The following is a 1153433-nucleotide window of genomic DNA, read 5'->3' on the forward strand; positions in this document are numbered from 1 at the left end:
CAGTATTCTTATTTCCCAGTTTTTACTGGCGTTCCATTGTAAGGTATACAAGACCAGTCCGGACCAGCGCTCTTTTTTTCCCAGTTTTTCCTGTTTTTTCCTTCTGGGTAGGGCCTCAGCTGTATTCAATCTATATCGATGACTTAGATGAAAGGATTGAGGGTCATGTATCCAAGTTTGTTGATAATACTAAGTTAGGTGGGAAAGTAAGCTGTGGAGAAGACACAAAGAGGCTTCAAAAGGATTTAGATAGGTTAAGCGAGTGAGCAAGAACATGACAGATGGAATATAAGGTGAAGTTATCTACTCTAGCAGGAAAAGTAGAAAAGCAAAATAATTTTTAAATGGTGAGGGACCAAGTAATGTTGGTATTCAGAGGGATCTAAGTGTCTTTGTATATGAATCACAAAAATTAGAACACAGGTACAAAGGATATAAAGCACAGAAACAGGCCATTCAGCCCCAATAGTCCATATCCAGTTTTCCCACATCTAATTCCATCAGCATAACCCTCGATTCCCTTCTCCTTCATATGCTTGTCCTGGTGCCCCTTATTCACTTCACCCACTCTCTGGGCAGAATTTCCCATGCCCGCTGGCGACGGGCATGATAGGTGGCAGGAGCGGACAATATGGTGCAATCAGTCTCACAACAGCGGGAAGGCAGGTTGAGATTGTCCACTCAGCCCGCTGATGACAGGCCGCGTTTCCCACCATCGGTCATCGGGAAGGTCATTGTGATACATCAGCCTATCATTATCAGGCCATCTTGCCAGTCTCTTGTACTCCCGCTGGACCGTCCATCCCGTCGACGGGAAAGCATGCCCTGTGTGTTTCACAACAGCACAGAGGCAACGTGCAATTGACGGGCTGTGCTTTGGGTGAACTAGATGTGAGTGCACAGCAACGTTCTAGCAGAGCTCACCAGGGTCACCTGATGCTTTGCAGGCTTCAGGGGTCGGGGGCAAGTGCAGCCCTGCCTCTGAGGCAACTTTTAAGGGTGAGGAGGAGTGGGGGGGGTGCAAGTGCAGCCTTGAGATTGAGACAACTTGTGAGAGGGGGTTGGTGCAAGTGCAGCCTTGCCGTTGAGATGACTGGTGGCAGAGGGAGTGGTTGATGGTTAAGGGCAGTCCTGCTGTTAAATATAGTGCACAAGTTTTCGGGTAGGGGGGCTAGGGTGGGCCGCGCAGTCAGGATACTTGTAGAAAGTGGCCACTCCTCTGCAATTGAGACAGTTCAGGCGCAGCCACGTTAATATGACTGGGGTTGGGCTTCTAGATTATCTACCCACTCAAGCAATGCAGAGGCATCAAAGTGCCACCTCTCGTCCACCCCTCCATCCCCCAACTCTGGCACAGACTGCAAATTCATGAGCACTTTAGTGGACTGTAGGGCAGATGCACACGTTGTACAATCTCCTTGCTAAAGCTGGCCATGTAGCAGTCACTGCTGGAGGCACTCACAGCCTCTTGCAATGTCAGCATTCTGGTTTGGACCAGTCCTCACCATGGTTGAAGCCAACAGGGCAATCATGCAGCACACTAATCTCTGACCATCCAAGTGGTGGCCAGCGCTCTCTGGGAAGCATTAAGGGGCTGTTACACTTAACCAGGTCAGGTTCTTAGGACACCCAGGCTAACCAAGTGTCTCTCTCTCTGTTTCTCTTTCATCCTGCAGGGGAAGTACATCGGGATCATGGACCCTGGTGAACTAGCTATCTGTGGGATATCACAAGTCTCCACCCGCAAATACATCCATGAGGTCATGGATGCCATCTTCACAAGGGCACACAATGTTCTGCATTTTTCCTGGGGACAGGTCAGCCAGGATGCAAGAGCGATTGGATTCACACAGACCCCAGGTTTCCCACAGGTACAGGGTGCGATTGACTGCACTCATGTGGTGCTCAGATCTCCATCACCACACATGATGAACTATATCAATCGCAAGGGCTTCCATTCGCTGAACGTGCAGCTGATGTGCAACCACCAGAAACACATCCTGCAGGTGTGCACACGGTTTCCAGGGAGTGTGCACGACTCCTACATCCTCAGTCGGTCACAGATCCCTGGGGTCTTCCAGGGTCCACAGAGGCTGCAGGGTTTGGCTCCTGGGGAACAAGGGTAGCCCGCAGAGGCCATGGCTGATGACACCCGTGTGTCAGCCTCAGACTGCAGCAGAGCGACACTATAATGAGACTCATGCTGCAACTCACAACTTGGTGGAGCAGACCATCGGGATGCTGAAGATGAGGTACCGGTGCCTGGACCGGTCTGGTGGAGCCCTGCAATACAATCCACAGAGGGTGTCACACATCATCGCCATCTGCTGCACCCTTAACAACCTGGTGCTCCAACGGGAAGTGGAGCTGGCTGAGGAGGAGATGGAGGAGCTGCACATCTCCTCCGATGAGGAGGACGCCAATGGGGATGAGGCTGAGCAGGCCCTCGGAGGCAGCAATGACAGGAATAAGGCACTCGCACCGGCCAGACGAGGCAGGCGCACTTGTGAGACCCTCATAGCTGCCAGGTTTGTGGAGGATGATGACGACATGCATTGAGGTGTCCCCATAGTTCCTCACAGCGCATTTGTGAACATTTGACTCCAGTCTGGCTTATGGCAGAACGAGTACCCTCTGTGAGAACACTCCTGTCATGGAGACATGATGGAGGCCCCAATAGTCGCTCGGTTGTAGGAGGATTATGACAACATGCAGTGAGGACACTTCATAGGTCTTCACATAGCCTCTGAGAATGTCTGGCTCCTGTCTGGCCAAGGGCAGCTCAGTTGCACTCTGTGATCAGGGTCATATCATAGAGACACAGCCATGAAACTTTAGAAGCATCTGATGCTTTGTCCACCTTCAGCACCTGAGCCCTTCAGGAGCTGGTGCACAGCATCACTGGTCACAGATGCTGGTGTGATGGGGGCCAGCCCCAGCTTAAAGGTGCTGAGAGCACACAGAGAGAATGAGAGAACTCTGTGGCGCCTGCCCACCACATTCTGGCAGCAATGACCAGCACCGCCGAGGTGCAGGTATCAGTAATGTTTCCAGGGAGTGTGAGGCTGGACCATCACTATGATCTGAAGGCTGCACAGACACAGGGAAGAGGCCCTGGACTGAGACACCTGCCTTTATCTTGTGCAGAAAGGTTTCACATCTGAGTGACATGAACACTGGGGTGCTTTATCAACCCTGTTAATCACATTTTGGTTTGATGTTTGCAAGATTCCTTTAAACTTTGCCTTTGATTTTGCAGTGACCCTAAGTTAGGGGCTGCGTTTTACTTTGTCCCTCATTTTGTTAATTTAGTTTATTTGGTGGACTCCAAAAGAGTTAATTCTCCTTAACTGTCCTAATCCTGCCGCTTTGTCTTGGTGCTCCCTGGACATCCACAGGGGAGGTGGGGGCAGCCTGCTGACTATAACGCCCTGTCTGTGATGCCTTTGGCAGGCGTCCTCTGGAGGGCTGAGACCTGGAGGGCCCCAGCCTGCTTTCAGCGTCCTGCTGTGTGACAGTGGCACCCTCCTTGGCCTTTGGAGCTAGAGCTGCTGAGCTCACAGGAAGAGAGGAGTCGGATGGGCTGGCCACTCTCGGAGTCACCTGGATGGATGGGCCCGGAGCGTGCACCAGCGAACCTTCCTCCCTATGGAGGCCCAAGGGCCTCAGGCTGAATCCTTGAGGAGCAGGGGTAGCTGGAGTGGACTGAGCTGCCCGGCACCCCTCTCCCGTACACACTGTTGGAGGCCAACTATGGCATCAGTGATAGAGTTTAGCCTACACGGCAGTGCAGGAGTGAAGTCCATGACCAAGGTCTCCATGGCAGCTGCTATCCTACCAGTGTTGACCTCAGTGCGTTGACATGCCAGTGCTATCACCTCAAACTGAAAGCGGATGGACTCCTCCATTGTGCCTTGCAATCTAATGAGTGCAGCGGACATCTGTTCCTGAGCTTGCCTTTGCAGCTCCAGCAACTGTGACATGATCGAGTCTAGAGGTTCATCATCTGACTCAGATTCAGCACCACTCTGGCCTCCAGCAGTTCTCCGAGTGCCGGGGCCCTGGGGAGTCCCTGTTGCCGCCTGCTGTGGATCAGAAAGTTCGATGTGCTCACCAGATTGTGATCCCGAGGCTATTCTAAAGCTAGGTCCCACTGAGGTGTGTGTCTCTGCGCTGGTGGATGGTGTGGGTGAGCACTGTGACATGGATTCAGGGAGGGTGCCTCCAGATTCCTCTTCAGAGATTTCTTTGGGGCTTAATTGGAAGCCCTCGGTCATTGATTCTGTCGGCTGTTTGGTAGATGTGCCTGTGAAAGCAAGGGGAGATAATTAGTGCATGGCAGTGGCCTGTGAAAGAGGACACATCACTCACAGCATGGTTGTCTGATGGATGTTGCATTGCTGGATCCTCACTTGGTACAGCAGCACCAACCTCCCCATCAGCAAATGACCAGTCCAGATTCTCGCCGGCCAGTTGGATGGCTCTGTTTTCAAAGTCCATGAGGACCTTGATTTCGGGCATTCGGCCACTGGTCTGCAACCTCTCTCTTTTGTTGTCCTACATGGATAGAGATGGAGAAAGTGTGAGCAGAATGCCTGCCAGGCCAGATGATAAGTATACCTGGCCTGTGTGTGTATTGAGTGGTCCCATGGACGGGATGAGGACAATGACAGTAAGTGTGAGACAGTGAATGGTGATGTCCCTTGAACCAGCAGTGAGTGAGGGTCCTGTGGGTGTGTGATGGGTTTGTGAGTGTGTGAGTTGAGAGCAATGAGATAAGTGACGTATCCTGGCAGAACGGAGGAGATCATTCATCCTCTTGCTGTGCTGGATGGCTGTCCACTTTTGTAGGACGTTGGCACTGACCACCACTGCCACCGCCTCCCAAGCCAGGTTAGTGCTGTTGCTGCAGCCGGAGCAGGGGGTAGAGGCATCCTGATGGGCTCTAAAAGCCGCTCAAGAGACAAGCTGCTGCACCTGGGGGCTGCAACCTTCTTCAGTTTTAGGGCCATGTATTCCATGCAGCAGTGGCGAGCTGGAAGCACTGAGGTGTGTGCGTGCGGCTGGACTTTAAATATGGAGTCCGGCGGGTTGTAGTGGCAGGATGAAGACGGGCAGGAGATTGAGAGCCCGCCCATCATGGAAACAGCGTGTTTCCCGGGAGCGCATAAATAATGAGTCAGGTTCTGGATGATCCAGCGTAAAAACCCGCCATTGCAGCCAGCGAGTAAAACGTTGTTTTACCTGCCCGCTACCACACTGAGTGCAAGTTTAAGACAATCCTGCTCTCTCTGTGAATGAGTTCCACGTTCTCACCACTCCGAGCAAAGAAGTTTCTTCCGAATTTCCGAATTCTTGGTGATGATCTGATATTGTTGGTCTCCCATTTTGATCTTCCCCGCAAGAGGAATTATTCTCACTGTCTCCATTCTATCGAAACTTTCTGTAATTTTACAGACCTCTTTTACGTTACCCCTCACCCTTCTGTTTTTTTCAAGGAAACAGAGACCCAAACTGTCAATCATTACCTCATATCTATACCCACATATTTCTGGGATCATCCTTGTAAATCTTCTTGGTACCTTCTCCAGAGCCTCTATATGATTTGGTGACCACAGCTTCTTGCAATTAGTACCCAAGCTTCAATACAGGTTTCACATAACTCCCCAACTTTTCAATTCTATCCTTCTAGAAATAAAGCCTTATGGTTGGTTTGCTGTTTTTAGTAGGTGTTAATCCATATCACTACTTTTAGTGATTTGTTTATTTGTACTCCCAGACCCCTTCGCTCCATGGCCCCATTTAGATTCTTATTTATAATAAACCTACAATAAGCTTCTTATTTTTCTTGCCAAGCTGTAGCACCTCACACTTATCTATGTGCCAATTACATGCCCATTCTGAAAATTTATTAACATCATTTTATAATTTGTTGCAGCCCTCCTCAGTATTGTCTGTTCTCCTCTCCCAATTTATAATTGGTATTTTTGACTTCAAAGTCTGAATCATTAATCTAAATTGGGAACAACAATGGGCTCAGCACTGATCCTTGTACTCACTGATACTTCTCACCTTCTGCTATTTTGCATATCCACCCTTTACTCCCATTCCCTGTTTTCTGTCAGAAAGCTGGCTATCTATCCATTCAGCTACTTGTCCCCAACTCCACAATCTCTGACCTTATTAATTAGTTTATTAGATGGTGCCTTATCAAAGGCCTTAATTATCAAAGACCTTTTGAAAATCTAGATAATTTGCATCTACTACGTTACCCTTATCCCATCTCTCTGCCTCTTCAAAAATTTCAACAAGCTTGATCAAGCAAAGCATTACCTTTAGAAATCCATGCTGGTTATTCAATACACCAATTATGACAACAATTATATAACGGGACGAATTTTCCCGTCGACGTGTAAGATGACACAGAATGACGTCGGGCGGAACTCCCGATGTCATCCCGCGTAATTTGCATTTTCAGGTTGGCAGGGGCACAGCCGAGTCAGCTGTGCACCCACCGACCTGTCAACGGCATACTGAGGCCATTCAAAAAACAATTAAACCAATTAAACCTTAAGGTTGGCAGGAAGGTCGGGAGTGCTGGCGGCCACCTGAGAAAGCATGAAACCTCATCCACGGGCGGGATGAGGTTTTATGACTGAGTTAAAAAATTAAGATTCACTTTTACTTAAAGTTATGTCCGTGTCCCAACTCATGGGACATGGACGGTAAATGAAATTTTCGATAGAATTTCTTTTTCACTTTGGGAACCGATCTCCCTGAGGCCGCACTGAGTCTCAGGGAGATCGAGCTACTCCTTCGCATGCATTCACAAAGGAGCGCACTTCTGCATTTGGAATTCTCCCCCACCCCTGCCCGCACAGGAAACGCATGGCCCTTCTGTGCGGATGTCACGCTGGGCGGGCCTTAATTGGGCCGCTCACGAAAAATGGCGGCACACTCCTGGAGGGCCACCCACCCACGCCCGTTCCCCCCTGCGGGGGGAAAATATTGCCCAATGTCTTTAACATAATGAATCTTCTGAAGGCATGTCACAGGGGCATTATTAAACAAAATGTGACACCAAACCACATACAGAGATATTAGGTCAGATGACCAATGGCATGGTCAAGGAAGTAGGTTGTAAGACAAGTCTTAAAGGAGCAAAGCAAGGCAGAAAGACAGAAAGACGCAGGGGGGATTTCCACAGCTTGGGGCCTAGGCAACGAAAAGCACAGCCATCAATAGTGCAGCAATTATAATTGAGGCCAGAATTAGAAGAGCAGAGATATCTATCTCCGAGGGATGTGGAGTTGGAGGAGATTACAGAGGTAGGGAGGGGCACGGCCATGGAGGGATTTGGAAACAAGGATGAGGATATTAAAACCATGATATTTGTTTTGGACTCCATATGTTCTTTTAATAGCTCCCTCAGTAAGGATTCAGTTCTTTTTCCTAACGCCAATACTAAGTTGACCAATTATAGTTCTTTTCTGGGAGGCGGTGATGTAGCTGTAATGTACCGCACTAGTAATCCAGAGACCTGGGCTAAGGTGCTGGGTATATAGCTTTCAATCCCATCATGGCAGCTGGTGGCATTAAATTCAAATAAAAAATCTGGAATTAAAAGCTTGTCTTGGTAACAGCAACCATGAAACCATTGCTGATTGTTGTAAAACCTATTGGTTCACTGATGTCCTTTAGGGAAGGAAATCTGCTGCCCTTACCTGGTCTGGTCTACATGTGACTCCAGACCAACAGCAAATGGATGACTCTTAAATAGCGTACCATAGAAGCCACTCAGTTATATTAAACTGCTACAAAGCCTACAGAAAGGAATAAAACACAATGGATCATCCAGCATTGGCCTAGGCACTGGAAACGACAACAGCAAACCCAGCCCTGTCAATCCTATAAAGGACCCCCCTTAGTCTTCCTGCAAAGTCCTCCTCACCAACATCTCGGGGCTTGAGGAAGAGCTGTCCCACAGACTAATCAAGCAACAGCTTAACATAATCATGATCGCGGAATCATAGCTTACAGGCAATGTCCCAGACACCACCATCACCATCCCTGGGTATGTCCTGTCCCACCAACAGAACAGACCCACCAGATTTGGCACACAGTGGAATACAGTGAGGAGAGAGTTGCCCTGCAAGTTCTCAACATTGACTTTGGACGCCATGAAGTCTCATAGCATCAGGTAAAACATGAACAAGGAACATGAACCTCCTCCTGGTTACCACCTAGTGCAATACCCACCCCCCCTCCCCCGCCCACCTCTCCTCAGCTAATGAATTAGTCCATATTGAACACCACTTGGAGGAAACACCGAGGGTGGCCAGGGCACAGAATATACTCTGGGTGGGGGAATTTGATGTCCATCACCGAGGGTGGTTCAGAAGCACAACTACCGACCGAGCTGGCCAAGTCCTAAAGGACATAACTGCTAGACTGGGTCTGCAGCACGTGGTGACGGAACGAATAAGAGGGGAAAACATACCTGACCTCATCCTCACTAATCTATCTGTTGTAGATATGTATGTCCATGACAACATTGGTAGGAGTGACCACTGCATAGTCCTTGTGCAGATAAAGTCCCATGTGCACATTGAGAATACCCCTCCATTGTGTTGTGTGGCACTACCACTGTGCTAAGTGGGATAGATTTTGAGCAGATCTAGCAACTTAAAATTGGGCATCCATGAGGCACTGTGGATCATTAGCAGCAACAGCAGAATTGTTCTCAACCACAATCTGTAACTTCATGGCCCAGCATATCTCCCACCCTATCATTACCATCAAGCCAGGGGATCAATCCTGTTCAATGAAGAGTGCAGGAGCAGCACCAGGCATACCTAAAAATGAGGTGTCAACATGGTGACGCTACAACACAGGACCACTTGCATACCAAACAACGGAAGCAGTTTGCGATAGACAGAGCTAACTCAACCACCAGATCAGATCTAAGCTCTGCAGTCCTACCACATCCAGTCATAAATGGTGGTGGACAATTAAACCACTCACTGGAGGAGGAGGGTCCACAAATATCCCCATCCTCAATGATGGGGGAGCCCAGCACATCAGTGCAAAAGATAAGGCTGAAGCATTTGCAAAAATTTGGATGATCCATGTTAGCTATCCACCAATCATCTGGCAATACACCTTTCTCTAATGTGTTATTAAAAGTGTGTCATAATGATTCTGGTATCTCTTCCCTAGATTCTTACAAAATACATGGATATAGTCTGTCAGGGCCATGGGTTTTATCCTCAAATTTGATTAAATATTTCACCTCTTTTTATTTTAAGTGCAGTTATATCATTTTTAATTTCATCATCCATTGTCATGTCCACCTGTCTTATTTCCCTTGTAAATACTGAAGTAAAATAATTACTTCATATTTCTGCCATTTCTTTATGGTGGCCTGTGGTATTATCCTGTCCATCATTAAGTGGGACTATTCCCATTGCAACTTTCCTTTTTCTATTTATGTACCTATAATATGTTTAACATTTTGTTTTATATTCCCTGATAATTTAATTTCTAGCTCCTTTTTGTTCTTCTGCTTCTAATTTCTTCATATTCTCCCTTGTCATGTTCTCTCCTGCTGTACATGTACCTCGTGTATGACTCTTTCCTTATCCTCTTTATTTTACCTTGTGCCTCAATTCGTCCATGGTGACTCATGTGTGCTTACTTTGCTTAAATTTTTTAGCAGAATGTATTTTTCCTGAACTCTGTTGAACACCATTTTCGATGCTCCCCAATCCCACTCTCCATTATTGTTTGGCAACTCATTGCTCATTCGTTTTCACATTCATTATCCTGGGTGCCTCAAAATCAGCTTTTCTCCAATCTATTACCCTTGTCTTTGTCATACTTATGTCCTTCTCAGTTATTTATCTTAAAGCGTATTACGGTAGACTTTGTGTTATCCAGTGCTCTACCAGTTGGAATTCTCTACTAACCAGACTTTTCTGATGTTCCCCTAATTTGAACCTTACTAACTGGAAGCAAGTACAAAGTTATCGGGAACCCATACCTGTTTGTGGGATTATTTTATACTTTAATGAATGTTTTAATGTACTGTTGAAGATTAGAAGTAAAAGAATACAGTTCTTTACTTATTGAGCACTTGCATATTAGTTCACGCTCCATGTATTGCTCCCGTATTCCATTGGAAAATGGAACTCTCCGATAACCAACATTTTGTTTAACCGGCACCACCCATTCCCCATGCATGCCGGATCATAAAGATGTTACTGTATATTACGATCATTACTGCCCTGATTCTCCCGACGTTTACTTCTTTTATCTGCTCTGGCTCGTTCCCTATTACCAGATTCAGTAGAGAATCCTCCCCTTTGGGGCTTCTTACATATTGGATTATAACGGAGTCCTCAACACAGTATAGGAACTGCATTCCTTTATCCCCTGTACATATGCCTTCTGGTCAATAACATCAGGATGGTTGAAATCACCCATGATTATTGCTCAATGCTTTTTTTAACAGATTTTCCCGTTTTTTGTATATTTCTTCCTGCACCTCCCTTTCACGATCTCTGTCTGTATGAATTCATATCTAGGTTGCTAATTGCCATGACACATTTTTCCACTACCATTATGTTTACCCTAATAAGTCCAGCTACTCCCCCTCCTTTTTTCCCTCTTCACCTTTCTTAAACATGTTATACCCTGCAATGTTTAATGCCCCGTCCTGATTTTCCTATAACCATGGACAGAGTTTTGCCCTTGTCAGGCAGGCGCCGTGGGCGCCAACATGGAGTTCATGCTGGCTGGCCAATTAACAGCCAACTGGTGTAGTAAAGTGTGCTGGAGCACTCAGCGCTGCCGGGATGGGGGCGGGAGGAGTGCTAACATGGAGGTGTGCGCATTAAAAGCCCCCTGATGCACAGAGCTGCTTCAGGGAACTGAAGGACTCTGAAAATAAAAAATAAAGAATTTTAAAATGTTAATAACATGTCCCCTCATATGACACTGTCACATGAGTAGGGACACTTTAGAAATTAGTTTGATTTTTTTTTTTCAAATCACTGATCGAAACCTCATCCCGCCCGGGGTTGAGGTTTCCCAAAAAATCCAAAGGCCAATTGGCCTTTTCGCTTGCTCACCAACTTTAAGGTTGGACGGGCAGTGAAAGGTTTCACTTAATCAGAACTTTAATGGCCGTAATAGGCCTGTTAATTGTCGGTTGGGGCGCCTGCTGCCTCCCGCGTGCACTCGCTGACCAAAATACCGTGCAAGTGCGCGATGAGATCAGGACGCTCGCCCAACATCATCGCGCGTCATTTTATGTTCCTTCGGGTCGGCTACGCACCTGCCCGACGAGCACTGTATTTTGCCCCATGTCTCAGTGATCCCTATCATGTCTAGCTCCTCACAATATATCATTACCTCTTGTTCCTCTGTTTTAGTATCGACATTCTGTGCATTGCTGTGTAGACAGTTTAACTCATCAGTTCCACTTGCTTTATTTTTTTTTACATTTCTGTTCCATAATTCTATTTATCTCTTGGCCACCTCCATCCTCATTTTGTTTATTCTTTCCTATGTTGTCCTTGCCTGCTTGTTTTATATTTAGACTGATTTTGGTTCCCCAATATCATACCCACCATCACCACCCTCCACCCCCCACCCCAACCCACCCTTCCACCTTGTCTTACCAGTTTGAAGCCTTTGTCGCTTCCTATTTACCATTTGTGCTCGGGCACAGGTCCGATCGTGGTTGAGGAAGAGCTCCTTCCTGTCCCAGGACTGATCATGTAAAGAAACAGTTCTTTCCCACACCAGCTCTTTAACCGCATGTTAATTCTCCTGATCTGATTATTTCTATGCCAATTTACATGTAGCTCGGGCAAAAGGAAAGATTATTACACTCAAGATCCTGCTTTTTAATTTAGCTCCTAATTCTTGGTAGTCCCATCACAGGACCTCTTCCCTGTTCCTACCTATGTCATTTTTTCCCATGTGGAACATGGTGATAATGCCTCTCCAAATTCCTCTCCAGCTGCCACGAGATATACGTTGCCCTGGTATATGCTAGGCAACACACCCAGGAGATTCTTAACCGTGGCTGTAGAGGAAAATATCAACCTGCCTAATTATAGAATTGCCTATCATTACCGAGCCACAGTGCCTTGGTCTGTGCTGTGGCTACTCTCTGTAGTCTTCCTCCTTGTCCTCACAGGTAGTCAATACATCATACTTGTTGGATACGACTGTTGTCTGAGGGACTTCCCTCTCAACCTCTCCTAAATCCCCACTACCTTGCTACCTAATAGTCGCAGTCTTCATTTCTTCAACCTGTGATTTCTTCTAAGGCGTGACTGTGTTCTGGATAAAAATATCCAGAAACCCCACCCCCATTCCTTATGTTTCGGAATGTCTCTAACTCCCACTCTAGCTCGATGACTCTGAACCAGAGTGACTGAAGGCAGACACCTTTCCTGAAGTTGTGGGAGTCCAGGACAGTCTCACTGTCTACAACCTCCCAAATACTACACATATCCGGCCCTGCCATCTTTCTCTTTATTTGCTTAATGAACAAATTATTTGCTTAATGATAGCCTGAACAAATTTAATCACTTTCTTCGACAATTATTTATAGACATAATTAGTCAGATTATCAAGTTATCAATTTAATAAAGGAATAGATATATTTCCTAAGCTCTTAATTTAAGCATCTGCCCTAGTTTAGAGAGACAGATAAACCATTGTAATACCCACAATTATCGACATGCTGTCCTGTGATGTCACCGCTTGATTCATTTTGTTCGCTGTCTCTCCTTTTATCCCAACTCTCCTGTTGCACTTTGCTGCACTGCTGCAATCTGCTGATGCCCACTCACCTCTCCAAACAAACAATTAGGAAAGAAAATGGTATGTTAGCCTTTATTAGAAAGGAATAAAGAAGTCTTACTACAGTTATAGGGGGCTAAATTTTCCCAGAATTACACTAATGAAAATAGCGGGTTTTCACACCGTATTTTCCCGGGACCGCCTCATTATATATTCACTCCCACAAAACACGCCGTTTCCATGGCGGGCGGGCTCTCTCACCTTATGGTTGCATCACGCTGGCCGCCATCTTTAAAAGGCAGTCGCCAACAAAGCGCTCATTCCAGCTCACCATCATTGCCCGGGAGACATGGCCAGCAAAGGAAAAACTACTGCAGCCCTCTGCTTCAATGACAGGTCCCTCGAGCAACTGCTGGGTGCCGCAGGATGGGTAGCAAAGTCACCAACCCGGTTTGGAAGGCTGTGCCAGCAGTGGTTAGCGCCAATGCCCTTCAGAGGATCTCAGCCACCCAGTGCCACAAAAGGATGAATGATCTCCTCCGTTCAGCCAGGGTAAGTCACTCTTCTCATCACTCCCAACTCACACACTCACAAACCCAGCACACACCCACAGGGCCCTCACTCACTGTCAGTGTAAGGGACATCATCATTCACTCTCACACACACTGTCATTGTCCTCATCATGTCCATGGGAGCACTCAATACACACACAGGCCAGGCATACTTATCATCTGGCCCGGCACGCGCCCTGCTTACTCCTTCTCCGTCTCTATCCATGCAGGACAAACTGGCTCACAACAGGAGGGAAAGGTCACAGACAGGTGGAGGGATGCTGGAGGTCAACGTTCTGACAGAATTTGAAAACAGAGCCATCCAGCTGGCCGGCGATGACCGGGACCGGTCCTGTGCTGACAGTGAGGTTGGTGCTGCTCTACCAAGTGAGGATCCAGCAGTGCAACATCGATCACATAACCATGCTGTGAGTGATGTGTCCTGTTTCACAGGCCACTGCCATGCACTAATTATCTCCCCTTGCTTTCGCAGGCACATCTGCCAAACAGCCGACAGAGTCCATGACCCAGGGCCTCCAATCAAGCCCCAAAGAAACCTCTGAAGACGGACGGGCTCCTCCATCGTGCCTTCCAATCTGAGGGGTGCAGCAGATTTCCCTTCCTGATGTTCCCGAGCTTGCCTTTGCAGCTCCAGCAACTGTGACATGATAGAGTCCAGAGGTTCATCATCTGACTCGGACTCAGCAATGTTCTGGCCTCCAGCAGTCCTCCGAAAGAGGAATCTGGAGGCACCCTCCCCGAAGTGCCATCACAGTGCTCACCCACACCCTCCACCAGCGCAGAGACACACTCCTCAGTGGGATCTAGCTTTAGAGTAGACTCGGGATCACCATCTGGTGAGCACAATGCACTTTCTGATCCACAGCAGGTGGAGGCAGGGCCTTCCCTGGTCCCTGGCACTAGGAGGACTGCTGGAGGCCAGAATGGTGCTGAGTCCAAGTCAGATGATGAGCCTCTGGACTCAGTCATGTCACAGCTGCTGGAGCTGCAAAGGCAAGCTAGGGAACATCAGGAAGGGATGTCCACTGCACTCCTTAGATTGGAAGGCACAATGGAGGAGTCTGTCCATCTTCAGGCTGAGGTGATAGCACCAGCATTGCAATGTACCGAGGTCAACACTGGCAGGATGACAGCCGCCATGGAGACCTTGATTCTGGACGTCACTCCTGCACTGCTGTGTAGGCTTAAATCCATCACTGATGCCATAGTTGGACTCCAACAGTTTGTATGCGATCTCACTCCAGCTACCCCTTCTACTCATGGAGCCAGCCAGAGGCCCTCGGACACCCATAGGGAGGAGGAACAGGAGGTGCATGCTCTGGGGCCATCCACCCAGGTGACTCTGGGAGTGACCGGCCCATCTGAATCCCCTCTTCCTGTGACCTCCACAGATCCAGCTTCACAGGCCAAGGAGGGTGCTACTGCCACACAGCAGGACCCTGAAGACAGGCCTTGGCCCTCCAAGTCTCCGCCTTCCAGAGGAGGCCTGCCAAAGTCATCACAGACAGAGCGTCGCAGTCAGGAAGCTGCCTCCACCTCTGCTATGGGTGTCCGGGGAGCACCAACATGTAGTGGCAGGGTTAGGACAGTTAAGGAGAATTAATTGCACAACCTGGGCATGGATGTTAATAACTTGTACATAATGTTCATTATTGTCAAGAAACTCCCAAGAATGTCTCCCTGCCTATGGCTCCTTGGTCTGATGAGAGTGTTCTTGTCACTCAGATGTGAAACCTTTCTGCACAAGATAAAGGCAGGTGTCTCAGTCCAGGGCCTCTTCCCTGTGTCTGTGCAGCCTTCAGACCACAGTGATGGTCCAGCCTCACACTCCCTGGAAACATTACTGATGCCTGCACCTCGGCAGTGCTGGTCATTGCTGCCAGAATGTAGTGGGCAGGCGGCCATAACTCTCTCATACTGTCTGTGTGCTCTCAGCACCTTTAAGCTGGGGCTGGCCCCCATCACACCAGCATTTGTGACCAGTGATGCTGTGCACCAGCTCCTGAAGGGCTGAGGCACTGAAGACGGACACAGCATCAGATGCATCTAAAGTTTCATGGCTGCGTCTCTGAGATGGCCCTGATCATGGAGCGAAAGCGAGCTGCCCTCAGCCAGACAGGGGTCAGACATTCTCAGAGGCTATGTGAAGGTCTATGGAGTGTCCTCACTGCATGATGTCATCATCCTCCTGTGATTGAGCGACTATTAGGGCCTCCACTGCATCTCCATGAAAGGAGCATTCTCACAGAGGGTATTGGCGCTGAAATAAGCCAGACTGGAGTCAAACATTCACAAATGCGATGTGAGGATCTATTCTGACACCTCACTGCATGTCATCATCATCCTCCACAAATCTGGCAGCTTTGAGGATCTCCCGAGTGTGCCTGCCTCGTGTAGCCAGTGTGAGAGTCTCATCCTTATCATTGTCACTACCAAAGACCCCCTCACCCTCATCCCTGTCAGTGTCCTCCTCATTGGAGGAGATGTGCAGCTCCTCCATCTCCTCCTCAGCCAGCTCCTCTCCCTGTTTCAGCACCAGGTTGTAAAGGGCACAGCAGATGACAATGGTGTTGTGACACCCTCTGTGGACTATATTGCAGGACACTACCAGACCGGTCCAGGCACCGGAACCACATCTTCAGTATCCCGATGGTCTGCTCCTTGTGAGCTGCTGCATGAGCCTCATTATAGTGTCACTGTGCTGCAGTCTGAGGCTGACACACGGGTGTCATCAGCCACGGCCTCTGCCCCAAGGATCCAACCTTGCAGCCTCTGTGGACCCTGGAAGACTGCAGGGATCTGCGAGCGACTCAGGATGTAGGCGTCGTGCACAGTCCCTGGAAACTGTGCGCATACCTGCAGGATGTGTTTCTGGTGGTCACATAGCAGCTGCACGTTCAGTGAGTGGAAGCCCTTGCAGTTGAGGAAGTTCATCAAGTGTAGTGACGGAGACCTGAGTGCCACAAGAGTGCAGTCAATCACACACTGTGGGAATCCCAAGATCCGGGTGAGTCCAATGGCCCTGGCATCCTGGCTGTTCCGGTCCCAGATGGAATATACAAAGTTGTGTTGCCATGGAGAAGATGGCATCTATGACCTCATGGATGGATTTTGTGGGTGACGGATTGTGAAATTCCACAGAGGTCATGTGTGGTGCCTGAAAGGAGCCACTGGCATAAAAATTGAGCTCCATGGTCACTTTCACAGCCATCGGCAGTGGATGCCCTCCACGCCTCCTTGGCACCAGGTCCTGTGGTAAGTGGAAGATGTGCTCCCTAGACATACGCAGTCATCGGCGACACTGGTTCTCAGTCATCTGAAGGAATGGCAGGCAGCATCTGTAGACCCTGGGTGTCACTAGGCGCCGACCAGCCACAGCTCACTGTCACTCCTGGACAGCGTGTGCAGGAGGCCTTTTCTGTCCCTTCTTCATGAGGTTGCTGCTCCTGCCTTTACACAGCCAGGAGCCTCTGTCGCTGTCTCCTCCATTTTCTACAGTCTCTGTAGGCCACCAGACATACCAGGTCACCAGGATCCATGATCCTGATGTTGTCCTCCTGCAGCATGAAAGAGAGAGAGACGTGGTTATCATGGCTGCACTTAGCACCTTTTCTGGCCCTGTTTGATCAGCTTTTTTGCTTCCCAGAGAGAGCTGGTCATCCCTCGGTTGGCCAAAGATGAGTGCCCTGCATAGCTGCCCTGTCAACCTGCGACATGGGGGACACTGTTCCAAACCAGGGTGCTGAGGTTGCAAAGGGCTTTGAGTGCCTCCAGCAGTGACTGCTACATGGCCAGAATTGGCGAGGAGATTGTACAACGTGTGCAGTCCAAATGCTCCGTGGTCCAATAAAGTGGTGACAAACTTGAAGTCTGTGCCGAGGTGGGGTGGGGGGTGCTGTGGGGGGTAAGGCATGGAGCACTTGGTGGCCCTTTGGTGCCTCTGCGTTGCTTGCATAGGTGGGCAGGCTAGGAGCCTGACCCCAATCATATCACCGTGGCTGCGCCTGATCTGTCTCAGTTGCAGAGACATGGTCAGTTTATACAGGTGTCCTAACATGTGGTCATTTCCCTCGCTTACCCCGCCCCCCCACCTCAATTGCCTCTGCGGAGGATGCAGCGCCAGGGCAGCACTTGACCACCCTCCCCATCCCACCCCACCCCACCCCACAGCTGTCGCCACCGAGGCTGGCCGGCACTTGCCCGCAGACAGCCCACCCCCCACTCAGCAGTCACCTGCGGGACCAGGCATCAATTTCCCCCGGCACCCCTGAGGCCTGTAAATAATGAGCGAGCTGTGGGGAACGTTGCTGCTCACTCACCTCCGTTCCCCCAAAGTGAAGGCCGCCAAGGGCACATCACCTACATGCTATTGTGAAACACGTCAGCGTGCTTTCCTGCTGACATGGACGGATGATACACGGGGTTCCAAGAGCCTGCTAATGTATTACAATTAACTCCCCGCCGATCGAGGTCAGGAAACGCGGCCCACTGTCGGAGGGCTGAGCGGAAGATGGTGAACTGCCTTCACTCCGTCATGAAGTGGGTCCCGCTATACTTTCCACAAATGCCACCTATCACACCCACTGCCAGCGGGTTCAGACAATTCCACCCAGGGTGTTATTAGACTCCTCCTGGAGTCTTATGTATAGTCTCAAAAGGAAGAATGTAGTTTGAGCAATGAAGGTTCACTAGACAGATTCTTGGGTTAAAGGAATTGCCCTGTGAGGAGAGATTGAGTAGGCTGGGATTTGGCAATCTATGTGCTGGAAAGATCCCCTGCCTGGAAAGTCTAGTGCTTGGGGTCATAGTGTCAGAAGGGTTCAGCAGTTGAGATCAGGAGATATTTTTTAACTCAAAGGGTTGTGAGCCTTTGGAATTCTCTACCATAGAAAGCTGTGGATGTTCAATTATTGAGTATGTTTAATTCAGAAATCAAGAGTAATTTGGATACTAAGAAAATCAAGGATCTGAGCATAGTGCTGAAAGTGCAGCTCAGGTAGATGATGAGCTATGATCTTGATAAATCGCAGTTCAAGCCCAAGGGGCCAGATGAGCTACTTCTGCTCCCATATAAAGTATATTTCCAGATCTCCCTCATTCCCCACTCCCCATCAAAGTATCATCAAAATTTCTCGCCAACTATTGCTTTCCTCTGACATCCTCTGCACATTGTGACTCTCATCTTTGGTGAATTCAATCTCCATCTCAATCCGTCATGTTCTTTCTTCTCTGAGTTCACTGCTCTCCTTTCCTCCTTTTATCACTCTTTCCATATAAACTCCCCAACCATATTCACAGCCTGCCTTGTGACCTTGCCTCCTCACATGGCCTCGCTTCTCCCATTGTTTTACTGACATATAAGGTCATCTCTGATCATTTACTTGCAACTCTCCACTTTCATACCTCTTCCTGTCTTGGCACCATCTCTCTTGACCCTGCCACTGTCTTTATATTATCAGACTGCTGTCCGACATCCAGTACTGAATGGACAAAGATTTCCTCCAGTTGAATATTGGGAAGATTGAAGCCATTGTCAATGGCTCCTGCCACAAACTCTGTTCCCTAGCTACTAATTCATTCCCCTCCCAGTCAAGCTGAATCAGTCTGGTTGCAACCTTGGTGTCATATTTGACTGTAAGACATTTCCAACCACATGTATAAGCCATCACTAAGACCTCCTATTTCTATAACAGACTCCACCCCTGTCTCAAATTATCTGGTGCTGAAACCCTCATCCTTGCCTTTGCGACCCCGAGACCCGACTACACCAATGCAGCCCTGGACAGTCTCCAATATTTTATCCTTTTAGATCATCTTAAATGCTGCTGCAAGTGTCCGAACTTGTACCAAGACCTGTTCACCCATCAGCTTTTTGCTTGCTGATCTACATTGGCTCCCAGTTAAGCCATGCCTCAATTTTAAAATTCTCATTTTTGTTTTCAAAGTCCTCAAGGGCCTCATCCCTCCTCATCTTTCTACTCTCCTCCATCCCCATAACCCTCCAAGATATCTGTGCTCCTCTAGTTCTGGTGTCTTGGGTATCCCTGATATTAATTGCTTTCAATCATTGGCCATGCCTTCAGTTGCCTAGGCCCTAAGAACTGGATTCCTTTCCTGAACCTCTCCAAATTTCTAGTTCTCTTTCTTCCTTTGAGATGCTCCTTAAAATCTATCTTTTTGACCAGGATCCTGGTTATCTGCCCCAATGCTTCTCAGGGACCTAGTTCGCTGAAAATTCTGATGAAGTGTGCAGACTGATGTTCAAGAAACATCTGGTGCTTTGAAAAGGTAATGACTGAAAGATGATCCTATATGAATGCCACAGAACAACAATAACTTATTTAGAGAAACAGAGCTAATGTTTGGAGTCCATTTGGCCCTTCTTCAGAGCTCTGGAGAACGTTCATACCGACTAGAAACGTTAGCTCTGTTTCTCTCTCCACAAATTCTGCCAGACCTGCTGAGTTTTTCCAGCATTTTCTGTTTTTGTTTCAGGTTTCCAGCATCCGCACTATTTTGCTTTTACAACTTACTTAGCACCTTTAATGTAATAAAACATCTCAAGCCTCTTCACGTCAGTGTTAAGGCAAATTTTGACATTTGTTCACTTGAAGAAACATTGGGGCACGGCCAATGATTGAAAGCAATTAATATCAGGGATACCCAAGACGCCAGAACTAGAGGAGAGCGGATATCTTGGAGGGTTGTGGGGATGGAGGAAAGCAGAAAGCAGAATGGAAGGAACCCAACAGTGTTCAGCATAACATCCGACGTACCTGAGAACTAAAAACTTAACTTTGCCAAATCAGCCAAGATAGAAAACACAACATTTCCCTCCACTGCTGCACTGTAATCAACATACATGGCACCTAAAATTACCTCCCCTCACATTATCTGATCATACTTTCAAGCTTTACCATGATACCTATTATGTTAAGTAACAGGTGCACTCTGAGTTCTGGCCTTAATTCAACTAAGTCCAGCCCAGTCCTCACTCAGTGACCACTCTTGAAGATCACCATGACTAAAAGAATCCAGACAAGGGTTCACCTGCCACCTACAAACATGAGGCCAATTATGGTGCTTCCATCACTGCCCAATTGAGATTAGCTAATCCAGCACGAACCAGAGATCAAACCTTATATCTTCCAGGTCTGTATTGCTTAGCTATTCAGTGCTTTATTCCAATTTCATTTAGGTGTACAGTGAATTAAATACAAAAGCTTTCAAATATAATACTGCAGGCAGTTTCACTTCTGCAAATTACAATTGATTTCTGCTCACATGCTGAGTTTTTGTACAGTCAAATAACACCCTTATTGTTCAGTGTCAACTAAGCAGCATTGAGGCTTTTACAATGTCCCCATGTAAAGTTACATTTTGACACTGTCATATTAATGAACAACAAAGCTCGCTGTACAGATTCTGAAAAGACCACGTAAAAGAAGAGGCATTTTTATTGTATCACAAAAGAATTTTCCAGATAACCATTAAAGCTGCAGAAATGATTAGCTTCAGAGCCCAAGTCCCTGTCGTATGCCTTGGCCGTTTGCAGAATCCTGCTTTCACTTAGGGATCAGCCCTGGTTGAAATAAGACCTGTCATCATTGTGAATATGTTTCAGCCCACTGGGCCAAGGGAATCTAAAAAAAAAATCTATCAATATAACTTGAATTGATTGAAATTCTGACCTTGTCCAAAGTGCAATAATCATTTTGAGGCTGAGATACCGACTAGCACATTGATGTCTGATTCTCCTCAGTGCTCAGTTATCGTCAATTGGAGTTCCATCCAAACTCAATGGGACACAGCAACTGAAGGCACGCAGCCACCAGTTAGAATCAAGAACATGTTTGAGACTGTTCAAGCCCAACATTATTCTTAGCTGCAAGCTTCTCCTTAACTGCTGGAAGCTGTCGAAGGCAAAGAAATGCTGGCTGTCATAGTAGCACTTAACAGTAGGCACTTCCAGTCAGTGATTTCAGGTCATGTACACAGCAGGCAACTGCATTAAATTTATAACATATGCCAAAAGTAATCTGGTGCTGCATAATTTTGTTTGCACTTTGTCCCCTTTTTGTGAAGCCCTCTGCAAAACTACAGAAGTATTTCTTTGATGGTTATATGCTGGCAGGATTAATAAAGCATGTTGGAACTAAAACTATAACGGGTCTTATGAGTTCATTTTGGAAAAGTCCACATTCATTTCGGTGAAGACCCACATCGGTTCAAGTGCGTTCAAGTAAGAATGAGGGAAAAGGCAGGATATTGTCTATCACCAGACCACTGTGCAATTAGCCATTGTGCATGTTGGCAGGACTTAAGTGAAGACATTGTCAATGCGAGTGTGTTTTTCAAAGGATTCATTAGCTAGGTAGGCAGTGGCTACCTTTTCAGGATACAAGTTATGAAACACTTCTAAAAAAGCAATGGTAGAAGAGTGGAACTCTCTCCCATAAAAAGCAGTCAATGTTAGTCCAATTTATCATTTTAAACCTGATATAGATAGTATTCTGGGTTAGCCAAAATCTAAGGGAAATGGGGCCAAGGTAAATGGATGGAGTTAGGACACAGATAAGCCACGCTCCGATTAAATGTTGGAACAGATCCGAGGGGCTGAATGGCCTCTCCTATTCCAATGTTCCTAAGTCAGTCACGGGAACAAACTAGGCACCTGTGACTTGCATGGTACACCAATGAATTGGACATTGGGACCTTAGACACAGATCTCCTCCTGCTGTTGCTTCGAAGGTAGATAATGAATTCCAGGCAGCCTTCGGCTTGACATCACTGACAGTGCCATTCATGTCCTGACAATGGATTCCAGATCAGGCTGCAGGAGGTTACACATTTTAGTCATGGCCTCTCCTCAGTGGTATTCCAGCAAGAACAACAACAACGTGAATGTGTATAGCATATTTAACATAGTGAAACATCCCAAGACACTTCATAAGAACATTATCAGATAAAATTTGACACAGAGCCACCTAAGGAGATGTTAGAACAGGTGACCAAAAGCTAGGTCAAAGAGCATATTAAAGAATGTCAAAGAAGAAATTCACACCATAGTTTCCTAAAGCAAGTTTCCTCATCCATTGTCCAAGTAATTCTTCCTTGGCTAGTATAAATGGATAGCCTCATAAAGCTAGCTTCTTCTTGATTGTCTCTTTTTGCTCTTTGTCTCACTGCTCCATATTCTGTGGCAGTACCCTACCTGCGTAGGACAGCAAATTGTTGGCCCCTACATATCTTAGAGTGAAAGAAAATAGAGAACAACATAACCAAGTACATAAAATGCTGAGAAACATTGTTTAAATTCTTTCATGGGATGTGAGCTTCCCTGGCAAGACCATCATTTATTGCCCATCCCTAATCGCCCTTGAACTGAGTGGTTTCCTAAACCATTTCAGAGAGTAGTTAAGAGTCAACCACATTGCTGTAGATCTAGAGTCATACGTAGGCCAGGACAGGTAAGGACGGCAGATTTCCTTCCCTAAAGGGCTTTAGTGAACCGGATGGGTGTTTACATCAATCAACAATGGTTTTGTGGTTACCTTTGTCAATACTAACTTTCATTTTCAGATTTATTAATTGAATTCAAATTCCACCAGCTGGTGCAGTGGGATTTGAACCTATGTCCTCAGACAATTAGCCTGAGCATCTGGATTACTAGTCCAATGACATTACTAATACTTCACCACCTCCCTCAAAATATCATTGTAAATATCACCAAGTTACTTAACTTGGGCTGTGAATATAGAACTAGAGAATGCAAACATAAAAATAACAAGCAAGATGGCAGATCAAAAGAATTTTATAATATTTTTCAATCAATGCTTCAGACTCAATTGGTTGAATGGCCTCCTTCTGTGCTGTACCATTCCATGATATTGAGCAGGCTTCTACGAAAAGCTTTTGTGCTGTTAATTTCCTCAACGGAAACAATTTGCATTGATATTACAGCTTTATTGTAGCAAAACACCCCAAGGTGCTTTATAGGAGCAAGTAGCAAAACAAATTTGACACCAAGCCATGTAAAGAGTTTAGGACAGGTGACCAAATGCTTGATCAAAATGGTAGGTTTTAAGGAGCATCTTAAAGGGAAGCAAAGTGGAGGTGTTTAAGGAGGAATTCCAGAGATTAGGGCCTAGGCAGTGGAAGGCATGGCCACCAATTGGGGAGGTGCAAGAGGAGGCCAGAATTGGAGGAGAGCAGAGAGTGTTGTAGGGTTGGAGAAAATTACAGAGATAGGGAGGAGCGAGGCCCTAGAGGGATTTGAAAACAAGGATAAGATTTTTAAATTCAAGGCATTACCTGATCGGGGGCAATGTAAGCCAGCAAGTGCAGGGATGATGGGTGAACAGGGGAATCTCCCACTGCACCTTCAACTGGATACACCCTGTAAACTGTGCTTCTGCTGACCTTTTGCTGTTTAGGGTGGTTGATAGGGAAATTCCAATGCTCAAAAAAACTGAACAAATATTTGGTTTGAGGTTAAAATGGCCCAATGTCCTTTAAATAGTTCAACAAGTTTATCTAATGAAAAGCTGAGCCATATAGATCAGGAACGTAAAATACTCAGTCTGTGCTGGTGAGCTGATCTCAACCTGCATGACAAGTAGGAGCAATACGATTGGCCACAACACCCCAGTTTAGCAAGGGGAGCTCATCTTCATTTCATGCTCCTGATCGTTATTTAGCTAGAAGTACATGCGTGGGCGTGCGAATGTTGGATGAAGAGAGAGCAAAGCTCAGCAGTGACCTCCAATGCTTCAAGCTATTTCCTGTCAAGGCTAACACATAAATAAAAGCAATTTGTGTGAGATTCCAGAAAGCAGCCAACACCTGTGTAACTAGACAGCATCAAGGAGTCAATCCCTTGAGGATATTAGGGAAGAATATCGGTTAGAGGGATAAGAGTCCTATTATATATGTTAATCTTTCTACGCTACATGTTTTCAATACCCAAGATATCCATGAAGTTATCTCAGCTCCACAGAATTCACTCACCTCCATATTAATAGAAGCAACAATAAGCATAAAAGGAGCATGGGGCCAGATCTAGCTTGCCAAGTAACAGGTAAAAAATGGAAGGGAATCAATCAGCGGCCATTACTTACAGTTGAAGGTGTACAAGCTCATTCAAGCTCATAAACTGAATCTACCATGTAAAAACAAAACTGTAATTTCTGCCAGTGCTGGACAGGAAGTGGCCAGAATAACACTCTGATACATGCAGCTTCTGGTCCTTCCTCCCTCCCCAGAAGATCCAAGGGAGCTGCACATGCTGGCCCTTGAGGCCGATCACCAGCCGTGGAGAGCTGATGACCAAATTTGGCTTTGGGATACCAGCGCTGAATACAGAAATGGGACAGGGCATCCAATTTGATCCTGTCAAGTGGGCTCGATTAAAATTACTCCGCATCAAATACTGCTCTTGGTGGCATGGATTACAGTTCTTCCTGTGTGGCTGGCACCATGGAAGCTTTCAAGGTTTGAATAAATGACATGAAAGTGCTGCAAAGTATTGTACATTTTTGCAAGAGGAATTCTGAAAATTATTGCGTCACAATAGGACAGATTTTTAATTGCCTGCCTGATGGGCTGAATGGTTTTGTTTTTGTTGCATATGTTCTAGCCTATTGATGTTTTTCATATCTTAGCTTTCAAAATGCACAAACTAAAAAGCATTAGCGCAATGGTAGCTGCGGACATGTTACTTTCAACATGTTAACTCCACATGCATAAAGCAGCAAGGATTTCTGTACTTATTCAGATCAACCATTATATGATTGACTGCTGGTTAAGCACATACGTTGGTCTATGATTGTTCCTGCAGGGTCAATAACTGTAAGGTGGAAGATCCTGTTGATGCCCTTATTGTCTTCTTTACACCTCTCACTCCTTGTCATATTAACACTAAATTACTCGTTGCGCCTCATTTAGTTTCCACCATAAAACAATCATTAGCCACAGTGTGAAAAATCCTTTATCTGCTCCTTGAGCTGCATTCTTGCAAAATAACATCCATATCTTATTAGAATATGGGAAATATTCTGGCCTAGAAGTTCGATCACGCTGTGCTTGTTTATCAGATGAAAAATGATTGCCTAAGGATACAACATTAGGGGCAACATGCAACTCTCCTGCCTTCTGCCAGAAATGTGCTGCCCAGAATATCGAATCAATCCAGGGCATGAGCTGGAGCAATTCAGCAATTATGATATTTGGAATAATATTTAAGAAAGGGCCCAACATTTGTTGTATGATTTTTTTGTTGAAATTGGTTTGCCCCATCTCCTGACTTGCTACTTGGTAAACGCGCCCAGCAACTGACCATCCTGACCAAGCGGTGCACACTCAACAAACTGGGAGGCATCACCAATGGCACCTGCTGCAGCCGAGATGGTGTAAACATGGTGTAAAATTTGGGGGCCAAGGTAACCATGTCGGTCACAGGACATGAAGTAAGAAACAGAAAATGCTGGAAATACTCAGCAGGTCTGGCAGCATCTGTGCAGGGAGAAACAGGGTTAATGGGCAGAACTCATTGACAGTCAGCAAGGTGCCTGCAGGAATGCTACTCCAGGGCTTTATCCCATCCATAGGTTAGGTACTGGTTGGTCCTCACAGCCTGCTAATTAAATTCTGGGTCTACCTTAGGCTATTTTCTATATTCTATGGTATATTCTGACTTCTGGGAACAACTCTATGCTGTTCGGGAGTAACTTTGTCTGCTTTGTACACAATTTATATCGGTGACCTGGTAGGTCTGCCTTGGGTTTTGAAGGATGACAGTGAGTAGAAGAGAAGACAGGAGTGATTAGCAACACTGTTCCACAATCAAAATACCAAAGATGCTGGAAATCTGAAATAAAAAAGCAGAAAATACTGGAATTAATCGGTAGGAAATACTGCCAGCTGAAATATTGCCCAGAATCTAATCGTGGAGGTGGCCTTGGAGGTGGAGGGAAAGGAAAATGTAGAAAGTTTCCTTGCTGACTGTCAATGAGTTCTGCCCATTAACCCTGTTTCTCCCTGCACGGATGCTGCCAGCCCTACTGAGTATTTCCAGCATTTTCCGTGTCGAATTGGCTCCTCAACGCATTGTGCCTTTTGCGTTTTTGCCAGATGTGGGCTTACAGTGGCACAGGCTGCCCACCTAGCAGCAGCAGGTAGCCAATTAAGGCCCTACTTGGTGGCACGTTTTAGATGCCGATTATCTTACCAGCTTTGGACCATCCCCCAGGTGAGTCCAGAGGCTGGCAGCACCTTGCAGGCAGGAGACCAAAGAGCCATTGATGCCTTTTCTCACAGGCCCAATGAATGAGCCGCCGAATATAAAGGCCACACCCTGGGCCATTACCCTTCCAGTGGAGAGGTTTCCTGTCTACACTGATGGCCCTAAGAGCTGTGGGCCTTTTTTGTTTTTAATATTTAAGCAGTTGTCCAAGAGGACCTCTGTTTTGTGGCCCCCTCACATTCCCATACTTGTCTCAGGAGTCCCCAGCGCTCCAATGGGACATCTGTCCACCCAGTGCTGCAGGACCTTCAATTGTATTTCCAGCCTCAGGAGCACACCCAGCATCCTTAATTAGACAGTGAACATGAAGGTGGCCTCTTAACTGGCCACCTCCAGTGAGGGTCCCTTGACAGCACATTTCTGACCTGAGTGGGGTTGGGACCCAGAAATGGTCTCAAGCTGCAATTATAAGCAACGTTAGTAAGAGTTTGCCCATTAACTCTGTTTCTCCCCGCAGAGATGCTGGCAGCCCTACTGAGTATTTCCAGCATTTTCTGTTTCTTATTTCATGCCCTATAACCAACCTTGGCCCTTAAATTTTACACTATGTGGTCATTCTTGGCTGCAGCAGGTACTATCAGTGATGCCTCCCAGTGTGTTGTGTCAGAGAGGTCAGTGAGGCTCCATGCACCAGGAGCAACATCAATCTCTCCTTCCCTATGGATAGAGTGATGTAGAACAAGAGAGCTTAAAGCAAGCATCCCCAGGGTCCAGAAACTGCATCCACATTGCATTGTGTGATCTCCATTAACAAACATGGCATCCTCCTCAATAGAAAGAGATATCATTCCCTGAATGTGCCGCTTGGCTATGACCCCAGGCAACGTATCGTGTGGGTCTGTGCACAGTTTCCTGATAGACTGATTCTGTGCCAGTCCTCTGTTGCTCCCTTACTCAAACCAGGATATCAGATAACAGGACAGTAAATAGACAACAGTGAATGTTTCCTGCAGACATGATAAATGACTCCTGCCAGGAACCCAAACATAGGGGCACAATTGGCCTACACTGAGAACTATGTCACCCCATAAATATCATTGAGCAGACTAACAGTGTACTCATGCAGTGCTTTCACTGCTTGGTCTACTCAGAGTTGTTCTGCATTACAATGCTGACTGTGCTCCCAGATTGTGGTTGTGTGCTCCTACTGAATAACTTCACTACTTTAACTTTAAGCACCATTCCTTACCACCACCTAGGCAATAAGATATGCAGGAGAAAGATCAGCACAGAAAGGAGCAAGAGGTGGAGCAGCTTCTACCTCCAGTGCCACAAGTTGCCAGAGCACCTCATCCAAGAGTTCTTCACCTGAATCATACCTTTGGTCCCCAATTTACCTGTCCCACAATCCTTAGAACAACAATCAGCCAATTGCCTTCCTTTGCTACAGAGTAGGTCTTGCTCTCACCTAATTCAGAACAAAAAACTTTACTCAAACAAGTCAACTTATGTTTGTATTACAGTTAACTTGCTGAACTAAGAATAAATGCCTGTCTTGTGTGTTTATTTTTCCTCGTGCTCCTCGAACTGTATCCCCAGTGATGAGCTACACATCAGCTGAACTTCTATTCAGGACACTTCAGATGATCATGGTGAGCAACCTCGAGCAGTTCTGGGCCTAGAGAGCTCATTTGCAAACTGCATAATCTTGACGTGGGCCATGACAATCTGGCTATGTGGCACTGACAAGGGCATTGCTGGTGAGGGAATAGGAATGCTGTCATCCTGAGGGAGACCAGCAGGTACCTCTCCCATAGAGTCAAGGTCACTGTCCTGGGGCCGGCATCACAACATTGCTATGACTGTGCCTGAGACTGAATGTTCCTGTCAACATTGGCCCTCAGAACCAAGATAAGTGTGAGCTGCCGTAGACGTTGCCAGTGTTGTAATTAGAAGGTCACTGAACTGATCACTTGTTCGACAGTCAGCAGAATGGCCATCATGGTCTGTGTGAAGTCCTGAGCTGGGGTCCTTCGTGCTGTTAATGCAACACAAGCTAGCTGGCAACTACCCAGTCCCTTTCACATTTCCTGGTTTATGTCTTCATTTGTGGCCTGGCCCTTTGATGATAGTGTCTGAATCCTCTACTGCAGGAATAGAATGTGTTATTGCTCTCTGGTGAGCTAGCATATATAGCGTTCTAGCCTCTTCCCCTCGATCCTTCACACTTGTGCCCAGTGACTCATCAAGTGAAGATTCCTCCTCCACCCTGCCTTCTGAAGTATGCATGGTGCCAGTCCCTGAGCTGGTGCTTGTCAGGGTCAAACTGAGTGACACTGCAACTTCAAGAAGGCTTCTATAAGAAATGAGTTGACGTTTCGAGTCCTCATGACCCTTCGACAGAACTGTCGAAGGGTCATGAGGACTCGAAATGTCAACTCTTTTCTTCTCCGCCGATGCTGCCAGACCTGCTGAGTTTTTCCAGGCAATTCTGTTTTTGTTTTGGATTTCCAGCATCCGCAGTTTTTTTGTTTTTATTTCTATAAGAAATGGTAGCTTTAAGAATCCTACAGAACTAGCAGGCATACAATTGTGAACCCCCAGCAGCAGGGTGCTTTCTCTTTCTCTCTCTCCCTCCTCTCTCTGTCTCTAGAATAAAAACAGTTCCTTAAAAGCCAGGGATAGCAATAAACAGAGATAATAGTGCAGGAGTATAGTAATTAGTTAAACCATTTCTTGCTGTTATGGAGATCATATGACTGTACAGATGGATCAGCCCTAAGCGTGGGGAATCTTAGGGTTGGAGTTTCTTAGTCTTAGTCTTGGAACAAGCATGTAGCCTCATCTGGAGTCTGTAAATAAAGTTTACTATTTCTTGCAAAAAACCAGCCCTGCTTTCCAAGTTTATTACAAGGAGAATAACTTCTCCCGACAGTTATATCGATGTCGTTTCACACTCCTCTTGGCTCAGGCCTCCATATTAGACATTTCTGAGCTGATAAGGCAGTAAATGAGATGAGAGGAAGAGTTTCTGCTTTGACAACAGTTGGTAGGTCATTAACCTTTTTCGACATTGTCACATATTGGGACTTGGCTACTTGCATAAACCTTATCAACCCTCTCTTCCCAGTGGTGACAGAGGTGTTACTTCTCGAACCATTGTACCAGCCCCACACATCAGCAACTCTTCCTCTCCAGACTCTGTTTTTAATTGGTGTCAAAGATACCTGAGTTCCTGACACTCTCCAAACAGTATTCAGCAGATCAGCAGTGCAGATTGTACTGGGTAGCTGCCTGACCTGATACTTGGGCCCCAGCGTGAATTCCAGGTGAGCCCTATACCCATGGGAAGGGACACCCCTAATGCCCTGCACACCCCAACTACCCTACAAACACCAACTACCCTGCACACCTCAGTACTCTGCACAATGCTCCCCATCTCTTCCCCCACACACCTGCTCCCTGCACACCCCGACTGCCCTGCAGGTCCCACTACTCTGCACAATGCACTAAATTGCACTACATTGAACTAAAAAAGAAATGCTTTCAATGCTTTAAAAGCTAAAAGGGTATTTCAGCAAACTTAAAGTGTTAAATTGAACATGAATTAGAGGGTTGCTGCAAGTGCTCGAGTCAATTCCTTTAAACCTTCCATGAAAACCTTAACCTCCGTTTACTAAATGAATACAATTTTTGCAGATTTTTCACCAGTGACACACAGCAGCTTATAATCCTTTAATAACCGGCTTAGAACATGAGTAGTGACAGTTGTGATGTCCTATGATTACAGTTTCATTCTGGCTAACCTCTGATAGCCATTCCTGTCATAGACCAACTGAACAGTAGTTACCCTCCTCACTTCTCCATCCATATTTCTGCAGCATGTTTATCAGGGCTTTAGTCCAGATAACAGCACTAATCCTTTTCTCTCAGATGTTGGTGGTCACAAAGGGGCATTTGTAAGGGAATTAAACTGTATAAATTATTCACTGAAACTGCCACTGCTTATCCACTGTGTCAGCTCCTGCCTCTTCCAGGAGCACACACTCTATGACCCAATTCAAATTATTGCTAAAGTTTGATACATGAAAATGCAGGGAAGATTGGTGGTTATAGAGCCACTGAATTATTCATAGCAAGCGTAGCTTTATATTTCAAGGACTAGGACAGGGATTACACACACAGTCCTATACTTGCTTTGTACGGATATGGAGTTGTTTAACTTTTGTGCAAAATGCACCTAACTGCAATTTATTCCCTCTTCCTTTGTTGTTTTAAAAGCCCATGGAAATATAAAGTGTAGCCATTCTTGATCGGAATAAAGACCCATTGTATGTGAGTGGAAAGCAACAACTGCCGATGGAGAGTATTGTTTCTCATCCTACATAGTGAAGCAACAGGTTAGAGAATGAGGAAAGCTGTAATTCTGGAGATTTGGATGACTTTGGCTTCAGATTCTACAAAACATACTAAATAATCCATCAAGAACATGAACAATTGTCCTTTCCACAGCAACAAGTACTTGCATTTCTATAAGGGCTTTACAAACTAGGTCTTGAGGTTTTAATGGAGGCAGAAGTCAGGGTTTTGAAGGGGAATATTCCAGAAAGTAGGATCCAGGCAGCTAAAGTTTCTGAAACTAAGGGCCTAAGGGAGATGGGCTGAGATGAAGATGAAAATGAAGAGTAAAGGGCTGGCCAGGGTGTGGATGGGGGGTGGGGGGTGGGGGGGGCAGCGGAGGAGATGGGGGGGTGGGTGGGGTGGGTGGTGGTTATGGAAGAGTATAGGGCTGAAAAGAAATAACAATTTCCTAAAAACAATTAATTCAAAAGCTTTTCCATCATAATAGCAAGTTAAAGCAAATAGTTAAAAATGTGAAATGGTCAACAAGTTACTAGTAAGTTGTGAAAATGAAGCTGGAGTTCGTCATGAAGAACTGCCCTGGAGTTTCTATTCACTTGTGGTGGCTTTTTTCAGTGTGACCCACACAAAAGATTGTGGAATTTAAAGCTCAAATTGCATTCAGCGCAATTCTACTTTCCACAATCTCAAGTGCCTGTTTTAAAACCACTGTGCAAGAAGCAGGACCCGCCTACAAAACTGGCCATGTACCCCCAAGGTGAATTAATCATCACAGCAATTTTCTACCGATTGCACTCTTTTTCAGGTCTTCTGCCGGCTCTAAAATTAGGCCGGTTCTTTGGGCAAAAGCACATTAATAGGTACATTTTAAAAGTTTTACAAATTTTTTTAAGCTACAAAGGCCCTGACTACTGTACCTAATCTAACTTGAAACCGGCTCTGAGTGTTTTTTAGGAGTCAGTTTCAGAAATTTAAAATCAGGTTATTCAAAGGGTGTATTGACACTGATTAAAAACGGCTTGTTTTTTGTGATAAACCCATTTCAATTGTTTTAATCAAATTGTACCAAACTCTTCTATATATCAAGCAATATTTTGAAAACAAATTATTTTGTTTTTTTTTAAAAAATGACTGTTTGGATTACTGCCCAGTGGTCCAATTGTGCTGATTCATTGGAAGCTTTTGCATTTGTCGATATGCAAGTTCGCCTGAGTGGAAACCTGAATAACATCCATTTCTTGAAAAGAGCACAATTCATGCCCAGATCGCTGATAGCGACACAAATAGAAACTGCAGCCTTCCGTGTTTTACATTTCTATTCACTTCACATACTTCTGGACCGAAGCCCGTGGTCAAATTAGTGATATTGACCCCATGTGCGGAAAAGAATTTTAGATGTTGGAGGATGGAGGTGAAAGAATTCAGACAAGCCCCAGCAAACGTCAAACCACAGGGCAGAATCTTGCCCTCGTTGGTCAGGCTGGGCAGGGGTGAGGAGGAGCGGTCGGGAGTGTGAATCGCGCGCTGTAGCAGTCAGAGTTGCCTGTGTGGGCAGGGTGGAGGAGGATGAGCACGCCAGCTCGAGCAGGAAAAGCTCTGTGCCTCAGGGAGGCGAAGGTTTTTGAAAATTAAAAATAAAGAATTGTAAAATGTTAAAAAAAAAAGCATGTCCCCTGATGTGACTCTGTCACAGGAGCAGGGACATGTTATGAATGAAACGTTAACATTTTTATTTAATTTTTTAATTGTTGTTGGAAACCTCACCCCGCCCGTGGATAAGGTTTCCTAAAAAAAAACCAAAGACTGCTTGGCCTTTTTGCCTGCCCGCCAGCCGGAAGGTTGGATGGGCCAGTGAAAAATTTAATTCGATTATATCTTTAATGGCCTTAATGGGCCTGCTAATTGTCGGTGGGCGCGCTGCCAATTCCCGCGAGCACCCCCCGGCCCAAATATCGCGCAAGTGCGCGATGAATTCGGGACACTCGCTGCGTCATTTTACGCATGTTTGGGTCAGGTGTGTGCCCACCTGACAAGCTAAAAATTCTGGCCACGCTCTTGTAAGAATGTGGCACAGCAAATGCTCACCCACATCTGGGCATGTTGTAGGTTAGCGGAGAGAGATTGACTGCTATGATTAATCATCGCTGTTATTGTTGTGCAGCTACCAGGATGACAGGAGGCGACTCGAGCATCCTTAGTCTTTCCTTTAAGCAATTCCTATGTTCCCAAGCACAAGTGTGGCAGATGATGGTCTTGCACTTGAATCTGGAATCCACTCACTAACATCGGCAAAATCAAGTGGGCAGGAGCCTTGATAACCACCAACTTTTTGTACCAACACCAAACAGAATATTCCTCATGTTTTTATTTTCAGGCATCAGTTTTTTTTTAGAAAATTTCCTTTTTAAGCATGGCAGACATGCACCCATAATAGAAGAGGCCAGTGTTAAATGATATTGCACATGCCTGCATGCTACTGAATTGTAAAGGTCCTCGGCAGAGCAAAGGTTAATGTGGGACTGGAGAATAGCATCGTCTCCTGTATGGTGTATAGAGTCATAAGGTAATAGACTGAGAAAACAGTCTAGAGAGAACAGTCTGGAATCAGCTTGCATGGCAGTAACAGCATCATGTATGATGGTAACCTGGGATCTGTAAATAGTTAAAGGTTAGCAATAAAGGGTTCATATTTAAATATACAAATCTCATCACTGAAACTTTTAAAGAATCTATATTACAACAGCCAGAAAAACAGAATCATGGGAAAACTTGTCCCTTAGGATAAAATTTTATCTGAGATGGACAATGGTAAGAGAAGCTATTGGAAGCTATGCAATACAACCTTTATCCTTTAATGAGTTAACTAATAGTACCAGGTGCCACGAGGGCATGTGAGCACAGATATAATCATGGAAGAGAGGCAGGCATTCGGAGATAATGACCCCCTCAGCTGCCCACTTCTTGGGCTTGTTGATGGCTGCCTTGGCCAAGCCCAAGAGCAATCCCACAAGGAGGTCCGCTGGTCTGCCCACTCGCCTCCTCAGTGGATTGCCAAAGATCAGGAACTGAAGTGCAGCCAGAAATTAAGGAGCAGCCCCTTCAGATAATGGAAGAGGGGCTGCAACAACTCACACTCTACAGAGATGTGGAATTACAGGTGCAGGAGTCCATGAATCTACTGCGCAGGGCCATCGAGTGCAACACCCTCCTCACCAAATCTTGGGTCGACAAAGGAAGGACTCCCGCATAGAGCACCTCCCACCAGTGGCTCCACCTCCAGATGGAATGTCACACCTTGTCCAAACAGCCAACGAGGGTGAGGAAATTAGAAATTAGAAATAGGGTTAGAATTAGACATATATAAAGGAATGGGTTAGTGCTGCTACTTCATTTTACTAGAAACTGCTTAAGGTTTCATTTCTATAGAAACAAAACTAGTGGAATGATTATTCTTCAATGGTGACAAAGTTACCCAGCCCGAAAAGGGGTTCATGGACAGGCAAGGCCCAGTGGAGAGCAATTAGGCAGGTACTTTAAACAAACAGCCACACTTCAAAACTGTGATAGGATTTTCATTTAACCTTGCTTAACTAAAGTGCTTGATGAAATAGGGACATTCGTTAGTATGTGAAAGTAGAATAGAAGTTACTTTAGTGAATCACACCATGGTTCAACAGCCTAATAAGGAATAAAACAGCTGAACTGAATGGCCATTATGAACACCTTGTTAACAGGTCTTGTGAACTACCTTCGACGCAAATAGCTGATGGTGGAATATGGATCCAAATAATGCAACTTTTAGGAGTTAGTTCAGTGCTGGAGTTAGAATGTAACTGGGAGAATGAAACTGGTCAAGAAGAACAGTTTGAAATGTATTAAGGATTGGATGAGATGAGAATGATTGATCAAGACCAGAGGTATGTGCAAAGTCTCAAAATACTAATGGCAGGTGAATGGTATTCAAGGTGATATTTTCAATCCAAGGTTTAGATAAAGAACTCAATGTTTTATAGGATATTTTAAGATAAAGTTAACCTTTAAGGCAAAAAGGCTTGTAAGAAGATTATAAAGTAAGAGACTTTTCAGAAAGTTGCTGGCTGGGGGTGAATTAAGACACACCAGCACCTGACTGCCCTTAGGACTCAGAGACCCAGTACACCCTTCTGACCCTGAAAAATTTGATTAGTTTCTTCTGTATTTTGGCAACAAATGCAGAAGAGGAATCAAAGTGACCAACCGGTACCACAGCATAGTATCCACCAGTTGCTTTATGAGCAGTGCTCAACGTCTGTATGACAGCACTCCGAGCAGTCTTGTCTAGCACCCTAGTTGAGTTGTGACCTTAGCTTCCAGCTCTTTCCAGCTCATTACTAGGCTTCCTCAGCTAGGCTAAGATAGAATCTCAGGTAGAGGAGGGAATCTAACTGCCATTGACTGACCAGGATTCCAAAATATTTCTCGCAGTTGATCTTGATGAAGAATGCTGCAGAATAGACCTGCTGGCACTCAAGCATCCTCTGCATGTCAACAGGCTCTGTGACCATGAGGGGATGTCACTGGTGTAAGCCAAGGAGAATGATCTTCATGCCTGCCCCATGCAGAATAATCCTGTCAACCTCCTTCACTAAACGCGCAGGAAAGGCTCCACCCAGATGGAATATAGTTGACCAGACATGGGCATCCCTGACGCACTCCTCTCCTGAAGTGAAGGGTGTTGCTAAGGACCCATTAACCCAGACACCCTGTGGCAGCATGCAGAAGTCAGATGCGGGCAATGAAATGTATCACAAACCAGAATGCCTGCAGAGTCCTGAACAACTTTTGGATTTCAACGTTTTGAACACCTTTTCCTGATCCAGGGAAAGGTAAGTGACTGACAGGCCATCCCTCTGGGAATGGTACGATGATATGTAGCTTGGGAGTGCTGTGGACTGTGAGGAGGATGGTGTAGAACTTCAAGAGGACATAAACAATTTGGAGGAATGGGCAGATAGGTGGTAGATGAAGTTCAATGCGGAGAAGTGTGAGGTAATGCATTTTGGTAGGAAAGACATGGACAGACAGTATAAAATAAGAGATGAAATTTTGAAGGGAGTGCAGGAGCAGAAAGACCTGGGTGTATATGTTCATAGATCATTGAAGGTGGCAGGACAGGTGGAGAGAGCAGTTAATAAAGCATATAGTATCCTGGGCTTTATTAATTGGCGCTTAGAGCACAAGAGCAAGAAGGTTATGCTGAATTTATATAAGACCCTCGTTAGACCTCACTGGAGTATTGTGTACAGTTCTGGGCACCACATTATAGGAAGGATATGAACATTGGAGTAAATGCAGAGAAGTATTTCAAGACTGGGGGGGTTCCAGTGGTGAGGAACTTCAGTTACGAAAATAGACTGGAGAGGTTGGGACTGTTCAACTGTTCTCCTTGGAAAGGAAAAGGCTAAGAGGAGATTTCATAGAGATGCTCAAAATCATGAGGGAGCTGAACAGAGTAGATAGAGAGAAGATGTTCCTGCTCGTAAAAGGATCAAGAATGAGAGGGCACAGATTTAAAGCGATTTGCAAAAGAAGCAAATGTGACATGAGAAAAAACTTTTTCACGTAACGAGTGGTTCGGGTCTGGAATGCTCTCCCTGGAAGTGTGGTGGAGGCAGGTTCAATTGAGGCATTCAAGAGGGGATTAGGTGATTATTTAAATAGAAACAATGTGCAGAGTTACAATGTGCGGGGAAAAGGCAGGGCAATAGCAATAGGTCATTAATTCTCGTTTGGAGAGCTGGTGCAGACATGATGGGCTGAATGGGCTCCTTCTGTGCTGTTAAAATTCTGTGATTCTGTGATCTGTGGTAGACCAGATCCTGACCAAATGGATGTTGTCATGGATGGTTCGGCCCATGATCCTGTAGAACTTGTCGAGATGGATCAAGTGAACCAACACGGTGGCAAGGGGAGTAGGCATAGCCCTGACAAAGATCTTGTACCCATGCTGAAGAGGGAGAACAGATGCCAGTTTTTAAGCAGCTGGTGATGACCCTTCTTGTCAGCAGGACAATGATGCTCTGTGCCAGGAGAGGGGCATCTCCCTGGTCTCCAGCTCTTCCCCAGGACCCGTGCATAATGACCCCCCTAGAATGTTCCAGAATGCCCTGTTGAACTCCATGTTCAGCCCCTCCAGCCGCAGGGATTTATCCCTTGAGAGCCAGTTGAGGGCTCTGGTTAGCTCCACCAGGCTGCGCGGAGCATTGAACCACCCGCTCCCTCTGGCCGATCATCGGTCAATCACCAGTCGGACTTTGTCATAGCGACCCAAGCTGTGGGCCAGGGATTCATGGAGTTCTCCACAAGGAGGGATGAGGGGGCATGAGGGCATCCTCCGCCTCACTGGCAATGGACTCCAAATCATCCTTGGTGCCATTTTTAGCAAAACGGATCTCACCGAAAAATACCAAACTGTGGAAGAATCATTCAGCTATAGACCCATTTATTCAATTTCCATAGCCTTCCTTCTGCAACTGCTGCCGCTTTGGGTGGTTTCAGAAACACTTCTCTCTGGAAAGTATCACCCTAGAAACAACTGCAGCTTTTTATATCAATTGTTCTGCACCCTCAGGAATATGGAATTGCGTGCATTTGCAACAAATTTTGGGCATGGTAAACTGAATGGGAAAATCTAAACTTATTTGCAACTTATTTCCTTTGTTTATTTCTCTTGTTTTTATTTCTTTCCCTCTTTCTGTTATATCTGATTCTCTTTTTCTTTTTTCTCTTTCCCTCTCTCATCTATCTCACTGGGCTTTACCTGGTTTTGTTATAAATCTTGAGCCATCCTGGAGTATGAAATACACAAGCACTACCGTCAAAGTTTATGGAAAGGTACAAGGAGTTACTTTGAGCAGAATTATAAGAATTATCTTAAATATTTTCCTAAATATCAGGTAAAGATGTTTAGAGCAAACAATCAATTGGTCCGGGATATATTTTAGCATTTGAAATGGCATTTATTTTGGGGGTTTATATCTTTAATTCATTGTGTAGTCTAAGAAGTGAATGAACAAATAACCTCCTGTCAATGGTCCCTAAGAGTCAAATTTATATTTGTTTTATCCCAAATCAGAAGGAGGAACTTATTGATGAATGGTGTCATAAGTTTTATGGGCACCAAGCAACCGAGCAATGATAATAAATGTCCCTGGATCCACAGCAGTTAGATGTCAGCTCCAACTTTATGCTTGTTTGAATTCGATGATACCAATCCAAATTTCTCTGGCATAAAGTTGAGCTCACCCAAAACTCTGCTGCCCTTACTCTATCTTGCATTCACCCATCACCTGTGTTCATTGACTTTACATTGGGTCCCAGTCTGGCAATGCCTTGATTTTCAAATTCGCCTCCTTGTTTTCAAATCCCTCCATGACTCTCCTTCCCTATCTCTGTGATTTTTTTTCAAGCCTTGTAACACTTGGAGAACTATGCATTCCTCAAATTCTGGAGTCTTGCTCAGCAACTGTGTCATCAATTTAGATCCTCAGCTCTGGAAATTCCTCTCCAAATCTCCTTGGCTCTTTACCTGTCTCTTCCATAAAGTTGCCCCATAAAACTTATCTTTTTGACCATGCCTAGACCACTCTTCACCTATCCTTATTTTTTTTATGGAGCTCAGTGACAACTATTACCTGATAATCTCCTATGCCTTACCTTGGAGTGTGTTTAGTCTGTTAAAGATGCTATATAAATGCACGTTCTTCTTATTGAAACAGTGGAATCATGAATGTCAAAGTGCTGACAAGAGGCAATCTATGACTTTCACATTACATTTCTCCTGAGTTTCAAATCAAGTGTGCTTTGATGTTTCATCTGTATTAATGAATTTAGCCTTAGGCTGGGTTTCCATGGTTTTTGAAAGCACAACAATATTTTTCAGTGATATTGCCTTGAATCATTTGGAATTTGCAATAAAAGAAGAAAATCTGTATTGGCACAAAACTAGAAATGCATTTAAATGGAGCACCTAGCGTGCTTCATTCACTGAGATTTGCCAGTAATTTGGTGGAGTACCATCTGTGACTGTACTGTCAGGAACTGGCTAGGAATTCTAAAGTGGGTATTCTCAAAAATGCTGAACATAAAGGTTCAGTATTACCTTTAGACTTTCAGTAGTTATTAAATCTAATTATTAAATATGCATCAACTAAATAAATGTACTAAATAAGATCATCAGTGCATTTTTTGGTTGAATTTGAAGTACTAGCAGTGCTCATTGAGTGACAATCAGGTTATTATTCTGAATCTTTTCTGAATGCTGTTAATCTGAATGATTTTAAATACTTTGGGCTTTAGTTTTCTCTGGGAGTTTAAGCTATCCCACGTGCCTATTGTGAATCTAGGGTAATAACTTTATTAACTTTTACCCCCATGCTGAACAGCTGAAACATTCCTAGTGTACAATAATGCATAAACCTGCCAACAATGCTTAACTTTGTTTGCTCATCATTTGCTTTTTAAGCAACAATTATTATTAACCATGTAAATTTACTTTATTCTTGTTAACCTGCTTCAGTGGCTTTAAAACAATATAGGAAGTAGGCAAAGTTACAATAATGAGGAGGGCAAGCGATCTACCTAGCAACAAATCAATCCAACAGAACTCGAGCAAGTTTTATCTAACAAGAGATACGTCTTACAAAAGATCCTAGCAAGAGATCTAGAAAGATTTCTAACAAGAGATCCCTTTCAGAAGAGCTCTCACAAGAGATCTAACGAGGTTTATCTAGCAAGGTTTTCTAACAAGAGATCCAATGAGTAAGGAATCTGTCTAGCAAGAGATCCATTAAGCAAGAGATCTATTGAGCAAGAAATCTATCTAACAAGAAATTCAACAATGGAACAGACTCCCTGGGGAGTTAATGGATCTGAACTTCAGCAAAAGAAGAATAGGATCATTTAAAAAAGAACAGTTTGAAATATTGATTTGATCATTGCCAATGCTGCAAATTTGAGAGGGGATAAATAATTCACTTCTCCATCTTTCAGTAATCAGATTATGACACCTCAGGTGGGTGATAATTCAATGCATTAATGCCAATTAGAAAACTCATTTTACTTTCACTTGGTGTGACTGCTCAGTGTCGTTCAAGAATCAGCTTTATTGATGAAAGAAACTTTCACTTCTTTGAATTTACACGGACGTCATATACACAAGAAAAGAATTCAATTATGCTAATAAAAAAACGATGAAATGAGTCAAAGGCCAAGTGAGGAAAGGAATGTGTTTACACTACAAGATTGCTTGCTTAACATTCCAATTTAACCATACTGAAGGGGAAAGGCCAATGCTAATGTCACAATTTGAAAATGCAAATAGCTTCTCCAATCAAGTGCAAAAATGATTTGTGTAACTGGGTGAAACTGGTTTCTAGCGAAAAGGGTAAATAGGGTGGTCAACAGGACTTTAAACTAGAAAGTGGGGGGGAGGGAAGGGTAAAACTCCAAGAAGTATGACTAATGGGAAACAAAGCAGCAGGTTAGCGTGTGGGAAGGTGGATTCAACTTCATGGAATATTATTAAAAAACTGAAAAGAAAGGAGAGCCCAGGAGAAGCTATTAAAGTCCCCAGAACACAAAATAGGACAGAGTGTTTGGAAAGGGCTAGGAATCTATCTTCAAGCACATCAGATAAAGGGACAACAATGAGAAAGGGACGGGAAATACAGAACTGAAGGTGTTGTATCTGAATGCACGCAGTATATGAAATAAGGTAAATGAGCTTATGGCACAGATTGAAATTGGCAGGTATGATGTGGTGGGCATCACGGAGACATGGCTGCAAGGGGATCAGGACTGGGAGCTAAATATCCAAGGATATACATCCTATCGAAAAGATAGGCAGGTTGGCAGAGGGTGTGGTGTTGCTTTGTTAGTAAAAAATGAAATTAAATCAGTAGCAAGAAATGATGTAGGGTCAGATGATGTAGAATCTGTGTGGGTAGAGTTGAGGAAGCGCAAAGGTTAAAAAAAAAATAATGGGAGTTATGTACAGGCCTCCGAACAGTAGTCAGGATGTGGGGCACAAGATACACCAGGAGATAGAAAAGGCGGGTAAGAAAGGCAAGATTACAGTGATCACTGGGGATTTCAATATGCAGGTAGACTGGGAAAATCAGGTTGGTAGTGGATCCCAAGAAAAGGAATTTGTGGAATGTCTACGATGGCTTTTTGGAGCAGCTTGTGGTGGAATCCAGTAGGGAACAGGCAATTCTAGATTTAGTGATGTGTAATGAGGCAGATTTGATAAGGGAGCTTAAGGTGAAGGAACCCTTAGGAGGAAGTGACCATAATATGATAGCATTTACCCTGCAATTTGAGAGGAAAAAGCTGGAATCAGATGTAACGGTATTACAGTTGAATAAAGGCAACTACAGAGGCATGAGGGAGGAGCTGGCCAGAATTGACTGGGAGATGAGCCTAGCAGGAAAGACAGTGGAACAGCAATGGCAGGAGTTTCTGGGAGTAATTTGGGAGACACAGCAAAATTTCACCCCTAGGAAGAAGAAGCATACTAAAGGGAGGACGAGGCAACCATGGCTGACAAGGGAAGTCAGGGACAGCATAAAAGCTAAAGAGAAAGCATACAATGTGGCGAAGAGCAGTGGGAAACCAGGAGATTGGGAAGCCTCCAAAGACCAACAGAGGACAACTAAAAAAGAAATAAAGAGGGACAAGATTAAATATGAGGGTAAACTAGCCATTAATATAAAAAAAGATTGTAATAGTTTTGTTGATATATAAAGGGTAGGAGAGAGGTAAAAGTGGACATTGGGCCATTGGAAAATGACGCCGGAGAAGTAGTAGTGGGGAACAAAGAAATGGCGGAGGAACTGAATAGATACTTTGCATCAGTATTCACAATGTAAGACATGAGTGACATCCCCAAAGTTCAAGAGAGTAGGGGTGCAGAGGTGAGTATGGTGGCCATTACCAAGGAGAAGGTGCTAGGAAACCTGAAAGGTCTGAAGGTGGATAAATCACCTAGACCAGATGGATTACACCCCAGAGTTCTGAAGGAGATAGCTGAAGAGATAGTGAAGGCGTTAATGGTGATCTTTCAGGAATCACTGGAGTTAGGGAGGGTCCCAGAGGACTGGAAAATTGCTAATGTAACCCCCTGTTTAAGAAGGGAGTGAGGCAAAAGATGGGAAATTACAGGCCGATTAGCCTGACCTCAGTCGTTGGTATGACTTTGGAGTCCATTATTAAGGATGAGATTTCAGAATACTTGGAAGTGCATGGTAAAATCGGGCAAAGTCAGTATGGTTTCATCAAGGGGAGGTCATGCCTGACAAATCTGTTAGAATTCTTTGAGGAAGTAATGAGTAGGTTAGACAAAGGAGAGTCAATGGATGTTATCTACTTGGACTTCCAGAAGGCCTTTAACAAGGTGCCGCATAGGAGGCTGCTCAGTAAGATAAGAGCCCATGGTGTTAGAGGCAAGGTACTAGCATGGATAGAAGATTGGCTGTCTGGCAGGAGGCAGAGAGTGGGGATAAGGGGGTCCTTCTCAAGATGGCGGCCGGTGACTAGTGGAGTTCTGCAGGGGTCAGTGTTGGGACCACAACTTTTCACTTTATACATTAACGATCTAGATGAAGGAACTGAGGGCCTTCTGGCTAAGTTTGCAGATGACACAAAGATAGGTGGAGGGACAGGTAGCATTGAGGAGGCGGGGAGGCTGCAGAAGGATTTGGACAGGTTAGGAGAATGGGCAAAGAAGTGGCAGATGGAATACAATGTGGGCAATTGTGAGGTCATGCACTTTGGTAGGAAGAATAGAGGCATAGACTATTTTCTAAATGGGGAGAGAATTCAGAAATCTGGGGTGCAAAGGGACTTGGGAGTCCTAGTCCAGGATTCTCTTTAAGGTTAACTTGCAAGTTGAGTCGGTAATTAGGAAGGCAAATGCAATGTTGGCATTTATTTCGAGAGGACTAGAATATAAAAGCAGGGATGTGCTGCTGAGGCTTTATAAGGCTCTGGTCAGACCACATTTAGAATATTGTGAGCAATTTTGGGCCCTGTATCTCAGGAAGGATGTGTTGGCCCTGGAGAGGGTCCAGAGGAGGTTCACGAGAATGATCCCAGGAATGAAAGGCTTAACGTATGAGGAACCTTTGAGGACTCTGGGTCTATACTCTATGGAGTTTAGAAGGTGAGGGGGGATCTGATTGAAACTTACAGAATACTGAAAGGCCTGGATAGAGTGGACGCGGGGAAGATGTTTCCATTAGTAGGAGAGACTAGGACCCGAGGGCACAGCCTCAGAGTAAAGGGAAGACCTTTTAGAACAGAGATGAGGAGAAACTTCTTTAGCCAGATAGTGGTGAATCTATGGAATTCATTGCCACAGAAGGCTGTGGAGGCCAGGTGATTGAGTGTATTTAAGACTGAGATAGATAGGTCCTTGATTGGTAAGGGGATCAAAGGCTACGGGGAGAAGGCGGGAGAATGGGGTTGAGAAACTTATCAGCCATGATTGAATGGCAGAGCAGACTCGATGGGCCGAATGGCCTAATTTCTGCTCCTATGTCTTATGGTCTTATGGACAACTATCTGTAAAATCATGAAATTAAAAACTACTTTGTGGTGAGTAGGCTAGAAAATCTGAAATTCTATTTTATTCCATGTTTTGTTTGAATTAGGATTGTTAACAATTACCCATCATTTGTATTGTTTATTCACAGGATGTGGGCTTTGCTGGCTGGGCCAGCATTAATTGCCCATCTCTACCTGCTCTTGGGAAGGTGGTGGTGAGCTGCCTTCTTGAGCCGCTGCAGTCCATGTGGTGTAGGTATATCTACAGTGCTGTTAGAAATGGAGTTCCAGGATTTTGATCCAGGGACAGTGAAAGAACAGGGATAATTGAGTGACTTGGAGGGGAACCTCCAGGTGATGGTGTTCCCATCTATCTGCTGCCTTTGTCCTTCTAGATGGTAGTGGTCATGGGTTTGGAAGGTGCTGTCTAAGGAGCCTTGGTGAATTCCTGGAATGCACCTTGTAACTGGTACCCACTGCTGCTACTGTGTGTCAGTGGTGGAGGGAGTGAATAGTTGTGGATGTAGTTCCAATCAAGTGGGCTGCTTTGTCCTGGATGGTGTCGAGCTTCATGAGTGTTGTGGGAGCTACACTCATCCAAGCAAGTGAGGAGTGTTCCATCATACACCTGACTTGTGCCTTGTAGATGGTGGACAGGCTTTGAGGATTCAGGAGGTGACTTATTCGCTGCAAGATCCCTGGCCTGCTCTTGTAGCCACAGTATTTATATGGCTAGTCCAGTTCAGTTCCTGGTCAATGGTAACCCCCGAGGATGTTGATAGTGGGGGATTCAATGATGGTAATGCCATTGAACGTCAAGGGATGTTGGTTAGATTCTCTCTTATTGGAGATGGTCATTGCCTGGCACTCGTGTAGTGTGAATGTTACTTGCCACTTGTCAGCCCAAGTCTGGATATTGTCCAGATTTTCCTGCATTTGGACATGGACTGCTTCAGTATTTGAGGAGTCATGAATGTTGCTGAATATTGTGCAATCAGCAGCGAACATCCCCACTTCTCACCTTATGATGGAAGGAAGATCATTTGAAAGCAGCTGAAGATGGTTGGGCCGAGGACACTACCCTGAGGAACTCCTGCAGTGATGTTCTGGAGCTAAGATGATTGACTTTCAACAACCACAACCATCTTCCTTTGTGCTAGGCATGACCATAGCTTTTACTGTATCCAGTGCCTTCAGCTGTTTCTTGATTTCACGTGGAGAGAATTGAATTGGCTGAAGACTGGCTTCTGTCACCTCTGCAGGAGACTGAGCTGGATCATCCACTTGGCACTTCTGGATAAAGATTGTAGCAAGTGCTTCAGCCATATTATTTGCACTGACATGCTGGGCTCCCTCATCATTGAGGATGGGGATATTTGTGAAGCCTCCTCTTGCAGTGAGTTGTTTAATTGTCCACCACCATTCACAACTGGATGTGGAAGGACTGCAGAGCTTAGAATTGATCTTTTGGTTCTGGGATCGCTTGGCTCTGTCTATCAATTGCTGCTTATGCTGTTTGGTATGCAGGTAGTGCTGTGTTATAGCTTCACCAGGTTGATACCTCATTTTTAGGTATGCCTGGTGCTGCTCCTGGCATGCCCTCCTGCACCCTTCATTGAACCAGGGTTGATCCTCTGGCTTTACGGTAATGGTAGGGTGGGGATACACTGGGCCATGAGCTTACAGGTTGTGTTCTAGTATAATTCTGCTGCTGATGATGACCTACAGCATCTCATGGGTGTCTTGGATTGCTAGATCTTTTCGCAATCTATTCCATTTAGCATGGTGGTAGTGCCGCACAACACGATGGAGGGTATCCTCAATGTGAAGATGGGACTTTGTCTCTACAACAACTATGCGGTGGTCACTCCTACCGATACTGTCATGGGCAGATGTGTCTGTGACAGGCAGGTTGGTGAGGACGAGGTCAAATATGTTTTTCCCTCTTGTTGGTTCCCTCACCATCTAACGCAGACAAAGTCTAGCAGCTATGTCCTTTAGGACTCGTCCAGCTCAGTCAACAGTGGTGCTACCGAACCACTTTTGGTGATGGGCAGGATATACCCAGGGATGATGATGGTGGTGCCTGGGACATTATCCATAGGATATGGCTCCATGAGGAAGAATATCTCAGGCTGTTGCTTGATTAGTCTGTGAGACAGCTCTCCCAGGTTTGGCACAAGCCCCCAGATGTTAGGAAGGAGGACTTTGCAGAGTTGGCAGGGCTGAGTTTGCCATTGTCGTTTCCCAGTGCCTAGGTTGATGCCGGGTGGTCCATCCGGTTTCATTCCTTTTTTGAGAGTTTGTAGTGGTTTGATACAACTGAGTGGCTTGCTAGGCCATTTCAGAGAGCATTTAAGAGTCACTGGCATTGCTGTGGATCTGGAGTCAAATGTAGGTCAGACCAGGTAAGGACCGCAGATTTCCATCCCTAAAGGATACTAGTGAATCAGATGGGTTTTTACAAAAATAAACAGTGGTTTCATGGTTATTGTTAGGCTTTTAATTCCAGATTATTATTGAATTCAAATTCCATCAACTGCCATGGGTGAGATTTGAACCTGGGATCCCCAGAGCATTAGCCTAGGCCTCTGGATTCTCAGCCCAGTGACAATACCACTACCAAATTAGCCAGGGCCCTGGATTAAAAGAATGAAAAAAAGATCAGCTTTGGAGAGGAAGAAAAAATGTAATTACCGTCTGAGTTGCTCCAAAAGTACCTGTTGTTAGTTAATCGGAGAAGAGCAGAGACACCTGGGATAGATTCAAATGAAGGTCGGCAGAGGCCCCAACAAGAACCTGAAAAATTAAGAACAACCTGTTCTTCACAGGCTCCACTCAGGGCTGATGTGCTTGAGAGGAATCGTGAAACTCTCTTTACCTAAAGAGTGGTTTAGAATGTGAAAATGTCTACCATGTGGTGTGGTTGAGGTGAATTACATATATGTATTTAAAAGAAAGTTGGATAGGTACATGATGAAGAAAGGGATAGCAAAATATGTTGATAGGAATGAGATAAACTAAGGTGGGAGGAGCTTTGAGTGCAGCATAAGCACTTGCATAGACTCTTTGGGCTGAATGACCTGTACTGTAAATATTATGCAATACCGTGTAATAGTTACAGGCTTTCGGCTCTTCCTTAATATATGCAAGGGAAATAGTGGAGGTGTCTGCCCTAGGATCATCTGAATATTGCCTGATTCAAGATGGTGTTAAATATATTTCAGTCACCTTTTTGGTGCAGGACATAGTCTTGTGCAATTACCCACTAACCTGCTTATGTGGAAAAGATTTTCGATCCACAATGCAGAACTCCCAGAGAGCAGCAAAGTGAATCAGCCCAGAAGCCATGCTGCCTTTGCCCACATTTTATGCCAGTGCCATACTATTTGGTTTTTTTTCAATTAGTATTACATCAATCTAGAATGTACAACACATTTAAAATGAGTATTAAGAGGTGGAATTTAATGCTGGTCGAGGGAGGGGTAAGAGGGAGGTGGGAACATTGAATAGGACAGGAAACAAATTTCAAGTTCCTGACGTCAGGGTAGAAGTGCCGAATTTTCCTGGCAACTGAGTGGAAGCGTGTCAGCAATGCCGATCGCACGCGGAGGGAAGGTGATTATAATAGACTTGCATACAGTGGATACTCATTGAAACACAAGGCCCAAAACTTCCGATCAGAGTTGGAACACCGCGAAAATGCTGATCGACAGATCCCAATTACCCGGATACATTGACAAGGCTCCAACTTCCGATCAAAGATGCAGAAGAGCTGACTCGGCAGGAATCCACAGAGGGCAGCGAAGACAATCGGAACAGAAAATATGCCCCACCTTTTTACAGCACCCAGCTGCCATAAGATCAGTTTAAATGTCCAGTGTTGAATGTGATTAAACGGGTGATGGAGGAATGTTAGTAAATGGGGAGTGAATGAATGGTACGATGGCTGGTGGCTGAGGTAAGAGGGTAGGGTGGGTGAGATAAGCAGGTAAGTCTGTATGATAGCAGGTGGGCAGGGTGGCAGGCAGCTAGGGTGTCAGGTGGGTGAGCTGGTAGGTGGGTAGGGTGACAGGAGGGCAGGGTGGCTAGCGTGATAGGTGGGTGAGGTGGTAGATGGGTGGGGTGACCAGTGGCTGAAGTGGGTAGGTGGCAGGTGGGCAAGTTGGCAGGTGACTAGGATAGCAGATGGGTGAGGGGTTAAGTGGGTAGGTGGAAGGGTGAAAAGGGCATAGGGTGGCAGGTGGGTGAGGTGGTAGGGCTGCAGATGGGTTAAGTGGCAAGTAAATGACGTGAGTAGCATGGTGGGTGGGTGAAGTGGCTGAGTGGCAGGTAGATGAGGTGGTAGGTGGGTAGAGTGGTAGATGGGTGAGTGAGTGGGTAGATGGGTCAGGTGGTGGTTGGGTTGGGTCCGGACAGGTTGTCAAGTTGGGTCAGATGGGGGTCAAGAAAGCGGGGTTGGGGGTTTTTTAGATGGTGGGTGCCAATCAGATTGGGTCGGGGGTATCGCAAGGGGGGAGTTGGGGGGTCAGGGGTGTAGTTGACTGGGTCAGGAGAGTAATCGGGAGGTCAAGGGGAGAATCAGAGAATCAGAGGGTGGTGGGGTGGTGGTCAGTTGTATAGGTACACAGGAGTAAGACTAAGATTTTTCTAATATTTCCTGGGTAACTATTCAGGCAAATAAGTCTGAACTGTCAAAAGTCTCCAACTCTAACTCAGAGCCGGAGACTTCGTCGGAGGGTCCTGGGGAACAGGGAATTACCCACGGGATGTCCAAACCTCCCAGGCAAATCCCACAGAGTCAGTCCATCAGGACTTCCAGGATCCCGACGCACACCTTAGATCTACATCCGGTCTCCAACAATCCGGCGAATGGGAGGTCTGGGCCAAGTTTTTGCATTTAAATGCTACTTTTGCTATTAAGCTGGAGGGGCAAGGGAAACACTTGTCTTCATTTTCGTTACCGGTTAAAGCTAGTGTGGAGCAGGCAAAGTGATCTTCAAGGTGACGCTGAGCGAGGTGGAGCTGTCTGGCCCTACTCAGAGTGTTCTGGAAGTGGGGAGAGGAGACTGAGTGGCAACAATGGGCAGGTTGAGGCTGGATAAGGGATAGGTCTAGAATGGAAGGTCGAGGGTGATCGAGGGGAAGATTGAGGGAAGGTTAAGAGTGATCTAGTGGAAGGTCAATGGTGATCGAGGAAAGGTCAAGGGTGACTGAGGGGAAGGTCAAGAATGATTGAAGGAAGGTCAAAGGTGATCAAGGGGAAGGTCAAGGCTGATCAAGAGAAAGTCATGCGTGATCGAGGGTAGGTCGAGTGTGATCAAGGTGCAGGTCAAGGGTGATCGAGGAGAAGGTCGAGGATGATCAAAGAAGAGGTTGTGGCTATTTGCGGGAAGGTTGAGTGTGATATAGGGTAAGATCGAAGGTGACTGAGGGATGGTGAAGTTTGATGCAAAGTAGGTCAAGGGTGATTGGCGGAGCTCTCCAACATGCACCTCAAGGGGTCTCAAGGAGTAATCTGCTGTGTACTGTACAACCTCGCACAGCAGATGGAGGGAGGACTTGCTAGCCACAGTCACAGAAGAGCCACACTCCTCTTTGGATGAGGATAATGGGGAGGAGGCACCAGAGCAGGAAGGGTTCAGGTTGGGGTCTCCAGATCAGATGCCAGGGCCTTGAAGTGGTGAGCAAGGTAGGCCTGTGAGTCCCTCATTCTGAGCAGTTTCAACAAGCATGATATCTTTGAAAACCAATCAGATTTAGGCCTTACAACCATGTGATCTCTTCATATCCACCCAACAGCAAATCACCAATGAACGCAGATCCTTACCGCCCGAATCACTGAGGTGTAAAAATTTCCCCATCACCCATACCATAGGAGCCCTTAAGGCATTCCATGCCCCAATGACTCAATGTACAAGAAAAAGCCTTTTGCATGGGATGAAGGCACTGCTATATTTTGTATCCATTGTAAAATGGGCATAGCACATGTCACTTTAGCAGTCGGAAAGCAGATATTGCGCAGATATTGGTCCCACTGCTAAATTCATGGGTGGCCAACTAAAACAAACATTAGGCCCTTTGAATACGTTAATGTTAAGGTCAATGGTGATCGAGGAAAGGTCAAGGGTGATTGAGGGGAAGGTCAAGAATGATTGAAGGAAGGTCAAAGGTGATCAAGGGGAAGGTCAAGGCTGATCAAGAGAAAGTCTTGTAAGTTTTATTTTCTATATTATTCTATTCAGGAAACCTCTCTGTGGAACCAGAATAAGCAGGAATGTTCTCCCGAACTCCGCACTCCTAGCCCACCTGCCATGCCTCATCGTAACACCACTTGCCTGAGGGCTGCTGTCAGAGAGGCAAGTAGTCTAAAATAGAAGGCAAAATCTTGCAGATGCTGGAAATCTGAAATTAAAACAGAAAATGCTGGAAATACTCAGCAGGTCTGGCAGCATCTGTGGAGAGAGTTAACATTTTGTGTCCAACGTGACTTCTTCAGAACAAACTTCTTCTTGAGTTCCGAGGAAGAGTCAAACTGGACACAAAATGTTAACTCTGTTTCCCTCTCCACAGATGCTGCCAGACCTGCTGAGTTTTCCTGTTTTTCTGTTTTCATTGGCTACAATCTTTCTGCTGAGGTGAGCTGCTTGTGGAAGAACAAAAATCTAACCCAAGTTTCTTATGTGGCCCCCTTACCAACTGCCTTTTGGATATCTAAAAATGCAGGAACCAGCACATTCTCTTCATCAGTGCAATCTGAATTGTCCTCAAAAGAAAAATCAACTAAATTATTCAAGACATGAGGCAAGATTTGTTCAAAATGTATTAAACGTAACAGCAATTAATGTAAAAAGGATGTTCTGATTACTAGCCGGTACAGCAGCAATTGCGTAGCTAATAATGATGTCCCTCTTTGAGAGTACTGTGACTAAAATAGCTGAAAGATAGAAGAGCACCAATTGTAAATGAGAATGGCATGACTCCAATGTATTCCTGGTACCGAACACGTAAAATGATGCCTTGAATCTATTTACCTAATTGTTTCATAAGGAGGCCACATGAAAAGCATGATTGCCTTCTGCTCTCCACTCACATCCTGCTCGTTAAATACTGCTCTGTGTGCTTCGGGTGTGCCTGATCAACCACTTTGTGTCGGCATGACAATCCCTCAAGGGTAGGAGAGGGGATGAAAAATGGACATCGTTCATCTACTCTCATGGCAATTACCAGGCCTTCTTAGACCAGTCACAATAGATCTGAGGAAGTTTTTAATTTCTTGATGATGTAATTTCCATGCAGTAAACAGCATGTTGTGCGGCAGGCTTCTGGCAAAGGAGAATGAACAAGCAGCAATAATACTATAGCAATAATTAAGCAATAAATAATTTTGTTGAGTAGGAACTCAGCAGGAGAATTGAATTGGCATGTTGACAGCTTAATGGAATGGTTATGGTAACATCTTCAAGCAGCCAAGATGCATCTATAAGTATATAAATAATATGGGTAGCTTATTACTAAAAGGGGAGAGAGTAAAGATATATCCTTGAGGTAACTGAGAAAAGAAAAGATACTGCAAGATCATGCTGTACCAGCCTGAGAGAAGTGCCAGCCTGCAAGGAGCATATTAACCACAGCAGATGCTATGCAGACAAGTAGGAGGTTGGCTGACATCTCTTTATCTATGTATCTCCACAGAATACTGACTGCATATAGCAACAAAATACTTCAGCTTTCAGCTCACTGATGCATCCATATGGCAGACTTTAAGTTAGCAAGTTAGCTCAGTGATTAACTTAAACTTTGTTAAAGTGCTGCTCAGCAATAAGTAATTTGGCATAACTAGAAGTATTTAAAATTTGCTAAATCTGTACCACTCAAACTGTTGAAAAAGTTGTACTCCCCTCTAAGCTCCTGTTTAATTAGATAAATGAAGTTAATGTGAGCTTTGGGTGTGAGGTGGCATTTACAGGATCTGAATGAAGGAGACTGCTACTTTGGAAAAATTTATATTCATTCAGGAAGACTGGGACTAAATGGATCTCTCAGTGATTCCGTGTAAAGGGAGATCCTGTTTGTCATGTCTCAGTGATTCCGTGTAATGTCATGTGATGTAATGTCATGTCAGATTCCGTGTATGTCATGTCTCAGTGATTCCGTGTCTCATGTCTCAGTGATTCCGTGTAAAGGGAGATCCTGTATGTCATGTCTCAGTGATTCCGTGTCTCATGTCTCAGTGATTCCGTGTAAAGGGAGATCCTGTATGTCATGTCTCAGTGATTCCGTGTAATGTCATGTCTCAGTGATTCCGTGTAAAGGGAGATCCTGTATGTCATGTCTCAGTGATTCCGTGTAAAGGGAGATCCTGTATGTCATGTCTCAGTGATTCCGTGTAAAGGGAGATCCTGTATGTCATGTCTCAGTGATTCCGTGTAAAGGGAGATCCTGTATGTCATGCCTCAGTGATTCCGTGTAAAGGGAGATCCTGTATGTCATGTCTCAGTGATTCCGTGTAAAGGGAGATCCTGTATGTCATGTTTCAGTGATTCCGTGTAAAGGGAGATCCTGTATGTCATGTCTCAGTGATTCCGTGTAAAGGGAGATCCTGTATGTCATGATTCCCAAAGCTCAGAAAACCTGATAGGTGCAAGGAGGTGAGAATCCATGAATGTCTTTTACATCACTGCTTGTGGCTCATGAGAGCAAAGTATTTCCTCCAAATCCTAAAAGCCAGCCAGTACAACCTGTATGCCCACTGATCAGTCCACTCATTCCATCCACCATCAGACACCCCCAATCACCATCTACTCTGCCCAACCACATTGGACCCACACTCCCACTGTTGGACGTCCCAACAACCACACACCACCCCGAACACTATCAGATACCTCTGGCCGCCATCTTCCCTCCAGCCACGCCTGCAATTGGATTCCTATCCACAATCAAAGTCCTCCCCCTTGATTGGAAGCCACCTGTGATTGGACCCTCCCCAGGGTCAGAACACCCCTACAATCAAAATCCCCCCATCCCATGAGATCAGATTCTCCCCCCACCCCCAACCACCCCCCGCAATTGGCACACGCCCTCCATGATTTCTCCCAGCCCCCATTACCTGTTCCTAGTCCAGCCCGGTTGTGGTCTTGTGCTGTAGGTTTTCTCACCTGACTGGCCTTTAGCCTGTCAATCAAACTGGCTCTTGGCACAAAACCGATGGAAAATAATTTAAAGTTAAAAACTGAAGGATGTCTGTGAAGCTTATTCTTCTGAGTTTACCAACCACAAAACAGAAAACCACTCTCCTCAGCATGGGACATAGTTCTGAGCTAAGTTCTAGACCTGAATCACTGTACCACTGAAAGCCATATCGTAATATCGAGGGGCCATTTTCATCTCAATTCTCACTAGACCCTTCCTATTGAGGCCATCAAGGTTGACACTTTTTAGGTAGGAGAATGGAATATTCCAGACCCCAAGGATGGCATCGCTATATGGCAGGGTGAAAGGCAAACATACTGGATCTTTTGTTCCCTTATACTCTGCCATTGTGAAGAACAGCAAACCACAATCTGAAGCTGAGTTTAGAAAATTCAAGGGGGGAATGTTATAGCAGGCAGGATTTTACGTTCCAGCCAAAGTCAATGGAGTTTAGAATGGCTCACTGCAATTCACAGCAACACCCACAACGTGATGGGGCAGTACAATTCTAGCCCAAGTGTCCTTCAGGGATTCCAACACATGCCAGCACGTTGGGGGTTTGGGGAGGCAGGTGACTCATAGCTTGAGTCAAAGGGCCCACCTGAATTAAATCTTTTTTAAATCGTTTGTCCCACAAACCCAAATTTAAATTTGGTCAAATCCCTTGCCGACAGAAACCTCGGCCTTGGTTCTGCATTGTTACCTTCTCTGGTTTGTGTAAGCAAGGAAATAAACAAAATAGAATCTCGACCAGGGGACATTCTGTGAATTCAGTTTAGTTAATAAAAGGAAATCTTTTCTATTGAAAAGTACTGGTCGATAATAAAAGGATGGGATAAAGCCTTTTCCTCTATTGTAGGTAAAGAATGTAACTGTAAATTGAAGCTGTAGTCTGTTCATGAATCACACCTTTACAAAGTAATATCACATGATCATCCTTTATCCTACACTCTAAGGTGGTCCATGCCGAATAATAAGACAGCAATAGAAAGTTTGCTCAGAACGTACACTACACTTTGGGTGAAAGATAGTTACTCACAATACAAATGCACAGAAAATGTATGACTTAGTGATTAACATATTTAAGAGCTGTATTCCTGGTGGATAGAGGGTGGAATTTTCCATGCCTGTTGGCGTCAGACATCATGGTGGGTGTCAGCAGGCAAAAAGATAGGAAGGCCATAAATCAGTTTCATGATGAAACCAGTTTGCAATTGTCCGCTCCTGCTGTCAATGGCAGACTGCGTTTCCCGACACTGCATATTGGGAACTTCTTTTTAATACATCTGCACGCCGTTATAAGCACAGCTCGTCAGAATCATCCCACCCCAAGTCAAATTTACCACCCACGTTGGTGGGAAAAAACGTCGGGTGGAATTCTCCAAGAATTGCACTTAGCGGTAGCGGTAGCGGGCGGGTAAAATGGAATCCTACTCGCCGACGAAAATGGCAGGTATCTTCCCAAGCCTGCCTCATTATTTACGCGTTCCCAGGAAACCCGCTGTTTGCTTGGTGGACGGTCTCCCACTCGCCATCACCCCGCTGTTGCATCATGCTAGCCGCCATTGTTAAAAGGCAAGCCGCCAGCAAAGCAGCCATCGCCACCAGCTCACCCCCGCTGCCTGGGAGACATGGGAAGAAAAGGAAAAAAGCCTACAGCCGTCCGACTGCTGGATGCCGTGGAGGGCCAACAGGATGTGCCCCACCCCCACTCTGGCTGCAGGATGGGAAGCAATGTCACCAGCCCAGCTTGGGAGGCGGTGCCAGTGGTGGTCAGTGCAAACACCCTGCAGAGGAGGACAGCCACCCAGTACCTCAAAAGCATGAATGATCTCCTCTGTTCCACCAGGGTGAGTCACTCTTTTCATCACTCCCAACTCACACACTCACAAACCCATCACACACCCACAGGGCCCTCACTCACTGCCAGTACAAAGGACATCACCATTCACTCTTTCACACTCACCGTCATTGTCCTCATCCCGTCCATGGGACCACTCAACACCCACACAGGCCAGGCACACTTATCATCTGGCCCGGCAGGCGCCCTGATACACTCTCCCCATCTCTATCCATGCAGGACAAACTGGCTCACAACAGGAGGGAAAGGTCGTGGACAGGTGGAGGGATGCTGGAGATCAAAGTTCTGACAGAATTCGAAAACAGAGCCATCCAGCTGGCCGGCGATGACCGGGATTGGTCTTGTGCTGACAGTGAGGTCAGTGCTGCTCTACCAAGTGAGGATCCAGCAGTGCAACATCCATTTGACAACCTTGCTGTGAGTGATGTGTCCTCTTTCACAGGCCACTGCCAGGCACTAATGCTTCCTCTTCACCATGGACGTACAATCCCTCTACACCTCCATCCCCCACCAGGATGGTCTGAGGGCCCTTAGCTTCTTCCTCGAACAGAGGCCCGAACAATCCCCATCCACCACTACTCTCCTCCGTCTGGCTGAACTTGTTCTCACGCTGAACAATTTCTCCTTCAACTCCTCTCACTTCCTCCAAATAAAAGGTGTGGCTATGGGTACCCGCATGGGCCCCAGCTATGCCTGTCTCTTTATGGGGTATGTGGAACATTCCTTGTTGCAGTCCTACTCCGGCCCCCTTCCACAACTCTTTCTCCGGTACATCGATGATTACTTTGGTGCTGCTTCATGCTCTCGTCAGGACTTGGAAAAATTTATTAATTTTGCTTCCAATCTCCACCCCTCCATCATTTTCACGTGGTCCATCTCTGACACTTCCCTTCCCTTCCTTGACCTCTCTGTCTCAATCTCTGGTGATAGACTGTCCACCAATATCCATTACAAACCCACCGACTCCCACAGCTATCTCGACTACAGCTCCTCACACCCCACTTCCTGTAAGGACTCCATCCCATTCTCTCAGTTCCTTCGCCTCCGTCGCATCTGTTCCGATGATGCTACATTCAAAAACAGTTCCTCTGACATGTCCTCCTTCTTCCTTAACCGAGGTTTTCCACCCACGGTCGTTGACAGGGCCCTCAACCGTGTCCGGCCCATCTCCCGCGCATCCGCCCTCACTCCTTCTCCTCCCTCCCAGAAACATGATAGGGTCCCCCTTGTCCTCACTTATCACCCCACCAGCCTCCGCATTCAAAGGATCATCCTCCGCCATTTCCGCCAACTTCAGCATGATGCCACTACCAAACACATCTTCCCTTCACCCCCCTTATCGGCATTCCGTAGGGATCGCTCCCTCCGGGACACCCTGGTCCACTCCTCCATCACCCCCTACTCCTCAACCCCCTCCTATGGCACAACCCCTTGCCCACGCAAAAGATGCAACACCTGCCCCTTCACTTCCTCTCTCCTCACCGTCCAAGGACCCAAACACTCCTTTCAAGTGAAGCAGCATTTCACTTGCATTTCCCCCAACTTAGTCTACTGCATTCGTTGCTCCCAATGTGGTCTCCTCTACATTGGAGAGACCAAACGTAAACTGGGCGACCGCTTTGCAGAACACCTGCGGTCTGTCCGCAAGAATGACCCAAACCTCCCTGTCGCTTGCCATTTTAACACTCCACCCTGCTCTCTTGCCCACATGTCTGTCCTTGGCTTGCTGCATTGTTCCAGTGAAGCCCAACGCAAACTGGAGGAACAACACCTCATCTTCCAACTAGGGACTTTACAGCCTTCCGGACTGAATATTGAATTCAACAACTTTAGGTCGTGAGCTCCCTCCCCCATCCCCACCCCCTTTCTGTTTCCCCCTTCCTCTTTTTTTCTTTTCCCAATAAATTATAAAGATTTTCCTTTTCCCACCTATTTCCATTATATATAAAAAAAAATAAAAAAAAAAAATAAAAAAATTAAAAAAAAAAACCCACTAAAGCTATACCTTGAGTGCCCTACCATCCATTCTTAATTAGCACATTCGTTTAGATAATATCACCAACTTTAACTTTAACACCTATGTGTTCTATTGTACCATTGTGGTTGACATCTTTTGATGATCTGCTTCTATCACTGCTTGTTTGTCCCTACAACCACACCAACCCCCTCCACCTCTCTGTCTCTCTCTCTCTCCGCCCCCCACACACACACCTTAAACCAGCTTATATTTCAGCTCTTTCCTGGACTCGAACTCAAGTTCTGTCGAAGGGTCATGAGGACTCGAAACGTCAACTCTTTTCTTCTCCGCCGATGCTGCCAGACCTGCTGAGTTTTTCCAGGTAATTCTGTTTTTGTTTTGGATTTCCAGCATCCGCAGTTTTTTGTTTTTAACTAATTATCTCCCCTTGCTTTCGCAGGCACATCTGCCAAACAGCCGACAGAGTCCATGACCCAGGGCCAACAATCAAGCCCCAAAGAAACTTCTGAAGAGGAATCTGGAGGCACCCTCCCTGAAATCCCGTCACAGTGCTCACCCACACCCTCCATCATTGCAGAGACACACACCTCGGTGGGACCTAGCTTTAGAGTAGCCTTGGGATCACAATCTGGTGAGCACATTGTACTTTCTGATCCACAACAGGCAGAGGCAGGGATTTCCCAGGTCCCTGGCACTCAGAGGACTGTTGGAGGCCAGAGCATTGCTGAGTCCGAGTCAGATGATGAGCTTCTGGACTCCGTCATGTCACAGTTGCTGGAGCTGCAAAGGCAAGCTCGGGAACAGCAGGAAGGGAAGTCCACTGCACTCCTCAGATTGGAAGGCACAATGGAGGAGTCCGTCCACCTTCAGGCCGAGGTGATAGCAATGCACCGAGGTCAACACTGGCAGGATGGCAGTCGCCATGGAGACCTTGGCCCAGGACGTCACTCCTGCACTGCTGCGCAGACTTAACTCCATCGCGGATGCCACAGTTGGCCTCCAACAGTGTGTATACAAGAGGGGTGCTGGGCAGCTCGATCTCACTTCAGTTACCCCTTCCACTCATGGAGTCAGCCAGGGGCCCTCGGGCACCCGTAGGGAGGAGGATCAGCAGGTGCACGCTCCGGGGCCATCCACCCAGGTGACTCTGGGAGTGACCGGCCCTGTCCAAATGCCCTCTTCTTGTGACCTTGGCAGATCCAGCTTCACAGGCCCGGGAGGGTGCCACTGTCACACAGCAGGACCCTGAAAGCAGGCCTTGGCCCTCCAAGTCTCAGCCCTCCAGAGGACGCCTGCCAAAGGCATCACAGACAGGGCGCCATAGTCAGCAGGCTGCCTCCACCTCTGCTGTGAATGTCCAGGGAGCACCAAGACGTAGCGGCAGGGTTAGAAAAGTTAGGTAAATGTAATTGCACAGCCTGGCCATGGGTATAGATCACTTGTACATACTGTTCACTATTGTCAAGAAACTCCCAAGAATGTCTCTCTGCCTGTGGCTCCTTGTTCTGATGAGCAGTGCTCTTGTCACTCAGATGTGAAACCTTTCTGTACAAGATAAAGGCAGGTGTCTCAGTCCAGGGCCTCTTCCCTGTGTCTGTGCAGCCTTCAGACCATAGTGATGGTCCAGCCTCACACTCCCTGGAAACATTACTGATACCTGCACCTCGGCAGTGCTGGTCATTGCTGCCAGAATGTAGAGGGCAGGCGCCACAGAGTTCTCTCATTCTCTGTGTGCTCTCAGCACCTTTAAGGTGGGGCTGGCCCCCATCACACCAGCATCTGTGACCAGTGATGCTGTGCACCAGCTCCTGAAGGGCTGAGGTGCTGAAGGCAGACACAGCATCAGATGCTTCTGAAGGTTCAAGGCTGCATCTCTGAAATGGCCCTGATCATGGAGCCTAAGTGAGTTGCCCTTGGCTAAACAGGAGACAGACATTCTCAGACGCTATGTGAAGATCTATGGAGTGTCCTCACTGCATGTCATCATCATCCTTCTGCAATCAAGCGACCGGATAAGTTAAGGAGCGCTTGATGGCCCTTTGGTGCCTCTGTGATGTTTACATGGACCGGCAAGCTAGGAGCCTGACCCCAATCATATCATCGTGGCTGCGTCTGATCTGTCTCAGTTGCAGGGACATGGTCAGTTTATACAGGGGTCCCTAATGCGTGGCCACTTCCCTCACTTACCCTGCCCCCCCCACCTCGATTGCCTGAGCACAGGATGCAGCGCCAGGGAAGCACTTGACCACCCCCACCCCACCTCAGCAGTTGCCTCTGAGGCTGACCAGCACTTGCCCCAGACAACACCCCCTCAGCGATCACCTCCGGGGCCAGGGATCAGCTGCCCTCTGCTGCCCCTGAGGCCTGTAAACAACAGGCGGGCTGTGGAGAACGCTGCTGCTCACTCACCCTGGTTCCCCCAAAGTGAAGGCCGCCAAGTGCACATCGCCTGAAACACGTTGGCGTGCTTTCCCACAGCTGTCGATGGATGATGCGGCCCCATTCCAAGAGCCTGGCAGGATAGCCTTTGATTATGTGCTGAAGAATTACAATTAGCTCCCGCTGACCGATGGCCGGAAACCTGGTCCGCCGTTGGCAGGCTGAGCGGTAGATCACGACCTGCCTTCACACCGTGGTGACGTGGGCCCTGCCACGTGTTCAGCGCACGCCACCTACCACACCCGCTGTCAGCGGGCTCGGAAGATTCCACCCACCAATGCAGAACACATCCTGACAAGTGTGACATGCAGAAGGCGGGACTCACCGTCTTGCTCACATCACAGACATCTGAGCAGCAGAAGATTCCGGAGCCTTACAGCAACAGCACGCTGGACGAACGGGCATGGCATACCGTGTGGATTTTCATGGACGTGGCTCCGGCGTTAAACCGCTCACGGAAGGTGGAAGGTCACGCTTGAGGGTCTGCTTTGGGACATCTGCGTCTTGGCCATGGTTTGCTACAGATGATCATCGAAGGGGTGAAGAGGAATGTGTAGGTTGGACTGGGAGAGGAAGGTGTGTCGGGGGGTGGGAAGCGAGGTTGGGAGGGCGGGAACAATGGCGTCAGGATGGGTGAGGTTGGGAGTGGGGAACAATGGTGTCGGGGGGATATGAGGTTGGGGTAGGGAGGGAGTACGGTGGAGGACAGTGTAATGAGGTAGAACGTGGCAGCTGGGGAGTTAGGTAACATTCAGGGCAGGCTGCAGCATAGTGTTATTGTCACTGGACTGGTATCCCATGGTTTGTCATCAGGAATTGTTTGAGCTGGTGTGATTGGAAGAAGCGAGGGACAGGTGGATGGATACCAGGAGTGGCAGGCTACACAAGCACTGCTCCACAACATCCAATTGGTACTCACACACCCACATCAGCAGACAGAAATGGCATTACCTCTGGCAAAGCAGCAAAACCAGACCCCAGTGGTGCAACTGGAAGATGTGAATGCCTGATAAGAGTTAAACTGGGTGATTCCTCAGTGTTGGGAGGACTAGGTAGCCTGATGGAGAGACGGCATTCAATGTCACAGAACACAGGCAAGTCCAGCTCCATTTGGTGCAGTGCATGGAGTTCATTCTGTCAATGTGGACCGCTGGGTCAGCTCCATCAGCAACACAGTGGAACTCAGCTCAGTGGAGTGTCTCAGGGTACACTGTCATGGAAACTGCCATTTTGACTTTAGGGGCCACTATTGAAAGGGACTTCCAGGGCAGTTCATCATTCTGGCACCCTGTTTTCCAACAGAGCCATAGAAATGCTGAGGCACTGTTCCAGCAAAGTTGCCTTGGTTCTATAGGGGGGCACTTGCTGCTCCCTGCCAGCCACACCATCAGTTCTCTGGTTGGTGCCACCTAGCTGGCCAGGATGTTGCAGTCTGCAGCCAGGCCCTTCAGCTGCTTGAGATTATCTTCCAAGGCCACCAGGTATCCTCAATGGAAGCTCAGAAATCTTCCACCGCCCAAGCACTAGCTACTGGTCAAACACCTCATACCCCAAGGGTAGGCAAGAACAGGGACTAAGGGAGTGCACAAAGTTGAATAGTCATTTATGTTTTAAACAGTCACATGATTGATAAACTAACTTTGGATCTGGATTTGGCATTGGTATTTGTAGCCAGGTGAGGGCAAGACCAATAATTGTGGAGTAAAGGAAGCACAAAGGAAGCAAGTCAGACATCATTCATCTTTCCTCATGGTTGTAAGAAGAGTATTAACGATGGTGGTCTTGCTGGTGAATGGGGAATGGGATGGCTGCCTTAGTTGCTGGTCTCTGAGAACCAGGGCAGATAAGGGCTTGCTGCTAATCCTCCTGCTTTCCCTACAGCTCCACCTGCTCCTCCTCCTTGTACCTGTTATTTCTCATGGTAGTGAAGTTATAGATCACATTGTATATGATCATGGATCTGGATACCCTCTTGGGTAATCTGCAAGGAAGGGTCTGGAAGAATCCCCGTATTGGAAGTATTGCATCAGAATGCCAACTGTTTGCTCATTAATGTTCCATGTGGCAGTGCAGATTCCTGACTGGGAGTCATGAGTCACGTCTGGAGTGGGAAACTCTTACAGCTCAATAGTCAGCCTGTTACTTTGTGACCTGGTTTGAATAAAAGAGGCACAGGTTACCAGCACAGAATGAAAGATGATGGATAATTGTTGAAAAAAGAGACATGCTGTCAAAGCTTTTCATCTTGCACTCATCATGACAGATTCACAAGAATACCAAATCCCAAATCGAACAACAATTTATACTGCATGAGAAGAGGGTGTTGACTGGTTCCCAAGTGGACTTTGCTTGGTACAGGTGTTGCCATGGAAAATGCACCAGGGACAGTTAACTGCCAAGCTTTAGTTTAAATACAAACAAGGCAGGTCAACCCTAGTCAAGGCATTGTCATGAGGAATGGGTCAGGGAATGACGATCCCCCAAGCTTTTGTTTAGTTGAGAAAATGCAATGCTAAACAAGTTTTTTCTGTTCACAAAAGACTGGGCCCTGTGTGTGCAAATATATGTAGTTTCTAACACACACAAGTGGACCACACTGCAAGCCCAACTGATAATCTTAAATTGGTCGTTAGTGCAATTCTTAGCACAATCAGAATTGTTTAGTAAGTGTTGTCCAATCACAGAATCACATAGCATGTTTTGTTTTCTGAGTTTTGCAAGCACAGGCTGGTTGGGCATGGTCAGTCAGTTGCCTGTTGCAAACAGTCGAGGGGATATGCTGTTTGATACAATCCACCTGTCATTGGGCCGTATGGCCTACATATGTGGCATCACACCGGCAACGTAGCAACACAATTTTACACCAGCGGCCAAAGTCAAAATTGCACTCAACGTAAGCCAGCGAAGCCCACCTCCTGTAAATGATTTTTTTTAAAGTAGCTGAAACTGACTGAAGGCAATTGCATTTGAAACAATTTGGGGAAAAAGCCTTTTCATGATTTGATTGGTTCAGCTTCTGTATTTAATTCAATTGTAGATTTTTTTGCATGATCATTGGCTCAAATCAAACTCTGTACCAATCAGAGAGTGTGATGTTGGCACATGGCATGGTAAGTCTATTTTAAGCTACTCCTTCTAGACTACACCGAAATGTCTCAAGCTCAAGATCTGTTTCTCATGTCATTTTGTTTGGACTGTTGCTCCAGCACAAATATATAAAAAGTCTACATTACACAGTTCTTCTTGTATCGATGGATTTTCTGTGGCACACTGGAGCAGCAGGATTGAAATCTGCTCTAGTCAAGGGCTTTGGAAACTTTTGTGTAGATGGTTTGATAGCTCTGTTCTGCCAGAATTCAGGCACAACATAGGCCAGAAGTTTCCCCCCATCGGGGGGTAGGGGGCAGGGGTGGGCACGAATCCAATCTCTGTGCTCTTTCGCACACATGTGGATCCCCTCCCAGAGAATCAGGGAATACCCCCCCCTTCCCCGGCCCACCCAGCGTGACGCTCGCCCGGTAGCACTGAGCAGGTGGGGTGGGGGAGGCGGATTCCCTGATTCCCTGATTCCCTGGGAGGGGATTCTCATGCGCACAAAAGAGCACAGAGACCTCCCTGAGGCACCTCCATGCCTCAGGGAGGTTTGTTTCAGTGCTAAAGTTTTAAATAAAGGTTTTTAACATTTATAAAACATGTCCCCTCATATGACACTATCACATGAGCTGGGACACGTCAAAGAATAAATGTATATATTTTTATGAGATTTTGAAACACTTCATGAAACCAAACAGCATATCCCCTCGACTGAAATGATATATATATATATATATATAATATGATATATATATAATATGATATATATATCATATATACATGTATATTATATATATATATGATATATATATAGAGATATGTGATATATATATATCAACGAAGTATGGTCTTACTCAATGCATGCATTTTCCTGCAAAAACTGCCCTAATTTCTGCAAAATTTCATATTTTGCTATTTCCAAATGCAGGAAGGCTCATAGCTCCCATTTTACTGTACATGAGCTTCTTCAATATTATGAGAACCTAGATTTCCCCCAAATGATACAAGACCCTCTCCCTATTGGTCCCAGATATCCTTTTCTTCAATCCTCTCCCATGATCAGGCATCACTGCGACCATACTCCAATGCTTTGTTGTCATGGTTTCTGTCACATTTTATGCATCACACTTTTCTCTTATGATTCTTTGTTCTTCAGTATTTTAACCCATTTTCTTTTATTTCCTCTGATTGGCTCATTCCTCCCATGAAATTTATAAATTGCCGCCACATCATAGAATCATAGAATCTTGTGTTGTGAACAATGTATGTTTTTAAGTTGAATTTATATATGGATTTGTGTGTTAAGGGAAGGAAAAAATGATTTCAGTTTCATTTAGGTTTGTTTATGAACCTTGGTGCCTGGGTGTGTGGATAGACTGGTGACTGAAAGTTTTCAGGTCTTTTGGGTTTGTTTATATATGTACATTTTTATTGAGGTCATACAACCCTTACAATTAAAGAGATGGGTTAAAAGGGGTTGAAAGCTTAGTGATTTTGGAAACAAAATACAATGTATTACTATTGCCTAGCAATAAAGATCTAGGGACACAGGCACAGATAAGACACAAGTTCAGTGAGTATGTGTCAAGGAGAGAAGGCATGGATTTTTAAGCTCACTGAGGAGAAAACCTGTAAGGCTGGTGGGATAGTATCAGTTCTAGTACTCAGTAAAATGGTCAGTTAAGCAAAGGTGCTACTAGAAGACTGAGGTTAGGGAACTCATTTGTTTGCTCTGCAATTGAAGAAACAGTGAGTTTAGAGGCGGTTGTTTTGGGTGTCTCAGGGAGAGTTATGAATTGGGTGAGTGAATGCTCAGGAAATTACTGGAAGTAAACCATTTGCAACGGTGCCAGTCCCAAGCGAAAAGCCTCTGTGTCAAGCTAACGGTAACTCTTCACTGGTTTATGGTGTCTGTGAAGGTATTGCTGGGGTAAAGGAATAGTAAGAATTTGAATTGTCTTCTTGAATTGAATTGAGATCTTTCCAATATTTTTGTATGGTGTAATATATTTCACTTTTCTTGTTTTAATAAGTATTTTATTCTTTGTGTTAAAACTTCACCAGCAGACCCCTTTGAATTTGTTCAGTAACTTTCCTCCACAGTTTCTGAAAAATAAAGTTAGGATCTATCAAGCCAGGTTTCATTCTGGGATCTGACTTGTCCAGTATTAACAGCAACTGCGATCACAACACTTGGAACAGAAGGAGACCACTCACTCCACCGTGTCTTGCTGGCTCTTTGCTAGAGCCATCCAAATGAACACCATTTTTCTCTCTCCGCATAGACCTGTAATTTTTTTCCCTTCTAATCTTTGGATGATTGAGATCGTTTTTTTTCAATTATCCAAATGTTTGCAATTGATAATTTATTTCATCTAAATTTATTCTATCTCACATTCGTTTCTTCCAGCTAGTTGGGTGGCACGCAAATTTATTCATTGCGATTTATTCATATTAATTGGTTAGAAGAGCAATAGGGTAGCTAAATCAGCCAATTAAACCTGTCAAAAAAAAATCCAAGTCATTTTGGCCACTATTTTTAATCTCAGTAACTGAAATTATCAGCTGGTGTTGTCCATGAGCAGTTCCCCACATCACTGTTTCTCCACAATTTTATGCTTTGCCATTATTGTGCTGCAGACTATCACAGCATCCTCTGCGCCAAACTCTTGAAATTAAAGACACTCCAAAAAAAATCCGTAACAACTTTATCCAAAAATGCTTCCAGTGATACCTACAGAACATAGTGCCTGGTCTAATACTGCTAATGCTACTCCAGTGGCTGCAGAACAGCTGCTGGAAGGATGCTGGCTTTCCATGGGGAGAGTAAAGCTGGCCTTGAAGGGTAATCTCACGTATCCCTGGGCCTTGAAGGTGTAGTTTTAGTTTACACCGCATTGGCAAAAGGGGTAGTAGTTTGGGTTGGCTGGCTGACAGTCAGTAACAAGAGGTCTGGTGGAATGGCAGTAGCGGGAGCATGAATGCTGTCAGCCTGAGAGAGGATAGCAGGATTGTGAACCACTGTGGAACTGCCACTACCCCCACCACCCACCACCCACCACCCCCCCCTTCCCCCCCCCACACCCACCCCACTCCCCCCCACCCTCCTCCGCCACAACCCTAGTCAGCTTTGGAGGTTAGATTGTTGGACTGCTGACTGCTGTGAGAGCCTGCAATCCCCTTTGAGCACTGATACACACAGCCATGATGGTAGCAGTCTGAGCATGCATGGCAACAGACATGGATCTCATAAGCAAAAACAAAAATAGCTGGAAAAACGCAGCAGGTCTGACAGCATCTGCAGAGAGGAACACAGTTGACGTTTCGAGTCCCTATGACTCTTCATCAGAACAGCCCATAAGTTTCTGCAGGGGCAGTTCCTGCTCATAAGCTCAGTTTGGGCTCCCACTGCAGCAGTGAGACCTTGGGTGGCTTCTGCCTGTGCGGCAGTGGAAGCTGAGACATCAGTTGGGTCTCCAAGTGGTGTTGGCCACCACTTCCACACTGGAAAGAATGGGGGTCCAAGCTCTGCATGAAACCCTGTGCTAAGCTGGAGTCCTTATCTGTGTCCGCTGCAATTTTGTCACTGAGCAGCTGGCAGACAGGCTAGCCTTTCCCCTCTGGCCTTGCTGCTGCTCACTTGTGCCCGATGACTCTGATTTTGATTTTCCCTCTATGTCGCCTCCTAAAGTAGGTTCAGTGATAGTATCTGCATTGGTGGCTGTTAGTGTCAGATCAAGTGGCTGTGTTTCTTCATCAGATGTGCACTTCTCTTCGAACCGTTTGTGCTGAGGCTGCAGTAGCCGACCAAGGTGGCTGGTTTTGGATACCTGCAAGCATAAGTGCAGAAAGGGAAGGCGAGGGTGAGGGAAGGGAGGGAAGTGGATGGTTGAATGGAAAGGAAAATGTCCACGGTCACACCATCTGCAGCTCGCTTTTGCAATCGGATAGTGGGATGAGGGTGAAGTGAGATTTGAGAAGTGCAGAAAGTGGAAACATATTATCATCACTGGCAGCCCAATAGTTAACAGTGTTGACTGCTTCAAGGGGCTCAGGAGATGCAACCCTGCTTGGCCCCTACTGGTTCACTGCTGTTGCTTCCTGTTGTGTATGACCATGTCCTGCAAGGGAGAGGTAGGAGTCAGTGAGTGCATTGCAAGATGTACGCCTAACATAGCTGTCACTATTGAATAACTGTCAGTATGTGGAAGCTGTGTGATATAGGTGTGAGGCTTGCAGTGATGGTAAAAGTGTAAGTGTGAGGTGGAACATCTGAAGGTTGGGCATGTGTCCCAATTGCTAGAGATTAATACATGAGTGATGTGGATGTGGTAATTTGTGCAGTATTGAGATTGGTGGATTGGAGATGGTATTTGAAGGTGCATTCATGACCTTGACCATTTGTGTGAGGTCACTGATCTTTGTCCATCACTGCACCTTGGGGACCAACTGCTTGAATTAACCTACATGGCTACTTGCTCCTATTCGCTGAGCAGAGTGCCCCCTGCAGAAACATGACCTCTTATTTGCTTTCCACCTCCTGGACTAAGGCCTTCAACGTCAAACCACAGATCCTGGGAATCCTGTCACTGGCCTGCTGCTTCATTGGCACTCTTACTCCTTCTCTGCAACACTTTTGGAAACAGTTGCACGAGATGTTGCAGCCTGAGTGCACTTCCTCTTTAAGAAGTGCTGCTGAACTTTAACTCATGCTGGCCTCACACTAACCTGCTGAGCATATAGCCAATCAGCAACGTATTTAGAGCCAGGCTGCACACCACAATCACGCTAATGAGCAGGGGAGTATGAACTTTGCTTGTTACTTGCATCACCTGGACCAGGCGAGGGCTAATTTTCATCCCTGCACCAGCATGAACCAATTGTTAGCCCTAATACGCAAAATGAAATATTAATCTAAATAAAAAGATCAATACATTAGCAGTTTCATGATAGCATGCATATCTTTGCTGTAGACTCATCACTTGTAACTTTTTAAATACCTTCTTTCATACTTCAGGCTCTCTCAAAAGTTTGATTTTGTGGCTTACAGTTTGACCTTGTGCAGTCACTGTGTTTGCTTCAGGGGAATACCATGGTCTGACTATGTGCAGTGTGAACAAATTTCCACCCTGCATCAGTATGTTTCCCATTGCTCTTTGTCCCATGAGAAGATTTATGACTTCATTGCTTCCCTCTAAACAGGTCCAAAGCACACTAAAGAATAGTTTTGATTTTTTATCTTCAGGCAATGTTTACCTTTAGCTGAATAAAATAGCTTAAATCTTATCTTTGAGCGATACAGACAAACAGCACTAGTCCTTCCCTTTATTTATAGTTAAAGCCAAATAATGAATTTATTTATATAGTGGAGTGGAAAAATCTTTACCTTTGCATTTTAGCTTCATGTATACTTAATAGTTTTTCTCTTTTGAGTTCAGTGAGCACCCACAGTGAAAAAGGAAATTTGAAAAAAATGTAATCTCTGAAATATCAGTTGCGGCTCAGTTGGTAGTGTTCTTGTCTCTAAGTCAGAATGTCATGGTTTCAAGTCCGACTCCAGAAATTTCAACACAAAAATCTATCCTGGTGCTGCATTGAGGGTGTGTTGCATTGTCAGAGGTGCTGTCAGATGAAATGTAAACCAAGGTCCCACTTGCCCTCACTAGTAGTTGTGGAAGATCCCATGACAATTTTACGAAGGTCAGGGAGGTGTCCTGTTCAATATTTGTCCCTCAAACAAAATCACTAAAATATACTAGTTGTAATTTTTACATTGCTGTTAATGGAATCTTGCTCTGCATAAATTGACTGCCGTGTAAGTAGCTAAGAGCATAAGAGGTGTCCGGCTCGTCATTGTGCCCGGGCTTCATGCAAGAGCTTGGTGACCATTCTTTTGAACATGGAGTGAGCGGTCAGACTCATGAATATGGCAGCGTCTCCCAACTTGATGGAGCCTCTGGTGACCCAGTCTCACCTTCATGATTTTCCTCCACTTGTGCTGTCCATGGCTATAGTGGACCTACAGCAAAGAAGCTGAGAAGGGGTGAGCAGCAGCCCCTTGTTATAAAAGAGATGAGAGAGGATGGGAAAGTTGTGTGTGTCTGTGTGGTGTTTCACAGAAATTCCACATCGACTATGTCAATATGCAGTCGAGGACCTGGCATTGGCAAGATGGCACCTGTGTCATCTTGGGTTCGGCGTCTAGCTAGCGTTTCTTTAGGGCATGTCTCTTACCCCAAGAATGCTACCATATAGATTGTTATCCATAAAATACATTCTTGTTTATTTATACATCTATACACATCTCAGATACATCAGTATCAGGTGCTCCTGATGTTAACACTTTACTTCACGCTGTCTTTATCCCAACTACATACATACTCCTACATCTCCCCTTAGTCTCAGACTTCACAGGGTCAGTCTCTTTGGTGCCTTGACCAATTTCCATGATTAGCTTTGAGTTTGAGGATGAACTGCATTCTCTCGTCATTTAATAAGAGTGTTTTCCACCTGGCTTGTTGTAGAGTTCCTACCTGTTTCTGGTTCTTTGTCTCCATCCGGATCTAAATAGCATGTCCAAAGTTCCATTGGTTTCCTTCCCAATGACATCAAGGCTCTTTGGTTCCTTCTGATATTTCCCTGCTCTGCCTCAATTCTATAAAATCTCAGCTGTGCAGCTCTTTGTATTACAATGCCTTCTTTTCGTTAATCTCATACCCACACTGTCTCCCCGGGCTGTAGCATTTTCAAGTCTCATGTTCTCTCCCTGGAGTTGAAATTAAGAGCTTGACTGTCTCTTTGTTGCTCTTCACGCTTCCTAACTTTCTTACCATCATCTGAGGAAATGTTACGTTGTTGTAGAGCTGTAAGTTGTATTTGCAGCCATCTTTCCATCAATAGTTCTGATGGCAAGAACTCGCTATATTCTGTAGTTGGTGCTGGCTAGGGCGGCATTTTTTACCCATCCCTAACTGCTCTTGAGAAGGTGGTGGTGAGCTACCTTCTTGAGCTGCTGCAGTCCATGTGATGTAGGTGCACCCACAGTGCTGTTAGGCTGGGAGCTCCAGGATTTTGACCCTGCGACAGTGAAAGAACATTAATATATTTCCAAGTCAGGATGATGGGATGCCTTGGAGGGAAGCATCCAGGTGGTAGTATCCCCAACTGTCTGCTCCCCTTGTCATTCTAGGTGGTAATGGTCATGAATATAGAGGGTGTGTTCCTAAGGGGGTTTGGTGAGTTCCTGCATCTTGTAGATTGTACACACTGCTGCCACTGTGCAACAGCGGTGGATGGAATGAATGTTTGTAGATGGGGTGCCAGTTAAGTGGGCTCCTTTGTTCTGGAAGAGGTCAAGCTTATTGAGTGTTGTGGGAGCTGCACTCATCCAGGCAAAGTGAAGAATATCCCATCACACTCATGACTTGTGCCTTGTAGGTGGTGGATTGGCTTTGCGGAGTCAGGAGGTGAGTTATTTTCTGCAGGATTCCTAGCCTCTGACCTGCTCTTATAGCCACAGTATTTATCTGGCTAGTCCAATTCAGTTTCTGGTCAAGGGTAACCTAGGATTTTGATAGTGGGGGATTCAGCTTGTGTGGCGCGAAGGTTACTTGCCACTTGTCAGCCCAAACCTGGATATTGTCCAGGTCTTGTTGCATTTGGACATGGACTGTTCCAGTATCTGAGGAGTCACGAATGGTGCTGAACATTGTGCAATCATCAGCGAACATCCCCACTTCTGACCTTATGATGAAAGGAAGGTCATTGATGGAGCAGCTGAAGATGCTTGGCCCAATAACACTACCCTGAGGAACTCCTGCAGTGATGTCCTGGAACTGAGATAATTGACTTCAACAACCATAACCATCTTCCTTTGTGGTAGGTATGATTCCAACCAGTGGACAGTTTTCCCTGATTCCCAATTACTCCAGTTTTTCTAGGGCTCCTTGATGCCACACTCAGTCAAATGCTGCCTTGATGTCAAGGGACAGTCACTCTCACCTCACCTCAGGAGTTCAGCTCTTTTGTCCATTTTTGAACAAAGGCTGTAATGAGGTCAGGAACTGAGTGACCCTGACAGAACCCAAACAGTGTGTCAGCGAGCAGGTTATTGCTAAGCAGGTGACGTTTGATAGCACTGTTGATGACCCCTTCCATAACTTTACTGATGATTGAGAGTAGACTGATGTGGCAGTAATTGCCGGGTTGGATTTGTCCTGCTTTTTGGGTACAGGACATACCTGGGCATCTTTCCACATAGCCGGGTAGATGCCAGTGTTGTAGCTGTACTGGAACAGCTTGGCTAGGGGCACGGCAAGTTCTGGAGCACAAGTCTTCAGTACTATTGCCAGAATATTGTCAGGACCCATAGTCTTTGCAGCATCCAGTGCCTTCAGCGTTCCTCACTATCACATGGAGTGAATTGACTGGCTGAAGGCTGGCACCTGTGATGCTGGGGACCTCCAGAGGAAGTCGAGTTGGAACTTTTGGTTGAAGCTTGTTGCAAATGCTTCAGCCTTATCTTTTGCACTGAAATGCTGGGCTCCCCCATCATTTATGAGAGGGATATTTGTGGAGCCTCCTCCTCCAGCAAGTTGTTTAACTGTCCGCCACCATTTACAACTGGATGTAGCAGGACTGCAGAGCTTAGATCTGAACCATTGGTTGTGGGATTGCTTAGCTCTGTCTATCACTTGCTACTTCTCCTGTTTGGCACGCAAGTAGTCCTGTTCGTAGCTTCATCAGGTTGATACCTCACTTTTAGGTATGCCTGGTGTTGTTCCTGGCATGCCCTCTTGCACTCTTCATTGAACCAGGATTGATCCCCTGGCTTGATGGTAATGGTAGAGTGGGAGATATGTCAGGCCATGAGGTTACAGATTGTGTTCGAGTACAATTCTGCTGCTGCTGGTGGCCCACAGTGCCTCATTGATGCCCAGTCTTGAGTTGCTAGGTCTGTTCAAAATCTATCCCATTTAACACGGTGATAGTGTCACAGAGCACAATGTGGAGGGTATCCTCAGTGTGAAGATGGGACTTTGTCTTCACAATGACTGTGTAGTGATCACTCTTACCAATAGGAGTGCCATGGACAGATGCATTTGCATCAGGCAGGTTGGTAAGGTCAAGTATGTTTCTCCCACTCGTTGGCTCCCTTAACGCAGAGCCAGTCTAGCAGCTATGTCCTTTAGGACTCGCCCAGTTCAGTCTGTAGTGGTGCTACTGAGCCACTCTTGATGATGGACATTGAATTCCCCCACCCAGAGTACATTCTGTGCCCTTGCCACCCTCAGTGCTTCCTCCAAGTGGTGTTCAACATGGAGGAGGGCTGATTCATAAGCTGAGGTGGGTGGAGGCAGTACATGGTAATCAGCAGGAGGCTTCCTTGCCCATGTTTGACCTGATGCCATGACACTTTAAGGGGTCCAGTGTTGATGTTGAGTGCTCCTAGGGCAAATCTCTCCTGTCTGTATACCACTGTGCTGCCACATCTGCTGGGTTTGTACTGCAGGTGGGACAGGACATACCCAGGGATGGTGATGGTGGTGTCTGGGACATTATCTGTAAGGTATGATTCCGTGAGGATGACTATGTCAGGCTGTTGCTTGACCAGTCTGCAACTGGATTGGATGGCAGTGAACCAGATGGGATTTAAGGAAATTGACCAGTCTGTGAGACAGCTCTCCCAATTTTGGCACTAGCCCCTAGATGTTAGTAAGGAGGAATTTGCAGGGTTGGCAGGGCTGAGTTTGCTGTTGTTGTTTCTGGTAGTAAGTATAAAGCTGGGTGGTCCATCAGGTTCGATTCCTTTTAGACATTTTAGCGGTTTGATGTAAATGAATGGCTTGTGAGGACATTTCAGAAGGCATTTAAGAGTCTACCACATTGCTGTGGGTCTGGAGTCACATGTAGGCCAGACCAGGTAAAGATAGGATGGCAGTGAACCAGATGGGATTTAAGGAAATTGACAATGGTTTAATAGTCATGATTAGGCTTTAAATTTCAGACTCTTATTGAATTCAAATTTCACCATCTGCCGTGCTGGAATTTGAACACAGCTCCCCAGGGCATTACCCTGGGTCTCTGGATTGCTAGTCCAGTGACAATACCACTACACCACTGCCTCCATTCCTTTTCATCAATTCCTTGATTGTTTGAACTCCACTTGCTGCTTCTGTGTTCGATTGGCGATATCTAGATGAACTAGTTATGTGCACGAAACTATATTCTTGCATAAAGTTGTAGAACAGCTCATTAGCAAACTGAGGACCACTGTCTGACACCACAACATCCAGGATACCATGTGTCATGAAGGTTCTTCTTAGTGCTGGAATGACTTCCTTCACCATGGAACTATGCAGTCTACTCACTTCAAACCATCTGGCATAGTAATCAAAGACAATGATGAAATTTTGCCTTTTAGTTCAAATAAATCCATTCCCAGGCATTGCCATGGCCTCAAAGGAAAAGTGGAGAGTGCCAGTGATTCAGTCTGCTAATGACTATTCACTGCACATTTAAGGCAATTCATGATTAACTCTTCAATGGAGTGACTGATGCTTGGCCACCAGACTGACTGCTGGGCTCTTGCTCTGGGCATTTTGCTTTCCCCAAGTGGCCTTGATGGATTTTCTGGAGAATGTTGAGTCAAAGTGTTTTATAGATGACTAGCCTGTCATTAAAAATTAAGAAATCATCCATGATTATGAGATGTTTTCTTTGTTCAAAGTATTGGCAAGGTACTGAGTTGTTCGGAGTACACCCCAGCCATTGTTCTGACAATTCTCTTTCATTTTGATGAACTCGTCATCCTGCTGCTGTGCTTGCTTAATTTCTTGTAATCAATTTTCTGTGGCTGGTAAGTGTAAAGCAATGAGTGAATTAAATGCTTCCATTTCCTCAATAAAATTTAAATCTTCCAACTTGACTCCTTCCACTGGCATTCTTGATAATGCATCCACTATCATCTGGTACTTCCCTTGAATGTACTCAGTAACCGAATCCTATCTCATGAGTCTCAGTCTAAAATGTTGGAATCCAGGTGGCATTTTTACAATTTTCTTTATGTTAAGAAGAGTAACCAAAGGCTTGTGGTCAGTTTCAATTTTAAACCTTAATCTCATGACATAATCAGAGAACTTCTTGCAGGCCCATGCTGCTTCTAATGCCTCTTTTTCAATGGTTGCATACCTTTTCTCTGTGTCTCTGAGCGATCTTAAGGTTTAATAAACTAGTCTTCTTTGTTGAACTTGAAACAACACAGTGCCTAAGCCTTAGATCATATGTCTGCTGCTTACAATTATTGTCAACTCTAGATCATAGTGCATTAGAATTTCTGATGAAATTAGGAGATTTTTGATCTTGTCAAAAGCATTTTGTTCATCCATTTTCCAGCACCACTGTTGACTTCATCAAGCCTCATCAATGCCCTGTCTAGCAATAACATTGCCTCCTATGGCCCCAACTGTGTAAAGTACTAACCTAACCCTTCTTATGCAAAACCTGAAGCTGTTCTGTATTTGTAGAATCACTTCCTCCAATTGCCCCAGTATTGAGCCTGTGGTGAGCCTTCAGCACTGCAGAACAGTTCTGGGAGTGGCAGTGTAGACTCCCTGCTTACCCTAAGCTGTGGATCTGTTGTTGCTTCAGTAGTTTGGTTGTTTGAGTGATCTGTACTCACTGCTCTTTGTGTGTCTGCTTGCATCTTCAGTATTCATGATGTTCTGTTCTCAGGTCAGTCTTCAATCCTTTCTCTTCTTGTCCACCCACTGCCAAGTCAACGGCCTTTTGGCTGGGTTGCCGCATCCCCTGCAGTGGGTCCTGCCATGGAAGGGCCAGAAAATCCCAGCCTAAGGATTTGTCGGTCTTTCAGGTCTGCAGTGTTCTCTTGGAGTTGTTCTGGAACTTTAGGCTCTGCCTGCTGCCATCTTGTTTCATCTTGGTTTTGGGGCCCAAATGGGCTTTCTTTACGGTTTTCCTGTTACCCTAAGGATACTACCATAGATTTTATTTTTAAAAGCCATTCTTATTTATTTACAGATCCATGTACATCTCCGTACTCTACACAAGGTTGTCCTTCTGCTTCCCACCAGATCTCACTCTCTTAGTCCTGTGACATAACATCATGATTACAGCATTAATTACATCAGTCTCAGGTGCTTCTGATTTTAACCCTTTACACTGCCAATCTTCCAATTCCCACAGTAAAAGCTGAGTTACCCCCCAAAAGAGGTGGGGATTTTAATGGCAGCGATGGCTAAGTGAGAAGCAAAAGAGGACATGAGGAGGTTAAAGTGCTGGCGGAGGTTTTGGGGTTGTGTATGGAGTTGTGGGTGAAATTGTGCAGCTGTAGTGCTGAAATGCTGAGTTGGAGCCGCTTTTAAATAGAGAGGCACTGTGAAGTGTCATTTGAACAAGTGTTGATTTAAAAGGAGGAAGAATGCACTAGTGCTCAGTGTGGAGGAGGAAAAAAGGGAGAGTTAATTGTACAGCGTGCCTTGCCTGCCCTGCTGAGCATGTGGGTGACACTGTTGGTGCCAGTTCCACCTCCCTCTCAGTGGCATGAGTCCTAGCTCTTGACTCTCCAGCCAGGGGAAACAGCTTTTCGAAGGAATTTATATATCTAATGAGATCAGCCTTTTGTTCTTCTAAACTCCAGAAAATATAGGCCCATCTCAATCTCAATTTTGATGAGAATACTCAATCCTCCTCCAGAAAATAAGCCTGCATTCCAGGAATCAAGCGAACCTTTGTCATTAATGCATATATCTCCTTCTTTAGACAAGGAGACCAAAACTGCACCCTGCACCCGACAGTGCTCTCAACAAGGATCTGTACAAATCCAACATGACTTCTTACATTTACACTCCAACTCCCTTGCAATAAAGGCTAAGGTTCATTTGCTGATTTTCCAACTGCTGTACTTACATGTTAATTTTCAGTGATTTGTGCACAAGGGACCCCCAAAATCCTTCTGAACACCAAAATTTACCCAGTTTCTCAGCTTTCAACAAATAGTTTGTTTCCTTATTTTTCCTACCAATGGGTAATTTCACATTTTTCCACATTATGCTCCATTGCCCAACTTCTTGTCCACTGGATCCTTTTGCAGCCTCTGAGGGTCCTTTTCATGGTACTGTTTCTCGCTGACTTGTTTGCATTCCCTCTGGCTCTCATTTGCCCAGCATGTCATCACCTTGCCACTTCGGCACACCCGGGGCTGTCAAATTTAATGTGCAGCCGCACACTCAGCTCTCAGTGCTGCCAGCCCAGGACTGCTGCAGTGAAGACATGGCCCTGAAAGACAGAAAGACTGCAGCCCCCAGGTTCAATGACAGGCCCCTCAAGCGGCTTTTGGACACAGTGGAGGCTCGGCGTGATATCCTCTAACCCCGCTCTGGCTGTGGGATGGGCAGCAAACTTACTAACCCAGCTTGGGAGGCAGTGGCAACACCTTTCAAAAGAGGACAGCCACCCAGTGCCGCAAGAATGATCTCCTCCGTTACGCATCTCATCACTCTCAGCTCACACGCTCACAAACCCATCACACACCCACAGGGCCCTCACTCACTGCCGGATCAAGGGACATCACCATTCACTCTCTCACACTCACCTTCATTGTCCTCATCCCGTCCACAGGACAACTCGCCACCCACACAGTCCAGGCCTACTTATCATCTGGCCTGACAGATGTCCCGCTTACCCTCTCTCCACCTCTATTCATGCAGGACAAGCTGGTACACAACAAGACAGAGAGGTCGCAGACTGGTGGAGGAATGCCTGAAATCAAGGTCCTTATGGATTTTGAAGACAGACCCATTCAACTGGATGGCAAGGATCTGGACCGGTCCTGTGCTGACAGTGAGGTTGGTGCTGCTCTACCAAGTGAGGATCCAGCAGTGCAACATCCATCAGACAACCATGCTGTGAGTGATGTGTCCTCTTTCACAGGCCACTGCCATACACTAATTATCTCCCCTTGCTTTCGCAGACACATCTGGAAAACAGTCAATGGAGTCCACAGCCCAGGGCCTCCAATCGAGCCCCAAAGAAACCTCTGAAGAGGAAGCTGCTGAAAGCCACACCCACACCCTCCACCAGCACAGAGACACAGGCCTTGGTGGGGCCTAGTTTTAAAATAGCCTCGGGATCACAATCTGGTGAACACATTGCAATGTTTTATCTGCAGCAGGGACTTCCCAGGTTCAGGCACTCAGAGGACTGCTGGAGGCCACAAATTTGCTGAGTCTGAGTCAAGTGATGAGCCTCTGGACTCGGTCATGTCACAGTTGCTGGAGCTGCAAAGGCAAGCTAGGGAACATCAGGAAGGGATGTCCACTGCACTCCTCAGATTGCAATGCACGATGGAGGAGTCCATCCACCTTTAGTCTGAGGTGATAGTGCCAGCATGCCAACACACCAAGGCCAACACTGGTAGGATGGTGGCCATCATGGAGACCTTGGTCCAGGATGTCACTCCTGTACTACTGCGAAGGCTCAACTCCATCGCTGATGCCATAGTTGGCCTCCAACAGTGTGAACATGAGAGGGCTGCGGGGCAACTTGATCTCACTCCAGCTACTCCTTCTCCTCAAGGAGTCAGCCAGGGGCCCTTGGCAGCATAGGGAGGAGGATCAGCAGGTGTGCACCCAGGGCCATCCACCCAGGGCCAGGTGACTCCGGAAGTGTCCGGCCTATCTGAATAGGCCGCCAAGGTTATCACAGACAGGGTGTAGCAGTCAGCAGGCTGCCTCCACCTCTGCTGTGGATGTCAGGGGGAGCACCAAGACGTAAGCGACAGGGTTAGGACAGTTAAGGAGAATTAGTTGCACAGCCTGGCCATGGGTGTTAATCACTTGTTCATACTGTTCACTATTGTCAATAAACTCCCAAGAATGTCTCCCTGCCTGTGGCTCCTTGTTCTGATGAGCAGTGTTCGTGTCACTCAGATGTGAAACCTTTCTGCACAAGATAAAGGCAGGTGTCTCAGTCCAGGGCCTCTTCCCTGTGTCTGTGCAGCGTTCAGACCACAGTGATGGTCCAGCCTCACACTCCCTGGAAACATTACTGATGCCTGTACCTCAGTCGTGCTTGTCATTGCTGCCAGAATGTTGTGGGCAGGAGTCACCAAGTTCCGTCATTCTCTTTGTGTGCTCTCAGCACCTTTAAGGTGGGGCTGGCCCCCATCTCTTCAGTATCTGTGACCAGTGACATTGTGCTCCTGAAGGGCTCAGGTGCTGAAGGCAGACAAAGGATCGGATACTTTTAGAGTTTCATGGCTGTATTTTTATGATAGACCCTAATCATAGAGAGCAAGCGAGCTGCCCTCGGCCAGACAAGAGTCAGACACTCTGAGACGCTATGTGAAGACCTATGGAGTGTCCTCACTGCATGTCATCATCATGCTCCTGTAATCGAGCAACTATTAGGGCCTTCACTGCATCTCCATGACAGGAGCACTCTCAAGGAGGGTACTCGCTCTGCCATAAGCCAGGCTGGAGTCAAACGATCACAGATGCAATCTGAGGATCTATGGGGACACCTCACTGCATGTTGTCATCATCCTCCACAAATCTGGTAGCCATGAGGGCCTCCACACGTGCCTGCATCGTCTGGCCAGTGTGAGAGCCTCATCACCACCATCGTCACCTTTGAGGACCTCTTCGCCCTCATCCCCATCAAACTCCTCCCCATTGGAGGAGTCCTCCAGCTCCTCCATCTCCTCCTCAGCCAGCTCCTCTCCCCATTGCAGCGCTAGGTTGTAAAGGGCACAGCAGACGACGACGATGTGTGACACCCTCTGCAGAATGTATTGCAGGTCTCCCACAAACCGGTCCAGGCACCGGAACCTCATTTTCAGCATCCCGATGGTTTGTTCCACCAAGTTGTGAGTTGCAGTATGAGCCTCACTATACCTTCACTCTGCTGCAGTCTGAGGCCGCTGCATGGGTGTCATCAGCCACGTCCTCTGCAGGTAGTCCTTGTCCTCGAGGAGCCATCACTGCAGCTTCTGTGGACCCTGGAAGACTTCAGGGATCTGTAACTGACTGAGGGTGTAGGAGTCGTGCACACTCCCTGGAAACCGTGCACACACCTGCAGGATGTGTTTGGGGTGGCCACACACCAGCTGCACATCCGGTGAATGGAAGCCCTTGCTGTTGAGGTAATTGACCGCTTGTTGTGACGGAGATCTGAGCGCCTCATGAGTGCAGTCAACGGCACCCTGTACCCGTGGGAAACCCGAGATCTGGGCAAATGCAAACAGTTTGCATCTTGGCTGTCCTAGACCCAGGTGAAATGCACAAAGCTGTGCGCCCTCACAAAGATGGCATCATGACCTCATGGATGCATTTGTGGTTGGAGACTTGTGACATCCCACAGGGGTCACCTGTGGAGCCCTGGAAGGAGCCTCTGCTGTAGAAAGTGAGCGCCGCTGTCACCTTCACAACCACTGGCAGTGGATGCCCTCCATGTCCCCGTGGCGCTAAATCCTGCAGTAGCTGGCAGATGTGACCGACCAGTTCCCTAGACACGCGCAGTCTTCGGCGACACTGGTGGTCGGTTATCTGCAGGAATGAAAGGCGGCGTCTGTAGACCCTGGGCTGAATCTTCCAGCCAGTGTGCGGGAGTGGACCTGACACGGTGACGTGTAAAATGATGATGTTGGAAGTGGGTCCTGATGTCATCGCGCGTCATTTCGATATTTCCTTTGGCGAGCATGCGTCGGAGGCAGACGCGCGACTGTCGAAATGTCCACGGCCTTTTAAGGTCATTAAAAAAAAGTAATTAAACTAGTTAGGTTCGTTGCCTGTCCAACCTTCAGGTTGGCGGCAGGCAAAGAGACCAAGCAGCCTTTGCGCTTTTCAGGAAACCTCATCCACGGGTGGGATGAGGTTTCCTGAAGCTTTTAGAAAACAAATAAACAAATTTTCCAAGCTTTACAAACATGTCCCAGCTCATATGACACTGTCACACGAGGGGACATGTTTAAATAAATTTTTACTTCATTTATTAAAAACTTTTTGTAATCCATACAATCTCTGTGCCTCAGGGAGATTGCTGCGCAAAAGAGCTCAGGCCCCGACTCTCCCTCCTCCCCCTGCCCACACGGGTAGCACGCTACCGGCCGCGTGTTACACTGGAGGCCCACCTGCGTAAAACGACGGTGCGCAGCCAATCGCGGGCAGAAATCGGCTCCCCCATTCCCCCCCACCCTCACCCGCTCCTGCTGAGCCCGCCCGCCATAGGAAAGATTCTGCCCCACCCCTTTACAGGTCTGGCTAGGCGCCGACCAGCGATGGCTCGCTGTGGCTCTTTGGTGGTGTGTACGAGAGCCCCAGGCACCCCTTCTCCCTGAGGGTGCTGCTCCTCCCTCTCTGCAGCCAGGAGCCTCAGTCACTCTCTTCTCCATCAACTTGGCTCTCTGCAAGCCATGAGGCAACACAGCTAGTTCACCAGGCTCCATGATCCTAATATTGTTCTCCTGCAGGATGAAAGAGAGAGACATAGGGGTCAGCATGAGTGAACCTGTCTTTGTTAAGTCTGAAGGCCCCCCCTAATGCATCATGAAACTGATTTTTGCCCTTCTCGCCACAGTGTCCACTCACACCACCGAACGTACTTGACTCCAGCGGGCATGGAAAATCCCATCCGGAGGCTCCTTTAAACCAAATGTAGGGGATTGCACTCATTTTTCCTTTTTTTTAATATTATTCTTTAAGCATTCACAAAGCTAAATTATTCTGATGAAAGGTTAGCGAACAGAAACACCAATTCTATTTCTCTCCACAGATGCTACTTGATCTGCTGAGTATTTTCCAGCAGCCGCAGTATTTTGCCTTTATAATGGCTTGAGTCACATCTGGCACAAGGTCGTTTGAGAAGATATTAAGCAGCAGCCTGCCTCTTCTGTTCGGGCCTTTTCTGATTTTTCATTTGTTTATCTCCCATGGCAGAGGGCCGAGTTGGCACAATTTACGTTGATTTCACTTTTGCCTCAGAAAATGTAAGAAAAGCCCTAGCACTGTTACTGCAGTTCAGCATAAAGGAATCGTGCGTATTGAAGTAGCATCATTTTGTACACATCTCTCTGCCACAACAGATCGTGTATGTTCCATTTTTTTGCTGCGGGGATATTTTTCCATCCTTCATACAGACATGAGGTGTGATAATTATAATAATCTTGGCTTGAATAGGTAGAAGATGCTTCTCATTGTTCATGCAGTGTACAGCATAATGCAGATTTGAATCAGCAATATATCAGTAAAATGACAACATAATATACTGGAATAGGTTATTACAGTATTTGCTCAGAATTTTCTGGGAAAATAATGGTGAGCTTCATGTGTATGCAGTTATTAATGTATTCTACACTGTCATGATTTGGAAATCACCATAAACTGCTGGATGGTCTGCGGCATTTTGCCATTAGTCTCCCAACAACAGAATCTCACTGCCCATCATCCCGTGAGTGTCAAGGAATTTCAGCATGTGTATTGATAAGTACAAGTTAAACTCACTTAAGAAAGTAAATTCTTAAGGAGTCTTTCAATGAGGCGATTTATAGTCCTGACATGTGATTCATTCTGGATTCTAAGAAAGGAAACCATTGAAATTGTGGACACTCAATCCTTCAACGCATTCCCCAAGATGGTTAAATTTTAAAATGTATCTTTTTTCTTACTTTTCCTTTCCATGTCGTTTTTTTTCTCTTAACCCAATCTTTCTTTCCCTCTATATTTCCATCTCTGCACCTGATTTGACTCTAATTCACCCTATTAACTCTATTTCCTTCTGGGGAGGTGATGGCATAGTGGTATTGTCGCTGGTTTAGTAATCTAGAGACCCAGGGTAATGTGCCATGGCAGATGGGATTTGAATTCAATTAAAAAAAATCTGGCATTAAAAGTTTAATGATGACCATGAAACCAAAGCTGATGGTAAAAACCCATCCGTTCACTAATACCCTTTGGGGAAGGAAGGGAACCTGTCATCCTTACCTGGTCTGGCCTACATGTGACTCTCCAGACCCACAGCAATGTGGTTGATTCTTAAATGCCCTCCAAGCAAGGGCAATGAGACATGGGCAATAAATGCTCACCTAGCCAGTGACACCCACATCCCATGAACGAACAAGCGAAAAATCATTCCACTGGTTTTCTCCGTCCTTAAACCTCTTAGTTAATTAGATAGACCAAGTTCAAGGATTGGCACCGCATCTTGAATACTGTGTGAAGTTTTGGTCTCTTTATTTAAAGAGTAAGGAGTTGGAGGCGGTTCAGAACATGTTTATTAGATTGATACCTGGAATGAGTGGGTTGTCTTATGAGGATAGGTTAGACAGACTGGGCTTGTTTCCACTGGAGTTTAGAAGAATGAGGGGCGTCTTGACTGAAATATATAAGATCTGAACCATATTGGCAAGGTGGATGTGGAAAGGATGTTTCCTCTTGAGGGTGAGTGCAGAACTAGGGGGCACTGTTTTAACATTAGTTGTCACCCTTTTAGGACAGAGGTGAGGGGAATTTTTTTTTCTTTCAGAGAGTTGTGAAACTTTGGAACACTCTGCCTCAGAATAGAAACTTAAAAACATGGAGAAAATGAGCAGGAGTAGTTCATTCGGCCCTTCGTGTCTGCTCTGCCATTCAACATGATCATGGTTGATCCTCTATCTCAACGCCACACTCCTGCTCTCTCCCCATGCCACTTGATAACGTTAGAGTCCAGAAATCTATCTATTTCCTCCTTAAATATATTCAGTGACTTGGCCTCTACAGCCTTCTGTGGTAAAGGATTTCACAGGTTCACCACACTCTGAGTGAAGAGGTTTCCCCTCATCTCGGTACTAAATGGCCTACCTCATATCCTGAGACTGTGACCCTTTGTTCTTCAGCCCCTCAACCAGGGGAAACATCACCCCTGTATCCAGTCTGTCAGAATTTATATGTCTCAATGAGATCCCTTTCATTCTTCTAAACTCCAGTGAATACAGGCCTAGTCGGCCCAATCTCTCCTCATACGACAATCCTGCCATCCCAGGAATCAGTCTGGTGAACCTTCGCTGCACTCTATGACAAGAATACCCTTTCTTAGGTAAGGAGATAAAATCTGTACATAATATTCCAGGTGTGGTCTCACCAAAGCCCTGTACAGCTGCAGTAGGACATCTTTGTTCCTGTACTCAAGTCCTCTCGCTATGAAGGCCAACTTACCATCTGCCTTTTTAATTGCTTACTGCATCTGCATGCTTGCTTTCAGTGATTGGTGTACAAGGACACCAAGAACCCTTCTTTGTACATCAACATTTCCCAATCTATCAACATTTAAGTAATACTCTGCCATTCTGTTTTTCCTACCTAAGTGGTAACTTCACACTTATCCATGTTATATTGCATCGGCCATGTATTTGTCCACTCACTCAGCTTGTCCAAATCACCTAGAAGCCCCTTTACATTGTCGTCGCCACTCACATTACCACCAGGTTTTGTGTTGTCAGCGAATTTGGAAATATTACATTTGGTTCCCTCATCCAAATCGTTGATATATATTGTGAATAGCTGGGACCCAAGCACTGATCCCCGTGGTACCCCACTATTCACTGCCTGCCACTCCAAAAAAAGACCCATTTATTTCTACTCTGTTTCCTGTCCGCTAACCAATTCTCAATCCATGCAAATATATTACCCCCAATCCCGTGTGCTTTAATTTTTGCACACTAACCTCTTGTGTGGGACTTAATCAGAAGCTTTCTGAAAATCCAAACTCGCCACAACCACTGGTTCTCCCTTATCTATTCTGCTAGTTATGATCTCAAGAAACTAGAGTAGGTTTGACAAACATGATTTCCTTTTCATAAATCCATGTTGACTTTGATAATCCCTTTGATATTTTCCAAGTGTCCTGTTATCACACCCTTTATAATCTACAGAATTTTGGAAGATGACAACCAGCGCATCCATTATTTCTATAGTCAGCTGCTTTAGTACCCTGGGATGTAGATTATCAGGTCCTGGGGATTTATCGGCTTTCAGTTACATTAATTTCTTCAGCACTATTGTTTTAGTAATACCAATTTCCTTCAATTCCTTGTTCTCACTAGACCCTTCATTCCCTAGCATTTCTGGGAAGTTAATTGTGTTTTCCTCCATGAAGACAGAACTAAAGTAGTTATTTAATTGCCATTTCTTTGTTCTCTGTTATAAATTCTCCTCTTTCAGATTGTAAGGGACCTACATTTGTCTTCACTAATCTTTTTTCTTTTTACATATTTATAGGAGCTTTTACAGCCCGCTTTCATGTTCCTTGCAAGTTTACTCTCATACTCTTATTTTTCCCCTCTTAAGCAATCTCTTAGTCCTCCTTTCCTGAATTCTAAACTGCTCCCAATCCTCAGGCTTGCTACTTTTTCTAGAACTTTATACGACTCCTCTTAGCATCTAATATTATCCTTAAGTTATTTTGTAGCCCTAGTTGGGCCACCTTTCCTGTTGTGTTTTTGCACCAGAAAGCAATGTATAACTGTTGCAATGCATACATTTGTTCCTTAAATACTAACCATTGCCTATTCAATGCCATGCCTTTTAATAAGTTCCCCAACCTATCTTAGCCAACTCATGCCTCATAGCTTCATAGTTTCCTTCATTAAATTTAGGGCCCTAGTTTTGGATTGGACTACTTCATTTTCCATCTTCATGAAGAATTATATCATGTTATGGTTACTGTTCCCTAAAGGCTCCGCACAGCAAGGTTAATTAACCCCTTCTCATTGCACAATACCAAATCTAGAATACCCCGTTCCCTAGTTGGTTCCTTGATGTACTGGTCTAAAACACCAACTCATACACACTCCAGGAATTCATCTGCCACAGTATTATTGATAATTTGGTTTGCCCAGCCTATATATATATTAAAGTCACCCGTGATTACTGTAGCACCCTTGTTACATGTGTCTTTAATTTCCTGTTTAATACTGTCCCCTACCTTAACCATGATTGCTTGGAGGCCGATAGACAACTCCCACTAATGTTTTCCAACCGTTGTTGTTTCTTAGCTCCACACAGACTGATTCTACATCTAGATTTTCTGAGTCAATATCCTCTCTCACTATTGCACTGATTTCATCCTTAAGTAAAAGCGCCAACCCGCCTCCTTTTGTTTTTTTGTCCTTCCTTAATAGTGAGTACCCTTGACAACTCAGTTCCAGCCTTTTCACCCTGCAGCCATGTCCCCATAATTGCAATCATATCATAGCCGTTTATATCTATTTGTGCTGTTAATTTGTCTACCTTGTTGCAAATGCTCCATGCATTCAGATACAGTGCCTTTAGTCTTGTTTTTTTAACATTTTTGTGCATCTTTTTTTGTACTATGGCCCTACTTGCTGCTAGCGTTTGTGTCCTCTGCCTTTCACTCTAGCTTTCTACTTTTCTGTCTTTCATTCCCATTTTTGTTTCCCTCTCTTACATTTCCCCATCCCCTTGCCATTCTAGTTTAAACCTCCCCCACAGTACAAGTGAATAACCCTGCAAGGATATTGGTCCCGGTCCTGCTGGGTTGAAACACGTCCAGCTTGCACAAGCCCCACCTTCCCCAGAATCAGTCCCAATGCCTCAGGAATCTAAATCCCTCCCTCCTACCGTCTCTCCAGCCACACATTCATCTGGCGCTATTCTCCTGTTTCTGATCTCATTAGCATGTGGCACTGGGGGTAATCCTGAAGTTACTACCTTTGAGGTCCTGCTTTTTAAATTTATTTCCTAGCTCCCTATGTTCTGCTTTCAGGACCTCATCCCTCTTTTTACCTAGGTTGTTGGTACTGATCCTGGTACCAGGGAGGCAACATGCCATCCTGGTGTTGTTCCCCTTATGAAAGAATCCCTTATCACTCTTGCTCTCCCACTCTTTTTTTTCTCCCTCATGTGCAGTTGAGCCACTTGTGGTGCCACGGACTTGGCTCTTGCTGCACTCCATGAGAACCCATCTCCCCCAGCAGTATCCAAAACAGAGAATCTGTTAGAGAGGGAGATGGACCTAGGGGACTCCTGCACTACCTGCCTAGTGCTTTTACTCTGTCTGGAAGTCACCCACTCACTTTTTGTCTGTGCAGTCTTTACCTGCAGTGTGACCCTCTCACTGTATGTGCAATCCACAAAGATCTCATCCAGATGCTCCATAGTGACTCCAGCTGCAGATCCAGAGCTGAAACACGGATTTCAAGTAGCTTCAGGTGGCGACGCTTCCTGCATAATTGGTCACCCTGGACACTGAAAGTGTCCCTGACTTCCCACATTGCACAGGAGGATGATTCCACATGGCTGAGATTCCCTGCCATGATTTAACTTTAAATTACTCCTCTTGCTTTTACTTCCTCTGGTTTAGAGAATATTAATGACTGTAGAAATACTCACCAGGTCCTACCTATCAAGGCCACCGCTCTGCTTTCTGAAAAAAGGTAGAAAATGAAAGGATCACCTCCTTCCATCTTCACCGAGCTCCCTCACTCACCAAACTCTAACTTAGCATGCTAATGCAGCCCAGTGCAGCACTCCAGGCAGAGGGAGACAGATTTTTGTTAGGCAAGGGAATCGAAGGTTAATGGGGGCAGATGGCATGGAATTTGAAACACAAACAAATCAGCCATGATCTTATTGAATGGCAGAGCAGGCTTGAGGGGCCAAATAGCCTTTTTCTGCTGCTATTTCATATGTTTGTATATTTGTATGTAAGTAAGAATTCACATTTCTAACAATTTGCAGTGTAAACATTGCTGAAGGGTTTAAAAAAAATCCAACCCACATCAATCACTTCAAGATACCCTACTTCAACAAATTCTGGACCATTATTACACATGTCCCTGTCCTTGCACTTGAGGTTAGTCAAAAGCAATGACTAGGATCTTTGAAGCATGTACAATAATATTAGTGTATACTTGGATAGGAGGAGAGTGAGGAGTGACTAGAATACTGAGAAAGGTGGTCATGGAAAGCATTTGTCAGCTTGGGAGAGTTTTTCTCATCTGCAATGCCTTCTCATGTGAGGGAATTGGCTGTTGTTGAGTTGAAGAATAATGATTCAAAGTGCAAATAAAAGAGTCTGTGATACACTCCAATGATCACAAAAACTTATACTTGTGCCAAGGGGAAGAGCATTTGTGTGATCTACAGTTTACAGAAATGCTGATCTAAACACGATTCTGATTCAAGTACAACAGTTCTCGATAACCTAGTTAACGTTTATTGGTTATACATACCTGCGTTTGATTACAATTTAGCATGATTATTTAAATCGAAACTTTATTTTTAGTTTTTAAAAGTAAAATTCTCACTGCTGGATCAACAATGAAAAGAAAAGCACCAAGTGAAAACAATTCTAAGATCAATGGTGATCATATCATGTTATAGGAGCAGGCTTGAGGGGCGGCATTGTCTATCCCTGCTCTTATTTCTTACAGTCTTATGTTCTAGTTTCCAATATCAGCCCTCCATTTCACAGCCTTCTGCATCTTGATATTGAGATGATTGATTTAATTTACAGATGAGCTTTGATAAACATTAATTAGTCTACCAAAAATATTGGGTTGGAATTTATGGAGGGAGGTGGTTGTCCCTGAGGAAAAGAAAGTCAGTTCCAAACGGACCGACTTTTAAAATGGCTGCACCCCCCCCCCCCCCAGTGATAACACACTGTGTGCTGCCTAAATAAACTGAGGGTCAGGTTTCCATCCCTCAGTGTGAGGGGGTTGGGTTTTGTAGGCCAAGCAGAGATGACAAAGTGGAGTGTAATATCTTAGCGTGAGGCACCCGCAATGCACACTGCTGTCCCACCACCCCCTCAACTTCCTTCCTGCCTTTTCAACAAAGTTGTTTAAAAATATGGCCTTCCCACTCTCCTATAATTGGCCTCTTAAGGCCCTCAATAGGCCTAACGGTGAATGGGCTAGTGGGCACCTTCATATTATGGGAACCAGGCTGCGGTTTGGGCCAGAAACCGGTTGGCTAGCCAGCCAACATATTTTCCGTGCCACCCCCGGTGATAACATGCCCGGCTGGGAGGGGGGTGACACAAAATCCAGTCCATTAAGTCTGATTTTCAACTCAAAGTGTGAATTCAGCAGGCAGAAGTTGATGGGGTCAGTACTCCATCATCCTCCCAAAGGTGAGACCAGGGAGATTGTAGCTACCCTGGCCTCATTTAATTGGGACTGAAGATAACAGAGTGAGGCCAGCAAACAGGAGAGAAATTTTGGACAGGAGGTTGCTGCCAGGGTCCCAAGTCAATAATTCAGCCCATAAGGGAAATCAGTTTGGGTAGAATGGGGCCCTGGGTTGAATATGGTTCGGGGGGAATCGGAAGTCTGGGTCAGGAAAGGTTCTCCTTCTGGACCCCTTGTGTTTCTGCTCCTCCTGACATATAAGGAAGGATTTAAGATTCCAGTCAGATTCTTGTGTCCAACAGTTTTTACTGGCAGGTTTGGAGCAGACCTGACCTTAGTCAATCTGGAGTTAAAATTGAAAGCACACCTGGATGACATCATCAGAACACAACTTTACCATTGTAATTAGGGCACCAATTGCCTAGGACCGAAGCAAAAAAAAAAGCAATCATATTAAAAAAATTAGAGTGCAGATTGCAAGCAGAGTGAGTTGATATGAGTCTGGTGACTGGGGAGTTTTAAGTGTCAATATCTTTCCAAAAATCTGGTCTACAGTTTGCATTTAACTGCCATTTACTTAAAGTGAGTTAATAAACTAAAGTAAGTTTCTTCCAGCCTTAGGCAGGGATAAACAAGCTACTGGAAAGCAGCTGATTAGTTAATTGGCTAACTAGTCCAATTTAGTTGTTGTAGTCTCAGCTCTAAAGACTATAAATACAGAGGTTTGGCTACAGCTTTGCAAATGGAGTGCAAATTGCAAGCAGAATGAGCTGATGTAAGTTTGGTGAGTGGGAAGGAGTTGCTCTTTTTTCTAACTTCAGTGTAGCTGAAGAAGCTGGTTGTGAGTAACTGGTAAGGCAATTAGGAATTAAGAAATGTATATCTCTTAGTGGAAGGTGGTACTAGCATTTAATAAGTACAGTATATTGTAGTATACATAGGAATTATTCTAAATTAACTAGAAAGTAATTCAATTAAATTAACTAAATAACTTAAGTACCAATGGCAGACAATGGCAGGATAGGTGTGGTGTTGCATCTGTGGAATGTGGGATATCCTTGAAGCCAATGGAATCCAAGACAAATAAATTTGCAGAAAGTGTAAACAGCTATAGGAATTCAGGATCAGGATTATTGTTCTGGAAGCTGAACTGCAGATAGTGTGCAACATCAGGGAGGGGGTAAAATACCTGGACATTTGTACTAGAAGATGGTCACATCTTTAGAATAGGGTCATCTGTTATGGTCTGTGGTGAAGGACAGGAGGGTGTGGCTGTGAGTGAGGTAGATAAAGGGAATGAGTATACAGTAGTGGAGGAGCCTGAGACTTTGCAATTGTCAAACAGGTTTGCAACCTGTGTGGATGAAAGTGAGGTCTGCAGGGTGGATGAGCAGTCTGACCGTAGCACCATGGTACAGAAAGCTGTCCAAGTGGGGGGAGAAAAATGAAACATAGTGGTAGTAGGGGATAGTATAGGTAGGGGGATAGGCACTGCTCTCTGCAGCCAAGTGCAAGATTCCAAAAGGTTATTGTAGTACTTATGGTTTTAAGTGTGAAATGTGCCTTTAAGAATAATACTTATTAAAGATGATCACATGATCTGTAGTAACCAATAGGAGGATAGCGTAGGCTAACTTTGCAGTCAGTGTAGAGATGGAGTTAGAGTTGAAAGTATATGTGTAGTTGCTGCTGAGTATACTATAAATAAACATAATTGTTCTGCCAAAGAAGTGTCTTCAAATCAACTCTATCGCCAATAGTACATCTTGGCCACCCTACAACAAACTGGCGATGAGGATAAAACAGGATTGAACAGAAGAAATCAAGTTTAAAAAGAAATTGGCGCTGTCCCTCATCCAGCAATTGAGTGTTTAAGATAATTAAAAGGAAAGGAAGATATACTCCCTAGGTAAGCTGTCATTTTAATAAAGAAAAAAACAGGCCCTGATCCAAATGCCTGACAAATCTCCCAGAGCGCTCCCAACATTTAAAAAAAATGCAAGACTCCTGAATGAGGATCCACAGATGGGTGTGCAAAACATTAAACAAAAGTGAATCTTCACTTACATTGTAAAAGAGGCAGCAGCCCTGCAGGCTCAGGAGGTGTGAGAAGCTGGCAACTTGGACGTTCTTTTTTTTAAAAAGGGGCTATCAGCAGAAAGCAGTGCAGATGTTTTAAATTTAAACAAAACAAAATGGCCCAATGGACCATGAGGCCACTGGGTCCCCTGAAGTGCAACATCAAAAGAACCTCCAGAGCTTTAAAAAAAAAAATAAATCCTGCAGAATCACCCAGAAAAGGAAGAAGAAATCACTGCTGTTTTTTTTTTCTGAATGGGAACAAAGTTGTACAAAGTTAAAAGAGAAGCAGGCCCATGATCATGGGTATCCTGCCAAAACTCAAAGCACAGGAAACACAGCAGAGAAAAGTTGTCAGCTGCAGAGACAGCCTGAGTTTAAAAAAAAAAATGGTGATTGCTCTTAGATCAGCAATACATTTAAAGTGGTAAATACAAGAGAAATGGCTATGGACAGAAAATTAGAAGAGACCCCAGAGAAATAGCAACTCTGTGGAAGGCAACAAGAGGCCCGAGAGAAAGGGCAACTCTACTGAAGGGAACAAAAGATTCTAGAGAGTGGGCAACTCCATCAAGGGTAATAGGAGACCCCAGAGAGAGGGCAACTCTGCCAAAGGGCAACAGGAAATCCTAGAGGGAGGGCAACAAGAAATTAAACATTTGAAAGAACAGTTGATTGTCCTTCAAGATCAGATGCACAAGTGTCACCATTCATCAACATGAAAAAATAAAGACTGTGTTAAACAGTAGAATGGAAGCACAGCAAGTGAAAATGGGAGAGGGCTCAGGGAGTCATGAAGCCAGCCATCTAGCAAAGAGCTGAAGAATCAGCTAAAGGAAGCCAAAGAGGCTTTAGAAGCAAAAGTCGTAGAATATCCCAAGAAGCAGACAGAGATAATGACGTTCTGGGCGACTCAGTCACTGAGCTCCAACGAGTTCAGCTTGCATCTGAGAGCAGTCTGGCCAACAGTGAAGTCAAAAAGAAGCTCGAGATTAAAGTCTGCTAGAAAGAAGATACAGAAGTACTAATAGGGCCTCCACCTGGTTGAAGAGAAAGTGAAACCCATAAGAGAGGCACCTGTGCAAAAGAATGCCTTAGAGGCCACAATATTCCTAGGGATGATCAACTATTATGGCCCCCTGCATTCTCTACTCAAAGAACCAAAGCTGGTTTTGGGAGGCGGCCCAGAAAGAAGCTTTTATAAAGGTGAAACAGTTGTTGCATTTATCCAATCAAATAGTGCTTTACAACCAGGCAAAATAATTGGTGCTGACATGTGATGCATCTCCCTACGAGTGGGAGCAGTGCTGTCTCTGATTGGCCTTTCCATGCTGTTGTCCATCCAATGAGTTATGTATTAAGACTGCTCACAATAGCGGAAAAGGGATACTTGCAGATGGATTAAAGAAGTTCCTGTCCATCACCTTTCATGTCAAAATTTCACCAGTACGTACACTGCTGCCATTTTACAATCACTTCAGACCACAAACCATTGCTAGGATTGTTTAGTGAGGACAAGGCTATGCCGTCCATATCGTTAACAAGAATACAATGATGGGCTTTAATTCTGGCAGCATACGAATATACTTTTGTACTTAGGCCTGGCAATCAAATCGCAAACACCAATGTCCTTAGTCGTTTGCCTTTACAAGAAAATGATGAGCACTTCCCAGCTCCACAGGAACCTGTTTGTGTTAAATTACTTAGATTCCTCATTGTTATGTGCTCAACAGATCAGAGACTGGACAAGTTGGGACCGGCCCCCAGTCCTATCTCGGATATGAGAACAAGTGCTACATGATTGGTCACAGGAGCCCGTATCTGATGAAATGAAACTGTCCTTAAACAGAAGACATGAAATACCCAGTCTGGATGGTATCTTATTGTGGGGAGCCTGAGTGATAGTTCCTCCAAAAGAAAGGGAGCCACTTTTAATTGAACTACACAATGCCCATCCAGGAATTTCACGAATGAAAACCATAGTATGCAACTATCTATGGTGGCCTGGGATGGATGGCGAGTTAGTGAAGCACTGTGCAATGTTGCCAGCGACAGCTCCATTACACCTACTGGAGTGGAGTGGCCAGGAAGCCCCTGGGTGCGGTTACAGATTGACTACATTGGACCTTTCCTGGGAACAATGGACAGAATTTTCCTGTCGGTGAGTTGGTGGCGGGGCCCGCTCACTGACACAGGATGACGTCGGGGGAAACCTCGGATGTCATCCTACCCCATTTAAATATCCAGGAAGGCGGGGGCACAGCACAATCAGCTGTCCGCCCGCCGACCTGTGAATGGCCAGTTTCAGTGGTAGCGATTGGCTGCCTGCCCGCTATTGAGCCGGTGGGGCACGCCTGCCCATCAAGGGCAAAATTCTGCCCAATGTTTCTGCTCATTGTTGATGCCCATTCAAAATGGTTGGACGTATGAGATGAGTCACCAATGTCGGGCACTACAATTGAGAAACTACGTTAGAGTTTTGCCATTCACGGACTGCCAGCAGTAGTCATTTCCGATAATGGCACAACATTTACAAGTACTGAGTTTCAATGGCTTATCAGCCTCAACGGTTTTACTCATGTGAAAACTGTACCATACCACCCTTGCTGAAAGGACGGTTCAAACATTTAAAGCTGGCAAGAGAAAGCTAACTGGTGATTCCTTGGCAACCAAGCTAGCACGCTTTCTTTTTCATTACAGGACTACCCCTCACACAACAAGTGTCACACCTGCGGAGTTATTGTTGAAACACCATCTCAGGACAGGATTGAGCTCAATAATGCCGAATTTAGAGGGGAAAGTGGAAAGGAGTCAGGAAGCCAGAAAATTAGACGTGACTGATAAAGGTCGTGAGAGGAAATTTGCCATGGGAGAGCAGGTATACGTGAAAAATTTCAGGGAATGACCAAATTGGTTACCGGGTGAAATAAGCGTGGTGACTGGACCTCTACCTTATCATGTGGAGGTGGAGGGCCAGATCATCTGTAAACATGTGGACCATTCAAGGAAAAGAAAGACAAATCACCAAGATTTGGTTCCACCAGTAACCATGACCGGGTCTGTTTCCTGTTGAGGATACTCAACCCAGGACTGACGTGTCCAATGTTCCTGTAAGAACTGCAAGCACCTGATGTTTAGGTAATTCCAGAAAAGGAGGTTCCTGACAAAGATTCTGAGCTTGTGGAGCTGCAACATTCCACATGGACCAGGAAACCACCTGAAAGACTGAACTTGTGAATTCCTCACCCAGTTTAAATATTATGTTGTCTTGAAAAATATGTATTTGTAAATATAATATGTATAGTCAAGTTAAAGGGGGAGAAATGTAGTAATTATGGTTTTATTTAGTGTGTAATGGACCTTTTAAGAATAATACTTGTTAAGGAAGATCACATGATGTGTAGTAATCAATAGGAGAGTAGCACAGGTCACCTCCACAGTGTCGAGATGGAGTTGGAGTTGAAAGCATGCAGTTGCTGCTGAGTATATCATAAATAAACTTAATCTTTCCACCCAAGAAGTGTCTGCAGATCGATTCCACCAATAATAGTACAACCCGGCCACCCTACAACAGTTATGATGTCTGCCTGGGGCTGGAGATGAACTTGCAGTGGGGGGGGAAAAGAATCCAGTCGTTGTCATCCCATGTAGGTACCAATGAAATAAGTAGAACTTGGAAAGAGGTTCTGCATAGAGCATAAAGAACTAGACACTTAAGTAAAAAAGCAGAATGTCAGAGGTAATAATCTCTGGATTATTACCTGAGTCATATGTAAATTGGCATAGGACAAATAAGATTAGAGAGATGAGTATGTGGCTCAAAGACTAGTATGGGAGAAATGTTCTGATTCGTGGGCCACTGGCACCAGTACTGGGGAAACTGGGAGCTATACCGTTGGTACAGTCTATGCCTCAACTGTGCTGGGACCAGTGTTCTAGCGAGCCACATAACTAGGGAAGTAGAGAGGATTTTAAGCTAAATATTGGGGGGCAATGGGTCAAATTTGGGAAGATGTGATATATCACAGACTAGAGACAAGGGAGGAGAGAAAGGTATTATATGGGAAATAATAGACTGACAGGAAGAGATGAAGAGTACAAATCTAAGAGTAAATCAGATGAGGCTAGAAGTTACAAACATAATAAAAGGATAAAACTAAAGGCTCTGTATCTGAATGCACATAGCATTTGACACAAAACAGATTAACTCATAGAGCTAATAGAAATAAATAAGTCCAATTTGATATCCATTAAAGGCACAAGGATAGCATCTGAATATTGAAGGGTATGTGACATTTATGAAGGACATGAACTTAGGAAAAGGTGGAGGAGCTGCTTTGTTAAGTAATTGTATTAGCACAATAGAGAGAAGTGACCTAAGTTCAGGAAACCAGGATGTAGAAGCAGTTTGGATAGGGGTGAGAAATGATAAAGGCAAGAAGTCATTTGTGGGAGCGGTGTACAGGCCCCTAACAGTAACCATATAATAGGATAGAGTATAAAGGAAAAAATAAAAGGAGCTTGTCAGAGAGGTATTTTAATTAATCATGGGGGATTTACATAGACTGGGAAAATCAGATGGGCGAAGGTAGCCTAGATAAAGAATTCATAGAATTTTGTTGGGATAGTTTCTTACAACAGCACAGTCTGGAGCCAACCAAAGAGCAGGCTATACAAGACCTAGTATTGTGCAATTAAATAAGATTAGTTAATGACCTCATAGTGAAGGCACCCCTAGGTAGCAGCAATCATCATGTGATTGCATTTTACATTCGGTTTGAGGGAGAGAAGTGAGAGTCCAAGACTAGTATTTTAACTTAAATATGGACAATTGAGATGGCATGAAAGCAGAGCTAGTTAAAGTGAACTGGTCAATTAGATTAAAGAATGAGTCAATAGTGTTGCAGGCATTTAAGGGGATATTTCAGGACACACAGAATAGATTCCAATGAGAGAAAAGTTCCAAAGGGAGGACCCACCATCTGTGGCTAATTAAAAAAGTTAGTTTCAAACTTAAAAAGCATTTAATTGCACAACAATGGGTGGGAGTTCAGAAGAAGATTGGACAGAATATAAAAAACAGTAAAGAATGACTAAAAAATTAATGAGAGAAAAATTGGGGTACGAGAGAAAGCTAGCTAGAAATATAAATATGGTTAGTAAGAGGTTATATAGATATTTTAATAAAAGGAGTTAACAAAGAGAATATTTGCTCTTTGGTAAGTGAGTCTGGGTATTTAATAATGGAGGAGGGGGAGGAAAGGAGCTGGCAGATGAATTGAACATGTATTTTGCATCAGTCTTCACTATAGAAGTCACAAATAACATCCAGTGGCTATTGAGATAGTTGCTGCGTTGATTTTACTTTTCTAAAATTCCCTAGATTTGTGGAAAGTTCCATTAGAGTCAAGATGAGAGGGAAATCATGTTTAACCAATTTATTGGACTTCTTTGAAGAAATAACATGTGCTGTGGATAATGGGGAACTGGTGGATATACTGTACTTAGAGTTCCAGAAGGCATTCAATAAGGTGCTACAAATTGGCATGAACAGAAGATTGGCTAACTACCAGAAAACAGTAGGCATAAATGGGCCATTTTATGATTGGCAAGAAGTAATGAATGATGTCCACAGGGATCAGTGCTGGGCCTCAGCTTTCTACAATTTGTATAAATGACTCGGATGAAGGGAATGAAGGTATTGTTGCTAAATTTGCTGATGACTCAAAAATCAGCGTGAAAGTAAGATGTGAAGAGGGCACAAGGTGGCTACAAAGGTATATTGATAGGTTAAGTGAGTGGGCAAAGATCTGGTAAATTGAGCACATTGTGTGAAAATGTGAAATTATCCAATTTGGCAGGAGGAATGAAAAAAGCATACCATCTAAATGGTAAGAGATTTCAGAACTCTTGAGATGCAGAGGGACCTGAGTGTCCTAGTGCATGAATTGCAAAAGGTTAGTATGCACAATTATATGTTTTTCTTTCTAAGTTTGATACTATTTTTAATTTTTTTAGTATGCAAATAATAAGGAAAGCTAATAGAATGTTATTGTTTATTGTGGGGGGATTGAGTACAAAAGTAGAGAGGTTATGCTTCAGTTATACAGGGCATTGTTAAGACCACATCTGGAGTACTGTGTATAATATTGGTCTCCTTATTTGGAATCAGATCAAAGAAGGTTTACTAGACTAATACCTGGAATGCATGGATTGTCTTATGAGGAAAGGTTGGACAGGCTGGGCTTGTATCCACTGAAGTTTAGAGTAAGAGACGGCTTGATCGAAACGCATAAGATCCTGTGGGGTCTTGACACGGTGGATGTGGAAATAATGTTTGCTTTTGTGGGAGAATCTAGAACTAGGAGTCACTGTTTCTTTAAAAATAAGAGGTTGCCCAATAAGACAGATGAGGAAAAGAATTTTCTGACTGTCATGAGTTTTTGTTGGTGGAAGCAGAGCCTTTGAATGTTTTTAAGACAGAGGTAGATAGATACTTGATAAGCAAGGGGGTGAAATGTTATAAGGGATAGGTGGGAATGTGGAGTTGATGTTACAGTCAGATCACCCATGATCTTATTGAATGGCAGAGCAGGTTCGAGGGGCTGAGTGGCCTACTCCTGCTCCTAATTTGTATGTTTGTATGTAAGTTCAAGAAAAGATAGCAGAGGTGCTATTAAATATATATAAATATTCATTAGAAAGGGAATAGTGCCACTGGACTGGTGGATAGCTACTATGATTTCTATAAGAAGAGGGAGACAGAACAAATCTAAGGAATTGTAAATGAATTAGTTAAACCACAGTAACAGGAAAGATAATCGAATCGTTTCTCAAATATGTAATCGAAATTGAAATTATAGTTAAGATTGGTCAGCAAGGATTTCAAAAGGGAAGGTCATGTGTAACCAACCTTATTAAATTATTTGAAGTAAGAGTAGATGAGGCTAATGCAATAGGTGTAATATATTTGGATTTTCCAAAGAACTTTGATAAGATATCACATAGCAGACTCATGACTAAGGTTAGAAAATGTGAAGCCAAGGACAAGTAGCAGAACTGATAGCAAGCTGCCTACAGAACAGAACACAAGCAAAATGGGATAGCTAGCTAATCACACTTACAAAAGGTAGAAAATGGTGTTTAACAGAGATTTGTGCTGGGACCACTGGTGGTCAGCATTTACATTAAACATATGAACTAGGAGCAGAAATAGGCCATCTAGCCTCTTGAGGCTGCCCTGCCAGTCTTTAAGACCATGGCTGATCTGATGTGGCCTTAGCTGCACTTTCCCCTGCACTTGCCTGTCCCCCCCTAACACTTGACTCTCTTGGTCAATCACAAAGCTGCCTAACTCAGTATAAAATATATTCAATGACACAGCCCAACTGCTCACTGGGGGAGAGAACTTCAAACACTAACCCTCTGAGAGAAGAAATGGTTGCCATGTAGCCAATCACAACTCATTTGGATACAATTTTTATTTCTTTACTCTACCCATCATAACCAAATTTCTTTGTACGTTGCGTCATGAAATATATTTTTAAAATTTCTCCTGCCCTCCACCCTATCACAGATTTTCTCTTTGGTTCTTCCTGCCCTCTCTCCCTTTCCACTGACTTAAAATTCAGGGTAGTGTCTTAGACCCAGCCATCTTCAGCTGCTTCATCAATGACCTTCCTTCCATCGTAAGGTTAGAAGTGGGGATGTTCGCTGATGATTGCACAATGTTCAGCACCATTCACGATGACTCAGATACTGAACCAGTCCACGTCTAAATGCAGCAAGACCTGGACAACATCCAGACTTGGGCTGACAAGTGGCAAGTAACATATGCACCACACAAGTGCCAGGCAGTGTCCATCTCCAACAAGAGAGAATCTAGCCATCACCCCTTGATGTTCAATGGCATTACCATCACTGAATCCCTCACTATCAACATCCTGGGGGGGTTACCATTGACCTGAAACTGAACTGGACTAGCCATATAAATACTGTGGCTACAAGAGCAGGTCAGAGGCTAGGAATCCTGCGGCGAATAACTCACCTCCTGACTGCCCAAAGCCTGTCCACCAACTACAAGGCAAGACAAAACACTGCGGATGCTGGAAATCCAAAACAAAAACAGAATTACCTGGAAAAACTCAGCAGGTCTGGCAGCATCGGCGGAGAAGAAAAGAGTTGACGTTTCGAGTCCTCATGACCCTTCGACAGAACTAGTTCTGTTCTCGAAGGAACCATGCTCACTTTAGCTACCCTTTTCCTCTTTATTTCCTTGTAGAAGCTTTTGCTGTCTGTTTTTGTGTTTCTTGTTAGCTTTCTCTTCTACTCCAATTTCTCCCTGTTTATATTTTTTTTAGTCATACTTTGCTGATTTCTAAAATTGCCTGATGTTCTGCCCATTAATCCATTAACCTTTGCAGCATGGTAACACCTTTTCTTTCAATTTGGTACCACCCTTAACTTGCATAATTAGCCATGGGTGGTGCATCCTCCTGGTAGAGCCTATTTTCCTCAATGGAATATATCTTTGTTGAGAGTTATGAAATATCTCCTTAAACGTCTGCCACTGCATCTCTATCATCTTACTTTTTCACCTATTTTTCCAATCCACTTTAATCAATTTTAGCCTGCTTGATAGTAGCACCCCACCCATAAGCATCCATTCCCTCCATCACCGACACACGGTGGCAGCAGTGTGTACATCTAAAAGATGCAATGCAGGAACTCACCAAGACTCCTCAGACAGCACCTTCCAAACCCATGACTGCTACCATCTAGAAGCACAAGGGCAGCAGATAGATGGGAACACCACGACCTGCAAGTTCCCCTCCAAGCCATTCAACATCCTGACTTGGAAATATATCACCGTTCCTTCACTGTTACTGGGTCGAAATCCTGAAACTCCCACCCAAACAGCACTGTGGGTGTACCTACACTGCATGGACTGCAGCAATTCAAGAAGGCAGCTCACCACCACCTTCTCATGGGCAGTTAGGGATGAGAAACAAATGTTATGAATGCTGCGAGTATTCAGATAAAAGCCTGGATTTTCCAGTTCCGTTGTTTTGGGAACCATCATGGGAGATTCTGCTTACCAGCCAAAAGTCCATTCAATTTCGGTGGGGCTGGATGATCCCTTTGGCAGGTAGGGTCATAAATTTCCACCCAAAGAAACTTTAATTCAATCTTTTTGCCATTTTTGCTAACTCTGACCTATTTGCAAGTGCACACTTATGTTTGTATGCTCTGTCTCTTCCTGTAATACTCTGATTATCATTACTTGCATTATTAACCTGCAATATTACCTTGTCCTTTCTCTTTAACTTTCCAAATCTCCCCTCATGTGAATCCTACTGCCTCCAGAACCATTCCCCTCAACCCCTCACTATTTAGTATGAAGCCCTTTCTACAGTCCCTGTTATGGGATTCACCAAGACAGTAGTCCCAGTGTGGTTCAGGTGAAAGCTGTCCCAAGGGTACAGTTCCCTCTTTCACCAGTACTGGCACCAGTGCCACATGAATTGAAACCCATTTTTCCCACACTAGTCTTTGAGCCATGCATTCAACTCTCTGATCTTATTTGCCCAATGCCAATTTGCTTGTGGTTTAGGTAATAATCCAGAGATTATTACATTTGTGGTTCTGTCTTTTAATTTAGCCCCTCTTAATTCTCCTTGAGCAGAACCTCTTTCTTAATCCTACCTAAGTCGTTGGTACCCATGTGGACCACTGAAAAGAGGTCTTTCTAGTCCTATTCCAAGTTCCCCTCCAATCCTGAGGAGATGTCCTTACCCCTGGCCCTGGGCAGGCAACATGGGCAACACTCTTGGTTGCAGAGAACTGTATTTGATTTGGATTTGGGAATCAGAAGTTCAATTTCATAATTTGTGGATGACACGAATTTACAGAGAAGATGATGCAACAAAATGCGGGAAAACTTAAGAATAGACATGTAGTCGACAAATGATTTCCAGTAAAGAACAGTGTGGGATGGTGCATTTTGGTAGGAAGATTAAGGAAGCCACATATTGGTTGGAGTCTGAATGGGATACATGAGTAAAGAGATCTAGGGGTACACATTCACAAATCACTAAAAGTAGGTATGTAAGTAAGATCATCAAAAAAGGAAGCAAAGCACTGTGGCTCATTTTAGAGGGATAGAATTAATAAGCACAAATAGTATGCTAAACTTGTGTCAAACCTTGATTAGGCCACATTTGGAGAACAGTGTACAGATCTGATACAAAAACAGAATTACTGGAAAAACTCAGCAGGTCTGGCAGCATTGGCGGAGAAGAAAAGAGTTGACATTTTGAGTCCTCATGACCCTTCAACAGAACTCAAATCTGATGTCCATATTTAAAAAAATAAAAGAGGTATAGAGGCATTGGAAAAGGTGCAAAAAGGATTCACAAGAATGATACAATCACTGAGAGGATATACTGATCAGGATAGGCTGAACAGTCTGAAGCTCCTGAGAAGGCTAACAGGTCTTTAAGATAACAAAAGAGTTTGATAGGGTAAATGTGAAGAAAATGTTTGCACTAGAGGGAGAGTCCAACACCGCAGGTCATAGAATTATATAGAACATGCAGCACAAAATCAGGCGATTTGGCCCAACCAGCCTGTGCCGGTGTTTATACTCTACATGCGTCTCCTCTCTCTCAATCCATCTCAGTCTTTCAACATATCTTCTTATTCCTTTTTCTCTCATGTAGTATAACTTCACTACTTTTGAATTCTATATCCCTAGTGTTTTGTTAGCATTTTAATTGCTTTGCCAAGCTGCAATGCTGCTTTTAATGATGTGTTCAGATGTATCTCTAGAGCCCCTTGTTCCTCTATCCACTCAGTTACTTATTTTCTAAGGTATAGTTGATGCTTCTATTTTTCCTACCTAAGTGCATCACCTCACATTTACCTACATTAAAGTTAATTTTTTACTTAACTACCCAGTCTGCAGGTTTTCTAATGTTGTCTTGTATTATGTTGCATTCTTTTTAGGGTTAGCTATTTCCCCCAGTTTGATAATGATGTCCAAACTTATTGAATAACTTGTTTCTAAGTGCAAGTTATTAATATATAAAGAATAACAGTGGTCCTTACACTGATCCTTGTGGAGAATTGCCTTCTACCTTTCTCCAATCGGAAGAACTATTCTTTATCCCTACTCTCTGCTTTCTGTTTTTTTTTAAAAGGTTTTCTCTTTTTTAGCCAGTTTGCTATCCATCCAGATATTCGGCCTCAGCTCCATATGCCTGACCCTTTGTACTGAACCTAAATGTAAAACGTTCACTAATAAATTAAACAGGGGAATCTTCTTTTATCCAGAGTGTTAGAATCTGGAACACACTGCTGTAAGATGTAGTTGTAGTTGGCATAGATGCATTTAAAGGGAAGCTAAATAAACAAATGAAAGAAAAGGGAATAGAAGATATACTGATAGGATTACCCCTGAAGAGGGGTGGAGCATGTGGAGCAGAAATGCCAGCATATATCAGTTGGGTTGAATGGCCTGCTTCTGTGCTGCAGGCTTGATGTAACTCAATGCAATATGCTGGTTGGTTGGGAAAGTTCCCAAATCCAATGTTAGCATGCTGCCTGCAGTTTTCTCACTAAGTGTACAGGGTTAACATTGGAGCTATGGGACTGGACTGGATGACCTTGTAATATTTAGTGTGATGAACATTTTAAGTGGATACTCAAGAGGCATTCGGAGAATAATCAATCAGGCTTTAGGATTTGAGTGTTCTGCTTATGTGTAGGAATTCTGAACAATGAGAGTGAATTGGACTTAGTTTGTGCATTGGAATTCTATACAGGAAAGAAAATTCACATTTATAAAGCCTCAGATCACATCGTTCAAGATGTCCCAAAGCACTGGATTGAAATACTTTGAAGTATAATCACTATTGTTATGTAAGAAAATAAAGTAGTATTGTATGAACAGTCAGGCCCATGAAGCAGCAATTAGATAACTAACAGTTATTGTTCTTGATGACATTGGTCCAGCCTACAGGAGGCTTTGCCCTTCTTTGAAAATTATCATTATGATCTGGCTTCATTTTAAAAGCATTTTCTATAATGCAGCACTCTCAATATTACATTGGAGTCTCAACATTCATGTCTGGAACTGCATTTTGGCGAGTGTGACTGTTACTCAACTTACACTTTGGAATTCTAAGCTCAGATTGAGTATGTGTACATTTGTGCACAACTTGACGGGTATTTGATGATGATCTGCCAGGAGTGAACAACTGTAAACAAGCAACAGACAGAATGATTTTATTTTGAGGAGGAGGGTGGGAAGAAGGACATATGTGATAGTCTGTAGAAGTTGCAGGACAGGAAGAGTTTGATAGACCAACTGGCATTTCCCTGTCCTTTTCCATGCAGTTGTATTAAGGTCTGCATATGTAGACAGTGCATGTCGTTGCCTCATGACGAAATGACCATGCATTCATCTTGAATACCTCACCATGCTGGCATCCATTTCTTGTGCCATTCAAGGTCCATTCTCTTCATTGATCCACCTGCACATTTACACCCCCTAAAATTGCCACCTATTGGCCCAAATTTTACCGGCCACCGAATGGCAGAATTAGAGGCTGCCTGATGGTAAAATAGCAGGGAAACTGCATCAGGATGGTTTCCAGGAGCAGTCTGCCCACCGGTATGGTTTCCCAGTGGTGGGCAGGAGGCAGAACTGGTTGTTTGTTTGTTCCATGGATATGGGCAGAAATTTGCATAATTAAAGCCTCGGTTAAGTGAGGCTGCCGGTGACGGGACAAGCCTCCACCATGTGGGGAGGCTCCAGTCCCATATAGAGATGGCCTCTGTGCATCCAGCTGGACACCCCATTGGAGTCAGAAGCTCCAAGGCCAAAGATGGGTTTGAGGACAGATAAGGCAGCCCCAGTAAAAAAAAATGATCACCATTCCACCCCCGCCCCCCTCCCAATCACCTTTGGACAGAAACCCCTCCAGTCGGTGGGGGGGGGCGGGGGGATCAGGGGCGTGCCATCTGCCCTTAGCCATCAAGAATTTTAAATTACACTTGCCTCTCCAGGGTGCCTCTAATTTGAGACACCCAGCTCTCTCAGGAGCGCCCACCTCTCCCGGTAGCGCTGCTGAGGTGTCAGAGATAACAGCCCTCTAATTGGGCCGACAGCATCAGGGGCCGGTCCACCCTCCTTAATTGGCCAACTAGGAGCCCGCTCATGGTAAAATTGCTGAGCTGGTCTCGCTGCTGACAGGTGCAGACTCATCCTGATCCTGACGTTGGGTCCGAAAGAACGCAGTAAAATTCAGCTCATAGTGTCCGTCTAATCCACCCTGAGATACATTTTCTAAGGTTTCAACAATGAGTAACCATTCAGCTTATCATAAATGTTATTAGTTTTGAGTTTTAATGGCAAAAAGGAAAACCTGATAAACCAGTATACCAAACAAATACAGTAAAAGATGCAATATGTGATAGACACACGTGCAGTATAAAATTGCAGTCAGTTGCAAAAACAAAAGTTTAAAATTCTACATTTTGCAAATTGAATATCTTCTCAACAAATCAATGTTTCACATTAAAAAGGCCAGGAAAAAAAAAACAGATCACAGACACATGTATCAAAATATTATGTCATAAATGAGACTGTACATTTTTTTTTAGACACTAATGTTGCATTATCCTTTACATTCCATCAAAAACTATAGAACAGCATTCCAGACAACACCTTGAACTATTGTTCCTTGAACTACAGATGCTTTGACAGAGTCCGATTTTATTGAATGGACATTTTTGTCAGATATATTTGAGTATGTTATTGACATCAGTAGAGAAGCAATGTACCTTGTGGTATAGATTTGGGTGCTTTGAAATGGACTTAAAAAGCTAAAGTGATGGTTTTGAGTTCAAAATTAATACTGATCTGCCAAATTAATGCAGATTTATCTTATAACAGAATGACAGTCGAAAGGCCACCGGTTCAATAGGCTAGTGAATTCTTTCTGTTGTCTGCAGATTGCACTATGCTCCTACATGCAGCAAGCTTAGTTGGCTTTCTGGTCACAGTCTCCCATAGACACCTGTGGGAGCACTAATTACATTTCTTTAGTTTGTGTTATTTCAAAGCATGAAGGATGAGAAATTGAATGCACCCCATGCTGTTTCATACATAGTTTCATTTCTGTTTGAAGGTTACAGTACATTTCCTGTTATTTCTCTCCACTAGAAATCTGTGTTTATTGAGAAGGCTTCAGTTGGTCCAAAACTGCTTCATCACATTCAAGTGCTATTGTCACCTAATAATATTGCCAAATGACTATCTTTCTATGAGTCTTTGCCAGTTCCTTCTGTCTGCTTGTGTACACTACACCAATTCCTTTCATTCAAAATCATACGTTTGTGTGATATGCACCATGCTAAAATCTCTCACATTTAAGGGCTCCCGTTTGGGGGGGAAAAAAAGACTGTCTAGGTGGAATGGCCTTTATTTTGCAGTATTATCAAGAGGCTGCATTAAAAATCCTGAAACTTAAATCACCACTAAACATACACTGGCAAATGGATTTCGGTATCAGTACATGTATTTCAACTGCGTTGGGGTTTAGAATAATGAGATTGTGGCTGCAAAATCTGATTAAAGCCAGAAAATGGGAGTGGGAATTGCAATGCGCAATTAACCTGTGCTGGTTGCTTTTGCTGTAGGCAGCATGTAAACTTCATGATGCCTACTCATTTAAATGATTGTAGTGGGCAGTGGCAGCTGTGCTGTTGAGTGTCTTCATGCCTGAGCAGGGGGCACAAAATTGAGGTGAGCACCATTTAGAGTTATTCTACTTCAGAGGCATGAGTTCAGATTTCACCATGGCAGCTGGGGGATTTTTTTTTTAATTCATTCATGGGATGTGAGCTTCGCTGGCTATGCCAGTATTTATTGCCCATCCCTAATTGCCCTGGAGAAGGTGGTGGTGAGCTGCCGCCTTGAACCGCTGCAGTCCATGTGGTGTAGGTACACCCACAGTGCTGTTAGCGAGGGAGTTCCAGGAACCAGCGACAGTGAAGGAACGGTGATATGTTTCCAAGTCAGGATGGTGAGTGACTTAGAGGGGAACTTCTGGGTGGCGGTGTTCCCATCTATCTGCAGCCCTTGTCCTTCTAGATGGTAGTAGTCATTGTTGTGTAAGGTGCTGTCTAAAGAGCCTTGGTTAGTTCCTGCAGATTAAGTTAATCAAATAAATCTGGAATAAAAAGTAGTGGTGTTCCTTAAACTATTGGAATTTCATAAAACCCCATCTGGTTCACTAATGTCCTTTAGGGAAGGGAATCAGCTGTCCTTACCAGTGTGGCCTGCATGTGATATGCCAGCAATGTTCACATCCCATGAATGAATTTTTAAAAAATGGCCAACCTGCACTTCTTAAAGGTTAGATGCATCCTGGCTAAAACAGAGGTTGCTGAAGAGTGTGAGCAAGAGGAACACTGAATTTTAGATCAACATGGCAGAGAACCAGCTGTCAGGTTTTCAAATCTAGCACTGGAGGCCTGTGTCGAGAAGGTGTAGAGGAGGAGAGCGGCTATCTATATGCAGCGAGCCCTACCGGCAAACTGCGTAAAGGCAGTGGGACCAGCTATCCATGGCAGTCAATGCCAGGTGACCAGCCCCAAGAATTTGGATGCAGTCCCATAAAAAGCTCAATGACCTTACAAGGTCGCAATGAATGTATCTTCAAATGCCATATCCTAACAACTGCAGGCATAGCCTCAAAAACTGTTCAATCTACTGCATCCTGACTTCACTCTATCAATCATGAGTCACACCTCGCATTCATAGCTTCACCTCACCCTCACACTTGGCACTCAATTCCACAGCTTTCACACACTGCCAGCTATTCAACACTGACAGCCACATCAGCCAAACACTTTGCACCATATTCACTGACACTCAACCCTTTTGCAGGATAATGCGGCACATAACTACATGCAGCAGGGAGCAGGCATGACTGCATGCCCCTACCACATAGAGGAGACAACGCTCACCATCATTGCAGTGAGTAAGGTGAAAGGTAAAAACAGGGCTAAAACCATTGAAACCATACACTCGTACCTACTTCTCCTTCTCACATCCCAGTGGAAGTTCAAACTGCGCTCGTGCAATCTCAGCTTTCTGCCACACAAGCTGCAGATACCAGTGTGCAAAGGGGCTTGCAGGGTCTCACAGCAGTCCAGTAACCTGTCCTTTAACACATTGCTAGGACAGCTGAAGCACAGCTCTGAGGGAATGACAATAGCTCCATGGAGCACAAACTTGTTGTCCTCTCATCACTACCACCAATATCCTTGAGGTTGCCTGTCAGTCAGCTAGCCCAGTCTGACAGGTTTGTGCAGTCTGTAGCCAGACATTCCAGGCTTGCTCGAGGTCATCATGCAGGACCATCTATGGTGTCTCACTGGACTCAGCAATGTTCACCAACTGTGCTGCATTTGCTGGGGTACTGAGCAATCTACATGGAAGACTGAAATTAAAGGATTGCAAGAAAGTGATTAATTGACTTCTTGGAATCTTGGATGATTTGATTTGTAAAGCTGTTTTGGAATGTTTGTCCTGTGGTGTCTTTTATTCCAGCCTTGTAGACATTGTGAGAGTGAGTGGATGTGTGACTGTTGCTGAATGGGTTAGTGTGGTTGCCTTCACTGATAACCACAGTCAGACGAGTTGATCACTGATAGCTTAGCCAGAAAGGAGATATTTTGTTTGCCTCCTCCCGCTTCCTCTCTTGTTCCTCATCCTCACCGCCTCCTCCTCCTCAGCTTCTCAACGAATACCTCATGGTAAGGGTTGTTCCTTCATGATTGTGAGGTAATGCGGCATGCAACAGACCACAATGAATCATGACATGAGCTTGGAGTGCTGTGGAGCTCCTCTAGAGCGCTCCATGCAGCAGAAGCAGCATTGGTTAAGCACCCCAAATGGCTGCTCAATCACACTTCAAGTGACAGCATAGCTCTCACATGCATGCTGCCACGTGTGAGTTGTGTACAGAGTCATGAGCCAGGTGATCAGTAGATAGCTCCTGTCACCCAGCAGCCACCCTCTGGTTTATTATAGTAGCTCAAATACGGATGGTACAGCTGACTGCCACAGAAAGAAGGCATTATGACTGATGCCGATATGTTGCATTGAGCATGGACACACAACTGCTGCACACTGAGGGAGTGGAACCCTTTGCGCTTGTGGTAGATCTCTGAATTTAGATGCGGCATCCACAATGTGTATGCAGTCAATGGCACCACGGTGACCGCCCACTAATATGGTAAAGGTGTGTGCTTGCTTCTTTCTGGTAAAGGATAATGAAATATATTCAGCTCTCTTGTAATGCATGGACTCAAGTGACCTCCCTTGTGCAACAGTGGACAGCAAACTGGGAAATATGGCAAATATTGCCCGCTCCAGCCTGAAAGGAGCCAGATGCATAAAGGTTTATGGGAATGGTCACCTTATTACATCTTCAATGGAACTTGTCCTGCTCTGAGGTTACACTTTAGAGGATGCAAATTTCAGTGGCAGGTGACAGTGAGCATCTCCTTGGTGAAGCACAGACATTTGATGCACTGTTCCTCACCGAGGTTGCTACATCAGAATTGCTCTCTGAGGATCCTGAGCAGTTGTGGCCCCCTATTGAGAACCCATCTCTTCCTTCTCCACCTTCCTCTTCATGTAGCTTATGTGTCACCTCTGCTCATTCGCCCCCATTCTCCCTTTGCATGCTGCAGAACAAGTAGCATACAAACTATTGCAGCTATGCTGGGAGAAAGTGGTCTGAGCAGAACCATTGAAGTCAGAATCAAGACCCTCAGCATGTGCCATACCATTCTTTATTCACCAACTTTAAGGAGCATTACAAATCACCAAACACTTCCACTAACTTAGCAACAACCAGTAGCAACTAACCTGAAAGTAGCTGATGATCCCTTTAAATAATACTGATGGGGTGTCTTTCCCTTCTGAAAAATGTTGATATCGTTTTGCGTTCAGCAGGCATCATATGTGCTCATTTGTGATTATCTGAGTTCAAAAGATCATTTAGCCATGCTTTGACATCCCAAGTAATCATAGTGATCAGATGACATCACTGGTGATGAAAAGACATCAAATGAAATCATACAAAGCTCAAGTAACATCATTTGTGAGCATTTAGCATAATTTAATTGCATTTAAAGTGCTCAGAAGCAGTCGAATGAGAAAAGCAATCGCAGAGCTTGTTCGTGAAGAAAAGTTCAAAGTTGTAATGATCATGCCAAATTTAACTAAGTTTCAAGCATTAGTTGACATCAACAATGTCAGATTTTTCTAAGTCTCAGCTGATACAATATGTTAAGCATGCTTTGTGTAGTTCAGCATAGGGTGAGTGCACAAATCCCTAGTGGGTGTGCAAACACATCTCTTTTCCCTGGCATCTGTGATTTTTAAGAAACTCCTTTCCTTTCCACTGATAGTTTCTTTTTTTTCATCTCGTCCATGCCAATCAGACCTCTCCACGGCAGCTAAGATGCCTTGACCAATCAAGTCTCCAACGCAGTAGCCCACTGGACTTCTGGCAAAGCCATTTCACATCCCTCCTTTCAAGAATCCTACGCTTTCCATTGTGTCTAACATACATGTAATCATAAGCTTTATTGGCATACTTAATGTATATGGAGTGGACACACTTCCAACTTTTTTTTTCAAAATTATCATGGTAGGGCAGATATCAAGTCACTTAATACCTCGACTGTAAAGTAGTAAAGAAATTGTATATTGTGTGAAGCCATTTTTCCAGTTCCTAGGTATGAATGACCATACGTGTATATGTAGCTTATAATGCTTCCTTCTATTCCACACTGAGAAAACGCTCTGGAAATAAAATATTTATGCACTTGTAGTTAATTTACTAGGAGATGGCTCATGTTAATCTTTTGTTACAAGCAGTTTGGTTCAGTGTTCACATTACATGGTTGGGGGGGATGGGGTAGTGGGTAGCAAACATATTTGCCCTCCAGTCCCTAAAAAGCCCTGGAAAATTCAATCACAGGAGTGACCAATCTCAAAAAAGATCCCCCCCCCATCCCACCCCCGCAGTAAGTGGAGGTGACAGATTCTGTGTGGAACTGCTCCTGCAATCAGAGGCCCCTTCTCTCCAGCGCTTGCTGCTGATAGGCTCATGCAGTGAGAAAGCAAAGTGAACATGTTCAATCCGGTTGTACAATCTCCGAATAAATAATATTCTTCAATGATGCTCAAGTTTTGCATGCAATTGTCACAGTTTGCTGTATTTACTGTTGGAAGAACTTGGTATGGAATGAACGGTTTGTACCTTATTTTGTAGTTGGGCAGAGTATTGATTACCCTCTCAAGCTGGCTGACAATGACAGATGTGAGCTGGGGCATGGCCCGGCCCTTGGGCTGTAACCTCATCTTGACAATGATGAAAGGCTTATCCATGAATGCAAAGGACCAGTGGGTGAAAGAGTGAAGCCAGAGGACTGGAGCAACGGTGGTGAGACAGGCTGCCGGGTTTGGGGTGGGGTGCTAGGAGGTGAAGCTGGGAGTGGGGGAGATAAGGTTGGAGGGGAAGCGAGGCCGGGGGGAGGCAAAGATGGGTGGGAAACGAGGCCAAGCGGAAGGGGCTGCAAAAGGGAGAAGGGAGCTGCAAACGGGAGGGAGGACTGGAGAAGGGGCTCCAATGGAGGAGAAGAGCTACAAAAGAGGAGAAGGGCTGTAAATTGGGGAGGGGACTGCAAAAGTGGAGAGAGGCTGCAGGGCTAAGCAATGCTTTTGGAGTGCAAATAAATGTCTTTGAAAGCACTTTGAACACTAATGCTCACTTCTGAAAGCTAATTATTGCTTTCCCAAATTTACCAAACCTGTGATTGCTTTTGAATGCTTCCGAGTACTTTGATAACTCCTGAAGTAATCAGGAGTGATCAAAAGGAATCAAGATGATGTTAAAATATAACAATTGAGCACTTTTGATGGCAAATGATGACTATTTCTGCTAAAAAAAACTTGTTCCAAATTATACCTTATAATGTCAAATGATGTTACTGAATGCTTTGAATGCATTTGAACGCAAAATGGGCCCTATTGCTGAATAAATATTCAGCTGTGCCAGGTTAAGAGAGGGTTAATAGTTGGTGCATTCGGGTTGGAAATAGCTCTGCTGACTTCAAATCATCATTACATGCAGATTAGCATGACAAACTGCCTAATCTGCATACTTCAGCAAGTACTCCTCATTCCTGCAATTATGCCCTTACAAAAATTTCACACTGCGGATGCCATTTTAGACCCGAAATGCTGCCCATACCCACTGAAAATGGTGCTACACAAGTGAATTTTCTCCATCATTCCCATTGCCCTTCATCCTGGCACCCAACCACATTGAAGACAAACATGTGAAACTCCTGAACATCCCTGATTTTAGTTCATCTCATTATTCAATCCCTATATTAAAGCTTTGGCATTACTCACCTGTAAATTCCTACTGAACTCCCATCCTGCAGTTTTCAAGGATGAGCAAGCTTACCACTGCTTTCCTTATTTAGATTACATTGCCAACGTGTGACGTCTTTGCATGGAAGTGGCAAACCTTCCTTTACAATTCATATCATCACATTGTCTGCTTATGGATTTGTGGAAAATAAGCAAATCTTCCCCCTCTTCCTGAGCGGTTTTGCTGATGATTGTACAAGATACTATCCTGCTATTCCTGGAATATTCTGTCAGGATGCCATTAGGAATTTTTCAAAGATCATTTGTGGAAAATACGTAGATCTTGGAAGCTGCACACAAGTTAATATTCAGGAAAAACCAATAAACAATATTGTGCATCTTAAATCAGCACTTTCCAATTCTGTCCAATCCGATAGAGTGCATTCTATACCACATCTATTGAAATGGATTTAAAAAGAACAAGAATTTGTTCTAAAATAATCCACCCTTTTCTTGGGTAAGGTTCCAGGGTTAACAGCGGTCCTATTTTTCCTTATCTAAATGACCAACCTTCATGAATGAGCTTAAACATGAATGATCAATAGATTACAAAAACAGAATTACCTGGAAAAACTCAGCAGGTCTGGCAGCATTGGCGGAGAAGAAAAGAGTTGACGTTTCGAGTCCTCATGACCCTTCAACAGGACTGAGTAATATTAGGAGAGGGGTGAAATATAAGCTGGTTTAAGGTGGCATGGTGGGGGGGCGGTGGTGTGATTGTAGTGACAAGCAAGCAGTGATAGGAGCAGATAATCAAAAGATGTCACAGACAGAAGACCAAAGAGGTGTTGAAGGTGGTGATATTATCTAAACGAATGTGCTAATTAGGAATGGATGGCAGGACACTCAAGGGACAGCTCTAGTGGGGGTGGGGTGGAAAGGCTAACAGTGCATAAAAGATTTAAAAATAATGGAAATAGGTGGGAAAAGAAAAATCTATATAAATTATTGGAAAAAACAAAAGGAAGGAGGAAGAAACGGAAAGTGGGTGGGGATGGAGGAGGGAGTTCAAGATCTGAAGTTGTTGAATTCAATACTCAGTCCGGAAGGCTGTAAAGTGCCTAGTCGGAAGATGAGGTGTTGTTCCTCCAGTTTGCGTTGGGCTTCACTGGAACAATGCAGCAAGCCAAGGACAGACATGTGGGCAAGAGAGCAGGGTGGAGTGTTAAAATGGCAAGCAACAGGGAGGTTTGGGTCATTCTTGCGGACAGACCACAGGTGTTCTGCAAAGCGGTCGCCCAGTTTACATTTGGTCTCTCCAATGTAGAGGAGACCACATTGGGAGCAATGAATGCAGTAGACTAAGTTGGGGGAAATGCAATTGAAATGCTGCTTCACTTGAAAGGAGTGTTTGGGCCCTTGGACGGTGAGGAGAGAGGAAGTGAAGGGGCAGGTGTTGCATCATTTGCGTGGCCATGGGGAGATGCCATAGGTGGGGATGGAGGAGTGGACCAGGGTGTCCTGGAGGGAATGATCCCTACGGAATGCCGCCAGGGGGGGTGAAGGGAAGATGTGTTTGGTGGTGGCATCATGCTGGAGTTGGCAGAAATGGCAGAGGATGATCCTTTTAGGGCGGAGGCTGGTGAGGTGATAAGTGAGGACAAGGGGGACCCTATCATGTTTCTGGGAGGGAGGAGAAGGCGTGAGGGCGGATGTGCAGGAGATGGGCCAGACACGATTGAGGGCCCTGTCAACGACCATGGGTGGAAAACCTCGGTTAAGGAAGAAGGAAGACATGTCAGAGGAACTGTTTTTGAAGGTAGCATCATCAGAACAGATGCGACGGAGGCGAAGGAACTGAGAGAATGGGATGGAGTCCTTACAGGAAACGGGGTGTGAGGAGCTGTAGTCGAGGTAGTTGTGGGAGTCAGTAGGCTTGTAATGGATATTGGTGGATAGTCTATCACCAGAAATTGAGACAGAGAGGTCAAGAAAGGGAAGGGAAGGGTCAGAGATGGACCATGTGAAAATGATGGAGGGGTGGAGATTGGAAGCAAAATTAATAAATTTTTCCAGGTCCCGACGAGAGCATGAAGCAGCACCGAAGTAATCATCGATGTACCGGAGAAAGAGTTGTGGAAGGGGGCCAGAGTAGGACTGGAACAAGGAATGGAATGCAAGCTCCAACAATTCATCGACACCAACACCCATCTAGGTCCCTCCACCCCTGCCTGTCCCTCCGTCCCCACTCCATCTACCAATCCCAACCTCAGCCGTGTATTCACTATACCCCCTGACCTTCTCCTCTCCAACGCTGAACGTTCAGTGCTCAGTAAAGGACTTAGTTTCATACCCTTACGCCCTCATCTCAATGAATTTCGAGCTCGGCACGATGCTGAACTCTTCTTCCGCTGTCTTCGTCTCCGTGCTCACTTCTTTGGGCAGGTGTCCTCTCCCCGTTCAACAGATCCTTTTACCCACCTCCAATATTCTCCCTCCACCTGGAGCCCTCCCTCTGGACTCTTACCTTCTCTTGATCTTTTCATTGAGAACTGTCGGCGCGACATTAATCATCTCAATTTCTCTGCTCCTCTCACCCATTCTAATCTTTCTCTCTGAACTTACTGCACTCTGTTCTCTCAGGTCCAACTCCAACACTGTCATCAAACCCGCTGACAAGGGTGGTGCTGTTGTTGTCTGGCGCACTGACCTCTACCTCACGGAGGCTGAGCGTCAACTCGCAGACACTTCCTCCTACCTCTTCCTGGACCATGACCCCACCACTGAACATCAAGCCATTGTTTCCAGGACTGTCACTGACCTCATCTCCTCTGGGGATCTTCCTCCCACAGCTTCCAACCTGATATTCGCCCAACCTCGGACAGCCTGCTTCTACCTCCTACCCAAAATCCACAAACAAAACTGTCCCGGTAGACCGATCGTGTCAGCCTGTTCCTGCCCCACAGAACTCATATCTCATTATCTTGACTCCCTTCTCTCTCCCCTTGTCCGGTCCCTTCCCACCTACATCCATGATTCCTCTGACACCTTACGTCACATCAACAATTTCCAGTTCCCTGGCCCAAACCGCTTCCTCTTCAAGAATAGACATTCAATCCCCCTACACCTCCATCCCCCACCAGGATGGTCTGAGGGCCCTTAGCTTCTTCCTCGAACAGAGGCCCGAACAATCCATCCACCACTACTCTCCTCCGTCTGGCTGAACTTGTTCTCACACTGAACAATTTCTCCTTCAACTCCTCTCACTTCTTCCAAATAAAAGGTGTGGCTATGGGTACCCGCATGGGCCCCAGCTATGACTGTCTCTTTATGGGGTATGTGGAACATTCCTTGTTCCAGTCCTACTCTGGCCCCCTCCCAGAACTCTTTCTCCGGTACATCAATGATTACTTTGGTGCTGCTTCATGCTCTCATCGGGACCTGGAAAAATTTATTAATTTTGCTTCTAATCTCCACTCCTCCATCATTTTCACATGGTCCATCTCTGACACTTCCCTTCCCTTCCTTGACCTCTCTGTCTCAATTTCTGGTGATAGACTATCCACCAATATCCATTACAACCCTACCGACTCCCACAACTACCTCGACTACAGCTTCTCACACCCCGCATTCTGTAAGGACTCCATCCCATTCTCTCAGTTCCTTCGCCTCCGTCGCATCTGTTCTGATGATGCTACCTTCAAAAACAGCTCCTCTAACATGTCCTCCTCCTTCCTTAACCAAGGTTTTCCACCCATGGTCGTTGACAGGGTCCTCAATCGTGTCCGGCCCATCTCCTGCACATCCGCCCTCACGCCTTCTCCTCCCTCCAAGAAACATGATAGGGTCCCCCTTGTCCTCACTTATCACCCCACCAGCCTCCGCACTGAAAGGATCATCCTCTGCCATTTCCGCCAACTCCAGCATGATGCCACCACCAAACACATCTTCCCTTCACCACCCCGGCGGCATTCCGTAGGGATCTTTCCCTCCAGGACACCCTGGTCCACTCCTCCATCACTCCTCAACCCCCACCTACGGCACCTCCCCATGCCTACGCAAATGATGCAACACCTGCCCCTTCACTTCCTCTCTCCTCACCGTCCAAGGGCCCAAACACTCCTTTCAAGTGAAGCAGCATTTCAATTGCATTTCCCCCAACTTAGTCTACTGCATTCATTGCTCCCAATGTGGTCTCCTCTACATTGGAGAGACCAAACGTAAACTGGGCGACCGCTTTGCAGAACACCTGTGGTCTGTCCGCAAGAAAGACCCAAACCTCCCTGTCGCTTGCCATTTTAACACTCCACCCTGCTCTCTTGCCCACATGTCTGTCCTTGGCTTGCTGCATTGTTCCAGTGAAGCCCAACGCAAACTGGAGGAACAACACCTCATCTTCCGACTAGGCACTTTACAGCCTTCCGGACTGAATATTGAATTCAACAATTTTAGATCTTGAACTCCCTCCTCCATCCCCACCCCCTTTCTGTTTCCCCCTTCCTTTTGTTTTTTCCAATAATTTATATAGATTTTTCTTTTCCCACCTATTTCCATTATTTTTAAATCTATATCTTTTATGCATTGTTAGCCTTTCCACCCCACCACACTAGAGCTGTACCTTGAGTGCCCTGCCATCCACTCTTAATTAGCACATTCATTTAGATAATATCACCACCTTCAACACCTCTTTATTCTTCTGTCTGTGACATCTTTTGATTATCTGCTCCTATCACTGCTTGCTTGTCCCTACCCCCCACCACCCCCCCTCACCTTAAACCAGCTTATATTTCCCCCCCTCTCCTAATATTCACTCAGTTCTGTTGAAGGGTCATGAGGACTCGAAACATCAACTCTTTTCTTCTCCACTGATGCTGCCAGACCTGCTGAGTTTTTCCAGGTAATTCTGTTTTTGTTCTGAGTTTCCAGCATCTGCAGTTTTTTTGTTTTTATCTCTATAATCAATAAGTTATTCAACTAATGAGAACATCACATCCAAATCCAATTCTGTTTCCACCTGGGATACAAGTGATGGTGCTTTCCAAGTGGATTACCAGACAATTCATCAGCAGACACATCCTAGCTAATTTGCCCTCTGTGATCTAGGACCAGTACAGTTAATTACAGTATTGAAATGAGTGTGTTTGCTGAGATCAGTTAATGTACTACTAACACAGGATTTGCAGGTCTGACTGGTTCAGTATTGTACCATACTGTTTATGCACAAAGGTATCAGAAAGTTATAACAGTTTTTCTGTCAGGAATGTCACCTGGGATGTTTTGATCTCTATGACTCAGTACCATATATTGTGATGTCTTTTGCTCAATCAACTATATAAGCCGTAGAAAACTGTTTTAATAGTTTTCCTTTTTTAATATTTATACCATAGTTTATATTATATTTTATCTGCTTTTCTTTTTCTTAAGTTACTATCATATATTTTATATTTATTTAATAGAAAACATGATTAAGGATACTTCTCTCTCAAATATTAAAGAGGGCTATCTTGCGAACACCTAATATTCCATTTTAGTTAGCCTAGATTACCGTCTATAGGTTCATGGCGATGAAGCTGGTTTTGTTATCACCTCATAGTTGTTAGTTGCTTAACTACAAGGGAGTGTCCTCTTAAAAAAAAAAATGAGTGGGCCATATTCTAACAATATCCAATCAAGAATATAATATTCAAATTTGCTCTGCCAATGCCCAGAGAAATCAATGCAATTTGGGTGGTTGATAGTGCAAAATGCAACTGGAACTTATTGTGCTGAGTCCCCACCACGTCTTTGTATCTACTCAAAATGTTTCCAGAATTAGTGACAGTACATAGGTCTGTGTGCCCTTAGTGTCAGAGTCAGTAATGGTCGGGGGGAGGGAGTGGATAGTTAGGTAATAAAAGGTTAATTTTAGCAAATGCAAAAGTGACGGGCTGGGATTGCAGAAATTGGTATTCAACCTTCCAGAAGCTTCAAAACACTTTTTTCCCCCTATGTTACTAAAGGATTGTGGGCCCCATTATATTTTGGCAAGGTCCAATAATGCTTTTTGCAACCTTCTATCCTACCCCTCCCAGCAGTGCTGCAAATAGACCTTGAGCCTGTGTAATGGGCATAGGTTCAAGGAACAGGCAAAAGGGGAAGGGGAGGTTGGAGAAGGGGCATAAAAATTCCAATCTGCCCATCTGAAGCCCATTGCGGAGTTTTGATCAGATGTTCACTGGTCTAAAATGATGTCTTTTTTGCAATTTGATCAATCAAATAACAACTGTTTTGGTACATGTAAAACAGGCCAAAATACAGAAACCTGTATCTTTCAATTATATTTTAATTTACTTATATCTGTGGAATTATTTATAAATTAACCTTTTGAGTACAAAAGAATGTTAATACTTAATTGACTTCCAGTAAACCACCTTCTCTCTCTTTCCCCACCACCCCCCCCCCACCCCATTAACGGAATTATATTCCCAGTGTACATTAATTGAGGACTAATTAGCTGTTAGACTATAATAAAACTGCAACAGATGGATAGCTGTAAGTGGAAGTCATTTCAATGCATTTCCTCTCTATTGTGTTCATTTGCAAAATTAATAATGACATTTTAAGAAACAGGACCATAATGATACGATAACAGGCTAGGTACTGACGGAAAGCTCCAAGCTAACTTCAATCGTTCTGTGACTTCATCGGTGAGTCAGATTGATCGGCTCTGCATGATGCCATACATTGTTTGCTTGATTTAGTCAAAGCTACAGTGTTTTCAACAATTTCCTATCACAACCATAAGAAACAAACATGTTTCTCAGCCAGTTTTTTTAATGTAATGCTGAAAGCCGTAATACTTTTTGTGGAAACTTTTGTTGAGGCGTTTTCTACAGAGCATCGAGCGATTAATTAAAGCTGGGTGTCATCCTTTGTGTCCTGTCCACCCCCACTATTGTTACAGACACTGATCTTGAGACTGGGTTTACTGTTTGGGACATAAGCCAACGGATCAGGGCGGATCAGGTAGCTGAAGACACAAAAGAAAATGATAAAATTAATTGAAAAAGAGGCAAGGAATAAAAAGGACAGATTGAGGAAAATACTCAAACAAGAAAAAAGCTATAAAATTCAAGCTGCTAATGCCTTATATCATGTAGAAATTGAAGATTACTTTAACATTTACTATTCATGCACAAATTAAGTTTAGCATTGATTAATAATGCACACCTCCTTGTTCATGATGCTGAATTATATTAAACAATATAATTGAGATCTTTATTTGATCTAGACTAAAATCAATCAAAACTTTGTAATACCATGTTTTATGGAACAAGGTAATGTATAGTAACAAGAGGACATGGCTGACTTTTTAATTCCTTTCTTTCTAATAAAAGTATTAATATGATGAAGTTATATCATGTTTAGCTTTTAGGATAAGCTCTTTCTGAAGAGACCCATTCTGAAAAGACCCATAAAAATTCCTAATAAATTTGTTCAAGTCAGTTTGCAATCATTTCTCAAAGTCTGAATAATTCAATTCTAAAATTCTAGCATTTCAAAAGACCATTTTCAAAAAAATCCTGTAATTCATTGCTTTAATTACTGGATTAAAAACTGCTCCATGAATGTCAGCATTTTAAACTGAACTCATATTCCAGTAATGGTAAAGCAGGTGAATTTCCTTGGCTATTTCACCAGACTTCCACATTAGTAGTGGCCAATTTCAGTGGATAACTTGCAATCAAAGATTGATAGGGAAAGCTGATGGAACAATAGGCTGCCTTTAAAGAAAAGACAGTTCAAGTCTAGTCGAGGTGCATACCCACCAGGGAGAAAGGGAGAGCAACCAAAGGCAAAGCTCCCTGGACGATGAAAGAGATAGGGAGTAAGATGAAACAGAAACACAATGACCAAAGTCAGGTTAATTATAGAAGTGAGAGTGGGCTGAATACAGAAAATTCAGACACGAAGAAGAAAATAAGAGAGACAAAGAGAGAGTGTGAAAAGAGACTGGCAGATAGCATGAAAGGTAATACAATACTCTTCCATATAAATAATAAACCCTAAGTGGGAGGAGTGTTGGGACTGATTAGGGACCAAAAAGGGGATTTGAACATGGAGGCAGCAGGTTTGACTGAGGTACTAAATGAGTATTTTGTATCTGTCTTTACAAGGAAGAAGATGCTGCTGAAGTCATAGTGAATGAGGAGGTAGTTGAGATGCTAGATGGGCTAAAAAATTGATAGAGGGAGTAATAGAAAGGCTGGCTGTTCTTAAAAGTTGTTAAGTCACCTCTTCTGAATGGGATGCATCCAAGGATAGTAAGGGTGGAAATTGTGGAGTTACTAGCCATAATCTTCTAACCTCTCTAGATCCTTAGGTACGGGGACGAATGCCAGGGGACTAAAGAATTGCAAATGCTGTATCCTTGTTCAAGAAAGGGTGTGAGGATAAACTCGGCAACTGCACAGTAGTCATTTTAACCTCAGTGGTGTGAAACCTTTTAGAAACAATAATCTGGGACAAAATTAAAATCGCTTGGACAAGTGTGGATTAATTAAGGAGAACCAGCATGGATTTGTTAAAGGCAAATTGTGTTTAACTTGATTGAACTTTTTGATTGAGGTAACAGAGGGTTGATCAGGGAAATGAGTTGATGTGGTGTAAATGGACTTCCAAAAGGTATTTGATAAAGTGCTATGTAATAGGTTTGTCAACAAAATTGAAGCCCGTGGAATAAAAGAGACAATGGGAGCATGGGTACAAAATTGAATGAGTGACAGGAAACAGAGTACAGGGAGTAGCCGTGAATAGCTTTTCAGGTTGAAGGGACGTATACAGTAGGATCATTGCTCTGTTATATATTAATGACTTTGAATTGGGTGTACAGGGCGCAAAGCGAAATTGGAGATGACACAAAACTTGGAATATTGTGAACTGTGAGGAGGATAGTGATGGACTCCAAGATGATGTGGACAGGCTAGTGAAATGGGCAGGCAGGTGGCAAATGGAATTTAACATGGAGAAATGAGAAAAGATGTGTTTTGGTAGCAAGACCAAGGAGAGATAATAGAAACTAAAGGGCACAATTCTAAAGTAGGTGCAGGAATACACCTGTGGGCATTGGAGAAAGTACAGAAAAGATTCACGAGAATGGTTCCAGGGATGAGGAACTACAACTATGAAGATGCATTGGAAAAGTTGGGACTGTTTTCCTTGGAGAAAAGACTGAGAGGAAATTTGATAGAGCTATTCAAAATCATGAGGATTCTGGATAGTGTAGATAGGGAGGGAGAAACAGTTTCCTCTCGTGAAAGGATCGAGAACAAAACGGCACAGATTTAAAGTAATTGGCAAAAGAAGCAAAATCGATATGAGAAAAAATGTTTTATTGCAGTGGATGGTTAAGGTCTGGAATGCACTACCTGAAAGTGTGGTGGAAGCAGGTTTAATTGAAGCATTCAAAAGGGAATTAGACTGTTATTAAGGAATGTGCAGGGTTACGGGGGGAAGGCAGGGGAATGACACTTGGAGAGCCAGTACAGACATGATGGGCTGAATGGCCTCCCTCTGCACTGGAACAATTCTGTGATTTCTGTGATATATGTGCACAAGTTGTTGAAGGGCAGCAAGGCAGGTTGAGAAAGCGGTTTAAAAAGCACATGGGCTTTATAAATAAAGGCACAGGGTACCAAAACAAGGAAGTTATGATGAATCTTTATAAAACAGTGGTTCAGCCTCAACTGGACTATTTTGTCCAATTCTTAGCACCAACTTTTAGGAAGGATGTGAAGGCTTTAGAGTGGATGCAGGAAAAACGTCATGAGGTTCCAGGGAAGAGGGGCTTTGGTTCCTTGAAAATTTGGAAAAATCTGGAAGGTAAAACAAAATACTGCGGCTGCTGGAAATCTGAAATTAAAAAACAGAAAATGCTGGAAAAAGCTCCAGTTCCAAAGAAGAATCATGTTGGACCTGAAACGTTAACTCTGTGTTTCTCTCTCTCTCCACAGATGCTGCCAGACCTGCATTTTCTGTTTTAACTTTATGTTGGAAAATCTGGGGTTGTTCTCCTGGGAGAAGAAAAGGTGGAGAGGCGATTAAATAGAGATGTTCAAAACCACGGTGCATCATGAGAGTAGATGGGGAGAAATTGTTCCCATTGGCAGAAGGGTCAAGAACCAGAGGTATGCAGATTTGGCAAAAAAAAACAAAAGGTAACATGAGGGAAAAAGTTTTTGCCCAGCATGTGGTTAGGACCGGAAATGCACTGCCTGGGACTGTGGTAGAGGCCATTGGAACCGTGGCTTTCAAAAGAACATTGGATAAGCATCTGAAGGGAAAATAAATTGCAGGGCTAAAGGGCCAGGGGAAGGACAGGTCAGCGGGACCAGCTAAATAGCTCTTGCAGAGAGCCCGCACAGATTCGATGGGCTAAAAGGTACTCAAATGCAGACACTTCTGTGCTGCAATCATTCCATGATCCTAGGAAGATGTGAACTTGAGAATTGTTGTGTACGGCATGATTTTTCTAGAACATGAACTGGACCAGAGAATGAGTCAGAGTTTGCCCTCTGGCACCCTAACAAATTCTGCAACTCTCTTACAGCTTTCAGCTCAAAGTTGATTGGCTGGAAACTGTTGGTATGCCATCTAATATCCGGGGGAAAAAATGTAATACTTACACAACATCATTTAGTTCCAGTCTTATATCTGGCGAAGGATTGATGAGAATATATGATAGAGTGTTCTGGTGATCGTTCATTTCATCTAAAAAAAAGGAAGGACATTGGCAGTCACATGTGCTGGTCAAGGTAAGCAATGCCCCAGTGTCCTTAACTCAACAGTATATTCCTGCCCCTTTGTAGCTCCTCTCCTTTTGACTGTTAGAGGTGGCAATGTTGTGGGAGTACCAATACCTCCAAATTCCCCTCAACATCCTGAAATGGGCAGATATTATCATTCCTTCATCATCGCTGCATCATTATCCAGAAATTCTCTACCTAATACCATTACCATCCAGATCAAAGGAATCAAACAATTCAAGGGGAAACAGCGATGAATGATAAATGTAGTCTTACCAACATTGCTCATATCACAATAACGAATAAAAAAAAAAAGCCAGTATCAAATTAAGTTGCTCCCAAGGCATTTACATAGACCACTGTATAGTATAGGAAACTTAAAAATAAATTAACTTTATTGTGTAGCTGCTATACATTGACACAAAATGGATAATTACTTAAAATTATTTCATATTTCTACTAATGTATTACAGCTAAAGAAGATGTTTTGATAAGAGGAATGTTTTCTAACCATTAAGTACTAAGGAACAAATTTATTCCTAAAATCACAGTCCCTCATAAATAAACAGTAAATAATTAAATCGATCACTTTTTTTTGGAGTAACCACATCTTTTGTTAAAAAGAAACTGAAATCTGAACAATGACATATTCATTCCCCCAACCCAGATCACCTTCTCTCCATTCTGAGTAAAGTGTTATGAATGGCAGTTTATGGGCTGGATTTTCAGCACGCGCCCGGCACACATGAGCATGAAATTGCGCGTGATGATGTTGGGCGAGCGTCCCAAAGTCATTGCACCCACGCGATATTTCAGTTGGCCGGCACGCAAGGGAGTCAGCAGCATGTCTGCTGACAATCAAGAGGGCTGTTAAGCCCATTAATTAAAATGAATTTTTCCCTGCCCGTCAACCTTATGTTTGGCGCATGTACGGTCACCTTACGATAGGCAGGCCCACCCGCTGTGTGCCCGGCTGACAAGGGGAACATCTTTCCCTATGTTATCCCCTTATGCTGTTGATCAGTGCTGATCATCAGCCACATCTCATTTGTGCTTCAGTCAGGTCAAGAAATATCACACTGCAGATTCATGAATTATAAATTCATTAACTAAGTTAAATACTCACTTATTTACACTGAATGAAACACAAATCTTCTTTATTTACGCTCTTTCATAGAACCCAGCTGTGGGTGAACTTTATAGAGAACTCATTTAATTTCTATGTATTTTTAGACGTCCTAGGTCCTGTAGGTGGAAGAATGAATCTGGAGGAAACCGGATTCCATATTGTATATACATTCATTAGGTATTCATTACATGCTCTGGCTACAGTAAAGCCTTTTAACCTCCAAAGCCAGTTTAGGATTGAATGTTTATGTTATATTACCCAGATTAAAAGGTTACATAGAATAGAATATATTGTCATAAACCACTGCAATTCATTACATACGTTAAAATCTGCTGTAGTGTTTGTGGTATCCCAAACTGTTGAGGACAAACTGTTTTGCAACCTTTCCTTTGACCTTTCCTACTGCCTTGTGTTGTTCAATACATTTGCAAGCGATTCCCTAAATCCCATTTAATACATTCCCAGCACCCTCTTCAACAAAGGTCAAGCTATCATCTACATTTTGAGCACAGGATCTCCTGTATGAAGCCACCCTGCTGTGGGGCCTCAGCAAAAAAAATATACGAGTCGTGTTAACAGAGCTATTCACACAAGCCACCTCTGCTCTATCTGTAATATAAGCTTTGTTACTTCAATAAAACTGGTACATTCCTTCAGAAGAATCAATCTTAGTGTTCAGATGAAAATAAGTGATATCGGCTGCTTTACTTCAAAGTACATCAGATAAAAGCATGGTAAATTCATACAAAAAATTCTTATTTTAGTGTCAACAGGATTTCATTTCTGCCAAGAGGATGGTAAACATTTTATAAACAGGTTTTAATCTGCTGGGCTGCACTACAGTAAATTTTAAAGCACTTTGGGACGTCATAGGGTCATGAAAGGTGGTAAATAAATACAAGCGAGAACTTTTATTGTTTTGCTTTGTTTTTCAGTTAGTACCTTTCTTATGGCCACGGTTATACCGCCAGAATATTCAGGTTCTACTATTAAAAATATATAGTCAAATAAAGTTTGCATTAAAATCAGCACTGAGATAAAAAAACAATAATCTTCAAATGCTAGACAACAATCTGAACTAAAACAAATAAGAGATGAAATTAGTTTTCGATAGTTGTATTAAGCTGGCATTAGTGAATTGGTTGCCCATCTTACACCCACCTGATTTTCTTTTCCATTGACATCAGTCAAATATCTGGCTATCTTTGGCTGAAGCTTCATTGCTGGTATTCATTGCATATAAAATGCATTTTTTTTCAGTGATACGCTAGTGGTTTCTATGTATTTTTTTGCAGTGATAGTGACTAAGTGTGTTTGGAATAGTTTCGACAGTGCATACTGTCTATTTTCCTGGTGGTCCAATGTTACATATTAGTGGGTGTTGTATGTTCAGTAAGGTTCTGAGCTAACTCCAAGCTTGCTTCTACACAGGTCTCTGTCCAGTCCGCAACTGACTCTAGTCTCGGGTCATGTGTCTCTTTAAATCACACTGTGGGTAGTCCCACATTAACCCTTGCTATGCCAGATACCCTTATACTATAGTGGGAGTATAAAAACTCCAGTGATAGCTTTGGTTTAGAGCTAAAACTGTTTCACACTGTTGCCAAGTTTATAGTGTTATCCATGGGGACAGAGCTCGAACCCATTCTGATGCACAGGTTGGATCCAGGCTGCATTCACACTATAATCATAATGTCAGACCTACCATTGCTAGTTATTGTGCAAATGCCCTGCAATTCTCTTCTACGATGTAAAGTACCTTGTTTTAAGACTCCAACTGTTTAGTGAGAGATGTCCCTGGTTTTGACTGATATAAACTGAAAGTCTTGGCCATCCGGTATCTCCATCTGTGACAGTCTACTGGAAGCCATTCCACGCTCAAACGTTAGCCTCATTAAATTCGTTAAATCCTAACTTTGAATTTTAACGGTATAATTTTTGCACGCTCCCAATCTATGGTCTGAATTTTATTCAAATATTCTTCTTCAACAGCAATCATCATTTGTTACGCAGCTTAGGCAAGCAAGCAGATAATGAGGTTATTGCAATTAATGTCATCACACCATCCTTTGGGAATCAGTAAACTGCTTTTCCTCTTTTGATGATCAACCTTGAAAATCTGCAACATGAAGTGTTTATAAATAAATTGCAATGTGAGCCTTCTTTGCAGTAATGAGCTAATAATCTTAAAACTCTATAGAAATTTGAATTCTGAAAATAAAAAAAAAAGCACATATAAATAAATATATGTGGCAGAAGGTGACAATCAGTTTCCCAGTGCAGTTTACACTCCAGTCATCATCTCACAACCTGATTTACATTGGCCCAAAGGTTCCTGTAGACAACAAATAGCACCCACTGTACAGAAAGCCATCCCATGAATAAACTAAATTACGAATGACCACCTTAAAATTGATTTTTTCTCTTCAAAGCTGCACTAGGAACTTAAATTAATAGAAAAAAAAGGGAATGTGTTATTTCGAATCCCCAATTACCTGCCAAGTATTATAGCATTCTTACTGGCCCACAAGCTGGCAAAAGATACCTCAAGAAGAAGCAATTGCTTCTCATGTATGGTGAGAGAAATACAATGTTTCTGTACAATTCTCCAGCAGATGTCTTTAAAAAGATTGAAGGGTTTTGATTTTTAACAAGCTACCAAATGCTATATACTTTTTAATAGGCAGAGTATTTTTTGATAAGAATCAAGTATCACTGATTCTCGAAGACAAACAACGCTCATAAATTATATAGCAGGAAATATCCCAAAGGTTTCAGTATGGTAGACTGTTTGTTAAGTAGGCAGTCAGACTAACTGACAGCAGTAAAGTTGTTATCAAAGCAAGCTCATTCATTTTTTTAGAATGATGGTGAGTCAGGAGTATTTGTCAGGCCTAGTGGGAGATCATTTTTGAGTATTTTGCAATGAATTAGGTTCAGATGTATATCACTGTAGTGCAAGTTTGTTCAGCCTTTAAACAGTAAATAAAAAATGTGCCCTTTGTAAAAGTTATCAATGCTTTAAGTGATGCCTGCAGCTGAAATCGTTAATTGGGTAAAATAGTTTTGTGTCTAGTGTTCAATGACCCAAAATGTAACTTACTGAACATGCAATGACAGAATGTTTTCCTGAAACCATGCAGCTAGTTGAATTTAAGGCAGTAACAAACAAGCATTGCAAAACACAAACCTCAAGATTGCTTGTGCTGCTTGTTTATTCTTACAAATAACTGACATTGTACATACCTTAAATTTTAGGAAAGATATATGATTCTGTATTTGTAGGGACATTTTTACATACCTGCTAGTTCTAAAGCAGAAAGTTGGCGGAGTTTCTTTCACAGAACAAATTAAAGCCTTTGATCTCCTGCTTCAACGTACATGAAATTTTAAATGTTCATCTCCTAGCATATGGCACCAATGACCCTGCTTAAAGTGGAATATGTGGGATATGGGAAATTGCAGTACTTTTTAAGCACTGGGAGCACTAGGATTTCATTGATGTGAAATGTATTTAGTGAGTAATTCTGGCAATGGACAAAGACTACTTTATCCTTTTAGGAAAGTTCCTTCTCAATGTTGGAAAGGTAGGTTGAAATTATGATGATTAAGAACATGTATTATCAGGTTCAGACAAACCACACAGAAGTTAAAGGAAGCTTCATTTGTGCCCCTTTTCTACTGATTAACTGGTGGTCACTTTAGAAAATGACACTGCTCTGAAGAATTCAATAATGTAGCTATGATCAATCAATTTTATTCAAGGCCTGTAGTCCAATCTTCAATTGATCAGGTTTGCAGTGACAGTGTTGCAATTTAGGTTACTTCCTTCTGTCTTTACTTGGGTTTAACACAATTATGCTGTCAATCAAACCAGCCTCAAATATGCAAAGGAGCACTTTGACAATGACAACAGCTGATTGAATATTACTTTTCATCCTGTTCTGTTCTTGCACAAGCTAGGTGACGAAGCATAATTGGATTGAATATTGAGATTGCTAGCTGTCCTACAGGTCAAAGCAAAAAAGTGCTGGAGACCCTCAGGAGGTCAGGCAGCATCTGAGGAGAAAGGAAATGGAGTTAATATTTCAGGTCAATGAGTATTTTCAGCATCTGTGGGTCAAAGCACCTGGCCTGCAGTCTACAGACTAACATATCTCCAGTGTCAAACGGTAGGGCAAAAAACGTCCTTCACACTTCTTCGAATTAAAGTTGTCATCGTTGTCCTTTTAAAAGATGCCCCATTTGATTAGCTATAAGTCAAAGATTAGCGGAGTCCTGAATCAAACAACCTGTTGGGCATTCTAAAGAGGAAAAACTGTAAATGCTGGAAATTGGCAGCCGCCGCCAGTCAGCATCTGTGCCGAGAAAGGTAGGTAATTTATATTTCACATGCATGACCCTTCATCAGAACTGAAGGCTGAAAGAAGGAGAAGCAGGTAAAATTAGAAAAATGTCAAGAAGAAAGGTGAAGGACTTCAGTTATGTGAAAAGACTGGAGAAGCGGGCATTTTTCGCCTTAAAGCAGAAAAGGTTAAAAGCAGAGTTGATCGAGGTATTCAAAATTCTGAGGGATTTTGATAGAAGTAAGGAGAAACTGCTTCCTCTAGTGTGTGGGTTGGTAGCCAGAGGATATGGATTCAAGATAATTGGCAAAAGGACCAGAGAGGAGATGAGGAGAAATATTGTTATTTAGCAATTTTTTATGATTGAACTATATGGTTTGGGAGGACGGTGAGAAGATTCAACAATAAATTTTAAAAGGGAATTTGATTAATACCTGAACAAGAAAAATTTGCAAGGCTTTGGGTGAAGTACAGGGGAGTGGCACTATAGCTCTTTCAAAGAGTCAGCACATGAATGATGGGCTGAGCAGCCTCCTGTGGTGTAGGATTCGATTAAAAAGGGGATGGAGATGGGAGAGAATTAGAAGATATGCCAATTATAGAAAGAGGGAGATGGGTTAAATGAGCTACAAATTGCTTTGTAGAAAACTATTAGATGATATAAAAGATTTAACCGTGCAGAGACATAAAAAGGACAAAAGTTTCCCATATTGTGTGTTTGTGTGTGGGCGTTTGGAGACATGGGAGAACAAATGAATAGATGTGTAATAAGAAGAAACAACAGAAAAGTAAGCTGCATATGCAGCAGATTTGAAATTCAAACTGAAAATGAAAGCAAAATACAACAGGACTGTCAATTCCAAGTACAGAAAGAATATATCAATAACATGGGTTCTATCACCAGAATTGTGTTCTGATGAAAAATCTGTACCTCAGACATCAGCCTGCCTCCCCACTGCCCCCAACCCACTCCCAGCCACCAACTGAGAACAGACTCAACCCACAAACAGCCAATGCTGAGAGGAAAATGTAGGCCATATTTAAAAGTCTTAAGTTACGAAAGTTAATGTTCAGACTAGAGAACTGAAAGATAACAGCACCAAAATGGATTGCGTGATGACTCGTCTCATGGCTTTTATGGGAGTTTTGAGTGCCCAATTTTGTCACTACATTTGCCTCCATGCAACAGTGACTGCAAATTTAAAGTGATTCTATGTTGCACGGTACCATCATGAACATGTGAAAGCACGATATAAATGAAAATGCTTTCTTCAATTATACTTGTAAGAAATCTTAGTGCAAACTTCAAGAACTATACCTTGCTTTCCTGCAAGGCATTTTGTAACCTTCTGGTCTGAAAATTTAGTTCACTAATATCGGGCAACAACATATTTTTTTCTTCTTCCAGATGCTCACTAACCTGATGTGTACTTCCACCATTGTCCCGTTTTTATTTCAACACCAATTAAAGTCATACGTTCTATTTATTTTTTTCAAAAATTTAATTTCATATTATTTGTTCATCTTTCATGATGCAAAGGGAGTCTTGAACAAGTGCAAGCCTCAGATGAAACTGGGTTCAAGGCTAGGGCATAATTGGGCCATTTTATTGTCATGGATTCCGTTCTTAGTTTTGCATAAACATTGCAAAAGCTGTGACTCAGTGTGAGCACTTTCACCTCTGAGTCAGGAAATTCTGGGTTCAGGTTGCACTCCAGACTTAAGCATATTGTCTAGCCTGGGACTCAAGTGCAGTACTGAGGTAGTGCTGCTGGAGGTGCTGCCTTTTAGAAGAAATATTAAACCAAGCCCTTTCAGGTGAATGTTGAGAGATCCCGCAGCACTACTTGAGGAGGAGCAGAATAGATCATCTAGCCAACATTTATCCCTGAGCCAACATCACTGAAAACAGTCTATCTGCCCATTATCACATTACTATCCAATGGGCCTTGATGTGCACAAATTGGCTGCTATGTTTCCTGTAACAGTGAGTATTCCCCAAAAATGCTTCATTTGTTATAATGTGCTTTGGGACATCCTAAGATTGTGCAGGTGATATATAAATCCATGTCTTTATTTCTTTTATACAATAGTGTCATTCTTTCCTAGTCATGCCCATGTACATAAATAATAGATAGGAACCAGCTGGTACATTGAGCAGGCTCCACAAGCCTATTATTCAGAACAGCTCTGACAGCAGTGCCGCATAATCTCCTGGGAGAGGAAAAAGAAACAGATCAAAAACCTAAGGTCAATTTAGGTAAAACAAATTTAAGGCTATCAAACTAACCCAAGAGACCACATTAACCAGAATTTATATTGCTAAGTATCCCAACAACATTTTGTATACTGTGGTGTTTGCTCCAGATAGGAACTAGTTCAGTTCTCTTTTGACATATGTAATGAGTTCAGCACTCACCTAACAATCCTGTTAAGGTTTCCTTAAAGCTCCATAATTATCTTTTCTATATGGTTTACTAGCCTGTGTATGCCTATTGAAGTTTCTTATTAGGTGCTTTTGTTCAAGGCTGAAAAGCTCAAACATGTCCAAACTTTCCTCGTAATTCAATTCTCTGACACTAGAGATGAGCTTTGATGTTCTTCTCTACTTTGGTTCTAGGGCATGAAAGTCTTCCATTATCAACATTGCTCACAGCACTAATGGTTCATTCTAACCACATCACTGTACACTGAGGAGCATGACAGCAAATTATTTATGTTCTACTGATTCAGCAATATGGTTCAGCATTCTATTTGTTTATTTGATTGCTGCTCTGCAGTAACTTGACATGTTAATTGCCAAGTCTATAAATAACCCTTCAGGTAAAGACCTCAAGCTGTTTGCAATCCCTTTATCATCATTAAGTGGAAAAACGGGGATTTGCAAGCAGAGAAAATATCACATTACCATTCACTGTGTTGCTATCTTTGGCTGTTCTAGCCATTGGTCAAAGCAAGATCTAGGCTCAAGAGTATAATCTCCATCCCTTTGTTGGTGTTTAGGCAATTGGTCCACTATAAGTATTGGACAGTAAAGCCATAATAGAGTGGTCAAAAGTATTAACAAGAATAGTCACCACAATTTGCAAGACCTCCTCACTGCTCAGGAAAATGTCCCTGCAGAAGATTTACAGCATTCCCTTTGTCTTGGTGATTAAGAGATGGATTCTGGTCTGTTTGTCATGGGGTGATCCAAAGTCAATTCCTGATCCAAACAAAGTATCATCTTTTAGAGACACAGAGAAAATGGGAATGCAGAAGGAAGTAAATGGATGACTGGATTCCAGCTCTGTCCCCATGGTTACTCCGTGATAAACTAATCATAGTGCAGTATTGTCTCTAATCCATGACTTTTGAACTGACACGGAATGAAGCAGGACTGTCAGAATAATCCTTTTAAATAAATGCAGACAGTGTCCAAAGTAGCCGGCACACTTAACATGTTCGAAGCATCACCTTTAATTGACCAGCACCATTTTCCCTATGCAGGTGGCTGCTCACGATAAGTCTGGCAGTATTAAGTGGTGGAGACTAATAAATTTCTTGCTGCCTTTACTAAAATGAGTTGATCTTCAAGGATCTTCCTTGAACAGGCAAGAGGAACTGCTGTCCCCATGTCTGTTTACAAGGGCTATCCAATTTAGTTTCCCACGGAGAATAATAACTTCCTCACAACAGACGTTAAACTGAAAGGTCTATAATTTCCTTGTTCATTTCTCCTACCCTTCCTTCAATTTTGCCAGACCAGATATAATACCTGCTATGGCAATGTCTGGAAAGGATATGCAAAAGCATAGCATACTCAAAACAAACTGATCAAAATGCATTCACAGTGAAGAGCTGGAAAACCTAGTTAGGATGTGATGACACTGCAGTATGGTGCAACTCTTTGACAGCAAAATCCTGTTTGCCACAGCAGAACTCCATTATATTAGAAACTGGTTGAGTGAACATTGCTGACAGTCTGATGAAATGAAAAACAGAGAATATAAATTCGGTTACAGTAAATACTCAGCTTACCTTGAAATTGTGCATTTTCAACACTGATTTCAAGAAGGATTAAAACACTCTATTCCAGAGTTGTGCAGCATACTCTGTTTTCTCAGGTTTCTGGTGGATGATTGAAAAATTCACTGCTTACTCCATCAAAATATGGACAGTCTTGGATGCCTTGGCAGGTACTTTCCCTACCCTTTTGGCATTTGTTACAACAACAATGGATTACATCTATGTAGGACCTTTAACATAGAAAAACATTCCAAATTGCATGACAAAAGTGTAATGAGACAAAAACTGATACTGAATCAAAGAGATAGATATTAGGATAGATGGCTAAAAGTTTGGTTAAAAGGTAAATTTTAAAGCAGCAGAGTGAGGTTGAGAGATAGAGAAGTTTAAGGAGGGAATTCCAATGCTTAGGAGCTAGTCAGTTAAAGGCACAGCTGCTAATGGTGAGGACAAGCGAGTCAGCTATGTACAAGAATTGTTACGCTGAATTCTGGAGGAGGTTACAAAGAGAACAGCGAAGCTGAGATAGAGAAAGGCCAAGGAGGGGAATGGAATTGGTGGAGAGGGAATGGAGTTTGTGGCAGAGACCCGAGACAATGAGTTTGGTCTTTCCAATATTTAGTTCATGGAAATAGTGATTCTTCCAGGACTGAATGGCAAACACACATTCTGACAATCTGACACCAAAAATGCAGTAAAGGGACTGAGGTGTTGGTGAGGTAGATCTAGGTGCAATCAGCATGCGTGTGAAACCTAACATCATGTTTTTGGAGAAATGCGAAGGGGGCAAGGATTGATCCTGTGAAACTCCTGGTTAACAGTGTGGGGACAGGAAGAGAACCATTGCAGTTCACTCTCAAGCTACAATTTGATAGATAAAAATGAAACCAGGCCAGCCAGCTGGACAATGGAGGAGAGGTATGATCAACCTTGTCAAAAGTTGCAGACAGATTGAGAATAATAGGGTGTGTGCACTATGATCACAGTAATATAGGATGTCATTTGTGTCTTTGATTAGGACTGTTTCAATGCTGTAGTAGGGGTGGAAACCTGATTGTAGAGTTGCAAAGTACTTGTGCTGGAAGTTCTCTGACAGGACATATTGTCACAACTACACCAAGGACATATGGGCATAGAGCTGACAAGACGATTGGCACGTGATACCGTCTATCGGCCAGGGGTTAGCGGTGACATTGACAAGTTAGTGAGGATGTGCGAGGCATGCTGGAACACCAGCCACAGCAATGTAAAGAACCTCTATACTCTCATGAGGTTCCGCCGGTTCCTTGGTCCAAAATCGCCAACAATCTATTTACCATAAATGGAGACGACTTTATTTAAGTCACCGATTACTTCTCTAATTTTCCAACTGTCAGGCAGGCAAGGCAGTCAAGTGTGTCCATGGCAGACATATTGGATGCAATATTCAGTCTGTTCAGTGCACTTGCTGAAATTATTTTGGACAATGGGCCACAGTATAGGTACAGACCTTTCAGGGACATAAGTGCCAAATGGGACATGAACCATGTGATGGCCTCACCACACTACCCCCGATCTAACAGTCTTGCCAGGCAGATGGTCCACACCCTCACATCACTTATCCTGAAGTGCAAGGCAACAAAACAAGATTTTTGTGTTGCCATGATACACCTCCAAGTTACACCTCTGCAGCTGGGTTTACCATCGCCAGCAGAGGTCATGTTTGGAAGGCAGGTGTGAACAATCTTGCCAAACCATCACCTATCCAAATCCTCCAAGATGTAAGATGCACTTCTCAAAAAACAAGAGAAGATGAAGCTGATGCATGACTGGCAGGTATGGAACTACCTCAGCTACACATAGGACAAAAGGCCAGGGTCGCACACCCCACAATGGGAACATGGTTACCCATAGAGGTATCCAAAGTGTGCAGTGAGCCCAGGTGTACGAAGTCACAACATCCAATGGAGCAACGTTGAGGAGGAACAGAAGCCAGCTAAGAGAAATGCACAAGGTGCCAATTGTGCATAGCCAATATGAAACAACACACCAGACCATAATTATTGGATAGAACTACAGGACAACAACCAATACACCGACAACACAACTGCAAATCAAAAACAGCCAAGGGTAAAACCCACATCTCCAGATCATTACTCCATACAAGATCTGGAAGAGTTGTCAAAACACTGAAATGATATATGGGCTCCTAGACTTCCAAACTCATAAGTTTTACATTCATTATTTCTGTACTTGTAAAGCTTACAATCCCTATCTCTGTATAGCTATAGCTAAAATAAAAACAAAAAAACTGCGGATGCTGGAAATCCAAAACAAAAACAGAATTACCTGGAAAAACTCAGCTGGTCTGGCAGCATCAGCGGAGAAAAAAAGAGTTGACGTTTCAAGTCCTCATGATCCTTCGACAGAACTTGAGTTCGAGTCCAAGAAAGACTTGAAATATAAGCTGGTTTAAGGTGTGTGGGGGGGGGGGGCGGAGAGAGAGAGAGAAGTGGAGGGGGGTTGTGGTTGTAGGGACAAACAAGCAGTGATAGAAGCAGATCATCAGAAGATGTCAACAACAATAGAACAAAATAACACATAGGTGTTAAAGTTGGTGATATTATCTAAACGAATGTGCTAATTAAGAATGGATGGTAGGGCACTCAAGGTATAGCTCTAGTGGGGGTGGAGGGAGCATAAAAGATTTTAAAATATTTAAAAATAATGGAAATAGGTGAGAAAAGAAAAATCTATATAATTTATTGGAAAAAAAAAGGAAAGGGGAAACAGAAAGGGGGTGGGGATGGAGGAGGGAGCTCAAGACCTAAAGTTGTTGAATTCAATATTCAGTCCGGAAGGCTGTAAAGTGCCTAGTCAGAAGATGAGGTGTTGTTCCTCCAGTTTGCGTTGGGCTTCACTGGAACAATGCAGCAAGCCAAGGACAGACATGTGGGCAAGAGAGCAGGGTGGAGTGTTAAAATGGCAAGCAACAGGGAGGTTTGGGTCATTCTTGCGGACAGACCACAGGTGTTCTGCAAAGCGGTCGCCCAGTTTACGTTTGGTCTCTCCAATGTAGAGGAGACCACATTGGGAGCAACGAATGCAGTAGACTAAGTTGGGGGAAATGCAAGTGAAATGCTGCTTCACTTGAAAGGAGTGTTTGGGCCCTTGGACGGTGAGGAGAGAGGAAGTGAAGGGGCAGGTGTTGCATCTTTTGCGTGGGCATGGGGTGGTGCCACAGGAGGGGGTTGAGGAGTAGGGGGTGATGGAGGAGTGGACCAGGGTGTCCCGGAGGGAGCGATCCCTATGGAATGCCGATAGGGGGGGTGAAGGGAAGACATGTTTGGTGGTGGCATCATGCTGGAGTTGGCTATAGCTAAGTTTGCTATTACTCAGTGTCTATGTGTCTCACTTATAAAATACAAGATTTATCTTTAGAAAAAAAGGGGAAGTTGTAATATTGCTTTAAGAGTGATGTCCCTTTAAGAAGCTCAACAGGCAGCTGAGCTAGGTACCTGTATGTCATCATATGACCAGGAGCCATGGTCTCTCTCTCTGCACTGTGGTATGCTAGACATGTCTAGAGATTGCTCTATTGCTTGTGCTTATCTGTAAATGAACCAACCAGAGACCCTCAAGTAAACGGAATCCACGTACCTTATTTGTGTTACATATGGATAGCACAACAATATCACTAGAACTGTCATACAGGGTGTCATTTGTGTCTTTGATTAGAAATGTTTCAAAGCTGTGGTAGGGGTGGAAACCTGATTGGCGAGGTTCAAATGTAGAGCTGAGAGGAGAATGAATATGGATTGAGAGGTTATGACACATTCAAGGACTTTGGGCAGAAAGGGACAATGGTGATGGGGTGGTGGTTTGCAAGCACAAGGGTGTTTTCTTGAAGAGAGGACTGCTGACAGCAGATTTGAAAGGGACCGTATCTGCTGAGGAAGAACTATTTAAAATCAGCCAACCCAGGGGCCAGGAAGATAAGTTGAGTGGTCAGCAATTTCATAGAAATAGCATCAAGACAGCACCAGCTTAGAGAGAACAATATGGGAAGATAATAGAAAGTTAAAAGGAATATTTGGGTTCAGGGCTAGGGCAAGGGGAATCTTGGTTTTGTTTGCTAGGGGAAGGGAGGGAAGCAGCAGAGGCAGCTGGACAAATGGTTGCAATCTTAGTGGCAAAGAAGTCCATGTGCTTCTTGTACTTGTTGTGGGGGGAGGCGGAAGGATAGGAGAGACAGGAAAGAGGGATAAAGTGGGTGGTTGGCAGTGGAAAAAAGAAGTTGGGAATTGTTGTATTCTACGATGATCCTGGAATAGGGAGAAGTGCACTGCAGCAACTGTCAAGGCTTTATCAATAGTATCTCCCAAACCCACAATCTCAAATACCTAGAAGGACAAGGGCAGCAAGTGCACAGGAGTATCATTATCTCCAAGTCACGTGGCGATCCGACTTGGAATATATTGCCATTTCTTCATCGTTGCTGTATCAAAATCCTGAGAGTACCGGTCGAACAGCATTGTGGGAGCACCATCACCACATAGGGTAGAGTGGTTCAAGGAGACGGCTCACCACCACCGTCTCAAAAGCATGTAGGGATTATCAAAAAATGCCAGCTATGTCAGGAAAATGAACTGAAAAGCTGGAACTTTGATAAACTTCCTATTAAAAATAACACTGTTCTGAGTAGTACAGTTAAAAGTGGAATTAAAAATCATACAAGGCCTGTTCCCTCTTTAAGGTCTCTACAGTTTCCTAAAAGATTATTAGTAATGAGACTCATTCATAGAATGGTTACAGCACAGAAGGAGGCTATAATTCTAGATTGAATAACAAAAACATTTTTGGCAGAAGAAAGCAGGACCTGAATGTGCTCAATGACATCCAGCCAGATCTGGAGATGAATTACTAAACCCATAAACATTGATATCTGCATCTCTTAGCTTAATTCAGGAAAGGTGATGGCAGCAGACAGGGATAGCAGCCAGGTTGGGAGGGAGTAGCAGCTTTGCTAGGAGGGAGGGAGTAGCAGCTTTGCTAGGAGGGAGGGAGTAGCAGCTTTGCTAGGAGGGAGGGAGTAGCAGCTTTGCTAGGAGGGAGGGAGTAGCAGCTTTGCTAGGAGGGAGGGAGTAGCAGCTTTGCTAGGGATAATGGCATCAAATGCAGAGGTGAGAATGTGAATGAACAGATCGACAGTTGCAAAAGTATAGTGAAAAAGGAGGACCGAAGACTAGAGAGTTGGAATTGAAAGTTCTAATTTAATTGACTGGGAGTTAGGAATCTCTCTCCTGTGACTGAGATAACAGGAATAAGGGGATGTCGTATAAGGGTCTAGCACATAAAGGGACATGAGACTGAGTACAGTACTGCCCACACAGTGATGGAAGAGAACACATGACCACACCTAGGGGTCAGTGTAATATTGGACAGAGCCATGTTGTAGAAGCAAGCAATCCCCAGCTTGGACATTTACTGTACCTGTGTATATAGTTTCTAGTGGTTAAGAAATACCTACTGATGAACTACGTAAGACTACAAATACCTTAATAGGACCTGCTAAACTGTGCCAAACACCTTACAACAGGGGACACAGAAGTTGGAAAGGTGAAGGGACTGGTGTTAAATAAGAGTACGAATGTTTATGTAGAGTGAGAGATTAAAATAAGACAGAAGGGCAGTGAGATTAGAGGAGCAAAGAGTTGACATTGAAAGTCACTCAGGGCAGGGACACAGGGAATAAAGGATTGAGGAATATTCAATAAGAATCTTGGGTGGGGCTTGGATGAGCATTAGAGTGAGAATATTTTAAAGGGGAAACAAGAAGGGTGAAACCATACGGTGCTCAAAATAATCTTGCATGGTTTAACTTCTCCTAAAGTTATTTTGTCAACATAACATTGATTTCATCCATACAAGCCTACCTTCCATCAAAAAGTCTAGCTACCACCTTTGAGCAGAATTTATTTTCCTTCTTCTCATTACAATTAAAGTAGTCACTAGGTTTTTTATGCAAAACTGTCCACCTTAAATACTTCTATATGTAAAACTAGATTGATGTGAATTCGTCAGCATGCTGTCTGTTGTTTCTTGGGCTGGCAAATTGAAAATGACATCAACTGGGATTCAATTAACTAATTTCTATAGCAATGATAGGCAAGTACACAATTACAGTGCCTTGTTATGCACGTGTCTGCACAAAATCCCATGACAGCTCACTCAAACAGAGGAATTTTGTTCGTAATTAGTGGTTATAAAACAATCAATTTTGCATCTTAATTGTGCACTCTTCCAATGTTGCCAATACATTTTATTTTAGAGAACTATATCAGTGTCATGTAGTAGGTTGTACTGTTACTAAAGCTTATCAATGCAAAATGCAAGTACACACATTACATCTACAGTCTATGCTTAAAGGTTCCCTACACTGGAAGGTACTGTAGCATGATATAGTCACTGCTAACCCTGGTTTAGTGAGGCGAATGTTAGTGAAATAAACAGCTTATACTGTCATTCTGCAACAAAAAACTAAAATACTAGGAGCCAGTAAATTAGGATTGTGTCCTTTATCAACTAGGGACAGGATTCAAATCCAACTCAAATAGATAAGATGAAAAAGTGGGTAAATGCCCAGTAGCAAATTAGTTGGGCAGTGAACATCATATCAGAAAAACTATTTCAAGTCCACATTTGGCACAAAATACATTAAAAAAAATAAGGGCAAAATATCAATTGTTTATGATGACATCCATGTAATTTATATTTTACTTTACTAACACGATGGATCAGAATAATCCTTGTGTCTATAATGCTAATTAGTTAGACAGCCTTCAACCTTGTAAGTAAAAGGCCAGATTACATTGCATGTTATCCTCACTATACTTAACCTCTGTGGATATCAAAGTACTAAAACAGAACAAAAGATATATCTGCTGTTATTCTTTTCAGTTCTATTATCATATATAAAGTAATAATAGAGAGCAAAACGAGTCCGCGAATCATTTGAAATAGATGTTCATTGTTCTAATTAGCATAAATAGCTTACAAGGCATCAAAACTATGACAACTAATACTACTGAATTATTCTGGAAATTATGTTGCAGTCAGAAAGCACCGTGGTTTTCCCAGGGTAATGAATCAGATTTAAAAGGAAGATTCAGCAATTAGACAGAACCCAAATGAATTCCTACACCACATCAATCACAGTAAACCTCCTGAGTAAGATGCTCACTAAGCATGCCTCAATTAGTGATCTGCACATTTCCAATTAAGGGTAAAAAGGTGAAAGGGAAATAAGGTACCATGTTTGAGAATCCTTATTAAAATTTTGTGTAAGCTGCTTGAATGTAATTGCATCATAAAAAGGACAAAATATAAATTATGGATTCTGACCGACAGGTAAGACCAATGCCCTGTACAGAACTCCATCTTCATCTTTAGCATTTTAAAATTACCATCACAAAATAGTTTGAAAACTTTCTGACAGCCCAAGGTCAGAAACACGCATGATACAGTGCGTGTTCATAGAGTTTAATTCTGTTTATTAATAGAAAGGGCAGGATTTTAAAATGAGAACATTACAATGTTTGTATTCCTGAACTAGTGTTTTGGACCATAATGGTACATGAAAGAATTTTTATAAATGTAATTATGAGAATTTTTCTATAAATAGGTTTTACTAATGAGTGAGCCTCTCAGCAGCAGGCAAATGTGCTTTGAAGGCTTCATGCAGTTATCATGACATACAAAAGAAATGGGTCTCAGTAAATGTCTAAACTTGAGAACTATGTTTTCTGAAAAGCTATCACCATGGTATATCTCTTTATTCCAATCCACATCTAAGCCTGCCATTCATCTTTGCTAACCCAAATTTTTCCTTGAGTGTGTAATTTGTATCTGCATGAATTATCTTAAAGTTTTCACATTCAAAATATTTTACATAATAAATCAGTGTAGCTGTATTCATAGCTTTTCTTTAGTCCCATTAACCAATGAACAACTGCACCTGTAATTTTAAGGTGTCTAAACAGATGTTGGATAATTCTGTATGAGATGACATTTTCCATTATTTAAGGATACATATTTATATTTCATACCTATAATTTTATTGCACGAATGCAAAGAACACTGGACTTCAATTCATTTTATTTCTGCACTTACTATTGTTGCTTTAAAAATATTTAGTCATTTTATACTGAAGTTATATTGTTCACTATCTTAAAAGAGATATAATTGCCCTTGAGTCATTACAGAAAGGATTCTGGGTATCAACAATTTAAGTCACAGAGAGCCTTAAGATGTTGGGCTGATTTTCTTTTGGGAAAAGAGAAGGTTTCAAGGTGACCTAATTGTATTTTTTCAGATTTTGAAAGAAATTGAAGTGGTTGATCCAGGAAAGTTGTTCGCTCTGCTGAATATTTTAAATACCGGGGGACCTAAGGTATAAAAAAGTTAGAAGTAAAAGGTCATGTCAGGCAGGATTTCTTTATCCAAAGGCCAATGGTCTTATAGAATCATGCACCAGGTATTCAATTTAAACAGACCATCATTTGGGGTCAATATACAATTAGATGGGTTTCTGGAAGGGATTGAGGGATATAGTTAGAAGGTGGATAGGTGGGATTGATCTAACAAAAATAACTGAGCTTGTTGGCTTACTAGGCTTTCCTTAATGCAAGTTTTCTTAAGATACAATTTATATAAAGCTGGTGAGATTAGATTATGGTTAGGCTGCTTATAGCCTTGACAATTCAGCACATTTGATAGTAAGCTGATTGGATATATTAGCAGTCTAATTAGTTTAACTTACTGCAGACATGCTCAAAGCTTTATCAATAATTTAAGACACTGATACAACCTCCGCATAGTAGAGTTAATTGAGTTATTCCTCTTCCTCCAAGATGATGGTGTCAGCCTGCTGGAATGGCAGCTCCATCTTCAGCTGTGATATCTGTTCCTTTTTGATTGTTCCTGGGTGGATCTATCTTCTACATTGGCAGCTATATTTTGAAAGAGATCTGGTTCAAACTTCACTTCTTATATTCTCAGGGAAACTTCTTGTATGTCCAAAAAGTACTTGAATATCATCCACGATCTAAATGAATGATGAAGCAGGCTCGAGGGATTTAATGGCCTACCACTGTTCCTATGTTCCTACGCATGTTAATGTCGGTCTGTATCTAGCTTACATTGCACATATGTCTCTAGCTCCCTGCATCCTCTCTAATTGCCTTTTTGGATAACTCTTGGGGTGCTCACATACATCCATATATGTCCAAACATCCTTTGTATCAAAAAGACTTTGGAGACATGTTCAGTAAAACCCACTTACTGCCAAAGGGTTAGCAATGTATGGTTAGCCCATGCCTGGTCGCACTGAGGTAGGCCACACGCAAACTTTGTGCTCCCTGCTCATTTCAGTGGTTATAGAGTGCAGTTCTGTGCGATGTGTGCTGCTGACTGGCTGCAAGGTCAGTAGGGGTTCCAGCAGCATGCAAAGCCAGCACAAAGCCTGGATCTCTTAAAGGCAGTCTACCTATCTTAAAAGGGAGCTACATTCATGCAACAGCAGTTTCAAGAAGGCTTGCCTGGGAGGTAAGGGACAGCAATTGGAGAAACAGGCCAGGGAAAGGGCTCCCAGGTTTGCAGGTGCAGTGTTGGAAATCTTGATGATGGAGGTGGAAAGGAAGAGGGAGGTAGCATAGGGGGCTGGAAGCCCTCAAGGTACACCCTCAGAAAGGAATAGGAGCATCTGGTCAGGGACTTCAATCCCCAGAGTCTGGCCTCGAAGAGCTGGTTACAGTGCTGGCAAAACTTCAATGATCTCATATGAGTGGTTTAGATCAGTGAATGCATCTTCAAAGGCTATATCCTACCTGCCACCCAATCAACCTCTTGCTGTTTAATACACCATAGTCCCATCAGCTGCCTATCAGCATTAAGGACTCGTGCCTAGCATTAAGATACTCTACCTCATTCTCACACACTTTACAAAGCTAGTAGTCTCACACCCACCTTCACTGTTACTACATACCTCCAGCTATTCAGCTATGGCAGGCACATCACCCAAACATATTACAACACGCTCACTGACACTTTTTCCTCTTTCTTGCAGGATAAGAGGGCCCATAACCGCAGGGAGCAGCACAGAATGTGTGACACACATCACTGTATCTTCTGAATCTTCTCTTGAGACAGTGCTCCCCATCACAGAGCCGGCTGTGACTGAGGCCATTGCAACCAGTGTTGCTGAGAACATTCCTGATGATGGGTTTTAAGCTCACCTCACTCTCTTCCTGCTACCTGGAATGAAGTGCAAATTGCAGATGGTGTGACTATGACCTCTTCCATTCCAACTTACTAACCCTCTTACCCCACCTCAACCTTTCCACTACTGCAGTTCTGCTTTCCAATACCCAAGGACTGCAGTTTGATCAGGCTGTGCAGCCTCATCATAAAGGACAAAGAGCTACACCAGATGTCTGATGTAGAAGCTGCATCACTTAATCTGACAATTGCAGCCACAAGCATAGATACTGGCACTACACTTACTCTACAGAGTAATATAGAGTGAGGATCAGCATGAGGTGAGTCACCAACATGTCTGCGCTGCAGCCAGGCTTTGGGGGAAAGGACAGCTCAAGTGTGAGTTCAGTGAAGGGTAAGGTTGCAGAAAAATTCTGTTGCAGAGGACTCAGATGAGAACTCCTGTTGGGGTTGGGTGGGGGGTGGGGGTGGGGTGGGGTGGTGGAGTGGGGGGGGTTGGTTGCTACAGAAAAACACAGATGGGCAAGCATACAGAGATTCCTGGTGTGTTGGCAGGCCTACCACAAAACCTCTTGGCCTGGTCAAGGTGCATGCAGGAGCCTAGTTCCAACTTGGCACAGAGCTTCACGGAAAGGTTGGAGTCCCTCCTTTCCACTTGCCAGCTTGAAAATGGTGACTAACTTCATGACAGCACCAGCAGCCTACTGGAGGTTAAAGTCTCAGTTTCCATTGCAGCTCAGACAGAAATCACTGCTGCAGTGGAAGCTGACAGTGAATTCAGGAGAACCATGCTTGTGGCCATGCAGGTCCAGCTGCTGCCATGCGGGTTCAGTTTGTTGGCATCATGGCTGCAGGTACCAGTGCTCAAAGGAGCTTGCAGACCCTCACAGCAGTCCAGGAATCAATCCTCCAACAGATTCCTAGGATTGCTGAGGCACTGTCCCAGGGAAGTGGCAGTAACTGCATGGAGCACGAACCTCTCTTAGTATGACAGCATTCAAGCTCCGATCATTGCCACGCTGTCGGTGCCCTTGCTGTTGTCCGTGCAGAGGTGATGAAGTCTTAAGACGGGCCCTCAGAGGCCAGAATTGCTCAGCATTGTCCTTCAAGGCCATCTGGAGTATCTTCAAGTGAAAGTCAGCAGTCTTCCAACTGCAGTGCAGCATTAGGGCAGGCAAAGGCACTAGTAAGACAGTCAGTAAGTAAACGCACAAAAGTGAATAGTTCAGTTTTGATTGTATTGTTGGAAGTGCCGTTGGATAAGATTTTTATGGAATTTTTTTTGTTGGTGGCTTTCATTTCAGGATTTTGGCCAAGAGGACACTGTGATGGTCCATGGAAGATAGACTGAAAGATGCGGAATTGTGCACCAACTGTGCTGTAGCAGGTGAAGCCCAGGATAACTGAAGTCCGAGTATCCACTCATGGCTGCTCATCTGGTGAAGAAGTCCCGAATAACTATTCCCTTCCCCCTTGACCCCCTTCTCTTCCTCCACCTCCCTAGGTAGGCTCTAAGATCCTGGTGGCAATGACTGTACCCTTATGATAGAAAGGTTGTGAAGGACACGGAAAGCCTTCATGTATTTAGAAAAATGCTCTAATGAGAAATGGAGGACCATATCACTGACCCCCTGAACCACATCCCCACCCCCCAAACACTCTCTAAGTAGCTCAAGCAGTGCTGATGGTTTGCTCTATGGCATTCATTGTTGCTGCACAGCTCTCATTATAGGCACTCTGTCCTCATGAGGAGGAGGGAAATCACAAGCCAAGTGTGGTTGTCACTCGTCACCCAGCAGCCAGCCTCTGGTTCTTCATGATGAGCCAAAGATGGCAGGTAGGGCTATCAGGACAGTGGGCAGTTATCGAGAAGAGCTTCTGGCCATGGTCACACATCAATGGAATGTTAATTGCGTAGCAGCCCTTGTGGTTACATGCCTGTTAACATGTGGGGTCTGCGGAGCCGCTTGCGTGCACTTGATTGCATCCTGCATTATTTGAAGTTCTGCTAGCCTCGGCAAAGCCATGTACTTGCTTCTTCCGCTTCTCTCTAGTCAGTGGGAAGATGATGAAATCCCGTTTCCATCTGTATGGGGCCTCTGAGCCAATCCAGTGATGGAGAGTGAACTGTGAGATGTTGCTAATGTCATTTGCACTTACCTAGAAGGATCCACTGGCATTGAACATAAGCATCATGGGAACCTTAATGGCCAAAGACAGTGCCATCCTTGTCCTGCTATGTGGCTGCAGATCCAGTTGTATAGGTGGCACAGTTCAGTCTTTGGTGAGGGTGAAGTAGGAGAACTGTTCCTTAAAGACTCTTGGTGTGCTGAGCCTTTCTCCTCCCCTCTGTTACCTGTACTCCATTTTCAAGTCATGTTGTAGCCCAAGAAACTGAAGGCCCATTATTGAAGCAGGTTCTCTCATGGCAGGCTTCCCAACTCCTCTGACTTTCTTGTCAGGGTCCAGCATGGCTTTCTTGTGAACCCAGAAAGTCTGCAAAATTCTCCAAAACACTGGATGCAGAGTTGCACCAACTCTGCAAAAGAACATCAAAAGTTCCTCACCTGATACTTGGATACTTACCTCATTAACTAGTACTGGTGATGGGGGGGAAGGGCTGGAGGTTGCAGTGTTTCAGCCAATTTGATGATTTGTTACTTTGCACACTTTTGGAACATACATGGCATCCCCCACCACCCCCCCCTCCCCCCCCCCAACCCACCGCCCACCCCACCCCCACCCTACCCCTCGGCCAGCGCCCTTACAATCACATGTTGTCACACCAGAAGTGGTCAGAAACATCCTGGCTGATGTTTTTACAGTTTCAGGCTTTTATAGCCCCAGGCTCAGTGGTGTTATGGGGCCCGGTTTCATGGGGCAGAGTTTTCCATTCCGGACCCAAGTCCTGTGGCGGGGACGGGAACCGTGAATGTTTCCCATCACAGAGGATGGTGGGAATTTGTGCCAAATCACTTGATGCTGGTCTAATTAATTATGCGGGCTGGGGTTTCCTGCCGAATTGCAAGGTGGGTTGGGCTGGATGGTGCGTTCCCTGTCGTCATATCCGGTGCCATATTTAAAAGATGCGCAGACATCAACTTCTTACCCACTGATGAAGGAGCTCCCGCCAATCTCAGGGAGCTCCGGCCCCCAAATTCAGTGACACTTCCCTTGAGGTGCCCTTTCTCCTCATGGAGTCAGGCAGGGGTCCCCGGGCACCCAGAGGGAGGAGAAGCAGCTGTTGGACAGCCTGGGTCCTCGCTGAGGGTGTCTGACCCTTCGGAATCCCCCCTTGCTTGTGACCCCTTCAGTTTTGTCCTCTGTGGCCGCAGAGGGAGCAGCTGCCCTATAGCAGGGCAGCCAAGCAAGTGAGGCCCTCCAGGCCTCGGGTCTTCAGAGAACAGCCGTCAAGGTCATCAAAGACAACAATTGGTTAGCAGGCCACCTCCACCCCTTCTGCAAATGTCTGGGAAGTACCTAGAAGAAGCGGTAGGGAACGTAAGATTAAGAAGTTTTGATTTCACATGTGGGTGCACAGGTGCACTATGATTGTTAATGTTATGACACTTTTGTAAATAGAGTTCACTTGCAGTTCAATGAGGTCTGATGTGGTTTATTTGCGACTCGTTGTTAAGCCTGTGCGTACCCTGCCCTCCCACCCGAGGCCGGATCTATGTTCTCCAGAATCATGCATGTGCAGGAGGACAAAGGCATTTGCCAGGGCCCTTGCAAGTCATGTGCAGGAGGTCTCCCGCGCACGATGAGCTTTTTTCCTTCACACGCTCATCTGTTCCAATGCTCTAGCATTGTAAGTACCACATGTTGGGCTTCCCCCTCAGTTGTCCAGTTGAGCTAAAATGCATCTCTGCCCACCCTCAATGACCTAACTCCCGTGCAGTATATCGAGATGTCCAGCACGAGGGTCTGGACAGTTGCGAGTGGCCATGGTTCGTGTTAGCCCTCCATCCGCACCCCCATAACCTACACACGCAATTCTAAAGGAAAGTGGCATGTCTTTTAACCTCCTGACATGTTGGGTCTCAGATGTGGCCTTGGCAACTGAAGCCTACAATTTCTAATGAGCCATTTTTGTAAGCATGATTTTTAGCATTAGTTTTTCCTGTTCCCTGGAGTTCAGTCCAATTGCTGAAAACTTCATTTTGATGACATAGTTAAGGCACTTTTTAGGGCTTTTTCATTATATGCTTTGGTGAAAAAACCAAACCTCTGGGAGTTTTTATTCCTAAATATCTGTTACAGGATCAATTTCCGTTATATAAATTGCCTCCTGAAATACATGTACAATTAGCTAACAGTGCCTGTGCTTGCTACAATCCCCCAGAATGATTTCACAACGTGACTGACATGTAAACAGGGTCAGTTATCTGAATCTTATAAATTAGTAAAACATTAGCTACCATTTAACCATCTGGTTTCCTTTAATTAAATGTATTTAATTGTTTACATCTAAATTTGAAACTCACATTAAGCATATATGCTTTTGCTGTTCAGGCTTCTTCAGCTGCAGGACACAATTTCTAATGTGATTTTCAATTTCAGAATGGTAATCAGTTATATTGTGGGAATGATTTTAACCTGGTGGCAGAAATGGAACAGCCACACAGTTCAAATGACCTCTAACAACTGTCTGCACCATTCCTCGCAGCCTCCTCCATAACTGGGTTCTTCTTTAAGATAACCTACCTAAATCAGGTGATACCTTCACTAATACATGCAAATTGAAGTCCTTTATTTGGTGAAACCTGGCAATGAAATGGAGGCCCCAAAAAGAAAGTTTTGAATGAAAACAGGAGAGCTCCTCTGGGGCCCACAAGAAAAGTCCGGGCATCTAAATTTACTGCAAAAACAGAATTACCTGGAAAAACTCAGCAGGTCTGGCAGCATTGGCGGAGAAGAAAAGAGTTGACGTTTCGAGTCGTCATGACCCTTCAACAGAACTTGTTCTGTCGAAGGGTCATGAGGACTCAAAACGTCAACTCTTTTCTTCTCCGCCGATGCTGCCAGGCCTGCTGAGTTTTTCCAGGTAATTCTGTTTTTGTTTTGGATTTCCAGCATCTGCAGTTTTTTTGTTTTTATCTAAATTTACTGCCCAGGTTACCAAAATAAAAATGAAAGCTAAGGTATATCCAAGCACAAACAATTATCTACTTTCATTTCGTTTTTAAGTTCTAGTTGCTTGGAATTGCAGAACTTGAGTATTGCTGAAGAAAGAGACTTTCTGTCAAAGCTTTATATCTTGAACTCATCAGGACAGATGCAAGAATGCCAAATTTCAAAGGCGACAACAATTTATACTGCATGACAAAAGGGTGCTGATTGGTTGGCAAGTCAACTCTGGCCGAGGCGCTGCCATGGAGAATGCACCAAAGAGCTACTGTCCCCCAGGCTTTTGTTTAATTCAAAAAAGGCGCAATCCTGAACAAGTTCCTTTTGTCTGCAGAGGATAGGTCCCTGCATATGAATTTATGTAGCTTCTAGCAAGCATAAGTGAGCCACATTGTGAACCTGACTGATAATCTTAAATTGACTGTTAGTATATTCTTAGCATACTCAGGATTGTCCAACAACTGCTGACCAATCGCAGAATCACATCTAATAGTAGACTCGATATGGTAAGTTGTGCAGGCAAGGGCTGGTCAAGTATGCTTAATATGCCATTGCAAACACCTGAAGGGACATGCTGTTTGATACAATCCGTCAGTCTTTGAAACATGTGGCCTACACACCTGGAATCGCACTGGCACTGAAATTCATATCCCGCATTACTCATTTATGTGATATGCTAAACTACTTTTTGGCTTGACGGCAGCATCCTGTTAGTGGATAATGCCACTTGCGTTGCTCCAGCATAGTATCAGCATGAAATGGCTAACTTCATCTGTTGCTCAAATTTTTGAAATATCTTACCATTCCAGGGTAATCTGAGGTAGACGAGGCACTTTTGAAGTCCAAGAAATAAATGGCGGTCTTTGGTCCGTTCATGAGTATGTGCAATAAACAGCAAGCAATGATCTGATTGGGTTGGCCATTATTCCACACTTATTTAGTTAAACTGCTTTCCTTCTGATAAATAGGTTTGGGCAGATCATTGAGAAGGGAGGAAACAGTGACTGAGTACAGTAAAGATGCAAGGAGAGAGTTCAAGCAACCGCCTATGCATACCAAAAGGTATTTGCCACTAAAAAGAGCCATTTTGGATGTAGAAAATGTGACACAATTATAGTGAAACAAGATGATTAGATCTGGTGCATTTTTCCTATTATAAGAATGCCATAAGAGCATAAAACAACATCAAAATTAATTCAAAATGTATAATGGTGGTTACAAAGATGGGCTGAACCTTTGAGTGTGAATAAACTATCAGAAAATGATTGATCACCTCTAGTTTGAGATTTTGTTACAATCCAGTTAGGGACCATTAACATTTCAAGAGAAATCTGAACACCTTGTTTTAACCAATACAATTACTCCACAACATTTAATGTTTTTGAAACAAAAACACAAACTTTATTTAAAAAAAAAGACATGAACAAACAAGCACTACTATTGGCTTAACAATATGGTTTATAACTACGTATATGTTATGCACTCAGGTTTCCTTCTTACTTCTCCCAAGAATTCTCTAATACAACACATAAATCCAATAAGTTTGTCACAGTTCTCTGGAGACTCTCATCTGCTCCAGCTATTCCCTAAGGTAAAATTTCTATTCACCATCTCTTGACTGAGGATGTCTCAATCCCTTGATCTGGTTACTTTTCCAATACTTCTAAGCTAATCTGTTGGTTGCTATCTTTGCCTCTGTGGGAACTAATATAGATTCTTCCACTAGCTTCAAACTAATGTTCCAGCTTCAGTTCCCTCACAAAATTCAAACTGAGATTCAGCCTTACCTGCATTCCACATGGTGAATAATGGAGTTAGTTTCTTGCTCTGCTATAGCACAGGCCTAGCTAACTATCATTTACTTTGGCAAACAGACCAGGTCCAAACTGCAATGACTACTTGGATTATCTTTGTCCTTTCATATCTTTCACCCAGGTTCAATCTGCCCAGAAGTTTTGGTTTCCAAACCTCAGGTTCAGTTTCTGTTACCTTAGGAGGGTCAGTTTCCTTTCAACATTTCCCTTTTCTGTTTCCAATTTTGTTTCTGTATTCAATTCGGTCATGCATTGTCCTCCACCTGCCGTTTTATGGCTTTAACACTTCTATTATCTATTATTGGGCTGACAAGTAGAAAGAAATATTTGCACCACACAAGTGCTGGGCAATGACCATCTCCAACAAGAGAGAATCTAACGATCGCCATTTGCCATTCAATGGCATTACCATCACTGAATTCCCCACTATTAACATCCCGGGGTGTTAACATTGACCAGAAACTGAACTGGACTAGTCATATAAAAACTATGGCTACAGGAACAGGTCAGAGGCTAGGAATCCTCAGTGAGTAACTCACCTCCTGACTCCCCAAAGCCTATCCACCATCTACAAGGCACAAGTCAGGAGTGTGAAGGAATACTCTCCACTTGCCTGGACAAGTACAGCTCCAACAACATTCAAGAAGTTTAATACCATCCAGGACAAAGCAGCCCACTTGATTGGCACCCCCTCCACAAACATTCACTCCTTCCACCACCAAAGCACAGTGGCAGCAGTGTGTAGCATGTACAAGATGCTGCAGCAACTGCAGCACCTCAACGAGACTCCTCAGACAGCACCACCCAAACCCACAACCTCTACCATCTAGAAGGATAAGGACAGGATGCACACGGAAGTTCCTGGGAGTTCCCCTCCAAGCCACACATCATCCTGATTTGGAAATATATCGCCGTTCCTTCACTGTCGCTGGAGCAAAACCCTGGAACTCCCTCCCTAACAAAACTGTGGGTGCACCTACACCACAAGGACTGCAGCAGTTTAAGAAGCCAGCTCACTACCACCCTCTCAAGGGCAATTAGGGATGGGTATTAAATGCTGGCCTTGCCAGCGAGGCTTACATCCTTGAATGAATATGAAAAAAATTATGACCTACCTCCTGGCTTGTTTATATTGTATTCAACCAATTTCTACAGTTGAAACTTTGATTCTTAAAACTACAAGCCATAGTCTAAAACTAAAAAGTATATTCTCAAACATATGAACCATGAACAAGATATTGGCAACACTATCCACCCTGTGTGAGGCCTCGCCATGTTATGTGGTCTCAGAAAATTATGCCTTAGGTGGAAATTATGCTTTGTGTGGGTTATTTTAAATATCTGAAAATTACAATATCCACACTTTATAACATGGATTCAAATAATCGCTGAAATAGCCACAAGCAATGCAGAAGCTAGTAGTATATTCCTTCATCCCTTACAAGCCAAATTTTCAAAATTCAAATTTTGTTCATAGAAGAACCTAAAGGCTAAAAGCATTCAAAATGTTTTCAGCAAAGCCATAAAGGTTAAACTGGAAACTATCAGGCAAGTCACTGAATAAGGATAAAATACTCCCCTGCAAGATAAAAACAGATGAAATAGTGCAAGCGAGTTGATGTTAACCACCAAAAGGAATGCTCAACAAATGACATCTTGCTGAACAACATTTCTCACTCCTTCAGTGAGAGTTTGTAACTTCATAGGAAGAGTATGATATCCGCTTGATAAGTGATAGTTCATCTACAAGAAAACTCTTCACTAATGTTTCAACATCCTATTCAGAAAATATCTCCATTGGCACAAAAGCTTTTTACTATCTGAAGTCTAATGCCAAATTGGTAACTTGGATATCTCATATGTTCAACAATCTTTGGCCATTTAGGTTTGAGTGCACCATGTTGACTGGCAATAGAATAATGTAATTTGCTCAACAATTTTATCAATGTAAAAGCCTTCCATATCACTGGTCACAAACTTCTAAATATCAGTTTCTTCATCATGTGAATCATATAATATTATGCTGATTTGATTATGAAGGCACAGGAACAATTTTGAGGTAGATTGCTTTTTGGTTTTTGGCCTGAATTCTGTTGTTTGGAAAACACATCTGAACAGTACGTCAATATGCATAGGTATTCCACCACTGCAATGCAGTATTTAAATAGGAATTGATCTATTATTCAGTTATTAAATTACATTTTATAACATTGTAATATTACTGTAAAATTTGATGCAAGTGGGAAAGATATTCATGATGAAGGGCTAAGGTTTTAAAAGCTCTTTTTATTGGGAGATATGCATGAATTTAGGCCTCATTGGCTTTGGCTTTTTGGGATAAAGTTCAGTGCCATAAATTAGTGATCCTTCCCATTCAGCCTTGCTTCTTCACTTCCTTTTTGAGATTCTTTGCCACTCATAGTTCCTCTGGATATATATTTTAGATGCCAAAGTCTTAGGCCTCGTCTTTTGTAATGCATTAGCATCTTAATTTAGCATTACAGTTAGTAATAATAATATCATTTTCTATAGTTTCTCCAAATAAATATTGAAATGTAGTGTTGAGCAGGGGTCTGTTTGGAGATGGGAGATGACAGTAAGATTTTTTTTTTTGCAGGCAACTTGGGACATTGAGCACTGTTCAATTATTTTCACTCATAATCAGCTTCAAGCACTTCCAGGTCAAATACAGCATGAGTAATACAGAATATGTCGCCCTTTACACTGCCCAAGAATGGTCCAATTGGTGAACTTGGACCACAGGGGACAATTCAATGTAATTTTGCTTGACGCTCACCAAAGAACAAAATGTTCAGCTTCAAAAGGGGCCTGCCACTAGCATTATTTAAAGTATCAAGCGCCCAACTTGTAGGTGAGGTCATTTAGAATAACTTCTGACAAAAACAAAAACAAAAAAACTGCGGATGCTGGAAATCCAAAACAAAAACAGAATTACCTGGAAAAACTCAGCAGGTTTGGCAGCATCGGCGGAGAAGAAAAGAGTTGACGTTTCGAGTCCTCATGACCCTTCGACAGAGGGGTCTCTGTCGAAGGGTCATGAGGACTCGAAACGTCAACTCTTTTCTTCTCCGCCAATGCTGCCAGACCTGCTGAGTTTTTCCAGGTAATTCTGTTTTTGTTTAGAATAACTTCTGCTGTTGCAAAATCTCTGCAAGCACAGTGCAATGTTCTGGAGAGTTGCTGGATTTGGCAGAGAGTGTTGCTGCATGGCAGAGGATTTGGTGGCAGGTTATAGGGAATGAAGCTGCAGTGCCTCTAGGTCTGCAGCATGGCAGGGAGATGGAGGAGAGGCTGAGAGGGCAATCTCTGCTCGACGCTCTCTGTCAGCTTGGAGCCTGACTCCTCTATGCTCCTTGACAGTGACAGGAAAGCTGTCTGACAGGCCAAGCATCTCAGCATAACATCCCCATCATCGTTCTCCTGTATACTGTGCCATCGGGATCCTTAACCGAGTCCCCTGTAGCAGAGCTCACCTGAGATATTTCGATGAGCTGGCACATAAACTATCCTTTCCCCCTGGTAGCCCATTCATGCCTGCTGACTCACCATGTGCAGACACCAACTCCATACTTGCCTCTAAGGTACATGCAGTGCAAATACTTGAGCTGATGGTTGCAAGTTCCAGATCAAGTGACAGAGCCTCTTCATAAGTACAGATCTGTTGCTTAGTCTCCTCCTCCTGGCTTTGCTGTGGCTGGGTAAGTGGCCGTTCTTGGGTGTCTGAAAGCAGGAAATCAGAAAGGGAAAGGTTTGGGTGAGGGAAGGGTGTGGGATTGATGTCCATGGTCACACCATCTGTGGTCATCTGCTTCCAATTCCATCTGAAGCTGATCCTTGAGGGCTTTCTGCACCCCCCCTCCCAGCAATAGAACATGGTGTCTCTCCTCCAGTCCACTTCCAAGACTAAAGCGTCCAAGGCCACATCTCTTCCCTGGTGTTCCATGTTCCTTGTTTAGAATTGCAACAATAACATTCAGTAGAACCTCCTGTGATTCAGTGCAGCTTTCTCTTCAAGAGGGGTAGACTGCTGTTAAAATGATCAGGCCTACTTCACCACATGCTAACAGCCCAACACGGCTCACAAAAACTCAAGAGATAGGGGCAGGAGTAGACCATACAGTGCGTCGAGCCTGCTCCACCATTCAATACACTCATGACTGATCTTGGGCTTCAATTCCACATTCCTGCCCCCTCCCCATATCCCTTGATTCCCTGAGACACCAAAAATATGTCTATCCCAGCCTTAAATTTAGTCTATGAAGGAGCCTCCACTGCCCTCTTGGGTAGACAATTCCAAAGATTCACAACCCTTTGAGTGAAGAAACTCCTCCTCATCTCAATCCCAAAGGATCAACCCCTTATCCTGGGACTATGTCCCCGTGTTCCAGATTCTCAGCCAGTGGAAAAAACCTCTCAGTGTCCACCCTGTCAAACCCCTTCAGAATCTTGTATGTTTCAATAAAATCACCTCTCATTCTCCTAATGAGAGAATATAGACGCAAATAACTTAGCCTCTCATCCTAGGACAACCCTCTCATCCCAGGGGCCAATCTAGTGAACCTTTGCTGTACTGTCTCCAAGGCAAGCATAGAGACTAAAACTGCACACAGTGCTCCAGTACCTCAACAAAGCCCTATACCATTGAAGCAAGACTTCATGATTCTTTTACTCCAATCCTCCTGCAATAAAGGCCAACTTGCTATTTGCCTTCATAATTCCTTGCCGGAACTGCATGCTAACTTTCTCAGTTCCTTGTATGAGTACACCAAAGCAACGTTTACAAGTTTCATGCCTTTTAAAAAATATTCAGCTTTTCTATTTTACGGCCAAAGTGAATAACCTCACACTTCCACATATTTTACTCCATTTGCCTTCTTTTTTCCCCACTCACCTAACCCGTCAATACCTCTTTGCAGCCTCTCTGGATGGAATTTCCTATTTTGGAGACTAAGCATAGTGGCAGGTGAGTTTCACAGCACATTTCCCTCTGGCTGGCGTGGTGGAAAATTGCGCCTGATTTCACGCTCAGAAGCTAATTAGTTACACATTTAGCGAGTGGCTCTCTAAATCACATGGCAGCACGGGCACTACTGATTCGTCCGCCCCGCTGTCACCTAATGGGGTCAAAGGTCTGGGTGCCATATTTCAATGCAACCCTAACACACACCTTCACTCTTTCCAACCCAGCTGCGAAATGACCGCGCCCAAGAAAAAAGCTGCTCTCAGGTTCAGCAATAACTATCTTGGGGCCCTCATCCCTGAAGTCCACCAGCACCAGGATGTCCTCTACCTGAGAGATGGCTCCAGGCGTCTGCCCAAGAAATGCCGTCCAATCCAGGAAGAGGATGAATGACCTCATCGGCTCCACTAGGGTAAGTCACCCTTCAGCTCACTCCAATCTCACACTCTCATTGTGGCATCAAGAACTCCGAGGGTTACACTGCTCAGGGATCTCACGCAATATTAGCGGGGGAAACATCAGAACTGATCGTCTCAAGAACGCTTTAACACCACCAGCATCTCATCAATCATGCTGCACATGCTCTATCCTCAGCTCTTACTGGGAGGACTCAGCACACAACGTTAGGCATGTCTGCTACCCAGTCTCTGCATCCTTTCTCATCACTTTCCATTCCATTTATCTTCATGCAGGTCAAGCTTCCCCACAAGGCGTAGAGATCCCAGAGTGAAGGAGGGATGCCCGACATCCAGGAGCTCTCCAAATTCAAGGAGGATGTCGCTGAGTTAGCAAGGGGAGGACAGAGATCGTTCCTGTGGGAAAGGTAAGGTCGGCCTCTCCCAGCAAGCCAGTATGGATGAGCCCTCCATGAGTTGATCACATCCTGACATTCACAGTGAGTGACATGTAATATCGTATTCAGCCTGTTCATGAACTAAATCCATCTTCTCTCTCTTACAGGCAGCAGCAGATCCAGACAGACCAGCAGAGCCAACATAAGCCCCAGCCCTCAGGCCGCATCAGAGGATGATGATGAAGATCCATTTGAAGAACACCCATCACTGCGCTCACCTGCACCTTCCACCAGCACACAGGCACACACCTGGTGGGTCGTAGTTCTAGATTAGGCTAGGGGTCACATTCTGGGGAACACTTCACAGACACGTCTCCACAGCAGTCGGAGGCACTGACAGCTTAGGGCTCTGGCACTCGGTGGGCTGCTGGGATCAGTCAGATGATGAGCCTCTGGAAACAGCCAGCTCACACATGCTAGAGATGACAGGCGGTGGAACATCAGGCAGAGCTGTGAGAGGCAGTCATCAGACTAGAGTGTAGGGTGGAGGAGTCCATCTGCATTCAGCTGATGCTGAGGCTCTGACATGCGAGTGCCTTGAGGTCTCCATGGGAAGCTGCTTTGGAGACCTTGATCGAGCAGATTTTGATGGATTTGCACTCGGACCTTTACTCCCTTGCTATAGGCATTGGTGGGATCCACCAGTGGTTAGGCAAGGGCCCTCAGGCATGCACAGGGAAGACTCGCAGCAAGAATTAAAAATGAAGAAATTTAAGGTGTTAAAAACATGTCCCCTCATGTAACACTGCCACATGAGCAGGGACATGTTAGAAATTAATATGAAAATTTAAACATTTTTTTTAATGACGGATCGAAACCTCATCCGGCCCATGGGTGAGGTTTCGCAAAAATGCAAAGGCTGCTTGGTGCCATTTCATGCTCGTTTGGGTCAGGTTTGCACCCATCTGACAAGGGAAAAGTTCTGCCCGTGTTCTCCTGTAAGGAGTATAGGTTACAAATGCATTTTGCAGACAGTTCCAGTAAAGAGTTTGACACATCCCCCTGACATAACACAAGACTAGAGTAGCTTTCATATCTCAGCTGCACAGCTCATGAATGTGAGGCTCACAAAGGGAGGCGATCACTCTGAGTGAGAGCCAGACAGCTATAGGGCATGACAGTGACTTTCTGTTTGTGAGTACGATATATATACCCACTATTCATTAATCTGTTGCATCTATCCCGTCGCCACTGACTGTAAGACTATGACCACGACTTACACACCAAGCTGTGCCTTATCCCAACTGAGCACACAGGACTTGCCCCTCCCTGGAGCAGGACTATAACGTGGATGCTATGCATAGCCCTGTAGCATTGGCCTGTAAAGCCCCAGGACTGCCTTTAATATCTCATCCTGACATCCTGGCCCCCAGACCAGGGGCTATGACTGTCTTTCAGTGAACTCTCCTGTTCCTTCTTTACTGATTACACCCCACATCATGAGTCTTTGTGCAACCCAACCCTCTTGTGCCACACTAACAAACCCCACATCCACCGCCCCCACTCCTCATATTCTGGAGAGTGCCTGCAACCCCTCCCATTCGTACAATTTGATTCCCATCCATTTCCTTCTGTGTCTGCGTTCTAGTCTTCTATGTCGGTCTCCAGCTTCCCCACCCTAGGTCTCTGCTCTGCCTGCCATTGTCCTCTGACTCTCCAATCCCACCATGGGCCATATGCCTCCATCCTCCTTCAGCCCCCTGCCACCTTCAACCCCATCTCAGCCCAATGTCCCCAGTGTCTCTGTCCTCCTTCCACCGCCCCCCCCCCATCCGCACCCCCTCCCACCAATTCCCCAGTCACAATGTTGGTCTCTGTTTCAGAGTGTAGCCCTGCCTGAGACCCACAGAACACGCCCTCCCGGACTACAGCAGAAGCCAGTGAGAAGATCAACCCTACAGCCTCACCACTGCGGCCTCTCTCTGGCATTGGTGAGAATCCGGAACAGCGCTGTTGCAGGTAGCCCTTGAATGATGCACTCACCTCAAAGTGATGAAGGAAATGAGGGCAGATAGCTGCACGCAGCTCTTTTCCTGACATGATTTAGACCGGTCTAATTTCCTACTGGCATGGCACAAGATTGGGAGGTGGAAAGTGATTCAGGTGAGTAGCATTTTTAAATGAGCATTCATGACATGGTAATGCATGCAAATGGCGTTCCCAACATGGATCAGCGGGAAACCCAACCGCCATAAAATTATGAAGGGAAAATTCTGAACTGATTTCCTGCTGACTGCAATCTAGTTTTTGGCCTCTCTCTGAATTTTCCACTCCTACCCACCACAAAACCCGCCACTGGCAGGACTGGAAAATTCTACCCTCTGTGTTCTCCTCATAACTTACATTTCTACTTAGCTTTGTATCATCAGCAAACATTACTCCCTGTCTCTTTGTCTAAGTCATTAATGTGGGTTGTAAATAGCTGAGGCCCCAGCACTGATCCTTGTGGCACTCTACAGCCAACTTGAGGATCCCCCATTTATGCCTACTCCTTGCTTCCTGTCCATTACTGAATCCTCTATACATGCTAATATAATAATCCCACATCCATAAATCCTTATCTTGCCTATTATCCTTTTGTGTGGCAGCTTATCGAATGCCTTCTGGAAATACAGGTATGCCACATCTACTGGTTCCCCTTTATCCACCCTCTTAATTACATCCTCTAAAAACTTTAATAAATTTGTCAAACATGATTTCTCTTTTGTAAAACTACGTTGACTTTGTCTGCTTACACTATGAATTTCTAAAGTGATGCTCATCCCCCTGCTGAGTGCTCAGATGGCCAACAGCATGGGCCCTATTTGGACCAATGCTACAATTAGGTAAAAGATGAGGGAGGACCAAATTTGGGTGTTGCCTACCTCCACCACAACAGGCGGGAGCAGCTCACAAATCATGACCTTTGTGCCCAAAAAGATGACACAGACCAATTTCTATTCCCCTGCTTCTAGAACTAAAAACGATTAAATCAGAAGATGTCTACTGACAACACCAACTTGCACTTTTAATCACTTTAGGTGATTGTCCCATGGCCCTTCGCAGATGGTGGGTCAGGGAGAGAAATGGGCTTGTGTAGTTGTCCACACTGCCAGAATTAATTCTCATTTATTTTCTACTTGTCACTCAGCTGTATCTAGGGAGTGATGCTGAGCCAAATTTACTTTTTGTTTCATCATCTCCTGAACACTCGGTCAGTATAAATGTGGTTTAATTGGTATCGCTAGTATCAATATAAATCAAGATAAATAAGCTCTGAAGAAGAGTCATACGGACTAGAAACATTAACTGTGTCTTTGTCTCCACAGATGCTGTCAGACCTGCTGAGTTTTTCCAGCATTTACTGTTTTTGTTTCAGATTTCCAGCATCTGCAGTATTTTGCTTTTATCTCAATATAAATCAATGTCAGCTAACAATGGTACAGTGACAGATTTTGAGTTCAGAGCATTGCAGTGAAACTTTGTGAGGCTCTAGCATTACAAAGGCTATAACATATTGAATCCCAATACTTCAGGTGTTTTTTTGTATAATAACAGAGCACAACACAAAGTGGGGAGCACAGAGGGGCCAAATGAAAACATAATCACTTGGCTTGGTTGGCAACAGCAGGTTGTGGATTCAAATCCTGCTCCAGCATGTCAGCATTATAGGGCTGAATTTTCTGGGCCCTTTGGGGACCGGCTGGAAGCTGCAAGGGGCTTGGAAAATGGCAAGAAAAAGCATCAGGAGAGGACATCTTTCTGCTGCCAAGCCGTATGGTCAGCAGTGGGAAAGTTGGTGGCTCGGAAAGGAGCCAGGAGGCCAACTGACTCACTTGTGGCTAATTGTGGGCCACTTCCTGCCTCTGTGATATTTTGCCTTTGACGCGAAGGTCTGCTACCGTATGAGGAGACCACCCGGTAAATCCTGGCGCCCTTCCAACATGTTCTGGGGGGGTAGGGAGTGTTGGGCACTCACTTATGGGTACTTTGAGGCCCATGGAGTCCCTTGGCAGCAATGGCCTCCCTTGCGGCTATGGTGTCATAGGTACTCTGCATTGCCCCACCCTAATCACTGGGGCCTGGCTCCAAGTTCTCCAACCTTACTTACTTGCCTTTGAGGCCAATGAGGCCTTCTCTCCTTGTCGCTACAGTCTCAGCAATGGTCACCTCTAGTGTTCATCCTCCTGAGGCTGCTGAGTCGCTGGCCCCTCTGATTGGATTGGCAGTTCCTAGGGGCAGCCTGACATCCTTAATTGGATGTCAGCCCCGGCTGCAGCCTTCAAATCGGCTGCTGCCAGTACTATGCCACCCCACCCCACCCCATGGGCCCTCACTGGCTGAAGTGCATTCGGCTTCTGCTTTCAGTCCAGACAGCAGGATTTGCTGATAATCAGCAAAATTCAGCCCACAGTGTCTATGTCCCTGATCCAGGGAAAGACACCAACTAATTTGCTTCCTGATCCACTTATGCTGCCTGAGGACTTCCTCAAGGGGGTGTCGGGGCTGGGGTGGGGTTAATAGGGGGAAGTCTGAGGGTTCAGGGTGTTGTTGGTGGTGATGAAGCTGAGTTTTGCTCCTCCAATAGGTGTGGATGCAATAAAAAAGACAAGATGAGGCTTTCGCAGCCTCCAAGCCTCTATTTCCTTTTCTCCAGTCAGCAGGTTGCCTGAAGAAATTAAGCATTGGGGTAGCATTGAGACCTCTGTCCACCCCAAGAATAACTCAAAGATAAAAGAGTTGGCAAGGTAGATATTTGCTGAGCTTCCCAGCAAAAGCAACAACCTGTACTTGTATAGAATATTTAATATTGTGAAATGTCTGAAGGCATTGCACAGGAGCATTACCAAACCAAAACTGACACTGGACAGAGGTATTAAGGCAGATAAACAAAATGTTGGTCAAAGAGGTATATTTTAAAGGAGGGGAGGTAGGTAGGTAGGTTTAGGTACGGAATTTCAGAGTTCAGGCAGGTTAAAACATGGTCACCAATGAATTAGTGACTAAAATTAGGATTGCGCCTGAAGACAGAATTGGGGGAGAGTGCAGAGATCTTGATGACATCACAGAGTTAGAAAGGGCTGAGGCCATTGAGGGAACTGATAAGAACGAGAACTTAAAAATTGCAACATTTTCAGTCAGTTTGCCAATGTAGGTCAGTGAGCACTGGGATGATGGGTGAATGGGACTTGGTGCAAGTTAGCCAAGCTTTAAATGAGCTCAGGTTTTCAGATGATATACAGCCAGCTCAAGGTTACTATGACTCTTTTCGGTTCAAGGCCCAGCTAGTGGGTAGGCCCCTAAGTCATAGTAATGGCCTGCAGTAGGGAACACCATGCACTCTGGGAATGCTACATCTGTCCAGCACTAGGCTGGGACGTATAGAGGGACAGGAAAATCAACCCATGATCTAGGCTGACAGTCTAGTTCAGTGCTCAGGGAGTGCTGCATTGCAGAAAATGTCCTCTATTAGATGAGCTATTAATCCAAGATCTTGCCTGTTCTGGTGCTTGTTAAAGATCTTATGGGGCAGGATATTGAGCTCGGTGGGCGGGTGTGTTCCCGAACTGGACGAAAGTAAAACGACGCACGATGACATCGGGCGAGCATCCCGACATCATTGCATAACCCTGCGATAGTTGGGTCGGTGGGTGCACGCTGGAGCCAGCAGCGCGCCCACCAACAATTAAAAGGCTTATTAAGGCCATTAAGTTAACAACTGTCCTGAATATTTCACTGCCCGTTCAACCTAATGGTTGACGGGCAGGCGAAAAGGCCAAGCGGCCTTTGCATTTTTTAGGAAATCCGCAGGCAGGATGAGGTTTCCTAAAGCAAATAAGAATAAAATAAAAGTTTAACACTTGAATTAAAAACATGCCCCTGCACGTGTGACAGTGTCACATGAGGGGACCTGTTTTACAACATTTTTAATTTGTGCATTAGTTTTTTTAAACAGCGCTTCATCTCCCTGAGGTAGCTCCGTGCCTCAGGGAGATTGCAGCGATCTTTCGCGTGCATGCGCGAGGTTCGCGCTAGGCCCACTCGCCCTCCTACCCCCCACCCCCAACCACCCCCCCCCCCCCCCCCCCCCCACCACCACCCCCCCACCACCACCCCACCTGCACAGGCAGTGCTGAGCGCTGCTGTTCACGTTCCACACTGGGTGGGTCTTAATTGGCCCTCATAAAATCGCGATGCTGTGCCCATCGTGGGCGGATGTCGGCTTCCCCACCCCACCACCCCCTCCAAGGGCAAAATTCTGCCCATGATATTATTTAGAAGAACGACAGGACATCCCTTGGTCAAACATTTCTCCCTCAACTGATATTATCAAAACAAATTAACTAGTCGTTAATTTGATTATGTGAAGGATCTTGCTTTTGCAAAATCCCTGTTGCCTTTTCCTGCAGAAGGATAGCCATCATACGTTACAGTATTTAATTGCATGTGCACCACTTTTTATGTTTGTCACTGGGACTTGGGTAATGCTAGCAAGGTCATATTTATTGCCATTCTATAGTTATTGTGAAACGGTGGTAGGCCTTATCGTGATTCCTTGGGTTGTTAGGCCACTTCAGAGGACAAAAACTGTGCAGCTTGGGGCTGGGTCTCATGTCAGGTTTCATTCCTTGAAGGAACTTAATGAATCAGTGTATTTTTATGTGATAAAATAACCACCTCCTCCACCACTTATGAACAGTGGCTGTTGTTCAGAGCATGCTACAGCTTCTTTGGCACTTCCTAAATTTGCAAGTTCCACCACCCAGAAGGTCATTGACAACAGATGCATCTGAACAACATCTCACCCAGATTCCCCAGCAAGTCACACAAAAGCTTGACTTGGAAACACGTTGGCATTACTTCATCATCACCGGACCAAAATCCTGAAACTCCCTGTCTAGCAAGATTGCGTGAACACCTTCACAAGATGGACTGCAGCATAACTGAAGAAGGCAACCCACAACCACCTTTTGAAGGACAACTAGGGATGTGCAACGCCCACATCCTAAAAACTAATTTAAAATACATTAGGAGTTTCATTGATCATTATTCATTTTGGATGCCAACTTTCAAACTACCCAATTTATTAAATGCGTTTTCATAAATTACTGTAGTGAGATTCGCTTCTGTCCCGATTACCATATCTGTCTTGCTATACTGTACTCGTATCATAACCACTACACTACCAAAGCCATCACCTATTTGAGAGACATGATAAGATGCTACATGAATGCAGGTTTTTCCTTTACTTTAGAAAATATCTGGCCAGAGCAAAGCTACTATAAAAAATGAGCCGCATATTTAATTCCTTGTCATAGTTTCATTAGAAATGTACAAATTTATTGCTGAAAATAGAGACATTTTTTGTCAAAGCTTTTCATCTTGCACTCATCAGGACAATTCGCAAGAATAAAGTCACCATCAACTAGTGAATTCTCCATGGCAACACCTCTACCAATCAGAGACCACTTGCCAACCAATCAGCACCATCATCTTATACAGTATAAATTATTGTGCCCTTTACATTCAGAGTTCTTGCGAGTTGTTCTGATGTGTGCAAGGTGAAAAGCTTCAACAAAAAAAATCTTTTTCCAGCAATACTCAAATTCTGTACTACCAAATGACTATTTGTACAAATTTATGCGGAATTACATTGTAATGAGTGATAATGCAGCCATCCATTTACCAAAGTTTAAACTGGGAGCAGGGCACTTCATATGACCCATTCACAACTGCTGGGAGTACAGCGGCATGAGAGTTCTGGCTTCCATTGCTAGCACTGATGTGTCCTAAATCCTGAGTGGGGGGGATAATTAACACCAAGAGGTGGTGTCCACATTATTTGTGTTTCTGGAACATTGTTGGTGGTGCAGGGATGGAATTGGAAAGTCTTTAAATCAGTTAGTTAGGGAACTAGGATCATGGGGCGTACAAGTTTGGCAGCCAGTGAGGTCCCCAATGCATTGTCATATGATTAAGTAAAACAAGCAAGGATGTTAAAAATGCAACATTTCAGTTCAGGAGCAAAAGTTCAGGAAGGAGAGACATACTCTGTGATAAGTTCATTTTTTTGTCTTTGTGAATGCATAAACATGGGCTGGATTACTGATAGTTGACTAGGATGGTTTTGTGATGGCTTAAGTGCTTTTGGGGAAAAACCTGTATTTTAAGTTGGGGTGATGATTCATTTAAGAACTAGGTTTCTCTAGGAGACGATTTCTGGTAAAGCGCCTGGCGTCCAGTAACTGATCATGTGACCACATTGCCTGAGAGATAAATAATAGAATAGCAAAGGGGGAGATGGTGGCGTAGTGATAATGTCACTGGACTAGTATTCCAGAAGCCCAGGCTAATGCTGTGGGGACATGGGTTTATAGCTCACCATGGCAGCTAGTGGAATTTAAATTCAATTCATAAATCTGGAATTTAAATTCAATTCATAAATCTGGAATTTAAATTCAATTCATAAATCTGGAATTGAAAGCTAGTCTCAGTAATGGTGATCATGAAACAATCATCACTTGTCATAAAAACCCATCTAGTTCACTAACGTCCTTTAGGGGAGGAAATCTGCAATCCTTACCTGCTCTGGTTTACACGTGACTCCAGACCTACAGCAATGTGGTTGACTCTTAACTGCCCTCTGAAATGGCCTAGCAAGCCACTCCGTTCAAGGGCAATTAGGGATGGGCAACAAATGTTGGCTTTGCCAGTGATGCCCACATCCTTGAAAGAATAAAAGTAACAAAAAGTTAATTATAGGGGTGAGCAGTTTGTGGGTTACGTGATGCAGTGTGTAGCGACTTTACCTCTGAACCAGCTGCTCCAGGTTCAATTACCACTTCAGGGCTTGATGGCCAAGGAAGATGTGTTCATAATGCAGCCAAACAGGCGTGTATCAACTTGCAAATCCTTTCAGCACATACCAATTGCAGGTGGTAAGAGCGGGGCAGATTTGTGGTCAGCCATGTGATAGAAAAGAAATTGGAGCCTCTACCATGATTACTCATAGCTCTGGACTACAACTTGCATGTAAAGGTGTACGTTCCACAGCAACTTGGACTCCATGGGGGGAAGTGGACATAGCAGTTGGCTGGACAGTCAGTGTCGATCAAATTATTGCCAACAGCACGGGGTTCGTTGTTTGTTCTGGCTGGGGTGGATTCGGGACCTGCCTCCTTGTTGTATCCATGGTGGAGACTGTGGTGCTGTGGGTCAGACTTGCCTTTGGGCAGAGAACTGAAGAAGATGACTCTGATCTCAAACAGGGTTTTAATTTTTAGTTTTAGGACAAGCTTGCTGCAGGAAACATCTTTTTCAAGTAAGATTCAGTTGAAAATTCTGTATTGACTAAAAGGGTTTAAAACTCTTGTTAACAGAAGGACTCCTAATGGTGAGTTGGACTTTTAGGGATAGCCAAACTGAGAAAAAAGAGAGAGAGGAACAGTTTTAGATGCAACCCTCCAGAGTTGAAAAATAGCAGGATCAGGACTTGAGGGGGCTATGCAAAAGGCATTAGTGACACTAGTGTTGAACTGGGAGTCGATAACCGTGAGATGGTTGTGGGAGGGGGTGGTGGGTTTTAAAGGGTGAACCTTGCCGGAAGTAAGTGGAAGGTCCAAAATCTCAACCTTTCTATGAATCTTTGAAGTAGTACTCAAACTAGGTGGTTAATCTTACAATTTCTGATAAGTACGTCACTTGAACTAATTGGGAGTGTAAGTCAAATGAGTGTAGAAGAAAAGTTGGGTTAAGAAGTTTGGTTTAAAATATAAGCATCTATGTCCATTAACATTTAACATAACTGACTATTTAAGATAGAGTGTGGTTATTAGTATTCATATTCTTTGATTCTTGTGCAGTAAAATTCTTTTGTTTAAACCATAACATGGCCAAACAAATGTGTGTCAACTTGCAAATCCTTCCAGCAGATGTGAATGGCAGGTTGTAAGAGCGGGAGAGATTCCTGGTTAACCGTATGGTGGAAAGATTTTTTTTTCCTTCCCTTCATAAATACCTGGTGTTTTGGATTCTTAAAAAAAAATAAACTTGTTACTGGTTTCTATCTCGATCATAACAGTTTGGGATTGAGATACAAGTACGGACCATCCTGACATGAGAGGCACTTGATCAGATCTCTCTAAACTTACTGAGGCACCAGAAATTTGATTAATATAAACCAACAGTTCTTGCTATAAGCATTTTGATACAGGTATGGTTTTCATTAAATTTGTACACTTCTAGAAATGGGGAAAATTACAGGAATATAATGACATTCATCAGAGCATATCCACGGTTTCTTACATTGATGAATTAAATTATGTGCTTCAATTGCCCACTGTACAGTAGCACTTATAGTATGTGGAACTGAATTATTGCATTGGATTGAAGATTAACTATAATTTAAGATTAGCTAAATCCATACCTGAGATGAACAATCTCAGCCAAATGCATGCAGGGGTAGCTTCAGTTTTTTTTTTGTTAACTATGCTAACTTTCAAATTTACCTTTTATGATTTGAAATTAAAGTTCCAGAGTTAAATGCCACAATTATCCATGATAAGCTAGAGTAAAGCACATAATTTACGTTTACTCAGATAAAATAATTATTGAAATAGTAAATTAATATATTTGCAATTTGTGCTTTTAGCAATAAAACCTAAACAACGATTTTTTAGATCAATAAGACAGATAAATATGCTTTGCTTTCCCTCCCTGTGTTAGCCATACTACAAACCTTCAGAAGAGAAATTAAACTGTTTACAGGAGTTCAGGTAGGCATTAAAATTCTATGTATTATTTGAAAAAGAGCAGGGTGTCTTGACCAACATTCTTCCCTCAACCAAGACTCCTAAAAAAAAAGAGATTAACTGGTGTCGTTCGTTCTTGTTTGCGGATCATTTTTGAGAATTTGGAGAGAAATTTATCCTGATCAAATTGATTGTTGAGGCAAAAAATATATGTACATAATAACTATTTTCATCTAGAGTGTCCGTCTCAATTTTGCTTCCTTGCTCCAAATTCTGCTGATTTTCTAATTAAAATGTACTTCAATGAGCAAATCAATGAATCAATCACTCAGTACAAATGAAGAGTTGAACTGATGACAAATTAACATGTGGAACCATAGGAGGCTTTCGGTGAACAGAAGCATCGTCTCTTCAATAAGCTTTTTTCTGTAATTATTTTAAGCTGTAGTGTATCCATAGGCCACTCCACGTCACAGAGTCACAGAATGGTTACAGCACAGAAAGAAGCCATTTGGCCTGTTGTGTCTGTGCTGCTCTCTGAAGGAACAATTCATCTTGTGGCATTCCCTCTACTTCTCCTCACAGCCCCTCACATTCTTCCTTTTCAGATAATAATCCAATTCCCTCGAATGCCTCAATTCAACTTGTGTCAACCACACTCTCATCCCAAAGACTTGCTGTGTAAAGAAGATTTTCCTCATGCAACCGCCGCTTCTTTTGTCAATTACCTTACTGTGCCCTCTTGCTCTCATTCCTTTTATGAATGGGAGCAGTTTACCCCTAGCTACCCTGTTCAGACCTATCATGATTTTGAATGCCTCCATGAAATCTCCTCTTAACCTTCTCTTCTCAAAGAAAAACAGTCCCAACTTCTACAGTCCAAAAGCACAACTGAAGTTCCTCATCCCTAGGACCATTCTTGTGAAAATTTTCTGCTCTAATGCCTTCACATCTTTCCTAAATTGTAGCACGCAGAACTGGAAAACTCCAGCTGAGGCCGGACCAGTATTTTATACAATGTTTAACATAACTTCCTTGCTTTTATACTCTTATGCCCCTATTAATAAAGCCAAGGATGGTGTCTACTTTATTAACTGTGCTCTAAACCTGTCCTGCCACATTTAATGATCTACGTAAATATACACCCATGACCCTCTGCTCCTGCACCCCCTCTAAAATTGTACACTTTATTTTATATCATCTTTCTGCTTTGTTCCTACCAAAATGAATCACTCCACCCTTTTCTGCACACTTATCCGTCCTTTCCACTAACATGCTTTTGAAGTTCTGCTCCATCCTCCTCACAGTTCATAATACTTCCAAGCTTTGCATCGTCTACAAGTTTTTAAATTGCACCCTATACACCAAAGTGTAGGCCAGTAATATGTATTAGAAAGAACAACACTGACCCTGGATGAACTCCACTACAAATCTTCCTCCAGTCCAAAAAAATCCATTAACCGCAGCTCTGTTTCCTGTCACTCAGCCAATTTTGTATGCATGTTGCTACTGTCCCTTTTATTCTACGAGCTCTAACTTTGCTCACATACTTGTTGTGTGGTGCTTTATCAAATGCCTTTAATGAGGAATAAAGTAATTATGGACTTTTCATGGAAAACAGGGGAATTAATTAGTTATTCTTGAATTTTTCAGATTGAAACGTTCTGGGTCAGATTGAGACTAAAGCTCACATAATGACACACTGACTTTCCTTTGATTAAACGCACTTGAAATGTATTTGAGATATATATACATCAAGTTACTCATGGCTGAAGCAAGAGTGATTAATAAGGAAATGAAGAATTATCTGAAAAGATGTTTGTTAAGTTAATGGCCTTAGTAAGGTCGAATACTGAGAAAGCGGAAAAAATGAGCCATTTAAATTCTGAAAACAATCTCAAATTGAACTGGCACTCGTCATAAGGTGTAACAATGTTAAAATTGAAAATTCTAGCTGCAGAAAATGGATACGCAAAGATCCTACTTGTTTAATCTTTGCAAAAGTAATGCATTTTTAACAGCTAGGAGTTTAAACCCAATCTTGGAGCAATAAATCACACAGCTGCCAAGCTATATTGGCCATTATTTTTCAACTTAAGTGACAGCAAGCTGTAAAATGTCTTAAAGGCAGGAAAATCACAATTGTCATTGATACTCATGGGGGCGGAGCTATGATAATTACTATCTGGGCAATGACTGCTCTGCTCAAAAGTCTCAGGAAATTATACAGTGGTGTAACTGAATGATGCGTGTAACTGACTCCAAAGTTTCCTTTGTGTTGCACTGTCCAAGTTTCCCTATGACAGATAAAATAGTACAAGTCCCCAGGAATATTTGCCCTAGACTGATCAAATTCTTGGCACTAAATGATAGGGAGGGAAGTGGCAATTGTGGCAGGGGAGGGCATAGGCTTCCTTAAAGGGCAGTGGGAGACCTCCTGCTCCTCATAGCCAACAATGAGTACTGGAAAATGCTTCCACCTTCCTTTCAGTGCAGAGTTTCCCAACCCCTGGGAAGTCTGCGCAGCAGCTGTAAATTTTAAATCGGGCTCCCAAGTGAATTGTGGGAACACGCTTTAAATGTTTAATGAAGTGTCCCATCTCATCACAGCAGAGCTCTCAGAATCCCTAATATTTACCACTACAAAAAAGGCAGCAGGCTTCTCATGTTGGGGAGTGGCACATTTCCCATAGTTAGGCCTGGATTTTCACCGGGTCATGGAAACTTCATAGGCCTTTAAAAATGGCAGGGGGGACCCGGATCCAGAAGCACCGTCACCAATTCTGACAATCCCATTTGCGCCAGTAGGGGAAAGGGGGTGGGTCTTGACTCACATATAAGGGATACCCGAACACAGCTGGGCCATTTGAACTCAGTGCTGAGTTCAAACAGACCACAGGTCTGCAGCCAGGGCCTTAACCCACAATGTGGAAGTTATTAATTTTTAGAGCAATTGTAAATACTCTTGAAGGGTGGATAAGATCTGTAGAATTGTCAAACTGTGAAGTTATTTAAATCCCCAGCCCTTTAAAAAAATAAAAAGCTGCTTCTGTCAGTAACAGTTAAAACAATCTGTTCTAGCAGTACAATAACTGTTTGTTGATATTACCCAAGGGCTATCATTCTGTCATTATTAACGCTTGACTGCTTCTCACAACCTATCATTATCTCAGTAGTGGGTCCTAAATTTGCAGTTTGATTGACAGCTCAAAGAGGTTATTAATGGATTAGCTGTCTTTGATGTGGCATTATGAAATAAGTCTATTTTTTTTATAAGGAATTAAGTACTTGAGGGGATTTAAATGTTTTCAATGGGCTTTCATGAATGGGAGTTTTTTTAATATAGTAAAGGCTATAATAGAACTTAATTTTATTTAATCTCGACAAGGCTTCTGAGGTCTGCCCGTGGTGGATATTGGGTAAGTTGGCATGGAGGGTGTATTGGCAAAATGTGGGAATGGGTTGGCATAAATTGGCATAAAGCTGACCTTGGGGGTGGGTATAAGGGGCCACGTAAGTTATCATGAGTTGGCATGGATGGGGGCATAGGGAATTGTGGGGGGCGGGGGGAGTGGTGGGGGTGGCTGATGGAGTGTGAGGGCTAGAGAGCCTAATATTTAAAAAAAAACTGTGACAAAGTCCCAGAGGACCAAGGTGGGCCTTTTCAACACCTCACCGTGGCACTCAGCAGTTTCTATGGCTGCCTCTGATCTGTGCCCAGTGGTGGTGAGCCCAACTCTATTTCATATCTGCATCCCCCACCTTCGCAGAGAGAGACCCTGCATTTGAGTGAGTTTTTCCCAACGCAGGCATGGCGAACTAGGGAATTTCCCAACTCGTGCTAACCAACCTGGGAGTGAAAATCCAAGCCTCAATCTTTACCCGCTGCTCCCTTAACACCCATCATCAGTGGGAGAGGGTATTATTAAGGCCCATGTATCTGATAAACTTTTAAAAATGGGCAGATATGTAGATCTGCACACTGTCATCAACCATTAGGAACAACAGTAAATCCAACTAATATGTAGACAGGCCTCCATAGAGATTGTGACAAAATAAAATAGCTCTATTTTTAACGTTTGAACTAACATACTGTAATTACCTAAAATGTAACATCCCTGCTGGGATCACATGAATGAAACCAAACCAGTATTTCACTCGTATGCTGAAAACTAACCTCCATCCCACATGCTGTAAATTATGGATTTAACATTTATTCAGCTGAACCTAGATTAATCTGAATATAAATTACCCATAATTAGGTGTCAGCCATGGCCCACTTCCATCTCTGTGTCAGATGGTTATGGATTCAAGTCCCGTTCCAGAGACTTGAGCACAAAATCTAGATTGATAGCCCAGTGAAGTAGTGGGGAAGTGCCCTCTAGGGTAGATTCAAAAGATCCCAAGGCACTATTTCTCCTTGGTGTCCTGAACTCCCTGCTCTTCTTTAAAATAGTGCCTTGGGGTCTTTGGTATCTACCTTAGAGGACACTTCCTCAGTACTTCACTGGGCTATCAATTTAGATTTTGTGCTCAAGTCTCTGGAACGGCTCTTGAATCCACAACTATCTGACTCAGAGATGGAACTGGGCCACCACTGACATCTAATTATGGGTAATTTATATTCAGATTCAATTAGGTTCAGCTGAATAAAAGTTAAATCCATAATTTACAGCATCTGGGATGGAGGTTGGTTTTCAGCATACGAGTGAAATACTGGTTTGGCTCCATTCATGGGATCTCAGCAGGGAATTTAGGCTTTAGGAAATCAGGGCCTCTTTGCCCAAACTTTAGAAATTTAGCCACTCATTTGATTTGGTCACAATCTCTGTGGAGGCCTGTTTCCAGGATACTGTTCAGATTTACTTGCTGTTCCCTATGGTTGATGGGAATGTGCAGATCTACATATCCATCCACTTTTAAAACCTTGTGTCAGATGCTTGGGCCTCAATAATTACAAGCCATGACTGGTGGGGGAGAGAATCGGGGGCAGCGGTTAAAGATTAAATATGGGAAACATATCCCGCTCCCCAATAAGCGACACCCACCGCCCTTTTTTTTAAACAGTGGCAGCTATTTGTCTGATTCTGAGAGCTCTACTGTGAAGTGACGGGACATGTCATGAGCAAATTTAAATCGGGCTCTCCCAATTCACTTGGTGTCCTGGTCAATATTTATCCCCCAAACAACATCACTGAAAATTGATGGTCTGATCATCACCATATTGCTCTTTGTGGGATCTTGCTATACACACAAATATGGCTGCTGCGTTTTCTACATGATAAGCGTGGCTACCCTTCTTTCCTCTCTTCCTCAATTCCTCATAGGTTAAGTGGTCAAAAATCTATGAAACGTGGCACCTGCTTTCTAGTGTAAGTTGGATACATTTTGGCCAATGAATTTTTAATTGTGTGCGGTCAGGATACAAATTATAAACTTGAATTTTTCACATGCTGGAAGCTCTGGCTTCTTCTGAACTCTGCCATGCCAAATAGACATGACGGGGAGATTTTTCTCCCCGTTGGGGGTTGCTAAGCGGGGCCGGGCGTGGGTGGGCGGGCACGCAGCGCTCCGTGATTGGCTGGGCACTGCCAATTTACGTGGGCGGGCCAATTAAGGCCCGCCCAGCGTGACAAGCACGCGCAAGTGCTGAGCGCTCCCTGTGTGGATGGGGGGGGGAAGAGTAGGCTGAGCCGCATGAGCGTGAAAGAGCGCAGAAATCTCCCAGAGCATAAGAGCTGCCTCAGGGAGATTAGTTTGATTATCAAAAATTTTAATAGAGAAAAAAAAATTTAAGACATGTCCCCTCATGCGACAGCGTCAATGAACTTTAATTAAAAATTTTATTCAATTTATAAACATTTCATGAAACCTCGTTCCATCCGTGGATGAGGTTTCATGGTAAATGCGGATGCTGCCTGGGGTCTTCGCCCGCCTGACGACCTCAAGGTTGGACGGGCAGCTCCATGAAGTATTTTAATAAGTTTTTCAATGACCCTAACAGGCCTCTGACAGTCCAGCGAGCACGCAGCGGACTCCGGTGCCCACCCGCCAAACTGAAAACCGTAATGACACGCGGTGATGTTGCGAGAGTGGCCCGCCCCCCCCACATGTTGACCCGAAGATTCTGGCCGATGTGCTTATGCACCAGCACATGCACACAACACCTTGAGTGTCCGAGGAAACTAAAATGCCCAGCGAAAATGTAACTTTGTTCAGCATGCATGAGGTATTGTTATTTATTTCCAGCCGATCTATTCAGATAAGGACTATTAAAGCATAGACTCAGGCTAGGTTGTAGATCCACTGGAACTGTCCACCCATTTGATACTTTGACAAGCAATCAGTTTTCATGCATAACAATAGGCGATTATACCATGGGGATCATCACATCTGAGCCTGGTCTAGTCCTCAGTATCTGTTATCCAGGTGCATGGTTTCCAACAGGGGTAAGTGAATTATAATCATAATTGGGAAAGCTGCATGATTTTCCATTCCCTAGCTCTGAAGAACCAATAAAAAAATATAACACCACTAACACTGCCGGTAGAATAGCTATCTGAGCACCAGCCGGTGAGTGTGGAACTTTCCTGATCAGGATCGAGCTGTTTCAGTCTAAGTGGTGTTGAGCTACCTCAGAAGCCGTTGGCTAATCTGTTTTGGTTTTAACTTGGTGATTGAGCAAACATTAGAATTCTAACCCACAGATAGTTTGACGTGATAGTTATTACTGTCAATTTATATACTTGTTGATTTTACAGTGAATAATATATTCAGCACCACGATTACTCCTTGCTTATTTATTACATAGCTACATAGAATTTATAGCAAATAAACTGGCCATTTGGTTCAAAGGGTCTATACAGGTTTTTATGTTCCATATGAACGTGCTCCCAATCTTTCTCATCTCACTACATCAATATTTCTGTTCATTTCTGCCTCACGTGTTTATCTAGCTGTCCTTAAATGCAGCTATCTTAGTTTGAAATTACTGACTATCTTACATGCACAGGATCTAATTCTGGTTTCTCCTGCAAGTGAAAAGATCTTTTTCTAAATACAGCCCATCAAAACCTTTCAAAATATTAAAGATCTCAATCAGGTCACTCCTTTGTCTTATCTTTGCTGATGGGCATAACCTTTCAGGTCTGACATCATCCTAGTAAATCTTTTTTTGCACCTTCTCCATATCCTTTTTATATGTTCACGGTATTCTAAGTGTGGTCTAACCAAAGTTCTCTATGAGTTTAACATAATTTCCCTGATTTACAATTCAATTCCTTGAGCAATAAATCCCAGTGCATGCTTTGCTTTCCCAATGGCATTTCAAATCTGTGTTGCTACTTTTACTGATTTGTGTATCTGTACTTACCAATCCCTTTGACTCTGTATGCATTTAGGCACTTAGGGTGAAATTTTAACCTCTGTAAATAGGTGGGTTTAGAGTAAGAATGTGCGAATTTTCAAATGGGAGTGCCTCCGGTTTTAACAGAGGTGCATTTGGATGGCAACAAGGAACATAATGGAAGTCAGGGATTTAATAATGAGATGCGGGCTGGTACTTATTGGCTTAATTAACACCCTTATCAGACATTAATGAGCTGTTTCTAAATTGTTTTTAACTTAGCTCCAAATTTACCTTTAGCAGCTCAGCTTTCCCAGGGGTTGGGAAATGGAAGCAAGTTGAAGGGGCAGTTCAGCTGGATATTGAAAATTCTCATTGCTGAATCTGATTAAAACTTTACTTATTGTGGCTGGTATCAAAAGTTACCTCTGACAGAGATTGTGCGGACACCGCTTCTTCCAACCTTTAAGGGTTTCAAATTCATACAAGCAAGCTGGGAAATGCCTTGTTTGTGTTTTGACAGAATATCAGAAGGCGAAGACTCATGGCAGCAGTAACGTGCAGCGGTGGAATCAGCATGTGAACAGACGAAGGGTGCAAAGTCGGGTGTTGTACAGGAGGGAGGTGCACAGGACCGGCACAAGGCCCTGCCTATGTGTTAACAGATAGAAGCTCTGATTGTTTGACCTCTCAGAAGATCAAGTGTTTCCACAGGCTCAAGCTGTCACACCAGGTGGTCGCGTGGGTTGAGTTGGCTGTGTTACCGTGAGAATGGTTAATCAGTCACCTCGCAGCAGAGTGAAAAATATGCACGCATCCAATTTAGCCTAGAATGGATTATTAAAAAGCTTAAAGCCACAGAATTTCCTGATTGGCTTCATAGGGTTGCAGCACTTTTCTTCTTTCTCATCAATACCCAAGAGGATTTGTTATTTCTGTGTTACTTTGTCTGTGCAGTGTTACATTCTCCACTCAACAAAAAAAAAAAATGCCTCCTTAGGAATTTTCCTAGGATTGTTTTTAGCTGCCTCCGCTCAATCCTCCCTCTATTTTCTTTTCTTTTTGTAAACTCCGATTTCACTGGGGAAGGCGGGAGAGTGGCACTAAGTTCATTTGCAGAGCCGGTGCAGACATCATGGGCCGAATAGCCTCCTTCTGCGCTGTAACAGTTCTGTGACTCTGACATCTGCAGCATTCTGAAGCAAGACTCGGCTGGACGTGATAGACACTTGATATCAATGGCAATGGAAATGACCACCACGCTCAATTATTTTCACCTCTAGATCCTTCCAGGGAATTACCAACACCATATTCAGGTTCTCTGTGTTGGCTGTATGTAAATGCACAAGGCAAGTCATTGATTATTAGTTTGTCAAGGCCAGCAATTATTTAAATTTCATGTGCTAAAAATAGCCAGAATGAGCAGATGAATTTTATCGATGATAGTCAAGTCCCGCTATGGGAGCTGATGCTGCTTTAGCCGCTGGCAGGTGCTGGGGACAAAAATTTGCCGGTGGCAGCCAAATAAGAAGCTGCCACAAGGGCTGCCGTCCAATTAAGGGCAGCAGCCCCATGGCTAGCAGTGGCCATTGCTGGGGCTACATCAACCGCAAAAGAGTGCCTCAATAGCAGAGTACCCTCGAAGACAGGTCAGTGCGTTTTGGGTGTAAAGCCAAGGCCTGGCAGGAGGTCATGAAGTACTGGTGTACTGTAGCCACGAGGGCAGCCCCTCTGTGGGCCCATCAAGAATGCCCCCTCCCCATAACCCGCTGGAGGATGCCAGGGGGTCTCCACACAGCAGCAGGTTCTCCCAATGCAGCTAAAATACCTCCAGCAGCAGAACGTAGCCCTTAATTGACCAATTAAGTAGCTTAATTCCCCACCTGATGGGTGTCTAAGCTGCCAACTTCCCCGCGCCAGCTGAACAATATGATGGCGTGAAGATGTCGGGTTCTTCTCTCGACGCCGTACATTGCCATTTTGCCAGCCCTCCCATCTCCCAACCCAGTGCCAACGGGCCAGGAATATTCATGCCTCAGATTCATCTCTCAGGCTGGATTCCCTCAGGTACGACACACAAATGTCAATCTGAGCACTGCCACAACAGCCAGGAGTTTTTATAAATCACACAGGATATTCATTCATCATTGTGCAGCCAGTGTGCAACCGCAAGAAAAGGTTCATGCATGTCTGCACCAGATTGCCTGGGAGCTGCCATGAGTCCTTCAAAGAGAGCCACATGGCAATCATGAGTTATCCAGGAAGCCACTGAAGATGCTGGTCAGGTGCCTAGCCAGATCTGGCATTGGCATTTAGCACTCACCAGTGATGGTGTCCGGAATGAGGGTGGTGTACTCTGTTCTGCACAACATCACACAGCAGAGAGAATTGCAGGTGGAGGAGAATGAAACAGCTCATCACTCATCTTCGGACGAGGAGACTGTAGAGGAGGAGGAAGAAGCTGGGGCAACCATTGCCAGGCTAGCCGCTTACATTGCTCCTTAGGAGGCCAGAGATGTCCTAATATCCCAAAATTTCACCTGATGTAAAGCATAATAGATAAAATCCTGTGTTTGGCCCCTATGGCTAGGGCTAATCACCCTTCAGCTATTCCCCATCTTATTTTTTGCGATAAACAGCCTTTTAACCACTCTCCACCCAATATGTCCCATCACTGACTGACATTCATCCCAAAACAAGCAATAGGAGAGTTGACACTCAGGACGCAATAATGGGAAAGACATAGGAATGACATTAGTCAACAAATTGTATGTGGCATCATAAAAAAGGAAATTTTGGACATAGCATTTCATCATGTTGTGCAGAACAGAGTACACCACTCTCATTCTGAACACCATCACTGTTGAGTGCTAAATGCCAATGCCAGATCTGGCTAGGCACCTGAACAGCATCATCAACTTTCCGGTGGCTTCTTGGATGATTCGTGATTGCCATGTGGCTCTCTTTTAAGGACTCATGGCAGCTCCCAGGCAATCTGGTGCATGTTGGCTACGTAATGATGAAATGTTATGTGATGGCATAGTGGTCTTGTCGCTGGCTAGTAACCCAGAGACCCAAGGTAATGCTCTGGGGATCTGGGTTCATATCTGGGCACAGCAGATGGCGGAATTTGAATTCAATAGAAAATATATAATTAAAAGTCTAATGCTAAACATTAAACCATTGCCGATTGTTGTAAAAACCCACCTGGTTCACTAATGTCCTTTAGGGAAGGACATCTGCTATCCTTACTTGATCTGGCCTACATGTGACTCCAGACCAACAGCAATGGTTCTTAAATGCCTTCTGAAATGGCCGAGCAAGGAAATCTCACAGCATCAGGTTAAACATGGGCAAGGAAATCTCCTGCTGATTACCACGTACCGCCCTCCCTCAGCTGATGAATCAGTGCTCCTCTATGTTGAATAGCACTTGGAAGCATAAATTGGAGAAATTGTTATTACCAATTAACGAATGTTTCTTTTAATTCATTCATGGGATGTGGGCGATGCTGTTATTGCCCATCCCTAGTTGCCTTTGGGAAGGTGGTGGTGAGCTATCTTCTTGAACTGCTGCAGTTCCTGTGGCGTAGGTACATTCACAGTGCTTTTAGAGAGGGAGTTCCAGGATTTTGACCCAGCAACGGTGAAGGAACAGCGATATATTTCTAAGTCAGGATGGTGAGTGACTTGGAGGGGAACTTCCAGGTGGTGGTGTTCCCATCTATCTGCTGCCCTTGTCCTTCTAGATGGTAGTGGTCGTGGGGTGGGAAGGTGCGTCTAAAGAGCCTTGGTGAGTTACTGCAGCGCATTTTGTAGATGGTACACACACTGCTGCTACTGTGTGTCCATGGTGGAGGCAGTCGATGTTTGTGGATGGGGTGCCAATCAAGTGGGCTGCTTTGTCCTGGATGGTGTCAAGCTTCTTGAGTGTTGTTGGAGCTGCAATCATCTAGGCAGGTGGGGAGTATTCCATCACAGTGCTGGATTGTGCCTTGTAGATGGTGGACAGGCTTTGGGAGTCAGGAGGTGAGATACTCACTGCACGATTCCTAACCTCTGACTTGCTCTTGTAGCCACAGTATTTATATGGCTAGTCCAGTTCAGTTTCTGGTCAATGGTAACCAGCAGGACATTGATAGTGGTGGATTCAGCGATGGTAATGCCATTAAATGTCAAGGTACGATGGTTAGAATCTCTCTTACTGGAGATTGTCATTGCCTGACACTTGTGTGACACAAATGTTACCAGCCACTTGTCAGCTTAAAGCTGGATATTGTCCAGGTCTTGCTGCATTGGTACATCGACTGCTTCAGTTTCTGAGGAGTCATGAATGGTGATGAACATTGCGCAATCATCAGTGAACATCCCCACTTCTGACCTTATGATGGAAAGAAGGTCATTGATGAAGTAACTGAAGATGGTTGGGCAGAGGACACTACCCTGAGGAACTCCTGAAGTCATGTCCTGGAACTGAGGTGATTGGCCCTCAACAACCACAACCATCTTTCTTTGTGCTAGGTATGACTCCAAAGTGGAGAGTTTTTCCAGATTCCCATTGACTCCTGCTTTATTTGGGCTCCTTGATGCCACACTTGGTCAAATGCGGCCTGGATGTCAAAGGCAGTCACTCTCACCTCATCTTGGGAGTTCAGCTCTTTTGCACAGGTTTGAACCAAGGCTGTAATAAGGTCAGGAACTGAGTGGCTCTGGTGGCACCTAAAATGACCATCAGCGGACAAGTTATTGCTAAGCAAGTGCCAATTGATAGCACTGTTGATGACCCCTTCCACCACCTTCCTGATGATTAATAGTAGACTGATGGATCAGTAATTGGCCGGGTTGGATTTGTCCTGCTTTTTGTGTATAGGACATACCTGGACAATTTTTCTCATTTCCAAGTAGCAATGTTGTAGCTGTACTGGAACAGCTTGGCTAGGGGTGCGGCAAATTCTGGAGCTCAAGTCTTCAGTACTATTGCCAGAATATTGTCAGGGCCCATAGCCTTTGCGGTATCCAGTGCCTTCAGCTGTTTCTTGATATCACTTGGAGTGAATTGAATTGGCTGAAGATTGACATCTGTGATGCTGGGGACCTCTGGAGGAGGCCGAGATGGATCATCCACTTGGCACTTCTGGCTGAAGACTGTTGCAAATGTTTTGGCCTTGTCTTTTGCACTGATGTGCTAGGCAACCCCATCAATGAGGATGGGGATATTTGTGGAGCCTCCTCCTCCAGCGAGTTGTTTAATTGTCCACAACCATACACGACTGGATGTGGCAGGACTACAGAGCTTAGATCTGATCTGTTGGTTGTAAAATCTCTTAGCTCTGTCTATTGCTTGCTGCTTATACTGTTTGACATGCAAGCAGTCGTGTGTTGTAGCTTCACGAGGTTGACACCTCATTTTAAGGCATGCCTGTTGCTGCTCATGGCTTGCACTCCTGCACTCTTCATCGTACCAGGACTGATCCCCTGGCTTGGTGATAATGGTAGAGTGGAGGATATGCTAGCCCATGAGATTACTGATTGTGGTTGAGTACAATTCTGCTGCTGCTGATGGCCCACAGCGCCTCATGGTTGCCCAGTCTTGAGTTGCCAGATCTGTTCAAAATCTACCTCATTTAGCACGGTAGTAGTGTCACATAACATGGAGGGTATCCTCAATTGAATCCACAAGGACTGTCCGGTGGTCACTCCTATTGATAATGTCATGGACAAATACATCTGCAATAGGCAGGTTGGTAAGGATGAGGTCAAGTATGTTTTTCACTCTTGTTGGTTCCCTTGCCACCTTCCGCTAGTCCTTTAGGACTCAGCCAGCTCAGTTTGTAGTGGTGCTACTGAGCCACTCTTGGTGATGGACATTGAAGTCTCCCACCCAGAGTATATTCTGCGCCCTTGCCACCATCAGTGCTTCCTCCAAGTGGTGTTCAACATGGAGGAGTAATGATTCATCAGCAGAGGGTGGGGTGCGCATACGTAGTAATCAGCAGAAGGTTTCCTTGCCCATGTTTGACCTGATGCCATGAGACTTCAAGGGGTCCAAAGTTGATGTTGAGGACTCACAGGGCAACTCCCTCCCAACTGTATACCACTGTGCCGCCACCTCTGCTGTGTCTGTCCTGTCCCACCCAGGATGGTGATGGTGGTGTCTGGGACATTATCTGTCAGATATGATTCCATGAGGCTGTTGCTTGACTAGTCTGTGAGATAGCTCTCCCAATTTTGGCATGAGCCTCCAGAAAGTAGTAAGGAGGACTTTGCAGGGTCTACAGGGCTGAGATTGCCATTTTCTCTTCCGGTGCTTAGGTCAATGCTGGGTGGTCCGTCTGGTTTCATTCCTTATTGACTTGTTTTTAATGGTTTGATACAATTGAGTGACTTGCTGGGTCATTTTCAGACGGCATTTAAGAGTCAACCACATTGGTATGGGTCTGGAGTCACATGTAGGCCAGACCAGGTAAGGACAGCACAGTTCCTTCCCTAAAGGGGAATTAGTAACAATTGACAATGCTTTCATGGTAATCATTAGACTTTTGATTCCAGATTTTTATTGAATTCAAATTCCACTATCTGCCGTACTGGGATTCGAACCCAGGTCTCAAAGCAATACCCTGGGTCTTTGCATTAGTAATCCAGTGACAATACCACTATCACTGCCTCCCCCCTTTCTCTTTGCCTTCCTAATTGTTTTTTGACTTATTTTCTAATCTCTTTGTATTCCTTTACATCATCCTCTCCCTTTGGTGTCTATATTCTTAGTGTATTTAATATTTAATGGTATTTCAAACATTTTGCAGATAATTCTAATGGCTTTACATCAAAATTTGCAGGATACTTTAGTTCAAATAAAGACAATCGTGCAGGACAGGGATTCTCATTCTCTCTTTGTAGTAGTGTGAGAGGCTTATGTTGCCCTACTGGGAATTCACATACATCATGCAATTTATTTTAACTGATGGTGTGAAACAGCTGTCTTTGGACAATATTAATCAGGCTAACTGCCAGGGCATGACCACCACTGCAATGACAGACTTTGTCTGAAAAACATATTCAATATGTAGCGGTAGATTTTGACTCTGTAGGCTGGATTCAATGGCGGCGATGTGAGTTTCGCTGGCTGGCTGAAGAGCCGGGGAGAGCCCCACATCGCCTCTTAAATTAAATGCCACTCAGGCACTTGACTGGACACCAGAGGATGGTGTCGGGGTGGGGTGGTGGTGGGGGAGCTGAAAGCTGCTGACCAATCAGAAGCTGGTCGCAGGGTAGAGGTTGTGGTGGGCGGCTTCAGCGAGCTGCCACTTCCCAATGCCAGGTCTTTCGATCAGGCACCGTTGTTCTGAATGAAGGACCCACCCCCCCACCCCAACCCTGCCACTTCCAGGAACCTGCAAACAGCCCCATACTGGTTTGCAAGTCATGCCCCCCGCATGGTGAACATTGCCAACTAAAGGGCCTCAACAGGCAACCGGGCAGCAAACAGTTCACGGGCCTTCCCGCCATGGACTTATTGGATGGAGGCAGGAAGATGGCAGGACCAACCCCCCCTGCTGCCTGATTAAAGACTTCCTGCCACCGAACTTGCCACTTGGGAGGACATTAACGTCTGCCTTGTATAACTGCGTTAAATGGGCGATAACAAATGCACAGCTCATTTTCCATCTCTCCCAATATGCTGTTGTCTATTTTACATGATTGCACAAAGCCAAAATATACCCTGCGAGTAAACATTGGGAATTTGATGAATGTCAGATTGCACGCCTTAACTATACCAACATATTGATTCTTAGACCTAAATAACCTTTTGGGAAAATCTGAATTCATATAAAACATCACCCCCTTCCCTAATAGGTTTTTGATGCCTGAGGAGGAAGTTTCTAGTCTGTCTACATCTGGGGAAATTGAAGATATTTTTACATTAAAGACAATTATTTATCTCCATGATGCAATTAAATGATGGGCTGATGCCAACAGCTGCAAAGGATCGTTGCAGGTGAATGGTTGTTTAAAAAACAGCAACTCTGTGCCAAGCAATGTAACTTGACCATAGGGAAAATCAGCTATTCCTCTCAGGTTTGTGCCAAAGCTACTTTGTAATGTCTGCTGTAAGATGCCTGGTGTTTGAGTTTTGAAATACAACGGTACTTCATGTCCTATCTGGCTTGTCGTAGTCATGTGACCTCTGTCATGAGGCACTCATTCTGTGGGCTGCCATTTTAGATCAATTCAATAAAGACTTACAACGAGAAAACACTGTTGGCTTTGAACATGAAACATGAGACAGGATTTTAAATTGCCTGGGCAGGCGCACGCCCAACCTGAAGGGATGTGAAATAGCGCGAGATGACATCGGGCGAGCGTCCTAACATCGTCCTGCGCACGGGCGATATTTCGTTCGGCGGGTGCACGCAACAGTTGGAAGCGCGCCCACTGACATGTTAAGTGGGCAATTAAGCCCATTAACGATGCAATTAACAGTGGTTTTACATGGCCCGTCCACATTTAAAGTTGGCAGGTGGGCTATCCTCCCAAGTGGCATTTGCATTTTTGTTCAAGCATTAATCCAGGGTGGAATGAAATCTACGTGGGGAAATAAAATAAAGAGAGATATTGTTTTTTTTAATGAGATTTGCTTTCGGGTGCTTGACTGTGCTGCATGGACATATTTTGCAGCATCTTGGTCATGTCCTTCAGTCCGTGGAGGTCTGCAGTTCCCTGAGGGAGCTGTCTGCCTTCAGGGAGCTCTTTCGAAGTGCTCGCTCTCAACCTTGGTTACGTCGGAGTCCGCTCTCTTCCCGCACTGAGCATTTCAGCACGCATTTCACGCTGGCTGGCCGATAATTGGCCAGCCAACGTGAAATTGCGGTCAGGGGGCCGACTGTGGCCGGAGGCCTATTTCCTGTCCACTCCCAGGCCTGCCGATCACGCCCGCCCGATCACCAAAAAATGTTACAGTGGAGTCTGACCACAAGCCCCTCCAAAGCATCCTTCTCAAACCTCTACCATCTGCTCCAAAGTGTCTGCAAAGAATGTTACTTCATTTACAGAGATATCATCTGGACATGACATGCAAGCAAAGGACACAGATGTACACGGCAGACATTCTGCCAAGGGCAGCGGTTCCCATGAGGAAAGTTGAGGATGCTACAATAGAATGTGAAATCTTCCAAATTTAACATGAAGCAACAGTTTGACATGATCTGGAAGCTATCAATCCAGCAGAGACATTGAATCTGACAGATTCTTGCTTAAATCAAGCGAACTACTCAACAAGACGCAACTCTCCAAGTGCTACAGGAAGTATTGATGAAAGGATGGCCTGAAAGCATCAAGAACTCACCTGTGGTCACAAGAGCATATTGGGCATACCGAGATGAATTGACAGCCTAAGAATGGCATCTTGTACAAAGGAAATAGAGTGATCATCCCCAAGGAGGTGAGAGGAGAGATGCTGAAGTGCATCCATGCAAGACAACAAGGAACTGAAGCGAGCATGAGATCAAACATGAGTGATAAAATTAAAGACCACATTGGCCAGTGTGGTGCTTGTAACAAATACTAAGCTAAACAAGCTCAAGAGGCATTGAGGACACGACATCCCAGACAGTTCATGGATGAAGCTGGGAGCCGACCTCTTCACTATAGCAGGAACTGATTATCTTGTCACTGTGGACTACTATTCTGACTACTGGGAGTTAGACCAACTGTCTTCAACAATAACAAGTGAAACTGTAGAATGACTGAAAGCACACTTCAGACATTGTGGCATTCCAGACATTGTGATGAGTGACCATGGCCTTCAGTTTATGAGTGAAGAATTCAGCTGCTTCACAAATGATTGGGAAATTCAACACTACACATCATCTCTACACTATCCCCAGTCAAATAGAAAGGTTGAGGCAGCAGTGAAAATTGCCAAAGGATTCATCAAGAAATTGAAAAAATTTAGCGAAGACGTTTTGCTGTCAATACATGACCTATGTACTTGACTTCAGGCATCTTCAATTGCAAGGCAATCCTCGAGTGGAAAGACACACCAACTGAAGGCCTAGAAACTAGCCCAATCCAAAGAGTAATGTCACACCACACACAAACAACTCTTCTAATAGCAAAAAAGCTACTGAAACCAGTAGTAACAAGCGTGAGTGAAAAATATCAAGGTGAAATGGCAGAAAGCCAAACTTCATTTGGACAATACTGCCAAACCACTGCCAGAGCTGAGTGTTGGGGAGCCAATCAGGGTACAAATCCTTCAATGCTCTCAACAGGGGTCAGCCCATGTGGAAACTTAGGACGTGTGTAGGGAAATTGTTACCTCGATTGTACGAGGTGGAAGTGAACGACCAAATGTACCGATGCAGCCGCAGGCATATCCGAACAACCAGTGAAGCTGTTCCTTCACAGCAATAGCTGGTTAGGAGGAAGGGATCTCAGCATCTGTACTGAGCACAGAGTTGTCATCAGTCCCAGAGGTCCATGGGTCCCCAACAACAGCAAAAGAACAACAACAGTTACCACGGCAACAAGTGCCATGGGAACGACATTCTCCGGACAGGAACATCACCAAGAAGAACAGCCAATGACAACGAGCACGTGTACCATTAAGAGACTTACGTGATTTAAAGACTATGTATGCAATGCAGGTCCGGAGACTGACTAGGATGACAAAAGGTTTGTTAACACATGGAAACAGTGGGTGTGTAGTGGGTAACTTGGGTAACCCACAGTTACACATGATTATGCACGCACATGATTCTGTTCATTAGGAAAAAAGGTGATATTTGTTCATTATGAAAAGAAGGATGTTTGGGTTTTGAAATGCAATGGTAATACATGTCCTATTTGGCTTGCTGTAGTCATGCAACCTCTGCCATGAGGCACTCACTCTGTAGGCTGCCATTTTAGATCAGTTCACTAAAGACCTACAATGAGAAAGCACTGCTGCTGTGAACATAAAACACCTGCTATAGCTCAATTTCACATTTTTACTTCTCTGTTCCTGAAGGGAAGTACAAACTGTCTTGACACCCTGTCCTAAAAATGTGATGAAAATAAAGCATATGAAAGTTCAGACGAGTAAGCATGGGGCTCGGTCACTCCATGACACTCTATGTGCCTGTTTTCACAAAATTAGGTAGCTATGTCTACAGATATCTGGAGGTCATAGTGTGGATATTTGATGACTTGCATGGTAATCCAGCAATTTAAAGATACATTTGATGGCTTTCTATTTATACACATCAATAAACAAGTGTGTGTATTTCTGAAGTAAAAACAGAAAATACTTGAAACACTCAGCAGGTCAGGTAGTGCATGTGGAGAGAGAAAGAGCTTTTGGCCCAGATTTTCATCGTGGCGAAAATCCCAGAAAAGGCCAAAAGTCCTAAGTCCAGCACCCAAACACGGCATGTTCCATTTTTGCCAGAGTGGGAGCAGAATTGGGCTGAGGTTCACGCATGCAGAGTTTGTGGAGGCAGCAGGCTATTTAAATCATAAGCTGCCTCCACTGAAGTGAGATTTTGGTAGGCCAGGAGTGTGAAACCCAAAAAATGCAGCTTAGTCCTGGTAAGAGGATATCTGAACTTAATGGATTCATTTGGATAGCCAGGTTACCCTTTGGAGAAGTAAGTTATGCCTTTGGATAGAGTCCCAGGGCACAATTGGGAGAGGAAAGGCATCCTTTGGGATTGTTAAAAGTAAACATGATTGGGTGTCAAAACTACACAAACTCATTGGAACCATCAAGCTGTCAAAGAACTGTCAAGCTGTCAAAGAATTGTCAAATCTGTCAAAGAATTGTCAAATCTGTCAAAGAACTGTCAAAGAATAGTAGGTGAGTTGGCATGAAGAGGGTAAGGGCAAAGGATGGTGGGTGAGGGGCATGGTTTGTCACTAGGTTGGTATAGGGGTTATAAAGAGCCATGGGGTGTAGGGTATACAGGGGGTAAGAGGGGCCATGGGGAACTAGGTAGAGGAGCATGGATTGGCATAGGGGGTATGAGGGGCCATGGAAGGTGGGTGGGAGGCATGAGGTAGCAAAGGTTGGCATGGATGGGGCATGGGGAGTATATATGAACCGTGAGAAGTAAGGGCTGGTGGGTTGTTTTTTCTTTTATTTTTATGTTTATTTACCACAACATCGTACCGGGACACAAAGAAAGGTCTTCCACCCAGCCCACTTCTGTACCCAGCAACCTCTGCAATCATAAACAGAATTACCTGGAAAAACTCAGCAGGTCTGGCAGCATCGGAGGAGAAGAAAAGAGTTGACGTTTCGAGTCCTCATGACCCTTCGACAGAACTGTCGAAGGGTCATGAGGACTCGAAAAGTCAACTCTTTTCTTCTCCGCCGATGCTGCCAGACCTGCTGAGTTTTTCCAGGTAATTCTGTTTTTGTTTTGGATTTCCAGCATCCGCAGTTTTTTTGTTTTTATCTCTGTGTTTAATTGACTGCCACTGCTCTTCAAGAAATGCCTACCTCCTTGAAGAAGTTCTGTTCTTTTCTGCGACAAGATTTCAAGTTCTGTCGAAGGGTCATGAGGACTCAACGTCAACTCTTTTCTTCTCCGCCGATGCTGCCAGACCTGCTGAGTTTTTCCAGGTAATTCTGTTTTTGTTTTGGATTTCCAGCATCCGCAGTTTTTTTGTTTTTAACCTCTGCAATCATTCTGGGGGTGACGGGGGCCCGGCTTCTAATCTAGCCCACCACCCACCCCCCCCAAACCCAGGATGAAAATACGACCTGCGAGCGGCCATTTTTAAGGGTCAGATTTGCAGAGCTGGGAATTCTCTGCACACCCAGCCTGGGAACAAAACTCTGAGCCTTTGATTATGTTTGTGTTTCATATTGCCTGTTATATTTCTGTGTGACTGGAGAAGAAGAAGGAAATCAAAAAAATATATAATTCTGTATCATAAAGAGATCTAATTGCCTACAGTTCATAAAAGACAACAGATATCAAATTAAAAGGTAGAGAACAGAAGGATCATGTAAACTTCCACCAAGGAACTCAGTACACACGAAAACAATAAATCAAATATGAGCAGTAACAAAGGCCAGTAGAAAAGGTAACATTCATAATGTAAACATTTTTATAAAAAATTCAAAATAGAATGCTTATAACTAACTGTAATATTTCAGGATTTCAGAGTCTTTGGGTGAATCCTGGCAGCAATGTATTTTAAAATGATATCATCGAGCTAACTCTCAGTATTCACAGTACAGTAGGGCTTACAGGTGCCAATTAGTTTTCAGATGATCCTGAATGCTGGAGACATGAGAAGATCGTTTGTCATTCCAGCAGATGCTGTTACATCAACTCTTTACAAATTCAGCAAGGATCATTGTCCGGCCTTGTTGCTGGACTCCACTCTGAAGTGGGATTGGGAGCAAGGGAGGAGGGTGGTGCTGAGGGAATCAGTTTCACTAAAAGCTGGTGCTGGATTCAGACTTTTTAAAATCATGAGAGAAGCAAAAGCTAAAGCTAGTCAACCAACGAAAGGCTGAGACAGATGGAATAAAGGAGCAAGCAGTTGGAAAATTAGGTTTAAGTCAAGCAGGACTGCCCACTGAAGTGTTCATTATTTTTATACTATTATGTGAAGGCAAGTTGTATCGATGGATATAAGTGAATCCAATTGTAACTGTTATTCTGTATGTTTAGTTGATGGGAAATAAAGCAGCTAAACGGTTCATATTAAGTCTCTCACCAAGTGGCTGCTCAATCTGCCATCAAATAGATTGAAGATACATATATGCCAAAGGCACATCTTGAGTTATGCTATTGCAGTCCTAAATTCTTGGAAAATGTTTTCCACACCATGCATTACTATACCTATTTTCTTTGCAATTTGTATTTAGTACAAACCATGGGTTTATTTACTATTTTCTCTCATTTGGGACTGTACAAAAAGGAGAACCATGTTTCTGTTTTGAAATTCTAGATGTGTTGTTATGATAGACTGCAGGCCTGCAGGGCATTCACAGAGTCTGCCAGAACTTAAAAGTTAGGCTTTCATCCAAAATCCTGATTTTTTTTTAATGCATTCCAAATGGTTACAACCAATCTTTGGTTTGCTGGGAATTTATAAGGTCAATTAGCTATGAATAGGTTTATTCAGAACTGTGGTATTTGTTGACAACCCACAATTAGCAAGGAAAGCATTATCCACGTTCTAGGAACCAATGAAAAAAATCCTTGCACCATTGTTAGTGGAGAGATACCTTACAAAATGATTTGCAATTTCTTGGCCCCAACCCATCCCTCTACCCAATTCAAGATGTCTCTCTCCCCACCACCCCCACCCCCCCCCCCCCCCCCCCCCCCCCACAGCACACCTTAAACCAGCTTATATTTCAACTCTTTCTTGGACTCACTCAAGTTCTGTCGAAGGGTCATGAGGACTCGAAACGTCAACTCTTTTCTTCTCCGCCGATGCTGCCAGACCTGCTGAGTTTTTCCAGGTAATTCTGTTTTTGTTATGCAATAGCACAGCCTGACTTACAATGAGATCCACCAAAAAAAGTCAATAAGGGTCTTCCAGGTCATGTTTTTTGCATCACATGTCTATGTTCACATTCTGTGTTATGAGTGTTGTCCTTGCTTCGAGAGCTAGGTAGATTTTCATCAATATGCTTGGATAAACAAGCAGGAAAACGTGTGATAATTCCTTTCAGATACTGGATTATGTTATGCCTCCATAAGAATTCACTTCCAGTCTTTAAAAATGATAGAATATCAATCAATGCCTCATTTAAAGTTTAAACTAGGAAACAAATAATTAAAGAACAAATAAAGAAGCAAACGATTTAACTGTGAGATGCTAGTTGTAGATTTAATGTACAATGCATTTTATCCACCATCTCCAGTAGATAAAATAATGAAAGATTGCAACTCTAAAAATTGTTCTACTCATTTATAAAGGTCTTTGAGATGTTTGTCAGATTTCTCTGTCTTTTATGATTATTATTCTTTTCTGATTTTTTTTTTTACATTTTATACTAATGATTCTTTGCTGGGAGGATGAGGACTATGATGCAGCAGCAGAGGAGTACTGGGTGCAAAGAAAAATTAGGAAGCACAAACAGCAGCAGAACAAAGAAGACTGTAGGAAAAGCAGGAAGTGCATGGTGGGAGGAATGCAAAGCTGACTACCATGGGATTGGAATTTATGTGCGTTAATGCAAGGAGCATTACAAATAAGTGTGATGAGATATAGATACAAATTGTCACATAGCATTATGATATGGTGGCTATAATGAAGACCTTGCTTAAACATGGGCACGGGAACAAAACATTCCTTGCTACCATGTATTTGGGAGAAATAAGGAAAATAAAAGACAGGAGACAGGTAGGAGGAGACAGTTTTGACATTACTGTTCTACAAAGGAACAAGATAGGAGAGTGTTAAGAAACAGAAAAAAACTGTTACATTGTTGGGTGCTTATTATAGATCCCAAATTTTATGGAGGAGGTACAGGAGCAAATCTGTAGGCAAATTTCAGTGGCATGTGAAAATACTAGAGCAACAATAGTAGGGGACTTCAAGTATCCTAAATAGACTATAGAAAAAAACAGAATAATCAGCAAGGCGTATGAAAAATATCTAAAGTGAGTCTAGGAGAACATTCTTAACATGTTTTCAGCACAAAGAGAAATGAAGCAGTGCTGGATCTAGTACTGGGAGATGAAGTAGAGTATGTTTCAATGGAAGAACATCTGGGTAACAGTGACCATAATACAATTAGGTTTAAAGTAGATATGGAATAGGATGAAGAAAAATCAAAGGTGAAAATAGCCAACTGGAACAGGGCCAATTTCAATGATTTGCAGAGGCATTTAGTACTGGCAAAGTGGAAACAAAGAAACAAAGAGCCAGAGGAACCCCAGAAAAATTACACACATGGAAACTAACCCAGTCATTTTTGTCACAAATTCTTTAAAATCTCAGTTCCATTCATCTTAGTTTCTTGACATATTTAAATTCTTTTGCCAAGCCTGTTTGTTTCCTTAGTTTACTGCTTTGATCTAGTGTGACCCCTTCCCCCAACACTTACTTCAACCAGGTTACTCACCATTAATTTTCTCCTTGGCATTGTATGTTCCTGCACTTTTTCTATTCATTTTTTCATTAAATACAATGATTTTCCTCCTAGTCCTTATCTCTTGTACCAGCACCGCACCACCCCCGCCCCCCCCTTCCCACAACTACTTCACTTGTGCACAATCCCACACAGCTAATGACTTCCATCATTGGCTATGTTCCTTTGAAGGGATTTTGCTTTTGATTAAATTCTGCATAAAACAGTTTCCTTATCTAGGGCTCTCAAACAATTTTTCTTTTGGCTAGGCTTCTCTTCCTTAACTAAGGTCCATGCAGGATATTTTTCCTACAGACAGAAATCTTCCCACAGATTCCACCTTTATGATAGATCTAGGTTTGTTGGTTGACACAAAATAATTATGTAGACCACATCAAACTGCATCACTGCCCTGGTTATGGCACTGCAAAATAACAAAAATACAGATAATACACATATTTTTGTATCTTCTTTGTCTCCAAATTATAAAAGGCTTGGCAAACATTTTGAAGATGCCAATGAATTTTTAAGCAATTTTATATCATGTTACTCATTTATTTTACATTTATACCTGCACGTTTTGCTTTCTTTGATGCAAAGGGCAACACACAGTTTCAAACTGTTGCTATGCAACATGCACTATTCCTTATATAAGTAGGTCAAAAACAAATAAATCAATAAGTAAACAATTTGATGCTGAAAATATGTTTTGGAAAAAAATACTGTGTAGCTAATGAACAGTAATATTGCAAAATGTTGCTTTGTAACAATTTCTCTAATGGGATTGGATTTTACTGTCATATTCTTCTTCCACTTGTCATTGGCTAGTCAAATTATGCCAGAGGTACTGTTTGCTTTGGTGATGAAGAAAATTGCAAATAAAGACAAACAATCAGGTTTTGGAGGAGGTAAGCACAATAACACACCAGCTACACCAACACTTACAATTGCCTGAAGATCAAACAAAATTATTTAGCTAACCTTGACTTCGAAATATGCTATCAAGCTACAGTATTCATGTTAATGTTTTTGACTTCATTTCACAACAACTGTTAATTTTAGAAAGTGCCATCAATTATACTTGGAAAGGTGAAATGGGATAAAATGAGAATGCCAAAAAAAGGTCATAACAGCAATTAGTTATATTTAGTGCAACTATCGTTTGCTCAACATATAGGAGTATTTAAACACTGAATAACGGAATGTCATATTGAAAGTAAAAAGTGTTGACAGGATTGAGACTCTCAGTCTAAAATTACTGCTGTTTAATAGAGCATTCACAATGCCACAAGTAGTCTTGAGCAGCTGCTTTAGTTTCAGTATCAGTTATCTTTTTATATTTAACATAACTCCAGTTACGTTTTTAAAATACCCAAAACTGCTTTACAACAAAACTAAAGTTACTTTGTAAACACAAATTATGATTTTTCTCCTTTGCAAGGGAAATCATGGGCAGACCCATGTCGGGTGGGGAAGCCGACCGCTGCCTGCGATCGGGGTCGGAAGGCAATTTCACGCTGGTGGGCCAATTAAGGCATGTTCAACATGAAACATGAGCGGCAGCACTCAGTGCTGTCTGTGCCGGCGGGGGGAGTGCAAGCTGGGCGGTTGGTGTGGTTGCTAACTTTGCAGATGACACAAAGATAGGTAGGAAAGTAAGTTGTGAAGAGGACATGAGGAGGCTACAAAAGGATATAGGTAGGTTAGGTGAGTGCGCAAAGATCTGGCAAATGGAGTATAATGTGGGGAAAATGTGAGGTTGTCCATTTCGGTAGGTAGGATAAAAAGAAGCATATTATCTAAATGATGAGAGATTGCAGAGCTCTGAGTTGCAGAGGGATTTAGTTGTCCTAGTGCATGAATTGCAAAAGATGCAGGTGCAGCAGGTAATTAAAAAAGCAATAGAATGTAATTGTTTATTGCAAGGGGAATTGAATACGAGAGGAGGGATGTTATGCTTCAGTTGTACAGGGCATTGATAGCCTGGTGAGGCCACATCTGGAGTACTGAGTACAGCATTGGTCTCCTTATTTAAGGAAAGATGTAAATGCATTGGAAGTAGTTCAGAGAAGTAGATTAATACTTGGGATGGGCGGGTAATCTTATGAGGAAAGGCTGGACTGGCTAGGCTAGTATCTGCTGAAGTTTAGAAGAGTAAAAGGCAATTTGTTCGAAAATATAAGATCCTGATGGGACTTGACAGGGTGAATGTGGAAAGAATGTTTGCTCTTGTAGGAGAATCTAGAACTAGGGGTCACTGTTTAAAAATAAGGGGTCACCCATTTCAGACAGATGAGGAAAATGTTTTTTTTCTCAGAGGGTTCTGAAACTTTGGAATTCTCTTCCTCAAATCTGGTTGAGGCAGATTCTTTGAATATCTTTAAGGCAAAGGTAAACAGATCCTCGTTAAGCAAGGGAGTGAAAGGTTCTCGGAGGTGAGGAAGGATTGTGAAGTTGAGATTAAAATGAGATCAGCTATGATCTTATTGAATGGTGGAGCAGTCTTGTGCAGCCGAGAGGCCTACTCCTGCTCCTAATTCGTTATGTTCATATATTCATGTTTCTACTGTCCCTTTTTCCAATAGAAGTTGTTGTTTATTTTCCTGTGATATTGCTGGATGTTTGGTGCTGCAGTCACTTCTATTATCCTGTGTTGGAAGACTATTTCCTCTAATGTCTTAGGAATCATCTACCGTTAAAATTACTTCAGTTGTACTGTCAGTCCAACCCCTCTACACTTCATCCACCACTTTTGTATTGGAATAGCTCTTTAATGTCTCCCCATACAGTAAAGAAGACTATTTTATATATAAACAATCCAGCTGCTCTTTGGAAGCTACCTTTCTCTCAGTTTTCAAATATATGCTTTAGGATACTTACTAAGCATTACATCTACAAGGTCCATTGAACATCTGCTGCACCATAGTTTTTATGACAAACTCCCAGGTCAATTCTCATTTTCTGTGGTCTCTGGTAGGTAAGTCTTAATTATGCAACAGCGTTTATGATTTTCACCTCTATTTGATCCTAAAACTTGAATCCAAAATGGCTATTTATATGCAGTAGTAAGTAGAAATGATTAACTGCAAAGTGGACGATCTCAAAGACCTCAAAATTTTACCCCTCCTCCTGAATGATAACTTTTCAACAAAAAACAGATACAACAGGAACCAATTTCTTTCTCTACGAGTCCTCATCTTCAAGAAAAATATTTTTCATAATAATGTAGGTAACTGAGGGACAAAAAGCAAGGTTTTGGGAAAAGATAAGAAAGAGTAAGGGAATAATTAAAATATATGCATCTTATGCAAATTTTATAGCATAATAGAATTGTTACAGCACAGACAAAGACCATTCAGCCCTTTATGTCCACGTTGACTCTCTGCAAGAGCAACTCAACTAGTCCCACCCCCATGCCTTTTCTCCATAGCACTGCAATTTTTTTCTATTGAGGTGATCCGATAACCTTTAGAAAGCCCACAGTTAAATCTGACCCCACTACACACTCAGGCAGAGATTTATGATGGAATCTTCCGGTAGCGGCGGTGAGGTTGTTGATGGTGCAACAAGAAGTGAGTAACACTTCTGCTTGGAGGTGGGATGGCTAGCCACTCCTGACTCATGAGGCAGCTAACTGATTAGTTATGAGTGCTCAAGGAGCATGGCAAATCTTGTGGCATGAACGGGCAAGAAGTCAGTGCCCTTGCCGGTACCTCATAGGGTCAAAAGTCCAGATGCCATACCTAAAGAGCACCTGGAGAGGCATTCATCCCTTGCAAGCCAGCAGCATCAGTCTGGTTGTCAATGTGGAGGCAGTCACGAAGCTATGCCACTTTATTTTTCAAAATATCACTTTTCAACTTTCACTGACTGGAAATTTTGCTATTTGCACAGAGACAGAGCAAACTGCTTAAAAATGCAAGGCCACATTCTAAGGTGAAGTTGAGAAACAAACAAATCACTCTTAGGGGAGTGTGAAGATAGAGACATTTCCTATAATCCAGATCCCCATCAAAACTCGTAACTGCCCAAGGAAGAGACATTAAAAATACAACTTAATGGCGACTGAAACAGACAGACTCACCCCAAACCTCTTGGAAATACAGAATGGGGTGAAGTATTTCAAGGCTGCACAGCCAATAGTGAGAGATTGCAATTGTCACAGGCGGTGTCAAGAAAGTCTTAAGCATAGGAAACAAGCTGAAGGCTGTCTCACTCTCCCTCTCCCTTTTAAAATAAGAACATCACCCGGTTCGAGTAGCCAACTCTACCAGAATCCTACTAGTGAACCAAGATCTCAGAATAATTGCAACAACATCTACATTGGGCCGCATCCAAGGCCTGAAGCTTGCGTACTGAGGTCGGGCCTGCACCTGACCTGACCCGAATCGAACGCGTGTAAAATTGCACGAAAAGATGTCGGGCATGTGTCCCGAATTCATCGCTTACACATGCAATATTGAGGCCGGCGGGCTTACGTGTAACTCTTTCGAGTACAAACCCGTTTCCATCTGTTTCAGATGAAGTGACATTGTTTCCTAGTTTGCCATTGTGAGATTTGAACTCTTGATCTTGGGGTTACAAACCCAGTACCATAACCACTTGGCTATTTAAGCCAAGCGGGCTTACGTGTAAGTCAGAGCAGCACTCGCTGACAATTAAAAGGCCAATTAAAAAGTCTACTGACAATGATTTTATAATGCATGTGCAATTTTTAGCTCGTTGCACAGGCAAAACAGGTGGGCGGAATTCATGTTTTAATCATTTCCTCATCCAAGAGTGGGATGAAATCTCCGTTAGAATATAAAATAAAAAGAAATATCTGGGGACAGCATTTTTTTGAGGTTTCAGGCGCTTGATCGTGCTGCATGGAAATCTCTTGCAGTATTTTTGTGCTTTCTTTTATTATTTGGAGGTCTGCCGCTCCCTAAGGCATCTGTCTGCCTTCAGGGAGCTGGGTGGAAGCGCTCACCAGCACCCGCGGTGATGTCGGCGCCCGCCCTCTTCCCGCCCCCACCAGCAGGGCTGAGCCTTTCTCAGGGCGTGTTTCACACTGGCTGGCCGTTAATTGGCCAGGCAGGGTGAAATAACGGTCGGAGCCCACTCCCAGTCCGACCCGAGGCCCGCTGATCACACACGCCTGACAAGCGCAAAATTCAGGCCCAAGAAACCAGCTAACCCAAATCAGCCACATTTAAAATCTACGGGTCAAGGACAATCAAAGGACACTTCATGGTATATCCCTTTCCCTTTTTTTTTATTGGACTGTATCTCCCCTTATTTCTGAGACCTGTGTGTTTGTGTGGGTCTGGATGACTGCATGAGGGCCAAATGCTTGACGTCTTGTTTCTATTAATTTTCTCAAGTAGTGGTTAATAAATCTGCTCTTTTTTGACTCAAGAAAACCTTGTTTAATTGGCTTTGTATTGCTCACAGCTTAAATAGTTAAATACATTTTTATTTGGCAAAGCCATATCCTTGTGAAAAAGAAACTTAAAACTTTGTTGTGACCAGCCAAGGAGGTTGAATAGTGGGGAGCCAGTTCACCCCTTCTCACCTGGTTGTAACAAGGCATTGACACTTTTTCACACCCTCCTCTCCCAAACCCCTCAGGAAACCTACTGCTGCTACCAATTTCAATCACGTCTTGGAGTAGAAAAAGAGTGGCTCCATGGTTCAGTAATGCCTCGCTACAGGTTCTTCCCCCAGTCCATCCAGGGAAGGCTGGAGGTCCATGTTTCCCAGGGATGGAAGTGGGAAGACCACCAGTTCGACCAAAGAGGCCTGGACAGAGGTGGCCGCCAGGATTAGCAGCTGTGGGGGTCCAGTGCAGGAAGAGGATGAATGATCCGCTGCACTCCACAAGGGTAAGAGGCATAACGTAGTCACTGCAAAGTGACAATCATAAGGGCATCAAGCAGTCTAAGTGTGCAAGTGCAGAGGGATATCAGACAGGAATTTGGATTGCAGACCTCAGCAGCAGAATGGAACATATGGACTGAATGTGTGGGAGACACTTCATGCTGTGAAGGTTGTACAAGTGTATGAGTGTGAGTGTGGGTGTCAAACACTTACTGGGGAGGGCTCATGAGCTGTCATAGGCGTGCATGCTCAAAGTGGTTATGCACCCATTGGAATGACACTCTATCATTCTGTCTGTCTGCAGGAGAAAATCACCCATAATAAGTGGGAGCACTCAGAGGCAAGTGGAGATGTTTCAGAAAAATGAACCCTCATCCACTTTGAGGAGGAGGCTACCAAGCCTGCCAATGAGGACTAGGACCGAGCCTACGCAGATGGACAGATCAGAGGTTCTCAGCAATCCAGTGAGAATGCCTCCAGCCTGTTGTTGACAAATGGACATACAGGACTAGCACCTGAAACATTGTTGAGAAAAGGGATTGTGCATAACCATTGCTAATTCCTTTTGTTCTCTACTGCAGGATCTCACAGTAAGTCAAAAAGTAAGACCATCCAATTGCCAACCATTGCCCTGGACCTGCAACCATACTTCATTCCACTTCCCCCCCCCCCCCCCCCCCCCCCACCCCCCACCCCCCATCTCTGTGACTGTTCTGTCGGGTACCCTCAGTTCAAACCTAAAGGACTCCACCATTGACAACACTGCCCTGTCCTTTAGGACCACCTATCTTCATCTAGTCCTGCCCAGAATAAACCTCCCTCCACCCCGTCAATGCTACCACACGACCACACCCATAAACTGGGCCCTTCCCTCCTGCACACCTCCCTGCACCATTGCCTTCCCTCCCTCTCTCCCTGCTTCAGACAGCTTCCCTCTCTCTCTGCTTCCTTCTGTCCTTCCCAGGCTCGGACAGCCCTGCCCCGTGCCCCATAGACTGCAGCCTCCCTCCCTTCCACTGCTCCTGCCTGCCTAGGACTGCCCTGCCCTATTATCTTCTGGCTGCCGCCAACCGATTTCAATCATTGCCTGTCATGGAACGCTCCCCAAAGAGGAAAAAGCATTGGCGACTGACTCCAACTCTAGCCAAGTACACTACCTCGCCTGCTGCACGCCACTTCTATGCAGTCATGAATCTGAAGGCATGTATTTCTCACTCGCCAATAATTTAATTTGAAAGGTGCACTTAATTCTGGGGGGGGGAGCTGCCTTTTCATGAGTATGAATGACATGCAGATGCATGCAGAACGGCTTCTCAGCCCTAACCTGCCTTCAAAATTCCAAGAGCTTAATACCTTTGTTTCAAGCCACTGTTGGGAAGCTGATTTTTGGCCTCCCACACAATTAATTTTCCCCGCCTGCCTTGCTTCAAATTCCTGGGAGCAGCATAAGATCCCATCCCTAGATTTTAGATCCTAACCACTTGTCACATAAAATGGTTTTTCCTCATGTTGCCTTTTGTTCTTTTGCCAATCACCTTAAATCACTGTCCTCTGGTTCTTGACCCTTCCACCAGTGGGAACAGTTTCTCCCGATCTAATCTGTCTAGATACCTCATGATTTTGAACACCTCTATCAAATGTCCTCTCAACTTTCTCTTCCCCATGGAGGATAGCCTCAGCTTCTCCCATCTATCCGCATAACAAAGTTCCTCATCCCAGTAAGCATTCTCGTGAATCTTTCTGCACCCTCTCTAATGCCTTCACATCCTTCCTAAAGTATGGTGCCTTGGATTGGACACATCACTCCAGTTAAGGCTGAGCCAATTTTTTTAATATAAAGGTTCACCATAACTTTCTTGATTTTGTACTCTATGCCTCTATTTCATCTGCTAAGTGTTCACCCATTCCACCAGCCTCTCTATGGCCTCTTGAGGTGTGTCACTACCCTCCCCATAGTTCATAATATTTTTTAAGTTTTGTGTCATCTGAAAATTTTGAAAGTGTGCCCTGGACACCCAAGTCTAAGTCATTGATATAGATCAAGGAAAACAGTGATCCTAACACCGACCACTGGGAAACCCTACTATGTACGTTCCTCCTGTCTGATAAATAACTGTTCACCACTATGTTTCCTGTCACTCAGCCAACTTAGTGCTCATCCTGCCATTGTCCTTTTTATACCACAGGCTTCAATTTTGTTGACAAGCCTATTATACAGTACTTTATCAAACACTTGTTTGGAAGTCCATGTACACCACATCAAACACATTACCCTCATCAAAAAACTCAATCAAATGAGTTAAACACAGTTTGCCCTTAACAAATCCATGCTGGCTTTCCTTAATTAATCCATATTTGTTCAAGTGACTGTGAATTTTGTCACAGATTATTGTTCCTAAAAGCTTTCCCAGAACGGAAGTTAAACTGACTAGCCTGTAGTTCCTGGATATATCCTTACACCCTTTCTTTGGACAAGATGTAACGTTTACAATTCTCCTGTCTCCGGACACCAACCCTGTATCTAAGGAGGATTGGAAAATTACAGCCAGTGCTTCCACAGCTTCCACCTTTACATCCTTCAGGATCCTTGGATGCAGCTGATCCAGTCCGGGTGATTTATCAACTTTAAGTACAGTCAGTATTTCTCATCCCTCCACTTTATCAAGTTTTAGTCCATCTAGGGTCTCAACAACCTTCTCTCCCATTGAAATTAGGAAATTAGTGGATAGATAGCATTACAACTATTATATACAACTATTATATTTCAGGATAAGAAAGAAAGAACAGACAGAAAGAAAACTTTGCATTTATATAGCACATTTCACAACCACAGGACATTTCAAAGTGCTTTACAGCCAATGAGATAATGACCTGCAAGGATGCTCTTCCTTGAAAAGTGAAATGGGATCTTTTACATCCACCTGAGAGGGCAAACTTGTTTTCGTGTCTCATTTGAAAGATGGCACTTCTGACAATGTCAGCCTAGATTTAGTGCTCAAGTCTGTGGAGTGTGGCTTCAATCCACTAGCTATTGACTCAGAGTGCTAGCAGTGAGCCATGGCCAGCCCCATAAATAAAGCATGTAATACTCTTATGTTGCATCTGTCACACTACATTGTTTCATTTAAGAAACTGCTCTTTCGATTTGGATTACCCATCAGCAGCATCATGGAAAATCACCAAGTTTAATCATATAAACATGATAAATAATGGGTTCACTGAAAATTGTGTGTTGGCCTAGATTATCCTATCTGTCCAATTTTAATGTTGGCATTAACATGTTCAAAATAAATGGGTTAATGCGCGTGTTAAAATAACACCAGTCATAAAGTCTAGCCGCTTGTTTATAAGTAAGATTGTGATATTTTATTACAAATCATAAATGTTATGTATCTTTGGAATGGATGCCTGGCCCTACAGAAGACCCCAGCAAGTTGGTCTCCACCTAATTAGGAACTCAGTATTTGCCTGCCTTTGGGATGGTGTGGTGGGAGGAACAGGGCTCTGGTGAGGCGGAAGGAGTGTTGGGTGGGGCACTCCATTTGCCATCGAATACATATAAATTTTAAAAGATGAAGAACTTTGATCCTCATCCCAGAAAATTATTTGTCTCACTATGACAGGCAATGTACGGCCTTAAAGTTATTAAAGGAATCACTATGCGCTTGAAATATGTTTGAGAACCTGATAGAATAAATACAGGATAATAGACGGCTGACAGTGAGTTACAAGGTCGTAATTCAATTGAATGATTCATTGTCATAAACTGTGAGATCAACCTTTAGCAATTTCTGAACATCAGCAGAATTACTCAGTTGAACCCACGGCTCATGTTTTTTCTATAATATATTAATTAGATGTTCACTTTATCATTTTACTTTCTTATTGGCATTAGGGGTTGAATTTTGCCACCTTAGTTCTTAAACCGGGGGCAGCTTTATTTCCACGTCTACAACATGGAGGTGAGAGTAGTGTGTCTTCCAGTTCAATCTTTTGCAAGGCATCCAATTAAGTACTGGCCCCTGGGGTCACCATCCAATTCGGGATGGTGAACGAGTTGAGTGGGCGGGAGGGAGAAAATTAGAGTGCGGGATTTAAAGGGTGGCTGGCAGTCTTCACTGTCACTGCAATGTGAGTATTGCTAGGATGATTGGCACAAAAGAGGGTGGAGCAGAACGAATGCATGATGAGGCTAAAGGAGCCGGCAGCTATTTCTTCACTACTAGCATTATCTGTGACAGCAATCTCAGTGAGATACTTCTGTAATGGTAAATCTCTGTCTATGGACGACATCAAGTTTGCCATTTTCTCCATTTAAAATTCAGATTGTATGTCACTTTCATACTACTCTCACCACTTGCTGTGCATTCACTTGCAATATGTGGGCACTATACATCGTTGGTAAAATCCCATTGTCCTGGGGCAATGGCTGGTAATTGACTCGTTCATAAGTTCAGGTGGCTTCCTGCTGCTGCCAGACTGGTTGCTGACATTGCACACAACCCTCCTATAGGAAAAGTGGGAGGAATCGGGAACATTGGAGAATTGGCCTGCTGCCATTTTTCCCCAACATTCCTAGCTCATTTTGCCTCTAAATCCACCTCCAAAGGCCTGGGAAAGTTCCCGGCTATGAGGCAGATGTATTAAACATGGTAAAGATAAAGGGTAATAAGTTAACATTGGTTTCAACTAAACAATGGAGTTCAAGGCACACTGCTTTGAAAACATACTGATGACTCACAGACCTCATTAAAATCTATAATAAAGAACAGGAGTTGACCATCCAGCCTAGTTGAACCTACTCCACTATTTAATTAGATCTGTATCTTACCTTCATTGACCAGCCTCATTGACTCATATCCCTTGAATCAGTATGCAACAAAAATCTATTGAAGCACCAGAAGATTGGAGGTCTGCGAACGCTTTACTAATACTTAAAAAGGGTGTGAGGGGTAGGCCAGAAAATTATAGGGCAGTCAGTCTGACTCCGGTGGTGGGCAAATTATTAAAATCAATTCTGATAGGCAGGATAAACTGTCACTTAGAGAGGCATGGATTGATCAGGGATAGTCAACATGGTGTTGTTAAGGGAAGATTGTATCTTACTAACTTGATAGAAACTTTAGAGGAAATAACAAGGAGGATTGATGAAGGTAGTGCAGTGGACGTTGTCTACATGGATTTTAGTAAGGCATTTGACAAGGTCCCACATGGCAGGCTTGTGGGTGGCACGATTGGGAAATTTGCAAATGACACAAAAATTAGCCATGCAGTTGATACTGAATAGCTGTTGTATCCAGAAAGATATCAATGGTTTGGTTGAGCAGGTGAAAAAGTGGCAAATGGAAATCAATCCGGAAAAGTGTGAGCTAATGTATTTGGGCAGAGCAAACAAAGCAAGGGAATTCTCAATAAATGGGAAGATATTGAGAGGGGTTGAGGAAGTGAGAGACCTTGGGGTGCATGTCCACAGGCCCTTGAAGGTGGCAAGACAGGTGGGCAAGAAAGCACATGGAATCCTTTCCTTTATTGAACGAGGTATTGAATACAAAAGTAGAGATGCAATGATGGAACTGTATATGTTAGGCCACAGCTGGAATTTTGTGCACAGTTCAGGTCACCACATTACAGGAAGGACACAAGTGCTCTGGCAAGAGTACAGTGGAGATTTACAGGAATGTTGCCAGGGTTGGAAAATTGCAGCTATGAGCAAAAATTGAATAGGCTGGGGATGTTTCCCTTACAACAGAGGAGGTTTAGGGGTGACCTAATTGAGGTGTACAAAATTGTGAGGGACCTAGATAGGGTAGACAGGAAGACCTGTTTCCCCTAACTGAGGGGGCATAGGTTTAAGGTGATTGGTAGAAGGATTAGAGGGGACATGAGGAAAAACTTTTTCACCCAGAGGGTGGTGGGTGTCTGGAATTCACTGCCTTGTTTAGTGGTTGAGGTTGAAACGCTCAACTCATTTAAAAGGTACCTGGATCTGCACCTGAAGTGCTGTAAGTTGCAAGGCTCCGGACCAGCTGCTGGAAAGTGGGATTAAAATGAGTGGCTGGTTTCTTTTTTTCTCTTGTTTTGGCTGGCGCAGACATGATGGGCTGAATGGCCTCTTTCTGTGCCGTAACTTTTCTATGGTTCTAGGGTTCTATCTCAGTCCTGAAAATTTCAATTGTAGTATACACAGCCTTTTAGGACAGAAAGTTCTAGATTTCCACTGCCGTTTCAAGCAACGTTTTCAAATTTTACTCGTAAATGACCTACGTCTAATTCACCACATCCCTCACCCCATTAGTGTAACCTTTTAACGTTTTTTTTTCTCATGTTTATCTAATTCTCCTTATGTCATTCGCCTCAACCAATCCTTGTAATTACAAGTTTCACATTCTAACCACCTTCTGGGTAAATACGTTTCTCATGAATCCTCTATACGATTTATTGGCAGGTATCTTATATTTATGAAACCTAGGTTTGGACTTAGGCCACACAAGTGTCTTGCATTCAACTTAGTTCTCAAGGAGTTAACTTTGCAGGGCAGCGGGGTTGAGGGATGATATACATTAAGATTCAGATGTGGCTTACTTCAAGAAAAGTTAGTTAGGGTGTTTCAGTGATCACTCAAGACTATTGAAGTTGTGATAACTTGATTTATTTGAGGTCGGCAGGTTGCCAGGGTGACATTCAACCTCCTGGAATCAGAATTAATAAGATGATGGGAACATGCTATCTTCAGGGTCAGTCACAGCCAGTAAACACTGAGAGAAGGCTGGTCTTGTCCTGAGCTGAAATTAAGATCCAGCAACTCAGTTTTCTGCGCTAGAAGCTGGTCTGAAAGGGAATGTAACAAAAAGTGAAGGTTCTCTACATCTACCCTACCTAATAACCCAACAGACCTTTATTATGTCATCCTATCAACCTTTCCCTTTCTTCAACCAAAGTAACGACACCAACCTAATGTTGTCCATTTTTGCTTGCTTTTTATTATGATGAAGCTGTAGGCAATATCACCACAGGTGCCATTTTACCCACCGATTAAATTTTGACCAAAGTAGTTCCAACCCCTTTGTTGCCATTTTGATTTATTTCAATGAGTGCAAAATGGGGCTAATGAAGCCTTTAGGCCAATGCTTTTCAGGGAGTCCATTATATCGATGGGACCTTTGAGAGAAAATGCAATTTTGGGAATAAAATAAATCTTCTAGGTTGACATTTGTGGCCAAAGTGAGGTCCATCCAAAATGGCGCATTATCCTGAAAGCTGTTTCCATGGAAACAACATGCTATGCTGTACTGAATATGGACGGAATATTCACTTTTTGTTACATTCCCTTTCGAGGCAGCTTCTGGCTCAGATCAGAAAACCGATTTGCTGCATCTTAATTTCCAACTCAGGGCAAGACCAGCCTTCCCTCAATATTTATTGGCTATGGCTGACCCTGAAGATGGTACTTGCTCACCTTCTTATTAATTCCGATTCCAGGAGGTTCAATGTCACCCTGGCAACTTGCTGACCTCAAATAAGTCAAGTTATCACAACCTGAATAGGCTTGAATGATCACTGAAACATCCTAACTAACTTTTCTTGAAGTAAACCACATCTGAATCTTAATGTACATCATACCTCAACCCCGCTGCCCTGCAAAATTAACTCCTTGAGAGCTAAGTTGAACTCAAGTATAGATGTTATAATGTATTGCACTAACATGTCCTTGTAGCAGAGCAAAAACAATCCCAAAAAGTGACTAGGGTGGGTTTTATCTTTCGCCGCTGACTGGTAATGACTGGTAGCAGGTTGGTCACTCGATATATCCTCTCCCCAATCTTCCTTCCCTTAGGAATCTAAGTTTCTATTAGGCTAGTATAGTTCACAAAACAAGTATTTCCACTGAACTATTTTGCAACATTTATGGTGTAAATAGTTTAATGCTGATTTGTAATATTTTCAGCAAAATAAGTGCAATTAGGACAATACAATAACAATCTTTTGCAGAACACTTAATCAGATGTAGTTCTTGATTTGTATTGAATTATCCAACTTCAATCAGAGCAGTAGCGCTACTTGGGTTCAGAATTTCCAGATTAGAAGAAACCAATAGTCATAGATTCCATACCCTTTGATTAGGTGTTCAAGGAAGCTCCACTTAACTTTTTTAAGTACCCTGGATGAATGTTAAAGGTCTCATGGCACTATTTGAAGAAGAGTAGGAAGCTCTTTCAGTTGGCCAGATGGCTAGCGGGTGGGTCAGATTAACAACAACAGCATGGTTTTGATTTCCATATGGGCTGAGGCTGACTTGGGACCTGCTCTTGATTGCCATTTCAGTGATCGCTTTTGGAAGTTTGTGTATAACTGTCAGTGAGAACAGGATTGGGCATGGCTGTAACAATCTCCACGGTTAAGCAGTTTGAACTCACTTCCAAGATCATAGATGAAAAACAGCCATTAGGTCAAGGTACCAATGGGCTTTGGTCACTCATAAGGAGCTACCTTCAAGACCGGAGGAGAACATCAAAGGGGACTTTCAATGGAGGGTCACGTTTGAAGTCAAAATGAACAATTTGAATAGAATAATGTAAACTTGCAGATCAAGTTGGCAATTCAGAGTGTGAAAGTCAAACTCTTAACCTTACTATCATGCTACGCACTTTACTTGATCATAAGGCTGTATTGTTTTCTACAATATAGACTACATGTTTTGCTCAAAGCTTTCAAAGATTGATTTACCACTCTTACCCATGATGTCATTGCTTCTTAATGTACATGCTCTGCTGAATACTATCAATAAAAGGGTTTTATAACCTTTTTAATGTACATAAATAAATACAGCATTACATTATCATGTGACCAACAAAGGATGTTTTGTTCTGCAGCATGTTAACAGGTTATTATGTGTACAATAGTTATCATAATAATGTCTAAATGGGGCAGAGGAATAATGCAACCTAAGGATACAGATTTACAAATCCTTAAATATAGTTTAACAAGGCCATGAAACATGCAAACTACCACTGGGGTTCATTTCCAGTGAAATAGAACTGTAAATCAAGGAAGTTATGTTCAACTTGTACATAACCATGGTTAGATCGCACTTAGAGTACTTTGTCTTGCTCTGGTCTCCCTAAAGGATATAGAGGGGCTGCAGAAGGTACAAAAATATTTACAAAGATTATACCAGAACTAAGAGATTGAAGCACTACAATATAAAGGGGTTCTTTTCTCCAGAAAAGAGGATGGGAGATGACCTAATAGAGGTCTTTAAAATTAGAAGGGGCTTGATATGGTAGGCATAGAAAAATGTTTACACCCGTGGGGCAATCTAAAACTAGAGGCAATTAATATTATAGACACTAATGATAGCATTCAGGAAAAAACTTCTTTATCCAAAGAGTGATTAATACATGAAATCTGCTACCATAGGAAGTACCTGAGGCAAAAAGCATAGATACATTTAAGGGGAAGCTAGATATGTACAAGAAGGAGAAAGGAATTAAAGGTATGCAGCTAGGGTGAGATGAAATAGGCTGGAAGAAGGCTTGTGTGAAGCATAAACACTGGTATAGACCAGTTGGCCAATGGCCTATTACTGTAAATGCTGAAAATTCTTTGTAAAAACAATCCTTAGTAGCTAAGAGGTCTTACCATAACCTGTCGTTGAAAGGCCTAGATGCTTCATTCGGGTTTTTACTAGTTCAGCCAGTTCTTGTCTCTCTGACCTTTTGCACAACGTCATGCGCTGACGACTTATCCTTTCTGTTACTTTACTGGAGTGCTTTGGTGCTTTTCTGCTAAGCCGCCTTGCCCACTGCATGCTTTTGCGCCTCAGTAAAGGATGATCTGATTGGTCACTGGATGTAGAGTTCCGATGATAGTGATTGGTGCAATAACTCATGTGCTCTTTGGTATCTTTCGTATCTTCCCAGTCCTCGACACTAATGGATACTTGAGACTGAAAGAGAATCAATATTTTAATAATAAGCTTTAAACTATATGACATAAAAGATATATCTCGATAGTCTTAGACTTCTTAAATCTATGTTAAATGTGCAAAAGTAGAGATTTATGTAAGCCCATGGAGCGTGCACCTAATCATGCAGCTGGAACAAGCTGATAAATTTGTCAGAGACCCTCATTATAATTAAATAGGTGGGCTGCCAACATTAACCAACAGTTAATTGGCAGCTGCCTAATTGGTGGCTTCAAATTTTGGTGCCCCTACTGCTACTTAAAGGGCTTGGCCTAAATAGCCAAGTGGTTATGGTACTGGGTTTGTAACCCCAAGGTCAAGAGTTCAAATCTCACAATAGCAAACTATGAAACAACGTAACTTCATCTGAAACGGATGGAAACGGGTTTGTACTCAAAAGAGTTACTGCTACTTAAAGCCAGCCGACATCTCTTAAAGGTGTAGGTGCACACTGACTGCAGGTATCCCAAAGGCAGCTCAGGAGATGGCAGGACAAGCAGATAATGCAAGGGCCCCTCATTTTTGCAATACAACAATGGAGGATGCTGGCAAGAGGGATGGACTCTGATATTTTCCTTCCAAGCTGCTTAGCAGTAATGGGCACAGTGGTGAAGGTCAGCATTGCCCCACATACTTGATTCCACCGTAGGAAGAAGCTTAATGACCTGACCAGGGTTGCTAATGTATGACTCCAACTCTAATCTCACATCACTCTTTAGATAACTCTGTACTACCCGAGGTTTCAGCACTCACCGCCCAACTCTGATTACCAGCATACTCCCACATTCCCTCTACTTCCTTCTGCTCTTAATGCCACAGTCTACATCCCTCACTCTCCTCAACAGTATTACCTTCAGCTCCTCATGCCTCTGCCATACCACACGCCAGTGCTGCATGATACTGATTTGCACATCCTCAAACCATCGCACCAGGAGACCACTAACGCTAATTGTTTCTTTCAGGTAAAGCTGGTAAACCATGATAGACAGGACGTGAGAAGAAAAGGCAGAGCGTCCGTTCAGGTCCTTTCCCAACTCAAACTCTCCATTGCTGGGGATGGGCCTTCCTTATCATCATTTACTTTCTTGTCCGTTCTTCATCTTATGTCTGCACTGTTTCCTCCCATTTTGGCTGCAAGGATTGATCCTCTGAATGGCCTTCATAGTTTTGTAGCATACAGCAAACCATTGGAAATTCAAAGACAACTATACTGCAGGGCTCCACCAGATTGGTCCAGGCTTGAAGGCAACTTTAGTTTGCTCAATGAGAGCTTTGGTTTGAGCATGGTTCTCCTGCCTTACGGGGCTAGACTAACACCCACTATTGCAGATCACAGACGTGAGAGGATGGAGAATTGGTGCAGGGTGAAGATGCCATGACTCTTGCCAGCCACCTGGCATAGGTCTGCTGAATTTGCTGCCAGTGGCTGCACTCTAGCTGAACATTCAAGGAATCGTACAGCTTCCACGGCTGTACGACCACGGCTGGTTCACCACAAGGAAAGTGCAGGACAGCATGTGTGTGTCAATGACATCTTGCATCAGGGGAAATCCGAAAATCTGAGAGATGTGACTTCCTAATTAGTAGCCTCTATGAAAAGTTGATGCATTGCTGTCACCTTGAAAGGAGGGCATCCATCATCGCTTTACTGGCTGTTTGGATAGTGAACTTACTGATGTTGCAGATGTCATCTGTTGCAGCCTGGAATAGCCAATAGCAGAGAAATTGAGAATCACTATTACCTCAAAAGCAACAGGCCTGTGTGCACCTTGGTGTTTGGTTCCGATTTGCGCTGCAATAGGTAACATCAGTGCCTGGCTGCTTGCTAAAGCACAGCCTCCTCACACACATAAAACTCCTCTCACATTTTGGGGTACGACATCTGCCCTGGAAGACATGCATGGTGTAATGCCTCCTTGGCCCTTGCATTCTTTGTTGTCTTCTTTCATCCTCTGCAGGTCTTCGTTGTCATGTTAATGTTGCTGCTACTATGGCAACCTCAATGGTAATCCTTGCAACATTCCCAACTTTATGGTAGTCTTATAGCCAATGAATTCAAACAGTGTAACAGCAGCCAAAGGTTAGCATTCCAACTGTTCAATACCCTGAACTACTGCAAAACAGCCAAAATATTGCCTCCAAAATCCACAGTAGCCAAAAATGAATTGCCAGTAACTAAACCTTCAAAAAAATTGGAAATCCCTTTAAAATCTCACTCCTTCAACCAGCTTTCCTATCATTGATGACATGTTTTTCTGGGTGGGGAAAGAAAAATCTGAATGAAAGGTTCCCAAACACTGCATTTTTAATGGGTTCCTCATTCAAGTGCAGGACCCCATTAACATAATTTAATGGGGCAAAAATTAATTTCCAACACTGAGGATGCCTGGTGTCCACTCTTACCAATGTGGAACCAATAAAGCAGTCACTTTTTGTGCACACTTCTACTGTTGTACAGTCAATGGCCGAATTTGTACATCCAATACTGAAGTCATGCTCAAAACCTTGGCTGGACACAGGAATTTCTACCCTTACTTGTCTTATCCCTCTTATTCTCTATTTTTCTTAAGCAACTTCTTTATTTGTTCACAAGGTAAACAGGGGCTCAGAACAGATGAAACAGTCCAGATGAGACTTCACAATTAGAAGATACTTGCACGTGAATCTTCTAATAAGAATCAGGGGCCGGGAAGATGTTGACTTTCTGCAATAGCGTAAAACGGGCGATGTTGAATGAGCAACCCATTTTACATCTCTCCATGATTTTTATTTCCATTGAAGTCAGTGGGCAGAGATAAATAACAGACTGACAATTAATTATTACCTGTTTTACACAATTATATAAAACAATACCTACTCCAATTATTTACTTTAATAAATAATAAACTGCTGAGTCCTTTTACCAGATTGAATTATGGCCATCAGGTGAAACATAACCACAATTTGCTGACTTTTGACAAGAAGAAATATAGGCTTCTTCAGCATATATCCTCCTGATTGTATATAGGAAAACATTAATAACATGAGAATGAAGTGCCATTTTTTTAATGTATTCCATTGTGCCTTGCATAATGTAAGGCATTTTTACCCGGGAGACAATTACAGTGGAGCTTCAGAGCGATGTCTTTCCATCTCCTGTGCCGCACAACCCTCATTATTTTTATAGTCATTTGACTGGTCGGTAGAGCAGATTGATAAAAGTGGTTGCTGGAATTCATACTGAAACGGTTGAAAGCACAATCACCAATATTTAATATAATGGAACCATTTGTGGATATTGTTTCCTGAAGTCCAAACCACAATCACTACTTTTCCCTTGTGACTTGCCAACTAAAGAAATTTACAACGTGAGGCATCGGATCTTAATTTAGCTGTGGCCTAAAATAAGCTTAACAGTTCAAACGTTTGTTTGGCAATAAAATAAGTGTCCAACAGTTCGTGTATTTTATTTTTCAAATGTCAAACATTACTTTATTATATGGCACATTTGAAGTATTATACAGAAACATTTGCAAAATCATACCACCACAGCATAAATAAAGGTTCACAGCACATTTGTCCTTTTCATTCTCTATCATATTCAGTCCACAAATTTATAACATCACCCTTATATAACTGTTCTATTTTTATAGGATTTCAATCTAAAATCACTTATTAAAGCCAAATCAGAAGCAAGATGTGAAATATGAAATCATTATTGTACTTTCAATTAAAGATGAATGTAATAAAACCTTTTAAAATGGTTCTATGATATTTCAATAATCCACTGGAATTGCACCCAGCACAATATTATGTCTGCAACTATACCAAAACTTCTTAATCACACCTATCTTTAAAGGGTAGATGGGCTGGGATAATTTATCAAACATAATTGAAGTGAATAAAACATCTCTGAAATGGTAATTTATGGCAATAAATGGAAATTAAAGGTTTTATTCCTGCTAACAAGTTAATTTAGTGACTTTTCTAAAGGTGAAAGTCCTGCATTCTCTTACTCAGTGAACACAATAGTCTACATTTGCTCTGGCATCTAGCATTTGTATCAAAGGCCTGGATCTTCTGCCAAGCGGCAATCATCACCGCACTGACACTCTGCTTGAATTTTTCCCTGTGTCGGCACTGCTCCACATTTCTTGCTGGGTCTTCCAAGCCTGACTTCTTCAGAAATGCAGAGCACAGCGTCCGTTGAAGAACTCAGTCACACCACTGTAGCTGCAGTGACAATGACAGAACACACCCCCTTTTTACGGCACTAGCTATGGTATGGTAAGTTTAAAGGTCCAGTGTGAATGTTAGTGAATGAGTGAATGGGTGACTGGATGAATGAGTGAATGGGTAGGGCGGGTAAGTGAGTGGGTAGAGTGGGTGAGGTAACTGAGTAGGGCGGAAGGTGGATAAATGGATAGGGTGGCAGGTTTTTAGGATAGTAGGCAGGGTAGTAGGATAGGGTGGTAGATAGTAGGATAGGGTGGCAGGTGTTTAGGATAGTAGGCAGGGTAGTAGGATAGGGTGGTAGATAGTAGGATAGGGTGGCAGGTGTTTAGGATAGTAGGCAGGGTAGTAGGATAGGGTGGCAGGTGTTTAGGATAGTAGGCAGGGTAGTAGGATAGGATGGCAGGTGTTTAGGATAGTAGGCAGGGTAGTAGGATAGGGTGGTAGATAGTAGGATAGGGTGGCAGGTGTTTAGGATAGTAGGCAGGGTAGTAGGATAGGGTGGTAGATAGTAGGATAGGGTGGCAGGTGTTTAGGATAGTAGGCAGGGTAGTAGGATAGGGTGGTAGATAGTAGGATAGGGTGGCAGGTGTTTAGGATAGTAGGCAGGGTAGTGGGATAGGGTGGCAGGTGTTTAGGATAGTAGGCAGGGTAGTAGGATAGGGTGGTAGATAGTAGGATAGGGTGGCAGGTGTTTAGGATAGTAGGCAGGGTAGTAGGATAGGGTGGTAGATAGTAGGATAGGGTGGCAGGTGTTTAGGATAGTAGGCAGGGTAGTAGGATAGGGTGGTAGATAGTAGGATAGGGTGGCAGGTGTTTAGGATAGTAGGCAGGGTAGCAGGATAGGGTGGTAGATAGTAGGATAGGGTGGCAGGTGTTTAGGATAGTAGGCAGGGTAGTAGGATAGGGTGGTAGATAGTAGGATAGGGTGGCAGGTGTTTAGGATAGTAGGCAGGGTAGTAGGATAGGGTGGTAGATAGTAGGATAGGGTGGCAGGTGTTTAGGATAGTAGGCAGGGTAGTAGGATAGGGTGGTAGATAGTAGGATAGGGTGGCAGGTGTTTAGGATAGTAGGCAGGGTAGCAGGATAGGGTGGCAGGTGTTTAGGATAGTAGGCAGGGTAGTAGGATAGGGTGGTAGATAGTAGGATAGGGTGGCAGGTGTTTAGGATAGTAGGCAGGGTAGTAGGATAGGGTGGTAGATAGTAGGATAGGGTGGCAGGTGTTTAGTATAGTAGGCAGGGTAGTAGGATAGGGTGGTAGATAGTAGGATAGGGTGGCAGGTGTTTAGGATAGTAGGCAGGGTAGTAGGATAGGGTGGTAGATAGTAGGATAGGGTGGCAGGTGTTTAAGATAGTAGGCAGGGTAGTAGGATAGGGTGGTAGATAGTAGGATAGGGTGGCAGGTGTTTAGGATAGTAGGCAGGGTAGTAGGATAGGGTGGTAGATAGTAGGATAGGGTGGCAGGTGTTTAGGATAGTAGGCAGGGTAGTAGGATAGGGTGGTAGATAGTAGGATAGGGTGGCAGGTGTTTAGGATAGTAGGCAGGGTAGTAGGATAGGGTGGTAGATAGTAGGATAGGGTGGCAGGTGTTTAGGATAGTAGGCAGGGTAGTAGGATAGGGTGGTAGATAGTAGGATAGGGTGGCAGGTGTTTAGGATAGTAGGCAGGGTAGTAGGATAGGGTGGTAGATAGTAGGATAGGGTGGCAGGTGTTTAGGATAGTAGGCAGGGTAGTAGGATAGGGTGGTAGATAGTAGGATAGGGTGGCAGGTGTTTAGGATAGTAGGCAGGGTAGTAGGATAGGGTGGTAGACAGTAGGATAGGGTGGCAGGTGTTTAGGATAGTAGGCAGGGTAGTAGGATAGGGTGGTAGATAGTAGGATAGGGTGGCAGGTGTTTAGGATAGTAGGCAGGGTAGCAGGATAGGGTGGTAGATAGTAGGATAGGGTGGCAGGTGTTTAGGATAGTAGGCAGGGTAGTAGGATAGGGTGGCAGGTGTTTAGGATAGTAGGCAGGGTAGTAGGATAGGGTGGCAGGTGTTTAGGATAGTAGGCAGGGTAGTAGGATAGGGTGGTAGATAGTAGGATAGGGTGGCAGGTGTTTAGGATAGTAGGCAGGGTAGTAGGATAGGGTGGTAGATAGTAGGATAGGGTGGCAGGTGTTTAGGATAGTAGGCAGGGTAGTAGGATAGGGTGGTAGATAGTAGGATAGGGTGGCAGGTGTTTAGGATAGTAGGCAGGGTAGTAGGATAGGGTGGTAGATAGTAGGATAGGGTGGCAGGTGTTTAGGATAGTAGGCAGGGTAGTGGGATAGGGTGGCAGGTGTTTAGGATAGTAGGCAGGGTAGTAGGATAGGGTGGTAGATAGTAGGATAGGGTGGCAGGTGTTTAGGATAGTAGGCAGGGTAGTAGGATAGGGTGGTAGATAGTAGGATAGGGTGGCAGGTGGTTAGGATAGTAGGCAGGGTAGTAGGATAGGGTGGTAGATAGTAGGATAGGGTGGCAGGTGTTTAGGATAGTAGGCAGGGTAGCAGGATAGGGTGGTAGATAGTAGGATAGGGTGGCAGGTGTTTAGGATAGTAGGCAGGGTAGTAGGATAGGGTGGTAGATAGTAGGATAGGGTGGCAGGTGTTTAGGATAGTAGGCAGGGTAGTAGGATAGGGTGGTAGATAGTAGGATAGGGTGGCAGGTGTTTAGGATAGTAGGCAGGGTAGTAGGATAGGGTGGTAGATAGTAGGATAGGGTGGCAGGTGTTTAGGATAGTAGGCAGGATAGCAGGATAGGGTGGCAGGTGTTTAGGATAGTAGGCAGGGTAGTAGGATAGGGTGGTAGATAGTAGGATAGGGTGGCAGGTGTTTAGGATAGTAGGCAGGGTAGTAGGATAGGGTGGTAGATAGTAGGATAGGGTGGCAGGTGTTTAGTATAGTAGGCAGGGTAGTAGGATAGGGTGGTAGATAGTAGGATAGGGTGGCAGGTGTTTAGGATAGTAGGCAGGGTAGTAGGATAGGGTGGTAGATAGTAGGATAGGGTGGCAGGTGTTTAGGATAGTAGGCAGGGTAGTGGGATAGGGTGGCAGGTGTTTAGGATAGTAGGCAGGGTAGTAGGATAGGGTGGTAGATAGTAGGATAGGGTGGCAGGTGTTTAGGATAGTAGGCAGGGTAGTAGGATAGGGTGGTAGATAGTAGGATAGGGTGGCAGGTGTTTAGGATAGTAGGCAGGGTAGCAGGATAGGGTGGTAGATAGTAGGATAGGGTGGCAGGTGTTTAGGATAGTAGGCAGGGTAGTAGGATAGGGTGGCAGGTGTTTAGGATAGTAGGCAGGGTAGCAGGATAGGGTGGTAGATAGTAGGATAGGGTGGCAGGTGTTTAGGATAGTAGCAGGGTAGCAGGATAGGGTGGTAGATAGTAGGATAGGGTGGCAGGTGTTTAGGATAGTAGGCAGGGTAGTAGGATAGGGTGGTAGATAGTAGGATAGGGTGGCAGGTGTTTAGGATAGTAGGCAGGGTAGCAGGATAGGGTGGTAGATAGTAGGATAGGGTGGCAGGTGTTTAGGACAGTAGGCAGGGTAGTAGGATAGGGTGGCAGGTGTTTAGGATAGTAGGCAGGGTAGTAGGATAGGGTGGCAGGTGTTTAGGATAGTAGGCAGGGTAGTAGGATAGGGTGGTAGATAGTAGGATAGGGTGGCAGGTGTTTAGGATAGTAGGCAGGGTAGTAGGATAGGGTGGTAGATAGTAGGATAGGGTGGCAGGTGTTTAGGATAGTAGGCAGGGTAGTAGGATAGGGTGGTAGATAGTAGGATAGGGTGGCAGGTGTTTAGGATAGTAGGCAGGGTAGTAGGATAGGGTGGCAGGTGTTTAGGATAGTAGGCAGGGTAGTAGGATAGGGTGGTAGATAGTAGGATAGGGTGGCAGGTGTTTAGGATAGTAGGCAGGATAGCAGGATAGGGTGGCAGGTGTTTAGGATAGTAGGCAGGGTAGTAGGATAGGGTGGTAGATAGTAGGATAGGGTGGCAGGTGTTTAGGATAGTAGGCAGGGTAGTAGGATAGGTTGGTAGATAGTAGGATAGGGTGGCAGGTGTTTAGTATAGTAGGCAGGGTAGTAGGATAGGGTGGTAGATAGTAGGATAGGGTGGCAGGTGTTTAGGATAGTAGGCAGGGTAGTAGGATAGGGTGGTAGATAGTAGGATAGGGTGGCAGGTGTTTAGGATAGTAGGCAGGGTAGTGGGATAGGGTGGCAGGTGTTTAGGATAGTAGGCAGGGTAGTAGGATAGGGTGGCAGGTGTTTAGGATAGTAGGCAGGGTAGTAGGATAGGGTGGTAGATAGTAGGATAGGGTGGCAGGTGTTTAGGATAGTAGGCAGGGTAGCAGGATAGGGTGGTAGATAGTAGGATAGGGTGGCAGGTGTTTAGGATAGTAGGCAGGGTAGTAGGATAGGGTGGCAGGTGTTTAGGATAGTAGGCAGGGTAGCAGGATAGGGTGGTAGATAGTAGGATAGGGTGGCAGGTGTTTAGGATAGTAGGCAGGGTAGTAGGATAGGGTGGTAGATAGTAGGATAGGGTGGCAGGTGTTTAGGATAGTAGGCAGGGTAGTAGGATAGGGTGGTAGATAGTAGGATAGGGTGGCAGGTGTTTAGGATAGTAGGCAGGGTAGCAGGATAGGGTGGTAGATAGTAGGATAGGGTGGCAGGTGTTTAGGATAGTAGCAGGGTAGCAGGATAGGGTGGTAGATAGTAGGATAGGGTGGCAGGTGTTTAGGATAGTAGGCAGGGTAGTAGGATAGGGTGGTAGATAGTAGGATAGGGTGGCAGGTGTTTAGGATAGTAGGCAGGGTAGCAGGATAGGGTGGTAGATAGTAGGATAGGGTGGCAGGTGTTTAGGACAGTAGGCAGGGTAGTAGGATAGGGTGGCAGGTGTTTAGGATAGTAGGCAGGGTAGTAGGATAGGGTGGCAGGTGTTTAGGATAGTAGGCAGGGTAGTAGGATAGGGTGGTAGATAGTAGGATAGGGTGGCAGGTGTTTAGGATAGTAGGCAGGGTAGTAGGATAGGGTGGTAGATAGTAGGATAGGGTGGCAGGTGTTTAGGATAGTAGGCAGGGTAGTAGGATAGGGTGGTAGATAGTAGGATAGGGTGGCAGGTGTTTAGGATAGTAGGCAGGGTAGTAGGATAGGGTGGCAGGTGTTTAGGATAGTAGGCAGGGTAGTAGGATAGGATGGCAGGTGTTTAGGATAGTAGGCAGGGTAGTAGGATAGGGTGGTAGATAGTAGGATAGGGTGGCAGGTGTTTAGGATAGTAGGCAGGGTAGTAGGATAGGGTGGTAGATAGTAGGATAGGGTGGCAGGTGTTTAGGATAGTAGGCAGGGTAGTAGGATAGGGTGGTAGATAGTAGGATAGGGTGGCAGGTGTTTAGGATAGTAGGCAGGGTAGTGGGATAGGGTGGCAGGTGTTTAGGATAGTAGGCAGGGTAGTAGGATAGGGTGGTAGATAGTAGGATAGGGTGGCAGGTGTTTAGGATAGTAGGCAGGGTAGTAGGATAGGGTGGTAGATAGTAGGATAGGGTGGCAGGTGTTTAGGATAGTAGGCAGGGTAGTAGGATAGGGTGGTAGATAGTAGGATAGGGTGGCAGGTGTTTAGGATAGTAGGCAGGGTAGCAGGATAGGGTGGTAGATAGTAGGATAGGGTGGCAGGTGTTTAGGATAGTAGGCAGGGTAGTAGGATAGGGTGGTAGATAGTAGGATAGGGTGGCAGGTGTTTAGGATAGTAGGCAGGGTAGTAGGATAGGGTGGTAGATAGTAGGATAGGGTGGCAGGTGTTTAGGATAGTAGGCAGGGTAGTAGGATAGGGTGGTAGATAGTAGGATAGGGTGGCAGGTGTTTAGGATAGTAGGCAGGGTAGCAGGATAGGGTGGTAGATAGTAGGATAGGGTGGCAGGTGTTTAGGATAGTAGGCAGGGTAGCAGGATAGGGTGGTAGATAGTAGGATAGGGTGGCAGGTGTTTAGGATAGTAGGCAGGGTAGTAGGATAGGGTGGTAGATAGTAGGATAGGGTGGCAGGTGTTTAGGATAGTAGGCAGGGGTAGCAGGATAGGGTGGTAGATAGTAGGATAGGGTGGCAGGTGTTTAGGATAGTAGGCAGGGTAGTAGGATAGGGTGGCAGGTGTTTAGGATAGTAGGCAGGGTAGTAGGATAGGGTGGCAGGTGTTTAGGATAGTAGGCAGGGTAGTAGGATAGGGTGGTAGATAGTAGGATAGGGTGGCAGGTGTTTAGGATAGTAGGCAGGGTAGTAGGATAGGGTGGTAGATAGTAGGATAGTGTGGCAGGTGTTTAGGATAGTAGGCAGGGTAGTAGGATAGGGTGGTAGATAGTAGGATAGGGTGGCAGGTGTTTAGGATAGTAGGCAGGGTAGTAGGATAGGGTGGTAGATAGTAGGATAGGGTGGCAGGTGTTTAGGATAGTAGGCAGGGTAGTAGGATAGGGTGGTAGATAGTAGGATAGGGTGGCAGGTTGTTTAGGATAGTAGGCAGGGTAGTAGGATAGGGTGGTAGATAGTAGGATAGGGTGGCAGGTGTTTAGGATAGTAGGCAGGGTAGTAGGATAGGGTGGTAGATAGTAGGATAGGGTGGCAGGTGTTTAGGATAGTAGGCAGGGTAGTAGGATAGGGTGGTAGATAGTAGGATAGGGTGGCAGGTGTTTAGGATAGTAGGCAGGGTAGTAGGATAGGGTGGTAGATAGTAGGATAGGGTGGCAGGTGTTTAGGATAGTAGGTGGACTAAGTGGCAACTGGGGAAGGTGGCAGGTGGGTCAGGTGGTTGGTAGGAAAGTGGTAGGTGGGTAGGGAGGAAGGTGAGTAGGGTCGGTGGGTTGGACGTCTGGTCTCTGATGATCCAGAGACTGGAAGATCTGTGCCTATATTTTGTTACAATGGTAACTATGCTTGAGAAGCAATTTGCTGCCTTTGAAGTGTAATGGGACATCTGAAGTTGAGAGATGCTGTATAAATGCAAGTTCTTCCTGATTTATTTTTGCCAATGCAGTTTTTCAGTTTCTGCACTTAGTTCTCCTCTCATGCTGGGGTAGAAGTGTCTAGCCAGTAGTAGCCCTCTGGTAACTTGTTAAAACGATGGTACTTCATGTGCAAGTATCAGGAAATAGTTCATCTTCTGAGGTATCAAAGTTATGTCAGATATTGTTCCCAGTGTATTTGCCACAGGAGCTGCTGAATCGTGAACAGAAGTAGAAACCCTCACTTATGTGCACTTCTCCTTCCGTCAAGCATGTATTATAGAAAAGAGGGAGGTTAATTTAAACAGCCCTCAGGTGTAATCATCTCAGATTTACACTAAAAGTGGTAATGGGCATAAAAAAAGCTGTTTAACCTGCTGTCCGCAATGACGCGGCCCGCCTCATTAATAACACTTTCACGGGAAGCACTCTGGATCGCTGGCAGGGTGGTTTCTGATTCGCCCACCCCATCGTCACCTTAGGCCTTCAATAATCTGGGCGCCATATTTAAAGGGTACTCCTACACAGAGCTACCATACTCTAAGGGATTGGAAGCTGCTGGCAAGACATGGCTGCCAAAGGGAGGAAACATACTGTCCCTAAATTTAGTGACGCATCCCTCAGGTGCCTACTGGGCGCAGTGGAGGGCTGACGTGAAGTCCTCAACCACCATTCTGGCCAATGACTAGCAAGCAAGGTTACCCCAATCCAGCATGGGAGGCGGTGGCAGCGGTGGTCAGTGCCAACACCCTGCAAAAGAGGACAACCACCCGGTGTCGAAAGAGGATGAATGATCTCCTCCATTCTGCCAGGGTAAGTCAGTCTTCTAATCACTCTCAACTCGCACTTACAAACCTATCATGCATCCAATGGGATCTCACTTACTGCCAATTCAAGAGACATTACCATTCACTCTCTCACGCACGCCTTCATCTTCTGCCCTGTGGATCGCATCCTCATCCCATCCATGGCACCACTCACCACCCAAAAATGCCACATATCTTCCTCACCGGCCTAGCAGGCAACCTGCTTATGCCCTCTCCATCTGTCTTCCTCTAGGACAAGCTGGCACACAACAAAAAGGAGAAGCTGCAGACTGGTGGAGGAAGACATCAAAGTCTTCACAGGCTTTGAAAATAGTGATCCAGCTGGCCGGCGATGATCTGGACAATTCCTGTGCTGACGGTGAGGTCGGCAGTGCTCAGCCAAGTGAGGATCCAGCAGTGCAACGTCCATCAGACAACCATGCTGTGAGTCAGTTCCCCCTGTTCCACAGATCCCTGGTATGCACTAATTATCTCTCATTGCTTTCATAGGCACATCTGGGTCCAAGAGCCAGGTCCTCAACTCAAGCCCCAAAGACACCTTGGAAGAATCATCTGACGACACCCTAACTGAAGACCCATCGGAGCACTCACCCACACCTTCCGCCAGCGCAGAGACACACACCTTGGTGGGACCTAGTTCTAGAGTAGCCTTGGCGTCGCAATCTGGTGAGCACATCGCACTGTCTAATCAACAGCAGGGAGTTCCCAGGTTTCTGGCATTCTTGCTTGCTGGCTTCTCTGATCCTGGGCAAAATGTACAAAGTTCTGTGCCTTTGTGAAAATGGCATCCTTGACCTCCTAGATAGACTAGTGCATGGAGGCTTGCAAGATCACCTGGAAGCAGCCACTGGTGTAAAAATTGAGCGCCACGATCACTTTCATGGCCACTGGCAGTGGTGCCCTCCATGTCCCTAGAGCCCCAAATTCTGCAGCAGGTGGCATATGTGACCTACCAGCTCCCTAGGCATGCGCAGTCTTTGGCAGACACTGGTCCTCAGTTACCTACAGGAATGGCCATCTATAGACCCTGGGTCTAGCGAGGTACCTATGAATGACGGCTCCCTGTGGATCTTCAGCTGTGTGTGCAGCAGGCCCTGCCGTTCCTTCATCTCAAGGGAGATGCACCTCCCTTTGCCAAGCCAGGCGCCTCCACCACTCTCTTCATCTTCATCTCTGCTCCCTGTAAGCCATGAGGCATACCGCTAAATCACCAAGCTACATGATCCTGATGTTTTCCTCCTGCAGGATCAAAGTGAGAGATGCATGGGTTAGCAGAGGTGTCCTAAGAGCCCCTCTTAGTTAAGCCTGTAGGCCCCTTCATGCATGCAGGAGAGTGCTGGCCACCATTTCGATTGCCAGTGTAGTGAGCTCATTGGCTGTCCGAAACCCCACCCACCTCTGCCCCACTCCACTCGAGCGTTTGGTGCAGCTTCAGGCACTAGACTACATGCTGTGCTCTCAGCACAGGCGCAGGCATCCTCCTAACCTGCAATGCAAGGCTGCACTGTTACCTTGAACAATAATGGATACTGGTCCAAACCTTAATAAAGAAATTGTGATGGGCTGTGAGCCACCTGGACCCACCTGCACCATGGCCAACTTTCGCAAGGGGATTCTACAAGTTGCGCAGTTGGCCAATTACTCTGCTACCCCCCCCCCCCCCCCCCCTAAAACGCAGATTAATTTGCAGTCTGTGCCTGAGGGGTGAAAAGGTCTGGAGCATTTGGTGACACTTTTATGCTTTTGTGGTTGCATGAGTGGGCAGAAAAGCGTCAGAGACCCCGCTCCAAGAATGTCAGTGGAGCTGCAGCTGAACGGTCTCAGCTGTGAAAGAATGCTGAATTTTGACAAGCTTTTCCAAGTGTGTGGTCACTTCCCTCAACCCCTCCCAAACACCCCCCCACCCCCCCCCCCCACCCCGCCCCCCCCCCCCCTCCCTCCCGGCATGTGCTTGGATACTTCCTTCAATCCGTGCTGCCTTGCCCCCCATCGCCCCCACCCTCCAGCCTGACACACGCTGCGGCCCTTGCCCTAGCACCACAAAGTCAAAGACATGGGAGGCTGATTCCAGCGAGCAGGACTTATAATGAGATGCTAAAATATTGAAATTAGGTTCCTAACATGCGGCGGCTGCAGACATGCCCGCCATTGACGGTTGGAGCGGATGATCGCAAAGTGGTTTCATAACGGTTAAAACTGATTTTTGGCCTTCTCACCATATTGTTACACACCCCCACCCCCCACCACCACCACCCCCGCCACCGCCGTCCCCCCCCGCCCCCAAACCACCCCCCCACCACGCCACGATACCCGATGCCAACAGGGCTGATTCCGCCCGTGATTTCTCCTCTCACTACCTGTCTGACAGGTTTTCTGATTTCCCCCTTTATAAGTGGTGGCGTGTTTCTCCCAACCCTTCAGTTTGGACTATCCAAATCTCTATTAATAACCCCACAGCAAACTCCGGCTAAGGTAAGAGGGTTGGTTTATTTCATGCACACACAAAAACACGGAAAGGAGGTTTTGCAATGCCCCTGTTGGCAGTCATACAATAAAAGAGGGATAATGGGATGAAAGGGGTACAGGGCAAGACCACGATTAAATAAGTTATGGTTTCCCGTGAGCCCAGAGTCCAGAATCGAAAGTCCAGTGGCATTTTCCTTCAGAGGTTAGCAGGCCAAAATTGTTGTAGGGTGACCCAACTTTCCAGAAGCAAGGACTTCCACGATGGAAGAAGGCACAAAGAGATGAATGGGTCTTTTAGGCACCAATACAGAAGTTACAATATTTCAGTCATAAATAGTGTAAAGGAGGACCAGCAATTTACCTGGACAGAGCTCTTTTTGCTGTTGCCTGCTAAATGATAAAATGGTAAGCTGCCTGGAATAGAAACAGAAAATATTGGAAAAACTCAGCAGGTCTGGCAGCATCTATGGAGCGAAAATCAGAGTTAACGTTTTTGAGTCCGTGTGACCATTCTTCAGGCTCCTTGGGTTCAGTTCCACACGGCAATACTACAGCTTCTAGCAGCTTGGTGGAGGTCACGTGTCATATATTTATTAAAGAATTTCTTAAAGAGCCAACAAACCCCACTTTACAACCTAAGTTCAACATCAGTGTGCCTGTTTCTTGAGCATAAGACAGATGCAATGATGAGAAATTTACAAAGGGAAAGCCCACACCTTATTTGAATCTGGACACAGGACATTGCTTTTTTTCTTAGGCAACCACTGGCTCAGTTAAATATTGGAATGAAGTTTTTGTGCCCAGTTCTGAACTTGTTCCAGAAATTGGTGAAAATCAGTGCTTGTGTTGACGCACATTCTGACTCAGGCTCTACAGTGGCATAACAATGTCCCAAGAGAACTGCTGGAGGTTACAGAAAGAAGTCCCCGTGGTCAATAATGCAGCCACTACTGGCTTGGGCTTTCCTCCTTTCCAATTCTCTCTTCCCCACTCCTGGACTTATCTGTATTGGTCTACCTGCATTCCAGCAGGACAAAACGTTCAAAGACCAACAAACTGCTTAGGGACATCTGACTGGACCCATGAGAAATTAAGGATGGTCCTCAGGCCTCTCTATTCTGGCAAGTCTTGGCTGCATGCTATACAGATCCCACCCAGAATCTTGGCTCCTCTTTTGTGCAAAATATTTCCTCATTGTTGAGCCTCAAAAGAAAGTAAAATAAAATAGGCCTCAAGTTTTTATTTACATCATTTTTTTGCACCTCCATGAATATTCGCCATTCATGATCTCCTTACATGATGTCACTGATTAGGAATGTCCTTGGGCATTTCCAAGCAATTCCATATTGATTGCATCTTAACAGTCTCGGATCTGTTATAGAGCCACCTCACTTTGGGAAAATATGCTACCAACTGGATACAATTATGCAGAAGCATAACACTTTATAGTAAGGTTTTCAAAGCTACACATACTAGTTTAAATGTAGCCTTGTAAGTTTATTATACAAGGTTAAGATAATTGGCTTTAGCTAATGATCAAAAGTCTTCAATGTCCATGTGCACATTAGAGGATGGATTTCTTACTTCTAATCTACTCCTGAAAATAATAGGGTTCACACCAATAGATAGATGTCAGATGTTCACAGATTTATTAAGCATGCAGTAATTAAACTTCTTCAGCTGCTTCATCAATGACATTCCTTCCATCATAAGGTCCGAAGTGGGGATGTTTGCTGATGATTGCACAATGTTCAGCACCACTTGCGATTCTTCAGATACTGAAGCAGTCCATATTCAAATGCAGCAAGACCTGGACAATATCCAGGCTTGGGCTGACAAGTGGCAGGTAATATTCGTGCCACACTAGTGTCAGGCAATGACCATCCCTGAAAAAATTGAGGTGATACACTTTGGAAGGAGTAATTCGACAAGGAAGTATTCAATGAACGGCATGACACTAGGAAGTTCTGAGGAACAAAGGGTATGGTGTGTGTGTCCATAGATCTCTGAAGGCAGAGGGGCATATAGTGGGGTGGTGAAAAAGGCAGATGGGACACTTGCCTTTATCAATCGAGGCAGAGATTGTAAAAGTAGGGAGATCATGTTGGAGTTGTATAGAACCTTGGTGAGGCCACAGCTGGAGTACTATGTGCAGTTCTGGTCACCACATTATAGGAAGGATGTGATTGCACTGGAGGGGGTGCAGAGGAGATTCACCAGGATGTTGCCTGGGATGAAACATTTAAGTTATGAAGAGAGGTTGGATAGGCTTGGGTTGTTTTTGTTGGAGCAGAGAAGACTGAGGGGCAACCTGATCGAGGGGTACAAGATTATGAGGGGCATGGACAGGGTGGATAGGGAGCAGCTGTTCCCCTTAGTTGAAGGGTCAGTCACAAGGGGACATCATTTCAAGGTGAGGGGCAGGAGCTTTAGGGGGGATGTGAGGAAAAACTTTTTTACCCAGAGGGTGGTGACGGTCTGGAATGCGCTGCCTGGGAGGGTGGTGGAGGCGTGTTGCCTCACATCCTTTAAAAAGTACCTGGATGAGCACTTGGCACGTCATAACATTCAAGGTTATGGGCCAAGTGCTGGTAAATGGGGTTAGGTAGGTAGGTCCAGTGTTTCTCACGTGTCGGTGCAGACTCGATGGGCCAAAAGGCCTCTTCTGCATTGTGTGATTCTGTGGTTCTGTGATCTCCAACAAGAGAAAATCTAACCATCACCCCATGATGTTCAATGGCATTACTATCACTGAATCCCCCATTAGCAAAATCCTGGGGGTTACCATTGACCATAAACTGAACTGGACTAGCCATATAAATACTATGTCTACAAGGGCAGGTCAGAGGCTAGGAATCCAGCGACAAGTAACTAACCTCCTGACTCCCCAAAGCCTGCCCAACATCTATAAGGCACCAAGTCAGGATTGTGATGGAATATTCTCCACTTGCCTGGATGTGTGCAGCTCCCACAACACTCAAAAAGCTTGACACCATCCAGGCCAAAGCAGCCCGCTTGATTGGCAGCACATCCACAAACATTCACTCCCTCCAACACCGAAGCACAGTAGCAGCAGTGTGTACCATCTACAAGATGCACTGCAGGAACTGACGAAGGTTCCTTCAACCGCACCTTCCAAACCCATGACCACTACCATCTAGAAGGACAAGGGCAGCAGATAGATGGGAACACCACCACCTGGTAGTTCCTCTCCAAGTCACTCACCATCCTGACTTGGAAATATATCGCCATTCCTTCACTGTCGCTGGGTCAAAATCCTGGAATTCCCTTCCTAACAGCACTGTGGGTGTACCTACACCACATGGACTGCTGTGGTTCAAGAAGGCAGCTCACCACCACCTTTTCAAAGGCAACTATGGATGGGCAATAAATGCTGGCCTAACCAGTGAAGCCCACATCCTGTGGATGAATAACAAAAATGAAACTTACACTTATGACAAAACCTCGCAAGTCTTAGCTGAAAAATTCAAACATGTTAGAGCCCAAGCTTGGTGCAGAGAATGATCAGATCTTCTTTTGAATTCTAAAGTATATGTTCGGACGCTAATTTGCATATTTTTTCAACTTTGTCTCTGTGGCAAACAACATGTTTTCGCATTGCCCAGTACAAGATTAATTTTACTGAGCCTGTGGGGAAAAAAATGAATAGGACTGATATTGGGAATTGTTGTGGGATCACTCCGCATCTAGTTCCATTGAGGCAAGAAGCACACAAACTTTGAGCTGCCCACTCATCAACATGATTGTTGCTACTTGTCAGCTGACACGTACACAATGGGCTGAATGGCCTCCTTCCATGCTGTAAATTTATATGATTCCATGATCTCCTACCCAAAGCACAACCAACTTCTCATGCTGCTCAATGCACCACTGTCCCATCACTCGCCCATCAGCAACTGGGACTCATGGCTAAAATTCATACGCTCCATCTCACCCTCACATACTTATGAAAGTTCCAAGCCTCACAACCACCTCTTGCAGCTTCCACATACCTCCAGTTATTCAGCAATGACAGCTAGGCACATCACCTAAAAACACTGACTATACTTGCTAACATTCTTCTCTCTCTCTTTCAGGATTAGGCCGCACATAAACTCAGGCAGCAGAGAAGCAGTGGGTGACAGGCATGCCTGCATCACCTGAGTCCTTTGAACATAAGAACTAGGAGCAGGAGTAGGCAATTCAGACCCTCGAGCCTGCCCCGCCATTGGATACGATCATGGCTGATCCCATTTCAGCCTCAACTCCAATTTCCCACCCTCTCCCCATAGCCTTTCAACCCATTACTAATTAAAAATCTGTCTATCTTCTCCTTAAATTTATTCAGCGTCCCGGCATCCACTGCACTCTGAGGTAGTGAATTCCACAGATTCACGACCCTTTGAGATAAGTAATTCCTCCTCATCTCTGATTTAAATCTACCACCCCTTAGTTCTACAACTATGGCCTCTTGTTCTAGAATGCCCCAGTAGGGGAAACATCCGCTCACGTCTACTTTGTCTATCTCCTTTAGCACCTTATATACCTCAACTAGATCTCCTCTCACCCTTCTAAACTCTAGCGAGTATAAGCCTAAACTGCTCAATCTCTCCTCATAAGACAAGACCCGCATCTCTGGAATCAATCTAGTGGACCTCCTCTGAACCGCAGGAGGAAATGGTGCTCTGCAGCATGGGGCTGGCTGTGACAAGGCTATTTTTCTTCCAGTGTCGCTGACAACATTCAAGATGATGGTACGTTCCTGCCTTGTGTATCTTCCCAAATCCTTCTTCATCCTCATCCTGCGTGATGTACAAGCTGCTGCTGATGTGATCATGGATCTCTTGCTTTACACTCCACCCATTTCTCACATCCTGACCATTCTCTTCTGCATGTTTGCTTTCAGACATAGCCTATGAGCTTCACTATGAAGAGTGAGAGCTACACCAGACCTCTGATGAAGAAGCGTAATCACTTAATCTGACACTTGCAAATACCGGCTCAGATACTGGCAATGCATGTACTTTAGCAGGTAGCATACAGGCGGTATAGAAGCAACATGTGGTAAGTCACTCGAGTGGGCTGCAGCGAGGTCAGGGGGTATGGATACTTGCCAGAAGACAAGGTCACAGACAGGTTCTACTGCAGAGGACTTAGATAAAACATTTAACAGGAGAACACTAATGGCTATGCACAAAGGAGATGTTTGATGCATTGACAGACCTACCCAGGGCCTCTTGCCACTGTCAAGTAACATGGAGGAGTCCAGCTCCAACTTGGCTCAGGGCTTTCACACAGATATTGGAGCCCATATCCTTTCCATCTTGCAAATGGTGGCAACTCTATGAAACCACTTGTGGACTGAGCTCTGATGTAGCATCTGGTTGCTGATGTCTCACTTTCCATTGCAACAGTGGCAGACATAAGGATTAGGAGCAGGGGTAGGCCATTTGGCCCCTCAAGCCTGTTCCACCATTCAATATGATCATTTCTGATTTGATTATGGCCCCATTTCACATTCCCACCTACCCTCGATAACCTTTAACTCCCTTGTTAGTCAAGAATCTATCTACCTCTTCCTTAAAAATATTCAATGGCCCTGCCTCCAACACTCTCTGGCTCCCCGAAGGATAGCGGGCATCACCAAATGGATTTTCTGTGCATTGTCATGCACCTACTGGACATTCATGAAGTGGTAGCCCTTGCAGCTCTGTTACATTTTTCCACTGATATGTGGGGTCTGCAGAGCCATATGCATGTAGTCAATGGCACCCTACACCATTGGGAATCCTGCTCGTCTGGCAAAACCACATGCTGCTCCTGTTTTTCTCTCACAAGAGACAAGATGGTGAAGTTCCCACTCCTTGCGTACAACTCTACCTGAAAAGTTTGACATCATATGTGTTCAACAGTGCTCATCTGCACTAACTTGAATCAATTGCACTCAAAAGCAATCATTTAGCTATCACTTAACATCAAATGCACTCAAAAACAATAATTTAGACATCATTTGACATCAATTGCACTGAGAAGTAATCATTTAGTCACTACTTGACATCAATTGCACTCAAAACCAATCGTTTAGCTATCAGTTGACATTACAAATATCGTAACTGACATCAATGTCATCAATTGCCACAAATCACAGTGCTCAAGTATTTGTGATTATCAACAAAACATAAGCATTTGGACACCAAAAACAATCAGAGTTTATTTTACATAATTCTGAATTTTGACAGCTTCAAACATTATGAAATTGAGCTAACTTTAGAAAAAGCAGGTCCTGTTTTGACGCACTACTTTTATGCTTTTGTTTATTACCTTTAACTCATGCAACACAACACCCCCCCACCACACCCCATCTTGGTGCACTGTCCCCGCCCCTCACCTGATTACAGCTGTTCCCTCCCCATCAACCTCGCCCTCCCCCCCCGGAGCAATTTTTTCCCCCACCAGCCCCCCATTCCGAGCAATGTTCTTCCATTCCCCACAAACACCCCTACCCTAGGGAAATTTTCTTCTGCCCCCAATCAGCCCCCCACCCCCAACTTTCAAAAGTCAAACTTTTCAGGTAGGGTGAGCCAACATAAGGCAGCATTCGGTCATATGGCCAAAAGCTTGGTCAAAGAGGTTAAATGGGTTTTAAAGATTCAAGGAAAACCACAGACCACTTGCGCACAAGGCAGACTTCTGACCCCTATTTATACTGACGTCAGGATCCTGAAACCTGTGGCAAAAATCTTGGCCTGGGTGAGTAAAATGGAGGGTGGGGTTTTCTGGTCCTGGCTGCTGGCAGGATTGCAGCAGTTCTCTTCCTCACTCCCCCAACCGCCCTCTCTATCTTCCCCTCCCACCCCCTCCCCTTCTTCTCCTCCCTCTTCCCCCTCCCCCCCTTTACACCCTCCCTCTTCCCCCAAGCTCTTTCCTTCTTCCTCCGCCCAATCTTTCCCCCGTTCCCCTCTTATCTTCCTCATGCCCCGCCTCCCCCCCCCCACCCCCCAAAAAACAACCGGAGATTTCCATTTACAGGGCCAGCCGGAAAATGGATGTGATGCCTTCCGGCCAGCCTTCTCTGGTTTGAAGCCAGCATGTGGGCAGCGAGGATCGTCGCAATGAGGTAAGTATAGGGGAAGTCAGGTGGGTGGCGTGGGGGAGGGTGTTCAAGAGAAAGATTGGCAAGCCCGAGAGGGAGGTCGGTGGGGGGGGCCTTGCAGCTTCGGTGAGGCCCGGAATTTGGTGGGGCACAAGGCCTAGAGACTGGAAGGAGATAGCAGGGGGGAGGAAAGGATTGGAGACTGGAGCGAGAGGGCAGGTGGAGAGTTTAGACCGCGAGATAGGGGAGGGGAGAGAATTTAGACCTTGAGACTTGGGAGGTGGGTGGGTGGAAAGTATAGGCCCTGAGACAAAAATGAATTAGGAACTAATTGGGATCTGGTGGTGCTCTCAAGAATGTGTTGTACAGCGGAACAATTTTTTTGACTAAATGATAAAAATGAATAAATTCAGATATTATTTAAGTAATTAATTTGCTTGTATTTTTCAATGCAGGTTGCTGACCACATTGGATAGCTTTGAGCACATTTGATGGCTCTGAGTGCATTTGATAGCTTTGAGCATGTGGGATAGCCTTCAGCGTGCTGGGTAGCTTTGATTGCGTTTGATAGCTCAGAGTGCATTTAATAGCTTTGATTGCATTTGATAGCTTTGAACGTGCTGGATAACTTTGAACTCACTGGATATAGCAATGAGCATGCTGGATGGCATTGAGCATGCTGGATATAGGTTCGAGTGTTCTAGATAGCTTTGAGCGCACTATCAAATTTGATGTCAAATTCAATCCAAATTAGAGCTTTTGATGTTGAATCTTAATTGAGAGCATTGAGCATACTTGAAAACAAAAATGATGTCAAAATTTTGGGGTGGGGAGGGCCTATTTTCATCTCCTTGATGCAACGATGCACAGTGAACTGTGGAAATGTTACCTACTCCCACTGTGAAGAATCCGCTGGCATAGAAACTAAAGGCCACAGTGATCGTCACTGCCACTTGAAGTGCTGTCCTTACACTGCAGTGTGGCTGCAGGTTTGGTTCTAGTAGATGGCTCAGTTACCACCTCCTTAATGAAACGTTGGTGCCTCAGACAATGTTCCTAGTTGAGGTGGAGGTAAGAGAAGTGTTTCTTAAAGACCCTGGGTGGCTGCGGCCTTCTGGAGAGTTCTCCCTCCTCCTCACTCTGCACACAGCTGACACTCTGCTGACTCTCCTCCATCTCCAAGTCATGCTGCAACCCAGAGGGAGTACGACTATACCCCCATTGCTGAAAGCAGGATTTCTCCTGACATGCCTTCCAACTCCTCTGACCTCCCTGTCAGATTCCAGCAGCACTCCCTTGTGAATCCAAAATTCTGTCAATTTCTTCACTAACGTTAAACACAGTCCTCCCCATCACTCTGCAGCAGTAAAAACTCAATGGTATTTCACTTAAGAAAAAGAATGGTTTTCCCCTTGAATAGTACTAGTGGTGGGGGAATGGGGTGGGGAGGGTGTGGTGGGGGGGGGTTCTCTCATGGAGCTGAATGTATATTCAGCTGGTAGTGATTAAGGAAAGACGTTAACATGACCTGCAAAGTCCAAAATGTTTGCGCATCAAATCTGTGTTAGATATTGTTTAATATCATAATCTGACCACTCCACATACTTCTGGCACACACACAGTACACCCGTATTTACTGACCCGTGTTTACTGTCAGGGTGCACCACAAGTGGCCAGAAACGTTCTGGCCAACACTTTTAAAGTTTCAGGTTTCCAGCACCAGCAGAGCCAAATTTTGCGGCCCTTCTGCCTAATCAATAGCTTTAGTTTTAACAAGTTATTTTTCTGTATAAAGAGCAAAGAGAGCTTTCCTACTAGTATGTAATCCCTTCTACAGAACTGATCAACTAAATAAACCTCTTTACTTTTAATTAGGTTTATTGCATAAGCTGCCCATTGCTTAAAGGTCGGTTTTAATTTAACAGTTCCACGATCGCTACATTAATCAACAGCAGAGTAACATTAGCAGATGTCAAAACAGTCTGATTAGCCCTATCCTTACATCAGTATTTAACTAGTCTTGTTATCGATATTTTCAGACTAAATGAACACATCCAGAAAATGATCAGTTATCGTTTCTGAATTACTTCTTAATGGCTCTGATCTGCTTGGCTCAAGAATTGCCTGCTATTTGGTCTTAGTAAGAGAAATATTGAAGAAATATTTCTTCTACTGAATTGTAAGGGCCAGGTTCAAAGTCCCTGATACTGAAGGAGGTAAAATTTGTGGGATCTTGCTTGGGCTATGGCAGAAATATATAACCCAGCTGTGAAGAAAATTTGATAATCCTTTGCAAATGTTGAGGCATTTGCCTGGTTTAATCTTTTTTGCTGGACCAGAAATAACCTTCATGGCCTGTCTACTACTGTTAAACTTAATTACACTTTTGTTCACACTGTCACCAATGTGTGGATGTCATTGGACAACATAGATATCTGCAGACGTGTGCAGCCAGGCATAACAATATAGGGATACTGCAAATCAAACTGTCATGTGTGCAGCAGTAGTTTAGCCATCCGAATGACATGCTCCACTTGGGGCATTGTCATCTCATGAGCTGCAAGCAGTAGTTCTCATATGAAAGACAGGTTGCAGTGATTTCATCTGGTAGTAGTTGTCCCAGTATAGCCAGTAATTGGCCATCTGAGTTTCAATCGCATTATATTTTGCGCCCCATTGAATATAGAATATGATACACTGAGGTGCTTTCTAGATATGGTTGCGCTTGGTATAATGATGCATCAGTCTGAGCATGAAGGTTTTTACGAGCTTCCTTAACATACTGTTTTAAGAGGAGTATGAGAATTTATTGAAGCTTTAATTAACCACAGCCAGTTAGTACTAAACTGAAATAAAAACAGAGGTTGCTTAAAATACTCAGCAAGTCAGGCAACAGCTGCAAAGAGGAGTTAATCTTTTAGGTCGATGATCTTCCATTAGAACTGGAGAAGTTAAAGATGTTAACAGGTTTCAGGCAAGTTTAAAAGGTGGGGAAAGAGGGTGGGGAGGAAGGAGCAAAAGGGAACTTCTGTAATAGGGTGGATGGCAGGCATGATTAAATGATAAAAAGGATGATGGTGCAGATCAAAAGTGGATGGGAATGGTACAACAAAAGATGGATCTAGAGGAGGCATAAATGGAAATGGCAGAATCATTACCAGCAGCTGTTGTCCGAAAAAACTGGAGCAATGAGTATTATTTGAAATCCATGAACATAATGTTGTGTCTGGATGGCTGTAAAGTCCCTAGTCAAAAGATGAGGTGCTGTTCTTTGGGCTTGCACTGAGTTTCATTGGAGCAATGTAGGAGGCAAGGACAAGGAGACCAGAGTTGGAGTGGGGAGTGGAATCAAAATGATAGGCGACTGGAAGATTAGGGTCCCATTTGTGAACTGAACAGAGGTGTTCTGGGAAGCAATTACCTAAGCTGCGTTTGATCTCCAAAATGTAGGGAGGCTGCATCTTGAGTCGGGGATGTGCATTCTAAATTGAAAGGTGTATAAGCACATTGTTGCTTCACCTGGCAGGAGTGTTTGAAGCTGTGCATGGTGAGGAGAGAGGAGGCTGTGATCATGTGGGGAGATGCCATAGAAAGCAGAGGGAATGTTGGAGGTGAGTGAAGGATGAACCATGATGTCACGGAGGGAATGGTCCCTTCGGAATACAGAAAGGGGAGGGGAGGATGTGTTTGGTCGTGGAGAATTGGCAGAGGCTAATTTGATGATTCGTGAAGGCTGGTGGGGTGCATGATGAAGACAATGAGAACCCAATCGTGGTTCTGGGAGGGAGAAGAAGGGGTGAAAGCAGAAGTGTGCAAAATGGGATGGGCATAGTCGAGAGCTATGGTTGAGGGGAATCCTTGGTTGATGGTAGAATAAGAAATTTCAGAAACATGGGTATGGAAGGTGGTACCATCAGAACAGATGTGAAGGAGTGGAAAAAACTTGGGGGAATAGACAGAGCCATTACAGGAAAGCAGGTTAGGAGGAATTAAGGTCAAGGTAGCTGCAGGAGTCAGTGGACTTATAATGGATACTGGTCAATAGCTCATCCGCAGAAATAAAGATAGAGAAGTCAAGGAAGGAAAGGAAAGAGTTGGAGATGGACAATTTGAAACCATGGGAAAGTGGAAATTGGAAGCAAAGTTGATGAAAATTTCCAATTTGGGTCAATTCAGGAGGCAAATTGCCAGAAGAGCGAGGGAGTTAAATTGGTAGAGCTGAAACAATTAATGTTCCACATTCCCCACAAAAAGAGGCACAGCTGAATCGATACAGATTCTTATAGCAACTTAGTCCCTTGAGCCTGTTCCACCATTCAATGGGATCATGGTTGATCTGCAGCCTAATTCCATGTACCCACTATGCCCGCTAGTCCTAGACTCCCCATCTAGTGGAAATAGTATCTCCCAATCTACCCTATCTCACTCACTCACTTTTGCAGAACTGCTTCATCCAATTCAGAGACAGGGGGATTCGGAGCCTATCCCGACACACAATGGGTGCTAGGCGAGGATCCATTCTATCTGTTGCCCTTAATATCTTCCATCTACACTGCTTATAATACTGCCTCTCTTACTGTCATCAGCAAACTTAGATATGTAGCCTTCAATCCTATTGTATACATCATTTATGAATGCAGTGAATAGCGGAGTCCCCAACACAGGTTCTTGCAGGACACCACTAGCCACATCCAGTCACTTAAAGCGCCTGCCCATTGCATTATCCCTACTCTCTTTCTCCTGCTGCTAAGTCAATTTTCTAGCCAGGTCAATAATTTACCTTCAATTCCATGAGCTTCAACTTTAGATAAAAGACTTCATCAAATGGCTTTCTGGAAATCAATATAAATAACATATAGAGGAAATGAGATCAGTGACAGTCTTGGAAATAATGGCTTGATATTCAGTGATAAAGTCATGATTCAGGAGGAGGTAGAGCTGGTATTCAGCCAAGGCTCAGTGATAGCATCCTTGCCTTTGAGCCAGAAGATTGCTGATTCCAAGTCCCACTTCAGAGATTTGCACACAAAATCTAGGCCATCACACCAGTGCATTACCGGGGAACACTGTGCTTTTGGAGGTACTGGCAGTTGAATGAGGCATTAAGGCTGCTCTCTCAAGTGGATGTAAAAAGATCCCATTGCACTATTTGAAGAAGAGCAGTGAAGTTATTTCTGATATTCTGACCAGTATGCCAACATTTATACCTCAACCAGCATCACAAAAAAAAAACCTGGTTATTATCCTATTACTTATAGTGGAACCTTGCTTTATATAAATTGGCTGGCACGTTTTCTACATTGCAATAGTGACTAAACTTCAAAAGTGTTTCATTGGCTGTAAAAAACTTTGGAAATCATGGGATGGGGGATTATTCTATGAGGAGATACTGAGTAGACTAGGCCTATATTCTCTAATGTTTAGAAGAATAAGAGGTGATCTCCGTGAAACATATAAAATTGACAGGGAGGGTAAATGCTGGAAGTGGAATGTTTAACTGATGAGAAATTTCTTCAGTCAAAGGGTCATAAATGTTTTGAATTCTTTACCCCAGAGGGTTGTGGAGTTTCAATCATTGAGGATATTCAAGATAGAGATAAATAGGTTTTTCAACATGAAGGGAATCAAAGATTATGTAGATGGGTAGGTGGAGTTAAGGAAAAAAATAAGCCATGTTATTATTGAATGGCAGAGCAAGCTCAAAGGGTTGAATGGTCTACTCCTCTTATTTGTTACAACAACATTAAAAAATTATAAACGTCATGTCAGGGTGTAACCCTATCTAAATGCAAGATTTTTTTGTAAACAGGCATGAACATTTATCCCTTTCCATTCCCCACTTTGAGATAGAAATTTTCCCTCTTCTATTAAAAGTCCCATTTTATAGTTGGTCTCCTATTCCTATTACTAAGACCATGCTAAATTTGCGAAGTGGATAGATTTACATTTCTGTAGTAGTATGACCTGGCTCAAGTAAGCCATGCTCTAGCTAGGTGTGGACTCATACAACATTAAACATTGGTTCTAGCAGTGAACCAGCTGTGATAAAATATCATCAGGAGGGGTAAATTATCAAGATGAAATAAGGACTGAGCTATTTGCTTCATTATTGCCAATAACTAGTTGGACAAATTTATTTTTTGGATTTGGTAGCTCTGAACCCAGATCAAATCCAAGAATTTCAGAAAATGCATATTTTTTTTATCCTGCTTCAAATACCAGTCACCTTGAGTACCATATATGATTGATGTATTTCTCGGTATGTTGTTAGTGTGCTTCACCTGAACTTTGTCATCTGAGCTCATTGAAGTTAACAAACTTCCATATGTTGCCAAGAATGGAAGAAAAAAAGAACTTGCATTCATTTCTTGCTATTATATATAGAGACTAGTTAAGACCTCAGGACATCCCAAGGCATTTCACAGGCAATTTTGAAGTGTAGTCACTCTTGCATTGTAGGAAATTTATCGGCCAATTTGTGTACAGTAAGCTCTGACAAAAAGCAATAAAATATACCACCAGATAATCTGTTTTAGTGATATTGGTTGAGGGATAAATACTGGACAGGAAGTAGGGATGACTCCTCGCTCTTCTGCCAATATATCTGTGGGATATTTTACCAAGAGGGCAGATGGGACCGGATTTGCCCCGTTCGGAGCCCGGAAACCTCCCGAAGCCGGCCGGAGAAGGCGGCTAAGGGCAATGCACCTCGGACTGAATGTGCAGGCCGTGGAAAGTGGCCTCCGGGCCCGCGAGATATTACAGGGTGCCCTCGGTAAGCTTCTGGAGAAATGGTTAACCAATGCACCTCGGACTGAATGTGCAGGCCGTGGAAAGTGGCCTCCGGGCCCGCGAGATATTACAGGGTGCCCTCGGTAAGCTTCTGGAGAAATGGTTAACCAATGCACCTCGGACTGAATGTGTAGGCCGTGGAAAGTGGCCTCCGGGCCCACGAGATATTACAGGGTGCCCTCGGTAAGCTTCTGGAGAAATGGTTAACCAATGCACCTCGGTCTGAATGTGCAGGCCGTGCAAAGAGGCCTCCGGGCCCGCGACATATCACAGGAAGGGCTCGGTAAGCTTCTGGAGAAATGGTTAACCAATGCACCTTGGACAGAATGTGAAGGCCGTGCACTCAGTGTAAGGTCTCATTCAAAATTCAGGACTTTCTAAAATACCAGCCTAGATTATGTACTCAAGTCACTCGAACGGAACTTAAACATGCAACCTTCTCACTCAGAGGTGAGAGTGCTACCACTAAACCATGGTTGCAATACTTTAATGATGATGGATCCTTGTATTCCTTTTGGGAAGATGTGGTTTGACTGAAATGATCCTTTAAGCCAATTCTTTTCAAGAGACAAATCTTCTGTAACAAAGGATAACAGTCTTTGTTCTTTTCAATTGCTTCTCAAACCTTACACTGTTTTTTCATTCAGTAGTAATGGAGAAGAGTTTTCCACAAGCAATGCAAACTTCAAACTCAGCCGTAAGGTAAGAAGATTTTACTGACAAAAAAGAGTTTAAAAAAGAAAATAACTATGCAGTTGAAAAGGCAATACTGCTGAAAGAAAGGCTTCTTTTTCAATATAGCAATTGCAATTACTTCAAGGCTGGCCTTCGGTGGTGCAGGAAGAGAAATTTCACATGAATTGGCTCTCAAGGAGATAGATGATCCAACAAAGGAAGAACAAATCATCAAACTGCCTCTGCCCAAAATAATGGTGATGAAACCATTTTCAGCAGTTCTCAAGTACCATGTTTCTTATTCACCTTGGAATTCAACAGGCTGGGGTCAGTTTGAGTTGAACTATTGAGACAACTTGAATTGAAGCTGACTTGTTCAAGTTTATTGTCTGCCTAAGTGTTTGAGATATAGCACTTCAAATACACTTTGGTGCTAAGAGTTTACTGCGTCATACCAAATAGAAGGCAATGAGGCACAAAGTCTGTAAAAAGTGACACTGATCACCAACAACCTGGGAAAATCAGTGTCAAAAGAGGGATATAATAAAGACGCTGTCAAATGCATGACCTGGCTTACAGTACACATTTGGCTGTGGGAAATGTGGTTGATAACTAGACCTGAAGAACTTGTCAGTGGATGTGGAGCAATAATTTAGTGTGCATAGAAGTGTTACTGGTGTGATTAATCCATTGATGGTTTATGAAAAACAGTTGTCACTAGTCATTCTACTCAGCACTTGGGGCTCACGATAAAATATGTTGAATGAATCAAATCGTACGACACTTTAGACATTTAGCAAAGCCAAAGGCCCTCTAATTATAAATCATTTAAAGTTAAGAGAAAAAAAAAACAAGAAAATAAAGCAGATACTTGAAATAAATAATGTAGACAAATGATGACAGATAGAATTTATTGGAAATGACAGGCATTCACAAGGTCTGTGGAGTAGAATGAGTGACCAGTAACTGTACTGGGGATTTTAAATTACAGCCTGAAACATGAGGCCTGGCTTCACTAAAAAAAAAAGGTCATTTATCTGTATATTAAGGTGTTTAGCATATCCACGTAATCCCAGTGAGTATACCAAGAACAACATCCATCACTGCTCCCTAAAACTAATTGCACCATTGTTGACATTTGTTCTCTCAGTGGATATTTGAGAAAAGACTGACATTATACGAACATAGATCCAGGCAACCAGCTATAGCAAAATCAATAGATTCACTATTTAGAATGAGATGCTCTGAACTTTGTATGCTGACAAATACTAGAGAGAGTTCAGCTTCAGGAAGCATTTATTTGATTAGCACCATGCACTTGCTGAAACCTACCATGCTGAAAAGTCACTGGCTTAAAAAATTACAGTGCTATCTGACGCTGTAAGGTGACTGCTTCCACGGGCAACCTGCCAATATTAGACATTCTGTCTGCTTGCTTAATTAATACTGGAAACCTCCTCAACTGCATCAAAAACTTGGTTGTTTGTCATTTAGTCTTTAGCTTTGAAGTAGTTACTATGCAACAAACATAAACGATAAATGGGTTTTTCAAACTGGCACCAGACAACATATAATTCTTTACCACAATTTAAAAAAAAATAACTCCAAAGCTAACTCGCTGCTTCACTGCAAAATTAAATGCGCAATACCTTTTAATATTACCAGGAAAATTCTTACTGCGTTAACTGATAACAAAGGAGATGGAGGGAGACAGTAAATTCTGCTCAGTGTAAACCTTCAGCATCACATTTCTTGGTTTGACTTTTTCCATTTTAATATGCAATATATTATGTTCAATAGTGAAATAGATAGAGAATATGATTATGAGATAATGTATAGAATTTTGTGGCAACAAAATAAACATTTCAGCAATCGCAGACATACTCATGCAAGCACAGTATTGCTACAAATCTAAAGTTTATAATTGACTACAGGATTTGAATGATTATTTTTATTATTGTTTCATTTCATTACTTCACTAGTTCAAATTTTAAGATATATAATATTTCAACTTTTATCCCATTAAGCCAATTTGAAAATGAACACCTCCAGACCTGCAACCTAACATTAACATAAAATTCAGCCAGGCATCTTTACATTACACTGTGCTATATTAGCTACAAATGCTTATTGTGTTCACATGATATTCCTTTGCTATTTTAACTGAGCTGCCAACCAAACAACAATTTATGTTGATAGACCTTCACTAATATAGAAAAGTATTCCCATGTGGAGAATTCCACACCCGCCCCCCCCCCCACGTCGGGGTGGGGGGGGGGGGGTTGTGCGGGGGCAGATTTGGACCCAATCAGGTCCGCAACACCATTTTATGTGGGCGGGCTAATTAAGGCCCGCCCAGCGTGACGCACGCCCGGAAGTGCTGAGTGCTCCCTGTGTGGGCGGGGTGGGGTTCCCTGAGTTGGGGCCTGCTCTCTTTTGCGCTTGCTTGCGAAAGGGCATGGAAATCTCCCTGAGGCACAGAGGTGCCTCAGGGAGGTTAATTTAAGTTTTAAAACTTTAAATAAAGGGAAGAAAATTTTTTAAGACACGTCCCCTCATGTGATCGTTTCAGAGCATGGGGTCTAGGTGGCTGAAGACATGGCCACCAATGGTGGGGCAACAGGAAGAAATGCTCAAGAGTGACCTTTGAGAAGAGGGAAGATTGAGAGGAGCAAAGATTTCTCTGTGGGGGTTGTAACACTGCAGGAGGTGACAGAGAGGAGGAGAAATTAGGGCCGGGATTTTCTGGCCCCGCCATGGCAGGTTTCCCTGCAGCCGATGCGGCGAGCCATTCAAATCTCCATTGATCCAGAAGATCCCGCCAGCTGGAGGGGCCGGAAAATCCTACCCTTGACCATAAAGGGGTTTTAACATGATGATGAGAATTTTGAAGTGTTAGGGGTGTTGCAATTGTCAAGTCTTAGATAACAAATATAAAGATGAGGGTTTCAGCAATAGATAGTCTGAGTTCTTTGTAGAAGATGGCAAAGTTATGCAAGTGGAAATAGGTAATCTTTGTAATGGAGGAGAATTAGGGATGAAAGTTCAGCTCAGGGTTGAACAGAATGCTGAGGTTATGAATTTTCTGCTTTAGCCTGAGATAGTGGCCGCAGAAGGGCGGTGGTGTTGATGGTGAGAATATGGAATTTGTGCTGGCAGCTGAAGGCAATGGATTCAGTCTTCCCACTGTTTAACTGGAGGAAATTGTAGCTTCTCCAAGACTGGATATTGGAAAAGCATTTAGACAAATATGAAAGACAGCCAGCATGGATTTATAAAGGGTAATGATTGAGGCAATAGCTAATGTAGGTAAGGGAATATATATGGATGTTTTGGTATGTGGACTTCCAGAAGGCATTCAACAAGGTTCTACATAAGATATTATAACTTAAATGAGAGTGCATTAAATTTAAGTTTAAGGTAAATTATTGTATAGGTACTTAGTTAAGAAGTAGGAGACAGAGATTGGGGATAATGGGTTTGTACTCAAATTGGCAGATGTAACTACTGGTGCAGATCTGTTCTGGAACATCAGATTTTGAGGATATTTTAAATAAATTTGATGAAGGAATAGAGAGTTATATATCTAAGTTTGCTGCAACACTAAGTTGAATGGTATGTTAAATTGTGCAGAAGGGAGCAGAAAGTTGGAAAGGGCATTCGTAGATTAAGTGAGTGAATAAAACTGTGGCAGGTGGAGTCAATGTGGAAAAATAGAAGGTCATCCACTTTAGAGCTAAGAAGAATAGATCAGAATGTTTCCTAAATTGTGAGAAGCTATGGACTGTGAATGAGTAGAGAGATTTAGGGGTCCAAGTACAGAAATCGCAAAAAACTAGGGGACAAATACAAAAAAAAAGTTACAAGGGTATTTAATAGAATGTTGACCCTGATCTCAAGAGGGCTGGAATACACAGACTCACCTTTCCTCATGGCACTGCTGATTTGGTCCTCTGATTGGGTCGGCAGGTCTTGGGGGTGGGCTGCTGTCCTTAATAGCACTGCAGACCTGATGGCAACCACTTAATATTCTGCCACCCATAAACAGCAGCCTTGGGTGGTGCTGTGTGCAGGAGCAGGCTCTCCCTCCCCTCTTGCTTTTGCCCTGGTGGAGGAACCCCTGCCACTGCAGGATCCCAGCTGCAGCTCCCACACACTGAGCTCTTTACAGAAGGGGAGAAAAACAGTAGTATTTTACACTGGGGTGTCGGTGTGAAGTGGGAAAGCAACCTCCAATTTTTGAAGGAAGAGAAGTGATTACCCGACAGATGCAGGCTGCAAATTCATCCTGGCAAATATTGCACAGCTCCTCAGTTGCAGCCTGGAAGAAGCCAGAAGCCTAAAAAATGGTAACAGAATTACCTGGAAAAACTCAGCAGGTCTGGCAGCATCGGCGGAGAAGAAAAGAGTTGACGTTTCGAGTCCTCATGACCCTTCGACAGAACTTGAGTTCGAGTCCAAGAAAGAGTTGAAATATAAGCCACATGTCTGTCCTTGGCTTGCTGCATTGTTCCAGTGAAGCCCAACGCAAACTGGAGGAACAACACCTCATCTTCCGACTAGGCACTTTACAGCCTTCCGGACTGAATATTGAATTCAACAACTTTAGGTCGTGAGCTCCCTTCCCCATCCCCAGCCCCTTTCTGTTTCCCCCTTCCTTTTTTTCCCAATAAATTATAAAGATTTTCCTTTTCCCACCTATTTCCATTATTTTTAAAAAAAGCACCCCCACTAGAGCTATACCTTGAGTGCCCTACCATCCATTCTTAATTAGCACATTCGTTTAGATAATATCACTAACTTTAACACCTATGTGTTCTTTTGTACTATTGTTATTGACATCTTTTGATGATCTGCTTCTATCACTGCTTGTTTGTCCCTACAACCACACCCCCCCCTCCACCTCTCTCTCTCTCTCTCTCCGCCCCCCCCACACACACCTTAAACCAGCTTATATTTCAACTCTCTCTTGGACTCGAACTCAAGTTCTGTCGAAGGGTCATAAGGACTCGAAACGTCAACTCTTTTCTTCTCCGCCGATGCTGCCAGACCTGCTGAGTTTTTCCAGGTAATTCTGTTTTTGTTTTTGTTTTGGATTTCCAGCATCCGCAGTTTTTTTGTTTTTATCCTAAAAAATGGTAGCTGTTGAATCTTTCACTGTTATTGGCAGAACAGTGTGTGCATTAAATATGTACTGAAGGGCTTACAGGAGGTACAGGAAACCTAGGGTTTCTTTTCTGAAGCATCGTCTCCTGAGGCACAACTTCTCACTCAAATCCTCATGTGTCATTCAGGGTATATAACCTCATAAGGACAATGATGGGAGGGGCTCAGTTCCTGCTGACATTGTCCCCTGCGCTATCTTCAACAAATCACTCCAGATACAGAGAAATGGCAAGCATGAGTGTAGAGAGGAAAACAATGTCTTCTTTACTTACTTGCTTTACAAAGGCATGCTTCATAATTTTAAGTGGAGGTGTAATGACCAGAATTCTGAAATGTACCATCTTATCATCATTGAGATAACTGTGCTGGAAAACAGATGGACATTGGCAGTAACCTTGCTACCGCAAAATAGGGTGGAGACCAAGTGCAAATGGGGCCCATGATAACATCTACTCACTAATGTCCACCTTTCTCACTAACACCCACAGAGTACCAAAATTTGCAAAAATGTTTGAGCCTATGAACTCACAATGATTGCCAACATGGAAATTAGATTCTGCAGCTTACCCAGAGATGGGTTGCCACACTTCAGTTGGAATATCTGCATAATTATTTTCTCTGGCCTTGCTAGTAATTACTCGATGATCTTTCACAGCCAATTGCTGCAGTTTCGATCTTTCTGCTGTGCTCCAATTAACAGCTCACAGAATCTTTACGGTTATGAATTTCCCTGCAACAGTCATTAGCATCTCTGTGGATGTCAGAGTAATAATTCACCCTTCTAATGATTCTAGGTCATGCCTTTGCATTGTAATGTGGCAGACGGAATGGCTTTGCTGCCTAGTTGAAATTATCTCTTTTACTGTATATTTGAAATATATAAACTTCTTAGGCAAGATTTTCCTGGGGCTTCAGGACCCCAAAATTGGGATCAACTGGGATTCCTGATCTCTCACTTGCAGCAGCCAGAGCGGGGGGAACGATTTTCCCAAAGGCGGCCACCTAATTGGCTTTCTCCAAGCTTGCTGTCCAATTAAGAATGTCAGGCAGGCTCCTGAGAGAGGCAGGTAGGGAAATTAAGAGGGCACCTCAAAATGGAGGATGAAAATAATTACATTTTTAAAAAGGGTCAAACAAGCAAGCCCCCCCCCCCGCCCCTTCCTCCCCCTCCCCCTCCCCTACCAAATTGGAGGGAAAACCTTCTGGTGGCAGCACATTTGTGCTGCTTGTGCAGCCTTTACTGCTGACAGCCATCTCTGTCACAGGGAGCCCACTTCCATTAATGTGTTGGCCTCAGCATTGGGCAGGCTGGGCACTCTGCGACCAGTGAAATGCCAGCAAGAACTCTAGCCTCTGAACACAAAACTTCCTGGTAGTGGGAACGCGCCAGGAAACCAACCCGCTGCAAACCACCCCGCAATGTTGCCCTGCCTTCTGCCACCACTCCTGCCACCCCAGGGCTGGGGGAAATTCAGCCCCTTGGGTTTGTTTCTTGCCAATGTTGTTTTGCATTAACTGCCACCAGTGGAACTATAGATGTTATTTGCATAGGCCAAATAAATCATTTCAATGGTACAAGCAGTTGATTTGCATAATGCTCATTTGCATGTGATTGAATGGCTTAAAATTTATACTAACAGTATGATGAAATCTAGCCGAGCAGAAAATTAGATCCGATCAGTTGGTTACTAATTGAACAGAATTTACAACACAAACTATGTAAAATACCCTTACATCCAAAGGTCTGATAATGCTGTAATTATTTGTGCAAAGGCACCCAGAGTTATAACTGCAACTCATTATAGAAAATATATTTTCAAGAATTCAAATTCTATGAAAAGGTTCCGGTAGAAAGTAAACCCCTTTACAGATACAGGCAGGATCCGATTTAAATGTTACACAAGTGAAGTACAGGTTGAGTATGCTTTATCCTTTTATCCAAAGACTGAACATCCAAAAACCACACTTTCTTTTTTTCAACCTCATTGACCTTTAGCATGGGAAGTCTAGTTGTTTGTTTGCACTGTTTACCTAGTGATTTTTGTAGTGAACATGTCAAAAAGAAACTTATTACAGGCACCTTGTATTTACTTTTCAGTGATACACCTTATTTTTCCAGCCATTTAATTTAATTTAGACTACAGCTAGTCTAGGCTTAGGCTATTGTAGCGTAAGTTTATATGCGGTATCCGAAATCCGAAATCACCTGAAACTTCAAATGCAACTGGCTCCGAGAGTTTCAGATAAAGGATACTTGACCTGTAAAATTGTGGTTGATAAGAGTTCCCCTATTCACTGCTTGTCACAAAACCATAAACACGATCTTCACAATCAGGTTTTTCGAATCATACACAAAGTGTATTAATTGGCTAGAACATCATTTACCTCCCAATGCCACAACCGTCACCACTCGGTAAGGAAAGGATCATTTCCAAGTTCCCCATCAAATAACACACCATCCTGACTTAGACAAATATTGTCGTTCCTCATTGTCGCTGGATCAGAATCCTGCAGCTCCCTACCTAACAATACTGTGAGAGCACCTTGGCCACACGGACTGCAGTTGTTGAAGAAGGAGCCCACCATCACTTGCTAAGGCAACTAGGAATGGACCATAAATGCTTGTTTTGACATGGAATCCCATATCAAATCAAATCATAAAAAGATACTTGCATCAGAACTTCAAAACGTCTACGCTGTACTTTTTTTTTTGGAAAACAGTCAGTACTTCAGAAACAAAAACTATTAAGATTGATCAAGTAAGTATTGGCGATTGGAGCTGAAGTGTTCAGAGAGGTCTCATCAGACAATATATAGAATTAGAACTGGGTTATGTATAATCCAAAATCCTGGGGACCTCATGGAATTTTCTCAGATCACCAATCACTTCCCTTTTCAAAGTATACTTTACAAAACAAATACCTGACATAATGAATCTGGGTGGCCCCAGAATCCAGATCTAATCATCAAATGTTATTGTGCTCTGTTTGTTAACTACTCTCTTTTCAGATTCCAAGGTATCTGAGTTTTAGAGCATGTAAATTCATAAAGTTTAATTGTTTGCTGTTTCTAAAAGACAACTGCTTCTTTTAAAGAGAAGCTTGCCTAAAACACCAATAGACTTGCAGTTACTAAACTGGAGAGACAATAGAATCTACATTTAACACATTACATTCTCAATATTGTGCAATGTGCGAGCGCACAGTGCGCACACAGAGCAGAATGTTTCCCTTGTCGGGCAGGTGCGGCCAGCGGGTCTGGGAGCAGCTGCGAAACCGACTGCCGTCCGCGGTTGGATCAGTGTGCAGAAGTGTTAAAGTGTGGCCATCCCCACAAGGACCTCAGGGGTGCCAGAGACCGAGTGTCAACCGTCAATCATGCTGGAGTTGGCCAAGGGGGTGAGTCCTGTCTGCTTGGACTGAATGCCTTGCGCCTCGAGGGCCATGACTCAGATGTACCCTGTGAGGTGTTCCTCAGCTGGGCTTGGCCAGGCTGCAATGGTGCTGCAGGTAGAGAGTGGACTCATCAATGCTCCTCTGTCCTTTCAGGAGAAGACGAACCATATCCAAGCTGGGTGGGCATGTACAGGCAGAGACCTGCCCAACCTGCTGCTGCTCTTCTGATTCGAGCAGTACGCCCTGGAGCTGGAGAGCCAGCACGATCTCCGTGCAACCAGGCGTGGAGAGGCAGGGCTGCCAGACGAAGGTAAGAGCACAGTGCATAGAGGTGAGAGTTTCAAATTATGCAACCATTCTAGTGCAGTCTCCTCATTGATGGGAACCTCAAACCTAGAGTCCCCATTGATCATTGAAAGACGAGGGCACCACGATGCAGATCTCCATTGTCTCACCAGGGTGCCTGGCATGCACAGTGACAGTGTGATGACTTTAACTAATGACATGTCCTCCTTCACACTTTTAGTTTCGCCAGCAGGCGTCCGATCTGCAGACCTCAAAGGGTCACCCCTGAAACCAGAGGACCAGCGGGCGTCATTTACACCTGCCTCACACCCGCTCTCCGAAGCAGGCACCAGCACAGATACCAGTACCTCGGTGGGCATGAGAGTGGTGGCTAGTATCTCTGTGCACATTGGTGAGGGCACTTCACATTCGCTTCAGCTGCAAGCAGAGGCAGAAAGTATCCAGGGCGCCGGCAATCGGAAGGAGGCTGGGGACCAGAACGATGCTCAGTCGAAGGCTGATGATGAGCCTCTGGAGTTGTCCATTAGGCAGCAGATGCTGGATGTCCAGCGAGATGTGCAGGAAGATCTGGAGGAGATCCATGAGGGTCTGAGCGCCATGGTCTCTGTGATGGAGGAGTCCATGCAGAGCGTGAGCACTGTGTTGACCCTCATGGCCGAGCTCATGAGGGAGTGGCGACTCTCATGGAGAGGCAGCTCCAGGGACAGAATCAGAGGTTCCTGAGGTTGCACTCGGACCTGAAAGCCCTCACACAGGTACTGACCTCAGGTGGTCAGTGTCAGTGTGGGAGATGGATGAAGCACCCAGTATCCCAGCTAGGTGCCCGTCCATCATTGGTGAGCAGGGAGGTCCAGAGCGACTTCACATTGGCGCACAAGCTGCCTGTTGTCTCTGCGGGCTCCTCTCAGAGCACTCCAGATGACGGCAGCACCTCCTCCACCAGTGACCATGGCATCTGATGAGGCTGCGATGACTGGGGAGATTCCAGCCATGGCGCTTGCCACTCCCACCCAGGCGGGGCCAGCACAGGCTCCACTGGCCGGAGGACAATCGCCAAGGTCGTCAAGGCCAACAAGACAGCAGAGTCAGCAGCCTGTCTCCAATGCTGGTGCCAGCGACGGGGGGGCACCAAGACGTAGAACTTGCAAACATAAGTTAAAGGTACCATGAGCACAACAGGGACAGGTCACGGGTGATTTTATGTTCATTTATGTTTACTTTATCCATACTGGCCCAGGAATGAAGACCAGGGAAGTTTATGTAAATAGTTTGGAATTGTCCAAATGAGATAAATTTTGTTTTTGTCTTCATGGCCTGAGTATGCTTCATCTTTTTATTTAATTGGTGCAGGGTACGCCAGCATGTGATGCTAGACATAAATCTGAGCTTTATTGCACAGGCACTGAGTATCCTTTGTGTTCAAATGAAAGGGTCTTTCCAGACATCCAGGATGGAGGAGGCAGCCCTGGCATGCGCTTGAAGCTGATCTTTGGTAGCCTAACTGAAGGAGGGTTGGATCAAGGAGTCACTGGTGTTCCTGCCTCCCTGGAGATTACTGAGGTCTGACTCCAAGCCCTCAGCGTTCTCCTCACTGTGCTCCTCTTCTGACTCACTACTGGATTCATCCTCTGTGCCCTGTAGAGCTGCGTCAAGGACCTCTTCCTCCAGTGGGTCCCCTCTTGCCAGTGCCAGATTGTGGAGAGTGCTGCGTGCAACCATTATCACTGAGACCGCTCTGGGCTCTGGGGGATATTGTAGTGTGCCCCCTGAATGGTCCAGGCATCGGAAGCGCATCTTAAGAGCCTCCTTCGGCATTGCACCTCGGACATATTGAGATAGCTGCATCACCATCTGTAAACTCTGGCAGCAGAATAGTGGTGTCTTCTGTGGCCCCTTCCACCTTGGACTACCTGTTGGCCCTGCGCCCCTTTTGCCTGTGTTTCTCCTCCCACAGGTCCCTCCCCTGGAAGCTGCACTGGGACACCTGGCCTCCTCCCCCTTCTGCCCCTCTCTCCCTCCTCAGAGGAGGTGCCTCCAGCGGAGACCACAATCCCCATTCCCAGGGTAAGGGAAGGCTGTCTGATACCTGGAAGGGTCCACACGGTCTGAATCCTCAGGGAGCCTGGCAGACAGCAATGAGTCCTGAAATGAGGCTTGGAAATGCTAAGAATGGAGCCCTGGACAGCGATGAAGCTGACAAGTACCAGTAAACAAACAGCTGCAAACTCTCTCCAAAACTCCTCACTACTCACACTGGCAATGCTGCTGACCCTTTATATCCCGCCTTTGATGAGATTTGTGACAATGTCGGCTGGCTACCTGCCTGTTTTGCCCATGCAACAAACAGAAAATCGTACAGACAAGGTAAAATCACAGTCAATTGCGCTGTTAAGGGCCTTAAGTTCCTGTTAATTAATGGCGGGCGCCACTCTGACATCACGCAAACCCAACCAGCAAAATATCGCGCTAGTGCGCGATGATGTCAGTACGCTCTCCCAATGTCATCGCGCACTATTTTACTCCCGTTCGGGTCAGCTGGTGCCCGCCCACGGGGTGAAACATTCTGCCCATAGTTGATAGATAAAATAACTTGCTGGCATTAGAATCGAGAACACGCCAACACTTTAAACATTTTGTTTCATGAGTTTCAGCACTAAAAGTATTAAAACTGATTTTCTTTTCAAAATTAAGATCTCAAAAGTGATTGAAGCAAGCATCACTGGATGCAACAGCGGCTAATTATATTTACCCATCCACAACATTTGCTCTGCTACACCAGGCTCTTAAAACAGGAGATTCAGTGCTATACATACCAGACCTGCTGCATCACATTCAATAACTGCTTGGCCACGAGAAACAGGCACGGTATTTAATTTTCTTGAACCTGACTTCAAGTTTGTTCCCGTCTATCACTATTTCTATTAGATTAATCTGCTGATTTGAAGTCTGCAAGAAAATTGGACATGACTGATCTACTCAGATAATCCAGTTCTGACTCTGCATAAATTAGAATGGCTTGTTCCTACTCTACCAATTTCTCTGACATAATGAACAGGCAGGGTACTATGAAAGGCTAACAACATTGTTTGGAACTTTAGAAGTAAAGTAGTCCAATGGAAGTTTATATGTAGATATTTTATATTCCTTCCGGAACTAATGCCTCAATGACAGAAGAAAAAAACAGCGATAACAGAACAAAACTGCTGTATCTGGCACCTCCTGCCAACACTTGCTCACTTTCTCCTCTTCATAACACAGCCTTGAGCCAGACTCATAGAAAAATGAAACAAATGTCAATGTCATCTTTCACTTGATTCTTTTTTTTTAAAAAGCATCCTAGGAAGGTGCAAGGGAGCCATCATAGGCATTAAAACAAAAGGTTTCAAAGTACCCTACTCTCACACAGCTGATCCAACTGCAACTGACACCATCAATACCCGCTCAGTGTTTAGACAGCTCTGTGCTGCCACGATGTAGGATTCTGAGCACCAAAAATATATCTTTTTATTAAGAAATTCAAAAAATGAAACTAAATACTTGATAGGTATAGAAATGATACTATCTGCTGTGTACGTTAAATATTGGGAAGACTGAAGCCAATGCTTTCAGTCCCTGCTCCAAACTCCCTTCCCTAGCTACAAATTCCATCCCTCTCCTTGGCAACAGTCTGAGATTAAGCCAGTCTGTTCGCGACCTCAGTACCACATCTGATCCCAAGATGACCTCTCATCCTCATATTCATGCCATCACTAAGACCACCTGTTTGCACCTCCGTAACATTGCTGACTGCACCCTGCCTCAGCTCGGCTGCTTCTGAAACCCTTGTCCATGCCTTCATTACCTCTAGGCTCATCGATCCAATACAGCCCTGGCTGGTCCCCCATATTTTACCTCCATAACCATGAGGCCATGTAAAACTCTGCTGCCCGTGTCTTAACTTGCAGTAAGTCCAGCTCCCCGATCACCCCTGTGCTCGTTGACTTACTTGGCTCCTGCAAGCAACACTTTGACTTTAGAGTTCTCATCCTTGTTTTCAAATTTTTCCAGGGCCTTGACCCTCCCTATCTCTGTAATTTCCTCAAGCCCCACAACCCTCTGAGAGATCTGCACTTCTGGCCTCTTGTACATTCCCAATTGTAATTACATCACTATTGGCCTACACTAGACCCATGCTCTGGAATTACCACCTAATGGGGGGCAGTGAAGAACATCCCCTTGGTGATTTTAATGACAGGGACGGCATTTAATCAAGTGGCAGGGTGGTGGGAGAGGCCCTACACCGAGTAAATCCATGCTATGACGGTCTGTGGACGGCTTTCCTTTGTCACCGCTAACTGAGGCCCTTAAATGGGCAATTAATGCCCACTTAAAAGGTCTCATCCTGCTGTCAGTGCCATTAACCCAGCAGCAAACAGGCGGCTCACCATGTGGGGAGCACGACAAGCAAACCTTGGCATATTTACTTGTGGGGTCCCGGGGGTGGAGAAAACTGGGGAGCAGCTCCCTTGTTCAAAGCCACCCGGTGTTTGACGGGGGGACCCAGCATTGGGAAGGGAGAGCTCCACTGACAGCCACCCCCATCTCCTTGTTGCCGATTCCCTTAATCCTCCCCACCCTCCTCATGACCCCACCTGCGAACCCCCTTCCTGTGTGCTTGGGTCCATCTACGAGCCTAGATCTTGGGTGGGTGTAAAACTGGCAGCAGATACCACTTCCCTGGGGCACCTTCAATTGAGCTCCTGACCTCTGACTGGCTGGCACCTCTCAGCAGACAGGACTTATGGCCTCAGGGGCCCTTGACCCCAGGGAGGGCCTGTGGCTGGCCTGTCAAGTGCCTTAGCAGCACTTAATTCGGCAGGCCTTCCCTAAAAGATGCAATGTGGGACTCCCGCCAGTGAGATCCATGTTGTCTCCATTAAATGCTACCCATGATCTCCTTATGTGGCTCAATGTCATAGTTTGTTTTACAATGCTCCAGTGAAGCAATTTGGGATATTTTGTTACGTTAAACATGCTAAATAAATATAAGTTGGTGTTGCTGTTCTTGTACACGTGCAGGAGCTATACAAAACTCATTCATGCAATAAACCAGATTACTTGTGTCCTCGTCAAGTAACTTCTAAACATATATTAACGCTATGGCTCATATTATTACTCACTAGAAATATCATGACTTCGCTGAGGTTATAACTGGTAATATTACCATCATTGGCAATGCCATTTTAAGCTGTTGTAAAATTGCTCTCTTGAGGTGAGGAAAAGGAAGCTATCGCTAACATTCAGGGAAGGAAGGGAGTTGACAATGTAAGGGAAAGCAGAGGTATTGGCTAAATCTCCCCTTTAAATGATTGCTGCAGCTAGTGAAGTAAACCTAGAAAAGTGCTGGCCTGAACCTACTGTTATCAAATGATAAACATCTCTAGGCTAAGGACAGAGAAATTATGGGGAGAATTTTCTCCCTGTTGGGCGGGCGGTTTGGGAGCGGGCGCAGAGCCAATCACTGCCCACGATTGGTGGCGCGCAGCCATTTTGTGTGGGCGGGCCAATTAAGACCGGCCCAGCATGACATGCACCCGGAAGCACTCAGCGTTACCTGTGTGGGTGGGGGGAGGAGGGAGAATCAGAGTTTTGGAAGATCTCAAGTTTACAAAGGGAACAGTTTCCTACTTTTTCACCCATCTCATTTGTAGAAAGCCACTTATAAGTTGTGCTCATTTTCCTTCAAGGACTCATATATTCCCAGGCACACCACACTTCCACACTGGTCAGCAAGTATGTCTGGTCTGAGCATACAGCAGGCTGAATGAAGGCAATGTGTGTGGACGTTTCTTTAGTAGGTGACTCCACAATATGCCCCCATCCCTCCTATGCTGATCTTCGTACAATACAACAATAACACACTCAAAAATACTTAATTAACTGTAAAGCACTTTGGGCCATCATGAAAGGCATTAGATAAATCCTAGTTTTTTTTTCTTTTGCCAGCTATGTTTGGGAAAGATGGAGGCTCTGCTCCCAACAGGCAATTCAGGGAGCTACAGTGAAAGCAGGATCCAGGATAATTTCTGAAGATTATACTGTGAGTAAATTGGAATTACTGAACAGTTTTGGAGTCTGTATCCCTCACTTTTGGGTAGAAGCATTGTCCTCCATTCACCAATGTTCTCTTAACCAGTGCCTGAGAAAAATGACTAACATGGGGAAAAATGCATTCAATCAGTGAAAGAAAACATTTGGGGATGATCATCTACAGCATGACAATTGCTTACATCTGGGTCTTGCCAAGGTTCTGATGAATGGTCATCAACCCAAAACATTAACTCTTTCTCTGTCCACAGATGTTGCCAGATCTACGGAGTATTTCCAACAGTTTCAGTTATCATGCCAGGAAATATTGGAATTTTATGAGGATAACTTTGGCTATACTCACCCATACACATTTGTAATACAGTAATACTGTGTGGATGTTACTTACACTGATTCTCCCCATGCCTGGGGTAATAAGGTTTTACATAGTGTCATGAGAGAACTGAACCATTTACAAAGCACAGAGCCACAGATAATGAGATATGCCAGAACAATAGTCTACACCATGATTTGAATATGGCTCCAAAGCAATCTCCTTGGATATTTAAAATAACCGAAAGGAAATAAATGTCATAAGGATTGCTTTATAATTACTGGTCTCTAATGAGGGTAATCTCAGATCAAGTTAGGCTCTGTTTCATTTTCACCCTTAATTGCGTGTTGTTTTGTCAAAAATGTTGACTTTTCTTAAAGGAAATTAGTTCTATCATATCTATTTGCATGCATTTATTCAAGAAAGATTAACTGGAAGCTGGCTCCTGCATTTGCATTATGGCTAAGAAGGACTGACAAGCAAAACATTTGAACGATGATTACTGCATGTGTGGCTGTCTATTGTTTAAATTAAGATTTTTTAAACAACGTTTAATAGGGGCACATTGATTTTAAACAGCAAAAAATCAACCAAACCTGAAAGTAAGCCCGACCATTAAATGGTTGACTTTCTTAAAGCTATTAGAAAAATGTAATTAAAGTCAAGGCTGAAATTATCACAGATTTATGAAGAATCTACTAATAGTGCTTATAATACTACCAAACAATAAGGTAGGTATTAAAAGCGATAACAGCTTAAAAATATTATTGGACATAGTATATTAAATTTTTGGAATATTGAATATTTTTCAGCAATCATGTACAGCTTGATTACCTATAGTTTACTGAGAATATTATGAACATGCTTTTCCAAAACAGAACTTAACTATAAATAACAGTGTTTCTTTGCTTTTATTGTAGCTGAGGGAAATAATAAGGAGTAGGCATAGGTATCAATGAGCAGGCCACTTTCCACGACAATGCTTTGCAGGGTTTGGGTTTATTTATTGCAAGCAAAAGAGCAATTTCAGTGATTTATTTCCCTCCTGTCACATTTATTTCCACGCATAAAACTAGATCCCGACAGCACAATACACTTCACATTTGCAGTCCTGCACTTTGCATTATGTGATACTCCCAGGGTTTGCCATTGAGCTGGATCATTATCTTTTCTTTTAATCTTTCTGGTTTGCTGAGGAAAGTCTCTTTGAAATGGTGATGAGCTTTAAATATATTGTGGCTCAGTAGGCAGTCAGCTAGCAAGGACTTAACTGCAGATTTCTTCTCTACTACAGTGGCATTCCTCCACAGATAGAAAGACCAATTTGCTCATCTCAGTTATTCCTGTCTGTTTAGTAGTGTTAGGAAATATGCTAAGAGAAGAAACTTTGATTTGTGAAGCAGGCTGGATGGTGTTTCAAATTAGCTCAAGCCATGCTTTTATTCTTTTGTACAAAAGTTAGCTTGTGTACTTGCACACTGTTCTACTCCTGATAAAATACTTGTATAACCAGAAGGCTCAGCACACCAATAATCCTGAGACATTTCAACAGTGGAATCTCTGGCTGTCAGAACTATTGAACTGTCCAGTATTTTTAGAATGCTGCTTTTTGGTGCTCATTAGACTGACTGATAATGTGCTGCACTGTGTAATGGAAAATAACACCAGTTTCAATTTAGCTGCACTTCTGTTGCTCATGTCGTTTTACCAAAAGCACTGCATTGCTTGCTTTGAGCAACACAGCCTTTCCCTCTCGAAAGCATAAATGTTGTGTTGACATGATCTTCCCTTCCTTGCACAGTGCCAGTGGCCTGTAGTGTGTTCGTGAATGTGTGAGAGTAGTTTGAAAGTATGTGTGTGTTTAATCTCCCCGGTTAAACACAGAAAATCCACAGGCATTGGCCTGGCCTGCTGAGTACTTCCAGCATTTTCTGCTTTTATTGCAGATTTTTCACATCTGCAGTACTTTGCTCTTATAATCTCCTGGGTACTGCTCACGACAATCCTGGAAAAAGTAGAGTTTGGGTGTACATATACTATCTTCACCTTCTTGCTGTGGGTAGCATCTCAGAATTTCTCTCACAATAGCTATGACAATGAACTCTTTCAAGATCAAGGAAGTAGGCAGCGTAAGAGAGCAGCTGGAAATTGGAGTCTCCAGATTTCCAGACACAAATAAACTTTCAACAGTAAACCTTTAGCACATTGCTGATGACCCCTCTGATGGAGCTAAGGAGACACCCTCTCCTAGGATTAGTATCTGCCAACCATCTCGGATTATCCAGTTGTCTGCTGGAATGGAAGACTGCTGCTGACAAAGTTACCTGTGGCACACAGAACAGGCTTAGCCACGAGGAAGCTGCAGGCCCACAATTAAGAATTTCAGCTGTCCCAGTTTGTATACTTGCAAGTGGTAGCAAGTTTATTACATTGAATGTAAAATGTGACAGAAATAGGGTATGAAATTCAATCACATGGTGCTGCTTCATAGACTCACCTCCATTCTTTGGGGCAGGTGATATAGCAGGCTGTGGGACATTAATTGTGCAGCTTGCACAGTGTCTACAGTCGATATGTGGCCACAGCTGCATCTCCTGCGCGCACCTAAATTTGCAGAAATGAATGTATCCTAAGATCACACAGCCAAACCTGCTGGAAAGAATCTGAGAAATAGGAGCAGTAGGCCATTCAGCCCTTCAAAGTTGCTCTGCCATTCAACAAGGTCAGGGCAGAGTTTCTACCTCAATTCCACCTTCACACACTATTCCAAATCCCTCAATTCGCTTAGTACCCAAATCTCTATTGATTTCTGTCTTGAATATGCTCAACAACTGAGCATTCACAATTCTCTGGGTTACAGAATTCCAAAGATTCAAAGCCCTCTGAATGAAGAACTTTCTCCTGATCTCGATCCTAAGTAGCCCACCTCTTATCCTAAAATTGGGACCCAGTGTTCTAAATTTTTCAGCCAGGGGCAATATTTTCTCAGCATCAAGCCACTTAAGAATTGTGTGTGTTTCAATTACATCACCTCCCATTCTTCTAAACTCCAGAGAATATAGGCCTAATCTACCCAATCTCTGCTCATTGGTCAATCCCCTCATCCCATGAGCCAGTCCTGTGAACCTTCTTTGCACCTCCTTTCGGGTAAGTATGTCCTTCCTTAGATAAAGAGATCAAAACGGCACACAATACTCTAGGTATGGCCTTGTCCATGCCCTGTGAGTAGTAAGGCTTACACTACAATCCCTTTCAAAAGCAAATTTACCATTTGCCTTCCTAGTTGCTTGCTGTACTTGCACGTTAACTTTCTGTGATTCATGTACAAGGACATCCAGGTCCCTGTGAATGCAAATATTTCCAAGTCTCTCAACATTCCAAAAAATATTTTTCTTTTTCTTATCAAAGTGGTAATTAATGTCACACATCAACACACTGTATTCCATCTGCTACGTTCTTGCCATTTCTGCATCCTCCTCACCGCTTACTTTCCCATCTCTCCATGTATCACTTTCTCAATGCTCAAGGCCACACTACTCCTCTCACACTCTCTCACTGTTAAAGACCACGCTGCTCCTCTCACACTCTCTCACTGTTAATGACCATACTGCTCCTCTCGCGCACTTTCAATATCATCTGCAAACTTGGATATGTTACACTCAGTCCACTCATCAAAGTCATTTATGTAGATTGGGAGTAGCTGAAAACCCAAGTACTGATCCTTGTTGTACGCCTCTAGTTACAGCCTGCTAACCCGAAAACATATTGTTTATTCCTACTCTTTTTTCTGTCCATTAATCAATCCTCAATCCATGTTACCAATGCCATGAAGTCCTAATTTATGTAATAGCATCTTATTAAATGATTTTTGAAAATTGTTAAGTACTACATCCAATGGCTCCTTTTATCCACGTTACCAGTTACATCCTCACAAAACTCAGTTTTGTCAAGCGCAATTTTCTTTTCACAAATCCATGTTGATTTTCCTTAATCATATTATGATTTGCTAAGTTATTGCATCCCTAATAACAGACTCTAGCATTTGTCTACTACTGATACTATGCAAACTGAATAGCAGGGTTTCTTGAATAGCAGGGTTATGTTTGCTACCCTCCAATTCATGTTAACTGTTCTAGGATCTAAGAAATTCTGGAAGGTCAAAATCAATGCATCCACTATCTCTGCAGCTAAACTCTAGGGTGCTGGTCACCAGATCCCAAGGATTTATCACCACTTAGTTCCATTAATTTCTCTAGTACTAGCTCTTTATTTATACTGAATTCTTTAAGTTGCTCATTCTTGCCAGACCCCTGGTTCCCCATTATTTCCAGAATTTTTTTGTGTTTTCTACTGTGAAGACAGATACAAAGTTTTATGCAACAGCACATCACCTTCTGATTCAGCACTTTATGAACTTCTAGGCTCACCACTGAGTTCAACTTCAGACCACAACTCTGCCTCCATTTTCATTCTCTTTTTCTGCCAAGGGCGAGCCTGTATCTTGTGCCCATATTTTTGCTTTCGGACAGAACTGTTTGTTATTCTACCATTAACAGTACAGTGCTAGCTGTATGAGAGCAGCAAATGTAGAAAAAAACAGAAGAGAATAATTAAAACTTCAGTCTGCAACTTTGTACAGGACATTGACAGTTGGGTGAATCAGTATGGCTTTGAATATTCCAATACCTGCTCCTATGGAGTTGAAAGGGGATTTGAGAATGAATTGTCTTTCAGTCTCATTGGTAGAATTATGAGATTGCCAGAGTTAAACAAGAAATCAGAACAAATAAGAGTAGCAACTCTGTTATCAGTGCTGGGGAAAGGGTGCTATAAGCTGTATCCTAGGCCTCACTGAGGAGTAGGAAAGACATTCTTGTGTGAAATTTTGAAAACTTTGAAGACCCATTTTGAACCCTCTACTAATGATATTTATGAACTCTATGTGTTTATCCGTGCGTGGCTGCATTGAGACATTCAGCTGAATTTTGAGAGTTTGAGCAACTGACAGATGATCTGAGCAGAGATAGGATTGTTTTAGGAACAAGAGATCCTGCCTTCAGCATGCATCTGCTGAGAGAAGAGAAACTTACTCTCAAGAAAGCTGTTGATATGCGCAGAAGCTCTGAAGTTGTTAATCATCAGCTGAAGAGGATTATTGGGAGAACCAACACTTTGCATTATTCTGAGAGGCAGTCCAGGCCTGCAAGGCACAAGTCAATGAAGAGAAGGGAGCACAATTTACAGAAACACCAGCAGAAAGATCAAGGCCAGCGTACTGGGTGTAAATATTGTGGAGGACACCACACGAAAGAAAAGGAAGCATGTGCAGTATGAAGTATGCAGTATGAAGAAAGCAGTTCTCTAACTGCAAAAAGCTGAATCATTTTACACACAAGTGTGTTGCTGGAAAGAAGAAAAGCAAGCCTATGAAGATAGCTGCTGGAGAGATGTCGGATGATGATTTGGACAAATCATTCTACACCCTAGAACAGGTTGGCACTGTCATGTATCAAGGTAAAAAACGGCTTGTAACTGCTGGAATTATGATTGCAGAAGGAGAGCATCAAGTTGATATGAAGTGTCAGATAGACACCAGTGCTACCTGCAACATCATGTGCTTTGCAGACCCATGTGATGCTGCTCAAGATAGTGACCCAAAAATGAAGCCATTGAAAGTACTATTGAGGCTATATGATGGAACAATGATCACCCCAAGAGGACAAACTAAGCCGAGAGCCCACGCAATGGGAAAAAAAATGATCTGTAATAAGATCAATTGTAGATACAATTCGTGGGCACTAAGGGTAGAACTTTTCGTTCGGCGTGTGGGGTGCACGCCTGACACCTTCGAGCGTGAAATAACGGGCGATGATGTCGGGCGAGCGTCCCGATGCCGTCACGCACTCACGCAATATTTTGGCTGGTCGGCGCACATTAGAGTCAGCAGGTTGGCGGGCAGACAAGCGAATCGGCCAGGCGACCGAATCGGCCAGGTGGCCTTTGCATTTTTGAGGAAACCTCATCCGAGGGCAGGATAAGGGTTCCTTGACTAATTAAAAAAAATGATTTAAATGTTTTGAAAAAATTTTCATTATCCGTATGTTCAGGTACCTCATTCCGACGTGTGGACATCTTTTCCTGATTTTACATTCTGTTTTTATTGATTTTAAAGTCGTCAGCTCCGAGGCAGCTCTCCGCCTTCAGGGAGCTTTCCTTCCGCCCCCCCCCCACCCCCCCCCACCACCCCCCCAACCCCCCCCCCCCCCACCCCCACCCCCCCCCAGCCCCCCACCACCCAACCCCCACCCCCACCCCCAACCCTGACTTCAACGCCCGCCCTCATCCCGTTCCCACCTCGGCGGCCCTGAGCCTTTCAGCGTACCTTCACGCCGGCTGGCTGTTAATTGGCCAGCTAGCGTGAAATCATGGTCGAGAGCTGATCACGGTCGGTGGCCCATTTCCCGGCCGCTCCTGGACCCGCCGATCGCAGCCGCCTGCCAACCCGAAAATTCTGCCCGAAGCAAAATTCACTCATCTCAGCTGAAACATGTCAGAAGTTTGGACTAGTAATCCTCCATGTACCAGAAGAGATTTGCAGCGTTTTGCATGGCACCATTGACTGCTAATCAGATCCTGACAAATTATAAAGATGGTTGGACAGCTCTTGGATGTCTTCCTGGTGAATATCATCCTGAAATAGATGAGTGTGAGAGACTAACTCAGCATCTTTCGAGGACAGTTCCAGCTGCCCTCAAATCTGGCCTGTAAGACAGGAGAGAAGGAGATTGAAAAGATGGAAGTAATTAAAAATGTGTCAATTCCTAAAGACTGGATTAGCAACATGGTAGCAGTGAAACAACCTGGAAAGCTGAGACTGCATAGATCCAAAGGACCTCAATAAAGCTTTGGAGAGATCTCACTACACCATGCCAACCATTGAAGAAATGTTGCTGCAACTTGCAAAAGGAAAGGTCTTTACTACCCTAGATGCAAAGGATGAGAAATGGCAAGTGAAGTTGACTGAATTAGCAGTTGTTGACATTTCTACTGCTCCAGCTGAGTATCAACACAGATAGCATGAGCTAGACAATGATCATCCAGGAACGGAAGTGATCGTGACTGACTTGTTAGTCTATGGATAAATGATAGAAGCTGCCATCACAGACCATGATCAGATTCTAGTGAGACTGCTAGAGAGAACTCGCCAGATGAACCTGAAGCTGAACATGAAACAGCTGCAACTGGAGACTGAAGTCAAGCACAAAGGTAATATACTGACAGTGAAAGGAGTTTGCCCTGATCCTGATAAGGTGAGAGCTGTAGGAGAGATGCAGCAAGCAATAGATATGAAGGTGGTGCAATGGTTTGTTGTATTTGTGAACTATCTATCCAAGTTCTTGCCCAATTTGTCATCAGTGTGAGAACTGCTAAACAAACTCACTGCAAAGTAAGTTCAGTGGGATCAGGGCACAGAACAAGCAGCAGCTTTCACTCACGTCAAACAACTAGTGACGGCAATGCCAGTGCTGAGATACTATTATGTCAATGATGAAATCACCCTGCAGTGTGATGCCAGTGAAACAGGACTTGGGGCAAACCCTCATGCAGCAAAGTAAACCAGTTACATTTACATCCAGAATGTTAACACAAACTGAATGCCGCTATGCACAAATTGAGAAAGAGCACCTGGCTATTGTCTTTGCCTGTGAACATTTTAATCAGTACATTTTTGGGAGAGACAAATTGACGGTGGATTCTGACCATAAGCCACTTCAAAGCATCTTTCTCAAACTACTTCTAGCTGCTCTAAAGCATCTGCAAAGGGTGTTACTTTGTTTGCAGAGGTATCATTTGGAAGTGAAGTACAAGCAGGGGAAGCAGTTGGACATCGCTGACGTGCTGTTGAGAGCTGCACTCCATTTGAAGGAAGTTGATGATGCTAGTAGAGTATGTGAAATCCTCCAGATTCAATGAGAAGCAACAGCTCAGTATGCTCTGGAAGTCATTAGCTAAGTAGAGCAGAGAATTAAATGTGACAGACCAGCTTAGATCAAGCAAACTACACAACGAGATGCAGCTCTTCAAGTGCTACAGGAATTAAAGGATGGCCTGAAACCATCAAGAACACACCTGTTACTGTTAAAGGGTATTGAGCATAGGGAGTTGAAGTGATTACTCAAGATGGCATCTTGTACAAAGGAACTAATGTCATTATTCCTAAAGAGATGAGAAAAGAGATGCTGAAGTACATCCATGCAAGCCATCAAGGAATTGAACGTAGCCTGAGGAAGGCAAGAAAAGTGCTCTACTGGCCAAACAAAAGCAATGAGATGAAACACCACATCAGCTAGTGCAGTGCTTGTAATGAACATCAAGCCAAGCAAGCTAAAGAGCCACTCGTGACTCCTCAGGCAGACCATGGGTGAAGTTTGGAGTAGACCTCTTACTCTCATTGGAACTGATTATCTTGTCATAGTCGACTGTTATTCTGACTACTGGGAGCTAGACCAGCTGATGTCAATGACTACCGGTGAGATTATAGAATGCCTGAAAGCATACTTCAGTCGTCATGACATTCCTGACATTGGTGATGAGTGACAATGGCCCTCGGTTCACGGTAAGAATTCAGGGACTTGGTAAACGATTGGGAAATTCAGCACTACACATCATCGTCACACTGCCCCCAGTCAAAAGGAAAGGCTGAGGCAGCAGTGGAAATTGCCAAAAGGTCAAGTAGATCCAGCACAGATGTGCACAAGGTGATCCCAGAATGGAGAAATACACCTACTGAAGGCACGGGAATCGTCCAGTCCAGCGCCAAATGTCACGGCACGCCTAGACTACTCTTCCAGCAGCAAAATACTACTGAAGCTAGAGGTAGTAACAGGAGTGAAATACAAAATCAAAGTGAAATGACAGAAAGCCAGATTTCACTTTGATAAAAACAAAAAAACTGCGGATGCTGGAAATCCAAAACAAAAACAAAAACAGAATTACCTGGAAAAACTCAGCAGGTCTGGCAGCATCGGCGGAGAAGAAAAGAGTTGACGTTTCGAGTCCTCATGACCCTTCGACAGAACTTGAGTTCGAGTCCAAGAAAGAGTTGAAATATAAGCTGGTTTAAGGTGTGTGTGTGGGGGGCGGAGAGAGAGAGAGGTGGAGGGGGGGTGTGGTTGTAGGGACAAACAAGCAGTGATAGAAGCAGATCATCAAAAGATGTCAACAACAATAATACAAAAGAACACATAGGTGTTAAAGTTAAAGTTGGTGATATTATCTAAACGAATGTGCTAATTAAGAATGGATGGTAGGGCACTCAAGGTATAGCTCTAGTGGGGGTGGGGAGAGCATAAAATATGTTTTTTTTCTCTTTTTATAGTGGAAATAGGTGGGAAAAGGGAAAATCTATATAATTTATTGGAAAAAAAAGAGAAAAGGAAGGGGGAAACAGAAAGGGGGTGGGGATGGGGGAGGGAGCTCACGACCTAAAGTTGTTGAATTCAATATTCAGTCCAGATGGCTGTAAAGTGCCTAGTCGGAAGATGAGGTGTTGTTCCTCCAATTTGCGTTGGGCTTCCCTGGAACAATGCAGCAAGCCAAGGACAGACATGTGGGCAAGAGAGCAGGGTGGAGTGTTAAAATGGCAAGCGACAGGGAGGTTTGGGTCATTCTTGCGGACAGACCGCAGGTGTTCTGCAAAGCGGTCGCCCAGTTTACGTTTGGTCTCTCCTACCTCTACATTGGAGAGACCAAACGTTTGTTTGTCCCTATAACCACACCCCCACTCCACCTCTCTCTCTCTCTCTCTCCGCCCCCCACACACACACCTTAAACCAGCTTATATTTCAACTCTTTCTTGGACTCGAACTCAAGTTCTGTCGAAGGGTCATGAGGACTCGAAACGTCAACACTTTTCTTCTCCGCCGATGCTGCCAGACCTGCTGAGTTTTTCCAGGTAATTCTGTTTTTGTTTTTGTTTCACTTTGATAAAACTGCCAAATCATTGCCAGACCTGAGGATTGGAGAGCCAGTCAGAGTGCAAACATTCAACACACTCGATAAAAGTTAGATCACTTGGCAACTTGGAACCTGTGTAGAATAATTGTCACCTTGATTGCACACAGTGAAAGTGAGCGACCAGGCATGTCTTCAAAACCACAGGCAACAGGAGAAGCTGTGGTGAGGAAGAGTTGATTTCACCAACAGGACAAGGAACTGAACGACCTTCAGTCGAGGGGTACATTGTCCCTCAAACAAAGCAACGGACCAGCAGTAATAGTTACCACAGCAGCAACACTCGCCACGGCGATGACGTTCCCCGGGGAAGCTTTAAAGATATAAAAACAAAAAAACTGCGGATGCTGGAAATCCAAAACAAAAACAGAATTACCTGGAAAAACTCAGCAGGTCTGGCAGCATCGGCGGAGAAGAAAAGAGTTGACGTTTCGAGTCCTCATGACCCTTCTGTCGAAGGGTCAGGAGGACTCGAAACGTCAAAGCTTTAAAGATAGTCTGCAATGCATGTGTAGGGACCGACAAAGGTGGGATGTGCGAAGTTTTTTGTTCATGCATGATATTCTTCTTTAAAGACCATGTATGTGGGTAACTTATAATTGTAAACAATGGTGCATTCAATGTTTTTTTTTCTTTTTTATGAGAAGGGGCATTTTTGGGAAAATGCCTTTGTGCACTGTGGCTTGCCATAGTTAAGTGACCGCTGATGTCATCTTTCATAAATAAGGGTTTTAGGGTAGTAGCCATTTACCCACCACATGGAACGTACTCTGGACCAATGCTTTGTTTCTTTACTGCAACCACTATCACTCGCTTTGCCTTTTGATCCATGACATCTTTACTTAATCTCTCCCAGTCTCTACCCTATCCCAGGCCGTCCCTTTTGTTCTATTTTCCCTCCCCCTTTAAACAATATAAAACCCATCACATCCCTTCAATTTCAGAGAAGAGTCACTTTTGACTCGAAACATTAACTCTGTCTCTCTCGCTCCACTGATGCTGCCAGACCTGCTGAATTTTTCCAGCACTTTGTTTTTATTTCAGATTTCCAGTGTCCACCATATTTTTCTTTTATTACAAAATTTTTATTTAATGTCTCTGCCATTTCCTTATTTCCCATTATGATTTCACCAGCTTCTGACTCTAATGGTCCCACATTTACCTCCATTAAACTCTTCCTATTAACATACCTATGAAACATTTACAATCTGTTTTCATGTCTCTTAATTGTCTACTTTCATTTCTCTTTATTCTTTCCTTAGCAACTTCTTGGCCCTCCTTTGGGGAATTCTAAAATCCTCTCCATGATCTGGTTTACTATGTTTTAAAAATATTGTAAGTTATAAATATTATATTTAACTCCTCTTGTTAACCAAGTTTGGACCACTTTTTCTATCTATCCTTTGTGCCTTAAAGGATTGTATATTCATTGCAAATGATATATTAATTATTTAAATGCTATCCATTTCTTGTCAACTGTCATAACTTTCAATGTAATTTCCCAATCTAGCTCAGCCAACTTGCCCTTCATACCAAAATAATTTATTTGTTTAGATTTAAGATGCTAGTTTTGGACCTAACAAAATCACTTTCAAACTCACTAAAAAACTCTATAAGATTATAGTCACTCTTTCCTGAAGGCCCTTTACTCCAAGATGCGACTGAGTGCAACTCCCTGGTGCCAGGGTCAAGGTTGCCACAGGACATCCTTCTGGGGGAGGGTAAACAGCCAGCGGTCCTGGTTCACACTGGCACCAATGACATAGGTAGGAAGAGGGATGAGGTCCTGAAAGCAGGTTTTAAAGTTAGGAAAGAAGTTAAAAAGCAGGAATCTCAGGATTACTCCCAGTGCCACATGTTAGTGGGCATAGGAATAGGAAGAGTGAGCCACGAACACACGGCTGGTGAGCATCAGTTTTCTGAGACACTGGGACAAGTTCTGGTGCAGATGGGATCTGTGCGAGATGGACAAGTTGCACTTTAGCAGGACCAGCTCTAACATTCTTTCAGGGAGATTCGCTAGTGCTGTGGGGAGAATTTAAACTAGATTGGCAGGGGAATGGGAACCTGAGAGGGAGCTCAGATTGGAGGGAAGCAAAACTGGTAACAGGCTGTAGAAAGTCGTAAGAATAATTAAAAGTCAGATGAAGCAAAGGCAAGCTTCAAATAGGATCAGAATGTGGAATAATGTTAAAAAGTCAAAGTTAAAGGCATTCCATCTGAATTCACACAGCATTCACAACAAGGGTGACGATTTGAAGGCCTAAATAGAGGTAAATGGGTATGATTTAATTGCCATTACAGCTATGTGATTACAGGGTGACAGAGAATGGGAACTGAATATTCAAGGATATTCGTCATTTAGAAAGGATAGACAAAAAGGAAAGGCTGTTAATAAGGAGTGAGATGAGTACATTCATGAGAAAGGATCTTAGATCTAAAGATCAAGATGTAGAATAAGTTTGGGTGGAGCTAAGAAACAGCAAGAGGCAGCAAATATTGGTGGGAGTTGCTTATAGGCCACCAAGCTGTCACAGTAATGTTGGGCACATTATAAATCAGGAAATTAGAGCTGCATGTAACATGGGTAATACAGCAATAATGGGTTGCTTCAATTTGCATATAGATTAGGTAAACCTAATTAGACTAATGCTAAGAGGATGAATTCCTGGAATGTGTATGAGATGGGTTTCTGCAGCAGTACGCTGCTGAATCAACTAGGGGTTGGGCTATTTTAAATTTACTATCATGTAATGAGAAAAGGCTAATTAAGCGCCTTGCAGGAAAAGAGCCTTTAGGAAATAGTAATCACAATATGCTAGAATTTTACATTAAGTTCAAAAGTAATATAGTTCATTCTGAAACTGGGGTCTTAACTATGAACAAAGGAAATTATGAAGGTATAAGGGGCAAGTTAGCAATGGTGGATTGGGAAAATACACTAAAAACTTTGACTGTAGATAGTCAACGGCTAGTATTTAAAGAGATACTACATAGTCTACAACAGATGTACATTCCTGTAAGGCACAAGCCCCCAAAAGTGAAAGGTAAGTCAATTATGGTTATTGAAAGAAGTTGAAGAATTGCATTAAATCAAAGGAAGTGGATTAAAAAGTGGCAAGCTTGAGGGAGTAATTTACAATCCAGCAAAGGAGGACCAAGAAACCGATAAAGAAAGGGAAAGAGAATATGAATGCAAGCTAGCAAGAAACATAATGGCGCACTGTAAAAGCTTCTTTAGGTAAGTGAAAAGCAAAAGATTAGCAAGGAAAAATGTGGGTGTATTACAGACAGAGACAGGAGAATATATAATGGAGAGTTGGGAAATGCTAAAGAAACTAAACAATTGCTTTGTGTCTGTCTTCCTGGAGGAAGATACAGAAAACCTCCCAGGAATATCAGGGAACCAAAGGGCTTGTGAAAATGAGGAACTGAAAGGAATTAATATTAATAAAGAGGTAGTACTCGTAACCTGTAAAAAATAATTGGATTGAGGGTTGATAAATCCCCTGGTCCTGATGATCAACATCCCAGAGTGTTGAAGGAGGTGGCTACAGAGATGCATTTGTGGTTATCATTCAAAATTCTATCGATTCTGGAAAGGTTCCCGTAGACTGTAAGGTAGCAAATGTAACCCTGCTATTTAAGAAAGGAGGGAGAGAAAAAATTGGAGAACTAGAGGCCTGTTAAGTAATGTTTGATGTCAGTAACAGGGAAACAGTTAGAATCTATTATAAACGGTGTGACAACTAGAACTTGGAAAATAATGATATGACTGGGCAGAGTCAACATGGATTTATGAAAGGGAAATCATGTTTGAGGATGTTACTTGTAGCATACATAAAGGAGAACCAGTGGATGTGATGTATTTGGATTTTCAGAAGGCTTTTTGGTAAGCTACCACAGGAGGTTAGTAAAGAAAATTAGAGTACATGGGATTGGGGTAATATACTGGTATGGATTAAGAATTGGTTAACAGACAGAAAACAGAGTAGGAATAAACGGGTCATTCTCAGGATGGCAGGCTGTTCCTAGTGGATCCACGAGGATCACTGCTGGGGCCACAGCTGTTCACATAATATAAATGATTTGGATGTGGGGACCAAATGTAACATTTCCAAATTTGCTGATGTGACAAAACTAGGTGGGAATGTAACTTGTGAATAGGATGCAAGGAGGTTTCAAAGGGACTTGGACAGGCTAAGTGAATGGCAGATGGAATATAATGTGAATAAGTGTATACTTTGGTAGGAAAAACAGAAATGCAGAGTATTTCAAAAACAGTAAGAAGTTGGGAAGTGCTGTTGTCCAAAGGGACATGGGTGTCCTTGTTCATGAATCACTTAAAGCTAGCATGTGGATGCAGCTAGCAATTAGGAAGGCAAATGGTATGCTAGCTTCCATTGCAAGGGGATTTGAGTATAGGAGCAAAGATGTCTTGCTGCAATTGTTAAGAGCCTTGCTGAGATCACATCTGGAGTATTGTGTACAGTTTTGCTCTCCTTATCTAAGGAAGGATATACTTGCCACAGAGGAAGTGCAAGGGAGGTTTATCAGACTAATCCCTGGGATGGGAGGTTTGACACGAGGAAAGATTGAGGAAACAGGGCCCATATTCTCTAGCGTTTCGAAGAATGAGAGGTAATCTCATTGAAACTTACAAAATTCTTATAGGGCATGACAGGGTACATGCAGGTAGGATGTTTCCCATGGCTGTTAAATCTAGTACCATGGGACGCAGACTCAGAATAAGGGGCAGGCCATTTAAGATTGAGATGAGGAAAAATTTCTTCACTCCCACCTAGTTTTGTGTCATTAGCGAATTTGGAAATACTACATTTGGTCCCCATATCCAAATCATTTATATATCATTCATATCCAAATCACTGATCCTTGTGGTACCCCACTAACAACAGCTTGCCACCCTGAGACTGACCTGTTTATTCTTACTCTGTTTTCTGTCCGTTAACCAATTCTTAATCCATACCAGTATATTACCCCCAATTCCATGGAATTCTCTACCCCAGAGGGCTGTAGAAGCTCAATCACTGAGCATGTTCAAGACAGAAATCAATAGATTTCTGGGTAGTGGTGACATCAAGGGATATGGGGATAGTGTGGGAAAGTGACATTGAGGTGGATGATCAGCCATAATCTAATTTAATGGCAGAGCAGGTTTGATGCGCCAAATGGCCTACTCCTATGTTCTTTCTCATTGCACAATGCTAGATACAAAATAGCCTGTTCCCTGCTTGGTTCCTTGACCTACTGATCTAAAAACTATCTTGTATACATTCCATGAACTCAGCCTCGACACTGCAAATTTGGTTTTCCCAGACTAAATGAAGATTAAAGTCCCCCTATATTACTGTATTACCATTGTTTATGCATCTCTCATTTCATGATTTATACTCTGCCCTACACCACAACTACTGTTAGGGGCCTATAAACAACTCTCATCAATGTTTTCTATCTCCTTGTTGTTTCTTAATTCCACCCAAATGGATTCTACTTTTCATGAAATAAGATCCTTTCCCTCTATTGTCTTTATCCCATTCTTTATTGTGTGATAACATGATGTCAAATTTGGACAATGCAGGTCCTGGCAATGCCTGCATTGTTCACTTTTAAAGAAAGATGAGGAGGTAAGATAGTCCCTGCAGTAGTGTTATTTAGAGGACCAAGCAGGTAAGTAATATTGACTGAACTACTTCCACTGGAAAGTGTCTGAAAAGTACATGGAGTGTTTTGATGTATTTGCTTGAGTGTTGTTGCATCCTCACAGGGATAAAGAGTAGGTGCCCTATCCACATTAAGGCTGCAACAGGTATGGGGGGCAGCAATGGCAGTGCCTTTAGATCTGAAGCACAACAGGGAGATGGAGCTGAAGCTGTGGAGAGGGCAGGCTCTACACCATGGCCTCGGTCAACTTGCAGGCAATTCCTCCATGCTCCGTGAAAATGACAGAAAAGTGTTTGGCTGGCCAGCTACTGCCCCAGCATCTCAATGTACATGCCCGATTCGCACCTTTATGCTGTCCCAATTGAGATCCTGATCTAGGTCCTCTGCAGTAGGATCCCTCTGCGGAGAACTGACAAAGGAAACCACCCTTACCCTGGCCAGACTGCAGCCCACTTGTCCCCAGTGACTCATCATTTGTTGATGCTAGCTCTATATTAACCACCAAGATATGTACAGAGCCAGTATCTGAGCTGGTGGATGTGTTAGATCAAGTGTTGGGACCTATCCATCAGTATTGTGCTGGAGTACTCCCTCTTCCTCCTTGGCTTGTTGTGACTTGGCAGGTGGCAGTTCTTGGACGTCCAAAAACAGGAACTCAGATGGGGAAGGCTGAGGTGAGGCAACCTGGAAAAGCATCAGCGCTTGCTCATCATGCCAGATAGCAGATGAGAATGTGCTGGGGATTGAGCAGGGCATAAAGCAGAAAGATACCATTATCCTTCATGTTCTCGGCAATGTCAGGTTCCACAGGCCCCGTCACAGCCAGCACTATGATGCCGAGAGGATTCTGGTCCATAGAGCTAAGGAGGCACAAGTGTTGTTGTCCCCAAACAGTTCTGTGCCACCTTGATCTGGAAGAGACAGGTCATAAGGTCAGTGATTGTGCAGCACTGTGCCTGCTGTAGCTGAATAGCTGGAAGTTTGTATGGACATAGATAGGTGAGTGTGAGGCTGGCAGCATTGATGGGTGTCTGAGGGTAGTATCTGAATACTAGAAGTGCTGTTAGGTGAGCGATGGGGGTGTGTTGCATTGAGCAGTGTGAGAGGCTGGTGCTGTGCTAAGTAAGAGATGTCGTGTGAAGATGTATTTACTGACCTCGACCACCTCTACGAGGTCATTAGACTTCTTTCGTCACTGCTGCTAGGTCCTTGGGTCCAAACTCCAGGAGTTGATCTTCCTGGCCATTTTTTTAAAATCAGGATGGTGCTTGAGGGTCTCCTAGGCCTCTGTGGGACCATGGCTTCTCTCCTCATGCACAGCTGCAGCGCTAATGGCGTCAATGCCACATCAGTCAGTCTAGATCCTTCAGTGTCCCACGATGTACATTTTTTCATAATTTTCCAACTTGCCCTTAAAAGGCAGCCTGCCATTAAGAAAAAAAAAAACAGGCTGTCAACACAATTGAGAGACAACATTGGCAATGCCAGCTGCTGCGTGCACAGCTCACCAGAAATGCTGCAAAAAGGAGAGGCAGATCCCCGCACTGAAATCATGCAGATGAGGTGAGCAGACCAGATTTGTGTCTTACTCACTTCGACCCGAATGGGCATGGGCACACTGTAAATCACACGCCCATAAATAATGGTCACTGTGACAATTAAATATACCTACAAAGTATGTTATTCCGGGGTCCGATACAGAGTTCATTTTAAATGTTTGTCCAGTACTCTGTGCTTTTTGTTCTGCTCTACTCACTATAAAAATGGAAGGGAAAGAGACTGGCTGTGCGAAAGACAACAGTAACCCATAAGGAGTTGCTCAGATTGGAGTGAGTGTCACACTTGGTGCAACTATTTTCAATCCAGCTGTCTCAGATTAATTTGCTGACCCCACATTAAGTTACCAAAGTTCAATACAAAAAAATACCCATTTCATATATATTTATATTCTAAAACTATTTGAGAGCAAATAACATTAGTGTAAAACAGCCAATTACAACAAAGCACCTCTGTAATCTTTGCAAACTGTCCGATGGACAAGGATATTTTTGCATAGATTTTCTTCTTGGCTACTCATACTCCTGCATATGTGGTAAATATCTCCATAACATGATTCCAAAACACATTTGTCAAAATTATGCATTTAATTAAAAAAATCTTGTGCATCATGACATAATTGTTTTGGGAAGGTTGGAGTACTGAGGGACTCAATTAAGGTTAAATGCAATCACTTCTGTAGACATTGGACAAATGTTACATGATCAAAAGTCACTTGATCATATATCAAATGGTGAACCCTGGAATGGCATATATACTTTGAAAGAAAATAAATCGAGAGCTATGAGAGAAAATCAGAGGAGTGGGACTAATTGGATAGCTCTTATAAAGACCAAGCATGCACAGGCACAATGGGACCTCCTTCTGTGTTGTATGACTCCATGAATGAGGCACCTGTGCTTTTGCTGAAAGGGTAAGTAAGCCCCATTTCTGGGCCAGAGATAGAAACAGAAACAGATAGAGACAGAGAGGTGAGATGGAAAGTAACAATAGAGTAAACTGTAGCTATGATGGGTGAAGTTGGAATGGAATAAGTAAATCAAGCCTAGAATCTGGTGGAAACTGCTCTTTCTGAATCTCCCTCCACTTTGACTGCATGTGATCATGCTGCTGACTTTTTAAGCTAGATTAAAGTACTCTTGAATAAAATGCACAAGAGCTTGATTTTAATATGTTAATGCATGAAATTAAATGAGCACAGCCTTGATTTTGATTTCACTATGTAATGTGCTCAGTTCACTCATAAAATTAATGATCAGGTTCAAGCGCTGCCGATATATCAGGAGGACCAGCTGTGTCTTTGTTTGCAGCATATATGAAACCAGATTTTTAAATTATGCTTTATGAAAGTTGAGCTTTCAGTGTCCTTTTTGCTAGTTTTTTTAATTCTGCCCCACTTTCTGGATACAGGATCTCCAACGGACATTCTTTCTGTTGGAGGAGGAAGAAGAGGATGAAAAGTGGAATGCGAGGCAATAACCTGATTAGTCAAGCTGCCTGGTTTGAATTTCAAAAACTGTCAATCACTATCACTGGTGCATTCTCCATCGTAACACCTCTACCGAACATAGTACAACTTGCCAAACAATCAGCACCCTCTTCTCATACATTATAAATTGTTGTTTTCCCCTTATATTGTTATTCTGGGGAAGTGTCCTGATAAGTGCAAGACGAAAAGCTTCAACATTTCTCTTTTTTTCAGCAATACTCAAGTCCTGTACTACAAAACGATTATTAAATTGGACCTTATTATTTCACAGGTGTAAAATATATGTTGCCAAAGGGCCTAATGGCTGTTTTAAGACCCATCGAAGAAATTGGGATATCTTGGGTGCAGCACTCAGCTCATTTTTTTCAAGATGGCAACCACCAACAAGTTGCTTGTAAAAGAAGTAGGTTGATGTGGAGTCAGGAGTACTCTTCCTCATTCCACAAAACTTGTAAGGGTGGCTGTCAACCCGCAGTTGGCTCTCCTTACATTCTCCTCTCCCAACATAACTTCAAGCCACTGCCTGACATTCATTCTATGTGGAGATGCAACAAGGCAGGCAGCTCGGTTGAGCGCTGTCAATTTCATAGCCTCCCAGTTGGAAAGTGTACTGTGTACACAGCACTTATTTCAGACCTGAAAGCATGCTTAAAAGAATTTCTGCTCAATAACCTTCACTATACTGATGGTACTACCATCATCCAAGGTAACTCATTTTTCCAGAACCACTTAATCCAATTCAGGGTCTCAGGAAGTCAGAGCCTATCCCTACAGTCAATGGGCTCTAGGTGCGATACACTCAGGACAGGATGCCGGTCCATCACAGGGCACGCACACACACACACTCTGCGGGACAATTCACCGTAGTCAATCCATATAACCAGCACATCTTCGAATGGTGGGAGAAAACCAAAGCACCTGGCAGAAACCCACACAGACACGGGGAGAACGTGCAAACTCCACACAGACAGACACCCAATGTCAGGATTGAACCTGGGTCCCTAGAGCAATGAAGCAGCAGTGCTAACCACTGCACCATCTCAAGGTAACTATTTTAATGTTTTTGGCTCAGTCAAAGTTATTTTTGTGAGAACACGGGAGATTACAGGACTGATAGAGGTGTGGGATTGAACAGAGTAGATTGAAACAGACTGTGTCCAGTGATCGAGATGGTCTAGAATGAGGAGAGAGCATGAGCAAGAGTTAAGCTGTTTCTGGTTGTAATGTCTTTATTACAGTGGACATCAGTGACAGCAGTCAATTGCAATGCACAGATACGTCAAGCAGATTATTGATGTCTTGTACGCTGAAGCAAACAGCTTTATCATTTTCTCCCAGAAATCTAGCAGCAGACTGAGTGGTGCTTGCAATTTTTATTTCACATCCTGAAAGTCCAAAATGCTATTTACAGCATCAAATCAGTAATGTGTTACTGCAGCAGCAAGGAGCACTTGACTGTTAATTCTCTTATCTGCCAGGTCAATTGGTGTGCAACATAAACCGAGCACATTAGCACTCAAATTAAACACTCTTCATGGAGCAATTTTGCTACAACAAAAAACACAGTAAATGAGCACCACATTCTACTCCTTATATTACTGGCTGTGATCTCACATTGGCCACCCGCATCAAGTTTAATGCCAACATTATCTAGGATATATACCATGCACTTGCTGCAGCCTTCTCTGTGCAAAGCCGGGATGAAGGTTACAGAGCAGCCTTTAAAAGTGGTGCTTTCAAGCTCTCTGCCAGCTCTAACACCCGCCCACCATCCATTATTGATCAGCCCCTGTCGTTGATAGGCTGCATATTGGAAGATTGCTGCCAAAGTCCTGCTATCCACAAATGTAATAATTTTCCAGATGCAACTTGGGAGCAGGGCAAAGGAATTTTGGTTCGATACCATAGCCTGCACAAAGCTTAGACTAGTTTTTGGAAATGGTCTCACACCCATCGGAATTTAGGCAGCTTGGAGTCAAATCAGCTCTCAACTGCTAAGTAATTTCTTGGGTTCATGCATATCCAAAACCGTTCGTGCATAATGCAACAAAAAAATTAATCATGTGTCTAAATTAAAATTCTGAACAAGAAATTAATACAGTCAAAAACAATTTTGCTTTTCCTGGTAATCATTAAAGCATGGAAGCAAAAACACAATACTTGCTGTATATGCCTTTAAGCGATAGCAGCATGCCATTGTCATACAGTTAGGTATCATTTATCTTAAACCCTTGAGGCCAATTGTGTTTTGGATTTCAAAGGTTTTTGGATACTGCATACAGGCCTAAGCCTACTTACATTACAATGGCCGAAGCCTCGGCTAGCTATAGTCTAAAGCAAATGAAATGTCAAGGAAAGTAAGATGTACCACTGAATAATAAAGGTTGTGTGTGGTCAGCGAGGTTTGTGTCAGCTCAGGTCACAGATTTCCTGTGCTAATGGTCGATGAGGTTAAAATAAAGTGCAGTTTTCGGATTCGTAGATGAAGGATTGGCAGAGTAAGGGTTAATATGGGACTGGAGAACAGTGCCATCCATGGTATGATGTAAAGAATCACATGATAGTTGACTGTGTAGTAGGATCTGGAAAGAGCCAACATGGAGGCAGCACCCATGCATGGCAGTAGCAGGGATATGTACATAGTTATGGGTTAACAATAAATGGTTTATGTTTAAACATAGAAGTCTTCAGACCTCTTCGTGAGACACCAAACAAACCAGTTAAATGAATGAACCCAGAACCTCAAAGTAACTGGAGAAGGATGTCTGTATTCCAAGGTATGAAAAACTAAAGAAACTGAAGCCTGACCTGAGGGAAGTGCACCTAAATTGAAGGCAAAGATGGAAATAGCTCAAGAAAAATAATTGAAGACACAGGGCTGATTTTTCCCAGAATTGCACTAAGTGCGGTAGCGGGTGGGTAAAAATGGAGTCCTATTCGCCGATGAAAATGGCGAGTTTTCCCACTGTATCATCCTGAGACTGCCTCATTATACATTCACTCCCACGAAACATGCCATCTCCAAGGCATGTTTCCAAGGCTCTCAATCGCTCGCTCGCCATCACCCCGCTGTTGCATCACACCGGCTGCCATCTTTAAAAGGCAGCCGCCAGCAAAGTACATATCGCCACCAGTTCACCACCGCTGCCTGGGAGACATGGTCAGCAAAGGCAAAAAGACTGCAGATCCCAGCTTCAACGACGGGCCCCTTGAGCGGCTGCTGGATGCCGTGGAGGCTGCTGGAATGTGCTCTACCCCCACTCTGGCTGGAGAAATGTCACCACCCGGCTTGGGAGGCGGTGGCAGCGCTGGTCAGCGCCAATACCCTTCAGAGGAGGACAGCCGCCCAGTGCCGCAGAAGGATGAATGATCTCCTCCGTTCCTCCAGGGTAAGTCACTCATTTCATCACTCCCAACTCACACACTCACAAACCCATCACACACCCACAGGGCCCTCACTCACTGCCAGTGTAAGGGACATCACCATTCACTCTCTCACACTCACCGTCATTGTCCTCACCCTGTCCATGGGAGCACTCACCACCCATACAGGCCAGGCATACTTATCATCTGGCCTGGCAGGCATCCTGATACACTCTCCCCATCTCTATCCATGCAGGACAAACTGGCTCACAACAGGAGGGAAAGGTCACAGACAGGTGGAGGAATGCTGGAATTCAAAATTCTCACAGAATTTCAAAACAGAGCCATCCAGCTGGCCGGCATCCATCACATAACCATGCCATGAGTGGTGTGTCCTCTTTCACAGGCCACTGCCAGGCACTAATTATCTCTCCTTGCTTTCACAGGCACATCTGGGAAGCAGCAGACAGAGTCCACGACCCAGAGCCTCCGAGCAAGCCCCAAAGAAACCTCTGGAGAGGAATCTGGAGGCACCCTGCCTGAAGTCCCATCACAGCCTCACCCACGCCCTCCACCAGCACAGAGACACACACCTTGGTGGGACCTAGCTTTAGGGTAGTCTCAGGATCACAATCTGATGAGCACATTGCACTTTCTGATCCACAACAGGTGGAGGCAGGGACTTCCCAGATCCCCGGCACTCAGAGGACTGCTGGAGGCCAGAACGTAGCTGAGTCCGAGTCCAATGATGAGCCTCTGGACTCGCTCAAGGCACAGTTGCTGGAGCTGCAAAGGCAAGCTCGGGAACATCAGGAAGGGATGTCGGCTGCACTTCTCAGATTGCAAGGCACAATGGAGGAGTCTGTCCATCTTCAGTCTGAGGTGTAGCGCTGGTATGCCAACACACCAAGGTCAACACTGGCAGGATGGCAGCCGCCATGGAGACCTTGGTCCCGGATGTCATTCCTGAACTGCTGCGCAGGCTTAACTCCATCGCTGATGCCATAGTTGGCCTCCAACAGCGTGTACTTGAGAAGGGTGCTGGGCAGCTCGATCCCACTCCAGCTACCCCTTCCACTTATGGAGTCAGCCAGAGGCCCTCGGGCACCCATAGGGAGGAGGATCAGCAGGTGCACACTCCGGGGCCATCCACCCAGGTGACTTTGAAAGTGATCGTTCCATCTGACTCCCCTCTTCCTGCTTTACAGGCCGAGGAGGGTGCCACTGCAACACAGCAGGACCCTGAAAACAGACCAGGGCCCACCAAGTCTTGGCCTTCCACAGGACGCCCACCAAAGTCATCACAGACAGGGCGTCAGAGTCAGCAGGCAGCCTGTGGATGTCCGGGGAGCACCAAGGCATAGTGGCAGAGTTAGGACAGTTAAGGAGAATTAGTTGCACAGCCTGGGCATGGGTATTAATCATTTGTACATAATGTTCACTATTGTCAATAAACTTCCAAGAATGTCTCCCTGCCTATGGCTCCTTGTTCTGAGGAGCAATGTTCTTGTCACTCAGATGTGAAATCTTTCTGCACAAGATAAAAGGCCTCTTCCCTGTGTCTGTGCGGCCTTCAGACCACAGTGATGGTCAAGCCTCACATTCCCTGGAAACAGTACTGATGCCTGCACCTTGGCAGTGCTGGTCATTGCTGCCAGAATGTCGTGGGCAGGCGCCACAGAGTTCCCTCATTCTCTCTGTGTGATCTCAGCACTTTAAAAGGTGGGGCTGGCCCCCATCACACCAGCATCTGCGACCAGTGATGCTGTGCACCAGCTCCTGAAGGGCTGAGGTGCAGAAGGTAGACACAGCATCAGATGCTTCTAAAGTTTCATGGCTGTGTCTCTGAAATGGCCCTGATCATGGAGCGTAAGTGAGCTGCCCTCGGCCAGACAGGAGACAGACATTCTATGTATGGAGATGAGATCTATGGAGTGTCCTCACTGCATGCTGTAATCATCCTCCTGTGATTGAGTGACTATTAGGGCCTCCACTGCATCTCCATGACAAGAGCATTCTCACAGAGGGTATTGGCGCTGAGATAAGCCAGACTGGAGTCAAACATTCACAACTGCGATGCGAGGATCCATGGGGACACCTCACAGCATGTCGTCATCATCCTCCACAAATCTGGCAGCTCTGAGGGCCTCCCGAGTGTGCCTGCCTTGTCTAGCCTGTGTGAGAGCCTCATCCCCATCGTTGTCACCACTGAGGACCCCCTCATCCTCACCCCTGTCAGTGTCCTCCTCCATCTCCTCCTCAGCCAGCTCCTCTCCCCACTGCAGCACCAGGTTGTACAGGGTGCAGCAGACAACGATGGTGCATGACCCCCTCTGTGGACTGTATTACAGGGCTCCACCAGATTGGTCCAGGCACCGGAACCGCATCTTCAGCATCCCGATGGTCTGCTCCTTGTGAGCTGCTGCATGAGCTTCATTATAGCGTCGCTCTGCTGCAGTCTGAGGCCACTGCATGGGTGTTATCAGCCGGGGGGGGCGGGGGGGGGTGTGGTGGTAAGATATGGAGCATTTGATGGCCCTTTGGTGCCTCCACAATGCTTGGAACTGGGAGCCTGACCCCAATCATATCCCTGTGGCTGCACCTGATCTGTCTCAGTTGCAGAGTCATGGTCAGTTTATACAGGTGCCCCTAATGAGTACCCATTTCCCTCGCTTACCCTGCACCCCCCCCCCCCCAGCTCGATTGCCATTGTGCAGGACGCAGCGCCAGGGCAGCACTTGCCCCCTCCCCCTCACCACTTGCCCCCAGACATCCTCCACCCCTCACCAGTCGCCTGCGGAGCCAGGCACCAGCTTCCCCTCCCCCTGCAGCACCCCTGAGGCCTGTAAACAGCGGGCGAGCTGTGGAGAACGCTGCTGCTCACTCTCCTCAGTTCCCCCAAAGTGAAGGCTGCCACGTGCACATCGCCTGCGTGCTGTGGTGAAACATGTCAGCGTGGTACAATTTGGCGCTGAGATGGCATTTTAATTCTGTGCTAATGTATTACAATTAGCTCCCTGCCAACCAATAGCGGGAAACGCGGCCCACCACCAGCGGGCTGATTGGAAGATCGCCACCTGCCTTCACACCATCGTGAAGTGGGTCCCGCCATATTTTCCGTGCATGCCACCCAACACATCCGCTGCCAGCGAGCCCAGAAAATTCCACCCACAGTTGTAGATTGCCTAAATAGAAAGCTCCATGACAGACGTGGAGGTCCATTGCCAGACCTATTCAAAGAAGGCAGGGCCAAGGAACCTGGGCGGATCACAAAAAGGCTGAACAAAATTCAAAAAGGAAAGGGGAAAAAAGGCTGTAAAAGGAAGAATCCACTGTGAAGATGAAGAACAGAAAGTGAGTGAAGGTAGAGTTCACAGAAGCTGCTCAAATCACAAGAAGGGTGAGCAAAATACAGTCTAAAAAAATCTGAATTGGATAGGCAACCATCAAGGTCAGCCCATCCAGAGGACAGCTGGAGACAAGCTGCAGTATCAGCCGGCACCATAACACTGAGTTATGAGGCTGAGTTGGATTGAAGTTTTTTAAAAAATAGTTTTATAATAAATAGCAAGCAGAGTTAAAGAATTTAAAACAAAATTGCTTACCGGTTGATTCTCGGCTCGAAGGAGCAAGTGGCTGGTCCAGACAATTTGTTTTCACATTTTCTGCAGGGTTAAATGGCTTATAATTTTTTTTAAAGTGACCAGTCAGCACAGAGGGGGTCCACCAAGTCCAACAAAGTGCGGGAAGAGCATATAGAAAAAAAAAAACAGCAGCCACAGAACCATTTTGAGGAAAAAAAAGTTCCTGCAGAAACATTCTTAAAAGGGCAATGATATTTAAAGTAGTAACTATAGAAAAACATATTAAAATCGACCATGGAGAGGAAATTGAACTTCCTGACCCATTTTGGCTAAGGCAAGAACTAAACCAGACCCAAGATTGGGAGAAGAAATTTTTTAGTTTACAGGAGTACATCAGGGCTAATTAAGGAATCAGAAGAAGTAAAAGTTAATAAGATTCCATATTTGTTTGGTATGTATGCAGATGAAGTAACCATAAAATGTATTCATGTATCCATGAATATTGCTGAAAAAGAGACATGCCTAACTTTTTTGTCTTGCACTCATTGGGACACTCACAAGAATACCAACCTAAGGGGAAAACAACAATTTATACTGTATGTGAAGGGAGTGCTGATTGGTTGGCAAGTGGTGTTGGCATGGAGAATGCACCAGTGATGGTAACTGCTAAGCATTGTTCGAAATTTAAACCAGGCAGCTTGACCCTGATTGGTCAAGGCATTGTTCTGAGGAACGAGTCAGCAAATGGCTGTCACTTATTTTGTTTAGCTGAAACAAGCGCAATGCATGTTCTTTTTGTCTGCAAAGAACAGGGCCCTGTGTATTAATATGTGTAGTTTCCAGTACACGCAAATGTGCCACACTGTGAGCCCAACTGACAATCTTAAATTGGTTGTCAGTGTTATTCTTAGCACACTGAGGATTATTTAGCAAATGTTATCCATTCGCAGAATCACATCTAATGTTGCACACTGTGTTTTGCCTTTTACAAGCGAAGGCTGGTTGGGTAGAGTCTGTACCTTGCCCATTGCGAACAGTAGCTGGGACATGCTGTTTCACACGATCTGCCAGTCTTTGGGATGAACGGCCTACATACCTAGCATCACACTGGCATGGTATGATGTAGAGAGTTACATGAAAGTAGACTGCGTAGTAGAGCCTGGAAAGAGCCAGCATGGAGGCAGCACCCATGCATGGCAGTACCTGGAACGTGTACGTAGTTATGGGTTAAGAATAAACTATTTATGTTTAAAAATACAGGTCTCCAGACCTCTTTGTGAGACCCCAAATGGACCTTTACAACACTTGTAAAGCAAACTCTTGGGACATAAGAAACACATTGAATGAAAAGTGGATAACAACCACTGTACAGCTAACAAGCACAAGACTGAAAACCTTAGCAATACAAATGTAGTTAATAGTTCCTGAAAATATTTTTGCTACAATGGTGGTATTAAGATGACTCATCTCACAAACCTTCTTTTGTTTTAGTGAATAGCAGTGTGAGAGTATAAAGACCAACCGAAATATAATTGGGGTGAGCCAGGAATTTCACAGTTACAAGTTTTGTATGTGGTTATTTATTCCTTTGGGATTTTCAGTCAATTTTGAAGAGTGCACAACAGTTAAAATTATAAATGCTTCACTAGAAGGAGTGGACTCACTGAGGCAAATGGCTTTTCCTTGTTCTAGACTTTATGCTCACAGCATTTTAAATATACATCAAAATGCCACTACCAATTGCAGTTTTAAAGTTGTTTGTGTGCTATAGTTTCAGTATTTTCTGAATCTTTTCAAAAGAGGGATTCTGAACACAGTTCAACTAAAAATTGTTTTACAGAACTTACTAGCTGACAGTAAAGTTACTTCTCTGCATTATGGTAATAGTCATTTTGGATCCAAATGTTCTCTTCACACATTACTTACATTTTTTTTAATGTTTAGTTTATCAAACTAATACATCTATTTTTATTATATTTATTTTTATTATATGGGGTCAGTTAAAATTGCACAACAACCTCAAGGTCTGATGAAGAGTCATACGAACTCGAAATGTTAACTCTGTGTTCCTTTCCACAGATGCTGTCAGACCTGCTGAGTTTTTCCAACAACTTTTGTTTTTGTTTCAGATTTCCAGCATCTGCGGTATTTTGCTTTTAACCTCAAGGTCTCAGTGTTTGATTTGCAGAAAAACATTTTCAGATATCTGATACTCATGGTCACATAATAACATCATGTGACAAAAGAATTTGAACAAGATTTTTACTCAATCAAAACCTGCCCGCTTGCAGAGAGTTAAAATCAGGTTCATCATCTCCAAAAATAATGAAGAATTTATTTAGCATACCGTTATTAAATTCCAACCTTCGCAATTTTGGATAACCCATTCCTATCCCAATAATCTGTTTAGTTTGACTGACCATGCCACACAGTGATCAATTGTTGTTTTCATTGCTGAGCTGCCATTTTATTAACCAAACAAAGTGTAAAGTTTTAATAAACAGCAAATCTTTCAATTGTCGCGAACATCTATTCCATAACTATTTTGAAGTCGACTTGTATTTTCTTTAGTATTTTAATATATTCATTCTGCTATGCTCATTAGAACTGCAAAGAATTGTGCTAAATTCATTTGAACTACAATCATTGTTCTAACTTCATGGATGCACAGAGTAATGCTGTTCATTTGAAACTTTAACCAAATTTTCCAAGCTGGTTTTCAAATGCAAGGCACATTATTTATTATCGAATTTACTCTTAAATCTATTAACTAACAAATGTTGTGTGTCCAATCTGATTTTGCAGTCATGCATAATTCAGTGTGTAATCAAGTTCATAAAATGGGCACAGCATACCTTGCACAAGTGAGTTACCCCAAACTACATATTGGAGAGTTTGTTTTGCCCTCACAGTTCATGAGGAAGTTAACATGAAAAGAGATACTTCAGATATTTTCAAATGGATTATTTATTGAATCCAATTTTTCACAGTCAAGTGTTAACTCCATGTTATCTCTCAACTCCCTCAGTATACCCTATCCACTGCACAGACTCTACATAACAATGTCAAAAGATATGCCATGCTCTGTAATAAATGCTGATTAGTCACTAGGTATGATTTCTTTCTCTGTTGGCACCAGTCTTGTGGCAGGATTTGGTTTGGAAGGGCAGATATTGGATGTAGCCATGTTGCCTAGATCATTCTGAATTTCTACGTGCCCATTCCTATTTTCCAGAAGAAGAGACTGAAATATGAGTGAGTATCTTTAAATAAGGCAACATCATGATGTGGCATATCACCTGTCAAATTTTCCAACCTTACTGCATCAGGAGCACTGAACTTTACTTCTATATTTACAACAAAGCAATGTCGAACACAACAAAATATAAATATTCACACCAACATAGGGGCCACATTCTGCTTGTTCCATGTTTTTAATTGAATCTCCATCAGAGGTAACAACACCATTCTCTTGTTAAAGGCCACCGAGACCTTTAAGCTACTGCAGCATCTGAATCAAGCAACATCCATTTCTCAGTCCCCTAGGGACAAACTCCCAAGATAACAAAAACAGCGTAACCTCTAATGTTGATCGGCCTGGCATTAGGAACAGTTGTGCATGTGCACTGAGCTCGCACTCTGTCCACTTGCATATGTGTGGTTTCTCTCATCACTGATATGATTGGAGTGCGCCCCTCAGGCAGCACCAGTCCTAATTTACACCTGTGGAAAGTGACGTTGTTGACTGCCTGCAGCTCAGAGAGCTGTCCTGTCCACTGCTGGCCCACTCCCTCCACTGCCTCTCACTCGACCCCACCACTCACCCCTCCACCTCTCCCCATATGACTCTTCTCCCTTTTCAAACAAACTTTTCTTTTGTCTGGGTTTCAGATTGAAAGCATAGTTTCTACCAGCACTTTCCTCATTCCACCATAAAAACTTAAAGTTGTTGGGAAAACTGAAAGGGATTTCAAACTTCATTAACCATTGATAACTTGAAGTAAGACAATTTATCATACACAACTTGATCATGTAGCTTTGAGTCAATAGCTCCTCCACTTCTGTACAAAAGATCATTCCCCGGCTGTGACAACAAATCACTCTCAGGAAAGGTCAGTCTTTCAGTTTAGCAGAAAAGGAGACAGGAGTTCCTGGAGATACTGTGCAAGTTGGCTAAAATGGTATAAAGCTAAGAAAGCTGTGTGAATAGCTTGGAGACAATAAGGAGCTGGGTGTTTTCCCAGAAGCGGCCAAACCATTAACCGGGGAGTTATTGGTCAGTCGATTGAAAAGGAACTCTGGAAAGCTACACCATCAGGACTGTCATGACCCGAGGGAGAGAGGGTTCTTAGAAATGTGCCTTGCTGATAGTAATTGTATCTGTGAAATGCGAAGGTGAATGCTGTTGTTGTATAGGACTCCCAACCTACCCTACATGAATAGAGAACAGCATCTTGTGGAATTGTGTAGCTAGGTAGTGCCATATTTGAGCAGGAGTGATACAAATGCCTGTGTATGTGTAAGATGTATCTTTGTTGCATCGACTATTTTAAGTGAAATTTATCTTTTTATTTGAAGCATCATTTCCGGTTAATTCCTGTTCAATTTACATTGATTCAGATTCGTGTTAAAGTAAAAGTTTCAAAAATTGAAATCATGTTGGTAATTTCTTCTTTGGGGGTCATTTGGTAAATCTGATTATTTTTATTTACGGTTCCCCCAAGGGGATAGTAACACTGGCCAGCAAAATTCTGTACCTTTGTTTTGAAATATATTTTATTGTGATAACACAAAGCAATAGGAGAAAGTCATCTACTGAAGCAAACCAGAACGAGTCGTTCTGCTAATAAGTGTTAAAACGTCAGATTAAAGCTCCTTCTGTCTTTGCTAGGTCTGCACCATCTTTTTTTTCTGTTGCAGGCAGCTGCCTGGGATTTCACTGCTGTGACGTCAAGGGTGCTGCAACTACACATGCAGGAGTGTGTCCTCTGCAGCATCACCAAACTCAGCCCTAGCAAAAACACAGATGATCCAGGAAAATTCACCAGGGTGAGTCAGGCTACCTCAGGTGGCCAGAAGGTCCAAACCACCACAATTATATCAAGGATCCAGACAGAAATCTCCACTTAATGTCCCAAAAGAAAGAACACATAGTCTATTGCTATGCAATGATAAATCATACTGATATCTGGATCTTTTTTGAAAGTCTGCGATCCCAGTGCAAAACGAGGCAAAGGGTCCTTTGTTGGGTCAAAGGATAGATGTTTTGCAAAGGAGCAATATGAAAATGAAGTCCCTTCCCTAAATTCTGATAAATGTGCAACTAACCTGTTAAATTGAATTATGCTTATATTAGGAGCTCTACATATTCTTGATTGAAACAAACTAATTTGCGCATCTTTGAATGAAAACAACAGACAATATTTAGCACAAAAATAATTTGCATAAGGAGGATTAAGTTTTTAAATTATGCTATTATTTTTGGGCGAAATCTGGCAGTGGGGCTGACTTTATTTAATACGCTGAGCACCACAAACCGAATAATCGGCTGAAGATTTAACGCTTGGTTCAGGATGTTTTATTTAAATGCTATGCTTGAACCAAGAAGTCCGTGCGATTGTAATAAGTGGAGAATAATTCAACGGCCAGAATATTGCTGTCAGCATGCGGGGGGAGGGTCTGACACACCCATGCACAAAATGACACCTGATGACGTCGGGCGTGCGTCCCAGTGTCGACGAGCGTCATTTCGATATTTCTTTCGGCAGGCGCAAGCTGGAGACGGCTTGTTAAAATTGTTAGCAATGCTGTCTGTCCAACCTTAAGGTTGGCGGGGGTGGGGGAGGTGGGGGGGCGGTGGGGGCTGTGTGCAGGTGAAGAGCCCAAGCGGCCTTTACATTTTTCAGGAAACCTCACCCACGGGCGGGATGAGGTTTCCTGAAGGTTTCATAAAATGATGAATTACATTTTGCACAATTCACAAACATGCCCCAGCTCATGTGGCACAGCTCCGTGCCTCAGGAAGAATGCTGCGCCCTTTCTTACAAATTGGCCCCGCCCATGTAAACTGGCGGCGCACCGCCGATTGTGGGTGGTAACCACCCGCTTCTGTCCGGCCCGCCCGACGTTGGTTCATTGGGCTGCATCTTACCCGTGTTCTCTCTGATTTTTGTTTACTTTGTGCAGCCAGGTTGTTGCGCTGTACAGTCCCTTTAAGAATGATGTACGGCCGTACATGCAGGCACCTTAAAGGAAACGCTGCACGTACAGGGCTTGTTGGTTCCCTACAAGCTACTTTCCCAATTCCTGGGTTGCTGCAAGCCCACAAAGCTTAGAGGGAACGTTGACTGCATGTTTTCAAAAGTACCCTTGGGTTAAGTGCATAATTATTTGGTGACAACCATTATACTGCTTCCAGTAAACCTGTATATAAAATTTATTCAGTAAACTTTACAGCCCAGAAGTTGCTGCGAAGGGAGAGAGAAAGGGAAGTAGAACATTGAAATTAAAATTCTGGTAAAGAGAAAGATGATCCTGTTATAAAAGATGCCACGCCGTCAACCCAAAAGGGCAGCCATGCAGCAACAGGATTAATTCCAGCGCTATTTTGCTTATGAAACCCACACTTAATACCACATCATGGAGTTATTTTCAGCGTTGCTGCAAAAAATATACAGTAAATAAAAACCATGCATTTATAATAGAGGTAATCAGTGCATAAAAATGACAAGTGCCTGGAGGACAGAATCATAGAACGGAATCGTATCATTGTTACAGCACAGAACTGGCCCATCATGTTCATGCTGACTCTCCTAAGGAACAATTCACATACTGCCACTTCCCCGCACCCCCCCACCCCCCCCCCGACCTCTCCCCACAATCATCCTTTTCAAATATTTAGAGAATTTAGAAAAATGTAGAAAAATTTAAGAGACAGAAGGAGGCCACTCTGCCCATTGTGTAAGTGCTGAATGAAAAATGACGCCCCCAGCCAAGTCCCATTTTCCAGTACTTGGCCCGTAGCCCTGGAGGCAGTAATCTCACTTAGACCTGGGGCTTGTTTCTTTCAAATCAACTTTCTGGCATTTTCTCCATTTTTGTGCACACATTATGCACAAATATTGTTTATTCCACAGTAGAATTACACAACTATTTATCAGTTGTACATTCTGAGTGGCTATTGGTGAATGTGTCTTTCTCTCTTCATTGACTATGAAACCTAAGTTTAACAAAGTCACTCAAGAAAAATCTGGCTGTTCTGTTATTTTAAGCCAGTTGCTAAGTTTACAAAATAAAGAGCGTTTAACCTGTTTTCAGAACTAACATAAAATACATGGCTCAATGAATTCTTTGCATATGGTGCTATACTTTCTTATTTCCGGGAACTGACTTGAATCCAGCTCAAAAAGATGAGATTAGACTCTCCTTCTCTTTGATACGTGAAATGTGGGGAGCCTCACAAAGGGGGAATTTTAACCCCAAAAAACAGGCGGCTCTGAGTTGGGTTGGAGTTAAAGTGTTAAAATTCTGAATCCCGACACCAATCCCCCTCCCCTTCGGATGGAAAGGAATGGGGAGGGGATGGACAACCAACCCATTTCAAGGTATCAGATTGGAAATTCAAATTCCAGCCTCACAGTTAACCCTGACCAGCCTGGTTCCCCAGGCTTTGGGAAACCTGGCTGCTAAAGGAAGGTGAGTATTGCTAGGCCCAGAAGAAAAGTGCCTTTCCACTTGCCTGCAGGATCCAGAATTTGTGCCTGGACAAGAGCACCACCACCCCCCCCCCCCCCCCCCCCCCCCCGAGTCAGATAACTCCTGGACCCTAACCAATCATTCCCCTGCAGCTTCAATTTCACCCCCGAAGTCTCCAATCATACCTCCTTGGTCACTAGGAACTTTAACCCCACCCCTAAGCCTCTGATCCTTCAGGCATCTGATGCCACCAACACACACTGTCCCCACGCTCCCTGCCCCACCACTGTCCGGTAAGTTAAGGTCTCTGATCCCTCAGGCTTCCAATCTCGTATACACTCCCCATCCTGGGATTGGAAGCTCCTGCCCTCCCAGACTTCCGGGTTTTCCCTCGCACTATCGAGACCTCACCATCCTCTACACAGAATGTTCATCGTTTCCCCCCCCCCACCGCCTCTGTCTCTGTTTAACGTAAATGCACAATACTCCCTATAGTTCAGCACAAAGTGACAATCTTATTGAGAGAAGCCAGTTGCTATTGAAAAGGTCACAACGGCGCAATAGTAAATACTACTCTGGAGCTTATTTTGGAATAAAGGAAGAAGCTTCACCTTGCATCTAGACTATGTTATAGGAAGCTCGGAAGTGCTTGATCATAGTGCTAAGAGCCAAAAATGGAGAATTGCTGCAAGTTGAAGCAATAAAAATTCCTCACCACAGTAATTGATAAAAAAAGTGAAAGGTTGAAATTGTTTTGTTAAGCGCCCAGCAGTTGTTTGACTTGACTAAGTGACATGACTAGGTTTCCGCTTTACATGAGCAGGCTGTTTAAATTCCCTCTTAACTTCTCATCACAGAGGTAGAAATAATATTTGGTTTTAACAACGGTGATAATTTAATGGACGTATTTTGTGCAAAAATATGTCAACTACTATCTTTAGATATCTTGGTTCTCAACTTTATAAATATACAATCAAAATCTTTGCCTGCTCAAAAAATCTTATGGCGTTTATATCTGGTGAGTGATGGGACCGTCAGGACCATCAAGGTGCACAGTCACAATTTATGCTCAGGTAATCTCTCTCAGTCCTGTTAGTGGTAATGGCACCATTTTCTTTTTTTCTCATTCAATCATTCAATGCAGTAACTAAATAATTCGAGGCATGGCATGCCTGCTCAGACCTGTCGAGTGCATGTCCTGTACCATGTGGGGACTCCAGGATGCTTCCCACGTCCTGGACAACTACATGTGCAGAAAGTGCCACCAAATGGAAAAAAACTTGATCGCCGTATCTCGAACTCGAGGAGCAGCTGGTGTTCACTAAGGAGCATTCGCAAGGGTGAGAGCTACATGGACAGCACGTTTCAGAAGGTAGTCATCCCACAGTTTATGAAAGAGCAGGCGGGGACTGGGTGGGCGGGTGGCTGTCAGACAGACAAGAAAGGCAAGGCAGGTAGTGCAGCAGACCCCTGAGGACATCCCACTTTCTAATAGGTACACAATTCTGAGTACCAATGGGGAAAGAGGGTTCCTCTGGTGACAGCAGTGAGAGTCATGACCAGAGCACCATGGGTGGCTCACATGTGCAGGGAGGGAGGAGAAAAGAGAGGAGAGTAATAGTGGTAAGGGATTCTGTAGTTAGGGGAACGGACAGGTGTTTCTGTGGTTGCAGGCATGATTCCAGGATGGTATGTTGCCTCCCTGGTGCAAAGGTAATGTACATCACCAAGCAGTTCAGAGAATTCTGGAGAGTGAGGGTGCACAGCCAGTGGTCGTGGTTCACATTGGTACCAACCGTGTAAACAGAAAAACGGATGAGTTCCTGCAGGCTGAGTTCAGAGAGTTAGGAAAGAGACTAGCGAGCAGGACCTCAAGGATGGTAATCTCTGGATTACTTCCAAGGCCACGTACTAGTGAGTATGGAAATAGGAGAATACACCAGCCGAATGCATGGCTGGAGAGGTAGTAGGAGGGAGGGCTTCAGATTTCTGGGGCATTGGGACTGGTTCTGGGGAAGGCGGGGATCTGTACAAGCCAGACGGTCTACACCTGAGTAGGACCTGGATGAACAGCCTTGCAGGGAGATTTGCTAGTGTTGTTGGGGAGGGTTTAAACTGGCTTCGTAGGGGGATGGGAATCTGAGGGGAGATTCAGATTGGACAAATACAGAACAGGGAACGGGAGACAGAAAAACAGCGGGTGACTCTTGAAAGACAGAAGAAGCAAAGGTTAAAAGATTTACAGCACAGAAACTTGGCAATGTCAAAAGGGATTTATTTAAATACAAGGAGTATAGCAAACAAAGCCGATGAGCTGAGGGTACAGATAGACACATGGCAGCACGATATCATCACTATAACAGAAACTTGGCTGAAAGAGGGACAAAATGGCAGCTCAACATCCCTGGATGCAGGATTTTCAAGCAGTATAGAGAGGCAGCTAAAAAAGGTGGGTGTGTAGCATCATTGGTCAAAGAATCAATTACAGCTGCGAGGAGGGATGATATACTAAATGAATCATCAAATGAGGTCATATGCGTTGAGCTCAGGAATAAAAAGAGGGCAGCCACCCTACAAGGAGTGTTCTATAGACCCCCAAATAGTGAGAGGAAGATAGAAGAGAAAATATGTCGGCAAATTTCTGAGTGCAACAACAATAGGGCAATAATAGTTGAGGATTTCAATTACCCTAATATCAATTGGGATATGAATAGTGTAATAAGCACATCGGACACAAAGTTCTTGAACTGCATTCAAGAGAACTTTTTCAGCCAGCACGTAGCAAGCCCAATGAGAGTGGGTGCAATTCTAGATTTAGTCTTAGGACATGAAGCTGGGCGAGTGGATAATGTAGCAGTGGAGGACCATTTTGGAGATACAGTAATATAATTCTGGAAAAGGATAACAATAGAACAGGAGTAAAAGTTCTAAATTGAGAAAAGACAAATTTTACGAAGCTAAGGGATGATCTGGTGAAAGTAGACTGGTTACATATACTTGAAGGGAAATCAGTGACAGACCAATGGGAGGCATTCAGAAGCGAGATTCTACGGGCACAGTGTATAGATGTCCCCACAAAGAAAAAGAGCGGTACTGCCAAATCTAGAGCCCCCTAATTATCTAGAAGTATACAGGCCAAGATAAAGCAGGAAAAGAAAGCTTATGACAGTCACAAAAAGCTTAATACAGTAGAAATTCAAGAGGAGTATAGAAAGTACAATGGTGAAGTGAAAAAAAGTAATTAGGAAAGCAAAGAGAGGATATGAAAAAATATTGGCAGGTAGAATCAAAGAAAATACAAAGATGTTTTGCCAGTACATTAAGAGCAGGAGAACAACTAAGGAAAGATAGGGTCTATCAGAGATATATATGGTAACTTGTGCTCTGATGCTGAAGATGTGGACATGGTTCTCAATGAGTACTTCGTCTCTGTCTTCACTAAGGAGAGGGATGAAGCAGATATTCTACTTAAAGAGGAAATATTAGATACAACAAGCATATTGAGAGGGGGTGTACTGGAGGGAATGACATCCTTGAAAGTGGAGAAGTCAACATGGCCGGATTGTATCCCAGGCTATTAAAAGAAGCCAGGAAGGAAATAGTGAATGCTCTGAGGATCATTTTCCAATCCTCACTAGATACCATTATTTAGAAAGGGTGTGAGGGGTAGATCAAAAATTTATAGGCCAATCAGTCTGAGGAGAATGGCGATGGGGAAGAGGGTGAGGAGGTCCTTGAAGGTGACGATGATGGTGATGAGACTCTCAAACTGGCCAGATGAGGCAGGCGCGCTCAGGAGGTCCTCATAGCTGCTAGATTTGTGGGAAATGATGACAAAATGCAGTGAGAAGACACCATAGATCCTCACGTTGCATCTAGGAATGTTTGACTCCAGTCTGGCTTACAGCAGCGCAAATACCCTCTGTGAGAATGCTCCTGTCATTGAGACAGACTGGCGGCCCTAATAGTTGCTCGATTACAGGAGGATGATGACAACATGCAGTGAGGACACTCCATAGATCTTCACATAGCCTCTGAGATTGTCTGACTCCTGTCTGGCCAAGGGCAGCTCACTTGTGCTTTTGTGATCAGGGTCATATCATCGAGACGTAGCCATGAAACTTTAAAAGCATCTGATCCTTTGTCTGCCTTCAGCACCCGAGTCTTTCAGGAACACAGCATCTCTAGTCATGGGTGCTGAAGAGATGGGGGCCAGCCCCACCTTAAAGGTGCTGAGAGTACACGGAGAGAATGAGGGAACTCTGTGGTGCCTGCCCACTACATTCTGGCAGCAACGATGAGCACCACTGAAGTGCAGGCATCACTAATATATCCAGGGAGTGTGAGTCGAGGTCATCACTTTGGACTGAAGGCTGCACAAAGCACAGGGAAGAGGCCCTGGACTGAGACATCTGCCTTTATCTTGTGCAGGAACCAAGGTTTTACATTTGAGTGACATGAACACTGTTCATTAGAACAAGGAGTTATAGGGGAGGCAACGGCATAGTGGACTAGTAATCCAGAAACCCAGGGTAATGCTCTGGGGACCTGAGTTCCAATCTTGCCATGGCAGATGGTGGAATTTGAATTCAATAAAAAAAAATCTGGAATTAAAAGTCTAATGAAGATCATGAAACAATTGTCGATTGTTGTAAAAAAACCCATCTGGTTCACTACTGTCCTTTAGGGAAGGATATCTGCTGTCCTTACCTGGTCTGGCATACATGTGACTCCTCCCTATGGGTGCCCGAGGGCCCCTAGCTCCTGAGGAGGAGGAGTAGCTGGAGTGAGATCGGACTGCCCTGCACCCCTCTCCTTAATGTGTGGCTGCTTCCCTCCCACTGACCCCGGGCATGCTTGAGTATTACCTTCAACCAATGGGCAGCCCTTGCCTCCCCCCCTGCAGCACACCTCAACTACAGGACAGTCCTTGCCCTCACCCCCAATTCACCTCAACCGCAGGACAAACCTTGTCCCCACACACACCACCCACCCACCCCACACCCCCCTCCAAAGCGCCTCAACCTTGAAGTCCAACAGGTGACCTTTGTGAGCGTTGCGCAATGTTACTGTGTACTCACCTCCGAGTTCCCTTCAAAGTGCAGCCCACCAAGTGCACACCATATATATGCTGATGTGAAACATGTCGACGTGGTGGGCAGTCATTTCAGCGGGGGTTGGGGAGATGATTCCGGTGGGCTGGCATTTTAATGATATGCAGGTGTATTACAATGAGGTTCTTGACGTCCAATGGGAAGGTGCCCCATCATTGAGGGGCTGGACGATCGCAAACTGGTTTCACAACGTCATGAAACCAATTTCTGGCCTTCTCGCCGAGCATGCCCAATGCCAGTGGGCATGGAAAATTCCGCCCAAAGTCCCATATTGGCAGGCTGGTAAGAAAAGTGAGATATAGGTGAATGTGGTGCGTTTGATTCAAAATTAGCTCAGCGACAGGAAACAAAGGGTAATGCTTGATGGATGTTTTGCAAATGGAAAACAGTTTACAGTGGCGTTCCAGAGGGCTCAGTGTTGAGGCCCTTGCTGTTTATTATATATATTAATGATTGGGACTTAAATGTGAGTGGCATGATTGGAAAATTTGCAGATGACACAAAACTTGACTGTGTAGTTGATAATGAAAAGGATAGCTGTTGTCTCCAGAATGACATCAATGGTTTGGTTCAGTGGGTGGAAAAGTGGCTGATGGAATTCAATCTAGAGAAGTGTGAGGTAATGCATTTGGGGAGGGCAAATAAAACTAGGAAATACATAATGATGTGAAGATATTGGGAGGGGTAGAGGAAGTGAGAGACCTTGGTGTGCATGTCCACGGGTCCCTGAAGGTGGCAGGACTGGTGGATAGGGCGGTAAAGAAAGCATATGGAATGCTTTCCTTTACTGGACGAGGTATTGTATACAAAAGCAGGGATGTAATGATGGAACTGTATAAAACACTGGTTAGGCAACAGCTGGAATTTTGTGTACAGTTCTGATCGCCACTTAGAGGAAGGACATAATTGCTCAGGAGAGAGTGCAGAGGAGATTTACAAGAATGTTGCCAGGGCTCGAAAACTGCACCATGAGGAAAGATTGGATAGGCTGGGGTTCTCTTACTTGGAACTGAGGAGGCTGAGGGGTGACATGATTGAGGTGTACAAGATTAGGAGGGGCCTAGATAGAGTAGAGAGAGATGCCCTGTTTCCCTCCCAGAGAAGTCAATTAGCAGGGGGCACAGGTTTAAAGTGATTTGCCGAAGGATTAGAGAGGACATGAGGAAAAACATCTTCACTCAAAGAGTGATGGGTGTTTGGAATTCACTGTCTGGTTTGTTGGTGGAGGCAGAAACCCTCAACTCATTTAAAAGGTACCTAAATCTGCACCTAAAGTGCCGTAACCTGCAAGGCTACGGACCAGGTGCTGGAAGGTGAGGTTAAAACAAGCAGCTGTTTTTTTTTGGCAGGTGCAGACATGATGGGTTGAATGGCCTCTTTCTGTGCTGTAACTTTTCTATGGTTCTATATGAGCACCGCTGGTATGTTTGGAAGGTGCTGTAGAAGGAGCCTTGGCAAGTTGCTACAATGCATCTTGTAGATGGTACACACTGCTATCACAGTGTGCTAGTGGTAGAGGGAGTGAATGTTCACATTGGTGCATGGGTGCTGATCAAGCAGGCTGCTTTTTCTTTGATGGTGTTGAGCTTCTTGAATGTTGTTGATGCAGCACTGATCTGTGCAAGTGAGGAGTGCTCCATCACACTCCTGCTTTGTGCCTTGTGGATATAGAACAGGCTTTCTGGAGTCAGGAGGTGCAGAATTCCCATTCTCTGACCTACTCTTGTAGCTCCCGTATTTTTTAATGGCAGACCTTGTTAAGTTTCTGATCAATGGTCACCCCAAGGATGTTGATGGTGGGAGATTCAGTGATGGTAATGCCATTGAATATCATGGGGAGATGGTTAGATTCTCTCCTGCTGGATATGATCATTACCTGGCACTTATTGTGGTGTAAGTGTTAATTGCCACTTATCAGCCCAAGCCAGAATGTTGTCCAGGTCTTGCTGCATGTAGGTAAGGACTGCTTCAGGAGTTGCAAATGGTGCTAAACGCTGACCATTGACCTCAGTGCCAATGCTTAGGAAAAACATAAAATCTGCCAGGGTTCCTGTTCCCTATCCATTGAACTTTAGAGTTGTACCTATGTTGATATCAGGTGAAAAAAGAAGTGGCCTCAGTTTGCAGACCTAATGGAGATAAACACACAGATAGAAGCCACTTGAGCAAATTACTGTAGGGAATTCAGCATCACTGGCAGAGTAACCCAGCAAGAAGACAACACTGTTACGAATAAATACAACTGAGAAATCTCTCCAATTTGAACTACTTGTGATTTTTTTTTTGTAGACAATCATTTCTCAAGCTTTTATCTTCAAATAGATTACGATTAGTTTAATCCTTTTTCTCTCCACAAATTGTACAAAAACTGCAGCTTGGAAACATCCTTAAATTAGAAGAGTAACATATGAAGCAGTTTTCCATTAATCTTCATTTCCATATTCATAGGGCTATTTTTTTTAATTTAAACTTACTTGAGGCTTTTGGCATAAGTTATAACAATGAGTAAATTGTTTAAAGGCTAAAAATATAAATTGCCTGAATTCCTTAAACATTACAGATTACTTTTTTTAACATTTCCCTTGAGTTCTCTATTTAACATCCAGAAAAACAGTTGCTATTACTTTTCCTGGTTTTTTTAAAACAATTAGATGTAAGTTGAATTGACATTCCCCCACCAAACACTGTTTGATTGGAGCACATTTTATAAAAATATTCAAAATAATATTTAGAGTGCAATTTACAATGATGTCTCTGATATTAGTTGATCTGATTCCTTATTTCCATTTCTATACTACTGATGAAATATGTAATTGGACCTGCTGGCTGTGGTGTAATCAAATTATTAACAAGCAGGTTCAATGGATAATGCCAAATGAACAGGGCCCGTAAACTGGATTGTAGGAACATTAATAATAGAGCTTAGGCAGCCAGATATCCATCAGAAACATCCTCAGTGATGTTTATGGCTTTACAAAATTACTACTGAATAATGGTTTTTAACATTTCCTTGAACGTTTTATTCATCAACAAATAGCGAAAATTGAATGAGAAGCAAGGGGCTGGATTTTACAGGGTGCTACTGTCCCCACCCCCATGGCTAAAAGGTCAAGGGGGAGCCTGCCCAATGATCCAATGGCTGCCTCAGAGAAACTTAAAGTTGGGAGCAGCGTTACTCGCTTTAAGTTCCTTTCTCAGGAGGAGGACCCGCCTTAGAGAGCTGTCGGCCAATCGTCTTGTCGGATCCAGTGGCTGGCAGCTCTGCCATCCAGCAGCGCCATCTAGAAGTGCTGGCCACTGCTGGGACTACATGCAGTTCCAACACACTGAGGTGTCCAGAGAAGTCCAGGGTCAGGGCTCTCAGTGAGGGGGTGGGTGAGGGACCGGGTTCAAGGGGCAGGGTTAGATGGGCAGAATGAACATGCGGGGGTGGGGGGGGGTGGTGTGCCTCCGTTAGGCTCAAGGAGCCTGCAAAGGAGGAGGTTTGCCCTTGCCTTGCCTGATATTTGGCATAGCTAAAGCTGCTCGGCTTCCCACATGCCATGGGCCCACACAGGTACAGTACCAGCGGCAGGGGGATGAGGTCCTTGAGTCTCCACTAACTGGCCACTGAAGGGCCTCAGCGCACGCAAGGGTGGGCGGGCCACCCGACTCCTCCCCTCTCCCCTGTAAGATTTCAAACAGGTTGGGGGCAGGTGGGTCAGCATCGGGAAGACTACCCGCTGAATTTTACCAGGCCCCTTCCTTCAGACTCACCAGCCGGGCAGTGCAAAATCCAGGCCTTTGAACAGTTAAGCAGGCGAATTTTAGATTCAATTCCAGCTTACTGAACAATGGGGAGTTCAGACTTATAGATGTTGGTGCTAACTACGCTGAAACATCCAAGTTCGCCTTTCCTTCTGTGATTATAGGCCTGAATTTTTCAGGCGGCGGGCGAGCTCAGTGGGAGCGAGCAGTCGTGGAGCCGATCGCCACCCGCAATCGACTCCGTGCTGCCATTTTACACAGGCGGGCCAATTAAGGCCCACCCAGCATAAGACACGAGCGGTAGCACAGCGCTATCTGTGCGCGGTGGGGGGGGGTGGGGGGAGGAGGGAGAGTCGGTGCCAGCGCCCTTACGCACACGCGTACGAAAGAGCGCTTCAATCCCCCTGAGACACGGAGCTGCCTCAGGGAGATTGAAGGGCTTTTCAAATTATTCAATAAAAGGTTTAAAAATTTATTCAAACATGTCCCCCTCTCATGTGACCGTGTCACATGGAGACGTGACATGTTTTATATTTATGAAATTTTAAAAGTTTATTTTATAAAAGCTTTAAGAAACCTCATCCCGCTCATGGATGACCTTAATAGGCTGTTTACATTTCGGCAGGTGCATAGCCGACTCTGGTGTGCGCCTGCCGAATGAAATATCGCGGGACTGAGCGGTGATGTCGGGACGCACGCCCGATGTCATCGTGTGCCATTTTACGCATCAGGGTGTCGGGCCCACCCCCACATGCTGACTGTAAAATCCTGCCCCATAATTATCAGAACACTGAATTCATTCTAACTTACATTTCTATTGCACTCCTCAGGAAAAGGAATACATCTCAAAACATTTTACAGGAAGTGAAGCAGAGAACAGCTGGGAAACAAAGAAGGAGTTAGTGGGTGTAGCCAAAGGCCCAATAAGTGAGATGGGTGCTTAATTAGTTAAATACCAAGAGAGAGGAGACAAACAAAGGGATTAGGCTGAGGATTTCAGTGGGTAGGGATGTAATGGCTGAAAAAAAAGTCACTGATAGAGAACAGAAAAGCTGAAGGATCATGGAATAGATTAATGATGACAGACTGACTGGGGGAGACTGCAGAGGTAGGATGATGCAATGCCATGGAAAATCTTAGATCTAAGTACAAGGATCTTAAAATCCATTTTGTGAAGCAAGAGGAGCTTACCGGTTTTGGTTAGAGAAGGATGATAGGAGTGTAGGGCTTTGTATCGATAAGGACATTGTCAGGAAGACATAATAATTCTCAATGTTATTGGAATTTATTGTGAAATAGTGATATCTGTGTTTATATGTGTGTATGTGTGTGTGTCTGTAAATTAATTGGATTAAAAGCAGCTGGTCTGAATGCTTTGATGTAAACATGGCAAATATGGGGGAAGTTTAGAATGTAAGGTGTAAAAGGACATTTGCATTCTTAAATAAACCACACTAGATTGTTTTCAAAGGAGGGGTGAAATCTGTAATCCAGCCAGGTGAAGTTTTGAAACAGTGCTTATTTTTTCCCAAAGATTACTGGGAAAACTTAGTGCTATGACAGACTTCTATTATCAGAAAGATAAAGTCCAAAGACATAGTGAAACAATGGGAATTTGCATTTAAAGAGGAAATTATGTATAAAGGAGCATAAGGGTAGGCATTTTTAACAAGCGTGAAAAGCCTTCAGCATCTATGCCTCAGGCTGCTGTCTTCAAAGAACTGAAGTTAAGAAAACTCACTTTGAATTCGACTAGTTCAGGGTACTGTGTGTCACCTTGCCTGGGTCTTTTAAAATCTGTCTCTTACTGTTGCCTTAACAAAAGTGTAACTGGGAGTCAGATTAAGTAGGGGATTTAGAAGTTATCATAGTAGTAATTTGTAGATCTATGTATTTGTTTAAAGTCATTTATCTTGTTAATAAACATTTAATATACTTTTGTAAAAACTTGGTCTTATTGCTACTGAATTCAAGGCACACATCTCGAAATTTATACAAATTGCAAAACAAGTTGTGACAGTTGTTTCAAGTTTCCCTTTGGGATTTGAACAACTCAGCATTTACCCATGGCTGTGTCATAATAACATGAACACAACATTTTAAATTCCTGCATATCTAATTTGACATTGAATTTACGCGTTCAAACTAGCACTTCCTTTTCAATCCTTGTGCTGTTAGTTTCTCAATTATTCAGTCTGATTGGTTAAGTAGACACAGGCAGAAGGAAACATGTATGCACATACATTAGTAAATAATTGCCTCATTTTAAACAAAAATTTAGATGTCTAGGAATAGATGATTATTAGAGCAGCAATGATAATTAAGTATTGACAACAGTGCTGTAATGTCACACAGTCTTGCTGAATCAGGCTCAGATGCTACCAATTAATTGTTAGCAATGACTTTCGAAAATCTCTAATTATGAGCTTGTGTCATTATGGGGTGTCTCCAGTTCAAGGGAACCACTGGATAATTTTAGAACTTGTAACAAGTCAGTTAATTGTCAGAGAAGGATTTGACAAACTCATTTTATAGTTTGCAAGCCAGAAAAAGTAACCCATAAAACTAAAGCTGATTTTCCAGATTTGAAAAGACATGGTAGAGTTCTTGTACTGTAGATTTTACAGAGAGTAGGAATTATAGCTTTATCTTTTTTGCTCTAACGTAGATCAAAATAGGCTTTTCAAAAACAGATAGTGAGAAGAGATGACTAATCATATAATTATCAGAATGGGTAACTCTTGCTTTTTGTCATTATTCTAAGTTTTAGCACTTCGACCTTTGGATAGTCAATATTCCATTATTCACCAGAAGCCCTGCATTCCTTCAAAGCACCATTGGAAAAGACACTGGGGGCACTTTCTCTGCCTGAGTTGTGAGTGGACAATATGGTCAGAAGACCAAAAATCAGTTTCACGACATCGTGAAACCAGTTTGCAATTGTCTGCTCTGCCCGTCAATGGTGGGCTGCAGTTCCTGCCCTCGGATGTCAGGAACTTCATTGTAATATATCCGCATATCATCAAAGTCCAGTTCACCTGAATCATCCCCTAATGTTGGATCATCCGGACACATTGACATATTTCAAAACTGTACATTAGTGACGTGTACCTGGCGAGCTGCACTTCGCTCGGGACTTTGAGGTTTGTTTGCCAACCTCATTTTGGGCAGTATTTGCCGTCATCAGTGCCAGGCTTCACAAGCAGCACCACATCACTTTTAGGGGGGCTCACGGGCAGGTTTTTACCTACCAGACCAGCCTTAAGGTGGGGGGTGACTTTTCAATGGCTGCAGAGCCAGGGCTTGATAGGGGAAGGGGGGAAATGGCCTCAGGTAAGGAAAGAGGCTGCAGGGTGAGGGCTGTACTGGGGAAGGGGGGTATCCTAGGGTGTGTGGGGGGGCAGAAGTTGATCTGTGCAAGTAGCTCCAAGATGGTGAGGACTGAGGAGGGAGTCTCCAGAGGAGATGAAGCCAGATGGAGATGTGAGGGCAAGTGTGAGAGAATGGGTGGCAGTATCCCTCAACCTAGCATTGAATGAGATGCCGAATGAGATGCCAGTGAATGTGTGATGGACTTGTGAGTCTGTGAGTTTATAGTGAGGAGATGGTTCCTTACCCTTGTGGCACAGATGAGATCATTCATCCTCTATCTGCATTGGATGGACAACCTCTTCTGTACAGCATTGGCACTGATCACCACTGGCATTGCCGAAGTGGTGAGATTACTGGACCTTCTGTGGCCAGAACGGGGTGTGGCGGGGGGCGGGGGGGGGATCATGGTAGGCTTCCAAGACATCCAAAATGAGTTCCGGAGTGCATCACTGAATTGGGGGACTGCAGTCCTCTTGCATTTCGGGGACAAGTCTTCTGTGCAGCAGCCCTGGGCTGGAAGCACAAAGCTGTGCGCACGGTTGCACTTCAAATACGGCACTCTGCGTGAGGAAGCAGTGAGGTGACTGTGGGGCAGGCAAATGAAAGCCTGCCCACCATCGAAATGGCATGTTTCCTGGGAACACATGATTAATGAGGTGGGATTAGGATGATATGGTATTAGAAATTGCTCTTGCAGCTGACGGGTAAAACGTTCTTTTTCCCGCCCACTACTACACCGTGCAAATCTGGGGCAATTCCAGCCAGTGGGTGAAAATAACAGACAGCCTACTGGACTTAAGATCTTTTACGTGTAAATGAAACAGCATCTTCAGGCAAGGGGCAGATGGATATTGTGGATATCCAAAAGTTGCTGTTTGACATTTAGCTTCGTGAAAGCAGCACACCATCCTCACCATTGAAATGCACTGAATGCTGTGTATCATAGAATCACAGAAAGTTTACAGCATGCAAAGAAGCCACTTGGCCCAGCATGTCTCCACTGGGCTGAAAAATGACCCACCCAGCCTAATCCCGCTTTCCAGCATTTCCAGTCCTGCAGGTTACAGAACATGAGATGCAAAACCAGATGCCTTTTTAAATGAGCTGAGGGCTTCTGCCTCTACTACCCTTTCAGACAGTGAATTCCAGATCCCTACAACCCTCTGGGTGACAAAAAATTTCCGTTATCTCTCCTCTAACCCTTCTACCAGTCATTTTAAATCTGAGTCCCCCAGTCACTGACCTTTCTGCTAAAGTAAATGGACCCTTCTTGTCCAATCTATCAGGCCCCTCACAATTTTGTACATCTCAATCCAATTTCACCTCAGCCTCCTCTGCTCCAAGGAGAACAACCCCAGCCTATCCAATCTCTCCTCATAGCTTCAATTTTTCAGTCCTGGCAACATCATCATAAATCGCCTCTGTACCTTCTCTAGTGCAATTACATCCTTTCTGTACACAGTACTCAAGTTGTGGCCCAACTAATATAGCTCCAGCATAACCTCCTTGCTCATCTATTCTATGCCTCAGCTATTAAATGAAAGGATTCCATATGCCTTCTCAACCACTTTATTGACCCTTCCTGCCACCTTTAGGGATCTGTGAGCATTTACTCCAAGGTCCCCTAAATTCCTCTTCTCAGTATTCTCCTATTTATTGTGTATTCCTTTGTCTTGATTGACCTCCCCAAATGCATCACCTCACATTTCTCTGGGTTGAATTCCATTTGCCACTTTTCTGCCCGCCTGACCAGTCCATTGATATCTTCCTGCAGTCTATAGCTATCCTCCTTGCTATCAACCACGTGGCCAATTTTTGTGTCATCTGCAAACTTCTTGATCATTTTCCCTACATTTACATCCAAAAAGTTGCTGTATTTGTACAACAGGTATGAGCTAAACCCTCCACAAAAGATTAAGTCAAGTCATTTCATGTTAACTACTCTTTTAACGATATGATAAGTGTTACCTACTCCCAGTCAACCTCTCTGGTACTGAAAATTAACTATGGCAAGTGTGGTGCTGTGTCCCTAAAGGCAATATAAAATATGTTTCCTTTGTTTTACTTTTCCTTCTGTATCTTCTTTCTCTCTCTCTTAATCCAATTTTTCTTTCCCTCTCTTTATTTCTCTTTCTGTACCTGATTTGACATAGAAATTGCTACTATAATTTACATTTCTCATCTCTGTGTGAATTTCTCAATTCTTCAGATTGGTTGGTTAAAGATATAAAGTCAGAAAGGCTAAACATTCAGGAGACATTAATAAGCAATCTAACAATTTTTGCAATTTTCTATCCCTATTCATGTTACTTCAAAATAAAGTATAAATCTTTAAATAACAGGGTTCGATACAAACAGGGAGCAGCAGCATAGCAGTCATGTCTTTAAAGTCATGATTTGGGGACGTAAGTTCAAATTGCACCACAGTGGTTCACAGAATCACAGAATTATTGCAATGGAAAAGGAGACCATTTGGCTCATCATGTCTGCACCAGCTCTCCTGAATGAGCAATTTACTTAGTGCCATTCTCCCACCTTCTCCCCAAAACCCTGCACGTTCTTGCTTTTCAGGTGACAGTCTAACTCCGTTTTGAATGCTTGGATTGAACCTGCCTCCACCATCCCCTCAGGCAGTGCATTCCAGACCTTAACCACTCACTGTATGAAAAAGTTTTTACTCATGTCGCTTTTGCTTCTTTTGCCAATTACTTTAAATCTGTGCCCTCTCGTTCTCAATCCTTTCACAAGTGGGAACAGTTCCTCCCTATCTACTCTGTCCAGATCCCTCATGATTTTGAGTACCTTTATCAAATCTCCTCTTAGCTTTCTTTTCTCCAATTGATCTTCATAACTAAAGTTCCTCATCCCTGGAACCATTCTCATGACTCTTTTCTGCATTCTCTCCAATGCCTTCAAATCTTTCCTCAAGTGTGGCAGCCTGGACTGGACACAATAATCCAGCTGAGGCTGAATGAGTGTCTCATACATGTTCAGGATAACCTCCTTGCTCTTGTACTGTGCCCCTATTAATAAAGCTCAGGATATTGTATGCTGTAGTAACCGCACTCTCAATGCCACCTTCAATGACTTCATGGAATCACAGAATTGTTACGGTGTAGAAGGAGGCCATTTGGCCCATCGTGTCTGCACTGGCTCTCTGAACATTTTAACTTAGTGCCAATCTCCTGCCTTTTCTCCGTAACCCTGAATATTGTTCCTATTTAAATAATCATCCAATGCCCTCCTGAATGCCTCAACTGAACCTGCCTCCACCACACTTCCAGGCAGTGCATTCTAAAACCCCTAACTACCTGCTGTGTGGAAAAGTTTTTTCTCATCTCAAATTTGCAAAACACTTTAAAACTGTGCCCTATGGTTCTCAGTCCGTTTACGAGCAGTAACAGTTTCTCCCTATCTACTCTGTCCAGACCCCTCATGAGTTTGAAAGCTTCTATCAAGTTTCCTCTTAGCCTACTCCTCTCCAAGGAAAACAGTCACTACTTCTCCAATCTTTCCTCATAACTGAAGTGTCTCATCCCTGGACTCATTCTCATAAACCTCTTCCATAATCTCTCCTATGCGTTCACATCCTTCCTACAGTGTGGCACCCTGAACTGTACACAATACTCCAGCTGAAGTCTAACCAGTGCCTTATATAAGTCCATCATAAGCCCCCTGCTCTTATACTCTATGCCACCATTTACGTCTGGAATACTGTATGCTTTAGTAACAGCTCTCTTTACCTGTCTTGCCACCTTTAATGACTTATGTACATATACACCCAGGTCCCTCTGCTCCTGCACACCATTTAGAATAGTATCCTTTATTTTATACTGTCTCTCCATGTTCTTTGTACCAAAATGTATCACCTCACACTTCTCTGCATTTGACTCCACCTGTCACCCATCTGCCACTCTGCCGGTGTGTCAATGTTCTTTTAAAGTTTCACACTGTCCTCCTCACAGTTTACAATTCTCCCAAGTTTTGTATCGTCCACAAACTTTGAAATTGTCCCCTGCACACTAAGGTATATATCAGGAAAAGCAACGGTCCCAATACCGACCCCTGGGAAACTCCACTACAAACCTTATTCCAGCCCGAAAAACACCCATTAACCATGATTCTCCATTTCCTATCCCTCAACTAATTTTGTGTCCAAGTTGCTACTATCCCTTTTATTCCATGACCTATAACTTTCCTCACAAGTCTGTTGAGTGGCACTGTATGAAACACCTTTTGGAAGTCCATATACACATCAATGACCTTGCCCTCATCAGCCATCTCTGTTACCTCTTCAAAAAATTCCAGCAAGTTAGACTCAATTTTCCTTTAACAAATCCAAGCTGGCTCTTCCACATTTTTCCATGTGACTATTACTTCTATCCCGAATACTTGTTTTTAGAAGCTTCCCCACCACTGAAGTTAAACTGCCTGCTCTGTAATTGCAGGGCAAATCTTTACAGCCTTTTTTGAACAAGGGCGTAATGTTTGCAATTCTCCAGATCTCCAGTACATCCCCTGAATCCAGGGAACATTGAAAGATTATTGTCAGTGCCTCTGCACTTTCCACGCTCACTTCCTTCAATATTCTTGGATGCATCTCATCCTGTCCCAGTGTTTTGTCAACTTTAAGTACTGACAGCTTATCCAATGCCTCCTCCTCATCAATTTTAAACTATTCTAGTGACGTAGTTTCCTCCTCTGTCACCATGGTCTGGGCAGCATCTGCCTCGTAGGTAAAGACAGATGCAAAGTATTTCTTTAGTAACTCAGCCATGCCTCTATGTGCAAATGCCCTTTTTGGTCCCTAATAGGTCTTACTCCTCCTTATACCACCCTCTTACTATTGATGTTCTTATAGAATACTTCGGGATTTCCTTTTGTGTTAGCTACCAGTCTTTTTACATAATCCCTTTTTGCTTCTCATATTTGCTTTTTCACATCCTTTCTGAACCTTCTGTATTCAGCTTGGTTCTCAATTGTACTTGCTACTTGACACATGTCTTAAGTACACTTTTTCTTCTTTAACTTAATTTCTACCTCCTTTGTCATCCAGGGAGCTCTGGAATTGTTTGTCCTACCCTTCCCTTTTGAGGGAACATACCTTGACTGTGCCCAAACCATCTCCTCTTTGAAGGTAGCCTGTTGTTCAGCTACTGTTTTTCCCACCAGCGTTTGGTTCCAGTCTAACCAGCCCAGCTCCGTTTTTGCCCCATTGAAGTCCTCTCTCTGCCAGTTGACTATTCTTACTCTGGATTGACTGTCATTTTCCAACCTTATCCTAAACCTTAAGATGCCTTATGCACAGATACACCAAGATCCCTCTGTTCCTGCACCTCCTTCAGAGTTGTCCCTTTATCTTATATTGCCTCTCTATGCTCTTCCTGCCAAAATGAATCACTTCACTTTTCTCCGCATTGAACTTTATCTGCCACCTGTCCACCCCACCAATTTATCTATATTCTTTGGAAGTTCTACACTATCCTCCTCACTATTCACAATGCTTCCAAGTTTTGTCTCATCTGCAAATTTTTAAACTGTGCCCTGTACATCAAGGTTTAATATACATCAGGAAAAGCAGGGGTACCAACATTAACCCCTGGGGAACTCCACTGCAAACCTTCCTCAGTCCAAAAAACATCCATTAACTGACTGTTTCCTATTACTCCGCCAGTTTTGTATCCATGTTGCTACTGTCTCCTTTATTCCATGAGCTATAACTTTGCTCACAAGCCTATTGTGCAGCACTGTATCAAATGCCTTTTGCAAGTCCACGAACACCACATTTACAGCATTGCCCTCATCAATCCTCTCTGTTACCTCTTGAACAGCTCAAGGAAGTTAATTAAACACAATTTTCCCTTAAGAAATCTATGCTGGTTTTCTTTAATTAACCCCCGCTCGCCCACCCACAAACCGCACCCCCCAAACCCCACCATTAGATGTCCCCACATAAGGATTAAACGGGAATTGCCTGGGAAATTTAAACTTTTGTTGGGGCAATTACCCTGCACGGGGAACCATCCAATACTCAGATTTAAGTAACTGTCTTTGGATGTTTCCAACTGTTTTACAGAAATAGATACCCAGTAAAAGTTAGATGAATTAAAATCACTTCCAACTCCTGGGTAACTCTCGCATTGACTGCTCCGACTTTTTTGAACAAAGGTGTAATGCCTGCAATTGCCCAGTCTTCTGGCACTATCCCCGAGTCTAAGCACATCAGTGCCTCTGCAATTTCTAATCTCACTTCCCTCAGTACCTTTGGACGCATCCCATCTGGTCCTGGTGTCTTATCAACACTGGCAGCCTATCCAATACCTAATTAAATAAATCTGGAATAAAAAGCTAGTCTCAGTGATTGTGACCATGGAATTAGCAGATTGCCATAAAATCCACCTGGTTCACTATCGTCCTCTCCCTCTCTCTTCAAGTAGCATCTTTGTTGTCGCTACCTTATTCCATGTTGTGGCTTATATCACAATATCACAATGGGGCAAGGCAAGAATGCAGACTCCAAGAACTACCTCAGCCAGGATGGGGAGTGAACTAATATTGTCGGCATTATTCTGCACCACACTGTAACCACCTGAGCTAACCGATCCCTAGAATGTCCTTTAGGGAAGGAAATCTGTCTTTACTCGGTCTGGCAACTTCAGATGGAAAGCAATATGGTTGACTCTTAACTACTTTCTTAAATGGCTAACCAAGCCATTCAGTGATATTGAAATGCTACAAAAGCAATAAGTATAGAACTGGATGGACAAGCTGGCATCAATCTAAGCAACACAACAAAGGCAGGCCCAGCCCCACTCAACCGTCAAAGTCCTCCCCACCAACATTTGGGGCCTTGTGCTAAAATTAAGAGAGCTGTCCCACAGACTAATCAAGCAACACAATGACATAATCATATTCACATGACCATATCCTTCAGCCGGTGTCCCAGCCTCCTCCCACCAGAGGTGGCAGCACCAAGGCCTGGGAGAGGGGAGTACAGACAGTGACAAACATCGGGACATGGGGCTGGGTCCGGTGTTGTATATGTTGTCTAGATTGAGCTGCAAGCCCTGAAAGACCAGCTTGAAAACAAAACTCAGAATCGTCAGCCTGACAGTTCAGATTTTATTTTTAAAAAGCTAATCGTTCAGGGCAGTTTCACTGACCGTTTCTGCGCTGCTCCTTCCGACCTTCAGACAGCCTCATGGTTTTGATTTTTGTTTAAAAGCCCGCACAAAACCATGAAGCTGCCTGAAGGTCAGCAACAGCAGTTCCTATCCACAGCTACTGTCATGAGAGTGCTCTTGCTTGAATATCTGCTTGAAAAATGCTAAGTCCCTAAAATCATTTTAGAGCCAATTGGACGCTGTGTTTGTAGATGCCAGGGATAGTATCATCGGCATAAAAGGGCAGATGCCATTTATGGCATATTGTAGGTAGGCATCAGAGAAGTCAGGATGGTGAGGTTGTATTAGCTACAGAGTTGAAATGTTTTGTAAATGTAGTGATTTCTTTGTAGCCACTTTCCTAACATCAGTTGATTGCTTTGTCATTAATTATTCATAGAGAATCAGCATTCAATTTCACCATTGTTGCAGTCACTTTGCCTACTGCATGCAGGCGTAATGAGAAAAAGACACAACCCACATTTATACAACACCTTTCACAATATGTGTACGGTGGGGTTGGGGGGGTGGGAAGGGGAGTTGGTGTGTGGCAGGGCGATGGTGGGGGTGCTGTGGTGGAGTGGGACATGAATTTTGAGGTTTAGAATGACAAAATTAAATACTGTACACTTCTCAAAATTCTTTTTTGAATTTAAACCAGCAAATAAATAGCAATCTGAAAGGCTTGAGAATCTTGGTCCTAGTCAAAATAAATGTAAGAAACCAAAAACCAGGAGTGATGCAAAACAGGGCGTTCACTCACTATGACTCATTTTATCACTCTTGCAAAGACTGGGAATGAAATCCCTACTAGGAAATTGCTTAAAGAAACGCTTTACAAATCTCACTCTATCCCAGGTTCATCCTAGGTAGATTGTAAATTCAGAGTGTACAATTTGTATGACAGCTTCTGGGGGCACGGGGAAACAATCCAGTACTTGAGTTAAGGCCGTATTGAATTTTTGTACTATGTATCATTCTTCTCTGAAAAATTCAGATCAACAATTCAATCCACGTTTTCCTGAGCTGCCGGTAGATGCCAGGGATAGTATCATTGGCATAAAAGGGCAGGTGCCATTTATGGCATATTGTAGGTAGGCATCAGAGAAGTCAGGATGGTGAGGTTGTATTAGCTACAGAGTTGAAATGTTTTGTAAATGTAGTGATTTCTTTGTAGCCACTTTCCTAACATCAGTTGATTGCTTTGTCATTAATTATTCATAGAGAATCAGCATTCAATTTCACCATTGTTGCAGTCACTTTGCCTACTGCATGCAGGCGCAATGAGAAAAAGATACAACCCACATTTATACAGCACCTTTCACAATATCTCACATCAATTAACAGCCAATTCAGTACTTTTAAGTTGTAGTCATTGGGTATAATATAGGCGATGCTATCAAATGGCGGAGCAGGCTCAAGGCTTACTCCTGCTCCTAATAAGTATGTTTGTATGTCATTCTGGAATGGATGGGATATGCTGGGCTTTATGGCCTTTGTCATCCATAATTATCTTGAGGGCAGGGGGTGGAATCATGGTTGAAGTTCTTTTTACTTTGTTGCAAATGGAAGTTTACTGTGAGCAGGCTTTGTGGGGTGAAATTTCCAGGAGTGTATAATAGGCTCATAGTAACATGTTTTACACTGGATATGATTCTTAAGAGTCTTTTCCATTGATTTTGATTTTTTCCTTTTGTCTACTTACCTATTATCCCACTATATCTTGGTACTTTCATGAGTTTTTTGTGGTATTGAAATATCATGATAAAGTTGTTGTGCATAGTAGATACTGAAAATATATTGTAGTGAGAAGCAGCAGAGTCTTCAGACTTGCTGATCAAGAAAACACAGATACAATTCTGAGCCAATCAGTCTTTGTCTCTTAAAAGTTGTGTCACACAGAGACACTTGAGGGCTCCAATGCTTCTCACTAACAGTGAAGACCTATGTTTTTCAATTATTCCACTTTGTTACTCATGAGTCTTTTTTATGATCTATGGGATGTGGATGTCACTGGCAAAACCAGCATTTATTGCCCATCCCCAACTGTCCTTGAGAAGATGGTGATGTGCTGCCATCTTGAACTGCTGCAGTCCATGTGTTGTAGGAACACCTACAGTGCTGTTTGGAAGAGAGTTCCAGGGTTTTGACCCAGAGAGACAGTGAAGGAACGGCAATATATTTCTATGTCAGGGTGGTGAGTAACTTGGAGGGGAACTAGCAGGTGGTGCCATCTCCATGCATCTGCTGTTCTTGTCCTTCTAGGTGGTAGAAGTCATGGTTTTGGAAGGCGCTGTCGAAGGAATCTTGTTGAGTTGCTACAGTGCAGCTCGTAGACCTTACATACTATTGCTGTCAGTGATGGAGAGAGTGAATATGAAAGGTGGCGGATGGGGTATCAATCAAGCCAGATGTATTGTCCTGGATGGTGTCAAGCCTCTCGAATGTTGTTGGAGCTGCACTCATCCAAGCAAGTGGAGAGTATTCCACTAAACTCCTGGATTGTGCCTTGCAGATGGTGGACAGGCAGGAGGTGAGTGACTCTTTGATAATCGCACCCTGTGAGATTACTGATAAAATAGAATAAAATTTCACTCCAATTACGTCCCTTGTATGAAATAATTACATTTCATGCACCCAGGCATGAGAAAGTCTTTAACAAAAGCAAAAATAAAAATACCTGGAAAACTCAGCAGGTCTGGCAGCATCTGCGAAGAGGAATACAGTTAACGTTTCGAGTCCATTTGACTGTTCATCAGAATTAAGGAAATAGAGAAATGAGGTGAAATATAAGCTGGTGGAGGGGGGTGGGACAGGTAGAGCCTGATAGGGGGCCAGTGATAGGTGAAGGCAAAGAAGAGATTGCCAAAGGTGTCAAAGACAGGGGGACAAAGGAGTGTTGACGGTGGTGATATTATCTAAGAAAGTCTTTTCCTTCTTCCACAGAATAGAAAAGATCTTGTGCAGTTTTACTGGGTTGCAAGTATTGAATCTTTCCCCCAAACATGAATTTACTGTCATTGTGCACATATGGTGCAATTACAGAACACATTATTGAGGGCTGAGTTAGTGTTATTATGTGCATAATGTTATAAACAACTAATAGGATATTTTCCTATCAAATTAGTGATACTAAACAATGCTGTTAAAGTAAAATTTGTACACTCTGATTTGTTCAACAGTTGTGGGATCACCTACAGGGTGCACACAAACTAACATTGCATTATATCATTGCAGCTCTTAATATTAATGACCCATGCTGCATATATACCAGATGATATTTGTAACCAGATGCCAACAATGGACATTATCATTTTACTAAGACCATTTTGTGAATGTTTGGTGAATTGATTGGTGAATCTTGAAAGGGGGAAAAAGTATTACATATGATTGAGGAGGAGGGTTAAAGGAGGGTGGGGAATAAAGGGCCTGAAAACAGGGCCCAAGATCTCTCTTCCTGGCCCTGGGCAGCACTGTGATATTTTGAAGGGAGGGAGTGGCCCTGGGAGTTTTTAATATTGACACTGGACCCCATGTTGTCACAGGTGAAACATGTTTCGGTCCAATTACCACCTGCACTTTCTCTGAACTTATGAATCAATACTCTTCCATGTTGAACATCATTTGAAAGAAACACTGAGGGTAGCAAGGGCACAGAATATACTCTCGTCGGGGGGTGGGGGGGGGGGACGTCAATGTCCATTACCAAGTGTGGCTTGGTAGCACCACTACTGACTGAGCTGGTTGAGTCCTGAAAGACATATCTGTCAAACTGGACATGTGGTAGGTGACAAGACAATCACCCTGAAAGAAAAAGCTTCTGCAGCATTTTGCTTTTATCACAGTATTAATAAGAGTGGCCATCATACACACCTTGTGGAGAGAAACTCCCATTTTCACACTGAGGGCACCCTCTACTGTGTTATGTGGCAATACCACCATTCATTCAGAACAGTTCTACCTGCTCCAAACTGGGCATCCATGAGGCACTGTGGCTATCAGCAGTGGTAGAGCTGCATTCCACGACAATATGCAACTCTACTCTACCATCACTATCAAGTCAGGGTACCAACCCTGGTTCAATGAGGAATGTAGAAGAGCATGGCAGGAGCAGCACCAAGCATACATACAAATGAGCTGCTAACCTGGTGAAGTTACAACACAGGACTACATTCACGTTAAACAGTGGAAACAACATGTTCCGAACAAAGCTGGGATCAGATCAAAGCTCTGCAGTTGTACCATATCGAATTATGAATGGTGATGGGACAATTAAATACTAGTGGGAGGAGGAGGATGCTCCTGTGTTCACCATCACAGAAACCAGTCCTCAGTGAAATTTGACTGACCCCATGTAATAATAAGAAATGGCTAACATGCTGAATACAGCAAAGGCAATGGCAGCCTCCCAGCTGTAGTCCTGAAGATCTGTATTGGAGAGCTAGCCTCACCTGTAGCCAAGCTGTTTTAGTATAACTACACACCTGCAACCCCCTGACAATGTAGAAAATTGCCCAGGTTATGTCCTGTCCATAAAGAACAGCACAAATCCAATATCGCCTACTGTCACAGCCATCAGCTCACTTTCAATCATCAGCAACATGACAAAAGGTGTCATTGACTTGATGCTTACGATTGCCAAAAACCTGCTCATCACTGCTTAGTTTGGGCTCCACCAGAACCACTCAGCCCCATACTTCATGACAGCCTTGGTCCAAAAGAGCTCAATTCCAGAGGTGACTACCCCTTGACATCAATTTAACAGAGTATGGCTTGAAAGAGCTCTAATAAAACTGAAGGCAATAGGAATCAGTGGAAAACTTGCCACTGGTTAGTCACTGCTAGCACAAAGATGGTTGTGGTTTTTGGAAACCAATCATCTCAGCCCCAGGAAAGTGCTGCAGGATTTCCTCAAGGCAGTTTCCTTGTCTCAACCACTATCCGTTGCTTCATAACTGACCTTCACTCCATCATAAGGTCATAAATTGGGTGCTCCCTCACTCATTATTTGAGTTCCATTTGCAACTCCGCAGATAATGAAGCAGTCCTTGTCCACATGCAGCAAGACCTGGGCAACATTTAGGTTTGATGAGATCAATGGCAAGTAACAAGTGCCAGGCAATGATCAACTCCAATAAGAGAGAATATAATCACTTCTCCTTGATATTTAATTAAATTACCATCACTGAATTCTCCACCAGCAACTTCCTGGGGGACACCATTAATCAGGAACTTAACAGATCAGCCATATAAAGAACAGGTCTGTGTATTTTGTGGTGAGTTACTCACCTCCCGACTTCCCAAAGCCTTTCCCCCATCCACAAGGCACAAGCCAGGAGAGTAATGAAATACTGTCCACTTGCCTGGATGAGTGCAGCCCTAACAACATTCAAGAAGTTCAACACTATCCTGGATAAAGCAGCCCAATTGACAGACACCCCATCCACCACAATAAACATTTAGTCCCTCCACCATCGACACATAGTGGCAACACTATGTACTACATAGGAGATTCACTCCAGCAATTCACCAAGCCTTCTTCAACAGCACCTCCCAAACATAAACAACAAAAAAACTCAAACTCCCAAATGACAACACCTCCCAAACCTTTACCACCTTGAAGGTCAAGGGCAACAGGAGCATGGGGACATCACTATCTACAAGCTCCCCTCCAAGCCACATACCATCCTGACTTGGAACCTTATCGCCACTCCTTTATTTTTGATAGATAAATCCTGGAACTTTCTCCCTAACCACACTGTGGGTGTACCTACACCACACAGACTGCAGAGATTCAAGATGGCAGCTCACCACCACCTTTCGAGGGTAATTAGAGATAGGCAATAAATGTTGGCCCAGCCAATGAAGCCCACATTCCATGAATGAAGAAGAAAATCATGCAACTTTCCTCCAATGACAAGTCTTGTGTTCTACACTTCATGATAAAGTCACCATTCAAACTAAAAAGGAATTTTTATGTAATGAGTGAGGTTTTGGGGGTGAAAGCAGGAATAGTGTATTATTTATTGTAACTGCAATGTAAACACTTGTGTCTGATTCTTTACAAGACAGTAATAAACTCCACGAAATCCCAGGCCTCCAAAGTGAATTAGGATTTAACAAATCTTAACTGAGCTCTTACAAAAAATCAAACTCTGTACATGGGTTAATGAACATTTTTTGAGATTTATTCAGTTTGACTAACTTTTCATTTAGAAGTTTAAAAGTGCGCAGGTGGACAATTTTATTCATGAGCAGTAAATTATGATGAAAAGCAGACATTTCTGTTACTATTTCTTTCAATGAAAATGTAGCCTTTAGAAACTTAACAACAGTAGAGAGTTTCCTGCTGCTTTTCTCTATACGTTGGAGAATTATTTTAATTCTCTTTTAAATTCTCCAAACTCACTTCATTTGCTGCTATAAAATTAATTGATGCTTGTCTTTGCCATCTCGATCTTTTACCATAGCAAAGATTTGCAAAATAAAATTTTAATATCGAGCTTTTAAAAAGCCTAATACATGTAGATATTCTTTAAAAAAGGTTCAAGGCAATTGGTGATTAAAATACGGACAAGACAGTTGTGATACTGTATTGGCAATTGAAAAAAAAGCACATAAGCAATATATTACAAAGTCCAGGATCACTATTTTTATTTTCTTAAAGTTCGGTATGCATGAGGCATTAAATCATAAGTCCTGATAGTGACTTGTTTCCAATATCATAGCTAATGTTATTTGCAAAGTTGACATAAGAAAATGCTGTCACGCTTTTATACTTAATGACTTTCTGTGGCAGGATTTTGACCTTTGGTTCTGGGTCCTGATGTTGGGGTCAAATGCATGTCACAACTTTGCCCTATGTGGGAAACAATTACCTGGCAACAATTTTTCCCTGAACTGGCCAAATAGTGGCCAGAGTGTAGGCCTAACATGCGGACGGACTCTTGAAGTTGGTGGGCCGATAGCAGGCCCTCCAACACTGAAGAAGCAGCATTCTGCAGTTCAGGTGAGAGAGAGAGAGCGGGAAAGGGCTTCTCCATTTTCAAGTGCCCTTTTTCCAAATATTTACATTTTTAAAAATTTTAAAAAGCCCTCAGCAGCTGGACCACCTTTGTGGAGGGGAAGACCTTCATAAGGTAGACAGTGGCTGCAGCTGAAAGCATGGAAGCTTGCGAAGGCCTCAAAGCCTGCCTGGAGTGCTGGCCTCCAATCTGCTGTTGGGAGACCACCTCCAGGCAGCTAGCCTAGTCCCTGATGCCTCGGGGGGCTGGCACACTGAGTAGAGAATTCTAGTCGGCCTCTTACAATAGACTTATGACTATAATTAATTGACTATCCACCACTTGCGGGTAGGTAGCCCTGCCAACTCCAATTCTGCCTTTAGTAAAGTTCCCCCGGAATGGTACAGAGGCAGCAAACTAGTACAAGGGTTGGCCAGTTATCTCTGCACTCACCCCATCAGGGCCTAAAAATACCAGCCACAAGTGAACAAGTATAATCACTTTTGTCTCATGTAGTTTACAATTCCAATGCCAAGTTAAAGTTTTCAATATCAACTTCTTCTTTATAATCTGAAATAAGATATGATTCAATCAAAAGGAGGGCCCTGCCTTCTGCCAGACTTGCTGCTGATGTGCGTATCCCGTTCTAACCTCAAGCATAAATTAATCCTTTCTCTCTCTGATGCAGTTTCCCCTGATATTGATATTATTTCTCTGTTGTAAGGTGTTGGTTACAGTTCGGTAGGCCTGAAGAAGTCTTTGTAGTCATATGTAGGTTAACTATAAGTCTTTATTGACTCAGAACTATTTACAAATATACTTTAAAAGGGTACAAGCTAGGAGCTATCTCCATGTTTGCTGGTACACATGGCTCCGTCCAACACGCAACTGACCTTGACTGCAGGCCATGTGCTCTCTTGCATCACTGTGTGATCAGTACTGTACTCAGTCCCACATTACTTAGTCCCTATATGTGCCAGACCCTTATACTACACCTTTCCCTACTCTTAATCCAATGTGTTTTAAGTGATTATAGTTTACTTTATGTCTTACATTGTTATTACTATCTACGTTTACATTGTCATTACTACATTATCGCTGCCCATCTCCCCCCTTCAAGTCCTTGAATTTAAAGTTACAGGCGGTCTGGAGGCGTTATAACCCTTCAGTGTCTCATTTGCACTATTGTCAGAGGAGTGGTAGGCTCTGTCGCTGCTGGTTTTTCCTATAGGTTTGGAGTTGTTCTGGCATCTGGGTAGGTTTTCATCCTTTTTCTCCAGTCCTTCATGTTGAACCATACTTGGTCGTTTCGTTGTTGCGCTGGTTGGTGGTTGCTCCCCTAACTTGTTTCTTGCAGGGTGGATGAACATTGTATTCGCCTCGTCATTTCTTTTGCTTCTTCCATCATTGTGTGGGTTGTGGTGATGTACTCTGTGATAGAGGATAAGCATTCCTGTGACTAGCATGAGGTTTAGTGGTACGCTCAACTCTGCTTTTTGCTTTCGGCAATGGACGGATGATACCAGGTTCCAGCATCGTTTGTGGTTTTGGCATGCTGGCTGGGAGTTGAAGCACATGTTCAGTATTTGCAGTGTTGACCTCCTGTGCAGTCGTCAGAGCCGGAGGTTGAGGCTCATTGGATTGTGGTCACTCTCTTTTACATCCTCCAAGGAGGCGTTGTGGTTACCTCCTGGGTTGTTGGCTGGTCTGACCACTGCAGGTTTCTTGGCACCTGTAACAAGAATAGACAAACCTGCTCCTCAAATAGAGATGACAGTTCAGAGCTGAAGTCCCAGGCAGGATACTCTTTTTCATCTGAGTACTCGGGAACTTGCAGTTCTGTATGATTAGGTGGTTTTCTTGACACCTTCTTCCATTTAAGGAAATCCAGGGCTACACAGGCTCAAGAGAGAGAAAGTCTGGTTACAGATGACGTACTTCAGCTTGAAGACTTGTTTGCCACCATACCTTAGTGGTTCCAGAATCATGTCTATGTGGGAAGTTGGATTCCTCCCGGCCCATAGGGTGGTGTGTCTGTTGTTCAAAGCCAGAGGTCTTTTAGCCATGGTTCTTTGTCCAGCAGAATTATTATGCTGGCTCCTGTGCCTAATTTAAAATTTGTTAAATGACCTTTGACTAAAATGTGCGCATTCCAAAATGAGAAACCAAGATCTGTGACCTCACCCAAGAAGCACACCTGTGAGTCTTCTGGGTTTGCAGTCTCGAATGTGTGGATGATCTTTGGGCTTTCTATGCACTTCAGAGTTTTTGCCCTGCACAGTTTGCTGTAACTCTTTTGAGTACAAACATTTTTCCATCTGTTTCCAGATGAAGTTATATTGTTTCATAGTTTGCAATTGTGAGATTTGAACTCTTGATAATCTTTTAAATGTTTTAAATGAAACACATTTCCATCTGTTCCTATTCAGATGAAGTTACATTGTTTCATAGTTTGCCATTGTGAGATTTGAACTTTTGATACTCTTTTTTTGAGTAAACCTGTTTCCATCTGTTTCAGATGAAGTTACATTGTTTCATAGTTTGCCATTGTGAGATTTGAACTCTTGATACTCTTTTGAGTAAACCTGTTTCCATCTGTTTCAGATGAAGTTACATTGTTTCATAGTTTGCCATTGTGAGATTTGAACTCTTGATCTTGGGGTTACAAACCCAGTACCATAACCACTTGGCTATTTAGGCCAAGCAAAATTCATTCACGGTATGAATATTTTTAACGCCATTGTGAGATTTGAACTCTTGATACTCTTTTGAGTAAACATGTTTCCATCTGTTTCAGATGAAGTTACATTGTTTCATAGTTTGCCATTGTGAGATTTGAACTCCTGATCTTGGGGTTACAAACCCAGTACCATAACCACTTGGATATTTAGGCCAAGCCCACAGTTTGCTGTAGTGCCCAATCTTGTTGCACTGAAAGTATTGGGCTGAAATTACAGGACATTGATCTCACCTGTGGGGACACTTTGCTCCACAGCATTGGCATGGTCACTCTGCTGGCCGGTTTGGGTATTGATTTCCCTGGCCTGAAGTGTCCCTGTGACTTGGTTGATAATCTAGCTGAGCTGTGGGTTGGTCTCTGCACCACAGTTTAGTTTCTCCCTTTAAAATAGCTCTGTGCTGCTTACAGAGTCCTGACTGCCTAACTATCTGGATTGCCTTTTCCAGGTTTAGATATTCCTTTGCTTACATGAGGTCAGAAAGTACATCGTCACCAATCCTACCACTATCTGTCTCTGATAAGTTCAGATTTTAAGTCTCCATTTTTGCAACTTCTGTCATCCTGTACAGGTCATGGATGAATGAATTGACAGGTTCTCCTGGCTGCTGGACTCACTTGTTAAGTTTAGCTCTTGCGAGTATTTTATTGCTTCTTAGATTAAAACAAATGTCAAATGATTTTAGTACTTCTTCAAATTTAGCAGATGATTCATTGATTCCCCATCTTGCAATAATAATGTCGTCCACAATCAGGCCTACCGAGTAAAGCAGTGTGTCAACCTGCTCTGCTTGACTTTCTGTCTAAACTTGAACCAATGCTATATCTGAGGAATCTTTTTCTCCAAAATCCCCAAGCATGTGATTGATCTGGGCCTTGGATTAATCCGAATTGACGTGGAAGCGTGGAATTCTGATCCATGGTTAAATTTTTAAATGTGTATATTCTGCTTTAAGAGCTTTCTAAATTTCAAGATGATGACGCTGTTCACTTGGAGACAAAGGGATTTCCTACACTTGTCGGTTTGGCGGGCTTCACTATTATTGTGATAGCGCTTAGCTTGAAAAAAATTCAAGCAATGGTTATCCAGTCGATCCAGTCGACTTCCTGCAGAGTTCTCTTACTCAGTGTTTCATTTTAAAGTCATGAATTAGTCTAACCTTGGCACTTGCTTTCTCTCAGCCGTATACAGAAGTCACAATTCTCTAATATTATTTAATTAATTTGTGTACTTTCTCTATTTTATTTAATTAATTTGTGTACTTTCTCCATTTCGGAGCCAGCTTGAATGCCACATGTTCAGGCATCAGCTTAGAGATCAGGTTTTGTTCAAACTGCACTTCTGACTTTGAATTATTTAAAGATTTCTCAGGACTTTCTGTAGCCTGGAGTTTTAAAAGATTTAGCTCATCCTTGCTAGGTCTCTGGGATTAGAAGATGGACTTTCAAAGAAGATTCAATGGACCCTTCTTACTCCAGCTTCCAAGCCTTTCTTTGGAGCATTTGCCTAGGGAATTTTCTTCTGTGTGTCTGATTTTGGAACTTCTTTTCAGGCCAGACTGCTTTGCTGAATTTTTTCTGTCTTCCAGCATTTTAGTTTTTCTCTGCATATTTTGCAAGGGCTTAGCTTTTTCCACAAGCTGCCATGTTGTAGGGTGTTGGTTACAGTTTGGTAGGTCTGAACAAGCCTTTGTAGTCATTCGTAGGTTAACTGCAAGTCCCATTAACTCTTAGGCCTATTTACAAATATACAGTAAAGAGTATAAGCTAGGAGCTGCTTCCATGCTTGCTGGTACTCATGGCTCCGTCCAACACTCGACAGACCCTGGGTGTGGGTCATGCTCGCTGGTACTCATGGCTCTGTCCAACACTCGACAGACCCTGGGTGTGGGTCATGTGCTGTCTTACATCATTGTGTGGGCAGTACTGTACTCAGCCCGACGTTAACCCTGCCAGGCCATTATACTACATTCTCCTTCTCAGTGATTGTGAATTTGCGTTGCTCCCTTTCTTCCTATAATTCTCATTCATCCTATTCTCAGTCTTCTTCCCATCTTCAATACTCTTCTTCCTGTTTACATCAAACTTAAATTGAAACTCTCACTAGCTGAAACACTATTTTATTCACTTTCTCTTCAGCCTCAGTTTGGAATCATTTATCTTTGATCGCCAACAGCACTAACTCAATTTCTGCTTATTTTGATCTGCTTTACATTTTAGATGTTGCAGGCTTTGTTTTCTTCACTTGTAAATTTTAAACCTTTTGAGTCATTGTTGCCAACAAACATTGGCTATCTGTTGTTACAGATTTGCATGAACCATAGGTACCTTTTCAGGGATAGTGGCATCCATCACTTGTGTAATGGTCTTACGTGTCTTAGCTTTTATTGAAGAAAACTCATATTTAACAATAATGCCCACTTGTGATACTCATGGCTTTTGTACATTTACTTCAATCTCGCGAAAGGCAGACTGTTGCCTTAAGATTAGATGAACTGAGGCTTGAAATAAATTGCTAGACGACTTTATTTCACAGTAAGGTGAAGGCGCAAAGCAATAGTTTTGGTCGGGTTCATTTAGTTCATTTGGAACAAGTGTTCTTCACATAATAATAACTAATAAAAGATATGCCACACTTTCCAACATCAATGGGTCATCTACGTTGATTTCAATAAGAGATCTTTTCACCATCCTCCAGCATTTCGAACTTCTCTGCCTCAGTTTTCCATTATATAAAACTGACTGCCCTCACAGCCTACATGTCTCAAAAGGAACCTTTCTCCCAGCCTCTATCTTGTGTGTGTTTTTTACAGTCAAAAAGGAAGAAACAAAAGGCAGAACTTTTCCCAGCAAAATGTAGATGGGTTCCAGTGCATGCAGGGTTGTAAAGTCCCTAAAATTGGCATTGTATTGAGATCCTGATATCACTTTGCCCTCTCCCAGTTTTCCCCAGGGCGGGTTCCGAGTCCAGCAAAGAACCCCTCTGGGTCTGATGTGAAACCAATTTACTCAATTAAAAAGGCAACTAGGAGCCTTTTTAACCAGAAACTCCCTTCTTCCCAATAGCGTACAAGTTACAAAGCTGTGTATGAACTTTGTCTGGAACATTGAGGGAGTACACAGTGGGAAGAGCTTCTTCAGTGAAATTGACAAGCTGGGAAGACTTTGATAAGTTACACTTAAGAGCACCAGCCATCGCCATTGAGAGACTCCTCTTAGAGTGTGCTATCACTACTTCGCAGATGATTGCCAATATCTTCAAAGGTACTTCACCTGCCTAGCACTTCACTCACCTTCAGCTGTGCTACCCTGCTGCCAGCCTTCCCTACGGCATGAGAGCACCTCCCACCTTTGCTGCGGGTCAAGAGCAGAAGCAACAATGCCGCCAATTGCTCCAGCAGCAGAAGGAATAACACCAGCAGCAGCACCAGCTGTTTTCTCCTCAGCTACACGCCCCTCCACAGGGCAGATGGGATGGACCCCATGATCCAGCTGCAAGGTGGTGAGATGCCCCCAATACAAGGTCCACAGGCAGCGGTTAAGCTCCCTAGACATATCTGAGTACCAGTGCCCCAGGAGGCGGAGGCTCAGGTTCTCAGGGCAGGTCACTGCTGCCACTGCAGTCTCCTAGAATAAGGCCTCCTGCCCAGTGGAGCAGGTAGACATGCGCTGCCAATGGCTGACATTGTACCGGGGGCTAACCCCCAACTTCCCCCAGTCTGTGTCACTCGCAAAGTTTTGTGTTCTTTTCTCTTGCAATGAGAGAAAGCAGAGAGGTATGAGTGGTCATGTTGGCTTGTATGGTTGGAGGGACAGCTACTACATGTAAAGGGTCACTTTGAGCCATGAGGGTTGAGGGTGGATGTGAGTGTTGACTGTTCAGATGGGGATGTGAGGTGCTGGGACAGGACTGAGTAGACTCTCAAGGTGTATTGCCCTGAGCAGTGCTGTGCATGAAAATGCTGGGCAAGTCAGAGTATGTGGTTTGACACCTGAAAGTTTTATGCCATGCTGTCATGTCCTGAGTCCTGGATCCTCTTTTGCACTCTCCTCATTTGGAGGGATAATGCCTCAGCTGCTGACTTCCTCAGCCACTTCCACCCAGATCTGCTTGGCCAGAGAGGTTGTGCTCTTCCTCCCATCCTTGGGAGAACTCACCTCAACAGAGCCCCTCAGAGCCTGCAGTAAGGCCTCCAGGCAGGAGTAAGAAACCCAGGGAGTGGCATTTCCAGGTCTCCTCTCCATTCCTGGATTTGCTACACCCTGAAAATTCAAATTCTAGTGAGCTCTTCTAGCCCATTCCGTGGTCCATTTAATAAGAAATTCTTCCTTTGATATAAGTGATGTGTCATCTCACCTACCCGCCTCCATTACTGATCAGGGAACCCAGAGGTGGGATGCTAATTTAGTTGCTCTGGTAAAGAGCCTTAGAATGCCTGACCACATGGAACTCAGATTGCCAACCTGAAAATAATGCTGCCATTCTGACAGGGATTGGATTAAATCCATAAGATTCTGCCCAAGACTTTGTTACTTGATGGGTGCGAAATGTTGCCTGATTACAAAGAGACACAAATGAATTTCCCATTTACAGCTTATCAGGAGTAAAATCCTATGGAATTTTGTTAGCCACTATTTCAGCCTTTTTTCTAAAACTGTGAGAGTATAGTTTCATTTTTATATTTTTAATACCAAATTCTAGTGGAAATGCTTTAAAAATATTGAAATGTGTGGATTCTGTTTCAGAATTCCAGCTGAATCTGTGTTTTATTTAATTAATTGTTCATTAAATGTGTTTTACTTTGTTTTCTTAAACTAAGAACCTTTCACTTTGAAGAAGATTATAATTCTAGCTCCTTTTTGGGGCTATTCTGGACGAGACGTACTCCTCAGATGATCACTCACATTTAAGGTTGAGAAAGACAGGCCTCACAGACACATAGTTCTGAAGAACTGATCTAACTCTCCCCAAAGGAAAGGAATCACTAGAGAATATTACTGCCCACCAAATAGCCTGTTTAACAAGTTACAGTTAGATTATTACAACCAAGATATTATAAGAGTCCGGACATCTCTCCTCAAAAACATACCACTCCACTGAGGAGTGTGCAAATGGTTTTCAAGTTTGGATACAGAAGATTATATGAGACAATATATTTTCTAAATTACACAAACGTTTATCAAAGAATCGAGCATGCAATTCATTTTTGATGGCAATCGCAACATTGATAGTTCTAGACAAACAAAGCATAATCTTGTTTCTAATAGAGAATCCAAGTCTTATTAATACTACAGAGAGACATTTAAGATATCCATCAATACTTAATGTAGTATTTACCTTAAATCCCAGAGTAGAAAGCTACTGAGTCTAAGAGTCTAGCAAAATACTTCTGTTCCACTTAAGGGGAGAACTATCGTCACTACACTACAGCAACTGTGTCTTTACCTTGAGAGACATTGGAGTTTGTCAACAGCCTTCAAGCAAACAGGATACTGATGGATGCAGACATGGTCACTACACTCAGTTTCCAGGATTCAGTTGACAAGTTATTTAGGGTCATCCTTGTTAGATTGTACTACCTTACAATTTATCACTGCCTTGCTGAAGTAAGGTGGAGGCCAGATCCTGTCTTTTTCAGAATTGCCTTGTGGTAAAGGATATACTATATTCAACGTCACAGGATGTTATTGTCCTTGAGAACACATTTATGCCCAAAGGCATGTTTATAAACATCTTGAACCTTAGTTAGATGAACTCTGCTTATAATTTTGAATCCCTACTTCATAGGAGAATCACTCCTTTTATTCTTATAATTCCTTATTTATAGCTGAAATTTCTTATAATTCCATACTTTTAGCTGCGCTTGTTCACAACTTGTCTACTGCAGCTCTGGCATATAATTAGGCTTCTTTGTGCAGGTTAAGAAAGCAGTTATTTGCATGTGTTTGTTTAAACAAATACAGTATATAATGTGTTGTTTCCCTTTATGCATTACATTAGATTGTTGAATTATGCAGCCTGCTAAATTCGATAGAAGGCAGAAAGATATTCACAACTAATAGTGATTTGCTATTATAGCTTTTAGAAGTTATATTTTTTGTTGTCAAAATTCTCTTAATTTTTCAATTGTTAATGATGAAATAATTATTTATAACTGGAAAAAATATTTACAATGTTAAATTCTTTAAAATATTTACGATTTCATTCTTTATATTAACAGGTACTTGTAAGAAATGTTTCATCAAATATCTTAATTGTTTTGCTTACAGACAAGGGAAAGAAAGCATTAGACATGGACAAGAGTATGCATATTAAAGTCCAAATCCAACCCAAGCAAATTGTGGATGAACTGGAAGGTTGCCAAGGAGGATCTTGTTGCAGTCTTTCTGTAGCTAACCAACCCAATCACTGATATTTCAAAATGTTAAATTAGCTCTTTTTATTCACAAATGATTGCCCTAAATTTAATATTGAACAAACTAGGTATGCAATTCAATTAGTGGGCCTGTCTGTCTTTCACTATTCCCTCAGCTTTTGCAGACTTTCACTCTTCCTAAATATCTATCACTCTTACACTGCCTTGCTGTCTCCAGCACATTTTCTTGCACATAGTTTCAAATGGAACATACAACATAAACATTAGCAATGCAATAACAAAATGTTTTTTAAGGGAAATTTATTGCTGCTAGGATATTGATTCATTCACTCCAGTGGATCTTCTAGGAACATGACTACACTTGGGTGTCCTAATGCATAGAGTCAGAGAGTCATGGAGTCACAGAAGGAGGCTATTCGGCTCATTGAGTCCATGCTGCCTCTCTGAAGAGCAATCCAATCAGTTCCATTCCACCGCTCTACCCCTGAAGCCTCCTGCAAGTTTATTTTCTTCAAGTACCTATCCAATTTCTTTTTGAAATCATGAATTGTCTCTGCTTCCACCACCCTTGGAGGCAACGAGTTCTAGGTCATTACCACTTGCTGTGTAAAAGAAGTTCTTCCTCGCATCCCCTTGCATCTCTTACTGAAAACATCAAATCTGGGTCCCTTAGTCCTTGTACCATCGGCCAATGGTAACAGCATTTTTTAATCAGCCTTTCCTTAAGAGCTAAGCTAAACCTGTCATAACCTTGTACACCTCTATCAAAGCTCCCCTCAATCTCCTATGTTCCAAAGAGAACAACCCAGCTTCCCAAACCTATATTTGCAGTTAAAATCCCTCATCCCTGGAACCATTCTTATAAATCTCCTCTGCATCATTTCAAGGATCCTTACATCCTTCCTTAAGTGTGGTGACCAGATTGGATGCAACACTCTAGATGTGGCCTAACCAGAGCTTTATAAAGGTTCAGCATAACTTCCCTGCCTTTTTACTATTTATGAAGCCCAAGGTCCCAGTTTTGCTAATTACTCTCTCAATGTGTCTTCAAGGATCTGTGCACATGGATCCCAAGGTCCATCCATTCATGCACACTCTTTAGAACTGTGCCATTATTGCCTCTTCCTCTTCCTTCTGCCAAAATGCAGCACCTCACATTTCTTTGTACTAAATTCCACTTGTCACTTCTCTTCCCATTCTGCTAGACTATCTACATCCTGTTGCGGTCAATTTGGATCACCTTCATTGTCAGCCACACCTGTTAAGTTTGGTATAATTGGCAAATTTTGAGATTTTACTCAGTATCCCAATATCCAGGTCATTTATATATATATATATCAAAAGCAGCAATGATCCTAGCACTGAGCTTTGGGCAAGTTCTGAAAAGCAACTATTTACAATGAAATGCTGTCCTCTGCCCTTAAGCCATTTTTTTTAATTCAAGCTGACACTGACCTTCCTATTCCATGAGCCTTTATTTTGTTAATCAGCCTTTTATGTGGCACTTTTGTCAAATGCTTTCTCAAAACCCATACAGACAACACCCATTGCTTCCCTTCATCAACCTTCTCTGTTACTACATAAAAGATTTCAGTTAGATAAGTCATGCATGAATATTGGATCATCGGCCAAATAAGTGAATTTTAACGTGCAGAATTCACTTATTTCCAAGCTTGGTAGTACTTGATTAATGTGCATCATCTCATTTCTATGCTGATTGAATTGGTATCCTTTTCTGCACTTCATTATTATCAGCAAGCACTATAATTTGCAGTTTAATACATTTATCTGATGGCCAGAACCCAAAATGTCCAACTAAGTTTGGCAGCCAGGACATAAACGTCAGAGCTGCAAAAGCGAGGACTACAAAATTGCATACAAAAGTGAAAGGCAGCAGCTAAATCTGATAGCTGTCAATGTGTCATTGCTGTGCAGAATATGAAATATGTGCACATAGTACAGCTAAGAGTGGTCATAAATTACACAGACACACACCTTCTCCCTACATTGCAATTAGGCACAAACAAACAAAATAAAACAAAAACATACAAACTAATTATTGGATTGACTTCCAAATTTTAATCAAAGCTGCAGCCAATCCAGCTCAATACAAAATGTTAGTTTCTCCTGGCTTTCTGTGTTTATATCGTCAGATTAACAAGAACTTGTGTCTCTAGACAGAAGCATACATCAAGTGAAAATGATCTTCAACCAGCAGTGTCTCAGTACAAAGTGTGAAAAATTACTAAAACAGGGTGTCCCATGCACAAGAAATGACACATTGTGAGAATAAAGCAAAAACTGCAAATGTTAAATATAAAAACAGAAAATGTTGCAAACACTTATAAGTCAGACAGCATCCGTAATGAGAGCAAATGATAACACAAGAGTTCATATCAGATGTGATCCCTATTTTCTAAAACTGAAAGGTATTGGCAATACATAGTATTCAATGAGTTGAAGACGAGGTGGGATTGGACTTGAGGATCTCTGAACATATGCCCGAAACCATAGCAGAGTTTCCCAATTACAGGATTAACTCCTAGCACTCTGAACATTAAAGTCCAGCTCTCAGCTTCTTGTTATTCATATGCCAGCCTGGTTTCAGCAGATTTATTACCTAAAATATTAATAAATGTTTTGTAATCTCATGACTGAAACTACAGCAAATCTCCCAGGTACAGTAGTCTAATTTCAACAGCAAAATGCAGCAAGTGGAGGATAGTTGCCTAATACAAATGATGTCTATAAATTTAATTGCAGTTCATTACACCATAATTGATGGAGAATTTGTCCAATCATCTCCATTCTGTCCAAGATTTGCAGTGTCACTGTATACCGCATGAAAATATGGCATGGCTCTGAGTCATTAAAAGCTTGTGACTTTGCAACTTTGGCTACAATATGCCAGAAGTATCAGGTATATGAAGTGGATCAGTAGCGAGGAATTACTTTTTCAAAGTAAAAAGACTGGCGTAGATGATACTGGGGAGTGTTTGTGTGATGACGCCAAAAAGTGACCGAGGATCAGCTGAGGGAGAACAGCTAAGGTTGCAGGCTGGCACTTTGGCTTTCTCACTTAAGCTCCTTCCTTGTTCTCACTGGGATCCTCATCATCAGATTGGGGAAGCTCTGCTTGCTGTGCAGGGTCTAAATCCTGACCCCATTGCAGAATTCAGCAGATCACCATAACGCAGGGTACAGTCTGTGGGCTGTACTGCACAGCAACCCCAGATCTGTCCAGGAAACAAGCACATTTCTTTTCAGCAGCCTAGAGATGTGCTCTATGATGGCTCCAGCAGTCCCTTGGAGCTGGCTATATCTGGGTGTGGCAATTGAGCACAGGTCATGTAACAGGTCTTTGTGCCATTTGTGCAGAGGGTGCTCCTATTTCTCTTGCAGCCAGCCTCTGATGTCCTAAGCCTAGTGAAATAATGGAGGATGGTGTACCAGCACATTATGAATGTATCATGACAGCTGTTATGAAACCTGGTACAAACCTCCATGATTCAAGGCAATCGCTCACCATCTGAACGTTCAGAGCACAGCCTTTCCTATTCATGAAGGGTACTGGCTGACTGGGCGATGCCCTCAACACCATGTACGCACAATCAAGAACCTCACGAGTCTACAATTGCAGCAAATCTCACAGCCCTTTACTGCTGACTACTAGCACCCATCAAGATTGTAATGTAATTACTGTCCCTGGAAGAGGTGGTGACCTACTTGATGCAGGCATGGACAGATGATAGACGTATGTGACTGATGTCACAGACTGCATTCTGGACTAAGCCTGATTGAAAAAAAATAAAGACCATAGTCAATTTGACTGCCATAGCAATGCATATAGCCAACAGGGAGAGTGGTTTGCAGGTCATATTGCAACGAATTGCACTTGTCTCTAATGATCTGGAGGAGCATAACCTCCTTATAAAACTACAGGTAACTCACTCGAGACCTATAGTCCCAAAGGGCTGGGTACGTATACCTGCAAGCAGCCCTGCTACTTCGTGTGTGCTTTCCTGTTATGTCTTTTATTCTAAGCAATGTCCAGCTTTGTCTTTAAAAATTCCCAATTGCCACTGGTTAATGCCGCTAATTAAATCTTCAAGAAATTTCTATGTATGCCTGGGCCTCAATAATTTTTCTTTTGATAAACTGAGTTATGTGAATAAAATGGATGCTCCCATTTAGAAACAATGGGCAGAATTTAATGCCCTCCTGTGTGTTTGGTGGTGGAGCATTTAAGAGGCAAGAGGGTGGTGGGCTAAGACACTGTTGCCTTCCTGCCTCTTACCAATTAAGTCCATGGTGGGAAGGCCCATGGATGGCTTCCATGACCTGTCGCCGACTGAGATGACGTATTAACCCACTGGTTGTGTGTGTGCGTGTGCACGTGTGTGCATTTTTGCAGTCTCTTGGGGGACCCTTCATTCAAAACCACTCAGTGCCTGATTGGGATTTCTGGCATTGGGAAGGGAGCCTGCTGAGAGCCACCCTGCTTGCCCTTGCTGCCAAATCCCCCTACATCCGCTTTCCCCACAACCCATCTGCTACCCTCACTCGTCTGTGGCTGGGATCCAGCGACAAGATTGAATCATGGGTAGTGTTTTATTGGCATCGCCTCCCCAGCGGAGTTGCTGTTCAAAAGAGTTGCTGGCCTCTGATTGGCCAGCAGCTCTTGACAGGCAGGACTTCTACTCCCGGGCTTTTAATCCCGGGAAAGGCCCATTGCTATCCAGTTAAGTGCCTGAGTAGCACTTAATTTGTCGGTCTTCCCTAAAGGAGACGACATGGGGCTCTAGACCCAATATTGCCTTAAATATTGCCCAACGATTCACCTTTCAAGTAGATTAAAACAGGTGCTAAAACTGAATACAGGAACACAGAATGTTGCCTTTACTTTTTATAGTTTCTTTTAAGTTCAGAAATGATCTTCAGCTAACTCAAATAACATTTAATAATTATGCTACCAAAGATTATTGAGTAGTCACTGAAACTTATTCAAAGATTGAAAACAACCAAAGGAAAATTAATAATTGTACTATATTCCTGTTAATTCACATTTATCTGCTGGAAATAAAATAAAATAATTCAGTAGTTTGAACAAATTTAATAAAACATCGGAGACATTTTTGTACACATTCAATTTGAATTAATCGATAGTTTCAATGAACAATGTTTACCAATTAGTGGATGCACATACCTCTGATGTTGCCAGTTTTTGTGACTCTGTCCGATAAATACCAATGGGAATGTCTCCTGATGAAGAGCAAAGCTTCTGATAAAGCCGCCCATATGTCCTGATCCACAGATCGTCCTCTGTGATCTTCATCTGTATAAGCATAAGAGATGATTCCGTTCAACATATATGGTCTTGACATTAGTCTACAGAGTTTTCTGCACTTGCTCAGATTGGTGTTACTGACTAATTAAAGACAATGATGGTTTTCACAGAATCAGAAGGTAGAATAATGAATTATTATCACTAGATTATTGCACTGCTTCAAACTTTAATTTGAAGATGCCTTTTACTTCTGCACAATCGCAAGACTTTTTTTTTGGCGATTACAATTAAAGCACTGAGCTATCTTCTCCAACCTACCCCTATTTAGCTACTCTTAATATACACCCTGACTCTTTTTAAGGGGATAACTTGGATTTAGTGGCATCACTTAGTGAATAATTTATAAATATATACTGCTCGAAGGCCCAAGGAAAATTTTCACTTGTTTCTTTCCATTGAAACTTTGCATGTACTAAAGTGTAGCCATGCAGGAGCTGGTCTGTGTAATGCACTGCATTGTACTACTGCAGCTCCAGCCCTGGATTCCTCTCATTTCTTGAAGGCTCAGACCACAGTAATTCAAAAATAAAGATGGACAAAATGTGCCATATACTGTAATTCATATTTCAAAGATTCAAGATAATTAGCAGACAGACTGACAGATCATCAACCAAGTAACTATGATTAGCAGTCCAGCTGTTAACTGTCAAGTGGAACAGGTGTTGCTAGTCATCTCAATCAGCAGCCAGAGGCTACGTTAAGGCAGCAACACTGTTTTTCATATTGAGACAGTTCACCTCGCTATGGCATGCATTTGCTTTGATAAAGCGAGCTGTTCTAACTTAATTGCGTCTGCTTCTTACTTTTGCACAGCACACAAACTAACGCCATTTGATCAGGCTGACATGTAAAAATTTTAACTGGAATTATATCTCACACTTCATCTGTTTTGTATTTCAAGCCATTCTAGAGGAGGGAGCTGGTGACCATTGCTGTGGGTCTAAAAGAGTATAGTTTTCTCTGTTGGGCATTCAGTCTTTCCCTACCATGACTGTGCAATCCACAGCTGGACAAATGAACCTTGTCATTTAATAGCAGTTGTGTGACTCAGCAGCTGAGAAGCACTGAAAAAACATTAGGAGCTTTCAATGATCTGGCCCTACCAACGGTGATACCAGTGCCGATAAAGAATGCATCTCGGGAAATCATAAACAATGCAGCCTACAATCTTCCTATCCATTCAATTTGTTGGCACATTTCAGGATTACTATTATACATCAGCTTCTTGGGAAATTCTGCTCAGGCCTTGGCTGAAAGGAATGGCGTTAAAAAGGCCAGGTTAGACTGGTTCATTTTCATAATGATTTGGTGTACACCAGTTGGGGTGGGCAAAGTAAAGGCTCATTTTTAGCATAGGGATAATGATTGGGGGCCACAGCAGGCAGTGAAGTATCTCCAGAGCACGAGGTCTGCCAGATTTTAACTTGCTGATTACCATATTGACTCCTGCCTGAAGCCTGTGGGAATTATGTCTTTGGCAGCATGCAGAAGTTAAATGCATGGGGCGGGGGAGCTGGGGTCAGTTCGATGGATCAGGCTGCCACTGGTGATCACAGAAAAGTACAAAAGAAATGGTATGGGAATAAGCTCAATCCATGATTGGTGGAGTGAGTGGAGGGAAGGTAGTGGTGTTAGACGTTGGGTAGAGGAGGTACAAGGTGTCTGTAGGAAAAAGAACGGGACTCCTGTTCTTCTTGGTCCACAAGGAACTATTAAAAATGAAAAGGTTACACTTATTTAGGTGTTCTTTGGGAAGGATTCTGGCAGTTTGAGACTAGAGACCACTTTCTTGTCAAGACGAGAATTGGGAGCAAGACCATTGCAATCTGGCCTCCATCTCTAGACTGGATCTTCCAGGGGTCCAGGTCCTAAGTAGGTTGGAGGTTGGCCTGCCCCCCCGAGACAGGAATGGAGGCGGAGTGATTCCAAATTGGGCAAATTAAAAGGTCTGCCTCCATTCCCAAAAGGTCTAAGCTTGGTGCTTCCGAGCCAATCAGCGGGTTACCTATATATATTTGAACCTTCTGACCACTTAAAATCACCCCTCCCCAACCCCCTCATACTTCCTCACCCTCACCACCTCAAACCTTCACACTTATCTCCTCACCCATCACACTCATCACCCTCACCCGTTCGCCCTCGTCTCCGCACTCATGATCCATTTTATGAACAGAAATCACACATCCCATCATAGCAGTTGGAAGCCATTGAATGGCCCATAAAAATGAGTAAACAAACACTTCAGAATAACTGTATAATCAATGTGAATCATTTGTAAAATGATTAAGCAGTTGAGTGCAGCTAAGATCCCATAAAATTCCCTGAGGAAAACAGTCTTCAAAGTAGCTCTCTAAACAGTGTGAAGCACTTGGAAAGCAATTGGACAGTTGGGCTACAGCCATGAGCCCATAAAACTCCCCAAGTAAACAAAAAGACTTCAGAACTGCAATCTCAACAGATGTTTAAACTGAATACATAAAAGCAATGAGGAAATATGAAACATTTAAATTTGGTTATCATACAAGGTTACCTTTTTAAAGTGTGAAATGCACTCTACATTTTTATCCAATAGACAAAATTTTTAAAACTCATCTGATGTAAATTCTACACATTTACAATGTGGATTTTTTACCTGACACTTTGCCAGTTGGCAGAAATAAAAATCAGGTAGATAAATTAATGACTGGGTAGTTACATTTTCCAATCACAGCATGTTACAACTCACCTTATTGAACATACATACAACTCATGCTATAGCATTTAACGATGAACTGTAAAGGAGGCAAAACCATTTTACTTACCTTTTAAACTCTTCTCACCTCCAATCCATGGTTCACGCTTTCATGTAGCTGGTGTAGAACCCATCAGCTGCTAAAGTCTACCTGCATGAAAATTAAAAACTCACCTGGACAGGCTCTGAATGAGCCCACAACACTGTCAGTTGCATTCTTCACTGGAGCGGATGGACTCCAAGGCCCACTCCCTTCCCACGCCCTTGTGAAAGTGGCCACGAGTGGGAATGGAGGTGGGACCTTTGGTTGCCCTATTTGTCAACATTTCTTTTTTAAGTCCTACCTCCATTTGGCCCTGATTGAGATCATAGAAATCTAGTCAAATGTGCTCCTTAGTCAGGCCTGTGGTTAAAATAGGGTGTGTGCTCCCATGATTTAATTGGGACATTTGGTAGTAGAGAACTTGAATATTGCTGAAGAAAGACACATGTTGTTGAAGCTTTCATCTTGCACTCATCAGGGCAATTTGCAAGAATAACTAATGTAAACGGAACAACAATTTATATACTGCTTAAGAGATTGGTTGGCAAATGGATTCTGATTGGTAGAAACATTGCCATGGAGAAACTGGTGCATTCTCTATGCCAACACCTGGACCAGAGTCCACTTGTCCACCAATCACCAATCTCTTCTCATGCAGTATAAATTGTTGTTCCCTTTACATTTAATATTCTTGAGAATTGTCCTGATGAGTGCATGACGAAAAGTTTTGACAACATGTGTCTTTGTTCAGAAATTACCATTTATATTGGACTCCTGCTCCTGTGGGCTAAGTGGCCCTACTGTTCTTGATTTCAAGCTAGTTTAAATGATATATATGTTATGAGACCTGAAGTGACATTCCATAGTAACTTGCGTAAAGGAGGTTTTGTTTTTCTCCCAAAGGTTTTGTTTTTTACTCAGCTGATTTTAACATAAAAATGGAGTCAAACCATTTCCTCATCTTCTGTAAGGGAAGGTGGCCTTAGAGAAAAGTTACAGGGATCATGCAGGAATTTACTCTGAGAAGTCTTCCTTATTAGCAGCAAAATCATCCCAGATTCAGACGCCGCTAACATGATGTATGGAAGGATCTCACATTAAAAGAGGTTGCATGGAAAGGATAGGCCAGGTGGAAAGGACTTAGGTAGGCAAGGCAACCACAAGTAACTAACTGATGTATTATAAGCGTACGTTTTAAAACATTTTGATGATAGGGTATATGAACTGAAAAATTGACATAAGCCATGCAATATGCAGAGCATACACTGGACAGTAAAATTGTTGACACAGGGAACTTTGCTGTAGGTTAATGCATTGAGTGAAACTGGGGGCATCTTTGTGGCAAAGAAGGATTTGGTAATTTATTTTAAAGGAGCCAGATGACCCTTAATAGCTCACACACTAAAGGTGCTTCTGAATTGGATTTCCTATTACAAGAAAAATCCATTATAACACTTTTTTTGCAGTTTATTAACATTTTACTAAAAGAGGCTATTTACTGAAATGTGGCAAGGACAAAAACATAAATAAGCCTTTTGAGGTAAAATGGATGTCTGTTCACAGATTCAAATAAGTACCCACCTTATTTCAAACTAAAGCTGCAGTCATATGTTTTGTTGCTATAGCTATAAGCAAAATTCAGTATCGAGGTTGGTAAGTGAAGTGTTCCAGTAATATTGTAGCAATAATAAGGATTTGGTTTGACAATATCACCAGTCTTAATACTCTTGCACTACACCTGTATTTTATTAATTACACCCCATACAAATAAACATTAACTTGAAATCATGCTTTTCTTGCATCAACAAAATGCTAGTATATGCAGATTATTTTAGCAATATTATATGCCCCAGCAACTCTGCCAGCTTGGCACAGCTGGTAGGATTTCTAACTGAAAAACTAAAAGTTGGATGTTCAAGCCACACACCTGGGCTTAAACACACAACCTAATTTTCACCAAGGTATTGAAGGAGCCCTGATTCTCTCCTGTAGAACTGGAGGAACCCTGATTTCCATAGAAGGCACTGAATGAGCCCCAATTCTGTACTGCAGCAGCAACAAAGCTCTACACAGTATGAAGATTTCCAACAGAAAACTGTTCAGGGAGGGCAGTTGTTGTGTGCTACAATTTGCTTCCTCACCCATGGTTTCAGAGGGCTAATTGGATAGAGTTCTGACTCTGATGAAAGTATTCATACGGACTTAGTGCGACAACAGAATTGAACTCAGATCTGATTGACTAGCCTGCAAGCATTCACTGTTGGGAGTTCTTATGTGACCTTTGGGCTAGCTACAGAATGTTCAATGCTTCTGGAACCTCACCTCACCAAGCAGTCTTTAAAAAGAAGAGAGAAGAGTATTGTTGGAAAAAAAAAGTCTTTAAAATACCACTCAAAAAAAAGGCAAATCAAAACAAAATCACCTTTGTTTTTCCCCTTCATGCACTGCCAACATTTCTATTCCATCAGCTCTGTCAGTGAAAATATTTTCCTCCTGTTTGGAGATCTCTCTGCTCTATCGTCCCCCACCAACATAATCATTACATCTGGGTCACTGCCACAATTATAATTTGCAACTTATCATAATTATGGAATGCAGTTCACCACCTTCCTTACCCTCCTGTTTTCGGCACATGATACTCACACCTTCTTTCAACTGGGAATATCGTGAAATTCATGCTCATTTTTCTCTGTCATCTTGAAAAGAAATTCCCCAGGCCATGGGAGATGGTTTGTGAGCCATCAAGGTGGGAAAGCTGCAGAAGTTGACATCAGATTACAATCCTGATGTGACCATTCCCTGTTCCAGCCTTCGCTGGAATGGGATAGAAGGCGAGTGGGGAACCACCTTGGACCTGTCGGGTAAGTAATTAAGTTGTTGAGGTAGTTAAGAAGCCAATTAAGACCAGTTCTAACCCAGAATACTGAATTTTCCAAACAGGGCACCTGTTTCCTGACCTGTCAGTAACTTGCCAAGGTCAACGAGGTGAGTGCGGGGAGGGAAGAGCTCCTTCAGTGAAACTGACGAGCTGGGAAGATTTTAATCAACAACACTGAAGAGCTCCAGCTGTGGCCATTAAGAGATGCAGTTCAAAGCACCTCTTCTCTCAGAGAGTGCTAAGACTGATTGACAAGTGATCCACAACTTCTTGAAAGGCACTTCACCTGTCGAGTACTTCACTCACCTTCAGCTGCTCTTCCCTGCTGCCAGCCTTCAGCAGGGTATTGGTGCAACTTATGCAGTTCCACCTTCTGCCTCTGATGAGGGTTGAGGGCAGAAGCTACACCACTTCCAATAGCTCCAGCAGCAACAGGGACAACACCAGCTGCCTTCTCCGGAACAGAATGCCTCTCCAAAAGGCCAGATTGAATGGATACTAAGATCCTGCTGAAAGAAGGCGAGGCCCCCAACACAGGGTCCACAGGCAGAGGACCAGCTTTCTCAACATGTCCGAGGCTGATGCTCAGATAACACAGGCGCTCGTGTCAGGTCACTGCTGATGGATGCAGCCTCGTGGAACAAGAGCTTCATCCCAGTGCAGCAGGTGCCAGTGGTCAATAAGGTACCTGTCACTGGAGGATAAATCTACCCACTACCTGCAACTCTCCATGGATATCTGCCAAGTTTTCAGCTCTTTTCTGCAGGGAGTGAAAGCAGAGAGGTATAAGTGTTCATAATGGCTTGTGTAGAGAGGAGGGAAGGCTGCCATTTTTGGAGGGTGGCTGTGAGGCAAGGATAAAAGAGGGCAAAAGAGGGTGAGTTTGAGGGTTTGCTGCTCAGATGGGGATGTGAGGTTCCTGTAGATAGACAAATGAGTGGAACTGCAAGAAATGTTGAGGCACGCTTTGCAGGAGAATGCTGGGCAAATCAGTGTGGGGAACTTGACAGACAAGCTTAATGTCATTCACTAAAATAAAAACAGAAAATGCTGTAAAAACTCAACAAGTCTAGCAGCATCTGTGGAGACAGAAACGGGGTTAACATTTTGAGTCTGTATGACTCTTCTTTAGAGCAGAAGGAGGTAGAAATATGATGGATTTTATACTGTTGATGAGAGGTGGGTTGGGCAGGGGTGGGGGGTGGGGAGGCCTTGCATGGAGCAGGTGGACCAAAATAGACGATCAGGGATAGGTGGGAGCTCAGGAGAAATTTTATAAAGATGTCATGGACACAGGACAAAGGGAGTATTAATGGTAGCATTAAAGATTAAAGAAGGTGCTAATAGTGGCATAAAGATAAGATAGCAGAATGTGTTAATTACAGAACACGGGTCAGGGCTCTGTGAAAGCAAAACATAAGAACAAGTTACAGATGGCCCTGTGGGGGGGTGGGGGGGGGGAGAGGATTGGGAAAATACTTATCCTCCATTCTCCATTTTGATCTTTTTTAACAACCACAGATGTAAATCAGTGGTCCAGAATTTTCTCTCAGCGTATGAGCCGAATCTGCGGGCCTGGAAGCAGATGTAAAGTCTGTTCCCACCCAACATCGACAGCCGACAGGCAGCCAGTGTGAAAGTTGCCTGCTGAATGGGCCAGCGCTGTTTGTGGTGGTGGTGGTGGTGGTGGGGTGGGGGGTGGGGGGTGGGGGGGTGGGGGGGTGGTGGGGGTGGGGGGGGGGGGGGGGGGGTGGGGGGGGGGGAGGAGGAGGAGGAGGAGAGAGAGAGGGATTGATGGTGTGTGCAGGAACAGAGCCAGCTCCTCTGTGAAGCCAGCTACAGGTGGGGGGTTTAAACAGATTGTAGGAAAGATGGCGGGAAGACCGAGGGAACAAGTTTTGGACTTTGTGCAGTGGCAGGACCCGCTTCAGAAAGAGTCAATTACTGCTATCCTGCAGCACAGACCGGACCAACATCTGAAAGGATTTAAGGCATTATGGCCAGAGGTCAAAGCCAAACAAGTGGCAACAGAAATGCCCAAACACAAACAGCTCCGTGTTTCTCTGATGACTGCTTGCAGCCAGTCAGTGATTGACAGGAAATACTGCTGCCAAGTGATGGCGAGAGGAAGCCTCCACATTTCACCTAGAAAGCCTGGACAGAGGTGGAGGTGATAGTGAGCAGCTGTGGGCTCGTGCATTGGACCTAGGTGCAATGTCGGAAGAGGGTGAATGATCTTCTCTGATCTGTAAAGGTGAGTAAGAAAACCACTTGCATCTTGAATGAATGTATCTGTGTGGGCAAGGATTTGGTGGGGCTGAAAGATGGTAAGGACTTGGCTCTAGACACAAAGGAGACATGTGCCCAGTAAGGCTGTTTAGGCCTAGGTAGGATGGCAGGCAAACCTAGAAGGGAGAAGTCCTGCAAAGTGTTGAGCACATGGACAAGTGATGTTGGGGAGGAGTGTGTCCACCTCAGCCATACAGAATAGGGACTCATAAATCTGCTCTTGTCTTCACAGGAGAAGAGGAAGCACAATGCATTGGAATGCAACCCTACAGGTGGTGAAGTTCCAAATCTGGCACTGACGCCAATGGAGGAGGACATTTTAGAGTTGTCATGCAAGCAGGGGGCAAGATCTGTTGGTTGAGGAGTTGCATGGGTTTTTGAGGTTGGTGACAGTGAAGAGGATATACTTTTGATGAGGGAGGCATCAGAATTAAAGGGTTCATGGGCAAGGAATATGAGTTTATGTTCACTGTTCCTCTGCAAGCTCGAATCATTATAAGTTTGAACTGCATCATGACAATGTGCAGAATACAGCAGCAGCTACTTACTCTGTTTCTTTAATGCTCATGTATGCTCACTGCTGTTTTTCATCCATCAGATGGATCATCGTTCGGACCAATCGAGGATCCATAACTATAACAGTGAAGGACGAGGGACCCTCAGATGCTGTAGCATCACATCCTCACTCTGTGCCTCAAACCACCCCAGATATTGGCACCTGAGTGTCAATGGACTTAAAGAGTTGCAATATATGAAGTTAATAGTATTCATAGCTAGTCTTGTGGAGACACAAGTTAGGCTCTTTCTTCTTTCAAAGAATAATTACTCATCCAGTAAGTGCTATTTATATTGATTTCCCTTTAGGTTGTATCATTTTATCAAGTATATTTATGTACCCCATCACATTAAATTAATTGACAAACTAATCAATGTCGTAAAAAGGCAACTTATATATTTGCATTCAGTTTAATAGTGCCATGCTTATCTTAAAACAGAGTGTGAGGCATAATCTTACCAGTTGAGCGTGCACAGCTTTGGTGGTGGACGGGTGGGCTACTTTTAACATGGCCTGTCAGATTGGCCACCTGATGAGTTCTCCCCTCCAGCTGACCTTTCCAAAGGTGGATGAGCAATAGGAGTTGCCACTTCCAGCAGTGGTGGCTAGCCAATTAATGCCAATTAACTGGCCACTTGGGACAACTTGGGCATGCCTCCAGGATCTTAGTGGCGGAGGACAAGTACCAATGTGTGGATGGAGCCTTGCAGGTCCCTGGAGGTGGCCAGCTAAATCGCTTATTTATCCCCCCTTCCAACTTCGATCCCCCCCCCCCCACCTCCCCCTCCATTGAGCTGTTACTGCCAATGGGCCACAGCCATGGCTGAGGGCCAGCCTATGGAGGGTTTCTCCTCCTACACGATGATGGCCTAGCAGCTGCAGCCATGAATAAGTTTAACATTTTCCTACATTAACTTTAACCTATACAAGAATGGCATCTGAAAATTTGTTGGTATAAAACAGAACTAAGGCATGACTTGAATCTTGATTTGCAGTATAACCTTAGCATTGATGTTTAGCAAAAATGCTTTGTACCTGGTATAGATTTGAATACATTGTAAAAGCAACAATTGAATGATTTGCTGTTTTTTTTTTCCCCTAGCATTCAAATAGTTATTATAAATTTCTAACATAATTGTGTTTAACCTTATAAAAGTACATTTATCATTGCTCGCCATGGGTGGAATCTTACTGCTTTTAAAGATTTTCTAAGGTCACCCTCTTCAAAGGGTGCCTCCATCATGAGGCATCCTTGCATTCACCTGTCCCCTGCGGCATCTTCTATCCCTCCCAGTGTGGGCCCTCCCACTGACCCAATCAGGTGCATGTCTGTCCATCATCCATAATTGTATGCTGCTCCCAAAGGCGGCCTCTTAATTGGCTGTCTCTGGTTATTCATAAAGGTGGGCAGTCAGTCACTACCCACTTTTGGTCTCGACCTTAGAAAATCTTTAAAGGCGGTAAGATTCCACCTATGGTATGCAATGATAAAATGATAAACGTAATCTTATAAGGTTAAACACAATGATGTTATATATTTATTTGAATGCTATGGCAGAAACAGCAAATCATTCCAATGGTGCATTTACAATATATTCAAATCTATATCTGATTCGGAGCAGCTTTGTTAAACACCAACGCAAATTAGGATTCAAACCATGCCTTAGTTATGGATTTACACCGAAAAACTTCAGCGTTGGTACGAAGTCAAATGGTTGTGCACCCACAATACTATGGTAAATGCATTCTTTGGATGCCATTCTTCCATAAGTTAAATAAATCAAAACTCCATGGTCTGTTAGTGTGGTTGCAGGGGCTGCTAATCTCCCAAAGATTGAGCCCATAAGAGCTGCCAAGATGCCTAGCTTGCTGTGTTGCTTATAGCTAGTGCAAAGGGAGATAAAGGTCTGTGCAGAAATTGTATGTAAGGAGTGTTAATCCCCAGCTTCTAGTCAAATGAGGGGACTAATCCACAATGTGCCTGTAGCATCTAAGCAGCCTTCAATTTGCAGAGTAACCATTTGGAATGGGAATTGAAGGCATGGCAATCATTAAGGTCCCCCATGGCACTACTGCTGAGTTTCCCCAGCATCCCTAACCTTGCTCATTGATCCCTCATTCCCCCTGCTAACCAATCCATACACCCCTCTCTATCATGTCAGAAAATTATCCAGTACAAACAACCAGACAGCTTGCCTTCAATGGCGATACTGTGGCCAGAAATCACTGGTAATTTCAAATAATTCTGTTAAAGCTCTCCAAATAAGAACGTTGCTTAAGTGTTTCTTTTAGTTATTTCCCTACACTTTGTCTATTTGATTATAAGTGATGCGTAGGTGTTGCATATCATATGAGTGGGAATGGATTTAGTTTACTTATATCATTTGCTCTGCAACATCACGCTTACCTGTCTGTATCTTGATGACAGTCTTAATATGGATCAAAAGATTTAACTATTATAGTTCAGTAGAGACATATTTACTTCTTTTCATGTTTAGTAAATTATCTCACTCTTTCTGCATCACATTAGGAAATATCCTACTGGTTTTAAATTCCTTTAAAAGCCTTAAATTCCCAAGTAAAATGCTGAAGGTCAAAAAACATCACATCAGTTCTTGGTCTATGATCAATGTTATTTTCATTAAAGTAAATGTCACACTATTTGAATATTCTATTCCCTACATTGCTTTTAAAATATTGGCTCTCTTATTTAAAACATTAAAATAAAATATATTCATTAATGAGATTACCGACTTGTAATTGCTTTAAATATCCATTAAAAAAAAACACAACTACTACCATCACTTAAAGAAACTTTGTGCTCTTTCCCAAGGATAAACTAGTAGGTCTCCTGTGGTTATACTGGTTAGTTGGGGTTACGTTGGGGAGTAAGTGACCAACACAAATGTATTATATAACAGAAGAAAATAAATTACCTCATGCACTCAGGCAGTGTTGTACAAAACTGTCAGAAAGCAATAAAAATAATTAACACCCACATACACAAAGGACATGTGAAAAATCCTTTTGTCTATGGATTTCATTTATTCACTTGAATTATATAAAAAAATGACTATGCATGAAAAATATTTTCTCTCTCGTTGAGAAGATTCTGCAGTTGCTTTGCAAATTAAGGCTAACACATGAGAAATATTGCATACATTCATTTTCTAATTAAAGAGAAAAGGTGAACTTTTATTTTGTTGCAATTGCAGCTTTAAGCATGATAAAGCTTGAAATGGAGATACCATGGGGATACAATCATGGAAACTTCCAAATACCGTAATATGGCTTTACAAATCTCAATAGGGGTCTAGTACAAAAGCAAAAATACAGCAAAAGCTGGAAATCTGAAATAAACAAAACAGAAAATGCTGAAAACATTCAGCAGGGCTGGCAGCATTAGTTCTGATAGTCGCTGGGTCACAGACCAGAGATGTTAAGTCTGTTTCTCTCTCCACAAATGCTGCCATACCTGCTGACTACTTCCAGCATTATGTTATTATTTCTAGCGGGGGCTAGGTTTTGAGTGGTTGCTGATTCATTCAGTGCTTAATTCAGCCGCTGGGAGAAGGCAGTCAGATGTAGATGGTAAACGCTGGGAGTAGACTCAGGGAAGCTGGGCTCTAGGAACAGTGACAGTATATCAGATAGTAAGGATATGTATATTGTTACATGGTTGTTTCCACATATTTAACCATCTCTGCCATGCTGGTTTACTCCTCAAATTTGGAGATCTGGAATAAGAATCCTCACATACCCATGCAAAATGCATATGTACAAAACTCCGTCTTCCATATGGTAAGCTGCAATTGTCAGCCACCATCTTATGGTCAAGTCTCCAGCTCATGCGGACTGGAATGTGCACTTAACGTTCCTGGCTACAATGGAGAACTAGGCAAGGGAAAAATTGAGGGGTGGCAATATTATCAAACATACCACTGCAGCCCTGAAAAGGCATGAGGTACTTGAGGTTTCAAAGAAAGAATCTGGTTAGAATTATGCAGCAGATGAGGAGCCGTTATGTTGCTGAGTGTACACTATAGAGCACCAAATAGTGGGCAGGAGATAGTGGAACAAATTTGTAGGGATTTCCAATTATCTTTTGTTTGTAGACTTTCGGAGGAAAACAATGTAAAGGGCAAGAAGAATTTTCTTAAATCAGTACAATTCCATTCCAATAAGAAAGGAAGGAGTGTTGGATCATGTACTGGGGAATGAAGCGGGGTAACTGGAGATGTTTCAATGAGGGAGCATTGCTGGAACAGTAATCTTAACTTCAGCTTTAGAATAGTTAACTGCAAGGAACAATCAAAGGTAAGGATACTTAAACTGCAATAGAGACAATTTCAGTGAGTTGAAAAAGGATTCAACCCATTAGAAACAATGATTGACATGTAAAACAGTAAATGAACAAGAAGGAGCCTTCAAAGTGTTTACATATGGACTAAACACATCTCTGTAAAGGGAAAAGGAAGGCCAGGGCTCCTTGGACAAGTAAAGATATAGGGGAAAACATTTGTTCACGTAGCACCGCTTCAAGTGGTGCTGTGAAGACCACGTCAATTCCTTATTCTATGGCACCTTCCCATGCAAGCCCAGGTGACGAAATACCTGCCCTTTCACCTCCTCCCTCCTCACCATCCAAGGCCCCAAACAGCAAACAACAATTTACTTGAACTTCTTTCAATTTAATACACTGTATTCACAATTTACGTTGCTGTCTCCTTCCTCTATGTTGAGGAGACCAAATGTGGACTGGGGGACCACTGTGCGGAACACCTCTATTCAGTTCACAAGCGGGACCCCCAAACGTTCAGTCGCCTGTCATTTTAATTCTCCACCTTGCTTCCACTTTGATCTTTATGTCCTTGGTCTGCTACAGTGTTCCAATGGAGCTCAACGCAAGCTCAAGGCGTGGCACGTCATCTTTCAACTGGGCATTTTACAGCATTTTGGACTCAACATTGAGTTTAACAATTTTAGGTCATAACCTCTGCAAGTTTTATTTGGCGTTTCTTTCCTGGTTTTTTTTTTTCCCCCTTGTTTCTCTCTTATTTCATTTTCTTTGCATTCAGATGGCAGCTAATCAGGATCCTGCCATTCAGACCTCCTCTAGACATCTTTTGTTTCTTTACCTTTCTCATTACCACTCCGATTGGCTTTTCGCTATAAAACGTTTTGTCATTTAATTTTTCCTGCCCTCCACCCTATCACAGACCACCCCTTTTATTCTTCTCCTTCCCTCTTCACCTTTCATTTGCTCAAAAAGCTTTATATTTCTAACTTTTCCCAGTTGTCATGAAAAGTCACAGATCTGAGACGTTAACTCTGTCTCTCTCTCTCCTCAGATGCTACCAGAGCTGCTGACTATTTCCAGCCTTTTTCCGTTTTTATTTGGCGAAGGCAATCAATGTCTGATAAACGTGTGAGTTGTTCACTGAAATAAATGAGGGGTTTGGTGAGAGTTTTGCAGGTGATTTTGTGTATATGGACTTTCAGAAAGCATTTGGGCAAGTGCCACATAATTAACTTGCTAGCAAAATCCAGTGAGATTAAAGGGCAGTGGGGCAGTGGCAGCTTGAATACTGAATTGGTTGTAAGACAGAAGGCAGAGATAGTAGTGAGCGGCTGTTTACTAGACCGGAAGGAGATATGCAGCAGTGCCCGTGCCCCCTCCCCCGGGTTAGGTTTTGGGTCCCACAGCACTTTCTGGGAGTGCAGGAACAGAAGAACCCACGTGTTCACACCCCTAGATCCTTGAAGTCGCAGAACAAGTTGATAAGGCTATATGAAAAAAAAACAGACAGGATTTGGGTTTTATAAATGGAAGCATGGAGTCCAAAAGCAAGGAAGTTATAGTGGATTTTTACAAATCATTGGTTAGGGCTCAGCTGGAGTATTGTGTCCAAATCTATGAACACTTTAGGAAAGAAGAGTTTTGGGCAGAAGAGATTTACTGGAATGATAACAAGGATGAGGGATTTCAGTTATATAGAGAGGTTGGAGAATGTCTACCCAGCAGAAGTGGGGCTTGTTTGCCTTAGGGCAGAGAAGATTTAAGAAGGAATTTGATAGAAGCATGAGGATGTGAGCTGACATACAGTGATTGAGTGACCTGGGGCAGGCTGACAGCTCCAGGCCATGACAATATGGGGTTGAAAGAAAGTAGGTCAGTTGGAGAGGAGAGCACTGTCTGGCCAGAAAGCAGGTGGAGTGGTGTTATGGATCCTGAAGGAGCACTCCCACAAGAATAAAGAGGAATGTACCTTTGGGATTGTCGAGTCCTCAGCTGATTCTGAATGAACATTACCTTGACCACAATGACAGCAGCAAAAGGGCAACATGTCATCACCCACCATTTTAAAAATAATTGTTGTGCAGGGGAGGTAGGGGGGCTTTTTAGTTAGTCAATTGCTATGAGTTGTTATGCATTGTCTGGAAGCAGATTGAATCGTAACTTTCCAAAAGGAACTGGATATATACTTGGAAAAGAAACATATGAAGAAAATTTAGGCGATTTGAAACGATCGAATAGCTCTTTCAAAGAGCCAGTGCAGACAAAATGGTTCAATTGCCTCCATCTATGCTATATAATTCCATGATTTTCAGGCTAGGGATGAGTGGGCTGCATTTCTGCCCTTATGTCTATTAAAATCCACAACCAATTAGAAAATGTACTCAGTGACATAAATGTCTGCGTATTTTGCAAAGTTTGAGCCAGTCAGCATTCACGGTGAGCTTTTTGAACAGGCTGATTACACGACACACCACTTTCAATTGATTTTGGAACTATTGACTGGGATAGGCAGTGGGGGAGGGGAAGTTGGTTGGGTCAATTCCAGTGCTACTTGCAACCAACCTCCCCAATCCTTCAGATAAGACATATTAGGATATAAAAGCGCGGAAGAGATGTTTTTAAATTAAGTGCTGCACATAAATCCAGAGACACTGACCTCAGCTTCGTGCTGCTGAATAAAATCAATTCTTATATCATGGTGCTGTGGACTCTGCTTAGTTTTATTACTACTGCAAACAACGCAGATGGAATTCTGACCTAACAATGAATAAAACTGAATTCATTTCCTCAATGTGTCATTATATTGCATTAAAATGCAATGACTTGAAAAATTATTTAACATTATATGAGTAAAAAGCATGTTATTGTTACAATGAACACATATTGTAATTGACACGCTGTTTGCTTCCTGTCTGTCTGCCATTGGAACAGGGTTTTACTTACTGAAAGTTTGCAGTATCAGATGTCTGGAAGCAACTTCTTGCCAATGATGCAGTGCAAAATCTCAGGAACTGATTTCCCTGATTAATCAACAAGTAAGTACACTTGCCACTAGATACCTCTACATCCAAATTGTTTTAGACATGCATCTTGTGATAGTGCCAAATAACCTCACTAGTCTGAGGCAAGTTAGGTTCCAGCTTTGGTGAGGGGTGGTAAACAAAGTTACCCTTGTTTGCAACATTCATTTGTTTATTCTGCCATATTTTTCTGTCCTTTCCACTGGTTCTGATTCTTTTTAGTTTGTAGCAGCTCAAAGCAGCGAAAACTAGTGGTAGGCCAGAGGATTGGGAAATTTTTAGGAGCCAGCAATGGATGACTAAAAAGCTAATAAAGACGGCAAAAATTGATTATGAAAGTAAATTGGCAAGAAATATAAAAACAAACAGTAAAAGCTTCTACAGGCATATAAAAAGAAATGGAGTGGCTAAAATGAGCATGGGGCCCTTGGAGGATGTGACTGGAGAATTGATAGCAGGGTACAGGGAAACGACAGATAATTTAGACCAATATTTTGCATCGGTCTTCACGGTGGAGGACACTATAAACATTCCAAAGATATCATATAAGCAAGGAGCTAATGGGTCTTGTAACAGTCTCTATCACAAGGGACAAAGTATTTGGCAGCCTAATTGGACTAAAGGCAGACAAGTCGCCAGGGCTTGATGGCCTGCATCCAAGGGTTTTAAAGGAAGTGGCTGCAGAGATAGTGAAGGCATTGGTTGAAATATTCCAGAACTCGCTGGATTCCGGGAGGGTCCCAATGGATTTGAAAACCGCTAATGTGTCGCCCCTGTTCAAGAAGGGAGGGTGACAAAAAAGCAGGAAACTATAGGCCAGTCAGCTTAATATCTGTTGTTGGGAAAATGCCAGAGTCCATTATTAAGGAAGAAATAGCAGGACAGTTAGAAAAGCTTAACGCAATCTGAGTCAACACGGTTTTGGGAAAGGGAAATCATGTTTAACAAATTTGCTAGAGTGCTTTGAGTTAATAAAGGGGAACTGGTAGATATAGAACCATAGAACACTACAGCACAGAAAATATACTGTACTTGAATTTCAAGAAGGCATTCGATAAGGTGCCAAATAAAAGGTTATTGTACAAGATAGGAGCTCAAGGTATTGGGGGTAATGTATGAGCATTGATTGAGGATTGGTTAACACCCAGAAGACAGAGAATTGGGATCAATGGGTCTTTTTCATGTTGGAATGACATAACTAGTGGAGTGCCCACAAGGATCAGTCCTAGGGCCTCAATTATTTACTAATATGTTAATGACTTCGAGGAGGGGGGCGGAGTGTAATGTATCAAATATGCTGAAGATACAAAAATAGGTGGGAGGACATGTTGTGATGAGGACATAAGGAATCTGCAAGGGGATATAGATAGGTTGAGTGAGTGGACAAAAACCTGGCAGATGGTGTTTAATGTAGGAAAGTGTGAGATCGTGCACTTTGGTGGGAAGAATCAAAAGGCAGACTATTGTTTAAGTATAGAGAAACTCCAAAAAAGTGCAGCACAGAGGGATCTGGGTGTTCTTGTGCATGAAACACAAAAAGTTAGCATGCAGGTGCAGCAATTAGTTAAGAGGGCAAACGGAATTTTGGCCTGTATCGTTAGGGGGTTGGAGTTTAAAAATAAGGAAGTCTTGTTACAACTGTACAGGGTGTTAGTGAGGTCGCACCTGGAGTACTGTGTACAGTTTTGGTCCCCATGTTTAAGAAAGGATATACTTGCATTGGAGACAGTTCAAAAGAACTTGATTAGGCTGATTCCTGGGATGAAAGGGTTGATTTACCATGAACAGCTAAACAGGTTTGGCCTTTATTCATTAGATCTTATTGAAACGTACAAGATTCTGAAGGGGCTTGACAGGGTAGATGTTGAGAAGATGTTTCCACCAGTGGGGGAATTTCGAACTAGGGAACATTGTTACAGAGTAAGGGGACACTCATTTACAACTGAGATGTGAAGGAATTTCTTCTCTCAGAGGGTAGTGAATGTCTAGAATTCTCTACCGCAGAGAGTTGTGGAGGCTAGATCACTGACAGTATTTAAACAGGAGGTAGATAGATTTTTGAAATATCGGGGAGTTGAGGGCTAAGAGGAGCTGGCTCGAAAGAGGATTTGAGGCCTGGGGCAGATCAGCCATGATCTTAATGAATGGCAGGGCAGGCTTGAGGGGCCGAATGGCCTACTCCTGCTCCTATTTCTTATGTTATGTTCTCTTCTAGTTAACTGGTGAGCAGCTAGTCTTATTCAAATCCATTGCTTTTCTTTTTGGATTCTTCTTTCCTAGCTGAAATTCAATTGTTTGATGAATGAATAGCTTAGACTTTGATGCCTTCAAGAACAGCAAATAGCTACTGAATTTTTCTCTACCCAACACTGTCGAATATAAATCTGAACCAATTCCTTTTAAAAAAAGATTCACAATTAAAACGTCCCTTTGTGCACTTTCAGTGGCCCCAGGTGGTCACTGCAGGATTGTGCCCATCCTGGTACCCTGTAACATTGACACTGCTGGACTTTACAACGAGTTCAGCAAGAGAGAATGTGATTTGCAAGTTATTTGTGGATGCTCGTGCCACTACAAATGCACCTCTGGTACCCCCTAGCTCTTAAGGCCAGAAGATACTCTATCTGCCTGCCTTTGGACAGTGGGTCGCCGAGATCCATCTGGCTGCCCCAAAACCCAAGCTTTCTTCCCAATGGCTCCTCATGCAAAGAGGCTGATATAGGTGTACTTTAAATATTTTTCCCCAGTGAATAAATACGTGAATGAGTAAAGAGCAGGGGAGTGAAAATAATTGGATCGCTCTTTCAGAGGGCCAAATGTTCTTCTATGTTCTAAGATTCTATGAACCATAGAACCATGGAAAGTTTACAGCACAGAAAGAGGCCATTCAGCCTATCGTGTCTGTGCCAGCCAAAAAAGAAAAAAAGAAACTAGCTGCCTATTCTAATCCCACTTTCCAGCACCTGGTCCATAGCCTTGCAGGTTACAGCACTTCAGATGCAGATCCAGGTAACTTTTAAATGAGTTGCAGGTTTCTGCCTCTGCCAGCAAGCATATTCCAAACGCCAGAGGATTGGAGGTCTGCGAATGTTTTCCACCATCCTCTAGGTGGAAAACCTTTTCCTCATGTCCCCTCTCATCCTTCTACCAATCACCTTAAATCTACATCCTCTTGTAATTGACCTTTCCGCTAGGGGAAGCAGGCCTTTCCTATGTACTCTCTAAGCTCCTCATAACCATGTACACCTCAATTAAGTCATCCCTCAACCTCCTCAGTTCTAAGGAAAACAACACCAACCTATCCATTCTTCCCTCCTAGTTGCAATTTTCAAACCCTGGCAACATTCTTGTAAATCTCCTCTGTACTCTCTCCAGAGCATTTATGTTCTTCCTGTAATGTGACCAGAATTGTATACAAGATTCCAGCTGTGGCCTAACCAGTGTTTATGCAGTTCCAGCATTACACCCTTGCTTTCGTCTCCAATATGTTGCCCAATAAAGGTAAGCAATCCATATGCTTTCTTTACCACCTTATCCACCTGTCCTGTCGTCTTCAGGGGCCTGTGGATATGCACTCTAAGGTCTCTCGCTTCCTCTACCCCTCCCAATACTCTCCCATTTATTGTGTATCCCCTTGCTTTGTTTTCCCTCCTCAAATGCATTACCTCACACTTCGCTGGATTGAATTCCATTTGTCACTTTTCACCCACTCAACCAAAGCATTGATATCTTTCTGGGGATGACTGCTATCCTCTTCACTATTAACTACATGGCTAATTTTTGTGGCATCTGCAAATTTCCCAGTTATGCCTCCCACATTTAAGTCCAAATCATTAATCTATACAACAAACAGCAAGGGCTGTCGCTGAGCCAATTTTGGATCTGACTCACCACATTCCCGTGTCCCATGGGCTTTTACTTTTCCTTCCAGTCTGCCATGTGGGACCTTGTCAAATGCCTTACTGACAGCATCCACTGCACTATCCTGATCAATTCTCTTTGCTACTTCCTCAAAAAATGTGATTAAATTAGTCAGACACGACCTTCCCCTAACAAAACCATGCTGATAATCCCTGATTAATCTGTTCCTTTCTAACTGAGTTTATCCTGTCTCTCTCAGAATTGATTCTAATAATTTTCCCACCACCGAAGTCAGACTGACCAGCCTATAATTTTCTGGCCTATCCCTTGCACCCTTTTTAAATAATGAGACAACATTCGCAGACCTCCAATCCTCTGGTGTCTTACCTGTAACTAGTGAGAATTGGAAAATGATCCTCAGAGCAACCACTATTTCCTCCCTGACTTCCTTTAACAACATGTGATATAATCCATCTGGCCTTGGCGATGTATCCACCTTCAAGGATGTCACTACCTCTAGTACTTCCTCCCTCATTATGCTTATCGTATATAACGGTCCTGATCTAAACAAAGGGAACTACGAGGGTATGAGGCGTGAGTTGGCAATGATGGATTGGGGAATCTTACTAAAAGGGTTGATGGTGGATAGGCAATGGCTAATATTTAAGGAACATATGCATGCATTCCAACAATTATTCATTCCTGTCTGGCGCAAAAATAAAACAGGAAAGTTGGTTCAACCATGGATTACAAAAGAAGTTAGGGATAGTGTTAGATCCAAAGAGGAGACAAAAAATTGCCAGAAAAAGCAGCAGGCCTGAGGATTGGGAACTGTTTAGAATTCAGCAAATGTGGACAAAAAGATTGATCATGAAGGGGAAAGTGGAGTTTGAGAGTAAACTTGCAGAGAACATAAAAACTGACTGTAAAAGCTTTTATAAATATGTGAAGAGAAAAAGATTAGCAAAGACAAATGTAGGTCCCTTACAGTCTGAAATGGGGGAAATTATAATGGGGAACAAAGAAATGGCAGAAGAATTGAACACATATTTTGGTTCTGTCTTCACAAAAGAGGACACAAATAATTTCCCAGAAATGTTAGGGAACCTAGGGTCTAGTGAGAGGGAGGAATTGAAGAATTAGTTAAAAAAATGGTGCTAGAGAAACTAATAGGGTTAAAGACTGAAAAATTCCCAGGGCCTACATCCCAGAGCACTAAAGGAAGTGGCCCTGGAAATATTGGATGCACTGAGGTGGTCATCTTCCAAAATTCTATAGGCTCTGGAGTAGTTCCTACAGATTGGAGGGTGGCAAATGTAACCTCACTATTTAAAATAGGATGGAGAGAAAAAACAGAGAATTACAGGCTAGTTAGCCTAACATCAGTTGTGGGGAAAATGCAAGAATATATTATAAAAGACTTGTTTATAGAACACTTGGAAAGCATTAACAGGATTCGACAAAGTTAGCATGGGTTTATGAAAGGGGAATCATGCTTAACTAATCTACTGGAGTTTATTGAGGGTGTAACTAGTAGGACAGATAAGAGAGAATGTGGTGTATTTGGATTTCAAGAAGGCTTTTGATAAGGTCCCACATAAGAGGCTAGTGAGCAAAATTAAAGCACACGGGATTGGGAGTAACATACTGGCAAGATTGAGAATTGGCTGACAGACCGAAAACAGAGAGTGGGAATAAATGGGTCTTTTTCCGGATGGTAGGCGGTGACTGGTGGTGTACTGCAGGGATCAGTGCTTGGGTCCCAGCTATTCACAATATATATAAATGACTTGGATGAGGAAACAAAATGCAATATTTCCAAGTTTGCTGATGACACAAAATTGGGTGGCTTGTGAGAAGGATGCAAGGAGGCTTCAGGGCGATTTAGACAAGTTGTGTGTGTGGGCAAACACATAGCAGATGCAGTATAACATGAATAAATGTGAAGTTATATGCTTTGGTGTGGAAAACAGAAAGGCAGAGTATTATTTCAATTGTGATATATTGGGAAACGTGCATGTTCAAAGGGATCTGGGTGTCCCTGTATACCAGTCAATGTAAGTAAATAGGCAGGTGCAGCAAGCAATTAGGAAGGCAAATAGTATGTTGGCCTTCATTACAAGAGGACTTGAGTTCAGAAGTAGGGGTGTCTTACTCAAGTTATACAGGGTCTTGGCAAGACCACACCTGGAGTATTGTGTGCAGTTTTGGTCTCCCTACCTAAGAAAGGATATACTTACCATAGAGGGAGCGCAGCAAAGGTTCACTAGGCTGATACCGGGGATGGCAGGACTGTCGTAGTACAAGGAGAGATTGTACAGACTGCGCCTGTATTCACTAGAGTTTAGAAGAATGGGAGGGGATCTGATTGAAACATATAAAATGTTCACAGGGCTAGACAGACTAGAAGCAGGGAGGATGTTTCCCCTGGTTGGGGAGTCAAGGATCAGGGGCCACAGTTTCAGGATACGGGGCCGGCCATTTAGAACTGAGATAAGGAAAAATTTCTTCATTCAGAGGGTGGTCAACCTGTGGAATTCTCTACCACAGAGGCTGTGGAGGCTGGGTCACTGAGTATATTCAAGAAAAATTTGATAATTTTTTGGTTATTAGGGACATCAAGGGGTATGGAGAGAAAGCAGGAATATGGTGTTGAGATACAGGATCAGCCATGATCATATTGAATGGCGGAGCAGGCTTGAAGGCCAAATGGCCTACTCCATCTCCTAATTTCTATGTTTCACACTCCTCTTCAATAACGAGAATGTCTGCATCAACCCTCTCCTTAGTGAAGACAGAGACAAATCACTCATTAAGATTCCTGCCCACATCTTCTGCATCCACACATAAGTTACCTTGTACATCCCTTATAGGCCTTACCCTTTTCTTAATTATTGTCTTGCTCTTAATGTACTGATAAAACACCTTTGTGTTTTCCTTGATTTTACCTACCAATATTGTTTCATTATCCTATCTTTGCTTTCCTAATTTCCTTTTTTACTTCACCCCTGTGTTTTTTATACTCATCTAGGTTTTCTACAATATTAAGTTTTTGTGACTGTCATAAGCTCTCTTTTTTCTGCTTTATCTTATCCTGTATACTTCTGGATAACTAGGGGGCTCTAGACTTGTAAACAGTGTGTCCATAGAATCTCTGTTTTGAATGCCTCTCACTGCTTTGTTACTGAATTTCCTCCAAGTAGCTGTATGCAGTCCACTTGCACCAGATCACTCCTCAGCTTTGTAAAATTTGTCTTGCCCCATTTTAGAACTTTTACTCCCATTCTATCTTTGTTCTTTTCTATAATGATGCTAAATCCAGCTTTATTATGGTCACTATCTCCAAAATGGTTACCCACTGCTACTTCATCCACTTGCCCTGCTTGGGAGTCCTGGTTGTTCCCCTGCTTTGGAACTTCCTCCCATTGGGTTTCATTTGCCCCCATCCAGAAACCAATATGCCTCGTTGAAATTGGGTATATGACCTTTACTGAGTCAGGGAAGTGAGAATTCCTGGCGTAATCCCCGCCCCCACTGCGGGAGTCACCTCCAGATACCATTGTCCCTGTCATAGTCTTCTTCCAAAGCTGATCAGAGGATGCTGGAAATGAGTTCTTGCTGATGGTGGGTACTGCTAAACTCCCACTGGAGTTGTGGCAGAAGTCCAGAGAAAATTCAGGCTCATGATATCTGTTCAATGAGAACAGAATTTACTAAAAGGGTACATAATACAATTAAAAAATCAATTTGAGATTTCAGAGCAACTGGGTAATGGTCATAAAGTATAAAAAATGAATCATTGATTTATAATAGTATTCTGGTCATTATGACAAACACAATCAGAAGACAAATGCTAAGCAATAAAGAAGGAGCTTCTATGGCAGAGTTAACTTAACAATGACAAAAAGACCTACTAGGACATACAGTTGCTTAGTTACCATACGAAGTTTATCACCAATTGCATTGAACTGAAATTTCTTATGTGATTGGTCCAGCAAAGAACCATATTTTGCTGCACAAATATTAACATTTAAGGTTTAATAAAAGGGATAAGATTTGCCTACAGGAGATCCTTCCTTTTAAAATTAAGAAACAAAGCTGAAGGGCCAAGGTCCATAGCTTAGGATGCCATTAGCATTGAAAAGTCTAAAAGAGACAGTGAGATAAATCAGCAAGTGGTGCCAATGATGCCAAACCTGAGGTTTTCATGGGGATATCTTTCATTTGTACATTCTGGAAGGGGATTTGGGAAATTAGGTTTCCTCAGCCTGTGAATTTCCATTCATAATACAAAGGAATTATTAATTTTTAAATTCCTGAATAAACCAAAAGAGAGACTGAGAAAAATGAATGGAATGATCATAATGCGATTGCAATATCCTGATTTCAACACTATGTGTATTTATAGATTGGGAAGAACATTTGAAAGATTCATTGGAGTATTGACCACAGTAGCATTGATAAAACAAAGAAACAAAAGGTTAAAATGGAGAGAGCAATTAGAAGATGATGGCAAGTATTTTCTTACAATCTGCACAGAGGTAAAAAAAAGTCTCATCAAATATGGAAGTAGTTTGGCGGACTTGGTTCCATAGGGGTGAAAAGGAAACTCGAACAAAAGTGAAAACCAAGCTTTATGGAATGAGTTTTCGCAATTAAAAACATTTGACTTGAGGTCAGAGAAGACAGCGAAATGAAAATTGTCACTAGATGAAGTAGTATTAAAGGTAAGAAGCAATAGAACCACAATTTCCTCCAACACGATATTAGAAAGAGCAAAGCCACCATCATTAATCCTCACCACAAACTCTGGTATTTAGCTACTGATTCCCAAAAAAAAGCAAGACTTGCATTTTTAGAGATTCTTTCATGACACTCCCAAGTATCTTACAGCCAGTGAAATATACTGTTGAAGCACACAGTCACTGTTGTAATGCAGGAAATTCAGCTGCTGCTTTGCACACAGCAAAGGTCCAAAAAGTAGCAATGTGATAATGATAAAAACAAAAAAACTGCGGATGCTGGAAATCCAAAACAGAAACAGAATTACCTGGAAAAACTCAGCAGGTCTGGCAGCATCGGCGGAGAAGAAAAGAGTTGATGTTTCGAGTCCTCATAACACTTCGACAGAACTTGAGTTCGAGTCCAAGAAAGAATTGAAATATAAGCTGGTTTAAGGTGTGTGTTTGGGGTGGGGGGGGGGGCCGGAGAGAGAGAGAGAGAGAGAGAGAGAAGTGGAGGGGGGTGGTGTGGTTGTAGGGACAAACAAGCAGTGATAGAAGCAGATCATCAAAAGATGTCAACGACAATAGTACAAAAGAACACATAGGTGTTAAAGTGGTCTGTCTCCTCTACATTGGAGAGACTAAACGTAAACTGGGGGACCGCTTTGCAGAACACCTGCGGTCTGTCCACGAGAATGACCCAAACCTCCCTGTCGCTTGCCATTTTAACACTCCACCCTGCTCTCTTGCCCACATGTCTGTCCTTGGCTTGCTGCATTGTTCCAGTGAAGCCCAACGCAAACTGGAGGCACAACACCTCATCTTCCGATTAGGCACTTTACAGCCATCCGGACTGAATATTGAATTCAACAACTTTAGGTCTTGAGCTCCCTCCTCCATCCCCGCCCCCTTTCTGTTTCCCCCTTCCTTTTTTTTCCAATAAATTATATAGATTTTTCTTTTCCCACCTATTTCCATTATTTTTAAATATTTTAAAATCTTTTATGCTCCCTCCACCCCCACTAGAGCTATACCTTGAGTGCCCTACCATCCATTCTTAATTAGCACATTCGTTTAGATAATATCACCAACTTTAACATCTATGTGTTCTTTTGTTCTATTGTTGTTGACATCTTTTGATGATCTGCTTCTATCACTGCTTTTGTCCCTACAACCACACCCCCCCTCCACTTCTGTCTCTCTCTCTCCGCCCCCCCACCACACACCTTAAACCAGCTTATATTTCAACTCTTTCTTGGACTCGAACTCAAGTTCTGTCGAAGGGTCATGAGGACTCGAAACGTCAACTCTTTTCTTCTCCGCCGATGCTGCCAGACCTGCTGAGTTTTTTCAATGTGATAATGATGTTGATTGAAATACTGGCCACGACACTAAGTGGACTCTCCTGTGTCCACTCCCCTTACCAACCATTTGCTCAGAGTAAAGTAGACCATCTACATCCCTGATTTTTGATCCCGAACTGAGTTTTAAACAGCACTTTCTATTTATTACCAACTGCCAATGTCATCTGCTTCCTCCTCTATCTCAGTTCCTCTGTCACTGAAACTCTTGTACATGCTTTTTCATTTCCAATCTTGATTACTCTAGTGCTCATTATTGGCCTTTAATCCTTCATGAACACTACCACACATATCTTGCTCTGTACTACATTCAATTTAGCCATTACCTCTGCCTGCGCTGACTCACACTGATTCACGTCCTCTAGAATTTTACATTTAAAATCCTCATCCACATTTTTAAACCCTCTGTAGCGTCACCTCACTTTATCTTTGAATCTACTCCAGCCTTTGCACAAGCTTTGTATCCTCTAACTTGGTACTCTTGTATATTTTGTGTCCTGACTTTCCTTCTTTCAAAATTGATGACAGAGCCTTTTATTTGCTGACCTCTTCTCTCTGGAACTTCCTTTCTAAACCCATCTATTTTATCACCCTTAAAGTCCTTCTCAAAATCCATCTTTTCGGTCAATCTACCAAACACCTCTTCTGTCTTCCGGTTTTCGCTCAAAGTCAGAAAGAGAGACGTGATCCCCTCTCACCAACAAACCAGTTACCCAAATATAGTCACAGCAAGTTGATTCCAGATACATGGTCTAGACATGATTAAATTATGGCTGGACGAGTTCCTTTCTTAGCCAGGGTCCATTGTCTAAAGTGATTTAGTCCAATGGCATATTCCCTACCAAGTTTAATACACAGGTGATTGGATGTTTTGTGAATGGGTCAGGAGATGTGGACATTAACATTCCTCTATGGTTTTTGGCTTTGATGTGTTCTTCTAGACAACATGACTCCATTGTTAATAGCTTTAGAATTTATAAGGAACAGTCATGCAAATGTTCGGCCATCTTAGGAGCTGCTATATTAAGTCACTGAAATGCTGTTCCTCAGCCTTTTAAAATTTAGCCAATGGTTTCAAAGCAATAAATAAAGTCATTTTCAATATAAAGCATGGTTTAATGTCAATGCAGTAAAGAGGTAAACTGAATTCACACAGGAAACCTCTTTCATTATCATTATCAAGTTAAAGTCATTAAAAATCAAAGTGTGTAAATTCTGCTTCTGGTTGGTTAGTTGGTTCGTTGTCACCATATCCTTAGTGGGGCCACTGGCATCATCTTGCTTCTGCTCTGGCTTTCTTCATGCCTTCCTCAGTCTACATCTCAATGTTATCCACCCATCTAATCTTTCTTCTTCCTCTTTCGTTTTTACCTTCAATTTTTCCTTCAATTGTTGCCAGGACGAGGCTGTTGGATCTTCGTTTCCATTGTCTGTACCTGGGTATCTTTCTCTCGCAGCCCTTTTTATCCATGAACTTCTAGTCTTGATGTAAACCACTCATTTGTTTATCTGTACATCCAGCTGATTCTGAGCATCCTCCACCGTACCCACATTTCAAAAACTGTTAACCTCCTCTCATCCTCTTCCTACAGAAACCAACCTTCGCAACAATGAAGTGCAACACTCCAAACTAGTCAGTGTACCAGATTCTGGTTGATATCATATCAAAAATCCAGCTGACAGAAACTGGGAAAAATCTGAGCTTTAGCTTATGGACGTGTTGAACCATGTAAAGAATATTCTAAGCAAAACAGGGTTTCATATAATAAAATGCTTTAAATAAGGCACATAACAAATGCTTACGGAACAACTTATGTATTAGATTTTGAAAAACAGAACTTACTGCACAGAGAAATCCAGAACCTGGTGTGGTATCCAGCCCTAAAAGCAGCCTTGCGATTGAGATCATGTAGTCCTTCACAAATGACTACAACCAAAAAGAAAAATGCCAAAAAAATCATTAAAATAATAATAAAGTGAATGAAAATGTCTACCACAGCAAAATGATATGCTGGAACAAACACATTAATATAAAACCATCCTACAGGGTCTATAAATAATTTCTTAATATAGAAAGATAATTGAAGTTCCCAAAAAGTCAATGTTCATCTGTACATTATATATCCATAATAACAAACGGGAGACCCTGAACACACAAACAAAAAATCACCAAGGCATCCAAGTGGATTTGTGAAGTTAGCCAGATTTCTGTACTACTTGCATGACAGTGATGGGCATTTTTATTATTCATTCACAGGATCCCAGATATCACTGGCAAGGACAGCATTTATTGCCCAGCCTGAATTGCCCTCAGGAAGGTGGTCTTGAATTGCTGCAGTTAATGTGGTGATGCTATTCCATAACAGTGCTGTTATGGAGTGAGTTTCAGGATTTTGAGCCAGTGATGATGAAGGAACAGTAATATGTTTCTAAGTTAAGATGGTGCCTGACTTGGCAGGTAGCTTGCAGGTGATGGCGTTCCCATGCACCTGTTGTCCTTGTGCTTCTAGGTGACAATGATCATGAACTTGAGAGGTACTGTCAAAGAACGTTGAGGAGTTATTACAGTGCATCTTCTAGGTGCTTTGCTGGTGTTGGAGAGAATTATTATTTAAGGTGATGGACATGGTGTCAATCCATGGGCTGCTTTGTCCAGGGTGGTGTCGAGCTGCTAACACTGTCCAAAGTTAGAACAAAAGCATCACGGGAATGCATCATTATTAATTGTTTATATTTATGCTTAAGTTTTCCATATTTTTGAAATGAGATGTAGGTGCATACTGCCCTCTTATATGGTGGCCTGAGGGGCAGAACTATTTTAACTGGTGCTTTTGAAGAGCTAGCTTAAGACAGATTAATCGGTACAAAAAGTGGGAGAATTTTCTGTTACTATGATAGTTCTATAACTTTGACCTCAGTTTTGTGGGACTAAAATACCAAACAATACCAAACTATCAACCACATGCATTTGCCTAGTCCAATTTCCCTAACAAGACTGGCAAGTTGGACCATGACCCAAAATAAATACATTTTGATACTGTTATCACATCTTTACTGTGCGATTGAGTTCAGGTTTGGGATGAGACGCAGTGAACAAGCCTACTGTCCAGTCAGCTGCTCTCCTATTGAGGGAGAATGGGGAGCAAACTATGAAAAATAAAGTGGCAAGTGAAAATATGGTTTGAAAGTACAGCATTTCCTACAGTCAATCCATATTATCAGATGCTACCATGTAGGTAATGGCTTAGACAGGACTTTGTTGGTATGATGCAATTGCAAACATAAATCGCCGAGAGACAAAAATTTAGGTTTTTTTGTGTAACTGAGTAAGAAACATAGCGCTTTATTAATTGCAACAATTGCACTTATTTATCTATTTATTGTTATTATGGTTTCCTCTGCAATTTTCCCACTGAAAATCATTGAAACTGAAGGTGGTTGAGCTGAAAAACCTCTGCAACACATTTCCACCAAAGTCAGGGATGCCATGGATCAGCTGGAAAATAAACCTGGATGTGGATATGCTGGATCTTGGCCTTACATTGGGGATCCCAGGATAGCCTCCCGGACGTTTAGGAACAATGGGCGGAATTTAATGCACTAGCCCGTGGTGAGTCTGGTGGCAGGGCAGCATTTAATCTGGCAGCAGGATGGCAATTGGGAACTCAGCCACTTTCCTGCCTCCATCCCGATTAAGTCCGTGATGGAAGGGCTGGGGACGGCCTTCCCATTCCATCACCAGTTGCAGCCCTTAAATGGGGGTGCTAGGCTTGCCATGTGGGGAGCACGAGAAGCAAACTTGTGCCGTGTTGCTTGCGGGCTCTTGGGGATGACCCCTCATTCAAAGGCGCTCAGTGGCTGATCAAAGGGCCCAGCAATGTGACAAGGGGGTCCGCTGAGAGCCATCCCCCTGCCCTCATGAAGCCCCTTCTGCCATCACCCACCTGTGGTTTGGGGTTCAGCGACAATACCACGCTTGGGTGGGTGTCATACCAGCAGATAACACTGCGAAGCAATGAGGAGCTGCTGGCCTCTGATTGGCGAGCAACTATCAACAGGAGGGACCTCTCCCCACAGGACCCTTGATACCAGGGATTGGCACTTAATATATCGGGTCTTCATGAGGAAAAGTGATGCAGGGGCGGGTGAGACCCCGTCACCTCCATTAAGTACCGCCCAATATGTAACTGATTGAGGAAGCTGCGATCTCACTGCAGCAAGGACCAACATTCTTCACTTCAAGGTTGAAATATAACAGTTTATAAATTTCACAAATGGAGAGAAAATCAATGCCCTTTTTCTTTTCCAAAAGATATAAAAACAACATGTTATAACTATATCGCAAAAAATATATCATCATCAGAGTTTTGAAGAAGGAAGCTATTTAGGCCGCTCTTTAGTAACAACAATGACTCTCTGTCCAAATACAGACGGATGTCTTTTTATTTGTAGATACTAAAATAACAAATATCAAATCAAACCTTGTTAGGAGGTAATTTTGGCATTTTGATAGAATCAAACATCTTAATCTATTCCTTGGGTAGCCTGATTATTTTCAGCAGAGCAACAACATTTTGTACAGTTTGATTTATTAGATGAATGTTAAATCAATCCATATGTCAATCAGCCTGCTTAAAAGAACAGAGACTAATTTGCAAACCAGGTACAGATATATCAGAATCCCTGATTTGGCAATATTCCAAGACACATTAGGCCAGTGCCATTATGTATTAGGCTTAATGACAGTCTATTGGAGTTGTGGATTTATTTCTTTAATAATAACAATGAAAAACACTACCTGGTACAACAGTGTATCTAGCATGCTGATGCTGAAGACTCTCCCAGCAGCAAATGGTTGACGGAACATGAACGCCAGATTGGAACCTTTCTCACGTTCTTTCTGTAGGAGAAACAGATTAGGCTTTGTTTTTAATTTCAGCAGTGCAACACTGCCTCTATCTGGCTAGTGTAAGAATTAAACTTAATGGGCTATACCATAAAGGCTGACAGTTCTTGCATTTTTTTAAGAAGCTACTCGAATTACATAAGAGTTGAAGAATTTTGTAGAAGCTTGTTGATTTATTAGTTGTACTTTGATACTCAATTTTATGCATTATTTAAAAAATACATCATTTTCTATACAAGCAATTCAAAGATGGTGATTGCTGTACCGAACTACAGCAGCAGAGACATTAAAAGGAGAATTGTTTTTACAGTATAACTTCATTATGCCACACAACGTATTTTGTTATTGTCATACTGAGTACAAATATTTAACTAGTCTTTTTTACAATGAGGCTGCAGCTTAGTGCTCTGGTCTTGTGGAAGGGCATTACAATAATGGCATCAGTTGGCCTCAACAGTACTCTGTATGTTTTTAAAAAATTATTACTGAACATGCTTTGACTGAACAGTACAAATAAGGTCACCTTGGGTTGGTGTGAAGTCACTGCAACATTTACATGTTTTAAAATGGCAAGTCTATTTACATTGTACATGACAATTCTGTTAAACAATCCCCTCTCATTATCCAATCTATACTATTGACCATTAAGATATTCACTAGCTTTGTTCCAGTGAAACAAAACAGTAAATTTGACATTTGTATCCGCATTATTTTTGAAGTAATTGTAATATGGTAAGAGGTTAAATATGTGAAAATATAAAAATAGTCTTGAAAATATTAATTAATAATTGAAATGTAAAATTGGATATATGAAACAAAAATAAAAAAATTAAGTCCATTCTTATTTACGCTAGAAAAATCACAAATGAGCTCTCTGATGGTTCCATTAGGTGAGATGCACAGACAGAACAAGGAGGTCTCAGATTTGATGAACAGCTTGAATTAACTGCTCTCAATAGGGTGATGGAAGACATGCTTCAATTATTGTAACAAAATGTTGAATTGGATAGACAAACCAGGTAGAGATATAATTCACAGAAAGTAGTTCACATCTTGAATATCGTGTCCCGCTCTGGTCACAAGAGAGACAAGTAAGGGATGGAAATAATTGAGAGAGAAGCCGTGAGGCTGATCTTAGCAACATAGGGTTCTTAGGAAAGCCTGGAGAAACATTAGAAGGAAGTTGAATTCACCCCAGTAGGAAAGGATGAACAGAACATTTAAAATGGAGTTCCTCCGTTTTCACTCCATTCTCCACGCTACCAAAAGGAGTAGTTGACGTGCATAGCATAGATGTGTTTAAGGGAAAACTAGTTAAGTACTTGAGGGAGAAAGGAACAGAAGGATATGCTGACAGGGTTAACTGAATAGTGGGAAGAGGATAATGTGGACCATAATCACCGGCATAGGTCAATGGGGCTGAATGACCTGTTTCAGTGCTGTAGATATAATGGGGTAGATTTTATGCTCTCCCACTGCCAGGTTTGTTGGGGGGTGGGGGGGGAGGTACATGAAAAACAGTGAGTGACCTTCCCATTGCCTACCAACCAATTCCTGACCTGTCTGAAATTTTATGAGGGGGGGGGCGGTGTTGGATGGCCTGCCTGCCCTTGGGCCAATTAATGGTCACTTAAGGGTCTCATCTCCCCGCCGCTGGTATTTTAGCCACTGTGGGTGAGGCCCATGCCTTGCGGGAAAATCCCAGCAACTTTAGCTGCCCATTAGCATTGTTAAACCCACTGAAAATTAGGCAGTATGTTACTGCCTAATCCACCTTCTCAAATCTCACTTTGCCCTCATCCTGCCATTTGACATGGGGCATGTAGGATTTTGGCACAGGTTAACAAAGGGCTTTGCGCAGAGCTTGGAATCTCTCCCTTCCAGCAAGGACGTGGTGGCCAACCCCAAGAGGACAGTTGCGGACTCAAACATCATGCAGCAACTTACATTGCAGCACATGCAGAAACCCCACAATGTCAGAGTGCAACAGTGAACATACCAACTAGGGTCATGAATCACAGAATCACACAATGCAGAAGAGGCCCTTCGACCCATCGAGTCTGCACCACCACATGAGAAATACCTGACCTACCTACCTAATCACATTTACCGGCTCTTGGCCCATAGACTTGAATGTTATGACGTGCCAAGTGCTCATCCAGGTACTTTTTAAAGGATGTGAGGCAACCTGCCTCCACCACCCTCCCAGGCAGTGCATTCCAGACCGTCACCAATCTTTGAGTAAAAATGTTTTTCCTCACATCACCCCTAAACCTCCTGCCCCTCACCTTGAATTTATGCCCCCTCATGACTGACTCCTCAACTAAGGGGAACAGCTGCTCCCTATCCACCCTGTCATTGCCCCTCATAATCTTGTACACCTCGATCAGGTCGCCTCTCAGTCTTCTCTGCTCCAACGAAAACAATCCAAGTCTATCCAACCTCTCTTCATAACTTAAATGTTTCATCCCAGGCAACATCCTGGTGAATCTCCTCTGCACCCTCTCCAGTGCAATCACATCCATCCTATAAAGTGGTGACCAGAACTGCACACAGTACTCCAGCTGTGGCCTCAACAAGGTTTTATACAACTCCAACATGACCTCCCATGAAATCTTAGCTTGTTGTTGTGGAAGCCCAGCTTGATGCCAAGAAAGCCGACACTGCTACCACCGTGGCTGTAAATACCAGAAGGGGCATTCAGGAGGGCAATCTAGCATTGTGCTCCAGCAGATTCCAGGAAAGCAAGGTCATGCCCTAGGGGAGTGACAGTCGCTCTGTGCAGTAGTAACCACATACCTTCCCATCACCACACCCTGCAGACTTTACCTAACCACATACCTTCCCATCACCACACCCTGCAGACATTACCAACTTTTCTGAACTCCTCCAAACACCCAGTACTTCAACAAAGCCAGCAGGAATCAGTAGAAAGCAATAAGCAACTAGCCTCCATATTGGATGATGATGCTTTTAAATAGTACTGATGGATGATCCTTCATGCTGCTGAGCACATGCTCAGTTGTGCATGCTTAGCAGTGGACATTATCTAGAGCAGTGAGGTCAAATAGGGCAGGTCAGGCATGAAAACAGATGCTTATTGATGTCACCATCTGCCCATCTGCATATTTCTGTTGCACGCATGTAATCTGTGTGCAAACACCCTCAGCAACATGGCATCCGTTGCAAGCTATGCCAGGAGCAGCACTGACACCATTTTTCTACTAAACCAGTACCCGTAGCACCCAAAACCACTGGCACTCGAGAGCCAAATTTTGTAGCAGAGAGAATATGTGCATTTTCTACAAACAAATTTAGGATACTTTGGGAGAGAAAAATTAACACTGCAACTAGAAGAGTGAATCATTTCCATTGATTTATTAAAGTTGAGTTTTAGTAACTATATGAAGTAGCCTGAATACTTCTCTTGCCTAGGAGCCAGTTGGCTAAGAGTGTGGTGCAGAAGTATGCCAACATCGTGGGTTCTATCCCTGTGCTAGCTGAGCTAGTGCTTGGGGCCCTACCCCCTCGCTTTGCCCCATAGTGATATCATGGCATAAGCCATGATTAGCGAGCATCAGTGGACTGCAGCAAAGGGGGAAAACAGAGAAACACCCTGTATTGGTCATCCACCACAACTGCCAAGCTATCCAAAAGATTTGGATCCTCCTTGTCTCTGTGATCTTGCAAAAACAGCCAAGAGAGTGGGGGTAACACCTTCTTCCACTATAATCAAATTCATTAGCCTGGATTTAGCTGTAAAAACTGTGACATTTGAAATCGCTTACAGTTTGGACATACTCAAACAACAAGGAGTCCGCCACTACTAGAACTTCTATTTCCATGTAAATAGCACCTTCAGATGAATTTTAAAATCTAAATCAGAAAATACCAAGGAGCCAGTAAATAAAAATGTAGCCAATGAATTTCACAGTGCACTGAATTTCATCCAAACTGTCTACACAAGTGACAGATGAAAGAAGTGGAACATCACAGTTAAAAGAAAATTTTCCCAGAGCCAGATTTAGCAAAGGACATGAATTCACAGATAAAAGTTGGAAACATAAGAACTTGACTGACAGACATGCTCAAATAAGTAAAAGCAAGTGAAAACTTCAGAGACTGAATCAAATCAACCAAAAGCAAAACAGAAAATTGAAATAAGCATTTTGCAGGTGCTTTGACGGCTCCCATCACTGTTTCAGCAGCTACTGCCCTGGGCTTTTTACATATAAATATTTTTAAAACAAAACACCTTGTTCTGTGTCAATGGAGTTTCTGAATACCCAATCTTTTATTCTCAGAACTCTTTCAAACTTTGGTGACCCTTATGGCATACCTAGAAGAATTTTCTATGAAATCTGCTGCTGCTACTTTTGTTTTTTTTAAATGCAGCACTCAGGTAAATGTTATGTGAACTCAGTCATTAAACACACAATCAATGAAATAGAAAATAATTCACAAAAGTGTTGTCTGGAACACATTGGTTTATGTCCTGCCCAATACCATATGTTACACTACTTTCTGCTTTCCACTGTTATTTCAAATAACACTGAACATTAGAGTTATACAAAAGGTAGTACAATATTTCCAGGTTAACAAGTGCTCAAAAAATAAAGGGAGCATCTAAGATCACAATCACATACATAAGCACACATGCAAGCACGTACGTATAAACCCTCACTTCCCATTAGCAGTTTTAGGTTAACTGCATTTTCCTTGCAGAGAAAGTGAATCCATTAACAATTTTGCTGCATGTGGTGTTTATGTACAATGCAAAATATCAGAATTAAAAATAATTTGTGGCTCCTGTAATTGCTCATTATGTAAATGATACAATGGTGTGACACTGAGCCAGATGGGATCCCAGGTTAAATCCCTGGCCTGTTCTCAACAAGGGCAGAAGCAGGTGTCTTGCAATTAGTCTCAGTTTCCATGGAAAGGGGAAGGGAAGTTAAAAAAAACTATGTATTCTTATTCAGTGATTGTCATTGAAAATCATTTATATTTGTGGATGCTGATGGAGGGCAAGTTCAGATACTGGTATATTGATCCCGCACAATCAAATGGTTCACTGTGAGTCACTGTTTTGAGGAGAGGGAGAAAAAAATGTTTGCAATAAAATTAACTGTTAAAAAGCAAATGGATGATCAGTTAGACACTTTGGGAATTAATGTTGTAAATATTCATACGATTCTGGTGCATTGTCCTGCTTAGGTCTCGTTTATGATATTCAAGCCCATAATGATTTATGTTCATGATTCAAAGCTTTTAAGATTAAGAATGTTATCGTCCTAATTATACATGCTGAAGTTATATCCTTAGTGATTAGACTTTGGTCTGCTCTTTAAGCAAATATATGACACTTCACCAGGCATGGGGTGAATGACTTATGAATATTCAAGTACAGCTGTTGTGCCTGAACACTGTTCCTTTAATGAGAAACATATCACTTTAAATCCACCTATTTATCTACTTCAATCTTTTTTCAATTAATTAATTTAAAGCAGTTGGCTGTGCAGGAGACACAGATCAACTTGGGAAGTGACATGGGCATCTCTTCTAAATGACTTTCAGCAAGAGTCATCACTTGTATTAATTATTAAAGCAGTACTGAGCGAGATTCTGAACTCTTTCTCCTTCCTCTCAAATCTAATTATGAAGCTCATTATCCATCTAACCATTGGTCAAGGCATTACAATAATCATAATTTATCCATGAATTGATACCACAAAAGATGGCACTTCATTGAAACTGTAAGAAGCAGTGGTCTTCAGTACAAACAGAGGTTCAAAAATTGAGACAATTTGACAGCAATTGTACATTGGCAATACCTAATGATCCAATAACTATGGCCAGGATTTTACATTGGGTGTGCGGGGGAAGGCCCGACACTCCGGAATGTAAAATGATGCGCGATGACATCGGGCGTGTGTCCCGACATCATCGCGCTGTCTCACGATATTTTGTTCGGCAGGCATGCGCCAGAGTCGGCTGCGTGCCCACTGATAATTGAAAGGCCTATTAAGGCCATTAACGAACTAATTAATTTCAAATTTACGCTGCCCATCCAACCTTACGGTTGGGAGGCAGGCAAAAAGGCCAAGCGGCCTTTACAGTTTTTAGGAAACCTCATCCACAGGCGGGATGAGGTTTCCTAAAGCTTTTACAACTCAAATAAAAAGTTTCTTCGAAAAATAAAAACATGTCCTATCTCATGTGACACGGGACACACGCCCGATGTCATCGCGCATCATTTTACATTCCGGAGTGTCGGGCCTTCCCCCGCACACCCAATGTAAAATCCTGGCCATAGTTATTGAATCATTAGGTATTGCCAATGTACAATTGCTGTCAAATTGTCTCAATTTCTGAACCTCTGTTTGTACTGAAGACCACTGCTTCCGACACAGTCGCATGAGGGGACATGTTTCATTAAATTTTTAATATTTTCAGTTATTTTTTTAACAATCGCTTCAATCTCCCTGAGGCAGCTCCGTGCCTCAGGGAGATTGAAGCTCTCTTTCGTGTACATGCGCGAAAAAGCGCAGGACCCGACTCTCCCTCCTCCCCCTACCCGCACAGGTAGCACTCAGCACTACCGCTCGTGTTCCGCACTGGGCAGGCCTTAATTGCCCCCCCACGCGTGAAATCACGGTGCGGAGCCGATCATGGTTGGCAGTCGGCTCCGCGACCAGTCCCGCCCACTCCCGCCGAGCCCATCCGGCACAGGAAAAATTCAGGCCTATGCAATCTAACAAAACACAATGTTCTTGCATTTATGTAATTTATACATTCAATAGGGAAAATTCTCAAATGCCAGTGTAGGAGATAACAAAATATAACATCCCTGAGACAACAACTAAGATTATTTGGAAGGTTAAGCAATGTTCCTGTTGTTAGGAGGAAAAATAATCATCTGTAAATTTGATTACGCAGCATTTTTCTACCAGTTTGAAAGCAGCCAACATAACAAGTGGCATGTGCTTGAATTCTGAGTTTGAAATGTGCTGCCCACCTTATTGGCGTAGCCAAAGTGAGTGTCCATGGCCAACCTTTATATTTTCTATTGACTTGGGAAGTATTGACAAGATTTTTAATTGCAAACCAAGTAAAATCTGCAGTGAGAATAGGAAATGGATCTCAAAAAGATTTTTGAATTATCGTTCTGTGAACATCAACGGAAAGATAATTGGGTGCAGTGAAAAACAGGCTGCCACTCGCTACAATTTGGTTTTGCGCTGCTGGTGTAGAACAATTTCATTCCCCCGATCTACATGCTGCTTAATCAGAGCTCCTTCAAGGAATTGCTACAGGCCAGAAAGCTAAGATTTTAAAGAAAAATACTTAACAGAATATGGAACCAGCAGGACCTATTAAAACCAAGGACTGCTACATGCCATCACTCACCATCAGCCTGCACCCCTGATCCTAATGGTTGCCTCCCCCTCCTGATTGTTGTTTCCCCTCTCAGCCATACTCTCCTCATGGGATTGATCCCTGTGCTCAATTTCTAGGTCATTACCCCTGTACAACCACAAGGAGGTTCAGAGGAAACTTGAAGGAGCTGGAGAAGAACCAGCATCTATCTATATAAATAAAAGTCCTGTATCCAGTGCATAGAGATTGGGTCACATACTTTTCGAAAGGAGGTGTCAAAGCTCAAAAATATCTCACTTTTTCACCTCCAAAGCATCACCCATCGTTTGGGCAACAAATCATTTTTTTTAATTTCAATTGCTACATATTTATCAATCAAGTATTTGATTGACTAAGCATGGCTGAATCATCAACAGCAAAATGGCCCTGTGTAGAAGAAATAACCAGCGGAATTAAAATATTTAATCCCTCAATTCGTAAACCAACAACTGCCACAAAACCAACCAAATCAGTCAAATGATTTCTTCTCTCCGTCTTGAGCTGTCATTATTTTTCTTCTCTTAAGTCAGTGCAAAGAGCTGAAATAAACACTTGTTACGTAACATAAAAAGTTGCATGAATCTTAAAACATAATCGTCAAGCTTTGCAATAAAATGTGAGTTAATTTTAGAATGGTCACCAGGTAACTCCCTCCAACTTTGACCAACACAAGGGTCAGGGGCTTCAAGTGGATATTTCACCTGAATCTTTGATGGTGTGACAATCAGACAGGGCAACAACCATGAAACATTGAGAGTGAGAGTAATGTTTTCACTTTTACAGTTTTGGAAAATGAATCACAGAATTGTTACAGTGTAGAAGGAGGCCATTTAGCCCATCATGTCTGCACTGGCTCTCTGAGCATTTTAACTTAGTACCAACCTCCTGCCTTTTCCCTGTAACCCTGCATGTTGTTTCTATTTAAATAATTATCCAATGCCCTCCTGAATGCCTCAATTGAGCCTGCCTCCACCACACTTCCAGGCAGTGCATTGCAAACCCTAACTACCCATTGTGTGAAAGTTTTTTTCTCACCTCACATTTGCACTTTGTAATGCCACATTTAACTGAAGCTCGTTTCATTAAGGATGATTAACTGGAGACATTATAGTTTGGAGTCATTCAGCCAGCCAGACATGAACCACAATGAATGGCTACCTGTTTATACATTGGCCACTGGAGTTTCAGTGATATAAAAAAACTTCCCTAGATAATGTTACACCAACAACATTTTCAGCAAGAATAACAGATTGAGCATAGGGAGCAAAGAGCAGAAATAAACTTTAATTATCATGTATTTATTGGCACATGTCAGTATCAATGCAAACCTATCAACTGCTAAGCAGCTGCAATTTGCACAACGTTGAGGACATTTTCACCTGGAATTTCTGCAAGGTTTTTTTTGATATCTTGCTCTACTTTCTGTGGAAGATTAGCACAGTTTCTATGGAGTTTTCTCCAATCTTCTGTTGAGGTTACGGCAGGAAAGCAGGGATCTTTCCCCGTAGGAATTCTACTTCTTTATATCATCCAGCAGACTTCCTTGTTGATTTCTTCCTCTCTCGCACCTTGGGTCCACAATCAGGTATTTTACCTGATCCCATTGCATCCTAGGCCTGTCATCTACTCCTCCCCTACACCGCCTCTAAGCTCAAAGATATCTGCTGAATCCTGCCAGATGACAGGTTGCTCCCCTCACTAATGATTCCAGATCCTAGCCTCTGCTGAGTGCCACCAAGTCCACTTGCATGTTATCAAACCCTCCCCTTGCAACAGCCCCTGACCCCCGATGCACTTTGAGCAAGACCCAGCCTTCACACCACTGGGCCCAAGCCATAAGCTTTCATTCCATTGGGTACTGACAAATGCAATCATAGCTATTCAAGCTGTGGGTGGTTTCTCTTGATTGCTAAATGTTCAAAACAAAAATTCCCTCCTTTTCATCATTACCCCCAACTTGATAAGCATGAACTCACAAGCCTGAATAGAGGGATGAAAATACCATACGGTTTGCTGAGCCATAATAACTATGCACTTTGCATTGGTTCTCCCAGCCAAGCCAGTTAGACCAGTAATATGTAAAAAGTTAAATCATTGCAATTCCTGTGCATCCTTATTGGTTTGCACACTGATTTATTGCAATTGTGTTTATTACAGCAAGTCAATGATACGACAATCTATCAGAATACTAGGAAATAAATTATTAAATTCACTTGTTTGCAGGCACAATTTATATTTTAGAGTTGATGTGCCATGGAAATAGGTCTATAAAGTATGGCTTGTATTGTAGATTTGGAAGAAAGGTATCAAAACTTGCTTTTTTTCTCATTACTTGCCATTATAAAATTTAGGATTCAGACAGCATCACTAATAAGGTTCTCTTGAGAACAGATAAAGTTATGGCAAATATAATGGATACAGATTTGACATTGTGATGCTCTTGGTTACTGAATTCCTTTGTGCTTAATTACCACTCCTGCAGGAAAACCACACCACAGGCAAAAAGAATTCTGTCACTGATACCATTTCTTGTTTTGAAATTGAAAGCTTAAGAGCATAACATCAATATCAAATTCACAGCTCTGGTGTGTTGGGCGACTGCTTTATCACAATAAATCCTAAACTCATTAGCTCCTTTCACATATTTTAACCTTGAAGAGATCAGAGAGGCATCTGAAAAATTTAGTAATCAAGAACACTTTCCTTTCACCACCCCACCCGCACCCCCCATCGCAACCTAAGTCAAAAATCTGAAATGCAAGTGAGCCATCAGTTTTTCAATTCCACATTACACCCAAGATTAATAAGTAGACCTAAGAGAATGAGAAATTACCCTTGACAGTGTTATTAAATAAACAGCAAGGCCAAGATTTTCCGGGGTCTGAAGGAGTGGGATAGGAGGCGGGGTAGTCGAAAAATTGGAAGGAATGAAGGGGGTTATGCGTCCATCGCCTTCCCACCAGCATGGCACTTTGTCAGCAGCAATGAAGGTGGAGCATGGCTCTCCCACTCAGAGGCCAATTGTGCCATTTAAGTGGTCACTTAAGATCCTTTCCCCACTACTGCTGCCATTTTACCAAAGGCAGGTGTGCCCTCTGTCATGTGGGAGACCGCCTGCCTGCAGACTCTAGGTTGGGGCCCTCCTTATCGGGCACTCTGTGGCCCATGGAGGGCACCCCCACATCCCTAGTGGCAATAGTCACCCCGTGCCTGTGAAGGAATGCAGCTATAAATGCAAAGTTATGAGAGAATCAAGCTATAAATATGGAGCTACAAGTTTAAAATAGTGAAATAGGGATTAAAGTTAAAAGCAGAGTTAATCTGTTGGACAACAGTTTAAAAGTTTATAAATATGCCTGGGCACAATTGTATGCTCAAGGACACCAACATCTTGTGGCATAGAATGTAGTATATCCTCTAACGCAAGGGAGTCCTGAATAAAACAGGAACTGGCCTCTAAATCACCTCAGCCAGGCACTGATAAATTGGAAGAGCCTAAAATCTAACAATGGGTAGCCTTAAAGGATAATCCTAAATAGCTTGTCAACCGAATCAAGGAAATTGAGTGTAGTGACCACTAGCCACACCTCTCCATATCCTGTTTGCTTGAAGGATATTGATGAGAACAAAGGATGTTGTCCAGCACAAATTCTCAACATGCTTCCTGCTGCTTCAGTTATTTTACAGTATAAATACTGGAAACAGTCAAAGATTTTTAGATTTGTTGGATTCACTCCAGCGTTTCTCAAGGTAAAGGCATAGCTGCTGTAGTATATTGGTCAAAAACAAAAACAGAATTACCTGGAAAAACTCAGCAGGTCTGGCAGCATCGGCGGAGAAGAAAAGAGTTGACGTTTCGAGTCCTCATGATCCTTCAACAGAACTCCCATATTGGCAGAAGACAAATATTAGTCTGTGAAGGGTTAGAACTGTTGAAGGGTCATGAGGACTCAAAACATCAACTCTTTTCTTCTCCGCCGATGCTGCCAGACCTGCGAAGTTTTTCCAGGTAATTCAGTTTTTGTTTTAGATTTCCAGCATCCGCAGGTTTTTGTCTTTATCGTAGTATATTGGTCATTGTTCTCCCTTTAATTGGGATAGAGGTATCTTGTTAGACTCAATAGCTTTCTAATCGGGGATTTAGGTTAAATTCTAGTTTGAATATTGATGGATGTCTTAAATATCTCTCTGTAACATTCATAAGGCTTGGATTTTCTAATAGAAAAAAAATCATACTTATTCTTCCTAGAACTATCAATGTTGCGATTACTATCAAAAGTGAATTGCATATTCAGTTCTTAAATAACTTTAGTATAATTTAGAAAATATATTGGGCATAAGTGTCCCAGATTTGCATTAAGTGCATGGGGGCGGGGGGGGGAGGGCGGGGGGGGGGGAATCCACCGGCTGCAACGTCAGCTTCTCCCACGGTATCGGCCCAAACCTGCCACATTAATTATGTATTCCCGGGAAACACATGGCTTTCATGGTGGCCGGGCTCTCGCTCACCCGCCAAGCCATCACCTCGCCGCTTCATCACGCCAGGCATCATATTTAAAGTGCAGCCACGTGGACACCCCTCAGCGCCTCCAGCCCACGACAGCTGCACAAAGGACAGGACGGTCCCGAAAGGCAAAAAGGCTGCAGCCCCCGCCACTCCGCCGTTTAGTGACGCATACCTGAGCACGTTTTGGATGCCTTGGAGACCTGCCATGATGCCCTCTATCCCTGCTCTGGCCGCAGGAGAGCCAGCGGCATCACCAATCTAGCCCTGCAAAAGAGGACAGCCACCCAGTAACACAAGAGGATGAATGATTTCCTTTGTTCCGCCAGAATAAGTCACTCTTCTTAACCCTCTTCACAAACCCATCACGCATCCACAGGGCCCTCACTCACTGCCAGTTCAAGGGATATCACCATTCACTCTCTCACACACACCTTCACTGTCCTCATCACCGCTATGGGACCATTCACCACCCACACATGCCGAGCATACTTATCATCTGGTCTGGCAGGTGTCCTGCTTACATCCTCTCCATCTGTATTCATGCAGGACAAGCAGGCACAAAACAAGAGGGAGGGGTCGCAGTCTGGTGGAGGAATGCCTGAAATCGAGGTCCTCACAGACTTTGAAAATACTACCATCCAGCTGGCCAGCGAGGATCTGGACCATTCCCGTGTCGGTAGCGAGGTCAGCGGCACTCTGCGAAGTGAGGGTCCAGCAATGCAACATCCATCAGACAACCATGCTGTGAGTGATGTGTCCTGTTCCACAGTCCCTTGCTATGCACTAATTATCTCCCCTTGCTTTCGCAGGTACATGTGGAAAACAGCCAACAAAGTTCATCACACAGGGCCTCCAATCAAGCCTTGAAGAAACCACAGAAAAGGAATCTGAAGGCACCCTCATGGAAGACCCATCACAGCTCACTTACACCCTCCACCAGCGCAGAGACACACACCTTGGTGGGACCTAGCTTTAGAGTAGCCTCGGGATCACAATCTGGTCAGCACATCGCACTTTCTGATCCACAGCAGGCGGCGACAGGGACTTTCCAGGACCCCAGCACTCGGAGGACTGCTGAAGGCCAGAAATTTGCTGACTCTGAGTCAGATGATAAGCCTCTGGACTCGGTCATGTCACAGTTGCTGGAACTGTAAGGCAAGCTCAAAAAAATCTGGAAGGGATGTCCGCTGCACTCCTCAGTTTGCAAGGCACAATGCAAGAGTATGTCCACCTTCAGGCTGAGGTGATAGTGCCAGCATGCCAATGCAGCGGGGTCAACACTGGCAGGATGGTGGCTGCCATGGAGACCTTGTCCAGGACCTCGCTCTTGCATTGCTGCACGGGCTTAACTCCATCACTGACGCCATAGTTGGCCTCCAACAGTGTGTTTGTGAGAAGGGTGCGGGTCAGCTCGATCTCACTCCAGTTTCCCCTTCTCCTCAAGGACTCACCCAGGGCCCTAGGGCAGCCATAGGGAGGAGGGTCAGCAGGTGCACACTCTGGGGCCATCTACCGGGATTGTCCGGCCCATCCGAATCCTCTCTTCCTGTGACCCTAGCAGCTCCAGCTCAACAGGCCAAGGAGGGTGTCACTGCCACACAGCAGGATCCCGAAAGCAGGCCGGGGCCCTCCAGGTCTCGGCCCTCCAGAGGATGCCAACAAAGTCATCCACAGACAGGGTGTAGCAATCAGCAGGCTGCCTCCACCTCCACTGTAGATATTCAGTGAGCACCAAGGTTAAGAAAGATAAGAAGATGCAGTTGCACAGCCTGGGCATGGGTGTTAATCACTTGTACATAATTTTCACAATTATAAATAAATTCCCTAGAATGTCTCCCTGCCTGTGGCTCCTTGTTCTGATGAGCAGTATTTGTGTCACTCAGATATGAAACATTTTTGTACAGGATAAAGGCAGGTGTCTCAGTCCAGGGCCTCTTCCCTGTGTCTGTGCAGCCTTCAGACCAAAGTGATGGTCCAGCCTCACACAGATTGGACCCATTACTGATGCCTGCATCTCGCTGGTGCTTGTCATTGCTGCTGGAATGTAGTGGGTAGGCATCACAGAGTTCCGTCATTCTCTCTGTGTGCTCTCAGCACCTTTGATGGGGAGCATTAGCTCGTCAGCATCTGTAACCAGTGATGCTGCACTCCTGAAGGGGTCAGTTGCTGAAGGCGGACAAAGGATCAGGTGCTTTTCAAGTTTCATGGCTGTGTCTCCATGATATGACCCTGATCACAGAGCACAAGCGAGCCGCCCTTGGCCAGACAGGAGTCAGACATTCTTAGAGGCTGAGAGAAGATCTATGGAATGTCCTCACTGCATGTGGTCATCATCCACTGCGATCGAGTGGCTATTTGGACCTCCATTGAATCTCCATGACAAGAGCATTATCACAGAGGGTATTTGCATTGCCATAAGCCAGACTGGAGTCAAACATGCACAGGTGCGATGTGAAGATCCATGGTGTCTCCTCACTGCATGTCGTCATCATCCTCCACAAATCCAGCAGCTATGAGGGCCTCCCGAGCATGCCTGCCTCATCTGGCTAGTCCAAGGGCCTCATTGCCGTCATCATTACCTTTGAGGACCTTCTCACCCTCATCCCTGTCGACATTCTCCTCATCGGAGAAGATGTGCAGCTCCTCCATCTCCTCCTCAGCTGCTGCCCTCTCTGTTGCAGCGTCAGATTGCAAAGGGCACAGCATGCGATGACGATGTGTGACACCCTCTGTGGGCTGCATCGCAGGAGTCCACCAGACCGGTCCAGGCACCGGAACCTCATTTGCAGCATCCTGATGGTTTGCTCCACCAAGTTGGGAGTTGCAGCATGAGCCTCATTATATCTTCATGCTCCTGCAGGCTGAGGCCACCGCACAGGTCACTAGCAACATCCTCTGCAGGCAGTCCTTTTCCCTGGGGAGCCATCCCTGCAGCCTCTGTGGCCCCCGGAAGATGTCAGGGATCTGTCACCGACTGAGAATGCAGGAATCGTGGACACACTCTGGAAACTGAGCACACACCTGCAGGATGTGTTGGTGGTGGTCGCACACCAGCTGCACATTCAGCAAATGGAATCCCTCGTGGTTGGCATAATTGACTGCTTGTTGCAACTGAGATCTGAGCGCCACGTGAGGACAGTCGATGCACCCGAGATCTGGGCAAATCCAATCACTCTTGCATTCTGGCTGTCCTGGTCCTGGGCGAAATGAACAAAGTTGTGTGCCCTTGCGAAGATGGCATCCGTGACCTCATGGATGCATTTGTGGATAGAGGCTTGTGACATCCCACAGAGGTCACCATGGAGCCCTGATAGGAACCACTGGCATAAAGATTGAGCGCCATGGTCAATTTCATGGTCACTGGCAGTGGATGCCCTCCATGTCCCCTTGGCGCCAAATCCTGCAGTAGGTGGCAGATGTGACCGACCAGTTCCCTAGACATGTGCAGTCTTTGGCCACACTGGTTCTCAGTCATCTGCAGTAATGAAAGGCAGCGCCCATAGACCCTAGGTCTAGCTAGGCACCGACCAGCGATAACTCGCTGTGGCTCTCCGGCGGCATGTGTGGGAGCGCCAGCTGCACCTTCTTCCTGAGGGTGCTGCTCCTCCCGCTGTCCAGCCGGGCAGGTACTTCGCTGTCTTCTTCGTTATTTTCATTCTCTGTGTGCCATGAGGCATACAGCTAGTTCACCTGGCTCCATGCTCCTGATGTATTCCTCCTGCAGGATGAAAGAGAGAGACACGTGGGTCAGCTCGGGTGTACTAAGAACCTGTCTTGGTTAAATCAGAAGGCTCCTTGATACATCCCGGAGAATGTTGGCCACCACTTGGGTGGCCAGAGTTTAGGGTGTTGCAAGGCTGCCCGAAACCCCACCCACCTCCGCCCCACTCCACCTGACCGATTGTCGGCAGCATCGCCCACTGGACTGCATGCTGTGCTCTCAGCTCAGGCACAGGCATTCTCCTAACCCGCACTGCCAGGCTGCACTGTTAGCGTGAACCATAGGGGAGACTGGTCCAAACTGGGATGGTGACATTGTAAGGGGCTGTGAGCGCCTCCAACAGGAGATTGTACAACATGCACAGTCGTTCAACTGTTCTGCAATCCACTAAAGTGCTCATTAGTTTGCAGACTGTGCCTGAGGGATGAAAAGCCCTGGTGCACTTATGGCAATTACATGCCTCTGCGTTGCTTGAAGGACCAGATAAGCTACAGACCCGACTCCACGCATGTCAATGTGGCTGCGTCTGAACTGTCTCAGCTGCAGAGCAATGGCCACTTTACACAAGGTTTCCCTAATGTGTGACCGCTTCCCTCCCCCCGACCCGCACATGCTTGTGCACTACCTTCAACCACAGGGCTGCCCTTGCCTCCCCAAAATGGCTTCAACCACAGGGCAGCCCTTGCCCCCCCTCCCCAAGTCTCCTCAACCACAAGGTGGTCCTTGCCCCCCTCCTCCTCTTCCCCCCAAGTCACCTCACCCACAGAGCAGCCCTTGCCCCCCCCTACCCACCCCCACAAAGTTGCCTCAACCTTGATGTCCAATAGGCGACCCTCGCGAGTGCTGCGCAACATTACTGTGCACTCACCCTAGAGTTCCCCTCAAAGGGCAGCCTGCCAAATACACGCCTTATGCTGTTGCGAAACATGTTGGCGTGTTTTCCTGCCATCTTGGGCGGACGATCCAGAGGTGGGGAGGGATGGTTCTGGCAGGCCGGTCTTATAATGATATGCGGATGCATTACAATGAGGTGCCCAACGTCCAATGGCGGGAAACGTGGCCCCGCCATCGATGGGCTGAGCGGACGATCACAAACTGGTTTCAATAACATCGTGAAACTGATTTTTGGCCTTCTTGCCATATTGTGCGCTCCTGCCACTGAATATACCCGACGCCAGCGGGCACGGAAAATTCCACCCGTTATCCTATATAGCTTTCTGAATGCAAACTTGAAAACCCATTTCTGTACATTCTTCAGCGGAGAGGTACATTGTTGAGGAGAGATGCCCAGATCCTTATAACATCCGGATTATTATAATCTAGCTAAAACATGGTAAAAAGGCTATCTGGAGGACTGTAATATTCTCTGATGCTTCCTTTCATTCAGGGAGGGTTGGATCAGTTCTTCAGACCCATTTAAGCATCTGTGAGGCCTGTCTTTCTCAACCTTCAGTGAGAGTGATCAGCTGAGGAGTACGCCTGGTCCAGAATTGTCCCAAAAAGGGGCTAAGATAATAATCACTCAATGGCAACCCTGCTCTCACCAACTATCATCCTTATCACCGGGGACTGCCTGACCGGCCCCAGTGGCATATGACCCTACTTAACTTGCTCTGAGAGTAGCATCCATGCTGTTGCATCGGGTTGGTGCAGTCCCAAAAGTGGCCACTGCTCCCGGTGGCGCTGTTAGGGCTGAAGAGCTGCCAGCCCTGCAACTAGCCAGAAGCTCGTGTAGATGAAGCAGCTCCCATCCCTTAAATGAACGAGAGTCCCAACAGCAACTCATTAACTGCCTGGTGGACATATAATTCACTAAAGGGCCCCTGAAATGTTCGAGGTGGAGTCGCCCCTGGCTTTTTGGCTTGTGGACAGAGTCACTGCCACCCCGACAAAATCCCAGGCTAAATGTGCATATGTGAAATTCCTCTTCCTGCTACTTTAATGTAGGTATTTAATTATTTATTCTAAATGGGTTAAGGTCTGTCAGAACAGTGAAGAAGTAAATATATAGACAAATAAGCATTCATTTGTTCATATTGCCAACAGCAAATTCTAACTTTATACATTTGCAAGATAACGCCAAAATAATGATTGTTATGCACATATTAGGAGCCATGATTAGCTGGAAGGGGAAGAATAAATCACACTACAGCTGCTATTAGATCTAAGTAATACATAGAAGACCTATCAAGGCTGTCAGAATCTGTCAGCCGAGTTTATATATTAATCTTTCTCTACAGTTTCAATAAGCAGGGTGTCTGTCTGCTAAACATGCTGGAATAAGAAACATCAAAATAATCTTGAGCAAAAAGTACAAATGAATGCTATTAACTTGTACGTCTGAGTCTAAGTATTGTTCCAAAGATAAAAACTCAAGATCAACTGTTAATGAAGTATCAGATAACAGCTCTATGTGGCTGTGGCACTATTTCAGGCCACAAAGATTGGATTTCATTCCTTGTCACACTTTTACTTTATCACTAACCAACTTTGACCTAAAAATGGGATTTTCCATGATTAGCTGTACTTAGCACTGTATAAAAAATTCTCACAGAACGGTTTGATTTATAGCCTCATCTTTCTTTCGATTTTACTGACTTTCAATCTCACTTGGTAGCAACAAGATTGCCCGATACAGGCATAAGTGAGAAGAGACAAAAGGCAAGTGAAATAACCACAAATCCACTTAACAAAATTGTTCACAATCCACCAGCAGCGTGATGATGAACCCTAAAGAGATTTAGAAAGATAAATGGTGAAAGCAAAACATCATGAGGAACTCAGCTTATACTGAAAGTGCAAACAGGCACGGTAACAAGATAAGAGCATCTTCCCAATACAATGAAATAGCACTCACAAATAGCACTGGGAATGGAAGAAGGTTTTTCAAGTGAGATAAAACTTATCTTGTACAAGATTAAGAAGTGCAAAGGAAAAATAAAACGTACTTCATGAAAATTAGGATGAGGAACAAAATCAACTAAAATAAACACTGCCACATTCAGCATAGAAACACTCACATCACTTGTAATTTTAACAAGAGAAAAATGCCTGATATTAATCCCTACCCACTCTTATCCAACTTTTGTCATCTCATTTAGGACTAATAATGTACAGTGGATGTATATTTAGACCAGAGAGTAAGGCTATTTTTCAGAAATGATCATGTCATCGCATTTGAATACCTATTCATAGTGGATAACTCATCAATAATAGAAACAGCGCGACTGTTAGAACTGAGTATAAAGCTGAAAAATACTCTGGAAAAAATTTCCCTGCAGCACTAAAGACAGGAATGAGGAAGAAAGCTAATTACCCACATCAATTCCAAACTAATTATCTTGTGTGCCAGGATACTAACACCACATGTGGAAAGGATGGTTCGTTTTGTACTTGAATATTAATTAGCTATTGTGGAGGCCAACCTTGTGCTCCCAAACACCATTGGAAACATGCCCAATGCCATATTGGTTCAGGTACTGTACCGGCATCCCTGGTGACTGCCCAAAAATAGCCCTTAGGCCACAAAAATATGCCAATAATCCCTTTTTAGGATCCAAACTACAAACTGGCTTACATGGATCACAGCAAATGTTGGGCTGGATTACCTAGTCTACACACAGCCTAACCAGTAGGCCTTAAAGGGGCTGCTGAAGCCTACTAACACAACAGTAAGCTTACAAAAAATATCTACTTAACTGAATGTGGAGTCAAGAGGAGTGACTCCACATTCCTGACTCCACATTCAGGTAAGTATATATTTTTTGTAAGCTTACTTTTGTGTTACAGACAAGAGAGCTATTTTAGGATGGTTCCCCCTTTATCCACCTCTAGACTGACCAGAAACAGATTTTTTTTTTAAAAAAGAGAAAAAGTGTTTTAACCTCTTGAGTGTAGTAAATCACAAGAACAGACAAGTGACAGGTTTTTAAAACTTATCAAAAAAGAAGGATAAGTATTTATTACTCAACACATAAATGTATTCACAACAGCACCCACTCTCTCTTTCTCTCTCACACACAAAAAAAATGATTACAAAAGAGGTAGCATGCACTTAGGTCTTAAGAATCCAAAATTTCACTGTCACCCTGATGCTCTTGAGATGCAGTCCCAAAACACTGCAGACCTATGACTTCTTTTGGATTTACTGAACAAATAGGGGTTGGAAGTTTCTAATTATTCATTTGCAGTAGCTTACTACTTACAGTAACAGGTTTCTGGCTTCATTTCAATCGAGGTGCAGTCAAAACACCGTAGCAAAAAACTGGTTTTGTTCTTCAAACTGGTAGATAAAGCCCAGCTCCAATTTTGTGCTTGCTGATGGCTTTTAGGCAGGGTCCTTTCTTTGCTGGGCTGGATCTGTTTCCTCTCTCTCTCATTCTCTCTCTCTCTGTCTGTGGCAATTCTGAAAATGTGCCTTAATAAATATTCCTTATCAAGTCCTGTTTTCTTTCATGTGACCATATTATCTGTCCATTGTCCACACAAATGGTCTCTGATGAACCATAGAAGAGTTACAGCACAGAAGGAGGCCATTCGGCCCATCTTGTCCATGCCAGGACAAGGACACCCAGGTGCCCTTTCTAATCCCACCTTCCTGCACCCGGCCCTTAGCTCTGCAGCTTACAGCACTTAAGGTGCAGATCCAGGTACTTCTTAAAAGAGTTTAAAGTTTCTGCCTCTACCACCAACTTGGGCAGCGAATTTCAGATGCCCACTGCCCTTTGCATAAAAAAGTTCTTCCTCGTGTTCCCCCTACACCTTCTGCCACTTATCTTGAATCTATGTCCCCTGGTTCTAGAATTCTCCATCAAGGGAAACAATTTTATCCTGTCCACTCTAACTATTCCCCTCATAATTTGTACACCTCAATCAAGTCACCTCTCACCCTTCTTTGTTCCAGGGAAAATAACCCCAACCTATCCAATTTCTCCTCGTAGCTACTCTTTTCTAACCCTGGCAACATTCTTATAAACCTCCTCTGCACTCTCTCCAGAGCTATTACGCCCTTCCTGTAATGTGGTGACCAGAACTGCACACAATACTCCAGTTCTGGCCTCACCAGTGTTTTATACAATTCCAACATTATATCCTTACTTTTATATTCTACACCTCTGCCAATGAAGGAGAGCATTCCATATGCCTTCTTTACAACCTTGTCTGCTTGAACTGCTGCCTTCATGGACCTGTGTACTTGTACGCCAAGATCTCTCACTTCATCTACCCCTCTTAGTATATTCCCATTTATTTTGTAGTCCCTGTAACTGCTTGACCTCCCTAAATGTATGACCTCACACTTCTCTATCTTAAAATCCATCTGCCACTTTACCGCCCACTCCACCAACCCATCTATATCGTTTTGGAGATTATGGTTATCCTCTACACTATCCACTACCCGGCCAATCTCTGTGTCATCTGCAAATTTCCCAATCGTGCCCCCCATGTTCACGTCCAAATCATTAAATATAACACAAACACCAAGGGTCCCAACACCGGGCCCTGTGGAACACCACTTGAGACAACTTTCCATTTGCAAGGGCATCCACCGACCATTACCCTTTGTTTCCTGTTACAAAGCCAACCTTTTATCCAGTTTGCCACATTACCCTGAATCCCATGGGTTTTTACTTTCCTGACCAATCTGCCATGTGGGACCTTGTCAAATGTCTTGCTAAAATCCATGTACACAACATGCACTGCACTACCTTCATCAACTCTTCTTGTCACTTCCTTGATGACTTGGTACACAATAATTTCGAGTTTCATCCATTTGCATATTCTTATGATAGAAGGGGTTGCTTCTTGCAACTATTTTGTGGAATTCCACTCTGATGCCAAGAGGTGTACAAGTCCATTGTGAACTAGCTTTTGCAGTTATTTTGGTAATGGCAGCCATTAACTCACAGAAGTTTGTTGCATTTTAATGTTTTCTCAATTACATGTCCTGAAATGTCATTAGCAAGTTAATGCCCCATCCAGACTAGCAGGCTAGCTTCTAGCCTTATATAGTTCCATGTATATTGACAGAGAAGAAGACATAACCTGACTTTTCAACTCCATTTTATTTCAAAGCAGAGCATCCATTCTCCCTTTTGTTTTAAAAGTAAAGTGCCCATTTTCCATAAATCCATGAATATAACTGTGTGGGCACGGTACTGCCAGCTCCAAAATAAATCTGTGGGCCACTGCTCATCCCTCTTCCAATTGCCTCCCCCTGCCTTTGAATCACTTGAAGCCATTTGGCTGGCCATCCAAATTCACAATTCCCACCCACCCCACCAACCCCCTCCACCATCCTGCAACTAGCAAGCAGGCTTGGAGGCCATGACTGCTATGCACGGCTCACCTGTACTATCCATGTGAAGGTAGTGAACTAATTTGCTGTGGCCTTGCTACCAATCTCAGATAGATGTGTACAATGTACGTTGCAACATCATTGCACCCTGATTTGTGCCCAATCCAATGTCTTGGCCTACAATCTTTAATCAAGGGGGAATTGTGACCTAGTGCACATAAGAGGTATATTGCAAAACCTTTCACTTAGAGTCAACTGTTATCATCATTTGAATGCAAAGATATAATAAAGAATGGATACAAATAAAGGTTTGCATGGTACATTTATGTTCAATATATCAAAACCTCTCACATTTACATTTCACCACGTCAAGTTCATCTCTAAGTCACACACCATCATGACATGGAAACATATTGCCATTGATTCATTGTTGCTAGGTTAAGATCCTGGAACTACGTACCAGACTGTACTGCGGGAATACCTTCGCTGCATGAACTGCAACGGCGCAAGAAAGTGGCTCACAATCACCAACTCAAGGGTAATTAGGGTTAGAAAATAAACGCTGGCCTTGCCAGAAATGATCACATCTCATAAATGAATAAAAAAACATCCTGGCAAAGTCTGTAGATTAGACATCAATTGAAATGTCAAGACTGAAATCAATATATTTTAATTAGATAAGAGTATCAAGGGATAGAGATCAAAGGAAGGCAAGTGGAATTGAGGTGCAGATCAGTCATATCTAATTAAATGGTAGAATAGGCTGGAGGGACGGAATGGCCTGGTCTTGTTTCTATTTAATTGGCTTAACTAAAAGCTAATGGGGTGACCAATCATCTACTCAGGAAAAAAAAAATGACCAGTTTTTAAGAAACACTGTCAAAATCATAAGGGTGTCTAGCAGTCTGTGAGAAAGACTATTTTATTCACAAAAATCCAAGATAGCCAAATCAATACTCATTTGCAGTGATACTACAAAGCAGCTGTTATTCTAATTGATCACTATAATTTAATCAGAGGCTGAGAATCTAGGTGGTGTTATACAATTGAGCTGTTAAATAGCTGACATTGACAGTAATGTAAAGTGCACTTTGTTTCCCTCACCACACCAGAAGGGCGTGATGAACAGGTTAATGGAGGAATGCAAGGTAACTAATAGTGGGGTAGCCATGATTCAAATATGGAAAGAAAGGTGTCAAATGTGCTGAGTGCCAGTGACAGAATAAATGCTGCTTAAGTGAATTGGAGGAGCTGGCTCAAAGCTTTACAAGAACAAAGTTCAGAGATGGTAAATCAGAGCAAAGGCCATGCTAATCTCTGCATCTGTGCAGCTTCTTTTGAATTTATACTTTGTAACTAGAGCTATCCCTTAGCAAACAGGTAGCCAGTAGAAGGTGGAGTTGAAAATAACAGGATTAATCAAATCACAAAATACATGACAGGATGGAAGAGTGAATGTACTGTAAAATTGGTATTTCCAGCAACCAAAGTACTTTCAAGGACATTTTATAAACTGATGTTCCTGGTGCAGAGTCTAATTCACTGGCAGTGCTGATTTGGTGGTTGGGAATATGTAACACCATGACTTTCCTTCACAATAAGCCAAAAGCACATATCAGGAGTTAATAAAATGATCCCTTATGCACGAATCCTCACTATGTGAATAGTTAAAGAAATAAATGTGCATACAAGATGTGTACACCATGCACTGTGCCTACTAGGCCCCTCAGACCTAAATGTATTATTCCCAGATAAAGAAAAAACAGTGGCATTTTGTGATAGGAGAATTCAGAAAGCATTGTTGGATTTGTAGAATACTACAATGAATCAGTGGTAAGCTGCATATTTAATTATATATTCGGTGCCATATTTAACCAGATGTTTTATGATTTACAAAATGAAGTACATCCACATGCCTATATAGGTGGAATATGCATAAACACACAATCGTACAAATAATTTTGGGAGGAAAAGTAAGGAAATATACATTAAATGATGAATCTTTAGAAGTAAAGGAACAAAGAATTTAGGTTCAGATTTAGGATTTTTATAAATAGGAGGACAAACTGAAGAAGTTGCAAATAAATGGGACTGTAGGATTTATAAATAAGGGCACAAAACAAAAAAGAAAAGCAAAATAAGCGGATTTATGCAAATCATGGTCCAATGTCAGCCGCAGGACGCCAACTGCAATTCACTGTACAAGTGGACACAAGCTTATATTTATATAGCACCTTTAACATAATGAAACACCCCAAGGCACTTCACAGGAGCATTATAAAACAAAGTATGATACCAAGTAGACATCTGACCCAATATCTCCCTAAAAGCTTGGTCAAAGAGGAAGGTTTTAAGGAGTGCCTTAAAGGAGGAAAATGAGGTAGAGAGGTGAAAGGTGGGGGGAGGGAACTCCAGAGCTTAGGACCTTGGCAAGTGAAGGCACGGCCACCAATAATGAAGCAATTATGATTGGGGAGAGGCCAGAATTAGAGGAGTGTAGATATTTTGGAGGGTTGTAGGGTTGGAGGAAATAATAGAGATAGGGAGGGACAAGGTCATGGAGGGATTTGAAATCCGGGATGTGAGTTTTAAAATCAAGATGTCGTTTGACCAGGAGCCAACGAAGGTCAGCAAACACATGAGTGACAGGGAAATAAGACTTGCTGCAAGTAGCAAGAACAACAGAGTTTTGGATCACCTCAAGTTTGCGGAGGGTAGAATGCGAGAGATCAGCCAGCGGTATGTTGGAACAGTCGGGTCCAGAAGTAAGTAAGGCATGAATAAAATTTTCAGCAGCAGAGAACTGAGATATGGGATGAAGTCAAGCGATGTTATGAAGGTGGAAATAGATGGTATTAGATATGGCACGAATATAAGTTTAGAAGCTCATCTCCGGATTAACTGTAACAGTAAGGTTGTGAACAGATGGGCTTAATCTCAGACTGTTTAATTGACTGCCACTTTTCTTCAAGAAATGCCTACCTTGAAGAAGTACTGCTCTTCTCTCCGACAGGATTTCCGTATCTCTCTTTTGCCTTGTTCACCTTCACTTTGTTCTTCTGTCTGTGGCATCTTTTGATTATCTGCTCCTATCACTGCTTGCTTGTCCCTACAACCACTTCTCTCCCCCCACTCGCCCCCTACCCCCACCTTAAACCAGCTTATATTTCACCTCTCTCCTAATTTTACTTAGTTCTGTTGAAGAGTCATGAGGACTCGAAACGTCAACTTTGCTCTTCTCCGCCGATGCTGCCAAACCTGCTGAGTTTTTCCAGGTAATTCTGCTTTTGTTTTTAATCTCAGACTGTTGCTAGGGGGCTGGATGAAGTCGGTATTTAGGGAATGGAGTCTGGAGCAGGGACTGAAAACAATGGTTTCAGTCTTCCCAAGATTTAACTGGAGGAAATTTCTGCTGATCCAGTACTGGATGTCAGATAATCAGTCTGATAAATTAGCAACAGTGGAAAAGTCGAGAGGGGAAGTGGTGAGGTAGAGCTGGGTGTCATCAGTGTGCATACAAAAACGAATGCTGCTCCTTCGGATGATGTTGCTGAGGGGCAGCATGTAAGATGAGAAATAGACAGAACGTGAGTCACGCATGTTATTCCCATTTGCAGTAATGCCAACCCCACTCTTTCAGAAATCGAGGGACAGACTCGTAAATATCAGGAGATTTGGTATAAAAATCATGAGCTGATATATTGTCCAAAAAGAAACCAATGTGGATTGACAGTTAGTTTATAAACCTGTTTAGTGGCTTATTTAATTTCTAACGGGGCAATGTTCTTTACAAAAACTTTTACAAAATTCTACCTGTTGAAACAGCTGTGCCCCAAGGAAAACAATGCTTGATTGAAGCTCTTGATCTCTGATCTATTCTATCAATTGTACAGTGTTTAACTACATAGGATAGATAGGTTTCACATGCTTGCTATTTCAATTATTGATACTTTAAAGGGTCTGGATGATTGACACTGTTATAGGTCTGTCGTGAAAGGAGCTTTTGTCATGAAAGTAGAAAACTATGAATGAATTACTATTTTTGAGGCCATTTGACACATCCTGTTGTTGCTACAGGGTTCATTATTTCTGTAAAGAGTGAATTGTGGGTGAATGGGTATGGAAGGCTGTTCTTTGTTTTGCTGTCGTTATTACAACTGGGATGAAGTTCCACAGCACCGAGATGGGCCTTCTTAACAGACTACCTTGACACTCTGCAGCCCCTGTGGCTGCCTCCGAGCTCTTTGTGAACTGCAGTTCACACTCACCAACACCACCACCCCCCTCCAACCCAGAAACGAAAATCCCATCTTTGCTGGCACCTTGTCTCAAGGTGGGTGGGCCAAGCGAGGAAATTTCCTGACTCCCGCTAACTGCTTCAAGGAAGAACGTCCAGCCTGACATGTCTACAGTTAGACCGGGTGATGAGTGGCCTAACCCAGTGGTCCTTAAAGAGACCTCTAGAGGCTGTTATCTATGAAACCAGAAGGTGGATGAATACACTTATGGTTTCACAAAATTCTTACTCCTCACTACAGGTCCGTTCTTGCTGCTTCTATGATCTACTCCCCCATCCCTAATAGGCCCTAGCTGCCAGTTAGCTCCATGCACAAAGGTCCACCAGTCTGCACTGTCGAAAGCCATTTGAGCAAATAAGGCCCAAACCTGAAAACGGTTTTTGGCTTCATGTACAAAACATTTGGACCAAAGTTAAAAATCCCCAGCGGTGCCTTTATAGGAAGAAGGAAGGGGTGAAAACCAGCAAGATAAAACCAAAAAACAAAACCAAAAAATATATTTTGTTTCCAATTCCTTTCATTAATTAAAATCATTGGGCTAATTTTACAATGTTGCATTTGCTGCAGGATTCCACACTTGTAAGAGGCACAGGTCAGGGCTAGAACATTGTTACCCAGCTTCTTCTGTTTGTGTTTCCTGAGTGTGCAACTCCCACCGGGAGTAAGGGATCATAGAATTAGTCTGCTAATTGCAATAAAACATTAAGTTACTGAGCAAAGACAGTGCAGTTACCATAGAAACCAGCCCTTTTAAATATGACTATGAGAAGAATCTGTTTACCTAACACAGATTTATTGTGATTGAGCTGAAATGCACTGATAAGCTGTTACCATATGTAATTCATGGTAATTCCCTCAGGTCTGCAGTAAGTGATTTGTATGTTCACTGACTGTTGTATGTTCAATCATGTCATATTTCTCTATATCTATTCCGTTTAAAAACACATATCAATTAGATGTCACCAGTCTCTTGCTGTTCAGATAGGATAGCAGTGAACCTGATTTGTACATGATTTTATTTCATTTGTTTTTATTTAAATACCTAATTATATGGGCAGCAATAACTTATGCACATCCTCTTAATGTGAATATAAGAGATGCTACAGGTGCAAGATAATCTATTTATCTGTTTACCTCTTCGGCATGGCCATGTCACAAAGGGGCTGTCACATCGCTATGCTATTCCTTTGCAAATAAATGCTACAGGGATGGCTCTTTCCGTGATCAGGTGTGAAGATTTTATGCCAATGCATCCTTCCAAGCCACCAGTGATAGCATGTACTAAATCAGTCAATTGTTGCCCACAGGTGTATCAAGCAAGGAACAAAGTGACTTATTTACATTAATCGGATTCCCCTATGGAACCTTCGGCTTGACAAGGTACAGAACGTTCCTTGGGTGCTAATGTTCCCAGGCATATAAAACATAGTACATGACATCTCTGCAGTGTACAGACTGTCGAGACCAGCTGCCATCTTCCCACAGGCAAGTTCTGGAAAGGTTATCCTGAAGTGCTGAACATGGCAGCAATCCTTGCATCAAATTTGTGCAGCAGCATTCCTATTTTCCCAGCAAAGCAGGAGGTGGGCGCTACACAACTGTGTCACTTGCCCACAGGCTCCATTTTGTCCCTGCACATTGCATTTCCTTTTAGTCCATTTTTACCCAGCACTTCTTTCCCCTCCCCACCACTCCCCAGCCTCGTCAAAGGCAGACAAATAGTTGTCATTTATTTTGAAGTTTTAAAAAGGCAGAAGCAATATTTTCCGCTATATGCAACCACATCTTTAAGCGCATAGGCTGCTTTAAGGGATTGATAATGTAATGGTGCTTCATGTTATCAAGTGTAGAGGCTCAAAGGCTAAAGCACATATATTTCTAAGGGACTAATACGTTTTTAAAGGTCACAATCCAAGAGAAAATAAATTGGCATTGAGAAAAATATAGGCAAACAAATGAAGGTCAGCTTGGAGTTGTTAAAGGCAAAGATTGTTTGAATAGCTTGATTGTGTTCTTCAATGAAGTAATGGAGGGGGCTGATTAGGATATTGCAATTGATGTTGTGTAAATTGACTTTAAACGGGGGTTGACAAAGTGCCACATAATATATCAGCAAAGTTAAAGCTCCATGGGGTTAAAGGGAGAGCGGCAGTATGGATACACAATTGACTAAGGCTTAGCAGAGTTGTGGTGAACGAGAGTTTTTCAGCTGTCTTTATTTGTGCTATAACATAGGGGTTCACTTCCTGCACATGCATAGTTACAGTTCCTGCTAGTGTCAAAGTGTCAGTTTCTTGCACTAAAACAAACAAGTTGGCTTGACAGAGACCATAAGACATGGGAGCAGAAATTAGGCCATTCGGCACATCGAGTCTGCTCTGCCATTCAATCATGGCTGATAAGTTTCTCAACCCCATTCTCCCACCTTCTCCCCGTAACCTTTGATCCCCTTACCAATCAAGAACCTATCTATCTCGGTCTTAAATACACTCAATGACCTGGACTCCACAGCCTTCTGTGGCAATGAATTCCATAGATTCACCACTCTCTGGCTAAAGAGGTTTCTCCTCATCTATGTTCTAAAAGGTCTACCCTTTACTCTGAGGCTGTGCCCTTGAGTCCCAGTCTCTCCTACTAATGGAAACATCTTCCCCACGTCCACTCTATCCAGGCCTTTCAGTATTCTGTAAGTTTCAATCAGATCCCCCCTCATCCTTCTAAACTCCATCGAGTATAGACGCAGAGTCCTCAAACGTTCCTCATATGTTAAGCCTTTCATTCCTGGGATCATTCTCGTGAACCTCCTCTGGACCCTCTCCAGGGCCAGCACATCCTTCCTGAGATACGGGGCCCAAAATTGCTCACAATATTCTAAATGTGGTCTGACCAGAGCCTGATAAAGCCTCAGCAGTACATCCCTGCTTTTATATGCTAGTCCTCTCGAAATAAATGCCAACATTGCATTTACCTTCCTAACCACCGACTCAACCTGCAAGTTAACCTTAAGAGAATCCTGGACTAGGACTCCCAAGTCCCTTTGCACTCTAGATTTCTGAATTTTCTCCCCATTTAGAAAATAGTCTATGCCTCTATTCTTCCTACCAAAGTGCATGACCTCACACTTCCCCACATTGTATTCCATCTGCCACTTCTTTGCCCATTCTCCTAACCTGTCCAAATCCTTCTGCAGCCTCCCCGCCTCCTCAATACTACCTGTCCCTATCTTTGTATCATCTGCAAACTTAGCCAGGATGCCCTCAGTTCCTTCATCTAGATCATTAATGTATAAAGTGAAAAGTTGTGGTCCCAACACTGACTCCTGCGGAACTCCACTAGTCACCGGCCGCCATCCTGAGAAGGACCCCCTTATCCCCACTCTCTGCCTCCTGCCAGACAGCCAATCTTCTATCCATGCTAGTACCTTGCCTCTAACACCATGGGCTCTTATCTTACTGAGCAGCCTCCTGTGCGGCACCTTGTCAAAGGCCTTCTGGAAGTCCAAGTAGATAACATCCATTGGCTCTCCTTTGTCTAACCTACTTGTTACCTCCTCAAAGAATTCTAACAGATTTGTCAGGCATGACCTCCCCTTGATGAAACCATGCTGACTTTGCCCGATTTTACCATGCACTTCCAAGTATTCTGAAATCTCATCCTTAATAATGGACTCTAAAATCTTACCAACGACCAAGGTCAGGCTAATCGGCCTGTAATTTCCCGTCTTTTGCCTCACTCCCTTCTTAAACAGGGGGGTTACATTAGCAATTTTCCAGGCCTCTGGGACCCTCCCTGACTCCAGTGATTCCTGAAAGATCACCACTAACGCCTCCACTATCTCTTCAGCTATCTCCTTCAGAACTCTGGGGTGTAATCCATCTGGTCTAGGTGATTTATCCACCTTCAGACCTTTCAGGTTTCCTAGCACCTTCTCCTTGGTAATGGCCACCATACTCACCTCTGCCCCCCAACTCTCTTCAACTTTGGGGATGTCACTCGTGTCTTCCACTGTGAAGACTGACGCAAAGTACCTATTCAGTTCCTCCGCTATTTCTTTGTTCCCCACTACTACTTCTCCAGCGTCATTTTCCAGCAGCCCAATGTCCACTTTTGCCTCTCTCTTACCCTTTATATATCTAAAAACACTCTTGCAATCTTCTTTTATATTACTGGCTAGTTTACCCTCATATTTAATCTTCTCCCTCTTTATTTCTTTTTTAGTTATCCTCTGTTGGTCTTTGTAGGCTTCCCAATCCCCTGGTTTCCCACTGCTCTTCGCCGCATTGTATGCTTTCTCTTTAGCTTTTATGCTGTCCCTGACTTCCCTTGTCAGCCATGGTTGCCTCGTTCTCCCTTTAGCATGCTTCTTCTTCCTAGGGATGAATTTTTGCTGTGTCTCCCAAATTACTCCCAGAAACTCCTGCCATTGCTGTTCCACTGTCTTTCCTGCTAGGCTCATCTCCCAGTCAATTCTGGCCAGCTCCTCCATCATGTCTCTGTAGTTGCGTTTATTCAACTGTAATACCGTTACATCTGATTCCAGCTTTTTCCTCTCAAATTGCAGGGTAAATTCTATCATATTATGGTTACTTCCCCCTAAGGGTTCCTTCACCTTAAGCTCCCTTATCAAATCTGCCTCATTACACATCACTAAATCTAGAATTGCCTGTTCCCTAGTGGATTCCACCACAAGCTGCTCCAAAACGCCATCTCGTAGACATTCCACAAATTCCTTTTCTTGGGATCCACTACCAACCTGATTTTCCCAGTCTACCTGCATATTGAAATCCCCCATGATCACTGTAACCTTGCCTTTCTTACATATCTTTTCTATCTCCTGGTGTATCTTGTGCCCCACATCCTGACTACTGTTTGGAGGCCTGTACATAACTCCCATTATTTTTTTTGAAACGTTTGCGTTTCCTCAACTCTACCCACACAGATTCTACATCTTCTGACCCTACATCATTTCTTGCTATTGATTTAATTTCATTTTTTACTAACAAGTTCCCAGTCCCCTCTGCCAACCTGCCTATTTTTTCAATAGGATGTATATCCTTGGATATTTAGCTCCCAGTCCTGATCCCCTTGCAGCCATGTCTCCGTGATGCCCACCACATCATACCTGCCAATTTCAATTTGTGCCATAAGCTCATTTACCTTATTCCGTATACTGCGTGCATTCAGATACAACAGCTTCAGTCCTGTATTTCCTGTCCCCTTTCTCATTGTCGTCCCTTTATCTGATGTGCTTGAAGTTAGATTCCTAGCCCTTTCGAAACACAAACAATAAAGTACCCATCTTTATGCCTATGCAGTGCTTAACAAACTCCAAATTCTTATATCTAGTCTACCTGTCATTTTCAATGCTCCTTCTGTAAAACATTCTTTTGATGGTTCAATAAATGATAAAGATAAATAATCAGAAAATTTCAGTAAATGAGATTCCCAATTTCCAATGAATTCAGAGCAGAGTTGATTGTAATATTCAATTTAATATATTTTCGGTAAAGATCAACAAAAAGTATTTTGAAAATGTGTGACAAAAAGCTCATTATCCTATGTGGGACTCAAACCCATGATCCCTTAGATTGAGAGTCCCATTATCTACCAACTGAGCTAACCAAGGTTGTTAGGAATGCCTGGACAAAGACAGAGTGTAAATGCAAACAGTTCACCTTTGTTGTTTGTATGTAATAGAAGGGCAATGCTTACATGCACATTGCCTATCATTGTTGCCTCGTGTGCACGGCTGGGGAGGAACAAGCCTGCTGGTGCCTGAACAATGTAACTTTTGGGAAAGGTATGGAGCGCCAGCCTCTCCCGGCATCTGGCAAAGGGACCAGGCATCAGCTGGTGCAAATTCAACTTCAAGGTGTGGCAACTTGACAACGTGAGCAACCTCAATGCTGTAGCAAAACAAACTTGTTAGAGCCCCCCCATTCTGAACTCAGAAAGGCGTCAGGAACACGTGGACCAAGTGCGCGTGCATTACTGCTCCTGACGCCTTTCTGGTCAGCGGCAGGAGCTACAATGTTGGCCAGGGTTCTCTGTGCCCACCGGTGTCGGGTGTGTTCAGTGGCGTGAGCGTATAATATGGTGCGACTGGTTTCATGACGGCGTGAAACCAGTTTGCGATCGTCCATTCAGCTCACCAATGGCGGGCCGTGTTTCCCACTGTCGGACATGGGGAACCTCGTTGTAATACATCAGCGTATCATTATTAGGCAAGCCCGCCAGATTCATCCCTTCCCCCCCACTGGATCATCTGCCCACGTCGGTGGGAAAACACACCAACGTCTTTCACAACAGCACATGAGCGACGTGCATCTGGCGGGTTGCACTTCACTTGGGACTTCGAGGTTGTTTGCCTACATTGCTTCAGTCAGCACTCACAGTCATCAGCGCCAGGCTTCACAGGCAGCACTACATCACTTTTAGGGGGGCTCATGGGTAGGTCACCATCTACCAGATCAGCCATACCTAGGTGGCTTGTCAATGGCTGCAGGGCAAGGTCTTGCTTGGGGGAGGGGGAGAAGTGGCCTCAGGCAAGGGAAGAGGCTGCAGGACAAGAGCTGTATTGGGAAAGGAGGGTATCCCAGTGTGTGTGGGGGGCACATATTGATCTGTGTAAGTGGCCTCAAGATGGTGAGGGATGAGGAGGCAATCTCCAGAGGAGAGGAGGCCAGATGGACATGTGAGGGTGTGTGTGTGAGAATGGGCAGTGATATCCCTTGAGCTGGCAGTGAGTGAGATGCCAGTGAATGTGTGATGGGCTCAAGTCTGAGAGTTTAGAGTGATGAGATGGTTGCAATACCCTGGCTGCATAGATGAGATCATTCATCCTCTATCTGCAATAGATGGGCAACCTCTTCTGTGCAACATTGGCACTTATCACCGCTGCCATCGCCTGCCATGCTGGATTGGTGATGCCACTGCTCATCCAGGAGCAGAGAACATCACAATGGGCCTCCGCGGTGTCCAAATGGCATTCCAGTAATGCGTCATTAAACCTGGGGCTGCAGGCCTTTTGCCTTTCGTGGAAATCTTCCCTGCATTAGTCGTGGGCTGGAAGCATTGAGATGTGTGCACGTTGCTGGACTTCAAATATGGCACCTGGCATGATAAAGCGGTGAGATGATGGTGTGTCGGGTGAATGAGAGCCTGCCCGTCATGGAAACAGCATGAAAACCCGCCATTGTGGCCGGCAGGTAAAACTGGGCCGTTTCCGCCAGTTGCTTTTCAGGTTGTAGGAGGTAAATAATGGTGTTCATCAGGGGTCAATGTTAGGACCAGTGCCCTTTTTGCTATTTACTAATGACCTAGGCTTGGGTATAGAGGGCATAATTTCAAAGTCTACAGTTGAAACAAAACTCATAAACATAGTAAACAATGAGTAGAGGCTTCAGGACAGAAATAGACAGACTATTGAAATGGGCAGACACATGGCAGATTAAGCTTACCACAGAGAAGGTGTGAAGGGACTTATTTTGGTAGGAAGAATGAGGAGAGGCAATATGAAACCACCATAAAAGTGCCTACTACCAACTTAATCGGTATTTTGGGGGTGGGCAAGCAAACTGCTCTCGCAAGCCAGGTCAGAAATTCTAATATTTAAATAGGTGTGCCTCAGGTTTTAATAGCCATGGAGATTTATTGACTGTGTGCTGGAGTTCCCAGGACTTGGGAAACTGTTAAGTACCTTTCCAGCACTGCTTGTGGGCCAGAAGGAGCAGGACTGCTTCCCCCACCTCGATCTCAGAAGCATACCTGCCACAATCAACCTCACTCCGCGCAATTAGCCGATCATCTCCCCCTCCCCAGTGATCCGATTTCTAGCTCAGCCAGGATCTGAACTTGGGCCTACATTCAACACACTACCCATCCCTGCAATCTGACCTTCAGCCCCTGTGATCTCCCCCCCAGCCACCCACCCCCCACCCCCCGCCCCCAACCCCTTCCCCAACCCGCTGTGATCTCACGCTCCTTCCCCTCCTGGCTCCACCTGTGGCCTTCCCATATTGTTAAAATGTGGTAGGCTCTCAATCTGGCCAGCTGCCATGGGAGAATTCAAGGGAAAAAATTACAATTGCAAATCTGGCAGGGCCTACAAGCTCCCCGTATTTTCTGATTTCCGCTAAAGTGGTCCGAACTCCCCATAAATATCAGGGCCGCTTAGAGGTTGAGAGGTTGCTGTGTTTCCAGAGATGTAATGTTGGCTCAAGGTCTAATGGCAAAGAGCTCAATTCAGATTGTTACAGCTGAGATTGCCGTGTTCAGTTAGTCTTTAACTTCACATCAACATTGAGGAAATTGTAAACAGAGAAAACAGAGTTGAGGGAAGAGTTTGGAGACTTGGGCCAAAGATTGGTGACACAAGTTGGGAGTTGGGTGGAGGGGCTTGATTTTCACATGGGGGGGTGGGAAACAGAATTTGGGATTGGGGAAAACAGAATTGAGTCACGATTTTCCCTGGGCGGCCTTTTAATTGACATATTTCCAAGGAGGATGAATGTCACTCCTCATGGGGCGCCGTCATCATCCTTGGTTTCCTTGGCTCCTCTGACGGTGGAAGCAGGGCCAAGTGACAGAGGTTACCTCAACGATGATGCACACCCAGCAGTTTCTGGAGTTGCCCAAGGGCAACTGCCTCATGAAGCTCAGATGGAAAATGGGACTGATGAACAGGCGGCCTCCACCTCCTCCAAGGTCAAAGGGGGAAGCACCGTGTGGAAGTGGCTGAGCTTGGAGGCTGCCGTGGAGTGGGTGACTGGGGTGCCTTCTTACTGTACCTGTGTGCTGTTTTCCTTTCTGAGCACTACATAAATAGTGACACTATGGAGCCACATGTCTGACACTCCAAATTTTATTGACGACAGGACAATAAAAGAGTTTTGATGTGGTGAAGGAGATCAGTAGTGACAGTGAAACCTCTGGGCAGATGTACTTCCTTCATTGGCAATAAGAGTTTAGAAGTTCTAGGCTGCATCCTCAATGGATGTGGTATCTCAGAGTGAGTGCCATAGCATAGAACTTTGCGCATTGCCCCGGGACCCAAACCTGACAGCCGTGCCTCCAATGCTTTCTTTGTGGACAGGTGACCATCCTATTGTGACTGGCAGTCTTGCATTCTGTTCTTCTGCCCCGGTGATGCCAGTAAGGTGATCGCTTGCACTGTCCAGGCTTTTACTGCCCAATCTCCCAGCAGCCGTGCTGTACTGCACTGATGGCACTTGTTTTCCAATGGCCAAGCCCCACTCTGTGCCATTCACCCTGATATGGGGCCCAGTTAATTCAGCTATGATTGCTCTCCATTGTGTACCCATCTCCCTTTGTTCAGTTTGCCCCAGACAGCACATGTCCCTTATGCACAAAAAGCTCAACATTCCCCATTCATGAGCTCTTAAAGAGCTCCTCAACAATGTTAATTGGCCTTATTAGGGGAGCAAGCAGGAACATGATGCCACCCTCCTCTGCCTGGTGACTATGGCCAGCACCAGGAAGGGCGTTGGGAAATGGAGACACAGGCCGATACCAGTAGTTTCAGGCCCTGTCCGCCTTTACTCCTGCACCTGGTGGGACCCAAAAATTCAGCCTGGAGTGTGAGAGACCAGAGAATTGGATCAAGCGACTGGTGGTACAGGAGTTCTTTGACATTATGTTAGGAAGTATGTGAAGGCTTTAGAGAGGGTGTAGAAAAGACTTCAGAGAATGGCCCAGATCTTCCAGTCTGTAGATTTTCAGATAATGGATGTATGACCTATGTTGTGCCCGTGGGACCCTGTGGAAATCCTGAAGCATTGACTCCATGGGAATTGCCTGGGAGATTTGAACTTCTGCTGGGCAATTCCCCAGCTCCCCAGGACCCCCCAAGAAAGTTTCTGACTCCGAGTTTAAATCGGAGACTTCGGACAATTCTGTAGGACTTAACTGAATCGTTACCCAGGAAATATTAGGCAGAAATATTCTAGTCTAGCTCCTGAGTGACTATACAATGACCCCTCAATAACCCTCACTGACTCACTGACTACAAACCCCCCGATCTCCCGACTCCTCCCTACTCGACCTGACTAGCCCCCACTTCCTAAGTACCCATCCCCAACCCAACCTGAATGGCCCCAAGCTGACAAACGGAACTAACCTGACTACCCGCGACCTGACTACCCACAACCTACCTTCCCACTCACCCACCTATCTCACCCATATGCCATCCTATTAATCCTTACCCCTTCACCCATCTGACACCCCACCCACTTGCTACCCCACCACTTCATCCACTGCCACCCTACCAAACTACACACTTACCACCCTGCCATCTCGCCCACTTCATCATCACACCCACCTGCCACTCTACCAATTACCCATTTACCTCACCTACCTACCCACCCTATCACCAATTCACTCATTCATCCACTCACCCATTCACTAATGTTCATCCATCACTGATTCACTAACATTCTCACTGGATATTTGAACTTACCTTATGGAAGCTAGTTCTGTTAAAAAAGGGCGTATCGTCTGCATTGATTCTGTTCGCTGCTCTCTGCGTGCATTTCTGTGGTGAGGGTGTTGTTCTGCATTGTGGGTCAGAAGCCTGGCCTTTTTAAGCATATCTGGGTAAGTGGGTAGTTTTCTGTCTGATCAGCGTCAGACTCAGTGGTTCAAGAGATGAGGGACTTTCAGTTATGTGGATAAATTGAACAAGATGGGACTGTCCTCCTTAGGGTAAAGAGATTGAAAGGAGATTTGATAGAGATGTTCAATATTATGAGGGGTTTAGACAGTGTAGAAAGGGAGACACTATATTAATGGTGGAAGGATACAGAACCAGAAGACACCGATTTAAGGCGATTGACAAAGGAACCAAAGGCGACATGAGAAAAACCTTTTTTTAATGCAGCCAGTGGTTAGGATCTGGCATGCATTGCCTGAGAATGTTGTAGACACAGATTTTATCAAGGCTTTCAAATGGGAATTGGATAAGCGCCTGAAGAAAAAAATATGCAGGGCTATTGGGAAAAGGCTGGGAAGTGAGGTTAGCTAAATTGCTCTTGCAGCATGAATGTGATGAGCTCAAAGGCATCCTTTTGCATTGTAATAACTCTGTGATTCTATAATTACAAAAGTGACTACATTTCAAAAGTACATCGTTGGCTGTAAAGCACTTTGGGATGTAATCATTAAAGGTGCTATATAAATGCAAGTATTTTCTTGCTGACTGATGTTTACGCAATCTTTAAAAAAAAAAGAGTACAATTAATACTTCATAATTTGCTGATAAATGCTGGAAATTTCCTTTGGTATCTCCAAGTCCACTACTTCAGAGCCTCACTCACTTTAATTAAGCGATACAGTAAAGCCAGCCTATCCACAGCCTTCCTCTCCCTATTGCCAAGCATCTGCAGCTCTACAAAATCTCCCCGCCACCACATAAAACTATTCGACTCTCCAACTCGGGCCTTTTACACATCGTCCTCTATTTGCCTCACCACTGGCAACTATGCCGAAAGCCATCTTGGCCCTTCGTGGCATTTTGGCTTCTAAACCTCCCACCACCTTCTTTAAGACTCTCCTTAAAACCCACTTCTTTGAATATGTTTTTAGTCACCCCTCCTAATTTGGCTTGACATCCATTTTCGTCCGAATATGATTCTTTGAAGAAATCCTGGCATATCTTTCTACTTTAAGGCATAATATAAATGCCAATTGTTGTTTATGTTGTCTTTTTGTCTAAGTCTGCAAGGATAGTGAAAGTACTTTATACAAAATAACATATTCAAGCATAATGGGGTTCCAAAAGGCTAATAATAAAATGATATTCTTGTTTATGTTTGAAGGAGATAATCAATAACAATCTTCAAAGCACATCTAAACAGAAGGATATAAACAGAGTACAAAAAATTTAAAAGCCCCATATTTTCACATGAGATAAAATTAAATGCAGAAATCTGTCAGTTCAATGTATAATCTTTAAGTCCTGTGAATGTGCAAAATAAAAAGGCAGTTTCCATGACAACATTGGCTTACTTCACTCAGAAAACCTGTGAACTTCATACATTACATATTTCAATGCTACTTAAACAAACAAATGCAAGTACAAATAAAGCCTTTCACAGGTATATTCTCTGCCTAAATTTTGATTAAATGCATGTGTCGAGAATTAAGATTTTTCAAAGCTACATGAAATATTTTGGTTCAATCAGCTGTTTGGAATATGCTTTGGGAACCAGTTTGCTATATCTAAAATTGGATGCAAAAAGAACATAGTACAGAAGCCTGACAAAGATGATAAACTAAAGCCGCCATAGTACCCATGCTTTTTCTTATTGCCAACTCTGCAGGTTAGCAAAGCCTTCACTGTTTGCTGATCATCTTAGGAGGTAGCCAACATTTCCTTATCTGCTTTCCACACTGCTGCTTAGTGTAGAATTATTGGTCCACCTTTAAATTTGGATATTATCAGACAAACCAGGATCCAAATCAGAATTCACAACTGAACTAACCTGTAAAATGGGGAGAGGAACCTTACTCTGACAACTATACCACACTGCCACCACAATAATAACTATAACAGGTTTTCAGTATAGCAGGAACATTACTGTGCCACTAATTGTGGGTTGGGTGAGTAAAGTAAATGAAAATCAGAAGGTCTAAAATCTTCAAAGACCATACAATTGAATGTGAAAAAATATTCAATTAAAGGTTGAAGGCCAGTGCATTAAGCAGCTGAACAGTAATCCCCTGTTTTTTTCATGTGAAGGATGACTTTCCTGTGCACTAAGGGCAATGATATTTGCAAACTCTTTTTTGATGGATGCTTTGCTGATATAGTTTAGCCAACATGCCTAATAGTTGATGTTGTAGGTCTGTATTCTGCTGTAGTACATTTTGCAGCATTCTAGATTTTTGGGTTATGGCTTTAATGCTTTCCCGAGCAGGAATTGTATCCACTCAGAAGTATTTTTCTGTGTCATAAAGAGATATTAATGTTTATAGTGTTATTGGAAATTAATTTCAAATTGGGATTGTAGTAGGGTCTATGACTATGTGTGTGTCTGTGTGTGTGTGTCTTAAATGAAATAAAGCCTTTGATGTGCTTTGAGGGTGTTTTGATGTATAGTAGTTTGAGATGTTAATTAGATAAATGTAAGTAAGTTAAAAGGTAAAGTGCAATTTGCATTTGTTGAATAAACCATTCAAAAGAATGGGTAAAATTTTGCAACCAGCTGGGAGATGCCAAGCAATGTGTTTATATTACTTATAAAATTGGTGGAATGAAAGGAGAGAAAAAATTACAAAAGAACCCAGTAATACAATGGAAAATTTACATTAAAAGGAGAAGCTAGGTATAAACAGAAAGGAGTTTGTGTGTGAGTCAAAGGCATTTATGATCTAACCAGCCTGTAAACCTACAACTGTCTGCAAAGGAAGTTTCAAGTAAGAAAGGAACCTCATTTTGAATCTGTAAGGTCAAATGTGCTTTGCCTTGTGCCTGTTTAAAGTCTATAGGTTATTGTCGCCTTGGTGAAGATTTACCTGGGAGTGATTAATTTGGGGGTTTGTTTAAAAGTTATTATGATAATAACTTGTAGACATGTGTATGTGTTTAATTTGTTGTTAAATTAATTAATGTTTTATTTAGTTTTATATAAAAACCTCATGAGGCTCAGTGGTCTTATTTCTGAATTCAGAGCTGCGTCTCAAACATATCAATTGGGAATATATATAGATTATGACAGTTGTTCAAGTTTCCCTCTGGGATTTAAACAACACAGCCTTTACCAACTGCTGTGTCATCCTGTTCAGGAGTATTTATTAATCAATCTGGAGTGATTCTTCAGAGTACATTGCAGTTTGCACACTCTTGCAGTTTTGGAGGATAACCTGGGAAAAACTTTAGATTATTACTGGACAACTTAATCAACAAAACACATACACTGAATATATCTCAGCATCGCTGGAGAGAGATATCTCATTCTTTGTAATCAAGACTGTCTCAATGCTGGGCATTGCCAGTAGGGGTCGAAATTTTTTTTGAGGTCTTTTCTTGAGGTTTCCCCTAAGGCTACTTTTTAATTTTCCGGGACTACTTCTTCGTTTTCAGGGGCTAGTTTTTAATTCTCACTAATTTATCATGTTATGCAGTCACATAGTAAAATACTTTCTGTATTTGTGTTGACATATGGGCATTTGGACTCATACAGAGCAGAATTAGAAGAAGCCATCAATATCCGTCATCACCCCCCATTAAACTTAAAGCAACAACACTCAAGGTAAGCATCAATTTCCTAGACACCACAGTATGTAAATTGGCACAAGAAAACAACAGGAATAAGTTAGCAACAAAAGTTTTTTTTTCCCCTCCAAAATAAATGACATCCACTTCTACATAGAAAAAGCCATTGTCCTAAACATGCCTTCTGTGGACTGGTGAGGTCACAGCCAATGAATTTCCATTGCATATGCTCAGAGCTGGAAGATTTTAACTAGGAAGTTACTACCCTTTTTACTGCATCTCTGGTCTCAATCTCAGATTTAAATTTAACAATAGATCTAGCATTGATACTGATCTAGCATCAATTGCTATTTGTGGAAGAGTGTTCCAAATTTCTACTACCCTTTCTGTGTAGAAGTGTTTCATAATTTCACTCTTGAAAGATCTGGTTCTAATTTTTAAGATTATGCTCCCTAGTCCTAGACTCACCTAAATTAATTGATCATTTACCTCATTACATTTCCTTTATTACAACAGTGACTACAATTCCGAAGTATTTCATTGGGATGCCCTAAGGTCATAAAGCACTACAAAAAGTGCAAGTCATTCATTATTGTTTGGGATCTTAGTATGTGCAAAATGGTTGCATGTTAGTCTCTATCACAGTCATGGCACTTCACGTAATTTGCAGTATGTGAAACACTTGGATATGTGAAAACATATAAATGCAAATCTTTCTTATGAAATTAAACTATCCAGTATTAAATTATACAATTTTAACACAACAGCAGTAGCTCTAGAACTTATGCAGCCTTAAACTGAAGACTCCACATCCATTTTCAAGGGATTCATGCTTCAGTGACTTCCAAGTTTCCTGCCTACCAGTTAACTTAGTATTTCTTTATTGACAGATTTAAAATTGTTCCTCCCAATCTCATTCCCTTTGTAGCCTCTCCCCACCCTCCCCAACAGCTGTAGCCCTTACTAGCTGCCCCTCCCCGCTGTAGTCTCTTCCTTGCAGGCTCGTCACCACTGCATCTACTCCTTCGCCACCTCTCCCTAACTCTGCAGCCATTCCCTCACTGCCTCTCTCCTACCCTTTAGCCGCTTCCTCGCCGCCTCGCCCCCATTCCGCACTAGCTTCCTCATCACCTCTCCCACACCCTGTAGCCCCTCCTTCATCACCTTCTCAGTTTAGTATGAGATTATCTTCTTTAACGGAGAGAATTTAATGTTCACACTGGAGACAGGCTGGGGGTCGGTGTATAATGGGGTGCAAAAGTGAGGGGTGGAGACTTTGTCACCTTCCTGATACCTCCCCCCCCGTCCCCCCTCCCCCTCAATTAAGTCCAATGTAGGAAGGTGTTGAGGACAACCTTGCTGCCCGGAGTCCAGTTGCCCGGAGCCCTTAGGTGACCACTTAAGGGTCTAAATCACCCCAATGCTGATATTCAATCAATGGCAGTCAGGGGCCATGTCATGTGGACAAACTACCAGGTCAACCCTGATGGGTATGCCTGTGGCCTGATGGGGGTAGGACTCTTCCTTCTCAGGCATCCTGTGACCAACAGAAGGATCCACTGGCAGAAAGGGAGGGATCTCTGGCAAGCCAACTACCTGCCCTTCACAATGATCACCCTCCCCCGCCACTTGCCAGGACCTCACTGACTGTCCCCGATGATACCGCCCCATTCACATTCATCCAGGAGCTCTAGTGATGATCCTTCTACTAGGCCCCACGGCAATACCGGTAGTGGCCACCGCTCCTGGTAATTCCACAACATTTTGTCTTTACAGCCCAGAGAAGAACCTAGTCTGCTGGCTTCATGGCTTTTAGCTGCCTGACCCCCTGTGCAGTGCTCTGATTTCAGAAGTCAGGCTGCCTTGTTTGGGAACGTCTCTCTTTATAACTCCTCTTCACAGCCTAGACAAGGGATAAGAGATTTTTTTCAGCACAATGGGTGAGGTCATCCTAATTATCCAATTAATTTATTGATTAGTCTCTGAGAAAAACGTCTTCCATGTAGCATACGAGTTACCATTTCTCTTGGTGCCTTTTCTATTAAACCGATGAGAATATGCCCAGCTTTTAAAAAAAGTACAGCTTTGAAAATAACTCTTTTCCTGGTCGATTTTAGGAAATAATGCTCAACAAAATTCCTGAAACATGAAGTACAACCAGATGTTGAGGCCCAGGTGCAGCCTGAACTAATACTGATGCTCCAAGGAGGAATTGTGCTTTGTCAAGATTGAGGGATTATCATTAACAAAACATATCTAATCTTGCATTGAACGCTGACATTATTTGCTGGAGTGATAAATTATTCATGTGGTTTAACTACTCACTTTATCTGTGCTTTACTGTAATTAAAAAAAAAGGCTATGTTCTGGTTTTCATGATTAGATGTGAATCTATTAATGAGATTGCCTTTGCTGTTCTTATATATATATGAAATCTTACAGTGATTGGAGCACTTTTTCTCTTTTGTCTTTTGAAATCTGGGCAGATCTCACACTCAGCAAAGAGTAAGGCATTTTGGCAATTGGTATAGTCACTAAAAATGGAGCGGGGTTCTGCAATTTAATCCACAACATCAACTGTAACAGCTATAAAATTCTCAACCACAACTTCTACAATCAATAAAATGCAGACTTCACAAAACGTAATAAGTTAGAAAAAAATCCCCACCTTCTCAAGTTTAGACAAAGCCAGCGAATAGCAGTCTTTGGCTCTGAACTGCATGAACCTCATATTGGCTGGATGAGTCAATTCTGTGATAATGCTGAGACTGGAGAATAGCCTGCATGCAGGAGAAAGATGGAGATGTCATAATTGGTAATTGTTGGTTGTCACACACACCAAGTCAACAAGAATTACCAAAATTCAAGCGCAGGTATTTCTTCTCTTAGAGTGATCCAAACCTTGATTCTGGTGACACCTGGAGAAACAAAGTATGACTGTGCCCCATCTATATATCTAGGTTTATAACTGAAACTAATAATAGCCAATAGACCAAGAACGAGGGGGCAGAGATTTAAGGTGATTTGCAAAACAAGCAAACACAATGAGAGAAAAAACATTTTCACACAACAAGTGGTTCAGGTCTGGAATGCACTGCCCTGGAATTGTGGTGGAGATAGGTTCAGTTGAGGCATTCAATGGGGCATTAGATGATTATTTGAATAGAAACAATGTGCAAGGGTATGGAGAAAAGGCAGGACAATGGCACTAGATCATAATGCTCATTTGGAGAGCCAGTGCAGACACAATGAGCTGAATGGCCTCTTTCTGTGCCGTTAAAACTCTGTGATTCTGTGATAATAATGCCCATTATATAAATTACATTTGCCTAAACTGATAGGCATCAATTTCAACAACAATATGCACATCTTTGGCACCTTTATGCACAGAAAGACATATTACAGCATTTCACAAGGATAAATAGCAAAACAAGAAATATGGGGAGGTAACAGAAATGTTGAGGCAAAACCATAATTGAATAGAATAGCTGTTTGCAAGTTTTTGAAGGTAGGAAAATAGGTTTTTAAGGGTTAAAAGCAAAGGTTGAACCGGTGCTTTAAGTGTGAAGTGTGTATTGGGGATGCATGGCTGGAGACCATCAGTGAAGTGCAATAGGGTGAAGTTGTGAACAGAATTGGAGCAGTATATGAGAACCATGAGATGAATTCATTGGGGCACAGGGGATCAATTAAAGTGGGAGTAGGGGTGGATGGGTCAGGGATGATAACAGTGCCTGACTCGATGTAAATGAGGACAAAGTTTTGTGAATGACCAGTCATTATAGAGAGTGGAGTTTAGCAATGAAATCATTGGAGAGGACAATATTGAGGTAACAAAGATATGGAGTAGGTTTTCGAAAGCAATGAGAGGGGAGACATCGACCAGGATTCTGAGCTCTTGTTGGGTTGGGAATTGAGATGGTAGAAGCTCCATTTCACCTCCGGATAATTTTTGCAGGCCAGGATGGGGAGTGCGGCATGCCTACCACCCCACAGACGGCAGGTAACCACAAGGTTCATTAAAGAACCTCTTAAGGCTAATTAAAGGGGGCCAATAGGGATTTTCTGTCAGCCTCCAGGTTCCCACAGGCGGTGGAGGAACGTTTAGAAACCTGAAGGCAGCCTCCAGTGGCAGACCAGGGTACCAATGCTGCAGACAGGCGTAGAGATCCTCTCTGCTTGCTCGGGTACTGCAGCAGCCACCAGCTGCCCTGCAGAGGGTTCCCAAACATACATACCAACATGGAGCAGGAGTTGGCCACTCTGCCCCTCAAGCCTGCTCCACCATTCGATATGAGCATGGCTGATCCGATTGTAACCTTCCAATTAAGGTATTCTACTGAATACAATGTACCTGTTGGATCATGGTTGACAGAATAGCTGCAGTTACCCTAGAACATTCCCATAGTTTAATGGTACTTGGACCAGGAAGCAAGGCACCCCGGTGACTCTCTGTGAGGAGCTAACTCACCAAACAGTAAAACCCTTTATCATAGATGGTAAAGTTTCATTGAACTGGTTTCATAATTCCTCCCTCCCTATAGACTGTGCTAAAATCGTTACACAGCCTGTATGTTTTATTGTGCGTCAGTCCCTGAATGAAAGACAAACAAAAACTTCAGTTTCTGGAAATAGCTGTGACTGTGACTTCAGGTTTCTGATCTCAGGTTGCTAGGAAAATGGGAATCAGATAAGGGAAAGAACCATGAACTGGTCTTTGACCTTAGGTTGCTCGGGAAACAGAAGTTGACTTGGATAAAATAAACACAGGGCTCCCAGGGATCAGTTTTCAGCAGGGGTCAGAAGAGTATAGAGGCTAGCCAGAGCTGTATGAGCAGTCCAGGCACGTTGAGGAGCTGGATGGTTTTTAACCAGAGTCGACCATACTGTGCACCAGGGAAGTCAGATGGAGGTGACCCTGAAAAAGCTACACCAACAGGTCTGTTGTGAACCAAACGAAGAAGGTTCTGCAGAAGTGCACCTTTTTGGCGATAATTGTATCCATGGGGCTCAGATGGAGTAAAACTATTATCGGAGGCTAATTGATGATCAAATACTGTGCAAGGGAAAGGAGTTAAACTAAACTTGAGAAAGCCAGGATTGTGAAGGATTTTAGGATAGCATGTGGTACAATTTTAGGATTGCATATGTGTTAGGAGAACTGTCAGTGAATCTGTCAGATCTACCTGTGTTGTATCAGCTATTTAAATTGCAGTTAATGTTTTCTACTGAATACAATTTGCCTGTTAGATCATGTTTAGTTTATGTTGGTTTTGGATTAATTGTTACACTGCAAGTTCTAAAAAGTGTAATCTTGTCCATTGGATTTTTCTTTTGGGGTCATTTGGGAAGTTTAGTTCTTTCACATTATTGGTCTCTATGAGAATCATAACAAGAGTCTGATGGTTCTCTTGTGCATATCATGAGAAACGGTATGCATAGGAAAAGCTGTTAGGTTTAGATTGTTAATACCATATATTGCCATCAAATACATAATGGTTTTGTAGCCCATGTAATCAATTTGGCTTACTTCTCACAGATTTATATCAAGCCAAATTTAAGGACAGATATTTTGAAATCGTTGTAGTACATTATATAAAATAGTATATTTGATAAAGTATATTGCAAGGATTTCAAAACAGTATTTGATATACTATTAAAATGCTATTGCAATTTGTACAGGAAAAACAGAATTATAAAACAACTTAATCAGGTATTGTGCTCCAGTAATTAATCTGTTGTAATGACATAAGAAAATTCAGCTACCTATCCAATGTTAAAATGAAATATCTTAAGCGTCATCAACCTGCTATGAAAGAAATTAAAATGTGATTCAAAATCTTAATCCTTCCCTTCCAGAAACAGAAAGGTTAAGAATGCAGCATCTTTCAGATTGTGTAACCCACTGTAAATGAGCGCTATGGTTGCCAAACATTTATAGGACAGTGGGTGGTTGACGAGACAATAATCCTCTAGGAATCCAGATGATATATCAATGATTTGGATGTAGGGATAAAATATAATATCCCCAAGCTTGTGGATGATACAAAGCTAGGTGGGAATGTGTGCTGTGAGGAAGATGTAAAGCGGCTAGAGGAGGATTTGGACAGACTTAGTGAGTGGGCAAGAACATGGCAGATGGAATATTATGTGGAAAAACGTGAGGTTATCCACTTTGGTAGAAGGAACAGATGTGCAGAGTATTTCCTGATAAGAGTTTAGAAAGTGTTGATGCACAAAGGGACCTGGGAGTCCTTGTCTATAGATCACTGAAAACTAACATGCAGGTGTAGCAAGCAATTAGGACAGCTAATGGAATGTTAGCTAATAAAAACAAAAAAACTGCGGATGCTGGAAATCCAAAACAAAAACAGAATTACCTGGAAAAACTCAGCAGGTCTGGCAGCATCGGCGGAGAAGAAAAGAGTTGACGTTTCGAGTCTTCATGACCCTTCGACAGAACCAGTTCTGTCACAAGAGGATTTGAGTACAGGAGTAGTGAAATCTTGCTTCAATTGTATAGAAGCTTGGTGGAGTACTGGGTTCAGTTTTGGTCCCTTACCTCAGAAAGGATATTATTGCCATAGAGGGAGTGCAACGAAGGTTCACCAGACTTGTTCTGGGGAAGGCGGGACTGTTTTATGAAGAGAGATTGGGGAAATTGGGCCTCTAGAAACTCTCTAGAGTTTCGAACAATGAGAGATGATCTCATTGAAACCTACAAAATACTTAAAGGAATAGGCAAGGTAGATACAGGTAATATGCTTCCCCTGGTTGGGGAGTCTAGAACCCAGACACAATTTCAAAATAAGGGGTAAGCCACTTATGACCGAGATGAGGGGAAATTTCTTCACTCAGAGTGTTGTGAATCTTTGGAATTCTCTACCCCAGAGGGCTGTGGAAGCTGTCATTGTGTTTAAGCTAGAGATTGATAGATTTCTGATTAACAATGATGTAAAGAGTTATGGGGATAGTGTGAATAAAAGGCATTGAAGCGTTTGATCAGCCATGATTGTACTGAATAGCGCAGCAGGCTCGATGGGCTGAATAGCCTTCTACTGTGATGTTCCTATGAAAAAATTAAATACGTGGCCAAAGCTCTTTGCTCTCAAGGCTTTTCCAATTTCTTGTGGAGTTTTACTGAAGTTAGATGATTTTTTTTTTAACTTTCAGATATTGAACACCATGAGAGGCCATAATTTGCTGCAGCAGGGTTTCAAGTGGCATCTTTTCCCTTGCCTGTTCAATCAGGATGAAATTTTGTGGCAAGGTTGCTGAAGATGTAAGCTGATAACATCCAGTAAAATCGAGCATCAAGCACCAGAATGAAAAGGGAAAGAAACTGTGTATCTCCTTAATCTATCAGATTGAAGGATTGTAAAATCAACAGTGTAAGGACTGAGAGGGAGGGTGAATTAGAGTGGGTGAATTCAATATAAAATCAGTTACAGAAAGAGAAATGAAGAGAAGGAAAGAAAGATTTGATTCAGAGTGAGAGAAAAAACTAAAAGGAAAATAAAAAGAAAACATTTTAAATCTCCAACAATAATTAAAATCTGAAGGATAAGGCTGCACACTTGTAACAGTTTTCAGTGCCAGGGGAGTTGACTGGCAGTAATTAACACTTATCACATGATTTAAAAGGTACCTAGACTGAAATGGACAATACTGAACTGAACTATACGTGGTGAGTTTAGTTTACAGGTGCCACACAAGTATAACAACTTGATACTGGTCAATGCTTTTCAATAATGAGGCAGAAGATGGGATACTGTTTTCGAGATGCTAACAGTGAAGTGGCACACCTTAGACAGCAATTTTGGATTGCCTTAAGTTGCTGCAGCATTTCCACATTAATAATAGTGAGTGCCATTAGCCTTGTAATTATGTTGGCAGCTAATTATGGTCCATTATGTTTTCAGTGGAAGTAGCTTTACACAGCTATCTGATAACACACAACATAGGACCATTTTGTGAGGTAGGTCTTCATTTGATTTTCAATGGTAAATTCGATGAAATCCATCTGTATAAATGTATTACGTAAATGTACTACTGGTATGAGGTCATGTCAATTAGAGCAGATATACCAAATGCAATTTCTATGGTAACAATGCAATCTCAGAGCAGTACTATATTGCATACATTAGATTGAGTTGTCAAAGCTATTATTAAAAACTATTTTATTGACCTATATAACTTTCACAATGGATATGTACATTAGCAAGCAACCTGTGTGTGCAATCAGGGCCCAGAAGAAAGGGGCACGCACAGTGCTCATCACTGGGGCCCGTGTCTTCGGGGGTGTCCGTGCCTTCAGGGGGGGCGCGGGCTGAGTCAGCACCTTCCCCTCCCTCAAGAAGCTGCCTCACGCCTTAACGTGCCGCTGCACAAACACCCCCTATGGTAGGCGTTCTACTCTGGAACAAAGTTCCAGCGCTCAAGATTTGCCTGCCCCGGAGGGAGACCCCAAGTCTGTGCGGCCATTTGTTCTAGCAGTCAGGGTGCATTCTGGGTGATGTATGTCCACATATTGTGCCTTTTTTTAACTAAATAATAGCTTGGGGGCAGCCTTTCCCTGGTTCATTCCCTATGGCGACGTCTTGACCAATCAGAGTCAAACTGCCTGGTTTGAATTTGAACAAAAGCTTGGCAGTCAACTGTCCAGCACATTCTCCATGGCAATGCTTCTACCAGAGTTCACTTGCCAACTAATCAGCACTCTCTTCTCATACAGTATAGACTGTTGTTCCCTTTACTATTGGCATTCTTGCGAAGTGTCCTGGTGAGTACAAGATGAAAAGCTTTGACAAAATGCCTATATTTTTTCAGCAATACTAAAGTCATATATGTTTTCTTCATACATTAACTTTTCTTTTTGAAATTCGTGTTTAATGTCCAAACTAGATCTCAGGAAGCTGCTGCAGGGTTTCTTGCTGAAGGGGAATGAAAGGCTCATAAGAAGTTTGATTGCTTTTTGGAGGGTTGGTAAAAGGGGTCATTTTTGCTCCAATAGAAACAGGAGGTGTTGGAAATGCTCAGCAAATCTGGTGGCATCGATGCAGGGAGAAACAGAGGACAGTGACCTTTTATCAGAACTAATGTGGGTCGTGGACCTGAAGCATTGACTCTGTTTCTCTCTCCACAGGGCACGCACTCCCTCCACCACCAACACACTGTGGCAGCAGTGTGTGCACCATCTACAAGATGCACTGCAGCAACTTGCCAAGGTTCCTGAGACAACACGTTCCAACCTCATGACCGCTACCACCTAGAAGGACAATGTCATCAGATGGAATGGAAACACCAGCACCTGGAGATTCCCCTCCAAGCCACACACAATCTTGCCTTGGAACTATATCACCGTTCCTTCACTATCACTGGATTGAAATCCTGGAACTCCCTCCCTAACCGCACTGCTAGGGGCACGGACTGCAGTGATTCAAGAAGATGGCCTCCACCAACCTCCAGAAGGGTAATTAGGGACAGGAAATAAGAATGCTGGTTCAACGGATCCTTTTACCCATCTCCAATATTCTCTCTCCACCTGGACCCCTCCCTCTGGATTCTTACCTTCTCTTGATCTTTTCATTGAGAACTGTCGGCGCGACATTAGTCGTCTCAATTTCTCTGCTCCTCTCACCCATTCTAACCTGTCTCTCTCTGAACTTACTGCACTCCATTCTCTCAGGTCCAATCCTGAAATTGTCATCAAACCCGCTGACAAGGGTGGTGCTGTTGTTGTCTGGCGCACTGACCTCTACCTCGCGGAGGCTGAGCGTCAACTCGCAGACACTTCCTCCTACCTCTCCCTGGACCATGACCCCACCACTGAACATCAAGCCATTGTTTCCAGGACTGTCACTGACCTCATCTCCTCTGGGGATCTTCCTCCCACAGCTTCCAACCTGATAGTCGCCCAACCTCGGACGGCCCGCTTCTATCTCCTACCCAAAATCCACAAACAGAACTGCCCCGGTAGACCGATCGTCTCAGCTTGCTCCTGCCCCACAGAACTCATTTCTCGTTATCTTGACTCCTTTCTCTCTCCCCTTGTCCAGTCCCTTCCCACCTACATCCGTGATTCCTCTGACACCTTACGTCACATCAACAATTTCCAGTTCCCTGGCCCCAACCGCTTCCTCTTCACCATGGACGTCCAATCCCTCTACACCTCCATCCCCCACCAGGATGGTCTGAGGGCCCTTAGCTTCTTCCTCGAACAGAGGCCCGAACAATCCCCATCCACCATTACTCTCCTCCGTCTGGCTGAACTTGTTCTCACGCTGAACAATTTCTCCTTCAACTCCTCTCACTTCCTCCAAATAAAAGGTGTGGCTATGGGTACCCGAATGGGCCCCAGCTATGCCTGTCTCTTTATGGGGTATGTGGAACATTCCTTGTTCCAGTCCTACTCCGGCCCCCTTCCACAACTCTTTCTCCAGTACATCGATGATTACTTTGGTGCTGCTTCATGCTCTCATCGGGACTTGGAAAAATTTATTAATTTTGCTTCCAATCTCCACCCCTCCATCATTTTCACGTGGTCCATCTCTGACACTTCCCTTCCCTTCTTTGTCCTCTCTGTCTCAATCTCTGGTGATAGACTGTCCACCAATATCCATTACAACCCTACCGACTCTCACAGCTACCTCGACTACAGCTCCTCACACCCCGCTTCCTGTAAGGACTCCATCCCATTCTCTCAGTTCCTTCGCCTCCGTCGCATCTGTTCCGATGATGCTACCTTCAAAAACAGTTCCTCTGACATGTCCTCCTTCTTCCTTAACCGAGATTTTCCACCCACGGTCGTTGACAGGGCCCTCAACCGTGTCCGGCCCATCTCCCGCGCATCCGCCCTCATGCCTTCTCCTCCCTCCCAGAAACATGATAGGGTCCCCCTTGTCCTCACTTATCACCCCACCAGCCTCCGCATTCAAAGGATCATCCTCCGCCATTTCCGCCAACTCCAGCATGATGCCACCACCAAACACATCTTCCCTTCACCCCCCCTATCGGCATTCCATAGGGATCGCTCCCTCCGGGACACCCTGGTCCACTCCTCCATCACCCCCTACTCCTCAACCCCCTCCTATGGCACCACCCCATGCCCACGCAAAAGATGCAACACCTGCCCCTTCACTTCCTGTCTCCTCACCGTCCAAGGGCCCAAACACTCCTTTCAAGTGAAGCAGCATTTCACTTGCATTTCCCCCAACTTAGTCTACTGCATTCGTTGCTCCCAATGTGGTCTCCTCTACATTGGAGAGACCAAGTGTAAACTGGGTGACCGCTTTGCAGAACACCTGCGGTCTGTCCGCAAGAATGACCCAAACCTCCCTGTCGCTTGCCATTTTAACACTCCACCCTGCACTCTTGCCCACATGTCTGTCCTTGGCTTGCTGCATTGTTCCAGTGAAGCCCAACGCAAACTGGAGGAACAACACCTCATCTTCCGACTAGGCACTTTACAGCCTTCCGGACTGAATATTGAATTCAACAATTTTAGGTCTTGAGCTCCCTCCTCCATCCCCGCCCCCTTTCTGTTTCCCCCTTCCTTTTTTTTTCCAATAAATTATATAGATTTTTCTTTTCCCACCTATTTCCATTATTTTTAAATATTTTAAAATCTTTTATGCTCTCCCCACCCCCACTAGAGCTATACCTTGAGTGCCCTACCATCCATTCTTAATTAGCACATTTGTTTAGATAATATCACCAACTTTAACACCTATGTGTTCTTTTGTTCTATTGTTGGTGACATCTTTTGATGATCTGCTTCTATCACTGCTTGTTTGTCCCTACAACCACACCCCCTCTCCACCTCTCTGTCTCTCTATCTCTCCGCCCCCCACACACACACCTTAAACCAGCTTATATTTCAACTCTTTCTTGGACTCGAACTCAAGTTCTGTCGAAGGGTCATGAGGACTCGAAACGTCAACTCTTTTCTTCTCCGCCGATGCTGCCAGACCTGCTGAGTTTTTCCAGGTAATTCTGTTTTTGAATAAGAATGCTGGCCTAGCCAGCAACACCCACATCCCGTGAAGGAATAAAAAAGCTGCCAGGTCTGATTATTTCCAGCATTTTCTGTTTATACTTCAGATTTCCACCATCTTAGTACATTTTTCTCCTACTATGTGCTCCATTCTGAGCATTGATGGTTAGCTTCATTTTAAAATGAGAAAATATTCAGCACTCAATGCAAAGTGTAATTTTTCGGTTAACAATGCCCACTTGCACGGATAGAAACGAGGTGAAAGTGAAAGTTGCTGTAGTCCCAGAGGACCATCGGCTGCTCTCTCATTAGAGAGACACAACTGGTGGTGAGTTTAACCTGAGGGTCACCACACACCTCAGGCGAGGTTGAGAAGGCGGGGATGACCTCAGGCAGTATGGGAATTGAACCTAAGCTGTTGGCATCACTCTGCATCACAAGGCAGCTGTCCAGTCAAATGAGCCAATAGAAATAGCGCATTGTTGCAGGTGAATTGCTGCTTATCTACCAGAAAGTCTTGCCATTTTTAAACTTGAAAGTGAAACCAGGGGCAACGCACCAGTAGAATATGGGCCCTGACAATATTCTGGAAATAGTACTGAAGATTTGTGCTCCAGAACTTGCCACGCCTCTAGCCAAGCTGTCCTAGTAAAGCTACAACGTAGGCATCTACCCGGCTATGTGGAAAATTGCCCAGGCATATCCTGTACACAAAAAGCAGGACAAACCCGCCAATTACTGCCCAATCCGTCTACCCTCAATCATCAGTAAAGTGATGGAAGGGGTCATGGAATAGTGCTATCAAGCTGCATTTGCTTAACAAAAACCTGCTCGCTGAAGCTCGTTTGGGTTCCGTCAGGGTCACTCAGCTTCTGACCTCATTGCAGATTTTGTTCAAACATGGACAAAAGAGCTGAACTCCTGAGGTGAGATGAAAGTGACTGCCCTTGACATCAAGGCAGCATTTGATTGAGTGTGGCATCAAAGAGGCAAAATTGGAGTCAATGGGAATCAGGGGAAAACACTCCACTGTTTGGAGTCATACCTAATACAAAAGAAGATGGTTATGGTTGTTGGAGTTCAATCATCTCAGTTCCAGGACACAGGGTTGTGTCCTCGGCACAACCATCACTTGCTACTTCATCAATAACTTTCCTTCCATCATAAGGTCAGAAGTGGGGATGTTAGCTGATGATTGCACAATGTTCAGCACCATTTGTGGCTCATCAGATATTGAAGCAGTCCATGTCCAAATGCAGCAAAACCTGGACAATCTCCAGGCTTGGGCTGACAAGTGGCAGATAACATTCACACCACACAAGAACCAGGAAATGATCATCTCCAGCAAGAGAGAATCTAACCATCACCCCTTGACATTCAATGGCATTAGCTTCACTGAATCCCCCAATATCAATATCCTGGGGGTGGGTTACCATTGACCAGAAACTGAGTTGGACTAGCCATATAAATACTGTGGCTACAAGAGCAGGTCAGAGGCTCGGAATCCTGCAGTGAGTAACTCACCTCCTGACTCCCATCATCTACAAGGCACAAGTCAGGAGTGTAATGGAATACTCTCCATTTGCCTGGATGAGTTTCGCTCCAACAACAACACTTGATTAACACTCCTTCCACAAACATTCACTTCCTCCACCACTGACAAAAAGTGGCAGCATTGTGTACCATCTACAAGATGTACTGCAGAGACTCACCAAGGCTCCTTAGGCAGCACCTTCCAAACCCACGACCGCTATCATCTAGAAGCACAATGTCAGCAGGCACATGGGAACACCACCACCTGAAAGTACCCGTCCGAGCCACTCCCCAGCTTGACTTGGAAATATATCGCCGTTCCTTCACTGCCGCTAGGACAAAATCCTGGAACTCCCTTCCTAACAGCACTGTGTGTACCTACATCACAGGGACTGAACGGTTCAAGAAGGCAACTCACTACCACCTTCTCAAGGGCAATTAGGGATGGGCAATAAATGCTGGCCTAGCCAGCAACGCCCATATCCTGTAAATGAATTTTTAACAGATTCTCATTTGTACTTTGGATTTTTGTTTCTGGTGCTTCTGAGGTTCAACTCTTTAGGATGTTGCTGTCTGGGCCAGATTCAAAGATAAGGAGCTGGTTGCATATGTAAATGACCAAGTTTTGAGTAATTTTCTGACAAAGTTGATGTTGTAAAGTGTATCATACTGAAACCTGAGCTTTCAATGGGCTTTATAAATAGAGGCATAGAATACAAAAGCCAAGAAGTGTTGTTAAACCTTCATAAAACAGTTCAACCTCACCATGACTATAGTTGCTAATTCTGGGCACCTGAAGGATGTGAGGGGGAGGGTTGAAGTGGGGGGTGGGAATAAGGGGCCCATAAACAGGAGAAGTACCATGGCCCTTGATTTTGGTTCCCGACCATGTGTGCAATACAGACAAAATACATATAGCTTGTGTGGTTAATTTGTAACCATAGCAAGGGGTTGGACATCAGGGGGAGTGTCGAACATTGGTGGTGGTGGGGGGGGTGGTGGTGAAGGGGTTAGACATCAGGGGGTGGTCGGACATCGGAGGGAAGCTTTGGAGGGTTGGATATTGGGAGGGTGCGGGGAGTTGGACACTTAGGTGGGGGTCGGACATGGGGGAGGGGGTGGGGTGGCTGTCGGAGGTCAGGGGGAGGTCCAGTCAGGTTAGGAGGGTGTAACGCCTGCCGGGGGGGGTTGGGTAGTTGGTGGTGGAAAGAGGTGAGTGTCCGTTCAGGTCGCATTTGGGAGGAGGTCAAGAAGATGAGGAGGTGAAGAAGATGAGGAGGTGGGGTCAGGTCAAGATGGTCAAGTTGGGTCAGTTTGGGGGGAATGCCATGGGGAGTCCGGGGGTGGGGCATACTGTGTGTGTGTAGGGGGTTTTCAGGGGTTAGGGGAGACCCCTGGAAGGTCGGGGGTGAGGGGGCTGTAGTCTGGGGGATTGGGTATGGGACAGTCCTATGGTTGGGGCTGGTCTGTGTCTTTACAATAGTTACCCAGAAGTTAGAAGAGGTTTAATTCTTCCAACTCTTTCTGAGTAACTATTTGTGTAACACAGCCGGAACCATCCGAAGTTTGCAATTTAGTCACATTTTTGAATGGTTCCCAGAACAGCTCAATTGCCCAGAGGAAATTTGCACATCTGGGCAATTGTGCAAATGCTTACCTTTGAAATTCTGAGAGGGGCTTCCCAGTGCACCTTTGGGGTACCCCCCAAATCCAACATTGGTGAGTGCAGAAGTTACAGCCCAATAATCTATCATATTTAAGTTTTCAGGGGGATTTTAAGAAGATATCTTTTGGGATCCAATGATGCAGTTACTGGATGGAGAGAAATGAAACTAAGAATATAACTTGCATTGCATTCTAAATTAAGCCTTTATAGGATTTCACTTCATCTTTACTTTGTCTTGACTTAGGTATGTGGCTTTGCAGCAAATTGAAACAAGGATATTGTACAGTCATCTTTCCTTTTTTTGATAAACAGTGAACCTTAGGCCAACCACTTCATACATTATTAAGTCTCATTTTGAGATTGACCCTTCTTTATCCTATTGTACAATTTGATTAAATTATCCCTTTCTGCATATCGGAGATGATTGCCACCAATCTTCTCTAATTAATTCCGTCATTTATCATGGTAGCTTGACCTGAGCAGTTTTTAAAGTATATAACAGGTTTAGTTCAATAAAATTCCTCATGCGTTTAGCCAATTTTTAAACTCATTTCCCATAAAAGTTTGAAATCGCTTTGTATCGGTTTATAATGCACGTAACGGGACACATTCAAAAAGATCGCAGTCTATCCATTGGCCCAAAGTAGTTTAATGCCCAACATTCTTCCGTTCTAATGGTTTGTGATAACATTTTCTGAAAAGACTGAAAGGCTAGGGGAATACTCTTAGAGTGAAGACTCTCCACTTGTTCTGCTTTTTATAAAAAAACTAACAAAATTGAAGTAGATGTAGAAAGGATTTTCCATTCAGTGAATCATTCTCCTCCCATGGAGACCTGTCATATTATATCTCCTCTTACACTTGAAATTGCTATTATACCATGGGCTCAGAATTGCTGTTTGGACAGAAAGTCAAAATGGCAGGGCCCTACAGGAGGGGGAATGATTTGCAATAAATTAACAACAGCTCTTGAAAAAAGTTCTTAGGGACTATGCCTCATTGTTCCTGAAAACGTGTGCTGGGATCATGAAGAATGCTTAACTCACACCCATTTACTACAACGCAAGTGACACACCAACTTCAATCATTTCCACAATGTCCGTTTTCTGCTAGCTCCAAGCATGTCATTTATTAGCCGGACACATCAGCAGGGGACCAATATCATGTGTGGCTAGCACCACGTAAAGCTAATACAGAAGCAAAATGCTATGAATGCTGGAAATCTGAAATAAGAACAATGCCGGAGAAACTCAACAGGTCAGGCAGCATCTGCGGAGAGAAACAGAGCTAACATTTCAGGTCGATGCTGCAGAATAAAGGCATCATGAGTGCTGCAAGAATACTGTGGATTAACCTACATTATTCATTGCCTGTGGTCACACATCAGATGGACACTGAGGAAGAGATATCCATTTCACTTGGGATATAGGTCAGAGTTGACATGTGGCACCTGCAAAGTGATGTGAGTACAGTCAAAGGCACCCTGCAGCATTAAGAAGCCTATAGTTCTAACAAAGCCACATGAGCACTGTCCACTGCTCGTTTGCAATAAAGAATGAAATGGAGTTATTTCCCCTTGAGTAGAAGACCTCACTGACCTCCCTTATGCAATAGTAGATGGCAAACTGCAAGGTGTCGCAAATTATCTCCAGCTCCAGCCTGGTGGGAGACAGAATAAAGTTAATCACCAAGGTTACCCTCATAGTCTCTGGTTGTGACATCCTTGCCATGCTCAGAGTGCAGGTGTGGCTGCAGCAGATGTCAGATTTCAGTGGGGGTGTCCTTAGTGAAGTACAGGCACCTCACACATTGTTCCTCACTGAGGTTTAGGTAAGAGAATTGCTCCCAAACAAAGTGAGCAGATATAGCCTCCTGCTGAAAGCCCTTCTCCTCTTTTTCCTTCTCCCTCTTCCAGCTGCTTATCCTGCTCTGCGTGGTTGAAACCTTCATCCATGCTTCTGTTACCTCAATTCTTGACAATTCCAATGTTCTGCTTGCCAGCCTCCCAATACACTCCATAAATTTGAGCTCATCTGAATGTCTGATGCCCATATCCCGACTTGTACCAAATGCTATTCTCTCGCTGACCGATACTGGCTCCTGGTCTGGCAATGTTTCTATTTTACAATTCTTATCCTTGTGCTTTTTTTTATTATTTCATGGGATGTGGGTATCACTGGCAAGGCCAGCATTTGTTGCCTATCCCTAATTGCCTTTGAACAGACAGCTTGTTTGCTAGGCCTGTCAGAGGGCAGTTAAGAATCAACCACACTGCTGTTGATCTTCAGTCACATGTAGGCCAGAATAGGTAAGGATGGTGGATTTTCTTCCTTATGGGGATTAGTGAACCAGTTGGGTTTTTATGCAATCAGCACGGGTTTCATGGTCACCAATACTGAGACGAGTTTTTCAATTCCAGAATTATTATTTAAACTGAATTCAAATTCCACCAGCTGCCATGGTGGGATTTGAACCCATATTCCATTAGCCTGGATCTCTGGATTATTAGTCGAGTGACATTATCATTATGCTACAGTCTCCCCCAAAATTCATGTTCATTTGAGTTGTTGATGTCTAAATCGGATTCAATACCCGCTAACGGTGTTTTCAGTGCTTTGAAAAATGACACGTTTCATGTGATGATTTGCAAACAGTGCTTAGCAGTGAATATTGATCCTTTTGTGCTGGTCACAACACATAGCTGGATGTCATAAAGGGTTATTTGCTTTCCAACATGACCATTACATTTCAAAAGCACTTTATCTCATGGCTTTAGTGGTGTAGCTCTAAATCTCATGTTTTGCTCAATCTGCATTTACTTCCATTCGATCTTTCTGTTCTCAATCGCATTTGCATGCATGTTGATCATTAGCTCCATGGAGGAGCTCAGGAAAATGCTTGTGCATTGTATGTGCGAAGATGAGTGTAGTTGGTTGATAGAGTGAGGAGTTGCTCTGTAATTGTGCAGAAGGTGATACAACTCTTACTTCTACGACTATCAGCTTATTTGTGCGTATCACTTTTTTCAAAGTATGCATAATCTCTTGACTTCTCCTTTAGCTCTTGGCAAATGGGAGTGATTTTTTCAATGAGTGAAACCTAGGTAGTTTGCAAATTTATTGAACTCACTACTGTTGAATGGGGACCCATTCTCACTCTTTGAAGGACTCCAACAAAGCGAAAATCTCGTCACACTTTGGGATGGTTGCTTTTCTGAAGTAGTTAAAACTATTTTTATAACTGGCTATCTGTTGCAGTTGTCAGTGACAGCAAGCAGGCGTTCACCAGTGTGCACTCAGCAGTAACTTCAAACCCTGGTCTGGGAGGTGGTTCAGACATCTTGAGAGGGTCATGAAGATATGGCATTGTGGCTGCTTGACATATTTTTTATTTATTCTTTCACCCGAAGAGGGCATCACTGGCTAGGCCAGCATTTGTTGCCTATCCCTAATTGCCCTTGAAAACATGGTGGTGAGCTGTCTTCTTGAACTGCTGCAGTCCATGTGGTATAGGTACACTTACACCTACTCCCTGTTAGGGAGTTCCAGGATTTTGGCCCAGAGACAGTGAAGAAATGGCGATATTGTTCCAAGTCAGGATAGTCTGTGGCTTGAAAGGTAAATTTCAGGTTGTGGTGTTCTCATTTGTCTGCTGCCCTTGTCCTTCTTGGTGGCTGAAGTCACGGGTCTGGAAGGTGATGTTGAAGGAGGCTTATGACAAGTTGTTGCAGTGCATCTTGTATACAGTGCACACTGCTGCCACTGCGCATCACTGGTGGAGGGAGTGAATGTTTATGGTGGTGGATGGGGTCCCAATCAAACGGCTGCATTGGCTGAATGGTATTGAGCTTCTTGAGTATTGTTGTAGCTGCACTCATCCTGACGAGCTGAGAGTATTCCATCACACTGCTGACTTGTGACTTGTAGATAGTGGACGAGTTTTGAGGAATCAGAAGGTGAGTTCCATCCCGTGGAATTTCCAGCTTCTGACCTACTTTTGTAGCCACAGCATTTATATGGCTGGTCTAGTTAAGTTTCTGGTCAATGGTAATCCCAGGATGTTGATAGTGAGGGATTCAATGATAGTAATGCCATTAAATGTTAAGGTGAGATGATTAGATTCTCCCCTGTTGGTTATGGCAAACACTGATTGATTTTGTGCTCTACCATGTAGTCAGTTCTTGGGAACCATATATTTTCCCTAAGGAGTTGTTTGGTTTTGACAATTCCCTGGTAACCTTCAAGTGCCATATCTACAACACATTCCCTCAATGATTGCAGAAAGACAATACAATTGCCGTGTAACATGAGATCAGATGTAGTTGTAATGGTGAGCTCATTGCAAACATTGTGAAGACCTTGTAATGTCTGAGCAATTTCATTTGTAGACACACTCTCAATCATGTCTTTCCAGTTTAATGATTCCATAGTTATCACACATAGTTATCACACGTCTTTCCAGTTTAATGATTCCATAGTTATCACACATGTCTTTCCAGTTTAATGATTCCATAGTTATCACACATGTCTTTCCAGTTTAATGATTCCATAGTTATCACACATAGCTGCATCATCGCATCTTGTTTTGTTGTTGCTTTGATGTCAGCTGGTTTTAGCAACTTTGGAATCATGTTTAGCTTACGAAGTTAAGATGCAATTCGGCAAACCTTTCTCTGACTAATAGTACTGACCATTGGCAACGGATGTCACAAAAGATATTCTGCTGGGTTGAGTTGCCTGGCTGATATTCGACATTCAACTTTACTCTAGTAATTTGAGTAACCGACACTGTACTCGAGTAGATGGTTTTCTATGTGGATTTATGAACAAGCTTACTTGTGGTGTATGATCCAGTATTCCTTCAAACTCACTCCCACACAAGTAGAGATGAAAGTGTAAGATACCCCTTGTGATTGAGAGCACATTTGTCTCTGTTTCTGAATAATCTTGTTCTATAGGCATTTGCAACCTGCTTGCTATCAGAAACATTGATGAGTTGCCTGCCAAGTCTTTCTGCATGAGAACTGCACCTAAGAAAACCAGGCTTGCATCCATGGCTAGATGGGTGGTTTTCCCAGGGTCAAAAGAGGCATTTGTGCAACGTGCTGACAATGTTGCTTGATCTGGTGTACATCCATTTGATTAATGTAGTTTACTCTCACTTGGTGGTCTCTTTTGTCAGATCACATAGGGGGACAGATAATGTAGCGAGGTCAGGAATGAAGCGACTACAATACATGAGGAGTCCTACCAGACTCAGTACTTCCTGCATGTTAGTAGAATCTGCAGCTTTTGAAAGGCTTCAACTTTTGTCACAAAACTATAATAAGTTTCACAATATTATTGTGGTTTATTGTAAAGTAGGTTTACGGGTGTGAGTATAGGTGGTTCTGTCTGTGTGATCTAATTAAATTAGAGTCAGATAGGCTGAAAGCTTGAAATTATCAAAAGAAGTTAGAGGTAAAAAGGCATTTGAAATGCTAATGAATCAATAGCGATGAGGTCTTAACATGTAGAGTGTGAAGGCAAATTGCATTTTCAGATAAGTGAAGGAGCTGTTTGGGTTTCAAAGGGATGGTAAGTGTTTAAATTAACTAGATAAATGGGTCAAGGTTATTATGTTAATTTTTCTCAAAACGTACTGATCATATTGGCAACTTGAAAGATTTTTATATTATGGGAAGAGTACATTTCCAAAGACATATAAAACAATGGAATTTACAGATTAAAGTTAGAGAAACATGTGTAAAGAAGGAAGGAAGGTGATGTTGGGGGTCCATATTAGAACTAAAAGGATAAAAGCAAAATACTGCGGATGCTGGAAATCTGAAATAAAAACAAAAATTGCTGGAAAAGCTCAGCAGGTCTGACAGCATCTTTGGAGAGAAAGACAGAGTTAATGTTTCAAGTCCATGTGACTCTTCTTCAGAACTAAAGAGAAGTGACAATATGGTGAAATATATACTGATTAAGGGTGGGACAGTAAAGCTGGATAGAAGGCCAGTGATAGGTGGAGGCAAAGGAGAGATTGCAAAAGATGTCATAAACAAAAGGTTGATGGTGGTGACACTGGCTAAAGGAGGTGCTAATGTGACATTAAGGGCAGGATCTTTAGGTCAGCAAGCAGGGGGTGGGGCCTGCTCGCCGACGCATAAAATGACGTGGGATGACATCAGCTGGAGCTCCCGATGTCATACCGCATCATTTCAATTTCAGGTCAGCAGGGGCACAACCGAATCAGCTGTGCGTCCGTCAACCTGTCAACAGCCTATTGAGGCCATTGACAAAGTATTTAATGTAGTTAATGGACCTGCCCGTCCAACCTTAAGGTTCGCAGGCTGGCCAGGGGCCCTGGCGAGCTTAAGAAAAAACATGAAACCTCATCCACAGGCACCTCACCCACAGGCGGGATGAGGTTTCATGAGGGTTTTTAAATTTTTAATAAAGGTTTGACTGAAAGTGATGGACATGTCCCAACTCAAGTGACAGTGTCCCATGAAGGGACGTCAGGGAAATTTTGTCTATTTTTAATTTTGCGCCGATCTCCCTGAGCAGCACTTAGCCTCAGGAAGATCAGTGCGCTCTTACGCGCGCATGAGCACAGGAGCGCACTCTGGGCTGAGAGAATCACCCCCTGCCTGCACAGGGGGTGCATAACCTCTTGGCAGACATCACACTGGGCAGGCCTTAAATGGCAAGCTCACGTAAAATGGGAGCGCGCCCGAGGTACACCTGCCTGCACCCGATCCTGCACTTCACCCCCAACAGGGGCAAAATTCTTCCCTAAGAATAGAAAGCAGGATGAGCAAGTGACAGATGGGGATAAATTAATGAATGGAAATTAATTTTAAAAATAATAATAGAAATGGGTGGGAATATATATGTATATATAAAATAATATATAAAAATTAATTTAAAAATAAATATTGAAAAAGAGGATCGAAAAGGGGTGAGGACAGAGGAAAGAGTTCATGATCTGAAGTTGTTGAATTCAATATTAAGTCCGGAAGGCTGTAAAATGCCTAATCGAATCATGAGGTGCTGTTCCTCCAGTTTGCGTTGGGCTTCACTGGAACATTGCAGTAGACCAAGGACAGACATATGGGCATGGGAGCAGTGTGGAGTGTTGAAATGGCAAGCGACAGGAAGGTGTGCGTCATGCTTGCAGACAGATTGAAGGTGTTTCTCAAAGCAGTCACCCAATCTGCATTTGGTCTCTCCAATGTAGAGTAGACCGCATTGGGAGCAGCGAATGCAGTTGACCAAACTGAGGGAAGCGGAAGTGAAGCACTGCTTCACTTGAAAGGAGTGTTTGGGCCCTTGGACTGTGAAAAGGGGAGAATTAAAGGGGCAGGTGTTGCACCTTCTGCGATTGCATGGGAAGGTCCCGTGGGAGGGGGGTTGAGGTGTTAGGGGTGATGGAGGAGTGGACCAGGGTGTCCCAGAGGGAACATTCCATACAGAATGCTGACAGGGGGGATGGTGAAGGGAAGATGTGTTTGGTGGTGGCATCATGCTGGAGTTGGTGGAAATGGCGGAGGATGATCCTTTGAATGCGGAGGCTGGTGAGGTGAAAAATGAGGACAAGGGGTATCCTATCATGGTTCTGGGAGGGAGAGGAAGGCATGAGGGCAGAGGCGCAGTAGGTGGGTCGGACATGGTTGAGGGCCCTGTCAATCACTGGGGTGGGAAACCTCAGTTAAGGAAGAAGGAAGACATGTCAGAGGAACTGTTTTGGAAAGTGGTATCATCAGAACAGATGTGACGGAGGTGAAGGAACTGAGGGAATGGGATGGAGTCCTTACAGGAAGCGGGGTGTGAGGAGCTGTAGTCGAGGTAGCTGTGGGAGTCGGTGGGTTTGTAATGGATATTGGTGGACAGTCTATCACCAGAGATTGAGAGAGGTCAAAGAAGGGAAGGGAAGTGTCAGTGATGGACCGTGTGAAAGTGATGGTGGGGTGGAAATTGTAAGCAAAATTAATACATTTTTCCAGGTCCAGACGAGAGCATGAAGTAGCACCAAAATAGTCACTGGTGTACTGGGGAAAGAGTTGTTGGAGGGGGCCTGAGGAGGACTGGAACAAGAAACGTTCCACATACCCCATAAAGAAACAGGCGTAACCAGGGCCTATGCGGGTACCCATAGCCACACCTTTTATTTGGAGCAAGTGAGACAAGTTTAAGGAGAAATTGTTCAGTGAGAACAAGTTCAGCCAGATGGAGGAGAGCGGTGGTGGATGGGGATCGTTCGAGCCTCTGTTCAAGGAAAAAGTGGAGATCCCTCAGACCATCCTGAGGAGGAATTGAGGTGTAAAGGGATTGGACGTCAAATGGTGAAGAGGAGGCTATCGGGGCCAGGAAATATTCCACCGATATTCATTACAAGCCCACCGACTTCAACAGCTACCTCGACTACAACTCCTCACACCCCACTTCCTGTAAGGATCCCATCCCATTCTCTCAGTTCCTTTGTCTCTGCCACATCCATTCTGATGATGCTACTTTCCAAAACAGTGCTTCTGACTGAAGGAACAGCACCTCATCTTTCTGTTTCCTTAACCGAGGTTTCCCACCCACAGTGGTTGACAGGGCCCTCAACTGTGTCTGACCCATCTCCCATGCCTCTCCCCTCACGCCTTCCTCTCCCTTCTAGAAGCATGATAGGGTTCCCCTTGTCCTCACTTTTCATCCCACCAGCCTCCGCATTCAAAGGATCATCCTTCGCCAATTCCACAAACTCCAGCATGATGCCACCACCAAACACATCTTCCCTTCACCCCTGCCCCCTTGGCATTCCGTAGGGACGGTTCCCTCCAGGACACCCTGGTCCACTCCTCCATCACCTCTAACACCTCAACCCCACTCCCACGGCACCTTCCCATACAAACGCAGAAGGCGGAACACCTGCCCCTTTACTTCCCCCCCCCTCCTCACCGTCCAAGGGTTCAAACACACCTTTCAAGTGAAGCAGCGCTTTACTTGCACTTCCCTCATTTTAGTCTACTGTATTCGCTGCTCGCAATGTGGTCTCCTCCACATTGGAAAGTCCAAATGCAGATTGGGTGACTGCTTTGTACAACACCTTTGGTCTGTCCGCAAGCATGACCCAGACCTTCCTGTCACTTGCCATTTTAACATTCCACCCTGCTCTCATGCCCACGTCTGTCCTTGGCATGCTGCAATGTTCCAGTGAAGCTCAACACAAACTGGAGGAACAGCACCTCATCTTCTGACTAGGCACTTTACAGCCTTCCGGACTTAACATTGAGTTCAACAACTTCAGATCATGAACTCTCTCCTCCGTCCTCATCTCTTTTTTAATCCTCTTTTTCAATATTTATTTTTTAATTAATTTTTATATATTGATATTTTTTTTGCCCCACCTATTTCTATTATTATTTTTAAAATGTATTTCCATTCATTGTGTTATCCCCACCTTTTAGCCTATTTTGATCTTTTTTCCCACACCGTCCCCTCCCCTTGACCACCCCCACTAGAGCCATCTGTCCATGTTCATGGTCATCCTGCTTTCTACTCTTAATGTCACCATTAGCACCTCCTTTAGCCAGTATCACCACCATCAACACCCCTTCAACCTATTATTTATGTTATGACATCTTTTGCAATCTCTCCTTTGCCTCCACTTATCACTGGCCCCCTATCCAGCTTCAGCTGTCCCACCCCCCCCTTAAATAGTATATATTTCACCACATTTTTACTTCTCTTTAGTTCTGAAGAAGAGTCATACGGACTCGAAACCTTAACACTATCTTTCTCTCCACAGATGCTGTCAGACCTGCTGAGTTTTACCAGCAAGTGTTTGTTTAAGAACTAAAAGGAGTGCGTAAAATAGCCTTGGGAAAGCCTCCAGCCACGTTAGCAAAATTCTGCTGTGTCTAGTAATTAAAGTTAGAGAAAAGCCTTTGGAATTCCACTTTCGAGTGGGTGCTGAGGTAAATTTGCTTACTATTTACATTTAAAATCTATTTTGGACTGTTGCCTTAAAGGGGTGTGTAGTTGGGAGTCAGGTTAATTAGGAAGTTTGGAATTTGTGAAAGTATTAGGTAACTAATCTTATGTATGTGCTTGAATTCTTTTAATTTGTTAATAAATGTTTCAATTTAGTTCTTTAAATCTCTAAATGTCTCAGTAGACTCAGTACTTCTGATTTCAGTGCACAAATCGTCTTGAAATAAATACAAATTGCAAAACTATTGTGATAGCATGGCCAAGTTTCCCCTAATAGATTTGGTCCACCTGACACACATCACTGCCACGTCACACTTTCTGTGGATAGTTGATATTCCTTCACCACTGAACACATGATCAAAGAATTTTATTCTGCTTTCATTAAACAGGCACTTGTCTTTGTTCAATGTGAGGTTACGTGCTCTAAGATATAGTAGTCATGCATATAGGCATGCCTTGAGTTCATTTTCAGTCCGACCATAGAGGAGAATGTCATGACTGATGCTCAGCGTGACTTCAAGTCCTTGTGGTACAGATTGAATCATGTTCTGAAATACCTCCGCTGCCGAGTTGACTCCAAAGTTGAACCTCTTGTTTTGAAAATGTCCGATGTAAGCTCAATTTGATGGTAGCTTGCATTGCAGTCAAGTTTTGTAAAGCATTTAACACTATTCACTTTCTCTATGATATTATCGCTTGTCAGTGCCAAGTGACTTTCCCATTGTGTGACCGCATATCAACACAGATTCTAATTTCGGTCTTGCCGTTGGGTTTCTTGACAACTTGTGTGGGGTCGGCTCATCCCCAATTTTCTCAATAATGTCAAGGTCAAGTAGGCATTGAAGTTCCTTCCCTGTCTGCTTTCTGACATGAAACGGTATTCGTCTACATTGATGCATGGCTGGTTGCACTCTGGGTTCTACATGCAGCTTGCATGTAACACCTTACAGTTTGGTGATTGAAGTGACCAGCATACAATTCTAGGGGCATAATATTACAGTCGGCATGCGGGCAAGTGCCCGACACACCAGAGCGTAAAGTGACGCGCGATGTCAGGCGTGCGTCCAGACTTCACCGCACAGTCTCACGATATTTCATTAATTGAACGGCCTGTTAAGGCCATTAACAATCTAATTAAATTCAAATTTACACTGCCTGTCCAACCTTACGGTTGGCGGGCAGGCGAAAAGGCCAAGCAGCCTGTACATTTTTTAGGAAACCTCATCCACGAGCAGCATGCGGTTTCCTAAAGCAAATGAACATTCAATAAAAACTTAGAGTTAAAACATGGCCCAGCTCATGTGACAAAGTCACATGAGGGAACCTGTTTTATTAAATTTTTGACCTTTTTTTTTTTTACACAGCACTTCAATCTCCCTGAGGCAGTGTGGAGCCAATTGCAGGCAGTGGTTGGATTCCCGATTGCTCCTGCCGAGCACCCCCGCCAAGGGCAAAATCCCGCCCCCTAGGATACAAAAGCTAACTTCTGCAAATCTGAAATAGAAACAAAAATGCTGAAAAACTCAATTCTGATGAAAGGTCACTCAACCTGAAACGTTAACTCTGTTTTTTTCTCCACAGATCCTCTCTGACCTGCTGAGTGTCTCTAGCATTTTTTTGTTTTTATTTTACAATCCAAGGATGTTGTTAGCAATGCATAGGAACTGTGTATCTAACTGCGATTCACGTGCATAAGTGTTGCTGTGTGGAAACTGATAAGCATGTCACATTCTCCAGACATGGCGTTATACAGCATTCATTCTGGTGTCTTCGAATGAGCCTGGTGTCTCAAAAGTCCCAAGGACTTTGTGGTTTGTCACTGTTGAAAGGGAAAATTTTTGTACTCCCTACTTTGCAGAGAATGGGACAGTCTTGAAGTTTGTTGCACGTTTTGTGTCTCGTGGCATTGCTAGGTGATCACCCAAAGTGACGTTTGGTTGATAGTTGACTCAAACATGTGCACTATTGTTTTGCTTAACACGTCTGAAGACAATTGTTTCATATATTGTATTTTTCTTGGGTGTTAAATAGGTTATTAAATAGGTTATTAGAGCATTTTGTGCCAAGTCATAGTCATTTTCGTCTCGTGCAGGAGTAAATTTTTCAAACATATCTTCCAATTTTTCACCTCCACAGTGGAAAAGTAAGGTTTCTTTTCTTTTGTTATCTGTGATTGTAAAACCTGTCATTGCTCCTTCAAAACATCACAGGCCACTTTTGCCAACATGGGCATACACATGATGGCTCCGAGCACACATTACAAAATGTGGTAGTTTTGCATAGACAACACCACCTTGATCAGCAGTGCAGTGATAGTGCATGATCAAGGATCCAGGATCAAGTTCCTTTCAAAGAAAAACTTATCCTTTTCCATTTGGATTGGATATTTTTTGCGAAATCAGTGTGTGTATACACTGTGCTCTTGCTAATATTGTGTCTCCTGTGAGTGTCTAACACAGCTTCAGTGTGTTCCCTAAATCCCCAGCTTTCTTCAGAAAGTTAATAAACACCTTCCAAAAACTGCATACCTGAAAGCAATGTTTCATACGTTCGCCCTCTTTGTCACCATTGTGAAATTCTTTGGAAGAAACAATAAGATTTAGAAGGAAGCTTTCAGAATTAGAACTGCGTGTGTTGTTAAAACATGGATTCCTTTATTCTTCTTCTAGACTCCTTCTGCTGGTACAGGGATATTCCAGCCTTAAGTGGACAAAATCCAAAATGCAATTTTCAATACACTACACTTGTGACATTCCACTGGTTCCAGCCTGCCAACTTGAAAATGCCCCATTTATTCTTACTCTTTGCTTCCAGTCCATTAATCAATCCTCTATCCATACTAATATATTACTTCCAACTCTATGAGTCCTTACCTTGTGTATTAAACTTTTATGTGGCACTTTCTCAAATGCCTATACTGCATCTACCCTACGAGTTACATCTCAAAAAAGGGTCAAATTTGTCAAACAGGATTTCCCTTTCCTAAAATCATATTAACTTCATGTGATCACATGATTTTCTAAGTAAATTGTGAAGACATTCTTAATAATAGACAAAAGCACTTCCCAATGACTGATGTCAGACCTATTGGCTTGTAGTTTCCAGTTTATTCTATCCCTCTTTTCTTGAATAGCAGTGTTACATTTGCTAACTTCCAATTCACTGGGGCCATTCCAGAATCTAGGAAATTTTGGAAAATCATACCCATCGCCCTCAATATAAGGTCGGAAGCTCAACATGGTGTCATATAGGATGCTGAGGTTGTAAAGAGGCTGCTTAAACATCTTAATCGCTTAAGTTGCTGATTAATTTGTATAAACAGCAGTTATTTCATTCAGGCAGCTGTTCAACATTCAGGGCTGAACAAAACTTTGTTCTTATAGGGCTCGCTGCCAAATTCCATAAGGTCAGTTTGCAGACTGGGATATGGTGGGGATGGCAGATGGCATCAGGCTTCCAATCACCATGATAAATGAATCAAGAATAAAACTCCCATCTTCATATGAAGCTAAAGGCAATAAATGAACATGTATTTAACTGTTTTCTGCTTTTTTTAAAAAAAAAACTCAAAGCAAATCAATGTGTTTATATAATACATTCGTTCGCAAATTCCCAGGGTGCCTTTTTAAAAATGTGACGGCTACCAATAAAATACCACAAACAAAATTGGCCATATTTAAAAAAATAAGATAATGCTAACATTCACATAAACAAAATCAGTTGAAGCTATAGGCAAATTAAAATTTATATAAATGTAGCTGAAAATCTGTGAGAATTTCAAGTGAATATAGCATTTTTAGCATCGGTCTTCACACCTATTAAAGGTTGTAAGAAAAATGGAGATTTATGGAAATGATTGAAGAAAAGTATGTTGCCACTTTTCCTCACTAACTCTACAAAGCATATATTGTTTTGTTGCTATTAACACCTAGGCCTGGGTTTTTCAGTCGGCGGGAGCAGTCACGGAGCCGACTGCCATTTTACGCGGGCGGGCCGATTAAAGCCTGCCCAGCATTAGACACGAGCGGTAGCGCTAAGCTCTACCTGTGCGGGCAGGGGGAGGAGGGAGAAAGAGCAATCCAATGTCCCTGAGGCACGGAGCTGCCTCAGGGAGATTGAAGAGCTTTTGAAAGAAATAAATAAATGGATCGAAAATTTAATTAAACATGTCCCCTCAAATGACTTTGCCACATGAGATGGGACATGTTTTTATATTTCAGAATTTTTTTTAATTTAATTCACAAAAGCTTTAGGAAACCTCATTCCCGCTCGGGGATGAGGTTTCCTAAAAAACATGAAGGCCGCTTGGCCTTTGCACCTGCCCGCCAACCTTAAGGTTGGACAGGCAGCATAAACAATGGCCTTAATTACTTCCTTCATGGCCTTAATAGGCAGTTTACCTACCGGTGGGCATGCAGCAAACTCAAGCGTGCACGCACCGAATGAAACATCGCGAGACAATGCGATGACGTGGGGACGTATATCCGACACGCGCTGGTGTGTTGGGCTCGCCCCCACATGCCACCTGAAAAATTCAGGCACTAGAGAAGAATGTATCTCCCATTGTTTTAAATTCATAGGAACAGAAGAGTTCACTATATTGAATCACCATTTGTGAGGGATTTAGGACCAGGGCAAAGCATTGTTAATAATACCATTAAAGATGAATATCAAATCTATCAACTTTTAATGAAATCAGCTGGAAATCCCTAAGCCACTCAGCGAATTCCATGCAGGTGCAGAAATAAAATTGGTCTAGGGACCTCTGCTGTCTGGCCAAAACCAGTTAGTTCCCCTCATGACCCGTGGGAGGGATGTTGTTATGGCATGATATTCATATTTCAGTGAAATAATTGGCTGTTCTCATTCAGAGACAGATTTGTGCTGTATATAAAGTTATAAAAAATGAATGGAATATTTAAGTTACTCATTGCCCCATTGAGTTTATAAGCAGTCCTGTCCTACCTGTTGAAAAAGGCAGTGGCGGCAGTTGTGGGAATCTAATGAGGAAAATATGTCCAAAATGATTTTTGAAAGCAAGGAAATTCATCAGCACCTGGTTTTGGGGCTTTACTCTTAAATGTTTGGCTTTAAACTAAGGGACTTTTGTGCGTCGATGTTAATGACCAATTCTGAAGATTTTCACATAGCCGAGACAGATGGCCTGGAAGTCTACAGTCTCTGAAGAGCCATAAGTAAAATGAGTTTGATCAGTCATAATGTAATGACTCATCTTAAAGCCTTGTATAAAATCTGGCAAGCCCAGCAGTAATTGCCATTTTTTTCTCACATAAATCATAAGAATACAGCATTTGGGAAACATAAAATCTACATTTAGTGCAGTGCGAGTGCTTTTCTCATTTCCTAGTTGAGGAATATAACAGGGACAAAGTAAGGAGAGCCGTGCACTCCACATGACCCATGGCATAAAGTCATTCAATTTGACAAATAAAATTGTATAATTAAAAAGGATTTCTGATTAGTGGCAAAATAAATTAAATATTCAGTGATGAAAATCATTTCATATTTTGTTTTAATTCCAACATCCATTAACAAAAATAAAACTATCCTTTGGTATAAACGGAATGAAGAAAAGTTTAGCTTATGAATAATTATTTTATTTCATTTTGAGACAATATATAATGCCGCAAAATACTGCTTCTGCATTGACAAATTTACATTTATCATCTTCTTCATTTTCTTTTTTTTAAAGGCCGGAATCTTATAGTTAATGTACATCATTCATTAAATTGTACTTACATTTCTTAGCTATTCAGAAGCAGTAAAGAATAAAGGTTTTTAACCAGAACTGGAATTTTTTAATCAGAAGTACAAGGTAAGGACAGGTGAAGGTGAAAACACAATTCCCCTGACACATCCACTGCCAATGTTACGCTAAAAACATTCCACACTATTGTTCCCATTATTAAGAGGTTCAAGATACAAATTAAATGTAATCCTGAAGAGAGAATGCATGGAGGGTAATGGTGAACATGCAAAAAGGTTTTGCTGCTAATTGGTCGACCATTCAGAATGCATGGCAGTGTGTTTCTTGAGTAAAGATAGCCAGATGTCACTAATGAGAAGACTGCTGTGTTGGAGGGCAATCTGGAGCTGGTTCATATGGAGTTTAGCAATGAGAAAGGCAAAGACATACTGAGCCAACTGACCTTTTTCTGTTCCTAAAACTTATATTCCTTAGTCCCTCGCTGAATGAAGCACAATATTAAATATGGCACAAACACATTAGTTTTGAACTTAACTAAGGTCCTAAATCTTAACAAGGGAAACTATGAAGGTATGAGGTGCGAGATGGCTAAGATAAATTGGGGGACTTCATTAAAAGGTATGATGGTGGATAGACAATGGTTAATGTTTAAGGAATTAACGTATGCATTGCAACAGTTATGCATTCCTTTCTGGAACAGAAACACAACAGGAAAAGCAGCCCAACCATGGCTACCAAAATAAATTAAGCATAGTATTAGATCCAAAGAGGAGACATATAAAATTACTAGAAAAAGTAGCAGGCCTGAGGATTGGGAGCAGTTTAGAATTCAGCAAAGGAGGGCCAAGTGATTGATTAAGAGGGGAAAAATAGACTGTGAGAGTAAATTAGCAAGGAACATAAAAGCGGACTGTAAAAGCTTCTATAAGCATGTAAAATGAAAAAGATTAGTGAAAACAATGTAGGTCCTTTACAGTCTGAAAAGGGAACATTTATAATAGAGAACAAGGAAATGGCAGAGCAATTAAATAACTACTTGAGGAAGACACAAATAACTTCCCAGAAATACTAGGGAGCCAAAGGTCTAGTGAGAAGGAGGAATTGAAGGAAATTAGTATTACTAAAAGAATAGCGCTGGAGAAATTAATGGGAATGAAAGCCAATAAATCCCCAGAGCCCAATAATCTACATCACAGGGTACTAAAGGCCATGGAAACAGCGGTTGTCATCTTCCAAAATTCTGTAGATTCTGGAACAGTCCCAGCAGATTGGAGGGTGGCAAATGTAACTCCACTATTTACAGAAGGAGGAAGGGAGAAAACAGTGAACTACAGTCTAGTTAGCCTAACATCAGTAGTAAGGAAAATGCTAGATTCTTTTATAAAGGATGTGATAACAGGTGCTCAGAAAATAGTAATAGGATTAGACAATGTCAATATGGATTTATGAAAGGGAAATCATGTTTGACAAACCTACTGGAGTTTTTTTTTTGAGGACATAACTAGCAGAATAGAGAAGGGAGAACCAGTGCATTTGGATTTTCAGAGAGCTTTTGATAAAGAACCACATAAGAGGTTAGTGTGTAAAATTAAAGCACATGGGATTGGGGGTAATATATTGGCATGGATTGACAATTGGTTAGCAGACAGGAAACAGAGAGTAGGAATAAATTGGTCTTTTTTGGAGTGACAGACTAGTAGGGTACCACAGAGATCAGTGCTTGGGCCCCAGCTATTCACAATATATATCAATGATTTGGATGAGGGAACCAAATGGAATATTTCCAAATTTGCTGATAACACAAAACTTGGTGGGAACATGAGCAATGAGGAGAGTGTTAAGAGGCTTCAAGGCGATTTAGACAGGTTGAGTGAGTAGGCAAATACATGGCAGATGCAGTATACTGTGGACAAATGGGAAGTTATCCACTTTGGTAGGAAAAACAGAATGGCAAATTATTATTTAAATGGTGAAAGATTGGGAAATGTTGATGTACAAAGGGGCTTGGGTGTCCTTGCACACCAATCACTGAAAGCAAGCATGCAGGTGCAGCAAGCAGTTAAGAAGGCAAATGGTATGTTGTCCTTCATTGCGAGAGGACTTGAGTACAGGAGCAAGTATGTCTTACTGCAGCTGTACAGGGCCTTGGTGAGGCCACACCTGGAGTAGTGTGTGCAGTTTTGGTCTCCTTAACTAAGAAAGGATATACTTGCCATAGAGGGATTGCAGCCAAGGTTCACCGGACTGATTCCTGGGATGGCAGGATTGTTGTATGAGGAGAGATTGGACTGAATAGGCCTGTATTCGTTGGAGTTTAGAAGAATGAGGGGAGATCTCATTGAAACATCTAAAATTCTGACAGGGATGGACAGATTGCATACAGGGATGATATTTTGTCTGGCTGGGGATGTCTAGAACAAGGGGTCACAGTCTCAGGATACGGGGTAGGCCATTTAGGACCGAGATGAGGAGAAACTTCTTCACTCAGAGTATGGTGAACCTGTGGAATTCTCTAACATTGAAGGCCGTGGATGCCAAGTCATTGAATATATTTAAGAAAGAAATAGATAGATTTCTGGACTCTAATGGTATCAAGTGGTGTAGGGAGAGCGCAGGAGTGTGGCATTGAGATAGAAGATCAACCATGATAATATTGAATGGGGGGGGGGGGGGTGGCAGGCTCAAAGGGCTGAATGACCTACTCCTGCTTCTATTTTCTGTTTTCTATTATGCACTAGCATTCAAGACGTATCAAGGAGGCCACAGAGATGCACCAGCTCCATAATGTCCTCCAAGACAGTAGCCGTCTACAAACACAACAGCTTGGCCAATCAGCATTGAGATCCCACTCATCTTCCCATCCTTCACTATTTATAACAACCTCTTTCCCCCGTTCTAGTCAGTCTACCAAATGACGGGTAGAGTACGCTGCCTGAAACGTTAAGGCCTATCAGTTCTCCTAAGGAAATCTTTTAAGGTAACAATTGCTCTTTTCAGGGCAAATTTTATATGGTGTAACTGTTAAGTTATCTTACTCAGTAAAGAATCAGTAATTATTCACTGCTGAAGCAATACAGTGTAAATTTTAAATTGCTTAAAGAATTAAAAATTCTGAGTAAAATAACATTTTTAATTTCAAATATTCTTTTCATGAAGGTGGAAAATATCAACTCTGGGGAATTCCATGCAATGGATTCATTAGCAAAATTGAAGCCCATGGGATTAAAGGGATAGGGTTGTCCTGATATGAAACTGGCTAAAGGACAGGAAACAGACAGTAGTGGTGAACAGCTGTTTTTCAGACAGGAAGGAGGTGTGCAGGGGTATTAATCAAACTGCTCTTTTTGGCATATATTAATGCCATGGACTTGGGCACACAAGGCAAAATTTAAAAGTTTGCAGATGATCGGAAACTCAAATATAGTAGCGGGGAAAACAGAAACACATTTCAGGAGTGCATATTCAGACTGATAAAGAGGGCTGGCATGTGGCAGGTGAAATTTAACACAGAAATGTTAAGTGATTAATTTTTGTAGGAAATATGAGGGAATGCAATATAAATTAAATGGTACAATTTTGGGTGCAGGAGACCTAGGGCTGTACATACACAAGTCATAGAAAGTGGCAGGACAAGTTGAGTAGGCTGTTGAATAGGCATATGCAAACCTTGTCTTTATAAATATAGGTAGATAGCACATAAGCAAGGGAGTTACGTTAAACATATATTAAACAATAAGTAGACTTTAACTGGAACATTGTGATCAATTCTGACTGCCACAGTTTAGGAAGGAGAATAGTACCAGGGATGAAAAGTTTCAGATACATGAAGAGATTAGAGAAACTGATATTGTTCCGCTCACAGCAGAAAAAATTAAGGGGAGATTTAACAGCGGTGATCAAAATCTAAGCGTTTTTCAACAGAGTAAACGAGGAAAACCTGTTTCTTTGGGTTGGGAGGACACAGATTTAAGAGATAAAAACAAAAAACTGCGGATGCTGGAAATCCAAAACAAAAACAGAATTACCTGGAAAAACTCAGCAGGTCTGGCAGCATCGGCGGAGAAGAAAAGAGTTGACGTTTCGAGTCCTCATGACCCTTCAACAGAACTGTTGAAGGGTCATGAGGACTCGAAACGTCAACTCTTTTCTTCTCCGCCGATGCTGCCAGACCTGCTGAGTTTTTACAGATTTAAGAGTACTTGGCAAAAGAACCAGAGATGACATTAGGGGAAAAAAAAAACCTATGTAGCAGGTTGATATGATCCGGTGTGTGCAGCCTGAAAGGGTGGTGAAAGTAGATTCAATAATAACACTCAAAATGGAACTGGGTAAATATTTGAAAAATAAATATTTGGGATATGGGAGAAAGCAGGGAAGTCCAACTAATTGCATAGGTCTTTTAAAGAACTCACACAGGCACAATGGATGGATTGATGTCCATCTGGGCTGTAGTCTAGGATTTTCATAGTACACCTTCAATACCCAACGACAGCATCAAGCACTTCCTGGTCATGTATAACGTTTTGAAAATTTTCCTCACACTGTGACCTCTCTGAATGATAGTGTTAAATTAGGGATGGTTTTATGTCATCAATCTATGCCCACTAAGAACTGGATTGATACAGCCCTAATTCAGCTCACATGGGAGACTTTTAGTCCATTACTGTGTGCTAAATGTGAACTCTGCCACAGAAGTGAAAAGCCTGTGAATTACACAGTCACTAGCAACATATTTTCTCAATAAATAGATCAAAATCTCTCCTTCTATCTTTTATTTACCTTAAAGCTTTGTCTAGCATTCAAAATGGAAGAAAATGTTTTCTGCGGAGGGGAAGAAATATGGGGTGGAATCTTTTGAACTTAGTCCTAGATGAAACAGCGGGACCATTTGTGAGTCAGAAACCAGAATGGTGAAGGAGCGGGTCTTGCCGAGGCTCTTTCCCAAAGCCAGGGCATTAGTATCCCAACTCCAGGGTCCCTGATCAATCAGAGATTGTATTTCTAACTAAAGTGACCGGGACATGGTTTAGAATGGCCCATTGGCACTTCCATTTTGATATTGCAGGAATGGAGAGGGGGTCTGGGAAAGACATTCAGGGCAGAATTTTCTGCCTTCCAGGCGGGCGGGCCAGACCCAATCTCCGGCGGGCAGAGAGCCAATCCCCGCCGGAGAAGCGGGCCCTGCCGCCATTTTATGTGGGCAGCTCAATTAAGGCCCGTCCAGCATGACGTCCACTGGGAAGTGCTATCCGCTTCCTGTGCAGGCTGGGGGGGGGGATTCCCCGCGCATGCTCACGAAAGAGCGCACATCTCCCTGAGGCTAAGTGCTGCCTCAGGGAGATCGCTGACAGTTCTAAAAACGTTCAAAATAGAAAAAGAAAATCCTTAACATGTCCCCCTCATGTGACAATGTCACATGAAATGGGACATGTTCATAATTTATACTAAAACTTTATTAAACTTTTAAAATCCCCACATGAAACCTTATCCCACCGGTAGATGAGGTTTCATGTTTTTTCTATTGCCCGCCGGGGCTCCTGGCCTGTCCGCTGACCTTAAGGTTGGACGGGCAGGTCCTTTAATTGTTTCAATGATCCTGTCAATGGCCTCAATTGGCCATTGACAGGTCGGCGGGCCTGTTTCTGCTGATTTAACTGCGGACCTGCCTGCCTTCCTGAAAATTTAAATGGGGCGGGATGATTTCGGGGGTTCCACCCGACGTCATCCCGCGTTGGCGAGCGGGCCCCGCCCCCTGCTCGCTGACGGCAAAATTCAGCCCCCTGTATGTGCACACATAGAGCTGGATTTAGTTGAGCTGGGCATGGCCTGACCACAGGCCAGAAAGCCGGGGTAGGTGAGGAACCCATGTCCGCCATTCAGGATTGGGGGGGCCCTAGTCTGATATTATGCCCGTTGTGCAGTTAATTAGCTTCCGTCCAGGTTCCTGCCCCTTTTAAAGAGCAGCCGTTCTTCAGTCCCAGCAGTGCCACCGGGAACAGTGATTAACCTTGGGACTGCAGGACACACAGGAAAAGACGCAGCGACACAAGCTGTCCTGACCGCAAAGTAAGGCAGATTGGGGTTCTCCGGGACCTAGGATGATGGCTAGTGAAAGCAGGGTGGGTATTCCCTCGTGGGCAAGAGTTCCCGATTAGAAGGAAGCCCGTGACCACAGGGAGGCTGGCAAGGTTCACCAGGCAGTTTCTCCATGTGGTGGAGGACTCACCCTTTGCTGATAAAATGCCAGCAGTGGAGGAACGAAGCCCTTCATTGGCCACTTAAGTGGCACAATTTGCCTCTAGGTGGGAGGGCTGTCCACCACATTCACTGCTGCTGCCATGGCGGCTGGAAGATGGTGAAAACTTGAGACCACCCCCCCCCCAACCCACCTTCCCAATTTTTCAGCCCACAGATGCACAAGTAGTGCTCTACTACCTGGGTGAATTACTTTCAAATTTTGAGAACACAGCTGGGAACACATTGACTTAACATGAAAAGCATTGAAAATAAAATATGTAAAGTGCCAGAGGCATCAATTAATGAAATGGAATTTTTAAAAATGTTTTGTACTGGAATTATATGGCGCACAGTACAAAATCAAACCAGGGTGACAGCCTCCTGGAGGGGAAGACTTTAGTACACAAGAGTTAAATTGGGAACTGTCTCCCAAGTTACTGTCAAAATTGCATCAACATACATCGAAAATTGCTTTGTATCAATGTAATATTGGCAATTAAACTGCAGCCTTGGATAGTCACAGGATTTTGTCCATTAAAAACAATACAAAACAGATATAACAAATAAGGCATGGCCATCATTATCCAAATTCGGGTCTTGGTTAAACATTACAGGGATTTCTATAACATCTGCTGATGTTTTACATATGGATGCAAACCCTCAAGGTAATCTCATCAATATTGTTAACTGAAACCCCATAGTTGTAATTCATTAGCAACGTGTTACAATCCCCACAGGGGAGCCATAAACCAAAATATCAAATTTATTGAATGACCCCTAAAGAAGAAATTACCAACAAGATTTCACTTTCTGCAACTTTTACTTTAACATGAATCTGAATCAACATGAATTAACAGGCAAATGATACTTCAAAAAGGTAAATTTCACTTTCACTTTAAATATTCAATACAACAAAGAACTTATGAAACCACAAGCAGTTGCATCACTCCCTGCACAGAAACAGCATTACATAGCTACACAGTTCCGCAATATGCTGTTCTTTATTCAAGCAGGGTGGTTCAGGAGTTCTGACAACAGCTATCACCTTTGAGTTTCACAAGTATGATTATCATCAGCAAGACACACGTCTACGAACCCTCTCACCCTCGAGTCTTGGCACTTCCAGTGTTCCTTTTCAACCAACCAAACAATAATGCTCTGGTTCACAGTTTGTCCATTTCTGGGTACGCACCAGCTCTTCAGCATCTCTGCATTATTCACACAGCTATCTATGTTTTAAACTTTTTTCATCCACCTCTAAGAGCTCCTGTCTCCTTTTTTGACAAACAGCAAAACTGACCTCTTCCTGAGAGTGATTTGCTTCTTCTCCTCAAAAGAATTCTGAGTTCCTTTTTCTGTCCCTGCTTGCCAGAATACATTCTTAAAGTGCCACATCAAAGGTTATTGTGAAAAATAAAAGCTCATGATATAGGGTGTAACATGGACAGAAGATTGGCTGGCTAACAGGAAGCAGAGAGTAGGCATAAATGGGTTTTTTTTAACTTTGGCAAGATGTAACGAGTGGTGTGTCACAGGGATCAGTGCTAGGACCTCAACTGTTTACAATTTATATAAATGACTTGGTTGAAGAGATTGAAGGGATGGTTGTGAAATTTGCTAATGACACAAAGATAGGTAGGAAAGCAAGTTGTGAAGAAGACATAAGGAGGCTATAAAAAGATATAGACAGGTTAAGTGAGTGGGCAAAGATCTGGGAAATGGAGTATAATGTGGGAAAACATGAAATTGTCCATTTTGACAGTAAGAATAAAACACAAGCATATTATCTAAATGGTGAGAAATTGCAGAGTCTTAGGTGCAGAGAGATATGTGTCCTAGTGCATGAATCACAAAAGGCTAGTATGCAAGTACAGCAAGTAATTAGGAAAGTTAATAGAATATAATTTATTACAAGGGGAATTGAATACAAAAGTAGGGAGGTTATGCTTCAGTTGTACAGGGCACTGTGTACAGTGTTGGTCACCTTATTTAAGGAAGGATGTAAATGCATTGGAAGCAGTTCAGAGAAGGTTTACCAGACTAATACCTGGAATGGATGGATTGTCTTATGAGGAAAGGCTGGACAGAGTAGGCTTGTATCCACTGGAGTTTAGAAGAGTAAGAGGTGACTTGACTGAAACATAAAAGATCCTGAGGGGTCTTGACAGGGTGGATGTGGAAACGATGTTTCCTCTTATGGAAAAATATAGAACTAGGGGTCACTATTTAAAAATAAGGGGTCACCCATTTAAAACAGATGTGAATTTTTTTTCACTCAGAGGGTCGAGTGTCTTTAGAACTCTCTTCCTGAAAAGGCGGTGGAAGCAGAGCCTTTGCATATTTGTAAGGCAGAGGCAGATAGATTCTTGGGAAGCAAGGGGGTGAAAGGTTATTGGGGGTAGGTGGGATGCAGATTTCAGGTTACTATCAGATCAGCCTTGATCTTATTTAAATGGTAGAGCAGGTTCAAGGGGCTGAATGGCCTGCTCCTGCTCCTTGTTCAGATGTTTATATGTTCTCTTTGTGTCTGCATCTGTGCACAGATCATCTTCAACTTCCAGTTCCTCAGTTTGTAGCTTTTCTTTGTGTCTGCCAGCTACACAGCTTCTTTATTAACTTCCTTCCTTTTGGTATTGCTTCCAGATCAAAGGTTGCCAGGTCACATGGACAGATGCTTCTTCATATCCAAGATAATTATAATTGAACTCTTTACAATTGATGAAAACTCTTAAAAGTAATTTCCAAACATTCTTAAAACCAGTTGTAGATTGCCTAGACATTTTATAGAAATCATAAATGGTCCTTATTGATCTACTTTCGGGTCAAAGATCCTCAAAAGTGCATAGTGTTAATTGGTTGTTTTGGGCTACTAATCCTGCAATCACAATCAACCAGGGTTTGGTGAATGGATGGCAGCAACAGTAGGTATGAGGGAGTGGGGAACTAGGGTGTTTGGCTTCAAGGTGCCAATTTTATTACAGGATGTAATGAGTATGAGCATGAGTCTTGCTGAGTGGCTTTGCTTCTGGGACAAAGAACATGATGTCACACGATATTTCAAAGAGCAATGCTGGGCTATAATGCCAGGGATACATATTTCCTTCTCTGTGATTCAGTTCAATGCTTTCTCATCCAACTTAAAACATCTTTGCCTCTGCTGATTTAGTGAGGTAATCAAACATCATCAGACACTAAGGAGGGGAATACTTGAGGTTCTACAGGTCCTTCTCACAGTTATAACTACCTCCTTCCATGTGACCCACACTGTTATATCTTATTAATTCTTCCTAGTACCCCACAATGGAATATCTTCATTCTCGAAATTGTGATAGCAGCACTTCTGTAACAGCCTCCGAGAGCTGAGATGCTGGCCACTTCTGTAACAGCCTCCGAGAGCTGAGATGCTGGCCACTTCTGTAACAGCCTCCGAGAGCTGAGATGCTGGCCACTTCTGTAACAGCCTCCGAGAGCTGAGATGCTGGCCACTTCTGTAACAGCCTCCGAGAGCTGAGATGCTGGCCACTTCTGTAACAGCCTCCGAGAGCTGAGATGCTGGCCATTTTTCCGCGGCACAGCAGCCACTTCAATTCCTCTTTCAAATAATTCAACCTGCTAACCCACAGCCTTTTAAATAAGGAAGCTGTGCACGTACTCCACCTCTTCCTTCAGTTCTTCAACTGCACCCTGGCCTATCCGACCTGCTGCTGACGGGACTCACACCCTTGTCTTACCAGCAAAACTGAAATTAGCTGGCTCTTTGGGTTCTTGGATTTTGGAAGGCTGTAGTTCCCACCCTCAACACTGCTGCACCGGGAATCCAGGAACTTCCAGACTGGATGATTCTATGTGATGGTATAAATAAATTATTGGCGCCAAATAATCTTAAAACAAGAAACCAGCTGTTCATTCTGAAGAAGATTTCCATGTGTCTGCTGACATTCTTAGCAGAAAGCAGGACATGATGCAGAAATGTCAGCTTAAATTGTATAAATGAAGTTTTTTGTTTATCCAGATATATTTATTGGCCGGATTCTTTCCCTCTCTCACACAAAAGTTGTTTTAGTTCATTTAATATTTCACCTCCATATGGTACATTACACATTCACTACTAAGATGTACTAAATACAATAAGGGTGGAATTAGACATATTGGGCTGTAACTTCTGAAATCCAGGGCGCGTAACTGGGAAATACCTCAAAGATGTGCTGGGGAACACCGTCCCCCACCCATCCCCCAGACATTCCCACATAAGGATTGCATGGCAAATGCCTGGGGAGTACAAACTTCCCACGGGCAATTGCCCTACACTGGGAATCTTCTGAAAACGCAATTTTGAATCACAAACTTCGGATGGTTCCCACTGTATTACATCAATAGTTACCCAGAAAAAGTTAGAAGAATTAAAACCACTTCTAGCTTCTTTGTAACTATTGGACAGACCCACACACTGAACACCCAGGGAACTCCCACCGATGACTATTCCACCCCACCCCCACCACTGCACTACCGCTCCGGCACCCCCTACGGCCCAACAAGCCCCCCCACAGGGCAGCACCTACCAATGGATTCTCCCCCAGCCGCTACGGGACGACCCCCAATCCCTGACTAATCCCCTCAGACCTAATCTAACTCCACCAACACCCCCCCCACCCCCTCCCCCAACCACTTCCCAAAGGCTTGGGCCAACCAGATGCCCAGCTCCAACCATCCCACCCCTCCCCAAAACCTGACCCGACAACCCCCTCCCAAGGCTCGGCCCGATCCGAACCCCCTGAATAAGGCTTGACCCAAACATCTCTCCCCATCTCACTGTCACACCCGCCGTGCCTCCCCACCCCTCCCCCAACACGGCAAACAACCAACCCCCTGAAAATCCTACCCACTTACCTTCTCCCTGGCTTGTCAAAGGCCTTTAAACTTACCTGATTTATGGCAGCCAGTGCCGTAAAAAAGGAGGGCATGGCTTCCTTACCTGCGATTAAGCTGCCCTCAATGCTAGGCCCAGGAACGTGCTGCACTGCCCAGGTCTCACCTGGCCTGAGTCAAAAGGTCGAGCAAGATAGGATCGACTGGATTTCAAGTTAAGAACTTTTGAGCAGAGTGGCAATCCAACTCAATTGCCACTCCATCAGAAATTACGGCACATTGCACATAGTAACATCAAACTGATAATCGAAAACACAGACAAGTCGGGCAGCATCTAGAGAAAGTATTCTACATGAAATATTAACCTATCTAGTCTAGTTTTAGATTATAACACAACCTCTGTGCATTTTCAGAATCTCTATATTTGTATCTGGTTTCCAAGATCTGGGTGATTTTTTTTTCAGCCTAGTTTGGTACCAATACATTCAACATATGAGCAAATGGAGGTTCCTGGCTTTGAATGTTAAAAGACATGTACTTTACAATACTACCGTAAAAAACTAAGCCTACACCTTTTTATATAATGACGTATCACTCACCTAAAAAGCGTTTGCACATTTACTATAGTTTTGGCATCCGCCATGTAATCTTCTTCAGCACTCATGGTACTTTCTTTGTCTACCACAACCATATTGGCAGCAAATGTCACTCCACACCTTAGTAGATCATCTAGGCTTTTGGACAAGAAACAGTGGAAAGTTAGAGCAATATATCAAGAGTCCCTCGATTGATCATGAATTAATATGCAACAATACTGGATCTATATAGAATTGTTACATTAAGGTTAATGATCAATGCATTGTATTTACACAATGCTTATTGTCATATAAAACAACGACGTACTGATAGGATGTCATAGCGATTATGGCATTGACCTGGGATTTGCAGGAGTAATAGCAGTGAGGCTATTAGTGCTTGCCATTATTACTGTGAAAAAGACACAGCAACTTCTGGCATCTGCACATGCAAAATAAAATGCAGAAATTTAGAAGGTGGGCTCGCTGTTACCCTGTCCTCCACAAGGTGTGCTGTTGTAGTATCGCAAGTGTAATCATTTAGATTCATTCATTTGTCATAAATTTCAACTACTTACACACTGTTGCAACTTAAAGAGCAACAATGAAGTTGGGCCTTGTTCAAACAAGAGTGACGGCTTCTAACAGCGTACTAAGTAATAATTATTACTGAACAACCTGCTGGACCTGAAAAACTAATTTTACCATTACGGAGTCTTATTTTCCTCAGAAGACCTTATAAATATTGCAACTTTGAAATATAATGTATTCTTTTCTGATATTTACTTTTACTCCCTCTAACCTAAGTGTATGTCCCAATCTTTATTTTGTTTTCTGTACAATGAATTAAATGTGATTTGTACATCCTGCCTTGTATGAGAATACTTCAATTTGATTGGTTGATCTGCCTGCTGCGAGCCCCATTGCTGGATGTTCCAAACTTCCTGTCAAATCCAAACTGATGCTGGAAGAGAAGAAATTTGTGCTCTGGAGAGTGCTAAGTCTTTTAGGGCAGCTTTCTTCAAGATCCCTGTCCCTTTGCCATTAGCTGGAAAATCCAGGACATTATTTTACACCTTCATCATAAAAGAGTGGTAATCTTTTCCTTTCTTTTTCCTCAGAAAGGCACTGATAACTGAGAGCCCTATTTTCTGTCACTGTTTTCAACTAAAATCATGTTAAAACACCAGGTTGTCCACACGCATACCATACAACAACTAATTAACAATCATCGAAAATGCTGGAAAGATTCAGCACGTTAGTCAATAACAGTGGAGGGAAGAGACTGGTTAACTTTTCAGGTGTGGACCTCGTACATGGTAAGGAAATTCAACAAAACTTGAGGACTGTACAGACGTAGAACTAAGTGGACCTGGGTAAATCTGGATGTTTTTGGTTCTTTGATCTGGTTTTAATACTGCTCCATATCAAAGGCAAATGGGAAGAACTTCAAGAAGCAGACACAGTGGGGTAGATTTGAACTATTGGCTGACTGACCAGCAGAGTGCATCATTTTGTTGATGTACCATGGGCAGGTCACAGGTGCCAAATTGCAACTTGCCCATTCCGGATTAGCACAAGATCAGGCAGCTTCGAGGCCAGAAAGAGTTATCAATTGCGGAGGAGATGGGACCCTGGGAAAGCAGTGGCCCACACAAGCAGTCCTCCTCCTCCTGGCCCCACACAAATACATTCAAAACTTACCTCTGTGGCCCGCTTCCTTTGTACCAATTGATAACAATGGGCAAAGAGTACATTAGTGCATCTCAGAACAGTTGGCTCCCCAAATGGCAAATGGGAATGCGTGCATCATAGGACCCAAATTTGTACGTCAAAGTAGCCTATCATCTGAAACAGATGGCACTTTTGGCATGATATTGGCCAGCTGAGGGTAGGAATGGAGTGGTAAATCTTTCCCTGTGGTTTTCATGGTGCTAATTCCCAAGTTCCACTCAATGAAGCCAGTGAAAACCTCACCCAGTAGCTTATCGTTAGAGAGCCAGTGTCACCATCAGTGCACCTTTTGTAATATCATTACCTTTCTTTGAATCAATATTTAGTTATACAACAAAGCCTGAGGATGTAATATTCATTGTTCATACAACAAAAGTAATAAAAGGGAAAAAAATTGAAAAGCAACAATGGTCAGAGGTCTTTGTACATTTTTGAAAGTGATGCTAAGGATAAACAAAAGGAAAGCAGTGTGCAAGCAGAATGGTAAGTGTACAAAACTAACATAACATTCCTACACCAGGTAATGTAAAATTAGCTTCCCATGTGCCTATCTTAAGAACGAATCTAGAAAAGCATGAGAAGATTAATGACAGAAATGGTCACAAATTTTCTAAAAAAATATATATATATTTTTCAAAAGCCGAGAAATAACTAAGAACTTGGTCTTTTCCAAGATGCATGTAGTGCGTAACCTGTCCTAAATAAACTTTTTTCAAAAAGCTCAATTTACTTGGGCACTTGGGTTCTGTGGACCATTGATCAGTTTACTTTGTCCACTGTCGGCTCTTCCCATTTTGATAACTTCTGGCATCTGAGATTGACCCAAAATCAGTCCAGAAATTTTAAGCTCTCGATGGCCTGGAAAACTAGTCTTTGGCCTGCCATTTGCTGTCAGTCTCTAAAATAGAGGCTGAATCATGAGATTTTTTAAAATGTAGATTTGACATTTTATTGTATTTCATTGTGGTCGACTTGCAGTAAAACTAGAACCAGTGGACCAGGACTTCCACTATGGAGATGCTTAACTGATACTGCTCCACTTTACAATTTTTAGGTCATTTATACTTTAGACGGTGTGCTTCCCCCAGCTTCTACAAGGCGTGCTGTGCTGAAATGAGGCTAGCAACCTATTGAGGAGTGACATGCTGCAGCAAAGAGACTTTGTGGTGCAAAATATTCAACAATGCTTTTTCCAGCTGCTCTTTCTAATGCCTGAGAAAGGCATAAGTTGGAAAGCGAGTGCATTGGCCCTCTTAAATTTAACATGTTAGGTCCTCCAATTGTTGAATGCTGGGTACCAGGACCACATTTGGACAGGTACAGGTCTTGTCACTAGGTCTGCGTTCCAAAGTAATGAAGGGAGGCAGAGAGGTGGTGGAGCCTACTTTTGATCCCAACACCACAGATTCAGCAGAAAACCTTGTGGAGGGCGGTGAGATGGTGGGGGATGCGGATAGAGTAGATGGGACCAGAAAACTTAAACACAGTTTGATCATTAAATAAAAGCACAAAGGCAAATGTTGGAAATCAAAAATAAAAACAGAAAAAAGTAAAGCTGCAAATAATTCAGTTTTTTCATCAGTTTATATCAAGCTAAATGTTTGAATTCAGCTCACAGGTCACCTTAAAACTTGATAGTTATTTGGTCATTTTTTCTTAGCGAGGTGAGGGTTGTTAGTGCTCAGGACATTTGTTCCACCCGGTGTCAGTATTAAGTAATATGAAGTTAATACAGCATGGGCCAGGTTTTCCTTACGATTTCCGACTTTGACCTGACACCGTCTATTGCTAGCTGCACCTAACGCAAATGTTTCTAATTTTCAACTCCAACATTCAGGTGACTTGTTTCAGATCCCTAATTCATGCTAAATTATGGGCAGATTTGGTACTAATGACCCACATTTATTTAATGTAGCGCGGAGTTGACAAAGAGTTTCGTCTTTTTGCCCTGGCCTGCTCTTAAACTCGCAGTTCAAAGTTGAATGGCTAAATTTGTCACCTAATCCTGAAAAGTATAATCGTTCAAATACCTATTATCCTGGGTCACTACTCTGGAGTCCTGGATACTTGCCAAACAGGAGATGTGATGGGCTATCATCAAGCCCAGCGTCCCTGGAGTGTAGACCGATTGTGAGCTACCCGGTTTTTAGCACAGTAGTCGAGAATACATATGCAAGATATAATGCACAAACACAGAACAAAAACACATAGACTCACATGCAGTTCATGCCGCAATGTACTTATCTATTTTTCCACACAAGACGTTTGGGAAAAAAATACACGGAACAATACTCATGCCAAAAAATAATAACTGCTGTGCACAGATCACATAAAGCTTTTATCATTTTGCCAGCCATGCCTCAAAATCTTACATACTTGTCAATAGAGCCAACCATGTAGTAAACCATTGGAAACCAGCAGATTGCTTCCAGAAAATGTACATCTGGCCTGGAGGGAAAGCCATAATTTAGAGAATGTGCTTTACATACATTGTAACTGTGGAACAAGCATTTCTGCAAGCATGCGAGTGAAGAGAAGTTTGAACACACAAAGACTGCCTGAGGCATAAATGATATTTGCACAGATAATTATAATGAAAACATTTTTTTTTTAAATCAGCTTCTGAGGAACTTATTTTCAGGAAGGAATATTGAGATTCTTCTTGCCCCAATGCTTTATTGGCCTCTTCACATACATGAGGCCACCAGAAAGCGAAGAACACAGTATACTGGTCACAGTGGGTCCGACATGGTCAATACAACGTTGCAAATGGATACCATGTGAAAATAATAACGATTTTTAAAAAAATTACAAGACACATATTTTTGCTGCGGTTACAACATAAACATCACCACAAAGTGGAATTTCCTCAAACGTTTTGTCACAACTATTTTGTGTGAACGCTAATGTGCCATTCTGATAAAGTTCACGTGCAAGTGATTCAGGCTAGTTTTGTGTTGAAGGATCGGTATTCACAAATTTCCCTGACTCTTCACCTAGGTATGTCCTGTGAAACTCTGAGCTGAATTTTGCGAGAAGGCAAGAAATCCTGTGGCCAGGACCGAAAGTGGGACCCGACCCTGCACCGGGTGCCAGTTCACCGGCAGCGGCCAGTTCACAGGTTGGTGCTGGGTCTGCCCATCAAGTGAGGATGGCAGTCCACCCCCCAGAGCTGCTGACCCTCAGTGGCTACTCCTGAGGCTGCAGGATAAGTAAGAGGGTGCCACCGTGATGAAGTGCCCTCAAAGGCAAGGAAAGCTTCTTTCAGCAGCCTGAGACCAGGCAGTCAGGCGCTGGCGACGAGGGCTGCGATGTGGGTCATACACCAGTGGCTTGATTACTGGGGGGCCGGCGGGGGGGTGGGGGGGGGTTGGTGATTGCTGCTCCATGGCTCGTGGAACAGACATTAAGGAGTGCACCCCTGGGAGTCTCCCTAAGCCCTAGTCAGCCCTCCATCATGGGCAAAATGCTGGAAAGGGTGGGAGGTGGACCTTAATTGGGTACTTAGGTGGCTCAATTTGCCACCCAGTGGGCAGTCACTGAGGTTCCTGCTGCTGGGAAGACGTCAGGCTCCCCTCCAGACACCTTCCTCCCAGCGATCTTCAAAGACAGCTGAAACTCAGTTGTCCTTTTCAAGCCGTTATGTAGCTTTGCCCCTACGCAATAAACAAGCGCATATAAGTATCCTGGGTTTACTCAAGTAATGCACGGCTGTAAGTCCTACAAATTAGACACAGCACGGCTCAAAGTTACTCAATGTCAGTGTATTTCTGGAATTTGATTTTTTTTTTATCTGAGCTTTATGCTATCCTTAGCCAAAGTGCTGTCAGCTTCAATGCTCCCAATATTCTTTGGACCAATGCTCCCTCACCCATTCAGCCCAATCAGTTCATATCTATGTTTAACCTCCGTGTCAACAAGTACTTCCAATCACAACTATCCAGACTGTTCCCTTATCTCTTCACCCTCCTTCCCTTCATCCATTTTTCTGATCTAATCTTTAACGTTGATATGTTTCTGCCTCAATCACCAATCCTGGAAATTCACTTTCAGAAGGAATAAGCAGCTGGGATGGGCTATAACTAATGGGCTATAGCTGCTGTTTTGCATAATAACGGAAGAATAAGAACAGCAGGAGTGGCAACAAGCTCAAAGAGTGAGGCACTATATATGATACTGGCGGAATCAAATCACGAGTGCAGCAACACTATGGCCGGGGTTTCCTCCAAGCAGCTCCACTCCACCAGCATTGCTGTGCCAGAAGTGCAGCCGAAACCCTATTTATGCACTTCCGGCAAAGTAGCACCAAATGAAGAGTGAGCATCTCAGAGGGATTTTCCAGAGGTTATTGCATTTTGGAAGTTGGACAATTTAACTTAGGCATTTTCAAATCTTTGCAATATAAGTTCCTATCTCTCGGGCCAGCTCACTCTTTTTTAGCCTTTTGTTGACTGAGGAGATTGAATACTGCGTGAGTCATCCAGAGGTGTTGAAGATTGCTCCAATTTTTTCATGTGGTGAAAGTGACAGGTTTGTCTTCCCCTTCCCTTCATGTACAAGGACAGCATTTAGTTTATCTGCTTTCCCTTCCAGTCCATCTTTCAGGGAGGGCTGAAGCTCGATGTTTTGTTCCAAATATGTACAAGGGCGTAGGTATGCTAGAAGTGTTTGATAACTATTAAAGAATGGGGGCAGCTGTAGATAGTGGCACATTGTTTCTAGTGGTTGAAGGGCCAAGAATGAGGTGTCATGGATACAAGATTAATTGTAAGAAATTTAGAAGAGATCAGGAGAAACTTGTATTTTTTTTAAAAAGTGTTACGAGGCTGTAGAATTAACTTTCAGGATTGATGGTTGAGGCAGAAAACATGTCAATATTAAATATTAGATCCCCAGCGAGAGGAAGATTTTCTAACATACGTCCTGTCCCCTCACAATATGGAGATGTTTGGGGGGGTTCCTGGACACTTCTGTAGATGGCATAAAGACAAACACCAACAGGGGGCGACAGCTGGAAAGGCATCAGCAGGCACAATCTAAGCATAACTACCAGTATTATGGGCCACTAATTTTCGGGGCCTGGAAGTAATTTTTTTTTTCAACTTTATATCTTACGGCCTGAAAAAGAAAAACTATTTAAAGTCACATCTTATTGAGGCTATATAGCTCATCATCAACACTTACCAATAAGGTTTTCTATGACTGACCACCTCAAGCCTCACCGCTATGAGTTTTCTCAATGAAATAGTGGATATTTGCATCTATTGTATCCAGAAAAAAGGATGGGTGGATGCAAAATATTCCACAGCACTACTTTTTGAAAGAAGAGTAGGAGCGGTCACCCAGTGGCCCAGCCAATATTTATCCCCCAACTGACACCCTTGAGCTGAATAATGTTCGACACTGTTGTTTGTGGGTCTTTGCTGTGCGTAAATTGGCTGTTGTGTTTCCTTCGTTACCACAGTGATTTCAGTTCAAAAATAAAAATTGGCTATCAAGCATTAGCTGGCTGTTTGGAATAGAGAAACTCCTTTGCCAATCGAGCACTCCTGGTATTTTAATTTAGGAAGAACGGTGAGAAAAGGGAAAGTCATGTTTCTGACTTTTGTTTATCATTTTTTTATTCCCCCGCAGAAAGGATTTTCAAAAAGGAATTAACGTTAACACCTTATTTTAAAAAGCAATGTGCATTCTTTGGAGTTCATAAAAATGGCATGAGGATTAAAACGCCAATTAGAAGTTGTTTGGTCCAGAGACTAAACAATGAATGATTCCCTACTTTAATTGGGTAATCAGAAACCACCTCCACCTACGGAGCTGAATTTTATTAGCCCTTTGGGGATGGGCTGTGAGGTGAGAAAGCCGGTAAAATGGCACGAGACGGTGTTGGGCTGAGTGGCCATCATCATGCCACTTTGCCAGCGATGAGAAAGATGGCGGACAGCTTACCCACCTGGAGTCCGATTAGCCCACTTAATTTCACCAGCGCTCCAAACAGAGACTGCCCGATGGTCTCCCAGTGGGCTCGGTGGGGGGTGGTGGGGTGGGCTCCCTTTTTTGGGTGCTCCTTGGTACACCGAGCAACCCACCGGGGACAACGTCTGCGCCGATGCAATGGTGCTGCATGCCCTCGGTGATAACCCTGCCCTCCTTCACCAGGGCCTGCCAAACTGGCCCCAGCGCCGCCCCCCACCACCCCCCCCCCCAACCCCCCAACGTCCCACCGACCTGAATTTGAGGCTGCATGGTACCCTGATGCTGCAGGTGATGTCCCGGCAGTGGCCACTGCTACTGGTGATACTGCAGGGGCTGCTGGCCCTCCGGTCAGCAGCGGTTATTGGAGGTTGGTTGCTGTCCTTAAAAGGATGGCCGAACAGAGTCGGTTCCCACCCCACCCCCCCACCCCCCCCCCAACTTTCAGCCCCAGAAGCCGGACCCCTGCGCTGACATAAAATCTAGGCCGTTGTGTCACAAAATTTTCTAACCTCTATTCATCTGTTAGAGGGAGAGTAGGAAAGGGACAGACTTTTTATTTTTTGGAATAGAGACTTTTTAAGGAAGATGGCTACAAGGGCAGTCAGTTTTGTTTTTAATTAAAGGGATAGCCGCGAGGGCCTTTGCCAAGGATAGTTAGAGATCCCAAGCCCTGAAGTTCTCTCGGGGCTCTCCCAATAAGTCATTACTTCAGTGAGCCCTGAACGGTGACATGGGGGAGAATTTTCTGTATGTCGGGAGTGGGCGCAGAGCCGATCGCCACCCACTATTGGCTGCGCGCCACCATTTAATAGGCCCAGCCCAGCGTGACGTGTTCCCGGTAGCGCTCAGCGGTACCCCTGCGGGTGGGCGGGCGGCAGGAGGGAGGAGGGAGAGTCGGGGCCTGCGCTCTTTTCGCCCGCGTATGTGAAAGAGCGCAGAAATCTCCGAGGCACGGAGCTGCCTCAGGGGGATTAAGCGCATGATAAAAGTTCAGAAATAATTAAGTTAAAAAATTATTCAGACATGTCCCCCTCATGTGATGTTTATGAATTCAGCAAAAATTATTTATTTAATAAACCCTTCAGGAAACCTCATCTCGCCCGTGGGTGAGGTTTCCTGAAAAACGTGAAGGCCGCTTGGGCTCTTCGCCTGCCCCCACCTCCCCCAGCCTTAAGGTTGGACGGGCAGCGTTGATAAACTACTCTAATGGGGTTTTTAATGTCCTTAAGAGGCTGTTGACAGTTCGGCAAGTGCGCGCCCACCAAACGCAATATCGGAATGAGACGCGCTGTCATCGGGACACAATATCGGAATGAGGCGCACTGTCATCGGGACACAATATCGGAATGAGGCGCACTGACATCGGGACGCAATATCGGAATGAGGCGCACTGACATCAGGACGCAATATCGGAATGAGGCGCACTGACATCAGGACACAATATCGGAATGAGGCGCACTGTCATCGGGACACAATATCGGAATGAGGCGCACTGACATCGGGATGCACGCCTGACACCTCCGAGCGTCATTTTACATGTCAGCATGTCGGGCCCGCCACTGCACGTCAACGTCAAAACTGTGGCCGTAAGCAGCTGTCGTTTCTCCAGAAAATCGCTGCAGAATTTCCGGGCCCTCTTGTTTAGTTAAATAAGATGAGAGTGGTGTTTTTCTGTTAACTTTTGTATTAAATGAATATAAGTTATAGCGAGCGAAGTAAAGAACTCTGGTGCTAAACGTTGCTCAGTTTGTTGTTCAGCTTTTAAGAAATATACATGTACCCAGTTCTGTTCACAAGGGGCAGCTATTGATATGTTCCAGGCTTACTTATCTGAGTGGATTTGGGGCAATGAAAGTCACCGCAAACAGAGATCAGATGCTCAGACCACCTAAGGAAGCGATAACACACTGAACGCGAGAAAGGAACCATGGCAGACCCAAATCCATAACAGTAAATGACTAGATTCCTCCATGGTTTAAGGTTGTTTCGAAAAGATTTAAGACAAAGACATTTGCTGAATTTTACTTTCAATTAGTTAATGAAAACTAACAATTTTCACAGATGTTCTATGATGAAAATGCAATTCTTTCTTCTCTTTTCAAGGTACTTTGCTGGTATTTTGAAAGCTTCAGAGGGCATTTAGTAGCAAATTTGACTTGCACCAGAACAAAATACTTCGGTTTATCTTGCTGTTCATTGTTACTGGGAATCTCCAGTAAGTCTAGGATATGTGTGTTTGTGTGCAGGTTGTGGTGTAATTCTAACTTCTGTCAGTAGATGGCAGTTGCCACCTGTTACAGAGGAAACAAAGGATAATAAAAGAGATCTATCTTCTTTCCCCAAGTAAACATAATTGCATATTTTTTCAAAAGCTATTCCATTGTCGCTAATAGGATCCTTCAACAGATTTTAAAAATAAAATCCACCAACAAATTTTCCAATAGCTCTTTTTTTTTTAAACTTTCTGATAATGCAAGGCAATTGAGACAGATTTATGGGGAGTGGTTTAAGACAGCAAGACATCGGGGACCCGAATTTTCCTATACTAAGGATTGGTGAGGCTGCCACTGCTCATCATGGTTATTGCAATAATTACTGTGAAAATCAGAAGTTGCTGGCAGTGTTCCTCTGCTCCTCCACAGGGTACATTGATGCAGTGTTAACAGATAAAATCTGCACAGGAATCAGTCATCGCACAAACTTAAGCTAACAACCTACTATTCGCACTCCAAAGGGAGTTAAAAAAAAAAGTCAAGGCATGTTTAACCAAGAGTAATTGAGTTTTTAATGGCTTAGGTGTTATTTACTGCTGAAGAATCTTTCTGGCCTGAAAAATTATTTTATCAAGCATGCAGTCTCAGAACAAATTAATGTTGCAGATTTTAAAAATATAGTTTTTTTTTCTGTTACGCTCTTTTATTTGTTGTTCTGATTCCCGTACAAATATAATTTATATTCCCTGTTTGTTTTTATTTCCTGCATTGCAGCCTGCATGTCTCTGAGGATTCCTCAGTCTGGCTGGTTGCAAAACTGCCTGCTGCCTGGCCTTGTTCACAGACAACACAGGCCCCTGTACGCAGACGGCGCAGGCCCCTGTACGCAGGCGGCGCAGGCCCCTGTACGCAGGCGGCGCAGGCCCCTGTACGCAGGCGGCGCAGGCCCCTGTACGCAGGCGGCGCAGGCCCCTGTACGCAGGCGGCGCAGGACCCTGTACGCAGGCGGCGCAGGACCCTGTTCGCAGACGGCGCAGGACCCTGTTCGCAGACGGCGCAGGACCCTGTACGCAGACGGCGCAGGCCCCTGTACGCAGACGGCGCAGGCCCCTGTTCAGACAGCGCAGGCCCCTGTTCACAGACAGCACAGGCCCCTGTTCGCGGACATCACATGACCGAGAGTCTTCACTGACAAGCCGGCTCAAAGTCTGAGGGCAACCCTATGTGATGTGAATAGTGAACGCTGCTCCTTTATTACTCACAGCAAAATCCAAGCCTTCCTGATCTTGTTCATGTTCCTTTTAGTCAGTTTTAATGAAACTTCTTGGAGAAGTGTATGGGGTAAAAAAAAAAGGCTGGGTAGATAACCAGATTGGTAAGTCAGGTATAGTTGTGTCTACTAATTATAGTGCCCATGTTGAGCTGATTTTCCCGCTATAAGTTGTGGACAGTAAAACTGAAGTACAGAATAAAAACAGGGCTCTTGGTGCTCGATGGCCAAGCCCAAGATTGCATTAACAACACAATTTTTCAGCTCTACTCTATTCCTATAAAAATCATCAGCATCTTAAAGGAGGGGGGGAGTCAGGACAAGAGAACTTGGGCCGCTACAAGAGTAAAAGCATGTTGTCCTATCACCCAGTCACAATTTCACCACACTCTCTGTGACAATACCCAACTACGCTGCAGTGCTGAGGTACCAAGTTCCTACATACCAGGTGAATAGTTAGCAGTATAAGCAGCAAGACATTTAATAAACATTTCAATTTGCCTGAAATTAGCAGAGCTTTTAAAATGGTCAGTAAAGAGGATTAATTAGTTCAGGTCATCGCACTTTAGCAAGGTGTAAGAAGCTTATTAATTTGCTTAAAATAGTCAGCACGCTTCGGGTAAGTGTCTCCTTTATAATTGACTATTTTGGTGACAGAGAATGCTCATAGGAAATTGCCAAAAGATGCCATCTGCCAAAAGCATGGGTGGTGTAAGCCTGGGGATTTTGCATAGTGGTGCAAGGCTTTCATACTCCAATGCAGGCCACGACAGAGAAGACAGGAGGCAACTTTGAAACCATAATCACTGATGCTGCAACATCTGTCTTAACCACACTGTCCCATAGGACACCGGTGATTCTCCAGAGAAAAAAATAAAATTAGAGGCTGGCCTCTCTCTCCTGAACTTTTGAAGAACTGGTTGCACAAGACATCAGTATCCAAGGTCACCTGCATGCTCTATTGGCTAGGGAATGGTACATAATGTGGGCTTGTCTGTGAAAGGAGCAGGAAAGAAAAATGCAAAACTAATCCTTCCCTGAATAAGTACAAAATGGTAACCCTCACTGGGGTTCGTTGTCATTGTTATGTCAAAGACAAGCTTAACTCAAAATATCAAATGTAACCCGCATCATAATTGGATGTAGTAAAACTTGTATCAATAGGAATTTCAACATGTGTACTTTGCTTAATCATTTACTTTGGTTTTAAAAACAGTTGTGTAAACACTGTTTGTCAGTCAGAACAGATCCACCAAGTTACATCACCCAAAATGCAAGTTGTTTTTATATATAAACAGTAAGTGGGCAAGCACACAAGGTCAATGTATTGTTTTCTTCATCTGCTATATTAACTTTCAACTTCTTGCAAACAGAGACACAAAGGCCAATCCAAATTTGGATTGGAAATGGGATGGAGGCAGCTCTGAAATTGCTTAGCTTCCTGTCCTGATCAAGCTCATTGCCATGATCCCACAGGCCATTACAAAGGCAGCCAAAGTAACCACCAAAAACCTCTTCACATTGGGGTTCCATTACATTGGACCTTCATTGTAATTTTGAGGTACAGATGGGATGCTGCTCACAGAATACCCAGGAAATATCTTATTATTTGGTGGGGCCATAAGGAGCAGGGCTACTCCTCCTTGTCTCTCAAAAACAAGTCCAAATCTTCCCCAAGTCTCTGACTGTCAGCCAGTTCATCACAGGAGCCAGACTATCTCCCAGCCCATCCAGGGTAACAGAAGTCTGTTTGGTGCTCATAGGACATCAGCTAAATGCAAGCATTGCCTGGACATCTGAAAGGCTCATAGCTCCCACCATCAGGTGGTAGGAAAAAATCAGCCCTATTATCACTAGAAACTGCACTTAGTCTTCTTAATATGCATAATGTTCTCCTGCAGCATATGTCATACAACATGTTACATGAAGAGTGCTTTTACCCTTCAGACTCCAAAATTATCTCAATCTGATGTAATATTCTTGGTCTTGTCCGAGGCCAGGATTTTCCAGTCGTCGGGTGGCCTCAGCAGGAGCGGCCGATCGCAGAGCCGACTAACGCCAGCGATCGGCTCCGCACCCCAATTCCACACAGGCGGGCCAATTAAGTCCTGCCCTGCATGAATCGCGAGCGGTTACGTGAGCACTACCTGTGTGGGTGGGGGGAAGGGAGAGTCAGGTCCAGCGATCTTACGCACATGCGTGTGAAAGAGCACTTCAAGCTCCCTCAGGCAGCTCCATGCCTCTCAGGGAGATTGAAGCGCTTCAAAAAATATATACATATAAGGACAGTAAAAATTTAATGAAACACGTCCCCTCATGATGAGATGGGACACGTTCTTATTTTCAGAATAAAGTTTTTAATTCCATCAGTGTTAGCTTTAGGAAACTGCGTCCCACTCTGGGCGAGGTTTCCTAAAAAGCGTAAAGGCCGCTTGGTCTTTTCGCCTGCCCGCCAGCCTTAAGTTGGACGGGCAGCGTAAAATTAAACTTAATTACCTGGTTAGTGACTTCAATAGGCCTTTCAATTATCAGCAGGCACGCCGCCGACTCCAGCACGTACCCGCCGAACGAAATATCGCGTGAGTTCGCAATGATGTCGGGTCGCCCGAGCGATATCATCACGTGCCACTTTACATTCTGGTGTGTCAGGTGTGCGCCCACATGACACACAGAGTCTGCTGAGCTGAGGAGAACTAATTTTTATTGAACATCTCTTACTGTGGCTTCATCTTGCCATGAGGTTCAACAAGAAAGTATAGGATCGTGAGACATTGCATCACTTCCTGTGATGAGTACTGTGTCTCATTAGCATATTAGTTAGAATTAACCCTTTATACTACATCTACACCACCCCACCCTCCAAGTTTCTGACTTTTTTTTTATATAGGGGACAACCATTGCGACAGTTTTACTAGTTTATTTGAAATGGGTCCTCGACTTCTTTGGAGGAAATTGGGAATTTGAGTCCTGTGTGTGATCTCTCAGTCTCTGGTGGGCAGAAGGAGAATTTTTTGATGACTCAGGGTCACCAGTCTGGCAATCATCTGGATCTCTCAATGAACGCAGCATCTCTGGTCTCTTGGGGTGGGTAGACGACTGCTTCGACTGTGTAGAAGGTTGTTTCTGTGTGGTAATAATGCACATCTGTTCCATTTCACTGTACCATTATCTGTTTGAGTTAGGGGCATGGATGTGCTGTTCAACCTGCTCAGCATTATTTGATTGGAGTCAAGCTGCCTAGTTTAAATGGATTGGCAATTAACTGTCAGTCACCGTCAACTGGTGCATTCTCCAAGGCAGAGTCCACTTGCCAACCAATCAGCACTCTCTTCTCATATAGTATAAATTTGTGGTTTCTCTTCCATTGGTATTCTTGTGAATTGTCCTGATGAGTGCAGAATGAAAAGCATCAACGAAGAGAATCTCTTTTTCCAGCAATATCTCTGATCTCATTTAGTCGCTGAGTTGTTGCTGGTAGGATTGTGGTTGTTATCAATGCAAAGGTTTTCACCTCTTCACTAAGGGCCACATCACCTTTTTCAGGTCTTGCCGCTGGGATATGGGGCAAAGCATCTGCTATAGTTTGTTTTTCCAGAGCATACTCTGTCGTTACATCAAACCTCATCATCCCCAGTCTGAATTATTGTACTCTGAGGCACTTGGCTTAGAATGTAAGAGTGTCACTGAAGGTTTGCGATCTTGTCTCTACCTTGTAGTGGAGGCCCGAAGAACAGTTTCAAACTTTTCACAAGCCCATGTAGCAAACGTTTCTTTCTCCATCAGTGCGTGGGATGCCCAGTAAACTGGTGTGCCACTTTCCTCCTGTCTATATCTGAAAGAGTACAGCTCCCAGTCCAGTAGAAGATGCATGGTGGTAAATACTCTGGGTCATTGTGGTCTAAAATAATAGTGATACCAGCATCCTGTTGATTTTCTCGACAGACCTCTGCTGTGCTTCCTCCCAGCACCATGTATCATTTTTGCATAAAAGCTGACCTAGTGGCTCATGACGACAGCTAGGTTGGACGGGAACTTTCCTACTTGATTCATACCCATGAATTTTCGGAGCTCAGTTATGTTGCAAGGGGCTGGAACCTCCTTGATTGCTCTTGTCTACCGTGGATCAATTCTGACACCAGATGCATCCACAATATGCCCAGTTAACTTGACAGTCGGCTGCGAGAATTTGCATTTGCTGCTGAGCCTACGTCCTGCTTCCTGCAGTATAGCTCGCACGCACTCGTCTCATGTTCTGAGTGGATCAGGACATCATCCATTATGAAGTATGACTCCACCCAATCCTTCTACATTGTCCTCTGGAAGATTTCTGGCTCTGATGTGATGCCAAAGTGTTGTCGGTTGAAACAAAACCTCCCAATGTGTAAGGCTGAGAGAAATTTAGAATCTTCAACGGGGGGGGTAGTTGCAAAAAAAAAAAAAAAAAACCCGACCATTTGCATCTAACTTCATGAAGATTGAATTCTTTCTCAATTTTGCTAAACTTTCATCCACAACCGACACAGGGTAAACTTCACTTTTGACTGCTTTGTTCAGTAATGTAAGATCTACAGGAAATTCTGATAGGTCCACTGGCACCATCCCTGAGCACCAGCCTGTTGGTTCTGTCACAGGGAAATAACCCTTCCTTCAACATAGTGTCAATTCCCTTCTTTACATTTGGCAAGAGCAGATGAGGAACTTTTCTGGGTGTAAACAGACACACTGGCTTCGTTTCAGGAGGTGGAGTGATGTGGTATGCTGTCGATAGCTTTTCTAGTGCTGTGGAAATTCAGCTCTGAAGTTTTTAGTCTGATCTTCTCACATCCCAGTTCTTCTACTCTGCAAATCACATGCAAGTCAGTACAGGCTTTCCTGCTTAAGAGTGAACAGCTCTGTTTCAGGATCTGCACCTGTGGCTAACTTAAAGCATGTCTAGTTTTTCTTTACTAGCATATCAGCATTCCAGTAGCTTCTGCTTGGTTTCTGGATATCTCCAAGTAAAGACATCTCAATATTATTGATGTCTTCTATTTTATAGATTTTGCCACCTTTCAAAGACTTTTCTTTTTGCTTATTCTGTACAGGCTTCTTACAGTTTGAAAGCGACCACCTTTCTGCAAAAATGGCGTTCAGCCTCTTTGGCACAAAATTTCCATGCCTGTGTTTTAATTTATCGCCACACCTATTACAGTTAGCTGGGACAATTGATGGACACTCTTTCTGCTTCTGTATGGCTGCTTCACTGTTTTTAAATTTAATAAACTCCACTCAGTCAGTCATTTTGGGATATGGTTCTCCCTGGCACCCCGAATCACTGATCGATTTTGCTTCCTGACCTCGACTTGTCTACTCAGTTGAATTATCTTTGTTTAGGTTAAATCATCTCTCAACTGCAAGTAGTCAGACAATGCTTCATCCAAGACTCTTGACAACAATTCTGTCCCTGATTAGTTCATCTTTTAAGCTCCATATTCACAGTTCTCTACAAGTCTATACAGATACAGGAAAGGTGATGGCATAGTGGTATTGTCGATGGACTAGTAATCCAGAGATCCAGGGTAATGATCTGGGGGCCTGGGTTTGAAACCCAGCATGGCAGATGGCAGATTCATTAAAAATCTGGAATTAAAGATCTAATGATGACCATGAAACCATTGTCAATTGTTGTAAAAACCCATTCCTTATCTCGTCTGGCCTACATGTGGTTGACTCTTAAAACGCCCTCTGAAATGGCCTAGCAAGTCACTCAGTTGTATCAAACAACTACAAAGTCTCAAAAGAGGAATGAAACCTGGCATTGACCCAGGGACTGGAAACGACAATGGCAAACTCAGCCCTGTCGACCCTGCAAAGTCCTTATCAACATCTGGGGGCTAGTGCCAAAATTGGGAGAACTGTCTCACAGACTAGTCAAGCAATAGCCTCATGGAATCATATCCTACAGATAATGTCCCAGACACCAACAACACCATCCCTGGGTATGGCAAAGGTGACAGCACAGTGGTATACAGTTGGGAGGGAGTTGCGTTGGGAGTTCTAGACCCCATGAAGTCTCGTGGCATCGGGTCAAACATGGGCAAGGAAACCTCCTGCTGATTACTACATACCACCTCAGCTGATGAATCAGTGCTCCTCCGTGTTGAACATCACTAGGAGAAAGCACTGAGGGTGCAGAATGTACTCTGGGTTGGAGGGGACTTCAATGTCCATCACCAAGAGTGGCTCGGTAGCACCACTGCTGACCAAGCTAGCCCAGCCCTAAATGACATAATTGCTAGGTTGGGTCTGCAGCAGATGGTGAGGGAACCAAGAGGGAAAATCATACTGACCTCATCCTCACCAACCTGCCTGCCGCAGATGCATCTGTTCATAACAGTACCAGTGGTAGTGACCGTAGCACAGTCATTGTGGCTTCACATTAAGGATACCTTCCATCGTGTAGTGTGGCACTACCACCGTGCTAAATGGGATATATTTTGAACATTTCTAGCAACTCAAAGCTGGGCATCCATGAGGCGGATGGGCCATCAGCAGCAGCAGAATTGTACTCGAACATAATCTGTAACCTCATGGCCCGGCATATCCCCCACTCTACCATTACCATCAAGCCAGGGGATCAACCCTGGTTCAATGAAGAGTGCAGGAGGACAAACAAGGAACAGAACCAGGCACATTTAAAAATGAGGTGTCATCCTGGTGAAGCTATAACACAGGCTGCCAAACAGCATAAACAGCAAGTGACAGACAGAGCTAAGCGATCCACAACCAAGAGATCAGATCTAAATTCTGCAGTCTTGCCACATCCAGTCATGAATGGTGGTGGACAATTAAACAACTCACTGGAGGAGGAGGCTGCACAAATATCCCCATCCTTAATTATGAGGGGGAGCCCAGCTCAGTGTAAAAGATAAGGCTGAAGCATTTGCTACAATCTTCAGCCAAAAGTGCCGAGTAGATGACCCATCTCGGCTTTCTCTGGATTTCCTAGCATCACAGATGCCAGTTTTCAGCCAGTTTGATTCACTCCACATAATATCAAGAAACAGTTGAAGGCACTGGACACTGCAAAGGCTATGGGCCCTGACAATATCCTGGCAATAGTACTGAAGACTTGTGCTCCAAACTTGCCATGCCCTTAGCCAAGCTGTTCCAGTACAGCTACAACACTGGCACCTACCCGGCTATGTGGAAAATTACCCAGGTATGACCTGTACACAAAAAGCAGGACAAATCCAACCCAGTCAATTACCACTCCATCAGTCTACTCTCAATCTTCGGTAAAGTAATGGAAAGGGTCATCAACAATGCTAACAAATGGCACTTGCTTAGAAATGACCTGCTCACTGACACCCAGTTTGGGTTCCACCAGGGTCACTCAGCTCCTGACCTCATTACAGCCTTGGTTCAAACATGGACAAAAGAGCTGAACTCCTAAGGTGAGGTGAGAGGGACTGTCCTTGACATTAAGGGGGAGGCGGTGGCATAGTGGTATTGTCACTAGACTAGTATTCCAGAGACCCAGGGTAATGCTTTGGGGACCCAAGTTTGAATCCTACCATGTCAGATGGTGCAGTTTGAATTCAATTAAAAAAAAATTAAAAGTCTGATGATAACCATGAAACCATTGTCAATTGTCGTAAAAACCCATCTGGTTCACTAATATCCTTTAGGGAAGAAGACCTGCTGCCCTTACACTTGGTCTGGCCTACATGTGACTCCAGACCCACAGCAATGTTGTTAATCTGATTGTTAAATGCCCTCTGAACAGGGCAATTTGTGCAATAATTGGCAGTGACCCCCACTTGCCATGAATGTATGATGTTAGAAAACTGTCCGAGTGTGGAATCAAGGGGAAAACTCTCCACTGGATGGAATCATACCTAGCACAAAGGAAGATGGTTGTGGTTGTTGGAGGTCAGTCATCTCAGCTCCATGACATCACTGCAGGAGTTCCTCAGTGACCCAGGGTAATGCTCTAGATAATGTCCTGGGCCCAATGACTTTCCTTCCATAAGATACTGAAGCAGTCCATGTCCAATTGCAGCTATACCTGGATAGTATCCAGGCTTGGGCTGACAAGTGGCAAGTAACATTCGCGCCACACAAGTGCCAGAGATTGACCATCCCCAACAAGGGAGAATCTAACCATCACCCCTTGACATTCAATGGCATTACCATCACTGAATCCTCCACTATCAACATTCTGGGGGCTATTGTTGACCAAAAACTGAACTGGACTAGTCATATAAATACTGTGGCTACAAGAGCAGGTCAGAGGCTAGGAATCATGCAATGAGTAACTCACCTCCTGACTCCCCAAAGCCTGTCCATCATCTACAAGGCACAAGTCAGGAGTGTGATGGAATACTCTCCACTTGCCTGTATGTGTGCAGCTCCCATAACCCTCAAGAAGCTTGACACCATCCAGGACAAAGCAGCCTGCTTGATTGGCACCACACCCAAAACATTCACTCTCTCCACCATTGATGCACAGTAGCAGCAGTGTGTGTACCATCTACAAGATGCACTGCAGGAATTCGCCAAGACTCCTTATACAGCACCTTACAAACCCACAACCACTATCATCTAGAAGAACAAGGGCAGCAGATAGATGGGAACACCACCACCTGGAAGTTCTCCTCCAAGTCACTCACCATCTTGGCTTGGAAATATATCATCATTGCTTCACTGTTGCTGGGTCAAAATCTTGGAACTCCCTCCCTAGCAGCACTATGGGTGTACCTACACCACATGGACTGCAGCGGTCAAGACGGCAGCTCACCACCACCTTCTCCAGGGCAATTAGGGATGGGCAATAAATTCTGGCCCAGCCAGTGACTCCCAAGTCCAGTAAATGAATAAAAATAATTGTTGATAGAAGTGTCAATACTTACCCTTGTCTTCAGGAAGACTCGTTAAATTTAGAACACTTGACGATAGTATTCTTTTTAAGTAGGCATCAAGCGCTTTTATTACTTCATCATACGTCGTTTTGTCTTTATTGATCCCTTACCTGACTAGAATATTGCCTGCATAGCCACGAATCACATATAATAGCATACTGACTCATTCACCGCGAGGCCCGATGTGGTGCGATGCCTGGCAAATCTTCGGTGCCAATTCCACCATGCTGCTGCCCAATTGAGACCTAGTCGTGACTTGCTCAAAGTTTTCCACTAATGGCAGAGGTTTTTCCATACTTGTTCTTACACTCACTGCTGCCATATAATATCCTTGGTCTCATTGTGCTAAAAGAATATTTACCGAATCTTCTGAGGACAAGAAAGCGCCAACTTTTATAGAAACATCTCTTACTGTGGCTTTATCTTGCCATAAGGTTCAACAAGAGAAAGCAGGACCATGAGACATTGCAACACTTCCTGTGATGATGTATACCGTGTCTCATTCGCATATCACAGTTAGGATTAACCCATTATATGCAGCTAATGAGTTACGTTCTATTGATAACCAGTTTTCATCAAGTACAAAACTGAATAAGCAACTAAAGGAGATATGCAAGTCGCAACGTGAACAAAGTAACATTCGTGCCATACAAGCAGCAAGTAATGATCAAACCACCATCGACAACAAGAGGGAGTCTAACCACCATCCCTGACTTTACCATCACTGAATCCCCCACCATCAAACATCCTTAGGGGTTACCACTGAACAGAAAATTAACTAGACCAGCTATATAAATAATATGGCTACAAAAGCTGAGAATTCTGTGGCAAGCAACTCACTTCCTGACTCCTCGAAGCCTGTCCACCATCTAGAAGGCACAAGTTAGAAGTGGGATGAAATACTCTCCACTTACTTGGATGAGTGCAACACCAAGAACACACAAGAAACTTGGCACCATCCAAGCAAAGCAGCCCCTTTGATTGACAACCCATCCCTCACCTCAAACATTAATTTCCTCTCTCACCAGAACACCGTAGCCCCATCAACTCGCCCTGGCGCCTCCAACCGCACCTTGCAAACCCGCAACCACTACTACCTAGAAGAACAAGGCAGTAGATGCATGGGAACACAACCATCTGCAAGTTGCCCTCCAAGTCACTCACATGCTGACTGGAAACAATATCATTGTTTGTTCACTGTCACTGGGTCAAAATCCTGGAACTCCCTTCCCAACAGCACTGCAGTAATGCCTACACCACATGGACTGCAGTGGTTAAGAAAGCATCTCCCCACCACCTTCTCAAGAGTAATTGGGGACAGACAATAAATAGAAACAGAAAACACTGGAAACATTCAGCAGGTAAGGCAGCATATGTGGAGAGAAACATAGTTCACATTTCAGTTTGATGACCCAATGTCATCAGTCGGAAATGTTAATTTGAGTCTCTCCACAGATATCTCCTGACCTGCTGAATATTTCTAGCATATTCTTTTTTCATTCCAGATTTCCAGCATCTGCAGTACTTTGCTTTTGTATTTGGGCAATAAATGCTGGTCTTGCCCGTAATGGCGACATCCCATGAAATATTTTTTTTAAAAGCAACATTTATGTGCATATAAATGATTGAACACTTTTACACTCTGCTGCTGAAACCCTTATTCATGCCTTTCTCTATACTTGACTTCCAATATTTTCCTGTCTGGCTTTCTTTCTTCCATCTTACATAAGCTGGAGCTCATTGCACCAATTAATCTCATTAATCCTTCAGCCTTGAGCTCAGTGAGCTACATTGGCTCCCAGTCCACCAATATTTCAATTTTAAAATTATCTTCCCTGTTTTCAAGTCACCCTCAGTGATATCACCCCTTCTGTATTTCCTCTTCCAGGCTGTGCTCCTCCAATTCTGGCCCCTTGTGCACCTCCGTTTTTAATCAGTCTACTATGGGTGGCCATGCCTTCAGCTGTCTAGGCCCGCAGTCTGAAATTCCTTTCCTAAACCACTGCCTCTCTACCTCTCTTGCCTCCTAAAGGACACTCCTCCATACTGACATTTTGACCAAGTTTTTGATCATCTGTCCTAATGTGTCTTTAATTAACTCAGTCAAACTTTGTTTGGTAACGTTCCTGTGAAGCACCTTGGGACATTTTGTTATGTTAGAGGCAATATAAATGGAAGTTGTTGTTGTTGCCACAGCATATTTTTCTTTATTACCTTACAATTTAGATAACTTAAACAATGCTGTTGCATGTTAATATGAAAAATGTTGTGTTTCTCTGCACAACATTTGCAGGTCCATTAAATTTTTCTGATACTTGAAGAAACCCGTTTTACTTGATTAAAGATAATTATTCTGATGGAGTTTGAAATAACTGAATTTTTACGATCCATTAAACAATGAGAAAGGGAGTATAAGAACTTACGGATTATCCAGAAGTAATACTATGGGATTTAACTCTTTCTTTGGTCTGTAGTAAGCTCTAAGAGGAACAATAAAGTTGTACAATCCATTTCCAGCTGTTTCTGCAGAAACAATGATAAGTTTGTTCCTGAACCCATATGCTTTTGCATCTTCATAGCAATTATGTTGGCACCCCTGGGGGGAAGAAAATGAAATGTATTTATTTAAATTTTTGAACAAGTACATACTTGAATATCCCTAACATCAAATGAATTTTCATTTGTTATCACTGATGACAACTTGATTCTTGCTTTAAAAAAATCTTTTCCTCAAGTTCCTTTATTTTTTTATATAATGGAAAGAATATTACAGGAAGAAGATAAAATTAGAAAATGCCTCCATGCATTGCCAGTTTGTAGGAACTGATAATTTCTGACCAAATGTGTACACCAGGTAAACTATGCATAAATAAGAGTCCATTGAGATAACGTAGTATCCAAGGAACCAACAACAGATCAGGAGTTTGAAACTAGACCAATGGAGGGCTCAAATGATATTGCTGGTATATTCTATACTTCGATAAGGACTCATGGGGTGTCTTCATTTAGCTCCTGTTCATAGGAATGGGATTAGCTTATTAAATCTCTGAGTCTTGTTACTCACACTTTGAGAAACAGAGTTCACAAACTCTTGAAATATTTAGCAATTTTAGTCACAAATGTAGAAGAGATCATTTTAAAATTAGTTAATTCTATTTATCAGAGTGCTGTTATAATACAGAAATCTAATAAAGCTCAAAGTTTTCAAAGGGTCTGAGGGGGTGGCAAATAATAAAAGACTACCATAGATTGCGGCATATAAGTCAACCTTTGAAGCCTCAAAATTCTTCCAAATATGGAGGTCAACTTAAATGCTGAGCATAAAATGTGAACTAGTGATGTTGGTTTGGTGGTCACCAATTTGAAATGTGAAAATAAAAACATAAGACAGGTAATTCAAATTAAATCCGTGTGACGCATCTTATTGAATGAATTAATTCTACACTGATACCTCTAACCAGAATGAAGACGCTTTATAAAATGTTTTATCCATGTTGCTGATTTGATGTTACGGGTACACATATTTTTGCTGCTTTGTGATGACGATCACTGGAAGGTGATAAATTTGGCATTGAGATTTTTTGGTAGTCTCTGAGTAATCTTGCTTTTCTGCCATAACACTAGACATCTTTGTTCCATAAAGTGACTATGCCAACTAGCTGCTGCTCCAAAATCTTTGCTGGGTTGAGGGTTTGGCCTTAAACATGCATTGCGTTTCTGGTGATGTAACCATCCTGACAGTTTTCGAGGAACCATTCCAATAAATGCTTCTCAAGATCAGGCCAGTGGCGGGTCCGTGTTCTTCAGGGTGGAATAAAAACAGAATTACCTGGAAAAACTCAGCAGGTCTGGCAGCATCGGGGGAGAAGAAAAGAGTTGACGTTTCGAGTCCTCATGACCTTCCAGCAGAAGTGAGTGAATCTTACGAAAAGGGTGAAATATAAACTGGTTTAAGGTTGGGGGGGGGCGGGGCAGAGAAGTTGGGGGGGTGGGGTGGTGTGGTTGTAGGGACAAGCAAGCAGTGATAGGAGCAGATAATCAAAAGATGTCACAGACAAAAGAACACAGAGGCGTTGAAGGTGGTGATATTATCTAAACAAATGTGCTAATTAAGAATGGATGGTAGGGCACTCAAGGTACAGCTCTAATGGGGGTGGGGTGGAAAGACTAGCAGGGCATACAAGATTTAAAAATAATGGAAATAGGTGGGAAAAGAAAAATCTATATAAATTATTGGAAAAAACAAAAGGAAGGGGGAAGAAACAGAAAGGGGGTGGGGATGGAGGAGCGAGTTCAAGATCTAAAGTTGTTGAATTCAATATTCAGTCCGGAAGGCTGTAAAGTGCCTAGTTGGAAGATGAGGTGTTGTTCCTGCTGAGTTTTTCCAGGTAATTCTGTTTTTGTTTTGGATTTCCAGCATCCGCAGTTTTTTGTTTTTATTTCTTCAGGGTGGACTCCTTCTTCTTTATTCCCGCACCAGTTTCTCACTAACATCAAACGCACTAACAGTGCAGTACAGATATTTGACAAGTTAGCAAATGTTGTGACTTTTAGCCTGAAGCCAGCTTTGTACTTCGTTCTTTTAGCCAGGGGACCCATTTCTGTTCATGTCTTAAGCTCCTACATATCTTCTTGGCAACACAGCCTGTATTGCCTGCTTGATCCCATGTGCTAACTTCTAAGGTGAATAAAACATGTATGTCTGAGGTGAAAAATTGAAGCCAATTCCTAAAATGAGTACAGCATTTCTTAGCAGAAAGTGGGAAAGGAGTGCCTTTACCTCGAGCATAGGCCTAAACATGAATTTTGGCATCAAGAAATGGGGGTCATCTTATATGCTGGGTCGACTTGTACACTGCAATCTACTGTATTTCTACTTGTTGCTGAATTGCTAACAAAGGTGGATAAATTGCGAGATAACAGAACCCATGACTTTGCAAATGTCTGCACTGAAAATGTTTCTGAAGAAAAAAATGTTCCTGGTGCCTTATATTCATGAATTAAATATGTTCCACAATGGCTTTGCAGAGTTGCGAAACAGCACCTGAATTCATACCTTATCTAATCTGAGACAGCAGAATGGGACTTTCTCCTGCAGTAGGTGGCACAAAGTTGGAGAGCTTCCAATATAAGGCGAGTTTGGAGGATATCCTTTAACATACCTAAAACAAATAAAGTCAATCGTTTTTAAATTGAGAATGTGAAACATTTCTATGCCCAGCATTTTTTTCTAGAAATATGTTGTATGTGTCAAAGTGCTAAACATTAAGTAAATAAGCAACTGGTGATCCCCTTCATCTTCAAACCCTATTGTATCAAGTAAATAAAACTGTTTATGTGCAACATAATACTGATATTTAAAATACATGCTGCAAGTAAGACTCTTATGTTATACTTTACAGTAAATGCACAAGGAATTGTTTTAGAGCACATTTACTACATTAATCAATAACCATTTAGTTTAGTTTTTTTTAAAAGAATCAGATATGTTACTTGAAAGGATTATTCAATGAGGAAAACATCTCAGGGGAAATGCAGTAGGAAGCAAATCTATGGCCACATGGGAGACAGCTGTATGGAGAAACACAAGAAAATTTAGCACTGCAGTTGTTACAGGAGGATTAATAGTCAAAATAGATTGGCATTCACGCAACCACAGAGGCAAGTCCTAAATGTTTGCCTTCCTGATGCTAGGGTAAAGGATTTCACCCAACAGGTGCAGACCATTTTGTGAGGAGAAACAGACAGATATCATGGTCCATATTGGAACCGATGACATAGGTAGGAAAAGGGGTTGAGGTTCTACAGGCAGAGTTTCAGGAATTAGGAAAAATGATAAAAGCACAAGACCTTAAAAGTGGTCGTCTCCGGGTTACTCCTGGTGTCATGTGCTAATGAGTGCAGAGAGAGGACGATAGCGCAGGTGAGTGTGTGGCCAGAGAAATGCTGTCAGAGGGAGTGCTTCAGATTCTTAGGGTAATGGGACTAGTTCTGGGGTAAGAGGGACAGATGTTGCATCTGAACAATAAATATAAATAAGTCTGATAAGTTAAGGCACACATTTCCTCAAGGTGTTATGATAGAGTGGCTTTTTGGTTAGAGTTAAGGAACAGTAAAGGAGTCATTGCTGGATTTTTTGGAAAAAACCTCAAATAATGAAAACGGAAATTGAGGGGCAAATCTACAGGAAAATATCACATATGTAAAAATAGGAGGACGGTAATAATAGAGGGATTCATTTACCCTTAAATAAACCAGGGTAAAAGCTGACTAAAAGATAATAAGGGTGAAGAATTCCTACAATGTCTTCAGGAGAACTTTTTAAAATATGTTTCTAGCCCAACAAGGATTAAAGCGCTGCTGGGTCTGGTGGTGGAGAACGTTTAGATCAAGTAAGGGCTGTTTCAGTTGGAGAACATCTGCTTAAACAATTAGGTTTAAAGTTGTTATGCAAAGAGATTAAAATGAAAATCAAAGTTGAAAATATCCAAATGAAAGGGAGGCCATTTCAGAGAATTGAGAAGAGATCCAGCATAGGTGGACTGGATACAAAGGGCAGAGGTTTCTGCATGTCGGGTAGGCCGGTCAGGAGTGGGCACGGGGCCAATCGCGCCCACCACCAACACCCCCCCCCCCCACCCTCCCCGCAATCGGCTGCGCGCTGCCATTTTACGTCGGCGGGCCAATTAAGGCCCGGCCAGAATGACACACGGCCGGTAGCACTCTGTGCGGGCAGTGTGGGGGGGGGGGGGAGGCGAGGAGGGAGAGTCGGGGCCTGCGCACGAAAGAGCATAGCAATCCTCCTGAGGCACAGAGCTACCTCAGGGAGATTGATTTCAAACTGAAGGTTTTAAATGAAGAATTTATTTTACAAAACCTTCAAGAAACCGCATCCAGCCCTTGGGTGAGGTTTCCTGAAAGACGCGAAGGCCGCTTGGACTCTTCGCCTGCCCACCAACCTTAAGGTTGGACGGGCAGTGTTGGTAATTACTGTAAAAGCAAAAAACTGCGGATGCTGGAAATCCAAAACAGAAGTAAAAATTCCTAGAAAAACTCAGCAGGTCTGACAGCATCTGTGGAGAGGAACACAGTTAACGTTTCGAGTCCGTGTGACTCTTCAACAAAACTAAGGAAAAATAGAAAAGAGGTGAAATATAAGCTGGTTTAAAGGAGGGGGGGGTGGGACAGGTAGAGCTGGATAGAGGGCCAGTGATAGGTGGAGATTGCCAAAAGATGTCATAGACAAAAGGACAAAGAGGTGTTGAAGGTGGTGATATTATCTAAAGGAATGTGCTAATTAAGGGTAGAAAGCAGGATGAGCAAGGTACAGATAGCCCTAGTGGGGGTGGGGTGGGGGGCAAGGGATTGAAATAGGATAAAAGGTAGAGATAAAACAATGGATGGAAATACATTTAAAAATAATGGAAATAGGTGGGAAAAGAAAAATCTATAAAAAATTATTGGAAAAGAGGGGGATCAGAAAGGGGGTGGGGATGGAGGAGAGAGTTCATGATCTAAAGTTGTTAAACTCAATACAAAAACAGAATTACCTGGAAAAACTCAGCAGGTCAGGCAGGATCGGCCTCATGACCCTTCGACAGAACTAGGTGAATCCCAGGAAGGGTTGAAATATAAGCTGGTTTAAAGTGGTGGTGGTGGGGGGTGGCGGGGGGTAAACTCAATATTCAGTCCGGAAGGCTGTAAAGTGCCTAGTTGGAAGATGAGGTGCTGTTCCTCCAGTTTGCGTTGAGCTTCACTGGAACAATGTAGCAGGCCAAGGATGGACATGTGGGCATGAAAGCAGGGTGGAGTGTTGAAATGGCAAGTGACAGGGAAGTCTGGGTCAAGGAAGGGAAGGTAAGTGTCAGAGATGGACCATGTGAAAATGATGGAGGGGTGGCATAACTGCGGCCCTGTCTCTTTATGGGGTATGTGGAACATTCCTTGTTCCAGTCCTACTCCGGCCCCCTCCCATAACTCTTTCTCCGGTACATCGATGATTGCTTCGGTGCTGCTTCATGCTCTCATTTGGACCTGGAACAATTTATTAATTTTGCTTCCAATTTCCACCCCTCCATCATTTTCACATGGTCCATCTCTGACACTTCCCTTCCCTTCCTTGACCTCTCTGTCTCAATTTCTGGTGATAGACTGTCCACCAATATTCATTACAAGCCTACCGACTCCCACGGCTACCTCGACTACAGCTCCTCACACCCCGCTTCCTGTAAGGACTCCAACCCATTCTCTCAGTCGCATCTGTTCTGATGATGTCACTTTCCAAAACAGTTCCTCTGACATGTCCTCCTTCTTCCTTAGCCAAGGTTTTCCACCCACGGTGATTGACAGGGCCCTCAACCGTGTCCAGCCCATCTCCTGCGCATCTGCCCTCACACCTTCCTCTCCCTCCCAGAACCGTGATAGGGTCCCCCTTGTCCTCACTTATCACCCCACCAGCCTCCGCATTCAAAGTATCATCCTCCGCCATTTCCGCCAACTCCAGCATGATGCCACCTCCAAACACACCTTCCCTTCACCCCCCCAGTGACATTCCGCAGGGATCGTTCCCTCCGGGATACCCTGGTCCACTCCTCCATCACCCCCTACACCTCAATCCCCTCCCACGGCACCTTCCCATGTAACTGCAGAAGGTGCAACACCTGCCCCTTTACTTGCCCTCTCCTCACCGCCCAAGGGTCCAAACACTCCTTTCAAGAGAAACAGCATTTCACTTGCACTTCCCTCAATTTAGTCTACTGCATTCGCTACTCCCAATGCGGTTTCCTCTACATTGGAGAGACCAAACGCAGAGTGGGTGGCCGCTTTGCGGAACACCTTCAATCTGTCCGCAAGCATGACCCAGACCTCCCTGTCGCTTGCCATTTCAACACTCCACCCTGCTCTCATGCCCACATGTCCGTCCTTGGCTTGCTGCATTGTTCCAGTGAAGCTCAATGCAAACTGGAGGAACAGCACCTCATCTTCCGACTAGGCACTTTACAGCCTTCCGGATTGAATATTGAGTTCAACAATTTTAGATCATGAACTCTCTCCTCCATCCCCACCCCCCTTCTGATCCCCCTTTTTTCCAATAATTTATATAGATTTTTCTTTTCCCACCTATTTCCATTATTTTTAAATGTATTTCCATCCATTGATTTATCTCTACCTTTTAGCCTATTTCGATCCCTTCCCCCCACCCCACCCCCACTAGGGCTATCTGTACCTTGCTCGTCCTGCTTTCTACCCTTAATGTCACCGATTAGCACATTCCTTAGATAATATCACCACCTTCAACACCCCTTTGTCCTTTTGTCTATGACATCTTTTGGTTACCTCCAACTATCACTGGCCCTCTATCCAGCTCTACCTGTCCCACCCCCCTTAAACCAGCTTATATTTCACCTCTTTTTTAATTTCCCTTAGTTCTGTTGAAGAGTCATACGGACTCGAAACGTTAACTGTGTTCCTCGCCGCAGATGCTGTCAGACCTGCTGAGTTTTTCCAGGCATTTTTATTTTTGTTTTGGTAATTACTGTAATTGGTTTCTTAGTGGCCTTAATAGGCCTGTGACAGTTCAGTGGGTGCACAGCTGCCTCCAGCTCCGCAATCTACTGTATGTGGTCTACTGCACACCCGACGTCACTGCACATCATTGAACACGCCAGCCTGCAGGGCTCACCCCTCCATGCCGACGTGAAAGCTTTCCCCAAAGATTGGTCAGGAAAGCAGTTAATGAGTAATTGGAGGCCTTCCACATTGAAACAAACCAAGAATATTGCCAAAGGGAGGAACAATGGGGCATCTAATCTTGAGCTTCCTGGATGACAAGAGAAAGTAAGATCAAAATAATTTTTTTCTTTAAAAAAGGGTGATCACAAATGTCAGGTACAGATTGCAAATGAAAATCAGGCAGAATCCAGACAGTAGAAGAGGAAATTGAAAAAGGATGGAGGAGGGGCAATGGCGATATAAGAAAAGATTAACAGATAACATAAAAAGGAACCCAAAAATCTTTTCTAAAGACACAAAGTAAAATAATAAGTAAAAGGGCCAACGAGGGATTAAAAAGGAAGCCTTTTTCCTGAGGCAGAGGGGCATGGCTAAGTTACTGAACGGGTACTTTGCATCTGTTTTCACAAAAGAGGATGTAGTTAATGTCTGAGTAGAGGAGCAGAGTAGAAATATAGGATAGGATAGAAAATAAACTGAAAAGAGGTGGCAAATAGGTTAGCATCATTCAGAGTTAAGTCACCCGGTCAAGATAGGACGCATCCTAGGTGGCTCAGGAAAGCTAGGATACAGATATCAGAAACTCTGATCACAATCTTTCAATCTTCCTTGGATATGGGAGTCGTGCCAGAGGACTGGATGATTGCCATATTATACCCCTATTCAAAAAAGGGGTGAGGGATAAACCTGAGAGGGATAATTACAGGATAATTAGACTAACATTACTAGTGGGGAAATTACTAGAGACCATTGTTAAGGACAAAATTAATTCTGACTTGGAGAAGCATGGGTTAACAGCGAGCTCAGATTTGTTAAGGTAACTGAGCTGGAACATTTCCTCTATTTCACTCTCCACAGAAGCAATCGGACCTGCTGACTATGTCCAGCATTTTCTTCTTTTTTTTTGTGTGTCTGATTAACCTGATTGAGTTCTTTGATGAAGGAACAGGCAGAGTTGCTGCAGGTAGAGCAGTTGGTATTGTATAAGCAAACTTTCAACATTTGTTAAAGTACCATAGAACAGACTTATTCAGAAAATAGAAGTGCATGGCGTTGAATGAACTTTGGCAATTTGGGCAAGTAATTAATTAAAGCATTGGAGGATATTTATCTGACTGGAGGGAAGTATGCAGAGCAGTCCCCAGGAGTCTTAGGACTACTGTTTTTCTTGCTATATATAAATGACCTGAACTTGGATAAAGAAGTGTCTTCTGAATTCCGTATTGGATTTCTGGGTGACTATCTTATATTGATGGCCTCTAGTTATGCTGTTCCCCACAAGAGGTCACATTCTCTCTATCCCACTCTATCAAAACCTCACATAATTTTAAAGGCCTCTATTAGGTCATCCCTCAGCTGCCTTCTTTTCAAGAGAAAAAAAAGAGTTCCAGCCTGTCCATCCTTTCTTGATATCTATACCCCATACATTTCTGGGGTCATCCTGTAAACCTTTTCTGTACCCTCTCAAGTGCCTTTTTATAATACAGCATCCAGAGCTACATGCAGTTCTGTGTCTGTGGTCTAACCAAGGTTCGATACAGTTGCAGCATAACTTCCTTACTTTCCAATTCTATCCCTCTAGAAATAAAACTTAGTGTTTCTGTTCATATTTTTATGGCCTTGCTAACCGGTGCTGCAACGTTTAGTAATTGGTGTATTTGTACCCTGAGATCCCTTTGTTCCTCTGCCCCTCCTGGACTTGCACCTTCCAAGTAATAAGTGACCTGCCTACCAAAATGTACTGCTTCACACTTAACCATGTTGAACTTCATTTGCCAATCATTTGTCCAATCTACAAGTCTTCCTATAATTTTTTTCGCAGTCCTCCTCAGTGGCATGGAAAGTTGAGAAAAAATTTGGAACTTCTGGCTTCATAATAGGAATATTAAATACAAAAGCAGGAAGTCATACTAAATGTTTACAAATCTTTGCTTAGGCCTCAGCTGCAGTATCATATATAATTCTGGACATCACATTATAGGAAGGATATCAAGACCCTGGAGAAGGAACAGAGGAGGTTTACCAGGACGATACCAGGGATGGTGCAGTTCAGTTATGAAGCAAGATTGAAGAAGCTAGGATTGTTCTCCTTAAATCAGGGAGAATTAATGGGAGACCTAATAGGTGTATTTAAAATTATGAAGGGCTCTGATAAAGCAAGTAGGGAGTAACTATTTCCTCTGGCAAGTGGGTCAATAACCAGCAGTCATAGATGCAAAATAATTGGTGAAAGAGCTAGAAGGGAAATTAGGAGGAATTTCTTCACAGAAAGAGTTGTGAAGATCTCAAAAGCACTACTTGAAAAGCAGAGCAATCAAATTCCACAGTAACTTCGAAAAGGAAACTGGACATATACTAAAGAGGACTATTTTTAAGGATTATGAGATTAAATTGGACAACTCTTGCAAAGGGATAGTACATGCATGATGGGCTGATTACCCCCTTCTGTGCTGCAAGGTTCTAGGATTCTAGTATGCTGAATGCAGGCTAGGTATTTTGTCACCAAAAGAAAAATGTGTGTCAATCCATACAACAGAGGGGCATTGGTGCAGATCTGTTAACAGTTCACCTGCCCAATTTATTGTAGTAGAATACTAGTGCTCGGTCTTTTCATTTCATAGAAACATCACAAAGAGTCCCGTCAAGGTTGACTTTTTCTCTCATCTAACAGCTCAAAAAAAGTTTTGTCCTGCAAGTTAAGGAAATGCGAGCTGATAACAGTGTGGTGAGGGCAACAGGGCATCTGGGACCTTGACGGAATTTGGGATCCAACAATCCATCTCCTTTACCAATGAGAATTCAGGATTGAAAAAGAAACAGGAACAACAGTTAATTAAGTAAAAAATCTCTGCTGGAAATGTAATTGCAATGCAGGAACCAAAACCTTGTCATTAAAATGTTACTTACAGAGTTAAATACCAGCCCTAACTTTCTGCAGCTTGTTTCCTTGGCAGCAAATGTGCAAATGCAGCAATTTCTTGAAGCTCAGCGAGAGGTCTGGAGAGACTAACAGCAGAGTGGTGCAAATTGTCCTGCACCTTCTGAAGCAGCCCTTCCTCCCCAAAAGTTGCTGGACAATTTATGCGTTAAAAGTGCTATGCTTCTTAAGTTCACATTATTTTGGCAGTAAAATCTGGGCCACGATTAATACTGGCCAGGTGAGGGTTCAAAGTGAGTTAAAAGGAGAAGGAAATGTACATTTAAAAATGATGCAGAGAACAAATAGCTCCCAATAAGAACTTGAATCAGGTTCTCAATTTTTTCTTCACAATAAATTGTTAATCATCCTGTTACTCACAAGTAAAAACAATTTGTCCTGTTGCCTTAAGTGTGCAGACTGTTGTTTCCTTTGCTTCTGCATCAAAGGAGAAAATGGCTCATCAGGATGCTGAAGACACAGTCAGGTTAATGGTTCGGAGTGAAACAAGACTCCCTGAGAGGAAAAGCTTTCCTTACCATAGTTCTCCAGCATGTCTGGCAGTTCAGCTAATGATTCTAATAGCTTTGATACCAGTTTGTGAGAATGCTGAAAGGCTGAAACTATTCAATCTTTCTGAGTGAGATAATCTCATGGGCGCACGATGCTACAATTTAAAATTGGGAAACAAGTTGTGACTCTAACCAGTATTTGTGTTTATATTTAAATAATCCAGTTGTAAGCTTGCTAAACTGACCGGAGCTAATCCTGGGCACGTGACTAATTAGAAGCAATTCTATACTTTGATCACTAATGCATTACAGATGTGTCTGATAATTCTTATACTCTAATCTCTACAAATTGCAGCATGTCGAGTTCAGTGTAAATATGTATATGTTTATTTGCATATGCAGCTGACGATTTGTAGTGTATTTGATATTTGTAAACAGAGCATTCAGCATTTCTATTTTTGAGATCTCCCTCTAGACAATTTCAAGGTAGGGAAGAACTGAATATGCTCATGCAATGGACTAGCTGCTTATGAATAACAGAAAAAAAAAATCAATGACCAAATCTGTTCATTTTAAATCAGCAGTAAGTATGCAAAAAGGGACTATTACTAAATCTGATTCTTTTCTTTTAAATAAGAATGTCAATTATTAGTTCATGTTAACTAATCTAATATGCTAACTGACAAATTTTCATGCATATAGGTCACCATTTCCTTTAAATACATGTTTAGCTTTGAGAAAATTAACTCTAATTCAGAATTTCTCAAATATAAGTAGTAAAATTATACCACACATTTCAGAACTCATAGAACCTTACTCAGGCACTGATGCTGCTTCCTCATCAGAATGATTTGCTTCATCCTCTGAGTGGTCACTTAGAAGGTCACAGGCTTGAATAGATGAAACATCTGCTACTTCTAAAACAGGAGCAATACTGGGCCTTCTACTTTCTTTACCTCCATCTGAAGGAAGGGTCAAGGTAGGACCAGTTGGAGGTCTACATCTTGTATCTTGTAGGTCTATGGCTACTGTGCCTAAAAGTAATGAATAATATTAAAACAACTGACAAATAAATTAACATTGGTCATTAAAGTCTTTGTATAATGTACAAATGTTGATTTTATAATGCCATATTTTCATAATATGGCAATCCTGTCAGATTTATTAAGTAATATATTGATGACACTGGACCAGATTTTGGAGTGGGGCAGCTTGCACTGTGTCCCATTAGGCTTAAAATTGCGCATTTAGCTTTTTAATTTTTTTATCCACAAAGTTACCGGAAATGAAAGCTGATAACAGCATAGCAAAGGCAACAAGATATCCTGGACCGTGATGAAGAACTGAACAAACAGCGTATCCCCCTAACCAATGAGATAAAAGGATTGTGAAATATACAGAGAAAAGGCTGAGAAGGAGGATGAATTAGTGTTGGTAACTTAAATGTCAAATCAGATACAGAAAGAGAAATAAAGGGAAAGAGGCATTGGATCGAGAGAGTCAAAGGAAAAGGTAGTACAAAAAATAAAACTTAAGTATTCTAAATGCACAACTTAAAAGAAAGAGATTCCACACATACAATTGTCTAATTTCTGGACGAGAGAGGTTGAAAAGTAGTTGGCAGTCATCAACAATTATCATGTCATTAAAAGGGCACTTAGGCTGACAATTGCTAAACTTAAATTTCAGTTGCATGTGTAATTGGCAATTAATGCACAAATCCAGAAACTTCATGAACATCATGGGGAGGCTCAATGTCAAATGCCATTTTTATAAAGCTAACAGCAAAGCGACACAAATCGGCCATCAGCCTATGGCAATTCACAATTCACGGACTCTCTCTTCCTTGCCACAGGTTTCTGGTTGATTTGTGCATTCATAACCATGAGCGATACTTAGATGCTGATTTCTTTTCATCAAAATCTGACCCATTGTTCTTCTGAGTGAAATACTTGAATTGTAGGACTGCAACTCAACAATGATAATTTCAATTTGCCATAGATCAAGTTCATGTTCCAATTGTGCAAGAAAAAATGTTGATCATCAAATGCAACATTTAGAAACATCTGTATTGATTTTCCAATTGGATCTCCAACTTGGGGCAAGTCAGGCAACTGTAATTTGCTTGGGCCTGACCATCAACCTACCTACCTTAATTGGGATGAACCTGATAAATAGTCATTGGTTGAGTTCCTGTCATAATAAGGAAACTGAGTGCTGCAGTTTAACAGGATAGTCTAATTTTGTTGATGAAACATGATGAGAATTTTGATGGGACTGTTTTGAGTTGTGCTTTCTACAGGATGACCATTATCTTCAGATGGGATTAATAAATATTAGTGGAGCAAGTATTCTAGGGAAGGCTGCTCAGTACCCAGATGAACTGCTTAGGGTGTATGAAAGGTGGTGAACACCTGTGTAAGTGTATTGTGCATCCAGCTTCAGTGGTGCAATGACCTCAAGGTCAGGCAAGATAGGATAACCTATTGAATTTTGCATTAATACCATATGCATAGCAGAGAGAGAACTTTCCTTCCCCTCTCCCACCCAGCACAAAGTATCTTGAATGCTTACTGTCAATGGTTATTACAAATACAGTGTGTAATAGATCTTCAGATTCCTAGTCATTCACTGGCTCCAAAGCATGCATTGAAGCCCAATCTCATATCATGCGAGTATTGTAGTGTAGTGGATATGTTAATGGATTACTACTTCAGAAAATCAAAGTTCAAATCCTATTGTGGTAATTCTTCATTTTTAAAATATCTGGTGATTTTTTTTCATTCATTCATGGAATGTGGGCTTTGCTGGCCTTATTGTCCATTCTTGTTGCCCATGAGAAGGTGGTGGTGAGCTGCCTTCTTAAACCGCTGTAGTCCATGTGGTGTAGGTACACCCACAGTGCTGTTAGGAAGGGAGGCCCAGGAGTTTGACCCAGCGACAGTGAAGGAATGGTGATTTATTTCCAACTCAGGATGGTGAATGACTTGGAGGGGAACTTCCAGGTGGTGGTGTTCCCATCTATCTGCTGCACTTGTCCTTCTAGACGGTAGTGGTCGTGGGTTTGGAAGGTGCTGCCTAAGGAGCCTTGATGAGGTCCTGCAGTGCATCTTGTAGATGATACACACTGCTGCCATGTGCTTCAGTGGTGGAGAGAGTGAATGTTTATGGATGTGGTGCCAATCAAGCAGACTGCTTTGTCCTGGACGGTGTCAAGTTTCTCGAGTGTTGAGGGAGCTGCACTCATCCAGTCAAGCGGGGAATATTCCATCACACGCCTGACTTGTGCCTTGTAGATCATGGACAGGTTTTGGGGAGTCAGGAGGTGAGTTACTCGTTGCACGATTCCTAGCCTCTGACCTGCTCTTGTAGCCACAGTATTTATATGGCTAATCCAGTTCAGTTTCTGATCAATGGTAACCCCCAGGATGTCGATAGCGGAGGATTCAGTGATGGTCATGCTATTGAAAGTCAAGGGCCGATGGTTAGATTCTCTCTTGTTAAAGATGGTCATTGTCTGGCACTTGTGTGATGTGAACGTTACTTGCCACTTGTCAGCCAAAGCCTGGATATTGTCTAGGTTTTGCTGCATTTGGACATGGATTGCTTCAGTATCTGAGGAGTTGTGAATAGTGCTGATCATTGTGCAATCATCAGCAAATTCTGACCTTATGATGGAAGGAAGGTCATTGATGAAGCAACTGAAGATGGTTGGGCCAAGAACACTACCCTGAGGAACTCCTGTAGTGATGTCCTGGAGATAAGATGACTGAGCTCAAACAACCACAACCATTTTCCTTTTTCCTAGGTATGGCTCCAACCAATGGAGAGTTTTCCCTCTGATTCTCATTAACTCCAGTTTTGCTAGGGCTCCTTAATACCACACTCAGTCAAATGTGACCTTGATGTCAAGGACAGTCACTCTCAACTCACCTCGGGAGTTCAGCTCTTTTGTCATGTTTGAACTGAAGCTGTAATGAGGTCAGGAACGAGTGGCTCTGGCAGAACCCAAACTGGGCGTCAGTGAGCAGGTTATTGTTTGATAGCACTGTTGATGACCCCTTCCAGTACTTTGCTGGTGATCAAGAGTTGAGTAATGGGATGGTAATCGGTCGGATTGGATTTGACCTGCTTTCGGTGTACAGGACATACCCAGGCAATTTTCCACATAGCCAGGTAGATGCCAGTGTTGTAGCTGTACTGGAACAACTTGGCTAGGGGCATGGCAAGTTCTGGAGCACAAGTCTTCAGTACTATTTCTGGAATATTGTCAGGCTCCATAGTCTTTTGACTATCCAGTGCCTTCAGCCGTTTCTTCATATTAGTGGAATGAATTGAATTGGCTGAGGACTGGCATTTGTGATGCTGGGGACCTCCGGAGGAGGCCAAGATAGATCATCCACTCGGCACTTCTGGCTGAAGACTATAGCAAATGTTTCAGCCTCATCTTTTGCACTGATGTACTGGGCTCCCCCATCCTTGAGGATGGGGATATTTGTGGAGCCTCCTCCTCCTCTAGTGAGTTGTTTAACTGTCTACCACCATTCATGACTGGATACTGCAGGACTGCAGAACTTAGAGCTGATCTGTGTGTTATGAGATCACTTAGCTTTGTCTATCACTTGCTCTTTATGCAGTTTGGCACGCAAGTAGTCCTGTGTTATAGCTTCACCAGGTTGACACATTGTGTTAAGTATGCCTGGTGCTGCTCCTGGCATGCCCTCCTGCACTCTTGACTGAACCAGGGCTGATCCCCTGGGCTTGATGGTGATGGGAGAGTGGGGGTATTCCAGGCCATAAGGTTACAGATGACGTACGAGTACAATTCTGCTGCTGCTGATGGCCCACAGTGCCTCATGGATGCCCAGACTTCAGTTGCTAGATCTGTTCGCAATCTATCACATTTAGCACAGTGGTAGTGCCACACAACATGATGGAGGGTATCCTCAGTGTGAAGGTGGGACTTCGTCTCCACAACAGCTGTGCGGTGGTCACTCCTACCGATACTGTCATGGACAGATGCATCTATGATGAGGCTGAGGTCAAGTCTGCTTCTCCTTCTTGTTGGTTCCCAGATCCAGTCCAGTAGCTATCTCCTTTAGGACTCAGCCAGCTCGGTCAGTAGTGGTGCTACCGAGCTACTCTTGGTGATGGACATTGAAGTCCCCCACCCAGAGTATATTCTGAGCTCTTGCCGCCCTCAGTGCTTCCTCCAAGTGGTGTTCATCATGGAGGTGAGCACTGATTCATCAGCTGAGGGAGGGCGGTACGTGGTAATCAGCAGGATGTTTCCTTGTCAGATTTGACCTGATGCCATGAGACTTCATGGGGTCCGGAGACGATGTTGAGCACTCCCAGGGTAACTCCCTCCTGACTGTATACCACTGTGCCGCCACCACTGCTGGGTCTCTCCTGCCGGTGGGACAGGACATGCCCGGGGACGGTGATGGTGGTGGCTGGGACATTATCTGTAAGATATGATTTCGTGAGGATGGATACGTCTGTGAGACAGCTCTCCCAATTTTGGCACTAGTCTCAGATGTTAGGAAGGAGGACAGGGCTGAGACTGCCCTTGTCGTATCCGGTGCCTAGGTCGATGCTGTATGGTCCATCTGATTGCATTGCTTTTTTGAAATTTTTTTGTGGTTTGATACAACTAAGGGCATTTAAAAGTCAACCACATTGCTGTGAGTTACATGCAGGCTAGACCAGGTAAGATTTCCTTCCCTAAAGGACATTAGGGAACCAGATGGGTTTTTACAACAATCGACAATGATTTCATGGTCATCATTATACTTTTAATTCCAGATTTTTATTGACTTCAAGTTCCACCATCGTGGTGGGGTTCCAACCCAGGTCCCCAGACCATTACCCTGGGTCTCTGGATTACTCGTCCAGTGACAATATCACCACGCCTTCGCTGGTATTCATAAAAGTGACAAAAATGCTACTGGTTCACTTCTATCCTTTAGTGAAGGAAACCTGTCATCCTGAACAGTCTCACATCAACATGATTGACTCATAACTGCTCTTTGAAGTGACATAACATTTAACATAATGATTGTTAGCCAAAACTGAACAGCAAAATACCTTGAAAATAACAACTGAAAAGCATTCATTTCATTTACTAGCAATTCTTTTCCATTCAAAAACAGCACTGAATGCCCAATTTATATGGGCAAAATTATTGTACCCCAGTACAATCTTAAAATGAAGCTCTCAGCTGTTTGTGACCAGTGCTCCATGGACAAATACAGATTCCCACCAGAAATGCACATAATGAACTGGGATGCAGAGTAAATGATTTCTGGCCATATTTTGTTTGGTTATGCTCCACTTATGAGGAATTCCTGAGCTAAAAATCAACATGTTATGTATTTTTTTATGATCCACTGTTAAACTTCAAATTTCTCATAGAATTGTCCCCACTACATTTATATATATTCAAATATATGCCACAAACCCAATTTATATGTAAAATTACATTCCTGCTCCAGGGATCAGAGAATTGCTACTTCATTAAATACTGTTACTGCATTTATATTAGACATTTGATTTGTTTTTGCAGGACAGCAACCGTAATTTAAAGCAGTCAGTAATTCTGCTAAACAGACACAACACCCCCCATGACTGACCGATCAACCCAGTCTATACAGCCTATACCAAATAAAGTCGGTAACACAGTTATAGGCAGTAGAAACTCTTCAATTGCCTGTAACTGCTTGCTGGAAATTGTAGCCAAAGAAATTTGCCTGCTGAGGGTCCGCAATCTGTAATTTGCAAGTTTCTGCATTTCAACTGACATCAGGCAGGATACCTGCTAAGTTTATGAAATGGCAAATCTAGCAACAATGACAGAAAATTGCAAAACCTTAGACCTATGTTTGGTTATGAAGCAAAAATTTTTTTTTAGAAGTAACAGACCATAAATGTGTAGCCCATCGTATGTCAATATAATTAATTCACTGTGTGATTTTAATGAATTTGAAGGCAATAATCTCTGCTTGGCTACTTTCCATAGGCACCAGCAATCCTTCACCAATGTTATCCAGGTAAGCATGTGACAGATTATTTATCAGGAAGGCACTGCAGCCAACGTCTGCACATTCCAGCAGGGATCACTGAACAACATTCAGGAGAATGAATCCTGGCTGTTTTTCGCCTTTATTTTTGGTTCAGCACTGAGGTGACTGCAGTGTTCCAACTGTTGTCCTGCTTCAGATGTGACAATTTAGCATAGGCGGGGAATCAAATCATGTCCCTTCTGATCTGTATGGTCTAATACCACACTGTCACTGTGCATTTACCCACTGAGCAACTGACGCACTGACATCTCTTTCAATTGCCAGTAGATTCACTTTTAATATAAGTATTAAACTTATTCCTTCGAAACCATCAAGTAATGGCTGAGGGTGATGAGAATATTTTAATAACTTAGATATGTAGGGCAATTTTCAACTCATCATTGTTAGTTCATTTACATAGCAACACAGAATGGCTAGTATTGCATTCTCCTAAAGTACTGAATATCTTGACCGCCTTCCTAGCAGAGATCAGACCATGGATCAAACTTTCCAGATCTGTTTGGCTCAGCTAATCCAGCAATGGAGCTCAGGTCTTGCATTTATAATGATCAATCAGCAGTGGATTGCACTGATTGTTGTGCTTACCCATACTAGCAATGATGCTGTGAACAGGTAATCTGGAAGCTCCATGATATATAGTATTTGATATACTATTTATGCTTTGTTCATTTTGCTTTATAAAAGCTGAGTTTTCTTCCTTGGTAATGTTAATATAAAAACAGATGTCTGTGGAACTCATGATATATTGTGGTCCTGGATTAAGCAAAATATTTTTGTTTTCTTCCCTCTTCACACCAATCAGACAGGCTCCGTACCTAAGGATGATCATAAAAAGAGGTTCAATAGGTCATGGGATTCGTGCTCACAAGATTTAGCTTCCAATATCTGAAAAATCTTAGCATAAGTGCAAACTATTTTCCTGTTCTCATTCTAACTGCTCCTGCTATTTCCTTTCAGAGAATTGAAACACTGAACCTGCATTTGTGAAGTTAGTTGAGGGATAAATATTGGCCAGGACACCTCAGTCACTTCCTTGTCATGTGAAATAATTTTATACAATTGTGAAAATAATGGAACACAAAGTTGCCAGGTACATGAAAAGACAGATGTCCTACCCCTTCTGGACATATGTACCATTTGTTTAACCACGCAAAGTACACCTAAAATTGACGTCATGTCTTTTATTTAAGTAGACACATACAATTTAATTTCATTTTTTTGAGCCCTACATTTTGGCTTTCCAATGGTTATACTCATCTCTACATAAAGTTTCCTTTTGTCCATCCCAATTATTGTGTCTAAGATTTTTTTTTGTACATAGTGCCTTATGAAAGTTCATTTCTTGGGATGCAATTTTCCATTACCTCAGACTAATGGTCCTTTACCTTTTGGGAACATATTGAATCTAATTACAAAAAAATTAACTCAAACATCAAATTCTACAAAGCTTCAAGAAACTAACCTTAACACTTAAGATCATTTTAGTCATGCTGTTTGCTTTACAGGTGTCACTTTGCTTGTAACCTTAATCTTATTTGGTTACTATATTTCCTACATTACAGCTGTGACTACACTTCAGAGGAACTTCATTTGCTGTACAGCACTTCAGGATATCTCGAGGCAGTGAAAGATGATACATAAATGTAAGTGTTTCGTTCTTCTTTTCTGTTTATAATTCTGTAGTTCCTGGTGGTCTATATTGGATTTCATTTTAGATGTAGTGAGTATATATTGCTTTATTCAGTGAATTTTTTGGTCAGTGTCTGTATCTGCAGCACAATTTTCCTGTTGGTGATTACGTTTGGAGAGACGGCAGCACTGCTAAAGAGTGAGCTTTCCTCTTGGATATGTAGTAAAAACCAGCAACTGCTTCAAGGTATCTTTCTCTGAAAGTCATTAACAGGAAGCTCCCTGAAGGAAATCAGCACTCAATAACGAGAGCAAGTCAATCGTGTATCCATCCTGCTATTGGATCTACTTTTAATATATTTATATATTTAATATAACATATTTTACTATACGACCACATGAATTATAAGCTTGATGTAAATCTGTATCTACATACAGTTAAAGTCTGAATAACTTGTCTCCTATCAGTATTCTTTATTAGCACAAGGGTTCTGGGAATACTTAGGGAAGTATTGTTTAAAAATTAGCAAAATTATCATAAATAGGTACATATATGATGTAATTTTAACAATAGATAGTGAGTATTCCATTGATTGCTGTTTCCCAACACTTCTAGTAACCTGTGAAATTGATCCAATAAATAGATTACTATGGCAAGAATCATATTTTTAAAAATATAAATTTAAATAAACCCAATAATATACCATGTTACATTTGGCTTGAAAACATTAAATAAAATTAAAATCTTATTATTTTACTTAAATGAAAGCAATCTACATTTATAAATGTCATCAGCGGAAAATTGGAAAAAACAATGGGATATAAACAGGTTAAGTGAATGGGCTAAATTTGTCAGATGGCGTATCATATGGGAAATTGTGAACTTGCCTACCTTGGCAGGAAAAATAGCAAAGAAATATATTATTTAAATGGAGAGAGATTGCAGCACTCTGGTACGGAGGGATCTGGATGGCCTGGTACATGAATCACAAAAAGTTGGTATGCAGGTACAGCAAGTGATTACGAAGGCAAATGGAATGTTGGTATTTATTGCAAGGGGAATCAGGTATAAAAGTAGGGAAGTTTTGATACAGTTGAACAGGTCATTGGTGAGACCACATCTGGAGTATTGAGTACAGTTTTGGAAAACCTACTTAAGAAAGGATATAATTGTATTAGAAGCAGTTCAGAGATAGTTCACTTGGCTGATTCCTGGGATGAAGGGGCTAACTTCTGAGCAAAGGTTGGGCCTGTATTCATTGGACTTTAGAGGAATGAGAGGTGATCTTATTGAAACATTTAAGATCCTGAGGGGAATTGACAGGATGGGAGATACTAGAATTAAGGGACACAGTTTAAAAATAAGAGGTCTCCCATTGAAGACAGAGATGAGGGTCAGTGGGTCGTTAGTCTGTGGAAGTCTTTTCCCCAGACAGCAGTGTCGTTGAATGCTTTTAAGGTTGTTAGATAGATTCTTGATTAACAGTGGAGTCAAAGGTTGTAAGAGGGTAGATAGATAAATAAAGTTGAGGCCACAATCACATCAGCCGTGATGGTATCAAATGGCAGAACAGGCTCAAGCCTGTTCCTGTTCCTAATTTGTATATTCAAATGAAATATGCATTGGTTGACAATTACTATCCAAAGCATGAAAACAAATATTACACTCTTCAAAGTCAGGGCAATGGTTAAAATTCTCACTTTTTATGTGCATGAAAGGAAGTGTAAGTAAAGCTCTTCCCCTCATACTCTGTGAAGAATGTGCTTTCTTCCATCTTAATGTGATAGACTTCATTGCCTGAGCACTTGCCATACATCTTTTGCCATTGCTCATGGGATTGGTGGCCATCCCTGAAAAACATAGCAGCAAAAAAAATCTGAAAATAATTTGAGAATCTATTATAAATGCAAATTGGTAGCAGTTTGCAGGTATTAAGGTATTAAACACATACACACAGATATATTTGCATTTCACCTGGTTTGAGTCTGCTTAGTTCCAGTTAGTTGCCTAAATGCCTCCCATGGTGCTGATCTGAAAATGATTACATGAAGTCCATCAGTTCATTTCTGAAACTTTTTCATCTGAATTACATTCTAATTATCTAAAGCAAAATAATTCAGATAACTGATAATCATATGCAGGTAATATACATTCTAAACACTTAATTTTAGACCCCAGCAAAAGACTAAATGACATCCATTTCACTTTGTGCTCACTCTCGACCAAGAAGCATGTCAGGTTTCCAGCAGTCATCTGCTCATTTTCAATAGACAGCACGTACTACGAAGTCCTATTTTATATGTAATCATGATCAGTGAAACTCAGTGGCTGATATTTTTGCATATTTGCTACTTTTTTTTATTCATTATCCAGCAGCCCTCCAGGAAAGTGCATGTTGTAACATCAGGTGAAGACTGATAAAAAATTATCTCAACCTGAAACTTTAACTCTGTTTCTCTCCAAGGATGCTACCTGGCCTGCTGAGTATTTCCAGCATTTTTTGTCCTTATTCCCTTTTCCCAATTGTTTGAAACATTTGTTGTCAAATGAAAACTTAGGTTGCATTGTTTCAGCCTCAAATTCAAATTATTTATACACACTCTAAACAACATTGGCCCAGCACTAATTTATGATGCACCCTACTAGTAACTCGTTATCATATCAGTGCAGTTGTATTCACAACCTCCCCGGGATGCAACGTCCACCACATCAAAGGAGAGAAGCAGTAGGTACATGGGAATACCATCACCTGCAATTTCCCTTGAAGTCGCATGCCATTCTGCCTTTACATCATTGTCACTGGGTTAAAATCCTGAAGCTTCCTACCAAATTGAGGGAGAACCTTCGCCATGTGGAATACATGTGAAGAAGAAAACAGGTCAAGGAAAGAGGTTCTGCATAATCAGTATGAGAAGCTAGGTACCAAATTTAAGAACCAGAACATCAATAGTAATAATCTCTGGATTATTACCTGAGCCACATGCAAATTGGAATAGGGCAAATAAGATTAGAGAGATGAGCGCGTGGCTCAAAGACTGGTGTGGGAGAAGTGGGTTCCGGTTTGTGGGGCACTGGCATCAGTACTGGGAAAAGTGGGGGCTGTACCATTGGGACAGTCTACACTGAACTGTAGTGGGACGAGTGCCCTTGCAAATCATAACTAGGGAAATAGAGGGCTTTAAACTAAACAAGTGTGGGGGGGGAGGTGAAGGATCAAGCTTGGGGTAGATGTAGCAAATCAAAGGGTAGATTTAAGGCAGGTGACCACACTGGTAATATGGGAAATGAGGGTCATAGAATAGCAGGAAGGGACAGAGAGGTAAAACCTAAGAATACACCAATAATGAAGATTATATGTTACAAAGATAACAAAAAGACAAAACTAAAGGCTCTGTATCTGAATGCACATAACATTCATAACAAAGTAAATAATTGAAGTAAATAAATATGATCTGATAGCCATTAGAGAGATCTGGCTGCAGGATGGCAAGGATTGGGTCCTGCATAACGAGGGGTATATGACATTCAAGGAGAATGGGAAGCTAGGTAAAGGTAGAGGGATGGCACTATTGATCAAGGATGGCATTGGTGCAATAGTAGAGATGACCTTGGTTCAGGAGATCAGGATGTAGAATTGGTTTGAGTGGAGATGAGGAATAGTAAGGGAAAGAAGTCACTGGTGGGAGTAGTCTACAGGCTCCATAACAGTAACCACAATGTAGAATAAAGTATACAATAAGAAATATTGGGTGTGTGTGATAAGGGGACAGTAATAATCATGGGTGATTTTAATCTACATATAAACTGGAAAAATCAGATTGACAATAGTAGCCTGGATGAGGAATTCATAGAATGCTTTCAAGTTAGTTTTTAGAGACACGTTCTGGAACCAACGAAACTGCAGGTCATATTAGACTTGGAATTGTGTAATGTGACAGGATTAATTAATGACCTCAGAGTGAAGGCACCCCTAGGTAGCAGTGATCACAATATGATTGAATTTTACATCCAGTCTGAAAGGGAGGAGAGTGGGTCTAAGACTAGTATTAAAAACTTAAGTAAGGGCAACTATGTGGGCATGAAAGCTGAGCTAGCCGAAGTGAACTGGGATACTAGGTTAGGGGATAGGTCAATAGAGAAGCAGCGGCAGACATTTAAGGGGATACTTCAGAATACTCAGAAAAAGTATGTTCCTACTATAAAGAAAAATTCTAAGGGGAGGATCCATCATCCATGGTTAACTAAAGTTGTTTAAGGAAAGCATCAAACTTAAGAAAACTGTGCAAAGGTGAGTGGCAAGTCAGATGATCCGTCAGAACATAGGCCTGAATTTTACATTCCCAGGTCTGGTGTGAGCATGGTCTGACCACACATGAAATTGCACAAAATGACCCGGCATGCATCCCGACTTCATCACATATACGAGCAATACTGAGGCTGGCGAGTACACCCAGGAGTCATAGCTGCCCCCACTGACAACTAAAGGGCTAATTAAGACTATTAAAAAGCCTATGATTTTACATTGCCTATGTGGTTTCGTAATCACCACACAGGTAAAATTGGTAGGCAGGCAGCCGTTTTTTAACGAATTGTTATCCAAGGGCAAGGTAAAAAGGGTCTGGAGCATTGCCATTGTGAGCAGTGAGGAGTTTAGGATTTGGTTTGCTGCTGATGGCTTAGTGAAACTTGACAGCTTTATTTCTGCTTTAAGCTTCAGTCTTTGCATTGCTAGCCTTCATTTCAGAACCCACTGGTGTCTCCAAGGCCCCCGGAGGATTTATACCATGTGGACCCTTCCGATCACCAGACAGCCTTCTGTTTCTCTGGTAATGGGAATTGCCTACTCCACTGAGGAGGAAGAGAGGGACAGAAGGGAGAGGAGGGCAGGTGTCCCAATGCAGCTTCCAGGGGAGTGACCTGTGGGAGGAGAGGCACAGACACAGTGGGTGCAGGGCCAGCAGGGAGTCCAAGGTGTAAGGGGCTGCAGAAGACGCCACTATCCTGCTGCCAGAGTGTACAGGCAGCAATGCAGCTAACTCAACATGTCAGACGTGCAGTGCCAAAGGAGGTGCCACCTCTCCAGGGAGACTGTGACCTCCATCTGTCAGATGATCGGGCCTGAGATCATCTCCAACTGTGTGGGTGGACACCCCATGCCAGTGGCTCTGAAGGGCACAATGGCTCTCAACTTCTATCCGTCGTTTCCAGCCAGGCTGAGTGAGCCAGAGGCTTTGCTGTGATTGCTGGGTTCTCCCACATCCATGGTGCAATCGACTGCACACATGTGGCCATCAAGGTGTCAGTGGGTGAGCTGGGTGCCTTTGACAACAGGAAGGGCTTCCGCTCCATGAACCTCCAGCCAGTTTGTGACCACAAGATGCCAATTCTGCAAGTCTTGTACAAGGTACCCTGGCAGCTCCCATGATGCACAGATTCTCTGACACTCAAGGATACCAAGGCTGCTCGTGGCTCCAGCTCAACTGGATCGATGGTTGCTGGGGGAGCTACCCATTGAAAAGGTGGCTTATGATGCCTCTCCAGCACCCATGAAACAGAGGCAGAGCAGCGTTATAATAGGAGTCATGCGTCCACTAAGGTGGTGATGGAGAGAACCATAGGTCTGCTGAAGATGAGATTCAGATGCCTGAACTGTTCAGGGGGAGCACTACAATATCCTCCAGAGCATGTGTCTCTGATAATCCTTGCCTGCTGCGCTCTCCACAATCTGGCTCTGACAAGGGGGGACCCACAGGAGGAAGAGGATCTTGAGGCAGCTCCACAGGCCACAGAGGATGATTCCAGTGGCGGATCAGAAGAGGAGCCCAGGGAAGAACGCGGTGAGGATGTGGAGGCAGACCTCTGAAACATTCAGGGAGGCAGGGACAGCTGAGGGGCCTTGACTCAATGTTCCTTCAGCTAGGCTGCCAAGGCACTGCTTCCACCTCATGCCAGGGGTGCAGCCTCCTTACCGGATGTTTGAAATGACCCATTCCATTGAACCCAAAGTCCGCTCAGTGCCTGTGCAATAAAGTACCTGTCCAGATACTGGCGTACCCTGTGCCTTAAGTGAAGCATACTCAGGCCATTAACACAAAAACAAAATTTATATAATGTTGGCACCTCAGAAAATGAACATAACAATAATGCTCACCCCAGTAAACAAATTAACTAAAAATGGCAGAACAGAAGATCACCCATGAAAAGTCCCTCTTGTGTTCACGGTGTCTTAAACTTATATTTACAAGTGCTGCATCTTGGTGACCGCGCCCCCCCACCCACACACCCCTTGCTGGCAGCGGCATTGGGGGCAACCTGCTGACTGTGCTGTCCTGTTGGCCTTGATGACCTTGGTAGTCATCCTCTGGCCAGTGGAGCCTGTGCAGGCCCCGCCTGGGAGGAAGCTTCCATGACTGGGCACTCCTCAGTCATCGCAGCCTCATCAGATGCCACGGTCACTGGCAGAGGGGCGGAGGTGCTCCTGCCGTCATCCAGAGCACCCTGAGAGGAGCCCGCAGAGATGACAAGCAGGTGATGTGCCAACATGAGGACGCTTCTCGCCACTGATGGACAGGCACCTATCAGAGATACTAGGTGCCTCATTCACCTCTCACATTGGCACTCAAATCCTCCACAAGGATTCCCAGGCACTCATCCGAGAACCAGGAGGCCGAGTGCCCACAGGACTTGCCCTCCCACCTGGCATGCCCAGCAGGCGTAGGTACCATTACTGCTCAAAAGGAACAATGTTTCCTCAAACAACTCTAAAGCTACAAAGCGTCCCCTGGCAGCTTTCAGAGAGCTGCCTCTGCTGCTTTTAAATCCCCCACCAGGTCGCCATTGACCCATCACCTGACAGTCTCCCATCCCCACCCAGCCCTTCTGACCACTGAGAAGAAGCATTTCATGCTGGGCAGCCCTCAATTGGCCACCCAGAGTGAAATTGCGTTGGAAACGTGATCCCGCCTGGGAGCGGCTTATGCGTCTGCTTCAGGGCCCACCGTCTTGGCACACACGCCAAGCGCCAAATTCAGGCCATAAAAAACGGCAACGAATGACCAAAATGTTAATCACAAGAAAGAAATTAGAATATGACAGGAAGCTAGCTGGAAATGTAAAGATGGAAATATAAGAGTTTCTACAAGTATTTAAAAGAGAAAAGAGTAAGTCAAGTGATTGTTGATCCTCTACAGAGTGACAATGGTGAGTTAATAGTAGATAATAAGGAAATGGCAGAGAAAATAAACAAATATTTTGCTTCTGCCTTCACTATAGAGAATACAAAAAAATTCCAGTAGAAGGAAGAGGGGAACTTGGTGAAATTACAATCACCACGGAAGTAGTACTGAGCAAACTGATGGAGATGTGGGTTGAGAAGTCTCTGGATCCAGATGGACTTTATCCTAGGGTCTTAAAAGAGGTGGTTAATGAGGTAGTATCTGCATTGGTGTTAATTTTCCAAAATTCACTAGATTCTGGAAAGGTTCCATCAGACTGGAAAGAAGCAAATACAACACCCATATTCAAGAACGGAAGGAAGCAGAAAAAGAGAAACTATAGGCCAGTTAACTTGACCTCTGTAATGGGAAAGGTGTTAGAATTGACCATTAAGGAGGTTATAGCTGCGCACAGAGAAACTCAAGGTAATCGGGAAGAGTCAGCATGGTTTGAGAAAGGGAAATCATTTTTAAGCAATTTATTGGAGCTCTTTGGAGGAGTAACATACACTGTGATAAGGGAGAGCCTGTAGACATGCGGTACTTGGATTTCTGGAAGACATTTGATAAGGTGCCAAATCAAAGAAAATTAAAGCTCATGGTGTAGTGAGTAACATATTAGCCTGGATAGGAGATTGGCTGGCTGGTTGGCAGAAAACAGAGAGTATACATTAATGGGTCTTTTTCTGATTGACAGGATGTGACAAGTGGCATCCCACAGGGGTTTCTGCTGGGGTCTCAACCTTATATAATGTATATCAATGAATTAGATGAGGGCAATGAAGGCATGATAGCTAAATTTGCAGTTGATACAAAGATAGATAGGAAAGTATGTTGTGAAGAGGACATAAGGAATTTGCAGATGGATATAGATAGGCTGACATAACGTGAGAAAATGTGAAGTTGTTCACTTTGGCAGGAAGATTAAAAAAGCAGAGTATTACTTGAATGGAGACCGGCTGCAGAATTCTGAGGTGCAGAGGGATCTAGGTGTTCTAGTGCAAGAGTCACAAAAAATTAGTATGCAGGTACAGCAAGTATTTAAGAAGGCTAATGGAATGCTATCCTTTATTACAAGGGGAATTGAACATAAAAGTAAGGATGTTATGCTTCAGTCATACAGGGCATTAGTGAGACCATATCTCGAATAGTGTGCACAGTTTTGGTCTCTGTATTTAAGGAAGGGTGTAAGTTTTTGCAGGCGGTTCAGAGGAGGTTTGCTAGATTGATACACGGAATGAGCAGGTTGTCTTATGAGGAAAGGTTAGGCAGACTGGGCTTGTTTCCACTGAAGTTTAGAGCAGGCTCAAGGGGCTGAATGGCCTACTTCTACTCCTATTTCACATGTTTGTCTGTCTCCACCACCTTCTCAAGAGCATCTAGAGATGCACAATAATTGTTCACTTTGCCAATGACACCAATATCCCAAGAATGCATTTTTATAAACAACTTTGCTTCTTCACTTTTGCCTACTTTGAAACCTCTTTGGAAGATTTCATTCCATTCCAGAGGGGCAGCTGAACTTGCTAGACACAGAAGCTCAGGCTCAGAAAGAAACCTGCCAAGGGAGACCGAAAACAGTCGCTGATGTGCTATGTAGAGGAAAAGACTGTTCTTGTATTAACCAGCAAGCAGAATGCCAGTGAGAATGGATTCCCTGTTTGAAGAGATGAGTCTTATAGAGAGGGTGTCTTGCAACTGGAAGTCAGTTCAGTGATACTCAGGAGATTGAATGATGGGACTTCCAAAGGGACATTGGAAGACTCGCCTTGATGTGGCAGGGAGGAGAGAACCTGTTGAAAAGGGAGGAGGGGTTTGGGACTTTATACAGAAGGTTACATATCTGCTGAGATTGTGGCCTAAAATATAAACATGGTGTGGGTTTCTGGTTGTGTTAAGTAGTTAATGAGTGAAGTACCTTTTCTGTAGTTTGGTGTATTAGTTGTCTACTAAGTAATGTTTACTCTATGTTTTTTTTCAGTTTGTTATAGTAAAAGTCTTAAAACTAAAATCTTGTCGTGCGATTCTGTCAGTCACTGGGAAATTCTTATCTTTCTTTCCAAAGTTACTGGTATCTACAGGGATTGTAACACTGTCAAATGTGGTACACACAGCATTATTAACTCAGTGACCATTTTTTTTTTGCTAGGTGCTCCCTAACTTCCTAAGAGAAGTCTGTGTATACTGCTGAAGATTGGAGGAAGGGGGGGGGGGGGGGGGGGGTGATTCTTTGGAAGACCTTATCGACAACATTCAACAGCTTCTCTGCAATGGAGAAAATGTTGGAGCCCAGAGTCTGTATAGCACCCATTTCAGCCACTGAAACAGACTATATCAGTTATTTCTTTGCTACTTTTCATCCCCAATTACGTGTCTACTCTATACTCATATATTGTATTTATAAACATGATCCATTTGTCCTTATGTGCTTTTCCTCATTTAATATCCAGTTGTTTCCTTAAGTCACCCATCAATCCCTTTAACTCTGTCTTTCTAAAGTTACATGTTCCCACTGGAGCATTTACTTTATAGCATCCTTCACGTCCTTGGGTTATTCCAAAGCACTTCAAATGTTCCATGTAGCAATCTAATAAACACTCACAGTGTTGGATCCCCCATCATTTCATCCTTCTCCCTTCATCTGCTTCACTATCTCTAACTATATAGGGTGACCACATGCTGAAACATGTTTTCCAGACACCTTTCCTTCTTACAAATATTGTGATGTGCGGCCATCTGCTCCTCAAGCTCAGCATTCCTCCACTTGGACAGCACAAATGTCCAACACTTCATGCATATGAACTCCTGCAGGGTATTAATTGCACCTGAACTGGGTGTTAATTGTATTCAGGTGGGAGATAATAACTGGGGACTCACCTGTGCTCATATACAGAGGAGCAGGCCAAAAGAGGAATTGTTGGTTGGAGGTGCACAATATGCTGTGTGTGACTCTGCACATAAAAGCTTATAAGTGTATAAAGACTAGGCTCTAGTATTCTATCTTCACTGCCTTGTTAGCCAAGTTCTTAACATCAGATATTTTACAATGCAGGATATTTGACAATATATCTTGCATATATATCGCATTAGCTTAATTGGCTTAGGTTTTGATATTGTCATTAATATGTACCTAATATCTATTCTACTCTAGGCTAAACTATTTAGAACCAATTCTCGTTATCTGCTTGTCTGTCTTAGTGTGAATTTCCCAACAAAGCCAAATGTGTTTATTTATGTTCTCTTAGAAAAAAATCAATCTTTCAGACTTGCTGAGCTCAGGAAAGCTGTTGCGAGCACAACCTTATATTCTAACACAAACCTAGCCAGCTCCCAATTTAAATTGTAACTCTTTCGAGTACAAACCCGTTTCCATCTGTTTCAGATGAGGTTACATCGTTTCATAGTTTGCCATTGTGAGATTTGAACTCTTGATCTTGGGGTTACAAACCCAGTACCATAACCACTTGGCTATTTAGGCCAAGCCCCAATTTAAATTGTATGATCGATAAAATTTTCTTAACTTAATGTTGCAGTTAATTTATTTCCTTAATGCTCTATGATTCAGTTCCAAATACAGCCTAATTGATGCTGTGCAGATATATGTAGGGTTTGGGTTGGATTTTTCCAAGATTTAAGTTCTTTGAAATATGAATGTTACTTATTCATCTTTCTGCTAAAAAATAGCTTTGTCAAATTTGTAGGAAAGGTGCCAGCTCAGCAGAAAGAAATAACTTGCGCTTAGTGCCTTTCACAACCTCAGGATGTCTCAAAGTGCTTTATAGCCACTTAAGTATTTTTAAAGGGTCTCACCATTGTATTGCAGAAAAGTCAGCAGGGCAAATTGTGCACAGCAAGGTCTCACAATTACAATGAAACAAACACGCAGGTGACCTGCTTTTAGGCACCAGTTAAGAAATAAATTTTGGCCAGGTCATCTACAGAACACCCCCCTGCTCTGCTTTGAACAGTCCTACATAATCTTTTATATCCACCTCAAAAGCTGAACCCTCAGTTTAATACCTCATCTGAAAGACAGTACTCCTCCACTGCAGCAGTAATGCACTGAAACGTCAGCCTAGATTGTACTGCCATGCCCAGTATTCAAACTAATTTTATATTTTTGATAAACTGGAAGAAAAAACTTGAAAAGATGGCCACCCAAGGTCACCTGGCTTCTTCTTTTGTGGACTAGAACTATTCCGCATTCCAGACTGATGTGACTTGTTGCCCTTCTCTGAAACCAAAGGGGTATTATCTGATTTGACTGATTTGAATGGGTTATTCTAAAACCAAGATGCTGACTGTCTCAAACGAAGATGTTAACCCCTAACACAAGATGTGTAATCAACATGAACACCCCATGTTATATAGAAAAGGACTTTGAATCTGGGAAAAGCCACATAGAAGCAGCCATGTTATCCATATATGTTTAAAAGATCAGCAAGGAGCTGTTTGCAGGCAGTTCCAGCAAATCCATCAGAAGCATCAATTCAGACATCTGTGAACCAGATTCAGAAACAAGCTGCGAGGCTTCAGCTGCCAGAATATATCACCTGTTCCAATTTAAAGTTTGCCTAAGAACCAACCTCCTAGCTACTTGACTACAAGAAACCTCATGACCTGAAGTGAACCCTTCGCTTTACAAGACCCTCACTCCAACTTTAAATCTTCCAATCCACTCAAAAGACCACAGGCCTGACACCTGGGAGACCGAAGATTGTGCTGGGATAACTGTAATCTCTAAAAGTGCATGACCTTCATTTGTATTCAACCTTTGAGTTTGTGGGCACATGAGTGAGGCAGAGTATGTGTAACATTGCTTTTAATTCAGGGTAAGTGTGAGAGAATAAATAACCTTCCTTATTTAAAACTCATGAAAGCTTGCTGCTGAATTACTTAATTGGAATACACACTCCAAGGATAAGAAAAAATACATCTCTTTCCATACAAACACACTGATTACATGCAGCAAGAAAGCAAATACATTCTGTCTGTGACAATACACTCAAGGTTTCTGATGTGGGCTTGAACTCAATACTTGATCCAGAGATTAGAAACACTGAGCCAAGGCTGATGGAGGGTTATACACTAATACAAAAGGCTATAAAAAATTAAATACATCACCAAAAATATCTGCCTTTTGAAAACTACAAAACCACATTTTTAATATATGTCACACAATGCACAAAAATACATTTTGAGTGCAGTGCCTATTTTTATGTAAGCATGCATAACACATACACTGGACCATTTATATACTTTTGCAATAATTGTCAGCTGTGGCTCAATTGGGAGCACACTCACCCTCTGAGTCAAAAGGTTGCGGGTTCAAGCCCCACTCTAGGCCTTGCATCTAAAAATCAAAGCTGACACTCCAGTCCCTTACAGAAGGTGTGCTGCATTGTCAAAGGAGCCACCTTTCAGGCGAGATGTTAAACCGAGGACCCATCTGGTCTCTCAGGTGAACCCAAAAGATCCCACGGCACCATTTCAAAAAGAAAGTAATAGAGCTATCTCCAGCGTAATGTCTAATATTTATCGCTCAATCAACATCACAGAATCAAATAACTGGTCATTACCACATTGTTATTTTCAGGAGCTTGCTATTTGCAAACTAGCTGCCACATTTCCTCCATTACAACATTGGCTACACTTCAACACTGTTGGCTGTAAAGTTCTCTAGAATGACTTTTGGTCATAAAAGACGCTATATAAATGCCTGTATTTTATACCAACAACATATCCCAATGCAACACATGACCATTTAATCTATTTAAATGCTGTTCGGTAAGGAAGGAAAAGTAACAAGAACACTGGGAGCACTCCTAGCTGTTTTAATAGTTCTAAGTCATCGGAAATGCCCACCAAAATATGCAAGCACAACCTGAGTTTAGTGCTCATTTAAAAGATTACATCTCTGACAAATCAACACTCCCTCAGTGGTGTACAACAGTGCCAACCTAAATTATGCAAGCATGTCCAGATGCAGGGTTCCGATTAACTTATATAAACCTTGTGTACTCAAAAGTATAGCATTCTCTGTATTTAATTTGGGGAACAAAAAGCTAATAATTCAAAAAAATTGACACTTACTGTCCCCTGGAAGTATGAACAAGCAGAGTAATCAGTGTTGATGTGGCTGGACAGATGCAATTTAAGGCCAGCATGGCATATTTGAATTCCTCTTCACATACAACGTGATCTAAACAAAAGCACACGTATAGATAAGGAAAGTGATGCATCTAAAATTGAATGAATGAATCTGTATTTTAACATATTATTCAGCTGCCTAGACATTATATTAAAGATACATGCAAATACCAATTTCACACCTCAGTAAAGCAATTTCCTCTTCAATGTATGATGAATACTGATATGTAAACAGGGATTTACCCAAGTGAACTCATTACTGATTGCGCTGGAAAATAAAAGTGAAATCCCCAATAGCCAGTTATTTTGCCAGCAAACTACAGAGCTCAGACTGTAAAGTAAATATGGGGAAAGGGAGGGAGGAGGTGATTCTGATGCTACTTACTTGGCAGAACCCGGACAGGCAGGCAAAGAAACAAAACACCCAAGTTATTTGCCCACCCTCAAGTCACTTGGATCCCACTGGGACCAATTTACACACTGGCCAATAAAGTGGTGACTACTACACATTTTGAAAGTTGCGGGGCCTTTTGGTAAAATGCAAATCGAGGTCCAATGACATCATTGGGCCCTGATTGATACTGCACTTCCAGTCTAAGCAGGGAAGTCACCGTGTCCTTCCCGCCAGGCTGAACAAAGTTGGGAAGATGAAGATGTTCAAACAGCTTACTTTTCTTATGGAAAAATGAGAATCAGAAGTGTTGAGTCCAGGTGCCACAGTGACATTTTAAGTTACTCTTTCCCATACAGACTTCCCCTTCCACCCCATGAGACTCTCTCAGAATCCCCTTCAAACTTAAACTGAGTTCTGGGGGGTGGGCTCTTTATGGGCACCCAATTTCCTTGCGATCAACAGCCACTTCTTTTGCGTTTCCTGTGGGTTCCAGTCTAAAAGTGGACTGGCGGTATGTTAATGAAGCCCAGTAGTTAAAATAGCTTGGACGTGATTTCAGCAGAACAGATGAGTTTCCAAAAATCCTCTTCATCTATCTACCTAAAATCTGCCTGGAGTAAAAATTAGGGCCATGGTCCTCTGCAGTTTAGGTCACAAGTGGAGAGTTGTAAATGGGGGTTACAGTTAGATTGTACATGATGTATAAGATTCAGCAACTTAATATCAAACCAATTCACACTTTAGAATAATTTCAGTTAACACCCCAAATGTTTTGCTGTTTTTCAACAGTGAATTACAAAAATCACAATACCAGAACGTCAAAATAATTTGAATGGGTTTCAACGCCAGGAAGTAATGCCCAATTGTCAATTAGCTCTCCCAACCAGTTGTGAAATCAAGAATAATTTTGCACTTAATTTGTTTTCTGGAATGCAATGTACCACAAGAGAAAAACTGTGTATATAAATATCTGTACTGTATGCTAATACCCATGGCATAATAAAGCAGCTACCCTTCTAAACGTGATAGCTTTAGACCATATCAACAAAAATGGTGTGAGCAATAAAAACAGTACATTACAGCACAGTTAGCTCAAACATCCAGTGTAGTAAAATGAGAGCCTGCAACACAAAAATATTTTTGCAATAAGAAAAAGTATGCCTAATGGACTGGCACTGTTAAACATTAATTTTTATGGTGTATCACAGAATGAGATTCTAATTCCTCAAGGTAGCAATTTACCAACTGGAGCATCAATTAGAGAAAAAAAATCACTCTAAATTTTGCTTCAGAACTGCCCATTGACTAGCCAGTGAATGTTGATTCAGTTAGCTGAAATCCAACTAAATGGTACTGAATCATAGAGATGGGGGAAGAGAGAGAAATGTTGAAAATTTTACATCAAAATAAAGATTTAAAAATGTAATATTCACCATAGCCACGGGCTTGTAGGAATAGGAGAGAGTGTTTTGTAACAACAATAGCAAGATTCCTGAGGCGTTTAAGTGGAAGAAATTGTTGCTTCATGCGTCCGTGGTGCAAAAGTAAACTTGGGATGTAACAACACAGGAGGTAGTATAATGGGACTGGATTTTAACCTGAGGCTGTGGCACCGCTCAATGGGGTGCCCTGTTTATTAGTTAATCAGGTTTCAAATAAAAAATAACATTGGAGAACTGGGAGAAAACCACCACAGCATCACCCAGTGAGGAAGCCTACAACTACAGTAAATGAGCCTTTCTGTTACGCAATGGTTGACATGTGGAAGTAGGTGTCAGGAAACTCCACACCACTCTGACCTACCACCAACCTCTTACTATATTCCAGGGACAGGATGATTTAAATTGGAGCAGGCACCTACACTTAAAGCAGTAGCACAGAGCACCCAGCTGCAAAAGCCCCCAAGAAGGGGAGCCATAACCCTGACTGGGCTGAAGAAAAACATGGCCTTGTTTTCTCACTCCTTGGAGTACAGAGAGGCAACTTGACCATAGCACTTGGAGGAATGATCATTTACTTTTTTTTCCTGAGACTTTCAGGTTCCAAAGCAGAGTCTAAACAGGTGTATGTTCTGCTAAGGCAAAAAGGGGTGCTTCTGGCAAAATAACCAGGTTGGCTCAGATTGACCATCAAATTGCTTCAACAATGTGGGACAGACAGAAACTCAGGCTTTAACGTGTAGTATTTATGGGCTGTTCTTGCCCCATTTTCAACCTCTTCCATCCAATCCGAATTACAATCTAATTATGTGAAACCAATTTCTAGTCTATGGGAGAATAGGCATTAGAAAAACACTAGCATAAGACATGACACAAAAATAAGCTTATTTGAAAAGAAAATACATGCCACACCTAAGACTTTTACATATATTGATTTATAAATAATGACTAGTCGCTTCAGAAGATTTCTTACAGAAACCTTCTGACTAATTGAATACATAAAAAACACAAAAACTTAGAAAATAGGAGCAGGAGTAGGTCATTCGGGCCTCAAGCCTGCTCTGCCAGTCAATATGATCATGGCTGGTCCTCTATCTTAATGCCATACTCCTGCTCTCTCCCCATACTCCTTGACTCCTTTAGTGTCTAGAAATCTATCCATTTCCTTCTTAAATATATTCAGTGACTTGGCCTCCACAGCCTTCAGTGTTAGAGAATTCCATAAGGTTCACCACCCTCTGAGTGAAGACATTTCTCCACATCTCAGTCCTAAAGGTCCTACCCCATATCCTGAGACTGTGACCACTTGTTCTAGACCCCCAACAAACAACCCACCAGAACACTCAGTACCCAAGTGCGATGAGAGAGTGTGCTTCATGTGTTAATACCCTAAAAGCAACTATGGCCTGAGTTTTCTGGTTGGCCTGTGGGGAGCCGGCGCCACTCACCAACGTGTAAAATGAGGCGCAGTAACGTCGGGCATGCGTCCCAACATTACGATCCGGGTGCGCACCGGAGTCGGCTGCGTGCCCACCAAATTGTCAAAGGCCTATTAAGGCCATTAATCAACTAATTGAGGCACTTGTCAGGGCTGCCCGTCCAACCTTAAGGTTGGTGGGCAGGTGAAGAGCCCAGGCAGCTTTCGCAGGTTTCATGGAACCTCAAACACGAGGTTTCATGAAGGGTTTATTAACTTAATAAAATGTTTCATGTAAATTGATAAACATGTCCCGCCTCATGTGACAATGTCACATGAGGGGACATGTCTGAATAATGTTATGTTTTTATTTATCACATTTTTATGACTTTCCTTAATCTCCTTGAGGCATCTCCGTGCCTCAGGGAGACTTCTGCTCTCTTTCGTGCACAGGCCCCAACTCTCTCTTTCCCACCGCCCCCCCCACCCCCCCCTCACCCACACAGGTAGCACCGAGCACTTCCGGGTGCGCGTCACACTGGGTGGGCCTTAATTGGCCTGCCCACATAAAATGGCGGCACGTAGCCAATCGCAGGTGATCTGCCCACCCACACTACCTCCCACCCAGCCTGCCCAAGGAGAAAATTCCCCAGTATGTTTATTTGTGTTCTGATTAAATAGAGTAGGAAGCAACAACAATTTGTATTTACATAGCACATTTAACATAGTAGAACATTCCACAGCCCTTGGCAGGAGCTTAATCAGATACAAATTTAAAACAGGGCCACAGAAGGAATTATTCGGACAGGTGGCCAAAACTTGGCTGAAGTGCTAGAGCTGGACCAGGCCACAGGTGCAATCTAACTGGTCTTAATGACCTGGGTGACTCACGGCCCCTTTAAAAAATGGTGGTTAGGACCTGATTGCAGGATTTCCAACCTTATTCCCATTTCCGGCAATTTTGGCGATAAGGGTGCAGCGAGCAGGTCAACCTGCGTGCAGCATTCCAACCTTGCTGGCACCATTGCAGGGGTGGGCAACTTACATCCACCTCCCCTTCCCCACCCTTGGCAACATTTAGCGGAGTCGAGCCCCCTCTGTAAGAATATGTGGTTCACGGCCTCTCAGGGGAGGTATGAACCACGTGGCATCCCCGGTCCCAATTGGGGAATCAAAAACAAACAGTCGCCTGCTTCTGGAATTCTTTCATTAACAGGCTTTGAAGATCACACAAAAAAATGTTCAGTTTGAAGAGTTCAAGAGTAGAGTTAGAGTATTGTAAGTTAGATGTGTTTTTACTGCAGTGATTGATTATAAGGCTCTGTCCTGCAAAGGTGAGTTGACCATTTTTGATCAGCATTGTTTAAGTGCGGAGAAACATCAGAGTGCTTTTCCCTTTGACCGAGTGCTCTTATGCATTCAAAACAGAAGAAAATACTGCTTGGGATCTCTAGTGGAATAATCTGAAATGTTTTGAAGGCTCAGAGTCCTTTCAAAATGAAAAAAAAGAACTTTCGGCAGGTTTCACTTAGTGAAAGGAAGGTCCCAAGTAATCCTGGGCTACTTTGATTGACAGAATATCTGGAGTAACTTAAAAAAAAATCATCTGATTTTTCAGTTTCAATTGACTCCACTATATATATATATATATATATATATATATTACCCAGGGTTTGTATTATAGCTGAGTCCATAATGAATGCTTGGCTAAGTTTCAAAAGGTCCAGACCCACTAATCTTAGCAGGGGCCCCATTTTCACATTTTGTTGACAATTTTAAGAAGTTATTAAAGGATCAACTGTTTTTGATGTGGGTAGTGAAATAGATGCTTCTTTTTACGACAGATTGACCACTTGAGGGGGTTGTTTTTGTATGAGTTTTTACGAGTGAGAAGTTTTTTTTTCCCCATATGGAATGTGTATGAGTGGGATTATCAAGTAAATCCGATTATTTTAATTTTTTTTAAATCTCCGTTTCAAAGAGATGGCTCCTGAGGTCTACCCATAGTGGAGACTGGGTGAGTGGCTATACAGTCTATATGGAGGCACGGCGGGAGCATGGAAGGCATGGGGAGAGAATGGATGGGCAAGGGGGTTAAGATGGAGCAGGAAGGGGGGCATGGTGAATAGAGGGGCACAGAAGGGCCATATGGTGTGGGTGGGGATGTTAAGGGTTTGAGCGCCTGACATTCACCTTTAAAACTGGGTTAATGTATCCTGGCCATCAGCCAACCTCCACTACTGTCTCAGGACTGCCTCTGGAGATGGCAGGCTTTGTTCTACCCCCCGCCACCCTGAAGCAAACATAAGGTGAGCAGGGGCCATTTTAAAGGAGGCAAGTCTGCCAGATCAGGAAGTTTGCTGACTCAATCTTCCAGCCTCTTCCACTGAATCTAGCAGAATGTGTTAAACGGTTCTTCAATGAAAAGTCCATCATGATGATCTTACAGATGCACTTCCTTATAAATATCTACATAGTTATCTATGGATAAGCCAGTTAACATTTGAAAATTGGTAACTTACCACAGTCCTGACAAAAGGCTATTGAAACAAAAACCTCACTTTCTTCTCTTGTGGATGCTGCCCGACCTCCAGAATGTTTCTAGCTTTTTGTGCTTTTATTTCAGATTTCCAGCACGTGCAGTACTTTAATTTTTAGCTTGTTACACTGGTTACACTACTTGCAATGGCTTCTTGTCCTGCTCCCACACCGTTACCTCTGGTGTCCCCAAGGATCTATCCTTGGCCCCCTCCTATTTCTCATCTCCATGCAACATCATCATGCACACTGACAACACTTAGCTCTGCCCCGCCATCACCCCTCTCCACATCTCCACCGTTGCCAAATTATCAGGCTGTTAATCTGACAACCAGTACTGGATGAGCAGACGTTTCCTTCAATTAAATACTGGGAAGACTGAAGCCATTGTTTTTGGTCCCCACTCCAAGCTCTGTTCCTAACTACTGAATCCATCTCTCTCTCTGGCAACAGTTTGAGATTAAGCCTATGCATGTGCAACCTTGATGTCACATTTGATATTGAGATGAGCTTCCAACCGCAAATTCGTGCCATCGCTAAGATTGCCTATTCCCACCTATGTAAAATCGCTTGACTTTGCCCCTGACTCAGCTCATTTTCTGCTGTAACACTCATCTGAGCCTTCTTTACCTCTAGACTCAACTATTCCAATGCACTCCTGGCTGGTGTCCCACATTCTACTCTCTGTAAACTTAAGGAAATACAAAAGTCTGCTGCCTATGTCTTAACTCGCGGCAAGTCCTGTTCCCCTCTCACCCTTGTGCTTGCTGACCTACATTGGCTCCCAGTTAAGCAATATTGTGATTTTAAAACTCTCATTCTTGTTTTCAAATCGTCCATGGCCTTATCCCCCCCTGTCTCTGTAATCTCTTCCAGCCCACAACCCTTGAAAATATATGCATTCCTCTAAATCTGGCCTCTTGTGCATTCCCAATTATAATTGCTCCACCACTGGTGGCTGTGCCTTCAGTTGGCCAGGGCCCATGCTCTAGAATGTCCTCCCTGTGCCTTGCCGCCGCTCAACCTCACTTTCCTTCTTTAAGATGCTTCTTGTGTGAATATACCTCTGATGCTCTTTGGCAGCAGATTAAATATTTGGATGTAGTTCAGATCACCCAGGTATCCTAGGGCAGGGAGTCTCCCAGGGTTTATGAGAAACAGCTGTCCATTGACAGTTCCATGCCAACTCTCTCAGATCTCCAGCTATTCCTGTAATGCAAGCTCTTGTCAAATAGTCTCATGGAGCTTTAGGGGTCATTCTTATTCCGCATATAGTACTTGGCTACTCCAGGATTAATATCAACAGATCTAGCAAAGATTTCTTTCCTATCTTACAAGGCAGTGCAGTTTAAAAGGTCAGTAAAATATGTGCAAACTGTGTCTTAACTCTTATTACTACCCGTTACGTTTACTGAACCTGTTCAAAGATGTAATAGACAAAACCACGGTCTGACAGTATTTCTTCATTGGAAGACTTGTGTCATATCCAGTAAGCTAAGTGTGGGTAAAATGATTTCTATTTGTGTCCAGTGAAATGATACAAAATTACTGTGTGTAAATACAAGGTGACATCTCATTGACAAAATCTCTTCGAAGATACCAGGGAGGTTTTCAGCCTTGTCATCCTGCTACTTGTGTTGTTATCATGTCTGCTTTGGTGGATCATAGGAATGTAATTGTATTTATGGCAGTTTCTCATCTTCGCGCACCAATACCCTGCTGCTGAGGAGTGTGCAACTTCCTAATTCTAAAGAAAGAACTTGCATTTAATTCACAGCTTTCAAAAGCCCAGAACATCCCAAAATGCAGTACACACCCTGTGATGTGTACTCACCTGTTGTAAAGTGGCAAATGTAGTTGCGAATTTGTGCATAGCACAACCCCACAAACAGCAATGTGAAACCCGCCAGATAATCTGTTTTAAAGTGTTGGTCGAGTGATAAACATGGACTGAGACACCAAAAATAACTCCCCTGCTCCTTCGCGAACAGTGCCACGGGATGGTTTAAGCCTACCTGCCAGGGCAGTCAGGGATATCTAAAAGATGATAACTCCAACAATGCAGCATTCTCTCAGTACAGCACTGGAGTATCAGTCTAGATTTTCTGCCCCCGACTGGAATCAGTAGCCTTCTTACTCAGAAGCAAGGTGCTGCCATTGAATCACAGAGAACAGCTACTGCCCAAGTTGACTCCAGATTGCATGTGTATGGTGGCTCACTCACTCTACCACATAGAAATATAGAAAAAAATACTGTGTAAGCTACGGAGGTCTGAAGAGGCTCATCCCCTATTGGGTTGTCTCTGGGGTCTAATGTTTATTTCTTATCATCATCAAATCTTTTGGCCTAGCTTTGGTCAACCTTATCGTTCCACCATGAAAGTTTCCTCCAGCTGGTCCCAACAGCAAGTGCCATTCACTCAACACCAATTATCCACCTGCACATACTGAGATAGCATGAGAAAAACTGTTAAATGGTTCAATCCAAGAATAGAAAGTAAAACAAAGAGACTGGTTGAAAGGGGCTTGGGAGGTTTTACCTACAGATCCCACCTCAAACCAAATCAGGTGTGACCTGGTTTGGCTTCACTGAAGATGCCGTGGCTAAACTATGCTGTCTGCTGCAGTTTAATTAACAGATAACATTAAGCACTGAAACAGCTTTCCTATTACTATGTCAATAAGCTTTTACACAACAGAATTCTTCGAGGTTATTGAAGGGGACATCTGCCAGGTAAGTCAGTCGGTGGGTTATTTCTGCATGAAGCAAGTGACCGATACCACATTCTCTAGTTAACAGTTTTTTCCACGGAAAGGAGACTGCAAGTGGAGAGTGGAGAGAATTTTTAAGTACCATGAAGACTTCTCAAGAATTCATTTCAGTTCATTATAGATGTGGCTATTAAGGCATTCTGCACTAAACATAATGCATTCATATTCACAAAGGAATATCACTCTATCAATGAGTGGTAGTTTCAGATATTGTACTGCACTTAAATGCTCATTATCCAGGATACACCGACAAGGTTCATGATTTGATCAAAAATGCAGAGGAAAATAAATTTGCTTTGAAATAACTGGCAAGCATATAAACAGAAATCTTTAATATATTTAATATTTTGATGCTTCCCAGATGAATTATCAGTGTTACAAGGAAAATATTGTTATTCAGAACAATATTATTATTTTACTTTGTGTTCTTCTCAAGTAGTCTCTAAACATGTAACAAAATTGGAAAATCAATTATACATATACACTTTGTAAGAGTCACTACTGTTCATTTTGTTATCCCACTGTTATTGTAAAATAGCTGCTCAACATCAGTATTTTCAGTCATGCTAAAATAGCATCTCTAATGTCTTAATACTTCCTTGACGTAATGACACAGAAGGGTATTTCCACTCCCAATTTTAATTGCTTTAACTTCTGTGCTTACATGTTTATTTGTTATAGAAACATAATGCACAATGTTTAACAGTAGCTTGTGGTGTTAATTTCACTTTTCAAAAAATCCTCACAATTCACTATTTTTTTTATGAAGTTGCCAGTTATTAATTCTTAAGTATTCATAAAATACTTTTGGTTGCCCATTGTTGCCCAATGTACACAATACTCAATAGAAGAACTTATTTATGATCAAAACAAGCCAACAAAAAACAGGAAATTCCTGTTTCTCTATTACTTTTAAGTTAAATGACCATCTTTATGAAGAAGAATTTGGTATTTTGTTCACAAAATGATGATGCAATGACACAAATCTCAGTGGAATAAACATTAGCCTAGCTTTTGTGGTGCTGGTAACTGCATGGCTGTCAGCATTATCTTATTACTGGGTAAAATTACAGGAACTTCTAGTTTTCAAAGATGCAGTTAAGCAATGAAATCAGAAGTTGCTGTCAGTGATACCCTTCTCCTCTAGAGGGTGAACTGATGCAGTCTTTGCCAATGGAATCTACAGAGAGTTCACTGTAATATGAGTTGAGGCTAATCATTATTCTCACACTAAAAAGGCTGAAAGTGTTAGGCCTTATTCAGTCAAGAGCGACCTGAGTTTGTAATGGCGTAGTCAGTGATAATTACTGCTGAAAAAGCTCTCTGACCCTGAAAAAATAATTTTACAAGTGCGGCATCTCAACATATCAGAAGAAATTCAATGCTGTAGCTCATTCATACAATATTTATACATATGTAAAACTTATCTTTTTCTTTCATGCCTTTACCTTCATACCATGTGTATGTCCCAGTCTTTATTCTGCTTCCTGTATAATGATTTAAATGTAATTTATAGTTACTGTTTTTTAACTTCCTTCTTTGTCATCTGTATATCTTCAGTCTAATTGGTTGAAAAGCCTCCTTGCTGCTTTGTCTGCTCACAAATGGCACAGAATCCCTATTGATGGTGGCAAATTCAAACAGACACTGGATGGCTACAAGTGTTTCTTGACAAATGTCCTGAAACTCTGAGTAGCTATACTTCAAGTGAATGGCAAAAGCCATCTCTTCATCGTTCATAGCAAAATCCAGGCTACTGAATTACTTGCATAAGATATTATTACAAATAAAGTTGCACAGCTCTTAATTTTTCCTCCCAAGTTAAAAAGTAAAGCTGGTCAAACACTATTTCAGGTACAGCGACCCTTTAAACTATTAATTTATTTTATTTTTTATTCTTTTACGAGATGTGGGTGGCACTTGTTAGGCCAACATTTACTGTCCATCCGTAATTGCCCTTGAGGAGTTGGTGATGTGTTGCATTTTTGAGCCACTGCAGTCCATGTGGTGTAGGTACACCCAAAGCGCTGTCAGGGAGGGAATTCCAGGATTTTGACCCAGTGACAGTGAAGGAACGGTGATGTAGTTCCAACTCAGGATGGTGAGTGGCTTGGAGGGGAACTTGCAGGTGGCGGTGTTCCCATCAATCTGCTGCTTTTGTCCTTCTAGATGCTAGAAGTCGCAGGTTTGGAAGGTGCTGTCGAAGGAGCCTTGGTGAGTTGCTGCAGTGCATCTTGTAGATGGTACACACTGCTGCCACTGTGCATTGGTGGTGGAAGGAGTGGATGTTGAAGATGGTGGACGGGGTGCCAATCAAGCGGCTGCTTTGTCCTGGATGGTGTCAATCTTCTCGATAGTTGGAGCTCTACTCATCCAGGCAAGTGGAGAATATTTCATCACATTCCTGACTCATACCTTTATAGGAGGTGGACAGGCTTTGGAGAACCAGGAGGTGAATTCTTTTCTGCAGAATTCCTCTGACCTGCTCTGTAGCCACAGTACTTTTATGGCTAGTCCAGTTCAATTTCTGGTCATTGGTACTGCCCAGGATGTTGATAGTAGGGGATTCAGCAATGGTAATGCCATTGAATGATTGGATTCTCTATTGTTGGACATGGTCATTGCCTGGCACTTGTGTGGTGCAAATGTTACTTGCCACTTATCGGCCCAAGCCTGAATGTTGTCCAGGTCTTGCTGCATATGGACACAGACTGCTTCAGTAGCTGAGGAGTCACGAATGGTGCCAAACACTGTGAAATCATCAGTTAACATCCCCACTTCTGACCTTATGATGGAGGGAAGGTCATTGATGAAGCAACTGAAGATGGCTGGGCTGAGGACATTACCCTGAGGAACTCCTGAGGTGATGTCCTGGAACAGAGATGATTGACCTCCAACAACCACAACCATCTTCCTTTGTGCTACATATGACTCCGACCAGTGGAGCATTTTCCCTCTGATTCTCATTCACTTCAGTTTTGCTAAGGCTTCTTGATTACATACTTGGTCAAATACTGCCTTGATGTCAAAGGCAGTCACCTCACTTCACCTGTTAAATTCAGCTCTTTTGCCCATGTTTGAACCAAGGCTGTAATGAGGTCAGGAGCTGAGTGGCCCTGGCAGAAGCCAAACTGAGCTTCAGTGAGCAGGTTATTGCTGGGTAAGTGCCGCTTGATAGCACTGTTGACCACACTTTCCACTACTTTGTTGATGATCGAGAGTAGACTGATAGGGCAGCAATTGGCCAGGTTGGATTTGTCCAGCTTTTTGTGCATAGGACATACCTGGGCAATTTTCCACATAGCTGGATAGATGCCAGGGTTGTAGCTGTACTGGAACAGCTTGGCTAAGGGCACAGCTAGTTCTGGAGCACAAGTCTTCAGTATTATTGCCAGAATATTGTCAAGACCCAATGCTGGGGACCTCTGGAGGATGCCAAGATGGATCATCCACTCGCACTCCTGGCTGAAGATTGTTGCAAATGCTTCAGCCTAGTCTTTTGCACCGATGTGCTGGGCTCCCCCATAATTTAGAATGGGGATATTTGTGGAGCCTCCTTCTCCTGTTCATTGGTTAATTGTCCACCACCATTCATGACTTGATGTGGCAGGGCTGCAGAACGTAGATCTGATCTGTTGGTTGTGGCATCGCTTAGCTCTGTCTATCGCATGCTGCTTACGCTGTTTTGCATGAAAGTAATCTGTGTTGTAACGTCACCAGACTGAAAGCTCATTTTTAGGTATACCTGCTGCTGCTCCTGGCATGCTGTCTTGCGTTCTCCATTAAACCAGGGTTGATCCCCGGGCTTGATGGTAGTGGTAGAGCGGGAGATATGCCGGGCCATGAGGGGACAGATTGTGTTTGAGTGCAATTCTGCGGCTGCTGATGGCCCACAGCACCTCATAGAAGCCCAGTCTTGAGTTGATAGATCTGTTAAAATCTATTCCATTTAGCAAGGGGCCACACAACACAATGAAGAGTATCCTCGATGTGGAGACAGAACTTTGTCTTGACAAGGATGTGCAGTGGTCACTCCTATCGATACAGTCATGGACAGATGCATCTGCAGCAGGCAGACTGGTGACAATGAAGTCAAGTATGTTTTTCCTATTTGTTGGTTCCCTCACCATCTGCCAAAGACCCAGTCTAGCAGTTATATCCTTAGGACTCAACCAGCTCGGTCATTAGTAGCACTACAGAGCCACTGTTGATGCTGGATATTGAAGTCCCACCTAAAGTACATTCAGTTCCATTGCCACGCTCAGTGCTTCCTGCAAGTAGTGTTCAACATAGAGGAGTACTGATTCAACAGGTGGGGGGGGAGGAGGGGCAAGACAGGTTGTAATCAGCAGGAGGTTTCTTGCCCATGTTTGACAATGATGCCATGAGACTTCATGGGGTGGGGAGATGATGTTGAGGACTCCCAAGGTAACTCCCTCCCGACTGTATACCACTGTGCTGCCACATCTGCTGTGTCTGTCCTGTCGATGGGACAGAACATACCCAGGGACGGTGATGGTGGTGCCTGGGACATTATCTGTAAGGTTTGATTCTGTGAGGATGACTATGTCAGGCTGTTGCTCGACTAGTCTGAGAGACAGCTCTCCCAAATTTGGCACAAACCCCCAGATATAAGCAAGGAGGATTTTACAGGGTTGACAGGGCTCAGTTTGCCATTGTTGTTTCCGGTGCTGGGTCAATGCCGGGTGATTGGTCTGGTTTCATTCCTTTTCATAGGTTTTGTAGCAGTTTTGGTACAACCGAGTGGCTTGCTAGGCCATTTCAGGGGGCATTAAAGAGTCAAGCACATTGCTGTGGGTCTGCAGTCACAAGTATGCCAGACCAGGCAATTTCCTTCCCTCAAGGGCATTAGTGAACCAGATTGGCTTTTGTGACAATGGTTTCATGCTCACTATTATTAAGACTAGCTTTTTAATTCCAGATTTATTAACTGAATTCAAATTCCACCAGCTGCAGTGATGGGATTCAAACCCATGTCCCCAAATCATTAGCCTGGGCCTCTGGATTACTCATCCGGCAACATTACCAATTCTTATGTCACATCTCCCAATCAAATAGTTGGCTGCAGTATTTTGAAGTTGCATTATAACTGAAAATAGTACATTATATGTCAACGTCTAGCAAGAAATCCAAAGTTAAACCATTATTTCTGTAAGAGGAAAGTAAAGAAAAATTTAGTTACTGAGTTAAAAGCATGAACCAAATTGACAGAAGTAACACCTTATTACATTTGTGGCAACTTACTGTACAATTTCTCTAAACAAGTTACCTGCAAATTTGACATGGAACTTGTTCTCAGGTTTCAGTATCTGAACGTAGAGGGGACACTTTGGTGCAAAGTCTTTGACAGCCCAGGCCCTCAGAATAGTTTGGTGATCCTGGATTAAAAAAAAAAATTGCAACAAATATTAGTCTTCTTCAGTGTTATGAACAGAAGTGGAAAGATGAAATGGAAGACAATTACGACAAGCGTAGCGATAACCAGTTCTAAATACATACACACCCCCAATCCTGTGAGGGAGTTACAATGAAATGCAGTGTTCAGGTGAATCTCACTGCTAACCTGATGCCCACTCTTTTGTTGAAGGAGCTTATTTACACAAAATTAATTGTTTTTGTTTTGGAGGGGGGTCTGTTACTCATTACTCTGAGATAATTTTCTATAAAAAACTCTCAAACCTCAATTTAAACTATTGGAACCATAGCAATATATTGATAGGTAAAGTAACCAGAGAAAGGGAAGTAATGAGGGTTTTAAGTAAATACATATTCCAAATTTCCACTTGATTAACTTTGAAAAGACAGCTATCAAGAGATTAAGGAAATTTCTGTTCATGGCAAACCAAACTATATGTTCCCTTGGAAAGCCAATACCATCATTCTTGTTGCACCCTTGCTTATGTTCTAACACATTTAAAACATTCAGGAATTTAAGAGTGTGACTTTTATGGAAAAGAGCTTAGGGTGGTGTTAAGGGCTGATTTCTTGTTTAGAAATAATCATATGACACCAGCATTTTCCCATCAGTACATGGTTACAATCTGGGTGAAAAAACTCACACAGGGTCACAATTCTGATGTAAATGAATCAATCTTTTCAAGATGGAGACTGGAGAAATGAGAAGTGTAAGAAAAGAAACTTTGGAAAATGCACTTTTTGTCCTGCAATGGTCAACTTGCACAATAGATCCAAATTATTTAACATTTGCCAATGCTCTAGCCGTGAACAAATCAGTATTTACTTTGGAAAACAATTTGATTTTGTGCTTTTAACATGCTACTGAGATTGGGGGACTTGCTTTGCTATTGTATTATGTTGAACATGATTAACACATCGATCAAACAGAAGATCGTGGAACTGGATATAAATTTATTATTTTTTGGTCTTGCCACATGGATCATAAGTATTGACCCTGACTGTAAACTATTAAACCTTACAGTTCATTCAACAGAAAGGGTTGCATACATTTATTTGCAATTAAGTAGATTTTTCCTGGCATGGAATTGGTCAAAGATCTATTCGACAGTGCAATGTACCTAATTTGGCAGATACCAATTCCTGCGTCTATCTTTTGGCCCTAAAGTGAACCAGGATGCATTCCAGCAGAAAGTAGATGAGATATACAAGAGATGCAAAGCAGCAGTTGGCATATCAGATGATATCCAGATCTGTGGTGTCGATTGTTAATTCCAAAAATTGTATGTTGAGGTAAAATAAACTTGAAACTAGCTTGTACCTTAAAACTGGTTTATTTCCAAGACAGCAAAATAAAGTCACGGTCTCTCCCAGTTCCTCCCAGACACCCAGAATGAACTGGTTTATACACTCCTACAATGATTCCCTAATCCTTCTCCAATTGGATACAGCTTTGCTTAATTACCAACCCAAAGCATGTATTCTATTGCAGCACCATTTCAACATTAAGATAGATGGAAAAGATCATGACTACCATCTACAGGTAAGCATGGAGGGAATCACGAAAGCTGGGATCAAGCTAAACAAAGACATTTGAAGGCAAAAGAATGCCAATTCTTCAGAATGGTGTACACACCTGACAGAGTCATGGTGAGTCCTGAAAATGTCACTGCCATCTTTGAACTGGAAGCTCTAAGAGACGAGGAAGAGCTGAGAAGTTTCCATGGCTTGATCCAGTGCGTGCATTCTTTCATACCTCATATGTCAGAACACACAGCAAACCTATGAACGCTGATGAGAGCAGATGTTGAGTACAAGTGGTCAGAGTCACATGAGAGGGGTTTTAATAAACTCAAAGAAATAGTAGACAACAGAGAGAAATTCTGCAAGCAGATGCTTCTACAAAAGAACTTGGGGCTGTCCTTCTACAAGAGGGAAAACTGATGTTATTGGCATCAGCTCTAACTTCAGCTGAGATCAGATATGCCAGCAGAGTTTGTGACAGTCAAGTATAGATGTAAGAAATTGGGAGAAAGTTTATAGTTGAGAGTGATCATCATCTACTGAAACAGACGTACAAGAAAAATCTGTGTAGAGCACCAGCAAGACTGTGCAAGCTTCATAGTTACAAATTCACTCTGAAATACAAGCTAGGAAGAGAAATGGCACTAGCAGATGCCCTAACTCGGTTGTCGTCACATAAGAAACATGAGATAAAACATGAGATCTGATGAAGAGTCATACAGACTCGAAACGTTAACTGTATTCCTCTCCGCAGATGCTGTCAGACTTGCTGAATTTTTCCAGCCATTTTTGTTTTTGTTTCAGATTTCCAGCATCCGCAGTATTTTGCTTTAATATCATATGAGATAAAAGATCTCGGCCTAATGAATGTATCACCACCAAAACTGAAACAAATCAGAGATGGGAAGAAGAGGGACAGATGCCCTCTCAGCAAGTAATCCAGGAGATGGCTTGATAAGATACAGCAAACACAGTCGGCGATCTGGTAACATTGGTCAATCGGAGATGATGGGCGGAAATTTATGCCAGCGGGAGTTTATGGTCCCGCCAAGTCAACGGACTTTTGAATGGCTCACCACATTTTACAGCCCCGTTCCTGCTGCGAAGGGGGCCGTAAAATTCCGCCTGACGTCTTCCTTTGGCTAGGCGAGATGGCTTCCCTCTGTAATATTCGCATCCTAGACTGACTGTGGGGATGCATGTCGGCCATTTGCACCTTCTTGTCATAAAGTGGTATGCTTCACACACATCTTTGTGTGGGACTCTAATTTGCAGCAAGTCCAGGCGACTACTGTATCTCAGTTTCTGTAAACATGTAAATAATATTAGGTGTTAACTTCACTAGTGATCTAATGCATTCTGAACATCTCTTCAATGGAATGTCCCCAAAAGATGGTTTACATTTTAATGGCTTCCAGAAACATGCCCAGATATGATGCAGGTGTAACACAACATCGCCAGTACAATGTGCCAATTCATCACCAAGAGTGATGACTACCAAATCCGCAAGATGGAGGCAAACATTCCATCACCTATGCGATACTGTGTAACATGTTTTGAGAAAAGAAAACAAGCTATATGAAGACTTGTAAGGTGTACAGTTTAATTATAAAAGTCAATTGCCAATCGTCCTTAGTTTGGACATTACATATATATATAAAAGAGAATGATTGGAATAGTTACATAGAGGCATTATGTTTTTTTAAAGAAAGGGATGCTGTATTGCTGCATCATTCAAAAGTTTTAGAAACTATAATAATATGCGCACGTATACATATATATCCAGAATGCCACATCACTCACTGCTATACTACAGTCAGGTTAGAGAACAACAATGTAGTCCAACAACCACAAGGAGAACTGCAAGAAATGCATTCAATGAAGCTCCAGCATTTGAGTCTAAAAGTGTGAATATTTTGAACTTCTGGGAACCACAACGTGATCCGTTTGCTATCAGTAACTGTTGTTGTATAGGGCCAGTTAGTTCAGTTGGCTAGATGGCTAGTATGTGGGTTCAGATTAATGCCACAGCGTGGGTTTGATTCCCGTTCTGGCTGAGGTAGACTTGGGACCTGCCTTCTCACCCTGCTTCTAAGGGCGGAAGATAGTGGCAAATACCACTGACAAAAGCTGCCATGAGAAATGGCTAAGGATGAAGCATCAGCAGACAATGAGCCAAGGACCTGCCTTCCAACAGAGCATGAATGAATGAATGAATGAACTATTGTTGTACCGTGGTAAAATAGTGTAGCAGCAAAGCAGCTTTTCCTTCTGCCATCATCTGTTGTTTATTCATATTTTTACTCTCAGTGGTTTATCTAATTATGTCAGAACTGCAGCTGAGAAAGCCATATTGGGAATGTTTCCTTTCCAATTCATAGGGTGTAATCTGTCTTTTATGAAGATGGTTAAAACCAAAGGAAGTAGATGGCATTCTTTTAAAAACACTTGTAGATTTAAATATGCAGGAGTTTTTATTTTAGATTAAAATACAACAAACTGGGTCTGAACATCTGCAATGTTTCTCATTGTAATAAATTCTTAAGATCCTCTTTGTACAACAAATTCTGACGAAGAATGAATTATCAATAGCTTTTTGTTTCAGCTCCTTAAGTTACGGTTCAGACTGCAACCAAATGACTGAAATGAGGTTTCACGAAACTAAAGTAAATAAGGAATAATTATTGATTGAGGGATAGAATATTGCCCAATGCACATCTCATGAATAAACTCAATTGGAAATTACCCTGAAACACAGAATTTGGAAACGTTGCCCTCTTCATGAATATGTATAACATAATGTGGGAATTGCTGAAATCTGTAAACAATGTTTAGTTTTCCATCGGGAAATAAAGATGCATAAGTTAAACTTCAGCAGGTTCTGATAGCTACTGTAACTCAAAATGAGAGTCTCTCATTAAATGTCATCAGTGAGACATTTTAATTTGCCAAATTTGTTGGTAATATAAAAAGAAAATACTACTGTGTAATTTCCTGGAACCTTATGGCATAGCCAAGGTGTTCAAGAGCCATTGTGTCATTGTTTTCTGTGAAAAAGACTGCCTGTAACCAATTTCTTCCAGTTTCATGCTGAAACACCATCATGCACGAATTTCCTCATTTGTTTGCATACAAATTTTTCTACATATGTCCACCACAATCTTCTGCCATTCACTGACAGAGCCCAACCCAGCACACGCAAATCCAGCTCAGGCATTTTCATAGATTTACACGACTAACACACTGACAAAGATTTACACCCGCTAATTTAGTTGCTGCAAGGCCAGAAATTACTTGATATGTTTGCAACAGATTTCTGGCATTTGATAAGAGTTCCTATTTATAAATTTTCCTTTTTGACACCTGTGCTATAATTAATCAAAGTGCAATCAATCTCACTGCACCTGAAATTTTTCAAAAACTTACTTCACCTCTAAGTGTTCATAATAACTAAACAGCTTGAAAGACCTTCCCAATGGGCATAGCCCTGTTCATAGATTAAAATCTATGGAAATTTTTATGCAAGAGAAAGTGTAGAAGCAAGAGATTCTATGAGTTAGGTGTTTTGGCATGAGGCAGCAGCTCAATCACTATTAACCCTATTGGTGCACCACAGTTGCATCGGTTTTTACATTCCAGCATTGGCCAATGAGCTCCATAGAAAATTTCAGTGCTAGTTTCCATCAGGAAGATTGGAATTGGAAGTCAAAATTTTAATGTAATTTCTGCACTATACAATACAATTAAGGAACCTCTGTCATTTGAATAGATTACACTATCCTTTTGGAAGACCCACAGGGAACTGATCTCTATGGATACATAATCATTTTGAGATAAAAAAGTAAAGCATTAGCAAATTTAATTAGGATAACGGAGACCATTTATCACAATTTAATCTCACAATGCTCCATTAGTTGCAATTTCCCATCTGCATAACCATTCAAATAATCAAGCAAAATCATGACAGATGAAAAGTTTATGTTTCCATTTACTGTGAGCAAAGGTACCATAAATGGCCTCCTTCTGCACTGTAACAATTCTGTGATAAATTACAAACTTTAAGCCATTTCAAAAGATAATAATATATTCTCTTCCTATACTTTTACTCTAAGCTTTAGAGAAATATTATTTTCCTTTGCCAAGTGTAGTAATTCGTCTTGTTTCAAAAGAATGTTCGGTGATCAAAAACATAACCAAAGATAATAATTATCCAAGATTCTTCATTCCAGTCACAATTGAGTATGCCAACAATGATAATTTAAACCAAGCTATGCTAATATAATCAAATATATGCATTTTTTTTATTAGCATGAAAGTAAGTAGTTTGAAAAGTGATTTTCAAGTAATAATTCAGTAAGAGTCTGAATCGGTTTAAAGGACAAGTTGTCAGATTGCATCTGGTGTGAGAGTGGTCTGGAATAGTATTATAGAAGCTGGTTGGTGGGTGGAAGGTGGAAGGTGGGGAGAGGGTGGCGGGTAGGAAACACAACTGCTCCTCGTGGTTTCAAATCTAGATGTGCAAAAAAAACTTAAGAGGGTCACATTGTAGAGCATGTAATGGTGATCCAAACAGGCTTGGTGCCTGTGTCATCATGTTCCTAAAAAAGGATCTTGAAACAGCAATTCAGATCTTCAATTATGTATCCAAGGGGCGTAGGCAAGCACCACGAATACTTAAGAAGCAATATTTGTCGATATGGCAGTGTCTGTCCCCCCCAGCTGCAGACTGGGTGTGGGACTTTGAACTCCGAAATTGGCCCTTGCAGCCCTGTCTTTATGAAGAAACCTGTCACAAGGACCAATTTCCCTCCTAGATGTTTCCTTATATTCTGATAGGGTTTAGAACTTGTAAATTGTAATCTCTTGGCTATGGATATACAAAAAACATTTCCTCTGTTGGAAAATAATGGCAAAAGAGCCTTGCTTAACAATACAAGCACTGGGCTAACTTTTGAGGAACAAAGAACTTTGAAACAAAGAAGTGTGTTTTGTTCACGTAAAAGCACCATAAAATTCATATATGTAATGTCAATACAGATCTCTCATTTTTAACCGATATTCTGCTAACCACAGCCTGAAGTTAAGTTTGTGCTCCATTTGAAATATGGAAAGACCCTATTTTAGCTGGGCCATTGAGGGAGTTGACAAAGATAGGAGAGATATTTCTCAAAGGGGGGCATGGAAGATTAGAAGGGGAGTCTTCACGGGCTGGAATTCCTTCTAGGTAATTTCAGAATACTATTGTTGAATGCACAGGATCCATCTGTTTTCTCAGTTGAGAAATGGTACATGCTGGGGATTGACACTTAAGATGAATAAATAAACAGCTGTAAAGTTGGAGAAAAATACTCAAACTCCAAACTTAATTTATGAAAAGTGATTTTTGTTTTTCATCAGAATTGTTGAACCGTTCACAAAACACTGCACCTTTTCTTGTTTGACAGAATAGTTGAAAATGTCTTGAACAGCAGTGTGTTTTTACCAGTCTGGATTGTAATACATATTTACTGTTGCATTATTTTTGTGCCTTCTAAACTACATAGAAACATTGGACTAGATTTAGCGGGTGCCGTGGCCCCCAACCCATCCCACCCAAAACATTGGGGGTGAGGGGGTGAAGTAGGAGCCCACCCTTGCTCCCAATGGCTGTCCTGCAGCCATTTAACATTGAGCACGTTAAGCAGCTGGCAATGGGGATTCTGCCCCTTTCTGGAAAGGAAGTCCCACCTCAGAGAGCTGTCGGCCAATCAGATAGCTGGAAGCTCTCTATTCCCCACAGCATCACGTGGCAGCACAGCACTCATTGGATTTTTCTTGCCCCCAGCCTTCAAACATGTTAGCAGGGGAGTAAAATCCAGCCCATCTAAGGTTTCTGGCACAGAATGCGGTGCTTTGGTCCATTATGTCCTTGCTAGCTGAAATCAAATTGCCCAGTCTAATCCCGCCTTCCAACTCTTGGCCCAGAGCCCTGTAGTTTATAGAATGTCAAGTGCATATCCAAGATTTTTGTTAAAGTATTGAGCATTTCTGCCTCTACCGTCCTTTTAGGCAGTGAGTTCTAGATCCACACCACTCTCTGGGTGCAAAAGAATTATTCTCAAATATCATCCATTTCAAATATCATCCACCAATTACTTAAAATTTTTGACCCCCTGGTTATTGACCTCTCTGCTTATGGAAATAGGTCTTCCCATACGGCGTCCATTCTATCTAGGTCTCTCGTAATTTTACACATTTCAGTTAAGTCTCCACTCCACCTTCTCTGTTCCAAAGAAAACAACCCCAGCCTATCCATTCTTGCCTCATAGCTAAATGTTTCCATTCCTGACAACAGCCTTATAAATCTCCCCTGTACTTTCTCAAGCGTGGTGACCAGAACAGCGCACAATACTGTGGCGGGGTCTAACTAGTGTTTTTCACTGTCCTCACATAACCTTCAAGCTCTTATACTCTATGATACAGGGTCACCAACTGTACCTTATTCTAAGGGATTGCCCCTTTTTTTTGACTGTGCCGCGTCCCTCAAGGAACGTCTTTTGTCCCTTATTTCTAGGGCAGCCTGTGAAAGACTGCACCTGGCACTCTTCTCTTGCCTTGGTCTTCATTTTTTTTTCTGCGAGCACGTTGGCCATCAGCCCCTCCACCCCCCCCCTGCTCTCATAGTCACCACCCCACCCTGAGTTGCAGAGCTGAAGTGTCCCTTATTTTATTTCATAAGAATTGGTCACCTTGCCTCTATGCCTCGGCCAATAAATGAAAGTATCCAGTATGCCTCATTAGCCACTTTATTTTTTTTTTTAAATTCATTCACAGGATGGGGGTTTTGGGCTGGGCCAGCATTTATTGCCCATCCTAGTTACCCATGAGACTGTGGTGGGTGAGCTGCCTTCTTGAACCGCTGCAGTTCTTGTGGTGTAGGTACACCCACAGTGCTGCTATCTATCTGTCCTGCTCCCTTCAGGGATGTGTGGACATGAACTCCAAGGTCCCTCAGTTCTGTTACGTTCTCGGTATCCTAACATTTATTGTGTATTCCCTTGCCTTGTTGGCCCTCCCCAAATGCAATACCTCACATTTTTGTGGATTGAATTAAATCTGCCACCTTTCTGCTCACCTGACCAGTCCATTGGTACCTTTCTACATTTTACAGTTTCGCTGCTCGTTAACAAACACTTGGTCCATTTTCGTATGAGCTGCATACTTCTTAATCATGCCCCCTACATTTAACTCTGAATCATTAAATATATACGCCAGAAACAGAAAGAGGGACCCCACTGGAATCAGCATTCTGTTCACAAAAATACATCAACCATTTCCCTTTGCTTCCTGTTACTGAGCGAATTTTGGATCGAGCATAATAAAAACAGAAAATGCTGGAAAAACTCTGAAGAAGAGTCATATGGACTCAAAACGTTAACTCGGTTTCTCTCTCCACAGATGCTGTCAGACCTGCTGAGTTTTCCCAGCATTTTCTGTTTTCATTTCAGATTTCCCGCATCCACAGTATTTTGCTTTTATCTTTGGATCGAGCATTTTCCCTTGGATCCCACAAGCTTTTAATCTTCTGACCAGTCCGCAAATGTGACACTGTCAAAAACCTTCCTAAATTACAATGGGCAAAGATGATTAATCTAAGAACAGCATGGAGGCAAGGTCACCTGGCCCATCAGGTTTGGTCCAGCTGAAAGTCTAAATGAACTTCACATTCATCCATCCCTTCTTTCTTTTTGTAAAGTGCATGATAAATTTCAATTCTGTATAAATACAACTTACAGCAGCTGTCCTGTCAACTTCATATCGACTGCTAAGGATAAAACAGGCTTCAGCATCATCCATTCTGAATCAGTCACCAAAATACCCCGTTGTAGAGGAAGACAGCATTTAAGGAAATGGGTTGTAGATTGAAAGAGAGAGAAATATTTCAGAATCATTAATATAATCACTGGTATGTTTGCAAATTACACTGATGACAAAAATGCATGAAGACTTCAAGTGCAAACTATAAACACCAATATAAACATTGCTCTAGTTGTCCAAATATTTCCAAATGCCAGTTTTAACTAGTGTGTGAAAATAACAGAGTTAAGAATGTATACTTGAGAATTGTATATAATACTACCGGGTCTCCAGTGGTCTTGCTCGTGGTGGGTTAATGGATACATAATTCTATAACATGGAGTTTTTTTGCGTGTTGACAGCAACTTTTCACCCCCCTTCTTGGCAAAGCCCCTCCTCGCTCCCTGATCATTTCTGATCAACAAAATTTCACGTCACTCTCTCTTTTCAGCTAGGGTTTCTACCCTGAACAGTTGTTTAATTCTACTCTCCTGACAGAGGATTTCACCCTCTATCTTCTTACTCCACTCAACAAGGTGGGCCAAATGTTCCGGCCTCCGGATCGTCAGAAACCGGATGCACAAGTGAAAGTGCACTCTGTGGAAGTCCTGATGTGTGGACCTACGTGGGAACTGCCCAGGAAGCTTAAGCTTCCAATGGATAATTTCCCTGCTCCCCGGGACCCTCTGCGAACGTCTCTGACTCTGAGGTAGATTTGGAAACTCTGGACAGTTCCGTGATACTTACCTGAATAGTTACCCAGAAAATGTTAGGCAGATTAAAACCTAGTCTAACACCTGGGTAGCTAAACAACTGACCTCCACGTCACCCCCGACCTCCCCCTCTGACTCCCCAACCACCCAACTACCCCCCTACATTGACTCTGGACCGCGATGAAGTCGCAATTTCTGGTCAAACGTGGACAAGGAAACTTCTTACTGATTTCCACTTAATGCCCTCCCTCAACTAATGTACTCCAGCTGAGGGACTTCAGTGTCTATCACCAAGAGTGGCTCGGTAACATCACTACTGATCAAGCTTGCCCAGTCCTGAAGAATATATCGGCCAGATTCGGCTTGCCACACATGGTGAGAGAATCAATACAAGGTTGGGGTGGGGGGGACTGACCTTGCCTCATCCTCACCAATCAGTCAGAGTGACCACTGCACTGTCTTTGCGGAGAGGAAGTCCCACTGGTGGTAGTATGGTGGCATGTGCTACCACCATGCTACCATCTGATAGATTCAGATCAGATCTAGCAGCAAAAAAATGGACATCCATGAGGCACTGTTGGCCATCAGCAGCAGCAGAACAATATTTGACCACAATCTATAGCCTCATGCTCTAGAATAACCCCCACTGTACCATTACTATCTAGCCAAAGAACCAACCCTGGTTCAATGTGGAGTGTGGAGCCAGGAGCAGCACCAAACATACATAAATATGAGTTAGCAACCTGGTGAAGCTACAACATAGGACTGCAAGCACGCTGGATAGCCAAGCAGTATGCTATGGGCAGAACTAATCAATCCCACAAACAATGGACCAAATAAAAACTCTGCAGTCCTGTAATGATTGGTGGTGGACAATTAAACAATAAACAGGAGGAGGCTCAACATCCAGATCCTGAATAGTGGGGAAGACCAGCACATCAGTGCAAAAAGGCGAGGCTGAAGCATTTGCAACCATCTTCAGTCAGAAGTGCCAAGTGAACGATCTGACTTGGCCTCCTCCTGAGGTCACCAGTGTCACAGATGAAAGTCTTCAGCCAACTCAATTCACTCCATATGACATCAAGAAATGGCTGACCACCCTGCAAAGTCCAATTGCCAACATCCTAGTAGTAGTAGTGAAGATTTGTGCTCCAGAACTAGGTGCATCCCTGACCAGCTGTTCCAATGCAGTTACAACACTGACATTTATCTGACAATGTGAAAATTGCCCAGGTACTTGCTGTCTGTAAAAAGCAGGGAAAATCTAACCTGGCCAACTTCCACCTCGTCAGTCTACTTTCAGTTATCAGTAAAGTGATGGAAGGTGTTGTAACGGTGCTATCAAGCAGAATTTACTCAGCAATAATCTGCTCATCAATGCTCAGTTTGGTTCTGGCAGGGCTATTCACCTTCAAACCTCATTACAGCCTTGGTCCAAAAGAGCTGAACTCAAGAGGTGAGCTGAGTGCAAGGCAGCATTTAATTGAGTGTGGAATCAAGGAGCCCTGGCAAAACTGAAACTAATAGGAATCAAGAGGGAAACCTACCACTTTCTGCAATCATACTAAACACAAAAAAGATGGTTGTGGTGTTGGAGGCCAATCATCTCAGTCCCTTCACTGCAGGAGTTCAGGGCATGTGTCCTTTGTTAAACTATTTCGGCTGCTTCATCAATGACCGCTCAATCATAAGGTCAGAAGTGGGAATGTTTGCTCATGATTGCAGTGTTATTCCCATTCATAACTCATTAAATGATAGATAACCTGCTTGCTGCAAGACCTGGACAGCATTCAGGCTTGGGCTAATAAACAATAAGCAAAATCTGTCACGCAAGTGTCAGGCAATGTTCATCTGTAACAAGAGAGAACCTCAGCATCTCCCCTTGACAGTCAATAGCATTATCATTGCTGAATCCCTCCGATCAACAGGCCTGGGGGTTACCATTGGCCAGAAACTTAGCTGGACCAGCCACATAAATACTGTGGCTACAAGCGCAGGTCAGAAGCTGGGAATTCAGCAGTGAGCAATTCACTTCCTGACTTCCCAAAGTCTGTTCACCATCTATAAAGAACAAGTCAGGAGTATGATAGGACACTCTCCATCTAACTGCATAAATGTAGCTTAAGAAACTCAACACCATCTAGGACAAAGCAACCTGCTTGAAGGCACCCATCCACCACCTTAAGCATTCATTCCCTCCACCACCGGCGCACCATGGCAACAACGTGTATCATATACAAGATATAGCGCAGCAACTCACCAATGCTCCTTCGACAGCACCTTCCAAATTTACGACCTGTACCAACTAGAAGAACAAGGGCAGCAGACACATGAGAACACCACCATCAGTAAATTCCCCTCCAAATCACACATCACCCTGATTTGCTGTTCCTTCAATACCGCTGGATCAAAATCCGAGAACACTATTCCTAACAGCACTGTAGGTGCACCTACGCCAGACGGACTGCAGCAGTTCAGTAAGGTGGCTCACCTACACCAACTGAAGGGATCCTCAGGGTCAAACTGAACTGAAAGAAGAAAATTGAACAGAATTGAAAGAAGAAAAAATGAAAGTGTTGCAATGATTGTATTGGGCTTAAGTGAAACTGCGACTGCAGCGCTGTGCACAGTTTTGGTCTCCTTGCCTAAGGAAAGATACTTAACTTGGAGGTGCAACAACAATTGATTGATTTCTAAAATGAGAAGGCTGTCATAGGAGGGCGATTGAGTACATTGGGACCATGTTCTCTGGACTTCAGAAGAATGAGAGATGATCTCATTGAAAGATAGAAGATTCTTAGATGGCTTCTTCTTAAATTTGTTCATGGGAAGCGAATGTCGATGGTAAGGCCAGAACTTATTGCCATCCCTTACTGCCCTAGAGAAGATGATGATCAGCCACTTGACAGAGCAGATGCTAAGATGTTTTTTTTTTTTCCCCCCTGGTTGGAAATTCCAGAATGAGAGGTCAGAGTCTCATGTTAAACATGGGACTTTTGTAGCTTAGATTTGAAGAAATGTTTTCACTCAGAGGGTTGTGAATCTTCTAATTGGGTGTGGGTGCTCAACTAATGAATATATTCCAGGCAGAGATCAATAGATCTCTGGGAAACAAGAGGATATGGAGAAGGGCAGGAAAGTGGAGCTGATTTACAAGTGCAGCCATGATCTTATTGAATGGTGATACAGGAGTAAACCGTATAGCTTCAAGGAACTGTATGGCCTACTCCTGCTCCTATTTATGTTTGTATTATCATGACAGTAGATCGTAGCTAAAGTTACTCAAAGGCATATTGAAATTTTTGAGGAGGACATGTGTTTTTTTAAAAAAAGACATACAAGCAAAAGCTGGCTGAGACTGTAAATTAACCACTTTCTGGGAAATTTCTATGTGGATTATACTTGACCGACAAGTCCAGCGAGCCTATAGAATATCACACCTAAAAAGTGTCAAGGCCCACTTCTGTGCCCACAGAGGCACTTGAAATGCAAGAGACTGAACTTTAATCTCTGGCGGTTGCAGAGACAACAGAGACTGGTTATCATCTCAGCGGAAACCATCTCCTCATGAATTGTATCCCAGAATGTGGACATGATCTGAGTTGAAAGAAAGCAGATTCTGGGCAAAGGACATGTTTGTTTTCCCTTCCAGGAATACACAAGAAAAGGGGTTAAAAAGCCAACTGCAAACCTGATCTGGGTGTTTTAGTATTCTAGTTCTGGTATGCTAATGTGTGCCGTGAAGGCCACAACAGAAGAACAGCAGCACAACTCCTTCAGCTAACTTGCAGAACCAAGTGTCTCCAAACCAAATGCTCAACTGCCAAAGTCAGCTCTACTGGAATCACCCAAATTAACAGCCGCAACACTTTGCCATCTACTCCTCACAGACAAGCCACATACTAATTCGCATATCTTTTGCAACTTTTTCTTTTTTGGACTCTACTTCTCATTTCTGATCTGTGTGTATGTGTGTTGCATTTTATTATTTTTTTTATCGGGTTTAAGTAACTAATAAACTTGCTCTTTCTTTGACTCAAGAAAGTCTGGTTAAACTGGCTCCTTCTAAAGCATAAATACATTTGAACAGTGAATAGGCATCCATGAGGGAGGGGATCCCTTTTAAATTACACCTTGTTGCCACCGGCCGAGGGTGTTGAATAAAGAAGGGGAGCCAGCTCATTCCTCCTCACCTGGGAGCATAACAAAATGGGGTCCCATTCAGGAAGTTAACAATTTGAGCTATCTCGTCTGGGAAGATAACTAATTGGGGGACCTTGCTCAGGGACCGGTCATAACAGTATGCCTTCATTAATTATGCAGCAGATGACATATTTCACAGCTTTCAATCAAGCAGCCAACCATACAGCCATGACTGCAATAGGTCCTACTTTGTCAAATCTATTGCAGGAGTTATTTTCCCACAGCAAAGGCTATGGACCCTGACAACATTCCGGCAATAGCACTGAAGACTTGTGCTCTAGAACTAGCCATGACCTGAGCCAAGCTGTTCCAGTACAACTACAACACTGGCATCTACATGGCAATGTGGAAAATTGCCCAAGTATTTCTTGCCCACAAAGCAGGACAGGTCCAAGTACCAACCCATCAGACTACTCTCAATCATCAGCAAAGTAATGGATGGGGTCGTCAACAATGCAATCAAGTGGTACTTATTCAGTAATAAGCTGCTCACTGATGCTGAATTTGGGTTCCACCAGGGCCACTCAGCTCCTAACCTCATTAAAGCCTTAGTCCAAACATGGACAAAAGAGCTGAACTCAACAGGTGAGTTGGGATGACTACGTTTGACATCAAGGCAGCATTTGACCGGGTGTGGAATCAAGAAGTACTAGCAAAACTGGAGTCAATGGGAATCAGAGGGAAAACTCTTCACCTGTTTCATCAATGATCTTCCCTCCATCATAAGGTCAGAAGTGGAGATATTAGCTGATGATTGCACAATGTTCAGTAACATTTGCAACTCTTCAGACACTGAAACAGCCCGTGCCCATGCAGAAAGACTTAGAATTGCACAGGCTTGAGCTGATAAATGGCAAGTAAGATTTGCACCACACAAGTGCCAGGCAATGACCATCTCTAACAATAGAGCATCCAACCATAACCCTGAACATTGAATGGCATTATATTGTTGAATCCACCACTATCAACATTCTGGGGTTACCACTGACCAGAATTTGAACTGGACCAGCCAAAAAGGAGCAGATCAGAAGCTTGGAATTCTGCAGGGAGTAACTAACCTCCAGCCTCCCCATATCCTGTCCTACATGTACAAGGCACAAGTCAACAACGAAATGGAACACTCTCCACATGCCTGGATGAGTGTAGCTCTAACAAATCCAAAAATCTTGACACCATCCAGTGCAGAGCAGCCCGCTTGATTGGCACTCCATCTACCACCTTCAACATCCACTACCTCCACCACCAATGCATAGTGGCAGCATTGTGTACCATCTACAAGATGCGCTGCAGGAACTCACCAAGACTCCTTTGACAGCACTCTCCAAACCTGTGGTCTCTACACCTAGAATGACAAGGGCAGCTGATGCATGGGGGTGGGGGGGTGGCATAGTGGTATTGTCACTGGACTGGAATTCCAGAATCTCAGGGTAATGCTCTGGGGACCTGGCTTTAAATCCCACCACATGGTGGTTACATTTGAATTCAATAACAATCTGGAATTAAAAGTCCGGTAATGACCAAGAAATCATTGTTGATTGTGGTAAAAATCCATCTGGTTCACTCATGTCCTTTAGGGAAGGAAATCTGCATCTGGCCTACATGTGACTCCAGACCCACAGCAATGTGGTTAACTCTTAAAATGCCCTCTAAACAAGGGAAATTAAGGATGGGCAATAAATGCTAGCCTAGCCAGTGATGCCCACATCCCATGAATAAATAAATTAAAAAATAAAAAAAACACCTGTAAGTTCCCCTCCACGCCATGCACCATCCTGATTTGGAAATATACCGCTGTTCCTTCACTATCGCTGGGTCAAAATCCTGGAACTTCCAGAACTCCCTCCCTAACAGCAGCTACACCACAAGGACTGCAGCAGTTCAAAAAGATAGCTTACCACCACATTCTCCAGTGCAATTAGTGATGGGCGATAATAGCTGGCCAACAACTCCCATATCCCATGAAAGAATAAAAACAATACTCCCCAATACTGTCAGGATGCCTTGCCATATGGAAAAGCATAACAAGACTTGGTGCATAATATTCTATCTAAACTATAGTTCTGAAATTAAAAAGTCCTCCCAATTTCTATTAGTAGTTTATCTAGACTACTCTTTGAAATCTGTGCTTCAGATAAGAAAACAGGGTATAATTATTCATGTATAAAAATTCCAGTTAGCACTTCAAAACAATTCACAAAGTTTCTATAGGATAGCTACTTTCAGTTCAGATAAAGTATATTTAAGAACGGAAAACTCAGATGCTGTCAAAAATAAACTGAACAAAAAAGATTCAACAGAACCCCACATATTGACATTCAGATGCAAGGCTGGGAAGTAGGCTGCTTTCTCTCGCAGCTTGCTGACTCTAATAGCATCCATTGGATCAGCCTTGCCATTATTCAGCAGATTAACAGATCCAGGGCCCAGTACAATGGATGATAGCTGGAGTTTATCATGTAAGGTTACCATTTTTCATCACTGGAGCACATGGCAGGCATCGACCCTATCAAGTCAGTGCACCAAGTGGCATGCTGGAGGTGAGGTCAAGCTCATTGGCTAATGGGCAATTCTCAGAACAAAGCTACCATGAGGGCCTTCAGTATCTCAAGCTCTACCTTTCAAGAATCTGACTTATAAATTGCGTAAAGTAAATGGACAGAAGCAGCTGACACTGATGTAACTAATGTTGAAACTATGATGCAATGTCACATGACTAAGAGACTGAGATCTGGTGGGAAGCAGAAGTACAACTTTGTGTAGAGTGCTGAGATGTACATAGGTCTGTAAATAACCGAGAATGTTATCTGTAAAATCCAATATATGGTAGCATTCTCAAGGTAAAAGCAAATCCTAAAGAAACCCCATCTAGACCCCAAACCCAATGCAAAACATGGTGGCAGCGGACAGTGTGCAACAACCCAGGAGAACATCAAGAGAAGACTGCAGATCTGAATGATCTACAAATCCTTGGGAAATAGGCAAGAAAAAAAAGACTGAAAAGTCACCTGAGAATGGAGAATGCAGATGCAAGCAGACATACAGACCTGGAGATCAGACAGCAGTGACTACAGTTCACAATCTACAAAGCCAAACTATTGAAGTAACAACAGATCCAGAGCTTGGAGTAATCATGGAGTCTGCATAGTCACTCCTAGAACCATTCCAAAGTGCTGAAGGCTTGCAACAAGCTCAATAATGGGACAACTGGAAGAAGAAATTCACCAGATACAGAACAGCTTCAGGATTGCATAAGAAGTAAAGAATGATCAGGCCAGTACTCTATTCTATGCAGTAGGGGCCAGTGCAGGTGATATTAATGCAAGACAGAACGAGGCTTCAAGCTCATACAAGGAAGCCCTCCATTCGGTTCATACCACAGTGATCAAAAAATTTGATCATTGAGCGAGTGAAGTTTAATAAGAGGCAAAAACCAGGCAAATCCATGGGTTTATCAATGACCTGTACAGACTTGTGGAGAATTGTGGGTATTGGATCTCAGAGATGAATTAATATGGGATCTTAAAAGTGGCTGGGGTCTTAGATAAAATCCCATTAGCTTGTTCACAAACAAGGAAAGAGTTAACTCATAGTGTGGCAGACCATGCTTAGAAAGCTAAACAGAGTGGTTGTTCATGGGGTAAGTGATGTCCCTTGGAAAAAAATGGAATGAAGCCATTCAATATGTTGGACAAAAAAGAGAAAGCAAAGTGAAGCAAAACCACGTGAAATCAGGAAAAGTGCGACAACTGCCATCTTGAAATGTTCTAAGCATGGAGCGAAGACCCTACACAAGCGGGAAGAATGTCCAGCAGGGGTGAGCTGAGTGCCACATCTGTGGGAAATTAGGCTATTTTAAAATAACCTGCAGGTCCAAAGTTCCCATGGCTCAAAGGAAGAGAGAAAATGGCAATGAAACCAGGTAAAATCCAAGAAGTGGAAAAACTACAGAAAAAAAAAACAAATAATCTTATTAAGGAGAAGTTAACAAAACAGAAAGCAATTCTTGAAGCATTAAGTTAGAAGTTGATGGTGACCCAACAGAATTCAAGCTTGATACTTTTGCAAGTATTTTGGTGTAATCTGATGAAGTTAAATGGCTAAAAAATATCACATTACAACCATCCTCCATCCAGTTGCAAAGTCCAGGAGGAACAACACTAAAGGCTTTAGGCCAACACTTGTCAAGAAGAAGATGCAAGGATAAAGAAATTTTGGAACCCTGTATGTTATCCAGGAGTCATCCTTATTGAGCAGAAAAGGCTCATTTACAAGGTTAATGAAATTGCTTACGAGCAGTCTAGTGAGGTATTCAAGAATGAGTTTCCATTCCTATCATCAGGCTTAGGATATCACATAATCCTAAAAGCAGAGGCTATGGAAAGTGTAAAAATGCCATATTGACGACATTCTTGTACACGGTTTATCAAGGGAAGAACATGACCATCAACTGAAAGCAGTCCTCAAAGTTCTGCAAGAATCAGGTTTGATATTAAATGACAAACGTGAATTTGCAAAGATGAAATTCTTAGGGCACATTGTGCGAGCTTCAGGAATACTGCTGACCCGCAGAAAACCAAGGTCATTGGAGAATTCTTACAAGCTAAAAACATAACAGAATTACAAAGATTCCTTGGGATGCTCAATCAAGTAGGCAAGTTCTTATCAAATTTGGCAGAAATTAACGAGCTACTACGACAGCTGTTGAGACAAGGTTAACAGTGGTGCTGGAACATGGACATGCAAAATGCATTTCATAAGATCAAAAATCTCCTAATTTCAATAGAAATTCTAGCACACTACAATCCAGAGTTGCTAACAATTGTAGCAACAGACACATCATCTACAGGCTTGGGCACAGTGCTGTTTAAAATTCAAAAAGATGGACAAAGGAGACCCATTTATTACACTTCAAAATGTTTCATGGACACAGAGAAGGGGTATGCAACCATTGAGAAAGAAGCATTAGCACCAACATAGTCTGCAAGAAGTTCTCTGATTATGTCATGGGATTAAGGTTTAAAATTGAAACTGACAATGAACCTTTGGTTACTTTTCTTAACCTAAAGGAAATTGCAACAATGCCACCTAGAATTCAACTTTTAGACTGAGGCTAATGGGATATGATTCAGTTCCTGAGTTATGTTCAAAGTATCAGGCAACAGCAGATGCATTATCAAGAATACTAGTGGAAGGAGTCACACTGGAAGATATAAATTTTATTGAGGAAGTGGAAGCATACAATTCACTCATTACCAAATACTTAACAGCTACTGAGAAGGGATTACAAGAAATTAAACAAGCAATAAAGCAGGATGGTAATTGCACCACAATAAAAGTGTTTTGCCAGAACAGATGGCTGGAGTATGCTCCTAACAGCCCAGTACTTCGCCAATACTTCGAACAGAAAAACAATCTCACAATCATCGATGATTTCCTAGGTTTCAACAACAGGCTAATCATTTCTAAAACACCAAATTAACATTCTCCACAAAATCCAGCAAGGTCACTTGAATAGCGAAATGCCCAGAGCAAGAACCCAGCGGTCAGTCTGGCGGCCAGGCATCAGTCACTCTGTTGAAGAGTTCATCATAAATTGCCTTACATGTGCAGTGAATAGCTAACAGTACAGCGAATCACTGGCACCTTCCACTTTTCCTACGAGGCCATGGCAGCGCCTGGAAATAGATTTATCTGAGTTTAAAGGCAAAGGTTTCATCATCAGCATTGACTACTGCTTCAGGAGGTTTGAAGTGAGTAAATTGCATAGCACCACAGTGGATGCAGTCATCACTAAGGAGAATCTTTATGACACATGGCATCTCAGACATTGTGCTGTCAGACAAAGGTCTTCAGTTTCCTAACGAGCTGATCCATAACTTCGCACAGGAATATGGTTTCATGCATGTAACTAGTTCACCTAGATATCATCAATCGGGCAGAAAAGCAGAAAGAGGAGCTTGAACAATCAAGGGATTGATGAAAAAGAACAAAGATCTTAACTTAGCCCTTCTTTAACTACAGAACCTCACCAATAAAATCCAGGCTCTCGCCATCAGGAGTAATGTTGAAAAGACAGCTGCAAACACAACTCCCAGCTCTATAACAAATACTACAACCTAACATTATCTCCAATGATTGTGAGAAAGTTAGGAAATGTGAGGAGCAAAGAGAGAGTCAAGCTTGTAATTTCAACCTCAGGCACAGAGCATGAGACTTAAAAGTTCTACAGCCCATGGAGAAAGTGTGGATATGAGATCAACAGAAAGAAGGCATTGTAATAAAAAAAGTTCCGCAGCTGAGATTTTTTAGAATCGAGATGGACCAGGGAAATATCAAAAGGAACGAAGAACCTTGATATCATTGGGAAGAAACAAATGGAACCTTGGACATAGTATTTAGATCCTGATGGAGACAAGGGACCAAAAACAAGTAGAAACTCTACAACAACCCAGGTGGAAGGTACTTCTATTGATCAAGAGAGTGCAGTTCATCCTCAACCTCGAAACAAAATCAGGACCAGATCTGGGAGATTGGTCAAGGCATAATGTACAAAGACCAACCCCGTGAAGTCTAAGACTTTGGGGGGAGGTGTAGGAGCATGTATATAGTTAGGAATAAGACTTGAGGGGAAATGTAGAGTAAAGGGTTAATATCAGGAACACCTGATACTGATGTAACTAATGATATAACTATGATGCAATGTCACATAACTAAGAAGCTGAGATCTGGAAGGAAGCAGAAGTACAAGCTTGTGTTCAGTGCTGAGATGTATATGGATCTGTGAATAAATAAGAACAGTTTTTACAGATAACGTTCTTAGGGTCACAGGAAAACCCTAAAGAAACCCCATCTAGACCCCAAACCCAAGATGAAACAAGAAGTGCTAGAATAATAAAGACAGACATGTTTAAACATCCACAGGAAGCATATTGTGAAGAAGGAGTAGAATAGCCATTGGTCACTTGGAGACTATTAAATACAATGATCATTTTCTGATCCACAGGTAATGCTATCTGGGTTACAGATCACCATGTAAAAGTTTGCAAAGCTCCCCTGCAGCCTCTTTGGTGAATATACTCTTCTCAGGCAGACTTCCTCGCTGAGATTTCCATAAAATCAAAATGGCCTAGAAATTCTTTGACAGTAATATCTTTTAGCGCAAATCCTCATCACTCCCATATCCTTCGCCCTGGACTGCTCCTACTCAGTTAGTGAACTAGAGGACAGGGAAATCCAATTGAGAATCACATCATCTCAGAACCTTTATGGTCAGTGGAAAAATAATTCTAGCGGTCTCAGAGACTTTCAAGGTTGTCTGAGGTCAGCTCTCTCTAGGTATTACACAACAAACACTTCAGTTGAGTAATTGCTCTTCAAAGCTTCTCCAGGCTGCAGGCTCCAAAGTAAAAGCATTCTGTCATTAGCTACTGCAACAGGCATACTTATTCTCGTTCATTCCAAGTCAGCCTTTATGGATTGAGAACATAGGTTGTGGGTTTAGCTACTGTTACACCAGTCTTCCTCATTATCACTTTTTTCAAACGAGCTTAAGACAGTATTGGCACCTGTTGTAGGAAAGCCTAAGACCTAATTGGAAGTGGCAACGCAGCCTTTGAGGGATGGAAACCTGGTTTAAATAGGCTCCACACCACAATCACCACATCCAAGTTGCAGTCCTCAAAAAGTTAAAACATCATTCCAATTCGAATCATGTGCTGTATTGAAATAGAATGTAAAATCAGGGCCATAATCTCAGGCAAAATGTTCATATAGAGGCACTGTAATTTAAAGAGTGGGAAGTCATGTTTGACTAATCTATTAGAATTCCTTGAGCAGATGATAGACTTAGCATTTCAAGACCGAGACAGTTCTAATTCTCATATACATTCAGCCCCTCAGATGCATCAACTAGAAGCACATCAGATTCGATGTGTACGCTGACAACACGCAGCTCTACCTCACCACACTTTCCCCTCCACTGCCCCTGATTTCTTGAGCAGCTCGTCCAATTGGATGAGCAGAAATTCATCTTGAAGAAAGATTGAGAGAGTATATGAAAAGTTTTTAAAATTACAAAAGGTTTGGGTAAACTGAATCCAAGCAAGCACAAAATTTTAGCACAGGTGCCGTATTTACATTAAAGGACAACAAATGAAAATGGGAAACATGAGACATCTTTTTCACTGCAAAGTTGGTTAAGTATGTGAAACAGATTGCCAACATAGTTTGTGGAACAAGAAAAATTAATGGGTTTCAAAAAGGGACTAGGCAGTTTCAGGCAAAAAAAAGGATTCAAGGTGATTCAGAATGCACCAATTAAATACCAATAGTAGGTGGACTAATGAAATGGAAATCTTTTCCTGCTTGAAACTATTACTGTGTAACTTTAATTTCCATTAGTACAAAGAAAAAGTCATTATACACCTACTTGGCTCTTAAAAGGTCTTGGTCCTTCAATGCTGATCCCTGTAGGTAAATTACTCTTTGTGCCCACATTGGAATTTGCAAGACTCTTCGAACCTGTAAATCCATTTCAGTAGGACAGAGGATCACCACGTAGTAATCCTGTTACAAGAGTGAAATGTAAATATGATTAGCAGAACACGGGGTATATTTTCTTCCTCTCTTGCTGTAAGAAGAGGGTCCTTATATTTGTGACTATTTTATTGATATTATCAAATGGAAGTAATATATATCCCACTTCCTTCTCAGTTACTACTGATTCACTTGTTATTATGCTTCCATAATTTACATATTATTTTGTACTTTTATAATTTAGAAATACAGAGATATTGTCATTGTCATTATTAACAATAATTTAAATCTAGTTTTATAATGCATACCAAGGTAAAGTCAACAATAATCTTAAAGCTGGTACTGGATGCCCATTGTTTGTTAAAGCATCGACTCCCTTTACATCAGTGTTGTAAACTGGCTAAGTGCTATGCTACCTTAACAGACAGTAACCTTGAAAGGAAAATTAGCATCTTTCGTAATAATGAAAGAATTGGCATCTACTTGCCTTGCATCTCAAAAAACTTCTAGTTACATCTCTCTCAAAAATAGCAAACTACTCAAAAAATGTAACATTCATGCATCCTACATATCTGTTAATGCTTTGTTGATTATGTTGCCAAAGGTAAACAGGTGATGGACATTGTTTGATAAAGAATTGGAATCACATGTAAAATCTGTCACTACACTCAAGGCCTTCTGTTACCAGTGGGCACTGCAGAGGCTGGAGTACATCCTCAGCCCCTGAAACACCATTTTATTTTAATTCATTAAGTTTCCTTTTAAAGTTTTGTTTTTTGTTACAGTACCCCCTTTAACGGGCTTTCAATTAGTTAATTTGTTTAGTTTATGGCTATCAAAAGAGCATATAAAGGAAATTAGCTGAGACACTTGGGTAGTAGTTAGGAGGCATAAATCTGTAAGACTGCATCCTGTGAACAAACCTACAATAAAGGAAAGGTATTGTGTTTTGTTTTGTATTTCAACATCTGGCTTGGATCAATTTAACAACATCATGAGTACTGAGCCAGTTTTTCTTTTGGTGTGCTGTTAAATAATAGAAGTGCAGGTCCAATGCAATGCTTACTTACTTGTGTTAACGTGTTTCTTTCAAAACGTCCAGAGAATTTACTGCAGATAAAACATTTTTCCAAATCACATATGGCACTCACCTGTATTGATTCTTGGTGCCTCCAAACACACCTTTTCTGACATTTAGTATCTTTGGTAATAGGAGTTGGATTTTATTACACTAACTGTTCACTACTGATGGAAAGGTTAAGTTCTGATTATAGTGTGACTTACAGCTCAGATTCATACACCATAGAACTACTTGGAAGATGCAGCATTGCTGGGATTAACTGGATCCATCTTCCCATTAATTGGTCAATGTAAAAGATTTACTGTCCTTCAAAATCTGTGTAAATCAGTGCCAGCTGTGTGACGCTACAAAAATTGCATATATGGTCAAGATATGATTCCTTGCACTATAGTAAATCAGTGAAAAAATTACCGCTAAATGGAAAATCATCCAAATGATCTTTAATCTGGTGAAAATTGCTGAAATTTAAATGTATATTTGAGTAATATTTTACTGAGTGGTTTGGGAAACGCACTGGTAACATTTTCATAATCTGATTTACTGTTAAATCTTCTCAGAAACATGAATGGCATAATTAAGTTTAATAAATTTGAATACAAACATGCTAAGAATAACAGAAAAGTTCTCTCCTTCATCGAACATATAAAATTTAAATGTATTTCTGATGATTTAGTACATTACAATCAAGAAGCCCTTGATTGTGATTAGTAAAATATAGGCGTGTGCTGATAAGTGTGGTTGTAAGGGGACATCAACATGGGAAAATAGTTGGACTATAATTAACTTATGAAAGCTTCATCTGCATGTGTTTTAAACTGCTTCCTTCAGTCAACAACTATGTGATTAGTACACATATTCTTTATAACCTGCAGCCTGGGATGAGCGTAGAATTCATTCAAAAAATCCATTAGCAGGTCAATCTTCAAAGAGGTGACACACAGAACGACGTGTTTCTCTGTCTGAGCTCTATGGCGACTATAGTTTCCTCCTGATTTCTGCCTCTCCATCCACAGATAGGCCAGCTGTTCAAACTACAGGACAGAACATTAGTTAGCAACTTGTACAAGCAAAATACACATGATTAACGTAGCACAGATTAATGTAGGCAGAAAATCAAGATGGACAGATTTTTTTTATTTTTCATTACTGCAGCTAATCCAGATTATAATATTGTTCACTCATTGATGTGCATTTCAAATCCAAAATTTGCAGTTTTTGTACATATTACATGAAGGGGAATATGAAGTCCTGCAAGGTTCTTTTGATTAATTTCTATAGTGCAGACAATTCAGAAGGATCGATTTTTCAATCGGCTACATCCTATTAATGGGAGTAAAGTGTGTGTAATCAATGGAAAAAATAGGTGGAAGATTGCATATGTCAATTTTCACCCATAAACTGACCCATCCAATTTGCTGGTTGGGTTTTATACTGGTGCCAAAGATTGCTGTTAAATATAATAACTTTGTCTCAGCAGATGTTAGTTAGCAGTCAATACAATTTCCTAGCATTTATGCTTGTAAAGAATTCAGTCATCTTGCTGTGCATGCAAATGGCTAACCAGGATTGTAAGAGCACTACATTTAAAAAGCCGAGTCACAGTATTTCTGATACTTTTTTTTATTTTCTGCTCATCTTTTGCTTTCATTTTATTCTTCAGGAGGCTGTGTTCCAAGTACTCTGGCATTACTATTTTTTGATAAACCACAACTGTGGAGCAATGGGTTTCCCAATGTGCTTCCTCTTTTACTTATGCCTATTTATTCGAGGAAGAGCAGCAATGGAACAATGCCCACTACATCCACCTGCCAATAACCTCCTGCCTATAGCTACAGACGACTACCACCAGTTACAGGTCAAGTGACATCAAGATGGAAAGCTGCACCATTTGCTTCAAGGACACCCACAACTAACAGATATCACTGATCCTGGGGACTCAATGGCTATAATAATCAAGTGCAACAACAAGCTGTTTTCCTCAATCTCCTTTTGAGCATAGTGCAGTAGGTCCTGTGGGGATGGTGCCCTGGAGTGGAAAGCAGATCTTCATTCCTTGATGCAGGACTACTACTTTGGCAGCCAGCCAACACGGGCTCTAGAGGGTTGCACTACTCCATTCCCTCAGCACAGACCATGTTTGTCCACATTTATTGTACCAGAGCCTGGGATTTGATGGACATTTTTGCTGCCTGAATAAACTTTGCAAAGACATAAACAGAAACACAAAAAAATTAGCAACATTCAGTACTGCTACCAACATATTTAACGAAAAGCATATATGGATAAATATACCAATCACCCTTGCAAATAGCCAATTTTTGAGCTCCTAAAGTCAGGTCCAATATCGGATAGAAACTTGCTATTTCGATATTGGGCTTATTGCTTAAAATCAGCTGAGGTTGCCACAATAAAAGGTTAGTGCTAATAATGCAATCCCAAAATAATGATCAACTAACAGCCTGTATCAAGTTTATGCTTCCATCAGAACTTGGCATTACAAACAGAAATACAGCATGGCTCACACAACACACAAGCAACGGAAAGGTGAAATCCCTCCGGTTTCAGAGAAAAGTCATTGGATTTCAAATAACGACTTAAATTATTAATAGGAGGAATTTCACCTCATAAGATTTTTACATTTATTTTGATAAGGTGGACACTATAGAGTTATAATAACTGCTGCGTTTTCTCAATCCTCTTTTTGCTCTCCATAAAGTGAAAAATGTCACTGCTGGGAAACAGATTTCCACTTTTGCACCCAATACAAAGATCAAGCATAAAAAAGTCAGGTGTATTATCCCTGCTATCTTCCCCATGCCTTTGTTTAAACTTGGAAAAGTAACGAGATTAACCTCCTGCACCAGCGTGGCATTTTCCACTTCTCCCAACAAATATTCTTGTGTCCTCACCTCCCTATAGCAGCCTTCTTTCCTGAGGCCTGGACACTTGGTCAGCCAGGGTTACATTTAAAATGGCAGCTGCACGTTTAAATGGACAAATCTGCCTCTGAGAATCAGGTTGGGTGCCTGTTCCATGAAGTACCTTGTAGTAGGCTCAGTAGCAAAACTGAAGTACATGGATTTAAACAAGCAATGGCTGCATAGATACATTACCGGCTAAGAGACAGAAAGCAGAGAGTAGTGGTGAACAGTTGTTTCTCAGACTGCAGGAAGATGTACAGTGATGCTCCCCAGGGGTCGGTGTTTGGACCACTGCCCTTTTTGATATACATTATTCTGCCCTTTCCGCAGCCTCTGTTCCATCTCCCTGTCAGGTTGTAGACCTAGAAGCACTGCAACTGCAGCCCCTATACCTGTCTCAGTCTTTGAGTGGACAGGCCACTAACTCCTCTCCCATCCCTGTGAGAATGCAGCCACACTCAGGCAAATCCATGAACTCATCACAGCACTTCCAAAAATGCTTCAGAGAAGTTCCAGACAGTTTGCAATAGCAGAAGTTCTTCCAGTTTGCCTTACCTGTAAGTCGGGTGCCTGACACTTTAAGAAATGCTCACAGCTTCATGCTGGATGTTTGCTGAGTGACTGACAAACTCATTGCCTAAATCTGTGTGGTCTAAACTTATTATCCTGGTGTCATATCAGCCAGTTGGGGTGCATCATGTCAGATTAGCATCAATTCATATCCTACCGGCGCAGGATGAGACACCCCCATGTGTTGGCATTTACAGATATCATGCAGATTCTCCTCTTCTTCTTAAGTAGTGCCTCAGGATCAAGGGTGACTTGCTCCCCATTTTGAGATGGCTGATAAGTCTAATGTGCAACCTGCAGACTCTGCCATGTGTGGGGCAGGTGCCGTTTGAAGGGTTTTGTGGATAGGTTGTTTGGAGATTTGTGTGGTCCTTCCAACACTTTGAATTTGCCTCTGCTTGTTCCTAATGAAGTCTCTCGATGTTTTCAGTGTCTTCCAGGATGAGCCTTCTCCATTTTGGTCAGTCACAAGCCAGGGGCTCCCATGAGTCAGCAGCGATGCTTGACCTCTTCATGGATGCTCTAAGACAGCCCTATAGTGTTTCTGCTGTCCTCCTGGGAGTCTCCTGCCATGACCCAAGTTCAGAGTACAGCAATTGATTCAGGATTTTGGTGTCAGGCATATGAACAACATCTCCTGCCCAGCAAAACTGGTTTGGAGTGATAAGCACCTCAACGCTGGGCAAATGGGCTCGGGTGAGGACGCTGCCATTGGACTGCCTTTCTTGCCACTGGATTTGGGGGATCTTACAAAGAAGTGATACTTCTCCAGTGCTCTAAGGGGCCTGCTGTGGGTTGTCCAAGTCTCTGAAGTATATAGAAACATGGCGATTACTGCCACCGTCTACTCTCACTGCCACTAAACCATGACCTTAGACTTGGGTTTCAGCTCCTGGTCCTCAAATGCTATCTTCCTTCGTCAGCCAAAGGCTGAGCTGGCACTTTGGAGATGATGACGAACTTCTTTGTCTATGTCTGCCTTCATTGCAAGGAGGATCCCAAGATACTGAAAATGGACCATATTTTCCAGGATATTGCCGTTGATCTTAATTGACAGGGGGAGGTGTTTTACTAAAGGAGCTGGTTCAAAGAGAACCTTAGCTTTCCAGGTTTTTAGTGAAAGGCCCATTTTCTCATATGATTTGTAGAAAGAGTCGACAATGACTAGGAGCTCAGGCTCTGAGTGAGTGCACATAAAAGCGCCATCTGCATACTGCAGCTCTATGACTGAGGCTGGAGCAACTTTGGTTTCGGATTGAAGGTGGCGTAGATTGAACAGTTTACCTGTTTGTTCCGTAGATTATTTCCATGCCTGTGAGTAATTTGCTGGAGGTGGGGTACAGCACTACAGTGAGAAAAACAGAGAAAAGAGCTGCTGCAATGTCACAGCCTTGTTTGATCCCAATTTTCTCTGGGATAGGATTTGTGATGGTTCCATTTGTGAGGATCATGCCTAGCATCGTATCATGAGGTACCCAGAGGATGGTGGCAAACTTCTGAGGGCAGGCAAATTCGAGAAGGATACTCCGTTAGCCTTTGTAACTGACATGCTGGAAGCACCCAACGGTGCCTCACATCTCAGCAAAGCAGTGCTAGGCCTCCATAGGCAGCCCTACAGCAATGAATTTTCCACCTTAAATATCTTATTTATAGTCTGATATTTGATCTATCAGTGCGGTATATGTCTGGCTGTCAGAGCATCCCAGAGTGGAATTTCATAGCACATGCAATTAATTTATTAGCCAGATAGAGGGGTTTTTTTTTTTAACTATGATCTCTGAGCTTACTTTGCACATAGGTAATATTTTAGCTCATAGGAAGCAAGGGTTTTCCTTTTGGAATTGTTCCTTCGTGCCGGCATGAGAAAAGATAAGTGGCAGCAAAATGAAAATGAATAGTGCTGCTTAAGGGATTAGTTCCCAATAGACATGAACACACTGACCTTTAATAGTTAATTTGAATTGACAAATTTAGAACATTTCAGGATTCTGGCTTAAAAACACAGCAATTTTGACTGCAACCTCCATCATCTGCTGATTAGAATGGACTTTTTCTGGGAAATGAAAGTTTCAGACATTCTAGGCTGAATTTTTACAGATCCGACCCCCAGTTTGTGGGTTAGTCAGAAAGTCAAGGGGAATCCAAAATTCAAGGTTCCCCCACAAGCTGTGGAGTTTTAACTGCAATGCATGTTCCTAACCTCAGTGATCAGTTCCCATCCCGGAGGTGACAGGCTGAGCCTCCAGTTAGATGTGGAAGCGGCTGGTGAAGGCCACAGGAGCAGGTAACTCAGTGCTGAGGCAGGGTGTGTGGGAGGGGGAGGTGTTTGGAGAAGAGGGTATTGATCATGAGCAGAAGAGGGGGGATTGATTGGGGGGAACTGAGTTGGGTAAATCATGGATCTGATTGGGTTTGCTACTTATCCAAGTAAGGTGATGTGTTGAGTTGGGGGGGGGTGGAAATTAGGGGCCTTAGTGGGGTATCAGAAGCCAGGAAGGTGTCAAATGAGAAATCAGTGGGAAGGGGGCATTGGCGGCCTTGTGGTAGGATCAGAAACCTCGGCTGGGGAAGATCAGTATTGTGGGGGAAGGAGGTAACTTTCTTCAGGCAGGGACCTTCATTCTGGGGGTAGGTGCGAAGGCACCTTACCAGCTGAATCAACTCGATGAAGCTCTCTGGTTTCTGATGCTTGGAAAACTGAGCCAACAGCAGTTAAAGTTGAAAAGGAGCATGACAATGAGGCTTGCAACCTCGTTATAATATCCAATTTTCAACTCACTTTTTTTTCAGGTTCAGAGTTCCACTCCAACCCCTGCCACTGCAAAGAGAGTGTACCACCGCCAGGAAACCAGGTTAGGAATTTATCAATAAAAACAAAAAAACTGCGGATGCTGGAAATCCAAAACAAAAATAGAATTACCTGGAAAAACTCAGCAGGTCTGGCAGCATCGGCGGAGAAGAAAAGAGTCGAAGGGTCATGAGGACTCGAAACGTCAACTCTTTTCTTCTCCGCCGATGCTGCCAGACCTGCTGAGTTTTTCCAGGTAATTCTGTTTTTGTTTAGGAATTTATCAAGGTGCATGGAATGGGCTGGAAGCTGACTAAATTAAACTTGTAATCTCCCAGCCTCCCACTTTGGACAACTCCCCATCAGCCAAAATTCATTCAGTGGCAGAATGTTGGGATAGTAAGGCCGAGAGACAGCTGGAGGGAGAGACGGAAGACAACATTTTAGCTCTTATCCTCCAGACTTTGTTGGTCACGAACAACACGAGCACAATAAGAGGGAATAAACATCAGAAAATAAACTATGCTGGTCCAACGGGATCGGTTCATTTTTCTAGATTATACACAGGGGGTCGCTATTACCTTCCTCTCTTTTGGGAAAATAAAGCAAGTACATGTACAAAGTAGTGCAATTAGGAAGGGAAATTTGTACCAGCCTCTCTTGGCCTTGTTCCATCCATGACTCAATGCAGGCATTAGCAGAGGCTTGAGAGCTTCTACGTCAAAATAATCATAAAAATCAATTGATTTGAGTAACTTTTATGTGGCACGAGCAGGAATGTGAAAAAATAGTTCTACACTTTTTAATGTCAAAATGAATTTCATTTTGAATGGTTAATTTTAAAAATCTAATCAAACTTGTCATTTCTTTTAAAATCAATTGATTCTCAGGACGTTGGCAAAGCTGGATTTATTGCCCATCTCTAGTTGCCCAAAGATGGCAGTGGTGGATCTTCTTCAACCAATCGCAGCTGGTTTGATGCAACTGAGTGACTTTCTAGGGCACTTCAGGGGGCAATTCACATTGGTGTGGAACTGAAATAGCATATAGGTCAAATTGGATAAGGACAGAAGGTTTTCTTCCCTAAAGGACACTAGTAGACCAGTTGGGTTTCGACAATGACCTGACAGCTTCATGGCGACTTCTACAGATGCTACCCTTTTTATTTCCAGATTTCCTTTTAGAGATGAAGTTCACCTTCTCAAACTGCCAATGAGGAACTCGATTATTAGTCCAGGCCCCTGAATTATTCACCCAATAACATAACCATTTCGCCACTGCACTCAGAACAAACACCTACTGAACTGATTTGTTAGAATAAGGATATTTTAATTTATTTTTTTAAAATGCAGCTGTAAATTTGAAAGACCATATGAAATGATTTCTGCTCCTCTCTGAAGTTTTAAATGTCAGATTTGTTTTGATGGACAGATTTTAGTCTCCAATCAGTGGATTTGTAAACAGGGGGTGGGGTCCCATAAAACTCCCAGAGTGGCCTTCCCGGCACCCTCACCCCTTACCTGCCCTGGGTGGCGAGGTCTAGAGTGGCTGCCTGCCCTTAAGTGGTTAATTATTGGTCACTCAAGGGCCACTTCCTGCCAGGCCTCAATTTTGAGTGGCAGAGCGGGGTAAAATCGGCAGGTCACCCTTCTCAGGCCTTGAGCTAGGTGGTGGGGGGGAGGGGGGAGGTGCCTCCCCCATCCACATTGAGTGCTCTCCCCACCACCACCACCACCCCCACCAACGCCCCTTGGTGCTTCTTCCCCCCCAGCCCCTTCATCAAGACCACCATCCATCGGGCTTCACCTCCCCTCCCTGCCATGGGACCCCAGCACTTATCTGGTCCTGAACTTCTGGAATCATATTCTGGGGACTGTTTGCATTCCTAGTCCTGGCCCCCAGATTGGCTGGCAGCTCTCCTGACTGGGGGGGCGGGCTGCTGTGATCAGCAGGGATGTGTTCCCAGCTGATTCTACTGGTGGCAGGGAAACTCCCCAAAAAAGCCTGCTCCAAAGCTCTACAAATCAGAGCAGGAAGCAATATTTTCAAATCACCCAGCTGAGTTTTTTGTATTCGCTTGTAAGGGGTGGGTGCCAGTGGAAAGGGCAGCATTTATTGCCCATCCTTAAATGGTTAAGTTGGTGGTGAGCCACCTTCTTGAACCACTATAGTCCGCTGTTGTAGGCATATCCACAGTGCTGTTAGGGAGAGAGTTCCAGGATTTTGACCCAGCAACTGTGAAGGAACAGTGATACAGTTCCAAGTCAGGGTGACAGGTGGAATTTAATAAACTGGGGATCTTGTCAGCCCGCTGCAGAACCAGCAGGATCCCCACATTGCCTCTGTTGGGGAAGGCCTGCCAGAATTAATTGCTCATCATTCGAAATGCCAAGTCCCTCGATCAGGCATTGAGTGCCTTTGAACAAAGAGTTCATCCCTGGAAGCCTGCACGCAAACCCAACAGTATTTGCTTTTTGTGCTCCCTACATGTTGACTCCCCCACGACCACTGATTTATTGCAATAGCAGCAAGATAAGGGCCTTAATTGGGCTTTAACAGCACACTAATGAGCTTTAATTAATGTTCAGGTGGGAAGGCCATCCATGACCATTCACGGGTGGAGGAGGGAAGGTGGAAAATGATGCACCTCTGTCCTCCAAACCCATTGCAGGGTGTGTACTAAACTCTTCCCAATTTGTGATTTAGAGGGGAACTTACAGCTCATGGTGTTTCCATGCTTCTGCTGCCCTTGCTTTTCTAGGTAGCTGGGGTCAAGGGTTTCTTGTTGTTTTACGCATTTTCTTTGTATTGATAACCCATTTATCTCAAACAATTAAAAGTAAAGCAGAATGGAGAGAATGTAAATGTTACATCTTGCTATATTGTAAATTGCTGTATTGAAGGAACTGCAAATAACATCTTCTCCTTCATTGTACCATAGATTAACAGCCTTCATTATTTTCTCTTGCACATCTATGTTGAGGTTTGTTTCCCATAAAATTCAGGCATTCAGGTTAAGATATGGGAGCAATGGTGGAATTAGGAAACCATGAGTCAATCTACTGAAAAGAGTAAGTACATCATGGAATTGTAAGTTAGCAATGAGGTTCAATATAAAAAGAATGTAAATATGATAAATTATGTGATTTAGTCTCATTATATTGAACAAGCAAACACAGCTTTGAGCAAGCTTAACAATAAACTTTCAACCCGCAGCCGAAATCCAGTTTTGTGAAACAACTGAAAAAAATTCTATTTGGTTAATATGTTCAAGACATACATGTTTGTTGCATTTCTGAAGGACTTCTTCAATTGTAGTCAAGGAAATGCATAATCACATCGTTAAGATAATTAGTAATTAGCAAGCAAAATATATGAATTTCTAGGTAGATAGATTTTGTATGTTATAAAGTGTAAATTATATGACATTGTTTCAGTCACCCTTTTGGAAATACTTGCATAGAATTTGTGGAATAATCTCTAAACAATCCACAAATTATCTGCAGAGAATAATTTTACTTCCTGGGTATATAAATGATGACAGTAGATGTTAATCGCCTCACATTTGTTGTTTCTTGTGTGGCATGATTAATATTTTGAAAATTGGAACATAGTTTCAGCTAACAGTGTATCAGATGATCTATTATCTATGGAATTATACAATTACTTGAAATAAATAACAAACTACTTGAAAGTTGAGAAGACCAAAAACTTGAAAAAAAAATGGAACAGCAATCATTAAAGATAATTATTTAACTAGCTTTTTAAGATGAAAGGCTATGGCTATCATTTTAAAACATACTGCATGAATTGCACTGCTTACCTGTATAGGCAGCACCACGAGGGCAACGCAGATCATGATGACTACCAATAATTTGGAGGGCCAAATCTGGGGTGTGACATCACCAAACCCCACAGTAGAGAAGGTAACAATGCAGAAGTAAAGTGAGTCAAACAGGGTCAAATTATTCCCTGCTCTTTCCAAATGTTGTATTCCACAGATGCTTAAAATTGAAAAAAAAATTATAGGGTTAAAAAAATTGCAGAACATTCTATAACCATACAAGCTAAATACCACCTTCAAAACAGGAGGATATTTTCATTGTGTTCCTTGGTTGCACAATAATCTCTCTAGTGTTTGAAGTGTATCATGTTTCAATCTATTCTTTGCCGGTTCTAATGGGGGATGTGTGATTCTGTTGTTTAAAATTTATTAAATGGATGCATAAAGTAATTTTTTTGCAACTTCATGCATTCTCCAATATGAAAATATTTTATTGACATAACTGTGTGGCATCTGTATGTGTATATAAGGCTAATAATGTCTAAAAAGCATTTCTCGGACAAAGTACACCATGCTTATTATTCGGACTTTTATACTGTAACAGGTAAATGATTAGCAAAAGATAAAACAAAAACTACCTTTTTTAGTGTTGTATGTAAAATTATTAAACAATATTGGAAACAGGGTTGTATTGGTCATGCTTCCACCAATCAACATTCAAACATTTGGAGACTCAATTTGAAGTCTAGTTTGAAATGTTCTTCAATGAGAGAACTTCACTAACTAGCTCCTGACTACACATCTAGACAGCCGTGAAAAACTTAAATCCTAGGAAAGAGATTTCAAACCACAAATCAGTTCTATTTTTCAAAAACATACTTGCTTTTGGTTGATTAAGGAGTGGCATTGTTGATGGTCATTGATGATTCCTTTAATTATTGTTCTGAAATGTAACACAAAGTGACAGCAGGAAGGTTCTAATAGATAACTTTTTTTAAATTCTCTCTCACGAACATAATTCACCCATCATACTAATTGGGTCAATTAGGGGAACAGACCTAGCAGCCTAAAACTGGACACACTGACCTATCACCAGGGTTATTTAGAGTAATACGCAATCTCAGTACCTAACGCATCCTTCCATTCTATGTTACCATCAAGCCAAGAGACCAACCCTCATTCAAATAGGGAGTGATAGAAGAGTGTTCCACAAATTTAAGATGAGGAGCAAGTGGTGAACCTATAGTTCAAGACTAGCAAAAAGAGTAGATTATAGAAAGGCCATTCTATTTCTCAGCATGCATTTATGGTATTATGTGCAGAATTCATTTTGTGAGACTTACAGCATACTTACACTTGCTACTTGGATGTCTCATCCATTCGGCTTTCTTTTGTGTTGAAAGAAAATTACTACAGACAATACCATTAATAGCAGCGTTTTATCTGTTTGGAATTTTTTGGCCACACATTCAAAGAAAGGTTGAACCTGAATTTTAATTTCTTCTGGAGTGACTTTGAAAGCGAAAGCAATGTATAATAGATACTTGCTGATCTCCCACAGCTACAGTCTGAAGTACAGCAAGAACCACAAACAGATGCAGCTGAGGGAAAAAACAGACACGAGGAAAAATTGAGCAGGAATGGCTTGGAGCACATCTTTATACCGTATTTTAGAATAATTATAATATAATTACAAACCTGTTGTTGCCTTTGTTTTGTGCGCTACAAACTTTGGAAAGTGAAAAGAAGTTAGGAAAAGATTGGAGATGAGAGAGCAGAGAGCAAAGGGTGCCAGATATTGAAAGCAAGAGAAAGAGAGAGGGGGAGAAAGGACGTGTGTATGTGTCAGTCCACATGCATGTGTATGAGAAAGAGAGGGGGCAGAATTTCACTGGCCCCCACCGTTGGGTTTGCAGGCATGGGGGATCCGTGAAATTACCTGGCTGGCCTTCTCGACACCCTCCCTCCCACCCCCGACCTATTGGGTGGCAAAAAAGGCCAAGGGAGGGCTGCTGCCATTGCCCCAATTGAGGCCTTTGAGTTAAAGGCTGCTTTCCACCCAGCCACAATTTTCCAGCCAGTGGGAGGTGTGCACGGAGTTGGGAGAAGCCTAGGAGATCATCCTGCTCAGATATCAGGCAGGAAGGGGGCACCCGGGGTGGGGTGCACCATCACCAGCCTCCTTTCCAAATTGGGTGTCCTCGCTAAGGTCTACCACCCCATCCCCAGGCGCATCATCCCAGTGCTCCCTTCCTGCCACAGCCCCCACATTCCTTCACCCCTCGTGTCTTCTCTTCATCCCCACCATGAGCCACTGCACCCTCTTGCCCCTATGCTTTCTGGCACTGTAATCCCAGCGATGGTCAGCACTCCGAGTAGCGTTGCTGTGACCAAAGAGCTGTTAACTAATCAAATAGCCGGCATCTCTCTAAAGATGTGACTTCCTTCTGAGTGAGGGGCAGAAGAAGCACCTCTAGTCAATTAATGCTTCTTGAAGCATTAAATGGCTGTGGAGCATTAATTGGCTGTGGTACAGTTGGCATTGGTGGGGATACATTCCCCTCTCATTCTTTGGTTGGTAGGACAGGAATTGGAAATATCCTGCCCAGAGAGAGTGAGGTAGAAAAGAAGGTTAGATTTTCAACTTGTCAGCTGGCTGTTAAACTGACTTTCTGGATTGGCTGCCATTGCACAGCCAACATCATCAGTTTTATGTCCAGCAAAAAAGCTATCCCCAAATGTCTTTACTTATTTAATGTTATTTCAATCTTCAAAAAAGAAAAAAGCTGCTTAACTTTCTTATGTTTCATTAACAGTTAAAAGACCTGAGCGCTAATAATACCCGTAAGGTGGAGATTGGAATTTCTAATGCAAAATGCAAAGAAAAAAAGAGGGGGAGGGTGGGGGGTGGAGGGACATAGAAAAAAACTCAAATACAGATCAAGGCAGAGTAAATCCTTTCCTTTCTCAAATTTATTTTTAAAATACACACATTGAATTTTGAAAGCAATCAACGCCTCAGAGAGGTAGGAAATTAGATGATAGGATCGGTTGTGCCAACTGAAGACCTAAAACGATTGTGTTTTTCTTTAATTTAATCTTTACCACTTTGACGGTCTAATTGATTGCTCTGTTACCAACTGCACTAGGAAGAGAAAACAGGCCTTGAAAATATCAATCCTATCCCATCTCCTGTTTAACAAACCAGGATACTAAAAACTCACGACACCCTTGCAGCTAGCATAACTAGAACTTAAATGATGGAAATAGGTCATATAATATAACTTGAAGCTAATTGCAATATGCTTGTGGGAATTTAGGTATTTGTACTATATGTCCAATGTAAAGTGGTCGATCGTTTTGTCTAATATATGTTTAGTATCTCATATTTCACAAATCAAGCTGATTCAGTTGAAGATGTCCCAGTTTTATTCTACCCAGCACAAGAAAGCAAAATAACACTAATGCATCAGGGAGTGATTTTGCTGTTGAGACTCAGAGAACAGTACTTTTTTCACATTCTGTGGCATTGTCCTTTCTGGGAGCTGCTGCCTGTTATTAGTAATTGGCATAAAATATATTTCTTGGAATTAACATTGGATAGTAAAGTTCACAGTAAATCAGAATGATTTTATTAATATTGCTCAAAGGAGGTAGCTACATAATCTCACCTCGTCTTTGACAGGCACAGCTGCAGAGATTAGCATTTTATAATGCAGCAACATGGAACTGTAGCATAAGATCTGTAAAGGGCTGAAGATACCCTATGGGCCTTGGGATTTAGGCGTTGGAGTTGTCAAGGGGGAAGGGTAGGGCTGTCTTCTGTTATGTCGTTCAGGAACCGATCTCTCAGCAGAGAGATATGATGGATGATGTTGCATTTATCTGTGATGGAGCAGATAATCTGTCTCTTTTTTTTCTTTTGTTTACTTTTATTTACTGTTTCTTTCTTGTTTCTATTTAATTAGATATTTATGAAAGGGAGAAGTCAGAGGTACAATAGAAGCTTAATTTTTTTTTAATTCATTCACGGGATGTGGGCTTTGCTGGCTGGACCAGCATTTATTGCTCATCCCTAGTTGCCCTTGAGAAGGTGGTAGTGAGCTGCCTTCTTGAATTGCTGCAGTCCCTGTGATGTAGGTACACCCACAGTGCTATTAGGAAGGGAGTTCCAGAATTTTGACCCAGCGACAGTGAAGGAATGGCGATATATTTCCAAGTCAAGATGGTGAGCGACTTGGAGGGGAACGTCCATGTGGTGGTGTTTCCATCTAACTTTAGCCCTTGCCCTTCTAGATGGTGGTAGTCATGGGTTTGGAAGGTGCTGTCTAAGGAGCCTTGGTGCATCTTGTAGATGGTACACACTGCTGCCACTGTGTGTCGGTGGTGGAGGGAGTGAATGTTTGTGAATGGGGTACCAATCAAGCAGGCTGCTTTGTCCTGGATGGTGTCGAGCTTTTTGAGTATTGTGGGAGCTGCACTCATCCAGGCAAGTGGGATGTATTCCATCACACTCCTGACTTGTGTCTTGTAGATGGTGGACAGGCTTTGGGGAGTCAGGAGGTGAGTTATTTGTTGCACAATTCCTAGCCTCTGATCTGCTCTTGTAGCCAAAGTATTTATATGGCTAGTCCAGTTCAGTTTGTCAACAGTAATCCCCCAGATGTTGATAGTGGAGAATTCAGTGATGGTAATGCCACTGAACGTCAAGGGGTGATGTTTAGATTCTCTCTTGTTGGAGATGGTCATCACCTGACACTTTTGTGGGACAAATGTTACTTGCCACGTGTCAGGCCAAGCCTGGAAATTGTCCAGGTGTTGCTGCATTTGGATGTGGACTGCATTATTGGACTATTTGTATGGAATATGACCTGATTTCATAAGGTTAATATTTTACATGTCTAATTGGATGTCAACTTAAATTAATTGTTTCTTATTATTTTATACACAAAAAATAAGAAAATTTGTAAAAAAAAATGTATTAACTTCCATTACTTTCAAAGTATATTAGGTGTTTTGTACTGAATTGCTTGATTTTGCGAAAGTTAAAAATATGATCATTCTTTTGTACGAGCAAATAAAGAACTATTTACTTACCCAGTTGCATAATATTGCCTTAATGTTATCTGGATTGTTCAGGCTAGCCAATATTAGTTTAACATTCAAGATGTTTAAACACTCGCTTTACGGGTAACATACTGATCAGTTTCCGTAAATGATGAAAAAAAATTATGCGTATTGTCAATGTTTCAACATTTATTTCTGTGGAACATCATTGATTAGTCATGATTCGAGATCTTTGTCCAAAGTCTAAATCTTTTTTTAAACTTCCATTTCCCAATCTATTACAGGACATCACTTCCATTCAGTTTATATTCAAATTAGACTAGCTACTAAATTATTTTTTATAGAATTTGAAAAACGTGCAATCTTACATTTTACAAATGAGGATTTCTTCAACTCCCCTCAAAAAGTTGTCAGTTAATTAAACTCAAAAACAATGGTGAATATTTCTCTTTCTTTGCAGTATTCCATACCACGACTGATAGAAACACCTTTACAGTTTTGCTTGATATACAGAACTTTACAGCTTAATGGAATCACATCCTACTTAAGATTCAAATTTAGGACAGTAACTGAAGAACTATTGTTAGTGAAGTCCAACAGGGGTCTCTCTATACCAATCAAAAACAGCACTCTATCTTGGTCCAAAACAGAACACAGTCCAATTTTTACTTTGCTCAGTCATTTCTGGAAGTATTCCTAAGACCATAGACAATGCCAGAATCTAACTGGAAAACGTGAGATCATCAATGGGGGCGTTGATGTGGTTTCAGCCCACTTGAAAAATCAGCTGAAGGCTTGTGCAGGGTATTGCAGGGTGGGGAAAGAGGTGGGAAATCGAGGCCTGTGGCTCTTGTTTAACAATTTGGTTTCTTTTAATTCTAATAGTTATTTTTTATTAAATCCAGAGTGGTAAGAGTAGATAGTTTTTTTTGTCCTTAAGATAATCCTTATAATAACTGAGGTATGCAGAACCACAGTGTCAAACAGACTACTATTTGGTCCCCATACAAGAACTGCATTCTACCGAATGTCCATACAGTTATAACTGTTTCATAACAACATTGGAGGATTCTATGTTCTATTTATGATTCTTCCATTTCATGAGCTTTGATTTTCCCTGCAGTTCTGCTTGATACCTCCCTGCAGGAGTTCAAATGATATTGGGACTTCTGTGGCAGAGGAGATCACAGTTGTAAATGCATGTTGCACTATTCGTTGACAGAACATTGTCACGGCTTTAGCACACTACTCTATTTTGAGTTACTATTTCTTGAATAAAGCACACACAGTTTTGACTTAAACAAACTTAATTGCATGAACAATAGGGTATTCCATATATTGAAATGAGTTAACCAGGACAATATGTGCTTAGTTCCATATATTTCTGTTCAGGAAATGTCCACAGATCTCAACAGATTTGGTATGGCTTATCATTAATTATTCTTACCCTTTATAATCCTGATGGATTAATTGGGTCTAAGGAGGGTAATCACTGTTTTACAAGCAGGCAGAATGAACAAAACAGGTATTTATTAAAAAGGACCCCAAAAAAGAGCATACACTGAAGTGGCTATAAATTAAGAATTGTGGGGGATAAATGGAAATATTTCAACTTTAAAGAAATGGCAACAGAGATGGGTGGTGGTAGGGAGGGATGCAAACTAGTCAGTAAAAGATACCTTAATAGAACATTTTGGTTTGGGAAGCAAAAAATGAAAGAAAAAAACTCAACATAAGAACCTGGACATACTTTTAGCTACTCATGCATTTAAAAATGTGAAATATTATTTAGTATGAGAGATGATTAAACTGTGACATCTGAACCACGTGCTTTGAACAGGACAAAAGTGATAAGCCAGGACAATAAGAATCTGCCAGCAGAGATTCCCTATAGCCTTTGTTAAATCAAGAGAAATTGGCTTTCAAAAGTCTCAAGATCCAGGAATTAATTTGGGTTCTTCTATACATCTTAAAATTGCGTTTACCCAGTAAATCATTTCCACTTTGCACAAGATGGTATCAGTACATTGTATAGCAATGATATTTGCTGCTGCTCAAAATGGCTATTAGTTATTGCTACTGCGTATAGACTGAGTTCAAATAAAATTAATGAGAATTATTTCCATTTGCAGGATCACTACTTCTACATTCATAAATACAACTATGTTCTAATTTGTGCTCTGGATAGAATTTTACAGGTCCCCTTCTGCGGGTTTGCAAGCGGGTGATGGCCCATAAAGTTCCTGGGGAGGCCATCCCACAACTCTTCCCTGTGCCTTCGACCTGTCTGCAGGGTGGGTGAGGCCTCAGGAGGCCAACACAGCCTCAATTTTGAAACAGGAAGGAGGGCCTCAGGGACAGAGGAGAAGCCTGGCAAGTCACCCTGCTCAGGGAGGAGAGGGATGCCTTCCTCAAGGTTCCCCTTTCCACATTGGACGCCTCCCCGAAGTGCCACAACCCCAACCCCCAGTTACACCCTCACTATCAAGACCCTGCCACTAGCCACAGCCTCACCTCCACTCCCCGGCCCCATCATGAGAATCCATCCACACCCCCCACCTCCAAGATCTGGACTCCTGAACTCAATCTGGGGACTGTTTTGGCCAGCAGCTCTCTGAGGTAGCACTTCCACTTGAGTGATGAATGCAAGTCCTGTCTCCAGCCAATTAATGCTCCTCAGCCCCAGTGTAGAAGTCAGCCCTTTATTTCTAGAGCAATAGAATTGAAATGGACAGAAGTTATGCTAAACCTGTACTCAATCTCGGTTAGACCACACTCAAGAGTACTGCATGCAGTTCTTGTCCCCGTGTTCAAATAGGATATAAAGACACTGAAGAGGGTACAGAGATGACATACAAGGTTGATACAACAAATATGTCAGTAGAATTAGCAGAAAAGGATTGACAATTTGGGTCTCTTTTCTCTTGGAAAAAGGTGACTGATTGGTGACCTAATAGAGATCTTTAAAATTATGAATGGTCTTGAAAGAATGGATAGAGAGAATGGCTGAGATTTTACAGGAGTGGGCTGGAAGGCAAGAGGGCCAGGAAATTGGGTGGGAAGGTGGGGGCGGGGTTGTTGTGACCATCGTCTTCTCACCACTTCCGGCATTTTACCTGTGGTGGGGGAAGATGGACGACAGCCCTCCTCCCCTGAAGTTAATTGAAAGCCTTAAACGACCAATTAAGGGCTAGTTAAGGGCCATTTCCTGCCACTGCTGGCATTTTACCAGGGGTGGGTGTCACTCATCTTGTGTGGAGATAATCAGGTTTATCAAGGCAGCCTCATTTTGGGCTCAGGTTCTCCAGATAGGACACCCAATGGCCCATGGAGGGGCCCCAGATGGCAAGGGATGCCATCAACATCAACACTATCCCCAGCTCCTGACCAACCACTACCCCTTCCCCCTCGCCGGGGCCTGCCTAACTGGCTCAGAGACCCCGAATCCACTTACCTTAGTTCCAGGGTGATATCCATGATGCTCCTCCAGGCCGGGTGCAGTGGCAGTGACCACAGTTCCCAGTAGAGTATTGCTGGGACTGAAGAGGTGTCAACCATCCAATTGGATGGCAGCTTTTGGGGGTGGATTTTGTCCCTCAAAGGGACTCGAGCCCCAATGTCAGGCAGGATGTGAGATTTGGTAGAGGCTCCCAGAAACAGCCAAGGTGGTGTTGCCCCCAACTTTCCAGTCCATGGACTCCAACAGCATCCTGTAAAATCATGGCCAGTGTTTCCACTTGTAGGGAAGAGCATAATTAGAGGCCATCAATGTAAAACAGTCACTAACTGGCACTTACAACAGGAACAAAAACAAAAACAGAATTACCTGGAAAAACTCAGCAGGTCTGGCAGCATCGGCGGAGAAGAAAAGAGTTGACGTTTTGAGTCCTCATGACCCTTCGACAGAGCTTGGGTTCGAGTCCAAACCTATTGTGATTCCACTTGCCCTATTGACTTCAACTGTAACCGTTTGAATCTTACTGGAACTAGTTGACTTCCAGTTGACAAGCAAACTGGAACCAGTTGGAACTAAGTGGAGCCAGTTGCCATTTAGCTGCTTCAATGATTCTTTGAACTGGAAACTGTACCAATTGAAGCCAACTAGATTGGCTTAAGATAAATTACTGCCTGTAGACAAAAAGGCATTGGTGTGTGAGTACACATTTTCACGTCAAGTTTGCAATGTGTTACAAAGAGCACAATGATACTTATCTCCTCACCTCACATATATGAATGTGTTACACAAATACAAATTTATTAATGCTCTGCATTTAACCATTTCAAGATTTTTGATTGTTTTTTGAGTAGTCACACACACAGGGTCACATAATGGCAAAATGTAAACTCCATTATATTGAAAACTTCTCAGGATAGGGAGAAAAAAAAATCAAAAGAATTTTTCTCAAAGACAATATGAAAAAATCCATTATGGGAGTAACCATTGCCATAAGTACTTTTTGCCATGATATAATTGCAACTATTACTCAGTGGTAATATTCCTTACACCTAAAGTTATTAGGAAATAACCTCCCATTCTCTGACAACCCCAGTCAAGAATGGGCAATAGCAAAACTTACATGGGCATCAATTAAGAACGTGAATTGAAAAATTGGCAAATATAAGTGGAACAAAACTAAAAAAAGCACATTTTGGAAAAAACGAATACAAGAGCTGAACATAAGAGGTAAACAAATACAAGTTATGGTCATAAGAAATGATAAGCATCACAAATAAACATAAAAATCCAATGGAGGAAGATAACCCCTTGCCCGCTGCAGGCCATCTGTTCCCCCTTGACGGTAACGGCTACCTCCTGCCTGACCTGGTGCTCGCCTCGCCCCTCCCAGCATTTGACACCTTTCTCCTGTTGCTTGCCAGCCTGGTCCCTATCGCCAAATCTCTTTTTGGGGCCACTCGCCCTCCTTTGGACTGCACCTCCCGAGCTGCTCATTGCCGACTAAGAGGTCGGGAGGTGTGATCAGAAGGAGGGTGGGTGGCCTCAGCAAGAGATTCGGTGATCGGGGCCAGGTCGGCAAGCAGCGGGAGCGAGGTGTCAAATGCTGGGAAGGGGGCAAAGCGAGCACCAGTGCGGGCGGGTGAGCGGGCGGGAACAGCCGCAACAGAGAGCAGGGAGGAAGCGTTCAGAGCCAGGGAAGGCAGGAGCAGCTGTTACCGGAGAGCGGGGGTGGGGGGGGGGGGGGGGGGGGGGGGGGGGGGGGGAAGGGGGGGTCACTATTATGGAGCGGGTGAGAGACACTGAATTAGACCTGAAGTTCCCTGGTGCCAGCGCAGGCAGCAATGTGACCACCCACAGGGCGGGAGGGAGGAGACAAAGCTGAAGGAGGCCACGCCTTCTGCATCCTGATTGGCCAGGTTTATCAAAAACCTGCTTTCTGATTGGCCACAGTATTTGTTAATGAGTGTCACACCTCCTGCAATGTTGCAATCCGGGCAAAGGAGGGAAAGTTTGTTTATTTGAATTTTCTCAGTAAGGAGAGGGTGGGGATTTAACACTTATACTGGAGACAGGTCTGAAGCTATGGAGGTTGTTTTAACATCTATCCCTGATAACCTTTGATTCCCTTGCCTAACAAGAATCTATCCAACTCTGCCTCAAAAATATTCAATGACCCCACCTCTAACACTCTCCAAGGCAGAGAGTTCCAAAGTCACAAAACCCTCAGAGCAAAAATTCTCCTCATCTCTGTCCTATGAGGGTGACCCCTAATTTTAAAACAGTGCCCCCTTGTTCTGGACTCACCCACAAGAGGAAACATCCTTTCCACGTCCACCTTGCCAATATCGTTCAGGATCTTATATACTTCAATCAAGTCACCCCTCCCTCTTCTAAATGCTATTTGGGGCAAAAAGAGGCCAGTGAGGAAGTTGTACATTGCAATTGATGGCAAGATAATGATTCTTAGAATAAATTTTCAAAACATTTGATAATCAATGCTGGTTTCAGTTAAAAGTGAAGGATCACACTGTTCAACTTGCCTCCATCACTAACAATATGTATTCATTGAGACTGAACTGTTGAATAACCTCACATAGAGCCTGTAGTTAATCTATTAACATGTAAGATATTGAGATTGTCCCTGGTTCTATCTACAGGTAAAACTGCCAGGTAGTATTGAGATACCAGAGGGAATGTGCAATAAGGTACACAGCCAAAAAACAAATTCATCATTCGACAAGACTTTGGCTGTTGGCATCTGTGGGTCCGATGAATTGGCAGGCTGTTTTATTGCAGGCAGCATAGAGGATGCAATTTCTTGCAGCTGGAGGTTGGCTTGGCGACCTTTTCTCACTGTTTTGGAAGTCCCCAACTAATTTCAAGCTTAAACTTTTTCTCTTACTTTACAGCATGTTTCACCCTCCACCTCTAGAACCAGGGGAGGAGGCTTTCAAGAAAGAGTTATATCCAAGATGATTCAGGACCTCAATAAGAGATAAAAAGATCAAGTGAAGCACTCAATGTGTAAATGTAAATGCTTAAGTTCAGTAGCTTGATTAGCTGCTGTAATTTAGCATTTCTGGATTTTAACTGTTTATTTTTTGGTTCCTGCATTGTTTATTTGGTGTTTGCATCATGTATTCTGTGTTTTTATGCATCACAATAAAATTTGAGATTTACAGTGCAGTCCAGTCAAGTTATATTTCATTACCACACACAAACACTTTATTGGTAGTTTTCTTTTCATTTATTAGTGATATTTTATATGAATGGAGTGGATTAATTTTATAGATTTTCCCTTTTCAAGTTTTGAATACCGAGCTGCAGGGTGACTAGCTGTCCCCTCTTTTAAGGGATTGTCCATTGACTGTTTGTCCCATAAGGGACACCTTGTGCTTGTATTTCCTAGGACAGCCTATGGAGACCGATCCTGGGAGTCTGCAAGGTGAGTGTGAGTGATTCAAGTTGCACTGAAATTCAGCCCGTCAGCCAGCAGAAGGTCTCAACAGGATAAGTTATAACCCCAGCCCCTGGTCCCAATTTTTAAAAAAACACCCCTCTCAACTACCCCCTCCCACTTACTAAACCCCCACCCCCTGCTCTCACAGTCACCAGCACCCCACACCCCCTGCCCAGTCCCATGGTCAAAGTGTTCCTTTAAAAGAGCTGATCAACCAGGACCAGCAAATTTAACCAGGCTAACTGGACAAAACCAGAACCAGCTTGATGACTCAAGAGGAAATAATTCAACTGAGAGCAACCCAGCTGGACAACAGGGAGTAGCTCAACTGGGACCAGTTCCAATTCCCATTTAAAACTGGACCTGTTAAAAACTGGCTTTTCCACAAAATCCATAATGACATTCAGAAGGAACTTCTTTTTCAAAGTGCGGTGAGAATGTGAAATTCACTACTACAGGGAGTGGTTGAAGTGAATAGTATACATGCATTTAAGGAGAAGCTAGACAAACATTGAGGGAGAAAGGAATAGATGGTTAGGATGATGGATTTAGATGAGGAAAGATGGCAGGAGGCTCAAGTGGAACATAAACACAGGCATGGACTAGTTGGTATATCCTATGTAATGCTATCTAGTCAGCTTTCTTGAAAACTCCAGTAGGTTGGGCACTTCAAGAGCCTTTTGAGGCTTTTCAAAAGCTTTCTGATTTCGGCATTATGCCAAATGTGACACTACCGTTTAATGGTCTCCCTCCTTTTAAATTTCACTTACATGCAATTTTCCATTCTAACCAATAGGGTGCTTCCTACAGTCATCTGAATCTGTACCTGAAACTATGCCATTAAACTGACCTCAGAAGATTGAGTGCATAAGCAAACTTTCAATCTGTTAGTCTCTATTGTGCTGCAAATTACACCAAGGTGAGAAAATCCAAGCTTCATGCACCCGTGAACATGTACTGCTATAAAAACAGCAGTAATTATCTGGTAGCATGTGTCCTTTTGTTTTGGTTCCAATTGCCTAAAATCTATTTCCTTCACAATGAACATTAAATCATTTTCCATAACTTCTGCTCTGCTTGTTGATGGCTTGTATGATTCTGTTTAGCTCACCTGGAAAAACTCAGCAGGTCTGGCAGCATCGGTGGAGAAGAAAAGAGTTGACGTTTCGAGTCCTCATGACCCTTCGACAGAACTAGTTCTGTCGAAGGGTCATGAGGACTCAAAACGTCAACTCTTTTCTTCTCCACCGATGCTGCCAGACCTGCTGAGTTTTTCCAGGTAATTCTGTTTTTGTTTTGGATCTCCAGCATCCGCAGTTCTTTTGTTTTTATCTCTGTTTAGATCACGTTTGCTCTTTAGTGTACATCCAAAGCCCCTTCTCTGAAGCAGGACCTATGATAATATGTATTATAACACTCAAGGCAGATCTAAACTCACACTTTATTGTTTACCCTAATCATGCCTGTCACACATTTTGTTGAATACCAAAAAAATTCAGCACTCCAGATCAGAATCTACTGCTCTTATCTGGATCATTATTTTAGCATTTCTTTATTCCTACTCCTGCATTCGAAGTGCCTAAATGGAAAACTTCCACAGGCTGGAATGGCTCAGCTACTCTGAACTTGAGTGACAGAGGCCACACCTGTGCTTCTTTTATCCATTCATAAATCTACTTCAGTGAGTTGGTGTTGTTAAAGCAGGAAATTGATTAATATCATTAGATGGAGTGGTGGGTGGGGCACAAAGCTATGGCAACAAGCTGTATAGGGTTTAATGAGTAGATGGTGAAAGCAGCCAAACAGAGCAAGGAAACTCACATGTGGCAGTGCTTCAGTGCAAACTTCAGTGCTGGAAAACACTTACAGGCCTGTTTCCTTGCTAATAATCAGCTTGCCACTCATACTTCGTATTTATGGAGAAAGGTACAAGGAAATTGCAGCCAATTGCTCATAAATTTTAAAACAGAAAAATAAGCTTAGGTAGCCAAAAACAGTCTTGTAAAATACAGCAGAAATCATAATTTATGGTGCTGGAAATAAGAATAGCATCTGTAGCAAGATTTCCAAACACAGTTAAATCTGATTTTGCACAACTACAGCAATTCAACACATTTTTGCAAAGTAACAATACAGAAAATATCTAAATGGAAATGGTTCAACAATTTACTAATACTATATTTAACAGCAATTCAAAAAACACTATTCTGCTCAAATTTCTGTACAATATTAAAGTTATTAATTAGCAAAAATAACATGAATTACTATTATACTTTCTTTGGTACATAATTCATTAATGGCAGATATCAGATGTCTTAAGATGTACAGAGATTTTATAAATCTATGAAATAACAGTGAAGAGAGATTTTAAAGTTAGATAAAATAACACAAAGGTAATAAGCAGTTTTATTTCCAGCTCGTATGAACCAACTAATCATCATTCACTTATTACACAGACCTAAATCTGGTTGTTTTATTAATCTGCTACAGTAAACAATTAAAATTTTGCCCAATATCTTCCTAAATCAAAATTCATATCGTAACTGTTTTAAGATATGGTTTGGTAAATGTTAGTTATCAACTACCTAATGCACAATATGATCTGTATCCATTGCCTGCAGAGCTTAATTAAACATTTTGTGATGGATTAAGACCTCACACTGTATATAATATACTCATTGCTATTTCTAAATTTAAACTGAACGTGGGCTAAACAGGATCCACGAAATGGCTGAACATATGCCTGTCTGTGACCCCAGAACAAAAGAAGCCACTTTGCAATTTCCAGAAGACTTACATTTTGTCATTTCTGTTGTTTCTGTTATTGCTGAGAAGCCACAAATGATCACCTGGGGACTGCACAGCCCAACTTCAAAGAGAGCTAAACAAAGGCTATTTGCATTTGATAACCCAGGCTTGCCAGGAGATGACACAGGGTCTGCTAAAACAAAAGGCTCAACAAGCATTCCTTTCAACTCAATGTTTGGGACATCCTTTGTTGAAGACCTGGAGGGTCATGTAACCTAGGCCTCTGGCTTGTGGAACATGCAATATTGCCTTGCGGAACTGTTTGGCTCAGTCTGCTGCTTTCACATCTGCCTAGCAGGCCACATAGAAAGGAGCTCTACCAAAGTTGAACACCAGGCCTCACCCACACTGCTTCTGTTGGTGTGTCATCATCTATAAGGCTGATTCATCTCTGCGTACCTATCTCGTCTTTAAATCAACACTACCCAGAAAAGTGAATTCTACAATATTAGTTTTCAGTCCAGAAACCTCGGGGAAGGAATACCTCACTGGACGTTGATGCAGGACTCTGGAACTCACGCAAAACAATATTTCTTTTCTCTGTGGTCTCTGTACTGTAAAACCTTCTTTTCTCTATTCCTCTCTTTACTATCTGAATCTGGAGGTGAAGTTGCAAACCCTCCTCGTGTTTTGAGTGTGTGCAAATAAACTAACCATTTGAGTTCACCTTATCTTGGGTTTGCTGTAGGGTTATGAATAGAAATTTGGATTGCACAAAAATCTAAGAGGTTGGGGAAATATGTCACTGGTTACTGGTTCAGAGGGAAACAAATCAAAACACCTTTCTGTTTACGGACGAGTGGTGAGAGGAGAAATCAGTGCTGTTTAAATTAATCACGCTTCCTATCTGTAACGATTTCCTTTATCTATTATAAAATGCAACAACTAGCTATATCCGAGAGCAACAATTTGACAGCCCCTTTCAAACCTGCAATCTCTACCACAAGAGCAGCAGATGCACAGGAACATCACCACCTTCAAGCTCTCCTCCAAGTCACTCACCATCCTGACTTGGAACTATATCACTGTTCCTTCACTGTCACTGGGTCAAAATCCTGGCACTCCCTCCCTAACAGCACTGTAGGTTTATCTACACCACATGGACTGCAGCAGTTCAAGGCAGCAGCTCACTACTACCTTCTCAAGAGCAATTAGGAATGGGCAATAAAAATGCTGGCTGATGTCCACGTCCCATGAAAGAACAAATAAAAGGTTTCAAAACCTCAACAAATCTAAATTGGTTTCCAGCAAAAAAATATTTCAACAGCTCAGAATTCACCATATCCTCTAAATTTAACAATGATAAAAGACAGATTTACCCAATAAACTTAGGGTGGAATCGTCCCAGATTTGCACTTAAGTGCAGTAGCGGGCGGGAAGAAAGAGGTTTTACCCGCCACCCACAATGGCTGCATTTTGCGCTGTATCGTCTCATTCCCGGCGCGTCCTGTCTCGTTAATAACGTGTTCCTTGGAAACATGCCGGGTCTCTGGCGGGGTGGCCTCTGATTCGCCCACCCCACCGTCACCTCAGGCCTTCAGTAATTCGAGCGCTATATTTAAAGGGCATCCGGCACAGAGCTCTCTCTCTCTCTCTCTAATGCATCGGAGACTGCTGCAAAGCCATGGCTACCAAAGGGAGGAAACATGCTGCCCCCAATTTAGCGATGCGTCCTTCGGGCACCAACTGGACGCTGTGGAAACGTGTCACGAACTCCTCAACCCCAGCTCTGGGCGAAGACCAGTGATGTCACCAATCCAGCATTTGAGGCGGTGGCAGCGGTGGTCAGTGCCAACGCACTGCAAAAGAGGACAGCCACCCAGTGCCTAAAGAGGGTGAATGATCTCTTCCATTCTGCCAGGGTAAGTCACTTTTCTCATCACTCTCAACTCTCACACTCAAAAACTCATCACACATCCACAGGGATCTCACTCACTGCCAGTTCAAGGGACATCACCTTTCACTGTCTCACGCACAACTTCAATGTCCTCATCCCATCCATGGGACCACTCACCACCCACACATGCTAGGCATACTTATCAACTGGCCTGGCAGGCGGCCTGCTTACACTCTCTCCATCTGAATTCATGCAAGACAAGCTGGCACACAACAAAAGGGAAAGATCGCAGACTGATAGTGGAACGCCTGACATCAAGGTCCTCACAGATGCTTAAAGTAGAGTCATCCATCTGGCCGATAACGAATTGGGCCATTCCTAGGCTGGCAGTGAGGACTGCAGCGCTCAACCAAATAAGGATTCAGCAATGCAACATCCATTAGACAACCCTGCTTGAATCAGTTCCCCTGTTTTACAGTCCCCTGCCATGCACTAATTATCTCTCCTTACTTTTGTAGCCAAGGGACCCAGGCCCTCGACTCTGAAAGCACCTCGGAAGAAGAATCTGATGACACCCTAATCGAGGACCCATATCAGCGCTCATCCATACCCTCCACCAGCGCAGAGGCACACACCTTGGTGGGACCTAGTTGTAGAGTAGCCTCGGGATCACAATCTGGTCAGCACTTCATACTTTCTGATCCACAACAGGCACTTTCCAGGCTTCCAGCACCCGGAAGACTGTTGGAGGCCAGAAATCTGCTGAGTCCGAATCAGATGAGGAGCCTCTGGGCTCAGTCATACCTCAATTGCAGGAGCTGCAAAGGCAAGCTCGGGAACATCAGGAAGGAATGTCCGCTGCGCTGCTCAGATTGTAAGGCACGATGGAGGAGTCCGGCCGCCTTCAGTCTGAGGTGATAGTGTTGGCATGCCAATGCACTGAGATCAACACTGGTAGGATGGCAGCTGCCATGGAGACCTTGGCTCAGGGCATTGGTCCTGCACTGCTGAGTGGGCTGAACTCCACTGCTGACGCCATTGGCCTCCAACATGAGAGGGTTGCGGCACAGCTCAATCTCATCCCAGCTTCCCCTTCTCCTCAAGGAGTCAGCCAGGGGCCCTCAGGCACCCATAGGGAAGAGGGTCAGCAGGTGCACACCCCGGGGCCATCCACCCATGTGACTGCAGGAGTGTCCAGACCATCCTAATCCCCTCTTCCTGTGACCCCAACAGCTCCAGCTCTACAGGCTGAGGAGGGTGCCACTGCCATGCAGCAGGACCCCGAAATCAGGCTGGGGCCCTCCAGGTCTCAGCCCTCCAGAGGATGCCTGTCAAGGCCATCTCAGACCTTGGATGGCAGTCATCAGGCTGCCTCCACCTCCGCTGTGGATGTCCGGGGTGCACCAAGACGTAGTGGCAGCGTTAGGAAGGTGTAGTTGCACAGCCTGGGCACAGGTGTTAATCACTTGTACTTAATGGTCACTATTGTAAATAAACTCCCATGAATGTCTCCCTGCCTATGACTACATGTTATGATGAGCAGTGTTGGTGTCACTCAGATGTGAAAGCTTGGTTCCTGCACAAGACAAAGGCAGGTATCTCAGTCCAGGGCCTCTTCCCTATGCAGTTTGTAACCATCAGCCCAAAGTGATGGTCTGGCTTAACATTCACTGGACACATTAGTGATGCCTGTACCTTATTGGCACTTGTCATTGCTGCCAGAATGTCATGGGCAGGCGTCACAGAGTTCTCTCATTCTCTCTGTGTGCGCTCTCAGCACCTTTAAGGTGGGGCTAGCCCCCACCTCTTCAGCATCTGTGACCAGTGATGTTGTGCTCCTGAAGGGCTCAGGTGCTGAAGGCAGACAAAGGATCAGGTAGATTTAAAGTTTTACAGCTGCATCTCCATGATATGACCCTGATCGTCGAGTGCAAGTGAGCTGTCCTCAGCCAGACAGGAGTCAGACATTCAGAGGCTATGTGAAGATCTATGGACAGTCCTCACTGAATGTTGTCATCATCCTCCTAGAATCTAGCTACTATTAGGTACTCCACTGTGTCTCCATGACATGAGCCTGAGCACTGAGGGTATGTGCGCTGCCATCAGCCACACAGGAGTCAAACGTTCACGGATGCAAGGTGAGGATGTCAAGATTGTCCTCATTGCATCTTGTCATCATCTTCCATGAATTTTGTGGCTATGAGGGCCTCTTGAGCTCGCCTGCCTCATCTGGTCAGTGCAGTGGCCTCATTGCTGGCATCCTCACCTTCGGGGACTTCATCACCATCATCCCCTTTGACGTCCTCCTCATTGGAGGAAATGTGCAGCTCCTTGCCCCTTTGCAGCACCAGGTTGTGGAGCACACAGCGTGCAACGATGACCCGCAACATTCTCTGGGGACTGTACTGCAGTGCTCCACCAGACCTGTCGAGCCACCAGAACCTCATTTTCAAAATGCCTTTGGCTTACTCCATCACAGCCCAGATGGTAGCATGAACCGCATTGTACCATCCCTCCGTTGCAGTCTGAGGCCGTCACACAGGCATCATCAGCTACGTCCTCTGTAGGTAGCCCTCGTCTCTGAGGACCCAAGCCTGCAGCCTCTCTGGACCCTGGAAGGTGTCAGGGATCTGAGACCTGCTAAGGATGTAGGAGTCATGGATGCTCCCTGGGAATCCTGCGCAGACCTGCAGGATGTGCTTGTGGTGGTCACACACCAGCTGAATATTTGGCGAGTGGAAGCCCTTGTAGTTGACTGCTTGTTGCCATGGAGATCTAAGTGCCACGAGTGCAGTCAATGGTACCCTGCACCTGTGGAAATCCCAAGATCTGCGCAAATCGCTGCGCTCTTGCTTCCTGGCTTTCCTGATCCTGGGCGAATTGCACAAAGTTCTGTCCTTTCGTGAAGATGGTGACCTTGACCTCTTGGATACACTTGCATGTGGAGGCTTGTGGGATCACCTATGGAGCACTGGAAGGAGCCACTGGTGTAAAAATTGAGTGCCGTGGTCACTTTCACCGCTACTGACATTGGATTACTTCCATGTCCCTTGATGCCAAATCCTGCAGCAGGTGAAATGTGTGACCAACCAGTTCCCTAGACATGCGCAAGATTTGGTGACACTGGTTCTGAGTCAACTGCAGAAATAACGGGTGCTGTCTACAGCCCCTGGGTCTAGCGAGGCACCTATGAGTGATGGCTCTATGTGGATCTTAAACTGCATGTGCAGCACCCCTGCAATCCCTTCATTTTCAGGAAGGTACTCCCCCCTTTGCTGAGCCAGGTGGCTCCATCGCTCTCTTCTTCTATTGTCTCTGTAAGCCATGAGGCATACTGCTAGATCAGCAGGCTCCATCATCCTAATGTTCTCCTCCTGCAGGATCAAAGAGAGAGACTCATGGGTTAGCATGGGTATACCAAGAACCTCTCAAGTCTGAAGGCCCCTTTACTCATACAGGAAAGTGATTGCCACCACTTGGATAGCCAGTGTATATGCACTCATTGGCTGTCCAAAACCCCACCTACCTCTGCCCACTCTACTTGACTAATTAGTGGCAGCTTTGCCCTCTGGACTGCATGCTGTGCTCCCAGCTCAGGCACAAGCATTCTCTTAGCCCGCACTGCCACACCACACTTCAACCACACTTGAACACGTACTTTAATAAAGACATGCAAGGGGTTCCACCTCCACCAGTGACTGCACCATGACCACCTTTCACAAGGGGATTGTACAACTTGCCCAGTCGGTCAATTGCTCTGCTGCCCCCTAAAATGCTCATTAATGGGCATTAGTCTGCACCCAAGAGGTGAGAAGTTCTGGAGCATTTGGTGACACTTTCAAGCTTTTGTGTTGCTTGAATGAGCAGAAAAGCTTCGGAGGCCTGACCGCAAACATGTCAATGGAGCCGCAGCTACTTTTGACAAGCTTTTCCAAGCGCGTGTCAATTCCCTCACCTCCCCCCACCACCCCCCCCCCCCCAACTCCCCTCCCCACTCCCACCAATTCCCTGGATGTGCTTGAGTCTTTCCTTTAGTCTGTCTTGCTGCCTTGCCTTCCACCCACCCCCAACAGCCTGACTCACACTGGAGCCCTTGCCCCAACACCGGACTGAAAGCCAGCCTGGAAAAAGTGCCTTGCCTGTACCCCCCCCCCATGAATACGCAATGCCTCTTCCTTAATGTCCTATGGGCAATGCTCATGAGCATTGTGCAGGGTTTTGTGCACTCACCTCCGAGTTCCCCTCGAAGTTCGGGTCACCAGGTGCACGCCTTTTAAAGGTAGCAGTGAAGCACATCGTTCTGAAGTCATGCTGACGTGGGCAGGAAATTTGACATGGTTGGGGGGGGGGGTGATTCCGGCAAGCAGGACTTATAATTAAATATAAATGTATTAAAATGATGTTCCTGATGAGCAGCAGTGAGAATCGCAGTCCGCCATTGATGGGTGGAGTAGATGATCGCAAAGCGGTTTCGCAATGGCATGAAACCGACTTTTGGCTTTCTCACCCTATTGTTCACTACCGCCCCCCCACCAACCTCCACCCCCCCCCCCCCCCCCCGCACTGCCATCCCACCCCACCCCACCCGCCATGACGCCCAACGTCAACGGGACCGGAAAATTCCGGCTAAGTTCAAAGGAGACACAAGTACGTTCATGAACATCATACAAATCCTAAGATAAAAACAAAAAACTGCGGATGCTGGAAATCCAAAACAAAAACAGGATTACCTGGAAAAACTCAGCAGGTCTGGCTGCATCGGCGGAGAAGAAAAGAGTTAATGTTTTGAGTCCTCATGACCCTTCAACAGAAGGGTTCTGTGGAAGGGTCATGAGGACTCGAAACGTCAACTCTTTTCTTCTCCGCCGATGCTGCCAGACCTGCTGAGTTTTTCCAGGTAATTCTGTTTTTATCTTACAAATCCTGTTTGTATTACTTAAACCTGTATCCATGTAGTATAGCAGCCACATTTTAATCAAAGTTAGAATGGATTGAAAGATAGCCAGTCCAAGTTTTTGGCTTCAACTTCTAACTCGTTTGCCACGTTGATTATATTTTTAAAATGTGTGGAAAAAAGCTGCTGTAATTCCACATAATACCAAAAATCATGGATTTATTTTTGCACGTTTTTCCCTTTGCTCTTCAGAGTTGAACAATTTTCCTCAAGCGCAAGCTCAAGTCAGAGAGATTTGTGACTAAAACATCAGCTCTCAAGGTTGACAATAAGATAAGTTTTGATTTCACAACAGCTGTCTAAATCTCAATAAACATACACCCAAATCATGGATCTGTCCAGAAGCCAAAAGTCTTGAATAAGTGAGAGAAATATCAGATGACTGAGTTTATTTTGTACTTCTAAGAGAGGCAGTGATGCCCATTAATGTCATGGAAGCAATATACAAAGGTTTGTTTCCTTGGCACTGTTATCTTGTGCTAATAAGCACCAATGAAAAAGCAATCGCTCTCTTTTAATACACACACTGAAGAAAACAGATATCTGCAGGACTCATAAACCCAGTAACATCCTCTACTTTGTAGATTCTATCGACAGCTGTGCTCCTGCCCAAATAATAGTCAAGGCACTAACAGATAACAGATTCTTGTTTACTGGCAGAGTACCGCAGGCAAGTCTGAATCCTGTTCTGAAAGCTCACACAATTCCCATTTACCAAAATCAGAACATATCCTTTCAGAAGGATGATGGAGCTTCCGCTCGAGGTGAGACTGCATCTGCTGCCAGAAACAAAGGATAGTGAAGAGTGGTGGGGAAGGGGGCAGTTTTAACTCCCGGGTGGGGAATTGCAGACATTCCTACCAGCCCACCAGCTGCCAATTTGAAACGAGTGTCAACAGGGAGTGAGCAAGCGTTGGGCCTGTGAAGACTGGGTAGCCTGGAGGTCGCCAGGCTATAAGTCAAGTAAGTTAGAAGGGATGGGGGTGCCCAGGTGGCAGCACTCATGTTCCGCTGGGCCTAACATAAATATATTTAATTGACAGGGCATCCACTAGTTGCTGTCCAGCTTTTAAAGAGCATGGTGTAAGCTCTGCTTTGTAGACAAATAAAATGGCATTGGGGTTCTGTCTGAATGATAGTCCCTTGATTTACATTTATTTGAGGCTTCTGCCAGAATCAGCTGGGGGCATCTCAACAAAAAGTGGTATTAAAATAGTTGTAGGACAGGAAACAAATGATCGTCCGAATTTGGGACGTCAAGTTAAATTATATTCCACGTCAACTTAAAGAGAGTAGAATACTGCTTATCAACACTGTAGTGCGGATTTTAACTCTTGGGTGGAAAGCCAGTTAGGAGGAGAGGAAACTGCCTGGAAGAAGCACCTGGGCCTCTTTAAAATCTCGCAGGCCAACCACCCACCCAAACGGGCGTAAAGAGGCAGCGGGCCTGCTCTCGTGGAATGAATGTTCAACTTCCCCGAGGCCACCCACTGACACTCAGGTAAGATGCAGTGGTTCGGCAGGATTTCAAGACTAGGAAGGAGTGTTGTTCAGAACGGCAAATACCCAGATTGCTCTCGTGGTGTCCAAAGGAGCATTTCTCAGGACTGGGCCGCATTGAAATAGAACTGGTGATCTACCCGTCTTGAATGTGACAGTTGCCCACTACAGCTCACTGGATTTGGGTCATTGCACTATCAAGTGCTTTGGATTCAAAATAAATCCAGGAGTGCTGGAATGATCCATGGGATTGGGGTGTTAAGGCGAACGGGGGCGGGGAGGGAGGGGGGGCGCGGGGGGAGGAGGATTGTGACAAGATACCAGAAATTGAGATTATTTTGTGTGGGCCCCAGGAGGAACTCCCTCCTTAAACCCTTCCTGCCTCTCTTCTTTAACACCCTTTTTATGGGCCACAGAGAAACACTTCTAGCCCCACAAAAATAATTAAAACTTACTCAGCTGCATTGCCTATAAAATTGATAGGAGAGTGCGTAAAGGAGAGTTAAGGTATCAAAATGAGCCGACCATAACATCGTCAACTCTAGTTGGAGGTGTTCCTGGAGGTTTCATCACATGACTTCCTGCCCCCAAACACCTCACCCAGTCAAACAGCCTTTTTGTACACCCCATCTCCAATATTTTCATAAATTTTGGAACAATTTTGTTTATTAGTTAAAAAATAACATTTTTAAAAAGAATACTCCTAATACTCTTCCTTGTGCTTGCAGCAGTGTCCATGGGCTGAACCTTGAATTCCTGGAACCTCTAGAACAATCTTGAGGGGTTACAACTCCACTATGCTGCCCAGGATAGATAGGCAGAGTGGCAGTGTTCACAAGAGCTTCAAAGTCTATCAATCTCATTTTGAGACGATTACCGTAATGATTGATTTTGAGAAAATTTCAGATATGTGAGGTTCAACCAAGACAAGGCATATGCAATAAAGCAAAATGGGCGCTGTGATTGGCCATATCAAAGGCTGCAGCGAAGTTAAGGGGAAATAATGGACCTGAATCATAGTGAGTTGTGACTTTGGTTTGGATGTTTCAATGCTGAGACAGGGAAGATTCAAGTATGGAGTTTCAGAAAGATGGTCATGAATTAGAGGGGCCATAGCACACTTGACAACTTTGGAGAGATGAAGGATGTCAGAGATAATATGGTAGATAATAAAAACAAAGGGGTTAATGTTGGGCTTTTTGAAAAGGCAAGTGATGATGGCATTTTTGAAAGCAAAACGGATTATACCTAACGAGAGGAAACCATTTACATCGAGTAACACAAAGACCAAGAAAGGCAGTTCAGTGGTCAGCAGCTAAGTGGGAATGGGGTCAAGGAATCAGGAGGAAGATCTCATGGATTATATGATCTACAAGTGAGCATGATGACAAGCTCCAGAAAGATGTGGGTTCATGGCTAGCTAGCGCAGGGTGAATTTAGTTGGAGATTTGGCTCGGTGAGGAAGAGGAGAAACAGCAAAAGCAGCTGAACAGATGGTCTCGAGTGATGAATAAATCCATGAATTATTTTCTCTTGTGAGACGTGAAAGTGGAGGGACCAGGGCGAGTTAAGAGAAGTCAGTATGGAGAAACAAGGTAAATTATCCCTGTTTTCCTGGAGTAGCGTACAGATCCTGTGATTCTTTTGGAATGGTTTGTTTATCAGGCTATGCAAAACAATTTTCATTCTAGACCTGGGCTGGTTTTGAAAGATCGAGATGATTTTAGACCTCATGTAATCTACCTTGGGGCTCTTGCACAGCTGAAATGCTTCCCTTGAACGGTTTATTTTTCCCATCTCTGTATTTGGTACTGATAGGAGAACGGCAGAGCAATGAAGGCCAAGAAGAGTCATAGAAAAGCAGAAGATTATTTTTCCACTCTGAACTGGCTAACTTAAACATCCTGAAATTATTGGTAATGTATTAACTATTTACAGAGAAGCTTTCAGGAAATGCTTTTCACTGGCGTTACACAACTGCTTAAAATAAGGATACTTAACAAAAATGAAGCATTCTGCGTTAGATAGTGGACTGCAACTTCCACGCTCCCCAGCATCGGATTTTGGGGTTACCCCAAAGATGCACTGGGGAATCCCTCTGGCATGTTCCCCGGCAAGAGTTAAATCGCAAACTTCGGATGGTTCCACCAGGGTTATACCACTAGTTACCCAGAAAAAGTTAGAAGAATTAAAGCCTCTTCTAACACGGGACTCCCCCCATCCTCACCAACCTCAGACAGCTCCCACCCCCTTGACCCCCGACACCACACCCCCTCCCCCCCACCCCCTTGACCCCCGACACCAACCCCCTCCCCCCCTACCTCTGACACAACCCCAAACCTCTGACCACCCCCCTTCCTCCCCCCACCCCCACCCCGGACCTCTGACTGACCCCTCAGTCCGTCCCCGGACACCCCCACCCCATAAATCCTATGCACTTACCTTAGACAATTACCTTCTCCCTGGACTGTCAACTTCCCTGGCCCTTTAAACTTACCTGCAGCATGTGCTGTAAAAAGGGGGCATGGCTTCCTTGAATACACTGGATCTAGACTTCGCTGGAACCTGTGAGGAGTCTATCAATGCAGGCCCCAAGCAGCTCCGACAAACGGAAGCGGCAACATAATTTTCAAGACCAGGTAAGTAGGCATTTATTCTTCTAATTTCTGTGGGCCAACACTTTCTGACACGAGTCGGAGGTTACAGCCCATTATATTAATCCCTACGTTGCTGGTTATAGTACACATCAGGTTGATACTGGTTTCTGCTGACTTTTTCTGCGAATTATGGAATATATTTTACCGACTGCAATGAAATTGCATTTAATTGCATTGTTTAAAAGCATTTTTGCTTAAAATTTCATTCCAGTCAATTTGATCAGGTACAGACAGGCTGAGTGGTGTCATTGCACATGGCTGGGAACTGGCCAAGCAGATAATTGTGAGTATTTAGCACAGATCTGTGAATCAAGCAGTTTCATTTAATGACAATCATCCTCAATGATTGAAATTCTGACAGTGATTTTGAATGACAGCTGGTGTCGGGGGTGATGACATGGGTCATAACTACAAGAAGGTCAAGGCCTCTGATGGACAGCTCTGAGACCAGGAGTCCAATTGTGGCCATATAGTAGGCCGCTTGGGCTTAGCTCACCAATCAGTCTGTAGTCAGCAGAAAGACTGAATTAGATCAGTGACTTGATAATAGCTTTTAGCCACATAAGAAATGAATGACTGTGTTTTAAAAGTGAATGTTATGTTGAGAAGACAGACAGGAAGAGCACCTTTGCAGTTTGTAGAGACACCATGCTCACCCTTCCTTAACTACATCAACTTTATTCCTCCACAGGACTTCTGATTGTAACTTTGCGCTTGCTCCTTTTGTCTCCTCTATATTTCCTGTTAAATGCCAGAATATATGCATTTAATAGTTGCTATTTAATCAGGTCTATGTAACTTGAGCTTTTCCCTTGTCCATTTGAGCCCACATCTTGGCTGCTACTCCAGGCCTAAGGCCAACATTTTAATGTCTACTTTTATCTTCCCTTTTCGTTTTTAAACTTTCCTCTTTAACCCTTTCTAAACCCTTCACTCTTGTCTTCATGTCTCCCATTTCACCCCTCTTATGTACTGTGACCTCCCAAATCCCGATATCAACCCTCCAGCACTCTTCAATTTTCCTACTCTCCTGCTGTTATCCCTGGCTAGATTCCCTGCAGCTTACTTGCCTCACTTGGCATTCCCCGATGGGCCTATCCTCATGAGCAACAAACTCAACTGCTCTACCCTATGCTCCCACCGACTTTCTCGAGCACCACAGCAGCTGGGAGCTGATCTTCGCCCTGACCAACCCATCCCTCCTGGTGCTGGGCCTGTGGACTCTGCCAGTGGTCCAGCCATCACCACCCCTCTGCATCTCACTCCAGAATGTTTATTCTCTCACCAACAAAGCCCTTGTCATCAATTATTGTGGATGGCTGCATCAACATCATGGTCTTGCTGAAAATCTGGCTGAGGGGTGAAGGTACATTCAACCTAACTGAAGCCTCCCTGCTACCAAGTCGTTCACCGCCTGTATTGCACAGACCACTGTGGTGGCGGCATGATTCTCATCGCTAAATCACGCTTCGGTCTGCCCCTTGCTTCTCCAGCACCTTGCCCTCCTTTGAGCATCTTACCTTGTTTTGCCCCTCCAATCTCTCATTTAAAATCCTTGTTCTCTAATTTTCACCCAAGGACCAAGCCAATTTTCTCACTGAGCCATCTTCACTGGTCTCCTCACTCAGCCTCTGTACTCTGAAAGTTCTCATCTTCAGTGATTTAAACGTCTGTCTTAACTCATCATGTTCTCTCTCCTCCGAGTTCCCTGCCTTCTTATCCTCCCTTAATCCCACCCTCCACATAAAATTCCTAACCCATATTCATGACCACCTCTTCAATTTTTTCATCTCACGTGGCCTCATACCTGCTTCCATGGCGTCAATCACAGACCATTTGTAAGGCTGTGATCCTGCTCCATTTAGTTTGATATTGGGCTGATAAGGATCTCAGGGGCACAAGAGGCACAATATCTGCTTACAGGAATGTTCATGGATGCTAAACCCACATAGCATAAAAGTATAAAGCTTTATCTTTATGAAATTTAAAGCTCACCTTTCTATAATAAATACACAAATTTGTAAACTAGATTTCAATTGATTCTGGACCAACCTCTTCCACCACCATTATTAATATTGAATTAAAAATGCTAAGAGTTTATAATGCTACTTGCAATACTTTGATCTTAAATTCAGGTGATTATTTCCTGATTTCAGCCATGTTGAATGCTCTGTCTGAATGAAATAAACAGTTTTCTAAATGTTTCTTTCAAGAGATTCTCTTCTAGGGATAGGATTGATAAGTAAGATGTTTTCTTAGCATCCAATGTACTATTGAACTTTAGTGGTCAGTGATTACTGCACATGGGACATGCATTAATTTATAGGCTAAACATTATTGAGGAATCATTCTTGATTAATCTAGTATTACCTAAATATACACCAATATCCAAAGGGAAGGGAGACCTCACAAAGGATTAAACAGGAAATAGCTAATATTGGTCTCTGAGACTTAAAAATGTCAGATGTCATGATTTAGAGTGAAAGCACAATTCAGGTTTATGAGACTGACTACTGAGATAGAGAGAAAATGAGGAAAGAAGAAAGAAAATTAAGGACGAGAAAGGAAAGTGAAAATGAGAGAATGAAAGACAGAAATAAAAGGATAAAGGGAAGAGGGAAAGGCAATGACAGTGGCTATTCATCTCATCAAAGATCAACTGCCCTCTGGTACTAAATACCACCCAGGTGAAAAACTCTAACCTCAGTCACCTCCGTGCCAAAATTAAACTGACCACCATAGAAATACGTGATCCACAGTTTGCAGAAGGCTGCAATGTCATTGTCCACCCTGCACCAGATTTACAAGCCACTCTCAATCTCTTTAGTTCTGCATATGAGAAACTTGGCCCGTCTCTGAATGTTGCCAAAACAAAACTTATATCAGCCCATTCTTGGTCAGCCAAATATTCCACCTCCCACATATGTTGAAGGAAGCACTCTAGAATATGCTGAGCACTTCCCATACCTTGGCAGCCAACCCTCTCCAAAGGCCATCATTGACAAGGAGATCCAACATCAGATCAGCTGCACCAGCTCAACCTTCCACAAACTACGGCAGCAAGCATTTGACAACAAAGACCTCCGCAAGTCAAAAAACTCCTAGTATACAGGGCAGTTACCACATTCCTGCACTGAAGTGAGACCTGGACTGTGCATCAGCGACACATAAGTGCTCAAGACAAATTCCACCAGTGATGCCTCTGCTGCATCCTCCAGATTCAATTGGAGGACCATCAAGCAAATGCTAGTGTCCTTCTTGAAGACAATTCCACAAGCATGTGGAAAAAACTCCTGCAAAATCAACTACAATGGACTGGACACGGTGGCTGATGGCTGATAAGCATTTCCCCCACCAGGTCCTGTTTCCTCAACTCTCAAATGGCTAGTGTTCCGGGGAGGACAAAGAAAATGCTTCCATGACACTCTGAAATTCTCTTTGAAGCGTGGCAGCATTCACATGAATGACTGGGAGGAGTTTGCTATTGTCCATCAAACTGCATCATGCTTTCAGTCCAAAAACCTTAACGATGAGACAGACGGTGGCAGAGAAGGAAATAAAAGGAAGCAAATCCTGCACTCCAGATCCCACTACTTTGACCTGCACACACGCCCAAGATCTGTTGGTCGAGAATCCACCTGTTCAGTCACATGAAGACCCATGGCAAAAGCTCATGACCCCAAGCAGACGTCATCCTCAAATCAAGGGACAGCCAATGATGACTATGATCTCTGCTGAAGCCACAGAGGTTGCACCATGTAGGGGCAGAAGGAAAACAAAGAGGAAAGCTTTGTACAATGGCATGCATGTTTGTATGAAAAACTGTAATATTGTTCATTTAAAAGACATTTTATTTCTTTTGAAACACTTTCCCATTTTGTCCATTCTTGATTTCTGGGTAGTAAGTCGCTTTTTAACTTGCTTGACAATGAATAGGGATACATGAATTAACTGGGACCAACGGGGGGAAAGTGCAAGGGATGGACGGATGTTTGCAGGGCTACTTTATGTCAAAGGCATAAACAGGGGGAGGTGAGGTGGGTGCTAATGAGAGTGCAGAAGTGGGACCATTGCATGTGCAGCAAATAATAGAACAAATAAATAGTTTACTAAATGGTTCTTTCAGGATCAGCCAATTTCCAGGTACTGGTAATTTTGTCAATACTAAGAAACAAGGGGGCAGTGCACTATGAACTGACTAATGTGAACATGGTTTCCAGTTTAGATATTCAGCTAAAGGAGTTTTCAATGTTGTCAAGAAAACATCAGTGGAACAAAGCTCAACAATCTCAGGCAAAGATCTATTAAGACAATGAATTAATGGATTGATCCAACAAAAAACAGTTGGAAATTTCTTAAGTTGTCTGCATACATGTCAGCTATGCTACAAATCTCAAAATTGTAGCTAATTGATAATACTTTGCAAAATCCTTCAAGAGAACAATACATTTGCTCTTATCCAGCCTGCCGTTATTTTACTTAGGAGGAATGAATGGTTTAGGCACACAGTTGGAGGACTCTCGGGGGGAATCATAACCAAGGTCTACATGGTAGAATATCAGGCTTAGCATTAACAAGGAATAGTTTTGAAGAAGAATGAGGCTCTCAAGGGAAGTAATTACTTGAAGTTGGTTGAATGATAACACAATGTTCTCTGTGAGTAAAGCTGCTGTTGCCTGTAAAGGTCATGGAAACCCTGATGATTTTCATTAAAGATCAATCAAATTACTGCAAAGGGGTGGGGAGCTTTAAAAATGAAGGGTCGCCCATTTGAGACAGAGATGAGGAGAATTTTTTTCGCTCAGAGAGTCGAGTCTTTGGAACTCTCTTTCTCAAAAGGTGTTGGAGGCAGAAGCCCTGCATATATTTTTTTAAGGTAAATGTAGATAGCTTTTTGATAAGTAAGAGAGTGAAAGATTACCAGGGGTAGGTACGAATGTGGAGTTGAGTTTAAAATCAGGTCAGCCATGATCTTATTGAATGGGGGAGAAGGCTCAAAGTACTGAGTGCCCTACTCCTGCTCCTAATTCATGTTATGTATGGTGTATATATGTATGTTTGTACAGAATCTTAATACAATAACCAGCTCCAAGTCCCATTGTTACAGGAGTTGCATGACTGCCTGAAATTATGGTTTATGAAATTAATGTATAACCTACAGGTAACTGCTGGGCGCTGCTGATCAGAAAACCGGTGCTACAACACAGTAGCCTTCCTATGGCCTGTGCTTAATTTTAGTGCAGCTCCCTACTGGAAGCACTAGGTGGGGGAATTGACACAATGGAGTTGTGCACTTAATATATTGCTGAACCTATTTAAGACCATTCCTTGCTTACAATAGTAAAGTTTAATTTTTATATATATATATATATATATATAAATAAATAAATAAAAGAAATACATCCATTTATATTTAATCTTTATTCTGATTCTTTACACTAAATTTGCATTATTTTTTACTCCATATAATTGACAATTTACTGCTTAATTTTATGCAGTATTTTCAAAAATTATACTGATTAATTTGATGGGGTAGCACCATTTTATTTTTTCAAAAATCCCTTTATGTTGTTAGAAATAAAGGATTATCAACATTCTTTCGAGGGTATCATATTTTCTAGACACAGTGAAAGGAAGGAGAAAACAGGAAATTGTAGGCCAGTTGGCCATCAGAAGTAGGGAAAATGTAGACTCCATTACTAGGGGTGTGCTAATAGGGCATGGACAATCACAATATAAGAATTAACATGGATTTATGAAAGAAAAATCTTGTTTGACAAATGTTTGAATTTTTCAGGGTGGAATAAGCTGGGAAACCAATAGATGTAGTGCATTTAGATTTTCAAAAAACTTTGATAAGGTGTCGAACAACGGGTTATTACACAAATGGCAGATTCATCAAATTGGGAGTAATATATTAGCATGGATCGAGGATAATGGACAGAAAACAGTGAATAGAAGCTGATTTATTCTCAGGTTGGCAGGAAGTAGCTACTGGTGTATTGCAAGGATCAATGCTTAGACCTCAGCTATTTACAATCCATATCAGGTACAAGGTGAGGGCATCAAGTGTAATGTATCCAAGTTTGTTGGCGATATACATTTAGCTGGAAAAGTGAACTGTAAGAAGGATGCAAATGGATGTAGGCAGGTTAAGAAAGCGGGAAAGAAAAACGCAGATGAAATATAATGTGAAGTGTGAAGTTCTTGGTAGAAAAAATAGAAATGTAGAACATTAAATGGTGAGAGACCACGAAAGGTTGGTATTCAGAAGAACGTGCGTCCTTGTACACTAATCACAGGAAGCTCAAATGCAGATACAGCAAGCAATTAAGGCGGCAAATGGCATGTTAGCTTTTTGACAAAGGGAATTGAAGTATTTTTCTATTTGGTTTTTATGGGATGCGGGTTTCGCTGACAAGGTCAGCATTTGTTGCTTATCCCTAATTAGTCTTAAGACGATGTTGGTGAGTCAATTTCTTGAACTGCTGCAGTTCATATGGTGTAGGCACACCTACAGTGCTGTAGGGAAGAGTGTTCCACTGATCCACTGACAGCGAAGGAATGGTAACGTAGTTAAGTCAGGATGATTTGTGGCTTGGAAGGAAACTTGCAGAAGGTGGTATTCCTGTAGTGGTTTGATGCAACCGAGTGCTTGCTAGGCCATTTCAGAGGGAAGTTAAGAGTCAACCACATTGCTGTGGGTCTGGAGTCACAATTTGGCCAGGCCAGGTAATAAGGCCAGATTTCCTTCCCTAAAGGATATTTGCGAATTTAGTGGGTTTTTATGACCATTTAGCAGTTTCATGGTCACCATTACTAAGAGCAGCTTTTAATTCCAGATTTATTAATTAATTGAATTTAAATTCCACCAACCACCTTGTCTCCAGATTATTACTCTCAATTTTGGGATTGTCTTATGAAGAAAGGTTCAACAGGTTAGCCCAATGCCCATTGGGGTTAGAAGAATGAGAGGTGATCTTATTGAAACATACAAGATCCCGAGGGGTCTTGATAGGGTGGGTACCAGGAAAATACTTCCTCTTGTGCGAGAGACTAGAATTAGGGGACACAGTTTTAAAAATAAGAGGTTTCCGTTTAAAGGTGGGGAAGAGGAGATTTCCACCCCCCCACTCCCCAGCGCAGAGCATCGTTAGTCTGTGGAATTATTTTCCCCAGAAAAGGAAGAAAGACTGGGTCATTGAATTTATTCAAGACTGAGTTAAAAAGATTCTTGATAGACAAGGGAGTCAAAGGTGGCAGACAAGAAAATGGAATTGAAACCACAATCAGATCAGCCATGATCTGATCAAGGGGTCTGACTGCAATCAGACTGTTGTGAGACCGTGCCTGAAGCACTTTGTACAGTTTTGGTCTCCTTACCTAAGAAAGGATATACCTGCCTTAAAGGGAGTGCAACCAAGGTTCACTAGGTTGATTCTTGGGAAGAAGAGATTGTCATATGAGGAGATCTTGAAAAGACTAGGTCCTAATTCCCAGGAATTTAGAAGAATAAGAAGATATCTCATTGAAATATATACATTTCCCAAGGGCGTTAACAGTGTAGATGCTGGGAGGATATTTTCCCTGGCTGGATAATCTAGAACTAGGGGGTCACAATTTCAGAATAAAGAATCAGCCATTTAGGACTGAGATGATGAGAAATTTCTTCACTCAAAAAATCTTTGGAGTTCTCTAACGCAGAGAACTGATAGGTTTTTGGATATAAAGGGAATCGAGGGATATGGGGATAACGGGGGAAGTTGGAATTGAAGTAGATGATCAGTCATAATTGTACAGAATGGAACAGCAGGCTCAAGGGACCGAATGGCCTGCTCCTTTTCTTATGCCCTTATTGGATTGGTGAGATAGACTGCTGTGTTTTGTTCCTGGTGTTGTATGTTCCTATAATGGAGAACAATTTATAATGTCAACTTCAAAGTTATTCTTTCTAGTTTGAATGTCATTTATAATTTATGCTTATGTTCGCATTACATAAAAAGATTGGTTATTATGTTCAGTTAAGTTAATTAATCTCAGTTGATAGTTTCAGTAGAAGTGACCCCCTGTAGATGGAAAACGGAATGGCCCCCACTGTAACTTCCCCGACAGCAGGTAGAATAATAGTTTGAAGCTAATGTTAGATTTTTTTTTGTTTTACCAAGCAGAGCACTTGCACACAGTTCTTTACTACTTACCTACTTAAAAGGGGGAAAATTGAAGTCACTTTCTGAATTGTTAGCAATTCTCTGTGTGGCTGTTTTTCAATGTGAATGATAGCAGACCATTACTAATATTTACATTTCTAATTTGTTTTTAATCACCATGTCTATAAGACTCAGGAAATAGATTTTGTGGAACTTGGGAAAGATCTCATAAAATAACTAGAATCATTAGCTTTAAGTTATGCTTGACCTACAGCCTACAATATTAAAAAAGATATATATTTGCTAGAAAAAGTTTTTTAAAATCATGATATCGTCCTACAAATATATCTTTTAATACCATTCAGACTGTTAATTATAATAAGTACATTTATTCATTGACATCAGCCTTTCCATACCACAATCAGCATATTTGTTTGGCTTTTTTAATGTTCCATATCAAAATTATTAATCTTGTATTTAAATGTATTTCAGCTCTTCTTATGTTTCCATTAGCCATGTGTCTGACTCATGCAGAAACCATGTTGCAGAATGACTTCTGAACCTGATGTTTTCCCAATAATCTAAGTCAAGAGAACTCAGTTGCAGGTTAAGAAGAGTTAAGAATTAATTGCTTCTGTGTATGTGCTTGAATATTCCTGGAGTTTAGCCAACTGAAATCGCACAACTCACCAGTACACAATGACAGACTCATCCAGTTTCTTATCCAGCTGAGGCATAGGTTATGTCAATCATTTTTACCTTCCACATGTTGAAGGTCACTGCTGATCACCAGGCTTATGTGTCAGCTGTTTAACCTAGGCCTTTATTTGAGGGCCTTTCACAAAAGGCTGTGGTTGAGACCCCTCCCTCCAGTGTGTCAGTAAGAGGCGCACAGTCAGTGAGGGGAGACTTCGGCCTGCGTGAGACAGAGACTGAGTAAGTATATTTGGGAATTAAGTTCAAAGTGGGAATTCGGTGCATAGGGGGAAAGTGGCGCTTCTTGTAAGGTTTACTGTAAGAAGTAAACTGTACTGAGTGGGGAGTTTGATGAAGGGTGGGGAGGAGGTACTTTCTTTCTTCTACTCTTCTTCAGCCTCCAGTATTTGACTTCCACCTGGTGCAGCAGAAGGAGCAGGTAAACCAGTAACTGGCATTATTAGTTTTATTAATATTGTAAGTACTGTATTGTTTTATCAGCATTGTAAAGTTTATTGGCAGTGCCGAAACCTATTGGGAAAAGTAGGCTTTGTTAATTATAATTAATCGGCAATTAGTAATTAATTAACACATTTTTGAGATGGTAGGGCAGGTGACGTGCTGCAATTGCAGGATGTGGCAGCTTCTGGATACTGGTGTGATCCTGGGCAAACACAAGTGCAGTTAAGTGTTTGTGACTGCAGGAACTGAGCTGGAGGCTGAGCTGCAGACACTGCAGCATATCAGGCAGGGGGAAAGAGACTCTTTATCCCAGGAGGTGGTCATACCCCTTGAGATGGTGTCTTCTGATTTGGTCAGTGGTCAAGGACAGGAGGGTGTGACTGCATGAGGCGCAGATAAGGGGACCCAGAGGACAGCAGTGCAGGGGCCTTGGCCCTTGTAATTGTCCAATAGATTTGAGGTTTTTACAGCTTGTTTGGATGAGTGGCGGCTGCAGGGTAGATGGGCTAATTGTGGCCATGGCACCATGATACAGGAAGCCATTCAAGCGGGGGGAGTTACCAGGAATGTAGTGGCAGTATGGGACGGTATAGTCAGAGGGATTGTCACCATTCTCTGCAGCAAAGAGCACAAGTCTAAATGGTTGTGTTGCCTACCCGGTGCCAGGGTTTGGGACATCTCCTCGGGCTGGGGAGGAAATTATAGTGGGAGGAGGAGGACCCGCGGTCCATGTTGGTACCAATGACAAAAGCAGAATGAAGGAGGAGGTTCTGCTTAGTTGGAATGAGGAGCTTGGCACCAAATTAAGAAGCAGAACCTCAAAAGGTCATAATCTCTGGATTATTCCCTGAACCACGTGCAAACTGGCATAAAACAAATCAGATTAGGGAGATGAATGTGTGGTTCAAAGCCTGGTGTGGGAGAAGTGGGTTCCAGTTTGTGGGGCACTGGCATGAATCCTGGAGAAAGTGGGATCTACGCCTGAACTGTGCTGGAACCGGTGTTCTTGCAAGTCACATAACTAGGGAAGTTGAGAGGGTTTTAAACTAGTGGGGGCAGTGGATCAAATTTGGGAAGACATGGTAAATCAGAGGGTAGAGACAAGGCAAAAAGCGAAAGGTATCATTACGAGAAATGAATAAAAGACCTTGACAGGCAAGGATAGAGAGTACAAACATAACAGTAAACCAACAGATGAGACCAGAGGTTTGAAAAAGAATAAAAGGATAAAACTAAAGGCTCTGATAAATTGGGACAATTTGATAGCCATTACAGAGACATGGCTGCAAGGGGACCTGGATTGGGATCTCAATATTAAAGAGTATAGGACATTTAGGAAGGACAGGGAGTAAAGAAAAAAGGTAGAGGGGTGGCTCTGTTAGTTCATGATGGTATTAGCACAATAGAGTGGGATGACCTAATTTCAGGAAGCCAGGTTATGGAAATGGTTTGGGTAGAGATGAGAAATGGTAAAGTCAAGAAGTCACTTGTGGGAGTCATGTACAGGCCTCCTAATAGTAACCACAAGGTAGGGTGGAGCATAAAGGAAGAAATAATCGGAGCTTGTCAGAAAGGCATGGCAATAATCATGGCAAATTTTAATCTATATATAGACTGGAAAAGTCAGATTGGCAAAGGTAGCCTAGATGAGTTTATAGAATGTTTCCAGGATAGCATTATAGAACAGCATGTTCTGGAGCCAACCAGAGAGCAGGCTATACTAGACCTGGTATAGTGCAATGAGATGGGATTAATTAATGACATCATAGTGAAGGCACCCCTAGGTAGCAATGACCATAATATGATTGAATTTTATATTCAGTTTGAAGGAGAGAGTAGTGGGTCCTAGACTATGTTTTTAAACTTAAATAAGGGCAATTATGAGGGCATGAAAGCAGAGCTGGCTAAAGTGAACTGGCAAGTTAGGTTGAGGGATATATCAATAGAGATGCAGTGACAAACATTTAAGGGGATATTTGAGAATACATAGGATAGATACATTCCAACGAGTAAGAAAAAGTCCAATGGACGGACACCCATCTGTAGTTAACTAGAAAGGTTAAAGATAGCATCAAACTTAAAGAAAAAGTATATAATTGTGCAAAGATAGGTGGAAGGCCAGAAGATTGGACAGAATATAAGGAACAGCAAAGGATGACTAAAAGAAAATGAGGAGGGAAAACTTAAGAGTACGAGAGAACTAGCCAGAAATATAAAGACAGATACTAAGAATTCCTATAAATATTTAAAAAAGAACCCAGTTAACAAAGTGAGTGTTGGTCCTATAGAAAGTGAGTCTGGAGAATTGATGATGGAAAACAAGGAAATGACAGGTATTTTGCATCAGTCTTCACTATAGAAAATACTAGTAACATCCTAGAAGCAGCTATAAATCAAGAAATGAAAGGGAGGGAGGAACTCAGGAAAATTACAATCACCAGAGAAGTGGTGCTGAGTAAATTGTTGACCTGCAGGCTGAAAAGTGCCTGGGTCCTGATGGACTTCATTCTAAAGTCTTAAAAGAAGTGGCTAGTGAGATAGTTGATGCATTGGTTTTAATTTTTCGAAGCCCCCTAGGTCCATTAGATTAGAAGATAGCAAATGTAACTCCATTATTCAAAAAGGGAGGGAGACAGAAAGCAGGAAACTAGAGGTTAACTTAACATCTGTCATAGGGAAAATGTTAGAAGCTATTATGAAAGAAGCTTTAGCAGGGAACTTGTATAAGTTCAAGGTAATCAGGCAGCGTCAACATGGTTTTGTGAAAAAGAAATCATGTTTAACCAACTTATTGGAGTTCTATAAGGAAGCAACATGTGCTGTGGATAAAGGGGAACCAGCGAACGTACTGTACTTAGATTTCCAGAAGGCATTTGATAAAGTGCCACATCAAAGGTTATTGTGGAAAATAAAAGCTCATGGTATAGAGGGTAACATATTGGCATGGATAGAAGATTGTTTGGCTAACAGGAAGCAGAGAGTAGGCATTAATGGGTCTTTTTCAGGTTGGCAAGATGTAACGAGTGGTATGCCACAGGGATCAGTGCTGGGACATCAACTGTGTATAATTTATATAAATGACTTGGATGAAGGGATGGATTGGATAGTTTCCAAATTTGCCGATGACACAAAGATAGGTAGGAAATTAAGTTGTGAAGAGGACATAAGGAGGCTACAAGAAGATATAGATAGGTTAAGTGAGAGGGCAAAGATCTGGCAAATGGAGTAAAATGTGGGAAAATGGGAAATTGTCCATTTTGGCAGGAAGAATAAGAGACAAGCATATTATCTAAGTGCTAGGAAATTGCAGAGCTCTGAGATGCAGAGGGATGTGGGTGTCTTAGTGCATGAATTGCAAAAGGCTAGCATGCAGATACAGCAAATAATTAGGAAAGCTATTGGAGTGTTATCATTTATTGCGAGGAGGATTGAATACAAAAGCAGGAAGGTTATGCTTCAATTATAGAGAGCTCTAGGGAGACCACATATGGAGTACTGCATACAATATTGGTCACCTTATTTAAGGAAAGGTGTAAATGCATTAGAAACAGTTCAGAGGTTTACCAGACTAATACCTGGAATGGGTGGGTTGTCTCAAGAGGAAAGTTTGGGAAGATTTGGCTTGTATCTGCTGTGGTTTAGAAGAGCAAGAGGCGCCTTGATTGAAACATGTAAGATCCGGAGGGGTCTTGACAGGGTGGATGTGTGAAAGGATGTTTCCTCTTGTGGGGAATCTAGAACTAAGGGTCACTGTTTAAAAAATAAGGGGTCGCCCATTTAAAACAGAGATGAGGTAATTTCTTTTTTCTCTTAAGAGGATTGTGGTCTTTGGAACTCTCTTCCTGAAAAGCTGGTGGAAGCAGAGTCTTTGGCCAGGATTTCCCGGTCGGCGAGCAAGGGGCAGGCTCGCCAACGCGTAAAATGACGCGGGTGACGTCGGCCAGAACTCCGGACGTCACCTCGCCCCATTTAAATTTTCAGGTAGGTGGAGGCTCAGCTGTGCGCCCGCCGACCTGTCAATGTCAAATAGGATTTCAAAACACTAAAAAACTATAGCTTACTAGGACTAGCCCTACAACAGCAAGACTAGCATGAAAATTCAGCAGGAAGGAACATCCTGAGCAAGCCTACAATTCTGACAGCTAGATGATCCTCCTCAAAAAAAACATTATTTTCCATCTCACCAACAGATGGCCCAGCCCACAGGACCAGAGGAACGTGAGTGGGCCATTTGGCCTTTCAACTTGCTTCACCATTTTGTTACCATTTCAGCTCGTCAGTTTAATCCCACTTTCCTACTCTTTCTCTATATCCCCTAGTTATTCCCATTACATCTCAGCTAAGTACATAGTTACCTCAGTTGATTCTGTCTTTCATCTTCTGGAACAAGGGGCTGAATTTTCGGGCCCTGCAGAGGTCAGCAATGGAGATGGATGGGGCCCGGAAATACCAGCAATGGCTTGCACGCCAGTTTCCTGACACTTACCTTGGCGCCAGCTATGTTCACCAGGCCAGGAGACCCAGTAGAGCCAATTGCAGAGCTCATTAAAAGCTCATTAACAGGTGTGTTGAGAGTTTCACGTGACATACGGGTTACAAGCCCTGCCCGGGGATGATCAGGTGAAAAGAGATGGGTACAAAGCAGGGAGTTAGTAATGGCCGTCCCAGGAAATTACTCCTGAACCATAACATTTTAAATAGCATACAGAGAGACTTGGACATTGGCAGACAGATGCTATGTAGGTGGATAGAAGAGTGGGCAATGTAGGGGGTCATCACCCTCCTGGCATCTTTGGGGCAGAAGTGTAGGGGGAAGGCTGCCAAAGGCAATTGGACAACCGGCTGAGCACATGGAAAGCTGCAGGTAACAATGGCGGCACAACTCAGATTTTGTGTCTAGTGGGTGGTGAGGGGGAACACACTCCACAGGCAGAGAGGAGCCACGGACAGGAGAGAGAGGAAGGACATAGAGGCCATACACTCCACATAAAATCTATCAGTGAAGTAGGAGCTACCTGAAGAGGACTGAGTCGCAGTGCCATGGGAGACTGCGTCTCTCCAGGCAGATGGTCACAGACATTTGTGCCCTTGTTGCTGAAGACCTCTCACCTCACAGCACTCATTGCCATATCCTGCCGGTAGCCATCAAAGTCATCATGACCTTGAACATGTGCACTTCTGGATCTTCCAAGGATCAGTGCAGACCTTGACGGCATCTTGCAAACAGCTATATGTACTGCATCTTGCAGGTCACTGATGGCGTATTTACCAGAGCTGGACAGTACATTCATTTCACTAGCCATGCAAACTCACAGGGACAGAGGGCAATGGGCTTTGCCACTCTCACTAGATTCCCCCAGGTGCAAGGCATCATCAATTGTACCCATATGGCCTTCAAGATAGCCAGAGATTGCCCACTCAGATTCACCAGTAGGAAAGGCTTCAACTCCCTTAACATTCAATTAGTCTGTGACCACAACTCAGAAAGAACTAGGGGATTTAGAGAAACATGTTACCATTTTAACAAAATGGTGAAGCACTTTAGGAGCCAAATGGCCGACTCATGTGTCTGTAATCCTGTAAGTTAAGCCATCTGTTGGTGAGATAGAAAATAAATACTTTTTTTTTTAAAAAAAAAGGCCATCTAGTTGTCAGAAATATATAAGGGCTTGCTCAGGAAATTACTTCCTGCCGAATTTTCATACTGGCCTTAGTGTCCTAAAGCTAATCCTAGTTAAGTTGCAGCTTTTTATTATGTTTTGAAACCCTATTTTTCTGATTGTTACTCACTAGAATAGCCCACAAGGAGGAGAACTTCCTCCTTGGGTATGCTTACTTTCCTAGCAGCTGCCATGGTTCCTTAATTCTCTGGTAATCCAGGCTGCTGCAGATCTTCACTCCAACTCCCATCTTTCTTGTGACTACTGAGGCCGTGCATCAGTGCTCAACTGAGTAGGGCTGAGTCTGTCCTCCCTCTTCCGAGAGGAACTGATCACAGCTCCCTCTGCCTATGGCACCTCCTTATGCATCCTAGTGCCATTCTCCTCAGTGACGCAGATCCTAATTAGGCATGAGGACCTGAGGTGAGAGTATCTGCGCTGGTGGATGGTGTGCTTGTAAGATGTGACACTTGTTTCTTCCGTTTCTAGCTGGGGCTCTTGGGCTGCTGCTTGGGAGAGAGGTTCTTTATGGATGGACATCTGCATCTGTGGGCGACACAAGAATAGATCATGAGAGCTGGCCTTAGAGAGCAGAAGCTTCTGCAGTGCTGAAGCTCTCCAGTGGAATCAGTGTTCACCATGCTGTTGGACGTGATGGAATGCAGTGCATCCCCTGAATGAACACAGCGCTCTCTGTAATCACCATCTCAAATAAGACTGCCTATTTTGCCAGAGCCACCTTCTTCCTGGTCAGCTATCCCAGCTACTTCCATTGCTCACTCCTCCATTGGCATGTAGGGGACAGTTCCTCTTGTTTGAGCGCTCTCCCTCACATTGTGCGCCTGTTTGTCCTGATTGGAAGAAAGAGAGTGAGGTCAGGCACTACTATTTCCAAATGACCAATTGCAGCCATTCCAATTCATTAGCAGCCACACTTATCAATCGTAACACGTCCTCAGCGGTACTATGGCTCCAGGGCATTCTGAGGCATTATTAAGTGCGTTGTTCCCATGTTAAGGGGTAACCAGCACACTGTAGTTCCTCAGCTGGTGTGCCTGTTGGAGGGTGAACACCCAGGGCTTTGTCCTGAGGGCTGAAGGTGCCACTCACCTTGCCAGTGCATAAGAGGTCATTGAAGCATTTCCAGCACTGGATCTATGATCTACAGCTTATGCTACTGCTGTGCGCAATCTCTGTTATTTCCTGCCATCCCTGCTTTATTTATGTAGGTGGCCTCCTCTTCCCATTCTCTGGGAAGAGGACCTCCCTCCTCATTCTCCCTGCGCCTAACATTGCTTTTAGGTTTCATTAAAGAGCCTGGGGCAGCCCTACCCCGGGATCCAGGCCTCTGGCTGTCCTGGGCCACCTTGAAAAGGACTGCAGGTTGATTTAAAGAGGAGCCACAAAAATAGTTGTTGTGGTCTGTTTAAATTGGGCCCACACTTTAGAAATCCCGCCTTTGGTTCCTGGCCCAACGGCTGCTGATTGAACGGCAAACCCATCTCCACCTCGATTAAGGTGTTGCACCCGTAAATATCGTGCATCATTTCCGTTTCCCCCAGGGGTAGCTTCACAACCCAGAAATTGTCCCAACTTACGATATCTGCCCCAAGGCAAAAGTTCAACTCAACTCATCCCACATTCTTATATCGTTTTGTACAAAGGATTTTTTTCTGGATTTGTCTTAACTGTTTAGCCCAAAGTTTAAAATTATATTTCCTTTTTTTATGTTGCCCAAATGCAGAGAAAGTCCTTTTCGAATTAGCCTTTTAATTCCCTCTAATATTTTAAACCTCTCTTCTAGATTAACCCTTAACCTTCTCAACCTCAGCGATATAACCCAAGTTTACCCAGTTTCTTATCATAGTAAGTCCCTTCTTCCTAGGTATCATCCTGGTGACTCATGACTGGACTTTCTCCAAGACTAGAACATCTTTTTCATTCTTGGAATGCAGGCAGTTCCAATGGGGCCAGCATTTATTGCCTATCCCTAATTGCCTGTCTTAATGTAAATGCCATAAAGTGAATAAAATATTACAAATGAACAGCACTCTGTAAAGATGAAGCAAGGAAGTATTACTGCTATATTCCATGCCATGGATAATGAACCCCACAAAAGGAGAGAAAGCGGAAATGGTGCACGGATCCAGTTATGACGTCAAAAATGACACATTGTTGACAAAATCCCGGCCTTTCTATCCATGTCATGGAGCTACTGCCACTTCCATGCAATTAAATTATTACAAACAGTCTTGTGTGGAGCATTATGAAATGCCTACTATACATCTATGTATATAAAATCCATTGATCCCCTTCAATTACTTAGTCAAAATCTTTAGTTAAATATTATCCACCAGAAAAGCATGCTGACTTTCCCAGATCAGCAAATATTTTTACACATGCTCCATTACTCAGAGCAGATAATTTTTTTTCCGTTACTTCCATAATTCTGACATTTAAGTGCATAGACTACATTTTTAGTTTGTCTCTTCCTCTTAGCTTTGCTAACTTTGTGACCACCCCACCCCCAACCGTTTCTCCCCTCCGAGAATGATATTATTTCAATTATATTATGGTCACAATTCTCAAAATACCCACTTACTAACATTTTATTAACTATTTATGGTTTGTGATTCATAATGAAATAATTCACTTAATGAAAACGATGGCACATTTTTCAGTTAGATTATCTTTACAAATGATTATTTTTTACAGGGTTTATATTTTGGTAAACCATTTTGCAAAGTTTCAGCTAGCTGCCACTTATTCTGGCCTTCTTTTGCAGATGTTCCAATCTGCCACAGTTGAGAAGCAACTCAAAGTAATTAATAAAATGCCTTGCTTGTGAAAAGACAGCTTGATTTTATATAAATACACCAAACTTACTCCAACATTGGGAAAAGACTCAGGAATGCAGAGTCCTAAGCTGCACAAATCAGGGTTAGGAAAGCTCTGCTGACAGTGGGAGATCAACAAATGAAGGCTCAAGATTCAGCGTTTATTTTAAGAAAAAGCTTTCTGAGAGATGGAGTGCTATACCACTGTTCAGAAAAGCCAAAATATTGATAGAAAATGCAGTATCCTTCATGGATTGCGCATTCAAATTGTATAAGGTAGATAAAGTCCAGAAGTTTTAAAATTTCAGAACCTGATGCTCAAAATCCAAAGATTTTAAATCAATTTTGCTAAGTTTGGAGTGGGTAATTAAAAAGCTGACAAGTGTGTGTCACAAAAAATTGTGCTGTTAGCATAACTAAGTTCACTGCTACAGGTTTAAGAACAAAAGCCACAATTTAAAAAAAAAACTCTCTCTCTCCTTCCTTGTTCAAAGCCACCTTATAACAAAGAAATTTCCAGGCATCCGGAATTCCTAACAAACTTCTCCTTGGCCACAACTACAATACCACTCCAAAATCAGCCACTGGGAGGTGCATGAGAACAGCTCATCTTAACTTGAAACGAGTAGAATGTCAAAGATTGCAAATTCTCAGCAGGCAGAATGGATATCCTGATGGGTGAGGAAGAACCCAAAACATTCAATGTGAAGAAATATGCAAATCAGATATAAGCACGTTTGATATGTATGTATGTATGTATGTGTGTGTGTGTATGTGTGTGCGCACACACGTGCACATGAGTGTGTGATTTGTATTAAAAAAATGTACATTTTCCAGTAAAAAGCATGCATCTTTTCTAAGAAGTTCTAAATGAAAAGCATGCATCATAAGAAGATTAATCACTCCCACACCACCAAACATAAGGATGTAGCGATTTCAGTGGGTTATGTTCTCTACAGGAATTTTGTGCTATATAAAATATGCCCTTTCATTTTTTATGTTGCAAATAATTTTTAGTTTGGGAATTGTTTTGTTTTAATGTGGATAAATGGAAAAACCTGATTGAGAAACTGGTAACAACCCTGATATAAATGCAAATCAAACCAGTGTGATGTAATTACAGTTAAAAGGTGTTTATTCAATAAGGTTAGAGTTATGGTGAGGAACATAAACAATGGATGACCCACCATTAAGTTTTTGGTAAAGCCAGATGGTCTACGCACAGCTCAATAAAAGATTTAAATTATTCATGTAGGTCCCAGATGAAAAGAAGTGGAAGCAGTTTGTAAACATGAGAGTTCCTTAAAAGGACAGACCAATTTTGAAGAGAAGGCAATTATATCCATTAGAGATAAATTATTGATATGGGTCATAAAATCAAAGGGTTTGGTTTTGAAGATAAAAGATAGTTAATTTACATTTCTGTTTGGAGTATCCCGAGTATGCCACATTGTCATGAAGATGAGCTGTGGGGATTAAAAGGTTTATTTTTTAAAATTTATCTGACTGTTTCTCAGAAGGCAGTTGCAGATTTCGTTTTGTGTAGGTTGCAGCTCACTTAGAGTTCGTGAGTGAAAAAGAGATTGGAAGATTTGCTTAACTTGCTGCTAGAAGAAGAAATCTACAGTGACTCTCAGTGAAAACAAGCAGCTTGGAGAATGCAGTGAAGTTTGAGCTGCGAAGTCTACAGTCGTGAGGTTTTGAAGAAATTTGGAGGATCGCTTAGCCAATAACTAATGGAAGGATCCTTATGAAATTTCATACCGCTGAGAATAGCTGCAACAGTGAGAAGAAATCAGAGTGAACGCTGGAGAGCTGTGGCATACCTTTGGGTTGGCCCCAAGATAGTGAATGAACCTTCAAGATTTCATAAAATAAGGGAACTCTTGTGTGGGGCGGGGGGGGGGCATTGGGGAAGTAAAAAGTTAAACTGAGTTTATAGCATAAATCTTTATAAACCATATAGTGTTAAGGTAATAGTGCTTGCTTTAATTTTTTATATATGATAAAGTCTGTTTCTGTTTAAACACCAAAGCTTGTGGTGTTGTCAACTAATTACTGGTTGTTGGATTTCTCTTTAAATGTTAGCGATCAGGATCGCAACAAATATAAATTACTACACTAGCACTCCATACATAAAATAGTTAATAACTGAAAATGCTGCTAGAAACAAGAGCAGCATTTATAATTTGGACCAGGAAAAATATTAATGTGGTACTCTCTCATTACTGAAAAAGAATAGTTTAATAAATTCAACTGGTAAAATGGATGTTTTGAATTTTATTCATATCTCCAAAAAGGTAACAGCAAGCTTTCAATAAAAAAGCAACAAGCATCTTTTACAGAACAGGCTGACCCAACATCACTTACCAAGTAAAAATGAGGCACAGTAAAGTGGATATAAGAATAAGAACCTGATTGAACATAGCAGATTGGGTTCGCTGGATAGCTCTGTGAAGATCATTCTAAATGAATGGAAAGAGAATTCAAAATTCTCATTTATATTCCAAACAAAAATAAGGACAAAGGTCTGTTTCTTTTTAATCTGAATACAACATTCTTCTTTTTCAGAGATAAGTTACATGTGGAAGTTACATGCTTAATTACCTAAGACAAGTTACTTAGAACAGTACTGGCTGCAAATAAAAACTGAAACTGATGTTTGTACTGTCACTGAATTTTACAAACTAGTTGATTTGTTAAAATGACCCCATTCTGCACAACTTAGAAAATTATATAACTTTGCGATAATTATTGCCATTAGATTATGGGATTCAGAATTCTGAGTATTGGGCGAGGTGCTAAATTGAGGTCCTGTCTACCTGCACAGTTGGATGCAAAAGCACCCATGACACTATCTGAAGATGAGCAGAGGAACTTGGAGTGACTATTTGCATTTTAGGTCCTAATACTCACAATCATATTCTCCAGGGCATGCTTGGCTAACCAGCAGTTCAGAAAAACTGGGATGAATAGATTCCTTAATGGAGACCAAAATATCTGAAATGAAATTGAGTTGGGTGAAAGCAAGATCTCAGAGAACTTCAGAAAACAACACACAAAATGAAAATACTACATGGTAGAAAAAAATTTCAAATCATGTCACACTGTTGCTTTGTGGGACCTTGTTGTGCACAAATTCCCTGATTATAAAGAATTTTGGCATGTCCCAAGATGGCAAAGACACCAGAGGCCCAGAGAAAAGTTCAGAGGTGGAACGGGGGTGGGGGGTGTGGGGGAAGGGTGTGATCAGGTAGGAGGGGAGATCCCACCCCTGATCAAGTCTGGGGAGAAAAGTCTTGGGGACATCCCTCCTGCCCGGAGGCCACTTAAAGCCCTTAAATGGCCACCGAAGAGTTTAATCCTGCCACTGCTGCTTTTCAACCAGCAGCAGACAGGGACTCACCAAGCGGATGGATTTGTCAGCAGCCTACTGGCAGGGCGGCCTTCGGTCATGGGCCCAGTTGAGGGACTTAGCATCAGGAAAGAAGGGCCCCGCAGGAAGCTACCCCAGCCCTTGCTTCTGACTACCCTGCCCACCTTGCTGACTGCCCCCATCCCACCCACATTCACTTCTATCTTGGGATCCGTCCCTCATCCTCATGGTTGGCCACACTGCAGAACTGGCAGTGACCACTGCTCCTAGTGGTGCTGCCAGACTCTAATTAACTGGCAGCACTCAGGTGTAGGACCTGGGGGGCTCAATTTGATGGAAGGCTCAATACTACCCAGGTGAGGTGCCTGGCCACCTCAGAATAACGCCAGGCCTCCCAGAAAAAGAGCAATGCAGGGCTCCCACCAGTTCTCCAACTGGTAGGCGAGACCCCTGTCCCCCATAGTAAATCCCGGCCTATATAAATGCAAGTTCTTTTTTTCTTACACTTTACACCAGAGCCCTAGGCTCCAGATACAGATCAGAGTTTTATTATACTTTGTGTAAAAGTATTTCTCACCTTCACATTCGGCTGGAGTACATATCATAACGTTTTAGCTGAAATGAGCTTGGGGAAAAAAAACTGAACAAATTGATTGGTTCATTCAATAGTGGGTTGTTTTGGTATCACCGGGAAGAGAAATTAAATTGTCTCTTTAAATACAGATTCCTTATTCCTAATAAACAGAATCAGATTTGATTCAGTTAACTTAATAGTAGTTACTTGAGTGAGAAAATCAGGGCCGATGAATTTTCATACTTTAGTTTTCTACGCTATGTATTTAACATGTGATACGCCATATGTGCAAAACTTTGAATTATATGTAACACTTAGGGCAGAATTTTTTTGCCCTTCTGGCGGGCATGTGCCTGACCCACCAAGCATGAAATGATGTGCATTGACACTGGCCAAGCGTGCCATCGTCAACACGCACTTTCGCTAGGCGGGCATGCAAGGGAGACGGAGGCTTGCTCACCATTAATTAAGAGGCCAGTTAAGGTCCTCGACACACCAACTGTCTTCAAGTTTTACAAGCCCATGCCAATTTTCAGCTGTCGAACAGGCAAAGCGGACAGGCGGGCAGGCCACAATTCGCAAAAGCTCATCCACAGGTGGAATTAGAAGGGTCGGTAACGTTGTCAATGTGAGTACTGAGGAATAGTGAAGATCATGTTCTGCTGGTTGCTTTTGTGAACTAGTCTGCTTCATCTCACTTCAGAGTTGCATTCTGATCATTTCTAGGCTTCATTTCTGGACTCAATGTTGTCTCCAGGTCCCCGGAGGATTCAGACCATGTGGGCTCTTCCAGGTATCAGACAGCCTTCCCTTACACTGGTAATGGGGATTGTGGTCTCTGCTGGAGGCACCTCCTCTGAGGAGGAAGAGAGGGGCAGAAGGGAGAGGAGGCCAGGTGTCCAGGGGAGTGACTTGTGGGAGGAGAGGCGCAGGCGCAAGGGGAGCAGGGCCAGCTGACAGTCCTAGGCGGAAAGGGCCACAGAAGATAACACTATCCTGCTGCCAGGGTTTACAGGCGGCGATGCAGCTACCTCAATATGTCTGAGGTGCAATGCCGAAGGAGGCTCCATCTCTCAAGGGAGACAGTGACCTCCATTTGTCTGATGATTGGGCCGGAGATCAGCTCCGACTGTGTGGGGGGTCGTCCCACGCCAGTAGCTCTGCAGGTCACAGTGGCCCTCAACTTCTATGCCTCTGGCTCTTTTCAGGGGTCAGTGGAGGATCTGTGTGGAGTCTCCCAATCAGCTGTCCACAGTTGTGTCAAGCTGGTGACAGAAACTGTTCAGGTGCGCATTGACTTTCATTCACTACTGTATGGATGAGGCCATCCAGGCAGAGTGAGCTAAAGGCTTTGCAATGATTGCTGGGTTCCCCTGCGTCCAGGGTGCCAACGACTGCAGACAAGTGGCTATCAAGGCGTCAGCGGGTGAGCTGGATGCCTTCGTCAACAGGAAGGGATTCCACTCCATGAACGCGCAGATAGTGTGTGACCACAGGATGCTGATTCTGCAAGTCTGTGCAAGGTACCCAGGCAGCTCCCATGATGCTTATATCCTCAAACACTCCCAGGTGTGGAGGCTCTTCGGGTGGATGGCTGCTGGGTGACAAGGCTATCCTCTAAAAAGGTGGCTCATGAAGCCTCTCCACCATCCAAGAACAGAGGCCGAGCAGCGGTACAACAGGAGCCAAGCCTCCACAAGGGCTGTGGTAGAGAGAACCATAGGTCTTCTCAAGATGCGCTTCCAATGCCTGGACCATTCAGGGGGTGCACTGCAATACCCCCTGGAGCGGGTGTTACTGATAGTGGTTGTGCAGAGTGCAGCATGCAATCTGGCACTGGCAGTGGGGGAAGAGGATATTGACGCAGTTGCATAGGCCACAGATGATGAGTCCAGTAGTGAGTCTGAGGACGAGCATGGTAGGGAGAATGCTGAGGGCATGGATGTTTACCTGGGTAACCTCCTGGGAGGCAGGGACACCAATGCTCCTTCAGCTAGCCTACCAAATAAAAAACATCACCAATGCCAGGGCTGCAGGCTCCATACTCGATCTCTGACAGGACCATTTTCTTGGCCACCAACATACACTCTGTGTCTGTGCAATAAAGTTTCAGCAGACACACGTCCATCATTACATAATGGCCTACCTTGCACCTACAGAACAAATGAAGCATACAGAGGTCAATAGCACAATTCTTATTTAGTTGTGCACGTGAAACATAGCTGAAGTGAACAATAACTAGTGTTGTTTATCACACCATTGAAAAAGTTAAAGCAAAACGGGGAAACAAAATATCACCCGTGATAAGGCCATCTTGTGCTTAAGGTGCTTTACATTTATGTTTGTGGAGTGCTACGTCTAGGTGCTCCCCCCTCGCTGGCACCGGCATTGGAGATACCTGCTGACTCTGCTGTCTTGTTGGCCTTGATGACCTTGGCGGTCGTCCTCTGGCCTGTGGAGCCTGGGAGGGAGCAGCTGGCATCTCCCCAGTCACCGCAACCTCATCAGATGCCACAATCACTGGCAGAGGAGCTGCTGGTGTCATCCAGAGTGCCCTGAGAGGAACCCGCAGTGACGACAAGCAGCTCATGCGTCAACGTGAGGTCCCTTTGGAACTCTCTGCTCACCACTGATGGGCGGGCACCTAACTGGGATACTGGGTGCCCAATCCATCTCCCACACAGACACTGGCCAGCTGAGGTCATTGCCGGTGTGAGGGCTCGCAGGTACAAGCGCATCCCCGGGACCCCTGATTGTATTCTTGGAGCAGCCTCTCCATGAAAGTCGCTACTCTCTCCATGGAGGAGACATTGTGCTCAGCCATGAAGGTCAATGCAATGGTCCGCAGGGACTCCTCCCAAATGGACACCATGGCATGCATTCCCTCATGTATCTCCACCAGATTCTCCCGCAAACCCTGCTGGACTTACAGCATCTGCTGCCTAATGGACAACTCCAGAGGCCCATCATCAGCCATCGACTGAGCACTGTCTTGGTCTCCAACAGTCCTCCGACTGCTGGCACCCGGGGCACACTCTGCTTCCGCCTGCACCTCAAGCAAGTGTGAAGTGCCCTCACCAATGCGCACCGAGGTACAAGATGGCGAACTAATGCCCACTGAGGTGCTGGTATCTGCACTGATGCCTGCTGAGCATGGTGGTCTTCCAGGGTCAGGGGTGGCCCTTCAGGGTCTTCATTGCGAACACCTGCTGTTGAGCCTAAAAGGGAGAAGGAGGACATGTTATTAGTTTAAGTCATGACATGGTCACTGTGCATGCCAGGCACCCTGGTAAGATAATAGATATCTGCATCATGGTGCCCTCGTCTTTCCATTATCAATGGGGACTCCAGTTTTGAGGCTCACATCAACATCCATTAGACTACATTAAAATGGTTACAATAACCGACATTCTCACCTCAGTGCACTGCACTCTTACCTTTGTCTGGCACCTCAACCTCACCGCAGCCACTTGCCCGAGGCGCATGCTGCCTCTCGAGCCCCAGTGCCTCCTGCTCATAGCGCGTGAGAATTAGACGGTGTGGGGATCCTTCACCAGTCCGCGACCGCTCAGTAATGTTATGGGATGTCTTCTCCTGAAAGGAGAGAGGAGCATTGATTAGTCCACTCTGCAACCGCATCGTCATTGCAGCCTGGCCAATCCCATCTGAGGAACAGGTGGGGCTCAGCCGATTTGTGGCCCTTGAGCCGCAAGGCACTCAGTCCACGCAGCCAGGGTTCACCCTCTTAGCCAGCTCGAGAGTCATTTTCAGTTGCCATTCACACTCTAACACCCCTAGGGTCCACAGGGGGGTTTGGCCAGCCCTGAACCGTTCTGCACACCGACCCATGCCAACACGGTACTCACCCTTCCCAATCACAGCAGATCGTTGAAGCTCTTCCAGCACTGCACCCATGTGTGCCTCACCATGTCGTGGCTGCACACCCTGGATGCCACCTCTGCCCATGCTTTCTTGGTAGAGGTGCCCGGAGGTGGGGGGGCCTCCTCCTCCTGTCTCTGGGGGGACAAGGGTTCCCCTCCTGGCTGCCACTTCCTCCTGGTGGGGTGGGGGGGGGGGGGGGGGGGGGGGCGGTGGGGAGAGAGAGGCAACGAGGCACTCATCTGAAAAACGTGGGACTGACTGCCCCGCTGACCTGCCATGTCCAGCTTCACTGGAATCCATCGAGGGTTCAGCGTCCTTCTGTGGCAGCCTTCCAGGGGCAGACTGGACCACTTTCAAATCGGCTGCCACGTCACCGTTGGACCTGGCGGACATCATGCGGCCCCGCCCGCCCCTTCTCAGAGCTTCCCCAGCTGCTTCTCACACTGGGCGGGCCTTACTTGGAGGTCCATTCCCAATCATAGGCGGCGGTTGGCTTTCCGCCTGCCCCCTGCCCACCCCCACCGAACCCGCCTTCCCATCGAGCTAAAATCCACACAAAGTTATTTGGCTGAGATAATTTGCAAAGCAGAAATTAAATATTACCAGACTGTTAAAAAAGATGCTACTTTCAAAGTTTTAGAAAATCAGCCACTCGTCATCGGTCAGTGTTATATTTCTCCCAATGTGGATATTATTTTAAATGAATAGTTTAATTTTATGCTCCTGGGGCTGCATTTTGAGCCTGGAAAGTTCATCCCGCGGGCTAACGTACCGGTTCCCCAGCTCCATCCTGCCTCTGGGTCATTTTTGCAGAGGTGGGATTGGGGCTGGCATGACTACTTGGCCACACATGACCAGTAGCTATAAATAGGCTTGTTTAGGGCTTAACTGAGACCCATTAAAAAAGGTACCTGTCCAGGATTTCCAATCAACCTCCAGGCTCCTGCATAAGCAGGGGCCAGTTTAGGTGCTGGTGCTGGGGCTGGGGGTAGGGGTGGGGGTGGGGCTGGGGCTGGGGGTGGGGTGGGGGTGGGGCTGGGGGTGGGGTGGGGCTGGGTGTGGGTGTGGTTGGGGGTGGGGGCGGGGTGGGGGTGGGGGGGCAGGGGTGGGGGTGGGGTGGGGGTGGGGGGCGGGGGTGGGGTGGGGGTGGGGCTGGGTGTGGGTGTGGTTGGGGGTGGGGCTGGGGGAGGGAGTGGGGGGTGGGGGTGGGGGTGGGGCTGGGGGTGAGGTGGGGGCGGGGGTGGGGGTGGGGTTGGGGCTGGGGGTGGGGTGGGGCTGGGGGTGGGGTGGGGCTGGGGGTGAGGTGGGGGCGGGGGTGGGGGTGGCGTTGGGGCTGGGGGTGGGGTGGGGGTGGGGTGGGGCTGGGGGTGAGGTGGGGCTGGGGGTGAGGTGGGGGTGGGGTTGGGGCTGGGGGTGGGGTGGGGGTGGGGTGGGGCAGGGGTGGGGGTGGGGGTGGGGTTGGGGCTGGGGGTGGGGTGGGGGTGGGGGTGGGGGTGGGGCGGGGGTGGGGGTGGGGGTGGGGGAGGGTTGGGGTGGGGGAGGGTTGGGGATGCGGTGGGGGTGGGGGTGGGGGAGGGGTGGGGGTGGGGTGAGGGTGGGGGTGGGGGTGGGGCGGGGGTGGGGGTGGGGAAGGGTTGGGGGTGGGGCGGGGGTGGGGGTGGGGTGGGGGTGGGGGTGGGGCTGGGGGTGGGGGTAAGGATGGGGGTTGGGTGGGGGTGGGGGTGGGGTTGGGGCAGGGGTGGGGGGGGGTGGGGGCTGGGGGTGGGGTGGGGCTGGGGGTGAGGTGGGGGCGGGGGTGGGGGCTGGGGGTGGGGTGGGGCTGGGGGTGGGGTGGGGCGGGGGTGGGGGTGGGTGTGGGGGTGGGGGTGGGGGTGGGGGTGGGGGTGGGGGAGGGTTGGGGTGGGGGAGGGTTGGGGATGCGGTGGGGGTGGGGGTGGGGGAGGGGTGGGGGTGGGGTGAGGGTGGGGGGGGGGTGGGGCGGGGGTGGGGGTGGGGGAGGGGTGGGGGTGGGGGTGGGGCTGGGGGTGGGGGTAGGGATGGGGGTGGGGCTGGGGGTGGGGGTAGGTGGGGTTGGGGCAGGGGTGGGGTTGGGGCTGGGGGTGGGGGTGGGGGTGGGGGTGGGGCAGGGGTGGGGGTGGGGGTACGGATGGGACACCTGCCCCTCACCACAGTGCAGGCCTGGCTGCACTTATTAAAAGATGTAAAAAGTTGGAGTGAGGGCACCTCCTTGCTGAACCGCCCTCTGCTGCCTACCTTCCAGTATCGCCTGCTGTTCTTCTCAGGCTGGAAAGCCTCTGCTGGGACCTCCAGCTTCAAAAGCCCATTCACTGCCCTTAAATTTTACAGAGAACCAGAGTGCATAGCCAACTAAGGGGTTGCCCGTGTGAAAATCCCAGTCAGCGGCTAATCTTAACCACACATCCCGTTCCACCTCACCACCCAGCCCACCCCAGAGGTGGATTCAAGACCAGAAACAGCTTCAACATCTGTTCTTTTGCCCCTGGATGTAAAATCCAGCCCGTTGTCCACATTTTTTTTTTAAACCTTTGGTGTACCTTCTTAACCGAGCTTAAAAAAAAAATGACAGGGAGCAGAAAGCTGCAGAATTATTTTGTTGTCACATTTAAGCAGTTTGATGCTATCTTGTTTTAATTAAATTCATCAATGGTGTCATCCTGCTGAAAATGATTTTGAACTCTGCTTAGCAAACACAGAGTACATTAATTTATCGTGGTAAATAAAATGAACCCCGTCACCTACGGTGAATCAGAGTTACACAAGCTGTCTTAGCATGAGCTTATGAATATTTGAAATCTATCTATCTTCGCTTGAAATGAACATTCTTAATTTTTCAATTACGACTGGAACACATTATAAAAGGCATGCACCACAGGGTCTAATTGAAAGTCTTAGCAAAAATACTACAGAAAATTCTTCAATCGGCAGATGTGACCTTCAAACAACTTGTAGGTGTGAGCAGCATGGGTTTATTCTTCCTGTGCTTTTTATAAAAACAAAAAAACTGACTTTGCTAAAATAGCCATTTGTTTTTTTTTTAAGAATGCAGCCCTGGTGAAAAGATGTCCTTTGAATATGCTGCTTGTGTTGGAAAAATGTTATCTTAATAATTACTGCCAACCAGATTCCCCACTGAATATTTGATAGAGCGGACAGACTTACTGTGATGATAAAGGGCACAGTGTTGATCATCTCCAGGATGAAGGGTATTCGTAGAATTTGTTCCCAAATGTTCCCCTTTGAGAAAGGTATAACCACAGGTAAAAAGGTCAGTGACATCAATGACTTCAGTACAAAACGAATCAAAAAAATTGCACAATATAAAAACAATTAAAATATTCAAAATAGCTATTCAATTGTTCAATTCTTTGATTCAGTATAGAGGTATTGCGATCCACTGATGTCCATTAATTTGGACACAGAGGCCTCAATGCCTAAATGTGTTTAGCAGATTGAATGATACAGCTCAGATGGAAAACATTCAGCCCATTGTGGCTGTGCTGGTTCTATGGTGTGGCTATCCAATTAGTCCTACTCTCCTACTCTTTCCCAATAACCTTGTAAGTTCTTTTTCCCTTCAAGCATTTACCCAATTCCCTTATGAAAGTTCCCTACTGAATCTGCTTATACCATCTTCTCAGGCAGTGAATTCCAGATCATAAAATCTCACTGTGTAAAAAGATGTTTCCTATTTTCACATTTGATTCTTTTGTGAGTATCTTAAATCTATGATCTTTGGTTACAGACTCTTCTGACACTGGAAGCAGTTTCCCTCTATTTTTTTTCTATCCAAACCATTCACACCATTCATAATTTTGAACTCTTCAAATTAATTAATCACTTAAGGGCCTCATTTGACAGCAGGCTGGGACGGCCATCCACAGGCCTTCTCACCACTGACTTAATAGGGTTGGAGGCACAAAGGTGGCAGGGTCCCTACTCGCCACCCTCCCACCTGATTAAATAGCCCCTACCACCAAAATCACTGTGTGTGTGGGGGTGGGGGGGGGGGGGGGTGGCTGGAAGGACAAGATTCTGCCAGGATGTGCAGGAAACTCATCCACAGCTTAAAATTTAATTTGAAGGATGGGTTTCCCAAGATGGAATTGGGAACTGAGAGATGGCGATTAATGGTTCAAATGCCATGTTAGATCAGGCACTGCTAGGGAAGCCTGTTGTCTTCGATCATGTTCCACAGGAGATATTGGGGTTTTCTTCTTTGCACCTCTGTGAAGCACCTTGGTACCTTTTTTTCTACTTTGGAAGTGGTCAATGAATGCCAGTTGTCGGTATTGCTAGTTATCCACGAGCAACTTTGTTTCTCCAAAGTTTTGTTCTTGAAGGTCATTAAGAGAATTTTTTGAAATAATTTGGAACATTCCTGAAAACAACATTAAAGCTGTCTGCTTCAACAGTCACAAAACACACTAAAAACGAAACTTGGCACTTAGCAATTTGCCTGGCTTTAACCATCCACCACCATTTTACTCAGGTCCTTTACAACTACTGGCCTGAATCAGCCATCAGCTGGATTAAATTATCCCAACAGGAATCCTATGATATGTTACAAATGCAGGCTATCACTAATTGAACAAGGCTACATGAGGTCCAAGCCCAAACTCTGTCTCTTAGTGGATGACTGCTGGATTGTCTGCTGAATAATGACTGCAGGGGTGTCAGCAGCCCAGATAGATCTAACAAGACAGGCATTTCAAAGTAGCCTTCCCCTACCAACACATAACAGTCCACCCTGAAATGAGCTCAGTCTCATTCCAAAGAAATATTCCCTTCCATTGGGCCCAACTATATATTAATATCTATGTATATAACCTCAACAATCTGAACAAGACAAAAAATGAAAATGGAAGAACTGTCAATATCACCCAATACAATTTATATTATAAATTAGTGTGTGGTGCAGGTGTATTTAGCCCCAGTGCTTCCTTTCAGTCAAAGTGTACAGGATGTGTCCTCTACTTCCTTATGTTTTGTTCCTTCTAAGGGATCTCCCAAGTAGGAGGATGAAGCGAGGTGGATTGTTATGGGGTTTTAATTGTTGCCACAAAGGACAGAGGTCACTCAATCACTCCTTCAGCTGAGCCAGATAATGGCTCTGAAAGTGTAAGTGTGCCATTTTTCAAAAGTTGCTACCTGAGTTTGAACAATGAGTAACTCTTCCATAGCCTTTTGAAAGGGGTGACCAGGAGTTTACAGACATACTATAACACCCTGAGACAACACCACTACACCAACTGCGACTATTGATTTATGTCTGGGCAATCCCTCAGCATGGGTGCAGTACGTGGTTGAGAATTTTGTGGATGAATCAAAAGGTTGAACCATTGTATCATGACTGTTTCAATCCGATTTCCCAGGTTAATTAATGTAGAGGACACGGTCAAGATCACTGTGGCACCAGTCTAACCATTCCTGAGAAAAACTAAGGCTCGGCTAAGAACCTCTGCTGTAGGAGGCCCTGGAGTAGATGTACACTTCATGTCTACTACAGCTCCTGCGGAGAATTAGCAGCATTGCACAAATGCATGGACTTGTCCATGGGTTCTCAGAATTGTACAGGCTGCATGGCACAATCTCAACTTGCTTCAAGTTGTGCAAACAAAGAACATTTGTAGGCAAGTATTGCAAGTTCCAAATTTTTGTTCACAGCAACTGAAAGAGGCCTTGTGGCCAACCGCTGCCCAACAGATTATGTCTCCTGTGATCCCTGACACTTTCTTCTCCTCACGCTCTGGTTCTTCACAGCTCCCTCCTGCACTCACATGGATAATGATGATGATTCATGCTTTAACACTTCACTGTGGTCCCAGCACAACATGTAATAAGCAGCAGGAACACCATGAATTTATATAAATTTGCTGACCTTGCATTATTATGCGAGGTCAGCTGTTTCTTGCATGGATGTGCGGAGCCTCTGAACAGCACCAGCTGCAGAGTGCAGGGCTGTAAGAAAAGCTCCACAGTCTACATTCTGCAAATGGATAGTTGTAATCATATTTTCTTCTGAACTGAAACCAATGAAACAAAGTTTATGTCATCTGGTTTCAGTGAGGCCACTAACATTTTGATTGTGCAAAAATGAGACAGAATGTATCAGAATGACAATTTGAAAAAGCATATCATTCTCCAAAAGGGGAGAGAGGGATTCCAGTGGTGGAACTACAATTGATTGATTCTGCAATACATGTTGTGTCTTATATTGAAACTTAACCCATGGTAATAGCTGTTCACTGTCAAAGTGATTGTGACAGAATACAATTTTACTTTGATATCCCTATCTGCAAATAATGTATAATTGAGTAACTGAATTCAGAGCTGGGCCCTATTTATTGGATTTGCTCCCATACAGAGGAATAAGATAATTGTATGACATGTCAAAATTAAATTTGGCTTTAATTTTTCATTGTATCTTTTCCTATTATGTCTGTACAATTCCTCTCTCTTCCAATAAAACTTTATTGCAACCTCTCTATATTAATGAATTTGATAAACGTATGACAGCACAATTACATTACTACTTTATATAGTAATGCTGCAGAGGGTTGACCTCTAAAACAAGACAGTTCATTAATGATATATTTACAACTTCTATTTTTAAAACATATTTCCAATCCAAGTGGAAAAAATACTCTTTCCTTTCCCTAGCAAGATAAAAAATAAGACTCTGTATTGACCACAGCAGACTGTGGTGGCAGATTGAATCAGATCTAACAGTAGTTTCATCTGTTGCAAAATTACTGACATTTCCACTTATTAAAATATTCCAAAGCCCAGCAAGAAAACTTCACAAAATTGGACAATACCAGGAGACAGAGAGTGCTAATTCTGCCCGTGGTGCAGCTAGATTTTTAAAATACTGCATGCCATGCATAGTTTGCCTTCCTGTGGCACTGAGAACAAGGAGTCCGTGATCTTGCTGCTTGTAATCCAGTGTAACCCACTTTCAGTAGCAGGAAAAGATAAAACCAGTTTCTACCAGGCTGCGAACCAATCACATTGAGGTTAGCTTGTAAATTGATGTTACAGGGCACTACCCAACACCAAATGACCATTTAAATAGAAAAGTTGCCAAATATCTTGTGACTCTCCGTGACCACTTGTGGAATACTTAATTCTGTATATCAGTTAAAATTCTATTTTGATTACAACCCTTGCAAGTTGTAGGCCATATCGTGGCAACATATTACATTGATTCAGTAATTTCAAAGGCAAATTAACAGCCCCTTTTTGCTTTCCTGGAGAGTGCTGGCCATCACTTGGATGGTCAGAGATTAGTGTGCTGCATGATTGCCCTGTTGGCTCGAACCATGTGGAAATCTCCTTCAGCTACTGCAGGCCATAGGGAGTGGCACACATCTATATGTCTGGCTTATAGCTGTCCAGACTGGCATTACTACCACTTATCACGCTGAAGATGATTAAGTTCTCCACACATATAGAATTTAGTATCTAAATGCCACTTCAATTGACATAAGCAATTATATACTAACAATAAAAAAGGAACAAATGGCGTGGGGGGGGGGGGGCGTCGAGTGGGCGAGGGAAGTGGCCACACATTCAGGAAACCTGTAGAAAGTGACCATCCCTCTGCAGCTGAGAGAGTTCAGGTGCAGCCACCTTGATATGTGGGCTCCTAGCTTATCTGTCCGCTTAAGCAAAGCAGAGGCATCAAAGTGCCACTAAGTTCTGAAGAGCTCCCTCCCACCCCGGTACAGACTGCAAATTCATGAGCACTTTATTGGACTGCATGCGTTGTACCTGACCATGGATCAGTCATTGCTGGAGGCACTCACAGCTTCTTGCAACGTCAGCATCCTGGTTTGGACCAGTGTCCATGGTTCAAGCCAACAGGGCAATCATGCAGCACACTAATCTCTGACCATCCAAGTGGTGGCCAACACTCTCCAGGAAAGCATAAAGGGGCTGTTAAACTTCGCCAGGGCAGGTTCTTAGTTAACCACGTCTCTCTCTCTCTCTCTCTTTCATCCTGCAGGAGGATTATATCAGGGTCATGAAGCCTGGTGAACTGGCTGTATGCCTGATGGCTGACAGAGCACAAAGACGACAGAGGAGAGAGTGACTGAGGCTCCTGGCTACACAGAGGAAGGGAAAGCAACCTCAGGAAGAAGGGGTGGCTCATACCACCCAAGAGCCACAGAGCCATCGCAGGCTGGCGCCTAGCGACAACCAGGGCCTATATATGTCAATTTTTATTCCTACAGATGACTGAGAACTTGTGTCGCCGAAGACTGTGAATGTCTAGGGCACTGCTCACTCACATCTGTCATTTACTGCAGGATTTGGCGCCAGGGGGACATGGAGGGCACCCAATGCCAGTGGTTGTGGAAGTGACCACGGCGCTCAATTTCTATGTCAGTGGCTCCTTTCAGGGCTCCACAAGTGGAGACCTGCGGGATCTCTCAAACCCTGGAGCAGACTGGTCCAAACCAGGATGCTGACATTGCAAGAGGCTGTGAGCGCCTCCAGCAATGGCTGATCCATGATCAGCTCTAGTGAGGAGATTGTACAACATGTGCAGTCCAACTGCTCTGTAGTCCACTAAAGTGCTCATGAATTTGCAGTCTGTACCGGCGTAGAGGTGGGGGGAGCTCTGCAGAACCCACAAATACATCCATGAGGCCACGGATGCAATCTTCACGAGGGCACAGGACAGCCAGGATGCATGAGTGATTGGATTCACCCAGATCTTGGGTTTCCCCACAGGTGTAGGGTGCAATTGACAGTATTCATGTGGTGTTCAGATCTCCATTGCAACACACAGTGAAATTTATCAGCCACAAGGGCTTCCATTCGCTGAATGTACATCTGGTGGGCGACCACCAGAAACGCATCTGCATTTCCAGGGAGTGTCTACGATTCCTACATTCTCAAGTCGGTCACAGATCCCTGACATCTTCCAGGGTCCACAGAGGCTGCAGTGTTGGCTCCTCAGGGACAAGGGCTACCTGCAGAGGCCATGGCTGATGACACCCGTGCGCTGGCCCCAGACTGCAGCAGAGCGACACAATAATGAGGCTCATGCAACAGCTCGCAACTTGGTGGAGCAGACCATCGGGATTCTGAAGCTGAGGTTCTGGTGCCTGGACCGGTCTGGTGGAGCCCTGCAGTGCAGTCCGCAGATGGTGTCATGCATCCTCTGCTGCGCCCTTTACAACCTAATGCTCCAACGGGAAGACAAGCTTGCTGAGGAGATGGAGGAGCTGCACACCTCCTCCAATGAGCATGACGCCGACGTGGATAAGGCTGAGGAAGTCCTTGGAGGCAACGATGACAGGGATGAGGCCCTCACACTGGCTAGATGAGGCAGATGCACTTGGGAGGCCCACATAGCTGCTAGTTTAGTGGAAGATGATGACAACATGCAGTGACCTCATAGTTCCTCACATTGCATTTGTGAAAGTTTGACTCCAGCCAGGCTTATGGCAGTGACAATACCCTCTGTGAGAATGCTCCTGTCATGGAGAGGCGGTCAAGGTCCTGATAGTCATTCGACTGCAGGAGGATGATGGCAACATCCATTGAGGACACTCCATAAATCTTCATACAGCCTCTGAGAATATTTGGCTCCTGTCTGGCAGAAGGCAGCTCACTTGCACTCCATGATCAGGATCATATCACAGAGACACAGCCATGAAACTTTAGAAGCATCTGATGCTTTCGCTATCTTCAACACCTGAGCCCTAAGGAGCTGGAGCCCAGCATCAGTGGCCACAGATGCTGAAGAGATGGGAGCAGCCCCTCCTTAAAAGGGGCTGAGAGCTCACAGAGAGAATGACGGAACTCCGTGATGCCTGCCTATTACAGTCTGGCAGCAATGACCAGCACCGTCGAGGTTCAGACATCAGTAATGTCACCAGGGAGTGAGACCAGACCTTCACTTTGGTTTGAAGGCTGCACAGAGCACAGGGAAGAGGCCCTGGACTGAGACACCTGCCATTATCTTGTGCAGAAAGGTTTCACATCTGAGTGACATGAACACTGCTCATCAGAACAAGGAGCCACAGGCAGTGAATTTATTGACAATAATGAACATTATGTACAAGCGATTTACACCTGTGCCCAGGCTGTGCAACTAATTCTCCTTATCTGAGGAGGGGCTGTGTTTATTTTATCCCTCATTTTGTTAATTTAGTTTATTTGGTTGATGCCAAAAGAGTTAATTCTCCTTAACTGTCCTAACCCTGCCGCAACATCTTGGTGCTCCCCAGACATCCACAACAAAGGCGCAGGCAGCCTGCTAACTGCTTCGCCCTGTCTGTGATGACTTTGGATGGCGTCCTTTGGAGGGCTGAGACTTGGAGGACCCCAGCCTGCTTTCAGGGTCCTGCTGTGTGACAGTGGCACCCTCCTGGGTCTGTGGAGCTGGAACTGCTGAGGTCACAGGAAGAGGGGAGTCGGATGGGCTGGGCACACTCACTGGATGGACGTGCCCAGGTGTGCACTTGGGGATTCCCCTGTCTATGGGTGCCCAGGGGCCCCAGGCTGAGTCCTTGAGGAGCAGGGATAACTGGAGTGCGATCGAGCTGCCCAGCACCCCTCTCACATACACAATGTTGGAGACCAACTATGGCATCAGCAATGGAGTTGAGCCCACCCAGCAGTGCAGGAGCAAAATCTTGGACCAGGTTTTCCATGGTGGCTGCCATCCTACCAGTGTTGACCTCAGTGCATTGCAGTGCTGCCGCTTATCATCTCAGACTAAAGGAGGGTAGACTCCTCCATCCTACCTTGCAACCTAAGGAGTGCAGTGAACATCCCTTACTGATGTTCCCGAGCTTGCCTTTGCAGCTCCAGCAACTGTGACATGACCGAGTCCAGAGGCTCGTCATCTGACTCGGACTCAGCAAATTTCTGGCCTCCAGCAGCCCTCCAGGTGCTGGACACCTGGGAAGCCCCTGCCCCTGCCTGCTGTGGATCAGACAGTGCAATGTGTTCACCAGATTGTGATCCCGAAGCTAATCTAAAGCTAGATCCCACCAAGGTGTGTGTCTCTGTGCTGGTGGAGGGTGTGTGAGAGCACTGTGATGGGACTTCAGGGAGGTGCCTCCAGATTCCTCTTAAGAGGTTTCTTTGGGGCTTGATTGGAGGCCCTGGGTCATGGACTCTGTCGGCTGTTTGGCAGATGTGTCTGCGAAAGCAAGGGGAGATAATTAGTGCATGGCAGTGGCCTGTGAAACAGGACACATCACTCACAGCATGGTTGTGTGATGGATGTTGCACTGCTGGATCCTTACTTAGTAGAGCAGCACCCACCTCACCGTCAGCACAGGACCGGTCCTGGTCAACACCGGCCAGCTGGATGGCTGAGTTTTCAAAATCCCTGAGAACCTTGATTTTGAGCATTCCACCCCCGGTATGGGACCTCTCCCTCTTGCTGTGCGCCAGTTTGTCCTGCATGGATAGACATGGAGAAAGTGTAAGCAGGACGCCTGCCGGGCCAGATGATAAGTATGCCTGGCCTGTGTGGGTGTTGAGTGGTCCCACGGATGAGATGGGGATAATGATGATGAGTGTGAGACAGTTAATCGTGAACCGGCAGTGAGCGTGGGCCCTGTGGATGTGTGATTGTTTTGAGGATGTGACAGTTGAGTGATGAGATGAGTGGCTGAGATTACCCTGGCTGAACGGAGGAGATCATTTATCCTCTTGCGGCACTGGGTGGCTGTCTTCTTTTGCAGGACATTGGCACTGACCACCACTGCCACCGCCTCCCAAACCAGGTTAGTGCTGTTGCTGCCCATCTTGCAGCCAGAGCGGGGATAGAGGACATTCCGGCGGGCCTCCACGGCATCCAAAAGTCGCTTGAGATGTGGGTCACTGAACCTGGGGGCTGCAGCCTTCTTCAGTTTCAGGGCCATGTCTTCCGGGCAGCAATGGTGAGTTGGAAGCACTGAGGTATGTGCTTGCAGCTGGACTTTAAACATGGCACCCGGCCTGATGCAGCAGCTGGGTGATAGTGGATAAGCGAATGAGTGTGTTTCCCAGGAGTGCATAAATAATGAGGCGGATTTGGGATGATATGGCGTGAAAACCCACCATCACGGCCGGTGGGTAAAACATCGTTTTGCCTGCCCGCTACCACACTGAGTGTGAATCTGGGAAAATTCCACTCATGGAGTTCAAAGGCTCCCAGGGAGACTTGGCAATCTGAAACACTGCTTCATGCCTGTAGGAATTTTGTACACAGCCAATACAAAGATAAAGCTGAAGTGATTTCACACAATCTCAACTTACCCAATTTTGATTTTAATGATATGCCATACATTTAGACTTTGATGTACTGGCTGTACATCAAGACATATTGCATGGTCTAATCGTCCTACTGACCTTTAATTCTTAGCATCTTTAGTATAGATATAGTCAATTTTGAATAATTCCTTGTAATTTTTGGCTGTTGATTTCACTTTTGGGAACAATTCACTGCTCACCCTCTCAGCGGATAACCAGGGAAAAGAGAGTTTACTCTAAAAACCCTTGATTGACAATTTTGTACCTCTGCAAATGAACTGTTTTCAGAAACCAAAGTTGATGTTTGAGACACAGATGAGATGATCTTTTATCAGCCCCATGTTTTAAATACAATTTACATGAATTAACTCAACATGCATAGTTAAGTTCCCATTATGCTGCTCCCAAACTGAAAATAATTCTTTTGTTTTTGCAATTTGCATGCACAAGAGTTGCAATTGCAAATCATCGTTTTTGAAAATTGAGATTGTACCCTGCAAAATGAATGTGTTATGAAGGTAATCTTTCTATGGTTTGCAGACACATTATCAGCTGTGAAATTTATTAAACGATAATGCAAAAGGAGCACAAGTGCGTAGTGCCATGAGGGATTCTTTTGCTTTTTGGAACAGGGCTTTAAATCTGCTATTTCTTTTATTCGGCGTCATAAATCACCAATTATTTGCATTTTTTTTTTGAGTGAGGCTGTTCCATGTAACTTTGTTAGCCTTAAAGCAGAAAAATTGGCAATTAAAGTTTGCCTGCAACAATGCTCTTTTTTCACCTTCATTGCTTTCCATTTCTCTCCTGGTGTTTGACAAGGCGTTTACTAAAATCCGCTTTCACAGCCATATCTCCTTTCTCAGTGACTGTCTCCGTCTCTGACTTAACCCACGTGGATTTCAACTGAAATTCCACCCCTCATGTTTCGAACCCACCCAGGATTACAGGTATCTCCGGGACATAAAACGTTTCTCAGACTGCTGTTCCCGTCACATTCTGAAATCCACACTCAGTGCCATGCGCCGCCATATGAACACACTCGACCTCTCCCTCCAGCAGCACCGCCGTACCCTTTTTCAAAGCTGCGCGTGCCCCCAGTTTCATTTTATTCTTCGGCTCATCCGACCCCTCAACAAGAAACTTTTTCTCTTTCTCTCAAGTGCTAAGGAACGCAAGCTCCAACAACTCATCGACACCAACACCCATCTAGGACCCTCCACCCCTGCCTGTCCCTCCGTCCCCACCCCATCTTCCAATCCCAGCCCCAGCCGTGTATTCACTATACCCCCTGACCTTCCCCTTTCCGATGCTGAACGTTCAGTGCTCAGCAAAGGACTTAGTTTCATACCCTAACGCCCACACCTCAATGAATTTCGGGCTCGGCATGATGCTGAACTCTTCTTCCGCTGTCTTCGTCTCCGGGCTCACTTCTTTGGGCAGGAGTCCTCTCCCAGTTCAACGGATCCTTTCACCCACCTCCAATATTCTCCCTCCACCTGGACCCCTCCCTCTGGATTCTTACCTTCTCTTGATCTTTTCACTGAGAACTGTCGGCGCGACATTAGTCGTCTCAATTTCTCTGCTCCTATTACCCATTCTAATCTCTCTCTCTCTTAACTTACTGCACTCCATTCTCTCAGGTCCAACCCTGACAATGTCATCAAACCCGCTGACAAGGGTGGTGCTGTTGTTGTCTGGTGCACTGACCTCTACCTCGCGGAGGCTGAGCGTCAACTCGCAGACACTTCCTCCTACCTCTCCCTGGACCATGACCCCACCACTGATCATCAAGCCATTGTTTCCAGGACTGTCACTGAGCTCATCTCCTCTGGGGATCTCCCTCCCACAGCTTCCAACCTGATAGTCGCCCAACCTCGGACGGTCCGCTTCTATCTCCTACCCAAAATCCACAAACAGAACTGCCCCGGTAGACCGATCGTCTCAGCTTGCTCCTGCCCCACAGAACTCATTTCTCGTTATCTTGACTCCCTTCTCTCTCCTTGTCCAGTCCCTTCCCACCTACATCCGTGATTCCTCTGACACCTTACGTCACATCAACAATTTCCAGTTCCCTGGCCCCAACCGCTTCCTCTTCACCATGGACGTCCAATCCCTCTACACCTCCATCCCCCACCAGGATGGTCTGAGAGCCCTTAGATTCTTCCTCGAGCAGAGGCCCGAACAATCCCCATCCACCACTACTATCCTCCGTCTGGCTGAACTTGTTCTCACGCTGAACAATTTCTCCTTCAACTCCTCTCACTTCCTCCAAATAAAAGGTGTGGCTATGGGTACCCGCATGGCCCCAGCTATGCCTGTCTCTTTATGGGGTATGTGGAACATTCCTTGTTCCAGTCCTACTCCGGCCCCCTTCCAAAACTCTTTCTCCGGTACATCGATGATTACTTCGGTACTGCTTCATACTCTCATCGGGACCTGGAAAAATTTATTAATTTTGCTTCCAATCTCCACCCCTCCATCATTTTCACATGGTCCATCTCTGACACTTCCCTTCCCTTCCTTGACCTCTCTGTCTCAATCTCTGGTGATAGACTGTCCACCAATATCCATTACAAACCCACCGACTCCCACAGCTACCTCGACTACAGCTCCTCACACCCCGCTTCCTGTAAGGACTCCATCCCATTCTCTCAGTTCCTTTGCCTCCGTCGCATCTGTTCTGATGATGCTACCTTCAAAAACAGTTCCTCTGACATGTCCTCCTTCTTCCTTAACCGAGGTTTTCCACCCACGATCGTTGACAGGGCCCTCAACCGTGTCCAGCCCATCTCCCGCACATCCGCCCTCACGCCTTCTCCTCCCTCCCAGAAACATGATAGGGTCCCCCTTGTCCTCACTTATCACCCCACCAGCCTCCGCATTCAAAGGATCATCCTCCGCCATTTCCTCCAACTCCAGCGTGATGCCACCACCAAACACATCTTCCCTTCACCTCCCCTATCGGCATTCCGTAGGGATCGCTCCCTCCGGGACACCCTGGTCCACTCCTCCATCACCCCCTACTCCTCAACCCCCTCCTATGGCACCACCCCATGCCCACGCAAAAGATGCAACACCTGCCCCTTCACTTCCTCTCTCCTCACTGTCCAAGGGCCCAAACACTCCTTTCAAGTGAAGCAGCATTTCACTTGCATTTCCCCCAACTTAGTCTACTGCATTCGTTGCTCCCAATGTGGTCTCCTCTACATTGGAGAGACCAAACGTAAACTGGGCAACCGCTTTGCAGAACACCTGCGGTCTGTCCGCAAGAATGACCCAAACCTCCCTGTCGCTTGCCATTTTAACACTCCACCCTGTTCTCTTGCCCACATGTCTGTCCTTGGCTTGCTGCATTGTTCCAGTGAAGCCCAATGTAAACTGGAGGAACAACACCTCATCTTCCAACTAGGCACTTTACAGCCATCCGGACTGAATATTGAATTCAACAACTTTAGGTCTTGAGCTCCCTCCCCCATCCCCACCCCCTTTCTGCTTCCCCCTTCCTTTTGTTTTTTTCCAATAAATTATATAGATTTTCCTTTTCCCACCTATTTCCATTATTTTTAAATATTTTAAAATCTTTTATGCTCTCCCCACCCCCACTAGAGCTATACCTTGAGTGCCCTACCATCCATTCTTAATTAGTGCATTCGTTTAGATAATCTCACCAACTTTAACACCTATGTGTTCTTTTGTTCTATTGTTGGTGACATCTTTTGATGATCTGCTTCTATCACTGCTTGTTTGTCACTACAACCACACCAACCCCCTCCACTTCTCTCTCTCTCTCCGCCCCCCCCCCCCCCCCCCCAAACACACACCTTAAACCAGCTTATATTTCAACTCTTTCTTGGACTCGAACTCAAGTTCTGTCGAAGGGTCATGAGGACTCGAAACGTCAACTCTTTTCTTCTCCGCCGATGCTGCCAGACCTGCTTAGTTTTTCCAGCTAATTCTGTTTTTGTTTTGGATTTCCAGCATCTGCAGTTTTTTTGTTTTTATGCTCTTTTCTGTGTCTCTCAAGTGACTCAGCAACCACTTAACTAGCTAAGCAATGGTCAAGGACATCAATGAAGCGTTGAAGTGGGAAACCATGGGGGGTGGGGGGGGGGGGAAGAATAGGCAAATCGGTAAATCTGTCAGCCCCATTTCACTCAGTCATTTGAAGATTTGAAAAACTTCAAAATCTAAAAGCATTAGAATCAATTCTGACCCTACACACCCAGCAGAAACTAAACAAATGCGCAGTTAAATGCCTCAACTTAAACACCCAGTTCCCATTGTTTCTGATTTTAATGGACACATCTAAGGCAGGTTCCCCAAACTCAGCAGGGTCGTTCACAACTATTGCTCTCTTCTTTTTCCAGAGATCGGGAACCACTTTCTGTCTATTCCAGGTGAGCAGTAGCAACATGTTAATGAAACACAGCAATTAAAGTGGGTGGTTTCATACTGCTGAGAGTGAGCTGAAAGTTAAATTTTGCCTATAGTTCCCACTGGAAACCTGGCAGTTACAATCGCTCCTCTCCTCCCCTCCCACACCCCATCCCCCACCCTCAAGCCCCCAACCAGAATCCCAAAAATCCTCCAATCCCATCTTTGATGTCTAATCAACCTTCAAGTTTAGAAATGGCAACTTAACTTTAAACTACAATTCAAGATTCTAAAAAACTAATTGACTTTGCCTTATATAATTGTATAATTTGCATTAAAAATTACATTTCAATTGATTGCTTTGTGCAGACTTGCACTTCTCTATGCTTACAGCTGTTTGCTTAAGCGAAATAACATTTCAGCTACCCATGAGGAAGAGGGAGCATCTAGCTGAGCAGTGCGTTAGTCTATTAATCATTTTACTGCTCATTTGTTTTAAGTGCTCGTGTACAAACTGCAGCTCAACTGGTTGAATTGCCAGTCAGTAAGATCCCAGCAGTAGTTATTGGGATACATTTGTAATCTTTGGAGCAATCTATCTTGGAATGTTAGAGTAAAAAAGGAGGCCATTCGTTCCATCAAGTCTGTGTCAGCTCTTTCAAAAAGCAATCTAGTTCGTCTCACTCTCCAGCTCTTTCCCCATAGCCCAGGAATTCTTTTCTTCAGGTATTCATCTAATTTCCTTTTTAAAACAACTAATGAATCCTGTTTCCACCCACCGTCTCAGGCAAAACATTTCAAAACACCAACCACTTGTTGCATAAAAACATATTTTTCTCATATTGTCTCTGGGTCTTTCACCAATTTCTTTAAAGCTACGCCCTTCTGTTATCAATCCTTCCTGCCTGGCAATAGTTTCTCTTTATTTCCTTTAGTTAAATACTTAATGAATTAAACACCTCCATTAAATCTCCTCATAGCCTTACAAAGTCAAAATATGGCAGATGATGGAAATCGGAAATAAAGTCAGAACATGAGGGAAGTTCTCAGCAGGCCTGCAAACAGTTGGAGATGTCCCCTACCTTCACATTATCACACCAGAGGAGGGAGCAATGTGAACAGACAGGATTGCAGACCATGAGAAAATTGGCAAGACAAAAAATGGGCATTCATAGCAGAGATGGTGATTATAGAGGGTTACGTGGTCATTAAGGTCATTGCAGTCCACCCCGTCCAACAGCATGCCGAACAATGGAGATGCAATGGGAAGCTTCAGCACTTCAGAAACTTCTGTTCTCCAAAGTTCACTCTCACGATCAGTTCTTGAATCTCCCTCAGTTGCTGACGTCAACCCTAGGAGACCTTCTCCCTCATCATCGTGGGACCAAGACAACCAGAAAAGCTCCACTGAAGCACCATTACAGCTAACAAACGCACTGTCTGCTGGTCGGGAGACAGTCACCTTGATGGGTTCTCGCATGTGTTTAGATAGGGTGGCACTGTGTGAGGAGCATAGCCCTAATGGAGGAGTAGGTGCCAGAGGCTAAGATAGTTGTGGACAGAGCCCCTTGGAGGATGGAAGACAGACACAGCCCTGCTCAGCTGCGCACAGATGCAGGGCCTTAGGGGTCACTGGAAAGGTGGCTCTACCTAGGCCAGTAGCAGCAGATGCACTCCCACATGTCAGAGTTCCCTAAGGCAGTGTGGGGTCATGGTTTGAGAATAGAGGAGTCCATTCAGCTCATATGTGCCACCTTGGTTCAGGCCTTTTGAGGCTCTCCGTCATTGTTGGTCTGCTGTGTTCTTCATGACATGGTCCCCGCCAAGAGGTGTGACCCCTGAGGATGGTGAGGCCATGGAAGCGCACAGCTCATGGGAGTAAGAGAGGGAGGAGGATGTTGAAGAGGAGATGGAGCAGGATGCCCCGGCTGCACTGGGAGTTGACGGCATGGTATGGAGCGCGAAGATCTCATAGGTTACCGTGAATGTCAGGGCTTCTCCATCGAGTGAGTGACTAACTACATGGAGAGCCACATACGGCAACAACTTGGCATGCAGGCACACTGATTTGCACAGGATGTATACCACACCATGTGGTCTGGACCAATTAGCAGCACTGATTGCACAGAGATGTTTGGAGGGGATGCCAGCTGTACCCCAATTGGTGCTCCCCTCCAGCCATCTGCAGAGCCAGCCAAGGACTGAGGACATCAAGGAGGAGGATGAGGGTGCCACCCCTCATGGGACTTCAGCATCACCCTTGGCCTCCTTCGCTCCTCTGACTGAAGGGGAATCTTTCAGCAGGGTGAAGTGAAGGAGGCTGTTCCTGCAACAATTCAGGTGCAAGCAGCCTCTGGGGATGCCCCCCATGAGCACCTAAAAGATGAGGATGATCAGCATGTCCACCCCAGCCACAAACCAAGACAAGCGAGCAGACTGCGTCCACTTCCTATGAGACCACAGGTAGGGCACTGCAAAGAACTGGCTGAGCACAAGAGGCCACTGCATCGTATTGGAGCACTGCGCGGGTCACCTGCTGTAATTGTGCGCTGTTATCCTTTCTGTGCATGGTGTAAATAACGACACTTGAAGTCACATGTCTGACATTCCTTTTATTGACGATGAGACAAGAAGAGAGGTACTTGGTGGTGAAGCTGATCAAGGGTTCCTCAAAATGATGGTGAAATTTCTGGGCAGATGTGCTTCCTTCCTTGGCTGTAAGAGTTTACATGTTCCAGGCTACACCTTCAATGGGAGTGTCAGAACAGCCAGCTCAGAATGGGTTCCAGACTATGCTCTTCACCATGCTCAGAGGGGCTCAGCTGAAACGTTCCTGAATCTGGAGAGCCCTGACATTCACGGTAACCTACGAGATCTTCAAGCTCCAGGCCATGCCATCAACTCCCGGTGCAGCCGGGGCATCCTGCTCCACCTCCTCTTCAACATCCTCCTCCCTCTCTTACTCCCATGAGCTGTGCGCTTCCATGGCCTCACCATCCTCAGGGGTCGCACCTCTTGGTGGGGACCATGTCATGAAGAATACAGCAGACCAACAATGACGGAGAGCCTTGCAGAAGTGTATCATAAAGGTGCCACCTGACTGTTCCAGGTACTGGAAATGCATGTTCAGAAACTCAATGGGTTTAGTTGTAGTGCCTCTGTCTCAGCCTCTCATAGGAGGGGTGAATAACCATATCTTCAAGAGATCTCTCTTTTCCTGTAGGATCCACGCATTGCGGGGGGGGGGGGGGGTGCGGTGGAGCTAAAATCTGTGGTAGCCCGGACTGCTGTGATGGAGGAGTCATGGTAGCTGCCGGGAAAGCAAACATACACATGGAGGAAGCTCTTGTTGTGGTTGCAGATCAGCTGAACTTAGAGAGAGTGGAAGTTCTCCCTGTTGATGGATCTCACTGACCACTCACTGGGTGCCTTGATGGCCACATGGGTGCAACTGATGATACCTGGCATCTGGGGAAATCTGGCGATGACCGAGAAACCCACTGCCCTCTGCGCCTGAGGGGTCACATCTGTAAGGAATTGAATGTACTGTCCAGCTCTTGGCGGGGGGAGGGGTGGGGGGGTGCGCGCGCGCATCAGTAACCCGCAAGATGTGGTGGATCCAGCCATTTTATGAGATGCAGCAAGGCCCACAGCTGATCCTTGGAAGGAGCCAGAAGTGAAGTGATTTAAGGCCACACAAGGACTTTGATGGTAACTGGCAGGGCTTGGCAACCAATGTTGTGTGATACAAGGTGCTCAGCAGTGAGGGCACAGATGTCTATGACCATCTGCCTGAAAAGTCACAGTCTCCTGCAGCACTGCTGTAGGTACCCCCACAGAGCTATTAGGGAGAGGATTCAAGGTTTTTGACTCAGCGCCAAAGTAGCTTTCCTTCCTGCCCCCCTTACTCCATATACTCCATTGAGTTCAGAACTGGAAAATGTTAGAGATGCAACAGGTTTGAAGTATGGAGGCAGGGAGAGGTAGTTGGGGTGGGGGAGGGGATGGAGGCTGGAGGTTGTGGGTATGGGGAGCAGGGGGAAAAAAATGCAAGGTCCATGATAGGGTGGAAGACAAGTGAGGTTAAAAGGACAAAAAAGCGGTGATGCTGCAAGGCAGAGGAGATGGTAGTGGGACAAGTAAAGAAACAAAAAATGGGTCTAGAAGTGTAAATGGAAACACAGAATCACTACCAAAGCTGCCATCAAAAAACAAAAACAACACAAAACAAATGGAGGCCGAGATTATGATTTGAAATTATTGAACTCAGTGTTGAGCACGGATGATTGTAAAATACTTAATCATAAGATAAGGCGCTGTTCCTTACAATGAGCTTCATTGGAACAGTATAGGAGTCCGATGTCAAGAGGGATAATGGGCAGAGAATCAAAATGACAGGCAACCAGGAGTTCAGGGTCACTCTTACAGGCCAAACAATATTTAGCAAAGCAATAACCCAACCTCTGCTTGGTCTCCCTCATGTGAAGGAGGCCACATTGTGGTCAGTGAACACAGAATACTAAATTAAAATTGTCATTTAAACTCTCCTGTCTTCCACTCTATTCACAGTTCCATGCCACACCCTCCCCTTACCCCTTTCCCTGCTTAACTCTCTCTCTCTCTCTCCACAGATCTGGCCAGATCTCCTCTTAACCTTCTCTGCTCTAAAGGGAACAATCCCAGCTTCTCCAGTCTGTCCACATAATTAATCCCTTATCTCTGGAACCATTGTAGTAAATCTCTCTCTAAACCTATGTCCCCAGTCAGCTCTTTTCTGTCAGTGTAGACATTGGGAACTTGCCAACAGCATAACTGATCCAAAATTATGTGAACTCCAGCTCTGCAAGTGAATTAATTCCTACCTGGTTGTTTTAATTGCCCCTAGCAGAAAACAGCTGCATCTTAATAAGGTTTAGCAACAAAGGCTTAACAGGGCCTTAATCCACTTAAATTATGATTTCATTTCCTTTATATTTGTCCAGAAAAGAACAAAGCTGACAATTTCGGTTTATCTTCTTGTTTCCCATCACTTCATATGTTCATTTCTGGGATGCTTGCTGTTACAAAATAATGGAAAACATGCCCTTACATGTGGTTAATAATTATTCATCAGGACAAGAATTAACATCCATTTTGCACAGTGCTGTAGAATGATTTTTGTATTGTTTAAAATTTTAATCCACTAATCAGCCAGAGCTATTTGCAAATCTTGCCCATCTGGAATGGTAAAATGGAACAGTTAAGTGCTTCTAGTAGTTTAACAGCAGAACTGGAAAAGGCATTCCCTTATGGCCATTCATTTTATGCAAATTTTCCAGAATTTGGTATCATGACCGGCTAGTAAAATCAATCTGACAGACTCCCTGAATGTGGAGAGTTCATGCAAGCTATGGGTTGCTGAGCAACCATTTCAAATGGAAAAAGCTTACCTTATAGCTGAGATAAGCCAGCAACATTGTTTCAAAGAAACTTATCAAGGCCACTGTAACCTGAAAGGAAATGACAGAAATTAACACAGCGGGCTCTCTGGTTAAAACGAGCAAAATCGGAGATTTTAAGCAAGTATTGAATAATCATTTTGGGTGTTGCAGAATGTTTGGTCGTTCGTTCCAGAGTATACATTGAATTAGTACAGCAGTGCCAACTTTTCAGTGATACTGCTAGCTCCTTAACCAAAACCGGTAACATCATTTGCCTTGTCGATGTCAATATTTTGGGACATCGGAGGTCTGACAGCATTGCTAGCAAGAGAAGGATGCACATTTGTAGTCTCTTTCCTCACCACTGATACAATAGTGGATATTTAATTTTTTTTTTAAAAAAGGATATTTTTTTCTTCCTTTCTTTAAGCCCTGACTATTTGTGTGTATTCCTTTATTTAATTATGTAACACTGACATTGCAACAGATGTACCAATGTGTTGCATCCAGTGAGCTACACGGTTGAATAAACGTGTCATTACATTTATGAGTTGGGGTGGGGTATGTAGAGTGAACTATATCAGCACTCTCAGACTTTTTGGAAAAAATCAAAATCTTCTCTAGTTTCAATGAGTCATTTTCTGCAAATTCCTACTGTTGTTTTCCATTCTAACTAAAAGCCGACTGATGCAACACAGCAAATCGTTCCTACACACATCTTTGTAGATTTTCATGTGACTTTTCTAAGGCTCAAGAGGGACTCTGTAAATAAAAGTATTTGGCCCTCATACACCTCATGCCAATGTCAAACGCGTAAAATACAAAAGAACTTGACTGGTTACGACAGCAAAAACTTGCAGTCTTCCAGTATATTAACTATTTACTGAAGGTATGCAGCAAAAACCACTGTCATACTCAGCCATATCACAATATGCAAACGGAGACAGTGATCCCTGAACTCAAGATTTGCCCTTTCTGAAAAATAGAGGTTATGCATGCAACAATTTTTCCCCCAAATGTTTGTGAATTAATTAGATATTTTAAAAAAATGTTAATTGCAATGTGCATAATATATATACACCTCAAATAAGGACACTGGTTTTCCTGATTTCAGTAAATTTGCATGAACTACTCATGAATTGCAGCAAAAAATTCTCAAATCCTTCAGAAATGTTTTTAAGGTTGATTCTTGAGAAGGGTGAATCAATTTTCTAGGGTGGATAAATGTTTGAATTCCTGTTTATTCCTCGGCTTCAAATTCAAATCTACTCTTCCTTTAAAGCAAGGGTTCCCAAACTGTGGGTCACGACCTGCAATGAGGTCACATTGAAGGGCCGGGGGGGGGGGGCGGCGGTGTGGGGTTGCAAGCTCCCTCTCCTCTGAGCAATGGAGGGGAGACAAGCCACTCCAGAAGCACTGAGAGTAGCCCAGGACTTATTGGATCAATTCTATGAAACACCACAGGATTGGGGGGGGGGACCTTGATGTGGGGGTATTGGGGTAGAAGGGCTTCACTGAGTCTTCTGTTATCAGGGAATATGGAGAGCTTTGCTCAAATCTACACTGGTATGTAGAATATTAACATTTTTATAAAGGTACTTTAAAAAAACTTAGATTTTAATGTTTAGATGATGTATTATATGTTGATATGTAATACATGACCTTTACTAATTATATACTGAATGTTACTGTGCTGCTTTATTGCTATTTTGTTTTTGTTGTTGCCTGGGGTTACATTAATTTAATTTTCAAAAATTAAAATGAGGTCACATTGGAAAATAGTTTGGGATGCACTGCCTTAAAGGGTGCAATGATCTCTACTTTCAACCACTCCCTGCAGAAAATCATTCCATGTTCCAAACATTCCTGTGCATAAAGAAGCTATTCCTGTCCTCTCTCTTCACTCGCCTAGTGATAATTTCAAATCGATGGTCCCCCTTCCTCACTGACTGCTCTGCCAAAGGGTTTAGCTTTTCCCCGTTTAGCCTATCAAGAATTTCTGAATTTTAAAAAGGCAAAATCTCGACTAAATCTCCTCTGAACCTTCCCTATTCCAGCAGAAAACAGTCCCAATATCTCAAATCTTTCCTTGTAATTGCTATTTCCAATCTGTAACATTATTCTGGTGTTTCTACACTGTATGCTCTCCACAAATTTATTGTCCTACCTGTAATGTTAAACATGTGAACACAAAAATACTCTAGGAACATAGGAACTGGAGTAGGCCATTCAGCCCATTGAGCCTGCTCCAGCATTCAATTTTATTTTTATTCATTCATGGGATATGGGCTACACTGGCAGGGCCAACATTGATTACCCATCCCTAGTTGCCTTCGAGAAGGTGGTGGTGAGCAGCCTTCTTGAACTGCTGTAGTCCATGTGGTGTAGGTACACCCACAGTGCTGTTAGGGAGGGAGTACCAGGATTTTGACCAGCGACAGTGAAGGAACGACGATATATTTCCAAGTCAGGTTGGTGAGTGACTTGGAGGGGAACTTCCAGGTGGTGATGTTCCCATTTATCTGCTGCCCTTGTCCTTCTAGATGGTAGTGGTCATGAGTTTGGAAGATGCTGTCTAAGGAGCCTTGGTGAATTAGATCATGGCTGATCATCTACCTCAACACCACTTTCCCATGTTATCTCCATATCCCTCAATGTCATTAGACTCCAGAAATCTATCGATTTCTGTTTTGAACATGTTCAATGGTTGAGCTTCCACAACCCTCTGGGGTAGAGAATTCCAAAGACCCACCACACTTAGATGAGGAGGAATTTCTTCACTCAGAGTCTTAAATGGCCTACCCCTTATCTTGAGATTATGTCCCCTGGTCTTAGATTCACCAACATGCGGAAACATTTTATCTTCATCCACCCTGTCATGCCCTGTAAGAATTTTGTAAGTTTCAATGAGGTCACCTCTCATTCTTCGAAACTCTAGGGAATACAAAGCCAGTCTTCCCATGCAACAATCCTGCCATCCCAGGGATTAATCTGGTGAACTGCACTCACTCTATGGTAAGTTGTCATAACCTGAAATGTAATATACATTACAATACTTGTCTTAAAGGTAAGGTCACATGATCTTAATATCCAATAGCAGCGTAGCGCGGGCTATTGTGAGAGAGTCTTGAGTTAGTCGCTGATGAGTGAAGTTAGATTTTATGTTGTGAGCACACAAATGTAGCTGCAGAGTTTAGCTGATAAATAAACAGCATGTGTTTATTTTGACAACCATCTCCTGATGTTCTCTGTCTCTGTACCAACTCGGTCACCCCAAAACAAGCATGCAACCCGATCCTTTAGACCCGACAAACCATAGGTCACTGGATCCAACACAAGAGTAAATGCACGAAAGATCACGGAAAAAACGAGGTAAAAAGCAAGAAAAAAGCCAGGGAAATCAGAAGGGCCGAACCTCGCATGGTAGTCATTGCAGGGGAGGAGAATGATCTTTCTGTCCACGTGTGAGTGTAAGACATACGGACTAATATGGCCCAGCACCCCAGACTCAAAGTTTTGATGACTTAGTGAACCTCGTAAAGAATCATGACCAGCCCAGGCCGTTGGCGAGGATGGTTTAAATTTAACTCAAGAAATAGAGCTGCAGAGGAGACAGCCGCTTGTTCTGTGGCACATCAGAAACAATTAACTGAATACTGCGAGTTTGGTACATCTATCAATGATATGCTTAGAGATTGTTTGGTACGCGGTATAAACGAAAATGCAATTCAGAAAAGATTACTGTCTAAACAAACTTAGATTTTCAGAAGGCATTGGAAATCGCTCTAGCAATGGAAGGTACAGTGTCAGGCTCAGAAGCCATTCAAGAAGGGCAATATGGGCCCGTCCTCCACGTTGGGCAGGGAGCCTCAGCCAAAAAGAGCACAAAAAAGTGCAAGGCTTTACTCAGAAGCGGGAATCAGCCAATCGCTAGCAGACAAATTAAAGGGGATAACTTAGCAGCAAAAACATGGCATAATAGTGTCAGAGGTGGAAGCAGAGAGCCTTGTAATGAACCATAGTTTAAAAAGATTGTATGTTTCTTCTGCCATCGATATGGACACCTCATGAGACATTGTAAAGATAGAATCAGGCAGACTTTCAGACAAAAGCAAAAACCCAACAAGAAAAACCAATGTTGAAATGCCTGAAGTAATAGATGCTGATATCTATTTGCTATATAAATTTAAAAGGTAGGCAGAGTGGAGCCTATATAACCATGGAAGTGAATGAGAAACCTTGGAGGTGGACACTGGTGCAGCCACTACAGTGATTGGTCAGCATACATTTAAATACCTGAACATGGAGAACGTAAGCTGAATCTAGAAGAAACTAATGAAAAATTCAAAACTTATATAGGAGAAGACATACAGGTCAAGATTATAAGTCACAGTAAACTATAAAGGTCAAACAGTGAGATTACCCTCAATGGTAGTAACAGGCGAGGGAACTAGTTTCCTCAGACAAAACTGGCTGAAAGAAATTAAATTGGAATTGACTGAAATCTTCCAACTAAGAACTAATGGACTTTCAGAACTACTACAAAAATACTCCTCAGTTTTCAAGAACTTGAGGGGCTACAAGCAAAAAATTCATGCAGATCCAGAGGAAACACCAAGATTCATGAAGGCAAGACCAGTCCCTTATGCAATGTGGGATAAGGTAGATGCCGAACTGGACAGATTAGAAAAGCTGGGAGTGATACAACCAGTAGAATTTTCAGAGTGAGCAGCTCCAATTGTACCTGTTCTCAAACCTGACCGAAGCATTCAAATATGTGGGGGCTATAAATGAACAGTCAATAAAGTGGCAAAATTGGATAGACACTCCATGCCTCTCCGCAGATGCTGTCAGACCTGAGCTTTTCCAGCTATTTTTATTTTTGTTTTATTAAATTAGCCCTTTCTCATTACCCAACACTAAATCCAAAATAGCCCGATCCCTAGCTGGTTCCTCAATGTACTGCTCCAGAAACCTGTCTCGTACACACTCCAGGAATTCCTCCCCCAGAACATAAGCACTGACTTGGTTAATCCAGTCTGTGTAAATTGAAGTTGCCCATTATTACTGTGTTACCCACATCACGTGCATCTCTAGTTTCCTGATTATACTATGCCTAACATTAGCACTACAGTTTGGTGGCCTGTAAACAGCTCCCAGCAATGTTTGCTGCTCCTTGTTGTTTCTTATCTCCACTCAAATCAATTCTACATCATGATCCTTCGATCCAAGATCCTCTCTTACCAATGTACTGATCTCGTCCCTTAATAAGAGTGCTATCCCACCTCCTTTTCATTTTAGCCTGTTCCTCCTAAATGCAAAATATCCTTAGATATTCAGTTCCCGATCTTGGTCACCCTGTAGCCACGTCTCCATAACAGCAGCTAAAACATACCCATTTGCCACAACATTTTGGTAAATGCTACGTGCATTCAGATAGAGTGCCTATAATTCTGCTTTAACACTATTCTCCATTCTGATCCTATTTGATACTTGCATATGCTATGACTGTCTTCTATTTTTCCCTTTCTACTTCCTTTCACCAATTTTGCTTCCCTCAAATCTGAGCTCCCTCTCAGGTTCACTTCCCCCTGCCAATCCAGTTTAAATCCTGCCCAACAGCACTAGTGAATCTCCCTGGTCCTAAGATGCAGCTTGTCCATCTTGTACAGGTCCCACCTGCCCCAGAACTGGTCCCAATGCCTCAGAAATCTGACACCAGTTCTCTGGCCACCTGTTCAATCACTCAATGTAGAATTTCAATGGTGGTGCCAGAAAGTTGAAAAATCAGTATGTAACTGAGGAAGGTTTAATGGTGGGAACAAATAGGTAATATCAAAGATGGATATCATAGATATGGCAGGCAGCAGATGTTTCGTTTGCAAGTATCAGCATGAGGCTGAAATAATTTTATCTGCATATTCATATTTTATACATAACCAGATATTAGCAAACACATTAGATAATCCTTAATCAGGAATGTCAATCTGGGTGCTTTAGGCAATATAAAGTTCCGTAGGGAAATAATTCAATGCATGTTGGATTCTTAGTCCAATACTACTAGCTCTGAACTTATCCTGCTATTCTGGTGACTCAGTACATTTATCCAGTAGTCATGGCATACTTATCAGGGAGGCCACAATCCTCAGTCAGCACAATTTTTTAAAAAATCAGCACTTTGATTCAGCTCAGGTGACCCAGGGTTGAGGAGGAAAAACCTGGCTGATTGATTTCCAATGATCCTTACCAGAAGTATATGTGTGCAAATACTGAGAAAGGACAGGAGCAAGTTGCCTCCCACAGTCAAAAACTTGCCGACACTCACCATCAAGGCTCATACATAAATAATGGCAAATTAGACTCAACACTGGATGGTGGTAAGTACCTGTGAAACTTCCTTCAGATGAAGATGCAATGCATTCATCGGAAGCAGAGAGAGGAGAAAAAAAAAACGGAGAAAATAATTGCAAATTTTTAAAGAAAGAAAAAAAATGTTAACCCTAGAAAGTTATTTATGGTGGGGGCTGGTAACGGATAATAGTAAACCCTCCTGGCTTTGCTATGTGTTTTAATAGCTCTCATCTGAACCCTTAGATGTTGCTTCCTTCTGCTCCTGCAGCAAGTCAGAAGTGTAAAATGAGCCTATGCCAACATCTGCTGCACTAGGAAAATGGTTTCCTTACAGGAGACAATAGACTATTTTAAGTACAAAAGATGTTGGGAAGAACTACATTACAATAACATTCTCAACCCTTTCTCTGTGAGAACAGGAAGGAATGACACATATCCACATAAATAGTTTATGCTGCTGGAGAGAAATTGGCAAAGCCCCAAAAAAGCGGATAATGCTGTGAAATTAACCAGCTCAATGCGATGCAGGCAGCACGCTAAATTGTTGCTACCTGCTCTTTTACATGATTCCTGCTTGCCGCCAGTGCTACCCATGCTGTTTATTCGCTGTAGACATCAGCAGGGTGGGGGGGGCGGGGGGGGGGGGGTCAGTGCAGATATTGTAAGTGGCTAGTGCTACTTAAAAGCAACCTACACCTCTTAAAGGGAGGTCCATCGGGGTTCAAAGAAGTGTAGGAGTTGATTCAAAAGTCATTCTGTGGTGTAATACTTTGAGCAATGGCAAAACGTGAAAGAGGACAAGGGCCTAGGTTTTCAGAAATTGGAGACCTTGTGGAAAGAGGTGGAAAGGATGACAGATGTCCCATACTGCAAGGGAGCAAGAGGCCCTCCAGACTTATGTTCAGGGGGCAGTGGGAACAAGTAGTGCAAGAAGTCAATGATAGGAGTTCTGCTTCCAAGTATACGGATGCAGTGCAGGAAGGACTTTAACAATGTCATGAATGTTCTGGTCAATTAGTTCATTTTTAAATGGCATAACCTGTTAGCTCACCATTCACCTCATACACTGCTGGAGCTAGCACCACCTACAAAGAATCGCTATGAATGTGTGTACAACCTGTTACAATCTTCATACAGACCATTAATGTTGAAGAAAAATTTGAACACCAGTGATTAACTGAAAGAACTACACAAGGTTTCACATTTTTAAACAAAAACAAACGTTACTGTATTAAAAAAAAAACATACAAAGTAATCTCTACTAACTTAATACTATAGTTTGTAAAGACTTAAGAGTATAAATCCAGGTCCCTTTTTACTTCCTAATTCTGCCCAAGAGTTCCCTTTCACATTTTGTGATCTTGAGGGTTCATTTACTCAGGAAAAAACCAAGGTTGTCACAGCTCTCCAGAATTAATTTTCTCCTCAGCATTCCAGCTATTCACCAATGTTTAAGATTTCAGGGGGATCCTTCCATTAACTTTTGGTTAACTGATCCTCCAACTTTCCTTTAAGGCCTCCAAACGCAGACTTCTCAGCCCAAGCTTGGGCCTCCCTGCGTTCATGCTCAGTGATTTAAAAATTAGAAACACCCTTGGTGCCTAATGACTTCTACACTCCTTATCCTGGCTTTTGGACAAGTACAGACTAACTGCCTTTTACTATGAAGGTTACTGTAGATTCCTTCCTCTAGCTTCAAGTTAGGCAAATCTTCCAGCCTCTTTTCCCCTCATGAACTCTGTCTCCAAACTGAGTGACAGCCTACCTGCACTCCATGCGGTGAACGTTATAGTTAGTACTTTGTTATCCAGGCCAGCAATTTCAACATTCATCTTTTTTTCTCCCTCAACTCTGTTTATTCCCAAGCTTAACTGCTTGTTTCTGTGATCAAATACACAGATAAAACACAAAACACAAAAAGGACCCTCCCTGTATAGCCTAGTTCCATAGCAATGTGGTATACTCAGAATGTTCCCAACAGAAATGTAAATTTAATATTTTTTACCTTCAAATCAACCCTTTGATTTTGGTGCTCACATGAATGATTTATCTCTCTATTGGAGTTAACAGCCCTCTTTTCAAGCTTGCTGGTTCCACCAAGAAACCCAGCGCTAACAAGTTGCTTTTGGCTTCTTTGATCTGGGGATGAATAACTAAAACCTTCCCAGTTTACACTATAACTTCAAAGCATTTTCCAAGGTGTCTTGAGGCAAACTGGCTCCTCCAGATAAATCCATGTAGCTATTATAAAGCTAGATGTGAACACTTTTTACCACCCTCTTAGCAACACAATTACACTTCCCTTTGAACTATAACTACCCCAGGTCTGTTAATCAGTGGCTTAAACCAAGCATTTCCATTTTTCTATATTTAAATTCAATTTCCAAAACTGTCATATGAAACTAGATATTTGCAACAAACCCAAAACTCAAATGCCTTACCTCACCCTCATACACTGAGGACTTTAGCAAGACTTGCACCCACATCTCAATTTGCAAACACTGGCAGCTATTCAATCATGACACACGCATCACCCAAACACACTGCAGGATGCTCACTGACATCCTTAAGGCTTTTTTTACAGAAGGTAGTGCATAACAGCAGGCAAAGAACTCGAGGACGACAAGCATGCCTGTGTGTTTTAATCCCCATGGAGGAGATAGTGCCAGCTACAATGGGAAGTGGCAACACAGACTGTGACCACTGGCAGGGCTGTAGGTATTGAGGATGGAGGTAACTGTATTTTCTTTGTCACATCCCGCAATTTCTTGACTTAGAAGCTGCAGATGGTGTAAGCTCAGCTCTTCTTTCTATCTCCTCTCCCCTCACCACAACCCAAAGTGTGGAGCATTAACCCGCTGTCCTCTCTCAGGATGACAATACTCCTGCATTCACCTCTGCCACTGCTCACTCAGCTAGACTTAAAAGATCCCACAGCACTACCCTGAGGAAAAGAAGAGCAAGTTATCCCTGATGCACAAATTGGCTGCCGCATTTCTGACATTAAGACTGTGACTACACATCACTGGCTGTGCAGTGTACAGGATGCCCTGAGGTTATAAAAGGTACCATATAAATGAAATTCTCTCTTTTTTTCCTGTTCCTCCATTTCCTATTACATGTCTTCCTCCTCCTGCCCCTCCTCTTCCACATGCTCAATTTCTCACCTGCTAGGTGGTGCCAAATGCTGTTCCCTCATAATGTTAAGGTGGTGCTGCATGCAGCATTTTACCACAAATCATGGTACCCACTCAACTAAGTGCTGCAGGGATCCTCAAGTGCAGTCTAGGCAGTAGAAATGTTGCTCAAGGATGTGCATAGCGTGCTCTATAACATTCCTTATGAAAACATTGATCTCATGTCCATGAATTCAGGGCTGGAGTCGTGAGCCATGTTTTGAGTGGGTAACCCTGATCATCCAGGACTTACTATAGTAGGCCAAATACAACTAGCACAAAGAACAGCCGCAGAATGAAGGAATCATGTCTGCTGCCAGAATAATGGGCATTCATTTGCATGATACTTTGCCTGTGATTGCACAGTAGCTGAGCATTAAGATAGTGGAATTCCTTAAGTTTCATGAAAATGACCAAGTTTAGGTAAGGCATGTGCATGCAGTCACTGTCGTCCAGCACCATGAGGGAGTTTGCAATTCATTTGAGCACACTCTGCCTGTTTGTCTCTAGCAAGAAAGAATGAGATGAAGCTGTGTCTTTGTGTATAGAGAGCCTCAGCCACTTCCCCTGTTCAGCAATGACCTGCAAATCGCATAAGGTGTTTTTATCTTCAGCAATTAGTGACTGCCAGGAGCCACAGACACCTCGACAGCCAGAGGCAATGCTGTCCTTGCCTTCCTTTGGGGATATAGTTTTGGCTGCAGCAGTTGGTAGATTTGAGTCACAACCTCTTTAGAGAAGCAATGATGTTTCAAGCATTGGTCCTGACTGAAGTTGAACCTGGAAAATTGCCTTAAGACACCCGGCAGATACAGCCTCTTTCTGTGAGCCCTTTTTCAGCTCCCTCTTCCATCAGCTTGTCCTGCTGTGCAAGGATTCTTTTCATTCTCCTAGTCATGCTCAATTCCAAAAGGAAGGTCTACCAGGTTACCAACGTCCGGAAGCAACTTATTTTAACACAAGTTTTTAAATGAACCTCAGCACCAGCAAGACCATGGTCAGTAAGACTATTCAAACATTAGGCAAGTAAAGAAAAACTCCAAGGAGAAATAATTCAGCAATCAATTAGTTTATGATCCTTTTCAACAGTGCTAATGGATGTGGGTGGGAGAGGGAGGAGGGAGGTAGGGGGTGCTCTTTTATGCTGTTTAACATCATGTTAAACCGGTTAAGGCAGGGCAAAAGCTGGAGCATGGCAGGAGCACAGCATTCAAAATTCGCAGCACTGGTGTCAAATCAGCATTACAAACTGACTGACATCATAATCTAACCGTTCCACATGCTGCTAGTGGTAGCGGTGACGGTACATGAGCAGAAACCCCTTTGCCAAGATTGCATCAGTGTACTTTTGGTCTGAAGCGAGAGTGCATTTCAGACCTCATTTTCCACTGTTAAGGGGTTGTGTAGCATCTAAAATACAAACGTTACAGAGCCCAACTGCGCTTCCTAACAGTTTTATCTGCCTTGCTGTACTGCATTTTGGATTAATATCAGTGGCATAACCCTCTTCATAGATAAATCCAGGATTTGTAAGTGTGGCATAGCATTGTTCCTGCAAATGCCTGGAGCTATTCTTGAGTTTCATAATGTAATGATTAGATTGGTTAATGGTGATTTTGAAGTGCAACGTACATTGGGAGAATAGGAGGTGGAACAAGCCCAATAATCCCCACCTGATGTAGCTCACGAGAGGCCCAAAACTTTTTCATTATTGGGTGTTATTTGGGGTAGAAAGGGCAGGCAGTGTGTTTGTGCCCAACATGGAGAGACAGTTTGCAGTTCAGTGTGGAGTGATCAGGGAAACATATTTTGAGGTTACTCAAAGACCTCTGATGAGAATGCAGTAGTAAGCTTCTTTTCAGATATTAATTTTAGCCTCAGTATCACCCTAAGCCATTGGATAAGAAGGTACCAATATATTAATGGAAACCTGGTTTGCTTATATAACAAGGGTGACGATATTTAAAAGTTCCACACTGGCTGTGAAGTATTATGGAGCATTGAGAAAATGAAAGGCACTACAGAAAGGCAGCAAGTAAAAGACATTAGATAAAACGCAAGGTTTGATGTACATCAGCATTGAATTGGCAAAACTGTATGGTGTTTCATAATGATTTAGTTTGGTTAAACCTGCATCAAGATACGTTGCAATGATTGTATTACTATCCCTGAGAGGTCAGAGTGAAACACTTGAAGATCCAACAATTCCAGCCAAGTTCACTCATTAGAAATTAACTTTGTCATATTAGTGAAAACTTTTTTTTTCTTCCTTGCAGTAGAAAAAGGGTAGGGTGTTGCCAACAAGCCAAGTTATGTTTGTTATACCCAGTGTGCATCGTGTAATATTTACTTTGTGTCTCATTAAAATCCATACTATAGCTGACGGGATATGTATCTTATATTTTTAAGTATTAGGAATAATATAAATGAGAGCGATTTTCTTTTATTATTTGTTCACAGGTTGTGGGTGACATGGAAAGGCCAACATTTATTGTCCATCCCTAATTGGCCTTAAGATGATGGTGGTGAGCCACCTTCTTGAACCGCTGCAGTCCCTGTGACGCAGGTACACCCACAGTGCTGTTAGGGAGGGTGTTCCAGGATTTTGACCCAGCGACAGTGAAGGAACAGGGACATAGTTCTAAGTTAGGATGGCGTGTGGCTTGGAAGGGGACAGGCAGGTGTTGGTGTTCCCATGCGTCTGCCGCCCTGGTCTTTCTAGGTGGGTAGAGGTTGCGGGTTTGGAACGTGCTGTCGAAAGTGCCCAAATGAGTTGCTGAAATGCACCATGTAGATGGTACACACTGCAGCCGCTGGGTCAGTGGCAGAGTGAGTGAGTGTTTAAGATGCCAGATAGGGTGCCAATCAAGTGGTTGCTTTGTCCTGGTTGGTATTAAGCTTCTCAAGTGTTGTCAGAGCTGCAATCATCAGGAAAGTGGACAGTATTCCATCACACTCTTAACTTGTGCCTTGGAGATTGCGGGCAGGCTTTGGTGAGATAAGGAGGTGAGTTAATCCCCTCAGAGTTCCCAGCCTCTGCCCTGCTCCTATAGCCACTATTTATAAGATGGATCATTCACTCAGCACTTTTGGCTGAAGATTGCTGCAAATGCTTCAGCCTTATCTTTTGCACTAGTATGCTGGGCTCCCTCATTATTGACGATGGGGTATTTGTGGAGCCTCCTAATCCAGTTAGTTCTTTAATTGTCCACCACCATTCAGGACTGGATGGTGCAGGACTGCAGAGCTTAGCTCTGATCCACTGGTCACAGGATCGCTTAGCTCTGTCTACCACATGCTCCTTTTGCTGTGTTGCATGCAAATAGTTCTGTGCTGTAGCCTCACCAGGTTGGCTCCTCATTTTTTGGTATGTCTGGTGCTGCTCACGGAACGCCCTCTTGCATTCTTCAGTGAACCAGGGTTGATCCCCCGGCTTGATGGTAATGGTAGAGTGCAGGAAATGCCAGGCCACAAGGTCATGGATTATGGTTGAATACAATTCTGCTGCTGCTGATGGCCAACAGCTCCTCATGGATGCTCAGTTTTGAGTTGCTAAATCTATTCAAAATCTACCCCATTTAGCACAGTAGTAGCGCTACACAAAACAATGGAGGGTATCCTCATTATGAAGACCGGACTTTGTCTCCACAAGGACTGTGCAGTGGTCACTCCTACCAATACTGTCATGGACAGACACTTCTACAGCAGGTAGATTGGTGAGGTCAAGGTTAAATAGGTTTTTCACTCGTTGGTTCCCTCACCACCAGCAGCAGGCACAGTCTAGCAGCTATGTCCTTTAGGATTTAGCCAGCTCAGTCAGTAGTGGTGCTGCTGGGCCACTCTAGGTGATGGACATTGCAGTCCAGAGAACATTCTGTGCCCTTGGCACACTCAATGCTTCTTCCAATTGGCATTCATCAACATGAAGGAGTAGCTGAGGTGGGAGGGTGGTAGCTGGTAATCATCAGAACATTTCCTAGCCCACGTTTGACTTGTTGCTATGAGACTTAATGGCATCCAGAGTCAATGTTGAGGACCTCAGGGCAACTCCTTCCCACAGTATACCACTGTGCTGCTACTTCTAATGGGTCAGTTTTGCCGGCAGGACAGGGCATACCCAAGGATGTTGACAATGGTGTCCGGACCATTGTCTGTAAGATATGATTCCATGAGTATGACCATGTCAGGCTGTTGCTGGACTAGTCTATAGAACAGCTCTCCCAATTTGGGCACAAACCACGCCCCCACCCCCCCACACCATGTTAGTAAAGAAGACTTTGCAGGGTTGACTGGGCTAGATTTGCTGTTGTTGTTTCTGTTGCCTAGGTGGATGCTGGGTGCTCTGTCCAGTTTCATTCCTTTTAGACTTTATAGTGGTTTGGTACAACTGAGTGGCTTGCTAGGCCATTTCAGAGGACATTAAAGAGTCAATCACATTGCAGTCACATGTAGGCCAGTTCAGGTAAAGACAGTAGATTTCCTTCTCTAGAGGACATTCACGAACCAGGTGGGTTCTTTACAATCAATAATGATTTCATAGGTCGTCATTACTGAGACTAGCTTTTATTTGCAGATTTATGAATGGAATTTAAATACCATCAAGCAAATTGTTTATATTCAGCACCTGAATGCTAAATCTGCAAGTTTCTGGTTAGCCCCCAAGGGCTTATTCAAACCATGATAGTCATCAATTAACCTGAAGACCATGTGCGAAATCTGCACTTTCAAATAGGGTTTCTTATTAGCACAGCATACCTTTAGCACCTGTTTTCACCTTTGGTCAAAATAAGCCCTTTTGCCTGATAGTTCATTACTTACGTACAGGATTCAGGACAGGGACTGAGCATTCACAACCCTTAACTATGCAGCCTAAAAACAAGACTGAAAATAAATGGCCCACTGAGGGACAAAAATATTTCCAGGTCTTCTTTTCTTGCAGACAGCATAAATTATTTTCAAACGCCAGGCAGTAATAATCTGTTTGTGTAGCCACATGCAAGTCAGAGAAAGGAAATATACAGAGCTGCATTGGATTTCTCCCCTAGCTTTCAAATTTCTGTGAAGTCTGACCTTATCTGCACAACAGTTAAATATAACAACAAGCAAACGGATAGCAACAAATTTGTTGTAAGCATCAATATGGCTCAATATTTCAGAAAATCAGCAAGAAATTTATGTTTCCAATAAGTTTAAGAAACACTTGTAAAATGCAATAAGCAAGTTGCTTGTGGGCATGATACCCAGCTTCCATATATTGTGCACTATCATGATTACTTACCCATAATAAATAATGCAGAGCCATGGCAAGAATGGAAGAATTTGAGAATTAAAAAAAGTTGTTCTGCCAGTTATTTCATTGTGTTTCCGATCTAACATCAGCACTCCAGCTAATATGAGTTTTATTTTGATTCTTTTTTTTTCAATGTATAATGAAATTATCTTTATTGAAGTGGTCATATCTTACCTGTAAACCCCACAAGGGAAGACTTCTATCTACCCAGATTAAAGGAGACCTGGTGGTAAATCAAAATGGTGATATTAGTTAGTTTGTATTTCGAGTATGTTTGTTGTAATGTACACATTCACTGCTTTTGAGCATACATGGGGGACCAGCTAGCACAGTTGGCAGATGGTTAGCTTGTGGATCAGAAAAACGCCAACAGCACAGGGTTTGATCCTGGTTCTGACTGAGGTAGACTGCCTCCTCGTCCTGTCCTGTAGCAAAGTCATTACATATGCTTGGTTCAGCCACCCTCAAATTGAGGCTGCTACCGAGAAGAAGAACAACATATATGATACGCAAGGCACTTTACAGAAAAATATCCGAATCTTGGAATATGATCCAAAAAACACTATTAAACATCTTGATAAGTCCTGTAATCCCATGTGAGAGGGGCACAATCTGACCTTATTGTTTCTCTGTCTCTCTTCATGTAGCATCCTCATTGTCCAAGGGTTGTTAATTATGGCTTCAACCATGATATCACTATGGGGTAAGGCAAGGAGGCAGGCCCCAAGAACTACTTCAGCTGGTACAGGGAATGGACCCTCACTGTTGACAAGAGTGTGGTGCAGGATAATGCCATCATCGAAACCAATTGAACCAACTAACCCCTATTTGACTTTATTCAGTCAACATAGACTCAGGAACCAAATTTGAAACCAACAAAAATCATGAATTACAATCCACTAATTACTAAATTCGTTAATTAATTAAAAAGGTCCTGAATCTCATTTTATAATGACACAAAAGCACAGCTAGTGCTACCTGCACAGTTTACTGGCTGCACATCTATATGGCTGTGGGAAGGGAGGCTAGAAATCAGGCGGCTCTGATGATAAATTAAAGGCATCCAGTGCCTCTTAGAGGAGCTACAGTCTGACTGCAGTGAGCAAAAAATCCATCAGGAGAAAAGTGCTACTTTGAAGGCTCTGCTGTAAGTGGTGGACACAAGAAGAAAAATCCCATTTCAGTGCCTCCACTATACCGAGTAGACAAGACACCCTCCAGTCAACAATGGTGAAAGTGGGAAATGATTGCAGAGAACAACGTCAAGAGCTCAGCACACAGGACAGAGCTGCAATGCTGAAAAACGTTCAGTGAATGCACCAAAGCTGTCATGAGCAGGATTAGTCCTGCTCTTTTACTCTCTGCTCAGGCCTCCAACACCTGCAGCCTCATTACTTGTAATACTGCTCCCCCTCACTTTTCTTCACTCTCCCACAATCACTACACTAGCTCTGAGCCTGGCCCTGCACATATTTGAGAAATTAGGTTAAAAGAGGGGTCTTCATGTGGTGGATCTCAGCTTTTATGCTGGCCCTCAAGTGTTCAAGAGTTTAGGGAGTACAATAGATGTCCACATCACATACTAGCTCTGCTGCAGAGAACTCAGATTACGATTTAGAGGATCCAGGCTACCAAACAATGCTGAGGAGTATAATTCAGAAAATGCTAAATGTACTGAGCAGCCTGCCCTCAAGCACGCACACAATTTCACATTGTATTCAGGAGTCCAGCATCAACTTGTGCGGAGTTTTGGTCTGAACATGGAGACCATTCTGTCCATCATGGTCAGTTCTATGGTGTCCATGCCAGAGCCTCTGCTAATAGCTGACATAGCAGCTAACACAGCACTGCCAATGGAAGCTCAGGCAGCTGCCATCTGGGTTTTGGGGTTAGTGTGGCAAGGGTTTCCAAGCAGTCACATCACTCCAGTGCTCTGTTATCACAGAGATGGAGCAGTGTTGAGCCACATATCCAGGAGACACCTCGGAACCTGATATCTTCTCTCAGAACAGCATGCCTGTTCCTCTGCCACCCACAGTGTCAGTATCCTTGTTACTGCCACACAGCCAGCTGAGACAGAATACCCAGTCTAGAATTAAATCAAAAATGGACAGGAACAATACCTGAGGCAATAAGAAATAAAACGGCTTTACATTTTGCTTAAAATTTCATTTTTAGATGTTTGTTTTGGTGTAAACCAATTTCTGATGTTTGAGTAGCTGGGTTTTATTTTCAATATCACATTTAAATGACCTGAAGACAAATAAAACCAGTCAGCTACGGAAAACAGAATGTACTAAGCTTGAACATCTTTCACAATCTAGGTTGAAATTATAGGGATTGATTGATGTGTGAAACCAGCATCCATGCATAAAACAGGAAGAGCGTACTCATAAGTATTCAGTGCCTGTCAAAGCCAAGGGGCAAATGAATTTGGCGGGCCTGTTCCCCAACCTGCCCAGATGTACCCCTCAGAAGTCCATTCCCTGATAAGACCTTGCAAGAAATTCCAGGGAATACAGATGCAGTCTCCTCAATACCTCCTCATACAACAATCCTGCCATCCCAGCTATTGACCTGGTGAACTTCCAGGATAATTTTGCCTCCAAAAAAATGGGTTGGTTGGCTTGGATGGAATGTTAAACATTAAAAAAATCCTTAACCTAAATGCGACCCACCTTGAACACACCTACTTCAAGTTAACAGAGACGGGACAAGTCAGGTGATAAATCTACTCCCAGCAGAGAGGTGGATCATTTAAATATTTTAGTGAGGCTTTATGTCTTAAAAGGTTCTGCCTCTTTCAGCTTTTATGCTGGCCCTCAAGTTTCCGGTGCTTTGGGAAACCCAGCAGCTAAAGGGAAACCAAGACTGCTGCATGAAAAAGGTAAGTGACTTTCCAGCATTGCTATGGGCCAGGTGGGGTAGGAGTGCTTCCCTCTGGCCTCCTCAAGCAAACCTGCTACTCCCCACCATGATCGCCAATCTAACCTACAAGTGATCTCCAAACTCCCCAATAATTATGAATACTCTGAACCATCTCTGCTCCTGATCTCCCTAAAGCTCAATTGCTGCCCCCCACCCCCCTCACCCCCCATCACAACCTCTACCTGCTCCAGGTGGAAGCCACGGTCTCTTCTCCAACATGCCCTGCCTGACAGAAGCTAACCCTGTCAATCAGGCAGGATTTCAGAAGGGAAACCATTAAAAACACAAAAGGCTGTGTGGAGTAAGAGTTCTGGGAAAACAGGCAGTAGACATTTTCCCCACTTGTAAAACAAAAACAGAATTACCTGGAAAAACTCAGCAGGTCTGGCAGCATCGGCGGAGAAGAAAAGAGTTGACGTTTCGAGTCCTCATGACCCTTCGACAGAACTTGAGTTCGAGTCCAAGAAAGAGTTGAAATATAAGCTGGTTTAAGGTGTGTGTGTGGGGGGCGGAGAGATAGAGAGACAGAGAGGTGGAAGGGGGGGGTGTGGTTGTAGGGACAAACAAGCAGTGATAGAAGCAGATCATCAAAAGATGTCAACGACAATAGTACAATAGAACACATAGGTGTTAAAGTTGGTGATATTATCTAAACGAATGTGCTAATTAAGAATGGATGGTAGGACACTCAAGGTACAGCTCTAGTGGGGGTTTTTTTTAATTTTTTTTTATAATGGAAATAGGTGGGAAAAGGAAAATCTTAATAATTTATTGGAAAAAAAAAGGAAGGGGGAAACAGAAAGGGGGTGGGGATGGGGGAGGGAGCTCAAGACCTAAAGTTGTTGAATTCAATATTCAGTCCGGAAGGCTGTAGAGTCCCTAGTCGGAAGATGAGGTGTTGTTCCTCCAGTTTGCATTGGGCTTCACTGGAACAATGCAGCAAGCCAAGGACAGACATGTGGGCAAGAGAGCAGGGTGGAGTGTTAAAATGGCAAGCGACAGGGAGGTTTGGGTCATTCTTGCGGACAGACCGCAGGTGTTCTGCAAAGCGGTCGCCCAGTTTACGTTTGGTCTCTCCAATGTAGAGGAGACCACATTGGGAGCAACGAATGCAGTAGACTAAGTTGGGGGAAATGCAAGTGAAATGCTGCTTCACTTGAAAGGAGTGTTTGGGTCCTTGGACGGTGAGGAGAGAGGAAGTGAAGGGGCAGGTGTTGCATCTTTTGCGTGGGCAAGGGGTGGTGCCATAGGATCTGCTTCTATCACTGCTTGTTTGTCCCTACAACCACACCCCCTCCCCCCTCCACCTCTCTGTCTCTCTATCTCTCCACCCCCCACACACACACCTTAAACCAGCTTATATTTCAACTCTTTCTTGGACTCGAACTCAAGTTCTGTCGAAGGGTCATGAGGACTCGAAACGTCAACTCTTTTCTTCTCCGCCGATGCTGCCAGACCTGCTGAGTTTTTCCAGGTAATTCTGTTTTTGTTTTGGATTTCCAGCATCCGCAGTTTTTTTGTTTTTTTCCCCACTTGTAAATTCAGTGAGGTGGGAGGAGAGGGGAGGAGTGGGGGAGGGTGGGTTGGGAATTACCATCTGCAGCTACAGACCTGCCTAATAACCTCAGGACCTTCTGACTCTAGTTCACTCAGCTGGGGAGATTTACATTTTCACCACTTTAATGCCTGTGGATCATCTGGGACTCTTGGCGAATAGGGTACACATCTCCGAAACATTTCTGCTAGCAGCCCAGGAGAACAATGTCATTTAAATTTCTTGCATCAGCAGCACTGTCCCTCTCCCCTGCATCCCAGTGCGACTCCATAATGATACCGGTTTCAGTTGCAGAGAAGCCTCCAGCTTGGTGACATTAGGGAGTGACAGAAAGAGGAACAGAGCAAGGAGAGGTACAAAGCTAGGTTACAAGAGGGTGAACAGGGAGTGGTTTAGGAAATGTTGGTGATGAGGGGAGGTGGTGACATAGTGGTATTGTCACTGGACTAATGTTCCAGAAGATCCAGGGTAATTCTCTGGCAACCCAGGTTCAAATCCCAACAAGGCAGATGGTGAAATCTGGAATTAAAAATCATAAAAACCCTTCTGTTTCACTAATATCTTTAAGGGAAGGAAATCTGCTGTCCTTACATGTGACTCCAGACCCACAGCAACGTGATTGACTCTTGAATGCTCTCTGAACAGGGCAATTAGGGATGGGCAATAGATGCTGGCCTAGCCAGTGACGCCCAAATCTCATGAACAAATAAAAAATGCAATAAGAACAATATGGCCCGTGAGAAATTCCTCAAGAATATACCCACTGCCTTTTATGTGGTCTCTTGGTTTGGTTCAGGTTGATCTCTTTTGACACGTGAAGTCCAAAGACACAATCGGCTCAGACTGCGACTCCCAGCCAGGGTTGTCATCCCCACCAAGAGCCTAAATCCTAACAGTAGTTTACAAGGCCCCATTTCTCCCTATCCCTTTGTAGTGCAGGGGGATTACAGGTTCAGATACAAGGTGAAAAATCAGTGGATTATAGAATCAGTAATAATTACAAGTAGGAAATTGGGACATTGAACATATTACTGTCAGTTTCATGTACAGTATCAGCAATTTTTTGTATTACTGTTGGTTAAGTGTGGAACCTGAAATTTTTCAGTACTATTAGTTATCAGTGCAACTTCACCAAATTACTATTAATTATTGGTAGAGTCAAAGTACCTCCCCATCCTTAGTTTCCTGCCTGAAAATTACCCCCCACCTCATTTCCCCTCTTGACTTGGTGGGCTCCTGAGTCTCAGAACTTCTCACATAACAGCTGCTGGTGCAAATCAATGAGCACAGATACCCAATTTCATAGAACCCAACCTTTATAGTCTAAATACAGTACAGTTTGCAGATATCACTTGATTCAAATGTCACTTGGAATCTAGGAATGCCTCTATTCACAGTTGGTCACAGTCACAGACTCACAGTAGTCTTCTTAAGACCTCACTGGAAACAGGCAGCATTTGCACAGGAAATTGAGGTAAGAGGGCCAAGTATGGTCTTTACAACCAACTCATTACCAGGGGTGTGTATGAATTTCAAGCACAGATTTGGGTCCACCCTTCTGGTAAAGCCCCAGAAACTCCACAGCCCGGAGACCCGTCGTCATGGACTTTACAACTTTTACCTTACCCTAGTCTTCAAGGTATAAAAGTGTCCTTTGGATCTTGGATTCAGGAAAATGACCCCCATTATCTGTTCATTGTCATTTTAAAAATTGAATTCATGTAGCATCTTTTCTATTAATCGAAAAATTAAGCAAAAGGCTTTTTTTGCTTTGCAGTTTGAAAGTACTAATATACTTCGTTATGTAATTCCAAAACTTACCGCTCAATATTGGTGAGATTGTGGTTTTGACTGGAGCACCCCCAGCTTTAAAACAAAAACACAAATAAAGTAATAACTTCGGGCAAATCTGTTGGATTCATTTTTTTGTAATTTGTTATATTATGAAATGTTTGCTTTCATGCTCATATTTAATCTAGTGATCTGTAGTCAACGGGCAAAAAAAAAAAAAAATCACAAGGCACCTGTTCAAGGTGATTTTTTGAGTGGACCAACACACTCATTCCCTTATCTATACTAAATAAAAATTGATAGCAACTGTAGTGGGATTTCACATGCCATGAGGCAAAGCCAGTACTGGTTGGCTTCCCTCCTAAGGAAAAACTTGTGCACATCCCTATTTATGGATGCAATATGTGATCATTCTTGTCCTAACCAAGCGTGTCATCTGGTTTTCTGTTGCAGCTGCTTCTGCTGACGTTAGATCCAACTATAGCTACTAGTGAGGAAATGACTGCATCTCATCACGGTTTATTCCGCCTGGCACAAAACACGCACTTGCTGTTTGTTACTTGGTTTACAGATCTGTGGAAGATCATAGATTAACCACGTCACATTTGATTTCTTCATTTGGACAACTCCAATGAGGCTAATTATTGAAGATTTCTGCCAGGACTTTGAGGGAAATTTTGTAGCCTCCCACCTGGTGGGGGCTGAGTGGGTGACTGGAGGAACATTATTATTAAGCATCTCTTCCCCACCAATGGTTCAACTGACACTATATTCCCAAGAGTCTAAGATTAGGACTTTGGAACACATACCTGAGAGAGGCAATAGGCCCTTTCAATATTCAAATCAGGCACGATGCTGAAATTGGGTTGTCTTAAACTTGCAAATGAGGTCCATTATATATTATAGAACCCTGATTTGTATGTGGATGCTTGTTTATGAGTCAAATATTATCTTTAACAACAATAAATGCAGGCCCAGCCAGCGAAGCCACAACCCATGAAATGAATTTTTAAAAAATCAAAACTGCTTTCACGAGAAATTACACTGCTGTCATTTGAGTTGTAGTTTTCTGATTTTCCCGCATTTATTGCCAAGATGAGAAAAGCCAAATGGGTAACTTTAAGGTTATGAAGCTGATTCATTTTTAGGATTTAAGATTGCATTTTATTTAAGTTATTAAAATCATTGCTTATGCCATAAAGAGTAAATACCATGTTCACAATAAATTGCAGTGAAAAAAAATGCCTTCTCAAATCGTACAGAAGGACACTATAAGAACAGTAAACAAATTGTACTTGATAGTACCTACATTGTGATGCTTTTGAAGTTATTTGGTTTCAAAGAGCAAATTAAATATAGCACACAGTTGATAAATCAGGTACCAAAAATATTACTTTAAAATGATCATTCAAAAACCTAACAAAATTGATGGAAGTTTTTTTTTTTTACTACTATACATGTCAGGTAAGTGACCACTTTGATTCTTTTTAACTTGCTCTTTGACAATTAGGAACACTTTCTGAATGATTATTTTAATTGAAATTATCAGAGACACTATGAGCATCTGATCATTCTTTTTCGGAAGTTATAATAAGTTCTCAAGTTAAGGATAATACTCAATTATATACTGTATGCTTAATTAAATGATAAAGTGATTGACTATATAAAGTATTTATCATTTCTGACTATCCTCATCTTTGATGGTATGCAAACCGATTATGTAACATGAGAGTTGGAGACAGAATTTGATTCATAAAATGAAAAATATACAAAAAGGTAATTGTTGTTCATTTCCTCCTCATAAACATGCATTATCCACAATAGAAGAATGTTGTAAACCTGATCATCTTGTAGATATGTTTTGGCCTAGACTAAAGGTTCATCAAATTTATGAAACAAATACATAAATTCTTTAATATTGCTAAAAAAGAGAAACATATGGCTGAAGCTGTTTGTCTTGCACTCATCTGGAAAAATACAAGAATCCCAAATTTCAAACAATCACAAGTTCTCCTACAGCATAAAATGATGCTGATTGGTTGGCAAGTCAACCTTAATTGGCCGAGGCATTGCAATGAAGAAAGCAATGGTGAGCTCCCCAAGCTCCCGGATAATTCAAAAAAGGCACAAGGCTTGAACTTTATTAATTGTGTTTGCAGACAACAGGTCCCTGCATACGAATGTACATCATATCTAGGAAGTGTAAATGTTACTCGTTCAACTGATCATCATAAATTGGTTATTAGTGTAGCTATTAGCGAACTCAGGGTTGTTCAACAAGTGTAGCCCAATCATGGAATCACATCTGATCGTAGACACTTTGTTTTGGGTTTTACAAGCATGGGCTGATTGAGTATGGTCTGTACTCTGCCTCTCACAAAGAACTGAAAAAATGTGCTGTTTGAATCAATCAGCCAATTGTTGGGACGTATGCCCTTTACTCCCTATATTTATCAACTTCCAGTTCCGCGCAGCATGTATTGGTCAAATGTTTGAGTGAATTACTACAGCCACTTCTTAGATAGTTTTCCACATACACAGTGAAGGATTCCTTCAAGAAGACTATATGCAATCTACCTATTGTTAGCAATGCGTTGTCTATGTGCTTGTTCGCACATCGACATTTGTACCATGTCGCTATATCACGACAATATAGACTTCCCACCATTTTCTGAATCTTTATTCATTGTATTTATGAACTTAGCAACTCACACAGTTGAGTTCCAGTTTAATGACACCATGTATGCCCAAATAAATGGTGTAGCCATGGGATCCCCAGTAAGTCCAGCACTTGCTAACGTTTTCATCAGTTTCCATGAGAAAAGCGTTCTTGATGCAATGAGCCCTAACCTCCTACCCCGTGCATATTTCCAATACATGGACGATCTTTGAATCTGCAGCTGCATGTAAGTATTTCCTTACACATCTTAATGTGTTCAAGTTTACTCTTGAGTTGGAGCAGTCTAACACGTCCCTTTCCTCGATGTACTAGTTGAGAGATCAGTTAATGGGCCCTTCACTAATGTCTACTGCAAACCTACCTTCACCAGTCAATTTACACATTGGGATTTTGTATTCAAAACCTAAAACATATTGTCTACTGTTAGATGTGATTCCACAATTGAGCAGCACTTACTGAACAATCTCAAGTGTGCTAAGAGCTACACTAACAATCAATCTAGCTTGCAATGTGGCTTATTTACATTTTCTAGAAGTAATATGCCTTCATATGCAGGGGCCTGTTCACTGCAAACAAAATGAATATATTCAAGCTTTGTGCCTTTTTTTTTTAAATTATCCAAGAGCTTGGGCAGCTTATAGTTCCTCATTGCTTTCTCCATGGCAACACCTCAGCCAGTCAGAGTTACCCTGCCAACCAATCAGCACCCCTTTTCTCCTTAGTATAAATTGTTGTGATCGTTTGAAATTTGACTTTCTTGCGTTTGTCCTGATGAGTGCAAGATGAAAAGCTTCAGCAACTGTCTCTCATCAACAATATTCAAGTTCTGTACCACCAAGTGATATAAATTCTTATTCAGTGAATGCTAGAGAATGAAAATCAATAAGAACAAATATCCAGGAAACAAAGGAAATAAAATGGCAATTAAGCTGTCAAACACATTACAAAATGATAATAGACTAATGAGGACAAGATATTGTGGAATCAATGTAGGTAGTAACATTGCTGTTCCTGTGGTCAATTGTACAAATGGTGTTCCTCCTAGGCTCTCTCCTGCTGGGGCATTCAAGATTTTCCAACCATGGACAAAAAATGATCTTAAGCGTGTCTATGATTCCCGGATATACACCACCAGCCCACAAAATTCCTTGCCAAAAGTCTGACCTTGTACAATTAGCCCTTATAATCTCATATTTAGGGGGTTGGTTAGCTTAGTCAGCTAGATGGCTAGCATGTGGTTCAGAACCCAACACCACAGGTTCAATTCCTATTCCGCCTGAGGTAGACTTCAGACTTGCCTCCTCGTCCTGTGTGGGTGGCAATGGCAAATCTCCGCTGGTGAAAATGGCTCAGGATGAAGCATCAGCAAACAATGGACCAAAGACCTGCGCCTTTGGCAGAGCACACATGACATGACAAGTCTCATATGTATCAAGCATGAGTTGCCTATGCTTTATTACATGTGATAAAATCTGTGAGAAAGTATTATTCCCTAGGGCAGTAATCCAAACATAAGTTGGGTTTTGGTTTACTGGGCAACAACTGTCCATAAATTATGATGTTCTACTTAGTGTAGTTTTTAAAACTGTGCTGTAATAAATACTGAGCTGACTTGGAATAAAATTCTTTTGTACTTGCCATCCATTTCTTTCTCTGGGATCATCAAGTAAGACACGAATAATGTATAAGCAGCAGCTCAGGAGCTTGAGAGAAAAGTTGAACAGACGTATTCTTAGGCCTGAAATGATTCAAACACAAATCTCTCATTTTAGTTAATTATTTTTGTTTCAATTCAGGGACAAAAACTAAACTCACAATTCAATATTCTGACCATAAAAAGTTGATTAAGCTATGTGCTAAAAAGGAAATTAAACATATACATTAATCATAACTCACCATGGCTCCTTGGGCAGCAGCTTCTAAACTTTTGGACTGCAGCTGCTCAAGAAGGCAGTTCACCACCACCTTCTCAAGGGCAACTAGGGATGGGCAATAAATGCTGGCCCAGCCAGCGAAGCCCACATCCCTTGAATGAATAAAAAAAGCCCCATGAGTGCTACCATCTAGAAGGACAAAGGCAGCAGACACATGGGAAAACCACCACCTGGAAGTTCCCCTCCAAGCCACTCACCGTCCTGACTTGGAAATATATCACCGTTCCTTCACTGTCGCTGGGTCAAAATCCTGGAACTCCCTCCCTAACAGCACTGCGGGTGTACCTACACCACAGGGATTGCAGCAGTTCAAGAAGGCAGCTCACCACCACCTTTTCAAGGGCCATTAGGGATGGGAAATAAATGCTGGCCTAGCCAGTGGTGCCCACATCCTGTAAATGAATTTTAAAAAAATACGCAATAACCTTACACAAACACTGCTTTTCTTGGATATTTTGCATAAAAATAATACATCCTAAATATAACAATAATCTTAGTTAACGGGAAATAAATAACCTGCTCTAATATTTTAATCACAGACTAGTAATATTCAAATGTGGGTCAAAATGAGAGATGAGTACAACTTTCTTTCTCTCCAAGTAAACATTTAAAAACAAAAATACCTTTTTATTATCTTCCCAAAGATTAAAAAACTTTTCACTTTTTCAATATACTAGTTAGGTCACTTGAAAGCCATTGCCCTTAATGTCATGTGCAGGTTTTTATTGCCTGTGAACTTGTATGAAGAGCTTCAAAGCTAAACACTAACATTTACTGATGAAGTAACTTGTGTAATTTAGTAATGGGGCACATAGAAACATTGTAGATTTCCCTTTGAGAGAAGCCAGACATGTTTAAAATGAAACTCAATGAGCAAGCATGAACTATCTCATTTTCCTCCTAAGAGCCCATGTTGAGTGACATTGTTCAGAAGCCTGAGCAGAGGATCTCTGCCTGCCTGCTCTTTTGGGTGAAAAATAATAAAGAATTAAACATGAAAAATACTTAAAGCCCAAATTGTAATGCAAAGCAACATAGTGAGGAATTTACAGTTTGTTTCTAACGCCTTAGTTTAAACATTGATGAAATTATGAAATTAGTACTTCAAAAATAATTAACCTGAAATCCTAAAGGCAATTCCACACCCAACCTGTGCCCACCCCACCCCCAACTCTCCACCCAATGCAAGATATATCAGGAAAGGGCTAAAAAAAAATATATAATTTCAACATTCCAAAAACAACAAGCAAAACTAGCCAATTATTTTCATTTTAATGCTGTTCCCCATAATGATTTAAGATGTGCATTGTTTACAAAAGCAACAACATTCTTTAGGAATTAAGCTAGTGATCAAATCCCAAATGGTCAAAAAATGAAACTGTTGCAAGGCTACTCTATCTGAATGTGATTAGTGTTAAAAGAAAGCAGACCTATCCAATAAGGGTCTTCTAATACGAAAATTCAGCCAGCTGGTGACTGGAGCCCTGTGCAGGCTTGTTTGTAATTACATACTGCGTTCCTTTATCACTTAATGAAGTTTAAGATGTTAATTCATGTTTTCTGGTTAACATATCACATTCTACTTGATAATGGTCCCTGCACTATAGTGGTATTATTACTTACCTGGAAGTCATAATTATCTGAATGATGAAACAGTTCAATAAGTTTTAATAGAGAATTTAAAAAGATATTGTAAATGCACAACAGATCTGAATGAAAAGATAGCTTAACATTAACATCAAAGACAGCGAAATTGCCTATTAGAATTGATTAAAATAAATAGAATGAAGGGAGAACAAATGATGGGGATCTGGACTTTGAATGGGCAAAGTAATTTAAAAATAAGGCAGTTATTTAGTTTTAATAGGCTGTAAGTAGATTTCAATCAAATGAACATATGAACATAAAGAAGCCATTCAGCCAAATGAACATATGAACATAAAGAAGCCATTCCAGCCTGCTCCACCATTCAATAAAGTCACAACTGATATGCTCTTGGCCTTAAAACCACTTTCCCAATTGTTCCCCATAACCTCAACTCCCCTATAGTTCAAAAATCTGTCTATCTCAGCCTTGAATATATTCAATGACTGTGCTTCCATCGGTCTCTGGGGTAGAGAATTACAAGATTCACAAACCTCTGAAACTTAATTTCCATCATAAATGGGCAATCCCTTAGTCTGAAACTATTCCTCCTAGTTCTTGATTCCCCCACAAGGGGATACATCTTCTCAGCATCTATTCTGTTAAGCCTCCTCAAAATTTTATATGTTTCAATAAGATCATATCCCATTCATCTAAACTTCAATCAGTATAGGCCCAATTACTTGACTTTTTTCATAAGACTACTCCTTTATCCTAGGAATCAACCTTGTGAACCTTCACTGAACTGCCCCCAATGCAATGAACTGCATCTAATGGAATGATTTTAAGTCCTCAGACCTCTAACTTTGAAGAAAATGGGTCTGCAGCTTTCCCTTCGAAGAACCCCTGTTCCAGCACTGCTTTGATTGACAGGAAATCTTGTGTAGCTTAGAAAACAAATAGCCATCTGATCTTGCAGTTTCTGTAGGCTGTAATGGTTTGTTTTGACAGTTAAGGTTATTATGAATGCTTTGCTGAGTTTCAAAACTTCAGAATGTAAATTCTCAGCAAGAAGCTGTGTTCACAGTTTTACTGACAGCTTTAAGAGGTTTTAAAGGATTATCTGTCTTTGATGTGGTATTGAATGGAAGTTTGTTTGTTTTAACAATACATTGACCTTTATAGGATTTAGGTGTTTTTTGTCATTGGGTCAGGATTTAAAAAAAAAATATGAATGGCTGTTTTTCACTGACAGCTATATTAGATTGTTAGAGTTAATGTCTATGTCAAAAGATCCCCATTGCTATTACATGGCTCCTGAGAACTGTATATAGTGGATACTGGGGGAGTGCCTATGGGAGAAATGGGGTTTGAGGGGGCCTTGGAATTAATGGGGGTTTAGGGGAGTGAATGGTAAAGGGTGAGGGGGCATAAGAACTTTGTTGGAAAGCAAGCTGATGTCCTAGTGAACTGAAGCAGGCCTTCTAGCCAGCTTGTCTTGACATCCACACACCTTCAATGCTGACTCAGGACCCAGGAAACCTGAATTCTGCCCATCCATGACTTATGGAGGAAGTTGGGAAATGGCCCGACTCACGTTTCCCAAGCCTGAGACAAAAATGAAGCTGCTTGCGTCCTCCTCACACATTGCTTTACCACCTGTAGAATTAAGCAGCAAGATCTTGGAGACAGACAAAGCCTGAAAAAGTTAAAGTCAATCCTCAGCTGAAGAATATTCCAGAGAAAGATGGGTTACCGCAACTCTCAAAGTTTCTTTTTCTCCTGTCTTGAGCCAAAATCTGATTGAAAGGGATGACTTCTTCAAGATTAGTCGTCAAAATGATAGTAATCATGAAAGGTACTTACTTGACCTTTGGTTTTTGATGAAAAACAGCTTGAGACGTTCTTTGAATGTATTTTCATTCACATAAAATTCAACTTGTACCCTATGGATGAACAAAAGAAAAGCAACTAAATTTCAGATTCTTGGAATGTTTTAAGAAACAATAAAATTAATTACATAAATAGTGCTAACAGGTTTGTGGTGAGATTTATAATAATAAAAATAATAAAAATAATTAAAGAATTACAATTTAATGTGAAGGATGGTTTCTGAGCTGTAAAAATTCAGAACAGTCAAAATAGCTTGTGTTGTGATCAAATCATCCTGACAGAACAGTATGATTCACTGATACATAAGAAATAGGATTGGAATTTGCCATTTGTTCCCTTAAGCCTGCTCCATAATTTTGTAAGGTCAGTGTTAGTCTGATTGTGGCTTTAACTCCACTCTCCTGCCTGTACCCCATGATACTCACAATAAGAGGTGGTGGTGGAAGAATTAATCCAGGCTGGTCTTTTGGTTCAAGCTGGTTTCTTTTCAAGACAACTTCTCAGTGATACTAACTTCCAAGTAGCTTCCACACAAAGTGTTCCAGCTGTATCTTTTTATTCTATTTAGATGGGATAATCAATGCCCATCACCTGTTTAACTAGCAATTGTCTTTAACAAAGCGACTGCCATCCAGTCTGATTATGTATACATTGATACTCCATAATCCTTGACTCCCTTGTAGATCATAAAATTCTGTCTAAGTCAGCCTTGAATATGTTCAATGATCCAGCCTCCATTGGAATTCTCCGCCTCAGAGAGCAAAGATTAATGATCCTCAGAGAGAAGAAATCCGTACTCACCTCAATCTTAAATGGGAGATCCTTATTTTGAAACTGTGCCCCCTAATTCTAGATTTCTCCGAGGGAAAACATACTCTCAGCAAGCCCCTTCAGAAACGTATATGTTTCAACCTTTCCTCATAAGACAACTCCTTCATCCCTGGAATAAACCTAGTGAACCTTCTGGAACTGCCTCCAATACAAATATATTCCTTCTTAAGTAAGGCAATCAAAACTGTACGCAGTTCTCTAGGCCTGCTCTCACCAATGCCTTGTATAATTGTAGCAGGATTTTCCTACTCTTATACTCCAACCACTAGCAATAAAGGCTAACATTCTATTTACTCGCTAATTACTTGGTGTACCTGCATGCTAACATTTTGACTTTCATGTCCCTCTGTACTACGGCATTCTACAGTGTTTCTCTACTTAAATAATATTCTGCTTTCCTATTCTTCCCAACAAAGTGGATAACCTCACATTTCCCCACATTGTACTATATCTGCGAAATTTTTGTCCACACAATTAACCCATCTCTATACATCTCTTTTGTGTCCTCCTCACAAATTGATTTCCGACCTACCTATGTATTGTCAGCTAATCTTAGCTACAATGCACTGTCTCTTCATCTAAGTCATAATATATTTGAGGCCACTGCACTGATCCCGGAGACATTCCACTAGTTACAGTTTGTCAAACTGAAAATGACCCATTTATCATGACTCTCCATTTCCTGTTAGTTAGCTAATCATTTATTTATGCTAATATACCCCAACAACATCAGCACTTAACTTGTGTAGTAACCTTTATGTGGCACCTGACCGAATGCCTTTTAAAAATCCAAATGCACTATACCTACTGCTTCCCCTCTATCTACCCTGCTCCGTACATTCTCAAAGAACTTCAATAAATTTGTAAAATATTTCCCTTTCATAAAACCATGTTGACTCTGCCTGATTGTATTATGACCTTCTAGTTGTCTAAACTTCCTTAATAATGGAGCATTGTCAGGCGTTAGGCTAACTTGTCTGTAGCTTCTGCTTTCTATCTTCCTTGTTTCTTAATTCCTTTTAACTGCTTCATTTGCAGTTTTCCAGTCTGCTGGGACCTTTATGGAATCTGGGGAATTTTGGAAGCTGTGTAGCTGCTGCTCAGAAGTGGGAGAAAGGAGGGTTGTTCGGTTTGGTCCATAGGAAATTATTACATAATTCCTAGACGTAAGTAGTGCATTGGGTAAATGCAGCCTCAACCACCTAGATGACAACATTTGGAAACCTGGAAGTACCTTGTAAGGTAAAACCACACCTAGTATCTTAAGTAAGCATGCATAATGTAATCCTCACACATAGGAATATGACAAGGCCACACAGTCCCTCAAGCCTGTTTCACCATTCAATTAGATCATGGTTGACCTGTACCGCAATTCCATTTAGATAATGTCACACACTGTTAGAGATTGCCTGATGTTTTACGCAAAGCCTTCAGACTATCTGTCTCACAGCTCTTCAAATGCTTATAATGCAATGCACACTGTGGCAAGGAACAAATTCAAGCTGCAACTTGCAAGTCGAAATCTTGGCACATCCAGTTGTATTAAAAGATTTCATAAAAAATATACCTAATACAACTGTAACCATGAAATCTTCTACATATCCTTCTCAATTAGAAGAGACTTTGGTTTAATTTATATTTCTGTGAAGATAAGCTCAGTTCACAAAATATTAACTCCAGGGAGAGACACCATCTACCTGGAATATTGTTTATGGCAAATTAGGTGGATTACCAGCCACTTCAGGTTGCGTTTCTCCCATACCAGATGTGTTTGAGTCCAGGAAATTGTTCAACACCTCCAAGAGACACTTACACCTCATATGTTAGGTTGGTTTATTACAGAGATGCCTGCAGAAGGCATGGCTAAATAGGGTTGCTATGACTCCCATACCAAGGAAGTAAATTTCTCATTCAAGATGGTAGATTTGACTTGCTGCTCAGCTGACCAATCCTTTACAAAACAAGCTAAAGGAGAGGCCAGAGATCAAGCATCACTCTGGCTCTCTCTTTCTTCTCCCTTTCTTAAAGGCAATCGATAGATTGAGTCTGGAGTAGTTACAGTTGGATTTCAAGGTCTTGCTTTCTAAAGATGTGCGCCAGTCAGTTTAGTGCTTGCTGACTTGGAAGGCAAGTTAAACACATGTTAAATTGCATAATTTATTCTTACTACCCCACAAGGAATGATAAGAAATTATCAACTCTCATTGTGACAGTTATATCCTATTCATTCATGTACCTTGAATGAATCAATTAGTTTAGAATTCACACTAGAATCTCACTAGATATTTTTTCAGTCCATCTTTCAAAAGGTAGGAGAAGCTTATTTAAAATCTAGTCCTGGTTGAGATGTAATTTCCTCCAGTTAAACATTCTAAAGACAGAAGCCATCATCTTTGGACCTTGCCATAAACTCTGCATCCTTATCACTGATTCCAGCCCCCTCCAGGCAACATGACTGATTGGATTATTGAGCCATTTAAAATCTATCCCATTTCTCTAGTGTGATGTCCATTTAATGTCTATGCTGACAGGCTTTAGCATCACCTCTTCATTTGTTGTGATCTGAGGAAAGGTGCCTAAAGGAAGGCCACTCCAATTTGTTACTTGAAGTGTTGTAAGCATTAAATGCTGCAGTACCAGCTGGCTCTTTTTTGAAGTTTCTGAAATAGTAAACAGGTCCTTTTTTTCTGTCATATTTAACAACCACGGCATTATATAAGTATTGAATTTTATGTCAATTTGGCTTTGGAGCATGAGTGAAAATGAAAAACTCCTGTTTTTAGTTTTTTTCCCTGTCTCACTGGTTTGAGTGAGTTTAAGTATTATTTCCTGGAATCGATTGTGCCTCATTAAAAACTTTTTTGAACTTTGATCCGTTCAAAACTGCAGTCAACTGCCAATTTTCCTCCATAATCACATTTGCACTAAACTATTTGATTGTTGCTTCTTGGTTGGAAAAAGCACTTGAATTGCAAAATGAGGAACCAAAGCTGAACAAGTAGCAATTTAATGCTAACATTGTGAGAACAGAAAATATTCCGTCATCACCTTTCCCACCTTCCTTTGCATCTGCTTCCAACATGGTGCTGGCTGTTAGTTTTAATTCCAGCTGTCATAGCAATGGATGTGTAGTCTGCGATTTAACCATCACAGTAGTGGCTTGTAGGAATCATAGAATCTTACAGCAAAGGACAACGTTATTTGACCCACCTTGCCTGCACCAACTCTTTGGAAGAGCTATCCAATTAACCCTACTCCTCTGCTCTTTCTCCACCCTGCTGCAATGAGGATAGCAAAACTATTTGCTTCTAGTCCCCACAAAATATGTTTCCTTTGCCAGAGGAGGACTGAAATTGGGACCATGAGTTATGTTTAAAATTGAAGTGCTATATTGAAAAGACTTATTTATTATGGAGTATACGTTTTCTCAATACAAATATTATTTGTTTTCAAGCAGAATCAAGCTGAGTCTACATTAGTGCAATTTTATATCACTCAATTAATTTCATTTGTTGGTTAAAGAACATCTTTTGAGCTTGTATTCTGTCTGATGTTGGAATGTAAAGTCTCTGTCCTCAAGACTGCTAAGTCGTGACTGCCAACCAAAGTCAAAGAGAGGTAGAGTGCTCTTGAAATTCACACACACATACAATTCTGGTTTTATATCACAAGACTCTGTCTACAAAGAGATGGAAATGCTCCAAGGTTTAGTGTGCCGTGACATTTTTAAATGCCTCATCATTTTCTGACAGTAGCCAAGCAAATTTCACAATAGTCATTACAATTTATTGCCTTTGCATCAACATCCAATTGAAGTTGTCAACATCTCCAAATAACTTCTCTTAGGTAAGATGCTCCCAATTTTTCAACAGGTGGCCCAACTGAGCCAGTGGCAATCGACAAGTATTGGAAAAGCAAGAAGAAATGTTGAACACTTTGCTACCATGGGATTGAGTATAAAGCTATCAAAAATGTGCTGCTGTAATTATGTAATTATGCAAAAATCAGTTCAATAATACCCTCAGTTGTCAGTGCTGTGAAACCTATAAAAACGGGCAATTCTCTTGTGGTTTTTTTAGAAGCTAAACTTCTATAGAACATTAAGATAAAAGCAAAATACTGCGGATGCTGGATAGAGCAGAAACCCTGTTCTGATGAAGGGTCATACGGACTTGAAACGTCAACTGTATCCCTTTCTGCAGATGCTGTCAGCCCTGCTGAGTTTTTCCAGGTATTGTTGTTTTTGTTCTTCTATAGAACATTCTTTTTTAGGACACTGAGGTAATGCAAACCCGTTAAAGTGTCAGAATCCTCAGGGTCAAATCGAGTATTTTATTTGCTACAGCACTCCGTGGTGACTGGATTTTCACTGACAGTTTTTACTTCTCCACTTGATCTAGAAATACTCTAAATTTATAACAGTATTCCAAAAGATTCATGGAATATAAACACTGACTAAAATTACAATAAAGTATTGAAATGACTTCTTAATCTGAATATATTTTCCTTTTCAACCTACTTAACTTTCATTTGTTATAGCACATACATGGACTGGTACTAAGCAACATCAGCCTTTACTTTGTTTCTCTGTTTTGTAAGACACTCTTAATGGTAGGAAGCCACACAATGTGTAGGGATACAACACTGAAACATGTTCCTAAAATAATTAGGTTCTGTAAATGTGATTTTACAATATCTCTTTGAAAGCACTTCACTTGCTTTGATGTGCTTCAGTAAATTGAAAGCAGATGTTTTGATTTGCCTTTTTAGTAGCTGACATCATGTTATTAATGTTTGCATTGTATTATATCTGTGTGAACAACATCATGAATATCACTTTGATGTATCCTACTTAAAAACATAAGAACATGAGAAATAGGAGCAGACGTGGGTCATACAGCTACTCAAGCTTGATCTGCCATTCTGATCTGATCTTGGCCTCAATTCCACTTCCTATATGTTCCCCATAACTCTTGACCACCCTATCTATAATTCAAGAATCTTTCTATCTCAGCCTCAAGTATATTCAATGCTTCAACCTCCACAGCTCCCTGGTTAGAGAATTCCAAGACTTACCATCCTCTGAGAAAAGAAATTCCTCCTCATCTCTGCTTCAAATGCGTGACCCCTTAGTCTGAAACTATGCTTTCAAGTTCTAGATTCCCCCAGGAAGGGAGAAATCTTCTTAGCATCCACCCTGTCTGACTCCATCCCCTTTGCAGTAAAGGCCAACATTCCATTTGTCTTCTTAATTATTTGCTGTACTTGCATGCTAATTATTTGTGTTTCATGTATGAGGTCACCCAGATCCCTCTATACCATAACAGTCTGAAGTTTCTTTCCATTTAAATAATATTTTACTTTTTTTCGTTTTCCTACGGAAGTGGATAACCTCACATTTTCCCACCTTATACTCCATCTGCATTTTTTCTCCCAGTCAGTTAACCTATCCATATCTCTTTGCAGACTCTGTGTCCTCCTCACAACTTGCTTGCCCACATTTCTTTGCATTGTCAACAAATTTATCTATAATGCACCCAGTCCCTTCATCCAAGTCATTAATATTGATTGTAAATAGTTGGGGCCCCAGCACTGATCCCTGTTGCACAAACCGAAAATGATCCATATATCTCGACTCTGTTTTCTATTAGCCAATCCTCTACCAATGTTAATCCATTACTCCCAATTCCATGAAGTCTTACCTTGTGCCTGTCTGAATATCTTTTGGAAACCCAAAAGACTACATCCACTGGTTTCCCTTTATGCACCCTGCGTGTTACATTCTCAAAGAACTCTAATAAATTTGTCAAATACGATTTCCCTTTCATGAAACGATGTTGACTCTGCTTGATTGTATTATAATTCTCTAAATGTCCTGCTACTACTTTAATAATGGATTCCAGTATTTTCTAAATTACAGATATTAGACTTATTGACCTTTGTTTACTACTTTCCACCCCCTCATTCTTGAATAGGGGCGTTATATTTGAGTTTTCAAATCTACTGGGGCCTTTCCAGAATCTAGGAAGATTACTACTTATGCATCTGCTATCTATACAACAATTTATTTAAAGACTCTAGGATACAGGCCATCAAGTCCAGGGAATTTAGTCCCATTAGTTTGTCTAATACTTTTTCTGTATTGGTGATTGTTTTAAGTTCCTCCTTCCCTTTTGCACATTGATTATCTACTATTATGGGATGCTTTTAGTGTCTTCTACCATGACAACAGGTACAAAATATTTGTTTAAAATCTCAACCATTTGATTCATTATTAACTCCCAGTCTCATGATCTAATGGGCCAACATGTGCTTTAGCTACTCTCTTCCTTTCTATATATTCGTAGAAGCTCTTATTGTCTGTTTTTATATTTCTTTCTATTTTCTCCCTCTATTATATTTCTTAGTTATTCTTGGTCAGTTCCAGTTTCTAATATTTTCCCAATCACCTTGCCTACCACTAATCTTCACAACATTGTCTGCCTTTTCTTTCAATTTGACACCTTCCTTAGTTAGTCATGGATGGTTCATTCTTCTGGTAGAGTCTTTCTTTCTCAATGAAATATATTTTTGTTGAGAATCACAAAGAATTTCTTCAAATGTCTGCCACTGTTTATCTCCAGTCTTACTTCTTAATCTATTTCCCAGTCTACTTTAGCGATCTCTATCTTCATAGCTTCAAAACCACCTTTATTCCAGTTTAAGACAAACTTCAGACCCAAGTTTTTCGCCCTCAAATTGAATGGGAAATTCTATCATGTTATGATCACACTTGCACTGAGGATCCTTTACAATGAAATCATTAATTAATCCTCATTACACATTAGCAGATCTAAAATGGCCTGTTCCCTGGTTGGTTCCGCAGTGTATTATCACAGAATCATCGGGCAGAATTTTACGCTTGGTGAGTGGGTGCACGTCCGACATGTCCGAGTGTAAAATGACGCGTGGTGATGTCGGGCGTGTGCCCCGACATCATCAGGTACTCGCACGATATTTTGTTCAGCGGGCGTACACCGGAGTCAGCTACACGCCCGCCAATAACTTAAAGACCTATTAAGGCCATTAACAAGTTAATTAAAATCAAATTTATGCTGCTCCTCCAACCTTACGGTTGATGGGCAGGCGAAAAAAGCCAAGCAGCCTTTACATTTTTTAGGGAACCTCATCCGTGAGCAGGATGCGGTTTCCTAAAGCAAATAAACATTAAATAAAAAAATTATTTTGGAATTAAAAACATGTCCCATCTCATGTGAGAGTCACATGAGGGGGCATGTTTTTCTAAAAATCTTTACTGTCTTTATTAATTTTTTTTAAAAAGAGCTTCAATCTCCTTGAGGCAGGCTCCGTGCCTGAGGGAGATTGAAGCACTCTTTCGCGCACAAGCGCAAACTGTGCACTAAGTCCGGCTCTCCCTCCTCACCCCACCCGCATAGGCAGCGTTCAGCACTGCCGCTCGCAATCCACGAAGGGCGGGCCAATTCCGTGTGAAATTGCGTTGCGGAACCGATCGCGGTCATTGGTCGGCTTCCCAACCAACCCTGCCCGCTCCCGCCGAGCCCACCTGACGAGGAAAAGGTTCCGGCCATAGAATAGTTACAGCACAGGAGCAGGAGGCAATTTGGTCTGCCATGTCCAAACCGGCTCTCTGATGGAGCAATTCAACTAATGCCACTCCGCTGCCTTTTCCCCGTAGCCCTGTAAATTTTTCCTTTTCAGATATTGACCCAATGCCCTTTTGAAAGCCTGAATTGACCCTGCCCCCCCACTAAACTCTCAGGCAGTGCATTCCAGAACCTAACCACTCTCTGCATGGAAAAGGATTTCCTCATGTTGCCATTGGTTCTTTTGCCAAGTACCTTAAATTTCTGCACTCTCGAACTTTCCACCAATGGGAAAAAATTTCTCCTCATCTACTCTGTACAGACCTGTATTGATTATGTGTGTGTAAGATGAAGTGCTGGAACTATTCTCGTGAATCTTTTCTGCACCCTCTCCAATGCCTTCATATCTTTCCTAAATTTTGGTGCCCAGAACCGGATGTAATATTCCAGTTGAGGCCAGACCAATGTTTTATACAAGTTTAACATAACTTACTTGCTTTTATAATCTATACCCCTATTAATAAAGCCCAGGATGTTATAGGCTATTTTGTGGTACCTTTCAGTCTCATAAAATGATGATTTGTGCTATGGTGGTTAACTCTGTGTTAAGTATTGCCTGGTGTGGCTCAGGAGTCCCATTCTGGAATTTGCTGCAGAGAAGACAGAGGGCTGAGAAGGTGCATGATTCACTGTCCTCTGTTTTTTCTGGGCCTTTTCCTGGCCAGCTGAGCTTCTCATTGCTCCTCGCGTCTTCCAATGCCCTACCAAGCAGTTAGCCTCCAGAGGTTGCGGCCGTCAGCGACTGTCTCCCAGGTGCCAGTGTCAGGTTGATAGATGGCTGTGTGGCAACATCCTGGACCATGACATTGGTCTTCCTGAAGCTGATGGTTCACCCAAACTCTTGATAAGCATGACAGAGTTTGTCCATTTGACACTTAAGGTGTTTCTCAGTATGGAATAATAGTACTCTTTTGTCAGCGTAGCGCCCTCTCTGATGAGTGCCTGGCACACCATTGCCTTGGCTCTCAGGCTGGCAATACTAAACAGCTTTCCGTCAGTTCTGGTTTGTAAGTAGACACCCTCTGTAAATGACCTGAATGGATATAACAGTAGCAAAGAGAAGAACACCTAAGAGTGTCAATGCCAGGACACAACCCTGTTTGACTCCATTGCAGGTCTCAAAGAGTTCCAATGTTGTCCTTTCATAGCTGACCCTACCCATCATGTTGTCCTGTCATAGCTGACCCTACCCATCATGTTGTCCTGTCATAGCTGACCCTACCCATCATGTTGTCCTGTCATAGCTGACCCTACCCATCATGTTGTCCTGTCATAGCTGACCTTACCCATCATGTTGTCCTGTCATAGCTGACGCTATTCATCATGTTGTCCTGTCATAGCTGACCCTACCCATCATGTTGTCCTGTCATAGCTGACGCTACCCATCATGTTGCCCTGTCATAGCTGACCCTACCCATCACGTTGTCCTGTCATAGCTGACCCTACCCATCATGTTGTCCTGTCATAGCTGACCCTACCCATCATGTTGTCCTGTCATAGCTGACCCTACCCATCATGTTGTCCTGTCATAGCTGACCCTACCCATCATGTTGTCATGGCAAGAGGAGATCACACTGAGCAGCTTCAGTGGGCCAATTTTCTCCAGCAGCTTAAATAGACTGCCTCTGCTTACACGTTCGAATGCCTTGATGAGACTAACAAAGGCAATATATAGTGGTCTTGTTCACCACATTTCTCCAACAATCTCCCCACAGAGAAGATCATGTCAATTGTAGATCCTCCACTTCTGAAACCACACTGCAATTTGGAGTTTATCTATTTTACTTTGAAAATTTTTATTTTATTTTTATTTTTCAAGGGTGTGGGCATTTATTGCCCAACCCTAAGTACCCTTTAGAAAGTGGTGGTGAGTCACTTTCTTGACCGCTGCAGGCCATGTGGTGTCGGTACACCCACAATGCTGGTGAAAGGAAATTGCAGGATTTTGACACTGCAATAATGACAGAACGGCGATATTTTTCCAAATCAAAATCGGTATGTGGTTTGGAGGGGAACTTCTTAGTGATGGTGTTCCCGTGCACCTGCTGCCCTTGTCCCTCAGAGCGTTAGAGGTCGCAGGTTTGTAAAGTACTGACGAAGGAGCCTTGGTGAATTGGTGAATTGCTGCAGTGCATCTTGTACACTGCTGCTACTATGCATCGGTGGTGGAGGAGGTGAATGTTTAAGGTGGTGGATGGGGTGCCAATCAAGCAGGTTGTTGTGTCCTGGATAGTGTCAAGCTTTGCATGTTGTTGGAGCTGCATTCATCCAGGAGAGTGGAGAGTATTCCAGCACACTCTTCACTTGTGCTTTACAGATGGTGGACAGGCTTTGGGGGGATAAAGAGGTAAGCCACTCACCACAGAATTTCCAGCCCTTAACTTGCTCTTGTAGCCACAGTACATATATAGCTGGTTCAGTTCAATTTCTGGTCAATGGTAACCCCCAGGGTGTTGAGCAATTCAGCAATGGTAATGCTGTTGAATGTCAAGGAGAGATGGTTAGATTCTTCTTTGTAGGAAATAGCCATTGCCTGGCACTTGCATGGCATGAATGTTACTTGCCACTTATCAGCCCAAGCCTGAATGTTGTCCAAGTCTTGCTGCATATGGACACAGGCTGCTTTAGTATCTGAGTTGCGAATGGTGCTGAACATTGCACAGTGAACATCTCCACTTCTGACCTTATGATGGAAGGAAGGTCATTGATGAAGCAGCTGAAGATGGTTGGGCCTAGGACACTACCCTGAGGAACTCCTACAGTGATGTCCTGTTTCTGAAATGATTGACCTCCAACAACTGCAACAATCTTCCTTCATGCTAGGTATGACTCCAACCAGCAGAGAGCTTTCCCCCGATTCGCACTGACTCCAGTTTGTTAGGGCTCCTTGATATCACACTCTTAAATGCTGTCTTGACGACAAGGGCAGTCACTCTCACCTCACCTCTGGAGTTCAACTCATTTGTCCATATTTAGACCAAGGCTGTAATGAGGTCAGGAGCTGAGTGGCCCTGGCGGAACCCAAACTGAGCATCAGTGAGGAGGATAGTGCTGAGTAAGTGCCACTTGATAGCACTGTTGACAACACCTTCCATCACTTTGTTGATGATCAAGGGTAGACAGATGGGTTGGTAATTGGCCGTGTTGGATTTATGCTGCCTTTTGTGGACAGGACATACCTGGCCAATTTTCCACATAGCCAGGTAGATGCCAGTGTTGTAGCTGTACTGGAACAGCTTGGCTAAGGCCGCAGCTAGTTCTGGAGCACAAGTCTTCAGTGCTATTGCTGGAATATTGTCAAGGCCCACAGCCTTTGCCATATCCAGTGCTTTCAGCTGTTTCTTGATATCATGTGGAATGAATCAAATTTGATGAAGACTGGCATTTGCAATGCTGGGGACCTCCAAAGGAGGCCGAGGTGGATCATTCACTCAGTACCTGGCTGAAGATGGTCGCAAATGTTTCAGCCTTACTTTTTTCACTGATGTGCTGGGCTCTCCCATCATTGAGGGTGGGGATGTTTTTGGAGCCTCCTCTTCCAGTGAGTTGTTTAATTATCCACCATCATTTGTGACTAGATATGGCAGGGCTTCAGAAATTAGGTCTGATCAATTGGTTGCGGGATCACTAAGCTCTGTCTATTGCATGCTGATTCCACTGTTTACCATGCAATTAGTCCTGTGTTGTAGCTTCACCAGGTTGACACCTCATATTTAGGTATGCCTGATGCTGTTACTAGCATGCCCTCCCGCACTCTTCACTAAATCAGAGTTGATCCCCTAGCTTAACGGTAAATGTGTTCAGCCAGGATATGCAGTCTGACAAGGGCAACACGAACAAATAAAATACTTTTTCCACATTGCTCAGTAGGGAGATGCCTTGATAATTGTTACAATTGCTGCGGTTGCCCTTGTTCTTGTTCAGGGTCACAATCATTGCATCACGCATATCCTGGGGCACTGCTCACACACTCCAGCAGATACAGAGAAGTCTGTGCAGATGCTGCAGAAGTGTCGGTTTCCCATGCTTGAGTTCAGGCGATCTAGCATCAACACGTGGAGCTTTGCCAATGGCAAGCAAGTCAATAACTTTGCTAAGCTCCTCCATTGTGGGTTTGATATTCAGCTCTGTCAGGACAGACAGGATTTCTATGGTGTTTAAAGCTTCCTCAATGAGAGTGCTCTCCCTAGAGTTCAACTCAAGACAGTGTTCCACCCATCTCTCCAGCTGTTTATTGCAGTCAGTGATTACCTCCCCTGCCTTTGTTTTCAATGGAGTTGTTTCCTTTGCTTACTTGTCTTTTTAATTCCTTTAGATATACCCCTAGCATTCCCTGTGTCAAAGGACATCTGGATATTTGGCAAAGCTGTAACCAGTAGTCACTGGTGCACCGCCTAGCAGTTTATTGGACTTCAAGCAGCTGTTAGTGCATTCAGAGTCTCCTCGCTCCGAACTCTCTTGTAATTAATGAGAGGACAGCTTAGCTTCCATCAAGGTGATGTTAGCCTCACACCAGTCGGCATTTTTCCACTCTTGCTTCCCATATGTTGAGGGCACGGGATTGTAGATGGTATCTCGAAATATGTTCCATTTCACTTCTCCATTCTTGTGCGGGAATGCCAGAGAGCATCTGTTCAATCAGGTCACAGAACTGTTGCTCTTTTTTCATCTGGGTAGACAATATGGCTGACGTTGACACAAGGATGGCATTTCTGCTTTGAATGGAAAAATTTTACAGGTTGTGTTCTAACCCTGGTGCACACCTGCACAACAGGGAGTGATCTGTATCACAGTCAGTGCTGTGGTAGCTGCATGCATGGAGAATGCTGTTTAGAGGGTCACGTCTGATGATCAGCAGATCCAGCTGGTGCGAATACCCATAGCTTAGATGTGGCCAGGACAACTTATTGCATGGTTTGTTCTGAAAGAAGATGCGAATGATGCTATGCTCGTGATAACAGTAAAACTCAAGTAGTCTCTATCCATTCTCATTTATCTTTCCCACGCTATGTTGGGCGAAACAGGAGGGCCATGCCTCATGGTCTGCACTCATTCTTGCATTGAAATCCAATGGCAACATGAGGAAATCCTTTTCCATGCAGAGAGTGGTTAGGTTCTGGAATGCACTGCCTGAGAGTTTAGTGGGGGGGCAGGGTCAATTCAGGCTTTCAAAAGGGCATTGGGTCAATATCTGAAAAGGAAAAATTTACAGGGCTACGGGGAAAAGGCAGTGGCATTAGTTGAATTGCTCCATCAGAGAGCCGGTTTGGACATGGCAGACCAAATTGCCTCCTGCTCCTGTGCTGTAACTATTCTATGTGCAAATCGCCCTACAAGGAAATTGATCCCACCTCTGTTCAGGTGCAACCCACCCAGCTTGTACAGGTCTCATCTCCCCCAGACATGGACCCAATGTCCCAAGAATCCAAAGCCCTCCCTCCTGCACCATCTATCCAGCCACACATTAATCTGCTCTATCCTCCTACTCACCTGTGTGGGGTACCCAGAGTAATCCAAAGCTTACTAATGAGGTCCTGCTTGCTAATTTCCTGTCTAGCTCTCTGGATTCTGACTGCAGGACCACATCTCTCTTTCTACCTATGTCATGGGTACTGACCGCTGGTTGTTCACCCTACCCTCTTAGCGTAGTCTGCAGCTGTTCACAGACATCCTTGACCCTTGGTATCAGGGAGGCAACATATCATCCTGGATTCACATCAGCGGCCAGATATACCGGTCTGTTCCCCCAACAATCGAATCTCCTATCACTACTGCTCTTCCAGTCTTCTTTGCAATCCCCTGTACAGCTGAGCCAGCCTTTGCGCCATGGGCCTGGCTCTGGCCGTACTTCCCAGATGAATCATCACCTTCATCAGGATTCAGAACTGAATACTGGTTGGAGAGTGAGATGCACTTAGGATTCCTGCACTACCTGACTATTTCTTCTTAACTGTCTGGTGGTCACATATCTCCTCTTTCCCTGCATACACTTAAGCTGCAGGGTGACCATATTGTTAGCAAATAGAGACAGTTTAAGTAAGTTATATTGATATTTGTAGGTGTCAGGATGAGTTTTAGCTTTAAAGTTTAAGTTTGATTTGTATTTCTGTATCTGTGTGTTAAGTAAGGACAAATTGAATTTTAGTTTCACTTTAAAAAGGTGCCTGCATTTCTAATGAGGTTTTTTTACGACTGTTGCAGCTAGGTTAAACAAACAAGAGAAGAAGAATTGGGCTGTTGCTTAGTAATAGGGGTGCAGAGAGGCAGGTGCCACCCATAGCCACACAGAAAAACTAAAGTAACACTAGTTTTAAGTTCAGTTTGAAGCCAGGACCGCAGAGAAACTGATCACTGGGAGAGGAAACTACAGATTTCCCAAAAGAACCAAAAAGGCCCCAAGGCCAAAGAAGTGAGACAGAAACAGGGGAAAGTCCAAAGACAACCTTCTAGTCAAAGGAAGGACAGGAACCTGGAAAAGGTCCTGTTAAGCAAAGTTAAAAGTGAGCAGCAAGCTTCAGATTTAAAGAGACAAAAGCCACAGAAAGTAGAATTAACGCAAGCAAAAGGCAAGAAAGTCCAAAGAGACAACGGAATTGCTATGGGCTTGTGAAGCAAGTGGTATGGTTGACGACTGAGTCGGTGAAAGAGAGTGGAAGACAGCTTGAATGCATGTGGTGACTCAGGGAACAGGAACATCAGAAGGGGAGTTCAAAACCCTGGAGGTGAACCCTTGTGAAAGACGTCTGAGAAAAAGCGTCGGTTTGGGAGAAGATTCCAAGGTGAGGTTTTGAAGAGTAGAGATTGGAAGCCCTCGTGTGAAAGATGGAGTGCAGTGAGACTGGTTGGCTCACAGTGTGACAAGCATCTGGGGGGAGTTGAGGAGAGATCCATAGCATCTGGTTGAGGTGGCATCTGTCACTGGGTTTCAGAGTGTGGTGTGTCTGACCACAGGGTGCCTATTGGTACATAAACTGTGTACATTACAGTATAAGATAGCCTTTGTAACTTGTGCTTTCCTGACAAATGTGTATACCTGTAAAGGTATAGTTGTGGGTGAAGGAGTATTGTAATATAGTTCATTTTTCTTGTTTAATAAATGTTTTGTTTTGTTAAAAGTTCATTAGCTGACTCCTGTGACTCTGTGCAGTAGCTACTCTCCATCTACCTAAACAAACAAATAAACGTTAGGATCTATTAAGCTAGATTCCACACTGGGATCAGGTTTGTCCAGGGGTAACCTCAGCTTGGATCATAACCATATCTATAAACACATTATCCACAAAGCTTTCAGCCATGCAAATGCGCCGCAGTGACGCCAGCTGCTGCTCAAGCACCAAAGCCCAAAACTTAAGCTGCTATAGCTGACGACACTTCCTGCACATAAGATTATCCAGGACACAAAATGAGTTGGAGTTCCCACGTGGAACAGGATGTGCATTCCAGACATCAGAGCTACCCTGTCATTCTTCTATCTATAAGATTATAAAATTACTATTTAAAAGAAAGAGACATCATCTATTCGCTTCTCTTCTTCTTCTGTTGTCACTTAAATATAGAGAGGTTAATTGAAATGCTTTACTTAACCCTTGTGATCAAAAGGATTATACATTTTTTTTAAATTTCCCAGCTCCTTAGGCTAACTTCTGAACTGAGAAGAAAGAGAGACAAAACTATAATAGTCACCAGTCAATTAACTCATAGTCTTCCTGTGATTTCACATTCTTCTTTTTCTCTCTGAATTCAGTGATCCCGATCTGCTGCACACTTCTCCTGGTCTGCTTCCTATTAAGGATAGCCCCAGGTTCCCAAGGCTGGAGGTCCAGTGTTAGCGCCCACAGCACTGTCGGGCTAGCAGCTCCACTGGAGAGGTGGGTGCTACTGAGGCAGGGAGGTGATCGCGAAAGTGCCTCAACATGGAGGTGACCTTGGCTGCCTGCATTAAACTTATAAATTAAAGAGGCCCAAAGTTGGGCCATCAAGCTGAAAGGGAAACTTCTCTGCAGGATTATTCACAGGTGGGGCTATGGTCTTTTATCCCCGCAGCCCAAACCCTGAATAATGGAGCATCTGGCTCTGATGGGCCCCCTGCAGCTCGTCGAGAGGCCACTTCAACTGAGTTGGTGGCCTCTGCACACACCCAGGAGAGGAGGAAATGCTGCTCCAAGATTGGGAAAACACTGGCGACAGCACAAAATGGCCGGTCTGTGGAACAGACAGCTGACCTGGTTCCCAGTACACCCCTGTGAAAGCTGCCAAATGCAGGAATGTTTTGGGGTGTTGTCCCAATGCAGCCCCCTGCCCCACTCCCCACTCCCCACTATTTTCCCAGCACCCCAGCTGTTAACCCTGTCTCCACTGGCCTGGAAAATCCAGCCCAACCTTAGGGTTTAAGATCTTTCATTAGACGCCAGAGTCCGTAGTTTGATTTTGTATTAGTTACAATAATGAATTTATTGGGCAAACTATTCAATCAAATTCTTGTAAAACTGCTAATGTTTTACATATTTATAAATTTCAAATACATTCATCTTTCTTTAATAAGTTCAGAACATGGTGCAAAATTGGCTTGTTATTATTAGTCGCAACACTTTATTCTATGCATATTGTGAACAGAGTTTAATAATAAATAGTTTCTGCTTTGCTTTCTTGCTCCTGAAACTTTGAACTAACCTTGACACAGTTGTCAGCTGTTATATATTTTGTTATTAACCATTTACAATGCATTTGCCTATTTCAACACAAGCATTAAACAACATTTTCGAATGCCACCAAGTGTGTTTGGTGCAGTGGATCAAACTAAAAGCCAATTTGCTTTGAAAGATCATTAACCATAAAAAAAGCATATCACTGATGATGAGCAAAAATAAAGTTGTTCTTTAGATGCCTAACTGCAATCTGGTATTCTTTAAAATTACTTACGTGTATATGGATTGCAGAGGAATTTCATGTAAATGTGTTCCACACCCTTTGCTAATATCAATAATAATATCTACACTAGATTTTGTTTTGAGAGGGGATAGGAAAGGGAGAGTTTCTCTAAAGCTTCCCTGACAAGATTAACCTTTCTGACGCATCCTGGTGATGGTGCTAGTGAAGGGGAGTGGGTGGGCAAGGAAATACCCGCAACAGCGCTTGAGCCAATTCTTTATTGCTTCTCCTGTAAGAAACCATAAAGGGGTTTGTGTTACAAGAAAATGTCAGACTACTCTCTTCTAACATTTTAGCTTTGGACAGGAATTGGGCAGATGGGGCTGAAGCTGGCCGAGATTTCAACTCCCAAGTGTCAACTGCTTAGTTTCGCTGCCTGAAATGGCAGAAAGCAGGAGGGAGTGGAATGTCAGATAAGTCATCTGGAATGGATTTGGGCAGGCTTAATAAACCTGATCGTGTGGGTGGGGTGATAAAGTTTCCAGGTCAAGAGAACCCTAAAGTTTCCAAGTGAGCACTCCTGCTCCTTCCAACTTCTCTTCCTGCTAAATTGGCCTGGTTTCCCTCGGTGTCCTTCCCACTTACTCAGGAGAGCAAGTTAAAATCAGAGTCTGTAGGAAGAGGGTGGACCTCACGACAGATAGTCTCCCCCAACAATTTGAACTATTTGTCTGCCAGGTACCTCTTATAATTGTTTCCTTTGATCTTCCAACAGCAACTGTTACCATTGCACAAGGAGAATACAGGTGTCTCGAGAGAAATTAGATCACTTGGGGGGTCTCAATCGCCACAGCAGACAGTTCTAAATGTTGGACAGAACTTTCCAGACCCTCCTGGTTGTTGTCTGGATTTGACCTTCTGTGACTGAAAACTTGGCTTCAGATGTGTGGGAACTGGATGAACGCTCTCTAACATCAGGGTAATTCTCTAGAATTTAAGTCTTTCTCACCAGATTCTTTGGCAGCACTAAATCAAGCTTGCAAGGCTCAACATGGTGCCTATGGAAAGCTAGCTAAAGTGGAGGCTGCAGCAATCATCACTGGGTCAAGATCCCCAACAGCAGAAACGTGAAGAGGTCACGGGGCTGAAAATGACACTCGATTGAACTGAATCAGAATGGTATCAAAACAGAGTTTATTTTTTGGAAAAGTTCAAAAGTTAAGGAAGGCACTTCCCCAAACAGTAAGATTGTGCTGGAGGATGAGCAAAGTAAAAATCTACGGAATTATCCAAAGTTGATTTCTAAACATTTTTGCCAAGATTATGTAATAGAGGTGTGCAGATTTGAAAAGTAAATAGCATTGGCAGCAGTTAAAAAAACTAAAGTCTAGAGATTAGTGCTTGTGAAATACGTTTCCATGTTTGTATGCCTGACTTTATTAGCTAAATTAAACAGGACTATCCTAAAAGTTTAATTTATTTAAAGTAAGTAAATATACTTGTATCAAGGAAGGATGACTCTGCTGAACCAAATGTATGTTTCTATTTTGATTGTTTTAATCATAAAGCTTCAGAAAGAATATAAACATGCCCACATTATTTTGAGGGGTGCAGAGCAATATAATGAAGATAAGTAATTCAAACTTTCATGCAATGCCCACTTGTTACTTTACAATAGCAGAAGTGTCGTATCCTCTTCCTTTAACTTATCTATTCCTCCATGGGCTGTAGTTCCTTAGGCAGTGGCAGCTTTCCAGCAAAGCAACTTGCCGAATTGCTCACTGTTTGTTCCTTAACAGTTAATCCCTGTCCTCATGTTGTGTGCGAATACAAGCAATGCTGGCCCATACTCCCTAACTTGACAGCAGACGCTGAGATCAGATGAATGCCCCAATGCAGCTTGAGGCAAGATCTGCTAACTCAACATAAATGAGGGACTAAACATGAAAACATGCTGTTCTATAATGCTCAGCACAAAATCACTCACTGAAATATTCACATGCCCCATCTTAAGCAGGACCCTGACATAAGACAAATATCTAATTTATTTACAAACTTTACTTCAGCTACACTTCTGCTATATTTTTGGACAATAACAGATTGTTCTTATCAATACAATATAAAATTCAGACAAATATTGCATAATTAATGATGACTAGCATATGTTTTGAGGCACTGTACTTGTTGAGTCAATTATTATGCTATTGTGAGAGAGGTGCTGTGGTAGAACACGATGCACAAAACCACTTAAAGAATTTGGAAAGAAGTCTAGGAAAGCGTTTAACAACTTGAATAAATTAGGATTGTTTTATACACAGCTGGCAGAAGGGACCATTAAGGAAAGCACAGTGGAAGGAATTGACAGAGCTGATTACTGCAGGAGTGAGGGGTGTTGAATATGATAGCAGGGAGAGGGCCAGGGAGCAGTATACACCCAGATAGATACACAAAAGGTAGGTGGTAATGAGTCGGTAAGGACAGAGAATGGAGCACAGCATTCGCTGGGGGAGAGGCTGCAGGGCATTGAGCAAATTCAGTAGCCAAGGACTAGCACATAGTGGTGTGGAAACAGGCATGGAAAACAGAGCACAATACCAAGGATGATCTGTGCAGTATAGCACTGCAGGAGATGGCGGGGAGGAGCTTTGGGTTGTAAACAGTAGTGGGGCGAGGGTGTGTGGGGGTAGGGGTGGGGCTCTATGGGTTACACACAGCAGGGTGGTTGGGGAGGGCTGCAAGGGGGTGTATGTAGTGTACAGCACAGTTAGGGGAGGGGAGAAAGGATCGTGAAGTATAGCAAAGCACGGGATGGGGTATCTGGAGGCAGGACTGTGAAGTACAGCAATGGGAGAGGGGCTGTGAAGTACAGCATAGTGGGTTGTAGGCATTGGAGGGGGTGGGGGGAGATGGGGAGGTGTATGGCTTAATCATGGTTTCATGTAGTACAATATTGTTATGTCCCAGACGCTATCTATAAAATTGCATTGTGACATAATGCAAGACAGAAAAAAAATTGGTGGATGAATATTTTTTTTCCTTTTGTTGCTTTAGTTGTTCACTTAATTTAGAAGCTCTGTTCCAGCTCCTGGTATTTCTGCTTTAAATCTGTTTTCCATACCTTGGTGACAGACCCAGAGACTCGGGTAACTCAGTTGGTAAGCTTGCTAACAGGTTGCAGGAAATGCAAGTCAACAGCATAAATGGTGAGATCCAATTCATAGATTCCAGGGCTCCCAGAAGTTGAAAACACATAAAAGCAATGTTTGATGAATTTTCGCATCATTTTTCAGATTTCATTCAAAAACACCTTTGGGCTCTCCCTAAACTTTTCTGCCTCTCTATATCTCTCTACTCTTTTGAGACATTTCTTAAAACTACCTCTTTGACCAAGCTGTTAGTCAGCTACCTCAATATATATATATTTTAAGTGGTTTGGTGCCAAAAGTTTGACTGATTGCGCTCTTTGGGATGTTACTACATTAAAGGTGCTATATAAATGCAAGTGGTTGTTGAAGCAGTGAAGCATTTTGGGCGGATGGCCAGAAGCAGTTAATCCAAAGGAACCACAACGTACAATGGTTCAGAATATCGTCCTGTGAATGGTTATGGGGAGAGACAGTTCAATGAAGAAACATTTATTTCAGGTACAGAAAGTAAGCTTCCTCTCCGATGGTATTTAAAGTGTTCAATGTAAAATTACTTTGAACAGTCTTAATACAGTCTTCAGTAGACCTAGCTGACAGTTGAAAGCCTCTGCTCATTTGACAACAATTGGCGCTAAATTGCCAATCTCGCTCAAGAGTAATAAAAAAAAAGGATACAAAAGCAAACTACTTTGGACGCCAGAAGTTAGAAATACAAACAGAAAACACTGAAATACTCAACAGGCTGGCAGCATCTGTGGAGAGAGAAAAACAGTAGTTAACAGGCCAGATTTTCAATTGCTAACAGTGTTGGGATCGGGTCCAAGTGTAATTTAAAAATCCCATTCCAGGATCATCTCTGGATCCTGATGCTTCCATGACAGGATACGGTTTTCAAATGGAAATGTTGGGGGTTGGGGGGGGGGGGGGAGAAGATGGCGGTGGTGAATGGGGAGCCTGTTCACCATCAACTAGCTGCCCATTAAGTTCCTCAAGAAGCTTGTGAATGGGCTGGGAAGTCCCGCACCCCCAAACACTGTCTCTGCCATTTTCGCAGGGGAAGGAAATGGGGTTGGTTACAAATCACATATCCTTGGTTCAGGAGGCAGCTGCCCATATAAATTAGCAACTACCTCCATTGATGTGTGATTTTGGTGAGCTGGTCTCTGAAACATGAAGTGTGCAGATAGAAGCAGGTCTGAATCTTGTGGATTTATTTGGATAACCTCTTTTTGGAGAGGTTATGTACCCCTTTTGATATGGTCCCAGGACACTTTTGGGAGAGGTGAGGCACCCTCTGGGAGAGGTCAGGTGCCATTTGGGATTGTTAAAATTAGACATGACTGTGCATTAAAAAATGCATAAATTCATTGGGATTGTCAAGCTGTCAACCAACTGTCAAAGCGGTCAAGGGAATTAACTCTGCTGGGCTTTAAGTTTCAAGAATGAGTGTGGAATTTTAAAAAATCAATGCCTGATATTTCACTCTGTCTGTTGACATAAGCCTAAGGGTTCTCATTATAGGATTTGTGCTGTATGACTGATTTTACAACCTAACAGGCACCCTGCTATGATAATGTTAATTGAGCAATTTGATTGACAGCTCCAAGTAGCTACAGAATAGAAATAATTGTTTTCATAAGAGATGAAGTACTAAAGTGAAATGTTTGTTTTCATAAGAGTAGTTGAAGGAATTCAACATATTGAATTGTTTGTTATCAATTAGTGTTTGCTTTTAAATAGTGATGTCATAAATGGACACATAACTTTATGTAATCTCAGCGTGGCTCCAGAGGTTTGCCCATGGTGGATACTGGGTGAGTTGGCATGAGAGGCATAAGGACAAAGGGAGCACATGTTGGCATAGGAGAGATGAAGGGCCATGGAGGTTGGTTAGAGGGTCTTGGATGGCATAAAGGGTATGAGGGGCCTGGGAGGTGGCATGGATGGGGTATTGGGAGTGTGGGGAGGTGTGAGGAGGGGTGACGGCTGGAGTGCTGTGCTTTGTTTCAATCTTCTTTCTCGCAACTTCAACAAAGTGCCGAGGCACAGAAGCAGGCCTTCCGGCAAGCCTGCCTGTGCACCCGGCAACTTCCACGCTCATTTCGCGGGGCAACGGGCCTGACTTCTAATGCAGCCCTCCCCCACCCCTGGAATGAAAACCTGACCTTCTAGGCCTCTTTTTCCAAGGTCAGCTTGACGGAGTAGGGAAATGACCTGTCTCGACGTCCCAGCCTGGGAGTAAAAATCCAGGCCTTTGTTTCTCCCTCCACAGATGCACCCAGGCCTGCGGAGTATTTTCTGACTTTATTGCTTAATATCATTGCCTGGCAAAGTTTACACTTAAATCGCTCCTTGCTGCTCATTAACTATGATTAATTTTGACCATTTGTTTCCTTTTTAAAAAAAGCACCCAACTCTTCACCAGAAAAAAACACAATACAAACCTACTCTCAGGAAAACCCAACCAAACACCACCATCAGTTAGAAATGCTGCAAAAATCAACCATAAGAAAAGTTGTTTCAGGACCAGCTGATCCTTCCTGTAGGAACTGTCCCACAGTTAATCATAACCAAGATATTAGTCTTGCAGCCAAACAGGGAGGCAAGTCAGTGAAGTAACTGCTTCACACCAGTTCTCCAACGCCTCAGGCCTCATTGAAATAAGCAGACAAGCTGTGGATGCCAATTTGGGTGTCTTGTTGCAGCTCACTGGTCAGAACCTTAGCAAATCTGGCAGCTCAGATACCAAACTAGCTTACAGGTAGGATCTGGGAGGGAGAGTATATGAAGGGCAGTATATATATTCAGCCCTTTGAGTATCTCTATTATTCAAATAGATCAAAGCTGATCTGTACCTTGTTAAATATTTTCCTTTTCTGTGTGACTGATGTAGGAGTCACAGGAATACAAACATGTGACAAATAGGTTACTACTGTAACTTGAGCTGGAACATATATACATACCACAAGTACTGCAACATGTTTATACACCTCTTACTTGGTCAGACTACACCCACAACTGCCGGCCCATGAGATGTCACATCACTTCATTTGGTAACTCTTCACTTACATTCCCTTAAAACAATCCCACAATATACTGTACATCAACATCATTTATCAATCTTTGTTCCAAATCCCTTACAACTGATACCTAGCAAAAGTCTTCAACCTCTGTCTCAAAAAATTTCAATTGACCTCATACCTCATAGGGAGGCAAGTTCCAGCTTTCCATTACTTGTATAAGAAGTGCTTCCTGACTTCATTCCTATATGGCTTAGTTCTAATTTTATATGTTTTTGTTCTGTATTTACCTACCAGAAAAAGTGTTTCTCTGTAGCGATCCTTTTGAATCCCTTTAAAATTATATGAGCTTGATTCGCTCATCTCTCAGCCTTCTAAGCTCAAGAGGATACAAACCAGGTATGTGCCCTGGCTTCATAATTTAATCTTTTACCCACTGGTAACATTCCAGTGCATCTGCACCGTGTCCCCATCAAAGCCATTATCTATTGTTTACTTGACTGTAACTAAATATTTCAACTGGAATGATAACATCTGGCAAAAAAAAGAACAGGGCATTTCACCCAAAAGTGTAATTTGTTTGAAATGGAGGGTCATCTACTTGCATTCTTAACCTTCCTCGCTCCATAGTTGCCACCTGACCTGCTGTTTGCAACGTTTTCTATTTTAATTTCAGGTTTACAGCACTTATAATATTTCACCTGTAAAAATATAGAATGATAGAACGATACAGCAAAGAAGGAAACCATTTGGTCCATTGTTCCTACGTCAGCTCTTTAGTAGAGCTATCCAATTAATTTCACTGCTCTTTCCCCATAACCCTGTAAACATTTTTTTCTAAATCTCTTTTGAATGTTAATATTGAATCTGCTTCTAACATCTGTTCAGGCAATGCATTCTGAATCACCACAACTCCTGTTTGAAAATACATTTCCTTAGTTCACTTCTGATACAATTGCCAACCGCCCTAAATCTCTTTTCTTGGGTTACTGACCATTCTGCCACTGGAAACAGTTTCTCTTTATTACCCTATCAAAACAAATCATGCTTTTTAACACCTCTATTACATCTCTTCCTGCTCTAAGGAGAACCACCCCAGCTTCTCTGACCTTTCCATATAACTGAAGTCTTTCATTCCCGACATCATTCTTGCAAATCTCTCCTGCACACAGTCTAATGCCTTGACATACTCCCTAAAAATGTGGATTCCAACTGAGACTTAAACAGAGTTCTGGAAAGGTTTAGCATAACCTGCTAGCGTTCATACTCTATTCCTCCATTAATAAAGCCAAAGATCCCATGTATTTTTTATAAACTTTTCAACTTTTTCTAATGATTTGTGTATGTACATCCCAGCTCTCCCTGTTTCTTCCCCTACTAACTATAAAATTGTACTGTTTAGTTCATGCTGCCTCTTGTCATTCTTCCTACCAAAATGTATCACTTCACAATTCTCTGGATTGAATTTCCCCTACCATATGTCTGTGCATTTCATCAGTCTATGTCCTCCTGATGTCTAATACTATCATCCCCATCATATAATAATTTTCTGAGTTTCTTTGCTTCTGTAAGTCTTGGCATTATGCCCCTCTATACCCAAGTCATGGTTGTTAATATATATCAAAAAGAATAGGAGGTTCTACTATCGATATCTGAGGAACACTACTGTTTACCTTTTTCCAGTCTGAAAAACCACCATTCACCACTATTCTCTGTCCCTCAGCCAATTCTGTACCTATGTTGCCACACTCTCTTTAATCCCACGGGCTTTAATTTTGTTAACAAATCTATTATTTAGTACATTTTTAAACGTCTTTTGAAAATCCATATACACAAAATCAACTGCACTACCCTCATCACCCTCTCCTCATCACACATCATTAAAGGATTCAGTAAAGTTAGTCAAACACAATTTGGCTTTAACAATATGTGCATTGAATTTCATTTATTAGTCCATAACTTTCCAAATGCGAATTAATTTTGTCCCTGAAGGTTTCTCCACTACCAATGTTTAGCCAACTTGCCTAGAATTGCTGGGTTTACGCCCCACACCTTTTTTTAAAGAGGAATATAAGATTTGCAGTCTTCCAGTTCTCTGGTATTGCCGAAATGCACAAGGGAAATAAGAAAGTTGTAGCCACAATCTCCACAAATTCCACTTTTACTTCCTTTAGTAATCTAGGATGCATCCCATCTGGGCCAGCTGACTTTCCTACTTTGAGGATTGTGAACATTTTAAATAATTCCTCTTTTTTTAAATCTGATCCCTTGCAGTTTCTGCCCCCTCCTTCACTGTTACATGGGCAGCATCTTTTCTTCAGCAAAGGCAACAACAATTTAAATTTACATAGTGCCTTTAATTTGATGAAACAACCCAAGGCACTTCATAGGCACGTTACAAAACAAAATATGACACTGAGCCACATAAAGCAATATTAGGTCAGATGACCAAAGGCTTGACTGGGAGCCAATATAGGCTAGCGAGCAGAGGGTTGATAGAGAATGGGACTTATTGTGAGTTAAGGCATGCGTGACTGAGTTTTAGACGACCTCAGCTTTATGGAGGGTAGAATGTGAGAGACCAATCCAGAGTGCTTTGGAATAACCGAGTTAAAGTTATCAAACGTATGAATGAAGGAGAAAGAGGGAAAGTTTACCTTTGTCGCAGTGATATTTGTGACTTTGATAGGAGCCATTTCAGTACAATGGCAGGGTGGAAATCTGATTAGAGGGATTCAAGCATGGAATTCTGAGAAAGATGGGAACATCGGGAGTGGCAAGATGTTCAAGGACTTTGGAGAAGGAAGGGAATTTGGAGATGGAACAGTAATTTGCAAAGATGGTGTTTTGAGGAGAGGAGTGATGACAGCAGATTTATTGGAGAGAGAGACAACACCTACAGACAGAAAACCATTTATATTATCGGCTAACATGGGGGTCATGAGGGGAAGTTGGGTAATCAGGTTTTGTGGGAATAAGAAACAAAAACAAAAATTGCTGGAAAAACTAAGTAGGTCTGACAGCATCTGTAGAAAGAAAGACGGAGTTAACGTTTCGAGTCCGCATGACTCTTCTTCAGAACTTTGGGTCATATGGGCTCGAAACATTACCTCCGTCTTTCTCTCCACAGATGCTATTCGACCTGCTGAGTTTTTCCAGCAATATTTGTTTTTAATTCAGATTTCCAGCATCCACAGTATTTTGCTTTTATCTTTGTGGGAATAAGATCAGGGGAAGAGGAGGTGTGTCTCATGGACAAGATGAGCTCAGGGTGGGCATGAGGGGAGGTAGGAGAGAAACTAGGGAAAGTGTGATTCTGAAAGTGCAGTTATAAATGAATTGGGGGATTTTTTTCCCCAGGAATGGACGCAGAAGGCGATAGAGTTGTAGTGCAGAAAGGGGGTGTTGATGGTGAGTGATACAAAAGTGCCCCTGCTGCCATAAGTTTAACTTCTTTTGGATCCCAAACCAATCCCATTGTTGTTTTGACTACCCTTTTATTTTTCGGTTTAAAAATAAAACTTTGGGTTTTGTTATGGACTTGATTTTCCAGGCAGGTTTCTCATTAGAAACATTGAACTTTATTTACAGACTGCTACAGCAGTTACATGCTTCCATCAAGCTCCACAACTGGAAGAACTCCACACTTAAAGCTGATTCATTCACACTATCATGTGATACCATACAACACAATAAGTCTTAAAGCTACAGTCACTACATTCTCCCCACTTTAAATTTTCTGCACAGTTTGTATTTAAAATATCTATCTTCATGACATTACAAATATATACATGGGTCATGGGGGTTCAGTCTCTCAGGTGGTTTCCTGATCCACGTGGAACGTTGTAGCTCCATGACTTTCAAATCTCTTACAGGATCCATATTACCTGGAACTGTTGCAACATCAGGTACCTCTTTAGGCACAGGCAGTTCAGTGTTATCTACTCCATCAGAGACATCTGGTATGTATATCCTTGGTTGAACAATTTCAACAGGGACCACAATGGTTACAGGTGGAACATCATTTCATTGGGGTAACTACCTTCTTATCAAATGATCTGTGTGTTTGCGGGTGATCCAGCTTCTACATGGTACGACAGGGGTCCGGTCACAGAATCTATTACATAAGGTAACAAACTCGATCCACTACTGAAGTTTCGTACGCATACTGCTTCACCAACAGTAAATTCTCACTCTTGACTATGCGAATCATGAGTCGCTTCTTGATTGCCTTGAATTTTCTCCACCTTTTCCTCCAAATCGGGAAGCATCAGGCTGAATCTCATTCAAAGGCATCGCTTCATAAGCAACTCCAAATGTGTTGAACCTGTAGTAATATGGGGGGTTGTTCATTGTCTTTCCTGAACCACCTTCCATCTGGTCATTTTCTGCACACCACAGAGTTTAGTCTCGTCTTTCATTTTGACTTCACAGTCGGCCAGGCTTTTTCTTCTAAAGCCTCTTTTGTTTCACTCAGCTGATTCTTCAGCTCTTCTATCTCCTTCTTGTATCTGTTGGATTCCTACTGGAGCCTTGAACATTGCTGCACCTTCTCAGGTGCAATCTCAAATTGGTTCTGTTCAGGGGTTGGGCTGCTCATGGCTTCATCACCCACTTGCATTTAGGCAAGTTCCACGACTTTTTCTTCTAAAGCCTCTTTTGTTTCACTCAGCTGATTTTTCAGCTCTTCTATCTCCTTCCTGTATCTGTTGGATTCCTACTGGAGCCTTGAACATTGCTGCACCTTCTCTGCCAACTGGTTTTTCAGTTTGTTCAGAGTGACATTAAGTTCTTTCAGCTTCTTTTCGTAATTCTACAGAGGTACAAACTTTGACTTGAAGGATCCTTGTGATGTGTGAAGGTCTTTCAAGAGGTTTTCATTTTCCTTGCTGAGCTCACTTGCTTCACCTTAAATTCGATAGTTCAGCAGAACCTATTTTAGTCTCTTCTGCTGTTCTTCCATGCTACTGTTTAAGACAGTCTTTATTTCTTCACGTTGCTAAATGGTTACACATTCCTTTTGCATTTGATCTGGTTGCCCTCCCTCTGGGGCCTCCTGTTGCCCTTGGTGAAATTGCCCCCTCTCTGGAGTCTCTTGTTGCCAATTGACCTGTATTGAGAGTTGCCCTCTCTCTGGGGTCTCTTCTAATTTTCTGCCCACAGCCATTTTTCTTGTATTTACCATTTAAATGTATTGCCACTTTAAGAGCAATCACCTTTTTTTTTTTACTCGGGCTGTCTCTGCAACTGTCGGCTTTTCTGTGCCGCTTTCGAGTTTCCTGTGCTTTCCGTGTTTTGGTGGACTCACTGGCAAACCTGCCTGCTTTTTTTAAAAAACTTTGTAAAACTTTGTTCCTATTCAGCTGTGATTTCTTCTCCCCTTTCTGAGTGATTCTGCAGGTTTTTAAATTGTTTTTTTTAACAAACTCCACGGGTTCTTTTGTTGTTGGACATCTACCCATCGGGAGACCCAGCAGTCTCGTGGTCCAATCAGCACTGTTTTTTTGTTAAATTTAAAACTGCCCTTTTTTTAAACTTGCAAAATGTCAACTCTGCAGCAAGTGTGTTTTTGTTTTATTTTTAACTCTGCAGTCTTTTTTTTTAAACTGTGCACTGCAGGTTGTTTTTAAACCTTTCCTTACTTGCAGCAGTGTGCCAGCTTCTCTAACCTACTTAGCCTGCAAGGCTGGCACTTATTTCACAATGTAAGTACAGATTCTCTTTTTAAACTTTTTTTTTCCATCTGCAGGTGTTTTTTTTCAAAACGTCGGGAGTGCTCCAGGAGATTTCTCAACTATTTGGATCCAGGCCTCTCTTTTTTTTAAAACTTAAAATGACAGCGCTTCCACTTCTTCTGTTTGAACTCTGCAGCATAGCTGGTGAGTATATTTTCCTTTCCTTCTGTTTAAACAAGATACTCACAGTCATTGGACCCGATCTGATCTTCGTCGCCAGTTTGTTATGGGCTTGATTTTCCAGACAGGTTTCTCATTAGAAACAATGAATTTTATTTACAGGCAGCAGCAGCAGTTACAAGCTTCCATCAAGCTACACAATTGGGAGAAGAACTCCCACTTTCAGGTTCCCTGTGCTTAGAGCTGATTTGTACACACTGTCATGTGATGCTATACAACACGATAAGTCTTAAAGCTACAGTCAATACAGGTTCACTTTTATTAGCTGATAATCTCATGTTCTCTCTTTGCCCGTCTGATTCTCTTTCTTAGGTCTCCTTTGTACTTTTTATACTTAGCTCGGTTTGCTATGTAATGAACCTTACAACTGCTACAAGCCATAATATGTTTTAACCTCTATATCTTCAGTCATCCAGCGAGTTCTAGTTTTGGATGCCCTTCCTTTTCCCCCTCATAGGAATGTACTCTTTACCTGAACTACCTGCTCTTTGAAGGCCTCCCATTGTTCAATCACTATTTTGCACATCACATTCTTGATTCCAATCCACCTGGGATTCCTTTTCAACCGACTGAAGTTTGTCCTTTTCAAATATTTTTATGCTTGATCATACTTTATCCTTTGCCATAACCATTCTAAATTTGATGCTATTATGATCACTGTTCCCCAAATGCTCCCCCCAAAGAAATGTGGTCCACTTGGCCCAAGCATTTCCCAGAACTAGAAGCAGAACTGCTTCCTTCCTCATTGGACTAGAAACATACTGATCAATAAAGTTCTCCTGTATACCTTTCAGGAATTTCTCCCCCTCTTTGCACTGTTACTATCCCAGTTTATATTTGAATAACTGAAGTCCCCCATTATCACTACTCTGTAGTTCTTACATATTTCTGTAATTTGCCTGCAAATTTACTCCTCTATCTCCTTCACACTATCTGGTGGTCCATAGTATGCATCCAGTAGTGTAATAGACCCTCTATTGTTCCTTAATTCTAATACGCACTCCAAACCCATCTTAGAATGCTTCAATTTTTCCCCTTGTCTGATCCCTCTTATTTCTGAATATATTTTTACTGTTATTTTAATTGGATAGCAGTTTATTTGATTAATACTGCCACTGCAACTCTTTTTTCTATCTTCCTTCCCCTATTTTTCCTAAATATCTTTTATGCAGGGATATCAAGCTCCAATCCTGTCCTTTGTGCCAGATCTCTGTTACCACAATCCCTTATGCCAACTTGTGCCAAAGCTCATCAACTTTATTTACCACGCTCCATGCATTTGCGTATACGCACTCCAAACCCATCTTAGAATGCTTCAGTTTTTCCCCTTGTCTGATCCCTCTTATTTCTGAATATATTTTTAGTTATTTTAATTGGATAGCAACATTAAAAGACTAGTTCCATATTTAATCACATTCAATCAATGAAGCTTTTGCACTGTGAAGCACATTTTGCAGAAAGCATTGATTTTTTTATTCCCACTATATCTCCTACAGGAGCCAAGAAGATGTATGCAAATTAAACCAACGATATTTGCTTGAAATTCTTCAGTTGACAACGTGTAGGCAGAATGGTGTATGTTATGTGAAGATTAGTTTTATGCTAATAATTTTTAAAGATTTTGCAAACAGGCACAGTAGTGACTTCACCAATCTCTTAAGTATCACAACACTAGCAAGGAGATTGTATTACAATTGACTGCACACCCTCCAAACTCCTACAAGCTATAAACTTACCCAACGTGCCAACCTAGAAAACATTTTTTAAAGTCAAAATTATTGATACTTTAAAAAAGTCAAGCTGTTATATTCTTTTACAAATTTAACCAATATGCTTTTATTTATATTAACGGAAAACAAAAACATGAAATTGTGAAGGAGTAAATAAAGGTTGAAGGTTTAAGATTAATGGCACATTTTTGTTACAGTCTGACTAGAAAGGTTTGAATATTCACATCAAAAATTAAGAATTAATTATATAAATTATATTTTAATTTCTATTTCACACAAATTAATTCTTAATCTAAAATTAATCAACTGATGTCTGGATTTTTAACACCACATTCAGATTATTATTTTCCCAAATCTATCTCAATAGTCAGTAACACCCCCACATCCAACCGTTCATCTGCCAATTAAAAAAGGCATTCTACTTCCCCAAAGCTCTAGGTTCAATCTTGTCTCCTCTCTTTCACCACCCCTCCACCACTCCCTTCCCCCCAACCACCAATTCATAGAAATATGGTGATGCTGATGGCTTTTCGTCTTCCAGACAGGAATTGGGAGTCAGGAATTTCCACAACTCCACAATCCTACCTCCATCCTGTTGGGGCCCATTCACCATTATTTTAATCCTGAGGCAGACAAGCAGGCACAGTCCTGAGATAGGCCCTTTGCACCCCAAGCAGGTCCAGTGTGACAAAGGAGATGGGTGATTGTCAAGGCGGGCAGGTTAGAAAGCCTGCCTCTGTTGGCTGGGACATCATCCCAGTTCTCAGCACTGTTGTTAAAAGCCCTAGCCCTCACTCCCTCACCCACACCCCATGCCCACTCCACACCCCTATGCCCTTTCCAAATGTCCCATGCATCCTACATACCCACTCTTCCAGTATCCACCATATAGAGACCAATGAGGCCTACAGTAACTTTGATAACTCTTTGAAATACTCATGAAACTGTCAAAATACCCAAACAGGGATTCAAAATCCCCTTGACAAAAACTTGTCCCTCTTACAAGCTTATAAAACTGTCAAACACAGCCATTCATGCTCTCATTGAACAAAACTCCTAACATCACTTGACCAATAAACAAACAAGCATTGAAGAACCACATCAAAGAAAGATAAAGTCACTAAAAGCTCATAAAACTATTTTAAAAAGCTAAACTTTCCTTTCACAACTGGAAAACAAACTCCAACATCACTCAGTTTGGAGTTCAGGCAAGCATTCATGATGGAATTCCATTGCAGTGTCAACAAAGGCTCTAAAACCTAATACATTGAAATATATGATACAGGCTGAACAGATGTCCATCTAGACCACCAGCTGGCTGACTTCTTCAATTGATAGATTGGTCACCTGTTCAGCCTGCTTCAAAGGTATGTATTCAGTTTGAGACTTTGTTGACGCAACTCTGCAATGCAATCCCGATTCCACAACAGGTTTCTCCCATGATCATGACTCATCTGAGGCACCCTTAACCACATCTCCTAACGAAACAGGCCAGACTCCAGGAAAATAGCAGGTGGTCTAAAATGCCTACCCCCACAATGGAGAAGGCATGGGCAGGATTGCTGAATGTGGGCTCACTACCCGTACCCTTATCCCAGGGCCATGTAAATCCCACATGACAGAAATGGGAGCACGAATCGCAGGATTGGATCCTGGATTTTTAAATCCACCCACTTCCATTCCAACACAATGAAAATCCATGCCATAGAATCAGATAGTCCTAGGTTTCACTACTCTTTGTGTGAAGAAGTGCTTTTGACATCCCCTGAACTGCCTAGCTCTAATTCTAAGGTTATGGCCCCATGTCCTGGAATGCAATTCATCTGAACAGATGGCCAATCCGTCAATTGAAGAAGTCAGCCAGCTGGTGATCCAGATGGGCATCTGTTCAGCCTGCTTCATAGATTTCAATGTATTAAGGTTTAGAGCCTTTGTTGACACAGCAATGGAATTCCATTATGAATGCTTGTCTGAACCCCAAATGCAGTGATGGATTCAGCTCTATAGGGGCTTGTTTTCCAGTAGTGATGGGAAATTTTAGCTTTGTTTGACAGTTTTATGAGCTTTGATGGATTCCTTACCAAGGAAATAGTTTCTATCTCTCTGCCTTATCTACCATATCAAATCCTTTAATCATCTTAAACACCTGAGTTAGATTCAACTTAAAATTTTGTCCTCTTCAACCCATTTGATACTAGTATCCTTCCCCTTTCTCCCACTACCCACATTAATTCTGACATTCTCCTTTCTCCCCTATCCTCCGTTAATGCTGATAATCTCCTTAACATATCCAACATATCATCCCAATTTATGCCCCTTCCCATGCCACATCAGTGCCCTTTCAGTGCCATCCGTTTTCCCCTTATCACATTTTATTCCACTCATATTGGAATCCACTTCCTTTTCAGTGTCACCCTTTCCAGGATCCCAGTTTCTACCGAAGTCTGGCTGTTAATGGACTGGATAAATGGAATTAAGATAGAGATCAGCCATGATCTACTTGAATGGTGGAAGTTTGAGGGGCTGAATGGCCTACTCCTGTTCTTACGGAACTATCTAAGTTGTTTTTGCCTGACAACACTCAATGACTGAAAAAACTGATGGCCGGTGAGTTTTCCATACCTCAAAACAAATTTTTGTTGCTCACCATGCAAATGGAGAGTACAGAACAGGGAAATATTTATCACAGGTAAAACAACATCAGTTCAAACCAGCAATATATTGCCAGTGTAAAGAAGACTTATTCAGAAGATTGTATACTGAAACCTTGAATTATTATGCATTTCAAACACAACAGTGTTTGCATGAATCCAACAGCTACAGCCAGCTATTACTGCAGCTTCTATGTATGAGAGACATGTTACTGCCACACAATAGTGCTCTTTTCAACAGACAAAACTTACTTGGCATATAGGTACATCCTCAGTCTCCCAGTCAGGGCCTTGCAATAATCAATGATACCCAAGTTAGAGTCGGGGACATAAATACTAACCATTAACCTTTTTTTTTAAGATTAACAGTTTTAAAGATCAATGGAAACAAATAGGAGAGTGATATATTAACTGAGTGGGAAAAGCTATCATAGATTGAGATCAATGTGCAAAATAGTTTGGGTCATCCACTTTGGATTATAGTATTTTCTCAATTGTGATAAGTTAGGAATTGAGGATGAGGAGAGAGAGTTAGGAGTTGAAGTATAGAAATCACTAAAAGATGATTGACAAGTACAAAAATAATTAACTAAAAAGGCTAATGGAATATTGGCCTTTATCTCAAGGGGGCTGGAATATAAAGGATTAGAAGTTACAGGGTCTAGTTAGACCCCATCTGGATTATTCATTCAGGTGTAGGCACCACACCTTAGGAAGGATATCTTGTCATGGAAAGGGTGCAGTACAGATTCCCTGGAATGATACCTGGGATATAACGGTTAGATTATCAGTACAGATTGCACTGATTAGACATGTATCCCCTTGAGTATAGATGATTAAGGGGTGACCTCACTGAGGTGTTTAAGATGATTAAAGCATTTGATAGAAACTATTTCCTTTGGTGGAGGATTCCAAAACATGGGAGCATACCCTTAAAATTAGGTCACTTAGGGGGTTATGTCAGGAAGCACTGCTTCACAAAAATGGTAATTGAAACCTGGAATGCTGTCTCCCCCAAAAGTTGTTAAGGCAAGGTCAATGGAAAATTTCAAAAACTGAGACTGATGTTGTTGTGGGATAGCACTAAGGGTTATGAAACCAAGGCGGGTTTATGGAGTTAAGATACAGATTAGCCATGATCTAATTGATTGGTGAAACAGACTCAAGGGGCTGAATGGCCTTACCCCTATTTTTATGCTTCTATATCAGTGGTTGTGATCCTACTCCTACTCTGAGTCAGATGGGAGTGTATTTTAAGCTTTTCCTCCTGTAATAAAAATGTTAAGTTGTTAATATACCGAAAGCTTGGCTTATGACAAGCTCATGTCTCATTGCATTCAATCTACCTGATCATTTTGCATTTAGTTTTGTTGTGTCATCTGTGTTGAGGTTGTCAGTCAGCTTTTATCAGCATTCTAAGTTGGCATGTAGAAGCTTGATTGTCTCTGCATTATGATTAATTATATCCAGACTGTCAGCCACAAGATTAACTCACCATGACCATGAAATCAGGGACAGGACTGTTCTACTGGCAATAGGGTTGACTCAATGGCAAATTTCGTGCCTAATAATTTTCTTGTCTCTGATTAAAATCATTGACAAAATAAAGGGTGGCTTCTACAAAGCAGGGTGTCGTTAAGGAGACCACAAAGGAAAGATTATTGCTGGGAAAAAGCAGAGACCATTTAAAGTGGCACTGGAAGCCTTTTTGGAGCAACTGAGAACAAAAACAATGACAGGAAAATCCAGCATGTTCGTTGATTGAATCGCCAGCCTTCATTTTGATGTCGTGTATTGCGGGGCTAAAGTCTCAATGTAAAGATGAAGTGGGATCAATGAGGTACATTCATCCACAAGAATTTGTAATTACAAAATAAAAATTATCCTGAAATCTGTCTTCAGTCATAGGCAAAAAAAAGTTCCTCTGCGCTAGTGCCAATTAGATAAATCTGAAACAAAAACAGAATTACCTGGAAAAACTCAGCAGGTCTGGCAGCATCGGCGGAGAAGAAAAAAGTTGACGTTTCGAGTCCTCATGACCCTTCAACAGAACAGATAAATCTGATCCTTTTTAACAATATCAACGTATCCAAGGGTCTAGCGATGGTGTTATACGGACATGACATTCAATCTAACGGACTGTAGTAAGGTTGGAACTGTAGATGGAAAAGTCAGCAGGTATAGCTTTTCTCTCTTCCACCACATTCCAAAGCCTTCAAGACCTGCTTCCTTAGCATTCCAATGTCCCATGACCTTTTGTACCCAGTGCCAGGAGAACATAGTCTCACTCATGTGATCCCATTCTCCATAATGCCAGCATCCCTGGGACCATCCCACAGCTGCTAGATCTTGGAAGCTGCCCACTGCTTGCGGACCTAAAGATACCTTCCCAGTATTTTCAGATCTCTAGGTCTGACAACATTGGTATGGTAATTTTGCATGTTTGTGTCTATATGTGTTGTGACAGTCAGGATGTGTGATTATCCTTTTAATGTTTTAAATATCTTTGCCTGTGTGTATTTTTATCACAATAAAAACTAACCCCTTACGTTTTAAACTCAAGAAAGCCTGTCTGGCTGAGTTATTTGCAATCATGCACTGAATTGGCATATTCATCCTTATTAGTTTCCAAAGGCCTTGTTATGATCAACAGAGGAGTGGGAAGGGAGGGGGAGGAGTTCTTGCACCTTCCTCACCTGGTCATAACAAGTTAATGTTTATTTATTACCTGTTTAAGGAGATGCAGGAAAGTAGGATGGCAAGCAACATTCAGTAAGGAGGTTCTAGGATTTGGTAGCATAGGATAGCAAAGTATGGAATTGACCTATTTGGTCATTCATGCAATGTACAAAAATAAAGGAACATACAGCTTTTATTAACCCACTGATTTTTAGTTATTTATTAAACATAGAATCACAGGATTTTACTCCTAAAGTATAAGTAGAATCTCCAGAAAATCAGTCAGCCAGCAAATACTGAAATGTGTTTCAAACCAGACCAGTTTCATGCCCTGGCTGATGATTTGGGAATGTAGCAGAAAGGGGTAGCTACAGTTTAGATTGAATCAAACCACATTTACTTGGGCCTGCTTCCCCTCAATGCTACTGGATTTCAGGTTCTTAAAATTATTACCAGGCCCTGGGATCACCTCCCTCACAGTTCTACCAAACTAACTAGATTCTCTTGCCCCTGCTAGAACCTGGGAGCCTCCTAGCGCTCCTTGACCTCTTTTTCGCACAAATATAGCAGAAATGAAGAAGTAGTCTTGGAGTACAGCTAGGCTCCTCACTGGAGTCGCTGGCTATGAGGACATTGGAGAAGAAGCACCAGGATCCTGGAGCATGGTGGTTAACACATCTTCGAGTGGAAGTGTAATTAGATGGGGCGCTGAGGAAAGGGGTGAATCCCAGGAAATAGGTTCAAAGGGCAGGGGTCAAAGGTGTGGCACATTTGTGAAATGCAAGCTGGAAACACCAAGAAAACACATCTCCAGTTCTGACAACATCTGACAAAAATACAAATTATAAAGTAGAGGAGTTTAACTTTTGTCCAAATTAATTTTCAACAATAAAAGGCAAATATATAAGGCAAAGATATAAAGAGTTCACCTTTTTAGATAAAGTTCCATATATGAGTCCAGCAGATGAAATTAAAATTTAATACTTGACATCAGCACACCTCCAAAACAACCTTCGAAATACCAATTCAAAATGCAAGAATACCTTGTAACCTAAACAACATTTGATTTTTTCAATCAATGTAAACAGGCAGCCCTAGGAAAATATTGCCTCTTATGTGGTAAAGCATCTCTTTTGCAACAAAGCAATAGCTCTACCAACTTACCAGAAGCAACACTAGATACATCCACACGCACACAAAACAGTGCAAAAAAAAACAATGAATTACATTAAGTCTACTCCACAGAAACCAACCATTCAATGCAACTGGTCTAAGCTGCTTGTGGTTATGCTTTAAATTAGCCTCCTTCCATCCCTTTTCATGTCACCCAATCAGCAAAACCCTTCCTCTCTCATATGCTTATCGAGCTTACCCTTAAATGTATCTAAGTTATTTTTCTAATACTTTAAGAATCAATACATAATAGGAAACAAAGACAAGCATAAACACACAAAGTCAATGCCAATGAACAAGATTTCAATAACATTGTGGCAAAAATTCTCTCCTACCACTCTTCCAATTTAAACACAATGTAGCTACCAAGTTATTTGAACAAATTGGTATTTGTCCATGAGACTAACCGCAACCCAACATTTGAGACGCAATAGCCATAATAACTTCGAACTGTAAATAGAAGTTAACAATTGCATTTTCTTCTGTTTTGATAAAGCCCCTTCATATTCCTGTTTCTCTTATCGGAACTATAGCATTTAAATATTATTTTAAAATTAAATTAGATGCTATATTTATTCAAATGGAACTATATATTTTTTATATTCATGAAATACGTTTACAATGCTGGATCTAAAAAACCTGAAGCTGTAAAGAATGAAAGATAATTGTTTCAATGGATCATATTTTGAGTGAAAGAGATTTTAATTATGAGACTAGTCTTCTAACATCCATTATTTGTGAGAGGCTTTTGGAACAATTCGTAACATTCTGCCACTCGGCAAAGCTTCAGTAAGTACCCGACCAAAATTACATCTTACTTAAAAATTAAACTAGAGTACTGGGCAGTACAATAAATTAGATTAGTATCTTGTTTTTTTTTAACCACAGCTCTAGTCGCGTTCGGACTGATGGGATGAAAATGTCTTTTTACAGCTTTAAGATAAACTGTAAGGCTGTGAAGAGTTTAGTGAGTCTCAACCAAGTTCGCAGTGGTTGTGGGGCCACAACACAAAATTGGAAATGCCACCCAGAAAAGGCAATAAATATGTTAGAAAAATAGAAAATTCCACCTTGTGAAATACAGGGTTCCCTTTGTGTGATTAGGGTTGAAGCATTATATGGCCAAGATCAAAAGGAGCTCTACACAGCATCAAATCCAGATTACAGCTGAGCTAGGGGTGCTTAGCCTGGAGATAGCAGTTCCTATCTTTGCTAACTTCAGACAAAAAAACACAGCGCTTTTCATTCATATGTTTTTGCTAAAGTTAGCAAAGGTAGAAACTTCATTCCTTGATGCTTACTACAAATTTTGGGTTCACATTAGATATTCTTGAATTCAATGTCATCAGGCAATCCTGAAAGTGGACATACACCTTCTGTGTTGACTTTGGAGAAATTATCCTCTGTTCAGTTGTACGCTAGCTTAACCCTGGGGTCAGAGCTTTGAACCCCCTTATAATGTGCACTGTATATTATAATGTCACAGAGATACTTCTCATCTTCCAGAAAGACTTATCAGCATTATAATGTGAGAGATGTTACTTGTGATTTTGATCCCAGCCATTTCAGTGCTGTGGCAGATGTGGTAGCCTGATTGGAAAGATTAAAACATGGAGCCGCGAAGAAGATGGACACAGATTTGGGAGGTAACAACACATCAAAGGACTTGGCAGTAAAGGGAGGTGAATCCTAAAATTACCTTCTTACAATGCAAACTGTTGACCCTTTGTTTTGCAGCAGCAATTTCCCTGAGAGTAACATACAAAGTTTACTTTCCTCATCCCCTCAAAAATCTTAAACATCTCCATTAGAGCCCAGATTTCTCCAGTCTTTCTTCATAACTCAAACTCCTGGTACATGTCAGTCTCATGGCTCTTCCCTTTACTGTCTCGAGTGCCTGAATGTTTCCTTTATCTTTTGGTGACCACAACTGGATGCAATCCGACCAGCAAAATAAGTTATCAAATTTTATTTATTATGCCTTATTATGACAGATGCACCTGTCCATGACAGTATCGGTAGGGGTGACCACCACACAGTCCTTGTGGAAGCAACGTCCTGTCTCGACACTGAGGATACCCTCCATTGTGTTGTGTGGCAATCCCACTGTGCTAAGTGGGATAGATTTCAAACACATCTAGTAAGTCAAGACTGGGCATCCATGAGGCACTGTGGGCCATCAGTAGCAGCAGCAGAATTGTACTCAACCACAATCATGGCCCAGCATATCCCTCATTCTACCATTACCACCAAGCCAGGGAATTAACCCTCAATGAAGAGTGCAAGAGGGAATACCAGGAGCAGCACCAGGTATACCTAAAAATGAGATATCAACCCGGTGAAGCTACAACACAGGACTACTTGCCTATCAAACAGCATAAGCAGCAAGCGACGGACAGAGTTAAGTAATTCCACAACGAATGGATCAGATCTAGAGTCATACAGTCAAAGAGTCAGAGTTATACAGCACCAAAACAGGCCTTTCAGCCCATTGTGTCCGTGCCGGCCATCAAGCACCTATCTATTCTAATCTTGTTTTCCAGCATTTGGCCCATAACCCTGTATGCTATGGCATTTCAAGTGCTCATCTAAATACTTCTTAAATATTGTGAGGGTTCCTACATCTACCACCCCCTCAGGCAGTGTGTTCTAGATTCCAACCACTCTCTGGGGGAAATAAATTCTCCTCAAGTCCCCTCTAAACCTCCTGCCCCTTACCTTACATCTATGCCTCTTGGTTACTGACACCTCCGCTAAGGGGAAAACTTTCTTCCTATCTGCCCTATCTATGCTCCTCATAATTTTGTATACCTCTATCAGGTCCCCTCTCAGTCTTATCTGCTCTAAGGAAAACAACCCCAGCCTATCCAGTCTCTCTCCATAGCTGAAACGCTCCAGCCCAGGCAAAATTCTGTTGAATCTCCTCTGTACCCTCTCCAGTGCAATCACATCCTTCCTATAATGTGGCGACCAGAACTGCACTCAGTACTTCAGCTGTGGCCTAACTAGTGTTTTATACAGCTCCAACATAATCTCTCTGCTCTTATATTCTATGCCTTGGCTAATAAAAGCAAGTATCCCATATGCCTTCTTAACTACTTTATCTACCTGTGCTGCTGCCTTCAGGGATCTATGGACATGTACACCAAGTTCTCTCTGATCCTCCGTACTTTCTAGGGTCCTACCATTCATTGTGTTTTCCCTTGTTGTGTTAGTCCTCCCAAAATGTATCACCTCACACTTCTCAGGATTAAATTCCATTTGCCACTGCTCTGCCCATCTTACCAGCCCATCTATATCATCATATAATCTAAGGCTTTCCTCCTCACTATTCTGCGAATTTACATAACTCCTATCTTCACATCTAAATCATTAATGTACACTATAAACAGCAAAGGTCCCAGCACTAATCCCTGCAGTGCATCACTCGTCACAGGCTTCCAATCGCAAAAACAACCTTCGACCACCATCCTCTGCCTCCTGCCACTAAGCCACTTTTGGATCCAATTTGCCAAGTTGCCCTGGATCCCATGGGCTCTTACCTTCTTGAACATTCTCCCCCGCATGACCTTGTTAAAAGTCTTACTGAAGTCCACATAGACTACATCAACTACATTACCCTCATCTATGCAACTAGTCACCTCCATGAAAAATTCAATCAAATTTGTTAGACTAAAAGCTCGGCAGTCCTGCAATATCAAGTTGTGAACGGTGGTGGACAATTAGACAACTCAGTGGAGGAGGGGGCTCCACAAATATCCCCATCCTCAACGATGTAGAAGTCCAGCACACCAGTGTAAAAGATAAGGCTGAATTGCATTCGCAACAATCTTCAGCCAAAAGTGCTGAGTGGATGATGCATCTCAGCCTCTTCCAGAGGTTCCAGCATCACAGATGCCAATCTTCAGCCAATTCGATTCACTCCACTCCAAAGGCCCTGACAACATTCCAGCAATAGTATTGAAGACTTGTGCTCCAGAACTTGCCGTACCCCTAGCAAAGCAGTTCCAGTACAGTTACAATGCTGGCATCTACCAGGTAATGTGGGAAAATGCCCAGGTAAGTCCTATACATAAAAAGCAGGACAAATCCAACCCAGCCAATTACTGCCCCATCAATCTACTTTTGATCTTCAGCAAAGTGACGGAAGGGGTCATTAACAGTACTATCAAGCAGCACTGGCTTAGAAATAACCTGCTCATTGACACTCAGTTTGGGTTCTGCCAGGGTCACTCAAATTCTGTCCTCATTACAGCCTTGGTTCAAACATGGACAAAAGAGCTAAACTCCACCATCGGTGAACAGTGGCAGCAGTGTGTATCAGCTACATGATGAACGGCAGGAGTTCATCAAGGCTCTTCCAAATGCACGATCCCTACCATCTAGAAGGACAATGGCAGCAGATGCATGGGAACACCACTGCCTGGAAGTTCCCATCTGAGCCACTCACCAGCCTGACATGGAAATATATTGCAGTTCTTTCACTGTCGCTGAGTCAAGATCTTGGAACTCCCTCCCTAACAGCACTGTGGGTGTACCTACACGACAGAGACCGCAGCGGTTCAAGAAAGCAGCACACCACCACCTTCTCAAGGGCAACTAGGGATGGGAAATAAATGCTGGCCTAGACAGCGATGCCCACATCCCGTAAACAAATTTTTTTAAAACTCGACTGCTTTTATAACATTCTGTTAGCCTTGGTTGGACATGTGTACTGTTGATTCTAGTACAATTCCTAGCTCTTCTCCAGCGTCATCATTTTAAGCATTCGCCAAGTGGTAGCACTCACCTTGGAGTTAGAACGTTGTTGGTTCAAGCCCCAATTCAGGTGCCTGAGCAAGTAATCTAGGTTGCCACTTTAGTGCAGCACCGGGGGAGTTCCAGAATGTCAAAGGCCCAGCCTTTTGGAGGAGACATTAAACCAACATTCCACCTTCATGGGTAAATATGAAAAATCCCATTCAAAGAAAATCAGGGGAGCACCCCTCAAGTTCTGGCCTACAATTATCCCTCAGTGAACACTACCAGGAAGAGATCATCTATCATTTATCTCATTGGAGTTCGTGGGACTTTGCTGTCTGAAAATTGGCTACTGTCTTTCCTAACAGTATAGCTATGACTACACTTCCAAATATTCACCTGGCTGTGAAATGCTCTGGAATATCGTGGCATGAAAGGTACTATGTAAATGCAAGTTCTTTCTTGAACCATCTTAACACCTTTCATAGAATACATATGTCACCTAATTTTTCCTTCCTTTTTAATTAATTTGCCAATGTCCTGCCTACACAAAATTCGTCCAACTTACTCTGTAATTTGAGCCCACTCTTCTGATTCTGCTGTTTCCTTGTTTGGTACCAGCTGTTAACTTGGCTTCTTTTCACTGGCCAGAGCTTTTCAGTTGGTGGGCGGGCTCGGCAGGAGTGGTCATGGAGCCGATCGCCACTCGGGATCAACTCGGTGCTGCCATTTTACACAGGCCCGCCCAGTGTAAGACGCAGCATAAGACGAAAGCACACATGGGAAGAAGCACTTCAATCTCCCTGAAGCAAGGCGCTGCCTCAGGGAGACTGAATCGCTATTGTAATTAATGAATAAATGGATTGAAAATTTATTTAAACATGCCCTCTCAGGTGACTGTGTCACATGAGATGGGACATGTCTTTATATCTAGAAATTTTTTAAAATTTAATTAATAAAAGCTTTAGGAAACCTCATCCCATTCGTGGATGAGGTTTCCTAAAAAACGTGAACCTTAAGGTTGGACGGGCAGTGCTAACAATTACATCAATTACTTCCTTAATAGGCCATTTACATATTGGTGGGTGCGCAGCTGACTCTGGCCCACACCCTCCGAATGTAACATCGCAAGACAGCGCGATGACATCGGGACGCACGCCTGATGTCATTGCGCATCATTTTATGTATCAGCGTGTCAGGCCCTCCCCCGCATGCCGACTGAAAAATCCTGCCCAATGAGTTTCTAAATTCAGTAATTTATGTAAATATGAAACTATAGTGCTCCTCACACTGAGCACAGAGGCACCCTACTAAATAATTTTCCTCTCCTCCAATGTAGCTCATAGAAGAGGTTACTCCTCCATTCCCAATGTTTACTCTGAATACTCATATTTTTCATTCCAGCTTTCATGTGAGACTTCATTAAAAGCTTTTTGGAATAAAAGGGAAACCATGCTATAAAGTTATCCTCAACTGGCTTTGGTTGTCACTTCTACAAAGAAAAGGAGTTTGATCAGACAGCCAGCACCTTACTCTTCTGAGCCCATGCTAATTGTTGTTTACTTATTTTATTCATTCATGGGATGTGAGCATCACTGGCAAGGCAAGCATTTATTCCCTATCCCTAATTGCTTCTGCAAGGGTGGTGTTGAGTTACCTTCTAGACTGCTGCAGTCCAAGTGGTGTAAATACACCCACAGTGCTATTACAGAGAGCATTCCAGGATTTTGACCTAGCAACGATGGAAAAACCGTGATATAATTCTAAATCAGGATAGCATTATCAAGTATATATAATCCTAAAATTTTCTCCTGATAATCGATTCTACTATTTAGCACAGAATGGGAGCAAGACTCCTGGGTCTTTTTGAATATGGACACCATGTCAATCTGTTTCCAATTTACTGGTATTTCTCCACTGTTTCCTTCATAATGATGACATGTCTTTCACTCATGGCTTGCCTTATGAATATATGGATTGGGTATATCAGAATATTTACTATTTTGTGGTCACCCTCAGTTTCAAGCCCGTCTACACCTTTTATGGTTTTTGCCTTTTTTCTGCCTGCCATTTTACTGTTACGGTATTTGTAAAATATCTATATTTGTATGCGTCTCTTTTTAGCCTTCCAATCACCCTTCCATCATGTTTCTACATTTCTTTTACTCATTTCAATTCTCCCTGCAGGATTTGTGGAGGTCATATTTCCTCTTCATCTCACTTTTAATGTACGTAGTTAATCATTTAGAGCCACATTGGTTTATTCTGAGTTTGCTTCTTTTCCGTATATATTTATCCTGAATACTTAGCATTATATATTTAAAGGTGATCCACTTGCCTCCCACTTAAGTGTTATTGGCTTAGCTGTTCCCTAACTTGATTGAAGTTAGACCTTTTAAACTTATGTACCCTGGTTTTAGGCATTTCTGATCCTGTTCAACGGAATCATTTTGTGGTCCTTGTTCCCCAGGGGAGCTATGACCATTGTAATAAAAGAAAAAGTGGTAATGGATTTATGGAGAACTGTACGGCATAGGTAGGGCTCCATATGGCTATGTCAATACATTTAATATTTTTATATGAACCACTGAATGATGTGACCATTAGGAGGAATATATCCACTACTAATGCCTTAAGTGGCCACCTAAGACACATAACCAATCAAAACGAGCCCTACATAAGCTCCATAAGGCATCATAAAATAGACCATCTAAGCTTCTAAGTTTGTCCACCTGTCAGTCCAAAGATCTAAATCTGTCAGCTGTTGCAGAAACACCGTATTAAGTGGATAATTAAAAACTTACTGAAATTCAGGTAGGAAATTGTTGAAGAAATCAATCGACAGAAAAAAAATCTGAGCAATGAACTGAAATCATTATAATAACCGTCCTGTATGTTTTTCTTTCTGTATTTTGAAGGACGGGCTTGAAGGAAAATTGCCATGTCTCCGCAAGAAAAGTATCTTGTCCAGCACTCAGACAACTCTCTCAAACACCACCACCAACAAACAGATGAACTGGTCATTTGGCACACTGTAGTTTGTAGACAATTGCCAGTGTACATTGACTGTTGAGTGTACTGACAGAACAAGACTTGCCGCTGTTCAAAGCGATTCATCATGTGAATCAAAATGCTGCAGGATAATAACATAAAAAGTCACTATATAAATGTAAGCATTACTAATATGTAACTGGCCATGCTCATCATGTTCAGACAAGCTGCAAACAGTGCTTCCTGAAGTCGTCTAAGATTTACCTACTATATATATCCAGCTCTTTACTTCATCCATTAAATTAAATCCAACTGTATCTATTGTGTTGTTCATTGGAAAGCAAAATGTTAGTTGCAATAGTGATAATTCTTAACGCAGGGCATCAAGATATTAACTGAAGTACAAAACCTAAATGACACAAGTGAAAAACACTTCAGGAAATTAGCAAAAAAGACATACCAAGACAAATCTATGAACAGCAACATGAACTTAGTGCTTAAAGAATGAATACCATCAATCCATTACAATTGAGTAAAAACCAACCTACTGAAATTCTGCTCCCAGTTCAAGTGAGGTTTTTGTGCCACTTTCCCTCAGTGCAGTGTACACTGACTATCTTAAGGCTCTCACTCCAGCTCAGCAGAACAATCATGTTTTGTTTCCAATACAGTTTTGCCCTTGTTAAGAGATTCAATCCAATAGAGCACAAGGAATTTCTGAAAACCTAGCCCAAATTATAGGAATCCATGAACTTAAAATTGTCTTCATATGGGAATCAATACCTGTTTCAGCCTAATCAAGCTTCACAAGGATATATTCAAATACTTTTAAGTTGAGGCCAAGGCTGGCAGAGAGGAAGTGTCAGGAAGGAATGAAGTGGAAAGTCAAAAACTAATTCAATGGAAAAGTCAGTAAGCGGTACAGTACTCACTCACTTGTTTGAGAAAAAGTTAAAAGGACATGTAACTGCATGTGATGGGTGCAAGGAGAATTGCGCAAAGTGGAACTTCAGAGTACCTTTCCCAAATGACAGCAGGACACCATTATTGACCAGAATGTCAACATCAAACTCCTTGCAGGGCCTGGGAACAGAACATGGAAACTTACAATGCAGGAGGCATCCATTTGGCCCATCAGACCTGTGCTGATTGTTTGAAAGAGCAGTCATGCTTCGTCTTACATCCCAGCTTTCCAACTGTAACACTAAGTTCTTCATTCTCAAGTTCCTGTCCAGTCTCCTTTCAAATTTATTTATGAAATCAATTCCTGCCACCTTTTCAAGTAGATTGGTCCAGATCACAATAATTTTCTTAGCAGAAATGTTCTCATCTCCCCCCCAGATCTTTTACCAATGATTTTAAATCTATGACCTTTAAATATTGACTCACTCACCAAAAGGAATAATTTTTCTCTATCTACTCTTCTCATCATAATGAAAACATATTAAATCACCACCTCGCCTTTTCTGTTCCAAGAAGAACAGTCCTGGCTCTTCTTACCTCATGAAGTTCCTTATCCTGGTAACATCCTGGCAAACCTCTTCTGTGCCCTTTCTAAGGCCTTTACATCTTCCCTGCAGTGTGATGCCCAAAACTGCCGACAATAGAGCAGCTGGGCTGATTTATAAAGTTCTTGCGTGATTTCTTTGCTTTTATATTTTGTATCTTTATAAACTGAAGTAACCCATATACTTTTTAAACCACCTTATAAATTTGCTTTGCCATATTTATGTGTATTTAAGAACCAATGTCTCTCCGCTCATCTATACTTCTCAAAATGATGTTTTTTTTTATAGTACACCAGCTTTCCATATTAGTACTCCCAAAGTGCGCTGTTTCACACTTCACATTGAGTTCCATCAGGCATGCTTCTACCCACTTCACCATCCTGTCTATATTATCCCAAAATCCATTACTATCCTCGTCACTATCTACTACTTTGCCAAATATTGTATCAGCTGCAAAATTTATCATGTTGCTCCCTATAACTGAGTATTAGTCTTCTATGAAAATAGCAAACAGCAAAAATGGGCCCAAATGGACCCTTGGGGAGGGGCAACGCAAACGATCGCCCAGTTTGAAATACATCTGTCTACCAGCCTCTACTTCATTTCATGGAGTCAATTTTATATCCCTACCGACACTTTTCCTTCAATTCCATGGGCTTCTATCTTCTTAATGCTGCGAGGCACTTTGTTGTATACCTTCCAAAAGTCTATACGTAGATAATATACATCGTATAACCTCGATCAACCTGTGTTACCCTAAATTATTCCATTAATTTAAATCTGACATGATTTGCCTTTAACAAATCCATGCTGGGTCTCCCTGATTAACCAATGTCTTTCCAAATGGGTTTCACTGACCTGCAGATAGTTTCATGGTTTATCCCTCTCCACTTTTTGAACAGTGATACAATATTAGCAACACAGTCCTCTGGCACTATCCCTGTACCCAATGAGAATTGAAATATTGTGATCAATCCCTTTTCTAATTGAACCTTTGCTTTATTCAATAACACAGGATGCATTCAATCTGGACGATACACAAATAAAAGTTAGGTAGAAAACAGCATCCAATAGTATTATGCATGTCATGGACAGCCAAAAATCTGCTTACAACAAATATTTGTCTGTTTGACATATACTCGTCACCTACACCAAGTTCTCATGTAACCTTACAGCTTGTTATTTGCATTTCATAACTTACTCGTAACTCAAGAGTGCATAACTTCAAGATGTAATACTTAATTGTAAATTTACTAGTGAAGGAAGCACTATGAGTTTGCTCTCCGGATCACTTAAAGTAACTTCAGATGAACCTAGCTGCATGATGTACAAGCACTTGCTGACACCCAGGTTGTCATGCTGGTCATATACACTGTGTCACAGTGCATGTCTCCCTCAACTTTCAATCTCTTGAGACCACAAAAGGGTGTCATCTTAAGGTCTCATTCCTAACTTGGTGTTGGGCTCCATCGTGAGATCTCCCGTGACATAGTGAGGAAGGTCTACCAGGATCTGTGAAGCAGCCTAACTGGACAGGCAGTTTCGCAAAACATCTCTGGTACAGGCATACCATGAAGAAGAATTCTCTGGATATCCTCCTTGTTAACCAGCTTACAGAAAGTAAAATGAGTTCTAAATAAAAATGCCCATCCTACCAAGTATCTATTGATAACCCATTACCTGGTACCTGAACAAAAACAAAAATGAATTCTCCAAAATGAATGAACTAAAGCCCACAAAAAAGTTTAGCATATTACATCAAAAGCAATATTGCTGCAAGAGGTCAGAGAGACATTTTAAGGTGAAGTCAGTGGAATAAATCACCTCAATTTCTGAAGTACATAGGGCACATCCACAGAATAGCCAAGTGCATATATTAATGTGACACCAGAGCTACCCCAGCACACAGCTTTTGGACTCCCAGTGGGAAATCGGAGACTGGCACACACTGATGGAAGGACACAATTCCTAATTTCAAGTCCTGTGTCCAATTCACAACTGAGGCAGCAGCACATAGGAAGTAGAATTTCAACCCCCAGTTTCTAAGTTAGGCTGCTGCTAAGGGGTAACAGTGAAACCCTATCAGTAATGTTTTCATGTGAACCAGTGGCTGGAGTAATGTAATATCATCAAGCCGATTAGTTATCCACACGGTGACTAAACATTGGAAATTTTATAGAACTTCTTCCTATAGAATGGCAACTGGGTAGCACTGCCAGTCAAAAAGGTAAAAGAACTGCTGGTTAATTTTATTCTGTCCTATATTTCTGTCTGATTTCCCATCCTTTCTGGTCTTTAGAATATGCTGTCAGTGCCAAACACTGAATAATAAAACAGTTGAGGATGAAGACAATGTAAACTTATTGAAAATGATATACAAATGAAGCCAAAATATCCTTGGAGGTCCTCATTGTAATAATGGACGTCATTGTTTAAATTCTCCAATTGTCATTATTTTAAGATCACTCATAACCTAATTTATTTTAAATGGGATAATGGCAGTTTTAAAATAATGCCAGCTGGAAAATTAAGGTGATTTAATAAGATAGAAAGGTATTTATAGAACAACCTTTACAAAATCACCCTGAACGCAATGCCACTAAAGACAACTTACACTATGAGCCACAAAGATAAAGAGCTCTCCCACAAATAATTTTAGAAAACAAAGGAAAAAAAAAACTGCTGAGCCAAAAGCTACTCCTAATCTCCAAACAGATGTTAATATAAATGACCTCAGCCACAGCCACAGTTATGATGCAGTTTGTCTACAACTGAAAGATAGCTATTCTGAAATCAAACAGCTATTGCATATGATTACATTGACTGTGATGACAATGAAAGATATTTAGTAATAGACTACATTTGAGATGTAGAATACACAGGCTGGAATTTTATGCATCCACAGGAGCGGGTTGGGAGAGGGAGGGGTGTAGTATCAGGTGGGAGAGCAGGAGGTGCCGTGCCCTTCTGATAGCCATTGTTATCTGACCAGCAGTGGAGTAGGTGCTAGAGTGCACCCCTCCATCATCCACCCTTAGGCCAAATGAGGCCCTTGAGTACCCAATTAAGAGCCTGTACCAGCCACAGATGGCATTTTACCATCAGCTCGGGGGGGGAGTGAGAACTTAGCCACCTGGTGAGGTTGCCCAGTAAAACCTGGCAGACTCCTCGTGGGCTCAGCAGAGTGGGGGAGGGGAAGCCCCTCTGATTAGTCACACCATGGCCTATGGAGGGCCCCCTAAGCAGCACAGGCCAACCCCAGGGGAAGAATCCCCTGCCCTCTTCCTCAACCTTGCCAAAGCCTGGCTGATTGGCTGCGGCTATCCCACTAGCCTGCAAGCTAGACTGCTCCAGGGTCACTGGTCCGGTGGTACTGCTGGGACTGAAGTGCTTTCAGCCCTCCAATTGGCCGACAGCTCTTGGAGATGGAACATTCTGCCTCGGGGCTCAGAATCCACAACTTCAGGCAATTAATTGCCTGGACATAAAATAAAGTCATGGCTTCCAGGGCAGGTGGAGGCGGGCTTGGTCCCTATTCTACTGCCGGTGTAGCTGGGTCACCACCTCTGTGTGAAATTCTGCCCATAGATCTTTTGATAATTGTTGAATAGGTTAAGTTACAGCTTGTGAATAATTTCAGTAAAGATTTTGGGCTGAATTTTACTAAGGGACTTAGGGCTCCGATATTATAACCAAATGGAGATCCTGAGCCTGAACTTGCCGGGAGCGAGAATGGCACAGGGGTATTCCCAGAGGTGGCCTCCTAATTAGCTGCCTCCAAACTTATTGTCCAATTAAGGATCATGGGCAGGCCGCCACCACCAACCCCCCCTCCCCCACCTCCTACAATCCCTCCAATGTTTCCAGCCCAGTCCAGAGGACCAGTAGCATTAAGGCAGGCAGGGGATTGAGAAGGGAACTCAAAATGCAGATGCCCTCAGAGGCATACATACAATTAAATATTTTAGAGGAGCCAAGCAGGAAGGGCCCCCCATTCAAAGGGGAAACTCCACCAGCAGCAGAAATTGGGCTGTGGGGTGTCTCATAAGGATGGTGATCTGGGGAGTGGAGGAGCCATGGTGGTGAAGGGAAGTTCCGCTAAGGGAACATAGGACTTAGGAGCAGGAGTAGGCCTTCTCCGACATTTGATAAGATCATGGCTGATCTGATTGGTCTCAACTCCCTTTTCCTTTATGCTCCCCATAACTCTTTAAGTGGAGTCTGATCATCTACTTTCGGCCAGCCTGTCCAGAGCAACAAGGTCCAGGCAACAACTCTGCTGTCTTGGAAGGCAACCACTTGAAGGAGGTGGCACAGTTCTGTGACTACCTCCTTGTTGATTGTGAATCACCTTAGGCATTGCTCCATAAGTGGAGCTATATAAGTGCTCTCTGAAAACCTGTAGTAGGTAAGGTTTTCTGTAGAGAGTCCTACTTCTTCTCCCTCTTCACAGAGGTTCCCATATTTGCAGCCTTTGCTCCATATTGTTGATCATGCTGCAAATCCAAAGACATTGCACCTACAACACCCATATCTCATAAGGACTTGGTGTGCACAGGTAACAAAATCCTCTTCTCTCCCTGAATGGATGCTCCAACTCTCAAAAAGACCTTCAAAAACAAGCTTCCATGCTTCCACAGAACTTTGCCAAAGTAGAAGCAAGTCAACAAGTGCCTCGCCTGCAAGTGCTCGATGCCACCCAGGACAAAGCAGCCCACCTGATTGGCATCCAGCCACCACCTCCAAAATCCACTCCCTCCACCACCGATGCACAGCGACAGCAGTGTGTGTACCATCTACAGGACGCACTTCAGCAACTCACCAAGGCTCCTTTAACAGCACCATCCAAACCCGTGACCTCTGCCATCTAGAAGGACAAGGGCAGCAGATGCATGGGAACACCACCACCTGGAAGTTCCCATCACCATTCTGACTTGGAAATATATCGCCATTCCTTCACTGTCGCTGGGTCAAAATCCTGGAACTCTCTTCCTTGACAGTCCTGTGGGTGTACCTACACCACAGGGACAGCAGCGGCCAAAGATGGGTGCTCACCACCACCTTCTCAAGGACAATTAGGGATGGACAATAAAAATGTTGGCCTAGCCAGTGACACCCATGTCCCGTGAAAGAATTTTTTAAAAATTGAAGGATTCAAACATATAGTCCCAGGATAGATGGGCAGGGATTTGGGAGGTGACAACATATTCAAGGACTCTGGTGAGGAATGGATGGTTGGAAATGGGATTAATCGATCTGATGGCTTCTAGGGTTTTAAAAGAGGTGGCCACAGAAATACTGGATACATTGGTCTTGATCTTCCAGAATTCCCTAAATTCTAGCACACTCCGTGTGGTTCAAAAGATAGCGAATGTGACTCTGCTATTCAAGAAAGGAGAAAGAGAGAGAAAGCAGGGACATGGTAACATAGTGTTTGGATTAGGCAACAAAACCTGATGCTGAACAATGCAAGGAGATATTAGGACAGATCATCAAAACTTGGACAAAATTGTTTTTAGGGGCCACTTAAAGGAGGAGAGGTAAAGAGATTTAGAGTGGGGATTCCAGAGCTTACAGCCAAGGCAGCTGAAGGCTTGGCTATCAACAGTGGGGCAATTAAAATCAGGTACACATAAAAAGGCTAGAACTGGAAGAGCACTGAGGTCTCAAAGGGTTTACAGGCTGGAGGAGTCTGCAGAAAATGGGGGGTTGGGGGGCAAGGCCATGAAGGGATTTGAAAACAAGAATGAGGATTTTAAAATTGAAGTGTTGCCAAGCTAACAGCGAATGTAGGTCAGCAGACACTAGGGTGCTGGATGGACTTGGTGTGAGTTAGGGTACAGTCAGCAGATGTTGATAAGCTCAAGTTTATAGAGAGTGGGAGATAGGAGGCTGGCTTGGAGGGCATCACAGTATTGAAGTCTACAGGTAATGAAACCATGAATGGGGTTTTCAGCAGCAAATGAACTGAGGCAATGGCACAGTTGGACAATATTGCTGAGGTGAAGTAGGCGGTCTTGGTGATGGAGCAGATACATGGTCGGAAGCTCATAACAATGTTGAATACAACACAGGAGTTGTGAACTGTCTGGTCCAACTTCATTTTGCTGGGGGAGGAATGGTCAGGGAACAAAGCTTGAGGCAGGGATCAAAGATATTAGAGTTGGTCATCCCAATATTTAGCTGGAGGAAATTTCAGCTCAGCTGGCATGGGGTGCCAGACAAGCAGCGTGACGAATTACAGACAGTGAATAAGTCAAACGAGGTGGTGGCTGGGACAGAGCTCTGTACCATCAATGTACCTATAGCATTGTGTTTATGGATAATGTCAGCAAAGCACTTTAAAAACATCCACATCTGCCCACACTGCAAACAGAAATAAACAACTTACCTCAAAGAAAAGTTGCAGCTCCTAACTCTTATCTAATACATAAACTGTATAAAATAATGCAAGAAAGCTAAATATTGCCTTTTCCTGCCATCACTAGTGCCTCATATTTGTTATTTGTAAATGTTTAGCTCATTTTTCACGATACATTGTGTTTTATAATTTGCCAGCAGCACAATGAAACCACAACTTCCATGATGGTTTTAATTCTATCTGAGAATCCATAGGCTGAGTGAAGAAAGAGTAGCATCAGAGGCCTTAATCAATTTAATTTGTTGGTAGTGATATCTTACATCCACTTAAAATTAATTGGTTAGAGTCTGGTGCTAGTGAAGGCACGATTATGAATTTGGTCCCCACACAGGCTATCAGATCTTTATTTTTTTACTAGTGCCCCAGGTGACATATTGTGCCCAAATCTGAGGAACTTATTTTAGAAAGGACAGGAAGGCTTTGGAGATGGTGCAGAATGGTTCCTGGGATGAAGAACTGTAGTTACTTGGATAGACTAGAGAAGCTGGGAGTGTTCTCAGAGCAGAGAAGGTTAAGGGGTTAAGGGTTAAGAACAGATTTAATAAAGGCATTTAAAAATCATGAAGAGTTGAAGTACAGTAAACTACTCCCAATGAGTGAAGAGTCGATTATCAGAGCACACGGATTTGAGGCAAAAGAACCAGAGGTGGCATGAGAAGAAACATTTTTCTGCAATGAGGGAAAAGGATATATAATGCACTGCCTGTTAAGATGGCAAATGCCAATTCAATAATAGACTTCAAAAGGAAATTGGAAAAATTCTTGAAGGAGGAGGCTATGGGTAAAGAATCAGGGAATGGGGATAACTGGATTGTTCTTCAAAAGAGCCTGCAAAGACTCAGTGGGCCAAATGGTCGCCACCTGTGCTGCACTTTTCTATGTTTTAAAGAGCTTGACAGAGTAGATGCAAAAAGAATATTTTCGCTCATGGGGGAATCTAGAACTAAGGGGCACAGTTTCAAAATAAGGAGGTTTCCATTTAAGACAGGGATGAGGAGGAGTTTCTTCTCTCAGAGGGCCGATATGTTTGGAATTCTCCTCCCCAGTCAACAGTGGAGGCTGGGTCATTGAATATATTCAATGCTAAAGTAAAAAGATTTTTGATTGAAAATTTAGGGAGTCAAGGGTGATGGAGGGCAGGCAGAAACTGCAGTTAAGAACACAATCAGATTAACCATGATCATAATGAATGTTGGAACAGGCTTGATGGGCCGAAGGCCTACTCCTGCTCCTATTTCTTACGTTATGCTCCAATGATTTGCTGGTTTATGAATAGCAATTTTGAAAAAATAATTGAGGCATTTGATTGCCCAGTTTTGGTGGTTCCTGGTTGTTGTCATTGTTTGTTGTTTGGTTTGTTTCCATTTAATCAATTGAACACTTGATTCTTCTCCTTCTTAGGCAATAAGTACCTCAGTCTGGTAATCTGAGGTGCAATACACCTTTAAGAGAATGTGAGCAGATAGACCATGTGCCTGTAAGATCCAATAGCTGTGTGGCACATATTAGTCTAAAGTAGGGTCTGGTTGGAGAAGCATACATCATGTTAGTGCTTGTCTGTGTAAATAAATAGCATGTGTTTTATTTAATACTGGTTTCTGCATCTGCTGTATATTGTAATCGACTCACCTGCTGACAGATAAATGTGCAACTGGTTCATGAGCAAAGTGACTCCACGGTAGAACAAGACAACTGGCAACGAAGCAAAACACGACCAGTCGACGACACCAAGGAAAGCCGCAAAAACTCAACTGAAGTCTATCAGCCATGCCTTGCGGGCCAATTGTAAGTACAGCCCTCAGCATAGTCGTCAAAGTTATCTCCCTCCAGTATGCCACAATTTGGCCACATCAAACCATTTGATCAGACCACTAATGACTGGTCACATTATATTGAACGCTTCACATTTTTCTTTTTGGCCAACGACATATCGGGGGAGAAGAGGTGGACGATTCTCTTATCAGCATGTGGATGTAAAACATACAGCTTAATTTGTAGTCTAACAGCACCCAAGGCCCAGATTCCAGAGCTTTGATGAGTTGGTGAATCTTGTGAAAAGCCATTTTCAGCCGAAACCCTCGGTAAAAATGCAACGTTTTAAATTCGAGGTGTCACGCCCCAGGAGAGACAGTTGCTTGCTATGTAGCAGCCTTAAAACAATTGGCAGCGCACTATGAGTTTGGGTTGTCGATTAATGACATATTAAGAAACTGATTAGTGTGTGGGGTTAACGAAGACGCTATTCAAAAAAGGTTTAAAAACAAAAAAACTGCGGATGCTGGAAATCCAAAACAAAAACAGAATTACCTGGAAAAACTCAGTAGGTCTGGCAGCATCGGCGGAGAAGAAAAGAGTTGACCAAAGGGTCATGAGGACTCGAAACGTCAACTCTTTTCTTCTCCGCCGATGCTGCCAGACCTGCTGAGTTTTTCCAGGTAATTCTGTTTTTGATTCAAAAAAGGTTGTTGGCAGAAACAAATTTAGACTTCAGCAAGGCGCTGGATTGGCGCTTGCAACGTAAAGCGCAATCCGGGATTCAGAAGAAATCAAGAGAGCACAAAAGGGTGTTGTCCTTCACATCGGGAGGGAGGCACCAGCTAGAAATGGTGCAGAAGCGCAAGGCTCTGCAGAAAAGCGGGAAACAGCCACCATTAGTAGACCAGTAAAAGACAATGGCTTAACAGATAAGAACCACATTAATAATAGCAGAATGAGGACCAGACTGTCTATAAAGGAACAACAACTTAAAAGAACCAAGTGGGCACATTATGCGATATTATAAAGAAAGATTGAGACAAAATTTCTAACAAAAAGGCAGAAGTCATGTAATTTTTATAATGGAGGAACCAGAAGAAACAGAGTCAGATATTTACTTGCTACACAACTTAAAAATGGGTAAAACCGAGCCAACCTACGTGACAGTAAAAGTCAACAGAAAACCCATTCGAAAGGAGATGGATACAGACACATCCACAACAGCCCTAGAACACACGTTGAAGTACCTGAATGGGAGAGGCCACTCACTAAAGCTGGAAAGCTCAGATGCCAGACTATAGACATACACCAGTGAAAACATACAAGTAAAAGGCATAAGCAAGGTTATATGGAAGCCAGTCTGCTAACCTACCCCTGATAGTGGTAGCAGGGGAGGGTCCAACTCTACTTGGACGGACCTGGCTGAAGGAAATAAAATTGGAGTGGACTGAGATTTTTCAACTCAGAATGAAAGATCTGCAAGAATTATTACAGAACTATGCCCCTGTCTCAGGGAAGAGCTCGGGAAGATTGAGGGGCTGCAAGCTAAAATTCCACGTGGATCCTGGAGCATCCCCCAGATATTTGAAGGCGAGGCCAGTCCCCAATGCATTACGAGAAAAAGTGGATATTGAGTTGGACTGGCTGGGAAGGCTGGGAGTCTTACAAACTGTACAATTTTCTGAAAGGGCAGCGTCCATTGTTCCTGACCAGAGTGTGCGAATATGTGGGAACTACAACTTGACCATTAACAAAGTGGGCAGACTTGAGACAGGCACCCTATACCAAAAATTGATGAATTGTACTCCAAGCTGGCAGGGGGAACCGTATATACGAAACGCGACATGAGCCATGCTTACCAGCAAGCCGAGCTAGAAAAGGCCTCTCGGGATTTTGTGATTATCAACACACATAGGGGGTTATACCAATGTACCAGGTTACCCTTCGGAGTCTCATCGGCTTGTGCCATCTTCCAACATACTATGAAAAATTTAGTTCAAGGTCTACCCCATGTGGTGGTTTATCTCAATGATGTCCTCGTAACAGGACTAACACATGAAGAACACCCTTCTAACTTGGAAGAGGTACTGAAGCATTTCTCACAAGCTGAAGTATGCATGAAAAGGGAAAAAAATGAATCTTCCAAGCAACAGAAGTGGTTTACCTGGGTCATAGTGTCGACTTGCAGGGCCTTCATCCAGTAGAAGACAAGGTGAGAGGCATTTGTGAGGCCCGAAAAATGCACAGAACTCAAGTCTTTCTTGGGAATGGTTAACGACTACAGTCGTTTTCTCCCAAATTTGTCAACAGTACTGGCTCCATTATATGGTTTACTCAAGAAAAACCACAGGTAGACTAGGCAAGCCCCATAACAACAGGCTTTTACGGCAGTAAAGCAGTTACTACATTCATCGGCTCTACTGGTACATTTCGACCCAAAGAAAGAATTGATTTTAAACCTGTGATGCATCCCCTTATGGAGAAGGGGCAGTACTCTCCCACTGGATGGTGGATGATTCCAAACGGCCCATTGGTTACGTCTTAAGAACACTCAGTATGGCAGAACAAAGATACTCACATATAGAGAAAGAAGGCTTATCCATTGTATTTAGCGTTAAGAAATTCCACCAATATATCCATGGTTGCCACTTCACCATCGCATCCAATCACAAGCCACTGCTAAGTTTGTGTGGGGAAGGTAAGGCAACACCCCCAATCACCTCAGCATGCACCCAAAAATAGGCATTGATTCTAGCAGCTTACGAATATACTTTTATCCACGAGATGGGAAGCTAGACTGCCAATTCCCACATGCTGAGCTGATTACCTCTAAAGGACAGCAATGTGAACATCCCCATCCCTCAAGAACTTGTCTTGATATTAAACTTTCTCAATTCATCGCTAGTGAATGCCGAACAGATCAGAGGATGGACAGACCGCGATCCAGTTTTGTCTCACGTTAGGCAATAAGTCTTGCAGGGATGGTCTAACAAGCCAAAGCCGGACAAAATGAAGTCTTATTTTAACAGGAGATACAAGCTCACCTGCCAGAATGGCATCTTACTGTGAGGAGCGAGAGTCATTGTGCCTCCCAGAGGAAGACGACCGTTATTGATAGAATTCCATAACGCTCACTCCAGCATTCCCAGAATGAAAACATTGGTGCGCAGCTACTTATGGTGACCAGGGATGAACACTGAAATCAAAAACATGGTCAGAGCTGCATACAGTTCCAACAGGTGCAGAAATTGCCTCCTTCTGCTTCACTGCACCCTTGGGAATGGCCAGGAAGGCAATGGATCCATTTCTACGTCAATTACATGGAGCCTGTTTTGGGCACAATATTCCTCTTACTTATTGACGCTCACTCCAAATGGATGGACATGTTCGAGGTGAGATCACCCACATCTGCCGCCATCATAAACAGATAGCGTCAGAGTTTTGCGATACATGGTATACCAGAGATAAAGTGCCTGATAATGGAACGGCATTCACTAGCGGGGAATTCCAAAGATTTACAAGTCTTAATGGCATAACACATGTCAAGACCTTGCCATACCACCCTACATCCAATGGATTGGCTGAGAGGACAGTCCAGACCTTCAAGGCCAGAATGAAAAAACTAGAGGGGGCTCGATAGCAACAAATTTATCACGTTTCCTGCTCAGCTATAGGACTACACCACACATGCCCCCACAGAATTATTAATGAAGAGGCACCTCAGGATACGGTTAAGCCTCTTAAGGCCAAATTTAGGGGGAGGATAGAGAGAAGTCAGGATGCCCAGAAAAATGGACACGATTACCACAGTCATGAAAGAAGCTTCACTGTAGGAGAAGCAGTTTTTGCAAAGAACTTTGGAGGTGGGCCCAAATGGCTATCAGGTGAAGTGAGTGCAGTGACAGGAAGTACTACCAAGCACCACCAAGTATCAGTTGAAGGACAGATAATTAAGAGACATGTAGATCACCTCAGGAAAAGGGAAACATCTACAAGAAAAGATGCGCCTAACATTCCCACTGGGGTCTACACCACAGGTAGAAAGAACTCCTCTTGCTTTGGAAGTACCTGAAGGACTCATCAAGCCTGAGAGAGTCGAAGAGGCAAATTTACAGATTCCTACTGGGGAGCCTAGTGTACAGATAACTCCTGAGAGGGAGGCCTCAGGTAAACCAGCCAAAGTCATAGAGCTACGATGGTCGACACATTTGAAAAAGCCTCTTGAGAGACTGAATTTGTAAATAGTTTATTTATGTAAATAGTTAATATAACGTAAATTGTACTTTCAAGTAAAGGGGGAGGGATGTGGTAATCTGAGGTGTAATACACCTTTCAGAGACTGTGAGCAGATTGACCACGTGACTGTACAACCCAATAGCTGTGTAGCGTGGGATACAATGTTAATGTTAGTCTAGAGTAGGGTCTAGTTAGAGAAGCACACATCATGTTAGTGCTCTGTTGTCTGTGTAAAAAAATAGCATGTACTTCATTTCATATTGGTCTCTGTGTCTGCAGTATATTGTAATCGACTCACATGCCGACAGATAAACGTGCAACCGGTTCGCAAGCAAAGTGACCCCCCCATATTAGAATGTAGCACTCAGGATTGAGGATGATTTGTTTCCACTTGGGTTCGATGGATTCTCAGATGGCTGATAAGTCCAATGTATGATCTGCAGACCCTGCCACATGCAGGGCAGGTGGTACTCGAAGGGTCAGATGAGTTGCTGGAAGATTTGTGCACTTTCTTCTTCAATGTCTCAACTTCACTTATGCGTGTTCCTGATGAAGCCTCTAGATGTGTTCAGTGCCCTCCTGAATAAACTTTCCCCATTTTGCTCAGTGACAGGCCAGGGGCTCCTAAGGGTCCATGGGGACATTTGACCTCTTCAAAGATGATTTGTTACATCGTCAATGCGTTTCTGCTGTCCTCCAGGGAGTCTCCAATCAAGAAAGAGTTCAGAGTAGAGCAGTTCTTTCGGGAGTCTGGTGTTAGGTATATGAACGACATGTCCTGCCGAGTGAAGTTGGTTTTGAGTGATTAATGCCTAAATGCTGGGCATGTTGACTTGGTTGAGGACAGTGCTGTTGAACTGCGTTTCTTGCCACCGGATACTTGATTACTTATCTGTTGAGTTACCAGTCATTTGAGTCAATTATATTTTTTTGTCTCACTGACACAGTTGTGACACTTTTGATATCTGGTATGATATGAGGCCATGAGTAAAGAGTGTGGAACAACAGCAACCTGACTGAGGACACAAAACTCTGAGTCTACCAAGCCTGTGTGCTCAGCACACTCCTGTACAATGATGAGGCCTGGACAACATATGCTAGGTAGGAGAAAAGGCTGAAAAGTTTCTACCTTCACTGTCTCAGACGTAGCCTCGGCATCTCTTGGCAGGACAAGGTCACCAACTCGGAGGTCCTGGAGCATGACAATTCCATCAGCATACACTCATTGCTAAGCCAATCATGTCTGTACTGACTTGGCCACATTCATCAGATGGAAAGCAGCCATATATCCAAAGACCTTCGGTACGATGAACTGGCCCCTGGGTCACAATCTTCTAGGCATCCATGTCTCCGCTACAAGGACACTTGCAAATGTGGTATAAAGATGACAGACATTGACACTGACAACTGGGAGGCAACTGCTGATGGCCGTGACCTCTGAGGCTGACTGCTTAGAAGGGGATTGGAAGAGGTGAGGAGAAATGAAAAGCTCAGCTGGCCAAGAAGAAGGTCCAGAGAAAACAGAGGCCAGTGAATCATGTACCCTGGCAGCCTGCTGTCTTCCTCCACATCAAATGTGGCAGATACTGCCATGCCAGAATGGACCTCCTGAGTCACATCAGGCAATGTTTCACACAGAATTCACCATCGCAGCGCAAACCATTGTCCTATAAAATGCACTCGAAAGGAGTGATGCAATCAACATTGCTACTCTTGAACCATTGGTTTAATTAGCAGATAGGGTCACAGATATCAGATAAGAGCATTTTTAAATTTAAGAGTTTATTATAATGCAAAATTTACTGTGGCTGTGGGATTTACCACAGTTCACACTGCCATCACAGTTTTCTGAATAGGACAGAAGCTGGTATCGTACAATAGGATACCAGCAGCATCATGGTGACAGTATTTAGATGTATCACATAACATCACAGGTAAGACAATCTTGCAGCATTTTTGCTGCCTGGATATTGTTTAGCCCATGATCAAGGTTTAATTTTCAGAAACTAATCAATACCCGTCCTTGAGAAAGTCAGGCTGTAAGCTGAGCAGCACTAATATATTTGCTTTAAGAGACTTTCAAGCAGGGCCTTAAAAGGCATTTGAGATGTACAAATCTTGCGAAATGCTAATTAAGGGGGAATTTTACTTCAAGATGCCTGGTGGTTAAGTGATGTGATGTGATCAAGTCAGGGGACGTTTTACATACTTAACCGCAATTTTACTTTCAACTCAAATCATTGGAATATAAAATCGGGAGGAGTATAAAATGGGCGGCTGATCTGGTCACTTAATTTAGCCATGGGCAGGTTAGGGTTAAAACTACACTAAATATTCAGATAATCAGCAGTGGACATAAATGGCTACTGAGTTTGAAACGGCTGATGCGAGAGATTTATTCATTGATAACATTTATTAATAACATTTAAAAAGAAAATACTGTGGATGCTGGAAATCTGAAATAAAAAACAGAAAATGCTAGAAATATTTAGCAAGTCAGGCAGTACCTACAAAGAGAGAAATAAAATTAATTTGAGGTTGATGGTCTTTCATCAGAACTGGAAAAAGTTATTGAGGTAACAGATCCTAAGCAAGTAAAGAGGCAGGAAAAGAGGGAAGGGTAAGAATAAAAGGGAAGCTCAGAGACCTGGGGCAGAATTTTGCCGTCGGTGAACAGGGGGCGGGGCCCGTTCACCGACACATAAAATGACACGGGATGATGTCAGGCGGAACCACCAAGGTCATCCTGCCTCATTTAAATTTTCAGGAAGGCGGGAGCACAGCAAAATCAGCTGTGGGCCCGCCGACTGTCAATGGTCAATTGAGGCCATTGATGGGATCATTTATACAATTAAAGGACCTGCTCATCCAACCTTAAGGTCAGCGGGTCGGCCAGGAGCCCCAGCGGCAAATAGAGAAAACATGAAACCTCATCCACAGGCGAGATGGGGTTTCATGCAGGGTTTTAAAATTTTTAATAAAGTTTATGTAAATTATGAACATGTCCCATCTCATGTGACATTGTCACATGAGGGGGACATGTTGGTGAATTTTCTTTTTCTATTTTTAATATTTTTCAACGTGGAAGCGACCTCCCTGAGGCTGCACTTAGTCTCAGGCAGATGTGCGCTCTTTCATGCTTCCCGCCGGACGTCACGCTGGGCGGACCTTAATTGGCCCGCCCACGTAAAATGGCGGTGGGGGCTGCTTCTCCGGCAGGGATCATCTCCCCACCCGCTGGAGCTTGGGTCGGGCCTGCCCGCCCGACAGGCAGAAAAGACAGGAGGAATTAAATGACAAAAGGAATATCATAAGGGGACAAGTAAAGAAACAAAAAGGTGGGTCTAGAGGTGAAAATGGGAAAAGCAGAATCATTGCAAACAACTATCATGCAAAAAGAAAAGGGTGCAAAAATAATGATGGGAAATTGTTGAACTCAGTGTTCTGTCTCGGAGACTGTAAAGTACTTAATGCAGAGATGAGCTGCTGTTCCTCGAGCTTCATTAGAATAGTGCAGGAATTCATGGACAGAGAGTGGGGTGGGGGATTACAACGATGGGTGATGGAGTTCGCCGGCAGAATAGCTGTGTTCTACAAAAGGATCACCCAATCTGTGTTTAGTCTCCCCAGCGTAGAGGAGACTGCATCATGAGCAACAAATAGAGTGTACTAAATAGAAAGAAGTAAACAAGTAAATTACTGTTTCACTTGGAAGGAATATTTGGAACCCTGGAAGGAGGGAAGGGTGGAGGTAAAATGGCAGGTATTGCTTCTCCTGCGTTTGCATGGGAAGTTGTTGTGATTGAAGAGTGGATTACGGTGTCATGGAGTAAACTTTCCCTTCAGAATGCAGAAAGGGGGGGCGGCGAGGGGGGGAAGATGTGTTTCCCATCCCTCTGGAGATGATGGAAATAATCCATTGAATGTGGAGGCTGGTGAGGTGGAAAGTGAGCTTGAGGGGAAAACCCTGTTGTGGCTCTAGGAAGGAGTGAGAGCAAAAGTGTGGAAAATATGGGCCCGATCAACTTGAAAAAAATGAACGTTGCAATTGTAGTGGAAGTTTCACAACTATACTGTCAAAGATCATGATTAACTGGAAACATGGATCATAATTAACTGGAAACATAGGTGTTGAAGACTCAGTGTCATTTATGAAGCTATAGTCACTGTTCGTGAGAACTTTTCTTAGGAACTTAATGTTCATTTTTTTATGCAAGATGTAAGACATTCTTTCACTTAATATACATAATCATGCAATAATGAACACTGAACTTGATTGCTTTCTTTTACTGCTCCAGTACATGATGTCCTTATTGTACTTTAACAATAATTCTATTTCTACAGTTTGACTGCAAAGGCAATTTCTACAAGGAAATTATAAAATCTTCATTATTAAATAATATGAAGAAAGTAATCAGTAAATCCATTCACTCACTCAATGCATAAATGTGTCTCCCAATAGTTCAACTTCTAAGATTTTTTGCTGAAGTTGGTTTCTACCAAAGTGACTAAATAATTCCCCCCAAATGTGTAATTTCTTCAACAGCTTATCAATTCAAAATTTAGCATACAATAATTGAGCAAAACATAGATAATATCTAAACAGGTTAATCCCAACATTATCTGCATGTCTTCACTAACAATACCATTGACATTAAAATGACAGATCACTTATACCCATTATTGCATACCCGTCATCTCTCTAAGTACAATCCAGAAACATTTGAAAGTACAGCATACTACACAAACACTATAATTATCCCATGTGGCAGCTCAAAAACCAAGACAATTCAGAATCATCAGAAAAGAATTCAACTAGTAACATTTAAATTGGAAAGGCCAGGGAAAAGTCATGTGCCCAAAACCTGAGATCCTAGAGCAACAAGTTGGGATTAAAGGTCAACAGGTCCAACCAATATCAAAATATACAGTGTCCTGCCTGACTCAGTGGCACAATATCATGGACTAGAGGGTGAGAAACTCCAACTTAAATATCATCCGCAAAACAGTGTTTCCTTTTTTTTTAAAAAAAGTAATTGATTGAAATGAGAGGAAACCAGTTAAGGAAACAAGTTAAGGAAACATTCCACTGAAGCAGATTTTAGTGGAGGAAACATTTCAACAAATATGTATCTGACACTGATTGAGGTTTGGGCCTCTACTTATCCAGAAATGGAGCAGAGACTATGGGAAAGATGCACACTTGAGCCTGGAGAGTTCAGGGATGTGGAGATCACATGGACCTAAAGGCAGGATCTCATTTAAATAAAGTACATGAAGTACCACCCAGCATCTGAGCTGGTTCATCACCTGATCAGCAAGCAATGGAGCTTGGGATTTCCTTGTGATTGGGGATTTGGGGAGGGTTGGGGTTGGGGTGGAGGGATGATGAGGATTCCTGTGCAATTGGGGAAAGGCCAGGGTGGCACAAGGACTCCTCCTTGAAGGGCCTGAGGGGAGCACTCCTGATTCTCCTGGACCACCAGTTCAAACAGAAGGAAATTTCTTACACTTGGCCTGATCATCTGGCCATTTGGTTCCTCCAAATCTAGTTCTGCTGCCAAGCTGCAGAGAGTGTGGGACCTGCCCTCAGTTTGACATCAATATTACTTAACTGCACCACTAACATCATTGTAACATTTGCATTTTAAGTGGGCCGCTGCCTGCTTTTAGTAGGAACCTCAACGATGGCTGAGTCACCACTGTTACAGCTACAGTGACCTAGAATGCAATGTGAAAGGTGTTAGTGTGATTTGAGGTTTTCATCCTTCGCCTGATCCATCCCTGTCTTTTGGTGGTGGGGAGGGGTTAAAATTGAGAACTTTGTGTTGGATAACTGCATTCTGCTATGGAGAGATGACAACCAACACACTGGCTGCAAGAAAATGCTCAGTGAATTTGAGACATTGGAACCAAGACACTGGATCATTAGCCAACATACCATAGGCAACATATTTACACAACCTTACTGGAGTTAGTAAACCCTGCAGTGACATTTAGAAATAACTGAAGACCGGCAATTTACCCTTCCACCATCTCTGCATCCTCAAATTGCATGTCCTCAATTTGATTATTACAAGAGGAGGTAGATTTTCAACTGACTGCCGGGACATAAAACCAATGTTGCAGGTCAAATGTCCATTATAAAATCCACCCAATTTTATTTTTATTGATCTCAATTGAAATGAAAATCAACTACTTTTTGTGACATTGGTTTTACACTCAGGCTGAGAGTTGAAAATTTGCCCCAACCAGTCCACAGATACACAGGGCGAAAGATCACAGGTTTTGTTGGGAAAGGTCACAAATTTCACACACATTAGGCACTTATAAATGCATTTTATCTTCGGAAGGAAGTATTAAATCAGCGCTGTTTTCTTTTTTAGGTTTTATCTTACCATTCCAGAGGGGCTGATATAAGTACAGGAAATAGAAGTGGTTGAGGGAAGCATAAAAAGCAAACAATCTGTTTCGGAGACAGGTGAACATACTAAACAATTGAGCGGCAGTCCTCTCATTATCATTGGAAATATCCTTTAACCAAAATGCATGAAAATCAGGTTGGCTGGAACCTTCCACTCCAATATCAATCACTATTATCCTGGAACAGATTGTTGCTATCATTCTCCAGGGGATAGCTTGAGTCCATTTCTCCATGATTTGACTTTACTTGTGGTGTAAACTTGGCACAAAATTACTGGTCACCTGGGTATCACTTAATCAGTCCAGCTTGGTTTAAATTCTCCCTGTTTCAGACTATAATGACATACAATAACTTGAATACAGAAGCCTTGATAACAGTTTCTGCTACAGTAAATGTGCATCACTTTCACCTTGAATATCCACGTAATATAAGGAATGGCCATTTCACATCAAATGTGATCTAGAGGAAATATCGCTTATTCTCCTGGAAACTATGACAATGACGTTGATGAAGGAGGCAAGTCTTGAAAGTAATCTGCATTTTAAGCGGCAACCATCAGTGAGCATGCAGAGTACCTTCAATAGCTTCAGTTTCAAGTGGCTCCACGACTACCTTTTTAAATGCTGTTAATAATATTATAAGAAGGCCACTGTACAACTGACAATGGGCTATTTTAGAAATTATGAGAAACATCCATGGAAGCCCATAAGTATCTGAGCTGCTACGGAGCTGCTTTTAATTTAAGCATGGAACTCAAATATTTCATTCTTACTTCACTTGCTGTATGCGAGGTTTTTGACAAGTTACGTGCTTAGTGCAATTCAGCTGCATAATGGTTTTATTCTGTCGCTTTACGTACTGAGAAATGCACTCCAAAGCCCCTTGGAGCAAAAGAATGCTCAAATTGCCTTTCATGATCTCTGACAGATGTTGAGTGTTTCCCCCTCAAGAGCTCTGTGCTGGTCAGGTAAACATGTCTGACAAAGCTATTAAACCAAAGATAAAATATTGTTCAGGCACATTCAATGTTCACATACTGTGGTACAAATTTAACCTGTTGCTCCCCCTGCTTCATAATCCAAATTTTTAAAATAAGTTGTAATGTGCCCTGATATAAGGAAATCCATAAGTCACTGGAGTTGCATCAACTGCTGGTTAATACAGTAGTGTTCTAACCTCTCTATAAGGACCAGAATTATAAAGCTAGTTAGCATAAATACAGTACCTCCATTTGTTCATGCACTTCTTTATTTCTGACTTACAGCTGACTGTTTCACCAGCTTGATAGCCCCTACTGCAAATTTTACTTCACTCACCCAGTTAATATGCATACCAGTTGTTCTTAAGCTAATGCCAGACTTGCATTTTAGAGGGGGCAGTACCAATGATTTTGCAATCCGTTATTTTGGTTGAATCAGTATAATCAGGTTACTGAGAGATATCCAATTTTTCCTTTTCACTAAAAAGGGAAAAGATGTTAACCAGTCTAATCAAGGCAGAACAGCTTAATTGCTGATCTATCACCACTAGTTTAGTTGACATATATCTGTTTCCATTGGTAAAAGAAAATCTCAGGTTATTATAAAAGTGCAGGAATGTTCCACGTGTATTCATTTGATTTGCAGCTCATCCAACACCTTAAACAGTCACTCCCTCCACCACCAGCATACAGTAGAAGCAGTGTGAACAATCTACAGGATGCACTGCAACAACTCACAAAGCTTCCTTCAACAGTGCCTTCCAAATCTGCAGCCTCTACCACCTAGAACAAGGGCAACAGGCGTCAGGGAGCACCACTCCAAGTCCAAACCATCCTGATATGGATATATATATTGCTGTTCTTTCACACTCACTGGGTCAAACTCCTGCAACTCCATCCCTAATAGCACTGTGGGTGTACCTACACCATGGACTGCAGCAGTTCAAGAAGGCAGCTCACCACTACTTCTCAAAGGGGATTAGGGATGGGCTTTTGCCTTGGCAAAGATTTCCACACCCATGAATGAACAAATTAAGATTCCATTGTAAACTGATGTTGTTGCTATGTATGGCATTAATATATCCACCTACACCTTCACATAGACTTGAAATGCTTCCCCAGAAAAGCCATTATCCAAGAGTGCACAATTCCCTTTCGCACATATATTTTTAATCAACTTTCATCCTCTTCCTTCTCTCCAACTTAAAGAGGGAGCACACAAACCTAGGGCAGGGAATTCATTAAGAAATGTAGATGTGCAAACAGGAGGCCTATAGCTGAGATCAGGGTCAGTACCAAGCTTCTGCTTCCCCCCCACCACCATCCCCCACCCACCCCCCCACCCCCACCCCCATCAGCCATTCATGAAATTGAAGCATTGCAACTGTAGCAACTTCAGAGGCAACTGCAATAGAGCTCCCAGGGTTGAATTTTTATAGCCTGATGGGGGCGGGACCAGAAGCGGGAGGACCTGGAATTTTCCGCCCACTGTTGCCGCACCATTTTACTGGCATAGTTCTGCCCATAAGCCTTTTTCGAAAAGACTGCATTGCGGGGCAGGACGGCTGCCCGCTTGCAAGTGGTGGGTAATCAATAAAGGTAATTAAGGGGCCTATTAAGACCCATTTCCTGCACTGACTGGAAAAATGAGGACCCCCTGCTGTGACCAAAACATGGCCAGATAGAGGACGTGGTCACTCGGTGACATACCAGGATGCCAGGGCAATTAAACACCCCCTGCTGCCACCACACCACAACAGCTACAGATTAATGTCTGGCACTTGAGGCCTTTTCCTTATTTCAAAACGTGTTTAAGAGGGTGCCTTCTATACACATTGGCAGCTATCACCTCAGGTGATTGGGCGGTGTCATTGCTGGAGGGCCCCCTATTGGCCGCCCAGCATGGGAGCCCATCCACCATCCTTAGATAGATGGCAAGTGCACCCTCTGGCCGTTAATTAACTTGACATTTAATGATCGTGTGGGGGTCTACTTGTGATGCAGTACGAGGTCAGGACCCTGAATTTCCCGACTTCAGGTTCCTAACCCTAGAAGGAAAATCCAGCCCTGAGATCCCATCTATCCTCTCAGGTGGATGTAAAAGATACCATGGTACTTCATTTTAAATTAAGAGTAGGAGAGTTATCCCTGGTGGCTTAGTCAATAGCTATCCCTAAATCAACATCACTGTCATGTTCAGTAGAGTCATGTCCTATCCATAACTTATAAAACATGAACTGTTTGGAATCTTCTGGAACTAACTTTTCTTTTAAACATGGACGTTAAAAGGCTGCAAAAGATAGCTGGCAAGTCACTTAATCTGTGAATTTAAACTGCTGGTTTGTCTCAAAAGGACACATTCCAAACCAATAAGAGTCAATATTCATCTCCTGAAACCATCCAAAAGATGTCTCCTGACTTAAATGTGTCTTTTCAGAACAAAAGACAGGGATTGTCTCGGACTCCTAGGGTGAATGTCTGCACACAAAACCCCAGGTTGTGGCTGATTAACTTATCGCCAATACCATGTCAGGAAGGGAGATGTGAAAAACTACATGGAAGGCAGCCACCTTGCCCCCCCCCCTTTAAAGAAAGGTTTTAAATGATATTTGCAGAGACAACAGCAGTAAGGGCAGCTGCATCTGTGTCTTTAAAAACTGGAGACTGCAACATTTTAAAGTCTCCAAGTCTGTTCCTTTTCAAGACCACTGACCATCATACCAGCAGTAAAGCCCATGGAAACAATGGCAATTCACCTGAAATCTCCCAGGGCTGCAAAGTGTTTAGACCAACAATCAGCATCAAGACCACCAAAGTTATGGGCTAGGATGTAGAGGCTCTACCTTCCAACAACATCAACAACCTCACCCTGGAGATTGCCAAGAGAGTCACATACCTCGGATCAACAATTACCAGCAACCTGTCCCTTGAAGCTGAAATCAGTGCCAGGATTGCCAAGGCCACAGCTGTCATGTCAAAGGTGAGAGGTCAAGTGCGGACCAACAGCAAACTAATTAAAAATACAAAGCTCCGTCTAGACCAGGTTTGTGCTCTCAGCACTCTCCTTTACAGTAGCGAAGCATGGACAACTTACCCAAGCCAAGAAAAGCAGCCAGACAGCTTCCACCTCCACTGCCTCAGAAGAATATTGGGCATCTCCTAGTAGGTCAGAATGCTGAACATGAAAGGGCACCAGCGTGTCCTAGCATGTTTGCTCTCTTGAGTCAACGGCGACTCTAATGACTAGATAAAGTGTCCGGAATGGATGACAGCCGCATTGTCAAAGACATGCTCTATGGCGAGCTTGCTATCAGCACAAGACCATCAGGCCACCTACGTCTGTGATACAAGAACATCTGTAAGCAAGACCTCCAGGTGACTGGGATCAGAGTCAATGCATGGGAAGTCCTTGTTGTTGACCGGAGTGCCTGGAGACAAGCAGTCAGGAATGGCAAGGAAAAAGCAGAGAACAAAAGAGATGACCAGATGGCAGAAAAGAGCTTGCTGGAAGGAACAAACGTCAGTCAACCTCAGGCCAATGCCATTCATCCGTATCAAATGCAGAATGGGCTGCCACCTGCAAATCGGCATCTACAGCCACAACAGACATGTCCAATCCAGAAGTGATATACACCCCGGGTGCAATCCATTGTCTACCAAGACAGACAGATGCTGATGACCCTTCAGGAGTGAAAACACTTTCTTCACCAGCCTGCAACGCATGCTTTTTTTTTTCCAAAACAAGACAATCACAAGAATTACTTTTGTTTCATTCTTTTGTTTATAATTTATAAAAGTGCACAATACTCTCTAACTATTTTGTGTGTGTGTGTGTTTTTTTGAGATAGAGAGAGAGAGGGAGACTGAGTAAGTGATTAGCATTAGATTTTCGGGATGAACACGTGAATAAATAATTCTCTTTATTTAAACTCACAAAAAGCTTGCTGTTGGTTACTCAAAGTGACCACACACATCTTCCTTTTCAGAAACACACTGATTACGGACAGAAGGGAAGAGGACAGGGGCTTCAGCAGTTATTTCAAATCCCTTTCCATAACAATCATATGTTTATTGTCACATTCCTGTTTCTGGGAGCTTGTCATACACAAATTGTTTGCCAAGTTTCCTACACTACAACAGTAACTACACATTAAAAGTACTTTATTGGCTGTAAAATACATTGAGATGTCCGGAGATCTTGAAGGTGCTATATAAATGCAACTCCTTCTTTCTTCCATGGTAGAGATTCCAAAAGATTGTCATGATATCCCTTCTGATTGTTAAGAATGTTGCCCCAGAGAATTTGGGTTCCAATGTGCAACAACAGTGTCTCCTCCTTGGCCTGGCTTGGTGATTATTTAGAGAGAGCCACTGATAGAAGCTTTATCGATTTTACTGCTGCTGGGCATACTGATATGGAATCCAGAAGCAGGGGAAAGTGTAATAGTTGCAATAGGATGATGGTTTGTCTACAGTTGACAACATACCTGGACACTTCCACAAATCCCCTTTTGATACTGCACAAATAAGAAAATGGGAAATAATTTTACAGTTGCTAAAGTGGCACATTCTGGTGCAGCTCCATGTCCGACCCCAGTTCACAGTTTGAGAGCTGCCTTTATCCCAGGAGTCAGTAATGGGCACACAGAAGCCTGCTGCCTCACATACACTTATCATTAGAAAACATGGAATAGGCTCCAGGGCATATCAGTTGCCTACTACCACCAAGGGGAAGCACTGGGGTGGCAAACATTAACAATGTGTACTGCGCAGTAAAATTATTTGTACCATGTCCAGAGTTATGATGCTGAAAATGATGTCAGCAACAACATTATTTTTGACAGTTCAGCAGGAAATTAAATCAATGCAGATTAATGTTGTTGATGTCCCTTGTTACAGAAACAGCTCACTGCAAAATCATTGAGAACCACTACCTGGATTTTAACTGCAGTTCAGTTTACAACATTACAAAATTCAGTCACAACCTCCACGGCTATTTCTAGCCTCCATACTCATTGTTCCTAAGAAAAGACAAATGCACCGTGGTCTACAGTTGGGAGGATAATGGGATGTGGGCAAGTCCTCCTAAAATGTAACCTGACATGCCTCACATCCTCCTAAATCACCTCCTCCTCCTTCAAAAGGCATAAATAAACGAGTTCCACAGAGCTGCCCACAACCTAAAGGAAGAACTAGTTAACACAAAATAGGCACTAAAAAGCTCATCCTAGAAAGCTCCGACACTTCCCAGTCTCCACTGTCAGCCACACAGTCAAAAAAGAGCAAAATGTACCAAAAGCACACTTAAAACTTGAAGACTATACATTTAAATAACCTATCAAAAAGATGAAGCCTAGCAAGCCCACATGCCCAACTTATATGGGTGAAATTAAGGCATGTACTTCCAGGTTAAGGGTGAACAACTAACATTGGCACCTCAATGATGTTCCTTATGCTGCATTACCAAGATAAAATAAAGAAATTTGCAACTTCATATCGTCAGCTGAAAATTTGTGCCATGCACATCATGAACAAAGATACTGAAGTCAGTGACTATTCAGGCACCATAACACAAAAAAAAATGTGGATTTACAGTCAGGCATCTCACGGGCTGAATTTTACCATGAGCATCGTGAGCCCGAGACTGAGACCTCATTTGTTGACAGCAGGACCGGCTTGGCTATTTTACAGTAGACAGTCTCCTAATTGGTTGGCTGCAGGTCCGCTGTCCAATTATGGACAGTGGGTGGGCTCCTGATACTGCTGGCCCAATCAGAGGGCCAGTAGCTCTGAAGCCTCAGTAGCCCCACCAGGAAAGGTGGGCACTGCTGAAGCAGGCAGGAGACCTTAGAGACACCTCGGGATAAAAGCACCCTCAATTCATGTTGGCCAAGGAGTTAAGGTGAAACCCCTCAGATGCCATGTTGGGACCAGGTGCCTGCTTTTTATACCCGTGGCACCCTCTTTTGGTGAGCCATGGAGCCTCCTACTCCACTGGCCCTGTGGGCTGCTGCAGGAAAGCTGCCTCCACAAAGCTGGTGGCCCCCCCCATGTAACAGGGGCAAGGTGGGGTGGCAGCCCGCCCACCAGAAACAAAATAATGACTTTTAACTGGGGTCTTAAATTTACAATTATGCTGCCCACCTCTGTGTAGTGGGCTGCTGATCCACCTCACAACCTCCCCATTGAGAAACTTCCCTGGCAGCGGGACACAACAGGGAGACATCCCCATGCAGCTCTCTGCAATTTCACTGACCCCTGACACACAAGGGCCCAATAAAATTCTGCGCCATCTTTAGTCTCACTCTTCACTTCATGCTTCTGGTGGTTTCTGAATTTTCTCAATCTCCGGGAAGGTCCATGCAACAATGGGAAAAGTTAGTCATAAGGCTCGATGGATCCAGAATCAACCATGCTCATCAGAACAAAATGGTAGTCCTGACAGTAGAAGTCAGCAGCATCAGAAACATACACTGCCAGTAGCCTTCAAAGACAGGGATCAAAGACAGGGACCAAAGCTTGAACTCCAGTTCCTCAGCTCCAGAAAAATGAACATTGCCTCAATTATTCTTTGCTTTATTTTCAAAGGAATATTTGGATAGATGTTGACAGATTTAAGTGGAAGTACTTCAAGGTGTAGAAAAATGTGGTTATTTATTTTAATCCCACTAAATTCATGTGAGTGAAGCGGTAAAGAACTCAGCCTATGAATCCAAAATTAACCTGTGCTCTACTGGTTGTAAATAAACAGATCACAATAATACCAAATATTATTTACTTTGACACAATTGACATATTTACTAAAATATGGAGAGATACAAACATGGTTTATTACTTCATTGCACTTAATGCTTATTAAGTCAGCCAACATATTTAATATTTGTTTACAGGCACGATATAATTAAGTTATAACTAATTATGCTTTGTAAGTTATACTATATATTATAAAATTAGTTAAAGCAATCTAAATGAAAGTAACCATGAATCTCATAATAAATTTCCTATATTTGCAGTGAAGGCTTATTGACATTTTTGAAACTTTTGAGTAGGAAATTCCTAGCAAAACAACATTAGCACAGAAAGCACTGTAAAATCAATATTATGCGACTGGGAATGACTTTTCATGTTTCTTTAAGGAAAAATGATTTCACGATTTCTTTTTAGACGGCTCAAGGACAAAAGCGGATTAATATGCTAAAGGTTGTTGCTCTCCTCAGTGGCTGTAAGCCAGATTTTCAAAGGAGAAAATTACTAATTTCTACTGTGTATGCAAGGTAAAAAAAAACTCCATAAAAATTCTCTCTCTCAAATGTTCTTATGCTGACACGGGTCAGAATTTTACGCTCCCCCACAGGTGGATTTTTAGGCAGAGGGGAAGTGGGGGTGGGGTGTGAAATTAAGGAGATAGGATTCCCTCTGGGCTCCTGCCGACCCCAACCACACAGCGATTTTATGCTGGGCCGGGCGAGGCCTCGGACAGGAAGCGCGCCCCTTGCCACAGTTGAGGCCCTTATGTGGCCAATTATTGGCCACTTGAGGGCCGTTTCTCACCCAGCCTCAATTTTTAGGCTGATGGGAGGATTGAACTTTCGTGGGGTAAGACCAGAAAAGAACAGTTATATCGTGAGCGGGATGTGGCAGGGCTCTTCCATCAGAAGCCCTGAAGTTGACCGTCCCATTCTTAAGACCCTGTGGCTTTCGGGCCTTGGAACTATACTGCTGTTCCAAAATCCTGGAACTCCCTCCCTAAAGCTACATCACATGGGCGGCAGCGGTTCATGAAGGCAGCTCACCGGCACCTTGTCAAGGGCATTTAGGGATGGGCAACAAATGTTGGTCTTGCCAGCAAGACCCAGATCCCATGAGAGAATTTTTAAAAATGTACAATTACTTACTTTTACACTGTAGGGCAAATCACATAAATTTTTATTTTTTAATGAGCAAATGTTTTGTTAGAAAGTTGGTTACTGTTACCAAAAGCATCAGAGGAAACATGTAAGTGACTTTATTAAGAGAGGGCCATCAATGTTTCAGATTTCCAGCATCCACAGTATTTTGCTTTTATTATAATGGTCAAAAGTTGTTTGGCAATATATCTGGGCTATATTGTAAACAAATACCAGCTAATCCTTGTAGAGAAAATTGCTTCTTCATCTCCACACAACATAAAGTGACATAAAAACTAAAGCAAAATATCGCAGAGGACGGAAATCAGAAATACAAACAGAAAATGCTGAAAATACTCAGGTCAGGCAGCATTTGTGGAAAGAGAAACAGAGTTAACATTTCAGGCTGATGACCTTTCATCGGAACTGGGAAAAGTTACAGATATGACAGGTTTTCAGTAAGTATATATTAATGACCTAGACTGTGGTGTTCAGGGCATGATTTCAAAATTTGCAGATGATACAAAGATTGGAAACACTGTCAACTGTGATGAAGGTAGTCTTGAACTTCAAAAGAACATAGGCATGTTGGTGGATTGGGCAGAAAAGTGGCAGATGAGGTTCAATGCAGAGAAGTGTGAGGTGATTCATTTTGGCAGGAAGAGTGTGGAGAAATAGTATAAAATAAATGGAGATACTCTAAAGGTGCTGCAAGAACAGAGGGGCTTTGGTTTATATCTACAATAAGTCATTGAAGAGGGCAGGGCGTGTTAAGAGAGCAGTTAATAAAGCATATAGTATCTTAGGCTTTATTAATATGGGCATTGATTGCAAGAGTTAAGGAGGTCATGTTAAACTTGTATAAGACACTAGTTGGGCCTCATCTGGAGTACTGTGTCCAGTTCTGGATGCCATACTTGAGGAAAGGTGTGAAGGCATTGGAGAGTACACAGAGGAAAATCATGAGAATAATTCCAGGGATAAAGAACTGTAGCTATGAGGATAGCTTGGTGAGGTTTGGACTGTTTTTCTCGGAATAAAAAAGGCTGAGAGGAGACTTGAAAGAGGTATTCAAAATCCTGAGGAGTGTGGACATGGTAAATAGTGAGAAACTGTTTCCACTCAAGAGTACATCAACAGGCACAGATTCAAAATAATGCAGTAATCGTGGTGAGGGGAGAAAAACTTTCACCCAGAGGGTGGTTGCAGTCTGAAACACACTTCCTGAGAGGGCAGTGGAGGCAGGTTCGATCGAGGTATTCAAAAGGGAATTGGATTGCTACCTAAAAAGCAAGGTTACAGGGATAAGGCAAAGGAGTGGGACTAGGTAGAATGCTCTTTCAGAGAGCCAATGCAGACTCGATGGGCTGAATGGCCTCCTTCTGCACTGTAATGATTAAGAAGGGGAAAATAGAGTACGAGAGTAAGCTTGCAGGGAACATAAAAACTGACTGTAAAAGTTTCTTTAGGTATGTGAAGAGAAAAAGATTGGTGAAGACAAATGTAGGTCCCTTACATTCAGAAATAGGGGAATTTATAATGGGGAACAACGAAATGGCTGACTAACTAAATACATACTTTGGTTCTGTCTTCACAAAGGAGGACACTTATAACATACCAGAAATGTTGGGGAACACAGGGTTTAGTGAGAGGGAGGAACTGAAAGAAATCAGTATTAGTATGGAAATAGTGTTGGGGAAATTGATGGGATTGAAGGCCAAGAAATCCCCGGGGCCTGATAATCTACATCCCAGAGTACTTAAGGACGTGGCCCTAGAAATAGAGGATGCATTGGTGGTCATCTTCAGAGATTCCATAGACTCTGGAACAGTTCCTACAGATTGGAGGGTAGCTAATGTAACCCCATTATTTAAAAAGGAAGGCAAAGAGAAAACAGGGAATTATAAACCAGTCAGCCTGACACTGGTAGTGGGGAAAATTCTACAGTCCATTATAAAAGATTTAATAGCTGAGCACGTGGAAAACAGTGGCAGCATCGGACACAGTCAGCATGGATTTATGAAAGGGAAATCATGCTTGACAAATCTACTGGAATTTTTCGAGGATGTAACTAGTAGAATTGATGAGGGGGAGCCAGTGGATGTGGTTTATTTGGACTTTCAGAAGGCTTTCGACAAAGTCCCACATAAGAGATTGGCGTGTAAAATTAAAGCACATGGGATTGGGGGTAGTGTATTGAGATGAATAGAAAGCTGCCTTTAGATGAGGGAATTAAATATAATTTCTCCAAATTTGCAGGTGACACAAAGCTGGGTGGGAGGGTGAGCTGTAAGGAAGATGCAGAGATGCTTCAGTGTGATTTGGACAAGTTGAGTGAGTGGGCAAATGCATGACAGATGTAGTATAATGTGGATAAATGTGAGGTTATCCATTTTGGTAGCAAAACAGGAAGGCAGATTATCTGAATGACTGTAAATTGAGAGAGGGGAATGTGCAACGAGACCTGGGTGTCCTTGTACACCAGTCGCTGAAGGTAAACATGCAGGTACAGCAGGTGGTAAAGAAGGCAAATAGTATGTTGGCCTTCATAGCCAGAGGATTCGAGTACAGGAACAGGAATGTCTTGCTGCAATTGTACAGGGCCTTGGTGAGACCACACCTGCAATATTGTGTGCAGTTTTAGTCTCCTTATCTAAGGAAGGATGTACTTGCTATAGAGGGAGTGCAGCAAAGGTTTACCCGACTGATTCCTGGGATGGCGGGACTGACATATGAGGAGAGATTGAGTCGATTAGGATTATATTCGCTGGAGTTCAGAAGAATGAGGGGGGATCTCAGAAACCTATAAAATTCTAACAGGACTAGACAGGGTGGATGCAGGAAGGATGTTCCCAATGGTGGGGGAGTCAAGAACCAGGGGTCACAATCTGAGGGTATGGGGTAGACCATTTAGGACTGAAACGAGGAGAAATTTCTTCACCCAGAGTGATGTGCCTATGGAATTCGTTACCACAGAAAGTAGTTGAGACCAAAACATTGTATGCTTTCAAGAAGGAGTTAGATATAGCTCTTGGGGTGAAAGGGATCAAAGGGTATGGGGAGTAAGCGGGAGCAGGCTATTGAGGTGGATGATCAGCCATGATCATAATGAATGGAGGAGCAGGCTCGAAGGGCCGAATGGCCTACTCCTGCTCCTAGTTTCTATGTAAAGATTCTGTAATTCTGGAAGGGGCGAAGGGCAAGGTGAGGGTGGGGTGGGGAGTGGTGGGAAACAAGGAAAAGAAAACAAAACAAAAAGGGATGGTCTGTAATTAGGTGGAAGCCAGGGGTGATTAAACAATAAAATGGTGGATAGCGCTGGGCCAAAGGGAGTGGCGATGGAATAAGTTAAAAAACCAAGAAGCTGTTGTGAATGGTAGAATCACTGCCTTTTGAAAGCAAAAGAGAAAAATAAGAGAAATAAACCAAAACAAGCAAAGAAAAATGTAACAAAATGGAGGCAGAAGTTACCATCTGAAATTATTGAACACAATGTTTGAGTGTGGCAAGCTCAAGCTTATGTTGAGCTTCATTGAAACACTGCACGAGGCCAAGGACTGAGTGTGGAGAATTAAAATGACAGATGACCGGAACTTCAAGGTCACACTTGCAGACTAAACAGATGTGTTCCACAAAATAGTCCTTTCAGAGTGCTGAGAAGGGAGGGAAGGGATGGTGCGTTTAGTGGTGGCATTATACTGGAGGCAGAAGAAAAGGCAAAGGGTGATCTGCTGAATATAGAGGCTGGTAAGGTGGAAGATAAGGATAAAGGAAACCCTCTCCTGGTTCTAGGAGGAGGAGGCGGGCAGGTGTGGGGAGGGTGAGAGCAGAAATCCATGAACTGAAAAGGACATGGTCAAAGGTTCTGTCAACCATGGTTGGGGTAATCCTCGGCTGAAGAAAAAGGAAGGCACACTGGAAGCAGCAGTTTAAAAGGTTGTCTGATCAGAACAATTTCAATGGGGACAGAGAAACCAGGAGAATGGAATAGTGTCCTCAGAGGGGGCACAGAGTGTGAGGAAATGTAGTCAAGGAAGCTACGGGAGTCAGAGGGCTAATAGTGAATATTAGTCAAGAGAAGGAGGACCATGAGGGAGGGGGCCCACATATCCTACAAAGTGGAAGGCATAGCTGGGATCCATGAGGGTTCCCCAGAGCAACAACTTTAACTTTCGATCTTTCAATTCAGCATTTTACATCCTTCTGGTTTCAATGCTGAAGTCAACAATGTCAAATTGTCACTTCTACCCCTATTTTGTTTCATTTCCCTTCCATGGATTTTGTTTTATTCTCTTGTTTTTCTCTTTTTTTCTTCTTTCAGGCAATAGCTGTTCATGTTTCTGCCATTCACACACCACCCCAATGCCAACCCCCCTCACCCCTCAGAATCAGTGACCCCATGCCACCCTCACTCACTTGTGGCCTGGTGATCCTCCATCACTGGTGGGTACACTGCTGGCAGCTATCACCACTCCCCCCCGTGGCACTGCCTGCAATAAAGAGCTGCCAGCCTCTGATTGACCGGCAGTGGAATTTTCACCCCCCCCCGGGTTCATCATTCTGGACCACAGCTGGTAACTTGAGTGCCTGACTGGCACTTAAATGCAGACCTTCCCCAAAGGTGATGCAGGGTTCTCACCAGTTCTCCAGCCAGTGGGCTGTTACCCAAATTAAATTGCCCCCATTAAGTCAGTTTCATCTCCACAGATACTGACAGATGTGCTGAGCATTTGCAGCATTTTCGGTTTTTATTATATAGTATATAAAATAGCATTCATCTTCGACTTGGTACTGTTACATTAACAAGCAGGAACTCTTTTCCCAACTATCCCGACCCAGTATTTTAATAATGCCTTGAATGTGAATGTACTTTATATTCCTTTTTTTTTGATGAACCCACCATCCAACTTCTCTCATTCTTTTCATTATCCTCAGTATTAAAGCAAAGGAAAAGTCACAGTAATCTGTTGTGTTTAAAGCAAGGTTCGAGATTGGTCGAACCTATTTAGCCAATCGAGCTTTCTTAAAAGGCTGCTTTGAATTTATAAATCACGTGATCAATTGAAATAGTGTCTACTGATCTTTGGGAGTTTAGATATGAATGTTGACCTCAGGCAGCATCTGCTGCAATAGAACTCAAGATATTTACATGACTTAGAACTTGCCAACTTCTAATTTTCAGCTGCTTACAATTAGCATTGTAAAAGCATCTGTGCTTGTAATTAGAGATGATGCGGTGTTATAAGCAGTGATATGATGGGGTACCTTCCTGTGTGTTTTCAAAGCTGCTTCATTCTCAGCCTGAGGGTACAACTCAAGGGTGATGCATTAAAGGATATTTCATGAAATTCTTGTCTTTGTTTCTGTGGAATTTCTATTTAAAATGAACAAATTTAACGTGAATATAAATTAGAAGAGAACAAGTTGGATATTGTAATTTTTTTTAACGTGACATTGATTACCACATGTCTACATGGAGCTGTTCAATGAATGAACAGGTGCTGGTGGTGTCTCAGGTAGAAGTATAAACTTAGCAATTGCCTTTTCTTGCCTTAGAGGACAAAAAAAATTAGAAATCAATTTCTACGTGAACGAGGCTGTTAGAAGTATATATGTGAGAGAGAACTGTGTGTGCTATTACATCGAAAGAAACCAAACCCAGTGAAATGTCACTACAGCATAGGAGCATGTGCATGAACATCATGTGAGGTTGAAGGGGAGAGAATTAGGTTACACTGGTTGTGATGACGTGGCAGATGATGTGTGCCAGGCAGACCAAATCTACAGGAAACTTGGTCCCATGAGTAAAATATTTATTAAAATATTTATTGGCAAAATAAAAGATTTCAAGCACATACATAAGACTACAATTACTTAATAATATAACAACTCCTAAAATTCCTAATTAACCTGACTCCCAGTTACACAACCCCTCTAAGGCAACAGTCCAAAATAGATTTTAGATTGAAAAAAAAACCCAGCAAGTTAACAGTACCCACTTAACAATGGAATTCCAAATGGCTTTCTCCAACTTTAGTTACTGGGCACAGCGGGCTTATGCACAAATTGCAAGAGGATTCTTCAAGGCTGTTTCACACACTCCTGTTTCCATATTTCTAGTGGCCATTTCATCTGCTTAGCTATCTTCTCAAACGAGATAAAGAACACCTCTACATCTCTTTCTTCAAACTTCAGAAGAGCTTGTACAAATTTAAACATCTCCCCACTGGGCTTTAGACTGGAAGTGGTGATTTCCACATCAAAACCTTCCTTAGCATCTGAGGTCTCCTCTTTAACTTACAGCTTATGAGGCTGATATTCTCTCACACTCTCCTTCTCTCTTTCCTCCATTGTTAATTTCTCCCTCTGGAGTCAAGTTTTCACATTTCCATTTTTCTTTGAAATCCTCTTTTTCTTTTCTTTTGCTTGTTCATGTTCAAGCTTCTTCATTTGCAACTGAAGTCTCACTACCTCCAGCTGTGACTCATTAATTTCAGGAATCCCTTCCAAATTCAACTATGTCTGCTTTCTTTGTCCCTACAGTTGCTCAACTGCAACTTGTGCACCAATTCTGTTAACTTATCCTTAGATACTTTTCATAACCCAATCAGAGTTATATCTTCTACTTCCGGAAAAGTTTTAGCCATGGATAAAGCCATTTTTGCAGTCTCATCACCCCTCACACCAACTCCTGAGTTCAATGTGCTTCCCGCACTTGTAACCTCAAGATTCACCAACTCCAAATCTATCAAGGAATTTCAAATATCTCGCAAAGAGCCCCCAGTTTTGTTATGATGTGGCAGATGATATGTGCCAGGCAGACCAAATCCACAAGGGAAATTGGTCACACTATCACAATGGTTTTGCAATTCGTATTTATTATCAGGTGTGTGCACTGAATTCAGAAGTAATGAGTCCACTAAGACCATTAGAGACTTTAAAATTAAATTAAAATATTTATTAACAAAATAAAAGATTTCAAACACATACCTAAGGCTGCAAGTATTAATACTATAACAATTCCTAAAATTCCTAATTAACCTTACTCCCAGTTACATACCCCCTTAAGGCAACAGTTCAAAATACATTTTAGAATGTAAAGAAAAACAGCAAGTTAACATAGTACCCACTTGACAGTGGAATTGCAAATAGCTTTCTCCAACTTTAGTTACTGGATACAACAGACAAGTGGCTGGAGGATTCTTCAAGGCTGTTTCATACACTCCTGTTAGATCTTACATGGCCATCAAAATAGCCTTTGATTCCCCTTTATACATGATTCCCTCTCTTTAATACGTTAATTCCATTGTTCCATTTGTCTTTGGAACTGTATCTTTCCCATAAAATAAAAACTTTCAACTTGCCAATATTGTCAGTAACCTTTGAGAAAAATAAACACACTGCTTAGCCTTGCTTATCTGGTTAGTTGTAAAGAGACTAGCATCCCTTTAAAGTCCAAATAATCCCTTCAGTTTTCTAAAAATGCAAATTCCCTTCACACCTTACATGCTAAGACAGCATCCATGTTTACTCATTAGTATTTCAAGTACATTTCTACACCTAGCTTCTTTTGATAATTTCAAGCTTGCAGTCTACCCAACTCCAAATGTGATTAAATCACACAGACAGAACCATCTACACTCACACCCATAAACCTACCTTACAACAAACCAAATGCCATTATAAAAATTATTATACTTTTGTAACACTAGTATATTCAGCTATTCAAGATATTTGCCCTGAAAAAAGTTAGAACATTTCCTTCAGTTTCTAACTCCCATTCATACTGCTCAGTGGCATCATGGCCCTTCACCTCATCAGCACAAACATGGAATAAGTAAGTTACAATGTTTTATGGTGTGAATTCGTTCAAGAACCAAGCTGTTTTATTAGCTGCCATGCCAATGGCCAAAAAAATCTAACCGCCCACTGAAAATAAAAATGACCCTTGACAACTATGCATGGAATTTACTGGAAAGTTTTGAAGTAAGTACGCCGAAAGAGTAAGATACATAGTCTTCTTCTTGTCATGTCACTACACCTTTCATTGCCACTGTTGCAAGGCTTCAGGGCTCATAGTTCTTGATAATAGGGGGCAATCTAGGAGATGTTTCATCATTTATAATTCCTCTCTGCAGTCACCTTCAACAAAATTAATTTGGCTGTATCCCCGCTACTGCATAAGGGCTTCACAGTGGCCAATACAAATCCTGGAGATTATTGAGACCCAGCCAAGAATATGTAGTGATCTGGTGGGATGTATTTCTGTGTTTTCAAAGCTACTTTATTATCAACCAGATGTAATACATCATTCTGAAGTGTACCAAGACATTTTATAATGCAAGTTCCCATTGGGAAGATCAAAGAAGAAACTAGTATTAATTTCAACGTTATTTCTATGCAAGTGTAAGCCAGAAAATTCCAGCTTAATGTGTATAAATGTGATAGATTTTGATACATGTTTCAGTAGGTTGTCCTATAAAAAAAATTACAGATGAGCTATAGATCACCTCAAATACAGAAGTGTCACTTTGGCCGAAAAAAGACAAATAAAACAATTTCTTATATTTATATATTTTATTTAATTGATTCACAGGATGTGGGCTTCACTGGCTGGGCCAGCATTTATTGCCCATCCCTAGTTGCCCTTGAGAAGGTGGTGGTGAGCTGTATTCTTGAACCGCTGCAGTCCACGTGGTGTAGGTACACCCACAGTGCTATTAGGGAGGGAGTTCTGGGATTTTGACCCAACGATAGTGAAGGAACAGCGATATATTTCCAAGTCAGGGTGGTGAGTGACTTGGTGGGCAACTTCCAGGTGGCAGTGTTCCCATCAGTCTGCTGCCCTTGTCCTTCTAGATGGTAGTGGTTGTGGGTTTGGAAGGTGCTGCCTAAGGAGCCTTGGTGAAATCCTGCAGTGCATCTTGTAGATGGTACACACTGCTGTCACTGTGCGTCGGTGGTGGAGAGTGAATATTTGTATATGTGGTGCCAATCAAGCAGGCTGCTTTGTCCTGGATGGAGTCAAGCTTCTTAAGCTTTGTGGGAGCTGCACTCATCCAGGCAAGTGGAGAGTATTCCATCACACTCCTGACTTGTGCCTTGTAGATGGTAGACAGGCTTTGGGGAGTCAGGAGGTGAGTTATTCATTGCACGATTCCTAGCCTCTGACCTGCTCTTGTAACCACAGTATTTAAATGGCTAGTTCAGTTCAGTTTCTGGTAAATGGTAACCCTCAGGATGTTGATAGTGGGAGATTCAGAGGTGCTAATGCCATTGAACATCAAGGGCTGATGGTTGGATTCTCTCTCGTTCGAGATGGTCATTGCTTGATACTTGTGTGGCATGAATGTTACTTACTACTGGTCAGCCCAAGCCTGGGTATTGTCCAGGTCTTGCTACATTTGGACATGAACTGGTTCAGTGTCTGGGGAGTCAGGAATGGTGCTGAACATTGCACAATCATCAGCGAACATCCCCACTTCTGCCCTTAATGTGGTAAAACATCCCAAAGTGCTTCAGAGGCATGTTACCCCACTGAGCTATGTGAGGAGGTAATAGGTACATTTTCGTAGAGGTCAAACTGACAAATGGAAATTACTTTTTTTGCAGATAATTAATCAAGACAAAAATCCTATAGAACCCTTGTCTAATCATAATTTATGGTCTTTAGAAAAATACTCCATAGCCAAACAACGTAAATGAATAGCAATACAATGTGTCCTGGAGCAAAAAAAAAACAAGATTTTGTCAATTCTAAAACTACTTTCCTTAAATGAGTAATTTAATGTTCAAAAAATACTATAAAATTCTAAATATTATAAAAGGAAGATTGTCTCTCAATTTTGTTCAAGTATTTTATACTTCAAAACTGCTGATCAGATGGAGCAGGGGAGCAAACATTGCACACAGGATTCTCTCTTCTGTTAAAAAGAAGCTGGATAAATATTTGATCATGAAGGGGATTGAAGCTTCTTGCATATCAATTACACCCACCACTTCTCTCGACCTCAGAACCACTTCCATATTTTCAGGCTGCCTGACCCACATCAAGTATTAAATGAGTCACAGGTTCCTTCATGAAAAGAAAGACCATTATTTTGAGCATCCATTATAAATTCCTGCAGGAAAACAAAAAGCACAAATTTTATTCCCTTGCTCCCAATGCTATGCCTTCATCCTATTTCCTATTAAATTGCTCAAGCTAAAAAAAACTTAAAATTGTGTTCAATCCACAAACATCAAGTCCATTTACTTTCACCCTCAACGCTGCATACCCTCTGCTTTTAACACAGCCTACCCTCTGCTTTTAACACAGCCTTCACCCTCATTGCTGAGACCCTTATCAATGCTTTTTTCGCCTCGAGATTCAATTGCTCCAAAAATTTCCTTGCTGGCCTTTCAATATCCACTCTCAATAAACTCAAACTAGTCCAAAACACAGCTGCCTGCATTCTGGGCCACATTAAGTCCAGCTTGACCATTAATCTTACCCTTGCTTATGTACACTGGCTCTCCCTATACCTCCTTGTATTTGTATTGTATGCTTAACAGAAGAACTTTCCTAGATCCAAATTCTCAATAACCACAAAAATCATAAAGACATTTACCAAGTCCTCCCTAATTATTCTCTTCTCAGGAATGGAAGTCTCAGGTTAAACAACCTTTCCTCATAACTCAGCCCTCTAAGTTCAGGAATTAGCCTCATAGCTCTCCTCTGGATTTGCTCTAATAATTATATATCTTTCCTACAATATGGACCCCAAACCTGAAACTGTACTCCGGATGCAGGCTACACCAAGGCCAGATATAATTTCAACTCACATATTAGATTTACGGATTTTAGCAACGGATCCTAATATTTTATTTGCCTCTACCTCTAACTTGTCCTGCGTTTTTTTTTGTTATTTTTCCTTTCCCTTCCTCAACTTCGCGGTCTCTATTTCTTGAGATAGGCTAACAAATAACATTCACTACAAATCCACGGACTCCCAACGGCTACCTTGACTACACATCCTCACACCCTGCTCCTGTAAGGACTCCATTCCATTCTCCCAGTTTCCATTGCAACTGTTCTGATCATGTAACTTTCCACACCAGCACTTCAGATGCGTCTTCCTTTTCCCTTAACCAAGGATTCCCACCCAGCATGGTTGACAGAGCCCTCCCACCATGTCCAATCCATTGCAAGCACTTCTGCTCTTACCCCTTCCCCTCCCTCGCAGAACCATTACAGATGTAGTGTAAGGGTCTGGAACATACAGGATTAATTTGGAAGTGAGTACAGTACAGCCCACACAGTGATGTTAGAGGACACATGACCCATATCCAAAATTAGTTTAGTGTTTGACAGAGTCATGTGTATCAGCAAACATGGAGACAGCTTCTAGTTTGGACCCTTTACTTTATATTTCTAAATAGTTCAAAGACAATAAAGACTTACAGTTAACCTATGTATGACTACAAAGACTTCTTCTGACCTACCAAATTGTAGCCAACACCCTACACCAATAGGGTCCCTTTGTCCTCACCTCCACCCCACCAGCTTCCATATTCAATGGAACATCCTCTGCTATTTTCGCCAGCTCCAGCATGACGCCAACACCAAACGCATCTTGCCCTGACCTCCCTTTTCAGGGTTCCACAAGGACCGTTCCCTCCACGACACTCTGGTCCACTCCTGTCACCCCTAATAGCCTCTCTCTTCCTTATGGCACCTTTATGTCCAAGCACAGGAGGTGCAACACCTGTCCTTTCACCTCCTCCCTTCTCACCATCTAAGATCCAAACATTATTTCCAAGTGAAACAGCAATTTACTTGTGCTTCTTTCATTTTAGTAAACTGGATTTGCTATTCACAATGTGGTCTCCTCTACATTGAGGGGATCAAATGTCGCCTGGGTGGCTGCATTGCTTGTCATTGTAATTCTCTATCTTGCTCTCACTCTGACCTCCTTGGCCTGCTACTGTTCCAACGAAGCTCAACGCAAGCTTGAGGAACAACACCTCACCTTTATCTCGGTATTCTACAGCCTTCTGTACTCAAAATTGAGTTCAACAATTTTAGATCATAACCTCTGCCTCCATCGTGTGCTATGTTTTTGTCACTGGCTTGTTTCTTTCTCTCATCACTTCATGCTGCTGTTAGATTGCTTCATTTGTCTTAAATAATACAATTTGTCCAGATCCCATGGTTTTCATTATTGGCTAACGCAACCAATTTTCTTTTGTCATCTAGATCCTATAATATGGGACAACATTTCAGTCCTCTGAGCAATCTATATGAAAAAAGTGATTTCTAAAACTAATTCCTGTGGAACTGACAATTGGCATCCATTGCCCATTTATCACTACGGCAAGCGGCAAGCTGCCCCGCTAATCACACCAAATGAATTAGTCTAAATTAGAGTGATATTTTACCAGCAGCTTGGTGGGGGGTGGGGGTGGGGGGGCCAGGTGGAGGTGAGGGGGGGGGATGCCACACCACATGGAAAAGCCAACAGGTATATCCTGTGGCTATGGGCTCAGTGGGGGCAGATGGGTTCCCCCCTGATCGGGAGCCTTTTGCCCTATGAAGGGTCCCCTCAGCAACAAGGGCCACTCCCATTTGAAATTCTCCCACATGGCCTCTCAATCCACCTCCTCCCCGCTCACCTGAGACAATGCCCATGTAAACGGCTCTAGCAAATCGTCCCATTTACCTTTACTTCAGTCCTCCAGCACTGCTCAAAGTCCGGGGCCTATTGCAGTCTCAACAGTGGCCATTAATCCCAGTTCCCTTATCTCTGGAAGCATTCTGGTAAATCTCTTCTGCAACTTCTCAAGGACCTTCACATCCCTCCTAAAGTATGGTGACCCAAACTAACACAGTACTCTAATTATGGCCTAACCAGAGCTTTATAAAAGGTTCAGCATTACTTTCCTGCTTTTGTATTGAAAACCTCTATTTATGAAGCCCAAGATCCCATATGCTTTGCTCACTACTCTTTCAATATGTCCCATATGCTTTGCTCACTACTCTTTCAATATGTCCTACTACCTTAAAAGATATGTGCACATGAACCCCGACATTGCTCTGATCCTACACAATCTTTGGAACTGGGCCTTTAAGTATATATTGCCTCTTCTATTCTTTCTGCCAAAATACATCACCTCACATTTCTTAGGATAAAATTCCATCTGCCAATGTCTGCCCATTCTTCTAGCTTATCCATGTCTTGCTGCAGTCAACTGATATCATTCTCACTGCTTGGCACACCTCCAAGTTTGGTATTATCAGCAAATTTTGAAATTTTCTCAAAAAGCAGTGGTTCTAGCATCCACAACTCACTGTTTTTCTGTTCTGAAACCAATTTTTTATCCAAGCTGTTACTGACCTTCCTATTTCATGAGCCTCAGTTTTCTTAACCAGCTTTTTATTTGGCATTTTGTCAAATACTTTCTTAAATTCACATAGACAATATTCACTGCATTCCATTCATCTATCTTCTCTGCTGCCTCATCAAAAAATCTAATTAGTCAAACACAATCTGTTTACAATACAGTACAATCTGTGCTGCCTCTCCTTAATTAACTCAAAAGTCTCCAAGTGCCTGTTATTGTTTCCCTGATAATGTTTCTGAAACCACATCCATCACTTCTGTTAAACTGACCAGCTTGTAGTTCCTAGGGATATCCATATACCCTTTCTGAAACAAATATGTCACATTTGCCATTTTCCAATCCTTTGGCATCTCCCCACACCCAGGGAAGCTTGGAAGATTATGTTAAACCCTTCCAGTATCTCCACCCACAATTCCGTTAGCAATCTGGGATGCAAGCCATCCGGACCAGGTGACCTATTCACTCAAAACACAGCTAACTTTCCAGTACATGCTCCTTATCAATGCTATCCCACTCATTACATCTACAATCTCCGCTTCTACTGACATTTTGTCAGCATCCTCTTCCTCAATATACGCCAAAGTACTTAAGTATTCTAGCCTTGCTCTGTGCCTCTAAGTATATATTACTTTCTAAATCCTTAATAGATCCCACTCCATCTCTTACTACCCATTTACTATTTTAATCCCAATTGGAGAAGTTTCGGTTACCTTCTAGGTTAACTGCTATACTATTCTCATTCCTTCTTTTAAACTTTACTTTCTTCTTCACTCCCCCTTTCAAGTTACTGTATTTGGCCTAATTCTCACTTGAATTCAGCAGACATGCATCCTACACCCTTTTTTTTGGTTTCATCATTCATACTCCCTCACTTTTTTTTTGCCTCATCTGAACCAATGTTGACTGTCTCAAATCACGTCATATCTTTTCAAACAGTCCTCCGTTTCCCTCATCCAAGTCTCAAGTGCTTTCCTCACAATGAGGTAAGGTTCACATTATAAATTTAAGGGTGCTTGTCTCCTCTTTTTTTTTTAGGAAAAAAGGATGTCACGTTAGTTTTTACCCAATTCCAAGAAGCTTTGAAAGATCCCACTGAGGAAATTTACAATCTCCTAACCCAGCACTACCTACACACACCATTGGGTAAAAATTCTAAGAGCCTTCTAGAGTCTATGCCTTCCTGAAGCTTTCTACAATGTATTTATTATGCAAAATGTTCACAGTCTTTGTTCTCTCTTACTCTCTCTTCTCATTTTGGGCATTTTCTTTCCTCTACCCTTCAAAATTGAAAGATGGCAACATTGCTACTTTCCTGCACTCAGACATCACAGGGAAATTTTCCCAGGCAAGAGGAGGTGGGTTTAGATGCATGCAGGAAGTTAACTCCCCTAAAAGTTACATCAGATCAGGAGCTCAACATTGTTCCAGCTTCCTCTAGGTTTCACCTGGCTGGATTTGAAGGCAAACAGGGATTCCCATCCAGCTGACATGTAAGTAATTAAAATTTTCAAGTAGGTCATCAAGTTCTTTATTAACCAACATCCTGGCCAGCACATCATTTTACCGAGCTGTCAGTGTCTTGCCAGCAATACTGAGGTGAGTGCACAGTGGAGAGTGCTTCTCAGTAAAACTGGCAGGCAGGGTAATCTTTGATCAGCAAAAACAAAGATCTACAGTCATGGCCAGAGAGAGAGGCTATTGCTCACAGCACTCCATCTCAGATATTACTTTCAGTGCTTGACAGGTGATTGCCAATTTCTTGGAAGTCACTTCAACTGTCTTGCACTTGACTCACCTTCAGCTGCAGTTTCTGGCTGCCAGCCTTCACCACAGCATGGGAGCAGCTTATGCAGATCTATCTTGCACCTCTGACAAAGAACAAGAGAAGTAGCAACACCAACAGCAATATCAACACCAGCTGCCTTCTCCTCTGCCACATGCTGGTCCACAGGGCAGAGAGCATGGACACTGACATCCAGATCCAATGAGATAAGAACACCCCAAACACAGGGTATACTGGCAAAGGCTCAGCTCTCTCAACCTGTCTGAACACAAGTGCCTTAGGAGGTCCAGACTTTCACAGCAGGTCACTGTTGACATTTGCAGCCTCCAGAAATAAGATCACCTTCCCAGAGGGCCAGGTACAGAAATAAGATCACCTTCCCAAAGGGCCAGGTACCCATGCACTGCCAATGGTTGTCAGGGTGCCTGCCACCAAAGACCTTCTTTCCTGGGTCTCTGCCTCTCGTTGACATTGTGTGTTCTCATCTCCTACAAGGAGAGAAAGCAGGCTGGTATAAGTGTCAATAATGGAGACTGACATCCAAATCCAATGAGGTAAGACCACCCCATGTGTGCAAAGGAGGTAAGTTAAATATTTGTGGAGGGCGACAGTGGCATGAGTGTGAGAGAGCAATAGGTTGAGGATGAGTGAGAGTGCTGGCTCTTCAGGTGACAGTGTAAGATTCCTGCAGAGGCATGAATGAGTGGAGTTGCAAGGAGTGTTGTTCTGAGGAGTGCTATGCAGGAGAATGTTGAGAAAGTCAGAATAGGTTTGACACCTGAAACCGTTATGCCACTCACCTATCATGCCCTCCTTGAGGTCCTGAATTTTCTTGGTGCACTGTCTCAAGGGACTGCACTTCTGTTGCTCAGATCCCACAGCAGGACCTCTAGATAAGACTGGCTCACCCGGGGAGCAACCTTCCCTTGTTTCCTCTCCATTCATATGGTTGCTGCAGCCTTAAAAAAAATCCACATCAAACTGAGCCATTCATGCCAGGGTCCATTTAATTAGAAATCAAACCTATGACAGATGTAATGTGTCACTGCACTGCCTTTCCTGATTGGTTAGGAAACCCAGATGTGGGATGTTACTGCCATGGCTCAGTTAAAGATCCTTGGCAAAGCCTGCTCCAGCTGTCAACAGGTTCCTGACCCACTAACGGTCCTGTTACATCAGCATAGATGAGGGTCAAAGAATTCTACCTCACCCTCAACTGCTGCTGGTAGATGGTGAAATGTTCCTTAGTATCCTTCTCTTGCTCCTGATAGACTTAAACAATGTTTTGTTACTTTATGTTTTTTTGCTTATATTCTTGCAGAATCACATCATCGTACAGCACAGGAGGCTATTTAGCCCAGGAAGCCTCTTTGAAGGAGCAATCCAATTTAATCCCACACCCCAACAATTTCCCCATAATCCTGCAAATTTGAAGCACGTGTTCAAATGACTTTTAAAAGTTCCTGTAGAATTTGATATGACTGCCCTTTCACATCATGGATTCAAAATCTTAATAACCATTAATGAAAAAAAAAGTCACCTTCTAGTTCTTTTGAAAAACGTTTCAAATCTACCACTCCGATTACCAGCCCACCAGCCAGAGGAAACAGCCTGTCCCTATTTTCTCTACCAAAAGCTTTAATAATTTTGAATGCCTCGATTAGATTTCCCTTTATCCTTCTCTGGTCCAAGAACAATCTGAGCTTCTCCAATCTTTCCACTTAACTGAAATCCCTCATCACTGATATCCCACTAAACCTCCTCAGTTATTCTCTCCAAGGCCCTGACATCCTTCGTAACATGTAGTCCCCACGATGGTACACAATACCCCAGCTGAGGCCAAACCAGAGATTTGTAAAGGTTTGCATGACTTCTCTGTTTCTGCATTCAATACCCCTAGATACAAAACCAAGCATCCCATACACTTTAACCGCCCTATAAACTTGCCCTGCCACCTTCACAGATTTGTAAATGTACATTCCCAGATCCCTCTGCTTTTGTAACCACTCTAAAAATAGTACCACTTGGATTATACTGCCTATCCACGTTGTTCCTCCCACAATGCATCAATTCACACTTATCAACATTAATATTGGTGGAGAAGAAAAGAGTTGACGTTTTGAGTCCTCATGACCCTTCGACAGAACTTGAGTTCGAGTCCTCAAGTTCTGTCGAAGGGTCATGAGGACTCGAAACGTCAACTCTTTTCTTCTCCGCCGATGCTGCCAGACCTGCTGAGTTTTTCCAGGTAATTCTGTTTTTGTTTTGGATTTCCAGCATCCGCAGTTTTTTTGTTTTTAACATTAATATTGCCTCTGCCATGTGTCTGGCCATTTCACCAGTCCGTCTATACCCACTTGCAGTTTTCTATGATCCTGTTCAGTCTTTAATATATCACCAAGCTTTGAATTAACCACATATTTCAGAACTGTCCTGCCTGTACCCAAGCCCAGGACGTGTATGTATCACAAGAAAAGCAAGCTCCTAAAACCAAACCCTGGAGGACCTGATTGTATACTCTCTTCAGCCATGAAACATCCATCCACCAAAACTCTCTGCCTCCCATCCCTCAGCTAATTATGCACCCAAATTAGCACAATCCCCTATTTTCTGAATACGTTTGTTATGTCATATTTTATCAAGCACCTTCCAAACATCTATATAGGCAACATTCACTGTACTACCTTCATCAACCCTCTCTGTTAATCAAAGAACTCGATGCATAATCTGCCACCCGAGTGAGAATTAATTATGTCTTTGACATTGGTCTCTTGTAACTCTTTCGAGTACAAACACGTTTCCATCTGTTTCAGATGAAGTTACATTGTTTCATAGTTTGCCATTGTGAGATTTGAACTCTTGATCTTGGGGTTACAAACCCAGTACCATAACCACTTGGCTATTTAGGCCAAGCATCTTGTAGTCGTCCCATCACTGACTTTAGACTGATTGACTTCTAATTAGCTAACTTATCCCTCTATCCTTTTTGAACAAGGTGTAACATTTGCAATCCTCCAGTCCTCTGGCACCGCTCCAATATCTAAGTAGGACTGAAAAATTGTGGTCAGAGCTTCCGTTATCTCTGCTCTAGCTTCCCTCTGCAATTTCTGATGCATTCCACCTGGACCAAGTGACATATTTAATTTGAGTGATTCAAACCTATTTAGCACCTCCCTCCTATACTGTAACATAAGCTTCATCCTTTTCTTCCGTGAAGACAGATGCAAAGTACTTAATTAATTATGTCCTCTGCCTCCACAGGAACGTTTCCCTTTTAGTCCCTAATTAGCCCTACCATTCCTGTAAATATAACTTTTTCTTTATTCTTTCGTGGGATGTGGGTGTCACTGGCAAGGCCACATTTGTTGCCCAACCCTAACTGCCATTGAACCGAGTATCTTGCTGGGCCATTTCAGAGGGCAATTAAGAGTCAACCACAGTTCTGTGGGTCCGGAGTCACATGTAGGCCAGACCAGGTAAGGATGGCAGATTCCTTTCCTAAAGGACATTAGTGAACCAGGTGCGTTTTTACAACAATGAATGATAGTTTCATGGCTACCCTTACTGATACTAGCTTTCAAGTCCCAGAACATAGTCTGGGTCTCTGCATGACTAGTACAGTGACATTACCACTACATCATCATCTCCCCATAAATGTATATGTTTCTAAAAGCTTTCTTTGGTTTCCTTTTATAATACCTGCTAATCTTATCTCATTCTATTTAGTAGCACTTCTTATGTCTGTTTTCAACTTTCCTGTCCACTCTGTTTTGCCTGGGATAAGTGCATTCTGTGCCAGACATTTATCATAAACCTCTTTTTTATGTTTTATTTTAATTTCTATTTTTGTTTGTCATCCAACTTTGCATGTACTATCTTTCCTCCTTAAGGAAATATGTTTGGTTTTTTTACCTGAATTATTATTGCCTTGAAGGCCTGCCAATGCTCATTTACTGTTCTCCTGGCCAATTTTTGTTTCCACTCCATCTGTGTTAGATCAGTTTACAAATCAATTGACTCTCTTCCAGTTGGGTATTTTTACCTTTGATTTTGCTTTGTTACAGTAAACCTAATTATATTATGAACACTATTATCCAGAGGTGCCCCCTTTGGAGCACAGAGTACTTACCATCCTTTTTTCCTCAGAACTAGATTCAGCACTGCTCTCTTTCTCATTGGGCTAGAAACCTACTGATCAAGAAAATCGTTTTGTACACATTTTATGAATTCTTCACCTTCCTTTCCCTTTATGCTGTTTTTCCCGGTGTATATTAAGGTAATTGAAGCTCCTGACTTTTACTGCTCTATTATTGTTGCATTTTTCTGTGATTGGTCTACAATTTGTCTTTGTGCCTTTTCTGAACTTCTTAACCTACTTCTACTTGACATTTTCCTTGTTCAGTGAAGTCACAATAATAAATAGAAATAATTGTAGAGCATACCTGTAATATAAAATTTCACAATTCTGAAGACAAAACGCAAACTTAAGAAAATTTATCCGAGTTAGAAAATCCTGCAAAAACTTACCCTCGTAGATCTACTCTTTTGTCTGAGTCTTGGCAATTGTTTTGGAAATCTCACCTGGGTTTGGATGCTTTCATTTCCACCTACAAGTGACAAATTCTGAACAACAGAGTGTGAATTAAAGAGATGTATCATGGAACTTGAAAATTTCTCAAGATTTCTGTGGAAGGTCAATGGTCAGACATACAAGGGCAATTCATGTCACATGATACCCAAGTAGAACAGGTATGAAAAGTAATGTAGAAAAATGTGCGAGAGCAAGAAAACATGCATCAAGGCATTTGGAGTTTTCATCCTGCTCCTGTAGAAGAAAAGAAAAAGCAACTATTTCCATAATGCCTTTGACATCCTTAGATGTCGCAAAGTGCTTTACAGCTAATGAATTACTTTTGAAGTGTAGTCACTGTTACTATAGGCAAATGCAGCTATAAAAGTCCCACAGTCAGCGCATCATGATGATGATGATGATGGTCTGACAACTTGCTCTCATGGATGAAACCAGCAGAACACCGTTTATGAACACCACAACAGCAGCTGGGTTTAATATCTCATCTGAAAGACAGCCCTTCCAACAATGCAGCCGTGCTGGACTTAAGTGTCAACCTAAGTTATGTGGTCAAATTCTAGAGTGGGTCTCAAACTTGCAGACTCATAGGCAGCAGTGCTACAACTGAGCTGAGCTGACACAGTGAAACTACAATATAATACTATGACCTAGATAGAAAAAGTAGAAGCAACTTCCAGACAACTGAAAATTGCATGTGAAGCTTTAAAAAATCAATTTTTGCAGCAAGTTGAATGATTAAACAGAACCAACAAGTTTATACCAGCATGATTCCTGCTTCTCCAAATAAAATGTCAATAACATTAAACACGACTTAAATTGTCCATGAATAAGAGACACCGCCCAGTTATATTAGGTTATCCATTGTACAGTAAAACATCCAACATTTTTTTACAAAATTATTGGCCTAAAAATGTCACATTTCATCATTTGATTTGAAAGCCTTCACCAAGAATAATAATTCATACATGACATTTAGGAATCAGAAATAGTATAATACAGGATACTTTGAGAGATATTTAATTAACTGTGGTCTACATAAACCACTGCAATTAATCTCTGTTGTGCCATTATAGTTGTATTCCTCAAATCCAAACTGAAATTATCAGCAATTTTCTAAAATGCGACATGAACTCAACACTTTCTAGATGAGAAAACAAAAACAGAATTACCTGGAAAAACTCAGCAGGTCTGGCAGCATCGGCGGAGAAGAAAAGAGTTGACGTTTCGAGTCCTCATGACCCTTCGACAGAACTGAGAACTGTTCTGTCGAAGGGTCATGAGGACTCGAAACGTCAACTCTTTTCTTCTCCGCCGATGCTGCCAGACCTGCTGAGTTTTTCCAGGTAATTCTGTTTTTGTTTTGGATTTCCAGCATCCGCAGTTTTTTTGTTTTTAACTTTCTAGATGAGTATTGCAAGATCCCAGTTGGATCAATGAACTAATCACTTCCTATTAGTGGAGCAGTCCATGCTGAAGAAAACACAAGCAGAAGGTATTTCAACTACTGAAATAATTTCTTTTGTCATTTGAGTGGCACTGATAGGACTGTGGATACATTCATGGTCCTGAAACTACACTGCAAAAACTTGGTAAAGACACTAAATTCTTCTTCCACTATGCTAGCAATAAATGGGTCAAAAGTGGCTGTTAAAAAAAGCAGAGGTAGGAACTGCATTCAGCCACCATACATTTGTATCGAAGCTTCTCAAATTGTAACTTCAGGGCCCATAACTCAGGATTTTAACCCTCTAGCTAAAGAATACATGGAAATAGAGAATATAAATGAGAAAATATATAAATAGAAGCTAAATAAGTTGGTATCACACCAACAAAATTTAAGCTCAACTGCTGAGAGGTCTTGCATTCTGTTGCACGAAATTATGATCTAAACTTCCGCCATCCAACCCCTGAAAACAGTAACTTATTCTCTTCCCAGTTGCCTTATTTTTTTATTTTATCCCACCTTTTTCCTCTTCTCAAAGCATGCCACTTTCTCCAGACTGATAAGTTGTTTCTTTTTAGCTGTTTGATTGCCCTTCCCATAAATGCTAATTCCCCACAATTTTCAATTCTTTTTTTTTTTCTTACCAGGCCTTTTAACCCTAACAACACGATCAACAGGCCACAGCCTGCCAAGAACCCCACAGAAGAGAGAGAAAAAACAAACCAAATGGTTACTTTTGAACGTGCAGCACACGTGGCACTGATGAATCAAGCCTATGTACTGTTTTACAATCTTATCTATATCTTCGATTTATTTTAACTGAAAACAAATTCATCCTCTGTGCACATTCTAATTTATTTTGACTAGACAGCGAAATCTGATCAGAAAGCCTAGCTTCTTTCTTTTTAAGTAATTTGCCTTGGACGTTCAAGCATAATCACTCTAGCAACGGAAAACTTGCTGAATGGAAACTGAGAGTTTAGTGAAATGCTTTTCAACCCTGTTACTCACTGCCATTAAAGATATATATATATAGCAGATCATTTACACTCCCCACAGTGGAATTATTAGTGACTGCTGAGGATATTCTAAGCTAAGCTAATTACAAAGCAACATTCCTACTTATTGCTCCTGTCTGAAATCTTCCAATTAGATTGTGAAAAGCAAATTATCTTTTAAACGTTTATTTCGCCAACTGCACATACTTTATCTCTCAAGCATATCTGAAACTTCAAGGCAAGTTTCTGGGTTGAAAGCTGTATGAAAAATCTCACACCGTGCTGGATAGTCAATGTAATAAAAACTTCATCCCACCCACATAATGGGTTGCCAATACTATATTGGATAGAGTCTCATGTTAAATTCTGACGGACAGTTAGTGAAGGAGGATGCCTGAAGTCGATCTTTACTCAGGTTTTAGATTTATTCACAAAGTGAAATATTATCAATGTATAACTCCCGACACCACAACACACCATCAGTGTTCCTAAGTGTCTCATAATATGTGATTAACAAATAATGCTGGGTGTCCCTGCCCTTCCACCTGTATATATTTATTAAAAGTTATATAATTAACAGATTAAAATTTTATTTAGAAAAAATGTAATAATATTAACAAATATTAACAAACAATATTTCAAAACAAGAGGAAAAAAATTATGTTTCATATCCCTTTTCTTCTAGAGCCCCCAATAATATTTTGGTACAAGTACTTTTTTTTGTGAAACACTTAGATGGTGACTTACATCAACCCTTTTGATCTTGGAGATTTTCTTTTTTTTCTAACATTTGTTTCACACTAGCAATATCAATCCTTAATTGTTATCGCTTACATATTTTGTAGAAAATACATTATCCTACTAGGAAAGATTATCTACATAACACCAATGGGCAAATTGTTTTCAGTATTCCTCTTGTATAAAATTTCCCCCAAAATATTTGCCAAGTAGAATCCCAATTTCAATGCTTCCACAAGATCTAATGTTCCTGCAGCTATAATACCTTTAACAATCTTTATTTTCTTAGCTTCCCAAGCAAAAGGGCAACATTTCCCATTTTCACTGACCAAAAATATTATGAAACAAAAACAGAAAATGCTGAAAAGCTCAGGTCTAGCAGCATCTATGGAAAGAGAAAGAGTTAACGTTTTGAGTCCGTGTGACCCTTCTTCAGAGCTGAAGAGAAGTGGAAATGTGATGAAATTTATACTGTTTGAGGTGGGTGGGGGGAAGCAGGTGGAGCTGGATAGAAGGTCAGCAATAGGTGGGGACAAAGGAGGGATTGACAAAAGATGTAATAAACTAAAAAGGGAGTGTTAATGGTAGTGGTTAGTGCTAAATAAATGAGCAATAGTGGCATAAAGGTAAGAAAAACAGAATGTGATAATAGCAGAACATTGTGTGAAAGAACATCATAGAACAAGTAACAGGTGGCCCTGTAGGGGATGGGGTGGGGGAGGGGCAGTGGTGGAGAAAAATAAGGATGGGAGTGGGATTAAAAGGGGCTAAAACCACAGATAAATGAATGAAAAATAAAATAAAAATGGATAAAAAAATTAAAATGAACGTAGATAAAAGGGGATTTAAAAAGGGGGCGAAGATGGAGGGGAGAGTTCATGGTCTGGAGTTGTTGAACTCAACATTAAGTCCATAAGGCTGTAAAGTGCCTAGTTGGAAGATGAGGCGCTGTTCCTTCAGTTTGCGTTGGGCTTCACTGGAACATTGCAGCAGGCCAAAGATGGACATGTGGGCATGAGAGCAGGATGATGTGTTGAAATGGCAAGTGACAGGAAGGTGTGGGTCATGCTTGCAGACAGACTGGAGCTGTTCCGCAAAATGGTCACCCAGTCTGCATTTGGTCTCTCCGATGTAGAGGAGACCACATTGGGAGCAGTGGATGCAGTGGATCAAATTGAAGCAGGTGCAAGTGAAGCGCCGCTTCAACGGAAAGGAGCGTTTGGGCCCTTGGATGGTGAGGAGGGAAAAGGTAAAGGGGAAGGCGCCGTGATAGGGATGAGGTGTTGGGGATGATGGAGGAGTGGACAAGGGTGTCACAGAGGGAACAGTCCATACAGAATGCTGGCAGGGTGAGGGGAAGATGTGTTTGGTGGTGGCATCATGTTGGAGTTGGCAGAAATGGCAGAGGATGATCCTTTGAATGCGGAGGCTGGTGGGATGAAAAGTGAGGACAAGGGGGACCCTATCATGGTTCTGGGAGGGAGGGGAAGGAACGAGGACAGAGGCACGGGAGATGAGTCGGACATGGTTGAGGGCCCTGTCAACTGCCGTGGATGGGAAACCTCGGTTAAGGAAGAAGGAAGACATGTCAGAAGTGCTGTTAAGGAAATTGGCATCATCGGAAAAGATGCGACAGAGGCGAAGGAGCTGAGAGAATGGTATGGAGTCCTTACAGGAAGCGGGGCTTGAGGAGCTGTGGTCGTGGTAGCTGTGGGATTTAGTGGGCTTGTAATGAATAGTCTAATGAATAGGTGGATAGTCTATCACTAGAAATGGAGACAGAGAGGTCAAGGGGAGGGAAAAGAAGTGTCGGAAATGGACCATGAGAAGGTGATAGAGGGGTGGAAATTGGAAGCAAAATTGATACATTTTTCCAGATCTAGAGGAGAGCATGAGGGCACCAAAACAGTCATCGATGTATCGAAAAAAAAGTTGTGGGAGGGAGCCTGTGTAGGAGAAAGAGTTGTGGGAGGGGGCCTGAGTAGGACTGGAACAAGGAATGTTCCACATACCCCATAAAGAGACAGGTATAACTGGGACCCATGCAGGTAACCAAAGCCTTTTATTTGGAGGAAATGAGACAAGTTTAAGGAGAAATTGTTCAGTGAGAGAACAAGTTCAGCCAGGCAGAGGAGAGTGGTGGTGGATGGTGATTGTTCAGGCCTCTGTTCAAGGACAAAACGGAGAGCCCTCAGACCATCCTGGTGGGGGATGGGGGTGTAGAGGGATTGGACGTCCATGGTGAAAAGGAGGCGGTTAGGGCCAGGGAACTGGAAATTGTTGATGTGACGTAGTGCATCAGAGGAAAAGCAGATGTAGGTGGGAAGAGACTGAGCAAGGGGAGAGAGAACGGAGTCAGGATAGGAAGAAATGAGTTCTGTGGGAAGTCATTTGAGACAGAGAATCAAACTTAATCCTGGCTAAAAGGCTGACCAGTTTTGCTAGTTTTAAATGCAGAAAATATAAACAGATTAGGATTAAATTGTTACTGAACACATGATAAAATCATATTGCATTGATACTTTACAGTGTGAGGTGCTAATTGTATTAATTGGGTTAAGTGTGTACAAGTGGGGGACACTCATTGGATAATTTCTTAAGCACAAATAAAGAGACACTTATTAACATTGGTGGGTTTGTAGAGTTAGGAGCTATGCGTTTGTCACATTTCACTTCGTGAATTACTCTCAAACCTGAGTAAAGATTGACTTCCGGCCTCCATCTTCATCAACTGGCTGACACGATCAGTCTACCAGGACAGTCCAGTTTGTGGATTTTGGAGAGGAGGTAGAAGCGGGCTGTCTGAAGTTGGGAGACTGTGAGATTGAAAGCTGTTGGGGGGTAGGGGGGGCAGGGTGGAGAGATCTCCAGAGGTGATGAGGTCAGTGACAGTCCTGGAAACAATGGCTTGATGTTTGGTGGTGGGGTCATGGTCCAGGGGAAGCTAGGAAGAAATGTTCGAGAGTTGGCACTCAGCCTCTGCGAGATAGAGGTAAGTATGCCAGACAACAGCACCACCCTTGTCAGCAGGCTTGATAACAAGGTCAGGTTTGAACAGGGGGAATCTAGAAGTCGGGGACATATTTTAAGACCGAGAATGAGGAGATTTTTTTTCTCTCTTAGGGTCATTAGAATGTGGAATTCTCTTCCCCAGAAAGTAGTGGAGGCTGGGCCATTAAATTTATTCAAGGCAGAGTTAGGTAGATTTTAGATAGACAAGGGAATCAAGGGTTATGGGGTGCAAACAGGAAAGTGGAGTTGAGACCACAACCAGATCAGCTATGATCTTATTGAATGGTGGAGCAGGCTCAAAAAGGAACAAATGGTCTACTCCTGCTTCTAAGTCCTATGCTCCTATATTCCTATTAGAAATATCAGGTTTTGTTAAGGGGAAACTCTCTGGCTTGTTGTGCCAGTTACACCCTCTTTCTGCTCAGAGACCCTTACTGAACCAGTTCCAGCAGCTGCTGTGGCCAGAAAGCACCTCGCCTATAAGACTATAAGGCAGACTTTAAGTAGTGCAGGATAGTGTAAGTCATACTGATGTTGCACGAACTTGGGCCCCCTGCTGAGATGTGTAGTCCTTTCGCAGAGTGCTTAGCGCTGGGGTGCATGAGACTATTTAAATTAGCAGGCACCAAAGTTTGCATGCTGCCTGCTTCATTATAAATGGGCATGCGTAAATCACACATCACGATCTTCCAGCACCACTGACAGATAGTTGAAAAGAGAATGTTGAGTTATCCAATATACATTCTAGATTTTTCTAGTAAGGGGGGTAACATAAATGTAGCAAAGAGAAAAAAAAATAGAACAGACTGTTAAATACATAACTGAAAATACACCTTTATATTGGGTGGATGCTTCGGTTAATGGAAAAATATATTTGTGGTTGTCCCTCACATTGAAAGTGACTGAATTATTAAACGGTATCCTCCAGTGTACCTATCAGTAACCGCCAGTGTTGATCTGACAATGACAAATCCACCATGCAGCTTAATCCCAGTGAAGGACAGAGTTGATAAACATTGGTCATGAGTAGCATGATAACTTGCTGTGTTTCAAGTTTCTTCCATTGTCTACTCCTTTCACATAGTCTTATGTTTTCAAAGTGAATCTCCAGGTTATCGTGTAACGCAGCCTCATTAAGTTCACTTAGTTACACATCCTGCCTGCCAGTGTGTGTCTGGACCTTGAACTGTTTTTTTCCAAACTACAAATGTACAGCTTCTTCAGCCAGCCATAAAAACAGTTGCTGCTTTTCAGGTGATTAGAGAATTTGCTTCAACTGCTTTAACATCTTACATCCAAATGATCGAAGCAATTTGACAAGTAGTTGTTCAGTGCAAGATGTATTTGATTTTGATATACCCTCAGTGTTGGTGTCTTAACATCTGTTGCGACATAATCATGATGACAGCCAAAAAATAACATTGACTTGATTCACATAGTGGATATAACATATCTATCCCTCATTTCATCAACAAAAGCTGCTTTCATTTTGCAACTTTTAATCAAACATTCATGTAATTAGTCTTTTTTTAAAGTGTTGTACAAGACTTCAGAAAGCAACCAATACAGAAACTCTCTGGCTTGTTGTGCTAGTTACACCCTCCTTCTGCTCAGAGACAATAACTGAACCAGTTCCAGCAGCAGCTGCTGTGGCCAGAAAGCACCTTGCCTATAAGACTATAAGGCAGGCTTTCAGTAGTGCAGGCTAGTGTAAGTCATACTGATGTTGCCTGAACTTGGGCCCCCTGCTGAGGTGTGTAGTCCTTTCGCAGAGTGCTTAGTGCTGGGGTGCATGAGACTATTTAAATTAGCAGGCACCAAAGTTTGCATGCTGCCTGCTTCATTATAAATGGGCATGCGTAAATCACACATCACGATCTGTGCCCAATTTTTTGCTTTACCCAATTTTTACCCCACAAACTTATGCCTTATAATTACCAGATATTTTAAGTTAAGTAAAATGCTTTTAATACAGTCAGCTGGTTTGTTACCAATAGAGGAACCCTTACTAAAGTAGACAATAGAAAAAAAAATCTAGATTATGAGTAGCTAACATGGATTTCCAAAGTCTTGCTTACTAACCTCACTGAATTCATTGAAGAGAAAACAGAGAGAGTCAACAACATGAAGTAATATATCTAGATTTTCAAAAAGGCCTTTGATACAGAATCACATAACAAATACGGTCAGCACATGCAGAGTCAGCAGACAAGTAGCTGAATGGATAGCTAGCTAGCTGCAAGACAGAACTCTAAAGTACAGGTAAAGGGTAGTTATTCAGAGTGACAGAGGGTGGAAAGTGGGTCCCACTAGGATTAGTGCTGGAACCCCAGTTGTTTAGAACTTACATTAATGATTTAGACTTTGAAATCAAAAGCACAATTTCTAAATTTGTGGATAACACATTGGGCAGGGTGGTCAACACTAAGAAAGGTTTCAACAAATTACCTGAAGACATTAATGGGCATATAATTGGCAAATTAATTTCAACATAGCAAAATAAGAAACCTCACACTTGTCTAAGAAAAATAAGGAGGTTACCTGGAAAGTAAGAAGCTAAATGGGTAGAAGAGCAAAGGGACCTGGGAGTACTTGATTTTCAGGAGAGCCTGAACAGTCTTGTGCACAATATTGCATAGCAGTTGGGTTTGCTGCGGGGCGTTGGAAAAGTGCTTTAGATTAGGTTTAAAATTTAATGTTGATTCAACTAGCACCAGCATGACCTCCTACTTTTTTGGTCCATGGCTGCTTTCCAAGGAGCTGTCTACTCTAATTGGTAAGGCAGCAGCAGCGCCCAAACATAGCTGCTGCCTGCCTTTGTCACTGGTGCTAGGCAAGAAGCTCCTGGGGTGCCCAACAGCACTAATTGGTGCCAAGCTTGCCTCCAGGCTCACAAGAACCATGCAGGTTGGGTGCAGAGTCAGGTGCAAGAATGCATGCCTGTGTCAGACTCCTGACCCTGCATTGCAGATCTAGCACATTAACTCTGTGTTCTTCTCTCCACAGATGCTGCCAGAGCTGCTGAGTGTTTCCAGTATTTTCTAACTTTACTTGCAAACAGCCTGGGTCTCTTTCCTCTTGAAAAGAGAGGGCCGAGCGGTGACCCAGCAGAACTTAGAAAGGTTTTGACACAGCTGATGCCGAGGGTTGGATTTTCCCTGCACACTTCTGAATCCCATCTTTCAGGCCAAATTGGGGGTCAGAAGCCCACAATCTGTGGGAAACAGTCACTCAGTGTGATTTACCACAGAGTGGCCGATTAATGGCCAGAGGCCGAGCTTGCTGTCCAATTACTGGTGGATAAGGATAACAGGAGCCCTAGGGTTAAGGTGCTTAATTGGGGGAAGGCTAATTATAACAATATTAGGCAGGAACTGAGGAATCTAGACTGGAGGTGGATGTTTGAGGGCAAATCAACAACTGACATGTGGGGGGCTTTCAAACATCAGTTGATAAGAACTCAAGACCGGCATGTTCCTGCTAGGATGAAGGATAAGCATGGCAAGTTTCAGGAACCTTGGATAACGAAAGATATTGTGAGATTAGTCAAAAAGAAAAGGGAAGCATTTGTAAGGGCTAGAAGGCTGGGAACAGATGAAGCCCGTGGAGAATACAAAGAAAGTAGGAAGAAACTTAAGCAAGGAGTCAGGAGGGCTAAAAGGGGTCATGAAAAGTCCCCGGCAACCAGGATTAAAGAAAATCCCAAGGCCTTTTATACATATGTAAAAAGCAAGTGGGTAGCCAGGGAAAGGGTAAACCCACTCAGGGACAGAGGTGGAAATCTGTGTGTGGAGCCAGAAGAAATGGGAGAAACACTAAATGAATACTTCTCATCGGTATTCACCAAAGAGAAGGACTTAGCAGTCGATTTGTCTAGGGAAGAGTGTGTAGATAGCCTGGATCATGTTGAGATCAAAAAAGAGGTATTAGGCGTCTTGAAGAATATTAAGGTGGATAAGTCTCCAGGGCCAGATGTGATCTACCCCAGAGTACTGAGGGAGGCAAGGGAGGAGATTGCTGGGGCCTTGACAGAAATCTTTGTATCCTCACTGGCTATGGGTGAGGTCCCAGAGGTTTGGAGAGGATAGGAGAAGTGACAAAGATGATTGACAATGGAAGGGCAGTGGATGTTATATACATGGATTTCAGTAAGGCCTTTGACAAGGTCCCTCATGGCAGACTGGTACAGAAGGTAAAGTCGCACACTTGGAATATTGCGTGCAATTCTGGTCACCACATTACTAGAAGGATATGGAGGTGTTGGAGAGGGTGCAGAGAAGGTTTACCAGGGTGCTGCCTGGTCTGGATGTTATTAGCTATGAGGAGAGGTTGGAGAAACTCGGATTGTTCTCACTAGAGCGACGGAGATTGAGGGGCGACTTGATAGAAGTTTACAAAATTATGAGTGGCAAGGACAGAGTAGATAGTCAGAAGCTTTTTTCCCAGGGTGGAAGAGTCAATTACTAGGGAACATAGATTTAAGGTGAGAGGAGAAAACTATAAAGGAGATGTGCGGGGCAAGTTTTTTATGCCGAGGATAGTGAGTGCCTGGAATTCACTGCCAGAGGAGGTGGTGGAAGCAGGTATGATAGTGGGGTTTAAGAGGCAGCTTGACAAATACATGAATAGGATGGGAATAGAGGGATATGGACCCTGGAAGTGCAAAATGTTTTAGTTGATGGGCAATATGATCGGCGCAGGCTTGGAGGGCGGTAGGACCTGTTCCTGTGCTGTACTTTTCTTTGTTCTTAAGGGTGATTGGCATGCTAAGCTGGAGGACCAATCACAAGCCTTCCAGCTTCCAGCTTTGATATCCATTGGAGTTTTGAAGAATGGGAGGTGATCTTACTGAAACATAAGATTATGAGGAGAACTGATAGGGTGGATACAGGGAGGATGTTTCCTCTTGCGGGGAAGCTTAGAACTAGGGGTCACAGTTTAAAAATAAGAGGTCTCCCTCTTAAGACAGAAATTAGGAGCATTTTATTCCTCTAGAGGGTTGTTGGGCTGTGGAATTCTCTTCTCCAGAAAGTAGTGGATGGTGGGTCATTGAATTTATTCAAGGCTGAATTGGGGATATATTTTTCATAGGCAAGGGATCAAGTGTTATGGGAGCAGACAGGAAAATGGAGTTGAGACCACAATCAGATCAGCCATGATTTCATCAAATGGCAGAGCAGCCCTGAAAGGACAAATGGCCTACTCCTGCCCTGAAGTCCTAAAACAGCAGCATGATGTCATAGCAGGTAGAGCGGGAGAGAGTGACCCAAAACGGAGGCACCCTCCCACCAACATTTTCAAAGTCGAGGATATAGGGCTGGAACTCCACCAGACCGCACCCCCACCCCTCCCCCACCCCCCTCCCATTACTGGGAGGTCTGCAGCTACTACTGCACCCAGGCAGACAGGGAGGACCTTTAAGCCTCTGCCAGGCAGCTAAACTGGCCCCTACCACCTCCGGGAACCTGAAAGCCGGGTGGAGGCAGGGTGAAACCAGAAAACCAGCATTTTAAGCATCCATCCACCTTTGCTCTTGGCCCCTGTAGGGTGTTCAAAATCCAGCCCACAGTGTTTACACTTGTATGAAGAGTGAAACTAGAGACCATCAATTTAAGATTGTCTCCAAAAAATCCAGTAGGGAATCCAGAAGAAAATTATTTACCAAGGGAATGGTGAGAATGTGGAACTTGCTACCACAGGCAGAGGTTGGGACGAACAGTCTTGCATTTAAAGAGAGGCTAGGTAAGCATATGTGGAAGAGGAGAATAGAAAGTTATGCTGATAGTTAAATGAGGAAAGATGGGAGGAGGCTCTAGTGGAAGATAAATGCATGGACTGTTTCTGTACTGTATTTCCTGTGTAATTCTATTTCACTCCAGAATGCAAAGCACACTACTTTTACTTCTTCTGCTATGCTATAAATAATTGCAGAATGCAGAAATATTAGAAACACATTATTTCTATGATCAGATGTCCTACTTACTGATTGTTTTGTATTCAGAAACATTATTTTCCAGACATTTTTTCCCCCATTTTCTTTCTTGAAACTGTCATTGCTCTATGACAGCTCACTCATGTAAGGCAGCTTTCATGCCCAGACAGCAATGTTAACACCCTATTCAACTGAACCCAGCTGAGCCAGATTCTGTACTCACTCAATGTCTGCCCATTATCCTCTTCCCAGCAAGGGTCCGTAGACAGCAGTCAGGACTGGGAGCCCTGGTTGATTTTCCCCCGCCTGAGGCCAATTACAGCACTTTTAATGTCACCACGGCTAAGTAACGACCAGCTCAAATCAGTTAAAATACTTTGAGTAAAATTTGCATTTGTGCCGTTAAATAGAAACTAGAAGTGTAATATTCTTAAAATATTGAAATATACTCTCTAATATATATTGTGTAAGTAATAAGTGAGAAAGCAGTACACCAACTGATAAAGTATTCTTCATAGAATATTTGTTGTGATTGAAGTTTTGTTTTTCACATTTTAGAGAACGATCAAGTTGAGCCATCCACAAAATAGAAAGAAAAAGTGCAAATTCACCATTTTATTTTGCTCTTTTTAATGCAATAACTCTGAAACAACAATTAGAGAATGATCATTGTCTCTTATATGCTACTCTTTAAATTGATCAGTTGCTGAGTTTAAAGGTATTTTCATGTACATCGTTTGCAATGCTTGTCAGTGTCCATTTCCACAACAGAAAAGTCAGGAACCGACCTCGTCTCCACCATCACCCCCACCTCCCCCGACCCACAGCCCCACACATCTCTTTACACACGAAAAACCTTATCCCACTTTGCTGACATCACATGGGAGAATGACAGAGCTGGCAGTTATTGTATACCCGACAGTCATGAGGGTTTGCTGACAGTCATCTCCTGGAGTTTAGTTTGTTCACTTGGGAAATAATAGTGGGAAGGTAGTTAGGAAAGCATACATCTAAATCACTGCATCAACTTCAATAATTGCTCTTGCGGTTCACAAATTCTCAAATAATTGGATCCTAGGACACCCATTCCAAATATTTGATTGACAACTTCTTCGGTCATGACCTTGCTGTCGGGTTGCCAATGTTGAAAGAATTATAAACGAGCTCAAACACCCGATATTGTTAAGCCTCTCAATGTTCAGAAGCTTTTTGTATCTTTATAAAACTGTGTCCTTTTGCTTTCTTCACCTTTATAATAGATGATGTTCTTGCATTTTTTCATTCGATTTTTCTCCAACAAGATTTTTCAAGGGCACGAGGAAAGCATCAAAGCCTTTCTTTCTACTCTGTCTATAGACAGCAGTCAGGACTGGGAGCTCTGGTTGATTTTCCCCTGCCTTAGGCCAATTAAGCTTGCATTCTACCATTAAAAGGAAGTTGATGTTTATTGTTTATTCCACTCATTCAAGAAATTAAATAAAATGACAATTTATTCCCCTTCCACTCCAACAATTGGAAAAATTGTTCCAATTTGTTATTTTAGTAAGATTATCAACTATTAAACATGTTATTATTGACAACATACAGGAAATCTGTTCCTGTGCTCATCAGGTAGTGTGGCTCAACATAAAGTTGTTAATATGACAATCATCCCTTAAAAGAATTCTTTTAAGAACTGGAGCCGGATCTTCATCTGCCAATTGAGGTATGGTTCACAAAACACTGAAATTAATAGGGTTTCTTTTGCTGGAAAAATGATTTTCCTCTGCCTTTCTGACCCCCACACCATTTTCATGTGACCCTTTCACACATCGGGAAGGCCTTGGATGCAAGACACACATACACCTCTTCCAAGGTTGGGTCCTCATGGTGAGAACCACAGGAAAATTGTATTTCCTCACGCACACTATTTTCATGTGGTGTGGGTTTTGGAAGCACCCACCCCCCCAAAAAAAAACACTACCTTGAAGAGTACGAGACTACTGAGTGAAGTCTGCTGAGGAGTCGGGAACATTCTGAAAGGCAAGTGTAAAATGCTTCAACACCTTCAAATGTCACTATTAAAAGCTGTATTGTAATGTTGGTGTGTTTTTAATGCAGTAATTCGTCATAAGGATCTATTCTGCAAAGGTAATGGCCACATTATATTGGCATGCATTATAGTAGTTTTCCATCAGAGAAAGTACCATAATGTATTTTTTTTTTAAAAAAAACCATCAGCCTCCACCAACATGTTTTGTGTTACGATTTAAATCAACTGATAGTTCTAGCTGTTAAAAACAAAACCTGATTGTGAAAGTTTAAAAAAAAATCTCTGCACCTGATCCCTTCCATTGATTGACAGGCACTCTGCTTTGAAATGGAAATGGGACACTATTCTGTTCCATTTCAGGCAATAAAGCTGGAAGTTTATGTTATGACAACTATAGTTATCATGGATGCTGGACTGGGTTTCAAAAGCTATTCTATTAATCCAAGAACGATTGAAACTTTAAGAGGTTATAGTAACAGAATATGCCTTTGATGCAGTTAAACAATTACATTTTTTGCACTGGAGTAGTTTCTTTTTTTTTTCCAGTCTCAATGACAGTGTGGTTGAATTCAGGCTTTTATTAGGTTGTTAGGGTTTTTTCTCATTGATTTTAAAATAATTCCCATTGCTATTGCATGACTCCTGAGGACAGTACATAGTGCTTACTGGGTGAATAGCTCTGAAGGATACTGGGGAGTATGGAGGTGGCATAGGTGATCTGAGGGGGCAGGGGGTGGGTGGGGAGTAAGGGGACAGGAAGATGGCAATCTGAGGCAGTATGGAGGTGGCACTGTGTGACCTGAGGGGGCAGGGGCTGGGTGAGGAGGGTGAGGTTCAGGGGACCTTTAAATGACGTTGGGCGCTGGACTGCCGTGTTTGAAAATGAGGCAGGCCTTCTATTGGGCCCACCTCTGCACCCGCATTCCTCACGATCTCCATTGCCTCTCACGAAAATGCACCACGACCTGTGAACCCGACTGACCCCTCCGGGAAAAGACAAAATTCTGGGTAAAGTCACACATGGGGTCAGATGCACATATCAGTAGCCGCAAAAATCGCAGGTTGGGTTCTCCCAAGCCGGCAGGACAATTTGTGAGAGGTTCTCCCTCAGTTGTGGAGCCTTGCTTGAGCGTGATTAAGGCTTTGAAAATCTTACTTATGTTGTGTACCCAATTTTCATCGTGTCTGATTTTCCAACATTTGCTTTTGAAGAGGCTTCAATGAAGGAGATGTGAAACACAAATTGGACTTAATTTGCATAATTAAGTCCAATGTCAAATTACACAAGTTCAGGAAATGCAGTTTGCCCACATAAAATGGGTGGATGACAGGGAACGAAATGAGCCTTGCTGGTTTTGGAGTCTTCCTTAAAGCTTGTTTTTTCAATGCTATTGAATGGAATATTGAAATCTATTTTTTTAAGCCATCAGAACATTCTAGAGTTTTTGCACGTCATTCTTCGTCAACATTTTTTAAAAAAATACTGGAGTCTTAATTTTACTAGTACACAGTTTGCTGAAATCTTGGCAAATTGCAGCTTGCCAAATTAAAAAAAAATTCATATAGCGTTGCAAGAACTACAATATTAAGTTCAAAGATACCTCATGAGAGTTACTTGCTCCAGTTGCTACACAAGCACCTGTTTTTTTTTACAGCCACTGATGAATTTTTGTCAGAGAGGCAATCTTCATTTTATAGGTGAGACAATAATCAAGTCACGCCATCTACAATGCCATAGGCTGGTGCAGCTCCTCCCACAGCTCTGAAGGTCACTGTTGTTTTAAAATAAGCCACTGGATCATTCCAAACTAAGGCAAGGAACATCTGCCAGAGAAACAGTCTGAAGGTCATTCCTGCATAAAGCAATTTGATGACATTGTGTTGGCCAGGGAGAAACATTTAACATGGCTCTGATAGGAGGAAGATAGTAACTGGAAAGTAAAGCACAAAACTTTAACTGCCTGGCAGGCCTAAGAATTGTTGTAATTTATAGACGAGACCTATGTGGCCAGCAGCTAGTTCACATGACTACCTTAATAAGTACATCAATGCGAGGGAGCTCCATTCCCTAAGTGCACAAATCTGGAATATCACCCTGCCAATTATACAGAAAACAACCAGATACCTTCATTATGCAGAAGTTCACTTAATTTATACTGTTTGACAGGTCCCAGAAAATTAGCAACTGGCTGCTGGATGACCAAAGATATCCCTTAACAACATGGCAGATATCCCATTTTGAAGGCCTCATATATGCAGCAGAATGTAGCCATAACAAAGTCCTTAGGAACAGCTGAGTTTCAGTGGGATGGTGAAACAATGCTGCATTGTTTAGACTATGCTTCTTGCTGCTCCCTGCTTCACCTGCTTTAGTTATATTGGCATCACAGGCTAATGTCTGTATTCTGCCAACTTTTATACGGGTAGCAATAGCTAAACCGGCAGACATGAACTGGTAAGTGCTCTACAATCCAGCCAAAATTTCCAAGATCATCAATTCTGCAAGTTGCGTAGTTCTGCTGCCCTTGGCTAAGCATGTAGCAGATTAGGAATGATGCCCCACAGCAAGAGAAGAAGCAAGACAACAACATGAATGGAAATTATGTTCGTGCAGGATGATTATCATGGAACTCATAGGCACGAGCTTGCATTAATAGGCACATCCTGTCACTAACTAACTCCAATAATCCTTATGGGCATTCATTCCTTGCACCCCCAAGGACATGGTTAATATTTCTTGCACTCAAGCTACTGTTGTCTTTCAGTAACTATTCCATTTCTACCTTTTTATCCAGTGTTGCAGACATGCAAAGAGTAATCAAACAATAGTCCATTGGCTGTGTTTAAGTCCAATGCCCATGCTTCCCCTTGTACTCCAAAAGATGTGCTCTTCCTTGCAGAGTAATGGTTAATGAAGGTATTAATGAGGCCATGATGATATTAGTGATGTAACTGTGACACCAGTAGTCCACTGACAGAGAGCTAGGAGCAGAACAGTCTATCTCCTGAATACCATGTGCTTACTCAGAGGTCTTTGTAAATAGTTCTTAATAAAAGGCTTGAAGTTAAACTATACTGACTATGGTATGACCGAGCAGTTGGTAAAGTTGGTAAATCCCAGAGGGAAACTTTAAACAACTATCATAACCCATAATTTTAAGTGTTATATTTGAGATGCGACTCTAAATTCAGGAATCAGACAACCATTTCGAGGTTTTACATTAAACTAAGTGATACATTTTATTAATTTACACAGGTTAAAATATATATACACATGGCTACAAATTACTACTATCATAACTTTTAACAAATTCCCAAACTAATCTCCATTAAGGCAACAACAACCCAAAGGGCAGGATTATCCCCCCCGTCGGGGGCGGGAAGTTGAAGTGCAAGCGCGTGGAGGCACGCCTCCGATCAGTGCCTCTGATTGGGGGTACGCCGCCATTTTACGTGGGTGGGCCAATTAAGGCCCGCTTAGCATGACATCCCCTATGCGATTGGGGGGGGGAAATCCCTAAACCCAAGAGTGCACTCTTTCGCACATGCGCACAAAAGAGCACACTCATCTCCCTGAGACTAAGTGCTGCCACATGAGTTGGGACATGTCCGTAACTTTTTAAAAAACTTTAATTAAGTTTTTTAAAACCTACATGAAACCTCATCCCGCCCATGGATGAGGTTTCCTGCTTTTTCTAATGCCCGCCAGGGCTCCCGGCCTGCCCGCCAACCTTAAGGTTGGACGGGCAGGTCCATTAATTACTTAAATGTTTCTGTCAATGGCCTCAATTGGCCATTGACAGGTCGGTGGACGCACAGATGATTTTGCTGAGCCCCCGCCTACCTGAAAACTTAAATGGGGCACGGTGACATCGGGAGTTCCACCTGATGTCACCGTGCGTCATTTTATGCGTCAGCGAATGGCCCCCCCCCCCAAACAGGGAAATCCTGCCTATAGACTTAATCAAACTCCAGGCAAAGCATTTTCACCTTACAAATTCAAAATTAGGTTCTTTCACTTGGTTCCTTTGGAGCCAGTTGGAGGCTTGCTGCTGCCTTTTGATCTCACATTGCCTCTCCTCTGCACACCAGAAAACTACTGAAGTTATACCGACCAGCCCCATTGAATGTTAATTCGCATTGTAACAATAACCTCAGAACTAAACCTCTCTAACAATAAAACCCCTTTCATATTACCAACTTTATTAGTAATATAAACATATTGCTTGTTACCTGCTAAATAGGTGTCAGTTTTCACCCCCCCTTCTTGAATGCTTTATTCAAAAAATGCAAATGCACGCTATCTCTTTTACATATCAAAACTAGTACCAATCAAAGCACCCAGATTAGCTGGCTTTAATCCAGTTAAATCACACCCGCAGACGAAACCCTTATTTTAAAAGAAAAATATTTCCAAAATATTATGTACATTAATAGCTTCATGACAGACCATCTCAAGTCTGTCAAAGGGAAAGAAAGCCTCATCAAGGTTAGGTAAGCCAAGAAAGCATGGTATTAGTGAAACCTCACTCAAGTTTGGCTACAATAACAGAAGACATTGAAACAATCATCAAAGGTAATACTGTGAGAAGTGCTGCTGAGGGGGTGCAGCAACAGATATGGAGACTGTCATTGTTTTTGTTGTTGCCCTAATGGGATGGTCATGGCCTTGAAAATCTACATGTACTTACACAACTGTAGTAGCTGAAGCCAGGTCAGATGCCAACATCTGACTTTCTGGAGCACTCCTCAATTCAGTGAGGAGGCTGTCTGGAATGGGAGGATATGCAGACATGTTGACAGAATGCCATCTTGTTAGAGCCCCTGGTGCTATGCAGTCCAGATGAATAACCCACGATTTGCACAAGAGCAGTCTATAAGATGTAGCAGATGTCATGTATAGCCTCCGATTAACTGCCATTTCCAAAACAATCTGTCAGTCATCAAATTGGCAGCAACAGATGCATCTGTGAGTACATTGGTAAGGGCGAGTTTGAAGATTTGGTGCCAGCACCAAGCTTATATTCTAAATTTTTATGCACTTTTTATGCACCATCTTCCTAACCAAATCAAACAACTATATTTCCTAAGCAACTGCGCGAAATAAAAAGTCTTATGATCTTATCTGCCTAGGAAGCCACCACCTACAGGGGTTCATTACAAATCTTATTCCTTTACACTTCTCATCTCAATTCTTTCCAAGATGAACAGCCCAGACATGGCCTTAAGCATTTCACAGCATGTTGTGTCAATCATTTTCCTGCCACCAGCACTAATACATTTTAGCACTCCTGGGTGCATAGTTACAAAGTTCGAAAGAGAAAGTTAGGTCAACCACAAATTACAAGTTCTGCACAGAGATCACTACTTTTAATCAATTGTATTTAAAAAAAAAAAGTTTGTGTTCCTGAAGACGCTGTGCAATTCACGCTGCAATGTAAATGAACACTCTACAACATCTGCCCTTCACCTTGCTAGAGAGCAAGTACTTCGTACGCCTGCTATTTCCTTTCACAAATAGGTTTTTTTTAAAAAAAAGTGATTTATGATTTTTTTTTAAAATTTATTCATGGGGTGTCAGCATTGCTGGCTAAGCCAGTATTTATTGCCCATCTCTAATTGCCCTTGAGGAGGTTGTGGTGAGCCTGCCTTTTGAGCCACTGCAGCGCACGTGGTGTAGGTACAACCTGGTAGTTAATTAGAGGCTATACATGTTCTACAATTGTTGAGCCAGGCGCCAGGCTGTCCAATCTCTTCACGTGGTGGTGATGGGAGAGGAGTCACATTTCAAAATTTTTCTCCATCAAGGGGCTGCTGAGCAAATTTTGGAAAGATAAATTTGGCACAACGAGAAAAATGAATTTGGTAAAAAGAAATTGAGGTATGAAAAGAGACAACTTGCTGAACCAAAAACAAAATCAAAGCGATGATTTGATTAAAAAAATGAGTAATAAAGATGAATATTAGAGTATGATAAGGTGTGTGTATGTCCTGCTCACTCCCAGTCTCAGGGTCCTCACAGATTCACCCGCACCCACTGTGAGAGTGGATGAGAGTGCATGTTGCTGTGTGTAGGGGTGAGGGTGAATGAGAACCCTGAGCCAGGCTCACTCACACTCTCTCCCCACGCAACACTCACTCACCCTCTACCTCCCCTCTTCCCCTCTGGACATATTCACACTCAGGCGCCAGTGGGCCCTGCTCTAGCTCCTTTGTGCCCCGCTTGGGCTCCCTCACTCTCGGGGCCCTACAACATACCTCAAAAACTTACCTTCCCACTGTTTGCTGTACATCCAATCATAAGCAGGATTCTCTCTGCATATTCTGCAAATGGACAAACCCATTTTCCACGTAGCCACTTGATTTCCATTTGAAAGAGTTTTGAAAACCTTTGAGTGACTTTCCAGAATATCACTTTTTTTTTTACCCCTTCCTATTGCAAAAACATGCCCAATTGTCTTAAGTCACAAAACCTTGGTGTCTGGTTCGATTCCAAGATAATAATTTAAACCATATATCCTGCCCACCACCAGGAACTGCAGCTTCCGCTTCTGGACAATGTCTCTTTTTGCTTCACCTCATCCCCTCTGCTGTGGAAACTCTGATCTTGGATGTTTTATTCAACAAAAAGGTCTGATTTCGTGAACATCCTTCTCATTATTCCCAATCTATTTCCTACATATATTCCACATTATCCCTTTCATAGCCTTATTTTGTATAGTGGATTCAAAATTGGCTTAGTTGTAGGAGACAGAGGGTGATGACAGAAGGAAGCTTTAGTGACTGGAAGCCAGTGTCCAGTGGTGTACCACAGGGATCTGTGCTCAGACCCCTATTGTTTGTCATTTATATAAACAACATAGTCATCTATGTGGGGGGTAGGATTAGAAAGTTTGCGGATGACACAAAGATTGGCCGGGTGGTTAACAGTGAGGTTGATTATCTTAGGCTACAGGAAGATATAGACGGGATGGTCAAATGGGCAAATGTTCAAAAGTGGCAGATAGAATTTAACCCTGAAAAGTGTGAGGTGATACACTTTGGAAGGAGTAATTTGACAAGGAAGTATTCAATGAACAGCATGACACTAGGAAGTTCTGAGGAACAAAAGGACCTTGGCGTGTGTGTCCATAGATCTCTGAAGGCAGAGGAGCACATTAGTGGAGTGGTGCAAAAGGCATATGGGACACTTGCCTTTATCAATCGAGGCAAAGATTACTAAAGTAGAGAGGGCATGTTGGAGTTGTATTGAACCTTGGTGAGGTCACAGCTGGAGTACTGTGTGCAGCTCTGGTCACCACATTATAGGAAGGATGTGATTGCACTGGAGGGGGTGCAGAGGAGATTCACCAGGATGTTGCCTGAGATGAAACATTTAAGTTATGAAGAGAGGTTGGATAGACTTGGGATGTTTTCGATGGAGCAGAGAAGACTGAGGAGTGACCTGATTGAGGTGTACAAGATTATGAGGGGCATGGACAGGGTGGATAGGGAGCAGCTGTTCCCCTTAGTTGAAGGGTCAGTCACGAGGGGGCATAAGTTCAAGGTGAAGGGCAGGAGGTTTAGGGGAGGATGTGAGGAAAACCTTTTTTACCCAGAGGGTGGTGACGGTCTGGAATGCACTGCCTGGGAGGGTGGTGGAGGCGGGTTGCCTCACATCCTTTAAAAAGTACCTGGATCAGCACTTGGCACGTCATAACATTCAAGGTTATGGGCCAAGTGCTAGTAAATGGGATTAGGTAGGTGGGTCAGGTGTTTCTCACATGTCGGTGTAGACTCGATGAGCCGTAGGGCCTCTTCTGCACCGTGATTCTGTGATATTGCTGAAGTTTTCTTCAGCCCGACATCCCTACTGGCCTTCAGTGCATCTCCTTAACTAGCAATTGTGATAAAAGGTCTCCTCCTTTTCTTTGATCACTTTCTTCCCCAGGCATAGGACAGATAGAAATTCATGCTTTTTTCAGCCATTATGAAACCAAATAAACCAAAACTGCGAAAATGCATCAGCCCTGAATGTGTTCATACTGAATGTCTTGCTTGAAACCTCATCTAGTTTTTTTTTAAAATCTGAAAGTGGCATTCATGTTTATCTATGAATTTCACAGAAATCTGCAGTTAAGCAATAGAAGAAGATATTAAAACATGCAGCCAAATACATTTATTTTGGTGATCATAAGGCAAAATTAATATTTCTGTGGAATTCAAACACATGTTCAGCTTACTCTGATCCAAGTATTCAATTACTTTTAAATCTTTTGGCGTCACTAAACTCTAACTGAGCTCCTAAAGCATTCTGTGTGTTGTCATTATCTGCATTTAACTGGATAAACAGATAGATAAGAAATTGATACGAGTTAAAATATTTTCCATTTACAAGCTGCACTGCTCTGCATGCATATTACATTCTTAATGGAAGTGCAGCAATACAAGCAAGATTACCAACATCAAATAATATCTGTATCATCAGGAAATTGCAACTCCAGAGGACATGTAATTCTTAATAATGAGTTAAGTACATTTTGTTTGACAATTTCCTGACAACTCTATGGATTAGTTTTCAAGGTAGCTTAAGATAATATCTGTAAGCAGTTCATAATATAAAGTACATTATTTTAGAGAAAAATATACAGGCACGAATTTTGGAATTTGAGACAAAACGATAGCCCTCACCACTGACCTTGAAGAAAGTTGCTCACAAAGATCTAACAAGCTCTAAGACACGGATTTCGCTTTCCCCAATGTTAATTTGAATCTGCTGCCAAATCAACGCGATCTCAGGCATTCAGCAAGAGGGATGTCATCAAGCACAGTAAGCAGCAAATCACACTGAAGCATTCTCATAGGCAGTAAACCAGGAAGGAAAGAGCTCTGGTTAGCCTTCAGTTTTTAGAAACTTTACAGAGAACAAAATGAATGGTTGAGACATGCTGTACACAGAATTACTGTATATTAAAAGCGTGAAAATTTTCAGACTGGGAAAATTTGAAACCACACACACAAAGAAGTGCTCACAGCAATAGTTATGACTTATGAAAACACAGGGCTGAATTTTACAGGGGTGGGAGGAGGTGCATTTTGCTTACCATTCTGCTACAAAAAGTCAGTTTCAATCCAACCAATTTAAGAAAAAGGCCATGCCGCAGAAATAACACAAGTTCAATTGTCTGTTAATGAACTTTTAAGCAAATTGGTGGGCAGGCTGCTGATTTTGGCAAATCCAACCCACAAAACTAGTGGCAACGTGCAACAAGGACCACCACAGGCTGAAGGCTTCAGGTCTGTCGGACAATGACCTTAAAAATCCAGACAAAATATGGTTCAACACTCGAAGATCAATTACGAGTGAAACTCAACTTCCGAATACACTGTCATAATCCATGTCATTTAGGCAACAACTGACAGAAACCATTGATCAATTCTTAAGTAGGTGCAGAGACAAGGGATGTGAGTGCAACTTCATGCCTCAGGAATAGCCGATGGAATAATCAAGCTCGTGTTAGCATCCAGCTGAATAAGCGTGCCAAAAAGACCTCTTGGACCAACCCAAAGGTTACAGTGTGGAAGCACAACTGCAAAGTGGACACAAGTTAAAGCCACACTACTGGGTGGATAGAGTCTGCAGGCAATGGGTAATTCGTCCATTTTTGGCATAATAACCAATACACACAAGCCAAGTTAGCAACGTGGGAGGCGTGGCCTAATACATGCACCCAAAAATTGCATACATCTTTAAAACCTGGTCAAAGCATATGGCAGAGGACACTGGTAGCGGCAATGCAGAAAGCAATAGCCGGAACAAGTGGTTCGACACCATGGGAAGCCACAACTACTCCAATCAATCAAGGACGTGTAACAGGCATCATTAAAATCCATGAAATGTCTAACCAAGCTATATGGTCAGACGATGAGGATAACCAGGCTATTGATACACAAAGCGAGCAGATATTCCACACGGTCAACATTGTAGAATGGATTGACACAGTGGTACCAACAGAAGTCTTTGTCCCCATCCAGATTACATGCCCAAAGATGACTAATTGTATGCAAAACTAGATACTGGTGCAGGTGCAAACATCCTTCCATATCATCCATGGAAATGTTTGTATCCACAGATATGGCAAATGATGATTCAACCAACCAATGTCAAACACACTGCATAATGTGGCAAATGATGATTCAACCAACCAGTGTCAAACACACTGCAAACAATGGCTCAGAGATGCCCTCCCTTGAATCCATTACACTCCACAACAACTCACCTTGGTCATCCCAAATAGCTTATGTTGTGGATACCACGGGTACAATGATTGTAGGCCTTCCAGCATGAAGGGACCTGTCCTTGGTCACCATCCATGGTATCATTAAGACAAATGAAGAGGATCACAAACCATAAGGTGTGCATTGGACACCCATGCTTACACTGGAAGAAGACCACTTAACTCTGCAAAGCAGATCATCATCCAACAGGCAACACGACACAGTTGGAACTGAATACCTACACCCATTCTGAACTTGCATCGTACTGTGAAGCCAATGTAGAATTACTATTCGGCAGACAAGTGCGGACAACCCTCCCCAGTCATCACTTGTCAAAACTCCACAGAGTACAAGGTGCATTAATTGGAAATCAGAAGAGGCAAAAAATGCCCTTGACCAGCATGTGCATAACGAATTACCCAACCTCAACGTCAGACACAAGTCTCGAGTACAAGACACAACTGGTGGCCCATGGAATCCAGTAGAAATCATCAGTATATGCCCAAAGCCAAGTTTATATCAAGAAAGAACACCAAATGGCATGACAGTGCAATGAAACAGAACAATACCACACCAGAAACAGAGTAATCCTATTGCGAGCAAAACACTGTCTAAGACATAACACAAACAGAACACTCCTAGCCAGCTTTCGATGAATATACAGCAGCTTCCAGCCAAGACCAATGTAACTAAATCCAGATAGATAAACAAACTGCTGATAAGTTTCAGAGACCTATAATATTATTGCTTTGTATAAGGGCATACTCAGACACAATATTATTATCTTTTGCTTTCATGTAGTTTGATTCTCTAAGGATAAACCTCTAGTTTAGAGAAAAGGGGGGTGTTATGATATGTATTTGTACCTTTAAAGAAGCACATCTTAAACTGCTGTCAATCACTACCACAGAGACAGAATATGATGTAGGAGACCCATGACTTTGTATGCAGAATACAGCAGCAGAAGGCAGATGTGCCTGCTACTTAACACTGCATGTATATAGTCTTATTTTCTAATAAGGAACCCACATTATTATTTTACCAATCCTTGTCGTATTATTGGTATGTTTACATTGAATGGAAAAACATAATAGGAAGTAGGTGCTTCTACAAAAGTACTGGGAACAGCCCTGGTACAAGATAGAAAACCGATAGCATTATCATCCAAAGCTCTAGAATCAGCTGAGCCTGAAATACTAAGAGAGCTTTTGGAAGTTGTGCTTTTTTGAAAAAATTATTCATATATGGAAAGTAGATGTCACTGGCTAGGCCAGCATTTATTGTCCATCCCTAATTGCTCGAGAAGATGAAACCACCTTCTTGAAATACTGCAGTCCATGTGATAATGTATGGATGTAAGAAATTCCATACTTATTTCTACAGGAGAAAATTCATAGCAGAGAGTGATCATCACCCACCAGAGCAGACCTGCAAATAACAAATTATTAGAGCACCAGCATCACTGCAAAGGTTACTCTTGAGGCTCCCGAGTTACAATTTCACTCTGAAATACAAGCCAGGAAGGGAAATGGTGCTAGCAGATGTCCTATCTCAGCTGTCGCCAGAAGTATAGAAATACACAGAAGACAGAGATGACAGCTACTAAAGTACCTCTCAGAACTTTGCATACTATAGGAGCCGATTTATTCTCACAGGTGTCGCATATTTGTAGACTACTACTCAAAGTTCCCTTTAATCTGAAAGGTGAAAGATTTGAGAGCTACAACAATCATCCCCAGCAGCAAGAGTTCTGTTTGCTAAACAAGGGATTCCTGAAAGACGAATATGTGGCCTATATTGCAAGACCATTAGAGTACAAGAATAAAGAAGTCTCGCTAGAGTTGTAGAGGGTTTTGGTGAGACCAGATCTGGAGTAATGTGCGCAGTTTTGGTCTCCACATTAAAGAAAACATACTTGCATTGGAGGCAGTACAACGGAGGTTCACTAAATTGGGATGAGGGGGTTGTCCTGTGATAAAAGACTGAGCAAATTGGATCTATTTTCTCTGGAGTTTAGAAGAATGCAAGATGATCTGATTGAAATGCACAAGCTTCTGATAGGGTAGGCACTGAGAGATTGTTTCTGCTAGTCGGGGAATCTAAAACGCAGGGGCACATTCTCAGGATAAAGGGCCAATCATTTAAGACTGCTGGGATAGATTTTTTTTGGGAATCAAGGGATATGGGGATCAAGGAGGGAAGTGGAGTTGAAGCCCAAGATCAGCCATGGCCATATTGAATTGAAGGGCCATATGGTCTACTCTTGCTCTTATTTATTTTGTTGTAGCGCTATTGTACATGGCAATGGAAACCAATTCACTTTCAGAAAATTTAAGGGAATCGTGGAACAGTACGGGTTCAACATCATCATCTCATCACCACATTAAATCCGTGTCCCAAGCATAGAAAGACATGTCCAGACGGTCAAGAGAACCCTCACAAAATGCCAAGAAACAAAGACAGACCCAAACCTTGCCTTATTGTCACATTGAAGTATACTTCCCAAGGCTATCATACTTTCTTCCATTCAACAGCCCTGCAGGTGATTTCATAAAACAACTCTGCCAAAAGCATGAGGCTCCCTCCAAAAAAACCAGGAGGAAGTAAGTCAACAACTCGCCGATGCACAGATAGGAGGTCAACACCTCAACAAGCATTTCAAATCACTACCCTCAGCAGTTGAAAGGACAAATGGTACAAGTACAAGCTCCAATCATGCAAACCTGGAACCCAGCAAAAGCTGTTGGTGAAGCTGAGACTCCATATTTGAAGTACACCTGAGCTGGAAAAGCAGAAAAGGTCATCAACATCACCAGCAGTATCACTAACCAGTGAGACATCATCAACAAGCAGTGCAACATCAATAATGTCACCAGCAAGTGACACATTAGCAGCATCAACCATGACTTACAACACCAGGAGCGACATGTTAACATCGCCTGTGCAGCATGCTTACTCACCACAGAGAGATGAATGCCAAAACTCTAAGATGGGGACACTAAAATCCTATCACCTAAACCATACTGTGAATAATAGTTTGAGAAAAGAAAACCATTTAGAAAAGACTTTTCAGGTGCTCAAATTATTTACAAAAGTTGATAGTTGATCTTTAGTTTAGAAAAAAAGTTAATGATTGGAATATTTATATTGATAGAGGTGCTATATTTTTTTGTTAAAAAAACATAGAGGGGTGTTCTATTCTTGTATTATTCATAAAGAACTAGGAATTAATTGTTATGTCAATAAATATCCGAGGGTGCCAAATTTTACTGCTGCACTGGAGTCATGTCTTGTGCAACAATGCATTAGTATATCAGTCAACCAGCCACACGGAAAGCTGAAAGAAATACTCTCCATGTAGCTCTATCATTGAGTCTAAAGTGCGATTATTTCTAACTTATGGGAATCAGAAGACATAACATGCATTGGGGAGGAAATCTGACTGCAGTGATTCAACATAGAATTCCAAGAAGAATGGGCACAGATTTGGGAGGCAACAACACATTTCAGAACTTTGTAGAGGAAAGGGAGGTTGGAGGTGAAGCTACAGTGTCCAAGGGCAGATGGACTAATGGTTTTTTTTTTTAGTCGAGGCATGATGTTAGATTTGAGGGAAAGGGGAACAATACTCGAGTTAAGAGAATTATTAACAATGTCAGCTAACATAGGAGCTATGAAGGGAAGTTGGGTAGCAAATAGTGGGAATAGTGTCTAAAGAGCAAGATATGGGTCTGATCAGGGATATGCTCGAAGAGGGAAAATAGAGGAAGTTTGTCCTGGTGGGCTTGTCCTGGTGTCCTTGGAGAGACACGGATTAATCAGGGATAGTCAGCATGGATTTAAAGGAAAGCCGTGTTTGACAAATTTGATCAATTTTTTTGAGGTGGTAACCAGGAGTGTTGATGAGGTTAATGCATTTGATGTGGTCTACGTAGACTTTAGCAAGGCTTTTGATAGGGTCCCTCATAGCAGACTGGTCAAAAAAGTAAGAGCCCATGGGATCCAAGGCAAATTGGCTGAGAGGGTGATGATAGAGGGATGTTTCTGTGACTATAAGTCTGTCTCCAATGGGACTCTGCAGGGCTTGATGCTAGGGCCCTTGCTGTTTGTGGTGTACGAAATTGATTTGGACTTAAATGTAAGGGGTACGATCAGGAAGTTTGCAGATGACATGAAAATTGGTAGGGTGGTAAATAGTGAGGAGCATAGTCGTAAACTGCAGGAGGATATCAATGGGCTAGTCAGGCGGGCAAAGCAATGGAAAATGGAATTCAACCCGGAAAAATGTGAGGTAATGCGCTTGGGGAGGGCTAACAAGGCAAGGGATTACACTACGAATGGTAGGATCCTGGAAAGTACTGACGATCAGAGGGACCTTGGTGTGCATATCCACAGATCCCTGAAGGCAACAGGGCAGGTAGATAAGGTGGTGAAGAAGGCATATGGGATACTTACCTTCATTAGCCAAGGCATAGAATACAAGGGCAGGGAGGTTATGCTGGAATATAAAACGCTGGTTCAGCCACAACTGGAGTACTGCATGCAGTTCTGGTCACCAAATTATAGGAAGGATGTGATTGCACTGGAGAGGGCGCAGAGGAGATTTACCAGGATGCTGCCTGGGCTGGAGGGTCTGTGCAATGGAAGAAAGATTGGATAGGCTGGGGTTGTTTGCCTTGGAGCAGTGAGAGGGAACCTGATAGAGGTGTATACGATTATGAGGGACATAGATAGGGTGGATAGGAAGGCACTTTTTCCATTAATAGACAGGTCAATAACAACAGGGCATAGATTTAAAGGTAAGAGGTAGAGGGTGAAGAGCAGAGTTGCGATTTTTTTTCACCCAGAGGGTGGTGTGAGTCTGAAACTCACTGCCTGAAAGGGTGATTGAGTCAGAAACTCTGAAAACATTTAAGAAGTATGTAGATATTCACTTGCGGCTCCATTGCCTCTAGGGCTATGGGCCAAGCACTGGAAAATGGGATTAGTGCAATCAGATCTTTGTTGACCAGTGCAGGCAATATAGGCTGAATGGCCTCTTTTTGTGCTGTAAACATCTATGAGTCTATGAGATTAGTGCAAGGGAAGGAAGCAACAGAGACAGCTGAATGAATGATCTCAATCTTTGTACAAGTCCATGAACTCCTGGTGCTTGTTGTAGAAGGCGAGGGCAAAAGAGGCAGGGATGGTTTAAGAAGATGGTTGTGGTTGAGAAGAGAAGCTGAGTGTTACATCTTCTTCCTGGATGATTTTTGAATAATGGGCATTTTTAGGGATGGAGAGTACAATCCAATAATGCTTTATGTGATGCAGCTCAATCTGGCAATGGATCGTTAAGCCAGTTGTCTGCCAAAGATGTTCAAATCTGCACCCTTAGACTGAAGAGAGAGTGAAGATGGGGTGGGGTGGCGGTGGGGTGAGGGGGGGTGGGGGTGAAGAGGGAGGGAAGATGGTTGTGATGGGGGGTGGGGGAGGCAACTAGACTGAGAGAGTGCCATTGTTTCAGTGGGGTGAAGGGCATCAAAGGTGGTGGAGAGGGTGTGATTTAGCAAATCAGTAGCTACAAAAATGTCATGATGAATTGTAGGCCAAAGGCGTAATAGTTGAGAACTTGAAAGTGCAGTAGTAAGAAACTTTAGGGGGAGTTTTTTTTTTCTTCAGGGAAGACACAGAAAGAAATTGGGTTGGGAAGGGGAATATGTATAGAGAGTGATATAAGGAAATGATCCAGGGTTGCCTGATCAGTGTTAACTAATGTGGAGTAATGAGGCAACATGAGGTAACAAGTTGGAGGCTTGGCCATGAATATGGGTTGGACAGTTAATGTGGAAGGAGAGATTTAGGGAGGAAAGGAGAGCAGTAAATTCAGAGGAGAGAGAGCACAGAGTATTGGGATGAAGATTAGAAATCACCAAGGATGAGAAGTCACTCCGGGCAAAGGCAGAGAGTGTGGAAAACAGATAAGAAGTCTCAGTGGGAAACAGTGTGATACTTGAGTGAACAGAACAAACAAGGATCTTAAATGAAAGACATGAGGGTTGGAAGAAGGGGGGTTGCTCAAAGGAGGACAGGTTGCCAGGGGAGTAGGAAGGCAGGCCAAGGTGTGATTTAGAGATGATGGCTGCACCACCACCATTGTGGTTTGAGCGAGCAGGAAAAATGATGAAAAGTATAGCCAAGTGGGGAAGTCTCGTTAAGGGGAAAGGTCTCACCACCCCTAACCACCCCTCCATCATGGCCATGATATCCATGGGATCATCCACAATAACCTCACTGAAGGCAAGGCCCTTATTTACAAATGAGAATACATTCTGGAGGGAGATTTGGAGAAGGGTGTGGATGTGCAGAGAGGGAGATAAAACACCGTTATACTTTCAGGACTATTTGATTCAGAAGATGTAACAACAATCTAAATTAAGAAACAATAAGATAGTTATTATAGTTAATTAGAATGTCAATAGTCAAAACTGAATACTTCCGACTGCTATGAGTCCAAATCTTAATCCTAAGTTAAATGCAAAACTGTATTTCCTTGTGTAATGATAGTCCTGTTTATCTTCAAAGATGCTGTAAGAATGCTAATTTTAACCTGCTTGGACAGAAAAATAATATGATTACTAAATAGATTTCACAGTTGATGTACATTTGGATGTTGCAATATATCATACACACTTTTTCAAACAGATTTGTCATCAAACAAATAAGCTATTAAAGCGATTTGTATGACATTGATGAACGTCTTTGGCACTCTTCCACATGGGCTGTAACTCCACTCCCGCTGCCCCAATGGCTGACAGTTATTAACAACCTTTCCAGAAAGTTCCTCGAATATCTATTGATCCATTCTCCCTTATTACCCTGGCAAATTTTAACTCAATGAAAGTTCACTCCCATAGCATTAAAATCAGGCCCTACTTCTCTAATTATTTTTTTTCTTTCTTTTCTTCCTCCCGAGGTGATCTTCATTCTAAGAACCTAATTCAAAACAACATGATATGAACAGAGATCCAGTAGCAGATGACTGTGCCCCCAATGATAGAGGCCTCCAGCAACACTAAAACTCAGTGATATCAACTAACTGTGCACAACGCAACATAGGGTATCACAAAATCTGGAACAGATTTACAGTTTGAGTAAAATGAAGGTAGAGAGAAAAGCAGAGACAGGCAAAACAAATTTTGTAGCATGTGTTAGGCAGCCAGCATTGGTCAAAATCCATTACTGAAAAGCATCCACAGCAGAAAACAATACCTGAATCAATAGGTATACTGAACCAGGAATTCAAATAACACAACAAATAAAGTCACCAAAAAAAAAAACTTCTGACAACATACCTACCAGCCACCAGCATTATGGCCCTTTTAATTCTTTTAAGAGCCCGTAGGAGGCCTCAATTTTCTCTGAATTTGTTCATTCACCCGATCACAGGCCACTATAGGCACACCCATTCAATGCCAATAAACTCAGCTTGAAATCTGGATGCGAGGGTGACGGTTGGCAAGTGATCCAAGAGGATAATAATATTATCATATGGCCTTCTTGTAACCAGGGAGAGGTTAATCTCAAGGTTTACTGTAGCAGAATATCCCAGGAAAGTATAGTGAAATCTTTACAAAGAAATGTCTGCCAAATGGCTAATTACTATGGAGTTGACAGCATGCAGTCAAAACTGATTAATTGGAACCATTTAAGAGGGAGTTGAATAAATTTCTGATTGAACAGAGGAGCATGATATGATTTTGCATTGGGAAAAATGGATTGAATCAGTTGAATTTGCATGAAGTCATTTGCTTTTATAAAGAATATGGATAACATGCTCCTTGTTTCAACATATTCAAGCAAAATGCCTCGAAGGTTCATTTGACCTTTGTAATACATGATATTGGTACTCAGTTATATAGACCTGGATCGTTGTAGGAGTTCTAATTTGGCAGGCTTACAGGGTGATACAAAAGGAATATTGTTAATATAGTAAAAAAATTGAATTAAAGGCTTTTTATCTGAACATATGAAGCAGGTGTAACAAAATAGACAAACTACCGGCACAATGAGATAAATGGGTTTGATCTAATCACCATTGCAGAGACATGATAACAAGATGACCATGGTTGGGCAATACATTTGGATTCTACATTTGGTAGAATGGAAAATAAGGAACAGCCCTGATAATAAAGGATGACATAAGGACAGTAGTAAGAAAGGATTTTGGCTCAAAAACTTAGAATGTAGAATCAGTATCGATGGAGAGCAGGAATAATAAGGGTCAGGAAAGGATGGTGGGAGTAGTTAATAGACCCCTTAACAATAGTTAGACTGTTGGATAGAGCATTAAGCAAGAAATAATTGGAGGTTGTAAGAAAGGCAATGTAATAACTGTGGTTGTTTTAATCTTCATATGGACTGGAAAAATCAAATGGACAGATGAATTTGGAGGATGCTTTCATGGCAGCTTCCTAGGACAATACATTGTGGAACCAACTGGGGACAAAGCTATTTCAGACCTAGTGTTGCATAATGAGGCAGGGTTAATTAGTAATCTCATAGCAAAAGATTTTCTGAAAAAATTAGATCATTATACAACTGCATTCCATATTAAGTTTGAAAGCGACATACTTGAGTCCAAAACAAGAATTTTAAACTCAAGCAAAGCCAATTACTTAGTTATGAGGAAAGAGCTGGCTAATGTTGATAGGGCAAATAGACCGAAAGATATGGTGGTAAATAAACAGTGGGAAATATTTAAAGAAATTATTCAAAATATTCAATATAAGCATATTCTATTAAAAAAACAAAAACTCAGCAACAAATTGCCATTCAGCAGCATCAGATCAAAAGACAAGGCTAATAAGATTGTGGAAAAAAGTGATGAGCCTGAGAATTGGGAGAGTTTCAGAAACCAGAAAAGAGCAACTAAAAGTTGGTAAAAAGGGAAACTGGATATTTGAGAATAAACTAACCAGGAATATAAAAACAGATTGTAAGAGCTTTGCTAAGTATATGAAAAGGAGGAGAGTAGCTAAAGTAAATATTGGTCCTCTAAGGCAGAGAGGGGATAAAATAGCATGGGCAAAGAAGAAATGCCTGAGAGGTTTAAAGTAGAAGACATAAATTACATACTAAAATTAGAGGGTAACTAAGGGGCTAATATGAATGAGGAACTTTAATTAATATTGGCAGAAAAAAGTATTAAAGAAACTTAAGCGACTAAATGCCAACAAATTTCTCGGACCTAGTGGCCTAAATCCTTGGGTTCCAAAAGAGACAGCTGCAGAGATAATGGATGCACTGGCTATGATTTTCCAAAATTTCCTGGATTCTAGAATGCTCACTGCAGAATGAAAGTTAGCAAATGTAGCACCACTATTAAAAAAAAGGGGAGAGAAGAACCAGAGAAATACAGGCCCTCTAGCCTTACATCAGTCATTTGGAAAATGCTGTTACCTATTATTAATGAAGTCTTAGCCACATAATTAGAAAATCATAGTATAATCAGACAGAGTCAACATATCTTTATGCAAGTGAAATCATCTTTGACAAATTTGAGTTTTTTTGATGATGTAACTAACAGGTTAGATAAATGGGAGCCAACAGATGTGTAGTATGCTTTGACTTCCAAAAGGCGTTCAATAACGTGCCACACAAACGGTTAATACTTAAGATAAGGGCTCATGGAATTGAGGGCAATACATTAGCATGGCTGGGGGATTGATTAACCAATAGGGAGCTGAGAGTAGAGATAAATGGGACATTTTCAAGTTGTCAGGCTGTAACTAATAAGAGTGCCAGAAGGATCAATGCTAGCTGGGAATGAGAAGGACACAGAGTCTGCAAAGAGATAGAGAAAAGTTAAGTGATGATCTGGTGCTGCCGAATGGAGCTTTGCTGCTGAGTTTTTGTTTTTTTTAAATGGAATATGCTTTTATTGAATATTTTGAGTCATTCCTTAAAATGTTTCCCATTGTTTATTTACCACCATATCTTTCAGTCTATTCGCCCAAAGAACATTAGCCAGCTCTCCCCTCATACCCATAATGTGTATAATGTGTGGAAGTATGATAAAAAGAATAGAAGAGCAAGATATTTTTAACAGGCATGAAAGTTTTAAATATTGGTGCTCAGAGAGGAGTGCATTCATACAAAGGACATAAAGTTAGCATGCAAGTACAGTAAGCAACAAGTGAAGAGGGCATTCAGTAGTGCGCATACCTCTGCCATGCTGTGTTAACTCAATGTCATTACGATTACTGAGCTCTTCCTTGAGGCTTTTCCCTGCCTGATTGATGTTCTATAACTACAAAGCTGAAAAAGAAATCATTTTAAGAGCTCCAATCTCATTGAGCCTTTAGTTCAATCAGCATCCAACAACCTGCTCTGAAAACTTTGCTCACATTTTGACAGCTGTGACAAATTCCACCACAGCAGCTGAGACAATCCATAACATTCTAAAACAATCAATAACATTCTAAATAAAACAACTCAACACTTTTTTTTAAAAAAAAAGTCATTTCACCCCATCTCCCAAAGTTAACAGATCCTTTAAAAAAATTCCAGGATCCAGATCTGCATCTTCACCAAAAACTATTCGGTTCTCCCTTGGGCCATATCCTATCTGCATACAAAGTTTTTTTGAAATCCATCTGTTAGTTTCTGACATAGATGTTTGTTTACAAATAGGCTAACAAACAGGGGCAAAAACATTACCTTTTGTCCCTGGAGTACAATGCATCCAGTCTTGGTCTCTATAAGGAAAAGTATATTGCCTTGGAGGCACTACAGTTGAGGGTTCACGAGATTGGTTTCTGGGCAGGAAGACCGAGTAAATGAGCCGATGTTCTTGAGTTTAGAACGAGAGGTGATCTCGTTAAAACATACAAAATTATGAACATACATACGGACATACAAATTAGGAACAGCAGGTAGGCCTGCTCTTCCATTCAAGAAGATCATGGCTGATCTGATTTTAACCTCTACTCCACATTCCTGTCAACCCCCGATTACCGTTCACCCCTTTGCTTATCAAGAATCAATCTACCTCTGCCTTAAAGAAATTCAAGACTGCCTCAACCGCCATGAGGAAGAGAATTCCAAAGACTCACTACCCTCAGAGAAAAAGTCTTTCCTCATCCCCGTTTTAAATGGGCAACCCCTTAGTGACCCCAGTTCTCGATTCTCCCAGAAGATGAAACGTCGGGTAGAATTTTGCCCTTGATGGGCAGCCGATCGCTGCTGCTGCCGCCGAAACGGGCCCCGCCGCCATTTTAAGTGGGCGGGCCAATTAAGGCCCGCCCAGCGTTTTGCCCGACGGGAAGCGCTATGAGCTTCCTGTGTGGGGGGTGGGGGTGGGGGGGAGGGATTCCCCAACTGCCAGAGTGCGCTGTTTCGCGCATTCACGCGAAAGAGCGCACATCTCCCTGAGGCAAAGTGCTGCCTCGGGGAGATCGCTGAAACCCTGTGAAACTCTAAAAATAGAAAAATTTGAAAATCATTAACGTGTCCCCCTCATGTGAAAAGGTCACACAAGGTGGGACACGTTACTGAAGAGCACAAACGCTTCATTAAAAGCTTTTAAACCCGATATCAAACCTCAACCCGCCACTGGTTGAGGTTTGTGAAAAAAGTCACTGACCCACCTGCCCGTTGGGCTTGTGCGCTGACCCGAAGTTCGCACCGGCCCCTCAAAATCCTGGTTGATTGGAGAGTTAGTGGCCTTAACAAGGCCTTTAATTATTGGCGGGCGCGCATCCCGCTGCACAGCGCGCCCACCGACCGAAATATTGCGATGCCGCACGCTGACGTCAGGACGCTCGGGTGACATTTTAAGTGCTGGCGTGCAGACTCTGTCACCCGCATGCCAGCCAGAAGATTCTGCCCATCCTCTCCACATCAACCCTTCAAAGATCCCTAAGGATCTTCCATGTTTCAATCGAGTTGCCTCTTACTCTTCTAAACTCCAGCAGATAAAAGTCCAGCCTTTCTTCCTAAGGCAACCTGCCCATTCTAGGTATTAGTCTAGTAAACCTTCTCTGAACTGTTTCCAACGCACTTATATTCTTTCTTAAATAAGGAAGCCAATATTGTACACAGTACTCAAAATGTGATCTCGCTAATGACCTGTATAATTGAAGCATAGCCTTCCTACTTTTGTACTCAATAAACAACAACATTCAATTAGCTTTGCTAATTACTTGCTGTAACTGCAAACTAACCTTTAGTGATTCATGTACCAGGACACCCAGATTTCTATCCATTCTCTCAACCATTCAGATAATAAGCTTTTGTATTCTTCCTGCCAAATTGGACAATTTCACATTTTCCCACATTGTACTCCATTTGCCAGATGTTTGCCCACTCACTTAAACTATGTCCTTTTTATAGCTTCCTTATGTTCTCTTCACAAATTACTTTCCTACCTATCTTTGTGTCATCAGCAAATTTAGCCACCATACCTTTGGTCCCTTCATCCAAGTCATTTACATAAATTGTAAAAAGTTAAGGTCCCAGCAGTGATCCCCGAGGCACATCACTTGCCTCATCTTACCAACCAGAAAAGGACCCATTTATGCATACTCCATTTCCTGTTAGCTAGTCAATCTTCTTTTCATGCCAATATGTTACCCCCTACACCATGAGTTTTTCTTTCCTGCAACAACCTTTAATGTAACACCTTATCAAATGCCTTCTGAAAATCTAAGTACATTACATCCACCAGCTCCCCCTTGACCAGAGCACACATTACTTCTTCAAAAAATTCCAATACATTGGTTAAACATGATTTCCTTTTCACAAAATCATGTTGACTCTGCCTGGACTTTCGTGAATTTATCCAACATCTTTAATAATACCTTCTAGCATTTTCCTTATGACAGATGTTAAGCTAAATGGCCTGTAGCTTCCTGCTTTCTGTCTCCCTCCCTTCTTGAATAAATGAGTTACATTAGCTATTTTCCAATCTAATGGAACCATTGCTGAATCCAGTGAAATTTGGAAAATTAAAACCGATGCGTCAACTATCTCACTAGTCACTTCTTTTAAGACCCTAGGGTGAAATCTATCAGGCCAGAGGGCTTGACAGCCCGCAGTTCCAACAATTTGTTAAGTACCACTTCTCTGATGATTGTAATTTTTGTTTACTCACTTACAGGATGTGGGTGTCACTGGCTAGGTCAGCATTTATTTCCCATCCCTAATTGCCCTTCAGAAGGTGGTGGTGAGCTGCTTTCTTGAACTGCTGCAAGCCACGTGGTGTAGGTGCATCCACAGTGCCATTCTAGAGAGTGTTCCGGGATTTTGACCCAGCAACAGTGAAGGAATGGTAAACTATTTTGTCAGGCTGGTCAGTGCCTTGGAGGGGGAATGCCAGGTGGTGGTGTTCCCATGTATCTATGGCCCTTGTCCTTCTAGATGGTAGCGGTCATGGGTTTGGAAGGTGCTGTCTAAGGAGCCTTAGTGAGTTTCTGCAGTGCATCTTGTAGGTGGTACACACTGCTACCACAGTTCATCAGTGGTGGAGGAAGTGAATGTTTGTGGAGGGGGTGCCAATCAAGCGAGCTGCTTTGTCCTGGATGGGTCAAGCTTATTGAGTGTTGTTGGACCTGTACCCAGGCAAGTGGAGAGTGTTCCATCGCACTCCTGACTTGCGCCTTGTAGATGGTGGACAGGATTTAGGGAGTCAGGAGGTGAATTACTCACCGCAGGATTCCTAGCCTCTGACCTGCTCTTGGAGCCACAATATTTGTCTGGCTAGTCCAGTTCAGTTTCTGATTAATCGTAATCCCCCCAGGATGTTGATGGTGCAGCATTCAGCAATGGTAATGCCATTGAATGTCAAGGGGCAATGGTTAGATTCTCTCTCTTACTGGAAATGGTCATTGCCTGGCACTTGTATGGCGCTAATGTTACTTGCCACTTGTCAGCTCAAGCCTGGATATTGTTCAGGTCTTGTTGCATTTGGGGCATGGACTGCTTCAGTATCTCAGGAGTCGCGAATGGTGCTAAACATTGTGCAATCATCAGCGAACATCCCCACTTCTGACTTTATGATAGAGGGAAGGTCGTTGAATAAGCAATTGAAGATGGTTGGGCCTAGGACACTACCCTGAGGAACTCCTACGGTGATGTCCTGGAACTGAGATGATTGATCTCCAACAACCACAACCATCTTCCTTTGTGCTAGGAATGATTCCAACCAGCAGAGAGTTTTCCCCCTGACTCTCTGATTCCAGTTTTGCTCAAGCTCCTTGATGCCACAGTTGGTCAAATGCTGCCTTGATGTCTAGGGCAGTCACTCCCTGTTCCCCTCTGGAGTTCAGCTCTTCTGTCCATGTTTGAACCAAGGCTGTAATGAGGTCAGAAGCTGAGTGGCCCTGGCAGAACCAAAACTGAGTGTCATTGAGCAGGTTATTGCTAAGCAAGTGCCGTTTGATAGCGCTGTTGATAGCCATTCCATCTCGAGTTCCTTCCTCCCTTCCATTTCCTGATTTACAGTTATTTCTGGGATGTTATTTGTATTCTCTTAAGTGAAGACCAATGCAAAATACTGGTTCAATTCATCTGCCATCTTCTTATTTTCCATTATTAATTCCCCAGACTCACTTTCTATAGGACCAATGCTCACTTTGTTAACTCTTATCTTTTTCAAACATCTATAGAAACTCTTACTATCTGTCTTTATATTTCAAGCTAACTTTCTCTCATGTACTAAAAAATTAATAAGGAAGGAAAATTAGTCACTTTGCTTTATGTTCTGTCCAATATTCTGACCTGCCACCCATCTTTGTGCAATTGTACACTTTTTCTTTAAGTTTGAGACTATCTTTAACTTTTTCGGTTAACCAGTGATGGTGGATTACATCCCCCACCTTGGAATTTTTCTCTCGTTAGAATGTATCTATTCTATGTGTTCTGAAATATCCCCTTAAATGTCTGGAACTGTATCTCTATTAACCTCTTAACCTAAATTGCCAGTTCACTTTAGCTGGATTTGCCTTATAATTGCCCTCATTTACCTAATTTACTCTTAGATTTATACTCTATGTCCCCCTGTCATGTTCTGTTTGTCATTTCCCATATTAATACCTTTCTCTCTTGCTTTTTCTCTACTCTTTGATGTACCACATCTTCCCAAATTTGATCCTTGCTGCCACTATTTAGTTTAAAAACCTCTCTACTTCCCTAATTATGTGGCTCACAAGAACACCCAACCCAGCATGGTTGAGGTGCAGACCGTCCCAACGGTACAACCCCCACTTTACCCAGTACTGGTGCCTGTCCCCCATGAACTGAACACACTTTTCCCACACCAGTCTTTGAGCCACGCATTCAACTCTCTAATCTTATTTGTCCTATGCCAATTTGCAGAGGCTCAGGTAATAGAGATTATTACCTTAAGAGGTTCTGCTCCTTAATTTGGCGCCTAGCTCCTCATACTCTCTATGCAGAACCTCCTTCTTTGTCCTGCCTATGTCATTGGAATCTACATAGACCAGAACCACTGGATCCTTCCCCTCCCATTGTAAATTCCTCTCCACCCTTGAGCAGATACCACGAACCCTGGCACCAGGCAGGCAACAAACAGACTCTCATTCTTTGCTGCAAAGAACAATGTCAATCCCCCTCACTATACTGTGCCCTACTACCACTATATTCCTTCTTGTTATATGGTGCCATGGCCAGTCTCCTCATCCACCATGCAGATCTTGCTTTCGCCCACACAGGTTACAAGCACCTCAAACTTGTTTCACAATTGCAAAGTCTGAGTCCCCTCCACTACTGTCTTCTCGGTCCATTTACCTGCCTCACTCACAGTCAAATCCTGCAGTCCTCACTGCTGACCCTATTCTAAGAGGTGACTCCAATTTCTGGAACAAGCCGTCCAGGTATTTCTCTCCCTCCCTTATGTTGTGCAATGTCTGCAGTTTGTCTTCCTGATCAAGAACCCTGATCCAGAATTCCTCTTACACTTTCTACAGACGTGCTTGGCCTTGATCGCCTTGGCATCTAAAAGCACCCACATTCCACAGATGCAACAAAACAAATGTGCTGCAATTGTTATTTATGTTATTTAGTTAATGTAATTTACTTTTTAATTAACTTAGAATAATTCCTATGCGTACCACAATTTACTGTGCTTATTAAATGCTAGTATCATCTTCAACTAAAAGTTCTAAGTTTCTTAATTACATAGGTTTTTATTTTAATTTAAAATATGAGTCCTTTTTATTTATAGATCTACTTTAACTCATGTTCTAAGCTCACTATTAACACACTGTTCCTTACACCAAGCACTGCCTGGCCAATCAACTTACCAGTTTCCTGTGATGTCACAATTGTTTTTCACTCAAGTTTCTTCAAGAGATGAAATGGTCCCGACTTCTGACTGTTTCCGTTCCATTGCAATTCAACTTCCAGGTAGGTTAGACTGTGCTCCGATCCCTGGGCTGTGTTTAAGGTGCACCTGACTGCTCCGATTAAACTCAGCTTCCAGATAGGTTAGACCACGCTCCAATCCCCAGAATGTATTTAAGGCACTCCCGACTCCTGCCACTCCGCTTTGATTTGACTTCCAGGTAGGTTAAGGGACTTGACATCGGAGACACAGAGGTTATTTTCTCCGACTGGGGCATCTAAAACATGGGGGAACAGCCTCATAATAAGGGGTTGACCATTTAGGATTGAGATGAAGAGATATTTCTTTGCTCAAAGGAATGGGAAAGGGAAAGTGGAGTTGAGGTTGAAGATTTAATCATGATTGTGTTTAATTGTGGTGCAGGCTTAAGGGGCCAAATGGTCTACTCCTGCTCCTACTTTTTATGTTATGTTTTTAAAATTGGTCTGATTCCTAGGGTAGGAGAAGGGGAATGTGATCCACCTTGGTAGTATCTGGTGACTACAGTTAGAAACACATTTGTATGATGGCAATGTCTGAGTTAAGGACATAATTATTAGCAGCAGGAATAGACTGTTCAGACCCAGATGTCTGCTCAGCCATTCAATACAATCATGGCCAATCTTCTACCTCAGCAATACCTTCCTGCATTATCCTCATATCCCTGGATTCCCAATGTGGCATCCAAAAATCTATTCATTTCTGTCAACAATGGAGCATCCAGAGCTCTCTGTGGAAGAGAGTTCCAAAGATTCACAAACTTTTGAGTGAAGAAATTTCTCCTCATCTCAGTCCTAAATGGCCAACTTTTTGTTCTGGCACAATGATCCCAAGTTCTAGCAGGAACATCCTTCCAGCATCTATCCTGTCAAGACCCTTAGAGTTCTACGTTTCAATGAGATCACTCTCACTCTTTTAAACTCAAGGGAATATAGGCTAATCTCTCCTTTTAAGACACTCCTCATTTCAGGAATCAGGCATGTAAACCTTCATTGCACTCCCTCTATGGCAAGTATATCCTACCTTAGGTAAGGAGATCAAAACCGTACACAATGGACTGAATTTAACAGTTAAGGCCATTTCTGAGAATCCCAGTAAGACTAAATCCCAATCGAACATTTCTCTGCCTGCCATGGGAGGCGGTGGTGTGTTTGGGGGGGGGGGGGGGGGGGCAGCGCCCCGAGCCTCTAGCTGTCAACCTATCATGTAGGCCCCAATGACGGGTTGGGTATGGAGGATGTTTGGTGTGGAGTAGGGTTGTCTCCTGCCGCCAGTAGTGCCCTCCATTGTGCACATTAATCATGGGCCGTCAAGGAAACAATGAATTCTCCACCCTGCGCCTTCCAAGCCAATCAAGTACCCCCATTTCACCTTTTTAGCAGGGCGGGGGAGGGGTGGGGGGGAGAGAACAGGCATGGTGGATTATTCCAGGTTTCGTCTGGCCAAGGCCTTATAAAGGTTGCAGTAAGAATTTTTTTTTAAACTAGATAATTGTTTGCATCGATTCCCCAGGGGGACACAGTGCCACAAGCCTCCACCTGCAAGATTTGCATGACGTTCTCCATTGATATCATTGAGGAAGGTCACAGAGATGTGGCCCATGGGGTTAGATTCACCAGGGAAACTACTCAGGTAAACTTTGAGTGGTGCTACATGTACTAAATGTTCCTCCTCATACTCCAACTCCTTTTTAATAAAGGCTAACCTTCCTAATTACTTGCTGTTCCTCTATATTAACTTCCTATGATTAATGTACAAGGACACCCAGATCCCTCAACAATACTTTCCAGTTCCCCACCAATTGAAAAACTGTTGCTGGTAATAACTGAAAAGCCTGCTGATGCAAAGGTCTTGTAACTTGATGACACCCAAATACAGGAACACAGGGAGTACATTGCGAGCTGCACATGCCTGTTAGTCTTACATCTCCATGACTACATGTTTATAGAACCCAAAAACAAAATCATCATCTCAGTCAAACTTAACTCCCCAGAGTCAGAAAGCAGGCCAAAAATGCCCAGAGGTTAATCAGTAGACCGAAGTGACAAATCAGCAATTAACCTCTAAGTCAGGGGTTCCCAAACCATGGGTCCAATTGGAGTTGCAAGCTCCGAGGCAGCAATGACGACTGTGGATCAGAGACTTAACAACCCTGGCACTGGCTCCTAGGCCCCGTGACTTTCCCGTGCACAATATATTTTATTCTTCCAGTGGATCATTGGTTTGAAATCAGAGGTCTTATTCCAACTCATTTGGAGGCTGCCAGACCATTCTTGAAAAAAGAAAAGTCCCCCACCTGCACCCAACAACTTACCTCCCACCCACCACCTCACCAAACAACAACTCTACCCCCAGGGCTCCCCCCAGGTTCACACCAATTTCCAAGCATTAAAATAGGGTCAGTGTGAAAACGTTTGGGAAGTATTGCTCTAAGCATTGCATGATCCCTTTTAATAGTGCTGGTGAAAGGTCATTCTTGCCCAGTCATATCGAGTTATTGTAGAGTTAATACTGCAATAATCATTAGGACCCCAATTTTCATAATTTATTAATTGTTTTTCCTAATTTTGGACACCTATGGAGAAGCCCAATCCAATGTGGTTGATGATGGACTTCCAGCTCCAAGTGAGCATGTGCTTCCTGTCCACCATACTGGAGGCTTATATACCCATTTACAAGGCAGGCAGAGTCAGGTTTCTAGTCCTGACTCTCCAAGCTACAGTTGAACGATGACCACAAAGTTCAATGAAAAAACAAGGGGGTGGGACATAAATTTACCTAAAGCAACAGGGAATTCCTACAAATAACAGAATTTTGTTACAACAAGTATTATAAAACCTTGCCTGAAACGGAATCTTCCTGTTCAAGTAAGGTAAATTACTAAATTAAGTACTTTCAGCAGCAATTTCAATCAATTAGCAGAATTAAATGAAAAACAGGGCGACTTTTACTGCTTTATAGTAAATATAAAATAGACATCAGTTAAGTATGGTCTAATATGAACACTTAAGTAAGCTTTAAGTGCTTCTTGCAAGCAATTACAATGTAAAAAATCACGTCTCTAGAAAAAAAAACAAAACAATAAATTTTAACTGACAACTGAAAACAGGATGAGCCTCCTGATAAGGGACAAGCTTTTTCATTCCATCACTGCTCTAGCATCAGATAAAGAAATACTGAAATGCATTTGAACATTAGAAAAAAAAGAGTACACTATCTATCACTCAAGCACTGAAAATTAATTTCCAATATGTACAGATGTAAAACATTGAAAATTTGCTTTCCTGGTGAAAATCAATAATACAATTTACTGTCACTTTTAATATAAAATTGCACAAAGTGCTGACAATAATTTCCTAGTACTGAGATGTCGGTGGTCAGAGTCAGATATGCATTAGTACATGAAGCTGTTTGTGTACTTTACCTTTGTGCTGCGTCAGATGCTATGAAATCATGGCCTTGAAATGGCATAAAGGTAGAACCACAGTGAATAAGATTTTGTGGCTCCGTGGCACTTTTCTGACCAGCTCCCTTCCGAGATGAGTAAACCTTGTTCAGAGCCATTTCATACTACTTAGACCAGTCTGACAAACACAAAACTATGCATGTTCCAATCTCAAATTCCTGTTTTTTGCTCATGTTTTTCAACATCCTCCCTAGCTGCTTGAATAGTCGCTGGTGTAGAATTTTGCAGGCATTTTTGGCTGAAAGCAGAAAAACCAATGGTCTAACTAACTTGATTATGATACAGCTCTGCACAATAATTACTATCAAGCAACCTGTCGTACACAGTTTGTAGTTCTTCAGTTTCATTGTCAAAAGATTGCTCGAGCGTAACAGAAGTTCGCATAGTCACCCTATATTTCTTTATCAGCAATCAACATATTTTTACTAAAAGGAGTGGCAAAACTGAGTGATTTAAAAAAAAAGAGCAGTTACTCGGATGAACTGCAAGAGACATTTATTTTCTTGCCGTGAGGAACAGATACCAAAAGGAAACCTCTGTTCTGCAGCATTAGGAATTAGGAAATTAAATAACAACTGTAAATTGCTAAGAGGCAGGGAAGTACCATTGTATAAAATGTACAAATGATTGGACAAAGTAATGATAAAAGGAGGAAAATGATGTAAGCAGGGAATTACAGTGTTTACAAAATTAACCATTCCACAGCCTTGACAATAAAAGCCTGCTAGGAAACAGTAATGAACATTAGCCCTGTACCTCTCAAATGCACATGATGAAGTTACATCATTCTCTCTTTAACTAGCCACTTCAAGTACAAAGAACATGCGGCCAACGCCAGCAAAGGCTAGTTCATTCTTCACTCAGAAATCTTTGTACTCGGTTGTTCAGCTAGTTGATTAAAATCTAAGAGGAATATCAATAGTTTAGTTTAATGTTTAATTTTTAGTTATGTGCATTGCAACAGTAGATTGATATATTGAAGGAATGGCAGGATAACAAAATACAGGATGTATTCTCTGTATCCACCACTTAATAAAATAAAGGCCATTTGGAATTGTTGATTCATAAATGTCATAGGAATCAAATGTTTTATTTTCCACAAATCGATTATATAAGTGAAGTCGTCACTTCTACAGCTATGTATGTTAAGGATTTAGGATCTTACTCTTCTCCCACAACTCCTCAGATTCAGTATCCAAGACCACACCCATGGAAAAGATCCATGGCCTGCAGGCCAGAGTACATACTGACCTGCACAATATCTGAGTCATTTGCTGTGTTGCATACTTGTTACATCATGTGCCCTCACATGATCTTCCGTGACTTTAGAATAAACACATAAGTTGATGGTGGCTTAAAAGCTATCTACAAAACCAATTTAGTGAACAGTAAGTGAATATGTAGCAAGGGGCACAAAACAATGGTTAGAAGCTTAACTCATCTCTCCTCAAATCAGTTTGCAGCATTGTACTATAAATATTAAACTTGCACAGCAATTTTATTCGCTGGAGTCTCCCTAGCCTATCAACATTCTCTTTGATGACTATTCAAACTTTTAAGACAGGGTGAGAAATGCTTTACAAAGAAAAAAGTAAAAAAATCACCAAAAAATTAAACGTTGATTTAGACACAACTCACAAGATACTTGGATTTAAATTGAATGACTTTTCTTCTCCTTCAGATAAACTGGTTCAGGTACCTGGTTATGTATGAAAATAAATGGATCTATTTTCAGCAAGCAAACCTGTTTAAACCCCATATATAGCATGATGAAAGAAATGAATCAATAGCATGTCAGAGAAAAATACTTATTTTGTTTTGTCACAGCTACATCATGAATGATTTGATGGTTCCAGCTATTTCCATCTCACAGATGTGGCAAAGTCCTATGTTATGGGATTAAAATATGAATTTTGCATGCAACTAAATAGTATTATTGCTGCAAACTGCGGCATCAGTAAAATTTAGTAACGTGCAGGCAGTGATATATGCCCTTCCTCATCATTGCAGGGGGATAGGCTTTCTCTTAAGCACAGAAGACTAATTACATCCAGTAGATTAGAAAAACAGCTTATTCCAAATGGTTTAAAGGACAATTGTCGAATTGCCAAAAATTCAGTTCAGCCCGTTAGTGGGCACAGGGACTGTGATGCGCAATTACCCCACGCTAAGTCAAGCTGATGGAGGCAACACAGAAACTTCATATGCTGCCAGCACATCACGATAATGCTGGCATATAGCCCAATGCTGAATGCCCTCCTGACTATCTGCACATGCAATGCGCAGTAATGTACAAAGATACCAGAAGTCACAGCAAGGCTGCACTTCTAAAGTCAGCCTGTCCCTCTTAAAGGGCAAGTAAATTAGAGTTGCAGTAGCTGGTGGACGGAGGAGAGTACCAATTGAGCTGGCAGGCAGTGAAATGGCTCCCAGGTTCTTTGATGTGGTTCTGAGCCCTTACTCATTCAGGTGGGGTGGAGGGGAGGGAAGGGAAGGGCAGGGCTGGGAAGGGAAGGGAAGGGAAGGGAAGGGCAGGCAGGGAGGGAAGAGAAGGGAAGGGAAGACATCGCTCACCCATTAGCAATCTCTGCAGTTAGTTAGGCCTCATTCCTACCTTTCGTATGCTCCAACCCTACATGTCCTTACCACTGCTGCAAGCTTCACACCCACATTTCCCAGCTTCCACATACTGCCAGCTATTCAGCTATGATTGGCCCATTGAACATACATATTGCAACACACTCATTGATATATTTCTCTCTCTCTTGCAGGACAAGATCACATAACAGGAAGGAGCAGCAGTGAACAGAGGGCAGAGGCAAGTGGACAAGCAAGTCTGCATCTCTTGAGCCCCTTGGAGGAGTTGGTGATGTAAATTATTTAGCTGGCAGTAACTCAGGCTATTGCAGCCAATATCATCAAGAATATCCAGGATGAGCTATGTTCCAGCTTTATGCACCTACTCAAATTCCATTTCATTCTCATTTTGCTGTCTGACATGAAGTGCAAACTGCAGAAGGTGTAACCATGGACCTTATTGCTTTCCATTCAACCCCTCTTCTTGCATTCTGCTTTCAGATATCTAAGGACTATCACCTGGCCAGCCAGTGCAGCCTCCTGATGACAGCAGCGAACTAGATCAAACATCTGATGAAGAGACTGTCACTGACAGCCACCTCAGATATTTGCACTGCGTGTGCTCAGAGGTTAGTATGGATACATGATCTTCACGGTGAGTCATCAGGCACAAGAGGCTGCAACCAGGCCCACATGGGAAAGGACAGCTTCCCAGAGACCAAGGTCACACAAGTTCTGCTGCAGAGGACTCGAGCGAGGTTCTTTGATGTTGTGATTTATAGAAGAATGGCTGAGGGGCACGCACACAGATGCTCAAATGGGGCATGCATGTGCTCACTGCAGTCCAACAATTCCTGATCCAGCAGACTACTAGGATTGCTGAGGTGTTGTCCCAGGGAAGTGGTCATGGCCCCGCTGGGCACAAACCTGATGTGCTCTCTCAGGATGACAGAATTCATCCTCCCACCACTGCCGCACCAGCAGTGTCCTTGCCATTACCAGCTAGCCCAGGCTCCTGCTGCCCATACTATGGTGGGCAGTCTGAAGCTTGGCCTTCATAGGAGACAGCTACTTGAGGACAACCTCCAAGGCCATCTGCAGCCTTCCCCACTGAAAGTCAGTAACCTTCCTCCAGCCACTGGGGCAGACCTGCATAGGAGCAGGAGCCAAAACAAAGGCATCTGCTAAGGGAATGCACAAGGGTGAATAGTTAAGTTTTTAATATATTATTGGAAGAGTTCTTAGCTAACGTTGTTACATTTCTTGCTGCTCCTATGTATTGTCACAACCCACTGGGGATATTACGCTGTCATATCAAGCCCCACTGTTCCCCAAGCTGCGACAAATGTGAAAAAAGTTTAATTAAACCACCAGATTGCCTCAATTCTAGCTAACTCTTTAATTTCGGTTAATACGAGCACCAGGTTTGTAAACTTAACAAGTAAATAACTGTTTATTGAACAAACTGTCATTAACTAGTGGCAAAAGAAAAAAATATGAACTGCTAACTTCTAACACTACAACCTGCACAATACCCCTTTCTTAAATCCATCTACACACACATAGGACACCCAAAACATAAAAACATGGATTTTAAGGATGGATTTTAAGGGTGCGTTAGAACAGCTCAAAGCACCAATTCCAGAGTACAGGACTCGATGGGTTGATTTTGATTGATGTCTTCCAAATTCCTTTCAATTCCTGTTGATGACACGAGGTGGTCTTCCAGCAATTTCAGTATTTGGTTGAGCACTTGCATTTCAATGTTCTAACGAGATTTTCCCCTTTATCTCCTAACAGGGGTTTTCAGAGAGAGAGAGAGAGAGAGAGAGAGAGAGAGAGCAGGTTACAGAGATATGAGGAGAAAATATGATCTGCTAGCTATTATTGTGGAATTATTGGAATCTTCCAAACACAGGAGAAACAGGTTTTAGGTCTTGTTCCTTTCAGGCAAGGAGCTATTCCGCTCTGCAGTGCTTCTCACACAAAAACTGGTCACCTGGTCAGGAGACAACTAAAATGCCGTTATTAGGCAGCTACCTTGGTCCAGGACTCCTTTCCAGCACACTCTGTTTCAGGGCTGCAACATTGTATATATCTTTCAACCTATTCCAGTGGACAGGTCTTTCACCCTGCAGCCACTGTAATTCTAATCCACAATCCAACAGAAAATAAAAATATATGTTCTTTACAACAGTCTAACAGAAATAAGAAGATATGTTCCTTATAGTACTGGCTACGCAGTGGTATTTTCCACTAACAAGATGCTTTCAATCCAGAAAGACATCCCCCGCACCATACAATTGAGCAAAATTATGCACGAATTTCAGTGCTAGTGTGATGCCAGTTACACAAGCCACATGGTCCCAATGATTGCCTGATTAAAGGAACGTGCTGTTTGATTCAGTTACTCATAATAGGCAGAGTACAGGCTGTACTCAATCAGCCCATGCATGCAGAACCCAAAATATCTACTGTTAGACGTGATCTCGCAATTGGGCAGCGCTTGCTGAACAATCCTTAATGCGCTAATAGCTACACTAACAACCAATTTAAGATAATCAGTTCAGCTTGAAATGTGGCTCATTAACACACCGCTAGAAGCAACATACATTCACATACTGGGACCCATCTCTGCAAACAAAAAAACAATATAGAATCCTTGCATATTTTTTTAATTAGCCGGGAGCCGAAACTTCCCCATTGCTTTCACCATGGCAATACCTTGGCCAATCAGAGTCGACTTGCCAACCAATTAGCACCGTCTCTCCTGTGGTTTAAATTGTTGTGGTGTTTGAAATTCTGCGTTCTTGCATGATGAGCGCAAGACAAAAAGCTTTGGCAACATGTTTCTCTTTTCAGCAATATTCGAGTACTGTACTACCCAGCAACTGTATATATTTTAAAATGATTCTTTATTTTACCTTCTATCTTAATCCAATCATTATCAATTATTTCATTATCTGAATACTTACATTAAAAAAGTGAAGAACATCAGGTGTGTTTATCTTCCTGGTTTGCTGTGTGAGAATATCTCAAAGGGATTGGCTGCTTATCTTCTTGGTGATATCACTATTGCTTCACACTGAGACATCCCTGTGACTTAGCAGCAGATTTAAAATGCTGTCAGGAGATAGGGAATCCATGCCACAGAGACTGCTTGATTTATGTGAGCAGCTTCCTTCGGGGTCAGCAGCAAGTGCCCTTGCTTTGCAAATAACCACAAAATGAGGGCCAATATAACTGACCCATGAAGTAATTGTAAGAGATTGTGCCACTCATGACAGCAGCTTTGAATTCTCCTTTTATGCCCTGATATAACAGCACACTTTATACAGCACATCTTCCATGTCAGCACGCCAAGGAGGCTTGATCTGTGCAGTCCATTTATTACCAAATGGGCTCCCAGCATATTTTACCGCAGTTTTTTTGTTTTTTTCCCAGCATATTTTGTCTGGCTCATAGAGGCAAGGGTGTGAAGGAGCATGGGTAAGATCAGTAGTGGGAATGCTCGCTGATGATTGCACAATGTTAAGCACTATTTGTGACTGAAGCAGTCCATGTCCAAATGCAGCAAGACCTAGTCAATATCCAGGCTTGGGCTAATGAGTGGTAAGTAACATTTGTGCCACAGAAGTGCCAAGCAATGACCATCTCCAACAAAGAATAATCTAACCATTGCCCCTTGACATTCAACAACGCTACCATCGCTGAATCCCCCACTATCAACATCCTTGGGGGGGGGTTACCATTGACCAGAAACATATCTGGACTAGCCATATAAATACTGTGGCTACAAGAGCATGTCAAAGGCTAGGAATCTTGTAGTGAGTAACTCACTTCCTGACTCCCCAAAGCCTGTCCATCATCTACAAGGCACACGTCAGCAGTGTGATGGAATACTCTCCTAGATGGGTGCAGCTCCAACAACACTCAAGAAGCTTGACATCATCCAGGGCAAAGTAGCCTGCTCGATAGACACCCCTTCCACAAACATTCACTCCCTCCACCAGTGACGCACAGTGGCAGCAGTGTGTACCATCTACAAAATGCATTGTAGAAACTCACTAAGGATTCTTAGGCAGCACCTTCCAAACCCAGTCACTCCCACCCAGAAGCACATAGGAATACCACCTGGAAGTTCCCCTCCAAGCCACTCATCACCCAGACTTGGAAATATATCACCTGTTCTTTCACTGTTGCTGGGTTAAAATCCTGGAAGTTGATCCCTAGCAGCACTGTGGGTGTACCTACACCACAGGGACTGTAGCAGTTCACCACCACCTTCTCAAGGGCAACCAGAGATAGGCAATAAATGCTGGTCTAGCCAGCAACACCCACATTCAGCAAATGAATAAAAAGTGTATACAGCATAGCCATCTGGCTCAATTAGTCAACGTGTGGCACCGGAAAAGTAATTTGGAGATGAATTTTGCTGGAAGTGTTGGAAAATGAGTGCAGGACTGCCAATTGCCAGGGTGCAGCCAGGAACATTTCCTTTTACCAACATCCGAGCAAGTCAGGTATAGGCAAAGGTCCATGGGGTAGTCTCTTCAACCAAATACTTTAAGACTTGCCTGGAAAAGATGACAGAGCAGATAAAGGCAGTCTTTGAAATTAGAGGGCAGCCCTTCCCGGTGAGCAAAAAAGGTTCTCAACTTATCTGATTACATTATTCTGCGATGACAGGCCTGTAAGATATATATATATATATATATATATATACCTTCCAATTTGTAAGACACGTACTCATCCAGAAGGTTCCCTTTACCCACAATCTTTGCATGGAACCATTTCACTATTTGTAGACAGGCCCATTAAAAACTTTCTCATTCATCGTTTTCAAAAGGGAACCTAATCAAGAAAAGTTTCCGCCGGAAGCAACAAACTTCAAAATGGTTTTGGATTCATCTTTGTCTATGACTCAAAGGCTGCTGCAAAGTCCCCATTCTGTGCTCACCATTCTGCCTTAGCCGTGTTGTTGTCTGCTCCTCTGTTGTGACAGGTCCATTTCTTCCTCAAGCTCCTTCACAAAAGGAGAGGGTATTGCTAAAGGGATGCTCGTGGCCGGTCAGTTAACTTGACCAGGAAAAGTAGCTGGCTATTTTGAGATGGGCAAAGTCAAGCTCCTAAGGTGTGTTTGGGAATGACTGTTCCACTTCAATTTTTAAAAGGGAAGAAATTTCATAAGCTAGAAATTCATGCATGGTTGGTTTTTTTGAGTACAGTTGGTGGGGGTGAGCAGCAAACAATCCGTACTGGAAATGATAAGGCCCAATTTGTACCCTATATTGGACCTTGGGCCTCAAGAGTTGCAGACACCAAATGACTCCTTCCTGGTGATGTAGAGTGGGAAATCAGCCTGCTGCAAAATAGGAAAGTCAGGAATTGGCGACCACTGAGGGCCCATCAGTTGCTCCGTGCAATGAATAGGTCGTGGGATCGAGGAAGCATTTCCTTTTATTTATTTTTTCACGGGATGTTGCCATCACTAGCTAGGCTAGCATTTGTTGCCAATCCCCAATTGCTCAAGAAGGTGTTGGTGATGCGCCTTCTTGAACTGCTATATAGTCCTAGAAAGCAGAGAGTTCTCTGCAGAGCGAAACACATCTGAAGTGAGAGATACAAGTTGTTCATTTAGAATTTAAATTGTCCACGATTCATTTAGTGCAACAATTTTAATTTAGTTTAGATTTCGCAAAATGATCTCGTTATCACATAATCTCACAGTGCAGAAGAGGGCCTGAGAGAAACACCTGACCTACCTACCTAATCCCATTTACCAGCACTTGGCTCATAGCCTTGAATGTTATGATGTGCCAAGTGCACATCCAGGTACTTTTTAAAGGATATGAGGCAACTCGCCTCCACCACCCTCCCAGGAAGAACATTCCAGACCATCACCAGCCTTTGGGTAAAAAAGTTTTTCCTCACATCCCCCCGAAAGCTCCTGCCCTCACCTTGAACTTATGCCCCCTTGTGACTGACCCTTCAACTAAACAGAACAGCTGCTCCCTATCCACCCTGTCCATGCCCCTCATAAACTTGTACACCTCAATCAGGTTGCCCCTCTGTCTTCTCTGCTCCAATGAAAACAACCCAAGTCTATCCAACCTCTCTTCATAACTTAAATGTTTCATCCCACGCAACATCCTGGTGAATCTCCTCTGCACCCCCTCCAGTGCAATCACATCCTTCCTATAATGTGGTGACCAGAACTGCACATAGTACTCCAGCTGTGGCCTCACCAAGGTTCTATACAACTCCAACAAGCCCTCTCTACTTATGTAATCTTTGCCTTGATTGATAAAGGCAAGTGTCCCGTATGCTTTTTCACCACCCCACTAACATGCCCCTCTGCCTTCAGAGATCTATGGACACACACGCCAAGGTCCCTTTGTTCCTCAGAACCTCCTAATACCATGCCGTTCATTGAATACTTCCTTGTCAAATTACTCCTTCCAAAGTGTATCACCTCACACATTTTAGGATTAAATTCCATCTGCCACTTATTTGCCTATTTGACCATCCCGTCTATATCTTCCTGTAGCCCAAGACACTCAACCTCACTGTTAACCACCCGGCCAATCTTTGTGTCATCCGCAAACTTACTGACCCTACCTCCCACATAGTCATTTATGTTGTTTATATAAATGACAAATAATAGGGGTCTGAGCACAGATCCCTGTGGTGTGCCACTGCACACTAGCTTCCAGCTGAAGGGTTTCAAAATTCCCACATTTTTCATATCATCAACAAGGATATGACTTTTGGACTTTTTATGGCAAAGGACCCAACTGCTGAGTTAAGTGTAGAACCCTGCAGACAGGAGACTAGGCCCATGAACGCCTGGGACTGGACATGCCCAGGCTTGTTGAGTGCAGTGTGGATTGCTGCCTGAAGCCAGAAAACAAGAGGAGACAGAATACGCATTCTTCCCTTTAAAATAATCAACCCAGAGAAAGACTTCATCTTACATGAAATTAAAGCCCATCAAAATCTTGCATAAATAATCGCTACTAACTACTAAAGCAGGAAGGCAGCAATCAATGCACTTATGTGAACCTATCAATACTCCACATATACAATGGCTTTCAGTTCAAGATTAGTTACGGGGACAGGAAGACAACGATAAACATCATGCGAGCCCATTAAAACCAAGCACCTGATGAAGCCCACCAAAATCAGACAAAGAACTAACCTTGATTTGGATTGAGATAAGAAATTTGAAAAAACAGTATAACTGGGCCACCAGTTACGAGGGGGAGGAGGGGTGAGCAGTTTTAGAGAGGTTGAAGCAGGGAGAGGGAGCTGAGCCAAGTGGAGGGAGGAGGTTTGGAGGTTTGCAGGCCTGCAGGCAACATCACGGCGAGGGGCAGGGGGTGGCAGGCTCAACTAAAGAAAACAAAGCCGCATCCGCAGCCCTCCTCGAAGATTGACCACCCACAACCGCGCCCTCCAACCAACTGAAGAACCTTCAGATTCCACAGACCAGGACCACGTGGGGACGGCAGGCCCCAGAGGACACAAAGAGCGTACCCCAAAACTGCAACCGGCTAACCTGGCTGGATTTCAAACTGTCAAGGAACCCTGGTCGGTGAGCATGATCCCTGACCTCTCCTTGTTCAATTTAGTTAGGTTTAGGGAGTGGGACAAGGGTAAGGGGATTAGTAGAGCTTTTGTCCATAGCTACACTCAGCATAATGTTCTGCAGTGAATGTGACCATTATAAAGGAAACTATTTAATGCAGACCAAATTACATTTCAAAACAATTTACGAAAATAAAAAAGGAAAATTCACAAAAAGAATTGTGTCCTCCTTTGCAACAGAATGCTGAGTTACATTTCGTTCTCCACTGCACCTTGCTTCCAGTGTTGGTGTGTCACAATAGCATTTAACACATTTACACAAAATTCTTCATTCTACACCTTCCAGGCATTCACATCATGCAGCATCTTGCCAGCTAGGAGGTTTCCATCTTGTATCCAAACTTTTCTAATTCAGCTCTTCACTGGTTAGAAAAATCGTCTTCTACATTATCGTCATCCCAGTTATCTTCCCAGACATGGGCATCTTCGTCTTCATCTAAACCAGTCCAGCCTTCGGCTGGAAACTCCTCGAACTCATCGTCCTCCTCCAGCAGGCCCAGGTCTACAGGCGTCTTCTCCTCCGACATGATTCAGCAATGGGGATTAGTAGCGTGATTTTCCCTTGTTATGCCATGTGTTCCCCATTCTTAACTAAGTGTACTTTGTAGGTCGGTATAATATCAGTGTAATCTTAACGTTATGAGTTGATTTGTGACTTCAATAAACCCAGTTTTTTTTTCTTGTCTCAAAACCAGTTGTCTGCTGCACTTTGTCACAACCCCCAAATAAATCCAAGGTGTAGAACCCAGGGATTGGGAGCGATTTGGACCACTCAGAAGACAGAGGTGAAACTGACACACACCACCACCCCCTACAGAATGGCAACCGTGGCAGGACCTTGGCAAAAAGGATGCGATGCAGTGGACACTGATTTGGAAGAGAGAACTGTAATGGAAGAGAGGATTTCAAATTATGTGTTCAGTAAGATGAGTATGGAAAAAAAGTGGGTCACTAATCTGTTAAAGAGTGGGTGCCTGGTAGATGCTGCAGCAAAATGGACAGAAGGGAAGGATCATAAAAAATCCATAGAAAAGGCCGTCGGGCTGATGTGCTTCAAGAAACAGATCCAGCTTTCGGACAGGCCCGTTGAAGCACAGGCAGCTGAGATTCGGGAGTCAGCCCTGGAAGTCCAACCAAAGGCCCTAGCAGGGGAGAAGTTACTGTTAGCATTGCCGGCTCTGAACCAGGAAAGGGTGCAGTTAGTGGGGGAGCATAAGACCCAGCAGGAATATTTAGTGTCAGGTCACCAAGGCCAAGAACAATGAGCTGGAGCTGTGGGAAAAGAATACCCACCTAGCAAGACAAGTAAGAGAGCAGGACGAGAAAGTAAAAGGCTTACAGGCAGCCTATAAGATAGTGAACGCACAGGGGTTTGAGGATGCAGACCATGGCCCCTGCCAGAAGCAGATAGAGAGTCTGAACCTTGCTCTAAGGATGGCAAAAGGCATGGTGTGCCTCATAAGCCCTGGTGCAACCCAGGTCGACTTCACAGGCAACCTGGGGAGGACGGTTCAGACACCAAAGGTAGTGCCATGGCACTACCCAGTTGAGGAGCAGGAGGGCCCACGACCAGCACCCGTAGCGCCAAGCTTTAGCGAAATCTGGCAGGGGGTGGGGGGGGGGGGGGGGGGGGGGGGCGGGGGTGGTGTGCCGGAGGTGGAATTAGGGGCAGAAGCTGAGGAGGAAAACCCCCAGCAAAAGAGGCTGGGACCAGGGCCAATGTGCCCAACCCGGCAGCAAAGGTTCAGCCCACCCGTTGGTAATGGGGATGAGGGACCCCTCCAAAACCAGTTCGTAGTTCCCCATGGCACCCAACAGCTTAGGTCCATAATGAGCCATTTAACTAAACCTGCGGCAAATGGGGATCCCTCGGTCCACTTCAGGGAAGTGGAACAAGCAGCAAGCATCAACGAGTGCAATGATGCCAAAATGCTGCTATTTTCCTTGAAGAGCAAGCTCTTCTAGTCCCTCTCTGACCAATGTAAGATGGGACAGTGTGATTATAGGGAGCTCAAGGAGGAAGCTCTTCAGGCCATGGGGGTGAATGAGGGAAGTCCTTTCTTCCAGGTAGAAAAACAGTGCAGCTCATAGGAGAACCCCCGCAGGCATTTGCAGACAGGTTGTGCCCGGTGTATAGGAGCGCATGCAGTGGGACGCCTAACCGGGCTAACCTGGACCAGGATCAGCGGGCCCACTGACTCCGTTGCCTGGTGGCAAACAGCTTGTCACAGGTCAGGGCCGAGGCAGGAATGTGGTTTGACCCAAAGAATCCCCTGCCTACCGAACTCACAGTGATCAGACAATTGATCATAGCTTACCGTAATGGTAAGGGAAAGGGCATGAAATGAAACCCGGCCAGGGTAGGAAGGAGTGGCATCAGGAAGGGAATAATCCTTCCAGCACAAAGCTCAACTGTTATGGGTGTGGGAAGAATGGACACTGGAGAAAGGAGTGTAAGAATCCTTGGAAACACAACAAGGGAAAGAACTCCTCAACCCCAGCCCAAAAGGCAGAGACAGGAATCCCTCCCGCCATGGTCGAGTCATTTTTGGACACCATGAGAACCCTATTGACTGGCCCAGGGAAGGTAGCAACCACCACCATCAGCCCCATCTAACCCACAACCCTGACTAGAGCCAGCGCAGCCTGTTTACCTGTGTTCCCTTACCTACGACTTATGGAAGAGACCCCTCGTTGAGATGGAGGTAGAAGAGGTAAAGGGGACCTGTCGGGCACGGGGAGCATCGTGTACCGTGATCCATTCGTGTAACCCCACCACCTCACCTCTATCTAACGGGATCCCATACAGTCTGTCGGGGTTGACAAAAAACAGGCTGGCTCATTTTCCATCCCGCTGACCATTCGTTTAGGAACACTACGCTCTAAGTGGACCTGTATCCTAATGAAGTGGGAAGTGGAGGGTGGAAAAGGGATCCTGGGAGCCGACTTTATTGTAGGCCATGGGATCCTAGTGGACTTGAGGAATCACTGCCTATGGGGGGCAAAAACAGGAAAGGAAGGCGGAGTATTAGTCATCCCAGGGAAACAGGGGAAGGGGACCCTGTGCACCCTGATGCCTAAAGAGGGTTATAACCTCAAGCTCATGGTCAGTAATACCCCACGGGAGTTCCAGGTATTTGTGAGAGCCCACCCAGCCACATTTGCCACACACAAACACGACTGTGGGAGGGTCAACGGGTTCGAGGTCAGTGTAGATGGGGACCCTATGGCCTGACCACAAAAGCAATATAACTTCCCCAGGGAAGCGAAGCCAGACATGGAAGCAGCCAAATCCTCCCTACTGCAAAAGGAGGTCCTGAGACCGATAGCCACCCACGTGAACTCTCCACTGTGGCCTGTTAGAAAACCGGACAACTCCTGGAGGGCCACAGTGGACTATCGGGTGCTCAACAGTAACATCCCAGCCTGTGCACCCGCAGTAGCAGCAGTAGCCGACCTGATAGGAAGTATCCCAGCATCCGCGACCACTTTCACGGTGCTGGATATCTCCAACGGGTTTTGGTCCATCCCTTTAAGGCGAGAGGATCAGTACAAGTTTGCCTTTATCTTTAAAGGGCAACAGTACACCTGGAACTATCTCCCTCCACAATAGACATGGGGGATGGTACAGATGACTGGGCAATGACTGGGGAACAACATCCTATAGTGGGTAGGAATGGGAAATGGGGAGTGCAGTGGGAACTTTAACCCCGGACCTTAAGACGGTCCAAACCCAAGACCCCGTCCTCAAGGCAGTCCTCAGTGCAGTGGCAGAAGGGAAAAGGGTAGAGGGCCTTTACAGCACAGCAGCCCTGTCTGTAAAGGGAGGCATGCTGTTTAAGGGAGAGCAATGGGTAGTACCGCAGCAGCACAGGAGGGAATTCCTTCAACTAGCCCATGAGGGTCCAGGAGCGGAAAATCCCAGGCCTGAGACCACCTGGCAGTGGGTGGAACAGGCAGGATGGTGGCCAGGACTCAGGGAAAATGTCTGCGAGTTCTGTGCCAGCTGTCTGGTGTGTGCTGCTAACAACCCTGACCCACACAAAAGGAAAGTACCTATGGGACACATCAGGAGGGTAGAGGGACCATGGCAGTCGATCCAAGTCGACTACACCAGCCCCTACCCACCACCCAGGGAGGCTATAAGTACTGTCTAGTCTTGGAGGATGTGTTCACAGAGTGGGTAGAAGCCTTCCCCTGCCGAACAGCTACGGCTCTGAGTACATCCAGGATCCTGGTCAGGAAGGTGTTCTCATGATGGGGGCTACCACCGAACATGGAGTCCGACCAAAGGAGCCACTTTACCGGGCAGGTCATGCAGAATACCTTTATGGCAATCAGCATAGAGGGGAAATGGCATGTTGCACACAACCCACAGTCCTCAGGGATTGTAGAGAGGATGAACAGAACCTTGAAAGAAAGGCTGAGGAAAGAGACGGTAGACTCACCTAGAAAGTGGGTAGAAGTCTTACCATTGGTCCTAATGGGGATCTGAGCCAGCCAGTCAAAAAGCACGGGGTGTTCCCCACACGAGCTCATGACTGGTAGGGTTATGCACACCCCCACCCATGTACTAGCCCCGATGCTCACGGAGGGTCAGCTCAGAGAGGTGAACCGGGACAGCTTCGTCAGGAATCTGTTTGAACACCTTAAACAGGTTCACTGGCAGGCTGCTAGCAACGTGGGAAAACAGCATCGGAGTAACCGTGTGCTGCTAGAACCCCGTACGCACCACGAGTGGGAGATAGGGGATCAGGTTATGGTTAGGAATTTTGCTCGGGTAGGCAGTCTAGAACCGTTATACATGGGACCCTACAGCATTGTAGATAAGGCAAACCCCACGGTATACGCCATAAAGCTGCCTCAGCACACCACATGGTTCCACGTTAACCAATGTAAGTTCTTTAAATCCGAGAGAAGGGAACAGCCAGTTGGGGCAAGGCCTGAGGATAAAAATCTTCAGCCTGCAGCAGGAGCAAACTCACAGACTGCACAAGGAGGTGCAGTGGCTTGTTTTAAGGGAAAAGCCATCCCACCCACCATTTGCGACACTCCCCCGCTCATCTGGGACTCAGACGAGGCGGGACCTGAGGGCAGAGAGTTACCTGCCGCTGACACAGGTTTAGAAGAGGTACGTCCTGAGGATAGAAATCCCCAGCCAGCGGCAGTGGAGATTCCACAGACCGCACCAGAGGGGACAGTGGCTCGGTGTGAAGACCCACCAGCCAGAAAACCGCCCACCCTCCAGAGTCCCTAAAAGGTCCCCACGAACGCCACAGCCAAAGAAACCGTGGTCACTGACTCCCCAGTTTAAAAGGGCAGCCCCTCAAGTCAGGGATCGATCCGAGGTCAGAGGTCCCCAGCCAGCAGCTGCATTGTTAAGTTTGGGTGTTTTAGTTAAATTTTAAATAAGGTTTAAGTATTATTGTTTAAGAGTGTTTGTATTGAGTCGAGGTCGCAAGACTCGACTATGCTTTACCTAAGCCAGCGAATCTGTTTGGAATCTGGCTATATATGCTCTAACGTCTCCCTCCAGAAAGAATTTCGATAGGATGGGGGGCATACTCCTACTCGTCCTGATAGGAATGGCCAATGGGAGGCGAGGTGACATGGAGGACTCCCACATTTTTGGGTGCTCAGGGGAGAGAGCACCGGCTGTGACTGTGAGGGGCAGCGAAGGTGATGTAGAGGAGGTCACTACCTACTCCCATGTGGGAAGATGTCCAGGGTGGCTGGGATCTAACTCTATCCGATACTCCAGTCAGACCGGGTTCACCTACAGGGAGGCCTCCCTCCCCTGCCCCAGCAAACAGGCTGTGGCCACATGGGTCGGGGTCACTGAGGGGAAACGCGTGTGCCTGACCTGCAAAGGACAGATTCCCCTGGGAAGGTGGTGGTGGTTCAGGAAGCTGAGCAGAGACATGGGGGATGGTACAGCTGACTGGGAGTGACTGAGGAACGACACCCATCGGACCATTACCAGGAACCACGGGGGAGGTGGGGGGGGGGCGGTGATCGTGCGCTGGGACAAGTGGTGGAAATCGGAACAGGGAATCTATGTCTCCATGTGGGGATCGCGGAAGACCTGCCCCACGGGCGTATCCATTATCTTTTCCGCAGCATGGCTGGACAAGGGGAAGGGGGTGGAATGGGATTCCCACCTATACACTTGCATAACCCCATCCCCTCCAGCCTCAGTTAAGGCCACTGAACTCATGGAACGTGCCCAAAAGCCCCTGCCCACTGCCCTGACAGTAAGGACACATATGGAGATGTGCCCGGCCACCACCAAGGGAACAGGGAATGGGCTGGTACTAGTGCCGACCGAAAAGGTGCTATACCAGGGGGTACATTACACGGTAGCTTCCGTGATTCTAAACCTCACAGAGGCAATTACCTGAGTGGTGCCCCAAGGAGACAGAACAGCTATACCAGGCCCTGTTAAGAGAAATGTTCAGGGAATTCTACGAGTTCGATTTTGCCAATGTAGACAAAACAGAACTGTACACTACCCACACTGAGTACTTCAGCAATGCGGGGAGACAAAGAAGGGGAAGCTGGAATGATGTTTTCACAGCATATAATACAGGATCCTCTGTGATAAACAGTCTGGATGACATAGAATTACAGACACAAATAAACAGTTTAAAAACACAATTACGAAAAATCTTACAGAGGAGAACACAGTGATAGGCTCAGAGCTACACGAGGACCAGGCCATGACGATCCATTGAAAGGAGATTATTGCTGAGTTGGAAAGGCACGCCAAAACAGTGAATGCACTCATTCGAGAGGATAGGAAGGCACCAGACCAGGCTGCACAGAATGAGGTGTGCGTGCTGTATGGGGCATGGTTGCTGGGCGAGGGCCGCAGCAACCTGGAGAAGTTAAAGCATGGTTTAGTCCCCTCCTGGATCAGCAACATGCACCTCGCAGCCCTCCACCCATTTGAGAATTCACTAAGCCCTTGTCAGTTCCGCCCAGCCTCTGAAGCCTACCCTGTCCCAGTAGATTGTGGGCGCTCCTACCACACCATCATGGGTATAGTAGTGAGCATGCCGGTCATGGATGGAACAGCCTGACCTGCACCAGTACATTGGGTGGAGAACAATGGAGTCATTCAAGGGGGTGCACACATCCGTTTTGCAGCGGTCCCACCTTGCGTCATAAAGTGGGAGCACATGATGACAGGTACAGACCTCTCTGGGTCCTGGAACTGGGGAGCACACGTAGTACTCTGTCCCCAGCATTTGAACGCCTATTCCAGAACACAGTGCGGGTTTAAAATTGCTGGTGCACGGCCTATAAACCGAACCATGGAGGTAATGGCACAAGGCCATATTCCCCCACAGGTAGCATATATAGGGTGTGGGACATATTGTGTCACCACAAGTGCGCCACACTACCAGCTTGGACAGCACATCCAGTGTCCGGTAAGTGACAGCAGTTTTTGTTTTAAACCCAAGGCAGAAGTTCAAATAGCCCAGGAACAGATTGTCCCCATTCCTGAACCCTCCACTGTTCACCTCACTGTTAGGGAAAACATTACCAACCTGCAGAGCTCTGTCACATATTTCAGTTACGAAATTCCCCCTCTACCAGAACATCTTACTAAAGTACTAAAGGCTGTAGAGTTATCACAAAAGTATTTCTATACTTTAGAAGAGAAAACACACGAGATAGAGGGAGAGATTCAAGGTATCACATTCCCACCCTGGTGGGACATTTTCAAAAACAAAGAGGTCCTTTCATGGGTCAGAATGGCTTCCCACATCCTCATGGTTTGCCAGCTGGGAATAGTGTTGTACCTGTTGTGCAAGGGAAAAGACAAAATCCTAGAGTTCCAAAACAAAAGGACCTGAAAGAGGCATTATGCTAAGGTGAAGGGAGATACATCTGTTTGAACCTTTCATATATTTTTTTTTTGTGTGCCTGAAAAAAGATGGTTGCTTTTTTTGTGTTCGGTTATTTTTAAGAAAGACTTTTACGTGTTGTTTTCTTTTAGTAAAGATGTATGTGCACCAAGTGGGGTGTTGGACCCCCTAAATGTTTGGATGTATGCAAATAACTGTATTTTGCCTATGCATGCTTACGTACACCACATTTTAAAGAATGGGGAATGTATGTGTCATGAGATCTTAGATAGTAATTACAGGGGAAGATTGACTCTGGAGGGTTGGGAATTATGTTTCTTTTTTCCAGTATGATACTTGAAGCAAGGTTTAAGTATCATGAGGGTGGCTGAAGGGTTCTCAAAATTCCCACATTTTTCATATCATCAACAAGGATATGACTTATGGACTTTTATGGCAGAGGACCCAACTGCTGAGTTAAGTGTAGAACCCTGCAGACAGGAGACTAGGCCCATGAAGGCCTGGGACTGGACATGCACGGGCTTGTTAAGAGCAGTGTGGATTGCTGCCTGAAGCCAGAAAACAAGAGGAGACAAAATACGCATTCTTCCCTTTAAAACAATCAACCCAGAGAAAGACTTCATCTTACATGAAATTAAAACCCATCAAAATCTTGCATAAATAATTGCTACTAACTACTAAAGCAGGAAGGCAGCAATCAATGCACTTATGCGAATCTATCAATACTCCACATATGCAATGGCTTTCAGTTCAAGACTAGTTACGGGGACAGGAAGACAATGATAAACATCATGCAAGCCCATTAAAACCAATGAGACAACAATCACCTGAAGAAGCCCACCAAAATCAGACGAAGAGCTAACCTTGATTTGGATTGAGATAAGAAATTCGAAAAAACAGTATAACTGGGCCACCAATTACAAGGGGGAGGAGGGGTGAGCAGTTTTGGAGTGGTTGAAGCAGGGGGAGGTAGCTGAGCCAAGTGGAGGGAGGAGGTCTGGAGGTTTGCAGGCCCGCAGGCAACATAACGGCGAGGGGCAAGGGGTGGCAGGCTCAACCGAAGACAAGGCCGCAACCGCAGCCCTCCACGAAGATCAACCACCCACAACCGTGCCCTCCACCCAACTGAGGAACCTTCACAGATTCCACAGACCAGGACCACGTGGGGACAGCAGGCCCCAGAGGACACAAAGAGCGTTCCCCAAAACTGCAACCGGCTTACCTGGCTGGATTTCGAACTGTCAAGGAACCCTGGTTGGTGAGCATGATCCCTGACCTCTCCTAGTTCAATTTAGGTAGGTTTTGGGGGTGGGACAAGGGTAAGGGGATTAGTGGCGTGATTTTCCCTCGTTATGCCCTGTGTTTCCCATTCTTAATTCAGTGTACTTTGTAGGTCTGTATAATATCAGTGTAATCCTAATGTTATAAGTTCATTTGTGACTTCAATAAACCCAGTTTTTTTTTCTTTTCTTGCACCAAAACCAGTTGTCTGCTGCACTTTGTCATGACCCCCAAATAAGTACAAGGTCTAGAACCCAGGGAGTGGGAGCAATTCGGACCGCTCAGAAGTCAGAGGTGAAGCTGACACACATCACCAAAGCCTACAAAGTCACTAAAGCAGCCTTCTGTCATCACCCTCTGTCTCCTACAACTAAGCCAATTTTGAATCCACCTTATCAAATAACCCCATATCCCATGTGCATTTGCCTTCTTTATAAGTCTCCCATGTGGGACCTTGTCAAAGGCTTTGATGAAATCCATATAATCTACATCAACTGCACTCGCCTCATCTACACATCTGGTCACCTCTTTAAAAAATGATGTTCTTCAAATTCAGATGTTTTGACACCAGCTGCTTGCAATAAATGATGGACTGACATTGGGAAAATGGTCTTCAGCTTTACAAAGCTCACAAGCTCTTAAATTGCCCCTAACATTGTTGGTGCCTCAACCATAAAAATAGAAAGTAGTTTGCAAAATTAGCTTACTGAATAATTTTTATCTTTAGTGACACGGTGCAAATTCTTAAACAATATTCCCAAACATTGCTAGTTGAGGTTGGGCTTTAAAAAGACCTGACTTATGCAATGTCAGAAAAATACATATAACTCTTGATATTTGCTTCAGCATTGCTGTTCAAATCCAAGTCTCTCTCCTTTGAGATTCAATATTTGTTATCACAGTTGATTTATTTGGGCTTATTAGCAACATCAGGACTTTGCCTTTGGAAGAAAGCATTTTCCATACAGATCTTGCTCCATGTGACTTTATACAAGACATTACTCTTAATCTTTGCTGTTTCAATTTTATTTCACTTAAAATATTCCACTTTTTCCAGGTTTGAATACTTTATCCACTCGGGAGACCTCCCAGGAGTAGTTGCACAGCGAAGACCATGACACCACCTATCTCCGATGCTTTCAACCTGAAATAAGCATACACTGATGGAAAAACAGAGGGGACAAGAAGGAAATTGGCCCTTAGAAGTTTTTGTATAGTGCACACTTCCTCTTATTCATGCCCCTTCACAATTGTTAATACTGCTGCTGTTATGTAAGTGTATCTTCCAACTCATCATAAGCAATAACGCTAGAGATCTGCTTTTATGAATATCTTAAATTATGTTTGTTATAGATGGTATTAGGCTCTCTGTTCTAATGATTTTATGGCTGCTCAAATCTCATTTTCATCATCTATAAACGATTAAGATTCTTCAATCATGCCACAGCTTCACAATGTGCTCCCTGGAATCTTTTACTACCTTCATGAAAATCTACATCTGTGCATTGGTTATTTTAATCAATCATTTTCAGGAACTCTTTTTTATAAGATGAATTGCACTGAGGTCACTAAATGTTGGCACTTTGAAAAGTAATTCCAAGTGTCTCCAGAAAGAGAGGGAATCAATCGAATTTACTTGTTCTTATTATACTCCAGTGTATACACACACACACACACACACACACACACACACACACACACACACACACACACACACACAATTGTATAGAGTAACACAATATAAATTTCACCTGAAATTTTACTAACAAACATGACGGGCAAGATTCATGATTTTGGGTTGGGGCCCCAACACTGGAGGTCAAACGGGTGTCCTGAACCTGCACCGTTTGTGGAACAGTCAACTGGTATTGATTCTCCCAGAATTGGCCAATTAGTGGCCAGAGGGCTTGCTCACAGTCCAATTAAGAGCAGCAGACCGGCTCCTGAACCTGGAGGACAAACAGGAGGCCCTCCAGCATGGAAGGAGCTGTAAACTGCCTTTGCAGGCGAGGGACAGAGTCTTCATCTTGAGGTGCTCGTGCTAATTGGCCACAGCAGCCGGGCCACCATTGTGGGAAGGAAACCCCTCCACAGGGCAGCCTGTGGTCGCAGATGGCAGCAGGGAGGGCTTCAAAGCCACTGGGCAGATGGCCTGTTCCTCAATGCCACCGGCTGATATGAAAGTTCCAGTTGGCCTCTGATAATTGACCTTTGACTCAACTTTCGTCTTTCCCCTTTCCTCCCGTAGCCCTTCCACCCCCGATCCTAACTCTGGGAAAATTGCCTGGTGTTGTAGCAAACTGGCACATCAACCAGCAGCATGAATTTACACATCCACCCTGTTCTGTGCTCGCCCCCATATGACGTAGAAAATTCTGCCTGACATCTGCCTTATGCTGTATTGCAGCACTTCAAAAAATTCACTTTTTTTTCCCTTCAATGGTGAGCACCTTCTTTGGACTCTTACATGAACCCAATTGACCCCGACTTGTAGCTTGCTTTCATTGTGTCCCCTGAAATCCAAAAGGTGTGGTTTTACTGCAGGGAAAAAATACATTATATCCTTGCGCCACAAGGAATCTGAACCTGTTGAAAATGCACATTTGATTTTTCAACCAACAATAAAGCAATACTTTTCTTGGAAATTTCAGCTGGATCTTTTTTGAAACAGGTTTGAATAAACATTTGTTATGGCCGTGTGGTTAATGGTAATGGAATATCTGCCAAACCAAGTGCAAGAGTATATGATCAGTCCTCAAAGGGTACATTTCCTCGAGGCAGTCCGGCACTTCTCCACAAACCATTATAGAGGCATCAGTAGCTACAATTTGCTCATTTGAATTAGCACATAGAAATAGAATAGTATACTTTTCAAAAAAAAAGCAAAACTATTTGGTGAAAGCAGTAGCTGGATTGGTCTGAGTACTGGAATATCACTGCTGACTTAAAGCTTATAGCTAACTGTATTTGCATAGGTCTTAAGATTCAAAACAAAATGACTGTAATTAAATGATGATGGCACAGTGTGACAAATGAAAAACAGCTCTGAGCCAATCTTCACATTTAATCTTCGTAATAAGCTATAAAGATCACTTGGTATAATCATCAACAATTTTCATTTAAATAGTGCCTTTAACATAGATAAGCACTTCCCAAGGAACTGCACAGAAAGTGTAAGGGTAAAGACTGTCAGCTGTGGCTCAGTTGATAGCATTCTCACCTCCGGGTGAGAAGGTTGTCAGTTCAAGTTCCACTCCGGAGACCAGAGCATAAAAATCACTTCAGTGCAGTATTAAGGGAGTGCTACACTGATGGAGGTGTCGTCTTTCGGAGATGTTAAACTGACACTATATCCATGCAAGAGGTTCAAGGTCGCATAGTTCTATTTTGAAGAATCAAAGAGATACCCTTATATGTGTATCTCGCTATCATCACCTCTTTAAAAGACGATCACCTGGTCATTAAAACATTGATGTTTGAGGGTGTATGATGTGTGCAAGTTGTTTGACGTGTTTTCGACATCACAACAGTGACTATGGCTCAGTCACTTCAAATGAAACTTCATTGGCTGTGAAGCACTTTGACACATGCTAAAAACTTGCAAAGCATTATATAAATGCAAGTCTTTCTCTTTTTATTGGATGCTGAGTCAAAAATGAGATGGAAGGAACTGTTACCAAAAGCTTGGTCAAAAAGGGTCACAAGAGAGAGGCTCTTAAAAGAGGAGAGTGAGGGGAAAGGGTTTAGGGAGAGAAATCATGATCAAGGTAACTTGGTCAACTGGAGGAATATGCACCAAAGCACTGGAGGAGATTACAAGCTAGGGTGGGCATGGGGGAATTTAAACACAATGATGAAAATGTAAAACTTGTAGCATTGGAGAATCCAAGATCCAATGTAGGTCAGTGAGGAGATAGATGATGGTGCAAGATAGAATATGAGTTATTGAGTTTTGGATGAGCTGAAGTTGATGCCGGCAGGGGGCGGGGCGGGGGGGGGTTGGTGGAGCAAGATGGGAGGCAAACCAGGGGATCATCAAAATAATGGAGTTTGAAAGTGACAAAGTCGTGAATTAGGGTTTCATTGGCAGATGGGGTAATATGGGCAAAAGAGGACAATGCTGGAGGTGGAAGAAGTTGTGTTTCTCATGGAGATGACATGGCATTGGAAACTCAACAGTGGGGCAAACAAGACGTTAAGAGTACATGTAATGTAGTTCAGCCTGAGACACTGGCTGTGGAGGAGGATGGAGTTGGTTCTGAGGATATATGGGTTTGTGGTGATGGGCGTAACTAAACTCATCCAAGAGAGAATGCAGAGAGGCAGTGAATGACCAAGAAACAGAGAGGTAGATCTGGATGTCACCAGCATACATATCAAAGCATACTTGTGGAATGTGTCAGTAAGGTTTCCTAAGGTGATGTTGCAAAGGTGAGAAAAGAAACCATTAATAGAGATGCTTTGACTACAATCAGGTAGCCAAGAATGGAATCAAGCAAGGACAGTCCCACAGAGAAGCAGCACTGGGGAGGACAGTGTGGTCCATAACTAAGAAAGCAAAAACATCAAAACATGAAACCATCAAGGGAGATCTGCTTTAATATTTGAGAAATCAATGATGAGTCCACAACTCAAAGTCTTTTACAGGGTATGTTCTTTTCAGAAGATACCAAGGATATAATTATGGAATTTGAGATTTCATTGTACTCCTTTGCTATGGTGACTCTGTGTTTGGTTATTGCAATCCATCACATGACAATCAGGTAGAAAAGTTGAAAAACAGAAACAGCATTTTATATTGTTTAGAGAATGACCTTCCTTTTCCTATTCTTTATTTCGTACTTCTCTTGTCCTCCTCTTTCCTGGCCTTTGGTTTACAGTTTTCAATGGGAGTAAGTAGCATTTTATATCCTAATCATCATTCATCTTTAGCTTTGGTCATCTCCTCTAAACAGCTTGTGCCTTCTATAAAATCCACCCCAAAGCTAAACCTGAAGAATTAATGGAAGTTAGTGATAAATAGTTACATATCACCAGCCAAATTATTTTATTGCAGGTGACTGATAAATTGCAAGTTTCCTCCATCCCAATTCTACCTGAAGAGTTTGGCCTTTCCTTCTTCGGACCTTCAATGGATTTTACAATCTGATATATGCAAATTGAAATATTGTGTGTAGCTAACATACTGGTAATTACCTTCCTTGTATGTGAAACTGTGCAAATGTCTTAATATAGGCTCTTAACAAAACCGCCAGAGACATTTTAGGCTATGCTCAAAAAATGAGACCATTGGAAATACTGCAAAGTTTTTGGCTATTATTCACCAATTTTGTTATATCTACTTTCTTGTCATTGACATCCAGATAAAAATACAGCATACATTTTGAAACTAATCTCTAAAGGATTATTTTTCTTTCCAAGAATGGGGTGGAGGAAAACCCGTAATTTACATCTGCAAAGAAAGTGAGTCCTTCAGAAAGGGGTTAAGCCAGATACAGACCAGAAAATAACAGGAATAAAAAGAAAACACATGGATTGAGAAATAACAATCAGTCCAACACATTTCAGGCAATGTTCATGTTATCTCAGGGATTCCAGTCCACCCACAGGCAGAATTCTGACTTGAGAAATTCTAAGTGCTTAATTCCAAAAACAAAATCCAGCAGGACTCATTACAGGACAAAGGAAGGCTATGTTGTCATGTCTATGTCTGCTTTTTGTTAGATATAGTAATTAAAGCTAGACCCACTACTTTCCAATCTCTCAATGTCCCTGTATCTTCACCTGCTTCAAATGTTTACCAATTTTGACTCAAAAGATGCAATGGTCTCTGCCTTACCATAAGGAATAGTTGGAGGCAATTTACACACCAACAAACCACTGCCCGCAGAAATTTCTCCAAACCTTTCGAGTAACAATTTTCCATCAATGGTCCCTCAGCCCTAAAGCCCCAGACAAATGAAAAAAATATTTGCCTTTTTCACTCTTGATAATTTCTTTTTTTTTTTAATTGTCATTAAATCTTCTCTTAGTCTTCTCAATTTCAGTATTAACAGTCCCATTTTGTCAAGCCTCTCCTTGGAACTAGAGTTTTCATTCTGTACAATATCTTAGTGAATCTACACTGTACACTTGATGGTTGTGGTGGCCTTTCTGAAAAGAGTTCAAAGAACTGTCACAATATTGTAACTGTGGCAAAACTATCACTCCATACAAATTTAGATTACTTGTTCCATATTGCACTTTATGTTCCCCAGCACAAAACAAAAAAAAATACTGCTGGCCATTTTTCTGGTCTTTTTTTTTTAAAAACCACCACTCACATTTTCTAGGTCTCTATGTTCACCCACAACCTTCAGCATATTCCATTGAGCGTGCACTCCCATTCTTTGTTTTCCCTCACACTTGTCTATGTTTGGTGGTACATGCCACCTGTCTACCTTGTCCGCTAACCTGTGCGCGTGTTCCTAAAGCCTTTTACTAACTCCTAGCTGTTTGCCTAAGCTCCTACGTCTGCATCTTCAACAAATTTCAAGCTTGTGGCCCCTATGCCAAGTACAAATCATACATAGGAGAAGACAGGTTGGACACAGCAGTGACCCCAGAGGCAAACCACTCCAAATTTGAGGAATTTAAGTATATTAATATTAGTACAGAAATAACGCTACATAAATTAATGGGACTAAAAAACTAACAAATTACCAGGACAATGATGGACTATATCCTAGGGTTTTAAAAGAAGTAGCTGCAGAGATATTGTACACATTGATTTTGATCTTCCAGAATTCCTTAGATTCTAAACACAACCCCACAAATCAAGAAAGGAGGAAAGAGAGAAAACAGCAAATAATAGGCCAGTTAGCCTATTATCAGAGTGAAAGCAAAAATGCTAGCATGTATTACAAGGGACATGTTACGATTAAGCAGAAATTTATGAATGGGAGATTGTGTTCAACAAAACTGTTGAAGCTTTTTGAGGCTGTAAATAGTAAGACGGATAAGGGGGAACAAGTGGATGTAGTGTATTTGGATTTTCAAAAAGCATTTGATAAAATTTTGCACAAGAGGGGAGATTAAGGGTTAGTCGATAAAAAGCAGAAGATAGGAATAAAAGGGTCATTTTTGGGTTGACAGGTTGTAACTAGAGGGGTACAACAAAGATCAGTACCTCAGCCATTCAATCTATATCAAATGACTTAGGCAAGTGTAATGCATCAAAACTTGCTGACAATGCAAAGTGAGGTGGGAAAGTAAGTTGCAAGGAGGATGCAAAACATTTACATAGGTTAAGTGAGTGAGCAAGAATGTGGCAGATGAAGTAATGTGGAGAAATAGGGAAAATAGAAAAGCAGAATACTTTTTGAATGGCAAGAGACTGGGAAATGTTGGTATTCTCAGAGACCTGTGTCCTTGTTCATGAATCACAGAGTTAGTATCCAGGCATAGCAAGTAATTAGGAAAGAAAATTATATGTTAGCCTTTATTATAAAAGGGATTGGAGTATAAGAGTAGTGAAGACTTACTGCAATCATATAGGGCTTTGGTGGCACCACATTTGGAGTACTGTCCTCAGTTTGGTGTCCTGACCCAAATAAAGATATACATCCCATAAAATAGTTTAAAAAGGTGAGTGCCAGCATTTGTAGCCCATCCCTAACTGCCCTTGAAAAGGTGGTGGTGAGCTGCCAAGCGAGTGCAATGAAGGTTTATTAGACTGATTCCTTGGATGAAGGGATTGCCCTATGAAGAAAGATTGAGTAGATAGGCCTTATATTGCCTAGAGTTTTAAAAAGAAGCGAGGTGATCTCAGTGAAACATATAATATGCTTAAGGGGCTTGACAGGGTAGAAGCTGGAAGGATGTTTTCTCTGGCTGGGGTGTCTAGAGGTAGGGGTTACCGTTTCAGAAAAGGGGTCAGCCATTTGGAACTGAGATGTGAAGAAACTCCTTCACACAAAGGGTTAGAGTATTTGAAATTCCCCACTGCAAAGAGCTGTAGCTTGGTGACTGAGTATATTCAAGTCTGAGACTGATAGGTTTTTAGATTCTAAAGGAATCAAGGGATATGACAGTTGTGGGGGAAGGTGTAGCTGAAGTAAATGATCTGTTAAATCTTATTGAATGGTGGAGAAAGCTCAAGGGACTGAATGGCCTACTCCAGCACTTATTTCTTATGTTCTTAGGTAGTTAAATTATTTATCCATCCCGAACCACATTCTGCTGTGGTCTATAGGTACCCTCCACAAAGCCAGCAGCTTCTCATTTAAGTATTTAAGTCTAGGATAATCTCTATAACTTCCAATTCCATTCATGAGCAAATATTTATCTAGCACCACATAGAACAATTTACAGTAATGAATACAGCAACTGGCTTTCTTCTGATCCACTACTCTGCAGGGGAAAAAAATTCTAACCTCAAATTTTACCCAGGTTTCTGGTCATGGTTGCGCACAAAAAGCATTCTGTGTTTTGAAAGGGCTTTCAGAGGGTGTGCCCAGTGGGGTCTGTGCTATTTGCAAAAGCGATTGTCAACTGCCAGACAGCTTTGGCTATGCGTTCTTACTTTCTGGTGGTTGTGGATATTATTATGGGAAAATGGGAACAGTTTGCACACTCGCTTCCAATTAGGGAATAGCACTGTTGCTGTTGAGAGTCAGAAATGCAGTGAATGACAGCTGGCAGCAACATGAGTGAGAACATGTTAGAAAGTAGTCCATGTATTGTCACAGCTTTATCATAGGATATAATGAAATATGACTCATTAAAGTCTGTCTAGCAGGAAATATTTATGAAAAACACATGGAAATTAATTTTGATATCATGAATAGGCAGTGGTGGCTTTATATATATATATATGTATGTAAGAGAATGAGAAACTTTAATATCCTGGAAACAAACTGCAGCAAAGAGGGAAGAGGGAATGTTTAAATAAGTCAACAAAAAGGTAATATTGACTGCTTCTTACAATACTTGAATCACAATACAGTACCACTGCCAATGATCCCTCAAATGGCTCTTTGCTGTATGCAGCCTGTTTGTTGCACCATGGTTCCTATAAGGTTGCTGTGCAGTCATGCATGCACATATTAAAGGGAACGTTGGCTGTTCCTGTCTTGTTCACTGCCTCTGCAGCCACATGGTTTAGCGGGAACATTGACCAAAGCTACATTAAATTAAGTATTGACCTGCTCACTTAAAATGATTGGTAATCTGGGAGTGTTGAACATGAGAGTTAAAAAGTAATCACTGAATAGGTTTATTCGATATCATAATTAAGGTTAAGGGTAAAAATAATAAGACAGTAACGTACAATTGCTCAGAAAGGAAATATTGGGATATAGGGAAGGTTTAGAGTGAGTCTCAATGGAAAATAACTGAAGCATTTTTAGACTACACTAAAATATGCTGAAAGGAAACATAGCACAACGGCCAGGTACAAAGATAAAAGATAAGCTTTAAAAAAACAATTTACTTTTACACTTTATGATTTGTTACAGCCACATGGAACTTAAAATGTTACTGAACTGTGGAAAGAATTTTGTTTTAAAACTGTGACAGGGAGGCAGGTTCAATTGGCCAAACATTTAAATTTAGCCATCACAGTCCCAATAGCGTAACTCCATAAGTTCAGATACCAGGTTTGTGATTTAAATTTGGATTTTTTTTTAATTCTTTCATGGGATGTGGAGGTCACTGGTTAGGCCAATGATTGTTGCCCATTCCTAATTGCCCTTGAGAAGATGGCTGTGAGCCACCTTCTTGGCTCACTGCAGTCCATGTGGTGTCGGAACACTGACAGTGCTGTTAGGAAGGGAGTTCCAGGATTTTGACCCAGCGACAATGAAGGAACGGCAATATATTTCCAGCCAGGATGGCAAGTGGCTTGAAGGGGAACTACCAGGTGGTCATGTTCTCATGTATCTGCTGCCCTTGTCCTTCTAGATGATAGGGGTCATGGGCTTGGAAGGTACTGCCTAAGAGTTGGTGAGTTTCTGCAGTGCATCTTGTAGATGGTACACACTGCTGCCACTGTTTGGTGGTGGAGGGAATGAATGTTTAAATTAGTGGATGGGGTGCTGATCAAGTGGGCTTATTTGTCCTGAATGGTATCAAGCTTCTTGAGTGTTGCTGGAGCTACACTCACACAGGCAGGCGTACAGTATTACATCACATTCCTGACTTGTGCCTTGTAAGGTTTGGGAGGGGAGAAGAGTCAGGTGGTGAATTATTCGCCTCAGAATTCCCAGTCTCTGACTTACTCTTACAGCCACAGTTCAGTTTCTGGTCAATGGTAACCTCCAGGATGTTGATAGTGGGTGATTCAGCAATGGTAATGCCATTGAATATCAAGGAAAGATGGCTAGATTCTCTCTTGTTGGAGATGGTCATTGCCTGGCATTTGTGTGGCACAAGTGGCACTTGCCACTTAGGATTCCAAGCTTGAATGTTGTTGAGATTGGTGCAATTTGAAGCTGATGTTTCTAACCCCAGAAATGATAGTAGGTCATGTGCACTCTGCTCCACTGAAAGTTAGCTGCCTTCCACCAGCCATGCTGTAGCCACTAGGGTGGCACTGATACAGGCACAAAAACAGACAGAGGCAAGGCAGACACAAAGGGAACGCACAAAGGGGGATTAGTTGATTTTTATGCAAAGTATTTAATGGTTTGTTGGATAAAGTTGGTGTGAAAAGGCTTTGTGGCAGCTTTCATTGCAGCATTGTAGCCAAGAGGATGCTGTGATGGTCCATAACAGAGGGAAGGTAAGGTGTGTGACTGTTGCACAACTAAGATTTGGAGCCTTCCACAGTGGAGCCTTAGTCAAACAAGGAAATCATGGACAGCCCAGCTGGAAGGAGGCTGTACACTGTCTTCTTCCTGCTCTGCTTCTCTTCTTCCTCCTGCACTGCTTACTACATCACTGATGGCAATGTCTGTGCCCCCCTCATGGCCAGGTTATACAGGATATAGTGGGCTACCATGCATCAGGGGACACACTCCAGCGAGTACTTGAGAACTCCTGCAGAGCATCCTCGAGCATCCCAATGGTCAGCTCCATGACATTTAAAGTGTCAGTGAGGATCTCATTGTACACATGCTGGTCTCGTGTGGTTAGATTGTGGAGTGGAGTCACAACCAAGGTGTTCAGCCCTCGTCGTCCAGTTGCCACCCACTGCTTCAACATGGTAGCTCAAATAATAAGGAAACAGAGGGCCAGCACACAATGAAAGCATTATCACTGCCACCAGGACAGTGGATCTTCATTACCATGATGTGCTGAGTGAGCAGAGTTGCACATCAACTGCACATTCAGCAAGTAACTTCTGCAGTTGCAGTGCATCAGCAATCAGATGCAGTACCCACAAAACCACATGCATTTAGTCAATGGCCCCTTGCATATAGGGAAGTCCATTGTACTGGTAAATTCAGATGGATGCTCTGCCTCCTCCTCTCTAGTCAGGGAAAACACAATGAACTCTCCTCTCCTGGCATAAATGCACCTGCCACCTCTCCAATTCAGCAGTAAATGACGAAATGGGAGACGTTATATATGTCACCACCTCCAGCCTGGAAGGATCTGACGCAAAGAAATCTTTCGGATGAGATGTTAAACCAAGGCCCCATCTGCTTGCTTGGGTGGATATAGAAGCTTCCACAGCATTATTTCGAACAGGAACAGGGGAGTTATCCCCAGTGGCTTGGCCAGTATTTATCTCTCAATCAACATCATAAAAACAGATTATCAGGTCATTATGACAATGCTGCTTGTGGAAGCTTGTCATGCAGAAATTGGCTGCCATGTTCCCCACATTACCTCAGTGACTACACTTCAAAACAAATACTTCAGAGGCTGCAAAGCACTTTGAGGCATCCTGTGGTAGTGAAAAGTGCCATACAAATGTAAATCATTTATTTGGGGGTGTCTTGACTGCTACTCTCTTACAGTAATGACTCAGTCTGCCAAATTTGAGTGCTTTGCACTTTGGGCACACTACACCTGTTCAGTACCTAGAAAGAGGAGTGTCCAAGCAAAGGAAGTCAGAGAAATTCTCTCAAAAGGCATCTTTGTTGCCTTTGTTGAACAAAATATGATGAAAGACAATCTTGGTAGTCCTACTTCAATCCCCAAAACATAAATCAACCTTCTTTATAGGAAGCATACCTATAAAGAATATGGAATGAAATGCAATTAGTTTAGGAAGGTTCAACTTCAGAAAAATAGTAATGCCTGGATTTTATGGACATAAACATAGCCAGTTAAAATCAATCAATATTATAAAATTGGGAAATTCCTCAAAACGTTAGCCTGCACCTAACAAAGTCAGTGCAGACCTTTGAATCAATTAGTCCAATTTATTTAAGAACTTTCTACTGCTGTTAGAGAATTAGGCCGAGTTTATTAAATGTTTGTCAGAATACTGTTGATAACAGGAGAACATTCAAATCAAGCCCATTCAAACCAAGTCCATTCTCCATTAGATGCAAATAGATACTGACCGTACATAGTTACACTAAGTCCCAAATCCTCTTCAACTAACATGGAAGAAGAATCAAACAGAACTTGTGCGCATAGCTTCAAGCGAGAACTCAAAACCAATCCAAGGGTGCACTAACACTCCAACTTGACCTGCCTTGACAATGGAATGAAGCAGAGTAAGGCTACCTGGAGGGGGAAGTTTCATTGCACCTGGCTTCCATGCCAACTCAGGCTTTCAGAATCAATGCTGACACCACATCACAATGTTATAATGCACCATAAAACAAAAATAATCTATCAGGACCAATTCGACATTTTATTCCACTGTAAGTCTTTGTACAGTTGGGTGTTGATCTGGACTGTTTCTGATTATGGTATTGCCAAAGATCTGTTTCTCAAAACACTACATTTCCAATTTTGTGAGGCTGTGCTGCTGACATGGAGACTGTTTCCACTTGGACCCAAGGGCTGAATTTTACAGGCACACAGGTGACAGGAACAGAAGCAGGGAGCAGGTAAATTAGCCAGGTGTGTCGGGACTATGTGGATTTTTCTTTTTAATCACTATGGTAAATGTGTAACATTCTGCAAATACAAAATTAGTCCTTCATGTCCAGTAATTATGAAATTAGTACATTGTTACAACTCCAGTTACACTTCATTCAACAAGGTGTAGCTTTTTCCAAGGGTTTTTACAACAAGACTCTCAGCACAAGAAAAATTCTAGTGAGTCAATTCCAACTGATTTCCATTGATCACGCTCTGGATGAGTGGTTGGGTGCGGAAGTGGTGGGGGGGTGGGGTGCTGGTGTTGCTTCAACTGCACTCACTGGAGAAGCAGAATTGCCGACAGCAACTTCTAGATTTTCAGCTTATTTTTCGCATGTGCAGACTTCAGAAGTGTGTGTCAGTTTTGGTGAAGTTATGACGCCATCATTATTATCACGAAATCTGGACCATTTTTTGCTGCTGTAATCCAACTTGTAACAAATTGCTGAGAAAATAGATTATTTTGAGGGTTCCGACACTGCTGGATGATTTAAATGTGGAGCATCAACCCACGAGAGAACAAAAAGTACAGATATGATGACATTGGAGGTGCCAATATGGGCTATATTTTTAAGAACAAGGTTTTCTCCTCTCCACTAATTTTAATAAATAAGCAGATGCTAGTAAAACGAGAATAAAAAACAAAATAGCAAGAACTGGGCAACTTCTTTAACTGATAAGTGGCAAGTAACATGTGCCAAACAATGATCATGTCTAACAAGAGAGACCCTGCCCACCTCCCCTTGACATTCTATAGAATTACAGTCTCCAGCATCAAGATCCTAGAGGTCACTATTGAAAAGGAACTCAACCGTATCAGTTGCATAGAAGTCATGACTATGAGCAGGTCAGATGCTGGGTATACTGCTGTAATTGACTTCCTATCGTCTCCTTATAGCCTCTGTTATGATACAGCAGATGGTATTTGGCAGGCTGACCAAATCCACAAGGGAAACTTGGCCACGCTATCACAACGGTTTTGCAACTTGTGTTTATTACGAGAAGATTTGTGCATTGAATTCAGAATCAATGAGTCCACTAACACCTTGAGAAATTTAAAAATTAAATTAAAACATTTATTAGCAAAAGAAATGCCATCTAAATGTTATGGCATTTCTGGAATTAAAAAAATAAATAGATATAACTTACTTTTTAAACTAACAGATTTCCTGTGCTTTAACAACTTCCCAGCTCTTCTTCAAAATAGTGTCACAGGATCTTTTGCATTTGCCCAAGGGGGCAGATGGGATCTCTGATTAAGATATCATCCAAGAGATGGCACATCTGACAGCGCAACCTTCCTTCAGCACTCAAGTGGCAACCTGGATTTTGTGCTCAAGTGTCTGGAGTCTGGCTCAAGAGGTGATTTACCACTGAACAATGGCTAATTTGATGTCTAATGTGTGATGAACTCAGTGTTATTGCATATGCTAGTGGGTCTCCTGTGATATTGCTCAGAGTAATTCAGAGGAGAATATGTTTTATTAAGGCTTCTGGAGTCCACGCACATGCAGTCAAATATCAAAATCCAGAAGTTGCCATCAGTGATTCTACACTTACCAACAGGAATCACAACGGAAGACCATGCAACTACCCCAGACTGCAGTCCAGTTAACAATTTCTAAACTGGTGAAAACATTCTGCCTGTTACGCTATTAGTTTCACTGTAAAATCATTTGAAAAGGTTACACCTTGTTGAATAAGATGTAATTAGGTTTTTAAATGGGGTACTAAGTTCATAATTACTACTATACACCTCAATGTCCCTGAAACATTAATTTTATATTTGTGGAGTGCCAAATTTCTCCTTTACATGAAAAAAATCATATGCTAAAATAATAACCTTAATCTCAAATAACCTTAATCCCAATCATTTATTTCACTCACTATTTTATGAAAACTGAAGGATTACTTCCGGGTTTCCAGTCCATGAGAATACTTCAATGTGATTGGCTGTTTGCTCTGGTTGATGATATCACAGTTGTTGAATGACTGGTGGTCCCCTTAACCTGGTACCAGTTTCAAACTGATGTCAAGAAAGGGAAAACTTACACCACAGAGATAGCAAGATTTTGATGGGCGACTCTTTTTTTCAGGTCAGTGAAAAGAGCTATTACTTCGCTGCTGACTGCAAAATCCCAGTCACTGCACAATTTTGCTGCTAAGTTTCAACTATGCTAATTTCAGGCCACAGGATCTAATTGTTGCAAACATGCACACCTTGCAGTCAATTAGCCTCTTAGAGATATCCAGAGGTTAATTAAAAGGATACTGTTTTTCTGTAGAGGAACAGGAAAATTCAACAGGGAATGATTGCTTCCAATGTGGAATGAAGTGAGGCAGACTCAAAACTACACATATAAATAAAATAGTATTTTGCAAATTTTATATCAAAATGTGCAACTCTGAATGAGAATAAACCAATACAGTTATGAATTTTTAAATAAAAATGATGCAAAATTATGACAAATCATTTGATTGCAATCAAGAAGTACTGACTAATAACAATGACTCAAACCCAGCATTGCATTAAACATGAAATCCAGATAGGAAATGATTATCTTGCAGTAAGCAAATTTATATGATGATTAGAAAATGTGTTTTGCTTCACTGCGTTTAATAATTCCACTTCCGCAGTTCTTCTCTAATCTCTGAAATATTTCCTTTGAAAAAGTGAAAATGTTTCACAGACTGTCTGCTGTTGGCTTTTTTTTTTCAAAACCCACAGGTGAAAATGTATCAAGAAAAACAATCCATAATGTTGGCTTTTGACACTCAAATAGTCCTTATTAGCAAGCACAGAGAACTGTAGTTTTGTTTCTCCAAATACAGGTAGGATGCATCAATTACATGATATCATTCTAACCGTGAAACTGCATACATGGTCATCAAGAATCCGACCATGGTCCTGAAATTGGGTAGTGGAACATCAGCGTATAAATACAGTGAATAGTTGAACTTCTGTTATTTTAGTTTGTTAATGTTTTAACTGAAATAGTGGAGAAGGGAGTTTCAAATGAACACGGTGATATTCTACAACATAAATTCAGAGCTTGTGTCTGATATTTCAAGATGGAACCCAATTGTGACATTTCTCTCAAAAGTCTTACCTAAACATTAAGGAAAAATGAATCATAAAGGACTTTACCAAACACTTGTAAAAACAAATTTTGCTTTTTGAACAACATAATCACTGCAATTCATTGTTTATAATTAGAGAATAGTTTGATTAGGGTACAGGTCTTAAAATATTCTGCTGAAAAGTTAGAGTATTGAAACATTCGATGTGATTTAATTCACTCAAAATCCATCCACTTGCAGAGTTAAAAATCAAACCCATTAACCCGGTTTCTCTCTCCACAGATGCTGCCTGACCTGCTGGGTATTTCCCAGTATTTTCTGGTTTTTATTTCACTTTTCCAGCATCTGTAGTATTTTGTTTTTGGCTTTAAAATATGGATATTTACAAATTAAAAATCTTGCCCCATAGCATCACCGTGCAAATCTATAAAGACCAGTACAGAGCATGCATACAAGCCGAACTACACAGGTGCACAATTTAATTCCTTCATTTTAAATTTGGAAGAATAAAATTCCAACACTAAAATGTCAAGGAAACCAGTAAAGAACAGCATAGATTTCATATTCAGTGTAAATCTTTCAAGAGTTTAAGCATTCATGCCATCACCACTGCAAAAGTAATAAGCAGGGTGGAATTGGAGATCAGTGCGAAGTTTTTAATACATTCATGGGACACAGGCAGCAGAATTTAATGTCCACCGCTAATTGCCCTTGAGAAGGTGACACCGAACCATCTTCTTGAACCACCGTATCAGCGAGCATGAAATACATTCACATTGATTTCTGGTCGCAGGACCACAATTTACTGCCTGCTTGCAATAATTCGGACGGAGGTGGCTAAGACACAAGATTCATTGACCTGAATGATTGTGGCACAAGTTCCTGCATCTCCAGCAATGGTCTCCTCTTCTGAACACTGCCAGTGAGCTCTCCACCAACCAGCAGTGTAGCTACCTACCACATGGTACAGGCAGCTAGCTTTTTCTTAAAGACAAGGTGAAGAAAAAGATTGCTGCAATGCAAATTCTTCAACTGAATGCCAGGCACACAAAGGGGTCCGGAGTGACGGATGTGGCACTGGAGGAATTAGCGGTGGGAGAAGAGATGCTTATGGTCCCATGGCTGGGCCAGGAAGCCCTCAAGGATCACCCTTAAAAAAAGGAAGTGAGAACAGGTGGCCAGGAAGGTTAACTCCCAAAGGCTAAGCCCAAGGACCTTGTACCAGTTACAAAAGTTGTCTAAAGATCTCATGTGGGTAGGCAATGTCAGTGAATACATTTTCAAATGAGACCTCTAACCCATCACACCATATCCCCAATCACTCATCCAGCAGCACTCCCTGGTACTCAGGATTCATGCCCCACATTCCGGTGCTTTATCTCACCCTTTAAATGTGGCACTATGCGCATAAATTTTGTGTTGAAGCTATTCCCACAATGCTATTAGGTAGGTAGTTTGGGGATGGTGACATTTTTCCAAGTCAGAAAGTGTGCAACTTGGTACGGGTGGTATTCCCACATGCCTGGTGCCCTCATCCTTCTAGATGGTAGGAGCCACAGGTTTGGGACATGATGCCAAATTATGAAAATGTTTGAAAAATGTTTTTTCTTTTTTAAACAAAAAAAGTTATTTTTACTGAACTCAAGCCAAAAAATTGTACAAATGGACAATTTATGTTGGTTCCCCCTCTAACAATGTTATTCCAGACACCACTTTCTTATGCAATTTATTTATACAGAACATTTTCCTGGTGAGATACTAGCCACCAGAATGAAGCTGCCTGCTGTCATGAGACAATACCCAAGTGATGCTGCAGCCACAGGAGGAACAAGCAGTCATTTCAAAGGCAGAAAAAGAGCTCCACCCAGGATTCTAAGACCAAGGCCTAAAATGATAAGGCATTAGGGTCAAAATGGAGGGAGTGGCTGCCTCTGTTAGTTGCCAACCTTCATGAAAAGAATTTTAGGATCTATCACTTTCTCCAGTTAGTGCCAGGACACAGCAGTAACAAAGGCAGACAGAAGCAAAATCACCTTGTATGCTGGCCAGTGGGTAAGGAAAGGGAATGGAGTGGAGCATAGAGTGGGAACGTGATGGTATGCCTTATCCTCTGATATTGCCATCCCTCTCACTCCTGTTTCCATATGTCCCACTTGATTTTGGACCACAACCGATAAATCCAGCTGCTCGTCTCTCTGCACGTGTACATTTCACACAACATGTTATCCTGTGGTCTCCTCTACATTGGAGAGACCAAACGTAAACTGGGCAACCGCTTTGCATAACACCTGCGGTCTGTCCGCAAGAATGACCCAAACCTCCCTGTCGCTTGCCATTTTAACACTCCACCCTGCTCTCTTGCCCACATGTCTGTCCTCGGCTTGCTGCATTGTTCCAGTGAAGCCCAACGCAAACTGGAGGAACAACACCTCATCTTCCGACTAGGCACTTTACAGCCTTCTGGACTGAATATTGAATTCAACAACTTTAGGTCGTGAGCTCCCTCCCCCACCCCCACCCCCTTTCTGTTTCCCCCTTCCTTTTTTTCCCAATAAATTATGTAGATTTTTCTTTTCCCACCTATTTCCATTATTTTTAAATATCTTAAAATCTTTTATGCTCTCCCCAACCCCACTAGAGCTATACCTTGAGTGCCCTACCATCCATTCTTAATTAGCACATTCGTTTAGATAATATCACCAACTTTAACACCTATGTGTTCTTTTGTTCTATTGTTGTTGACATCTTTTGATGATCTGCTTCTATCACTGCTTGTTTGTCCCTACAATCACACCCCCCCTCCACTTCTCTCTCTCCGCCCCCGCCCCCCCCAACACACTTTAAACCAGCTTATATTTCAACTCTTTCTTGGACTCGAACTCAAGTTCTGTCGAAGGATCATGAGGACTCGAAACGTCAACTCTTTTCTTCTCCGCCGCTGCTGCCAGACCTGCTGAGTTTTTCCAGGTAATTCTGTTTTTGTTTTATGTTATCCTATTGCTCCTTGGAGTAATCATTCCCCACAAAATGATTTGACGTCACACCCTGAAAAAGCAAGGAAACCTTCTTTCAACAGGAATTAGTGTCTGTAGGACAGCAATCCAAAATGTTTGAGATCAACTCCCAAACTTACCAATTTTGCCCAATTCAAATTATTTTGGGTTCAATTTAAGAAACGATGTTGTCACGACTCATTGGGGATAGTGCGGTTAATATCAAACCCCACTGTTCCCCGAGCCACGACAAATGTGAAAAGTTTGACCAAACCACCAGATTGCCACATGCTCACATGCACACCATAGATTTTAAGGGTGGGATAAAACAGTTCAATAGCACCAATTTCGGAGTACAGAATTCAATGGGTTGATTTTGATTGATATCTTCCAAATTCCTTTCAGTTCTTGTTGATGGCACGAGGTGGTCTTCCAACACTTTCAGTAGTTAGTTCACTGGTTGAGAGCTTGTGTTTCAATGTCTCTAAGAGTGGTTTCCCCCTTTTTGTTTTTACAGGGGTTTCCTCAGAGAGAGAGCAGGTTATAGAGATATAAGGAAAAGGGATTTTAGATGCTTTCTCTTTGCAGGCCAGGAGCTCTCTGTTGCATTGCTACCACACAAAACCCTGGTCACCTGGTTAGGAGCCAATTAAAATGCTGTTGTCAGGCAGCTCCCTTGGTCCAGGACTCCTTTCCGGCACCATCTTGACTTTCATGGTACACTCTGTTCCAGGACTGCAACATTATATATATCTCAACCTGTTCCAGTGGACATGTCATTCAACCTGCTGCCATTGTAATTCTAATCTACAGTCCAACAGAAAATAAAAAGATATGTTCTTTACAACAGTCCAACAGAAATAAAAAGATACGTTCCTTAGAAACGTCCATCCACATAGATGCAATAGGGTTGATTTTTTTTCTAGCAGTGTGCAAGCGATTTGGCACACACTGGAAGCATACTTCACCTGGAAACCCCTGAGCACACCAATAGTTCAGCAGATGGTTAGTAGAGAATCATCACTGGCCTGTGATTGGTGGATGACAATCATTGGAAGGGTGTTCATGTACTGCCTTAAAAGATCTGCAGCAGTTTAAGATGCACTAGGTGAGGTGGTAATTAAAGGGTGGCTGCATTAGGAAGTGACTGCACAAGTGGCAGAATAATTCACTATATATGGAATTTAGCTGTTTTACAATAGCATTAGTTGACAGTCAAGTATTTTTAAACTATTACTGGCACTTTATGAGTTTGTAATTTAACTGCAGTGTACAGGGAGAACTCAAACCCAGATAAAGGGTTGTAGCCTTCAAACAGTCACATTTTAGTTAAAGAGGTAAAGACTCTAATGTTAAAGCTTTGAAGTACTTTCCATCCAGCATCAGAGGATAAAATTCTGTTGTCTTTATCACATTATGATAATAAAATATTCCAACTCAACCTAACTTACTAAAACATTTTTGTTACACAATGTAAAATTAATATTGGAGTACATTCTTTTGTAAGAAGGAAAAAGCCAGTAAACATCTCAGATGGTCATATTCAGCAGGTGGAATCTTGAGCAAGAGGGAGAGAAACAGAGCCAGAGGGAAGGAAAAGGAGCAAGAGGGAGGGAAAAGGAACAAAAGGGAGAGAAAAGGAGCAACAGAGAGAGAAAAAAAGAGAGGGAGATTAGAACCAGGCGAGGGCTTTTCTGAGGTGGCTACACTTGAGACACTAGAGATGCCTTTGCTGAACAGGGAGACCACAAACCATGGTACAGTTGGAGGAGAATGGTAAACCTTGCTGGAAGCAGAAAGCCCAAGAAGTCTCAACCCTTACAGCAACCTTCAAAGTAGTACTCAGACCAAGTAGCTAATCTTCCAATTTTTGAAAAATATTGGAATTGAGGTAATTGGGGGTGTAAGTCTAATGGGTGCAAAAGGAAATGTGATTTTAAGAGTTTGGTTTGGATTATAAGTAACTGAGTTCATTGTACTTTTAATATCTTTAATATGACTGACACTTTAAAATAGAGTACAAGTTATTAGGATTCATGTTCTCTGATTTTGTTCAAGTAAAATTCTTTTGATTTAAACTGTGAACTTTGTGGCTTCATTCTTTTGGCAAAATATCTGGGTTTTCAGATTCTCTACCAATATTGCAACAGTACAGAAGAGCTGCTGCCATCTGATTTGCTGGAAGTTCTTGGTGGGCAGGACTTCCGTTCCCAGGGTCCTTGCACCCTGATGGAAGGCCCACTGCTGCTGGCCTGTTAAGTGCTTGAGTGGCACAAGATGCAGCAGACCTACTCGAAAAGAGGCAATGTAGGGATCTCACCAACTAGCCATCCGGTGGCTGAGATCCCCGTCACCTCTGCAAGGTTTTGCCCAATATCTGGTAAATTATTTCAGTATGAACTGCTGCTTCACCAGAACCACCAATAATTTATAAGCAAAATTGATGCAATAAAAATAAATGCATGAGAAGCATTTACATCCTTTGGCACTTGATTTGTCACATTGAAGATTTGACAAGAATAAATGCATTGATAAAACTAACATATTGGGGGGAAATAAAGCTTTTCAATCTTTTATATATACCGATGCACTGTTCTTTTCTTATTTAGAGTGGATAAGACAGGCAAGATGATCTGAATCAAAGCAACAAAGTGGAGTGACTAAAGTAAAACAAAATGAGCACTTAACATTTGTGCAGACCGAATCTCGAGGGGATATCATCTTGTCTCCCACCGAGTTAGGACTGGTTAAATTGCTTTGTTTAATTTCCACTACACAAATGGGAATCATTTCAAAATTGTGCTGCAAATCCTTAGCCATAGTGCACACATATGCTTTGCAAACATTATCATGGTTATGATAAAAGGTTATGCAAGCAATAAACCAAAAGGAAATTGTAGCAATCTTTAGCCTCCAAAGACTATTTTCAGGCTTTGAAGCTTTATTCTATATTGTCTGCAAGGCAGGTGGATTTTAAAAAAATAAAATCTCAAAGCGAACACATCCACTCAGTTGAACTGATACACAATTATAAAACAAACCCTCATGTTAACAACATTGAATTAAAGTAGTACAGAAGCCTGCTATGTATTGCATATTGGTATAATTTTTATAATATGAACTCCAAAGTTACTGAGGGTGAATATAATTTTTTTTGAGTAACTACTAGTGTAATCCAACTGGAATCATCCAAAGTTTGTGATTGAAATTACATTTTCGGATGGTTCCCAGCGCTGGGTAATTGCCCAATTGTGCTTCTGGGCAATTGCCATGCAAACCCTTAACCGTGAAATTCTGTGCAGGATTCCCTAGTGCAACCCCCCCACCACTCCAATCTGATGCTGGGGAGCTCAGAAGTTACGGACCAAATAGTTTTAAGAAAAACATGAATCAGAAACAGTTCTAAAGTGAGAGTTCTGCTATGTCTGTGGGTTTCCAAAAAGGAAAAATACATTAAAATGATAGCAAGACTGCCACTTCAGGTATTTTAAGTAAACCTCACAGGTTACTCATTATAAGTTATAAATGTGAAGCAAGTTTGGGAAACAGTGTCAAATATTTTAGGGCTGTTCAGAGCAGTGTGTCTTGTCAAATAGATTGTTGATGCTTTTGTGTGTTTAGTCATTCTGTGGTACTTGGAGGTTCAGTTGCTGTTACTCTTTAATATTTTTGTAGCAAGCAAATTTGTGACATTTCTTACCATGAGTGGTTTGGTTTGTAGCTCTTTACTTGTATTGTTTTCTGGTTGGATGAGGTTTCTCTTATACTATAAGGGATTTGGAAACAGTCACTATTAAGTTTTTCTTAAAACTATTTGGTCTGTAACTTCTGAGCTCCCCAGCATCAGATTGGGTTGTGTGTGTGTGTGTGTGTGTGTGTGTGTGTGTGGGGGGGGGGGGGGGGGGGGGGGGGGTGGGTTGCACTAGGGAACAGTTAAGGGTTTGCATGGCAATTGCCCAGAAGCACAATTGGGCAATTACCCAGCACTGGGAACCATCCGAAAATGTAATTTCAATCACAAACTTTGGATGATTCCAGTTGGATTACACTAGTAGTTACTCAAAAAAGTTATAAGAATCAAAACCTCTAACTTCTGGGTAACTATTGTAAAAACACAGACCAACCACCCTCCCCGACCCCAATGGGACTGCCCCACTCCACCAAAAACCGCCTCCACAAGACTCCCCCAACTTCAGTGACACCCTCCCCCCCCCAGGACTCCCCTCCCCCACCCCAACAAGACTCCCCCACTCCACTGACCCTCACCTCTCTTCCCCCACAGGACTCCCCCAAGCAGCAGCAGCACCCCCCACCCCCACCCCACACACCCGGCCTCTGAGCTCCACTTACCTTCTCCCTGGCCTATCAATTTCAATGGGACCTTTAACTGGTTTACAGCAGCTAGCATTATTATAAAAAAGAGGCACGTCCTCCTTCAATTTGATGGAGCTGGACTTTAACGCTGGGCCTTGGGCATGAGCTGCGCTGCCTAGATCTCACCCAGCCTGAATCGGAAGGTCAGTTGACATAGGCACAGAAGATAATCCACCAAGGTAATTGGGCATGGAGTGGCAGTCCGACTCAGTGCCACTCCGAGGAAGTTATGGCCATTTACTTACAACCATTTACATCAAAATCCTCACGGTAAGAACATTATTCTCTGGACACAGTGATGTGTCTTGCTCCCTTGGAATCTTTGGTCATCATTAACATCATTGTCTCATTAACATAACCATTAAACCTTTACTCTACATCTCCCCCAAGTATAATACCAAAACTGTTAAAATTAATTTGTCAAACTATTTACATTCCCACCATCTCCCCCAAAGACTGAACATGACAAGTTGAGCCTGTATGGTGCTTTTATAACTCTCCCTGACCTTGTCTTGAGTATTCATGGTTAAGGGTGCCGATCTATGCTTAGTTCCTGGACTCAAGCATCACCTCTTGAGATGCTTGCTGTGGAGTAAGTCCATTCATCCCCATGGTAATTCATGAATGGCTGTCTCCTTGTGGCTTCCAAGAGTATCAGAGCCTGTTTCTTCAGCGAACCCCCAGCGATGTCTGAACAAAATATGATCATGGCCGCTGAGTTTGCTCTCTGACTGTAACTTCCACCATATGGTCTCTTATCCACACCTTTTGCCCAGGTACTAATGTTGATAGTGTTTTCACTCTATTCCAGCAATTATACCATCTGGATTGTTTCTCTTTACGTGCTTGCTCATGACACCTTTCTTGATCATGATCTTATGTCGATGTTGGGTCTGAGTTTATGTTGCGATGGAAGGTCTTTTGCCTCCTCCTCATCAGTAGATCTGGTGAAACACCATTACTTAATTGTGTCACCCTGCATTGGAGTAAGGCCAGCTCTAGGTCATTTTTCTTTTTCATCAATATTTTGATCGTTTTTACACCTTGCTTTGCTTTTCCATTAGCCTGCGTATGGTGTGGCAAACTGGTCAGATGGTGAAATCCATGTTCTGCTGCAAATTGTCAGAAACGTACATTCATATACTGTGGACCATTGTCTGATACTACCTCTTCCAGAATACCATGTGTGGAGCAAATGTGTTTCAATGCTTTTACCACAGTTTCTGCAGTTGTGATATGGATTCAACTGACTTCCAACCAGCAAGAATAATAAGCATGACTATGAGGTAGGCTTTTCCTCTGGAGTCAATCAGATCCATTCCTTGCCTTTGCCAAGGCCTGGATGGAAATGTTGATGGTAGAAATGATTCTGTTAATTCTTAATTGTTGATGGCACAAATATCATATGTCGAAATAAGTTCTTCTATAGCTTTCAACATTCCCAGCCACCATACCGATTGTTGTGTCCGTGTTCTGCATTTTTCAATGCCCAAATGACCACTGTGGGGTTTTAAGAGAACAACTTCTTGCATCTCAGCAACTGTCAGGAGTATCTTCAGCTTCAATGCCTTTATTTCCAATTTCCTGTGCTGTAGAACGAGTAGAAACTTGATCTAGCTTTCTTCCTTTAAATTGCTTTAGATCTGCAGAATTGTTTAAATAAATCCATGGGTTCACCAGGCCTCTGGCTCCTTTGATTGATTCTCACCCATTCGATGACCGGATCTTCTTAAAGCCGAAATAATTACCAAAGGCCCTCAAAAACTCTTCATCTTCCCAGGACATCATTAGCTATGTCCCCAATTGCATATAAAAAAAGGTACTGACCTGGTGTTTTGTGCCTTCTCGTGCAAGCCCAAAGCTCTTCAGTACCTTTCAAACTGTTAGCATCAAAGCTCCCATCGTTGTGCTTGCTGTGGATCCTTGATGTGTTGGAACTCCTGTGGAAGGGGTAGTGGCTGTTCAATGGCTATAGACATCATGAATGGCTCACTCTCCATTCCCTACCAAGGTACATATTATTGTTGCTGTTCTTCTTTGCGAAGTCAAGCTGTTTCTAGGTCTTCATCCGTGGGTTACCAACCTATGGCCTCAGTTTACTTAAACAGCAGCTTCCAGTACAACCACCATGGTTTTACTTGTTGCCCTTTACTTGTTGTCTTCTAGCAAGATGAGGGTTCTGTTGCATCATGAATGACTTGGAGAAAGTATGAAGTTTTCATAAAACTATTTAATTACAACTATTTATATCCAAGACCTCATGGTAAGTACATCATTCTCCAAACAGAGTATTCTGTATCATGCTCCCTTGGAGTGTCTTGGTCACTTGACCCTGATGTCATACTTACATCATCATTAACATCATTGTCTAATTAACATAACCACTAACCTTTTACTCTCCAGTAAGTTAGAGAACCTACTTTTATAACAATACAGTAATGTTTATGGATAACCTTACAGTCACTGACTTTGTGATCATTAAGCCAAATTTCATCAATTTTTTTGGGGGGGGTTCAGTTCCATGGTTCCCATTATTCTGTGAAAACCACAAGCTGTCTTTGTTTCATATGTAATCTCTAAGCTATACTTACCTTTTACCTCCTTTACTGGTTTTAAAGTTGGGAGTGCACAGGAACAGGATATTCAAGATACACTAATTAGAACTTGACACTTGCCAAAAGCATGCAAATTGTGGGAAATCCCCTCACTCTTTGCCAGGGTCAGAGCATTTATACCAATATGCACCATCCCACAGATTTTTATTCATAATATGCTTGCTGTAAAGCTTTAGCTACCTTTTAAGTTATGTTGCAAAACATCTATGTGAAACCGCTATTAAATGGTTTATGCTAATTCATGTGTCCACTGCCAAAGCTAAATATTTAGAATTCTAATTAGTGAATAAATCAGAGGTTCTCGAAACTGTTTTTTAAACTAAGTCCCTTAACCAAAATTCATACCACATGTAATACCTACCTCTTTTTCAGGGAAAAAGAAGTGACCTGGAATTTACTGAAATAGTAATAATGACAATGAGGTTGGGCCATAGTATTCCCGATCCTTCAATGATGAATTTACATAAAATATTCTGATAAACAGATGAGAATACACCATTGCAAGCACTATAATAAACCAAAAGCATTGCAGCTAATGACTTGTATTAGCCGAGAGATGGAGACCATCATTGCCCACCACATGCACTGTGGTTGTAGGGGTCTGTGCGGATTTGACTACTACATATGCTTTAATGTTAAAGGTCTGTGCCTATCCTACTTCTAGCATTTATATAGTGCCTATAACACAGTAGAGCATCCCAAGGGAGATCACAAGAGCATTATTAAATAAAATTTGAAACCAAACTACATAAGGAAATTTTAGGGACAGATGGCCACACTTTGGCCAAAGAGGTGAGCTTAAAGGAGATTCTTAAAGGAGGAGGAAGAGGTAGAGAGGCAAAGAGGTTTAGTGAGGGAATTTCCCAGCTTAGGAACTAAACAGCTGAAGGCATGACCACCAGCAACTGGAGATGCACAAGTAGTCAGGATTGGCGGAGCACAACAATCCTCAAGACTTGGAGTTATGAAAGTTCCAAAGATGGGGTGTGGAGCCAAAGGCCAGGAAGGGATTTGAAAAGAAGAATGAGCACTTGAGAGGCATCACTTGACCAAGATAGGCCAGGGAGTAATGAGTGACAGGCAAACAGGACTTGGAATTTGGAGCAGAGTTTTGGATGAACTCCAGTTGATGAGAATGGTAAGAGGGTGGTAGGCCAAGAGAGACTGGGATAATCTAGTCTGAAAGGTAATAAGGGCATGAATAAGGGTTTTGACAGAAGATGAGCTAAGGCAGGGGCAGAGTCAGATGATGTCACAGAGGTGGGCATATGAAGTCTTACTGACGAAGCTATGTGGTCAGAAACTCACCTCAGTGGCAAATACAAAACAAAAGGTTGCGAACACTTAGGTTCAGACCTCACAGGGTTGTCAGGGAGAGGGCAGACCCAGTGGCATGGAAACAGAGTATGTGGCGAGATTGAAGACTCGCTAAATGACTTTGGTCTTCCCAATATTTGGCTGAAGGAAATTTCTGCTCATTCAAAAAAAGTATCTCCCTGCTATTCATAAACTAAGCTGCCTCCGTGGAAGGTGAAAAATTGTGTTTAATTTGTTTGAGCTTGATATGTCCTGATTGGAAAGTGAGAACCAAGATCTGCACCTGCAGGACAGTGAACAAAGAAAAGTACAGCACAGGAACAGGCCCTTCGGCCCTCCAAGCCTGCGCCGATCATACTGCCCGTCAATTAAAACATTTTGCACTTCCAGGGTCCGTATCCCTCTATTCCTATCCTATTCATGTATTTACATGCACAGAGCATACTGCCCAGGCTAAGTACCAAGTCTGGTTTGCAATAACACGCTATTAAATATATCTCATTAAACTTATTCCACCTACACTCCACAGTAGATATGCACAATGTGACAATATACGTTTCTAAATAAGCAGTTTCCAAATGGTTCATTTTGTTATGTGTACACTATAGCGGGGTGGGAGGCTGGTGAAATTTTATTAGGCCCTTGGCAGTGGGTTTGGAGGCAAGGGAATGAGCAAGTCAGAGAAAAGTGCCAGCTGTCCGACATGTGCCATCTCTTCCCACTTTTCCCCAGAGGGGATGACAACCTGCTCGGCAGCAGTAGGAAGTCCATTAAGCTGGTTAAGTGGGCAATCTGCAGAAAAATTCCAAGGGCAATGCCATTTTGATAGCCTCACACTTGCCCCACACTGTGTCAGAACCTTGGTTACGGCAGTGGCAAAAAAATAAAGGTGCAATCTGACCGTTTAACAGTGAAGACGGGCAAGCCTGAGGGCATCCACAGGGCAGAAGTTTACTATTACAAGAGCAGTGCCAGAAGATTGCTCTCAATGTTCAGGATGGCAGCTGGTTCCCTCTGCCTTTTCTCACAGCATTCCGCTCTGTCCTCCTTAGAGGCTTTTGCCTCAGCAGCACACCAACACTCGAGCTGCTGTGAAGGCTGCTGACATGCTGATGGGCCCTTCCACATCCTCAATCCGTCCGTCCTCCCTAATTGGACCAGTGAACCTGGAGGTGGCCTGCTAATAGTTCACCTTCTGGTCAACTGACATGGAAGGCGTACTGCTCTGATGGCCATGTTACAGACCCAATGGCCAAAAATATTCTACGTCTGGAAAATCCAGCTGTATGACTTCAAGACAAATTTGATGCTTAATGTCCTGCAGTATCATTCATTGGGATTTAAATTTTAAAAATAAAGCTTATGCAGCTATCAAAAATCAATTCATGACAAATAACACAAGATAAATGGCAAATGGCAAACTTTATAACATTATCCTATATAGGTTTATAGGAGAGGGGCATTTGGCCCCATCATGTTCATGCCATCTCCCTGAAAGAGCCACTCTGCTAGACACACGTACCTGCCCTTTCCCTGTAAATTCTCTCTCTATAGGCCCTAATCGAATCTGTTTCCAACATATTCTCACACAATGCGTTCCAAAGCCTGACCAGTCACTACGTGAAAATTCTTATCCTCTTCACTTCCCCTCTGAATACTCTATTTTCAGCCAGGTTCTCACTTGCATTATCAACCTGACATTTGTTATATTCCCCACTTATTTTGCTTCATCACACTATCTCTCCTCTCAGCTAGGGAGCTCTGGCATTGGACCTTTCCCTGTCATGGCAATAAACCTCCATTATATCTGAACTATCTGAGCTATAAAGGCACCCTGTTATTATGTTACAGTTTTGCCTGCCAATCTCTGATTCCAATTTACCGGAGATAGATTCATTCTATCGCTGCTGAAATTGGCCCTCCGACGATGTATTTTTATATTCTAGATTGCTCCTTGTCCTTTTCCACGGTTAACCTATACCTTATAATATTACAACCATGTTTCATAAAAGTTCCCCTACTGACACCTGATTCACTTCACTCACTTCATTCCCCAGAACCAAGTCCAGCAATGCCTCCTTCCCCCCAAGCAAAACACTACAGATGCAGCAAATCTGAAATAGAAACAGAAAATGCTGGAAATACTCAAATCAGGCAGCACTTATGGAGAGAGAAAAACACCAGGGTAAAAGGCTGAAATTTTCCAGGCCCTTTGGCAACGTGCTGCAAGGCAGTAGTGCTGGCAAAATGGCAGGGAACTCATCTCAAGGGGTGCCAATGTCTTTGCACCATCATGCCATTTTGCTAGCAACTGAAAATTGCTGGTGGATCGACTGCCCGCTGAGAAAGTCTCAAGTTTTATCAATTAAAATTTCAGTTAGTACTTAATAAACAGAGGCGTGGCAGGATACCATGTGAGAACAGATCTGATGAAAGGTCATTGATCCGAAACATGTGGATGAATTTTTTTGAGGTGGCAGAAATCACACTGCCAGGGCTGAATGCAGGAAGCGACCCCGCTTCTGTGGGCAGCCAGATCTGGTGTGGCATGTTGGTGGCAGCCAATGAAGAGGCTGCCATTGGACGACCCCAGCGATTGAGACACCCTCTCCCAGCAGCTGCAGCCTCAGTAATGGTGACCTCTAGCAGTGGCACTGCTGACCTTCTGAACCTCCGATTGGTCCAGCAGCTCTTGGACAGCAGCAGCCACCAACACTTAAATTGAGAGCCAAGGTTGGAAACCCCAAACCCTGACAGATGTCGGAGTTTGCACGCACACGCAGACCAGGGGCCGGCTGCATATGCGGAGTTCTGAATTTTTAAGTTCTTTGGGCTTAGGACCGGCCCAGCACACCTGTGCATGTAGAAAAAGTGTGAAAACCTGGGTCACGTGACCAGGAGGGTGCTCACCATGGACGACTGGTGTCTCAGGCAGGGGACAGGGAGAGGTCCCAAAGGGACAGCGGACAAGGAGGTGTCCCAAAAGAAGGATTCCAGACAGGGGACAGCAACTGGAAGAGATCCCAGTTAAGTTAAAAAGTGGGAAGAGGGCTTAGTGAAAGCACTGGTAATCAAAGCAGATTCAGGGAAAGCCCTGAAGATCCCAGAGGGCAGCTGAAGTTTGGTGACTCTGTGCTGCAGGCTGTTGGGGCAAAGATTCCCCTTTCTCCGTGCTGAGCAGTAGTTTTCTGCTCTGTATGGCTGAAGAGCTGAGGAGCTGAAGTTGTTCTTGTGCTTGAGAGAATGCTCGGGAACCCAATCTCGGGAGACAAGACTGAACCCCTGAGAGGTGGGTCATTGTTGATGCCATCAGAGTTACAGTGACTTCTGGAGACTGTTAGGAACAATGTATAGCTTTGCATTTAATTTATATTTTGCATTTGGGTGTTAAGAAAGGTGAAACCTGATTTTAGTTTCAATTGGTGGTTTTTGTGAGCTGGGTGCTGGGAAATCTGGGCCCCTGTTTGCATAAATGCATTTCTAATGAGGTTTTACAATTCTTGAAGTGAAGAGATGGTTTACCACAGAGTTAGTAGTTTAGTGAAGTTGGAAAAAAAAAGTAGAATAAAAAACCATGGCTGCCTAGCGACAGGGCTCAGATGCACACAGAGACAGGGAAACGAAGAAGGGTGGTCAATAGTGTATGTATACCAGCAAGTGCGGGCAGGAGATCTAATCTCTCTGATAAAAAATCCTGCAAGCCTGCTGGGGAATTGAATCTAGGGAACTTGTGTTTTCTCTGAAGTTGAAATAATAGTGGGTTTAGATTGCAGTTTCTGGGTGTCTCAGGGAGATACACCAACTGAAGAAAAACATCTAGTGAATGCTCAGAAATCTGCCAGACAAAAACTGTTTGAAACTGAGTTAGCCCAAACAAGAAACCTTGGTGTTGAGACAGTGGTAAATCTTCACTGAGGTTTGAATCATTTTTTTGGTATCTATATCAAAATCTTTCCAACCTTTTTGTCTAGTGTAATATAGTTCATTTTTTTCTTGTTTAATAAATGCTTTATTCTGTGTGTTATTATTATACCAGCAGACTCTTGCAGATGTGTTCAGTAACTGATCTCCACGGTTTAAGAAAAAAACAAAGTTAGGTTCTATCAAGCCAGATTTCACTCTGGTATCTGACTTCTCCAGTATTAACATAGCTGGGGTCATAAGAGAATTCCATGGCGAGGCCCTCGAAGGTGAAGGCTGGAATTCCTCATGAGACAGACAGTGTGTCAGTGAGATTAATTAACTAAGTGTTACTGATGTCTGGGTGGGTTGTTGAGAAATCTATGGACCGCATCTTGGCCACATGTCATTTAGTGTGTAGAGTTCGACCACAGTTTCCTTGTTAATTCACATGTACCTCATTAACCCTAAATACTGGAGCAGAAGAGAGATATTGTAAATTGTTATATTTTTCTGACCTTGTATTGTAAAGTTGGCTTTTGTTTGTTCAACACCCGTGGAATACTATGGCTTTATTCACTGAGCATGTGTCTTGAATCTCAAACATTGTCTACTTTAAACAAAACCTTATAGGTCCTGAACTTGATCTTACCAAAAACTTGGGGGTCTTGTCTGGTATCATGTCACCATCTATACTGGTCTTATTTCCCTCGTTTTCAGCCGATCCTTCCCCTCTATACAGACTCTCGCCTCTTTCGTGATGCTCACATTCACTACTCCTTCCCCAGCTTGTGTGCATACAATGGCCCTTGCTTTGAGAGACAAAAAACAACACTGTTACACTCACCACCCAATCACTGCCTGTTGTCCTGCATGTCACTCCTTGGTTTTATTTTGTTCTCTCTCAACTGCTCCTTTACATCCCTCCCTCGGTTCCCACTCTCATTGCCGCCAGCTACAGAGAATTCACCGACTTACAAATGGGCATTTATTCTGGAGTTGAAATACGTGCACTCCAACATAGGAATCATAAACAACAGATTCCTGTTATGGGGCCACATAACTTGATACACCCTCATTGGATTTGGGTTAAAGCAATTAATAATTAAGTGAATGGGAGCTATCAATTTCATCTCACCGAACTGGTCCTGGATAACTGGAAGAAAGTGTTTAAAAATAGGCATGCCAGTACGTGCGTTATTGCTAACATTAATGCAATTCCAACCAAAGTATGTATTATTACCTCAGGAATAATTTTAGCACTATTATTAATGCTAAAGTATAAAATTAATTTAACTTTAAGGTTTATTTTTTAGAATAAGCAAGCCAAAGAAACTGTGATTTCCAAGGCTGGGCAAAGATTCAGAAATCAACCAGAACTAATAGCATTTGCAAATGTTAATTATGTAATTTGTTTTTATCATCACTGGGAGAAGTTAATGTTAAAACTAACCCTAAGGGTTAGTTTAAAATATCTGCACGTTTTGCATAAACATAAGATTACTGTGATTAAACCAAGCCCATTACGCCATACTGCAGCACTAATTCAACAAATTTGCAATCACCGTCAATGTTAATGAGGGGCAGAGCAATGATAATTAAATGGTTAATTGCTTCAGTGAGAAAGATGGAAGAGCTGTGCTAAAGTCCGAGGAAATTATGGTATGGTGCAGGTAATGGCATCAGTCATTCATGCTGTTACTTGCTACAACATGCACCTTGCAAAATAGACCAAACCATATATACATTACCAAAGGCAATTCTGGTCAATGTTTTGAAGCATTTTTTTAATTAATTTGTGGGACATGCGGTGTGGATGTCATTGTCAAGGCTAAAATTTATTGCCCATCCCCAATTGCCCTTGGGAAGTCAGTGGTGAACTAACTTCTTGAACCACTGCTGTTTAGCTACTCTTTGTGCACTGTGTCCTGCCATAGTCGTGTCACCCCAGACTTTATCCTTTGCGTATGAAGGTTTGTGAGCAGAAGCCATTTCATCCACCACTTAGAACATAGGGCAGGAACTTTAGGTTGGCGAGCAGGGAGCAGGGCCCACTCACCAACACATAAAACGACACGGAACTCCCAACGTCACCCCCCTCATTTCCATTTTCAGATTGGCGGGGGTGCAGCTGAATCAGCTGTGCGCCCGCTGACCTGTCAATGGCCTATTGAGGCCATTTAAAAAGTACTTAAAGTAATTAATGGACCTGCCCGTCCAACCTTAAGGTTAGCAAGCGGGCCGGGAGCCCTGGCAGGCTTAAGAAAAATCATGAAACCTCATCCGTGGGCAGGATGAGGTTTCATGAGGGTTTTTAAAATTTAATCAAGGTTTCACTAAAAGTGATGGACATGTCCCAACTCATGTGACAGCGTCATGACAGGGGACATGTCAGCAAAATTTTGTCTCTATCTCTTTAACATTTTCAAATTTGGAGCTGATCTCCCTGAGACAGCACTTAGCCTCAGGGTGATCATTGCACTCTTTCGCGCACATGAGCGCACTCTCAGCTGAGGGAATCCCCCACACCCGCACAGGGAGGACTTCCTGGCGGACGTCACACTGGGCGGGCCTTAATTGGCCCGCCCACGTAAAATGGCGGCGCGCCCCCAATCACGGGCACCGATCGGAGATGCTCCTGCACTCCCCCTCCCCCAGCCCCCACCACCCCCATCGATGGGGGGGAAATTTTTCCCATGGTGTCAGGAGTGTGCAGTTGAAATTGAGTGGATTTTGATGGATGTAAGAGAGCCAGCCGATGTAAGCAGCTTCAGAGAATAATTAATACTTTAGGCTGCAACTTTGTACAGGACATTGACTGCTGGGTGAATTAGTACGGCTTTGAATATTCCAGTGCCTGCTCCTATAGAGATGAAGGGAAATTTGAGAATTAATTTGAAATTCTTCCCATCTTAATGGTAGAACTATGAAATTGCTGGAGTTAAACCTGAACAAATAAGAAAACAATTCTGTTATTGGTGCTGAGGTGGGAGTGAGTGGGTGGGTGGGTGGGTGGGTGGGGGGGGGGGGCAGTGTGGTGGTGGTGGTGGTGGTGGTGGGGGTGGGAAAGAGTGCTACAAGCCATATTGCACCTTAGGCCTCACTGAGGAGCAGAGCAGCCAGTCTTGTGAAATTTTCGAGACCTTGGGGACCCATTTTGAACCTGCTGCTAATGTTATTTTTGAACACTGTGTTCAACACCAGAGCTCAGGAAGACAGGGAGAGTATTGATATGTGTGTGTGAAAACACAGACATCTAGCTAAATCTTGAGAGTTTGGGGAACTAAAGGATAATCTCATCAGAGATAGGATTGCCTTAGGAACAAGAGATCCTGCCATGACAGCACATCTGCTGAGAAAAGAGAAACTTATTCTCAAGAAAGCTACTGATATGTGCAGAAGCTTTGAGGTTGTTAATCATCAGCTGGGGAGTATTAATAGGAGAACTGACGAGGTTTTGCACTATGCTGAGAGGCAGTCCATGTCTTACAATGGGGATAAGGAAGAAATATTTCCAGAAGAGCCAGCAAAAAGACAAAGGCCAGAGTATAGGATGTAAACATTGCTGGAAAGTTTCAAGGGAATAAGACAAGGCTGGATGGCCTCTACTTTAATGCCAGGAGTATTACAGATAAAACGGATGAGTTAAGGGTGAGGATTGATATGTGGAATTGTGATATAATAGCGATCACAAAGACGTGGTTCAGGGAGGGGCAGGATTGGCAGTTCAACATTCCGGGATATAGAATCTTCAGGCGAGACAGGGGAGGGGGTAAAAGAGGAGGAGGCATTGCAGTATTAGTTGGCATTGCAGTATTAGTTAAGGAGTCAGTTACTGCAGTAAGGAGAGATGATATCTTGGAGGGGTCCTCGAATGAAGCTTTGTGGATAGAGCTTAGGAATAAAAAAGGGGCAGCCACATTGTTAGGTGTTCATTATAGACCCCCAGTTACTCAGCAGGAAATTGAGGAGCAAATATGTGCACAATTCGCAGAGGTGTGTAAAAACAATAACAACAGAGTAATATTAGGTGATTTCAACTTTCCCAACATTAATTGGGATAGACATAGTGTTAAGGGCTTGGATGGAGTAGATTTCTTGAAATATGTACAGGAGAACTGTTGAGGTTAATATGTAGAGGGTTCAACAAGGGACGGCGCATTGCTGGACATAATTCTAGGGAATGAAGCCAGACAGGTGACTGTGGTGGTGGAGGAGCATTTTAGTGATAGCGACCACAACATAGTACAATTTAAGCTTGTTATGGGCAAAGAAATAGACAAGTTGCGAAAAATTGTTTTGGATTGGGGGAAAGTGGATTTTACTAAAATAAGGCAAGATTTGGCCAAGATAGACTGGGAACAGCTACTTTGGGAAAATCTACAGAACAGCAGTAGGGGGCATTCAAAAAGGAAATGGGGAGGGTAAAGGCTCAACATGTTCCCTCTAGGGTGATATGAAGGAGTAACAAGCCCAGTGATCCATGGATGACCAGAGATATTGAGGATACGATGAGAAGGAAAAGAGAGGCTTTTAGCAGGTACAAGGGGAGCAAATCAGCGGAGATATTAGCAGAGTACAGAAAATGAAGGATGGAGCTTAAGAAAGCAATTAGGAGAGCAGAGGGGATAAGAGAAAACTCTGGCTGGTAAAAGTAGAGAAAATCCCAAGATATTCTAAGTATATCAATGGAAAGAGGATAACCAGAGAAAGAGTAGGGCCCATTAGGGACCAAGGGGGCAATCTATAGATGGAGCCAGAGGCCATCGGTAGAGTGTTGAACGAATACTTCACATCCGTCTTCACCCAAGAGAATGAGGATGAAGGTATGGGACTCGGGGAGAGAGACTGCGAGGTTCTTGAGCAAATTGATATAGGGAGTGACAAGGTACTGGCAGTGTTGGTAGGCTTAAAAGTGGACAAACTTCCAGGTCCGGATGATTTGTGTCCCAGGCTGCCGAGGGAGGCAAGGGAGGAGATCGCAGGGGCTCTCACCCAAATTTTTAATTCCTTTCTGGTCACGGAAGAGGTACCAGAGGACTGGAGAACAGCTAACGTGGTTCCGTTATTTAAGAGGGGTTGTAGAGATAAGCCAGGGAACTACAGGCCAGTGAGTCTCACGTCAGTGATAGGGAAACTATTGGAGAAAATTCTGAAGGAGAGAATCTATCTCCACTTGGAGAGGCAAGCTTTGATCAGGGATAGTCAGCATGGCTTTGACAGAGGGAGGTCATGCCTAACAAATTTGATTGAATTTTTTGAGGAGGTAACCAGGTGTGTAGATGAGGGTAGTGCAGTTGATTTGATTATATGGATTTCAGCAAAGCCTTTGACAAGGTCCCACATGGGCGACTTATAAAGAAGGCAAATGCACATGGGATACAAGGTAATTTGATAAGGTGGATTCAAAATTGGCTTAGTTGTAGGAGACAGAGGGTGATGACAGAAGGATGCTTTAGTGACCGGAAGCCAGTGTCCAGTGCTGTACCACAGGGATCTGTGCTGGGTCCCCTATTATTCATCATTTATATAAACAACATAGATGACTATGTGGGGTGTAGGATTAGTAAGTTTGCGGATGACACAAAGATTGGCCTGGTGGTTAACAGTGAGGTTGAGTGTTTTGGGCTGCAGGAAGATATAGATGGGATGGTCAAACGGGCAGATAAGTGGCAGTTGGAATTTAACCCTGAAAAAAGTGTGAGGTGATACACTTTGTAAGGAGTATTCAATGAATGGCATGACACTAAGAAGTTCTGAGGAACAAAGGGACCTTAGCATGTGTGTCTATAGATCCCTGAAGGCAGAGGGGCATGGTTAGTGGGGTGGTGAAAAAGACATATGGGACACTTGCCTTTATCAATTGAGGCATAGATTACAAAAGTACAGAAATCATGTTGGAGTTGTATAGAACCTTGGTGAGGCCACATCTGGAGTACTGTGTGCAGTTCTGGTCGCCACATTATAGGACGGATGTGATTGCACTGGAGGGGGTGCAGAGGAGATTCAACAGGATCTTGCCTGGGATGAAACATTTAAGTTATGAAGAGAGGTTGGATAGACTTGGGTTGTTTTCGCTGGAGCTGAGAAGACTGAGGGGCAACCTGATCGAGGTGTACAAGATTATGAGGGTCATAGACCAGGTGCATAGGGAGCAGCTGTTCCCCTTAGTTGAAGCATTCAGTCATGAGGGGACACAAGTTCAAGGTGAGGGGCAGGAGGTTTAGAGGGAGGAATGTGAGGAAAAGCTTTTTTACCCAGAGGGTGGTGACGGTCTGGAATGCGCTGCCTGGGAGGGTGGTGGTGGTGGGTTGCCTCATATCCTTTAAAATGTACCTAGATGAGCACTTGGCACATCAAGGTTATGGGCCAAGTGCTGGTAAATGGGATTAGGTAGGTAGGTCAGGTGTTTCTCACATGTCAGTGGAGACTTGATGGGCCAAAACGCCTCTTCTACACTGTGTGATCCTGTGAAACATGTCCAGCATGGGGAAAGCAGTGCTCTAACTGCAAGAGGCTGCATCACTTTGCACGCAAGTGTTATGCTGGGACGAAAAGCAAACCTATAAACATGGTTGCTGGACGATGATTCTGATGAATCACTCTATACCCTAGAAAAGATTGGCATTGACAAGTCACAAGGCAAAAACAGATTGTGGCTATTGGAATGACAACTGCAGAAGGAAAGCATCAAGTTAATATGAAGTATCAGATAGACACTGGTGCTATGTGCAACATTATGAGCTTCTCAAGCCTGTGAAGCTGCTCAAGATGGTGGCCCAAAAATGAAGTACTGTTGAGGCTATATGATGGAACAATGATTACCCCAGGAGGACAAACTAAGCCAAGAGCCCAATGCAATGGGAAGAAAGAAGGAGTTCCACATAGGTGGCACAGCTGAAATAAATCAAAAACTTGGACAAGTAACCCTCCATGTACCAGAATATGTTTGCAGTGTTTAACACAGCACAAAGTCATTGAGTGCTGAACAGATCCTAAAAAAAAATGACAAAGCTGTTTTCACAGGTCTTGGATGTCTTCCTGGTGACTACTATCTTAAAGTTGATGAGTGCAAGACCAATTCAACATCTTCTGAGGACAGTCATGTCCAGTCCTCAGTCTGCATCTTGACATACAAGATAGAGAAACTTAAAAAGGTAGCAACCAAGAAAATGAACTCCTACAGGCTGGATTAGCAGCATGGCAGTGGTGAAAAAACCTGGAAAGCTGTGAACATGTATGGATCCAAAGGACCTCAATAAAGCTTTGAAGAGACCTCACTACCTCTTGCAAAACCTTTGAAGAAATTTTGCTGCACTTGCCTGAGCAAAGGTCTTTATTACCCTACATACAAAGGACAGATACTTTAAAACAAAGTTTGTTGAAAGCAGCAGTTTCCTGACTACGATCTGGATGCCATTTGAGAGCTACAGGTGGTTGCAATTGCTATTTTGGAATTTCTACTGCTCCAGAAGAGTATTAATACCAACAGCTCAAGATAGTGAATGATCCCTCAGGAGTGGAAGTGATCATGGATGATCTGCTAGTCTATGGGTGAGGAGATACAATGAAAGAAGCCATTGCAGACCATGATCAGATTCTGGTGAGACTGCAAGAGAGAACTTGAGAGATGAACTTGAAACTGAACAAGAAAATACTGCAGCTGAATATGACTGAAGTAAATAGACCATGTACTGACAGAAAATAGAGTTTGTCCTGATTCAGATAAGGTGCAGAGATGCAGTAACCAACAGGTGTGACGGCAGTGCAATGATTTGTTGGATTTGTACCCAATTTGTCATCAGAGTGTGAACTGCTACGCAAGCTGACAAAAAAGGACGTTCAGTGGCATTGGGGAACAGAACAAGCAGCAGCTTTCACTCGCATCAAACAACTACTGACGCCAATGCCAGTGCTGAGGTACTATGATGTTAACAATGGAGTCAACTTCAGTGTGATGTCAGCAAAATAGGACTTGGAGCAACCCCCATGCAGCAAGGCCAACTAGCTAAATTTGCATCCAGGGCATTAACACAAACTGGACGATGCTACACACAGACTGAGGAAGAGTGTCTGGCTATTGTCTTTGCTAGCGTACATTTTAATCAATACTTGTTTGGGAAAGACAAGGCGAATCTGACCACAAGCCACTTCAAAATATCTTTCTCAAACCACTTCTATGTGCTACACAGCGTCTGCAAAAGTCGTTACTTCATTTGCAGAGACATCATTTGGAAGTGGAGTACAAGCAGGGGAAGTGAATATATATCACCAACATGCTGTCAAGAGCTGCACTCCCTTTGAAGAAAGTTGATGAAGCTAATAGAGTGTGTGAAATCTTCCACATTCAATGAGAAGCAACGGCACAAAATGCTCTGAAGGTCATCAACCCAGCAGAATCATTGAATTTGACAGATAAGAGTCCTGCTCAGATTCTTCTCATCAGCAGTCCCACTAGATTCTGATCATGGTCTGCAATGGCTTCTTTATACCTCATCGATCAAGCAAGCTACACAACAAGATGCAACACTCCAAGTGCTGCGGAGGTCGTGATGACAGGATGGCCTGAAACCATCAAGGACACACCTGTTGCTAAAAAAAAGTTATTGGGCAAATAGAACTGAAGTCATTGCCCAAGATTTCATCTTGTGCAAAGGAATGAGGTTCATTATTCCCAAGGAGATAAGAAAATAGTTGCTGAAGTGTATCCATGCAAGCCATCAAGGAACTGAGTCTATTCTGAGGAAGGCAAAAGAAGTGCTCTCCTGCCCAAACATGAGCAATAAGATCAAGGACCACATCAGCCAGTGCAGTGCTTGTAATGATCAAAGCAAGGTAAAGACTTGTTTGTGACTCATGACATCCCAGACAGGCCATGACTGAAGTTTGGTGTAGACTTTTTCACTCTCACTGGAACTGATCATCTTATCACAGGCAACTACTATTCGACAAGCTGATGTCAACAGCTACCAGAGGGATTGTAGAATATCTGAAAGTGCACTTCAGTCCTTATGGCATTCCTGACATTATGATGAGAGACAATGGCCCTCTGTTCACAAGTGAAGAATTCAGGTACTTCATGAATCATTGGGAAATTCAGCACTCCACATCATCTCCACACTATCCCCAGTCAAACGGAAAGGCCAAGGCACTGGGGAATAAAAATGTTTTAAAATCGCCAAATGGATCATCACAAAATTAAATCAAGTAGATCCAGCAAATATGTACAAGGCAATCCTAGAATGGAGCAAAACACAACGGCATGGGAAGTAGCCTAGTCCAATGACTAATCTCACATCGCACCCAAATTACTCTTCCACTGGCCAAAAAAAACTGTTGAAGCCAGAAGTAGTAACACGAGTGAGCGACAAAATCAAAGTGAATGACAGAAAACCAAATTTCATTTTGGTAAAGCTGCCAAATCGCTGCCAGAGCTGACAGAGAAGCGGTCAGAGTGCAAACATTCAACGCTCTCAACCCAAGTCAACCCACTTGGGGACTTAGTATCCGTGTACAGAAGTTGTCACCACGATCATACACCGAGAAAGTGAACAACCAGCTATACCGTTGTAACTGCAGACATATATGTTGGAGAGTGGAGAAGCTGCTCCTTCACAGCAGACAGCTAATGAGGAAGATGTGATTTCGCCAACCACACAAGGAACTGACTGGCTAATGGTCCCAGAGGTCATTCCCCAACAAAGGCAACAGATCAGCAGCAACAATTACCACAGCAGCAACATTCGCCATGGCAAAGACATTCCCCAGGAACCAACACCACCATATGAATAACCATTAACAACCTACATGCATTCCATTAGAAGACCTGGATGCTTTAAAGATTTTATGCAATGCATGTGTAGGGACAGACTAGAATGAACAGTTTTCTGTGTGATGATTTTCATTATCCCCATGTATGTGCATGATTTGCGACTGTAAATGTTGGTGTATTTTTTCTTCTTCTGAAAAGGAAGATGTTTGGTGAAGTGCCTTTGTATACTGTGGCTTGCCATAGTCGTGTGACCTCTGATGTCATCCTTGGTGTATAAAGGCTCGAAAGCAAAAGCCATTTCATCCACTTGGAACAACTGCAGTCCACGTGGTGAAGTACACCCACAATGCTGTTCAGAAGGGTGTTCCAGGATTTTGCCCCAGCGGTGGTAGAGGAAGGGTGATATATTCTCAAGTGACAATGATGAGAGATTTGAAGAGGCAATTGAAGATGGTGGTATTCCCATGTGTCTGTTATCCTTGTCTTCTTAGATAGTAGTGACCACAGGTTTGAGGTGCTGTTTAGGTAGCTTTGGTGAGTTGCTGCAGTGAGTCTTGCAAAGGCCCATAGCTGCTACCATGAGAGATTTAAACTTATGCCTCTGGATCATTAATCCAGGCCCCTGGATTATTGATCCAATACATAACTAATGTGCTACCATACCCTGTGAACCAATGTTGAAGTAGGTCTATAACAAAAACAAAAATAAAAATACCTGGAAAAACTCAGCGGGTCTGACAGCATCTGCGGAGAAGAACACAGTTAACGTTTCAAGTCCATATGACTACTAGTCCGTAGGTCTAGCTGACCACCCAGATTATACAATAGTTTTTGTCACTTTAGCAGTTTTAATTCTGCTCCCTTATACTTTTGTGTTTTGATATGATTAAATCATTAATTAAAACCTCACTGGCCAGGGGATTCCTTGGATCTACACCTACTTTGCTGTCATTATTGTGCTGAAACATGGCAGAAATTCCATTTACGTGACTTTTTCCCAACCACTGTGCCTGACCTTGTTGTTTCCCCCCAAAACCTTGTCACAACATCCCAGTTTCGGGATTTCTGGATTCAATTGTTCTGAAAATCAGCAAGTTGGAGGTAACAGAGGTTTAAGTTTCACTGTGCTCGCTGCCTCAAAATCCAGGTTCATTCCGAACCAAATTGCCAGATTTCAAAAATAGTTTATAGGCTCTCTTCATGGAATAACTGTGCCTTAGTGATCCTGCATTTAGCAGTCTTGAGGATTAAGCTTGCCAGCCTATCCAGAAAAGAAAAACAAATTTAATTTATCTTAACGTAACCATCAATATTAAACTGTGCTTTGTTTCAAACTATGACATTGTGGTCATGAACTTCCCACAACTATTAAATGTGCCATCAAGTGGCAAAACTGCACATAATGAATTTAGTGCCCCTCTGTTATGATTTTATGTAATTTTAACAAATTTTCCTCCTTGTTGGTTTACTCCAAATATCATCATTTTGGTGAATTCTGAACTGGCATTAACTGAGCGACTAACTCCCAGTAAAAATGGTGTCCCTCCTACTTTTTGATACCAAAGAGATATTCTCCAAAGTAGATATAATTCTTTATGGGAATGCTATTTCTCATACATGTGTTGCCACTCACTAAAACATTCACAATGCTAAACAAAGCCATTATTTTAATATCAAGTATTGTTAAAATTATAACAATAATTATGTGCAGCTAAAAAATCAGAGAAAAGTTTATCCCTTCTAACAATGAAGATGAAAAAAAACACTGAACAGTGAGAACTAAGCTACAAGACCAGCTAAAACAAGATAAAAATAATTTATTTACCCTGGGACTGGGTTCTAGAAGATAATCTTTTGTCCCAGCTGAGACAAACAATTCAAGAGTACCAGCTGGGATAATTATTGAATCGGTATTCACAATTGGGGAAGACTGATCCAGGCTCATTAAGCAGTCAAAGCAATAGGAGAACAATATAATTGGTAATGGTGATTTTGCATCTAAACTACAAGAACCAAAAAAATCCATTGAGAATGATTATATTGGAAGAGGTGCAACTCAGGAGAAACCTCAATTTTCAAGATTAAAAGGGATATAGATTCCTATTCTATGAAGCTTTAATAAATTGCTTCACAAAGTCACACATTCTAACTAGAAGGTACAGACTCAGTTAAAATGGACTATGAAGAGACAGTCAAATTTAATACTTTACACACGCTGGTGACATGATCCAAAAACAACATCAGGTTCCACACGTGTGCTCACTACTTCCAGGACAACTTCACCACCAACACCTCTCTTGAACCTTACCTCACCATACTTCCTCTAATTTGTCGTACAATGTGTCAGACATCCAGTACTGAATGAACAGAAATCTCCTTCCAGTAAATATCGGGAAGGTCAAAGCCATTGCCTAAGCTTCCATCAGAAACTCCCATTTCCTAGCTACTGACTCGGTCCCTCTCCCTGGTCACTGCCTGAGACTGGACCAGGCAATTCATATTTGACACCAAGGTAAAGATCCAGCCACATATTCGCTCAATCCCCAAGGTTGTTATTTCTACTGCCTCGGTAGCATCTGACCACTCCCATTTTATCAGCTGCTGAAACTTTCACTCATGCCTTTGTTACCTCTAGACTTGCTTATTCCAACACTCCACTGGCCAGCCTCATCTTCCTTCCATTCTACATAAACTTGAGCTCATCCAAAACGAATGTTGCCTCTATCCTAACAAAGCCCCACTTCACCTCTATTGCCCCTGTACTCACTGATCGAAAATTGCGCATAGTCAGGCAATACATTGATTTTTAAAATCTTACTCTTTTCCAATTCCTCCAGGACTTTGTCCTTTTCCATCTCTGTAACCTCCTCCGCTTCTACAACCCTCTCCTCCAATTCTGGCCTCTTGCACAGCCGTGATTTTATTCACTCCACCATTGGAAGACTGTGTCTTTGGCTCTCTAGGCTCCAAGTTCTGGAATTTCTTCACTAGATTTTTTTGGGTTTCCTACCTCTTTCTCTTACTTAAAATACTCCTTAAAACCTAGCTCTCTGTCCAACCTTCGCTCACCTGTTCCAACATCTCCTCAGTGGCTTGATATCAAATTTAGTTGATAGCATTCCTATGAAGAAGAGTCATAAAACTGCCAATTGTTGTTGTTGTTCTGGTTCTATTACAAAATAACAAACATGCCATGCCTTCTCACATTAGTGGTTTATAATATTTGACTTAAAATAAAATAACCCTAATCTAACCTCCTGCGTTCTCCTTCTGAGTCTGATCAAAGCTTGCTGTCACAGTTTTCTGTTTTGGTAACATGGGGCAGAATTTTGCCCTTGGATGGCATGGGGGCCCCACTGGCTCGGGCAGCCAGCCGGCCCCCTCCACTGACACCAAGGTAAAGATCCAGCCACACATTCGCTCAATCCCCAAGGTTGTTATTTCTACTGCCTCGGTAGCATCTGACCACTCCCATTTTATCAGCTGCTGAAACTCTCACTCATGCCTTTGGTACCTCTAGACTTGCTTATTCCAACGCTCCACCGGCCAGCCTCATGTTCCTTCCATTCTACATAAACTTAGGCTCATCCAAAACTAATGTTGCCTCTATCCTAACCTGTACAAAGCCCCATTTCACCTCTATTGCCCCATTTCGCACATGCGTACGAAAGAGCGCACTTCTCCCTGAGGCAAAGTCCTGTCTCAGGGAGAATACTGACAGTGGAAAAAACTTTAAAAATAGAAACATTAAAAAATTAACATGTCCCCCTCATGTGACAAAGTCACACGAGATTGAACATGTTAATAAAGACCACACAAATTTTATTAATATTTTACAAAACAGACATGAAACTTCATCCCAGCAATGGATGAATTCTTATGAATAACCTGGAGCTCTCTGGGGCTCCTGGCCTGCCTTAAGGTTGGCCGGGCAGGTCTTTAATTATCTTAACTAGCCAGTCAATGGCCTCAATTGGCCATTGACAGGTCAGCGGGCGGACAGCTGATTTCGCTGTCCACCCGCCTTCCTAAAAATTTAAATGGACCGGGAAGACTTCGGGGGTTCCTCCCAACGTCATCCCGCGTTACTTTCCCGTTGGCGAGCAGGCCCCGAGCTGGAATCCTGGCCACGATTGCCACTTTTTGTCTGTCTCTTTTTATTTAAAAATAGCCTACTTTTGATAGCCACAAGGTCTGGAGACATTAAGATGAGGGCAAGGTAGTTACCAAGTGTGGAGGCAAGCTAATGAATTATTTATTATTTACAGTCTATGTGAAAACATTAAAACTTATGTAATTTGCATTTTAAACACCTACTGCCTCAGTGCTTTTTCTCAATGTGTGAAGTCACTTTTAAAAAGCTAAATTTAATTATTTTTCCCCCCCTTCCAAATCCTATTGCAGAAAATTCCTGAAATGTGATGCGTCAAGATAGGAAGCCAAGGCACAATGGAAAAGCAAAATTCTTTATATCAGAAATAAAAACAGAAAGCGCTGCAAGTACTCAGCAGGTCTGACAGCTCCTGTGGAAAGAGAAGGAGTTAATATTTCGAGTTGAACACAGCTCTGCTTCAGATTTTCAGCAGATTTGGAGGGAATTGGATACAGAATTCCGGGTACACAGTGGTTGAACAAAATTAGCCAGCAGGGCAGACAACCCAGATCATTACTGAAATTTTAAATGACAAAAACACAATAAGTTAAAGGGAAAATGAAAAAGAATGTTGCGGCTTATCCAACACATGAAGGAAACTGAATAAAAATACATTGAATTGTTTTTTTTTTAATTTGAATTGAAAGTGGAAATTTCACCCCTCCCAATGATTCTCACTATAACCGATGGTGTGAGGAAGGAGATGTTTTTAAAATCGGCCAGGAGGTTAGACAACACTTCACCTTCTTCGGCAGCTATAAATAGGTAGCAGTCTAATTGATGTTTAATCCCCTAGTTAATCAGATTGAACAATTATTTCAGAGTGGTTTAATTTGACAAATGCCATGACCAAACATTAAGAATAGTGCTTACTTCTTAGATGTTATCTTAAATGACATCCTAGCCAAATAACATAACACACTAAACATGCCTCTAGTTGTTTCCTGTGGAAATTTTAGAATAGCCAAGCAAAACAAAAAATCCTTATATCATTTTAAATCAAAATGCTCTTGTTAAATATTCACAAGGTGCATTCCTTTTGAAAATATCAGCGAGAACTTATTTCTCTATCTCATACTGCGAAAGATCAAATGACTGCTAAAGTGAATTTTTGAATATACATATGGTGCTGCACTGAATGCAACTGACAGCTTGCTGTGCTACTGTCCAACTGATGTGCGGAGGTGTTAGAAATTATCAAAGTCTTTCTTTCCCCACCATTTTTAGGCCAGCGACCATGAACGCTTATTTTCTCAATTAAAAGTGAAACATAGTTGTCTTCAAATCAATAATCTTTGAGACTCCCTTGTCGCTAAATAACACTAATGAGCAATTTATGAATGGAGTTCAACTTCCTTTGTTGATGACAGGTGCATTTTTGCTACATGGTCATTGTTAACAATAAGATATCTCATCATAAGTAAAGTTTACCAAAAGAAAACCTATTAGATTTAATGGATACCAGGAGTCAAGTCTCAATGACTATCACTAACTACTCACTCAGCAATGTTAAAATAACCCAGCAGTTCACAAACTAAAATTTGCCATACACTTTTTGCCTTCATGATACTATATGACAATGCCCTTTTTACAGCACGAGCAACCCACGAGTTTTGTATAGGAGTAAATCACTACAATGTTCAGGCAAAATTTTAAATCCCACAAAAAATTTTCAAGCAAAAGGAAGTTAAATGTAGCAATCAAATCTTGGGAGTTAAAATAATAATTCGTAAAATTTGCATGAGTTTATTATATCTTCGGAGGCTCCCTCATTTTGTCAGTTGGTGTCCAAACATTACTACTTTTGCAATCTGGTAATAATCATGTTCTTGAAACTGCACGCAAGTATAGGCAATACATAAATGATAGTTTGTATAATAAGTTTCCGAGAAGCACAAGACAGAATTCACAATGGGTGTCACTTACATTGGCCCTGAATTTCCTGGTATAGTTAGACCAGTGATATACCCCATAGGTTAAGCTCATTTCACATGCCAAGCTTCCAGTTACAAATTTTACACCTAAATTTCCTGGTAAAATCATTTGAATAGACTGCAGCGAATACACAATGATGAATTGGGGGTCTAGAAGTGGCAGAACCAATGACTTAACCCATCTGCAACAATGAACTAAATAAACAGGTGAACATTGGCATGACCTAATCATCCGATTCTAAATTTCAAATCCTTTCTGAAGGATCCTATCCTGAACTTCATCACTTGACTAATGGTCATACTTATCAAAAATATTCCACGTTGGAGATTTATATATTTCACCATTTATTTAGAAGATGGCATAAGCAACCTAGACTATCCCAAATATCTCAGGTTAAACAAAGTCTCACTTTTATCAACGGCATGTAGCCAACAACATGCATACAATACACAATGGCAAAGCTCTAAGCTAATACCGATTAAACAAAGTATGTCAGGAAAAAGTTGAGATTTAAAATACTTTAATCAACTATTCTGAACAAGTGAGCTTAAATACATTGACAGACCAACTAGATTGATCTAGAGAATTTGAACTTCAGCATGAACACAATGATAACTTATTTTTGATGGTGAAATGTCAAAACCCATTTTTACTAGATCCACAAAAAATCCACTCACATTGCACATTTATTTTTCAATTGAAATGACTGGAATAAGAACTTGCATAAAAGGTAGGAAATTTGTGATGCCATTTAATTGAATTGGGTGGGGAAGGATATGCAACATTTCATACTTTCTGCTAGGTTACTAGCAGAACAACGCAAAGTTCTTTGTAATTATGTTGCAGCGTGAATAATGGTATGATTTCACGCAATATAATTTCCTGGCTGCAGCATGAATAATGGTATGATTTCACGCAACATAATTTCCTGGCAATTGTGTGATGAAAAGCATGGCCGATGCTGCAGCTCTAGGATTCCAAAAGGTGCAAGTCTCCAGGCAATTCTAAACCATTATATAAAAATTGCCGAACAAGATCAGGAGAGCCTCATTCATTGACTAAAAACTGCAAGTTGCCACAATTCCCACTGTTTGCTATTGGTAACAAAAATCATAACCTACTCCTAAAGTACATGTTTATGATATAATCACAAATATCTCACAAAGGAAATCCTAACCTGGTTATTAAATATTGAATATGGTAACTAATATTGAAGCTATAATTTGTATACAAGTTATCCATTCCATCAGTCCTCATAGCTCCTAACAATAAGGAACAGTACAAAATCACAATGTTGCTAAGGGCAAGACTTCACATGAATTCATCAAATGAAATTGTTCATCCTTGATTAATTTGCCAGTCTGGGTACTAATAAAGAGTGAAAGTGGTAAGACATGCGAACTTGGATTGAAATATCACCATGCTGTTTCATATCCAAGCAGCTTAGCTTAGTTCCTAAAAAAAAACACTGAAGAGCAACAAGTTGAAGATATGCATTCAAATGGTTTTGGATTTATTTAAGTTTGCGTTTTTTAAAGTAAGGGTTGAAGTCCAAAACAGTGAGATACAAATAGGTAGAAGGTTCTCCTTACTACCAGAAAAACCAACACATACCATGCTAGGTCAACCTTAGATGAGCCACCATAAGGCAATTGCTTTCAAGCCCATTAGGGGATCACCAGAGACTCTCTCCCTCCATAATGAGCTAGTACTTCAATAAATAGCCACCAACCCAGCAGCACACATCTACATGGAGAGCATATTATGTACCAATAACTACAAACACATTATTTTATATAAGAATCTAGTAAGAGTAGTGGAATTGATTATAAAGGGGTTGACTAATTATTTGTACAATACTGACTCAATGAAAAGCAGTCAATGAGGATTCAGAAGGGGAAGGTCTTACCTGACCAACCATTTGGCTTCTTTCAAGAAGTAGGAACCCAACTGGACTGTGGTAAGCCCAATATATAGTTCCTATACTTAGAGAAGACATTGACACACATACAGAAAAAGCTATTTGTTAAGCTCAAATTTCTGTGGCCTCAACGTAAATCCGATACATGAACACCAAATTGGCAAAAGGATATAAAACAACAAATATGTGCTAAAACGGCTAAGCTGGGATGGGATGGCAGGGATGAGGATGTTACAGAGTGGGGTGCCCCAGGTTACACAGTGTTTGAACCACCATTCTTTCAAACTTTAATCATTGATTTGGACTCAGAAACTAAGTGCAAATTGGTCAAATTTAGAGATGACATGAAACTAGAAGTGAAAGAGGCAGCTCAGAAAGAATTGAGTGAGCTGGACAACAATTTTCGACAATGGCCAATAATCAAACATAACATACTAAATATTGGAAGGAAAATGGGAAGCTCCTGTATTCCATGAATGTTATTAAAATAACTAAGGATGAAGTTGAAAAAGACCCAAGGCACCAAAATTCCTGGGAGTCACCCTGCCAGTTCAGGTGCAGCAGAACAGAACCCTTGTCCACCCTCACTTTAACCCAGAAACTGTGCCCCAAGCACCAGGGATGAGATAATTGTCATCATGCCTTGATGCTGAACGGTAGACGAACAATGAAGGGTAGGTCTAGTGAAGACCTAAGAAAATCAACTTGTTCAGATCCTCTGCTCCTGAAAAAGCAAAAAAGCTTCCCTGCAAAGGCAACCAGTCCCTTTTGGAATCCACTGCCTTCCTCTGGAAAAACCCGAGGCCTTTTATAGGAGACAATGGGGTTGCACATTGGATTCTGCTCCAAATAGCTAACTTCCTCGAGTGAGAATCAGGCTTTCTCCGACGCAAGGAATTTTAGGTCCCAGATTGATTAGTGACCCAACAGTCATAACCATCCACCAAATGCAGAGACTCAGTCTGCAAAGATTGTAGAATTATGTATTCTGCAGTTCTGTCTATAAAAGTCAGAGAAAGACAAGGTCAAACTATACAGTACTCAGGTTGAGCCATAACTGAAGTATTGTACCCAGTTTTGGTAACTGAGACATTAAAGTGCGACAAACATTACAGAGAAGTGGCCTTAAGGCAATTGCAGACATGAGGGAAGAATGGGTCAATCCAAACAGTGGAGAAATAATCTCAGAGCAATACCAGTTAAGGAAAAGGTAAATCCGAATTATTACTTTAAATTAAACTTTCAGAGTAGAACAAGGGATCATGTCCCTAGTATTAACAAGCTGGGGAAGGTGTAGGGAAAGCCCATAATCCTAAAAGCAGGGCCTCATTCAAATATTGCTGGGCTGCCTCCCTGCTGGTGGTCATCCGATCTGATAGCTTGGCAAGTAAGTGACAGGAAATCGTAGCCACACAGCCACAACTGGGGACCCATGGGGATAGTCCTGACACTCAAAAAGAGGAAGCACACCTGCTCTTCCTGGCCCATGGTACAGGTGATTAAAAATCAAGGCCTACATGTAAAAACTAGCAAAAGGCAAATTCGATACTGGTAGCAGGAAGCTGTTCATCACACAAAGAATGATCAGCACATAGAATAGATCCCCATATTCTTTCAGAGTGCTGACCCTTGTACTGCTATTAACACATTTTGCTTCCTTACCTTTGTGCACTATCAGCACCTTTTTTAGTCTTCTACACCACCAATAGCACTCCCTTTGTCTTGTGTCCATGACATCTTTTTCAATCTCCCCTTGGCCCCCATCCATCGCTGACCTTCTATCCTGCTTTACCTGCTCCACCCCCTCTTAGGCAGTATAAATTCCATCACATTTCCACTTCTCTTTAGCTCTGAAGAAGAATTGTATGGACTTGAAACGTTAACTCTATTTCTATCTCCACAGATGCTGTCAGACCTGAGTTTTTCCAGCAATTTCTGTTGTTATTTCATATTTCCAGCATCCGCAGTATTTTGCTTTTATCTGATCGCATAACGTGACTGATGGCTCTTTTGCCTCAGCTGCCAATTAAGCCAATTTTGCCACTGATAACACCAGTCAGCATGAACGGACGTTCAAGTTTGCAGCTCTAGCCGGCTTCCCACAGATGCAGGGCGTCATCAACTGTATGCAATTGGCAGTTAAGGCAAGCACACAACAAAAGGAGGAATCAAATGTGAGGACCAAGCAGACAGCCCGCAAATCCACTGGGGGTAAAACTCCCCGCAAACAGCTGACCACCAAGGCGTGAAGAAGCTGCACCGCTACCGGCTTGGTACTGTGGTTCTGCAGGAGATCTATCGCTACCAGGAATCCACCGAGCTGCTGATCCGCAAACTGCCCTTCCAGCGACTGGTGCGGGAGGTCGTCCAGGACTTCAAGACCGACCTCTGCTTCCAGAGCTTGGCTGTCATGGCTCAACCGGTGGGGCTCTTTGAGGACACCAACCTGTGCACCATCCACACTAAGCAGGTCACCATCACGCCCAAAGATATCCACCTGGCCTGGTGAATCCAGGGGGAGTGGGCCTGAACTAAAATAATCCACATGGGCAAGCACTCCATCTGCGTGCAGTTTGTGTGCAACCACAGAGAGTTCGATGCTGGTGTGTGCAAGATTTCCAGGTAGCCACCATAATGCTTTTGTCCTGTGGCAGTCCACCCTCCCAGGCATCTTCATACCTGAAAGTAGAGTTACTGGCTGGTTGCTCAGAGACAAAGGATATCCACTTGAAATTTGTTGACGACACCCCTCAGATACCCAAGGAATGAAGCTTAGTGAAACCACAATGATTATTTTTATTCTGACTTGGGATGTAAGCATTGCTGGCAAGGCCTATTTAGGGTGGCATCCAGAGTGCGTAAGCCTTTGTTCCAGGGCTGCATGCACTGATTCGATTGTCACGTTAGATGCCCCATGCAGTTGCCCATTCTAAACATATTAGAAGAAATCATAATGGATTGTGACATTATGTCACTCATGTACGCGGCAGACTCCTCCAATCGCTCAACAATCAAACAGTGTGTTTGGAACACCCGTCAATAAATTGCACTTTCTCTGCTGCTGCTCGATAAGTATCCTCTTCACTGAAAGCACCCACCACCCCGTGCAACATCTGCATCCAGCTGAGCAGAGTGAAAAGCCCCAAGCTCTCTGACATAGACTCTCCACTGCTACCCCTGACTCTTCCATCTGCTCCTGCTCACTTGTGATATTTGAATCACCAGATGAAAACCTAATTATCCATAACTGGTCCCAACAAAATTAGAGTATCTGAGGTGGTGTCTGGTCTGCCAAAGTTCTCTGATGGTGTACCCTCAGATGGAGTGAGCTCCTCCATGGACTCATCGTCATCTCATAGGTGACCTCGACCACTTCCTGAAGAGTGAAGGCCCCATGGGATATTAAAGACAGGAATGAGTGCTGTCAATTTAAGATTTTTTGAAGTAATTATTATGCACATGATCATATGTCAATCACTGTTGACATAAAGTCAACATGATCGAGCGTTGCATGCCATGTGGCTGACTAACACTTTATTCTGTCACCAGACCCCCATCTCAGACAGCCAGGTGTAATAATACTTGTGGAGCACTACCTCCATTTCTCTACCACTCCCTACAATTCTGTGCTTGCATCTCCTCCAAGGAGGGAAAGAAGAGATATATGAGTGAGTAGCATGTGTTCACCTGTTGGATGGAGATCATTTGTTGAAGGTGACTATGAGCAAGAAATTATATAAAAATAAGGGGGACCATCAATGGCAGATGCATAGAAGAGAATACAGTGAAGTGTATTAACAAGTCTGGGTGCACCTGCAGTGTAAATTTGTGCGAAGAGTTCTAATGAAAGGTCACGGACCTGAAACATTAACTCTGTTTCTCCCTTGACATATGCTGCCTGACCTGTTGATTATTTGCACTATTTTGTATCTGCATTTCAGCTTTCCAGATAGCCCACATTATTTTGGTTTTGAGTTGGTGTGAAGAGTGATGGGTCTTGGGAAGGCAGATTGAGGAGATTGAGTGACGCGCATGTCAGAATGTAGGGCAACATGCCATTGCTCTCATCTTTCCTGCCCTACTTAGATCATTGAAGCACTTCCAACATTGAATCCAGGAGCATGTTCCTGCTGCTGACCTCCTTGCGCATGTTTTCTTCATTTTCTGAACAAGATTTTTCCTCTCCTTGCTACTAAACAGCATCCCCCTCCAAGTCCTCAGAAACCTCAGCAGCACACTCAGGAAGGCAGCAAAGTGAACTGTCTCTCTCAATGCCATTCCAATATTTTTTTTTGTCTCCATGACAACTCCAACTGTTCCGACTTGCACATTCGAACTGTCTGCTAAAGTACTTGAGTTGACATCACACCGTGCATGCTTTAAGGAAAACCTGGAAGTTAGATGTTAATTGTCATGCTCATGTAATACACACTTACGAAGTGTGAACTTATGAAGTATATACTGGAAATGGACACTAGCCTGTAAAACAAAACTGAATTGAGCAATCAAGTGACATTTGATTTCCTGCCAATACACATGGAACTACAAGACCCCTGAACTAATCTTCATGTCTGGACAAGTCATTAAAGTGAAAACAACCCTTCCTGTGGTTAATGGCTGCACTTCTCCAACTTATTTAAAAATCCTGATTTCACAATACAGCCGCAGACTCAGATAAAACTGTAAATTCAGAGAACTGGTGTGAAAAACTGCATTTTTATCAAGATGGCATGTGGGTGGGTAATACCCAGACTCCATTGTTTGACAATGGCCTAGTTATTTAGGAGGAGAATGGAAAGAGATGCTCAGACCATATGACCAAAGCTAGGTTTCTGATAAGAGGATTTAATAAGGCATATTTTTAGAGCAGACAGATCAGAAAAATCTAGACCAGCGTAGGAAAAAGCCTAAGAAACACCAGTAGGCAAACACTTGGGGTTGACCTTAAACACTCTGAGGAACCATACCAGGGCTTCACTGTTGCATCTTGACTGGAATGGACAAAGAGAAATCTGCTACTGCGAACATAAAACAACAGTGAATCAGTCTCCCTAAACCTTAAGGTTCTTTCCTTCAGTCGAACAAAAATAAAAAGAATTATTTCAAGTCTGCACCCTGGGGAAAAGTAAATGTGACAAAGAACTCGAACTCAAGACCTAAATGCATACTACTTTTATAATCACACACAAGAATAGATTGCCTCTGTTTGAGCGGGTGAGTGAGCGTAGTTGCACACATATTCGGGTGCTGAATAATAAACGTTTATCATTTTTTTTAAACTTACAAGAAAACCTATAATTTATCTGACTGACAATTACGGCACGCAGGTTACAACACTTAAAATCATACTTCAACCAGTTGAGAGGTGAATAAAAAAGGGGAGCCATTCCCATCATTTCTCCCCTGTGCGTAACATAATGAAGTGGCTACATTAAAAGCAACGCCAAATTACGTACACACGCTGCACAAATTCCTGGACTTCCCACGAGCTAGCCCCCCCCCACCCCCCGCCCCACTCCCCCGCTCTGCGCACACCTGAACATCAAAATCCAACAGAAGGGCGCTGGTGAGAAGTGACTGAAGCATTCTGGGAGAGATCATCACTGCCACCGTGACTCAGGAGGGAATCGAGGAGGACCCACTGTCAAAGAACGGGATTTCAGTATTGCAGGCAGACTGGGAAAATCAGGCTGGTCGTGGATCCCAAGAAAAGGAATTTGTGGAATGTCTACGAGATGGCTTTTTGGAGCAGCTTGTGGTGGAGCCCACTAGGGAACAGGCAATTCTAGATTTAGTGATGTGTAATGTGGCAGATTTGATAAGGGAACTTAAGGTGAAGGAACCCTTAGGAGGAAGTGACCATAATATGATAGAATTTACCCTGCAATTTGAGAGGAAAAAGCTGGAATCAGATGTAACGGTATTACAGTTGAATAAAGGCAACTACAGAGGCATGAGGGAGGAGCTGACCAGAATTGACTGGGAGATGAGCCTAGCAGGAAAGACAGTGGAACAGCAGTGGCAGGAGTTTCTGGGAGTAATTTGGGAGACACAGCAAAAATTCATCCCTAGGAAGAAGAAGCATACTAAAGGGAGGACAAGGCAACCATGGCTGACAAGGGAAGTCAGGGACAGCATAAAAGCTAAAGAGAAAGCATAAATTGCGGCAAAGAGCAGTGGGATTGGGAAGCCTACAAAGACCAACAGCGGACAACTAAAAAAGAAATAAGGAGGGAGGAGATTAAATATGAGGGTAAACTAGCCAGTAATATAAAAGAAGATTGCAAGAGTTTTTTTTTAGATATATAAAGGGTAAGACAGAGGCAAAAGTGGACATTGGGCCACTGGAAAATGACACTGGAGAAGTAGTAGTGGGGAACAAAGAAATGGCGGAGGAACTGAATAGGTACTTTGCGTCAGTATTCACTGGGGATGTCACTCGTGTCTTCCACTAAGTTCAAGAGAGTTGGTGGGTAGAGGTGAGTATGGTGGCCATTACCAAGGAGAAGGTGCTAGGAAACCTGAAAGGTCTGAAGGTGGATAAATCACCTGGACCAGATGGATTACACCCCAGAGTTCTGAAGGAGATAGCTGAAGAGATAGTGGAGGCATTAGTGGTGATCTTTCAGGAATTACTGGAGTCAAGAAGGGTCCCAGAGGACTGGAAAATTGCTAATGTAACCCCCCTGTTTAAGAAGGGAGTGAGGCAAAAGATGGGAAATTACAGGCTGATTAGCCTGACCTCGGTCGTTGGTAAGATTTTAGAGTCTATTATGAAGGATGAGATTTCAGAATACTTGGAAGTGCATGGTAAAATCGGGCAAAGTCAGCATGGTTTCATCAAGGGGAGGTCATGCTTGACAAATCTGTTAGAATTCTTTGAGGAGGTAACGAGTTGGTTAGACAAAGGAGAGATAATGGATGTTATCTACTTGGACTTCCAGAAGACCTTTGACAAGGTGCCGCACAGGAGGCTGCTCAGTAAGATAAGAGTCTATGGTGTTAGAGGCAAGGTACTAGCATGGATAGAAGATTGGCTGTCCGGCAGGAGGCAGAGAGTTGGGATAAGGGGGTCCTTCTCAGGATGGCGGCCGGTGATTAGTGGAGTTCCGCAGGGGTCAGTGTTGGGACCACAACTTTTCACTTTATACATTAATGATCTAGATGAAGGAACTGAGGGCATCCTGGCTAAGTTTGCAGATGATACAAAGATAGGTGGAGGGACAGATAGTATTGAGGAGGCGGGGAGGCTGCAGAAGGATTTGGACAGGTTAGGAGAATAGGCAAAGAAGTGGCAGATGGAATACAATGTGGGGAAGTCTGAGGTCATGCACTTTGGTAGGAAGAATAGAGGCATAGACTATTTTCTAAATGGGGAGAGAATTCAGAAATCTGGAGTGCAAAGGGACTTGGGAGTCCTAGTCTAGGATTCTCTTAAGGTTAACTTGCAGGTTGAGTCGGTAGTTAGGAAGGCAAATGCAATGTTGGCATTTATTTCGAGAGGACTGGAATATAAAAGCATGGATGTGCTGCTGAGGCTTTATAAGGCTCTGGTCAGACCAAATTTAGCATATTGTGAGCAATTTAGGCCCCGTATCTCAGGAAGGATGTGTCGGCCCTGGAGAGGGTCCAGAGGAGGTTCACGAGAATGATCCCAGGAATGAAAGGCTTAACATATGAGGAATGTTTGAGGACTCTGGGTCTATACTCGATGGAGTTTAGAAGGATGAGGGGGGAATCTGATTGAAACTTACAGAATACTGAAAGGTCTGGATAGAGTGGACGTGGGGAAGATGTTTCCATTAGTAGGAGCGACTAGGACCCGAGGGCACAGCCTCAGAGTAAAGGGTTGACCTTTTAGAACAGAGATGAGAAGCTTCTTTAGCCAGAGAGTGGTGAATCTATAGAATTCATTGCCACAGAAGGCTGTGGAGGCCAGGTCATTGAGTGTATTTAAGACCGAGATAGATAGGTTCTTGATTGGTAAGGGGATCAAAGGTTACGGGGAGAAGGCGGGAGAATGGGGTTGAGAAACTTATCAGCCATGATTGAATGGCGGAGCAGACTCAATGGGCCGATTGGCCTAATTTCTGATCCTATGTCTTATGGTCTTAAAATCCACCCCATGTGTTTCTGTGGATTAGTTTTAAATTTATCCCATGAAGTGCAAGCTGTGTCCTTGTTTCTACAGTAAAAGGTGAAATAACCCGTCATGACCTATATTACCTAGTCCCTTTAGAATCCTAACAACAGTAATCATATCATTGCTCAGCCTTTTCATTTCCAGTGAGAGCATGTCCAATTTACATAACCTCTTCTCACAATCCAATCTTCCATACCCTCAATCATTCTCCTCTATCCTTTCAATAGCTACAATATCTTATGTGCATTGTGATGACCAGAACTGTACGCAGCATTGTAAATTATTAGTGTCTGCACTTGGAAAAAAAAAGGCGACACGATTACCTCACTATGACCGGAATTTTCCCAGCCCTTGAAGCTGGTTCTAAGGCAGAGGCATCACAAAAAGTGGCAGAAGAATGCATCAGGGCCATCTACTCAACATTTTCCCACCTCTGTGCGCTTCTACCAGAAGCGGTTTCGCAGCACCCACCCAGCAACAGCAGGTAGTCAACTAATGGAGGTAAATAGGTAATTAGGCTGAATTTTTCAAGCCATTCCAATTTTCCCTAGAGGCAATCGGAAGCTCTGCAGTGTGCATGCTTGCCAGTTTACAGGTGGTGTGTAAACACCGGAGGACTCGGCAGCTCCAGCCTTATGGGATCAATAAATATTTGGAAGATAATGGGAAGCCTGCAGTCAAGGGTATGTAGAAGTCTGCCATTGAAGCACTCTCTCTTGAAGCCTTCTGCCACTGAGACTGCTGGAATTTAAAAGAAAAATCATTCTGGTCCCTCCCGCTTCATCTGCCTCTTGCATCCCAGACACTGCAGCCACAATGCAGGCCGGTGACCTCTGTAACATGCCAACTCCAAATTGGCTCTCCTGCCTCCACAGCTGCTCGCTGTCCCTAACTGGGACATGAACGTGGAGATTGCCTACTAATTAGCTGCCTCCCATAAAATTAATGTGGCGGGCATGCTACTGAAACACACTGGGTCAGAACCCAGAAATGGTCCCAACCATCTGGTTCCCGACGCTTGCAGCAAAATTCATCCCTTCTAATACATTGCAACAGTTTCAATTTATTGTTAATCAGAACCCTCAGATTTCTTTCAGTTTCTGTACACATTGTTTATTCACTTAGGTAATAGTCCCTTCTTGGAGCACTTTGCATTTCTCTACATTTCATTTGCCATCTGTCTGCCTAATGCCCGAGCATAGCGAAGTCTCTTTGAGCTTATCCTGTTCAGCCTTGGAGTCTACCACCTCGATTAACTTTGTATAAACTGCAAAGTTAGTCACTGGGCTGGTAATTTCCAGCTTTAGATCATCAATGAAGCTAGTAAACAAAATAAGCCCCCAAACAGACATCTGTGATATCCCACTAGTGTTGTTCTCGAAAGCTGATGACAATCACTGCACCACACCATCCTTTGCCTTGCATCAGTCAATCAATTATGTATCCAATGCAAAAGACTTCACGTATTCCCAGTTTCTCTATTTTTAACCAAGTGGCTATGCAATAAATGGATCCTGGGGTCTTTCTATGTGGATGAGCTGAGATGAGTCCCAAGTGCTCTCTCACCTCTAATTATCTTGTGATTACAAACAGACTGCTTGGCAGGAAACACTGGCACACATTTTTCTGTAAAAATAATGATGAGGCTTACAGTACTCATTGTTATTTATGTGTAGAATTGGACAGCAACTTCAAGCACATGCACAGGAAAGCTGCTTTCTAAGACCCCTGATCCTCCAAGAAACTTCTCAAAAATATTTTTTTTCTCTATTTATCCTTTCACGGGATGTGAGCATCGCTGGCTAGGCCAGCTGGTTAGGCCAACATTTATTGCCCATCCCTAATTGCCCTTGAGAAGGTAGTGGTGAGCTGCCTTCTTGAACCCCTGCTGGTCATGTGGTGTAGGTATACCCAAAGTGCCATTAGGAAGGGAGTTCCAGAATCTTGATCCAGTGACATTGAAGGAATGGCGATATTGTTCCAATCGGTCAGGATGGTGTGTGGATTAGAGTGGAGGTTGCAGGTGGTGGTGTTCCCATGCACCTGCTGCCCTTGTCCTTCTAAGTAGTGGAGGTCGCAGGTTTGGAAGGTGCTGTCAATGGAGTCTTGAGTTGCTGCAGTACACCGTGCAGTTGGTACACGCTGCTGCCACTTTGCATCAGTAGTGGAGGAAGTAAATGTTTAAGGTGGCGGATAGGATGCCAATTAAGCAGACTGCTTTATCCTGGATGGTGTCAAGCTTCTCGAGTGCTGTTTGACCTGCACTCATCCGGGCGAGCGGAGAGTATTTCATCACACTCCTGACTTGTGCCTTATAGACAGTGGACAAGCTTTGGGAAGTCAGCAGGAGATGACTTTCTTGGCACAGGATTCCTAGCCTCTGACCTGATCCTATAGCAGAATAATATTTATATGGCTGGTCCAATTCAGTTTCTGGTCAATGGTAACCCCCAATGCTTTGACAACAGGGGATTCAGCAATAATTAATGCCATTGAAAGTCAAGTTGAGAAGGTTTGATTCTGTCTTGTTGGAGAGACAGAGGCGATTCATTCAAATACATTGAATGAGGTTACTGTGTTTACCTTTCTTAAAACAGTCTGGGCTTGTCCATTCCAACCTAAGTACCCTTTTAAACGATGTGGTGGGTCTTCATTATTGCCAAACCAACTCTGTGGCACTGAAAAGTAATTGTGTGGGTGGAATCTCATTCCTTCAGTTTTTAATAATTGATGGAGTTTTTTCTAAATAAAACTTATTTTTCTTTTTCCTTTGTTTCTTTTAATCTCTCTATATATAAATAAAAATATTATTTTCCTCTTTTTATTTCATTTTCTGCAAGTAGCACAAAGGCTGGCACGACAGAGTATCGCTTTGATAGAGCACTTACTTAACTCAGAGACTTTGGCGAGTGAGGGAATTTTAAGGATTGATCTATTAATAAAATCTAGTCAAGTTTTGCACTTACCACTTTTCTTATTTTAACTTTAACTTATAGTTTTTTTCATCCTTAGTCAGTGGTACACAAGCTGCTTGCTAGTGCAGCCACACAATTAATTAGGTGGCTAGTTAGAACAGGTAACCTGGTCAAGAGGGCCTGCCAGTTCAAGCGGCAGCGGAGGGGCCAAAGAAAACTGCCACCAAGAAACGCGGCAAAGTTGAGAAGAAGCGCAAGAAAAGCAGGAAGGAGAGCTACAGCATCTACATCTACAAGGTGCTGAAGCAGATCCACCCGGACACTGGCATCTCCTCTTCAGCCATGAGTGTCATCAACTCGTTCGTCAACGACATCTTCGAGCGCATCGCCTGCAAGGCTTCCCGCCTGGCCCGCTACAGCAAATGGCACACCATCTCTTCCCGGGAGATCCAGACCACCGTCCGCCTCCTGTTGCCGGGGGAACTGGCCAAACACGCCATCTCCAAGGGCACCAAGGCGGTCACTAAATATACCAGCTGCAAATAGAGCTTCTCGACAGATCTATTTAAAATTCAGGTCTTTGGGGAAGTTCTGCTAGTATAAATACAGGAGATGCTTGCTTATGCCAAAGTAATTAGCACCAAGTCCAGCTTGAAGGAATACCTATTCAATTCGGGGACTTTGTTGGAGTACTTACTTAATGCAGGGAATTTACTGAGTGATAAAATTTGGCACAGTGCTGCAAGAGATGCTGTTCTAGTCTTTTACAGAACAAGGGGGGTCTGAGGGGGGGAAACAGACGACGCGAGAGCTGAAGTCCAGAGGCATTAAATAGGTCAGAAGGTAGGTGGTGAGTTTTAAGATTTTTTTTCACTAAATAGGGCAATCCTTTAATCTAGGATCAGGAAAGTATAAGTACTGTATTAGATTTATCGCTTAACTAGTTAAACTGCTCAACATAATGACAAATAACCATTGATTAAAGATCTGAATTAAATAAAGAAGGTAAGGTTAGTCTAAGATATGGCAGAGCAGCTTGTGTGTCTCAATTGCAGAATGTGGGAGTTTATGGACAGTGGGTCTGTCCTGAGCAAACACATCTGCAGGAAATGTCTCCATTTTGAATCCCTTCATCTCAGATTCATTAAGCTGGAGTGCGAGTCGGAGAGACTGTGATACGTAAGGGACAGAGAGGAATTTCTGGACAGTTTTATCCAGAATGAAGCCACACCCAGAGGAAAACACAGGTGCAAGAAAGAGAGGGTGCGACTAAAACTGGCTAACAGGGATTTTGGAGAGGTTAAGAAGGAGATCCCACAGACACTGGTGAAGATCAACAAGAGCAAAGTGGTCACTAGCAGTGAGGACAAAGAGGAAGACTGCAGGTAGGACAGCCACAATGCAGATCAAGGCTTTGTGGCTCAGAAGGCTTTTGTTTGGCAGGTGGGGTGGGTGGAGTGGGTGAGTTGAGGGGAGAGAGCAGAGCAAAAATGTGGTAGTAATAGAGAAGTCTATAATTACGGAACAGATAGCACCTTCTGCAGCCAAGAACAAGGTTCCCAAAGGGTGCGCTGCTTATATCCATTATGCAATAAAGTGAGGGGTATCTTTCGGCAGCTGGAGAGGAACTTGAAAAGAAGGGGAGCTGAATTCAGTCGTTGTGGACCATGTTGGAACAAATGACAAAAGGTAGAAACAGAATGAGGTCCTGCTGAAAGAGTATCAGGAGCTGGGCTCTAAATTAAACAGCAGGAACTTGAGGGTACTAATCTCTAGATTACTAGTTCTGGGACTGGAAAAGCTATGCCGATGTAATAGCTTGGTATAGATGATTTGGGATGGTACCAATGTCTGAGCAAAAAGGGCAAATAGGCTTTGGCGAAGGATTTAAACCAATAAAGTGGGGTTGGGGAGGGGTTCACAAGAAATGTAAGCAGCCAACATGTAAATAAAACAGGGCAGGAAAATATAAGAAAGAAGTAAAGAAGGACACGGGTGACAAAGAAATAGGTTGGGAGTCTGAAAGCATAATTAAACAAAGTGTGAGGAAATCCAGTCAAAAAAGAGTTAAAATCTCTGTACAGCAATGCGTACAATGTCGATAATAAAAAAAGGGGAGCTGAAGGCAATGAGTTGAAGGGAAACAGACATAATAGGGATCACTGAGACATGGCTACAAAAAAAAAATAAATTCAGACTGTAAATTAAATATTGCAGGGTATAACAAATTTAAGGAAAGTGGAGAGGGAAAACAGGGGGAGGTGGAGTAACTGTACTTATTAGGGATAATGCAATAGCAATAGGGAAAAAAGTAAACAGCTATCAGCAAGATAAAAATAGAATGGACAAAGATTAAAGATAAGAAAGGATTAGTCACACAAAATAGATGTAGTTGACAGACCGGAAGGGAGGAGGTAGGAAATTGGTTAAAAAACAGAATACTATTCATGGGGATTTTCAACTTCCCCAATATTAATTGGGTAGAAGAGGTAGGTAAAGAGAATAAGGGAATGGAGTTCCTTCAACATGTACAAGGCCATATCTTAGACTAGCCTTACCTTCTTTATTTAATTAAGGTCTTTAATCGATGATTATTTGTCATTATGTTGAGTTGTTTAACTAGTTAAGCTATAAATTTAATACAGTACTTATACTTTCCTTATATGTAAAAAGCCTGAAGGAATATTTTTTACAAGAAAAAACCTATCACATTTCTATCTCTCTTCAGTTTTGAAGAGTCATAATGGACTCCAAATGTTAACCTTAATTCTCTTTCCACTGATGCTGTCAGACCTGCTGAGTTTCTGTTTATATTTCAGATTTTCAGTATCTGGAGCATTTACTAAGGAAGATTTGCTATTGGATCTAGTAATGGGATATGAACCAGAGCAGCTAAGAGAAGTAAAAGTAGGGGATAGTAACCATAAAATAATTCAATTTATGATAATAGAGAAGAACACAAGGATGATGAAAATCAGGTTAATAGATTGGAAAAAAAGTTGATTTTGAGGCACTGAGAATAGAGCTTGAGAAAATCAAATGGCAACAATATTGACAAATAAAAATGTAGAACAACAAAGGGAAGCATTTAAATGGTGTTCAACAGTGTGCAGGGAAATATATTCTGCTAAAAGGAACAAAGTAAATAGCAATGGGACTCCCTGGATAAGGGTGAATAACTGAGGGCTAGGAGATGGACACATTAAGTATATGGATAGCAGAGGACTACATGAGAAAAGAAGTTAGGAGAGAAATTTAAAAAAAAAACAATTAGAAAGGCAAAGAGGAACAATGAAATAAAATTATCAAGGAACATAAAACAAAACTAAAATATTTCACAGGCGTATTAAAAAAAGGAAGACTGTGATTGGAATAAGGCCATTAAAAAGGGATAGACAGGATAAAACCATAGGTAACTATAGAAGAATGGCAGAAATATTAAATAATTCTTTTGCTTTGGTATTTACTAGGGAGATAGAACAGGTAGACATGACATCAAATGAGGAGATGAGTAATGAGACGTGTGTACTTATAATGAAAATAAAGGATGTATTGAATAAACTGAAACTCAAAGAGGATAAAGCCCCTGGTCTGGATGGACTGCATCCACAGATTTCAAAAAAAGATTCTAGGAAGTGGTAGCAGAGGTATTACTGCTCATAATTAATAATCCATTCAAAAAAGTGCCAGAGGACTGGCGGATAGCTAATGTAATTCTACTATTTAAGAGGGACAGAACATGTCAGAGAATTATAGGCCAGTCAGCTTAACATCAATGGTTGAAAAAATAATCGAACACTTACTTAAGGAGAGATAGAAGAAAAACTAGGAATGAGAAATACAATAATAAACAGTCAGCATGGATTTCAAAAAATAAAATCTTACTTAAGTAACCTTATTGAATTTTAAGGCGGCAACAGAAAGAGTAGACAATGGTTATGCAGAGGATGCAATTTTATCTGGATTTTCAAAAGGCTTTTGATAAGGTGCCCCATAATAGATCAATGATTAAAGCCAGAAAATGTGGAGTCAGGGGACAGGTGGCAGAATGAATTGCTAGCTGTCTTCAAGACAGAGCAGAGAGTGGGAGTAAAGATAGTTGTTCAGAATGGCAGAGGATGAGAGGTGGTGCTCCCTAAAGGGCAGTGCTAGGACCACTGCTATTCACAATTTACAAATTAACAATCTGTGGACTTTGGAATCAAATAACAATTTCTAAACTTGCAAATGACAAATTAGGAAAGACAGTCAATACTGAGCAGGACTGCAACAAATTACAGGCGGACATTAATCAGATCATTTATTATTTAGGATGTGCAAATCTAGGTGATGTAGGGGAACGAAGGGATCTAGGAGTACAAATATATGTCACCAAAAGTTGCGCCAAAGGTTAGCAAGGCCATAAAAAAGCGAACCAAGCACTAATTTATTTCTAGAGGGATAGAATGGATAGGTAGGGAAGTTAAGCTAAACATGCATCAGACCTTGGTTAGACAATAGTACTGCATGTGTTTCTGGTCGCCAAATTCTAAAAAGGATATGAAGACATTAGAGACAGTGCAGAGAAGATTTGCATTGGTGATACCAGAAAGTATGCACAAGTATACTTTTCAGGAAAGGATTGACAGGCTGTGGATCTTGTTTTGCTTGGGGAAAAAAAAACTAAGGGATGACCTAAAAAAGGTCTCTAAAATTATGGAGTGGACTCAGGAGGGTGTTTCCTCTTGTGGGGAAGGGCATATCTAGCCACCACCAATGTAAAATGGTCACCAAGCAATCCAATAGGGAATTCAGAAAAATCTTCTTTACCTATAAAGCTCTATGAACGTGGAACTCGCAACCACAGGGAGTGGTTGTAGAGAAAATATAGATGCATTTAAGGGGAAGCAAGACAAGCACGACTGAAAAAGAAATCATGGTTATGATGATAGGTTTAGATGAGGAAAGATACGAGGAGGCTTGAATGCAGCATAAACATATAGACATAGGTGGGTGAGGCCGGCTGGCTTTGTTTCTTGCTGTATATCCTATATAATCGTACATCACCTGATTTGATAATAAATTCATTATTCATGTTTCTGCTTCCAGGTTCAGACTCTGCACTGCTTAGTAACAACTCTTCAGTCAGATTAAGGAAAAGACACAACTGTTTCCCTATTCACACAGACCTTAAGTGCATGTAAAGGTGCTATGTTTTTGGGATGGTTGGATGACAGCAACTTATTATGCAAAAGCACCCGAAGTGCAAATCTAATAAATGGGCAATGCCATTCATTTGATGCTGACAGTAAAATCCAGACTTAAGCATGATGGAAAAAGCAGCAGAGAACTGTTCGTCTTGTCTACCACAGACAAAAAATAAATTGCATGGATTGCATCAGAAGTTTGGTTTTTCAAATATCCAAAACATACATATACTTTTTATAACAGTTTAGAGAATATTTTCCTGGTGTTTATAGTTATAGGTTTGTTACATCGGTACTGTAGTCCAATGATTTTAGCATCATTTGACTACAGGAATCGCTGTTCATATCAGGAAAACCTGAACAAACCACTGATGGTAGAATCAGGCAATTAAAGAAATAAAAATTGAAAAAATCTCCCACAGCCAAAAGGGACACAGATGAAAGAACAGAAAAGTGATGGAGAAAAACTGTTACTATCAGGGAACAGGCAAAAGAGTAGAGGTTGAAGCATAATACAAATTTATAAAATATCTGTCACAAACAACATCTGTAATGCCAAGCATTAACTATTGCTGTGCACATACAGTGACCAGAGCATTTTGTATGAACACCAATCTAATCATATATATTGGGTTATATGAACATACACCCTCTGCTCATGGTGAATCAGAGGATGTGGTAATCTGGAATAACAATGGTGTGCATGTGTGAGTGTAAAATAACACCAGGTTAAATAATTCCATTTCTATTTTTAAATCCACAATTCTATTCCTTATGTAAAAGCACATAAGTGAGTGCTATTTATTTTATATTGTATACATATTCCGTTGGTATTATATTTAGCTTTTAACCACACTTGATTTTAAAAGGTGAAAATAGATAAGACATCAACATAGCACACAAGACAAGTTAGATATTGAAGCTACAAATTCCAAAACTGGGAGTTGTGGGGGTGGTGGGGAAAACAGGGGTGCAGTTCTGGGAACACCACAATTTTGGATGGAATCTGAATTAAGATGTGGTAAGAAATAGCACACCCCGAGAGGCCTGCCTTCATAGGATTACAGAGTATCTTTGTGGCTGGTGGGATTTCTGGCTTCTTAGGGATTCAGCTCATTTGTCCAGATGAACCTAACTGATTCCATGCTCTCTGCAATGGGCCTGGAGACTTCCTCTGAATTAAAAACAAATATCACTCAGTGAAAGGACTTGCATTTAGCACCTTACGTGACCTCATCTTCTTCCAAAATGCTTTGCAGCCAATGAAGTACCTTTGAAGTGCAGTAATTCTTGCAGTGTAGGAAACATGATAACCAATTTGTGCAGAGCAGGGCCCTGTAATCAGCAACAAAGCAAACAACCAGATAATCTGCTGCAGTGTTGAAAGGGATAAATGTTGGCCAGGGACAACACCTTTGAAAAATGCCTCAGGATGCTTTGCGTCCATCTCAGAGGGCAGACGGGACCTTTCGAAAAAAATTGGTAGGCCATTTTTTTCTAATTGGTTAAATAAGCGTCAGATGATCAAACCTCCAGGAAAACTTCAAACCAGAGTTAAAAGCTTAGTGGCTACAGGTAAGAAACTTCTGTCCTTTTGATCTGGACCAGTACGCTTCCTTCTTTATCTCAGCCACTGCATAATATTTCAAAGAGACAGCAGCATCAATAGTTTCTTTGTGCATTTAACAACAATTATTCAGCATGCAAGCTTCATTCAAAAAACTGTTTTAGAAATTTCCTTTGTAAAACTAAAATTATAAAGATAAACAGTGATCCATTGCCCCTTTTTAAGAATAAAGTAACTCTGTAGGTAATAACAAACTTTTCTTATTTTGGTTGATTAAGTTTCTTGTATATGGATCAATGCCCATGGAGTGGTGATACACATCTATTTGTTGCAATAGAGCATAGAAAGAATGGCCTGGAATTTGTGGTGGTAATGACAGCCAAAATATTGGTGTTCACCATCATTATTTCACTGAAACTGACAGCTATTTCGGAAATCTGCACACTGTTATGATCTCGGTCAAGACCAGTAAATTTTCTTTAAAAAAAAATGAAATCCAAATTCCAAATGAAGCTACCAGATTCCACGATTTAAAACAAAATAATTTTTACCAAACACTAAATATTATCTCAGGTAACCAGCTATACTCTAAAACCCAGAAACAACATAAGTTAAACATGAATTGCAGGCAAATTGCAGTCGATTATAAATTACATATTAGTGGCAGATACAAAAAGACAGACCTTACAAACCGGCTCAGCAGTTCGCTCACTATATATCTCGTCACCTCAATCACAAAGTCCTTCAAAACTGTCTTTCTCGTGAAGAATTTCAGCTCCACTTCTTCTAGGGACGGAATCATCCCAGATTTGCACTCAGTGCGGTAGCAGGCAGGTAAAATGACATTTTACCCTCCAGCCGCAATGCTGGCTTTTCACACTGTATCATCCCAAACCCGTCGCGTTAATTTTGTATTCCCATGAAACATGCTGTTTCCATGGCGAGTGGGCGAGCTCTCATTTGTCATCTTCATCACCATACATAAAGTGCAGCGCGCGCGCACACACACCTCTCTGTACGTCTGCCTATTCACAGCTCCTGAATCTACTCTTCTTCAATCTGCCTGTACTGAACCGCTGAGGTCGTTATCTGAGCTCTGATGGATCCGTGTCCGTTCATTTGGATTCAACCAGTTTCAGTCCCTCCAGAAGTTTTAGGACAGAATTTTTAGCTAAGTGTGCGGGCACGCACAAAAGTTGGAAGTGCGCCTGCCGACAATTAAGAGGCCAATTAAGGTAAGCAAAGGTGTAATTTTCTCTGATTTTTCATGGTCCTTCGTTGGCTGACAGGCAACTCGGCCAGACAGACTTGTATTGTTCATGAAACCTCATTCAAGGGTGGGATGAGGTGGTTTCTGTTATTAAATGAAAGAAAAATAAAAGCCTATGGACAGCATTTTTACCAGGTTTCTGTTCAGGTGACTGATTGCACATTTTTTTTCCTGATTTTAAACACTTTATTTAATGCTTTTCAGCTCTTCTGATCCCTTGAGGTAGCTCTCCGCCTTTAGGGAGCTTTCTGTCAGTGCTTGCCCACGCCCGCCTTGATGTCAGCGCCTGCCCTTTCCCTGCCCCCACCCCAGCAGCGCTGAGCTTCTCAGTGAGTGTTTCACGCTGGCTGCCCGTTCATTGGCCAGCCAGCATGAAATCGCAGTCGGGGGCCAATCGTGGTCGGCTGGCCAGGGAGTGGACCGCCGACCACACCCACCCGCCTGCCTAAAAGTTCTGCCCTTGGTTTCCAATCTCAGTTTCAGCCTTAGTTTCCTTGGAAACTGGGAGGATCCATTTCCTTTCTCACAGTTTCCCTTCTAGGCTTCCCTCTTGAATCGCAGTCAGTTTCAAAGCTCATACCTTTGATAAAGTGAACTCCATGACAATACATGCAGAAATTCAGAAGCTGCTATCAGTGATTTGATGCCGTTGAGGATCCCTGCCAGACTGCAATCAATAGGAAATCTATGACGTGACAAGTACTTCACCTCTTATGCTGTTAATCTCACTGGAAAAACCCTTGAAAATAGCTACACCTTGAAGGAGGCAGACATGGGTTTTTACATAACATATTGCCTAAGGGTTTGCCACCTTGAGTCAAGTCCTGGCATCGGTACCCAATGCCAGAGGGCAACAGGACCGCAGTGGCAATCTACTCAGCCGCAACCAATTAAGAAGCCACAGCCAAGCCCACCATCTAATTATGGATGCTGGACTACCTCTCCGAGCTGCCAGCCCAATCAGAGGGTCAACAGCTTTGCAGCCTCAAACGGCAACAGGAGAGGTAGCCACTGCTGAGGTTGCAAGGGGAAAGAGATATTTCAAACTCAGGATGGTGAGTGGCTTGGAGGGGAACATCCGGGTGGTGGTGTTCCTATCTATCTGCTGCCCTTGTTCTAGATGGTAGTGGTCGTGGGTTTGGAAGGTGCCGTCGTAGGAGTCTTGATGAATTCCTGCAGTGCATCTTGTAGATGGTACACATTGCTACCACTGTGCAGTGGAGGGAGTGGATGTTTGTGGATGTGGTGCCAATCAAGCAGGCTCCTTTTTCCTGGATAGTGTCAAGCTTCTCCAGTGCTGTGGGAGCTGCACTCATCCAGGCAAGTGGGGAGTATTCCAACACACTCCTGACTTGTGCCTTGCAGATGGTGGACAGGCTTTGCAGAGTCAGGAGGTGAGTTACTCGCTGCAGAATTCCTAGCCTCTGACCTGCTCTTGTAACCACAGTATTTATATGGCTAGTCCAGTTCAGTTTCTGGTCAATGGTGACCCCCAAAATGTTGACAGTGGGCAACTCAGTGATGGTAATGTCATTGAACGTCATGGGGCGATGCTTAGATTCCCTCTTGTTGGAGATGGTCATTGCCTGGCACTTGTGTGGCACGAACATTATTTGCCATTTGTCAAGCCTGGATATTGTCCAGGTCTTGCTGTACTTGGATATGGACTGCTTCGGTATCTGAGGAGTCGCGATTGTGCTGAACATTGCACAATCATCAGCAAACATCCCCACTTTTGACCTTATGATGGAAGGAAGGTCATTGATGAAGCAGCTGAAGATGGTTGGGCCAAGGATACTATCCTGAGGAACTCCTGCAGTGATGTCCTGGAGATGTATTATGAATGTAGCTGTTTATTTCAGATGTAGAGCTGTTTTTTTTATGTAACATAAAAAGGAGGCAGGCATTGGGCTCATAGCACCTGTGCGCCTCTCGAAGCTATAGTTCCAGAAAGTTCCATTCCCCTGCCTTTACACCATACCCTTTAATTTCTTTCAGTCGTAAATATTTATCTGTTCTTCTGTTATAGGTTATTATGAATTGTTCTTCTTCCACTGTTTCTTACAGGGCACTTCATAGGGTCAAAAAACAAAATCCTTAAACCTCTGTGCTTGGTTTGATGATGTTTTGTGTCTGCTGTACTTGAGCAATTAAGGTTACTTTCTGTAAATATCATCATTTCCAGTTGGAATGTGTGTAAGCCAGAAACTGGAGTTCCAAGAACAAATGAAATACTTATTCTACACTGTCTACTGTGTAAAATAAAAAAAAACAGCTGTAGCAACAATTACTGCCTTTTAGCTAACACTTCTCCACATAAGCAGATTGCAGTTTATATTTTTCTGCACAGCATTTATCAGATATTCTTAATCACCACAAATTAGCAAATTACTGCTATATGTCTGCAGTTATTCTTTGTTCATGAAGACCTGCACATTTCAGTTCATTTGGTAAATGAAGGATGGGGGAAAATGGACATCAACAGCAGATGGAATGTGTGGAATATTTATGCAATTTAATCCTACTTCTGTATCCATTAATACACACAGCTAGGGTGTCTGGGGGAGTTACTCCTTTTTGTCCAAAATGTTTTCATGATGCAGCACCCTTCTATTCATATAAAGATAGGAGAATCATTTTCCACTCTTAGAAATCAACTGCATTGTTCATTTTCTATATGGCTACAGCTCTTCCATGATGCTATCTACTAGGATCTAAATGGTCAGGCAGCAATTGTCTTTTTGAACATTACATTCTGAAATTTGTAAATAAGTTACTTTTCACTCTTCTCAGCTTGACTAAATACATTTCTGCAGTAATTATGGTTACTTGTAAGAATAATACTTAAGATCACATGATCTGTAGTAACCAATAGGAGAGTGGTGTGGGTTACCTCAGCAGTCAGTGTAGAGATAGAGTTGGAGTTGAAAGCACACGTACAGTTGCTGCTGAGTATATTGTAAATAAACTTAAATGTTTCCACCCACGAAGTGTCTGCAGATCAACTCTATCACTAATAGCACAACTCAGCCACCCTACAACAAACTGACAAGGAGAATAAAACGGGACTGAACAGAAGAAATCAAGTTAGAAAGAAAGAAATCAGCACTGACCTTGCCCAGTGATTATAAGTAGCAAGCTCCATGTGAATTGAAGAAGTCATCCCCTCTCAAAATGCTGCAATTTGGAAGAACTGATCCTTTTGAACCTGCCACAGACAATTGTTCTCAATACATAGAACACCTCGCATTCTCTTTTTCAAGCAAAAGAGATTATAGGGGAAGAGAAGAGATGAGTGATCCTCTTGAGTACTTGTGGGAGCAAAACCTACAGTCTGATTCAAAGTTTGACAGCACTCAGTACCCCAGATTCGAAAAATTTCAATGAATTGGTGGATCTTGTGAAGGGTCACTTTCAAACCAAGCCCTTAGTCACAATGTAGTTTCAGGAATGCTCAGAGATCATTTAGTGTGTGGTGTGAAAGAAGATTTTATTCAGAAAAGATTATTGTCCAAAGTGAATCTGGATTTCAAGAAGGTGTTAGAGATAGCGCTAGCCATAGAAAGCAAAGTAAGAGATTCAAAAGCAATACAGGGTGCGCAAAATGGCGCCATCCTCCACATCGGTGGGAAACCTCAGTCGAAGTGGCGCAAGAAAGCAAGACTCTGCAGTGAGGCAAGAAACAGCCCCTGCTAACCAAAGAATAAAGAAAAATAACTTAGCAGCAAAATTAAACAATAATTTTAAGTGGTGGAAACAGTCAGTCTTTTAGCAATTGGCAGTTTTTAAAAAAAAATTGAACGCTAAAGTTGTCACAGAAACGGACATACAATGAGGCAATGCAAGGTAAGATTCAAGCAGGTTTGTAAACAAAAGAAGAAGCCCAATGAAATCTACAATGTAGAAGAGCCTGAAACAAAAAATTCAGACATTTACTCATTGTTTAATCTGAAAGTTGGAAAGACAGAACCAATATTTGTCACAGAGAAAGTAAATGGCAAACCTGTTAGAATGGAAGTGGGCATAGGAGCACCCACTACAGTAATTACCTTCAGATATCTGAATAATGGTGGACATCAATTAAGCTTAAGTTTAGAAGAAACAAATGCCAAGCTAAAGACATACACAGATGAAGAATTCAAGTAAAAGGCATAAGCTGAGTAACCATCCATTATGGAAGCCAATCGGCAAAGCTCCCAGGTGAGTATCGAGAGGCAGAGGAACAAGACTTCTAGAGTGAAATTGGCTGAGGGAAAATCAACTTTGATTGGCCACTGAGATTCCAAAAGGAAGCTGGAAGTGTTCCTGTTTTGAAAAAGGAGTGTACAAGGATGCAACAACCTGGACAAATGCAGCTACCCTGGATGAACAGCAGAAGAAACTCGAAGGAACCATGTTTGATGACAGAGTTCAAGACGAGGTGAGCAACCTTTGAAAGGAAAAAGAAAACCTGTTGAAAGGCATTCACACACTACAAGATTCCCTCTGGTCAATGCTTGTACCTCTGAAAAAGTATGAAGAGAAACAGAAAGAACTCAGCACTTCTCCGAACAAACTGAAGAATGAGTTGGCAGAGAAGACACAACAATGTTCAATTTTCCAGGAGGCAGCAAACAAATACAAAAGAGAGAGATTGAAGAGCTGAAGAATCATCTTAAATGAAGGCGAATAGTCTTTGGAATCAGAAGTCTCAGAATTTTCCAAGAAGCAGACAGATACTGAAATTTTGGGAGATTCAACCACCGAGCAAGTTGAGCTTGCAACCGAGAGAAGTCTGACCAGCAGTGAAGTCAAAAAGAAAGCAGAGATTAAAGTCTGCGCTAAAAAGAAAAGTGCACATTTCAAGCAAGGGAGGTAATCTATTTGGGTCACCGGGTAGATTCACAGGGCCTCCACCTAGTTGAGGAGAAAGTGCGAGCCATAAGAGAGGCACCTGTATGAAAGAACGCCTCAGAGCTCCTAGGAATGATCAACTACTATTCTTACTGTGGTTCTTACCCAATTTGCCAACAGAGCTGACCCCACCCTGCATTCTCTACTCAAAAAGAACCAATGTTGGTCTTGGCAGATGTGCCAGAAATAAGCTTTCATAAAAAGGTGAAACAATTGTTGCACTCGTCCAATCTATTAGTGCATTGTGACCAGATGAAAGAATAGATGCTGACATGTGGCGCATCTCCCTAAGAAGTGGGAGCAGTGCTCTCATCGGATGGACAACAGTGCTGAACAGCCAATAGGTTACATATCAGGAACGCTCACCAAAGCGGAAAAGGGATCCTCGCAGATAGAAAAGAAGGCCTGTCCATCATCTTTGGTGTCAAGGAGTTTCACCAGTATATACACAGCCGCCATTTTACAATCATTTCAAACCACAAACCATTGCTAGGATTGTTTAGTGAGGACAAGACTATAGGATGCAGCTATCTATGGTGGCCTGGGATGGATGGTGAAAGAGAGAGTTTAGTAAAGCAATGTGTGCAATGTCAGCAACTGCAAAAGTTGTCAGTGACAGCACCATTACACCCATGGGTGTGGCTGGGTAGACCCTGGGTGTGGTTACACATTGACTACGTTGGACCTTTCCTGGGAACAATGTTTATGCTCATTGTCGATGCCCATTCAAAATGGTTGAACGTATATGAGGTGAAGTCACCAACATCAGGCACTACAATTGAGAAACGTCAGAGGTTTGCCACTTACTGACTACCAGAAGTAGTTGTTTCCGATAATGGCATAGCATTTACAAGTGCTGAATTTCAATGGTTTATCAGTCTCAACGTTATCACTCATGTGAAAACTCCACTGCACCACCCTTCCTCAAACTCTGCAGTCCTGTCACATCCAGTCATGAGTAGTATTGGACAATCAAACAACTCACTGGAGGAGGTGGCTCCACAAATATCCCATCCTCAATGATGGAGGAGCCCAGCACAGCAGTGCAAAAGATAAGGCTGAAGCATTTGCAACAATCTTCAGCCAGAAGTGCTGAGTGAATGATCCATCCTCGGCCTCCTCCGGAGGTCCCCAGCATCACAGATGCCAGTCTTCAGCCAATTCGATTCACTCCACATGATATCAAGAAACGGTTGAAGGCTCTTGATACTGCAAAGACTATGGGCCCTGATAACATTCCAGCAATAGTACTGAAAACTTGTGCTCCAGAACTTGCCCCCAGCCAAGCTGTTCCAGTACAGCTACAAAACTGGCATCTACCCGGCTATGTGGAAAATTGCCCAAGTATGTCCTGTACACAAAAAGCAGGACAAATCCAACTACCGCTCCATCAGTCTACTCTCCATCATTAGTAAAGTAATGGAAGGGGTCATCAAGGTTGCTACCAAGCGGCACTTGCTTAGCAATAAACTGCTCACTGATGCCCAATTTGGGGTCCCCCAGGGCCACTCAGCTCCAGGCCTCGTTACAGACTTGGTTCAAACACATTCAGAAGAGTTGAAAGTGACTGCTCTTGGCATCAAGGTAGCATTTGACTAAGTGTGGCATCAAGGAGACCGAGCAAAACTGGAGTCAATGGGAATCAGGGGGGAAACTCTCCACTGGTTGGAGTTATACCTAGCACAAAGGAAGATGGATGTAGTTGTTGGAGGTCAGTCATCTCAGTTCCAGGACATCACTGCAGGGGTTCCTCAGGGTAGGGTCCTAGGCCTAATCATCTTCAGCTGCTTCATCAATTACGTTCCTTCCATCATAAGGTCAGAAGTGGGGATGTTCGCTGATGATTGCACAATGTTCAGCACCATCTGCAACTCATCAGACACTGAAGCAGTCCATGTCCAAATGCAGCAATACCTGGACAATGTACAGGCTTGGGCTGACAAGTGGCAAGTAACATTCGCACCACACAAGTGCCAGGCAATGACCATCTCCAACAAGAGAGAATCTAATCATCGCCCCTTGATGTTCAATGGCATTACCATCACTGAATCCTCCACGATTAACATCTTGGGGGTTACCATTGACCAGAAACTGAACTGGACTAGCCATGTAAAAACTGTGGCTACAAGAGCAGGTCAGAGGCTAGGAATCATGCGATGAGTAGCTCACCTCCTGGCTCCCCAAAGCCTGTCCACCATTTACAAAGCACAAATCAGGAGTGTAAAGGACTACTCCCCACTTGCCTGAATGAGTGCAGCTTCTACAAAACTGAGGAAGCTGGACACTGTCCAGGACAAAGAAGCCTGCTTGACTGGCATCACATCCACAAATATTCACTCCCTCCAACACCGATGTATAGTAGCAGCAGTATGTACCACCTACAAGATGCACTGCAGGAATTCGCCAAGGCTCCATAGACAGCACCTTCCAAATCCACGACCACCACCATCTAGAAGGACAAGGGCAGCAAATAGATGGGAACAGCGCCACCTGAAAGTTCCCCTCCAAGTAACCATCCTGACTTGGAAATATATCAGCGTTCCTTCATTGTTGCTGGATCAAAATCCTGGAACACCCTTCCTAACAGCAGTGTGTGTGTACCCACACCACATAGACTGCAGCGGTTCAAGAAGGCAGCTCACCACCACTGTCGCAAGGGCAACTGGGGTTGGGCAATAAATGCTGGGCCAGCCAACGAAGCCCACATCCCATGAATGAATAAAAAAACAAAACAAAAAAAAAAGCAGACTGGCCAAAAGGATATTTCAAATGTTCAAGGCAGGCATGAAGAAGCCAACTCACGGTTCCTTGGCAACCAAGCTAGCACACACTCTTTTTCATTACAGGACTACCCCTCACACAACAACGGGCGCCACATCTGTGGAGTTATTGCTGAAATGCCGTCTCAGGACAAGATTGAGCTTAATAATGCTGAATTTAGAGGAAAGGTGGAAAGGAGTCAGGGAGGCCAGAAAACTAGACACAACTGGTATAGTCATGAGAGGAAATTTACCGTGGGAGAGCCGGTAAACGTGAACAACTTTGGGGAAGGACCAAAGTGATTACCGGGTGAAATAAGTACAGTGGCTGGACCTCTATCTTACCACATGGAGGTGGAAGGCTGAATTATCCGTGAACATGTGGATCACTTAAGGAAGAGAAAGGCAAATCACCAAGGTTTGGTTCCACCAGTGACCATGACTGGGTTTGCATTTCCTGTTCAGGAGACTCAACCTAGAACTGAAATGTCTGATGTCCCTGTAAGAGTTGAGGATACAGAATTGCAAGTGTCCACCGAAGCACATGATGTTCAGGAGCCTCCAAAAAAGGAGATACCTGACAAAGAATCTGTAGTTGTGGAGCTGCAATGTTCCACACGTACCAGGAAACCACCCGAAAGACTGAACTTGTAAATTCCTTACCCAACATAAATATTATGTTGTCTTGAAAATATGTACTTGTAAATATAATATGTATACCAGGGTTAAGGGGGAGGAATGCAGTAATTATGATTTTATTTAGTTGTGTAATGGACCTTTAAGAATATGCTTGTTATGGAAGATCACGTGATCTATAGTAACCAATAGGATAGTAGTGTGGGCTACCTCAGCAGTCAGTGTAGAGATCGAGTTGGAGTTGAAAGCACACATGTAGTTGCTGCTGAGTATATTGTAAATTAACTTAATGTTTCCACGCAAGAAGTGGCTGCAGATCAACTCTATCATTAATAGCACAACTCAGCTACCCTACAACAATTTCACAATATTTTTCTAAGTGAGCTCCTAGATACTCAAGTAGTATTACAAGTACACTATGATTGCTCCATTTCCAATATCCCTGCCGTGAAATTGAGTGTCATCAAATTGGCTTAAGAATTTTTATCAGTGCAATGTTAACTCTCTCTCTCTCTGCTGCCACTCCCCATCCCCCTTGCATCGTGCCTCTTTACCAGAAACAACGGCAAAAAGGATTTTTCTCCCTCTTCTATTTATTTATCTGTTTGCCTGTCTGCATCTTTTTGTTACTTAAATTATCTCGTTTTTTACGAATCACTTTCACCTTCCAGTATCTCATATTTTTCTCTCTTTCTCCTGATCTTTTTAACTCTTGCTTGTTTATATTATTTATCCCTATGTCCTTTTTTGAAATATATTTAGTGAATAGTGCTTAAAGTGTATAGTGCTGGGTTATACTGCAATATCAAACTTGGTAATTTTTAGTGAATGCCTATTGAAATGGAAGGTAAGCTGTTAAAAAGGTCTTACTCTTAGTTAGTCATAAAGCCCAGTATATTGCAAGGATTTACTTATTCTTTTAAATTCTGTTGAATTAAAAATTACAGAGGAAATGAATTTTTCAAGTTACAGCATTTTGCGTTCCCATTTATTATTGATTTTTATGTTGTCTTTTGCCTTTTCCTCTGTTTAACTAATATCATGTCTACACACTTTACACTTGCTGCCTTCATCCTTGTCATCTGTTGACTTAAATCAGCTCATCCACATAAGAGTATACATAGTTTGCTGCTATGATTGTGATACCATAAAAACCGTGGTTCATCCCATCCCACACTGTGGTTTCCGAGGTATATTTTTAAGCTGTTCTATATAATTCGAGGTAAATGAACACAAAAAGTTACAAATTAAAATAGCATTATGTAAAAAAAATGAAAACTTAATGCATCAATATTGTTCAAGTTCTTTTAGAAATATGTCCAATACATCCAGGTTTATAGTTTTTCAGGTGCCTGAGACACAATTTGCTTCTTACCTAGAATTTTCTTTGTATAGCTGTAGCTTACCACTTGAAATTTTCATGGGCCACTGTGCACACATGGCTTCAGAAACCAGCAATTTAACTTGAGCCATTACAGTTTTTCATTCAACAATAAAATCACTTAAGCTATCTTCCAGAATGTCACAGCATCACACCTTTCCAGCTGTTAACATTCATGGTTTATACTAGGGACATTACTCTGGAATTTTTTGGAAGCTGTTGGAAACATTTGACTCAAATAAAGTAGATCTAGACCCCATTTCTTTAGTGTATAAAGAACTCAAATCTCCTTCCCCTTCTCCCAGATGGACATGAACAAGTGGTGCTTTGAGCAGAGAGCAGAAACTGGGCGAAATCCCACTGGTTTGATGGTACCATTTTGTATAATCATATGTTGCAGTAATGCGAGCAGAAATTCCCACATCTTCTGCTATCAATGTTAAACCATAAGATCAAGTGAATGCACTCTCTGTGTACCATGGACAAGAGTTTATGGTCAATCAACGTTAGTTTAAAAGGTGTCAGTGTATTGTTTAAAGCACTTATCGATAAAGAAACCAAGTCATGGACTGCTCTTTGTTCAATATTTAAACCTGGCTCCATTCTCATTAGACTCCATTTGGGCATGTAACTGAATACAGTCATGTACAGGTCAGCAGCAGGGCTAAGGCCCGATGCTCCGAGTTATGTGAGACCCCCAAAACTTGCTGTTGTAGAATAGGTAGAATGGAGTGAGAAGTCATGCAGCTAGTTTGAACACATTTTTATTTTGTGATAAGGGAAGAAAGAGCTGGCATTTACATAATGCCCTTCACAATCTCCGGGCACCCTAAAGAGCTTTACAGCCAGTGGAGTACTTTTGAAGTGCAGCCACTATTGCTATGTAGGAAACACGGCAGCCAGTATGCACATAGCAAATGCTACAGACGGTAATATAATAAGAAGAAAAATGTATTCTTCATTATGATAAAATACAATAGTAGAACTTTGCTTGTCTCATAATAAAGTGGCTTTTAATGTGGCAAAACCTGCATCAGAACTCTTGCTCATTATTGTCTAATTAGATCACCCAGTTAATTATACCATACCTTGTCAGCAACAACTATTACTTACATTTATACAACACCTTTAATATGGTAAAACATCTCAAGGCATTTCACAGAAGTGCTTTCAAACAAGGTCACTTAAGGAGATGTTAGAAAAGATCACCAAATCTAGGTGAAATGGGCAAATTTTAAAAGGAGCATCTTTAAAAAGGAAAGAGATGTCTGGAAGCAGAGGGGTTTAGAGAATTGCAAGATTTAGGACCCAGGTGGCTCTAGGCACAGCCGCCAAAAGTAAAGCAATCAAAATACAAGATGCACAAGAAGCCAGAATTGGAAGAATGCAGAGATCTGAAGGTGGAGGGTCTGAACTGCTTCTAACGTAATTATATCCTTTTTTTAAATAAGGAGACCAAAACTGTACACAGTACTCTCGGCCCTGTACAGATGCAGTAAAACTTCCATACTTTAATATTCCATTTCCCTTGCAATAGACTGCAACATTTCATTTGCTTTCCTACTCACTTGCTGTTGCTGCAAACGTAACTTTTTGTAATTCATGTACCAAGTCACCAAGATCCCTCTGTACTACTGAGCTCTGCAACCTCACACCATTTAGATGGTGTACTGCTTTTCTATTCTTCCTTCCAAAGTGGAGACGTTCACATTTTCCCGCGTTATGCTACATCAGTCAAATTTATGCCCATTCACTTAACCTATCTTTTCCGTTTGCAGACATGTTACCTCTTGCCAACTTACTTTCCTATTTAATCTTGGATGAGCGTATCATCATTATCTCAACATAAACAATTTCACATAACATCCAAATAATTTCAGAATAGGTTTTTCTCTCCTTTCTTTGTTGGAGTAGCGCCTTTACAGTCAGTCATTTAGTACGTTACCAGTGAAAGTTAGTAAATGCATAATCATATTTATTGTAATATGATGCAATACACTACATTGCATACCACAAATATATTATACACAAAAAGATGAAAGATTCACAACAATAAGGTTAAAAGAGCACAATGAACATAAATTAAATTACATTTGTCAGCTTGAATGGCTAAATTTGTGGTGCTTGGGTCACACTTCCAGTACCACTGATGTCAAAATACAGCTTCCTCATTAGAATATCTCACTCATTGTATCATCACAAAATGGCCATTGGGAGCATGACACTATAATGACACAGGTCAGGGCAGTGACAGGAATGTGGTTTGACCCAAAGAATCCCCTGACTACCGAACTCACAGTGATCAGACAATTAACCATAGCTTACCGTAATGGTAAAGGAACCGATGCACACCCACCTAAAGGGATGAAACCTGGCCAGGGTAGGAAGGAGTGGCATCAGGAAGGGAATAATCCTTCCAGCACAAAGCTCAACTGTTATGGGTATGGGAAGAATGGACACTGGAGGAAGGAGTGTAAGAATCCTTGGAAACACAACAAGGGAAAGAACTCCTCAACCCCAGCCCAAAAGGCAGAGACAGGAATCCCTCCCGCCATGGTTGAGTCATTTTTGGACGCCATAAGAACCCTATTGACTGGCCCAGGGAAGGTAGCAGCCACCACCATCAGCCCCATCTAACCCACAACCCTGACTAGAGCCAGCGCAGCCTGTTTACCTGTGTTCCCTTACCTACGACTTATGGAAGAGCCCCCTCGTTGAGATGGAGGTAGAAGAGGTAAAGGGAACCTGTCGGGCACGGGGAGCATCGTGTACCATGATCCATTCATGTAACCCCACCATCTCACCTCTATCTAATGGGGTCCCATACAGTCTGTCGGGGTTGACAAAGAACAGGCTGGCTCATTTTCCAACCCGCTGACCATTCGTTTAGGAACACTCTGCTCTAAGTGGACCTGTATCCTAATGAAGTGGGAAGTGGAGGGTGGAAAAGGGATCCTGGGAGCCGACTTTATTGTAGGCCATGGGATCCTAGTGGATTTGAGGAATCACTGCCTATGGGGGGCAAAAACAGGAAAGGAAGGCGGAGTATTAGTCATCCCAGGGAAACAGGGGAAGGGGACCCTGTGCACCCTGATGCCTAAAGAGGGATATAACCTCAAGCTCATGGTCAGTAATACCCCACGGGAGTTCCAGATATTTGTGCAAGCCCACCCAGCCACATTTGCCACACACAAACACGACTGTGGGAGGGTCAACGGGTTCGAGGTCAGTGTAGATGGGGACCTTATGGCCTGACCACAAAAGTAATATAACTTCCCCAGGGAAGCGAAGCCAGACATGGAAGCAGCCAAATCCTCCCTACTGCAAAAAGGGGGTCCTGAGACCGATAGCCACCCACGTGAACTCTCCACTGTGGCCTGTTAGAAAACCGGACAACTCCTGGAGGGCCACAGTGGACTATCGGGTGCTCAGCAGTAACATCCCAGCCTGTGCACCCACGGTAGCAGCAGTTGCCGACCTGATAGGAAGTATCCCAGCATCCGCGAACACTTTCATGGTGCTGGATATCTCCAACAGGTTTTGGTCCATCCCTTTAAGGAGAAAGGATCAGTACAAGTTTGCCTTTACCTTTAAAGGGCGACAGTACACCTGGAAGTGTCTGCTTCAGGGCTTCCACAATAGCCCCAGCATTTTCCACCAATGCATGGCAAACAGTTTAAAGGGCTTCAGCCAGCCCAGGCGGCTGGTACAATATGTGGATGACCTGCTCCTATTCACCGATTCGAAAGAGGAGCATGGCCCACTTCTGGCCGAACTGCTGGAACTGCTCGGGCAGGAAGGTTTTAAAGTGAACCCAAAGAAAGTGCAGATCGGCCAGCAGGAGGCAAGATTCCTGGGCCTGACAATACGCACTGGAGAAAGGGCCATAGATAAAGCTAGACGGGAAGCAGTACAGGAGGCACCAGTCCCCAACACAGTCAAGGGAGTAAGATTGTTTCTAGGGCTAACCGGGTACTGCAGAGACTTCATTGAGGACCATGCAGCCACAGCAGCCCCTCTGCTCCGACTCTTGCATAAGAGAGCGGAGTGGCTTTGGGATGAGGGGTGCCAAGCAGCATTTGTCAGGCTCAAGAAAGATCTGCAGATCGCACCAGCTCTAGGGGCCATAAATGGAGGGAAAGAGTTCTTCCTGGAGGCAGCAGCCAGCGGGGACAGCCTGAGTGCTGAGCTGCTCCAAGAGCGGCATGGCAAGCTGAGACCGGTGGTCTACTCCTCCAGGGATACTCACAGATGTGGAGAAAAGCTACTCCAATTGTGAAAGGCACCTCTTGGCCACACATTGGGCTGTGAAAAGATCACTGATCTTCACAGGCACCTCTCCAATCACCCCCCTCACCCATCACACGTCCACGCAGATGCTCCTGGAAGGGAGAATCGAGGATGGAACAGTGAGCAGCGCCCACATTGCTCGCTGGACCCTACTTCTCTCACAGGTGGACCTAAAAGTAAAAGGGTTCTGAGAGCCAAAGCTCGCAGCTAACCTGGTATATCCTGGAACAGCCCGCCAGTGTTCCAAAGAAGGGGTTGGGAAGTAGACATAGGTTTACGGTCCGGGATACACCCCACAGGCCGTGAAATCTATGTGGATGCCTCCAGCACAGTATATGCTGGTGAGCGACTCACAGGGTGAGGAGTTTATGACCCAGCGGTAAACCTTGCCCTGGTAATTAATCTCCCTAGCACCATGAGCGCCCAGCAGCCTGAACTGTCCGCGGCAGTGTACATGATTACACACCCCGAGATCTTCCCCACCCCACACACGACTTGCTCGGACAGCATGTTCACACGCAATTCGTGTCCGGAGTACCTGGTCATCTGGTCCCACCGTGGATACACCTCCGCTGACGGGAGACCCCTCACAGTGAAACCCTTGCTGGAGAAAATCTTAGCAGCAGTGGGGGGGGAAGGGGAGGTTTTCATCCACAAGGTGAAAGCTCATTCTTCCGCAGAACCCCGGAGTGAGGGCAACCGGCAGGCCAACGTGCTAGCTAAGGAGGGTGCCCGCACAGGCATTTTTTGGGACGCACATGGGTCCCGTCCTATAGCAGCAGTCACGGATCGGAATGGGACACGGGGGAGTGCAGGGGTAGCTTTAACCCTGGACCTTAAGACGGTCCAAACCCAAGACCCCATCCTCAAGGCAGTCCTCAGTGCAGTGGCAGAAGGGAAAAGGGTAGAGGGCCTTTACAGCACAGCAGCCCTGTCTGTAAAGGGAGGCATGCTGTTTAAGGGAGAGCAATGGGTAGTACCGCAGCAGCACAGGAGGGAATTCCTTCAACTAGCCCATGAGGGTCCAGGAGCGGAAAATCCCAGGCCTGAGACCACCTGGCAGTGGGTGGAACAGGCAGGATGGTGGCCAGGACTCAGGGAAGATGTCCGCGAGTTCTGTGCCAGCTGTCTGGTGTGTGCTGCTAACAACCCTGACCCACACAAAAGGAAAGTACCTATGGGACACATCAGGAGGGTAGAGGCAGTCGATCCAGGTCGACTACACCAGCCCCTACCCACCACCCAGGGAGGCTATAAGCACTGCCTAGTCCTGGTGGATGTGTTCACAGAGTGGGTAGACGCCTTCCCCTGCCGAACAGCTACGGCTCTGAGTACATCCAGGATCCTGGTCAGGGAGGTGTTCTCATGATGGGGGCTACCACAGAAAATGGAGTCCGACCAAGGACGCCACTTTACCGGGCAGGTCCTTTATGGTACTCGGCATAGAGGGGAAATGGCACGTTGCACACAACCCACAGTCCTCAGGGATTGTACAGAGGATGAACAGAACCTTGAACGAAAGGCTCAACTGGGACTCAGACGTGGCAGGACCTGAGGGCAGAGAGTTACCTGCCGCTGACACAGGTTTAGAAGAGGTACGTCCTGAGGATAGAAATCCCCAGCCAGCGGCAGTGGAGATTCCACAGACCGCACCAGAGGGGACAGTGGCTCGGTGTGAAGACCCACCAGCCAGAAAACCCCCCACCAGCCAGAGTCCCTAGAAGGTCCCCACGAACGCCATGGCCAAAGAAACCATGGTCACGGGCTCCCCAGTTTAAAAGGGCAGACCCTCATGTCAGGGATCGATCTGACGACAGAGGTCCCCAGCCAGCCATAGGCTGCGAGGGACCAAAGATACAGGACAGGGTGGACACACTGAAGGGAGTAGTGTGCTGTAGCCCAAACAGGGATTAACCTGGCTGCCTGGGGATGGGCGGTGGATGTACACAGCTTCTGTTATTTAATTTTGAGATTGTTAAGGCCGCGTCTGCAGCCCTCCACGAAGATCGACCACCCACAACTGCACCCTCCACCCAACTGAAGAACCTTCGCAGATTCCACAGACCAGGACCACGTGGGGACGACAGGCCCCTGAGGACACAAAGAGCGTCCCCCAAAAACTGCAACCGGCTTACCTGGCTGGATTCCGAACTGTCAAGGAACCCTGGTTGGTGAGCATGATCCCTGACCTCTCCTCGTTCAATTTAGTTAGGTTTTGGGGCTGGGGACAAGGGTAAGGGGATTAGTAGCGTGATTTTCCCTCGTTATGCCCTGTGTTCCCCATTCTTAACTAAGTGTACTCTGTAGGTCTGTATAATCTCAGTGTAATCCAAAGGTTATAAATTCATTTGTGACTTCAATAAACCCAGTTTTTTTCTTGCCCCAAAGCCAATTGTCCGCTGCACTTTGTCACAACCCCCAAATAAATCCAAGGTCTAGAACCCAGGGAGTGGGAGCGATTCAGACCGCTCAGAAGTCAGAGGTGAAGCTGACACACACCACCACCCCCACAGGATGGCGGTTTCAGCAAATGAATTGAGGCAGAGGCAGAGGCAGAGATGGGTAATATGACGGAGGTGGAAGCAGGCAGTCTTATTGTTGGAGAGCATACGCAATTGCAAGTTCAGCTCTGGTCAACTAAGATGCCAAGACGGCAAACAGTCTGAGAGGGTACAAAGCCAATAGCAACATAATATTTCCAATACTGCAAACAAAGTGACAAATTAGGGGCAGTAGAGGGACTGCGAGAGCAGACGGTGAGGTAGGGCTGGGTGTCCTAAGCATATATGTGGAATAGGCATTGTATTTTTGCAAGAGTAGATGAGAAATAGAAGAGGGGCAAGAATAGATCTTTGATAAACTTAAGAGCTAACAGTGCGAAAGCAGCAACAGAAACCACTGCAGGCTTGGACCGGATAACTAAGAATGGAACCAGGCAAGTGCAGCCCCACGCAGCTAGATGGCAGAGGCGACATCTTGTAGGAGGATGGTACGGTCAACTGTGTCAAAAGCTGCAGACAGGTCGTGAAGGATGAGGAGGATAGATTACCACAGTCATCTAGGATGTCATTTGTGCATGGTAATTGAAAATCACCTCATGTTCCATATTGGTTAAGAAGCAGAAAGTTAAGAAAAAAACTGGAAGAATATCTAGGTTAAGCTGAAGTAGTAGGCCAGAAGCTGAGAAAGATCTTGCCCTTGGATCTGAGAGGGGAAAATTCATACTTTTTATATGCATGATCAGGTGCCTATCTAAGCAGATCATGACACAGCTCACAAGACGTGCCTTCAATGCTGATGTTTCAACAAGAACGTCCTCATGGTGCTTTGGCATCTCCTGCAGTGGGGTCTCCAAACCTCCTCTGTAACTGGCAATGCACTGCGCATGTAGATGAACATTTTATTGTCTTGACTTTTTATATCATTTATACTTCCCTTCCTGGCTCCCATGTTAGCTGATATTGCGAATGGTTCTCTCCCCACTCTTTCAATTCTGCTGCCATCACTCTTCTCCTCAAAAAAAAAACCCTAGGCCTCACTACCCTTGCAAATTATCACCAATGTCCCTTTCCTCTCCAAAGTCCTTCAATGTGTTGTTGCCTCTCAAATCCATGCCTATCTTTCCTGGAACTCCATGTTTGAATCCCTCCGGCCAGAATTCTGTCCTCCTCACAGTACCAAAACGGCTCTCATCAAATTCACAAACAACATGTGACTGTGACCAGGGCCAGGGACGGAAATCATGGACCCTGGTGATTCTCCTGTTTCTGGGCCCCTTATCTCCAACCAACCCTAAATATTTTAGCTCCCCTCCTCACATCCTTCGGGTGCCCAGATTTGGGAACCATAGATACATCATGGTTGAACTGTTTCATATAGCTTTAGAAAAACTTATTGGGCTTTTGTATACTATGCATCTACTTCTAAAGCCCATTGGAAGTTATGGTTTCAGTGTTGGGATTAGAATGGTGTTAGGTTAGGATTAGTATTAAAAAACATTATTGACAACATTGTTACGCTTAGTTTTAGTTTGAGGATTGAAACCACTATTGACACATCATTGTCACTGGGCACTTTCTTTTATTCTCTCACTCAGGCCAATAAGAAAGCAACCTCATGAATTGTTGATTCGAGGAACCATCTTCCCACCCAATCTCAAGTTCCTCACTGCTTCCATTTCTTTACACTTTCCACAAAAACAAAAAGAATGGGGACATTAGGCTTGGGTATTTTGTCAGAAGTCTAGGTGGATTCACATGTTTCACTGGGAACATTCAGTTATCTAGATTTCTGCAAAGCTCTCCGGATAATAACATGTCACCAGGTGCCACCTGTTACTCTTTGCTTCCACCTGCCGAACTCCATGTGTTTTTCCATTAGGGTTGGTGTTGCTTGAGTGCTTTCCCGTTGCCCTGCTCTGCCTTTTACCATTAGACACACGTAGCTGGAAAGGGTGTTTAACTACAGAGCTGAGGAACGTGTGGCTCTTTGCTAGAGAGAGAGAGAGAGAGAGAGAGAGTGAAGGCAGCTGAAGAACAAACTCAAGCAAAGAATCAAAACCCAACTAGAAAATGGCAGCAGATGGAGAAAATATATGAGGGGTGGAAAGTGGGAGTTGCACCTGACTCAGTGTCAGATATCAGGGTTTCAGCCATCACTGGTAGAAATTCCCCAATTTGCCAGTAGCCAGTTTGCCTCTGGGAGCTGGAGATTTGCCCCCGGCCCAGTCTACAGCTCTGTGAAAGCCCATGAAAGGGGCTGATAATTGAAATGCTTGACTTGGAATCTGTGATAACTCAGGGAAGCAAATATTCAATTTTACTGCAGACTGCACATCTCTTTCTCATTTACTTCATCACGTTTAAGTTCAGCAGGTAGATGCAACTAGTATGTTTTTTTTTGCAAGCTTTGCAAAGGTTATTTCATTTTAAATTTAAGCATAGCTACACTAATCCAAATACATCTTCACAGAGGACCCATACAGGTAAAGCTCCACCCACCTTGTGCTGCATGTGGTACTCGAGTCCAGTAGCTGGAGGCCTCCATCTTCTTCTCGGAAGTTCATGAGCTGCTCAAGTCCTGACTTTTGCACACCATGTTAGTCCAGATATGTTCGGAACCAGTGTGTTTTTCCCACTGGCATTGAAGGGAATCAGACGTGGGGGAGGGAGGGTTCTGGATGGGCCTTCACCTACATTCCATTAGCCGAATGCAAATCAGTTTCACACTGGTCTCCAGCAGGAATTGTGATGCACCATGGCAGGCAGCACTGGAAGATCCTGCCATCATTTCACGCTGGTGCGAAACTGACCTTCTGCCAAATTCATCTACCACTGCCCCCCGTTGATCCCTCTGGCAGGGACATGTGAGAATTCTGCCCATTGTTTCTAAATCGCTTTTCCAACATTCAGAACTGGATGAGCACAAATTTCCTTCAACACTGGAAAGACTGAAGCCATTTTTGATCCCAGCACAAACTCTGCTCCACAGCCACAAACTCCATCCCTCTCCCTGGCAAAATCTGAAGATGAATTAGACTTGGAGTCATATTTGATTCCAAGGTGATCTTCTGAATATATATCAACGCCATCGCTAAGACTGCCTCTTTCCACATCATAACATCACCCAACTACATCCTTGCATCAGCTCATCTGCTGCTGAAACCCTCAACCCCAGACTTTCTTCTCGGGGCATCGTCATGGGTTCGGATCCTCGAGCTGCAGGAGGAAAGCAGCAGGAGGTACTACTGGGTGGTAAGGGTCTGTTTGGTGGTGGGGTAGGGGGGTGTTAAAGAAGGTTCGGAGAGAGCTGAAGAAGTGGTGGAGGGTGGGTGCGTGCCTAGAGGGGGCATTGCCAGTCAGGGGCCTTTGTCACTATTAGACTCAACTATCCCAATGCACTCGTGACCAGCCTCCCATATATTTTGAGAGTTTGAGTTCATCCAAAACGCGGTGTCCCACATCCTAGTTTGTACCACTTTCTGTTCCCATCACGCCTGTGCTTGCTAATCTACACTGGCTCCCAGTTAAGCAACAACTTAAATTTTAAAATTCTAATATTGGTTTTCAAATTTCTCCATGGCCTCACCGCTGCCGATCTCTAATCTTCTCCAGCCTCATGACCCTGAGATGTCAGGTGTTAATTGCTCCACTATTTGTGGCCTTGCCTTCAACTGCCAAGGCCCTAAGCCTGGGAATTCTCTTTTTAATCATCTCTGCCTTTCTTTCTTCCTTAAAAATCTACCTATCTTTTTGCCTCAAATGTTTGGTCACCTGGCCTAATGTCACCTTCTGTGGCCCAGTGTCAAATTCTAGATATTGTTCCTATGAAGTATCTTGCGTTATCTACTGCATTAAAGGCACTAAACTTATTGTCAGTTCCCCAAGTCATGAAAGAGATCATGAACTGTTAAATTAAACCTTACCTTTCAGCTTATTTAAAAAGTGGACTTTGCTGGACCAAACAATGGCTGCTACAGGTCACATGATTCACATGTTGGCTATAGTTTCTGGAAATTTCCAACAGCATTTACAGGACAAAAGCTCAACCCTCATCCTTATAGAAACTCACATCTCTCATTGCGAGGGCACAAAATCAACAAAACCAAGGATCAATAGATGATCTGCCTCCCTAGCCTCTTCCAAGAGCAAAAGGGAAGTCATTGAAACTCGTTAAACCTGCAGAGGCGCCAAAAGCCACCATTTATCTCCCAAGGTGAACAATGGATTTTGACTAGAGGCACAGAAACTGCTTGCTAGCCTGCAATTGACCCATTAATGGTCAACATCACAGGACCTAGGTTTCTGCATTAGGGAAATTTTATTACATTTCGAGGCTCACAACTAAGTCTGCTGTTTAAACTCCAGCCTGCAAACATCAAAGCAAAACTCCAGCTTACATCAAGTTGAAGCCTCCTTAAACCCTGTTTCTCTAGAAGATTCCTGTCATCATCTGCTAAGCAGACCAAGTCTCTCGATACCAACTTCATCCCACTGCATCACCAATAACTTTAAAGGAATTTTGCATAATCTTCAGCGAGCTGAACTGCAGCTCCTCTATGAAAGAACCTTCACTGGACTATGACTATCTGGACCCTGGCAATCACTTGAATGGATATCCACATCTAAGGTGCTTTTTCTTTAAGTTATTCAGAGCTGTAAAAATTCCTCTTTCCTATTTTCTTATTGTGCACATGTGTGAAGTTACAACCATTCCCTGGTTTGAAGGTGTGAATAAACTATAATACTATTTAACCCTAAAGAGTTTTCTGCAAGACATTTTAAAAATTAACATCACAAACAGAGAGTTTGGGGAAACACACCACAGCCTATTACAAAAATTAAAATGCCTCTGCTTACGGACAGATGGCAAGAAAATAAAGGAGTTCAGTTTTGCCTCTCTCCCCTGTCCGTAATAATGCCAAGTGGCTGTTGTTGCTACAGGCGACATATGGCAGCTTCTTGGGGGCTCAACATTTACCTGCATGATTTAGCTGATGATCTCATGCTTGTAGATTGGAATCCCGCTATATTCAAAGTTGGGGTGGCACTGGTGAAAGGATTGTCTATTGGCACTTGGGTGGCAATGAAGATTTCCTGGCATGACCAGCATGTCAGTTCATTAAGAACACAGTACACCACCACAGGCAGGCAGTCAGAGACACCATTTTTGCTAGGACTAATAGGTTCATGAGTTTCCAAAATAATGACGAGCATCACCAATCAATTTTTCGGAGCAAAAGGCCCATAGCCACTACGCATGTGACCTTATGGGTTCCTCTACCACAGAATCAGATTCTAATACCATTTCACCATCTATTTCCAATTGTAATATCTGCGTTTTCCCCTTTCTCAGGCACACACCACTGAAACCTTCATCCACAATTTTGTCACTTCTAGGCTAGACTACTCCAATGCTTTCCATGGAAAGTATTATCCTATTCTCCACCCTCCATGAACTTCAGCCCATCTAAAACTCTGCGGTTCATTTTCTATCCTGCACCAAATCTTGCTCACCCATCACTCCTATCCTTGCTAACCTACAATGGTTAGCAGGCCTCCATGCCTGAAATTTGAAATTCTCCTCTCCATTTTTAAATCCCATGATTGCTTTGCCCCCTCCCTAACTCTTACCAAATTCAGTCTTACAATACCACCCCTTCCAAACTCTCCGCCCCTCTGATTCTGATGTTAGGTGCCTGCCCCAGCTTTTGCTCCACCATTTGCACCCATGTCTTCAACCATCTAGGACCCACACTTTGGAATTCCCTCATTACACGCATCGGTAGACTCGATTTAAACTCTAACATTAAACTCCACCCAGGCCCCCACCTCCTTTAAAAACTCATCTCTTTGGTTAAGTGTGTATCAGTTTAATTTCTCTAGCCAAATTATATAATCTTGGATATCTTTACTGACCAGCTGCTGCTGGCACAATGAAACTAGGAGTCAATTATAATCAATGGAAATAAATATCAGCCACTGCCAATCCTCTACCACCTATTTTGTACCATCGGCCGAGGCAAATTTCTAATCATAAATTTCGAGTGTCAGCTTGTGGCAATCATGTGCAAGTCAAGAGGTCATAGGTTCAAGCCCCACTCCAGGGGCAGGATTTTTCAGATGGCAGAATTTCTTGCCCCACCAAGAATGTTGCTGGGGAACACATTCCCGCCAATGTCGGCTGCCACTTAATTGGGGAGAGGGGCAAGGCACACTAGACCTCCTTCAACCCCCATAAAGTTTCTGAAAGGTCAGGGACAGATGGGCAGGTGACAGGAAGGCCAGCTGGCAGGCAAACCCCCCCCCATCCCATTCACAAACCAGCCAACAAGGGCCTGTGAAATTCTGCCCCAGGTGTTGGCCTTGATATCTACAGTCATGACAAATAATTCAACATCAGCCAGCTTTGCAAAAATAAACAAAAATGTTATTTTTTGGACAAAATGCATCGTTCTTTTACTACCTCTGCTTAGCTACTTAATTTAGTCTGTACAATTTATTTTTTTGCCATCTAAGGATATATATTTGAGACAATCATGATGAAGGCTGTTTCCATTTTCAATTACGGTGATCTGTATTTCTTGTTTGTCTATGTACTTAGGTTCCAACCCATCTGTGACCTGTGATATTTGCCAGCAGCAATAGTTGAAAGGTAGCTTCAAAAGCTTGTGGAGAAGCAGATAAGTGGACACGGGCTGAGGTGTATATGATAAACCTGTGAGTCAGCAAGGGGAGCTTAGAACTAATAAACCCATGCTTCACTGACTGACTAGAATGAATCATAGAAATTTACTACACAATAGGCAGTCAATTAGCACAAAGTCCCTGTGCCAGTTGAAAAAAAGAGCTATCCACACTAATCCCAGTTTTGAGCTGTTGACCATAAACTTGTAGGTTACGGCATTTCAAATAGATAACCGAGACATTTTAAATGCAATGAGGGTTTCTGTCTTTATCAGTTTTTCAAGTGAGTTTGTGGGTGAAATAATTTCTCCTCAACTCCCTTCTAATCATTCAACCAGTTATTTTAAATCAATGCCCCCTGGGTATTGGCTTTTTTGCCAAGGGAAACAAGTTCTTCCTATTCACTCCATCTAGGCCCCTAATAATTTTGTAGTTAAAACACAAATTTATCATAAAAATCAAAATTGACTTTTCTATATCAACTAAATCTTCCCTCGGCCGCCCCTGTTCCAAGCAAAACAATTCCGGCCTATCCAATGTTCCCTCATAGCTAAAATTCTCTATTCCTGGCAACATCTTTGTAAATCTCCTGCACACTCTCTCTAGAGCAATCGCATCCTTCCTGTAGTGCAATGACCAGAACTGTGCATTGCATTCTAGCTGTAGCTTAACTAGTGTTTTGCACAATTCTAACATATGCTCCCTGCTCTCGTTTTCTAAGCCTCAGCTAATCAAAAGTATCCCGAATGCCTTCTAAACTACTATCTACCCATCCTGCTACCTTCAGAGATCTGTGAACATGCACTCCTAGGTCAATTTCTCTACACTTCACAGAATCTAACCATTTATTGTGTATTTCCTTGCCTCCTTTGTCCTTCACAAAGGCATTAGTTCACTTCTTCAGACTGAATTCCATTTGTCACATTTTTGCCCAACTATTGAATCCATTGCTAGCTTCATGCAGTTTCCAGCTTTCTTCCTCACTATCAAACACACGACCAATTTTTGTATCATCCATAAATTCCTTAATTGAGCCCCTATACTTAAGTCTAAACTATTGAAAAAAACCACAAAAAGCAAAGGACCTAGTACTGAGCCCTACAGAACCCCTGTGGAAACAGCCTCTTAATCATAGAAATACTCGTCAACCAATACACTTTGCTTCCTATCACTGAGCCACTTTTGAATTTAAATTGCCACTTTCCTTTGCATGTCATGGCTTTTTGCTATTCTTGCCACTCTGCCATGTGGGGTCCTGCTAAAAGCCTTGCTAAAATCTCTGTAGACAACAGCAAACATGCTGCCCTCATTGATCCATCTTGTTACCTCCTCAAAACTTTCAATCAAATTAGTCAAATACGATCTTTCCTTAACAAATCTATGCTGATTGTCCTTGATTAATCAATTCCTTTCTAACTGGTAATTAATACCGTCATTTAGAATTTATTCCAATAATTTTCGCATCAGAGGTTAGCTTGACTTAATCGATCCATCCCTTTCAAATCAACTAGAATATTAGCAATCCGCCAGCACCATGTCTGTAGCCAGAGAGGATTGGAAAATGAAGATCAGTATGAATGTCACTGGCAAGATCTCATAGGCATAACAGTAAAATTCTGCAGACTGTTGTAAATTAGTGCTGGACAAAAAAAACTGCTAGGTTATGAAGAACTAGAACCACTGTTCCTCTCTAGAGCAACAGCAGTTCTTATCATCAACGGATACTGCAGAACACACAAATTGTCCTCTGAAATAGTGATCAGAATTCAATGTAAAACCAAAATGTCATGAACAACTAGCAAATTTCCCAGAATGCTAAACCACATCATTCATACACTCACTGACCACTCAGTGATGTTGTGAGAGATTATAAGCATTTGACTACACTTAACCACATATGCCAACATTCTCTTCACTAATCACTTTCTTTCACTTAAGAAGCACTTCAAATCATAAGTGGTACTATAGCAGACAGGATGCAGAATTGGAATGTAGTTAATAAAGTAATAAGAAACCCAAAATTACCTTGCTGAGTTTGGAGGTCGGGGACTCCAGTTCCTGACAGTCTTTGGGATGTTCCGTCTTGCGCAAATTTGCATCTTTACGTTCTTCGGGCACAGGACTGGCCCCGCATGCCTGCACATAGACAGGAAATAAGAAGGGTGCAAAAATCCCAGGTCAGATGACCAGGTACGGAGCACCGTGGCCAGCAAGTGTCCCAAGCAGGGGACAAGGGAGGGGGACAGGGGGAGGTCCCAAAAGGAAGTGCCCCAGGTAAGGGATAAAGGCAGAGGACAGGGAGAGGTCCCAGTTAAGTTTAGTTAAAAGAGAGTAGCAGAGCAACAGGTTCCCAATTAGAGAAAGGGCTGCAGGGAGCAGACTTAATGAGGACTTAGGAACAGCTTGGTAATTTAAGCAGGCCATTGGGCCAAAGGTACCCCTTTGGGGTAGCAATGTTCTGCTTGGCCAGCTTCGCAAAGAAAAGGAAAACCCGTTGAAGAACCTTGAGACACTACAATAATACTTCTGTCAAAGTGTATTCTTCTGGAAAATTATGAAGTGAATGAAAATGAATTCAATGTCACTCTGAGCAAACTAAAGAACCAGTTGGCAGAGAAGACTCAACGTTCATTATTGCAGGAGGAAGCCAAAAGCTACAAGAAACAGACTGAAGAGCTGACGGAGCAGTTGAATGAAAGAGAGGTGACATTGAAAGGAAAAGTCGTAGAACTTTCCAAACTGTGAATGGATAATGAAGCCATGAGTATTTTTTTCATTCATTCATTCATTCATGGGATGTGGGCATCACTGGCTAGGCCAGCATTTATTACCCATCCCTAATTGGCCTTGACGAGGTGGTGGTGAGCTGCCTCTTGAACCGCTGCCATCCATGTTGTGTAGGTACTCCCACAGTGCTGTTAGGGAGGGAGTTCCAGGATTTTGACCCAGTGACAGTGAAGGAACAGAGATATATTTCCAAGTCAGGATTGAGTGGTTTGGAGGGGAAATTCCAGGTGGTGGTGTTCCTGTGCATTCACTGCCCTTGTCCTTCTTGTGGTCGTGGGTTTGGAAGGTGTTGTCAAAGGGGGCTTGGTGAGTTCCTACAGTGCATCTTGTAAATGGTACACACCGCTTCCACTGTGCGTCACTGGTGGGGGGGGGGGGGGGGGGGGGGGGAGGAATATTTGTGGATGGGGTGCCAATCAAGTAGACTGCTTTTCCTGAATGGTGTCAAGCTTCTTGAATGTTGTGAGAACTGCACTCATCCAGGCAAGTGGAGAGTATTCCATCACACTCCTGATTTGTGCCTTGTAGATGGTGGACAGGCTTTGGGAAGTCAGGTGAGTTACTTGCTGCAGGATTCCTAGCCTCTGACCTGCTCTTGCAGCTACAGTATTTATACGGTTAGTCCAGTTCATCTTCTGGTCAATGGTAATCCCCAGGATGTTGATAGTGGGGGATTAAGTGATGGTATGCCATTGACTGTCATGGGGTGATGGCTAGATTTTCTCTTGCTGGAGATGGTCATTGCCTGGCACTTGTGTGGCACAAATGTTACTTGCCACTTGTCAGCCCAAGCCTGGATATTATCCAGGTCATGCTGCACTTGGACATGGACTGCTTCAGTATCTGAGGAGTTGTGAATGGTGCTGAACATTGTGCAATCATCAGCAAACATCCCCACTTCTAACCTTATGATGGAAGGAAGGACATTGATGAAGCAGCTGAAGATGGTTGGGCCTATGATATTACCCCAAGGAACTCCTGCAGTGATGTCCTGGAACTGAGGTGATTGACCTCCAACAACCTCAACCATCTTCCTTTGTGCTAGGTATGACTTCAAACAGCAAAGAGTTTTCCCCAATTCCCATTGACTCCAGTTTTGCTAGGGCTCCTTGATGCCACACTCAATAAAATGCTGTCCTCCTGTCAAGGACAGTGGCTCTCACCTAACCCCTGCAATTCAGTTCTTTTGTCCATGTTTGAACCAGGACTGTAAGGAGGTCAGGAGCTGAGTGACCCTTGCAGAACCCAAACTGAGGGTCAGTGAGCAGGTCGTTACTAAGCAAATGCCGCCTGTTGGCACTGTTGATGACACCTTCCATCACCTTACTGATGACCGAGAGTAAACTTATGAGGCTGAGTTGGATTTCTCCTGATTTATGTGTATAGGACATACTTGGGCAATTTTCCACATTGCTGGGTAGATGCCAGTGCTGTAGCTGTACTGGAACAGCTTGGCTAGGGACATGGCAAGTTCTGGAATGCAAGTCTTCAGTACTATTGTCAGGGCCCATAGCCTTTGCAGTGTCCAGTGCCTTCAGCCAATTCGATTCACTCCATGTGATATCAAGAAGTGGCTAAAGACTGGCATCTGTGATACTGGGGACTGCCAGAGGAGGCAGAGATGGATCATCCACTCGGCACTTCTGGCTGAAGATTGTTGCAAATGCTTCAGCCTTATCTTTTGCAATAAGGAGCTGGGCTCCTCCATCATTGGGGATGGGGATACTTGCGGAGCTTCCTCCTCCAGCGAGTTATTTAATTGTGCACCATCATTCACAGCTGGATGCGGCAGGACTGCAGAGTTTAGATCTGTTCTGTTGATAGTGGAATCACTTAGCTCAGTCAGTCACTTGCTGCTTATGCCTTTTGTCACACAACTAGTCCTGTGCTGTAGCTTTACCAGGTTGACACCTCATTTTTAGGTATGCCTGGTGCTGCTCCTGCCATGCCCTCCTGCATTCTCCATTGAACCAGGGTTGATCCCCTGGCTTGGTGGCAATGGTAGAGTGGGGGATATGCCGGGCCATGAGGTTAGACTGTGGTTGAGTACAATTCTGCTGCTGCTGAGGGCCCACAGCATCTCATGGTTGACTAGTCTTGAGTTGCTGGATCTGTTTGAAATCTATCCCACATAGCACAGTTATAGTACCACAAAACATGATGGAGGGTCTCCTCAATGTTAAGACAGGACTTGGTCTCCACAGGGGCTGTGCAGTGGTCACTCATACTAATGCTGGCATGGACAGATGCATCTGCAGCATCTGGGGAGGGTGAGTATGTTTTTCCCTCTTGTTGGTCCCCTCACTGCCAGCTGCTAGACTGGGTCTGTGGCAATGTCTTTTAGGAATTGGCCAGTTCGGTCAGTAGTGGTGCTACCGAGCCACTCTTGGTGATGCACATTCTGTCCCCTTCCACCCTCAGCGCTTCTTCCAATTGGTGTTCAAAATGGAAGAGCACTGATTTGTCAGCTGAGGGGTGGGGGCGTCGGCGGTACATGGTAATCAGAAGGAGGTTTCCTTGCTCATGTTTGACCTGATGCGAAGAGACTTCATAGGGTCTGCAGTCGATGTTGAGGACTCCCAACTGTACACCACTGTGCGGAACACCACAGCACAGTAAGACAGGGCATCACCATCCCCGGGTATTGTGGTGTCTGGGACATTATGTGTGATGTCTGATTCTATGAGTATGACTACATCAGGCTGGTGCTTGACTAGTCTGTGACTAGCCCCCAGTAAGGAGGACTTTGCAGAGTCGACAGGGTTTGCCATTGTTGTTTCCAGAGCCAAGGTCGATGCCGGGTGGTCTTTCCAGCTTCATTTCTTTTAGACTTAACAGTTTGATGCATCTCATCCTTACCAACTTTCCAAGGCTCTTAGAGGAAGCAAACTGGCTGGTGCCACAAGCATCAATTTGCTGCCTCAAAAGGAAAAGGTTTACACATATTTGTACAGTATTCACATCTGTCTACTCAAGTGAGTGAAGCCTTTCCTTCCTACCAAAATCAATTACATTCAATAATGTTGACTGTGATTCTACATGAATGCTATCAATTGCTTCTGGAAACTTCACCAAACCAATTAAGTTATTGAACTGTCATTTTGGTTGCTCTAGGTTCATCGCGAAGTAGTTACGCTTCATTGTCCAATGCAGGGCTAATCTGGGTAATACTGTAATATATGGCATACTGGCTGCTATCTGCAAAACGCCCAGTATGGTGACTTTTGTAATCTGGCTTAAAAGGTTGAATGCTTGAGTGGATCGTTTCAAAATGTATGAAGATAAGGAAATACATGAAACCAGTATACCGATGCAAAATTATTGAGATTAAACACAAAATGTTCTTTCCTACAACAGTAAAAGAAATCAGATAGAAAGTTAGAATTTATGCAAACTAACCCATTTAAGAAATGCCCATTCCTTATTTTTCCCCTGGGGGCCTTTGCCATTCACCAAACGGCTACTTTTAAATTAATTTTAGTATAGCCCCAAAAGCAAAAAAAAAGTGACAATGAAAGAGGATAGAACCTTTGAAATGTTAACTATTTTCTAGAAAACATTGGTTAGAGAGGGCAGTACTAACATCTCAAAGTTTTGTAACACACCACATTTGAAGTCAGCTTAGCAGAGGTGTTTGACTTCGTTAAAGCAAATTCTAATATGAATAATCCATAGAGTGTGGTGGATGTATTACTGAGAATCCACAGGACTGGAACAACAGGCTCCTTCTAAATGTCCAGTGGTAAGTGAAGTGTGATGACTGCATCTCTCAAATTCATGCAACATTTTATCTCTTTGTGCTGTGTCAGTGGGTATCCTTGCAACTACTAATCCCATCTGTTCATCCTGCAGTGGTTGCCTGATTTGTGTGTCACGTTTGGAGTGTTCTGAATGGCACAGATTTAACAGTTTATAAGTATACAGCCAACCCTTTTCCCTGGCTCGGTACTTGCTTAAAACAGTTAAACTTCTAACATTTTGCCAGTACTTATGGAAGGCCACTCATCCAAAAGGTTAGACTGAATTTTCCCAGGCCACTGGAGATGGGCCAGGTGGGTGGGGAGCGGGGGTTGAAGGTGTTGGGAGGAGAGCCCAATATGCTATGGCACATTGCCACCATTGGAAACCTTATAGCGTGACTGCCTGTGGGCAAATAATTAAGCCACTTAAGGATCTCATTGAAGGGTCAGTTCCAATTGCGATTATTTTGCCCACATTGGGAATGCCCGCTACCAAATAAGGGAAACCGCCAGGTAAATCCTCATGGCCTTCCAGCAGGTCCCTGGGGCAGGGGGCACCCCTCCTTAAGGGGCACCCCCCTGTCCATGGAGGAGCCCATCAGCAACACTGGCCACCACTGTGTTTAAGGTGCCGCTGCCATAACAACTTCCCACCACCCTCACCACCACCCCCACCCACCAATTCTGTCTTCAGATGGAAGGTCAGTCCGCCCTAAACGTTAATTGTTTTTCGCTACAGATGTTACCTGACTTGCTGAATATTTTCAGCATTTTCTTTTTTTATTTCAGATTTCCAGCATCTGCATATTTTGCTTTGGCACACTCCAAGCCTGAACTTCGAGAAATCATTTAACTGATTAAAAGGAGAATTCCTTAAACACACATTCAAGTATTTTCATGAAATGATGATGATTGATCACAAATCAAACTCTGCTTATGTGCAAGCCTAGGATGAGCAGTTGAGCTAAACCCCATCCAGCAATCTCTCTACCATTTGCTTCTCCTAACTCATGCTCTATAATTCACAGTGTGCCCTTTCCTGTAGCTCACTAACAGAACTCCATAAGTGGACATTTCTGTGTTTGTAACTAGTGACAAGGACTTCCTGAAAAGATTAGACAGTGGGTTTAGCAGATTGAACTATGTATGTTAAAACAGTGGCATTGTTTGCGATAGGACTTGCAGGAGGAAAAGCTTCAATGGGCTATATAGACCATGTTCCTTGACTTGTCTTTTTCTCTTAGTAGAAAAGAAGCCTTACTGTTGGACTAATCCTCTGTGTACAATGTTACAAGTAATTTGACAGTAGTTATGACACTGAAAGAAAAATCACCAAATAGCATTATTGATTATGTCAATGCACCATTTCTGTAAATAGCCTCTGTTTCCTTTGTTAGCAATTCCACTCCATCCATAACATCAACAGCATACCTAGAGGTCATCCTGGTTTATGTGATGAGCCATTGAATTACTTGTTTGTGTTTATATAGTTTGATTCACATTAACACCAGCCTGCAGCTGGTATTAACCACAACAATCATTTGCTACAACCAAAGATGGAAAAAAAAGAACATTTTCCACCAAATTCCTATTATTGTATTTAGAGAGAAGGAGATTACAAAGTGAGGAATGTCTTAGCTTCAGGGACACATTTGTAGATGAAAAGAAGGCACACAACAAACACTGACACTAATACAGTTTGAACAAAACAAAATGAACGTAACATGCAATATCAAATTTAGTTTCTGTGCTTAAGTGAAAGCTTTGATAATTAAATTTTCAGAATTTATTTTAACAGCAATGCAGAAGAAGCAAATTAAAAGCAAGTCATTCCAAATAGCATACTGATGAAGAATTGGGAATTTTGTGTGGCAACAGCAAAATGTAATGTTCTTTTATAATCATTAAAATCTCAATAACATAATGCTGTCTGATTATTGATGTGGATAACTGTAGTGGAAACTGAAGAATAGTGAATTTTATTAAGATTACGTAACTTGTTGAAGAAAGGCAAAGATCTAAGGTTCTAGATTTCAACACTTGAAACAAACATTTCTATGGCCAGAATTTTATGCAGTGGCCCCAAGAACCACCTCTGTTTGGCCAGTCTGCCCATCAACAATTTAATGGCCGTTGAGCCATTAATTGTCACAGGGCATGACTCCAGCCCTGATGTGGAAGCAAGTCCCATCTCAGAGCTGCTGGCCAATCAGATGGCTGGCAGCTCTCTGGGCCCAGCAGCGTCACCAGGATCGACGGCCATTTCTGGGAGTGCAGCCACTCCACAATGACTATCACAATCAAGGCAGTTGAGAAAGTGGGTCCAGGGTCTTCCATCAGGAATCTAGAAGGCCTCAATGAAATGAGGGGTTGGAAGGCGGGTGCAAAAGGTGCCCTAAAAGGGAGGGTCCTATCAGCCTACAAAATGGTTGCCATGTGAATGTGGTGAGGACACCTCTAGCCACAGCTAAAATCCCAACAACGGGAGGAAGCCCTAAAGTGTCCATTAATTGGCCACTTAAAGGCCTCAACTGGCCCGTAGATGAGCCAACCAACTGCGTCTCCCCCACCCCATGTAGATTACCAGCAGAAACGGATTGGTGGCAGGACTCCCGGGAGTGAGCTGTGAAATTCCACCCTGTATATTTGTGGACGACAGATAGCATTTAGATGGTGCCTTTCACATAATAACAGATCCCACGAATGTTCACAACAGCATGCTCATTTTTGTGCTCTTCCAGAGTTTAGGTAGAGCCAGTCACTTTCCATCTTTGTTGCAGGGTCCCTAAGTGGTAACTTCCAGAGAGTAATTTAAGCCACCTAGCAGACAGCCAGTTATTCTATCATGTCTTTCAAATCGTGCGGCTCATTGGGCTACCACCAAGCATAACCATCATAGTTGCTGATGGGAGTTTTAGTGCATTGGCTTTTTCCTGTTACTGGGGTTAGACACCATCTGTACATGGATAGATAACCTCTACAGATCATATGTACCAGTTGTTTGTGGTTTAGGGCCTTAATATATAGCCATGTGATATCAATTAGGCCCTGCATTTTTGGAAAGGATACTACCTGATAAAGGTGCTGCGCCATCTTATATTATTGCTGCTTTCCATGAGAAAGTAACAAAAAGTTTGACACACTAAACAAGGTTCTGTGATTTGCTTAAAGCACCAGTGGACTAAAGACTGACAGCTGTGGCAAATATTCTAACTAGCAATGGCTGCAAAGGTATGGCCTTGTAAACATTCAAAGAGGAGTTTATTTTCACAGCAATGGGTAGGACAATTCAGTGGTGAATCTTATCTCAATATCAGCCTAATGCAGACAACATAAACATCATGGCAATCTCTCCCATATGGCATATAGAGTGAAGGCAGGTCCATTCAAACGCCCCTAAATAGGTCTATCTTAATCAGAAAACTTGGGTCCTGGATCAAGCCAAAGTTCATGTCAGATGTCTGAAGTGTAAGTCTTTGTTCACTTTGCTTGGACTATTCTTCCTCCTACAAACCCATCAGCTCCATTGGAAAGCCCACCACAATGCCTATGCTGAGTACTGCAGTTACTGAAAACCAAAAGGCTGCTGTCAAGAACAGTACTGGGGTAAACCTTTGCAAAAGGAACCTTGGAAAACAAAAATACGGCAGCAAAAGAAGATAATGTCTCAAGGGTACTACAGTATGAAAGGTCCAACAGAATTGCAACATGATAGTAATTTTCTCACCTCACTTTTAAGAATCCAAGTGCTAAACGCCAGAGTAAGAAACCTAGAACACTGGTTTTAAATGGGAAAGCAGTACAGAGTGAGGAAAGCAAAAATAAATCGTAGACTTGCTCACATGATCGATTTACATACTATGGACTTCATTCAGAGCTTTAATAGAACTCACAGGTGATCTTGGCAAGCCTCCAACGTCTGCTGGCAAACCCCAGTGGTCTAATTTAGCTCCTACAGAGAGTTAACACCCCTACAGAGCATTTGACAATAATCAAAACAAATGAGTTTACCTATTTACAGATTATTGGGAAAGCAACACTTGGACTCAGTCCAGAAAAAAGCACTTATGCATTGGTGTAGTTTTAGAGTAGGAATGACAAGGAGGATCCCATGGCATTAGGGTTTAAACAATGAAAGGCCTCAGAGAACTTTAAACTTTTCATTACAGAAAATAAGAAGTGACATAATTCAGATTTTTAAAACGGCAATAGAGACAGATAATGCACATGCAAGTAAAATATTTAACTGGAAATTCAAATGTAGAATTAGATGGCACGTTACAAAATGAAGCATTAAGCAAGCAAGATTTGATATTGGGGTGAGTGGGAGGAAAGAAGGAAGAGAAGATAGAGTATCTGCATTTATACAGCACCCTCAAATCCTCTGGACATCCCACAGGGTTTACAGAAAATGCATTCAATATTGCTAAATAGTAAATGTATAGCCAATTAATTCACAGAAAGATCTCACAGACAGCGAAATCAATGAATGACCAGATAATTTGTTTTATGATGATGTTGATCAAGGAAGAAACATGGACCTGGATAAATTCAAACGTGACCTTACTGGAAGTGCCAGAATGATTGTGATTTTGTTCAACGGAGGAAACTGAGAGGCTCTATAGCTTAAAATGGGAAGCTAGACAGCTACTCTGGAGCTATACTTGTTTTGCCTTTGCAAGTAGGGAGAAACCTAGCTAAAATTTTCCCTCAGTAAAAATGAATTGAGTCTACAATATTGTAGGTTGTTCAGGAGTCTGTGGAAAGAATGGGGCAAATGGATGAACAGCCTTTGCTCATTCCATGGCATCTTAAATTTTAATTTTCTATTAATGAAATTGTTGCATTGCATGTTTGATTGTTATTTCATATATCTTCTTTAGTGACAAACATTAATCTATTCAACTTCAGACATGGTGGAAATGAATAGATATGCCACAAAGACCACATATTATGTTAATGAATCAAGTCCAATCGTTACATGAGTACAATGCATTTTAATAATCCCCTTTACAATATTCAACAACAGAATGGATGATGAATAAGCCAACTTAATGCCCAAGCCTGACATTTAAACTCAATTTAACTTACCACTATAATATCACTTCAGCTTTACACATCTGCCATGAGGGCAATTTGTGTCTTACTGGGATCAGAAACTACAGCTGTTCCATTAGTGCAACTGGTAGTTACTTCAGTAACATACGTTTTGAAGAATTGACCATCTTAAATGGAAACAATTTGAAAGAAAGCAACTTGCTAACACAAAGATTTACGAGCTTGCAATCCACTTGGACCTTGTCGCAAACGGGCCTTATATTTAAAACTGTAACTTTTTTCAAGCTAATTATTTGTTTACAAGTTCAAACTCAGGCTGTTGGAGATCTGATGTTTTCTTATAAAGCATGTATATCAGAAAAGCCACTGATGGTCAAATTTTATGTTATTATTTGGGGAGAAAACTGCAGCAAGGGGATTTGTTCCATGTTAAAATTATTTTAGGAATTTAAAAATAATCTATTAATGCTATATGAGCATACATATCCCATCAACTCTTCATATTATAAATTCTTGTGTACACAATTTTAAAGTAAACTAGCTCTATAAACTCATCCACCACTGGGAGAGTTGCATCAGCACCAATGACAGAAGGGTGTATTCATAGTGTAACAAGTTTGCATAGACTAACATACAAACAAGGAGCAGGAGTAGGCCATTTGGCCCCTCAAGCCTGTTCTGCCATTTAACAGGATCATGGCTGACTTGATAGTAACCTCAAATCTGCATCCCACCTACTCCCGATAACCTATTAGCCCCCCTGCTTACCAAGGGTCTATCCACCTCTGCCTTAAAAACATTCAAAGACTTTGCCTCCACCGCCTTTTCAGTAAGAGTTCCAAAGACTCTCAGTCCTCAGTAAAAATTTCACCTCATCTTCATTTTAAATGAGCGACTGTTTATTTTTAAACAGTGACCCCTAGTTCTAGATTCTCCCACAAGAGGAAACATCCTTGCCACATCCACCCTGTCAAGTCACCTCAGGATCTCACATGTTTCAATCAAGTCGCCTCTTACTCTTCTAAACTCCAGCGGATACAAGCCTAACCTGTCCAATCTTTCCTCATAAGACAACCTGCCCATTCCAGGTATTAGTCTGATAAACCTTCTCTGAACTGTTTCCAACGCATTTACATCCTTCCTTAAATATGGTGACGAATATTGTACACAGTACTCCAAATGTGGTCTCACTAGTGCCCTGTACAACTGAAGCATAACCTCCTTACTTTTGTATTCAATTCCTCACGCAATAAGTGATAATATTCTATTAGCTTTCATAATTACTTGCTGCACTTGCATACTAGCCTTTTGCGATTTATGCACCAAGACACCCAGATCCCTCTGCATCTCAGAGCTCTGCAATCTCTCACCATTTAAATAATATGCTTCTCTTTCATTCTTCCTGGCTGCATACTAGCCTTTTGCAATTTATGCACTAAGACACCCAGATCCCTCTGCATTTCAGAGCTCTACAATCTCTCATCATTTAAATAATATGCTTCTCTTTCATTCTTCCTGCCAAAATGGACAATTCCACATTTTCCCACATAATACTTCATTTGCTAGATCTTTGCCCATTCCCTTAACCTGTCTATATCTTTTTGAAGCCTCCTTATGTCCTCTTCACAACTTACTTCCCATCTATCTTTGTGTCATCAGCAAATTTGGAAACCTTCCCATCAATCCGTTCATCCAAGTCATTTATATAACTTGTAAATAGTTGAGGTCCCAGCACAGATCTCTGTGGCATGCCACTCGTTATATCTTGCCAACCTGAAGAAGACCCATTTATGCCTACTCTTGCTTCCTGTTAGCCAAACAATCTTCTATCCATGCCAATATGTTACCTCCAACACCATGAGCTTTTTTATAGAGGCATAACAACTTATCATAAAAATATAGAAGTAAAAGATAAAATTATGATTTTAAAGTAGGGACCAAATTGAATCTGCATGACCTGGTCCAATTACCCCACGCCAGTCTTCAACCCAACTTTCTCTTAAAACTGCACTTGGTCCCAATACCATGGGACATTGCTAGTCTTGTTTATTTTGCTAACAGGTAACTGCTTGTCAGCTCAAAAAAACCAATAGACATCATGTCAGCCAAAGGAAAAAAATTCCAATCGGAAATCTGTTTCACTTCTTAACCTCTTCAAAAAGCTGTTAAATGATGAGCAAAAAGAAATGAATCCATTTTAATGCTACTATTCATAAAGCAACCAGTGCTACAAGAATCAATCAATTTTACTCCGCCTCTTTGGCCAGCTTATGTTGCTTTACAAGCAATTGTTGGTCAAAAGTAAATTTCTTAAATAATAAACACAAAATAATAAAACAAATCACTATGTGTACACACAGACACACCTATTTTATCTTAGAAATGACCATAGCAACTTTCTTCCAGATCAATCTACTCAGTCTAGAGTTTTAATCCCCTTAGCTTGTTGAAGCATATTCCATCCCCCATTTGCCACCTGCAACCATTGGCAGATTTTGATTTTTGGGGCAGGAACAAATCCAGAATCCCACTGCTGCAATAAATAAACAAACTCATGAGGTTGTGTCTGAATATTTATTTCAGTGGTAATAAAGTTAGCACTTAGCATTATACAACAAAGATTTGATGTTACAGATTTTGCAGTAAAATTAATAATGATACCAAAGGCTCAAAACCTGTAGAATAAAATGTACATGGCTGACTGCACATAAATACAATTCCTACTTTATGTTGCTATACAATTAAAGCTAGCTTGCATATGGTATTCTCACTGCTTCCAAAATGATATCCCAGTAAACCCTATTAGGTAACGTGTAGATAATCTTCTCTGCAATTTTTTAAATATACAATATATCATGGCCAGTGAACTGTGCGTATTAATTAATGACTTTACAGTAAGACGACAGACACAGGTCTACTCGAGGTGCCGAATTAGTTTGATCAGTTCTTTGGACCAACTGGCTTTTTTCGGATGAAGCCGAACAGAATGTGAAATCTAAATTCAAATTTCTGAAGGCTGCTTTTCTAACGTTATTATTCTGGTGAATTAGTAACGGTGTCGGTGAGGTGCGATTATCTTCATAAAAGCACATACAAAGCAATAACTACACCGGGTTAACCTGAGCACACGGCGAGAAAGGGAAAACGGGAAACATCCCTCTCATAGTTCTGGTAGTCAATCCTATTGTTAGTCTAAATTTTCTTTGGGCATCGAAGCTGGAGACCAATGTAAAGTGAACCGTGTAAAAGCATCGACACATGGGTATTGTTTTTGACAATATTTCAGCCAAGCAAAGGAACAAACTTTTCAACGCGCGTAACAAGTTGCATTTATATTAAAATTGCGTGTGACTAGCCTCAGCACCCACGGCAGCTGGCACTCAAACCCCTGTTCGAAGAAAACCACCAACTGGACCTACCTGTCATCTGCCTGCCAACCTTGATCTCCAAGGAGCAAATCACGAAATCTGTATCTTGGAGGAAGAGGAGGCACTTCGTTTTCCAGGTCCACCATTCTTCCCAGCCAGGCAGCCTACCTGTGGCAGACGGACAGATGTAATTTTTTCCCCACAATGTATGTATGTGTGTGTGTGTGTGCGCCCTTTCTAAAATAATAAACCCCCCCCCCCACACACACACACACACAAGGGTTCGCGGTGTGAGACGCTGCTCCCTCTTTGCTCTTCACGCTAAGAGGGAAAGTGCTGAGCGCGCGCGGCAGCAGCCGGCAACCCCGGGGAGGGGGGGTAAGTAAGGGACAGAACGTTGCCCGGAGCGCGTGTCCCCCCCCATCCCAGGGGGGGGGGGGTGCAGTCAGGGTTAGAACGTTCCCCGGAGCGCGTGTCCCCCCCCCCCCCAAAACCCAACCCGGGGTTGGGGGGGGGGGGGTGCAATCAGGGTTAGAACGTTCCCCGGAGCGCGTGTCCCCCCCATCCCAGGGGGGGGGGGTAGTAAGGGATAGAACGTTGCCCGGAGCGCGTGTCCCCCCCATCCCGGAGGGGTGGAGGGGGGGGGGGGGGTGCAGTCAGCGGGGTAGAACGTTGCCCGGAGCGCGTGTCCCCATCCCCATCCCGGAGGGGTGGAGGGGGGGGGGGGGGGTGCAGTCAGCGGGGTAGAAGGTTGCCCGGAGCGCCCGCTGGAGCAGAATCTCCATCTCCCCACACCTGTGTCCATTGCAGGCGCCCCCGCCCGAAACTATGGGATTTGTCTCCCTGGCTGAGGGAAAATCCCTCCCTCGGGTTGTTTACTGGCTGGTTTCGTGCACGCGCACTCCCCAGATCGAGGGAAGATCCTTTTTTTTCTAAACGTGGAGCCGTGTGATTTATAGTGGGCGAGGGATGTCCTCGTTGAAGAGTGGAGTGTCCAATCGCATAGGGCACACAAAGCAACATATAACTCACGAAAAGGATTCCCCTTCCTCCCCACCCCCCAACACAGGCTGTCTGGCGTGGGAAATACCTTTCAGGAGATGGTAATGTTCCACAGCAGTTTTTATTTATAGCTAAGTGTTTGAAAATGCAGAAAAGCCTCGCTCCATATTATTTTAATTCATTCTCAGACTGCGGATTGGCATTTATTGTCCAGCCCCCTACTTGCCCGTGAGGAGGTGGGGAATTTTGATCCAGAAATAATGAAGGAACCTGTGATGTGTGCCCAAATGAGCGTGATGCCTGGCGGCGAGGGGAACTTAGGAGCTAGCGGTGGTTTTCCCATGCACCTGTAGGTGGTGAAGGTCACGGATTTCAGAGGTCCTGTGTACGAAGAATTGGTGAATTGCTGCAGTGTATCCTGTACATAACACAGTACATCCTCAGTACACTTCTCCAATGGTGGGGGAAGTCGATGTGTAACAACAACTTGCATTTATATAGCATATTTAACATAATAAAATATGCAAAGGAGAATTATCAAACAAAATTTGGCACTGTGCCACTTAGTGCTCTGGCACTTGGTCAAAGAGGTACTTTAAAAGGAGCATCTTAAAGGACAGAGGTCTCTTTAAAGGAAAGGGACATGAAAGTTTAGGGAAAGAATTTCAGGGCTTCCAATGACTGAGTGCTCGAAATCAGGGATGCGCGAAACACCAGAATTGAAGGAATGCAAAGATCTCTGTTGGGTGCAGTACTGGAGGAGGTAACAGAGATGGTGAGGGGTGAGGCCATAGAGGAATTAAAAAACAAAAATGAGAATATTAAGATCAAGGCTCTGGTCAACCGGGAACAAATGTAGGTCAGTGATCACAGGGTTGATGAATGAATAGGACTTGGTGCAAGTTAGGATGAGCTGAAGATTATGGAGAGTTCAAGGTTGGCGGTCAGCCAAAAAAAAAATCCAAGTAGTCGTGTCTTGAGAGTTATGAGAGTTAGATCAGTAGATGAGCTGATGCAGGGGTAGAGATGAGAAATGTTATATATATGGAAGTAAGTAGTATTGGTGATGGAGCAGCTGTGATAGGAACCTCATCTGTGTCAAATACGAAACCAAGGTTGCAAAAGATCTGTTGTCACTTCAGACAGTAGCTGGCGTTGGTGGCTAGGGAAAGGACATTGTAATCGGGATCAAAAATAATGGTTTGGTTCATCCCAATATTTAGTTGAAGGAAATTCCTGTTCATCTAGTACGGGATGCTCAACAAGCAGCGAAGAATTCAGAGAAGAGGAGAAGAAGAGCTGGGTATCATCAGCATACAAATGGAACCTGATGTGTTTTCAGATGACATAGCCAAAGAGCCGCATACAGAGGAGAAACTGGAGAGGGCCAAGGATAGATCCTTAGTGGACTACACAGGTAATAGTGAAGTAATTTCTGCAGGCGATCCTCTGGCTTTGGCTGGGTGGATAGGAATGGAACCAGTTGAGGGCAGTCTTAGCCAGATGGGAGAATGGAGGAAAGGCAATGTAGGAGGGTGATGTAATCGACCATGTCAAAATCTGCAGACAGGTCGAGGATGGACAGTTTATCACAGTCTCAGTTGCATAGGATGTAATTTGTGACTTTAATGGGAGGATGGAATGCCAATCAAGCCTCACTGCTTTGTCCTGAATAGTGCTGAGTTTTGAGTGTTGTTGGAGCCTCACCCATCCAAGCAATTGGAGGTTATTCCATGACACTCCTGATTTGTGCCTTGTAGGTGGTAGAGAGGCTTTGAGAAGTCAACAGCTGAGTCACTCAATACACCAATATCCAGCCTCTGACCTGCTGTAGTAGGTGCGGCATTTATGTGGCTAGTCCACTTCAGTTTCCAATCAATGATGACCCCCAGGAAGTTGATGGTGAGAGACATTGAGATGATAATTTCAATAAATATCATGGAGCAGTGGTTATGCTCTCTCTCTTGAAGATTGTCATTATGTAACATGAATATTTCTTGCCAGTTATCAACCCAAGCCTGAATATTGTCCAGACATGGACTGCTTCTTTATCTAAGGAAATGTGAATGGAGACCACTGTACAATCATCAACTAATATCCCCACTTACGACTTAAGATGATGCACCTGAAGATGGTTGGGCCCGGGACAGTGCCCAGAGGAGCTCCTGCAGTGATGCCCTGGGGCTGGGAAGTGTAAGATTTTCTGGGTTTGGGGACCACAGATACCTAAGTAGGCAGTTGACTAGTCATAAGTAATTTTAAGATGGTTTTTTTAAGTTTATTAAGAAACAACAGTTTAGATATGATACATTAACCAACTAGACAGAAAAGGTATATGACCCATAACTTGTGATAACAGCATTCCGCTCTCTAGTTGAAGTGTTCAGAAACGCTTCCCCCGATCTCTCAATCTTCATCCTCATCCTTTGGACCATCTTCCATCTGAAGAAGACAATAAGGCACAATAAGCAGTGCCACCTCAGCCCCCTACCAGCAGCATGACAACAATATATATAGCCTTTTTTGGGTGCAGGTAGCTTACCCAGTGCCAATCATCTATCTAACTATTCTGACCAATAAACCTAGCACAGGTACTCAAAACTTCAACATGGTTACCTCCACCACCCCCACCCCTTGTGCATCACCCTGCTCGAGGTCAGCTTTTTAGTTTACATCTTGCTGAGAGTCATATCCTCACCCTTTCTGAACACTTACATAGAAAAGGAGGTTCAGGAGATGCCATCCTACTAGCTTAGGAATGTCAACAAGGTAGCCTGAACTAAGACTATTTAGAGGTCAGAGTGTTTAGAAATCCTCTTTCCAGAGAGAGGATCAACCCTGCTTAGCTAATCCCATATAATGCAGAAAAGCTTGCTTATTAAAGGCCCCAATTTCTCATAAATGATTGGCCTCAACAACCACAGCCATCTTCCTTTGTGCTCTGTATGATTCCAACCAGTGGAGAGTTTGTCCCCAATTCCCATTGACTTCAATTTTACGAAGGTGCCTTGATACCACATTTGGTCAAAAACTGCCATGCTGTTAAGGTCACTCTCACCTCAGTCTGGAATTCAGCTTGGACCAAGGCTGCATTGGAAAGCAAAATATTGCAAATGTTGGAAACCTGAAATTAAAAGCAGGAAATGCTGGAAATACACAGCAGGCTGAGCAGCAACTGTGGAGACAGAAAGAAGATTAATATTTCCGATTGATGACTTTTCATCAGGGCTGGAAGCAGAGATATAACAGGTTTTAAGCAAATACAGAGGGATTGGGGGAAGAAGAAAAGCGGAGGTATTTGACAAGGTGGAAGGCAGGAGACATTAAATGACAAAAGGATGATGGCCTAAGGTAATGAGGAGACAAAAGACATGTCTAGACAAGGCCCAAGAAAATGGTGCAGTGGTTATGATCTGAAATTGTTGAACTTAATATTGAGTCCAGGAGGCTGTTAAGTTCCTAATGGAAAGATGAGGTGCTGTTCCCTGAGCTTACAACGAGTTTCATTAGAACAGTGTGTTGCTCGCACTGCAACTCTAGAAGAAGACCTCTTACGAGCACCTATAAGTGTAAGAGACCAAGGACATTGTGGTTAGACAGGGAGTAGGGAGCAGAATTAAAGTGACCAGAAGCTGGGGCTCATGCTCGCAGCCAGAACAGGGATATTCTGCACAACAGTCACACAATATGGGTTTGGTCTCCCCAGTTTAGAGAAGACTGTATTGTGAACAGTGATTTCAGTATACTAATTTGAAAGAAGTACAAGTAAATCGCTGTTTCACTTGGAGCGAGTGTTTGGGGCCTTGAATGATCAAGAGCAGAAGATAAAAGGGCAGGTGTTGCAACTCGTGACTGACATAGGATGGTGCCATGGGAAGGGGGGTTTGGTGTTGGGGGTGATGAGTGGAACACGGTGTCATAGAGGGAACCGTCTCTTTGGAATGCTAAAAGGAAGGGGGAGTAGAATATATATTTGATGGTGGCGTCACACAGCAAGCAAAAAATGGTGGAGGATGCTCTGTTGTCTGGGAAGGCAGGTTGGGTGGAAGGTGAAGACAAAGGAAACCTATCATGGTTCCAGGAGGGAAGGGAAGGGGTGAGAGCAGGAGTGCGAGAAATGAAACGGGCATGATAGAAGGACCTGTCAATAATGCCAGGTGGATTCCTTGGTTGAGGAAAAATGAAGACATCATAAGCACTGGTATGGAAGATGGCATTCTCAAAACACATGCAATGGAAACTGGGCAAATGGAATAGAGTTCTTGCAGGAAGTGGAGTGGGAGAAAGCATCATCAAGGTAGCTATAAGAGCTCCTGTCTTCTCATGGCACCTTACCATGCAAGCACAATAGATGCAACACCTGCCCTTATACCTCCTCCCTTCCCACCCTCCCAGGCCACAAAGACTGCTCCCAAGTGAAAGAACGCTTTATTTGTACCTCTTTCAATTTAGCATATTGTATATGTTGCACACGATGTGATCTCCTCTACGCTGGGGAGACAAAAGACAGATTAGATGACCGCTTTGTGGAACACCTCCATTCATTCCGCACGTGTGACCCCAAACTTCCTTCATGCTGCTTCCACTCTGACCTCTCTGTCCTCAGACTCCTACACTATTCCAATGAAGCTCAATGCAAGCTCAAGGAACAGAACCTCATCTTTTCATTAGGCACTTTACAGCCTTCTGGACTCAGCATTGTATTGAACATTATCAAATCATAGCCTCTGCCCCCACTTTTTTGGACAGCAGTTGGTGATGATTTTGTTTTCCTATTTACACCTCCTCTAGACCCATCTTTTGTTTCTTTACTTGTCTCCTTACAATATCTTGTTTGTCATTTAATCTCTCCTGCCTTCAGCCATATCATAAGAGGCTTCCCTTTTATTCCTTCCCTCTCCCTTTGCCACTGTACTCACTTAAAACCTGTTACATCTCTACCTCCAGCTCTGACAAAAGCTCATTGACATGGTTTCTCTCTCCACATATACTGCCTGACCTGCTGAATATCTCCAGCATTGTGTGTTTTAATTACCTCTGTTACTGAAGTGGGGGAAGTGGGGGTTGGTCAGAGGTAACGTTTTCACCCATTTGTTAGTCTATTTGTCTGTAAGCAATGCATCTCAAAAATTAATGGACAGATTTCAACAAAACTTGGTACACAGATGGGTGTGGCCAAAGGAAGAACTGGTTAATATTTGTTGAAGATACGGACCAGGATCTGGATCCTGGAACTTTTTTAAAAGATCTGTAACGTTGAGAGATAGGGCAAATTGACTTTTTTAGAATGTTGTAGGTTCTTTTATTTGGAATGTTATTGATTATTTTAGAATGTTATGGATTGTCTCAGCTGCTGTAGTGAAATTTGTCATAGCTGTCATAATGTAAGCAGAGTTTTCAGAGCAGATTGGCCCAATGCCTCCTCAGTGAGATGGAAGCTGTTGATAAAAAATTTACTTTTTCAGCTTTGTAATTGCAGAGCATCAACCAGGCAGGGAAAATCCTCAAGAAAGAGCTGCATAATTGTAATAACACTTAATTAACATAGCATGGCAGCAGTATGCGCTCCACTGAGTGCCCTCTTCACTTGTTTTAGGCTGGAACAAAGTGGTTCTCGTGGAACTTAAACTAAGCATCAGTAAGCCGGTTATTGCTGAGTAAGTGCTGCTTGATAGCACTGTTTAGGACTCCTTCCATCACTTTGCAAATGCTGGGAGTGGGCTGATGGAGTGTAAATTATCATGGTGGATTTGGCCTGCTTTGTCTTAACAACACATACCTAACAATGTGGAAAATTGCCCAGATTCGGTGATAAATTAATATAAAAAGAAATCTAAAGACAAAATGTTTTCCTAATTCTTTATGTAATCATCATCCTTCCATCTATGTAGGCTGATGGACATGCAGAAAATCCATTGGAGATGAGATAGTTTCATTGAGTGCACTTTTCCAGATGTCTGAAGAGACCAATCTGTGAAAGGCAGGTTCTGCCGCAAGTGCCGCATATGAGATAGTTATCAGATGTCATTGTGGTACCTGTCTCAAGCTGCTGTAACCACTGATTTTCATGGTGGGCTATGTTGCATTTCCCTCTGTCACTGGGCAGTTTCTCCCAGGTGTGAAAATTGATGTTTAGGGCCTTCAAGTCATGCTTGCAAGCATCCTTGAAGCAGGGCTTTGGGCATCTTACTTGTCTCCTGGCTCCGGATATCTCGCCATTCAGAAAATCCTTAAGAACGTGTCCATCTTACACCTTGGAAGGTGCCCGAGCCAGGGAGGTTACCTCTATTTGATGAGTGCTGACATACGTTGAAGATTTGCCTTCAAGAGGACTGTCACATTTGTGATTTTATTCTTCCTTGAGATGCCAAGAACATGAAGCGAACAAAGAAGATGAAAATTATTGACTTTCCTTTTTTAAAAGCTGTAGGTTGTCCGTGCTTCATATCCATACAGCAAGCTGCTGAGAACACAGGCCTTATAAAACAGCATCTTGATCCTAAGAGTTAGCTTGATGTTATTCCACGCATGTATCATAAGCCTGCCAAAGGTGGTGGCTGCTTTCTCCGTGCATGTATTGATTTCTGTATCAAGAGACAGATTGTCTGTCACCATGGACTCTTTGCTAACCACTTCCAGCAGGTGTTGTTTAGTGTGATCGAGGGCAGAGAAGTGACACCCTGTCCCATAACAACGGTTTTCTTGATTATTATAGTAAAGCAGAATAAGTTTCAGGCATGGAAGAGACAATCCATGAGTATTTGTAGTTGTGTTTCTGTATGAGTAACTAGTTTTTTTTTAGTTCATTCATGGGATGTGGGTGTCGCTGACTAGGCCAACATTTATTATCCATCCCTAATTGCCCTTGTTAAGGTGGTAGTGAGCTGCCTTCTTGAACTGCTGCAGTCTATGTGGTGCAGGTACATCCACAATGCTGTTAGGGAGTGAATTCTAGGATTTTGACCAAGCGACAGTGAAGGAACAGCAATATGTTTCCCAGTCAGGATGGTGAGTGGCTTGGAAGGGAACTTCCAGGTGGTGGTGTTCCCATGTGCCTGCTGCCCTTGTCCTTCTAGATGGTAGCAATCGTAGGTTTGGAAGGTGCTGTCTAAGGAGCCTTAGTGAGTTCCTGCAGTGCATCCTGTAGATGGTACACACTGGTTAAACTGTGCATCAGTGGTGGGGGGAATAAATGTTTGTAAATGGGGTGCCAATCAAACGGGCTGCTGTGCCTAGATGGTGCGAAGCTTCTTGACTGTTGTTGGAGCTGCACTCATCCAGGCAAGTGGAGAATATCCCATCACACTCCTGACTTGTGCATTGTAGATGGTAGACAGGCTTTGGGGAGTCAGGAAATGAGTTTCTCTCCACAAGATTCCTAGCCTATGACTTGCTCTTGTAGCTACACTATTCATATGGCTAGTCCAGTTCAGTTTCTGGTCAATGGTAACCGTCAGGATGTTGATGATGGGTGTTTCAGCAATGTCAAGGAGCCATAGTTAGATTCTCTCGTGTCATTGCCTGGCACTTGTGTGGCGTGAATGTTAATTGCCACTTGTCAGCCCAAGCCTGGATATATTGTCCAGGTCTTGTTGCATTTGGACATGGACTGCTTCAGTATCTGAGGAGTTGCGAATGATGCTGAATATTGTGCAATCATCAGCAAACATCCCACTTCTGACTTTATGATGGAAAGAATGTCATTGAGGAAGCAGCTGAAGATGGTTGGGCCTAGGACATTACCCTGAGGAACTCCTGCAGTGATGTCCTGGAACTGAGGTGATTGGCTTCCAACAACCACAACCATCTTCCTTTGTGCTAAGTATGGCTCCAATCAGTGGACCCCCTTATTCCCATTAACTCCAGTTTTGCTAGGGCTCCTTGATGCCACACTGGGTCAAATGCTACCTTAATGTCAAGAGCAGTGACTCTCATCTCACCTCTGGAGTTCAGCTCTTTTGTCCATGTTTACCAAGGCTGAAATGAGATCAGGAGCTGACTGACCTTGGTGGAACACAAACTGAGAGTCAGTGAGCAGGTTATTGATAAGCAAGTGCTGGTGATAGCACTGCTGATGACCCCTTCCATTACTTTACTGATGATTGAGAGTAGTGAGATGAGGTGGTAATTGGCTGGGTTGGATTTGTCCTGCTTTTTGTGTACAGGGCATACCTGGGCAATTTTCCACAATGCTGGGTAGATACCTGTGTTGTAGCTGTTTTGGAATAGCTTGGCCAGGGGTGCAGCAAGTTCTGGAGCCCAAGTCCTCAGTACTATTGCCAGAGTATTGTCAGGGCCCATAGCCTATACAGTATCCAGTGCCTTCAGCCATTCCTCGATATCACGTGGAATGAATTGAATTGGCTGAAGACTGGCATCTGTGATGCTGGGGACCTCCGGAGGAGGCCAAGAGGGATCATCCACTCGGCCCCTTTGGCTGAAGATTGGAGTAAATGCTTCAGCTTTATCTTTTGCACTGATGTTCTGGGCTCCCCCATAGTTGAGGATGGGGATATATGTGGAGCCTCCTCCTCTAGTGAGTTATTTAATTGTTCACCACCATTCATGACTGGATTTGGCAGGACTGCAGAGCTTAGATCTGATCTGTTATTTGTGGGGTTGCTTAGCTCTGTCTATTGCTTGCTGTTTATGCTGTTTGGCACACAAGTGCTGTGGCTTCACCAGTTTCACACCTCATTTTTACGTTTGCCTGGTGCTGCTCCTGGCATGTCCCCCTGCACTCTTCTTTGAACCAGGGTTGATCACTTGGCTTGGTGGTAATGGTAGAGTGGGGGATATATCGGGTCATGAGGTTACAGATTGTGGTTGAGTACAATTCTGCTGCTGCTGATGGCCCACAGCACTTCATGGATGCCTTGTCTTGATTTTGAAATCTCTCCCATTTAGCACGGTGATAGTGCCACACAATGCAATGGCGGGTATTGTCAACGTGAAGACGGGACTTCATCTCCACAAGGACTGTGTGATGTCACTCCTACCGATACTGTTATGGACAATATACCTGAGAATTGCATGAATATGTTTTTAACTTTATACATCACTACTGTTGCTCCACAAAAACTACTTATAAAGATAAAGGCTGCCTACTGTGGCAATACATATTCCTGAAGGTATCCTCACTTGACCTCCTACTTCCAACTAAAGGGCCTATTCAAATGGTTGGAGCTCTGCACTCCAGGCTGGTGAGCTGGCAGAAGCAAAAAGGAGGAATTACAGTACCATCATTGCTAAGAGGGTTTAACTACAGAGTGACAAGTTTATGTTTACACCTTATAAACATGGACATAATTTATAACGGAAAAGTTCACAAAAAATGTGTCAAGTAATATTTTGTAAAGAAGCGCACGCAGATGAAATGTTTTAATATATGGGTAATTGTCAATCTTTAATGATGCTACTACAGACAAAATGCCTTTGATCATTCATTTATGCATCTCATATGTTTATAATATTGTTCTCATTTTGACAAAAGTTGAATCTTGTGTGACTCAAACTGATTTTATAGTCAACAGAAATATGGGCAAAATAATTTGTTAAACATAAGCTGTTACACCGGGTGATGACAAAGAACACCCCAATTTACCTAAGGTGAGCAATTCTGAACCAAAGTTTGCACTGAAATATAAAGAAAAGAAAGACATCCACTCAAATCTCCCAAGACGGGTTATTACTGCACTAGTTGTGTCACTGAGAAATGTGACTTTGGAACAGGGTTTCAGTCTGACTCAGAGGTGATAGGTGTAAAACCACCTCAGGGTGCATCAATCAAGTGTGATGCCAAGCTCGATTTAAAAATGTGTAAGATTTCCTTTGGACCAGCCATCACTTTACAAAGTGAAGCAGAATTTTTAAAAGGAAATTTTGAGACTGCAGTCAGTGCTGCCTGCATCCAATAGCATTTAACATTTACTAGCTGGAACAAAGCCGCATGCATTCAGCTCTCTCAAGATGGTATGCGAGCGCAGACTGGTAGCCTGGAATATGAATGCTCTGCAGTGAACTGCAGTCTACTCAGTACAGCTACTGGTCTCACACCCATATAACAGTAAGGTATATCAATCGCAAACTTGTAATCTTGTTCAGGGCAGGAGTCCAAATCACACTAAGGAGGTTTTTAGGCTGCAGCTGTACCAATCTGAGAGCGGTGCCTGCTGTTCAGGTCCTAGCTGAGCAGAGTAGTGTTTGTGTCGTTTGGTTCCTGCCTGGCTGAAACTCTAAACTCTCCTGTTCAGTAGAGCTCTTTAACTTTTGTGGCTATTTCGCATAGATAGACTTCACTTCCAACAGTTAGAAATTTAAATGTTTAGAGAACAGGAAGGGAGGATTTCTGCAACCAACAAGACATATAATTTCACATCTGCACAACAAAAGAAAACAAAGTGGACTAACATTTGTGCTAGAGAGAAATGAAAATCAAATTCACAACTGCTTCCAACTTCTCTGAAATTATTCTGGTGAGCAGATTTAGGAACATAGGGACAGGAGACCATTCGGCTCCTCAAACATATTCTGCTACTCAGTTTAATCATTTCTGATCTGTACCTCAATTCCATTTACTCAGCTTCACTCCATATCCCTTGACACCCTTGCCTAACAAAAGTCCATCAATCTCAGACCTGAAAATTTAAATTTACTCCGCTTGTGCAGCCTGTGGCGGAAGAGATTTCCAGATTTTTACTGTCCTTTGGGGTTAAAGTAAATGATGTTTGCCTGTTCAGAAGTGCTTACTTTCTCTGGTTCTTGAAAGAGGAGCAAGGGTTATATTGCTACTTTGACGATAACTTCATGACATTTTGCTTTTTGCAGAATGATTGACAAGAAATTGTTCTTCATTATCTGCTTTGGTTCCACTGCGTAAGTGTATGAATAGGATGAGAAAGAAAGAGCATGAAAATGTAGACACAAACAATGAGCTGGAACAGCCTTCTGCTTCCTCTCCCCTCTTTCCTCCATAGTCTCTGTGCCTGGGCTTGTCTTGTGTCACATCCTAAAATGATGCGAGAGAATGGAGGCCAGGGAGGACTTCCTCCCATGTGCGCTCTCCCCATATTATGAAATATTCTCCTGAAAACAGGGTAGAAATGATTGTATAATTGTCATGTGATAGAGGACATGCAGGAATACACAACAGAAGGAAAATCAAGGAGAGCAATAGATCAGGTTGTAAGGAAAGGAGCTGCTAGTGGGAAAGGGAAGTATAGCAAAGTCTGTCTGGGATGTGTCATGGTTACCTTTCATGGAAAACTTCCAAGGTAGCGTAAGACTGTATAAGTAAGGCAGGACTGGTCTTACCATTCATATTAGGAAATTGCATTAGTGTGAGGTTTTGATGTGATCTTTGACTTTGGAACACCTCGTAAAGCCTTTAAATATTTTGCACTATTGCAGCCAAGTCCATGGAACAATGTTATATATGTTACCAAGTCCTGCCAAGCAAATTGGCTCAACACCCATATCATCAGTTGCAAGGAGGACCTAATTGCTCTGCACCAATGCTCCAATAAAAATTCAAAAACCCTAGCTGAAAATAAGGGTTCCTCGCTGCTCTTATGACTGCTAATTGACAGGACTGTGGATTCACATCATGCTTTCTCGGAATGAGAAACTGGTTTTGGCCCCTTTTCACATAGGACATAGGAGCAGAAGTAGGCCATTCAGCCCTTCGAGCTTGTTCCGCCATTCAATGTGGTCATGGCTGATATGACTATGATCTCAAATCCACTTTCCTGTCTGTTCCCCATAACCCTTGACTGCCATGTCTATCAAACATCCATCTATCTATTTATCTCAACCTTGAATAAATTCAATGACCGAGCCTCCGCTTCTTTCTGGGATTCCAGAATTCCACAGAATAACGACTCGAAAAAAAAAAAATTCCCCTCATCACTACCTTAAAAGGGAGGCTTTTTATTCTTAATCTGTGGCCCTAGTTCCCTAGTCTCCCCAGCAAGGAGAAAAATGCTCCTGGTATCTACCCCATCAAGTCCTGTCAGGATCTTATCTGTTTCAGTAAGATCAGCCGTCATTCTTCTGAACTTCAATGGGCATAGACACAATCTGTTCAGCTTCTCTTCATAAGATAAGTCCTCCATCCCAGGAAGGAGTTGAACGAACCTTCTCTGAACTCCATCTAATATAATTATTTTCCTTTTTAAATAAGGAGACCAAAACTGTACATAGTAATTTATATGTGGTCTCACCAAGGCTCATGTTCATTATAAGGCAAAAGATAAGACTGAAACATTTGCAAGAATCTTCAGCCAGAAGTGCAGAGCAGATGAAACATCTCAGCCTCCTCTGGGGGTTCCCAGCATCATAGGTGCCAGCCTTCAGCCAATTCAGTTCACTCCATGTGATATTAAGAAATGTCTGAAGGCACTGGATGCTATGGGCCCTGACAATATTCTGGCATTATTACTGAAGACAATGCTCCAGAACTTGCTGCGCCCCTAGCCAAGCTATTGCAGTACAGCTACAACATTGGCAATGTAGACAATTACCCAGGTATGTCCTGTATACAAAAAGCAGGACAAATCCAACCCGGCCAATTACTGCCCCATCAGTTTACTCTCCATCAACAGTAAAGTGATGGAAGTGGTCACCAGCAGTGCTATCAAGTGGCACTTGCTTAGCAATAACCTGCTCACTGACACTCAGTTTGAGTTCCAGCAGACTCACTCAGTCCTTGACCTCATTAGAGCCCTGGTTCAAACATGGACAAAAGGGCTGAACTCCAGAGGAGAGGTGAGAGTGCCTGCCCTTGACATCAAGGCAATATTTGACTGAGTGTGGCATCAGGGAGCGTGAGCACAACTGGAGTCAATGGGAATCAAGTTTTCCCCATTGGTTGGAGTCATACCAAAACTGTCATGAAGGTATTAATGTATATAATATTTTGGAAAATATTTTTCTTTCAAAATAGAGGTTTAGTCTGCAGGTGTGCCTTAATTAGAGTAAAGTCAACTAGTCTGGGTGCTTTCATATGTACTAGTTTGAGATGTAACCAGAGAGGTAGAGTGTGTTTGCATTTTTTGAATAGAGCATTCAAGAAATGCAGTGAAAACTTGACACCTTTCTGGCAGCTACCAAGCAATATGTTTATATTACTGATAAAATTTGGTACAATGAATGGATTTCATTGTTAAAAGTTCAAAGAGACTGGTGGGACAATGAGAATTTGAATTCAGTCAGTGGTGGTAGGTATAACTTCAGTAGTTTTCGGGTGTGCAGAGCAATGTAAGATCAAAAGGTGGCTGTTAGAGGTCAAAAACCTCAATTCCAGGACATCACTGCAGGAGTTCCTCAGGGTAGTGTCCTAGGCCCAACCATCTTCAGCTGCTTCATCAATGACGTTCCTTCCATTATAAGGTCAGAACTAGGGATGTTCGCTGATGATTGCACAATGTTTAGCACCATTCGCAATGCCTCAGATACTGAAGCTGTCCATGTCCAAATGCAGCAAGACCTGGGCAATATCCAGGCTTGGGCTGACAAGTGACAAGTAACACTTGCACCACACAAGTACCAGGCAATGGGCATGTCCAATATGAGAGAATCTAGCCATCGCCCTGTGACATTCAATGGCATTACCATTGCTGAATGCCCCACTACCAACATCCTGGGGATTATCATTGACCAGAAGCTGAACTGGACTAGCCATATAAATACTGTGGCTACAAGAGCAGGTCCGAGGCTAGGAATCCTGTGGCTAGTAACTCACCTCCTGACACCCCAAAGCCACCATCTACAAGGCACAGGTCAGGAGTGTGTTGGTATGCTCTCCACTTGCCTGGATGAGTGCAGTTTCCACAACACTCAAGAAGCTTGACACCATCCAGGACAAAGCAGCCCACTTGATTGTCACCTCATCCACAAACATTCATTCCCTCCACCACCAACACACAGTGGCAGTAGTGTGTACCATCTACAAGATGCACTGCAGGAACTCACAAAAGCTCTTTAGACAGCACCTTCTAAACTCAAGACTGCTACCATCTAGAAGGGCAAGGGCAGCAGACACATGGGAATACCACTACCTGAAAGTTCCCCTCCAAACCACTCACCATCCTGACTTGGAAATATTTTGCCTTCATCGTCACTGGGTCAAAAACCTGTAACTGCCTCCCTAACAGCACTGTGGGTGTACCTATACCACATGGACTGCAGTGGTTCAAGGTAGCTCACCACCACCTTCTCAAGGGCAATTAGGGAATAAATGCTAGCCTAGCCAGTGATGCCCACATCCCATGAATGAATATATTTTTAAAAAGTGCACCCAGAAGCTGTAGGTCAAAGCCTGTCACTATAATTCCAGTGAGTGCTGTGGAACTTTGGAATGGGGGCATGAATTAGGCCTCTTGCTCACAAATTCAGTTGGTCAAATGACTATTTGAGGCTGTTGCTGGGGGTGCATGAAGATCCCCCGATTCAATTTAGCCTCAGGTATACTTCTTCACCACAAAATGGTGCCTTTTGCCCCTGTTTTGCATCTAAAAAATGGGCCAAATACGGAGGCCAAGTTTTGCTTACTTTAATTTTTTCACACAACTACAGCTATCCCAATGTAAGGTTCAGTGGCATGTTCTTTCCTGCACATTAATGGTGAGCTGCCAATCAGAAGTATTTGCATGCCCTGCAGCTTGCCCAGAATACATTCATTTAAGTGGATGCAGCACTCCAGCACTCCAACTTGGTTGAGTGCTAATCTTGGCACACCCACTAGGCCTGAAATTAAAGACAAAAATCAGTTCTATTGTACAGTCGTTGCCTGTTCCATGGCACTAAAAAGATTATTCCATCTCCATTGCAACTCAATGTCTCACTCAGTAAATTGGGCTTTTCAAATTTGTTGCTGAACCATAATGATAAGGTTTATGTACACTCTGCAGCTGGATGAACAGAACTTTCATTATTTATATCTCTAAGTGGTAAATTAGCTGATTAAAAAGCGTGAAAGGGGTTTTATTGCATACACGATGTGATTGGTTACTTTCACAAAATCAACTTCAGGGCAATTATGCCCAGCAATCATTTTACTTGGCAACAATTAAAATCTAAACAGAACACAATATTAAGCCTTTCCCAACAAGGTGTTATGTAAAGTTATATGCTTAAGAAGCCAATGTTATATTGTATGATATATCTACTTCTCGTTGCTTATCTTGTCTCAGGTTGCTATGCTTCTTTAGAATGATCTAGACTTAGTCTATATATCCCGACCTTAATTTTTAATTGTTTTCTCTACTTAGATTACCTCAGACCTGCTACCTCATAAAGGTACAATTGAGGTCTGTGTGCTTAAGGTGCAGTCTGCTTTTCTGCATAAATGCTTGCATCTATTTTGTGTCGATCTGCTCAAGGTGTCTAATGTGTGCAAAAATGGAATAAATGGTTAGCTCCTGCTCTACATTTTAACTTTGTTTAGTCTCTGAAGGGCAACATCCAGAAAGATCTACAAACACTTACCTCAATAATTAGCCTCTAATTGACCTTAGATTTGCCAATTTACATCACTTAAATTGCCAAAAGACCAACATGAGCAGTAACTTTAAAGGAACAAGCCAGATTAGAGCATCTCTGTTTCAGAGCCTGTAAAGTGCCTCAAGTTCTTTTTTTTGCCTTAAAGGTACAAAATAAATGCACGGTGTTGTTGCCAGGGATTTATTTTTGAAAGTTGTCTGTGAGACCACATGTTTACAGAGTACAATAATAGTTCCATTTATGAATTGCCCAGCAAAGCATAAGTACATTAAAGGATATCGCTGCTGGCCACAGTTGTGACTGTCTCTTTACTTTGAAACCCATATCAAGACAAAGAAAGATCAAAAAGGATATCCTTCATAATTAAATAAAGCAGCAAAACATTATAAGGCTTCAAAAGTACAGAAATTGCCTAACATCAGTCAAACAACACTTCAAGACATAGCCAGATTGCACTGACGCCAAGATAAAAGCAAAATACTGCGGATGCTGGAAATCTGAAACGCAAACAGAAAATGCTGAAAAAAACCTAGCAGGTCTGGCAACATCTGTGTAGAGAGAAACGGAGTTAATGTTTGGAGTCCATATGATTCTTCTTCAGAGGTTCATTTTTGGCTCTGAAGAAGAGTCACACGGACTCAGAAGGTTAACTCTGGGGAGAATTTTCTCCCTGTCGGAGGGGGGAGGGGGAGGTGCTGGGCGGTAGCAGGCGGAGGTGAGTGCACAGCTGATTGCTGTGCTCGATCGGCTGGGTGCCGCCATTTTGCATGGGTGTGCCACTGAGCGCTCCCTGTGCGGGCAGGGGGAGGAGGGAGAGTTGAGACCTGCTCTCTTTTGCTCATGTGTGTGAAAGATCGCAGAAATCTCCCAGAGGCACAGAGCTGCCTCAGGGAGATTAGTGTGATTTTCTAAAACTTTAATAAAGAAAAAAATCTTAAGACATGTCCCCTCGTGACAGTGTCACATGAGCTGCGACGTGTCAATGAACTTTAATTAAAAAATTTATTTAATTTATATTCCCTTCATGAAACCTCATCCCGCTCGTATATGAGGTTTCATGATAAATGGTGAAGGCCGACTGGGCTCTTCGCCTGCCCGCCAACCTCAAGGTTGGACGGGCAGCTCAATTAATTACTTTAATTAGTTTTTGAATGGCCTTAATAGGCCTTCGGCAGCTCGGCGGGTGTGCAGCCGACTCCACTGTACGCCCGCTGAACTGAGGATCAGAATGGCGCGTGGTGACATCAGGACGCACGCCCTACGTCACCACATGTCATTTTACGCATTGGCGAGTGGGGCCCACTCCCGTTTGCCGACCTGAAGATTCTGCCCTCTGTTTCTCTCTCCACAGAAGATGCCTGACCTGAGTTTTTCCAGCATTTCCTGATTTTGTTTGCTGTACTAATGCTAGATGTTCAGAACACATTCTTCTTTCCAAAATAGGTTCCAAGGCTGATAAGCTGAACAGGATACAAGCTGGGCCTCAGGATAGCAAGTTCTTCTTCCTAAAGTGAAAATAGAAGTTGCTGGAAATACTCAGCTGTTCTAGAGCATCTGTGGAGAGTGTTGTGGTAGAAAGATGAGCCTACTTCGGTTTGTGAGTTTTTCTAGTAAACAAAGATTTATTCAAGTATACGCTGGCACAGATCATCTTGGTTGCTTTTCCAAGGATCTCTGAATAATACAAGGTCCGTTAGCACATTTCACTATACTGCTTGACACAATCTCCAGTTACATACCTTATGGGCAGATCTCTTGTTATCTCACTGGGAGGCTTGGTTCTAATGCCTCCCAGTCTATGCTCTTATCGCTCTAGCATTTGGTTACCCATCCTGTGAAGGTCATTAAGTTTTATGTCTTGTGATTGTTAGTTGGGTTCCTGCAGTATCATTTCCATCATGCTTATATGTTGGCTACATTTCCTGTCATGTTTAGAAAGAGCTCTTACAACTGTGATTAAAGCTATTAACGCTGATAACTACATTTGTCTACTTTTCAATCCGGTAATGCACATCTTAATAGCGGCTTATTTCATTACCCCACTTCAAGAGAAAAACAGAATTAACATTTGATTTTGTATCCTTTCATCAGAACTGGGAATGGTTAGAAATGTAATAGCTTTTAAAGGAGGTGAAATGGGAGGGTGGAAAAAACATAAGGGAAGGTCCATGATGGGGCAGAATATTGGAGACAAATTGACAAAGATAGAATCAAAATACTGGGGATGCTGGAAATCTGAAATAAAAACGAAAATGCTGGAAATATACAGCAGATCTGGCAGCATCTGAGGAGAGAGAAACAGAGTTAATGTTTCTAGTTTGCATGACTCCTCTTTAGAAGATTCACACAGATTCGAAATGTTAACTCTGTTTCCCTCTCCACAGATGACAAAAAAGTTTATGGGAATAGCCATAGGGAGTGGTAATGGGAGAAGAAACAAGAGAGGGGTCTGGAGGAGGTGTAAATGGCAGACAAATGAACCGCTGCTGTCAGAAAGCAAGAAAAGAGAAGGACAAGGATTGAAACCCACAAAGAAAATGAGACAAAATTGGGGGGGGGGGGGGGAGAAAGATTACAGTCTGAAATTGTTGAACTCAGTGCTGAGTGCAGAAGACTGTAAAATGTATAATCAAAAGATGAGGTGCTATTCCTTGAGCTTACATTGAACTACACTGGAACACTGCAGAAAGCAGAGTTCTTCTTCCTCTTCTTCTGCTACAAGCTGCTCCCACTCACTCATGCTGTATGTATCATCCATGAATCTACTCTAGCTCACTGTATAAATCTCCATGATCAATGTACTTACAAAGATAGCATGCAGGTACAACAAATAATCAGGAAGACAAATGACATGTTGGCCTTTATTGCAAGGGGACTGCAATGCCAAAATAAGGAAATCTTGCTACAAGTATACAAGAATTTGGTGAGACCACATTTGGAGTACTGGAGCAGTTTTGATCTCCATATTTAAAGGAAGGATATGCTTGCATTGGAGACAGTACAGTGAAGATTCACTAGACGAGAAGGCTGTCCTATAATCTGAGGTTGTATAAATTGGGCCTATACTCTGTGGAGTTTAGAAGAATGAGAGGTAATCTCATTAAAATATATATTATTCTGAAGCGGCTCGACAGAGTAGATACAGAGATTGTTTCCCCTGGCTGGGAAATCTAGAACTAAAAACAGAATTACCTGGAAAAACTCAGCAGGTCTGGCAGCATCGGCGGAGCAGAAAAGAGTTGACGTTTCGAGTCCTCATGACCCTTACAAAGAACTGAGCGCGTATAAGGAGAGGGGTGAAATATAAGCTGGTTTAAGGTGGGGGGGGGGGGGGGAGAAGTGGAGGGTGTGGTTGTAGGGACAAGCAAACAGTGATAGAAGCAGATAATCAAAAGATGTCACAGACAAAAGAACAAAAGAACGCAGAGGTGTTGAAGGTAGTGATATTATCTAAACGAATGTGCTAATTAAGAATGGATGGTAGGGCACCCAGGGTACAGCTCTAGTGGGGGTGAGGTGGAAAGACTAGCAGGGCATAAAAGATTTAAAAATAATGGAAATAGGTGGGAAAAGAAAAATCTATATAAATTATTGGAAAAACAAAAGGAAGGGGGAAGAAACAGAAAGGGGGTGGGGATGGAGGAGGGAGTTCCAGATCTAAAGTTGTTGAATTCAATATTCAGTCCGGAAGGCTGTAAAGTGCCTAGTCAGAAGATGAGGTGCTGTTCCTCCAGTTTGCGTTGGGTTTCACTGGAACAATGCAGCAAGCCAAGGACAGATATGTGGGCAAGAGAGTAAGGTGGAGTGTTAAAATGGCAAGCGACAGGGAGGTTTGGGTCATTCTTGTGGACAGACCGCAGGTGTTCTGCAATGCGGTCGCCCAGTTTACGTTTGGTCTCTCTAATGTAGAGGAGACCACATTGGGAGCAACGAATGCAATAGACTAAGTTGGGGGAAATGCAAGTGAAATGCTGTTTCACTTGAAAGGAGTGTTTGGGCCCTTGGACGGTGAGGAGAGAGGAAGTGAAGGGGCAGGTGTTGCATCTTTTGTGTGGGCATGAGGTGGTGCCATAGGTGAGGATTGAGGAGTAGGGGGTGATGGAGGAGTGGACCAGGGTGTCCCAGAGGGAACAATCCCTACGGAATGCCGCCAGGGGTGGGGGTTGAAGGGAAGATGTGTTTGGTGGTGGCATCATGCTGGAGTTGGCGGAAATGTTGGAGGATGATCCTTTGAATGTGAAGGCTGCTGGAGTGATAACTGAGGACAAGGGGCACCCTATCATGTTTCTGAGAGGGAGGAGAAGGCATGAGGGCGGATGCGCGGGAGATGGGCCGGACACGGTTGAGGGCCCTGTCTACGACCGTGGGTGGAAAACCTCAGTTAAGGAAGAAGGAGGACATGTCAGAGGAACTGTTTTTGAAGGTAGCATCATCGGAACAGATGCGATGGAGGCAAAGGAACTGAAAGAATGGGATGGAGTCCTTACAGGAAGCGGGGTGTGAGGAGCTGTAGCCGAGGTAGCTGTGGGAGTCGGTAGGCTTGTAATGGATATTGGTGGACAGTCTATCACCAGAAATTGAGACAGAGAGGTCAAGGAAGGGAAGGGAAGTGTCAGGGATGGACCACGTGAAAATGATGGAGGGGTGGAAATTGGAAGCAAAATTAATAAATTTTTCCAGTTCCCGAAGTAATCATCGACGTGCCCGGAGAAAGAGTTATGGAAGGGTGCTGGAGTAGGACTGGAACAAGGAATATTCCACATACCCCATAAAGAGACAGGCATAGCTGGGGCCCATGCGGTTACCCATAGCCACACCTTTTATTTGGAGGAAGTGAGAGGAGTTGAAGGAGAAATTGTTCAGTGTGAGAACAAGTTCAGCCAGACGGAGGAGAGTAGTGGTGGATGGGGATTGTTCGGGCCTCTGTTCGAGGAAGAAGCTAAGGGCCCTCAGACCATCCTGGTGGGGGATAGAGGTGTAGGACTCGAAACGTCAACTCTTTTCTTCTCCGCCAATGCTGCCAGACCTGCTGAGTTTTTCCAGGTAATTCTGTTTTTGTTTTGGATTTCCAGCATCTGCAGTTTTTTGTTTTTATCTATGGGAAATCTAGAACACAGGGATACAGTCTCAGGATAAGGGGTCGATAATTTAGGACTGAGATGAGGAAACATTTCTTCACTCAAAGGGTTATGAATCTTTGGTATTCTCTACCCCAGAACGTTGTGGATGCTTCATTGGTGAATATATTTAAGTTTGAGACAGACAGATTTTTGTCTCTCAGTGAACCAAGGGATATGGGGAGCAGGTGGGAAAGTGAAGTTAAGGCTGATGATCAGCCATAATTGTATTGAATAGTGGAACTGGCTCAAGGGTCTGAATGATTTATTCCAGCTCCTATTTGTTAGGTTCTTATACTGCTGCTGGGAGGATTGGATTGATAATTGTTGTTTGCGTGAAGGGCACAATTGGTGTTTTTAAAGGGCCGCGTGCAGGATTGTGTTGAGCAGGCCCTTAGAATAGGGAGCAAAATGGGTCATGCAACAGAAAGAAAAAAATGAACATTTAACTTCTCCAGGTTTGATATGAAATGCTGCTGTCTGAAATTAAGGAGAGGAGGCATGCAGTTATTGGAGTCCCAGGGAAAATGTAATACTCACAGCACCACATATCATATGGAAGTAGATGATTGTCGTGGAACTTCCATTAACTCCAAAGATTTTGCAAACCCCACCCCCAACATCCCTTGCCTTTGTTAGCCCAGTGAAATTCAAGAGTGTTTTCAGATGATTAACTGGGTAGATAACTGAATAACAAGGAAGGAAATGTATACAACACAGTAGTCTGATCTCTGATCAGTTTTATTCGCTATACCAGGCTAATGCCTATGCTGTAGGGTATAACACGGCACCACGTTACTTGAATTGCCTATTCTATCATGAGGCACTTTATTTCTTGTCTCAGAAGTTAAGTCACTTTGCAGAACTCATGTTATTTTATCACATTCTATAACACACTCTAGCACATTGAAGTGTCACCTCCCAGGTCCTTGCCCTGACACCTGCTATTGCTACCATCCATTCTACAAATTCTGATCCATTGTGACTTGATGATTTGGACGCTGCAGCAGCATACTAACGTTATGAATTGCTACGGGAGGAGATGTTCCAACACTCAACATTTAATAGAACATGAAGAGGCAATGGCATCAACCTTTGCCTGGCAGTTGGAGATAGAAACATGGAGCTTTAGTACAATGTGTACTTCATATTATTTTTAAAAATTATACATGTTCTTCAATTTCTTCACCAACCACCACTTTCATTGCAATCCACATAGTAGCAGATCAACATCACTCAACTTTAGTCTACTTGACATAAGACTTGACTTAGCAGTACTATTTGTCCCCCTCCAGATGCTGAAAACCAGGAGAGTGCTGAGAAGGATACTGAGGTCTAACATCTTGCAATCCCTTCTACTTTTGACAACACTAATAGCTACCGAGCTGCCCTATTGTTCTCCCTCTTCCTTGTACGTAGTAGCCCAAATACAGCAACTCAATAAGACAGTATAGATAGTATAGCATTAACAGGTACTGAGACACCCAAGCATAAGGAAACCAGAGGATGCAGGTATGAATGTGGATCCTATTCCATTTGAGGGGAGTAAGTCATATCAGCTACTGGCTACAGAGTAAGGGATGTTGCTATGCAAAGGAGGATTCAAGCACAGCAACAGACACATAAGGAGGTTCTACATGGTCACTTCCAAGACTTGAGGCAAATGGCTAGGATAGCAGTAGAGTACACTGCCTCACTGTATGTTTGAAGGGGGTGGGGGGGTGTGGGGGGGTCAGTTCATTGCAGGGAAGTGTGAAGAAAATAGAAATTGTTTCTCCATTTCAGGAGTGAATCAGGAAAATGAGTCAACTCAATAAAGACAGCGGATCTTGGATGACTGTCTTGAGAAATCATTGTCAACTGGATTCCAAAGTATACAGAGCAACATCTCAGAGGGAGTGTTTTTGTCGTCATCTGTCCCTCAAAACGAGGATGACGTCTGCCAGGTTTCATGATTTATGTGTTCTCACGTGACTCAGCAGGCCAATCCTGGAACCACAGGTCTTTGGACAGAGGACAAGAGTTGCCCTGAGGGAGGGGGTTCTCGACAGGGTTCTGGCTGTGGTCCTTCTGCTTTCATTGTTTCTCCACAGCAGAATTTAAGCGGTCAGTTTTCAACTTTATTATGGCCTGTTGGATGAGGCACTGCCACGTGGCAACAAGTTCCTCTCATGCACTGATGGCAATTTGTCCACTTTTCAATGAGACCTTAAGACTGTCCTTAAAACAGTTTCTCTATCCTCCTCGAGATCAGGTGCCATCCTTAAGTTGTGAAAAGAGGATCTGCTTCAGAAGCTGATTATTGGGCATGCAGATGCATTGTCCGGACTAGTGGGGCTGATTTTACATGTTCATGGCTGTGATGCTGGGGGACTTGGCTTTGGTGAGGATGCTGGATTTTGTCCACCTATCTTCATTGAGGATACTGGAGTTTGCATGCTTCTCTTCCCACTGGACTTTGAGTACCCTGCGGAGACACCGTTGGTGGAAATTCTTCAGTGACCAGAGGTGCTGTTTTTGGAAGGCTATGCTAACACGGCCTATTTTGTGCTGGATCTCCACTTCAATGTTGAGAAAGGTAGCTGCCAAGATATGAGAAGTGTTAACAACTTCTAAAGTCTCCCCATCAATAACAATAATTGTAGATGTAAATGCTTGTCCAGGGGAGGGCTGATGGAGGATTTTAGCATTGCTGATGTTTTGAATACAGAGTTGAAGAGGTTGAGGGTGGCCTGAATGTCGCTTGCAGCGTGGGCCACAAGAGTAGAACTGTCGACATATTGTAAGTCGTGGTTATGTTGGAGGATCACATTAGGCTTGACCCTCAGCCTGTTATGGTTGAAAAGCGCTCCATCAGACTGAAACTCAATCATCAATCAGTGCAAATCCTAAAACATGTATCTACATAATCAAGAAACAGATAATTTTTAGTCATATTTGTGGGTGGTACTAGCATTTAATAAACACAGTAAATTGTAGTTTTCATATTAATTATTCTAAATTAAGAAATTGTTTGAAATAAATTAGTTAACAAATATTGTAGAAAACACTTTATACAAAGTTTAAGGCATGTCAATGCAGCTCAGCCATGTGGAATGTGCATCCTGCTGGATGTGGGATGTTGTGAAGGCACAATAAACCCTCGATGACTACATCTGCAGGACGTGTCATCAGCTGCAGAAACCTGAGCTCTGAGTTGTGGAGCTTGAGCAGCGGCTGGAATCATTGTAGTGCATCCACAAGCCTGAGGATTTCGTGGATAGCACATTTAGAGAGGTGGTCACAGCACAGCTAAGAAGGACACAGGCAGAGAGGGAATGGGTGACCGCCAGAGTGTCTAAGAGAAACAAGCAGATAGTGCAGGAATTCTCTGAGGCTGTTTCACTCTCTAACTGCTTTTTCATTTTGGATACTGATGAATGAGATGATGCCTCAGAGGACTGTAGCAAGAGCCAAGTTCGTGGCACCACAGGTGGTTCAGCTGGATGAGAGGTGAGAAGGAAGAATGAGAGTGCTATAGTAGTAGGGGATTCCATAGTTAGGGAAGCAGACAGCCATTTCTGTGGCCATAGACATGTCTCCAGAATGGTATGTTGCCTCCCTGGTACCAGGGTCAAGGATGTCATAGGGCAGCCACAGGACTTTCTTTTGGGGGAAGGTGAGCAGCCAGAGGCCCTGACCCACACTGGAACCGATGACATAGGTAGGAAAAGGGGTGAGGCCCTGAAAGCAGATTTCAGGGCGTTAGGAAGGGAATTAAAAAGCAGGACCTCAAGAGCGTTAATTTCAGGATTGCTCCCTGTGCCATGTGCTAGTCAGCATAAGAATATGAAGATTGAACAGTTCAATGTATGGCTGGAGAAATGGAATAGGAGGGAGGGCATTCGATTTCTCAGGCATTGGGACTGGTTCTGGGGCAGGTGGGACCTGTACAAAAAGGACAGGTTACACCTTAACAGGACTGGGACTAATGTCATCATGGGGAGGTTAGTTAGTGCTGCTAAGGAGGGTTTAAACAAGATTGGCAGAGGGTGGGAACTTGCGGAGAAATTCAGAGTGTAGAATAGAAAAACTGGCAGTGGAGAAGTATCAACGGATAATGAGAGTAGTATCAAGGTAGCTAGAAAACTTGGAGAGTTTGATAGAATTACAGTAGGCAATAGTAGGCAATCATTAGATGGGGTCAGAATAAGGGGTAAAGTAAAAAAGCCTAAATCAGAGCTAATGTACAGGTGTTTGAATGCACAGAGTGTGGTTAATAAGATTGGTGAACTGCGGTCACAGGTTGTGTAAAGAACGTATCTTTTTATTATTTGTTGGACTGGATTAGAATTACAATGGCTGCAGGTTAAAACACATGTTCACTGGAGCAGGTTGAAGCACATGTCCACTGGAGCAGGATGAGAGATATATACAATGTTGCAGACAGACAATGTTGCTGAAACAGAGTGTGCCATGAAAGACAGGATGGTGCGAGAAAGGAGTCCTGGACCAAAGGAGCTGTCTAACAACAGCATCTTAATTGGCTCTTGGCCAGGTGACCAGGTTTTGTGTGTGAACAGAGCAGAATAGCTCCTAGCCTGAAATGAACAAGACCTAAAACCTCTTTCTCCTGTATGTGGGAGATTCCAGTAATTCCACAATAATAGCTAGCTATTTTTTTCTCCTCATATTTTTATAACTTGCTCTCTCTCTCTCGGAAAACCCCTATCAAGAGGCAAAGGAGAAAAGCACTGCTTGAGACATTGAAAGACAAGTGCTCAATCAGTGAACTAAAGAGTGAAAGAGCTGGAGGACCAACTCCACCAACACTGAAAGGAATGTGGAAGACATCAATCAAAATCAACGCATCGAATCCTGTACTCTGGATTGGTGCTATTGAACTGTTTTATCCCACCCTTAAAATCCATATTTTGTGTCGCGTGTGTGTGTGTGTGTGTGTGTGTGTGTGTGTGTGTTTATGTGTGTGTAGGGATTTATGAAGGGGATAGAGTTTAAATTATAGTGTTAGACGTTAGCAGTTCATATTTCTTTCTCTTGCCACTAGTTAAGGACAATTTGCTCAATAAACAGTTATTTACTTATTAAATTTACAAATCTGGTGCTCATATTCTTTTAACCTAAATGGAACAGTTAGGTAGAATTGAGCAATCTGGTGGTGTGGTCAAACTTTTCACATTTGTCGTAGCTCAGGGAACAGTGGGATTTGATACTACAGCACATTATCCCCAGTGAGTCATGACAGTTGATAAATGGAATTATGATATTATTGCTATAACAAACCTGGTTCAAAGAAGGGCAGGACTGGGCATTAAATATTCCTGGGTACAAAGTGTTTAAGAGAGACAGGAATGAAGAAAAGGCGGGGGGGGTGGGTGGTGTAGTGACAATATTGATTAAAGCTGACATTACAGTACTGGAGAGAGAGGGATGTTCCAGAGGAGTCAAGGACAGAATCTCTTTGGCTAGAGGTGAGGAATGAAAAAGGTGCAATAACATTGATTGGTGTAGTATACAGACCACCAACTAGTGGAAGGGATATGGAGAAACAAATTTGCAAATAAATTACAGGGGTGCAAGAATTATAGAGTAATAATGGGGACTTCAATTATTCAAATATAATCTGGGATCAAAAGAGTACAAAGGGACAAGAGGGGCAGAGTTCCTGGAATGTGTTCAAGATAATTTTCTGCAGCAGTATGTTTCCAGTCCAATGAGAGGACATACACTTTTGGACATGGTTCTGGGGAACGAGTTAGCCCAAGTGGATCAAATATCAGTGGGAGAGCCTCTATGGGACAGTGATCATTGTATCATAAGGTTTAGGTTGGTCATGGAAAAGGACAGGGCACAATCCAGAGCAGGTATAATTAACTGGGGGAAAGCCAACTTCGATAGGATGAGAATGCATCTGAGTCAAGTGAGTTGGAATCAAGTGTCAGCAGAAAAGATGGTGTCTGAACAATGGGCCATCTTCAAAGAAAAGGTATTGCAGGCAATGTCAGGGTATATTTTCTTGAAGGGGAAAGGTACGAAAAATAAACCCAGAGCACCCTGGATGACCTGAGAGATAGAGGTAAAGATGGAAAGGAAGAAGTGCCTGTGTGACAGATGTCAGGTAGAAAATGGAGAATCAGACTGAATATAGGAGGACCAAAGGGGAAGTGAAAGAACTAATAAGAAAAGCAAGGAGAGAACATGAAAAGAGGCTGGCAGCTAAGATACAAGACCTTGGGATTCCTTTTTATAAGCATGTAAATAATAAAAGGGTGGTAAAAGAAAGATTAGGGCTGATTAGGGACAAAAAAGGAGACTTGCATATGGAAGGTAGAGAAGTAGTGGATGTATTGAACGAGTACTTTGCATCTGCCCTTACAAAGGAAGAAGATGCTACCCAGGCCAAAGTGAGAGAGGAGGTAACTGGTATACTAGAAGAATTTACAGTTGAGAAGGATGAGGTGTTAGGCTATCTTTACTTAAAATAGATAAGGTACCAGGAGCAGATGAGATGCATCCAAGGGTAGTGAGTGAAGTGAGTGAAAATTGTAGAGGCACCAGTGATTAACTTCCAGTCTTCCTTAGACACAGGGGAGGTGCCAGAGGACTGGAGAATGGCAAATGTTACTCCCTTAACCTTAGTGGTAGGGAAAGTTCTGGAAACCATAGTTCAGGATAAAACCAATAGTCACTTATACAAGCGCAAGATAATTAAGGAAAGCCAGCATGGATTCATTAAAGGAAAACCATGTTTTCTGGGTGTAGGGGGATGGGCCCTGCAAGTCAGCGTGTAAAATGACGCGTGGTGATGTTGGGCGAGTGTCCCGACATCACCGCGTGCCATCGGGATATTTTGTTTGGTGGGCGCACGATGAAGTGAGACATGCATCCACCATTAATTAACGGGCTAGCTAAGGCCCTTAACTCGGCAATCAACGCTGATTTTCAGGCGACTGTGCGATCTTCAGCTCGGCGCATGGGTGCAACGGCCAGGCAGGTAAGCGACTTTTTAATCAAACTCATCCACGGGCGAGATAAGAGGGCTCAGTGGGGTTGTCAATCCGATCTGTGAAGTATTTATTGCAAAAAGTTTTTTAAACTTGCCTGTGTGATCTGTAACAGTTCAGAACGAATGCTGGCCTGCAGCTTTCCAGAGGCTTCCTTTTAGCCTGGGTATAGGATCTGACATGTCCACTGGAGGCAGCTCCTCTGAGGAGGAAGGGAGGGCTAGAATGAGGAGAAGGCCAGAGGTGCCTTCGTCAACAGGAAGGGATTCACTCCATGAATGTGCATATAGTGTGTGACCACAAGATGCTGATTCTACAAGTCTGTGCAAGGTACCCAGGCAGCTCCCACGACACCTACACCTTCAGACACTCCCAGGTGCTGGGGCTCTTCAGTGCTCTGGCTCAGCTTGATGGATGACTGCTGGGTGACAAGGGCTATCCCCTCAAAAGGTGGCTCATGACGGCTCTCACAGAGCCACAGAATCACACAGTGCAGAAGAGGCCCTTCGGTCCATCGAGTCCGCACCGACATGTGAGAAACACCTGACCTAACACCTGACCTACCTACCTGATCCCATTTACCAGCACTTGGCCCATAGTTTTGAATGTTATGATGTGCCAAGTGCTCATCCAGGTACTTTTTAAAGGATGTGAAGCAACCCGCTTCCACCACCCTCCCAGGCAGCACATTCCAGACCGTCACCATTCTCCGGGTAAAAAAGATTTTCCTCACATCCCCCCTAAACCTCCTGCCCCTCACCTTGAACTTACGTCCCCTTGTGACTGTCCCTTCAACTAAGGAGAACAGCTGCTCCCTAGCCACGCTGTCTATGCCCCTATTAATCTTGTACACCTCGATCAGGTTGCCCCTCAGTCTTCTCTGCTCCAACAAAAACAACCCAAGTCTGTCCAACCTCTCTTCATAACTTAAATGTTTCATCCCAGGCAACATCCTGGTGAATCTCCTCTGCACCCCCTCCAGTGCAATCACATCCTTCCTATAACACACCCTCACCCCTCTCTCTCTCACACACACACACACACACATACACATGATCTCAACGCCTCCCTCTCTCTCATGCACCCACGTCCTCAACCCTTCTATTTCACACACACACCATCACCACCCTCTCTGTCTCTCATGCATCACCTCTTTCCCTCCCATCTCTCTCTTCCTCTCACATATGCCCTCACCCTCTCTCTCACATACACATGCCTTCACCCCTCCCTCTCCCTCTCTCTCTCTCTCACTCCCTCACACTCCTAGAAAATCACACACTCACCCCACCTCTCTCTCACCGCCTCTCTCTCACACACATATAATGTGGCGACCAGAACTGCACACAGTACTCCAGCTGTGGCTTCACCAAGGTTCTATACAATTCCAACATGACCTCCACACTTTTGTAATCTATGCCTCGATTGAAAAAGGCAAGTGTTCCATATGCCTTTTTCACCACCCCACTAACATGCCCCTCTGCCTTCAGAGATCTATGGACCCACACACCAAGGTCCCTTTGTTCCTCAGAACTTCCTAGTGTCATGCCGTTCATTGAATACTTCCTTATCAAATTACTCCCAAAGTGTATCACCTCACACTTTTCAGGGTTAAATTCCATCTGCCACTTCTCTGCCCATTTGACCATCCCATCTATACCTTCCTGTAGCCCAAGACACTCAACCTCACTGTTAACCACCCAGCCAAACTTTGTGTCATCCGCAAACTTATTAATCCCAACCCCCTCAAAGTCATCTATGAATAATAGGGGACCCAGCACAGATCCCTGTGATACGCCACTGGACACTGGCTTCCAGTCACTAAAGCATCCTTCTGTCATCAACCTCTGTCTGCTACAACTAAGCTAATTTTTAATCCAGCTCATCAAATTACCCTGCATCCCATGTGGGACCTTGTCAAAGGCTTTGCTGAAATCCATATAAACTACATCAACTGCACTACCCTCATCTACACACCTGGTCACCTCCTCAAAAAATTCAATCAAATTTGTTAGTCATAACTTCCCTTTGACAAAGCCATACTGACACTATCCTTGATCAAACCTTGCCTCTCCAAGTGGAGATAGAGGCTCTCCTTCAGAATTTTCTCCAATAGTTCCCCTACCACTGACATGAGACTCACTGGCCTTTAGTTCCCTGGCTTCTCTCTACAATCCCTCTCCTCCATCCAAGAACAGAAGTTGAGCAGCGCTACAACAGGAGCCAATCCTCCAGAAGGGCTGTGGTGGAGAGAGCCATCAGTCTTCTCGAGATGCGCTTCTGATGCCTGGACCGCTCAGGGTGTGCACTCCAGTACGCACCAGATCATGTCTCGGTGATAGCGGCTGCATGCTGCACTCTGCACAATCTTGCGCTGGAAAGGGGAGACGCAGTGGATGATGAAGACATTGACGCAGCGGATACGGCTGCACACGATGAGTCCAGCACTGATTCGGACAATGAAGAAGCACAGGGCAATGATGAGGGGCTGAACACTGACCCGGGACTACATCAAGGAGGCAGGGACACCCGGGAGATTTTAATCCAACGAACCTTCAACTAGCTCCACACAAATAGATCAGGAGGACCAGCCTTGCCTGGAGCTTCTATCTGTGGCATTTAAGTGCTATATCTGCTGCTTCATCAGCTGCAACTAAGGGCTTTGGACATAAACCTCAATGTCCACTCAAACACTCATGACATATCTGTAAAACATACAAATGCAGAACAAAGGAGCCACCCACATCCATGGTAACACATCTGGATTTAATTTAATCTATGATATGATGCAACAAAATGAGAGCAAAACGTTTTTACAACAGCAAGAAATAATAATTCCCTAATCTAGGGCCAACACAAAAGTACCAGTGAGAAACCAGTGGTGTGCCTAAGGTGCCTTGCACTTATGTTTACGAGCGCTAGGTCTTGGTGCTGCCCCATCGCTCAGAGTGGCTTCTGAGACAGCCTGCTGACTCTGCTGTCCTAATGGCCTCGATGACTTTGGTGGACGTCCTCTGGCCCATGGAGCCTGTGCTGGCCTTGCCTGGGAGGGAGTGGCCAGTTCCACAGCTGGTATCTCCCCTGTCGTCGCAGCCTCAACGGATGCAACGGTCACTGGCAGAGGGGGGGAGGAGCTGCTGCCTTCATCCGGAGCGCCCTGAGAGGAGCTCGCAGAGACAACAGGCAACTGCTGCACTGACATGAAGTTGCTTCGGACCTCCCCGCTCACCGCAGATGGATGGGCACTGAGCTGGGAAACTTGGTGCCCAGACCATCTGCCACATTGCGAATAACCAGCTGTGGCCAATGGTGCTGTGAGGGCTTGCAGGTCCGAGCTTATCCCCAGAAGAAGCTGCTTGTTCTCCTGGAAGCCCCTTTCCAGAAGAATCGCGACTCTTTCCATGGAGGAAGCATGACCCTCTGACATGAGGCTCATGGCATCACTCATGCTCCGCGTGGACAACACCATCACGGACACCAAGTGAAGCATGGTCTCATGCAACACTCCCAGATGCTCTCACACAACTGGCCGTATTTCCTGCAGCAGTTGCGTCGCGAACAACTCCAGAGGCACATCATCAGGCCCCGACTCAGCATGTGCCTGGTCCCCTGCAGTCCTCCGACTGCTGGCGCCATCAGCACTCTCTGTCTTTGCCATCTCCTCCAGCGATTGTGAAGTGCCCTCTCCACTGTGGCCCCGGGACACTAGTCGATGTTGCAATTCCCACCGATGTGCTAGTATCTGCGCTGGTGCCTGCCTGGCAGAAATGGTGTGACGCAGGTGACAGTTCACTGCCCTCAGGTGTGAGAGGGGGTGTCTGTAATGGAGCCTGGTCACCAGTCTCTGATGATGCTGAAAATAACAACAAGGACAGTGGATCAGTTAGCGTCCACACAGTGACACACTTCATCCCTTTCCCCTGGCTCATTATACACTCAACCTTCCAGAATCTAAGGAGACGAATATTGGTGGGGTGGCAAATAGTCAGGAGGATAGCCTTACATTACAAGCAGATACAGACGGCTGGTCAGATGGTCTAAGGAATGCCAAATGGAACGTTATGTGGATAAGTGTGAGGTGCTGCACTTGGGCAGGAGAAGCAAGGCGCGGGAATACACGAGGAATGGTAGGATAGTGGAAAGTAAGGACGATCATAGGGACTTTGCTGTGCATGTCGACAGGCCCATTAAGATAGTGGGACAGGTACATAAGGTGTTTAAGAAGGTAAATGCCAGACTTGCCTTTATTAGCCAAGGAATAGAATATAGGAACAGGGAGGTAATGTTGCAAGTGCAGAAAACGCTGCCGAGGCCACAGCTATAGTTCAGTGTGCAGTTGTGATCAGCCCTTCATGGGAGAGATGTGATTGGAGTGGAGAGAGTGCAGAGGTCGCTGACCAGGATGCATGCTGGGCTGGAGAGTTAGAGTTATGAGGACACATAGCATAGACTGGGGATATTTGCCATGGAGGACAGGAGATTGAGGGGTGACATTATTGAGCTTCATAACATTATGATGGCCATAGATCGGGTTGACAGAAAGCAACTTTTCCCCTTGGCAGAGGGATGACTAACCTGGTGGCATTGATTTAAGGTAAGGGGCCTGAGGTTGACAGGTGAGGTGATGAAGAACTTTTGCACACAGTAATGTGGGATGCACTGCCTGACTAGGTGGTGGATGCAGAAACCCTCCTAACATGTAAGAAGTATTTGGATGTGCAGTTGCGATGCCATGGCACACAAGGCCATGGGGATAGTGGTCAGAAATGGGATAAGGCAACTTTGGAAGGTACTGGACATGCTCATTTTTGAAGGGCTGAGGGACCTTTGTCTATGACCCACACCTCTGACTCTATCAGTCTATGAATGAGCAATGTTGCGACATTAACGATTCCAACAAACATCAGTGTTTTGGATGGTGGGAAGACAGAGCGGATGGGACTGTGAACCTCAAACACCTGGCCGCTCCACCCCAGCCTCACCGACACCTGTGGCCCTGGGCACATGGCGCTTTTCAAGCTCCAGTGCCTCCTGCTCAAAATGGCTTAATATTACCAATTGGGCCCGGCTGCCTCCAGTGCACAAACGCTCAGAAGCATTGTGCGCATTTTGCTCCGGCAAAACAGAGAAGACCATTCATTGGGGCTAATTGCACATGGACTCTGCATGCGCACACCGCACCCCAACCACAGTGGCCCATCTGAGGCCTCCAGTGCCTCCTCTCCACGCTACTGCTGATTGGTCACAAAAATATAGTACAATTGCTCCCAAAACCAAACCCCCCACCCCCACCCCCCACCCCTCCCCCAACCCCCCCCATCCAGCCCCCAAAGGCCACCTTGGACATATTCTGCGTCCATCACTTTCAGAAATACATGGTCTTAGTTCCCATGGCAAGGAGGCGCAACTAGGTGCGGTGCTGAGGGCACTAGATGGCTCTTGGTCATGAGACCTTGAGGCTCCCCTTCCACAGTCTCATCACCATGAATAGGACATGTGCTGGAGTTCTGAGTATGGGCCTAGCTGCATTTTCTGCAGGTTGCCCCCAGACTAGTCATGTGCGACTAAGAGAAACACATGGTGCGGGGGAGAACTCATCTTCTCATGAACCACTGAGGCTGATGTAAGCATGTTCACTCTCTGCTTGCCCACCCAGCGTGCGACAAATGCCCAACATGAGTCAATGCAGTCACTTGGAGGGGAGGCAGGGGTGCACCTCAAAGGCTAAGGCTACCTGCTGGGTTAAATGCCCAACACCAACATGGTACTCACCCTTCCAGAGTGCAACAAATCGTTACAGCGCTTACGGCACTGGATCCAGGTGCGCCGCACCACATCGCGGGAGCTCACCACCTCCGCCACCTCCTCCCAGGCACGCTTTGTCATGGGGGGTTGGGGGGGGCCTCCTCCTCCCATCCTGGGGAAACAGCACCTCCCACCATCCTGCCACCTCCTGGAGAAGGGCCGTAAGGCAATCATCAGAAAAGCGAGGGGCACATTGGCCCCCCTGCTGGCCTACCCTGTAGCTTGCTCTGCTCCTGGGCCACAGAAAAAATTTTTCATCCAGAGGGTGGTTGGAGTTTGGAATGAACTTCCTGAAAGGGTGGTGGAGGCAGGTTCAATTGAGGTATCCAAAAGGGAATTGGATTGCTACCTGAAAAGAAATAATGTGCAAGGTTATGGGGAGATAAGGCAAGGGAGTGGAACTAGGTGGAATGCTCTTTCAGAGAGCCAGTGCAGACTCAATGGGCTGAATGGCCTCCTTCTGCACTGTAAAGATTTATAATTCTGCGATAATCCCTTTGTGGCAGTTGGTTGTGAATAAGTTCCACAACCAGGCTGAGGTAAACTGTAAAGAGAGCTGGTGCAATCATACATCTTGACACCCATCCAGATGCGAAAGGTCTTGGTCTCCAATCCATTGCAAAGGACAGTTGCTGTTAAACCATCGTGCAAGAGCCACAGTACAGTAACAAATTTTGCTGGACGTCTAAGTCTCTGCAGGACTTTCCAAAGGGCTTGGCAGTTGATTGAATCAAAGGCCTTTGACAGATCCATATCTCCCAACTTCCACAATGCCATCATTGATTTATCACTCTTCTTAAAAAGTGAAACAATTTGTGGGAACTATAGAGGCATATCCCTTCTGTCCACTGTGGGAAACATTCTCACACAAGTTCTCCTGAACTACCTGCTAACCGTCAGAGAAGACATACTCCCAGAGACCCAATATTTCCAGCCATCCAGGGGAACCATGTATATGATTTTTGTCACTTGACAATTCAAGAAAGGTGGCTGGAACAATGCAAGGAGCTCAAAGGGATTAAAGGATATGTCAATAACACTCTCAAGGACTTGAGGATCTTTCTGATTCCATGCAGTTCATTCTCCCACTGATTACTGGTAACTAGAATCTTTTTTCTAGCACCACAGAAGCCTTTAACCTTTTTCGGGACTAGAGCGTATAGGAACCTATTACAAACTGTGGTCCCATACCCCATCCTGTCCCTAGGCATGGACACTTGACTGAATGATCAGCTGAATCTCAAGAGCTCTCTGGCATCCTGTGTAACACCTACTATCAAATCTTTCCCAATTATAAAGCTGTGGAACTCAAAACGTGCTGCCACAATTCACAAGACAGTACTAGGCACATACTGCAATGCACCACCAGACCTAACCAGACATCGAAACTGCCTTTCACAGTTCCACTTTCTAAACTATTCCTTATCCTTGTCTTCATGTATGCTCCACTGTAGCCCTATGAACCATGAGAGCAGCCCATTTTTGTTTCTAGATTTTTTGAGATTCTAGGCAGACAAAGTATGAAAGCAATACAATGACTCCCACCAAGTCACAAATGCATACGCAAACAATATCTATCAGTGGAAATGAATTAGCCAGTTAGGGGATGGAAGTTTTGCAGTATGCATCAATATGGAGGTTTACACCTAGGACATACAATACTTCATGAATGCAATTGGTAGCTTCTGAAAAGCTTATTGGTTGGGTGATGCTGGCTTGGTCAGGCTCACCTTTGGTGATACCTAATTAATTCGCCTTTCCTGACATCATGGGCTGAATTCTCGGGTCGGCGAGCTGGGGGTGGGGGGGGGGGGCGCAGGGCCCACTCACCGGGCGAGTGTCCTGACATCATCGTGTGCCATTTAGATTCCCAGTTCGCAGCAGAGTTGGCTGCGCGCCCACCAAACTGTCAAAGGCGTATCAAGGTCTGTTTAAAACTAATTTAAGCAATTAAACGAGCTACCCGTCCAACCTTAAGGTTGGGGGGGGCGCCGGCAAAGAGCCCAGGCGGCCTTCGCATTCCTCATGAAACCTCATCCACAGGCGGGATGAGTTTTCATGAAGTGCTTTAAAATTCAATAAAAATGTTTATAGTAATTCTTTGACCTCTCCCAGCTCATGTGACAGTGTCACACGTGGGGACATGTTTTAAAAGTTATTAATTACTTTATTTCAGTTTTTCAATATCAAACTGATCTCCCTGAGGAACCTCTGTGCTTCTGGGAGATTTCTGCACTCTTTCACGCAGGCCCCGAATCACGGAATCCACCTCCCCCCCCCGTCACTCTCCACCCCCCCCCCCCCCACCCCCACCCATACAGGGAGTGCTCAGCGCTTCCGGGCGAGCATCATGCTGGATGGACCTTAATTGGCCCTTCTTTGAAGAAGGGTCATACGGACTCGAAACGTTAACTCTGTTTCTCTCTCCACAAATGCTGCTAGACATGTTGAGTTTTTCCAGCATTTTCTGTTTTTGTTTCAGATTTCCAGCATCCACAGTATTTTGCTTTTATCTTAGGTATAACTTCAGTTCTGACATCATCCTAGTAAATGTCTTTCGTGCTAGTGTATCTCTTTTGTGCTTTTTCCAATGCCTCAATATTGTTTATATAATAAGACAGAATTGTTCACAGCATTCCATGTGTAGTTTAACCAAGGTTCTATACAAGTCAAACATAATTTCCCTGCTTTCAGGCTTTGTTTGCTTTTTAATGGCATAATTAACCTGTGTAGCTACTTTTAGTGATATGTCTACCCCGATCCCACTTCTCCTCTACCCCATTTACACTTATTTTACAAGGAGTATATGGCTGCCTTATTTTTCCTACTAAAATATACATCTCAAACTTATTTGAATTGAAGTTCTTTGCCAATTATGTATCTATTTTGCTAGTTTGTTAATGCCGTCCTTTATTTTCTTGCAGTCCTCCTCTGAATTAACTGCATTCCTTATTTGGTATCCTCTGAAAATTTTAATATTGTACTTCTGATTCCAAATCATTTATGTAAATGGTGAACAACAGTGGTCCCAGCACTATGCTTGTGGAACACCACTTCCTACACTTTTCCAGTCTGAGTAAGTACATTTAAGCTTGCTGCGATACATTCTGCCACTTGTTTCCTGATTCCACATGTCATGAGTCTGCTTCTTTTTAATTTATTCATCCATGGGATGTAGGCATCAATGGCTAGGCCATCGTTCAGAGGGAATTTAAGAGTCAACCACATTGCTGTGAGTCTGCAGTCACATGTAGGCCAGAGCAGGTAAGGCCAGCAGATTTCCTTCCCTGAAGAAAAGCAGATGGGTCATTACAACAATCGGCAATAGTTTTGTGGTCATCATCAGACTTTAATTCCAGCTTTTTATTGAATTCAAATTTCACCATCTGCCACGTTGGTATTCAAACCCAGCTCCCCAGAGCATTACCCAGGGTCTCTGGAATATTAGTCCAGAGACAATACCACTATGCCACTGCCTCCACATGCAGTACCTTATAAATGGTCTTTTGAAATTCCAAATATATTTTGTCTACTACATTACCCTTGCCTACTCTCTGTTACTTTTTCAAATAATTCAATAAAATTGATCTATCCTTTTGAAATTTGTGCCAACTACTCTGCTGTATTTTCCGTTTCTACATATTTTTCTATTACATCTTTGAGTAGGGATTTAATAATCTTTCCCCTTACAATATTAAACTAATAAGTCTGTGGTTCCCGAGATTTGTTCTATCTTCCTCTTTAAATATAGGAATCACATTGGGACCCCAACGTGGATATTTGGCCAGCTTATACCTGAAACAGGCAGGGATGCTGCTCAGATACTTACAGGGCTATTTGAAAATTGTTTCAGACAAGCCTCGAGTATAATTGGGGCAGAAGAGGTTCATGCACCAACCCCTACCTACACCCCATTTTCAGTTGGCAAAGACCCAATTTTTAGGCATGAACAGGTGGCCAGCAGTTGAAAACCACTCCCACTAAGTTTTCATTTTTGATGATTAACACATTAACATTTACAATATATGAGAATGGAAAACAATTAATCTAGCATTTCAGCGTTCTTTAAAAATATAAACTGAAAAACTGAAAAGTGCCCCACTGCCTTATTTGTAGGTTCCACAATATTTTTACAAAATAAGCTATACCTTTCAATAACCATGGACTATAATAGGAAACAAGGCCATGTCAATGTTAAAGCTTTATGGATGTGTATTGAATCCTTTACTAAAAAGAACTTTATTTGTTCTAACTTTAATTACCTCCTTTTACACAGTCAACATAGTGTCACAAGTTAGCAAACTAAACTTCAGCACGATATTTATGCATGCATGTTAATCAAGTTAAAAGGTTTAGGCATGCCATTGGCATTTATCCCACAACTGATTCACATGCCCATTAACAAATGTGGGACAGTGAGTTTTTGTACCAGCTTTATCTCAACGTGATTTATTCACTCCATTGTGTGGTTGTGGGTGCAAGCAATGGTCATTAGAGATTACTAAGCAGGTGTGCATACTTTTAACAGTATGAGAGAGATAGTAGCATTTAAATTGATCTGGACAAATTAATGAATGGAAAAGGGACTGTTAAATGGATTGTAATGTAGGAAAATATAAACCTATGTATATTTGAATCGAATAAATGATCTATGCATTAAGGAGTGTGCACTGGCAAAGTTGGAAAACAATTTCTGCATCAGATTTTATCGTTTTAAATTAGTAATTATAATTCAAGTTGAAAAGCCAATAGCCATTCTTTCAACACCCAACACCTTACAACTTGCTTTTAACATGCGATATAATTGAAACGCAGAGAAGTTAAAACTTATATTGCTCTAGAAATGGGATCCTATGCTTTGTTGCATTTTTTTTAACAGCCTTATTAGTCTGCATTGCTACTTTGAATGATTTGAAAAACCTGTAAATTTGATACCTCTTTGCTCCTTGAACCTATGTAGGCTTTTAATTTTCAAGGAATATGTGGTTACAGGTACAGATGGTTCTTACAATTATTTCATATTTCATAATGCATAAATTAGTAGTTAGAGGTCCTTGCATCAGTCTTAATAAAAGTCTGTCTTTTGAAATTCTCATTCTTGTTGTCAAATTCCTCCATGGTCTCATCCCTGCCTATCTCTGTAATCTCCTTCAGCTCTATAGCCCCCCTCGATCTTTGCACTCTGCCAGTTCTGGCCTCTTGGGCATTCTCAATCTTAATCACTCCACCATTGGTGGCTGTATCTTGAGCTGCCTAATCCCTAAGGTCTGGAATTCCCTCCATCTATTGCTCTGCCTCACCTCTGCAGCAAATATGTCACCAAGGTCACAAGCAGTCTGGATCAGCCTCACACAGCTGCCAGGGAGAGGGATAAGGTTAGGGAACAGAGTTTGTGGTGGGGACCAGTGGCACCAGTTTCAATCTTCACAATATTTAGCTAGAAGAAATGCTTGCTCATCCAGTACTGGATGTTGGTCACGCAGTCTGACAACTTAAATCCAGTGAACGCGTTGAGAGAGATGGTTATGAGGTTGAGCTGGGTGTCATCAGAGTACATGTGGAAACAGACACTGTTTGCAGATGGCACTGAAAGACAGCATGTAGATGAGAAATAGGAAGGAGCTAAGAATAGGTCCATAGTGGACACAGAGGTAACAGCGCACAAGTAGGAAGAGAAGCCATTGCAGCTGCTTCTCTGGCTTCAATTGGATAAATAAGAATGGAACTAAGTGAGTTCAGGTCCACTTAGCTAGACAATGGAGAGGAAAAGGATTATATGGTCAACTGCATTAAAGGCTTCACACCGAGAAGAATGAGGAGGGATAGTTAATCTTTACCACAGTCACATAGGTGTATTCTGTGACTTTGAAAAGAACCATTTTGCTACCGTGACTGGGGCATGAATCTGATTGGAGAGATTCAAACATGGAGTTCTAGGAAATATGGATATGGATTTGGGAGGTGACAGCATGTTCAAAGACTTTGGAGAGGAAAGGGAGGTTGGAGGTGGGGCGGTGGTTTGCAAGGATGGAGGTTCTTTGAGGAGCGGGGTGATGATGACAGGTTTGAAGAAGAGGGGGGCAGTACCTCAAAAGAGAAAAATGTTCACAATATCAGCTAACGTGGGAACCAAGAAAGGAAGTTGTATGACTCAACAGTTTAATGGGAAATGACTCAAAGGAGCAGAAGGTGGATCTTATGTAGAATAAGAGCTCAGGGAGAGAATGAGAGGAGATAAAAGGGAAACAAGAGAAAGATGCAGGTTCAAGACTAGAGTAGGTTCGAGCCTGGTAAGAAGTTTTACTCTGTGGACTAGAGGGAGGAGGAAAGCAGTAGAGGCAGCTAATTGGAGATTCTCAAAACTTAGTGACAAGTCCATGAGCTCTTCACAGCTACTGTTGGAGGTGAGGTTGCAAGAGACAAGGGAGAGGGGTTTAAGAAGATGGTTTGAAGAAGATAAAATAATATCTGGGGCACTTTTCATTATAATTGCAGATTTAGGAATTTAAAATGGAAGTACAAAAATAAGGACAGAAGTAATGATTTTAAAATGGGAGCAAATTGCATATCTTGTGCTCTGATCCAATTATCCCTGGGCCAAAGTTCCAATTCACCTAAAACATCAATGTTCTTGATTCACCATGTGCACTGCCATGGGAAATTAACTTGTATTTCTAAATTATGTAGATTCATCAATAAGGTGAAGTGTTTTTTAAAAAGTGTTTAGTTTTACCAAGAATGTACTTTTTATTAAACACCCGTGGAAGATCTTGATTATGTGATGGCCCATGTGCTTCTGGGGGAAAAAAACTATATTTTATGTTGGGGTGATGGTCCCTTTAAGAACTAGGCTTCTTTGTGATTTCTGGTTTATGCGCTTTCCAGTAATTTATCATGTGACCAAGCTTTCTGGGAAATTAACAATGGAGAAAAGGGTCAACACAAAGTTAATTATGGGGGTGAGTAGATTGTGGGTGTGGCTCTGGTCTCAGGCAGGATTTTAGTTCTTTCTGTTTAGAACAAACTTGGTATAGGAAGCACCTCTCTCAAGCGGAGTTCAGTTGAAATTCTGGGTGCTGGCTAAAAGTGTTTAAACCTCTTGTTAACTGAAGAATTCCTAATAGTGAGTTGGAGTTCTGAGGAATACAAGCTGAGAAGAAAGAGAAAGAGAGAGAGAGAGAGAGAGGGAGAGAAAGTTTTAGAGGCAAGGCTCCAGAGTTAAAGAATAATAGAACCAGGAGGGTTCTGACCTGAGGTGGCTATGTTTAAGATGCTAGCGACGCCTGTTTTAAATGGGAGTCTGCGACTGTGGGACAGCCAGAAGAGATTTAAAGGAAAAGCCTTGCCGGAAGTAAGCAGAGGTCCAAGAATTCTCGGCCCTTATACGTTTTTTTGAAACAGTACTCAGCGTCAAATCCTTAATCTTCCAATTTCTGATAAGAATCTGACTTGAATTTATTGGAGGTTTAAGTCAACTGGAGCATAGAAGGAAAATTGGATTAAGAAATTTGATTTAAAGTAACTATGTTCAGTGTACTTTTAATATCTTTAACGTAACTGAGTAGGAGGCCTTGTGGTGCAAGTGGTAGCATCCCTTCCTCTGGGCCAGAAGCACGAGGTTCCAGGCCCATTCCAAGGTTTCAATGGCCAAGGAATGTGAACCCAAGACATGGCCAAAACAGATCGAGTATCAAGTTATAAATCCCTCCAACACACACCAATGACAGACAGTAAGAGTGTGACAGATTCCTCTGTCAGCCATGTGAGGGAAGGAAATTGAACCATCACTATCCATAGCTCCAAGCTACAACATGCATGTAAAAGTGTATGTTGCTATAGCAACTCTGATTCCTTGGGAAGCTGGTAGATTTAGTCGGCTTGACTGCTGGTTTAGATCAGATTGGTTCAATCATTAGGTTCAATCACCACTCCAGCTGGAGTGGTTTTGGGACTTGCCTCCTTGCCCCCTACCCTTGGTGGAGATTGTGGTGTTGTAGGTCAGATCTACCTTCAGGCAGAGAGCTCAAGAACAATAGCATAACCAACAATTTAAGATAGAGTATATATATTAGTATTCATGTTGTTTGATTTTTGTGTGGTAAAATTCTTGTGTTTTAAATAGTGGGCCTTGTGTCTTCATTCTTTTCATAAATACCAGAGTTTTTAGATTCCAGTAAATAAACAAACATTACTGGTTTCTATTGGGATCATAAATTATTTAATAGATTTTGTTTTCTTGACTAATCACTGTTATTCAAGAAAAAAGAAGTGCTCAAACTAGGACTGGAAGAAGGTGTTTGATGTATGCATTTGACACAAGTATTAATTGTATTTTATTTAAACAGAAGTGCTGTTCTGAGTGTTTATTCACACATCAAATTTCGAACATTCCCTACCTCTCACTTTTCCCAAGCCATTTAATTATACTAATCTGCCACTTTCTCCATCTGTCTCCACATCTGTTTCAATCCCATCCACATTCCCTAGACACCACTAGATCAGGCATCAGCTCTATCCTTTCTTTACTCCTCTCCTCTGTATCATTTATTCCCAGCTCTCACTTTACCAGGACATTGTTAGTGTTCTTCCTTGCCCACTTAAACACTTGTACATGGCTGCAGATTTCTGTATGCTAAAAGAGTAGTCACAGTTACAGAAGTATACATATACAATGATGAATATTAAATTATTATAATGAACTACTTCAGACAATAAAGTAAATACTTCTACCAAATAAGAATCTAAGTCTGTCAAAAAATAAAACATCATAACATAATTACACCCCTTATGTCAAGATCTTGGGGAGGATGCAGAGAGATTTACTAGAATGGAACCAGGAATAAGGGACGTGAGTTGTGTGGATTGACTGGAGAAGCTGGGATTGTTCTCCATTGAGCAAAGAAATTAGAGGAGATTTGACAGGGATGTTCATGAATTATCTTGTTAGAGTAAATAATGAGAAACTGTTTCCAGTGACAGAAGCATCATTAACCAGAAGCACAAATTTAAAGTGATTGGCAAAACAACCTGAGGAAACATCTTTTGTACACTGCTGATAAGGGTGGTGGAAGCAGATTCAATAGTAATGTTCAAAAAAGAAAGGGTAACTACTTGAAGGGGAAAGAGCTGGGGCTTGAGATTAATTAGATAGCTCTACCAAAGAGCTGGTGCGTGCACAATAGGCCAAATGGCCTCCTACTATACTGTACTGCTCTGTGATTTGACATCTTATGCAATACTTTTGAAGACATCTGCAATTGGAAAACAGTTTTAAAAAACTGACCAATACCTTGTTTCAGAAGCTGAATGGACATGTGGAGAGGTGGTAGCATAGTGGTATTGCCATGGACTGGTATTCCATGGACTCAGGGTAATGCTCTGGGGACCTGTGTTCGAATTCCAGATTCAATAAATATCTGGAATTAAAAGTCTAACCACGAAACAATTGTTAGTTGTTATAAAAACCCACCTGGTTCACTAATGTCCTTACCTGGCCTGACTCCGGACCTACAGTAATGTGGTTGACTTTTTTTAAAAAAGCCCTCTGAACAAGAGCAGTTAGGGATGGGCAAAAAATGCTGGCCTAGCCAGTGATGCCCAAATTCCATGAACAAATAAAATTTAAAAAAAGTTTTCCCTGTGTTCAAAAGAAAGAAAATAAATTCTATGTAGAGTTCAGAGGCTGCCATCTGCCATTTAGCAACAAATATATAATGATACCTAATCTCACAATATGAAAGTCCCCTTAGGTTCCAGAGATGGGATGTTATCATGAGGTCAAGTGTTTTTTATGCCAAGAGAAATACAAGAGATTTGACTTGGAAACTTTCACTGCATAATAAAATTACAGAAAGTTTGAAGAGTTGGAATTACGTATATTGGCTTGTCTAAACAAGAGGTTAATATAAAAATCAAGACCCATAGTTGAATCTCTAGGTCAGGAAGAATAAGTCAGGGATAAATGTGTTTTAAAAGATGCAATAAATAGGGAAAGGATGAAAACAATAAAATGGGAGTTAGGTTTATGTCTTGGAACTTTGTACATGATGTCCAATCAACTCTCAGATCAGCTATAAAATCACTTCAGTGAACAAGGTCCAGCTGAAAATCAGACATTAGTAAAACCAGTGATGGAAGAATGAATTGGACATGATTTTATGCATCATCAAAAATGATTTTATTTCAGAATTTATACCCAGCCAAAAATAATATAATGGCCTGTATAATTGCTACAAACAGAACAATAACCTGGTTTCAGATTTACTAAAGCTTTAACAAAGCGGTCCTGAGAATTACAGGACATCTTTGGCAAAGCTAATATTTGCATTTATACAGCAAAATAACTGGCCATGATCATGTACTTTCCATTTAAGTCACTGGATTTAAGAGAGAATAGGTCTTTGATCAGGTAGCAATTAAACTGCCTCATTAAAACAAGAACAGGGAAATTATCCCCTGGAATTGGAATATTAGCATTGTATTTCTGCCTGTTTGTACTCCTTGTGCTGATTTACTGTTATGTGGGAAAGACTGTCTAGACATCAAATTTCGTTTCGTTGGTATTTATACAAATTCACAAATGCCGACATAAGTTTACTGTGTACATTAACATATTATGTTGATGAGTGGATCAATTAAGCCAATTATTTAGAGTGGATTCATTTAGATTCAGTAACCCTACAAATGCCAATGAGTTACATCGTATAATCACCTATAGATATGGTGATGGTGGGGGTGTGCGTTACTTCAACATACTGTTGAATGAATTCAGATCAATTCCTGTTTAAAATGCTTCAAGTAATTAATTAACATGAAAATTGTTGTTTTTTTTATTAAAACAAAGCACAGGAAATTGATGTAAACATGTTGCAAGCAGTTCAGAGAGGATTACTAGACTAATATCAGGAATGGGCAGGTTGTCTTATGAAGAAAGGTTGGACAGTCTAGGCTTAAACCTGCTGGAGTTCAGAAGAGTAAGAGGCGACATGATTGAAACCTTTAGGATGCTGAAGGGTCTTGACAGGGTGGATTTGGGGAGGATGTTTCCTCTTAGGGAGAGTCCAGAAAGAACTCACTGTTTAAAAATAAGGAGTCGCCCACTTAAGACAGGGTTGAGGAGAATTTTTTTTTTCTCTCGTAAGCAATGGAAGGGAGTTTTTGAATATTCTTAAGGCAGAGGCAGATAGATTCTTGATAAACAAGGGGGTGAAAGATTATCAGGGGAACACGGAAGTTACAGTCAAATCAGCCGTGATCTTATTAAATGGTGGAGCAGGCTCGAGGGGCTGATTGGCCTACCCCTGCTTCTAATTCATCTGAACATATCAGTACGCTGAAAATAGTACCAAACTGAATATTGTCATATTCACACCAAGGGCAGAATTTTGCCGTCAGCGAGTGGGGGCGGGGCCCACTCCCCGATGTGTAAAATGACGCGGGATGACATCGGGGGGAACTACCGACGTCACCCCGCCCCATTTAAATTTCAGGAAGTGGGGGGGGGGGCACAGCAAGATCAGCTGTGGGCCCGCCGACCTGTCAATGGCCAATTGAGGCCATTGACAGGATCATTTACACAATTAAAGGACGTGCCCGTCCAACCTTAAGGTCAGCGGGTCGGCCAGGAGCCCCGGCGGTCTTCTGAAAAAACATGAAACCTCATCAACCGGCGAGATGAGGTTTCATGCAGGGTTTTAAGAAGTTTAATAAAGTTTTACTGTAATTTATGAACATGTCCCATCTCATGTAACATTGTCACGTAAGGGGGACGTGTTAAGGATTTTCTTTTTCTATTTTTAATATTTTTAGAACTGTCAGCGATCTCCCTGAGGCTGCACTTAGCCTCAGGGAGATGTGAGCTCTTTCATGCACATGTGCGGAAGAGCGCACTCTCACTTTTGGGGAATCCCCCCCTCCCGGAAGAGCGCACTCTCACTTTTGGGGAATCCCCCCCTCCCACCCTCCCCCCCCCACCCGCACAGGAAGCTCATAGCGCTTCCCGCCGGACCTCACGAAGGGCCAGCCTTAATTGGCCTGCCCACGTAAAATGGCGGTAGGGCCTGCTTCTCCAGCGGGGATCAGCTCCCCACCCGCTGGAGATTGGGTCAAGCCCGCCCACCTGACAGGCAGAAAATTCTGCCCCAGTCTAAAAATGAACCAGTATAGAAGAGCCAATGTTCTACTCCCATGCAAAATATGTTCATAAAAAAGTTTGTATGTTGTATTTGTGTGAATGAAGACATTGTAAACGAAGACTGTTGAATGTCAAGCATATTATACACTGCTTTTTGTGCAAACTTACTGTTCATCGCAACACAATAGTGCAATATTCTGAAAACACACTTGTACAATTGTTATGTGTGTGACATGTATGTGGAGGAAATAAATGTGCTTTTGCTATTGGCACCAGGCAAGATGTCCCCTTCACATGAACTTTATAAAGTCATCATAGGCCCTCAAATTAAAGAACACGGTTGGACTAAGCAACCCAGGAAGAATTACAGTTCCAACAGAGGTGATTCACTACCACTTTGTGTGGCTAACACATCCCCCTGCCTGCTTTTGCAGACATTTTTGTATCTCTGAAACACCTCTGAACTGTATAGTACACTGTGTACTACACTGTGTAGTAGAGATGATTCCTCAGCATTGCTTGCCTTGTACCTCAGCAAGCCTTTATAAATGGTTATGGCTTCCAGGATGAATGCATTGGATGTGGAAAATGACAAGATCTTTAGTATGGCCTTAGCACCCCAAGTAAAGGTGAGGAGAAGCAACAAAGGTTCCACTTATAGCCACTATTAAGACATTGCTTTTAGTAGTACGTGCATGTGGAAGCTGGATGAAAACATGATCAGGCTTGGTTGTGATGCTCCCCATAAGAAAATAACTCATAACAATCATGATCTGTGCTCATACATGCGCTATGACATTTAGTGAGGTCCCAAGGGAATCTGTCACTGTTACCCAGCGATGGAGAAATTCAAACATCCAGTTGATGGCTGAAATGATGACTCAACGAAATTTCACGTTTTAAGACTTTTACCGTGAGAACTAGACTAAAAGTACTATTGCCTATTTTTGTAGGCAACTTATACTTTAAACTTTAGAACAGAGTTTTCTCCTTTTACTTTCAACAAAACCAAAAAACTCACTTCACAGATATACTTTACTCTGTCCCTTAAGCAGTCATTCGATTTCTCCAGGCTTAGTTCCATTCCTTTCCTTTCCCAGCCTGGTAATTTTAACCCCAGAGCTGGCTTTCATGGCGAGGGTTTTTCCTGGCGATTCTCCCTCTAATGCAAGCTAAGGAAATCTTCCAACTTTCAGGTCCTCACAAGTTTGGTCTTTTCAATCTTAGCATGAGCTCCCACCCACATTCCCGCATGGTGAACCACAGAGACTTTCTGGCTCTAGTTGCTCCCTACCTCCCAGATCCTGGCAGATCCACTTATCTGTTTCACAAATATCTTTAGAAAACCCTTCCCTTCTCAAATCTCTGTGGCAATGTGAATCATATGAACCTTGTATCCTGGTAGAAACCCAAACCCTCTTTTATCTTGGAAGTAAATGGACAGTTTAAAGCATAACTGTTTACAACCCAACACTTTCGACATCTTCACAGGATTTTGAAGACTAGCAGTCTAACTGAAAACACAGATGCTGCTGTCATTGTCTCCAAATGTGAACATCTTACACATTTACAGCAAATAATCTGGGCCTCCTTTTAATCTTTAACCAAGGCCTGTTTATAGAAACAATTCAGAAAAGGTCATGTAACCCCCTTCGTTTGACCCTAAATCAAAGATGCAGTCCCAAATCGTAACGATTGTATAAAACCTCATGTTTGTAATAAAACATGTATCAGGTCAGTTATTTCATTGCTGTTTGTAGGACCTTGCTGCTTACAAATTGGCTATCGTGTTTCCCTACATTACAAAAGTGCACTTCAAAAGTACTTAATTATCTGTAATGTACTTTGGCACATCTTGAGATTGTGGAAGGTGCTATCTAAATGCCTTCTTTTGCCAAATATTTCGTGAAGGGAAAACCACAATAAAATTTGCATTGCTAGAAATAAATTTATGCTGAACACCTCTTGAATAGGTCAAATAGGTTTGCATGGAGAAATTGGCAGCCATTTTACTTGGTAAAGATTGAAAATGACTCCCACGTGATGGAAATTGAATTTTGTTATCTTCTGATGTTACATAGATCTGAAGGAAGGTTTATGTGGCAATAATAGAAATTAAACTTGGTAGGGAGAAAGAGAAAAATAGACAGAATATAGGACCAATTCAGACTCGGGGGAAACCTTTTACATCTACTTATCCAGTTAAAGATTACATAGGATATACCACAGAAACAGGCTAATTAGTGGGGGGAGGTTTCAATTGAAGGGAAGTTTAAAAAATTAAAAAGGAACGAGAGGGCAGAGGTGCAGAGTAGTGAAAAGTTGAACGACAATCAAAGTGTGACAGGAAGGGGCAGAAAATATAAGCAGAAGAGTGCAGCAGAGATCTGAACCAGAATGAGCAATAATGGTAAAAAGTCAAAGCTTAAGGTTCTTGATCTGCATGCACACAGCATTTTTAACAAGATAGATGAGTTGACGGCACAAATAGAAATAAATGAATATGACTTGATAGCCATTACAGAGATGTGGTTGCAAGGTGACCAAGATTGGGAACTCAATATTCAGGGTATTCGACATTCCGAAAAAATAGGCAAAAAGGAAAAGGAGGTGGGGTAGCTTTGTTAAAAAAGGAAGGTATCAGTGTGGTGGAGAGTAGTGATATAGATGCAATAGATCATGATGTGGAATCAGTTTGGGTGGAAATAAGGAATAGCAAGGAGAAGTCACGAGTGAGAGTTGTCTATAGTTCCCCGAAGAGTTGTCTCACTGTAGGACTAAGTATAAATCGGGAAATAATGGAGGCATGTAAGAAGGATGCTACAATTGTCATGGGTGATTTTAATCTGCGTTTTTTTTATGTTCATTCACGGGATGTGGGCTTTGCTGGCTGAGCCAGCATTTATTGCCCATCCCTAGTTGCTCTTGAAAAGGTGGTGGTGAGCTGCAGTCCATATGCAGTCCAACACCCACAGTGCTGTTAAGAAGGGAGTTCTAGGATTTTGACCCAGTGACAGAGAAGGAACGGCAATATATTTCCAAGTCAGGATGGTGAGTGACTTGGAGGGGAACTTTCAGGTCACAGTATTCCTATTTATCTGCTGCCCTTGTCCTTCTAGATGGTAGTGGTTGTGGATTTGGAAGGTGCTGACGTAGGACCCTTGGTGAATTCCTGCAGTGTATCTTACAGATGGTACACTTTGCTGCTACTGTGCGTCAGTGGTAGAGGGAATGAATGTTTGTAGATGTGGCGCCAATCAAGCGGGCTGCTTTGTCCTGGATGGTGGCAAGCTTCTTGAGTGTTGTTGGAGCTGCACTCATCCAGGCAAGTGGAGAGTGTTCCATCATCCTCCTGACTTGTGCTTTGTAGATGGTGGACAGGCTTTGGGGAGTCAGGAGGTGGGTTATTCATCAAACGATCCCTAGCCTCTGACCTGCTCTTGTAGCCAGAGTATTTATATGGCTAGTTCAGTACAGTTTCTGGTCAATGTTAACCTCCAGGATGCTGATAGTGGGATATTCAGTGATGGTAATGCCATTGAACATCAAGGGGTGATGGTTGGATTCTCTCTCTTGTTAGAGATGGTCATTGCCAGACATTTGTGTGGCATGAATGTTACTTGCCACTTGTCAGCCCAAGCCAGGATATTGTCTAGGTCTTGCTGCATTTGGGCATGGACTGCTTCAGTATCTGAGGAGTCGCGAATGGTGCTGAACATCATGCAATCATCAGCGAACATCCTTGCTTCTGACCTTATGATGGAAGGAAGGTCATTGATGAAGCAGCTGAAGATGGTTGGCCTGAGGAACTCCTGCAGTGATGTCCTGCAGCTGAGATGACTGACCTCAAACAACCATAACTATCTTCCTTTGTGCTAGGTATGACTCCAAACAGTGGAGAGTTTCCCCCCTGATTCCCATTGACTCCAGATTTGCTAGGGCTCCTTATTGTCACACGCTGTCACATGTGGCCTTGATGTCAAGGGCGGTCACTTTCACCTCATCTCGGGAGTTCAGCTCTTTTGTCCATGTTTGAACTGCCTCATTATACAATTCTAGATCCAAAATAGCCTGTTCCTGGGTAGGTTCTGCAACGTATTGCTCTAAGAAACAATCCCTGATGCACTCTACAAATTCGTCTTCCATGTTAACCCTGCCAATCTGATTTGTCCAGTCAGGGGGAGGTGATGGTGTAGTGGTATTGTTGCTGGACTAATAATCCAGAGACCCAGGGTAATCCTCTGGGAACCCAGGTTCAAATTCCCCCACGGCAGATGGTGGAATTTGAATTCAATAAAAACCTGGAATTAAAAGTCTGATGATGACTATGAATATCTATATGGTTCACTAATTTCCTTCCTTTACTTGGCCTACGTGTGACCGCAACCCGACATCATCCCGGTCCATTTAAATTTTTTTAGGAAGCCGGGTGGACAGCGAAATCAGCTGTCCGCCCGCCGACCTGTCAATGGCCAACTGAGGCCATCGACTGGCTAGTTAAGATAATTAAAGACCTGCCTGTCTAACCTGTAACTTTGTCTCAGGAGATGTACGAAAGAGCGCACTTTGACAGATGGGGAATCCACCTAGCTATGCGCTTCCCGTCAGGCAGGCCACTCAAAATGGCGGCGGGCCCCGTTTCGGTGGTGGGGGTCGGTTGTCCGCCCACTGCCCAGCCGGTGGGGCCCACAACCCATCCAAGGGCAAAATTCTGCCCGTAGTCATCGTCACAGAATCATACCTTACCACTCCGTCAAAACCTTTCTGACTTTTAACGACCCCTGTTAGGTCACCTTTCAATCTTCTTTTTCCAAGAGAAAAGAGGCCCAACCTATCAATCCTTTCCTGATATGTAACACACACACATTTATGGCATCTTCCTTGTAAATCTGCTATGCACCCTCTCCATGCCTCCACATTCTTTTTATAATATGGTGACTAGAACTACATTCAGCAAGTGTGGCGTAACCAAGGTTTGATAGAGGTTTTAGTATTACTTCCCTACCCTTCGATTCTATCTTTCTAGAAATAAATTCTAGTGCTTGCTATGCTTTTTTTGTGGCCTTGCTAAAATGTGACGTCAACTTTTAGTGATTGATATATTATTACATGTAATTATTTATGATATGTAGTGGGCAGAACCTTCTGCTCTCACTGTAGTGAGCTTGGAGGTGGGAACGGACTTTAAACAGGCTGGATGGTGGTGTACCTGAGCCCTGTTACCTTCCCGCACAGTGAAAGATTTACAGTTAGTGGAGCCCCGTGCATAGATTCATTTTTGGGGCCCCCTACCCCCCACACTGGGGCTGCCACTCCCTGACCCTGGAACCCCCTTGCCCCCCCACAATACACAACCCAAAACTATGGGGCATTGGTTGTTTCACTGGCTTTTTCTTCACAGTTAGGTAACTACTTCTTCACACTATCATATAACCTCAGTTTCACAAGCACAATATTCAAGTCTTCACTGATTTTACATGGCAAATATCTGCAATAAGATTTTTTTAAATATGTAATAAAATGTCTTTAATCCCTGGAAGGCTGTTTAACTAGTGCAGCATCAGCAGCAGCTTCCCCCTTTCCAGTTGCTGGCGAAATGGTCCTTCTCTGAGTAAATTGATAATCATGTTATGTTGCATGTGTCTCAAAGTCTGATCTCGATCTCGATTGGCCGGTTAAAAGCTGCAACAGTCAGCAGGACTACTCTGAGCTGGGGTCACTCCAAGCTGGGGCCACAAAACATCCAGAGGGATCACTGAGATCCATCTGAGATTGCTGCTGCTGATGCTGCACTAGCTGAACAACCTTCCAGAATGAGAAATTTGTTGTGCTGTCTGCACCGTGGACGCTTGGGCTCTCTTGCTCTCCGCATGGGGACGTGTTTGTGAGGCAGCTCCGTGCTGGGGACACGCTGGCAGTGAAGCTAATCCTCCTCAATCCAAAGCAGCATTAAGAAGCGAGTAAGTGCAGAGTCGGTGGGGAGAACTCATCAGCCCATCTGAAAGTATTTTGGGAGTTTTCCCCAGCATCTTGCAAATTGGTAAGGAGTTACAAATACTGTCCACATCTTCAACACTTTTATTCATCATCACATTCACACCTTGTTAAAAAAAAAAAGTTGCTTTTATTTTTCTATCAGCCAACTCCAATATTCTGCCTGAAACATGATTATTTTGGTTTAGTACCATTTGGTCAATGGATTGAAATTGGAATTCTCTCGCTTTCAATTAATTCCCAATTAATCTCCTTTTCTTCCTTCAAGGTGCTCTCTTTCCCAAGGAACAATCCCAGGAATATTCTGCCTTCCGATTTGGATTATCACGGACACGACAACGCAGACACTCTACACAAACTCATCACCCAGACGGAGAATGTAGAAATCAGCAACAGTTTCTCCGTCACTAATGCCTGCAAGTAAAAAAGGAAGATCGACCCCAGGACTGGATGACAACGGATCTTAAAGGGACAGTGGAAGGGAGGGAAAGGAACAGGGTCTGCGGTCCCCCTTAACACAGAGAGATTGCATTTGAGTGCTCAGGGTCTCTCAGGGACAAGTGATAATGGTATAGAGAGAGATATACAGAGAGATCCTGTGCTCAGTATACTGCTGGTTCTATTCTGAGTTTCAGACCTCTGTTTAAAACAAAATCCTGCTGCGAATTTTGAGGGCACCATTATTTGCTGACTGCTACTCAGAGTTGTTAATTTTTTTTAAAAGAAATTGCTGCATTTTATTTACTGAAGTTAGTGTGGGGAGTTTAATTCACAAGGATAAAATCCCACTGCAGTTTCTAGTTCTGGGTATTGAAAGGAACTTTTGCAAGGGTTACTGCTTCTCATTGAAATGAAGTCATTGTGACAGTATTGAAAGAGCTGATCATTCTAATACAGAGCAGCATAACGGACTCAGGTCTGCTTTACACACTGGGAATTGGGTGATACTCGGGGATTTGAACACCCCTTATCCGGCGCCCCATGCATATGGCATAGATATTCTCTGGAGAATCTCAGCAGAACCAGCACCAGCCTTCATTGCATAGTTGCAGCAACTCTGTGCTTGAGCACTCACTCATCATTCCCCCCACCCCCCCACCCCCCACCGCCTTGTGGTTTGGGGGCCCTACCACGGCATGGCACATTTCATTGTAAATCTGCCCCTGTTCCCGCCTCTGCCAGACTTAAGTTCTGTGCAAGAAGGCCCATGGTAGACCTTGCTGCCTGCCACCACCAATTGAGGCCCTTAAGTGGCCATTTACATACTGCTTAAGGGCTTCTTCCTGCTGCTGTTGGTATTAGCCCAGTGGCGGTTGGGGCTGTCGCCTTGTGCGGTGCATGGCGGTTAAGCTCATATGGCCATCTTGTCACCTCAGGTGGGGACAGAGGGGGCCCCTTGATCAAAGGCCCTCAGTGCCTGATCAAGCGACTGGACATTGGAAAGACAGAGAGGCCCGCTGAGAGTCACCCCCTGTCCTTGCTGCTGACACCCTGCGACCCACACCCCATAAGCCCCCACCCACAAAACCCCCTTCCCACCCGCCCCCACTACTTACCTGTTGCCTGGGTTGCTCTGCAATCCTGAGACTCTGGTGCCAGTCCTGCTGGCAGCAACCACTGCCTCCCCGGTGGCAAGGCTGACCACAGGAACTGCTGGCCTCCGATTGGGCAGCGGCAGCTCTCAGTAGGCGAGCCTTCCACTCCCAGGGTCCTGATTTCAGGTGAAGGCACACGACTGCTCAGTTGGTTTGAGGTTTGACAGGCTTTCCTGTAAAGCAGCAGCGTGGATCGCTCGCTAAGCTGTCCAGCTGGTAAGCGAGACTCCTGACACCTCAACAAGATTCCCATCCAATACATCTAAAAGCACTTTTAAATCCTCTTTCTCACCCTCTTCCTTTGTTTCCTTTTTATCTTCCAACTGTGGTTGCTCTTTTTCTTCATTTCTGCATTTCCTCTCACTCCTCATGTCATCACATAGGGCTGAATTCCCACCCCCACCCCCATTGGAGGGGGGGGTGGGGGGGTGGTGGGGGGGGGTGTGGTTGTGCAATGGCGAGCGGGAGCAAGCGTGAACCTGATCAGGTCCGTGCTGCCATTTCACATGGACTGGTCAATTCAGGCCTGCCCAGCGTGACGCTCATCTGGAAGCGCTGAGCAGGCGCACAAAAGAGCACAAAAATCTCCCTGAGGCACAGAGATGCCTCGGGGTGATCAGTTTGGTATTTGAAAATTTAAATAAAGGTAAAAAAAAACTTTTAAAACACGTCCCTTCATGCGACAGTGTCACACGAGCTGGGAGACGTCAATGAATTTTTAAAATACTTTTTGTTGAATTTTAAAACACTTCATGAAACCTCATCCCGCCCGTGGATGAGGTTTCATGAAAAATGTGAAGGCTGCCTGGGATCTTCGCCTGCCCCCCCGCACCCCCCCCGCCCCCCCCCCCCCCCCCCCCACCCCGCCACCAACCTCCGGCTAACCTTAAGGTTGGACGGGCAGCTCATTTAACTGTTTTAATTAGTTCTTAACAGGCCTTAATAGGCCTTTGACAGGTCGGGCGGTATGCCTGCCCGATATCACCACATGTCATTTTATGCCCCACCCCTGCTGGCTGACTGGAAAATTCTTCCCATAGAATTCACAGCCCAGAATCCGGCCCAACTAGTTTATACCAGTTTACACTCCGCATGAGCTTTCTCCCACCCTTCTTCACCAAATACTATCAGCATATCCTTCCAGATATATCCCATTCTCCAGAATATAAGACAATTCTCCTCCGATTGTTCTGGTTTAAAAGAGAAATATATAATAGCTGATAAAATTTTGGATACAGGAGGATTTCAAATGATATACTTCTACAGATCCTTTTTCCTTTGTTCCTTATCTGTGACTAATACTGGAAGGTTGTGGGAGAGAGATGGGGAGTTGTGAGGCAGGTAAAACATTGCACTTTTACGATAAATATCTCCTATATAAGGGGAAGGATTCAACAGCTGATTTTGTTACATTATGGGTAAACTGGTACAACCATGGCTAACAAGAGTATATAAAGAAAGTGTTAGATTAAAGAAAGAGGTTTATATTGTTGTCAAAAATAGAAAGCCCGAGGATTGGGAGAATCCAGCAAAGGATGACCAAAAAATTGATAAATATAACAAGTCCCATTTTAATTTGCCCTGTTTTAAGTCATTCCACTTTAACATCAATCAGTTAATAGGACCCATATTCGAGTTCAACATCGGACGTTTCATTTTGACATTGTTTCGTGCCGAGTCTGACGTAAGGTTCCATGACCTGAGCGCCACCATTTTGGAGCAGCTTCTCCTATTCCCAGAACCTCCTAGCCATTGCCAACCTTCCCTCTCCTTGACCTTTCCTTTTGTCAACCCTCCCGGTCACTGCGGAACTTCCCTCTGGCTGACCTTCCATCTCACTGACCTTTCTTCTCATCGACCCTCCCAGTCACTGCTGAACTTCCCTCTCACAGAGCCTCCCAGTGGCCTGCCAACCTTCCTTCTTGCTGACCCTCCCGGTCATTCTCACCCTTCCTTCTGTGGCCTCTCAAGCTTACAGTTTACCTCTGCAAACCTTGCAACTCAAAGCTGCTCTTCCTGCTTCCCACTGTTCATCTCGTAAGCCCTCGCTCACAGCAAGGGTTTGGGAGGGGGAAACGGCAAGTGGGAGAGAAGATGAGTGAGAGGTTTAGCAAGAGCAAGATTCTGTGAGAGGGAGGGCCAACAAGATGGAGGTTCAACGAGCACAATCAGTGATAACCGCAAAGGTTGGGGGGTAGAAGAGGAGGTACGCCAAGGGCCAGGGTGGAGGAGAGGTGGCAAGACAGAGGGTCAGGGATCAGGAGAGGCAGCGAGCTGGAGAGTCGGCAAGTATGAGGGACAAATAGCCAAAGCTAAGTAGAAAGAGTCAGCATATTTCTTTTATATTTTGAAATTTATTTCATTTACCAATATAGGAATTTAGCAAAGTATTTTAACTTACAGGATAAAATATTTTATGATATTTTTCTGATGAGAAAGGTCCTACAGAACCTAATTACAGCTTTTTCATTCATTGTGATGGGAAAATCTGATTCTCTTAACATTGTTTCATTTAAAATTGCACTTTTCAGGAATGCAACGATAATGTTAAGTTAGCATTTATTGTAAAGAGAAAACAGAATATGAAAGCAAAATGGCATGATACATAAAATAGATTGTAAAACCTTCTATGAATATGTAACAAGGAAAGGACAAATTAGCGAAAGTAAACATGGGTCCCTTAGAGGCAGGGACAGGAGAAATTATAATGTGGTATAAGGAAACGGAAACAACATTAAGCAAATATTTTGTATCACTGTAGAAAACACAAAAAACATTCAAATATGAGTGAGAAACCAAGGTTATAATTAGAAAGAGGAACTTAAAGAAATTAGTCTTAGTAAAGAAATAGCACTGGAGATAGGACTGGAGAAGTTAATGGAGCTAAATGGTTAATAAACAAATGCAGGTCTCATGGGATTGGTAGTAATATATTAGCATGGGTTGAGAACTGGTTAATGCACAAAAACCAGAGTAGGAGTAAATGAGTCATTTTTTGGGGTGGCAGTGTGTACCTAGTGTGTATTGCAAGTATTAGTATTTGGGCCTGAGCGATTTCCAGTCAACAGCAATGATTCTGAGGGAACAAAAACAAAAACAGAATTACCTGGAAAAACTCAGCAGGTCTGGCAGCATCGGCGGAGAAGAAAAGAGTTGACGTTTTGAGTCCTCATGACCCTTCGACAGACATGAGGACTCGAAACGTCAACTCTTTTCTTCTCCGCCGATGCTGCCAGACCTGCTGAGTTTTTCCAGGTAATTATGTTTTTGTTTTTGTTTTGGATTTCCAGCATCCGCAATTTTTTTGTTTTTATGATTCTGAGGGAACCAAGTGTAATTTATCCAAGTGGGCTGATGATACTAAGATGGGTGGAAAGTAAGCAGTGAGGAGGATGTAAAGAGGTAGCAAAGGTATATAGAAGTTTAAGAACATGGGGGATGGAACATAATGTGAAGTATGACGTTTCCACTTTGGTGGGAAAATCAGAATAGTTTTTAAGAGCTGTGGTTGTTATTCAGGAGCTATCCAAGTGTCCTGGTACTCAAATCACAAAGTTAACATGCAGGTACAGAAAGCAATTAGGAAAACAAAAGCTATGTTTATCACAAAGGGATTGGAGTACAAAAGTAAACAAGTCTTACATAATAATATATAATAATACAGGGCTCTGGTGAGACTACACCTGGATTATTGTACACAGTTTGGTCTCGTTCCACAAGAAAGGATAGATTTGTCTTAGAGAAAGTGTAATGAAGTTCACTAATCTGATTCCTTGGGTTGTGGGCATTGTGCCATGAAGAGAAATTGAATAAACTAGGCCTATATTCCCGAGGGTTCATAGAAGTGAATAGGGTTGCTAAACCTCCAGGATTGGCCTGGAGTGTTCAGGAATTGAAGATCAATCTCCAGGAAACTGCTGTGTGCAACCCTGGAGAAAAATAATCGGGACATTAAAAAAGATTATTTTTTTGTGGTCATTTTCTTTGAATATTTCTCTTCAATGAAATAAAAGTATTGAAGATGGGGAAAAAATTGCTGTTTGGTTGACAGTCAGGCATGAAGTCAAGAGTCCTAATGTTTACCAGTTGGCATAGGAAGGCAGTACGTCACAAGGATAAATGTGTTGGCCGACTAATGGCTGGAGCGTCATTTGATTAAACCTCCAGGAATACATTTAATCACAGCTGGCAACCCTAAAAATGAATGGTGATCTCATTGAAACAAATAAAGTGCTTTTGATCCTTGACGGAGTAGATTCAGGGAGGATATTACTCTTGGCTGGGGAGATAAGAATTAGGGATCGCAGCCTCAGAATAAGGGGTCAGCGATTTAGGAGAGAAATGAGGAAAACTTTTTTCTCTCAAAGAGTTGTGAATCTTTGCAATTCTTCACACCAGAAAGCTGTGAATGCTGAGTGTGTTTGAGGCAGAGATGGATAGATTTTTTGATACTCAGGGAATTGAAGGAAATGAGGATAGCGCTGGTGGAGTTGAGGTAGAAGATCAGCCACTATCTTACTGAAGGGCTGAGCAGGCTCAAAAGGCCGAATGCTCTTATTTCTTACATTCGTATAATGAGATTCAACATGTACTCTCAGAATTCTTCTGTGTTTTAACATAAGAAGACTGACATCTTGTGGCTATTATGGTACATAATTTTATTCTGATGATAAACGATCCATTTTCTTTTCCTCATCAAAAGGAAGTGAATAATCTATAATATAATGGGTCTTAGCAGTCCGGCAGTATCTTTCATATATGATCATTGATCAGCATGAGGCTAGACAGCAAATATCAGCAATCAAATATCAATGAAAGTTCATCAACCTGAAATGTTAACTCTGCTTCTCTTTCCGCAGATTCTGCCTGACCTGCTGAGTATTTCCAGCATTTTCTGTTTTTATTTCAGATTTCTGGCATCCACAGTATTTTGCCTTCATATGAGCTACTTGCTCAAGCCTGCCATCTGCCATCATCAGACATCTGCTTTCTAGAAGTCACGAGATAGCAGTTAGTTGTAGCAAACACCAGCTGATTTAACTCCTCTTTAACTGGGGGCATGTGGCTAAGGCCAGATAATTATATACTTGGATCCAATCTGGGGTTTTTCTGGTTTGTCTAGCTAAATAGCACAACTTGCAGTGTGTCTATCTATTGAGTTTCCAATTCAGATGTTTGGATTCCAAATTTTAGTTTTAAATACCTTAGAAATGGTTTTGTTTCTCCAAAACAGTTACAAATTTACATCATTACAATTCAACTCTCTACTCAGATCTCCACAGAGTCTTGATCCAGACATGGACTCAAGGGCTGAAATTTAGAAAAGAGGAGAGTAGCTGCCCTCAACATCAAGGCTGTAGTCGGTTAAATATGGCCTTAAGGAGACCTAGAAAAACTGAGGCCAGTGTGAGGCAAATGGAAAACCCTCTAGTGGCTGGGGTCATACCTGACACAAAGGAAAATGGTTGTGGTCATCAGAGGCAAATGATCACATTCTATGTTAACCTTCAATGGCACTATCACAAACACATACCTCACTATCAACATATTGAAAGTCACTATTGACTAGAAGCATAACTGGAGCAGCCATGTCAACTCCATGGCTATAAGAACAGGACAGAGGTTGGATACTCTGTGATGAATGGCTCACCTAATGACTCCTCAAATCTGTACCACCTTCTGTAAGGTTCAAAACAGGAATACAGCGAAATACATATAACTCACCTGGATAAGTGCAGCAAGAGTAACATTCAAGCAGCTCAGTACCAGCCAGGACAGAGCAGTTTGCTTGATCAGCTCTCTTGTCATTGCAATAATCATCTCTCCACCAACCCACATAGTGGCTGCAGTATGTATGATTCACAGGGGTCACTGCAGCAACTTAAGTGTATTCAGCAGCATCTTTTTCCCCTGCAGTTCCTACCACCAAGAAAGTGGAGTTAGAATGTCATATGAATACCATCAAATCCAAGCTAACTTCCTCTCTAAGTCACTCACCAACCCAACTTTTATATATGTAGCCATTTCTTCATCTTCCCTGTGTCAATATCCTTTATAATGTGTGCCTAACACCACTGTGGGAACACCATTCAAAGGAGGTTCAAAGGGAAGGCCCACCATCATCTCAGAGCAACCAAGAATTGACAGTAAATACGTGTTTTTCAATGCCATACATATCCAAGAATGAAAGAAAGATATATTTGAAATATCATAATCCAAAATTAATCAAGAAAATTCATTTTATAAACCATGTAACTAAAATTAACATTTCCACTACGATACAGGCATGTAAGTAAAGCTTATTTTATTTGAGATTTACCAATAGCCACACATACATTGTTGACTTAATTTTGAGTTCATTCAACCTAAATGTCACTATCCAAACAGACAAGGAGTTGGGTATTGACATTTAAAGTAAAACTTTAGCAAATTTGTTCCAGTCTGTGTTTAGATAATACATCAGAAGTCTACAGATTCAAAAGTCTCCTTTGTTCTGCTAAAATGATATTAAGCAATTTTGTTTTTCTTATTGCCATTTTTGGTAGTTCCACTGGAGCAATTAACAAAGGTGAGTACTTTTAATTTTTCATTATTATATCTTTTCAAAATTGGCATTGAAATAAGTGAATGAAAAGTATATGGTTTCTGTAAATTGCATGATACAGTATTTGGTAGCTATTTGCAATTCCCATTCATCAAATATTCACACTTGATTGATTCCCTTTCTTCACTTACACAACAATATTTGTTAAATTGGAATGATTAAATGAACAATTCTCTTGCTATTGGGACATTCTCTTTAAAAGGCTTTCACTATACAGTATTATTGCCATGGACAAACATTGTCAGAAACGGAAGCCCTGGGGACAAGCCCCCACACAACAACTATCTTGATAATAAGAATTTGAAGCACACCCTGCAAGTAACCTTCTGCAGCAATATTATGCAACATGAACCCCATTCTAATTTCAATGCAGAGTGAAGCTGGATTGCAAGCTACCATTCCATGACCACCTGAAGGTAGTAACCATATGAAAAGGATATAGAGGCACTGGAGAGGATGCAGAGAAAATTTACAAGGCTTACAAGGATGATACCTGAAGTGTGTTGGTATGCATATCAGGAAAGGATGAACAAACTGGACTTCTTTTCTCTGGAAAAAGGAAAGGCTGAGGTGTGACCTAATAGGGGTCTTTAAAATTTTGAAAGGTTTTGATAGAGTGGATGCAGAGAGGATATTTCCAATTATGGGGAAGAGCACAATTAGAGGGCATCAATATAGGACAGTCATCGAGAAATCCAATAGGGAGTTTAGAAGAAACATTTTTACCCAAAGAATGGTGCGCATGTTGGACTTGCCACCAAAGGCAGCAGTTGAAGTGAATAGTATTGATGCTTTTAAGGGCAGGCTAGACAAACACTGAAGGAGAACGGAATAGAGGGTCGCGCTGATAGATAGCAAGAGGTTCACATTGATCACGTACACTGACATGAACTGGTTGGATTTATTGGCCTGTTTCTGTACCATATTTCCAATGTAATCCCATATATGCCTATGTAAAGATGAAGAAAGGGTTCAATCTGGTCCAGAAACTGACAAACACAAGCTGGGAGCATCAGTGTCAGTGCTTTGAAAATCAGGCTAGCTATTGTATATGCTGCAGTCAAGTTCAATGCACTGGTATAGACCAGAAATTGCCACACTTGACATGTTGATTTCCAAATGAACACTGCCATGTGGTGAATCAACTGAACTCTCTAAAAGACCCTAATACCCTGCCTACGCTGTTGCATAATAGTCGCTCATCTCCGCAATGTCTCAACCCTTCAGGATGTCCAGTGAACTCAGGAAAACATATATCTCCCCATGCACTAGGACTTCAACAATGTCTTTCAACACCACTTGGACCCACATGCTTAACCTTTGACATTGCGACTTCAAACCTGATGAAGCTTGGAAAACTGAATGAAGTTCACAAGAAGTCACAAACAAATACTTCATGAAAGACCCAACACTAAAGATCCCTGGCTTCAATCTTCTGCAAAACTAATGGGCAACCTTAAACTGCATTCTCACAATCATGGCAGATGAGGATATTTGACACCAAATTGAAAAATTAAAAACTCTTTCGTGTGCGACTATGGACACCCAATACAGACCATGAAACATAACGCCTTAAGCCTGATTCACAAATACAAAGGAGGCTTCACAATTTTCTCTCAATTATCTATCTTAACCAGCAAATGAAAGATGATAGTTGTTGCTCTACATCTGTATAGCCTTAAGAAAGGCAGAGTGGTTGTCGTGTGAGTCTGTGATATATCTTTGAAAAAAACATATTTTAAACTTTGGGCATAAGTGTTCTCAAGTCAGCTATGGCACAGGTCAGTTATGACACTGAAATCCTCATTTTAATAAACTCAGTGGGCAGAAATTTCCCCCTGTCGGGGGAGTTTTGCAGGGGTGGGCGTGAACCCAATCGGCGCCATGCCACCATTTTACATGACACTCGCTCAAAAGCGCTGAGCGCTCCCTGTGCGGGTGGAGGGGGGAGGATTTCCCTGAGTCGGGGCCTGTGCTCTTATGCGCGCGTGCATGTAAAAGAGCACAAAAATCTCCCTGAGGCACCTCTGTGTTTAAGTTTTAAACATCCAAATAAAGAAATTAAAAACTTTTAAAACGTGTCCCTTCATGTGACAGTGTCACATGAGCTGGGACAGATCAATAAATATTTTAAAAAAATTTTATTGAACACTTCATGAAACCTCATCCCGCCCGTGGATGAGGTTCCAAGAAAAATGCGAAGGCCGCCTGGGCTCTTCACCTGCCCCCCTCCAACCTTAAGATTGGACGGGAAGCTCATTTGATTGTTTAAATTAGTTAATAGGCCTTTGACAGTTCAGCGGGCGCACAGCCGAGTCAGGCCCCGCCTCTGCTCGCCAACCCGAAAATTCTACCCAGCATGATATTCCTAGGAAGATTGTGTTTATTACATTTGTATTTTAACAAAAAAACCCTATCCACTTTTAAGCTATGTTACAATAGCGACTATGCTTCCAAAATACTGATTTTCTTAAAGTATTTTGTAATATCTGAGGCTGTGAAAGGCACTGTTTAAATTCAATTCTTTTTTATTTCTGTCTTACAAAACAAACACAGGTGGGCATAAATTGCACTGAATGCATACAATAATGGTTGTTAAAGGACAAACATTTTAACGCAAGTAATCTGAGGAAAAGATAAGAATTATTTTAATAAGTTCATGGAACAAGACTAACATTGGGATAAACAAAATAAATCACAGCTGGTCAGTACAAAGTAAGCACTGAAATTGAAATAGCAATATCTTCATAAAATGTCACAGTTAGAAAAAACAGACTGAGAACAACAGGAATTCGCAAATAACACAAAATGTTGGTAACATACAATAACGCAATGTTGGAAAAATGACAGGTTAACATTTTGGGATGTTGATGCCTTGGCATCCATTTTCGAAAAGGCTATTGCCCACTTCCAGTATTTTTTTGTTTTTAACTCCATGAAGTGTTGCGGCAAACATTTCCTTTGTTTAGGAAGGGACATCTGCCAGAGGAACAGTCATGATATCACGCACAACAATATGGGGGTCCTTTTACAAAAGAAATCACTGTTGTGATGTACTTTTGTCAATAAATGGGAAAAAAAATTAACCAAGCATTTTTCAATTACATCTGGCAAAACATCATGATAAGAATATAGCATGTGAAGATGTAAGGAGAATGTGAAATAAAACAAGTGCATTGTCAAGAAAATGAGCAGAGGCAGGGTTGAAGCTAATGGTACTTTGAACACGAACACATAACACAAGAGCCTCAAAATAACATCTTGGGCTACTGGCAGGTAAATACTTAAGAGATGTGTCTGAATTCTCTGCTCTGCTATTTTACTGCTATAAGTTGTTCTGTTTGGGATGAGCAGTAAGAGATAAACTTTCAGTGAAGCATTGTTGATCCCAATGGATGGTGTTGATTTTGATGATGAAATGATTTTATATAAATTACTTGTAGTACAACATTACCATCTACTGGTCCAAAAGGCATCTACATCAATTTAAGAAAAGTACATTTTACCTGAACAAGGTTTTAAAACAGATAAGAAGCCTGAATTTCTAACTTGTAATTAACACGAAATTCCATTGCCTGGGCAGACATGGGTGGACCTTGTTCCACACATCAGAATTTGTACAGAATTTCTGGTGGAGTGATGGAATGACATTGTCCATCATTCTTGCCATTTGCATCCTAGCAATCTTGGCTGGCATTTGAACATCCCTAGATGCTTGAGGATCGCCTTTTCAATCCCCCTTCATTCCATGTATGTTTGACATAGGTGATCAGTTCAAAAAATGAAAGCATTGTGAATTCTGCCTGGTAAGTGATCCTGTATAATAAGGTCGCTCACACTGATCTTCCATCTGCAGAGTATCTTGGGACACTTTTTTCTACATTAACGGGGCAATATAAATGCAAGTTGTTGCTAACGAAGGAATGCAACTGAGAAGAAAATTAATTCCATATGAGTTCAAGTAGTGTTTTGTAGACGTGATGCATGGAGACATTAATTTTGTGGGTTTTCTACTGAGGAAGAACAATAACCTCACAGTTTCCATAAAGAACACGCATAATATTCAGTTTGTGCACTATAGCACAACAATAGCTCAAAAATCCTACAGCAATTTCATACCAGACTCTCAGTAGAGGGAACCACACCTGCAACTCACTAAGCACTGCTTGCCCAGCAACTTCCATCTTTGACAACCTCAATAGTTCTTTCTCTACATCACATCAAATTGAAAATATTTGCCCTCATTTACAAATCGATCCATGGCTTCACTCCATCCCACTAGCAATTTTCTCAGCTCTATGCCCTAGCTCATGCCTTTTGTCTTCCAACTTTGGAATCCTATGCATCACAAACTCCACCTGCTTCATCATTCATGGTGGAGTCCCCAAGCATCTCAGTTCTGCTGTCCAGAATTTTTTTCTGTGTTGCTACTTCTCTCTCCATCTTTAATTACCTCCTCAAAGCTAATCTTTTCACCCATACTTTCAAGTCAACTCTCCTTTATTTTTTGGTATTTGTTTCTCCTCTGTGAAGCATTTTAGATAACTTCTATATTGAAGATGTCACAAGAGAGAAGAAACTTCCAATGTCCACTATGAATCTGATCAATTCCGTTGTATGTGTTATATTTCTGATTTTTGAGCATTTACTCTTCCTTTACGTGCACCTCTTGCTCTCTCTCCCACATCTACATCTCCCTTTCTCCCTTACCGCAGCTACAATAATCTACTTTACTTAACATGAGTAAAAACCTGTTTGGAAGTTATGGCACAGCGGATGGTAAATGCTGAGCTGCTCAATCCCAGAGGGAAACTTGAAACAACTGCCACAACTGTTTTGCTATTTGTATTTTTATTTTGAGATGTGTGCCTTGAATTCAGTAGTAATAAGTCCAGAGTCTTGGGGTTTTTTTTTTTAGAAAACTAAGTTAAATGTTTATTAATAAAAAAGATGATTTTAAGCACATACATAGGTCTACAAATTACTACTATGATAACTCCTAAATCCCCTAATTAGTCTAGCTCCCAGTTACATCTCCATTAAGGCAACAGTAAAACAACATTGGCCAGAATTTTCTCGTTGGCATGTGGGGCCCACCCCTGCATGCCAACACGTTAAATGACACGCGGTGATGTCGGGTGAGCATCCCAACATCACCCTGCACCTCTGTGATATTTAGAGGGGGGCGGGCGCACAATGTTCTCCAACATGCACCCGCCATTAATTAATGATCCACTTAAGACCCTTGAGGCAGCAATTGTCAGGGACTTTTCACAGCCCGTGCGCTCTTCAGGACGTCTCACGGATGCAACGGGCAGGCGGGTAGGCCACATTTGTATAAACCTCATCCACGGACGGGATAAGAGGGTGAGTGGGGTTGCGAGTGTTATTTGACAGACATTTAATTGTTAAAGTTACTGATACTTGCCTGTGTGAGCAGGAAGGTTTCAAAACACTTCACAGCTGCTTGGACAGGAGTAACAGGCCTCAGGTCAGGACTCTTGAGTAACCATCATTTCTGGGGCCTTGCTAGTTTCAGGAAGCCTTCCCTTCACCTGGGAATGGGAGTTGAACTCTCCATTGGAGTCACCTCCTCTGAGGAGGAAGGGAGGGTCAGGAGGGGGAGGAGGCCAGGAGTCCACATTCAGCCTCCAGTGAAGCCACCTTTGGGAGGAGAGGCGCAGGCACAAGGGGCGCAGGGCCAACAGGAAGTCCAAGTTGGAAGTGGCTGCAGAAGACACCACTATCCTGCTGCCAGGGTTTACAGGCAGTGAAGCAGCTACCTCAATATGTCAGAGGTGCAATGCCAAAGGAGGCTCCGTCTCTCAAGGGAGACAGTCACCTCCATCTGTCAGATGATAGGCCCTGAGATCTGCGCCAACTGTATGGGTGGACACCTCATGCTAGTGGCAATGAAGGTCATGGCTGCCCTCAACTTCTAGGCCTCCAGCTCCTTCCAGGGGTTGGTGGGTGATCTTTGCAGAGTCTTCCAGTCAGCTGTCCACACTTATGTCAAGCAGGTGACAGACGCTCTGTTCAAGCGTGCATTGACTTTCATTCACTACCGCTGAGACGATGTCAGCCAGACAGAGCGAGCAAGAGGCTTCGCAGCCATTGCTGGCTTCCCCCGTGTCCAGGGTGCTATAGACTGCACACATGTGGCCATCAAGGCATCAGCAGGTGAGCCCGGTGCCTTCGTCAACAGGAAGGGCTTCCACTCCATGAACGTGCAGATAGTGTGTGATCACAGGATGCTGATTCTACAAGTCTGTGCAAGGTGTCCAGGCAGTTCCCACAACACTTACATCCTCAGACACTCCCAGATGCCGGGGCTCTTCAGTGCTCCAGCCCGGCTGGATGGATGGCTGCTGGGTGACAAGGGCTATCTCCTCAAAAGGTGGCTCATGATGGTCCTCTGCCATCCAAGAACAGAGGCTGAGCAGCATTACAACATGCGCCACGCCTCCACAGGGGTGAGGTGGACAGAACCATCGGTATTCTCAAGATGCGCTTCCGATGCCTGGACCATTCAGGGCGTGCACTCCAGAAGCCCCCAGATCATGTGTCACTGATAGTGGTTGCACACTGCACTCTCCACAATCTGGTGCTGGAAAGGGGCGACTCATTGGACGAAGAAGATGTAGATGCAGTTGCTCGGGCTGCACACGGTGAGTCCAGCAGTGAGTCCGAGGATGAGCACACACTGGAGAACGCTGAGGGGGTAGACGCTGACCTGGGCATCCTCCAGGGAGGCAGGGAGACCCGGGAGGCTTTTATCCATCAAGCCTTCAGCTAGCCCATCACAGATGGACCTCCAACACAAGCCAGGGCTGCAGGCTCCATACTCAATACCTGAGTGCTAAATCTGCCTGGATAGGAACACTAACTGAGGCCATTATCAATAAAGCTCAATGTCAAACAACTCACTCATAACATCGTGGGCCCCTGTCCAGCTGCAGAAGTAAGGAATCACCCTGAGTCATGCTCACATATCAAAATTTAATGATTTTACAAAATGAAGTGCAGAAAAACATCATTATAACGATGTTATGCATCACACCAAAGTGGTCATGAACTAAGAGCAGGACAATATAAAACCACCAGTGATGTGGTGTGCCTAAGGTGTCTTAAGTTTATGTTTCCAGGTGCTATGTCTAGGTGCTCCCCCCTCACTGGCACTGGCATCTGAGACAGCCTGCTCACCCTGGCCTCGATGACCTTGGCGGCTGTCTTCTGGCCCATGGAGCCTTTGATGTCCCCATCTTGGAAGGAGCATCTCCCCAGTCACTGCAGCCTTATCGGATCCCACGGTCACTGGCAGAGGGGCAGAGGTGCTGCTGCCCTCATCCAGAGTGCCCTGAGAGGAACCCTCAGAGACGACAGGCAGCTGCTGCGCCGACTTGAGGTTATTTTGGACCTCCCTGCTCTCTACTGATGGATGGGCACCGAGGGAGCCCTGATTGTTCTCCTGGAGGATCCCCTCCATGAGAGTCACCACTCGCTCCATGGATAAAGTATGGCACTCAGGTGATGCTCTGCAAGGACTCCTCCAGCACGGAGACCATGCCACACATACCTTCATGTATCTCCGCCAGATCCTCCCACGCACCCTGCTGCACTTCTGGCATCTGCTGCCTCACAGACGACTCCAAAGGCACATCATCAGCCACCAAACGAGCATGTGCCTGGTCCCCTGCAGTCCTCCGACTGCCGGCACCATGACCACTCTCTGTCTCCACCCGCACCTCAAGCGGGTGTGAAGTTCCCTCACCGCTGTGCCCCAGGACACTAGCCGATGATCTAATTTCCACTGAACTGCTAGTATCTGTGCTGGTGCCTGCCTGGCAGAGATGGTGTGACGCTGGTGAGTCCAATTGTTCAGGGGCCTCAGATGTGAGAGGTGGCCCCTCTGCCTCCTCCTCTCAGCCCGCTCCGATGATGCTGAAAGGAAGAACAAGGACGTGTGATTAGTTAAAGTGGAGACAATGTCAATGTACCTGCCTGTCCCCTGGATCGGTAAGTGTTCATCATTCCATAATCAATGGTCAACCCATGTTGCAAGCTTCAATCATTGAGCATTCAAGCAGTGTCGTGGCTGCTGGGACACACATGGTGACCTCAGTGCCCGGCAAACATACCTCCCCATGCCTTACCGACAGCATTGGACCTGGGCGCATAGCGCCTCTCCATTTCTATCGCCTCCTGCTTGTATCTAGTCACGATGGCCTCTGCCAGTCTGTATTCGCTCGGCGGCATTGTGTGCGGTCTTCCCCTGAAAAGGAGAGATGGGCATTGGTTAGTCCACCTGTACCTGGATTCCCATCGCATCCCAGCCACCCCAACCAGAGTGGGACATTGCAAGGCTCCAGTGCTTCATCACCCCACAGCGACCGCACACTCACACCAAGAAGCCTGGGCTGACCACCCCCCCCGCCCCTTGCCCACATGCTGCCTCCATCACATTTGCCATCACATGGTCTAACATAGCAAAGCAAGGAGGCACAAGCACGTAGAACGCTAAGGGCAGCAGATGGACCGGTGCCCCGCCACCTGCAAGTCCCCCTCCCAGCATATCAGCACCCTGACTTTGACATGTTTCCCAGTTCCAGCACTGCGCCTAGGTGCAGATCCTTTAGGTTGCCCCCAAAACAGTACTCTGGGTGTCAGTCTAACACATGCAGCGGGTGCAGGACCCAGCTCAGCACTACCCTCTCAGGGTGAAGTGGGCATGGGCAATATCTGCTGGAGATTTGATAGTGTTGTTGGGGAAGGTTTCAACTAAGTTGGTAGGGGCCTGGGAAACTGAAAGGGAATTCAGATAGGAGAGAAAAAAAAAAGCTTGTAATGGGTGGAAGAAAAGGAGTAAGCAAAATTGGAAGGCAGTAGAAACGAAGGCCAGAATTGAATAGGGTCAAAATATGGAAAAATATTAAAAAGGCAAAATTAAAGGCACTCTATCTGAGTATATATGCTGGGGATTAATCATTTGTATGGAGAAACCTTATTTATTACTTGTGCACAATGGAGACAGCACACAACAGAGTTACTGTACAGTCTGGTAGCAGAATACACACAGACCTGTTAAAAGCATTTTTACAGCCAATCAGTAAATTTTGCACAAACCTATCTGCTTATTTGCATAAGTTAACTGACCAATCCATATTTCAGTAAGTTTTCATTCCCAGCACAACAGACATAGTTCTTACGCAAATGCTTATCACAATCCTGATTTCATTGGCCTGAGAAAGAACAAAGTGGAATGTCTCAGGGCTCATCCTACAACTGTGGTCAGACAAGATGGTATTGTTCTCAAGGCTGCGGTATTTTTCTCTTAGGCCTAGGCATATAATTCAACTTTTCCATTCACCCTTTTAGCGCTAAATGGGTTCCCTATAGTTGCCTAGACCACCACACTTTCCCCCTTTTATCCTACAAGGACAATCCACCATCCTTAGCCAAGTTCTATGTATCCTAGCTGCTGGGCTTCATCCTCAGTGGGGTCCTAATTCCTGAGGAGAGGGAGGGAATAGATAACTGGCTTGTCACCAGGACTCTGGAGGTTCGGTAGTCGGCAGACAGAGCGAATGTGGCAGGTCTGACTGAGCTGCAACACTCTCAGGGCCAGCAAGTCGGGGCAACCAGATTGATTTTTGTAATTGCAAGGTCCAGATTCTTCAGTGTAGCAGCCATTAGGGGTCCAGTGGAGGTGGAATTATTTGAGGTGAGATTGTACGATCATTGGCAATCACACCCATCCACCCACGTTAAAGCATGTGAGACTATTCTCAGATCTCCAGACTTGTGAAAGACACACCATATCATTGGCCTTGCACTCCCAAAAGGTGGTCATAGGCCCAGACTGGTTGTGGAACCGAAATCAGCCCTCCCGGTAATTATAATCAGCAAGGTAGGCACAGGAGCCCAATGGCAATTCGCCCACCCGAATACTACCCTTGGTATAATTTCTCCTGACGCATAGCCAAGCCGGCCCCTTAACAGCCACAAAGGTGGGGTCCCGTCTCCAAATGGGCGTTCAATGAATGAGGGCCCCTGTATTACCTAGGGACCATGTAGAATCTGAGGGGAAAGCCAAAAAAATGCATCTCTGAGGAGGAGGGGTTAACAGGAAAATGAGTACAAATCCAACATTTAGTCCGATTAACTTGCGAGGCTACAGCCTGCCTTCATTGAACCGCAGAATTGGTTGTCCATGTCCCCCACAAGGACCATGCAGGACAGGATGCAAATCAGAGTCAGCATCCTGACTGCTCAGTTAAAGTTCCTGTACAAGCACTTCCGTCCGAGGTCAGCGTCTGCTTGACATGCGATGTGTGGATCCACAAGGGTCGTCCTTACACCTTCACGGCCGTATGGGTGGTGAGCAGGACTTGGAAAGGCCCCTCCCAACGAGGTTCCAAACAGTTCTTTCTCTTGAAGGTCTTTACCTGGACTAGGTCCCCTGGCAATCTTCAATAGTGGGCTTTTTCTGAGCTTTTTTTTCTTCCAGCACCCCAGTAGACTGGGGGTGGTATGGGCAGGAAAGGTGATGGTTGCATTGTAAGGCTTTCAGCAGTTCCTTCATCACTTTAGCGGTAAAATGAGGCCCATTATCACTCGATAAAATCTCTGATATCCCAAGCCTGGGTATGTATTCATGTAACAACAATTTTGCATAATTTCGTTGGGTGGGATACGCCCCCACAGATCGTGAGAACAAACATACTGTGACTAAAACATAATTATATTCCATACATTTAGGCATTTGTATAAAGTCCATTTGTAGGTGGGGTCCCGTACCAGCAGTCACTGTGGGTGTCTTGCCTGGGTTATGCCGTTGGCAAAGCAGACATTGTGAAGCTATTTTAGCTGACATGGCAAAAAACCCAGGTGCAACCACATCTGTTGTGCCATTCTGTTCATCCCCCCGTTGCCCCAATATTTTCTACTCTATATAATGTCCTGCCAGGTGTTGACATAGGTATGACAGGTATTACTAATACAATGCCTATTAGCATATTACTATTCACTATACATTCAACATTCATTCTATATACGCGTGTCAAACCTCTGAGCTGGCAACTGGTCAAGTCATGATTCTTGTGTTGTGAGAGATTCAATAAATGCTCATTAGTTACCCATAAAGGGACTACCGCTTCATTAACTTGTCTTAAATTCTCTCGGGCTTGTTCCAGTGCCCAAGATCCATAGGTGCTGCAAACATCATTTCCGCTCGCTTCGTCTGAAATATCTTTCCCTATTTAAATTAATTTATTGATAGTCCCCATATGGCTTTCGAGCACGGTAGCCAGGCTTTGGATTAACTGTGTCACATCCTGGTCCGTATCTAATTGTGTATCCTGGATCCCCTGTCCCCACTCTAGAATCTTATTAAGCTTAAAGCTCAGGGTACAGACCTTCTGGTCAACATTTGCCAGGTTCTGAATTAACCACTGATGTCCCTGTATTGAATATCGTAGCGGCATCATTTATCAGGCTGCGCTTAATGCACAGTTCTGTCGAAGGGTCATGAGGACTCGAAACGTCAACTCTTTTCTTCTCCGCCGATGCTGCCAGACCTGCTGAGTTTTTCCAGGTAATTCTGTTTTTGTTTTGCGCTTAATGCGGTTCCCTCCCAAGCCTGATCGCATCTCGCCATTGAATTGAACTGCTTCAGTCATCAATTGGTGCGTCAGAGTTGTATAGAGTGCTTGGGTATGGGTTGAGCACCACTGGGGCAGGACGACACTGGATACATTCAAGACTACGGGTACCAGCTCATGGTGTATATTATCATGCAAAACTTCTGATTAACCAGTACCAAACCATTTGTCGGTCCTGGATGCATAGTTGGACAAGATGGGTCAGTCAGTGTGGTTTGAGGGGCTTCAATTATCTCTACTCGGACTGTGAAAGTAGATGTGGGAGGTGGCTGGGTAGTGGTGGACCTCCCATGCCCGATCCGAAGCAAACTCTTACTACAATTTGAAAGTACTTGTTCTCCTACTGTTACATTTATCATTCCCCATTGCGTGTCGCATTCGGCACTCTCCGTGCTGTACCAAAGTTCCTCCTGTGGTGTGGGATGAGCAGGGATGATCCCCGACCTTGTTGCCAGTACTGATACGCCCACGACCAGGATCGTAGATCTGTGGAGACATTAACATCGGCTCCCGTTCTCATATCTACAAGTGTGCATGTATCACCTGTCATAATTACCTTGTATGGTCCACGCCTGTTCACTCCAAGCTCACCTTGACCATCACCTTATTCCCCACTTGGGGGGTCCGTTGTTGCTCTTTGGATTTGCCTGTTTCCATATCCTTAATCATCTGTCAGTCTCTAATTTCTTCTCTCACCTCATGTAATTGCTTACATAATTCCCTTACATTGTCTTTATTTTTCCTTTCAGTGGCTCTACATCTCCTCCTCCCATTAAAATGCCTTCAGGTAATTGCATGGCCCTTCCTTTTATCAATTCAATGTGGTGAACCTGGTAGTCCTATTTGGTGTAGCGCTAAGGTGCATCAGAATGCTGGGCAATACTGTGGCCCAGCTGTTCCCTGTCTCCTGAATTGCTTTGGCTATAGATGTTTTTAAAGTTCAGTTCATCCTTTTCACCATCCCTGGACTCTGGGGGTGGTAAGGAATATGGAATTTCTATTTAATCTCCATAAGATTACACACTTCTTTAATGAATCTCCCTGTGAAATGACTTCCCTGATCTGAATCCATCTGGGTAGGCACGCCCACTCCTTCCAGTTTACTCCCTCCTGCTGCTGTCTCATGTCAGGCCTCAATTCCTTAAACAACTCTACAATGCACCTTCTTGTCCTATCTTTCAATGTCTCAGTATCTTCACTTCCACTGATGGTTCTCTCTGGGAACCGCTTAACTCTGCCTGTCATCAAGGTGTTAATCCTGTGGTCTTACTTTTTGTAGCTCGCAGGCACATTAATATAATCAGTAATACATCTATTTAGCCTTTTTCCAGCTTTCCCTTTACCTGTATCCATCTTGTGGTAAATTGTTGTTAAGTATTATTTCTCCTTACATTTCAATTGCCTCAACTACAGACACTGAATAATTTTATCTCTAAGGTTTTTTTTTCTGACCACGACTATCTTGATTCTCTTGAAGTCAGTTTCTCTATTGTCTTGATCGCTTAAAATGTTTCCTTACTCTTTAGTTACAATGCTTCAGTTGATGGCCAGATTATCAAATTCATTTCCCTTAAAACAGTTTGTATATTATGTCCTCTTGCCCTAACTCATTCTCCTACTTGCCTCATACCATTTTACACATGCAACAGCTACCGTCTTGTTCAGGTTGCTTGGAGAGACTTTAAGATAAATAAAATATTCTCATAACAGTTTTAAAAACAGAGATCAGGTATTGACATGTTTTGCTTCCTTATCTTCTCAAACATTTTATTGTCTCAAAAGTAACTCACTAAATTGTGTCTTTTAGAATTATCCCAGATTCATTAACTTGGCCAAAAATTAGATTTCTGCCAAACTTTGTCAAGGTCTTGAGCTTAGCTTCATATTTTGGAAACAGACTTTACAATTACAAAAGCTTGCAGCATTTGAATTAATGCCAATTGTTGTCAAATCTTTTAAAATGAAAGTTCCCTTTTGAGAACTTTATCAAGAACCAAACTTCAAATTTTTAAACTTTGTAAGAACTGTAATTAACACTATAAAAATTAAAACAACCTGTTTTACATGTGTAATGATTTGTATCCAAGTTATAATTTCCGTATGTTTATCAACACATTCTTTATCTTAGATAGCATCCTAGTGATTCAAAAGTAACCTGTTAAATTACACTGCACTTTACATCTAAAGATTGTCCCAAATTCAAATTACAGTGCTGTTGGAAAGCAGATTTCCTTTAATACTTAATTCATCTCTTCATAAGAAACCCCTTCTTATCCATTGGAACCACCTAGACCTTGTGTTTATGACTTTTGGTTTTCCTAGAATCCTTTTGAATTTCATGTAATCTTTTTCTGTCCTCCGAATTTTAGAATACCAACTCATATGTATCAATCCCAATCAGCTTCGAAGCTGATGATGAAGGTTATTCCTTACTAGTCTGCAAGGGGGTGGTACAAGGGTTGGTTCATCTCAAACAAAGGCAAGCCCTGTTTTATCTTTACACAACCTTCAAATTATGATTTTTGCCAGAAATCTCAACTCAAACCTTATACTCAAAACTTTGGAATGTTTGAATAAACTTTTCCTTTAATCTAATATGGGGCTTTTGGCTCAAGTGCTCAACTACACACACAAAAGACAATTCAGGGAAGAAAAAACATTTGGCTTACAAACAAATGCTTCATTGCACACAAACAAATACATATTTAAAGGTATGTATTTATATTCCCATAATATTGAACTTAACTCTAAACGAAACTTCGAGTAGCAGTGGGGGAAATAAAGGGGTCTTGAAGGCTCCACCTATAGGGACCTTCAAACTGACAAAAGCTTACATTTTCTCTGCTGCTGCTTGTCAATTCCTCATTAACCCCCTAGGGGTACTCTCGCTCTATTTCTCTCTCTCTCTTTAGCACAAACAACTCTTGTAACTTAGATCAATTCATTTTTTTAAAGTTACAGAAAATTCAGTAGCGGACCTTTCGGGTCCATAACGGACATACACGTAAGCATTTGGGGTTCCTTTGGAAGGGAAACCAAATAAATGAGGTTTCCTTGATGCCATATTACCCATTCTTTATCTAATAACTAAAAAAGGCCAGTACTCGGCGGGTCCTCGACCCCCAATCTACTACTAAGGTACTTTCACCAATCAGTCCACTCACATGTTCAAGGGGTCCCGGACCCCGAACCGCAAACATGCACCCACACACTCAGTACCAACTCCAGGGGGTCCAACCCCAAGCACACACTAAAACTAAATCTAAACTCCAGGGGCTCCAACCCTGAGTACACTCTAAAACTAAACTCCAGGGCTCCAACCCTGTCTATATTCTGGCCAAAGCAGTCCTGGACCGCAACAACTAATCTCCTAAACACTTAAATAGATGACTTACCCTAAGAGTCAGCTACAGGCAGGTGAAGGCAACGAGCCCCAGAAGCCCAAATTGGGCTGCCGTGGACTGAAGAGTCCTTGAACCACGAGGTCATAACACTGGTGCTCCGTGACCCAACCCTAGGGGTTAGTCATCTCGGTGGAACCTCCAAGAAACTGTAAAAGGGTTAATGAAGAAGTTGAATTATATGCCTAGGCCTAAGTGAAAAATACCACAGCCTTAAGAACAATACCATCTTGTCTGACCACAGTTGTAGGATGAGCCCTGAGACATTTGTTCTTTCTCAGGCCAATGTAATCAGGATTGTGATAAGCATTTGCGTAAGCACTATGTCTGTTGTGCTGGGAATGAAAATTTACTGAAATATGGATTGGTCAGTTAACTTATGCAAATAAGCAGATAGGTTTGTGCAAAATTTACTGATTGGCTGTAAAAATGCTTTTAACAGGTCTGTATTCTGCTACGAGACTGTACAGTAACTCTTTTGTGTGCTGTCTCACTTGTACACAAGTAATAAATGGGGTTTCTACATATTAATGATGCCTTGGTGTGATTGATTCAACTAACTTGGTAGGGGCCTGGGAACCTGAAAGGGAATTCAGATAGGAGAGAAAAAGAAACTTGTAAGGGTGGAAGAAAAGGAGTAAGCAAAATTGGAAGGCGGTAGAAACAAAGGCCAGAATTGAATAGGGTCAAAATATGGAAAAATATTAAAAAGACAAAATTAAAGGCACTCTGTCTGAGTGTATGCAGCATTTTCAACAAGGTAGGAGGTATTGATAGCACAAATATTAGTAAATGGGTATGATCTAATTGCCACTATAGAGACATGCTGCAAGGTGACCAAAGCTGGGAACTGAATATTCAAGGATATTTGACATTTGGGAAGGATAGGCAAAAAGGAAAAGGAAGTGTGTTAGTGCTGTTAATAAAGGATTAGATCAGTGCATTTGTGAGAGAGGATCTTAGATTGGAAGACTAAGATGTAGAATCAGTTTGGGTGGAGCTAAGAAACAGTAAGAAGCAGCAAACATTGGTGGGAGTTTTTTTATATGTCACCAGACAGTAGTGGTAATGTAGGGCATGGGATAAATCAGGAAATTAGAGATGCATGTAACAAGGGTAATACAGTAATCATGGGGGACATGGAGTCTTCAATCTACATATAGACTGGGTAAACCTAATTAGCACTAATGGTGTGAGGACAAATTCCTGCAATGTATGTTGAGGAACTGAAGAGGCGATGTTACACCCTCCGATCCCGCAACGACCATAGAGAGTCAGGCTTCCTTTTAACCAGTTTTATTCAAGCATATGCAAGGGAGCCACAATCATTCCTAAAAATGAAGACCCAGCTCCCTGATTGATTACATTTCATTATTTTCGTACCTTTTCTTATCATAACACATTTGAGTACATTTGAGTACATCCAATCGGTAACAGACACACCAACTCCATACTAACTCTATCCTATTGAGTACATAAACATGTGATTTTGCTAACCAATTATTCTAAAGGATTTATACATAATTATATTTTCCAATCAGAATTAAAATAAGCACGCAAAGACCTTTGTTCTTACAATTCAAGACCGTTTGTGTTTCATCAGAGCCTCCTCTTTGTCCATTGTTCAACTTCCCATATCTAATCTAAACCCATCTACCCCTTCCCTATGTGAGAGGGGAGTACACTTAATCTAATTTATGTCATACATTTGTCTCCAGTCTGACTCTCAAGGCTGTGCAATGTTCATCTGGTAATCTTCAACTCTTAATATGTTTAGGAGCCATGTCTGCCTGGAGATTTTAGGGGTTTTTCAGTAAATTCTTACTGTATTACCTTTTTTAATATATATATATTAAATATATTTAATATATATATATATTTAATGCCCCCCCTGACGAACTAGAGAACAGGATATTTTAGATTTAGTAATGTGCAATGAGAAAGGGCTAATTTAAAATCTTGTTGCAAAGGAGTCATTAGGGAAGAGTGATGATGATGTGATAGAATTTTACATTAAGTTTGAAAGTGATGTCATTCAATCAGAAACTAGAGTCTTAAAAGTAAACAAAGGAAACTACGAAGGTATGAGGGGCAAGTTAGCTGTGGAGGATTGGGATACCACATTAAAAGTTATGAAGATAGTCAGACAATTTAAAGAATTAATGCACGGTTTATAAATATATTCCACTGAAGCACAAAAACCCAACAGAAAATGTAGTCTAACCGTGGCTAACAAAAGAAGTTAAAAATTATATAAGATCAAAGGTCCATAAAGTTGCCAAAAATTGAATAAGCCTGCAGATTGCAAGTATTTTAGAATTCAGCAAAGCAGATAAGAAACTGGTAAAGAAAAAAATAAAATATGAAAGTAATCTATCGAGAAAGATCAAAACAGATTATAAAATTTTCAATAGGGATGAGAAAGGAAAATATTAGCAAAGACAAATGTGGGCCCATTATAGGCAGCGAATGGAGAATTTATAATGAGGAATAAGGAAGTGGCAGAGAACCTAAACAAATACTTTGTGTCTGCCTTCATGAGGAAGATACAAAATACCTCCCAGAAATACTAGAGAACCAAGAGACTAGCAAGAGTGAGGAACTGAAAAAAAATAGTATTAGTAAAATAGTAGTACTGGAAAAATTAATGGGACTGAAAGTTGGTATATCCCCTGGACCTGATGATCTATATCCCAGATAGCTAAAAGAGGTGACTGTTGATAAGATAGATGCATTGGTGGTCATCTTCCAAAATTCTATAGGTTCTGGAACAGTTTTTGTAGATTGGAATGTAGCAAATGTAACCCCACTATTTAGGGAAGGAGGGAGAGAGAAAACAAGAAACTACAGGCCTGTTAGCCTAACGTCAGTAGTAAGGAAAATACTAGAATCTAATGCAAAGGATGAGATAACCGGACACTTAGAAAATAATGGTAGGCTTGGACAGAGTTCACATGGATGTATAAAAGGCAAATAATGTCTGACAAACCTGTTGGAGATTTTTGAGGCTATAACTAGCAGGATAAATAAGGGGGAACCAACAGATGTGATTGGGTTTTCAGAAAGCTTTCAATAGGGTTCCACACAAAATTGGAGCACATGGATTTGGGGGTAATAAACTGGCATAGATTGAGAACTGCTTAATGGATTGAAAACAGTAGGAATAAATGGGTCATTCTCAGGTTGGCGGGCTGTGACTAATGGGGTACTGCAGGGATCAGTGCTATTCACATCTATATATTTTTAAAATTTGTTCATGGGATGTGGGCATCACTGGCTAGGCGAGCATTTATTGCCCATCGTTAATAGCCCTTGAGGGGGCGGTGGTGAGCTGCCATTTTGAACCGCTGCAGTCCATGTGGTGTAGGTACACCCACAGTGCTGTTAGGGAGGGAGATCAGGATTTTCACACACACAGTGACAGTGAAGGAATGGTGATGTACTTCCAAGTCAGGATGGTGTGTGCTTGGAGGGTAACTTGCAGGTGGTGGTGTTCCCATATACCTGATGCCCTTGTCCTTCTGGATGGTAGTGGTGTGGGTTTGGAAGGTGCTATCTCAGGAGCCTTGGTGAGTTCCTTCATTGCATCTCATAGATGGTACATACTACTGCTACTGTACGTCAGTGGTGGAGGGAGTGAATGTTTGTGAATGGGGTGCCAATCAAGCGGGCTACTTTGTCCTGTAAGATGTCAAGCTTCTTGAGTTGTTGGAGCTTTACTCATCCAGGCGAGTAGAGAGTATTCCATCACACTCCTGACTTGTGTCTTGTAGATGGTGGGCAGTCTTTGAGGAGTCAGGTGGGGAGTTATTCACCCCAGGATTCCTAGCCTTTGAACCTGCTCTTGCAGCCACAATATTTATATGGCTAGTCCAGTTCAGTTTATGGTCAATGGCAATCCCCAGGATGTTGATAGTGAGGGATTCAGCGATGGTAATGCCTTTGAATGCCAAGGAGCGATGGTTAGATTCTCTCCTGGAAAATAGTCATTGCTTGGATCTTGTGTGGTGCCAATGTTACTCGCCACTTGTCAGCCCAAGCCTGGATATTTTCCAGGTCTTGCTGCATTTCGACATGGACTGCTTCAGTATCTGAGGAGTCGCAAATGGTGCTGAACATTGTGCAACCATCTGCAAACATCCCCCACTTCTGACCTTATGGTGGAAGGAAGGTCATTGTTGAAGCAGCTGAAGATGGTTGGGCCTGGGACACTACCCTGAGGAACTCCTGCAGTGATGTCCTGGAACTGAGACAATTGACCTCCAACAACTACAACCATCTTCTTTCGTGCTAGGTATGACTGCAGCCAGTTGAGAGTTTTCCCCCTGATTGTCATTGACTCCAGTTTTGCTAGGGCTGTTTGATGCCACACTCTGTCAAATGCTGCCTTGATGTCAAGGCAGTCACTCTCACCACATCTCTGGGGTTCAGCACTTTTGTTCATGCTAGAACCAAGGCTGTAATGAGGTCAGGGTCATGGAAACACTTTGTCCCCACATCAAAACCAATCAACCAAGTTGGTGAGGAGGATGCAAAAAGATTTCAAGGGAATTTAGGCAGGCTAAGTGAGTGGGCAAGAACATTGCAGATGGAGTGTAATGTGGAAAAATTTGAAGTCATCCACTTTGATATAAAAAGTAGAAACACAGAGCATTTCTTGAATGGTGAAAGATTTGGAAGTATTATTGTCCAAAGAGACCTGAGTGTCCTAGTTCATAAATCACTGAAAGCTAATATGCAGGTGTGGCAAGCAATTGGGAAGGCAAATGGTATATTGGCCTTCGTTGCAAGAGGATTTGAGTATAGGAGAAAAGATGTACTTCTGCAATTGTATAGAGCCTTGCCGAGACCGCACCTGGAGTATTGTGTCCGCTTTTGGTCTTCCTGGGATGACAGGATTATCCTATGAGGTCAGATTGAGAAGACTGGGTCTATATTCTCTAAAAGGTTAGAAGAATGAGAGGTGATCACATTGAAACATGACATTCTTTAGGGCTCGACAGATTAGATGCAAGAGGCTTGTTTCCCATGTCTGGAGGTGTCTAGAAAATGGAGACACAGTCTCAGAATAAGAGGTAAACCATTTAGGCCTGAGATGAGGAGGAATTTCTTCAGTCAGGAGGGTGGTGAATTTTTGGAACTCTTTGCCCCAAAGAGCTGTAGAGGCTCAGTCATTGAATATGTTCCAGACAGAGATTGACAGATTTCTAGGTATTAAAGATATCAAGGGATATGGGGATGGTGCAGGAAAATGGTGTTACGCTAGAAGATCATCCATGATCTAGTTGAATGGCAGACCAGGTTTAAGGGGTTGAATGGCCTACTCCTGCTCCTATTTCCTATGTTCCTATGAGACATCAATGTTTGATGTGGTGGTAAGTGTTCTTGAAAAATACTTAAGGCCAAAGAAAAAAGTGTGATAATTAAACAATATACACTCCTCCAGAGATGCAAGGGAAATTGTGAGCCCATTAAACAATATGTGCCTTCATTGCGGCAAATGGCTTCTACATGTAAATTTGACACAGTAACCAATAAACTAATTTGTGACTAATTAATTGAAAAGGCTTCAATTCCATGAATTAGGGAACGTCTCCTCAGGGAGGATGATGATTTAACCTTGGAAACACTCATGATCTATGCAGTCCAAATTGAATCTCCCATGTAAGATTCAAAGAGGATATACAGAAATGTACCTTAGACTCAGGTTTGCACACAGTGTGCACAGCTGAAGTGCAAATGTTATGGACAGAGAACTCAGCAGTCTCATCAACACATGCCCCTTCGCAGTCGTATATCTTCAAAACTGTACCCAAAGTATGAAAATGTTCATCGGTTCACAATGGCATGACCAGCTTGAGGGAAAGGTGTAATTTATACTTAAAGTGGAACCATTTGGACAAGATATGCAGTTTGAAGAAGACTTCAAAAACAGAATTACCTGGAAAAACTCAGCAGGTCTGGCAGCATCGGCGGAGAAGAAAAGAGTTGACGTTTCGAGTCCTCATGACCCTTCGACAGAACTTGAGTGAATCCAAGAAAGGGGTGAAATATAAGCTGGTTTAAGGTTGGGGGGGGGGAGGGGGGGTTTGAGTGGGGGGAGAGAAGTGGAGGGGGTTGGTGTGGTTGTAGGGACAAACAAGCAGTGATAGAAGCAGATCATCAAAAGATGTAACAGACAATAGAACAAAAGAACACATAGGTGTTAAAGTTGGTGATATTATCTAAACGAATGTGCTAATTAAGAATGGATGGTAGGGCACTCAAGGTATAGCTCTAGTGGGGGTGGGGGAGCATAAAAGATTTAAAAATATTTTAAAATAATGGAAATAGGTGGGAAAAGAAAAATCTATTTTATTTATTGGAAAAAACAAAAGGAAGGGGGAAACAGAAAGGGGGTGGGGATGGAGGAGGGAGCTCAAGACCTAAAGTTGTTGAATTCAATATTCAGTCCAGAAGGCTGTAAAGTGCCTAGTCGGAAGATGAGGTGCTGTTCCTCCAGTTTGCGTTGGGCTTCACTGGAACAATGCAGCAAGCCAAGGACAGACATGTGGGCAAGAGAGCAGGGTGGAGTGTTAAAATGGCAAGCGACAGGGTGGTTTGGCTCATTCTTGCAGACAGACCGCAGGTGTTCTGCAAAGCGGACGCCCAGTTTACGTTTGGTCTCTCCATTGTAGAGGAGACCACATTGGGAGCAACGAATGCAGTAGACTAAGTTGGGGGAAATGCAAGTGAAATGCTGTTTCACTTGAAAGGAGTGTTTGGGCCCTTGGATGGTGAGGAGAGAGGAAGTGAAGGGGCAGGTGTTACATCTTTTGTGTGGGCATGGGGTGGTGCCATAGGAGGGGGTTGAGGAGTAGGGGGTGATGGAGGAGTGGCTGCAAGAGCAGGTTCAACCCCAGAAAGAATTCTGGCTCCTCCTGCATTCAAAAAGATACTTGAGAAATGTACCTTTCAGGACCTCTCCGCCTCCCAATTCTTTGTTGACTTGGGTTAGCTTGGAGTTAAAATTGCAGTCAGGGCTCAATGACATCATTAGGCACCAGTTCACAAAGCTGAGAGGAATCGTCCGCTTCCACTATCAGCGGGATTTGTGGCAGGCAGGGACAGAAGATATGGCAGCGAGCGAAATATCACTTTCAGGGCATCAGGAAACCAGATAAGGATTGTCCCCTCCTGATGTTCATGGTAGGTTAGTGGCAGGTGAGGTCTCCTGCTGAAGCTGGACAGGAACCCACTTTGAGTCTCGTGCATGCTCATTAAAAGCACAACAGACCGGAAACGTGTGCTCCTGTCAAATCATCCCCTCCGCCAGTGGCACATCACGCCATTCTGGAACCCGACTGGACCTTCGAGGTGTGCACCCGGCAAGGGAAGATCTTTAAAGCACTTACCTGGAGTCGAAGCTGGCTGCACCGCTGGAGCTGGCCGCAGACATGGTGCATGCGGAAGACACAAAGGTAGGGGGTGTCAGGTCCAAGATTTTGGGTACATGACACAAAGGTGGGGGTCCAGAGGAGAAGAAGGGGGGCACAGGAGAGGAAAGGGGGCAGAGGAGAGGAAGAGGGTTTCTGGATGAGATCAAGGGGTGGGGGGGGGGGGTGTGTGCCAAATGAGAACAAGTTGGGGTTGTGGATGGAGTGAAGGGAGGGAAGGAAGGCATGAAGAGGAAGGGGTAGGGAGGGGAGGTGGGGTGGGGCCCAGAGTGCTTCAGAAGGAGGGGTCAGTCAAGTTGAGGTTGGGATCCTAGGGGTGTTGGCAGAGGGGTGTGAAATAGGGGTGCTGGTGATATGACGGGACAATGACAGTGAGAGGGAGAAGCGGCATGTGATAGGGTGGGGGGTCAGGGTCCAGGTATGGTTCTCATCTGGGGGGTCACTGCAGGGTACAAGAATGGTGACACAGATTGCGGGAGTGGGGAGGAACAGGATGGGCACAGGAACAGTAACTGGGGTAGGCTTAGCGGGGAGGTAAGCATGTCCAAATTGATAGGGTTAGGGTTGATGGGGGAGGCTGAAGAATTTTTGAGGGGAGAGTGGGTCGGTGGGGCAGGGGGGTGGTGAAGCTGTTGACGGTGATGGGGGATGGGTGGAAGTTGGTGGTTGCCGGGGGTCAGGTGGGTAAAATGTGGTAGAGACAGTTTGAAATGAAACTCGCACCATCCTGGGACAGAGCCAGCTCCAGGCCAAGGCAACGCCCCTAATGTTCCAGTTCAAAACATCGCTGGGGGGGGGAGGGGTGGGTCTGCTCAAGTGGGTGGAGCTGAAGGTCAGTACAACTGGACAACTAAAGGGAAACTCTAATAATCAGGTGAAATGAGCTTTCTCATTTGCTATTCCTCCCTATGTGGTGAAAGCCAGGTGCAGCACATCTAGCCCACTGGGTTCTCACGACAATGAGATCCCAGCAAGGTGTAGAACTGCTGTTCACTCTGAGTCATTGGCCATCAGCTCCAGGCAGAGTTAGGGAAGAAGGGGGAAAGAGAGGGAGGGGGCGTCTATAAGGGACATACAGGTGAATGGCAGCCAAGTCGCAACTGAAAACTTCCATCCTCTCGAGGGAATGGACCTGCCTGACAAGAGCTCATGTGGTTAGTCTTTCTGTTGTGAGAAGGTCTCTCCATAGAACCTCGAGGGCAGTGGATGCAAACTGAATAGTGTAGGTAGGAGGCTTCTTGCACATGGCAGTTATCACCCTTGTCAATGAGCAATATCTCCATGCGCAGCCACATATTAGGGGAAGGTAGACCATCCTTGGTGCCCCCCCTCCCCTTCCCCCAGAAGGGTTGGAATGTGCTCGACCATTTAAACTACTAGTAGCAAGAAGGAATTTAGGAGATTTCCAAACAGTGCAACATAACATATATTTGGGGATTGTAAGGAGCATATCTTTTTATTTTCTGTTGGACTGTGGATTAAAATTACAATGGCTGCAGTTTGAAAGACATGTCCACTGGAACTGGATGAGAGATATATACAATGTTGCTGTCCTGGAACAGAGTGTGACTTGATAGACAGGATTATGCCAGAAAGGAGTCCTGGACCAAGGGGCTGCCTGGCAACATTTTAATTAGCTCCTGACCAGTTAACCAGGTTTTGTGTAATAGCAGTGCAGCAGAATAGCTTCTAGCCTGAAAGGAACAATACCTAAATTCTCGTTCTCCTGTGTGTGGAAGATTCCAGTAATTCCATAATTATAGCTAGCTTACTTTTTCTTCTCATATCTCTATAATCTGCTCTCTCTCTCTGAAAACCTGTGTCAAGAAGCAAATGGGGAAAAGCACTGTTAGAGACATTGAAATGCAAGTGCTCAGCCAGTGAACTAAATACTGAAAGTGCCGGAAGACCACCTCCTGTCATCAACAAGAACTGAAAGGAATTTGGAAGACATCAATAAAAATCAACCCATTGAATCTTGTACTCCAGAATTGGTGCTATTGAACTGTGCTATCCCACCCTTAAAATCCATATTTTTGTGTGTCTTACGTGTTTTGTATGTGTGTGATAGGAATTTAAGAAGGAGTAGAATTTATGTTATAGAGTTTGAAATTAGCCATTCATATTTCTTTCTTTTGCCACTGGCTAATGACAGTTTGTTCAATAAACAGTTCTTTACATATTAAGTTTACAAATCTGATGCTTGTATTCTGTTAACCTAAATTAAACAATTAGGCGAGTTGATCAAACTTTTTTCACATTTGTCACAGCTCAGGGAGCAGTGGGGCTTGATATTGCAGTGCACTATCCCCAGTGAGTCATGACAGGAAAGCAGAAAGTATTTACAATTATTGAATACCCTTACCAGCAGTGCTCATTCAATACTTTTTAAATTTTCCTTACTCTACTGCTATATCTAGGTGCTCCCCGGCATCCACAGCAGAGCTGGAGGCAGCCATGCCCTGTTGTCTGTGATGACCTTGGCGGACGTCCTCTGGAGGGCACTAGTCTGCTTTGGGTCTCCTGCTGAGGGGCAGGCGCACCCTTCTCGGCATGAGCACCTGGAGCTGATGGGGTCACAGGCAGAGGGGGTTGGGAACGCCTAGACACCCTTAGAGATTCCTGGATGGATGCCCCTGGGGTATCAGGCTGATGCTCCTCCTTTCTTTGAGTGCCTGAGGGCCCCTCCCTGACTTCTTGAGGAGAAAGGCACCTGGAGGGAGGTCAAGCTCCTCTGTACCCACCTTGCATAGCCATTGTGAGAGCTCACCCAAGGCTAGATCGATGGAATGCAGGTCCAAGCACATCTCTTCCAGAAACTGAGTGTTATGCTGGACCAGGTTCTCCATGGCATCCACTATCCTCCCAAGGGAGACTTCATTGTGCTCACATGTCCATGCCACTACTTCAGAGAGCACACAGACGGACTCCTCTGCCTCGCATGCCTCTATTTTGAGGGCCTCTGACCACTCTGCCTGTTGTTCCCATGCATCTCTCTAATACTTCAGCATCCTCCCCATGACCGCTTCCAGAGGCTCATCATCTGACTCTGACATAGCAGAGCCTCTTATCTATCAGTCTTCTGAGCGCCAGAGACCTTGACTGTCACTGCCTACTGCTGTGGACACATGTCTGTGCGGTAACTACCAGAGTGTGAGCCTGAGACTAAACTAGATCAATGTGCCACTAAGGTGTGTGACTCTGGGCTGGTGAAGTGTGCAGGTGACTGCTGTGACAGGTGAGAAGTCATCCTCATCCTCTTTCAAGGTCTCCTGCAGACTGGGGCTAACTTCAAGTGCAGGGGCTCGCCTCACCCTCTTCCCACTGGCACCTAGAATAGAGAGAGGAGAGAATGAGTGACTACCTAGGCTGGCTCAAACTTGGGACTCATCGATCACCTTGATTTTCCTACCTGGTCTGGATTATGCAAGCTTCCTGACTAGATGGTTGGGGGAAGCCAACCTCACTTTCGGCACAGACACAGTCACAGTCCTCCCCACAGCTAGGCAGCCTGCTGTTCAAATTGTATGAGGGACCAGAGCTCAGGCATCTCCCCGCCCGTTTGTTCTCTCTCATTTCTGTTGTGGGCTGCCCTTCTGCCACATAAAAACATAGATGGATTGTGAGCACGTGTGATGACCTCGTGACTCCCCAAAACCCGACCATGTGCATGGTACTAGTGAAGAGTGGGATGGAATACTCTCCAGTTGCCTTTATGAGTGCAGCTCCCAGGGCACTGAAGAAGCTGGACACCATCCAGGACAAAGCAGCCACTTGATTGACACCCTATCCGGCAACCTCAGCATTCAGTCCCTCCACCGCCCATGCAGAATGCCAGCAGTGTGGGTCATGTACAAGATGCACTGCAGCAAGTCACCAAGGCTCCTGGAACCACAACTTCCACCCTCACAGGCTCTACCAGCTAGAAGGACAAGGGCAGCAGGCACATGGGAGCAGCAGCACTTGCAGTTACCCGGTGTGCCTTCACTGTGGCTGGGTGAAAACCCTGCAGGTCCTTCGCAAATAGCATAGAAAATGGACTGCAAGTATTCAGTAAGTCAGCAGCCCGCCACCTTGTCAAGGCCATTGAGGGATGGCCAAGAGAAATGCTGGCTTTGCCGGTGATGCCCAGGTCCCATGAGACAGACACAGATGTGGTGAGGTGGGTTGGAAGGGTGGAGGTTCATTTACCCTGGCGGTGCGGATTAAATCGTTGGCCCTTTCTCCTGCACCACAGGGTGGTCCTCCTCTGCACCCCATGGGCGCTGACCACCATGGTGACCTCCACCCAGGCCGCTGTGGTCAGCTGGGATGGCCCCCTGCGGCCATCCCTGGGGAAGAGGACGCCCCACTTTTCCCGAACTGTCTCCAGTAGATGCTCCAGGGATGTGTCACTGAAGCAGGGAGCCGCGGCTTGCTGCCTTCTCCTACTCATCCTTTCCTTCTTCCCATTAGTGAAGAGCTCTCTGTGTGCCTTTTAAACATGATGGCGGGCTGCCAGACTTCCTCCCCGCACCACCACAAGACTCGATGTGGAACACGCGGATGCATAACTTAATCAGGCAGGGAGCACACCATTTCACTTAAAAGCCTGCTCTGCTCCATGGCGTGAATCAGTCTCCCTCTTCCATTCCATCACGTAACTTATGGTGGAAAGGACAATTCCTCCCTCAGTAAAAATTGAGATCCAGGCAAATGGGTTTAATTGCTTACCTGCCCAGTTTTTGAGAGGCACGTATGGTTAAAATCCACTCCACTATCTTCTTATGAATTAATGTCATTACCAATTTGAAAGAAATACCACAGACGTCAGCGTATAAGTCAACCTTTGAAGCTGTGAAAAATCCTTCCAAAAATGGGTGTTGACTCTTGGCTGGGAAAGGTGAACCACTGATGTTGGTGTGGGTGGACGCCATCTTTGACTTTCACCACTGTATGGGTATGTCTTAAATTCCTGTGCATCTTCACGACACAGCCTGTATCACCTGCTTGATCTCTTGCACCCAGTTATAAGGTACTGGTAAGTAAAACATCCATTTGTAGGATAAAAAGCTCAAGTTGACTACTACGCCAAGTATATGCAAGTGCATGATTCTTTTGGCCAGAATAAATGAGGTTGTTTTATATGCTGGTTTAACTTATATGCCACAATCTATGATACTTTACTATTAACTGGTTAATCCTGTACCAGATTTATAGGACTAATGATAACATTGAACTTGTTGGTTCTCTCTGTAGATTGCGGGCCTCCTCCAATTCGTGAAAATGCACAACTTTCAGGAGCACCTGATGTGGAAACTTATGCTCATGGGACTGAAATTAATTACAGCTGCATAGTAGGATATGTGGGTCGTTTACGATACAACTGCGACAATGGAGAATGGAAAAATGTACACAAGAGATTTGATTGCAAATGTAAGTGCATCTACAGCCATCCCTTTTATGTATCAATTAATTTTAATCCATTATTTCAATTGAAAAATCCTTTAATACTAGATATAGTAGCATTTTTCATAGCTGGTCATTTAAATGAGCTTTGTTGAAGAAGCTGGTCACGTTTTGAAAGTGAGAACTGCTGCTTTTGTGAGATTTTAAATATCCACTGATGAAATCAGGCAGGCAACTTCATAGGAACTTTTTAGAAGTGGCTAAAAGCCAATGCATGTGAGAAGATGTAATAAACAGGAGACACAATATTGTGTTATTTTAAATAGAAATGTATCCCAAGTCCTTTAATCACAACAGGAATGCATGGTACAAGGTAAACTTTCAGTTCTGTCCAAATTCTATTCTTGCAGCACTGGCACTGTGTGCATGGTCGCTGCTGTGCAGTCAGATCTAGTACTTGGAGCAATGGAGAATTTTCCATAATGGAGCAAACTGGATACATGCAGTTCCAACAACACTCAAGAAGCTCAACGCCAACCAGGACAAAGTAGCTTACTTGAACGGCACTCCATCTACCACATTAAACGTTCACTCCCTTCACCACTGATGCATTGGGAAGAGTTTGTACCATATACAAAATGCACTGCCACAACTCAGCAAGGCTCCTTTGACAGCAACTTCTAAGCCTGCGATCTCTACCACCTAGAGGTACAAGAGCAGCAGATGCATGGGAACACTACTCTCTGCAGGTTCCCCTTCAGGCCACACACCATCCTGACTTGGAACTATATTGTTGTTCCTTCACTGTCGCTGGGTCAAAACCCTGGAACTCCCTCCCTACCAGCATTGTGGTTGTACCTACACCACATGGATTGCAGCAGTTCATTGAGGCAGCTCAACACCACCTTCTCAAGGGCAATTAGGGATGGGAAACAAATGCTGGCCTAGCCAGTGATGCCTATATCCCATGGATGAATAAAAAAAATCCCAGGGAAAACAACCTTAAACTCTTCCTGTATTCCTATGCTTCTACCTACCGCTGCAACATGATTGATGGTAGGCTGCTAACCTCAGTTGAGAAGACTGCAACTCACCTTGGAGGGGAACCTTGAGCAACTTGGGGCCTGGAAGGCCTAGCTTCAGACTGCACCATCTCATTCCAGGCTGCAGCAGTCTGGGCTGCCTGGTTGTCAGCATCCTGAAAGAGCAGATCAAGCTTATACATCTTGGAGCCACTGCCACTCTCCTGGAGCGCGGTTCCTCAGCAATCCCAGTATTTGTTGAGCAACAGATTGATGGACTGCTATGATGCCTTGGAAACCCCTTTGAAAACTAGTATCTAGAGCCATGCTGGCAGCTTCCACCACAGCAGAGAGTTTCTTGTGGTACAAGGAAACTGAAACAATCAGCCGTCAGATAATTTATCATGGTTAGTTCCAAAGGTGTACTGATCCACTTCATATTGAAAAGGATGGACTCCAAGTTCTGCGTAAAGCCTTGTGCCAAATTGGTGCTGAACCTCTTTGTGCTTCTTGTCATTGAGCACAGGCATTCTGGTGGGGTTTCCAGTACACCAAGCATTTGGGTCTATGCACTCAATAGTCTTCTTCTGTAGCCTGGTTCATCGAAGTCCTCATCTGAGCTTTGTGCAGCAGAACTAGTCTGTGACCTCACTTTCTGGTGAGCTGGCATCTGCAATATCAATTTCCCTCTGTTCTGGCTGCAGTACACTCGGGGCCGGTGTTCTCAGATCCCTTCCTCTTTTCCTATCCTCAAAAATAAGTGCAGTATCAATATCTGAGCTGGTGGCTGCGGGGGTTGTGTGATTGAGCAACAGTGTCTCTTTATTTTCAGTTTCATTTTCCTCTTCTTCCACTAATTGGACGTATTCCAGTAAATGAAAAAAGGGCCAAACTTTGGGTTATGGTGAGGGGAAAGAAGAAAAGTAACAAATGGTGCCTCCTGTTGTGTGAAATTTATATTGCAGATGCCAGCTCACCAGAAAGTGAGGTCACGGACTAGTTCTGCTGCAGAAAGCTCAGATGAGGACTTTGATGAACCAGGCTACAGAAGAACACTGTTGTGTGCCATCTTCATCTGCAAGGAGAGAGGGAAATGTGTCAGTGAGTGTCATTTAGCTGTTGCGGCTGTCATGGTTGAATAGTTGGTAGCGTGTGCAATCCATGGGTCTGAGGCTTGCAACAAGTCTAAATGTGCAGGGTTGAGGTAAAGCAAATGAATGCTAGAGTTCAATCCTGATGAAAATAAATTGGTGGGAGGTGGGTGATTAAATATAATGAATTAAGTAGTGGATGAGGCTAGTTTTTTTTATTCATTAATGGGATGTGGGCATCCCTGGCTAGACCAATATTTATTTACTATTCCTGATTGCCCTTGAGAAGGTGGTGGTGAGCCACCTTCTTGAACTGCTGCAGTCCATGTAGTGTAGGTACACCCACAGTGCTATTAGGGAGGGAGTTCCAGGATTTTGACCCAGCAACAGTGAAGGAATGGTGATATATTTCCAATTTAAGGTGGTGAGTGGCTCGGAGGGGAGCTTCCAGGTGGTGGTGTCCCCATATGTCTGCTGCCCTTGTCCTTCTGGATGGCATTGGTTGTGGGTTTGGAAGGTGCTGTCGAAGGAAGTTTGGTGAGTTCCTGCAGGGCATCTTGTAGATGGTACACACTGTTGCCACTGTGTGTCAGTGGTGGAAGGAGTGAATGTTTGTTGGTGGGGTGCCAATCAAGTGGGCTGCTTTGTCCTGGATGGTGTCAAGCTTCTTGAGCGTTGTTGGACCTGCATTCATCTGGGCAAGTGGAGAGTATTCCATCACACTCCTGACTTGTGCCTTGTAAATGGTGGGCACTCTTTGAGGAGTCAGGAGGTGAGTTACTTACTGCAGGAATCCTAGCCTCTGACCTGCTCTTGTAGCCACAGTATTTATATGGTTAGTACAGTTCAGTTTCTAGTCAATGGTAACCCCCAGGATGTTGATAGTGGGGGATTCAGTGATGGTATTACCATTGAATGTCAAGGGATGATGATTAGATTCTCTCTTGTTGGACATGGTCATTGCTAATGACTAGTGGTGCAGTTAATAGGATATGCCACTTGACTTACTGACCTTGATAATTCATGCAAGATCATTAAACTCCTCCCTGCACTGCATCCAGGTTCTTGGAGCTCTAATTCTAGCAATGACCTCTATTTCTTCCCACTGCCTTCTTAGCGTGCGTCTGAAGGACCAACCGCCCCTCTGTGGATACAGGACATCTCTCTTACTTTCCATCCTGTCCTCTAAGACATGCAGTGAATCTTCAGAAAACTTTGGTGCACACTTTCTAACATAGTCAGCCACTTTTCAATCTCTCACAGGACACTACTGGAAAAAAAGAACTCCTTTAATGGGGGTGCAGCCTGTGCTAGGCACTCAGAATATCGGACCCTCTGCCAATACATGTCGCCAATGAACAGCACAGGATGTGTGCTGGCTGCACACATTTGTCATGCTGTCTCCATTGTAATGAATGGGTGTGGGTTAATCAGATGTTACAATCCCTGCATCTAGTGCCAGGGGTTATCCAACTTAATGCCCTAGGACTTTGTCACATTTAGCTATTGAGATATTCAATGAATAAAGAAAGCAAGCTATAGATAACCATCACATATTACAGTAGCTGCCAGTACCAAAGGAAAAGATTTAGTGGCTGTGCTATCAAATCTGTAACAGGTCTACAAATATATTCAAACCTATGTGATAGATATTAATAAATCATGCTGTTCCACCATAAGTTACAGAAAGTAGAAGTCACTGCAATGGTAAAACATTGACCATTTTTGTAACCATTCTTGATATTAATCAATAAGCATCAAGTTCATTGCTGATTATTCTTTATTAGTAAAACCATTGTGATGAAACCCAAACACTTAGCTTAATTTGAAGTTGGACGTCAGCAACTCCAGTTCCCGAAGAGCCTCGGGACTTTTGCACATGTGCCAGTCAGGAAATAGCCACACATGTATGGTTCATTTATTTTACCTTTTTCAGGCCAGGAACCGGTCCTGCACATCTGCACAGAAGCAAAGAAGGGCAAATGGTGCGAAAAGCAAGCCAGATGAACTGGGGTGCCATTACCTAGTAAGGTGCCAGGGAGCAGGATGCAGGAGGGGGTCAGAGAAATAGGTTCCAAACCAAGGAGGGGGGCAAGAAGAGATCCCAGAATGAAGGCCCCAAAGAAGGGACAAAGACAGGGATCAGGAATTAATTTAAGCTAAAAGAAAAGAAAGAAGAAGAGAAATCATTTCAAAGTTAAAGAAAGAGCTGCAGTGAGTGGAATTGTAGTGAAGTGGGCTTGAGAGAAGCCCTGAAGATCCAAGAAGGCAGCCGAAGGTTGGTGGCTCTGTGTTATGGGTTGTTGCAGCAAAGGTACCTTTTTGAAACAGTGGCACCTGTTTATCACAGCCAAAGATCTGAAAGTGTGCTTGGAAGGTGACACTTGAATGTACTCAGAAATCCTGAGGAAAAGAATCTTGGAAGGTGAGCTTAAAACCCTGTGAGGTGGTTCATTATTGAAGCTACCCAAGTGGGAGTGACTTTTGGAAAGAATTCCAATGTGAGATCTTCAAATGTGGAAATTAGAAACCCTTGTGAGAAAGACAAAGTTTCAGTGAGATTGGTTGTCTCAATGTGACAAACATCTGGATGGGTAGTTGACAAATCCATGGAATCTGCTTTGCTCGCATTTGTCATTCACTGTTCAGTGTGTGTCAGAGAGAGAAGACAGGGACTTTAAGCTCTCCATGAAGAAAAGCTACAAGGCTATTGGGACAGTTACTGAATAATTAGTTCTAGAACTCAGTAAACTGATCAGTTTAGAGAGTTGCAACTGGAAGACTGAGTTTGTTTGCTCTACAGTTGAAGAAACAGTGAGATTAGATCTTGGGTGTCTCAGGGATCGATACAAGTTGGGTGAGAAGCATCAAGTGAGTGCTCAGGAATTCACCAGAAGAAAACTGTTTACAGCTGTGTCTGTCTCAATTGAGAAGCCTTTGTGATAAACTAATGGTAACTCTTCACTGCTTTATGTGTCAATAAAGATATTGCTGAGGTAAAGGGATAGTGGGAATTTGAATCACTTTCTTGTGTTTGTATTGAGATCTTTCCAATCATTTTGTCTGGTGTAATATAGTTCACTTTTCTTGTTTTAATAAGTATTTTATTCTATGTATTAAAAGTTCTTCAGCAGAGTCCTGTGAATTTGTTCAGTAACTTAACTCCAGTTTCTAAAATAAAAGTTAGCATCTATCAAGCCAGGTTTCATTCTGGGATCTGACTTGTCCAGTATTAACATCATCTGGGATCATAGCACCATCAATTAACTCTTAATTCTATTTTAATCCAACCTCAATGTCAGTAAAGCCTTGCGGAAGTCCTGGAGATTCTCCACATGCAACATTTCAGCTAATAGAAGGTGAAGACCTGGTGTTTGGTGCACGCATTGAATATACGTGTGATGATGGGTAAGAGTTGAATTATCATAATCTGATTCTACTTATTGTCAGGAGAAAGAACAGTTACACATGATACGATGCATTTATTTCACTAATCATTTAGTTTAGGTTCAATCACTGAAGAAAGTATTATTTCTTCAATAAATCTGCTTGATCTTCTATACATTAGCATTTTCCTATTGCTTTTAAATATGTCCATTGTGAAACTTTTACATATAGTATTTGCTTCCTGTCCACAAGCTGTACTACCTGTGTTACAATTTGCAGTAATACTTGTTACATCAACATATTCATGGAAGTGGCTTATCATAATGTTTACAACAGGACAACGTATGATGAAAACTCCCTATATCATTGTTTGTAAAAGGTAAACATTTTTGTGACACTCTGTGGAAAACTTATTGCCTACTTTTTCCCCTCAGTAACTATAATTTGCAATTCTAAAATAAGGTTTTAAACTTTTTTTAAAAGAACTATCTTTGAACCAAAAGTAAACTTTTTACTTGAAGGTATCACCCTCTTTTAAATTTGAGATTGGACTTGATATTTTTGCCTAAAGCTGTGACTTTTAGCTGAAGGCACATCTTGCAATTGGACATAAATATGTGCACAATTTTGGTAACATTTATCCCAGTCAAATTGTTGGACATTTTCAATTCAGTTTCAGTAATATTTGCTTGGATGTTTTATAATTATTTGAAGAGCAAGGAGAGACCGAATTTCAAAAAATTGAAACAAATATATAAATTGCGTATCTTTTTTAAAAAGTGTGTGAGAGCAAGCGCTAGGGAGATTGTTTATGTTCTATAAGTGGATTCATCTGAGAAAGCCCCAATGCAGCGCTGCCAAGCTCTGGAACCTCTCCCCAGTTCTGCCAAAGCAGAGGACATTCTTCCAGTACTACAAAACTCGATGCCAATCACGGTGCTTTAAAAAGCCAAGTCAATTCTTTCAGAGCTAGTAAAGTGCTGAACCACCCCCTCCTCCACCCTCCCTGTTACACCTAAATACTGGGCGGGGTGTATTTTGGTGAAAGACTGAAAACAAAGGCTAAATATGTGCTGTACTAATAGAAGATGCCTCTTTGAAAGGCTGAGTTCAGCGCACAATGTTCAGGGTCATTGATGATTATCATGATTTGTGTGTGCCTGGAAGTATTGAAGCCAACAACCGCAGGCTTAGCTTTTATCTGCTGATTAGATGCTGTTTTCCTGAAGTTCTGTATGTCACCTGCACTCACCAATTTCTACTTAAGGTGTGGAGTATGATGGCTAGGAGTAGAAGGATGCATTGGGGAGTGAGAGATAGACAGAAAGAGAGAGAGAGAGAGGCAGTGAGAGACCAGTATCGCCAATGCAACACTGGAGGTCCTAGGGAGGAGCAGAATCTACAGGGCTGAAGGAGTCTACTGAGGGAACTGACAAACCATATTTAGGACAATATTGCCCAGGAGGTCATAGCCAGGAGACCTGGCAGCAAGAAATTTGTGCCCACAATAAACCACTCAGGACACAATCCCATCCCATGATCCCAGTGAGACCCCATCTCACCAACATACTTCTCGACAGCTGCAGAACCAGCATCATAACCTCAAAACACTTCATTCACCACCTAACTATAGACTAACATTCACACACCACACAATATATGCACTGCTCATATCTCAGATACATTCCATAGTTCTTCATTGATTTGAGATATCACACATAATATTAAGCAGCAGGGAATTCCGTGGTGAGTAACTCACCTCCTAACTCCACAAAGCCTGTCCACCATTTACAAGGCACAAGTCAGGGGTGTGATGGAATACTCTCCATTTGCCTGGATGAATGCAGCTCCAACAACAGTCAAGAAGCTTGACACCATCCAGGACAAAGCAGCCCGCTTGATTGGCACACCTTCCATAAACATTCACTCCCTCCACCACCTTTTGAAACTTGGCCCTGCAAGTTCCTTACTTGACCTCTCTACAGGACAGCTAGCATATGACTTGCCCCCAGAAAGGTGGCACTCAGTGTGCCTATTAGTGCCCAGTGTGTCCCATTGTGAAGATCCCTCTTCTAAGCTAGCCTCTAAGTTGCGCATGGTATCAGTGTCAGGATTCATGCCTCCAACAATAATAGTCATTGATGCGGTGCATTCATCCTCAGTCTCCTCCTCCTCTTCCTCTGATGGTGATGAGGTGGCTGACTCCCTTCTTGTACCTGCTCCATGGGTGAGGTGCATCTTGCTCCTGGGAGCTGCTGATAAAATCTGAAAGGATTAGTTTACAGCACATATGGTCACTTCAGGAAGATGAGTGTGATGAGGCCATAAGGAGTTTGGGATTAAAAATAACTCTGGGTGATTAGAGATAAGGAATAGTTTGGCATCTGCGAGGAAATTGCAGCTGTCACGAATCTTTCGACAGGATGCCCCCTTTTCTGTCTTTGGCCATGGCATCATAGTGCTCCTCTTGATCATGGCCAGCATTATCACTTCAAGGAAAGTGATATCATAGAACCGCAAAAAGTTACAGTGCAGAAAGGGGCTATTCAGCCCATTGTGTCTGCACTGACCAAAAAAGAGGAAAAAGCAACTAGCCACTCATTTTAATCTCACTTTCCAGCACCTGGTCCATAAGCCTTGCAGGTTACAGCACTTCAGATGCAGATCCAGGTACCGTTTAAATGAGTTAAGTGTTTCAGCCTCAACCACCAACTTAGGCAGTGAATTCCAAATGCCCACCACCCTCTGGGTGACAAAGTTTTTCCTCATGTTCCCTCCAATCCTTTTACCAATCACTTTAAATCTATGCCTCTCTGGTAAATGACCCCTCACTAGGGGAAACAAGTTTTTCCTGTCTACCTTACCTAGGCCCCTCATAATTTTGCACACCTCAATTAGGTCATCCCTCAGCCTCCTCTGGTCTAAGGAAAACACCCCCAGCCTGTCCAATCTCTCCTCAAGCTGCAATTTTCAAGTCCTGGCAACATTCTTGTAGATCCCCTCTGCACTCTCTTCAAAGCAATTATGTCCTTCCTGTAATGTGATACCTAGAACTGTACCCAAAACTCCAGCTGTGGCCTAACCAGCATTGTTTACAGTTCCATCATTTCATCCTTCACCCAGTAAAGGAAAGGATTCCATATGCTTTATCGACCATCTTGTCCACCTGTCCTGCCACCTTTAAGGGCCTATGGACATGCACTCCAAGGTCTCTCACTTCCTCAACCCCCTCTCAATATCCTGTTGTTTATTGAGTATTCTGTTGCATTGTTTGTCCTCCCAAAATGCATTACCTCACACTTTTCCAGTTTGAATTCCATTTGCCACTTCTCCGCCCATTCAACCAAACCTTTGATATCATTCTGTAGTCAATAGCTATCCTCTTCACTATCAACTGCTTGGCCAATTTTTGTGTCACATGCAAATTTCCCAATCATGCCTCCCACATTTATGTCTAAATCATTAATATATACAAACAGCAAGGGCCACAACATTGAGCCCTGCGGAACACCCTTGGAAGTTGTTTTCGATTCGCAAAAACATCCATCAATATTACCCTTTGTTTCCTGTCACTGAGCCAATTTTGGATCCAACCAACCCCTTCCTCTCTATCCCACGAGATCTCACTTTCCTGACCAGTCTGCCATGTGTGACATTGTCAAATGCCTTACTGAAATCCACGTAGGCAACATCAATCTTCCCAAAACTGTATTTCCGCTTTCCCCAGTCAGATCTTGCTGCCACCTGTTATGTGCTAATTTTTCCTGGAAGACAAAAAATAGTGATTGAAACAGTTGTATTGACCGGTGTGTGTGTGTGTGTGTGTGTGTGTGTGTGTGTGTGTATTGTCTCAAATCACTGAAGAACTGTGGGTATGACAAACCAAACATTTGGGGCAATGCACAGCCTGCCCAAAAGCTTATAGGTCATAGCTAGGGGGGTTGGAAGAGTCCATCTCTACCTTGAACTGTGGATGGCTGCAAATTCTGAAATCCATCCTTGCCAACATGGAGATGCTAGTGACTTCCAGCTAGAAACCTGTGGAGCCCGACATCTTGCAGCATCTGATGGCTGAGCCTGAAGCATCCACTGTAGTTGTGGCAGCTTACATGGAATGGCAAGCTGCTGTCATGGAAGTCCAGGGAACTGCCAAAGTGACTTTGGGCTCCTTGGTTGAAAGAAGATCCCCAAATGATGGGGAATCCCACAATTCTGTTGAATTTGAGTGTTGTCTGCTTCTGTCTTCCCTGGCCATAGAGAATGATATATAGTCATGCCTCAAGACGATTAGAACTGCTAAGAACTCCCTTACACAAAAGTGAACAGAGGATTGTGATATGTGACTTATATAATTTGTGGCAAATCATTCAGAGCAAAGGTCCAATATGTCCATGACCAACCGCTCCCTTTCTTCAGGTGACTCCTGAAGGTCAGGAGTCAGTACAGTGGTCAGTACTCAAACTTTTTAAGTACTGAGACAATGTCTGGAAAGAATTTTGATAAAGTGTTGGTGAAATCTTGACAAAGGCTCTCAGATGGTTCCAGTTCCATCAAGGTTAAGTGCCTCTGTGGCCATGACTGCCACAGGCAATGCAGTTCTGACCGCACTGCAAGACCTCTGCCTTTGTTTTAGCAGTATTTCCCATTTTGCAGGCAGTGCTGCATAAGACAGATCACAGAGACTCACCATGCAAAGACTGATAACTTGTCAGAGAGAAGTAGGCAAATTGAGCATGAGGGTTTGTAAGGATTGCAGACTTCCTCATGGTGCAGGTGCTATTGACTGTTTGCACAATGCTTTGTGTACAACTCATGTCAGCTCTGCCATGCACCTGAATTGAAAGGGATTCCACTCCCTTGATATGCAGCTGGTGTTGACCATAAACAGTGCTTCATGCAGATCAATGCCCAGTATCCTGGAAGCAGTCACGATGCATTCATTCTATGGTAGTCCACTGTGCCAGTTGTATTTTGACCATCACATCAACCAAAGGGTAACTACTTTATGACAAGGGCTATTAAGCTGACATCATGGCTCATAATGTTTGGTTCACAACCCACACACATGTGCAGCATGCATATAATGACAGCCATGTTGCCCAAGAAATCTGACAGATCAGAGCACTGGCCTACTAAAAGAATGATTCTGCTGCATGGACCACTCTGGAGAACCCCTGCAGCATTCAGCTGAACAGGCCTCATGGATGTGAAGCTTGCAACAGTGCTTGCTAAGTGGGTTAAGTTGAAATGTACGAATGTTAGGTATGAGTCTTGATTGATAGAGGTTCTTGGTAGAGAGTGATGAGATGGAGTGATTTGAGCAGCGGCTGAGGCTAACGATGTATTTAGTTGGCATTTGGGGATGCATTCACTGACCTTGACCACTAATAGGAGCTCATTAAACTTCTTACATCACTCCATCCAGGTGCTTGGGGCTAAATCTCTAGCATTAACTGCTGTGGCTATCTGTTCTCATTGATTTCTCATCAAGGGGTGAATTTTATGGCCTTTTGCCAGCATATTTGAAGGTGGGGGAGCGCGTACAATAAAACAGGTGGCCTGCCTGCTGTCTTCCTGCCCACCCCTAAGCTGTCACCCATATTACAGTGGGCAAGGAAGGCGTCTCACCCACCCTTGGGACTATTAAAGCTCTTACGTAGCCAAGTAATGGCCACTTAAGTGCCTCATTCCGCCTCTGCCACTGTAATATGTGCAACAGGGAAAAGCGGAAGCAAGGCAGGCAATCTGCCAGATTTTACTGCACTGGATGCTGTCAGCCAGGGAGGGAGGGTGTACATCTTTGGGGGATCCCCTGTGCCCATCAGGACCACCCCTCCTGAAGGTCATACACTCCTTTAGTGCTCCTCTCTGGCCTCCAAAACCCAACCTCCCATCCCTCTTCCCCCCTCATTGGGGTCTTCCAGGCAGGCCTGACCAAAATCCCCAACTTAACTGTTCTGGGATCTATCACTTCATCTTCGTGGACTGCCTGTAGCCCCAGAAGTGGCCATTACTCTATTCTGACGCTGCTGGGACTACAGAGCTGCCAGCCAATCTGATTGGCTGGCAGTTCTCCAGGGCAAGACTTCCCAACTGGGTTTCTGGTCGCCATGTTGCCAATAGACTTTTCAGTTTGGACGGGTCAGGGGTGGGGTAATCCACTCCCATGTGTCTGGAGACCCTCCTGTTTCCATGAGGATTCAGGGTGTCTCTCCTTCTTTCTATCTTCTCCACCAAGACCTCTATGCAGTGTCCACTCTTTCCTAGGGACAGCCACTTTTCTCGCTTCCCCAGGTCAAATTGTTGCAGAATGACTCCCAGTATCTTATCAAGCCACAATGCACTTCCCCTGTAAGAGGTGCTGGCTGCCTTTAGGTAGCAATTTCAAGTCCCCTAGTGACACATGTAGCCATTGAACAGCGCAGATAGCACTGGCTGCTTGTAGAAGACATTACAACTGGCAGCCTGAAGTTGCTATGCTTTGCTAATTCATGTATTGCATGCCTGTGCACATTTCCATAAACTAATCAACATAACCTCCTCAGACTCTAAATATCCATGGACAGGTGGGATAATGCCAAAATCCCAGCTGGAACTTCTGTCACTGGCCCTGCCATAGTTTGCCATAGCATGGTAGAGTAATGCTGAAATCCAGGAAAGTTTGATTTAAGTAAGCCAACAGCCTGTATAAATGTGAAATGTATGTGAAAGATGTTGAATTGTTTCAGGCTAATAAGAAAGAACTAAATTAGATTAGATTTCTCATATATTCAATGGGCAAAGAAGCATTGCCTTCAATATTCTAAGAACGACAGGAAATTGGTGAAATATTTATGTCTGCACACTTGTGCATTTAGTTATTTTTGAAAAGCTAAATTTAGTTGAAGGAAATAAGTAGAAACCAAAACAGCAGATGAATTCATGACCACCTTACATAGTTGGCCAAATATCACAAGTTAGGGCAGCTGACAGGCTACAATGTATTTTGCCCACCCGTTCCCCCAACACCCACCCCGCCTGTGTCTCTGTATCTCTTTGGTTACATCCATTGCTTTCAAAGTGCTAATGGTGGCTCAGTTGGTAACACTCTCGACTCCAAATCACAAGGTTCTGGATTGAAGACCCACTCCAGGCTTGAGCACAAAAATCTAGGCTGACACTCCAGTTCAGTGCTGAGGGATGCTGCACTGTAGGAGATGTGCCATCTTTCAGATGAGATGTTAGACAGAGGCCCCATCTGCTTGCTTGGGTGGAGTAAAATATCTCATAGTGCTGTTTTGAAAACGAGGAGTTATCCCGAGTGCCCTGGCCAATAGTTATTCCTCAATTAATATCACACAAATGGATTATATGGTTATTGTCACAATACTATTTGTGGGTGTTTGCTGTGTGCAAATTGGCTGCCACGTTTTCTATATTCAAACAGTAAATATACTTCAAAGAAAGTATTTAATTGACTGTGAAGTGCTTTGAAACATCCTGTGGTTGTGAAAACTGTTACATAGATGCAAATCCTTCTTTCTTTCAAAAGAAATTATTTATTTTATTGCTTCCTTTTAAAGATATAAGATGGTGGGCACAAAAAATTACCGCGATTGTGAAGTAAATGGGTGGACTGGTCTTGTTCCATATTGCCAAGGTAAAGAAAAATATTTTTAAAAGCTGTATCATGTTTGTTAGAGATAGTTGTAAGATATTAACTAGAGACAAATATTTACTCATTTAATAATCATCTGGTTATTTCTAATAAACCTTCTGTATAAAAGTGTACTCTTCTTTATCATTGACTCACCATCCAAGATGACAGAAATGTATTAACCTTCCTCAAAATTGCTTCAACTCTGCCCTGTCTCAACCGGTATTCTCGACTGTCTGCCATCAAAGCAACTTCAAAACAGCAGGCTACAGGTTTGCATGTGCAAACGGCTATCCATTGGCAACATATGGTTGATCCAGCTTAAGCTGTATGGTTACTCCTGTTCCATTTTGTATTCTAAAATTATTGAGAGCAGGATCAGCTCTAAATGCCTCTTTTTCAAAATAAATTTAAAAAGTTGACAAAGTATTGCCCACTTGTTCTTCAGTTTGGATACCAACTGTGAGGGGTGCATGGAATTTCTTTGTGTGATGTTTGAACATTCCTCTTCTCCAGTTCCCTTCCCAGTCTCCTCAAATTTGATCATACACACTCTCTTATGTTTCACGCCCATCCTCCCTCTCCTCATTATTGAACTTCTCATTCATGAAACTTGCTATTATATTCCAACTCTTAATCACACAGCCCCCTTCCTTAGTTCCATAATTGCTGACAACCAAACTAATGTGTCCCAATCTTCCTGCTTGGTTTTGTATAACTTTCAAAACTGTGGTCATTATCTTCTCAGGAAGACACTTCGACTCTGTCCTACTACCACTTTCTTTTTCTTTCTATAGCCCTGAATGATCACTGCATTGCAATTATGCTCTTCATTGTCCCTTAATCAGCCACAGCATTGAAAACATAGCTGTGTGATTGTGGCCCATTGTGTTCTGGTTTGTCTTTCCTCCAAAGTCCACCTCTATAGCATGCGCTGCCTTTTTCTACACTTATCTGTTGCATTATCAACATTGCATTTTCTTAATTGGTTGTTTCTTCTGTACTCAACATCACCACATTGTAAGTCCCACTTTTTACCATTTACATGCTATTCCCTAATGGCACCATTGGAAAAATGGGCCTAGATTTTCACAGTGACATGGGGACCCCACAGCCCATCCAAAATGGACCGGGTTCCCAGATCCAGAAGCCATGCCCCATTTCCAACAAATCCTATTTGTGCTGGTAGGGGAACAGGGGTGAGACGTGACTCACACATGGGGGATACCCAAATCCAGCAGGGCCATTTGAACTCAATGCTGAGTTCAAACAGACCCCATTTTCGCTGGAGCAAGGGCCTTATCTCGTTGCATGTGACTTAATAATTTTTTAAAGAATACACATAAATGCTCATAAAAGGCAGGTATGAGCACAAACCTGAGCTCAATTTACTCATTCATTATCTAATTTGACCATTTTCTTGCATTTCCAAAACATTACCCATCTCTTCCTCTATAAACCTCCCTCTACTTTAGAAACCTCAAGGTTGGATTTTCATCAGCACACTCTTTTTAATAATCCTCTTACCTCCATCTTCAAAATGTTAAACGTGCAGGTTATGTCTTCAGCTGTATCAAAACTATATATACTTGCTGGGCTCCACTGATGCTCTGTTCGTCTAGAGAATCTGCATTAAAATTCTATTAACAGTCACTTGGTAATACAGAACTTCAATAACACTGAAAAGAGAGACATGTCGCTGAAGCTCTTCTTCTTGCACAAATGCAAGAATGCTATATTTCAAATGATCACAACAATTTATACAATAGGAGAAAAGAGGTTCTGATTGGCTGGCAAGTTGACTCTAATTGGCTGAGGTATACCATGGACAAAGCAATGGGAACCATAGGCTCCTCATGCTTCCAGATTCAAAAAATGTGCAAGACTTAAACAGATTCCTTTTGTTGGCAGACAACAGGTCTTTGTATATGTATGCATGTTCCTTCAAGCAAGCATAAATGAGCCACATTATGAGCTCAACTGATCATCTTAAATTTGTTTATGGTGTAGCTATTAGTGCACTCAGAACTGTTCAGTAAGTTTTGCCCTATCGTAGAATCACATCAAACAGTAGACATTTGGTTTTGGGTCTTGCAAGCACAGGCTGATTGAGTCCGGTCTGTACCCAGCCTATTACAAACAGCTAGAGGAACATGTTGTTTGATTCGATCAACCAATCATTCAACATATGGCCCCCTTAGTTGGCATTGCAACAGCGCTGAAATTCATACACAACCTTACTCAATTGTGCGGTAGGCAGAACATTTTTTTTGGACTGACAGCAATATCCTATTAGTGGAAAATACCACTTGTGCCACCACTGCATAAATTCTATTATCAAGTGCCAGATAATAGCAATCAGGGATCATTTTTACATTCGCTTTCTGAGTGGTCATCTGGCAGAGCGGATCTCCTGCCTATTACAGAACCCACCTAATTTTCATTGCAGATTCTGAAAGGGATGGATAACCCACTTTCCCAGGTTACAGACTAGTTGACTAAGTTGTAAATGACACCCGTTGTGTCTCTTCTGGTGGTTTTACTATTAAACCAGTTAAGATTCATTGGAAACAAGCTGGCATTCTAACATTGCAGATGAAAATGGCAAACTGTACTCATGTTGGTAAGAATGGAACATCGCAGATTCAATATCACAATAATTGCAATATTCAATTTGTTTTACAGTACAGACTTGCCCCGCCGTGAAAGAACCAGAAAAGGGAAAGATCATTGTGTCAGGGACATTTGACCTTGACCAGGATTTTCCTTTTGGTTCTGCCCTGCAATTTGAGTGCAATTCGCCACAACTGGAAATTCAAGGTGCCAAGGAAATATACTGCTTAGCAAATGGAACATGGAGTAATCCAGTTCCTCAATGTAAAGGTAAGGTCTAATATTTATAGCTGCACATAAAGTTCTAGTAAATGTTTTTTATTTGAATTTTTTTTTTGATTACATTTCAGGCAGGGCTTGGGGCTGAAATCTTCAAAGTGTTGATGGATTTCATTATTTAATTCATATGCCATTACTCAGGGAAAGTTCAATGATCCTGTGCTTCTAGCTAGGAACATGCTGGAAGGAAACATAGATCAAACAAAACGGTAAACCAGTGCAACATTGACTTTCTGACCTTTGAGCATGACTCCCCAAATTAAACTTCATGTACAATCCTAGATGGTGAACATCAGGTTACTATTTAATCTCAGGGGACATCACTGCTAGATTTGTTTCAGTGTCACACACTTCGCAGGAGTCATTGGAAAGCAGTAAAGGTCAAGATTCCTGATTATTATTCCCTCTCTGTAGTCTGGATCTTGTGATCAATCATCGTGCCTCATTGCCTCCATATTTGAGAACAGCTAACTCAATTTAGACCAGACATAAGATCTTGAAGCGTAATGATGGATCTGCACCACACAATATACTACCTTTATTCCCAGAAAAGTTGAGGATCTGCAATCTGCACAACACGTAGTCTTTTACTTTTCCCCTATGCAGCAACACATTTAATCAATTATTCAGAAATAGAATAACCTAATCAGAAGTTAGTACGATTGTTTGTCAGCTTTAGAATGTAGACCAACTAAGAGTGAATTGCACAGAATTTTCTGTGTCATTTCGCACCAGTATTTTGCTTGACATAACTAATATAGCTTATATTTGATAAATATGGACTGATTTAGATGAGCTGAAGAACGTATAGCACTTAAGGATAAATTCTCTTAGTCACTTTGAAGAACATTATGCAAGGAGATTCTAGTGCAGCAGGAAGACTTTAGTGAGTCTAGAACATCGATCATTCCAGACAACATGAACAATGTTTTCCCAGTGCCACCAGTCTGTGCACAGTAGCTAAAATTGCAGTTGACTCTGTTTCTTTTGCCAAAAAATCTTACCAAATTCCTATCAAAAGTCTCTCAGAGTGCAGTTGCACTCAAGAGCTAGAGTTCATGGTACATTTTTCATCTTTCATTAATTTCAAAGTCCAGTTGTCTCCAGACTGTTGGAGCAAGGGCAATGAATGGACAGGGGACTTGCTAACAATGCTTTGGCTATCTAATATATATATAGCTGCCCAGACATATGATTGATTTTATACACAGCACTCTTACAGCAGATGTATTTCATTATCAAAATCAACCAGCATTAAGTTTAGTATTTGGTAGTAAAACTATTTGGGGTAGAGAGTAGAATTTGTTGCACCCAATTTGTGGCAAGGAGTGCTAATTTTAGGGAGAAATGTCCTGCTCCTGATTCATGCCAGGGGTACAAGCACTGCCAGATTGCTTTACATGGCTGTGCACCTAAAGGCAGGAATACTTTGCGAGCTCCTACAGCTTTTCTAAGGGCTACGTCCAACTTGTGATCGCAAACCGCGCTCCCTCCTCCCACCCCACAACCACCCCAAACCTCCGCCTCAACGTCCTTTCACGACTCTCTTTAGAACCTACCATATCAATTGAACCCTTTACAATGGGTGAGTTGGCTTTGATGACAGCAGCTCATTCAAATCATGAGGCTCATGGTATAATTTTGTGTGAGCTTTAGTCATCCTGCTTGGGGTATGCGTGCTGCTTGTGTGTTATTTGTTGCACCTGAAAATGGGACATACCCAATTTTTACCCCTTCGTGTTTCTTTTTTTAATAAACTGATCAGCATAACATGCCTGTAAATAAATAAACTTTACACCAAAATCATCCCCAAATTGCTACTTTTTTGAGTGCAGTAACTGCTATGTGAGTAAAATTAATAAATTCAGCATTGAGACAGATTGGTATTCTCTTTTGGTATATAGCAAAGATTAAGCTCACAATTTTTTAAACATTCTAATTAGTTCAAAATCTTAATCAAACAGTTTCAGTAATTTTCCCTTTCAGAATTGGAATGCAAGATACCAACTATATCCAATGGGCGTGTGGTGAGCAAAGAACGTGTTTTCAAATATTCTCAAAGACTAAAATATAGGTGCAATCGCAATTATAGACCTGAAAACGTTCAACAAACTACATGCAGTAAATTTGGATGGAATCCACTACCAAGTTGTTCACGTAAGCAGATTAATTTGTTATTAGTTAATAGCTTCAGTTTAGCCAAGAGATGCTTTTGGACTGTACACCACATCTTGCTTCTGATCTAAAGGCCCATACCTTTATTGCACCATGATCTAAAAGAAAGCTTCATTCTTAAACTAAACCTAGGTATGATTTTGAACCTACCTTCCTGTTATCCTGGCTGTAGTCACCATCCTACCAATACTAAGTCTTCTGTGGTGTAATTTAAACAAAAGGGTGAACTTAAACTTAATCCAATGTTGCCTTCAGAGTTAACATTCTTCTGTGCCTTCATCAATTGCTGGTGTTGGCCTTGCAAAATTATACAGCCACTTCAAAAGACTAATTTGCAGGAAAACAGTATTTCAGAACATAAGACCATACAAGCTCCAGGGTCTCTTCCCATATTTCACATCACTGCCTTATTTGAATATACAACTTTGGTCTAATATAACTGACTGGATTATTGATGGCTGTAATGGTGAATCTCTAGAGTCAGAAGGGACCATCTGCTCCCTTTCAAATATGTGTGGGGGAGGAGCAATTTCCCTCAGGAATTGTCCTATGCAATCCATTTCCTAGGGAGGTCTTGTGTTGCACTAGGTAGTGTCCCAGCTTCTGAGCCAGAAGCTCTAGGTTCAAGTCCCACTCCAGGACTTCATGGCCAAGGAAGATACATTCATAACACGGTCAAACAGGCCGAGTACCAACCTGTAAATCCTTTCAACACACTCCATGTGGGTGGTAAGAGTGGGAGAAATTCCTGTTCTTCCATGTGATGGAAAGAAAATTGGTGCCTCTATTTAATCAGTCCCAACTACAATATGTGTGCAGCCGCAGCTGGACAGCAGTTTGGATTTGATTGGTGCCAACAGCATGGGGTTTGATCCCCATTTTGGCTGGGGTGGATTTAGGACCTGTCTCCGTGCTCTACCTATGATGGAGGTCGTGGTGTTGTGGGTTGGACCTGCCTCTGGGCATAGCAACACTGGACACCATGAGAAAACTCCATGCATTCTTGGAGCAGTACCCAGAAGGGAAATTGAAATTTTTAATGCCCTGAAGGGAGTTGAAATGATTGCATAGTGACTAATTCAATTTCCTTTCCATGTGAATATTTTTTTCATTAAAAAAAATCCATCTGCGTTTCAGACTGGATGCCCTGCTGCATTGTGACTAGTGTCCAAGGCCACTTGCCCAAATTTCCTTCCGCTCTGCTTCCAAAGCAGGCAGGCTCCCAGCCTGTGCCAGAAAAACCATTTTAATGAGTAGGAGATCAGCCAGGGTTCCAGGCACAGGCTAAAGGAAGGCCAAATCTTGCTATCATTCTGGTGTGAGCAAAATCATCTCCAGCAAATCTGAATTTGGAGTCTGAGTACTCACAGCACTTCATGGGAGACTGAGTAGTGCACGTCCCATGTGTGTCTCCCAAGTCTCCAATTTTGGTGCGAATTCTCTGCAATTGTTCTGACCCCACATATATCATTTGCAATATAATGTAATCCAGTGTAAAAAAAAATTACAACTCTTATTTGTAAAAGTTCCCTGCTAAGTAAAATATCAGGACTACTTGTAGTGTTAATTTAAATATTCAGTCATTGACTCATTTTTCCCCATCGGCTGAGGTAATGCAGATATCCCCATCTTTACACCTTTCAAAACAATTGGAATCTCTTTTATAAATGAAGATAGCAATTGTGGAGTTATTACTATCGCTGTAGCAAAACCTATCATTGTATTTTTTTCAGCCATAGTATGCAGAATTACACAATTAGAACATGGTAATTTCCTAACTAGCAAGTGGATTTACGCCCACAACGAACAAGTGAATTACACTTGTGATAAAAATTACAAACCTTCACGCTCAGGTACAGTAAAGTGTCAAGCATCTGGATGGGTCCCAAATCCAAGCTGTGAAGGTAATTGATTTTTGTTTTTTAATCTGTTCACAATACGTAGAATTCATAGCAGATAATTCCGCCTATTAATCTTCATTACATTATAAAAGTAATGTATACTATTTACGTGTATTTTTCATTAGGTGAATTTTTTTAAATAAATACCTTCCATGATTTCCTATGTGCTAAATGTTAAATAATTTACTCAAATCATATTGTTTAGTGGGATATATTATGCTGAAATACCAGTGATGACTTTTGCCTCTGAGATTCTGTTTTAATCAGGATACTGCATCTCCTCACATTGTGCAGCATGGCCTTAGCACGTGGGTTTTGAATAGTCCCATAGGTCCCATAAGAACATAAAAAATAACAGCAGGAATAGGCCATTCAGCCCTTCTGGCCTGCTCTGCCATTCAATAAGATCATGGCTGATCTTCATCAATTCCACCTTCCTTCACTACCTCTTGATTTTTTTAGTATCCAAAAATCTAATGATCTCTGTCTTGAATATATTCAATAACTTGGCATACACAGCTCTTGCGGGTAGAGAATTTCTAAGACTCACAACCATCTGAGTGAAGAAATTTTCTTCATCTCAGTCCTAAATGGTCGACCACTTATTATGAGACTGTGATCACTAGTTCTAAACTCCCCAGTCAGGGGAGACATCCTCCCAGCATCTACTCTGTCAAGCACCTTAAGAATTTCATGTTTCAATGAGATTACCTCTCATTCTTCTAAATCCAGAGAATATAGACCTATTTCCATTCAATCTGTCCTCACATAACAACCTCTCATCCCAAGAATTAAGTCCAATGAACCTTCATTGCACTCCCTCTGTGACAAGTATATTCGTCCTTAGATAAGGAGATCAAGATTGTACACAGTACTCAAGGTGTTGTCTCACCAAGGGCCTATATAATGAGTACATAAGAAATGGGAGTAGGAGAAGGCCTTTTGGCCCCTCAAACTTGCCCTGCCATTCAACAAGATCATGGATGATCTGACCTGGGCCTCAACTCCTCTTTTGTGACAGCTCCTCAAAGTCCTTAGCTCCCCGATATTTCAAAAATCTATCTACCTCCTCTTAAAATACTTTCAGTGATCTAGCTTCCACATCTCTCTGAGGTAGAGAATTCCAGGCATTCACTACCCTCTGAGAGAAGAAATTCCTTAGCAGCTCAGTTTTAAATGCGTGCCCCCTTATAATGTAACTATGTTCCCTAGTTCGAGATTCCCCCACTAGTGGAAACATCTTCTCAGCATCTACCCTGCCAAGCCCCCTCAGAATCTTGTGCATTTCAATAAGATCACCCCTCATTTTTCTAAACTCTAATGAATAAAGGCCTAGCCTGTTTAGCCATTCTTGATAAGTCAACCCCTTAATCTCAGGAATCAGCATAGTGAATCTCTTTTGAACTGCCTCCAATGCCAGTATATCCTTTCTTAAATACACCAGCCAAAACTGTGAACAGTCCTCCAGGTGCAGCCTCACCAACACCCTGTATAGTTGTAACAAGACTTCCCTATTTTTAAACTCCAATCCCCTAGCAATACAGGCCAAAATTCCATTTGCCTTCTTAATTATTCACTGCACCTACATGCTAACTTTTTGCGTTTCACACATAAGAACGCCCAGACCCCTCTTTGACGCACTTTTTTGGAATCTCTCTCCATTTAAATAATAGTCTGCCTTTTGATTTTTTTCTACCAAAGTGCATGACCTCACACTTTCCTACATTAAACTCCATCTGCCAAGTTTTTGCCCACTCGGAGGCTGGAAACTTTGCATTGAGTACCTCATCCCTTGACTCCCCAAAACCTGTCCACCATCTCTGAGGCTTAAACCAGGATTGTGATGGAATACCTCTATTTGCCTGAATGACAGCAGCTCCACCAACACTTGAGAAGCCTGATGCCATCTGGGACAAAGCAGCCCACTTGATTGGCACCCCACCCACATTGATGATACCCAGTGGCAGCAGTGTTTACCATATACAAAATGTACTGTGGGAACTCACCATGCTCCTTAGACAGCAACTTCCAAACCAGCAAACTCTACCACCTAGAAGCACAAGGGCAGCAAACGCAGGGTACTACCACCACCTGCAAGATTCTCTCCAGCCAAACAAAATCATGACTTTGAAGTAAATCATTGGTCCTTCACAGCTGCTGGGTCAAAATCCTGGAACTTCCTTCCTAACAACACTGTAGGTGTAGCTACATAAGATGGACTGCAGTAGTTCAAGAAGGTAGCTCACTACCACTTTCTCAAGGCCAGTTAGGGATGGGCAACAAATGCTGGCCTTACCAGCGATGCTCTCATCCTATGAAAGAAAAAAAAGCATTCTAGCAATTTGTGTACTAACAATGTCAGGCTAACTGGCCTATAGTCCCCTGTTTTCTCTCTCCCTCAGAAAGTAATGTATCTAAATTTGCTGATGATACAAATCTAAGCAGAAATGTAAACTGTCAGGAGGTCACAAAATGGCTCCAAAGAGATATAGACCGGTTAAGTGAGTGGGCAACAAGGTGGCAGATGAAGTATAGTATGGATAAGTGTGAGGTTATTCACTTTGGTTGTAAGAATAGAAAAGCAGAATATTTTTCAAAGGCTTGAAACTTGTAAATATTAATGTTCAGAAGAGATTAGATGTACTTGTACAAGAAACATAAATTTAGTATGCAGGTGAAGCAAGCAATTAGGAAGGAAAATGGCATGTTGGCCTTTATTGCCAGGAGATTGGAGTACAAAAATAAAGAAGTCTTGCCACAGTTGTACAAGGCTTTGATGGGATCACACTTGGAATACCATGTGCAGTTTTGGTCTCCGTATTTAAAGGAGGGTGTACTTGCTTTGGAGGTGGCACAGCGAAGGTTCATTAAACTGGTCCCTGGTATGAGGGAGTTGCCCTATGATGAAAGTCTGAGTAAATTGGGCCTACTTTCTGGAGTTTAGAAGAATGAGGGATGATCTCATTAAAACATACAAAATTCTGAAAGGGCTTGATAGGATAGACATCAAAAAGTTGTTTGCTCGCTGGGGAATAGAACAAAGAACAAAGAAAAGTACAGCACATGAACAGGTCCTTCGGCCCTCCAAGCCTGCGCCAATCATATTGCCCTTTAACTAAAACATTTTGCACTTCCAGGGTCCGTATCCCTCTATTCCCATCCTATTCATGCATTTGTCAAGTTGCCTCTTAAACACCACTATCGTACCTGCTTCCACCACCTCCTCTGGCAGTGAATGCCAGACATTCACTACCCCCTGCGTAAAAATCTTGCCCCACACATCTCCTCTATAGTTTTCTCCTCTCACCTTAAATCTATGTCCCCTAGTATTTGACTCTTCCACCCTGGGAAAAAGCTTCTGACTATCTACTCTGTCCATGTCATAATTTTGTAAACTTCTATCAAGTTGCCCCTCAATCTCCATCGCTCTAGTGAGAACAATCCAAGTTTCTCCAACCTCTCCTCATAGCTAATAACCTCCAGACCAGGCAGCATCCTAGTAAACCTCCTCTGCACCCTCTCCAATGCCTCCATATCCTTCTGGTAATGTGGCAACCAGAATTGCACGCAATATTCCAAGTGTGGCCTAACCAAGGTTCTATACAGCTGCAGCATGGCTTCCCAGCTTTTATACTCAATACCCCTGCCAATGAAGACAAGCATGCCACATACCTTCCTGACTACCTTATCCACCTGCGTTACCACTTTCAGTGACCTGTGGACCTCTAAACCCTGATCCCTCTGCCCATCAATGCACTTAAGGGTTCTGCCATTTACTGTATAATTCCTGCCTGTATTAGACCTTTCAGTATGCATTACCTCACATTTGTCCGGATTAAACTCCATCTGCCATTTCTCCGCCCAAGTCTCCAACCAATCTATTTCCCGTTGTATCCTTCGGCAATCTTCTTCACTATCTGCAACTCCCCCAACCTTAGTGTCATCTGCAAACTTACTAATTAGCCCAGTTACATTTTCCTCCAAATCATTTATGTATACTACAGCGCTGATCCCTGTGGAACTCCATTAGTCACAGCTCTCCACTCAGAAAAGCACTGCTACCCTCTGTCTTCTATGACCAAGCCAATTCTGTATCCATCCTGCCAGCTCACCTCTGATCCCATGCGACTTTACCTTCTGTACCAGTCTGCCATGAGGGACCTTGTCAAAGGCCTTACTGAAATCCATGAACACGGGGCACAATCTCAGGAAACGGAGCTGATCATTTAGCAATAAGACGAGGCGCAGAATTGTCCAAGATTTGCACTAAGTGCGGCAGCAGGCAGGTAAAACGACAGTTTACGCAACAGCTGCAATGGCAGCTTTTCACACCGTATCATCCCAAATCTGCCACATTAATTATGCATTCCCGGGAAACATGCCGTTCCCATGGCAGGCAGGTGGCCATCACCTTGTCGCTTCATCACACTGGGCGCCATATTTAAAGTCCAGCCTCTCAGCGCTTCCAAGCCCTGACTGCTGCAAAGAAGACATGGCCCTGAAAGGCAAAAAGACTGCAGACTCCAGGTTCAATGACGCGCCTTTTGGACACAGTGGAGGCTCGCTGTGATGTCCTCTACCCCAGCTCTGGCCGCAGGATGGGCAGGAACCTCATTAATCTGGCTTGGGAAGCGGTGGCAGCAAAGTGAATGCCCTGCAGAAGAAGCCAGCCATCCAGTGCCTCTACAGGATGAATGGTCTCATCCGTTCCACCAAGGTAATTCACTCTTCTCATCACTCTCAACTCACACACACAAATCCGTCACACATCCACAGGGATCTCACACCTCAAGCGACAACACCACTAACTCTCACACACCCCCTCACATCTCCATCAGGCTCATATCCTCTCGAGCTCATGTCTTCATCCTGTCAATAGCTCCAATCACCACACAAACATTCGACTTAGTGCCATGTGTCCTGCTCACACTCTCTCCATCTGTTTTCATGCAGGAGAAGCCTGCTCACATCAGCAGGGAGTGGTCCCAGACCAGGGATAGAGTGGCCCACATTAGGCCTGTCACTCACTTTGAGGAGTGTTCCATTGCACTGACTGGTGAGGACATGGACCATGCCTGTAGTGACAGTGAGTTGGCGGCAAACACCCTTAAAAGGATCTTGAAACAACGCAAATATGAATGCTCTCTCCCCTGCTTTTGACTTTGCTGCCACGTACTTCTTATCTCTACTTTGGCTCACAGGGAGCTCTGCCAATCAACCAACACCCTCAGTCAGCCATTCCCTCAGGTCCATCTACATCCTCACCTCCAGCCAAGGGGACACCTCTATCTTGGAAGGATTATCAACTGAGGCCATATGAGTGGAAGTAAAAAATGCAAAAGGGGAAAACTGTTGGGTGTGTACTAAATGCCCCCAATCAGGTAGAGATAGAGGATAAAATATGCAATCAAATTTCAAAGAAGTGTAAGAATAATAATGCAGTAATAATAGGGGATTTTAACTACCCAAATATTAACTGGGATAATTTTAGTGTACAAGGTAGGGAGGGAGCAAAATTCTTAAGTTGCATCCAGAACTTTTTTAATCAGTACATAGAAAGCCCAACAAGGGAGGTGGCAGTTCTGGACCTAATATTCGGAAATGGGCCCAGGCAGGTGGAAGGCATATCAGTAGGGGAGCATTTTGGAGATAGTGACCATAACTCAGATTTAGGATATTTATGGAAAAGGATAAGGTTGGGCCAGGAATAAAAGGTCTAAACTGGGGAAAGACTAATTTTACTAAGATGAGATACGATTTGGCCAAAGTGTACTGGGAGTAGCTATTTGCAGATAAAACTGTGTCAGAGCAGTGGGAGGCACTCAAGGAGGAAATAGTAAGAGTACAGGGCAAATATGTTCCTGTAAAGACAAAGGGGGGGACCAAGTCCTGAGAACCCTAGATGTCAAGCGACATAAAGGTTAGGATTAAGAAAGAGAAGCTTATGGCAGAAACCGAAAACTCAATATGGCAAAGTCCCTACAGGAGTATAAAAAGTGCAGGCAGGAGCTTAAAAAGGAAATTAGGAAAGCTAAGAGAATGTATGAGAAAGAATTGCTGGGTAGAATAAAGGAAAACCCAGAGGATTTTTAAAAAATATATAAAGAGCAAGAGAATCACTAGGGAAAGAGTAGGGCCAATTAGGGACCATAGAGGTAATGTGTGTATGGACCCAGAAGACATAGGCGCAGTCCTCAATGAATACTTTGCGTCGGTCTTCACAATGGAAAAGGACGATGCAGGTATAGACATCATGGTGGAGGACTATGAAATATTACAGGAAATTAACATAGAGAGAGAGAGAGGAGGTATTAGCGGTATTAGCAGCCTTAAAAGTGGGATGAGATGTATCCTAGGCTGTTGAGAGAGGCAAGTGTAGAGATATCAAGGGCTCTGGCAGTAATTTTCAAATCCTTTCTAGCCACAGATGAGGTTCCAGAGGACTGGAGGACTGCTATCATTGTCCCATTATTAAAAAAGGGAGGAAGGGATAGACTAGGAAATTACAGGCCAGTCAGTCTAACCTCGGTGGTGGTGAAGTTACCAGAAAGAATTCTGTGGAACAGAATATATCTGCACTTGGAGAGACATGGATTAATCAGGAATAGTCAGCATGGATTTCTTAAGGGGAGGTCATGTTTGACAAAGTTGATCCAATTTTTTGAGGAGGTAACCAGGAGTATTGATGAGGGTAATGCATTTGAAGTGGTCTACATGAACTTTAGCAAGGCTTTTGATAAGGTTCCTCATGGAAGACTGGTCAAGAAAGTAAGAGCCCATGGGATCCAAGGCAAAGTGACACATTTGATCCAAAATTGGCTGAGAGGCAAGAAGCAGAGGGTGATAATAGATGGATGCTTCTGTGACTGCATGACTGTTTCCAGTGAGATTGGGCAGGGCTTGGTGCTGGGGCCCTTGCTGTTTGTGGTGTACATAAATGCTTTGGACTTAAATGTAAGGGGTATGATCAAGAAGTTCGTGGATGACATGAAAATCAGTAGTGTGGTAAACAGTGAGGAGGATAGCCATAAACTGCAGGAGGATATCAATGGGCTGGTCAGGTGGGCAAAGCAGTGGCAAATGGAATTCAACCCATAAAATTGTGAGGTAATGTACTTGGGAGGGCTCCAAAGCAAGGGATTACACTATGAATGGTAGGACCCTGGAAAGTACTGAAGATCAGAGGGACCTCAGCATTCATATCCACATCTATCTGCCCTGCTACCTTCAGGAATCTAATGTGGTGAAGAAGGCATATGGGATACTTGCCTTTATTAGCCAAGGCATAGAATACAAGAACAGGAAGGTTATGCTGGAATTGTATAAAATGCTGGTTAGGCCACAACAGCTGTACGGCGTACAGTTCTGATCACTGCATTTTAGGAAGGATGTGATTGCACTGGAGAGGGTGCAGAGCAGATTTACCAGGATGCTGCCTGGGCTGGAGGGTCCGAGGAGAGATTGGATAGACTGGGTTGTTTTCCTTGGAGCAGCGGAGGTTAAGAGGAGACCTGCTAGAGGTGTATAAGATTAGGAGGGGCATAGATAGGGTGGATAGCAAGGCACTTTTTCCATTAGTAGAGGGGTCAATAACCAAGGGGCATAGATTTAAGGTAAGAGATGGAAAGCTACGAGGGAAGTTGAGAAGAAATGTTTTCACCCAGAGGATGGTGGGAGTTTGGAGATCACTGCTTGAAAGGGTGGTTGAGTCAGAAACTCTCATAACATTTAAGAAGTATTTAGATATTCACTTGCGTTGCCATAGCCTCCAGGGCTATGGGCCAAGCACTGGAAAATTAGCGTAGTCAGATCTTTGTTGATCAGTGTGGACATGAAGAGCTTCTGTGCTGTAAACATCTGAGAGGTCTCCATTGTAGAGCTGGAAATAAACAGCCCAGAAGACCCATCACTATGCTTACCTACACCCTGCAGAGACGCACCTCGATGTAGAGCAGGCTTGTGTTCACAATCTGGTGGTCAGCCCACGGACACATGTCTGCAGCAGCAGGAGGCAGGTTTGTGTGAGCTCCCCGGCACTCGGAGGACTGCTGGGGATCAGGCAGCTGTGAGGTCCGAGTCAGAGGAGGAGCCTAGATTTGGCCTTCCAACTCGTCCTGGAAAGTCAGCAGAAGGTGGGAGAACATCACACAGAGCTGTTGGAAGCCCTCAGCAAAGTTGGACATGAGTTGGATGAGCGTATCCACCTGCTCTCTGATGAAGTGATGCCCAGATGTACGTGTATCGAGGTCTCCATGGGGAGGATGGTGGATGTCATGGAGACCCTGGTCCAGCAGAACGTGGAGATGTGTGCAAGACCTGCACTCCATCGCGAGAGCCATGGGTGAGCGCAGTGGCAACGCAAGAAGGAAAGGGGGCACCTCGACATACTTCCAGGCGCTCCTTCCCCTCAAGGAGTCAGGCCATGGGCCCCTGGGCACCTAAAGGGAGGAGGAATGACAGCTGGACACCCCTGGGTCACCCGCTCAGGAATCTCAGAGGCTATCATCTCCCTCCGAGTCCCCTTTGCTTGTGAGCCCTTCGACCTTGTCCTCTGTCACCACAGGGAGCAGCTGGCCAATGAGTGATTCTGGAGGGAGAAGTGTGCATGTTACAGAGCCTTTCAGAGCCTCATGCGAGCACCCTCCCACACATGCAGACCCTTCACATATCACAATCACTTCAATGTCCTGAACATTTTCAATGCTGCCCGCTGGGGTTCATTTTCAGCTGCCCATCTGAGCTGACTGGCATCTCCATCCACCCACTGATCACACTGCCATGCAGCACCAGATCTCACCCACCATGATTCTCATTTCACTTTCGACTTGGACAGCATGGTCTGGATTCAATATTTTGTATGCTCCCCCGTGTTTTCCTCTCCCCCAGTTACACATTTCCTTTCTGCCGTCACAGTTGACCCCCTGGCATCTGTGACCTGCCACAACCCTTTTCCTTCGGTGAACATGCATGTTCCTTCCTGAAAATCACAACCCCATCCGCATTAACCTCCCCAAACCCTTCTTTCCCACCCCCAGGATCCATGTCTGCCTCCAAGTCCCCACCAACCATCCTCACTTTCCCCTCTATCAATACTGTCACACCCTCATCCTCCCACCCTATTGCCTCACTTTGCCCTCGGTCATTCTCGCCATTCACTTGTACAATGCCCATCCTTAGTTCACTCCCCACGAGGCAATCATGGACCCATCAGACTCCTCCCTTGAACGTTCACCTGGACATCTACCCCTACCCCCTCTTGGAACCCCTTCCACCCCTGGACCGCTTCCCACCCCCATTCCCCTGGAACCCATTGCCCTACCCTTAGTCCTCCCACCCCCTAGACTTGCCCCCGCTTAGCCCCTCCCCTTTCCTGACACCCTCAGACACCCTTACCTCCTTCTCCAGCCTTAGTCCTTCCCCTTCCTGATTCCTTCAGACACTCTCATTTCTTTCACCGCCCTTAGTCCTTCTGCACTGACCCCCTCCCCATGGACTCCTCTCCCTCTCAGCACTTATCCCTCCCCCCAGACTCCTTCCTCCCTCTGGACCCCTTCCCCTCCCCACTCCCTCCTCCCCCCTGGACTCCCTCACCTTTCCACATTCCTTCACCCCTCCAAACTCCTTCCCTTATGCCTTCCAATCCCCCTTACGCTTACCCCCCCCCAAGTTGCCATCTTCTCCCCGTTAGCCTCTTCTCCCCCCATAAACCCTCTCCCTCCCAACTTCAACCCCCCTGACAACTTCTTTCCCCCCTCCCAACCTCAACCCCTGACAACTTAATTCCCCCTCCCAACCTCACCACCCCGATGCCCCCTCCCAACCTCAACCTTCCCCGACATCTTCATTCCTCCCTCCCAACCTCACCCCCCCACGACACCTTCATTTGCCCACTCCCAAACTCACACCCCCGACACCCGGCACCTCTTCCTCTCCCAGCTGATCCTCAACTTTCCTCTTCCACCCTCTTGGTCTTCATCCATTGTGAGCATCAACGGTGACTTTCCACCTTCGCAGCAGAGCCATGTCCATGAGAATCCGCCTAGCATGCCATGGATGTTCCTCCAGGATCCTGTTGCTGTCAGGCTCCAGTATCTTCTTCTCAGATGTCCGCATTGTGAGCAAGGCCCTGGCAGTAAGTTCCTACTTCTGCACGTCACAGTTGTCAAGACGTATTCCGCACCAGCGTGTTTTCCCACTGACCTGGGCGGATGATCCAGCTGGGGGGGGGGGGATGGGGGTGTGGGCATGACTCCGATGGGTTGACCTTATAATGATAAGCAGATGTGTTACAATGAGTTTCTGACGTCCGATGGTGGGGATCGTGGCCCACCATTGACAGGCGGAGCGACAATTGTAAACTGGTTTCACGATGTCATGAAACCGAATTTTGGCCTCCTTGCCATATTGTCCGTTCATGCCACTGAACACGCCTGACACCAGATGGCCCAGAAAATCCCAGCTGAGGAGAAATTCATTCCCTCAAAGGGTTGTGAACCTTTGGAATTCTGTATGCCAGAGGATTGTGGATGCTCCAAGGTTGAATATATTTAGGATTGAAATAGGTTTTTGGTCTCACAGGGAATCAAACAATATGGGAACCAGATGGGAAAGTGGAGCTGAGGCAAAAGATCAGCCATGATTGTATTGCATAGTGGAGCAGACTTGAGGAACCATATGGTCTACTCCTGCTCTATTTCTGATATTCTTACTTGCATAATGGGTTTAAGGTTTCCACCTTCCAATCCATGAGGATTGCTGTAGAACCTAGGGAAGTTTGGAAGATGCAATGCAAAACCAACGCAAGCACTATCTCTGTAGCCACCTCTTTTAAAACCCTAAGATGTAGGCCATCAGGTTCAGGGGATTTCTCAGCTTTTATTCCCATAAATTTCTCTAATACTATTCCTTTACTAATATAATATCTTAATACAATTCTCAGTAGATCCTTGAATCCCCTCCATTTACAGCATGTTCTTTTGTTTTCTACAATGAAGTATTTCTTTAATGACTGCCATTTTCTTATTTCCCAAATGATGTCCCTCGTCTTGACTCACTTTTACTTTTAATCTTTCCCTTTTCACATGTCCTATAGAAACTTTATGATATGTTTTTATGTTTCTTGTTGGTTCTCTGTCATAATCTATTTTCAGTTTAGCAATTTCTTGATCATCTTTTGCTTTATTCAAAAATCCTCCCAATCTTCAGGCCTACGGTTTTTTGTAATGTTTACTACATTATAAGGCTTTAATTTAATGCAATCCTTAATTTCTCTTGTTGGCCATAGTTGGATCACTTTTCTCATGAGTTTTTATTCCTTAAGGGAATGTATATTTGTTTTGAATTATCAATTAATTCTTTAAATGTTTCTATTGTTTATCTACTATCACATTTCTAGTTTCTCAATCTATTTTAGCCAATTCACCCCTTTTAACTACATAGTTAGCCTTTTTCAGATTAAAATCCTAGTTTTGAACATAGCTAAGTTATTCTCCATCATAGAATACCTCTTCCCCAGGGGTTATTAATTAACTCTTTATAATTGCATAATTCAATATATAAAATGCTATGGTTTTTTTATTCATTTATGAGATGTGGGCATCGCTGGTTCGACCTGCATTTATTGCCCATCCCTAGTTGCCCTTGAGAAGTTGGTGGTGAGCTGCTTCCTTGAACTGCTGCAGTGCCTGTTGTGTAGGTACACCCACAGTGCTGTTAGGGAGAGAGTTCTGGGATTTTGACCCAACGACAGTGAAGGAATAGCAAAATATTTCCATGTCAGAATGCTGAGTGGCTTGGGGAACTTCCCATATATCTGCTGCCCTTGTCCTTCTAGATGGTAGCAGTCGTGAGTTTGGAAGGTGCTGCCTAAGGAGCCTTACTGAGTTTCTGCAGTGCATCTTGTAGATGGTACACACTGCTGCCACTGTTTATTGGTGGAGGGAGTGAATGTTTGTGGAAGCCCCAATCAAGTGGGCTGTTTTGTCTTGGATTGTGTCAAGCTTCTTGAGTGTTGTTGGAGCTGCACTCATCCAGGCAAGCGGAGAATATTCCATCACACTCCTGACGTGTGCCTTGTAGAGGTTGGGCAGGTTTTGGGGAGTCAGGAGGTGAGTTACTTGCCACAGGATTCCTAGCCTCTGACCTCTTGTAGCCACAGTATTTATGTGGCTAGTTCAGTTCTCTAGTTAGTTCCTCAACATCCTGTTCTTAATACATTCCATATTTAATGTGTATTTTATATACCTCAGACAGTATACCTAATATTATCTTCAACTGTATTCTAATAGTGCATTCACAAATATAAATGATCTGTAGTGGCATCTATGCATGGACAACTTGTTTTAAGTGGATATAGCAATTTACAGTGCATGTATACCTGTTAAAACCTCACTTTCACTGTGATAATTCAATTAGAAAATGATGTGGATTCTCAAATAGAAGCCAAATGCAAAATTGGCTGACAATAAAAACACTTTTATTATGCAATAAAAGATTGCACACATTTCCTCAGGACAGATTGACAGGCGGAGAGAAGTAGGGAAAAAAAAACAAATCTTGGGAACAACAAAGGGGGGGAAATGTGGAAGGTTTTGTAGCCACAGATGGTTTGAGCTGTGTAGATGCTAATAGTCAATGATCAGAAATAGTTTCGATTTTTGAGACTTCCTAGTCTTCGAAAAGCCTTACATAAGCCTAACAGGAAGGAAAAACCTGGATAGTAGAAATCTCATTACATTTATTGTTCCCCTTCGACACAACAGAAGCCAGAAGTGAGAAAGATGTTGGTCACAGAAGGAATCAATACCAAAACCTTTAACATCTGGGAAAGGCTGTCGGCCCATTCCAATATGAACTCTTATTTTTTAAGTAGATTGGTCACTTTGTAGTGTTAAAGACAGGTGACAAACTCATGACTCATAAAAAATCCAAAGGATGCAGTATTGGATGCAGAGCCTGATGTACTTGGGTGAAAACTTTGGAATATAAGGCCCTACTGAGCATTCACACCATGATTTCATGAATGCTTGTAGAGCATCAGAACCACATTAAGGCACTGCAAATCCTCCCCAAGCATATCCAGCAGATGGCGGAGGCATATTATAATGAATGACATCTTGTAATGATAGCGGCAGCTGTTTTGGATCTTCTGCACACATCATACAGAATGCACAAAAGCATCCTTAAACGTAACTGTATGCATGTATTGAGGAAAGATCTTTTGAGACGATTAATTCTGGCCACTGAGTATTTTGAAGGAGGGTCTGGAACTCCTTCAGTGTTACCTCATAATCCTGGCTTCCTGGTTTGCAGGGCTCCTAATTTTCATCTGCCAATAAAGAAATTATAAAACAAAAGCAAAATACTGTGGATGCTAGAAATATGAAATAAAAAGAAAAATGTTGGAAATACCCAACAGGTCAGGTAGCATCTGCGGAGAGAGAAGAAGGATTAACTTCTCAGGCAGATGGCCTTTGTCAGTTGAGGGTGTGGTACTTGAGACACCATGGCCAGAAACTGAAGGGAACTGGCTACTACCACCACCCCCACTCATCTCCAACTGGGAGTGAATGTTATTTGGGGCATTGTCAAGCAGCTGTGCATGTGCATAGACTGAGCTTCACCAATTGAACTCCTCTGTGAAATTCCCAAAGATCTGAATCCACAATCCACCTCCCGCAGTGATAATAAAAGTGACAAGTGACCTTAATGTTTTACATCTGTCTTCTAACATCAACCAAGGAGCAACAGGTGACAGATGCCCTCTTCAATTGGACATTTGATGCCATTAAGCACAACAAGTCTTTTATGCGCCAAAAGACATGGCCAACTGATGTTTGCTGGCACTCAGCACTTCACCTTCCTCCATGCTTTTTTAAAAATGTATTCATTCATGGGATGTGGACATCGCTGACTAGGACAGCATTTGTTTCCCATCCCCAATTGTCCTTGAGAAGCTGGTGGTGAGCTGACTTATTGAACAGCTACAGTCCATGTGGTGTAGGTACACTGACAGTTAGGGAGGAAGTTCCAGGGTTTTGACCCAGCGACAGTGAAGGAATGGCGATATATTTCCAAGTCAGGATGGTGAGTGGCTTGAAGGGGAACTTCTAGGTGGTGGTGTTCCCATCTATCTGCTGCCCTTGTCCTTCTAGAAGGTAGCAGTCATGGGTTTGGAAGGCGCTGTCTAAGGAGCCTTAGTAAGTTTCTGCAGTGCATCTTGTAGATGCTACACACTATTACCGTGGTGCATTGGTGGTGGAGGGAGTGAATGTTTATGAATGGGTGCCAATCAAGTCCTGGATGGTGTCAAGCTTCTTGAGTGTTGTTAGAGCTGCACTCATCCAAGCAAGTAGAGAATATTTCATCACAATCCTGATTTGTGCCTTTAAGATAGTGGACAGGCTTTAGGGAGTCAAGAGGTGAGTTACTTGTCTCAGGATTCCTAGCTTCTGACATGCTCTTGTAGCCAAAGTATTTGTAAGGCGCGTCCAGTTCAGCTTCTGGTCAATGGTAACCCCCCAGGATGTTGGTAGTTGGGGATTCAGTGATAGTAATTCCATTGAATATCAAAGGACAATGGTTAGATTCTCTCTTATTGGAGATTTTCATTGATTGGCACTTGTGTGGTGTGAATGTTATATGCCACTTGTCAGTCCAAAACTGGATATTGTCCTGGCCTTGCTGGATTTCGACATGGACTGCTTCAGTATCTGAGGAGTCGCGAATGGTGTTGAACATTGTGCAATCATCAGTGAACACAGCTGTTCTAGTCATCTGAATCACCTTGTGGGAACCCATATCCTTGGAGCTCCAGTAGCACATTACACCAATTTCATTCAATAGGACATACAGGTCCTCACCCCCAGATCCTGGCACCATTTTTTTGCACTGAGATAACAGAATCACAGAATTGTTACAGTGTAGAAGGAGGCCATTCAGCCCATCATGACTGCACCAGCTCTCTGAGCATTTTAAACTTAGTGCCAATCTCCTGCTTTTTCCCTGTAATTATTATTTATTTAAATAGAAACAATGACCTCTTGAATTCCTCAATTGAACCTGCCTCCACCACACTTCCAGGCAGTGCATTCCAAACCCCCTAACTACTCGCTGTGTGAAAGGCTTTTCCTCACCTTGCATTTGATTCTTTTACAAAACACTTTAAAACTGTGCCTTTTGGTTCTTGATCTGTTTGAGCGGGAACAGTTTCTCCCTATCTGCTCTGTCCAAACCCCTCATGATTTTGAAAACTTCTGTAAAGTTTCATCTTACCCATCTCTCCAAGGAAAACAGTCCCAACTTCTCCAATCTTTCCTCATAACTGAAGTGTTTCATCCCTGGAACCATTCTTGTAAACCTCCTCTGCACTCTGTCCAATGCATTCAGATCCATCCTATAGTGTGGCACCCAGAACTGTACACAATACTCTCTAGCTGAGATCTAATCAGTGTCATATATAAATTCATCATTACCTCCCTATTCTTGTACTGTATGCCCCTATTAATGAAGCCTAGAATACTGTATGCTTTAGTAATAGCTCTCTCTACCTGTCCTGTCACCTTTATGACTTATGGACTTATACACCCAGGCGTCTCTGCTCCTGCACACCCTTTAGAATAGTATGCTTTATTTTACACTGTCTCTCCATGTTCCTTGTATCAAAGTGTATCACCTCACAATTCTCCACATTGAACTTCATCTGCCACCTATCTGCCCACTCCACCAATGTGTCAATGTCCTTTTGAAGTTCTACACAGTCCTCCTCACAGTTTACAATTCTCCCAAGTTTTGTGTCATGTGCAAACTATGAAATTGTCCCCTGCACACCAAAATCTAGATGATTTATATATATCAGGAAGAGCAAGGGTCCCAATACCGACCCCTGGGGAACTCCACTACAAACATCCCAGTCCAAAAAATACCCATTAACCATTACTCTTGGTTTCCTATCCATCAGCCAATTTTGTATCCACATTGCTATTGTCCCTTTTATTCCATGACCTATAACTTTCCTCAAGTCTGTTGCGTGGCACTGTATCGATTGCCTTTTGGAAGTCCATATCGGGGGTAACATATTTCTGTGGCAAGATGATTGGCTGGCTAACAGGAAGCAGAGACTAGGTATAAATGGGCTTTTAACAAATCCATGCTGACTCTTCCAAACTAATCCACATTTTTCCATGTGACTATTAATCCTATCCCAAATAATTGTTTCTAGAAGTTTCCCCGCCACCAAAGTTAAACTGACTGGCCTATAATTGCAGGGCAGATCTTTAGAACCTTTTATGAACAAGGGCGCAATATTTGCAATTCTCCCATTCTCCAGCACCTCCCCGGTGCAGTTACTGCTGTGATATTGGAAAAACATCGCCCACTTTACACACAGCAGGGTTCCACAAACAGCAATATGGTAACAACCAGGCAATCAGTTTATTAGTGATGCTACTGAGGCATAATATTGGCTAGAATAATAGGTATAACTCCCTGTTGCTCTTCAAAATTGTGCCATGGAGATATCTGCAATTCTCTAATTCTGGCCTCATGCACACCCCCAATTTTAATCATTCCGTCATTGGGGGCCATGTCTTCCCTCCCTAAGGCTCTCCAGTTCTCTACTTCTCTTTTCTCCTTTAAGATGATCCTTAAAACTTACCTTTTTGACCAGGTTTTGGTTATCTGTCCTAATACTACCTTATGAGACTCAGCGTCAAATTTTGTCTAATAATGCACCCTGGACGTTTTACTAGGTTGAAGGGGCTATTTCAATTTAAGTCATTGTTATGCCACTTTGTGGAAAATTGGAAGTGCAAAAACTGGAAATTACTATTTTACATTTGAAATTAACCTTTTAATAGCTGATTGCTATTAGGAGATTGTCTAGGGTTGTATTAAAATTTAGCACCTTATTATACTTAGAGAACTATTTCGTTATTAACTTTGATAAGTGTGTAATAATATAGCAATGACGCATATACACTTTGATAATGTTCATTTATCTTTCTCAGAAACCATCTGTTGGCTACCAAACATCGCTGCGAGATTCAACACACGCTATGCGTCATTCAAGCCGATGCAAAGAGTAACTTACACTTGTAGATCTTCCACGGGTAATAAGGAATCTACATGCATGGTAAATGGATGGTTTCCTCCTATAAAATGTCCAGGTATGAGTTCTCTTTATTAATTGGTTTACAGCAAAGCATAAGATGAAACCAGTCCCTTCCGCCCCCCCCCCCCCCCCCCCAATATTGGGGATATTTAACACCTTGTTTAAGAAGATTATGCATAACCACATCATTGAATAGCCCTAATAATAAAAACTTAAAATGGATATCATATATGGAAAAATGTATGCCACTGAATAACAATAAAATGTACAATCTCAGCATTAGCTTCATCCAGAACATTGTATCTAGTTATTGCTATAACAGGGTCATTGTTCTCTCTTACGGGAAGTGGAGTAAAAAGACTTTTTCTACGCAAAATGTAAAATCATAAAGCTATTTAAAATAACACGAGTACGACTATATTAAACACAGCATGCAAAGGAAACCTTCTTCACAGATTTCAAATGCAGCAGGGCACTAAATGCAGAAACAAGCTGGGAAGAAGTTTAAAGGCAGGAGAGAAGAGAGGGATCTCAAATGTAGTGCATATGGGAACAGTTTGGCAAATGGACTAAGGGTGGGAATTAGAAATGCAGACACAGCCCCAAAGAAAAGAGCTTCACAGAACTCTCCCCTTCCCGGAAGCTTTGGTTCTTGTACACTGTACCTTCCTAAGCTCTTGATGCTTGACCAATAACCAGCTGAGTTTCTTCCCAACTCCAACAACAAACCTCAGATCCCACCCATTGTACTCTGATTATTCCAGTATAAAACTTTTCTGCCGCAGTAACTTCAAGCCAAAGCCCTACCATGGAATCACAGCCTCCTTGCTCACATTATCCATGCCTCCAAACTCTAGGCTCCAGCTTCTCAACAGGCCATTGACCCTAATTTCTCTCTCCCACTTTTAATTATAATCTCTAAATACCAAATTCTTAATTTCTAACAATGGGGTCCTCAGTTGTGCCTGACCTAAGAAGGTACAAATAACTTGCATTTAAGAATCAAGTAGAATTTATTAAGCAAGATTTTACATGTACTTAACAAAAACAGTGAAGACAACATAGAAGTTTCTTATCCTTCAAGGTCCTAGGATTCCTCGAGTGCTGTCAGCACAGGCAATGTCTTTCTTCTTCTGTCTCTGAAGTGACGATACTTTGAATTGTGTCTCAGGGGAACCATACCACAGAAGCTATGGTAAAACTGTGCCAATGAAGAATTTGTGTTTCCAACTATTATCCCTGGTTCTCATCCCTTATTTGGAAATAGTCCAAATTAATCTCTCTCATTGGCTTAGGGTGAGGATCATTTTGTGTCAACCCACCTCTAACTAGAGTCATATAGACTGAGGGCAAATGTCCATCCCTTATTCCCTGGATCCCCAGAGGTACATTCCATGAATAAATGACACATCCTTGTGGATACAGAGAAATTGTGCAAACAATGTTACATCCTCCTATCTATAACACAACCTATCGTAAACAATTCACGTCAACATTTTTAAACCAAAGTTCCATTGATACTAAAGCCATTAAGAACAAACGTTAATAACACTTCCTACCATAATGTCAAAAAAGAAAGGTTTTCCTCTAATAACATGTTCTGCCCTACAAATATAGTTAATCAGTTAAACAAATACATGTTTTTTTTTAAATATAAAGGGGCTCTTAATTACACATAGTATAATTAAGACAACATACAGCTGCTTGAACCCAGAGCTCAAGGCACTTTTAAAAAGATAAAAATCCATTAACACCAGCTCCTTACAAACATAAATGCCTGGCCATAAAGTGACCCACTAGCAGAAATTCAAACTGAAACAGAATTACCTGGAAAAACTCAGCAGGTCTGGCAGCATCGGCGGAGAAGAAAAGAGTTGACGTTTCAAGTCCTCATGACCCTTCGACAGAACTTGAGTGAGTCCAAGAAAGGGGTGAAATATAAGCTGGTTTAAGGTGTGTGGGTGGGGGGGGGGTTGGGTGGTGGGAGAGAGAGAGAAGTGGAGGGGGTTGGTGTGGTTGTAGGGACAAACAAGCAGTAATAGAAGCAGATCATCAAAAGATGTCACAAACAACAGAACAAAAGAACACATAGGTGTTAAAGTTGGTGATATTATCTAAACGAATGTGCTAATTAAGAATGGATGGTAGGGCACTCAAGGTATAGCTCTAGTGGGGGTGGGGGGAGCATAAAAGATTTAAAAATAATGGAAATAGGTGGGAAAAGAAAAATCTATATAATTTATTGGAAAAAACAAAAGGAAGGGGGAAACAGAAAGGGGGTGGGGATGGAGGAGGGAGCTCAAGACCTAAAGTTGTTGAATTCAATATTCAGTCCGGATGGCTGTAAAGTGCCTAGTCGAAAGATGAGGTGTTGTTCCTCCAGTTTGCGTTGGGCTTCACTGGAACAATGCAGCAAGCCAAGGACAGACATGTGGGCAAGAGAGCAGGGTGGAGTATTAAAATGGCAAGCGACAGGGAGGTTTGGTTCAAAGTGGTTAAGATAAAACCCATAAATGTTACTTCAGACCAACATAGAACCCTAAGACTTAGGGGAGAATTTTCTCCCTGTTGGGTGGGCAGTTCGGGAGTGGGTGCGGAGCTAACATGCGCGAGAAAGAGCGCAGGAATCTCCCTGAGGCCCCCAAACAGTCAGAGAGAAATAGAAGAGCAGATATGGAAGCAAATTTCAGAGAAGGGTAAAAATAATAGGGTAGTAATAGTCAGGGATTTCAACTTCCCCAACATTTTCTGGGTTAGTCATATTGTGATAGGTTTAGAGGGAGAGGAATTCTTAAAATGCATCCAGGAGACCTTTTTAAGCCAGTACGTAGAAAGACCTACAAGAGACAGGGCAGTCCCGGACTTAATTTTAGGGAATGAAGCTGGGCAAGTAGCAGTATCAGTGGGGGAGCATTTTGCAGATAGTGATCATGGCTCTGTTAGATTCAAGGTTGTTATGGAAAAGGACAATGATGGGCCAGATTTCTAAACTGGGGGAAGGCCGATGTTAATAAGATCAGATATGATTTGGCCAGAGTGGACTGGGAGCAGCTACTTCTAGGTAAATTTGCATCACAGCAGTGGGACTCATTCAAGGAGGATATAGGGAGAGTACAGGGCCAACACATTCCAGTAAAGACAAAGGGTGACACAACAAATCCAGTTAACCCTGGATGTCGAGGGATATACAGGATTGGATATAGAGAAAAAGGGAGGCTTATGGCAGATACCAAGGGCTCAAAACAAAGGAAGTGCTAGAGGTCTAGAGTGTGTATCACAGAATCACAGTGCAGAAGAGGCCCTTCAGCCCATCGAGTCTGCACTGACACGTGAGAAATACCTGACCTACCTACCTAATCCCATTTACCAGCACTTGGCCCTTAGCCTTGAATGTTATGACGTGCCAAGTGCTCATCCAGGTACTTTTTAAAGGATGTGAGGCAACCCGCCTCCACCACCCTCCCAGGTAGCGCATTCCAGACCGTCACCACCCTCTGGGTAAAAAGGTTTTTCCTCACATCCCCCCTAAACCTCCTGCCCCTCACCTTGAACTTATATCCCTTTGTGACTGACCCTTCAACCAAGGGGTACAGCTGCTCCCTATCCACCCTGTCCATGCCCCTCATAATCTTGTACACCTCAATCAGGTTGCCCCTCAGTCTTCTCTGCTCCAACAAAAACAACCCAAGTCTCTCCAGCCTCTCTTCATAACTTAAATGTTTCATCCCAGGCAACATCCTGGTGAATCTCCTCTGCACCCCCTCCAGTGCAATCACATCCTTCCTATAATGTGGTGACCAGAACTGCACACAGTACTCCAGCTGTGGCTTCACCAAGATTTTATACAACTCCAACATGACCTCCCTACTTTTGTAATCTATGGCTCGATTGATAAGGCAAGTGTCCCATATGCTTTTTTCACCACCCCACTTATATGCCCCTCTGCCTTCAGAGATCTACGGACACACACGCCAAGGTCCCTTTGTTCCTCACAACTTCCTAGTGTCATGTTGTTCATTGAATACTTCCTTGTCAAATTACTCCTTCCAAAGTGTATCACCTCACACTTTTCAGGGTTAAATTCCATCTGCCACTTATCTGCCCATTTGACCATCCCGTCTATATCTTCCTGTAGCCCAAGACACTCAACCTCATTGTTAACCACCCAGCCAATCTTTATGTCATTTGCAAACTTACTAATCCTACACCCCATATAGTCAATAATGTTGTTTATATAAATGACGAATAATAGGGGACCCAGCACAGATCCCTGTGGTACGCCACTGGACACTGGCTTCCAGTCACTGAAGCAGCCTTCTGTCATCACCCTCTGTCTCCTACAACTAAGCCAATTTTGAATCCACCTTATCAAATTACCCTGCATCCCATGTGCATTTGCCTTCTTTATAAGTCTCCCATGTGGGACCTTGTCAAAGGCTTTGCTGTAATCCATATAAACTACATCAACTGCACTACCCTCATCTACACACCTGGTCACCTCCTCAAAACATTCAATCACATTTGTTAGGCATCACTTCTCCCTGACGAAGCTGTGCTGACTATCCCTGATCAAACCTTGCCTTTCCAAGTGGAGATAGATTCTCTCCTTCAGAATTTTCTCCAATAGTTTCCCTACCACTGATGTGAGACTCACTGATCTGTAGTTCCCTGGCTTATCTCTACAACCCTTCTTAAATAGCGAAACCACATTAGCTGTTCTCCAGTCCTCTGGCACCTCCCCCGTGGGCAGAGAGGAATTTAAAATTTGGGTCAGAGCCCCTGTGATCTCCTCCCTTGCCTCCCTCAGCAGTCTGGGACATAAGTCATCAGGACCTGGAGATTTGTCTACTTTTAAGCCTGCCAACACCTCCAATACCTTGTCACTCCCTATATCAATTTTGCTCAAGAACCTCGCAGTCTCTCTCCCCAAGATCCATATGTTCATCCTCATTCTCTTGGGTGAAGACGGAGGTGAAGTTTTCATTCAACACTCTACCGATGTCCTCTGGCTCCACCCATAGATTGCCCCCTTGGTCCCTATTGGGCCCTACTCTTTCCCTGGTTATCCTCTTCCCATTGATATACTTATACAATATCTTGGGATTTTCCCTATTTTTACCAACCAGAGCTTTCTCTTATCCCCTCTTTGCTCTCCGAGTTGTTTTCTTAATCTCCACACTGCACTGTCTGTACTCCACTAATGCCTCCGCTGATTTGCTCCCCTTGTACCTGCTAAAAGCCTCACTTCTCCTTCTCATCATATCCTAAATATCTCTGGTCATCCATGGTTTTCTGGGCTTGGTATGCCTTCCTATCACCCTAGAGGGAACATGTTGAGCCTGTACCCTCCCCATTTCCTTTTTGAACGCCTTCCCACTGCTCTTCTGTAGATTTCCCCACAAGTAGCTGTTCCCAGTCCTTGGCCAGATCCTGCTTTATTTTGCTAAAATCTGATCTCCCCCAATAGGAGGAAACTTAAAAAGGAAATTAGAAGAGCAAAAAGGAGTCATGAAAAAACATTGGCAGGTAAAATAAAGGAAAATCCAAAGTTATTTTACAGGTACATTAAGAGTAAGAGGATAACTAGGGAAAGTGTAGGGCCCATTAAGGACCATAGTGGTGATTTGTGTGTGGAGCCGGAGGACATAGGTAGGGCTCTAAATGAATACTTTGTGTCGGTGTTCAAAAGTGAGAGGGACGACACGGGCATGGAAATCAGGCAAAAGGACTTTAAAGAAATTAGCATAGAAAGGGAGGAGGTTCTAAGTGGTCTGGCAGGCATAAAAGTAGATAAATCTCCAGGCCCGGATGAAATGTATCCCAGGCTGTTGAGCGAGGCAAGGGAGGAGATAGCAGGGGCGCTGGCAATAATTTTCAATACCTCTCTGGCCACAGGAGAGGTGCCAGACGACTGGGTGACAGCCAGTGTGGTACCGTTATTCAAGAAGGAAGGAAGGAATAAACCAGGGAACTACAGGCCAATCAGTCTAACCTCAGTGGTGGGGAAACTATTGGAAACAATTCTGAAGGACAGAATTGATCTACACCTGGAGATTAATCAAGGCCAGTCAGCGTGGTTTTGTTAAGGGGAGGGCACGTCTGACCAATTTGATTGAATTTTTCGAAGAGGTGACCAGGTGTGTAGATGAGAGCAATGCATTTGACGTAGTCTACTTGGACTTCAGCAAGGCTTTTAATAAGGTCCCACATGGGAGACTGATAACGAAGGTAAGAGCCCATGGGATCCAAGGCAATTTGGCAAATTGGATCCAGAATTGGCTGAATGGCAGGAAGCAGAGGGTGATGATTGAGGGGTGTTTTTGTGATTGGATGCCTGTGTCCAGTGGGGTTCCACAATGATCGGGGTTGGGTCCCTTGCTGTTTGTGGTATATATAAACAATTTAGTCCTGAATGCAGGAGGACTGATCAGTAAGTTCACAGATGACACAAAAATTGGTGGGGTGGTAAATAATGAGGAGGATAGTCTTAGATCACAGGTGGATATAGACAGGCTGGTCAGATGGACTGATGAGTGGCAAATGGAATTTAATCTGGATATGTATGAGGTGATGCACTTGGGCAGGACAAACAAGGCATGGGAATACATGATGAATGGTAGGACCCTGGGAAGTACCTAGGATCAGAGGGTCCTTGGTGTGTATGTCCACCGGTCCCTTGAGGTAGCGGAACAGGTAGATAAGGTGGTCAGGAAGGCATAGGGATACTTGCCTTTATTAGCTGAGGCATAGAATATAAGAGCAGAGAGTTTATGCTGGAACTGTATAAAACAATGGTTAGGCCACAGCTAGATTATTACATGCAGTTCTGGAATCCGCATTATTGGAAGGATGTGATTGCACTAGAGAGAGTGCAGAGGAGATTTACCAGGATGTTGCCTGAGCTGGAGAGTTTTTGTTATGAGGAGAGATTGGATAGACTAGGGTTATTTTCCCTGGAGCAGAGGAGATTGAGGGGGGACATGATTGAGGTGTATAAAATTATGAGGGGCATAGATAGGGTAGACAGGAAGGAACTTTTCCGCTTGGTGGAGGGATCAATAACCAGGGGGCATAGATTTAAGGTAAGGGGCAGGAGGTTTAGAGGGGATGTGAGGAAGAATTTTTTCACCCAGTTGGTGGTGCACAGCTGGAACTCACTACCTGAAAGGGTGGTAGAGGCAGAAACCCTCATAACATTTAAGAAATGTTTGGATGTGCACTTGCAATGCCATGGAATGCAAAGCTACGGACCTCGTGCTGGAAAATGGGATTAGAATAATTATGTACTTGTTTGACTGGTGCAGACTCAATGGGCCGAATAGCCTTTTACTGTGCTACAGACTTCTATGACTCTATGACAACAGTTCAGTCCCTCCCTGTCCTAATACTGGCACCAGTAACCAATGAGCTGAAACCTCTCTTTCCCACACCAGTGCCTCAGCCACATGTTGACCTCGCTAATCTTTTCACTTTGTGTCATTTTGCATAGGATTTGGGTAATAATCCAGAGATTATAATCATTGAGAACCTGTTCTTCAATTTAGCTCCTATTTCCTGGTATTCTCCAAATAGAACCTCTTGCCTGCTCTTCCAAAGTTGTCATTCCCAACCTGGACCCAATGACTGGATTTTCCCCTCTCTCTCCAATACCTTTTCAATTCAGTTTGCGAGATCCTTCAGCCTGATATCAAGTACACACCATATGATGTGGGGCTCTCAATCCTGCTTACTAAGGATACTAGCTGACCCCCTTATTACTGAATCCCCTTCATCTACCACATAACTCTTGCCCTCCTCCCCACTTTGTACCGTTTCCTGATTCAAAGTGCCATGGTCTACATTTTGTCTGTCCTCCTGACCTGTCCTCATAGGTAGCAAGTACGTTGTATCTGATGATTAGGATTAGTTTCTGTGGATTCTTGTTCTTTATCTTACCTATAACACCTTCTACCGTAACTATCAGTTACACTAACCCTGTTCTGGATCTGTAGCTCTCAACAAGGCATGACTGAAGTCTGCTCAAACTATCCAGATACTGCTCCCGCTCACTTCTGTGTCGCAGTCTCTCCAAATTGCAATCCAGCTCAATAACTCAGCTATTGAGATTTGAGTCGGAAGGACTTACTGCAAGTGTGGTCACTTTAGATAATCTCACGATCCACAAATGCCCACGCACTCCAGTCTGGACCCACAGCCTGTTCTGCCATATCTTAGTCTGTATTATTTATACCTACTTTTTAAGTTTGTTGTGAGATTTCTTTTCCCCCTTTTCTACACAATAGCTTGCACTAAGCACCAAAACACTAGATCAAATTTTTCATAAAAGCTTTCATGAACCACAAATATTGGAGGCAAAAACGGCACTGCTTCCCACTCTGCTCTGAATCCCCACTTGCATGAAATTTCCAATATTTTTGCACTCTATTCACAATTGTTATGACACAGCAGTTGGTAAAAAGCAGCTGTTATTTAAAATTCCAGAGGGAAATTTTAATCAACCGTCATAACCTATATTTTCAATTGGTATGTTTGAGATGCAATTCTGAATTCAGAAATGACCACCAGTTCTAGAGAGGTTTTTATATCAAACTAAATGAGGCATTTATTAATTTACAACAAATTAAACATATACATGGCTACAAATTACTACTATCATAACTTTTAACGAATTCCCAAATTAATCTCCACTAAGGCAACAATAACCAATAAACTTAACCAGACACCAGGCAAAGCATTTTCACCTTACGAATTCAAACTAAGGCTCCTTTCAATATGATTCCTTTGCAGACAGTTGTAGGCTTACAGCTGCTTTGTACAGCTGTTACATGTATTTGCCCTATACACACAAAACTCCTTTTTGTTATACCCTTTGAATGTAAATTCTCATTGTATCACCAGGCCCATTGAACTCCACCTCTTCTAACAATAAAACCCCTTTCATAGTACTAATTTTATTCGTAATATAAACATATTGCTTGGTGTCTCCTAGCTAGGTGCAAGATTTCACTCCCACTCTTGAATGCTCTATTCAACAAAATGCAAATGTACCTCTACCTCTGTTTATATCTCAAAACTAATGTACATCAAAGCACCAACACACCCACAGACTAAATCTCTATTTAAATAGAATAATTTCCAATAATATTGTATACATTAATAGCTTCATGACACAATGTACTCCATTCTGTGATCACTCTAAGCATCAGCAGAGTTTGTCCATCTTTATACACTTTTTTGAGCCATAGTCAAGTTACAATACCTGCCAAGGTGTCAATATTTTTTTTGTTTTTGCTTCTGTCCATGGGTAACACCATGAGATATCAATTGGTCCAAATACAGTATACACTGTACATCTTCAAAATTCGAAGTTGTTTTTTGTAAGTTACCACAGGTTGTATATATTTTAAATCATTATCATGTTTCCTGAGATAATGCTCACATATTATTAATCCATAAATTCATCCAGATGCTAATATTAGATAAAATTTGTGATCAAATTACTGAAACCTTTCAAATATCAAGAGGTTTAGTGTATTTTTGCTAAGTATATCTTGAAAACAAATAATGATATTCTAGTTAATTTAAGTATAGAATCAACTACTAACTAGCATTAGCTGATCACTGCTAAACCATTTCCAGCTAACAGTGAATGACCTACGTGCCTGTCTGCTGGACATAAAATCAATTACTGTTTCCATAGGTCCATGTGCAGCACCGCCAAAAATTGAAAATGGCTATTTTGGATTTTCAATTTATTCATACAGAAGTGGTTTTAAAGGGCACTACGGTTGCAACAGGAATTTTAAATTACAAGGCAATGGCGAAATAAAGTGCGTCGACGGCCAATGGTTTATCTCAAGCTCTGTTCCATTCTGCATTGGTAACCTGTTTTTATCATTATTAAAATCAAATGCAAATCATAGAAATGTGTCATTTGACAAATGGTAGCAGATTTTCCCATGGTAATAAACAAGCTATGTTTACATTGACCAATAATAGTATATGTTGCTCGTCTACAATCTTAATTTGAATGACAAGGTGATACACAAATAATACTACATGCGTCCTGGGCCATGAATGATCTTTCTCAGTTCTCTATCGGGCTTGCATGGCTGTGGGCTACTAACTAACTTTGAGAGTACTTCAAGAGAACGACATAGCCACAGATCTGGAATGACCAGCCCTCCAGGCTGTTCACATGGCTCCTGACCACCCAAGGACATTCTTGACCAGTAAGAGAAAAATGTCCCATTCTTACACTACACAGTTACATTGAGCTACCTCTATTGTACACAGCATAAGTACACATTTTCAGAGGCCACATATTTATGCATTTGCCCCACTTCTTTTCAGTGTGATTTGGACAAGCTGAGTGAGTGGGCAAATGCATGGCAGATGCAGTATAACGTGGATAAGTGTGAGGTTATCCACTTTGGTAGCAAAAACAGGAAGGCAGATTATTATCTGAATGGCTATAAATTGAGAGAGGGGAATGTGCAATGAGACCTGGGTGTCCTCGTACAACAGTTGCTGAAGGTAAGCATGCAGGTGCAGCAGGTGGTAAAGAAGGCAAATGGCATGTTGGCCTTCATAGCGAGAGGATTCGGGTACAGTAGCAGGGATGTCTTGCTGCAATTATACAGGACCTTGGTAAGACCACACCTGGAATATTGTGTGCAGTTTTGGTTTCCTTATCTGCGGAAGGATGTTCTTGCTATTGAAGGTTTATCAGACTGATTCCTGGGATGGAGGGACTGACATATGAGGAAAGATTGAGTCGGTTAGGATTATATTCGCTGGAGTTCAGAAGAATGAGGGAGGACCTCATAGAAATCTATGAAATTCTAACAGGACTAGACAGGGTAGATGCAGGAAGGATGTTCCCGATGGTGGGGGAGTCCAGAACCAGGGGTCACAGTCTGAGGATACAGGGTAGGCTATTTAGGACTGAGAAGAGGAGAAATTTCTTCACCCAGAAAGTGGTGAACCTGTGGAATTCGCTACCACAGAAAGTAGTTGCGGCCAAAGCATTGTATGTTTTCAAGAAGGAGTTAGATATAGCTTTTGGGTTCTACAAGCTTTACTTAATTTTGATTGCCTTGTATTTTCACTTACCATGGTATGTGGTGTCTCAGTAAGGGCTCTTATCTTGGTATGGGCCACCTCTGGCTTTGGGTATTTATCATTTTCTTGATGAAATAATCTTTGTTCATCCATTCACTAGAGAATAGAAAATGCGAGCAACTTCTCTTCCAATTTTCTCACAACTAATTTGCAACTATTTGTTTTGGACAAATTTGCTTTCTTGGCTTAGGAAAGAAACCAAGAGGTCAACAGTTATAGTTCATCTCAATCTGTATAGTGATAAAATGGAGTTTTCCATTTATGTTGAACAATGCCTTCTCTCCTTGAAAATCTTTGCCATATTAGAGGCATTATACAAGTGTAAGGTCTTGTTCTTGATGCAAAGTTTTCTATAATATGGTTAACGCATCTACTTCCATACTCTTCATGTATTGACATGCATTAAAAAATAGTAGTTTGTCATAATTGAAAATGATTATATTATTCCAAAGACCCAAAAAATATAATGCCAACAGGCTGAGAGAACATAAGGCGACAGGAAGAACAAAGAATTGGATCAAGGTTGTTTACCCAACTGTTTCAATTGTTTTAAAGCAACCATCAAGGTCAGTCTCTGGCTTGCTCTATTGGAACCAAACCTATGGGCTGTTGGCTTCCGGGGGTGGGCCCAACACGCATGCGCATGCCATCACGATATTTCAGAAGGTGGACATGCTCTGAGTTTGGAGGTGTGCCCGCCATTAATTAGGGGCCGGTTAAGGCCCTTGAGGCAGCAATTGACATTGATTTTGCTCAGCTCGTGCAATTTTCAGGGCATTGCATGGCTGCAATGGGCAGGCGGGTAGGCCACATTTCCATAAACCTCATCCACAGGCAGGATAAGAGGGCTGAGTGGGCTCACAAATGTGAATTATCAGTACTTTGGATTATTACTTACTGCTACTTGCTTGTGTGAACAGGACAACTTCATTTCGCTTCAGAACTGCTTTGACAGTCTTAGGCTCCAGGGGAGTCATAACACTCGGGGCCTTCCAGGTATCAGACAGCCTTCTCTTACCCTGGGAATGGGGATTGTGGTCTCCGCTGGAGGCACTTCCTCTGAGGTGGAAGAGAGGGCCAGAAGGGGGAAGAAGCCAGGTGTCCCTATTCAGCCTCCAGGGGAGCCACCTGTGTGAGGAGAGGCACAGGGACAAAGACCATGCGGGGCCATCAGGAAGTCCAAGGCGGAAGGAGCCACAGAAGATGCTACTATCCCGCTGCTAGGGTTTACAGGCAGCGATACAGCTACTTTAATATGTCCGAGGTGCAATGCTGAAGGAAGTTCTGCCTCTCAAGGGAAACCATGACCTCCATCCTGTCGGATGATTGGCCCTGAGATCAGCTCCGAATGTGTGGGTGGACACCCCATGCCAGTGGCGCTGAAGGTCATAGTGACCCTCAACTTCTATGCCTCCAGCGGCTGGGGGTGTGATCTTTGTGGAGTCTCTCAGTCAGCTGTCCACACTTGTGTCAAGCAGATGACAGACGCTCTATTCAAGCGTGCATTGACTTTCATTCATTACTGCATGGGCGAGGCCAGCCAGGCATAGCGAGCCAGAGGCTTTGCCGCAATTGCTGGGTTCCCCTGCATCCAGGGTGCAATCGACTGTACACATGTGGCCATCAAGGAGCCAACAGGTCAGCCGGGAACCTTCGTCAACAGGAAGGGATTCCACTCCATGAACACGCAGATAGTGTGTGATCACAGGATGCAGATTCTGCAAGTGTGTGCAAGGTACCAAGGCAGCTTCCATGATGCCTACATCCTGAGACACTCCCAGGTGCCAAGGCTCTTCAGTGCTCCAGCCCGGCTGAGTGACAAGGGCAAAAGTCAAGTGCAAAAATCTAATGTATCTTTAACACATTTTTCATGTATTGATTTTTTTATTGTCAGGAGTATTAGCTTGAGAACAAACTACCAGGGAGGAGAACCAACTACTCTCAAAAGGTAGCTCACGATGCCTCTCCGCCATCAAAGAACTGAGCATCGGTACAATAGGAGCCACGCCTCCACAAGGGCGGCGGTAGAGAGAACCATTGGTCTTCTCTAGATGCACTTGCAACGCCTGGACCATTCAGGGGGCACACTCCAATACCTCTCAGATCATGTGTCACTGATACTGGTTGCATGCTGCACTTTCCACAATCTGGCGCTGGAAAGGGGGGACACAGTGGAGGAAGATAATGTTGACGCAGCTATTCTAGCAGCAGACGATGAGTCCAGTATTGAGTCCTGGACAAGCATGCCCAGGAGAACACTAAGGGGATAGATGCTGACCTGGCCAACTTCCAGGGAGGCAGGAACACCTGGGAGGCTTTGATCCAACACTACTTCAGCTCCCGGCATTGGAGACGGCCTGCTCACTCTGCTGTCCTGCTGGCCTTGATGAACTTGGCAGGTGTCATCTAGCACATGGAACCTGTGCTGTGGTCCTGCCGAGCTTGCCTGCCAGTTGAAAAATTCTGGCCCATGTTTCTACATGAGAAACAGACTGTTTCCTGAAACACTCCAATTAATTCACCAAAGATGTACATTTCCATTATATTAATTATAAAGGGATGGAAAAGTTGGTTCTCTTCCCTGGTAGTTTGTTCTCAAGCTAATACTCCTGACAATAAAAAAATCCTCAATACATGAAAAATGTGTTAAAAATACATTAGATTTTTGTACTTGACTTTCAAGAGTGGACTGATTTAGGCAGCGCAGGTTTCTTGCATTTATAAAGTACCTCTTATGACCTCATGGCATCCCTAAGCACTTCATAGCCAATGAAATACTGAAGTGAAATCAGAGCCACCATAATGCATGTCGAAGTGATGAGCCAATCAGTAAACAGCTGCTTTAATGGTGCTGCGCCACCTCCTCAAGGCTGTCAATGAGCTGCAATCTGAAAAGCTTTGCTAATGTGTGGTGCAGGGTTCCTGCAAGTTTCTTAGCTGAAAACAGATGAAAGCAGTATGCGAGAGCAGACAGTTAGAGGTAGATAAAAGCAAAATACTGCGGATGCTGGAAATCTGAAACAAAAACAAAAATACCTGGAAAAACTCAGCAGGTCTGACAGCATCTGCGGAGAGGAACACAGTTGACATTTCGAGTCCGAATGACTCTTCATCAGAACCAAGGAAATAGAGAAATGAGGTGAGATATAAGCTGGTGGGGGGGGGGTGCGGTGGGACAGGTAGAGCTGGATAGGGGTCCAGTGATAGGTGGAGGCAAAGAAGAGATTGCCAAAGATATCATCGACAAAAGGACAAAAGGGTGTTGACGGTAGTGATATTATCTAAGGAATGTCCTAATGGAGACATTAAGGGTAGCTAGTAGATGGTAGATGTTGACCTGACAGAAAATGGGACATGACATCAGAACAACTACTCAACAGAAATATTAAAGGATGCACAACCAGCTAATAAATTTTAGTTGTACTCTGTAAAACTAATCCAATTTATGAATGACCAAGCTTGATCCAAACATTTACTTTACAGCACGTGGATGTGGAAAACCACCAGATTTAAGAAATGGAAGCTATTATCCTAATAAGGCGAGTTATAATGAAGGGCAATGGTTGACTTACAATTGTGATAATGGCTTTGAACTTTATGGGAAATCTGTTGTGCAATGTAATTCTGGTTGGCCAGACGCACCAATTTGTATTGGTAAGCACAGGTTTTTTTTTATTCTTTAGATACTGACTCCTTTTTACCTTTATACGATGTATATGGAGATTTGAACCGTTTCACCATAAGGTACTTGCTTATAAAATGTAGAATTCAAATAATTACATATGCCTTTGCCTTGAGAAGTCCTGTCTGCTTATGAGGGTGTTTAATAAGATGGTACAAATACAGCATATTTAAAAACTAATCTGCAAAAATCACCTAATATCAAGGTTATATCCTACAATTGTTATCATTCAACAGTATGTTATTAAAGTCTTACAAGTGTCCACAGTTCCAAATTACTTCCTGCATCCTGACATTACAATAATGCTTGTAGGTCAACATCTTTAATATGCTAAATTCTTGGCCACAATTTTCAATGGAATCTTCATTGTTAACAGCTACCTCTCACGCTCCAAAAAGAGTGCACCCCCCTCTTCTTCTTGGGGTCTCTGCCCAAAGGCAAGTGTAGGGCAAGGAGGCAGGTCCTGAAAATACTCCAGCCGGAGTGGGAATCAAACCCTCTGGGGTGGACATGGAGCCTTCCCAAGGAATCTGAGTTGCTGTGGCAACGTACACTTTTACATGCATGTTGTAGTCCAGAGCTATGGAAGTGATGGGAGAGGCTCCAATTTCTATCCATCACACGGCTGACCAGGAATCTCTCCTGCTCTTACCACCCGCCATTGATGTATGCTGGAAAGATTTGCAAGTTGATACTCAACCTGTTTAGCAGTGTTATGAATGCCACCTTCTTTGTCCATCAAGTGGTGGAATGGGACTTGCACCTGGCATTTCTAGCAATAGGCAAGGATGCTACCCACTTCTCATCCCCCCCCCCACCACCACCACCACCACCACCACCACCCGCCACCCCACCCCCACCTTCACTCCAAACCAGATGGTGTGATGGAGCCTTCCTATAGCATATCCAACATACTTTTCTTGTAACAAAAACGGGGATCAAAAATTACCAGCCCAAATATCATGGCTTCTGTCTGGGCAGAACAGCGGTTGAAGGCAGAAAATATCAGAAAATGCACTAATTACTGTCCAAAGGCATCTCCCATGTTCATTTCTGACCCCATGAGGTCTTATGGCTTCAGGTCAATCATGAGAAGGAACCCTCCAGCTCAGTAACACCTCCTTCCATGAATCAATACTCCTCCATCGTGCTTACTCCGAGTGGTGCTCAATAAGGGCAGTAAGGTCATAGACTGTACTCCGAGTGGGGTACTTAAATGTCTATCACCAAGACTGGCTTGGTAGCATTACTCCTGGCCGAGGTTGGGCCTATGCAGGTGTTGAGAGAGCCAACATCAGGAAATGACCTACTTGACTATGTCTTCATCAATCTACCTATTGTAGATATATCTGTTCTTGGCAAAATTAGTCAGATTGACCATCACACAATCTTCATAGAGGCCAAGTTTCCTTTTCACAAGGAGGATAACATTAATTGTGTCACATGACACAACCACCATGTTAAATTAGATAGATTCAGGACATATCTAGCAGCTCAAAACCACACAACCATGAGGCAATGTCGGCCCTAGCAGCAGCAGCAGAATTGTATACCACTACAATCTGTGACCTCATATCCTGGCATATCCTCACACCTTCATCAACATTAAAAGGTAGATAACTAAGCTTGGTTAATGCAGAGTTCAGAAAAGCATGATGGGAACAGCAGCATGTGTACATCAAAATAAGGCACCAACTTAGTGAAGCTACAATACAGGACTACATGCATGCTAAACAGCAAAAGCACAATGCTTTTGACAGAGCTAAGTGATCTATAACCAACAGATCTGGTCAAACCTCTACAGTCCTGCCACACCTAGTTTCACATTTTTGTGGGCTATTATGCAACTAACAGAAAGTTGAGGATCATTGAACATGCTCAACAGTGGCAGAATCCAGAAGTGCAATAACCAAGACTGAGCATTTGCAACCATCTTCAGGTAAAATTGCCAAGTGATTAAATCTTCTCTACTTCCTGCTGAGGTCCATACTATCACAGATGCCAGTTCTCAGCCAATTCCATTCAATCCACCTGACATCAAGTAATGACTAAGTGCAGTAAACACTATTAAGCCCTAAAAACATCCCAAGCTTTAAACACCTGTCCTCCAGAACAAGCAGCACATTTAGTCAATCTTTCCAATGCATCTACTACATCTGCCTAACAATGTGAAAAATTTTCCAGATGATGTCCTGCCCACAAAAAGCAGGAATAATCCAAACTGGCTAACTACTGCTCCATCAGCCTAGATGTAAATATTCACAAAGTGATGACAGGAGTCATTAACAATGGTGTTCATAAAGCATTTACTCACCAATGACCTGCTCACTGATGCTCAGTTTGGGGTCTCCCAAGACCATTCAGCTCCAGACTTCTTTACAGCTTCAGTCTCAACTGTAAGTAAGAGCTCAATGCCAGAGATGAAATGAGAGTGACTGCCCTTGATATCAAAAGAGCATCTGGCTGAGTATGGTACTAAGGTGCCTTAGTAAAACTGAGGCCAGGGTAACTCTCCATTGGCTGGAAGTTTTTCATCTCACAGGCAAAAGGTGGTTGCCAGTCCTTGGGTGGGCAGATTTTGCAGATGCTGTTTCTTAGGGTGATGGGCCTAATCTTGTTGATGTAGCCCAGTGGCTCAGTAAACTCCCCTCAGCACGGCTCAAACACCGGGCACTTCGGCGGCGGGATCAACTCAGAAAAAATCCACACAATGGCGGAGACCATAGGGAATCCAATCGGTGACAATCCCTGAGGCAAAGAGCGGCCGGAGTCATACCTGAGACTAAAAGGAATTGATTGCGGTCATTGTGGCCAATCAACTCAGATTCACCGTGTTAGCCTCTGAGGTCCAACCACCTTCAACTGCTTCATCAATGATTTTCATTCTATCTTTTGATCAGACGTGGGGACGTTCACTGCATTCTGATGATTGCACAGTGGTGAGTTCCACTCACAATCCTTCAGAAAATGAAGCAGTCCATGTTCACTTGCAGCAAGACTTGAAAAACACCCAGGCTTGCCTAATTATTTGCAATTGGCAATTTCGTCAAACCATGACCATCCCCAACAAAAGACAGCATAATGACCTCCCTATGACATTTAATGTTGTTTCCACCACCATGTCCCTTACCATCAACATCCTTGGCCATCATTAACTAGAAACTAAAGTGGATCAGCCACATATATGCAAAAGCTACTAAAGCTGGGTATCCTGTAGTGAATAGCTCACCTCCTGACTTGTAAAGCCTTTATATCACCTGCTCAGTACAGATATTCCAAAGGAACATTTTAAATTTGGACTAGGCAATAAATACCAGTTTTATCATTGGTACCCAAATACCAAAAAAAAAATATTTTTTAAAAAGCCTTTATTCAGCTACTTCACTATTATTTTTCTCTTTAATTCTCTGCTTTAAATTTTTATTTCAAAGTCTCAGATTGGTTCACAAACCTGGTCTTGACAGGATATGTTTCCTTGGGAGAGTTGGAAAGGTTTTTTTCAATTATTAATGGGCTGTGGGCATTGCTGACTAGGCCAGCATTTAGTGCCCATCCCTAATTGTCCTTGAGAAGGTGATGGTGAGCTGCCTTATTGAACTGCTGCAGTCATGTGATGTAGGTACACCCACAGTGCTGTTAGGGAGGGAGTTCTAGGATTTTGAGCCAGTGACATTGAAGGAGCAGTGATATATTTCCATGTCAGGACGGTGAGCGACTTGGATGGGAACAACCAGGTGGTGGTGTTCCCATACATCTGCTGCCCTTGTCCTTCTAGATAGTAATGGTCATGGGTTTGGAAGGTGTTGCCTCAGGAACCTTGGTGAGTTTCTGCAGTGCATTTTCTAGATGGTGCACTCTGCTGCTACTGTTCTTCAGTGGTGGAGGGAGTGAATGTTTATGTAAGGAGTGCCAATCAAGTGGGCTGCTTTTCAGTGTTGTCAGAGCTACATTCATACAGGCAAGCAGAGAGTATTCTATCAAACTCCTGACTTGTGCCTTATGGATGGTGGACAGGCTTTGGAGTCAGCAGATAAGTTACTCACTGCAGGATCCCCAGTCTCTGAACTACTCATGTAGCCACAGTATTTATATGGCTAGTCCAGTTCAGCTTCTGGTCAATGGTAACCCCCAGCAAGTTGATTGTAGGGGATTCAGCAATGGTAATGCCATTGAATGTCAAGGGGCAATGGTTAGATTTTCACTTGTTGGAGATGGTCATTGCCTGGCACTTCTGTGATGCAAATGTTACTTGCCACTTGTCAGACCAAGCCTGGATATTGTCCAGGTCTTGCTGCATTTGGGCATGGACTGCTTCAGTAGCTGAAGAGTCACGAATGGTGCTGAACATTTGCAATCATCAGCGAACATCCCCACTTCTGACATTTTATGATGGATGGAAGGTCATTGATGAAGCCTGTGAAGATGGTTGGGCCTAGAGCACAACCCTAAGGAACTCCTGCTGTGATGTCCTAGAAATGAGATGATTTACCTCCAAGAACCACAATCATCTTCCTTTATGCTAGGTATTGCTCCAACCAGTAGAGTTTTCCCCCTGATTCCCATTGACTCCAGTTTTGTTAGGGCTCCTTGATGCCACAAGGGCTATAATGAAGTCAGAAGCTGAGTGACCCTAGCGGAACCCAAACTGAGTGTCAGTGAGCAGGTTATTGCTGAGCAAGTGCTGCCTGATAGCACTCCTTCTGTGACCTTACTGATGATCAAGAGTAGACAGATGGGGCAATAGTTGGCCAGGTTGGATTTGTCCTGCTTTTTGTGTACAGGACATACCTGGGCAATTTTCCACATTGTCGGGTAGATGCCTGTGTTATAGTTGTGCTGGAACAGCTTGGCTAGGGGCACAGCAAGTTCTGGAGCACAAGTCTTCAGTACTATTGCCGGAATATTGTCAGGGCCCATAGCCTTTGCAGTATCCAGTGGCCTTCAGCCATTTCTTGATATCACATGGACTGAATCGAATTGACTGAAGACTGGCACCTGTAATATTGGGGACCTCCGGAGGAGGCTGAGATGGATCATCTGCTCAGCACTTCTGGCTGAAAATCACTGTGAATGCTTCAGCCTTACCTTTTGCACTGATGTGTTGGGCTCCTCCATCATTGAGGATGGGGATATTTGTGGAGCCTCCTCCCCCAGTGAGTTGTTTAATTGTCCTCTACCATTCACCACTGGATTTGGCAGGATTGCAGAGCTTAGATCTGATCCGTTAGTTGTGGAATCACTTAGCTCTGTTTAACACTTGCCGCTAATGTTGTTTGGCATGCAAGTAGTCCTGTGTTATAGCTTCACCAGTGTGACACTTCATTTTTAGGTACAACTGGTGCTGCTCCTGGCAAGCCTTCCTGCACTCTTCATTGAACCACAGCGGATCCCCCTGGCTTGGTGGTAATGGTAGAGTGTGGGCCATGAGATTACAGATTGTGGTTTAGTACAATTCTGCAGCTGCTGATGGCCCACAGTGCCTCATGGTTATTCAGTCTTGAGCTGCTAGGTCCGTTTGAAATCTATCCTACTTAGCACGGTGATAGAGCCACACAACACGATGGAGGGTCCCCTCAATGTGAAAACAGGACTTCATCTCTATAAGGGCTGTGCGGTGGTCACTCCCACCGATACTGTCATGGACAGATGCATCTGCGACAAGCTGGTTTGTGAGGATGAGGTCAAGTATGTTTTTCCCTCTTGGTTCCATCACCACCTGCTGCAGACCCAGTCTAGCAGCTATGTCCTTTAGAACTTGCCCAACTCGGTCTGTGGTGGTGCTACCAAGCCAGCTTTGGTAATGGACATTGAAGTCCCCCACCCAGAGTACATTTTGTACCCTTGCCAACCTCATTTCTTCCTTCAAGTGGGTGTTCAACATGGAAGAATACTGATACATCAGCTGAGGGGAGCGCGATACATGGTAATCAACAGGAAGTTTCCTTGCCCATGTTTGACCTGATGCCATGAGACTTCATGAGGGCCAAAATCAATGTTGAGGACTCCCAGCGCAACTTCCTCCCGACTGTATACCACTGTGGCACCACATCTGCAGGGTCTGTCCTGCCGATGGGACAGGACAGAACCAGGAGTGGTGATGATGGTGCCTAGGACACAATCTGTAAAGTATGATTCCATGAATATGGCTATGTCAGGCTGTTGCTTGACTAGTTTGTGAGACTTCTGTCCCAATTTTGGCACTAGGCCCCCAGATGTTACTAAGGAGGGCTTTGCAGAGTCGACAGGGCTGGGTTTGCTGTTGTCATTTCTGGTGCCAAGGTTGATGCTAGGTGGTCTGTCCGGTTTCATTCCTTTTGGTCTTTGTAGCGGTTTGATACAACTGAGTGGCTTGCTAGGCCATTTCAGAGGGCATTTAAGAGTCAACCACTTTATTGTGGTCGGCAGATTTCCTTCTCTAAAGGATGTTAGTGAACCAGATGGGTTCTTACAACAATCAACAATGGTTTTGTGCTCATCATTAGACTTTTAATTCCAGATTTTTATTTAATTCAAATTTCATCTACCTTGGTGAGATTCAAACTCAGGTCCCCAGAGCAATACCCTGGGTCCCTGGATTACCAGTCTAGTGACGATATCATTATGCCACCACCTCCCCGCTTTTGACGAAGTAAGGTGGAGGGTTAATGAGGGTAGTATTATTGATGTGTATATGAACTTTCAAAACGCATTTAACAAAGTAGTACATAATCGACTTGTTAGCCAACTTAATCAGCATGGATACAAAATTGGCTAGGAAGTAGTCCTGTGTTATAGTTCCATCTATTGGTAGGAGTGACCACCGCACATTCCTTGTGGAGACAAAGTCCTGCCTTCACATTGAGGACACCCTCCATCGTGTTGTGTGGCACTACCACTGTGCTAAATGGCATAGATTTCGAACAGATCTAGCAACTCAAGACTGGGCATCAATGAGGCACTGTGGGCCATCATCAGAAGCAGAATTATACTTGAACACAATCTGTAACCTCAAGACCCGACATATACAACACTCTACCATTACCATCAAGCCAGGGGATCAACCCTGGTTCAATGAAGAGTGCAGGAGGAGCCAGGAGCAACACCAGGCATACCTAAAAATGAGGTGTCAACCTGGTGAAGCTATTACACAGGACTACTTCCATGTCAAATAAACATAAGCAGCAAGTGACTGAACAATGTTCAGCACCACTTGCAACACCTCAGATACTGAAGCAGTTCATGTCCAGATGCAGCAAGACCTGGACAAAATTCGGGATTGGGCTGATAAGTGACAAGTAACATTCACACCACACAAGAATCAGGCAATGATCGTCTCCAACAAGAGAGAATCTAACCATCTCTCTTTGACATACAGCTGCACAGGTTAGGAGTGTGATGGAATATTCTCCACTTGCCTGAATGAGTGCGGCTCCAACAATGATCAAGAAATTCGACACCATTCAGGACAAAGCAGCCTGTTTGATCAGCATCCTACCAACCCTCTTAAACGTTCAGTCCTTCCACCAACAACAACATAGTGACAGCAGTATGTAGCATTTGCAAGATGCACAGCAGCAACTTGCCAAACTTCTTTCAAAAACACCTTCCAAACCCATAAACCGTACCACCTAGAAGTACAATGGCGATGGATGCATGGAAACATCACTACCTGCAAATTCCCCTTCAAGCCTCACAGCCTTCCGATTTGGAACTATATCCCTCTTCCTTCACTGTTGCTGGGTCAAAATCCTGGAATTCCTTTCCTAACGCTTTGGTATACCTACACCAGATGCAGCGGTTTAAGAAGGCAGCTCACCAGCACCTTCTAAAGGGCCTTCAGGGATGGGCAACAAGTGCTGACCTTGCCAGCAATGCTCACATCTCATAAAAAAGGAGTGGTTGGGCCTCTGTTCAAGGAAGAAATGGAAATCTCTGGGGCTGTACTGGTGAGGGATGGAGGTGTAGAAGGATTGGATACCCATGGTGAAAAGGAGGCTGTTAGGGACTGGAAATTGTTAAAGTGATGGGACGCATTGTAAAAGTGAGGAATGTAGGTGGGTAGAAAATGGAGAGGGTGAGAAAAAGTAGAATTAAGATAGGAAAAAAATAATTCTGTGGGTAGGAACAGGCTGAAACATTAGGTCTATCAGGCACTCCTATTTGTGAATATCATTACATTCATCTTAATTGCTGTTTCCTAGGTCATTCACAGCAAGTTACTGCCCTCTGTACTTGGGTTGAAAATCAGTTTTTAAAAAAACTCTCCCAAACCATTTATAGTTTGAGCAGTGGTTGATGCCATATTTACAGGTAATTGTTAATCATCTAGTACATTATCCCAGGTATGTCTCATAAGGGTTCAGGCTTTTTGTCATTGGAGACAAGGTTGTTCAGAAAGCTGATTTCATAATGAATCTGAGGTGAAGATGTTTGAATTGTTACTTCCCATTTGAACAATGCTAACTAGTTTGGTAAGTAATCATGCCATTTACATTATTCTCTGCAAGCTCCAATGGAAGGAAAGAGGTTGTGCAAAGTCCGTATTAGGAGCTAAGCACCAAATTAAGCAGCAGGACCTTTGAAGGTAATATTCTCTGGATTATTATCTGAGCCACATGCAAATTGATTTAGAGCAGATAAGATTAGAGAAATGAATGCGTGGTTCAAAGACTGGCGTGGTAGAAGTGGGTTCTGGTTTGTGGGGCACTGACACCAGTGCTGGGGAAAGTGGGGACTGTACAACTGGAACAGTCTACACCTGGGCCATGCTGGGACCAGTGTCCTACCAAGTCACATAACTAAGGGTTTTAAAGTAAATAGCAGGTTATGGGATCAGATTTGGGAAGATCTGGTAAATCAAATAGTAGAGACAAGGCAAGAGAGACAGGTATTAATACGGAAAAATGATAAACAGGCTATGACAGGAAGAGACAAAGAGTACAACTCTAAGAGTCAATCAGCAGATAAGGCTGAAAAACAAACCTAAAGGAACTGTACTGAATGCATGTAACATTCAAAACAAAACAGATTAATAAATAAGTACAATCTGTTGGCCATTACAGACACATGGCTGCAGGATGACATAGATTGGGACCTGAACATTTAAGGGTACATAATATTTGGAGAGGACAGAAAACTAAGAAAAGGTGGAGGGGTGGCTCTCGTAATTAATGATGTTATTAGCACAATAGAGAGGGATGACCTAAGTTCAGGAAACCAGGATGTAGGAGCAGTTTGGATAAAGATGAGAAATAATAAAGGCAAGTAGTCACTTGTGGGTGTGGTGTACAAGCTCCCTAACAGTAACCACATGGTATGACAGTATATAAAGGAAGAATTAATGGGAGATTGTCAGAAAGGTACGGAAATAATCATGGAGGATTTTAATCTACATATAGACAGGAAAAAATCAGATAACCTAGATGAGGAATTCATAGAATGTTTTAGGGATTGTTGCTTAGAAGGGCACATTCTGGAGCCAACCTGACAGCAGGTTATACAAGACCTGCTATTGTGCAACGAGATTGGATTAATGAATGACCTCAAAGCGAAAGTGCCCCTAGGAGCAGCAATCATAATATGATTGAAATTTACTTTGAGTTTGAGGGAGAGAACAGTGGGTCTAAGGCTAGTATTTTAAACTTAAATAAGGATAATTATGACGGTATGAAAGCAAAGCTAGCTAAAGTGAACTGGCAAATTAGGTTAAGGGATAGGTCAATAGGGATGTAGTGGCAAACATGTAAGGGAATATTTCAGAATACATTGAATAGATATATTCCAATGAGAGAGAAATATTCCAAGGAGAGGACCCATCATCTGTGGTTAACTAAAAAAGTTAAAGATAGTATCAAACATAAAGACAATACATATAATTGTGCAAAGATGGGTGGCAGGTCAGAAGATTGGACAGAATTTATTAAACAGCAAAGAATGTCTAAAAGATTGATAAGGATGGAAAAGTTTAAGTACAGGAGAAAACTATCTAGAAATATAAACGCAGATATTAAGGGTTTTGACAGTTAGTTAAAAAAGAGTTAACAAAGTCACCATTGGTCCTATGGTAAGTAAGTCCAGGGAATTAATATTGGCCAATGAGGAGATGACAGATGAGTTGAACAGAAATTTTGCATCAGTCTTCACCATAGAGGATACAAGTAACATCCCGGAAATAGAAGGGAGGGAGGAACTCAGAAAATTACAATCACCATGGAGGTGGTACTGAGCAAATTGTTGGCTGTGGGTTGACACGTCCCTGAGTCCTGATGGACTTCATCCTAGGGTCTTAAAAGAAGTGGTGAGTGAGATAGTTAAGGTGTTTATTTTAATTTTCCAAAATTCCCTAGTTTCGGGCAAAGTTCCATTAGAAAGTAAAATAGCAAATGTAGCTCCTTTATTAAAAAAATAGAGGGAGACAGAAAGCAGGAAACCACTGGTCAGTTCACCTCTATTGTAGGAAAAATGTTAGAAGCAATTATTAAAGATGCTATAACAGGGCAGTTAAAAAATTCAAGGTAATCAGGCAGAGTTAACATGATTTTGTGAAAGGGAAATCATGTTTACCCAATTTATTGGAGTTATTTGAAGAAGTAACATGTGCTGGGGATAAAAGGGAACTGGTGGCAGTACTGTACTTAGATTTCCAGAAGGTATAAGGTGCCACATCAAAGGTTATTGTAGAGGTGAGAGAAGCCCCCCTAAGTAGGGGGTAATATATTGGCATGGATAGAAGATTGGCTAGCTAACAGGAAACAGTAGGGATAAATAGGTCATTTTCTGGTTGGCAAGATGTAATGAGTGGGGTACCACAGGGATCAGTGCTGGGGTCTCAATGTTTTACAATTTATATAAGTGACTTAGATAAAGGCACCAACAGTATCATTAGGTTAATTGAGTGAGCAAAGATCTAGCAAATGGAGTATAATGTGGGAAAATGTGAGGCTATCCATTTTGGCAGGACGAATAAAAAAGCATACTATTCAAATGGTGAGAGGTTATAGAGCTCTGAGATGCAGAGGGAATTAGTTGTCCTAGTGCATGAATCACAAAAGGATAGAATGCAGGTACAGCAAGTAATTAGCATAGCTAATAGAATGTTTATCATTTATTGTGAGGGGAATTGAATATAAAAGTAAAGAGGTTATGTTTCAATTATACAGGGCATTGGTGAGACCACATCTGGGAAACTGCATTCAGCATTGGTCTCCTTATTTAAGGAACGATGTAAATGAGTTGGACACAGTTCAGAGAAGGTTTACTAGACCAATACTGGGAATGGACGGGTTGTTTTATGAGGCAAGATTGGACAGAGTAGACTTGTATCCGCTGGATTTTTAGAAAAGTAAGAGACGACTTGATTGAAACATGTGAGATCCTGAGGGTGGATGTGGAAAGAATGTTTCCTCTTGTAGGAGAATCTAGAACTGCGGGTCACTCTTTAAAAATAAGGGGTTGCCCATTTAAAACAGAGATTAGGAGGAATTTTTTTCTCAGCGCATCGTGAGTCTTTGGAACTCTCTTCCTCAAAAGGTGGTGGAAGCGGAGTCTTTGAATGTTTTTAAGGCAGCGATGGATAGATTCCTGATAAGCAAGGAGCTGAAAGGTTATCAGGGATAGGTGGGAATGGGGAGTTGAGGTTACAATCAGATCACCCATGATATCATTGAATGGTGAAGTAGCCTTGAGGGACTGAGTGGTCTACTCCTGCTCCTAGTTCGTATGTTCGTATGTCCCACAGAAATTATAGTGAAAGCCCTACGAATTTTCAAGGCCAAAGGCTTTAAAATGTCCAACATCATAATTTCCTTTTTTATTCATTCATGGGATGTGGGCTTTGCTGGCTGGACCAGCTTTTATTGCCCATCCCTGGTTTCCCTTGAGAAGGTGGTGGAGAGCTGCCTTATTGAACCGCTGCAGTCCATGTGGTGTAGATACACCCACAGTGTTGTTAGGAAGAGAGTGCCAGGATCTTGACCCAGCAACAGTGACGGAACAGTGATATATTTCTAAGTCAGGATGGTGATTTATTTGGAGGGGAACCTCCAGGTGATGGTGTTCCCATCTATCTGCTGCCCTTGTCCTTCTAGGTGATAGTGGTCGTGGGTTTAGAAAGTGCTGCCTAAGGAACCTTGGTGAATTCCTGCAGTGCCACTTGTAAATGGTACACACTGCTGCTAATGTGCATCAGTGGTGGAGGGAGTGAATGTTTGCAGATGTGGTGCCAGTCTAGCAGGTTGCTTTGTCCTGAACGGTGTCCAGCTTCCTCAGTGTTGTCAGAGCTGCATTCATCCAGGCAAGTGGAGAGTATTCCATCACACTCCTGAGTTGTGCCTTGTAGATGGTGGACAGGCTTTCCGGAGTCAGGAGGCGAGTTACTCGTCACACAGTTCCTAGCCTCTGACCTGCTCTTGTAGCCACAGTATTTATATGGCTAGTCCAGTTCAGTTTCTGGTCAATGGTAACCCCCAGAATGTTGATAGGGGGGGATTCACTGATAGTAATGCCCATTGAACATCAAGGGGTGATGGTTGGATACTCTCTTGTTGGAGATGGTCATTGCCTGGCACTTGTGTGACATGAATGTTACTTGCCACTTGTCAGCCCAAGCCTGGATATTATCCAGGTCTTGCTGCATTTGGACATAAACTGCTTCAGTATCTGAAGAGTCACGAATGGTGCTGAACATTGTGCAATCATCAGCGAGTATCCCCACTTCTGACCTTATTATGGATGGAAGGTCATTGATGAAGCAGCTGAAGATGGTTGGACCTAGGACCCTACCCTGAGGAACTCCTGTAGTGACATCCTGGAGCTCAGATGACTGACCTCCAACAACCACAACCATCTTCCTTTGTGCTTGGTATGACTCCAACCAGCGGAATGTTTTCCCCCTGATTCCCATTGACTTCAGCTTTGCTAGGGCTCCTTGATGCCACACTCATTCAAAGGCTGCCTTGATCTCAAGGACAGTCACTCTGCTGTAATGAGGTCAGGAGCTGAGTGGCCCTGATGGAACCCAAACTGGGCATCAGTGAGCAGGTTATTGCTTAGCAAGTGCTGTTTGATAGCATTGCTGATGACCCCTTCCATTTCTTTACTGACGATCGAGAGTAGACTGATGGGGTGGTAATTGGCTGGGTTGGATTTGTCCTTTTTTTGTTTACAGGACATATCTGGGCAATTTTCCACATACCCGGACAGATGCCAGTGTTGTAGCTGTACTGGAACAACTTGGCTAGAGGTGCGGCAAGTTCTGGAGCACAAGTCTTCAGTACTATTGTCGGAATATTGTCAGGGCCCATAGCCTTTGCAGTATCTAGTGCCTTCAGCCATTTTTTGATATCACATGGAATGAATCGAATTGGCTGAAGACTGGCATCTGTGATGCTGGGGACCTCCGGACGAGGATGAGATGGAATATCCACTCGGCACTTCTATCTGAAGATTGTTGCAAATGCTTCAGCCTTATCTTTTGCACTGCTGTGCTGGGCTCCTCCATCATTGAAGATGAAGGTATTTGTGGAGCCTCCTCCCCTAGTGAGTTGTTTAATTGTCCACCACCATTCATGACAGGATGTGGCAGGACTGCAGAGTTTAGATCTGATCCGTTGGTTGTGGGATCACTTAGCTCTGTTTATCACTTGCTGCTTATGCTGTTTGATATGGAAGTAGTCCTAGCTTCACCGGGTTGACACCTCATTTTTAGGTCTGCCTAGTGCTGCTCCTGGCTCTTCCTGCACTCTTCAGGAGTTGATCCCCTGGCTTGATGGTAATGGTAGAGTGTTGTATATGCCGGGCCTTGAGGTTACAGATTGTGTTCAAGTACAATTCTGCTGCTGCTGATGGCCCACAGTGCCTCATTGATGCCCAGTCTTGAGTTGCTAGATCTGTTCGAAATCTATCCCATTTAGCACAGTGGTAGTGTTACACAACACGATGGACGGTGTCCTCAATGTGAAGGCAGGACTTTGCCTCCACAAGGAGAAGGTCACTCCTACCAATACTGTATAGACAGATGCATCTGTGGCAGGCTGTTTGGTGAGGATGTGTATGTTTTTCCATCTTGTTGGTTCCCTCACCTCCTGCTGTAGACCCAGTCTAGTAGCTATGTCATTTAGGACTCAGTCAGTTCAGTCAGTATTGAAGCTACCGAGCCAGTCTTGGTGATGGATACTGAAGTCCCCCACCCAGAGTACATTCTATGCCCTTGCCACCCTCAGTGCTTCCTCCAAGTGATGTTCAAGCACTAAGTGATGAGGAGCACTAATTCATCAGCTGAGGGAGGGTGGTACGTGGTAATCAGCAGGAGATTTCCTTGCCTATGTTTGACCTCTGCTGGGTCTGTCCTGCCAGTAGGACAGGACATACCCAGGGATGGTGATGGTGGAGTCTGGGACATTATCTGGGATGTATTTTTGTGTGGTTAACCATATTTTCTTTTTAGGCCAGGTGGCAATTATAGAACGTAAAAACTCACTTTAATCCCATTATTTTCATTTTGTATTTGCACAGATCTATTCATTTGAATTTGTGTAGTTTTGTATATTTTACATGTACTTACATCTTTAGTGTAAATTTTCATTTTGATTTAATACTTGTACAGGAAAGAAACATTTCTCTGTCTAGATAATAGTGTAAGCATAATCCACCATGTACAAATTAATTATTTTAGTTTGATTTGGATTTAAATTATATTATTTTAACGCATTTACAAACCCAACATTTCTAACATGAATAGCTGCTTAATTTGATTAGTTATTTCCTGAAAATGTAAAGAACTTCCCTCCTAATATTTTTAAAGTAAATTCAAATTAATTTATTATCTTGAAGGACTATTTCAAAATGTTGTCATGTTTTCTAGATCCGCAATCAAATTGTCCAGCTCCGCCAGAAATACCCCATGGAATAATTTGGGATCAGAGCAAGCACAAAGTAACTTATCAATGTAGTCCCGATTACACTATGGAAGGATCATCTGAGATAAAATGCATCAACGGGATTTGGTCAGGAGCACCAACTTGCAGTAATCAATGTGAATAAAATACTTAAGTTGTTACATTTTTTTCTATTCTTTCATGAGATGTGGGTGTCACTGACAAGGCCAGGATTTGTTGCCCATCTCCAATTGCCTTTGAGAAGGTGGTAGTGAGTCCTTAAGTGCTGTGAGAAAGACAACCTTAGGGAAGAAGGACAGGCGAGGGTCTCCTGACGAAATAAGAATTTTACAAATTGACACACAGCGTATAAGAAATACATTGAGTGAAATAGAGGCTCAAATAGAGCTTAACTTAAAGTAGTCACTATTGAGATATGGCTGCAAGTCATGATTGGGAGTTAAATCTTCCAGATTAAAAGATTTTTAGAAAGGATAAGGAAACTGTTTGAGCAGAAAGGGTTGATTTGTTTATTCAAGTTACTTTTACAGTATCAATAAGAGAGAATATAGCTAATGGAAAGCTTATTAGTGAAGATTCTATTGTAAACTGCTGTAAAACTGTAATTGTATATAGGTCTCCTGATGGCAACAATGAAGTGGCAGATGTATTATTTCAGAGGTTAGGGGGCTTGTAGAAGAAACAAAGTTATGTTTAATGGGAGGCTTTAATTTTCATAAATTTTGGAAAGAAAATTAGTTCAAGTCAGAAAGGTAATGAATTTCTTGAGTGCATTCAGGATAGTTTCTGGAGCAATATGTTCTAGAACCAACAAGAAGTTCTGTCGAAGGGTCATGAGGACTCGAAACGTCAACTCTTTTCTTCTCCACCGATGCTGCCAGACCTGCTGAGTTTTTCCAGGTAATTCTGTTTTTGTTAAGAAGGAAGGTTCTACTGGTCTTAATAATGAGTAGGGAGACCAACATAGTTAATAATCTAACAGTAGGAAAACATTTATCTAGCAGTGATCATGATATGATCAAGTTCAATGCTGCATTTGAAAAAGAGAGATTTAACACAGTTACTAAGATTCTAGATTTTGGTAAGGCTACCTTTAACAGATGAAACTGAGACAGACAACACCGAAATTAAAGCACAAAAAAAGCGGATGCTGAAAATCTGAAATGAAAACAGAAAATGCTGGAAAAATTCAGCAGCTCTGGCAGCATCTGCGGAGAAAGAAACAGAGTTAACGTTTTGAGGCCAAGATGACCCTTCTCGGAACCAACAATACCAAACTGGTTGGAACTGTGATAGAAACAGAAAATGCTAGAAAAAGGAGTATTAGTGGTCAACAGTGTTATTAGGTATAACTATACTAAAGGATAAGCAAAATAATCTCATTGGTAACGACAGAATATGGAAGAAGTGTTGAATAACAATTTAGTCTTAGTTTTTACTAAAGAAGATACAAAGTAAGCACTTTGTTAAATGGTGAGCTTAAAAAGAATATTCATACAATTGAGTAGAAAGGGAGAAAATAATTGAAAAGATCAGCATGGATTTCAATAGGCAAAGTCACTTAACTAACTTTATACTGTTTTTTTGATGAGGCAACATAAAATTAGACTGGAACAATGTAGTAAATGCCATATACTTGAATTTAATTACTTAAGTTTAAAAAGTTTAATTTCAATGTTTAATTTACCTTCAATAAGGTACCACACAGTAGACTCATAATAAAGGTGAGGGCATGTGAAGTTGAGACAAATAGCTGGCATAATAGTATACTAGCTTAATAAAAAAAGGCAGAGAATAAGGGTAAAAGGTAGTTATTCAAATTGGAAGAAGGTAGAAGGTAATTATACAAAGATAAGTGTTTTAACCACAGTTATTCATAATCACGTTAATGATTTGGACTTAAGAACAAATGATTCCAAACCAAAATTTGCAGATGACACCAAACTGGGGGATATAGCTAACAGTGAGAAAGGATGCGATAAAATATCAGAAAGCAAGTGGCAAATGAACTTTAACATAGATAAATGTGCATTGATGCACGTTTGTAGGAAATACAGAAACATCATCTACACCTTAGTAAAGAGGAACTGAGTGAGGTGGAAGAGCAAAGAGATCTGGGTGAACAAATCATTAAAAGCAACACCGCAGGTCAAATTAAAAGCAAACCGCTGTTTTTTTTTTCTAGTATTCAAAATTAGTGAAGTTATGTTAAACTTGTATGGGACCTAATCTCCATTGAAGCAAAGATTAGAGAAGCACTGGAGAAAATACAACAATATTTACAAGAATGATACCAGATCTGAGTGATTACATTTATCGGGAAAGATTGAACAGTTTGAGGCATTTTTTTTTGTTTTAGGTGACTTGAGAGAGGCATTTAAAAAAAATGAAAGGGTTGGACAGTGTAGATGTTTTAATTTGTGGCAGAATCCAAAACTTGGTGTCATAATCCAAGGTAGTTATGAATGAATATAACAGGGAACTAAAATGTGAAACTCTCTACCACAAGAAATGATTGAAGCCAATAGTTTAGAAGCATTTAGAAGGAAAATAAATGAGTACAGGAGAGAAAAGGGAATAGAAAGCTAGTCTGAGCTGAGGTAAATGGAATGAAAGGAAACTTGTGGAATATCAACACTAGCACAGACCAGTTGATCCAAATGGGTTGTTTCTGTGCTGTATATTTTATGTAACAATGGGAGATACAGCCCAAGCATATATCCCTAAAGCAAAAGAGTTCTGCTTACCAAATAAAACAACAATGGTTGACAGAAGAGTTCGGAAAAAAGATAAATCTAAAGGAAAAAGCATTAAAATTGCAGAGTGGTGTAAGCTCCATAGGACTGAGAGAGAGATAAAGGACAGCAAAGGAAAACGAAAAAAGAAATACAAAAAGAAACTTGTAAAGTATATCAAGATTAATGCAAGTTTTTACTGTTATATTTGAAGACAAAAAGTAGTCAAGGGCAATGTGGGCCCTTTAAGCATAGATACAAATAATATTGAAAATGAAAATAAGGGAATAGCAGAGCTGTTGAATAATAACTTTGTCAGCATTCAAAGTAGAGTAAGAGAACAATATATCTAACATTCCAAGGAAATTAATAATGAATCAAGGACTGGAACCCACTAAAGTTAATATATATATATTTTTTAATGGAAAAATCAAGGCACTCAAGACTGACCTCCCAACTGCCTAATGTTTCCAGAGTTATAAGGGATGTAGGTGAGGAAACTGTAGATGTTTTTGCCAGTGTTCTTAATTCAGGAATTGTTTCCTTTAAAATGGAAAATTGCTAATGTACCCCATTATATAAGAATAGCAGGAGTGGGAAATCAGGAAATTCTAGACCTGTTAGTCTGACACCTGTTGTTCAGAAGTTACTGGAAGATATAATTAAGGACAGAGTAGCTCAGCACTTGGAGAAATTTAAGCTGATGTATAAACCAACATGGATTTGTAAATTCATGAATAATTAACCTAATTGAATTTTTGAGGAAAATAAATTAGGAGACAGGGAACTATCTATGAATGTGGTTTATATGGACTTCCAGAAAACATTTGATAGTCTTTTTGTGTGAAACCTTACAACTAAAAGTTAAGCTTGTGGAATTTAAGCCAAATTATTGACCTGATTTGGAGATGCCTCTTATGCATCCCCCATTCCCTTCATCCCACCATTGACAGTCATACCATGAAATTTCTTCCCTGCCCTTCACTGCTTCTTCATATCCTTTGTTTCTTTTTAAGAATGTCCTTACAACCGTCCTCTTTGACCAACCTTTTAAGTTCAGTATGCTTTGTTTCTGCCTTTTTTAGGGTGTTGTGAATTAGTTTGGGATATTTTCCTATTTTATAGGTGCTATGGAGAGGACTGGTGATATTTTCTATGAGGAAGAAACTTGCACAACAATTAGTGGGTGATGCCTGGATTCTCAACATTGAGAAGTTAAGGGCATCTGCTCAAGAAGATAATTTTTCGACACCAATGTATATTGGGTGCAGGCAACAACAAAGTTGGCTATGATGTTCCCCATTGTCAACACTCATCATGTAGGATCATATATGAAATGCAGTTACTCTTAACCTAATCTGTTTAGTGGAAAAATCAGTGCAAGAGATTGGCTTCCTGCAATACAATCTGCCCAATTTTACTTTTGTTAAAATCCCACAGGATGTAAAGTAGATGATTCGTCCAATCTGGTCAGATTGTCATCAGGCCAAATAAATTAAAATTGGTCCTAACAAGTCACTACTTGAACAAAGTACTGAAGAAAGTGCAATCTCTATAGCCTATAACCCAATAATAGTGCTTTTAGATGAGAAGGGGCCAAAACTAGACAAAAATATATACTATCAATAGATATATGTTGTGAGTATTAAACAAAAAAGTGTGATACTTTCTTTATTTAATAAAGAATTTCACTTTATCTCTGTTGGAACGTGCAATTCCGCATAAAGCACAGCCACTGAGTGTGTCTCTAACTTGAACTGAAAGGTCAATAAAAAATAGTCTTAGAAGCATGGTGCTTTTTTTTTACAGAAGAGATTCCTATCAGAGCACTGGGAAACAATAGTGCCATTCCAGTGGCTATGATGCTTTCCTAAGAACCCCTCTTTGTACGTAGCTGTTAGATTCAATGAGACAGGGAACTCATAGCTCCTTGCACTCCCAAATTGGAGTTAGTATGAGAATACTGACATTGGAATTATTCATTAGCTCCTATTGACGTTAACTCTACACCTGCGACCTACACCAGTGTTCTCCTGGTTTATCCAATTCTAGATTCAAATTTTTACACTCTTCTGCTGGGTCAGTATTTTGTCTCTTATCATTCATTCATTTAATCTTCTTCACTGGTCTATCCTTTTCCACCACTCTGATATTAAGCATTCTTTGCTCTTGTTGCTCATTCTTATTATAATTGCTAAGAATTAACTCATTTTACCCCAAAATAAAGTTCTGTCTTCTGGTCACTTTCCCCTCATGTACTTGGAGCAAACGTGCTAACCTAGCCCATAATAGGCCTCCTGCTGACCATATTCGATTTGGAGAAATACCACTCCAGTGGCTATTTTAGAAGTGGAACTCGGAATAGTAAATCCTTTTTGAAAAGAAACACTATTCTGTTTAATTGCAACACTGGTTAAGGAATTAATAAAAATTAAAGGTACGTTTTTCTTTTTTGTTCATTAGATCCATATAGTGGCTGTAGTAGACCACCTGCTATAGAATATGGGGACATATCTTCTATCATGGATCATCCGTATAGGCATGGTGACAGAGTAACATATCAATGTCAGGATTCCTATGTTCTAAAAGGATCACAAGAAGTTTTGTGTTCTGATGGGAAGTGGTCGACACCGCCACACTGTTTAGGTAAACTTTTTTTATATTTGCCCTAAGACTCCATCATTAAAGGGAATTTTCAGCTATTTGTAACTTATTTGCACATTTACAATTTCATGATAAACATAACATTTATAAATCATTCCCTTAATGTAGTAATTTTTAGCCAGTAGCTTTCCAGAGTGTGCCCACAAGGAGTCAGATATGCTCTTTTATAATGTGGGTACATTAAAGTTTCAACCCCTTCTCCCAGCAGATCCAGGAGATGTGCATTGCACAGACGGATTTCTCATCGCCTCTTGTCCTGGGACAGACTTGGGCATTGGACCAGGAAGCAGCATGTGGGCCTCTGACTGAGTTGGAAAGTTTAAGGAGGAAGAGATGGGCACAATTTGAGCAGAGTGCACTACCGTGTCCCCTTTCTCCATTTTCCCTCTCATGGTGCAGCCATACTTCTCCATTAGCCAAGAGATGCAGAGTGCTTTGCTGCACTTCACCGAGGCACTGAATGGCCAAAGCAAGGCTTTCCTCCATCCTATTTAAACTGACAGATTGAGTGTGCAGGCCATGGTTGAAGAACAGCATGCACTCGATTACTTGCCTCTTCTGATGCTTTATACAGGTGGCCACTCTTTGCATGGAGGGGGATAAATTGGTGCATAAGCCTGAAATGTCATGTCACTCATGGTGGAGATGGGCTCCTCTAATTTCTCTCCAGTGGCACGCAGGGGACAGAATTTTCCATGCCTGTTGGCAACAGGCTCGATAGGTGGCGTGAGAGGACAATATGGCGCAATGAGTTTTATGACGGCGGGAAGGCATGCCATGACTGTCCGCTCAGCCCGCCAATGGCAGGCCATGTTTCGTGGGTCATTGGGAACCTCATTGTAATACATCAGCGTATCATTATTAGGCCATTCCGCCAGGCTCTTGCTGGATTGTCTGTCCAGCAAGGAAAGCACACCAACATGATTCACAACAGCACAGAGGCAACGAACAACTGGCGGGCTGCACTTTGGGTGAACTGGAGGTGAGTGCACAGCAATGTTCTGCAGAGCTCGCCAGGGTTGCCTGTTGCTTTGCAAGCTTCAGGGGCACGGGGGGGGTTGGGGTTAAGTGCCATCCTGCCTGACTGGTGGCAGAGCAGGGGGAGGGAATCGGGGGCAAGTGCAACCCTGCCTCTGAGGCGACTTTTGAGAGTTGGGGGGGGCAAGAGCAGCCTTGCCATTGAGGCGATGGGTGGCGGGGTTGGGGGAGGTGGTTAAAGGCAGCCCTGACTCTGAGGCACAGGTGATGATGGGGTGGGCAAGGGCAGCCCTGCTATTGAATATAGAGCACAAGCATTCAGGGTGTGGGGGGAGTAGACTGGGCGAAGGAAGTGGCCATGCATTCGGGAAACCTGTAGAAAGCGACCACTCCTCGACAACTGAGACAGTTCAGGTGCAGCCACATTGATATGATTGGTAACAAAAACAGAATTACCTGGAAAAACTCAGCAGGTCTGGCAGCATCGGCGGAGAAGAAAAGAGTTGACGTTTCGAGTCCTCATGAGTCATGAGGACTCGAAACGTCAACTCTTTTCTTCTCCGCCGATGCTGCCAGACCTGCTGAGTTTTTCCAGGTAATTCTGTTTTTGTTTTGGATTTCCAGCATCCGCAGTTTTTTTGTTTTTATTGATATGATTGGTGTTGAGCTTCTAGCTTATCTGCCCACTCAAGCATTGCAGAGGCATCAAAGTGCCACCAAGTTCTGCAGAGGTCCCCCCACCCCACCCCCCAGCTCCGACACAGACTGCAAATTCATGAGCACTTAAGTGGACTGTAGGGCAGATGCATACGTTGTACAATCTCCTTGCTAAAGCTGGCCATGTAGCAGTCACTGCTGGAGGCACTCACAGCCTCTTGCAATGTCAGCTTCTGGTTTGGACCAGTCTCCACCATGGTTCAAGCCAACAGGGCAGTCATGCAGTGCACTAATCTCTGACCATCCAAGGGGTGGCCAGAGATTAGTGCGCTGCAGGAAGGAGCAGCAGCTGGGTCTCCTGCACACGACACTCAAGACCCACAGTGAACCATCGTAGGCTGGTGCTTGATGACACCCAGGATCTATAGACGTCGCCTTTCATTCCTGTGGATGACCAAGAACTAATGTCGCCAAAGACTGTGTGTGTCTAGGGAGCTGGTCGTTTACATCTGCCAGTTACTGCAGGATTTGGTGCCACGGGGCACCCACTGCCAGTGGCTTTGAAAGTGACTACACCGCTCAATTTCTATGCCAATGGCTCCTTTCGGAGCTGTACAGGTGACCTCTGTGGGATCTCTCAAGCCTCCATCCACGAATACATCCATGGGGTCACAGATGCCATCTTCATGAGGGCACATAAATTTGTGCATTTCCCCTGGGACCAGGACAGCCAGGATGCAAGAGCGATGAGATTCATCCAGATCTCCCACAGGTACAGGGTGTGATTGACTGCACTCATGTGGTGCTCAGATCTCCATCACCACACACGATGGACTACATCAACCGCAAGGGCCTCCATTTGCTGAACGTGCAGCTGGTGTGTGACCACCAGAAATGCATCCTGCAGGTGTGCACACGGTTTCCAGGGGGTGTGCACAATGCCTACATCCTCAATCGGTCACAGACCCCTGGAGTCTTCTAGGGTCCACAGAGGCTGCAGGGATGGATCCTCGGGGACAAGCCTACCCACAGGGCCTGTGGCTGGTGACACCCGTGCAGCAGCCTCAGACTGCAGCAGAGCAACACTATAATGAGGCTCATGCAGCAGCTTGCAACTTGGTGGAGCAGACCGCCGGGATGCTGAAGATGAGGTTCCGGTGCCTGGACCGGTCTGGTGGAGCCCTGCAATGCAGTCTGCAACGAGTGCCATGCATCATCATTGTCTGCTGCACCCTTTACAACCTGTCAGTCCAACGGGGAGACAAGCTGGCTGAGGAGGAGATGGAGGAGCTTCACGTCTCCAATGAGGAGGATGCCAATGGGGATGAGGTTGAGGAGGTCCTCAGAGGTGACTATGATAGAGATGAGGCCCTTGCATTAGCTAGACAAGGCAGGCACGCTCGGGAGGCCTTCATAGCTGCTAGGTTTGGGGAGGATGAATTTTTTGAAGATCTGATCAAGTGTGTAGATGAGGACAATGCATTTGACGTAGTCTACTTGGACATCAGCAAGGCTTTTGATAAGGTCCCACTAGGGAGATTGATACGAAGGTAAGAACCCATGGGATCCAAGGCAATTTGGCAAATTGGATCCAGAATTGGCTGAGTGGCAGGAAGCAGAGTGTGAAAGTCGATGGGGTGTTTTTGTGACTGGATGCTTATGTCCAGTGGGGTTCCATAGGGATCAGTTTTGGGTCCCTTGCTGTTTGTGGTATATATAAATAATTTAGACAAGTGTAAGAGGGTTGATCAGTAAGTTCACAGATGACACAAAAATTGGTGGGTTGGTAAATAATGAGGAGGATAGGCTTGGATTACAGGAGGATATAGATGGGCTGGTCAGATGGGCTGATCAATGGCAAATAGAATTTAATCTGGATAAGTGTGAGGTGATGCACTTGGGCAGGACAAACAAGGCCCGGGAATACACGATGAATGGCAGGACCCTGGAAAATACCAAGGATCAGAGGGACCTTGGTGTGCTTGTCCTTAAGGCGGTGGGACGGGTAGACAAGGTGGTTAGATTTTGGGATAGTTGTCTTTATTAGCTGAGGCATAGAATATAAAAGCAAGGAAGTTATGCTGGAACTGTATAAAATGCCACAGCTAGAGTATTGTGTGCAGTTCTGGAATCTGCGTTATAGGAAGGATGTGATTGCACTGGAGAGAGTGCAGAGGAGATTTACCAGGATGTTGCCTGGGCTGGAGAGTTTTAGTTATGAAGAGAGATTGAATAGACTGGGGTTATTTTCCTTGGAGCAGAGGAGATTGAAGGGTGACATGATTGAGGTGTACAAATTTATGAGGGGCATAGATAGGGTAGACAGGAAGGTGCATTTCCCCTTGGTAGAGGGATCAATAGCCAGGGGTCATAGATTTAAGGTAAGGGACAGGAGGTTTAGAGGAGATACAAGGAAGAATTTTTTCACCCAGAGGGGGGTGGGAATCTGGAACTCACTGCCTGAAAGGGTGGTGGGGGCAGAAACCCTCATAACATTTAAGAAGTATTTGGATGTGCACTTGCGATGCCATGACATACAGGGCTATGGGCCTCGTGCTGGAAAATGGGATTAGAATAGTTAGGTACTTGTTTGACTGGTGCAGACTCGATTGGCTGAAGGGCCTTTTTCTGTGCTGTAGACCTCTATGACCCTATGACTCTATTGACAACAATATGTACAAGTGATTAACACCCATGCCCAGGCTATGCTACTAATTCTCCTTAACTGCCCTAACCCTGCCGCAACGCCTTGGTGCTCCCCGGGCACCCACAGTGGAGGTGGAGGTAGCCTACTGACTGTGATGCCCTGTCTGTGATGACTTTGGTGAGCATCCTTTGGAGGGCCGAGACCTGGTTGACTCTGTGAGCAAACGAAATAGCTGGAGTGAGATCAAGCGGCTCAGCACTCGTCTCACGTACACACTGTTGGTGGCCACCTATGGCATCAGCGATGGAGTTGAGTCTGCGCAGCAGTGCAGGAGCGAAGTCCTGGACAAAGGTCTCCATGGCGGCCACCATCCTACCAGTGTTGACCTCGATGCACTGCAATGCTGGCGCTATCACCTCAGACTGAAGATGGATGGACTCCTCCATCATGCCTTGCAATCTGAGGAGTGCAGTGGACATCCCTTCCTGTTGTTCCCGAGCTTGTCTTTGCAGCTCCAGCAACTGTGACATGACCGTCCAGAGGCTCATCATCTGACTCGGACTCAGCAATGCTCTGGGCTCCAGAAGTTCTCCTAGTGCTGGACACCTGGGGAGTCCCTGTAGCTGCCTGCAATGGATCAGACAGTGCAGTGTGCTCACCAGATTGTGATCCCAAAGCTATTCTAAAGCTAGGTCCCACCGAGGTGTGTGTCTCTGCGCTGGTGGAGGCTGTGGGCAAGCGCTGTGATGGCACTTCAGGGTTTCTTTGGGGCTTGATTGGAGGCCCTGGGTCATGGATTCTGTCGGCTGTTTGGAAGATGTGCCTGTGAAAGCAAGGGGAGATAATTAGTGTATGGCAGTGGCCTGTGAAAGAGGACACCTCACACTTGGCGTGGTTGTCTGATGGATGTTGCACTGCTGGATCGTCCCTTGGTAGAGCAGCACCCACCTCACCATTAGCACAGGAACGGTCCAGCTGAATGACTCTGTTTTCAAAGTCCGTGAGGACCTTGATTTCGGGCATTCTGCCACTAGTCTGCGATCTCTCTCTTGTTGTGTGCCAGCTTGTCCATCATGGGTAGGGATGAAGAAAGTGTAAGCAGGATGCCTGCCAGGCCAGATGACATGTATACCTGGCCTGTGTGGGTGTTGAGTGGTCCCATGGACGGGATGAGGACAATGACAGTGAGTGTGAGAGAGGGAATGGTGATGTCCCTTGAACTGGCAGTAACTGAGGGCCCTGTGGATGTGTGATGGGTTTCTGAGTGTGTGAGTTGAGTGATGAGAAGAGTGACTTACTTTGGCAAGAATGGAGGAGATCATTCATCCTCTTTTGGCACTGGGTGTCTGTCCTCTTTTGCAGGGCATTGGCGCTGACCACCGGTGCCACCGCCTCCCAAGCTGGGTTAGTGCCGTTGCTGCCCTTCCTGTGGCCAGAGCAGGGGGTAGAATACATCCTGGTGGGCCTCCACAGCATCCAAAAGTCGCTCGAGAGATGCGTCACTGAACCTGGGGGCTGCAGTTGGCTTCAGTTTCAGACCCATGTCTTTCATGCAGCAGTGGTGTCTGGAAGCACTGAAATATGTGCTTGCACCTAGACTTTAAACATGGTACCGGGCATGATGAAGCAGTGGGTGACGGTGGGCGGGCAAATGAGAACCCGCCCGCCATAGAAATGGAGCGTTTCCCGGGAGTGCATAAATAATGAGGCGGGTTTTGGACGATATGGCGTGAAAACCTGCCATCATGGCCAGCTGGTGAAATGTCGTTTCACCCACCCAATGCCACACTTAGTGCAAATTTGGGAAAATTCTGCCTGCTATCTCTAGAAATACTGATAGAAGCTCTGCTGCTCCACAGTGGTCCTCTTCATCGATGACTTCCAATGCTGAGCACCTGCATCCAGGGGAACAGAGCTCGGAGAATCCTACACCCTCCACAACAGGGGCTCTTTTTTTCTACTGTCAGTCTGCAGCATCTGTTTCTACTCATGCTGTGTAACTCACCATGTGGCCACTCAACTAATTGTTGTGAAGGCTTCACTGAGGTGCAAGTAATCTGAGTTGGTGGTGTGAGATGTTGCATCCCCTAAGTGAATATCCTCCTCTGAGGAGTCTTCCTTCTCCTGTGGCACCAGTTCCTGGGTGATATTTGCAAGATCTGTGTGGAATGAAAAATGTAAATTGGAACTAACAAGGTGAGAGGGTTCCAAGTCGTTATTGTGCAGATCATCATATTCCAGTGGCTGCTGACATCAGGACAACATGAATGAGTGTTGTGTGCCACATGGCAGTGTGATATCTAATTCGATCACCAGGTAAGCTGGAAGGTCCCCATCTCTCAATTGCCAATGACCATGTACTAAGGGACCCTTCTTATATTCAGTGCTTCTTCCTCTGCAGTGGTCGAGGTTGTTTATGACTGGAGGGCCACCCCCACTTCTCAGCCTCTCCCTGACCTCCTTCTCTTCTGCTTCAGTGAGAGGAATGAGATAGTTATGAGTGTGAGAAATGGAATGTGTGGAGAGGATGAATTGTCAACATTCGTGCAAGGTGACTGTGAGGAATGGGTGTGAGATGGCATTAAGTTGAGGATGTATCACTGGCAGCTGTTTAGATAGGAATGTAAGGAGGTGCCTCTGGAGAAAGGGATGTTGGACCTGCAAGGTGTATTGGTCTGAGGAGTACCGTGCAGAAGTAGGCTGGGGAGGTCAGTGAGGGAGTTGGCACTTGAATGTGGCATGGCACTCGCCTTTCCTGCCCTGATGAAGTTGTGGATTCTGTTGCAGTACTGTATCCGTGAGCAGGAGACAATGCCCCTGCTGATCTTCTCAGTTACTTCCAACCACAACTGATTGGTTTCATAGGCAGGCTTCTCTCTCCCATCCACTGGGAACAGAATTTCTCTGCAATCCCTTATTGCCAACAGCACGATCTCCAGGGATGCCTTAGGGAAGTGGGGGGCAGCCTTCCCTCTTTGAGGTTTCATCAGATCAGTTGTGGAATTTTCTGCTATGTCTGGGACTTCAACAATCAGCAATGGATCTTGATCTGCTCGCCTGTTCCAGTTAGTTGAGAAGTTCTATTGTGATGAAGCCATGGACACACTCTGCTCGCTTTTTTCTGGAAAAAGTGAAGGCCGTGCACTGCAGACGTACTTCAGTCATCTCCTTTGTATAACAGTGGACGGAGAACTCGAGATGTTGGAGATGTCTCTTCTCCGGTCTGCAAGAAGCCTGATGGAAAGAAGTAGTACATGGTCAGAGTCATTTTTACCGTCACTGGCAGTGCCATTCTCAGCCACTCTGAAGCTACAGATCTGCCTGCAACTTGTGGCAGATTTCATTGAGCGCTGTCTTGGTGAAACAGTGATGTCGCACACACTGTTCCTTGCAGAGGAGAAACAGGAGAATTGTTCCCTGGAGACCCTGAGTGGATATGGTCATCTGCTGATAGTCCTCCTCCTCCTGCTTTGTGCAGCTTGTTCTCCTTTTGTTGCCTTTGCTCATTCTCCCTGTTTTAACTGCAGGCCAAGGCAGATTAAAAACTACTCTACCCATGACTGGGAGCAAATGGTCTGAGTGCAACCAATTTAACTCAATTTGTTCTGGGAAATTAATCTTTTATTGATACAGAAATATGTCAGCCACAAGCATAACTAATTCAATTATACTTCTCTCTGATTTAGAACCATGTATCATATCAAAGGAAAATTTTAGAAAGAATGGAATCCTCTTACCTTGGTCATTCCTGGAAAAAGTAACTTTAAAACATGGCGAGCATCTAACATTTACCTGTCCTGATGGTTTTCAAATGGAGCCTCCTGCAGAACGAATTTGCAATGATGGACGTTTGGAAATTCCCAAATGCCTCAATGGTAAGTAAAACTGATGAATAATCCAGTAACATGATTGATCGGAACTGCTGTTTTACTGTGTGTTTACTAATATTAGCAATATCTTAACAAAATAAATTAATTTATAATATTTGCTAAAGCAAAGGAAATTATAGAAGATTTCTTTCTTAAAAAATGAAAAAAAAAAATTTTGTGTATATCGGGTAATATCTTCTTAATGCAGAGCTGCGATTTCTCAGGCATTTGCGTCTGGTCATTTCAAAGTGTGGCAAAGTTTAGAAATTATTCTCAAGTGCCAAGATTTTGGAAAAACCTTATATCTGCTCCAAACCCCAGCCATTTTGGAAAACAAGGACTTTTCCATCACCATGGAAATTCAATGCATGTTCTAATAATTCAGTCAATGTACAAACCCAATAGTTACCCAATGGTCTAATACAAAAGGGTAACAAACCATACACGGGACAGAATGTCAAGTTAATGGTACTATGAGAGAGGAACGTCCATAATGAGGATGTTCTACATTACCCCTCCCCCCCACCTTCAACTGGCATTCAATGATTTTTGGATTGATGCATATTTGGGGTGCAGCTTATGCTCTCAGGCTAGGACAGCATGAACCTACACATTGGGCCAAACCTCTGAATCATCAGAGACCGGATGTTCGACTGAAGATGGGCATTGCGACCCTGTAGAAGTCCTAACACATAGATCTACGTGGGAATTGCACGGGAAGTTTCAACTTCTGATGAGCAATTCTCCTGCTCCCCCTAGACTCCTCCGTGAATATCTCCAACTCTGATCTAGATTTGGAGACTTGGAACAGTTCCAGGAAACATCAGACAGATTAAAACCTAGTCTAACACCTGAGAAACTGCACAAAAGGCATTTTTTCCGCTTATGAGGCATTGCATGCGGTATCACCTATGGGATACTTTGGTTGCTGATGATTTTTTTCAGTGTTAATACTGCAACATTCTCCAATTTAACATTAATCACTTCTAAATGGAGAGGTAAGCAGCACACTGTTTTCATTTAAGATCACACACACACACACACACAAAATGATAATGCCAGACCACAAGGAATCAGAATAATAGAGTACAGTTTGGAAGCTGACAGCTTTAACATGGAACTGTCAGGAAGGAACATTCCTGCTTCTCCAAGCTTCACAGAGGGTTAAGTAATTTTTTTAAAGTGTATTTTGATAGCAGCTATCCATTCAAGAACTATTGTTTAGACTCTGTATTAACATACTGCAGTCAGAGTAAACCATTCGCCTATTTCATCACCAAACTGGTGTAAAACTCTTTATTAGCATATGAAGGGACTTGACACCTATTTTAGGTTTGCCAGGGACACATCTATGGTATCCAAACTGTGGACACAACTGGACACATTTCCAACAATATACGGTCTCCCTAAATTGGTCCACTTTACACCTGTTTCCCACATGGGCTGAACCTTTATTGAGCCTTTGAGCTAGAGAGGCTCCAATTAAAAGTTTGGATTTAAAGATGTATATTTATGTCAACGTTTTGGTAATATAAGTTATATAACAGAGATATTTATCAAAGAAGGAAAAAATAAATTTATTTAATCTTTTCTGAAGGTTCTGCGTATTTGGTACCATTTCCCTGCTTCTTTAGATCTGAACATTTTTTTTAACTCCCCTCGTTCTGTTCTTTTTACCTACCTTACAACTTTCTATCCTATTGTCATGTCCCCTTTCAAATCTCTCCTCTCAGACGCTCTGCTCCAGCTCTCCACCCCATCCCAAATCTCCACCATAAACCTGCACTATTCCTGAACTTTACTAATCTCAGCTCTCCAGACCCTAATTATGGAATTCCCCAACAATACCACTCTCTCCTCTTCAAGGATGCTCCTTAAAATCTCCTTTTTTATCAAACTGCTGGTGACATGTCCTAATCTCTGCTTATGTGGTTCAGGATGAATTTTTGTCTGATAACACCCCTGTAAAGTACCTGGGGGGGTGGGGGGGGGGGCGGTGGGGGGAGTTGCTACATTAAAGGGGCCATACAAGTACAAATTGTTGCTGTTCTCTTAAAAAGATGTACATTAAACAGGCAGAATATAAAGAGCTGTTGCATTATACTAAAAATGGTGCTTCATTTATCAAATGGTAACAGTTTCCTACCTGCATTCGATAAGATATTGTCCAGAAATATAGCACAGTACTTGCGAAGAGCTCTGATAATATTTTTTTTGAAATTCTTTGACAGGAAAAGTGCGCTCCTGCCTACTTTGAAACCCACTTCACAACTGCATAACTCTGACTTATCATGAACTGTAAGAGTTCAAGAGATCCATTAGGATTAAAAACATATTATGCTTCTCCGCCAATAGCGCTTAGGAAAACTACCTCATTTTTTTCCATCTATCCTATAGCTAATAAATCCAATTAGTTGAGTGCTTCTTCTTCACTCACTTAGTGACACTCATTTTTTGAGTCTCCTTTTCTCCCGTGATTTCTTCTGGCATCAGATGTTGCTGCTACATTGTCACTGGTGTTACACTTCCTAATAATTCAATATCGAATAGTTAGTCAAAAAAACTTATTTCCTAAAACACACAGCAGTATTCTGCTGGTGGGATAGCTGTTGTAATTAGAGATATCATAAAGGCAGCAGAAAAAAGGGACATAACTAGCGGAAGGATCCATACGGCTTACAATCATAGATCAGAAGAAATTGATTGTGTTAATAAGGTGTACTGCCGAATGTCTAGTAACAAAAAGGGGGTGGAGGAAGAAACATATAAGCAAATATGTGAAGTGAATAAAGGAGATAAAGTCTCCCATTATTATTATTCTATCTCTTCCAAATCAACTGGCAAGAATGGCAGTGAAAAGGTACAGGGAATAGAGTTTTACAATGTCTGCAGGCTTCCTTTCTTACTCAGCAGGTAAAGGCAAAGAGGAAGGTTGCTGTGTTCATTAAGATAAGAGAAGTAAGCACAGCATCGTACTAGGCAATAGCAACCACTACATAATAAGGTTTAAGATAAAGATTTGGGAAATACATAAATAAAGTAATATGCTGTAAAAAAAAAGGCTGATTTTAATGGCGTAAGAATCAAACTAGGAGAAATAAAAATACTGACTGACAAACAAAAGGTAGAACAGTGGAAAACATTTAAAACATGCATACATACATGCAGACAAGAAGGAGTAGGCCATTTTGGCGCCTCAAACCTGCTCTGCCATTTGAGAAGATAGGGCTGACCTGATTGTGGCCTAAATTCTACTTTCCTCTCTACCACCTTTTACTCCCTTATCAATCAAAAGTCTATCTAACTCAGTCTTAAAATATTAAATGACCCAGCCTCCACAGAATTCCACAGACTGAAGACCTGAGAGAGAAAATTTCTCTTGATCTCAGTCATAAATGAGAGACCCCTTATTTTTAAACTAGTTCTAGTCGGTCCCAAAAGGGGAAACATCCTCTCTGCATCAAGTCTCCAATGACCCATTCATCCCTACTCTCTGCTTCCTATTAGCTAATCTTCTATTTATGCTAATATGTTACCTTGTACACCATGAACTCTTATTTTGTGTAGTAACCTTCGATGTGGCACCTTATGAAAATGCAATTACACCATACCGCCCCTTTATCCATGTTGCTTGTTACTTCCTCAAGGAACTCCAATACATTAGTAAAACATGATTTTCCTTTCACAGAACCACATTGACTCTGCCTGATTGCACTGAGATTTTTGAAGTGCCCTGCTATATATAACCTCCTTTAATGATAGATTCTAGCATTTCTCCTATGATAGACATTAGGCTAATTGGCCTGTAACTTCCAGCTTACTGTCTCCCTTCTTTCTTGAATAGGAGAGCCACATTTGCTATTTTCCAAGCTGATGGGACCTTTCCAAGATCTAATGAATGCAGTAAAATTACAACCAATGCTTCTATTATCTCAGCAGTCATTTCCTTTAAGACCCTAGAATGCAGGTGATCAGGTCTTGGGGACTTGACAGCCTTTAGTTCTAATAGTTTTCCTAATACCCTTTCCCTGATGATTGTAATTGTTTTAAGATCACCTCTTCCTTTCACCTCTTGACTTATAAATATTTCTGGGATATTATTTGTGTCAAAGACATCTGTTCAACGTTCCCACAATTTCCTTATTTCACTTTATTAATTCCCCACCCTCCCTTTAATTACTGTTTTCCTTTTTAAATACCTACCATCTATTTTTATATTTCTAGCTGGCTTGCTCTCATACTCTAATTTCCCTCTCATTTTTTTAGTCCTTCTTTGTTGGTTTTTAAATTCGGTTCAACCTTCTGACCTAGTACTAATCTTTGCAGAATTTTGTATGCTTTTTCTTTCAATTTGATACTATATTTAACTCCCTTAGACACAAATGGTGCATCCTTCTTCTAGAATCTTTCCTTCTCAATAGAGTATATCATTGCTGAGAGTTATGAAATAGCTCCTTAAATATCTGCCACTGCATCGCTACTGTTCTACCCTTTAAACTAATGTCCTTGTTCACTTTAGCCAGTTCTGTCCTCATACTCTTTTAATTGTGTTTATTTAAATTTAAAGCACTGGTCTTGGACCCACACTTCTCACCCCCAAACTGAATGTGAAATTCAACCATTTTATGATCACTGCCACCTAGCAGCTTCCATTACTGAGAGGTCATTAATTAATCCTGTGTCATTGCACAGTTCTGGAATAGCCTGTTCTCTGGTTGACTCTAAAATGTGCTGCTCTAAGAAATTATCCCAAAAACACATTATGAACTCATCTCCCAGGCTACCTTTGCCAATCTGATTCATCCAATCTATATGTAGATTAAAATCACCCATGATTATTGCAGTATCTTTCTTACGGGCCCACACTATTTCTTCCTGTATACTCCATCCCGTGTAACTATTGTTAGGGGACCTATATATTACTCCCAAAAGCGACTTCTTACCTTTGCTATTTTTATCTCTAGCCAAACTTAGAACTAAGATCACCTCGCGCTATTTTACTGAAGTCATCCTTAATTAACTGAGCCGCCCCACCACCTTTTCCTAGCTTCCAAAATGTCAAGTACCCTTGAATTTTCAGATCCCAGCCGTTGTCATCTTGCAGCCATTGCTCTGTAATGGCTATCAAGTCACATATTTATTTTTATTTGAGCTGATAGTTCATCTGTTTTGTACAAATGCTACCTGCATTCAGATACAGAGCCTTTAGTTCTGGGCTACAGTAGGTGACTTGGGAGAGATCCTTGGGACTAACCTGGATAGTTACCCAGGATATGTTAGATTAAAACCTAGGTAACTCCAAACCACCACCCCGCGCCCTTGACTTACCCACAGAATCATAGAATTGTTACAGTGAAGGAGGAGGCTATTCGGCCTATTGTTTCTGCAACAGCTCTCCGAATAAGCAGTTCACTTAGTGCCATTTTCCTGCTTTGTACCCATAGCCCTGCACATTCGTTCTTTTCAAATAACAGTCTAATTCCCTTTGTGAATGCCTTGATTGAACATGTCCATCACACTCTTAGAAAGTACATTCCAAATCTAACCACTGTGTGAAAAAGTTTTTTCTCATATTGCTTTTGTTTGTTTGCCAATTGCTTTAAACCTATGCCCTCTCATTCTTGAATCTATCAAGAGTGAGACCTTTTATGATTTTGAATACCTCTATCAGATCTCCCCTCATTCTTCTCTTCTTCATGGAAAACAGTCTTAACTTCTCCAACCTATCTTCATAACTGATGTTCCTCATTCCTGGAAGCATTCTCGTGAATCTTTTCTACACTCTCTCCAATGCCTTCACATCCTTTTTTGAAGTGTGGCACCCAGAACTGGACGCAATACTCGAGCTGAAGCCGAACTAGTGTTTTATATAAGTTCAGCATGACCTCTTTGCTCTTGTACTCTATGCCCCTGTTAATAAAGCCTAAGGTACCATGTGCTTTAATTACTGCCCTCTCAACCTGCTCTGCTACCTTCAGTGGCTTATGCACACGTACAAGCGGGTCCCTTTGCTTCTGCACAGAATTTTAGAATCACAGAAATTCTTTAGAATTTTAGCCTTTATTTTATATTGTCTCTCCATGTTCCTTCTACCAAAATGAATCACCTCACATTCCTCTGCATTGAACTTCATCTGCCATCTATCCAGCCATCCCACCAACTTGTCTATATCTCTTTGAAGTTTTACACTATCCTCCTCAGTTCATAGTGCATCCAAGCTTCGTATCATCTGCAAATTTTGAAACTGTGCCCTGTATACCAAGGTCTAGGTCATTAATATATATTCATTAATATATATAATCGGGAAAAGCACAGGTCCCAACACTGACTCCTGGAGAACTCCACTACAAGCTTTTCTCCAGCCTGAGAAACATCCATCAACCACTACTCTCTCTTTCCTGTCACCCAGCCAATTTTGTAACCATATTGCTACTGTCCCTTTTATTTCACGAGCCATAACTTTGTTCACAAGTTTCTTGTGTGGCACTGTATCAAGTACCTTTTGGAAGTCCATGTACACCACATCAACAGCATTGCCTTCATCAACCCTCTGTTACTTGTTCAAAACACTCCAGCAAGTTCATTAAACACGATTTTCCCTTCTTGGCTTTCCTTAATTAACTTGCATTTGTCCCTGTGACTCTTAATTTTGTCCCAAATTATTGTTTCTAGAATTTTCCCCACCAGTGAAATTAAACTGACCAGCCTGTAGTTGTTGGATTTATCTTTACACCCTTTTATGGACAAGGGGGTAACGTTTGCAATTCTCCAGTCCTGTAGGACACTGAGTCAAAGGAAGACTGAAAGATTATGACCAGTGCCTCTGCAATTACCACTCTCACTTCCCTCAGTATCCTTGAATGCATCTCATTTGGTCCCAGTGTCTTATCAACTTTAAGTACAGATAACCTATCCAATACCACCTCCTTATCAATTGTAAAACCCTCTAGAGTCTGAATTACCTCCTCTTTCACCACGGCCTGGGTAGCATCTTCTTCCTTAGTAAACACACCCAAAGTATTCATTTAACACCTCAGCAATGCCCTCTACCTCCATGTGTAAATCTGCTTTTTGGTTCCTAACCCACCCTATTCCTCCCTCTGCTGCCCTTTAACCATTTATCCCTGATCTGACTAACCCCACTGACCCAGCTACCCTCTGACCACTCTCACTAACCTCCCAACTGCACCCCCACCACCTGCTTACCCCACTCACTTACCCACCTAACCCATTCACCCTCTCAGCCACTCACCCATTCACTAATGTTCAAAGACTTCATCTTCAAACTTACTATACAGTAGCTAGTGCTACTCAAGGTGGTGTTTCCAGTCTTCTCTAGACTCTACTTTCCCAGGGGGATGCTGCACATTTCTTGATGGCTGGGATTGGAAAATCCTGGAAGAAATGCACAGCAGTGTCAGGGTGGGAAAATCTTCGAGTGTAGCAACAATCAGCTCAAGATTGCTGCTGCTCAGGAAGTTCAGGCCAGTTAGTTTTGTTGTATGTACAAGAATCTTTCACATATCATCTGTAAAGTCTTTGTTTGCTGTCTTTTTTTCTGCAGAGGAGAATAAATTATGCACTCCATTACAATATTACGAATGCCCATTATGTATACAGAGTGAAATTTGTGTTCAATATCATATTCAAAAAATAGCAACTGTACCAACAGGTAAGATCATTCTTACTCTATTGCCTGGAAAAAAAAATCCTACAAATAATTAAGAGGTACAACACAAATACATGATTAGCACTATGACAGAGCTCTGGCATCTAGGTGAATCTGGACCTACCTGGCTGCAGCTAGCAGACAACATGGCAATGTTACTCACCTGCAGTCCAACTGAAGGTAATTTCCATCTTAACCTGGAATTGCTTAGAAAGAACATTAATCTATATGTCTTTGGTCATGTGTAAAACAGACATAATAAACATTTTGATAAAAACAAAAAAACTGCGGATGCTGGGAATCCAAAACAAAAACAAAAACAGAATTACCTGGAAAAACTCAGCAGGTCTGGCAGCATCGACAGAGAAGAAAAGAGTTGACGTTTCGAGTCCTCATGACCCTTCGACAGAACTTGAGTTCGAGTCCAAGAAAGAGTTGAAATATAAGCTGGTTTAAGGTGTGTGTGTGGGGGGCGGAGAGAGAGAGAGAGAGAGGTGGAGTGGGGGTGTGGTTGTAGGGACAAACAACCAGTGATAGAAGCAGATCATCAAAAGATTTCAACAATAGTACAAAAGAACACATAGGTGTTAAAGTTAAAGTTGGTTATATTATATAAACGAATGTGCTAATTAAGAATGGATGGTAGGGCACTCAAGGTATAGCTCTAGTGGGGGTGGGGAGAGCATAAAAGATGTAAAAAAAATTTTTTTTTATTTTTTATTTTTAAATTTTTTTTTATATAATGGAAATAGGTGGGAAAAGGAAAAGCTATATAATTTATTGGAAAACAAGAAAAGGAAGGGGGAAACAGAAAGAAGGTGGGGATGGGGGAGGGAGCTCACGACCTAAAGTCGTTGAATTCAATATTCAGTCCGGATGGCTGTAAAGTGCCTAGTCGGAAGATGAGGTGTTGTTCCTCCAGTTTGAGTTGGGCTTCACTGGAACAATGCAGCAAGCCAAGGACAGACATGTGGGTAAGAGAGCAGGGTGGAGTGTTAAAATGGCAAGCAACAGGGAGGTTTGGGTCATTCTTGCGGACAGACGGCAGGTGTTCTGCAAAGCGGTCTCCCAGTTTACGTTTGGTCTCTCCAATGTAGAGGAGACCATTCGTTGCTCCCAATGTGGTCTCCTCTACATTGGAGAGACCAAACGTAAACTGGGCGACCGCTTTGCAGAACACCTGCGGTCTGTCCGCAAGAATGACCCAAACCTCCCTGTCACTTGCCATTTTAACACTCCACCCTGCTCTCTTGCCCACATGTCTGTCCTTGGCTTGCTGCATTGTTCCAGTGAAGCCCAACGCAAACTGGAGGAACAACACCTCATCTTCCAACTAGGCACTTTACAGCCATCCGGACTGAATATTGAATTCAACAACTTTAGGTAGTGAGCTCCCACCCCCATCCCCACCCCCTTTCTGTTTCCCCCTTCCTTTTCTTTTTTTTCCAATAAATTATATAGATTTTCCTTTTCCCACCTATTTCCATTATAAAATTTTTTTTTTCTACATCTTTTATGCCCCCCCCCACCCCCACTAGAGCTATACCTTGAGTGCCCTACCATCCATTCTTAATTAGCACATTCGTTTAGATAATATAACCAACTTTAACACCTATATGTTCTTTTGTACTATTGTTGTTGACATCTTTTGATGATCTGCTTCTATCACTGCTTGTTTGTCCCTACAACCACACCCCCACTCCACCTCTCTCTCTCTCCGCCCCCCCACACACACACCTTAAACCAGCTTATATTTCAACTCTTTCTTGGACTCGAACTCAAGTTCTGTCGAAGGGTCATTGGGACTCGAAACATCAACTCTTTTCTTCTCCGACGATGCTGCCAGACCTGCTGAGTTTTTCCAGGTAATTCTGTTTTTGTTTTTGTATAATAAACATTTTCCCAGTTTAAAATTTAACAAGTCTGCAATTCTGTGATGATTCAGTTGGCTCATTGATCTATAGAGATTATTTACTTGCATTTATCCTGGCATGAGTATGGATGTGTTAGATGGCTTCCAATTATTGTCATAAATTCCCAGTGAAAGTACATCTCAATTTATCAGAGGTTATCTTTCCATTAACTTACTGAGAGGCACCATAATCTTTATGGCCTTTGTTTTTTGCACTTTGAAAAGTCAGACCAGGTTATCTATAGTAGTAGTTTCTAATTGTACTGCATTCACACTTTGTCTGCTTTTCTCTTTGTGTACACAAATTTATCGAAAAACAGAAAAATTAGGAACAGCAATAGGCCATTGAACCCCTCAAGTCTGCACTGCATATTCAATTAGATCATGGCTGATCCATACCTCCACTCCCTGTACCTGCTTTATTTGCACCTAACATTCATCTGTTTGAAAGCTATAATTGTTCACAGCCTTCTGGGAGGAAAAGGCTACGGATTTCCACCACCCTTTGTGTGAAATGGTTCTTCCTGATTTTGTTCTAGTTTGATGTGATTATGTCCTCTTGTTTTTGATGAACACCAGAGGAGATAGGTTGAATACTATCAAATTCTTAGTGTTTTGAACACCTTTTATTACTATTCATTCATGGGAGTGGGTGTCACTGGCTGAGGCCACCATTTTATTGTCCAACCTTAATTACCATTGAGAAGGTGGAGGTTCACTGCCTTCTTGAATACTACTGAGCGGCTCACTAACCAATTAAGAGCCAACCACATGTGAACCTGGAGTCAGATATAGGTCAGATTGGGAAAGTATCATGTCCTTTAGGGGGAAAGAAGTCTATCAGTGAAACCAGGTGGGTAGTTACACAATACAATAGTTTCAGGGCCACCGTTACTGGTACTGGCTTTTTATTCCATGTGGTTATTTATCGAAAGTCCCTAGCTGCCATGGTGGTATTGGAACTCCTGTCACTGGATCATTAGTACAGGTCACTGGATAAATAGTCCAGTATCATCAGTACTATGCTACCGTATCCCTTATTACTGTACACTTTGATCAGTTTACCCCTCAATCTGCTATACTTAGTAGGAATGCAAACCAATTTGTTCTCAATCCCCTAATCCCCACTATTATTCTGCTGATTCTGTATTGGAATATCTTTCCACATGTGGAAATCCACAGGTCCTTTCCCAAAGGAGCTGGACAGATTTCTGTTTTAAGAACATAACAAACGGGAGCAGGAATAGGCCTTAAGGCCCATGGGGACTACACTGCAATTCATTAAGATCCTAGCTGAATGTCTACATAAACTCTGTTTGGGTTTTCAAATGCAACATTACCACATGTCCTGTAGTCATGTGACCTCTGACATGAGGCAGTCTCCCTGTAAGCAAACATTTTACAGCAGTTCAATAAAGACATACAATGAGAAAGCACTGCTGTCTTTGAACAAGAAACATGGTAAGGGGAGTGGATTAAAACAGAATTTAGAAACCCTGAAAATGCTGCAGAAAAGCCACCGCTCAGAAAGGCGCACAGACATGTTCAAATCTGGGCAAGGAAAAGCAAATACAAACCAAATGCTGCAAGGAAAATAGTGGAAAATAGGATAAAAGAGCACGAGGAGAGCAGCGGAGACACAGCATAAAAGATCGCGAGGAGAGCGGAGGAGACACAGGATAAAAGAGCGCAAGGAGAGTGGAGACACAGGATAAAAGGGCATGAGGAGAGCGGAGACACAGGATAAAAGAGCGCGAGGAGAGCGGAGACAAAGGATAAAAGAGCGTGAGGAGAGCGGAGGAGATGCAGGATAAAGGAGCACAAGGACAGTGGAGACACAGGATAAAAGAGCTCAAGGAGAGTGGAGACAAGGGATAAAAGAGCGCGAGGAGACCGGGGGAGACACTGGATAAAAGAGCGCGAGGAGACCGGGGGAGACACTGGACAAAAGAGCGCGAGGAGAGCGGAGACACAGGATAAAAGAGCGCGAGGAGAGCGGGGAACACAGGATAAAAGAGCGCGAGGAGAGCGGGTGAGACACAGGATAAAAGAGCGCGAGGAGAGTGGGGGAGACAAAGGATAAAAGTGCGCGAGGAGAGTTGCGGAGACACTGCATAAAAGGGCGTGAGAAGAGCGGAGACACAGGATAAAAGAATGTGAAGAGAGCGGAGACACAGGATAAAGGAGTATGAGCAGAGCGGAGACAGAGGATAAAAGAATGCAAGGAGAGTGGGGAAGACACAGCATAAAAGAGCATGAGGAGAGCGGTGGAGACACAGGATAAAAGAGCGCAAGGAGAGCGGCAGGGACACAGGATAAAAGGGCACAAGGAGAGCGGGGAGACACAGGATAAAAGTGCGCGAGGAGAGCGGCGGGGACACAGGATAAAAGAGCGCGAGGAGAGCGGGGGAGACACAGGATAACAAAGCGCGAGGAGAGCGGGGGAGGCACAGGATAAAAGATCGCGAGCAGAGCAGAGACACAGGATGAAAGAGCGTGAGGAGAGCGTAGACAAAGGATAAAAGAGCGCGAGGAGAGTGGGGGAGACACAGGATAAAAGAGTGTGAGGAGAGCAGAGACACAGGATAAAAGAGTGCAAGGAGAGTGGGGAAGACGCAGCATAATCACGAGGAGAGCGGGGGAGACACAGGATAAAAGGGCATGAGGAGAGCGGAGACAAATGATAAAAGAGCGCGAGGAGAGCAGGAGAGACACAGGATAAAAGAACACGAGCAGAGTGGAGACACAGGATAAAAGAGCCCGAGGAGAGCGGGGAGACACAGGATAAAAGACCGCGAGGAGTGTGGGGAAGACACAGGATAAAAGAGTGTGAGGAGAGCAGAGACACAGGATAAAAGAGTGCAAGGAGAGTGGGGAAGATGCAGCATAAGCATGAGAAGAGCGGGGGAGACACAGCATAAAAGAGTGCGACGAGAGCGGGGGAGACACAGGATAAAAGAGCAGGAGGAGAGCGGCGAGGACACAGGATAAAAGAGCACAAGGAGAGCGAGGAGACACAGGATAAAAGTGCGCGAGGACAGCGGGGGAGACATAGGATAAAAGAGTGTGAGGAGAGCAGAGACACAGGATAAAAGAGTGCAAGGAGAGTGGGGAAGACGCAGCATAAGCACGAGGAGAGCGGGGGAGACACAGGATAAAAGGGCATGAGGAGAGCGGAGACAAACGATAAAAGAGCGCGAGGAGAGCAGGAGAGACACAGGATAAAAGAACACGAGCAGAGTGGAGACACAGGATAAAAGAGCCCGAGGAGAGCGGGGAGACACAGGATAAAAGACCGCGAGGAGTGTGGGGAAGGCACAGGATAAAAGAGTGCAAGGAGAGCGGCGGGGACACAGGATAAAAGAGCGCGAGGAGTGTGGGGAAGACACAGGATAAAAGAGTGTGAGGAGAGCAGAGACACAGGATAAAAGAGTGCAAGGAGAGTGGGGAAGACGCAGCATAAGCATGAGAAGAGCGGGGGAGACACAGCATAAAAGAGTGCGACGAGAGCGGGGGAGACACAGGATAAAAGAGCAGGAGGAGAGCGGCGAGGACACAGGATAAAAGAGCGCGAGAGAGCGGAGACAAAGGATAAAGGAGCGAGAGGAGGGCGGAGACACTGGACAAAAGAGCACGAGGAGAGCGGTGACACAGGACAAAAGAACGCGAGGAGAGAGGAGACACAGGATAAAAGAGCGCGAGGAGAGCGGGGGAGACACAGGATAAAAGAGCGCAAGGAGAGCGGCGGGGACACAGGATAAAAGAGCGCGAGGAGATTGGCGGAGACACTGGATAAAAGGGCGTGAGGAGAGCAGAGACACAGGATAAAAGAACGCGAACAGAGCGGAGACACAGGATAAAAGAGCGCGAAGAGAGCGGGGCAGACACAGGATAAAAGAGCGTGAGGAGAGCGGGGGAGGCACAAGAAAAAAGAGCACGAGGAGAGCGGCAGAGACACAGGATAAAAGAGCACGAGGACAGCGGGGGAGACACAGGATAAAAGAGCACGAGGAGTGCGGGGAAGACACAGGATAAAAGAGTGTGAGGAGAGCAGTGACACAGGATAAAAGAGCACGAGGAGAGCTGCGAGGACACAGGATAAAAGTGCACAAGGAGAGCGGGGAGACACAGGATAAAAGTGCGCGAGGAGAGCGGCGGGGACACAGGCTAAAAGAGCGTGAGGAGAGCGGGGAGACACAGGATAAAAGAGCACGTGGAGAGCGGCAAGAGACACAGGATAAAAGAGCACAAGGAGAGCGGAGGAGACACAGGATAAAAGAGCGCGAGGAGAGCGGGGGAGACACAGGATAAAAGAGCATGAGGAGAGCGGAGACACAGGATAAAGGAGCAAGAGGAGTGTGGAGACACTGGATAAAAGAGCACGAGGAGAGCGGTGACACAGGATAAAAGAGCGCGAGGAGTGTGGGGAAGACACAGGATAAAAGAGTGCAAGGAGAGTGGGGAAGACACAGCATAAGCATGAGGAGAGCGGGGGAGACACAGGATAAAAGAGTGCGACGAGATCGGGGGAGACACAGGATAAAAGAGCACGAGGAGAGTGAGGAGACACAGGATAAAAGTGCGCGAGGAGAGCGGCGGGGACACAGGATAAAAGAGCGCGAGGAGAGCGGGGGAGACAGGATAAAAGAGCGCGACAAGTGCGGCGGGGACACAGGATAAAAGAGTGTGAGGAGAGCGGGGAGACACAGGATAAAAGAGCACGAGGAGAGCGGAGACACAGGATAAAGAAGCGAGAGGAGAGTGGAGGAGACACAGGATAAAAGAGCACGAGGAGAGCTGGGGAGACACAGGATAAAAGAGCATGAGGAGAGCGGAGACACAGGATAAAGGAGCAAGAGGAGTGTGGAGACACTGGATAAAAGAGCACGAGGAGAGCGGTGACACAGGATAAAAGAGCGCGAGGAGTGTGGGGAAGACACAGGATAAAAGAGTGCAAGGAGAGTGGGGAAGACACAGCATAAGCACGAGGAGAGCGGCGGAGACACAGGATAAAAGTGCGCGAGGAGAGCGGCGGGGACACAGGATAAAAGAGCGCGAGGAGAGCGGGGGAGACAGGATAAAAGAGCGCGACAAGTGCGGCGGGGACACAGGATAAAAGAGTGTGAGGAGAGCGGGGAGACACAGGATAAAAGAGCACGAGGAGAGCGGAGACACAGGATAAAGAAGCGAGAGGAGAGTGGAGGAGACACAGGATAAAAGAGCACGAGGAGAGCTGGGGAGACACAGGATAAAAGAGCGCGAGGAGAGCGGAGACACAGGATAAAGGAGGGAGAGCAGTGCAGAGACACTGGATAAAAGAGCATGAGGAAAGCGGTGACACAGGACAAAAGAGCGCGAGGAGAGAGGAGACACAGGATAAAAGAGTGCGAGGAGAGCGGGGGAGACACAGGATAAAAGAGTGCAAGGAGAGCGGGGGAGACACAGGATAAAAGAGCGCAAGGAGAGCGGGGGAGGCACAGGATAAAAGATCGCAAGCAGAGCAGAGACACAGGATGAAAGAGCGCGAGGAGAGCATAGACACAGGATAAAAGAGCGCGAGGAGAGTGGGGGAGACACAGGATAAAAGAGCGCGAGGAGAGCGGCGGGGACACAGGATAAAAGAGCACAAGGAGAGCGGGGAGACACAGGATAAAAGTGCGCAAGGAGAGCGGTGACAAAGGATAAAGGAGCGAGAGCAGGGCGGAGACACTGGATAAAAGAGCACGAGGAGAGCGGTGACACAGGACAAAAGAGCGCGAGGAGAGAGGAGACACAGGATAAAAGAGCGCGAGGAGAGCGGGGGAGGCACAGGATAAAAGAGCGCTAGGAGAGCGGGGGGACACAGGATAAAAGAGCGCGAGGAGAGCGGCGGGGACACAGGATAAAAGAGCGTGAGGAGAGCGGGGGAGACAGGATAAAAGAGCGCGAGGAGAGTGGCGGGGACACAGGATAAAAGAGCGCGATGAGAGCGGGGAGACACAGGATAAAAGAGCGCGAGGAGATTGGCGGAGTCACTGGATAAAAGGGCATGAGGAGAGCAGAGACACAGGATAAAAGAACGCGAACAGAGCGGAGACACAAGATAAAAGAGCGCGAAGAGAGCGGGGGAGACACAGGATAAAGGAGCGCGAGGAGAGCAGGGGAGACACAGGATAAAAGAGCTCGAGGAGAGCGGTGGAGACACTGGATAAAAGGGCATGAAGACAGCAGAGACAAAGGATAAAAGATCGTGAGGAGAGCGGGAGAGACACAGGATAAAAGAGCATGAGGAGAGCGGGGGAGACACTGGATAGAAGAGCGCGAGGACAGCGGGGGAGACACAGGATAAAAGAGCGCGAGGAGTGCGGGCAAGACACAGGATAAAAGAGTGCGAGGAGAGCGGGGGAGACACAGGATAAAACAGCGCGAGGAGAGTGGGGGAGACACAGGATAAAAGAGCGCAAGGAGAGCGGGGGAGACACAGGATAAAAGAGCGCAAGGAGAGCGGGGGAGACACAGGATAACAGGGCGCAAGGAGAGCGGGGGAGGCATAGGATAACAGAGCGCAAGGAGAGCGGGGGAGGCACAGGATAAAAGATCGCAAGCAGAGCAGAGACACAGGATGAAAGAGCGCGAGGAGAGCATAGACACAGGATAAAAGAGCGCGAGGAGAGTGGGGGAGACACAGGATGAAAGAGCGCGAGGAGAGCGGGGGAGACACAGGATAAAAGAGCGCGAGGAGAGCGGCGGGGACACAGTATAAAAGAGCACAAGGAGAGCGGGGAGACACAGGATAAAAGTGCGCAAGGAGAGCGGAGACAAAGGATAAAGGAGCGAGAGCAGGGCGGAGACACTGGATAAAAGAGCACGAGGAGAGCGGTGACACAGGACAAAAGAGCGCGAGGAGAGAGGAGACACAGGATAAAAGAGAGCGAGGAGAGCGGTGGGGACACAGGATAAAAGAGCGCGATGAGAGCAGGGAGACACAGGATAAAAGAGCGCGAGGAGATTGGCGGAGACACTGGATAAAAGGGCGTGAGGAGAGCCGAGACACAGGATAAAAGAACGCGAACAGAGCGGAGACACAAGATAAAAGAGCGCGAAGAGAGCAGGGGAGACACAGGATAAAAGAGCGCGAGGAGAGTGGGGGAGACACAAGATAAAAGAGCTCGAGGAGAGTGGCAGAGACACAGTATAAAAGAGCGCGAGGAGAGCGGTGGAGACACTGGATAAAAGGGCATGAAGAGAGCAGAGACAAAGGTTAAAAGATCGTGAGGAGAGCGGGAGAGACACAGGATAAAAGAGCATGAGGAGAGCGGGGGAGACACTGGATAGAAGAGCGCGAGGACAGCGGGGGAGACACAGGATAAAAGAGCGCGAGGAGTGCGGGGAAGACACAGGATAAAAGAGTGCAAGGAGAGTGGGGAAGACACAGCATAAAAGAGCATGAGGAGAGCGGGGGAGTCACAGGATAAAAGAGCACGAGGAGAGCGGGGAAGACACAGGATAAAAGAGCGCGAGGAGAGCTTCGGGGACACAGGATAAAAGTGCACAAGGAAAGCTGGGAGACACAGGATAAAAGTGCGCGAGGAGAGCGGCGGGGACACAGGATAAAAGAACATGAGGAGAGCGGGGAGACACAGGATAAAAGAGCACGAGTAGAGCGGCGGAGACACAGGATAAAAGAGCACAAGGAGAGATGGGTAGACACAAGATAAAAGAGCATGAGGAGAGCGGAGACACAGGATAAAGGAGCGAGAGGAGTGCAGAGACACTGGATAAAAGGGCACGAGGAGACCGGGGACACAGGACAAAAGAGCGCGAGGAGAGATGAGACACAGGATAAAAGAGCGTGAGGAGAGCGGGAGAGACACAGGATAAAAGTGCGCGAGGAGAGCGGCGGAGACACTGGATAAAAGGGCATGAGGAGAGCGGAGACAAAGGATAAAAGAGCACGAGCAGAGCGGAGACACAGGATAAAAGAGCGTGAGGAGAGCGGGGAGACACAGGATAAAAGTGCGCGAGGAGAGCAGAGACAAAGGATAAAGGAGCGAGAGGAGGGCGGAGACACTGGATAAAAGAGCACGAGGAGAGCGGTGACACAGGACAAAAGAGCGCGAGGAGAGAGGGGACACAGTATAAAAGAGCGCAAGGAGAGCGGCGGGGACACAGGATAAAAGAGCGCGAGGAGAGGGGGGAGACAGGATAAAAGAGCGCGAGGAGAGCGGGGGAGACAGGATAAAAGAGCGCGAGGAGAGCGGCGGGGACACAGGATAAAAGAGTGCGAGGAGAGCGGGGAGACACAGGATAAAAGAGCGCGAGGAGATTGGCGGAGACACTGGATAAAAGGGCGTGAGGAGAGCAGAGACACAGGATAAAAGAACACGAAGAGAGCGGAGACACAGGATAAAAAGGCATGAAGAGAGCAGAGAGAAGGATAAAAGAGCATTAGGAGAGTGGAAGTGACACAGGATAAAAGAGCGCGAGGACAGCGGGGGAGACACAGGATAAAAGAGTGTGAGGAGAGCAGAGACACAGGATAAAAGAGTGCAAGGAGAGTGGGGAAGACACAGCATAAAAGAGCACGAGGAGAGCGGGGGAGACACAGGATAAAAGAGCACGAGGAGAGCGGGGAGACACAGGATAAAAGAGCGCGAGGAGAGCTCCGGGGACACAGGATAAAAGTGCACAAGGAGAGCGGGGAGACACAGGATAAAAGTGCACGAGGAGAGCGGCGGGGACACAGGATAAAAGAGCGTGAGGAGAGCGGGGATACACAGCATAAAAGAGCACGAGGAGAGCGGGGGAGACACAGGATAAAAGAGCACGAGGAGAGCGGGGGAGACACAGGATAAAAGAGCGCGAGGAGAGCGGGGGAGACACAAGATAAAAGAGCTCGAGGAGAGTGGCAGAGACACAGTATAAAAAGCGCGAGGAGAGCGGCGGGGACACAGGATAAAAGAGCACGATGAGAGCAGGGAGACACAGGATAAAAGAGCGCGAGGAGATTGGCGGAGACACTGGATAAAAGGGCGTGAGGAGAGCAGAGACACAGGATAAAAGAACGCGAACAGAGCGGAGACACAAGATAAAAGGGCGCGAAGAGAGCGGGGGAGACACAGGATAAAGGAGCGCGAGGAGAGCAGGGGAGACACAGGATAAAAGAGTGCGAGGAGAGCGGGGGAGACACAAGATAAAAGAGCTCGAGGAGAGTGGCAGAGACACAGTATAAAAGAGCGCGAGGAGAGCGGTGGAGACACTGGATAAAAGGGCATGAAGAGAGCAGAGACAAAGGATAAAAGATCGTGAGGAGAGCGGGAGAGACACAGGATAAAAGAGCATGAGGAGAGCGGGGGAGACACTGGATAGAAGAGCGCGAGGACAGCGGGGGAGACACAGGATAAAAGAGCGCGAGGAGTGCGTGGAAGACACAGGATAAAAGAGTGCAAGGAGAGTGGGGAAGACAAAGCATAAAAGAGCATGAGGAGAGCAGGGGAGTCACAGGATAAAGGAGCACGAGGAGAGCGGGGAAGACACAGGATAAAAGAGCGCGAGGAGAGCTTCGGGTCACAGGATAAAAGTGCACAAGGAAAGCTGGGAGACACAGGATAAAAGTGCGCGAGGAGAGCGGCGGGGACACAGGATAAAAGAACGTGAGGAGAGCGGGGAGACACAGGATAAAAGAGCACGAGTAGAGCGGCGGAGACACAGGATAAAAGAGCACAAGGAGAGATGGGTAGACACAAGATAAAAGAGCATGAGGAGAGCGGAGACACAGGATAAAGGAGCGAGAGGAGTGCAGAGACACTGGATAAAAGGGCACGAGGAGAGCGGTGACACAGGACAAAAGAACGCGAGGAGAGATGAGACACAGGATAAAAGAGCGTGAGGAGAGCGGGGGAGACACAGGATAAAAGTGCGCGAGGAGTGCGGGGAAGACACAGGATAAAAGAGTGCAAGGAGGGTGGGGAAGACACAGCATAAAAGAGCATGAGGAGAGCGGGGGAGTCACAGGATAAAAGAGCACGAGGAGAGCGGGGAAGACACAGGATAAAAGAGCGCGAGGAGAGCTTCGGGGACACAGGATAAAAGTGCACAAGGAAAGCTGGGAGACACAGGATAAAAGTGCGCGAGGAGAGCGGCGGTGACACAGGATAAAAGAACGTGAGGAGAGCGGGGAGATACAGGATAAAAGAGCACGAGTAGAGCGGCGGAGACACAGGATAAAAGAGCACAAGGAGAGATGGGTAGACACAAGATAAAAGAGCATGAGGAGAGCGGAGACACAGGATAAAGGAGCGAGAGGAGTGCGGAGACACTGGATAAAAGGGCACGAGGAGAGCGGGGGAGACACAGGATAAAAGAGCGCAAGGAGAGCGGGGGAGACACAGGATAAAAGAGCGCAAGGAGAGCGGGGGAGACACTGGATAAAAGGGCATGAGGAGAGCGGAGACAAAGGATAAAAGAGCACGAGCAGAGCGGAGACACAGGATAAAAGAGCGTGAGGAGAGCGGGGAGACACAGGATAAAAGTGCGCGAGGAGAGCAGAGACAAAGGATAAAGGAGCGAGAGGAGGGCGGAGACACTGGATAAAAGAGCACGAGGAGAGCGGTGACACAGGACAAAAGAGCGCGAGGAGAGAGGGGACACAGTATAAAAGAGCGCAAGGAGAGCGGCGGGGACACAGGATAAAAGAGCGTGAGGAGAGGGGGGAGACAGGATAAAAGAGCGTGAGGAAAGCGGGGGAGACAGGATAAAAGAGCGCGATGAGAGCAGGGAGACACAGGATAAAAGAGCGCGAGGAGATTGGCGGAGACACTGGATAAAAGGGCGTGAGGAGAGCCGAGACACAGGATAAAAGAACGCGAACAGAGCGGAGACACAAGATAAAAGAGCGCGAAGAGAGCAGGGGAGACACAGGATAAAAGAGCGCGAGGAGAGTGGGGGAGACACAAGATAAAAGAGCTCGAGGAGAGTGGCAGAGACACAGTATAAAAGAGCGCGAGGAGAGCGGTGGAGACACTGGATAAAAGGGCATGAAGAGAGCAGAGACAAAGGTTAAAAGATCGTGAGGAGAGCGGGAGAGACACAGGATAAAAGAGCATGAGGAGAGCGGGGGAGACACTGGATAGAAGAGCGCGAGGACAGCGGGGGAGACACAGGATAAAAGAGCGCGAGGAGTGCGGGGAAGACACAGGATAAAAGAGTGCAAGGAGAGTGGGGAAGACACAGCATAAAAGAGCATGAGGAGAGCGGGGGAGTCACAGGATAAAAGAGCACGAGGAGAGCGGGGAAGACACAGGATAAAAGAGCGCGAGGAGAGCTTCGGGGACACAGGATAAAAGTGCACAAGGAAAGCTGGGAGACACAGGATAAAAGTGCGCGAGGAGAGCGGCGGGGACACAGGATAAAAGAACATGAGGAGAGCGGGGAGACACAGGATAAAAGAGCACGAGTAGAGCGGCGGAGACACAGGATAAAAGAGCACAAGGAGAGATGGGTAGACACAAGATAAAAGAGCATGAGGAGAGCGGAGACACAGGATAAAGGAGCGAGAGGAGTGCAGAGACACTGGATAAAAGGGCACGAGGAGACCGGGGACACAGGACAAAAGAGCGCGAGGAGAGATGAGACACAGGATAAAAGAGCGTGAGGAGAGCGGGAGAGACACAGGATAAAAGTGCGCGAGGAGAGCGGCGGAGACACTGGATAAAAGGGCATGAGGAGAGCGGAGACAAAGGATAAAAGAGCACGAGCAGAGCGGAGACACAGGATAAAAGAGCGTGAGGAGAGCGGGGAGACACAGGATAAAAGTGCGCGAGGAGAGCAGAGACAAAGGATAAAGGAGCGAGAGGAGGGCGGAGACACTGGATAAAAGAGCACGAGGAGAGCGGTGACACAGGACAAAAGAGCGCGAGGAGAGAGGGGACACAGTATAAAAGAGCGCAAGGAGAGCGGCGGGGACACAGGATAAAAGAGCGCGAGGAGAGGGGGGAGACAGGATAAAAGAGCGCGAGGAGAGCGGGGGAGACAGGATAAAAGAGCGCGAGGAGAGCGGCGGGGACACAGGATAAAAGAGTGCGAGGAGAGCGGGGAGACACAGGATAAAAGAGCGCGAGGAGATTGGCGGAGACACTGGATAAAAGGGCGTGAGGAGAGCAGAGACACAGGATAAAAGAACACGAAGAGAGCGGAGACACAGGATAAAAAGGCATGAAGAGAGCAGAGAGAAGGATAAAAGAGCATTAGGAGAGTGGAAGTGACACAGGATAAAAGAGCGCGAGGACAGCGGGGGAGACACAGGATAAAAGAGTGTGAGGAGAGCAGAGACACAGGATAAAAGAGTGCAAGGAGAGTGGGGAAGACACAGCATAAAAGAGCACGAGGAGAGCGGGGGAGACACAGGATAAAAGAGCACGAGGAGAGCGGGGAGACACAGGATAAAAGAGCGCGAGGAGAGCTCCGGGGACACAGGATAAAAGTGCACAAGGAGAGCGGGGAGACACAGGATAAAAGTGCACGAGGAGAGCGGCGGGGACACAGGATAAAAGAGCGTGAGGAGAGCGGGGATACACAGCATAAAAGAGCACGAGGAGAGCGGGGGAGACACAGGATAAAAGAGCACGAGGAGAGCGGGGGAGACACAGGATAAAAGAGCGCGAGGAGAGCGGGGGAGACACAAGATAAAAGAGCTCGAGGAGAGTGGCAGAGACACAGTATAAAAAGCGCGAGGAGAGCGGCGGGGACACAGGATAAAAGAGCACGATGAGAGCAGGGAGACACAGGATAAAAGAGCGCGAGGAGATTGGCGGAGACACTGGATAAAAGGGCGTGAGGAGAGCAGAGACACAGGATAAAAGAACGCGAACAGAGCGGAGACACAAGATAAAAGAGCGCGAAGAGAGCGGGGGAGACACAGGATAAAGGAGCGCGAGGAGAGCAGGGGAGACACAGGATAAAAGAGTGCGAGGAGAGCGGGGGAGACACAAGATAAAAGAGCTCGAGGAGAGTGGCAGAGACACAGTATAAAAGAGCGCGAGGAGAGCGGTGGAGACACTGGATAAAAGGGCATGAAGAGAGCAGAGACAAAGGATAAAAGATCGTGAGGAGAGCGGGAGAGACACAGGATAAAAGAGCATGAGGAGAGCGGGGGAGACACAGGATAAAAGAGCGCGAGGACAGCGGGGGAGACACAGGATAGAAGAGCGCGAGGAGTGCGTGGAAGACACAGGATAAAAGAGTGCAAGGAGAGTGGGGAAGACAAAGCATAAAAGAGCATGAGGAGAGCAGGGGAGTCACAGGATAAAGGAGCACGAGGAGAGCGGGGAAGACACAGGATAAAAGAGCGCGAGGAGAGCTTCGGGTCACAGGATAAAAGTGCACAAGGAAAGCTGGGAGACACAGGATAAAAGTGCGCGAGGAGAGCGGCGGGGACACAGGATAAAAGAACGTGAGGAGAGCGGGGAGACACAGGATAAAAGAGCACGAGTAGAGCGGCGGAGACACAGGATAAAAGAGCACAAGGAGAGATGGGTAGACACAAGATAAAAGAGCATGAGGAGAGCGGAGACACAGGATAAAGGAGCGAGAGGAGTGCAGAGACACTGGATAAAAGGGCACGAGGAGAGCTGCGGGGACACAGGATAAAAGAGCACAAGGAGAGCGCGGAGACACAGGATAAAAGTGCGCGAGGAGAGCGGAGAGAAAGGATAAAGGAGCGAGAGGAGGGCGGAGACACTGGATAAAAGAGCACGAGGAGAACGGTGACACAGGACAAAAGAGCACGAGGAGAGAGGAGACACAGTATAAAAGAGCGCGAAGAGAGCGGGGGAGACACAGGATAAAAAAGCGTGAGGAGAGCGGAGGAGACACAGGATAATAGAGCGCGAGGAGAGCGGGGGAGACACAGGATAAAAGAGCACGAGGAGAGTGGTGACACAGGACAAAAGAGCGCGAGGAGAGATGAGACACAGGATAAAAGAGCGTGAGGAGACCTGGAGAGACACAGGATAAAAGAGCGCGAGGAGAGCGGTGGAGACACTGGATAAAAGAGCACGAGCAGAGCGGAGACACAGGATAAAAGAGTGCGAGGAGAGCGGGGAAGACAAAGGATAAAAGAGCACGAGGAGTGTGGGGAAGACACAGGATAAAAGAGTGTGAGGAGAGCAGAGGCACAGGATAAAAGAGTGCAAGGAGAGTGGGGAAGACGCAGCATAAGCATGAGGAGAGCGGGGGAGACACAGGATGAAAGAGCAGGAGGAGAGCGGCGGGGACACAGGATAAAAGAGCACAAGGAGAGCGAGGAGACACAGGATAAAAGTGCGCGAGGAGAGCGGCGGGGACACAGGATAAAAGAGCGCGAGGAGAGCAGGGGAGACAGGATAAAAGAGCGTGAAAAGAGCGGCGGGGACACAGGATAAAAGAGCGCGAGGAGAGCGGAGACACAGGATAAAGGAGCGAGAGGAGTGCGGAGACACTGGATAAAAGAGCACGAGGAGAGCGGTGACACAGGACAAAAGAGCGCGAGGAGAGAGGTGACACAGGATAAAAGAGTGCGAGGAGAGCGGGAGAAACACAGGATAAAAAAGAACGAGGAGAGCAGGGTTGACACAGGATAAAAGTGCGCAAGGAGAGTGGCGGGGACACAGGATAAAAGAGCGCGAGGAGAGCGGTGGAGACAGGATAAAAGAGCGCGAAAAGAGCGAAGGGGACACAGCATAAAAGAGCGTGAGGAGAGCGGGGAGACACAGGATAAAAGAGCACGAGGAGAGCGGAGACACAGGATAAAGGAGCGAGAGGAGAGCGGAGGAGACACAGGATAAAAGAGCACGAGGAGAGCGGGGGAGTCACAGGATAAAAGATCGCGAGGAGAGCGGAGACACAGGATAAAGGAGCGAGAGGAGTGCGGAGACACTGGATAAAAGAGCACGAGGAGAGCGGTGACACAGGACAAAAGAGCGCGAGGAGAGAGGTGACACAGGATAAAAGAGTGCGAGGAGAGCGGGAGAAACACAGGATAAAAAAGAACGAGGAGAGCAGGGTTGACACAGGATAAAAGTGCGCAAGGAGAGTGGCGGGGACACAGGATAAAAGAGCGCGAGGAGAGCGGTGGAGACAGGATAAAAGAGCGCGAAAAGAGCGGAGGGGACACAGGATAAAAGAGCGTGAGGAGAGCGGGGAGACACAGGATAAAAGAGCACGAGGAGAGCGGAGACACAGGATAAAGGAGCGAGAGGAGAGCGGAGGAGACACAGGATAAAAGAGCACGAGGAGAGCGGGGGAGACACAGGATAAAAGAGCGCGAGGAGAGCGGAGACACAGGATAAAGGAGGCAGAGGAGTGCAGAGACACTGGATAAAAGAGCACGAGGAAAGCGGTGACACAGGACAATAGAGCGCGAGGAGCGAGGAGACACAGAATAAAAGAGTGCAAGGAGAGCGGGGGAGACACAGGATAAAACAGCGCGAGGAGAGTGGGGGAGACACAGAATAAAAGAGCGCGAGGAGATTGGCGGAGACACTGGATAAAAGGGCGTGAGGAGAGCAGAGACACAGGATAAAAGAACGCGAAGAGAGCGGAGACACAGGATAAAAGGGCATGAAGAGAGCAGAGAGAAGGATAAAAGGGCGTTAGGAGAGCGGGAGAGACACAGGATAAAAGAGCACGAGGAGAGCGGGGGAGACACTGGATAGAAGAGCGCGAGGACAGCGGGGGACACACAGGACAAAAGAGCGCGAGGAGAGATGCGCCACAGGATAAAAGAGGGTGAGGAGAGCGGGGGAGACACAAGATAAAAGAGCGCGAGGACAGCTGGAGAGACACAGGATAAAAGAGCGTGAGGAGAGCGGCGACACAGGATAAAGGAGCACGAGCAGAGCAGAGACACAGGATAAAAGAGTGTGAGGAGAGCGGGGAAGACACAGGATAAAAGGGCGCGAGGAGTGTGGGGAAGACACAGGATAAAAGAGCGCGAGGAGAGCGGGGGAGACACAGGATAAAAGAGCACGAGGAGAGCGGGGGAGACACAGGATAAAAGAGCGTGAGGAGTGCAGGGAGACACAAGACAAAAGAGCGCGAGGAGAGATGCGACACAGGATAAAAGAGGGTGAGGAGAGCGGGGGAGACACAGGATAAAAGAGCGCGAGGAGAGCGGCGGAGACACTGGATAAAAGAGCATGAGGAGGGCGGAGACAAAGGATAAAAGAGCACGAGCAGAGCGGGGGAGACACGGGATAAAAGAGTGTGAGGAGAGCGGGGAAGACACAGGATAAAAGAGTGTGAGGAGAGCAGAGACACAGGGTAAAAGAGCGCGAGGAGAGCGGGGGAGACACAGGATAAAAGAGCGCGAGGAGAGCGGGGGAGACACAGGATAAAAGAGCGTGAGGAGAGTGGGGGAGACACAGGATAAAAGGGTATGAGGAGAGCGGAGACAAAGGATAATAGAGCGCGAGGAGAGCGGCGGAGACACAGGATAAAAGAGCCCGAGGAGAGCGGGGGAGAAACAGGATAAAAGAGCGCAAGGAGTGTGGGGAAGGCACAGGATAAAAGAGTGTTAGGAGAGCAGAGACACAGGATAAAAGAGTGCAAGGAGATTGGGGAAGACACGGCATAAAAGAGCACGAGGAGAGCGGGGGAGACACAGGATAAAAGAGCACGAGGAGAGCGGGGGAGACACAGGATAAAAGAGCGCGAGGAGAGCTGCGGGGACACAGGATAAAAGTGCACAAGGAGAGCGGGGAGACACAGGATAAAAGTGCGTGAGGAGAGCGGCGGGGACACAGGATAAAAGAGCACGAGGAGAGCGGGGAGACACAGGATAAAAGAGCACGTGGAGAGCGGCGGAGACACAGGATAAAAGAGCGCAAGGAGAGCGGGGGAGACACTGGATAAAAGGGCATGAGGAGAGCGGAGACAAAGGATAAAAGAGCACGAGCAGAGCGGAGACACAGGATAAAAGAGCGTGAGGAGAGCGGGGAGACACAGGATAAAAGTGCGCGAGGAGAGCAGAGACAAAGGATAAAGGAGCGAGAGGAGGGCGGAGACACTGGATAAAAGAGCACGAGGAGAGCGGTGACACAGGACAAAAGAGCGCAAGGAGAGAGGGGACACAGTATAAAAGAGCGCAAGGAGAGCGGCGGGGACACAGGATAAAAGAGCGTGAGGAGAGGGGGGAGACAGGATAAAAGAGCGTGAGGAGAGCGGGGGGAGACAGGATAAAAGAGCGCGAGGAGAGCGGCGGGGACACAGGATAAAAGAGCGCGAGGAGATTGGCGGAGACACTGGATAAAAGGGCGTGAGGAGAGCAGAGACACAGGATAAAAGAACGCGAAGAGAGCGGAGACACAGGATAAAAAGGCATGAAGAGAGCAGAGAGAAGGATAAAAGAGCGTTAGGAGAGCGGAGGAGACACAGGATAAAAGAGCGCGAGGAGAGCGGCGGAGACACAGGATAAAAGAGCCCGAGAAGGGCGGGGGAGAAACAGGATAAAAGAGCGCGAGGAGTGTGGGGAAGGCACAGGATAAAAGAGTGTTAGGAGAGCAGAGACACAGGATAAAAGAGTGCAAGGAGATTGGGGAAGACACGGCATAAAAGAGCACGAGGAGAGCAGGGGAGACACAGGATAAAAGAGCGCGAGGACAGCGGGGGAGACACAGGATAAAAGAGCGCGAGGAGAGCGGCGGGGACACAGGATAAAAGAGCACAAGGAGAGCGCGGAGACACAGGATAAAAGTGCGCGAGGAGAGCGGAGAGAAAGGATAAAGGAGCGAGAGGAGGGCGGAGACACTGGATAAAAGAGCACGAGGAGAACGGTGACACAGGACAAAAGAGCGCGAGGAGAGAGGAGACACAGGATAAAAGAGCGCGAAGAGAGCGGGGGAGACACAGGATAAAAAAGCGTGAGGAGAGCGGAGGAGACACAGGATAATAGAGCGCGAGGAGAGCGGGGGAGGCACAGGATAAAAGATCGTGAGCAGAGCAGAGACACAGGATGAAAGAGCACGAGGGGAGCGTAGACACAGGATAAAAGGGCGCGAAGAGATTGGGGGAGACACAGGATAAAAGAGCGTGAGGAGAGCGGCGGAGACAAAGGATAATAAAGCGCGAGGAGAGCGGCGGAGACACAGGATAAAAGAGCCCGAGAAGAGCGGGGGAGAAACAGGATAAAAGAGCGCGAGGAGTGTGGGGAAGGCACAGGATAAAAGAGTGTTAGGAGAGCAGAGACACAGGATAAAAGAGTGCAAGGAGATTGGGGAAGACACGGCATAAAAGAGCACGAGGAGAGCAGGGGAGACACAGGATAAAAGAGCGCGAGGACAGCGGGGGAGACACAGGATAAAAGAGCACGAGGAGAGCTGCGGGGACAGAGGATAAAAGAGCACAAGGAGAGCGCGGAGACACAGGATAAAAGTGCGCGAGGAGAGCGGAGAGAAAGGATAAAGGAGCGAGAGGAGGGCGGAGACACTGGATAAAAGAGCACGAGGAGAACGGTGACACAGGACAAAAGAGCACGAGGAGAGAGGAGACACAGTATAAAAGAGCGCGAAGAGAGCGGGGGAGACACAGGATAAAAAAGCGTGAGGAGAGCGGAGGAGACACAGGATAATAGAGCGCGAGGAGAGCGGGGGAGACACAGGATAAAAGAGCACGAGGAGAGTGGTGACACAGGACAAAAGAGCGCGAGGAGAGATGAGACACAGGATAAAAGAGCGTGAGGAGACCTGGAGAGACACAGGATAAAAGAGCGCGAGGAGAGCGGTGGAGACACTGGATAAAAGAGCACGAGCAGAGCGGAGACACAGGATAAAAGAGTGCGAGGAGAGCGGGGAAGACAAAGGATAAAAGAGCACGAGGAGTGTGGGGAAGACACAGGATAAAAGAGTGTGAGGAGAGCAGAGACACAGGATAAAAGAGTGCAAGGAGAGTGGGGAAGACGCAGCATAAGCATGAGGAGAGCGGGGGAGACACAGGATGAAAGAGCAGGAGGAGAGCGGCGGGGACACAGGATAAAAGAGCACAAGGAGAGCGAGGAGACACAGGATAAAAGTGCGCGAGGAGAGCGGCGGGGACACAGGATAAAAGAGCGCGAGGAGAGCAGGGGAGACAGGATAAAAGAGCGTGAAAAGAGCGGCGGGGACACAGGATAAAAGAGCGCGAGGAGAGCGGAGACACAGGATAAAGGAGCGAGAGGAGTGCGGAGACACTGGATAAAAGAGCACGAGGAGAGCGGTGACACAGGACAAAAGAGCGCGAGGAGAGAGGTGACACAGGATAAAAGAGTGCGAGGAGAGCGGGAGAAACACAGGATAAAAAAGAACGAGGAGAGCAGGGTTGACACAGGATAAAAGTGCGCAAGGAGAGTGGCGGGGACACAGGATAAAAGAGCGCGAGGAGAGCGGTGGAGACAGGATAAAAGAGCGCGAAAAGAGCGAAGGGGACACAGCATAAAAGAGCGTGAGGAGAGCGGGGAGACACAGGATAAAAGAGCACGAGGAGAGCGGAGACACAGGATAAAGGAGCGAGAGGAGAGCGGAGGAGACACAGGATAAAAGAGCACGAGGAGAGCGGGGGAGTCACAGGATAAAAGATCGCGAGGAGAGCGGAGACACAGGATAAAGGAGCGAGAGGAGTGCGGAGACACTGGATAAAAGAGCACGAGGAGAGCGGTGACACAGGACAAAAGAGCGCGAGGAGAGAGGTGACACAGGATAAAAGAGTGCGAGGAGAGCGGGAGAAACACAGGATAAAAAAGAACGAGGAGAGCAGGGTTGACACAGGATAAAAGTGCGCAAGGAGAGTGGCGGGGACACAGGATAAAAGAGCGCGAGGAGAGCGGTGGAGACAGGATAAAAGAGCGCGAAAAGAGCGGAGGGGACACAGGATAAAAGAGCGTGAGGAGAGCGGGGAGACACAGGATAAAAGAGCACGAGGAGAGCGGAGACACAGGATAAAGGAGCGAGAGGAGAGCGGAGGAGACACAGGATAAAAGAGCACGAGGAGAGCGGGGGAGACACAGGATAAAAGAGCGCGAGGAGAGCGGAGACACAGGATAAAGGAGGCAGAGGAGTGCAGAGACACTGGATAAAAGAGCACGAGGAAAGCGGTGACACAGGACAATAGAGCGCGAGGAGCGAGGAGACACAGAATAAAAGAGTGCAAGGAGAGCGGGGGAGACACAGGATAAAACAGCGCGAGGAGAGTGGTGGAGACACAGAATAAAAGAGCGCGAGGAGATTGGCGGAGACACTGGATAAAAGGGCGTGAGGAGAGCAGAGACACAGGATAAAAGAACGCGAAGAGAGCGGAGACACAGGATAAAAGGGCATGAAGAGAGCAGAGAGAAGGATAAAAGGGCGTTAGGAGAGCGGGAGAGACACAGGATAAAAGAGCACGAGGAGAGCGGGGGAGACACTGGATAGAAGAGCGCGAGGACAGCGGGGGACACACAGGACAAAAGAGCGCGAGGAGAGATGCGCCACAGGATAAAAGAGGGTGAGGAGAGCGGGGGAGACACAAGATAAAAGAGCGCGAGGACAGCTGGAGAGACACAGGATAAAAGAGCGTGAGGAGAGCGGCGACACAGGATAAAGGAGCACGAGCAGAGCAGAGACACAGGATAAAAGAGTGTGAGGAGAGCGGGGAAGACACAGGATAAAAGGGCGCGAGGAGTGTGGGGAAGACACAGGATAAAAGAGCGCGAGGAGAGCGGGGGAGACACAGGATAAAAGAGCACGAGGAGAGCGGGGGAGACACAGGATAAAAGAACGTGAGGAGTGCAGGGAGACACAAGACAAAAGAGCGCGAGGAGAGATGCGACACAGGATAAAAGAGGGTGAGGAGAGCGGGGGAGACACAGGATAAAAGAGCGCGAGGAGAGCGGCGGAGACACTGGATAAAAGAGCATGAGGAGGGCGGAGACAAAGGATAAAAGAGCACGAGCAGAGCGGGGGAGACACAGGATAAAAGAGTGTGAGGAGAGCGGGGAAGACACAGGATAAAAGAGTGTGAGGAGAGCAGAGACACAGGGTAAAAGAGCGCGAGGAGAGCGGGGAGACACAGGATAAAAGAGCGCGAGGAGAGCGGGGGAGACACAGGATAAAAGAGCGTGAGGAGAGTGGGGGAGACACAGGATAAAAGGGTATGAGGAGAGCGGAGACAAAGGATAATAGAGCGCGAGGAGAGCGGCGGAGACACAGGATAAAAGAGCCCGAGGAGAGCGGGGGAGAAACAGGATAAAAGAGCGCAAGGAGTGTGGGGAAGGCACAGGATAAAAGAGTGTTAGGAGAGCAGAGACACAGGATAAAAGAGTGCAAGGAGATTGGGGAAGACACGGCATAAAAGAGCACGAGGAGAGCGGGGGAGACACAGGATAAAAGAGCACGAGGAGAGCGGGGGAGACACAGGATAAAAGAGCGCGAGGAGAGCTGCGGGGACACAGGATAAAAGTGCACAAGGAGAGCGGGGAGACACAGGATAAAAGTGCGTGAGGAGAGCGGCGGGGACACAGGATAAAAGAGCACGAGGAGAGCGGGGAGACACAGGATAAAAGAGCACATGGAGAGCGGCGGAGACACAGGATAAAAGAGCACAAGGAGAGCGGAGGAGACACAGGATAAAAGAGCGCGAGGAGAGCGGGGGAGACATAGGATAAAAGAGCATGAGGAGAGCGGAGACACAGGATAAAGGAGCAAGAGGAGTGTGGAGACACTGGATAAAAGAGCACGAGGAGAGCGGTGACACAGGATAAAAGAGCGCGAGGAGTGTGGGGAAGACACAGGATAAAAGAGTGCAAGGAGAGTGGGGAAGACACAGCATAAGCATGAGGAGAGCGGGGGAGACACAGGATAAAAGAGTGCGACGAGATCGGGGGAGACACAGGATAAAAGAGCACGAGGAGAGCGGGGGAGACACTGGATAAAAGGGCATGAGGAGAGCGGAGACAAAGGATAAAAGAGCACGAGCAGAGCGGAGACACAGGATAAAAGAGCGTGAGGAGAGCGGGGAGACACAGGATAAAAGTGCGCGAGGAGAGCAGAGACAAAGGATAAAGGAGCGAGAGGAGGGCGGAGACACTGGATAAAAGAGCACGAGGAGAGCGGTGACACAGGACAAAAGAGCGCAAGGAGAGAGGGGACACAGTATAAAAGAGCGCAAGGAGAGCGGCGGGGACACAGGATAAAAGAGCGTGAGGAGAGGGGGGAGACAGGATAAAAGAGCGTGAGGAGAGCGGGGGAGACAGGATAAAAGAGCGCGAGGAGAGCGGCGGGGACACAGGATAAAAGAGCGCGAGGAGATTGGCGGAGACACTGGATAAAAGGGCGTGAGGAGAGCAGAGACACAGGATAAAAGAACGCGAAGAGAGCGGAGACACAGGATAAAAAGGCATGAAGAGAGCAGAGAGAAGGATAAAAGAGCGTTAGGAGAGCGGAGGAGACACAGGATAAAAGAGCGCGAGGAGAGCGGCGGAGACACAGGATAAAAGAGCCCGAGAAGGGCGGGGGAGAAACAGGATAAAAGAGCGCGAGGAGTGTGGGGAAGGCACAGGATAAAAGAGTGTTAGGAGAGCAGAGACACAGGATAAAAGAGTGCAAGGAGATTGGGGAAGACACGGCATAAAAGAGCACGAGGAGAGCAGGGGAGACACAGGATAAAAGAGCGCGAGGACAGCGGGGGAGACACAGGATAAAAGAGCGCGAGGAGAGCGGCGGGGACACAGGATAAAAGAGCACAAGGAGAGCGCGGAGACACAGGATAAAAGTGCGCGAGGAGAGCGGAGAGAAAGGATAAAGGAGCGAGAGGAGGGCGGAGACACTGGATAAAAGAGCACGAGGAGAACGGTGACACAGGACAAAAGAGCGCGAGGAGAGAGGAGACACAGGATAAAAGAGCGCGAAGAGAGCGGGGGAGACACAGGATAAAAAAGCGTGAGGAGAGCGGAGGAGACACAGGATAATAGAGCGCGAGGAGAGCGGGGGAGGCACAGGATAAAAGATCGTGAGCAGAGCAGAGACACAGGATGAAAGAGCACGAGGGGAGCGTAGACACAGGATAAAAGGGCGCGAAGAGATTGGGGGAGACACAGGATAAAAGAGCGTGAGGAGAGCGGCGGAGACAAAGGATAATAAAGCGCGAGGAGAGCGGCGGAGACACAGGATAAAAGAGCCCGAGAAGAGCGGGGGAGAAACAGGATAAAAGAGCGCGAGGAGTGTGGGGAAGGCACAGGATAAAAGAGTGTTAGGAGAGCAGAGACACAGGATAAAAGAGTGCAAGGAGATTGGGGAAGACACGGCATAAAAGAGCACGAGGAGAGCAGGGGAGACACAGGATAAAAGAGCGCGAGGACAGCGGGGGAGACACAGGATAAAAGAGCACGAGGAGAGCTGCGGGGACAGAGGATAAAAGAGCACAAGGAGAGCGCGGAGACACAGGATAAAAGTGCGCGAGGAGAGCGGAGAGAAAGGATAAAGGAGCGAGAGGAGGGCGGAGACACTGGATAAAAGAGCACGAGGAGAACGGTGACACAGGACAAAAGAGCACGAGGAGAGAGGAGACACAGTATAAAAGAGCGCGAAGAGAGCGGGGGAGACACAGGATAAAAAAGCGTGAGGAGAGCGGAGGAGACACAGGATAATAGAGCGCGAGGAGAGCGGGGGAGACACAGGATAAAAGAGCACGAGGAGAGTGGTGACACAGGACAAAAGAGCGCGAGGAGAGATGAGACACAGGATAAAAGAGCGTGAGGAGACCTGGAGAGACACAGGATAAAAGAGCGCGAGGAGAGCGGTGGAGACACTGGATAAAAGAGCACGAGCAGAGCGGAGACACAGGATAAAAGAGTGCGAGGAGAGCGGGGAAGACAAAGGATAAAAGAGCACGAGGAGTGTGGGGAAGACACAGGATAAAAGAGTGTGAGGAGAGCAGAGACACAGGATAAAAGAGTGCAAGGAGAGTGGGGAAGACGCAGCATAAGCATGAGGAGAGCGGGGGAGACACAGGATGAAAGAGCAGGAGGAGAGCGGCGGGGACACAGGATAAAAGAGCACAAGGAGAGCGAGGAGACACAGGATAAAAGTGCGCGAGGAGAGCGGCGGGGACACAGGATAAAAGAGCGCGAGGAGAGCAGGGGAGACAGGATAAAAGAGCGTGAAAAGAGCGGCGGGGACACAGGATAAAAGAGCGCGAGGAGAGCGGAGACACAGGATAAAGGAGCGAGAGGAGTGCGGAGACACTGGATAAAAGAGCACGAGGAGAGCGGTGACACAGGACAAAAGAGCGCGAGGAGAGAGGTGACACAGGATAAAAGAGTGCGAGGAGAGCGGGAGAAACACAGGATAAAAAAGAACGAGGAGAGCAGGGTTGACACAGGATAAAAGTGCGCAAGGAGAGTGGCGGGGACACAGGATAAAAGAGCGCGAGGAGAGCGGTGGAGACAGGATAAAAGAGCGCGAAAAGAGCGAAGGGGACACAGCATAAAAGAGCGTGAGGAGAGCGGGGAGACACAGGATAAAAGAGCACGAGGAGAGCGGAGACACAGGATAAAGGAGCGAGAGGAGAGCGGAGGAGACACAGGATAAAAGAGCACGAGGAGAGCGGGGGAGTCACAGGATAAAAGATCGCGAGGAGAGCGGAGACACAGGATAAAGGAGCGAGAGGAGTGCGGAGACACTGGATAAAAGAGCACGAGGAGAGCGGTGACACAGGACAAAAGAGCGCGAGGAGAGAGGTGACACAGGATAAAAGAGTGCGAGGAGAGCGGGAGAAACACAGGATAAAAAAGAACGAGGAGAGCAGGGTTGACACAGGATAAAAGTGCGCAAGGAGAGTGGCGGGGACACAGGATAAAAGAGCGCGAGGAGAGCGGTGGAGACAGGATAAAAGAGCGCGAAAAGAGCGGAGGGGACACAGGATAAAAGAGCGTGAGGAGAGCGGGGAGACACAGGATAAAAGAGCACGAGGAGAGCGGAGACACAGGATAAAGGAGCGAGAGGAGAGCGGAGGAGACACAGGATAAAAGAGCACGAGGAGAGCGGGGGAGACACAGGATAAAAGAGCGCGAGGAGAGCGGAGACACAGGATAAAGGAGGCAGAGGAGTGCAGAGACACTGGATAAAAGAGCACGAGGAAAGCGGTGACACAGGACAATAGAGCGCGAGGAGCGAGGAGACACAGAATAAAAGAGTGCAAGGAGAGCGGGGGAGACACAGGATAAAACAGCGCGAGGAGAGTGGTGGAGACACAGAATAAAAGAGCGCGAGGAGATTGGCGGAGACACTGGATAAAAGGGCGTGAGGAGAGCAGAGACACAGGATAAAAGAACGCGAAGAGAGCGGAGACACAGGATAAAAGGGCATGAAGAGAGCAGAGAGAAGGATAAAAGGGCGTTAGGAGAGCGGGAGAGACACAGGATAAAAGAGCACGAGGAGAGCGGGGGAGACACTGGATAGAAGAGCGCGAGGACAGCGGGGGACACACAGGACAAAAGAGCGCGAGGAGAGATGCGCCACAGGATAAAAGAGGGTGAGGAGAGCGGGGGAGACACAAGATAAAAGAGCGCGAGGACAGCTGGAGAGACACAGGATAAAAGAGCGTGAGGAGAGCGGCGACACAGGATAAAGGAGCACGAGCAGAGCAGAGACACAGGATAAAAGAGTGTGAGGAGAGCGGGGAAGACACAGGATAAAAGGGCGCGAGGAGTGTGGGGAAGACACAGGATAAAAGAGCGCGAGGAGAGCGGGGGAGACACAGGATAAAAGAGCACGAGGAGAGCGGGGGAGACACAGGATAAAAGAACGTGAGGAGTGCAGGGAGACACAAGACAAAAGAGCGCGAGGAGAGATGCGACACAGGATAAAAGAGGGTGAGGAGAGCGGGGGAGACACAGGATAAAAGAGCGCGAGGAGAGCGGCGGAGACACTGGATAAAAGAGCATGAGGAGGGCGGAGACAAAGGATAAAAGAGCACGAGCAGAGCGGGGGAGACACAGGATAAAAGAGTGTGAGGAGAGCGGGGAAGACACAGGATAAAAGAGTGTGAGGAGAGCAGAGACACAGGGTAAAAGAGCGCGAGGAGAGCGGGGAGACACAGGATAAAAGAGCGCGAGGAGAGCGGGGGAGACACAGGATAAAAGAGCGTGAGGAGAGTGGGGGAGACACAGGATAAAAGGGTATGAGGAGAGCGGAGACAAAGGATAATAGAGCGCGAGGAGAGCGGCGGAGACACAGGATAAAAGAGCCCGAGGAGAGCGGGGGAGAAACAGGATAAAAGAGCGCAAGGAGTGTGGGGAAGGCACAGGATAAAAGAGTGTTAGGAGAGCAGAGACACAGGATAAAAGAGTGCAAGGAGATTGGGGAAGACACGGCATAAAAGAGCACGAGGAGAGCGGGGGAGACACAGGATAAAAGAGCACGAGGAGAGCGGGGGAGACACAGGATAAAAGAGCGCGAGGAGAGCTGCGGGGACACAGGATAAAAGTGCACAAGGAGAGCGGGGAGACACAGGATAAAAGTGCGTGAGGAGAGCGGCGGGGACACAGGATAAAAGAGCACGAGGAGAGCGGGGAGACACAGGATAAAAGAGCACATGGAGAGCGGCGGAGACACAGGATAAAAGAGCACAAGGAGAGCGGAGGAGACACAGGATAAAAGAGCGCGAGGAGAGCGGGGGAGACATAGGATAAAAGAGCATGAGGAGAGCGGAGACACAGGATAAAGGAGCAAGAGGAGTGTGGAGACACTGGATAAAAGAGCACGAGGAGAGCGGTGACACAGGATAAAAGAGCGCGAGGAGTGTGGGGAAGACACAGGATAAAAGAGTGCAAGGAGAGTGGGGAAGACACAGCATAAGCATGAGGAGAGCGGGGGAGACACAGGATAAAAGAGTGCGACGAGATCGGGGGAGACACAGGATAAAAGAGCACGAGGAGAGCGGGGGAGACACAGGATAAAAGAGCGTGAGGAGAGCAGGGAGACACAAGACAAAAGAGCGCGAGGAGAGATGCGACACAGGATAAAAGAGGGTGAGGAGAGCGGGGGAGACACAGGATAAAAGAGCGCGAGGAGAGCGGCGGAGACACTGGATAAAAGAGCATGAGGAGGGCGGAGACAAAGGATAAAAGAGCGCGAGCAGAGCGGGGGAGACACAGGATAAAAGAGTGTGAGGAGAGCGGGGAAGGCACAGGATAAAAGAGTGTGAGGAGAGCAGAGACACAGGGTAAAAGAGCGCGAGGAGAGCGGGGGAGACACAGGATAAAAGAGCGCGAGGAGAGCGGGGGAGACACAGGATAAAAGAGCGTGAGGAGAGTGGGGGAGATACAGGATAAAAGGGTATGAGGAGAGCGGAGACAAAGGATAATAGAGCGCGAGGAGAGCGGCGGAGACACAGGATAAAAGAGCCCGAGGAGAGCGGGGGAGAAACAGGATAAAAGAGCGCAAGGAGTGTGGGGAAGGCACAGGATAAAAGAGTGTTAGGAGAGCAGAGACACAGGATAAAAGAGTGCAAGGAGATTGGGGAAGACACGGCATAAAAGAGCACGAGGAGAGCGGGGGAGACACAGGATAAAAGAGCACGAGGAGAGCGGGGGAGACACAGGATAAAAGAGCGCGAGGAGAGCTGCGGGGACACAGGATAAAAGTGCACAAGGAGAGCGGGGAGACACAGGATAAAAGTGCGTGAGGAGAGCGGCGGGGACACAGGATAAAAGAGCACGAGGAGAGCGGGGAGACACAGGATAAAAGAGCACGTGGAGAGCGGCGGAGACACAGGATAAAAGAGCACAAGGAGAGCGGAGGAGAGACAGGATAAAAGAGCGCGAGGAGAGCGGGGGAGACACAGGATAAAAGAGCATGAGGAGAGCGGAGACACAGGATAAAGGAGCAAGAGGAGTGTGGAGACTCTGGATAAAAGAGCACGAGGAGAGCGGTGACACAGGATAAAAGAGCGCGAGGAGTGTGGGGAAGACACAGGATAAAAGAGTGCAAGGAGAGTGGGGAAGACACAGCATAAGCATGAGGAGTGCGGGGGAGACACAGGATAAAAGAGTGCGACGAGAGCGGGGGAGACACAGGATAAAAGAGCACGAGGAGAGCGGCGGGGACACAGGATAAAAGAGCACAAGGAGAGTGAGGAGACACAGGATAAAAGTGCGCGAGGAGAGCGGCGGGGACACAGGAAAAAAGAGCGCGAGGAGAGCGGGGGAGACAGGATAAAAGAGCGCGACAAGTGCGGCGGGGACACAGGATAAAAGAGTGTGAGGAGAGCGGGGAGACACAGGATAAAAGAGCACGAGGAGAGCGGAGACACAGGATAAAGAAGCGAGAGGAGAGCGGAGGAGACACAGGATAAAAGAGCACGAGGAGAGCTGGGGAGACACAGGATAAAAGAGCGCGAGGAGAGCGGAGACACAGGATAAAGGAGGGAGAGCAGTGCTGAGACACTGGATAAAAGAGCATGAGGAAAGCGGTGACACAGGACAAAAGAGCGCGAGGAGAGAGGAGACACAGGATAAAAGAGTGCGAGGAGAGCGGGGGAGACACAGGATAAAAGAGCGCGAGGAGAGCGGGGGAGACACAGGATAAAAGATCGCGAGGAGAGCTGCAGGGACACAGGACAAAAGAGCGCGAGGAGAGAGGAGACACAGGATAAAAGAGTGCGAGGAGAGCGGGGGAGACACAGGATAAAAGAGCGCGAGGAGAGCGGGGGAGACACAGGATAAAAGATCGCGAGGAGAGCTGCGGGGACACAGGATAAAAGTGCACAAGGAGAGTGGGGATTCACAGGATAAAAGTGTGCAGAGCAGAGACACAGGATGAAAGAGCGCGAGGAGAGCATAGACACAGGATAAAAGAGCGCGAGGAGTACGGGTAAGACACAGGATAAAAGAGTGTGAGGAGAGCAAATACACAGGATAAAAGAGTGCAAGGAGAGTGGGGAAGACATAGCATAAAAGAGCACGAGGAGAGCGGGGGAGACACAGGATAAAAGATCGCGAGGAGAGCTGCGGGGACACAGGATAAAAGTGCACAAGGAGAGCGGGGATTCACAGGATAAAAGTGCGCGAGGAGAGCGGCGGAGACACAGGATAAAAGAGCGTGAGGTGAGCGGAGGAGACACAGGATAATAGAGCGCGAGGAGAGCGGGGGAGACACAGGATAAAAGAGCACGAGGAGAGTGGAGACACAGGATAAAGCAGCGAGAGGAGTGTGGAGACACTGGATAAAAGAGCACGAGGAGAGCGGGGGAGACACAGGATAAAAGAGCACGAGGAGAGCCGGGGAGACACAGGATAAAAGAGCGTGAGGAGAGCGGGGAGACACAGGACAAAAGAGCGCGAGGAGAGATGCGACACAGGATAAAAGAGGGTGAGGAGAGCGGCGGAGACACTGGATAAAAGAGCATGAGGAGGGCGGAGACAAAGGATAAAAGAGCACGAGCAGAGCGCGGGAGACACAGGATTAAAGAGTGTGAGGAGAGCGGGGAAGACACAGGATAAAAGAGCGCGAGGATTGTGGGGAAGACACAGGATAAAATAATGTGAGGAGAGCAGAGACACAGGGTAAAAGAGCGCGAGGAGAGCGGCGGAGACACTGGATAAAAGGGCATGAGGAGAGCGGAGACAAAGGATAAAAGAGCGCGAGGAGAGCGGGAGAGACACAGGATAAAAGAGCATGAGCAGAGTGGAGACACAGGATAAAAGAGCGCGAGGGTAAAAGAGCGCGAGGAGCATGGGTAAGGCACAGAATAAAAGAGTGTGAGGAGAGCAGAGACACAGGATAAAAGAGTGCAAGGAGATTGGGGAAAACATAGCATAAAAGAGCACGAGGAGAGCGGGGGGAGGCACAGGATAAAAGAGCGCGAGGAGAGCGGGGGAGACAGGATAAAAGAGCGCGAAAAGTGCGGCGGGGACACAGGATAAAAGAGTGTGAGGAGAGCGGGGAGACACAGGATAAAAGAGCATGAGGAGAGCGGAGACACAGGATAAAGAAGCGAGAGGAGAGCGGAGGAGACACAGGATAAAAGAGCACGAGGAGAGCTGGGGAGACACAGGATAAAAGAGCGCGAGGAGAGCGGAGACACAGGATAAAGGAGGGAGAGCAGTGCAGAGACACTGGATAAAAGAGCATGAGGAAAGCGGTGACACAGGACAAAAGAGCGCGAGGAGAGAGGAGACACAGGATAAAAGAGTGCGAGGAGAGCGGGGGAGACACAGGATAAAAGATCGCGAGGAGAGCTGCGGGGACACAGGACAAAAGAGCGCGAGGAGAGAGGAGACACAGGATAAAAGAGTGCGAGGAGAGCGGGGGAGACACAGGATAAAAGAGCGCGAGGAGAGCGGGGGAGACACAGGATAAAAGATCGCGAGGAGAGCTGCGGGGACACAGGATAAAAGTGCACAAGGAGAGTGAGGAGACACAGGATAAAAGTGCGCGAGGAGAGCGGCGGGGACACAGGAAAAAAGAGCGCGAGGAGAGCGGGGGAGACAGGATAAAAGAGCGCGAAATGTGCGGCGGGGACACAGGATAAAAGAGTGTGAGGAGAGCGGGGAGACACAGGATAAAAGAGCACAAGGAGAGCGGAGACACAGGATAAAGAAGCGAGAGGAGAGCGGAGGAGACACAGGATAAAAGAGCACGAGGAGAGCTGGGGAGACACTGGATAAAAGAGCGTGAGGAGAGCGGAGACACAGGATAAAGGAGGGAGAGCAGTGCAGAGACACTGGATAAAAGAGCATGAGGAAAGCGGTGACACAGGACAAAAGAGCGCGAGGAGAGAGGAGACACAGGATAAAAGAGTGCGAGGAGAGCGGGGGAGACACAGGATAAAAGAGCGCGAGGAGAGCGGGGGAGACACAGGATAAAAGATCGCGAGGAGAGCTGCGGGGACACAGGACAAAAGAGCGCGAGGAGAGAGGAGACACAGGATAAAAGAGTGCGAGGAGAGCGGGGGAGACACAGGATAAAAGAGCGCGAGGAGAGCGGGGGAGACACAGGATAAAAGATCGCGAGGAGAGCTGCGGGGACACAGGATAAAAGTGCACAAGGAGAGTGGGGATTCACAGGATAAAAGTGTGCAGAGCAGAGACACAGGATGAAAGAGCGCGAGGAGAGCATAGACACAGGATAAAAGAGCGCGAGGAGTACGGGTAAGACACAGGATAAAAGAGTGTGAGGAGAGCAAATACACAGGATAAAAGAGTGCAAGGAGAGTGGGGAAGACATAGCATAAAAGAGCACGAGGAGAGCAGGGGAGACACAGGATAAAAGATCGCGAGGAGAGCTGCGGGGACACAGGATAAAAGTGCACAAGGAGAGCGGGGATTCACAGGATAAAAGTGCGCGAGGAGAGCGGCGGAGACACAGGATAAAAGAGCGTGAGGAGAGCGGGGAGACACAGGATAAAAGAGCGTGAGGTGAGCGGAGGAGACACAGGATAATAGAGCGCGAGGAGAGCGGGGGAGACACAGGATAAAAGAGCACGAGGAGAGTGGAGACACAGGATAAAGCAGCGAGAGGAGTGTGGAGACACTGGATAAAAGAGCACGAGGAGAGCGGGGGAGACACAGGATAAAAGAGCACGAGGAGAGCCGGGGCGACACAGGATAAAAGAGGGTGAGGAGAGCGGCGGAGACACTGGATAAAAGAGCATGAGGAGGGCGGAGACAAAGGATAAAAGAGCACGAGCAGAGCGGGGGAGACACAGGATTAAAGAGTGTGAGGTGAGCGGGGAAGACACAGGATAAAAGAGCGCGAGGATTGTGGGGAAGACACAGGATAAAATAATGTGAGGAGAGCAGAGACACAGGGTAAAAGAGCGCGAGGAGAGCGGCGGAGACACTGGATAAAAGGGCATGAGGAGAGCGGAGACAAAGGATAAAAGAGCGCGAGGAGAGCGGGAGAGACACAGGATAAAAGAGCATGAGCAGCGTGGAGACACAGGATAAAAGAGCGCGAGGGTAAAAGAGCGCGAGGAGCATGGGTAAGGCACAGAATAAAAGAGTGTGAGGAGAGCAGAGACACAGGATAAAAGAGTGCAAGGAGATTGGGGAAAACATAGCATAAAAGAGCACGAGGAGAGCGGGGGAGACACAGGATAAAAGTGCGCGAGGAGAGCGGCGGGCACACAGGATAACAGAGCACAAGGAGAGCGGGGAGACACAGGATAAAAGTGCGCGAGGAGAGCGGCGGGGACACAGGATAAAAGAGCGCGAGCAGAGCAAGGGAGACAGGATAAAAGAGCACCGGGATTGCGTGGAGACACAGCATAAAAGAACACGAGGAGAGCGGAGACAAAGGATAAAGGAGCGAGAGGAGGGCGGAGACACTGGATAAAAGAGCACGAGGAGAGCGGTGACACAGGACAAAACAGCACGAGGAGAGAGGAGACACAGGATAAAAGTGCACGAAGAGAGCGGGGGAGACACAGGATAAAAGAGCGCGAGGAGAGCAGGGGACACACAGGAAAAAGAGCGTGAGGAGAGCGGGGGAGAATAAAGAAAAAAGTGCGCGAGGAGAGCGGCGGAGACACAGGATAAAAGAGCGCGAGGAGAGCGGTGGAGACACTGGATAAAAGGGCATGAGGAGAGCGGAGATAAAGGATAAAAGAGCGCGAGGAGAGCGGGAGAGACACAGGATAAAAGAGCACGAGCAGAGCGGAGACACAGGATAAAAGAGCGCGAGGAGAGCGGGGGAGACACAGGATAAAAGAGTGCGAGGAGAGCTGTGGGGACACAGGATAAAGGTGCACAAGGAGAGCGGGGAAACACAGGATAAAAGTGCGCGAGGAGAGCGGCGGAGACACAGGATAAAAGAGCGCGAGGAGAGCAGCGGAGACACAGGATAAAAGAGCACAAGGAGAGCGGGGGAGACACAGGATAAAAGAGCACGAGGAGTGTGGGGAAGGCACAGGATAAAAGAGTGTTTGGAGATCAGAGACACAGGATAAAAGAGTGTAAGGAGATTGGGGAAGACAGGGCTTAAAAGAGCAGGAGGAGAGCTGGGGAGACACAGGATAAAAGATCGCGAGGAGAGCTGCGGGGACACAGGATAAAAATGCACAAGGAGAGCGGGGATTCACAGGATAAAAGTGCGCGAGGAGAGCGGCGGAGACACAGGATAAAAGAGCGTGAGGAGAGCGGGGAGACACAGGATAAAAGAGCATGAGGAGAGCGGAGGAGACACAAGATAAAAGAGCGTGAGGAGAGCGGGGGAGACACAGGATAAAAGAGCGTGAGGAGAGCGGGGGAGACACAGGATAAAAGAGCACGAGGAGAGCGGAGACACAGGACAAAGGAGCGAGAGGAGTGCGGAGACACTGGATAAAAGAGCACAAGGAGAGCGGTGACAGAGGACAAAAGAGCGTGAGGAGAGATGAGACACAGGATAAAAGAGTGCGAGGAGAGCTGTGGGGACACAGGATAAAGGTGCACAAGGAGAGCGGGGACACACAGGATAAAAGTGCACGAGGAGAGCGGCGGAGACACAGGATAAAAGAGCGCGAGGAGAGCGGCGGAGACACAGGATAAAAGAACGTGAGGAGAGCGGGGAGACACAGGATAAAAGTGCATGAGGAGAGCGGAGGAGACACAGGATAATAGAGCACGAGGAGAGCGGGGGAGACACAGGATAAAGGAGCGAGAGGAGTGCGGAGACACTGGATAAAAGAGCACGAGGAGAGTGGTGACGCTGTACAAAAGAGCGCGAGGAGAGATGAGATACAGGATAAAAGAGCGTGAGGGGAGCGGGGGAGACACTGGATAAAAGGGCATGAGGAGAGCGGAGACAAAGGATAAATGAGCACGAGCAGAGCGGAGACACAGGATAAAAGAGTGCGAGGAGAGCAGGGAAGACACAGGATAAAAGAGCGCGAGGAGTGTGGGGAAGACACAGGATAAAAGAGTGCAAGGAGAGTGGGGAAGATGCAGCATAAGCATGAGGAGAGCGGGGGAGACACAGGATAAAAGAGTGCGACGAGAGCGGGGGAGACACAGGAGAACAGAGCGCGAGGAGAGCGGGGAGACTCAAGATGAAAGTGCGCGAGGAGAGCGGCGGAGACACAGGATAAAAGAGCGCGAGGAGAGCGGTGGAGACACTGGATAAAAGGGGATGAGGAGAGCGGAGACAAAGGATAAAAGAGCGCGAGGAGAGCGGGAGAGACACAGGATAAAAGAACACGAGCAGAGCGGAGACACAGGATAAAAGAGCGCGAGGAGAGCGGGGGAGGCACAGGATAAAAGAGCACGAGGAGAGCAGGGAAGACATAGGATAAAAGAGCACAAGGAGAGCGGGGGAGACACAGGATAAAAGTGCGCGAGGAGAGCGGCGGGGACACAGGGTAAAAGTGCACAAGGAGAGCGGGGAGACACAGGATAAAAGTGCGCGAGGAGAGCGGAGGAGACACAGGATAAAAGTGCACGAGGAGAGCGGTGACACAGGACAAAAGAGCGCAAAGAGAGATGAGACACAGGATAAAAGAGCGTGAGGAGAGCTGGAGAGACACAGGATAAAAGAGCGCGAGGAGAGCGACGGAGACACTGGATAAAAGGGCATGAGGAGAGCGGAGACAAAGGATAAAAGAGCACGAGCAGAGCGGAGACACAGGATAAAAGAGTGCGAGGAGAGCGGGGAAGACACAGGATAAAAGAGCGCGAGGAGTGTGGGGAAGACACAGGATAAAAGAATGTGAGGAGAGCAGAGACACAGGAGAAAAGAGTGCAAGGAGAGTGGGGAAGACGCAGCATAAGCATGAGGAGAGCGGGGGAGACACAGGATGAAAGAGTGCGACGAGAGCGGGGGAGACACAGGATAAAAGAGCAGGAGGAGAGCGGCGGGGACACAGGATAAAAGAGCACAAGGAGAGCGAGGAGACACAGGATAAAAGAGTGCGAGGAGAGCGGCGGGGACACAGGATAAAAGAGCGCAAGGAGAGCGGGGGAGACAGGATAAAAGAGCGTGAAAAGAGCGGCGGGGACACAGGATAAAAGAGCGCGAGGAGAGCGGCGGAGACACAGGATAAAAGAGCACAAGGAGAGCGGAGGAGACACAGGATAAAAGAGCACGAGGAGAGCGGGGGAGACACAGGATAAAAGATCGCGAGGAGAGCGGAGACACAGGATAAAGGAGGGAGAGGAGTGCAGAGACACTGGATAAAAGAGCGCGAGGAAAGCGGTGACCCAGGACAAAAGAGCGCGAGGAGAGAGGAGGGGACACTGGATAAAAGAGCGCGAGGAGAGCGGGGGAGACAGGATAAAAGAGCGCGAAAAGAGCGGAGGGGACACAGGATAAAAGAGCGTGAGGAGAGCGGGGAGACACAGGATAAAAGAGCACGAGGAGAGCGGAGACACAGGATAAAGGAGCGAGAGGAGAGCGGAGGAGACACAGGATAAAAGAGCACGAGGAGAGCGGGGGAGACACAGGATAAAACAGGGCGAGGAGTGCAGAGACACTGGATAAAAGAACACGAGGAAAGTGGTGACACAGGACAAAAGAGCGTGAGGAGAGAGGAGACGCAGGATAAAAGAGTGCGAGGAGAGCGGGGGAGACACAGGATAAAACAGCACGAGGAGAGTGGTGGAGACACAGAATAAAATAGCGCGAGGAGATTGGCGGAGACACTGGATAAAAGGGCGTGAGGAGAGCAGAGACACAGGATAAAAGAACGCGAAGAGAGCGGAGACACAGGATAAAAGGGCATGAAGAGAGCAGAGAGAAGGATAAAAGAGTGTTAGGAGAGCGGGAGAGACACAGGATAAAAGAGTACAAGGAGAGCGGGGGAGACACTGGATAGAAGAGCGCGAGGACAGCGGGGGAGACACAGGATAAAAGAGTGTGAGGAGAGCAGAGACACAGGATAAAAGAGTGCAAGGAGAGTGGGGAAGACACAGCATAAAAGAACACGAGGAGAGCGGGGGAGACACAGGATAAAAGAGCACGAGGAGAGCGGGGGAGACACAGGATAAAAGAGCGTGAGGAGAGCGGGGAGACACAGGACAAAAGAGCGCGAGGAGAGATGCGACAGAGGATAAAAGAGGGTGAGGAGACCTGGAGAGACACAAGATAAAAGAGCGCGAGGAGAGCGGCGGAGACACTGGATAAAAGAGCATGAGGAGAGCGGAGACAAAGGATAAAAGAGCACGAGCAGAGCGGAGACACAGGATAAAAGAGTGTGAGGAGAGCGGGGAAGACACAGGATAAAAGACCGCGAGGAGTGTGGGGAAGACAAAGGATAAAAGAGTGTGAGGAGAGCAGAGACACAGGGTAAAAGAGCACGAGGAGAGCAGCGGGGACACAGGATAAAAGAGCACAAGCAGAGTGAGGAGACACAGGATAAAAGTGCGCGAGGAGAGCGGGGAGACACAGGATAAAAGAGCACGAGGAGAGCGGAGACACAGGATAATGGAGCAAGAGGAGAGCGGAGGAGACACAGGATAAAAGAGCACGAGGAGAGCGGAGACACAGGATAAAGGAGGGAGAGGAGTGCAGAGACACTGGATAAAAGAGCACGAGGAAAGCGGTGACACAGGACAAAAGAGCGCGAGGAGAGAGGAGACACAGGATAAAAGAGTGCAAGGAGAGCGGGGAGACGCAGGATAAAACAGCGCGAGGAGAGTGGGGGAGTCACAGGATAAAAGAGCGCGAGGAGAGCGGGGGAGACACAGGATAAAAGTGCGCGAGGAGAGCGGGGGAGACACAGGATAAAAGAGCGCGAGGAGAGCGGGGGAGACACAGGATAAAAGAGCGTGAGGAGAGCGGCGGAGACACAGGATAAAAGAGCATCAAGGAGAGCAGGGAGACACAGGATAAAAGTGTGCAAGGAGAGTGGGGGAGACACAGGATAAAAGATCGCGAGCAGAGCAGAGACACAGGATGAAAGAGCACGAGGAGAGCGGGGAGACACAGAATAAAAGAGCGCGAGGAGAGCGGGGGAGATACAGGATAAAAGAGCATGAGGAGAGCGGAGACACAGGATAAAGGAGGGAGAGGAGTGCAGAGACACTGGATAAAAGAGCACGAGGAAAGCGGTGACACAGGACAAAAGAGCGCAAGGAGAGAGGAGACACAGGATAAAAGAGTGCAAGGAGATCGGGGAGACACAGGATAAAACAGCGCGAGGAGAGTGGGGGAGACACAGGATAAAAGAGCACGATGAGAGCGGGGGAGACATAGGATAAAAGAGCGCGAGGAGCGCGGCGGGGACACAGGATAACAGAGCGCAAGGAGAGCGGGGGAGGCACAGGATAAAAGATCATGAGCAGAGCAGAGACACAGGATGAAACAGCGCGAGGGGAGCATAGACACAGGATAAAAGAGCGCGAGGAGAGCGGCGGGGACACAGGATAAAAGAGCATCAAGGAGAGCGGATAGACACAGGATAAAAGTGTGCGAAGAGAGTGGTGGGGACACATGATAAAAGAGCACGAGGAGAGCGAGGGAGACACAGGATATAAGAGCGCGAGGAGAGCGGCGGAGACACTGGATAAAAGGGCATGAGGAGAGCGGAGACAAAGGATAAAAGAGCACGAGGAGAGCGGGAGAGACACAGGATAAAAGAGCATGAGCAGGTTGGAGTCACAGGATAAAAGAGCGCGAGGGTAAAAGAGCACGAGGAGCGTGGGTAAGGCACAGGATAAAAGAGTGTGAGGAGAGCAGAGACAAAGGCTAAAAGAGTGCAAGGAGATTGGGGAAAACACAGCATAAAATAGCACGAGGTGAGCGGGGGGAGGCACAGGATAAAAGAGCACGAGGAGAGCGGGGGAGACACAGGATAAAAGAGCGCGAGGAGAGCGGCGGGCACACAGGATAACAGAGCACAAGGAGAGCGGGGAGACACAGGATAACAGTGCGCGAGGAGAGCGGCGGGGACACAGGATAAAAGAGCGCGAGCAAAGCAAGGGAGACAGGATAAAAGAGCGCCGGGATTGCGGGGAGACACAGGATAAAAGAACACGAGGAGAGCGGAGACAAAGGATAAAGGAGCGAGAGGAGGGCGGAGACACTGGATAAAAGAGAACGAGGAGAGCGGTGACACAGGACAAAAGAGCGCGAGGAGAGAGGAGACACAGCATCAAAGAGCACGAGGAGAACCGGGGGAGACACAGGATAAAAGAGCACGAGGAGAGCGGGGGAGACACAGGATAAAAGAGCGCGAGGAGAGCGGCGGGGACACAGGATAAAAGAGCGCGAGCAAAGCAAGGGAGACAGGATAAAAGAGCGCCGGGATTGCGGGGAGACACAGGATAAAAGAACACGAGGAGAGCGGAGACAAAGGATAAAGGAGCGAGAGGAGGGCGGAGACACTGGATAAAAGAGCATGAGGAGAGCGGTGACACAGGACAAAAGAGCGTGAGGAGAGAGGAGACACAGGATAAAAGAGCACAAGGAGAGCGGGGACACACAGGATAAAAGTGCGTGAGGAGAGCGGGGGAGACACAGGATAAAAGAGCGCGAGGAGAGCGGCGGGGACACAGGATAACAGAGCACAAGGAGAGCGGGGAGACACAGGATAAAAGTGCGCGAGGAGAGCGGCGGGGACACAGGATAAAAGAGCGCGAGGAGTGTGGGGAATACACAGGATAAAAGAGCCTGAGGAGAGCAGAGACACAGGATAAAAGGGTGCGAGGAGAGCGGCGGATTCACAGAATAAAAGAGCGCAAGGAGAGCGGCGGGGACACAGGATAAAAGAGCATCAAGGAGAGCGGGTAGACACAGGATAAAAGTGTGCGAGGAGAGCGGTGGGGACACACGATAAAAGAGCACGAGGAGAGCGGGGGAGACAGGATAAAAGTGCGCGAGGAGAGCGGCGGAGACACAGGATAAAAGATCGCGAGCAGAGCAGAGACACAGGATGAAAGAGCGCGAGGAGAGCGTAGACACAGGATAAAAAAGCGCAAGGAGAGCGGCGGAGACACTGGATAAAAGGGCATGAGGAGAGCGGAGACAAAGGATAAAAGAGCGCGAGGAAAGCGGGAGAGACACAGGATAAGAGAGCATGGGCAGAGTGGAGACACAGGATAAAAGAGCGCGAGGGTAAAAGAGCGCGAGGAGCGTGGGGAAGGCATAGGATAAAAGAGTGTGAGGAGAGCAGAGACACTGGATAAAAGAGTGTAAGGAGATGGGGGAAAACACAGCATAAAAGAGCACGAGGAGAACCGGGGGAGACACAGGATAAAAGAGCACGAGGAGAGCGGGGGAGACACAGGATAAAAGTGCGCGAGGAGAGAGGCGTGGACACAGGATAAAAGAGCACGAGCAGAGCAAGGGAGACAGGATAAAAGAGCGCCGGGATTGCAGGGAGACACAGGATAAAAGAACATGAGGAGAGCGGAGATAAAGGATAAAGGAGTGAGAGGAGGGTGGAGACACTGGATAAAAGAGAACGAGGAGAGCGGTGACACAGGACAAAAGAGCGCGAGGAGAGCGGGGGAGTCTCAAGATAAAAGTGCGCGAGGAGAGCGGCAGAGAAACAGGATAGAAGAGCGCGAGGAGAGCGGTGGAGACAATGGATAAAAGGGCATGAGGAGTGTGGAGACAAAGGATAAAAGAGCGCGAGGAGAGCGGGAGAGACACAGGATAAAAGAGCACGAGCAGAGCGGAGACACAGGATAAAAGAGAGCAAGGAGAGCGGGGGAGACACAGGATAAAAGAGTGTGAGGAGAGCTGTGGGGACACAGGATAAAGGTGCACAAGGAGAGCGGGGACACACAGGATAAAAGTGCGCGAGGAGAGCGGCGGAGACACAGGATAATAGAGCGCGAGGAGAGCGGGAGAGACACAGGATAAAAGAGCACGAGGAGAGCGGAGACACAGGGTAAAGGAGCGAGAGGAGTGCGGAGACACTGGATAAAAGAGCACGAGGAGAGCGATGACACAGGACAAAAGAGCGCGAGGAGAGATGAGACACAGGATAAAAGAGCACGAGGAGAGCGGCGGAGACACTGGATAAAAGGGCATGAAGAGAGCGGAGACAAAGGATAAAAGAGCGTGAGGAGAGCGGGAGAGACACAGGATAAAAGAGTGCGAGGAGAGCGGGGAAGACACAGGATAAAAGAGCGCGAGGAGTGTGGGGAAGACACAGGATAAAAGAGTGTGAGGAGAGCAGAGACACAGGATAAAAGAGTGCAAGGAGAGTGGGGAAGATGCAGCATAAGCATGAGGAGAGCGGGGGAGACACAGGATGAAAGAGTGCGACGAGAGCGGGGGAGACACAGGATAAAAGAGCAGGAGGAGAGCGGCGGGGACACAGGATAAAAGAGCACAAGGAGAGCGAGGAGACACAGGATAAAAGTGCGCGAGGAGAGCGGCGGAGACACAGGATAAAAGAGCGCGAGGAGAGCGGAGTCAAAGGATAAAGGAGCGAGAGGACGGCGGAGACACTGGATAAAAGGGCACGAGGAGAGCGGTGACACAGGACAAATGAGCGCGAGGAGAGAGGAAACACAGGATAAAAGAGCGCGAAGAGAGCGGGGGAGACACAGGATAAAAGAGTGCGAGGAGAGCGGGGGAGACACAGGATAAAACAGCGCGAGGAGAGTGGCGGGGCCACAGGAAAAAGGAGCGCGAGGAGAGCGTGGGAGACAGGATAAAAGAGCGCGAGGAGAGGGGGGAGACACAGGATAAAAGTGCGCGAGGAGAGCGGAGACAAAGGATAAAGGAGCGAGAGGAGGGCGGAGACACTGGATAAAAGAGCATGAGGAGAGCGGTGACACAGGACAAAAGAGCGCGAGGAGAGAGGAGACACAGGATAAAAGAGCACAAGGAGAGCAGGGACACACAGGATAAAAGTGCGCGAGCAGAGCGGCGTAGACACAGGATAAAAGAGCATGAGGAGAGCGGGAGAGACACAGGACAAAAGAGCGCGAGGAGAGAGGAGACACAGGATAAAAGAGCGCGAAGAGAGCGGGGGAGACAAAGGATAAAAGAGCGTGAGGAGAGCGGCAGAGACACAGGATAAAAGAGCGCGAGGAGAGCGGTTTAGACACTGGATAAAAGGGCATGAGGAGAGTGGAGGCAATGGATAAAAGAGCGCGAGGAGAGCGGGAGAGACAGAGGATAAAAGAGCACGAGCAGAGCGGAGACACTGGATAAAAGAGCGCGAGGAGAGCGGGGGAGACACAGGATAAAAGAGTGCGAGGAGAGCTGTGGGGACACAGGATAAAGGTGCACAAGGAGAGCGGGGACACACAGGATAAAAGTGTGCGAGGAGAGCGGCGGAGACACAGGATAAAAGAGCGTGATGAGAGCGTGGAGACACAGGATAAAAGAACATGAGGAGAGCGGAGGAGACACAGGATAATAGAGCGCGAGGAGAGCGGAGACACAGGGTAAAGGAGCGAGAGGAGTGCGGAGACACTGGATAAAAGAGCACGAGGAGAGCAATGACACAGGACAAAAGAGCGCGAGGAGAGCGGGAGAGACACAGGATAAAAGAGCGCGAGGAGAGCGGGCAAGACACAGGATAAAAGAGCGCGAGGAGTGTGGGGAAGACACAGGATAAAAGAGTGTGAGGAGAGCAGAGACACAGGAAAAAAGAGTGCAAGGATAGTGGGGAAGACGCAGCATAAGCATGAGGAGCGCGGGGGAGACACAGGATGAAAGAGTGCGACGAGAGCGGGGGAGACACAGGATAAAAGAGCAGGAGGAGAGCGGCGGGGACACAGGATAAAAGATCATCAAGGAGAGCGGGTAGACACCGGATAAAAGTGTGCGAGGAGAGCGGCGGGGACACAGGATAAAAGAGCATCAAGGAGAGCGGATAGACACAGGATAAAAGTGTGCGAAGAGAGTGGTGGGGACACATGATAAAAGAGCACGAGGAGAGCGAGGGAGACACAGGATATAAGAGCGCGAGGAGAGCGGCGGAGACACTGGATAAAAGGGCATGAGGAGAGCGGAGACAAAGGATAAAAGAGCACGAGGAGAGCGGGAGAGACACAGGATAAAAGAGCATGAGCAGGTTGGAGACACAGGATAAAAGAGCGCGAGGGTAAAAGAGCACGAGGAGCGTGGGTAAGGCACAGGATAAAAGAGTGTGAGGAGAGCAGAGACAAAGGCTAAAAAAGTGCAAGGAGATTGGGGAAAACACAGCATAAAATAGCACGAGGTGAGCGGGGGGAGGCACAGGATAAAAGAGCACGAGGAGAGCGGGGGAGACACAGGATAAAAGAGCGCGAGGAGAGCGGCGGGCACACAGGATAACAGAGCACAAGGAGAGCGGGGAGACACAGGATAACAGTGCGCGAGGAGAGCGGCGGGGACACAGGATAAAAGAGCGCGAGCAAAGCAAGGGAGACAGGATAAAAGAGCGCCGGGATTGCGGGGAGACACAGGATAAAAGAACACGAGGAGAGCGGAGACAAAGGATAAAGGAGCGAGAGGAGGGCGGAGACACTGGATAAAAGAGAACGAGGAGAGCGGTGACACAGGACAAAAGAGCACGAGGAGAGAGGAGACACAGCATCAAAGAGCACGAGGAGAACCGGGGGAGACAGAGGATAAAAGAGCACGAGGAGAGCGGGGGAGACACAGGATAAAAGAGCGCGAGGAGAGCGGCGGGGACACAGGATAAAAGAGCGCGAGCAAAGCAAGGGAGACAGGATAAAAGAGCGCCGGGATTGCGGGGAGACACAGGATAAAAGAACACGAGGAGAGCGGAGACAAAGGATAAAGGAGCGAGAGGAGGGCGGAGACACTGGATAAAAGAGCATGAGAAGAGCGGTGACACAGGACAAAAGAGCGTGAGGAGAGAGGAGACACAGGATAAAAGAGCACAAGGAGAGCGGGGACACACAGGATAAAAGTGCGTGAGGAGAGCGGGGGAGACACAGGATAAAAGAGCGCGAGGAGAGCGGCGGGGACACAGGATAACAGAGCACAAGGAGAGCGGGGAGACACAGGATAAAAGTGCGCGAGGAGAGCGGCGGGGACACAGGATAAAAGAGCGCGAGGAGTGTGGGGAATACACAGGATAAAAGAGTGTGAGGAGAGCAGAGACACAGGATAAAAGAGTGCGAGGAGAGCGGGGGAGACACAGGATAAAAGAGCGCGAGGAGAGCGGCGGGGACACAGGATAAAAGAGCATCAAGGAGAGCGGGTAGACACAGGATAAAAGTGTGCGAGGAGAGCGGTGGGGACACACGATAAAAGAGCACGAGGAGAGCGGGGGAGACAGGATAAAAGTGCGCGAGGAGAGCGGCGGAGACACAGGATAAAAGATCGCGAGCAGAGCAGAGACACAGGATGAAAGAGCGCGAGGAGAGCGTAGACACAGGATAAAAAAGCGCAAGGAGAGCGGCGGAGACACTGGATAAAAGGGCATGAGGAGAGCGGAGACAAAGGATAAAAGAGCGCGAGGAAAGCGGGAGAGACACAGGATAAGAGAGCATGGGCAGAGTGGAGACACAGGATAAAAGAGCGCGAGGGTAAAAGAGCGCGAGGAGCGTGGGGAAGGCATAGGATAAAAGAGTGTGAGGAGAGCAGAGACACTGGATAAAAGAGTGTAAGGAGATGGGGGAAAACACAGCATAAAAGAGCACGAGGAGAACCGGGGGAGACACAGGATAAAAGAGCACGAGGAGAGCGGGGGAGACACAGGATAAAAGTGCGCGAGGAGAGAGGCGTGGACACAGGATAAAAGAGCACGAGCAGAGCAAGGGAGACAGGATAAAAGAGCGCCGGGATTGCAGGGAGACACAGGATAAAAGAACATGAGGAGAGCGGAGATAAAGGATAAAGGAGTGAGAGGAGGGTGGAGACACTGGATAAAAGAGAACGAGGAGAGCGGTGACACAGGACAAAAGAGCGCGAGGAGAGCGGGGGAGTCTCAAGATAAAAGTGCGCGAGGAGAGCGGCAGAGAAACAGGATAGAAGAGCGCGAGGAGAGCGGTGGAGACAATGGATAAAAGGGCATGAGGAGTGTGGAGACAAAGGATAAAAGAGCGCGAGGAGAGCGGGAGAGACACAGGATAAAAGAGCACGAGCAGAGCGGAGACACAGGATAAAAGAGAGCAAGGAGAGCGGGGGAGACACAGGATAAAAGAGTGTGAGGAGAGCTGTGGGGACACAGGATAAAGGTGCACAAGGAGAGCGGGGACACACAGGATAAAAGTGCGCGAGGAGAGCGGCGGAGACACAGGATAATAGAGCGCGAGGAGAGCGGGAGAGACACAGGATAAAAGAGCACGAGGAGAGCGGAGACACAGGGTAAAGGAGCGAGAGGAGTGCGGAGACACTGGATAAAAGAGCACGAGGAGAGCGATGACACAGGACAAAAGAGCGCGAGGAGAGATGAGACACAGGATAAAAGAGCACGAGGAGAGCGGCGGAGACACTGGATAAAAGGGCATGAAGAGAGCGGAGACAAAGGATAAAAGAGCGTGAGGAGAGCGGGAGAGACACAGGATAAAAGAGTGCGAGGAGAGCGGGGAAGACACAGGATAAAAGAGCGCGAGGAGTGTGGGGAAGACACAGGATAAAAGAGTGTGAGGAGAGCAGAGACACAGGATAAAAGAGTGCAAGGAGAGTGGGGAAGATGCAGCATAAGCATGAGGAGAGCGGGGGAGACACAGGATGAAAGAGTGCGACGAGAGCGGGGGAGACACAGGATAAAAGAGCAGGAGGAGAGCGGCGGGGACACAGGATAAAAGAGCACAAGGAGAGCGAGGAGACACAGGATAAAAGTGCGCGAGGAGAGCGGCGGAGACACAGGATAAAAGAGCGCGAGGAGAGCGGAGTCAAAGGATAAAGGAGCGAGAGGACGGCGGAGACACTGGATAAAAGGGCACGAGGAGAGCGGTGACACAGGACAAATGAGCGCGAGGAGAGAGGAAACACAGGATAAAAGAGCGCGAAGAGAGCGGGGGAGACACAGGATAAAAGAGTGCGAGGAGAGCGGGGGAGACACAGGATAAAACAGCGCGAGGAGAGTGGCGGGGCCACAGGAAAAAGGAGCGCGAGGAGAGCGTGGGAGACAGGATAAAAGAGCGCGAGGAGAGGGGGGAGACACAGGATAAAAGTGCGCGAGGAGAGCGGAGACAAAGGATAAAGGAGCGAGAGGAGGGCGGAGACACTGGATAAAAGAGCATGAGGAGAGCGGTGACACAGGACAAAAGAGCGCGAGGAGAGAGGAGACACAGGATAAAAGAGCACAAGGAGAGCAGGGACACACAGGATAAAAGTGCGCGAGCAGAGCGGCGTAGACACAGGATAAAAGAGCATGAGGAGAGCGGGAGAGACACAGGACAAAAGAGCGCGAGGAGAGAGGAGACACAGGATAAAAGAGCGCGAAGAGAGCGGGGGAGACAAAGGATAAAAGAGCGTGAGGAGAGCGGCAGAGACACAGGATAAAAGAGCGCGAGGAGAGCGGTTTAGACACTGGATAAAAGGGCATGAGGAGAGTGGAGGCAATGGATAAAAGAGCGCGAGGAGAGCGGGAGAGACAGAGGATAAAAGAGCACGAGCAGAGCGGAGACACTGGATAAAAGAGCGCGAGGAGAGCGGGGGAGACACAGGATAAAAGAGTGCGAGGAGAGCTGTGGGGACACAGGATAAAGGTGCACAAGGAGAGCGGGGACACACAGGATAAAAGTGTGCGAGGAGAGCGGCGGAGACACAGGATAAAAGAGCGTGATGAGAGCGTGGAGACACAGGATAAAAGAACATGAGGAGAGCGGAGGAGACACAGGATAATAGAGCGCGAGGAGAGCGGAGACACAGGGTAAAGGAGCGAGAGGAGTGCGGAGACACTGGATAAAAGAGCACGAGGAGAGCAATGACACAGGACAAAAGAGCGCGAGGAGAGCGGGAGAGACACAGGATAAAAGAGCGCGAGGAGAGCGGGCAAGACACAGGATAAAAGAGCGCGAGGAGTGTGGGGAAGACACAGGATAAAAGAGTGTGAGGAGAGCAGAGACACAGGAAAAAAGAGTGCAAGGATAGTGGGGAAGACGCAGCATAAGCATGAGGAGCGCGGGGGAGACACAGGATGAAAGAGTGCGACGAGAGCGGGGGAGACACAGGATAAAAGAGCAGGAGGAGAGCGGCGGGGACACAGGATAAAAGATCATCAAGGAGAGCGGGTAGACACCGGATAAAAGTGTGCGAGGAGAGCGGTGGGGACACAGGATAAAAGAGCACGAGGAGAGTGGGGGAGACACAGGATAAAGGAAAGCGAGGAGAGCGGGGGAGGCAGAGGAGAAAAGAGCATGAGGAGAGCCGAGACACAGGATAAATGCGCGAGAGGAGAGCGGAGACGCTGGATAAAAGAGCACGAGGAGAGCGGTGACAGAGGACAAAAGAGCGCGAGGAGAGAGGAAACACAGGATAAAAGAGGGAGAGGAGTGCAGAGACACTGGATAAAAGAGCACGAGGAGAGCGGGGGAGACACAGGATAAAAGAGTGCGAGGAGAGAGGAGACACAGGATTAAGGAGGGGGAGGAGTGCAGACGCACAGGATAAAAGAGCACGAGGAAAGCGGTGACACAGGACAAAAGAGCGCGAGGAGGAGACACAGGATAAAAGAGTGCGAGGAGAGCGGGGGAGACACAGGATAAAACAGCGTGAGGAGAGTGGGGGAGACACAGGATAAAAGAGAACGAGGAGAGCGGGGGAGACATAGGATAAAAGAGCGCGAGGAGAGAGGAGGCACAGGATAAAAGAGCGCGAGGAGAGCGGGGGAGACACAGGATAAAAGAGCGCGAGGAGAGCGGGTAGACACAGGATAAAAGTGTGCGAGGAGAGTGGTGGGTACACAGGATAAAAGAGCACGAGGAGAGCGGGGGATACACAGGATAAAAGAGCACGAGGCGATCGGGGGAGACAGGATAAAAGTGCGCGAGGAGAGCGGCGGAGACACAGGATAAAAGAGCAAGACGAGAGCGGGGGTTACACAGGATAAAAGAGCGCGAGGAGAGCGGGGGAGACACAGGATAAAAGATCGCGAGCAGAGCAGAGACACACGTTGAAAGAGCGCGAGGAGAGCGTAGACACAGGATTAAAAAGCGCGAGGAGAGTGGGGAAGTCACAGGATAAAAGAGTGCGAGGAGAACGGCGGAGACACTGGATAAAAGGGCATGAGGAGAGCGGAGACAAAGGATAAAAGAGCGCGAGGAGAGCGGGAGAGACACAGGATAAAAGAGCATGAGCAGAGTGGAGACACAGGATAAAAGAGCGCGAGGGTAAAAGAGCGCGAGGAGCGTGGGGAAGGCACAGGATAAAAGTGTGTGAGGAGAGCAGAGACACTGGATAAAAGAGTGCAAGGAGATTGGGGAAAACACAGCATAAAAGAGCACGAGGAGAACCGGGGGAGACACAGGATAAAAGAGCACGAGGAGAGCGGGGGAGACACAGGATAAAAGAGCGCGAGGAGAGCGGCGGGGACACAGGATAAAAGAGCGCGAGGAGTGTGGGGAATACACAGGATAAAAGAGTGTGAGGAGAGCAGAGACACAGGATAAAAGAGTGCAAGGAGAGTGGGGAAGATGCAGCATAAGCATGAGGAGAGCGGGGGAGACACAGGATGAAAGAGTGCGACGAGAGCGGGGGAGACACAGGATAAAAGAGCAGGAGGAGAGCGGCGGGGACACAGGATAAAAGAGCACAAGGAGAGCGAGGAGACACAGGATAAAAGAGTGCGAGGAGAAAGGGGGAGACACAGGATAAAAGAATGTGAGGAGAGCTGTGGGGACACAGTATAAAGGTGCACAAGGAGAGCAGGGACACACAGGATAAAAGTGCGCGAGGAGAGCGGCGGTGACACAGGATAAAAGAGCACGAGGAGAGCGGTGGATACACAGGATAATAGAGCGCGAGGAGAGCGGAGGAGACACAGGATAATAGAGCACGAGGAGAGCGGGGGAGACACAGGATAAAAGAGCACGAGGAGAGCGGAGACACAGGGTAAAGGAGCGAGAGGAGTGCGGAGACACTGGATAAAAGAGCACGAGGAGAGCGATGACACAGGACAAAAGAGCGCGAGGAGAGATGAGGCACAGGATAAAAGAGCACGAGGAGAGCGGCGGAGACACTGGATAAAAGGGCATGAAGAGAACGGAGACAAAGGATAAAAGAGCGCGAGGAGAGCGGGAGAGACACAGGATAAAAGAGTGCGAGGAGAGCGGGGAAGACACAGGATAAAAGAGCGCGAGGAGTGTGGGGAAGACACAGGATAAAAGAGTGTGAGGAGAGCAGAGACACAGGATAAAAGAGTGCAAGGAGAGTGGGGAAGACGCAGCATAAGCATGAGGAGAGTGGGGGAGACACAGGATGAAAGAGTGCGACGAGAGCGGGGGAGACACAGGATAAAAGAGCAGGAGGAGAGCGGTGGGGACACAGGATAAAAGAGCACAAGGAGAGCGAGGAGACACAGGATAAAAGTGCGCGAGGAGAGCGGCGGAGACACAGGATAAAAGAGCGCGAGGAGAGCAGAGACAAAGGATAAAGGAGCGAGAGGAGGGCGGAGACACTGGATAAAAGAGCACGAGGAGAGCGGTGACACAGGACAAATGAGCGCGAGGAGAGAGGAGACACAGGATAAAAAGCACGAAGAGAGCCGGGGAGACACAGGATAAAAGAGCGCGAGGAGAGCGGGGGAGACACAGGATAAAAGTGCGCGAGGAGAGCGGAGACAAAGGATAAAGGAGCGAGAGGAGGGCGGAGACACTGGATAAAAGAGCATGAGGAGAGCGGTGACACAGGACAAAAGAGCGTGAGGAGAGAGGAGACACAGGATAAAAGAGCACAAGGAGAGCGGGGACACACAGGATAAAAGAGCGTGAGGAGAGCGGGAGAGACACAGGACAAAAGAGCGCGAGGAGAGAGGAGACACAGGATAAAAGAGCGCGAAGAGAGCGGGGGAGACAAAGGATAAAAGAGCACGAGGAGAGCGGCAGAGACACAGGATAAAAGAGCGCGAGGAGAGCGGTGGAGACACTGGATAAAAGGGCATGAGGAGAGTGGAGGCAAAGGATAAAAGAGCGCGGGGAGAGCGGGAGAGACACAGGATAAAAGAGCACGAGCAGAGCGGAGACACAGGATAAAAGAGCGCGAGGAGAGCGGGGGAGACACAGGATAAAAGAGTGTGAGGAGAGTTGTGGGGACACAGGATAAAGGTGCACAAGGAGAGCGGGGACACACAGGATAAAAGTGCGCGAGGAGAGCGGCGGAGACACAGGATAAAAGAGCGTGAGGAGAGCGGGGAGACACAGGATAAAAGAGCATGAGGAGAGCGGCGGAGACACTGGATAAAAGGGCATGAAAAGAGCGGAGACAAAGGATAAAAGAGCGCGAGGAGAGCGGGAGAGACACAGGATAAAAGAGTGCGAGGAGTGCGGGGAAGACACAGGATAAAAGAGCGCGAGGAGTGTGGGGAAGACACAGGATAAAAGAGTGTGAGGAGAGCAGAGACACAGGATAAAAGAGTGCAAGGAGAGTGGGGAAGACGCAGCATAAGCATGAGGAGAGCGGGGGAGACACAGGGTGAAAGAGTGCGACGAGAGCGGGGGAGACACAGGATAAAAGAGCAGGAGGAGAGCGGCGGGGACACAGGATAAAAGAGCATCAAGGAGAGCGGGTAGACACAGGATAAAAGTGTGCGAGGAGAGCGGTGGGGACACACGATAAAAGAGCACGAGGAGAGCGGGGGAGACAGGATAAAAGTGCGCGAGGAGAGCGGCGGAGACACAGGATAAAAGAGCACGAGGAGAGCGGTGGATACACAGGATAAAAGAGCGCGAGGAGAGCGGGGGAGACACAGGATAACAGATCGCGAGCAGAGCAGAGACACAGGATGAAAGAGCGCGAGGGGAGAGTAGACACAGGATAAAAAAGTGCGAGGAGAGTGGGGGAGTCACAGGATAAAAGAGCGCGAGGAGAGCGGGGGAGACACAGGATAAAAGAGCACGAGGAGAGCGGTGGAGACACAGGATAAAAGAGTGTGAGGAGAGCAGAGACACTGGATAAAAGAATGCAAGGAGATTGGGGAAAACACAGCATAAAAGAGCACGAGGAGAACCGGGGGAGACACAGGATAAAAGAGCACGAGGAGAGCGGGGGAGACACAGGATAAAAGAGCGCGAGGAGAGCGGCGGGCACACAGGATAACAGAGCACAAGGAGAGCGGGGAGACACAGGATAAAAGTGCGCGAGGAGAGAGGCGGGGACACAGGATAAAAGAGCGCGAGCAGAGCAAGGGAGACAGGATAAAAGAGCACGAGGAGAGCGGGGGAGACACAGGATAAAAGAGCGCGAGGAGAGTGGCGGGGCCACAGGAAAAAGGAGCGCGAGGAGACCGGGGGAGACAGGATAAAAAAGCGCGAGGAGAGGAGGGAGACACAGGATAAAAGTGCGCGAGGAGAGCGGAGACAAAGGATAAAGGAGCGAGAGGAGGGCGGAGACACTGGATAAAAGAGCACGAGGAGAGCGGTGACACAGGACAAAAGAGCGCGAGGAGAGAGGAGACACAGGATAAAAGAGCGCGAAGAGAGCGGGGGAGACACAGGATAAAAGAGCGCGAGGAGTGCGGGGTAGACACAGGTTAAAAGAGCGCGAGGAGAGCGGGGGAGGTACTGGATAAAAGGGCATGAGGAGAGTGGAGACAAAGGATAAAATAGCGCGAGGAGAGCGGGAGAGACACAGGATAAAAGAGCACGAGCAGAGCGGAGACAGAGGATAAAAGAGTGCGAGGAAAGCTGGGGAGACACAGGATAAAACAGTGCGAGGAGAGCTGTGGTGACACAGGATAAAGGTGCACAAGGAGAGCGGGGACACACAGGATAAAAGTGCGCGAGGAGAGCGGCGGAGACACAGGATAAAAGAGCGTGAGGAGAGCGGGAGAGACACAGGACAAAAGAGCGCGAGGAGAGAGAAGGACACAGGATAGAAGAGCGTGAAGAGAGCGGGGGAGACAAAGGATAAAAGAGCGCGAGGAGAGAGGTGGAGACACTGGATAAAAGGGCATGAGGAGAGTGGAGACAAAGGATAAAAGAGCGCGAGGAGAACGGGAGAGACACAGGATAAAAGAGCACGAGCAGAGCGGAGACACAGGATAAAAGAGTGCGAGGAGAGCGGGGGAGACACAGGATAAAAGGGTGCGAGGAGAGCTGTGGGGACACAGGATAAAGGTGCACAAGGAGAGCGGGGACACACAGGATAAAAGTGCGCGAGGAGAGCGGCGGAGACACAGGATAAAAGAGCATGAGGAGAGCGGGGAGACACAGGATAAAAGAGCATGACGAGAGCGGAGGAGACACAGGATAATAGAGCGTGAGGAGAGCGGAGGAGACACAGGATAATAGAGCGCGAGGAGAGCGGGGGAGACACAGGATAAAAGAGTGTGAGGAGTGTGGGGAAGACACAGGATAAAAGAGTGTGAGGAGAGCAGAGACACAGGATAAAAGTGTGCAAGGAGAGTGGGGAAGACGCAGCATAAGCATGAGGAGAGCGGGGGAGACACAGGGTGAAAGAGTGCGACGAGAGCGGGGGAGACACAGGATAAAAGAGCAGGAGGAGAGCGGCGGGGACACAGGATAAAAGAGCACAAGGAGAGCAAGGAGACACAGGATAAAAGTGCGCGAGGAGAGCGGCGGAGACACAGGATAAAAGAGCGCGAGGAGAGCGGAGACAAAGGATAAAGGAGCGAGAGGAGGGCGGAGACAGAGGATAAAAGAGCACGAGGAGAGCGGTGACACAGGACAAATGAGCGCGAGGAGAGAGGCGACACAGGATAAAAGAGCGCGAAGAGAGCGGGGGAGACACAGGATAAAAGAGCGCGAGGAGAGCGGGGGAGACACAGGATAAAAGAGCGCGAGGAGAGTGGCAGGGCCACAGGAAAAAGGAGTGCGAGGAGACCGGGGGAGACAGGATAAAAGAGCGTGAGGAGAGGGTGGAGACACAGGATAAAAGTGCGCGTGGAGAGCGGAGACAAAGGATAAAGGAGCGAGAGGAGGGCGGAGACACTGGATAAAAGAGCACGAGGAGAGCGGTGACACAGGACAAAAGAGCGCGAGGTGAGAGGAGACACAGGATAAAAGAGCATGAGGAGAGCAGCGGAGACACTGGATAAAAGGGCATGAAGAGAGCGGAGACAAAGGATAAAAGAGCGCGAGGAGAGCGGGGAAGACACAGGATAAAAGAGCGCGAGGAGTGTGGGGAAGACACAGGATAAAAGAGTGTGAGGAGTCAGAGACACAGGATAAAAGAGTGCAAGGAGAGTGGGGAAGACGCAGCATAAGCATGAGGAGAGCGGGGGAGACACAGGATGAAAGAGTGCGACGAGAGCGGCGGAGACACAGGATAAAAGAGCGCGAGGAGAGCGGAGACAAAGGATAAAGGAGCAAGAGGAGGGCGGAGACACTGGATAAAAGAGCACGAGGAGAGCGGTGACACAGGACAAATGAGCGCGAGGAGAGAGGAAACACAGGATAAAAGAGCGCGAAGAGAGCGGGGGAGACACAGGATAAAAGAGTGCGAGGAGAGCGTGGGAGACACAGGATAAAAGAGCGCGAGGAGAGTGGCGGGGCCACAGGAAAAAGGAGCGCGAGGAGACCGGGGGAGACAGGATAAAAAAGCGCGAGGAGAGGAGGGAGACACAGGATAAAAGTGCGCGTGGAGAGCGGAGACAAAGGATAAAGGAGCGAGAGGAGGGCGGAGACACTGGATAAAAGAGCACGAGGAGAGCGGTGACACAGGACAAAAGAGCGCGAGGAGAGAGGAGACACAGGATAAAAGAGCGCGAAGAGAGCGGGGGAGACACAGGATAAAAGAGCGCGAGGAGTGCGGGGTAGACACAGGTTAAAAGAGCGCGAGGAGAGCGGGGGAGGTACTGGATAAAAGGGCATGAGGAGAGTGGAGACAAAGGATAAAATAGCGCGAGGAGAGCGGGAGAGACACAGGATAAAAGAGCACGAGCAGAGCGGAGACACAGGGTAAAACAGTGCGAGGAGAGCTGTGGGGACACAGGATAAAGGTGCACAAGGAGAGCGGGGACACACAGGATAAAAGTGCGCGAGGAGAGCGGCGGAGACACAGGATAAAAGAGCGTGAGGAGAGCGGGAGAGACACAGGACAAAAGAGCGCGAGGAGAGAGAAGGACACAGGATAGAAGAGCGTGAAGAGAGCGGGGGAGACAAAGGATAAAAGAGCGCGAGGAGAGAGGTGGAGACACTGGATAAAAGGGCATGAGGAGAGTGGAGACAAAGGATAAAAGAGCGCGAGGAGAACGGGAGAGACACAGGATAAAAGAGCACGAGCAGAGCGGAGACACAGGATAAAAGAGTGCGAGGAGAGCGGGGGAGACACAGGATAAAAGGGTGCGAGGAGAGCTGTGGGGACACAGGATAAAGGTGCACAAGGAGAGCGGGGACACACAGGATAAAAGTGCGCGAGGAGAGCGGCGGAGACACAGGATAAAAGAGCATGAGGAGAGCGGGGAGACACAGGATAAAAGAGCATGACGAGAGCGGAGGAGACACAGGATAATAGAGCGTGAGGAGAGCGGAGGAGACACAGGATAATAGAGCGCGAGGAGAGCGGGGGAGACACAGGATAAAAGAGCACGAGGAGAGCGGAGACACAGGGTAAAGGTGCGAGAGGAGTGCGGAGACACTGGATAAAAGAGCACGAGGACAGCGATGACACAGGACAGAACAGCGCGAGGAGAGATGAGACACTAGATAAAAGAGCATGAGGAGAGCGGCGGAGACACTGGATAAAAGGGCATGAAGAGAGCGGAGACAAAGGATAAAAGAGCGCGAGGAGAGCGGGAGAGAGACAGGATAAAAGAGTGCGAGGAGAGCGGGGAAGACACAGGATAAAAGAGTGCGAGGAGTGTGGGGAAGACACAGGATAAAAGAGTGTGAGGAGAGCAGAGACACAGGATAAAAGAGTGCAAGGAGAGTGGGGAAGACGCAGCATAAGCATGAGGAGAGCGGGGGAGACACAGGGTGAAAGAGTGCGACGAGAGCGGCGGGGACACAGGATAAAAGAGCACAAGGAGAGCAAGGAGACACAGGATAAAAGTGCGCGAGGAGAGCGGCGGAGACACAGGATAAAAGAGCGCGAGGAGAGCGGAGACAAAGGATAAAGGAGCGAGAGGAGGGCGGAGACAGAGGATAAAAGAGCACGAGGAGAGCGGTGACACAGGACAAATGAGCACGAGGAGAGAGGCGACACAGGATAAAAGAGCGCGAAGAGAGCGGGGGAGACACAGGATAAAAGAGCGCGAGGAGAGCGGGGGAGACACAGGATAAAAGAGCGCGAGGAGAGTGGCAGGGCCACAGGTAAAAGGAGTGCGAGGAGACCGGGGGAGACAGGATAAAAGAGCGTGAGGAGAGGGTGGAGACACAGGATAAAAGTGCGCGTGGAGAGCGGAGACAAAGGATAAAGGAGCGAGAGGAGGGCGGAGACACTGGATAAAAGAGCACGAGGAGAGCGGTGACACAGGACAAAAGAGCGCGAGGTGAGAGGAGACACAGGATAAAAGACCATGAGGAGAGCAGCGGAGACACTGGATAAAAGGGCATGAAGAGAGCGGAGACAAAGGATAAAAGAGCGCGAGGAGAGCGGGGAAGACACAGGATAAAAGAGCGCGAGGAGTGTGGGGAAGACACAGGATAAAAGAGTGTGAGGAGTCAGAGACACAGAATAAAAGAGTGCAAGGAGAGTGGGGAAGACGCAGCATAAGCATGAGGAGTGCGGGGGAGACACAGGATGAAAGAGTGCGACGAGAGCGGCGGAGACACAGGATAAAAGAGCGCGAGGAGAGCGGAGACAAAGGATAAAGGAGCAAGAGGAGGGCGGAGACACTGGATAAAAGAGCACGAGGAGAGCGGTGACACAGGACAAATGAGCGCGAGGAGAGAGGAAACACAGGATAAAAGAGCGCGAAGAGAGCGGGGGAGACACAGGATAAAAGAGTGCGAGGAGAGCGTGGGAGACACAGGATAAAAGAGCGCGAGGAGAGTGGCGGGGCCACAGGAAAAAGGAGCGCGAGGAGACCGGGGGAGACAGGATAAAAGAGCGCGAGGAGAGGGGGGAAACACAGGATAAAAGTGCGCGAGGAGAGCGGAGACAAAGGATAAAGGAGCGAGAGGAGGGCGGAGACACAGGATAAAAGAGCGCGAAGAGAGCGGGGGAGACACAGGATAAAAGAGCGCGAGGAGAGCGGGGTAGACACAGGACAAAAGAGCGCGAGGAGAGCGGTGGAGACACAGGATAAAAGAGCGCGAGGAGAGCGGCGAGGACAGAGGATAAAAGGGCGCAAGGAGAGCGGGGAGACACAGGATAAAAGAGCGTGAGGTGATTGGCGCAGACACTGGATAAAAGGGCGTGAGGAGAGCAGAGACACAGGATAAAAGAACGCGAAGAGAGCGGAGACACAGGATAAGAGAGCGTGAAGAGAGCGGCGGAGACACAGGATAAAAGAGCGCGAGGAGAGCAGGGGATAAACAGGATAAAAGAGCGCGAGGAGAGCGGGGGAGGCACAAGATAAAAGAGCGCGAGGAGAGGGGGGAGACACAGGATAAAAGTGCGCGAGGAGAGCGGAGACAAAGGATAAAAGAGCGAGAGGAGGGCTGAGACACTGGATAAAAGAGCACGTGGAGAGCGGTGGCACAGGACAAAAGAGCGCGAAGTGAGCGGGGGAGACACAGGATAAAAGAGCGCGAGGAGAGCGGGGGAGACACTGGATAAAAGGGCATGAGGAGAGTGGAGACAAAGGATAAAAGAGCGCGAGGAGAGCGGGAGAGACACAGGATAACAGAGCACAAGGAGAGCGGGGAGACACAGGATAAAAGTGCACGAGGAGAGCGGGGGAGACACAGGATAAAAGAGCGCGAGGAGAGCGGCGGAGACACTGGATAAAAGGAGCACGAGGAGAGGGGGGAGACACAGGATAAAAGAGCATGAGCAGAGTGGAGACACAGGATAAAAGAGCGTGAGGGTAAAAGAGCGCGAGGAGCGTGGGGAAGGCACAGGATAAAAGAGTGTGAGGAGAGCAGAGACACTGGATAAAAGAGTGCAAGGAGATTGGGGAAAACACAGCATAAAAGAGCACGAGGAGAACCGGGAGAGACACAGGATAAAAGAGCACGAGGAGAGCGGGGGAGACACAGGATAAAAGAGCGCGAGGAGAGCGGCGGACACACAGGATAACAGAGCACAAGGAGAGCGGGGAGACACCGGATAAAAGTGCGCGAGGAGAGAGGCGGGGACACAGGATAAAAGAGCGCGAGGAGAGTGGCGGGGCCACAGGAAAAAGGAGCGCGAGGAGACCGGGGGAGACAGGATAAAAGAGCGCGAGGAGAGGGGGGAGACACAGGATAAAAGTGCGCGAGGAGAGCGGAGACAAAGGATAAAAGAGTGAGAGGAGGGCGGAGACACTGGATAAAAGAGCACGAGGAGAGCGGTGGCACAGGACAAAAGAGCGCGAAGTGAGCGGGGGAGACACAGGATAAAAGAGCGCGAGGAGAGCGGGGTAGACACAGGATAAAAGAGCGCGAGGAGAGCGGGGGAGACACTGGATAAAAGGGCATGAGGAGAGTGGAGACAAAGGATAAAAGAGCGCGAGGAGAGTGGCGGGGCCACAGGAAAAAGGAGCGCGAGGAGACCGGGGGTGACAGGATAAAAGAGCGCGAGGAGAGGGGGGAGACACAGGATAAAAGTGCGCAAGGAGAGCGGAGACAAAGGATAAAGGAGCGAGAGGAGGGCGGAGGCACTGGATAAAAGAGCATGAGGAGAGCGGTGACACAGGACAAAAGAGCGTGAGGAGAGAGGAGACACAGGATAAAAGAGCACAAGGAGAGCGGGGACACACAGGATAAAAGTGCGTGAGGAGAGCGGCGTAGACACAGGATAAAAGAGCGTGAGGAGAGCGGGAGAGACACAGGACAAAAGAGCGCGAGGAGAGAGGAGACACAGGATAAAAGAGCGCGAAGAGAGCGGGGGAGACAAAGGATAAAAGAGCGCGAGGAGAGCGGCAGAGACACAGGATAAAAGAGCGCGAGGAGAGCGGTGGAGACACTGGATAAAAGGGCATGAGGAGAGTGGAGGCAAAGGATAAAAGAGCGCGGGGAGAGCGGGAGAGACACAGGATAAAAGAGCACGAGCAGAGCGGAGACACAGGATAAAAGAGCGCGAGGAGAGCGGGGGAGACACAGGATAAAAGAGTGTGAGGAGAGCTGTGGGGACACAGGATAAAGGTGCACAAGGAGAGCGGGGACACACAGGACAAAAGTGCGCGAGGAGAGCGGCGGAGACACAGGATAAAAGAGCGTGAGGAGAGCGGGGAGACACAGGATAAAAGAGCATGAGGAGAGCGGAGGAGACACAGGATAATAGAGCGCGAGGAGAGCGGGGGAGACACAGGATAAAAGAGCACGAGGAGAGCGGAGACACAGGGTAAAGGAGCGAGAGGAGTGCGGAGACACTGGATAAAAGAGCACGAGGAGAGCGATGACACAGGACAAAAGAGCGCGAGGAGAGATGTGACACAGGATAAAAGAGCACGAGGAGAGCGGCGGAGACACTGGATAAAAGGGCATGAAGAGAGCGGAGACAAAGGATAAAAGAGCGCGAGGAGAGCGGGAGAGACACAGGATAAAAGAGTGCGAGGAGAGCGGGGAAGACACAGGATAAAAGAGCGCGAGGAGTGTGGGGAAGACACAGGATAAAAGAGTGTGAGGAGAGCAGAGACACAGGATAAAAGAGTGCAAGGAGAGTGGGGAAGACGCAGCATAAGCATGAGGAGAGCGGGGGAGACACAGGGTGAAAGAGTGCGACGAGAGCGGGGGAGACACAGGATAAAAGTGCAGGAGGAGAGCGGCGGGGACACAGGATAAAAGAGCATCAAGGAGAGCGGGTAGACACAGGATAAAAGTGTGCGAGGAGAGCGGTGGGGACACACGATAAAAGAGCACGAGGAGAGCGGGGGAGACAGGATAAAAGTGCGCGAGGAGAGCGGCGGAGACACAGGATAAAAGAGCACGAGGAGAGCGGTGGATACACAGGATAAAAGAGCGCGAGGAGAGCGGGGGAGACACAGGATAACAGATCGCGAGCAGAGCAGAGACACAGGATGAAAGAGCGCGAGGGGAGAGTAGACACAGGATAAAAAAGTGCGAGGAGAGTGGGGGAGTCACAGGATAAAAGAGCGCGAGGAGAGCGGGGGAGACACAGGATAAAAGAGCGCGAGGAGAGCGGTGGAGACACAGGATAAAAGAGTGTGAGGAGAGCAGAGACACTGGATAAAAGAATGCAAGGAGATTGGGGAAAACACAGCATAAAAGAGCACGAGGAGAACCGGGGGAGACACAGGATAAAAGAGCACGAGGAGAGCGGGGGAGACACAGGATAAAAGAGCGCGAGGAGAGCGGCGGGCACACAGGATAACAGAGCACAAGGAGAGCGGGGAGACACAGGATAAAAGTGCGCGAGGAGAGAGGCGGGGACACAGGATAAAAGAGCGCGAGCAGAGCAAGGGAGACAGGATAAAAGAGCGCGAGGAGAGCGGGGGAGACCCAGGATAAAAGAGCATGAGGAGAGTGGCGGGGCCACAGGAAAAAGGAGCGCGAGGAGACCGGGGGAGACAGGATAAAAGAGCGCGAGGAGAGGGGGAGACACAGGATAAAAGTGCGCGAGGAGAGCGGAGACAAAGGATAAAAGAGCGAGAGGAGGGCGGAGACACTGGATAAAAGAGCACGAGGAGAGCGGTGGCACAGGACAAAAGAGCGCGAAGTGAGCGGGGGAGACACAGGATAAAAGAGCGCGAGGAGTGCGGGGTAGACACAGGTTAAAAGAGCGCGAGGAGAGCTGGGGAGGTACTGGATAAAAGGGCATGAGGAGAGTGGAGACAAAGGATAAAATAGCGCGAGGAGAGCGGGAGAGACACAGGATAAAAGAGCACGAGCAGAGCGGAGACAGAGAATAAAAGAGTGCGAGGAAAGCTGGGGAGACACAGGATAAAACTGTGCGAGGAGAGCTGTGGGGACACAGGATAAAGGTGCACAAGGAGAGCGGGGACACACAGGATAAAAGTGCACGAGGTGAGCGGCGGAGACACAGGATAAAAGAGCGTGAGGAGAGCGGGAGAGACACAGGACAAAAGAGCGCGAGGAGAGAGAAGGACACAGGATAGAAGAGCGTGAAGAGAGCGGGGGAGACAAAGGATAAAAGAGCGCGAGGAGAGAGGTGGAGACACTGGATAAAAGGGCATGAGGAGAGTGGAGACAAAGGATAAAAGAGCGCGAGGAGAGCGGGAGAGACACAGGATAAAAGAGCACGAGCAGAGCGGAGACAGAGGATAAAAGAGTGCGAGGAGAGCGGGGGAGACACAGGATAAAAGAGCACGAGCAGAGCGGAGACACAGGATAAAAGAGTGCGAGGAGAGCGGGGAAGACACAGGATAAAAGAGCGCGAGGAGTGTGGGGAAGACACAGGATAAAAGAATGTGAGGAGAGCAGAGACACAGGATAAAAGAGTGCAAGGAGAGTGGGGAAGACGCAGCATAAGCATGAGGAGAGCGGGGGAGCCACAGGGTGAAAGAGTGCGACGAGAGCGGGGGAGACACAGGATAAAAGTGCAGGAGGAGAGCGGCGGGGACACAGGATAAAAGAGCATCAAGGAGAGCGGGTAGACACAGGATAAAAGTGTGCGAGGAGAGCGGTGGGGACACACGATAAAAGAGCACGAGGAGAGCGGGGGAGACAGGATAAAAGTGCGCGAGGAGAGCGGCGGAGACACAGGATAAAAGAGCACGAGGAGAGCGGTGGATACACAGGATAAAAGAGCGCGAGGAGAGCGGGGGAGACACAGGATAACAGATCGCGAGCAGAGCAGAGACACAGGATGAAAGAGCGCGAGGGGAGAGTAGACACAGGATAAAAAAGTGCGAGGAGAGTGGGGGAGTCACAGGATAAAAGAGCGCGAGGAGAGCGGGGGAGACACAGGATAAAAGAGCGCGAGGAGAGCGGTGGAGACACAGGATAAAAGAGTGTGAGGAGAGCAGAGACACTGGATAAAAGAATGCAAGGAGATTGGGGAAAACACAGCATAAAAGAGCATGAGGAGAACCGGGGGAGACACAGGATAAAAGAGCACGAGGAGAGCGGGGGAGACACAGGATAAAAGAGCGCAAGGGGAGCGGCGGGCACACAGGATAACAGAGGACAAGGAGAGCGGGGAGACACCGGATAAAAGTGCGCGAGGAGAGAGGCGGGGACACAGGATAAAAGAGCGCGAGCAGAGCAAGGGAGACAGGATAAAAGAGCGCGAGGAGAGCGGGGGAGACACAGGATAAAAGAGCACGAGGAGAGTGGCGGGGCCACAGGAAAAAGGAGCGCGAGGAGACCGGGGGAGACAGGATAAAAGAGCGCGAGGAGAGGGGGGAGACACAGGATAAAAGTGCGCGAGGAGAGCGGAGACAAAGGGTAAAAGAGCGAGAGGAGGGCGGAGACACTGGATAAAAGAGCACGAGGAGAGCGGTGGCACAGGACAAAAGAGCGCGAAGTGAGCGGGGGAGACACAGGATAAAAGAGCGCGAGGAGAGCGGGGTAGACACAGGATAAAAGAGCGCGAGGAGAGCGGGGGAGACACTGGATAAAAGGGCATGAGGAGAGTGGAGACAAAGGATAAAAGAGCGCGAGGAGAGCGGGAGAGACACAGGATAACAGAGCACAAGGAGAGCGGGGAGACACAGGATAAAAGTGCACGAGCAGAGCAAGGGAGACAGGATAAAAGAGCACGAGGAGAGCGGGGGAGACAAAGGATAAAAGAGCGCGAGGAGAGTGGCGGGGCCACAGGAAAAAGGAGCGCGAGGAGACCGGGGGAGACAGGATAAAAAAGCGCGAGGAGAGGGGGGAGACACAGGATAAAAGTGCGCGAGGAGAGCGGAGACAAAGGATAAAGGAGCGAGAGGAGGGCGGAGACACTGGATAAAAGAGCACGAGGAGAGCGGTGACACAGGACAAAAGAGCACGAGGAGAGAGGAGACACAGGATAAAAGAGCGCGAAGAGAGCGGGAGAGACACAGGATAAAAGAGTGCGAGGAGAGCGGGGAGACACAGGATAAAAGAGCACGAGGAGAGCGGTGACACAGGACAAAAGAGCGCAAGGAGAGAGGAGACACAGGATAAAAGAGCGCGAGGAGAGCGGGAGAAACACAGGATAAAAAAGCGCGAGGAGAGTAGGGTTGACACAGGATAAAAGTGCGCAAGGAGAGCGGCGTAGTCACTGGATAAAAGGGCATGAGGAGAGCGGAGCCAAAGGATAAAAGAGCACGAGCAGAGCGGAGACACAGGATAAAAGAGTGCGAGGAGAGCGGGGAAGACACAGGATAAAAGAGCGTGAGGCGTGTGGGGAAGACACAGGATAAAAGAGTGTGAGGAGAGCAGAGACACAAGATAAAAGAGTGCAAGGAGAGTGGGGAAGACGCAGCATAAACATGAGGAGAGCGGGGGCGATACAGGATAAAAGTGCGCGAGGAGAGCGGCGGGGACACAGGATAAAAGAGTGCGAGGAGAGCGGCGGAGACACAGGATAAAAGAGCACAAGGAGAGCGGAGGAGACACAGGATAAAAGAGCACGAGGAGAGCGGGGGAGACACAGGATAAAAGATCGCGAGGAGAGCGGAGACACAGGATAAAGGAGCGAGAGGAGTGTGGAGACACTGGATAAAAGAGCACGAGGAGAGCGGAGACACAGGACAAAAGAGCGCAAGGAGAGAGGAGACACAGGATAAAAGAGCGCGAGGAGAGCGGGAGAAAAACAGGATAAAAAAGCGCGAGGAGAGCAGGGTTGACACAGGGTAAAAGTGCGCAAGAAGAGCGGCGGGGACACAGGATAAAAGAGCGCGAGGAGAGCGGGGGAGACAGGATAAAAGAGTGCGAGGAAAGCGTCGGAGACACAGGATAAAAGAGGACGAGGAGAGCGGAGGAGACACAGGATAAAGGAACGCGAGGAGAGCGGGGGACGCACAGGAGAAAATAGCATGAAGAGAGCGGAGACACAGGATAAATGAGCGAGAGGAGAGCGGAGACTCTGGATAAAAGAGCACGAGGAGAGCGGTGACAGAGGACAAAAGAGCGCGAGGAGAGAGGAGACACAGGATAAAAGAGCGCGAGGAGAGCGGGGGAGACACAGGATAAAAGAGCGCGAGGAGAGCGGCGGGGACACAGGATAAAAGAGCATCAAGGAGAGCGGGCAGACACAGGATAAAAGTGTGCGAGGAGAGTGGTGGGGACACATGATAAAAGAGCATGAGGAGAGCGGGGGAGACAGGATAAAAGTGCGCGAGGAGAGCGGCGGAGACACCGGATAAAAGAGCACGAGGAGAAAGGGGGAGACACAGGATAAAAGATCGCGAGCAGAGCAGAGACAAAGGATAAAAGAGCACGAGGAGAGCGGGGGAGACATAGGATAATAGAGCGCGAGGAGAGCGGGGGAGACACAGGATAAAAGAGCACGAGGAGAGCGGTGACACAGGACAAAAGAGCGCGAGGAGAGATGAGACACAGGATAAAAGAGTGTGAGGAGAGCTGGAGAGATACAGGATAAAAGAGCGCGAGGAGAGGGGCGCAGACACTGGATAAAAGGGCATGAGGAGAGCGGAGACAAAGGATAAAGAGCATGAGCAGAGCGGAGACACAGGATAAAAGAGTGCAAGGAGAGCGGGGAAGACACAGGATAAAAGAGCACAAGGAGAGCGGAGGAGACACAGGATAAAAGAGCATGAGGAGAGCGGGGGAGACACAGGATAAAAGATCGTGAGGAGAGCGGAGACACAGGATAAAGGAGCGACAGGAGTGCAGAGACACAGGACAAAAGAGCGCAAGGAGAGAGGAGACACTGGATAAAGAGCACGAGGAGAGCGGTGACACAGGACAAAAGAGCGCAAGGAGAGAGGAGACACAGGATAAAAGAGCGTGAGGAGAGCGGGAGAAACACAGGATAAAAAAGCGCGAGGAGAGCAGGGTTGACACAGGATAAAAGAGCGCGAGGAAAGCGTCGGAGACACAGGATAAAAGAGGACGAGGAGAGCGGAGGAGACACAGGATAAAGGAACGCGAGGAGAGCGGGGGAGGCACAGGAGAAAATAGCATGAAGAGAGCGGAGACACAGGATAAATGAGCGAGAGGAGAGCGGAGACGCTGGATAAAAGAGCACGAGGAGAGCGGTGACAGAGGACAAAAGAGCGCGAGGAGAGAGGAGACACAGGATAAAAGAGCGCGAGGAGAGCGGGGGAGACACAGGATAAAAGAGCGCGAGGAGAGCGGGGGAGACACAGGATAAAAGAGCGCGAGGAGAGCGGCGGGGACACAGGATAAAAGAGCATCAAGGAGAGCGGGCAGACACAGGATAAAAGTGTGCGAGGAGAGTGGTGGGGACACATGATAAAAGAGCATGAGGAGAGCGGGGGAGACAGGATAAAAGTGCGCGAGGAGAGCGGCGGAGACACCGGATAAAAGAGCACGAGGAGGATGGGGGAGACACAGGATAAAAGATCGCGAGCAGAGCAGAGACACAGGATAAAAGAGCACGAGGAGAGCGGGGGAGACATAGGATAATAGAGCGCGAGGAGAGCGGGGGAGACACAGGATAAAAGAGCACGAGGAGAGCGGTGACACAGGACAAAAGAGCGCGAGGAGAGATGAAACACAGGATAAAAGAGCGTGAGGAGAGCTGGAGAGACACAGGATAAAAGAGCGCGAGGAGAGGGGCGCAGACACTGGATAAAAGGGCATGAGGAGAGCGGAGACAAAGGATAAAAGAGCACGAGCAGAGCGGAGACACAGGATAAAAGAGTGCAAGGAGAGCGGGGAAGACACAGGATAAAAGAGCACAAGGAGAGCGGAGGAGACACAGGATAAAAGAGCATGAGGAGAGCGGGGGAGACACAGGATAAAAGAGCGCGAGGAGTACGGGGAAGACACAGGATAAAAGAGTGTGAGGAGAGCAGAGACACAGGATAAAAGAGTGCAAGGAGAGTGGGGAAGACACAGCATAAAAGAGCACGAGGAGAGTGGGGGAGACAAAGGATAAATGAGCACGAGCAGAGCGGAGACACAGGATAAAAGAGTGCAAGGAGAGTGGGGAAGACGCAGGATAAAAGAGCGTGAGGCGTGTGGGGAAGACACAGGATAAAAGAGTGTGAGGAGAGCAGAGACACAAGATAAAAGAGTGCAAGGAGAGTGGGGAAGACGCAGCATAAACATGAGGAGAGCGGGGGCGATACAGGATAAAAGTGCGCGAGGAGAGCGGCGGGGACACAGGATAAAAGAGTGCGAGGAGAGCGGCGGAGACACAGGATAAAAGAGCACAAGGAGAGCGGAGGAGACACAGGATAAAAGAGCACGAGGAGAGCGGGGGAGACACAGGATAAAAGATCGCGAGGAGAGCGGAGACACAGGATAAAGGAGCAAGAGGAGTGTGGAGACACTGGATAAAAGAGCACGAGGAGAGCGGTGACACAGGACAAAAGAGCGCAAGGAGAGAGGAGACACAGGTTAAAAGAGCGCGAGGAGAGCGGGAGAAAAACAGGATAAAAAAGCGCGAGGAGAGCAGGGTTGACACAGGGTAAAAGTGCGCAAGAAGAGCGGCGGGGACACAGGATAAAAGAGCGCGAGGAGAGCGGGGGAGACAGGATAAAAGAGTGCGAGGAAAGCGTCGGAGACACAGGATAAAAGAGGACGAGGAGAGCGGAGGAGACACAGGATAAAGGAACGCGAGGAGAGCGGGGGACGCACAGGAGAAAATAGCATGAAGAGAGCGGAGACACAGGATAAATGAGTGAGAGGAGAGCGGAGACTCTGGATAAAAGAGCACGAGGAGAGCGGTGACAGAGGACAAAAGAGCGCGAGGAGAGAGGAGACACAGGATAAAAGAGCGCGAGGAGAGCGGGGGAGACACAGGATAAAAGAGCGCGAGGAGAGCGGCGGGGACACAGGATAAAAGAGCATCAAGGAGAGCGGGCAGACACAGGATTAAAGTGTGCGAGGAGAGTGGTGGGGACACATGATAAAAGAGCATGAGGAGAGCGGGGGAGACAGGATAAAAGTGCGCGAGGAGAGCGGCGGAGACACCGGATAAAAGAGCACGAGGAGAAAGGGGGAGACACAGGATAAAAGATCGCGAGCAGAGCAGAGACAAAGGATAAAAGAGCACGAGGAGAGCGGGGGAGACATAGGATAATAGAGCGCGAGGAGAGCGGGGGAGACACAGGATAAAAGAGCACGAGGAGAGCGGTGACACAGGACAAAAGAGCGCGAGGAGAGATGAGACACAGGATAAAAGAGTGTGAGGAGAGCTGGAGAGATACAGGATAAAAGAGCGCGAGGAGAGGGGCGCAGACACTGGATAAAAGGGCATGAGGAGAGCGGAGACAAAGGATAAAAGAGCATGAGCAGAGCGGAGACACAGGATAAAAGAGTGCAAGGAGAGCGGGGAAGACACAGGATAAAAGAGCACAAGGAGAGCGGAGGAGACACAGGATAAAAGAGCATGAGGAGAGCGGGGGAGACACAGGATAAAAGATCGTGACGAGAGCGGAGACACAGGATAAAGGAGCGACAGGAGTGCAGAGACACAGGACAAAAGAGCGCAAGGAGAGAGGAGACACTGGATAAAAGAGCACGAGGAGAGCGGTGACACAGGACAAAAGAGCGCAAGGAGAGAGGAGACACAGGATAAAAGAGCGTGAGGAGAGCGGGAGAAACACAGGATAAAAAAGCGCGAGGAGAGCAGGGTTGACACAGGATAAAAGAGCGCGAGGAAAGCGTCGGAGACACAGGATAAAAGAGGACGAGGAGAGCGGAGGAGACACAGGATAAAGGAACGCGAGGAGAGCGGGGGAGGCACAGGAGAAAATAGCATGAAGAGAGCGGAGACACAGGATAAATGAGCGAGAGGAGAGCGGAGACGCTGGATAAAAGAGCACGAGGAGAGCGGTGACAGAGGACAAAAGAGCGCGAGGAGAGAGGAGACACAGGATAAAAGAGCGCGAGGAGAGCGGGGGAGACACAGGATAAAAGAGCGCGAGGAGAGCGGGGGAGACACAGGATAAAAGAGCGCGAGGAGAGCGGCGGGGACACAGGATAAAAGAGCATCAAGGAGAGCGGGCAGACACAGGATAAAAGTGTGCGAGGAGAGTGGTGGGGACACATGATAAAAGAGCATGAGGAGAGCGGGGGAGACAGGATAAAAGTGCGCGAGGAGAGCGGCGGAGACACCGGATAAAAGAGCACGAGGAGGATGGGGGAGACACAGGATAAAAGATCGCGAGCAGAGCAGAGACACAGGATAAAAGAGCACGAGGAGAGCGGGGGAGACATAGGATAATAGAGCGCGAGGAGAGCGGGGGAGACACAGGATAAAAGAGCACGAGGAGAGCGGTGACACAGGACAAAAGAGCGCGAGGAGAGATGAAACACAGGATAAAAGAGCGTGAGGAGAGCTGGAGAGACACAGGATAAAAGAGCGCGAGGAGAGGGGCGCAGACACTGGATAAAAGGGCATGAGGAGAGCGGAGACAAAGGATAAAAGAGCACGAGCAGAGCGGAGACACAGGATAAAAGAGTGCAAGGAGAGCGGGGAAGACACAGGATAAAAGAGCACAAGGAGAGCGGAGGAGACACAGGATAAAAGAGCATGAGGAGAGCGGGGGAGACACAGGATAAAAGAGCGCGAGGAGTACGGGGAAGACACAGGATAAAAGAGTGTGAGGAGAGCAGAGACACAGGATAAAAGAGTGCAAGGAGAGTGGGGAAGACACAGCATAAAAGAGCACGAGGAGAGTGGGGGAGACAAAGGATAAATGAGCACGAGCAGAGCGGAGACACAGGATAAAAGAGTGCAAGGAGAGTGGGGAAGACGCAGGATAAAAGAGCGTGAGGCGTGTGGGGAAGACACAGGATAAAAGAGTGTGAGGAGAGCAGAGACACAAGATAAAAGAGTGCAAGGAGAGTGGGGAAGACGCAGCATAAACATGAGGAGAGCGGGGGCGATACAGGATAAAAGTGCGCGAGGAGAGCGGCGGGGACACAGGATAAAAGAGTGCGAGGAGAGCGGCGGAGACACAGGATAAAAGAGCACAAGGAGAGCGGAGGAGACACAGGATAAAAGAGCACGAGGAGAGCGGGGGAGACACAGGATAAAAGATCGCGAGGAGAGCGGAGACACAGGATAAAGGAGCGAGAGGAGTGTGGAGACACTGGATAAAAGAGCACGAGGAGAGCGGTGACACAGGACAAAAGAGCGCAAGGAGAGAGGAGACACAGGATAAAAGAGCGCGAGGAGAGCGGGAGAAAAACAGGATAAAAAAGCGCGAGGAGAGCAGGGTTGACACAGGGTAAAAGTGCGCAAGAAGAGCGGCGGGGACACAGGATAAAAGAGCGCGAGGAGAGCGGGGGAGACAGGATAAAAGAGTGCGAGGAAAGCGTCGGAGACACAGGATAAAAGAGGACGAGGAGAGCGGAGGAGACACAGGATAAAGGAACGCGAGGAGAGCGGGGGACGCACAGGAGAAAATAGCATGAAGAGAGCGGAGACACAGGATAAATGAGCGAGAGGAGAGCGGAGACTCTGGATAAAAGAGCACGAGGAGAGCGGTGACAGAGGACAAAAGAGCGCGAGGAGAGAGGAGACACAGGATAAAAGAGCGCGAGGAGAGCGGGGGAGACACAGGATAAAAGAGCGCGAGGAGAGCGGCGGGGACACAGGATAAAAGAGCATCAAGGAGAGCGGGCAGACACAGGATAAAAGTGTGCGAGGAGAGTGGTGGGGACACATGATAAAAGAGCATGAGGAGAGCGGGGGAGACAGGATAAAAGTGCGCGAGGAGAGCGGCGGAGACACCGGATAAAAGAGCACGAGGAGAAAGGGGGAGACACAGGATAAAAGATCGCGAGCAGAGCAGAGACAAAGGATAAAAGAGCACGAGGAGAGCGGGGGAGACATAGGATAATAGAGCGCGAGGAGAGCGGGGGAGACACAGGATAAAAGAGCACGAGGAGAGCGGTGACACAGGACAAAAGAGCGCGAGGAGAGATGAGACACAGGATAAAAGAGTGTGAGGAGAGCTGGAGAGATACAGGATAAAAGAGCGCGAGGAGAGGGGCGCAGACACTGGATAAAAGGGCATGAGGAGAGCGGAGACAAAGGATAAAAGAGCATGAGCAGAGCGGAGACACAGGATAAAAGAGTGCAAGGAGAGCGGGGAAGACACAGGATAAAAGAGCACAAGGAGAGCGGAGGAGACACAGGATAAAAGAGCATGAGGAGAGCGGGGGAGACACAGGATAAAAGATCGTGAGGAGAGCGGAGACACAGGATAAAGGAGCGACAGGAGTGCAGAGACACAGGACAAAAGAGCGCAAGGAGAGAGGAGACACTGGATAAAAGAGCACGAGGAGAGCGGTGACACAGGACAAAAGAGCGCAAGGAGAGAGGAGACACAGGATAAAAGAGCGTGAGGAGAGCGGGAGAAACACAGGATAAAAAAGCGCGAGGAGAGCAGGGTTGACACAGGATAAAAGAGCGCGAGGAAAGCGTCGGAGACACAGGATAAAAGAGGACGAGGAGAGCGGAGGAGACACAGGATAAAGGAACGCGAGGAGAGCGGGGGAGGCACAGGAGAAAATAGCATGAAGAGAGCAGAGACACAGGATAAATGAGCGAGAGGAGAGCGGAGACGCTGGATAAAAGAGCACGAGGAGAGCGGTGACAGAGGACAAAAGAGCGCGAGGAGAGAGGAGACACAGGATAAAAGAGCGCGAGGAGAGCGGGGGAGACACAGGATAAAAGAGCGCGAGGAGAGCGGGGGAGACACAGGATAAAAGAGCGCGAGGAGAGCGGCGGGGACACAGGATAAAAGAGCATCAAGGAGAGCGGGCAGACACAGGATAAAAGTGTGCGAGGAGAGTGGTGGGGACACATGATAAAAGAGCATGAGGAGAGCGGGGGAGACAGGATAAAAGTGCGCGAGGAGAGCGGCGGAGACACCGGATAAAAGAGCACGAGGAGGATGGGGGAGACACAGGATAAAAGATCGCGAGCAGAGCAGAGACACAGGATAAAAGAGCACGAGGAGAGCGGGGGAGACATAGGATAATAGAGCGCGAGGAGAGCGGGGGAGACACAGGATAAAAGAGCACGAGGAGAGCGGTGACACAGGACAAAAGAGCGCGAGGAGAGATGAAACACAGGATAAAAG

The 1153433-nt window shown here is 43.7% G+C and overlaps 2 protein-coding genes across 4 annotated transcripts; both read right to left on the minus strand.

Moving 5' to 3' along the window:
• Positions 1-116734: 116734 nt before the first annotated feature.
• On the minus strand, positions 116735-905762 carry kcnt2 (potassium channel, subfamily T, member 2). Of its 3 annotated transcripts, XM_041208208.1 has the most exons (28): positions 905668-905762; positions 641306-641385; positions 637560-637659; positions 627142-627190; positions 612160-612219; positions 593249-593323; positions 585153-585236; positions 584607-584701; positions 538734-538914; positions 529498-529662; positions 527444-527580; positions 514037-514100; positions 504594-504702; positions 490687-490795; positions 479080-479229; positions 476335-476564; positions 469482-469698; positions 460560-460665; positions 457927-458099; positions 439518-439589; positions 435432-435566; positions 395508-395619; positions 352259-352360; positions 349304-349387; positions 321557-321685; positions 202805-203111; positions 120508-120592; positions 116735-116852 (listed from the first exon to the last, which is right to left on the minus strand). In XM_041208208.1, the coding sequence occupies exons 1-28, from the start codon at positions 905760-905762 to the stop codon at positions 116735-116737; spliced, it is 3423 nt and encodes a 1140-aa protein (XP_041064142.1). The 3 variants fall into 3 exon arrangements, with proteins under 3 accessions (XP_041064142.1, XP_041064144.1, XP_041064143.1); XM_041208210.1 differs by lacking the exons at positions 439518-439589; positions 479080-479229 and adding an exon at positions 296813-296833; XM_041208209.1 differs by lacking the exon at positions 439518-439589.
• Positions 790302-790728, minus strand: sem1 (SEM1 26S proteasome subunit). Its single transcript, XM_041208211.1, has one exon. It carries the CDS (start codon positions 790721-790723, stop codon positions 790556-790558), a length of 168 nt encoding a protein of 55 aa, XP_041064145.1. The 5' UTR covers positions 790724-790728; the 3' UTR covers positions 790302-790555.
• Positions 905763-1153433: the final 247671 nt, after the last annotated feature.

The sequence above is a fragment of the Carcharodon carcharias genome, chromosome 16, assembly GCF_017639515.1.
Source record: "Carcharodon carcharias isolate sCarCar2 chromosome 16, sCarCar2.pri, whole genome shotgun sequence".
Lineage (NCBI taxonomy): Eukaryota > Metazoa > Chordata > Chondrichthyes > Lamniformes > Lamnidae > Carcharodon > Carcharodon carcharias.

Excerpts from the sequence above, each read along its gene's own strand:
- sem1 (XM_041208211.1), bottom strand. The coding sequence starts at position 790,723 with ATGTCGGAGGAGAAGACGCCTGTAGACCTGGGCCTGCTGGAGGAGGAC.
- kcnt2 (XM_041208208.1), bottom strand. The coding sequence starts at position 905,762 with ATGGTGGACCTGGAAAACGAAGTGCCTCCTCTTCCTCCAAGATACAGA. Across the intron at positions 612,220-627,141 it reads TTCCCTTGTGGGGTTTACAG|GTTACAGTGGCCTTGATAAG; the intron begins GTAAGATATGAC and ends ATTTCCTTTCAG. Across the intron at positions 439,590-457,926 it reads GTATTACTTCTGGATAATCC|GCCAGATGTACATTTTCTGG; the intron begins GTAAGTTCTTAT and ends CTTTCCCTCCAG.